Raw genomic sequence first — 1,153,433 nt, 5'->3', positions numbered from 1 at the left:
ATCCATGACTGCATACGGATGCAAATAAATGATTGGATATTGGAGGAGAATAGACACATCTGTTGTGCAGAAGAGGCCAAATAACTTATGTAAATATGCAACCACATAACTCCCTGCCTCTTAAATAAGGGTCGCACATAGTGCCTTCTTTCCAATGAGTACAGTTTGGAAAAGGGGGTGGTTAAAAGCAGTGACTTCACAGTAGAGAAACATGACAAACACTACTGCAGCCAGGTGATCAAGGTCAACACCAACAGAGATAAGTCATATTAATATTTTACACCCCTGATATATGATGAAAATGGCATTTTACTTCTGTAGTCTTCGTTCCAAAAACCCATAGCCCTAGTCTAATCACGGGGAAAACAGACAAATCCCAAATGGAGGACATTCTACAAAATATTTGATCAAGACTCCTTAAAACTGTCAAGGTCATCAAAGACAAGTAAAGTCTAAGAAACTTCCATAAGCAAGAGGACTTGCTACATAGACATGACAACTAAATGTGATGTAGTCTAGATGGGATCTTGGAACAGAAAACATACATCAGGTAAAATGATAATGATGATGATGATGATGATGATGATGATGATGATGATAATGTCATCTGAATAAAGTATGGACTATTGGTAATAATGTATCCATACTGGCCATTAAATGTACCATCCCAGAGTCAACTGTTAGTAACAGCGGAAACTAAGTGTGGGTTATATGGGAACTCTGTAGTATCTTACAATTTTTCTGTATATGTAAAACTGTTCTAAAGTAACAAGTCTAAAATTAAATAAAATTTTAAACTCTGTTTACTCCACTTCCTTTCATTATAAAAGCCACACATTCAGGCTAACTCATCTCACCTAAATTTTGTGACCCCGAACCTCAATTGGGTGCTTGGTGTTGCCTGGCAGTCTTACTATCTCATCCTGAACGAATCTGACTGCCTTTCTCTAAGTCACATTTCCTGGATCCTCACATCTGCTCCATACTGCTCCCCAGCCCAGTCCTAGCTGAGCACAATTTGCTTCATATTTGACCAAGAAAATAGAAGCAAATAGAAGAGAATTTCCACATTTTACCACGGAATCTAACCATCTGCACTTTGCCCTCCCTCCTGTTAAAATAAATGACCTGTCCACACACCTAAGACCAGCTACTCTATTTCTGCACTGGATCCCCTTCCCCCCTCCACCCCCACTAAAGGAAAATCATGACTTTCCCCCTTTGTGTAAGATCATTACCATCAGCAGTGTGGCATGCAAATGTGTTGCCACATCTTTTCCCATATTCCCCTTCAGCTTACCTCCCATTTTTTCTATTCTTTATACCAAAATGCCCTAAAGGAGTTATCTATATTCACCATCACTATTGTTTTAAAATATATTATATTCATAGAAAATGTGAGGTATGCTAGGGCCAACAGATCAGGAAATGAGTGCCATTGAAAAGTTAGTTTGTTACTCATTGTTCCTAAAGGCAGAGGAATGTCACACCATTGGCAGAGGGAGAGGGAGCCACCATGGACAAAAGCTTTACAGTGGCTTCCACAGGAAGGCACAGGCAAGGTAGGGAAAGCAGGCTTAGGATTGACTACTTTGAATCATTCCAGTGGCCTCTGGGGCACAGGGTATCCCTGGTTGTCTGGTACTTGGCCTGGGTGATCAGAGCAGGGTACAGTGGTCCAGAATGTGAAAGCTGGGGTAGGGGTTCTGGACCGGTTGGTCTGTATTTGAAAATTGTGCTCAGGAGCAGGTTGTTTAGTATCTCTAGGAACTGGTAACCCTGAGAAGGGCAGACCATCCAAGATCAGTAAGGTCCCAGATTTCAAAGTATCAGCATAAAGAAAACACACTCAACCAGGCTTGCCTTCTACTACTATTAGCTTCCTCATTCTGGTAATGATACCTTAATCCTCCTGGATGTCTTTTTACCTCATTGGCCACTCCTCACTGTTCTCTGGCAGATTCTCCTCCTCAGCCCAAGTCTGAAGGTTGAAATAACCTCACGGCTTAATGCTCTTCTCATTTTTGTCTTCACCAGCAGCTCATGAGGAATGCTGACATGGACCCCTGTGGCCTCTGAGAGTCCCCCTCAGGAACTCCATGAAAGGAGAATTGAATTTGCATGTCTCCCTCCATTGGTGTTTGTGTTTATGAAGCAAAAGTAAAGATGGGCAAAAGTGCTGGTACCTTAGCATGAGTCAAGGTAATAGCACCAAACCACCTAGTAGGTATTTTTTCCTTCATTGCCTAGCATTCACACTAGAATTTAAAAAAAAAAAAAAAAAAAAAGTTGAATATCTCCAACACAGTACTAAAAAGTTTCATTTTATGAACTCCTAAACCTTTTTTTTTTTAAAGATTTTATTTATTTATTTGTCAGAGAGAGAGAGCGAGCACAGGCAGACAGAGTGGCAGGCAGAGTCAGAGAGAGAAGCAGGCTCCCTGCCGAGCAAGGAGCCCAATGTGGGACTCGATCCCACGACGCTGGGATCATGACCTGAACTGAAGGCAGCTGCTTAACCAACTGAGCCATAAAAGGCATCCCCTTTTAAACCTTTAATACATATTATGTTACTACTCTGTGTAGTTAAATAGGATGCACGCTTAAGGCTGTACACCAACATATAACTGTCCTGGAGAAAAGCATGTGTACAGTTAAAGTTGTAAGCTGAACCAGCATCTTTCATGGAACCCCATTTTGCTGGAAAGAACAGACAATGCAGCATTATTTATAATGGGACCTGAAACAACTTAAACGTCCATCAACAAATGAAAGAGTAAAGATGTGATATATAGATATAGTTACAGGTATAGACAATTAAACCATTAAAGGGAAGTAATCCTGGGGTACCTGGGTGGTTCAGTCAGTTAAGCATCTGCCTTCAGCTCAGGTCATGATCCCAGAGTCCCAGGATCCCTGCATCGTGCTCCCTGCTCAGCAGGGAGTCTGCTTCTCCCTCTGCCTTTCACCCCACTCATGCTCTCTCTCTCTCGCTTGCTAACTCGCTCTCACTCTCTCTCGAATAAATATCTCTAAAAAAGAGAGAGAGAGAGAGAAGTAATCTTAATAAATAAATGGATGGATAGATGGAAGTAATCCTGCCTGCCATCTTAGAGAGCACTGGATGGACCCTGAGGGCATTATGCTAAATGAAATAAGTCAGACAGAGAAAGATATATACTGCATGATCTCACTTATTTGTGGAATCCAAAGGCAAAAAAAAAAAAAAAAAAAAAAAAAAAAGGCGTAGAAAATTAGACCAGATTTGTGGTTACCAGAGGCAGGAGGTAGAGGATGGAGAAAGGAGAACTGGAGGAAGGTAGTCAAAGCTACAAACTTCCAGTTACAAGATAAAAAATAAGCATGAGGGGTGTAATGTACAACATGCTGACTATAGTTACACTGTTATATGGTATGTGAGTCATTCAAATAAATCTTGGAAAATGAAAAATACTTTTTTTTTCCTTTTTTTTTTTGTATCTATATGAGATGATGGATGTTAACTGAACTATTTTGGTAATCACAGTATATGTAAGTTGAATCATTACATTGTACTCCTTACACTTACATCGTGCTGTATGCCAACTGTATCTCAATAAGATGGCAGGGGAGTACATGCTGGAAAAAGAAAAGAGTTTAAGTTATAACATATCAATATAATGCGTAATATGTTGATAAAAACCAATCAGTAGCTGTCTGTGCACTGACATGGAAATTTCTCCAAGTTATAATGTAAGTAAAAAATAACATTCAGAACAAAGTGCATCGTATGCCACCTTTGGTGTAAAAAATAGAGAAAATAATAAAAAGAAAAATTACACTAATAAGGTTCTGTATCAGTGTGGACTTAGATATATATCAACTCTGAAAAGATATTTAGACTCTAGTAACAGTGATTTCCATGGCAGACAGGAAGAAGTGGACAGACACAAGCAGGAAGGGAGGCAGACTTTTCACTGTGTATCATTTGATACCTATTGGGAAATTAAATTTTAAAAAACTCTTATATTATTGGGGGAGGCAATTATAGTAGATTCTGAGCCCAAAGAATTTGAGAACCTCTGATCTCACTTACACAAATCCCCTGTGAACCCGGAGATGGTTCCAGAACCAGAGTCTGTCATAATCTCCCATAGCAAAAGTGAAAGAATTCTATTCCCATGAGGATGAGAAAACTCTTACCCCTCAGGATGATGTTTTTTAAAAAAAACCACAGTGGACTAGGTACACATCTGCATCAATACCAACAACAAAATAGTAAATAAAATATCAACTAGGTGGTTATGAGGGACCACTATTATAACAAGCTTTGCAACCCCTAAACCCTTCAATGAACATAGACATAACATTTCAGCTCTTCCTTTTGAATCTGCATCTTCCCTTCTCCTCCTATCCTCCCAGGAAATTTTCTTTTTCTTGCCCTATCTGCTACAAAATAGTCAAGAAATCCCTGGTCCTGGGGAGCCTGGGTGACTCAGTCAGTTAAATACTGACTCTTGATTTTGGCTCAGGTCATGATCTCAAGGTCCTGGGATCTAATCCTGTTGGGCTCTGTGCTAAGTGGGGAGTCTGCATGGGCTTCTCTCTCTCCCTCTCTCTCTCTGCCCCTGCCCCCTCTGCACACACTCACTCACTCTCTCTCTCTCTCTCTCTCTCTCTCTCAAATAAATAAATCTTTAAAAAAAAAAAAAAGAGTGAAAGAAACTGTGAGTCCAACTGTGTCCAAACTGCAAACCGCCATCTGGCCTTCTGACTGGTGGGGCCTCCCTGACCTCCTTACCCAAGTCAAATCGGCCTCCCAGGCATTCCCAGGGCATAGCTTGCACTTTATTCTTGGACCTCTGTGTGTCCCATCTGCTGGTGGGCTTAGTGGATGGGAAGCCTGCCTCTGTGATCAAGGTCCACATCTCTCCTTCAGCCCCACTCTTTTCCAGCTGGACCTAAAACAACAAAGTTCTAAAATGATCCTAAATCTCTATGAGTGCCTCATGGGCCCAGTAGCCCTGAGCAAGGGCTAGTGGGGGGTGGGGTGATGTCCTCTAATTCAAAGCTTGGGGTTACTAGAATGCCCTCCCAGTTGGGTCCCTTCCTCCAGGCTTGCTTGTGTCCATTTTCCACTAACTACCAAAAGAAACTTGATAAAAACACAAATATCATCATATCCTGGAGGATATGATGTGTAGAGCAGAGGTGGCCCTTGGGAGGGTCTGCTGCTGCACAGCCTTCAGGTGATGACTCTGAGTGAATTTCTGAGCAGTTTAAAAATTGGGGAGTGAGCCTTCTTAAACCTCTTATAATTGTTATTAAATCATAAATTCCCTATAATGAATAGAATGAAAAGACCATGGCAGCACTTTTCAAGTCAGCCCGTGGAGTAGCACTAACACCCAGGCATTCTTTAGATGTCTGACAGAATAGGTGTTTGTCTATGGACAACTATATGCCTAGGGACAACTGTATACCTACTCCACCCACTTCCAGGGATCAAGCCAAACCAACAATTCTAAATGATGAATAACCCCAATTCCTTTTCTATTAACTGCTGGAATTTGGCAGGGGCCCCAGAAATATCTTGAGATGTTCACTCAAAATTGTAAACCACAGAGGACACATGAAGGCAGCTCCCATTCTGCCTTCCCTAGTCCTGCCTATACGTTAATATCTACTTATCAAGTCCAGTTCTGAGAACTAATGGATATGGACAATAGATTAATTCTGTTGTTAGTGCAAGGGTCTACACACATTTTTCATTTTCCTGATTTCTTCCCCATCACTACAGTACAGAGTGAAGAAGATGGGTAAAAGTTTCTAAATTTTACATGTCTTATCATTAATGGTGCACCCTTTAATAAGATTCCATGAGTCTTGGACTGAATATGCTTTCCTAGACCCTTTCAAAAGTTGTTTGAAATTCAATTCAAATGACTGTTGAGCAACATTGAGAAAACATGCATTCTATTCACAAGGGAGAAAACAATGCTCCCTGCTTAAGAATTTCACTTACAGTCTCTAGCTACTCCTCAGAAACAGAAGATTTTCTAAAATTGAAGCTCTTGGATTTGGACTTCTACTCAGCCCCTAACATCCATAGGCATTTGTTTTCAGAACAGGAAGAGTCTGGGTCGCCAGATATTTGGTACCTGCCTGCTGGCCGTACTATTGAACTACCACTATGAAAAAGTTGAGAATTGTTCCAATTGGTGCCAGCACTGTTCAAATGCCTCCCTAGCTGGATGAGCAATTGTGGTATTATCTCCTCACCGATCCGATCCCTGTTATCCCTTTGGGAAATTCCAATCTAATCACATAATCCAGCAGTTAAGCCCCTGAGACCCAACATTCCCAATCTTTATAATGAGAGGTGCTGAGATGCTTCTTATAAAATGAATGTTCTCTTAAGAACACCCTCTATAACCACTGAGTTTCAAACTTCCTGTTTTCCTAGTCACCTCCAGCAAGAGCCCTAGCAGCCACCATGAATGGATACCAGCCTAAGCAACCCAGCTAAGCCTACTATGTCAACTCCATGAGAAAACTTGGCTCTTGCACATTTGGGCCATTCTCCCACCTGTTCCTTGTGGGCCCGACCTTACAGGTTGAAGTGGAGCCCCATGAAAATTCTGTGTAATCAACTCTTGTTGGGGCAAGGGCACCATGGAGGAGTCTCCCCCACTCTATTTCCCAAAGGCCCATAGATCTGCTGTCACATACGGTGGGGGAATTCACTACTAATGCAAATGCTGTTTTCCATAACTAGAGATAGATACAGGGTAGACACAGAGACAGAGGAACACCAATTTTCTATAGGGACTGTTAGAATTTGGAGTATCCTAACCAAGATTTCATATTCCAGAGTTAGAGAACTAACATGTCAAAATTAGGATAAAAAAAAAAAATATATATATATATAGATAGATATATATATATATATATATATATATATATATCTATCTATATATATATATCAAAAGGTCTAAGAGTTCTAAGAAATCATTGGTGAAATGGTCTCCAAGACATTGCCTATTTGTAGATTCTAGGGACCCCATGTTGCTTTGAATGAATGAACAGAATTCAGATAACACGGAAACCAAGTAGTGCTGAAGAATCCTTCCACTTCCAGAGGACTTGGTCGAATGATGTGACAACCAGGGTGAAAAATATGCATCTTCTGAGGAGGAAATCTGCTATGCAAGATGTCCAGGGGACACTGTGAGGGAGTGCTCATAGCCTTCTTCAGGACTCAAGACTTTTCCCAGGTTTTGGAGTGCTCCCAAGAGAGCCCTCCATTGTCACCCTTCTTTCAGAATGGCCTCAGTGGAAGAGCACCACCTTGGCTACAGTCAGACACCCCCCCAGGGGCAGTCTGCATTCAATAACTGATCAGAGTTGGTGTACAAATGCCCCACCCCCTGCTCTCATTTGGGACACTTCTGAATGGCCATCCCAGTTCTGGAGCAACCACGCAATCTCAGAGCCCATACTATATATCTGCACAACCCTGCTTCCATTGGTCCCCAGACCACTCTGTAATGAACACTGTGCATAACAATCTCCATGTCACACTGGTTTTTTTTCCCTCAGGGAAGCCAATCTGCTACAGTTGAGTCAGTAGCAGTCAAGTGGTCAGGGGCACTGACCCACCCCTATTTGTTGATAGTTAGGGCTCTTGGCATGAGATAGAGACAGGTAGGTTCTTGTACAAAGTAGCAGAGCAAGTGTTACAACTTGAGCTGTGATGAAGTGGGATGGGATGGTGCTGTGTACCTGCTAGTCATCCTGTCAAAATATAGGGTGAACAGTAGCTGTAAAAATAGCAGGATCATGAAGGTGCACATGCACCCGAAATGTTTATAGCAGCAATGTCCACAATAGCCAAACTATGGAAAAAACCTAGTGTACATTCCTTTAATGAAGTGTCCATCAACAGATGAGTGGATAAAGAAGATGTGGTGTATATATATACAATGGAATACTATGCAGCCATCAAAAGAAATGAAATCTTGCCATTTGCGACGACGTGGATGGAACTAGAGGGTATTATGCTTAGTGAAATAAGTCAATCAGAGAAAGACAACTATCATATGATCTCCCTGATATGAGGAAGTGGAGATGCAATGTTAGGGGTTTGGGAGGTAGAAAAAAAATAAAACAAGATGGGATTGGGAGGGAGACAAACCATAAGAGACTTTTAATCTCACAAAACAAACTGAGGGTTGCTGGGGGAAGGGGGGTTGGGAGAAGGTGGTGAGGTTATGGACATTGAGGGGTGTGAGTGCTGTGAAGTGTGTAAACCTGGCGATTCACAGACCTGTACCCCTGGGGATAAAAATATATTATATGTTTATAAAAAATTAAAAATTAAAAAAAATTTTAATGAAAAAATAATAATAAATAAAAATCTCAAAAAAAAAATAGCAGGATCAGGCCGCAATTGCTACATGCAGTGGGCTCTGTGACAAAAGCTGAAGAAATTATGTGAGTGATCAATCAGCATATGAATTAACTGTGGAGGGCAGAGGGCTTCCTTGGTGGCATAAATCGAATACAGTTATTTGAAAAAAAATGTTTTTTTTCCATGCTATGGCTTGCTTTTTAATTTTCTTAGTGGTATCATTTGAATTGATTCATAATTTCCTCATCCCACCTAAAAAAATCTTTGCCTAGCCTAAAATTACGATTTTTTTTCCTATTGTTTTCTGTTATACTGACTTACAATCTTCTCTTTACTATTTCTTGCTTTTTCTAGTTTAAAATGGAAGTAATTCAGTAATTTTAGACTTTCCTTTTTTCTAATGTAAACATTTTAAAACAGTAACATTGCCTCTAAACACTGCCTTAGCTGCATATCAAAAAAGGGGATATGCTGAGTTTTCATTTTCATTCAATTAAAATTAGTTTATAATTTCTGTGGGATTTCTTTTGGGGCCCATAGATATTTAGAAGTATATTGTTTAATTTCCATATATTTAGGGATTTTCCAAATCCTTCTTTTATTGATTTTTAATTTAACTTCACTGTGATATGAGAATGTATTCTATTTGTTATTAATCCTTTCAGATTTACTGAGACACATTTCATGACTTGGTGAATATTTTTCCATGCATACTTGAAAATCATGTGTATTTTGGCAGTTTGGGGTCAACTCAGTTGAGAATTGTGATGGTTAATTTTATGTGTTAACTTGGCTGGACCACCATGCCCAGATGTCTCCATAACGTGGGCAGACCTTATCCAATCAAAGTTCTAATAGAACAAAGAATGACCTCCTTTGGATTCTTCCAAAGGAAGCAGGAAGGATTCTTCCAACACATTCCCTTTGGATTAGAACTGCAAATCTTACCTGAGTCTTCAATCAGCCAACCTACTCTGTAGATTCTGGACTTGCCAAAGCCTCTATAATTGCATGACAGAGTTCCTTAAAATAAATCTCTAGATAGATAGATAGATGATAGATAGACAGACATCTTATCCATTCTGATTCTCTGGAGAACTGTTGTTCAGTTCTTTGGTATTCCTGATAATTTTTTTAATCTACTTGTTTTATTAATCATTGAGAAAAGAGTGTTGATCTCTTTAACTACATTTATGGATAGTCTACTCTTTTCAGTTGTTTTTTTCACTTTGAAGCTCTATCATACTCATTTAGGATTATTGTGTTCTCTTGATTCCTTTACTTTAATGAAATGCACTTAATGATTCCTTGTGTGACTTGATTCCTTTACTTTAATGAAGTGTACATTCCTTTCATGAAGTGTACTGTGCAATTCCTGTTAATAATTCTTTAATCTAAAGTCTAATTTTTCCTATTATTAATATAGCCATTCTGGTATTCTTTTTGTTAGTCCTTACATAGTATTTCATTTTCCATCTTTTTACTCTTATATTATATGTATCTTGATAGTTAAAATAGGTTTCTTATAGATAACACATAGTTTGTTCTTACTACTTTATCCAGTCTGACAATCTGTGCCTTTTAATTGGAACAATTGCTTTTAATGAAAGCACTGATAGAATTAAGTTTAATTTTGTCATTTTACATTTGCTATTTCATAACTATAATTTGTTCCATTTTTCCTGCCTTATTTTGGGTTGATTAAGTTTTAAGACATGTTAAAAATCTCCTCTAATGGCTTATTAGCTATGTTTCTTTGTCTTACTGTTTCAGTGGTTTCTCTAAGGTTTCAATATACATCCGCATTATGGTCTATCTTCATGTAATATATCACTTCAGTTATAATGTAAACCTTACAACAACAGGTTTCCATTCCCCTTCCTCCCTTTGTGCTACTGTTGTCATGCCTTCTAGTTCTACACATGCTTTAAACCCAACAACGTATTATTTCTATTATTTTAAGTACTCGATTGCACTAAAGACACTTTTTTAAATAAGAAGAATATTTAGCTACACATTTACAATTTCTGATAGCCTTTATTCCTTCATATATGTTGATGTTTCCATCTACTATCATCTTCCTGTTGCTTAATGTACTTCCTCTAGCACTTGTGATAATGCAGGTCTACAGAGAACAAATTCCTCTGTTTTTGTTTGCCCAAAGAAGTCTACTACATATTCATTTTTGAGTGATAGTTTTGGTAAAGATTAATAGGTGGAAGCCTAGTTGTTTTTTCTTTTTTTTTCCTTTCAAAGTTAAAGGCTGTTCCATTATCTTCTAGATTGGATAGCTTCTGATAAGAAGTCCATGGAAGCAGGAGAACATAGTAACAGACCTTATCGTGACCCCAGCTGAAACCTTGATTGCAATGGTCTGGGAGCCTCAAAACTAGAGAGCCCAGCTTAACTGCACTTAGATTCCTGACCACACAAAAACTGTGAAATAATATGTGTGAGGTACAAACCCCACTAAGTCCTGCGGCAATGTGTTATAAACAAAAGATATCTAATTCAGAAGGTATCCTAAAAACTTTCACAAATGAAAAATTAGTTACATGCAAAGCACCCAGAAAAAAAGCACTGGACAGCTCATCAGCTGCTTTCAAAACTGGGAAAATCTATTTAAAAAAAAAGATTTTATTTACTTATTTCATGAAGAGAGATACAGTGAAAGAAGGAACACAAGCAGGGGGAGTGGGAGAGAGAGAAGCAGACTCTCTGGCTGAGCAGGGAACCTGATACGGGGCTCGATCCCAGGAGCCTAGAATCATGACCTGAGCCAAAGGCAGATGCTTAATGACTGAACCACCCAGCTGCCCTGAAAATCTATTTCAGTATACAATTTGGGCCAGCCAAATCATTAATCACAGGTCAGGATAAAATATATTATCAGAAATGTAGGGACTGAAGAAAATGGATCTCATGCCTACCCTTTCTCAGGAAGTGAGATGTATTTCACCAAAACAAGAAAATAAACCAGACAAGAGGAACATGGGGAATGCAAGAAAAAGTGTGTCTAAACCAAGAGAGAGGCAAAAAATTCTCTTTGCCAAGAGTAGAAATAAAGGGCCAACCCAGAATGGGTAGCTAGTAATAGACTAGAACAACCACCCACTTGGAAATAGGAAAGCGGCAGAAGTGTGTGCAAGAATAGGTAAATACCCAGATACACAGTTTGCAAAGTTGGAAGGGGTTGTGTTTGGGTAACAGGTAAGAAAGACTAGTGAGCATGGCTCAAATCTCACCAACCTGTAGGGAAATTCTATCTCAATCAGCAGGGGGAATTCCTCACATCCACCATTTCCCCAAAGGTAGCTTATTTACTGCATCATGTAATTTGATGTGTCCATAGCATCTTGCTTCATGCAGAATTAGTTCTAAGAATTCAAACACTGTTACTACATCTTCATCTCTGTTTGGCCACATATTTGCTCTGCTTTATTCTGCATTCACTTCTCTCTCAGGTAGAAACTTATGGTAAAGGTACTAGTTCTTCATTGGTCTAGAAAATTCCTGGAACTGTGACTCATTGAACCGGTCATTTGGCCAAGAGAAAGAGGATATGATATGATTAGCTAGGCCCAAAGTTCCTAGTAAGTGTAAAGCCCCCTTTCACCACTGGAACTCATGGAGAAGCGAGAGTCCAAAATGACTTAGTTGTGCAAACATTTCAAGTGGACCAGACAGGCCTGGTGATACTGTGTTAGTTTTTTCCTTTTCAAGAGTACATATGGATGCCAAGATTCTCAATAAGACCCTAGCTAATAGGATCCAACAGTATTAAAAAGATTACCCACCATCACCAGGTAGGATTTATCCCTGGGATGCAAGGGTGGTTCAACCTTCAGAAATCAATCAATGTGAAAGAACAAATCAATAAGAGAAGAAAGAAGAACCAAATGGTCCTCTCAATTGATGCAGAAAAAGCTTTTGACCAAATACAGCATCTAATCCTGATTAAAACTCTTTAAAATATAGTGAAAGAGGGAACATTCTTCAACTTCATAAAGTCTATCTATGAAAAACCCACAGCAAATATCATTCTCAATGAGGAAAAGCTGACAGGCTTCTCTTTGAGATCAGGAACATGACAAGGATGCCCACTCTTGCCGGTTGTTCAACATAGTACTAGAAGTCCTAGCAACAGCAATCAGAAAACAAAAAGAAATAAAAGGTATTCAAATTGGCAAACAAGAAGTCAAACTCTCTCTCTTCACAGATGACATGACACTTTATATGGAAAACCCAAAAGTCTCCACCCCCTAAACTACTAGAACTCATACAGCAATTCAGTAATATGGTAGGATACAAAATCAATGTACAGAAATCAGTTGCTTTCTTATACACTAACAATGAAAATATAGAAAAGGAAATTAGAGAATTGACTCCATTTACTAAAGCACCAAGAACCATAATATACCTAGGAATGAACCTAACCAAAGAAGTAAAGGATCTGTACTGAGGAACTATAGAACACTCATGAAAGAAACTGAAGACATAAAAAGATGGAAAAGCATAGCATGCTCAGGGATTGGAAGAATAAACATTGTTAAAATGTCTATACCACCTAGATCCATCTATACTTTTAATGCCATCCCAATCAAAATTCCATCGGCATTTTTCAAAGTACTGGAACAAACAATCTTAAAATTTGTATGGAAACAGAAAAGACCCCCAAATTGCTAAGGAAACTTTGAAAAAGAAAAACAAAACTGGGGGCATCATGTTGCCTGATTTCAAGCTTTACTACAAAGCTGTGATCACCAAGACAGCATGGTACTGGCACAAAAACAGACACATAGCCCAGTGGAACAGAGTAGAGAGCCCAGATATGGGCCCTCAACTCTACGGTCAAATAATCTTCGACAAAGCAGGAAAAAAATGTGGAAAACAGCTTTTGGCTGTGCAGTGGAAAAAAGACAGTCTCTTCAATAAATGGTGCTAGGAAAATTGGACAGTTATGTATAGAAGAATGAAATGGTCAACATTTTCTCACACCATACACAAAGATAAACTCGAAATGGATAAAAGACTCAATGTGAGGCAGGAATCTATCAAAATCCTAGTAAACAGTAACCTCTTTGACACTGGTCACAGCATCTTCTTTCAAGACCGTCTCCAAAGGCAAAGGAAACAAAAGCAAAAATGAACTTTTGGGACTTCATCATAATTAATAGCTTCCGCACAGCAAAGGAAACAGTCAACAAAACAAAGAGGCAACCCATGGAATGGGGGAAGATATTTGCAAATGACACTACAGACAAAGGGCTGATACCCAAGATCTATAAAGAACTCCTCAAACTCAACATCCAAAAAAACAGATAATCATGTCAAAAAATGTGCAGAAGACATGAACAGACACTTCTCCAGTGAAGACATACAAATGGCTAACAGACACATGAAAAAATGTTTATCATCATTAGCCATCAGGGAGATTCAAATCAAAACCACACTGAGATACCACCTTACATCAGTCAGAATGGCCCAAATTAACAGGACAGCAAACAAATGTTGGAGAGGATGCAAGAAAGGGGAACCCTTTTATACTGTTGGGAATGCAAGTTGGTGCAGCCACTTTGGAAAACAGTGTTTTCCAGTTTTTCAAGATTCCTTAAAAAATTAAAAATAGAGCTACCCTATGATCCTGCAATTGTACTATTGGGTATTTACCCCAAAGATAAAGATACAGTGAAAAGAAGGGCCATATCTACCCCAATGTTCATAGTAGCAATGGCCATAATTGCCAAACTGTGGAAAGATGGAAAGAGCCTCGATGCCCTTCAACAGATAAATGGAAAAAGAAGATATGGTCTATATGCAATGGAATATTAGCCATCAGAAAGGATGAATACCCAACTTTTGTATCAACATGGATGGGACTAGAGGAGATATGCTGAGTGAAATAAGTCAAGCAGAGAGAGTCAATTATCATATGGTTTCACTTACTTGTGGGGCATAAGGAATAACATGGAGGGCATTAGGAGAAGGAAAGGAAAAGTGAATTGGGAGAAATTGGAGGGGGAGATGAAGCATGAAAGACTGTGGATTCTGAGAAACAAACTGAGAGTTTTGGAATGGATGAGGGTTGAGGGATAGGTGAGCCTGGTGGTGGGTATTAAGGAGGGCACGTATTGCATGGAGCACTGGGTGTGGTGCATAAACAATGAATTTGGAACACTGAAAAAATAAAATGAAATGAAAAAAAAAGAGAAAGAAAAATATGAAAACACACACACAGAAAAAAAAAAGAGTAGCATAAGAATTGATTTATTATGGTCCTAAAAAAAGGAAACCATCCTTGAAAAGTTTGAATGTGTGGAGAGCACATTGAAAGGGACTGTTATGAGGCCATGCAAAGCAGGAGTCTTTGGAACCCTCTACCACCACCCAAACTATAAACCTGAAATAGCATGAGGGTTCTTGAAGATGAAAAATCATCACAGCTGAATGCAGGAATTAGAGGCACTCTGGTAGTTCACACCTCCACATCCCCCTTAATACCTTGGTTTTTGCCAGAGATCCAGCCCCTGGTGAGTAGAAAATGTATTTGTCATCTTTTGGCTACAAAATATCCAGTCCTTCTCTACACACTTTGGCTTCCTTTTCTTCTCCCCCAGTGTTTCATGGTCTTGTTGAAAAAGTATATCCAGGCATCTGCTTGCTTCCCACAAATGAAGCCAAAGGGTTATGTCCTCTCTTTCCCTATGCTGGTACAACCAGGAGGACAGAGAAGTGAACCAGATTGACCTTTGTCCTATTCCATCATAAGGCTAAAGAAATGGCTGGGGGACATTCAGTCCAGTGGTTGTGTCCCGGTCATACTTTTCTATCCAGCCTGTTACAGTGGTTTGTGCTACCCATTTCTGAACAAATGTCTTGGTTCTTATTCACTTCTGAGGTTCTTCAAACCCCCACTGAGTCTGTGAGCCTATAAAATATCTCCAATAAATTTCTTTGTTTAGGGTTGCTTTAGTTGGTTTCTACCATTGGGTGGGGGGGTACCTAAGAACCCTAACATAATGGTTAACTATGGTTTACAGTAAACTTAATGAGGCTGCTCCTGCTGTGTCAATGCTATCCCTAATTTTGTTTCTATCTTGAAATATCATCTTAAAGCCCCCTAATTTTTATAAGCTTTTATGAATCAAGCTAGTGTATTCTTCCACCTCCTTATAATACCTACAAGCAATAATTTGATTTATACACTCCACAGTTTGTGCCATAATGCAATGCTATGGGATTTAAACTTTCGGCCTAAACTAGATTCAAGAATTTATAATCACCCATTACATTGATAATACATTGATTAGGGTGGGGGGAAGATGCAAACATGGAAGACAACCCGTAGGTTAATAATGCAAAACACAAACCGAACAGTAAAGAAGTGTAAGTTGAGAGCACTGGAAACACAAAGCCATTCAAAATGAAAATTTATAGTTATCTCATATCTTCTAATATGTTTCCCTGACCCTGCTTTCTGACTGTAATTGTTGTTGTTCGAAGTTGGAACCATGATTCTGCTTCACCTGGACTAAAGCTCTTACTAATGTGCTAACTCAACACTATTCCTTTCAGTGGAAAAATGACACAAGCTACAGGCTTCCATGGGGTCATCTGGGACAAATTATTGTGTAGCCAATCCCCTTCCTTGGGTTCAGCTGCATGCAGGGACCTATACAGACTCAAATTATTAATAACATCTGGTTACATAATTAAACATTGTCTGTAGGAGAGCTGGGTCATTAGGGATTACACTCAATTGTGGAAGAGACTAAGCTGTTAAACTGTTCTTTTTTGGTAATTAGTAAATTAAACATTTTTCAAATGTGTCAATAATAATTGGGATCTATGCACCCCAAATCAACCTCCAGTTGACAGACCTATAGATATAGTTAAAAATTATACAGTAGTAATTTAATAAGTACAAAGCCTAAATCAAATGTTTCTGTGAATAAGGGGATATATATTTCACAAGTGCCCATTGGTCTCCTAGTTCATACTCCATGGGATCAAAGATTCTACTCATCCCTCCCAGAAGCACGTGCAGCTCCCATATGACATAGGGATCCTTTCCCACATGCCTCACTGTTTCACAGGAGACCCTTGTGTGTGTATGCGTGCACACACACACACAAATTCTGAGATGTTCTCAAGTTGCCTAGGTAAATGGGTTGCTGATGTTGCTAAATGTGTTCCATAAAAAAAAAAAAATGATTAAAAGAGCAAATAAAACTTAAAGATTCAAAGACAACCAGGAGGTTAAATCATTGATATGTGTATGCTTTTCTATTTCTTCCTTCTGTGTACAGGTTAGTTTTAAATGACAGAGTCAATTTAAAGTTTGAGGGACGCCTGGGTGGCTCAGTGGGTTAAAGCCTCTGCCTTCAGCTCAAGTCATGATCCCAGGGTCCTGGGATTAAGCCCTGCATCGGGCTCTCTGCTCAGCAGGGAGCCTGTTTCTCCCTTTCTCTCTGCCTGCTGCTCTGTCTACTTGTGATCTCTGTCTGTCAGATAAATAAATAAAATCTTTTTTTTAATTTATTTGTGAGAGAGAGAGAGAGAGAGAGAGAGAGAGCGAGCGCACACAGGCAGATAGAGTGGCAGGCAGAGGCAGAGGGAGAAGCAGGTTCCCTGCCTAGCAAGGAGCCCGATGTGGGACTCCATCCCCCGACGTTGGGATCATGACCTGAGCCGAAGGCAGCTGCTTAACCAACTGAGCCACACAGACGTCCCAATAAATAAAATCTTTAAAAAAATATTTTCAAGTTTGAGACCATGATTTTTATCTCTGTAAGAATTTATCATGGTCTGCAGAATCTGTTGCAACAGGGAACCTCAGCTCAGCAAAGGAAGCTGCAGAATCATTCACTCGATGTTTATAAGCCCCTTGTTTTCCCTTCTTCACTTGCTCTTTGTTATCCTGGGTTGCCATGTTTGGACTCCAGTACTCAACTCGGTTTCAGCAACCTCTAGTTTCAGGCAGGAATCTAACATTAAATCTTTTTGCCAAGCCTCTGTTTCTCAAACACACACACACACACACACACTCTCTCTCTCTCTCTCTCTTTCTCACTCACTCGCTCTCTCTCCTTGTATCTTTCCTGTAACAGCAAATACAAGGGTTTAATGTCCTGCTTTCTTCCCTAGGCTAGAATGACAAAGCATGGCTACCACCATGTCTAAATGTCAGGAAGGCATGTCTAGCTTTCCTCAGTTAGTACTAGACCATTACAGTACATAGTCTGTAAACTGCAATAGGTGTAGTAGAGATGACCCTAAATTTCAATTTCTCCTTTATGGATCCTGGGACTATGATATCTTGAAACATCTGAAGGAAAACCAGGGTAATCACCATGCCGACCAGATTGATTCATAATGTGTATGGGAGAGGAAATGAGGATCTGACACAAGTTGCCAAGAAAGAAGCTAAAACATCTTTAAAGATGTTGAGAGAAAAACTGAGGAGAACCCCACCAGAAGGTTCTCTTTCCATTGCCTGCCCAAGTATGAGCCACTGAGACTATACCCCAGCCTCCCAGCTCAACGACAGCTAAAAACCTTCTAATAATGAGTTCCTCCTCCTCCACAATCATCCAAAATCTGTGTGGAGTTCCAGCAAGTATCCTGATGTTCCGTTTCCAAAGATGTGAGCCAGGGATGCCAGGAACTTCACTATAAAATGCTTTTTAATTTCATGCAAGATTAAGCCTTAAAGTATTAGCACTGAAATCCTCAGCTGGCAAGGAGACACACTCTAGAAATAATTAGAATATTTTTTGTCCATTAAAGGTAGAACATATGAGTACTTGAGAAGAGATGAAAATGACATAAATCTCTCCTTAGATTAAGTTCAGACTGCCAGAGGCCAGGTGAGAAATGAATTGTTTGTATTTCAAATTTAAAAAGCCTCAGTCTAACTAGAGGCATTAAGAAGATACACTATATAGACATAGGTTGTTTTTTTTTTTTTTTAAGATTTTCTTTTTTGTTTATTTGACAGACATAGATCACAAGTAAGCAGAGAGGCAGACAGAGAGAGGGAAGCAGGGTCCCCGCTGAGCAGAGAGTCCGATGTGGGGCTCGATCCCAGGACACTGGGATCATGACCTGAATCTAAGGCAGAGGCTTTAATCCACTGAGCCATCCAGGTGCCCCTAGACATAGGTTTAAGTCTTAAATTTTATAAGTCAAGTAAGGCAATTTTTTAATCAATAAAAGGATAACTACTTATAGTTTTATACAACCTATCTATCCAGACACACACATAAAACAATTCTCTTTATACCAATTTAAAAAAATGCCTCACTTCCAAAAAGCACTTGGGGTGCTGTAACTGTCAATTGGTCTGCTTGAAAACTTCTAAGGGTTCTGTTGCTTTGATTATATATACAACTTTGTGTTTACTTCTTTGGTTGAACATGTATAAGTATATATGTATTTGTATAAAGCTAAAATAAGAATGGGTTTTAAGCAAATACAGCTATTTTTTAAAGCATAGCCTTAACCTCAAAAAGAAATATAACTTATCCAAAGGCTTCTTAAAAACTGGAATTCTACACTGTAATTAAAAATTAGGATAATAATAACTATTATGTTCAATGTGACATCAGAATTTTGACCCAAATAGAGAGGCTTTCAGACAAAATCTTTAAAACTTGTGTTTTATCCTTGGTGGCCATGAAAATGTGTCTCTCAGATCCTTGAATGCAGAAGGTATGACTGGCCAGTGGCCCCAGAGTAAGCTGTGCTTTTTCCAGAATCCACTATGATGTCTGTACTAAATGAAGTCATGTTTCCCTGCACTGCTCCCAGCCAGTAACTCTGTGCAGCAGAGACACAAAAGCCAGTCCATTCCCAGGAGACACGGGATTCCTCTAATGGACAACTTTGACTTGAGGACTCATCTATCACAATGAACCTTCTTTGGACTACACTACAGGGACTACACTGTGGGCTAAAAACTCTCCCACTCCACCTTCCTTTTCTCCCTTCTCTCCCTCACATCATGGGCTGACAGCTATCCAGCTGCCCCCAGCTCCTTCCTCATTTCTCCTCAGAGATGTTCCCCCTAAGAAGTCTGTTGCACAGCTAATCCTGTCTTGTTATCTGTTCCTCAGAATAGATTTCTCAATAATTTCTTGATTATTTCTAATTTTTCTAAATATTCTAATTAGAAATATTATTTCTTATTATTCTAATCTAAAATTATTTCCAATTATTCTAATCTAAAAATTCTAAGAAAGAATTTCTTAGTTCTTTCTAATTTCTTAATAATATAGAATTCTAAGAAACTATGTACCCATTAAAATCTTCCTGAAGGAAAGACTTTTTTTTAAAGATTTTATTTATTTATTTGACAGAGATCACAAGTAGGCACAAAGGCAGGCAGAGTGAGAGAGGGGGAAGCAGGCTCCCTGCTGAGCAGAGAGCCCGATGTGGGGCTTGATCCCAGGATCCTGGGATCATGACCTGAGCCAAAGGCAGAGGCTTAACCCACTGAGCCACCCAGGCACCCCATGAAGGAAAGGTTTTAAAAGAAGATTAAAATCTTCCTGGACCAAAGATTTTGTTACTGGCTTGTGATAAAACTAAATTAGGAAATCATTTGTATTCTATACAATGTAAGTTCGTGTATAATGTGATACTGAGTTGAAAAATGGTAGAAAATTGTTACCTTTTGAAAAATTGGTAGAACAATGTTACCTTTCCTATAAGGAAGCTAAGAAAGAATAATGAATTGTAAAGGTTTTAATATCATCTCATATTTACTAAATTAAATATTAATGGGATATATGAAAACATGTTGGTTCTAATATTGCCACAAAGTGAACAGAAGACAGAAGTAAGCTGCCCAACCAGAACTTGGATGCATATAATATTACATTTGGTAATATTTAGCCAGTAACTAAATGGAACTCTCATACAGAATTTGGGAAATTCATTTGCTTGATTCACCCTTTACTCCTCAGGGTTCGAAATCACAGGAGAAGAAAACATCTTGGCCAAAAACTACCACCTTCAAAGAAAATTGCTGATAAACTTCCAGAACTGAAAGCAAATTAAATCATACTAATCACATATTATTCATATATATATATGCTATATATATGATATATATTATATATGATACATGCAATTACAAAGGCTCAGAATGAATTACTATGAATGACTCTACCAGAAAATAATTGGGCTGCACATCCTTAGTGGCATTAAGTATAAGGGTAAAAATAACTGCAAAAGAAATCTTAAACTTTATTTAATATTTTTGTAAGACAACATTAGTAAATATATTAATTTTGTTTAGAATCAAGATTTTAAATATAAGGGAAAGGGTAAGGAAATTACCAAAATGTTTTACTTTTTAAAGGACTTTTTATTTATTTATTTGAGAGAGAGAAAGAGAGAAAGAGTACACGAGCAAGGGGAGAGGGAGAAGCAGACTCCTAGCTGAGCAGAAAACCTGCCATGGGACTTGATTACTAGGACTCTAGGACCCCATAACCTGAGCCAAAGGCAGATTCTTAACCAACTGAACCACCTACCGTGCCCCTAATATCTAAATGTTTTAATTAGGAACTATAATGTTAGAGCTGAATTAGAAATATCAATAACTGCAAAAAAAATTTAAACTTTATTTAATAGTTTGGTCAGGTATTAGTAATTGTATTAATTTTGTTTGGAATCAAGATTTTAAGTATAAGAGAAAGGGGAAGGATATTATAAAATCAAATGTTTTAATTAGGAACTCTAATGTTAGAACTGAATTAGAAACATCAATACGAACCCAGGCTTCAAAAAAAAAATGTTTCCCAATTCTGTCAGCTAAAATGAGCTGGGAAGAAAGGCCCAAGAGAATGAAGCCAATGTGTAAACTTCACTATTATGATTTCTATTCCCATCTTTTAGGATACCCTGGAGAAATGGCTGAATCCATGTCTGGGGTAGGGTAGGGTATAAGCCTGGGGCAATTTGTTGTACTAATAGACAAGAAATAATGCAGATCAATGGGATCGTGTCAAAAGAACACAAGTGTTGTAATTCCCAGAGGTGCCTCAATTTGAACAATTAAAGACAATGACTGTTGCAGTTGGTTAAATCACACTGAATCCCTGAAAAGTCATGAATCCATAATGATATACAGGAGAAAAATTAGCATAAAGCTGAATAAAGGTGGTGAAAGGAATAGCCTGTATTACTTTTGAATCCTTTATTCAAAGTTGATGTTATTTTGATTTGTTTACTTTAGCAATGAAAAATATAGAATTTAATAAATATTAAATACATTAAATTAAATATTAAATACATTAAAAGGTGTTTTCTGGCTTAAGGGAGGATGCCAATTGAATGATCCCATAAGTTGTGACTGTAAGTTGGACAAAGACATTCAAGTTCACCAAATCTCAATCAGGTACCATTTCAAATATCCGTAAGTGTTTTATGGTCTTAAGAATATGGAAAAATTGCAAGTTACCATTAAACTCAGTGATCTTCCAAACCAGTTTGAAAGGCATTTGCAAGGGTCTTAAAATCCTATTAAGTTAAAAGGTAGAGAAGTTAGAAGTTAAGCATTAGAGAAGTAAAATATATTTATGTATCTTAAGAGTCAAAATACAAAATCCAAGTACTCGGCCCAGATAAAAGCCACCAACATCTGTGAATGGACAGAAGCAGGTAGTGTGTGCAGATTTCCACCCAAGGACATGGTCCATGCAATCCATAGCATTACTGTCTGACAAGCAGGAACCTGTGCGTATTTCAGATTTTATACACTTGTAACACATAAGAGAATTTGGCCTATTAGAGTGCTGGCTTGTATCTCCAGTTTAAAATGTATAATTCATTAACTTGTTTATATAGGTGATTTTAAATTAAGATATGACCATGTACAATATTCAAACTACTATTAGAAAAAAAAAAAACTTGAGGGGGTACCTGGGTGCTCAGATGGTTAAGCATCTGCCTTCGACTCAGGTCATGATCTCAGGGTCCTGATCTCAGAGTCCCGTGATCAAGCCCCTCATCCGGCTCCCTGCTCAGCAGGGAGTCTGCTTCTCCCTCTGCCCCTCATACTGCTCATGCTCTCTCTCTCAGATAAATAAATAGAAAATATATTTTTTTTAAACTTAACATTCATCCCATTCATTGTTTAGTTTACTAAATTTATAAGTATTTAATAGTCAGGATAGATTAGGGAGAAATTAGTGACAGCTTAGCATATACTTAATAAAGCCCATGAACTTTTATTACTGATCCAAATTATGAGAAGCTATATCAGTTAAATAACCCCTAATATGTTCCTTTATTTTCATTTGTATTCTTATACTGTTTTAAGAAAGCAATTTTACAAACAAAAAATACATAAGGTGATAAATACTACTACTGACCCAAGTTTGTATATGAATGAAAATATACATAAATATAAAATTAACTAACTCTCTCCACATAAAAGTTTGACCAAGACGCAGTATGGTACTAACCAAGCAATGAATGATGCCCAGTGCAAATGAAGGTCCTTTAAATATTGACAGTAAAAATCTGGAGGTCACACCAAATTTTCAGAGGAACGATGTACAGACACTCATATTTCAGCAAAAATAAGATAACGGCCAAATATTTTAGAGAAGTGGCAATTGTTTTGACTTGCCTTCATCATCAGAACTAAATACCTCATCTTATTCTATGGGATGTGCTGTTTGACTGATATTGAATAGAATTAAATATAAGCAACTTCTCCCTAGTGCTCTACACTCTTACAAATTTCGGATTGATTTAATTTTCCATAAAATAAATCCATAATACTTAAAAAAATTGCTTGTGCTGATATTAATTGAAGTTCTACCTCAAATCAATTTTTGACAGATTCCTTGTCATATGAAGAAGTAATTTTTTTTAAAGGGTATCACCCCCAAATGCAGGGGAATGCAGCATATATATATATATATATATATATATATATATATATATATATATATGCTGGATATTATTCATTAATAAAACTGTTATTTCTCTGAATTTTGTGATGACTCATATTGTTAGCTTTCCAAAATGTGTAATTTGTTGCGACTGCTCATCTAAGAAATATTCACTTCCATATCTAATTTTTAAATCTTTTTCTTAAAAGGGGTCCCTCTATTTCTGTAAGTTGTAAGCCCCACAAAACCTGGGTCTGCCCCTGACCATATTATTTTAGAAAACCCAAGGTAGCTCTCTATGCTTCTGTAAAGACACGGAAACAAGTCCATGATACACTGCTAAGCATATAATTCAAATTTCGGAATAATATCAATAGTATAATCCCATTTAAATAAAAAAAAAAAAAGTTTTTCAGGTCTGACTCTATAATCTTTATTTTTAGCAAAGCACGTCTTCGCTTACTAGTTTTATACTTCTAAAAAAAGCAAAAGTGTATATTCGACCCTAATTCATGCTTGCAAACCCCAACACAGTTCAACCACTCCAAAACGCCTATTCCTTCCCATTTTTGCGTTCTGAAATTGGATTGTAACCTGAGATCGCTGGGAAGCCGCGGTCACTCGGCGCGCATGCGCAGATATGGCCGTGGCCGATCCGACGTGGCCGTCATCAGTGGGGCTGTGTGCGTAGTCGGTGCGACCTTGAGTTTAACGGCCTTTTAAAAATGCCTTCCAGGAGATTACGTGATGATTCTGAATTGAAATGAAAATGAAATTCGGTGTAGGCAGAGGGGCAGGGAAACACAGCCGCGGGGCGCGCACTCGACCCCGGGCAGCGAGCCGCCTCGGGCGTGACGGCCTGGTCCACGTGCGTCTGGGCACCCCAGGAAGCGCGGTGGCCGCCGCCGCCGCGCTGCGGTGCCTGAGGGGCTGCGCGCGGACTTCAGGGCCGGGGAGGCCTCGGGACCGTACGTCGGGGAGGGGAGGCGCTGACGTCGTCGTCCCCGCTGCCTGCCCGCGAGCGGCGCGGGGAGAGCGCCCCCCCGAGCCCGGGGCCTGGGAGAGGAGGCGCGGCGGGACGCCGGCGCTGCCCGGGAGCCGGAGCGCCCGGCCCGGCCACCGGCGCTGACGCCCTTGAGGAAGGGAAACGTTGCGCGAGCCGCGGGAATCTCTCTCGCAGTCGGGGCCCCTCAGTCTCTCCGACTGAAGTCGAATTCAGGGTGGCTTCAGTTCCGCTGTCGGTTGTCACAGCTGGTGATAAGTACGCGGTGGTTTGCCTGATACCGAAGCAGCTCTTAACAGAAATGCTGCCGATCTGAGCGAAAACGTAAAGCCTTTACTCTAAAAATCTGAAAGCTCCTCCGTGGGTGCACCCGGTGTCTTTCTCTCCTTTGTTTCGTTTGCACTCCTAAGGTAGATAGTGTCTACCGTGTTGTCAACAAATGATGTTCTTTGCCTTTATCTGGGATGGCAGGATTATTGCATTTGATCAAATTCATGTGAACGCTCTGCATTTTTAGTATAGAACAGTAAGGCAATATGCTCTCATATCTTCAACCTCAAATAAAATTTAAGTTGGAAAAACAGTCAAACTTTAGATTGGTTTAGCTTATAATGAGTTACTTCAGCCCTGGCAGGGTGCATTTTAAACCAATACTAACCAATCTGTTTCTTACTGGCATGAACCCATGTACACTTTTTTAAAACTGAGTTTCATAAATAGTAATTCACAATTAGGTATTACTTATCAGGACCTGATCTAAGTATCTGGAATTCTGTCAGTCCTGACAGAAGTCCTGAGGTAGTCAGATTTCCCTCAACTTGCAGATGAGGAAACTGAGGGACAGTAAGAAACCCAGGCCTTCTGGCCCCAGCAGAAGTTTTAAAATGGGTATTCACTGAAATACTCTCTTGAATGGATTGGAGATGATGGATATAATGAACTTGGGGGCTTGTGAATGTAAAGTACCGCATTTTCATTGATACCTTATATTCTATGTAAGGAATAAAATCAGCCTTTGGAAAATTAATGATCTATGCTCTTATCTTGTTTTTTTTTTTTTTAAGATTTTATTTATTTATTTGACAGAGCGAGATCACAAGTAGGCAGAGAGGCAGGCAGAGAGAGAGAGAGAGGAGGAAGCAGGCTCCCTGCCAAGCAGAGAGCCGGATGTGGGACTCAATCCCAGGACCGTGAGATCATGACCTGAGCCGAAGACAGAGGCTTAACCCACTGAGCCACCGAGGCGTCCCTCTATGCTCTTATTTTAAAAATAAAGATGATATAATAACAAATCACATCACTTTGCCAAGAAGGTTATGGCACTCTATTATTTGACTAATACTCATTCACAGCATTCCTAATACCATAAAACAGTTTCAGAAACCTAAATTATACTGCCATGTGATTACTAAATAAATTTTGCAGTATAGACTTACTGTAAAATATAATCTTATTTTACTCTCTTCACTGCTATCCTTTTATATTTTGAGTTTGATTCAACTGCCTTCTAAAATGTTTCATAGTGTGCATTTTTTAGACTTTAGTTATTCATTTGTATAGGGCTCCCCTTCTATTCCAAAATTTTAAAAGCTGAATAATTATTATTCTAATTTCTTAAGTGAAAAAACTGATGCTCAAACAGGTTAAATATTATACACAATATCACATACTAAGGCAGATGGGTAGTATAGACTAGAAATCCTATCCTAGGGCTCAAAAGACACCTAATGGTTTATGTAAATGGCTTGTGTTTATTCACATACCTTCTCAGAACCAATATATCTCAGAAGCGTAGACCTATCATCATAAAAATGTGGTTAAACATCACTGATGTACTCTAAGTACAATTCAGAACAGAACTTTACCATTCGATTTTTTTTTAAGACATAGATCCTAATACTTTCTATGTTTTTTAATCAACAGGTTAATATTATTGGTCTTTCCCCCAAAGATATGGAATGAAAATGAGTGGGAGATTGGGGAGTTTGTTGTTATAAAAACCAGAAAGGGGAAACTTACAGCTGGATAGCAAGACCCTGATTTAATTTGAACATCTGGTTTTCCACATTTTATATAGGCAGTGGTGATTCTTTGCCATTTTTATTCAGATTTTTCCTCTCCTAGGATGCTCTCATCTTTGTTATTTTCAGTAACTCTGATTGTAGCTCTGAATCTGTTTTTTTTTCTCCCCCAACTCCGTTTCAAAACTTCTGTAATTCATTTGCTGTGCAATCTAGACTCTCTTGCGAGTGAGCTTACTGGGTGGGCCAAACTGCCATGGACCAGGATTGTTAGGAAGTCAATAGGTTGCTAAGAAGTCTTGCTAATTTGCTATATAAGCTGAATGGAGCATCAGAGAATTTTCCTTTCCCCTGATGAACTTAGGAGGTGTATGTTTTGACCTGTATCAGTGATTGTATTTGGATCAATTACTTTTAAGATTACAATTTTTTTTATCCATATATGAATATTGCACCTAATTATCCCCGTAATCAGTTAAACAAATGTCAGCTGTTCGCATTTCAACTCTTTCTGCCAATAACTGCTGGAAGTGATTTAATGCAGCTGGAGAATAACACTGACAATCATTATAGCCTGCAAAGTGTGAAATCATTTCATTGCACTACTGCAGTCTCTTTAGCGTGAGGACTGATCATGTTCAGGGTATGACACTTTGGTGGGGGGGAGCCAGTTTTATTATAATTAAGGAAATAATGGAAAAGGGGGGGGGTGAGTCTATGGGCAGCTCAGTGTTGTTTATCTGGCGAACTCGTCTCCGAGGAGGGTTTGTTTTTATAAGTCACTTTAAGTGTTGAAGGGAAATATTTTCATCTAAACAGGAGGGTTGTACTTCATTCAGATTATTTCCCCTCATCTGATAAAACCCCCTGAGTAACAGCACAGATGTGGCTTATTTGGAGGACAATGAAGGAAGAGGAGAAAAACGCTGGGTGGAGCAAAGGAGTAGTCAGCGACTTCCCTTTTTTGCGGGCCCTTTTCTTTTCTTTTCTTTTCTTTTTTCACTTACCTGAGGCACTCTGGGGTCAGGCGCGATGCCCTCCCCTCTTCCCTGGCGCAGTTACCTCCCCAGCGAGTTTTCTCCCTCGGTGGACTCCAGGCCCTGCAGTAGCCCTTCGGTGCTCCCAGGTAAGGCAGGGAAGCTCTTCCTGGGCACTCCCCCCAGGGCCCCAAGGCTACCACGCCGGCTGGCCTGGTGCTCCATCGACTGGGAACAGGTGTGCCTCCTGCAGAGGCTGGGAGCTGGCGGGTTTGGCTCCGTGTACAAGGCAACCTACCACGGTGTTCTGGTGGCCATAAAGCAAGTGAAAAAGTGCACCAAGAACCGACTGGCATCCCAGCGCAGTTTCTGGGCTGAGCTCAACGTCGCAGGGCTTCACCATGATAACATCGTGCGGGTGGTGGCTGCCAGCACACGCACACCTGCGGGCTTTAACAGCCTGGGCACCATAATCATGGAGTTTGGTGGCAGTGTCACCTTACACCAAGCCATATATGGGGCAGCCAGCTGCCCCGACGAGGACAATGTGCAGCCCCACTGCTGTGCCGGAGAGCAATTAAATCTGGAAAAGTGTCTCAGGTATTCCCTAGATGTTATGAATGGCCTGCTCTTCCTTCACTCGCAAAATGTTGTACACTTGGACCTGAAGCCGGCTAACATTCTGATCAGTGAGCAGGATGTCTGCAAAATTGGTGACTTTGGTTGCTCAGAGAAGCTGGAAGATCTGCTGTGCTTCCGGACTCCTCCTTACCCCCTAGGGGGCACCTACACCCACCGAGCCCCAGAGCTCCTGAAAGGAGAGACCGTAACGCCTAAAGCTGACATCTATTCCTTTGCCATCACTCTCTGGCAAATGGTGACCAAGGAAGCCCCTTACTCAGGGGAGAGGCACTACGTGCTCTACGCCGTGGTGGCCTATAATCTCCGGCCATCTCTGTCAGCAGCTGTCTTCACTGACTCCATCTCTGGGAAGAGACTTGAGAAGATCATCCAATGCTGCTGGAGGGCCAGTGCTTTGCAGCGGCCAAGTGCAGAACTCCTCCTGGTTGAACTTAACTCTTTAAGGGCTGAATTTTACTGACTATTAATCTGTATCGACATAAGCTTTGTTTTTATTTCTCTTCGTTCTTAAATTAGTGACTGTGTAGAAAAAAAAACATATTTGCAGGACGGATTTTTAGAAAATAAAGTTATTAAAAACGCCTTTTGGTCTAAATGCTTTTTCTAAGACAAATAGCACAGCTACAAATCTAGTAGACCGCTTAATATTGTTAGTAACTCAACTTATGCCCTCACAGAGTTAATAGGCTTTGCTTTCGCTCCAAGTGTGCTTACTTCAACAGTTCTCTAGTATTGCACTTGTTCTGATTTGTTATTGATGAAGCCAGCTTGTCCAAGACAGAACTGAATTGTAAAATGCCAAGATGTTCTATAAACTCAAATAATAAACTCCAAACCCACCACCTAAATGTAAACTATTAACAGTTTACTTACTCCCAAACCAAACAAGTAAAAATTTTTTTCTGCCCCTCCACCCAAAATTTGTTTGTAATGACCCTCAGACGTAAAATTTACCAACTGAGGTACATTTATTTTTAAAGGAATAGTATCTTAAATGATTCCTTGTGATATTTTGACTTGTACAAGCCATGAATAGAAAAATTGTATGCTTCTAAACTGGGTCTCTTTTTCTTATTATTTGGACTCAGAAGTAGATGACAAAGCAAAGATTTATGATATGTGAGGGAAAAAATGACAACCCTGAGGAACAGTAAAATTTAACATTTGGATGGAGATCAGACAAGTAAAACCAGACTGCCCATTCTAGAAAGCAAGACAATGGCTGCCAGTACATAAGATTTAAAAGAATGAGGTGACTGGATTTTGCCATTAGGACCACTGTGACTTCCATTTAGCAACAGTAGTTTCTGTGAGTGGTGGAAGGCAAAGCGATTGCAATGGACCAGATAGTTACAGCGAGGACTTGCTCTTGAGGAAAAAGGGGGGAGCAGAAACTTTTAAAAGGAATAAGATACACATGTTCTTGGATTGGGAGTTTGGTTTAGTTGTCTTGGGATGAAGGAAATGAGTTTATTTGTGAGTAAAGCAAGAAGAGACAAAGATAACTGATAAAATTTAAAATCTTGGGATGAAGGAAATGAGTTTATTTGTGAGTAAAGCAAGAAGAGACAAAGATAACTGATAAAATTTAAAAAGTTATAAAAGAAATGAAAAGTAATACCCAGGAAAAGAGGCTATAGCTTCACAAGGAAAGAGCATCTCTCCCTAGATGTGAGCCTTGGAAGATGGGACAACTGCCATGGAAGATAAGTTTTACATAAAAAGAGACACTGGGGAGGTTCACATCTGTGGACTTCTATTTTTTCTGTTAAGAGTGATTGAGAGTAGGAGGTCTACATGGAAGGTTTGGAGCTGTTCTTGAGGGAAGCAAAAGGGAGCTGTCCATGGCTACATAAAATACAGTGATGCTAGCTCTGTCCGTGCAGCTTAGAGAACAAACCACCCATACACCAATGACTAATTTCCTCCTCTGTTCACTGTAACAACAGGAGTTCGTGTTGGAAAGTTTAAGATACAATGGCTCACAGACAAAATTACAACAAATCCGTTTGTTCCACCAAGTGTGCTGAAATGAGATTCTAATTCTGCTCCCTCATAAACAGACTGTCAGTGAGCTACATGGGGATCCTCTACGAAAAGCTTTAAGGTCCAGAATTCACTTCCAGAATGAACATGACCACAACTTAGATTCAAATATTTTCCCTTCTCCTGAATACCACAGTGGGAGGTGCTTTGTAAACTCCATAATCGGTGACATGAGAAGACAGAGAAAGTGTACAGACTCTGACATGCATGCAGTGATGCCAGATGACTGGACAGAGCCTGTAGGAAAAGAGTGCACAGAGCAGTGAGGGATAGCTCAGGGGAGGACCTGTCAGTGGCAGATCTCAGAAAGTCTTGGCAAACATAGATGTCCTGATGAACAGATAGATACTGAAGTGCCGAAGGTGAGGAGAAAACTCTTTGAGGACCGGGCTGAGGTCAAACTGAGCAGAGCTTACAGGAGTTGATACAGAAAGAAGAAACAGAGAGTGTTGAGGAGCGTCTAGCCAGGACAGAGCTCAGAAAGTGGAGGCAAATAGCCCCTTCTGGGAGCTTCTGGTTGGCTCAGTCCTTAAGCGTCTGCCTTCAGCTCCGATCATGAGCACAGGTCCTGGGATGCAGCTCTACATCGGGCTCCCTGCTCACTGAGGAGCCTGCTTCTCCCTCTCCTCTCCACTGGTGCTCTCTCTTGCTATCTCTGTCACTCTGTCTCAAAGAAACAAAATTTAAAAGAAAGGAAGGAAGGAAGGAAGGAAGGAAGGAAGAAAAAAGAGCTCCTTCTACACAGGAGACAGTCTGGGGGTGGGGCCAGGCAATGTGAGACAGGCACAGAAGCCTCCTAAGAGAGAGAAAAAGGTGTGGTTGCCTGAAGAAACCCACAGAAATGCCATACTTGAAGGAAACAAATATGGTCTTTGGGGACACAGAGAAAGGAAGTCTTTGAGCTGTGGGAGGACTGCTCTGATGGGAGGTAGAGTAAGCACGTGAGCTGCTTCACCTGCAACAGTTAACAGTCAAAGGGAATTATTTAAAGTAGACAAATCAAGTCAGAGGTAAAGGCATATTTAATAGTACAAAGATAAGTATTAAAGATATACTATGGCCTTAAATTGGGGCAGAGGAGGAGAGAGGAAAAGGGATAATAAGCTGTCAATATTATTATTATTCATAGAAGTAAACTCATAGATATCTTCTAGGATTAAGGAAATTATATACAGTTAAATAATTGTACTAAGATTCAAAGACACCCTTCCTCAAAATCAGAACTACTGAAACAAAATAAAAAGGCTAAAGAACCAAGTACAGAATGCAAGACAATAACACACACTATAGAAACAAAATAACTTAAAATGTGAGAGTTAAGATCAAACTCATCTGTCATTATCAATAAATATGAGTGACTTCATTCACCTATTAAAGAAAATCTTTGTCCTGTCAGATACAGTTCTCTTTTTAAAGTACGGACAAAAATAAGCAACTAAATGCAAGCCAAAAAAGGACCTCTCTCTTTATGCCTACCTGCGATCTCTCTCTGTCATCTTAAAAAAAAAAAAAAAAAAGGAGCCACAGTTTTACAAGAGAAGATAGAATTGAAGCCAAAGAAGGATACTGAACAATGTCAAAGAATATAATTCACACTAAAGAAACAAAAATTACAAATAACTGTGAACCAAATATTTGTTTTCACAGACCAGAAATAACAAGCAGTGTAAGAACAAATTGAAACATTATCCATGGAAGACTAACAGATTAGATGGGCACAAAATAAGGAATGATGTAGAAGACATTGAGAATTAATAGAATACATTTGGTTGTAACACTGACATTTGAGACTGTAAAAAATAAAGATAGCTCTTTAGTGGAAAACTAATCTATACCATTTAGTACAAATTCCAAAACCTAAAAATAGTAAAGTCAAATAAAATTGATTTTTTTTTTGAGAGAGTGAGAGAGAGAGAGAGAGAGCATGAGAGGGAAGAGGAGAGGGTTAGAGGGAGAAGCAGACCCCCGTTGAGCAGGGAACCCAATGCAGGACTCGATCCCAGGACTCTGGGATTATTACCTGAGATGAAGGCAGTCGTTTAACCAACTGAGCCACCCACCCAGGCGCCCTTAAAATTGAAATTTTAACAAAATTTAAAAGGCTCCTTGTTCTAGAAATTTCAATACTCTTAAGTAACTGTGTATCTGAAAGAAATGCTAGTCAAAATTGCAGGAACTCCAGAGAGCAACAATAATGAAAACACATATATTAGAACCAAAGGAAAACAATAAAGTCAAAAAAAATTTGTAGTCTCAAGTAGATAAATTATAAGAATATACAGAAGAATATACAATATTTTAGAAAACGACAATTTACCAAATCTGACACCAGTGAAGATAGAAAATCTAAACAGGTCAATTTCTACAGAATAGAGAAGGTTGTCCAATCATTCCCCTCCCCACCCCATAAGGCATAAGACCCAAAGTCCACTGACTTCTAGAAAACCTTAAGAACCAGGTAATCTTGATACAACTTAAATTAGAAGAAAAACTTCCAAATTCTTTTTGAGAATAATACACTGAAGCCTGATAAAGATTGCGTTAAAAAGAAACTACAGACCAACCTCATTTATAACTATCAGTGTAAATGTTCTAAATAAAACATTAGCAAACAGAATCCAACAGCTAAATTTATTTTTATTTATTTATTTGGGAGGAGGGGGCAGAGGGAAAAGGAGAGAAAAAAATTTTAATCAGGCTTCATGCCCAGGGCAGAGCCTCATGTGGGGCTCAATCTCACAATCCTGAGATCATGACCTGAGCTGAAATCCAGAGGCAGATGCTTAACCAACTGAGCCACCCAGGCACCCCAACAACAGCTAATTTTATTTTATTTTATTTTATTTTTAAAGATTTTATTTATTTATTTGACAGAGAGAAATCACAAGTAGTCGGAGAGGCAGGCAGAGAGAGAGAGAGGGAAGCAGGCTCCCTGCTGAGCAGAGAGCCCGATGCGGGACTCGATCCCAGGACCCTGAGATCATGACCTGAGCCGAAGGCAGCGGCTTAACCCACTGAGCCACCCAGGTGCCCGACAACAGCTAATTTTAAAAACAATACACATACACATGATAAATATATATGATAAATAAACTAGATTTATTCCAAGATGCAAGGATGGCTCAATATTTAAAAATCTATTAATTCATTATATTCATTGGTCAAAAGAAAAAAAATAAGAATACTGAGAAGACATTTGACAAAATTAGACATTCATTCCCAATTTTTAAAAAGAGACTAAAAAAAAGAGGACTCCTTAATATTTTTAAAAACACTCTATATACCAATGCTAATTTCTTAGTGTTTATAAATGTATCATGGTTATATAACATGTTAACATGAAGGGAGGCTGGGTGAAAGGCATATAAGAATTGTCTGTACTATCTTTGAAACTTCTGTATTTCTAAGCTTATTTTAAAAGAAAAAGTTAAAAATCATAAAACACACACACACACACACACACACACACACACACACACTTCAGCCCAACATTAGTTGGGGGCATTCCCACTAAAGTCAAGAATAGGGGCGCCTGGGTGGCTCAGTTGGTTAAGCAGGTCATGATTCTGGGGTCCTGAGCTGAAGCCTCGGATTGGGCTCCCTGCTCAGTGGGAAGCCGGCTTCTCTGTCTCCCACTACTCCACTTGTGTTCCCTCTCTCTCGCTGCCTCTCTCATTATGTATACCATTACCCTACTATTTAACACTCTATTTGTCAATGAAATTAGAAAAATGCAGGAAATTTAGGGTTTAATAATTGTAAAGACAGAAGGAAAACTAACTCTGTTTACAGATTCTATTTTCAAATCGCTTCTCGGACTTTTGGCTAAGATCAAGTGCAGATTCTATTTTCAGGATGTGTAACTGAAAATAAAAAGAATTAACAGAAAAACTTATGAGCAATGAAAATACTGTGTATAGTAACACTATATAAAATTACCATGAAGTATGTCAATTGTATTTCAATAATAAAAAAATTAACATAAGTCAAGAGACTTTGAATACATAAACAGTTAAAAAAAATACCAGAATTTATAGAAGAGGATACCTTTTTCAATAGCAATGAAAAAGAGAAAATATCCTTTCTGACACATCCATGGCCTGCTTGGTTGGTGATACTAGGGCCAGAAGATGGGCTATTTGGCCAGTATGGGAGGAATATTAGTTGTATACCTGGGGGGCTGAAGAAGTAAACATATTGAAGATAATGGGAATCATGCTTCACAACTGTTGGAGAACGGGGCTATAGGAACAGAAAGGAGGAAGTCTGTAATAAATTGTATTCTTCTGGATTTAAATAAGAGGTATCAGTGTGAATTCACTTGTTAATATACATAGATGGCTAGAGAGATACAGATAGATACAGAAATAGACAAATGAGTATATGTGTTATATGCACATACATGTATTTCCTAGCTCTGTCCTTTGAGAGGATCTAAAATAATTTTTTGAAGCAGACTTTAGCACCAGATCTTATTTTGTGAATTCTGAGTTTTAGTTCCTAACTTCTTAATTATTCACAATAGAAGGAATCTAGGGCTTCTTAGAAAAATGACTGATTCTAGAGCAGGAAAACACAAAATGGACCTAGAACATCTTACGCCCCAAATAAGAAAGTGCTCCAGGAATGAGAGGTACATGTCAAAAGGACACAGGACAGGTCTGCACTGGCCAAACCTAAGGCTATGTGAGCATTAAAAAAAAACAATAGCAAGAAAAGCAGGAACAAATAATCATAGTGAATGAAATAGGATTTCATACTAACATGAATAATTAACTAAATAAGGGAGAAAGTAAAGTCCTACCTTTCAGCAGAATTGCTGATTAGTATAAAATACCTATTAATTATTATCCTTAGAGTGGAGAAGACCTGCTGACACTATTTTACAAGTGATATAGATAGATATAAGCTACTTTAATCAAGTTAATATCACCAGCAATGGGATAAATTGACATTATGTGCCTCCTGATATGGTGCACAGAAAAAAGCATAGCACCATTTCTGTGATATTCCCGAGAAAGATATGTAACCTGATTCAAATCAATGGAACAACATACAAACCCAAATTGGCCAGTGTAGTTCAAAACTATCAAGGAGAGACTGAGAAGGACATGACAATCCAATAGAACACATAATCTTGAATAGGATTATGGTCCCATAAAGGACATTATTAGGACAATTGGCGAAATTTGAATGGAGTCTCTGGATTAGACGATCGTGTCATAATCAATTTCTTGATTTCCATGGTTATATTGCAGTTATGTTAGAGTGTGTCCTTGTTTTTAGGAAATACTTGCCGAGATACTAAAAGGGTAATGAGGTGTCCATGTCTGTAACTTACTCTCAATTGGTTCAGAATAAAAAACAATTGTTTCAGAATAAAGAGAATGATAAGGTAAATGTGATCAAATTTAACAATTGGGGGAATGTTGGTTGAAGAGAATTTGGGAGACTTTTGTGTCATTCTTGCAATTTTTCTGTAAGTTAGAATTATTTCAAAATAAAACAATTAAAATAAAGGGGAAAATGTAGGTGTAAGTTTAATAAAAATGTGCAAAATCTTTATGGGGAAGACTTTAAAACACTTAACATAAGAGGCATCCAACAAAATGAAGACTTACTACGAAGGTGGCTATTCTTCCTAAATTAGCTTATAATATTAAAATGATTCCAAATTTCAATATATGTGTGTGTTTATCTCCAACTGAAAATCAGACAAGCTGACTGTAAAATTTATATAAAAAATAAAAAAAACAAAAAGAGCCAGAAAAATTCAAAAATAGATAAGCAATAAGGAAGAACTAACCCCTCTAAACATTAATATCTAGTATAAAATCTAAGTAATAAAAATATTGTGGTATGATGTGTGAATACACAGATCATTCAAACAGAAAGAATGTCCAAACACCTATGGGAATTTGGTACACGATAAAGATGGTTTTTTAAATCTGTGGAGAAAAGATGGACTTTTCAATGAAATTATGTTGGGACACCTATGTGGCCAACTGAAACCAAAATTAGACTAGATCTCACAACAAACAGATACATTTTCAATGAGTCAAAGATTTAGAGTGAAAAATGAATTAAGGAGAACTATGGGGTGGTGGGGGTGGGATGAGTAAATTCCTTTATAACATTAGAATGAGAAAGTCTTTCCAAAGTCATGAAAGGAATAGATGGTATTCTTAACTACAAAAAGAAGGAACATATCTACATGGGAAAAAATCAACAATATCGATAAGGTCAAAAGAGAAATAACAAACTGGGGGAAAAATATTTGTACTTCAAATCACGGCAAAGAGCTAATCTCCCTAACATAAAAGAAGTGATTAGAATTTGATAAGAAAAAAAAAAAGATGAACAATCAGTTCACAGAAATAGAAACATGAATAGTCCTTAAACATATGAGAATTCCTAATTAAAGCTACTCTGAGATACCATTTTCTGTTACAGAAATTGAAAATAGATCACTATAATGTAAAAAATTGGCAAATATCGTTGGTGAGGCATAGGGAACTAGGTCCTCTTAGCTATTGCTAATGGAAGTACAAATTGCAATAAACTATGGAAAGTAATTTGGTTACATGTATTAAAATTACCAAATCATTTCCCCATGATCCACTAATCTTACTCCTGGAAATGTATCCTGTTGATATACTCATAGATATATGAACAAGCTTATTCATTATAGGATTTTTATAATAGCAAAAGATTAGAAGCAAGTCAAGCCCTTTTCAATAAGAACTGGTTAGATTATGATACATCCATATACTAAAACACTCTGCTTGGGAACAAAAAGAATAAACCTTTTACTGTTACGGAGAAATCTGCATAATGTATTTTTAAATTCAAAGCCAGGTGTAAGACACTAACAAAGGCAATATGACATGCTATGCTTCCTTTTGTGAAAGAAAGAAGGAAAATAAGAATACATATTCATATTTCTTTGTAATTAGAACTCTAGAAGGAAAAACAAAATAAAAGTTATTCTCTGTGGTAGGAAAAGAGATGGAGCAAGAATGGTAATGAGAGCTTTTGCTGCATATCCATTCTATTAATTTAATATTTGAACCATATGAACACGTTGCCTATTCAAAAATAGTGCCACTTAGTAGTAACAATGTTTAAAAATAAAGTCAAACGTCAATCTGTACAAGTTGCCTTAAACCACCTTGAATCCTCTCACCTAACTGCTCCCTTCATCCAGCTTCCCTTGAGCCAATGAAACCATGGTAAACATGCTTTTAAGTGTGCCAGGAAATTCATTTCTTTCTGACCTTTCTCAGATTCAAAGCAGAGAGCAGCTTCCAGGGCCACGGCCTCTGAAGGAAAAAGACTAAAGCTCACCCAGGTGAAGTTACATCCTCTGATAAACATTCCCAACACACTCTGCATCTCCACAGCATCCACCACTCTTATAATTATTATCTTTATGGCTCAGAAGAATCATCAACATCAGAGCTAAACTCTATTGAGAGCATTATGTATCAGGAACTGTAAAGTGCTTTACATAGATATCAAATTAAATCCTCACAACTACTCTTAACATATTTACTATTATTATTTCCTATATTTACTGCTATTTTCTTTTAAATATTGAGGAGACAGACACAGAGAGATTAAGAACTTACCTAGGGTCATACAGCTAAAGGACAGGGCCAGAACCCATATCCTTAACCATTTCAATCTAGCACCTGGGATGGCGATAGGGGCAGGAAATACCCTACTCTTCGTGTCATTATCTCAAATGTTTCAACAATTTGTTTTATCTAATTCACAGAAATCAACCAAGAAAATTACTATTTAAGGCATTACTTTGTACAAATAGTAGAACAGTGCAATTGAGGACAATTTTTAAAAGAAACAGAAAAGACATCTAGAAGTATATGGTGCTCAAGGTTGAAAAAAAGAGAAAAAAATGGTTATAGTCTGTACTTATTCCTTTCCTTCACATAAATCTGCTCATAAAAATCATTCTTACCCATGTATTCACATATTCAGCAAGGCTATATTTCATCATCCAAAATATCCTGGCAGGCACTGCATGAGAAAACCCAGGCACAAAGACAGACCCAGGATTTGATATTATGTTCCAGCTGAAGAGGTCATGTAATACTATATTTAAATTAAGATTTTTGTGGATACTGACTTCATTATTGGTATATTAAACACATTTCCAAAATTTAAAACTGCCTGACCATCCTGGAAATTTTGGAACTTCCAATGAATGATAAAGGGCAAAACATACTCATTTATCTCTCTCTTCTCCTTCCTAGAGCAACGAATTGACAGCCAATGAATTTTTTAAAGAATGAGTTCATAAGGGCAAAGAGAATGAGAGAACAAATTACAGAAACAAAATCTTGGAAGCTGGAAAGTTCAGTATGCCCCAGAAAGCTTAATCCTGAGCCATTATTAGAGGAAACTGAGATACTACCTGAGTTGTAGCATAGAATGCCCAAAGGTCTTTGCACTGGTTGTTTAAGTTCACAGAATCTGGCAACTGAGCTAATACTCCGTAGGCAAAGAAATATGAATAGTCCAGGAAATATGATTAATCCAACAGTGGAGGTTCCCCAGTAAAACAGCCAGAATAACCTATGGTCAGGCTTTCATTCTTAATGGTCCATCCACATGTACAGAGTTACCAGACAGCTTTTTGGTGCCCTACTATTAAATAGGAGAAGATAGTTCAGCATTTTTTTTTTGAAGCTCAGCTTATTTTTAAAGAGAGTCTTTAATATAAAAGAGTAAGATCAAAAAACCTTAACCATCCTCATAACATATATATAAAAGTAGCTATCAGCAACATTTAAAAAAATAGGGTTTTATTTAAAAAAAAAAACCTGGAAAATAGTAAAGAGCTCTTGGAAGTTAAAACTATGTTAACATAAATGAAAAATTCACTAGAAAAACTGATACACAAAGATAAGCAAATCTTTCAGAAAATACAGAAAAACAGATTAAAAATAGAAAAACAAGACAAGGGAGGGTCAGCCTGGAAAGTCTAATATCCAAACAATAGACATCCCAAGAAGAGAAAATATGGAAAAGAGGAGAAGATTACCAACACACAATTTAGGAAACAAAAGTTTCCAGACTGAAAAGATGCAGGATTGACTGCCAATACAAGTGAAAACAAACTACACAAAGGCATATTACCATAGAATTTGAGAACAGTAAGAGCAATTAGAAAGTTCTAAAAGTCCCCCCCCCACACACACACACACAAATCACATACAAAAGATAAGGATCCTAAAAGATAACAGAGGCTGCCACCTCCAAACTTCTGACGGAAAACCATTTCCAACTTGGAAATCTATACCCAGCCAAAATATCGAGTGACTGTGCATCTGACTGAAATCCTTTCCAGGCAAGCAAGACCTCAAAAATTTATGCCTGTGTACCCTTTCTCAGGAAACTACTCAAGGAGGTATTCCACCAAAGCACAAGTATAAACCAAAAAAGAAAATATGGGATCCAAGAAATAGTTACAGCCCAATAGACAAAGGGAATCTCCAAAGATGGTGGTGACTGAAAATCACAAGCTGTTTTGGGATGCAGTGATGCAGATTAGAGCAGATCCAAAGACTCAAGAAGATGAAACTAATGAATATCTGAAAGAACAGTTCCATAGTTTGAGGAGAGTTTGGGGTTAACTGATGAGTATGGAGAAAACAAAGCAAATGAAATAAAAAATTTATTAACCAACACAGGTAGTTGGGCAATACAAGAAAAGCAAATACGGCATAACAAAAGGTTCGATTCAAAATAGCCTTATGTAGCTATAATAATGCAACATTCTATGTTGATCTAACAGAAGTTAAAACGATAAAGGAAGGGCTGGTGGAGGGGAATTGGGGAAAACACTAAATCCTGATCTTCTGAAGACACAAGTCAATAGGTATTTCCTTAAACTAAGGGGAAAAAAAAATCAAGAATTGTCCACATAAGTACACTACTTCCAGGCACAGACATAGATACCAAAACCAACACCAAAAGGGAGTCGAAAATGGTTGCAAGACTCCAAGAGTTGGTGTGGCATCCTAGAAGCCTTTTTAAATTTTTTTCGCAATAATTCTAGTGCAACTAACTGTTTGACTCTTTAACTGATGTTCATGTATAACTGATGAAAAGTAAAACTAAATTTGAGAAAGAAAAAGAAAATAATTCTGTGAGTGTGTCTCAGGAAAAGGTGGATGATAGGGAAATATTTTACCATGCTTTTCCTATAAACTGAATTTTAAGAAACAAAAAGTAAGCTAAATATTCTCCTTGATTACTTTGATACATGTGAATCAACTTAACTATGTGAAATCCATACTTTCCTTATAATAGCATGATGAAATAGTACAGGCTCTCTCAAAAGGGAAAAAGCCTAAAAGAAGGAACAAGCCACCCATTCAGCTAAGGAAAGCAGAAGCAGCAGACTAAAGTAAAGCAAGACAGCTTCCTGAACACTGCTGAATAGGGCATCAAATTACAAAGAGGGAAAACCTAAAGGTCTATGGAATAATAGAGTACAGCCAGAAGAAATTTAAAGGGAAAGGAGAGAAAAACTTGACAGTATAATGGCAGCCAATGCCAGAAGCAAGTCCCCTTACAGTGGAGTCAAGTTACAGAATTTCCCTGGCTTCAGAACTGGAAGTAGATTTCCCCCCTTTCAGGAATAGTGAATCATATTAGAACACACTGTACAGTCAGTCTGACCAAACATTTGTTAAACATTGAGTAATCTTTACTGAAGTCCTTAAGAAATTGTGATGCTGCCACAATCTGAAGAATAAACCACTGGGGGGAAAAAAGACAAGAAAATAACCTGTTTTCTCTCCTATTTCTCAAATGAATCTCATGACAGGATCACGCTAGTCTACTATAAGTAGATCAGATAACTCATTGTCTACTGAATTTATTGTTCCGTAATTATTTCAGAAATTCCTGCTACTAATTTGAGTGAGAATTACCCATCACAAGGACAATTATGTTTCTGTGATAGAGTCGACTGACTGAATTCAGGCTTGAGTATGTAATTCGTGTTCAGGATCTGTCTTCTGGATTTCTTGCTGTCTGTATTTTGGCCATTCTGGCACTCCTTAGCACCCTGACTAGGGTGTAAGAGAGAAAATGATAGAAATACATTCTATGTTTTGTTTTGTTTTGTTTTGTTTTTCCTAACAGGTCTGTTATCCAGCATTGGCTTTAATTAGATTTGAGGACTACTTGTAGATTTCATTTATTTGTATCCTCACCACCTCCTTATTTTACAGATTCCTCCTTAGCAACAAAAATTCAATTTTAAAGAGTTGGTTGCTTTGGGTTTGGGGCGGGGGGGGGGGGGGTGTTTTTGTTTTTGTTTTAACTCTTTAATGGGATTCCAGAGTCAGATCTGTAGTTGGAACTCACAACTGCAGGCATCGGTGAAGGCAAGGGAAGGGCCAGACTGGGATTTTGTTGGTACAAAGCCTCAGAGTCTTCATGGAAGAGATCTCTAAGAAGTTAGGGTCAACAGCGGATCCCCACCCACAATCCCTCCACCTCACCCTATCAAAAAGATAAAATGACCACCAGGAAATAATAGTATCTCCTTAGCTGAGGAGGAGTTTGTTCAAATGGAAAAAAAATCTATTCTGAAAACAGTATCAGGGCAAGTAGGTTAGGCTACCTTAGGGATTGAGAAGATCTTTGAAGGTGTCTTCCAGGAAAAATTACCAGTGGGGAGGGTGGACGGTTCTATGAACAATTGAAATCAGAACAATTAAAATAAAAATAGGCGCTAGGGGGCGCTGCTGGCTAACAGCTGGGGTAACCTTTTCCCTGCTTCTGCGAAGGTAGACGAAGGTAGACGTTTGCAAGAGAGAACAGAGGCAGCAGCCCCTGGGGAGCTGTCATGACACCAGCCAAGGAGACAAGCAGTTGGCGTCTCTGAGCAGAGGGAAGGAGGAGGGAACCCATCTTTTCTGACTGTAGCGTGGCTGCTGCAGCCGGAGGAAACAGAGGCTGTGTTTAGTGAGTCTTTCTCTCGCAAAGTGGAGGAAACCATAGAGTGAGGAAGTCATGCTTTCTGTTTTCAAGGAGCTTTTAGCATGCCACCAATAGCTTTACTAAAAGTATATATATCCATATATATATATAAATATAGATATTTTAAAGATTTTATTTATTTATTTGAGAGAGAGACACCGAGAGAGAACATGAGAGAGCAGAAGGTCAGAGGGAGAAGCTGACACCCCGTGGAGCTGGGTGCCCGATGCAGGACTCGATCCCCGGACTTGATGAGCCCAAGGCAGTCGCTTAACCAACTGAGCCACCCAGGCGCCCCTAAAAGTATGTATTCTTTTAAATAAATACTTTACATACCACACACCAAAATCACTTCCAGATGGATTGGAGAGCATCTGTAAGACTGGAGGTAGACAGAACTTAATTGTTAATACATATTCGAAGGAGGAAACAATCTCTAAACTTTTCTACAAGGAAGTGTAAAAACTACAGAGATTGCCACATTTAAATACATAAAAATGACAACTTCTGGATAGTAAAATAAAATAAATAAAATGCAAACAATGAGCTGAGAAAAATATGTGATCAAAATGTGACTGACAATGGTTAATACTCTTTCTGTAACAAACACATAAAAATAAAAATGAAATATCACCATGTTCTAATAGAGAAATGTACAAATCTTGAAAAGTCGATTTTACATTTAGGAGACAAATACGAAATACAGGAAAATATCAATCTCACAAGTCCTTAAAGAAATGCAAAGGGGAAATAGGGTGTATTAAAAATAGACAATGCATGATATTTTTAATGCTAATGAAGTTGCAATAAAACAGAATCTTCTATATGTTGCTGGTGACAGTAGAGATAACTGAAATTTTTTGGCAAGCCCTTGCCATTCACTGACTCACTAATAATGCTTCTGGAACTCCATCATAGCAAATGCTACAAAATAAGTATTTTAATTAATAAAATGTTCACTAAGAGCCATTTATTTTGAGCAAAATTTGAAACAAGGTAAATGTCCAAAATGGTTAAATAAATTACAATACAGTAGTTGATTTTAAAATGTTACGGTGATTATAGCAACATAAAAATGGCTATACTACAGTGTTAAGTGAATGGCGTGGGATACAAAATTATCAGTTTTTTTAATCACTTTTCAAATAAGTCATTTTCAAAACATGTAGAAAAAGAATGAAGTTTTTGTTTGGGGCTGGTTGTCTGGGGACCTGTGGCTGTCTCTTTTTTTATTTTTTAAAAGCTTTTCTTATTTTCCAATTTCAAAATTCTTTATAATGAAATACTTATTTAAAAATAAATGGCCACCAGGGCACCTGGGTGGCTCAGTGGTCATGATCTCAGGGTCCTGGGATCGAGGCCCGCATCGGGCTCTCTGCTCAGCAGGGAGCCTGCTTCCCTCTCTCTCTCTACCTGCCTCTCTGCCTACTTGTGATCTCTCTCTATCAAATAAATAAATAAAAATCTTTTTAAAATAAATAAATAAATAAATAAATGGCCACCAAAATCACTTGCATGTGTATAAACAATGAACAATATGGAAAGGAAATTAAGAAAACAATTCCAATTTACAATGGTATCAAAAAGAAAATAGGAATAAATCTAACTAAGGAGGTGAAAGGTTTGTACACTGAAAATGACAAAATAGTGCTGAAAGGAATTAAGGAATAAATAAATGGAAAGACATCTTATGTTCATTAATTGGAAGACTTTAATATTTTTAAGACTGTCCATACTACCCAAAGCAATCTACAAATTCAACACAATCCCTATCAAAATCCCAATGACAATTTTCAGAAAGAGAAAAATTGATTCTAACATTCATATAGAATTTCAAGGGACCCCAAATAACCCAAACAATTTTGATTAAAGCAGAACAAAGTTGAGGGCTTCACAACTTTCTGATTCAAAATGTTTTACAAAGCCACAATAATCCACATCATGCTAATGGCAGAGATCGACAAATAGACCAATAGAATAAAATAGCCCAGAAATTAACCCTCACATATATGGTCAGATGATCTTTGACAAGAGTGCCAAGACCACTTAATGAGACAAGAACAATCTCTTCAACAAATGGTTCTGAGCAAACTGGATATGCAAAAGAATGAAATAAGACTCTTACCTTACTCTTATGCAAATATTAACTCAAAATGGATTAAGGACCTAAACATAAGACCTAGAACTATAAAACAAGGAGGAGAAAAGCTTCATGACATTGGACTTGGCAATGATTTCTTGGATATGACACCAGAGGCACAGGCAACAAGAGTAAAAATGGACAAATGAGACAACATCAAACTTAAAAGGACTTGTTAATAAGTACAGAATTTCAAATTTTCAAGATGAAAAAGTTCTGGAAATCCTTTCCTAACAACATGAATACACGTAACACTACTGAACTGTACACTTAATGCTTTAAATGGTAAATTTTATGTTTTTATCACAAAAAATTAAGACGTCAAAAAATATAATAAAATGAATAAATGGTTTATGTACCCACATGCTTTCATTTAAAGTAAAAGTTTTTCAAAGAGCAGTCCCCACTTCAAACTTAATACTGTCTTGAAATATCTTATCAAGGTCATGCATACCACTGCTTCCACTTTGAGAAATCAATGGTCCATTTTCTATCTTTTTTTTTTAATATTTTATTTATTTATTTGACAGAGAGAGAGAGAGATCACAAGTAGGCAGAGAGGCAGGCAGAGAGAGAGGGGAAGCAGGCTCCCTGCTGAGCAGAGAGCCCCATGCGGGGCTTGATCCCAGGACCTTGAGATCATGACCTGAGCCGAAGGCAGAGGCTCAACCTACTGAGCCACCCAGGCGCCCCTCTATTTGTTTTTTAAAACCAGCCTTGCTAAGATATAATTCACATATACAATTCACCTATTCAAAGTACATAATTAAATGGTTTTGAGTATATTCACAAACATCATCATAAATGACACGAGAATATTTTCAACATCCCCATAACCATTAGCAGTCACTCCACTTTTCTTCCCCTCTCAAAACTCAGATGAACACTAATCTACTTTCTATCTCTACAATCTTGCTTAGTCTTAACATTTCATGTAAGTGGAATCATATACAATGTGGTCTTTTTGACTGGGTTCTTTGAATTGGCCTCATGTTTTCAAGGTAAATTCCTTTGTAATATGTAACAGTACTTAATTTCATTTTATTGCCAAATAACATTATATATATTATACATATACTACTTTACATTATATTAAAATAACATTATAGACACACACAGGATTTTATGTATCTGTTCATCAGTTGTTTCCACTTACTGGCTCTTATGAATAATCCTGCTATGGACATTCACATGCAAGTTTTTGCATGGATATGTTTTCATTTATTTAGGGTATAGATCTAGGAGTGTAATTGCTAAGTCAGATAGTAAATAACCTTTTGAGGAACTGTCCTCCAAAGTAGCTGAGCCATTTCACATTCCCACCAGCAGTGTAAGAGGGCTCCCAATTTCTCCACATCTTCATTAATACTTGTTATCAATTGTCTTCTTAATTTTTTTTTAAGATTTTATTTATTTATTTGTTAAAGAGAGAGAGAGGAGCGAGAGAGAGCACAGGCAGACAGAATGGCAGGCAGAGGCAGAGGGAGAAGCAGGCTCCCCGCCGAGCAAGGAGCCCGATGTGGGACTCGATCCCAGGACGCTGGGATCATGACCTGAGCCGAAGGCAGCCACTTAACCAACTGAGCCACCCAGGTGTCCCATGTCTTCTTAATTCTTACGTCATTTCATTGATGGCTAATTATTTTGAGCATCTTTTTATATTTTTATTGGCCATTTGTATATCTTTAAGAAGTTTCAATTCATATTTCAATTGGGTTATTTGTCTTCTATTATTGAATTATAAGATTTCTTTATACATTCTATATATACCTCCCTTATTAGATTTATGATTTGCAAATATTTTCTCACATTACATTAGGCTATCTTTTCACTTTTTCATAGTGTTCTCTGACATGCAAGAGTGTTTAATTTTGATGAAGTGTAATTTATCTTTTTTTCTCTTGTGGAATGTGCTTTTGCTGTCCTATCTCTGAAACCATTGTCAAATCCAGGGTCACAAACATTTATGTTTTCTTCTAAGAGTTTTAAAGTTTAATCTCTTACATTTTGGTCTTAGATACATTTTGAATTAATTTTTGCACATGGTATGTGTAGGGATCCAATTTCATTCTTTCGCGTATGAGTACGCAGCTGTACCCACACCATTTGTGAAAAGGCTATTCCTTCTCCCCATTGAATTGAAAGTCCTCTTTTCCTCCTTCCCCAGCCCTTATTAATCATATTCTAATATCTATTTCAAAAATCAATTTTCTAAAAAGTGAGAGCTTTTTCCTAGATTCTCAATTCCATTCCACTGGGTTATATGTCAGTCTTTATGCCAGTACTACACTGTCTTGATTACTATAACTTTGAAGCAAGTTTTTAAATCAAGAAGTGCGAGTCCCCCAACTTTGTTTTGCTTTTTCAAGATTGTTTTCAAATTTTCATGTGAGTGTCAGGATCAGCCTGACAATTTCTGCAAAGAAGCCAACTGGGATTTTAAAAGGAATTACATTGATTTTATATACTGATTTGAGCAGTATTGATGTCCTGATAATATTAACTATTCCAACTCATGAACACTGGAGGTATTTACATTTACTTAGGCCTTCCTTAATTTCCTTCAACAATGTTTTATACTTTTCAGATTATAAGTTTTTTACTTCTTTTGTTAAATTTATTCCGGAGTATTTTATCCTTTCTCATACTATTAGAAATGGAATCTTTTTTAAATTTCATTTTTGGATTATTTATTGCTTCAGTTTAGAAATACAGTTGATTTTCTTCTATTAATCTTGTATCCTGCAATCCTGTTTGTCTTTCATCATTAGGTAGGATGTTGGTTGTGGGTTTTCCATAGAGGTCCTTTATTATGTTGAGTAAGTTACATTCTAGTCCTAGTTTGTTGAGTGTTTTTATCATTAAGGTATGCTGAACTTTGGGCACCTGGGGTGGCTCAAGTCCATAAGCCTCTGCATTTGGCTCAGGTTATGATCCCAGGGTCCTGGGATGGAGTCCCAGCATGCACTCCCTGCTCAGCAGGAAGCTTGCTTCTCCCTCTCCTGCTTCCACTCCTTCTGTTCCCTCTCTCGCTGTGTCTCTGTCAAATAAATAAATAAAATCTTTAAAAAAAAAAAAAAGGTATGTTGAACATTGTCATATTTTTCTTCCATTTCTGTTGAAATGATCATGTGGGTTTTGTCCTTTATTCTAGTGATATAACGTAATAAATACATTGATTGATTTTTGGATTCTCTCTCCATTCCTATTTGATCTCCAAGCAATATTAACACAGCTTGAGCACTGCTTTATGAAATACTCTAATTTCTCTTGACTTCATTATTCTATTTTTCTCCTACTTCACAGATTCCTTTGCTTCCGTCCTATTCTAAATGCTGAGTGTCCAGGGCTTTGTCCCGAGCCCTCTTCTCTTCTGTTTGCATCCTCCTTGCATGATTTTTCCAGAACCATGATCCTCTCCAAGCTTATGGCCCCTAGGTTATGTTTCCAGCCTTGATCTCTTTTTTGAGTTCAGAGCAAGATCCTATTGCCTCCTTCATGTCTTCCTTTTCTATTAACGATGCAAACTTAACTTGATTAAAACAAAGTGATTATTTTCCACTGCTTTCCAAGTCTCCTTTAGCTCAGTTAAGGTTTCCAAAGTGCACCTATTTGCTAGCCAAGAACTAGGAGCTGTCTTAATTCTTTTTCTCCTCCATCTTCCAAACGCAATCTAGTCATGTCTACTTCAAAATATGTCTCAAATTCAATGACTTCTCATCATATATTGCTAAGGCCCAGTCCAAACCACTAATATCTCTTCTCTGGACAATTATATGGGCTTCCTAATATCTTGCATTCCTATCGTCAATTCTCTATGCAGCAGCCTTGTTTAGGTTTTAAAAACCTAAATCATATCATACCACATCCTTACTTGAAAATTTACATTGCCTTCCCATTCCTTCACATAGCCTAAGAGATCCAACATGATCTGGGCCTTGACTACATCTCAGACTTCACTTTTCACCCTTCTCCCACATTTACCATGCCTAGACACAGCATCTTTCATTCTGTCGTGTGATATACTAAGTCTCTTCCTGCCTCAAGGAAAGGCTAGTTCTTTGTCATCATTCAGAATTCAGCTTAAATGTTTTCTACCTTGAATACTCTATCCTTTTTTTAAGACTTTATTTATTTATTTTAGAGAGAGAATGAGAGACAGCATGAGAGGGTAGAAGGTTAGAGGGAGAAGCAGCCTCCCAATGGAGCTGGGAGCCTGAAGCAGGATTTAATCCTGGGACTCTGGGAACATGACCCTCTGAGCTGAATGCAGTCGCTTAACCAACTGAGCCACCCAGGCACCCTTGAATGTTCTATCTTAAGGAGAAACAGTCACAACTTACTCCCCAGTCACTTCCTACTCTATACCATTTAACTTTTATTTTCTTTAGGAAAAATAATTATTCTATGAAACCATCCTTTTTATTTGCTTACCTTTCAAAAAATAATCCATCCTCCTTCACTATGTAATCTAATGAATGTAGGCTCCAGGAGAGAAAATGCGGCCCCAATAATATCTGCCCTCAAACAGTATCTGACACACAGTAGGTGATCAATTAATATTTGTTGAAGAAATGAATAGGATATGTGAAAGATACAAAAATCATAAAGACAGAGCACCTTTCCCAAAATAACTAGCAGTTTAGACAAAGAAATGTGTATTTGCTCATTAAAAGTAGTTCTGAATTCTATTATGTTCAAAACCAGGCATTTTGCTAGGAGTTGGGAACACAAAGCTGTCCCACTATCTTTATCTTAGTTTGGTCCTCATCATTACTTGCTTTAACTTCTAAAATAATCTCAAAATGTTTTTTAAAGACCATTTTCAAACATATACAAAAGTAGAGGGACCAGTATAATCAATCTTCAGACTTAATAATTACCACAGCTTTGCTGAACATGCTTCACTTAGTTATTTTTTCCTACATTTTCTTTGCTGAAGTATCTTTTATTTTTTTTAAAGATTTTATTTATTTATTTGACAGATAGAGATCACAAGTAGGCAGAGAGGAAGGCAGAGAGAGAGAGGGAGAAGCAGGCTCCCCACTGAGCAGAGAAGCCCGATGTGGGGCTCGATCCCAGGACCCTGGGATCATGACCTGAGCCGAAGGCAGAGGCTTTAACCCACTGAGCCACAGAGGTGCCCCTTTGCTGAAGTATCTTAAAGCAAACACAAAAGTTATGTCATTCCATGCCTACATCCTTCAGTTGCATCTCTAAATATATAAAATGTTTCTTACATATCCATATTGCCATTATCACCTTTAATTAATAACTCCTCACTAATATCTAATAATCTGTCAATAATCAAGTTTTCCTAATTGCCTCAAAAATACGTCTTATGATTGTTTTATTTGAATCAGGAATTAAATAAGGTGTACACATTGCATTTAGGTATTCTTTAATGTAGAGAGCCCACCTTCCTTGTTTGTGTATTTTCAGAAACAGGTCAGTTTTTCAATAGAATGTCTCACATACCAGATTTGCCTTGTGGTTTCCTTGTGGTGTCTCTGTCTGCTGTCCTTCATATTGTTTGTAAGTGGAATTTAGTTTGAGAGCCTTGCCTAAATTCAGGTTCAAATTCTTGAGGAGGAATACTTCCTATTTGGTGCTGTGCACCTTACCCCAGGAGAAGCACATTACTTTTTCCACCTTTAGAGATTCTAAAATGAGTAAGCGGGTTCAGTAAACCTCTCCAGTGTGAAGTTCCCCTCAACATTTCTCTCCTGTATTAATTCTATCCATTATATGCTACCTGATTCAACTATTAAATTTGGAATTTTAAAATGATGCTATCCTAATTTTATCATTTCTACCCTACTTATTACTTGAAAGTTCTGTTTGAAAATAGAACTATTTGGTGGAAATACAGTATGTATAAGAAAGTCAAAATAAATGCTTAATTTTTGTTCCTAATTTCCAATTTTCACAAGGCATTAGCACCTTCGTTACTTACTAGGCATTCAATGAGTTCTTAGAGTTATTTTTCTCTTTTCTGCCCATATGGTCTTGTTCTTTCTCTTTCTCTTTCTCTGTATCTCTCTCTCTCTCTCACATACACACACACACTTTCTTGTTCTCTCTCTTTTGGTATCACTGTACATCTATTTTTCTTTATATATTTCATGTCTATCAACTCTAGTCATTATTATTCTGATGCTCAAATGGCCACATGACTGACTTAATGGAAGCCTCTCCATATTGGCCCTTGTTCTTTTAACATAATCCATTAATCTTCCTTGCTTTGTGACACAAGTTGTCCCAAGTTCATCTTATAAATTCCTGCCATGTCCAGAATCAGGCATTCCTGCAATGAGCCAGGGATTATTGTAGTGGGGAATGGTATTTAAACATCACAGCACAGGCATTAGTTGTGTTCATGGTTATTGGATTGTCATTGCCAGGAAATGAGTATTCTTGAAATTAAGAAAAAATTAGTAAACATATGCAGTTTACTGTATGTTAATTACATGTTAACAAAGCTGTTAAAATGAAAAAAAATAATGCACATCAATAGGCTTTATTTCCACTATCTAAATCTCAACATTGGTAAGATAGAGATAAAAGTACTTAGCACATGGCACACTGCTATATACCATTCACAGTTCAGCAAATGAGTGTTAACAAATTATTTTCCATACAAGATGTCTACAACACAGATCAAGAAATACTAAGTTTATTTAAGTGCAACAACTAAGTGCATCTGGAAAAATAATAAATTCACCTAATATCTTAGATCAGTAAAATCTCAGAACGATCAAAGAAATAAACAATGAAACCTCAGAACCATCATTAAAAAGGCATGGGGATTTTTAAAAAGGAAGTTGTGAGAGATAAATATGACCCCAAATCCAAAGGAATAAAAGTGTAATTAATTTGACAACAAAAAATAAAATGTCTACATGGTAAAAACCATTATTAGCAAAATTAGAAGACAATTGACAAGCTGAAACATAGTATCTGCAATTCTGATCACAGATGAAGAGCTAATTTGCATAAGAGAGCTCAGACCAAATATCTGAATAAAAATCAATAACCTAATAGAAAATGTGAGTACAGGAAATGAACAGACTATTCACAGAAAATAAAATACTCTAAATGGCTCTAAAATATATGAATTAGGCTTAATTCACTCAAAGCAAAAAAAAAAAAAAAAAAAAGAAAACCAAAAAACAAAATCCCCCACAATTTTAGATGAATGCTAAAAAAGCAAGTAACACCAAAAAATCTTACTAAATCTCAAACCTTTCCTTTTAATATTCTGTGTGATCAAATTGGAAGTTGACAGAAAGTGGTTTTCATACCCACTGAGGCATGATGTCTGTTTTGAGGAAAAGCTTGTGAGATTGAATCTCAGCCAGCCTCTTTCTTCAACAAACATCTTTTACTGGGGAAAAAAAAAAAAAAAAAACCTTGAAAAACAAACTGTGGTTATGCAGACATGTGTATTTGTTAGACATCTCCTGAGAGATGAACAAAGTGAGCCTGTCACTTGAAGAAGAACCATAAACAGCCAATTGCCAATGATAAAATTTGAGCTTTTGAGCAAAAATTAGGATTTTGGAAGATTTGTGTCTGACACCATGGAGTTCAAACCTTCCTAATACTTAAAGGACTTTTCTGACAAACTGATTAGTGATGATAAATATAATTTTTAAAATATTATATAGTAGAATATGTCAACATTAGAAGGTCTGCATAAGTCCGTGAACCAATATTTCCCAAATGATGAATGCATGATGTTATAAAATGTTATAGAAGATCCATTCAAAGTACAAGAAAGACAAATAGATTTTATTATAAGAGTGTACAAAAAGGCCACTGATATGGTTTCAGAGTCTCATTTTACCTAATCTTAAGAAACTCCTACTTAGCCAGCGTACGTGTATCAAAGAAGAATATCCACACATATCTAACAGGTTATTAAAATCCTCTCCCTTTTCAAACTTCTTATCTGTTCTCACACAGAATGTCTACACATACTTCAATGACAACAACATATTGTGACAGATTGAGTCCAGAAGCAGATATGAAAATTGAGCTTTCTTCTATTAAGTCAAACATTAAAGAGATTTGTGACATATAAAAGTAATAAAAATGGCTATTTTTAACAAAATATGTTAACAATGAATAAGTTTGCTATTATTTTTAAATATTAACAAATGTTTTCAAACTTCTCATTTTTAGCCTCTAATATAGCAAATACCAATAGACACAGGGTCACACAAACAAAAGCTCTTTGGGTTCTTCAAATACTTTTAGGCATGTAAAGAGTCACTAAGAATGAAAAGTTTGAGAATCACTGTTCTAAAGAATTATAAATTGCTAAAATTGATCCCAGAACATAGATATTAAGGCAAATTAATTACTATTGAAGAAATTATAGTTTATAGTTACTTCTCAATAAAACATACATTCTACTAAGTCTAAGACACACATAACCACTCTACTGTATAAACTTTTCACAGCATGAAGGAAAGATTCCAAATTTGTTTCTTTGATGCCACCCCATTAATATACACACAGAGACACAAACATACACACATACATCTTTAAAACAATCTAATTGTGGGGCACCTGGGTGGCTCAGTTGGTTAAGCATCTGCCTGTGGCTCAGGTCATGATCCCAGGGTCCTAGGCTTGAGCCCCATGTCAGGCTCTCTGCTCAGCAGGGAGTCTGCTTCCTCTCTCTCTGTCCCTCCCTCTCTGCTTGTCCTCTCTCATATAAATAAAATCTTTTAAAAATATGTTTTTAAAAAGTCATTTGTAATATATTTGTCAAGAGATTTTTTCCAGAAATACAAAAAGGCTCAATATTAAGAAGTTTATTCACCATATTAATAGATTTAAAAAGTCATATGAACACCTACTTAGTTACTATTGCAAAAGCATTTGATAAAATTCTAAACTCATTCCAAAATGAATTCAGAAAATTACTAAAAGAAACCATAGGATAATTTAGAAAAATAATTTCAGAACATGGAGGGTCCTTCTTAGCAATCAGTTAACTTCTTGATGAGCCCATCCAGTGGGATATAAACATGGAAAAGTTTTTTCTTCTAATTACTGGTTTCAACTACATTGTGTCATTCATCTTTTCCCACCCCTTAATTAAAATCTAGAAAAGAGTCAATGACTTTCCAGTAACTTCAAGTTATTAAAACTCAGTCTAACTCAGTTTGAAACCCTAAATTGATCCAATTCAATGCTTTGTCCTCACTGTCATCAGGTAGACTTGTGCTTGAATAAAGAAACTACAACATTTATAATCCAAACTGGAGCACTCTTGAGTGAAAGTTAGCACTAGTAATAATAACATCTTGGTTATGTACTGAGGCTATCATGGCTAAATCAGACTAACGGCCACCTGAGATCAAAGTACTTGAAATGGGGAGAGGGGAGTCTCCTCTGCTATTTCAAGCCTCCTCCCCTGTAGATTCTATAGCTTCTTCAGTGTTGGGGAGCAGAAAGGAGAGACAAAGGAGGCAGAAGCCATCTTGAATGTCTGGTAATATGTTGGTGGTGAAGAGATATTCTTGGATTTGTTTTATTTTTTATCTGTTTATTCTTTCAAAGTGGGAAGATCACCTAGTCCAGCACCCTCTTTTTACAATTAGAAAACTAATGCCCATGTAGATGGGATGACTTCTGAGAGGTGGCCAACCTAGCAGTGGACTTGAGCATGTCCTCACAACCCCCATCAGTGTCCTTTTGCTGCACTACAATTGCCTCTCCTACATGTGCCCATCAGAGCCAGGAACAGGTTGCAAGGCCTTGGGAGGTACTCACCTCAGGTGTAATATTTAAGGAGTACCAGTGCTGAGGTATCGTCTGAAAACTCGACCAAGTAGACATCTGCTTCCAAAGTCACATGGTTGTTTGTAGAATTTCAGTTCTTTGGGGGCTGTTGGACTGAAAGCCTCAATTCATGCTGGGTGTTGACCACAGGTTACCCTCATTTCCTTGGTCCTCTCCCTATAGCAGCTCCCAATATGGAAGCTTGCTTTATCAAAACTACCAAGGGGGAGGGGCACCTGGGTGGCTCAGTTCGTTGGTTAAGCCACTGCCTTCAGCTCAGGTCATGATCCCAGAGTCCTGGAATCAAGTCCCATATTGGGCTTCCCTTGCTCTGCAAGGAGCCTGCTTCTCCCTCTCCCTCTGCCTGGCCACTCCCCCTGCTTGTGCTCTTTCCCTCTCTCTCTCTCTCTCTCTCTCTCTGTCAAATAAATGAATAAAATCTTAAAAAAAAAAAAACTAGCAAGGGAGAGAGTCTGCTATAGAATCTTATTTAATCTATTCATGGAAGTGAATTGCAGCACATTTGCCAAATTCTAGCATTTACAGCAAGTTGCACATCTCCACATTCAAGAGAAGACCCCACGGGAGCATGAATAACAGGTAGTGGAGATCACTGTGGGCCATATTTGAGGCTGTCCACCACACAAGCAATGCAGCAGAATTAGTGTGTGGTGAAAGCCATAGCTTCCATTAAGGGAGGCAAATGGTATTTTCTAAAAAGTGATACCAATTCTATATAACATGAAAAGCACTACCTTAGAGAAAAAAATGATTGATAGGTAAATCTATCCCTGACTCCTCTACCTGATATCAGGATCACAAATGTGTGACTATGGGAGTCCTCTGCTAAAACTAGGAAATGGCACTATGTGACAGAAGTAGACTACTTTGTCAGATTGCATTTCAAGAAATGTTAGAATCTCTAGGCTTGCAGGCCTGGGAACAGGAGAAGGAAAGGGGGAAAAGAAGTACTATGAGGTCTAGTGGATAAGACATTCAGTCTCTACCCCTATAGAGAATTCTGTGAGCTCCGCAGTTAAACATGATTGAAAATTACCAACTCAAGGCAAGTTCTATAGGAATCATCCTCAGTGAAAAGATCTGTGTCCCCAGTTCTGTTCCATTGCTCACTTCAGTTTAACGATTTTTTTTTTTTAAGATTTTATTTATTTATTTGACAGAGAGAGATGACAAGCAGGCAGAGAGGCAGGCACAGAGAGAGGAGGAAGCAGGCTCCCTGCTGAGCAGAGAGCCCAATGCGGGGCTCGATCCCAGGACCCTGAGATCATGACCTGAGCTGAAGGCAGCGGCTTAACCCACTGAGCCACCCAGGCGCCCCCAGTTTAACGATTTTAATGAGCAAATAGAGTTAACTGGCCTTGAGTATCTACAGAGCTTCAAACCAAAAAAAGGAAAGAGTTAAAAAATAAGGATTCCATTTTACAATGGACACATATTAGTAGCTCAATAAAATTTCTAACCTCAACTAAAGTAAAATAGAGAGTACCCTGCTATGCTATGTTATTTCACAGAATAGGATTTTATATATCACGGGTAAGTACAGCTCCTAATGATAATTCTACGACCAAATATATAGTGAGAGACACCATAGGAGAGAGAGTAAGAGTGCAAACTCTGGAGTTAGACTGCAGAGCTTCAAACACCAGCTTTTCCTATGACATTGGGCAGGCCACCTAACCTCAGTCTTCCCATGCATAATGTCATATACCCGGTGCTGTTCTAAGTCCTCGTATGTAATCCTTGTAAACCACCAGGAACTGCCTCCTCATTTCACTTTCCTACCAGTACAACATGAGTAACCATGACAGTAAGTTTTAAACTTCCTGGCTTTTAATCCTTAAATTTTAGACTTTATTCTTAAATTTGAACTCAGTTATGTAGATCAAAAATTCTGCTAATAAAACTGTGTCTAAACAGACACTTAACACATTCATTTGAAAATTTTCTTTACTGTTTTACCAATAGTGTATACCATGAATTAGGTAGTTTTTAACTTCTGTAATTTCCTTTTGTTAGTACGATGACACTGTCATTGCAACAAGAGACCAGTAGATGGCTGTCCACAGACAGGAACAAACACCTATAGTAAGAGTCTTTACAAGATCATTTTGGGAAAGACCTACAAAAATCAGTAAAGGAAGGCTATGGATAGATATGTTAAAAACATAAAGTTTGTAATGGTCTTAAGAATTTTTTTAAATTTTAAAATGAAACGGATATGTAATTCCACCTTTTCACAGTAAAATCTTCATTAAACTGCTAGAGGAAATACCTATTTGGGTATAACGTTCCCAAAGACCAACTTGGTTAATACCAAAGTACTTATAATCTTATAATATGCATAATTGATCTAAGGCATTAAGGATGGCAACCTGTATTTTCTTCTTTTGGATAAATTGTCAATTTTTACTTTTTCTCCAATATCTTACATTATGTTAGAACACTACCTTTTTAATGAAAACGTGGGGCCTACAGGAGCAGTTAACTTTTAAGGGAAAAATAAAAAACAAAATGTCTCAACTAAACACAAATTTGAAAAATAGGCTTTCATTACATTTTTCTGTTATCTCAACCAGCTGTTTCCCGAGTTCTAGTCACATCTACAATTCTTCCCTTACATGCTGGGCCACAATTATCCTTTTTCTATACTGAAATTTTTTTCTAAGGTCAAGGAAGTTAATTTGTTCACCGTTTTCTCAAGTACTTGAAGGGGAAGGGAAACCTAAGAATAAATGTACCAGATTTGTTCCTTTAAAAAAAAAAAAAAATCACAAACACAGTTCTCAAGCATTCCTACTGGTAGCCATAGCAGTAAGTTAAAGCCCTGAGTTATGAAGTCTCATTTAGGTTACAGCTAGTAAACTAAGAACACAGATTTTCAGATTTTGTTGCTGCAAATTCTCCCAATAATGGTTTTTACAGCCAGATGACACTTTAGAATAACTGAACTAGAAATACACAAACTTTAATATTTAAATTAATTGGTAAATGGCAGGGGGGAAAATATATATATATATATATATATACTTATGAGCCAAAGAAAGCCAGCTATTAGCTATGCCCAATTATCACCAAACAAATAAATTTGTGCTATTATTTGATAAAAGCTTTAAGTATGATTTCCCTCCAAGGAACAGAAGGGAAAGGCTCAGGAAGGAGCCCTAATGGGAGGGGTCAGAGGTCTGTCCTTCACCAGTTCTGTGTGTCTGAGCAAATTAACTCTTCTGCATTCGGCAGTTCACATGTAAAATAATGAGGTTATTTTTTCTTCCTTCTGCCCTGTACCAAAACCAGTCCTACCTATTTCCTTCCACTAAACCACTCTGTCATCCTTAAGTATATGTGTCCTCCTTACGCTCTCTCCCGGCTACCCAAGACAGTTGACCGCTCTTGGTTTTTCCACTGTACTTTGTCCCATACACTCAGTATAACGGAAATCTTGAAAGGTCTTATCCGATATTACCTTATCCGAACAGAGAGGCGACAGCATGTTTTAGAATTCGGGAGACGGCCTAGGTCTCCAGGGTAGGCCTCCGGATGCACAGGATAATCCCGGCAGCCAGGCATTTTTGCCCTCAATTTCCTCCCACGGAAAGAACCCAAGTTCAGTGCTTTCTAGAAACGGATTAGATGGATCTGCCGCTCTGGGAAGCCAGAAGGCGAAATATCCCGAAAATGTGTTTCAGGCTATGAAAAAGGTGTGAAACAACACGACCAGGTGGTCAGTCATTTTCCCCAATATCTACGTGAGCTAAACTCAGAGTAAGTTACCCACCTGCTCATAGAAAGAGTGCTTCGGTTTGTATAGGAAGCAACATTTGCAGTGTTAAAAACTACACGAGTCTTTGCAGAGGCCAGGGGTAGGTGCACCAGGAAGAGGAGTTTCTCGGGTTTTAGGTCAGAGTCTCCCTGTCATCTCTTCCAGGTGGCCAGAGGACCTTGGTAACTGCAGGGGCGGGGACGCCGCCTCCGGGGCTCTAAGTCCTCCCAGCCGAAAGGGGGCACCCACAGCCACGCCTTTCCCGCCAACTCCACGAGTGCTCCAGCCCCGACTCGCGCGGCCGCCTCTGGAGCCCTCAGGACAATTCCTCTTCCGGGGCAGCGCGGAGGCGCGTGCGGGACCCGGATGCAGACGGGAGAGCAGCTATATAAGCGCCACGCAGGCCTCAGGGCTTTCTCTTTGAGGAAGACGCGGTCGCAGGTTCGGCGGTGCTTTGGACGCCCCGCTTCTGCTCCTGACTCACCGCTGTTCGCTCTCACCGAGGAACAAGTCGGTCAGGAAGCCGCGCCGCAGCCATGGTGAGGCGGGGACCGGCACCGCGTGGTTGGGGACGCGGAGGGACACGGTCCCTTCTGGGGACTGATTCCGGGATGGGAGGAAGCGGTGGGAATACGAGCCTCACTTACTCTGTGGAGGAGGTTGTGAGATGGTAAGGAGCCTGGGAAGTCCCTTAAAAGTCGTTTCCAGGCTTTTAAAGGAATCTGTTTCCGTTTGTGTCATGATAGGCTTTTAAAGACACCGGGAAGACACCCGTGGAACCGGAGGTGGCGATTCACCGAATTAGAATTACTCTCACCAGCCGCAACGTAAAATCTTTGGAAAAGGGTCAGTATGGTATTTTCAGGGTGAGACCTTTGGGCAAAAAATAGAATGAATTTGTTTTTGTTGCTGTACAGGATTGATTCAGGAGTCAAGTGACAAGTTTCTTAACTTAGAAAAGGCAAAGAAGGGTCTGTCCTTAACTGTTAACTGTGTTTTTTAAATCCTTGTTGGCGATGAGGAGACAACTACTGTGTTGAACGATGATGACAGTTTTATACGCTATTCTGAGCCAGCATCAGCTAAAATTACTAACGCCTTGACTGTTTTGAAAGAACTGAAAAGATGCTTTTATTTCTCTGTAGTATGTGCTGATTTGATCAGGGGCGCAAAGGAAAAGAATCTGAAAGTGAAAGGACCAGTTCGGATGCCTACCAAGGTGAAGTAAATCAGGGGAGAGGGGGGAACACGACTAAAGAAAAATTGTTGGTGAAATTTGGTTCATGTCCAGTGCCCAGTTTTCACAGGTAACTGTTGAAGACTTCGCTGCTCGTTTTCTTGGGTGGGGTAAGGTGCTTTTATAAGGGCACTGTCTTGGCTGAGGAAAACTAATTTGCGGCCATAAATTGATGGTGATTTCGGTAAAAAGGAATGATGCTCTGGGAAGTACTTACAAATGAAATAAGGAAGCAGTGGTTTTGTAGGTGTCCTAGGGATAAGCATAAAACCATAAATGCTTGGTTTCCTTTGTCTTTTGTTGCAGACTCTGAGAATCACTACAAGAAAAACTCCTTGTGGTGAAGGCTCTAAGACTTGGGATCGGTTTCAAATGAGGATCCACAAGCGGCTCATTGATTTGCACAGTCCTTCTGAGATTGTTAAGCAGATTACATCCATCAGTATTGAGCCAGGAGTTGAGGTTGAAGTCACCATTGCAGATGCTTAAATCAACCTTTTTAATAAATTGATAATCTGTTAAGGCTTGTTGACTTTTTTCTTAAATACCCACGTATTTTAGGAGTACAGAGTTGTACTACAAAATCCTTGTCCACGTTTTGAGTACTCAAAATTAGGTTAATATTCTAGGGATGGGTGGTCTATCCTGTTTTCATTGTATCTCTTAAGAGGCCACTAAAGCAGTCGGTGCTTGACATCACCTGAAAACTAAGTTGTATTAACTAAATACATGGAGACCTTAGCATTGATGAATGTATGCAATGTGGTGGTTCATAACTGGCTGCATATTAGAGCTTTTCCAAGACATTTGGGTTTTAATTCCAAAAATTCTGATTTTAAGTAGATACAGGGTGCTTTTGTGGGCAGGTAACTAACATGGGAAATACTAAGTTCTGCCAACTAATACACCCTTTCTCTTAACATTACACTAGAGTAAACTCAGCAAATTGTTAAATATTTTGGAAATATTGGCCTTTATATTAAGCAGTTTTGCAGAGAAGTGGTTTAATTTTAGATTAACAGATCAAAAAAAGACCCAGTATTTAGGTTATATTCATAGAACTGTATATACAGGCCTTGGAGTTTCTTTTAATGTGGAGCTATACATTAACATACATTTAATAGATGTATGTTAAGAGAAAAGCGTGTCATTAGTAGAGCAAATTTATTTAGGCGGACCCCTATGACACCGTAATGGATAACATTGTTTAGCTATTAGACTCTATGCCTTTTTTTTATTTTTAAAAATTTAGAGAGCAAGACTGCTTGGGGGGCAGGGTAGTGGGAGAATCCCAAGCAGACCCCACTGAATGTGGAGTCTTACAGGGCTTAATATCACAACCCCAAGATCTTGACCTGAGGAAAATCAAGAGTCAGATGTTCAATTGCCTGAGTCACCTAGGCAGTCCACTGTTTATACTTTATTTTCTTAAATGCTGTTCTTGTGCAAATCTGGAAACTGGCTGTGAGGTTTGGCTTGCCTGATGACTGGAGCATTATTAGTAGCACAGATGAAATTTACATGGGCTCATGGAATGAACATCCTCTTGATGTCCCATAGAAGTATTGAAATGTTTGCTTTTTAGGTTGTATAATCCTCTGGATATCCTCAATAGGCCTAATTCTCTACTAGAGAAAATTTTATAGAAATACTTAACAAGAAAATTTCTGCAAATTACAAAGTTGACCAGAAAAAGTCATTGTGACTAGAATTACAGTCATGAAACATGCCTTTTTCCTGGGTTTGGACTTAGATCTTCACTTCTCTGAACTATGTTGTCCACTATCCTCAGTTACCATGTGTATTTAAACTTCGGCTGAGATTGCTCTGTACATCCACTAGTGTACTAGACAGCCTGCACCTCACGCAGCTCAAACCTGACATGTTTAAGATGAAAATCCTCTTCCCTCCTGCAAACTTGTGTTCTTTCTCAATCCATGGTCCACCACACAGCCATGGGGGTCACTCAAACATTGATTCCACTTCTGTCTCTTCCAGTATCCAAGTCCTCTTGATATTCTACTTGTTTTAGACTTCAAAAAATAATTCAGACATTAGGGATTTGAGTGGGACTGAATCTGGAAAGAACTATGCCAAGTTGATAAGCTCAAAATCCCAGGTATTTTTTTTACTAATTAATTATAATTTAACGAACCAATTAGCTTTGGAAACTAAAAAGATTTTACTTTAACTGCTGAATAAACACTGCCATAGGCATAGTACTTGAGAAATTCCACAATATGAGTCTAGTTAAGGTAAGCATATAGATAAGCTGTATGAGGTAAGCAGTGATCCATTCTTAGAAGCTAGTGTTGGTTTACACATGAAAGAATTATTAATCAGAAGCCAGGTAATGAGCTACTAGCCTGTTTTCCAGTTTTCTAGGCTGAAGAGAGCTGTTCAGGTAGTGTTAAAATCGTTTTAAAACAAGTACCTGGTATGTGGCCCCCACATAGAAGTACTTACAAGCTTGTTTTGATGATCCAAATGTACTCCAACACAGAAATCTGGAATACACTCAGTACCCAGAGAATTGGTTGAGAAAATGCCAGTCCTGTGAAAAGGCCACTTAGGACTAAAGAATAGGGAAAGGGGTGCCTCAGTAGATCAGAAGATGTTGAACGGTTCTGTGGCCTTAATAACACTTGTGAATTTTAGCTGATATGTGCCAAAGTAATATATCAGCAATTGTAATTTTCCCCTTCAGATTGTTGGGAGTTGTATTTAAACTATAGGTAATACTTAGAGCTTGTAATAAACCCGAAATATAACACTTAAAATATTAAAACTACTATTATCTTTGATTCTTCAAACATTTAAAAACTACTTGGAAACAAAAGCCCTCCAGGATCTTGGGATACATAGAAACCAACTAAAGGTAGGTTAAATAGTGCTAATGGTGCCAACGATTCAGAGTTAGAGGCCAGCTTGTATGGATTAGCGATGTAAAGAAATACTAAAGTGGGAGGTCTCCAGTCCTCTCCATGGCTGTGCCATTTGCTGATCCCATTTCCTTACCTGACCGGGATACCAAAGTGCAAATGTGCAAGCGCTAGATACAGAGTGAACAGGCAAGAGAAGTAAAAATTCATGGCCATGCTGTCAGATCAGCTCAAAAGGTTATTTGGGTATGTGAGCTTGATACAATACTTCTTTGGGCCTCAGTTCTCCTGTGTAAAATACTTAAAAGTATCTGAGTATATATGTGTGTCCTTTGTCTGTCTCTGGGACATACTCCTACCAAACCAAGACTGGCTTGCTAAGGGCGTAGGTTTCTCACACCAGGACCTCAATTCCCACAGGGTGGGGCACACTGCTGGCCAGTGGTATTGGGTCAAATGACATTTGCAGAAGTATACATGAATCCTTGGGGTTATGGCCTTTACGTGTCCTTCACCCAAAAAGTGACCATGTAGGTCTAACTATGGCTGGAGAAACTGGCAAAGCCAAAGTTTTATCTTTTGAAAGTAAGGTGAATTATTTCCTTCATCCTAGGAATAGTATATTTCACTTTTATAGCAAGTTAAACTCAGAGAAGTGAATCCTTCCATATATTTTGTTTGGTAAACTTTTTCTTTACATAGAACCCAACCTAAGAAATAGTTAACATTGTATTATTTGAAACTTCATATACATAAAAGTAATTATAGTCTTCCTTTAGCTATATAAAATTTGTATCTTTTTAAATATAATTGAGAATATTCAACATTCTGTAAATTATTTTTATCATTAATTATGTATCTGGGAGATATTTTTATATTTGCACATACTTCATTTCTTTCAGGGAATTTTACATTATATGGATGCGCCTGAATTTAAATAACCAGAATTTATTTAGTAATTAGTTAATTTCAAGAATGAATCATTTATTTAAGAACAATTACTATATGCAGCTCTTATTCTAGGGTAGATAGAAGAGAGTTCAGTCATAGAATACCAATTTTCAATTTTAAGATACTAAAATTGCTGCCTTACTTATTTCTTCCCATTTATATTCCTACCAGTAATGAAAGTGCAATAACATCTATCTGATAATAAATATTTTATCCCTACCCTCTATTTGTTTATTTTCTCTTTCTGGTGCTCCTATCGGTTGGATGACCTGGAGGCCCTGTATGTCTCTTAGCTTTCTTTCACATGCTCTTTTAGTCTTTTTTCATTATCAAATGTGGGATATTTCCTTGAATTTCTCATCTAGCACTTTTATTGTTAGTTTTTCATTTTGATACCCTTTTCTATTTCCAGAAAATTTCAAACATACATAGTTGTAGAAGGCATGGTATAATGAACCCACTCAACTTTAAGTTGATGTCAAACTGATGCCAGTTGACCCAATTTTCACCCTTTCCCCCAAGCAACCTTCAGATTATTTTGAAGTTAATCCCAGACATCATAATATTTCATATACAAATTTTTCAGTGTCTAAATTGAAAAGATAGGACTCTTTTTTTTTCAGTTTAGTAGTGTTAAATATGTTCACATTGCTGTGCAACAGATCTCCAGAAATTTTCCATCTTGTTTAATAAAATCTATATCCATTGAACAACTCCTCATTCTCCCCTCCCCCCAGCCCTTGGCAACCACCATTCTAGTTTGTTCCTAAACTTTGACAACTTTAGGTACCTCATATAAGTGGAGTCATAGAGTATTTCTTTTTGTGACTGACTGGCTTATTTCATTCAACATGTCCTTACGCTTCATCCTCGTCCCATATAAGATTTCTTTCTTCTTGAAGTCTGAATAATATTTCATGTATATGCCACATTTATTCATTCTTTATTCATTTATCCCTCCATGAACATTTGAGTGGCTTCTACCTCTTGACTATTGTGAACAATACTGCAGTGAACCACAGGAGTACTACTATCTTTCAAGACCCAACTTTCAAATTCTTTTAGGTAAACACTAAGAAGTAGGATTGCTGGATCATATGGTATAACTGTATTTTTAATTTTTTGACTTTTCCATAGTGGCAGCACCATTTTACATTCCCACAAGGATTCCAATGTTTCCACCTCCTCAATACATTTACTGGTTTTTTTTGTTTGTTTTTGTTTTTTATTTTTTTAGACATCCTAATGGATGTGAGGCAGTATTACATTGTGTTTTGATTTGCATTTCTCTAATGATTAGTGAAGTTGAGCATCTTTTCTTAGATTTGTTAGCCATTTCTGTGTCTTTTTTTGGAGAAACACCTGTACAAGTTCTTTGCCCGTGTTTTCGTCAGGTTATTTTGTTCTTGTTGGGCAGTAGGAGTTCTTTCTATATTCTGAATATTTAACTCATTATTAGATATGTAATTTGCAAATATTTTCTCCCATTCTGTAGGTTGCTTTTTCACTGTTGATTGTTTCCTTTGATGCGCAGGCTTTTTTAAGTTTGATATAGTCCCATTTGTCTATTTTTGCTTTTGTTTCCTATGCTTTTGGTGTCATATCCAAGAAATCATTGCCAGATCCTATGCCATGAAGATTTTCATTGGTGTTTTCTTCTGGGATTTTTGTTTTTTAGGCATTAATTTAAGTCTGATCAATTTTGAGTTAGTTTTTTAAAAAGATATAAGGAAATTTTTGTATATGTCTTCATTCTTTTGCATTTGATATCCAGTTTTCCCACCACCGTTTGTTAAGGAGGCTCTCCTTTCCCCCACTGAAGAGTCTTGGCACCCTGATTGAAAACCATTTGACCCAATATGTGAGGGTCAAAGCATCTTTGCATTCCAGGAAAAAATCCCACTTTGTCATAGTGTATATTATAATTCTTTTCATGTCCTGATGAACTTGGTTGGCTAGTATTTTGCTGAGGATTTTTGCATCAATATTTATCAAGGATATTGGTCTATAGTTTTCTTTTTTTATTGAGGTATAATTGACCTTTAACTTGTTAAATGTGTTTCAGGTGTACCAGGTAATGATTCAATTTTGTATAGAGTCTGTAGTTTTCTTACGGTGTTTTTGGCTTTGGTATTGGGATGATTCTGTCCTCACAGAAGGAGTCTGGAAGTGTTCACTTCTCCAGTTTTTTAGAGGAATTTAAGAAGGATTGGTGTTAATTCTTTAAATGTTTGGTAGCATTCCCCAGTGAAGCCGTCTGATTCTGGGGTTTTGTTTGTTGGCAGATTTTTTTATTACAGATTCAATCTCCTTACTAGTCTGTTCAAATTTTTTATTTCTTCATGATTCAGTCTTAGCAGGTTGTATATTTCTAGGAATTGATCCATTTCTTACAGTTTATTCAATTTGTTGGCATATAAGTGTTAGTAGTATTCTCTTATAATCCTTTTCATTTCTGTGGGATTAGTTGTAATGTCCCATATTTCAATTCTAATTTTAGTTATTGAAGTAGTCTTTTTTTTTTTTCAAGTGATCTAGCTCAGGGTTTTTCAATTTTGTTGATCATTTCAACCATCCAACTCTTAGTTTTGTGGGTTTTTTTTTTTTCTGTTCTCTATTTTGTTTATACTCTGATCTTTAGTATTATTTTCCTCATGCTAACTTTGAGTTTCTTCTTCTTTCTCTAGTTGATATAAAATTAGGATACTAATATGAGACTTTCTTATTTCTTAATGTAAGCATTTACACCTATAATATTCCCTGTGGTACTGCATTCACTTCATCTCATAACTTTTGGCTTACCGTTTTTCCATTCTCCTTTGTCTCACAATAGTTTGTAATTTCCCCTGTGAATTCCTCGACCAAAGAATTTGGCCAAATTGGTTTTTCTGAATTCCAGAAAGTTGTTGAACTCACAAGTCTGTTTCCATTTTCTATTTTGTTATTTATTTATTCCTTGGTTTTCCTCTATGATAATTTTAGTGAGGTCTCTAGGCAGAGTTGAAGCAACTCTCTTTGCTCAGTCTGCAATCCTGGCTGAAAGTTAACTGATTCTTAAACTTTCTTGAGCATCTATTTTATATAGATAACCCATCTAGGATAGTTCTCGTTAAGAAGAAAGAATAGCATTGTGCCGAAGGGTAGGGGATCCTGAACCAGATCATCTGGGTTCCAAATTTGGCTGTGCTCTTTTCTAACTGAGATTTTGAGTATGTTACTTACACTCTTGTATCTTAATTTTCTCATCAAATGAGAATAAAAATAATAAATGCCTCAGAGAGTTATTGGAAGGTGAAATGAGTTAATATTTTTAATGTGCTTAGGTCAGTGCTTGGCATAACTATTTCAATATTTGGAAATTAATAAATTTGAATTTCAGAAAATGAAATGTATCTGAAAATGTGGCCCCTTGAATTTGTCTCACTCATATCTGCTGCAGAGTACCCTGAATACCATTGCATTAAAAAAAATTTTTTTCTGCTTAGGAATCTACTAAAATTCAGTGGTGACCACTTTCACAGTTAAGTAGATAGTTAATACAAAGCAAATATATAAGTTTAAATGACTGTGTGTATGCCTGACAAGATACACAGGCATCATAGTCACAAGTGAAATAAATTTGTAGAAAGTCCAACTCTTGCCTCAGAGGCAAGAGGAACAACTTGGCAAAAGAAACACTCAAGGAAACAGATTCCAAACATTTATTTCCTTTTATTTTTACTAATTATTGCATTCTCACAGCAAAGCTTGAGGAGAGTAAGAACTCTACCTAGTTAAAGCCCAACCAAAAGATCATAATAAATAGTGAAAAATATAGTTCTACAAAATTGCAGTATTTTTTAGAAAGAACTTTTGGACATTGTTTTCCTATAAGCATTTTGACAGGTGTTTTTAATCATATAATATTCATTATTTGTTCACTTAAAATTTAGCACATTGTACATTATCAAGTCTCAAGTGTTTTCATTTCTTCAAGAGTCAACACCGTGAGCTTAAGTGTTTTCCAAAGGCAAATCCCATTAAACTTTGCTTTAAAATGAGGGAAGACCCACAAGAGCAGAAAGTATTTTTGTCTCTTAAAACTGAGAAAGAAATAAACCAGCACACTAAAACCAGTAAGCCTGATTTATCACTATTCAGTCAATAGCTGCCATAATGCCAGAAAATGAGGTGGACATATGATTCCTCTTTTTGTTTTTCTTTTGAAATAATCTCAAACTTACATAAAAGCTACAAGAACAGTACAAAGACCATTTTGTCAACCATTTGGGTAAAAGTCAACAGGACACTCCATCACCCCCAAACACTTCAATGTGTTATTTCCCACACAAAAATGCATTCTCCAACACAATCATAATACACCCATCAAAATTAGGATACATTAGTTCCATCTAATCCTCATATCTCATTCAAATTTTGTCAGTTGTCCTAGTTTTACAAGGATCCAGAAGAGAATCAGGCACCCCCTTGAGTTAACAGGTCTTGTTAGTCTCATTTAGACCACGACAGTTCCTTGGTGTTCCCTTGACCTTCATGACCTTGATGTTTCTGAAAGTTACAGGTGCTGAAATTTGGATACCTTACTTACCCAACTCAGGATGCAGCACCACATGCAGAGCTGACTCTACTGAGGACCTCCCACTTGGGCTGGATGCCCTAAGTTGTGCCACTGTTGCCACTGCCACCACAGTGACATTACCTCATCCTGCTTAGACTTCAACACCCTTGCACTGGGCCCCCCACCCATGCAGGCACCCCTCTCACTCTACTGAGGCACTAGTACCCTGCACTTGGATGTTCCACCACAGATACCCACCTCACCCTGTTCAGGCACTGATACCCTGCAATGGGAGCGTTGCAGCTCCCAACCCCCTGCGTGGGTGGTCTCACACAAAGGCTGAATTGCTCAGGGAGAGAGGGATAATGGGGAAAAAAAGACGACAGCTTTAGACAGTGTTAAGAAACGTTTTAGTATCTGTCTAAACATGAATTGTAGCAGACAAAACTCTGAACCAGTTGATGAGCTAAAGTCATTTTACTAAGCAGAAATCACAAATTTTAAACAAAAATCTTTTAGTTTATATCAAGAATCCCAAAGGATTATTTTGGTATATTAACATGGATGGCTACATTTGACTACAATTATTGTAAAAACATGCAAAGAGAATTCACTCAGCCTTAAACATTTTACGTGTATACACAAAAACTGATATTCAATCTACTTTGCTCAAACTAAAAAATGAAATCAATAAAAATTACTACATAAAACATTTAAATTAGTATGATATAAAATTTGGTTTCTTGTTTTATAATGACATGTTAGTGTTCTCTAGAGAAACAGAACCAATAACATATATATGTGAAATTTATTGAAATATATGAAATTTACTGTAAGGAATTGGCTCATATTATTATGAATGCCGAGAAGTCCCAAGATCTGCTGTGTGAGTCAGCAAGCACAGACCCAGGAGAGCCAATGGTTTAGTTCTAGTCTCAGTCCAAAGGCCTGAGAACCAGGAGATTCTATGGTATTAGTTCCAGTCTGTAGGCCAACAGGTTCGAAAATAGGCCAGGAAGAGGCTCAAGTCTGAAGGCAGGAAGAAGACAATGTCCCTGCTCAAAAGCAGTCAGGAGGGAGGACATCCTTCTTACTCCCAGGAAGGACAGCATTTTTGTTCTATTTGGGTATTCCACTGTTTGGATGAGGCCCACATATATTGGGGTGAGGGGCAATCTGTTTTACTCAGTGTACTGATTTAAATGTTAATCTCATTCAAAAACAGCCTTGTAGGAGCTCCTGGGTGGCTCAGTGGGTTAAAGCCTCTGCCTTTGGCTCAGGTCATGATCTCAGGGTCCTGGGATCAAGCCCTGCATTGGGCTCTCTGCTCAGCGGGGACCCTGCTTCCCCATCTCTCTCTGCCTGCCTCTCTGTCTACTTGTGATCTCTCTGTCAAATAAATAAATAAGTAAATAAATAATAAATAAAATCTTAAAAAAAAAAAAAAAAAGCCTTGTAGAAGCACCCAGAATAATATTAAGCCAAATATCTGGGCCCCTCATGGTCTAGTCAAGTTGACATATGAAATTAGCCATCGCAGGGACACCTGGTTGTTTCATTCTGACTCTTGATTTCAGTTCAGTCCCAGTCTCAGGGTTGTGAGATCAAAATTAACCATTAGAAATGGCAACCTGAATGTTCCTACTGGAAGCCCTCTTTCCTACAGGAAACTGCTAGTCCATGCTAGTCCAAATGTCCAATTACCTTATCACTTCTTTTTTTCTCTTGCACCTATAACATAAAATTTAACATCTTAACTGCTTTTAAGTGTGCAGCTCAGTATGTCAAATATATGCACATTGTGGTGAAGCAGAGCTCCAGAACTGTCATTTTGCAAAACTGAAATTCTACACTCCTTAAACAACTCCCCTTTCCCCTGCCCCTAACCTCTTGATCACCATGCTACTTTCTGTTTCTCAGAGTATAACAATGTCACATACCTCACAGTAGTGGAATCATAATACTATTTGTCATTTTGTGACTGGCTTATGTCACTTAACAGAATGTCCTCAAGGTCCACCCATGTTGTAGTATTTGACAGGATTTTCTTTCTTGTTAAGACTGGGTAATATTCCACTGCATACATACCACATTTTCTTTATCTGTTTATCTATTAATGGACATTTAGGTTGTTTCCACCTCTTGGCTATGAACATGCATGTTGAAAACCCTACTTTCAATTCTTTGGGGTCAATTTCCAGAAGTGGGATTGCTAGATTGTGTGGTCTATCATCACTTCCTACCCAGGCTATTGCAAGAGCCTCCCTACTTTCCCTTTGCCCCAGGCTCATTGTATTTTTTTTTCCATAAGTGCTAAAACTATCTTTCAAATATTTAAATCAGGTCATGTCATTTTTTTCTGTTTAAATTTCTCCAACAGAGACACCTAGTTTCTGCTTAGAATGTACAGAACTAGAAGAAGTGCCACTCCCAATCTTACAACAATAACAAAGAAAAAACCTCAAGTTCATGGCTTTTATTGAACTCATCAAGCTGCTGAGGTCTTAACGCAACCAGTTATCTAAGGAGAGACAGGCATTTTCTGGGAGAGACTAGATGCAAGCATTTGCTTATCTGGGGGAAGACACAGCTGCTAAGAAGAGTCAAATATTTTTTCATCTTTTGTTATTTATCAGTTTCAGAAAAATCTCCTTTAGGGAATATTACATTCTGAAAAATAATTTTACAGATAATTAAAATGTAATGCTTGAGTTATTTTTTAAGGTTTTATTTATTTATTTGACAGAGAGAGACAGCCAGAAAGGGAACACAAGGAAGGGAAGTGGAAGAGGAAGAAGCAGGCTTTTTTCCTTCCCGATGGAGGGCTGGATCCCAGGACCCTGGGATCATGACCTGAGCCGAAGGCAGATGCTTAACGACTGAGCCACCCAGGCGCCCCTAATGCTTGAATTTCTAAAGCTTTTCTTTTATCCATTTGCAATGAAACCTTTCTAAAATCTGCTCTACTTTATCCCGCTTTAATAAATAGAGTATACATACCATTATCGGTCTTTTTTTAGGCTAGAGGATCACTCTGAAACCCAGGTGTTACCCTGTGCTAGAAGACCATCATGTTCTCAAGGACCATCACATCAGGAGAGGCTCTTGAGTTCATTTAAAGAGATGCTCTTCTAACTGATCTGTTCCTTCGGAAAAGTCCTTCAAGGCCGTCCTTTCCAGTGGCATAATGCCTACTGGAAAACCTTCTCTTTGGAAAGAGCAAGGCAAATGTCCAATTACCTTAGCTCTCAGATGAAAGCTACCAGTAGACCCAGTAGGAATGGAGTGGACTGGAATCTATCTAGGTCCCTGGTCAATCTTATACCCATATGATTGAACTCATCTGCCCTTTCAAGACTTTGAGAACATATCTGAGGAGTGACATGCCCACTAAACTCTAGAGAGTGTGCAAGCCTATCCAGATCTAGTTATAATGCTTTACTAGAATTCACACTTGAGTGATAATGCTCCCCACACAGTGTCCTTCACCTTCCTTTTTTTCACTGGTATATCATGGGCATCATTTTAGGCATTTTATTTTTGTGTTTATGGAACTACGCTAATCTTTTTAATGATTATGTGGGATTCTGCTGTGTAGCTATACCACAATTTACTTATCTGGCATCCCTTTGATAGATACTTAGATTTTTTTATTCTAGTTTTGTTGCTGTTGTTGTTGTTGTGAATAATGCAGCACTGTATATCTTTGTACTTTTGACTTTGCATAATGTGCCACAGTGCCTTTTTGCTCATTCCCCTCTTACACAGGACATTCTTATCATCTTTGGGCATTTTCCAGAATGAAAGGTGAAAACTGTATCTTGTACGTTTGCTTTTTATTTATTCCCTTAAAGATTTCCATATATTTATGGAGAATTTTTATTTGTTTTTCTATGAAATATACATTTCCATTTGCCTCAGTAAATATATATTTACAGTCTTAAGTGTTATAAAAGTGAGAAGCCCAGAGTGCTAAGGGCTACAGCCCCTACCCGCCAGTGGATATGTAATTTGATCCTACTCTAGAACAAATTACTCATGTCTCTATTTTCATTCCTCAATTTTTTTTTTTTTAAGATTTATTTGAGAGAGAGTGCATAGGCAAATAAGTGGGGCAGGGAAAGGGGAGAGGTAGAGAGAATCTCAAGTGCAGAACCTGAAGACAGGGCCCCATCTTACATTCCCAAGATCATGACCTGAGCTGAAATCAAGAGTTGGATGCTCAACCATCTGAGCCACTCAGGTGCCCCCCTTTTCAATTATTTTTTGCATATTTTTTGCAATTCTAACTAAGGGTAGCTAGAAATCTGATAGAAAAGTCATTGCCAAAAAAGTAATGAGGCACTGATGCACTGAGTAAATGTGTATTAATATCCAAGGTGACATTTCTGGATATACTGGGAAAAGAGGAAATTAGGAGGAAATTAGGAGATAAAAATTTCTATAACATGACATCAACTTAAGTATGAGCCTACTTAAGGAAATATTCATAGTGATTGCCTATTTCTGTTTTCTTTTTTTAAGGCAAACAATGCTTTCTTGTACACTTTCATCATTATCTATAGAAAAATAATTTTATGTCCTACACTGAAAACTTATAAAACTTTGAAAAGGTTGTGATTTTTAAATGTGAACTTCGAAGTTTTATTCTTAAAGTAATCTTTCTGCAAGTTTTTGGCAGTTGTACTATTTCTTTTAATATTTTACTTGATTCTTTGAGAGTATATTAAGAATGTGGTTCCATATGCAGAAGACAGTCAAGCTCTGTGATGAAGGCAATGCTCAGTAGATCATGTTTTTCTGCGAATTTCAATATTGTTTTGATAAAATCATGGTTTCGATTCAAGGAGTATTTGTTTTATTATCTGCACAGCTCTAAGCTAGATGTTTCACCTAACTCACTTGGGAGTTTGCCAAGGACCCACTACCAATGTGAAATATAAGTAGGAATATATTACATTGAGGGCCTGGAGGTGGGGCCAAGGAGCTGCCAAGGAAGAGGAATTAAACAGGTAAGAGTGTTCTAGGCAGAAGGACCAGCTCATAGGTGAGAAAGAGCCTGGCATATGAAAGGGTCTGAGAGAAGTTGAGAGTAGATGAAATATCTAGCCACGGATTCATGTGAGAAGAGAGATAGGGCTGGAGAGGTAAGACAGGTCAGGTCATGCAGGGGCTTTATTCTATGGAATAAAGGACTATGGACTATCTTCAGAGAAAGAAGAGAGCATAAGAGGGTTCTGGTCAGGGAAGTAAGATGATGAGATACCATATAAAAATGGATTGGAGGCGAGGAAGAAGCCCAAAGACTGGAAGACCATTTCAAGAGCCCAGATAAGACACGATTGCAACTTTAACTAAAATAGTGGAAATTGGAATGGAGAGAGTTCTATCACTGTGAGAAGTTTTCAGAAGGTAGAATCTACCACATTTGTAAATAGGGTGAATAGGAGGAAGAAGGTAAGTGAAGAGCAATGTGGAGTCTCCAGCATCAGACAGCTGATAGAGCATTTACAAAGAATACTAGAGAAGACTTGGAGGGCTGAACTGACAGGCTTGAGGCGGCCATGTGACATCCATGTGCAGACACTGGGTAGACAGCTAGATAAAGTGGATTGGAAGATTAACAGAGAAATCTAGAGTGGAGATCAGACATGGGAGCATCAGCGCAAAGATAACTGCAGTCATAGAAACAGATTAGATAGCCCAGGGCATGTGTCAAGTGAGATAAGGTGGGCTGGATGGAACCCTGGAGATGGCAAATCCTGATCAAGAAAACCAAGGGACTGTGGAATAAGGGAAGCCAAGGAAACACTGTAAGAATGAGGGAGATACCAACTGGGTCAAATAAGATACAAGTCAAATAAGATGAGCCCATTCAATTTAGCAGAAACTTACACAACAATAGCTTCAAAAAGCTAGTGGAAATGGGAGGGAGGTTGGGGGTGGAGGATGAGAAGTGGGAGGAGGGTGAGACAATAGGTGGCAGAGCACAAAATAATAGTTCTGGAAAGTCTGAATGTAATGGAGATAAAGGTCTAGAGGCCAGCAGCATGTGGTTGAGCAGGCTTTGTGTTCTTCAGGTGAAATTAGGTGTGTTTAAAGACCAATGGGAAGAGAGACAAGAGTTGAACACATGAGAGAAAGGGGTGGCAAGTGAAGGAGAAAGCGGTAAAGGATGAAATCATCATGGGAGAGGGCAGTGGTGGGGTTCGTGAGAAGGTGGGAGGGATGGAATCCAGAGACAGAGGGATTAGCTTGAGAAGAGGAGGGGCACCTTACCCTTTTCTATTGTAAGTAGAAGGAAAGAGGTAAGGACAAGGCCTATTGGCTGCTAAGGGCATTTGTTCAGTACCTGAAGTTCAGTAATTGCTCGTATGTCAATTCCTAGTGTCTCTGGGAATAACAGAAAGAGTCATGAGCACATAAGAAGGAAACTGTGGAATCTAAGACTTGAAGAGAGTGAGGAAAGTATGAGAAAGCTTTAAGGAGACCAGAAGAGAGAGAGAGCCTATCAGAAAAGAAGAATTTGGACTTGGTAAGGCTGATTTTGTAATGGCACCAATTCAAGCCATTTTATTACTTTTTCTGTAGTTGCATTCTCAAGATTTAGAAATAGGGAAAGCAAATGGTTGTGTTGATCCAGGATTAGGGTTTTCCAGAACACAACAATGGTGGGAGATATGACAAGAGACTGGAGAATATTATCAAGAATATTACCAATAGTAAAAACACCCCCAAAAATTCCATTAAAAAATAAGCCAAGAACTTAAATAAACATTTTTCCAAAGAATACATATAAATGATCAGCAGATATATGAAAAGATACTCAACATCCTTAATCATCTGGGAAATGTAAGTTAAAACCACAGTAAGATTTTATCTCATATCTGTTAGGATAGCTAATGATCAAAAATATCAAAGACACCAGTGTTGGTGAGAGTGTGGAGAATTGATACTTTCATGCACTATTGGTGGGAATGCAAACAGGGAAAGCCACTATGAAAAACAGTATGGAAGCATCTCAAAAAATTAAAAATAGGATTACCATATGATCCATCAATCCCACTTCTTGATATTTATCTAAAGGAATTGAAATCAAGATCTCAAAGAGATATTGGTACTTATATGTTCATTGCAGCACTGCTTGTAGTAGCCAAGATGAAGAAACATCCTAAATGTTTTTGATGATGAGTGAATGGATTTTTTAAAATGTAGTATATGTACACACAATGGAATATTATTCAGCCTTAAAAAAGGAAGGAAATCCTGGGATATGTGACAACATAGATGAATCTTGAGGACGCTGTGCTGAGTGAAGTAAGCCAGTCACAGGATAAATACTGTATGATTTCACTTATCCTACACAGCCAAACTTGTTAACAGACACATGAAAAAGTGTTCAAGTTCATTAATCATCAGGGAAATGTAAATCAAAACTACAATGAGCTATCACCTCACACCTGTCAGAATGGCAAAAATCAAAAACACAAGGAACAAACAAATGTTTACAAGGATGTGGAGAAAAAGGAACCCTTGTGCAGTGTTGGTGGGAAAAGGAACTGGGGCAATCACTGTGAAAAACAGTATGGAGTTTCCTCAAAAGGTCAAAAAATGGAGCCACCTTATGATCCAGCACTCATGCTACTGGGTATTTACCTAAAAAATCTACAGGAATACTAATTCAAAGGGATACCTGCACCCCTTTGTTTAAAGCAGCATTATTTATAATAGGCAAGATATGGAAGCAGCCCATTAACAAATGGATAAAGAAGATGCAGTATATAAATAATGGAATATTATTTAGCCATAAAAAGCATAAAATCTTGGCATTTACAAGGATATGGATGGAGTTAGAGAATATAATGCTAAGTAAAATAAGTCAGAGAAAGACAACATATGATTTAACTATGTGGAATTTAAGAAACAAAACAAATCAGCAAGGGAAAATAGAGAGAAAGACAAACCAAGCAACAGAATCCTAACTGTTGGAGAACAAACTGATGGTTACCAGAGGGGAGGAGGTGGGGGGATGGGGTGAATATGTGATGGGGATTAAAGAGGGTGCTTGTGATGAGCACTGGTGATGTCTGGAAGTGGTGAATCACTATATTGTACACGTGAAACTAATATAACACCATCTTTTTTGTTTGTTTGTTCTTTAAAGATTTTATTTATTTATTTGACAGAGAGACCACAAGTAGGCAGAGGCAGGCAGAGGCAGGCAGAGAGAGGAAGGGAAGCAGGCTCCCTGCCGAGCAGAGAGCCCGATGTGGGGCTCGATCCCAGGACCCTGAGATCATGACCTGAGCTGAAGGCAGAGGCTTTAACCCACTGAGCCACCCAGGCGCCCCCACCATATGTTAACTATATTGGAATTAAAATAAAAACTTTAAAAAATTTTAAAAAGGGAAATGCAAATCAAAACCACATAAACTATCACCTAACACCTGTTAGAATGGCTGTTATCAAAAAGACAAGAAATAACAAGTGTTGGCAAGGTTGTTAAAGCAAAGGAATCCTCAAACACTGTTGATGGGAATGTAAGTTGGTGTAGCTATTATTCAAAAAATTAAAAATAGAACTACCATATTATCCAGCAGTTCCACTTCTGGGTATTTATCCAAAGAGTGCAAAAACATTGAGATGGAAATATGTGCACACCCCCACGTTCACTGCAGCATTATCTACAATAGTCAAGACATGGGAACAGCGTAAATTTCCACTGATGGATGAAAGGATAAAGAAAATTATATATATATATATACATATATATATATATATATATGTATATATATATATGTACACACACAATATGTACATTATATATATAAAATAAAATAAAATAAAAGCCATATATATATTCCACAATTGAATATTATTCATCCATTAAAAAGAATGAAATCTTGGCATTTGGGATAAAATGGACAGAACTTGAGGGCATTATGCTAAGTGAAATAAGTCAGAGACAGAGAAAGATAAATACCATATGATCTTATTTATATGTGAACATAAGAAACAAAGACGCAATCAAAATCAAAAACCAAATCCACAGATACTGAGAATAGGTTGGTGGTTGCCAGAGGCAGGGGTAGGGGGTGGGCAAAATGGATGAAGTGGTCAAAAGGTACAAACTTCCAGCTATAAAATAAACAAGTCCTGTGGATGCCATGAGCAGCATGTGACTATAGTTAACAAAACTCTATTGTATATTTGAAAGTTGCTAAGAGAGTAGAACTTTCAAGTTCACTTCACAAGAAAAAAAATTCTTAACTATGTATGATGATGGATGTTAATAAGACTGGCTGTGATCAGTTTGAGATATTTACATATATTGAATAATTATGTCATACACCTGAAACTAATATAATGTTATAGGTTAATTATATGTCAGTAAAAAAAGAAAATACTTCTGGAATAAAATCGACAAATTCAATTAAACCTTACACTTCATCTGTAGAAGGACTTCTAAAATTTTGCCTTCATAAGTCACATGGTTTGTTTTTACATATGGAAAGTCACATATCAAGTTACAAACATCCCATGTGAGGAAATAATTAGTGAAAAATTCTGTTAGAAGAATAAATGGATTTTCATATTTATAGAGGTGACAAAAGAAATAACATCTGAATAATACAGTGGTTTAAAATGGAGAAGCTAAAAAATAATAAAAATAAAGTAAATAAAATAAAAAATAAATACAAATAAAATAGAGCAGCTAGGAACACCTGGGTGGCTCAGTCAGTTAAGCAGGGTCCCTGCTCAGTGAGGAGCCTCCTTCTCCCTTGCCCTCTCCTTTTGCAGTCCCCCCTGCTTGTGCTCTCTTAAACAAACAAACAAACAAACAGATAAATAAAATTTAAAAATGGAAACACTATTCACTCCGCTGAGCAAGAAAGGTGCTCTCTGACCCTTCTTCCTCCCCTGAAACCCTAACCTGCTCTTCTTTCCAAACACTGGTCCCTCACCACCACCCACCTGATCTGTCTCAATAGCCACACATACAAACATACATGCTTCTCCTCTGTGGCAAGTGAGGTCTCAGCTAGGATTCAACTAGGATAGAGGGGGCGGTCTCTCCAGTAGATTATTTTCATCCACTGCTAAGATGTACCACTAAGGGGGAAAGGAGAACCCCATCCAAAGCCAGGAGCTGGTGCCAGAGAAAAATTATTTTTAAGTACAGCACGTAATTTGTTGCTAAGTTTCTCAACTACCCAGCTTCCTCAAACACCTGGATTGCAGTGAAAAGGGAGATTGCTATTAAAAGCTGAAGAGAAATCTCAGTAGGACATTGAGAACAAAGGGAAGCCTTGTTTCCTAAATCAGATAACCACTGGGAGTGAGGAGTGCTCCCCACTTGAGGATACAGCTGCCTTAGTGGCAAGCGAGTCCTGCCCATGTTGGCGCCTCTGACTGGCAGCAGCAGCCTTGGCTGTTGCTCAGCACCTGTGCCAAGTTCTGCAGCATCTGCGTACTCACCTGGCGGCCCCAGAGGCGGGAAGAATTTGAAAGCACTGCAGGTTGTAGAACAGTTGATGAGGAGGACAAAAACATATCTATTATTTTGTTATTGTTGTTTTCATCCTATTTTTTTTTCCTGGGCTGGTATATTCTAGGGAACTATGGATTATAAGAACTTCACATGCCATCCCTTCTATTTCTTTCTCCATGTCACTGCTCAAGACTTCTTGAGCTGTCATTTGGACTATTGCAGTAGCGTCCCAACTGGTCTGCCTGCCTCCCCCATTTCTAACCCACCAAATGCACCTTCACCAGATTGTCTTCCTGACAAATCAGTGTCGCCATGTCACTACATGATCAGATTAAGTACAAACAGCTCCCTGTCTCCCTGGTAATTTGGTTGCAGCCCACCTCTCCACCTTGAGCTCTGAATAAACAGCCTCTTTGCCAGTATCCTACCCCTAAGTCTCTGCCTCTTCCTCATCTGGGTGCATTATGATCCTGCCACTTCTTCAAGGTTTGTCTCAAAGAGCACCTTCTCCGTGGAGCTCTTCCCGACTCCCAGCATTGCTGTGTTCTCACCCGCTTGCGTCCCCACAGCACATTGTTCACACCTCTCCTCTGTCAGTGAGGATTTATAGAGCATCCCCTCTGTGCCAGGCAAGATTACATAGGGATGACCTCGAGGAGGTTGTGTCTAGAAAAGGAGACAGACACTGCAACAGACGTTATATATAATGATCTTGTAACTGATGCATCAGAACTGAAACACACTTTTTTTCTTTTTTAAAGATTTTATTTATTTGTTTGTCAGAGAGAGAGAGAGAGAGAGAGAGAGAGAGCAGCTTGGCAAGGATCCTGAGGCAGGACTCGATCGCAGGACCGCGGGATCACAACCTGAGCTGAAGGCAGATGCCCAACTGACTGAGCCACCCAGGCACCCCTGAAACAAACTTTTTTTTTTTTTTTTGAAACAAACTTTTATCAACACCTGGTAATACTTTCAGATAAATGGTAAATTTAGTCTGGTACTGAGTAATCTGTGTATCTCCCACACCTCCCATCACCAATTGATTGCACTTTGCCTAAGAAGGTGTCTTACTCTGTCTAGATCCAAAGAAGTAATTCATACACTCCTGGCATACAGACACGTTTTTTTCCCCATCCAAATGAATTTCAGTTTGAAAGAAGAAGCAGAAAGTCTTGTTCATCTCCAGTCCACATCCTTCTGTCATCCTCAGTGGATCAGGCCTGGGATACCTACATTCACCTTACTCTCCCAGCAGGAGAAACAATAGAATTTGACCATTTACGGGGGTACTGAGTAGCCTCAACCCCCAACTACATCCCTGTCTAAATTTGAAAAGCCATTATCAAAATCTTCCCTGGAAACTATTTTCCCCAGTCTCCAATATCTTCAAGGTCCTTGAAATAGGAACAAGACGCAAAACATAAAACATGGCAAACAAGAAACAAAACTAAATAATTACATCAGAGACAAAACATAACCTATTTCAATTCTAGTGCTGGCATTGAGTAAAATAAGAGGATTATAAAAAAGAATTAAAATAGTCAAGGTCATGGGAGCAAAGAATTTTGGTAGCTAGGGATGGGAGGATGGGGAAATAGAGAATTGCTAATCAATGGGTATAAAGGTTCAGTTACACAAGGTAAGTAAATTCTAGATATCTGTTGTACAACATTGTGTCTATCAGTAAAAACACTGTGTTGTGCACTTTAAAATCTGTTAAGAAGGTTGATCTCATGTTAAGTGCTTTCACTATAATTTAAAGAAATTACCAAGTGCTACATTATGAAATTCATGAATGAAAGGGAAAGTGTGAAACAAAGGCAGATTCTGATAATTACATTCTGGCAGAATGAAAGAAAGTCAAAGTATGGCTGATAATCTCACAGCAGCATTCAAATTATACACACATGTACACATACACACAGTGTACAGTTGAAAAGGGTACTGGACTCAATGTCAGAAGATGTGGATTCCAATTCCTGTTTGTCCCTCTTTCTTGATCTTGAGCAAGTAAACTGACCTCTGGGACTCAGATACCCTTCTGTATAAAGGTTTAGACTAAAATGAGCTTAGAAGTCCCCTTCAGCTTTGAAATTCTAGAATTCTGGGATTATATTGAAAAGAAATCATTTTCCCATGATTCTACATGGATGTGATGCTAATTTCCAGCTATGGCTATAAACCATAACTAGTAGAAATGATGTTACACTTCACAATCACTAGAGAACTTTCTGTTTAACTTTTTTTTTTAAGATTTTATTTATTTATTTGACAGAGAGATCACAAGTAGGCAGAGAGGCAGGCAGGCAGTGGGGAGCAGGCTCCCCACCAAGCAGAGAGCCAGACTTGGGGACTCGATCCCAGGACCCTGAGATCATGACCTGAGCCCAAGGTAGAGGCTTAACCCACTGAGCCACCCAGGAGCCCCTTTCTGTTGTTGTAATTCAGACTAGGGATCTGAGAATATTGGCATGACAAGTTTAGAGAAGTATGAGGATTTTTACTTTAAAGTGGCTACAGCAAAAACTCTAGTAACATTCCATAACACAAAGTTTTTTGTTCGAAAGGAGTGTTACAAAATAATAACTGCTAACTCATTTTTCATTTTTAAATAAATGCATGCAGCACTGCAAATCCAAGGAGATATGCAAAACTATAAACGTAATAAGGAGTCAGTGTGAAGAGAAAAAGGGATTATTATAAACTGATCTCCTGCCCTCTATGTCTTTTATGTTATGACTGTGGCTGTAGGTAAGGTTACCCATATATCATAGTTTGTCTGGGACAGTCCTGGTTTATGTTTTTGTTCTTATGTAATTCAGGGTATTTCTCGCTTTTACTCTCGAAAAAGTCCCAGTTTGGATGCTAAGTTGTAAGGTCACCGTATTGTTAGTAGATTCATTTCTGCTTTGCTTAATTCCTGAAACCACTTCAAAGATATTCTTCATCTGGTTCTCAAATGTTTCTTCAGATGGGCCTTATGAAAACTGATTGCAGCCAGAAGAGTTGGTTTTCCCCTTTCTTTTTCATTTCCTCACTGCAGCATTATGAAGAGCCACATTTGTCACAGTGATTTAAATTGCTGATGTTAGAATGATTTCTCTCTGACATATAAAGAGCTCAGAAGTCATTGCTCCTTGTCTTATGATAAGAAAAAGCTGGGCAAACTAAAAATCAAAGAATTTTCTTGTACCCCTCAGAGAACTGAGGTCACAGGGCAAACCACCTCCTCTAAATCTGGAAAGTCAATAACAGCCAGAAAGATACCTGGAGCAGGAGCTGCCAGATGCCAAGCTGGTCAGAATATTAAATAATAATTTTGGCAAATTTACTGGAGGCTGAGAATAGACTAGCAAGGCAGTGAAAAAACTCCTGGGTCTACAGTCATGGAGTGGGGCCCACACACTCACAGGCCTCTCCTCCAAGGACCCCAGCAGGTTCTCACAAACAGGATTCTAAAAAGCTCCCCAAGTGAATTATTAGGAGTAGAGAAAGAGTTGCCACAACGAAACCCTCTCAGATTCTTCTCCTTGACAAAAGACTGACCTCCAACGGAAGGACTGACAAGAATTCTGAAACCTTATCCTCACTGAAGAAGGAAACAAGCCACTCCCACCTACTGCAGCTTTCCCGTCTCACCTAAGGAAAAACAGGCACAAAAACCCATAGTCAACAGGGCAGAGGATTTCATGGAAAGTACCTAGAGATGCTGAAGTCAAGAGAAGAACAGGGGGCAAAGAAGGGGGAGAGCTCTGCTTGGGAGAAGGGAAAGAAACACTTCTGAGTTGCTCCTGAGATGAGACAACTAAAACATGGAGACTTAATTACAAAATTAGAGAATGCCCTTTCCCCCACAGCCTTTTATGATGTTATCAGCAATAGTAACTGTAGTCATAATGGATAGGAGCTTCAGGACAAAGCAGGTCAAAAGAAACCCCCAAAAGCAAGAAGGGAGAAAAAGACAAACCCACTACCAGAATGTGAAGCCTCTAGTGTTTATAGTTGAAACAAACACCAAACCTAGTCCAAATCCTAGCCAGAGTAAGATAGATTTTTACCAAAATAGCCTTTACCTCAGTTCTTATTACCAGATAATACAAATTTCAAAAAAAAAATTTTGAAGGTGTGCCAAAAGACAAGAAAAACAGGTATAGAGACAAAGCAAGTATCAGAATCAGACTCATATAGGACCAATTTTCATAAAGGTAAATAAAAATAATTATGATGAATATGTGAAATGCTCAATAGAAAAAGTAGATAACATGTATGAATGGATGGGTAATGTAAACAGAGAGATGGAAACTCTAACGAAAAATCAAAAGGAGGTGCCAGAAGTCAAAAGCACAGAAACATAAATAAAGAATGTCTTTGATGGGCTCATAGGTGGACTAGATACAGCTGAGGGAAGAATCAGTGACCTTGCAGGTAGGTCAATGAATAGTTCTTGAGCCGAAATTCAAAGGAGAAAAAAAAAAGGATGAAAAAATCGGGCAGAACATCCAAGAACCATGGGAAAATTATAAAAGGTATAAGTAACATGCATAATTGGAATATCAGAGATAAAATTAAAGAGTGGAGTAGAAGAGATATTTGAGGGAATGTCTGACAATTTTCCAAAATTATTGACAGACACCAAACCACAAATCCAATAATTTCAGGAGACACCATGTCAGTTAAATACCAAGAAATCTACAGGAAGACATTACCATATTCAAAATGCAGAAAACAAAAAACAAAGAGAAAACTGGAAGACATCATAGTAAGGATAAACGTTTTGTCTCTGGAAGAATAAAGATAAGAATGACAGCCGAGGGACACTCTATTTTGCATTTGGATCTGACATATGCGCCGCACACAGAACTGTTAAGGGTAAGTGAAGATAAAGATGTTTTGTGGACTTGCTCAGAGACTAATGGGCTCTGGAGGACTAATGGTGAGAAAGAACAACGGCTGGAGAAAGGTGGGCACCCAACGAATGGATGGCCTGCTGGGCTGGATGGGAACAAACTTACTTTCATGTGAAAATAGCTGGTAAAAGCAATCCCCACCTCACCACTTCCACAAACAATGATACAGATATAGAAACAGGATGGGGATCAGCACCATCATTTCTGTACTGTTTTATTGTCCTGAAATGCTATTTGACATCAGGCAGGAATCTGAGCCAGGTTAAGAGGATGTCAAAGAAGAAATATTCTCTTCTGGTGGAAGCTACATATAGAGGAAAGTTTTATGACTTAGAACCCAGGAGTTCCGAATCCTTTATAGAAGATCTGTATTTCGGTGTGCCTGGGTGGCTCAGTCATTAGGCATCTGCCTTTAGCTCAGGTCATGGTCCCAGGGTGCTGGGATCAAGCCCCGAATCAGGCTCCCTGCTCAGCAGGAAGTCTGCTTCTCCCTCTCCCACTCTCCCTGCTTGTATTCCCTTTCTTACTCTCTCTCTCTCTCTCTCTGTCAAATAAAATATAAAATCTTCAAAAAACTATAGAAGGTCTGTATCCTCTGGACCGGTCCACAAATAACCATGCCATTTGTGATCCATTCCAGTGAGAATAAGAAACTAAACATTTTATATAATGGGTTGTCAAAAAGAAGATTATGTATGTTATGTACAAGGACACCAGCTGTTGCAATTAATTATTATTCCCATGAAAAATGAGTATTAACCAGTGTCTTGACTCCTTACTCCTTTTCCCTTGCATGTGAAGACCCTCAGCCTTCTCCGATCTCTCTTTTCTTGACTTGTTTGGCTTTCTCTGCCTCTCTCTTTGAGTGACAATGACTAGCTCGGCTACTCTTCGACACTGTTTCTATTTTTTTTTTTTCCTACAATTACCCTGAAAAAAGCTCAACTTTCCTTAAATTGGATCTAAAAATTCTATCATTCATCAGTGGATCCTACTGAATTAATTTGGCCAACACATAGAGGAGCATCAGCACATACTTGCCCTGATAATCTGTAAACTTTACATATGTATAAACACTTAGCATTTTTCATTCTCTTCTTACTCTTTTGTTACTTTTCTTTAAAAGATCCCTTTTCTTTTCATTCCCATGTCAGCTTCTCCCTTTTCAAAAAAGACTGGAAAAAAGTTTATAATTTGTTCTTTCTTTTTCATGAGAACATGGATCTAAAGCACTTAACATGGTAGCTGACACTGAATAGATAGACAAGAAACAAAGATTCAAACAAACACCCTCTTGCTTTCTGGCTTTCTTTATTGATGCCTTTTTGGAAGAAGGTGCATCTCTAGGAGTCTGGATGATCTGATTTTTATCAAGGGAAACTTCTCTCTCCCTTTTTTTTAGGCCTTCATGTAGTTCTTTACCTCCAGCCCCCAGGTTGAACCCATCTCAGCCCAGGGATGTTTTGTTCTTTTCTGAGGACCCAACCAGTGGTGCTGAGTATAGGGCCTGCGCTGGCTGAGTCTGAAGAAATACTCTTGTTCAGATGACATCACTCTTCTCCTCTCCCCCAGCATCCCTTCACAGACTTAGCCCTAAGGAAGAATTTTCCTTCCATTCTTTTGGTCCAGGACAAGTCTTTGAAAAAGTGTATTATTTGAAGAAAATTCAAGCTGACATGGGATTTTGGGGAAAACAAACAAATAAACCCAATTTATGTGGTGGGATTTTATTCTCTCCCCTACCACACACACACCACAATCTCAACCTTATCATGGCTTTCAGTGTTTCTTCCCACCAGTGGGAGATACTTGTGTCAGGACTCTCCCTCCTCATGCTTGGTTGGAAAGGGAGATCTTTAAAAGGCATGATGAAGAAATGTCCAAGTTATGCTATGATAGTCCTACAAAGTCTTCTAGTTGCTTCCTTCTGACAAATATGCAAGACCCCCGTCTACTTTCTGGTACACAGTAAGGGTCCATTACTGACCTAGCAAGAAGGTCAGCTGTCAACCTGACCAGAAGGCCTTTGCAGCCACATAGGTGGAGTTGCCAGAAACCCAGGGACTACTGAGGGCAAAAGGGAACCAGGGAGGGACAGGTTAGCCCACAAGGTAATTCATCTTCTGAAAGCAAAGCAAAAAGTCTTTATGCCACATGATTCCATTTATATGAGATGGTAGAAAGGGTGAACCTATGGTCACAGAAGGTACATTGACAGTTGACTGGTACAGCGGTAGGCGCTGAGGTGCAAAGGAACATGAGGGAACTTTCTGAGATGATAGACATGTTCTACATATTGGTTGTGGTTGTAGTTAGATGACATGTCAAAGCTCATTGAAGTGTACCTTTGAAATTACACTGCAATAAGAAGCTAATAAAAAAAATATTGTAAGATACCCTCATTTAAAATGGGTGAGAAGGCCAAAGGTACAAGCTAAACCAGTCCCCTCCATTCCATTCTTCCCCGTATCTCCCAGGGGACCTCCTCCATTGGAGATCCATGGTCTGTATGTCCTGATTATTGTCTTGTAGAGAAGGGGCCCCACCAAGTGGTATAGATTACCTTACTTATTTTCTCTTTCTCATTCTCCTTGAGGCTCCAAGGGTACTGTGGTGGATGATGGCAGTACATGGTGATAATGAAATAAATCTGGAGTCATGTTCAAATCTCTTCCCCTCCTAACTGAACCTTCTTGAGAAGCCAGGGTAATCATGCCTAAATCCCCAGCTTCTATTTCTTCATGTCCATCTCAACTGAGGTGCTATAGCATTCCTTCTTTGCCATTATGCTGGGACTGAAGAATATGGCGTTTCCTCTGATACTGCCTGATCCTTTGTAGAAAGTGGTACCATTAGACCAGCCCTCAGGACCCTCTTCAGCCTCTAATGCCCAGCTCTTTTCTTTAAGAATGTCTTTTCAGTTTTTCAGGAAGTTCCAGAACTCATAGCATAATATATCTCTATATGGTTTTATTAATCCCAGGGACTCAGGATTAGGCTGAAATTTATAAGAGAAAATTTAAATCATTGCACAATTTAATTGCAACTTTGAAGAGATTCCTGAGGGACATTTATTTTAACTTTTACTTGAAAATTTAATGAAATAACCCCTTGGTCATTAATCTGCCTGGGTAGTTTGTGGGGAATGTGTTCACACCTGCAGTGACATATACTCCAGACTTCACTCAATTATAAATCTCTGTGACCTTTCACTGAAAGTCATTAAAGTACTTTAAATCCAATCAAGCCCAAGGGATATCTTTGTAATTACAGTTATGTATACAATTTTGTGAAGTAGGTGAACAATTCTGAAGTCGATATCCAACAAACATTAAAATGGAGAAGAGGTGCATTAAAACTGAAATCCTATTTCCTTCAACCAACAAGGAAATGCATTTATTGCCTATAGCTTTTATTTCTTTTTAAACAAATTTATAACCATTATGAAAAGACATTTCTCTAAGAAAATCCTACCAAATCCAGCATCTTTTTTGATATTGCGGGTGGGCATGGTTATTCACCGAAACCTCACTCCCTCAGAAGAAACTGAAGGGAGAGCAGAATCCCATTGGGGCTTCTGTTTGTTGAGTCAGGTTCTGGACGTAGAGGACCAGGTGCCACTATGGCTAGACTTTGTGACTTCTTATCTCATAACGTGTGTCTCTCTGAAAAACTCTTAAAGTGGAAGGGGCTTATATTCATCTTTGAAGAGAGCAAGAAAGCGAGAACTGAAGAGAATCCTGTTTTGGAGACAAAAATCCCAATAGATAGGGCCAGCAGTGGCCACCATTGAGAGGAAAGCATCCTTGGGACCCTCAGCAAAGAAGAAAGGAGTGTATGGGAGCTGGCTTGCCTCTAAGGTAACAGAAGTAGAAAGTGACCCCCACGCCATGGCCTGAGGGCTCCTGGTTGTCCCATGGGGGAGTGGGGGAAGTCTTATGTCACTTGGTGGTAGCCCCACACAATACTTGGAATATGCCTATCGAATGCCCAGCATTTCTTTCCTTTTTTTTTTTTTTTTTAAGATTTTATTTATTTGGCAGAGACAGAGAGAGATCACAGGTAGGCAGAGAGGAAAGGGGTAGGAAGTAGGCTCCCTGCTGAGCAGAGAGCCCGATGCGGGGCTTGATCCCAGGACCCTGAGATCGTGACCTGAGCTGAAGGCAGAGGCTTAACCCACTGAGCCACTCAGGTGCCCCAAATGCGAGCATTTCTAACTTGCAAGTTTTCTTAATGTTATTTTTGAGATATGAAAAATAAAATCATTATTGAGTGCTCATTCTGTGTCAGACACTGTGGTAAACATCTTCATGCATATCGACTCATTGATTCCTAAATATAGCCTCGTGAAGCAGATGGCGTTACCCTCAGTTTACAGACGGTGTTTGACTAATGAAGTCCAGTAGGAACAACTGTCATTTTGCCTTCCATTGACAGCAGGGGGAGAGTCCACAGAGCCTGCAGGTCACTGCAGCTGAGCCCCCTTCCTCCAGGGGCTTGTTCCCATGACTCATCCTGATGGGACAGCTCTCCTGGCTCTTTGTGGGTGCTCCTCTGCTGTCTAGGGGATAATTCTGTCTTCCTCAGCCAAGGACATATTAATGTTCATGAGAACATATCAGCACGGAAGAAAGCTATTGCTTCCCAGCACCACTAGATTCCACCCCCTCCTCATAAGGTTCTGGCTAGTGATTTATTTTGTTTTCTATTTTTGTTGGAGTTAGTGGTGGCATATCACTTCTCCTCACGGTGCTTTGTCTCTGGTAAAACTGCCTCTCCTTCACATGCCTTGGAGGCTAGTTGCCTGTTCTCCTCTCCAAGTACCAATACATTGTGCTAAGAGATCTGAAGATAAAGCTCTAAATCTGTGAAAACTATCACAGTACAGAACATTTATGATACAGACTTGTAAAGAAACGCACCATGTCCCAAGTTTTTTAGACTGATAACAATAATTCCATTCTTTGTCATGTCCTAGATTTTGAGAGGAAAAAAAGTAACATTTGCAGAATCACAAAACCTTCCTGCCGTAAAATAAAAATCTGCCTGTCTTTGGTCATCATAAAATGCAGGCTTTTCTTCTTCCAGAGCACAGAGGGTCATGTAAGTGATCTCTTGAAACACAGGCTAGTTTCTGTCTATGCTGAACATTTGCTCTAGTCGGTCCTTGCTCTGCTTCAGCTCATGAAGGAAAGCAACATGATAATTATCCTAGTAAGCTCATGTTGTGAAAGGGAAAATATTTCCAGAGTATCTGACATAATTGTGCCCAGTATATGTTGGCAGGAGGAAGACCCTAGCCAGTTGTCCTGAGGACGTCTCCAACCTTGTGCCTGACCGTTCTGTTGTAGGTCATCTACTTCTTGTGCACATCTTTTACAGAAGTTTCCTTATTGTTTAGAGCCTCTGTTTAGAGCCTTGAGGACAAAGGCTTATGAACTGCTGCTTCTTATTCCTGAACATTCCTAGCACAGATGAGAGTCACTGTTGGATGACTGTTGACTCTGTCCCAGTCAACAGAGTCAGTTTCTGGAACTGGAACAGTTTCTCTTCCAGTGTCATCATTTCCTTAGATGATTTCTGTTTGTTTTTATCACCAGAAAAAGTACTTGTTTTTTTCTTGCTGTACCAGGGCAAACCAATTCTGTTTTATCTCCTAAGCGTCACTATTGTTAAGAGGCGACCTGGGAACAACAAAGCATGGCTGAGCCGGGACTGCTGGACGATGGAAAGACACCTGGCTTACTCCTCTTTGCAGCCATGATTCCAGGTTAGAGCTGCACAGGTCAGGTGTGGTGGTGCATGTGGGGAGGGAGTTACCTGCTCCAGGGAAGAAGGGGTAACCATTTCTGGTTACCACAATGTTTATTGTCAGAGTCAATTTTTTCCAAATTCTTGTGCTGTGGTTTATTACCACATAGTTCTCTTGAGGCTAACCCTTGTAGGAGAAAATACTCTACACCTCTCTGTTTTATGTCTTACATTTCAGACATTTTCTATTTTCTAGCTGTTACTGCTTTGTTTTATAGCTGGGCAGTTTGGTATTTCCAGAGCAAAGACATCAACCAATAAAATGGGGTAAATCCTCTGTAGGCACATCGTAACTCAGATATCATCATTGAAGTTGGGTAATAATTTGCTTGTTTTCAGGAAAACTTTGAAGGCCCAAACCCAAGAGAAGTTCTTATACGAAAAAGCAAACCAAAGCACTAGAAAAAAATTCTCACCTAGCTAAGTTGTTATCAGTGCTTTATGCTCTCTACTAACTATGAAGTTTGAAAAACAAAACCCAGAAGCAATCTTACCTGAGAGGTGACTTCTTCTTACAAGGACACAACTCTTAATTCAAGGGATGTTGGAGATAATTGCTTTTTGGGCCTATCTTAATTTTATTTCCATGGCTAGAAGAGAATAAGAAGCATCATTCAAATTAATAACTTGAGTGGGATTTTGCCCCCCACCTATCATATATGCCAAGCACAGAGGAAATTAGGGGTGGAAAGTAAATTTTTGCCATTTATATAATAGACAAACTACCTCTTAGGTTATTTGCAATTGGAAGGTGCCAGTTATTTCAGCTGTGTTCCTTTCTTTTTGTGACACACTTTGAAAAATCATTCAGGCTCAAAAACAATATATACTAACTAATCATTTGAGTCTTTTCACTTGAGACATTTAAGACCTTAATTGATCCCATTTTTCCTTTTTTATTGCTTATTCTTGATTAAGACATAACCTTATGAAAAACAGTCTCATTAAAACAGGCTATATTTTAGGACTTATTAAGTAAGGGGACTTGATGTAAGGGTTGGATTAAAGTTAACACAATAGGAATTTGTCACAGCTTTGCAGTTTTTAGAACTAACAGCTGGAAAGGAGATCTGTTGTTTTATAAGGCATAAGTCATTTTATAACTTTGAAACAGTGACTACATTATTAGACACTTTCATTAGTTTGTACTTCTGATAAAATCTCTTTCATACACATTATTTTTGGACTGTCTGGAAATAGCTTGTACACATTTTATAAACCAAAAGATTCAAGGCTGAAGTTGTAAATGTAACCTGGTTATTCCAGTTGGATTACTCAGGTCATTTGAGCTTATGAGCACTCTCTGCGGGTGTGTGTGGGGTAGAAATATATTTCCAGTTCATTGTTCCTTTCAGCTTTGAAATAGGACTTAAGGTTAATATATAGCCTCCCACAGAGAAAGAACCAGAACCACGATTGGTTCATTTATATAACTAAACACTAGATGGCGCTGTCCTCCGAAGGAATTAACTGGAATAGTAATTTTTTTTTTAAGTCTACACTATTAGGGGTTGGTTTGTTACTTTGTTTTCCAGAAGTCAGATAAAAATATTCCCTTTCCTTTTTGTTCTTAATGAAGCTTTAACTTTATGAATAAGTATCTACACTTGAAAAAAAACATGGACTTCTTGAGCAATGGAACTCTAAGTAAGGTCTCAGGTATAGGTAAATGACAGCATGGTAACTCTTACAGCTTCACGGGACCAACACCACACTCAAGGAACTTACTTATCTTTCTGTTGCTGTTATTAATAAACTTAAAAAAAAATTAAAAATTTTATTTACTTGAGAGAGAGCATGAGCGGGGTGAGGGGCCGAGGGAAAAGCAGAATCTCCTCTGAGTGGGGAACCAGACGTGGAGCTCTATCCCAGGACCCTTGAATCATGACCTGAGACCAAGGCAGATGCATAACTGACTGAACCACCCAGACAACCCACAAACTTCATTTGTAGAACAGTTTTAGATTTACAGAAAAATTTCGTAGTTAGTACAACAATGGGTTCCCATATTCCTTGCATCCAGTTTCCCCTACTATGGTACATTAGTTACAACTAATGAATTGATATTGACATATTATTATTATTAAGCTGAGTCCGCACTTTATTCAGATTTCCTTCGTTTTTACGTAACGTCCTTTTTCTGCTCCAGGATACCATGTTAGATTTAGACCTCATGTCTCCGTAGGCTCCTTGGCTGTGACAGTTTCTCCAGCTGTCTTCATTTTTGATGACCATGAAATTGTTCCTGGTTGGGTATCTTATAAGATGCCCCTGCATTGGAATGTGCCCGGTGTTTCCTAAAGATTAGTTTGGGGTGATATGTGGGGGAGGAAAACCACAGATGTTAAGTGCCATTTTATCCTATCAAGGATACATACTATCAAAGAGACTAATCACTGTTGCTAATGTTGACTTTATCACCTGGCTGAGGCAGACTTGGTCAGGTTTCTTCACTCTCAAATTACCTTTTCCCTCTTCTTCTATACTGTCCTCCTTGGAAGGAAGTTGTTTTGTACAGTGGCCACTTAAAGAGTGAGGTGCGATGCCTCACCTCTTTGAAGGTGAAATATTTACATAAATTATTTGGAATTCTTCTGCATGGAAAAATTTTCTCTTCTCCACTTACTTATTGAATTATTTAACCCAGTGTAGACTCATGAAGTTTTATTTTACCATCTGGTTTATAATCCAATATTTCTTGATTTATTTGGTTACTCAAATTATTCCAGCTTCGATCCCTGGGAGCTCTTTCAGTTGGCTCCTGTGTCCCTTTAACATGTCCCCATTCCTGTGGGTTTTGTTTTGTTTTGTTTTGTTTTTAAGCAATCTGTTTGCTTTTCAATAGATTTTGTTTGGTCTACAAATAGTATTTAGCTCCATTATTCTTTGAGCATTTCTCTCTCCATTATTAAAATGATAGATGATAATGAAAATTGAGAGGTAAAAGAAAAATCAAAGCACAGTTCAATCTTTATTACTTGAGTGTGTTCTCCTGAAGAGCCTTCTTTTCCTTCTTTCTTACTTTACATACCTTTCACCATTTCTTTTATTAAAAATAGGTCTAATCATTCTTTGTAAATAATTCATCCTTAGGTTATTTCTAGTTGACAATACATTACGAACATTTTCCTGTCTTATTAATATATATCACTTAAAGTGTTCTACATAGATCAATTAACCATTCCTTTTAATTGATTAAAATTGGCTCATAAATATCCTCAGTGTATTGCATAATTCTGGATACATAGCAGGTCTTTAATACATGGGGACTGAATAGAGAGTTTAGATACTTTTAGAGAGTTTCGATACTTTTGAACTATAAATAGTGCTGAAAGGAGTGTGTTTGAGTCTACGACTTACTTAAGTACTTTTACATATTTAAGATTTCTAGAAGTGGAGCTTAGTCCAATCATAGCATCAATATTTTTGAAGCTCTTAATTCATGACTAGATTTTGCAAATTGGGCAAATTGCATGAGGCTAATCATTGAAAGAAAGGGAAAAATATTGTCAAGACTATCCCAATAAACAAGGGGTCACTGGTTGAGAATCTCAACATAATGGGCTGACTAATGAAACAGAAGACTTATCATGTCTAGGATATCTAATTCAGAGTCCGAGAACTGCCCTTTTCTACACATATTCTCATTGCTATGCTGAAACTCAGGGAAGTTGTGTAATCAGTTTTTTTTTTTTTTTTCAACTTTCAACAGAAGGCAGTAGGAGAGGAATCCATATCCTGGAAAGCACTGGCCACGTAACCCTCTCAGCACCCTCGTAAGTGGGCAGACCACTGAGAATTTGTATTTGTCCTTAAGGTCTCTGCTTATACACTACGGTGCTACCCACAGTGTTCATTAAGAAGTTAACACAGTAGCCTGAAAACCCCAGAAAATACCAGAAGCCAGACTCTTACATTTGATCCATTAAAAGAATGAAACGAGATTTCCTTCTGTTCTTTTTAAAAAAGTTTTACAATTATTATTTTTATTCCCACAGGACAGAGTTGAGTCCTTGTTTTGCATCACTGGGTGCAATAACACGGGAGTTTCTTTGTGGGGTTGCAAGTTCAGTTTTGTTTTGTTTTGTTTTTTTAAGATCTTTTTTATTTATTTGAGAGAGAGAGACAGAGAGACTAGGGAAGAGCAGAGGGAGTGGGACAAGCTGACTCTCCACTGAGAGCAGAGCCCAATGTAGGGCTTAATCCCAGAAGCCTGAGATCATGACCTGAGCTGAAAACCAGAGAAGACACTTCACTGACTGAGTCACCCGGATGCCCCTGCACACTCAGATTTTAAACCTCATGCCTATTGTTGAATGTTGGTTTGGGGATATGTGTCTGGTGCGGATTTCACTATTTTCAAATTCTGCTCTGTGAGGAGCCTGAGGTGCTCTCACATCTTCCTTTGCCGCGAGTTCAGTCTTCTGGACAGAGAACGTTACTTTCTAATCCACAGCACGCCTCCCAGAGGCTTGCGTATGGGGGGATTCTCTCCTTAAAGGGACTCTTTGTTACATTATTCATAAAGACGGAAAGTCTTTCTTTCTTTCTTTTTTTTAAGATTTTATTTATCCATTTGACAGAGATCACAAGTAGGCAGAGAGGCAGGCAGAGAGAGAGGAGGAAGCAGGCTCCCCGCTGAGCAGAGAGCCCGATGTAGGGCTCGTACCGAGGACCCTGGGATCATGACCTGAGCCGAAGGCAGAGGCTTTAACCCACTGAGCCACCCAGACAACCCAAGTCTTTCTTTTTTATCTGACTCTTTGGAGTTGAAAGTTTTAAGCTGATTCATAAGTTTTTCATTCTCTTTTCTTCATCCCCTCCCACAGCCTGAGCAGCTCTCTGCAATATGGTTTGGCTATTTTTAAAGCTGTTGACAGATGGGAAGCTGCTGTTGAGAGAGATAAGTGATAACAGAATCACTCTGGGGTGTGTGTGTGTGTGTGTGTGTGTGCGCGCGCGTGCGCATGTGTGTGCAATGGGGGTGAGGTGTGTGTCTAGGTGTTCTTTAATATGAACTACACTCTAGCTAGTCCAGCACCTAGCATGGCCCGTGATCGATAATATTAGTGGTTGGAATACATGGGTGAACAGCTGGTATCTTATCGTTACACATTTCCCATAGTTGAGATCAACTCCTATTTCTTATCCGCAAGTTCTGGTTTCTTTAGGGATAAACGTCATTTAAAATGACATTGACAACAAAATACCACAACAGTTGAAGATTCTGGCAAGTAATAATAGGAAAGCATTCTGTCTCTGAAATAATTTTATGTTTAAAAAAATCAAAGCTTGGCACACGTACATGTCCCTTGGAATAAAGATGCCGAGGAAGATGATCGCCCCTGATGATGATTACCGCCTGTGCGCGTATGCATGTGCCGGCCCCGGACTGCGGCTGCGATCTCACCGCCCAACACGTTGTCCCATCCTAAAACTCAGATTACTCCGGCCTGCTGCTGCTCCAGAGCTCTCCATCCAGTGCGATTCCCCCTCTGGTGCAGCCTTCAGAAGCTTGGGATGGGGGGGTTGAGAGGAGGGAGTCGGTCCCAGGGACAGGTTCAACAAGGCCATTGCTCTGTGTGCCCGGTGGGGCGCTCCTCTGCAGCCCTGACAAGTCATTGAAGCACAGCGGCTTTTCACTGCTGATGCTCCAATTCTCGCCTCTCCTTTTACTCTCTGGCTCCCACTGTCCTTTTCAGCACCACCCAGCTGCCATTTGGAAACCACACCCTGCACCTCATGTCTCAGTCAACTCAGCTTCCAGCACGAAGTCTGTTTCTGCACAAGGCAGCTTTCCCCACCTCCCAGCCCGGGTCATCTGCTGCAGACGGGGAGGCACTTCCAAATAGTTTTCTTCCCTGATTACTTAACCACCCTGTGCACCGCACTGGGCACAGGAGGCTTGAGCAAACTAAGGCTGGGGAGGTTCAAAGGGTCTTAGGGTGGGGCAAGCCAAGGCATGGGCCAGGGAGTGGGGCCCCTGTCTAGAGCCCTGAGGCTGCACGAAGGGGCCGGAAGCAGCATGTGGGCTTTGATGCTTTCTATAAGGGAACAGGGACATCATAACTGCTCTCCGCCCTTGATGCAGCTTGATGTCATCTGGTTACCTCTTTACTTCATATTCTCCACAAACAGACTGAGTGTTGCTGTTGAATTGTGTCCCCTTCAAAGTACATTGACTATAAACTCCAGTAACTCAAAACCGGAGTGTTACTGGAGAGAAGGTCTTTACCGAAGAAATTAAGGTATGATGAGCTCATGAGGTGGGCCCTATTCCAATATAACTAGTATCTTTATAAGAAAAGGAGATTAGGTCACAGACGCATGCAGAGGGAAGACTGCTTAAGGACACAGGCAGAAGGCGGGCATCTGCAAGCCAAGGAGAGGGGCCTCAGAAGGAACCAGGCCTACCAACACCTTGATCTTGGATGTTTAGCCTCCAGAATGGTGAGCCATAAATTTCTGTTGCTCAAGCCCCCAGTTGGTGGTGTTTTGTGATGGCAGCTCTCGCAGACTCATGCATACAGCTTTAACAACAGTCCTCGGTTGCTTTGCATTCTTTAGACCAGAAGCATCCCTTGGGCTGGAGCAGGAGCTCTGTCCTGGAGGTGGAGCAGAGCACAGCAGCCAGGCTCCGAGGGGCAGGTGGCTCAGAACACTGCGGGGCCTTCTCCCGGGTGAGCCAGGATGCATGGCGGCTCTGTAGGGCGGGACATCCTCTCGGCCCTCTCCTTTGCACTCACCTCAGCTCTTCTGAACCCTGCTTACTGTCTTCACCGCTCACTTGCATCAGCCAGGACACTGCACTGCTGCCTCTTCAGCTGGATTAACCAAGCCATGAGCTGGGCCCCCACCACATGCCCAGCCACTTCGCCCTCTGTCTCCGTCCCTGTTAGCTCATGGGGAACATCCTTTCATCCCCTTCTCTCTAACTCTTTGCAATCCTTTCTCCCCCACCACTTTCCAGATGCAGCTGGAGTTTAAAAGGGCTCTTCTGGGCACTCGGGATGGGGTACCAGTGGGGCACGAGTCTTGCACTCAGGGAGCTTCTGCTCTTGTTGAGACAAAAGACCTACCTGCTCTGCCCTGTTTTTTTTTTTTTTAATCTTCCTCCATTTTTTTAAAAAGATATATTTATTTATTTGAGAGAGAGAACGAGAGCGTGAGAATGTGTGAGTTGGGGGAGGCGCAGAGGGGAAGAATCTCAAGCAGATTCTGCACTGAATGTGGAGCCCGACAGGGGGCTCGATCTCACATCCCTGAGCAGAAACCCAGAGTCGACGCTCAACCGACTGTGCCCCCCACCCCAACTATCTATTCAATGGCAATTGTCTCTTCATCTGTTGGCCTCACTACACTAGAGTACACTAAGTAAAAAACCTACAGTTTGAAACACACTGCTGCTGGGTTTCTGGACTCTGGATGACATACCAGGTTAGCTCTCCTACCTCCTGCCTGCAGACACGTCTTCGTCTGGTTTGCTGGCCTAGCTCTCCTCTCCCTGACTGCAGATTCTCCCTATTTGTGTTTTCCACAGTTTTCCCTTTTATCAGCTACTCTTACAACTTCACAAGACTGATACATTAATTTTCTAGGGTTGTGATAACAAGGTGCCACAGACTGGGTTTCGACAAGAGAAATGTATCACCTCCCAGTGCTGGAGGTCAGAATTCTGAGATTAAGGAGTTGGCAGGTGGGTTCCTTCAGACAGTGTGAGGGGAGGAGCTGTTCCAGGCCTCTCTCCTGGGCTTCTGGATGGTCTTCTCCCCCAGGCTGCTGACATAATCCTCCCTCTATGTGTGATCTATTTCTTCCCGGGATGTTCTTTTTACAAGGATGGCTATTCTATTGATTTAGGGACCTACCAATAAAGCCCTCTTGGCTTGACTAACTACGTCTGTAACAACCCTATTTTTGAATCAGGTCGGGTTCTGAGGTACTGGAAGTTAGGACTTTGACATACCAGTTTGGAAGGACACAATTCGACCCGTAACGGTTACCACCTCCAAAATCCAACTCCCTACTTGAGTTGATCAAGGTTATAATTTGAATACTGAAATCAGATCTCACAGGTGAGGGAGGTTGTTAAAAAACAAGAGACACATGAACAGATCTCTGCACCCCATTCCACATCAGAAACCCAGTCTCGGGGTGACAGGCAAGGCCCTCAGAGGGTCTGCATCTTCATTGTCTTCCAAAGCACACCAGTCACAGCCAGCGAGCTTTATTCCGCACCACTGGGACAGCCATCCCAGCCTCCTCGTTGGTTTCCCATCCACCCGACCCCCACCGGATTTCATGCTCTGCTTTTCTGACATTGCATTTTATTTAACATCTTTTTAAAAAAAATTATTATTTATTTGAGAGAGAGAGCAGAGCAAGCAAGAGAGAACAGGAGTGCGGGGGAGGCGTAGAGGGAGAGGGACAAGCAGACTCCCTGCCGAGCAGGGAGCCTGATGAAGATGTGGGACTTGATCCCAGGACTCAGGGATCATGACCTGAGCTAAAGGCAGACGCTTAACCGACTGAGCCACCCAGGCGCCCCTTTGTTTAACGTCTTGATCACCAACCATCTTTATCTCATATTGTATTTTCACAAACATATCAGCCTGACTCGCTGCCTCATTCATAAAGAAATATTATATCATTTATTCCCCATAACAACCCTACACAATAAACAGAGCTGGGCACAATAAACAGAAGCCAGGCAATGTGGTTCTGCAGTCTCTGGGCCACCGGCTCCGTGCTGCTCTGCCTCCCGTGAGGCTCCCCCAAATGTGTAGGGCAGCCACAAGCATGCTCAAATAAAAGCCATACCCCTCACTTGGGATTCCGTATGTTCTCCACATTGTGGCCTCATCCTGATTCATCAGGTTACCCAGCAGCTGAGAACCTGCATTTCCAGTGGGACTCAAAGAGTGGTCCAGACCCAGGTAGAACAGCTGCTGTTCTTGGGTCCTTCCCCGGACCTACGTAGACCCCAGAATCAGAAACCCAGGGCGGAGGGCAGTGATCTGTTATGGGGAACCTTCCAGGCGACTCTGACACAATCTCAAGTTTGAGTATCAGCTCCCTACTGTTACCAGTCTGGGCGGCTCTGTCCTTCGCTGCTTCCCACGCTGCTCTAGCCTTGCTGCACCCTCTTTCTGAAACTTCTCGCTGCAGACTCCTTTCCACCTGCTAGCACCCTGCAGCACTCCCCACAAAGCCCCTCTCGGAGGCTTCTTTTCTTTACCTCCATGCCTTTTCCTGTAACCAGCTTTGCCATCTCTCCTCAGAATGATCCTCTTCCTATTCTGAACCTATTTTTCCCCCTTATGATGGTTTTCTTGCACTCCTTGTATCATCCCTGTACTTGCCCCCTTAAAGCAGCCAATCTGAGACTAACAGTCTGTGTCCCTTGCACGTCTACTACCTTCTCTGTCCTCAGGGAAGTGTTCCGTAAAGCGCTATATTGAATGACTACTATTAACCCACAGAACACCTTATTTAAAGTGAAGTATGTTGACAAAAAAGAGATGAGGAGTGATGAGCCCCTTTCAGAATGTCTTACAAAGTAGGATTCAAAATATAATTCTTGGACAGAGCAAATGTTTTAAAATGATTCCATTTTTCTCTCCTATTAAAACATCTGTGCTGTGGCTTCCCCTCCCCCGACTGCCCAAAGACTTCCACACTTGACATGCTCCCAGTTCTTCCACGCATACCCCTTCGCCCACATCAAAGTGACTTTTCCAGAGCAGTGAGGATCTGAGAATTTGCCATCAGGCGTTCAGAATATGTAATGCTTCCACATGGTCTCAGTTGTGTGTGATGAAGAAAGAACATCTTTCTTCTTTTGTTGTTGTTGGAGCCCTTTTTGAGCTCCTAACAGAACTCACTCCTGCACTCCTTAACTAGTTTAGCCACCACACCACCTTTGGTAACTCTTGTGGTCAACTAAAACCACTAGGTATTTTTCCTCACTGGAACTGCTAAGTGTCAGACCTCCCTGAGGTGAATTGGAGCAGAGATTATTTTCATGACTGTGTTGTTTCAAAGAGACTCAAAACTATGCTGCATCTTGGAACATGGCTGCATGAAATGGGCTCTGAGGACCCACAGTCCCAAAGTCCTCCATCCAAATGGGACACACCACTGATACTCAAAGGTCCTGTGGTCTTATACATTCTTTAAGATCTCGGAGTACAGGACTATCCCCTACCTATAATTCCAAAGTCCAAACTCTGAAAACCAAATTGGTTCTTTTTGTTTTTGTTGTTTGATTTTCTTAAGAAATCATTTGATGGCAGAACTTGACCTGAAGCTATTTACAGGCTATATTCTTCCCACCTAGTGTGAGTTTAGGCATTTTTCTGCAGAAATGTTTTATTTGACTAAAGGTTTTTTCTCCAATGTTCATTGAAGGTTTACTGCCAAATATTCAATCTGTTTATTGCAGTAAACTTTTTAAAAAAGATTTTATTTAATTGAGAGAGAGAGCATGAGAGAGAGAGATATCTTGAGCGGGGGGGGGGGGGGGCGTAGAGGGAGAAGCAGACACCCCACTGAGCAGGGAGCCTAATGTGGTACTCAACCCCAGGACTCCTGGTTCATGATCTGTGCTGAAGGCAGATGCTCCCTGCTGAGCAGAGAGCCTGATGAGGGACTCGACCCCAGGATCCTGAGATCATGACCTGAGCGGAAGGCAGACGCTTAACCCACTGAGCCACCTGGCACCTCTACAGGTTGTTTTATAAAGTGCGGAAGTGCAAAAGAGCACTGAGCAAATGGTGGGTGTATAGTTGGCTTTATGTATTTATAACCACCAGTTCCATCAGGAAAAATGGCAAGGCTCTTCCCTTAACCTAGTAACTTCAGGTAGTCAAAATGTAGTTAATAGAGAACTGGAACCTCCATTCAACCAGGCAGAAGTAGAAAACAAAGACACGGAGAGGAGAGGTGGGTGTGGTGATCACCTCTGAGTGTCTTTGGACATGCAGGGACTCATGGAGGGTTGCCGTTATGATGGTGAAGGTTGCCTGAGCTCAATGAGGGGAGGAGCATCTGCTTTACTTCCATCCAGAGTACCAGATGCTGGTGTTTCAGGGCTGACTGCTTTTCCAGAGGCTACTTCTCCAATGAGGCAGTTCCAGCAAAGGGAAAGATAAAAGGAGAGCCATCATCACAGGCAACATTGGAAAAGAGTTTATAGTTAGACTTCAGTGCCTTTAATCTGTCCCACTGTGTAAGTAAATAAATAGGGTCCCTTCTTCTATTGACCTCTTTTACGTCTTGGGGACAGGAATTGAGGTTTCTGCAGTATAGTATCTTCCATAGGAGAAGGCCTGGGCTTTCCCGGCGTGATTCTGACAGAACCCAGGGAGGTCTGCATAGAGGGGCTGTGGAGTGTCCCTCCTACTGAGGACACCTTGTCAAGCTTATGAGTTTTACCTCAGATTTAGTGAGCTTCATGGTTGTAAGAAAGGAAAAAGGCAACTTTTCTCCTTTTCCTTCCTCCTGGATTCTTCCACCTTCCAGTGGCAACCAAACCATCTGAGGAAAGAGAGGACTGGCCTTCCCTTGAGCAGTTAACTTTGCAATGTTGGACCAAAGTGAGGGAGTGACTCTCAAGCCTGGGCACACAGTATATCCATGGGAAAGCTTTTCGAGTAGTGACACAAACACCTCACAGCAGAACCACAAAGGCAGGGTCTGAGAGGGTAGAGGAGCAGCCATTCTACCTTTCAACTCCCCCATAACAATCAGGGATGTGACGATATCAAGCATTCTGTACTCCACCGGAGACCCTATTGTGACACAAACACCTACCCAGCCTCTCATTCTGCCCACCAGTCATGAGGATGCTGGAATCCTCCTGATGAGGAAAGAGACTGAGCTTGCTGTCCCTTGGGTATGACGTGGCTGGAGCACATCCTGGGAGTGACGAGGCCCAAGGTGACGGAGGAAAGGCTCATAGACTTGAGAGGAAAAGCTGAATTAAAATGGCAAAAGAAAGCAGAATTCAGAGAAGAAAAACAAGGTGAAGATAAACTTACTAATTTTCTAGAGATTTCTTTTTGCCTTAGGGACTCTTTACACTCTCTCTCCACATAACATGCTGGGTCATATGCGTGATTCTGAAATGAAATGTGGGCAGGTGAGTGTGTGCAGAAGACTGACCATTGTGAATCAAGTTAGCAGCTGTGCAGACATCATATGGTGATAATATTCCATCTTCGTGAGGTGGCATTTGTGAATCAAGAACTTCAGAATATTTTAAGGAAGGGCATTTTAAAAAATGCACAGGAAAATAGGTGAAAATTTAGGGAATAGTAGAATATTTTATCCCTTCCTCTAGGTACCCACAGCTAGGCAACACACATAAAATGAAATCCTAATGACGCCTGCTAAGCCTATTTGAAAACAAATCCTATTTGGCTCTATTAAGGGATATTCAGACTATCAACTCCTGGTTTTCACTTCTTTTCTTTTTTTTTTTTTTTGATCAAAGGATGGAGGTAGAACTTATACAAGTTCTTTAAACAGTGTAACTATATGGAATCCCCTTCCATTTCCCCCCAAATGATACTCATTTTTATGATGATAATAACTGAAAATGTTAAACACAAGGAAAAAGCTCAAGATGTTATTGGGCCAGGTGTATTAAAATAAAATCAAAAAAATAGAAATATTAGGCATATACACAAGAGCGTAAGTGAAACATGAGGTGACATAGCATTTTCTATTCAAAACTTACAGTAGAAAACTTTAGTAAACAGAACCTCTCGTATCCTGTGTTACGGGGGGCTCTTTCCAGCCTCATTAGTCACTTATTCTGCTTTCATATCTTTGTATAAATAATCTCTCACATGCCTTACACAATTTAGAAAAGATTGCTGAATCACAAAAATAGACCCAAAGATCGCATTTTTACTTTTCTCAAGTACAACTAAAATTAACATTTCATCATTAAAATAACGTTCAAATCATTGGAAGCAATAAAGAAAATTCTTACATTTTTAAGGACCCAAGAGGCCCTGCAGAGATTAGAATCTTATTACTCTCCCAAAGTAAACTGTCAAGAAAGTGTCTATATAAGAAATTGTGGAATTGAAAAGGTGGACTGTTAAAGATATTCCTTCTTAGGGTAGAGCCATTCCCGAGGCCCTGGTCCCTGTCCTGAGAGATCTGGGCCAGCCCTGGCGGTCGACAGGGTCCACGCTGGGACACACAGCAGCTCTGCATGCTCACAAGGGACATTTCTACAGGGACAGACCAGAAAGAGCATTGTGGCTGTTCTGCTTCATGTGTGGGGGGTCCTGAGCAGTCTCCACGAAGGAAAATGTTTAACAGTCTCAGATTTCAGGGGAAGGGGATCTCACCGAAATCTCGGAGAGACCATTTTAAGGTTCGGACTTCACCTGCAAAATGTAACAGATTGGATTAGTAATTTTTTTTTAACAGATAAGCCAAAGCATAGAGAAAATGCAAAGAAGGGTCATGATTTGCATCTGGTTATTTTACTTTTATAAATGAGTTTAAGTCTGTTACTATTTGAGATTCACTACAATGGCCTCTGAACCTTGGAGTCACATATGGAGCTGTAAACAAGAGGCCAGAGTGGGTGCATTTTGGACAGAACAAGTGTTTTCTTCTCAGAAGGCTGTCTGCAGATGTTGGTTGAGAAAACCAAGATTGCCAGCTGGGACGGGTCCAAGTGGCAATCAGTGGGCATCAGCCAATGAGAACGAGAATACTTTTCTTCCATGTGGAGAGTGTCCTTCCTGAGTAACCTAGCCTCACTTTCAGGAAGCAGGGACGGTGGATGGTCCTAGTGCGTGAGATCCTAGCGCAAACAGGGATTGTCCTGTTTTCTTTTTGTAAGAGGCAGCTGTCCCAGTGAACGGCCTTGAGTCTTCCTGTGCTTTAAGGCTGCTGCTGATACTGCCCTTCCGTGGCGGTGTAGAAATCATCCAGGACGCTCTGCAAGTAATCGAATGTTGGCCTCTCTTCTGCCTTTTCCTTCCAGCACATTTTCATGATGTCATAGAGCTCGTCTGGGCAGTTCTCCATGCGGGGCATCCTGTAGCCCTGGGACAGGGCGGTCATCACATCGGCATTAGTTCTCCCTAAAGCAAAAGAAATGTACCATTGAGAAATCTGACCCAGGGTCAGAGTGCTGCAGTGGGCTTTCTGATCCTCACATCCCGAATTCATTTTTTTTTTTTTTTTAATTTTACTTATTTGAGAGAGAGTGAGAGTGAGCACAGAAGGAGAAGCAGACTCCCTGATGAGGGACTCAATCCCAGGACCCTGAGATCAGGGCCAAAGCTGACAGCAGACGCTTAACCAACTGAGCCACCCAGACACCCCATCTGGCATCCATTCTTGAAGCAAGCTTTAGAGGTGGTTATGGGCTGAATTGTGCCCCGCCCCCCATAAATTCATATGTTGGGAGTCCTTGGAACCGTGAACTCCTCAGTCCTCAGCCTTGGAGCATGACTGCCTGTAGAGATAGGGTTTTTAAAGAGGTAATCAAGTTAAAATGAGGCCTTGAGGGTGAACCTTAACCCAATCTGACGGATGCCCACAGAAGAAGAGATTAGGACACAGAGACCTGGGATGTGTAGGCATTGTGTGGGCACCAAGGAAATGCCCGTGTGAAGACACAGACAGAAGGTGGCCATCTATAGGCCAACAAGGAGCCTCAGGAAAAGCCAAACTTGCCAACACCTTGTTGCAGATGTCTGGCCTCCAAAACTGAGAAAATTAATTTGAACTTTTCAGTCTGTGGTATTTTGTTATGACAGCCCTCACAAATGGATAGGGAGGCTAAGGAGACATCTGTGAGCAACTAAATAATGTAAATTTTAGTATGAAGGGGATCAAGACAGTATTGTTTGTCTGAGTGAGAAGAGGCCAAATGGGAAGTAGAAGACAGAGCAAGTTTGTAATGGCAGAGGCATAATGGACTTGACTGACTCTTAAATGAACTACTCAAACCCAATCCTAATCCTCAGTCTCAATTCCTTTTGTAGTATTGTTTCCAGCTTCTACCTGCAATACATATACCAAAAAATCATCTTCATATATGTTATCTCATACCAATATATATATATTTTTAAATCAGCTTCTCCCTGTAAGTTTACTAGAAGAAGTCAAAATCTTTAAATCAGCTAGTCCAATGGATTATGTCCCAATCATTAAATTGTCCCCTACAAAGTCTTCAATACAGGCCAGAGTCAGAGCTCACACTGATTTTGGATATGCATGTTCTCAGCACCCAGTGAGGGAAGTGGGGTGTTCATTATTCTTACTGAGCTCTACAAGAGGACTGGTAATGAAGGGCAGCTTTTAATATGGTCAAATGATTCAGGGTAGTTTAGAAGCTGAAATGTCCACCTTTGATATCAAGAACAGGTTTAAGGGAAAAAAAGATCATTTTCCTCCATGATTAAAATGGGACAGAGGAGGGACGCCTGGGTGGCTCAGTTGGTTAAGCAGCTGCCTTCGGCTCAGGTCATGATCCCAGCGTCCTGGGATCGAGTCCCACATCGGGCTCCTTGCTCGGCAGGGAGCCTGCTTCTCCCTCTGCCTCTGCCTTCCACTCTGTCTGCCTGTGCTCGCTCTCGCTCGCTCTCTCTCTGACAAATAAATAAATAAAATCTTAAAAAAAAAAAAATGGGACAGAGGAATATGCTCATTTAGTGGTTCAGCAGGACCTATCCACATCTACATGTTTTGTGTGTTTTGTGGATACCTCGTTCTGTAGGGAAAAAGGTATTACATGCAGCGTATTTTCAGGCAGAATATGTCTGATGCCTGGCACATGGAGAATTCCATTTATCACAATCAATTTCCATTCCACAGCCATAGATTTTTACCACTGGTGGTCACTGGGAAGATTCTAAAAGAGAGCTATTTTACTAGATTTGAAACAGAGCCTTCTTTTGAATTTATCCTCTAATCTGTGTTTCTCAAATTGTGGGTCACTACCCATTTGAGATCAACAAATTGATTTTTTAGGCAGCTACAAGTATTCTTAAAAATAAATCAAAACAAAATGAAATAGCAAAGACCAGAATGCACCGTACATAGTGAGAGTTAGTGAGATTTTGTGAAACTTTTATTCTATTTGTGGAGTGGGTTTCTGTTTATTTCTTAACCATGGGGCATGATCAGTGACCTTTGAACTCCTCTGCCCTTAACTAAGCTCTCTTTTTCTAAGAACAGTGACTGAAGGCCCTGCCTAGATTAAAACCTTGAAAGAAGACCTGATCACTTCTGTCTTGGAAGAGTCCTTCTTTTTTGAAATGGAAAGTTCCAAGCACACTTGATAAATGCGGAGATCTCTTGAAAGTTGTTTACATGGTGAATTAATTTTGCTGAAGTCTTCCGAACCACAATCTTTAGATATTTGTGTAACTGGAATGTTCTAATGAAAAGACTTCAATTTATTCTCATTGCTTGAAGCCAAGAGACTGATTTGCAGCCCTTTCTTCATTTGGGGTTCCAGTCTCCAGAAAGTATGTGGTTTTAGCATATTTCTGGCTCTTGCCATGAACCCTGCTCACTTGGATAAATGTCAAGTGAAATCCCTCTATATGCTTTTACATGGGCACTGGGTGAAGCTCTAGGATCCTGGGAGAAGAACTAACATTCAAGATGACAGAAAACGGCAGCCTGATGGCCACCTTCTGGAATATCTCTTTCACTTTCTGCCTGGAGAACCCCCAGCTGAGATGATTTTTCTAGCCCCACCCTGACCTTGTCCCACTGCAGATTTCTCCTTCCTCATTCTCATATGTTTTCCCAACTCTGCAGGACTCTCCACGGTGCAGATAAAGGCCTGGTGTGCTCCAACCTGTCTGGGGGAATCTGACTTGGTAAGAGGACTAATAAGAAAGAAATCTGAATGCCTGAGTAAATAAGGCTATTAAGTGACAAGTCTTATGGAAGAAAGAAAGAGAAGGGGAGGGGGACCTCAACCAAACCCTAAGATTAAACCTGATGCTTGGTCATTGCTCTGTTCCTAGATTAAAGAAAGCAAACACCGACTGGCCGGTAATCGGAAAAGCAAGCAGTTTCATATTCCAGCCCCCATTCTCTCCACAAGCATTTCCTGAGCGCTTACCCTGGGACACAGGCTAACACTAAGCTCTGACAGATACAAAGACGATTAAGACTGAGCGTTGTCCACAAATGGCTCACAGCCCAATGGGGGAGATACCCCAGAAGAGGGAGGTGGGTGGGGGGCAGGAAGTGGTATCTGGAGTGGATAGGAATTAGCAGAGACTAGAAGTTGGTGATGGAGGAGGAGAAAAGTGCAGTATGGCAGAGAAGAGAAAAGAAATAGAGAGTGAGCAACTCTCCTCTGGATGGGAATCCAGCAGCTCCAGAAACAAAGTCTTTAGAGACAAGGGGCCTTTTTGTGTGTGAGAGCAAGAAGTAGGGGCTGCCATGAGACATAGTCTCCCACCCGGTAGTACTTCCAAAAAGGCGAGTTTTTCAATGTTGTTTTGAGCACTGCCTGTGATCAAAGTAAGCATTTACAGAAGACTGAGTTCTCTGATTCCAATTTACATGTGTTACTAAGATGGTGGACATGTCTGGGAAGAAACAGCCAGAGAAGACATGAAGCTTCAGAAAATTTTGTCACTTTCAAGCCTCCTTTTTCTCTGTAAGAGCAAAGCAAAACAACCCCCCAACCACAAAGATCCCCTCTATTCTCCTCAGAAAATTCATATATGGACATTATCATAGCTTGCTTTTAAGCTAGTGAGGTAAGGATCTTTGGCCTCCCCTCCTTTCCCCCCTTTAATTCATCCTAAAACAACGAGAACAAAAAACAAAAACTTAAACTCCATCTTTGGTGTCATGCAGAGGTAGAAGCCAGTTGAGCCAAGAAGAGGAACATGAAACTGAAGTGCCATCAAGAGAGGAACCCCATCAACAGGCAGGATGCTTCACCCCACCCTGGGAAGGGTCCCCATGGAGCCACACCATGGAGTGAAGGGAGAGGTTGGTGGCTGCAGACAGACTGTACCCAGAACCCACCTGGCAGGTGCCCCAGGTTAATGCTGGGGAACCTGCAGGAGAAGAACCCCCCCGCCCCCCTGCTCAGGAATGCCAGTGGAGGTGGAGTCAAGTGGGGGATGGAAAAAAGTCAAGTGTGGGATGGAGAAAGGCAGAACATGGAAAAAATGAGACCCTTCTAACACACACCACAACCTGAATGAACCTTGAGGACACCACCTTCAGGGACAGAAGTCAGACACAAAAGGACAAATACTGTATGATTCCACTCAGAAGAACTGCCTAGAGTTGTCAAATTCACAGACACAAAAAATAAAATAGAAGTTACCAGGGGCTGGAGGGTAAAGGAATGGGGAGTAATTGATTTATGGCTATAGTTTAAGGTTGTGATTATGAGAAAGTTGGGGAAACTAGGGGTGAGGATGGTTGTGTGCCAATGTGAGTATGTTTACTGCTACTGAACGATACACCTGAGTGATGGTACATTTTACTCTGTGTATATTTTACAATAAAAAAAATACAATGACAACAACTAAAGACACTGACGCCCCCTCCCTAGTGCACCTCCAGAATGCTGACAGCCAGGCTCGTCCCCCACAGGCAGGACCTGGAAACGCTGACCCAGGAGGGTGCTAACAAGGATGCCAGGGACCACCACAGACCCTCATTCCCATAAAACATCAAAGGAAGGGTGAGGAGATAAGCCTTCGAGCAGTGCTGAGGGCAGAGTGAGAGAAACAGAAGAGCAGACAGGAGACTCAGAGCGGCTTCCACCTTCCAGCATGGAACTCAGAGAACAGAAAATGGAGAAGAGGATATTTTCAAACTTCCCAGAATTCATGGCTACAGGTTTCCAAATAGAAGGGACAAAACAAGTACCCAGCCTAACATAACAACAACCAGTGAAAGTTCAGTCATAAGGAGAGATGCTGAGTTCTTCCACAGAAGAAACAGGATCCGAGACACAGCACAGGATTCAGAAGCCATCTGCTTTGGCCCAGCTGCACAAGAAGCCAGATCCAGGGCAGGAATTTGTTTAAAATTCTAGGCGAAAGGTTGGTGTACTAGTATTCACAACATAAGCAAAACTGATAATGATACCTACTTAGCAATTTAATTCTATCTAGGTCGTGAGTCTCTCAAGAAAAAGTCCTATTTGGGCGAAGTCCCTAGTATGAATTAGAAGTAGAATACTAACTTTGATGCCTCAAATTTTCATGAGGACCAACTCCGAAGTCAAGTACAGCAGCAACCATGATGAACTGTCTTTACTCATTCTGTGCTCACTTATCAATGAGAAAAAGAGAAGCCTTAAGAATAGGATTCCTCATAGTTTTGAGCCTGGGTGGGGGGGAAACTAAAGATTTTAAAACTCAACAGAAAATTACTGAAATGGACTAACAGTAGTTGAAAACAAAGGGTTTGGGGCATTTGCCAAAATAATGATTGATAGGTACAGGCCTCTTTCTTAAAAATGTGTTAAGAAAAAGACTTCTCCTGAATTACATTTGGTGTGCACAGAAGCTCAGGATATTAGATGTACCTGTCTGACTAATCTCTTTCAACACAGAGGACTGCAAATGGGAAATGACACTCCTACCCTCTACTGTCCCATATTTAGTATTTGACTACTAGGATTTTGACAGGTAACTTTCACTGACAAAATTGTGTATTTTACTCTCTTATTCCCAGAAGTTTGCTCTCCATTGGAGATAGCAGTTTTGGCAACCAGCCAACATGTGTATTTGGTATACCTCTAATTGTGCCTCCATGGATATTTCTAGAATATTTTTGTTCAATTCGCCATAAATAATAATGGTTCCAATGATAATAATGGTTCCAGTGGGGGCAAGGGGAGGAGAGGTGACTGGAGATGAGGAATAAAAGGCACACCACTTCCACCATACATTTCTTTGTATCTCTTGAATTAGAACCATGGTATCATACTCTTAATGATACGTAAAATGGGAAAATTTTTTACTTAAGAGATAATAGTATAATGTTTTGAATTCTGAGCAACAAATGTTAAAACAAATAACTAAAATTCCTGAAAGTAAATGCCTTTGAGGAGCATGAAGCCAGGGAGGCAATTTTTCATCAAAAGTCATTTCGTGGGACGCCTGGGTGGCTCAGTTGGTTAAGCGGCTGCCTTCGGCTCAGGTCATGATCCCAGCATCCTGGGATTGAGTCCCACATCGGGCTCCTTGCTCGGCGGGGAGCCTGCTTCTCCCTCTGTCTCTGCCTGCCATTCTGTCTGCCTGTGCTCGCTCTCTCTCCCTCTCTCTCTCTGACAAATAAATAAAATCTTTTAAAAAAAAAAAAGTCATTTCATACTACCTGATTTTTTTGAAGCATGTATATTACTTAAAGATGAACTGAAATATTTAATAAAGACATAATTTTTTAAAAATTAGAAAAAAATTAAAACTGGAAACTTCAGAAGCTTATCAAAAAGAAAATTAATAAAACCTATCATTTTATTGCCCAAGGATAGTAACATCTTGGCATATTTCATCTTTTAGTCTTTTATTTCCTTTAAAAAAGGAATGTTCACTTTATATTTGCTTTCCTTATTTCCTCTTTGTTTTGTCCCCTCCTCTCTCTTATTTCCATTATTTTGCAAAGCTAGGCATATGGTTTCTAAACCACTTAAAAAAAAAAAAAACAAACTTAACAAATCCAGCACTCTTCTGGGTAAAGAAAATATGCCCAGATAACTCAATCATCAGTGGGGTCTCTCCCACTTGTGGCTTTCTAACTGATGGACATAGCCTGTGCTGGCATCATTCACCAATTTCTGTGGTACCTGTGAATCGAATCCTTTGATATTTATGTAAGTAGGATTGTTCAGTTCTGTTTGCATCTCCTAATGCTAGAGGCTTTTCTCATGACTAGAATACATCACCAATCTAGAGCTCCCGATGGTATCTTAAAGGACAAGCTACCAGGGTAGCTAGTAGATTGTATTACTTACGTTATTTTAGTCACCATACAATACATCATTAGTTTTTTTTTTTTAAGATTTTATTTATTTATTTGACAGAGAGAGAGATCACAAGTAGGCAGAGAGGCAGGCAGACAGAGAGAGGGGGAAGCAGGTTTCCCGCTGAGCAGAGAGCCCGATGTGGGGCTCAAGCCCAGGACTCTGAGATCATGACCTGAGCCGAAGGCAGAGGCTTAACCCACTGGTCCACCCAGGTATCCCCATCATTAGTTTTTGATGTAGTGTACCATGATTCATTGTTTACTTATAAGGCCCAGTGCTCCACGCAATACGTGCCCTTCTTAATACCCATCACTAGGCTCACTCACCCCCCTGCCCCCCAAAACCCTCAGTTTGTTTCTCAGAGTCCACAGTCTCTCATGCTTCACCTCCCCCTCCGATTTCCCTCCCTTCACTTTTCCCTTCCTTCTCCTAATTGTCCTCCATGTTATTCCTTATGTTCCACAAGGAAGTGAAACCATATGATAACTGACTTTCTCTGCTTGACTTATTTCACTCAGCATAATCTCCTCCAGTCCCATCCATGTTGATGCAAAAGTTGGGTATTCATCCTTTCTGATGCCTGAATAATCTTCCATTGTATATATGGACCACATCTTCTTTACCCATTTTATTTTATTTTTTACCATTTTTCTATTGCTTTTTTCTTTTTTTAAACATTTTTTTTTACCCTAACATTTTAAAATCCTGGACATTGAGCACAGTGGATGAGAATAAGGTTTTTGGGAGGCATAAGGGCCTGGGGTTCAGAAGCAGCTCTGCCAGGAGCTAGTGGTTTTCAGTTCTGGGCAAGAGTCTCCTTCTCTGAGCCTCATGGGTATCATTTGTGTGTCATTCTGGAGCACATCAGAAATATCACAGATCATTTGATGAAGTTAAATGCTTATCTGATCCAATATTGGATTATATATGTAATCTGAACAGATAATCATTATAGACAGATATAGGTCATAGACACAGATGCATAATATCAGGCATCAGGACTGATCAAGAAATATTTTCCCTACTTTATAGATAGAGATTATAGATATAGATATATAATGTCAGATTCATCAGGACTGATCAAGAAAGTATTTCTTTTTCCTGGTTTTCCCTATTTTCCAGTAATGTTTCCATTCATTCAGCATCCCGAGCAGAGTGGCAGTCAGATTATGAAGTGTTGGCACGAGGGATTTCAAGGCACAGTTGACCAGCTGTGTAGGTGCCACCCAAAGGCTCTCCCCTCCCCGCTGGCCCCTGGTTCCCGACTTCCCTATGGCTCCTTCCCAAACAGCACTGAGGGTGATCAGGGGCATGAAGGACACACTGAGGCTCTTTCCACAAGGCTTTGTCATCCATAGCATGGTATCTATCTAGATGTTAAATAGCTTAACCACGTCATTCATTCATCCAGCAAATTCTCATCGAGACCCAAGCCACGGGGCCTCGGGATCCCATACAGTGCCTGTTTCCTCTACGGGATGCTCAGCCCCCCAAACTGCCCTGTGGCTCTCTCCTCAAACCTGCTGCTGCCAGGATCACAGCAGAAAACCAGCAACCCCCCTCCTCCTCCTCGCTAATCTTTAACCCACTCGATAGGTCGCTGTGCCATCTCACAGCCTGTCGCCTGACTGTTGCCAGTCTCCTCCCACTCTTTAGAATATCAGCTCTCAAAGGCAGCACCTGGGACTGCTGCATCGGGACCCCTTGCAGGTGCCCGGCAACCTCAGATACTTTTTGAAAGAGAGAATGAGTTGGCCATTAAAGATTTAATTTTAAATTCATCATGTCCATCAATTTAGTAAAAAGCTTAACATTAACTAGAAGACTTTGGGAGAAATCCTCCTTGCAAACTGAGGCACAGATCCCAGTGAAAGGGAGGGCTGGTGCAATCTGGCTCCAAGGGCTTTCTGTTTTCACAATCTAGAGACACTGAATGGACGTCCTCACATTTGTTAAGTAACAGACGGGAAAGACCTTTCACTGATTAACAGAGATTGTTATTTCCCAAAGAGGCAGAGGCTCCAAAGTACTTTGTATAAAACTCAGTTTCACAACTAATCCAAAAGCACTGGGAATCCTCATTTCTGTGTCTGTTTCCTCCCTCATCAGGTGCCCTGCTTTGGAGAAGCACCCGTGTCTCACCTTGAAATCCCGCCTCGTATATGCAACACCTATGACGGTGCCAGCCACCATCTGGGCACTAAGAGGTGGCATTCGTTAGGGGAGGAAAAGGAAGATGCACTCAATCAAATAAGAAGGCAGAGAAATGTCTAAGCATTTTTAGAACACTTTCCACTCAAGACGGTCTTTTGGAACAAAGGGCTTATTACTCTTAGCTTTTGGATATGGGTTTATGTCTTTAAGCCTCCTGCCACTTTCCTTTTTTTCTCCTGCAGACCTCTTGAATGGAAATAGGTAAGAAAACAGTACCTGGGTAGGGAATTTTCCCATAGGTGACGATTTCATACAGGAGAATTCCGAAGGACCACACATCAGACTTAATCGTGAAACATCCAAAGTTGATGGCTTCTGGAGCTGTCCACTTAATGGGGAATTTGGCACCTAAGGGAGAAGACATGTCTTACTTGGGCCTCTGAGCCGAACCAAAAAAGGCATGGGCATGTGGGTTTCATACTTTCTTTTGGGGAAAATTTTAACTATTTCTTTTGAATAGGTAGTGCACACACATAGCACAGAACAGAGATGGCACAAAAATGCCATACTGAAAATAGTTGCCTCCCTCCCCTACTTCCCTTTTGGGCATTCCCCCTATGAGAAGCAAAGTTTCTTGTGTATCTTCCCAGAGACATCATAATGAGCCCACTTTAAACAAAAGAATATGGCACAGAATGTAAAGGCATTTGTTCTTAGCTTGTGTATTTGTCCCTCAACAGCAGCTCCTAAAGCATGTATCTTCAGTGTTCAAATGTTCTCCAATGAGCCCATACTATGTTTATATGGAATATAAATTATCTCTTGATGCGCACATTCTTTCGGACATCTCTGTAAGCCCATACCAATAGGAAATTTAGATACTACTTCACAGGTTAAGGTATCTCCTGCTTTCACTTGCTGAGCCCAAACAGCACTACTTTTAGGAACTGGGTAGCATCATGATCTGCACACACACAGAGAGAGAGAGAGTAACGACACCAAGATTCACACGGGAAGCTGGGCCTAAGGGACAAACCTGGCTCAGGGGTAACTTGCAGGGACACCTCAAGGAAGGGACTCAGGCACAGAATGCCATCCCTGTATGCTGGAAAGGTTAGGCTTCCACCAACCATTATTAAAGATTTTAAACACGCTTGCCTTTATTAGGTCTTTGCTTTAGAATTTCTTGTGGTGTTAGACCCAAACTGGAAATCTGAACAAGATCAATAAGGACAGCAGACAGCCTCATGGACCTGCTAGGTACGGCACGTAGGGTACTCACTGTTGCACGATCTGGGGATTGACCCTGCATGCTGGGCGGCAGCAAGGGGGCAGGGTGGGGGGATGGGACAGGGTGGCTCCAGGGTGGCCCTAGCTAGCGGGGCGGGTGGTGGTGGTGGTGTCACACAACTTGATGTGAACCTGGCAGGCCACTTACTACTGTCTCTGGGGGTTCTCGGCACCTTCATCTATAAAACGTGGAGACAGAACTTCCCTAAGGTTGGTGCCAGAGTTAGGTGGGTTTACCTGCATGCGTGGCATGCCTCAGGCTTCCTGCTCAGCAGAGAGCCTGCTTCTCCCTCTTCCTCTGTCTGCGCTCACTCTGCCTACTTGTGTTCTCTCTCTCTCTCTGTCAAGTAAATAAATAAAATCTTCAGAAAAAAAAGAATAGTTAAGTTATTTTTGTGAGGCACCAGGCTTCTCTAATTCAACAGAGCCAGTGGACTATGTTCCAGCTGGTGAACTTTGAGGTTACATCTCCTGGGTTTGGTTCTTGGCTCTCCCTCTTACCATCGGACCTTAGAAGCCGCTGAATCTCTCTGTGGCCTCACTTATAAGGTGGGAATGATAATAATAATAGCAACAACAATAGGGCTTATTACATAGGGTTATTGTAAACATAAATGAGATAACATATGAAAACCACTTAGAGGGGCGCCTGGGTGGCTCAGTCAGTTAAGCATCTGACTCCTGATTTTGGCTCAAGGCATGATCTCAGGGTCCTGGGATCGAGCCCCACGTTGGGTTCCACAATTAGTGGGCAGCGTGCTTGAGATTCTCTCTCTCCTTCTCCCTCTCGCTCGGCCCTTCCCTGCTTTGTGCTCTCTCCCTCTGTCTAAAATAAATAAATAAATCTTTAAAATTAAAAAGAGAGAAAGAAAAGCACTTAGAATAGTGACGGCCATACTGCAACTACTCACTACATTTTCGCTATTATTTTTCACTCCCCCTCCTCAAACTGTTTTCCTTCACCTGCCTTTTTGCTGAGAATAAGTTGTCACCCACCTAAGAGAATGCAATCTGGAGGCAGGAGGAGAACTGCCTGAAACATCATGGGCACAAGAGATGCTAAACAAATCAAAATGATGTTCTCAAGCTGCCATCTTATTTCTTTATATTTTAGTCACTTATTTGTCAGAGAGCAAGAGAGAGGTCACAGGCAGGGGGAGCAGCAGGGGGAGAAGCAGACTCCCTGCTGAGTCCAACGTGGGACTCAATCTCAGGACTCTGGGACCATGACCTGAGCCGAAGGCAGACGCCCAACCTACTGAGCCACCCAGGCGCCCTCTCCGTGTGTTTTAATATGTGTGGAATACGGAACATGGTTAAATCAAGGAGTGCATTACATTTACTTCTCTGTATGTGATAATTTCCGAGTTTTAATTTGCAATGAAAAGGCCAGAATGCAGGATACAGAATTATTGTTGCAAATGTCTTCTCTACAGTTAGGAACAGTGTACTTCATTGTTTGGGTAAAAAGCTTGAACATACAATATAAACAAAGAATTCTGAACTTGCCAAGCCTCTTTTTGCTTTCCCTTGCTTAAGTGAAATACAAATGACAACATCTGTAAACTTTACAAACAGTATGTGGAGTTAATCGGGAGAGTAATTTCTAAGAACAGATATGAGAACAAACCCACAAACAGCAACTATGGTCCATTGTGAACATTTTGCCAAATGAGTTCTTTTTAAGGATGACTACTGTAATTGCTTCGTAAAAAACAAAACCTAACAGACAAAAACAGAACTAAGTAACCAAACATGGAAAGACGGTAAAGACGGTGAGGACGCCGTACCTTCCCTTGCTGTGTACTCATTATCTTCGATCACTCGGGCAAGGCCAAAATCTGCAATTTTGCACATGAGCGACTCAGAGACCAGAACGTTAGCCGCTCGGAGGTCTCGGTGAATGTAGTTCTTCCTCTCGATGTATGCCATTCCCTCTGCAATCTGAAACCAGAAAGAGGCTCTCATGTTCAGTTTAGGGTCGGCTATCACAGAGGACCATCAAGGAAAACCAAAATATGTACGAGTTCCTGAAACCCTTCATGGATTGTTCATCCCAAGTTTTAAGCACAGTAGGTACATGACAATTAATATTTTGAGTCCTTTTTAAAATAGCTGCCCCCACCCCAAATCTCCAATATAGGGGTCACATCTCCATGTGATTTTTAACACAGCTGCATGCCTTGACATTTTCTAACTGAGGGGGTCTTTTTAAGACCCTGCTATATTCTTGCATGGAGATACACAGGTATCATGATCCCAGGGTTTCAAATGAGAAAACAGAGCTGGAGAAGGCGACATGCAAATATGATTAAGTGACTGGGGTATCAAGAACAGGATGTCCTTGGTCAGCAGCATCCATGCGGGCCGGTGAATCAACAGCAGCCCGCAGAACCGGTTCTCTGAGCCCTCCCTGCTCCACGTTCCAGAAGGAACAGATTCACCCTGACCACAGAGCAGGACAGCAGGAAAGCATCCAAGATTTAAACAGAACCATAAAGTAGGGGAGGTGAAACTCCTCCTTCATTGCATGCTAGACAATTGGGTTTTTAAGGAAATCAAAAAGCGATGTTTAGGGAGCATAAAGATAAAGATCTGTAAGGAAGGCAGGCAAGAATGATGTCCCCGGCTCTGGTGAGCAGTGACAAGGCAGCTCTAATTAGGATTCTGTCACAGAGGAATGAGTGTATTCATCTGGATTCTACCTCGAATTCCGGCAGTCTCAGCTCGGAGGACCTGATTTCCCCCACTGGTGCCCTCCGTTCACACCCCCTTTCAGTGAGGCCCTGCTGCTTTGCTTCCTAGGGAGCTCGGCTTCCTGGCTGTGCTTCTCCTGGACCCTCACCTCCTTGGCCGATCCCTTCATTTACCTTCCGCCCACAAGGCCTTCCCTGAACTCCTCTTGGCTTATTTCTCTTCGCTCTCTGCCCACCCTCAATGGTGGATTCGTAGGAAAACCATCCGCCCCTACTGATCAGAGCCCTGTCTGTATTTTCCTGCTGTTCCGCGAGCTTACCGCTGTCGTGCCTGCCTCCGGGGCAGAGACCGCCCCTTGGACCTTGTCAGTCTTCACGTGCACCTATCGGAACCCTCAACCTTGTCACCAGACTGCTTCTCAGAAAGTTCTTCAGGAAATGCGCTGGGTTTTCAGCGCTACCAGAGTACTACGTTGCCAGCACACTGGTTGCAGGAATTGGGCAGATGAGATTTTCACGGCCGCAAAAGTCTGGCGTGTAATAAATAATCAGCCCAACAGGAGGGCAGTCTCTCAGTGTCCCTTCAGCCCGGCAGCTTGCATCTGACCGACCCCAAGGAACACCGTTTTGAACCGAGAAAATCGTACATCAGGAAGAACAGAGGTCAGATCTTTGTTTCTACAGAATGACAATTTAATAACGTACAGCGTTTCCAAGCAAAAGTAGCACACGCGGCCCTAGAACAGTGCTGGTCAAGTGCAGAAGACCCAAGCTGTGTGACCCCGACCAGTGACGCTGGAGTCAGGTCCCTGCCCTCACCCTGGGCCACGGCATCCCTCGGCAAGAATACTTTAATCCTCTGTGCGAGTCCGACCAGGTCACTCTCTGCTTAAAGCTAGCTTCAGGATAAGTCTGAACTTTTTTTTTTTTTTTTAAACAATTTTACTTAATTATTTGTAGAGAGAGAGAGTGAGCACAAGCAGGGGAAGCTGGAGAGGGAGAAGCAGAGCAGGGAGCCCCACCTGGGGCTTGGTCCCAGGACCCTGGGATCACAACCTGAGTTAGAGAGAAGGGAGTTGGGGGAAGTTGGAAGGGGAGGTGAACCATGAGAGACTATGGACTCTGAAAAACAATCTGAGGGGTTTGAATTCACGGGTGGGTGGGAGGTCGGGGTACCAGGTGGTGGGTATTATAGAGGGCAAGGATTGCATGGAGCACTGGGAGTGGTGAAAAAATAATGAATACTGTTATGCTGAAAAAAAAAAAAAAAAGGCAGACGCTTAATTGAGCTACCAGGGGCCCAGCGTCGGAACTCCTTACCACTGCTCTGCAGCCCCGTGTGACCCGGCCCCTGCTCAGCCCTCCCGCCTTCTCCCCGGGGACCAGCTCCTGTCCTGTATTCTGTAACCTGGTTCCACAGCTGCCTCTGCTTGGAACATTCAGTCTTGGCCCTTGGGCTAGGCCAACTCATTCTGTAGGCCTCAGTGGAGATGTCACTTCCTCCAGGGAGCCTTCCTGGACACCCACTCCTCCTGTTTACCTGCAGGAATGTAAATCCCTCAGAGCAGGTGTAATGCGTGCACATTCCTGTCCTTGGGCCCTTAGGTCACATATATAGCTATGGGAACATAGCTATATATAGACAGGGGCAGAAACCCCAAAGAGCCAAAGCTGGCTGCCATCTCAGGCGGGGCCTGCACCTGCATTTGGCTGTAGCCGTGAGGAACCTGTGCTGGGCCCTTCTCTAGGGATGCAGAATGACCCACACAGACGCGTGCTGGTGGCATGGACGGAGCCTCCAGGACACAGCACCAACTATCCACGTCTCACTTATTCTTGCTGGTGGACTTTGATGACCTACCTATTATATCTTTCATTCTCCTCAGAACTCTGAAGAGACTGAAAGGAAATTTCTTTCCCAGAGTCACACCACAGGTTAGTGCAGTGGTTTGAAGTCAGCTGAATTTCCCTTCTGTGCATTTAGCAGTTAAGTCTCAATCCTATGCTAGTATTTCTTTTTTTTTTAAAGATTTTATTTATTTATTTGACAGACAGAGATCATAAGTAGGCAGAGAGGCAGGCAGAGAGAGAGGAAGGGAAGCAGGCTCCCTGCTAAGCAGAGAGCCCGATGCGGGGCTCGATCTCAGGACCCTGAGATCATGACCTGAGCTGAAGGCAGAGGCCTTAACCCTCTGAACCACCCAGGCGCCCCCCTATGCTAGTATTTCTTAACTTTGGCTCACCTAGGCCTCACTCTCACTCAATTAAACCTGAACTATGGGAGTGGGGCCTCCCCAGGTGATTTCAACAGACAACCCAGGTGCAGAACGGCTCTAGACCCTTGTGATACGAAGTATGGCCTTCAGGCCAGGAGCAGCCTTAACATCCAGTGGGAGCTTGGCAGAAGTGTGGCATTTTGGACTTGGACCCAGATGTGTTCATTCAGAATCCGAATTTTAACAAGATTCCTAGGTGATGTGCCTGCACATTAAAGTTTCAGAAGTACCACACTAGATCATACGCTTTTAAACTTAAGCTATTTTATGATTCAAAGTTCTACATGGTGGGGGCGCCTGGGTGGTTCAGTTGGTTAAGTATCTGCCTTTGGCTCAGGTCATGATCCCTGGGTTCTGGCATCAAGCCCTGCATCAGACTCCGTGCTCAGTGGGGAGCCTGCTTCTCCCTCTCCCCTGCTCGTGTTCTTTTTCGCTCTCTCTTTTAAGATCTAAAAGAAAAAAAATTCTACTTACACTGGAAGGAGCTCTTGGTCTCAACACGTTACCTACAACCTCATAATGCCTGCGAAAGGAAGCTCACACAACTCAGCTTAAGCCACAGAATGAGCAGGGTGAGCACAGATGGCAGTAAGGAGCCTGGGCTAGAAGCAAGCCGGCTAAGGTTCGGGGCCTGATGACAGGTGCTGGGAATGCCCTGGCTGAAGACCTAGTCCATCAACAGCTCAACATGTGTGTGCTGAGCCTCTGTGTTTCCTATCACCCAGGGAGAGGTGATAGGAAACTACTACCAATCTACGCCTTAGGGACAGGGGACCGTGGCCTTACTCTCTCTGTATCTTGCTTCTGGGGCTGGGCCATTACCTCGAGAACTTGGGAATGATTTGATCTTTATGTTTTGAATCATATGAAGAGATTGTCTTCATCCTGGACCACAGTGGCCTCACCCGGCCAGGCCTGGTGAGGTACAAACTCGAGAAGACCTCAACTCTTGTAAACTCCCTGCTCAGGCTACCAAAGGAATGAAACAAGTCTCTCATGATCATGTGCTCATTCCTAACTCTGTAGGAGAGAGTCTGCATGTGATGCTACTGGAAAGTTGAAATAAAAAGTGCCCCCCCACCATTTACCCAAGACGAGAACACTCGTATAAGAAGACAAAGTTAGTGATGTTTTCCGATTCTGGGTTTAAAGCTGATTTACGTTTAGGTGTGCTTTGCATTTCTCAGGTCCTTCAGCTCACAGACATGGCGAATATACATTTCCTAGTTCCTCTTTTTGCCCCTTCAGTGGAATATACGATGAGGACATTTCTCCCTTGTGTGTGTGTGTGTGTGTGTGTGTGTGTGTGTGTGTGTGTGTGTGTGTTGTGTTGTGTTCTGCCATCCTGGGAGGGCCGAGAGGAATTATTAAGATAGTGTCCCTGAGCCAGTAACCCCACATGGACTCTGGTGAACTTTTAGGCATCCACTACCTGGTGCAAGTTCTAGGCACAGGGGCCATATTAAAAACGCTACTCCCCAAGATAAAGGACAGTCTCCTTGTCAGGGGCTCCAGGAGCAGACTTCCAGGCCCATGCACTGCAAGTTTTTCAGAGGCTGTTTGGATGCTGTGTTAGAAGAAAAGGAATTGCTCATCTGGTCCCAGCAGATGTACTCTCCACGGCCCACAACAAGGTTGAGGGTGCCATGTCCTCTGGGGGTGGTGACCCAGCTGTCTTTGCTGGTGGGGTAGCTGGATCAGGGGTGGATTTCAGACCCTCCTCAGCCTCTCAGAGGGCCCCTACTGGCACACTCCACACGGTAGCGCTGCTAGCATGTGTCTATTTCCTGATATATTCGTATCTACAGATGCTATTTTACACACACGCAAATACGTAGATGCATACGGCCAGCTTTCAGAATGCCAACATTCTGTAAAGCACTGAGGCCTCTGCGTCCTCTGCTTATCACGTTCGACGACACAAACATGCATACACCCATCACACCTGTGTGCACGCTGACGATGCCCATAGTGGGGACGGAACACAAAATCTAGAGTTCTATTTACTTTGCAAATACATTTCTTTCCCCAGAGTACAAGGTCAGAAATCAGACCAAAGTTTTCAGACGCATGTGAGCTGAACTAACAAATATGAATTCCTTCTCCCGCATGAACATTCAGATGGAAGGTCTGCGTTCCTCTTCCTAAAATGAGGAGTAAACATGGCGGGCAGCTCAGCAGACCCACTTCACACATCCCTGCCTGGGCTGCCCTGAGGAAGGCAACAGGGCTCCCGCTCTCTGAGTGACGCATACCTTCCCTTGTCAAATACGTTGACTGAGAAGTGAGTTGCCAGTGGTCAATTGGGGACCTCAGTACAGTTCTGCTTGGGGCAGGAAATACCTAAGGACTCCAGCTTCTGGATAAATGCCCAATGGGCTTATTTTATGGGGAATACAACCCTAGAGGGGAAAAAAAAATCTCAGTTATGTTTTTGCATACCAAAGTGGAGCTCAAATAATTCTCCTCGCAAGTGACCTTCCTTGCTAGCAGTGACCACAGAGGTCACTCATCTCTTCCTGCTTTTCTCAGAGGACCAATCCGAAGTGTGTCAACCCAGCATCTCACACAGTGCACACGATCCCGTTTCCAGCAGGCTCTCTCCCATTCAGATGCTCGGGCTCCGAGCTTTCAGTGGCCTGTCCCAAGCCTGTGCTCTGTGGATGGGTTGCTTGGCACCCACACTGGGTTGCTTTCCCCAGAGAATCTGAGCGATGACTTGGACAAATAACAAAATGTTTGTGTGGACTGCCTTGCTCTGGAAGTCTTGCTCTGGTGTTCTTATGATTCATCCTAATTACTATCACTTTTCTGAGAAATTGGCAAATAACAAGCTATCTTGCTTAGTGAGTTATTTATTATTTTAATGAGAAGAAGCCCACATTTGAGTCAGACGATGGAGGGAATAAAGGAATGAAAGGAACCTAATTGAGGGACTCAATGTGATCTCTCAAGCAAAGCTAAATTCTGCCCCAGGAAATTCCAGCCTAAATGAGAATCTGGAACTGAAAATACAACCTGTCTTAGAATTGGCTGGTTGGAAAACATTTGTCATCTCGACAAGCAATGAGAGAAATTAAACAAGAAAAGCGCCAAAAGGCAGGAAAGAGTAAAAATCTGGTTTAATTGCTTTACCTGTTCTAGTAGGCATCAATAACTTTATTCTTTAGATATGTATTACCTTCCTACACTTTGGAAAAATAGAATTCAAATACTTAATCCCTTTCAAAAGTCCTAGGAAGTGTGTGAAATAATGATAATGATAATATTAGTAAGCTGGAATGGAACCAATGAAAAGAAATTGGGTAAAACCTACAGTCTATGTGAAGGACCCTTTGTATCAGGGAGCCCCCTGGGGTCAGTCTGACCTAAAGACCATTTAATGACCACAGTAAAATAGACTGTAAAGACAATAGGGAACTTTCGAGAAAAAAAAAAAAAGCCTAAGGAAGAACACATCTCCTCTGTACTACAAATACGACAGCATTTGTTTTGTAGCCCTTGATAATTTTTGTAGAAACACTTTTCTATTTATATTCATTGAACTTTCCGTACTGGAGGCCTATGCTCTTCAATCTGTAATTTGGTAGAGGAAGGGATGGGACAGAGAGCCCATTCCTTGCTGTGTTTGGGGTGAAAATTCCTTAGAAATGTTTTAGCTTTATTTGGTTATTATGTTTTTCTTTACTCTTCTCTTTCAAGTGAAACTGCTAAGAAGCAGTGAAGTATATCCCTTTGATGGGGGTGGTGACAGTGATGATTATAGCTAGCACCCTAACTCTGCCCAGGCACATGGCCAGGCATTTATAATCCCTAAAACAAGCCTAGAAGGCAGGCAATATTCACAGATAAGGAAGCTGAGTCTTGGAAAGGCAATTTTTTTTTCCTGGATAAACTTGGATTTGAATCCAAGTTTGGCTGGTCTCACCATGTGTGTTCTTAACCATTCATCCAAACTGGCTTCTTTCTTTACAAAGAGGTACAAACAGTGGAATGCTCACGGGAAGGTACAAGGAGGGAAAAGAGAAATTAAGAAACAGGATAATTTATAGAGTGGCCAAGTTCAAGTTTGCAGTCTGTCAGACTACCTTCAAAGCTCAAAGATGAGGGCAGTTTCCTATATGCAAACTTAGGGCTGGTGAGGTCCCTGTGACTGGTCAACATTTAATTCATGCAACAGTATGCAAGGATGTATCAGGGGGACACCGACAGTATCAATGAATATCATATTCAAATCAGTAAGTTTCCATGAAGGAAACTTCTTTTGCTTCTTTTTTTTTTTTTTTTTAAAGATTTTATTTATTCATTTGACACAGAGAGATCACCAGTAGGCAGAGAGGCAGGCAGAGAGAGAGAGAGGAGGAAGCAGGCTCCCCGCGGAGCAGAGAACCCAATGCGGGACTCGATCCCAGGACCCTGAGATCATGACCTGAGCCAAAGGCAGCGGCTTAACCCACTGAGCTACCCAGGCGCCCACTTCTTTTGCTTCTTTAGCAAAAAAGGAAAACACGTTTTTCAACTAATACCCATAGATGTTCTCTTATGGAAACTTGTTGGAGTACTTCACACCCATGAGGATGGCTATTACAAAGACAAACAAACAAGCAAAAAACAAACAAAAAAGCAGAAAATAAGTGTTGGTGAGTATGTGGAAAAACTGGAGCCCTTGTGTAGTGCTGGTGGGAATGTAAAATGGTACAGCCATACGGAAAACAGAATGAGTATTCTTAAAAAAATTACCATACAAACATGGAATTACCCTGTGATCCATCAATTCCACTTCTGGGTATATCCCCCCCCACCACCAAAATTAAAAGCAGGTGTTTGTATAATATGTAACAGATATTTGTTCACCTCTGTTCATAGTAACATTTTTCACAAAAGCCAAAAGGTGGAAACCACCTAAGTGTCCACTGATGAAAGAATGGATAACCAAAATGTGATCTATTATTATTTAGCTTTAAAAAGGAATGGAACTTTGACACATGCATGGATGAAAATTAAGGACATTATATTAAAGGAAATAAGCCAGTCACAAAATGGCAAATACTGTACGATCCACTCATTGTACATACTTCGAGCAATTGAATTCATAGAGACAGAAGAGAATGGTTGTCAAAGGGCAGTGGGAGGGAGAATGGGAAGGTGTTTAGTGGGTATAGAGTTTTATTTTTGCCAGATGAAGAGAGTTCTGGAGATGGACGATGGTAATGATTGCACAACAACATGAATGTACTTATTGCCATTGAACTGGGCCCCTAAAAATGATGAAAATGGTGAATTTTATGTTCTGTATATTTTAGCCCCCCTCTGCTCTCAAACACACACACATAAAACTGTCCTGGAAGCCTCCCACCTTAGGAAAGCAGGATGAGCACCCAGCAAAGGCTCTCTGCCTTTGGCAGCTCATGGTGGCACACCAGATGGGAGCACGCACGTACACCGGGTGGGACCAGACCAAAGTGCCAAGCAGCCGCAGCTCCTCCCATGTCACTTCTTCCCCCTTGGCAGTTCCTCAGTCCAGCCTCAGCTAAACCTGACTACGATGAGAATGCGTAACTAGGGACTGACAGGAAGCAGAGGGTTACCGATGATGCCACAGGAGAGTGGGACAGATGTGATGAGGGTTCTGAAACTTTAGACTGACTCAGGTTGGGTTTATATAAAACAGGGGTGAGTTTCTTCTTGAAGCCTCAAGCTTTCCACTCTGTAAAATGGTGCTAATAATAGTAGCAACCTGGTAAAGCTCAGATGAGAATGACAAGGAGTATGGAAAAATGCTCGATGAGAGATTATTACTCTCATGACTACTCCTGCTGCTAATCTTAATCTCAGAAAGACCCAAATCCAGATTTGGCTCATAATGGTGAACTGACAAACAGCAGAGTTGATCTTGATTTTGGAGAGCCACGGGGCCAGTGGCGGGAAGCTGCCAACGCGGTACGCCAGGGCAGCCCTGAGCACGCCAGCTGGCAGTCCTCCGCCGGCCAGCTCTCTCTGGCTGAGAGGCTGCCACCAACCTTGGCAGAAGCTGACTTCCGGACTCTGCGTGACCAGCCAGCTCCCTTCTACCAAATGCCTGAGAAGGTAAAGGGATGATCTGCCAAAGATCACAACCTGCCCTGGCCGTTGTGAAAGAGACTCACCACCTCTGTACAATGGATAAATGGCACTCGGGGATTGGAAATAGCCTTTGCTTATTGTCCCCTCTGCTGCATTAATTTTGCTGTTACTACGACAATCTAAGTGAACTATTCCTTGATCTGTGGCTAATAAGCCACGCTACTGCTCATCACCTTGAAAAGAGAAGGAACCACATAGTTCACGACTTCTCCCACTGAGGGAGGAAAAGAAAGAGAGAAAAAAAATTGCTCTGCTCTCATTTCTGAGCTTGAATGTGGATAGCCTCTGAGGTAGAATGTGAACCAACCCAGATATTTGCCCCCAAAAAACTCAGACTGAGAAACAATTCACTCCACTCACATGCCAGATTTTGCCCATTGAAAACAAGTTGGGAATATTAAGAGACTTACAAACATTCATGTTCTGATCTGGTTATCTGGCTACCGGGGGCAGGGGAAGGACAGGGGAAATAAAATAAGTAAGGGTTTGTCCACAGAAATGGTTTGTATTGTTATTTGTACTAGTGAGCACTGGAGACTCTTCTTATGTTATCTGTAAAGGACTGTTAAGGAAATTGCAATAAAATCGCAGGAGTAGAGTAGTGTACTATAAAGATACAGACGTATTAGTGAAGGATTTTTCATAACATGAAAAATTATAATATTCAGTCCAATACATATAAAACAGCACATACAGAACAAATCAAATGTGTAATTAGAAATACTTAAAATGGATGGTGATGAGCTAACTGAAAAAATGAGCAAAAGTTTAAAGAAAGAGTTTCCAGAAAAATGAACTGCAAAGAATAAATATAGAAAAAGCTGTCTGACCTCATCTATGTTAAATAAACACAAGTTGTAATAAAGACTGCTAAATCTGACTTATCAGACTGGATCAGAGAATGCTAACAAAACTCAGTTTGGGCAAGGGGATGAAGCTAAAGATACCCTCATGTTTTTGGAAAGACGTTCAGAGATAACTATTAAAGCTGAAAATATATACACACTTTTGGCAGATCTACAACCTACAACTTATCATCCAAGCACACTTGCACAAGTATACAAACATGCAGAGAAGGCTCTTCCCCATATACATTTTCCTACAGTAAAAACAAAAACAAGAAAGCCCCAGAAAATAACACAAATGTCCATCAATAAGGCAATAGTTAAATAAATCATAGGACACTTAGAGAGGAACAGAAATAAATGGCTTTAAAAGAATGAGAGGGATCGTTCTACAGTGATATAAAAAAAAAAAATAGTTCAGATATGTTACAGAACTGCAGCATGGTACCTATGGTGGATTTCCATGGGGGCTGAGGAGGAAAGGCCATAATCTATGCTGGTACCTGGAAAGATGCATTTGAGTTGTTAAAACTAGGACCAAGGAATTGGCGTATAAGGTTTTTAGTTTCTAAGCTATAGTATAATTCGACTTTTCTTTTCTTTTTTTTTTAAAGATTTTATTTATTTATCAGAGAGAGAGAGGGAGAGAGAGCGAGCACAGGCAGACAGAATGGCAGGCAGAGGCAGAGGGAGAAGCAGGCTCCCCGCCGAGCAAGGAGCCCGATGTGGGACTCGATCCCAGGACGCTGGGATCATGACCTGAGCCGAAGGCAGCTGCTTAACCAACTAAGCCACCCAGGCGTCCCTCGACTTTTCTTTTTTAACCCACTACTGATATGATATTTAAGAAGTCATTGAACAAATAAAACAAAACTGAAATATAGCATAAGAACACACAAAAATGCTTACAAGAGAATAATAAGATCTGAACACTTTTTTCTTTTTTTTTCAATAATTCTATCATAAGTATGAATTGGCTTTAAAAAAAAAAGATTTTATTTATTTATTTGAGAGAGGGGGAAAGTGAGAGAGATCACAGGGAGAGAGGGGAGAAGTGACTAACCACTGAGCAGAGAGCTCGATTTGGAGCTTAATCCCAGGACCCTGAGATCATGACCTGAGCAGAAGGCAGACAGATGCTTAACCCGCTGAGCCACCCAAGCACCCCTGCACTGACTTCTAAAAGGAAAAAAAAAACCCTATGTAAAAAGAAAAAAAAAATGAGATCTGATATAGATTACATTTTCTCAGAATATCCCAGAGCATAAATACTTGTTTTGTGCTATTGGAACCTTGAAAGACCTCCAGGGTTATTCACTAAGTACATATTCATTTATATGATCATGTCATACATACAGATGCCACAAGTTGACAGAGAGCAGCTAGGGGTGTAACTGAGTGTCTAGTCACTTGTAGCTTCACAGGACACTCTTAGTATGTTAAAAGACAGAAGATCACTGTCGTTCTGAGGCAGGGTCTTCCATTAGACAATCTTGAGGACCATCTTCCATTTATTTGCACCCTGTCCAGCTGCCCTCTGGGAGCCTCATCCTGTTCCAGGTGCTGTGGGCAACTGAACATAGTTCCTAATCTCGTGGAGTTGACTTCCCAGTGGCACCCACAGACATACGCTATGCCCGACAGCCAAGAAAAAATATAGTCACAGGTGCCTTATTTCAACTCCAACAAAATACTTAAGAGAACTTGTGTTTCACTGGGTGGAAAGACCTCCCAGGCAAAGCCTGAGTTCTAGCTCTGAAATTAATCCCTGACTTATTTTTCCTGTGACCCATTTAAAGAAGTCCACCATGAGATCTGATAAATTCCAATATACCTGAGACAGATTTGCCATAATCTTTGTATTTCAACCCTCTTGAAATAAGTTTCCAAAATAACCTGCATTTATGAACGGAGCCCGTGAAGGCTGCCTCTCGTGTCGTCTTCCCTTTCCTGAGGGTATGGGAGCAGGAGGGGAAACCGGAATGGCTGAATCTGGGGGAAAAGCACCGTCAAGTGTTTTGTTTACCAGGTAGAATTCCTCTGTGCCTAATGACTGGAGGAAAGAGTCACCTGTCTTCATGATCTCAAAGTAGGGAGAGAAATTCAATCCTCCCTACTGGCTACAGGAAAAGCAGCAGTACATTTTACCCTTGAACAGCACAGGTTCTAATTGCATGGGATCATATGTGAATTTCTGTGGATAAATACAGGAAAGCACTACAAATGTATCCTGAGTATGATTTTCTTCTTTTTAAAAAATATTTATTTATTTATTTATTTATTTATTTATTTATTTATTTATTTAGGAGAGTGAGCACACAGAGGGAGAGGGAGTGGGGAAACAGGCCTCCCCCTTGAGCAGGGAGCCAGATGTGGGACTCTATCCTAGGACCCTGGGATCATGACTTGAGTTGAAGGGAGATGCTTAACTGACTGAGTCACCCAGCTGCCCCCTCCTTATGATTTTCTTAATAACATTTTTTTTTCTCTTTAGCTTACTTTATCATAATACAGTATGTAATATGTATAACATAACAATATATGTGTTAATCAACTTCATGTTATCAGTAAGGCTTTGATCTATTAGTTACATCTAGTGAGAGTCACAAGTTATACACAGATTTTCAGGGACCTGGGGGGTCGTCAGTGGCCATAATGTCTGTGTTGTCCAAGGGTCAACTTTTCAAGATGTATGACCTCAAAAAGCGATCACTCACTCAGTTCAGCAAATTTTCAAGGGCAACGCTTTCTAGACATATCCAAGCCCCCAAGACATCTACAGCTTGTCCTGGGCCCTGCTTCTTAATTACTGATCTCAAAGAGAAGGATCCAGAAACCTACAGACTTTAAACAAGAGCCCAAGGGAGTCTTCCAATAAGGCAAGTCCAAGGAAGGCCTGTCACACAGACTTCCACACAAATAAAAGAATAAAACATTTATTAAATGATGGAACTTCTGAAACACAGTCTATGGCAAGACTACCACTGCAGGCAGATAGCCACTGTGGGGTCTTCGGCCCATTTTCCAGTGAGGCAAAGAGCAACTGGAGGCTGAGAAGAGGAGGATGTTGATCTGACTTAGGTTTTGAGGGCAGTGCTCTGGCTGCTGCATCACACGTGGGCTCTGGAGGAAGCAAGAGCTGAAGCACAAGACCAATCAGGCAGCGCCTCAGTAATTTGTTTTGAGAGAGAGCGTGGGACTTGGGTCCGAGTGACAGCGGTGAAGGAGTTAGGAATATGAATCTGTGGTAAAGGTAGAATCACCCAATTTGCAGAAGGACTGGATGTGCAACATAGGAGAAGAGGGTCAACAATGACTTCAGGGCGCCTGGGTGGCTCAGTGGGTTAAGCCGCTGCCTTCGGCTCAGGTCATGATCCCAGGGTCCTGGGATCGATTCCCGCATCGGGCTCTCTGCTCAGCAGGGAGTCTGCTTCCCTCTCTCTCTGCCTGCCTCTCCATCTACTTGTGATTTCTCTCTGTCAAATAAATAAATAAAAATCTTAAAAAAAAAAAAAAAAAAACAACAACAACAATGACTTCAAGTCTGGGCCCTAGAAGGATGAAGTTACCTCCACCAGAAGGGAAGAAAGCTCTGGATGGGCAGGTTCTGGAGGGGGAAAGACAGGTGCTCAGCTCAGGCTGTGCTGAATTGGACATGCCTGATACACATCCATGTGGAGGTGCTGAGTAAGCACTCAGCTTGGGGAGCAGATCGAGCTAGAGAAGAGCACTTCAGAGAGCTCAGAGTATAGCCAACTGTGTTGGATCAGATAGAGTCCCCCCTCAAATTCATGACCACCTGGGCCCTTGGAACATGATTTACTTGGCAACAGAGTCTTTGTGGATTCAATTAGTTAAGGATCTCACCATGGAGTCTCACCCTGGGTTTAGAGTAGGTCCTAAATCCAATGACTGGTGTCCAAGACTTGTGTCTACAAGGTAATGGCAGAGGGGGATTTGAGACACGGATGCAGAGGACCAGGCCTGTGAGGAAAGAGACAGACTGAAGCACTGTTGCAACAAGCCAGGGAGCACAAGGAACCAGGAGGTGGACAGGCAACGAAGGGTTCTCCCCTAGAACCTTCAGAGTGAGTGGAGTCGGACCGACATCTTTATTTACAACTTCTGGTGCTCAGAACTGTGAGAGAATAAATTTCTGATGTTTTAGGCTACCCGGTAGGGGGGACTTAGTTTTGGAGGCTCCAGGAAAGTAACACAACACTTTCAGTGAGATCACTTGGAAGGTCAATGTGGAGACAAAGAAGGTCCTAGGGCTGAGCTCTGGGACCCTCCCATGTTTAAATGTTGGGAGATGAAGAAGAAATGGCCAGGGGGAATGGCATCCCAGAAGCCAAATGAAGAGAGCATGTCTGGGAGGAGGGAAGGACCAGCTGCACCAACCACTGCCAATGGGCCACCAGAGAAGAGGCAGAGGAATGCCCTTGAACTCAGTCTGGTGGGATCACCTACGACTTGCTAGGACCTGTTTGGCTGAACGGTGCTGAGTTCAAGAGTAGAGTGAGGAAAAGAATTGGGGGGAAATGAGGACGACCTTCCAGGGCTTTTGATCCTACAAAACGGGAGGAGAAAAACAGAAGTGGAGCTAGCTGAGGAAAGAGACGGAGGAGAGGGAGAACTTCTTTCAATTCCCTGAGAATGGCACCGAAATGAGGTGGAAATGCTAATGCAGAATTTCTAGAACAATGTCTTGAAATGGCAAGAAGGGATAGGACCTGGTGCCTGCTGCAGGGTGCTGTCACACCAGGAAAGAGGAGTTGGGGGCGGCTTTCTGCTGCTGGTGAAAAAGACAGCAAGGAAATCCACCGAGGGAGGGAAGGGGTTGGAGGTAAGGCTTGGGGGTGGAGGAGAAGGAGAAGGTGAGAAACAGTTGTCTAGAAGCCCGAGGAGGCACCTCCATCACTGGCCTTGAATTACACATGTGAAAAGCCAGCATGTCACATCAGCGCTGGTGACAGCTGTGACTTATGGGGCCAAAACAGGTAAAGAGTTGGACTTACAGCACGTATGACAAAGGGAGAGGCCTAAGTGGGTCTACAGAAGTCAGCTCAGGACAGAAGAGAAACACGAGGGTAATGGAGATGTGGGAAGAGCTGGAGGCTCTGACTGGTCAGGAGTGTTGGGAAGCAAATGCTGGAGGTGGAGTCCCGGGGTGGGGGGCAGGGCGGGGAGTGAGACAGACGGGAGCTGATGGACCAGCTGGGACTTGAGGGGTGCAGCTTTTGGTCGTCGGCATGGAGTGGGCTGCATGGGACAGTGGAGGAGAGAGGACAGAGTCCTGGAGGAGAAAAGTCAAGAGACAGAGAGGCCTGAGTCTGAAGGCCTAGGTTCCTACAAACAATGGCAGGGTCTCCAGGGGCTAGAGCAAGAAAGTGCTGAAGCATGGCAGTGACAAGTGTCCAGGGGTCTGAGAACAGCTACAATGAAGAGGGAGGGTGGACCTCAGAGCTGGCAGTGGGTGGGGTTGGTGAGGGCAGGGAGATAGAAGATCTAGATCTTCCACAGGGAGAAGGTATGAAAATGATTTTTTTTTTTAATTTATTTGACAGAGAGAAATCACAAGTAGTCGGAGAGGCAGGCAGAGAGAGAAAGAGGGAAGCAGGCTCCCCGCTGAGCAGAGAGCCCGATGCGGGACTCGATCCCAGGACCCCGAGATATGACCCGAGCCGAAGGCAGCGGCTCAACCCACTGCGACACCCAGGCGCCCCTAAAAATGATTTTCATTAGCAAATGTGCAAGCAGTCGGTTCTGTAACATAAAGCCTCGCCTAGACAATTATGTTCTGGATACGGGAGGGAGATGTGGATAGAATGCTTAACAGGAGTTGGAAACCCTGATGGAAGAAGATTCAGCCAGCTCCACTGCCACTGAATTCCAGCACACTCGCCTCTGCCAGCTGCTGCAGGCACAGACACCGGGCTCTCCCCAGCCCCAGGGAAAGGCACCAAAGGATCCAAAGGCACCTTGGGAGGAAAGCCTTACTCGGTGCTCCCTCTCCCCAAGTTAAATGCATCTGCCTGTGCCTACTGGCTTCAGTGTTAAATGTTTTCTGATACTTTCTCATTCCTCCTGGCATTCTTCTCTATGCCATGGACAAGGAGAAACAAAGCAGCTCTTTGTCTTTGCATCAAGGCCCAGATATTTGTATTCTACTTCCTTTTTCTTTTCTCACTTCTATTTAGGCCAACAAGGTAACTCTTGGGCAGGAAAGTAAACATACTTGGAGGAAGAGGAAGAATAAAATGTATCAGGAAAATATTTTACGTTGAAATACACCTGCACCGTGACCCAGAGCTTATAAAGCAGAGAATAAAGAGTTTATTGTCTTCAACTGATTAGAGGCGGTCCCTACTTGGGTCGATATAGTCATTCAACATGTATTACTGAGCACCTACTACTTAGTTGCACCAAGTGCTGCGGATACAAAAGGTAAACATGAACTTATCAAAACATTCAAATTGCTGTTAAGTGTTTGAAAAAAAGGAACAAGAGGCCAAGATGGAGAAGAATGGAGTGAGCAGGGGCTTGGGATGGAATTGTTTTAGGAGAGATGGCTGGGGAAGGTGTCCTTGAACAGGAGTTGGGGGAGGCATGGAGCAGAAGGGGTAGTTTCTGGGAGGGGGCCTAGGAGAGGCAATAAGATAGGACAGAGCATGGTGGGTGCCCGGTGGGAGTAAGGCAAGATGCTAGGGAGCTGGGCTCATAGGCCATCAGGGCATTTTACAAATGGGATGGGAATCCATGGAAGGTGCAAAGCAGGGATGCAGAATCATCGTACTGGTGAGACCCCTCAAACGGTCTACTGCATAGGGACAGAGAAGAAACGGGCGGGGGGAGAGGGCAATGGGGAGTCAGTGCTCAATGGGTGGGACTTCCAGTTCGTGAAGATGGAGACGTTCTGGGGACGGATACTGGGAGCAGGTTCCTAACAGTGTGGAAGCATTTCATGCCACTGAACTGTACACTTAAAAATGGTTAAAGTGGTAAAATCTTATGTTATGTGTATTTGACCGCAAAACAAAATGCACACATATGTTTATCTAATGGGCCTTGCCTCCTCTGTGCGGCTTGGGAGGAAGAAGCCAGAAAGACCTTGAGAAGAGGTTGCCAGGTAAAATACAAAGGGAGCACTGCTCCTGAAACATTGTTCCTTGTTTACCGGAAAGTCACATGCCCCCAGGAGCCCTGTATTTCTACTCCCTCAGTCCAGCAACACAGTTAACAGGCAACCACCATTGCTCAGAAGAGACTTGATGGTGAGTGTGGGGGAGGGAGATACATTTCAGAAGAAGGAATGAGAGGGTTTGTTTACCAGCTGTCTATCAGGGCAGGCGGTGGAAAGAAGAAAGGCTCAGTTGCCCCCAGAGTGAGGGAGGTGTGGCGGGAAGAAGCCTGGCTGGGAGGCCCCTGCAGGCCCGCACCCTGGGGACTGCAACCTCCCGGCTGCCTGAGGGCAGGAGTTCTGGGGGCTGCAGGAGGGGGACAGCAAGGGGTTTCCTAGAAAGGGGTGTCCTCCTGAGGCGAGGGTGAGACCACACAGCGGCACCTGCGGCTCAGCTGCCTTCCAGAGGCCCCTTGCTTGCTGCGGCATCCCGGCCCCTCTGTTCCTGGGGCAGAAACTCAGTCCTGCTTCTGAGCTGCACTGGGGGATCAGAAGTGCAGTTTTCTGGGTGGGAGACAGTGAATCGGGCCTCTGGTTTTGCTGGCCAGAGGCTGTGAAGCTACCACAATGAAACCGGGGAAATGCATTCCAGCTGCCAAACTGACCGCAGAATAAACTCTAAAGACACCAGACCATTCTTAAGTTGGGGAGGGGGGATGACTTTTGATGACACAATTTAAAACAATTTTTATATTTTACGAAACCCCATGAGCAATGTTAACAGTCTTAAGGTCCACATTCCAAGGATAGGGGAAGAAAGTTTTTTTTGTTTTTGTTTTTGTTTTGTTTTGTTTTTTTGGTACAGTACCCTACAAAAGCATTTTTTTAATAAAAAGATCAATCATTTAAAAATCTCTCTTTAAGTAATTTTATTTCCACTTTTTTACCTTCATAGAAAAAAAACATCAGTAGGAACTTACATTTGAAAATAAGGACTATCCAACTGCATTGGATGACAGAAATTGGCTGTTTGTAGAGTGTGGCTGGGGAAGGGCGGGGGAGGACGGAGAGAGAAGGGAGGGAGAGTGACGAGCCAATCACGCTGTGAGAGGAAGCTGCAGAGACAAAGAAAAGGATGCAGAGAACTGGGAGCTGTGGAGGAGAGGCAGGAATAGAGAGGGATGATGAGGCCAGGCGCCTGGCTTCCACCTAAACTGCTATACTCACAGGGTGCAACCAAGTTCCAAGTTCTCCAAGGACTTCCTCTTTGCAAAATCCAATGGACGTTCCCTCCCTCCCCCCTTACAGGGCTGTCTCCCAGGACGATGGTCCTGCTGTCCCCGGCTGGACTCTGCTGTCTCCCAGGGGCTCTGCTCCCTTCACCCATTCTCCCTGAAGTCATCAAATCCCCACTGAAAGGATGGTCTCCAGCTCCGTTCCACCCTCCAGCTCCCGGCTACAGCAAGCGCCATGAGGACATGTGTGTAGTGGGTGTGGAGGCACAAATACATCTTTCTAGAGTCAGTCAGAAAATACTTAACTGTGCCTCCTATGTAACTCAAGAGAGGACAGTATTTCCAGTCTCTCTCAGCTCTGTGCCCCCTCTCCCATTCTTACCGCACACCCCATTTGCATCCCCTCACGCCCCCTTTCTGTCCTTGTGCATCAAATTCCCTCAAAGACGCCTCCCTGCATCCAACCACTTCCAGGCTAGCAGGGCCAACCCTGGCATTTAGGGTCACCTCCTCCAGGAAGCCTACCTCTTCCTGTGACCTTGTCCCAGAATGGGTTCCATTCTGCTGCACGTGCTCTGAAAGCAGCCTGCGGCGCCCATCCCAGAAAGCCCTGACCTATTCTTTGTGCAGTGATCTGCCAGGCTGCTCTCTCTAGATGCTCATGGGTGAAAAAGGGGGAGGTGTCCCAAGAGGGTGAGGGGAACATGCGGAAAGCAAGCCAAGGGCTTCCGACAAAGATCAACTGGAATTCACACTCTGCGGCTCCTTTCAAAGTGCTCCCATCTCCATTTTTAAATTGTGAGCAGCTGGCAATAAACTCTGCCCTCTTCTAAACTACTTCAATTTAATTCTGGCCTTTCAGGCTTCTGCAATGAGTCCCTAAAGAGGAAATTATTCTGTGACTTATAGTAGCACTGCCCAGAAATTGCCACTCCTGGACAAAATATTTGAGCTAAGAGGAAGATCTGGCATGCAGACTAGAAGGACCATTTACATTAGCTTAACGCTTGTCACTGCTGCTAGAAAGTCTTCCAATCAAAATTGAAACAAGAGGGGCACCTGGGTGGCTCAGTGGGTTAAAGCCTCTGCCTTCGGTTCAGGTCATGATCCCAGGGTCCTGGGATCGAGCCCCACATCGGGCTCTCTGCTCAGCAGGGAGCCTGCTTCCTCCTCTCTCTGTGCCTGCCTCTCTGCCTGCTTGTGATATCTGTCAAATAAATAAATAAAATCTTAAAAAAAAAATTGAAACGAGTAACGCTGTCTGCCTTCTTTGCTATTTTGAACAACCAGTCATATAGTTCCTCCATGTAAACCCACCAAACATCCCCACCCCCACCTAGCAAAGTGGGGAAAAAAGAGAGTTCTCGTTTTATACTATTTTTAAATGGCAGTTTCCCATTCTTTCAACTTTTTCAGAAGGAAACTGCATACGGTCCAGTTTTGCAATTCTCACAGGACCTCTGGTTTCATTTGCCCACTTTGCAAGTTTTCTTTTTTTTTTTCCCCCAAAGATTCTTATTTATTTGATACACAGAGAGAGAGAGAGAGAGAGAGAGAGCGTGCGCACAAACGGGAGCAGCAGGCAGAGGGAGAACAGACTTCCCGCTGAGCAGGGAATCTGATTCAGGGCTCATCCCAGGACTGGGATCATGACCTGAGACGAAGGCAGACACTTAAGTGACTAAGCCACCCCGGTGTCCCTTTGCAAGTTTTCATAGTCAAAGTTCAAGTCTCAGACATAAAACTCACAATGAAAAACAGATACAGAGCATTTGCAGGCCCCAGAGTACTACATCCCTGTGATACATTCATCGTCCTTTAGGTACAGCCATGTCAAAATCTTACATCAGTGTCATCTGAACACACCCCAAAAATCATTCATTTCACTTTGGGTGATGATTCACACAGATAGTCTCCGTAGATTTTCTTCGTCGTGGAATTTTAGAGTTGGAGCATCAGGCTGTGGGAGACCCAACCTGTGCCTCTCATTTTAGAGATGAGGGCCGGGCCTATGAAATGACTGCCCCCAGGCAGCAGCAAGTTCCCTCAATGCGGTGTCACGCAGGAGAATCCCAGGATAACAAAGGGAGACCAAATATGGAGTGGAAAGGACATCTGCACGCCCGATGCCAGGCAAACCAAGTCTGTGACCTGAGGCTTTCTCTTGCCCCTGGATCTGATTCATTATCTCTACATAATTTTTCCTCCAGTTTAATTAAAGTAAATGGGATGACACTATCAATGAGGAGTTGATTAATAAAGGTTTGGGAAATAAAGTAGTTGCTTCCTTATATTTCATGGGGGGGAGAGGGGGTGAAGGGTAGCCATGCGCTGCAGAATGAGAACCTATCTTTTAGGTTCTTTATGAAGAGGGAAGATGAGCAGACACATTACCTGATGGTATTGGCAAATGCTCTACAAACTTCTGCGGCAAATTCCCTCCAGATGCTCATTTACCACTAACAGACGGGTGGGTCCCAAACCAGAGTTAATGCAAGGGATTCCAGTCTAGTCTTGTTTTCTCAGTCAGCAGACATTATAATGAGCAGGTACTTAAGAAGCTCTGGTGGCGAGTGGCCTTCCTTCTCAAAAAGGTTGAGATTTACACAGACAGAGATTTCCAACCTTCCTCAGTTTACCAAATTCCAACTTAAAATGTGTGTTAAATGTAATGTAGGAGAAAATATAGTTGAGCATAATTACTATGTGAAAGAAAGATCTATGTTTGGCAATAGAGATTTTTGGGGGGTGGGGAAGGAGCTAGATATCCTTAATTCTGGCAAGCAAAACCCATCAAGGGGTAAAAATGCGCTATCAGCACGGTGTCAGGTACAAAACGATCCTAGAAGCAACTCCAACCTTGGAATACAAGTGTGAAACAGTGCAGAGGAAAGAACAAGTTATCTGAAGTCAGAAGACCCAGGACTGAGTACAGCAATTCCAGCCACTAGCTCGGTAAGCTTAGACAAACCCAAGGTCACCTCCTCATTTGTAAAATGCAGTAAATAAAGACGTGAATGCTTTCAAAGTAGTCGGGTTCAAATTAGATAAGGGACTGAGAAGTGCTTTATCAACTGGAAGGAGCTAAAGAAAGGGTACTTGTTATCACGATTGTAATAAACGCGGACTTTTCTGTTTCTCCTGCAGTTTTACTCACACACAATTGTCCATTGCATTTCTGGTAACTCTTGGCCTTCAGTGATGTTGCCCCCGAAGAGCAAGAAAACGTTTTGGTTCACTTGGCAGGAATTACAAGATGATTTCTTTGACCATCCATCTTGCAACTGTGAATTTCCCCCTTCTGTCCCCTCAGTTGTACAAATCTATGATTCCACTTCCACTTCCCTTGAAGGGAATTCCCGCAGATTTCAACCCCTGGCCTTTACAAGTTCATTTTTCTTCTCCTGCAGGAGGCAAAGGCTAGCAGGGAATGAGGCGGTCTCTCTGCTCTCAAAGTATCAGATTTCCTCCACAAAGGGGTGATTTTCCGATTTTAGCACAAAGAGCACAATATCGCTTCATCTCACACCAGAGGGAAAGGACTGGTAAAACTACTTTAGTTGGGATTTCTTCATCTCCACTAAATGCCCAGGAAGGTAGTGAGCTGAGAGACAGGGTGCACAGAGTGAATTACACTTGGGCTCAGAAGAGCTTTTTAGGACTCATCCTGAGACAGGAAGTGATGAAATCAGCTCTCACATGAACTGAGAGGCTGTCATGTGCACTCACCCACTTCCTGTCTCGACTGGTGTAAGAGGAGGTTGGTGAGGGGAAAGCAGAGCTTGGGGAAGTAGGTTGTGGGGAGAGGGAAGAAGAAGCTGATGAGAGGCTGTGGGAAAAGTCCCAGCGCTGTCCCTTACCCCAGTTCCCTCAGCCTTCTGGGGCTGAGATAAGTAAGCTGGTTTCTTTCTACTCTCCACCCCTTATTGTGCAAAGCAGCTAAGTTGAATTATATCCTCTTGTGCTACTGAAAATACTAACAGAAGAAAATACAAACTACAGCCTGCTTGTTTTTTAGTTTAGAGTTCAAGTGTGAACGTTTATGAATCTTCTGCTTTACCCTAAGTCCACTCCGAAGAGTCAAGCGGAGGAAGGTATAGAAAGGACGGATGATTCCAGTAGGCGGGATCCAGGTTTCCTCTGTCTCCCTGGGCCAACGTTATTAATAATTATTATTCTCATCTCATCCATTAGGGAGAAGTGATAGAGTTAACGGAGAGATAATTTCAGAGGAATGTTGGTAGTACTATCCCAAAGGGAACAGACAGGATCACAGTGGAAATGCGTACCGAGTATAGTCAACAGGAAGCCGATGTGTAAGGTACATGATTTCAGGCCTGTAGGCCTTACTCATTCTTGCCAAGGTTCAGGCCCTCTTCTCGTGGTATCAATATCATAACAAGAAAAGCCACAAGCAGATGGTAAGCAAAATGAAGCAGATGGTAAGCAAAGGTGGGGCAACATGGGGTCTCAGGAAGTCCACCTTGAGGGAAGGATTAGGGAAGAGTCAGGGTGAGTTTTGCACCATGAACAAAGATGGACTCAAAAGGAAATTCTATTTGGTTGCAAAAAAAATTTTTGAATTTTGTGAAGAACCACGTGCTTAGTGACATCCTGGGTGATGCTGACTGGCTGACCATCCCACTGTCACTTCACCCCCCCATGCACTTTGGATGTCCCACCAGTTCTACCCAGTGGCCACTGCTGGGAAAGAGACCCTGGCAGGGAAACAAGAGCTTATCCAGCAGGAGCTGGATTTGGAACACTGGTTTGGTGGCAGCATTGATTATCCCAGGCCCCTCCCATTACTGCCAGAGATGTGTGCTCAGCCCCACCACAACTGACAGAGGAGTCAACTGAAGCCACCTGGAACCTACGATTTGAAAGTCATGGTCAATGCCAGGCTCTGGGATAATCTTCCTGGCAAACTACAAAGTTTTAGAAAGAAACTTTTTTCCCCAACTCACTTGTAAGTTAGACAAAGTTACCTTTTTTAGCACAGTAGTAAAGTAGAAAGTTAAAGAATAGATACAGAGGCCCCAAATTGGACCTTAAAAACTTGGACTATGTCAAGATAAGGCTTTATGAGGTAAGCCACCCAAAATCAAATAAAAAATACCCATGTGACAAATTAAAGTCCTTCTCCAGGTATGGTACACACCCTGATGGGCATAACTTCCATATAACCGTACACCCTATACAACCCTATAGAATTGAGGGCACACACAGATCCGACCCTCCGCCGCACTTGAGCTAGGACCACTCAGGCCTCCAGGCCACATGGCCCACTTTTCCATATTCCTATCAACTCCTTCCCTTTCTGAGAAGTGGATACAACCAACCTTCACTACATTCCTCAAGTGTCTCATCCATGCGGGATACCTAACTTGCCGCCCCAATCGAGGGCCTTCTTGATCAATGTCAAGTGTGACAATTTCTGCTTTCTCCATTTCTGACCCCCTATCTACATAGGCTCTAGAGCTGCATCCATCCAAGTAATCATCCTCTTACCATAGAACAGTGGTTTTCAAACTATGGTCTTGGAAACTTTGGAGTCTATAGATCTTCTCAGGGGCCAGTGTAGAGAGTCTGAGTAAAGTCAGGGCTGTTGGACTCTTTCCCTTCCCCCAGTTCTACCATAGCAATCTTGCTTCCTTCCACATTAGAGGTTGGGATTCCAGACCACCTTTGAATTTCTTACTCAGATAAGGAACCTCTGAAAGCTTGCCAGATTTGAGTAGATGAGCTGGGGGCCGAGCTGGGGGACTTCATCACACACCTTTACCAGAATGATAAAGGTGGGGACTGTCATCCCCAAGATTCCCTCAGCTTCCACCAAGAGGCTCTGAAGCGCTCGTGTGCATGCTACTCTGTGATCAGATTAGACCCCCAACAACATCTCCTAAAAACAGGAATTACCATTCCAATATTTGATGTGTGAATAAACGGACTTCCTAAGTGGTTATGGCTATTGAGTCAGAGCCACGAGCCACGACACACGCCAGTTTTCGGACATTGATCCCCAACTCAGCCCACGATACGCTACTGTAGAACATGGGTTCTGATCCTCTCTTTCTTGAAGTACTTTACCGCGTACTAATTCTTTCCTTTGAGCTCATCTTCCCAAGAAGGCCTTATCAATTTCCCAAATTAAAGAGGGTCTGAGGGAAGAAATAGAGTAAGAAATGAAGATCATAAAGGCAACCCTTTCCAAAAGGAACTTCTGGAAATCTCTTGGGCCACTTCAGGCTTTATGGCACATGGCCTTCCCAACATGAACTGCCCATGGCCAGTATCGAGAAACAAAACAAGCAAATTACTGAAAATGACTATCAGATACAATTAGACTATTAATATTCAGTAGCTGGCATCATTCAAACGTACATTTCCTTGACACACCAGGTAAATTGCTGGGTTTCTGGGTAACTTCCCTCTGCCCTTAAATGCGCTCCAGGAAATGTATGGTTCCAAATGAAACAAACTTGCAACTTCTAGGCTAGGACTAGAAATATTATAAATGAATATTTCTTAGAACCCAAAAGATGTATCCAGCAAGAAGAATAAGGAAAAGAATATAGTTCCTCTGTTTTCAAGAATACTAAGGACTTAAAAGCACCTGTACCTTAGGTTAGTAACTTACTACTGCGTGCTCATCACTTAGAATGTGCTGTGCTCAGACCGCTTGGGACTGCGTCTCCAGAAAGCAGCAACAAGTGACCCCTTCCCTCGCACTGTCTCTCTAGCTGGTGCAGGTGTGAACATAAGAGGCTGCCTTGTTTTAGGAAAGGTGACACCCAAGCCAGAGCCAGACACACGCACACACATGTGCCTTCAGTGTGAAACACCCATCATTCTCTCCAAGGAAGTGCACTTGGCAAGGCCTTTTTCTGGGAACCACTACTAGGAAACAGCCAGCACAAATGCCTTCTCCCTGGAACATCGTGACTCGGAAGCGGGGAGTCTCCGCAAACTTACATGCACCCTGGATTTTTAATACTTCACCTGGGCAGAGAAGTCAATTAGCTTGGGAAGCAGCACCTTGCCCCCTTCGTCACTCTTCAGGAAATCCAGCAAACTGCCTGTTGGTAGGGGAGGGACCAGTGAGTGTAGTTCAAACACACAAGACCAAAAGCCGAACAAAAGTCAAAAGGATCATGACTATTAGTGAGGGAGCGCACACAATGATTGCCTTTGCGATTCTGTATGGCCATAGTGCCTTTTCCAGAAGTTGGTCAAATCCAGGCCCCTCTAACCTGTTACCTTCAACCTGATGTGAAATGTAGCATGTGGGCCAGGTAAGAAAGGGTGACGGGGGTGGGGGGACAGTGTTTCTCTAGCTCTGTATTTCAGGGCACTTTGCACCTGCCACCACAATCCACCTAGAGCCGCTGTCTGATCTTCAGAGCTGCCCAGAGACAGAAACCAGCAGGTCCTCCCAAGGGGCCTGCCTGGAGCAGCACTGGGTGAGGCTCTCTCCTATCCGTGTCCAGCCTAAGCACAGAAGCCAGCGCCTGTGACAGGGGCTCAATGAGTAGCTGGTGAACATACTGTACTTTGTACCTAAAAGAAAGTGTGTCGATAAACCCTCCTACTTCCTACGGCTTCATCGCTAAAACAAGCCCTGCTTTTTCTCCTAGAACTTAAAGTGTCAACCTTGGACAAGCTGCTTACGCCTTTGTGCCTGTAAAGAGGGCATGTCCTACCAGCTATTGTCAGAGGTCTTGTGGGGACAGATCTAAAAAGCACGTGCCATGGTGCCTGGCGAGTGGTTAAGTACTCAGTAAATGTTCTGCTACTTCATCCTCAACACAGAACAGTGGCACTTAGCTCTGAGACTGCTAAGAAGATTATGGGAGATCACTCAAGGAACACATCAAGAACACTCTGGTATACAGTAAGTACTCAGTAGAGGCTAAGTGATGTTATGAGGAGAAATTCATATTTACATTTATGATTCAAATACTTCCAGCCGCTTAATTCAACAAGTACTTACTGAACCACAAAGTTCAGTTTCTAGGTTATGGTAACCTAAGCCACAGGGGTAGTTTTTTTGTTTGTTTTTAAACATCTTCCTTTTTTTTGGAAGGACTCTCAGTGACTGATACTCTGAAATATTTACATATATTAAATAAGAAAATGTTATATTCATCTTTCTAATCTACTCAGTGGAGACATCACAGTATGATCTCCATGATGCAGGATTCTTAATTTGGTACTATTGTTTTTTTTTTTCCCCCCCCTTTCTTCCTTCATTCCTTCTAAAGAATTTTAAAGAACCATTTGGTAGTTTGGTAGTATGTCTACCTGATCTAGAGGAAGAAGGGTAGTAACTCACACCCTGTTATCTGAAGGTAATATCAGCCAGAGAAAACATGGTTGCTGGACACCTCTTGGTTAGTGATTCTGATTACAGAGGAATATAACCTCCAACAGTTTCAAAAATGTTCCCATTTTAAAGTGACACCCTGAACACATAGATAATATTAGAGAGGAAAATGAATGCATTTTAGGATCCTGAGAACTCCCACTTTAAAGACATAACAAAAATATTCTTATTTGAGATACATATTTTTTTGACAAATATTTATTAGGGGGCTTCTACATTTTGCGTGCGATTCTTATGGCTAATATGACTAAGAAGACAAACGCAGAGAATATAGAAAGATCATGTATTATTTCTATAATATAGATAACACTCAACAATATTTCTGGTGAGGTGGTTTATGAAAATGCTTTGTTTCCCCATGGGTTCTGATTTTTCACTAGTGGGCATGCTGTTTTGGAATTAAAATTATTGGAATATTCTGTGAACATTTAAACTTTTTACTTTGGGACACCGGAGTGGCTAGGTCCGTTAAGCATCTGCTTTTGGCTCCGGTCAGGATCCCAGGGTCCTGGGATTGAGGCCCACATGGGGCTCTCTGCTTAGTGGGGAGTCTGCTTCTTCCTCTACTCCTCCCCTCACCCCCTGTTTGTGATCTCTCTCTCTCTCTCAAATAAATAAAGAAAAAAATAAAAGAAAAAATTTAAAGAAAAAATAAAGAAAAATAAACGTTTTACTTTTGGAGCCTGAAGCCTTTCAAAAGCCCTGGGTTAGGGGGATGCACTCACCCTTGGCCATATACTCGGTGATGATGTAGATAGGCTCTTCTCTGGTAACCACGGCATAGAGCCTCACGAGCTTGTCATGCTGAAGGGTTTTCATGAGGTTGGCTTCCTCCAGGAATGCTTGCACAGACATAGTGCCTGGTTTCAGGGTTTTCACAGCCACTTTGGTACTATTGTTATAGTAACCTAGCAAGACAGCAGAAGAGAGAGCATGTTTGATCCAACTGAAAACCAAAAAGTTCATGCAGGGTTAAAAGAGAAAAAAAACTGACACAAAACTCTAGACAGTGTTAACATGAGGGGAGGCCAAGTCAAGGGTGTATGAGAATTCTCTGTACCATCTTTACAAAAAATCCAAAATTATTGCAAAATCAACAAGGTTTCATAAAGTATTATTTTGGAAAAATAAAACCCCACAAGCTTCTGTATGCAACCCATCATGGGGACAAAGATTTTCCTCTAATGAATAAAATGTTCTTTATCCAAGAACAACAACAACAAAAAAATGCATAGCACAGCTGTCTTACACACACACACACACTGACAGGTCTGGAAGAAAACACTAAAATATGCCAAGTGCCAGCCATCTCCAATGGCACAATTAGAGTGACTTCATTTGTGTTCATGATACTTTTAACTACCAAATTTTCTACATTGAATATGTATTATTTTTGTAATCAGGGAAAAAAAGGTTTGCATTTTAAGAAATTATATATACTAACTTTGAAGTATAATATACTAGAGTTAAATAAGCGCTTCCTCAAGCTTCCCAAGAGAACTGGACTTGGGTGACTCTCCATGAAGAAAGGCTTCTGTATCAAAATGTCTGGGACCTACCACTTGCCACCCCCTCCCATGCCCAGGAGCAGAGAGTCCTGCAGTAAAGAAACCTGTTAGGCCTGGCTAACCTCAGCACTTTCCACACCTTCTTGATCACAGGACACACTGTCATGTACCTTTTCACACCCTGCGAAATGCACTTTGGGAAATACTAACTCCTTCATATAGTTTCCCCAAGGTCCCTTTTTCTGGAACCTGCCCCCAGTGGTGTGCTTAATTCTGAACCTCATTTTCTCCTCGGACCCCTCTTCTCAGTGGTTTGACAAAGCAGAAATAGAGATAATCACATTCCCCTTTCCTTTCCTCTCTTTCTGTACTTGTCTTAGAAGTGCAAGAAAAAGGTGAGGGGGAGTGGCAGCAGATTCCCTGCGGGTTGTTCTACCCCTATTACAGTTTTTGTTTTGTTTAACTTGCGCTATGAAATGGTGATGTCTAGGGTCTAGTGTCTGGTCTCTTCGTTAGATCATATAACTATCTGAGTCTGTACAGAACACACAATGACTGGAAGCATGCTCAATAAAACATCAACAGTGATGAGGATCTCTGGGTGGCAGAAATTGGAGTGACTTTTACTTTCTTTTGTTCTGTCCCATTTTGATTCATTTTGTGAATGAGTATGTATCTTTCTTTACAAAGGGAATTTTTTTTAAAGGAAATTATGTCTCTATTTCCACACTTCCGAATGTGTCAGAAAAAGTATTAGTTTACAGCTAACAGTTGACCATACTTACTAACTTTTCTTCTGATCATTGATACTTATTACTCTGTTAAAACTTTTCCCTTGATATTTTACTTTGATTTGTATTTAACAGTCGCTTATAGTGTTGTACAGGAAAATGAAAAAATGTAATATGCGAAGTAAAGTAAGTATTAGAATTATGGATAGGCCAGTAATAGAAAGCTGACAAAATAGAAAACTGTACTAGGTTATTTTCAAAAGCCACAACCTATAAAAAATAATGGAATCATGAATCTATTAAATTGATTTTCCATTTAAATGCATAATTACACACAATATGATCTTTCTTACAGATCTTAAGTGTAAATTTAGAGTAAATGCCACCAATAAAAGTCCTTTAACATTGCATTTGAACCAAGAAAAGTCATTATCTCAAAACTACAGTAAGATTCACCTCACACTTGTCAGAATGGCTAAAATAAAAAAGAAAAAACATCAAGCGTTGGCCAGGATGTGGGGAAAAGGGAACCCTATTGCACAGTTGGTGGGAATGCAAACTGGTGTAGCCACTGTGGAAAATGGTATGGGGGTTCCTCAAAAAAAAAATAAATAAATATGAAACTACCCCATGATCCAGGAATCGCACTATTGGGTATCTACCCCTAAAACATAAAAACACTAATTCAAAGGGAAACATGCACCCCTATGTCCATAGTAGCATTATTTAAACAGCCAAACAATGGAAGCAGGCCAAGTGTTCATTGATAGATAAAAGATATGAGATATCTTATTTATACACACACACACACACACACACACACACACACACGCACAATGGGATACTATACAGTCATAAAAAAGAATGCAATCTTGCCATCTGCAACAACATGGATGGAGCTAGAGGGTATAATGCTAACTGAAATAAGTCAGAGAGAGAAAATAGCATATGATTTCACTCATATGTGGAATTAAGGAAACAAAACAAACAAGCAAAGAAAAAAAAAAAGAGAGAGAGACAAACCAAGAAATAGACTCTTAACTGTTGAGAACAAACTGGGGGTTACCAGAGGGGGGAGGGATGGTGGGAAGGGTGAAATAGGTGATGGGGATTAAGAGCACACTCATCATAAAAAAATTAAAAATTAAAAAAATTAAAATAAAAAATATTCATTATAAATTTGTGTAAAGGTTTATACACAGGTATTCAGTTACAGGAATAAATCTAATAAATAAATTTAGGAAGTAAGAGGATACAAAGTTAATAAACAGAAATCTGTTGTATCTCTATATACTATTAGTAAAGTAGCAGGAGGAGTAGTTAAGGAAACAATCCCACTTATAATTGTACCAAAAAGAATAAAATATCTAAGAATAAATTTAACCAAGGAGGTAAAAGACCTATACTCTGAATACTATAAAACACGGATGAAAGAAATTAAAGATGACATAAACCAACAGAAAGATACACTGTGCTCATGTGCAATTAGAAGAATTAATATTGTTAAAATGAACTTACTATGCAAAGCAATCTACAGATTCAATGTAATCTCAATCAAAATGCCAATAGCATTTTTTTTTAAAGATTTTATTTATTTATTTGACAGAGATCACAAGTAGGCAGAGAGGCAGGCAGAAAGAGAGGGAAGCAGGCTCCCTGCCGAGCAGAGAGCCCGATGTGGGACTCGATCCCAGAACCCTGAGATCATGACCTGAGCCGAAGGCAGCGGCTTGAGCCACTGAGCCACCCAGGCGCCCGCCAATAGCATTTTTTATAGAAGTGGAACAAATAACCTGAAAATTTGTATGGAACCACAAAAGATCCTGAATAGCCAAAGCAATCCTGAGAAAAAACAAAGCTGGAGGCATCACAATCCCAGGTTTCAAGGTATAGCATGAAGTTATAGTAATCAAAACAGTATGGTACTGGCACAAAAACAGACATACACATCAACAGAACAGAATAGAGAGCCCGGAAATAAACTCATACTTGTATGGTCAATTAATCTATGACAAAGAAGGCAAGAATTTATACAATGGAGAAAAGGTAGTTTTTATAATAAATGGAGTTAAGAGAATTGGACAGCTACAGACAAAACAATGAAACTGGAATACTTTCTTATACCATACACAAAAATAAACTCAAAATGGATTAAAGACTTAGATATAAGACCTAAAACTATAAAACTCCTAAAAGAAAATATAGCCAGTCAACACTTGGACATCAGCCTTCACAACATATTTATAAAAATGTCTCCTCAGGAAAGGAAAACAAAAGCAAAACTAATCTACTGGGACTACATCAAAATAAACAGCTTTTACATAGCAAAGGAAACCATCAACAAAATGAAAAGACAACTACTCAATGGGAGAAGATATTTGCAAGTGATATATCCAATAAGGGGTTAATATTCAACTATATAAGAAACTTCTATAGCTCAACACCAGAAAAACCAAATAATCTGATTAAAAATGGGTAGGGGACCTGAACAGACATTTTTTCAAAGACTTACAGACATATGAAAAGATGCTCAACATCACTAATTAACAGGAAAATGCAAATCAAAACTACAGTTAGATCTCACTTCACATTCTGACACCTGTCAGAATGGTTAGTATCAAAAAGACAAGAAACAGTAAGTGTTGGTGAGGATGCGGAGAAAAAGGAACCCTCACGCGCTGTTGGTAGGGATGGAAATTTCTGCAGCCACTGTGGAAAACAGCATGGAGGTTTCTCAAAAAATTAAAAATAGAAATACCGTATGATCCAGCAACTCCACTTTTGGGTATTTACCCAGAGAAAATGAAACGAATTGTAAAAGACAAATGCATGCCTATGTTTCTTACAGAATTATTTACAATAGCCAAGATATGGAAGCAACCTAAGTGTCCATCAGTAGATGAATAGATTAGGAAGTGGTAGACACACGTACACACACACACGTACACACACACAGGAATTTACTCGGCCATAAAAAAGATGAGATCTTGCCATCAGCGACAGCATAAATGGACCTAGAGAGCATTATGCTAAGTGAAATATGTCAGACAAAGAAAGACAAATACTATATGATTTCTCTTAGATGTGGAATCTAAAAAAACAAAACAAATGAACAAACAAACAACAACAAAAAATAGGCTCAACAGAGAACAAACTGATGGTTGCCAGAGGGGAAGGGGGTGTGAGGAAGGAATAAGTGTAGAGAATAAAGAGGTACAACGTCCAGTTATAAAATATGTAAGTCACAGAGATGAAAAGGAGAGAACAGGGAATATTGTCAATAATATTGTAATTACATTACGTGGTGACAGATGGTGACTGCACTTACCAGGGTGAGCAGTGAGTAATACACAGAATGGTCAAATCACTATTTTGTGCATCTAAAAGCAATATAACATTGTGTGCCAACTATCCTCCAATAACAAATACAAGAAATAAATTACATAAAATGCAAAAAAAAAAAGTTTATACATGGATCCTCAGTTACATGATTGTACCAGTGGCAAAACAGCAAGAAAATACATTCTTGACACATGTAAATGACAAAGGACTAGTGTCCAGAATATATAAAGAATTTCTATAAATCAATAAGAAAAATTGGAAAATAGGCAAAGACTTGCACAGACATTTTAAAAAGAAGTCCACTGGGTGATGGACCTTAAGTAGGGCAAGTGATGTAATGGACACTGGGTGTTATGTAAGACTGATGAATCATGAACTCTACCTCTGCAACTAACAATACACTATGTGTTAATTAATTGAATTTAAATTAAAAAAAAAAAAAGAAGTCCCAATGGCTAAGAAACATGTAAAAAGAACTCAATCTTATTAGTAATCAGAGACATACAAACAAAGCCATAGGAAGACACACCACCACCCAGTTATCAACCACTGACCATGTGAGTGCTGGTGAGCACACGACCCTAGCGGGGAAACTGGGACAGCTCCCCAAGGCTGCCTTCATCTGTGCTCTTTTCTGAACATCAGTGAAGTTCAGCTGGTAAGCTTCTATCTTTACCAACATTCCCAGGGGCCCATGACGGATGTTGACAGAGCTGCCTTCTTTCAAGTGCAATTACCTTGAGTAACCACACACACACACACACCCCAAAGGCTGTGCTGACCTGCGGCCCACCTCCTTCTAGATACAATTCTGTTGACCAGGAAATGGCACACTGAGATCTCTTGAACATTTTGCTGGGACAAGCACTTTGGAAACAGAGTTGGCAGTATTTAGGAGAGCGGAAGATTCATACTCCCATGATCCAGCAAAAGAATTCCTGGCCACCCTAGAGAAAACCATGTACCCTTGCACCAGTACGAAAATGTTCCTGGCAGAATTGTTCATAGAGGCTTAAAACTGGGAACACGTTCAGTTCCATCAATAAACAGTGAAATCAATGGATAAGCCACCGTACCATGTACGTACAGATATAACACGGCCCTATAGAGCAATGAAGGTAAATGAACTCTAGCGACACCCCCAAAACATGGATGAATCTCATAAGGATAATGCTGAACACAAGAGGCATGACTAATACAAGAGTCCATTTGGTAGGATTCATTCACATAAAGTTTAAAAACAGGCAAAACTAAACTACATTGTTTGAGGATGCACACTCCCACATACAAAAGTAGCAGAAATGTAAAGAAAAGGAAATTGCCACAAAAGTCAGAATGGCAGCTGCCTTTGGGGGACGGCAAGGTTGGGGTTGGGAAGGGGTAAGTGGGGTCTTTTGGGTGCTGGCAAGTTTCCAGCATGTTATCTCAGTCAGTATCTACCGCACCAGTTTTCCTTTTGTGATTATTTGTGATATTGAGTATTTGTGTTGTATATACTTTCCAGTCTGCTTGTTATATTACACAGCAATAAAAGTGAAAGAAACAAAACTGTTATCTCTCTCTGTCTCTCTCTGTCATCAAACAATGGAATTCACCGAGACTTTTGCATCATATAAAATTATGGGTAAAGGATGAAGGAAAAAATGCGTTCCAAGGGTAGGGGAAAAGTTACCAGGAAACAGCACTGCTGCTAAAGATATTAAAAGTGCTGATAAGGAGTTTGAGATGAACAGTGACTAAAACAGCTGTGTCGAGCGGAGCTCAAGAATGGCAACAACTCCCCTTTACTGGTGTCTTGGGGCTGTGGGATTTAAACAACAGGGCAGGTTTCCAACTCACACTAAAGGTATGATTTTTATTTGGAGCTACGGATTGAGTCGTACTTTACAAAGATATTCTCCAGTAGGGTGTAGGTTCAATTAACCTAGTCATGGAGATTTGGGTTGGCATTACGGATTGCAATTTTTTTTTAAAATCATTTGAAAGTAAAGAATATCTTGAAGAGTGCCACTTTGGCACAGTTGAAGAAAGTTGGGGCGACAATTTGAGAAAACTCTCAAATTTTCAGGGGTGACTAATTTGCTAAAGAGCACCTAAGTACCACAAAATGGAAGCTGGTTTTTAAAAAAGATGCACAGGGTTGATTTTGCAAGTTGGCTGGTGATTAATTTCAATGTAGTTGTTCAAATGACAATATATTAAGCAAAATTCAATTGAAAACAAGTTCCCTTTTTTCTATAAAGTCTCTTCATAGACCAAGTGGTAACAGGAAACATCATCCTTGGCTTCACTGACCAGTCAGTTCCCTTGGAATCCAATAATCCACGGGGGGGAAAACGTGTCACCAAGCCAGATGTCAAGAGGATCACACGAACGAGAGGAAACAGCTTGAGGGAGAAACTCCTTTCTTTTATCCCCACCCCTCCTCCCCCAGAACAGGTCACTTCCTAGTATTTTTCACTGCATTTCAGACCAAAAAGATCTGGACCATAAATGTGACTGGTGGTCTATGAACCTCAAGCTTCACAAAAACATTAATTTACTTGGTTAACAGGAATATCATTTTTAATTTGTTCTTCTTTTTCTATCATTGAGAAAAACTGTCCTGCCCATCTCTTGAGAAAAAAAACAGAGAAATAAAAAGAGAAATAAAAACAAAATTCAGGCAGTTCTAAATGGCAGACTTTGCTATTACACCAGCCCTCACACAGCTGGACTGAGACACACGGACACGCCTAGAAGAGGGGGCATCTTTGACCTCTGATGCATAATATAATGTCACCAATCATTATTCTTTTGGTTTTATTCCCGCTATTCTTCTGCTAAATGCACAACATATTGACGTTATTTCAAGAGCTAAGGAAGAGCTCCCTGACAGCCAAATTCCCAAAACTGTATCTACAAAAGAGCCCAGATCAAAATTTCAATGTTGTTCTTTTCTTTCTTTTCCTTTCTTCCTTCTTTCCTCCCTTCCTGCTCCACCCTGTTACTACCTCCTCTTCCTTCCTTTCTTTAATACAAGACTAGAAAGAGAAAAGCACAATTAAAAAATAATCATCAATGTCAGTGTCCTGGCTATGATATCATACTGCAGTTTTGCAAGATGTTAGTACTGGGGAAACTGGATAAAGATTACAAGGGATCTCTCTGTAACATATATATATATATATATAAAACATATATATGAAAGCTTTGTTGAAATATAATCCATATACCGTACCATGGGCCCATTTAAATTATATAATTCATTGGTTCCCATATATTCAGAGTTGTGAGCCCAAGAGCACAATTATTGAAACATCTGCATCACCCCCAAAAGAAACCCCATATCCACTGACAGTCATACCCCCATCCTTCCAGTCTCTCACTTGAGGCAACCACTCATTTCCCTTGTCTTTACAGATTTGCCTATTCACAACATTTCACATATATGGAATCACACAATATGTGGTCCTTTCTGTCTGTCTGGCCTCTGTCATTCAACATAGTGTTTTCAAGGGTTAGCCACATTATAGCATGTGTCAGTACTTTATTTCTTTTTATTGCTGAATAATATTCCATGGTATGGATACATCACATTTTGTCTATCCATTCAACTGATGGACATGTGGGTTGTTTACATTCTTTTTTTTTTTTTAAGATTTTATTTGCTTGACAGAGATCACGGTAGGCAGAGAGGCAGGCAGGGGGCTGGGGTGGGGAACAGGAACCCTGCTGAGCAGGGAACCCCCCCAATGTAGGGCTCGATCCCAGGGAGCAGGACCTAAGCCAAAGACAGAGGCTTAACCCACTGAGCCACCCAGACACCCCTTTTTACACTCCTTAATGATTATGAATAATAATATTCTCACAAATATTCATGTAAAAGTGTTTGAGTGGACCTGTTTTAATTTCTGTATCATTTCTTACAATTGCATATAAATCTATAATATCTCAAAATAAAAAGTTTAATTAAAAAAAACCAAGAAACAGGGGTGCCTGTGTTGCTCAGTCAGTTAAATGTCTGACTCTTGGTTTCAGCTCAGGTTAACATCTCTTTCGTTGTGTGATTGAGCCCTACATTGGGCTCCACACTCAGCAGGGAGTCTGCTTGAAGATTCTCTCCCACTACCCCTCCCCACACTTGTGCACACATACATGCATGTGTGAGCTCGCTCTCTCTCTCTCAAATAAATAAATAAATCTTTAAAAAAAAACCAAGAAACTTTGTTGAGTGAGGAAATCCTGGGTAATCTTTCCTATTTCAGTCTTTGCACTATGTTACCATACTTTCTTTATTAAAAAAATTCAGTATTTAATAATAACAATAGTTCTCTGAATGCTATCAACTAAGCGCTTACCTGAATCACCTCATTTGATCCTCACACGATACCTACAAAAGCTAGGTTGTATTATAAGCTTTTAGATGAGCTTCTGCTACCTCTGTTTTGTAAAACATTATTAGCAAATCAAACAACCCGATTGAAACCTGAGCAAAGGACTTGAAAAGATATTTCACCAAAGAAGATATATAAATGGCCAGTAAACACGTGAAAAGATAAACACATAAGCTCAACATAACTAATCACTGGGGAAATGCAAATCAAAACCACAGTAAGATACAACTAAGTTATTGGTAGGTTGGCTACCTTAGAAAAGCAAAAGAGAGAGAGAGAAGTAAAGGGTAAGTGCTGGTGAAGGTGTGGAGAGATCAGAATCCTTGTGCTGTTGGTAGGAATGTAAAGTGTAGCCACCATGGAAAACAGTATGGCAGTTCCTCAGAAAAATTAAATACAGAATTTCCCTGTGATCCAGCGATCCCACTCCTGGGTATATACCCCAAAGAATTGGGAGCAGGGTCTCAAAGAGACATTTGTGCATGCATAGCAGCATTATTCACAATAGCCAAAAAGGTGGAATCAACCCCGTGTCTAGCAGTGGATGAACGGATCAACAAAACATGGTATATACATACAATGGAATGTAAGTCAGCTTTAGAATGGGAAGAAATTCTGTCACAGGCTACAACATGATGAACGTGGAGCCGTGCTGAGTGAAAGAAGCCAGTCACACGAAATACATGCTTTATGATTCTGCTTATTTGAGGTACTGAGGCTGGTCATATTTACAAAAACAGAAAGTAGAATGGTGGTTGACAGGGTCTGTGAAGAGCATTAAGGGGAACTGTTGTTTAAAGAGTAAAGAAGCTCAATTTTGCAAGACAAAAAGAGCTTTGGAAATTGGCTGTCTAATGGGAATGTCCGTAACAGTACTGAAATTGTACACTTAAAAATGACTGAGATGGAAATTTTTATATTATATGCATTTTACCCACCCACCCACACAATTATTAGTAATCTATTCAAATGATGAATTTTTACCAGATATTTACCTCTTTCAAACAGTTTAAATCCAAATAACACTCTGGAGAGAACAATTACGTATTTTCCAATGCCACATTTCTCCTCTCCTCTAAAGCTCAGTTTCTCCCTCCACCTGGGCACATGCTAAATAATGTTCTCTAAAATCGGAGTGAAGACTTAGCAGGTGGCCAGTGGAAGTGCAGGAACAGGAAAAGGTGAGGAACGGGCAGGAGGATCTTGTGTATCTGGAATTGGACATCGAGGTTTTTCCTAATCTCAGAAGGACCAATGAGCTTGATCTGCAGGTGATGCTTGGGCCACTCAGGACAGAAATGTACTGTGAGCCGGGGACTCGGGCTTGTGCCCTCCCTCACCCCCGTGCTATGGTAGCTCACCCCCTCGTCAGTTTCTCTGGCTGAGCTGGGCTGGCAAATGGCCCCTGTGACCACCACCATGGCCAAGGTGGCAAAGAAATTACCAAAGGGATTTCTTGAGCCAGTAGTGCTCAAGAAAATTTTAAGAAGGGGCACCTGGGTGGCTCACTGTGTTAAGCATCTGTCTTCGGCTCAGATCATGATCCCAGGGTCCCGGGACTGAGTCCCGAGTCTGAGGTGGGGGTGAAAGTGGTGGGGGGGGTGGTCCTTGCTCAGCAGTGAGTCTGCTTCTCCCTCTGCCCGCCACTCCCTCTGCTTGTGCACTCTCTCTCTCTCTCTCTCTCTCTGAGAAATAAGTAAAGAATAAGATCTTTAATATTTAAAAAAGAAGAAAATTTTAAGAAAACACAAAAGGACTAGCATAGTCTCTTCCCCTCAAAGCAATAACTTCCCAGACTAGCGGTTCTTCTCCTTATCTCGCCAGTGCAAAAAGCATGTCGTTTGACGCCTTTATCCTAGCTTCACAGCTGAACATGAGGAGGCTGGAACAAAACTCCAAACCATCATTTCATATGCAGGGTTACTGTTTTATAGCAGATGAATACACCCCCTTAAGCTGCCTCTACTTTTCTCTTCATGACAGGTATGCAATTCCTTTGCTGGCAAATATTCAAAGGAAGGTCTAACTGGGTTATTCATAGTTTGAACTCATGACTGAAATTGGGGAAAATCCACTGAAATAGAGCTTCCAGTGACTATGGTCAAATATAATAAAATAAAGAAAATAAAACTAGAGTGCACAGAACCATATTGTATAAGAAACACAACAGCTATATAAATCTCATTCTCTTTTCAGCAACTGAGAAGGTGGCTGCTTACCCATTTTACTGATGAGGAAAGTGAGGAGGTCAAATTAATTTGTGTAAATAGCTTATTAGCAAGCAAGAGAGTCCAGGTCTCTGGGAAGCCAAAGCAACTGGCTTCTTCACTGCCTTGAATGACTTTGGGCAAGACACTTGTCTGAATCTAGAGTCCTTGCTCTAGATTACAAATGATTACAGTAATTCCTATCGCACAGTGTTACTGTGGTGACTATGAGGGATAATCGATGCGTATGGACCTAGAAGGGGGCCGGTGAACACTGTACAGCTTCCTCTTCTCCTCCTGTCCTTCTCCCTCGTCCCCGCTTCATCGCCTCCTCCCACTCAAAGACATGGTAAATACAGGGAGGAAGAGCACTCCGATGGCCGGAGGGAGAAAGCAGGTATCTGGTTCCCTCAGTGAGCCAGTGGGCGAGAGAAGACATGTTTGGGGGGAGAATGAAGAAACACAGGGGCAGCTTCTCCTTAGAGAAGTGATAGCTTCTCAGAAGAAAGAGAACTCAACATGAGCAGATAATGCTGAAACCATGTGATGACAGTTCTTTTGGAGCAGAGGATATTTGTATGATCTTAAACGATTTCCCCACAGACTATTAATTAATCATGAAAAGGAACTAAAAAGTAATATATGCAATGGAGAAATCTGGCAGACCTCCTTAAAACCACACAGACCATGAGCAATAATGGGACCAACTAATATTTCGTGCCTCCTGGTAGATGCCCTGAGGACAGAGCATCGCTAACTATTCAGATACTATTCATACACAAAGGCATCGCCTGAGCCAAACCACGGAGAAATCCAAACAAGGAACATTCTACAGAGCAACTGACCCATGTTCTGTAAAATGTCAGTATCATAAAGGATGAAGAGGGACTGAGGGACTGTTCCAGATTAGAGGATAGTGAAGACATGTCAACTTGATGCAAACACATGATCCTAGGAGCTCAAGGGAATTACTGGGACAACGAAAGAAATTCTAGACTCTGTACTGGTAATAGTATGTATCCATGTTAGATTGCTAAACGTGGACAATGCATCATCTAAGATAATGGTCCTGCTCTTAGGAGACACATATTTCAGTATTTAGGGGTGAAAAGTCATCACATCTGCAACTCACTCTCAAGTGGTTCAACAACAACAAGAAAAATAAAATACGTGTGTGTATGTGTGTGTATGTAGAAGAGAGAAAAAAAAATAAAGCAAACTACTAACTGGTGGATTCAGGTGAAGGGTCTGCACTGTTTATTATACAATTCCAACCCCTCCCCTGTGGATTTGCAAGAAAAAAAAAACATATTAAGAAATAAATACAAATACCTCAGAGGAATAAAGAAGGTGGCTTTTTTTTTTTAATGAGCAGGTAACAGCTTGATGATCCCTCATTTAATGATAGAATTACTGTCTGACTCAGCAATTTCACTTCTACAAGAACATACACACCCAAGAGAAATAAAATCATTTGTCTACACAACTTGTACATGAATATTTGCAGCAGCACTATTCACAATAGACAAAAGGTAGAAACAACCCAAATATCCAATGGCAGATAAATAAATAAAGTGTGGTGTAGCCATACGGTAGGACATTATTCGGCCATAAAAAAAGGATGAAATTCTGACATATGCTACAACATGGATGAGCCGCGAGGATATTCTGTTAAGTGACATAAGCCAGTCACAAGGGCAAATGAACTATGATTCCACTTCCATGAGGGACCTACACTAGTCAAGTTCATTGAGACAGAAAGTAGAATGGTGGCTGCCAGGGTCTGGGGAGACCGGGGAAGGGAAAATGGGAAATAACTGCTTCACGGGTACAGTGCTTCCTTATGGGGAGATGAACCTATTCTGGAACTAGATGGAGGTGGTGGTTACACAACAATGTGAATGTAGTAAATGTCACTGAATCGTTTACTTTAAAATTACTGATTTTAGGGCGCCTGGGTGGCTCAGTGGCTTAAGCCGCTGCCTTCGGCTCAGGTCATGATCTCAGGGTCCTGGGATCGAGTCCCGCATCGGGCTCTCTGCTCAGCAGGGAGCCTGCTTCCCTCTCTCTCTCTCTGCCTGCCTCTCCGACTACTTGTGATTTCTCTCTGTCAAATAAATAAATAAAATCTTTAAAAAAAAAATTACTGATTTTATGTGACACAAATGTTACCTCAATAAAAAGCAAAAGGGCAGGCAGGTAAAGGCGAGGTTTGATTCTATGACCTGGGCCACAGAGTGCGAATGAGAAGTGGCCGCGTCCGGAGAGCACACTCACACCGACGAATCTGCTGACTGGGATGGCGTGCCTGACGGGGGCTACTGACTGGTTCTGGAATATGCCAAGCAAAAATGAAGACTGTCCAATTGTGTAATAATCATTTACCTGGATTCCTTAACAAGTTCACAAACAGTGCGGCGAGAGCTCATTCTCCTCTGGTTCAGTATCTGCCGTATTTAAAAGATGCTTCAGCTAAAGCAACAGCAACAGGACAAAGGAGGCAATACGGCAATCCCAGAGGCAATCATGTTAGAGGAGAAACCTCTCCCTCGACAGACCCCTGGATGCAGGTGCCTACATGGTCACAGCAGGCTGAGTCTCTAGCTTCTGCTCGGCTGGGACTGCACGGGGTTAAAAGCTGCTACCCCTTCATCTCTCTGGAAATCACAGCTGCTTTTCACTCAGAGCTGGCATGGAAAAGGTGATCTAGTAAGATGTGTGCAACCCCACAGGTTATCCTTCACAAGAGCAACGGCGTTTTTCAGTTAGAACCTCGAGGAGAGCGTGACTTTTTTAAAAAGGGTTTTAAAAATTCTGTCACAAAAGAAAAAGAAAATTCACATTCACTACAAAAACTTTATAAAAGGCACGGGGGGATAAATCCCTGGAGAAGTCACTGCTCTAATTCCGTCATTACCTCTCATCAGCCCGAGAAGGCAGGACTTAACGTAAGGAATGATTCATTAACGGCAGCACCTGGAGCATCTTTAGAAGCTTTCTTGGTGAGAAAGTGCAATAAATTGATGCTTCCACTTAGGCCCACTAGTAAGGACAATCCTCACCCCGAATATAATTTTCCCTGAGATGGAAACCAATTTCTTGCCCTTAAAATATGTGTACCAAGAATCTGGTGATGAGAGAATCATGAACAAGTAGACAGAACATCAGGATAAAAACCCACTGTCCTCTTCCTTATAAACGTTCATTCTAGAAGAGCTACTATGGCGGGGGGTAGGCAGGGAGGAGAAGTGAAGCAGGAGACAGAGAGAAAGAGACATGAACATCCAGTTATAAAACAATTAAGTTCCCAGGATGAAAAGTACAGCACGGAAGACAGAGTCAATAACACTGTAATGTCATATGGTGACAGGTGGCTACTACACTTCTCGGGGTGAGCAAAGCACAACATACAGAATTGTCAAATCACTGTTATACATCTGAAAAGAACATAACATTGTGTGTCAACTGTAATTCACTAAAAATTTTAAAAAGTTGTTTTTTAGAAAGTTTTTTAAAAGAGGAGCGTTACAAGGAACAGAGTCCGATCAAACCATTCTGTAGCCCTTGGTGCCACGTGGGCAGAGCAAAACAAAAGAAGTGATGCTTCTGACATGGTTTAATGTTTGGCTGAGAACATGGATGGACATTGGCTTGAGCCCTCATTTCCCTGGTTGCCTCCTCCAGAGCCCCACACTCACCCATCCAGACTTCCCCGAACTGCCCAGCACCGAGCCTTTTCACCAACTTGATGGAATCCCGTGGGATCTCCCAGGCATCTTTGTCCCATGGCTTTTGTGGTTTGGGGCTAATGCATGCCTTTTCCAATCTTCTGCATAAGCCATCCGACTGCTCTAATGTGAAAGAGGGGAAATAAAAGTTACAAAATGTCCTACTTTGTAATTTACCAGTATCTATGAAGAAATTTTGGCTACTAGTGGGATCATTTCCAGCTCAATGTAGTCTGTGAACCTAAAATTCTATGGGGGTATCTTTTGTATAATCGTGATTTTGGAAATTCTTACCTGAAAGACAATTCTGAACATACTTGATTTTATCCATCAGTACTGTTTGCAAACCTACAATGTGTATCCCTTGAGAGTAGGTGGCAGAAGTAAACAGTACCAGCAGCTACCCACCACAACCGACTTCAATCACACAGGGAATGAACCTAAAGGCCACCCATGGGTTTGGCTTCATAGGGCAAACTGAGAAGCGCTGGAGACAGAGGACCATGGACTCGTCACCTCTAAATATTTTCCTGTCATTGTTATTTCTGTTTTCTTTTACCCAGACTATGGATTACTTTTACACACATATACACACACACATATATATATAAAGACACAGATCTGCAAATCTGCATTCTGATTCCAAATATTTAAAGATGTGTTGTAAAAATATGCACTACATGAAAAGAATATTCATTTTTCTCTTCTCAGTTTTGGAACATTAACTGTCAAACAGCACGGATTGGGTGGGAAGAACTGGGATAATTATTCACTAAGATCCATTCTGACTTCACATGCATATGTAATTATAGATTAATTTAGAATCAATTACAGAATATAATCCTCCAACTTCATCCAAAAGAAATGTAAGGTAGAAGAATTTTAATATAAAAAAGTGTTTGAACCCTGCATTTCATAATAAATCTGTTTTGTCTTGTCCGACCTTTAGTTTTTACTTACTTTGGTAATGTTTAATCATGTCACTGATACAAGGGAAAGTGATTCGTGGAGAAATGTAATACCCTCCATTGTCCAGACTTCTAATTTTGTAGTGCTTAATAACATCACCATGCACAGGGTCATAATCTCTGACAGAAAGAGAGTAGCTTCCTGTGGGGGAAAGCACAAGGAAAGATTATGCTTATATTTTACAAGTAAGATCTGCCTTATAAACACCATGGTACACAATTTGCAATAAAATATGCAAAATGTAAAATAAGTATGTATGTAGTGCATAATTTAAGTCCTATAAGAAGTCTACTTGACAAATGAAGCTACCATTTTGTTGCTATGAAGCTAACCAAGACACCGTTTTCCTTCTTTGTGCTAGTTTTTTTTTTTTTTTTATTATTTCACTGAATTGAAAAGTCATTTTGATTTTCTTTCTCTTAAAATTTCAAGATTTACTCTCAATCATAATGTAAGAAGCTCCGCAACAAACTTAAAGCATGGTGAGAAATGGCCATAATTATGTCTGCTATGGTACTTTTCATAGCAACACTATTGAGTTTATTTGTTATCAAGCCATTAAAGCTTTCACTACCAGAATATAATGTATCTTTTTCTTAAAAAAAGATATATTATGCTAGTTTCTAAGAATGAATTTCTAAATAGTCATTTAGAAGGGGACTTAAACCACTTCTTACCTTTTAAGGTTTCGCTTTCTCTGATCAGAAAAGCTCCAGGACCGTTTCCTGGTGCCAGCAGCTGCCTTTCTGCATCCTTCCTGGTTATGTCCTTGAAAAACCACCTGAGAAGACATTGTTATATTTCATGGATGTTATGCTCCAGGGAAGGAAAAAGGTACAAATGCATAAGAAAGCCCAGGCAGCAAGCAAAACCATCCAAGATGGCAACGGGTAAGGACTCACTCTTCTGTTTCCAGGGTGTTGACTTTGGCGACATAGTTGCTGGGGATGAACCCTTCTCTCTTTGTTGAAAGGGATTTAGCTTTCCACCATTCTCCGTGCCTGGAAGAGAAACAGACATCAAAAAGCGTTTGTATCCAGGGGCACCTGGCTGGCTCTGTTGGTAAAGCATGGGACTCTTGTCTTTGGGCTTGTGGGTAGATTACTTTTTTTTTTTTTAAGTTTTTAAAGAAATAAGTGTGTGTATCCGATGAGTCAAGAACTGCAATAGCAATTGTCTGAAGGTGTCTGTTTTGGGGGGTGAGGGAATATGGGAAGATCCCTGGAACCCCAGAATCCAGCAGAAAAATTCACTCCTTTTGCTGAAATAAAACTATGTTTAGAGACTAAGGCAAAGGGAAACAGCTTCACAACTGAGTCCCTGTGCTCAGCGCTGCACACACAAGAGTTGGTAAAAATGGTTCCTATCTTGCAGAAGCCACATGTTTGTAATTTCCCTCAGGATCTCTAAGAAATGCTGTGGGATCCTTATAGACACGGGGTGCAAGGGAACAACGAAGCATAGCTCTCATATTATAAACTCCTTTGTTGAAACATCTAATATCAATAGAGAGATGCTGTGAAGAAAAGAAATGGAAAACCAAAAATAATCCCAAGCAGGTAGGCTCATTCCCACGTTCTTGCCCTCAACATGGAGCCGAGGAGGAGGCTGGGGCTGAGGCAGGAGGCAGGAATGGAAGGTCCCCATGAGCCTCAACTATGATGTTCAAATTCCCACACACAGTCGGGCTTCTCGTTTGCAAGACGTGAAGGACAGCCACACGGACACAGAGCTGCTGCCTACTGTACGTCTATGCTGTGTTCACATACATGCACACACACCACATTGTCACATCAACCTCATGACACGGCCGCTGCTGCTCCCATTTCCTAAGTGAAAAAATGAAAGCACAGAGCAGATGTGGCTTATCAAGGTCACACAGCTATCAAGAGGCAGGGCCAGGATTAGGCCGGAGTTCACACTCACCAGTAAGCATCAACTCCTCTTAACCACTTAGTACCTTGTACTTACTAAGGAGTCTCCCTCCTCCAACCCTGGCGGGTGGGGCCAGGGTGACAACGAATGCAAGATTAGGGGGAAATCCTTGGGAAATCCTTGTTCTCAGTTCCAAGTCCCTGTGGTCTGAGCCACAGGTCTGTGAGTCAGTAAGGCAGGGGGAAGGGTGGACCAAGGACATGACGACATCTAAGTGTCTTGCAGAAGGACTACAACTGCTGAGTAGGGGCTTTTCCAAAATGACGGCTGCTTCAGCACAGTGCCCTTACAAATCAAACTAAGTCAGACCCATATACCCAGTCTGAATTTGAGCAATATAACTAGATAAACATGGCATTAAAATAACATGCAAATTCCCACAGACACAAACTTCTTAAGCTGGCACAGATGGATAAGGAAAGAAACCAGTGTCTTTATTCAAAGGGAAAACTGAAGAATGTAAGAGAAGATTCCTGTGGCCCCAATCCTTGCACTCCCAAAGTGCTGCTAGCAGCAAGGAGGCTTCGAGGCTGCTTGTTGCTGCTATGCTGCTGGGAGCAGAAGGAAGGGGCCAGGACTCAGGAGCCTGAGTAAAGGGCCAGCAGGCACAGGGTGTGTGGTCATACTTACTCCTCCAGGACCTTCATCTTCTCTCCCTTCTTGAAAGACAAGTCGTCTGGATGGATGCCATCATAGGGGTACAAGGCTATCACGATGTCTCCTTGCTCCTCCGGATCTAAGGAAGGACAAAAGGGAAGACCTTCAAGAATCCATCAATGGAAACGTTTTAACAAGTCTTTACCCGGTACAAAAGATGCATGATGACGTGTGTTTCCTGCCTAGTGGGGCTCACAGCCCACATGGTCTACAGTAAACAACGTATTAACCACACTGGATACAGTTTGTGTTATCCCCAGGCATATAGACCTACAACTATAACTAATTCCCGCCCTGTATTTCAGAAATGATATAGCCATGTTCAGAGCAGCATTATTTTCAAGAGCTGAAAGGAAAAGTCCAAATGTTCAGTGACAAATGAGGATAAGCAAAATACGGTGTGTCCACACAACAGGACTAATTCAACAGGATGAACCCTGAAGACATTATGAGGAGTGAAATACACCAGACACGAAAAGACAAACACTTTATGATGCCACTTTTCGAGGTACCTGAAGTGGCCAAACGCATTGAGACGGAAAGTGGAATGGTGGCTGGCAGGGGCTGCGGGGGGTAGGGGGACGGGGAGTCCGTGTTAAACTCGGACAGAGTTTCAGCTCAGGGAGATGAAGAAGTTGGAGATGGGTGGGGATGCTGGCTGTCCAGTAACGGGAATGTACTTAACTACTCAACTGGACACGTAAAAATAGTTACAATGATAAATTTTATATCCCATGTATTTTTTGGCAATGAAAGTATAAATAAAAACACCCAGGCTGACTCCCTTACAGCATCTGTAACAGTAAAGAAAGGAAAACGACCATGTTGCTATGGAAACATACCTTTAGTCTGAAACCTCTGTCCTGGTAAAAGCTGAGATTCTGGAACCTACGAGAGAATATTGGTCAGGAAAAGGATTTTGACGATTAGCTTTTCTTCCTCACAGTCATGTTGTGTGTTATGTCATTTTTCTCACAGTAGCAAATGAGGTTTAGAACGGCTAATTGAGGAAGCCGGAAAGAAGAGAAGAACAGAGCAAACATTTTGCGGAGCTGCGCCCCATCCCACACAGCTCAGCGGAATGGCTCCCCCTTCTAAAAAGCAGTCATTTGTCGGGGGTAGCAGGAAGTGAGCAGGTGAAGGCTGGAGTCTCAGCATGGAAACCCAGAGCGAAAGATGGAAATGGCTTGAGCTGGCTTGGTAGGACTTTGGCCAGAACTGCTGATCTCTGGGTTTCCCAGACTTGTTCAGAAAATGAGTCAGGGCTCTGTCACTAGACACTGAGAATAGGTCCTAACGGATCCAGGCTTCCTAAGGCTGACCCTGCTCCTGTCACGGGACAGATGGCATCCCGTTACTTCAGCTTTGAGGTGGATTAGCAGGAAGGGTCTGTGGGACAAAAGGCCACCTCAATGACCTTTCAAATCAAATTCCTTTTTCTCTCAGTGACCATGGGGAGGATGATAAGACCTCGTGGGCCCTTTTTCAGGAAAGTACTGTCCAAGGCCTATATCCACAAATCATGCAACTTTTGCCTTTGATTCAGTGGCCCAAAGGAATGGACCAAACCAGTTTGCACTGAAATTTAAATTTTTTTTTTAATTTAAATTTCGGGTGAAAGCCCATAAAATCTCCAATTATGAGGCTGGGCCAGTGGGGGAAGGAACATTATTCTGTGTCCTGCTATCTGAAAATCGGGGGTCCGTGTTATCCTTAAATACTTACTTTAAGAAGTCCTACACTGATTTTTTAATCATGGGGATTTGCATAATTAGGATTGCATGATCAATTATAAATGATTTAGAGGAAATAATCAGAAGATGAGAAACTAATTAAATCACTTTGAAAGCAGCAAGCTGATTGTCAAATATCAAAGAGTCCTTAATTTACAAATGTTTTAATAGACTTTCTAGAAGACCAACACACATATAGGCCAACTCATCTGCCATTTAACTCTTTCCTTAAAATGTCTTTTCCTCGGAGCTTTGCTGAATTTCATCAATCCCACCTCACCAGCTCATCACAGTTCCGCTGTCGCGGAGCCAGGGCGTCCAATTTTGGCACATCTGGCCACACCTGGGACTGTTATCTATGGCCATGGGATAAGGCAACCCTCCGGGCGCAGGAAACAAGGGCAGCCAGAGAAGGCACAGACTAACAGACAGAATCCAGGAGGGACTGCCATATTGCAAACCTGTTTACTACTTCACCTTCCAACCCCATGTTTAACCTCCCTTATTCTGAGGAGGAGGAAAAATGGCACGTTTATGTGATTTGCCTTTGTTTTTCTGAGTCAAGGCATCTTCGTTGATCATTTCAAAAAGAGAACTTGTGTTCTAAGCAAGTAAAATACCTAGGACGTGATATCAGGAAAAGCCAGATTCTTTCCATGAGAGCTCTTCAAGTCTATAATGAGGAAACTATCTATGACTCCAATTCTTTCAATTGTTTTCTTTTCTATTAAGCATTTTTATGTAATAGAGTCCTATACTTACACTGGTTTATATAATGTTATTAAAGACTATATTTATATGTATATCACTAAATTATTAAAGCAATCGTCTTATACCTTTTGGTTTTTTCTATATAACATTAATTTATCTATCTAGAAACATCATATACATTAATTAACAGCAATAATATATTCACTTTTCATCTCCACTGTTTGAGAATGCCAACAGTAACTTCTCAATTTCAGCAATGGCATGAGACTTTGACATACATGTGAGTATACGTGTGTGTGTGTGTGTATACATATATATATGTATATATGTTGATGGGAAGGATAAAAGATCGGAAGTAAATTACATTTAATGTAGCAACTATCCAAAGCTCTGGTCCTCTTCTCCATGAAATTAGATAGAGTATTAGGTCTTCCTTGGCCAAGCAGTGCTCAATTGAATTGAATAGCACATCACTCATACGAAATTTCTGGTACAGATATTTGTCCAAGGTTAGGGGGCAGAATTAGCTGTGTACTTTTTTAATCATTTAATTCTCTATAATAAGTCATGACAACTTCAGAATGTACTGTTTGGAGTTAACTGAAGAATGACAAAATATGGGATAAAATATGATACACTACAAGGGGCGTATCAGCATTTATTTTAGCTTCTGACTCAAATCCAAAATTTCCTTTGCCTCCAGACCACTGCGCTAATCTCACTACCTATCCTAAGTCACAGAAGTTCAAATAGACAGATCAATTTATCTTCATATATATATATATATATATATATATATATATATATATATATAAAAAAACTGGGTCTTTGCACCAGTGATATGAAAGATTATTTTCTTTACACATGAGAAGGTGATCAAAGGCCATTAATTGTACAAGTGGTCTGGTAAAATCTCTAAAATGCTTACAAACTCTTTAAAAGATTAAATTATAAAGCAAATCAAAAATTATTTGAGGCCCAAGTAATGGATGTAATTTTTTTGCATGCACATGTTACAGATTTGGTGTTTAAATTAAGCAGCCATGCGTTGATCTTGCTGTGGGAATTCTCCCCTGAGACTATCTACTTACTGGCCTTTGCTGTTTATTGGACGTTGGATCTCTCACATAAATAGTTCGGTCAGTATTACGTACTGGTTGAGTCTTCAAATCTATTCCATCGTCATTCAGATTGTCTTTCCTTTTTGATTTTATACATCCCATATTTCCTGTGGGAATATAAAGGCAATGACATTGTTTTACCATTTTAGAAATGGCTTCAAGGGACCAAAATATCTCCATTCATGAAGAATAAAAATAATACATTTTTATTTTTTATTATAGATAGCTTAACAAACTCAAATGTGAATACAGTTCACATACCCATTTGCTTATACATTCATTCATTTATTCATTCAACAACTATTAATGGAGCACCAATTTTAGGTCAGAAGACATCATTCATGCCCTAAAGATGCTCCTATTCTCGTGACAGAAATTCGAGAATTAAAATTATAGTAGAAACAATGACAGAGGATGCACAGGACCTAGAAAAGAGTACCTAACTCAGGCAAGTGGAAAAAGAGGTAGTGAGGAGGAAACATCCCCAAGAAAATCTCTATAAGTCACAATGGGAGGGATGTCAGTCACAGTCCTGTGGCAGAGGCAGTAAAGGGATTCCAGGAAGAAGGAACTTCATATGCAAAATACTGATCCAGAGATAACAAGGCCATTCAGGGAACTAGTTCCTCACTGGCCTCTGGGGAACTGGTTCATCTCACTCCTTTGGGGAACAGGTTCGAACTGATCCCTTCAGGGAACTAGGTCTATGATGAGAAACCCTGGAGGCCAGGAGCAGGTCGGGAAGGCCAGGAGCTGGGATGGACACAGAAACACACCTTGGGTGCCAGGCTGGGGAGCTGTTTTTCTTACTTCTTCATTTCACGAGGACACAATGGACAGGATCAAGTGAGGGGGCTGAGGCGTCAAAGGCAAGCATGATTAAGAGCTAGATGGTGCAGAACCTGCCTCCAAATGAATGTGGCTTGGGGCCTCGGGAAATGGTAGTGGCCCTCCACCAAGACTGGAAATAAACGAGGAGATGCCGATGTGGGAGAGGCGATGCCTAGAGGAACATCAGCGGATCAGCTCCCGTGGGCTTCCCAGTAAGGTATGTGACTGTGGAAACCAGGAGAGATGGTGGAGCTGGAGGCACAAATGAAGGCATCAGCACACTGTGACTGTGCCTACTAACCCAGAGGAAGAACGTGACAGCCGGGGCTGGCGCCTGACCAGGGCAGAACAACATTAACCGTGCTTCCGAACGTTAAACTCCTTTATTTGTTTCTCTGGTTAATACTAGGATGTATAGAGCACTGCACCAGGCACTCTGGGGACTAAAGAGATGAATTTAAAAACTAAAATCAGGTTATGAATCTTGCCTTACATTATAGTCTCATGGTTAAATCTGTACATTAAAAACAAAAAAAAATCTGTTTGAGCTCCGTTAGAACATCTCGCAAGGCAGTGGTTCTAAAAGCTGAAGGAACACCAGGATCACCAAACTCAACAGAACAGATTCCCTGGATGCATTCCAGTTAATTCCTTGGGGCCCAATCATGTCCCCTCCCCCGGGAGGGGCGTAATCTGTGGAATTCCGAAGCACTGCCACTGGGGGACCACTGCTTAGAACTTTAGAGGAGGGAGAGATGACTCGGAGTTTGGGGAGGCGGTAGTGGGAGTCAGGAAATAACTCCCGGAGGAGGAATTGTTCTAGGAAACCTCAAGATCTCCAAACTGTCAAACGGTCAAACTGTCAACCACAGGCCACAGCCGGATTCTGCACCTTGTCCTGCGGGATTCCAGTGGGCCTGCACCCTTCAACTTGTTTATCATCACATCACGGAGATACACCGCCTCTAAAGGACAGTCACACCTCTTTCCGAAACTAGTAAGCTGCAGTTCCCAAAATAAAGGGGAAGCAAGTGCTTCTTTGATTCAAAACAGCCTTTTTTTTTTTTTTTTAAAATAAACTAAAGTTTCTGCAATGGAGAAGGGCTTTAAGTTGATCTGTAAATAATAAGCGAGATGGGTTATAGAGCTGATCTGTAACTAAACAGACAAGCTCTTTTTCACTAGTCTCAACCCCCACCCACTTCCCAAAAAGCTGTTTCACTGATCATTCAATAAGATGGTGCTGTTCAAGAAGGGAAAATGGAACTGGCTGCTGAGCACACAGCTGGCTCCAAGAGGAAGCCCTGGAGGGTCCACCTGACCGCCACTGCCCTTTGCTCTTCCCCTCACACTGATGCACCCCCACTCTGAGGACTCACTCTCTTGTCGCCTGGCCAGCTGCCCACTGCAGAGCACACTCCGGATCTCTCCTTGTCTCCATCTCTCTGTCTCTCTCTCTGTCTCTGTCTCTTCCTGTCTCTCTCTCTCTCTCTTTCCCTCTCAGTGTCTCTGTCTCTGCATCTCTGTCCCTCACTCCCACCCTCATCTGGATACAATGTGATTTGCCCAGACTAGTCTTCACTAAGGATCCTACTGAAAAGATCACCCCTCTGCCCATGCCGCAGGCTTTTCACTCTTCTTTTTTAAATTGTGACCGACATCCCATAACATTTTGGCTAATTCCCGGTCAGTCCCTACCAGAATTGAGGCAGATGGGGAGACCCCCAGCCTGTTTCTTCCGGGCAGTATTCCCAGCAACTGCAGAGCACCTGCGGAGAGCAGGTGCTCAGGGGACATGCGGGGCGGGAATGAAGGGATGGACCCGCTCTGGCCGCTGCCCTCAGCCTTCCCACATGCTTATCCTGAGATCCCCTTGCAAAACGCGGACAAGAAAAAGGAAAGGCGGTGAAACCCACCTCAGTTGTTTTAAAAGGACAGAAACCTCTAGAACTAACTTCTAGTTTATAGGAAACACAGAGGTCAGAGGAACAAAATCATCAGCCAAGTCCATAGTCTGTAACTAGCCTGGATACTCTGAAAAGGGGGTTGGGGGGCTAGGACAGAACTATTCAAAATTAAGAGATTAAAGAAACACAATGGGCGAACATTGAATGAATCCTGGATGGGGGGGGGGCAGATTGGGATAATTGGGGACATCTGAATATATTTGAGCATGGTGTTAGGGAATTGCTAGGTTTCATAGGTGATATGATGATAGCACTGTGGTTGTGCAGAAGAATGTCCGTATTTTAGGAGATGCCTACAGTTGTGTGCAGGGATGGAGTCTCATGGTGTCTGCAAGTTACAACACTTTGGCCAAAGATGAAAAAGACAAGGGAGTGGGGAGACAAAAGTGGCATAACATTAAAAAAATCAGTGAATCCAAAAAAAAAAAAAAAAAAATCAGTGAATCTAGGTGAGGATGTTCTTTCATCTCCCCCCACCCCGCCACCGGGGCTTTGTTATTTTCAAAATTAAATGTTGGAGTTGGGGGAAAATAAAGAAATATTATACTACTTTTTTTTCATAAAATTGTTCAAAATGTTAGAAACCCCTGCTGTGTGTGTGTGTGTGTGTGTGTGTGTGTGTGCACATGCGCAGGTACACAGGGTCATAGGGGATGAGGTAGGAAAAGTACTCTGAGGGCTATTATTTCTAGATCATGCCAAGGAGTTCAGACTTGATTTCAGTAGGAAGCCATGGAGAGTTTGTTACCCAGGGAAATGATACAATGAGATCCCTCCTTCCCAGAGAGAACTCTGTAAGAGCCAGAGGGGAGAAGAGAGCTGGATGGGGACATCTACGACCCAGACCTCTGAGAGAATGAGACAAAGAGACAGTGGTGACTGTCCAAGGGCAGGGTCCCTGGGAAGAAGACAAAGGATAGAAATAGAAAGCAGGTAGATGTGTGAGGGGTGGAGAGAGTCCATGGATTATCATTTCTTTATGCTTATTTCATATTTCCCCTTCCCCACCACCATGGATCTCTGAGAACGAATGCATGGGCCATAGATGGAAATAATTACAACACTGCTCCACGTGGAGAACTCCACACGGAGAATCCGTCCTTGGTCACTCAGGCTGAGCCACCCTCTGCTGACTGCCCACCCAGCAGTGAGCTCTGGGTTGGGACCCTACAGTTGTTCACAATACAGCAAGAAAGCTCACAGAGCTCCTTGCTGTGACACAGGGATGAACTCAGACCAGGTTTACCAATGCCTTCTACTCTGGGAAGGTACCAGAAAGAAAATGCACCCCCAACAAAAAAACAAGAAAGTGGTTATACCTTTGCAAATGATAGAGCTACAATGTACAATGACTCGCCACTTAGTATTTTTTAATTAGACATTAATCATTTTCTAAGCACTTCATTTATGGCCTGAAGAAACCCTCTGACTCAGGTATTACTAACCCCACTCTACAGAGGAGTACACGGAGGCCTACAGAGGTCATATGACCAGTTCCCATAGCACTGGGGAATGCTGGCACCAGGACTCACACACAGCTTTAGCTCAAAGTCCATGCTCCACCCTCCATTTTGCCATAGGATGGCTATTTTGAAACTTGTGCTTTATCTGTGTACTAACACTGCTCAATGAAGGGGTTATTTTTGTGGCTTGCTTCTTTCTCAGAAGGACTTGAAATGCTTTCACCAAAAAAGGACAATAATGAGTTTTTCAAAAATGAAAACAGAAAAAACTGAACCCAGGAAAAGAAGGGAATGGAGATGGGGTAACATGGCGGGCACCAGATTTGCTAGAATAGGTTTCCTGTCAGGAACAGCTAGAGTGCAGGGTGGGTGACGGTGCTTTCAGGAAGGGAAGAGGAAGCGGACCCGAGCTTGTCAGAGGAGGGCGAGGCCCCGGCACAAATGCTTAAGGTTTCTTTTATGACGGGCTTTATTTAAATCAAGTCCTTCAGATGTAAATATCTTCAAGTCCTATGGCAATATCTTCAATTTTTTTTAGCAGTAAATGAAGGCACATTTCTTATGTGGAGATCTTCATTTAATAATGATAATAACAGGGGGGTTGACATGCAAATACAGTCCTGGGATATTCATTTCATGAGCTCCACTATACCGTCTGGAGAGACACAAACAGCTGGGCAACCATTCGCTCACAAAGGGACTTCCACCCACACATCCAGGAAATGGGAGGCGGGTAACTTTTCTTTCCCAAAAATGTCTGTTGGTCACTGGAACAAATATCCACTGGGAGGCTTATCCTCACAGAAGGGACTTAGAATACCAAAATCCTTAATTTAAAAAAAAAAAAAAGATTTTGGAGAAAAGACTAAGTATGAGTCTTCATTCATCACCCGCGCTGCCTGTGGTCAGGTCCAATAATGCCTTACAGTTACCCACGTGCTCAAAAAAGAAGAACAGTCCACTCCGAATTCTACTTCCGGGGATCGGTTTGTTCTTTTTTTTACCCCTCCAGCTTTATGGAGCTAAAACTGACACATGACTTTGTGTAAGTTTAAGGTACATGACATAGTGATTTCATAAACTGTGTATTGTGAAGTGCTGGCCACAGTCAAGTTAGCTAACATATTCATCACTTGATGCGATTGTCAGGTTTAGTTTATTTTTTTTACGGTAAGGAGTTTAAAAAAGGTTTTGTTCTTGAGATACACTTGAATAGGGCACAAGGATGTTCACATGAATGTTACTTGTATTACACAGAGAGACAATCTAGACATCCATAAATAGGGGAGAGTTCATTAGATGGGTCAAACTGACTTATTCTATTCTGAGACCAGGGTGAATTAAAAAGAGATTTATATAATTTGGGCATTCTTGACCATTAATCATTATGGATTGGAAAAATGCACATATACATAGTTACACACACATATCCACATGAAAGCAATCCACATATCCACAGAAAAAGAAAGGATTCCCACCACCCTGGTGGTTAGGTTCTAAAGTCCAGTTAAAGCCACAAGATCCTATACAGAAGTTCTCTCTTAAAAACTGCTAAGGAAGACACTCCAATTTATAACGTATTTTGGAGTAAGGACTATAGACCTCAAATTCTGGGTCCATCAATCATTAACTGTATGATCTTTGGCAAACTGCCAAACCTCTCCCTCTCTCAATATCCTTCTGAACAATGGAGATGACTTTGGCTCGCTGCATTGTTATGATGATTAAATGAATTAAATTAGCTGATATTTGCAAAGTGCTTAAAAGGATGCTTTAAACAGCACACAGTAAGAGCTATATACATGTTTGTTAAACACATAAATAAACGAGGTCTAAGTACTAGTTTTCCCTGCAACATTGCAAGAGAAACACTCCCGTTGTTGAGAAGCACACATATAACCCCCTCCCACCCCAAAGAGGGAACAGTAGGAGCACATCTTCCATCCCGCCCTCAGGGGGGCACCCAGGCCACTTGGACCCTCTAAAGGGAGGTTTTCTTCCACCTCCCCCCCAACCCCCACCCTTCCTCCTCACTTCTGGGCGGGCACTTGCTACTCTGTTGTATACTTTGGTATTGCAGAATGACCTGAATGTAAATGTATGCATTACTCTGTAACTGAAATGGGGGGTGGGAAGCTGTGCAGTGAGAAAGGTTCCTGAGTATTAGGAACCTTTAGTTCCTAATACTAAATGTATGTAATTAGTATTACATACATTTTGGGTAATACTTTGTTTGTCATAGATTTCCTAAGCTTGAAAAGTATTACATCCCACCGTATGCCACCTCCCCCTATGAAAGCTGAATCCGTGTGTTGACACACGATCATTCCACACACATGACATACAATGATTCCACACAATCATAGATCTTAAAATTTAAAAACAAAGTTACTAGAATTTAACCTCTCAGAACCTCTATTTCTAGCCTTTACAAAATGCTACAAAGAAACTGTGTTGGTATCATATTTGGTTCTTCTTATGACTTGTAAATTTTCTCTCTTTATTTCAGCAGCCACCAAAAAGAAACTAGAAACTTTTGGGGGGTATTGAATTTCACCACCACTTCCCAAACTGAGGGCTTCAATTTGCATTGAGTTTTCCGGCAATAAGCCAATTACTCATCCAAAGACTCACTGGGAGCTCTGAAATCTTTCTCTTGTTAGCGACTTTTTGCCTGACCTTGCAATATCAAGTGGTCATTCTGGAGTTACTGGAAATATCTGTGCTGGTAGGGAAAAAAGAGAAGAACATGTAATTACTTACTTTGTCCCTGGCATTGCCCAGATGAGGAAAGCAAGCCCTGATGTGAACCTGTGCCAGGCTATCAAAGGTTTTAGGTAAAAGTGAAACTTGATCCATCGGCGGCTGCTTCTTCTTCTTCTTCCTCCTCCTCCTCCTCCTCTTCTTCTTCTTCTTTTTAAGATTTTATTTATTTATTTGTCAGAGAGCGCACAAGCAGGAGGAGCAGCAGGCAGAGGGAAAAGCAGACTCCCTGCTGAGCGAGGAGCCCTATGCATGCTCCATCCCAGGACCCTGGGAAGGCGGAGGCTTAACCAACTGAGCCATCCAAGCATTCCCAAAGCTGCATTTCTTTACCTACCCAAAGCTTTGCAACCTCTCCATGGAGTGAGTTTTATCTTGGAATTAGGGAGCTTAGAAAAACAGGAGCAAGGGAAAGGAAGTCCCAAGGACGTAGAGATGGGTGGTAACAATCCCAAACAAAGGTGATCTTGAGCTTCCAAAGTAGGCTGAGTTTGGTTCAAGGGTCCTTCAGAGGAATGTATCCCTAAAACAAAGTCCACACCTCACGCTTGCATTCCAAGACCAGCTAGTTAACTTAAGAGCCTCACTTTGCCTGCCCAAGTAGAAGTCTTATCGACACCCATTGATTGTTTTCTTCCTTTCTTTACTTTCAAGAAGGAGACCGCAGAGAAGCAAAGTCTAGTACGGAAGAGTTGCAATGTTTCTTCAAATAACCTATCAGAGAGGAAAGGGGTCTGAGAAGCCTCAGAAGCAGCCTCAAGACAGCAGAGAAGGAGAAAACTCCAGAACTAAACTCCACAATCAATTCCATTGGTTCCTGCCTTAAATGACTTTCTTTTCTTTTGCCCAATTTCCTAAAAAAAAATTTTTTTTAAAAGATAAAACTGAAAAGGGTATAGCCAGGCTCTCTACTTAGACAACTAAGATTCCTCTCCTATGTATGTCATGGTAATCATTTTCAAACGTTCTCAGTCTTCTTCTTCTGTGAAATCTCCCAGAAAGCCATTGTTGACATGGTTAGTAAGCTGATAACCCAGGTCCACCTGAGTCCAGACCCTGGCTTTGACCAGCCTCCAACATGATGTCCCTAAGGTTTAAATACCATATGTAACAGGAACAGTATCTTTGGGCAATTAAGTCAATGTCATTTTGGTATCTGGTAATCCTAGCTCCGGGTGTTCCTCTGGGTTCCATATTAAGAGCAAATCCTTGACAACTCAGATCCGGGGGCTCCTCTATGATGCGATATCCTCTCTAGTCTGAGAGGAAGGTTGGGTGCCCCTAGAAGGGAGGGAGGTGTGCTTTACAAGTACTTCTTGAGTTAGAAAATGTGACCAAGAGGAGCCCGAAGGAGCATTAGAAACAGCATGAATGGGACAGAATGTGTGTCCAAGGGTGCCACCCCCAACAACGCTGAATAGGAAGTGCCAGTTGGGAAAGTGAGGGTGGCCTGAAGAACATTTATTTACTAGTTTTAGGTCCACACACCTAGACCCAGCCTGCAGGAGGCTATAGAGAAATCTCAAAGAGCCGCTGCCTCCCACCTCAACTGGAGAGAAGCACGCAGAGCGGCTGTCTCCAGGCTCCCCTCACTCAGCCTGTTCGAGGTATACGGGGCCTCTGGAACTTTTCAAGTGTCCCGATGTGATCCGTTGGCTTTGGGGGCACTGTTAGGGTGACACTCCCCACAATCAGCAGTGCCCAGTCATATGTCAGCAGACATACAAAGAATATGGAGAGAATCTGTGGCTTTTTCTCTGCAAACAGCACAACGGAAACCTTTTATCTACTTAGGTCCCATCTCAGACGGGAGCAGAAGACACGTGAAGGAAGAAGCTCCTAGGTTAAAGAAGCAGTGGCATGATGGAAAAAAGATTAAACGGGAAAAAATTCAAACCCTGTTGGCAAACTTAAGGCTGTTTCCCCACCTGCCACTATTCAGAGGGATGAAGAGAGATAGTTAAAGAATGTGAAAGCTTGTTTCACCTTTGTTTTTACACAGCTGAACTGCAGTGTGTACATTCTGCAAGCACGCTCCACACGAGATGCGGAGGATTGTGGGATTAGAGAGTGGTGATGGTGTAACAACCGTGTGAGTATACTAAAACCCACTGAACTGTACACTTTGAAAGCATGAATTTATTAATTTTTAATAAAAAATTAATTCAAAAATACGATCCCCCCCCCCCCCCCGAGAGATGTAGTGCAGTAGGCTGGCTTCCTCCTCATTATATTTTGTTTTTTGTGATCTGATCTGATCAGATGAATCTGATACATTTTAATTTACCTTGTGTTTGCCAATGTCTTCACCTGGTTTGAAAGCATCTTTTTTTTTTCTCTATTATACGCTGTAGGACATATGCATAGCAGCAGGAAGACCTAGGTACTATGCACTTAGCTGTACCAGGAATGTGTAGCATAACTCATGCTAAGCCGATACTGAGATACTCTGAAATAATGATGCATAAAAAGAGCAAACTGACTGCATTTATCAGCACCCTAATAGGCCAGTACAGTTTTAGTCATGGATTTTATTACAGTGAGTCCGAAAAAGACATTTAAGAGGTAGGTGAGGGTTCAAATACCTGACAGTTTGGAATCTAGAGCACAGAAGTTGAAGGGTAATTTGACTCCTGCTTGGAAGAAGGCCATGGATAATGACAGATGCAGCAAATTAGGAACTGGGAAGCAGGGCTTCTAGGTCCAGCATGACAGTCCTATAATTATGGACAAAACCACTTTCTTTTCTCAGCTCTAATTTCCTCACCATAAAATGAAATGGTTGAGCTTGACATGAGAGAGTAAATGACACTACCTTTAATTTGACAATACGTATTAAAGTCCTTTAACATGTATGCACGTTTTAACATTTCACTTCTAGCACCACATTGTTTCTACAGAAATAACTGGTAAGTTACACAAAGCTCTGTAGCAAAGGGTATTTTTTGTGGGACTGCTTAAGTTTACAACTGTATATTAGTTGAAGTGGTTTAACAGCTTAAGGATATAACAATTCTTATCAAATGTAATTGTTTTAAAAGCTTTTGAAAGTTTCTATGAAGCCTTTTTTAAAAAATTTATTTATTTATTTGACAGAGAGAGAGAGATCACAAGTAGCAGAGAGGCAGGCAGAGGGAGGGGGGAATCAGGCTCCCCGCTGAGCAGAGAGCCAGATGCGGCTTGATCCCAGAACCGTGAGACCATGACCTGAGCCCAAGGCAGAGGCTTAACCCACTGAGCCACCCAGGTGTTCCATCTCTGATGCCTTTTAAGAATTTTTTTTTTTTTTTTTTTTTTTAAGGAGGAGAGGGGCAGAGGAAGAAGGAAAGAGAATGTTCAGCAGGCTTCATGCCCAGCACAGACCCTGACTCGGGGCTTAATCTCACAACCCTGAGATCATGACCTGAGCTGAAATCAAAAGTTGGATGCTTAACCGACTGAGCCACCCAGGCACCTCAAAATGTTCTATTTTTAAAAACAAGACTGTTGAATCTTCTTAGGACTATATTAACATTAGTTGATAGTAATAAGTAGCTTAATTATTAAAAATAACTCTAAGATAAATGGATAAACTAGATCATTTACTGGCTACTTGATTATAAGGAATTATTATCACTTTTATGTTTAATATATTGGTATTAAATTTATATTTAAAAAGAGCTTTTTCTTTTAGAGATTAAAATGAAAATATTTATAGACATAATTTTTCAAATTTTAACAAGTAGCTTAAGTGTCTTCTGAGATATGGTTGTTTCTTTAGATTCCTAGTTCATTCCTTACTTTACTCATCCTTACATTTTTAGGATTTTAAACTAATTTCTAAAAATTCATTAACCCTGGTGACATGTTTTTGTTACATCTGAGGTGCAAATCTCCTGCTTCTGTCCAGAAATTCCTCTATACATCCTCACTTTTCCTTCCTTATCTCAAGACAGTGTTATCCTTCTGTGTCAGACGGTTTTGCAAACAGTTTCTGGGTCAACACATCCTAATTTCTTTTTAGAAACGACAGCATTAGCATGTCATATGTGGTGGGAATGTTTTGGTCACTTGTAATTTCTTTTGAATGCTTCTAAATTTAAATTTAAGCTTAAATTAAAATTTTATTCTTTTAAGTACAGAAACAACAAGGTTGATATGCCATTTGAAAACTAGCAAGAGAAACATTAAAAAGTGAATATGCTTTTTTAAAAAATGGACATAATATTCGATAAGTTAAAAAAAACAAGTCTTCTGGTAAATTGGAAAATCTGATTAAATATATCAGACTGGCCTTTAGGCAACTGACTTTTGGAAAACTGACCTAGAAGATGATACATTTACACAAAAGAATACTATGTAGTTATTAAAATAATGTGTGTGTATATATAGGAGAGAGAGAAAGACAAAAAGATATTCACAGTACGGTGCACTTGGGTGGTGGGTGGTGCAGTTGGTGAAGAGCCTGACTCTGCTCAGGTCATTCTAGCCTTGCCTCGGATTCTGAGCTCAGCTTGGAGTCTGCTTAACACTCTCTCTCTCCCTGGGGCAGCTGGGTGGCTCAGTGGGTTAAAGCCTCTGCCTTTAGCTCAGGTCATGATCCCAGGGTCCTGGGATTAAGTCCCGCACTGGGATTGCTTGCCAGGGTACCTGCTGCCCCTCTCTCTCTGTCTGCCTCTCTGCCTATTTGTGATCTCTGTCTGTCAAATAAATAAAAATCTTAAAAAAAAAAACTCTTTCTGCCTCTCCCTTTCCTCTGTGCGCGCACTCTCTCTCTCTCTCTCTCAAATAAATGAATCTTTAAAAAAAAGATATTCACATATATACAGCATGACAGCATTTTTGTTGGGGGAAATTGAGCAGAAAAAAGTCTAGGAAGAAATACCCTAAAATATCACAATGTTCCCAATGATAGGACTGCAAGCATTTTTGGTTTCGCCTTTCTAAGTTTTAAATTTTACACACACACACACACACACACACACACACACAAATATGATTTTCCGAATATATATACATATATAAGAGTTTGAAGGACCTTAGGTCATGTATTCAGTTACCCTTATTCAAAAATTTTTAAAGCTGTTTCTGTTTTATATAAATTATATATATATAATTTTTATTATATATGCATTTTTATTATACATGTGTATTTTTATATTTTTATTATACATCTATAATATGTAATATATGTACATATATGAACTTGTACAAAAATGGAAAACATTTTTTAGAAATTTAAAACAAAATACACATAGGTCAATGGAACAGAGCAGAGAGCCCAGAAATAAACCCATGCTTATATGGTCAATTTATCTATGATAAAGAAGGCAAGAAAATACAATGAAGAAAATACAGTCTTTTCAACAAATGCTGTTGGGAAAACTGGACAACTATGTGCAGAAGAATAAAATTGGACCCCTTTCTTACACCATGCACAAAAATAAACCCAAAATGAATTATAGACCTAAATGTAAGACTTGAAACCTTACAAAACTTCCCTGAGAAAACTTAGGCAATAAACTCTTGGACATCAGAATTAGCATTATTTTTCTGTCTTTCCAAGGAAGTGAAACAAAAGCAAAAATAAACAATTGGGACTACACAAAGCTAAAAAGTTTTGGTACAGTGAAAGAAATCATCAACAAAATGAAAAGGCAACCTACTGAATGGGAGAAGTATTTGTAAATGATATATCCAGTGAGGGTTTAATACCCAAAATATATAAAGAATTCCTACAACTCAACACCAAAAAAATAAACAATTTGATTTAAAAATGGGCAGGGGACTAGACATTTTTCCAAAGAAGACATCCAGATGGCTAAAAACAGACACATGAAAAGATGCTCAACATCACTCATGATATCAGGGGAATAGAAATCAGAACCCGAACGAGATATCACCTTATGCCATTCAGAATGGCTAAAATAAAAAATGCAAGAAATAACAAGTGTTGGTGAAGATGTTGAGAAAAAGGAATGCTTGTGTACTATTGGTGGAATGTAAATTTGTGGAGCCACTGTGGAAAACAGTATGGAAATTCCTCAAATAATTTAAAATAGAAAAACCATATGATCCAACAATTCCTCTTCTGGATATTTACCCAAAGAAAATGAAAACACTAATTCAAAAAGATACATGCACCCCTCTGTTTTTACTGCTTCATTATTTACAACAGCCAAGATATGAAAGCAACTGAAATGTCCATCAGTGGATAAATGGATAAGGAAGTGGTGTGTATACACACACACACACACACACACACACAGGAATATTACCCAGCCATAAAAAAGAATGAGACCTTGCTATTCGCAACAGCATAGATGGACCTAGAAGGTATTATGTTAAGTGAAGTAAGTCAGACAGAAAGACGAATACCATATGATTTCACTTACATCTGGATTCTAAAATATAAAACAAATGAACAAACAGATACAGACTCATAAATTCAGAAAACTGGTGGTTAGCAGAGGAGGGGGGTTAGGGGATAGGCAAAATAAGTGAAGAAGGTTAAAAGGTACAAAATTCCAATTTGTACCAATGTGTCCAATTTGCATAAGCCACAGGGATGAAAAGTACAGCATAGGAAATAAACAACTGAACAAACAAGAGAATCTGAACCCATGGCCTAAGATCTTTCAAACTCTGAAAATCTGTGGGAATAAAGAATTTGGAGTCACTGTCTGGAGTGACTGGAGTCACAGTCTTTGCTAAGAATTCAAACAGAAATAAACTGTCAATCATGAAGATTTTTACTAGACATAAAGAAAACTGCTCAACGTCCAGGAGATGCACTTAAGTGGGCCCTGAAGAGACAGCAAGGGCTCTCTCAGGTGTCTCAAGAGGTGACAGCCACTCAGGCCCCCATGTGAATAGAAGAAGCGATTCTCTTCGACTTCTAGCAAAGTTGGGAGGTCTCGGAGAAGGGAGCTGGAGGCCATGCAAAGGTCTTGTGGCTGGAATGAGGTGAGGTGCAGAAAAGGAAGCTGGTTTGGCTGTAGGGAAGCAAGCAAGGGGCTGAGTGGTCAGAAATGCCTGGGTCCTGATCCTCTTATGACCAGTGCGTGGCTGATGGCAAATACACCAGAGACTGGAGACATTCCCCTGGATCAATGTGCAGTAAGAAGCCTCACTCGCAGGGCTCATCCCGATTTGCATAACTCTTAGTTGCGCAATTTCACACAAAGGAAGGCAACGGGGGATTGCTGAAACAATGGGGTTTTTGGTTTTGTTTCTCTTAACAATAAAAGGGAACACACTGAAAACAAGATGAGCTAATGGAAACTTATGTATCATAGAAACTTATGTATCAAACGTGTCATTTAAAGGACCAGAAGAGGAAATGAGAAGCAGAGTCTGAATTATGTATGTACAACCAACTAAGAAGCAGTATAAACATCGACTTTGTATCTAGCATCAGATTTCTGTGATCAAGAATTCTGCCACATATATTCAAAATTATATAAAATTACGTATTTATATTCCAGTTTCAGAGTTAAGGCAGCTTTATGTAGGCTACTATGCAGGCTATGTAGGCATTATGTAGGCATAATGCAGGCTACTGTGAAATCAGAAAAAAAGTGAAACTAAGCCCAAGACATCTGAAGGCAGCTGAATGCTACAGCACACCATTAAAAGTAAAAAAGTAAAAATGAGCCATTAAGTTTTGGTACACTGTAACTCCACAAAAATGTAGGTTTTCTAGAGGTTAATGCAAAGAAAACATGCCACGGATATAAATAAATTAGGTACTCTTCAATAGAATTTCTCAACCTCGGTACTACTGACATTTTGAGCCCAGAAAATTACTTGTCATGGGGTCTGTCCTGTACACTGTAGGGCAGTTCTCACATCCTTGGCCTCTACCCAAGAAGCTAGTAACACCCTTCTCCCCCGCCTCCTCACAACCGGCGAGAACCAAAAATGTCTCCAGACATTGCCAAATGTCCCCCAATGAAAGCTGCATGGACAGGAAATCAGATGTTTTAATTACTGGCAATGACCTTAAGTATATTTTCTGTTACAGATTGAGGTAGAACAAAATGCTTTGTTAGTCAACAGTGCAAGACAGGTTTAACAACCCATTATAAAACTTCAAGGGCATCCCCAGAAATCTTGTGCAGTTCACGTCTGTCACCTGGCCTATACACACAAAGACATACACACACCGATGTGGAGTTTGTTGGAAGTGACCCAGAAACTTTTTACAAGAAAATCACTGGCCTGATTCTGTACTTCAATGGAAACTAGTCTCATGAGATAAAGCTAGAACAATAAGAATGACCTATTCTACCTACCCCCTCTTATTAAAATGTATTTTATTTTCACTGAAGTTAACACAAAGCTTCCTTTAAAAGTTTACTGTGAACAGAATAGAGAGTCCAGATCTAGACCTACAGATAAATGGTCAACTGATCTTTAACAGAGGGGCACATACAATTCAATGGAGAAATGAATCTTTTCAGAAAATGGTGTTGAACAACTGGACATCTGCATGAAAAAGAAATTAACCTACACCCAGATCTTAAATCTTTTACAAAAATTAGCTCAACATGAATAACAGAACTAAATGTAAAATGCGAAAGCATCAGACTCCTTAGACGATAACACAGGAGAAAATCTAGATGACCTTGGATTTGGTGATGACTTTTAGATACAACACCCAAAGCACAATCCATGAAAAAAATGGTAAGTTGGATTTCTTTAAATTTAAAACTTCTGCTCTGTAAAAGACACTGGAGAAAATAAAAAAGCAAACTACAGACTGGGAGGAAATCTTCGCAAAATGCAAACAAAGAACTGGTAGCCAAAAGTTACAAAAACTCTTAAAACTCAATAATAAGAAAACAAAAAATCCAACTTAAAAACGTGCAAATGATCTGAATAGACACGAGTGAAGCAGACATAGTCAATAAGCATCTGAAAAGATGCTAAACACCACACATCATGAAGGAATTGCAAATTAAAACAATAATGATATGTACCAACACACACCTATTCAAATGGCAAAAATCCAAAACACTGACAACAACAAATGCTGTTGAAGATCTGAAGTAAAAGGAACTCTCACTCACAGCTGGGGGAATGTAAAATGGCATGACCATTTACAAAACTAAAAATTTTCTCTTAACATATGATTCAGTAATTGTACTTCTTTGCATTTACCCAAATGAATTGAAAACTTAAGTTCACACAAGAAATTGCACATGGATGTTTATAGCAACTTTATTCACAACTGCCAAGCAGGTGTGATGCAACTAGGAAGTTGCATCATTGTGGGAATGGATAAAGAAACGATGGTATGTCCATGCAGAAAATATTACTCATAAATTAAAAGAAATGGACCATCAAACTACAAAGAGACATGGAGAAACGGTAAATGCATAATGATACATGAAAGAAGCCAATCTGAAAAGGCTACGTATTGCAAGATTGCAGCTATATGACATTCTGAAAAAGGCAAAACAGCGCTGTTTGCTGGAAACAGGAAGATCAGTGCTCACCCAGAGTTAAGAGGGAGGAAGGAATAACTAGGTGGAGCACAGGGGATTTTTAAGGCAGTGAACTATGCCATACAGTGCTGTAATGATGGATACATGTCATTAGGTATTGGTCAAAACCCACAGAATGCACAACACAAAGAACGAACCTAATGAAAACTAGACTTTCATTAATAACAATGTATCAATATTGGCTCCTTATTTGTAATAAACGTACACACAAATGCAAGATGGTCATAATTTGGGGAAGCTGGGGAGTGGTGAGTGATACATGGGAAAGTCTCTGTACTTTCCATTCCATAAACCACTCTGTAAGCCTAAAACTGCCTGGAAAAAAGTAATCTATTAATTTGTTAAGTATATTGAAACAGAATAGGTACCATTTTGAGTCAGTATTTCAGAAAACAGATCCTCAATTTTGAAAAGATGATTGCCTTAAAATATGGAAGTCTAGTTGAGAAAATGTGCACATGTCCATATACTATGCTCCTTCCTAACACCCCAAATTTTTCAATTACCAAGGGCAGGCTGTTACCCGCTTAATAAGTATGGTATAAAATGCAATAGAATTTCATTAAATCTTCTCAGCTGAATTCCTAAACTCCTACATTAACTTGGGAAAATAACTGGTAAAAGATGGGAGCTCTGATAATGTTTAATAAAAAGCCGCGAATCCTAACAACATGCCTATGGCCAGTGATGGTAAATGAAAGGTGAAACTGAGTTAGGCTTACAAAAATGGCAAGGCAAAGTACATATGATAATGTATGTACATATGATATGAGTTTACCCATATACATTTGCACAGTGAACAGGATTTTATCAGCAATTAGTAATCCTGAAGAATCACTGTCAACTGATAGTTCAGTTAAGTCAAAAAAGTAAAAATGGGCCAGGTAGCAGGTACATAAACCATGTGGTCCATTTAAGGGACTATTACAGAGCCACTGAAATTGAGGACAAGAAAATGGTTGGATCTATCCAGGAAAACTGGATCGGGGACATTAGGAAGGTGGGGTAGAAGTCTGCTGTTTTTTGTTAAAGCTTTTTAGCTGTTTTGGTTTTCAAATTATGTGCAAGTATTACCTTGATAGTGATTTCAGAATTTTTTTAGGATAGCTAAAGAATTACGTACCTAAACTAAAAAAAAAAAAAAAATTGTTTATAATGTAACTTTTTTAAAAAGCAAGACTGGTGTTATATACATTACGATTTCATATGTAGAAAAAAGTTTGAAAGAATATTAAAATCAAATTAAAATTAGAACTAAAAACACTTTAACGCTTCTATGGTTGGTCAGTTTTTAATCTTCTCTTTCTGCATTGACACAATGTCTACAAAAAGCTAGTGTTGGGCTGCCTGAGTGGCGCAGTCAGTTAAGCATCAACTTTTGATTTCTGCTGAGGTCATGATCTCAGGGTTGTGGAATCGAGCCCCTCATAGGGCTCCGCGCTCAATGGGGAGCCTGCTTACTATTTTCTCTCTCCCTCTGCCCCTCTTCCACCCCCACTCATGTGTGCTCTCTCTCTAAAATAAATTAATAAATATCTTAATTTAAAAAAAAAAGCTACAGTGGGGACACCTGGGTGGCTCAGTAGGTTAAGCATCTACCCTCGGCCGCAGGTCATGATCCCAGGGTCCTGGGATGGAGTTCCGCATCTGGCTCCTTGCTCAGCAGGGAGTCTGCTTCTCCCTCTGTCTGCCACTCCCCTGGCTCTCTCTGACAAATAAAAAAAATCTTTAAAAAAAAAAAACACTCAGAGTTCTACTTTTATAAAAATAAAGCTGTAAAATTAAAAATCAAACATGGTGAGCCATTCATTTGTACTAGTTACCTCCACCCAGAGTGACCTCTGGGGCTTTCTCATTACCTGGGAGACAAGCAACACCCATAGGATGTTCTGTCCTGCTGCAATGCCTTGATGTCAGCCTGCCTCAGTTTCCTCAGATAGGAATGGACTGGTAATGGTATTCATCCCCATGGCATTGTGGTGGACTCTCAATGTTTTCAAGAGAGCTAAAGGTACTGGAAGCCCATCTTCCCTATGGCCTGGCACCCATGTGAACCTGTGGTCAATAAAGTATGATGGTTCAAAGCCAGGCTTTTATGAATCATGGTTAAAATAATTGATTCAAAGCCATGATTCTAAGCCAGAAAACCAGAGGTTACAAGGTCATGATTTTATTTACAAAAGATGTGAGGATGAAGAACTGGAAACAATTCCTTGGACTAAACTTGAAGACAAAGCAATGACTTATCAAGTGTGATGTAAGATACCAGGAATGGACTTGAGAGAGTGACTTTAAGCTCACGCCGGAGTCTGCAAGTGAAAAAGAGGAGATGAGGCCATGGCTGAGTCTAAAGTTACTTTCTTGGGCACTTGGGTGACTCAGTTGGTTAAGCGACTGCCTTCGGCTCAGGTCATGATCCTGGAGTCCCAGGATGGAGTCCCACATCGGGCTCCCTGCTCGGCAGGGAGTCTGCTTCTCCCACTGACCTCGCCTCTCATGCTCTCTCTCTCTCATTCTGTCTCTCTCTCTCTCTCTCTCAAATAAATAAATAAAATCTTAAAAACAATGAAGTTACTTTTTAAATTAAAATGGGTATGGTCAAGAAGTGTCATAAGGGTGGGGAAAAGATAAAGAGATGCTAGAGAACAGGTCTGTACCACAGTTTCCAAACTGTGTGCCAAAGCACCCAGGGTGCATTAGCAAACTCAAGGGGTGCCTGGGGATACTTTAAATTTTCAAGGGAAACATAATGACATCTGTTGGACACCAGGAGAGCTAACAGCTCAAGGTAGTTCACTTTCAACACTAGATTGTACTGTATTCCTTTCAACAATTTTGTATCTGTGTGAAACAGGGTTTTCAGTGGTTACTGTGATAAAAAGGAAGTATCACACGGAACAGAAATATGAAGATAAACATGGAACAGAAAGTAAGGGTGGTGGCGTCCAAATATATTTCCAAAACTTGAGAGACTGCACGACATAGGTATATACATCTTAAATGAGCACACACTTGTGTTCATTTAAGAATAACATAAAATAGTATTTTTTGCTTTCAGTGTGTGTACTGTTTTTTCAAATGGTACTAAGTTGTTACAACAAATATGTATTAAGTTCTTTAGACCCAACAACCCAACAAATGGAACTCTGGGGTGTTTCTTCTGCTCTAGGATGGCCATGTAAAAATTACCGTCAGTCAGGGTCAGTAATCTTTAAAATGTGAGCAGCGGCAGATGGCAGGTTAAGACAGACTAGGTGGGTGTCGTCGGGCTGAGCAGCGAGGCAGAAAGACAGCTGAGGGTGGGGAGGCTGGCCAGGTGCACCGGGGAGGAGAGGCAAGGTCTCCTGGCACTGGAACCCACCACCTTAACTTCATCTTGCCTACCCCGTTATAAGGAGAAGCCACTAACTCTTAGTTCGAATACACCAGAGGATGCCCCAATTAATCTCAAAATTTTCAAATCGTGGAGACAGCATGACAGATACTCTGTTGAATTTCCATTTTCCTTAATGAAATCTCCTTTTTCTGTGCATCCTACTCACCCAGGCTCAGAACCTCTGTCATCTTTGTGACCTCCATGTCACACTTTATGCAGCAGAAACAACTCCCCACCAAGCCCTGTCCCTTCTGCAATATACATTGTGCTTGGTTTCAAAGCTCAGGGAAAGGCGTGGATCAGAAAAACTGTGTATTGCGGTGGTTTTTCCTACATGAGTTTTCTTTCTCTACGAAAACCTACGTGATGTTAATTACTAACATCATAGCATTTTAGGGAAAACTCGTCTTGATCATTGCAGTCGCCTCCGGACTAGTCCCTACAGCATCAGTCCTTCCCCTGCTCCCTGCTCATCTTTGCAAATGACGTCATCCTTGAGTCCCTCTCTAGTCAGCGTTCCTCAGACCACCTTCTAACAGTTCACCATTTCAATGAGTTAGTACATATCTGCAGTTTTACAATGGCGATGTCCTATCAGTCATCCCCACCCTGCCCACTTCCCCATTTCCGTTTCTCTGCAGCATCATTACAAGAATTCAGATTACAAGATCTATTTTATCATCTGTCTGTCTCTCCTCTCGGGAGAGCAGGGATTTTTATTAATTCTGGACACTGGCATATTGCCAGAACAGAGAACAGGGCTGGGCACTTGGAAGTGTTCTATAAATGTTCATTTGTTGAATAGAGCACCCCACAGAACAAACACTCAACAAATGTTACATGTGGGTTTACAGTTACTGATGGTACACCATCACCTCTAATACTGCCATCAGCCCCACTGCCAACGCCATAAGATAAAATCTCAAATATTTAATTTGCCACACAGCCCCCCACAGCCTGGCAATGGTCCACCTTGCCAGCACTTGTGTTACTCCCAACGGAACGCTCCTGATGGACACAGGTATGTATTGGCCCCTGATGGACACAGGTATATATTGGCATGGCAGCCTGAGCCTGCCTTGATTGGCATCTTGGCTCTTACCCATACGCGCAAATCCTGTGTACCCTCCAGACCCTAACTCACAGCCCATCTTGCCTGATCCCCTCAGAACACATCCTTCTCTTCCTCTGACTGCTTCTCTCTATAATCAGTTTGGAACTTAGGCGCAAGCCCCAAGACATCTCTTATAGTACTATTTGATATTGTTACCTAACTCTTCAATTGCATGTCTGAGACTGTGTATAGAGCTCTCCTTGCTAGACTAGAAACTCCTCGAGGGCAGAAACTCCATATTCTGTCTTTCTGTAGACACCTTGCTTCCACCACCCAAACTCACACAGAACCACTACCCAGTTACTGAGTCATCAATAAAACACCATTTTCTGAATGAAAGCTGAACTTAGAAATCCCAATCAGAAGCAGTTCTCTAAGTAAGACTAATTACCGGTACTTTTTTAGTTTTTAACAGGTGATCAGTAAATGTTAGTCCCCAAAACCGTTCCAGTTTCAGACCTATCTAGACCGTGAAAACAACCAAAAAGCTCTCATTAACTGGGAGTCTGTGACCATTCAAAGAATTTGGACTGTAAATCTCTCCATTAAAAAAAGAATTTTTCTGAAGTGAGGTAGCAAAGGGCTTTGGGATGAGGAAACCTGGATCCAATCTGTTTCCTCTATTTATTAATAGCCATATAAACATCAGCAAATTACTCAATTTTTTTTTTAAAGATTTTACTTATTTATTTGACAGACAGATCACAAGTAGGCAGAGAGGCAGGCAGAGAGAGAGGGGGAAGCAGGCTCCTTGCTGAGCAGAGAGCCCGATGCGGGGCTTGATCCCAGGACCCTGGGATCATGACCTGGGCTGAAGGCAGAGGCTTTAACCCACTGAGCCTCCCAGGAGCCCCAAGTTACTCAATTTTTAAACTTTACTCATCTATAAAATGTAAATAATATTCCTCCTTCAAGGGTTGCTGTGAGGATTAAACGAAATAGCATCTGTTGAATGCTCCTCCCAAAACAAGTAAACAATGTGTTACTTCCCGTTTTCCCTCCCTGTCCCCTAAAACAAGGAGGGCCAGATTATAGTGACATTATCATACTTAAGCAAAGAATACGTCCTGCAACCTTTGGCACAAACAAAATTGTTAAATAAAAATTGCTAAGGAGTCTTCCTGAGTGTGGATTCCACTCACAACTAAAGCCACTCCAATTTCCACAGTACCCCAGATAACTTCTAATGAACCCCCTCATCTCCACCTCAATTCTTACCCTCCGTGTGCTTTACTGAAATCTAAGTGGCCCCGACTGCAGACCTTTCCCCAGCTCACACGGGGCTCCCCCCAATTAACCTGTTAAACCGCTTTACTGGACTGAACAGCACACACTGACATATTTGGCAGGAAAATGAGTTCTGTGTTTGCAGATATTTCTTTTTCACTTGGCCTTGGCTCTTCTTGGATTTTGTCACCAAGCAAGTAAGAAATGAAGAATCCGATTTTTCAGCTTCAAGATGTGTTAGACGAAAGGGCAGAAGAGGCAGGGGAGCCAGGAGGAGGCACTCAGCAGTCACTCAGCAGCACGCAGAGCTAGAAGGGCGCCTCTCACCAGTTTCTTTGCCTTGAGAACCACGTTCCAAACCTACCTCTGGGCCAAAGTGTATTCAGTTACTTATCCAAGCTGGCGCGCTCTCTCTCTCACTCACTCCCGGTTGCCTCTTGGATGCCTCCCCAACCAGCATCATGCTGAGCAGGAAAGGGACTCATGACAGGCAGATTAGGGTTTTCAAGCAGCCCCAGGAGGAGGAAGTTACTTGTTCCCACGGGCCTGGGTTTTTCTTTTTGTGGGTGTGTTTTCTCTTTCTGAAACCAGGAAGCTGAATTTGCCTAATGGTTAAACCCAAAAGGATTACAGATTCTTTCTTCAAGAACCCTCAGAAGCCTGTTGTCCATCCCTGAGTGTTAAAAGCAGTCCATTTCCAAATCACCCAGGCAGAGGCGAGGCTGGCTGTCTAGGCTCTCCAGTGAAGTCTCTTCTATTCTGTTATTTTTATGACAAGCACTGTATCAACAGACCATTCATATTCATGTTTCCCATTCTCCTCACCAAACACTACACAACATCTCAATTTCCTAAAAAAGATAAAATTCAAAATTTTATTTTAACCACCCCCCGACCCCCACGACTTATTTCTCTTCTCTGAACTAAACTTCTTTTAGGTTCAGGCTCGCCCTCACTCACATTCTTCCCATTTCCGTTAATGAGCCTTGAACGCCCAGCATGTTCTGCTTTTCTTGCAATAATTGAGATCCTCTTTCTCGCCCAGCATTTTTACTAAAGATGTGTTTTCTCTTGACAACGTATCCCAACAATCAACCGTCGTCCTGTCAGAGATGGGTCATGGTTGGCTGTTTGAACCTCCAGACGGGTGGAGGATCCTCACCACCGCCCCTGTGTCGTCCCACAGGGGAACGCAGGACAGAGGCCCTCAGGATCTCGGCACTCTCAGCGTAATGGTCACCTTTGTCCAAGAACTGTGGGTACAGGCTGAGCTTGGATCCCAAGCTACTGGTCGATCTTAGGACGTTCTTCAACCCCTCGGTCTCCATTCAGTCATTTGGAAAATGAGAATATTGCCACTGTAGTAAGGCCACTGTGAAGGACCACCTAGCAGGCACTCGGGAGGAGAGGGCTCTTGTCAATTTCATTCCTTTGTGGTTATATACAAGTAACTCCCTCACTATTCCTTAATGATCCTTAATTCTTTTAAGCATATTTTCAGCAGCAGTGGTTAGGGCAACAAAGACAGGTTAGAGCACTCTGTCTTTGGTCTAGAAATGCATTAAGGCCACGATTCTTATTAACCTTGTCTGCGCCTTAGAACACAATGTAGGGGCTTTAAAAAATAAGTGCCCAGATCAGGTATGTCAGAATCTTTGGGGATTAGGCCTGGGCATCAGTATCTGAAAATCTCCAAAGGCAGACATGTAAATGGAAGACTGGTAGGTGATGGTACATACAGTGAAGAAAAGACAGGGTCACAGGAGAGGGAGAGTTGGGAGGGTTGGTCAGCAAGGCCCGTGTGAGCAGACCACGCTCAAGGTGAGGCCAGCCTTGTGAAGTCTTACATCTGGATCAGAGGCAGAGGAGTGGCCAGGGAGCAGGGCTGAGGCAGCAGCAGCAGGAGATCCATGAGCTGGACTGTCCAGAGGCCACCCAGGTTCCTTCCCACTGCAGCTCTGTTTGCTCAGCGTTTCCTTCGGTTCGGGGCAATTCTGGACAATGTCTCTCAGCTTCCTTCCAATAATTCCCCATTTCTGCTTAAGCCAGCCAAAGGAGGTCTCCATGGAAACCCAACAAACTTCTACCAAGACAAAGGTTATTCAGTTTAAGTCACTCTTTTTTATGTAACCATCTCTGACAAACATGGAACTTCAAGATATTTGGGAGGAATCTCCTTAAAGTCTCGATCACTGAGCATCTCAAATATATTCCTTTTTTTTTTTTTTTTAAAGATTTTTATTTATTTATTTATTTGACAGAGAGAGAGAGATCACAAGTAGGCTGAGAGGCAGACAGAGAGAGAGGGAAGCAGGCTCCTGCTGAGCAGAGAGCCCGATGCAGAGCTCGATCCCAGGACCCTGAGATCATGACCTGAGCCGAAGGCAGTGGCTTAATCCACTGAGCCACCCAGGCGCCCCTCAAATATATTCCTTAACTGTTTCTGGACCTACACCATCTCCTCATTGGTAAAACACATGGGTCAAACAAAATAGCCATCTCTTCCAGCTCGAGTTTTACCCATCCATGAATCTGGTATCTTTTTTATTTGTTGAACATATTAGAAGAGAGACACTGGAGGCATAAATATTGTAAGACATGGCCATCTCCTAGGAGTCAAGTACATCTTCATATTAATGGAAGGTAATTACCCAGTGCGTGCATATTTAGGAAAGTCTTTGCCTTTCCTTCTGTCTTTAGTTCACATCATCAGCCCATTAACACCAGCTTCTCCTTTCTCACTCCCGCAACTTCACATGTTTGACAAAATGTTATTATTAGTGTCTCCGGCATATCAAACATTTAAAAGGGCAGTTTCAAAATAACAACTCTCCCTGACCTTAACCATCACCCCAAGTTAAATTTTTATTTTTTAATTTTCTCTGATAATTTGTAAGTCTTCTCTCTGATATAACTCACACACATGCCTGCACACACACCGCCTGAGGCCGCATTTAATCATTCTGCACAGTCTCCAGAAGGGTCACTATACCCACATTCCTAGGATAGAGCCAGAGAGAGGTCAGTCCGTGCTCTTCTCTCAGGGGTGGGGCATTGGGAAATTCAGCACATGATGAGGGATTTATATCTTCCTTCACATCTGGTGCTCAGGAATCATCATCAAAGACAGGATACCCATCCAGAACAATTGTTCCAGGGTAAGAGTCTACATCATTGCCCTGTGATGTAAATACAGGTCTCCACTGCTCTGTGATCTACATTTTGCCTACATCCTTCCACACTGGTCTTATGTTTGGAAATCAGGTCTTATGTTTGGAAATCTTATGTTTGGAAATCAAATTTACCCAAAGTAATCTGACGAAGTCTAGAAGAAATAGATTTAGCCTTAGAAGCACTATTTTTAAATGAAATAGGACTGTTTAATAGTATACATTGGAAACATAGCCTCATCAGCTGCAATTTATTGAAATTAAAAGCACATTAATGTTCAACACACCCAATATTTCTCTCCAACATTTTCCCTTTCTGCCCTCAAAAACCAAAATAAAATATTTATTTAAAACCAGTACTTTTTTAACCAATGATCGACTCAATAAAATCTTCTCTCAAGATTTAGCTAACAAATGGGACTATCACAGAAATAATTTACATAAAATAGAATTACCAAATTGATTTGCTCAAAGTGTTGTGTTTTCCTGAACCTAAAATACTGTCGACTTTTATATCATTATATTATGTACTGTTAAAGAAAACAAAATAGGGGGCACCTGAGTCGCTCAATTTGGTAAGCATCTGACTCTTGATTTCGGCTCAGGTCATGATGTCAGGGTTGTAGGATCGAGCCCCGTGTGAGGCTCCACACTTCCTGTAGACTCTGCTTGAGATTCTCTCTCTCCCTCGCCCTCTGCCCCTCCCCCTGCTTGTGTGGTCTCTCTCTCTCTCTCTCTCTCTCTCTCTCAAAATAAATAAAATCTTAAAAAAAAACAAAACAAAACAGAATGGCTGCCCTTCAAATTATTAAGATGTCTTTAATTTCAGAGGTATTAAAATGTAAAAATATGCTTGCCTTAAAGCTTGTGAGATATAGTAAGTACGTGCTTACTGAATATCCACTTATTTTAGAAATCATAATCCACATTCTGCTTTACCCTTACCTTTTTCTGGTAGTGCTGCTTCACATTCTTTTTAAATACAGAGAATTTAATTATTATTAAAGAAATTTTAATAAATTTAAGCGAGAAGGTCTCTTTTTCCCATTTAAGGGTGAAATGAGTAGTATTTCAAAAGCCTGCTGCCTGGTTCATGCAGGGTAATGGTATTATCATCATCTCTAATCCATGAGGAACTTGTTTTCCCATGTAAACATTGCTGCTGACCACACCTGAGAAAAGTTAACATCTACGTAATGCTTGCTAGGTACCTGGTACTGCATCAAGCACTTTACGTGGATTGTTTGACTCAATCCTTAGAACAATCCTGTGGATACTATTATTCATCCCATTTAACAGATGAGAAAGTTGCGGCTCAGAGAGGTAAAGAGACTTTTTCAAGGTGACCGAAACAGTAAGCAATGGAGCCAGAGTTGAGACGTGAGCTGTTAGGTAAGCACCATCTGCTCTCCAGGGTGTACTGCAAAAAAACTCCAAGAGTCCTCACTTCAGACTACAGAAGTGAGGGCCACTGGGTGCCACCATCCGCCCCAGGATGGCTGCACACTGTGAATGTGGTGTGCCTTGGCCTCTGGGTGCTGCCAGGTAAAGGGTGTTTTAGGGGCTGGAGGGAGCTGTTGGAGCAGAGACCCAGGGCCCCAGGCCTGTGACTGGCAGAAGTCTGCAGGAGAAAGAAGGAGAAATTAGAGAAAACACCCGTGAAGTTGAGGGCAGAAATGGGAAGACACCATCCCCCATTTGAGAAATGTTACCAGGCGCCACTTGGTGCTTTATAGAGGAAAACAGTATCAAAATTCTTGAGCTAAAGAAGATCTCTGAAAGGTCAGTCGAGACCAGCAAGCTCAGGACCTCCTGGGAATGGGCAAAAAATGCAAATACTCTGGCCCAACTGGGACCTTTGGAATCAGAGTCTCTGGGTGGAGCCGCGATCTGGTTTGGGAAGCCCGGGTGGCTCAGTCATTAATCTGCCTTCGGCTCGGCTCAGGATCACAGGGCCCAGAGATCGAGCCCCTCATTGAGCCCCATATCAGGCTCCCTGCTCAGTGGGGAGCATGCTTCTCCCTCTCCCACTCCCCTTGCTTGTGCTCCCTCTCTTGCTCTCTGTCAAATAAATAAATGCAATCTAAAAAAAAAAAAAAGGCCTGAGGACATCTGGAATCACAGAGAGAACGTTCACAGAAGATCCAGCAAAGAGCATAAGAGTTATAGCACCCAATTCTAGAATGCCGGAGACTACACAGCCCCAACACAGCGTGACAGAAATTAAATAAAACAGAGACAGAAGGACAGCTAATAGATAGTGCTTTAAGACAAGGTATGGCCTCAGCCATCAACCTGCGGTTAGCCTAAGTATCATAAAGTATAATTTTTTCATCTAATTAACAAACCCATTAGTACTCTCCCACTCTAATTGGACTTTATTAAATTATCCTAATTCAAAGCAGGTGAAATCTCAGGCATACAAGCAGATGGCGGAGAGCCCATGTTAAGTTTAACTGGCCCAGATCCCACTGGAAACAAATCCATTAGCATTGTTCACCTTTTCTGCATTTGTTTGAAACTTGGCTTCGCTGTTACAAACAAAATGAACAGGGATGGGGGAGTTCACAGAACAGCAACTTCCTGGATCCTTCTTGTTTTACCAAGTAGGTCAGTCTACCGGATTTCGTTCTGAACAGTGTATCCTTGTGTCTGGAACGGGAGACTGAGGCTGACGGAAAGGAGGTACAAGGAACACAACTGCCATGATGATTCCACTGCCTGGATAGCCACCCAAAGTCCTGGCAACCTCAGGGAAAGGTCCCAGAGCTCAGGCTACTGCTGGGAGTGCATGCAGATGGCTGGAAGGGCCGCGGTCTCCCCAGGGCCGGCTGGGGACAGGGGATGGGGCCTGATCCACCCATGCAGTCAGTCCCTCCCTTAACTCCAAGGGAACGGAGCGCATCTTCCATCAGGGAATCAGAACGTTCCCGCCTTTGCCTTTTCACTCTCATCTTAAGAAAACACTTGTACCCAAAAGTTTGGGGTCATCTCAGCATACTTCACGTTAAATACATAAAACGCTCGTGGAGGCAGCAGGGTTGCCTGTGAGCACACACAGGGTTCCCCCAATCCCGTTAGAATGAGTGCCCGAATCCTGCTGGCTTACTTCAGGACCCCCTCTGACCTCACAGAACTGTACTAGAAACTCTCCGACGTGGCTTTCCTTCCTCCTGCGTTCCCGTTCCTGTTCTCCCCAGTGTCCCCTACACACACGCACACGCACACACTCCGTCACCACCACCTTCCATTCCCCACACTACACGCTCCTGGGCTGCCCCAAGCATCTTTCCAAAAACAACTACAATTCTTTCCCTCCCTCTGCCTGCTCGTTCCGCAGAGCCTGGCAAGAAGCTCCTTCCACAGTGACCTACTTTCCTGGTTTTACAGGCCACTCTTCCCCTTCCCATCGATCCTACACACCAGCCACCTCCAGGACCCTGCAGCCTTTCAACCCTTGTCCACCTCCTCTTCCTCCTCCATGCCTGGGCACCTGCCCCCCCCTGCAATACCCTCCTCTACAAGCAGCCTCCTTCTTGCTACCATGCACCCGTCTCAAGCACACGTCCTGCGGGAAACACTGACCTCAACCTTTAGGCCGAAGGGCACCTCCGTCCTTCCCTCTCCCCAGCCGTCTCGGGCCCAGCCCTCACTTCACTGTTCAGTCCACCGGAGTGTCCTCAGTGCCCAAGATGCTGTCAAGTCCATGAGAAGACACGGATAAACTTGGCTGAACCCTGTAACTAATGAAATCATTTGAGTCCAATTATTTCTCCTCCAGCCTCTCCAAAGGCTTCCCCACTCATACCTCTACCCTAGCTGGGATCCAACTGTGACACCGTAATCCCCTCATGCAAGCCAGTGCATTCCAGACCTGCCTGTTCACAGGAATGACCGTCACGTTGGTGAGAAAGATTCTTGGGCCCTGCACTCGACAGACCATGGGAGTAGCATCCGTATGGGAGCTGAGGGCATAGGTAGCAAACAATACAGGTAATTCTTACAGTGATTTGACTTAGGTGATACTGAGTCCCCTACAAAATGTGAGATTCTTTGGAAATAGAATGACATAGTAAACTTCATTAACTCTTTGTACTTTAATGTAAATTTTTGGTAAAATTCCTACCTAAATGATTTAAATAGAAGGGGTAGAGGGGAAAAAAAGAGAGACAGAGAGAGAAAAGAATGGGTAGGGAAAACAGAAAAAGTCATGGAATACATCGAATTTTGGTTTATAACATTCTCTGGGGGTGTCTGGGTGGCTCAGTCGGTTAAGTCTCTGCTTTCAGCTCAGGTGATGATCCTGGGGTCCTGGCATGGGACTAGGCTTTGGACTCCCTGCTCAGCAGGGAGTCTGCTTGAGGCTCCCACTCTGCTCAAATAAATAAAGAAAAAATCTTAAAAAACAAACAAACAAACAAAAAAAACATTCTCTGGATCCGAAGCCATCTTACATCCAAATCCTCTCTAATCAAAATGCTTATATGCTAAAGTGCTATTATACTATAAAAAAAAAAGTCAAGGGATGCCTGGGTGGCTCAGTGGATTAGGCCTCTGCCTTCGGCTCAGGTCATGGTCCCAGGTCCTGGGATCGAGCCCCGCAAAGAAAAAAATAATAATTGTAATAATAAAGTCAAGGTGAATGAACTTTTTACAATGGCCACCTTAAAGGAAATTATAATATTTATAGTCCATTTTTTCAAAAGATATTTTTTATCAGGAAATTCATTTTTGCAGCTGTGCTTATTAACTCTTGCTTTTTACTCCAAATGAAAGAATTTCTTATTTGAGCTACAGTTTCAGAAAGCACTTAAGTGCAACCATGGTCGGGTCTAGTTGTAATGCTGGATTTTGTAAATGTTGTAACTCAGACACTTTGAGCCTGGTTTATCTTCTCTTTCACCGCCCACATAACCTCTTTGTTGCAAAAATCATTTTCCTTCATTAAGCCTATCAAGGTATCCATAAAGGTACATGACAAAAGAGGCACACAGAAATCTGTTACACAATGAAACAGAAATATACTTTAGGCTCCTATGAAGTGCACTGACTTTTCCCATTTTGGGGTTCATTTAGAAAGTGGCTTGTGCCCGTCATGCTATTCTCTGAATAGAAATAGATGGGGAAAGGGAAGAGAAAATGCTGGAGGAGATGAGGACGGACGGGGAACAAATCACAATGACATTCAGCTCACTCAGAATCAGGCTTCCGTGTCTCCACTTCCTGTTTGCTATACCCTTAAATAAGACATGTCCTCATCACACACACACAAGACCACTCCCACCATCTCCATCTCAGTGAAGGGCACCCTCAGCTCTTGAGGATGAAAACCAAGTCACCCTGATTCTTCTTTTTCTCAGTCCCCAAACCCAACTCAGCGGCAAGGTTTTGTCATCGACAAGCATAAACTGTCCCCAGTCTGACCCTCCTCAGCTCCAAGGGCACGGGTGCCCCAACCACCAGATAAAACACAAGACACCCAGTGACATCGGAATTTCACAGATACGGTAATTCATTTTTGCGCGGGACACACTTACACTAAAAAATGATTCATCGTTTACCTGATAAGTAAATTGAATCTGGCATCCTGTATTTTTCTTTGCTCAATCACCCAGCCTTGTCTGCCCCTGTATTCCCAACATAGCCAAATTTTTACAGTTTAAAACCCTCCCACAGCTTTCTTCAGAATTTAGAATAAAAACTAAGTTCTTTACCAAAGTCTTGAAGGCCTGTGATCAGAGAAGGTGGGAGTACTTGGAGAGGGCCCTCTGCTTGCCTCTCCAAAGTCTCCCACCCCCTGGCTTCAGCCATAGGAGATGTCCTTCTTCCCTGCAGACACTCAAGTTCATCCCCACCTCAGGACCTTTGCACTTGCCATCCCCTTTCTCTAAAATCCTCTTCCTCTCCTTGTCTTCCACATCATGCAGATCACAACCCAAAAGAGATCCTCCCCCCCACCAACCTAGCTAAACTAGTGCCCTTCTCAACATGCTCTCTGTCACATTACCCAGTCTTACTTTCCTCAGAGCCCCTTCATCCAGCTTGAAAGCATTTATTAGCATACTGTCTTTCCATCCTATTGGCAATGTATATATCATTAGAGCAGAACCCTATGTCTTTTGTTCACTGTCTCCAGATCACCTAGAACTGAACCTGGCATTTAACAATCTCTCTTTATGTATTTGCTGATGAATAAATAAATGAGTTGAATAAACGAGATGAAATAAATGAGGTGAATAAATAAATGAAACAAATTTCCTTAAATTCCAAATGGTCTTCACTTTCACATGTTCAACGTCTATGGTAAAATGGTGGCATCCCTGAATGACCTTTCCTGCACCAAATGCAGACTTTCTCCTAACAGCCAGCAAATACGCCTTTCCAACGATTGCACGGTGGTGCTGCCCACCGGTCCAAGTTCAGAGTCATCAGGAGCAGTGTCTTACTCAGTACACGATGATAGTGGAGGGTTTCATTATATTTTAAATCTGTAATTCAAAAAATTTAGGATTAAGCCAAAAGACCCAAGTGTTGATATGAATGCTATAAAAAGCAGAGATGCCATAAGCCTAATTCAAAGGTAACAAGATGAAAATCACAAGATAGGTTGAAAACAAGGACCCTTTGAGCCCTAAGCAAATCACTTTTTTAAAATCTAAGCTGATAGCCTTATTGTGAAGAAAATGCATAAAATTGGAGATCCAGGATAAAATGCTTAATCTATATTGAAAATTATATCCAAACAGGAATGCACAATTAGAAATGGTACAAATTGTTCAGCTGCCTGGAGATGGAAGCCCTTATCACGTTTAACCCTATTTTTGGCTTTTAGTCTCAGAAGAGGGAGAAGGGGCTGCCAGTAGACCATCTGTGGCACAGCCCAAGAGAACCATGGCCGTGGCCTTAAACAGCAGCGTATGGTTACCCTCCACGAGTTTATGCTCCTCCTTATTCCTGGGAAATCATGGAGTTTCTAAAGAAGAAAAACCTTAGGTTTTAGTTTCAACTCTTCTGAGCTGTTAGGAGGATAAAATATTTTCAGTGGTCGCTCAGGCTCTTTTGTGTTGTTTAGATAGATGATTTGGAGGCAGGACAGGAAACCACAGGGCCCAGGAGAAAGGGAAGTTCCTAAGTCATGGTGTTGGGTGTGGGAGTCCAGAAGCAGAGTCCGGCAAGAAGGAAGAAAAGAGATAAAACACGCATGTTAAACAGAATCAAGCAGTTCCAGGAAGTCCTACTAAATATTCCCCATTTCAAAATTCTAAGTTCTCACAGTTTCTTTAACCATTTTACAGAGGGAGTTGTGAAAAATACAGACTCATATTTTCTTTAAGACGAGCGTGGAGAGGGCACCTGTGTGGCTCAGTCGGTTAAGCATCTGCCTTTGGCTCGGGTCAGGATCTCAGGCGCTGGGATCAAAGCCCTGAGTTGGGCTCCCTGCTCAGCGGGGAACCCGTTTCTCCCTCTGCCTGCCACTCCACCTGCTTGTGCTCTCTCTCTCTCTCTCTCTCTGCCTGTCAAATAAGTAAATAAAATCTTAAAAAGAAGAAGAAGAGCATGGAAGTGTACCAAGCCAAAATCTGACATTGGGACCATTTGGCGTTCAGCACACTTTCACGAAAACCTCACTTACATGGATGCTGGGGAAAAGAGGATGAGCAAGACACTCTCCACCCTCGGGAATTCAGGGACCAGCAGGAGAAACAGGCAAATCAATGCTAATGCTGGTAAAATATGACAGATACCACAGCAGACATACGCTCAACATGCTTCGGGGCTACAGACAAAAGTAGCGTCAGGGTTGGCTTCACCCATGCACCAGGTTAATACCTCAGTTAGAGCTTAACTGGACCTAACCACATGACGTTATCTTCAGTTTGCTTTTCTTATTGAAGCAAAATGTATTCATATCATGTTCTGGAGGTGAACGGTGGTGACGGCTGCCCAAGAGTATGAATGTACTTAATGCCACAGCACACTTAAAAATGGATACGATGCTAAATGTTGCATTATGTATATTCTACCACAATTGTAAAAAATCAAGAAAAATAAATTCTGATGATCCACCCAAACAAGTATGTATATCTAATGAAATGCACAGTTCTTCAGTGCTATCTGAGATGGATATCGGTGTATGTCCACATCCACCTACCCAGCTTCCAAAACAAGATACAAAACATTCCTGTCGCCTCAGACAGTCCCCTCTGTCCTTTCCCAAGTCACACTCTCCCTGGGAGCACTTCTCTTGAACTTCACGCAAATGCAATCATCCAGGATGTGCATTTCTTTTCCTTAACATGTTTGTGAGCCTCCCCCAGTTCTCGCATGTGTCGGTATCTCTTTTTTTTTGGTCTCGTCGTACTCCATGTTATGAGTCTGCGATCCAAATGTACTGAACCACTCTTCTGATGATGGGTATTCAAGACATTTCTAGGGTTTTGGGTTCTTTTAGACATATTATGAAAAAGGGTGCTACATACATCTTTGCACATGTCATTTTGCAGATGTATGTTTTCATTCCTCCTGCATAAATACCTAGGCGTGGAGATGCTGGATTGTGAGGCAGATGGATGTTGAATTTTATATGAAGCTGCCAAAGGGTGTCTGGCAGGAGCTGTCCCATTTTTTACTCTTGTGTCCCTACATCCTTGCTAGCATTTTGGGATGATCTTTTTTTTTTTTTTTAATGGACACTGATGGCTCACTGAACCACCATGAATGCTGCAGAAAGAGGAAAGTAACCCCTCTTGGACAGGGTTACTGGTTTCCCAGAGGGCTGTTCCTTCTCTCTCAGGCAGGAGCTTTCTTACCACAGCTCAGCTGGAGATTAAATAGGATTTATTTCATTCCTTACTTTTTCAACAAAGCGCTTTCATATACTCTTTCAGAATGAATCCTGAGGGGTGCCTGGGTGGCTCAGTTGGTAGGGTGTCTGCCTTCAGCTCAGGTCATGATCCCGGGGTCCTGGGACTGAGTCCCACATCAGGCCTCCTGCTCATCACAGAGTCTGTTTCTCTCTCTACCCCTCCCCCCACCATGCTCACTCTCTCTCTCTCTCTCTCTCTCTCTCTCAAATAAATAAATAAAATCTTAAAACAAAAACAGAAACGAATCTTGATCATGAATTCTAACATCTGACAAAAGGGTAGCTCTGAGATGGTGTAAGGTGCCCTGGGTTCACAGGGCAGACCTTGTCATCCCATGCCTCTGACTAAACAGGTTCCCTATTTCTGAGCCCAACAGTCAACCTGTTGCATGTTGAAAGAGAAGAAAAAAAAAATCCTACTGAATGATGATTTCTGATGGAACTATGCTATTGTAGTTTCCTACACATACTCCCTTCTCACTCATGGGTCACTTTGACAGAAGTCAAGACCAGTGAACAACCTTCAGGACTGCTGGAGCCATGTCCTGAAGGAAAAGGGAGTGAGCCCCTTGCATATGGGAGACACTCCATGCCTGAATGTGAGGTCCCTGAGTGACGGAAGCTCTGTGGACCCCATACACCTTAAAACACAGCCAAGCCAAAGCTGTTTTGGTGAATGAGACTGTCCCAGCAGGTGGTATGTCCCTGTACCATTCCAGATGCTTCTAAGTGTGTGGGGGAGATAGTGGAACAAGCACTCTGAACCCCGGAAACTGTCCACCCTCCTAATTCGTGCCCACTGCAGTTACTTTCTGCGAAGGGGGAACTCCTAGCTAGGCAGCTTCCCTGGGCATGTCTCCACACTGCAGGACATAAGTCATTCGTCTGGAAAATGACCAGGTATTAACAGTTCCACCCTAATTCATTGATCTGAATGTTTTCTTACAATAGCCCAAAAAATCCATGATGGCCAGATCTAGTGAAATGGTTGTCAACCTTGATACGTAAGCAGAATCTTGAGGAGAACTCTCAAAAGGACAGAACCTGGATTTCCCACTATTCCCATCTAATTGGAGGTCCAGCTTGGCATGGGAAGGTTTAAATGCCTTCCCACTGATTCCCATGAGCAGCCAGGATTGAGAACTAACTACAAAACCCCCACACTACAACCTCACCTGCTTTTTTTTTTTTTTAAATCTTATTTATTTGACAGAGAGAGAGAGATCACAGGTAGGCAGAGAGAGAGGGGGAAGCAGGCTCCCTACTGAGCAGAGAGCCCCAGGCAGGGCTCGATCCCAGGACCCTGAGATCATGACTTGAGCCGAAGGCAGAGGCTTAACCCACTGAGCCACCCAGGCACCCCCTCACCTGCTTTTGAAAAGAAAGGCACTATCCAATTTTGTTAGGAAACTTTAGCAAATCCTGAACTCCATGCCAGGACTGAAATCACAGCAATGGGAATGCCATGGATGATTGAATTTCAGTTGCCCTGCCGGTTAACTACAACAATAACGATCCCAAATGGCATTACAATTCCCTGCCCTTATTCAGGAACGGGGATTAGGATTTATCTACTGCCAGTCTGACCCCATACCTGAACGCAAAACAGAAAACAGTGCTCAGGAAAGAAAGTAAAGCTCTAATTTATCTACAGAGTCCATAATTATGATATATTTGCTAGTATGCTGGAGAGTTGTCTTCTAATCATATTTTTGCTGCTGTGAACTTTATCTCTGTTCTTATAAACCTGACAGCCAACAGTAAGTTTACACTATAGCCATTAAAAAAAAATTACAAAGGATTAGCTTTGGGGTACATTTTAGGAAAAACAGAATTCTTTTTTTTTTTTTTTTTTTAATTTATTTGACAGACAGAGATCAGAAGTAGGCAGAGAGAGAGAGAGGAGGAAGCAGGCTCTCCGCGGAGCAGACAGCCCGATGCGGGGCTCGATCCCAGGACCCTGAGATCATGACCTGAGCCGAAGGCAGAGGCTTTAACCCATTGAGCCACCCAGGCGCCCCGAAAATCAGAATTCTTATACTTATCTCAGATTTATCTATTATAAAACTATTGCTATCATTTTCCTTTATGTCAAGAGTCATTCAACCTCGTTGTTCATAATCAGTCAGAGAACAAATGCTTTTATGACTGATAAAACAAAGCCACTTCATGTTTGAGACCTCAAAATCTGCATAAAGGATAAAACACTCTACATTCTACATTAGCAAACAGTGGGCTAACCATAAATAGGTAGAAATCACTTTTAAACGGGAGGGTCTCAATAAACTCCAATGTCCTTACATTAAAACTATCAACACAGAAATAAAAAGAAGCTTCCACAGAAATAATTTCTCCCCTGACCTTAAAAATAAAATGTAGAACAGTAGAAAATTTCCAACCTGTTCATTTCCTGAAGCACTGGCTGTCAAAACCAGAAGGAATCCAGTACATCACTGTTCTCTTATTAAAGTATACTTCATCTTTTTCAACTTTGTCCCACAAGTCTTGCGCGCAGAAGCCTTACCATTTTCACTCTTCGTCACGAGGTCACTTAGTTCTTTCGACAGCTTGAAAGAAATATCTCAAAGTAGGGCTCTACTCTTCTCTTTGCTCCAATGTGAAGACACCTTCCCATTCATATCAATACAAGACACTTTTTAAATGACGATATGTAATCAGTGACTCATCTGGCTTTTCTAACCCCAGATTCCCCGCTGTCCTGGAATGAATCCGTCATTGCCCTGGGGAAGTATATTAACCCAAATCACAGTCCTCAGCCTGTTTTGGCTTTGGCTGTTCTCATCTGTTGTCTTGGTTGAGTCAGGAACCCAGATAAGGACTCAGCACCAGCTATTAGGCTGGGAGCTCCCTCCTTGCTGCCTCCAACTAAGGTTCAGGATGGCGCAGTGGTTTTATGGCCCAAAGGTTCCCGAAGGTTCTCGAAGGTCCAGCAGGGATTCTGAACCATCAGTCGACGAAATTTATTTAAATGTACGCCCTGTGTTTCTTCTGTATTGGCATGAAAAATGTTGGCACAAGACCTTCACCCCACAGAAAACAAGCATAGCACAGCGCCTTTACTCAACATCAAGCCTGAAGCTGCTATATTTAGAGACTGTTAGTCCAGGGAAATCACCAGAAGTGTTTCCGGTTAGCCACAGGGTGTACCAAGAAAGAATCCTGCACGAGTTCAAGAATGAGCACAAGCGCTGGCCTTGAGAGTTAAGAGCTCTGCTTCTGTTAAAGTCAATGTCAAAGCACTTCTACTTAGACCGACTTCCTCAAGACAAATCTGGGGTTTACTCAAAGAACCAGCTGACACCCCAGCAGTGAAAGAAAGCAAAAAGAGTCTAATATGTTTTCCTTTTTTAAAGGAAAAGGAAGTCTTATCGATTTTTTAAAAATTCCTTTCAGAGAGCCACCATTCAGAAATGGAAAAAGTTAGGTAGGGGACAGTCCACCATGATGTGCCCAAGTGATGAGCAAATGTACTGGCCCTATAGTTCCCACAGCCTCCCAGGGAATAAAGCAGCTTGACTCAGGCATCGAGACCCATGGCATAAATGCCACAAAGAAAAGCGAAGGGGAACGAGCTGGAGATGGCCGTACAACTCCCCTGTCTGAAGTTCTCTATTACCCCACCCATTGCCACTCGTCGTCTATTAACCACAGTCTTAACCTTCCTAACCGTGAGGATTTGCAGCAGCATTTCAAGGTATAGAGTTAGCAAGTAAGTGTGTGATACTGAAGAGTTACTGCTTAATGGCAAGAAAAATGCAAGCTACGGAAGTAATTAGCAAAAGAAAAATGTGAGCTAAGTACTGAAGAAAAGCCTTAATCCAATCATGGTTCAACAAATTATTTGCTTTGCTTTGGTGGAAGAGGGAAATTATACCTTCCCAGCAAGGGGTGGCAACTCTAATAGATCTGACTGAGTCGCCAGCTGAAGTTAATGTGGATAAATTCCACCGGCTTAATCTTGATGGAGGTTTTTTTTTTCTTAATTTTTTATTGTATTTGACAGAGATCACAAGTAGGCAGAGAGGCAGGCAGAGAGAAGGGAAAGCAGGCCCCCTGCTGAGAAGAGAGCCCGATGGATGCAGCGGCTTGATCCCAGGACCCTGAGACCATGACCTGAGCTGAAGGCAGAGGCTTAACCCACTGAGCCACCCAGGCGCCCCTTGATGGAGCTTTAAACTTCTAATGTGATGTTCATATAAAGTTTCAGTGCAATTCCAACACAATTTTTGCTCTTCGTCATTTCAAGCGGTGGCCATAGTAAAAGCCACACCAGACTGGCAGAACTGGGGGCGGGGGCTCTCTCTTGCTCTGGCTGGTTTCTAGTATCCAGGCTTCTGTCTTCTGCAAGATCAAATAGTTAGACATTAGATTCAGCCGCAGCGCTGAGCTTGACAGCCAGACTTTCTGGGTTCAAGTTCCAGCTACAGCCAGCAGAGCCATGTGATGCTGTGGTTAATTAATCTTTATTTGTCTGCAAAAACGGGAAGATAACTATACCGATTTCAAAAGGTTTGTTGTGAGGATTAAAAGAAGAAGAACTTAGCAAGTGTTAATGACGCACTGTGTGTGCTCAAAAAATGTCTGCTGTGTCATTTTTATTATTAATCTCTCAGAAGCAACCATGTTCCTCTATTTTCATTTAAGTAAATGTATAAAGTCCACTTGATAAGCTAAAGTGAACATTACCTTCTACATGTTATAGTCACGATTTTAAAAAAAAATGATAACCTTTCAGGCGTGGCGGGGTGGCTCAGTGAAGCATCTGCCTTCGGCTCAAACAAGGATCCCAGGGCTGTCAGCTCCCTGCTAAGCAGGGAGTCTGCTTCTCCCTCTTTCTCTCTGAACTAAATAAATAAAATCTTTAAAAAATAAATAAATGAAAATAAACTTTCAAAGTTAAATACAGGTATCTCATTTTATTACACTTTGCTTTTTCCAACAACATTTACTGATTCCATGCCCCTATGTCACACTTTGGTAATTCTCACAATATTTTAAACTTTTTCATTATGATTATACCTGTTAGGGCAATCTGTGAGCAGTGATTATAACTCACTGAAAGCTCAGATGATGGTTAGCATTTTTTAACAATAAGTATTCTTTCACTAAGGTATGTACATTCTTTTTAGACATATGCTATTGCATACCTAAAAGACCACAGTATAGTGTGAACAGAACTTTTTTATGCACTGGGAAACCAAAAAATTCATTTGACTCTCTTGATTGCAATTTGCGCCTTGCTGCGGTGGTTGGGAACTGAACTTGGAGTAGCTCTGAGGTATGCCTGCGAAACATACCAACTTGGGAGTCAAGCTGGATCAGGTTCTATTTACTTAGGAGCTTAGCTAAAGGAGCTAACAAAGATAATTTGTTATCTCTGAGCCTTGGTTTCCTTATCAATAACAAGAATATCAATAACACACCCTGTAAGGAATCAGTCACCTAAAAGAGGACACATTGTCAATAAAATTGCTATTTCCATTATATTTTCTGTGAAAGGCAAATACTGTTTGATACAAAAGTAAAACAAGTCATAACTGTGCTGGCATAATTATAAAACTCTTGGAATTAAGAACCCTTCTGCACCAAAACTAATCATTTCCAGCTCCTTTTCCTCCCTGATTCTGAAAGGTCAGTCTTTTGTCTAAAAAAAATGATTGCAAATTGGATCCTGTGTCTCATCATTAGCTCTTGTTCAGTAAGATGGTCTGGATTTGAAGACCTAAAGACCAGAAAGTTCCTTTTGCTCCCTAAAGACACTAAGCAATGCATGGAAAACTTTAAGTCATCCTGGTATGGGTTTCTCCTTTGTCCATCGTTCATCCAAACATTCTTTCCCTTTTGGCAACACACTGTGCTTCTAAGCCTCAACAAACATTTCAAAACGCAGTGTTGGCTCAAGTCCAAGCATGCATCTAAGTTCAGACTGCCACGGCCTTTGCAAAATCTTTTCAGTAATTTACATAGAGTTGCAAGGAATAAGCTCCCTGAAGACTCTGATGGCCAAAAATGATTACTTTATCAAAAGAAAAGCAATATTAAATATTGTTACAACTCTATTATGTTTTGAGTATATCCACATAAATGATCACAGCTAAACTTCCAAAGACCATCTATAATTAATCGTCACAGAACAGATGGCCACATGGAGATGACCAGAAGTCAAGTGCCTTGCCCAAGATTATACCTCCCACAGTGAGAATTTATACCTGCAAATGTAGAGCCAGGTCATGTGACCAGGTCCTCTGTCCACTGTCCCTACACGACATTACCTCTCACTAAGAAGCATTGGCTCAAATGATCATATTTCACTTGATGCTTCTGAGAGTCTGTGAGAAGCAACTGTCACGGCCATTCTCCAGGTGGGGAAGCTGGGGCTTCCAGATACCATCTCCCCACAAAGTAAACCTGGTAGTTAAAAGCATCATCATCACCCTCGGGCAGCAGGGACGGCTGGACAGCAGAAATGCGGCAGGGCAAAATGCCCAGTTTACCCTCAGAATTTAAAGCTCAGCTTTCCAGGATTCCCTCCCAAATGATTTATGTTCCAGTGTTAATAACACTGCCCTTTACAATCTTAGAGTCTTCTCTTGGAGAGGAACTTTATTTATTTTAGGTTGAAGATCTAAAAGGGAAAAAACTACTTTGAGTATCTTTCTTGATAAAAGACAGAATAAAGGTTCTCACCCAGCTAACAATATTGAGCTTTACAGAAACTGCATTATGAATTACACAGAAATTCTGCAATGTTAAATTAATAAAACTGTAAACAGTTCAGTCTGGGAAACATCAAAAGCCATGCACAAAATATCATTAAAAACAGTTGCCTGGAATCTATATGAAAAGAAAGTGGATGAGTGGTGGCTGCCCAGGGCAAGGGAAGTTCAAGGAGATTAGGGGAAATGGCAGTGACTGTTCATGGGTACAGTATTTCTCTAAGGTGTTATCAAAATATTCTTCAATTGACTGTGGTAATGGTAACTCACTTCTGTGAATGAATTAAAACTCCCTGAATTGCATACCTTAAATGGGTAAATTATATGGTACGTGAATTATATCTCAATAAGGCCATACTGTAAAAAAGGTCACAGACATTAGGATTCTATTTCTATTACATTCTGAAAAAGGCAAAACAGTGACAGAGAGCAGATCAACAGTTGTCAGACGCCGGGGGCTGATAGAACATTCTGCAACCTTATTAAGATGGTGGTTGAATGAATCTATATACATTTATTTAAAATCAGAACTGTACAGCAAAATTTTAAAAGTCAACTTAAAAAAACACACAAAAAAAAACCTTAGTTGTTTCTTTTTTTTAAGATTTTATTTATTTATTTGACAGAGAGAGGTCACAAATAGATGGAGAGGCAGGCAGAGAGAGAGAGAGAGAGGGAAGCTAGCTCCCTGCTGAGCAGAGAGCCCGATGCGGGACTCCATCCCAGGACCCTGAGATCACGACCTGAGCTGAAGGCAGTGGCCTAACCCACTGAGCCACCCAGGCACCCAAAACTTAATTGTCTCTTAAAAGCAAATCTACTTTCATTTAAATTTGTTACTCTTAAAAAAATGTTTATTGATCTTAAAAGTTACTCTGATGGCTTAGAGTGCTGTATCTCTCTACCAAAGGGATTTTTTAAATATTTTGGAGCACATATTAAATAGTACACTTTTTATTACATGGGGAGAAAGCCAAAGTAGTAAGGTGGGGTGGGGGGTTTACCAGCCCTTCTACTGTTAGAACTGGAGGGTCCCATGCAGTCAAGACCCTCCTGAATGCCACAGGTGAACTCAGAGGTCTGCTTAGCATCTGAGAAGATTGTTCCTGATCTCAAAGTGTTTCTAATTCAGCAAGATGTCAAACATCATGTAATCTATTATTAGAAGGAGAAAAAGTATCTTTTAAGATACAATAGAGAAGACCATTTTCCTTAGCCTAAAATCTGGATTTTTATTTATATGGCATGATAGAAGTCACATGAATCAAGGCCAATGTACTAACCCTTGTCCCTCATCTCCTTGTCGGGAAGGTCAAGGTTGCTCCAAGGTCAATGAGAAGGTTTGCATGGAGGGAGAGCCTGCATGGAACCCCCTCTCCGGCCAGGGCACAGGGGTCCCTGGAACTACTCACACCAGTGATTTCACTGGGGTCCTGCAACCAGGGCATTTAAATCGAGATGAGGGAGCCTAAGGATGAATCCCAACCAAATTTGGCAAGGTTTTTATTCCCTCTGTTTCTTTACCCATAAAACTAGCTCTCTCTTTTTTTTTTTTTTAACTGCTTTACTTCCCATGCTTAAGGACAGCCTAATAATAAAGGAAATGTTTTCCCTTTGCCTTTTGCCTGAAAAGAAGGAAAAATGAAAGAAAGAGAGAAAGAAAGAGAGAGAGAGAGAGAAAGAAAGAAAGAAGGAAGGAAAGAAAAGGCCAGGGGTAGTAAAGTTGAGCCCCAAACAACAGCCACAAGTGTGTGGTGAGTTAGATTTAGCCCAGGCCTATCAGGTCTATTACCCCATTTCATCTCTGCAACAATGGGCTGGAGTAGGAGACAAAAGTATCATTACTGACTTGGGAGTGGAAAAGGGCTTCAGCTCCGGCCTTGAGCCAAGAGCAGGACATCCGTGGATTAGAACCCAAGTCCTGATTCCTGAATCTATGAAACCATGACATCACCCTGTTCCTCAGACACTCCAAAGTTCATGCCACGGCCACCCCATTCCTCGCAAGTGACCATGCTTCCACTGGTGCACACCCCTAGTTCTTCAGTTGGGTAAGTAAGGAATACCACGAAGTTGCTTCTCCACTTTTTTTGTCCTCAAGTGAAGAACACACGTCTCACCCGAAAATGGTCCTGCTGTGGTCAGACTCCTGCGCCTAGCTCTGCCCTTCCTCCGTTTCCAGGCTCAGTCTGTCTTCAACTCTTCTGTAGTGCCCGCAGCTGCCAGGAGATGTTCGTGGTGAGAGCACTGAGGGGCCATGCTCAGACGCTGTGGCCAAAGGCTGTGGGCTGCAGGCAGTCAATCCTTGGGCTCCTCCTGCCCTCCCAGCATGTGGTTCCCCCAGACCTTGACCCAGACCACAGCCTGTGACCTTCTCACAGGAAGACCTCACTTCAGTACTGCACGTGTTCTTCCTTTTTCACATGAGCTAGAAACTTGTACTCCTTAGTCTAGTTTTTAAAATATTTGTACTTCTTGAGTCTATATGGCACGATTCTGCCACTTAGAGCAAAACGGATGTGACCATGGGTCATATGCTTACATATCATGACTGCTGAATGTCCAAGAACTGTTTTCTGAATGATGAATAAACGAAGCATTCCTTCATGGGTTAATATATTCCACAGGTCAAATCTTGGCTCTCTCTCCCCTCCAACAAAAATAAATGTCAAAACTACGTGAGCCAGAACAGTCAGTAATAAGGGTACTGTGCACCTTCATGTCAGAAAAAGAAGTCCTATTTTCCTTAGGAATAGCATCACGGAATTCCCAAAACTACTAGTTCTTTCCAATGTCTGTGCACAGGTGGGTTTTGTGGCACACAGCACGATGTTTGATTACATGAAAGCCACTGGAAACTACGTTTATCACATCCACATTTACATCTTTGTATTTATAAATTCTCTTAGCTGGGCAGGGACGGGCAGAAAAGCAAGCTGTACGTGGCTAGGGCTGCCTCATTTTACTAACTAATGGTTGAATAAAAAGGTCTTTAAATGAGGCTCTGATCAAACTCCCCTGTGAGAATTTTTGCAGCTGAATAGCCAGGGTCTGAAACAGGACAAGGACTTGCTCTCTGACTGAACTGCAGTCATTCCACACACGGGGGAGAGAGGCCAGTGCCTGCCAAACCCACAGCTTGAAAATCTGTTTATCTGCCAAACCAAATGGCTTTGTACCGCTTTTCAGTTGCTTACACCTTATTGTTAAAAAGCCGACACTGGAAACTAAATTAAAACTAGGAGCGGGACGAGAGATGCCTTTGAGGGAAACAAGTATGCTTTGGGGGTGCCACAGGGAGACGCTGGGATGGGCACCGATCTGCTTTTTGAGCTGGGGTGTGGGGTTGGTTACACAAGGGTTGGCTTTAAGCTGCTTTGCTACATGTACGTTAATCTCCAATTAAAAGAAAAAGACCACTCCTGCCTGGGGAAAGCTTTTTAAAAAGCTCCCCTTTGAACCTAGGAGAAAAAATTCCATCAGTAATAGTCCTCCCTATCAGTATCGGTGAGTACGTGGCCAGAAAAAAAACAGCATGATCAAATCAGAAAGCACCTTTTAAAGCCATCTAGTCCAGCCTGTTCTAAAAGGTCCTGCAGGGGACCCAATGAGGGTCCTGGGTGGCTCAGTCGGGTAACGGTCTACCTTCAGTTCAGGCCATGATCCCAGAGTTTCAGGATCAAGCCCTGTGTTGGGCTCCCCGCTCTGCAGAGAGTCTGCTTCTCCCTCAGACCCTTTCTTTCCCCTCTTCTGCTCTCTCTCTCTCAAATAAGTAAATAAAAGATATTTTAAAAAAAAATTTTTTTTAATTGTGATAAAATACACACATTGACATCTTAACAGTTCTTAAGTGTTCAATTCAGCAGCATTAAGCTCATTCCTCTTGTGTTACTATCACCACCATCCACTTCCAGAACTCTTTTCATCTTGCAAAACTAAAACTCTAAAGCTGTTAAACATATACTCCTGTGTCCTCCTCCCCCAGCCCCTGATAACCACCATTCTACTTTCTGTCTCTATGAATCTGACTTCTCCAGGAGGACCTCAGGTGAGCGAAATCATACAATACAGTTGGTCCCTGACCTATGATTTTTATTTTTTACTCTACAATGGTGCAAAAATAATATGCATTCAGTAGAAACTGCACCTGGAATCGTGAACTGGGATCATTTCACAGGCTAGCAACAAGCAGTATGTTATTCAATACATTACATGAGATATTCAACACCTTATTATGAAAGAGACTTTCATTAGATGATATCGGCCAATGTTAAGTGTTCTGAGTACATTTCAGGCAGGTGAGGCTCAGCTCTGAAGTTCAGCAGGTTAGTGCATATGAAATGCATGGGTTTATTTGGATGTAACTCCAACTTAAGTCAGAGAAATCTGTCTTTGTCCTTTTGTGACTGGCTCTTACCCTCTCTTACCCTCCTATTCTATTCTCGCAAGGTTCATCCACCATTTAGCACATGTCAGAATGTTCTTTTTAAGGCTGAATAATATTCCAGTGTATGTACATCCCACATTTTGTTTGTCCACGCATCTGCTGATGGACACTTGGGTTGCTTCCACCCCTCAGCTCTTGAGAATAATGCTGCTATGAACACAGGTGTACAAATAATCCTTTGAGACACTGCTTTCAATTTTGGGGATGTATATACCAAAATAGAATTGCTGGAACATATGGTAATTCTACGTTTAATTTTTTGAGGAACTGCCGCCATGTTTTCCACAGTGGCTGCACCAACCCACATTCCCACTAGCAGTGCTCAAGAGTTCCAGTTTTTCCACATCCTCACCGACACTTGCTATCTTCTGGTTTCTGTTTTTGTTGTTCTGATAGCAGCTATGTAATTTCTTTTGATACTAACGATTTCACAGCAACCACTGACTCTGTGCTTCACGTGTAACTAGTTCTGAATCCATTGCATCTTGGAATCCTCACAATCGGCGGTGGGGGTGTGTGTGTGTGTGTGTGCCTGGGGCTAGCAAGGCCAGCAGCTTGTCAGCAGTCCCACAGCTAGGAAGGGACAGAACTGGAATTTGAGCCCAAAGGTGATAATTCCACATCCTGTGTTCTATCCACCTCATATGCTGCCTTCTTTCTTCCCAAAGGTATTGGTTTCTGGGCACTGATTAAGATGCCCAGGGACCTCCTGAGCAAGGTTCCTGTCCTGCCTTATGGCATATTAATTTGTCAGCCTTGTGATCGGTGAACCAGCCAGAGAGAAAAGAGTACAATAAACTCTTAAGGATAGGAATCTCACACATCCAATGTTTGTTTTCCCCAGAGCACCCACTAAAATGTTCAACACACAATACTCAATAAATAGACATTTGAAAAATAAATTGTAGTTACGGAAACCCAGTAATTACTAGTAATCCCACGCCAGTCTGTGTGACTAGAGAAAAAAAGAATACAGAGTGAACAACCACATACTGTGCACATTACAAATTAGTAATCAAGATAACTTATAGTATTTTTCTTCCAATTTCTTGACTCTCGAGTGAGGTTTATTTTGTTTCTTTATTCCCCATTTATCTCTCACTTCTCTTCTCTTCCCCCCTTCCACTCCTTGTCTATTTATATCTTGGGACCATCTATGGAACATTACTTTGCTTTATTGATTTTGTCCATACCAAAGTACACCCATTTATGAAACAACCAGAGTAGGAGCCTCTGACCAGTTAGGGCCACCCTATCAATGGGGATGGAGAAAACTTCTGCTGAGCCTTCCACAGAGAAGATGGATCCTGAAACAATCTGGGTTCTGTTAGCAAGAGAGGTAGTGATGGCGCTCTGGTGGACAGGCAATCGATAATGTCCTTCCATATCCCAAAGTGACAGCCACAGCTTCAAATGTATCAAAACAGTGCTAGAAGGCAGAACTAGAAGCAGAAGGCAGAAATTATGGAGATGAAAAATTATAGCATGATAGAGAGAGCTTTCTAATACCTACAGCTGTCCACAAATGAAATGGGCCACTTTGAGCACCTTATCCTGGTCCTGGTGCTTCTCATTATGTGGCTTCCACCACCTGCATTAGGGATAAACCTGGGAAAAAACTAACATTTGAGACCTTAGGTTCAAGGGAAAGTGACTACCTGCTAAGGGTTATCTTAAGACACACCACCAGAATCTCCTCCTTCTACAAGATTCTATGATTCAACTATCAAATACCAAGGCAGAGAGGTGGCGTCAAGAGCCCAAGGGTTGACACGTGACACTGGATGGGTCATGTCATTTGTTTAATTGTATAGTCCTATCTTTGCTGAAGACTTATAACCATAGCAACAAAGTAACATTTGAGGGTCATTCACTAAAGTGTTCAGAAATTTTTTTTCTACTAGACTTTAGAAAGATTATCCACATGTAAACAAATTTAAGGAAAATTACAATTCTAATTTAGTGGTTATATTAATTCATTTGGTAATATATTCATAATAATTCATTTAAAACTTTAAAAAATAACTGAACTCCATAAAGTAAAAGATACACAGGCAGGAGATTTAATTTGTTAGAGTTTCTTTTTTATATACATTTTAATCTATTAAGTTTGGAACAATTCAAAAAGCCAATGTGGCCCATTATCCAGAGAGACAACAACCAGGCTTTTGTTTAGAAAGACAAAAACCAACTCTTAACAGTGCTCATTTGATTATACTGATGACCATGAACTCCGTATTAAAATTTCATTTGAAGCCAGGGACTGTGTCTATAATACTATATGTCTGTCACTCTCTCATGAAGCCTCTCATTATTTAAGGATGCAGTCCCTTTTATTCTGTACCTACTGTGTACCAGAAACAGCATTAGGAGATTAGAACTCTGCCAATCACCACCACAGACTTGGGTATTATAAATGGTGAGCTTAAGTAACTTACCTAAAGTCATAAGCAGGGAAACCAAGACAGGCACTCAGATCTGTTTAACTTGGAAGCCCATTTTCTTTTTACCATTTTATATTATTTCCCATCAAATTAATCATCCCTCAAAGGCACTGAATACAACAGATGATCAGTCTGACATATCTGATTATGCAAGGTAGTTAGTTGCTGGCATCTTTGCCATTTGATCAGATACTGCCATTCCTAGTTAGGGTAATTCTTCTGATAAACTAATTTATATATCATAAACATGATCCCAATACCAAGCTGCTGCTTTACAACATATTCTCCTTTTAAATATCACAGAAACTTAGACCTTAAATTAACTGCTTACTTCTTCAACAGTGCTACCATTACCAAGAGTATGTTGGGTAAGATGACCATTTAGGACAGGGACCAAATACCTACGTGTTTGTGACTAATAGCTTACGCCTTCCAATGTCATGTAAAACAACAATAAATGTTACTTTTCAACCCCAAATTAATCTCTGTGGAAGCGCCTGTTAGCTCCTGGGCAAATCATCCACCTAATTCAGAGCAGTCAACAAGTGCTTATTATCTCTTCATCATTTGGCAGCACCATATGCAGCCAAGAGTCTAGGCAGTAAGTTGATTGTGATGGAAACAAAACTGGCTTCTCACCAAAAGGCTCCAATAAGTCTCCCTTTTACACAATAAAATCCAACATTTCGTATTCTGGCCAATGATTTTCCACGCCAACTGCCACCTTACTAGAACAAGTTCTTGGGCCTTGGAATGACTCCTGCACAAGTTACTCAAGAAATAAATTCCATACTAAATACAACTAAACATAAGAAGTGGACATTCCCTTAAGAAAATGTTGTATCTGGGGCACCTGGGTGGCTCAGTGGGTTAGGCGTCTGCCATCACCTCAGGTGGTGATGTAGAGATGGAACCCCACCTCTCCCTCTCCCTCTGCCCCATTATGTGCACACACTTTCTTTGTTTCAAATAAATAAATAAATGAAATCTTTTTAAAAAGTAAGAAAGAAAAAGAAAATATTACATCTATTTACAACATTCATAATGCATAAATTCCTCCAGGGGCAGGTCTGCTTACAATTATATGCACACAAGAGCCATAACGGCCACTTTTGCCCCAGTGTTTTCTGATTGCTCTTCCCTTTCCCTTGCACTCACACTGGCTTCGTGTCATCACTCGTTATACTGCTATTTTCAAATCATGTAAGTGATTCTCTTTCAAAAAAAATAAAGATGTGGGCACCTGGGTAGTTCACTCAGTTAAGTGGCTGCCTTCAGCTCAGGTCATGGTCCCAGGATGCTGGGGTCTTGGGGCCAAGCCTTGCATCAGGCTCCCTTTTCCCTCTTTCTGTTCCTGCTCCCACTCATGCTCTCGCTCTCTCTCTATCTGAAATACATACATACATACATAAAATATTTTTAAAAATAAATAAAAATTTTAGAAAAATTTAAAAAATTTAAAAATAAAAAGATGTACAAAGGCAAAAAAAAAAACCCAGCATTCACCGATAACGCAGAAATAATCCCTATTAAAACTTTAGTATAATTACTGATATACATAGCTTACAGATTAGTGTCCCACCAATGCATATTTTATTTCAAAAATAGTATCATAGTTACCTTACCTACACATATGTGTTAAACCTTTTATTTTTTTTTAATTTGTCAATTTATTTATTTTTATTTTTTAAATTTTAATTCTAGTAGAGCTAACATACAATGTTATATTAGTTTCTGGTGTACAATATAGTGATTCAACTTTTTAAAAACACTTTTCATTTTAGTAATGTAATTTAATACTATGTTTAAAGATATATTCAAGGTGTTCCATTGTTATGGATGTATCTGAATTTGTATTTGCTTAATAAGTCTCCTAACGGACTGGAGCTTGTGGAATTCTGGGCTCCTCCATGGGTTTATTTATTTATTTTTCAAAGATTTTATTTATTTATTAGAGACAGGCAGAGAGAGAGGGGAAGCAGGCTCCCTGCTGCACAGAGGGCCCACAGGATGCAGGGCTCCATCCCAGAACCCCGAGATCATGACCAGAGAGGAAGGCAGAGGCTTAACCCACTGAGACACCCAGGTGCCCCTCCCCCATTGGTTTTAAACTCTAATAGACTCTTCCATGCTGCTGGTCTCAAAGGGACTGCTCTGGGTAATACTACCCAATGAGCTAGAAGGAGGCATTCTTTACCAAATTGTGTTTCTTTCTTTGTCTTTTCTTCTTTGCATTCGGGCACAAGATAAAACCTATTTTTTGATGTGGGGTGTGGTCAAAGAAGCATGAAAGTCACTGTTCTAGCCCCAAAAACTAGAGGATAGACCTTAAATAATTTTAAAAATAGATCTGAACCATTATAACTAGATTAAGAAACTATTTTATTGCCTGAATATTAAAAGATTTCAAAACACCCACTAAGATTTTCACAAAGGTTTCCACCATGATGAATATCAAAAGGTACATCTTTCTGATGTTGAAAATCAAGCATGGCCACCATGGGTTTCACCTCAGAAGGCTCTCCAGCGATGACTACATTCATTCTTTTCCTTCCTCCCCCTCTCTCAGGGGCAAGCTGAAAATGAACAGAGTAGAAGATGGTAGAAAAAACGCTGAGGAAAAAGCTGCGTTCTATGGTATGGAAGGTGGGGCTGCAGGCAAATGACTGGGTCTGGGGCCTTTGAAGCAGGAGGAAGTATCACTTCCTTGCCGGCCCCCTCCCTCGGGCCTCCTGTCAGGCTGCTGGCTACAGTTCTGCTCTCCGTGACACAGCTTCCCCTTGGAAAGCAGAAGTGGTCCTCCCTCTCCAGAGGGTCTCTCTCAGATGAGCTTCTCTGTTCCCCTCACCCCCGTGGGGGTTAACATTTACAGGAAGAGCAGAGGCACCCTGAAGGCCCAAAAGCCAAGAAGAGGTCATTGCATCAATTGGATGCAGATCACCTCACCAGTGCTGAAAAGTGGGCCCAAGGAAGTCGTGACAGCTCCCCACCAGATGTTGTACCAACAGATAGAGGAAGGAGGGCTGGAGCGACATGTAGGCAAAGACCTTTCAATCAGCATGGCTAGGGATCAAGAATGAGTTCAGATGTTCACGGAAGGGTGGGAGTGTGGGCAGACACTGCATTATTTGACTTGCCTGAGGTGTGAACTGTCAAAAGGAGAGAAGACAGATTTAAAAGACCCTCTGAGCTGCAGGAATAGCTCAGACCTCTGCCCAGTGTTCTATAAGCCAATGGGGGTAGAGCCTAGAACATTAAGAAACACCCTCTCAGGTGGATTCTGTAAAGGTATCCTCCTTATTCATATAATTTTACTGGACATCATTTATATAAGTCAGCATCACAAGAAATGAACAGTTACAACAACACAAACAAACTAATAATCTCTTCCCAAAAATGCTCAGCTCCTCTTGTGTCAATTCGTGGTTTGGGGACCTTGAAAGGAGACAGGCAGAGAGCTGAGGAGAGGGGCCAGAGAAGGGAGACTGGGAATATGTGACGGTTAACAAAGACAGTCAAATAATAAAACTCTGAAAGAATTCTATATAAATGAAAATGCCATCCCCATGGCAAACAGAACTTTCAAGAAATAGTTTTGTGACAGATAAGGAACGTTGATAGTACTAAGAGAAAGTGAAGCACAGAACAAGGCTGAGGGAAAAGTCCAAGAATAAAGAACAAAGGCTATATTCTCTGGCCCTGCAACTTGTCAGCATGGACGTACCTTTTTAACACATCATCCCAAGTCATTATTCGAACTTGCTCTTCTAAATTACAAGACAGCCCTTCCAGCTGACTTAAGCCAAAGATATCCAAAAGAAGGTCCAAGTCTTAAAATGGGGCTGTTCCAAAAGTTCTAATTCCTCAACTGGCAGATTCCCATACATTGTCTACACTTGGGCTTCTCCCCTAAATGGGAACTTACTCAAAATAAATTTCAGAAATGATGATAGAGTCAACTCAACATTTCACAATTTAAGTATCAGGAAACTGGACAGCTGTAAGAAATCTTTCAATAGTTCTGACTGGAAAAAAAAAAAAAAAAGGAACTTCCTCTTGTATGTCCTTCTCTTCATCACCAGTCTTTAGAGATGGTACGCAGTGTGTGTCCATTGTAAAAGTGTGGGCTTTGAGGGGCGCCTGGCCCATAGCAGGTGCTCAGTAAAGGAATGCATACTTTAATGAGCATCTTATGGATCCTGTCTCCCCTACTTTATATTTTCACTGCAAATGATGCTCTCACTGTTCTAACCACCACACAAGGAGGCCTGCATGGTTCAGGGAAGGAACTTCTAGTCGCGGCTGCAGATAACCCTTTGGTAAAGTGTTACCTGGGTGTTTCTTTTTGAACCAATAAGCCCTGATAGCCAAGACAGTCACTAGAGCTGTTTGGGCAACAGCCCATATAGCTGTCACCTTGGCTACTCCCTCCCCAAGCAGGAAGCAGTGCTGAAAGGCACAGAAACTCACCTCCTGAGGATGCCTTTAATGCCCAGCTTGACGGTACAATTACCAAGTCATAGAAGAAAATTACCTTGTGGTTCCCTGTTTAAAAATGTTTATTAAGTGATAATTTCTTTTATGTAATTGAATACCTATTACAGAAGCAAAGGCAGAAAAGTGGGGAACACTCTAAAGTTAGAGCCAGAAAACATACCTACTCTGCCCAGTGGTGCCACTTAACCAGGTCTGTAACCTTGGACATGACACCAAACCTCTTTTTTTTTGTACCTGTCCCTGCCTACCCTGGGATCCATGGGAGGTTCAAATGAAATCAGAGCTCAGTAAGCTTTTGAGACTGGAATCAGCAATTCTCAGGAATCGCTTCCAATAAGCAAAAGGTGTGAGCACAGTCACTGCCGGGTAGAGCCCAAGAGTGATCTGAGGCCACCTCTGTCATCAATGAGTCATTGGTCAGTGTCCCAACTAATGACTGTAGTGACCTTTCAATGTTAATACTATCCATCCCTGAGGACATGGAGGTCACTGGGATCAGCAGTGTGAGTGAGATGTAACAACTTTTCATACTGTAGACATGTACACATTGTATTCTTATTTATACCGATTTACATTTGTATGGGTTTATGGGCAATATCCTTTAAGGTTGTTAAATTATATCTCTGTGTATTCATTTGAACCAACTGACATCTCAGACGTTTTGGTGATTTATTTTTTAATACAAATAGAATGGAACTAAGGGGGTTTTGAGAGTCATAGCTTCACAAAACTGTGGACCACTTTTCTAAAAAAAAAAAAAAAAAATCAACAATAACACCCTGGTGTTTGGCGGTGAGGAGATATTGCAAAGTCTTCATAATCTTGGCAACATCTACGACTCTAAAATAAAGTAGGTCTTTTTGATTAGATGAACTACTTTTACAAGTTACACCTCACCACTCCAAGTCAAACCCTTGGCCCCAGGAAAACAGCAGAATAAATTGTCCTGTGTAGAGATTCCCACTTAGAACACTGACACTGGGTTAACTAGACAGTCAAAAATCCCTGTTTTAGAAACCAGGAGAGAGACCAGAGGGCTTCAAATGCCTAAGGAACCAGCCTTGTTCCTTGGCCTTGCGCAGAGCCAAACTCAGAGCCAACCTTCATTCCCTCTTCCAAGTAAGCCTGACTGCATGATAGGCATTGGGGTTAGCTAGCGTTTTGGACAAGACAGAGCTGTTTTCAGAGAGCTTTCACTGCAGTGGTGAAAACAGACTAGACACACACGGACAAATCAGAATATAACTCTGGTTACTGCTGTGAAGGAAATGTTGGCTGCATAAATGACCCAAGTCATTAACCCAACTTACTCTGTATCACAGCTCTAGTCAATGATGGGAGAGACCCAAATTTAGGTTTTCCAGCTCCCGTTCTCTCTTTCCTTACATGGGCTGACCTCTACCCTTCACTCAGGAAGAGGGTTTTACCCTACTCTGCATCCAAAGAGGCCTGGTCACCAAAAGTCCCTTGGGATCAAATTAAATTTCTTCAAGCCTCAAGACACTTATCTCCTCACCTCAAAAGGGAAATCCAGGACTAACTAAATCCCACCGTTTCCCAGCAAAGTTCGCTTCCTCAGGAAGGACTTCTGGGGACTTAGGAAATTCCTATACTCCTTCAGTGCCTGTTCTCCTTAGCTTTCACCTATACAGGGACAAATAGGTCTGCCCTCCTAAACGCTACAGGCAGCATGCCCAGCCAACAAATCAGAAAAAAAGCCAAACATCCTTAAGAGCTAGTGCTCAGGGTGAGTGAGATTCCCAGACGTAGCTTCGCAGACAGCAAATCTCTGGTGTATTTATTAAGCAGCTTTACTAGGAAGGTCAGATGGCTGAATCAGACACAAAGTTCCAGCTTTAAAATCAACAAACTGCAAAGAACCAGAGAACCCTGCTTTAATGGATAGAATTATTTGCAATGTATTAATAACAGCGCCATTTATGGAAAGCCTGTGTATGCGCTTGGGGCTTTACATGCAGTAAATAGCTCCGAAGGTAAACATGTTCTCCCAGAGATGAAAAAACCCACAAAGGTAATTTCAATAATAGGCCCAAGTTGACGTACAGCTAGGAAACTGCAAGGCCCAGACTCAACTGGAGTTTCTGGCAAAGAAGCTGGGTGGGTTTGGGATAATTCAAACACACACACATACAAACACTCAAGGAAATACAACCAGACGACCACGTCAGCTATTAGCAGGAACGTTACAAACGCACGGCTTGGAGAAGATGCAGCACTGGGCTGAGATAACGCCGGAAAGCGGGAACTGACGCTTACACCCTTCCCCCAGGGCGAAGGAAAGGCAACCCCTGAATTCTTAAAATAACTCTCGCTTCCTCTCGGCGGGCAAAGGCACGGGACTGCCGGTCTGCAGGCCGGGAGGCGCCGGGCTCAGCGGGAGGGTGCGCACCAGCCTTTGCCGCAGCCCCTCGACGTCACGCTCCCGCCCGGGGCTCCCGAGGAGTGGAACTGCCCGCGGGCCTGGCAGACAGCCCAAGCCGAGTCCCATCCCTCACCTCGGGGAGCCCGGGGCCCAGCGGGGAGACCGGATTGTGCAACCCGAGGAGTCCCTGCCAGGATCCCCGCCGCGCGCCCGCTCTGCGCGGAGATGGGCTTCCCCGAGGCGCACCGATAGTGGCCAGAACTGGGACCGCAACCCCTCTGGTCGGCGCCCACACCTCCCACCGCCCCCGTGTGCGCCGCTGCGGGAAGGACACCTGCGGAGCTGCCCGCCCCCGCGTCCCCGGCTCTCCAGGGCCCGGCCACCCACAGGCTGGAGGCACCTGGGTGCCCTCACCGCCCGGGTCCGCGCCCGTGCCGCCAGGAGGCGGCGCGCGCCGGCGGCCACCCCAACCCCCGGCCCAGGGCCGCCCGGGCACACGGGACTCCGGCCAGTGGCACCGCCGCCGCTCCCGCCCGCCCCGCCCCGGCGCCGGAGCCCACCCCAGGGCTCGCCCTTGGGACTCACCAGCTCCGGGTGAAAGTTGCGGGGCGGCGGCGGCGGCGCTCCACGGTGACTCGAGTTCAGAGCCGGGGGCGCGACGGGGCGGCCCCGCGGGGCCCGTGCAGGGCAGGCTGCGGGCTCGGGGCCCTGGGTGGCGCGGCCGCCGCGCCTGCCGCGGGCTGGAGGCTGCAGCGCGTCGGGCCCGGCGGCGCCACGGCAGGGGATCGAGCGGCGGACTGGCCGGAGCGGCGGGAGAGGAACTGGCTGTCGCAGGGCTCGGCCGAGAGGTCCCAGCTACTTCCTGGTGCTCGGATTTGCATACTGCGCCGGGAGGGCGGGGAAGTGACCGTTTGGCCCCTGCCCAAGGTTTGGGTCTTTGGTGTGGCCGTCGCGCGAGCTTTGATGGCAGAGAAACTTAGCCTCTCATCGTGGTGCTCGAGAATGTGGAGCCGCTGGGGCCCAGCATCCTCCTGTTTCCTCCTGTTACGGGGACAGAAGGATCTTCCAAGGAGATCTCTGGAGCCTGGACGTGGTAGCCTGGCGAGAAAACCTCTCGCGTCTCCTTTGCTTCTTTAACATCCTACTCCGTATTGTCAGGAAGCGAGGTGGCCCTGGCAGCAGAGGGGGCGCGCTCTGATCCTCCACATCTGGAGTTCTCAAATAAGAGGGATGAGTTGTGCCGAGTGGGTGTTCAGGGTCTCACTGAGTTCTTAGTAATCAGTAAAGAATAAGCTGCTTAAGGTTGTGCCCGGGGATGTTTCGTGTGTAGAGTTGGGGCGGAGGGTGACTATGGAGTTGAATGGCCTGTCAAATTACTCAAGTCCTCAAAACTTCGATGTCCTTCCAGGACAATGCAGATGAGGGTGCCTACCTTGGAGGGCCACTGGGAGGATGAAATGCCTTGTGTAAAGGGTTCTCACTGTGCCTAGAACACAGTGATGGTAGCTGTTACCCGTTCATTCCTGCGCTCTCTCCCTCCCGGCATGAAGCACAGTGCTGGGCACACAGCAAGCGCATAATCAATGTTTGTGGAAAGAATGATTGCATCGTCAAGCCCATGTTCTACTCGGTAAATGCCACATAGAAATTCAAAATTATAATATTAGTCCCAGTCACAGCGGATGACCAATTGTTCTAAGCGAGAGTCACTCGTATCCCAACATTACACTGCAGTGTAGAATTTACAGGGAAATAAACAGTGCCCTGTAGGAGATTTCCTCTTTGTATTAATAACAGCAAACACATAGGGCCTATCAGGTGCCAGACATTTCGCTAAGCCCTTTAGATTGATTACCTTTCATTAATATGTTCTTTCTTTAAATTATTATTCTTTTAAATTAAAGTATAGGGGCGCCTGGGTGGCCAAGTCGGTTAAGTGTCTGCCTTCAGCTGGGGTCTTGATCCCAGGGTCCTGGGATTGAGCCCCTCCTAAGGCTTCCTGCTCAGCGGGGAATCTGCTTCTTCCTCTCCCCTCTGCCCCTCCCCCCTGCTTGTGCACCACGCACCCGCAGGCATGCTCTCTCTGTCTCAAATTATTGAATAAATAATCCTAAAAATTTTTTTAAATTAAAAATCAAACTGTAGTTGACACACAATGTTACATTTATGGTAATTCAACAAGTCTATACGTTAATGCTATGCTCACCACTAGTGTAGTTACAATCTGCTATCATATAGCACTATTGCAATATCATTGACTATATTCCCTATGCTGTACTTTTCACTCCCATGACTTATTCATTCCATAACTGAAAGCCTGTTAGTTCCCACTCCCCTTCACCTCTTTTGCCCAACACCACCCCCATCTCCTCTGGCAGCCATCAGTTTGTCCTCTGTATTTAGGGGTCTGTTTCTGCTTTGTTTGTTCATTTGTTTTATCTTTTAGATTCCACATATAAGTGAAATCATATGGTATTTGTCTTTCTCAGTCTGACTTATTTCACTTAGCACAATGCCCTATAGATCCATCCATGTTGTCACAAATGACAAGATCTTATCCTATTTTTATGGCTGAATGATGTTCTATTGTGTGTGTGCACACACAAACTATTTTTAATTTTTTGAGGACCCTCCATACTGTTTTCCACAGTGGGTGCATCAGTTTACATTCCCACCAACAGTGTATGAAGGTTCCTTTTTCTCCACATCCTCCCCAACATCTGTTATTTCTTGCTTTTTTGATTTTAGCCATTCTTACAGGTGTGAGGTGCTCTCATTGGGGTTTTAATTTTATTTCCCCGAAGATTAGTGATGTTGAGCATCTTTTCATGTGTCTGCTGGCCATCTGGATGTCTTCTTTGGAAAAATACCTGTTCAGGTTTCCTGTACATTTTTTTTTAATTTTACTTTTTCAGTGTTCCAAGATTCATTGTTTATGTACGACACCTAGTGCTCCAGTGCCCTCCTTAATACCCACCACCAGGCTCACCCCTACCCATTTTTTAATCGGATCATTTGGGGTGTTTTTTTGTTTTGTTTTGGGGTTTTTGGTGTTGAGTTGTATAAGTTTTTTATAGATTTTGAATCAGGTATATCATCTGCAAATATCCTTTTCTCTTCAAGAGGTTGCCTTTTCATCATGATGATGGCTTCCTTTGCTGTGCAGAGGCTTTTTATTTTGATGAAGTCCCAATAGTTTATTTTTGCTTTTGTTTCCCTTGCTTCAGGAGACATATCTAGAAAAACAGCTCTAGCTGATGTCCAAGAGTTTACTGCCTATGTTTTCTCCTAGGAGTTTTATGGGTTCAGGTCTTACATTTAGGTCTTTAATCCATTTTGAGTTCATTTTTGTGTATGATGTAAGAAAGTGGACTAGTTTCATTCTTTTGCACGTAGCTGTTTCTTTTTCCCAGCACAATTTATTGAAGAGACTGTCTTTTCCCACAATGAATATTCTTACCCTCTTTACTGTAGATTAATTGACCATGTAAGTGTGGGTTATTAACAACATTCTTAGGAGGCTGGTTCCCCCCGAGGCTAGGGCCATGGTCACGTAGCCACCATAACAGAATCCTCTACAGCAGTAGTTGATTACTGGTAACAGATAGCGAAGGTTTGCAAAGTATTGCCTCAGGCAACAAGAGGAGGTAGGATGGTTTATACCTGTGATGTTCACTAGTATGTAGCTGCTTAGTTTGCTGCAAAAGAGGAGGGAGTGGGTTATGTGTTGGAAAGTATTGAATGTGTGAATGAAATCTGTTACGGATCCTATGGAGTAACGCACTACCTGAGACCCCGTTTCTTGGATCTTTCTTCAGGATGACCTCTCAAATATATCGGCCCTAAATTAAAATAGCTACTATTACCAATGAGTCCTTGAGATCCTGACAAAAGACATGTGATTGGGACACAAAATGTTTGGTGCTGGTTCATCCATCTGGAGTGTCCTGTCAGTGGTTTTGGGAAAATATCTGACAGAACAAGGAACAAAGCATCATCAGGCAGAGCGGGGCTTACACTCAGCATTATCACTTCTAACTCCTTACATCAAGGTTCCTGTTCCTAGGTTCCTGTCATTATTCTTATTTGGGGTGGGGGAAGAAATCAATATCTATTCCCACTTCTTAGGCTGCATTCATATATCCTGAAAATTTCCCCACCTACTCTCCATATGTGTCTCTCTTAAGTCCCATGAAAGTTCTAGGGGCTCCTGGGTGGTTCAGATGGTCAGGCGTCTGCCTTCAGCTCAGGTCATGATCTCAGGATCCTGGGATCGAGTCCTACATCGGGTTCCCTGCTCAGCGGGAGTCTGCTCCTTCTCCCTCTGGTATTCTCCCTGCTTGTGCTCTCTTGCTCTCTCTGTCAAATAAATAAAATATAAAATTTTTTAAAAGTCCCATGAAAATTCCATGTCTTAGAAAAGCTTTATTTAAAGACCTCATTGGTATCTTTCTTTTCTAGACATCTAGAGCACCTGTAGTGTGCAACATTCTCTGTAAACTAGACATAGGTCCTTTCCAACATGTTTTGCCTTTGTTTCACATGGTAACTTTCTCTCCTCAACTGCTAGTAAATAGCAAACCACTCTTTGGAAGTCGTTGCTTCTTGTCTTTATCTTTCTCCCACCACACTTCTCAAAAGTTCTATTCGCTCAGACAGTAAAGCATGCGACTGTTGTTCTCGGAATTGTGAGTTCAAGCCTCACATTGGGTGTAAAGATTACTTAAAAATAAAATCTTGAAACAGAAAAGTTCTGATTGGGTGCTTTAAAATACTTCATTAGTATTGGTTGGTTCAGTGACTGATGGACTGAGTTGTCTCAAGGGTATTCTCAGATGGGAATTGAACACACAAATGATCAGAGGAAGGTTATAAATCAACAAAGATCGCTCTTGGCAGGGAAAGCAGACTTTTGAAGAAAGTGAGGGATATGAATGAGCAGGACAAGAGGAAGAAGTAGTGGAAATGGCACCAAGTATGGATAGGCAATCCTCGTTCTCTTGAATTCCATATCTGCAAATTCACCTACTCATGAAAACTTAAGCATAACCCCAAAATCAATACTCACAGTGCTCTCACAGCCAGGCATGGACATGAGCACAGCAGTGAGAATCTTCATCTCCTCATGCACACGTACCCCGCAGAGGTCAAAGAAGGCGATGCTCTGCCTTTTTGTTTAAGCTCTTGTACCATAAACCCATATCCTCTGAGGATTTGTTTAGTGCCAGGTTTTTTGCATTTTTGTGCTTTGTGTTGATTTCACTGTTTAAAATGTCTCCTGAGGGTAGTGCCGAAATGCTGTCTAGTGCTCTGAGCACAAGAAAGCTGGGATGTACCTTATGGATGAAAGGCATGTGTTAGATAAGCTTTATTCAGGCGTGAGTTATGGTGCTGTTGGCCATGAGTTCAATGTCAGTGCGTCAACAGTATACATTAAATAAAGTGTCTTTAAACAGAACCACACAAAACGAGATCACTTATCCATAAATTGATGAACATGCGATGGCCAGAGGCTCTCAGCAACTGAACCTGTCTTCCTCCTAGGAACAGTGGTTCAATATTAGCTAATTCACTGTGTGTGGCAACTTTACAGACTGTGATGACCACAAATAATGAGAATCGATTGTGCATAAGACCATCCAAAATCCTCTGAGAGGAAAATGAAATGTCTGACTTCAAGGAAATGTTCCTCCAACACAATCTTCATCTTTCTGTGCCGGATCGTGGTACTTTAGGGCTGATGAGGAAAGACAATCTCAGCCCATACCCTCATGCCATCCTACCCATCCTGCCATCTGACCTGCCGCTCGTCCCACTGCCATGGCGTGGACTGTCCCAATGCCCCTTTTGCTTTTCTGGGAGCTGCCCTCCAGGAGCTCAGACTCCTCCCAACAACTCAGGGAGTCTTACCGATTTTCTCCACAAGCCCCCTGCCTGGTTGGCTTTGCAGGGAGGAACAGAGTGGAGGCTAAGACTCTTCATCTGACTCTCGCAAAGACGGCCACAGACTTGAGGCCCACGTTGCAATCATACAGAGCAGTGGTCCCTCACCCTGGTGGCACATGAGAATCACCTACCCAGGCCCTACTCAGATAATGGAATCAAAGTCCCGGGACGGAGTGAGAGGGACTCCGTCATCAGAGCTCCCCAGCTTGTGCTGATGAGCAGCAAAGATGAGGAACCACTGGGAAGGAGCCCAGTCAACACCCTCGGAGAATACGGGCTACTTGTATATGCCCCAAAAATGGTTTCTACCTACCAGCAGCGTTCCTAATAAAATACATCAGAAGGCCTTTCATCTAATGTGGACGAAGGCACTAATTAGTCTAAGGGACTAATGAATCAAAAAAACTGTTTAAAGGGAGGGAAATTAAAAAAAAAAAAGTGATGTAAATGTGCCTTAGATATTTGACTTGAACTTCAACCTAAAATTGCATTCACATTCCTTCCCTCACTGCCCATCTCTCAGGTGATGCCAGGAGATTGCCCCTGAGTATGAATCCCCAGCTTGGCCTTCTGTGTCATCTTTCTTCCCTAAACCACACCCATGAACCCTCCTCTCTGATTTACAGTTACAGCTTTGTGGAAGCAGAGGAAGGGTTCCCAAAGCCATCTCTCCCACAGTCTCTGACCAGAGCCTCTTCACCCTCACCTAAATAATTCCTAAATCAGCAGAATTATTATTTTTACCATTTTACCTGTAACTCTTTCCAAATATTCAGCTTAGCTCACATAGAAACAACTCTTTCACTCATTTTTCTAAGTTTCAATTTAATTAAACTGTCTATTTATCATATCAGGCATCCACCGACCTAAAAACAGCTGGACAGGTTGCAGGCCGGAGAGGGTTCACTTTGCTGGAGGGATCCTGCAGGTGTTTACAGAGGCAAGCTTGAGTGCTGACTCATCCAGAGTTCGCTGGGAAGAGGGTGATTTCCAGGCATTTCTGTCACAACTACCAGTGAAGAACCTGACAGGTTGGGCTGTTTTATGTTAACGCTTACCTACCACTCCTCACAACAACTGGGCTTTCTTTTCTGTGTTTGATAGATAAGAAGAGAGCCTCAAAAAAGGAAGATGACCCACCCAACTTCACCTTGAAGTGGTACACACTGGATTTAAACTCCATTCTCTCCACCTGACATCATAGCTCAAGCTCCAACACTTGGCTTACAATGCCTTCTGGAAAGTCCCAGCTTCTCAGCCTGGAATACCACAGAAGCAATGCAACGTGCCTGAGCCGAATCCTTATCAATCCTTGGACTTTCTAAAGGAATAACCAAACTACCTGAACGAGCAGTTATTTTAAAAACTGAGTTAAATAATAATGGCAAGCATACCAATAACCTAATTGAGGTTAGAATCTTGTCAAATTTATAATAAAATTATCTGTCACTTGATGAAACACAAGATTGTGATACATGACAATTAGACCACAATAGTAAACTATGTGTACAAAAAAGTCTTGTGTGGTCAGATTGGGGGTCTGGGGGTTTACTGGGGAATGTCCAGAAGGTAAGAGGGAGAATTGCCTGTGACTTCATTTCTGTTTTCTCTTGGAGGAAGGAGACTCCAGTGCCATATCCCCTCCTTCCAGACCTTTGATCTTTAGGAAGGGCGCCTAGCCCCTCAAACCAAGCTGGTCTCCCAATCTGGGATATGCCCTGTCCCCAGTTCTAATTCTAGAGAGCCCAAACTTCCTTTCTAGGTGCTCTTATGGTATCTAGGTACTCGTGTATTTAGCTTTTCATAACCTCAGACTTAAAGAAAAGTTCCAAAATGAGCACAAAGAATCACAATCTGTCCTTCAGTCAGATTCTCCAAATGATTTGTGCTCTTTATCAATCGGTAAGTTTTTCTGAACTGTTGTTTGAGAGTAAGTTACAGACCTGATGCCCTTTTACTCCTAAATCCTTTGGTGGGTATTTCCTAAAAACATTATCTTATCATGAAACTAACATTGATATGACACTATTAATTAATCTGCAGCCATTCATATCTCAGCAATTGTCCCACAAATACACTTCATAGCAAAAGAACATTCCAGATCACGCTTTGTTTTGGACTTATGTGGTATTTCCTCATAATTAGGTTCAGGCTATGCATATCTGGCAGAAGCATCCCTCAAAGGAAGGGCTGCTCATTCTTGCCAGTGCAGCTATCAGGAGTCACAGAGGGCTCATTTCTGTCCCTGCCAGTGAGGTGAAGTTTGGTCACTTAATTAAGGTGGTATCTGCCTAGTTTTTCTACTCTAAAGTCACTATTTTTCCCTTTATAATGAGTCAGTATCGTGTAGGGAAATATCTTGATAATTGTATAAGTTTCCCGTTTTTCATCAAACTTTACCCACTAGCTTAGCATCACACATTGATGATTCTTGCCTGAGTCAATAACTGCTGTGATGGCTGCCAAATGATGGAACTTACGACTTTCGAACAGAAAGAACTTTCTGGAATTGGATTGTGTCTGTCAAAGGAGTTAGAGAGCTTTGAAAAATAAGTAGCAAGTATCAAACAAAAAAGCATAAAAACCACTTAATTTTCAGAGCAGCCTCATGAGGCAGTTTGTTTATTTATTTATTTATTGTAATCTCTACACTTGGTGTGGGGCTTGAACTCACAACCCTGAGATCAAGAGTCACATGCTCTACCAACTGAGCCAACCAAGGTACCCCATGATGTAGCTGAATCAGAAAGTTCTTAGGATGTTTTGAGCATTAAGCCTGACAGTTTGGATGAAGGTGGTGGTGGGAGGACTGATGGTGAGGGGTCACATGGTGCCCGGGACATCATGCAGGAAGAGGTGGGCTTTGAGGGAAGAAGAGTCTAGAAGCAGGGCTGGAGCCTGGGGAGGTGCTGGGTAGGAAAGAGCTGCAGAAAGAGACTCCCTCTCCCCCACCTCCTGACCCAGGGCAAGTGTGGCCTGTCGCTTTGGAAGTCCAGGGGAGCAACATAGAGATACCAAGCTTGAAAGCTTGGTTGTATAACTTAATTTCCTCTGGAAGATCCAGCTCTCCTAATCACCTTTAATGTTAGAGCAACAAACAAGCCATTAACAAAGGGGGCAGAGGTTGGGGTGCTGGTCTCAAAGGGCGAGCAGAGGCCAGCAAGCCCCCTGTCAGAAACTGGGCAGCATCCGGCTCAAGTGGGTTGAGCCGTGGGTGCAGACAAGGTGTAGCAGTCAGTGTTCAGCTGCGGTGCTTTGAGGCCCTCCCAACTGTTTCTACACCATCTTCTTTTAAGTTCTTCTCCTCATCCAGAAAGCACAGGCTACCTGAGTTGGGTTGGGTACCACCATGACGTACGTGTGTCTGAAAGAGGGCTTGCCTAGTAGGCTGGATTCCAGCCTCAGAGCTGTGGGTGTAGGCTTTGGTCCAGGTTTAGGACCTGAATTTTCCTCCTTCCTGGATACACGGCTCTGCCCATTCCATCCTTTCTCCCTTTGTCTCTTCTCTATGTCTCAGAGGTTCACTTCTGTTCTTGTAGTGGGCTCCACCATGCTCCGCATCTGAAAACCGGCCACCCTCATAGCAACAACTTCACCCAGGGCCTCCCCGCTGCCCCAAAACCTCCATTTGTAACAGAATTGCTTGTATACATCAAAATGGGTGAGTAAAACAGTAAGCTTTTAAAAAAATCAATCCTGTGTTACCAGAAAAAAAAAAAAAAAAAGAAGCGACGTTAGCACAAATGCTTCTTAATAAAAAGGGAATTAATAAAGAAAAAGAAAAATAATAAAAACCCTTTCAGGTTTCAAAAGATTTTCATAAAATATTGTTTATGTGTAAATTACCGCAAAGCAGAATTTCTCGAACTGTTCATCAAATATTAATAGGTGTTACATGTAGAAAGTTGTCATGATTAAATTATTTGGGGGATCTTGAGATGAACCCAGCCTCACAGGCTCCAAGTAGCACAGTGATGTCACTGTGGGTCTTTAGGAAGGGGCCCAAGAGTGCCTGTGTCCCAACTCATGGGCGTAGGGGATGCGTGTGCCGAGAAATGCACTTGGGACCAGCTGTCAGAGAGAATACAGCTGCTCCTGATCATCAAGAGCCCTCACTGTCGCCTGGTGCGAGCAGCGCACTGTGTCTGAGGCAGGACCCTGGGACTATGCTGCTGTCTTGCCCACAATCATAGACATGACAGTGAACTAGTTTAAATCGTGAGCATGAATGACATGCCTGTGGATGTTTGCACTCCTTTCTCAGTATGAAAACAAACCCAGCCTTCTTCCCAGAACTCTATGTCACTCTGTGTTGACAGAATTGTCCCTCAGAAACTTTGATGATGTGCTGGTCCCCTGGGGTCTAGCTATTGCTATCACCTGTCATTCATCCTCCTACCATTTCAGTACCCCCTCCCCATATTTCTGTTCACCAAGTACTCGTCACAGACCAGAAAGAAGACATATGCTGAATACAATTCCTCCCAAAGGGCTGTCGTGTGAAGACATAGGCAAATGAAGATGAAGATGTTTGTGTCAAGTTGAACACGATTTCATATTCTGGTGACATTCTTTATCTGCATTGACCAATGTTAATGTCGTTTTTATGGAAATTATGGTCACTGGTGACCGCCTTGGATGTTGTCTCTCTGTCTGTGCTGCCTTTGAATGAATTTAGTTCCAAAGGCTACTTCTGTTCTTCGCCCTGAGTCCTCCCAGCTGAGTCCTCCCAGTTCTCTGGAGAGAGGCTGCCTGGTAACATGATTTGGTTATCATGAGAAGGGATGATATTCCACTGCTGTGAGAAGGGAAGTATTTCAGAGGACTAAGATTCTAACTATGTGGAAAGAGGTGTTGGTGTGCTTTATTTTTTATTTGTTTGGGGTTTTTTTAGAAATGATTTTATTAATTTATTTGACAGAGAGAGAGAGAGCAAGAGCATGAGTGGGGTGGGGGCAGAGGGAGAGGCAGAAGCAGGCTCCCCACTGAGCAGGGAGATCAACGTGGAGCTTGATTCCAAGACCCTGAGATCATGGCCTAAGCTGAAGACAGACACTTAACCAACTGAGCCACCCAGGCACCCCTTTTGGTGTGCTTTAATTTAAACCCCATTGACTTGTCTTCACAGAACAGCACAGACCAACAAGCTAGTGATAGCTGAAGTGTTATGGGGGACCTCCATGGCCTCACTGTGGTCATTATTCAACTGCACCTGCACCTTATTCAAATGTCCACAAAATGCAGAGGATTCCTGCAGGTCCCTCAGGAAAATCTCAACCATCCTCTAAAGGTAGAGTTCATTCCAGGGTGGGTTTATGATTTTCTCTGACACTGGGTGTGACTTTTTGTTGATCTAAATAGTTTATGTGTGTCTGTTCCTCTCAAGTCCTGTTTATTTTTATTTGCTATTGTTAAGCTCTGAGAATACCATTATCCTAAAAATATACTGTCCTATGAAATATAATATTTGGTTCTTACTTAAGAATTCTTCAGATCTGATTGTAGATAAGATTCAAAGTCATAAGAGAAAAAAATCACATTAATTCAGGACTTAAGAGTATATGTATTTGTCTTACTACCCAATGGGAGAGTTTTGATTAAAAGATATAATTTTGAGCCTGAATTGCTCATTTACATGACCCAAGGATATCAAAAGAAGTCCTTTGTGATTACTGGGTAGACTATACTTAATTTGATTTGGTTTGCACATCTATAAAGTGAGTCATATCTAGCTCATCTAGGTCCTGTGAAGGCTGGCAAATGACTCGATTTTCCTAGTCTCTGCATAAAGCGATGGTACGAGGGGAAGAGGTGGGAAGGAGGTACAGAAGCCCAGCTAAGACTTGAAGTGCACGAGATACTGAGGACATTTTTATGTGGCTTTGTTCACACGGACATACAGCTTTATGTCCTCCTTTTCACGTGTTGCCTTTTCCCTCCATCTTTACCTGGCCAATTTGTAACCATCTTTCAAGGACCAGTCCAAATGCCACCTCCTCAAAAATTCCCTAAAGCTTCTTTAGATTCATTGCATCTCTTCAGACCTTAGAATCCTATGGGAAGTCACCTCTAGCTCTGTTGACACTTGTCACTTTATGCCTTTCTTCTAATATTGTTATTTATCTACATGGAGCTCCTACACCAGAGCTCCTTCCTACAGAAGGCGAGCTCCTGATGGAGGGTCCAGGTCTGTTTCTTGTTTTTTGATTTTGTGTGCTGTTATCCTTAGCACTGAGCACAGCGCATGGAAGTAGCAGGTCTTGAGAGCGAGTTTGCCAAATGAAGAGTTAATATGGCAGGAGAGGCTACTGCTGCTCTGTTGGAACCCAGAGAAGCAGTATTTTACTTTGGCTCATTGGTAACAGCTGCTAGTAGTTGTTGTTCTGGGTTGAATCATGTCCTCCAAAAGATGTTGAAGTCCTTATCTCCAGTGCCCATGGGTGTGACATTATTTGGAAACAGGATCTTTGTAGATAATCAAGTTAAGAGAGGTCCCTAGGGTGGGCCCCAATTCAATATGACTGTCCTTATAAGAAAAAAAAAAAAAAGGAAAATGTGAATAGATAGCCATGCCTACACACAGGGAGAATGCTGCATAAAGATGAAGCCAAGGATTGCCAGATGTTGCCAGGAAGCCAGCAGAAGCTAGGAAGGAGGCACCGTGCAGGCTCTTCCTCACAGCCTCAGAAGGAATCAAGCCTGTCTACACCTTGATCTTGGACTTCTGGCCTCCAGAACTGTGAGCCAGCATATTTCTACTGTTTAAGCCACTAGTCTGTAGGCCTTTGTTACAGCAGCCCTAGCAAAGTATCTAGTTCTTCGGTCCCTACTCTGCTTCAGGAGCTGGGCAAGTCACTCAGAGATATCACATATGTAGTTTTCACAGCAATCTTTGAGACCCATCTTGTTTCCTCTGTCTTCCACATGATGAAAACGATGCCACAGAGGAGTTACAAGCCATTTTCACGTGGATCATTCACTCACACCTTGTGGATAACAGAAGCACAATTTGGCTCTAGGTTTAATTAGCCAAGTCTATGGCCTTTCCACCGCACCCTACTACTTCTTCCTTTTGCCTTCTTTCCTTGATTCTTCTGTAGATTTAATGTCAAGGTTTGACCATCTGGTAGCAATGGGGATCTACACAGCACTCGCTGCACTTAGCTAAGGCACACATATTTAGGACCTCTGTGTTCACAGTGTGGGAACTGCAGACATATTCAGGCTCAGCCCTAATATTTGTGGGACCATTTGTGAGAGGTCCAAATAATACATGTCTAATATATATATATAATCTCTATAAATTCAGTGCTGGATAAAATATGATCTATCCTCTTACCTTGAAAAGTAAACCTTTGTATTAGATACTTCAGAGAATCAGAATCAATATCATATAGTATGAGAGCAGAAGAGAGAAATTTATTTTAGGGAAATCAGCTCGTGCAGTTATGGAAGATAGAAGTCCCAAATCTCCAGTTGCAGCTCAAGTTCAAAGGCAATGTAGGAGCAGAATTCCTCCTTTCTCAGGGGACCACAGTCTTTGCCATTAAGGACTTCAACTGCTTGGAAAAGGCCCACCCATGGCAGAAAGGGTAATCTACTTTACTCAAAATCCACTAATTGAAATTGTCACCACATCTTAAAAATGCCCTCACAGCAACATTTACACTGGTGTGTGACCAGATATCTGGGTACATGGCCTAGCCAAGATGACACATGAGAACCTTCAAAAGGACTTATGACATTAGAATTCTCAGACCCCTAGAAGGAGTGCATCAGAATGTGGCAGTACCAGGGCTGGCTGAAGCCCCTTCCTGTGCACTGCCACCCACCCTGCTCCTCTCCCCTCTGGTCCTCACTCTGGGCAGTCTTCATGTAGCAGTGTGGTCTTTCTAACCCACATATCCACATGGATCTGCATCTCCGCAGACAATGGTCTCGGCCACCTCTCCACATAGGGCAGTGTGTGCTGCCATGCTCTGTTCCCTGGGGGTGGAGATCTGAGCAGGGACTCTGTGGTTTGTGGTACTTGGAACATGGGTTGGGAGGAGGCACAAGCTCCAGGAAGGCATGAACTCACAGACTCCTCTTTGGAGGGACAAGGTGTGCTGGGGCAGGGCCTCTACCACGTAGAGGCAGGCCAGGCTCTTCTTGCCTGACTCCAAGAAATAGGCAGAGCCATGCATTCAAGGTTTCTTCTACTGGGTGTGAGGACCTGTGATTCAGAGAGCTTCCATGATATGCCTTAGGGATTCAACTCATCCAGTGCACGGCAGGCACTGCTACCTGCATATCCTAATTCCCAACTAGTATAACCTCCATTATTCCACTTAGCATTCCACTCTAGACACTGGGCTTAGTTTCATCCCAAATGGATTGCTTGAAAGATCCCTATAAGCTGCCCTCAGGTATGTGTTATGAAACCATCTTATAGCTAAATGTTTATCAAGGGAAAGTCTTTCTTTTTAAAGATTTTATTTATTTATTTGAGAGAGAGAGCACAAGCCGGCAGAGGGGCAGAGGGTGAGGAAGAAACAGACTCTCCACCGAGCAGGGAACCTGATGTGGGACTTGATCCCGGAATCCTGAGATCATGACCTGAGTGAAAGGAAGACACTCAACTGACTGAGCCACCTAGGCACCCCAAGACACTTTCTAATATTCCTATGATCACTACTCTTGAATAAATATTGGGTTTGAGGGGCACCTGGGTGGCTCAGTGGGTTAAGCCTCTGCCTTCAGCTCTGGTCATGATCTCAGGGTCCTGGGATGGAGCCCGCGTTGGGCTCTCTGCTCAGCAGGGAGCCCACTTCCCCCTCTCTCTCTGCCTGCCTCTCTGCCTACTTGTTGATCTCTCTCTCTGTCAAATAAATAAATAAAATCTTAAAAAAAATTTGGGTTTGACCATACGAAACTGCCATTTTTACATATCCAAACATGGTTGAATATTGGCAATTTTACATGGTTCAACATGTTACAAAAGTATTAATATCTTTATTAATCCTTAATATCTTATTATCTTTAATATATTTATGACAAATATAGATTAGTGTTTCAGTAAACACCACAGAGATAAAACAAAAAACAAAAACAAAATCTTGATATGATCAAAGACTGGAATTACCACCTAAATTCTCTGGGAGCTTAGTGAATGCAAAAATGACTTTGAACCAATAGCAACGAGGTCAGGCAGACAGAAACACAACTTCTTCCTTAAATTATCCTCTCCTTATTCTGGTCTTTGTGGTTTTTGGAAGGTGGACAGATGGATTTTGGTTAAGTGCTTGGAATGCTTGAATTGGAAAGAAACGAGTAAGCTAACGGTTATGATAATATTGGGGTAAAAGAAACATAACAATAATATTTTACAAATTATTTTGGAACACATTGTTTCATTCAACTTAAAAACAGAGAGAGGCTAACCATAAGAGACTCTTAACTATATGGAACAAACTGAGGTTTGTTGTCGGGGGGTAGGTGGAGGGTTGGGCTAACTGGGTGATGGGCATTAAGGAGGGCATTTGATGTGGTGAGCACTGGGCGTTAAATGCAACTGATGAATCACTAAATTTTACCTCTGAAACTAATAATACACTATGTTAACTAACTTGAAATTTTAAAAAAGTCTTTCAAGTACAGAAGGTAGATGTGATTTCTACATCTGCTTTTCAACAACAGGGAATGTGAGTAACAATTATTGAGTTCAAGGCACATTGCATGTATTATATCATTTAGCCCTCAAAATCACTCTGGCTACTCTGACCCTTACTCTACAAATGAAGGAAGTGTGACACAGAAAGATTAAAGAGTCTTGCTCCAAGTCATGTAACTCATGAATGGGAGACTGGGACTCAACTCGTGTCTTCTGAACAGAACAGGGGGCATTCCATTGCTTTCCATGATCCACTCGTCTTTAATGACAACCTACCTTACCTGTTTCCAGCTTCAAATGCAGATGGACATGAACATCCCAAGTCGTGTTCAACAGGTATATCCAGGAGGTTCCTGAGCTTCTTTCAGTTGAGGATGGTGTCTTCCAAACCTTTCTGTCCCCGTGTCTGGTGCAATGCCAGACATGTGAAGCTGCTCAATGAATAGTTCTTAGATATGAGTTTTCCAGTATATTAAAAATTAATTTTATAAACAAAATAATGTTATGTTTTTGTGTATCAATAAAGCCCAAGTTCTCTGGGATTTAAGCTGGTGATAAAAATAACCTGTCTTTGAGTGCCTGGGTGACTTAGTCGGTTAAGTGCCTGTCTTTGGCTCACATCATGATCTGGGGTCTTGGGATAGAGTCCTGCATCAGGCTCCTTGCTCAGTGGGGAGTCTGCTTCTCCTTCTCCCTCTGCCCCCAACCCCCCTACTCCTGCACACTTTCTCTCATAAATAAGCTTAAAATTCTTTAAAAAATATAACCTTTTTTTGAAAGAAAGGACATTGCATAAGACTTGTAAGATTTCTGTTTCAGCTCTGGCTTCACCATTCATTAGCTATGAAACCTTGGTTTCCTCACTTAAACTAAGAGACTGGTCTGTATGGCATCTGGAGGAACTTCCAGGTTTCAGAGTCTATGCCTCTGATAGCAAGACGTGGTCAGAGGACTTCTCTTGCCTGTTCAGAGCATTTTCCCTGAGAAAATAATTCCGGGAGACCAACCTGCAGCAATTATGTGAGCAGCATAAAACCCCATTTTTGCCTAGGCCAATCAGAAGCAGCTTTTGGCTTCAATAAGGAAAATCATTTGAGGGGCATCTGCATGCAAAGGAGGTGGTAAGAAGATTACTCATATTAGGGAGATTAAATCTTCACTAACTATTATGAATTCGTATAAACTAGTGCACCTAGATGCTTCTGTTAAATGGAAACAAAGAAAACCTTATGGGATGACTGGAAAACTAAGGCTACATCTTCTCAAGTTCTTTTACATGTGAATGTTTTTGTGACCTGAACTTGAAAGTTTAGAATACTGCTCCAGTACACGGTTGATTAGGGCATATTCCCAAGAGAACAAAAATGACCCCAAGAGATCAGGCTTAATGTTTACTTATTCCTCTGTCAGTCTGCCTGGCTTTCAGCCCTGAGAAAAGGGGGCTGCAAAGAAACAGGCTCAGGAAATGATTGAGAACCAATCAAGCTAGAGCCATCAAATATGTTAGGCTAACAGACAGGTGGAGAGGTGGAATTCAAATTTTAGGACAATTTATTAAATGAGGTTGAAGAGACTGTAAGTGTATATCTGTGTACATATGTGTGTTCGGCCTGTATTATGACATATGTGCGGTATAAGATTGGAAACAGGAATAAGAAATACCCCACAAACCCCCATTCCCCACCCTGACCCCCAGGAAGAGGGTCCATTGGAAGTGGCCAGAAGGTATAGCAGGTCTTAAGTCTAAGACCTCATTGGCACAACTCTGTTGGAAGTGAGAAATTCAAGGATGTGATGAGATTTCTGAAAACTGGATTCTGTTTCCAGACGTTTTTTACTTACTTTTTTTCTTTTTAAGATTTTTATTTATTTGACAGAGAGAGGAGAGAAAGAGAGCACACGTGCATGCACAGAGGGAGAAGCAGGCTCCCCGCTGAGCAAGAAGCCTGATGAGGGACTTGATCCCAGGACCCTGGAATCATGACCTGAGCCAAAGGCAGATGCTTAACTGACTGAGCAACCCAGGCGCCCCGGTTTCCAGCTTTAGGATCAGTGTATACATCTTGAGCCCTTCGCATTGCACTAACCGGGGAATAGCAACCCAATTCCCATAAGTGAGGCTGAGTCCGTTAAATGAGCTAGCTATAGGATCAGTGATGGCGTGGATGTGCAAGCCATAGCTACCGTTCCATCTCACTAGGGTGATTGTTCTGCATTTGCCACACGCATCCTCTTAGGCAGCTCTGAGATGCCACCTATTTTTCACAAAGGCTTCCTTTGTGTAAAACTGTGATTTATCTCAGGGAATACCACCATTCTTACAGTCTGAAATCACCTATATACACTGACGACACTATTTATTTTCTCTCCTCAGTAGAAATCTGTCAAGCTTTTTGCTATTGTCCCCTTGAATGTTATAGTAAATAGAGAGCCAGGAGGGATCAGGAAAGGGAATCCGGTAGCTGCCTACCAACGGCCAGCCGTACGCAGGGGACTTCACGTGCTCATTTTTGTTTCATCTCAATGTAAGAAAGCTGGGAGTCAGGAAAGAGAAAATCCTTGCCCAGTATCAAACTTGTAAATTGGTGGTTCCTGGCCAGAACACAGGTGTTCTGACTCCAGAACTTGCTGGTCATTTGACCTGCCGTGATTGCTTTGCTTTCATTCTGTGATAAGCAGGACACATGCTGGATGTTGTTTTATTTACTTCTCAAAGCAATGATTTGCTGTTGGTATTGTTAATCCCTAGGTAGCTGATTGGGAAAGTAAGGCTCAGAGAAGCTAAGTAACTTGCCCACTATCCCACAGCCAGTCAGAAAGAATAATTATCATGTAGTACTTAAGTATAAATATGTTAATATTTGTAGTTAAATGTTGCATGAAGCTCAACTAATTGCACGTTTATCTTTTAGGTTAGATTGATGATTATCACTTTTTGATATGAAATAAAATACTTCAGATATTTGAGGACATTTGCAAAAACCAATTATAATTCAATTTGTTAATGTTTACTAAGGGTCATTCTTGCTAAAGAAACCCCAAAGTTTATTCTTTAAAGAAAACCTAAATAACAAACTTATTAATTTCTTAATTGTTCATCTTGTTTATACATATTAGCTGGATTTTGTTCTATTCTGGTGAAGCCTACACCATTTTCATTGGTGGCCCATGGTCTACTGTCTACTTGATCTGAGGAGTCTGTCAGCATTCTGTTGGGAAGAAATGTAAAATCATTTCAAAGTAGATGTGAGAACTCTGTAGAAAAAAGCACGTTACCAAACAAAATTATATCCCCTTTAGCCTTTTAGAGAAGTCTCTTATTTTTGAGTAAAAGTAAAAAAAAAAAAAAAAGTAGCCAATACCAAGCACATGGGAAGGTAAGAGTAGAAGTAAGGGTAGAAAAAGTACAAATGAATAAATGTCACCAGAAAGAGGATTTGTGCTCTAAAATAAATATCTACTTTGCAGAGATGTTATCAAACACAAAGTCCTTCCAGAGTATCTTTACAATTCTTTCTTTTTGTACATGATTGCAACTATCATTAGCACATATTTTAGTATTCGGTAAAATTTGGGTTGCCTTTGTGTTTCATGCAGAGCCAGAAAGAAAAATAAGGAAAGAAGAGAAAAGAAAAAAAGAAAAACTTAGAAGCATTGGAAAAACTGCATGGTGCCTCCAGGATGTCCTGTTAACATTTATCTGGTTAGACAGACCCATGACTCACTATAAAACTTGACACATCGGAAATGGTTTTATTGTGCAGAGTTCTTTTCTCCTCATAAATATTAATACATAGATTTGAGGATAACAAAGTATATTTGTCCTAATATAAAAGTACCTACTCTAATTCTTTTACAAATGAAAGAAATTGAACCCCACACATACAGTTGATGAGAACCCAGAATGTATAAAGAGCATGAAGTCAAGCCTGCTGTCTGAACTCTCGAAAGCTCTCATAGTTCTACCTCTGTGAACTCTGTGAACTACCACTCTGTGATAGTAAGTGGTCTGAGAAAGATATCTCTCGATGGAATCTCTGTGTTTCATCATTGCTTTGCAAAGCTAGGATAGCACTTGCTCTACTAAAGAATTTCTTAATCCTGGAGCCATACAAAAGTGACATATTGCAAAAACTCATCAGTAACTGAATAAGAAGAAAAACAGCCTCACATCATAAGGAATGGCAACACTTTCTCATTGGGATGAAGAAGAAAAAATTCCATATACTATTCGGCCATCGAAAAGAACGAAATCTTGTCATATCAACGATATGGATAGACTTAGAGAGAATTATGCTAAGGGAAACAACTCAGTCAGAGAAAGACAAAATACCACGTGATTTCACTTACATGTGAAATTTAAGAAACAAAATGGATGAACATTCCTGGAGGGGGACAAAGAGAGTGAGAGGGAAATAAATAACAGGAGACTTTTAACTGTAGAGAATAAACTGGGGGTATGCTGGACGGGAGGTGGGCAGGGAGATGGGCTAGTTGGGCCATGGGCATTAAGAAGGGTGCTTGTGATGATGAACACTGGATGTTATACGTAAATGATGAAACACTGACCTTTACTCCTGAAACCAAAATTGAACTATATGTCAACTAACTAGAGTTCAAATTAAAAAAATAAAATAAAATAAAATTAAGAAATTTTACATATTTTCTTTATTAATTTATTGGAGAGAAAGAAAGAGAATGGAAGGAAGAACAGAGGAAGAGAGACAAGCAGACTCCACGTTAAGCCTGGAGCCTGATGTGGGGCTCGATCTCACGATCCTGAGATCATGACCTGAGCAGAAATCAAGAGTGAGATGCTTAACCACCTGAGCCACCCAGGTATCCCAAAATAAAATTTTAAATTAAAAAATTCAGTTCCATAATCTTTTTAAAAAGAAAAACAAAATGAAGACACACAAAGGTGCTTCTTCTTCCTCTTTTTTAAAAAATGCAGTTATTTACACCATCTTACTTACGTGGCCTAAAATGTCTCCACCGCACATAAACTTCTTGACTACATTCCCTGAAGTGATCTTTCTCCTCTTAGTATATATTAATTGCCAAATAACGTTATGAAAATAATTTAACAAAGAGAAAATTTCCCTTAGTCCCATCATTGGAAATGTAAAATGATAACATGTAACCCTAGTTTCTTCCACTTTCATCTGTTTTCAGATAGTGGCCGAGCGCATGCATGTGTGTCAGGTGTGTATGTGCTTGCATGTACATGTGTGTCTATAGAGTATGTATTTAGGTGTATGTGTATGGGAATGCTATTTGTATGTGTATAAGGGTGTGTGTATGCAGGGGAAAGTGTGTGTACAGAGGAATGCATGTACATAGATGAGTGTGCAAGGTGTGAGTATGTGCAAAGACATTTGTGTGTATAGGTTGCCTGTTGTGCTCAGGGGTGTGTGGGTAAGGACGTGTATGTAAGAGTGTGTTGTAAGGATGTCTGTGTCTGTTTATGTAGGAGTACATACACATACACACACATACACAGATGTGTGTGTATGGTATGTTATATTGCATATGTATGTTTGCATGCAGGCATATACGTGTGTGTGTGTGTGTGTGTGTGTGTGTGTGTGTGTGGAGTGTCATATCTGGGGAAGAAATATTGAAATGTGGGTCCACCATGGGGAGGCATTGAGGGAAGTCTGGAAAATAAAGAAGATAGGATGGCTGAGGTCTGATTACGCTGTCTTGAATACCAAGGCAAGGAGTTGTGACTTCATTTAGTGGACAGTAGAGAGTCACTGACCAATGCTAGGAAGACAGGGAGGGGATGACATAAAGCAGCTTTGGGAATTACTGCAGTCCTGATGCTTCTTGTGGGTTAAGGGGCTGGAATTTGATGGCAGGGTTGGGAAGCTAGGGTGAAGGAAGGTGTGGACCCTGCTCATCGTATCTGAGTGCTCACAACATGGAGGGCAGGGGCAGGGGCTCTGTTATGTCTCAGCCAGAACTCAAGTTTGGGAACCTTTGAACTCACTAAACTTCAGTATCCTTTGTATCTTGGCTCATGGGAAATTCTCAATAGATGATCGCAAAAGAGAAGGAGAAGAGGTAGAAGAGGAAGAAGAAATTTCGGGAAATGCAAGGAATGCTTTATTTTGGTACCGAAAGGGGAACAGTTCTGTTTTCGACCTTTCAAACTCTTTCTGCTGTGTCTAATTCAGAGTCCATGGATGAATGGCTCCAGATCACAGGGCGGAAAACTTACAACATAGCTCAGATAGGAGTTACTGGAGAAGGGTAGGAGAACAGCGGGGAGTTACAGTGCACATTCACGCAGGAAGGTGCACATTGGCCATCCTGGGGGAGTGTGTCCCCCAAAATACTTCTTACAGCTGTGGCAGGGTAGATGTGACTCACAAGGGAATTAGTAGGAACTGGAAATGCATCTCCAGGGGGAAGAGCTGGATCTGAAGACTAGATGTCTGTTTAGTGTGTGAAATAGGATAAAAGAAAAGGGTGAAGGTTTGTTAATCTACCAAATCAATATAAAGATACAGGAGGGCTTATCTAAAGAAAATGAGTTGCAGTTCCCCTAATTTTTTACTGTCGTTCTTCCGCACTGATTACTTAATCCTTCATCCTATAGATCTACTGATAGAAATAATTAAACTTGCCCTGTATTTCTCTTTTTCTACTGCTTTTTTTCTAGATCCTTCTCTTGGGCTAAGAAGTACTGTTGCAGAGGATTTTGCACACATGATCTCTTTTACATTCCCACATTTGTTCGACATTGTTTTTGTCGAGCGTTTTCCATGTGTGAGGAGCCTTACAGATAGTGGCAATGATCCCATTTTACAGCAGAGGATACTGACTCTTAACATGATCATGAGTCTTGCCCCAAATGGTCCAGCTGGAAGGTGGGGGAGCCCAGCTCTGCTGCCTGAGCCCTAACACTGTACACTCATCCTCCCAGAGCTTGTTCAATGGAGCCTGACACTGAGAAGCTTTGTGAAAATCCCTTGTGAAAAACATCCATTACTGTTGGCCAGAGGAAGATCAGGTAACATACCAGTGATAGCCAGCATAAAATGCCTGTGGGTGTGGGGCCACTCTAGACAATCCCTCACTACCTTTATTTCCCACCCTCTGCGCCAAATGCTGCCTGATTAGAAAACTGAAACCCAAGTGGGAGGGAATATCCTCCGGTCTTTTTCAAACATTGTGCCACATGCAGGAAAAAAGATTGGGAAAGAAAAGGAACAAACAATGTGGTTAACCAGAAAATCAAGTTTTAAATTCATTGTAAGATGAAATTACTTTTTTCCCTAAAAATCACATTCTGGTTGACTTTGAGGTTGCTGGCGCATTTCAGATTAATGAATACTAATTTGTGAAAAAAGTAAGATGGAAATAAGTAGAGAAGAAATCTGTTTCTGCTCTAATCCAGTTTAGATGTTAAGAAAAAAGTAGATTTTTTAAAAAGATTTTATTTATTTATTTATTTATTTGACACAGAGAGAGAGAGAGAGAGAGACCACAAGTAGGCAGAACAGCAGAGGGAGAGAGAGAAACAGGCTCTCTGCTGAGCAGGGAATCTGTTGTGGGGCTCAATCACAGGATGCTGGGATCATGACCTGAATCAAAGGCAGCCGCTCAACTGAGCCACCCAGGCATCCCCCCAGAAGTGGATCTTTTGGCTAAATGTAGAACCAATGCTACTGTAAAACAAAGAATGGGATTTTTGAGAAATAAGAAGATCTCAATGTTGTTTTTGCTTAGCTTGAGAGTCAACCTTTAAAAAAAAGACTTTTTAACAAATTAGCAAAGTCTAAAAGGACTTTTTTTTCAGGGCATTACAAGTAAAATCAAAATTAAAAATTGAATATAACTGCGTGACAGATGTTATGAAGAATAGAGCCCCCACAGGCCTATGGGAAGAGCCTATAAGGAAAGGTCATTAACTGAGGGCAGATGTGGTCCATTGCAATTCAGACAGTCTTTCCACTAAAGAGGGGGACCTTTGATGTTTTTTATTATTTTTTAAAATCTTCGTTACTGTTTGTTTTGTTTAAGCTTGACTTCTCTAGATTTAGAACATACAGACTTTTGCCAAGTTGCACGCTGGTTTTTCCGGCAAATTAACTTTTATAGGGTAAATTGTATCCCTTCCCCTTCAAATTCATATGTTGAAGCCCAAACCGTTAGTACCTCAGAATGTGACTGTATTTGGGGATTGGGTCCTTAAAGAGGTATTTAAGTTAAAATAAAGTTATGGGGGTGGGCCTTCATCTGATTTATAAGAGGATTAGGACACAGACACGCACAGAGGGAAGACCATGTGAGGACACAGGAGAAGGCGGCCATCTTCGAGGTCTTGAGAGAAACCAACCCTGCCAACACCTTGATCTCAGACTTTAGCCTCCACAACTGTGAGAACATAAAATGCTGTTGTATAAACCATCCAGTCTGTGGTATTTTGTTATGGTAGCCCAAACAGATTAGTATACCAACCAACAAATATACAAACGAAAACCAGGAAAGAACCAAATTTTCAGGATCCCACACCTGTTGGCAGTATCCACCCTATCACATCCTTCGCCAAAGATAGAACCTCAGGTTAGAGAGATATGGAGAGAGAAACAATTTATAAACATAGTGTGTGTGTGTGTGTGTGTGTCTGTCTGTGTCTGTGTGTATGTGCACATAATGTACACGTGCATATAGACACCTCACAATGCTTCCTATTCTGCTCACCAAGAAGGCCTAGGAGCAGCAACACCCCCATAAAAATTAACACATCCAGTGCCAAGATTTTGACTTCTAAATACCATTATCCTCTAAAAAGATATAGGACTCCTCAGAGAGAAAGTCACCTCCTGGACTGGGGCAAGGGAAGTACAAGACAGGGCTGGAACATCATGTTGAGAGAGCAAGCCAGGAAGTACTGGAAACAATTATGGGGGCATGGCAAATGGATATTGAGGCCACTTTTTAAAAGCACACACTTGCTACATTTGGGTCAATCTGTATATAAAATGAATAATGAGAGTAACAAGTTATAATGGACTCGATGTATAAATTATAACTTATTGAATAAAATAGAAAGCAAGAGTTTGTGCAGATATGTAAATGGGAAGTTTGATGAGGAACAGGATATTTACATAGTTTCAGTGTTTTTTTTCTCCACAAAATACTGATTAATTATAAAGGGAAGAAGAGTAACTGTTTCATGGAAAAGCCTGGCAGACACCAGTTTCATCGAGTGACCAAAGTCATCGGGCAAGCTGAGGCTGTCGTGACCCTGCCGGGACACGCTGTGGACATGGCATTACTTCTGTGATATTTCACCAGAGATGCAGACTCTGAGTCTAGTCATGAGGACAAACAGCTGATAGGTCCAAATAAAATAACTGGCCTGTAATCTTCTAAAAGGTCAAAGTCATGAAAGCCAAGGAAACAATGAGGAACTGTTCTGGTCTAAATGATACTAAAGAGGCCTGATAACTAAATGTGATGTCTGATTCTGGTCTGGATCCTTTGGCTCTAAAGGACATGACTGGGATAACTGGCAAAACACCTCAAAAGGAGTCTGAAGATTAGATGGTAGTAATGTTATCGATGTTAAATTCAAAATTTTAAGTGTGGTTTGGGGGGCACCTGGGTGGCTCAATCAGTTAAGCATCTGCCTTTGGCTCAGGTCATGATCCCAGGGTCCTGGGATTGAGCTGGACATCAGGTTCCCCGGTCAGCGGGGAGTTCGCTTCTCCCTCTCCCTCTGCCACCCACCCCCCACTCATGCTCTCTTCCCCTCTCTCTCTCACTTGCTCTCTCTCTAATAAATAAATAAAATCTTTTTAAATAAAAAAGTAGTTTTGTAATTATATAGGAATTATACACAAAGTACTCACAGATGATTGTGGTTTAATAGGTTTTATTTTTATTATTTAAGTATGGTAACAGTAACAATCAGGAAATTACGGCCATTGAAAAGATAGTTTGTTACCATTTCCAGAAGGCCAGGCCACCACACCACATAGGCCCACATGAGAAGGACCCCCAGGGTGTATGGAGGCAGAGGGAGCAAAGGGGAAATGTCAGCAAAAGGTTTTAATGTGGTTTCCATGCGCAAAACAGGTAAGGCAGGGCAAGCAGTTGTGGGATTAGCTATTCTGAATTATTTTAGTGGGCTCCAGGGCATAGGAGAAGTCCTTGCTTGTCTAGTACCTGCCTTGGGGAGAACAGGGTAGGTGTTTAGTGGCCCAGAGTGCAGGAGTTGTGGGTGTGGAGTCTGGCTTGGTTGGTTTGCATTGAAAAGCATGCTGTAAGGCAAGTTGTTATCTTGAGGAAGGAGGCTACCCTGATAGGGTCAGTCCCTCCAAGATAAGCAAGACCCCAAGCTGTCAAAACATCAGAATACACAGGGCACCTGTGTGGCTCAGTGGGTTAAGCCTTTGCCTTCAGCTCAGGGCATGGTCTCAGGGTCCTAGGATCAAACCCTGTATTGGGCTCTCTGCTCAGCGGGGAGCCTGCTTCCCCCTCTTTCTCTGCCTGCCTCTCTGCCTACTTGTGATCTCTCTCTCTCTCTCTCTCTCTAAGAAATAAATAAAATCTTAAAAAAAACCACATCAGAATACAGAAGATAAGAGACATGGTTATTACAGATGGGACAACAGATCAGCAACTTAGTGTAAACCAATGGAAGAAAAATGTCTTCCTATGGTACCTGAAACATTTCTGTAAAGTTCCGATTATTTTGAAACTTAAAAAAGAGAGAGAGAGAAAGAAAATGATATGCCGATGTGTCCACCTCCTCTACTGTGAAGGGCAAAAGAAATGTTTTATTGACTTTGCATTCCCAAGGTGCCCAGAACAGTCTAGCAGTTAGCCAGTGTTCAACAAAAGAGTAGATGCATTAATGAATGAAACAAAAAGGTCTTGACACTTCCCTTTGTGTGTTCCCTCCTCTGATGCCTCACATTAAATAATCTGTCCTCTTCATTTAGGTGGAGGACAGTTTGAAGTTAAAAATTGTGCTTGCCTCCAAAATCAAAGTCTGCCACTTTCCTAAGATTCTCAAGCAAGGACAAGAACGCAAATGTAAAATCATCGCACCTTAACTTTGTTACTCCCTCCTTATTCTTTGCTCGGCATTTACTTAAACCCTTAAAAGTACAAATTCAGAATTACTCTTACAGGTGCTAACAACAGGGTTCCATTATTTTCTGTACAAGACAAGTGGTTGTATTTTCTCAAAGGGGAGTTAGGTCTTGGCAAACAGAAAATTTTAAATTAGAACTTTCTGGAAAATCTGTTCATTGTATTTACATGAGATGGAGACAATTTTCTGGCATAATTTATAGAACAGTCACTGTGGAAAAAGGGACATGAGGGACAGAGATGCTGTGACATGCCAACTTTGAGGCTGCGAGAAGGCAGAAGGGAAGGTGATTGGTGGAGGGTTAACCATCTTCCCTTTGCACTGACCTCCCCTCTGCTGGTCCTGAGGACGGCCATGGACTCAGAGAGAAGGGGGAGAAGGAGGAAAAGACACTCCAAGATGCTGAGAAAGGGAAGCAAAGAAAGTCCTGTGGTCATCAAGCTACCTGATTGGAACCCCACCCCCTGGTCTATGACTGTTTAAAGACGATGATGGGCGGGGACCTGGAAGTCAGAGGCCACCAGAGCTAATAGGGTACCATAGCGCCTCCTCTGGAGATACCAGGGATGAAAGAAACCAATGAGCAGTTTCCTTTTCTGTGAAGTAAGGAATATGAACAGGTGATTTTTCTCACTGTAGGTACATTTGTGGGAGATAAAAACCATAATGAGATACGCAGGGAGTTAGAGTTTGGGGTGGGTGGTTCTTTGAAGGAGACACCAAAGCTGGATTATTCAATAGGCAGACTATATGGGTGCAGGGGCACCAGCAAAGGGGGGGCAGTGTCAAGAAGGAAGAAAGATGGGGAGGAAAGGAAGGAGAGAGGGAGGAAGGGGAAGGGAACGTTTACTCCAAATTTGACAATAGAGAAATTTAGAATGAAGCCATTTGTTTCAGCATACACGTATTTTTCTATTGTATGGCTTACTTATCTCTCACTGTTTTGCATGACATGTGAAGTGTGAGCTGAACTTTTTGGTGCCGAGGGACGTGGAGACAGGAGGAGGTGAATGCTAGAGCCCTTCGAGGCTTGGCCAGGGATGGGGGAGTTCAGACGTCCCACTGGTGTGACCTGGGGAAGCACGGCTTACGTTTACAAAAATAACTCTGGCCTTTCAAGCATTTAGAATGAAAACTTTCCACTTAGGTTTGAAAAGATCTGAACTTGGCTTTCCTCAAGCCTTTGGAAAATTGAAGTTACTTGCCATGCGTTGTCATTCTTGTCCAGTTCATCTTGAACCATCACTCCCAGGCCTGCCTGCTCACATACTCTTAATATGAGACTATTCTTTGAAACACTTGCTTGGGAAAAGATACAGTCCTCTGGTCCTGAAAACAGACATCAAGGCAACATGTCCCAGACTCCCAGACACAGGGACCACGGAGGCTTGACAGAGGCCCAGCAGACCTCTGCCACTGTGGAGGCCCCTGAGATTCATCCCTCAGATGTGCGAGAATCCTTGGAGCCCTGAGCCCTTCTCTTGCCATCAGCTTCGGGTGTCCAGGGACCTCTAGGGTGTCCCGTGGCCGTGCTGGTATTCTGACTCATTTTCTGTGCTCTCCATGTCTGGCCAACTGAAGCTTCTCCCAGAACCTCCACAAAAGGGTTTGCTCTATGCTCTACTCCTGAAATAACACTCTTAGCCACTGGGAAGAAAGATGGCCAGTTATCAGGAGCCCTCCGTGTGTGGGTGTTGCCATCCATTTCCTCCAACGTCTGCAATCAGGGACGGCCCCGGACTGCGCTGCACTATCAGTGGTTGGTGTAAATCTAGTATCCTCCAGCTTTCTCTGATAACTCGCTCATGTTCATAAATCTACAGCTGTCTTTATGCCAGGCCTATACATTTGAACGAGAAGTTCAGACACTTCATCTGTTGGTCAGATTTTTTAGCATAATAACACCGACCAACCGTGGTGTTCTCACGGGTCTTCTCACGGTCCAGCTGCTTGGTATCATGTGGCTGCATCCTAAGATCTTGTTGTTTCCGTCTGTCTTTCATCATTTACCAGATACTGCAACCCTTACGAGGTAGGGAGAGTCTTATCCCATGGGGAAGAGGATTGCTCTTTATAAGCATCAAAATGAGGCGAAGTCTGTTTTCCTCTTTTATAGGCACCAAAGGAATATGAAACAGATAGAAATCTAGATAAGATTTGCGCCAAGAGACTGGTTGGTGGAGTCCGTGTTTCTTTTCCTCAGCTCTGGGATGCTGGGCAAGCCACAGCCTCCATTGATCAAAGGAAAGGTTAGGCCATGAGATCTGTGATTCTTCTGGGTAGAAATGGTCAGATGCGGGGCGCCTGGGTGGCTCAGTGGGTTAAAGCCTCTGCTTTTGGCTCAGGTCATGGTCCCAGGGTCCTTGGATCGAGCCCCGCATCGGCTCTCTGCTCAGCAGGGAGCCTACTCCTCTGCCTACCTCTCTGCCTGCTTGTGATCTCTGTCTATCAAATAAATAAATAAAATCTTAAAAAAAAAATAAAAAGAAATGGTCAGATGCAAAGACCGACTCAGGGAAGTGTGCCTCTTACCTGTTTAGCAAAAAATACTCATTCTGGATATTTCATTATCTTTGGAAAAGACCTGAGATGGATGTGAAGTTACGATGGAGGGAGATATTATTATTCTCATGATAAGGCCTGAAACTATTATTGCACAGGGAAGTTGGCAAGTCCATTCCTCCTCGCTGTAGGAGAGGGTCCTATCTGACTATGATGTACTGTTTGGTTGGCTGTGGATGAGGTGGGTGACTGACTCAGACTGAAGAACAAATTGAATGGGAGGGATATGGGAGGTGAGAGACTCCGAGAACTTCTGTCCCAGACTGGTGCAAGGAGGTAAGCGGGTCCCCTGGAGAAGGCTCCCGCAAGGCAGGAGATAAGGCCGTTATTTGAGAAGCCACGTCGAATGGAAATGTAGTCACACACCTCACCGTGAATGTTCTAGTAGCCACCGTAAGGAAGGCACAAAGAAGCAGGTGGAATTAGTTTTAACCATATATTTTGGTTATCTTCAAATATCCAAAATACTATCATTAAACATGTAATTAATATAAAATTTTTTTATATATTTTGGATTCTTTTTTGGTACTGTTTTGAAATCATGTGGGTGTCTTCCAATCAGAGTTCTGATCACCCACATTTTCTCATTGTCCTCAGCCACGTGCATACCGGACAGGGAAGCACTGCAGACTTGCACAAAGCTGAGTTAGTGACCCTGGGAATCTGCGCTTGTCCCCTGAAAGCCGAGACTATATCCTTGCCACTTTCAGCAGTCTGGGTGTCGGTGGGTATTTTTGTTTCTTTGTTTTTGGTAGTTATTCCTACTTTGGTCGTCCTTCCCTTTGTTTTCAAAATGCCAGACTGCTGTGTTACACTAAGTAGAATTCTGAAAATTCACCTGTTTGAGACCCCAATGGGAATATTTAAGATAAGGTAAAGAGAAGGAAAGAGAAGTGGATGAGGAGGGAGTCACAGAGAGAGATACCCTGCCTTTCCTGGTCACTCGGAGCTCTTCCCAAATTTTCTGCGGCTGTGGCCAGGACAGCAGCAGAACTGGTGCTTTGCTAGGGGTCCGTTTACTGGGGTCTGGAAATAGATGAAGATGGCAGGAAGAGAGCACAAAATAAATGGTCGCAGATGGAAGATACAGATACAGAAGCATCAGGCTGTGGGTTGTGACTCGAAGCCACATGCTGGAACTGCCCTGCCCGTGGCACAAATAATACAGTGTGTGTTGTTAGCCGTTGGGAAATGAGAAGAACAGCTCCATCCTTACAACAGAAGATCCCTTCCTGTCCTGGGCCAGCGCAGGCAGGAGCAGCCCCGGGTGCCTTGGATCCGCCATTCAGCATGAGAGCATCTGGTGGGGTGTGGGGGGTGGTCGGAGATTAAAACCGGAAGGATTATCATTGTCAGTAATAAAGGGAATAATTACAGGACTCAGCTGGTTTGGGGCAAGACTTTTGACTTGTCTCTGGTAATCAAAAATAGTATCATAGGCAATTGAGTGGATAGAATACAAACAATGACAAAATACAATCCCGTTGAGAAAGAAAATCCTTTTCATCCAAACTTCACTGCAGCCAGGTAGTTTTTTAAAAAAGTCCTAAGCCCCATAAGCACTGCTTATGGGGAGCAGGCCTTGGGATTAGAATGCTTCTTAGCAAACCAGCTCATTAGGGCTGGGGCTCCTCCTGGAGAAGTTCCGCTCCCGCCTAGAGTCCTCCCGCGGCTGGTGCACGGACGCTTGCGGGCAGGCGGCCTCAGTGTGCAGCATGGCCTTTCAGAGAAGCCAGTGTGTGTGTGCCTGTGTGTGCGTGCTTGTGTGTGCGTGTGTGTGTGTGTGTGCGCACGCGAAGATTCCAGTGAAGTCCTGCCCCTGGCGCGGAGAAGGTCCCCTGGTTGTGCCAAGTACTCCCTCACCGGAGTTCACATTCTTGGGGAACAACAGAGCCTTGTGGGGCGGGTCACAATGGGGAGCTTGTAGGGAAGACAGGGATACCGTTGACACCTCATTGGGGTTTCCCTTTGAAATCCCTCTAGGATCGGAGTCTGAAAGTGAAACTGCAAGATGGTGGGATAGGGGTGGGGTGTAAGGGGTAGGCTTAGGTGGGCGCAGGAGGGTGCTACAGGGGAGGCTTTCGGAAAGCCAAGCTTATCTTCACTGGCCTCCACCCTCTCCCGGGAAGCCCGTGTGAGCGGCAGTTGGAGCCACTGTCTTCCCTGTACTATCTCTCCACCCCTGCCCTGGATGCCTCTCCACTCCGCCTGAGGCTGTGAGATTAACACTAGGAACTGGGCCATTACCTCTGCCTTAAAGTGCATTTTTGCATATTTCAGATATGTGTGCAGAGAAAGGCAGATCGTAGAGACAGATGCTGAGTGGGAAGGGCCTATGGTAGCTGCTGCTGTGTTTTTTTTTTTTTTTTTTTTTTTTTTTAACAACCTCCCTTTCCTTCCCAGCCATACTTCACACAGAAATCTTGCTCAGACTTCATTCATTCAGCAGCCTTTCGTGAGACCGACCTTATTGGAGGGACTAGGCCTGTGCGAGGCTTTGGGGACACAAAGACACCCGCTACCCTACCTGGAGAGGAGCCAGCTCTTCTCAGAATAAACTCTCCACGAGTGACAGGACTTAAGGTGCCTGTGCGTTATGGTAGACATGCGGTCCTCACACTTCCCTATTACAGGTGCAATGTCATAGCTGTGCAACATATTTTTGGTGGGTGACTAGGTTAGGAAAATAAAGGTAGAGCCCTAATTATGGAACAGAGTGGAAGCGTTCAGCTGCAAGTTCCATAGTGTTGGACTTGTATTTTTAAGAAACTTGCAAGGCCCTTCATATTAGATCCTAGAGACAGAAGGCTGCAATTGGAAAGGTAATTTATTGATAAACTACATGCTTTCATCCAAATTCGGAACAAACCCAAGAAGTCAAGGCTGGGGAGGGGGAGGGCATGACTGTGACAATCTTGAAGAGCACGGGAGCCTTCCTGGAGTTCCCCGTCTGTTCCTCATGGCTTGCATTTTTACATCTCCAGGAGTGGGGAGGGCATGTGGCATTGGGTTTTCTCAGCACCTTGGGTGGCTCTGAGGTCTCCCTCACTCCACAACCTGGGGCAGAGATCTAAGTTTCATTCATTTTCCCAAATAGTTCACTAATATTTGGAGGAGCACCGGTCTCCTCCACCAGCGTGTCAGTCCTTCCCTGCCCCATGCATTTAGCAGCTTCTAGCCATCTGTTTACAGTTTGTGGTGGGAGGAAAGCTTGCGGCCAAGCAGAAAGGGTGCACAGACTCGCAGGAGCCGGGGGCCTCGGTGCCTTCCCACCAGCCCAGAGGTAGAGCATCATTAAGTCAGATAAGGCCTCCTGCCTGGAGGGCCTTATCAGGTTTACAGAGAAAGGGCCAGCTGTTAGCCAGCGGGTCAGCCAGGAGGAAGCCCAGTGAATGGAGAAGTGAGAAGTTTCAGCGCTGTAACGAAGGGCACAGCTCCTCTGACCGTGGCGGAAAACCACAAATGGAAAAAGAAAAACTGCCCTGAGAAAACTTTGAGAACTTGCACGAAGTGCGCACCAGCAGTGCCTGGGCTGCATTTCCTTACCCGAATCTGACCAGGCAACCACACACTTTTCTTTTGGACTGCAGAGACCCCTCTGCCTGGCTAGTCCCAGCTTCTGAATCATCCGACAATGGGCTCCCATGAGAAGAACCGGACTTGTGGGTCCTCCTCAGTTCGGTTCCCAGGAGGGCTTCGGGGCGTTTGGACCTGTGGCTTAGCTGAGGCCCTGACTGGGACCCTCCAGCTCAGTGCTGGAGCCCTGTCCTTCCAGGCCCCCAGGCCCCCAGCCCCCTGATTTTTTGTGACCTGCCAAGTTCTGTGCCAGCTCTGAGCTCAGTTTCCTCGTCTGCGGAGCGTAGCTGCTGCTGGTGCTTCTGTCCCAGGCTGTTGTGAAGAGTACAGGCAGATTAGGTCCAAGAAAATCATTTTGGAAAGCCTTAAAGCAGGATTTCAATCTTTGGGTTAACTATTACACTAAACGAATCACTACATAGAAATGTCAGTGTCTACCCCAAACTAACTTTCCCCACTCTTTTCTCACTTCTTCTTTTTCATAGAATCGTTACACATTTTGTTATTAGATGAAGTCAGTAAACATCTATTGAGTTCTGCAAGGACACTGGGCTATATAGGTTTGGGTTGAAGTGCCCCCTCAAGAACCTCACCGTCTAGTTGGGAAAAAACACAAACACACTAGAAGTTTTATTTTTATTTTTTTAAAAGATTTTATTTATTTATTTGACAGATCACAAGTGGGCAGAGAGGCAGGGGGAGACAGAGAGAGGGGGAGGCAGGCTCCCCGCTGAGCAGAGAGCCCGATGCGGGGCTTGATCCCAGGACCCTGGGATCATGACTTGAGCTGAAGGCAGAGGCTTTAACCCACTGAGCCACCCAGGTGCCCCCACACTAGATGTTTTAAATGGTACTCATGACCAATTACGTAAAAACAGGTAAAATGTAAAAAAAAATTAAAATTATGTTTTAAAAAACTCCCTAATGCATGATGAATTAGTCTATTAGTTTGCTAGAGCTGTCATAACCAAAATACTGGGGGGCTTTGAGACTAGAGAAATTAATTTTCTCTTGGTGCCGGAGGTTAGAAGTCCAAGGTTTAAGTGTTGGCAGTTTCTTCTGAGGCCTCTCTCCTTGGCTTGTAGATGGCTTTCTTCTCCTTGTGTCTTCACCTGCTCTGTCATCTGTGTGTGTGTCTATGCCCTAATCTTTTCATGTAAGGACACTAGTCTTCTGAAATTAGAGTCCACCCTAATGATCTCATGGCTACTTAATTACCACTTTAAAGACCCTATCTCCAAATACAGTCACAGTTGGAGGTACTGGGGACTAGTATTTCAAAATAACGATTGTGGGGACATAGTTTAGTTTATAGTAGTAGCTAAGTAAATGGTGTAAATGAGAGAACCATTTGCTACCAGGGGAGTCTCAATGAGCCGCAAATGGACTTCCGACAGCAAGCACGGACAGACCCAAATGCACAAACCCTTCTTTGGTTCTCTTGGTCACAGGCTGCCTGCAAATTAGTGCTATTGAAATAAATTGCTGTCTTCTAGTTCAATATGTTCGATAAAATTTGTAATGTATTTTTATCTCTACAAAATATTGCATCAAATATTCAAATCCAAGGAGGAAGTTCAAATAATCATTTGAATACATGACTTTGTTTGTGGAAAACAGTAAATAAGTTTACTGCAATATAATTAATTTTGTCTCTCCCCCCCTTATTCTTTTTCTTTTAAAGATTTATTTATTTATTTGAGAGAGAGAGAGAGTGAGCACAGAGGGGAGGCGCAGAGGGAGAGAGGGAGAGTTTCAAGCAGACTCCCCGGCGAGTGCGGAGCCTGAAATGGGGCTTGATCTCACGACTCTGAGATCATGACCTGAGCTGAAAGCAAGAGTCGGATGTTGGCTTAACTGGCTGGGCCACCCAGGGACCCTCTCCCTTATTCCTTGGAATGAGGATGGTCCGCAGGCTGTGGAGACTTTTCTGGAAGCAGGCCATGGTTACAAAGGAGGCAGGCAGTAAAACCAATGTGGGGCAGGAGAGATCTGGGGAAACTCGGTGAGGGAGTGGGAGCCTCCTTATAGAGGAGGTAGCCCTGACCTGGGGACCGGAGGGGACCCATATATCAGTAGATTCCGTTCCACTAGCTTGTCACAAGGTGGCACAGAACTTCTCTACCAAGTTTTACAGACTACTCCTACAATAATTCTACATGGTTCTAAATTGTGTTTTTCTAGGTGTATGTACCATGGTCTATTTAAAAATTCAGTTTTTTAGATTTTTTTTGATATCTAAACTGTTTTCAACTGTTCACTCAAGAAGATCACTGCAGTAAACATCTACACAATGAGTTTGATTTGCATTTAAATTCTTACTCTCATGTAGCTGGACTTTTTTGTTAGTACAAGCAAAGTTTTCTGTTCTGTGGACCTATGATAGCTTGCTTCTGGTACTGAGTCATCAAGGGTATACTCAGTTACTGAGCCTATGTGGCTCTTACACTCTTTCTCTCCTGATACACACACACACACACACACACACACACAGAGACACTTCACTGACTACTTTCTTCTGCAGGGGGACACAAGGAGAAGGAAGGAACAGCAAAATCAAGGCTAAAGTCTCCATCCCAGAGCCTGGAGCACTGCTGTAAGCCCCAGGAGACTTGTAAAGGAAAGGCTTTGAAAGTCTAGATTAGATTTAATAATCAACTGCAGTCTACAGTAAGGCCTGCCTTGCCACCAGAGTAAAATAGAGAATTAAGGGAATTATTTTAGCAGCTGCTAAAATCTTGAATAACTTAGCCAAAGCCCCTAATTTCAAAAGCATCCATTTCAGCTTAATGTCTATCCTAGAACAATTGTTTTGTTTTGTTTTGTGTTTTGTTTTGTTTTCGCATAAGTATTTCAGAGACAACCATGGGATAGCGAATGCATGCTTGGCACTTGGTTGAGAAAATAAAGATTAAATACGATACTTTTTGACAGGGTTTCCCCCTTTGTTTGAGCCAGTTCCTAAATATTTCTAGATTAAAGTCTGAAATTAATTTCTAACTTCTAGCACTACTGGAAAATCAGAATTTGTCATATTCAAAGGCAAGTATTTCTTGTTTTACTCATTCATTCTGTTTTTGTTCAACTAAAATGTAATGGGAACTTCCCGACTAATAGAGCTCTGCCCCTGTAGCGTGAAAAGTTCTCATAAACAGTGTGTAAATGAATGGCTTGTGTTCCAATAAAACTTTATTTATAGACACTGCAGTTTGAATTTCATTTCATTTTCATTTGTCATGAAATAAAATACTCCTCTCCTTTAAGAACCCATTTATAAATGTAAAAACTATTCTTCTCTGACAAGCCTTACAAAAAAAGGTGCTGGGCCAGATTTAGCTGATGGAGCATAGTTTGCTGACCCCTGACCTAGAAGAACTGAGAAATTTCGAATATTCACCACTGTCCTTTGGTTAGTTATAGGAAATTGAGGGACGGTTGCTGTAAGATAAGTGAGATGAGGTGTATGAGCCAGGGAGTGAAGTTTTCTTGCTTTCAGAATTTCTAGAGACTGTTTAGAGCCCTAGGAAGTCCACAATTGTCGTGTCCCTCCCAGGCTGCGCTGGTTACTTATTGCATGGTAGCTCTCAACAAGGGCCACAACATGTTTTGAATGAAAAAACACCTGCTTACAATGCTAACCAGACTCAAAAGCAGAAAGCATAGCAAATGAAATTTTTCCATCCAAGCAGGCTTTTCCGGTAGTGAAACTAAAAACGCAGCAGCAGATACTGTTGAATCTGTTTTCACATTTGTACTTGAGGGCACAACATGGTGACCCCACCTGGGAACTCTGCTGCTCTGAGTGGCTGCGCAGTAGAAACTGTCAGACTTCCCAAACAGGGAAACTAGCTCAAGAATGTATCATGTGGTGGGCCCACAATTGACTTGAACCTTGAATCTTTTTTAAAATGGGATTTTAAGTCACGTTACTTTAGGAAGTAACAGAAATAATAACCTGTACTTTCTAAGCACCTTCACAACACACAGCATCATTTCATCAATATCCCCCTAACAGTTCTGATGTTTTGAGACAATACTGTTTCTGGAGCAGTTATGTGCTGAGCCCTACACCACCTATAGAACCTCTCAAGCCAAGGGCCTTCAGTAAGACCCTGGGCTGTAAATACGTGTACGAATGACTCTATGACCTTAGCCATTCTGTGACACCATCTCTTCATTTCTTCTCCCAATTATTTTACTAACCTGCAATTGTTAGTTCCACTTTAATATGTGAAGAGTCAGAGATGCTGAATCCCTTGTCCAAACTGGATCACATTACCGTCTTATGACCTCAAGTCCAATATCATCACTTCTTTATGATTAAAACAATGTGATCAGGAAGGTGAGGGTTTTAGGTTCAAAAATGGGAAGCCCTAATGACCTTAATGTTCATGTCTCTAACTTTACTCATTTGCAAAAAGAAGAAAATTGAGATTTACAAAATTCTTAAGAAGGTAGTTTTCATGTAACAAAAATAAAAGTTTCTCATCAACATCCTGACAACCATTTTTTGTATATTGAGATATAACTGATATATAATATTGTATTAGGTGGACAAAATGATGATCTGATAGATATATATATTGTGAAATGATCACCAAAATGAGTTCCATTGCCACACATGGATACAACTCTTTTCTTGTGACGAAATTTAAGTCTACTCTCTTAGCAACTTTTTTTTTTTTAGCATTTTGTTCTTTTCTTAAATTGAGATTTAATCGATATAGCCCATGATATTTATTTCAGGTACCCAACATAATGATTTGATATTTGTATACATTGTGCAGTGATCACAATGAGTCTCGTTATCATGTCACCATTGTTACAAAATTTTTTTTCCAGATTTATTCTCATAGTAATTTTCAAATATACAATATGGTATTGTTATCCGTAGTCAATATGCTGTACATTACTATATCTCTGGGACTTCTTTATCTTACAGCTGAAGTTTGTACCTTTTGACCACCTTCTTTATTTTGCTCACCCCCTATCTCCGGCACAATCTGTTTTTTGCATCTATGAGTTTGGTTTATTTTTAGATTGCACATATAAGCGACAAGCATATAGTTTTATCTTTTTCTGTATAATTTCACTTAGCATAATGCCCTCAAAGTTCATCCATATAAATGGCTGAATAATATGGCATTATCTATAGCTAGCTATCTATCTATCTATCTATCTATCTATATCTAGCTATATCATCTAGCTGTCTCACGCTTTTTTTTTTTTGTCCATTTATCTATTGATGTATCCTTAGGTTGTTTCCTTATCCTGGCTATTGTGAATAAAACTGCAATGAACCCTAGAGTACAGGTTTTTTTGATATGTTGATCTTGTTTCCTACAGATAGATACCCAGAAGTAGAAAGGCTGGATCATATGTTAGTTCTACTCTAAAATTTCTGAGGCATCTCCATATTGTTTTCTAGAGTGGTTGCTACAATTTACATTCTTACCAATGGTCCACAACTGTGCCCTTTACTCCAAATCCTCACAGATACTTGCTAATTCTTGACTTTTTGATAGCTATTCTAACAGGTATGAAGTGATATCTCATTGTGGTTTTGATTTTCATTTCCCAGATGATTAATGATGTTGAGCACAATTTCATGTACATGTTGGCCATTGGGATGTTTTCTTTGGAAAATATCTATTCAGATTCTTTGCTCATTTTTTTATTGGATTTTTTTTCTTTGAGTTTTATGAGTTCTTTATATATTTGGATATCAAGCACTTACCAGAAATACAATTTGCAAATATTTTCTCCCATTCAGTGGGTTGCCTTTTCATTTTGTTGGTTTCCTTTGCTGTAGAGAAGCTTTTTGTTTTGTTGTAGTCTCTCCTGTATATTTTTGCTTTTGACCTCAGGTCCAAAAAATCATTGCCAAGACCTGTAAACAAGCTTACCCTTATGTTTGTGTCTGCCTTAATGTTTTCAGGTCTTATGTTTAAGTCTTTAATCTGTTTTGAGTTGATTTTTGTGTATGATGTAAGAAAGTGATCTTTTTTTTTTTTTTTTTTTGCATGTGGCTATCAAGTTTTACCAGTCAAGCTTTCCCACTGATTGAGGAGACTGTCTTTAGGATGCCTGGGTGTCTCAGTTGGTAAGGAATCAGCCTTCGGCTCATGATCTCGGGGTTCTAGGATTGAACCCTGTGCTGGGCTCCCTGCTCAGTGGAGAGCCTGTTTCTCTCTCTCCCTCTTTGCTTGTGTGTTTGCACTCTCTCACTCTTTCTCTGTCAAATAAATAAATAATCTTAAAAAAAAAAAACTTAAAAAAAAGAAGAGACTATCCTTTCCCTGGTGTATATTCTTGGCTCCTTTGTTGTAAATAAGTTGACCACATGGGTGGACTTCTTTCTGGGTTCTTATGCTGTTCTGTTGATCTATGTATCTGTTTTTATGCCAATACCATACTGTTTTGACTACTATAACTTTATAGTATAGTTTGAAATCACAAAGTATGATGCCTCCAGCTCTGTTCTTCCTTCTCAAGATCACTTTGGCTATTCAGGGTCATTTGTAGTTCCACCAAATTTTAAGATTGTTCTATTTCTGTGAAAAATGCCATTGAAATTTTGATAGGGCTTGCATTCAATCTGTACATTGCTTTGAATAGTATGGACATTTTAATGGTATTAATTCTTCTGGTCCACAAGTATTTCCACTTATTTGTGTCTTCTTCATTTTCCTTCATCAGGCTCTTGTAGTTATCAGTGTACAGGTGTTTTACCTCCTTGCCTAATTTATTCCTAGGTATTTTATTCTTTTGATTCTTTTATTCTTTTTGATGCAAGTATAAATAAAATTGTTTTCTTGGTATTTCTTGGTATCTTCTGATATTTCCTTATTGGTATATAGAAATGCAACTGATTCTTGCATGTTGATTTTGTATCTTGCCACTTTACTGAATTTATTAGTTCTAACAGTTTTTTATAGGGCTTTGGGGGTTTTCTACATATGATATCATAATATCTACAAATAGAAACAGTTTCATTTCTTCCTTCCTGATTTGGATGTCTTTTATTTCTTCTCGTCAAATGCTCTGCCTGGATTTTCAGTAGTATGTTGAAGAGAAGTGGCAAGAGTGGACATCCTTGTCATGTTCTTGATCTTAGAGGAAAAGTTTTCATCACTTTATTGTTGAATATGATGTTACCTGTGGGCTTGTCGTATATGGCCCAATTTTGTTGAGGTACGCTCTTTGTATACCTGGTTTGTTGAGAGTCTTTATCATGACAACCATCTTTGATTCCTAAATACATATTTGATTTTTCCTTAAGAACAATGACTAATACTAGCTAGTGCTTACCGCATGCCAGACATACACAGTACTTTACAAAGTCATGTCCATTAACTCATTTAATCTTCATGACAATTCTATGAGACAGGTGTCATTATTATCCGTTTTTCAGGTGGAGAAACCAAGGCACAGAGAAGGAAGGTCCATTTCTAGACACATCTCTGTATTCTTTTTTATCTCTTTTTTTTTAATTTTGTTTATTTATTTGACAGGCAGAGATCCCAAGTAGGCAGAGAGGCAGGCAGAGAGAGAGAGAGGAAGAAGCAGGCTCCCTGCTAAGCAGAGAGCCTGATGCGGGGCTCAATCCCAGGACCCTGGGATCATGACCTGAGCCGAAGGCAGAGGCTTTAACTCACTGAGCCACCCAGGCGCCCCGACACATCTCTGTATTCTTATAGGCCTGGGGCATAGAGAGATCCCCAGATTGTTAAGTTTCATTTGAGCAGAAGAGTGTAATAATTCTGGAGACAGAATACCTGGGTTTGAATTTCAGCTACCTTGTTTACTAGTTCTCTGAACGTGGGAGAAGTTACTTAGTCTTCCAGTACTTCAGTTGCTTGATCTACAAAATGGGCAAAATAGTACCTATATCTTACAATTCTTATATGTGTTAATGAGTTAGTATACACAGAGTTTTTACAAAGCTGTAATTGTCAAGACAGTATGGTACTGGCACAAAATCAGACACAGAAGTCAATGGAACAGAACAGAAAACCCAGAAATGGATCCTCAGTTTTATTTTCAACTAATCTTTGATAAAGCGGAAAAGAATATCTAATGGAAAAAAGACAGTCTCTTCAATAAATGGTGTTGGGAAAATTGGACAGCCTCATGCAGAAGAATTAAACTGGACCATTTTTATTACACCATACACTAAAATAAACTAAAAATAGATGGAAGACCTAAATATGAGACAGAAATCCATCAAAATCTTGAAGGAGAACACAGACAACAACTTCTTGCTAGACCCATTTTCAAAAGCAAGGGAAACAAAAGCAAAAATGAACTATTGGGACTTCATCAAGATTAAAAGCTTTTGCATAGCAAAGGACACAGTTGACAAAACCAAAAGACAACCTACTGAATGGGAGAAGATATTTGCAAATGTCTTATCAGATAAAGGGCCAGTATCCAGAATTTATAAAGAACTTATCAATCTCAATGCAGTAATAATAATAATAATAATAATAATAATCATCCAGTCAAGAAATGGGCAGAGGACAAGAACAGACATTTATATGTCTCTGGAGAAGACATAAAAAGACACAGACACATGAAAAAATGCTCAACATCAGTCGGTATCAGGGAAATATAAATCAAAACCACTGTGTGATACCCCCTCACATCAGTCAGAATGGCTGAAATTAACAAGTTAAGAGATGACAGGTGTTGGGGAGGATGCAGAGAAAGGGGAACCCTCTTACATTGCTGGTGGGAATACAAGGTAGTACAGTTACTCTGGAAAACAATATAGAGGTTCCTCATGAAGTTAAAAATAGAGCTATCCTGGAAAGAGCTCTGTTGTCTGTCGACAGATGGATGAAGAAGATATGGTGTATATATACACAACAAAATATTATTTAGCAATCAAAAAATGAAAATTTACCATTTGCAACGATATGGATGGAACTAGAGGGTATTATGTATGCTAAGCAAAGTAAGTCAATCAGAGAAAGACAATTATGTGATTTCACTCATATGTGGAATTTAAGAAACAAAATACAGGATCAAGAGGAAGGGAGGGAAAAATAAAATAAGACAAAATTAGAAAGAGAAAGAAACCATAAGAGATTCTTTACTATAGGAAATAAACTGAGAGTTGCTGGAAGGGAGGTGGGTGGGGGATGGGGTAACTGGGTGATGGGCATTAAAGAGAGCACTTGGTATAAGGAGCACTGGGTGTTATACGCAGCTGATGAACCACTAAACTTTACCTCCGAAACTAATAATACACTTTATGTTAATTGAATTTAAATAACAATAGTAATATGGGGCACCTGGGTCTCAGTAGGTTTAGCATCTGTCTTTGGCTCAGGTCATGATCCCAGGGTCCACCTTCCTGCTCAGCGGGGAGCCTGCTTCTCCCTCTCCATCTGCCTGGAGCTCCCCCTGCTTCTGCTCTTTCTGTCAAATAAAGAAAGAAAATCTTAAAAATATATATATATAAACACAGAGCTTTTGGAGCATGTGAGTACTGCATTATTTCCTTTACCACGGTAAAGGAAATACTGCATTATTGTGAGTACTGCATTATTTCCTTTACCACAGTAGGGGTTGGCTCTGTGGAGCTGTTTCCCAGCTCCCACAAGATGACTTGTGTTGATGTCATTTTGAGTCTGCTCTCTGGAATGATTGAGGGCTGGGCTGGCAACTAGCTTAATGAGGAAGTGAGATAGATTAAAGCCACATTAAAAATGATAGCTATATAATTATGCAACTAATACTACATATTGATGTAAACATAATTATGTAATAAACACCACATACTGATGTATGATATGTATACACACAAACACACTTTTTCATTTTTTAATGTGGTAAAGTATAATAAAATTTACCATTTAAAATATGCAGTTCAGTGGCATTAAGTACATTCACATTGTTGTATAATCAACACAATTGTCCATCTCCAGATTTTTTTCCTCATCTCCATCATCCAGTATTTATACGTACTATAAAGATAAATATATTACAGTATGTAATATAAATATACAGTATTTATAAACAGTAACTCTCCATTCCTCCCTTCTCCTAGCCCCCAGTAACCATCATTCTACTTCCTGTCTCTATGAATCTGACTGCTCTAAGTGCCTCACATAAGTGGAATCATTCAATATTTTATATTTAGATACATAGATTGAGTACCAAGAACTGTGTACATGAGTTAGAGATTATCCATATGCTATACACCCATTTTTTTCCTTTCCTCTTTTTCTTCCTCTTCTACATTGTAAAAATAAACCATCTTTCTTTTTTTGTGTGTGAAAAAAAGATCCCTCACATCTGTGGAGGAGACACATAGACTTTGGGGCAGGGAAACTGTGGCAGAGGAGAAACATGAGCCTCACAGAAGAGGAGGAAAAGGAAATCATTGACATGAAAGTTATCCCTCTAAAAAGAATAGTAACTCTCTAGAGTCTTACCTTTTTGCTGATTGAAGTGACGTAGACTGTGAGTCCACTTCTAATCCAGTTGTTGTGACAGGGCAGATGTGACCATACTGATTTGCTTTGGCTACTCTCAGCCCACCCTTAGAACAAAGGCTGGGGCCATTTACCTAAATCCCATGACAGGGAAATTGCAGATCCTTTCAGAATGACTGGGAGATTGGTAACCATTAATAAAATTCTTTATGATAGTTCATGGGTTATGAACATGAGACAGTGTGTATTATACTTCATAGGCCAATTTAGGGGATAAGAGCTTAAAATGCCCCAAGTCCAACTGGCCCTGTTTTGATTCAAGTGCTGACTTGAGATCCTTGCCCTTGGCTATGATGTGACTCTGCTAATTGAATGTTTGATCTGGTTTTAAAAGATCCATGTTGTGGCTCTAGTTCTTAATAACAAATCTGTTCTTAGAACCATTCCATAGCCCCCAAGCTTTAGAGACATCATAAATCACCAACACCAAAAGACACACAGTGTGTGGACCTCCACTGGTATTCTTGGCCTGGGTCCTGCAAATGGTAGGTGGGACAAGCCATGAATTCACTGAAACTCTCTTGACTTCTGCTCATGTGTAAGACAGGGATATTCACAGCTGTCATACATCATCCTAGAATGTCAGGCAGACCAACTGAGGCAGTAGCTATCTGGAGGTACATGATGAACTGTGAAAGCACTACACACAGATATGAATTGCTACAACATACAGTTGCTGCTATATATAAGTTATAGATTGCTTTACAGGTTTTGTTTTTTCCAAGTGCCCAAATATTTAGTTTTGATTACAGATTTTTAAAAAAATGATTTATGGTTCACTTTTTCTGCTGGAGTTTGTTGCTTTCCTCTAAGGTGAGTGAGAGAGAAGTAATTTTTAAAACTTGTCACATTGAAGGCTTCCAAATTAAAAAGCTAAAAAATTATTTTAAAAAGAAATTAAAATTAAAAAGTTAATGTAAGTTTAAAGTCATTTAAAAAGCATCAAATAGTAAAATTTGATCTTTAAAAGTCTCCTTTCATGTACAGACAGTAAATAAATCTGACAGAGCTAGACTAGAAAGTAAACTCAAAATTGACATTTAGTATCGATCACATGGTGATGTGAAAATCTAATTTTTTATTATCATTTTCAACAATAGAATAGAAAAAGTGAGTTTATCGTTCAGATAAACTTGGATGGATATGAGTTTTCCAGATATGGTAAAAATGTTTATGTAAAGACTTCCGTGAGCAAATGTATTTGTGGCATATGTAGTGTTCTGTAATGCTGGCTGGGTGTCGCCTTCCTCATAGGCAGAAAGGAGAAGTCAATGGATTTGAGAGCATGAGAGATAGAGGAAGTGTTCATAAGAGCTCAGGGCAGAAGTCAGAGATTCAAGAATTGTATGTGTTGTTCTGGATTTTGAAACTAACTGATCACGTGATTGTGGGTTAGTCTCAATTTCTATAAATGGAAAGATTAGATGATGCTATAAATCCTTACCATATATTGGATGGAGTAATTTGTAAGAGGAGTTTTTTTTGCCATCTTCCCACAAAAGTAAAAGGACAATGACAACCTAACTATTTTAGCTGAGAACACAAAATTCTGTGATTAATATAGGGTTTTTTATGTTTTCGTAGAGGTTTTCTGCTCCATGCCTCAACTCAGTCTGTCCTCAGACAGTGCCAGGGGTCTGCAGGTGAGTAGGGCAGAGAGTCACAGGAGCCCGGGGAAGGGACTTGTCCACAGAAGTGGCAAGAGGGGACTGAAAGGCAAGGGGATGACAAGGTAGGCCTCTGAGCTCAGAGAGCTAGGTTGACTTGGTGTTAGTCAGAAGACTATTGTGTGTCGAGGGGATGTCTTAGCCGAGGGAATGGCCTGTGCAAAAGCTGGAACTGAACAGTAGCCTCAGGGCTGGATGGTAGACTGAGTGGAGAATAAATGGTATGGCTGGGAGATGAGCAAGAGTGGGCTGGCCGTGCTGGCCTTTAGATCACAGGAAGGCATTTGGGCTTTATTCGGAGGGCACCCTGAGGGAGGGTTCAGGAGTGACACAGGGTTTTCTTTTGGATAGAATAGTCACTAAAGACTTTTAAGTTTAAGTTAATAAGATTTGGAATTTGGAAAGCCTTGCTCTGGTTGCAGAGTTAGAAGACAGATGGATGGGAACAGCCCTGGAGCCAGAAATAAGTGTTATGGGGCCATTGTAGAAGTTGATGCTAAAGATGAGGATGGCCTAAACTAGGATATTTTCCACGAGAATCAGTAGAGGAAAGGTGATTCACTGGTTATTTAGAAATTTGGAATTCTTGCTTATAAGCCATTAACAAGAAGTCAAAAGGCATTTGGTCAACCACGTGGCCACAGCAGCCTTCATTGCTTGTTTACTGTGTTAATATCTATTGCCTTGTAACTAATTTTCCCAAACTCAGCAGGTTTAAACAACATACATATTTACCTCACAGTTTCTGTGGGCCAAGAAGCTGAGTGCAGCTGGCTGTCTCTGATTCAGGGTGTCTCCTGAGATCACAGTTAAGCCACAGGCTATGGCTGTGGTCTCACTGGAAGGCTCTGCTGGGGAAGGATGTGCTTCCAAGCTCACTCACGTACTTGTTGGCAGGCCTCAGTGGCTTGCCACAACCGCCTCTCAACATGGCTGCTGGTTTCTCTCAGGGTGAGCAAATCAAGAGTGAAAAACAGTGCCCAAATGGAAGCATGCTTTTTTTCAACCTAATCTTAGAAACAGATTTTTTCACTTCTGCCAAATTCTATTTATCCCCTCACACTAAAGGGGAGGGTATTTACACAAGGGTGTGAATGCCAGGCAGGGATCACTAAGAGGCCATCACAGAGGCTGCTTACTAGTTAGCAATTATACTTTACATTAAAGACATCACTTTAGGGGTGCCTGGGTGGTTTTGTCAGTTAAGTATGTGCCTTTGGCTCAGGTCATGACCCCAGGGTCCTTGCTCAGTAGGAAGCCTGTTTCTCCCTCTCCCTTTGCCCCTCCTACCTTCTTGTTCTTTCTCTCTCTACCTCTCTCTCTCTCTGTCAAATACACAAATAAATCTTAAAAAGAGTTAAGACATCATTTTGGGTTGTCCAATAGTAAAAATTTTAGAAGGTACTACTTTAAAATGATGCAAAACTCCAAAGGGAAGTAATTATGAAGATGCAAGTCAGTTTTAAATGTCTCATTATTGGTCTTACTAAGAAGCACTGATGATTATCTGATGACAGTGCAAAGATCTACCTCTCATACCCTTTACAGCCTTTTATCCATGTTTTCTATGTCTTTTTCTGCTACACTGCTTGCCTGATTTATTATCATATGTTATAGTATAAAATCTCAGAACAGATGGTGTCTCAACTGTTATAGCTGTCTGGTAAAAATGCAACTAGAAACCACTTTTCTCTAGAGAGAATCCTGATACCAAATGGTGAGACGGTCGGTAGAACCTGGTGAACAATTTAAAAAAAATTAAAAACTTTTTTTGCGCAATTCCCTTCTGGGGAAGTCCTTTAAACTGTGCTTTTCATTTTATGCAAGAGAAGGGCATGGGACTCTTCTGAGGAATGCTATCTTCTCTAGCCCAGGTGTTAACTTTGTGGATGTAAATCAATACATACAGTGGGGTACAGAGAATCCATGGTGTGGGGCGCAGGGAGAAGAACAAATGGCCCAAATGGGCTTCAGTCCCAAAGAGTAGAACTTGAAATACCCTTTACAGCCCACTCTCAGTTCTCTAGGGCTTGTCTTGAGGTTGAACCAGAACAGAGCAAGACAATATAGTTGTGCTGGCTCCTGCGAGGCTGAGCAGACAGGACTCATGGGATCCACTCTGATCAATGGAGAGAGGGTAGCAAGACCTAAGAAGGGGGCCTCAACGTGCATTATTTTTTTGTTAGAAAGTATGCTGTAGAGAGTCTCTTGAGCTGTAAATGGATTTATGTGCTTTCATAGTCCTAATAGGCACAGTGTCAATAACCCTTCCTCTTTACGAAATATTTGGGTTGTTCTCAATTTTTTCCTTTATGCAATGGACATCTTCACGTATATGTCTGTCCCCCACACCTCAAGTATTTATTTCCATAGGGCAGATCCTCAGGAGTCTGGTAAGTGACAGAGGGAGTATGTTCAGCCTAGAGTGAGGGCTGAGGATGAAGAGGCCAGGATGGAGCAAGACCATGTCTTGACGTGAAATGGAAAGGAAGAACTGTGAGGCCAAGCAGAACCCAGGGATAAGCGGTTGGATCCGAGGAACACAAGACGAGAGACTGTGTATTTGAACTAGAGGTACCTGTGGGAACTTAAATTCTCAAGCTGTAGCCACCAGGTTGGGTAGGCAGTGGCGCTAATGGACTCTGAGTCATCTCAGATCCCATTCCATTGCTTTTGCAAAAAGCGCTAATGATGAACAGCTACTGAATGAGTGAATTATTTATCATAACAAACTAGCATGGGATGCTACTACTTTTAAATAGCTTACCGATGAGATAAAATCTGGTATCTAAAGGTTTTTTTTTTTTTTTAATTTTATGTATTTATTTGACAGAGAGAGATGACAAGCAGGCAGAGAGGCAGGCAGAGAGAGAGGAAGGGAAGCAGGCTCCCTGCTGAGCAGAGAGCCTGATGTGGGGCTTGATCCCAGGACCCTGGGAACATGACCTGAGCCGAAGGCAGAGGCTTTAACCCACTGAGCCACCCAGGCACCCCTCTACAGGTTGTTTTAACTGGGATTGTGAGTTCCCAACATCTAGCAGTGCCTAGCATACTTATTTGTTTAACAGATGATTATTAGGGAGAAGTACATTTCTTGTGTTTGCATACAATTTGCATTTCCTCGTGTACATTCATGTGTAGTTGCTTTTTTTCTATTTATTTAGTAGAAAGGTAATTTAAAGAAAATGGATTTGGATAAAGGGAGCATATGTCTTAAAACTTGAGTAAAATGCTTCTGTCTCTGGCCATGGTGCAAGCTGAGAAGGGATTCCCCAAAATGGCAAATTCCCCAGAGGTCTCGTGGAGCCCAAGCTCTTCATCAGCTCCTGGAGAGAGGCTGTCAGGCCTAAAAGAATTAAAGCAAATTCATCCAAGATCCATAGCTAGTCTAGGCTCAGAGGCAAGTGACTGTAACAGTTACAACAAAAACCTTCAGCATATAGGTTCATTATGTTTAATCTCAGCTATATTTTTGCTAATTATTTAAAGGATTAAAATCATGATTACACTTCATCTGGGACAATTAAACTATCATAACCTTAATGTAGGACTTCCTAAGCTCTTATTTGAAATACTGTAGAAGAATCTCCATATTCCTAGTTGGAAGGAGGAAGACCTGGGCACTATTTCATCCTATGTAATAACATGCAAAATTGGTTATTTCTCTTTCCAGCTTCAATTTCTATGTCTCCCTGTCAGCTGAGGATGAAATCTGAATTCCTAAGCATTTGAGATTTAATTACTAGATACCAAGGCCTCAAAATGAAAGTGTTCTTTTTTATTCTCTAGAAATCTAGATCCACACTATCTGAATGGAAGCCATTGGCAACTGGCCCCACAGAGGTACTGAACACAAGGTGTAGCTGGTACTAGTGAGATGTACTGTAAATTTAAAATACGTACTGGATACTGGAAACTTAGTGAGAAAGAAAAATATCTCCTTAATAAGGGTTTATGTCATTTACATGTTGAAATGATAATATTTTCAATATAAATATATTATTAAATTAATTTCACCTGTGTATGTCTACCTTTAAATGTAGTCACTAGAAAATTTAAAATGACGTTTGTGGCTCATATACTTCTATTGGACAGTGCTGATCTGGATGGTCCCCATTAATCCTCTTCACTATCTCCACAGGGCATCTTACTTAATTACAGAATGCCTTCTCCATTCGAAGCTGGAGAACAAACCCACTTTTCTCTTGCAGAAAGGAAAGTTTTGTCTCCAGGAACTGAGTGTCTCTTAGGGAAAGTAAGGAATTGCCCAGGGGGTCGGATTTGCCTCTGCCTTGGTCCTCTTAGCCACACGCACATCATTGATGTGGGTGAGCTTCCTCCCTTGCCTCTGGCTGCCTCAGGCTAGTTCCTTAGTCGAAGACCTCTATCTGGAAGGGAGTTCCTCATCCAGGAGTCTGTCCCCCCACAGGGATCAGGGTTAGAATTCAGGCCCTCTGTGAGGCTGTGTGGCAAATATAGAAATAAGCTCCTAGCAGTACCTGAACTCTGCCACCAAGACATCAGACATGTTTTAACGTAAGATTTTAGTTGTTGCAGCTTTCTTGAAATAACCATTTACAGGTCTCACTACTTGGAAACTGCAGCAGCTGGTAGACCCTCCCTCAGATTTTATTTGATGTGTTAAGAAAAAGCTACACTGTGTTCAGGATGTAGCAGGTACTCCTTAGCACAGCATAAAGCAGCATGCTTACTCTTCAGCAACTCCGGCATGGGCTTGACATTTACTGATGCCTAAATAGACTCTGCTTCTGCCTTTGTGCCTTCTAAATGCTGTTTCCATCCTTGGAGTCTTGTCCTGATTTGTTTACCTGTGATAACTTACCAAGCTGTTCAAAGGGCAGCCTTTTCTTGGTACAAAGGGCACCATGTTGCAATTCTCACCGCCTTGAGGGGACAGTGTGGGTCGTTATCATTCGCCATCTGTCCCCCTGTTCCTAAGCGTGGTATATAGCGTTGCTTTCGGTAGTAAATGGATGAACATTTTCTTAAATCTTAGTATACAAATATTAAAAGGGAGAGTGATTTTTCATTTATGGCGGTATCTGAAATTGTTTTTCATATAAAGTTTTAAAAAAATTAGCTGAGGTGAAAAAAACTAACCCTACACATTGACACAGACATGGCGATGTTACAATGGTAGCAGACAACTACCTGAAGTCTTTGCAGCCCTGGCTGGGCTCAAGTCTTGCTTCTGTCTGGTTAAGCTGTCATCTGGGTGGATGAGGGCTTCGGAGCATTTCTTGTTTTATCTTAGACCATCTGCTATTGTCTCCAGGATTTGCCCAGATCTACTCCCGAGTAGTAGCTTGAGATAAGACATTAACATCTGGAAAATGAGTGAACTATATACATACAAGCGGAAATTTTTTAAAAAAGATTTTATTTAGGGGATGCCTGGGTGGCTCAGTGGGTTAAGCCGCTGCCTTCGGCTCAGGTCATGATCCTGGGGTCTTGGGATCGAGTCCCACATTGGACTCTCTGCTCAGCAGGGAGCCTGCTTCTTCCTCTCTCTCTGCCTGCCTCTCTGCCTGCTTGTGTGTACTCTCGCTCTCTGACAAATAAGTAAAATCTTTAAAAAAAAAAAGATTTTATTTAATTGACAGACAGAGAGAGAGCGCACAAGCGGGGTGAGGAGAGAGGGGATATGCAAGCAGAGACAGAAGCAGGCTCCCCGCTGATCAAGGAGTCTGATGTGAGGCTTGATTCCAAGACCCTGGAATCACGAGTTGAGCTGAAGGCAGAGAGTTAACCAACTGAGCCACCCAGGCAGCCCACACACAAAAATTTTTTATGCCAGTTTTTAAATCTTTTTATGACAAAAATTATAAAAAAAGTGAAATAATCAAGTAGATATCATAAGATAATGTACTAACTGTGTATCAATAAACCAAAATCTAAGTGAATGGATATTTTCTAGGAAATTATTAAACAAAAACTTATGAAAGAATGAAGCTGAAGAGTATTTTAAAAAACTCTACATTAAAAATATCTTTCTTGAAAAAGTATCAGGCCCAGTTTTCCTGGAGTTCTAGCCAAGGGTTCAATGAGCCAATAATGCTAGTATTATTTAGGATTCAGAAAAAAATGGAAGCATTTCCAAAGTATTCTGCCAGAATAGTCTAACTCTGATACCAAAACCAGGTAGAGCACACAAAACCCAAACATAAATAGAGTAAACCTGCCAAGTGAAATCCAATAGTGGACTAAAATAATACATTGTAATAAAGTAGGATTTAATGATAAATTCCCATATGGTTGAATAATTTCAAATTTAAAAAAAATTTTTTTTACTTATTTAACAGACAGAGACCACAAGTAGGCAGAGAGGCAGGCAGAGAGAGAGAGAGAGAGGAAGGGAAGCAGGCTCCCTGCTAAGCAGAGAGCCTGATGCAGGGCTCGATCCCAGAACCCTGGGATCACGACCTGAGCCAAAGGCAGAGGCTTTAATCCACTGAGCCACCTAGGCGCCCTGAATAATTTGAAATTTTAAAAGTAATTTAGTACCTTTATTAAATAAGGACAAAAAAACCTCTAGGATAAAGTACATCTCTAATTTTAACGGCAAGCTCTAATATTTAATAGAAATGCTTCTATCTTATCATTGCAAAATAAAAAGCAAGGAATAAGTGCCATTAGCATAACATTCCTGGCAGCTCTAACCAATATAATAGGAAAAGAATAAGAATTAAAAGTCACACATACTGGGAAAGAGAAAAACTTACATGGATGTCATGACTGCCCATTTAGAAAAACTAAGTGAATCAGTTAATAATAGGACTATTAAAAAGAGTTCAGTGAGGTGACTGGATGTAAGAAAGTAAAAGAATTCTTACATGCAAACAATAGCCCCCTAGGGAAAGTAACAACAAAAAGATTCGCATTCAATGTTTATAGCAGCAATGTCCACAATAGCCAAACTATGGAAAGAACCTAGATGTCCATCAACAGATGAATGGATCAAGAAGATGTGGTATATATACACAATGGAATACTATGCAGCCATCAAAAGAAATGAAATCTTGCAACAACATGGATGGAACTAGAGCGTATCATGCTTAGCGAAATAAGTCAAGCAGAGAAAGACAACTATCATATGATCTCCCTGATATGAGGAAGTGGTGATGCAACATGGGGGCTTAAGTGGGTAGGAGAAGAATAAATGAAACAAGATGGGATTGGGAGGGAGACAAACCATAAGTGACTCTTAATCCTACAAAACAAACTGAGGGTTGCTGGGGGGAGGGGGGTTGGGAGAAGGGGGGGTGGGGTTATGGACATTGGGGAGGGTATGTGCTTCGGTGAGTGCTGTGAAGTGTATAAACCTGGCGATTCACAGACCTGTACCCCTGGGGATAAAAATACATGTTTATAAAAAACAAAAAATTAAAAAAAAAAAAGATTCGCATTCAAAATCAAACAGTAAGGGGTGCCTGGGTAGCTCAGTGGGTTAAAGCCTCTGCCTTAGGCTCAGGTCATGATCCCAGAGTCCTGGGATCGAGCCCCACTTCGGCCTCTCAGCTTAGCAGAGAGCCTGCTTCCTCCCCCCTCTCTGCCTGCCTCTCTGCCTACTTGTGATCTCTGTCAAATAAATAAAATCTTAAAAAAGAAAAATCAAATAGGAAGTGTGAAATACCAAGCAGTAGACTTGACAAAAATATGCAAGATTTATACAACTAAAATGAAGGCTTTACAGAAAGACACAGAGTATCAGAAAGGGACATACATTTTAAGTCTTCGGATAGAAAGATTCAATACTGTGATGACTTCATTCTTCCTCAAGTGAAAATCCTAAAGATTTAAAATATAGAACTAACCAATTCAAGCTCAACTGAAAAAGTAAAAAATGCTCAGGAAGAGCCAAGAAATATCTGAGACTAATGATGGGGTATTTGCAACTATTAACATGTACAATGAAAACTACAGTATTCAAAACATACGGCACAGAAATAGACAAATGATTGATGGAAAAAAAGAATTTCAGACACAGAATTATACACACACATACACACACATAGAGGTTAGATTTCAAATTAATGGAGAAAATTTAGTTCATTTACTAGAAAATGGTAAAAAAAATTAGATGTCTAAAAACACATGAACTTGAGTAATAAATATATATTCAAAACTGTTCACCCCCCACTAGTCACCAGGACATGCCAATTAAGATAACCTTATTGTTTGCAGAAGTGAAAACTCGCCATGTCTTGGAGTCTGAGGAAAAGTAGCCCCTTTCAATGCACGGTTGGTGAGAATATAGTTTTCTAGGGTAACTTGACAACTTGACCAAATATAAAAATAAGCATAACTTTAACCTTAAAATTCCACTTCTAGGATCCTATCCTACTTAGAAATATACCCGGCAGTACCCTTTGCAGTTGCAAAAAACTTGGAATCAATTTCAATGTTCATAGTAGCATAATGGTTAAAGAAACTCTCAGATCTGAACTACCTGATGATTGAAAATGATAAGTGCAAATGTTTATGTGTTTATGTGGAAAAATTTCTAAGGCATATTAAATGACAAAGGCAGGTGTCAAAATAATATAACCATCCCACCACACTGTGTGTGTGCAAGCATTTATTAGATAGGAAAATGTCTTGAAGCACACATATCGAGGTGCTGATGATGGTTACCTTTGGGAAGTGGAGTGGAAATGTGGGAGGGAGGGTGGAGAGGAAGTGCTCCAGACAGAAGGTGAAGGTGGGGGTGTCACTATCAGAGTTTTTAACTTTGTGTTGAAATTGACAATACTCATGTTTTACAAAAATGTCTTTTAAGAATTTTTGCAATTTAACAAAAGAAAAAAGAGAGCTGGATTAGAGTAAGAGCTGCTAGCTTCCTCATTTTTCTTACTGAAGCAGCTCCAGCAGCTTCACTTTTTATTCCTTTTACATATTTGGATTTTGGTAAGATTTTATTTGAACAAGCAGCTGCACAATCAAGTTCTTGGGGCACTAATAATCTGTGAACAAGTCTATAAATGTTTTATCTGTGCGTGATTAGTGGAGAGAAATGTTTTACTCTTGGTTAGGCTTCCTTTTCTACTCATATAAAGTTATATATGTTCAGAAAGATAAACTAGTTTTAATATAACAATATATAAATAAGAAAAGGTATTGTGGAAAAAAGGTAATCATGAAAGGTTAATGGACACAAACTAAGAAACAAGTGGTGATTTTGGAAGTCTGCTTTTACTCCTCCACCTCCTACCTCAGTGGCTGTCAGTCATGTTCTAGTTCCAAAGGCCACGTGTTTATGACCCATGCTGCCATTACTTTAAAAATGATGATAAATTTATGATACATACACTAATGTTCCATGATGACAAAGTATAAAGACAAAGGACACTGACAGATTTTGATGATGCAAATCAATAAAAATATTAACCCTTCATGACTGGCTCTATTACTTCCAATGGGCAGGACACTTGGGCATACGTTGTAAAGTTTCAAGAGACAGAAGTTAGCATTGCTTCTCCATTCTCCAACGAAGTTGGTTAAGTTATTCTTTCTAGTACTTACTGAGATTTCCCCCAATTTATTTCAATTCCCCCAGCTTCATCCCAGGCCAAACTATGTTTTAATATTTAACATGCTCGCATATAAAATATAAAGCTCCCAGATCCCTGATAGCCAGAGTCCGATGTCCCTGTCTTTTTACCTACTTGTAAAATTAACTGAACGCACTTTTTCAGATGAATAATTAGGCAACACACATTCTTCCTTTCATTGCCATTTTAATAGAAAAAGAATATAAATCCCATGTTACAAAATATATTTCATATTGTTTTTGTAATGGAAATTAAAAAAAAACCACTAACTATAAAATAACAGGATGCTAAAAAGCAAATTCCAGATGGAGCAAATACAAAAACAGTAAAATTCTAGAAAAAAGCTTAGACAAATGTATTTGTATTCTGGGAATGGAAAAGATCTTTCAAAAAACCATAAACCCAGAAGAGACAGAGAAAAAGACTGATTGGTAAGTCTGACTATATAAAAAATTATGTATGGCAAAATAAAATAAAAGTCATAAAACAAGCAAAAGCCAATAACAAACTGGAAAAACATATTTGCAACACCTACTGAAGACAAAGGGCTCTTTAATTTATGAAGATTCATGCATATTAATAAAAAGATAATAATCCAAAAGAAAAATAAATGATAGGAACAGTCAGTTTAAAAGGAGAAAACTATTATAAGACCAAAATATATGGAAAAAAAGCTCAAATCTCATTCATAATTAAGGAATACATACAAACAATAAGATACCACTTTTCTGACATATGAGATAACAAAATTAAAATGCCTGATGATGCCCACAATAGTTGAGAGTTGTAAAAAACTGAAAACAGCCCAAGTGTCCTTCAGCAGGGGACTGGTTAAATTAACTATAGTGTATTCCATCTTCCATGAGAAGGTATGAGGTAGATCTCTATGTATATAAGGACATGGAAAGGTCTTCAAGATATATATTCGTAAGAGTATCATATTTTTAAAAAAGTACATAGTTTTAAAAAAAGACCAAGTAAAAAAAAAAAAAGGAAGGAGTATTGAATAGCGTATCAACAAGAAGGGGAAAAATATATTAAAGTATACTGCAATTCCTTTTCTGTCTTCCAAAGGAATTATAAAATACTGCTGGCTATAGTTATCTTTAGATAAATGAATAAAGGGTAGGACCAGGGGGTGGGAGAGTTTTATTTTTTATTTTGTACCTTTCTGTACTGTTTCTATTTCTACACTTAAGGGTTTAACATTATTTTAGCAGGGATCAAACGGGCAGATAGGCTATGGCTCGTTCATTGTTTTCTTATATCTCTATGTTAGAAAAAAGAGAGTTCTGTTTTTTACACATACTTACAAAGACGTTAAACCAAAACACATGCAATTCTGAAAAAAACAAAAACAAAAACAAAAACCCCAGACACATACACATACATATATACACACTGTCTGACAGTAAGCACAGGGAAAACCCACCTTTTCCATGTCAGATACTTACTATCCTAATGTATAATGTACAGAGTTAAAATTATCCAAAGATGTCAAAGTACTTCATTAATATTCCTTAATCTACTGTAAGTTTCCATTTCATATGGTGATATAAGATCACGGGTACAAAATATTAGTGAATATAGAAAGAAATCCCAAGGGTCTCGTCTGAGTAATGTTCGGACCCCACATGAACTTTCTGTCCTTGTACCCCTCAGTTACGACTCAGAGGCTGATCTTCGAATCAGGTCTCCAAAATAAGCAGTGATTGTCTTCAACTTATTGTTAAGAAAGTTTTGTTCTATTTCCACTTGCCCTCCAGGCCCGGCTAAGGATGCCACCTAAAAAAAGGAATGGAAGAAAGTCACACATAACATAACCACAATCACAAAATAAGTATTTTATTCATGTGCTTTATCAAATAACAAGACCCTGGCCTTTCATTTAAGTTTCTCAAGTAATGAGGCATCTCAAATGTTCACTGCTACTTTCCAGGCAAGCATTAATCCAGTATTTGGTGGCAGAAATAACTTGTTTCAAGCACTTTTGATAATACGGGCAAGGCCATCGTGCTGTTATTGTGCAGGACCTATCTCCCCAATGCCAGAAGCTAAAGAACTCAGAGGAAGAGAAAATGAATATAGTCTTCCCAAATATCAGTTTTATTTATTAAGATAGAAACTTAAAGAATAACTCTCTTCCCTGAAAACTTTTGTCCTCTTCACCTTATCATCTTACTCATTCAATATTATTATTTACTGAGTACCTGCTCCAGTAAGGTACATCAAAGAGCAAGACAGACATGATCCCTTGATCTTGTACTTTTTCCTTCTCTAATTGGTGTCTTGTATTGCTGTCCCAACCAGAACCACTTTCTCCATCGGCTGCTCTTGTGTATTTTTTAGTTCCCCTACTTTTCGAGGTCTACTAGAATAGAGTGACCAAACTTTTCTTTTTCTTTTTTTTTTTAAAGATTTGTTTATTTGTTTTGGAGAGAGGGAGAGAGGAGGGGAGGGGCAGAGGGCTTAGCAGAGAGCCCAACGCAGGGTCCCATCACTTGACCCTGAGATCATGACCTGAGCAGAATCAGAAGCTTAACCAACTGCACCACCCACACACCCCAACCAACCTTTTTATTAGGAAGCTAAAAGCATCACCTCCTTTCCACCTTCACAGAGTTAACATCAAAAGGATGCTTCAAGGATGCTTTGCTTCCTGGGTGGGTTAGTTGGTTAACCATCTATCTGCTTTCAGCTCAGGTCATGATCACAAGGTCCTGGGATCCAGCCCCACATCAGGCAGGCTCCTTGTTTAAGGAGCCTTAAACAAGGCTCTGCCTTCTGCTCCCCCTGCTTGTGTGCTCTCTCTGTCAAACAAATAAATAAATAAAACCTTAAAAAAAAAAAAAAAAAAAAAGAGACGCTTCAAACTAGCAATGCTTTACCCTAAGTTCTTATGCAGAAAAAGTTTTGTTTTTGTCCAACAGTTTTCATGCAGTCTCAGGCCTATTAACTAAGAAATAATGTTCCCTTCTAAACCCATGATTATATAACCAGAGATGAGCTTCATCATGGTAGCAGTGAGAATGATTATGGAGAAGGGCATTGCATCAGGAAAGCCCCATTGAGTCTGATAACCAAAGGCACACAGTGATGGAAAAGGGATACCCAAAATGTCAGAGGTAGGTTTCAACAAAAGGAGACATGTAGTTTCTTTTTTCTTTTTGAGAGAGAGAGTGAGCTAGCAGGAGCTCAGGGGAGGGGGAGAAGGAAAAAAAGAATCTTAAACAGGCTCCATAGGGCTTGATCTCATGACCCTGAGATCATGACTTGAGATGAAATCAAGAGTAGGATGCTTTTCCAACTGAACCACCCAGGAGTCCAAGACACAGTTTCTGTAATTCATTTTGTGATCATAATTGGCAAAACGTGTATTTTGCAAAGAGAGGTGCTGTTGGTGTAATTTTAGAGGTCGAGTGATCTAATCTCAGTGGTATTACACATGCTACACCAGCATCTGGCTGAAGGGAAGATTTACTGTGCATCACCAATGAGTAGGTATTTTAAAGCATTTCAACTTCCTCTTAGAAGAAAGTCACAGATACAGAAATAGGGAAGAAACCACAGGTCATTCTAAAAGAAGCTGTCCCACTAAACTAGTAGCAATGTCAATATCAACCCCTCTCTGTAAAAGGGACACAAAGAGATGGCTGTGTTTTTAGCAACAGGAATAGCTGACAACTGGAGTCAAACACAGTATCTGTCATAATGATAAAAAGGACACGTGTATCTACTATTCACTATTAAGGAATAAACTGAAGTAAAACTTTACATATTAAAAGTATCCAACTAGTCTCTGATTTTTTTTTTTTTTTCTTTTTTAAGTAGGCTCCACACCCAGTGTGGGGCTTGAACTCATGACCCTGAGACCAAGAGTCACACGCTCCACTGCCTGAGCCAGCCAGGTGCCCCTGCCAGTCTGGTTTTTCATAAGGAAGGGTAAAATGAAAAACTTTGTCTTTAACCAAAAGAAGGCATTCTAAGTGGTACATCTAAAATATAATTACTTCACAGTAATTTTTCTAGGAATTAGATATAACTCAGGTGTAGTATTTCTCCTGTTTCTTTAAATAGTGATTTACTTAGAGGAAGTGACACTGGCAGCAAAAGCTGAAATTTTCTCTGGGGGAGCAGTATTGGTTGGGGAGGAGAAAGGAGGAGAGGGGCGGAGAGAAGAGCACAGGTGAGGAGAACCAGAGCAGAGCTGAACCATAGCACACATATGCTAGAACAGATCTAGCACACAACTAAAAGCAAAGTCAGGGGCAAATTTCAATACCAGTTCGACCGTCAATATAGAAATTGGTTCCTGAAAAATAGGAATACTACCTATCTCCCTAAGAGATAGGTATTTTTCAGCCATAAATAGAATTACATTAAAACGAATATCTGAGGTGGGGTACTTTCTTTTTCTTTTCTCCCCACTTTTTAGAGGGCTACCTGGACTTGGGTGCTTTGGACAGAGAAAGGAGTGGAGATGCCCTCAACATGAGGGGGTTTTCCCAGGTCTGCTGCAAAAGTTAATAAATTATTTATTATTTTATTCAACAACTATTTACTGAACACTTAGAGGTTTTTGTCCCAGGCAGTGGAGTGCAACAAAAACAAAATAATCTCTGCCTTCCTGAAGGCTGGGAGAGTCAGGTGACAGACAAAACAAGTGTGCACCATTCATGATATTGGAGGAAAAGGTGACTGTATGTCGAAATACAATGAGAAAAATTGTTTCTATTCAGTGTTTAGAGAGAAAATTAAGAAAAAAAACCTTAACATGTCACTTTCACATTTTCTAATTAAAAACAATTTCTAAAAACAATTTCTAACTCTAAAGGTTACCATTCTGGAGTTGAAAAGACTACAAAAATTATGTAGTTCAAATCAGTAATGTTTTGCTTCAATCAAATTTAATGCCATTAACTTCCAGCTGTATTTTTCACTAGCAGGTTTAACTGGCAAAATATTATTTGATTCCTTCCCCTTTCTTAAAGTTTAATAAATTGAGAGAGAGGAGGAGGAAAAGAGGGGGTGAAACGGAGGGGAGGGAGAGAAAAACATAGGTAGGTAAATAGAAAGGTTAACAACGGCTCTAGATTATATGCCATGTTTTTGGCATATCACCCAAGTATACTAACTAGATTTACCAAAAGAAGTCCCAATTATTTTGGATTGGAATTAGAACTAAGGCTGGAACTCCCATCAACTAGATTTTATAATAGTTGTTCCTTGGGGATTGGGAAAGGAGAAATGGGTAAACATTAAAGGTGATAATTTTAGTAAAAATGAAAGATTTAAGACTGAAGATTAAGAGCCAACTAAACATTTAAAAGTGCATTTTCTTCTTTCTTTTAAAAAGTAAACTCTACGCCCAATGTGAGGCTTGAACTCACGACCGACCCCAAGAGTCGCATGTTCTACTGACTAAGGAAGCCAGGAACCCCTGCATTTTTTTTTTTTTTTTTTAAAGCAAACTGATTTGAAGTGAAAGTGTATGAGAGCTGAACAAATGAGAGACAGTAATCACCAAACTGGATCCTAATGGAAAAACATAATCAATATCAAGGACAGGAACAGTTTAAGAAAGATACAGACAAATTAGAGCACTGAAAAACAGTCTTATTACTACAGTGGAGAAGTTTATATTTCCTTCACCCCTTTGGGTAAATTTTTTTTAGTAAATGACGTAGATAAATAGAAGGATACCACACAGACTGCTACAGACAAGTCCTGTGCTAACAGCTGGGGATTTCCTGATTCTCTAATCTGTTGTGCTTCATGTAACTAGTTAAATTTAAGAAGTCTTCATGTTTCCAGATTCTAGCTCTGAGAACAGGTAAGAAGTAAAGCTTAGTGAACTGATTTTTGGTAGCCTTCTCCTAAGAGACTAATGCAGGTAATTTTTTAATGCCCAGGATAATTATTGGCATATCCCCAATGCCCTCCTGTTGACTATGGTGGCTTTTAAAAATCGTATTTGTTTTAATCAACAAGTAAACATTTGAAAAAAGAAAGAAACAGGAAATAATATGTGAGAGCCTGAGGTAGCATGCAAGTTATCTGAAAAACAATCAGTAAAAAATTAAGATTCATTCACTTTAGCATAAAAATCTCATTTGTTTACCATGTGCAGATAAACAGAACTAATTTTATAGAAATGTCTATAAAGAACAGTTAATTTCCCATCCAGGGAGATTTATACTCTGGACAGTATTTATATTTAGGGTAGCTAAACTGAGTGTGGGCCCAATACAGATATAGCTGTTGTCATGACGTCTGTCTGGGGGAAGTCATGGCAGGGTGCAGCATGTCTACCATACAAATGCCAGGGTTACATGATATAGGCCCACCTCCCAGTCCACTTTTCAACACTGTTCTTAAGGATGCTGCTCAGTGGGGCCCTGCTCTCTATACTGGTTTAAACAAATCATAAAGGAAAGAAAAGCATAAATGCTATCACTTTCCTGAGGCCAGGCATTTTAACAGGGAAGAATAAGGAGGTGCTATACCACACCAACCAGCAGCCACTCCTCCCCGCATTCCAATGTCTGCCTAGGAGACAGGGCTCCTTCTGGTTGGAGCTTCCGCCCACAGGGATTTCATACAAACATTCCACTCTGCTCAGAGACCTATCCATACTGTGTATGTTTACTTTTTAAAACAGAAGTTTTCCATATCTGGAATGCCTGGGGGATCCAAAGCTGGTCATGACTGCAATTGTATGACTGTCAAAGGAAACAAATGAGGAAAAAAAAAGAAACAAAACAAAACAAAACAAAAATAAACAAAAACAACCCACAGCAAGGAACAGGCATCCAATAGATAAATACATTTACCCTGGGCCCTATGAACTGAAGCTAATCAGTTCCAAAGTTTCACTTGTGATTTCCTTCCAAAGAGCCTAGCACAAAAATACTTTGTGAATTAGTTCTTGAGCTGGGTAGTGAGAGTTGAGGTAGCAAGGTAATATGTGTGCCACAGTAACCCCCATATGGAAAAAAGGGAATAAAAGACTGAGATAATAGGAGAACTAGAAAAATATTTTACTAGATACGGAAAATAACTGGCCTCTTCTCCCATATGGAGGGACTACACAAAAACCTTTATCTGGGTTGGGCCCATACTTAGTTTAGTTACAATAAATATAAACACAGTCCAGAGTAAAATCTCCCTGGATGAGAAATGAACTGTTCTCTACAGACATTTCTATGGGAAAAATCCAGCCTGAGTTTCAAACTTGGGGAGCTCATAAACCAGCCCATTTGTAAGTTCTGGTCGCTGTGACATTCTAAACATTCCTTAACAAAAAAAGCTGACTTCTCTCATTCTTGCAGTATTGCATTTTCTCTCATTTAAAAAAATCCTACATATGGATAGATTTTCTTCATTTTTAAAAAAAAGCTGACCTCCTTCTGTAATTTGACCCAAATTTAATACCAAACAATATACTTGAAATCTCATTTCTTTTTTGACTTTTATCATTCTTCAGTGTCATTACTCCCTCTACAGGTAGAAAATGTAAAGTCACCAACTGTGATTCTAACAGGTTGTTGAAGGAAACCAAAACTACAAGTTTTATTAAAAGAAAAAAGTTAACTTTCTCCTTGGGCTGGTGTTAATTCAACTAGAAAAAAATGTACTCATTGTAACTTTTATAACAAGTAGTAAATTTCCTATTGTCATTCAGGTATCCAAGTAAGCCCATCTAATTTTTAATATAAGGATCATATAACCTCTTTGAAACTTTGAGATTTGCAATTTACATGGGCAAATAAAAATTATGGAATCAACAGGCTCAACCCTTATCTGGCAGTCTACAATAAAGATCAGAGTCACATGAGTAGCAGGTATGGTTTAATATCAAATTTGATATAAAAATGCAGGGAGTAAGAGGACAGTACTTTTTCCTGTAACTGGTACAACATATAGTATTTGGGAGGTCTAATGTTTAGACACAGTGGCTCATAAACAAATGACAGGTAACAAGATCTAATTTCATCTCCTTCTAACCCCGAATAAGAGCTCAGACTCGCTCATTTTATTTACCCTTCTCTTAACCCAGAGAATCCCAAATCTAGCAGCACATTACAATCATTTAGGGACTTTTAAAAAATTCATGCATGGGCCTCATCCAGAAAATAAATCAGAGAGAATCTTTCCTAGTGGACCAGGGTACTGGTAGTTTTAAAGAGCTACTCAGCTAAAATGATAAAACTCTCAGAAGAAAACAGGGAGGAATTTCATGACATTGGATTTGGCAACAATTTTTTGAATACGACACCAAAAGTACCAGGAATATCCAGAAAAACAGCTAAGTTGAACTCCATCAAAATTAAAAACTTTGTGCAGCAAAGAATACTGTCAAGATAGTAAAAAGGCAAACTCATGGAATGCAGAAAAATATGGGCAAAGCACATACGGATAAGGGATTAATAGCCAGAATATACGTATGTGAATAGATGGTCAACATCATTAGTCATGAGGGAAATACAAATCAAAACTACAATGAGATACCATTTCATACCCATTAGGTATTATTACAAACAACAAACAGAAAAAAACAAATGTTATCGAGAATGTGGAGAAACTGCAACTCTTAAAGAACTGCTGATAGATGGGGCGCCTGGGTGGCTCAGTGGGTTAAGTCCCTGCCTTCGGCTCAGGTCATGATCCCAGGGTTCTGGGATCGAATCCTGAATCAGGCTCTCTGCTCGTTGGGGCGCCTGCTTCCCCCCAACCCCCTCTCTGTCTACTTCCGATCTCTGTCAAATAAGTAAAATCTTTTAAAAAAAGAAAAAAGAACCGTTGGGAGAAATGTAAAATGGTTTAGCCGCCATGGAGAACTGTATGGTGGATCCTCAAGAAACTAAGCAGAATTACTCTGATTCAGCAGTTTCGCTTCTGGCTATATACCCGAAAGAACTGAAAGCAGGAATAGATACTATGCACCCATAGCAGCATTATTCACATCAGCCAGAGGTGAAAATAACCCAAAATGTAGCATATACATACAATGCAGTATTATTCAAATAGTTTTAAAAAGGAAGGAAATTCTGACACATGTTGAAACACAGATGAACTTTTAGGATATTATGCTCAGGGAAAAGAGCTAGGTACAAAAGGGCAAATACTGTGTGATTCTACTTATTCGAGGTTCCTAGAATCATCAAATTCATAGAGACAGTAGAATGGCGGTTTCCAGGTAATGGGGAGTCAGTGTTTAAAAGTAGAGTTTCAGTTGGGAAGATGAAGTTTTGAGATGGATGGTGGGGATGGCTGCACAACAATGTGAATGTATATAATGCCACTAAACTGTACGTTTACAAAAAGTTTATGGTTTAAGTTTTGTTATGTGTATCTTACCACAATTAAAAAAAAGCCATTCAGGCAATTCCAATTAGCAGCCAGAGCTGAGAGCCAGTACTCCAAAGACCAAGGAAATAAGCCAAGACTGGGAGAGGGGAACAACCTGACATAAGAATATGTCCTTTCAAGCGAGTATATGTTTCTGATAAGAGAAAGAGAAAAATATATGATCTGGAAAGTGTGTTTATAAATTAAATTTCATCATTACACAAATATAAAACCTTCTATTCTATCCTCTAGAGAAAAATGTCATCTTTCCATACTGGCCCTCTTCAAAGTGTTAGCAGCATTTACGTTCTTCTCACAAAAACTTTGTGATAGCATCTTCAAAGTCACATACATAGGACTTTACTGAGAGTTTATAGGCTAGAGGTACTGGTGATAAGTGAAATACCCACATACTCATTTATGCCTCACAATCATCACCAGACAGCTAGTTAAGTGGCAGGGCTAAGACTAAACTAGGTCTGTTTGACTCTTAATCTCTCTTTCTCTGTCTGGTTTTGAGCCCATTAACTGAACATTATCCACATATGCTCACTTCCATGTCACTGGTGCTCTTGCCACTTTCTTTTTTTTTTTTAAGATTTTATTTATTTATTTGACAGATAGAGATCACAAGTAGGCAGAGAGGCAGCCAGAGAGAGAGAGGAGGAAGCAGGCTCCCCGCTGAGCAGAGAGCCCGATGCGGGACTCGATCCCAGGACCCTGAGATCATGACCTGAGCCGAAGGCAGCGGCTTAACCCACTGAGCCACCCAGGTGCCCTGCCACTTTCTCCTCAACTCCTACAATCAAAGCTTTTTTGAAGTCCAGTTTATATCCTAGATCATCAGAACCTTTCTTGAAGTCATCTAACAAGATAGCCAGAGCATTTAATTTCCACCTTTTTAATGAGAAGGTTGCATTATTTATGTCCCCATGACCAAAGCCCTAAGATGCTGAACTAGCATGAATACTGGCTACTGCAAGCCCTAAAGAATCTTCTGGAGACCCAAGACTGTCTGAATATGTGTATAGGATGGAGGGGAGTACCTCTGGCTTATGGCAGGAGGGAAGTGCTTGTGCTTTTGAGAAGCTATGATGGGAAGAAAGAAAACAAGAACTTAGACATTCTGCTCTCAGGGCACCTGAGTGTCTCAGCTGGTCAAGCAGCTAACTCTTGATTTCAGCTCAGGGTCGTGAGATTGAGCCCCACATTGGGCTCTGCACTCAGAGAGGAGGCTGCTTGAGATTCTTTCTCTCTCTCTCTCTCTCCCTCTGCACCCCCCTTGTGCTTTTTTTCCTCTCTAAAATAAATTAAAAAAAAAAAAAAAAAGAAAGAAATTCTGCTCTTGCTGCTCCCTCACAATCACCCTGCATTTGGTATATCACTTAGAGAAACTGGGAACTCTGGTCTATGTTCAGGAGTCAAGTCAGGACAGTCTGAAAAGAAATCTTGCTCTGAAGAGCTGAGAACAGGTGGGAACTAATCCGATTGTCTCACTCTTCCTTTTCCGTACCAGTGAGGTGAGAAATGACAGTAAAAGATTGAAGAATACAATCTTTAAATCAATTTCTGTCCAGATCCTCCTCAAAGGGGAGGAGCTGTGTCCTGAGATGGTGTTTGGTGATAACTGCAGTCTTGTGGTGCCTGAGTTGGCAATCCCATAGCCTATCCACTTTCATCCCTTGAGGTTATCACTGGGGCTAACACAAACCTCAGCAGTGGTTGTCAACCCAGGCTACACATTAAAATGATCTGGCACTTAGACAGATACAGTTTTTCCAAAGGTCCCCAGGGACCCTAAAGCACAGCCTGTCTCCTGCATTACTTGAGAACAGCCAATACATAGTAAGACAAGATATTGAGGACCACAAGTATTTCATGGAAGAAAAACAAAATGGACTCTAAATTATATGAAATACAGAAAGGGTAGACCAGATTAGGAATTTAAACTTCTTAAAATAACAGTAAGAGATATTATTATTAGAGTATAAAAGAAGAAAACAAAAAACAGTGCAGAAATATTAAGTATAAAGAATGTAATAGTTGAACTAAAAAACAATAGGTGAGATAGATAAAAGAACACATATGCCTAAGGAATGAGCTAATTGGAAGACCAGATCTCTCAGAAGAAAAAGGAAGAGAAAAAACACCAGGAAATATAAATTTGAAAGACTAATGTCCACATAAGTGATGCTCCAGAAAAAGGAACAAAGGTAGTAAAAAATTTCGTTGAATAAATAATGGGAGATAATTTCTTCAGAATAAGATGAAAGAGGTCAGAAGGACAGGGTCGGCTCTCAGTATCAAATAGGAGAGAAAGGAAAACCTCAGAGCTAGTAACACTACAGTAAAATTTAAAATATAAAAAGACCAACATTTTCAACAGAATGCTTATCATACATATGATAATATGTGTCATCATAGATATGATAGCAGTAACTGTTTACAGAAAGCAAATCAACAAAAACATGAAGTAAAGACATCATCAAATGTTTATGAGGCTGTTAGGTCAAGTCCAATTCTGTAAGAGAAAAAATTCCATTATTAAGTAAGTGTTTACAGGAAGAATGGAACAGGGACATTAAGCTCTTCAACTACTAGCCAAGTGTCCCATATTCCAAGACTACAGTTAAACTTGCTTCTGGCCAAATTAAGGTTTCATCTGTCTGTATATTTCTATTTAGGCTCCTCTTTTGAGGAATACCTAAAACCTCTACTCTCAAGGTAGGTCTCAATAAAGACATATCTTGGCTACTTTGGGTATGTGCATTTGAAACACAACACATTCAGTTATCCTTTCAGAACACATAATTAAAAGCCCAGAGGGTTTATATATATATATATATATATCTCCTCCTGCAGCTGTGGAGATGAAGTGGATGAAACGCGCATGGATTTAACTGCCAAACACCTCCAGTTTTCTAATAATAGTAAAAAACCCAGAGACTTCTCATAAATATGTTCTCAAAGGAAGGTCCTTGTTATCTTTTTCCTGCCCATTTTTTTGTAAGTTATGCCAGAGGCTCATAGAAATTGCTTAGTAGTGGCTTACCTGGTCAATATCAGCATTTCTTGGAAGAAAATAAACAATATTATTAGTTATCTTCTGGGAAAGCCTGAAGATTTCGAAGGTGAATAATAGTTAAGGAATGGTAACAAAAACAGCAGTTAATTTCTAATCACAGATATGTTATACCATAACTCAAATGTATTTTGGTATGTAACTATGAGACACACATTTATATTCTCTAATGGAACCTAAGAGAATTAAGTAGCAGATTTGTAATTCAGATGGGTCAGAGATTAGAAGTTAAGCCCATTCATTCGATTACCCATGTGGAAGGCAGCCAAGAGTCAGAAATACACTTTCTCTTTCTGCCGTTTCCTAATTATTATGAAAATATAATAGGAAAGCACAATACAACCTCTTTCCAGTAAAGAATAAAGACAAGTAAATCTGGTCATTGTGGCTTACATTCTAAATTTTAAATAGCATTTTAGAAACATGCTTCCTGTTCGGGGGATTCCTCTGGGTAGGAGAGATAAAGAAAAGGACAAATAAATGTTATTCTTTATGAAAGAAGGGTTTCCTTCAGTATCTTGGAAGACTGACAGGGAACATCTGAAGATGCAAAGAGAATAGGCACAAGCCAATATAAGTTGAAGAAAAGTTAAGAGATGGTCACCCAGAGTCTATGGACAGGTCTTGAGGAAACTCCCAATTTCCAAGGCAATAATTTCAAGCAATTAGTATTTCCCAGTTGTTTTATAATGAAAAAACTGGATAGTGCCCGAAGGAAATATGTCTTCACACCTGCCATTCCTCTTGGAAGTAAACCACCACTTAATTTTTACATACTGGCTTTTTATGCAAAATAAACTGGAATCTATCAAGTGCCATTAATATTTCCCCACTTCACTCATGTCTCTTTCTGAAACACACATACACACACTCACTCATATGCACACCTTTCTCTCCACAACCACTGTCTGAGTAAACGCTCAGCCTTCCAAAGGATATCCATCAGGAGACATCATGGTCCTGATGTCAAAGGTCTCTGCAGTAGCGTAATCTGGTCCTCCCCAAGGAGGGCTAAGAAACACAACATCAGCCTTTAAATGTGAAGCCAGCAAGAGGAAATCTCCACAGATGAACTCTATTTTGTCTGCTATTCCATAAACTTCTGCATTATTGCGAGCAAGATCAATCTTCACAGGATCAATATCAATGGCAATCACTAAAAGCGGGAAAAGAAGAGTCAAATGACACTGATCTATAGAACAGTTCATCTTCTGAGCAGTCTGATTTTCTCTCAGTGTAAGAACTTTTTTTAAAGACTAAGAGAATATGGCACATGTATCAGAGATAAAGAACTTAATTAAAAATTTTAATCTAAGTTAGAAAGATTCACTTGAGTAGCACTAAGAAAATTTGACCGAAGGACTTGGCTTTCATAGTTGTCACTCAGCCAGGTTTTCCAAAGCAAGTAGTGACAGCTGCCACACCGTATCTTCTGAGAGGTAAACACGTGCTTAGCTCTGTGCTCTGAACAGCCTGAGTGGCAAACACTTGGAAAGATCACTGACTACATGTCAAGCCTCTAACACTAGGATTTCAGAAACAACCAATTTCCTAAAATGAAACAAAGCTTCCAAAGAAGAACAAATTTGACAACTTTTACAGAAAAGCAAATTAAAACACATTTTGACAAACCCATAGAGCTAGTTTATGAAGAAGAAACGTAAAAGCGTCTGCTGATAATGTTTAATGAGACATCTTAGGAGGAGGGAACCGACAACACTGTTTTCATTGGATGGGCTTTCATTTAATTTATTGCAATTTCATAATTAGCAATGCAAACACAAGTTATTTTTAGCTCACTCCTATCTGGCAGTCAATAACTCAAGTGCACCTGTATGTGCACCAGTATGCTGGTGGCAATATTTCATATTTGGAAAGGCTAAGTGGAACCCTGATGCATACAACATGGTTGTCATGGAAACATAGTTTTCTAGAAAATGCCGGTTTCAAAATTTGTTAACACTTTTGAGAAGTAATGCACTAAATAAATCACTTGAACAATGAATACAAGCTTCAATTACATGCTGAAATCATGCATTTACAATGCTATATTTTCTGTTCTAAATAAACTACCATTCCTAAGAGAAAAGACGAAAATATTCTTTTCAGCTGTTAAATCTGCTCCATTTGTAGTACAGAGACAGATGGGAAGATATGCTGACAACACCAAAAACTCAATGGGAAAAATGATTTTCAACATCAAATATATTCAGTCAATCCTCATGTTTTCATCTACATTTGTCCTAGAGGCTGCTTTGGTTTTAGGCCTAACAGAATGGAAGCACTCATTCTATCATGTAAAGGAAATGCTGGCAAATGTTGAATGACATCACACAGAACTGCACTGTCCATGAAATGGTAGTCACTAGCCATATGTGGTTATTACCTTTAAACTGATTAAAATGACAAAGAATTTAGATCCTCAGTCACACTGCCACATTCTTTTAAGATTTATTTATTTATTTGAGAGAGAGAGAGAATACACGCATGCATTCGGAAGCTGGGGGAGGGGCAGTGGGGAGAAGGAGAGAAAATTATCAAGGAGATTCTCCACTGAGTGCTGAGCCTGACACAGGGCTCCATCCCAGGACCCTGAGATCATAGCCTGAGCTGAAATCACGAGTCAGCTGCTTAACCCACTGAGCTACCCAGACACCCCCACACTGTCACATTTCAAATGACCAACAGCCACATGTGGCTAGTGGCCTATGATACTAGACAGTGCAAATACACAACATTTCCATTATCACAGAAAATTCTATTGGATAGCAGTAATACTGAAGTATAGAGAAAGGGAAAAAATCTTTAACATCAAAATGCAAAACTTTGTGGATTCTCTAACCATTTAGTTGAGTACATGCCTAGACAACCATTGGGTCTGGGAAATTGTAGCAGAAGTAGCCTTCCTTTAGCTTGGGACCCACATCAGATATTTTTCTTTACCAAATGTGTACTAAGCTACAGAAAGCTTTGGCAAGAGACCTATATTCATAGAAATACAAATCTACAATACGGATAGTTTCCATAATATTTTGAAAAAATTTCCATATCCATTTGCCGCTCTACCAGAAGGCAGATATTTTAATTGTCATGCTGTGATACAATGTCAAAATGAAGACAAATTTGAAAATTTTTGAGGAAAAATTATTTTTATGCAATAAACACTGATCTAACAGAGCTGGCAAGTGCAGAGGAGAACTTTAAGAGTAAATAATGAATTCAAGGAACACAAGAAAATAACTCCTATTCCAGTAAATGTGAAGCCAACTTTCATTCAGGCTATTAGAAGACCATGTAGGGTGAGAACTGTCATGCCCTGGAGCATGATTTAATAAGGGTCACAGTTCAGCAGCATGGGTCTGGGTCTTCAAGGTTAAGTTTTCCTTCACCAGTTTTTAGCTTCAATATTATACTTCCAGACTCATACTTTCCTAGTTAACATTAAAAACTTGAAATAAATTTAAGAGACTTAACTGTTAATTCACTGAAACAGATGCTGCATGTATAATACAAAGATGCTGGGGGGAAGAGCATCTTCAGAGAACAATTGGTATCTTTAAAATGTCACATTATACTACACTTTAAAAATAATTTAGAAAGAACAGGGATATCAGAAAAAAAACAGAGTAAAAATCCTGCCTTCATGACTCAGCTATGTCCATTTGGGCAGACCTTCCAATTTTACAAAGTTTTTTTTTTTTTTTTTTGCTTTGGGAAATAGCAGACATATAACCTACTTGACATAGTTCCTGGCACATATGTAGTGACACAAGGTTTCTTTTTCATGATTCCGAAGTCAAACGACCACGAGAATGACCTAATACTTTAAAAATTTTCAATTTTACAATGCACAAACTGAAAGGTATTACAGAGGTTATCTTAATTGTTAAACGATGTCCAAAGTCATAAAGGTGGCAAAACTGGAACTCCCTAACCACTCATCTTCTAAAGAATGGTTTCCCATTTTAATATTTTTAGTTTTTTATAATACTATAATCTTGGCTTCACCAAACTGTGTCTGTGTAATCCTGAGCAAGTTATTTCATCTCTTTATTTCCCAGTTTATCTGTGAAACGCAGATAGTAAAAGATACACTTTACAAGACCGCTGACTAATAAATACATATTAAGCACTTATACCAATATGAGATACAAACTGTATGCTTACTATATGCTAACTATTATTATTTTAAATATTTGGCATTAAATTACTAATTATATAATAAATCTTAGCAAAGACAGGCTAAAGCAAAATGAAACATTTACTGAATAAATTAAAAAGAAATTACTGATCTTCCTTTGATGGCTAATTACCTCTTTTTCCTGTTAACGCAAACTGAATAGTATTTCCTCCAACTCCACAAAATGCATCTACTACAATGTCACACTTGAAGGACTGGCTGACCCGGCCAGCAATGTGTTCAGCAATCTTCTCAGGAGTAACTGAAAACCAGCCCTCTGTGAAGCGAAGAGTATTTCTGTTAAGATGTTTAGTTTCAAGAAGCCAACCCAAGCATAAACATAGCAAACACACACACACACACACACACACACACACACACACTATATATATAACATATATATTATATGTACTTGAGCAAAACTTAGTTTCTCTTTTCCAGAAATTATAAATTACTTAGTTTTAAAGTTCTGCCAAGCTTGTTATACAAAGGACCAGTACCATTCCCATTCCCAATTTCCACCAAAGCAATTGCCTCAATTCTTGCCTGATTCTTTTGTAATATACTTCTAATAATTGAATGCAATTTTTAGTTTTTGTTTGAAGTATTAACTACTGACTATTATGGAAAATGGAAAGTTAGCTATCCAACTGGCTCACTTTCCAAACTCCACTGAGTTTCCTGATTACTTCATTTCTAATGGGGAAGCAAACTGACCTCCTTTCCCAATAGAATTAACATTTTTTTCGGAAAGCTATTTCTCTGAACAAAAATGATACACCAGTTTTTCTGTTCCCTTTCCTTACCAAAACTTTAAATGGCTCCTCATTGCTGGAAGAATAAACATATAAACTCCCTTTACAGAATTAAAAAGCTTTTATCCAGTCTTATTTCTCCAAACACCTATGCACTTTCTTCAATACACAACATTTTGTAAATTACTATAAAAAGCTGACAGAACCCAAAATTCTAACCCCAGATCAAGCCTCCTAATTTTGAGTTATTAAGACCAGTGTTTAAGTAGCCCCAATATGAAACTAAGCATCACTTTGTAGAACTGCATTAAGGAAGGTGTTCAAGATATAGCAGGAACACTCTTTCTAGTTCCAGTGTTAATTCATTAAGTGGCGTCTTTCTGAACTAGGTATTTTGTCATCAGATGTTCTGCTTAATAATCGATTGATTCCTTTTATTATTTATCCAAAAATTTAGATTAAGTATAGATTAAACCTGAATGTGAAGTTTTAAAAACACATGTATATCCAAATTGAGAGAGACTATAGAAAATAAATGGGTCACCTTTCTTTGGAAAAATGTCAAAGTCATAAAAAACAAAAAGGCCGAGGAACTATTCCAGATGAAAGGAAACTAAAGAAACATGAAAACTAAATGCAATACATGATCCTATACTGGAAGGAAAAAAAAAATGCCATAAAAGACATGACCAGGATAACAGATTACATAAGAGTCTGGACTACAGATGATAATAACTGTAGTTATGTTAAATTTGCAATTTTATCATTGTTACATAAAGTATCCTTATTCTCAGAAAATACACACACACACACACACACACACACACACACACACACACAGTGTTAAGGGGTTGGAGCAACTGGATCAGAAACACACACAGAATGGTAAAGCAAATGTGGCAAATGTTAAAAATAGCCAAATCTGGGTAAAGGGCATTATAAACAATTTTTTACTATTCCTGCCACTTTTTTGTAAGTCTGAAATTATTTCAAAATAGTGTTAAACATTATATACATATTTTACCTCTGTCCAATTTAATCCCATCATCAAAACGGGAGAAGAGCCTGTATCTCTGTGCCCAGTATTTTGCCAGCTCAGGAACAGCAGCTATCTCAGGAGGCAGACCAATTACCTTTTTGTTCTTGTTTTTCTTTTTCTTCTTCTTCTTTTTACTTTCCACTAAAATAAAATAATGTAAATACAGATATTCACTATGAAAAAAGGAAATCATAGATGAATTTATCTAAGAAGTAAGTGTAGCCACATTCAGTAATTACAATGTGGGAATGCACCGCAGACTATACAGGCAACGGCGGGAGGGCATACTACAAACAGCACTGACTTTAGATTACAGCCCTATTTTGCTATTTATGAGCTCCCTGAGCTTGGAACAGTAACCCAGGCTCTGTAAGATCCAATTTTTTAATTCCTTGAAAGGAATGAATGAATAATATTTCACCTACTTACTTCACAGGATTGTTAGGACATATGTAGAGATACTATATAGGTATAAAAGTTATGATTTCTGTTAGAGAAGACACTGCTTTAATTGGTCAATTATAGAAATCCAAACATTTCTCTTCCCTTCTTTAAAACAAAATCTCCGGGGCGCCTGGGTGGCTCAGTGGGTTAAAGCCTCTGCCTTCGGCTCAGGTCACGTTCCCAGGGTCCTGGGATCAAGCCCCACATCAGGCTCTCTGCTCAGCAGGGAGCCTGTTTCCTCCTCTCTCTCTCTGCCTGCCTCTCTGCCTACTTGTGATCTCTACCTGTTGAATAAATAAATAAAATCTTTAAAAAACAAAAAACAAAAAACAAAATCTCCCAAGGACTGATTAAGCCCCTAACTTCCAACTTGGTCAATCCTCTGAATCCAGACATGACCTGAAGGGTCGTGTGGCCTCTGGGAAATTAAAACAGGTCACTGTTTTAATGTTAATAGAGAGGGATCTCATTCATTCCGAGACTGACTTTTGCTTAGATAAACAATTTTTATTAATTTGGTTATTTGGTTTAAGTTCCAAGGTTAGAAACAGCAACTTAGAAAGAGTGCTATCAGAGCTAAGTATAATGACAAGAATTGATGTTGACAAATAAAAATGACTACATTTAAATGATCCTTAAGGATAGGACTATGTCTTAATATGGTCATCTGAGCATTGTAACAGACAAGGTGTTATCAACAGCAAAGTGTAGTAAGAGTGTTTTAGGAGAGGGGACACTAACATTTTGAGTGAATAATTACTTACTGTGCAAGACCATCCTGTACATGACGTAACATTAAGCAACCCAAAATACTAAATGTTGGTATCCCCAGGTATCTCAGGTATGCCCTTGAGGTGGTGGTATCACCCCAGGTGAGAACTACCAGCAATATGAGGCAAGGTAATTAGGGAAGTAGGGGAGGGCCGGAAAATGGGATTGAGGAGTCAGACAACCTGGTACTGAGTCCTTCTATGCTGCCAACTGGTTCTGTGATCTCAGGCAAATTTCTTAGTTTCTCTGAGCTTAACTTTCTGTATTTTTAGAATGAGGATAATCCTGCCTACTTCACTGGGTTATTTTATAGATTAAATAAAAATGAGGCACATAAAGGCATTTTGGAAATCTACAAGTACCACATAAACATCAGTTGTACACAACAATACAAAAATTTAAACTACTTTAAGTATACATTTTAGAAAGGCAAAGAAGTATGTGATACAAAGAATACAGCTCTATACACACACACACACACACACACACACACACAAAATTAAGATTCAAATGAGGTATTTTCCAAAATTCTAAATTAAGAAAGAGACCATCACAATATAATTGTTTCATTAGGGCAAGTCTGAAATCATTCATCAATAAAAATGAATACATGTCAAATGAAAATTTCTACCTCATAAAAGCCTCAATATTCCACTGAATACAATTATAAATTATAAAAGAACATTTACTGTAGAATACATTCAAATAGTACAAAAGGACATAAACTGAAAAATGTGACTCCATTCTGCATTCATTATAGACAACTACTATAAATACCTTATGTCAGTGTACCACCCAAACAACAAACTACCACTACCAACAACCATTACCACAAAAGCACCCCCTGCCCCCAAAGAATCATCAAAAGGAAAACAAGGGCAATACCAAATTTTAAGCCAGTCACTTTTAGCCTAGGGAAGAGGGTAGTGGCAGAGACCAATCTTAATGGCACAGACAGAGGGACTCAGTTTTCCCACGTGCTTGGCCTTTTCTTTTCTCATGCTTGCTCAGCCAAGAATGTAGTGTTTTGGCGCCTAATCTTTGCCACTGGCATTTATACTTGCTGTGTGCCTTCTCTCCAATTAAAAATAAATAGTACTGAATCCTTAGGTACAGATGATTTAGAAGTGAAAACTAGGGAAGCATATTACCGAAATTCATCAGCAAGCTGAAGGCATTCTTAATCTTACCTTCAGTTTCTACCTGAAGAGAATCTTGGGTAATCTGAGTAACACCATCTTCCTTATCCAAAATAGCTACTACTGTGTTGTCTCCCTCCTTTTTTTCTGTTACAAGTTCACCAGCTGAAGACATGGCATGACACTTTTCAGGCTCTGGATTACTTGTCTCCAGTAGGTCATCACCTTTTTCAACAGGCATTTCTTGTTCCTCTGAGTCACTGCTCGTGCAGGTGTCTTGCACATTGTCATGAGAAATTGATTCCTGTGATGCTTCCTCATCCATTGGCTCATTAATCCATTTTAGGAATTTTTCTACCTGAAATTTTAAGTCATTACAAGCATGAATGAATTCCAAATTACACAGAATATTCCCATCTGTTTTACCATTTGGACTTCACTGAAGCTGTTGTAATTATCTCTAATACGTATACTGTATCATACAAGCTAATTATATATAAGTAATTCTGAGCTAACTATACTTTTGTATCTGGACATACCATGACCTTATTAAAGATTTCTTTAAAAGGAAGAAAATATCAGATTAAACACATGACAATGACCTTCCTGTAATCAATTAACACTAAGACAAAGCTGAACTGTTCTAGTAGCTTTGCATAAAAGGCTTCTAATAATATAACCATACTATGTGGTATTACCATTACAAATGTACCTACTTATTGTTGAGTCATTATTATTAGCTTTTCAAATTATACAGACCTTTCTTCAATGGCTCAGGTTACGTTAAACTGTACTCAGCACCAAAGATAAACTAAAAAGATCTAGTGTCCATCTATCTGTAAGGAAAAGAGGAGTGCTATCTTAGAAAGCAAGCTGTCCTTTAATGGAGCAGTAAAGCCAGTAAAATGATTCCTAAAAACTGAGTTTCTTAGAAATGTTAACAAGGTGTTAACAGATGATATGTATATCCTTGCACACTTCTGTAACAAGAACATTCTTTGTAACAGATCCTGGTGACCTTCCTATGAGTTAGCATAGAAATTGGACGATGAGCATAAATAACAACCCAGAGTCTTTAAAGGGACTGTGTCTATAGAGCAGTCAGATATCTAAGGACACAACAGTCATATTTCTTTTCTTCATGGCAATACTTAGCAGTTATGTTTTTGCTCTTTGTCTATAGCTGGATGTACGGGGACTATCACATCCAACATGTAAAAAATTCTGTAAGACTGACTGCTGATACTAGGAAATGTGTTCCAGATATAACCAGGGCCACTAAAATATTAAAATATCACCAGCAACCAATCTGAAATATAACAAAAATAAAGCTAGCTATAAATCTGTAGCATGTTTTGGAAGAATGCTTAAGTTGGGAAGGATAATGTATCCTAAGGGTAAAACAAAGTCATCACAGGGTCTGAGATTTTGTTTTGTTGCCTGAAGGAGCTGCTGGAGAGGTAACCGACGCAAAGGTTTTGCTCACTAGAAGGTGTTTTATTTTTTCCCCTCTATAATGGATAAGCATCACTCATCAAGCCAAGCAAAAATAATTCTAATTACATTTGTTTTTCAGATGCTTGGACAGCAGGTATAGCAGAGTGAAAGAGAGGGGATGTGAATATTCCAGTTAGCAATGTAAATCACTGAATTAGCATCAAACTATTAGGATGAACTGATTAGTGCAACGTTTGACTAATCACCTCTAGATGAGCTCAAAATTAAAGCTTACAATAAATGCAGGACCAGATACTAATTGCCAGGATCCTACTTAGCCTGAGGCAGGTAAGAAATTCTCACTGTTACTATATATATGAAGCAATTTTATCTATTTATCTTTCCAGTGATACTAGCTTTCAAAATATCACTTTTTCATATTACTCTCAACTTATTCTATTTCAAATTTGGTTCACATGGTATATGCCTTTGGGAAGGAAGGGGAAGAGAATTTCAGGTACCTTTATATCTGATAGAAACAAGATTTCCACCTGAAAAAAATTTTAAACAGTCAAGCTCACAAAATGAAATTTTATCTGTAAATAGAGAATAAAATTTATATGTACCTTAGTCAAGGTTTTGCTTTTTTTGAATGCTTTTTCTGACTCTTCAGTAAAGAAAATGTGTTTGTTTTTCATATTTATTTGTCTTCTCATGTCCAGGAACTTTGACTTATACTTCACATTCTTCTGTAGGTATCTGACCCGCCGATGACTGAAGTTTGAAATTCCACCATATCTGTGATCAAACCAAAGGAAGCTGACTCAAACCTTAAGTTCTGAGTTTGTTTTCTTATATGAAAAGAGAATAAAACTGACGATTTTCACTATTTTTCTACTACCACCATTTAATTTTTATTTTATTTTCTACTAGCCACCATCTTATTTTTCTAAATTATAAAGATTATGAAATAAAGTTCGAATATAGAGGAATTTAGGGTCTTGGTTATATGTTAACTTCCAAGTTAATGTGAAACACCAGTTGGGGAGATCAACATACCTTACATATAACAGAAAGCAGATATTACATAGTAAAATATAAAAAGGAAATATTAGAAAAATATAACCCCACTGCATATTAGGAAAATATAATCTTTTCTCATGGTGAGAGGATACCAAAGCACTTTAATACATATTTGGGTACATCGGAACTATTTTATCTTTTAAATTTTTATTTGAATTCTAGTTAGTTAACATACAGTGCAATATTGGTTTCAGGAGCAGAATTCAGTGATTCATCACTTACATACAAACCCCAATGCTTATCCCAGGTTCCCTTTTAAATTCCTGTCACCCATCTAGTCCACTCCCCACCCACCTTTCTCCATCAACCCTCAGTTTGTTCTCCGTCATTATGAGTCTCTTATGGTTTCTTTTTTTCCCTCCACCTTCCCATATGTTCATGTTTTGTTTCTTAAATTCCGTAAGTCAAGTCATATGGTATTTGTTTTTCTGAATTGACTTATTTTGCTTAGCATAACATACTCTTAGCTCCATTCATGTCATTCCAATTGGCAAGATTTCGTTCTTGTGGATGGCTGAGTAATATCCCATTATATTTATGTACCACATCTTCTCTACCCATTCATCATTTGATGGACATTTGTGCTCTCTCCATAATTGTTGATATGAATTATTGTTATTGTTGATATGAATTATTTTCATTTATTTTGAAGATTTTATTTATTTGTGTGAGAGAGAGAGCAAGCACAAACAGGGGGAGCAGCAGGCAGAGGGAGGAGACGCTGAGCAAGGAGCCAGATGTACGGCTCAATCCCAGGACCCTGAGATCATTACCTGAGCCTAAGGTAGATGCTTAACTACCTAGGTATTCCTATACGAGCCACCTAGGCATCTCTCTACAAATTATTTTAAAAGTGGTCACTGATTTTTTAACTTAAATTGATCTGAGCTTACCAAAGAAGCAAACCCCTATTATCAAAATATTTAGAGAATACCAGTTGATCTAATCATCTGAATTTTTTAGTCCTAAATCATACAGAACTAGTACAAAGACTTCTTTGACTGTATCAAGCCTCGTTTAAGTACATCTTTCACAGTGCCACAGACTCTTAGAAATTTAAAGTGTAATATACAATTAGCATTTATGAACTAAAGAGTTTAGTGTTAAATGTCAGGTGTTATCATCTAGTCGTGCTGTAAACTTCTTTATAAAGTCTATTTTATGCTTTTTTTTTTTTAAAGATTTATTTATTTTATAGACACAGCATGTGCACACAATGAGGAGGGGCAGAGGGAGAGGGAGAAACTTTAGTGGGCCCTCCTCCACGACCCTGAGATCACAACTTGAGCAGAAAGTTCAATCAACTTTGCCACCCAGGTGCCCCAATTTTATCCTTTAAAGTAGAACTAGGAATACTAAATAGAAGAAAAGTTAAATTCCAGGTAACAGAATAAATCTCCACAAATGTATACCAGCAAGAGCCACCCAAGTAATTTCTCAATAAAATTATATGTGGGTAGAAATAAATTCTGCCAGAATCTTTTTTTTTTTTTAAGATTTTATTTATTTATTTGACAGAGAGAGTTCACAGTAGACAGATAGGCAGGCAGAGAGAGAGAGGGAAGCAGGCTCCCTGCTGAGCAGAGATCCCGATGCGGGACTCGATCCCAGGATCCTGAGATCATGACCTGAGCCGAAGGCAGTGGCTTAACCCACTGAGCCACCCAGGCGCCCTAATTCTGCCAGAATCTTAAACATGGCAATATCAGGAAAATATTTTATGTTACTAATCTTTATGATCTTTAGCTTTAAATGCTATGAACTACAACTGCCTTCAAGTACCATAAGGAAAGATAACAGATAGTTTAAATATATTCATAGTATTATAATTATGAGCATATATTTCTGAGCTAATTTGGATTCATTTTATAAGTCAATTTTGAGATCTATGTCCTCTTCTTTCTGACTTCATAATATGTAGATATCAGTTAAAATTTCACAACTAAGAAAACAAATCTCACCCCTTGAAACATCAAAGACCTTAATCTTGGTTTAAATCACTGGTGCAAGCTGACATAAATGTCTTTAGTGTGCCTTAACTACTCAGTTCAGTCTTCAAGGTATATACAACAGACCCCTCAGTTTTCTTATATCTAATGCAGTTTTCTTTCATTTTCTTCGGGTTCAGATTTCTTATAAATCTTAGATTTAGATGCTTGGGCATTTAATCCCAGAGAAAACTTATACTTTCTGTATACAAATGTTCATAGCAGCTTTATTTGTAATAGCAAAATACCACACATAATCCAAATATCCTTGCACAGATGAATGATTAAAACTGATATATCCATACAGTGAATACTATTCAGCAGTAAGTAGGAATGAACTATTGGTAAACACATAACTTGTGGGGAACCTCAAGGGCATATGCCTAGATCTTAGGAACAACCTAGAAGGACATACAGGGTGGTCAGTTAAACATACAAGTACTAGATAAATGTGCACATACTGATAAGTCAGGATGTTCATGGTACATTGTTGAGGAGAAAAAAGCAAGCTGCAGAACATGTATACTATGATTCTATTTTTGTGTTGTATAAAAAATGAGTAGCCTGTTATATGTATATAAGCATAAAAACACACAATTAAATTAGGAAGGATATATGCCAAATACTGCCTACCTCTGAGGAATGATTTGAAAGATTTTTACTCTCTTACTTCTGTTTTGAGTTTTAATGTTTTCATTATAAAAAAGAAAAAAGGCTACTGCAGACTTGAACTCGTCATGACATGCTTGCAAGACATCTCAGATGTACACAAAGGCAGACATGTGAAATGCAAGGTAAAAAAGGGAACCATGCTTAGAAGTCTCAAAAGCGTGGCCTAAATCCTTAATGTGATCATGACCAAATTACACCTCTGTGGGCTGCAGCTGCTTTACCCACGAAACTCTAATATTAGGTTGCTTTGAAGTACAACTGAGTTAATAACACAAGTGAATATATCAAACATGTAGTAATCTATGAGAAGTTAGTGTTTTAATGTAATATCTCAAATTCTATCAAATCTATAACCATCATAAGCTATCTGAATATCAGAGAACTTGAAGATAGCTGAAGTGTTACAACTTTAAGAAGACACAGTGTTTATGTAATATTTATGTATAATTACTTTTGTCCTGAGCCATGCTTGAATCCTAGAAGGGAACCACTGTCATCAAAGTCTGAATCTGGGTTTTCATCAACGTCCAGTTCGTGGCTAAACAAATAAACAAAAGGTAAACAGCAATAAGCCATTACATCCAGAGCCCACCAGTTCAGGCAAATATCAAAAGATATCATAATCAACCTACACACACACCTTCCTATTGCACAACCAACCACCAGCTCACAAATCCATGAAGACAGGAAAGAGCAGTTTAATCAGATTTTCCAAATATGCTAAACTACACAGCAGTGTTTGGAACACAGCAATAAGTACTCAAATCCTAATTATCTTTATACTTGAACATGGCACTAATACCTATCTCTCCATCTGCCTCTGGAAAGACACCTGTAAAAGCTGCAGCTTTAATCTCCTAGAGTGCTATTTTTAGTTTTCCTTAAAAATGAATATGGAAACATTTGGTAAGTATCAATGCAACCAAAAAATTTACTCTCTCTCTCTGTATATATATTAAGAATAAGGTAGTGATACAAATAATAAGTAACGCATGATCATCAATTTATTGGGGATGCCTTCTAGTGATCCCTACTACCTAATGACAGTACCAAGTAAGAGAAAATGGTGAGAAATAATTCTTACAAATTAAGTTAGTCATTGAACATTTATGGTGAACCTACTAGGTTCCAGAAAATAAGTATGCCACACATAGTCTCTGCCTCCAGGAACTAAAGGAGGAATTATGGAGCATTGTATAGCGTGTAGAAAAAACACAATGGAAGCATGCTTTTATGTATATACTAAGCTACTTAGCCTCCAAAGCTTGCCTATTGTTTTTTCAGAAGATGGAATACTTCATATCCTGCCAAAGAATTAAAATGTTATTAGCTAACACCTAAGTTTTGCAATATCTTCTCTTTCCTTGTATTTTACGGAATTAGCATTTGACCATATTCTACTTATATTATTTGCTACTTGTTTAATTTTACATATCAATAGTATACTAGCACAGCTTCCTGAAGAGTTGGTCTGGGTGTTAGAGCTGCCATTGTTTTGCTATGTAACTCTGGGAAAGGCATTTATCCTCATTTTGTTTTAATATTCCCACCTACAGATTAAGAACATTAGATTACATATTTCTGAGATCTATTTTAGCAATAAAATTGCTAAAAATACTCAGACATTTGGGGAAAAAAACAGAACTTCCTTGAGAGAAACCTTATCAACTTATATACGAATTAAAAGCTGTCATCCATGGATAGCTACTGTCAGATTTATTACAGGCTAGTTTTTTGTCTTCCCAACGAGCTCATAAAAAAACCATTAGTTCCACTTTAGAAGCAAGAAACCGTGGCAGAGTCAGACTTGGGATCTGCCAAGTGTTCCAGGGTGTAGCGTCTTGCTAGTATGTCTCATCTTATTTCCTCACAGGACTGACAGCACTACAATATAACAAGCCCTTTGTAGGCACTCCCTCAAGGACACAAGTGCTTATGCTACCACACTGTGGAGAGAGAGGTAATATGCAACTTGCCTTCTCTTGAGTTTGCTTGGCTTATGTTCAGGTGGATCTTCTTCACTCTCATCTCCATCAATATTGTTGGGATGTGGTCTTTCTTTGATTGTGTTTGCTTCTGAAGAGTCCTGTGAATCTAAAGAGGCAGACATATTGCAGTGGATTTTCCCTTTAATGTGACAACTCATCTGCCTTTTGCAAACGCTATCGAAATATTTTTGCTACCTTCCTGCAATGAACTGTACATGCATATCAGGCACAGTGTCAGACCACAACTACCTATTTTGTATATCTACACCCAGAATCTGAGCATAAAAAAACTATAGCTATGTGTAATTATTAAAGTTTAAAAGTTTCCATGGTTTAACTACTTAAAGAAACAGACTAAAACTTTTTCCTCATAGCTGTCCATATCTACAGAAAGTAATCCACAGTTACCTTTGTGATAGCTAAGCAGTTATCACATTTGATAGAACTTTAATTAATTAATATTAAAGGGAGAGAGAGAATCTCAAGCACACTCTGCTAAGCATAAAGCCTGACTTGGGACTTAATCTCATGACCATGAGATCATGATCTGAACAGAAATCAAGAGTCAAATGCTTAACTGAGTGAGCCACTAAGGTTCCCCATATTTTGATGGAATTTTAACTTAAATCACTCTGAAGACAGCATAATACATTGATTAAAAATGATTTCTCGGGGGTGCCTGGGTGGCTCAGTGGGTTGAGGCCTCTGCCTTCGGATCAGGTGGTGGTCCCAGGGTCCTGGGATCGAGCCCTGCACTGGTATCTCTGCTCGGCAGGGAGCTTGCTTCCTTCTCTCTGCCTGCCTCTCTCCCTGCCTCTCTGCCTACTTGTGATCTCTGTCAAATAAATAAATAAAATCTTTAAAATAAAATGACTTCTGTTTATTAAGAAGCAAACACAGTTAATTATCTCTAATATAACTTAAATTAAAAGTAACAGCAAGGTAAGCACCACCATTTAGAAAAAATATTTTTAACTTGTGGTAGCTCCACCTGAGGGACATGTCTTTCTTCAGATTGGCACAAAGTGAGTGGGTGGGACTGGAAATGGAGATCTGCAGTGTAGACAAAGAGAGTCTTTGATTGTAGGCAATTTGTAGGCACAGATTATTTTAAGAGAACACCCAACCACAAACAACAGAAAACACATTTATATAGAAATGCAATATATACTTTGTATGTGTTTTTTAAAGATTTTACTTATTTCTTTGGAAGCAAGAGAGAGCATGAGTGGGGAAAGAGCAGCAGAAGAGGGAGGAGACTCCCTGCTGAGCAGGGAGCCCAATGTGGGGCTTGATCCCACCACCCTGGGATCATGACCGGAGCTGAAGACAGACACTTAACCAACTGAGCCACTTAGGCGCCCCTATACCTTGTGTTTTGATCTCAAGGCAAGATCTAAAATAAAGTAAGACCTAGAATTCTCAGATTTATCCTGATGGGACTCACCCTGGGACTAAGTAAAGAAATGGATAATCTATATATATAGTTAGGAAAAAGGCAACGGAAGGCACGGACTATATAAGGTTTAGTATATTTGACAAAGAGAAAAATAGCAAGATAAGTGAGGATGATCAAAGGAATAACAAGAAGGAATAAGAGAGGGGAAAATTCATTGGCCAGTATACATATTTCAAATTTTATGGTCAAAATTAGCACAGAAAGAAATCAGGAAAGTATAGAAGAGTATCAAAAGACCAATATAAAATAATCACATTATTTAAAAAAATAGGAAAATAACAAGGAATGAAAGTAAGTAACTTCCATTGGAAGAGCACAGAGAAAAAAGAGATTAAGGGGTAGGTAGAGCCACTTCAGTAACTCTCTAAAGGAAACTCTCAGGTAGATGAAGATCAGCAATCTGAGGAGCAAAGCAAATCCAATTGTTAAATAAAAGGCCAAAAACTTTTGCTTCATATAGGGATGAGACTGAGAAGAAAGTCTTATAAACCAGACTTTTCTAGCACTAAACATCAAGGATGCCAAGAAGGCATCTTAATGACCTTCTGGAAGTTCAGAAGTCATAAAAATTTTCTCTCTCATTTTCCTGGTGCCATCAGTTAGAATTCTCCTTCTGAGCAAGAACATTCTTACCAACCTCTGACTTTTCTTAATATACCTCTCAATGGCTTTCCTTAGTCCTTTCTTTAGACCAGATTTTTTGTTTCATTTCAAATCACTTAGGTGGGAGTCAATAAAATTCCTTATCCTGGATATTTTATGAGAATCCTAAAGTCAACCCTTCCAATTATAAATTAATATCATGCCCTGTTGAGATTCCCTACAGAGCAAGACTTCAATTGCTTGGAAATAAATTCCAGTATGACTTACAATCAGATTTGCCTGATGTCCACTTTGTGCTCTGAACTATTCTCAAATAGGCCTCCTATAAATTCATTTGCTCCATAGAAACCTGGAAGTTCCCCATCCACTCTATTAAAAAATTTCTCAAGGGAGTTCCAAGTTTTAATTCACTGGCCACCAAGGTCCAAGTGGAAGGAATGGTAGTTTTGAGAACTCCAAACAAATATTCTTTTTATTTACGTGAAAGGTAATAAACTTATAATACATAAATTAAATTATGTGACATTATAAAATGTAGTTGACATTGTATAACCCTAACATAAAGGATAGGTGTTAATTATTTTGCTCAATAGGTTAATTTTCCTAACTGTTACTTAGTAGGATAAATCTTGGCCAATCTTACCCTGAGCTGGTTGGTTTGTGCTTCTGTTCCCAGACAAGCTGCTATCCTTGGTTCCTCCATTACATGGTTTACTCTGGCCAGAAGCAGGACATTCTCTGCTGCTGTTGACTTCACTTAGCCACTGATGCCCATCACAACTTACTGAAGAATCTAACTGGCTTTGTTCCACTTCCTCTGAATTCAAATTTATATTACTAATTCCATCAAGAATGTCAATATGCTCTTTATCACTTGAACTAGAGCTTTCACTATTAATTGTAATAGATGGAGACGGAAAAGACATTAAGTCTGCTTTCATGCAATTTTCTTCTTTCTCATTGTCAACTTCTATTTTAGACCCACAGGTATCTGTTTCACAGGTTTGTGAGATATCAAAAGTCCAACCCTGAGCTTCCCAATACTGAAACTGTTCCAAATAATACCAATAAAGTTGACTATAGTGTTGTTCCCATTCCTCCTTTGTATCAGGAATGTTCCAAGGTTCAGAACATAGTGTCTGATCTGAATGTTTTTCTTGCCAGCTTTGCCATAATATTCCTCCACCATATTCGTTCCAATATTTTTCCCATTTTTCTGTGATTTCCAGCTTTGGAGTTAATGTATTTTCAACAGGAAGATTTTCAGTTTCAGTATTTTTTTTGGTTTGACGTTTACTTGTTTTGGTGCTCTCATACTGTTCAACTGAAGATGGATCATCTGAAGCCAAAATGTCATCTTCACATTCTTGTCTCCAAGATTCTCTTATAATTTCATCTAAGTACTTCTTTTGATGTTTTTTCTTTTTCCTTTTTATTTTAACTTTATTTCTAGTATTCATAGAAACCTACATAAGATAAATAACTTGAATATAAAATGCAGCTCACAAATAAACTATAAAATAAAGAGAATCCAGGTCTATTTTAAACACTAAATTATTTACTGTCAAATCCACATCCTGGGTTTTTAGTTATACAAACAAGTTAATCTTACTATTTATGTTTCCAGGAGGAGGAAAAAAGGACATATATCAAAACTTGCAGTTTTAATTAATTTATAAATATGTATGTTTAAAAACAGGTAGAATGCTCTAACTTATGAATATGTTAGATTTGGGATAAAAAAATTCTTTGTGATATCTTACAGAGAAAACTAAGAAAGAGAAACATAAGTAACTTACCTCAAAATTCTTATGTGCAGATATCCCACCAAACTGAAGTGGTAGTCCCATACTTCTCATGAGTTCAGCCTCAGAATCAAGTTCACTTTCATCAAGGCCTAAGCCTTTACTGTCATGTGACTCTGCAGTGCCACCTTCCTCCCCTTCTTCCTCTTCTGTAGCTTGGTCTCCTACAGACAGCATCTGTTAGCTTCATTTTATAGAAAATGCAGATGCACATTTTTTCATCATTTTATTTTTTAAAAATTTATTTATTTGAGAGAAAGAGAACATGAACACACATCACAAGCCCATGGACAAGCCCACACAAGCAGGGGGAGGGGCAGAGGAAGAGGACAGACAGGCAGACTCCCCTCTGAGTAGGGAGCCCAATATCGGGGTTGATCCCAGGACCCTGAGATCATGACTCTAGCCAAAATCAAGAGCTGGACACTCAACTAACAGTCACCCAGGGGCCCCTCATCCTCATTTTAAAGAGAAACCTGAGACCAAGAGTTATGCAAAGGTTACGATTTTTTAGGGGTAACACAGACAAGTAAGAAATAGCCAATTAAGAATCAGGAGACAACTTCTAATATGGCTCTGCCCACCACCAGCTGCCTAATCAACTTACACTTGCTGAGCATGTCCTCTGTGCTGTGTACTGTGCAAAGTACTGAGGATATAAGAGGGAATGTGGCAGAATAACCACAGGGAAAACACATTTTCACATTCCTTATTACTCAATAAGTAATATTATTATTGGATATATCATAATCAATAAGGATATATCATACTCAATAAGGAATATCATTATCAATGAGCAATATTCCTCAATTAGATCAGTGAATTTAAAATGATGATTTGTGGAGTTTGCTTTAGGATCTAGTAAGAAGAGTGGCAAAAGGTATGTCTTTAGGTGCCTCATGGTTTTTTCAATCACAACTGGGATTTATATTCTGTGACTCCGTGGGAGTCATGATTTAATGAAAGCTATAAACGTCTGAAATCCCCTAAACTGGAAGTTCCTTTCAAATGCCCTGATTCTCCCAGAAAACCTGTTTTATTATAACGAAACAAGTTTAGCTTTATACTAGCATGGTTATATAAAAGTTTACCACACCATTAATTGGACAAATGCCATTCAAAAGCTCCATTAACCATTTAAAATGTGAAAGAAGTATCACTTTATACACTGACATACTCAATTAGGGCTGAGCTGCACTCCAGCTAAATGATCATAGACAATAAGAGTGAATCTTACAAACCAAAAATGGGGACTGTAAATAAGAGGAATCTTCTGTGTATAAATTCTACTAAAACAAAGAGGGAAAAAAGATACCTACCTAAAGAAGATTCCACTCACCATTCTATTCAATGAACTTATGAAAGATCAGGAGACAGCAAATAGGAAAAACAAATGTGCTAAGTTTTATGATCCTTTCATGGTATGCATATTTTATGTTCACTAGGAGCCTGGTGTCTAAAGAAACCTTATTTGTACATTACATTGAAATGTAAACCAAACACTTCATTCAGTGATCAACTAAAGAAACAGTGATTTGTTCCACCACTGTGAGAGTTAAAGGATTTTTAAGGGTAACATGATGCACTTAATTTGTGCTGAATTTAGCCTAGAACTCACGCTAGTTTTCTACCTAGAGAAACAAAAAAGACCTGTGTGGAAAGAACAAATGAGGTCACTGAGGGAAGTCTGAGAGAGACCAAGATAGTTTTCAGGTTAACTAGGTAAGACTCAAAATACATAATAAATTCTATTTGTTATTTGTGAAAGTTAACCCAGATTGTGGCCTCTTTACTTCAAGCCGAAGACTAAGGATGTTCACTTTGCATTTATCCTGAATAATTTATCTATAAAGTTGTTAAAGTATTAAACAAGAAGGTCATTAAACTGAGGTGGCTTGAAGGCCTTAGTTGTCTCTGTAAGGAAACCAAAGACATAAGCCACAATCAAAGCACTCAAATCTAAGAAAAGAACACTGAAGAACAACTAATCACAAACAGCTAACTAGGCTTCCCCAAATGAGGTCATTCCTTAAGATAGAGCCAATCAATAATTTCCTTGCTTTGCTTCTATATCCTCTCTACTAAAAAACTCTCCCCTAACTCCTGTCCTATAGTGGTGCTCCTATCTACGGAGCTGGCAACTGCCTGAGTTGCATAGATGTAAGTTCAAATAAACTCCTGAAAATTTTAATGTGCCTCTGTTTATCTTCCCGCACAATAAAATTTTGCTGAAAAAAACATATGTTCTCTACTTTTCAAAGCTTCAAATTTCATCTTGCTCTTATCTAATGGCAACAACTACATAGAGCAAAAGAGGCTACCTCAAGTCCACACAGGAGCTAGCTACAGAAAAAAAAAAGATGTGCTTTGACAGGGATTCTAGAACCACGTTATAATAAAAAATAAGGAAAGTAACCTATGATTACTGGTTGTCATTTATAATATTTAATGCCAACAAATTAATGTAGTATAACAAATTATATTTAAAATAAATACACTATTAGTTACTTTGCACAAGAAAAGGGCCATAATGTTTTACACTGTATTACCTGCATTGTCGCCACTGCCTTTGACATAGTAGCCTTTTAATCCCAGATTGCACAATTTTCGATCTCTACAAAGCAAATTAAATAGTCAATATTGAAATAAATTATAAACTTGAGAAAAAAACAAGTTTGAGGCAGCACAGATTAATTAACAAGGTTAAGGAACAGAAAAGCAATCTGCTAATATATTTTCCTCATCTGTAACATACAGGTAATAATACATAACCTGTGAAGTTATTATAAGAATAGTATATTGTAAAATATTTAATAGATAGCACATGGGAAGCATCTTTAATTGTTAATTACTGATTATTAAAATTAAATGGTAGTTCTGGTTTGGAGGAAGAATCAATCTTACAATACATGAACAATGAAGTGTTCTTTAAATTTGCTCGAAGAAATGAGCATAAAAGTGGAAAGATCTATCTTACTCATATATATAAATCCACATGCAGATCCTACTCCATTTGCAAATAGGCCAAGTTATCATGCCTAGTAGACAAGATATTAATGGTCTGAGCAAAGGCTGTTGTGGGGATTAACCCCCAAAGTTCTTATTTAAATATTTAATCAAACTGAAACATAAATCAAAACAATTCACCCTCAATTGTAAAATTTTATCTACCTACCTACCTACCTATCTAGGTAAGCCCCAAGCTCAACCTGGCCCTTGAACTCATGACCCCGAGATGGAAAGTACATGTTCCACCAACTGAGCCAGACAGCCATCCTAGTCTCAACAATTTTTAAAAAACAGTGAATGATTAAACTTTTCTTTACATATCTACTTCTAAATTTTTTCTCTATCTGCTAAGACTGGAAACTACCTAACCCAAATGAGTTTAACGAACAATTAAAAATTAAAATTTCGATATTATCTTCCTACCATTAAATTCAGCTGTAAAAAACACCACCAGAAGTGCCATAATAAGGCAATCTTCAAGTATTAGCGAATACTATTTTTCTAATGGGGCAACAATAAAGTCAACAAAATAAAATTCCTGTATATTTGATATATTTTATTGTCCTCCTGTTTATTTTTTGGTACTTTATAAAACATAAAGTAGGTGATCACTCATAGCAGGACAGCAAACAGGCCAGAGGCTAAAGTGCAAAAGTGCTTTGGCAGCATGCCCACTAGTCCCCAAGAACACTGGACAATGGAGAAGTGGTTAGGGTGGTGGGGGAGATCAGCAGCTGTACAGAGGACATCAATGGTGTCCCCACCAGTACCCACAGATATGGGGCACTAGGTGTCAGGTGGAGGAGGAGACTAATATGGTGGCAAGATTGGTTACATTGAGCAAGTAAGTATATTTAGGATAATGACAGCCAAGATTTTCTATACACATACAGGTATTTATGTATGCATGTAAAGCACAGATATATCCTGACTAACTGTGTCTGCTGAGAGAGCATAGAGGCAATGAAAACCCAGGAGCAAAGAACACAATGACCACGCAAGTCTTGGTTTCTGAACACTACTCTGCTAGAAGGAGCCAAGGTACCTTGGAGAAGCGGAAGCTCCAGGTTGAAGCACAGACTAGAAAGATAAGCCTGGGTCACCTTCTGTGCTAGAGGGTTAGGAGGAGGTCAGAGAAGGCCAGGGACACATCAAAATGATATACAAGCCACCTCGAGGGGCCCATAACAGCTAAAACTATGTGAACATCAAAATAAATGAGAGTAATAAAATAGAATGTACTAAAAAAATGAATAATCCAGAATTCATGTTAATGTAAATAAAGGAGTAAACAAATACATGAGGAGAGAAGGCATTCTCCCTGCAGAATGCCAACTAATAAAAGCAGAATGATAGAGAACTGCTCTTTGGAAACCTTCAGCTGATTCAGGCACAGGAACAGGGTACTAATACTGGAGTACTTTCCTTCCAAATACTAATACATACAAATGGAACCAGTTTGACTTTACAGCAGAGATAGTTATGAGACTGCAACATAATTAGGTAATGGAGGTCAATGTCATCAGGGGTGGAATGGGTCCACAGCAAGTGACTGAAATGATGCAGAGCCAAACACAGGATTATTTCTGTGGCATTCCTGCCAAGACGGCATGGCCCAGCTCTGTTTGTGCTGAAATGTCAGATAGACCCAGGTTAAGGAAGACCAGCACACAAGATAAGGTCTGCATTTTTTAAAATTTTGAGGCCATGATAGGGAGGGAAAAGGTGAAGAATTTTTCCAAAAGAGGAGACTGACAAGTCATAAAAGGAACTATGTGGAACTCTGGATCAGAAAGAAAAGAGACACTGCTGGGAAAGTTGGGGAAATATGAACCCACTACAGTGGTTATGAAAGAGAACACACTTGTTTTAGGGAAATACACAATGGAGTATTTAGGAGTAATGGGGAATCATATGTGCAGCTTGCTCTCAAGTCGTTCAGAAAAAGACTAAAAACTGTGTGCAGGGGAGGAGGGGGGCACACGCGTGTGTCTGTGTGTATTCAGAGGGAGAGATAGAGCAAATGCAGTTAACTGTTAATACTAGGTGAGTCTAGGAGGGGAATATCAGAGTTCTTTGACCTATTTTTGTTTTTTTGTTTAAGTTTGAACCCATTCTTTACTCCTGTACTGACCTATTTTTGCAAGTTGGAAATTATTTTAAAATGATTTAAGAAAATTAAGAAAAGCCTGTTATTTATAGTATAAACAATTTTATAACAAGAATTTACTACTCCATCATTTCCCTATGTTCAATTCTAGGCTTTGTAATTTAAGGCTTTGTCTTTGTGTAAGACACAATTTTACATAACTGTAATCATAGTGTAGATATTTTATATTCAGATATGTTAATACAAAGTATTTTTTCATTTTACTACTGAGCCGTTATAAAGATTATTTTTTTTTAAAGATTTTATTTATTTGAGGGAGAGAGAGTGTGAGTGAGAGAGCAGAAGAAAAAGGAGCAGTGGAGGCAGAGGCAGAAGCAGGCTCCCCTCTGAGCAGAGAGCCTGATGCAGTGCTTGGTCCCAGGACCCTGGGATCATGACCTGAGCTGAAAGCAGTTGTTTAATGGGACTGAGCCACCCAGGTGGCTCTATAAAGATTATTTTTAATTTTTTTTAAATTTTTTATTTTTTATAAACATATATTTTTATCCCCAGGGGTACAGGTCTGTGAATCACCAGGTTTACACACTTCACAGCACTCACCAAAGCACATACCCTCCCCAATGTCCATAATCCCACCCCCTTCTCCCAAACCCCCTCCCCCCTATAAAGATTATTTTTAAGAGCTCCATTATATCATACATATATAACTAATGGAAACCTGAATGCATAAATGAAACAAAATTATTATTCTAGAGCTCATAAGACAGTATGTTAATATAATGTCCTCAGATGATAAACATTAGTTAACGATGTTAGGTTCTATTTCCTGCCTTTGAGGAGAGGTGTACAATAACCTTACTCAGTATGAGAATCAATTCAATACTAAAAAGGTATTAGGCACCTATGCTAATGCTCATTTTCTGTTTTCTGCTACATGGACTATTTTCTCAGTTTAATAACTTATTCTAGAATCAATGTGTTGTTTTAAGACTGAAACAAACAAAGAAGACTGTGAAACAAACCTTTTCCCTATCTGGAAAGCAGGGTTAAACTAATAAGCCTCTGAAATTCCAGCATGTCTCCAAAGTCCCAAAGATTCCTCCACTTGATGTTAGCCAAAAGGCCTAGAAGTGATCCCAAAGACTTCTCAAGTGGCTACTGGAGATAATTTCAAAATGTTCTTTTCATTCTAAAGGGTTATAATTTATCTGAGTATTAAATGATCTAAAGGAAAAAGCCATTCTTTTCTCTCCTTATTTTGAACTCAATTTTACTTGAACTAAGTAAATAGAGGTTCTAAGTTTTAAGAATATGTATGAAATTACCTGAACTATAGAGGAGGAATGTTTTAATTCAAATGAGACTAAATTCAAACTAATTGATATATACACCAATTACATTGTGTTTAAAATAAAGTTACTTTAATTGAAATCTAGAAGCATAGTTTTGTAGGGGTACGGCATGACAATTTTTCTCAACCCTTTACATTTATAACTTACATTGTCTTTCTGTTCTTTCTGGAAAGGAGTACAACCCCAAGACTCAAATCCAGCTTTAGGCTAAGAACTAAGTATGCAGTCTTGGCTTTCTTTTGTTTTTTACTCAGAGTTCTGATTGTTGCTCCTTCCCGCTCAAATATACCCCAGTTTATCTCTGCTCTTTAGACTTCTTTTCAAATACTACTTCCTTCAACAATCTCTTGTGATCTGTGGAGAAAGGTTAGGTTTCTGCTATCATATATATCTGTACTTTTCTCTTACAGTACTTACAAGAGTAATTTGCTAAATATATATGTAACAGTTGTCCTAATATTCATCTCCTTTGCTAGAAAGTAAACTCAAAGGGTGTGGGACAGGCAGTTCTTGTACCCCGGTGCCCATCAGCGTAGCTAATACAAGGAAGCACAAAAAGCATTTATTGAATGAATACATGCATGCATGTGTACAAAGACAATACTTTTAAAATTAAAGTGATTTCCTTTTGGATTAATTTTCCAATTACTCCACAAACACACAATGGCAAACAGTGAGAACTGCTTCAAACTTAAACTTTACTCCAATAAACTATATTAAAACTCTAGCACATAAAATTTGCTTCCTCAAGTTGAATCTAACAATCAGCCTGTGAGATAACCGGGGCAGATATACCTGTTTTAGGGATGAAGAAAAGATTCAAGTGGCTAAACTCACACACCTAATATAAAGAAAGCCTCACCCAGAGTACAATTCTTCAGTCAGTTTTTTCCTACCCGCCGGCTCTCTTCCATGCAGGGCACTGTTTACCCCAAACATATATTTTCCAAAAATGCATTTCAAAACTCCAAAGAGCTAAATCTTTTTTTCTCGGGTAATTAGAAACTCTATTTCAGCGCATTTGCGCTTAAGCTTTTAATAAAGCTTAAGGTTTAAAAAATGTTAACCCCCAAGAGTTACTCAGCCTTCAACTTGTGACGTCACAGCCACTAAGGAGATTTCATTTTACATTTCCCTTCTCCCGATTTTTAAATGTCCGCTCATTAAAACGAAATAAATCAGCTACCATTTTTTTTTTTTCCACAAAAGCCTACAAAGTAGATTTTACTCTTTGACTTAATGGCAACCGGCGACCTCTCCGTGAAGCCCAAGATTTTTTTTTTTTTTTTTCCTGAAACATCACCCTGCCCAAGGGTCTTATACTCCGGCCGTGGATCCCAATTCCATGTAGTTTGCAAGGCCTACATTTCTGGGAAATAACCATGCTAGAGATGAAGAGGAACACCATTTTTTACTTACTCTACAAATGCCCTGGAGCAGAGGCAAAGGATTTTATGATCCTCTTCCAGGTCTTCAATGAAGAGAAACATTTCGGCCACGCGGCTCCACTTCTCGCAGCACATTTTACCACCTCAGCGCAGGACGTTCTGCGGGAAGCGGCACGGGACAGGCCTTTCCGGCCTCTGCTCGGTTCCCGGAGACCGAAGGGAGGTCTCGCCGGCGCGCCCAGGGATACGTCAGGGAACAGGAACGGGCCCGGGGCCCCTCGAACCTGGAGGGGGCAAAGGAGCCGCCACCGGAAGTGGCTCCGGGCGCTCACGGGAAGGGGCGGGGCGATGGGGGTGTCACACTCAACGCCGTCCGTGCTGCAGCGGCAGTTTGTCTTTTTCTTACCAGGTTGCTCCGGGGAGAGACCCGCCGCTGAAATTTCTCCTTTTCCCTCGGTCGCCGAGCCACCGAAGAGCTCCCGCCGCTGTTCGAGGGTGAGGGCGAGCCGCTTCTGCCCCTCCCGCCCGAGGTGTGTCTGTCCTCATCTTGGCTTCCTAGTGCTCCTCCCCTCCGGGCGCATAGCTCCGCGTCAGTCGCGCGGGGCTCGGAGCGGCCAAGGCCGCACGTCTAGTCTCGGTGGGACGGCCCGGGAGTCCCCGGTGGGGGCGGGCGGGCTGGGCTTCCCGCGGCACTCGGTGTCAGCTCGGGCACCGGAGTGGCGGGGGCGCGTGATCCTGCCTGGGTCACAACGAGCCTATTCTCTCCGCCGCGCATCCCCCCCTCGCGCTCAAAAACCTCGTTTTGTCTCAACTTGGGCGGCGGGGCGAGGTGTCCGAACCTGGGCAGAGGCCTCTGGGCTTGCCCCGTGACCTCTGTTTCCAGGATCCGAATCGAGCGTCCTGGGCTCGGGGGGCCGCAGGAATGAAGTGGTTAAGAAGGCTTCCCGCAGGTCGGGCGCGGAATCCGGGTCTGATGCTCCCTTGCTACCTGTGTGCCCCGGCAAGCGACTTAACCCTTCTGAGCCTCCTTGTGATCATCCGTAGAATCGGAGTGATGAAGAGTCCCTGCTTCCTAGGGCTGCTGGAAGGACTGAATGAAACTGAGCCTGTCAGACCTCTCATTGCTATTAACAGTTTCCGTGGGTACCTGGTTTGCGCGCGGCGGACGCCGCGGCGGTCCCCGGGGTTTGCCGCGGGTGGAACAGGTCTCTCTGTCGGTCCTCAGGCGGCGGACGCGGAAGAAAAATGCGTGTGCGCTTAAGGATGCCGAAAACCGGAACGCCACTGCTAGATCTGAAAAGGGCAGTTGGTGTTCGGTGTGTGGTAGTCGTTGAGACTGTCCAGGCAGCTTCCTCCAAGAAGCAAGTTCCCGCGCGAAGGTGGTGGGAGCGTTTCCGGACTTGGTTGTGCTGTTAATGCCAAAATGGCATTCTTTAGCGTGTGTAACGACTGAGGTAAAATCCGAGTGTTTAAGGCTTACTATTTAAGGTTTAGTATTTTGGTCGCGTTTTCCATGGGATGGAAATAGAAAATTAATTTTCCAAATGAAATGTTTACTTCCACACGAAGTGCTTATTTCCACATCCTTGCTGCTGTCTTACTTTGGGATCCGGGCTATGCTCATTTTAGTGTCTCAAGAAAGTAGGAGTGCTGCACAGTTACGGACACGCCGGTGTAGACAGGCCGCATTTGGGGCACGAGGAGAGGTTAAGAAAAAAAGCTGGAATAGTATTGATCACAGTGGAGGATTTTAGCTAGAAGTTGAAGGACGTCCTGGGTTTAAAAAAAAACCAAACAAACCCAGAAACAAAACACAAAACCTTGAAAGGTCGTTCATAATAGAAACTAGAGTTTGAAGCTTGAATCTGAAGGGCATTGTTTTAAAGATAAAATGATTAGGTTTCCCAGATATATTTATTTAATTTATATTAGAGAAACTTCTTTTAGTTTGAAGTGGAATGCTTACTCACTAGGGCTGAATCCTAAACCCCTGTTAAACAACTATTTTCAATGCAGGAGAGAAAAGGGAAATTAATTTTATTTCAGTGACTATTTAATTTAATCGGCATTTTCAGTGTATCTTCAATGTGGCTTATATACTAAAAGTAAGAAATGGATCTGTTGGCATCCATGGTGCTAAAAGTCCTGATAATGGGTGTTTAAAAATTGTTTAATTTTTGTAAAGCTTTCTAGAAAACAAAAAATCCTCTGTTCTGATGTATTATTTTTCAAAATACTCTTACTTTGAAAATGTATAAGGTCATTTACAGTAAATGTTCCTCACCAGCAATATCAGCATGGTGATATTTTCTTTATATGTGATGCACCCGGCTATGTTTAATTGTAGATTTTTTTTTTTAATAGGAAATGACCTGGAATTTTGGTAATTAAGATACTGTATCTCCCCCAGAACATCTTTTACAATTATAGTTTTTAATTGGATTAGAATAGATTGGTAAGGAGTCAAATATAGTCTGTGCCAAATTGGAGGGAGAGGAGGGCTAGGCGGAAGTAGAGGGAACAGAGATTGCAATTTTAACATTTTCAGCCTTTCTGTGAGAGAGACAGAGACCGAGAGAGAGAGGGGAAGAGAGAGATTAAAGAAAGTGTAATGAAAACCAGAGTAGGAAGTAGGAGAACCGGGTTTTAATTTTGGCCCTTGTTTCTTCACTGAATTAATTTAGTAACTTTGGGCAAGTCAGCTTGGCTTTCTCTTTTTAACTGGTTTCTGCAAAATTAAAAGGTTGTGTTCATTGAGTTCTAAAGCCCTGCTCTCACACCATCAAAAGTAAGTATTTTATCAACTTAAAAGCTTATTATTCAGATTCTTCTGGTAGTTCTTTAGTGACAAACTTTAGGGCACTGTCTTGGTCCACACTTTTGTCAGAGATTTGAATGAACACAGTTAAGGTCTATCTTTATTTAGCTCGTATTTGTTAGGTGCTTACTATGTGCCAGGCATATTGTTCTAAGTGCTTTACATATGTTTTCTCATATGATTTTGTTTACTAGTGTATCCCCAAGTGTTTAGAATAGTGTCAAGCACAAGTAATTTGCTTAGTAAACATATGTTGAGTAAATGAATTAATAACCCAATGTTTTAAGTCTTATATGAGCCATGCCATGCCCTTTCTTATACACTGTATTCTGTCCCTTCTGGCCTAGTCAAGGACTGCTGCCAACAATTACTCCTCTCCTGCCTCATCTATTTCTTACTCTCCCACTAAGGCATTAGCATTGGTATTAAAGACCATGTTTTCTTTCATCTCAAAACAATAACAAACTTGGCCCACATTCCTCTCCAGGTGCTCACCCATTTCTCTCTTCCTTTTTGCATCAGCATTCCTATGAAGAGTTGTCCATATTTGCTGTTTCCAATTCATTTCCTCTCACTTTTTCATGAATTTACTCCACCCGACTTTCATCCCCACTGTACAAAATAGTTCTTAATTATCTGGACTTGTCAGTGTCTCTGTGTTGTAAAACCCAATGGTCCATGATAATTTCTTAGACCTCTCTGCATCATTTGAAACCACTGAATAACTCCTTTCTTCTTGGGAACACTTTGTTACTTTGACATGCAGGGTGCCACTCCTGGAAGGGGAATGCTGGTTCCTCATTGTTGTCCCAACTTCTAAAATGTTGAGTGCCCCAGTGTTCAGTTCTGGGGGCTCTTTTTAATTCTATATTTCCTCCCTAGAAGGATCTTTTTTAGTTTCATGGTTTTCATACAATATTTATATTCCCAATTCCCAGATATATTTCTCCAAATTTGATCTTCCTGCTAATCTCTATGACCAGCTGCCTATTTAAGGTCTTCACTTGGATGTCTGCTAGAATCTTTACATGTTTAAAACTGAATTTCTGATCTCTCTTCCAATCCCAGACCTGTTCTTCCTGTAACTCCATCTTTTCACAAGCAAGCTAATATGATGACGATGCTAGCAATGCTTACTTAGGGCTTACACAGTGGAAGGTACTCTTCTAACGTTTTTTTAAAAACATATATTCTTGGGGCACCTGGGTGGCTCAGTGATTGAGGCCTCTGGCTTTGGCTCCGGTCATGGTCTTGGAGTCCTGTGATCGGGCCCCATGTGGGGCTCCCAGCACGGCGGGGATCCTACTCTCCCCACCCTCCGCCTGCCTCTGCCTACTTGTAATCTTTGTCTGTCAAATAAATAAATAAAATCTAAAATGTGTGTGTGTGTATTCTTCACAACAGTTTTACTAGACAGGTACTGCTATTATCCCCACTTTACAGATGGAGAGACTGAGGCAGACTTAATAAGTAACTTGCCTAGGTCATACAATAAGTAACAGAGTCTCCTAGCGTACAGACCCATATTGCCAAAACACTGTAGTCATCCCAGACTTCTCTCTCTCTCTCACTTATATTGTACATCCATTCATCAGCAACTCCTTTGGCTTTATCTTCACAGTATATCCAGAAATTATCATCTCTTACAGACTTTCACTCTGTCACGTTGCCCAAGCCACTTTCATCACTCATTTCAATTGTTGCCTGAACTTCCTATTTGTTTCCTACGCAGTGTATTCTCAATACGGCAGTCATTTAAAACCCAGGTTAGGCAGTCTCACTCTTCTGGTGCCTTCTTCATCTCACTTAAAGTTAAACTAAGCCTACAGAGTTCTACGGTGCTACTCCTCTCTCCATTTCTGACTGCTCTCCCTATCACTCTTCTTCAGCCTTCTTCCTTGTTGCTCCTCAGACCACACCAGTAGACATCCTTTGTATTTACTTTTATTTTAGCCAGGACTTCTCTTCCAAATACCCACATAGTTTGCTTCCTCATTTCCTCAGGTCTCTGCTCAAATGTACTTTTCAAAGAGTCCTTCCCAGGCAACTGTATATAACACAGCAACCCTCCCTCCTACCCTCTTGAGTGATGTAGACCTCTATTTTTCTCTTATCCTGCTGTATATTTCTCCATAGCACTTATCATCATCTAATGTAGTATATGTACCACCATATCCTAATTTTATAGATCTTAGCAAGTTGAGTTACAAGTGGGTTACTCAATATCATACAACTAGAGTCTGTCATGGGGAGTGACCTGAGTGCTGAAAGGTTATGAAACTGGGGTCTGAGGAGTGATTGAAAGAATTAAGGATTCTGACCAGAAAATGGGATTTCACAGCTCATCATAGCTTTGTTGAAACTTGAGAGTTTGTGTAATGGAAAAGGTTCTATGGTGTAGAAGTGGGTGCAGTAGGGAAAAGTTACAGTGAGATAAGTATGTGCAAGATCTGGATGATTTTGAAGATGGAATCGACACCTTTTGAGTTTTCTGTTCCGGAAAGTTTAAATCGAATTCGAGGATGACTGACTATTTTGGAGGAGGTTCTTGTGTGCAGCACCGGGCCACTCACTGTTCAGTGACTACTTAGGAAGATGTCCCTCTTTGCTGTACTGTGCTTGTTTGATAAGTCAGAGTGTAATTGAGGATAAGAAGTACAGTTCTATTACCAGTTTGAGTGGGGGGTAGTACTAAAGGTTTTAAGATCATAAGATATGGGGGGGTGCCTGGGTGGCTCAGTGGGTTAAGCCTTTGTGGCTCAGGTCATGATCTCAGGGTCCTGGGATCAAGCCCCACGTCAGGCTCTCTGCTTAGCAGGGGGCCTGCTTCCCCGTCTCTTTCTGCCTGCCTCTCTGCCTACTTGTGATCTCTCTCTCTCTCTGTCAAATAAATAAATAAATAAAATCTTTAAGAAAAATAAAATCACAAGATGTTATGATCCTGTTAAAGTCAGAAATAAGACTAGATTATTAGGGCCATTGTATTAAGCAGTAAGGGACAGATCATCAAAATGGTTTTTAGGCCTAGGAAAAGCTCCTTTTAACATATTTGAGAGACTGTCATGTATTTTAATTTATTAACAATATTTAAAATCTCTTTTTCTCTTGAGGTATAATTTAGCGTAACATTGACCACTTAAAAATGTACAACTTCACGGTTTTTAGGGTATTCCCAAGGTTGTACAACCATCATTACAATCTAATTCTGGGCCCTTTTCATTATTCCCAAAGACACCTTTGTTAACATTAGTGGCCACTTCTCATTGCCCCTTCCCCCCAGCCCCTGGCAACCACTTACCCTCTTGTCTCTATTGATTAGCCTATTCTGGTTATTTCATATGAATGGACTCATATAGAATGTGGCCTTTAGTATCTGATTTTTTTAATCTAGTATGTTTTCAAGGTTCATGCCTATTGTAGCATGAACCATTATCTCTTTTTACGGCTGAATAATATTCTACTGTAGGGGTGAGCACATTTTATTGATCTATCCATCAGTTGATGGGCATTTCACTTTTTTGGCCCTTAGGAGTAATTTTGCTATCAACATTCATACATGAATTTCTGTGTGAATGCATGCTTTCAGTTTTCCGGGGTACATACCTAAGAATAGAATTGTTGGGTCATTAGGTAACTCTTTGTTTAGATTTTTGAGGAACTGCGAAACAGATTTCCACCATGGTTGTACATTTTACATTCCCACTAGCAATGTATGAAGGTTCTAATTTCTCCATATCGCTTACTTTCCATTTTTGTGATTCCAGCCATCCCAGTGGGGGAAGCTCTCATTTTAAAAGTAGTAAGTTTCACTAAGTTTATGTTGCCTTCTAAATGTTCAAACCCTGATACATTATAAGGGTTCAAGTCTTTAGATGGATTGATGAGAATATGATGTAATTAAAGCCCACATCGTTGTACGGTGACAGATGGTAGCCATATTGTGAGCTCAGCATAACGTATAGAATTGTCAGATCACTATGTTCATTGCCTGAAACGAAAATGGCATTGTGTGTCAACTATACTTCAGGGGGAAAAAAAAAAAGCCTAGATTGTGGGCTTAATGTGTGTTGTGTTTACCTTCTGTTACCATAGCAGGTGTACAGTTTCTCACAAGTAAATGCTTTTGGTTACAAGGAAATTAAATAAGACTAAATCTTCCATCCCTGGAGGACTAAGTCAAAGTGTATGCCCTGTTAATAAGTCAGTCAGCAAGACAATCTTGGGATAAAGACAACATATAACTGCTCTTGTATATCTGTCTCTCCCTCTCCCTCCATCCCTTTATTTATTTACTCATTTCCTGCCTCATCTATAAAGGGTTTGAGATGATTTTCTTAAAGATTATGTAGCATGGAGGAATGATAAAATATCTCCAAGAATATAATCAGAACCAGGGAAGATAGGAATGAAAGAAAGAAATCTTGTGTAGGACATGATCCTAAGAGCTAATGTAATTATACCATTGAATATCATATTTGACTTCGGCTTATTATCTGGGAAAGTTACTAAGAAGAGACCTGGTCAGTTACACATTTTACCTTCATACTTTTTTTCCAAAGAAGCAAAGGTTTTTATAGCTCTGAAAATTTTTTTCTTTTTTCTCTTTTTTTAATAGCTCTGAATTTTAATTGAAGTCTCAAGTGGTTTTTATATAATGGACATAAATGGTGTGTAAAGCTGTCCTCATTAAATCTTTGGTTGCATGAGTATAATTTTTAACTGTGATACACTAGTGTGGGTTTATAATATATGTCACACATTTGTGAATGTGTCTTGATATTTATTTTATGGGAACTCTAGATATTAATGATTATCTTTTTTTAATCATATGTTTCTTCCATTTGTATGCTGTTTTCCAGAACACATACACTGAAACTTGGGACAAGAAATTTACTTAATTTCTGGTAAGTTAAGTGACTGGTTTAGAGATAAGTGACATGAAATAATTGTATGGCTATAGTTTCAGTCATTGAACACTTAAGAGAAATTTTAGTGACTATAAGATAGAAATGACAGTGATAAATTTTTTATTATTGCATAATGGTAAAAGAATAGAGTTTTTTTTTTTGTTTGTTTGTTTGTTTGTTTTTTTGGTAAACCTGCTTCTAAAAAACAGTAGCCAAAAATGTATGTCATCATTTCCTAAACAATTGGGTTACTTTTATTGAGTGAAATATTGATGCCTTCTTTTGTGAAGAACAGTTACCTCAACATAACTTGGTTTAAGATAGAAACATTCAGTATGATCCACTTAAGATGTAAGTCAGATTATTAAGATCAGTCTGAAATTTCATTCTTCATCAGGTTTATTTTTCTTTCTCAATTAAAGCTTGTGAGTTATTTCAAAAGCTAAACCTGACATGCTTCATGAGCATGCAAATGAAACCTTATTATTTTCGCATTGAAGTCTGCAACAAAGTTAACCATAGCAATCTACTCATTTTTGGTATTAAGAAATGACTCTATGTAGTATTTATGTAGACTAAACCATTTACCTTTTCAACTGTGAAAGGAATAACATTGGGTTATTTTTCCCTTCTAGTGGCCAAATTAAAGACCTACCATGACAATGAAGAAAGAGACTGAATTTGTCATTTTCACCTAAAGAAAAATGATAAACAAAAATCAAACCTGTGGCACAGGACAGGATTCTATGCCCTATATGACTTGTCTGATTCACATACTTGAAGAATGGTTTGGTGTGGAACAGTTGGAGGACTATTTGAATTTTGCAAACTATCTCTTGTGGGTTTTTACACCACTAATACTTTTAATACTTCCTTACTTTACTATCTTTCTTCTCTATCTTACTATTATTTTCTTACACATTTATAAGAGGAAGAATGTATTAAAAGAAGCCTACTCTCATAATTTATGGGATGGTGCAAGGAAGACGGTGGCAACTCTCTGGGATGGACATGCGGCGGTTTGGCACGGTAAGCAGGATTACTTCGCTGTCTCTGTGTGGCTGTTCATCTGTGTGGCACTGGAGCTATATCATCATCTCATTTTATTGATCAATAGTAAAAAATGTAAGGGATATTTACTATTTCATTTTATCTCTTTGCATACATTGTGTATCTACATGTCTTTCTTAAAATTAGTGTTCCCAAACACATTAGTTCCCATTCAACAAAGAACCATACAACAATGTAGGCTCTTACTGTAACCTAAAATATTAAAGTTTATATGTAAGATAACTAAAAGACCAAGAAACTAGTTGAAACTGTATAGAAACCTATTTTAAAATACTCAAAATTTATGTGTAAGACATCTAAAAGAGTAAGAAACTAATTAAAACTGTATAGAAACCTACAGAAACCTGCTTTAATTATTTAGTATTTAATTCCATTTTGTTCAAAATAAGTGAATTTCCTAGTGTAGATATTTAAAAAATGAATATTAACTAATAATATTAAATGTAATTTGTATACCATGATTTACCCATTTTCTGTTTGATTAATTTCAGAGGTCACATGTCTCTTGAATAAATGAGATAGCAACAAGTTTCTCTCTAGGATATTCATTCTTTTCTTTATCATTTGAGAAATTGTATTGTTCTATATTTAATGATTGGTTCTGTGGCTACCGTGAAAATTGCCCTCTTGGGGCCTATTATCTCTACCAATTTTTATCTTATTTGTTAGCCATTTTTGCACTAGGACTTATAAAAAAAATACAGAGAATTCAGTAGGTGTGTAACAGAGATGTACTTTCTATTTCATTTTGGGCATCAAAGTGGTTTCCCAGAAAGACACAGAAGCATAGATTTTGAAATAGATACCAGAGGATATATACCACAGCAATACAAGGCTGCTATTAGCAAAGATCACCAGTGACCTGCTTATTAGGCCACTGTGTCATCATTTTAATACTACATGCAGTCTTAGAAGTCTTTTTTTAGTACTTCTTACGCCACCATTGTTGAATGTTTGACATACAGTCTTTTAAAACTTAGGATAGATTCCATGTATTATCTCCATTTACAGTTTTCCTGTGAGGAAGTTGAGGAACAGAGAGATTGTTATTTGCCCAAGACACACCAGAAAGCTAGGAAGGAAAGTCAGGATACAATCTCAGATATCAAGCTCTAGAGCCTGTGCTGTTATGATCTGTGCTGTGTGGTCAGTTTATTCAGGGAATTCAGGGTCAAAGTAGTGGTATTCAGCAAGTTTGCAAACAGGAGCCCTTTGCCTTTGAGGTACTGAATTTTGAACATTACTCATTAATACTAACGCTCTTGCTAGTCATTACAACTCATTCCCTTTTATGGTTGTTTTACGTGAGACAAGATGGTCCTTCAGCATATCACCCGTGTCCATCTGCAGAGATTGCATCTTTGTAGGCTGCTCTATTATCCCAAACAGATAATCCCCTATATTTCAGGATTATGTATATCATAAGCAATTTTGAGTTTATTTATATTTCAGGAAACATGATTTAATTTAGGTAACTTCAAGCACTAAGCTTATTTTGAAATAGAATATATAGTTTTGAGGTGTTTTTATCTTTCTGAGATATTTTTAAATATGCATTTATGGCTCAGAAGAACTAAAATATATAGTTCTTAGCCTGTTTTAAATTTTTTTATGGTAACTTGATATTATATTTTATTGGGATAAATGATACTCTCTTATAAGTGATTTTTCCTTATTCAGCCATTAAAAAATGAAATCCTGCCATTTACAACAACATAGATGTACCTTGAAGGCATTGTGCTAAGTGAGATAAGACAGAGAAAAATCCTATATCATTTCACTTATATGTGGCATCTAGAAAAAGAAAAAACCCACCATCATTGAAAAAAGAGGTCAGACTTAATGGTTATTAGAGGCAGAGGATGGGGAAGAGGAATTGGAGGAGGATGGTTAAAGGTATTAACTTCCAGTTACTAGATAAGTTGGTTCTAGGGATGTAATGTACAACATGACTATAGCTAACACTTCTATACAATATACAGTCAAGTTTTAAAGAGTAAATTCTAAGAGTTCTTAATACAAGGAGTAAAATATTTTTTTCTTTACTCTTTCATCGATATGAGATGATGAATGATAGCTAAACCTACTGTGGTAATCATTTCACAATATATGTAATTCAAACCATCATTCTGTATGCTTTCAGCTTATACAGTGATACATACCAATTGTTTCTCAATAAAACTGGAAAAGATGGTTTTATTTGCCCTGTTGTTTAGGGACATATATAAAAAAGGCATTTGTATGCATATTTGGATTTTGTATTGGTATCAAATCAGTTTTAATTCATGCTTCTTTAAGGAATCTTCAAAGGAATTTTTTAACTAATAAAAATGTTGATTGTAAAAAAATGTGGTAAAAAAAAATAAGGCAAATGACGATCACCTTAAATTTACTATTGCAGTTGTGTTTTGTTAAAATTCTGATGTGTTTATAATTTTTTCTGTGTTGCCAACTAGTATTTTTCATGTCACTAAGCCTTAGTGACTTCTAATGACTATATAGAACTCTGTAAATCTTAAAATGAATTTAGTCAGTTATCTGTTGAACCATCATTTATTTATAATTTTTTCACTATAAGTATGTTTGTATGAGACTTTATCCAGCATTTTGTCTTTTGAAGTTTTATTTTATGTTATACTGTACATAATTTAAGTGCCCTGTCACTTTTCAAAAAATTTCTGATTCTTATTTGCTGCATAACATAATGCCTATAGTAAATAAAGAAATATTAATTTGATGTTTCTTAAATACCTACATTTCTAGGCAGTTTGCTTGGTGGTAGGTCAATGAAATGCCTACCCTCAAGTTAGCTTTTAAAGTGTTAAAATTTTTGACTTATTTTTCAAAAAACATTATTCCTAGAAAATATGAACATTTTTAAAAGGTGGACTCGTAACATTTAATATTTCCCTTGAAAATTAAGTCCTCTGTAAGATAGCTAGATGTTTTTGAGAAAAGTAAAAGCTATGTATTTTCGCACAACTGTAAAGGTAATGAGGACTGTAACTTTCACCTTAGGGACGTAAGGAATATTTCATTTTGGGGGCTTTTAGTTTTTTTTTTTTTTTTTAAAGATTTTATTTATTTATTTGAGAGAGAGCATGAGCAGGGGGGAGGGGCAGAAAGGGAGAAGAAGACTCCCCACTGAGCAGGGAGCCTGACGTAGGGATTGATCCCAGAACACTGAGATCATGACCTGAACCTAACTGATTGAGCCATCCAGGTGCCCCTTAGTTGTTTATTTTATCTTATTTTATTTTGTGTTTGTTTTACAAGGGAAATTTACTTTATTATCTGAAAATAGGTATGTTTACCTAATGCCATCATAACTGTTTAAATTCATTGGCAGTACAAAATTATTGAAAAATATAGTTTGAATAAGTAGGCTGATCATATGGTTTATTATGTTATATGAGTTAGAGTTTTTTTAAAAATGGGCCATAATAGCATAAACTCAAAAAAATTTTTTAAAGATTTTATTTATTTAATAGAGAGTGTGCCAGAGAGCATGCATGGGGTGGGGGTTGGGGAAAATGGAGCTCAGTGGGGAGCCGTACATCAGGCTCCCCACTGAGCAGGGAGCCTGATGTGGGGCTTGATCCCAGAACCCTGGGGTCTTGCATGACCTCAGCTGAAGGTAGACGCTTAACCGACTGAGCCATCCAGGCATCCCTAAATTCAACTTTCTTTTACTTTATGTTTTATTATTATTTCATAAAGAAATGGATACAATTTATTCACTAAAAGGGCCCTATAAATTAAATGGTATGTAGCAAAGCCTATGGGAAAATTAAATTGAGGTATTAAGAGACATTCCCTCTCTACTTCAGTTGGAAAAGCGTTTCCTTTAACCTCTTCTCTTATTGAGTGTGGGATTCCCTGAGCTTAAAACCAGGTTCTCCCCAACTACTGGCTGGTGGCCTTGACAAGTTACCTCACTTCTTTTTCCTTAATGGTATAATACCATTAAGTAAACTATAGGTCTTACTTAAATGTTACCAGTTTTCTCATCAGTTTCCTTGTACCAGAGTTCCATGCTGCATTTAGTTGCCATGTCTCCTCCAATTTGTGATGGTTATTTAGTTAGGTGTTTTGTTTTGTTTTGCTTTGTTGTATGCATCTTTCATGACTTTCACAGTTTTGAAGAGGACTGCTCAATTATTTTGTAGACTCTCAATTTAGATCTGATATTTTCTGTAATGAGACTGAAGTTATGTGTATTTACACATACTTGACAAGAATACCACAAAAATGATGATGTGTCCATCTCAGTGCATTGTATCAGATGTTCATAATGTTGCTTTGTCTTATTACTGGTGTAATGACTTTGATTTTGTGGCTAAGGAGTTGTTTCCAGGTTTCTCTACCATGAAGTTGCTATTTTTTACTTTGTAATTGAAAAATATCTTGGGGGAGCCACTTAAAACTATGTAAGTAATCTTTCTCAGCCAAGATACTTAATGATTTTAAACCTCATTTTCCTCTTTTAGAAAATGGGTTGTTGTAAGGAGTCAGTGAAATTTCATGTAAAGTAGTATTTAGCATAATTTCTATTACATACTTAATGTTTGATAAATGTTAGCTATCTTAATTGTAGAGCATCTTTTTAAAAAAGATTTATTTATTTATTTTAGAGAGTGAGAGTACATGCAAGTATGGGGAGGGGCAGTGGGAGAGAGAAAGGGAAAGAATCTCAAGCAAACTTCCCGCTGGGGCTCCAACTCATGACCCTGAGATCATGAGCTGAGCTGAAATCAAGATTTGAAAACTTAATTGGCTGAGCCACCCAGGACCCCAAAGAACATCTTCCTCCTAATAATTTGGAAGGCACCAAAGTATATTGTCTATATCTTGATCATAATTAAGTTCAACTTATCATACCTACTATATTCAGAGTCCCTACTGTTTTCAAGATATTTTTAGACCATCAGATTTTTTATAGTTATTCCTAGTAAGAAATGCATTTTGCTGCCCAGTACACACAAACACACACACACACACACACACACACACACTGTCATGCAAAGTATATGTACTTTCTATGAAGATCTCTTTTATTTTCTATTGTACTTCCTTTTTAAAAAGAAAAATGCTCATAACTCACTAAAGTGATTTCATAACTCACTAATAGGTTGCAACCAGCATTTGCAAATCAAGATGTAGCTTAGCTTGGACATATCTGTAGTACAGGTTATAGTATAGGGTGAGAAGCACAGACTTTGGAGTTAGACAAATGTGGGTTCCCACCTTGGCTCCACCACTGTGTGACCTATGCCCAGGGTCCACACTAGTCAAAATATGCTTCCCCTTCCCTGGACAGCGGTTGGATGAACAGTGATAATTAATTGCCATTGTGATTACTTTCTCCAAGCTTGTATTGTTCATAAGCTGCCCTAAGGATTAGTATACTATAGGCAGGAGATGATAGGACTGCACTTTAAAACTAACATTGGGAAGAAGGAGTGATAGATTTAAGAGGTTTTGGTGACCAGGTACATATGGAGTCTTGAGGGAGGAAGAGCTAAAGGGCTCTAAAGTTATTACCTTTTTTTTTTTTTCCCCCCCAAAGATTTGCTTGGGATTGATTTGGGAGAAGAGAGGTAGAGAGCAATGGATAGGAGCAGAGGCAGAGAAACCCAAGCAGATTCCATGCTGAATATGGAGCCCAGCCCTGGGCTTCATCCTATGACCCTGAAATCATGATCCAAGCCGAAATCAAGAGTCAGACGCTCAACCAACTGGGCCACCCAGGCGCCCCTATAGTTTCTACTTCTGTTAGGGAGACACTGGACAGGGTGCATTCCATTTAAAGACAGTCACGTGACTAGAAGCACAAAGATGAGGAAGTATTTTTAGGGAGACACCTTTTGTGCAAATAATTCATGAAAGAATTTGACTAATAATAATTGATGGGCAGTTGGGCTCTAAAAGCCTCGAAAATGTTGGACTGGAGTATAATTTACTGGTGCTTTCTGAGCAGTGAGTAGTAAGGTATATCACATCTTTGCTTTAAGAGCAACACAGTTTAATGTTTGTATTTCATGTTTATTTACCACAGTGGTAAACCATAGTTTCTGTCAATAATTGAAATAACGATGTTACTAGTCTCAACCAATGATTTGATGTTATATAAGTACAATTATTTAATTTTTTAAAAATATTCTGGAAGGCAAGAAGAAACCTCAGGAATATTCTTTGTAATATTCTGTGTAGTACTCCTCAAAGGAGTATTTTTTATTTCTCAAAAAAATTACCAGGTGAGACAATTGATTCTTTTGGTAACTTGAGACCTCAGTGATTGTTCTGTAGAGCTAAAAGTAAATCCACTTACTTGAATTTGAACTAGGTAATTGGAAAGAAATGTTAAAAAGTATACATAATCTCAAAATCTCACTAAATTCAATTTTTAAAAACATTCTTTAAGTTCATTTGAGGTATTACCAATACTTTATTTTTTCCATACTAGAATCATAGTTGCCACACTTACCTTCATCTATTCGGTGAAGACATTATAAACTACTTCAGAAATGAATTTCCTGGGGTGCCTGGGTGGCTCAGAGGGTTAAAGCCTCTGCCTTCAGCTCGGGTCATGATCCCAGGGTCCTGGGATTGAGCCCCGCATCAGGCTCTCTGCTTAGCAGGGAGCCTGCTTCCACCTCTCTCTCTGCCTGCCTCTGTGCCTACTTGTGATCTCTGTCTGTCAAATAAATAAATAAAATCTTAAAAAAAAAATTTCCTGATCTAAAATTTACACTACAGTCTTTGATACTCAAATTTGTTTCTTAGCAGTCAAATGGAAATAGATTTAAGGAAAGAAACATCATTGCAGATTCTCATATTCTGGACTTCCTTTTATCTCTTACACGAGTGGTGGGCTTCTTAGGACGGCTGTTCCGGGTGCGGCAGTCTGACTTCAGGAGCTTCCTTTCCTTTTCTGCTCTAGTCACTTGAAATTTCCTTTCTTCTTAGCTTCCTTTTACTTTGACCCTAATTCTGCCCTTGGCCTCTGAATGCGTGTCTTTCCCCCCATGTCTTGGTTTTTTTTTTTTTTTTTTTTGAGAAAGATTTCTACATTTTTATTTAACTGAATGGAGTATAAACCAAGGTTGGTGTTTCTTTTATGACATGGAAAAACAGTAATAGCAAAAACAATTTCTGTATTACTTTTTTTAAAACTTTTTATTTATTTATTTGTTTTAGAGAGAGAGAGAGAGTGCGCACAAGCAGGCAGAGTGGTAGGCAGAGGCAGACAGAAGCAGGCTCCCTGTTGAGCAAGGATCGCGATGTGGGATTTGATCTTAGGACCCTGGGATCATGACCTGAGCCGAAGGCAGCGACGGCAGCGGCTTAACAAAATGAGCTACCCAGGCGTCCCGATTTCTGTATTACTTTATAATTTTCTTCCTTTTTAAAAATTGAGATATAATTAACATCATATTTCAGGTGTACAACATAGTGGTTTTATATTTGTATAAATGTGAAATGATCACCACAGTTAAGTAGTTAAAATATATCCTCATATGATGTTTTTTTCTATTTTAATTGGTTCTTTGGTGTAAATACATTGTCATACACAGTGGCAAAATTCATTTTGTGATGACAACTTTTAAGATTTATTCTCTGAGCAGCTTTCAAATGTACAATTCATCGTAGTCATCATGTTGTACATTATATCACCACAACTTACTTACAATAAAACTAAAGTTTATATCTTTTTTTTTTTAAGATTTTGTTTACTTTTTGACAGAGATCCCAAGTAGGCAGAGAGGCAGGCAGAGAGAGAGGACTGCCCGCTGAGCAGAGAGCCCGTGTGTGGCTAGATCTGAGGAGCCTGGGATCATGACCTGAGCCGAAGGCCGAGGCTTTAACCCACTGAGCTACCCAGGCACCCCAAAGTTTATATCTTTTGATCCCATTTTGCCCACCCCCATCTGCTGCCTCTGGAGACCTCCAGTCTGTTCTCTATATCTGTGAGCTCTTTTTTTTTTTAAAGTCCACATATAAGTGAGATCATATGGTGTTTATCTTTTACTTTCTGACTTCTTTACTTAGCATAATGCCCTCAAGGTCCATCCAGGTCACAGATAGTATAAGAAACTGTTCTTTTTTGTTTTGTTTTAATAGGTGAATAGTATTCCATTGTGTCTATATATGCTCTATTTTCTTATCCATTCATCCATTCATAGATACTTAGGTTGTTTTTATATCTTGGCTCTTGGAAATAATGGTTTAAAGTGAACATGGGGATGCAGATCTCTTTTTGAATTAGTGTTTTTGTTTACTTTGGATAAATATTCAGAAGTGGAATTGCTGGATGGTGTGATAGTTCTATTTTTAACTTTCTGAGGATCCTGCATACTGTTTTCCATAGTTGTTGCACTAATTTACATTTGCACCAACTGTGCAGGATTCCCTTTTCGCCATATCCTTGCCAACACTTATTTCTTGACTTTTTGATAACTATTGTAACAGATATGAGGTGATAGATCATTGTGGTTTTGATTTGCATTTCCCTGATGGTTAGTGATGTTGAGCATCTTTCACATACTGGTTGGCTGTCTGTATATCTTTGCAAAAATGTCTATTTAGATTCTCTGTCCATTTTTTTAGATGTTTTTGAGTTGTAGGAGTTTTTTTTTTTTTTTTTTTTGCTGTTTTGAGCTGTGGAAGTTCTTTGTGTTTTGCATATTAACTTTATCAGATGTATCATTTGCAAATCTCTCCCTTTCAGTAGGTTGCCTTTTCATTTCATTGATGGTTTCCTTTGCTGTGCAGAACCTTTTAGTTTGATACAGTCCCATTTGTGTATTTTTGTTTTTGTTGCCTTTGATTTTGGAATCAGATTTAAAAAGTCATTGCCAACTCTGATGTCAGCAAGTTTACTGCCTATGTCTTCTAGGAGTTCTGTGGTTTCAGGTCTTAACATTCAAATCTTGAATCCGTTTTGAGTTAATTTTTGTGTATGAGGAAGATAGTAGTCTAGTTTCATTCTTTTGAATGTGACCATTTCCCCATTGTGACCCCAATGTGACCATTGAAGAGACTATTCTTTCCCCATTGCATATTCTTGCCTCTTTTGTCAAAAATTAATTGACCATGTGTGTGTGGATTTATTTCTAGGCTCTCTATTCTGTTCTGTTGGTCTGTGTGTCTGTTTTTATTTCAATACCATACTGTTTTGATAACTATAGGTTTGCAATACAGTTTGAGATCAGGGAAATGTTGCCTGTAGCTTTGCTCTTCCTCATGATTGCTTTGACTCTTTGGGATCTTTCATGGTTTCATTCAAATGTTTAGGTTTGCTTGTTCCATTTCTGTGAAAAATGCCATTGAAATTTTGATAAGGATTATATTGAATCTGTAGATTGCTTTAGCTGTTATGGACATTTTAACAATATTAGTTCTTCCAATCCATGAGCATGGAATATCATTCCATTTATTTGTATCTAGTTCAGTTTCTTTCATTAATATCTTATTATTTTCAGTATAGGTGTTTTACCTCCTTGGTTAAATTTATTCTAGATATTTTATTCTTTTGCATGTAATCTTAAATGAGATTGTTTTCTTAATCTCTCTTTTCGATAGTTTGTTATTAGTGTACAGAAACACAACAGATTTCTGTACATTTATTTTGTGTCCTGCAGCTTTACTGAATTTGTTTATTCTAACAGTTTTTTGATGGAGTCTCTAGGATTTTCTCTATAGAATATCATGTCATCTGTAAATACTGACAGTTTTATTCCTTCCTCTCCAATTTGGATGCCTTTTATTTCTTTTTCTTGCCCAACTGCTCTGGCTAGGACTTTAAGTATTAGGTTGAATAAAAGTGGTGAGAGTGTGCATCCTTGTCTTATTTCTGATCATAGAGGAAAACTTTAGATTTTTCCACCATTTAGTATGATGTTAGCTATGGGCTTCTCATATATGGCCTTTATTATGTTAACATATATTGTCTCTATACTCACTTTGTTGAGAGTTTTTATCATAAATGGATATTGAACTCTATCATATGCTTTTTCTGCATCTATTGAGATGATCATATAATTTTTACTTTTCATTTTGTTTATGTGGTGTATTGCATTAATTGATTTGCAAATGTTGAACCATTTTTACATTCTTATAAGTTCCATTTGATCATGGTATATGATTATTTAATGCATTGCTGAGTTTGGTTTGCTAATACTTTGTTGAGGATTTTTACATCTATGTTCATCAGGGATATTAGCTTGTAATTTTCTTTTCTTGTAATGTCCTTGTCTGGTTTTGGTATCAGGGTAATGTAAAATGAGTTTGGAAGAGTTCTCTCCTCTTCTGTTGTTTGGAAGAGTTTGAGAATTGGTATTAATTCCTCTTCGAATGTTTGGTAGAATTCACTGGTGAAGCCATCTAGTCCTGGAGTTTTGTTTGTTGGGAGGTTTTTGATTACTAATTCAATCTCCTTACTAGTAGTTGGTCTGTTCAGATTTTCTGTTTCTTCATGATTCAGTCTTAGAGGTTTGAATTTATCCATTTCTTGTAGGTTGTCCAGTTTCTTGGCATATATTTTTCATGGTAGTTTCTTATTCTTTGTGCTTCTGTGGTATCAGTTGTAAGGTCCCCTCTTTGAGTTAATTTTTCAAGTACTCTCTTCTTCTTGTGAATCTAGCTAAAGGTTTGTCAGTTTCCTTATCTTTGAAAAGAGTCATCTCTGCTTTTTTTTTTTTTTTTTTTAAAGATTTTATTTATTATTTGAAAGGGAGATAGAGAGTGAGAGAGAGTAAGCATGATCAGGGGAAGAAGGGGCAGAAGGAAAAGCATACTCCCCGCTGAACAGGAATCCCAATGTGGGGCTCAATCCTGGAACTCTGGAACATGACTTGAATCAAAGGCAAAAGCTTAGTCAACTGTACCACCACTTAATCAACTGAAACCACTTGGTTTCATTGATATTTTGTGTTGACGTTTTAGCCTTTATTTCACTCATTTCCCCTCTAATCTTTGTTATTTCCTTCCTTCTACTAACTTTGTTCTTTTTATAGTTTCTCGAGGTGTAGTTAGGTTGTTTATTTGAAATTTTTCTTGGGATAGGCATTTATCACTGTGAACTTCCCTTTTAAAACTTTTGCTGTGTTCCACAAGTTTATTTCAGTATATTTCCATTTCCAGTATATTTCCATTTTCATTTGTCTCAAGGTACTTTGATTTCTTCACTAACTCATTGGTAGTTCAGTTTGCTTTTTTCTTTTTGCTGGGACCTGCTGAGGCTGAGGTCTGTATGGCACCTGGCAGCAGTAAGATGGGAAGGAAAAATAGATCTTATGACTAGAACCATGATCACATTTCATCTCCTCCTCAGAGTATATAAGTTCAAACTCTAGTGATAAAATATGCAGGGTGTTTTCCTCTGAAGCATTGGTGGAGTTTACGTAAATCTTTGATATTCCCCACAAACACCAATAGCACAGGATTGCCATAAAAAATGTGTTGGTATAGCAATGTAAAGGGCAGTAGGCAGGTTAATCTCATTAGCTGGCAGAAGAGGAAAAAAAAAGTATGGACAGGAAGCCAACGTAAACTGGTTCTTATTAGAAGGAAGCCTCCATAGATCATCCCCACCCCCATCTCCACCAGTCTTTCATCCTGTCATTTGCTTCCCTTGGTGAAACTTTTGTTCCCCTTACAGTGACTTGGAACAGGGTTAACAATGTGGCAGGAAGGAGAGGTAAGAGGTGGCACTAGTCTTTAAGTTCACTTCTAGTATAGGAGAGATGTTTTCTTGACCTCTAATTCAAATTTGTCATCACAGTTTTTTCCCTGCATGTGGTAGTTAGATTTTATAAAATCATTTTTGTTTTTGATGAATAAAATGGGGGTAATTTCTAAAGTATAATTTATATGTTTGGGAGTGAAACAAAAGTTTGCAACATTAGTATATAACACTTTTATATAACACTTTAAATGATGTTTTATTTGTATATAACACTTTAAATGATATTTTGTATATAACAGTGCCAGAGGGTTTTTCTCCATCTTCCTCCTCTCTCCTTAACCCAGTATGCCTGTACCACAGACGGGGGCCTTTCTTTGCCTTTGCTTGTAATTCCATGTGAGGCTTGTGGTGGGATGGGGATGACAGGGGCAACTCTTCAATTTTCTTGGTTTAGCCAGAATTGTGCACAGGCCCTGTATGCCTGAGGCTCAGGTGTGAGGCTTTCTCAATGTCCCTTTGCTGCTTCCCCATGGAAGGCAAACTCTGCCTTGTGTAGCTGGGAGTCTGGGGTTGGCACACAGTTTCTTGCTCTTCCTCTGAGTAGTAGCAGATCTCTGATGTCATTTCAGAACCTGGACCTACTCTCTATCTCCCAGAGGCAGATGCTTTGACTTCTACCCTTCTACCCAGAAGTGGACTTTTGCCTGAGAGTGGGATAGTAGGGTGAGGCAAGGGTGAGAGGAGGGGGGAATGAGTTCTGTCCTTTCCAGCATCAGTTGCTTTTTACAGATGCTGTTTTCTTAGAAGGTATGGAAGAGTTTCCTGCACCTCTCCCAGTGTCAGGTTTTGCTTTTCCAAGAGAAGCTTCTGAGAAGCAAGTAGGATTTTGTTCTCTATACCATTTGCAAAGGGCTCTTTTGGGTCTCTTCCCTGCCATGCCCCTGCTTTTTCTTGTAAGCACCCACTGAGTCCCATGGAGGAATGTTGGTGAGTGTGGACTCTTGTTTGTATCTGGGATTCCCAGGGATTCTACACTCAATGGTCACCTCACTTGGTCTTTGAATTTGTTAACATTTCAGTTATTTTCTTTTTGCCAATTTTTAGGGTACCTATGTCTTCCTCCCATCCTCGGTTTGTTTCTCATTAGAGGGGCTTATCACCCATTGGAGCTGTCGGTTCATCTGTTTGAGAGCACGACCTCAGCTTTCTGACATACTGCTTTTTCTTACTTTTAGGGTATGAGCGAGGTTCTCATATGGTTTGAGTTTATTCTAATTTTCTCCTTTTCTGTTTTTGTAGCTACCTTCTCCAGTAGTGAGGAACCAGGCTCACATTCTTATTGTGTAGACTCATTTGACCGACCCCCCATATGAAACCAACCTCTTATCACTGCCACTTGCAGATACCATCTTACCCCATACTAGGCCACTGAAGTGTCTGGATGCTATCTTCTAATCCTGTGCTTAATCCCACCGTTGGATCCCCTCCCTTTCCCATTTAGGCCCCAGCACCCTGTTCTAGACTCTCCTGAGGGGGTGCACTCAAAACTCTGCTTGGGTTTTGACTCCCCACTCTGGGCCACCTCATGTGGATGCCCTCCTCACCCTGATTGGGCTCCAGCATGTACTCCAGGTCATCCCACCCCAGACTTCACTCTGGCACATCTAATGGCTGTAGGACTGATTCGTGCAAGAAGGGAAGGAGAAAGAGGAAGGCTTATGCACTTTAAGTTCATTTGTAGTACAGTATAAGAAAAGACTTGTAGTATAGTATAATACTTACATACAGTATAAGTACTTGTAGTACAGTATAAGAAAAAAGTATAGTACACTATAAGAAAAGACTGAGTTTCTGGGTTAATAAACATCCTTTAGTGTAAATAAACTAATAAATATATTTTAAGCATTGTATTTTGTCTTTCCAACAGGTTATGAAGTTCATGGGATGGAAAAAATACCAGAAGAAGGACCAGCACTTATCATTTTTTATCATGGAGCTATTCCTATAGATTTTTACTACTTCATGGCTAAAATTTTTATCCACAAAGGCAGAACTTGCCGTGTAGTAGCTGATCACTTTGTCTTTAAAATCCCAGGTAAACTTTGACTGTAGATAGTGATATAAGAATGTTTAATTAACATGATCAAATTATATTAAATTTTGTATCTTTGAGCTCTCTAGTACCATTTGGAAAAGCTTTTTGCCTTTTTAGGGTAACACACTTAGCTCTAATATCTAATAATGCTCTTTAGGTAATGTATCTAAATATAAAAACATTATGGTCAAAAATGTTATCTAATTCTTTTCTTTATTAATAGGTATTTAGTCATTATTTTTCTAAGTTAAATGTTAAGCTTCCAATTTTAAAAAAATAAATTGTAACTTTTGCCATGTAATTAATTTATATTTTGGTATAGAGGGTAGTTGATTTTTCATATGATGAATTTCTCAATGAGATACTGATTTTTGGAGTTTAACTTCAGAGTAATTAAAGTTTGATTACTGTCTGTATTATAGCAAATCAAAATTATTTAAAAAAATCAACCAGGATATATTTTGTCATCATATAATAATATTGCTTCAGAAATCCTATCCTAAAGAATCTGTATGTCTTTATCATACTTGACTTGCCTGCTAGACTTATAACTCTTAAAATTAAGGACTATATTCTTCTTAATCTGTTCATAAATGCTTTATACCTTTTAAAAAAGATTAGTTAACCAAGTGGTTTCAGACAGTTTTTAAAAAGCCATTCTAAAACTCATTGGTAATAAATCTTACTTTCTTTTGTCACTGAATCACCAGAAATAAGCCAACAAAGCTGATAGCATGTCCTTTAAAATAATAAAAGCCAAAGCCACCCACCCATCAACCAGAGAGACAAATACCAAACAGTGAATTAAATAACAATCTCTTCAGTGCCTTTCATAGACATGGTTAATGTTTTGGGTATCTTTGTGTCTGATTAAACTAAATTGGCTAAAAAAGCTTTCTCTTTAGAAAGCAGTATGATCACTTTATAATAAATTTGCAAACTAGAGAAAAGGAAAACATCATTATAATCTTACTACACTAACATAACCAGTTACATTTTTTTTATTATACATCATTTTTAATTTGTATATTTTTACATGTTATGTAAACTCTTTTTTGTTTTTTTAAAAAATATATAATATTAGCATTAACATTTTACCTTGCTTTGTAAAGAATAGTTTTAATGTATGACTAAAATGTTTATTGACTAGTTTTCTCTTACAGGTTGCTTCCATTTTTTTCTTTTTTTTTACATAATACAATGTGAATATTTTTATTTAGCACTTGGTTTTTAAAGAGATTTCTCCTTTATGATCTTGTAATTTATGAAACCTATTATGAAAATGTATCCAGTTAAGTCAGTGAGCTTTTAATATAATATGTGGTGAATATTATTTGAATCTTAATAATTTTTATAACCTTGCTTCAGATCCTTAAACCTGTGAGAAGTTTGGTTAGTCTGTACAATTTCACTACTCATATTTCCCATTCTCAAAAGTAATGTATTATACTAACATCAGTCCTCAGAAGTTCCAGTTTAATATTTGGTTAAAATAGTTAATTACTGATAGGATTATTTCTTTCATCCATAAATAGTTGTGCTTTGAAAAACTGTATAATATTAAGACTTGGAATTAGCTGTAACTGAATTAAATACTCACTTCATTAAAAACTCTTAATGATTTTGCTGTTATTATTGATTTAACAAATTAATTATGGGATTAACATCATCTGACTTTTAATTTCAATAGATGTGTTATGGCTTGCCAATTTGGGTAGGGCTAAGTATAGTCAGATTTACATTCTCTTGAGTGATTCTTTTTCTTATAGGGTTGAAGGAAGATTAGATTTGTGATTGCTGATGGGATATCATTTCTGATTGCTGTAATAAATACTATAGACAGTGTTTGGCTCTGAGATGCAGTGGAAGGAGCTTTGGACTAGACATACCTGGACTGGAATCTCTGCCCTGCCATTTGCTAGGTGTGTGACTTTGAGCAAGATACTTACCCTCTGAACCAACTTCTTTGCCTGTAAAATGGGGATCAGAATCCCTGTTTTCCAAGGATTTTGTGAGTTTTAATTCAGAGTTTGAATATGCACTGTAACCTGAGTAGTAGGTGATCACTGAGGAAATTATCAGTAGGAGATGATCAATAAGGCTTAGCTATTACTTTACCAGCAACATTAATCTTATCCAAACCTTAAGAGTTCTTGTTGACTTAAAAAAAAGTAAAAATAGGAGTTTACTGATTGAAGTATAGATAATTTATGTAGGTTGTAAAGATTTTTGTCTTGAAGAATTGGACAAGAAGTACTTAAGATATATCTTCATGCTAATGTTTTTTACAGGGTTTAGTTTATTACTTGATGTATTTTGTGCTCTACATGGACCAAGAGAAAAATGTGTTGAAATTCTGAGGAGTGGTCACTTGTTAGCTATTTCACCAGGTGGAGTTCGAGAAGCCCTAATTAGTGATGAAACCTACAACATCATTTGGGGTAATCGTAAAGGCTTCGCTCAGGTTGCAATTGATGCAAAAGTGGTGAGTTATATACAACTAATTATTAAAGTAAAGCTAGGTTGAATTTAAAATCAATGCTTATGTAGTGGGCCAGAATATATAAGAATTTAGATACTTTAATTGCACTACTTAAAGATCAGTGTACATAACTCTTGTAAGGTTAATGATAGAGAAATTTTCCTTGTGCTTGGGATGCCATCTTAAAAAAATTAATCTGAAAATTTGGAAAATATCCATCCAAGTTTTATTTTACATTTCAAAATCTAGCTGCTTTTAATTAGATCTGTTAAATTTTTTGTATTCCTTCAGTTACATCTTTTTCAAAAGTATTTTCAGTTTTAAGCCTTTGGTATGACTGAGTTGGCATATTTCAGTGATGGTTATTGGTTGGTTTCATTGCAGTTCTTTTATGTGACCAATCTGTATAATAATGGGACTTGAATGCATAACTCCTGTCATTTTTTTTTCAGCAAATGTGATCAGCTATCTGATAGTATGAATAAAGATAAGAAATAGTTATTAGTGTAATTTAGATCTTTTAAAAAGATTTTATAAAAAAATTAGTCAGTAAGATTAAGTGTTCCTCAGGGATCCACGGTGACTGTTCTTCTTGGTAGACTGGAGAATACAAATGCTATTTTGTCCTTTTCTTTGCATTGGAAAGTAATTCTCAACTTTTTGGTCTCCATATTATAATTTATCCTATGAAGCATTTATTTATTACTTATGGAATGTTTCTTCTTTGTTTTCTGTTTTCATTTTAGATTGTCTGTTGGAAAAAGAAATGGTAGTACCTTTGACAGGATGGTGTTCTTTTTCCAGGCCAATTAGTTAGAGACTGTTGCCAATACTTTCATGTTTCAGTTTTTTGTGTACCCTTTGCTGCTATATAGAGACCGTTATGCACCCTTAGCTTACCTGTTCATCTTACAAATATAGGATTAAAAAGGAAGAGTTTATGGATGACTCATTCTAACCCAAGACCAGTATTTGGGAAAAAATGGAAATTTTCTTTTTGGAAAAAAAAATGGAATTTTCCTTTTTTTTTTTTTTTTTTTACAACTGCAGAGTTAAAATAAAATGTGTTGAATTTTTTTCTCTTCTGTACACATGTACATGTAACTACTAAAAGTAATTGCTGTAGTGCTTTAGTAACATGATCCCAGAGTAAGAGTTAATGTACTTGTCCAAGTGTTTAATTATAGACAACGTAAAAATTTAAACATTATTGTCCTACAGTAAATTATAAGCTCCCTAAGGACAAGATCATCTTTTTATATTTTGAGTCCTTAGTATAGTGACTAGCACTTAGTAGGCTATTTGAATTAAATTGAATTGATTTTTTTAACACAATATTAAACACTACTAGAAAGGGACATTTGGAATTTAACTTACATTAATAGTATTAGTGATACAGACAATTAACTCATAGCACATTTTATTTCTTAGAGTCTTAAGCACTGATTATAAAAATTTTAGAATATATGAGAAAGTACCAAAGGATATATGTACTATTGTACAAAAATTAAGGGTAATGAAAGTAATTGTCTGTTAGAACTGTGATAAAAGCTAAAACCCTAATCAAAGATAGTTTAATTTTCAGGTTTATATTTGAAAGGATTATTTCTCCTAAAGTTTTAAGGTGAAAATCACAGAAGTAGGTTTGGGATTACATAAATTGATCGTGAGATTCTAATTTCTCATCCTTAACTTCACAGATTTAAGGAACATTGCTTGAAAGAAGGCTGGAAAGAAAGAAATTATAGAGAGAAAGGAACTATTTTTTTCAATCTTTGATAGAGTTTCTAGATAATTAAGATAATCTAGATAGTTTAAAGTTTTTGTATGAAACTTGAGAACATTTTATAAACAACTTTTGTAAGTTTAAAGTCAGAAATCTTTACCATTGTTGATTTACAGGCAGCATTGTACATTTGATAACTATTGTACCACCCCAACCTTTTGTAGTGCTTTTAAAAGGCTTTATGTTGGTCCTCCTGTGCATTAAGTAGGTGACATATATAATTATTCCGATGTTACAGATGAGGAAACTCAGGCACAGAGAGATGAAGGGATGGAGGGATCGGGTCATACAGCAAGGCAGAAGCAGAGCAGAGCACACAGTTCAGGACCGCAGGCAACCGCGGCTGTTGCCATCCCTGACTGCATTTCACAGTGAGTCTGCTGACCTGAGGTTAGAGGCACCTTCCAGATCCATGAGGGAGCATTTTTAACCATATAGAGATAGTCGTAAATGGTACAAGTGTCCGATCTGGAAAACCCCTTCATGGTCCTCACAAAATTATCATAAACACAAAATTATCATAAAGTAAAAATTTAAGACTGTTGGAGGAATAACTACATTTAAATTGCAACATGGTAACAAATTAAAGTGAAAAAATCTAGATTTTCAATGCAAGTTCACACAATATTGGTAAAAAAAATGTTTAAGGTTTTCTGAAAGTTACAGGCTTTTTAATATAATTTAAGTAACTCTTACTTTATGAAATTCCTGAGAATTTTTAGGTAACTTCATATCTAAATAAGTTGGAAAAATATTAGCCCATTTACTCAGTTTGGAAAAACAAGTGATGTAAAATAAAATAACATTTGTCTTAATAAAATTGTTTATATGTATTATATCAATCTAAAAAATAACTTTTGAGATAGTATAATTCTTATTATTCCCACTTTATATATGAAGAACCTGAAGAATAAACGTGGTAAATAACTTGTCCAGTGGTGCTCACTTATTTTTAGGGGCAAAGTTTAGACTCTGAGACCATTTTAAACTAATGCCCCAAGAATAGTTTTAACAAAATACACATTCTCTTTCTCTTTCACACATGTATACTCACGTATATAAGGAGACACATGTATGCATGCAAACAATTTAATTCCAGGTTACTTATGCCAATACCTTGTATGTATGCATTAGGTATATAAGAAAAGGAACGAATAATTGTACTACAGTATCAAGTTGTTATAAAGTAATGCTTATAACTTTAAGGCTGTTAGCTTGAATGCAAATATAGAAACTATATGGCCTGACTAGAGCCTGGAATACTGAATCTGCTAGGGTAAGCATTTTCCTTCTTAATAGGTTCTAGATATATCGAGCTTCTGGAGAGTAAGCTATTTAAAGGGTGGTATGTACCCTGAAGAGTTTTCATAAAGTGCATGCTTCAGTATGAATCTAGGGATTCATGCTAGTCAGTAGACACAAATCCAGCAGTATTGGTCAGAGAAGACAAAGGATGTCTATATAAGCCATAAGATTTCTGATTCTTCTTGGGCATTTTATATTCTCAACTCTAAAGACATTTTATAACTCTTTAAAAAAAGTTAGAATGTCAGCAGTCACTATTTCACAAAACTAGTGTTGGTTTCCTAGATCATAATCTGAATTTTGTACAAAAGAGTCAGTATACTTTGTTTTACGTTTTAGCTTTGTGAATTAACACCATGAGACTTTTCAATTCTTCCATCAGAGTGCCTTTCTTTACCTGACTTCTTTTTTCCAAACTGTTTTAAGATTGCTGCCTATTTCCAACATTTTGTATTCAGAGAATACAAACTACTTCATTATGTGCGATGTCTCTCTGTCCTGTATCTTCATTCTTTCGTTAATTAATTCATCCATCACACTTTGTTTTAGCACAGTCTGTTCCAGGCACTATTTCAGGTGCTGGGGATATAGCTGTAAACAAAACAGTGTGTCCTTCTGGTGAGGGAAGAAATACACTAAATAAATGACCAGTAGTTCTATGTGAGTTAATAAGTTTAATGGAGAAAGCTATACCTGAGTCCCTTTCCTTTAGTCCACCATATTTAATGTTTTCCACAACTGAATAAGAATGGCTTTTTAAATGTCAGCTTATTTAAATATCTCAAACCATGCTCACCAGGACAGGTAACTAACTCTGTATTAGGCAAATACTGATGGTAGAATGTAAGTAAAGTGATTCTCAGTTTTTTAAATTCTAAAATGCCATTTAATTCAGTGTATTTTGTGAGCATTTTAAAGTGTTCTTTTTCAATTTTTTATCTACTTCAGTTTCACTATCATTCTATCTCCCTATATGATCCTTTGCAACTTCATTGTTTTAAGACATTTGATTAAGGTCTCCATTTAAAAAATCGTACTTAATCACAGATGTTTATAGAATAATAAAAACCATGAACTTATGAGCAGAAATCCTTTAATATTACTGATAAAAAGAATTGTTTATATATATTAATTGTCCTTTATTTTTTGCAGTGAGTCTTATACTTTTCATTGGTATTCAACATTTTTAGATTTAATAATCTCATGAAAAAATAGTGTTTTGGTGGTTGCATGACAGCATCTTTCCAAAACCTGTCATTTGAATTTATATAAATTTTCCAAGAGGGAATATCTGCCTTGTAACTTTTTTTCCAGTGAGCATACTATTCAGTGGACCACTAAAATCAAATTAATTTATCACATTAATTTTATTTAATGAAATTAATGATTACTGTAATCTTTATTTTGAATTTCAAGAGTTTATGTGGAAAGGATAGGAAAGTTTGTAAGTGAAATATTATGTATTGCCACTAGAGGGTAGTGTTTCCAATTTTTGTTTTTACAAATGATCTAGTTAAATTTAGTATAATAAATCACACTAGTGATAAAAGTATACCTTTATTTTAAAAATACCTCATTTTCATAATCTTGAACAAGCCCTCAAAAGTTTGCATTATTGACTCAATGGAGATATTGAATGGATCAATATATTTACTTTTTAAATTCAAATTCTCTCTTCAGCCCATTATTCCTATGTTTACACAAAATATTCGAGAAGGATTTAGATCACTTGGAGGAACAAGTAAGTTCTGATTCATACGGTTTTTCTAATTATAATGTAATATTTAGAATATAATCTTCGAAACTTGGGCTTTTGAACCGCATAAGAAATTCTTTTGAATTATTTAGATAATGGATATATTATTAGATGTTTTATTATTTACAGTCTAAATGATAACTGATTCTAAGTAGTGGGCAGTTCTTAGATGTTATATTTTTGTTAAGAGTCTTATATACATACTGAAGCTTATTTGTTTTGTGGGCTTCTTAAAATTACAGAATTACCTAATTTCCTTGGTTTAGTCATGCTGTTGAGGTTTTGAACAAATGTACCCATTACCCAGACTATCTTCCTAACTCACCGCTGAAGAAGTTACAGCTTTAAAAATGGATGACAATATGATATTGAATTAAGATTAATGACCTAAGGGATGTATCATCTGCTTTGGTTCATTTCTGTTACTTCTTGTTTTTTGCTTTTTATAATATTTTGAACCATGATACATTTATATTGTAAAGTTCTTTTTGTCTAACTTTAATTTGTGGGTAACAAAATAAGCTTTGAGTATAGTTACTGGAATGATAACAATTAGAAGTGCTTTTTCTTTGCAGTATCTCTGTTGTTTTCTTTTTATTTTGAAATTTTCAGTTTGTTTTTATACCCTGTGGTTGGTTATAAAAGTATATCCCCATAACTATATTATTCCTATCCACATACAGATCTCCTCTTAAAAAACTTTAAACTTTTATTGTTTCTTTTATGTGTAATGTTGGTATGTTGTTGATATTCTATTACGTTTTTTAGGTGTTAACATTCCCCCCCCCTTTTTTTTCCCCAAATTTAAGCTGGAAAGGCGGATTGATGTGATGTTTAGCTGTTGCTGTAGAATTGTTCTTCTAATTTTCTCACAGGTTATTTCTTCAGAATTTAAGTTGCGTAACAGAATTATTCCCAATTTAGTTTCTTTAGTTATAAAGTAGTTTAAAAATTACTTGTGACTGCTTTTTGACTTTCTTTTTTACATAATCCCGCAGTTTATTTTACATTATTTCCACTTTTGATTTTGCTAGATTTCATACTTGGTCATTAGCATTAGTAATTCTTTGCTACTTTTTGCATTTTTCTTAATTTACAATAATTTTTTTTTACCTATTTATTGTGCATTTTAGTTCCATGTTTATGTGAATTTAACTTATGCCTTTTCTTTTTTTTTATTCATAGAAGCCTATATTTGTGGGTCTCTAGACTTTTTAGCTTCTAGCATTTGGTTGCAATCTTTACCCTCAGTTTTGTAATAATAGTAATTGGTTTGCCTTTTAAAATTCTCATATTTTTAAAAGTTCATTTTTTAAAAAATAAACCTTATTTTGGGAGGCATTTTTAGGTTCACAGAAAAATTGAGTGGAAGTACAAAGAGTACCCATAAAGCTTCTCACCACCTTCTGGTTTCTCCTATTATTAACATCTTACATTAATGTGCTATATTTGTTAGAATTGATGAAAAGCTCGTCTTTAAAATATATACATATTGTATTAATTACTGGGAGGTGATACTGTTGGCTACCTTCTTCTAAGTCCCACATTATTAATTATTAATTTGAAAATTTACAGTTGCTCAGAATATTTAACCAATTAAAATAATTTTGCTTACTTTAAAACAGGGCTATTTAGGTGGCTTTATGAAAAATTCCGCTATCCATTTGCTCCAATGTATGGCGGTTTTCCAGTGAAATTACGTACCTATTTAGGTGATCCTATTCCCTATGATCCAAAGATAACAGCAGAAGAATTAGCTGAGAAGGTAAATTATTCTTTTTTTTCTTAATCTTTGAACAGATTTTTACTTTCAATTATTGTATTAAAAATGAATTCATTCATTCTACAGATATGTTTCGATCAGTGGTGCTTTTTTCCCCAAGGGACATTTGGCAGTGTCTCAGGACGTTAAGTTATTGTCATGATAGGCAGGTCCTGGGAGGTGGTGGGGCTATGGGCTTGTAGTGAGTAGAGGACAGGGATGCTACTTCTTACCATGCACAGGACGGCTCCCCACAGCAAAGAACCACTCATTTTAAAATGTCACAAGTGCTAAGAGGTTGGGGCTCTTGGTACTGGTAATTAAAAAGTTTCATAAGTGATGTACAGAAGAAAGAATTGACCTCCTTGAAAGGAAAGTGTTGTTCTTGTTTGATAGAAATATCCTGGCAGGGGGCGCCTGGGTGGCTCAGTTGGTTGGACGACTGCCTTCGGCTCAGGTCATGATCCTGGAGTCCCAGGATCAAGTCCCACATCGGGCTCCCAGCTCCATGGGGAGTCTGCTTCTCCCTCTGACCTTCTCCTCGCTCATGTTCTTTCTCACTGTCTCTCTCTCAAATAAATAAAAAAATCTTAAAAAAAAAAAAAAAAAAAAAAAAAAGATATCCTGGCAGGAAAGTAGAGTAGTTTTTAAGAGTGTGGGTTATGAAGTCAGATTGTTCTTAGCTCCACCACGTGTGTGCTGTGTGACCTCAGGGAGTCCACAGCTTACTCTGTTAGTCTGCAGAACATGGAAGAGAATATTTGTTTATTTTTTTTTTTTTTAGAAAATAAAAAAGAGAGAGAGCGAGCGTGTGCAATAAACGGTGGGAGGGGCTGTGGGAGGGGCAGAGGGAGAGAGAAAATCCTAAGCAGGCTCCATGCCCAACATGGATGGAGCCTGACACAGGACTCAGTCTCATGACCCTGAATCATAACCACTCACAGTTGTCTCTGAGGATTACATGAGATTATACATGTTCATTGTTTGGAAGAGGGAGGGCTATATAGTAAGTGCTCTGGGAATGCTGGGTGTTAACATTATTAATAAAAGTGAATACCATTACTCTAGGAACTTGCAGTCCAGCAGGGGAACGGAATAACTAAATCAGTGTTTATATGATGATGCACTAACCACAGTGGTGTGCTTGCAGAAGGTTTCTTACTCCGGGTGTTACTAACATGTTGTTGTGGAGGCCTGTCCTGTGTGCCATACGGGGCTTACCACCCTCTGTGGCCTCTCCTCACTAGATGCCAGTAGCACTCCCATCCTCACCCCTCACTCATTGTGATAATGAAGAAATGCCTCTAGGTCTTTTCATGTAACACCCAATGGGGCAAGATCCAGCCTGAGAACTGCTATCTTTGGGTATTATGGAAGCACAAAGGAAGGATACCCAAATTAGATCAGGGGTACCTCCTTGGGAGAGGTGATGGCTGAATTCAGTTTGGAAATACAAGGAATTAGCTGGACAGAGAGTAATGAGGTGGAGGAAACTAAATGTATAAATGGATGGCAATATGACAGCGTAAAATCTTTGGGGAATTGCGGGTAGTTTTGTATAGCCAGAAGGGAAAATATTATGGGAGATGAAGCTAGAAACACAGGACAGGTCTGGACAATCATGGCCTACAGTTGATTTTGTTACCTAAAAGCTGGGTCAGGGGCGGGGTGTCGTGGTCTTGAAAATAGGTGAACACTGTGATAAGACTGCATTTGCAAAGGTCACTGGAAGCAATATGGAGGCTAATTTGAGTGACACAGTAGAAACTCAAAGGGGGAAAAAGACCACTTTGTGAAGGAAAAAATAGGAAAAGCTTTCTGGAGTGAGGGCGTTTGTGGTGGGTCTTGAAAGAGGGATGTGATTTGGACATGTGGACTTGGGGTTGGAGGAAGAGTATGAATAAAGAAATAGTGATAGGAAAGTTGACCATATACCAGTAGTCTGAGGGGGTTAGAACAGCAAGGTTGGGAAAGACTGCCTGATAAATTCTCCAGGAATTTTGCAAAACACATTAACATGTTGAAAGTTCTAAGAATCCCGCAACAAAGAGGTCTCTTTAACTTTGTTTCAAAGCACATTTTCCTGTTCTCACCTGACCAAAACCCTCTCCTTGTTTTTCGTTGAATAGCATTTAATAACAACTGTGGAAAAATAAACTTGGGGAACCACTAGCTTAGTGAGTAGGGTTTAGTTGAGATGAAACCGGAAAAGTAAGTAGGGGCTATATTTTTAGGCCCTTAACTCTCACACTAGGGAATTTGTCTACCAGTACATTTCAATTAGGATAGGCCTCTGTTTGGGAGTGGCTCGTATCAGTTTCATTCAGAGTTATTTGGCAGAAGCAAGCAGATGTATAATCTGTTCCTCTACAATGGTTTGTGAAGATGACTCTAGTAATTGTGATCACTTAGATACATATAAATATAAGTGCGCTATTTAGGAGCAGAGGTTAGGCTATGAATTCTTGTGTCTCCAGTTCCCAGCAGAGCATTGGTATTTAATTAGATCACAATAAATGTTTGATGAATGAATGAATTACATAATGATCTTTTTATGTACTTGAAAGGGAGAGCAAGGTGCAAATTTGAGAGATTTTACAGAAAGAAAATACCAGACTTGAAACCTAATTCTATAGCTACCTGCAGGATATGTATGTATAGATTTATATGCATAGTTTTTTTTTTTTTTAAAGATTTTATTTATTTATTTATTTGAGAGAGAGCACATGTGAGAGAGAAGGAGAAGCGCACTGCCCACTGAACAGAGAGCCTGGCACAGGGCACAGGGCTCAGGGCTCGATCCATACCAGGACCCTGAGATCATGACCTGAGCCGAAGGCAGATGCTTAACCAACTGAGCCACCCAGGCGCCCCTTCATAAGTAAAATTAAAATTAAAAAATATTGCTCTGGAGTTTGGGAAAGAGGTCAGAATTGATGAAGATTTAGAAGTTATCTGCATGAGATAGTTACTGACGTCATGAATTTTACAAAGCAGCTAGAGAGAGAAAGAAGACAACTAAGGACAGATGGGAGGACAAGTAACATGTAAGGGGTGTGCCAAGGAAAACACCCAAAGCTGACAGCAAGGGAGGTGGCAGAGAGGTAGGGAACAAGTAAATTAGTGTGAGTAAAGTCAGCAGGTGAGGATGTTTAAAAAACATAAGTGATCAGTAATATTAATTCCAGCAAAGACAAGGAAAAAAAGATCAAGGAAAAAAAGACCACTCAGCTTGTAGTTACAACTTCAGAAAGTATAAAATTAGATAAAAGCCATAAATGTCAAATTACTGAATCACCTGGAAAATGGGATGAATGTGTTGATTATAACTTTATACCAGCCTTTTGTATGTATACTGTGATTTTTTTAAGTTTAAAAATTGTGGTTAAAAATATAAAATTTATTACTTAACCATTTTTAAGTATATGTTTTATTAGTGCTAAATATATTTATTCATTGTTGTGAATCCAATCTTTAGAACCTTCTTTTCATCTTGCTACATTGAATCTGTGTCCACTGAACACCAACTAACCATTCCTTCTCTCTCTCTCTTTTTTTAATATATATCCATCAAATATCAATATATCAAATATATTTATGATATACATATATCAGAAATCAAATATCAAATATATTTTTCATATATATCCACCAATTTACTCTGATTTCTTTATGGGCGACACAAGATTCTCTTTCTCCCCAAGCTTTATCGAGATATAATTGACATATAACACTAAAAGTTTAATGTGCAAGGTGAAGATTTGATATTGTAAATATCAAATTGTGTATTGTGAAATGATCATCACAATAAGATTAGACGACACTTCCACCACCCGTAATTACTATTTTGCATATGTGGTGGGAATATTTATGACCTTTTCTGTTAGCAACTTTCTAATATATAATATAGTATTATTAACTGTAAATCAGCCGTGCTGCACATTAGAATTTACTCATCTGAGACCTGTAAGTTTGTGTCCTTTATCAAAATCTCCCTATTCCTCCACACCCTGGCAGCCCCCATTCTACTCTGTGTTTCCACAAATTCTTTTTTTTTTTGGATTTCGCATGTGAGCAGAATCATACCAGCTTACCACTTTTTCCCTGCAGCCCCTGGAAACCCCCATTCTACTTTTCTAGTACTAGGAGTTAGACTGCTATAGAAAAGTGGAATCATAGTGATTCCACTATGATAGTGATTCTTAGCATGCCTTTCAGGTCCATTTGTATTATAGCACGTGGCAGGATTTCTTTCTTTTTTTTAAAGCTGGTAATATTCCATTGTATGTATATGCCACATTTTGTTTATCCATTCATTCATTGTTGGACATTTGAGTTGCTTCCATTTTCTTGGCTGTGGTGAATAATGCTATAGGGAAAATTGATGCACAAATATGTTTTGAAGATCGTGTTTTGAATTCTTTTGGATATATATCCAGACGTGTGATTGCTGGATCGTATGTGGAAAGAAAAAATTCCAGCTTTTCCCTCCTCTAGGGAAAAGCCCAGTTCTTCCGTACTGTGTCTTTCTTTTACTTGTGAATCTTATTTACTTTTACATACCATGTGACTTCTGACACTTCTGATCACCAAATATATGGAGGTTTTTCCTCCCACCAAGCAATTCTCTGACACCAGCTGGATGTCCGATAATATAACTCAATTCGGACACAATCTACCTAGAGATAGTGTAGATCCCACAGGTTAAGAGCTCAGTCCCACAAGGCTATTCCCACCCCATTCTAGATGCTAATCGCATGTAGTAGGTCCTCAGGTAACTCACAACTTCTGCTGAGTTGGCTACAAATTGGAGGTTCCCATGACCCCTCCCCAGGTTCAATTAATTTGCTAGCGTGGCTCACAGCACTCACGGGTACACTTACTTTTTTCAGTTTATTAAATGATACAATAGAGGATACAGATGAATAGAGGATATAGATGAACAGTCAGATTAAGAGATAACGGAGGAATGAAGAATGAGCGGGCCCCAGGTGCAGAGCCCCCATGACCTTAGGGTGTACCACCCTCCTGGTGTGGGTGTATTCACCCACCTGGAAGCTCCCTGAACTCCCTGAAGTCTGTACTATTGGAATTTTATGGGGGATGATGGAATTGAGCTAAAGATTCCAAGCTTCTAATCATAGTTTGGTCTTTCTGGTGACCAGCCCTTACCCAGAAGCCATCCACGAGTCCAGTAGAGCGAAAGAAATTTTTATCACTGAGAAAATTATAAGGGTTTTAGGAGCACTGCATCAGGAACTGGAGTCAGAAACCAAATATTAGAACAATAGAACAAAATATGTTTCTAGTGCCCTTATCACTGATGAAATTATAAAAGTTTCAGGGTCTCTGTACCAGGATCCAGGGGCAGAGACCAATAAGTATTTTCTGTTATCTCACACTATGATAATTCTGTTTTTAATTTTTCAAGGAGCGTCTTCCATACAGTTTGTAGTTGGCCATGCCATTTTATATCCGTACCAGCAGTGCACAAGTGTTCCAATTTCTCTGCATCTTTGCCAACACTTGTTATTTTCTGTTTTGTTGATGATAGTCATCTTACTAATGGGTGTGAAGTAGTAGTATCTCATTGTAGTTTTGATTTGCATTTCTCTAATGATTACTGATGTTGAGCATCATTTCATACGCTTTTGGCCGTTTGTTTATCTTCCTTGGAGAAATGTGTGTTCAAGGTGTTGGCTCACGTTTTTAATCATATTATTTGGAAAATATAATCATTACAATATAATCATAGTATTTGTATACAAATACAAATAATTACATTTGGGTTGAATTGAATTGTAGAAGGTCTTTATTCTGGATATTAATTCCTTATTAGATATATGATCTACAAATTTTTTTTTCTCCTTCTGTAGGTTCCTTTTCACCCTGCTGCTTGTTTCTTTTGATGTATAGAACTTTTTGACTTTGATGTATTCCTCTTTGTCTATTTTTGCTTTGTTGCCTGTGCTTTTGGTGTCGTAGTCAAGAAATTATTGCCAAATCCAGTGTCATGAAGCTTTTCGCCTACATTTTTTTCTAGGAGTGTTTATAGTTTTAGGTCTTAGGTTTAGCTCTTTAATCCGATTTGAGATAATTTTTTGTGTGTAATGTAAGATAAGGTTCAGCTTCATTCTTTTTTAATGTGGATATCTCGTTTTCCCACCATCATTTGTTGAAGAGACTGCCTTTACCTCATTGTATGGTCTTGGCACCCTTGTCAAAGATCATTTGGTATACATGCAAATGTTTATTTCTGGGTTGTCTTTTCTATTCCATTGGTCTATATGTTTGTCTTTATGATAGTATCACTGTTTTGATTTCTGCAGCTTTGTTGTATGTTCTGATGTTGGGAGGTATGAGGCTTGCAGCTTTTTTCTTCTTTTGTCTATTTAGAGTCCTTTGAAATTGCAAATGAATTTTAGGTTTTTTTTTTTTTTTCCTAGTTCTGAAAAAAATGCTGTAGGGTTTTTAGTAGGGATTGTTTTGAATCTGTAGATCACCTTGGATAGAATGGACAGCTTAACAATATTAAATCTTCTAATCCATGAACACAGATGTCTATTTATTTGTGTCTTTAGTTTCTTTCAGCAGTGTTTTATCATTTTCAGTGTGAAAGTCTTTTTCCTCCTTGGTTACAGTTTTTCCTAAGTTATTTTATTTTTTTGAATGCTATTGTAAATAGGATTGTTTCTTGGTTTTTGTTTTGTTTTCAAACTGTTCATTGTTAGTGTACCCAAACACAACTGAGTTTTGTGTGTAGATTTTATATTCAACTTAACTGAATTTGTTTATTAGTTCTAACTGTTCTTTTATGGAATCTTTAGGGTTTTCTATGTATAAAATCACGTCATCTGTGAACAGAGGGAATTTCACTTTTTCCTTCTATGTATAAGTCTGATTTGATCCTGTAAGGTAGAGCTTATTGTTGCTATTTTATATATGAGAAAACTGGATGATTTTAGTCAGTTTTGCTAGGGTTTGCTGCCATAACAACCAAACAATCTCAGAGGCTTAGGACAGTAAAGCTTACTTGTTCATGTTATATTTCCCCTGAGGTCCATGTCTTCTTTCTCCTGGGTTCATGACTAATTCATGGGGGATGTTGCCATGGTAAAAAGAAAATGTCAGGAATGGAACCTTTTAAAGCTTCTATTTGGAAGTGGCTCACTTACTCCCATGGACATTTTACTGGTGAAAGCGGTCACACAGCCACACTGGATTTTATTGGGACAGGATCTGTAGTCTTCCCATAGGATGGCCCAGAAGAGAGGCGCTGGTAGGCAGAGGGAATGAATCACTGTAATCTACCATACTCGGACTCAGCAAGACCAGACCCTTAGACAAGGATATGCAGTCTACGGCCATACCACCCTGAACGCGCCCGATCTCGTCTGATCTCAGAAGCTAAGCAGGGTCGGGCCTGGTTAGTACTTGGATGGGAGACAAGGATATGCAGGGGCACCTGGGTGTCTCAGTGGGTTAAAGCCTCTGCCTTCGGCTCAGGTCATGATCTCAGGGTCCTCGGATCGAGCCCCACATCGGGCTCTCTGCTCAGCAGGGAGCCTGCTTACTCCTCTCTCTCTGTCTGCCTCTCTGCCTGCTTGTGATCTCTGTCAAATAAATAAAATCTTTAAAAAAAAAAAAAAGGATATGCAGCTGAAACAGCTATAATATTATATTAGATGGGACTATTCCAATCAGGCAGCTGATAGGTAAGTTTCACAAAGGGAACAGTGAAGAAACATCGTGTGCCTTGTCAACAAACTTCATTCTTAGAAAACTTACCTCTACGTATGCTGCTGGTCCATTAAATATACTCATAGTTTATTGCCTTCCTGCATCCTGAAAAAAAACTCTGTGAACGCTGGTTTTTAGGGTCAGGACATGCTCTCTGCATAGCATGATTCTTTTCTCATCCCGAGATGATGCCTTACTGATAGGGCTCCGGGAGCCTCAACACCAGGGACCTTACCCCATGATGTTGCTTCTGCTCACACACACTTTACTATTAATATAACACATTTCTTTGCTGCCCCCGAATAGTGCATTTGCCTGGAGGATATAACCAAATTCTGATTTGTTCTTTTAAATTTTTTCCTCACTATTAGGATTTAAGTGGGCCAGAGCTACTTAGGAATACTTTTTACAAATACCATATTTTTTATGGGCAAAATAGAAGATAATAGAGAGAGAAGGAAGGGGAAAATCCTGATGTGGAAATTTAAGGATCTGGGCTATAATCCTCGCACTACCACTAGGCAGCAGTGTCACTTTGGATAAATATGTTATTTCTAGGTCCCAGTTTGCTTATTTGTAGAGCAGAGAAATTGAACTAGATGATCTCAAACATTTCTTCCAGGTTTCTTAAATGAACCCTGTTCCCTTATTTTCCTTAGTTAAGGAAAATATATTACTGATAGTTAAATTCTAGTGCCTTGATTTTTCATATGAGGGTTTTTCACATGAGAGGAAAATTTACTCACATTCAGGTCACTGCTGGAATTAGATATTTTATATATTAAAATATATAAACATAGTACAATCTTACTTATTTAAACTAAGTAAGAAAGAAGGCTTTTCTGAATCCTTGAAATACCTCAGTTACCCTTTCCGGTTACTTTATGTACTTTATTATCAGTAGCTAAAGTAACAAGTAGTCTACCAAAGCATAGTAGACTTATATTCCCCCACATAGTGGGAGAATTTATTTAAGGACATAGTGCCGTATTCATATTTTTTACTGTAAATTGTCATTATTGAACTGAAGTATACTTGAAATAAAGAATACTTGGAATTTTCCTTTTGTGAATATATTGTCATGATTTTCCAATCTTCATTGTCAATAATATAAGCATACCTGTAAGATAATGATCCCCAGATTATCACAAATTCAAAATTATTAGCATCCAAATTAATGTAGAAATGAAATCTCATTTAAAAAATGGGTGATAGATTGTTTAGGCATTTGATTGTGGAAACCATTTTGTAAGCACTGTCTAAATCTAAAGTAAAATACAGTGTGCCAGTGCTGAACAGGGCACTTGGGACATATCCTGAAAGTTCTCTCAGTCTTAATCTATCATTTCATCTCTGCATTTACTGTGTCTGTTTCTGTCTGTCTCTTTAACTTTCTCTACAGTCTCATCCACACACCCACACACATATATATAAATACAGGTCTGTTCATACATACATGCATATGTCATATTCCTGTATTGTTAAGGTGGGAAGGAAATGGAGAGAAGTGGGTAGATGTTAGTGGTCTTTGGGAAGTGAAATGAATGGATTTTGCCAATGGATTAACCATTGTTTTTTTTTTTTTTTTTTTTTTTTTTAATAGAAGAAGAAGTCTTATAGTTCTCTGCCTTTCTGCAGTTTTTTTTTTTTAAGATTTTATTTATTTATTTGACAGAGATAGATCACAAGTAGGCAGAGAGGCAGGCAGAGAGAGAGAGGGAAGCAGGCTTCCAGCTGAGCAGAGAGCCCGTTGCGGGGCTCGATCCCAGGACCCTGAGATCATGACCTGAGTCGAAGGCAGCGGCTTAACCCACTGAGCCACCCAGGTGCCCCGGATTAACCATTGTTGAGTGAGAAGCAGAAGTTGTTAAGGATGACTCCTAGGTTTTGGGTTACTAGGCTAGGTTTATGGTAGTGTCATTTGCTGAAATAAGGAAGGAACTAAGAAGAGGACATGGTATGAGTGAAAGAATGCTGGGTTAGTCTTAGGCATATTGAATTTGAGGTGCCTTTAAAACATTCAAGGGAAGTCATATTGCATATTCCTATATGAAGCCGAGCAGGCCAGAAATACAGATTTAGGAGTCATCAGTAAATGAAAGGTAATTAAAGTTGTCTGAACCTTTGAAGAATAAGTAAGTGCCTGATTTGGGGATTATAAATCTGCAAAGAAGATTGAAAAGGAGCAGCCTGAAAGCTAGGAGAAAATCTGCTTTTCCTCCAGTGTGAGAATTTCAGAAGCAAGATCAATGGTGATGGAGAGGTCAAGTAAGATTAAAAGAATGTTACTAGGTTTGGTGACAGAGGGATGTCACTGGTGATTTTGCAAGAGTTGTATTTTCTTAATGCATTGCCCTAATATTTCTTCACCCAGGACCCTTCCTTGACAACTCAATTCATATTAAATTAAGTCTATCTTTTCACTTGGTGTTTAATGCCTTTGATGATTTAATTGAATTCTAATTTTAGAGCCTTGTACATCAGCTTCTAAACACCTACCTGAAACTCCAACCAAATTTGCTAACTCACCATTCCTTAGGCCGTTGTTTTCCTGTGGTCTTTTTCCTCCTGCTTTTGCCTTCGCTGTCCGTGAAATCTTACTGGTCCTTGGAGACCCAGACCAAACGGTGTCTCATTCATGTATCCTTCCCTGCCCACCAAATGGGCTCTCAAGTCTGAACTTCCAGATGCTTTCTTTACACATCTCAGATTATAGATACATCTTACAAATGATATTACATATTTTATTATTTTGTACTTGATCCATTTATTAAGTTAAGAGCTTGAGATTAGAGCCTCATTTCACTGATGTTATAGCTTCCAAAGCATCTGTTTTCTAAATAAGTGAATAAAATTTAAAGAATACACTTCACATTGTGCCATGAACCTGAAGACATGGTTGTAATTTCATTTAATACTTAGAATAAGTGTATGAAGTAGTTCTCCTTTCAGAGATGCAAAAACTTGTGGTTTAGAGAGGCTTATTTTTAAAATACATCTTTAGGCTAGGGTTTATTATATTTTAAAAGAGGTGCAACTCAGACTCTTAACAATAGAGAAGTAATGGATCATTACTGGAGGGGAGGTGGGTGGGGGAATGGGTGAGATAGTTGATGGGGATTAAGGAAGGAACTTGTGATGAGCATGAGCACCAGGTGATGTATGGAAGTGGTGAATACCTAAATTGTACACCTGAAGTTAATATTACACTGTATGTTAACTAACTGGAATTTAAGTAAAAACTTAGAGAAAAGATGAAGGTCCAAGATTTATAAAAAGAAGGCTGTTGAAAGGCTGGCATCTGAAAGGAAGTGTGTATGTGTGAATATATGTGCATTATGTGCATGCACAAAAATTTTTTTAGATAGCCACAAACTGATCTAAAATAAAAGTTATTGAAATTTGTCATGAATTTAAGGGGAAACAAATAGTTTTAGGAGATTTCTTGTTATATCTTACTTGACCCATTGCTGTGATCTAACTTAAATTTCTGTTAAACTGTTGACCTAATGAACTAAAAAGTGTAAAAGTCACTAAAAAGTGACTAAAAACTCAGTCATAGTTTTCCTCACTGTCTCCTGTTACACTGCCTGCTGTAGTTGTTTGGGTGTGTAGTGATGAAAGAAAAATGCGCACAAGTTTATTCTTGAATGGAAAGGAGTAAAACTTCCCCTAGAAAATTTCCTACTACTTTTTTCCTTCTGATTATTCTCCTTCAGTTCCTTGTAGTGTTTACTGTATACAAAGCATTGCTGTGCTCATTGCTGGAGAAATACAAAGCTATGTCTTAAGGAACTTACAGTCTGGTGTAGAAAATAGCCACATAACGTTAACTGGGCTTCCAGCATAATACAGTCAGTGCCGTCCGTGTGCCGAGAAAGAAGTCACTAATTTTGAGAGATGGCTGCTAAATTAAGGAGGACTTTTTTGAAAATAGTGTATTAGGCTCTTTACAACATAAATGATCTATTTTGGGAACTAAAAGAATAATGGCTTTTCTTTTGTTTTCTTAATAGACAAAGAATGCTCTTCAAGCTTTGATTGATAAGCACCAAAGAATACCAGGAAACATTATGAGCGCTTTGTTAGAACGTTTTCATAAAAAACAGAAGAACGACTAGAAAATGATTTAATACATTTATATTTATATGTTTGTGTCTGTGGTACTGTCCTCTAAATTTTGTAGGTTCTATAATTAGTATTTTTTTAAAATGTTAATAAGCATCCTAGACTGAACTCGTTTGTTTAAAATTGTATTGTTGATTTTGTTTTTGCAATCAGTTGTGTCAAATTTAAATTCATTACATGCCTAATAATTCAGAAAATGATGTTTCTTTTTATAAATTCCTGATAATGTATGATAAACGTATAGATTTTAAAAGTTAAGTTTATTAATAACAGCAATTTAGGTTAAACAAACATTCCTAAGATAATGCATCTAATTTCTGTATCTGTTGCACTGAACTGATTTTACAAGATGGCATAATTCAGTACAGACACTGAAGTTAGAAGAAAAAATACTCTTTTATCTGCCCCTCATTCCTTTCATGACCTTGGGCGAATCATGTAATGTTTTTGTGCCTCAACAATTCACTTTTTAAAAACATGCTAATAATTTGTTGAGGATTATTATTTTAAATTATTTTTTAAAATTTTAAATTCTTTGTATTTGCTGTGACTGATAACTGTAGAACTGAAATTATAATTGAATTAAACAATACCAAGAATTTTTAGACATTTATGTATATATTTGGTCCACATGATGTTTAAATTATTTCTTTAGGTATGATGTCAAGTTGCCAAGCACAATGGGAAAGATACACTGTTTTTCAAATTGAATAAAAGGGAAATTAGGAAAAGTAGAATTTCTAATAATTATTATTATTTTTAGTATTTTATTTTTTAACGAGAATCTGTAGACGTACCATATAGGGTATGCCATTGTCAGCTATGTAACATGACATTTAATAGTATAAGGTTAAAAATCACTGTTGTGCTCTGCATTTTGTATGTTAGAAGTTGATTCTAGGCTGATAAAAGCAGAACTGAGAAAGCTCTGCCTTTGCTGAATACCATGGCTTATTCAGTTTGACTTTGCAACCAGTCAAATGGTTTATTGTTTCAATAAAAATATACTTGAATGATAAATTTATGTGAACACAAAACTTTCTGAAAAATTAATGGCTTTTGATTTGTTGTCTCCTTGAAATCTGAATTTTTAAAGTATTTAAATGGAAGAGTACCAGAAATCAAATGCAGTATCTTCCTCTTCCTTTTTTAGATATTAACTTACTTGGATTTTTGTATTGATTTTTATATAACAAGTATATATGTATGATATCTGTAATGTATATAGAATTAAGCAACATAAAATAAAAGTAAAGCTTTTGCAATTCATTTTCTTGTGAAATTGCATATGTGACTTTTTTTACTTCAAACTAACTTTGTTTTACTCTTTATTCATTTTTCACCTGTAATCATATTCATCTATCTCAGCCACAAAGAGTAAACCTTACTTTCTAATGTAATTAATATATTTTAATTTCAATTTCAATGAAAAGAGTCAATGATTATTTGAAGCTTTTTTCGCCCTCTAGCAGTAAGCTGTGTTTGTTTGAAATCAATAAATATTTCCAGAATGAATGAATAAATGATTATAAAACAAATGAGAATAATGTTTGGGGCAACTATTGGTTTTTAAAAATGGAAGAAAGAATGATATTCATTGTTCATATAGCAGAAGCTATTATTTTTTACAGTATTTAAGTTTTACTGCTTTAATTAAAACCTTGCTTTGTTCTCTGATAGAGTAACTGGAAGCCATCCTGTCTCACTCAGTGCAAGATCTTTATCTTTGCTTTTCGAATTTAAGTGTCGTTTAGAAGAATGAGGGAATCTCCACACTGTTCTCCAAAGAGTGAAGATGTGGTCCATATACACTATGGAGTATTATGCCTCCATCAGAAAGGATGAATACCCAACTTTTGTAGCAACATGGACGGGACTGGAAGAGATGATGCTGAGTGAAATAAGTCAAGCAGAGAGAGTCAATTATCATATGGTTTCAGTTATTTGTGGAACATAACAAATAACATGGAGGACATGGGGAGTTAGGAGAAGGGAGTTGGGGTAAATTGGAAGGGGAGGTGAATCATGAGAGACTGTGGACTCTGAAAAACAATCTGAGGGGTTTGAAGTGGTGGGAGGTTGGGGTACCAGGTGGTGGGTATAATAGAAGGCACAGATTGCATGGAGCACTGGGTGTGGTGAAAAAATAATGATACTGTTATGCTGAAAATAAATAAATGAAAAAAATAAAAAAAGAAGAATGAGGGAATACGATCAAATAGAGAAAAAAAGTAAAAGGGGATATTCTTAACCCTTTTTGAGGGAGTGTTCTGATGGAAGTCTGATGGAAGCTAGGGACTTTCCAGAAGCATGAGCATGGCATACCTCTCTGGGAAATCTTTCATATCCTTTAAAAAAAAAACTTTAACTTTGAAACAACATCAGATTTACAGAAAAGTTGCAATAGCAGTACACAGTACTCCCATGTACTCTTCACCCAGACTGACTAATTGTTATGTCACATTTGTTTACCCACCCCTCCTCCACTTTCTCTCTCTCTACAAATTTATAAATAATTTTTTCTTTTAAATTTTTTTCTTCTGAATCAACTGATAGCAATGATAGTAAATTGCAGATGCCAGGCCCTTTACCTTTACCCTTGATTATAAGGCCATCCATTCATAGCACCACAGAGCAATGATCAAAATCAGGACATTTATCATTGATACCTAGTATCTGATCTTAAGGCCAGATTTCAATTTTACCTGTTGTCTCAATATCCTTTATATCAGTTTCTCTTCTTGATTCATGGTTCACAGCAGAATCACATACTGCATTTAGTTTACATATCTTTTTAGTAACCTTTAATCTGGAATGATTGCCTAGCCCTTCTTTGTCTTTAATGATACTGACATTTTTAGAGAAGACAGTTTGTTTTGTAGATACCCTTCCCTCTGTTTTTGCATGATTTGATCCAGGTTATGCATTATTCCAGAAATACCACATAAATGGTGTTGTGCTCTTTCAAGTGTTTCACGTCAGGAGGCACATCATGTTGGTTTGTGTCATTAACAATGGTAGTAACTTTGATCACCTGGTTAAAATGGCACCCACTAGGTTTTTTCCCTGTAAATTTTTCCTTTGTATTGAGCTTATGGAGAGATACTTAGAGACTATGTAAATGTTTCTCATCACACTTTCACCCTCTAGTTTACCTTCCTTAAGTTGGCTATTTCCTGAAATAATTACTACTTTGAGGTTTTCAAAAGTGTGATTTTCTAACTATTATTCTACATTTATTCGTTGGCATTCCACTATAATAAAGAATTTTCCAATTTATGCTCTTCCCACACACTTGATGTTATCGTTGTGGACACTGAGATTCATATTTTGTTCAAAGGAGTATTCTTATACTTTTAAGTAATTTAAATATGAGACCCTCAAGTTTATAGCATTTACGAAACTTTGAAATAATAGATACTTACAAGGGTAAGTGGGATGTTTTTGTATTTGTATATGATTACTATTTTAAAAATATATTTTTGTTACTTTTTTATTATAAAATGTGTATAAAGAATTTATCATTTTAGCCCTTTTTAAGGCATACAATTCATTGGCATTAAATACATTTACAGTATTGTAGAACCATCACTACTACTCATTTCCGGAACTATTTCATTATCCCAAACGGCAATTCTATGTCCTTTAAATAATAACTCTACATTCCCTGCTTTCCCCAGCCCTTGATAACCTCTTTTCCACTTTCTTTTTCTATGAATTTGCCCAATCTCTGTATTTTATATAAGTGGAATCATAATATTTATTCTTTTGTGTCTGGTTTATTTCACTTAGCAAAATTATTTGGTATCTTCTCTTACACTAGATAACATAGTTGCATTGCCAATTCTCCAATCTCTGACATCAACTGGGTTTCCTACAATTCCATTCAATTCTGACCCTAACTATTGGAATGAGTTAACACAGACTCTACAAGGTAAGGCCTAGTCCCATAAGGCTGTCCCCACTTCATGTACCAGTTGCAAATAGAGCCTCCAAGCCCTATCTGCTCTGCCTGCCCTATGACGAATTTGGAAGTTTCCATGACCTTCTCCCATCCTGCCCTGCTCAGGTTGGATAATTAGTAGAACAACTCACAGAACTCAGGAAAATACCATAGTTACAGTTTTATTATAAAGGATACAACTCAGGAACAGCCAAATGGAAGAGGGAGTAGTAGGTGTGTCAAAGCTTCCATGTTCTCTCTGGGTGTACCACCTTCCCAGCATATGATGTGTTCACCAACCCAGAAGTTTCCCCCAAACCTCATCTTGGCATCATTGGTTGTCCTCTCTCCTCCTTGGAAACTGGGGATGGAGCTCAAAGTTCTAACTCTCTAATTGCATAGTTTTCCTGATAACTAGCCTCATCCTAAAGCTATCTAGCCTTTCCCCATCATACCCAACTAGGAGTCATTAGCATAAAACAGGTATTCCTATCACTCAGGAATTTACCAGGATTTTAGGAGCTCAGTGCCAGAAGCTAGGACCAAAGACAAAATACATATATATTTTATTAGACCACTACAATATTTTCAAGGATCATTTGTGTAGCATATATCAGAATTTCATATCTTCTTATGGCTTCAAAATATTCCATTGTATATATATAGCACATTTTGTTTATCCAAAGTGGTGTTTCTACCCTTTGGCTATTGTAAATAATGTTGCTGTGGAGACTGGTATAGAAGTATCTGTTTGAGTTCCTGCTTTCAATTCTTTTTGATGTATACCTAGGAGAGGAATTGCTGGATCATCATAACACCATGTCTAACTTTTTGAGGAACCACCAAACTAATCTCCATAGACTACCATTTTACATTCCTGATAGCAATGTACCAGGATTCCGTTTTCTCCATATCCTCACCAACACTTGTTATTTTCAATTTTTTTGATGGTAACTATCCTAATGGGTATGAAGTGGTATCTTACTGTGGCTTTGATTTGCATCTCCCTAATGACATGATTTAATATCTTTTCATGTGCTTGTTGGCCATTTGCATATCATCTTTGGAGAAATGTCCTGTTGAAGTCCTATTTTTGTTTTTAGAGTTCTTTATATATTCTGGATAGTAATCCCTTATCGGTTATATAATTTGCAAATATTTGATCCCTATTCTGTGGGTTGTGTTTTTACTCTTTTGATAGCGTCCTTTGTTGAACAAAAGTTTTTAATTCTGTTAAGACCTAGGGGTGCCTGGGTGGTTCAGTCATTTGGGCCTCCAGCTCTTGATTTTGGCTCAGGTCATGGTCCTTGGGGTCATGGGATCAGGCCCCATGTTGGGCTCCCCTCTCAGCAGGGACTCTGTTGGGATTCTCCTTCTCCTCCCCCTGCCCCTCCCCCACTCTCTAGAATGACTAATAAATCTTTAAAATTTATTTTGTTGAGATCTAATTTATCTACTTTTTCTTTTGCCGTATTTACTTTTGGTGTCATATCCAAGAAATCATTGCCAAATCCAATATGAAGCTTTCCCCCTATTTTTTCTTCTGAGAGTTTTATGATTTTAGTTCTTAAGTTTAGATCTTTGATCCATTTTAAGTTAATTTTTGTGTTTGGTATAAAATTTATACATTTGCATGTGGCTGTCCAGTTTTCTAGAACCATTTGTTGAAAAGACTGTCCTTTCCATGTGTGGTCTTGGCACCCTTCTCATAAATCAAATGATCCTAAATGCAAGTCTTTATTTCTGGACTGTATTCTGTTCCATTGACCTATATGTCTGTCCATATGCCATTACCACTGTTTTGGTTACTGTAACTTTGTAGTAAGTTTTGAAATCTAGAAGTATGAGCCCTTTTTGTTCTTTTTAAAGATTGTTTTGTTTCGGTTATTTGGAGTCCCTTGAGATTCCATATGAATTTTAGGATGGGTATTCCTGTTTATGAAAAAAAAAAAACTATTGGGTTTTTGTATTTGATTTTTGTATTTGATTTTGTATTTGATTTATATTTAATCCATACATTGTTTTGGGTGGTGGTGTCATCTTCATATTAAGTATTTAAAGAACAGGATACTTTCCATTTATTTGTATCATCTTAGATTTCTTTCAGCAATGTTTTATAGTTTTGAGTGTTCAAGTCTTAACATTTTATTCTCTTTTATTCTATTAAATAATTGCTTTCTTAATTTACTTTTCAGTTGTTCACTGTTTATGTATAGAAATAGAAGTGCTTTCTGTGTGTTAATTTTGTTTCATCAACTTTACTGATTTCATCTATTTAACAGGTTTTTTTGGTGGAATCTTTTTTTAAGATTTCATTTTTTGTGAGAGAGAGAGCATGCACAAGCAGGGGGAGTGGCAAGCAGAGGGAGAAGCAGGCTTCCTGCTGAGCAGGGAGCCCAATGCAGGACTCTATCCCATGATTTGCGATAGTGACCTGAGCCAAAGGCAGACGCTTGACCAATTGAGCCACCCAGGCATCCCCTTTTTTGGTTAATCTTAACGGTAACCTGTATGTAAATTCATGTCATCTGCAAATAGATTACATCCACCTTTTCAATTTGGGTATCTTTTATTTGTTTTTCTTATCTAATTACTCTAGAACCTCTGACAGTATGCTGAATACATGTGGTGAAAGTGCTTTTTTGTCTTTATATGATTATGTTTCATGTTCAAAGGTGAAAGAATAGATGTGACTCATATCTCTTCCATGTTGCTTGTTGATTTCTAAACACACAACCCTGAGATCAAGACCTGAGCTGAGATCAAGAGTAGGACGCTTTATTTACTGGGCCACCCAGGCGCCTCCATTCTCAGAATTTTTGAGTCATTTCCTATTATATACTATGGCATGTTGGTTTTAAGTGTTTTCTGTGGGACCTCTTTTTCTTTCTGGTAGATTCACTTAAAAAAAATTGTGTATTTATTTGACAGACAGAGATCACAAGTAGGCAGAGAGGAGGGCAGAGAGAGATCTAGAGAGAGGAGGAAGCAGCCTCCCTGCTGAGCAGAGATCCCAGGACTCTGGAATCATGATCTGAGCCGAAGGCAGAGGGGTTAAAGCTTTAACCCACTGAGTCACCCAGGTGCCCCTGATAGATTCATTTTATCCCAAGTCTCCTGCAATTTTTACTTGTTTAGCTCTTTACTCTTTGAGTTGGATATTTGATGAATTCCTCTTCCTCCTCCCTCCCACCCTTCCTTTCTTCCTTCCCCTCTTTCTTTCCCTCCGTCTCTCTCTCTTTTTCTCCCTTCTTCCCTCCCTTCCTTCCATCCATCCTTCCTTCCTCTCTTTCTCTTTCTTTCTTTTACGAGAACTTAAAAGATCTACCCTCTTCGGAACTTTCAGATAGGCGGTACAGTACTGTTAGTTCTAGTCAACATGCTGTATGTTACATGCTGCACATTATTTATTGTATAATCGTAAGTTTGTACCCTTTGACTCCCTTTACCCGTTTTGTCTACCCCTAACCCCTGCTTCTGGAAACCACCAGTTTGTTCTCTATATGAACTGGGTTCTGTTTGTTCTTTATTTTATAAATTACACATAAAAGTGAAATCTTAGGGTATTTCTCTTTCTCTGACTAATTTCACTTCGCATTATGCCTTCAGGGTCCTTCCATGTTGTCACAAATGGCAAGATTTTATTCTTTTTGATGACTGAATAATATTATACGAACACACACACACACACACCATGTCTTCTTTATCCATTCATCTGTCAGTGGACAGTTACGTTGTTTACATATTTTGGTTGTTATAAGTAATGCTGCAATGCACATCAGGGTACAGATATCTTTTTGAGCTAGTGTTTTTGTCTTATTCAGATAGATATCCAGATTTGGAGTTGTGGATCGTATGGTAGTTCAATTTTTAATTTTTGAAGGAATGCCCGTAGTGTTTTCAATAGGGCTGCATCAATTCACAGCCCCACCAATGGTGCACAACAGTTCCTTTTTCTCCACATCCTTGCCAGGATTTGTTATCTCTTATTATTATTTTTTTTTTTATAATAGCCATTCTGTCAGGTGTGAGGTGATATTTCATTGTGGTTTTTGTTGAGCATCTTTTTATATCTATGTGTGTGTCGTCTTTGAAAAAAATAACTATTAAAATCTTCTGCTCCGGGAGCGCTTGGGTGGCTCAGAGGGTTAAGCCACTGCCTTCGACTCAGGTCATGATCTCAGGATCCTGGGATCGAGCCCCGCATCAGGCTCTCTGCTCAGCAGGGAGCCTGCTTCCCCCTCTCTCTCTGCCTGCCTCTCTGCCTGCTTGTGATCTCTCTCTGTCAAATAAATAAATAAAATCTTAAAAAAAAAATCTCCGTTTTCAATCAGACTATTTTTTAATTTTTTGCTATTGAATTCTTATATGTTTTGGATATTAACCCCTTATCAGATATGTGATTTGCAGATATTTTCTCCCACTCAGTAGGTTGTCTTTTTATTTTGTTGATGGTTCCTTTGGTGTGCAGAGCTGTCTAATTTGACGAGCTCCGCATGTTTATTTTTGGTTGCGTTGTCCTTGCTTTTGAGTCAGATCTGAAAAATTATCACTAAGCTTACTGTTTTCTTCCAGGAGTTTAGTGGTTTCAGATCTTAAATTCAAGTCTTTTAATAATTTTGAGATAATTTTTGTGCATGGCATAAAACAGTGGTCCAGTTTCATTCTTTTGCATGTGTCTGTCTAGTGTTCCCATTGATGCTTATTCAAGAGACTGAGGGAGTTGTTTGTTTTTCTGTGGAAATCAAAGAAAGGGACCAAGATTTATGTCTAGGTGGGTTAGGAGGAGTGCCAAGTGAGCTCACTGGGGTCTTCTACACAATTCTTGAGCTGGACAAATCCAGCAGAAGCTAGGATCTAGAAATCATGATATTCAAATAAACTTCATGCTCCTGTGAACTTACAGATTTTGGTCTTTCTTGGTTTTCTCAGCAACTCTGCAAGGTAAGTATTTAATCAATATCCCTATTTTATTTTAGTTTTGTGATTTTTAAATTTTTTAAATTTTTTATTAAAATTCAATGTATTATTAGCCCCAGGGGTACAGGTCTGTGTCAATATCCTTATTTCAAAGATGAGGAAACAGGTTTAGAGTTTATACAACTTGCGGAAGTTCACACGGAAGGAATATGGCAGAATTGGGATTTGAACTTGCCGAGTTTCCACTCTTATGGGGACTATTGCTATGCTTCCACCTCCTCCGTGATCTTTACTATTCCTCTTTACATGCAATATCTGGAGTTGATACCATGTCCCAGTATGACCAGAATTGAGTATGATAAAGCTATTCCTTCTTTTATCTTGGCCACTCTTATCAGTGAGCTCAAGATTAACCATCTGATACATTTACATTAATCCTCTGATCCATTTAGCTCATGTGAAATTTATTATTAGTACAAAAGCCACAGCTCTTTTTCACAAGAACTATTTTAAAGCCACAGATCACAAAAGGAGGGTGGGAGGAGAATTCATTTCTCTGAAACAGATGTTGTTGATTCTCTACCCAAGACCCATTCTTTCCCTCCTTTCTTCTTCCAAAGAGATCCCTAACTTTATTTAGGTACCCACCCCTTCTCCAGGAACTTTGTGAATCTCAGGGTATGCTGACCCCTCTTGCAGTTCCAGGGATGGCCCAGTTTGTCTAAGGATGATCTCATGTCCTTGATCTGTTCATAATTTTGACAGGGAGATGTAAGTAGAAGTGAGCCAGGGACTTTGGGAAAATTCTCTCTCGTTTTTCTGGGTGAGCTCCTGGAAATGACCCTTTCTTTCTTTGTCTGAATTAATTTTTGGATCCAGTGAGCCCTGAATCTGCTGTGAGGTTATTGCTTCCAGTCTGGGAAGAAGCCAACCTCACTGGAGGCCCAGTAGAAAGATTTGCAAGAAAATAGAGATGGAGCCATTAGAAGAAGTCAACCCTCAAAGCCATTCTACCTCTGGACTTCCAGTTACATGAACCAATTGTTTTCTGTTGGGCTTAAATCTGTTAAAATTAAAATTATTATTACTTGAATTTATATATCCCGACTGATGTGTGGATCAAATGATGTAACATGGGATTTGTTATATACTAGTTTCTTTTCTCTCTAACATGGTGTGATGGTCACATGTAAGAGCTTTGTATTTGTTTCAAGGTTCTTGGTGTCCTGGGTCTACCTTCTCCCAGTTAACTGACCTTGAGTAGAATTACTTACCCTCCCAAACCAAGTTCACCTCTATGAAGAGGAAGGGTAATAAAAGCTCCTGTCTTGCAGGTTTGCTGAGAGGATTAATGGAAATCATCCCCGTAAGGGGTTTAGTACTTTATGGCATCTAGTTGCATAGTATTGAAAGCATAGAGGGTAAGGCCGGGCTCGTGATAGGTACTTGGTACTCAGTAAATGTCTACTATTGTTATTTACTTTCCTGGTGTGTATGTGTGTGTATGTGCAATTTAACTGTGGGACCTTTATTAAATATTTCTTATGTATTTAATAAATACATACTTCTTATGTATCTAATCCCTCTTAAATCTTATATTCTCTCTTTCACTGTATCATTCCAAGTTGTAATGATCTCTCTGACTCTATCATCAACATACTGATATGTCTTTCTTTCTTTTATATGCTATGCCTTTTAATTCTGCCCCTAAGTGTTCTATAAATATGGATGAAACCAGGAGCTCAAAGAAGTGAAATAACTTTTAACTTGCTAGCAAATTGCTGATCTGTTAGCAAAAGTCCTTGACTTTTCCACAACTACCACCCCTGCCTCCAGTCTCAGCCCTGCTCATGACCCAGGAGGGCTGTAGGTGATCCTCCTTGGTGTTATGGAGATCTGACATCAGGCCAGGTGTAGCGGGTACCATCCTCCTTCGGACAGAGGTGCTTATCCCCCAGCTGCTGAAGATAGCTGAGCGTCTCTCCTGTCATTGCCTTCTGCTGAAAGGGCTGCAGCCACTCCCCAGGCACTAACTCACCTCTGTGACTAGTCCACTGCAGGAAGAAGACAGCCCTGCTCCGTGTCTCAATTCAAGATGTCTTTAAGGGCCACCCCAGCTCCAGCCCTCCCCATGGAGTTGGCAGCACTCTTGCAATATCACTGTAGTTCACCTTCTTCTCCTGCTCTTAATGGACCTCATGGTCCAGAGACAATAGCCCTTCGCATGCTAATATCCATCTCAGAAACCAACTGCCCTGTTTGGCCAGCTTTGTGCATGTGCTCTATTTCTAGCTCTGACCAGGATACTCAGACCCTAGTTCTGATCATGGAGTTCTCAATTCTGAATTTATTGTCATTTCTCTTCAACTGTGAATCTTCTTTCCACCCACCTACTGGAGCCATGAATATTGCCTGCTCCTAGGCTCCTGGATTTAATATATGGCTTCTTTTCTGAGTAATAACAAGATATCTGCTTGATCAATAGAGCTAGAATTGTCTTAAGCAGCGTGTCTATGAGTTAAAACAATTCACCTGGCTTTCAAATTCTACATTTTCTTTCTTTATGGGTTTGGTTATCTCAGAATCCACCTCTGCCTCCTCTTGAAAACTAAGACATTTATTCAAGCTCCCCCCTGAAAATTTTGGTCTCTATACCGCTGTCCAAAATTCCTTGGATACCAATAATTACAAATTCTAATTCATCTGGACCTGGAGATGTGAAAAATCAAAAACAATGAATAATCACCATGTTTTGACCAACATATTTTAAGCATCAAGTCTTTTGAAGAAAGATTATTTATACTTTTCTAGTTTTAAGATATTTTCTAACGAAGAAGGCCAAATCTAAATTGAAAGTGAGTGCTTTTGCTGTGCTATTAAATGTTTAGCTTTGTTATTAAATATTTTTGTTATTTACTATTTTGATAGGAAATAGTTCAGTACTCACATCATAGTTACCTGCCATGTGCTAAATCACATACAGATATGACTTAGTTCTACCAGTCCTTGAAGGTAGAAATTATGATCTCTATTACAAAATAAATGAAATGGCCACATTTTGGGCATCTGGGTGGCTCAGTTGGGTGTCTGCTTCTCTCTCCCTCCGCCCCTCCCTCTGCTTGTTCTCTCTCCCTCTCTGTGTCAGATAAAGAAAGAAAGAGAAAGAAAGAAATAAAGAATAAATAAATAAAATCTTAGAGAAAAAAAAAAAGAAATGGTCACTTTTCTATGAAGCTGGGAGCCCAGTGTTATTGGGCCTGGTAGGGTAAGGCAGAATTTGCTCTCTTTGCCCGTTTTGGTGCCACAACAAAAGTCTCCTACAATAGGGCTGGCACTTAACTGGTGGCTTTCCAGGTTCTGCAGCTGGCAGCTGGCAGATCACGTGACTTCTTGCCCTTCATAATCATAGGAACTGATTTCTAATAATAAACATCCTTATGTATGTCTATATCTCTTATTGGTTCTGTTTCTCTGGAGAACCCTGGTATATTGTTCTCATTTGCTGCTTCAGCCTCGGATGCTGATCTAGAGTTTCATGTCATGCTATTTTGGAACTTGTTCTCGGACATTTATTATTTCTTCCATCTTTCATAGTGACCTATTAAAACTTGAGATCAATTTGCATAACTACAAGGGTTTTGATGTGTACCTTCCATTTCTTCACCCTTTGGTCATCCGTTTTGGGCTTCTCCTTCCTCTTGAGTCATCTTCCTTTTGTAGAATCTCCAGATACAGAAATATGGCTATTTTTATCTGAACTCAGAAGTGTCTGTGTTCAGAATTCCTTTGCTAGCTTTTAAGATATCATGGATTTTTACCTTTTCAATTATTTTGAAAACTACACTTTCAACTATTGTTCACAATTGAGATGGAATAATAATTTTTCATATTTTTCTCTCTACTGAATGTGGGATGTAATTAACTGCAAGGCAAGTCAAGATTTACAAACTATATATATTTTTTTCTTGGTCCAGGGAGATCCTCAGCAGCAGTTTTCATATTTCCCTAACTCTTAGCCATTTTGGAAGAGAGTTGTGTTTGTTGTTGTTGTTGTTTTCCTCCTTTACTCGAATCTTCCTGCTTTCTAAAATCTCCTCTTTCATTTTCTATTACTTTAGAGCTCTTGGGTTTTCTTTTTTTTAAATACTGCAAAGTGTACTTTTTTGTCTAAAAAAACAAAAGAGCCCTAAGTGCACAGGAGAAGTGAAAAATAAACCAGGAACAAATTTTGATACCACATTTCCTTCAAGTTGTCAAAATGATGTTTGTATTCTACTTCATATTAGTTTTCTCCAGGTCTTTAATCCTAAGGGCAAGTACTATTTCTTTTAAGAAACTTATCCCCTATTAGCATATCTCATACAAACTTTATCCTTCAAAAAAGTATTTTTGGTTTGTGGCATTAAATTAAAATGAAATGTATCCTTTTCCTCGGTGATCTTTCTTAGGCAAAACAAGATCCATCTTGATGAGTGTTTGAGTGACTTTCCTGATTACCATGTCCCCTGGTGCCCAGTTCTAGAATGATGATTGATCAGAGTATTTTTACTTTTTAAATTTTAAGATTGATCTACAGTTCACCCTTTCTGATGTGTAGTTCTGTGGGCTTTGAAGACATCACTGTGTACTCACAATCACAGCCAAGATACCAGAACTGTTGTGTCATCCAACCCCAAAATTTCGCCATGTGCCACTTTTGTAGTTAACCCTTCTCTAACTCCATCCCATGATAACTATGATTCTGCTTTCCATCCCTAAAGATTTGCCTTTTCCAGAATGTGAACTCAGCGGAATCAGACACTTGATAGCATTTGGGGTTTGGCCTCTTTCACTTACCATAATACCTTTGGAATTCATCCATGTCATTACATGTATTGCTGGTTGTTTTCCTTTTCCTGCTGAGCATTATTCCATGATATGGACAGAGTGTAGTTTGTTTAATCATTCCCCAGCAGAGGGATATTGTGTTTTCTTTCGGTTTCTGGCTATTGCAAATAAAGCTGCTATAAATATTTTTGTACAAGTCTTAGGTGAACATAGGTTCTCATTTCACTTAGATAAATACCTTGGAGTGAAATTGCTGTGTGTATTTGTTTCATAGGATTTCTGTAACAAATTACCACAAACTTGGTGGTTTAAAACAATGGAAATTGATTCTCTCACAGTTCTAAAGGCCGGAAGTCCAAAATCAAGGTGTCAGCAAGGCCACGCATGGGAAGAATCAGTTCCTTGCCTCTTTTAGTTTTTCGTGGTTGCCAGCTTCCTTGGCTTGTGTCCATGTGGCTCCAGTCTTCATCTCTGTCTTCTTTGCATGATCATATTCCAGACTGTTGGCCTTTAACTCCAGGTGACAAAGGAAAACATTAAGTCTGAGTGTACACATCTCCCCTCTTATAGGCTTATTGATGGAATTGAGAATGTATGGGGAAGCCAGGTGTCACTCCAGGCATATTTATTTTTATGAGAGTTTCTTGAGTCATGCTACTTTCTTCCAGGTTCTCTCTCTCAATCTCGACTCTGTCAGGGTTCTTGGTTGCAAATAACAGAAACTAATTCTGGTTAACATAAGCAGAAGAACCCTTTTTTAAGGATATTGGATGGCTTGCGTGATCAATGGAAATTCTACATTTTTGGGCTTCAAAGATGCACAATCACCAGTGGAACAAACTTGAGACACTTTCGCTCTTGAGCTCCTGTTCTGTGTCTCAGGGTTCTTGTCTCTACCACTCGTTAAGGAATAATCTCTGCCTCATCAATTTTACATTTTCTCTCAAGTGTCAAAGCTCTAGGCAGAAGCATCTAATTGGCTAAGTCAGGATATGCAACCATGGCTTAGCTGTGGGCGCATTGAAGAGAAACTATAACTGCCCCTTCACATTAGCTGTCCTACTGGAAGCATCCTATTTCCACAAATTTGGTTTTCTCCAAAGTAGGAAATGTGTTTAGCTTCTAGATGGCCAAAAGAAAACAAAAATTACAAATGTTTGCTACAAATACGACGGTTCCTGGGGTATGTGGGTGGCTCAGTGCATTAAGCATCCAACTCTTGGTTTTAGCTCATGATTTCATGGGTCATGGGATTGAGCACCATGTCAGACTCCATGCTGGGTGTGGAGCCTGCTTGGGATTCTCTCTCTGCCCCACCCCCACCCACCATCCCCACTTGTGCACTCTTTCTGTCTCTCTCTAAAAAACAAAACAAAACAAAACAAAAAAACAAACAAAAAAACCCTATAGAATTCCTTTAGTAATTTTTTCTTTTTTCTTTTTTTTTTTTTGTTGAAGATTTTATTTATTTATTTGAGAAAGAGAATTTGTGAACAGGCATGAGCAGATGGGAGAGGCAGAGTGAGAAGCAGACTCCCTGCTGAGCAGAGAGCCCGATGCAGGGCTTGATCCCAGGACCCTGAGATCATGACCTGAGCTGAAGGCAGATGCTTAATGGACTGAGTCACCCAGGTGACCCAGTAATTTTTTTTCCTAATGTTCAGTAGGGATGACTGTATTTCTTCTAGTCCCACAGGGGATGAATTTTTCTTACTTTTAACCTCTGTTACTGCTTTGTTTTGGAATGAAGGAGGAAACATAAAGCTTGACCTCACAGCATGTTCTTGACCAGAACTTCTCACACTGCCCAAATATGTTAGCTAATGACTATCAGTTGGTGAACAGTTGTTCCCTTGTTTACTGTATCAAAAATGTCATAACCAAAATTACTTCATAATTTTTAAAGACAAACCAAAAAAGCTGGTCAAAAGTAAAGGAATTTTGGAAGCATACCCAGTTGGCTTGTGACTATATAATGGATTTGAAACCTTGCCTTCCTTCTCAGACCCTCTTAACTTCCTCCTCTTTCTCGCTTCCTTGGTTGGCCCACTGCCTGGACCACATTGGCTTTCCACTTTTGGACTTTGTTAACACTTTACACAGAAGACTCTGATATTTGCCTTTCTGAGTAGCTACCAATTGGTATGATACTACCAATGGATAATGCAACCTGGGCATGTGAGGGAATTAGCTCCCCTTGAATTGCATACCAGCGAGGGGGAACCAGGTGATGAGTGGAAGTTAGGCTTGTGTATTCCCTTCCTTTCTCTCTACTGTAGACTACTCTGAAATGCAGTCCCTCTTAACAACCCTTCTGGATGATGATATGTGGTGAATAAACACACTGCAGAGCAACCTGCTGTTTTTTATTGTCCCTGAATGAAAAACAGCTTTAGCAGTCATGCTAACACATCCCGTTATGCTGTGTCACAGTTTTGCCTGCCTCTCTTTTTACTTTACTGTCACTGCCCTCAGCTTGCATTTCCTAAATAAAGTATTAGCATCTTAATCCTTGCCTCTGGCTCTGCTTTCTAGAGGATCTGTGCTAACAGCAAGACATGGATTCTAAGAAAACAACTCTCAGTGGACTTACTCTGTCCACAACTACTGAATGTGGTGGGTGGAAGGCTCATTTCCATATCCATCCCATTCTGAAAATCTGGGGAAGAGGTAGGGAGTTTGTCTCTTATTCCTAACAGAGATTCCTAACAGAGATTTTATGAAGTTGAGGAATGTTCCCTCTGTCCATATACTTTGAAGTGTTTTAATCAGGAATGGATTCTGTATCTTGTCAAATGCTTTTTCTCCATCAGTTGAGAGGACCATGTGGTTCTTCTTTCTTCTCTTATTGATTTGTTCTGACACATTCATTGATTTGTAAATGTTGAACCACCCTTGCCTCCCAGGGATTAAACCCCACCTCGTCATAGTGGATAATCTTTTTAATTACTGTTGGATCCTATTAGCTAGGATCTTCATCAAGAACAAAATCTTCTGCCCGGCAAAGGAAACGGTCAGCAAAACAAAGAGGCAACCCATGGGATGGAAGAAGATATTTGCAAATGATATTACAGACAAAGGTCTGATATCCAAGATCTAGAAAGAATGCAAACTCAACACTCAAAAAACAGATAATCACGTCAAAAAATGTGCAGAAGGCATGAATAGACACTTCTCCAAAGACGACATACGAATGGCTAACAGACACATGAAAAAATGTTCATCATCACTAGCCATCAGGGAGATTCAAATCAAAAACCACATTGAGGTACCACCTTACACCAGTTAGAATGGCCAAAATTAACAAGACAGTAAACAGTAGTGTTGGAGAGGACATGGAGAAAGGGGAACCCTCTTACACTGTTGGTAGGAATGCAAGTTGGTGCAGCCACTTTGGAAAACAGTGTGAAGATTCCTTAAGAAATTAAAAATAGAGCTTCCCTATGACCCTGCAATTGCACTATGGGTATTCATCCCAAAGATAAAGATGTGGTGAAAAGAAGGGCCATCTGTACTTCAGTGTTCATAGCAGCAATGTCCACAGTTGCCAAACTATAGAAAGAGCTAAGATGCCCTTCAACTGATGAATGGATAAAGAAGATATGGTCCATATATACAATGGAGTATTATGTCTCCATCAGAAAGGATGAATACCCAGCTTTTGTACCAACATGGGTGGGACTAGAGGAGATTATGCTGAGTGAAATAAGTCAAGCAGAGAGAGTCAATTACCATATGGTTTCACTTATTTGTGGAGCATAAGGAATAACATGGAGGACATTGGAAGGAGAGAACTGAGCTGGGGGAAACTAGAGGGGGAGAGGGACCATGAGAGACTGTGGACTCTGAGAAACAAACTGAGGGTTTTGGAGGAGAGGGGATTCGGGGGTTGGGTGAACCTGGTGGTGGATATTAAGGAGGGCACATATTGCATGGAGCACTGGGTGTGGTGCATAAACAAGGAATCTTGGGACACTGAAAAAATAAAATAAAGTAAAAAAATAAAATAAAATAAAATAAAATAAAATAAAATAAAATAATAATATAAACGACTTATGAACTGGCTGAATAGGGGTAGGCAGTCTAGTGAGGGCACCGGCAGTAGGAAGTCCAAGACAACTTGTTCTTTCCCAGTCCTCATCACACTGCCACTGGGAAACTGAAACACATTAGTAGACTCTACTACCTAAGTCTAGGGGATTTTCTGGGCTTGTTGGTGGGCTGTTTTAATCTGATTAACCCTCCATGTGCCCATCATCCGATCAGGTTTTTGTCATCTGCCTATCACATGGGAAAGGGTGGAGAGCTCCTTCCATGTTGGTGTAAAATCCTTTTAAGGGTGGTTTCCTCTAAGGTGGGGGGGCCCCTTGTCCCTGCCTGCTTTGCCTCTTCTTCTTTTTCTTTTTTTTTTTTTTTTTTGGTTTTTATTTTGTTTTATAATTTTTTGGGGAAGTGGTAATTATTCATTTACTTTTTAGTTCAATTAATTGGCATAAAATGTACTATTAGCTTCAGAGGTTTCATCAGTCCTATATAACACCCAGTGCTCGTTATATCATGTGTCCTCTCTAATGTCCATCGTCCAATTACCCCAACCCCCTACCATCCACCCCCGCCCCCAGCAGCCCTTAGTTTGTTTCCTATGATTGAAAATCTCTTATGATTTGTCTCCCTCTCTGACTTCTTCTTGTTTTATTTCTTCCTCTCTTCCTCTATGATCCTCTGTTTGGTGTCTTAAATTCCTCATATCAGTGAAATCATGTGATAATTGTCTTTCTCTGATTGACTTATTTAGCTTAGTATAACATGTAGTTTCCTCCACATCGTTGCAAATGGCAAGATTTCATTTTTTGATGGCTGATAATATTCCTTGTGTATATATATCTCATCTTTTCCCGTTCATCTGTCGATGGATATCTGGGCTCTTTCCACAATTTAGCTATTGTGCACATTACTGCTGTAAATATTGGTGTACAGGTACCCCTTCATATCATCACTATGTTTGTATCTTTGGGGTAATTACCCAGTAGTGCAATTACTAGGTTGTAGGGTACCTCTATTTTCAACTTTTGGAGGTACTGCTAGACAACTACAACTAACCACAAGGGAGGCTGATGGCGTAGTGCCCAGCTATGAACTGAGATTCCTATTCCTGGAGAAGAAGAAAGGACACCAGAAAACAAAAAGCACACTTGCTACAGCTACCTTGATGAAATCACGAGGTGGGAAAGCATCTTGACTGTGGACTTGCAGCCTTGGTCCACTTCTTCTGGCAGAACTTTGGACTCAAGGAAGAGGGGGCTGCAATTTGGATACCATGAGGAAAAGAATCCTCGGAAATGAGAGATTTTCCTTGCTCTGGGGAAGAATGTAAACTGAGGCACACAATCTTGTGCAACTCTGACCTGGTTTCAACCAAACAAGGAGGGAAATCATGTCTGGTTCTCAATTCAGGACCCGAAGTTTGGAGGTAGTCAACATTAGCTATTAAGAGGCCAGTGAGAGGTATGGGGTGAGTGATGAGGCTGCCCTCAGGGGAGCCAGGGAAAGCAGGGCCTGGAAAGGAGGGACTGCCCTGGGAGCTGGGGCACTTGGCAGGAGGCCAGGCCAAGTTAGGAATTGGGAAATACACACATAACAATAGACAATTTAGAGTCCAGCCCCACCTTTCCAGGTTGGTTTTTAATGTCATAGTGGAGGTATAAAGGCAAAATAGAAATCCCTAGGGAAACTTCTTAAAAATTTTTGGTTGGGACAACTTTTCCTGTTTAAATCCTCTTTAATAGATTTCTAAAATATGATAGTAAATCATGTTCTTTGTAATGAGTGACTTTGTCCAAAGGTATATAAAGAAAATAAAACGAACCCCTCATGCCTCCCCGCCATGAGCCTCTGAGGTGTGTATTGTCAGCGTCCTGGTGTGTTGCCAGTCTCCTCACACCTTTCCGTCCTTCCTCATGCATGCAAGACATATTCAAATGGATACACACTAGATGGAAATACTATACTCTGCGGTGTATGTGGGGTGTGTGTGTGTGTGTGTGTGTGTGTGCTGTTTTTGCAAACATAAGATCTAATTATAAATATTGTCTTGAAACCTTCTTTAAGAGAAGAAAACATAACTTGAACATACCTCCAAATGAATAGATATAAACCTAACTCATCCTTTCTAATAGACGCTTAATATTTTACAACAAACACACCCTTTACTTCGTTAAACCATCTTTTTCCTGGTGGATATTCAGGAGCTCATTTGATAATCATCTATGTTAGAAAATCTCATTTCTGTGGAAGACTTGCATATAAACTCCAAGTACTAAGTTAGTGTGGCTGAACCTGGGAAACATCAACATTTTTCACTTCTCTTTCCTTGCGGGTCATAACGGGATCCAATATTCCATGGAGGGCCTGAGAAGATAAATTCCCGTCAAGTCTTCAAAGGGTAAGTATATGATACAACAGTGTATGACTATTTACAAATTTTGAACTGTAAGAACTTCAACAAAATGCTGAAGAGGACAAATGGATTGCTGGAGTAAGCGGCCATCTTCCCAGGGAATCCAGCTTTATGTTAATTAAGTTGACAATTGTGTGTTTGGGGTCTGCATGGAACTCTTTGTATCAGTCAAGAGGAGAAAAATCATCTAGAAGTGATACCTCCAGGATAGAGATTAAGAAGTTGCATTAATAATTGCTAGTGCTATAATCTGTAACTAACTAACGAGACATGACAACTGCTGTCACGGCACCAGGCTCTTCGTCCAGGCTCCCCCACAGCTTGGCCTGCGTCAGGCTTCCCTAATGAGACCCATCCATAAACGTCTCCCTTCAGTTCAGTCTTCCCTCACTGCATTACCAGCAGCTAGCCCTTCCCTTGTCATGCCAGGCCCCCTTCCAAAGCCTGGGGAATCTTCTCTCATAACCTGACAAGGCTCGGAAGGCTTAATTTTAAACATTGTAAATAAGAGAGGATCCCTATTTAATAGTAACAGCCAACAGCTGCTGAACACTCATCACTAGCCAGGTGCTGTTCAAAGCACTTTAGGTGTCTTCTAAAAATCTTTTAACAACCTTGTAAAGTAGGCGAATGGGGGACAGGGTCAGTGTAACATGAAAGCATCATGGTTCATATGTGGTTCCCCCCCTCTTTGCTAATATTCTAAGTTGATCAAAGGCAAGCTTTTGTATGAGTTAACAAAAGAGTTAACAAAAGAGCCTGAGCAATGTACAAAAAACTTAAAAGGGCCTAAATTCTGCAGTAGTGCTTTCTTCAGAGCATGTGGCTGTTCTTATGGATTCAAGAAGCACCATTCTTTTCACAAAGTTAAGAGATCTGGGGGCAGGGGGCAGCAAGTGCGGAGGAAGAAGCTGTGAGTGTTTTGTAGGAAGTGGGTTTTTCCCCCATTGTTGCTGAAGACTGCTTCCCATATCTGTATTATTTTAATTTTGATGTAACGGGTATCTATTAGAAGCAAGTGCCTGCAAGGACTTAACCTCTTGCAAGTGCAAACCTTGGCTCTGGGCTGCAAAGCCTGATTCTTGGCTGGACTATTGTTCCAGTTGCTGCTACTCGGAACTGGGTCCCAACCTGCCAACCAGTTGTCAAGGTGTTTATAAAGCAAAATGTACCCACTTATCATAAGATCTGTGCCTTTCAAATAGCTGAAAACCTAGGATCTTCTTAAAACTGGTCAAAACCCATCCTCACAAAGAAGGACTCTAAGCAAGAAGTAGAATTTGTCGTCATTAAAAATCACTTTCTTCAAAAAATAGTCCAGAAACCCAAGTCATATCTCTATTATATGAAAAATGGAAGAAAACTAAATGTATTTGTATTCAATTGGTAACTTAAAAAGTTGAAACATTCTATTAAAACTGAAGGAAAATATTTATGAAAACAGAAGAATATAGGCAAGCCACATTAAGGTGCATTTAAATAAACTCCTGCCTTGCTGAAAAGGTTCACAAGCAGTCTTACTACTCTCCCTTTCTCCCTCCTCTCATCTCTCTATTGTAGCCACACAGGGCTTTTTCTTTTATAGCTTCTCTGCAGCTTGCCCATCCCCACCCCATCCCACCCCCCACTTTCCCTCTGCTCTGCTTAGCTGCATACTGCCCCCACCTCCTCTTGTTTTCCTTGACAAAGTCTTGTTCAGCTAAAATGTCAGGCCCACTTTGGTCTTCTCTGTCCTCCCACAGTGTTGGCTGCCATAGATTTCCTTTCTATTTCATTTGTCACATTTGTAGTTTCTTAACGTACGTTATCTGCCAGAAGCATTATAGCATTGTGGTTAAGACATGGGCTGTGGAGACAACAAAACTGGGTTTGAATGTTGCCTCTTCCACTTCTTAGCTATAGTAGCTTGGGCAACTCACATGACCTCTTTGAGAAGAACAAACAAACAGAAAACAAAATAAAACAAAACAAAAAAAACCCAAGATGTAAATCCCTTGGCACAGTGCTGGCATATAAAACATAGCACTGGACACATGTTATGTATTATTAGTCAACAGTGGTTTGTATCATTGACTGTTGGGTTCCTTCCAGACTGTTGTGTCCTTGGTTCCTTCTGTGTTATACATAGTTACTGAATACATGAGGAAAGTCTATGAAAAGATTAAAATATTTTCTTGTGATAAAATTGTTTGGCTTCATATAAAAAATGGCTTAATTGATTTATAAAAATGCACCAATGTATTTAAATCCCAAGCAACAAGTCCTATTAGCTAGGTAATTAGAATCTGCTCAAAAATGCTTTTCTCTATTGACAAATGGAAAGAATTTGATTCCCCTAAAGATCAGCCTTCAGGACAACACTAAACCTAGAATGTAGACCTAACAAAGAAACCCCCCTGTAAAATATATTGTATTGAGTTTTCTGCAAATTGAATCTAGGAATTGTTCATTTTTATTGATTGGCACTGCCAGCCTGAGATGTTACAATAAGGTATCTTTCAAGTGTTCGGTGATACAATTAAATAGATTTTGTGAAATCTCTATGTAGCAACTTTGGGAAATAAACAGTTGTATTTCATGTGTGTTTAAGACTGAAAAAGACTAATTGGACTTACATTTAGGCAACCATGGTATTGATTAAGTTTCTTGAGACTCGGGGTGATAAAGCACTATACTGGGCTAGACAGGGATGTTGTGAATCCCAGAGAATGTTTTTGTTTTTGTTTTTTTAAAGCACTAAAAAGATAACTGCATGAAAGACATAGTCCATCCATTTTCTCCTGGAAAAACTTTATTTTTCCTCATCCACCCAAGTCCCATTATTTGAGCATGTATTCTCTATTTCCCCTTCCTACTCACTAACATTAAAGATGTTGTTAGTTTTTACAAAAAAAAGGGGATTACAGGATTCTTCATGCGTACCTGCCTGCTACTACTTCAAAACCCTTAGCTGCCGATTTTAACCAAACAGAAAGAGTCTCTTTTCAGGTCTATATCTTCTGCTTACAACATCTTCATGTGTCTTTGTTACTGTTGTCTACTGACCTCCAGATGTAATTTACAATTTCCTCCCCCAAAACCTCCCTCGTTGGAGATCCTTGGTCCCCTACCTGATGGATGAATCATCGAACATTCAAAGTTGAAGCTGGCCTTGGCCCTGGAGGGTCCACCATTCACCCTGAAATAGCCATTCATGTTTCTTCCTTGCTGTAACTGTGCCTCAGAACAATGTATTACTTAAAATATAACCCATGAGAAATTATACTAGTTATCAAGCATGTTTAGATATAGCCTTAAGAAAAACATACTGGCAATAGGCCTCTGGGGGAGAGAATTATAAATGTCCTTGAAGCTGAGCAGCTGGGGATACCTAGCCTGCTCAGGGTGGGACGCCACCTGCTTCATTTTTCCATTATCTCCCCTTCCCTGGAGAGCACCTGTGGCTAATTAGATGATCCCTTTGAATGTGATTGCTCAACTATAAACTTTATACTGCTTGACCAAATATATTTTGCCTTCATTCTTTTTTTTTTTTTTTTTTTAAAGATTTTATTTATTTGACAGGCAGAGATCACAAGTAGGCAGAGAAGCAGGCAGAGAGAGAGAGAGGGAAGCAGGCTCCCTGCTGAGCAGAGAGCCCGATGCGGGGCTCGATCCCAGGACCCTGAGATCACGACCTGAGCCGAAGGCAGCGGCTTAACCCACTGAGCCACCCAGGCGCCCCTTTGCCTTCATTCTTATCTACAAGGCATATGATTAATGTGTAGCCTTCTTTGGCTCCTTTGTTGATTACTGTCTATATCTCATAAATATAGGACTGAGGAGTTGTTTGGGCTGGCAGTCTTTTCTACCATTGTCCCCTGCTCCCTTTCTCTTGAGCTGACTTGTTTGTGCTTCATTCTTCTTTTGTGCGCCGCCAGGAAGCAGAGCTTGCCAAAGAGCTCCACTGCGGTTTGGGTGGCCACCTTTCCCCATGTGACATCCACAGCTTTCCCGAATAGCCCAGGAATCCCTTTCCCCTTTAGCAGAGATTTGTTCTGGGGTTCATATGTGACCTATATTGGGCCAAAGACCCAGGAGGGTAACTTGTATTGGGGTCTTCTAGGAAGCCTTTTCCCCGTTGATTAAAAGTGAGAAATATCAAAAGAGATAGCTCCTTGTCTCCATTGCCCATTGCTATGTCTGGAACATAACATGGGAGCCACAGCCCTCTTGCAACTACAGGGGAGCTGAACAGGCTAAGGATAGCAGAATGAAAACCGTCAAGAGACAAAAACAAATCTAAAATGCTAGATTAGCTAAGGCTGGGGCAGTTCCACTTCTTGGTGAAAGAAGTCTTCCTTGTTGTAAGCCAGGTGATTTGGGAATTTCTTTTTTCATTGTGGTATCTTTTGCCCTGGTACTTCCTCATCATTAGATTTAGGCTACACATTTTTGGCAGGAGCACTGCTGAAAGGAAGTGCTGTTGTGTTTCCTGGTGCAGCTGTCAGGAGGCCCAGAGGGTCCATTACTCCTAATACTGGTGAAGTGAACTTGATCATTTGGTTAAGGTCCTGTCTGCCTGGTTTCTCCACTCTAAAAGTCACGGTTTTCCTTCTATAATTAAGAGAAGGAAGGTACCTTGATACTGTAAGTTTCCTGTTCTCCTTCATACTTTCACCCACTAGTATCATCAATGGATACATTGATGCCTAAACCATTTATTTCTGTGATGCTTGCCAAATAGGTATCCTCAGATTCTTTTAAAGTTTTTAAACGAAAATTGTGGTAAAACATACATAAAACATACCATTTGAAACTTTCTTGAGGGTATAATTCAGATTGTTGGGCAACCATCACCACTACCCATTTCTATAACTTCTTAGACATCCCAAACTGAAACGCTGTACCCACTAAACAAAACTTACATTCCCCTCCTCCTCCAGCCCCTTGTAACCACTGCTCCACCTTCTGTCTCTATGAGTTTGACTACATAGTACTGCATGTAAGTGAAGTCATACAATATTCTTTTGTATCTGGTGTATTTCATTTCACATAATGTCTTTAAATTTTATTCATGTTGCATTTTATCCATTATCCATTAGAACTTCATTCCTTTTACAGACTGTATAACATCCCACTGTATGTATATAAACTGAATTTTGTTTATCCATTCATCAGGCTATGGACATTTGGGTTGTTTCCTTCTTTTGGCTATTATGAGAAGCTGCTATGAAAAGCTGCTATGAACACTGATGTACAATTACCTGTTCAAGTTCCTGCTTTCACTACTTTTGGGTATATACCTAGAAGTGTAATTGGTGGATTATATATATGATATATATGTTTAATTTTTTGAGGAGCTACCATATTTTTTTCTTGGTGCCTGTACTATTTTACTTTCTTCCCAGCAATATCCAAAGGTTCCAATTTCTCTATATCCTTGCCAATAATTATTTACATTAAAAAAATTTATTATTTTTTAATAAACATATATTTTTATCCCCAGGGGTACAGGTCTGTGAATCGCCAGGTTTACACACTTCACAGCACTCACCATAGCACATACCCTCCCCAACGTCCATAACCCCACCCCCCTTCTCCCAACCACCCCCCCCAGCAACCCTCAGTTTGTTTTGTGAGATTAAGAGTCACTTATGGTTTGTCTCCCTCCCAATCCCATCTTGTTTCATTTATTCTTCTCCTACCCCCTTAACCCCCCATGTTGCATCTCCACTTCCTCATATCAGGGAGATCATATGATAGTTGTCTTTCTTCGCTTGACTTATTTCGCTAAGCCTGATACCCTCTAGTTCCATCCACATCGTCACAAATGGCAAGATTTCATTTCTTTTGATGGCTGCATAGTATTCCATTGTGTATATATGTCACATCTTCTTGATCCATTCGTCTGTTGATGGACATCTAGGTTCTTTCCATAGTTCGGCTATTGTAGACATTGCTGCTATAAACATTCAGGTGCACATGCCCCTTTGGATCACTACGTTTGTATCTTTAGGGTAAATACCCAGTAGTGCTATTGCTGGGTCATAGGGCAGTTCTATTTTCAACATTTTGAGGAACCTCCATGTTGTTTTCCAGAGTGGTTGCACCAGCTTGCATTCCCACCAACAGTGTAGGAGGGTTTCCCTTTCTCTGCATCCTCACCAGCATCTGTCATTTCCTGACTTGTTAATCTTAGCCATTCTGACTGGTGTGAGGTGATATCTCACTGTGGTTTTGATTTGTATTTCCCTGATGCCGAGTAATATGGAGCACTTTTTCATGTGTCTGTTGGCCATCTGGATGTCTTCTTTGCAGAAATGTCTGTTCATGTCTTCTGCCCATTTCTTGATTGGATTATTTGTTCTTTGGGTGTTGAGTTTGCTAAGTTCTTTATAGATTTTGGACACTAGCCCTTTATCTGATATGTCGTTTGCAAATATCTTCTCCCATTCTGTCAGTTGTCTTTTGGTTTTGTTAACTGTTTCCTTTGCTGTGCAAAAGCTTTTGATCTTGATGAAATCCCAATAGTTCATTTTTTTCCTTGCTTCCCTTGCCTTCGGTGATGTACCTAGGAAGATGTTGCTGTGGCTGAGGTCGAAGAGGTTGCTGCCTGTGTTCTCCTCAAGGATTTTGATGGATTCCTTTCTCACATTGAGGTCCTTCATCCATTTTGAGTCTATTTTCATGTGTGGTGTAAGGAAATGGTACAATATCATTTTTCTGCATGTGGCTGTCCAATTTTCCCAACACCATTTATTGAAGAGGCTGTCTTTTTTCCATTGGACATTCTTACCTGTTTTGTCGAAGATTAGTTGACCATAGAGTTGAGGGTCTATTTCTGGGCTCTCTATTCTGTTCCATTGATCTGTGTGTTTTACAGGTATGGTAAATGAGGTTGACAGAGGATAGATGACTTTCTCAAGATCACACATTAGAGTAGTAGGGTTGGAATTTGAACCCAAGACTGTAAGGGACTCACCAGTTAGACATCTAACCACAAGGACTCCCTTGCAATCTGTCCAGATGTGTTGTCATGACTTTCTAAAAGCAAAGAGGAGACCAGGAAAAAGTTCAACATGGTGCACAATGGCTAACTGATGTAACTATTTTGAGGGTTTACATTTGGTGTTTGCATCCGTTGGTTTATGAGTTATGACAAGCAAGCAGCTCTGGAGCTGTAACTTATTCCATCAGCGTCATCTTGCAGGGCTGGAGTGCAGTGGGGGCAAAACGTTTGTGGCAGTGAGCAGGGATGAGGGGGAGGACCACACGTGGACAATAAGTCTAAACACAGCCTTCTTGCTCCTCATTCTGTCAAGGAAAGGAGGACTTGTATGCCACTGGAGACTGACTTTTAGATTAAGCTCTGTTCCAGCCTGCCATGGAAAACTTTCATGGCCTTTCAGTGCAGTGCTTTCTTTTTGAGGGACGGAGTGATACTAGAAGACATCAGGAAAGTTCTCCAAGAGAACAACTATTGTATTCTTTGTACAAAAACCACTCTGATTGTGCCACCTGGGAGCCATTATTTCATAATTTTTCTTTGAATTATTTTTCCTTGAAAGGACTTGGAGAGCATTAAGAGATTCTGAAAGAAGACTTTCCTAAGAATTGTATTTCTAACTTATTCCTCATCTATTTGAAAGAATTTTTTTAAAGATTGTCCCATTCGATCACAGGAATGTTGTTTTCTATCTTACTCCTCAGATTTCTGAAGTTGAGGGAAGAAAGTCTGAACAAGGAAAACCCAGTGTCCCCTGAGTAGCAGCAGGAAGGAAGTCATCTTTTTCATGCCAGAGGACAGTACTGAGGCGAGTAGTGACTCTTTCCTTGTCACACTGCTGCTCTGGGGACAACTTGCTCTAGTAGCCCTAAATGATGCACTTGAATAGTAAATACAATACAATAAAATAAAACAAAATAAAATAGTAAAAATCTTCCATCCTGTGCCACTCTCTGTCAGTGTTGTTTAACCTCCATAGAAGTAACTCCTTAAAATCTACATACTTTTCGATACTAGATTTCTTGGCAGAATATTTCTTTTGTTTGTTTGTTTGTTTTTAAAGATTTTATTTATTTGACAGACAGAGATCACAAGTAGACAGAGAGGCAGGCAGAGAGAGAGGAGGAAGCAGGCTCCCTGCTGAGCAGAGAGCCTGATGAGGGGCCCGATCACAGGGCCCTGGGATCATGACCTGAGCTGAAGGCAGAGGCTTTAACCCACTGAACCACCCAGGCGCCCCAGCAGCAGAAATATTTCTGATGGCCATCTGCTTTTAAGGTCTGACTAGAACCATGCTAAACTTTTTACTCTACGTATCTTGTAAAATGTGCTTTTTGTTTGTTTAGTATGTATGTATGTATGTACGTATGTACGTATTTATTTCCAGAAGCTTTTCTATTACTTTTGCTGGAATCACCTGGGATGTACTTGTAAAAAATTCAGATTCCTGGGCCCCACCCAAACCTACTAAATTAGAATGTCTGAGTTGAAGCCAAGGAATCTGCATTTCTAACTTGTTCCCCATGTTTGAGAACCTTGGTTCTAAATCACATAGATACTAATTCCAGAACAAAAAATCCTCAGTCTGGCCTAGACCATTATTTCTCAACCCAGGTTGTATATTAGAATCCCCTGGAGTGTTTAAAATATAACATGTGTGGGCCTTACTCACCAATAACAGAATCTTGTTAGAGGTGTAGTAGTGCAGATAGGATTTTTTTTTTTTTTTTAGCTTTTAAGAGTTTCCTATTTATAGCCGCAATTACAATTTCTGATCTAAACCTAGAGGTTTAAGACTTGCCGTGAGGATATTTCTCCATAAATTCGCTGAAATGGCATAATATACAAAAACTGGAGTGACTGCTCAGCTCACGGTGAATTCCTCTCCAGGAGCCTTGATTCACAGTGGAGGAATCCAGCGGCCAGACGCCGTTGATCCAGCTGAGATGTCAACCTAAGCTGAGCTCATCGGTATCTTTGTCTTGGAAGTATTTTATGTTCTTAAGTTTTTTTCATTTTTATTTTTTCTTTACTAGAGAGTTTCTCAAAATAAACACCACTTCATATATTTTTTTCTTGTAACGAAAATAATGCATTAATAGAAATAAATCTAGGCAATATAAACAGTGTAAAGCAAAAATGAAAATCACCTCTGTCTAGAGAGAAAACCTACTAACATTTGGATGAGTGCCCTTCCACATTTTTTCTATGCATATATTAAAAAATGTGATCATACACATATGATTTTGTAATCTTTTTTTTTATCAAATGTAACAATATCATGGGCATTTTTCTTTATAACAAATATGGATCTTCATGATTATTTTAAAATCCATATAGCAGCATTTCACTGCATGGCTTTACCATAAGGTATTTAATGAATTCTCTGCTGAGAATTGAGAATTTCTTCATTATAAATAATGCCATGATGAGCGTATTTGTACATTAAACTTTATATGCCTTTCCAGTTATTTCCTTAGGATAAATTTACAGAAGTAATATTGTTGGATAAAGGGTATGCATATTAAAAAACTGGTTACATATTACCAAATTACCCCCTAGAGCTGCTGATCTTCCACTGCTGCCATCGGAGCCTGAGAGTGCCCTTTTCCACACATTACCAATCTTAAAATTTTGCTGAACTGTTAGGTAAAAATTATACATTTTATCATTTAATTACTTTGATTACTTGATAGCGAAAGCCCTGATCAAATTTTCAGAGAGGAAACTTCCCTTGACCATGGAAGCCACTAGGGCTCAGTCCCATATTGGAGAAATAACAAGTGACAGAGTCCGACAAAGCTTAAGATGACATCCCGCTTATTATTATTTTTTAGGTGTCTGTTTTTGAGGTCTCTACAGTGAAATTATTGGCTGTTTTGATTTTCAGTTTCCCTTTCGGTCCCAAATACCTAAATTAGCCTGCAAAGAATCTGGAACAATCTTGAAGCACTTCCTCACTGCCTCCCATTCCCCTCATCTCAGTTTGAAATAGTGTCTGGCTCTTCAGTTTCCTATGTCACTGTGTCACTTAACTTTGGTCCTCACACTTCCAGCTTCAAATATTTTTTTTCTCAAAAACGTACTTTTTTTAAAAAAAGATTTTATTTGTTTATTTGAGATAGTGAGAGCAAGCGAGAGAGAGCATGAGTAGGGGTTGGGGGTGGGGATAGAGGGAGAGGGAGAAGCAGACCCCTTGCTGATCAGGGAGCCCTACCTGGGGCTTGATCCCAGGACCCTAGGATCAGGGCCTGAGCCGAAGACAGTTGCTTAACCAACCAAACCACTCAGGAGCTCCTCAGAAATGTTCCCTTGCTTATCCAGCAGTGGTTTTATTCCTTTATCCCACCTCATTCCACTGTTTTTTGTTGGTTTGTTCATTTTGTTTTAATTGAGGTAATATTCACATACCACAAATTTTACCTTTAGCTATTTTAAAGTTTACAATTAGGTGGCTTTCAGTACATTCATGGTGGTGTTCACCCATCCCATCTAGTCAGTTCCAAGACCCACTCATCACTCCAAGAGGGATACCCGTATTTCATCACTCCCCATTCTCATATGTGTGGTTCTTTGGCCACCCTGGCCAATGAGCTTAGGTATACACAGTCAAAAGAAACGATCGAACATCAAACACATTTCTTGTGGGGCATACATCACAGCCAGGAAGACAAAAATCACCTCTTATAATGGATATCATTAAAAAAAAAAAAAAGACAACAGAATAGAAGTGCTGATGGAGATGTGGAAAAATCAGAATGCTTGGGCACTCCTGGTAGGAATGTAAAGTGGTGCGGCTGCTCTGGGAAACAGTGGGGGTAGTTCCTTAAAAAACTAAACACGGGGGGGCGCCTGGGTGGCTCAGTGGGTTAAAGCCTCTGCCTTTGGCCCAGGTCATGATCCCAGGACCCTGGGATCGAGCCCCACATCGGGCTCTCTGCTCAGTGCAGAGCCTGCTTCTCTCTCTCTCTCTCTCTCTCTGCCTGCCTCTCTGCTACTTGTGTTCTCTGTCAAATATATAAATAAAATCTTTAAAAAAAAAAAAAAAACCTAAACACGGAATTACCATATGATCCAGCAACTCCATGTGTGGTATAAGCTTCAAAGAATTGGAGGTAGGGACTTGAACAGATACTTGTACGCCCATGTTCATCATTCATAATTGCCAAAAGGTAGAAGCAACCCAAGGGACCATCCATGCACAGACAAACAAAATGTGATACACACCTAAAATGTATCTTATTCAGCCCTAAAAAAATCAATGAAATTTGGACACACGATGCAACATGAATGCACCTTGAAGACATGCTGAGTAAAATAAGTCAGTCACAGACAAATACCATGTAATTTGACTTATAGGAAGTGCCTAGAGTGAGTAGTCAAATTCAGAGACAGAAAAAATGGTGGCTGTCAGGGGCTGGTGGGGAGGAGAGTGTAGGGAGTTATTGTTTAATGGGTAGAGGGTTTCAATTTGGGAAAATGAGAAATTCTGGAGAAGGGTGGTGGTGGTTATACAACAGTGTGAATGTTCTTACTAATGCTGAACTGTACACATAAAATGGTGAAAATGACAAAAGTTATATATAATTTACTACAATTAAAAAAATTACTGGGGTCATCTTCAAAGGACACAGGAGGCATCAACAGAAGGCAATTTGATCATCAGAAAGAATAATGAGGGGCACCTGGGTGGCTCAGGTGGTTAAGTGTCCGACTCTTGATTTCGGCTCAGATCATGATCTCAGAGTTGTGAGATCAAGTCCTGTGTTGGGCTCCATACTCAGCGTGGCATGGCGTCTCCTTGAGATTTCCTCTCTCCTTTTCCCTATGTCTCTTCCCTCCTTGTGTGCACATGCTCACACTCTCTGTCTAGATAAATAATTTTTTAAAAAAGAATAATGGTTACAGGAAATGAATATATATATATATGTCATCTAAAAATCTGTGCCTTTCTGATACTAAAAAAATTTTTTTTAGCCCCTTTTGGATACTGCTAGGGCACCAATTAACTCATTACTCTGAAAACTGGTAAATAAATAAAGGTAAAAAAAATTCTGAAAAAAAAAAAAAGATATGTGTGGAGAGAAATAACATTTACAGCCAGCTTGAAGGATCTTTCTTTTTGGCCCTCTTGTGTTGGTATCTATGTTCACTGAAAACTGGTTATTACCTTGTGTGCGGGCCTCTTGCACCTTGAAAGATGAGTTTGGGTATGGACATTCAAAAGAAAAATGATCAAATATCAAACGTGTTTCTTGTGGGGCATGTATCTGTCAGGAATGCAAAACTGCCCTTTTTTCCACTATCTCTACCTCTAGTTGTGGAGGCAATATTAAATTATTCTCCATCAGAACTGGATTAAATCTGATCTGTTGAAAATAGCAGTTAGGACACTGAAGTTAGAAATCTCTTAAGTTGGAATTTGAGTAGTGTGCAATATAGTATTATGAAGACATGCATAAAATATCTTTTTCTTTCTAGGTTTTGTCTGCATTTGCTATAGAACTTTATAAAAAATGTTAAATAGGGGGCGTCTAGGTGCCCAGTTGGTTAAACAACTGACTCTTGATTTCTGCTAAGGTCATGATCTCAGAGCATCAGGCTCCTCACTGGGCATGGAGCTTGCTTAAGATTCTCTCTTTCTCTCTACTCCTCCCCTCTACTTGCATGTATGCACACACGTATGCACCCTCTCTCTTTCTCTTTCTTTCTTTAAAAAAAATTGTTAACCAGATTCTTCTCCATGGACCAAGATATGTCAAGCAGTAGATAACATTAGCAGCTATTCATATTTTACTTAATGTCCATTTTACTAGTATTATAACTTATTTAAACATTTCTTCAAAGATTAAAAATAAATGATTGATGTTCCTCTAAGTATTTACATGCTACCTAAGATGACTATGTCAAAATTTACACATTTAACAAATTAAATTACCCAAATGCTTAAGCACTGATTGTAAACTTACTTAATCAAACTCTTCTCAACATTAAATAAAATCATGAATCTCCTCTATCAAATGCTTCAGGTAACCAGCAGGAAAGAGTGCACAGAAACATAGTGACCATTACTAAATGAATTGCACTTACTAGTACAAGTTACAATATGCTAATGCCATGGATTGATTGATTGATGACCAATTGATTTTTTATATCTTTTTCTGGTGCTGCCTTTCTAGAGCTGCAGAGAGTTTTATCAGTGCTGAGAGGAAAATGGACACCTTCCCAGACTTGCTGAGGTTGCAGGATCTGGTTGTCAAGCATCTGATTCCTGGTCAAGATCCAGCATCCGTTGTGCTGTTTAAGACTTTTAAACATGAGCCATTATAAAAAGACTGAGTCTTTTTTTATATTTCACTTTCTCCTGAACATCTGTGAGAATTTTAAACCCATGTCTTTCAGGAGGCTTTTAGTTTTTCAAGTTTCGTGTATTTCTAGGAAATGATACATTCTTTAACTTTCACATGGTCTGAATTACCAAGCTTATCTTGCCATTAAGGCTGGATTTCTTAGTATTGCTAGAAATTGATGGGTTGTATGCATTATATTTAATAAGGTCATTCAGAGTTTTTGTCTACAGGTGAATGAGGGATCATTTCATCTTTGGGACATTTGGCTAATTGATCATCTGGGAACAGTTACATAAAACTACTGGTATTGATGACCTGATGGATCTCACAGTTCTCTGAGATTCTATTCACTTATTAAAATATCTTTTCTCCTCTTTGTTTTTTATATTGGATCATTTCTATTTTTATCTTTTAAAAAAATCTGATGTCCTCAATTTGCTCTTAATTTCAGTCAGTGAATTTTTAATTTTGAGTATTATTCTTTTCAGTCATAGAATTTCCATTTGGTTCTTTTTTTATGGTGTCTTTCTCTGCTGAGATTTTTCTCTCTTTGCATTAATTGGGAGCATATTTTCTTTTATGTCTAGAGGCATAGTCATAGTAGCTGCTTAAAAATCTTTGTCTATTAATTCCAGCCTCTAGATCACCTCAGAGTTAGTATCTACTGTTTGTCTTCTAAAGATAGGTTATGATTCTCAAAGGGGAAAAACTGAGAACTTTTCCCTTAAAGTCAGGCACACAACAGGGATGCCCACTCTTACCACTCATGTTCAACATAGTAATAGAAGTCCTAGCCTCAGCAATCAGACAACAAAAAGAAATAAAAGACATTTAAATTGGCAAAAAAGAAGTCAAACTCTCTCTTCTTGCAGATGACACGATACTTCATAAGGTAAACCCAAAGATTCCACCTCCAAATTACTAGAACTCATACAGCAATTCAGCAACGTGGCAGGATACAAAATAAATGCACAGGAATCAGTTACATTCATGACTGAAGAAATAGAAATTAAGGAATCAATCCCATTTACAATTGCACCAAAACCCATAAGATGCCTCGTAATAAACCTAAGGTAAAGGATCTGTACTTCAGAAGCCACAGAACATTTATGAGAGAAATTGAGGAAGACACAATGAGATGGAAAAACATTCCATGCTCATGGATTGGAAGAATAAACATTGTTAAAATGTTTGTTGCCCAGAGCAATCTACACATTCAATGCAATCCCTATCAAAATACCACCAATATTTTTCACAAAAGTTGGAACAAATAATCCTAAAGTTTGTTTGGAACCAGAAAAGACCCCGAATCACCAGTGTAATGTTGAAAAAGAAAAACAAAGCTGGGGGCATCACAATATCTGACTTCAAGCTCTATTACAAAGCTGTGATCATCAAGACAGCATGGTACTGGCACAAAAACAGATACATAGATCAATGCATCAGAATAGAGAACCCAGAAATAGTCTCTCAACTCTATGGTCACCTAATCTTCAACAAAGAAGGAAAGAATGTCCAATAGGAAAAAGACAGTCTCTTCAATAAATGGTGCTGGGAAAATCTGACAACCAAGTTCAGAAGAATGAAACTGGGCCATTCTCTTATACCACATACAAAGGTAAACTCAAAATGGATGAAAGATCTAAATGTGAGACAGGAATACATTAAAATCCTAGAGGAGAACATAGGCAGCAACCTCTTCGACATCTGATGAAACAAACTTCTTGCAAGCTTCTAAAAGCAAAGGAAACAAAAGCAAAAATGAACTTTTGGGACTTCATCAAGATCAAAAGCTTATGTACAGCAAAGGAAACAGTCAACAAAACAAAGAGGCAACCCACGGAATGGGAGAAAATATTTGCAAATGACATATCAGATAAAGGGCTGGTATCCAAGATCTATAAAGAACTTCTCAAACTCAACACCCAAAAGACAAATAATCCAATCAAGAAGTGGGCAGAAGACATGAACAGACTCTTATCCAAAAAAGACATACAAAAGGCTAATAAGCACATGAAAAAATGCTCCATATCACTTGCCATCAGGGAAATATAAATCAAAACCACAATGAGATACCACCTCACATCAGTCAGAATGGCTAAAATTAACAGTCAGGAAATGACAGATATTGGAGAGGATGTGGAGAAAGGGGAACCCTCTTACACTGTTGGTGGGAATGCAAGCTGGTATAGTCACTCTGGAAAACAGTATAAAGGTTCCTCAGGACTTTAAATATAGAGCTACTCTATCACCCAGCAATTGCACTACCAAGTATTTACCCCAAAGATACAGATGCAGTGAAATCAAGGGCCATACCCCAATGTTCATAGCAGCAATATCCACAGCAGCCAAACTGTGGAAGGATCTGAGATGTTCTTCAGTGGGTGAATGGATAATGAAGATGTGGTTCATATATACACAATGGAATATTACTCAGCCACCAGAAAGGATGAATATCTACCATTTACATTTACATGGATGGAACTGGAGGGCATTATGTTAAGTGAAAAAAGTCAATTAGAGAAACACAATTATCATATATTTGAACTCATATGTGGAACATAAGGAATAGGGAAAGAACAGTAGGGGTGGGGAGGAAACTGAATGGGAAGAAATCAGAGAGGGAGACCAATCTATATGTGACTCTTGACTCCAGGAAACAAACTGAAGGTTGCAGAAAGGGAGCTGGGAGGTAACTCAGCTGGGGATGAGGTAGCTGGGTGATGGGCATTAAAGAGAGTATGTGGGGGTGCCTGGGTGGCTCAGTGGGTTAAGCCGCTGCCTTCGGCTCAGGTCATGATCTCAGGGTCCTGGGATCGAGTCCCACATCGGGCTCTCTGCTCGGCGGGGAGCCTGCTTCCTCCTCTCTCTCTCTCTCTGCCTGCCTCTCTGCTTACTTGTGATCTCTCTCTATCAAATAAATAAATAAAATCTTTAAAAAAAAATAAAGAGAGTATGTGATGTGATCAGCTCTGGGAGATAGACACGACTAAGGAATCATTGAACATTATATCAAAAACTAATGATGTACTATACATTGGTTAATTGAACTTAAATACAAAAATAAAGATAGATCATGTTTCCCTGTTTCTTTGTATGTCACATAATTTTGACATGTGTCCTGGATATTGTGAGTGATCTGCTATATAAATCTGGACTCTGCTATCACACAAAAAATTGATGTTTTATTTGGGCAGGGTGATAACTTGCTGAACTCAAACTGCAAACTCTGTTTTCCCTGTTTCATTCTGGCATGGAGCTGAACTGTGCATGTGATTCAGCGGTTGGTGAGGGGTCTGGACTGTGTTTATACACAGAGCTTGGCTCTCTGGCCCTCTCGTTTCTGAGATTATTTTCCTTCCTTCCTTCCTTCCTTCCTTCCTTCCTTCCTTCCTTCCTTCCTTCCACTCTTCTTTCTTTCTTTTTAAAAGATTTTATTCATTTATTTATCTGTTTATCTGATGGAAGTTAGCACAAGCAAGCAGAGCAGCAGGTGGAGAGAGAGAGAAGCAGGCTCCCTCTTGAGCAGAAAGCCCGATGTGGGGCCCTATCACAAGACCCTGAGATCATGACCTGAGCTGAAGGCAGATACCCAACTGACTGAGGCACCCAGGCGCCCCCTTCTCCTTATTTTCTAACTCCTAGTTCTGTGTAATCTCAGTTCTCTTATTCTTCAAGCCAGTAAGACTTCAAAAAAAAAAAAAAAAAAAAACAGGTTTAGCCACATGGTATAGACTGGGACCTCCCCTCACGTTAAACAACAACAACAACAACACCCTCCAAAATGGACAAGAACTCATCCATGTCTTCTCTTCTTCCTTATGTCCATCTTCTTCTAATATCTTCCTGCTTTTGTTTGTTCTTTAGTATCTTTAGGTGGTTGTTTTAATATTTCATCCAGAGTTTATAATTGCTGTTTGTGGGAAGATTGGTCCAACAAGAACTACCCAGCCATTGCCAGAACATCTTTTTAAGGTCAAGGGTTCAGCCTAGATTTCCTATATGTTGCTCTCCTTACTCTTTTTTTTTTTTTTTAACACAGTATGAAGTCTTGTCGTCCATTGAATGTTTCACTGAATCACAGAAATGATTACAAGAGAAATATTTCCTTTAAACAGGGAGTACTGAAAAGGTTGGCTAACTCCTGTATAAAAGCAATCCTATATTATTTTGCAGGAGTTTATGATGGATCCATGCAGATTCTGATTCCACCTGATAGCAACTGCAAGGTTGGAGTAAGACTTTTAACATCTCAAGGCTTGTTTTTCTTTTTATCAAAGAAAGATTGTGATTCACTGTTCTCTCTCTATCTGCAAAGCTGATATTATAATCAAGGGATATGCTACACTTAAAAGTATTTTAGAATGAAAGCAATTATAGTGATTGCTTAGGGCGGAGAATGAGGACATTATAGCTTTAGCTCAAACCCCTTACCTTCCATTCTTCTTATGTTGCAATTAGCAGAGTGGCATAGAGTGGTTCTATTAGGGAGATCTGGTGGTCAGCCACTTAGGCCAGGCCTCCCCAGATGGCAGGATTGTACGATGGTGTGCCAGAGTCTGACCCTCAACCTCACATGCATTTAAGTTTAGTCTTCCTGGTGTTCCAGAACCGATCAGAATGATTCATTTGACCAAACTCACAGAAGCCTAGCATGCACACCAAAAAGCTAACTTGCTAATCTGGCAGAGACTAGAACACTTGTGTCCGATGTGGGGTGCGCTCTGCTTCACGGTGTGGGTGTTTTTCTAAAGTAAATGAATAAACCACCAGGTTGTTTCTTGTTACAGACGAGGCAAAGAGACGTCAGTAAAAACTACCGTAACAACAAAAACATCTGCCAGTGCTGAGGGCTTTAGATTCTTTTTTGTTATTTTTACAACCTTGCAAATAAGATTTTATAATTTCCATTTTTCAGTTTTGAAGACACTAAAACTGAGAGAATTTAAATGTTTGTAAGGTCAAATTCACTTTTCCAGCTGGGGTGAGATCAGATGAACCATCTTGGCCCTAGAAGGAAAAAACATAGCTCTAGTGATAAGGCTATTTTTTCCCACAGATTCAATGTCTGGATATTTGATGGTCCTAGATAAAGACCTACAAATTCTCATTCTCAAATTCTCATTACCAAAGCTCCATGCTCACTGTCCCTCTTTTATATCCTGTTGCTTTCCTGATTATGATCAGTACAATTAATCTGTTCTACTCATATCCTATTCCAACCTTCTGGATATTATGCCAAACCTTGCTTGGTTGGATCAATGCATGTACCCAAGACTCTTGGGTAAAAAGGGCACATACATTCCCTGGGCTGAGACCATGAGCTCTGCCTATGAAGGTAAGAATGATGTTCCCCTCAAGCTGTTATTCTTCACATCTTATTCAACATAAGGTGCAGGAGAAACTGGTTTTCTATTACTTAAAATTGTGTCCTTTATTCTCATTTAAAGATTTTATTGATTTATTTGAGAGAAAGTTGTGTGTATGTGTGTGTGTGTGTGTGCGTGCGTGAGAGAGAGAGAGAGAGAGAGAGAGAGATATCACTAGTGGGGGGAGGGTATAGGGAGAAGCAGAGGGAAAAGCCTGAAGAGGGACTCCCTCAGGACTCCGGGATCATGACTTTAGATCAGACGTTAGATCAGATGCTTAACCGACTGAGCCATCCAGGAGCCCCAAATTGTGTCTTTTTTATGTTCAGAGTAAGATAATGAATTTCTGATATAAGCTGACAGTTCAGCTTATTTGGAGTTCTCTTTCATTCCACTGTGCTGCTTGCATTCAGAGCTGGACAGCCCAACTGACCCAAGTCACTGGAAGTGGAAGTAAGTTCCACTCAAATAATGATACTGACGGTGCTGGTAACATTTTCTGAGCTCAAGATGCCTGTCACTGCTCTATAAGTCTTTTTGTAGTCTCAGAAATCAGGTAGAGACTGTTATCTTCATTTTAATGGATAAGGAAGTGAGGCGCTGAGAGAGTAGGAGATTGGCCTCAGGTCGCCTCGTAAATGGCTGGCACTGGACTCAAATACACTGAACTGCCTATTGGTTAAACTTATGAACCGTTATGGGCTAAATTGAGTCTCCTCAAAATTCGTGTGTTGCTCTCTAACCCCCAGGACCTCAGAAAGTGACTGTATTTGGAGATAGGGCCTTTAAAGGGGTGACTGAGTTAAGATGAGGCCATTCAAGTGGGTCCTAACCCAACGTGCCTGGGGTCCTGGTATGAGGAACACCAAGGCTGAGCCCACACAGAGAGATGGCGTGAGGACACACAGGAAGGAGTTCGTCCACAAGCCCGAGAGGGATGCCTCGAGAGACGCCAGCTCTGCCAGCACCCTAATCTTGGACCTGAAGCCTCTAGAATGCGGGAAAGTACATTCTGTTGTTTAAACCACTGCATCTACCATGTTTTGTTATGGCAAGAACTGCCAAGCTAACACATTCATCTTGCTCAAAGCAATTTTAAAGTTCTTTCCTCCGTATTTCCTTTATCGTTTATTGTCCCTCCCTCCTGCCTGCCTTCCTCGCGCTCTTCTCCTTTCTCTCCTCCTCCTCCTGTTCCTCTTCCTCCTCCTCCTTCTTCTCCTATCCCTGTCTCTCCTTTTTGGACTTTTTGAATGAGAAGTCTTCTCAATCATCATGTGAAAGGATTTAAATTTATATAGAAAAAGAAATCACTGGTCCTTGTTGGAAGTACCATGACTGATGACGGCATTTGTGAGGTCTTTGCTGACTTTTGGCCTCTCCCAGTTGGTCGGCCTCAGGGCCTCCCCACAACGTTGGTGCCCTGATTGTTGAGCATATATGCACATGGCAGTGAGCCTCAGTGAGGATGGACCAGGGCTCTCAGCTCTACTCCAGGGGGGAAAAGTGGGGCAAGTTTCTATTCTGCCATCTAGGGATCCTGAGATCACTCAGACTACAGTTCTGAGTTAGTCTAGTGATGTTGTTGTGCTCTCTAGCAATGAGCTCAGGGAAACTTAATGTGACTGATTTAAAACGTCCCAGGGAGCTATCTTCTTCTCATTCAAATCCTCAGTGCCCAGCTGTCTTAATATAGGCTTTTGTATTTAGGTAGGGTGAGGTCAACAGATCGGATGGTTGCCATTGGAAAGACAGTTTGTGGCTCACAAGTCCCAAGACAGGGAAGCACACTGTTCTGTGCAGGACTACCTGGAGAAGCACCAGTGATGGGTCAGGAAGCGAGGAGTGGGGGGGCACCTGTAGGCAAGAGACTTTATTGTGGCTTCTATGAGGAGGAAAGGGGCAGACAGGGCAAGTGGGTTTAGGATTGGCTAATTTGAATCCTTTCAGTGGGCTCTGGGGCACAGGGGCTGCCCCTGGTTCTTGGGCCTGGGAGATTGGAGAACAGGGAGAATGCTCAGAGTCTGAGAGCCCCAAAAAGGAGGCAGGTGAAGTATGGGTTCTGAATTGGCTGGTTTGCATTTGAAAAGTACACTGGAAGGCAAGGAATCACTAGGAACTGGGTAGACTTGGGATGGACAGTCCCTCCAGGGTCAGCAAAGGCCCAAAGCCTCAGAAACAGAAAATAAAGGACCCAGCTGATACACCACTACAAAGTTACGCTCACTGACTAATGACATTGTGGGCATCTCCTGTACTGAAACACTGGGCCACAGTGCTGAGCACACATGGCAAGAGCCATGCATGCTCTTGTCAAGTGGGGTTGGCAGAGCACCTCAAGCCCTTGCGATTCTTTTCCTACAGATCTCAAAATCTCTACAATCTTCACAAGAGTTTTTTGGGGATCAGTGAGTAAAAGAGAAGTGATATTATTTCCTTGTGGCTTCCAGGCCCACAGTGTACCTGTGCAGGCGACACTCTGTGGCCTTGCCCCACCCACCCCAACGCAGGCAGGCCATGTGGGTCTTTGCTCCATCTGAGGCCAGGGGACCGTGTGTGTGCCAGGCACATTGCTAGGTGCTTTAATATACCTGCTTTCATGGGGCCCTCACTTCAGCTTCTGAGGTGTTTTTTCTATTTGTTCCAGCTCCTCAGATGTGGAAATATGGACACCACGAGAAGAATAACTTGCCAGAGGTCATACAACTAGTGGATTGGGTGGAATTTGAATCCAGCTTGTGTGAGGGCAAAGCTCTATGTTGGTCTTCTGTGCAAAGATGTAATGTCATTTCTGGGTGTAACAGCTACCTGGGCTCTGGCAAGGCAAAGACACTAACTTACTAAATGGCTTTACACCTTTTCTTCTCCACCCTGCCCCTCTGGGAAACCACTGGACAGCTTTTCAGTATCTTTTACAATTGGGGGTATCCTGCTGCCCATTTGACTTATGGGCTTGGGGTAGTGGAGAGTAAAGGGAAATCTTATGAAGGCTTTCCAATTCTTCACTCCAGATCTCTGTTTATGAACTTAGGAAGGAAAAGAAAGTTTGACATCATATTCCCTAGATCCTCAACACCACCAGGATTTTAGGTGGGAGGTGACAGAATCAGGCAGCGAACACCAAGCAGACTACCTGGGAAGGGAGCCTAAGGGTGTCAACTTGCATATGGTCCAGACCTACCCTTCAGTCTGATGCTGATCAGCAAATCAGGGGGGTGGGTCTAAAGTAAGTGAGGATGATCACAGAGTCTATGCTGGCTGTTGTTTTCAGATTTTTTAGGGAAGTTACTCGAAAGAGATGGGAAAGAGAGAATTATCTCTCCCCTCCCCCCTTTATTGCCTGTGGGTGTGTGTTTGCAGAGATGTGGGCATTGTTGAGAGGGTCAGTGAGAAGAGAAATTCGAGAGTCTCTTCAGGGGTCCCAAACAGCTCTAGTCCTTTCAGACTCCATCAGGCTTATTCTTTTCTTTTCTTTTCTTTTTTCTTTTCTTTTCTTTTCTTTTCTTCTCTTTTCTTTTCTTTTCTTTCCTTTTCTTTTTTTTTAAAGATTTTATTTATTTATTTGAGAGAGAGGTTGCGAGAATGGTAGGAGGAAGGCAGGGAGAAGCAGAATTCCACACAGCATGGACCCTGACATGGGACCCGATCCCAGGACCCTGGGATCATGACCCGAGCTAGAGGCAGACACTCGACTCTCTAAGCCATCCAGGTGAACCCATCAGGCTTATTCTTAAGGCAAAATAGTCCCAGTGGTAACCCTGTGGCAGCAGTTTCGGTGCTCCGAGAGCACAGACCAATATTCAGAGTGTCCACCCTTCTGGAAATCCAGAAAGCTGATGCCAGGGCTATGGCTTGAAAGTGCAATATTCTGACTTGTCAGGAAAGATTTTGATAAGAAAATCTAGGGAACTGAAAGTCAAATTCTCTTCCCCAGAGGCCTAGACAATCTGTGCCAGGGAGGAGGCTTTCTGCAGGGGGCTCCTGCCCTGCCTTGGCCTCGCTGGCTGTTCTTCATGTGAAGGGTTCCTCCATGAGAGCAGCTTGCCCCTGCACACACCCTGTCCCTTCCCTGCTTCCTGGTGAATTCTCAGCCTCAGAAGGTCTAGAAATCTGCATTTAGAAATCTGTCTTAGAAATCTGCATTTTCAACATGCAGAGAAGGCTCAGATTGATGGCTAAGTGAATGCCAGAGGTAGGATGTAGTTAGATCAGAGCAGGGCACTGTCCTTACAGATGGCTGGGGACATTATATTAACTGTGTTGTATGCCTTTTTTTCTGTTTTCTTGGTGTTTTGGTGCCTGTCTCTCAGTGACAGCACAGAGAGACTGCCCCTCCCAGGACTAGCTAATTCCTAGAGCTAGCAAACAAACTACTTGATAAGCAAACCAACCAATCCCGAATCTATACAGTTATCCACTTCCTTTTATGAAACCCCTCTGGTACTGGACACTATCCTCCTGCCCTAAATCACCTGAAGGCCGGGTGATTTAGGGACCACTCCATCTGTAGCCCAGAACCTGCTGAAATTATTCAAACTGTGCACTCCTAACCCTGCTGAACAGCTTACCTTGCTTTATTCAATCCTTGAAGCAAAACCCATAATAAACGCATTTGCCCACATTTTCCCCCAACACCTGTGCCACCTGACTGACCCTGGTTGCTCCCTTCTCTTAGGAACTGTGTGTGTAACAAATAAATGTTTTATCTTCTGACCTGTTGGTCTGAAAAATAATTAAACCTACGTTTTAAAACTGAGGGTACCTGGCTTGCTCAGCCAGTAGAGCTGTGAGTTCAAGCCCCACCTTGGGTGTAGAAATTACTTAAAACAAATGTGGGAGAGCTCATTTCCCCTTAAATAGAGTCATAACTTGTCCCCCAAAACTATTTGTTAATGATAATCATATTAAGAAGATTCTATAATTCACCCTGATTTGGTCAATATTTTTATTATTGAAGGGGTAAAAAGTGTAAAAAGCATATCAAAGTTTTGGATGAAAAAGATTGGAATAGCTGGATGTTCAATGGCAATATCAAGTTTTAAAAATATCTTGACACTTTATTAATATTGAGGTATGTGCCCTCTATCCCTACACTTTGAAGAGTTTTGATCAGGAAGGGATGCTGTACTTTGTCAAATGCTTTTTCAGCATCTATTGAGAGTATCATATGGTTCTTGTTCTTTCTTTTATTGATGTGTTGTATCACATTGATTGATTTGCGGATGTTGAACCAACCTTGCAGCCCCGGAATAAATCCCACTTGGTCGTGGTGAATAATCCTTTTAATGTACTGTTGAATCCTATTGGCTAGTATTTTGGTGAGAATTTTTGCATCTGTGTTCATCAAGGATATTGGTCTATAGCTCTCTTTTTTGATGGGATCCTTGTCTGGTTTTGGGATCAAGGTGATGCTGGCCTCATAAAATGAGTTTGGAAGTTTTCCTTCCATTTCTATTTTTTGGAACAGTTTCAGGAGAATGGGAATTAGTTCTTCTTTAAATGTTTGGTAGAATTCCCCCGGGAAGCCGTCTGGCCCTGGGCTTTTGTTTGTTTGGGAGATTTTTGATGACTGTTTCAATCTCCTTACTGGTTATGGGTCTGTTCAGGCTTTCTATTTCTTCCTGGTTCAGTTGTGGTAGTTTATATGTTTATAGGAATGCATCCATTTCTTCCAGATTATCAAATTTGTTGGCGTAGAGTTGATCATAGTATGTTCTTATAATAGTTTGTATTTCTTTGGTGTTAGTTGTGATCTCTCCTCTTTCATTCATGATTTTATTTATTTGGGTCCTTTCTCTCTTATTTTTGATAAGTCTGGCCAGGGGTTTATCAATTTTATTAATTCTTTCAAAGAACCAGCTCCTAGTTTCGTTGATTTGTTCTATTGTTTTTTTGGTTTCTATTTCATTGATTTCTGCTCTAATCTTGATGATTTCTCTTCTCCTGCTGGGTTTAGAGTTTCTTTCTTGTTCTTTCTCCAGCTCCTTTAGGTGTAGGGTTAGGTTGTGTACCTGAGACCTTTCTTGTTTCTTGAGAACGGCTTGTACCACTATATATTTTCCTCTCAGGACTGCCTTTGTTATGTCCCACAGATTTTGAACCGTTGTGTTTTCATTATCATTTGTTTCCATGATTTTTTTTCAATTCTTCTTTAATTTCCTGGTTGACCCACTCATTCTTTAGAAGGATCCTGTTTAGTCTCCATGTACTTGGGTTCTTCCCAAATTTCTTCTTGTGGTTGAGTTCTAGCTTCAGAGCATTGTGGTCTGAAAATATGCAGGGAATGATCCCAATCTTTTGATACCTGCTGAGACCTGATTTAGAACCGAGGATGTGATCTATTCTGGAGAATGTTCCATGTGCACTAGAGAAGAATGTGTATTCCGTTGCTTTGGGATGAAATGTTCTGAATATATCTGTGATGTTCATCTGGTCCAGTGTGTCATTTAAGGCCTTTATTTCCTTGTTTATCTTTTGCTTGGATGATCTGTCCATTTCAGTGAGGGGAGTGTTAAAGTCCCCTACTATTATTGTATTATTGTCGATGTGTCTCTTTGATTTCGTTATTAATTAGTTTATATAGTTGGGTGATCCCACGTTGCGGGCATAGATATTTAAAATTGTTAGATCTTCTTGTTGGACAGACCCTTTGAGTATGATATAGTGTCCTATGAAAAACCCACCGCAAATATCATTCTCAATGGAGAAAAACTGAAAGCTTTTCCCTTAAGGTCAGGAACACAGCAGGAATGTCCATTATCACCACTGCTATTCAACATAGTACTAGAAGTCCTAGCCTCAGCAATCAGACAACAAAAGGAAATTAAAGGCATCCAAATCAGCAAAGAAGAAGTCAAACTATCACTCTTTGCAGATGATATGATACTATATGTGGAAAACACAAAAGACTCCACTCCAAAACTGCTAAAACTTGTACAGGAATTTAATAAAGTGTCAGGATATAAAACCAATGCACAGAAATCAGTTGCATTTCTCTATACCAACAACAAGACAGAAGGAAGAGAAATTAAGGAGTCCCATTTACAATTGCACCCAAGACCATAAGATACCTAGGAATAAACCTAACCAAAGAGGCAAAGAATCTATACTCAGAAAACTATAAAGTACTCATGAAAGACATTGAGGAAGACACAGAGAAATGGAAAAATGTTCCATGCTCCCGGATTGGAAGAACAAATATTGTGAAAATGTCTATGCAACCTAAAGCAATCTACACATTTAATGCAATTCCTATCAAAGTACCATCCATCTTTTTCAAAGAAAGGGAACAAATAATCCTAAAATTTATATGGAACCAGAAAAGACCTTGAATAGCCAAAGGAATATTGAAAAAGATAGCCAAAGTTGGTGGCATCACAATTCCGGACTTCAAGCTCTATTACAAAGCTGTCATCATCAAGACAGCATGGTACTGGCACAAAAACAGACACATAGATCAATGGAACAGAATAGAAAGCCCAGAAATAGACCCTCAACTCTATGGTCAACTAATCTTTGACAAAGCAGGAAAGAATGTCCAATGGAAAAAAGATAGCCTCTTCAATAAATGGTGTTGGGAAAATTGGACGCCACATTCAGAAAAATGAAATTGGGCCATTTCCTTACACCACACACAGAAATAGACTCAAAATGGATGAAGGACCACAATGTGAGAAAGGAATCCATCAAAATCCTTGAACACAGGCAGCAACCTCTTCGACCTCCGCCACAGCAACATCTTTCTAGGAACATCGCCGAAGGCAAGGGAAGCAAGGGCAAAATGAACTATTGGGATTTTATCAAGATCAAAAGCTTTTGCACAGCAAAGGAAACAGTTAACAAAACCAAAAAACAACTGACAGAATGGGAGAAGATATTTGCAAATGACATATCAGATAAAGGACTAGTGTCCAAAATCTATAAAGAACTTAGCAAACTCAACACCCAAAGAACAAATAATCCAATCAAGAAATGGGCAGAAGACATGAACAGACATTTCTGCAAAGAAGACATCCAGATGGCCAACAGACACATGAAAAAGTGCTCCATATCACTCGGCATCAGGGAAATACAAATCAAAACCACTATGAGATATCACCTCACACCAGTCAGAATGGCTAAAATGAACAAGTCAGGAAATGACAGATGCTGGCGAGGATGCGGAGAAAGGGGAACCCTCCTACACTGTTGGTGGGAATGCAAGCTGGTGCAACCACTCTGGGAAACAACATGGAGGTTCCTCAAAATGTTGAAAATAGAACTGCCCTATGACCCAGCAATTGCACTACTGGGTATTTACCCTAAAGATACAAATGTAGTGATCCGAAGGGGCACGTGCACCCGAATGTTTATAGCAGCAATGTCTACAATAGCCAAACTATGGAAAGAACCTAGATGTCCATCAACAGATGAATGGATCAAGAAGATGTGGTATATATACACAATGGAATACTATGCAGCCATCAAAAGAAATGAAATCTTGCCGTTTGCAACAACGTGGATGGAACTAGAGCGTATCATGTTTAGCGAAATAAGTCAAGCGGAGAAAGACAACTATCATATGATCTCCCTGATATGAGGAAGTGGTGATGCAACATGGGAGGTTAAGGGGGTAGGAGAAGAATAAATGAAACAAGATGGGATTGGAAGGGAGACAAACCATAAGTGACTCTTAATCTCACAAAACAATTTGAGGGTTGCTGGGGGAAGGGGGGTTGGGAGAAGGGGGGTGCGGTTATGGACATTGGGGAGGGTATGTGCTATGGCGAGTGCTGTGAAGTGTGTAAACCTGGAGATTCATAGACCTGTTCCCCGGGGGATAAAAATATATTATATGTATAAAAAAAAAATCTTGACACTTTAAATTTGTCACTAATGTAAATAAGGTAAAGTTGAATAGAATAAAAGTGACAAACTCTATGAAGAAATCAGTTGCTTACTGATAGCTTAAATATGGTTCATATGAAAAAGACTCAGAGTTCATAGGATGTAACATGGTGACTATAAAAAACACAATACAAATATGGGTTCAGGACAGCCAATGTTAGTGTCCAAGTCCAAGGATCTGATAGAGCTATATCATACACTATGTATCACATGAAGTTTATATCCAGTATGATCATTACTTTTTTTTTTTCATAGGGTGACAATTTATTTTATTTTATTTTTTTTTAATTTTTTATTTTTTATAAACATATATTTTTATCCCCAGGGGTACAGGTCTGTGAATCACCAGGTTTACACACTTCACAGCACTCACCAAAGCACATACCCTCCCCAATGTCCATTATCCCACCCCCTTCTCCCAAACCCCCTCCCCCCAGCAACCCTCAGTTTGTTTTGTGAGATTAAGAGTCACTTATGGTTTGTCTCCCTCCCAATTCCATCTTGTTTCATTGATTCTTCTCCTACCCACTTAAGCCCCCATATTGCATCACCACTTCCTCATATCAGGGAGATCATATGATAGTTGTCTTTCTCTGCTTGACTTATTTCGCTAAGCATGATACGCTCTAGTTCCATCCATGTTGTCGCAAATGGCAAGATTTCATTTCTTTTGATGGCTGCATAGTATTCCATTGTGTATATATACCACATCTTCTTGATCCATTCATCTGTTGATGGACATCTAGGTTCTTTCCATAGTTTGGCTATTGTGGACATTGCTGCTATAAACATTCGGGTCACGTGCCCCTTTGGATCACTACGTTTGTATCTTTAGGGTAAATACCCAGTAGTGCAATTGCTGGGTCATAGGGCAGTTCTATTTTCAACATTTTGAGGAACCTCCATGCTGTTTTCCAAAGTGGCTGCACCAGCTTGCATTCCCACCAACAGTGTAGGAGGGTTCCCCTTTCTCCGCATCCTCGCCAGCATCTGTCATTTCCTGACTTGTTAATTTTAGCCATTCTGACTGGCTTGAGGTGATATCTCATAGTGGTTTTGATTTGTATTTCCCTGATGCCGAGTGATATGGAGCACTTTTTCATGTGTCTGTTGGCCATCTGGATGTCTTCTTTGCAGAAATGTCTGTTCATGTCTTCTGCCCATTTCTTGATTGGATTATTTGTTCTTTGGGTGTTGAGTTTGCTAAGTTCTTTATAGATTCTGGACGCTAGTCCTTTATCTGATATGTCATTTACAAATATCTTCTCCCATTCTGTCAGTTGTCTTTTGATTTTGTTAACTGTTTCCTTTGCTGTGCAAAAGCTTTTGATCTTGATAAAATCCCAATAGTTCATCTTTGCCCTTGCTTCCCTTGCCTTTGGCGTTGTTCCTAGGAAGATGTTGCTGCGGCTGAGGTCGAAGAGGTTGCTGCCTGTGTTCTCCTCAAGGATTTTGATGGATTCCTTTCGCACATTGAGGTCCTTCATCCATTTTGAGTCTATTTCCGTGTGTGGTGTAAGGAAATGGTCCAATTTCATTTTTCTGCATGTGGCTGTCCAATTTTCCCAGCACCATTTATTGAAGAGGCTGTCTTTTTTCCATTGGACAGTCTTTCCTGCTTTGTCGAAGATTAGTTGACTGTAGAGTTGAGGGTCTATTTCTGGGCTCTCTATTCTGTTCCATTGATCTATGTGTCTGTTTTTGTGCCAATACCATGCTGTCTTGATGATGACAGCTTTGTAATAGAGCTTGAAATCCGGAATTGTGATTCCACCAACTTTGGTTTTCTTTTTCAATATCCCTTTGGCTATTCGAGGTCTTTTCTGGTTCCATATAAATTTTAGAATTATTTGTTCCATTTCTTTGAAAAAGATGGATGGTACTTTGATAGGAATTGCATTAAATGTGTAGATTGCTTTAGGTAGCATAGACATTTTCACAATATTTATTCTTCCAATCCAGGAGCATGGAACATTTTTCCATTTCTCTGTGTCTTCCTCAATTTCTTTCATGAGTACTTTATAGTTTTCTGAGTATAGATTCTGTGCCTCTTTGGTTAGGTTTATTCCTAGTTATCTTATGGTTTTGGGTGCACTTGTAAATGGGATTGACTCCTTAATGTCTCTTTCTTCTGTCTTGTTGTTGTTGTAGAGAAATGCAACTGATTTCTGTGCATTGATTTTATATCCTGACACTTTACTGAATTCCTGTATAAGTTCTAGCAGTTTTGGAGTGGAGTCTTTTGGGTTTTCCACATATAGTATCATATCGTCTGCGAAGAGTGATAATTTGACTTCTTCTTTGCTGATTTGGATGCCTTTAATTTCCTTTTGTTGTCTGATTGCTGAGGCTAGGACCTCTAGTACTATGTTGAATAGCAGTGGTGATAATGGACATCCCTGCCGTGTTCCTGACCTTAGCAGAAAAGCTTTCAGTTTTTCTCCATTGAGAATGATATTTGCGGTGGGTTTTTCATAGATGGCTTTGGTGATATTGAGGTATGTGCCCTCTATCCCTACACTTTGAAGAGTTTTGATCAGGAAGGGATGCTGTACTTTGTCAAATGCTTTTTCAGCATCTATTGAGAGTATCATATGGTTCTTGTTCTTTCTTTTATTGATGTGTTGTATCACATTGACTGATTTGCGGATGTTGAACCAACCTTGCAGCCCTGGAATATATCCCACTTGGTCGTGTTGAATAATCCTTTTAATGTACTGTTGAATCCTATTGGCTAGTATTTTGTTGAGTATTTTCGCATCTGTGTTCATCAAGGATATTGGTCTATAGCTCTCTTTTTTGATGGGATCCTTGTCTGGTTTTAGGATCAAGGTGATGCTGGCCTCATAAAATGAGTTTGGAAGTTTTCCTTCCATTTCTATTTTTTGGAACAGTTTCAGGAGAATGGGAATTAGTTCTTCTTTAAATGTTTGGTAGAATTCCCCCGGGAAGCCGTCTGGCCCTGGGCTTTTGTTTGTTTGGAGATTTTTAATGACTGTTTCAATCTCCTTACTGGTTATGGGTCTGTTCAGGCTTTCTATTTCTTCCTGGTTCAGTTGTGGTAGTTTATATGTTTCTAGGAATTCATCCATTTCTTCCAGATTGTCAAATTTGTTGGCGTAGAGTTGCTCATAGTATGTTCTTATAATAGTTTGTATTTCTTTGGTGTTAGTTGTGATCTCTCCTCTTTCATTCATGATTTTATTTATTTGGGTCCTTTCTCTTTTCTTTTTGATAAGTCGGGTCAGAGGTTTATCAATTTTATTAATTCTTTCAAAGAACCAGCTCCTAGTTTTGTTGATTTGTTCTATTGTTTTTTGTTTTCTATTTCATTGATTTCTGCTCTGATCTTTATGTGATCATTACTTTTTGAAAGAATGTCTCATTAATTGGAATGTGTCCATAAAATGATGACCACAGTGATAATGGGGTAGAAGCCATCCACTGAAATAAACCCCTCTAAAATGTCAAGGGTCATATACATAAAATGGTTGAAGTTACTCTGTGTAGAGACATGGCATAGAGCTAAGACCCATAGAGATTAATGTAGAAGTGGATTTTACCTCTGTATGAGGAAGAGCTTTCTATTAAATAATATTGTTCAAAAGTGGAATATGAATTCTTTTGAATCACAGGAACTATTCAGAGTAATCACTAGCTGGAGGTGTTGTCAATGAAATTTCTTCATTAAGTGGACAGTTAGACTCACTGACTTGAAAGATACTTTCTCATTTAAAATTAAAAACAAAATTTGCATTTTTTTGGTCTTGAGTTTTCTCATATGTAAGGTAGTATATGTCTCACAGCATTTTATTTGCATATCATTATTCTTTCTATTCTATATCATTATTCTTTCTTTCTATTATATTTCTTAATAATATATATTTCTATATATTACATTATTCTATATCATTATTCTTTCTTTCTATTATATTTCTATAAGTGACTAGGTTATTTTTCTTGAATCACATTGATAAGCTTTCTTTGAGAAAAAAAGCATAAATCTGTGTGAGTGCACAGGATAAATCTGATTTCCACCCTGAAGCTAATGTTAAAGACAAAATGGTTAACTTCTTCTACTTATTCCCATCCTCAGATAAATAGCTTGGCCTGAATGGTCTATATTGTCCCATCAGCTAGTTCTCTGTTTTGTAAATGTGACCAATGACATTAGGGGTTGTGCAGGAGGTAGATGAGACTCTCCAATTTTATTGCTAACTTTTGCTGTTTGAAGATCTTGAAAGAGCCTCAATTTCTTTGATAAGTTTTTCTTCCTCTTTTCAACAAATTGTGGACAAATTAAACTGGCTTTATCAATTCTGTGGCTGGAAAAAACTGTAATTTTTTCCCTCCAAATTTTTGGCTTGACATGGACTCTATTAGTTCGAAAATAAAAAAACAAGAGACAGACACAACAAAGCCCTAAACTGACAAAGTTATGAGTTATCATATGAAATAGAGTTTGAAAAGGGTCATCTCTGATTTTTAAAAATCTATCACTTCTCTCAAACCAAATATAATATATTCCATCTGAGAGACTCTAAGTTTAGGCATCTGAAATATACTGATGGCAAAAAGGTGGACAAAGTAAACTGTTTATAAATTTTGTGGGTGAGGTTGGAGAAGCATAAAATTTTTTTTATTGACACTCTGGAGTCTTCCTTGTCCTAGTTTTATAGCCCAAGGAACAAAGTGCCCTGAACTTTGCACGTATCTCCTTCATTTGGTCTGATAATGCATCCTCATTAATATAATTAATTAGACCCTAAAGTTAATTAAAGCACCTGATGAATACTTCCTGTCACCTGAGCTCCTTATGGTCTATTATAATTAATGGCTATTTTGTTTGTTCATAATAATTCTGTTGGAGTGTCCTCCCTGGTAGAACTCAGGGTAATTTCTCTAGGTTGTATTTAAACCTTTAATAAGACATCTTTTTTCCTGGATAAATCTCACATGGAAGAATGGAAGAATAGCCAAAGAAAGCAGATTAAAGAAGTACTGTTATGGCTGGACCCCAACTTTCTGGCTTTTCTCTTTCCTATGATTCTACTTAGGAACACACTGGTCTTGTCCATATTTAATTAAGAAAATTCTTTACTCCTCTAAACTTCTGACCCATTCAGCACATTCCATCTGAATTTTTCCTTAACAAATTTCTAGTTTCTTTTTTCAGGTAACAAATGGGCTTTGAGAACTTATTCCATTTCTGATTGTTTTTGAAGAGAAATAGGTAAAGGAACGGATTTGTAATCTTTGCCTTTGAGTTTGGACAGGACTTGTCAGTATTAAGTCCCACAAACTGACGATATATTTCAGTTACTTGAAAATTAATAGTATTGTGAAATTCAAAACTAGCAAGAAGGAGACTCTACTGAGGAGTTAGAACAGTAGTAGCAGTAGTAGAGCAATATGCTTTCCCTTCCTTTTAGACCCCTTTTGAAAAATGTACATTCATGATTTGAACCACTTTTAGATGCATTAAGATCATACCCATAAAGTCCTATTTGCCTAAGATATGGGTTTATGGTCACGTAGAAATAGTCTCAAAAGTGGTTCTGTTCTCTAAATACTGTCAGAAAGAAAGGTTTAAAACCAACTATCAATACTTACAGGAAGTGCCTTTCAAAATTTAATTGTCCTGTTGTCAACAATTATGTGTATTGGATAACTCACTTAGATACCCAGGAGTACATTTTTTCAACTAATTTTGCCCTAAGGCTTTTTCAAAACACTGCTTCAAATTTATTGTTTCTTGGGTGCATCGTTGAGAAATTTCTCATAGCAAAGTAGAGAAACTTACATTTTTCTAGGCCAAAATGACATTAGTAATGTCCTCCAGTGTGGGAATTTGGGGACCTAGCCTTGAAGCAGACATAGAACTCTGTTTTAGAGAAATGTTGACCTTAACTTGGGAATGTTCCTCCTTGTCTGACATAAGTCTGATTATGTTCTTCATTTTTATATGATTCAAATCTTTTAAAAATACAGAGCTCTTCTTAAAGCTTACAGCAAGAGTATGTACTCTGGGCTCTTGTTAGCAAATATAGCCTTGAACATAACCCACTTCCCTCTCCAGCTCCATTTTAGGCAGAAAGAGGGATTCTCAAGGATATACAGTTCATCCATCCTTCTTAGATTTGTATTTCACAAAGGGTGAAGCAGAATCACGGAGGAGTGTCTTAAAACTGGCAAGGCCCTGGTCCTGAAATCCCAGTCTCTGGAATAGGACAAGAAGCCTGCTATAAACCAGTTGCATTACACTCTGCATTGAGACCCCACAAGCTCCACAGCTAAATCTACCTGGGACTAAGCCATATCACAGAACCATTTTTACCAATTTGTGTTCTGGCGTGAAACCCTCAGAAACCTTGAAATAAGCAGTCATGTGGAGAAAGCATCCGGTTTTCGGAGGAGCCATGGCTCTGCCCTCCACCATCAGCGCAATGGGCCCCTGCCTGGAGTGGGAGTACTGGGAGATCTTAACTGCCCTCTTTGGCTGGGATTCCTTTCCTTTTTTATTCTCCATTGGTCTCAGAAATCCCCAGTATTTCTTTTATTTTAATCATGAAATAAAAATGCAAAATTAGGGGCACCTGGGTAGCTCAGTCGATTAGGTGTCTGCCTTTGGCTCAGGTCATGATCCCAGGGTCCTAAGATTGAGCCCTGAATTGGGATCCCCACTCAGTAGGGAGTCTGCTTCTCCTTCTCTGTCTTCCTGCAGCTCTCCCGGCTTGTGCTCTCTCTCTCTCTCTGTCAAATAAATAAATAAAATCTTTTAAAAAATGCCATCTTACCATAGTTATTGTAAGAATATTCTTCAGGATGCTGTCCACTGTGTCACTCAGTGCCTCGTATCTCATTCAGTGTCACCTGGAATAATTTCCTTTAGGTCTTGTTGCTACCATAAACTATAATCTCTTAGGTAAATAATATTTGTTTTATCTTATGGACAATATGAATTTTGCAATCACTGATGTTTTTGGCTTTTGCTTTGGTAACTGGGCAATTCAGCATTAAACACGTGGGCTGTTTTAATCATGAACTAACTGTATGTAAGGATTGAGACAGGGCGTTAAGCTACTATTGACCTTCTGATGGGTGAGAAGATGGATTGTCTGCTTCTAGACCACAGTTGACCATAGGTAACTGATAAGGGGGAACTTGTGTAATGTGTAAAACATTAAACTTTTAAAGAAATGATTAATTAATTAATTAATTAATAAGTGCATGCAAGTACATGCATGAAGGGAGGAGGGGCAGAGGGAAAAGGAGAGGTAAAGATTATCTAGTAGACTCCCTGCTGATCGAGGAGCTCAGTGCTGGGCTTGATCCTAGAACCCGAGATCATGACTTGAGCCAAGATCAAGAATCAGATGCTTAACTGACTGAGCCACCCAGGTGCCTCTTCAATTTTTGTTGTTATTGTATCCTGCACATAAAAGGCATTTAATATGAATCTGCTAAATGAATAAGAGGTGAATTCTAGAAGGCATCTAAGGAAAATCTGGACATATGCTATTTTAACAGAGGATATAAGAATAAAACCAATAGAATAGTAGTAATAGCCAATAGCATTTGCAAGTTATGTGCTATAGACATGATCTTACTTAATCATCACAAGAAATAAACAAAATGGGTATAACTAATACATATAAGGACAGTGAGCCATAGATAGGGTGATGACCTCTCCACCCAGTGGCTACCCAGGTCACCAGAGGGTAAGCAGCAGAGCAAGGGATTTTGAGCATGTCTTCTGGCCAAGCTTTTGTTTATTGACTACAGGACTTTGGTTGCACCCAGTGGATGCAGACTTTGGTTGGCTTCTGCCCACTTTGTTCCAGGTTCATTTGTCCTAAGTAACTGAGATCTTAGAAGAGGTTGCCCTGTTCTCAGAGATCAAGACATGATTCAGATAAACTCTTGCTTCACCTCCTAGACAAAATCCAACATCTTCCTCCAAATCTTTGTAGCCTTCTGGAGGCTTTTATTCCCCAATTTTGCCTTAAAGTACCTATTTTGATGGAGCTTTCAAAATTCTCCCTGTCTCTCCCCTTTAGCTATTCTCTTGTCTCTGCTCTGTGCAGATGTAAGGTAGAATTTGGTTTCTTTGGCTGGTTTCCACAAGCCCCCTATGTGACACACTTGTGTGTAGCAGAAGATTTAGAGAGACAAACAAATTTTATAGACAGACTTCCAAAGCATTTAATATTTGTCATTGGACAATCTTCTCCTTTAATGTTCCTTGGCTACCTTACCATAAGAGATTGCTTATCGGCCAATTTCTCCAACATGTGCCAGGCTTGGGGCTCTGCACATTTCTCTTCTCCCCATCCAGTGGCTACCCAGCCTAGACAGTTGGAGTTGGAGGTATGCATGTGTGGAAGGTGCTCCATGGTGTGTGAGTGTGGAGAGTTCTAAGGTGGTCCACTTCAAGATCATCAACTCTCAGACCAGTTGATCTGCCTGAAAACGCCCCCATGGTCCAGATGTTTCTCTGCTTCTTTTTTCCCACCTTCCCTTTCATAATGACCCCCTCCTTTCCTGCTTTACAGAGGAATAACATACCTCTCCCCAGTCCCAGATTTTATTATAGTACATTGCTTTGGAGTGTTAAAACCTTTACAGAAAGGAATTGTTTGAAATATTGATGTGGGGCACCTGGGTGGCTCAGTGGGTTAACGCTTCTGCCTTCTGCTCAGGTCATGATTCCAGGGTCCTGGGATCGAGCCCCACATCAGGATCTCTGCTCAGCAGGGAGCCTGTTTCCTCCTCTCTCTCTGCCTGCCTCTCTGCCTACTTGTGATCTCTGTCTGTCAAATAAATAAATAAAATCTTTAAAAAAAAATGAAATATTGAGGTGTGTCTAAGAAAGTGATAGATTTTAGTGAGTGGGTAGCTATTCCTTTTTAGGTAGGATGGTTCCCAGTCTCGGCTTACAATAAAATTGGAGAACTTGATTGGGTTGTTAGTTGATAAATTATTAAAAAATACATTTTGAGGATATATTACTATGTTAATTTGGAGAAGTATAACTCAGGGAGAATCCTGCACTTGAGTGATGTTGCCATACTAAAATGCCTTCATTTCCATTTACGTACATAGGTGAGTAAGGCGTTTGCACCATTTTCATCTATAATAAAGACAAGTCAGTGTAGAATTAATGCTGTGTCCTGGGTCATTTTGGCAATGAGTGTAGTCATCTAAGGATAAAGGAATTTAGAAAAGGAATGGTGCCAAATCTGTTAGGATAAACATTTCCAATTTTCTTTTCGTTTTCATGTAATATGTAGGCATACCCTGTTTTATTCTATTTTGCTTTATTACTCTTTGCAGATATTGTACCCTTTTTTTTTTTTCAAATTTAAGTTTTGTGGTAAGCTTGAATTAAGCAAGTCTACAGTCACCATTTCTCCAAATTTGCTCACTTTATATCTCTATGCAACATTCTGGTCATTTCTGCAATTTTTAAAGCTTTTCCTTATTATTAGATTTTTGATGGTGATTTGTGTTTATGACTATGACTCACTGAAAGCTCAGATGATGGTTCGCTTTTTTATTTAGCAATAAAGTATTTTTAAATTGAGGTACGCGCATTTCTTTTAAAGACATAATGCTATTGCACACTTGATAGACTACAGTTTGCTGTAAACACAACTTTTATATGTATGGGGGCACCACAAAATTCACTAGATTCACTTTATTGTGATATGTGTTCTATTACGGTCTTTTAGCCAAACCTGTGATGTTTCCAAGGTAGGTCTGTATTTGATCATTTTCCTCAATGATGTACTACTACTAATAACGTAATGATAAATCAACACACAAATTCTTAAAATTCATAGGAAATAAGCAACCAAATTCAAAAATTAACTTTCATTTATTTATGGTAATCCATAATAAGGCTTTCAAGCATGAAATTTGAATAAAATGCTACTGCGGAAGAGGAATGGAAATCTAAGATGAAAGATAAAACATAAGCAATAACAAAGGATAAGATAAACAGAAGTGTAAAAAGAAACAAGTAAATTTTGTTATTTTCTTCCCATTACTCAGTAGATTATCTTGCACAGGCTCTAGTGCAAATGGGCCCAAATCACTTTGGAGGGTCCTGTTATCATTCAGTGGGCAGGGCACTTCTCCTGTATACATGAGGACAGGAAGCAGGATGAGGATGATTTATGATTATCCCTCTACACTAGTCATTGCTATGGGTTGGGTGTTCCGAGTACACTGACCTTAGAGTTATTACTTACTTTTTTTTTCCCAATATAGTTACTCTTCACTGAAAAACAAAAATGCTTTCCGAATACTAACCAATAAGACCAATCTTATCTCTTCTTCCCAGATGGTGCAATAAAGACCTAAAAATATCAAGGAAGTTTTCTGAAATATTACAAGTAAGTGGAAGAAAGAGGAATTAGGGACCTCGTGTCCTCATTCTAGGATTAGTAGACTGCAATTTGTGGCTGCAGGTGTGAGGTGAAGGACGTAGCTTGAAGATTATAGCATGATGGTGGCTTATTGTGACTTGTTAAACTAGACTGCTGAATAGCAAGCTCTTTCTTTTGACATTTTCTCGAATTGCCTTTTGAAACAGTCCTGGTGAAGTTTGTCCCTACCAGGTATCCTGTACCCTTCACCCAGTATCCCCAGGCCTGTGAAATATGTCAACAATAGAAGGGAATTTTCATGGATTATGTTGGCTCCTTCCTTCACTTCCTGGAACTCATGTGAGGTGAGCATATCAGAACCTCAGAAGAAGCCACAGGCGAGCTGCAGGAGCAGGAGAGGTGAGGAGAGTGATGGCAGCCCCCTCATCAGGGATGGGCACTGTTGTGGGGACATGTTTTGCTGACACAGATAATGCCCTGGACCTTATATAGGTCCTTTGTGATACCCCCAGGGCAGGAGCACCTGTAAATTTGGGGGTCAGCAGCTGTCATATCCAAGAGGAAGAGTTAACATCACATCCACTGCAGTCCCTTTGAGAAAGGAGGGAGTCCTTGAATTTGAGAGGGCTGGAGTGGAGAATGAAGGGCTGGGGAACAGAGGCCATCTCTGGGTTTCCCCTTGAAATGTTAATTCATATACCATAAAATTCACTCTTTCAAATTTTACAGTTCAGTGGTTTTTAGCATATTCTGAGTTGTGGGACCATCACCAGTCTAATTCCAGAATAGTTTCATCACCTCCAAAAGAAACCTCATGTCCATTAGCAGTCATTACCCATTCTTCCCTATAGCCCCTGGCAACCATTTTGGTCTCTGAGTATTTGTCTCCTTTGTCTATTATGGACACTTCAAATAAATGACTTGTATTTGAATTTGAGTTTTTGTGACTGGCATTTTTCACTCAGCCTAACATTCCCATTTTTCACTCAGCCTAAAGCTTCCATGTTGTGGTATGAATGGATACTTTATTCTTTTTAATGGCTGACTAATATTCCACTGTATGTCTATACTACAATTTGTTCATCTGTTCATGGGTTGATGGACATTTGGGTTGTTTCCATGTTTTGGCTACCACAAATAATGCTGCTATGAACACTGGCAGAAAAGTTGATATATTTTTTTAAAGTACATGTAATTGAGAGCTCATTTTAGTTGAACAATGCTGGCAGGCTACTCAAGATTCATTGATGTCAGACCTTACATGTATCTGGCTAGTCCAAAAGCCATGGTCGATTGGGAGTAAGATATAACAGAATTTCTGTTTGTCTGATTAAGCATCAAGGATGTGTAAATGTTTATTTGCCTGTCTCATCTACATATTTTCAAATCATACTTACAAATTTCATTGAAAATTGTTGCTGCTTGATTATATTTTTATTGTCATGGCCATGTCACATTTGTATGTCAGAAATGTCTCCTAATATAAAAGTTTTCTTTCGTTTGATTTTAGCCTACTCACTAGCCCAGTGGTTCCCAAACTGAGTACTGAATTGCCTTTGGAAACTGCAAGAAAATTACAGGGGTGGTGCAAGAATATTTGAAATTTTGATTCAAGTTACTCCAAACTAGATACTAATAGTGAAGGACAGGCTACAGTTTCAACATTAGGGAACATTAGATAATGGCAACATTAGATAGGGACATAGTCACTAAAGAAATATCTTTGTGAAGCTAGGATTTTGGCAGGAAGTCTGATAAAACACCAAGTTCTGCATGAAAATCAATGTGGAACAAGAAGCAGGTTGGCTGTGTCCAATCTGATTCAAAGATCTGAGAGGCTATAGAGTAACCATCTGATACACACGTTCCCCAAATAAGTAATTGCTATTTAAGAATGAAACAAAAATGTTTTTTCCTTTTTTTTTTTAAAGATTTTATTTATTTATTTATTTATTTTAAAGATTATTTATTTATTTATTTGAAAGATCACAAGTAGGCAGAGAGGCAGGCAGAGAGAGAGAGAGGAGGAAGCAGGCTCCCCGCTCAGCAGAGAGCCTGATGTGGGGCTCGATCCCAGAACCCCGGGATCATGCCCTGAGCCGAAAGCAGAGGCTTTAACCCACTGAGCCACCCAGACGCCCCGAAGATTTTATTTATTTTTGAGAAAGAGTGAGTGAGAGAGAGAGAGAGGAGGAGCGGTGGGGGGGGGGGCAGAGGGAGAAGCAGACTCCCCGCTGAGCAGAGCACTCTACACTGAGCTTTATCCTGCGACCCTGGGATCATGACCTGAGCTGAATGCAGATGCTTAACCAAGTGAACCACCCAGGCTCCACTATGCTTTTTTTTTCTTTGTTGTAACTTAAATGTTATTTGAACCCGAGTACTTAATAAATAAAACTCTTAGATATTTCTTTTGGTCTCAAGGTGCCATGAAAAAATGACTGAAATCTGTAGGTTGCAAGAAACCCAGATGTTTGGGACCCTTTGTTCCAGTCTCTTTCCCTTAGTTTCTCAGGTTTGCTTTGCTGAACTCTTAGTATTTCTAAAGCATATCTTGTTCCTTCATGGCGCCATGTCCTTGCGTGTGTCTCTTTGACTTAGAATTCATCCTTTATATCTATTCTTCTCTCTGCAAAACTTTTTTTAACCCTTCGAGACTCTTCTCAAATATCCTCTCCTTGGGGAAGCCTTCCTGTACCTTTCCAGTAGTGGTCATGTACCAAATTTTCAACGTTCCCAGAACGTCCAGTTTATTCTTTCACTTTATGTCCTGCTCCCACCGTTGTGCTGAAATTTTTCTGCATTACTGGTCTTCTTTTCTTATTCTGAGTCCCACAACCACAGAAACCACATCTTCGCAGTCTTATATCCCCAGCACAGCCCTGAGTGCACTGTGATTGGCTGGTTCACTGCATGAGTAGACTGAATGATACCACAAGATATCTATCAAGCTACTTACCCTCTCTTCTTCAGAATTCATATTTTTTCACTGGAAGCAATTTACTATGGTAATATTGGAGAGTACTGTAAATAATCATGATTGCAGTGCCAATAAAGCCTTATAATCAGTCAGAGAGACTGTGTGAATACAAATTGTGACCGTTTCAAAGGCAATTTCCTGACCACCACCTCCAAGCCCATGGCGGACACAAACGTTGTGCCAATCTACGAGCTCCAATTTAAATGATAGAGTTCACTGCAAGTTCAGCCTGAATTGGGCTTAAATGAAATGAAATTGATAGCAGATGAAAGCTCAACAGGTTCCAGAATAATTATATACTTGTTATGATGTTCTCACTAATTGGAGCACTAGCTCAGTGAACCTCAGCTTCTGGGACTGCTACTGGGGTAACTGGCAGACACATCTGTTTGGTACGAATCTGCATATTTGCTCATTTGCCAAAAATGTAAAGTAGAGCCCTGAATTAGTTTCAGTTCACTTCATCACTTCCAAGCTGAAGAATCAGCTGAATATATTATAGTCCCTCCTGCTCCCCCCGGCATGCCAAATTACATCCACAAGTGAACATTCACAAAAGGCAACTTTAAAACAAGCTGTCTGGAATGGCGATGCACAGAGGCACATACACCCTTTGGATGAACATATATTAGTCTCATTTATCTAACCAGGGGCCCCGTGCTCATACCAAAGAGGAGGCTGATAAAAAGACGCTCTGTAGAAGCTCTTATTTTCACGACAAGGGTGAAATTGTATTTTCTGAAAGGAAGGTCCCTTTAACTCCTATTTCGTTCCCTTTGGCAATGTGTGCATCCCCAGATAAGTATTTGCCTTGTGGTTTCAAAAGTTGTGCTTCTAACAGAATTAAAGTTTAACCTTCATTAATCCCAGTGGTGTTTTCTCTAAAATAACTTGTTGCCGTTACTTTAACGCCGTGTTCATTTTATTTTATCATGGTTCTCAAATTATAGTAATCCTCCCAGCCCTTAGAGTCAGTATAAAGCAATTTCATATTTATATTGTACTTGGCAGACTCAAGTTATCTTCAAATGTTCTAAAAAAATAAAAGTATCAAGCCACAGAGAAGGAACCACATTGTGGAGATGAAATGCATGAAAAAGAAATGGGCTCTCTTCCTTTTTAAATCATTGGTTGAAACAATGTCTCACATTGCTCCTCTTAGTTAATATTTATGGAAGCTTTATTTGAGAGCATAAGGAACAGTGAGTGACTGAGTTACCTTTGAGATAGAAATTCACTTACAGGCTCCATCCTGAGCCTGCAATGCCAGGTCCAACACATCGCTTGCCATAGAGGGTGAAGCTTCTCTTTCCCAGGCTCCTCCCTGTGTCCTTGAACAGGCGCCATGTATGGAGAATCAGCTGGAGCCCTCTTTGTGCGAGACACTTTCTGCATGGTTAGCAGTGAAGAAGACAGACAATCTAATAGGAGACCCGAGCGAAAGTAACTTAATCGATAATTATAAAGATCATTATTCAGTGATGATAGGATTGCAACAGTGTGATGGGAAAAGAACAATTTCTGACTATAGGGGTAGCGCTAGTAGCCAGGGAAGGATTTCCTGAGCAGATATGAGATGAAGCCAAGGATTAGAAAGAGTAAACCTTGAAGGGACCTGGGGGAAGAGCCCACAGGCAGAAGGAATGATAGGAGCAGGGACCCTAAGGACTGAAAAATGCAAATGTCCCTCCCCTCCATCCTGCCTTTTGCCAGTGCCCTATCCTGTGTTTCCCTTTCATCTTCCGTAAGGTAAACTGACCAGAGATTCCATCTGGTAGACTCCCTGGCTGGGACAGAAGTGTCTGACTTTTCAAAGAGCTAGCCATACCTAGTACTAGAAGGCACGGGTCTTAAAAAATTACATATTTGGATCCACAAAAACTGAAACTATGAAGATTTTCTAGAAGACAGTTTCATGGGAACAGGGTTTGTGTTTTAATAGTAAACTGTACAATTCACAGACTTCTAAGACACACCCTGTTCTAACATTCTGTGAGGTCTACTCAAATAACTGCAAGTTCTGTACAAAGATGAAGAGTTGTTATTTTGCCTGTTTCATCTCTGAAATGTTGCTACCCTCTTGAATTCTTTCAAGGTGTGGGGGGTCTGTATTAAAAGCAGAGGTAGGACTAATGGCTGTGATCTTAGCTTGTGGCCTGCCAGGGACCCTGTGGTCATGGGGACTCACAGCCATCTCACATGGCTGCACTGGCAGCCATCACATCCTTATTCCTCCCTCCTCCAAGAGGATATTTCCATTAAGAAACGGTAAAATGAGTACCCGTGGGACAGTGCAGATGGACACCTGTTGCCACCTGCCTGGAGTAAGAAATGGAAGGACGCAACGATAGGGTCACTTTGCCTGGGGGCGTGGCCCTGGGTAAGGCTAGTGCGGCTCTTTCAGTTGCCTGAAGAATTCCCTTTGTGGTTCAAGACCCAGTCCCGGAGACTTTCTATAAAATTGTACTTGCTCGCACCTTATTCCCAGCCCCAAGGATGCTGTTAATCTCTATGCATACACACATCTTGGTCCTCGCCCATTTTAGTGAACTGAGGTGAATCCAACTGTAAACCTAGATCCCTATTTGGACTGTGAGCTCATCTGTATTTTACTCATATGGTTATCTTGGAGTGCCCGCTCCCAAGATGTTTGCTGGAAATGAATAAAATACATGCATGATATAGAGTAAATAGACCTCCTCCAAAGCTAATCGGAATGGCAGCAGAGCCCAGCACACCATCATAACTGGAGGAGGAGAGAAGGACCTTCCTCAACAGAATCCCTGTCCACCTGAAGTAAGGCCCATTACCACTTAGGACTGCTAATCTTTCATTCATCTCTACATTTTCTTTTTCTCCGCTTTAGAAAATAATAGGCAGATGGTGGAGAAACAGAGATGTTTTGATGAAAGCATAACACTATTTAATGGGTTAGCCCGCACACTCTTTTTGTTGCTGTAAAGTCTGTCCGAAATGTGTGTTTTGGCTTCTCTGTCTTAGTAGCTTTGTAAGAGCAATCTTCTGAGCAAAATGGCATCTTTCCTTGAAGGTTGAAACCATTGTAACGCTTTGCAGTCATCATAACATCAAGACCCCTGCCCTGGTTTCTTCTGGAAAATGCACAGGAAATATAACCAAGTCTTCACTAACCCCAGGGCATGACTGGTACAGTAATTTTTTGAATAAATCTTAAAATAATCTGGTTTCCTTATGACCATGCTTTCCCCCTCGAAGTCATAAGCTATAAAAAATTTGGATGGGTTTATGTTTCTGCTTAATCAAGTTTTACTGTCTGCCTTAAACTTCGTGCCAAGTGACATCCAGTAATCATTCTTTGTTTGGAGCATCCCAGCAGCTGAGAGGTCAAATTCATCACCAAGTGACAGTTTCACTCACATTCCAGAAGAGAAACAATTCATAAACCTCTCATCTTTATTTATTTTTCTTTTACCCCCCCATCAGGAAATCCTCTAGCCTGATGCTATTAGTAGATAGGGCATGACCTTCCACACTACTGTAATATTTCTTTAGTTGGTGTGCTTGGTGAGAGGACTCCGGAAAAATGGATATGGAGAGAGCAGGATATATAATTCCTCCCTTCCTAGAATATGTCACAGTGATAAGTGGCTGATGAATGCTGATGAGCTTTGACTATTTCCTCAATCAAGCCCTGCATTCTGGGGTGTCTATGTCTGTGTGAATGTGTGTGTGTGAGTGTGTGTTGCAGCTGCCATCTCTATTACTAAACCATCAGGATGATCACAAACAACCAAAGAAAAAATTGAAATGACACCAGATACATTATTTCATCCATCTATAGCATTAACAATGTGGTTTAGCAAAACATTCCTGGAACACATTTTGCCTTAATGTATCAGTGACAATAGCTGCAAAGAATTTCTGAAATCAAAGTCACAGATGTGGGTATGTTTTTATGAATTTGATTATAACAAAACAACTCTGACTAAAGGGTATTTAGTAGAAATAGGCTCCATTTGATCATCATTCTTTCTGCTATCATCCAAATCTGAAGACAAACGGACCTGGATCCAACACTTACTGACTGGTTACTTTGGTTATGTTAACCCTCCTAAAACCTTAGAAAACCTGCTTTAAGTTAGAACAATCAAGTTGGAGAGAAAATGTGTGACAGGAGGAGAAACTGGACTTGGAGTTTGACCACCAAGCCTCACTTAATGACAGAATAACATGGGACAAACTGCCAAACTTTTCTGAATCCTATTTCCTCATTTAATGGATATGGATAACAATATAGTGCTTACAGGATTGCTATGAGGAATTAGATGAAGATATTTCAAGTAAGATGGTTGGAACACAGTAGGTACTCCGAGGCTGTAAAGTATGTTCACACTTTCTTCATAAGCCTGAAAAAACTGTTCTTCATACAAGGCTCAGATTAAATGACTCAAATCCAATGGCTCAGCTCAATAACTAAGTATTAGTAGCAAAAACTGTTGTGAAAGTACTGTGTCAATGCTAGTTATTAGTGATGACAAAATTTAATAATGACGAGACTGACTTTCCCACTATCAAATCTCTAAAATTGTAAATCTCCCACCCTAAATCACTAAGACAAAGGAAGGAAGTCTTTTCAGGCATTGGACAATAGGCAGCACTGCCTGTGTCCAATGTCTGACAACTTGTTTCATGTATTTTGTTTGGTTTTCAGTTTTTCCATGTAGGATAATAAATCTAGTGCCCATTACCCAGTTATGGCTAGAAGTGGAGGCCTGACAGAGGTCTGTAATGAATTAAAGGTGCAATTACTAAGAAAATAAGAAGCATGGCTAAAAAGCTAGTGTAAGAAGTAAAATGGAATATTAAAAGATTATTTGACCCAAATGAAGGCAGGAAAAGAGGGAAAGAAAAAACAAAATCATATGAACTAACAAATAAACAAATAAAAAGCAATAGATTAAAACCCAGCTACATCAATAATAACATTAAATGTAAATAGAGCAAAATTTCCACTTAATGAGACTGGACAAAAGTCAAAACTATGGTGGATATGGAGCTGTTCTACTACAACTTCTTCAAGGAAGGACTTGCCCAGTCTGTCAGAAGTGAGCCTTCCTATTTGTCACTTATGCAGAAAACTGCTTCACTCAGAACATGCCCTTCCCAAAAAGGTCCATATCCAATTATTGATTAAGGCAGATGTATATTGACCTTTTCAGCCCAATGTGGGAGCTCTAAGAAGCCATATGTGCACCAGAGCTCCCTGCTGGGTGAGCTGAGGTTCTGCAAGACTGCAGTGTGGTTTGACTTTTGCTCTTCCAGATCCTGCTCACTCCCCTTCCTTTCCACCTTTGTTGATTCCAATAAATACTCTGCACAGAAAACTCCAGCTTAGCATCAGTTTTTGGAGAGTCCAACCTATGACAAACACGCAATTATAGGCTGTCCATAGGGATTTAAATGTAAAGACAGATTAATTAAAAGAATAAGAAAAAATATACTGTGCAAACACTTGAGAAAACTGATGTGGCTATCAGACAAGCAAGAACTCAAGAAGAGTGTTACCAAATTAAAAGAGAACTATTTTAGATGATTAAAGGGTAAATTCAAAATCACAAAAATCCTAAATATGTAGGTACTTAATAATAAAGTTTCAAAATATATGAAGAAAATTGACATAAATAAAAGAAGATAAAGATATGTCTGTAGCTGTAACTGGAGAGTTTATTTATTTTTTTAAAAGATTTTACTTATTTATTTGACAGAGAGAGACAGAGACAGCGAGAGAAGGAACAGAAGCAGGGGACGGAAGATGGAGAAGCAGGTTTCCCACTGCTGTGCAGACAGCTCCTTGTGCGGCTCAATTCCAGGACCCTGGGATCATGACCTGAGCTGAAGGCAGATGCTTAATGACTAAGCCACCAGGTACCCCATAACTGGAGAGTTTAACACCACTTCTCGGAAAAAAAAAAAAAATCAGTGTGAAATCAATAGTTTTGAAAGCGGTATCAAATGACCCAATTTTCATTTACAGAATACTATATGCAATAATGACAAAATGTACATTTTTTCAAGTGAACTTAATATATTCAGCAAGATATCATATGCAGAGTATAAAATGTCTTAAAATACTGAAATATTGTAGAGTACATTTTCTAACTACAACAAAATTAAATTAAAAGCCAATAACAAAGAGATACCTAGAAAATCACCCAAATTTGAAATTTGTTTGGAAATTAAACAACATATTTTAAAATAATTTATGGGTAAAGAAGTCACAGTGGAAATTAGAAAAAAATTTTCAGTTAAATGATAATGAAAACACATATAGCAAAATTCACGTGATGCATTTAAAGCAGCAATTGGAGTGAAATTTGTAGCTTTGAAGGCCTGTATGAGAAAGAGGAAAGATGTAAAATCAAATGTTTCCAGAAATCAAAACAAAGCAGGAACAAAGAAAAGTGACAAGCCAAAATCAGTTATTTGAAAACATTAATAAACTTAAACTCTAATAGAGACATATAGAAAAGAGAGAAGCAACACAAATTGACAATTTTAAAAATGAAAGAGGGGAAATCGAACCAGGAGACAAGATGGCGGGCAAGTAGGAGGAGGCGCCGTTTCAACCTGTACCCTAAAGTGAGCTGATTACCTACCAAAGAACTCCGATCACCCATGAAATCAGCCTGAGATCAGAATTGTACACGTCTGGATCTCTACAGGGGCAGAAGATGCCAGTGGGCAGGTAAAGCGGAGTGGGAAAGTCGGACTGATATCGGAAGATAAACAAAAGGGGGAGGGAGCCACCAGAGGGGACTGGTTGGAAAGTAATACCCCAATACGAGCGAGAGTGCCCTGCGTCTGGGGACCAGCATTAACTTGGAGACTTGTTGAAAGCACTCCAAAAGAGCAAAGGATCACGCGGAGGAGGGGGGGATTGTGGGAATCGGGGCGGCTAGGGACAGGGGCTTAAGTATCCAGACCCAGGACAGCCTCCCCTGGCACTGAGCCGAGACAGTGTGGCGGAGAAACCAGGTCTTGGTCCCTGAGCCGCCAGCGCACCCGAGATTGCATGGGGTCTGGTTCCTGTGAGGGGCTGGGAGCCTCACCAGCCGGCAGAAGGCCGAGTTGTGCTACAGAGCCTGAGACGTGCTCGCCTTTCACCCTCCCCTGAGAAAGGTGCAGGAAGACCCAGCCTGGCGCTCTCGGACCCCCGCGTGATACCAGAGCCTGAGGCGCGCGCGCGACCCACAGCCTCCCCTGAGAGAGGTGCACACAAGCCCAGTGCTCTTAGACCCAGAAAGACCAGGCACTCCCAGCTTGGGCCAGCGGGAAAATCTCAGCGTGCGATTGCTGCTTGGAACCTCTCTAGCGGTCTGGAGCTGCCCAGACAGCCGCCGCTGCTGTGGTTTTGGGTACGAGCAGAAGATCCTGCGTCCCTAGGGACCGCGACTCGGAACCTGCTCTGCCAGCGGCCAAGGGGGAATTTATATGGGTTCTGCAGCACCCACAGGGTACGAGGCTGAGGCTTCTCTCTGAGAGGGAGGTCAGGGTGCAGTTTGCTTTCCTCTAAACCCACAAAAACCATCAAAAGCAGTCAAGGCAAGAGGGGAAAAAAAAAAAAAGTGAACAAACATAAAAACCTCCAGAGAATAAAAGCCTGAAAAAAACTGGTTTCCTCAGAGCCCACCCCCTTGAGGGTGGCGGGAGGACTTAACTCAGGGAACATCATTGACTGAAAACCCACGTGGCAGGCCCTTCCCCCAGAAAACAACCAGGAAAGAAAAAGAAAAAAAAAAAAAAAGAGAATACAAGAGAACAACCACCACTACTTCATAGGACAACTTTTATTTTTAACTTGTTCCCACTATTCTGGTTCATTTTTTAAAATATAGATAATTTTTTAACCTATTTGCCATCACAGTGAGATGTCCAGTACATCAAATTCCATAATACCTTCTAACCTAAACTTTTTGATACATACACCTGTGTTTTTCTTTTGCATTTCTATTTCTAAATTTTTTTTTCTAAATTTTAGTTTAGTTTAGTCTAGTTTATTCCTTTTTTATTTTTATTTTCCAATATTCATATAGAGTTAAACTTCAGGGTAATCCCCTTTCAATCAATGCTACCCCTATAAGTAAACCAATTTTTATTCCTTCTTTATCTTAGGAAAGTTGAGTCCTTTAACAAAGATACCAAGATACATCCAGAAAGAATCAAAACAACCTCCCTCGTCCACACTGAGAATTTATAACCACTCTCCCATCTTTTTCTTCTGCCAGTGTTTCAGTGTTTGTCCTGATAGTATATAAATCTTATACTTGGGGTTCTTTTTGATGAGGTTCTTCCTTTATTTGTGTGTGTGTGTATATATATATATATATATATATTTCTCTTGTCATATACTTTTATCAGTCTTTTTGTTTGTCATATACTTTTATCAGTCTTTTTGTTTGTCTGTTTTTGTTTGTATACTTCATCAGTCTTACCTGGGGGCCCATTTGGGCTGAACATTCTCTTTTATCTTCCCTTTTTTCCCTGTCTCTCTCTCTCTCGCTTTTTTTTTTTTTCTTCTTTTTCTTTTCTTTTTTCTCTCGTTTGGGTGGGGAACCCTGATTGCTCAGAAGCGTTGCAGGGTGCACCTTGACTGCACCACGGTCGATACATCCAGCTACATCCGTTCAGTCATCTCTCACCAAAATGACTAGGAGGAGGAATGCCCAACAGAAGAAAAATACAGAGGATGGGCCTTCTGCAACAGAGCTAACAGCTATCAACATAGACAATATGTCAGAAAGAGAATTCAGGCTAACAATTATCCAGGCAATAGCTAGGTTGGAGAAAGCCATGGATGACCAAATGGAATTGACTAGGGCAGAACTGAAAGTGACCAGGGATGATATTCACAATGTTAGGGCAAAACTGGAAGCCACCAGAGATGATGTTCACAATACTCTCAATGATTTCCAATCTAATCTAAATTCTCTAAAAGCTAGGGTAACTGAGACAGAAGATAGAATTAGTGATCTGGAGGGCAAACAGATAGAGAGAAAGGATCAGGAGGAAGCCTGGAACAAACAGCTTAGAAGCCACGAAAACAGAATCAGGGAAATATATGATGCCATGAAATGTTCCAACGTCAGAATTATTGGAATCCCTGAAGGGGAGGAGAAAGAAAGAAGTCTAGATGGTATACTGGAACAAGTTCTTGATGAAAATTTTTCCAATCTCACGAATGGAACCAGCGTTCATATACTAGAGGCTGAACAATCTCCACCCAAGATTATAGATTCCAAAAAAAATCAAGGCACCTTGTAGTCAAATTGAGGAATCATAATTGTAGATACAATCTCTTAAAAGCCGCTAGGACGAAGAGGCTCCTTACTTACAGAGGAAAGCCCATCAGAATAACATCAGACCTGTCCACAGAGACCTGGCAAGCCAGAAAGGGCTGCCAAGATATACTCAGGGCACTAAATGAGAAGAACATGCAGCCAAGAATACTTTATCCAGCAAGACTGACATTCAAAATGGATGGAGAGATAAAGAGTTTCCAAGACCGGCAAGGCTTAAAAGACTATGCAACCACCAAGTTGACACTGCAGGAAATATTAAGGGGGGGTTCTATAAAAGAGGAAAAATCCCAAGAATAGCATTGAACAGAAATATAGGGACAATCAACATAGGTTGCAGATTGGATAAAACGACAGGACCCATCCATATGTTGTCTACAAGAGACCCATTTTGAACCTAAAGATACACCCAGACTGAAAGTGGAAGGATGGAGAAGCATCTTTCATGCCAATGGGCCTCAAAAGAAGGCCGGAGTAGCAATTCTAATATCAGATAAATTAGATTTTAAACTAAAGACTGTGGTCAGAGATACAGAAGGACACTACATAATTCTTAAAGGGACTATCCACCAAGATGGTCTAACAATTTCTATGCCCCCAATATGGGAGCAGCCAATTACATAAGAAAACTGTTAATCAAGATGAAGAGCCATATTGATATGAATACATTAATAGTAGGAGATCTTAACATGCCTCTCTCAGAAATAGACAGATCATCGAAGCAGAAAATCAGTAAAGAAACAAGAGCACTGAATGACACATCGGACCAGATGGACCTCATAGATATATACAGAACATTCCACCCTAAAACAACAGAATACTCATTCTTCTCAAGTGCACATGGAACCTTCCCAAGAATAGACCACATACTGGGTCACAAATCAGGACTCAACCAATACCAAAAGACTGAGATTATTCCCTGCATATTCTCAGATCACAATGCTTTGAAATTGGAACTCAATCACAAGGAAAAGTTCGGAAGGAACTCAAACACCTGGAAGTTAAAGGTCACCGTGCTTAATAATGCTTGGATCAACCAGGAGCTCAAAGAAGAACTTAAACAATTCATGGAAACCAATGAGAATGAAGACACTTCGGTCCAAAACCTATGGGATACAGCAAAGGCGGTCCTAAGGGGGAAATACATAGCCATCCAAGCCTCCTTCAAAAAAATTGAAAAATCCAGAATACACTAGCTGTCTCTACACCTTAAAGAACTGGAGAATCAATAACAAATTAAACCAACTCCACACATAAGAAGGGAAATAATCAAGATTAGAGCAGAGATCAATGAGGTAGAAACCAGAGATACAGTAGAATGTATCAATGAAACTAGAAGTTGGTTTTTAGAAAGAATCAATAAGGTCGATAAACCATTGGCCACACTAATCCAAAAGAAAAGAGAGAAAGCCCAAATTCATAAAATTATGAATGAAAAGGGAGAAATCACAACTAACACCAAGGAAGTAGAATCATCAGAAGTTATTATCAACAGTTATATGCCAATAAGCTAAGCAACCTAGATGAAATGGATGCATTCCTGGAAAACCATAAACTCCCAAAATTGAACCAGGAAGAAATTGACAACCTGAATAGACCAATATCTAGTAACAAGATTGAAGCAGTGATCAAAAACCTCCCAAAAAACAAGAGCCCAGGACCTGATGGATTCCCTGGGGAATTCTACCAAACTTTCAAAGAAGAAATAACACCTATTCTCCTGAAGCTGTTTCAAAAATTTGAAGCAGAAAGAAAACTTCCAGACTCTTTCTATGAAGCCAACATTACCCTGATCCCCAAACCAGGCAAAGACCCTACCAAAAAGGAGAATTTCAGACCAATATCACTGATGAATATGGATGCTAAGTTTCTCAACAAGATCCTAGCAAACAGGATCCAACAGCACATTCAAAAGATTATCCTCCATGACCAGGTGGGATTCATCCCTGGGCTACAAGGATGGTTCAACATTCGCAAATCAATCAATGTGATAGAACAAATTAATAAGAGAAAAGAGAAGAACCACATGGTCCTCTCAATTGACACAGAAAAAGCATTTGACAAAATCCAGCATCCATTCCTGATTAAAAAGCTTCAAAGTATATGGATAGAGGGAACATTCCTGAACTTCATAAAATCTATCTATGAAAGACCCACAGCAAATATCATCCTCAAAGGGAAAAAGCTTGCAGCCTTCCCGTTGAGATCAGGAACACAACAAGGATGCCCACTCTCACCACTCTTGTTCAACATAGTATTAGAAGTCCTAGCAACAGCAATCAGACAACAAAGAGAAATAAAAGGTATCCAAATTGGCAATGAAGTCAAACTCTCTCTCTTCGCATATGACATGATTCTTTATATGGAAAACCCAAAAGACTCCACCTCCAAACTACTAGAACTCATACAGCAATTCAGCAATGTGGCAGGATACAAAGTCAATGTACAGAAATCATTGGCTTTCTTATACACTAACAATGAAAATACAGAAAGCAAAATTAGAGAATAGATTCCATTTACTATAGCACCAAGAACCATAAGATACCTGGGAATAAACCTAAACAAAGAGGTAAAGGAACTGTACTCGAGGAACTACAGAACACTCATGAAAGAAATTGAAAAAGACACAAAAAGATGGAAGACCATTCCATGCTCTTGGATCGGAAGAATAAACATTGTTAAAATGTCTATACTGCCTAGAGCAGTCTATACTTTTAATGCCATCCCGATCAAAATTCCACCGGTATTTTTCAAAGAGCTGGAGCAAATAATCCAAAAATTTGTATGGAATCAGAAGAGACCCCAAATTGCTAAGGAAATATTGAAAAACAAAAATAAAACTTGGGGCATCACGTTACCTGATTTCAAGCTTTACTACAAAACTGTGATCACCAAGACAGCATGGTACTGGCATAAAAACAGACATATAGACCAGTGGAATAGAGTAGAGAGCCCAGATATGAACCTTCAAATCTATGGGCAAATAATCTTCAACAAAACAAGAAAAAATAAATAGTGGAAAAAAGACAGTCTCTTCAATAAATGGTGCTGGGAAAACTGGACAGCTATATGTAGAAGAATGAAACTCAACCATTCTCTTACACTGTACACAAAGATAAACTCAAAATGGATAAAAGACCTCAACGTGAGACTGGAATCCATCAGAATCCTAGAGGAGAACATAGGCAGTAACCTTTTCGATATCAGCCACAGCAACTTCTTTCAAGATTTGTCTCCAAAGGCAAAGGAAACAAAAGCAAAGATCAACTTTTGGGACTTCATCAAGATCAAAAGCTTCTGCACAGCAAAAGAAAAAATGAAGAAAACAAAGAGGTAACCAATGGAATGGGAGAAGATATTTGCAAATGACAGTACAGACAAAAGGTTGATGTCCAGGATCTATAAAGAACTCTTCAAACTCAACACACACAAAACAGACAATCATATCAAAAAATGGGCAGAAGATATGAACAGACACTTCTCCAATGAAGACATACAAATGGCTATCAGACACATGAAAAAATGTTCATCATCACTAGCCATTAGGGAGATTCAAATTAAAACCACATTGAGATACCACCTTACACCACTTAGAATGGCCAAAATTAGCAAGACAGGAAACAACATATGTTGGAGAGGATGTGGAGAAAAGGGAACCCTCTTACACTGTTAGTGAGAATGCAAGTTGGTGCAGCCACTTCGGAGAGCAGTGTGGAGATTCCTCAAGAAATTAAAAATAGAACTTCCCATGACCTTGCCATTGCACTCCTGGGTATTTACCCCAAAGATATAGATGTAGTGAAAAGAAGGGCCATCTGTACCCCAGTGTTCATAGCATCAATGGCCACAGTCGCCAAACTTTGAAATGATCCAAGATGCCCTTCAACGGATGAATGGATAAGGAAGATGTGGTCCATATACACTATGGAGTATTATGCCTCCATCAGAAAGGATGAATACCCAACTTTTGTAGCAACATGGACGGGACTGGTAGAGATTATGCTAAGTGAAATAAGTCAAGCAGAGAGGGTCAATTATCATATGGTTCACTTATTTGTGGAGCATAACAAATAGCATGGAGGACATGGGGAGATAGAGAGGAGAAGGGAGTTGGGGGAAATTTGAAGGGGAGGTGAACCTTGAGAGACTATGGACTCTGAAAAACAATCTGAGGGTTTTGAAGGGGTCGGGGGTGGGAGGTTGGGGGAACTAGGTGGTGGGTACTAGAGAGGGCACGGATTGCATGGAGCACTGGATGTGGTGCAAAAACAATGAATACTGTTACGCTGAAAAGAAATAAAAAAAAGAGGGGAAATCATTACAGATCCCATAGATATTTGGATTAAATTATAAGGACATATTAAGAAAAATTTTATGCTAGTAGATTTAATACTTGTAATGAACCAGTATTTTGAAAAACACAAACTACCAAAGCTCACTCAAGAAGAAATAGAAACTTTAGTTCTGTAATTATTAAATAAGTTAAATTCATAACCACAAACCTTCCCAGAAAGAAAATTTCAGGTCCTGTGCCTTAGCTGATGAAACCTATCAGTTACTAAAGAAGAAAAACAAGATAATACCAGTATTACAAAGCTCTTTCAGAAAATAGAGGAAGAAGCACATCCTAATTCATTTCATGAGATCATCATAAGCCTGATATCAAAACCTGACAAACATACTAGAGCAAAGAAAATTACAGATTGATATTCTCCATGAACTTGGGTGCAAAAATCCTTGACAAACTTTCAACAAGTCTCTTCTAACAATATATAAAAATGACAACACATCACGAAGTGAGGTTTATACCAGGAATAGAAAGGTGATTCAAAATAAAAAATATCAATCACCTTAATTCATCATATTAATAGGATGAAAGAGAAGCACTCTATGATCAGATGTAGAAAAAGTACTCCGAACATAAAAGTATCATAAAAGTATCAGCACACATTTATGATAAAAATTCTCAGCCATGTGAGACCAGAACAGATATTTCTCAGCTTGATATGGCTAACATCTTAGTGGTAATATATTGAACATTTTCCCTTCAAGACAGGGAGCAAAGCAAGGATACTCTCATCATTTCCATTCAACACTATTTTCTAGCAAATGAAATAAGGGAAAACAAAAAAAGCACATAGATTGGAAAGCAAAAAGTAAAACTATTTTTATTTACAGATGACATGATTTCATATACGGAATATCATAAGGAATCTATCAAAATAAAATCCTCTCAAAATTAACAGGTGAATTTAATAAGGTCAAAGGATATATACAAAATTATCAATCTGCAAATCAGTATACAAAAAGTTAGTTATGTTTCTATGTACTAGCACCAAATAATTGGAAAATGAAATAACAAACTGCTTTCATAAAAGCACTGAAAATCAGTAAATACTTAGGAATAAATGAGCAAAAGATGTATTTCCACTTGGGAAATTATCTTCAGGCTATCCCAAAGGTAACAGAACAAAATGGCTCATAGGCTAGTTAAAATATTTTTTTTTAAAGATTTTTTATTTATTCATTTGACACAGAGAGATCACAAGTAGGCAGAGAGGCAGGCAGAGAGGCAGGCAGAGAGAGAGAGAGGAGGAAGCAGGCTCCCCGCGGAACAGAGAACCCGATGCGGGACTCGATCCCAGGACCCTGAGATCATGACCCTAGCCGAAGGCAGTGGCTTAACCCACTGAGCCACCCAGGCGCCCCAAGCTAGTTAAAATATTAAATTAAAGCTCCAATCACATAATCTGGGAGTTCTGGTTTCCAGTTCTGCATGTAAGGAGCTAGGAAGGTGTCCCTGTGTCCTAATGACAAGTGAAAGCTTAACAGATTGAAAACTTAGCAATCTGAAAAAGACTACAAACTGTATGATTCCAGGTATATGATATTCTGACAAAGCCAAAACTATGGAGACACTAAAAAAATCAATCAATCAATCAGTGGTTGTGAGGAGTTGGTGCAGGAGAAGGCTGTGGGAGAAGGAGTAGGTGGAACACAGAGGGTTTCTAGTGTAGGGAAAATACTGTATGAAACCATAATGATGGATACATGTCATTATACATTTGTCCAAACCCATGAAAAATGTACAACACCCGAAGAGAAACACAGTGTTACTGGACTTCAGGTGATTATGATGTGTCAGTGTAGATTCATCCATTTTAACAAATGTACCACCTTGTAGGGGAGACTATGCAGGTGTAGGGGTAGGGAGGCATGTAGGAAATCTTCGTATCTCTCCCTCAGTTTTTAAAACTGCTCTAAGAAATTGTCTCAATTAAAAAAAGAAAAAATCCCACAAATCACATGGTTTACAAAATCAATTAACAATACGGTGCAAGAAAAAAAAAATAAGGGTATTTTAGCACACTTTGGAGAGTGTGCAGGCAGGTGGAAGGGCCCCATCCTGGGCCATGTTATGGTCACTTGTCCTATCCCTCTGCCTCATCGGCCTTCCCCACTGAGGGTGTGGGTATAAGGATATAAGGACAGGAAATGACGTTTGAGCCAGAGGACTCAGACAAAAGGTATCCTGGGCCAGTGATGCACCTAGGTCAATGGCAGAGAGGTAGGCACAGTAAAACCTGGCCATAGGTGTAGCTTGCTGTTAGCTTGTCAAACAGCCATAGGTTTGTTTCTCTTGAGGCCAGCATGGATGTCACTGACGGGTGGCGAATTAAGGCCTTTTGAATATTGAGTACTCATAAATATTTAGTGCATCCCGAATATGTTGAGCTTCTTATATATTTACTACTATATATGCCTCATACATGTTTAATAAATGATGAATATTTAGCACCTCCAGTGTATTTAGTGTATTATGAATATTTAGTATTCAGGTGCTGCATGAACATTAGGTATTTTTTGCTCTGTGCATCCTTTTTACCTATCTTTAGCACGTACATGCTTTACCTAACACGTTTTATGAATCTTAACATTTTGTGAAGTGTCTGTTCTAACAAAGATTTTGCTTACTAAGTTAACTATACTTAAAACATCTTTAAAGTTTTTGCCAGTATTTGACAAATTACAAGCACTTTCATCTTTTATAATGTATTGAACATTTTCAAAATTTAATGGACACTGCATGTGTAAGACCACTAGGCTGAAGTTATAAAATATTGTTGGGAGTAATTTAAACAGGTCTATATAAATGGGGATATATACTATGTTCGTATTTTGAAAATGTCAATATTGATAAGTTATCACATCTCCCCAAATTGATTCATAGATTCAACATTGCCAATTACAGAAATTCCAACAGAATTTCTTTGGAGGGGCATGGTGGGTAGAAATCCATAGTCTGATTCTAAAATCGATACAGAAATGCAAACTAATTTTGAAAAGGGAAAGCCACCTGGTTTCAAATCTTACTTCAAGTGAAACAAAACAAAACAAAAGTTACTTCAAGACTGAGGTATTGGGTACATGTGTAGAATAGAGTCTGGAAATAGATTCACACATACATGGTCAACTGATTTTCAACATGGTACCTAAGTAATTCAATGTGGAAAAATATAATATTTCTATAATTGGAACTGGTTTAACTGGATTAAAAAAATTGCATTGCAACCCACACCTTACACTATATATAAAATTTAATTTGACATGTATTCACCATAAAGTAGAGGCTAACAAGGAGAAAATTGCAATTGCATTTCACATTCTTAGAAATTCTTGCTTTCTTAATTCACTCTCTTCTATTTTTCCTCTGTAAGATTACATTTTTCTGATTTTGACCCTATTTCTCAGATTGTTCCTTTTTGCTTTCCATGGGGTTCCTCATTGCTTCAAGAAATACAGTTTGTCCTCAGGGCGCCCTCACAGGCTCTTCTCTTTCTCTCTCTCTTTCGCCTCCAGTTGGAAGTATCTTCTGTATATCTATGTGTCCCACCCATATCTGTGTCCTCAGCTTTATACTGGATGTCCAACATGCCATACTTAGTTATGCCACAGGCTACTCATCTCAAAACACACTAAGTGTTTTATATGCCTTTGCTTCAAACCAAACTTGCCAGACCTCTTGTTTGTCCTTATCTTGAAAAACCAGGGATCACCCTCAACAAATTGACTTCTCTTTAGATGGTCTCCCAGAGGGTTTGCTGGCTTCCAGCAGAGCTCCATGAAAGCTAGCTATGGCCCAGTTCTTGTAGCATTTGGTCCTGGGAGGGTGTCCAGGTGGTGAATGGGGAGGGAAGCCCTGGTCTACCGTGTTATGCAGTTACAGCTATGTGGACTTTACTGTCCGCTTATTTCAGGAAGACCTTGAAGATTCACAACAAAATAACTGAATGAAAAAGAATCTGGTATAATAAGAAAAATAATTTAGTTTCCAAACTGATAAATACCTCATTTTGAGCTCTTGGAGATGAGAATAAATATAAAGGCAGGGGAGATGGCCCAAATAGTGGAATTGTTTAATTCAATTTCCCTCTCATTGTTCATCGACATGGTTCATGGATTTCCAAACTAATCTCAGAAAAAAAGTAAGTTGTCTTTTTGGGGAAATATCTCACCCTGGGCCTTTTGTCATGTCAAGGCAGCAAAGCAAAACATCTGTCTAAACATAAAAGCAGTTAGAAAGACCACAACTATAGAAATAAAACTACTAGTGTTTATAATGATGGTATAAAGGAACCGTAGAAACCCATCTGGTCGAGAAGGGAAATGAAGAACAACTCAGGACACACATGGGATGCTTATAAAACTGAGAAGAAGGGAGCCCAAGACAGTTATGAAAATTATCAGGCACAGAGCTCAAAGAGATGAAAAATGAATATTGCAAAAACTGTCTCAATAAGGAGTTTTCAAATCACTGAATACAATACAGATAAAAGATAGCATGTCTTCACCAAATTGGTTTTTAAGGGCTCATTTCAGATTAAAAAGGAATGCTAGAGCAATGAAATGGTTACTTTGCATTTGTTTTAGAAAGGGGACAGAGAGAATTAAGATTTACTTCAGATCAAAAAGTCAGTGTTCTCCAGGAGCTATGGAAACAGAACTAAACAGGGCTTAGAGATAACAAAGCGATTGATGCTAAGAGAAATGCATTGTTTTGTTTCCATTTTCTTCTGACTGTGGGTTTTAGAGCAAAGCATTAGTGAGTTCATTAGAGACAGGGCTAAGTATGGAAGTAAATATGGAATGATGGATTTTCATCCTGGCCTTGTTACTGAAGAGGTCCTTGATCTTGGCTAAATCATTTCAACCCCCTGTGTCTCCTTGTTTTAAATCCACACACTGAGATTTGTTTTGTTTCTTTAGTAAGCATTTATGAAGCCCCCATTGTGTGCTAAAGCCTTATGGCCTTGGATATCCTTACAGCTATGTCTTCAGCAAGAGACTCTTCAGGCTGGTACGAGAGACTGTTTTTCCTTCACACACTTTAAAGATGGCGTCACCTGAGACCCAGAAAAGTTAAACAAGCTGGTTAAGATCTGCAAGCTAGGGAGAGAGCCGCTGGAAGACCCTGGCCTCCTGCTGCCAGAACCCCTCGCCCTGCTGCAGGCTGTATAGTGGAGGCTCCACTGATTCCACTTCCTGAGACATGGGAAGTTCCAGGTAACGTGAAGTTAAGGTGGATGGAGCGAAAGCTCCTATACTTCAGGTGGTAGAAAAATAATAACACTAAAGAGTTATTTTCGGTTTTAAAATGTGTCACAAAACCTCACTGCCTTCCATTGTGGTAAAATATAGACCTGTCAGAGGAGATTGGATACTTTAATAGAACTAGTTAATATTTGCTGAACACGCCTCCTGAGTGCAGAAGGGTATCAGTTCTGCGTTGCATGCAAAGCACTGTCTTGTGAGGTCGGTACCAGGCCTGTGAGAAAACAGAGACCCAGAGAGTGAAGGAACCTGTCTTAGTCATGGGACTGCCCCTTGAGGATGTCTGTGTTGTCTACTGTGTAAACCGCCGGGGCTCGGAAAGATGTGGAGGACCAGAATGGGGTGTCTGTAATTCCAGAACACAGCTCCAGTAGGGAGAAGGAGTTTAACCATGGATTGACGGGTCGAGGATGGAAGTGGGAAGAAAACGGAGCCTGGGAGGTGGGGATGGATGCTGAAGAGGCCGTGGAAAGGGACGACCCGGAGGACCCTGGGGTGAGGGGTGGCAAGCCAGGATTTGAACCTACTCTGTCCCATCCTGGGCTTATAGTTCTTATATCCCATTCCTTCTTCTGGAGGGACACACATCAGTCCCCTCACAGTCCAGGAAAGACTATATCACCCACCTGCGGTAAGAGTGGTGGAGTAAAGAAGAAAGGGCAGGTAAAGCCTGGAAAGAGATTAGAATCAGCATAAGGTATTTAATAGAGAGATTCTCAGTATGTCTTCTTGAAGCTTTGAATGTTTGCATGTGAAGGACCCTGGAGATCAATGTGTTTGGGGAGTCTTGGCAGCCCCCAAGTTGTTCCCGCGCCTACCAACCTTCCCAGCAAGAACCCCTGAAGTTCCAGGCTGCCCACGGCTGCCCTATCCGTCTCCTGGGTTACAGAGGTAAGCACCAGTGATAAATGGTATTGAAGGAATATCATGGTGTCCCTGGGGAGGTTTGCTTTCTAGTAACTCGGTGTTACCCTGGAAAAGCGATATGCCTTTCCAGAGCCTTCCTGTAACCAGCCCCCACGTCCGCCCCCAGTAGGAGGAAGAGGTTGAGGTGGAGGACCAGGAACCATTTTTTCAGCTTAGCAAAGTAAGAATGTTAACTCTGCGGTCTCTGCCTTGACTGTCTTCTGTGTGATCTGGAACTTTTAGCTTCACCCCTCTGAGCCTCAGTTCTGTCATCAGTAAAATGGGAATAATGATTTCTACCTCACAGTGTTATTGTGAGGATTAAACGAATCTTGCCAGTCCGGTGTTTTCTATCTCAACAGTCACTTAAATTGCTCAAGTCAGAGGCTGGGGACTCATCCTTAACTCTTTCCTCTTTGGCACAAATCCCATTCCTCATCCTGTCCCTACCTGTCTCAGTGAGAATCCCTTCTCTCTAACCTCAGGACTACTCCTGCTTCTCCCCCCTACTCATTGACTACTTTGCAGCCAGAGCGGTCTTTCAAAAATACAATTTTGAATATGCATTTTTATAATATTTTAGTGAGTGCTCACTTCTCTTGAAATGGAGCTGGAGACTGCAGGACATCATACCCTCTGAGGCCTCATGTCTCCTAGTCCCACCCTGATCTCTCTGCTCTGGTCGGACTAAGGATCTCTGACTTCTTGTACCTCCTATGACCCCTCTGCTGAGGTCATCTGATTGACTTTCTTGTCTTCCTCCTCTTTTGGCACCTCCCCTTGCATGGAGCATCTCCTCTTGGAAGAGTTCACTTAGCCCCAGATATGGTCCCTCTGGACACATGTCACATGTATCAGAGCTGCCTGTTTAGTGGTCCACATACCCCACTGAGCAGTGAGCACTGTAAAGTCAGGGGTGGTGTCAGGGACAAAGATCTCCAGCACCTGTGGTGCCCATAGGCTAGAATGGTACTTTGTAAATATTTGGCTTAACATAAATATGAAATGCCACGGGATGGTGCAGAGAGTAGGTGCTAAATAAATGGTAGTGGTAATTCTTTATTACCCCAACTCTAATATCCTGTGATCAGAGAAACCTAATTGCATAGCTGACATCTGGTTGGGATTGATCTTACTTCTATGAGACTCCAGATTTGCACAATTTAAGAATGAAATATAGACCACCAGGGCAAAGAATTCCCACTTACAAGTGGAGACATGCCAATGGTGTGCTGATGATTGGATGCGGAGGTCTGTCCTGACAGTAACCCCCTGTGGCTTACACTGTGCCCCTGGGCACCTGTTGGGCGATGTGATGCTCTCTCTGGTGTGCCTGCTCCTTCATGTGCCCTGTGTTTTTCTTCTCTAATTGTCAACCCATGATTTGTGCCCAAGAACCTTTCTTGATTTCCAAGCTAGGCATGATTTTCTCCATGCCCAGAGCACCTCTCCTTGCAATGCATTTTTATATTGGCAAGCTACAGCAAAGACAATTGGTGGGCACTGAACTCCTGCTAGTCTCTCCATGCAGTCATGAACATTCTGTGTCACGTATGGTTTGCATGTAATCCCAACAGCAACTTTTGAAGAGGATACCTTGTTTTCTGCCCTTTACAGATGGGAAAACTGAGGCTTGGACACTTGCTCAGACATCGAAGAGCCCTGGGTCTGTATTGAGCTAAGTTCCATGAGTTTCAACTCTTCCATAAGACAAGGTTGTTTATCGTCTTCCTTCCGAGTAATAGGCATAGTTTTATTTTATTTTTTTTCTGTTATGTGTTTTTTTTTTAACATAGACAATTGAAAATTATTTAATGCAGTTGAATCCCTTTTACTCCTCTAATTAATTTTTTAAAGACCTTCTCTCCCTTTTAAATGGCTCCTGGATGTTAAGTCTTTATTAGAAGAAGTCTTTTCCCCTTTGGGATAATGAAACAGTTTCCTAGGGTTTCCTCTGGCTCTCTTATAACTGTTTCATTTTTTTTAAGGGTTGAAATCTTTCAGACATCTGGAATTTATTTTGGTATAAAGAGGGAATTAGAGCTCTAACTTATTTTTTCCCCAATAGCTACTTTTGATGCAGATGTCCATCTTGTCCCCACTAATATGCAAAGCCACCCTCGTTCCTAACTAAAGGATTATCTGTAAATGGATTTATTTCTGGATTCTCTCTTCCCTTCCAGTCTCCTATCTATCCATGCAACATTACTACACTGTTAATATTTATAGCTTTGTAACATATGTAACTCTTTGGAGGGCTAGATGGCCCTATTCTTGTTTTTAGAAGAATTTTCCTCACAATTTTTGCCTGTTTCTTCTGTAGTTCTTCCTTTTTTGGGGTCATTTTAAAGAGGTTTTATTTATTTATTTGAGAGAGAGATGAAGAGAGAGACACACTCACAGAGGAAGAGGCAGAGGGAGAAGGAGAAGCAGACTCCCCACTGAGCAGGGACCCCAATGCTGGGCTCCATCCTAGGACCCCAGGAACGTGACCTGAGCTGAAGGCAGATGCTTAAGTGACTGAGCCACCCAAGCGCCCCTCTGTAGTTCCTCCTTAGAACTTAACTCTACATAAATGATGCATGCATGTACACATTAAGCACACTGATGGCTTTGCTTTGGGTTTCTGGATACCCATGTGCTGCCTTTAAGCTGTAATCTGCTTGCAGGTAGAAGAGATGCTGTGTCTGCTCTTTCTGGTGTGGAATTCAGGGCAGTTAACCAAGGAACGGGGACTGGAAGAAGAGACCAATCCACAATTGCTGGAGAATCAAGAATATGAGAGTTGGAAGGGCTTCTAGAGATTAACTTCTCACTTGATAGTTGAGAAAGTGGAAATATGTGGCATTAGTGTAAGATTTTACAATTCATTGGTGGAAAAATCAGGAGGATAGCCCCCATCTACTGTCTATTAGTTGAATCTTCTTTCTACTGCTCTGTGCATCACCCTCTCTCAAATCATTAGCACAGGGTTTTTGTTTTTTAAATAAAAGTGGGGGAAGACTTCTGTTCTTTCTAGTCTCTCCCCTTTAAATTGCCTACAAAAGGTACATATTAAAGAAAATGTGCCAGGTCTGAAAACTGCTGGATTTCTTTTCATTGAAAGCCTAGTTAGCAAGTGTTGAAGCATGAAATGAAAATGGAATTCTAGAATTCTTTTCCTTAACCTGAATTAGTAACATACACTTTATAGAACTATATACATCTCTACCTCTGCTTTTTATTTTTTTCCCATTGATAAAATATCCTAAACCATCTGGAGAGAGCTGGAGCTTAGTTTCATTTCTGTTCAGCAGAAATTAGGCTTTGGGCTGTGAGGGAGAAGAACTAAATGTCTCTGGAGTAATCATTTCCCTAGCCAATGATGCTAGGTCTAGAGACAACTTTATGTTTTTCTCTACAGTGATGGAGCAGAAGTTTGCAAATGGACCCCTCTGAGAGCTTGGTTGGAGAGAAAGGTCTCCCAAATGCATACTCACTTTGCAAGAAAAAAAAAAAAGGAATGATATTTTCAGAAGGCCAAGAGCAGAAATTGAAACTGGTGAAAAATAACTGAGTGTGCAGCTCAGTTTATCTTCCAGGGTTAAATGTGAATAAAAAAAATTAATCTCTGCATTTCATGCTTATTACTTGGGTGATATATCTCTGTGTTAATTATTTTCTATTTATGTGAAGGGAGGTTTAAAATGTGCTAAAATGTAAACCAAATGCAAACAGCTTTTCTTCATTTGAGCCAATTTTTTTTATGCCCCATTTTCCAATAATATATCTTATTTTGGGAAGAAGTCGAGATATGTGGCCAGAGTTAAGTATATTGGATATTAACTGTCTGTGAGTTGCATGTGGCTATTTATAAAATGTTCTATTTTTGCCGTCTGTTTCCACATTCTCTTGTCTCATTCTATGTCCTTCTTTTCCTAAAATGGTAGCTATGGCTCTTAAATTAATTTTCAAGTCCTTTTTTTCTTTCTTTTGGCTAAGGTTTCTTTTTGATATTTGATATCATTCAGGGATTTTAAAATACAATGTTATTCACTCTGCCCAACCCTTAATTTTATACCTTTGTTTTCATCCTTCCTTCCTGGAATGTCATGGAACCTCTCCTCTTTGTTTACCTCAGACCAGGTTGAGCTGGGGCCTATGGGGCGGTGCCGGAGGCCTCTTCCTGAGCTGGTGAGCCATGGGGACAGTCGTTCTTTTAGCTTCTCTTCCCAGGCCAGGCCTAACTGCTTCTTAAACAATCCATTTTTATTTTTATTTATTTATTTTTGATTCTTTAAAAATTTTTTAAATCTATTTATTTGAGACAGAGACAGAGAGAGCACAAGTTAGGATGGGGGTGGCAGAGGGAGAGGGAAAGGGAGAAGTAGACTTCCTGTAGAGGGCAGAGAGCCCAACCCAGGGTTCCATCCCAGGACCCTGGGATCATGACCTGAGCTGAAGGCAGACACTTAACTACTGAGCCACACAGGCATCCCCTAAATCCATCCTTAAATCACTGATTTCAGAAGAGTATTTTCTTAGAAATCACAAAATAGAGTCTATCCATTTTATGGATATGGAAACTGAGACTTAGACATGATACATGTTTACAGAAGGGTACCTGAGTACTGATAGAGTAGAATAATTTAATCTGTAGATTTTTACTCCGTGTTCATGACAGATTTAGAACATATAAGTGGAAAGTAAGATAACAAATCCTACAAACTAATAATAGTGAAACTCATGAACCTGTATTTATCCTCACAATAACCTTATATATTAGTTTGCTAGCGTTACTATAACAAAATAATGGGGACCAGGTGACCTACACAACAGAGGTTTATTTTCTCATAGTCCTAAAGGTCGGGTTCAAGATCAAGGTGTTGGCAGGGCTGGTTTCTTCTGAGGATTCTCTCCTTGACTTGTAGATTTTGGCCTTCATACTGTGTCTTCACACGGTTTTTCCTCTGTGCACTCATCTCCCATGTTCCTTAGTGTATCCAAATTTCCTCTTCTTATATGAGAACACCAGTTAGATTGGATTAGGGTCCACCTTAATAGGCTCATTTTAAATTAGTCACTTTTTAAAGACCTTACCTCTAAGTACAGTCCTATTTTGAGGCATTGGGGATGAGGACTTCAACATATGAATTTTTGGGATCACAATTCAGCCCATAACACCCTGTTAGGTCAGGATTATCAATATTCCCATTAAATGATGATGAAAGAATGACACAGAGATGTTAAGTAACTTGCCCAAGGTTGCACAGCAGATATATGGTGGAGCCAGGTTTTGACACAGACAATCTGGCATCTGAAAATCTGCTGAGAATGTAGTTCAGTGCTCAGTCCTTCTTAGAAAATGTTCCAAAAATATATTGTTATAATCTTAAGAATCTTCCCCTGAGCACTTTGTGCAACATAAAGATATTTTTCTACAAAGGATATTTTTTGTTCATTTGCCATGACTTATTCCAGTGCATTTAGTTCCTCACTGTATATAAGAAGGTCAGGGTCTTTGTCATCCAAGGAGTGTATAAACACAGCTGTGTTACCTGAGACTGCATGAGGAGGCATAGAAATGTACAGGAAACCTTCAAAGCAGATAAGAAATTTTCGTCAAACACCTAATCTTAGATCATCCATAACTAATTACATTTGAGATGAAGGGTGTATGAATAAGTAATTTTAATTCCAAAATTATCACTAAGGATACTTGACTATACCTTCATTTTGTAGAAGTTTCCTATAGCCAATTATCATAAGAAATAGAAGTGGTCCTATAATAGTCCTATAATCTGGAGAATATCTCCCAAGGAAATTCAATAACACAACCAAAGGAGACTTGAATATCTATTAAAGAATGATTTTCTCTATGGGAAAGCTGTAGACTCACCCTCATTCCTGGTCATCCTGTCAAAACCCTTCTTAATTGTAACTTTGACACATTAGTGACAAAAATAGCTGTCCTCACTTCTTCAGATCTTCCACAGGAAAAATGACCTGCCCGGGCCCTGCTATTATAAAATTTTCATGGTTGCTGTCGGCTGGATGAGCTCCTACAACATAATGTGAAAGCTTTGAAGAAGGAGTCAAAGCCTTTTACCTTCACTTAACACTTATCGTTGAAACAAGATGAAAAATGCACACAAATTTATGCAACAACAGGAAATTTTATAAAATAAAAGTAAGGTCTTTATCAGCCATTAATTTCCAAAGCTCTTAGGGAATTAATAAGAAAATACATTTGCAAATGCATTCAAGTTTTAAACCCTCTACTTCTCGACTTAGATGGTTAAGTGCAATATTGCAAAAGAAAATGTAAGCCTGTGCTACGGGAAAGCTGTCAATGGCAGACAAATTGATGTTTTATTTCCTCATTAATAATGGAATTTCTAAAATAAAGCAGGGTATAAGTATGTGTAACATATGTCTCCATTTTAATGATTGAAGTCTAGAAAAATTAGTTGTCTCTCCTTCATTGTTTTCATTGGTTGGCTTCCAGCTCTCTGAATGAGATCTAGCCTCCCCACAGACCCTATACAGGACCATAGGGATTGTCGCATCAGATTTCTAATTTGTTTATAAAAATTTTATGACTCAGGAATTTAGACTCAGAGTGTCTAAATCACACAACTGCTAGATGCTGGTAGAAACCCTACAATTGGAGAATCTGACCTCCCTTGTCAGCCCTCTGTCCACATCTGTCTTTATGGGAAGATAGTAATGGAAAGTGGCACAGAAACACTTCCCCCGGCACAGAGAACTTTATTGTCTTTTAATCTTAGAGAAATTATGATCCTTGTCCTAAGGACAGTTTTATCTAAGGTAATGATATCATCTCAGGTACTTCCATTAAGCCCAAAAATATTTTCCCCTTGTTCCTAAAATCACATTCATGAAGATATTTACAATTCTAAAACCAGGTGCGGCTTTTATATCTTGCACAATAATTAAGTATGGGAAGCAATCTGAAAAATCCCAAAGCGTGCAGGTTTTACTGCAGCTGCAAACTTGTAAATAGAGTGAGTGAATACTTAAACACAATTGCAGCTGATTAGTGAGAAATGCCAGCACACTTCTTTCTAAAAAGGATTTGAAGAGCAAACAAATACCTGCCCATGTAGAAACTTCCACAGAAAATAAGAGACATTTATGACATTATTAAGATGGTGCCTTTGATGATAAAATAATGAAAGGTAGATTGGATCTCTGCATAAGACCAAGATAGGTTTACAAAAATGCGCAAGCTCCTGGCATAAAACCCTGAAGTATGCTAGTCATCTGACCTTGATGTATGGCCTTGAGATCAGGCTACAATTCCACTTAGGGTTGTAGAGACCAGAACTAGCCCTTGGAATCTGCCCCCTGAAGCCTGTGCAGAATGAGATGTTTGACAAGAATGGCTAAACCTTTCCTGATTGCCCAGGTCTGTTTAAATATTGTTAATCGTCCATGGGCTACTTGTGGAAATGGAGCCATGTGCAATTAGATTATATGGAATTTGAAGGAAGAAGAGATTCTGCATGGGAGTACTGGGGAAGTAGCTACCCAGTTGGAGTTTGAAGGATTGTCCTTAAGGATGAATCTGGAGTGTTCAGTCAGGCAGAGCAGGGATGTCAGGGAAAAAATGGGGGGGGGGCCTTCCAGGGGGCAAACTACCTGGGAAAGACATGTATGTGTTACAGTGCAGGGGCTGGTCAGCGATGGCAGGGGGTGGGGGCAGAAGAGCACAGGTAGCAGAGAATAAGGCTGATTGGAGCTAGCATGTAGCAGCCTTCCCTTGCACTCTCATGGTGCACCCAATGGGGAGGAGGCCACCAGGGGAGTTCCCACTGGGTTCTGTGATATCACTGTCTTCTGGTTCAGCAGGTGTCCTTTCTATTATGTAGGTCTGGAGGCCATGAATCAAATTACCAAGGATACTCAGACCCTGTGGCAACACACATTTCAAATTAAAGCCACACCCAAAACAGAAAGTGAGTTACCAATGGGCTTTCCGTTTGAGGGACACAGTGGTCAGTCTTCTGCAGAATGTACCTCCTTTCTAGTTATATGTGAGTCTAGGAGGTGAAATCATTGTCTTCTAGACTTTAGGTTCCTGCCCATTTGGATCAGGATCTCTGCATTGAGTGATTGCAGAGAACACTGTGACAGGCCCTTTGTAGCTCACAGAGAATATCTATATCGACATATATATACACATGGAAATATATAGCTATATGTATGTCTTTATTTCTATTTATCTTATTACTTCTCTTTCTTTGGAGAACTCAGACTGATATACTTCAATACCTCGGAAGGTGACACTTTTTGGAAATAAGGTGATTAAAGATATAATTGGTTAAGATGAGATGGACCCTAGTCCAACATGACCAGTGTCCTGATAAGAAGGGGAAATTTGGAGACAGACATGCACACAAGAGGAGAAAGCCAGTTGAAGATGAAGACAGAGAAGAAAGTAATGCTTCTCACAACATGGACTGCCAGAGGTTGCCAGCAAAGACCACTCGGGAAGACACAGAGAACAAAATCTCTCCCTCACAGCCCTTGGAAGGGTGTAGCCCTACTGACACTTAGATCTGGGGCTTCTAGCCTCCAGAACTGTGAGACAATACAGTTCTCCTGTTTAAAGCACTTGTTGTGGTTCTTTATTATGGCAGCCCTAGCAGATTGATAGGGGTCTACCAAGTGAAAAGAAGACCTGGCCTGGAGGAAATACCCTCAATGGCACAAGGGGTGCCTTGAAAGGTTGTTGGTGGAAAGAGGCAGTAACTTCTATATGTTGTTATTTTCCCCCCCCATAATCAATTACAGGACCCCTGCCTTCTCTTTGTGGAATTTCTGCTGTTACATTTTATCCATTTTATATGTCAAAGTTCTCTATGTTATGGAGAGGTTGGCTAATTTCAATCAAAGTCTGAACTGTGATGTATTTTTGGTTATTTAATTTTCTGTTGCTGTTGAGAATCTGAAAATTTCCTCATGTTGTCTAAACTAGAGCAGTAGGTCTAAACTAATTAGAGTAAAGGTTAAACTAGTTAATTCTTTATCAAAACTGTTATTGCAGGGACACCTGGATGGCTCAGTTGTTAAGGGTCTGCCTTCGGCTCAGATCATGACCCAAGGGTCCTAGGATGGAACCCTGCATTGGGCTCTCTGCTCAGTGGGAAGCCTCCTTCTTCCTCTCCTGCTTGCCTGCTTGTGTTCCCTCTCACGATGTCTCTCTCTGTCAAATGCATAATTAACAGAAGTGGAGAGGTGACAAAGTAGTGGGGAACTACTAAGTCAAATCTAAGAGTAAGTTGACCCTTTAACAAGGAGGACAACCCTCCAATTCTTCCCCTCACTCCCAAGCTTTAGTGGAACTGAATCATAGCACATGATCTAATCAGAACCAAGGCGAAATATTGTATTTGGAAGGGTTTGTATACTATTCCTTGGATTATCTTGGAACCATGAGCCATGAGGTATGACCATTATTTAGCATATGTAAGGGGAGGACATCCTAGAATGGTGCAAATAGTAATAAGGTGGATCTAAGATACACACAGAGAAACCAGGTTCTGGAGGTTTGTTTGTTTGTTTGTTTGTTTGTTTTTTAAGATTTTACTTATTTATTTGACAGAGAAATTCAGAGAGCACAAGCAGGGAGAGCAGCAGACAGAGAGGGAGAAGCAGGCTCCCCACTGAGCAGGGTTCTATCCCAGGACCCTGGGTTCATGAGCTGAAACAAAGGTAGGTGCTTAACTGACTGAGCCATCCAGGCATCCCTGAAGATCTTTTTAAATCTTGGATGACACTGTGTCTGGAGTGTGTTCAGTTACAAAAGGGAATATATCCCCTCCTTTGCTAAGTCGGTTTTGGTTCCGTTTTATCTCCCATATAATAGAAAAATCTTGAAATGGGAGGCATCTTTGTGATGGAGATAGAAGTCACGATTTGGATGGGGTAATTTTTAAGCTGAATGACCAAGGACAGAGATCTGAGAAATATCTGCCTTTAGGCTCTAGGAAGAAAATGGGAAGCTAAACATGAGGAACAGCCTCTTAGACATCAAAGATATGAATCTGGAGCTTCTCCACAACCAAGGCAGAAGAGGAAGACATCAGCAGTGTCAATTCATGACTCAAGGACCATGAGACAAGTGTGTCTGAAGACGGGGTGGGGGTGGGGTCATTGATAACATTTGGGAACACCTTCTCAAGGTAGTCATGTGAGTGACAATCTGACTTCCAAAACTCAGAAACACATTGGAGGAAAAAAGGAAAACGAAACAACTTTCTTTCTTTATGTTGGAGAAAAGAGGATTGGTGAGGGGACAAGAGTGCCACTTTGGGCAGGGCAGCCAGAAGGGAGGGGGTTGAGGTTAAAAGGAACTTTTTAAAAAAGAGAACACACGTAAAAAGTCTTGTATAGATAGACAACAGATGAGAGATACAAAACAGAGTAATTTAGTGGAGAAGCTTCTGGAAGTGGCTACAGGAAATGAGACCAAAAAGGAAGGATAGGAAAAGGAAGGACAAGAAACAAAAGGAAGAATAAAAGAGAGCTCCTTCTTATCTGGAGGCAGGGATAGAGGTGGGATGGAGCCAGGAGCAGTGAGTGGTCCACTTGTGCTCATTACATGGAGGGAAGACCTGGTGGAAATGAACGCGACAGAAATATTAACCAGAGGGACATACATGCACTGTCAGTTCTCAGCCACTGGGAAATAAAATATTTTTCAAGGAGATAGAGGAGGGATGAACGGTTACTTAGAGCTCCACTGTTTTGGACAATGGTACAAAGGGCTCTTGTGGAGCTCTGGGCAGCCGAAAGGGGCTGGTTTGCCTTATCTCAGGTGTCTCCTCACTTGCCTAAGTGCCTGAGGAAGCAACCCTGGTACTTGTTTTCCCAAGGGGAGTATTTTTGTAGGCAAGAACTTCTTGAAATTCTGTTAGTGCGCTCTTTGGGAGATACTAAATACCCACTTCCTTATAATGGCCTCCACTGGCTGCAGGTCCTTTCCATTTTCACTGGAACTTTTTTGATAATTCCTCCTTCAGATCCAACTAGGTCCTTTCTTCTGATGGGACAGTATCAGAGGGAAGCGCTGTCTTGATAGGTGAATGCATGCCAACACTAGCAGACCAATTTGGGTTTCGGGCAGAGGCTGCTGTGCCCCTGTGTTTCAAAGTTCAGTTCCACAAGAAACATAAGAACTCCTCATAATGCAAGATGCACAATCAAGGAAGAGCTCCTTTTTGCTGAGACAAGTGACACCATCCGTGTGCCACCTTCTGTGACACACGCTGTTTTTAGAAACACATTAGGGTGTGAGCTCTGGGGAATGTTTCTATCTACATCTAAGGCGATGCTAATGTTTGTAACTGAGCATCTAGCTGTGCAGTACGTTTTTATTTATATTCCTGGTTTTCAAAGGGTGCTGGGAGGAGCTTCTTTGGAAGCTCCAGTAGGGAAAGAGTGAGGAAGGAGCTGGGGAAGGGGCACTGCTGTTTCATAGGGAAGTTTTGGCATCTGAATAGCATTTTATTTAAACAAAGCTTCTAAGGGGGCGGGGGAAGAAAGCCACTATTTTAAATCAACCAAAGCCTGTTACCAAGTACATTATTAGCAATTAAGCAAGCAGACTTTTTTTTTTAAGGGCAGCTATTATCCTGGTCTTTAAATAAGAACCATATTGGATGATAACTTAAGAATGTCAATGCCATTAAAAGCAAACTGCTTTTTTTGCAGTTTAAAACCTTAGTGAACCCTCCAAAGCTTTATCTTTTCTAGCTGTTAAGATTGTACTCATCTTTTAAAGATATTTCTTACCTAGAAGGCCTTGCCCAAACACAGCACTTTGAATGGCACATCTCAGATCCCCAAGCTATCATTAATTCTCTCCTCTCCAGTCTTTCAGCAGCCTTTGTAAGTGTCTATATTACTCTACGAGTCACAGCACACACCTTGCCTAAGGTTTGCTTGTGGTTGTCTTTTCTGGAAGATTCTGAGCCTCTGGAGGGTTCTCATTCATCTTCATATTCCCCATTGCGCCTGTCTAGGCGTGGAGACTTGTAGCGAAGAAACCCTTAATAAATGTTTGCTTTCCTGAATTCTCAGCAGTCATAATTTTTTTTCAATAAGATAAGGTAGCTGAGCAAATATTCATCATAATGGAAATGAAATTGCTGCCCATAATAATGAAAAGTATTTAGAGGAATGTTCTCACCTATTTGGAGATGTCATGGATGACAAAAATCACTGTGGTAAAGAACAGGACGGAATCCTATTTAGGCCTAACCTCTCTCGACTATTCTGTTTCTGGAAAGTGCAAAAGTATCTAGTATGACAGGTACCAGGGTACCTCAGGTAGAGTTGACCTCTTCAAAGGACTCAAGGGCTTTGAAATATCTTCATCATCTTGAGTTATTGTTGACCAGGTGCTTATTTTTCTGTCTGTGTAACTCAGATGATCTTTGAGGTCCTTTCTAATTCTAGGTTTTATGGATATCTGCATTCTATGTCTCCCACATCTTTCTTCACCTTTTAAAAAAGATTTTAATTTTAAGTAATCTCTACACCCAGTGTGGGGCTTGAACTCACAATCTTGAGATCAAGAGTCAAATGTTCTACTGACTAAGCCAGACACACTCATTTTGATTTAGGAAGAAAGTCTTTGAAATTGTTTGAATAGCTGAGCTTGGAGATGAAAGTACAATATATTTGTATAAAATTTTCATTATGTAAATATGTGTCAGACAGATCATTTGTCAATGATGAGAAATCCTTGAGCTGGCTTTATTTTCCTATGCTTGTGGAGCTTTGGTAACATGTAAGAATCATTAACTTGTTTCAGTTGTGTCTATATTAGATTGGGTAGCAAAAGACTCTTGGGAACACTGGTGTACTGAATAATAGCCACCTAAGGATGGCCACATTCTAATGCCTGATACCTATGAATATTTCACCTAATATGGCAACAAGGACTTTGCAGATGTGATTACATTAAGGATTTCAAGATAGGGAGATCATCTGGGATTATCCATATGGACCCAGTGTAATCACAAGGTTCTTTATAAGAGGAAGGCAGGACACCAGAGTAGGTAATAGGAGATATGACGATGGGAACAAAGATTGGGCTCATGCAGTAAGGCCGTGATCTGTGGAGGGTGGACAGCCACTAGAAGCCAGAAGAAACAAAGCATAGATTCAGCTCTGGAGCCTCTAGAATGAACCAGCACTGACCACACCTTGCCTTTAGCCTTGTGAGACTCATTCCAGGCTTTTGATCTCCAGAACTGTTAAGAAATGAAATTTGGGGCGCCTGGGTGGCTCAGTGGGTTAAGCCGCTGCCTTCGGCTCAGGTCATGATCTCAGGGTCCTGGGATCAAGGCCCGCATCGGGCTCTCTGCTCAGCAGGGAGCCTGCTTCCCTCTCTCTCTCTCTGCCTGCCTCTCCATCTACTTGTGATTTCTCTCTGTCAAATAAATAAATAAAATCTTTAAAAAAAAAAAAAAAAAAGAAATGAAATTTGTATTGTTTGAAGGCACCAGGTTTGAGGTAACTTGTTATGGTAGCTCTAGGAATTATTCATTTGAAAGTTTGTTATGGGGTTGTACCATATATGTATATATATGTCTGTGTGTATCTAAGCATGTGTGTATACATTCCCTGTTACTTTTCCCTGAAGTAAGTTCACAGACCAAAACCTAAGAAAATGGAAATGTATGAATATCATAAGTTTAGTTTTTCTTCAAAGACCAGAAAAGCACTGGAAGTGAGACATACTGGCAAGTGTAAAATATATATATATATATATATATATATATATATATATATATATCCTTGTCTGTATCCCTTCCTTCCATTAGGCTTCCTGTATCTTTGATGGGAATGTTCCAGTTGTTGTTGGAAAACAGGTGCTAATTAGAAGCCTTACTCCTGAAATAATACAGAACTCTTGGTAGAATTGTTGATGTCATCACAGGATGAAAAAAAAGTGGGGGCACTTTGACATTTTCACAAAGGAGTGTGTTTTATTCAGACTATTTTGGTTACAAAAGACACAGATTGTAGATTCAATCAACTTAGATTGTAGAGTTAGACATTTTTGGTAAGTGGAAGTGGATTGTTAAGTATGGCAATATAAATTTTTTTCACAATGCTGGGATGAAGGAAATTAATATTTTTTAGTTTTTCTGAGTCATAAAAATTTGGCTTGATCCTCACTTGCCTGAGTTGGTAGGAAATTTACAACTAGTCATGATTGAACTCTTCTTTCTTTCCCAGAGTTCTAAGAATCTGGGAAAGAGTCCCAAGAATACAAATTCCAGTGTGCACAACTGTCTCTGCTTGCATCACACTGGTGTCTCATTGCCCAAAGTAGTCATACGGCTGTGTGCCCAGAGTCCAGTGAATAGAAGGTATTACACAAGTCCATAAACACTGATTGGTGGTGTTTGTTGGAGGGTGTCACACTCTAAACATTCAGCACAGACTGACCCAGTTCATTCACTTAGACTAGGTCACTTCAGGTTAAGTTTCTCTGTCATGCATTTTTTTTTTTTTTTTTTTTTGGCCCTTGGGGCCTATTGTCTTTATGTTCTATTAGACTGTGAATGCCTGAGGTAGAAACCATACGGGTCTGGTTCAATGCCATATCACTACCAAAAGGCACAGTGCCTGGAGCATCACAGGAAGAGGTCCTCTTGACCCAGTAGAATGTGACCATGTAGACTATTAGGTGACACAAACATGTCCCACTAGATTGCCCTATAAGCAAGTTTTCCTTAGACCTAGCAGTCTCTGGAATGGACACTTCTAATACAGAGAGCTTAGGAAGAAGTTTGGGGCAATAAGTCTTCAGCATTAATTGAGGGAGCTCAGATAAGGTTATAGGAGAATCAAGTCCTAGGGCAGACCAAGTCCCATAGCACTTTACCAATCCCCCCTATCAATAACCATCACATCCATAAAACAATTCTTGGATGCTCATTTGGTTCCCCAATGGGTTCCCAACTAAAAAGAAAGATTTCCCTCTTTATCAAGTATTACGTCCCTCCTCCCACATACAAATCAGTGTCATATGGATTAGTTGATACAATTAATTCTCCAAACTTGACCAATGACTTGTGGTTGGGAAGAAGCAAGGTAGAGCAGATTGAGGCTATGTAAGACAACCCAGGATGTGAACTTGGGTTCTGCTGCTTCTTAACTGCCTGGTCTTGGCCAACTTGCTAAACTTCTCTGGGTCTCAGTTTTACCAGTTGCAAATGGTTATAATAATAGCTTCCCTTTAGAGTTTTAATGAAGATGAAATTAATGACATAAATAGAACTACCTTCCTCCCCCATCCCTTTGCCTTCCCTTCATTTTCAGTTTGTCACACATTGACAGGTATTAAGGATTCTTGGAATGACAGATACAGGCATTGAGAAGACATATTGTGGTATTAAAGTGGGGACTGAGCATGAAGCATTTTAGTATACTTGATTAAGTCAGCTTTTTAAAAAAAGATTTTATTTATTTATTTAACACAGAGAGAGAGAGAGAGAGAGATATCACAAGTAGGTAGAGAGGCAGGCAGAGAGAGAGAGGGAGGCAGGCTCCCCACTGAGCAGAGATCCCGATGTGGGGCTCGATCCCAGGACCCTGAGATCATGACCCGAGCCGAAGGCAGAGGCTTTAACCCACTGAGCCACCCAGGCACCCCTGATTAAAACAGTTTTAATCTTAGGGAAGAAAAAAAATTAAAATAGTTAATTTTATAATCATTGTGAAGGCCGCAAGCCAAGAACAGGGTTCCCTATTTATTAAGTTAAAAAACATGAAATATGAAATAAGAATAACTTAAAAGCTTCTATGTACTGACCTGGGGTGATTAAGTACTCGTCTACATAAGTATTCTGTGGCTTTCTTGTAAGTGGTTGTAAAATATAGATAAAATTGGAAAGAGACACAAGTCCCACTCATACGAAGGAAAAGGAGTGTTATTTTGGTATGGAAAACAACACAATGATAATTTTTAGATTTTTATTTCAGTTTTTATTGAAGAATAAAATGGGAAGATTTTATGCTCAATCATCTTTTGAAGCTGATGGTTTTAGATAATGCATAAGATGTTCAAGATCCAAATGGCAAAGTAGACATGCATTAGAATGATGGCTGAAATTCTCTGGATGATTTTGGAAAAATCCTTTTTTTAAGTGCTTTGTCCAGGTGCCTCAAAGTCTGTATCATCAGACTTTGCACTTCTACTTGCACTTATTCCACTATATTGCTGCTCATATAGCTTTAAGAACTATTGTTTAGTTTAAATAGTTTCTTCCTCACATTTAGACTTGCATTTCCATGAACTTCTTTTGATATCATTTTCTTCAAGTTGGAGGAGTTTCTAATGAAACCATCACTAAACTATATGGGAATTATGTTATAAAATCACTGGAACTCAAAATGAAAAAAGAATATCCAATCAAAAATATTTTAGAAGCATTTTTGGAAGAAAGGATTTATAATGTTCCCAGAGCCTCTGTCTTTGCTTCTTATGCATGTCATTAGTCTTCTATTAGATAACTTTGCCATTCTAGATAATTCTTAGTATTTTCTAATATAATGTACTTATCTTCATGAACTACATATAGGTTGATCAATTTTTAAACTCTTTCTTTAAAAATTATTTATTTCCCCTGCACTGTGATTTATGCCTGAACATTTTATTTACTGTCCTGTTCCAGCAAATTGTTATGGTGGTAATGGACAGAATGAGCTGTGTCCTACCCCACCCCACCCTCCATGATGGTTTAGGAGGAGGGGCCTTTGGAAGGTAATTAGGTTTAGATGTGATCCTGAGGGTGGAGCTTCATGATGGAATTTATGTCCTTATAGGAGAAGGAAGAGGGCTCTCTTTCTCTTTCATGCGAAGGGACAAGAAAATCAACTGTTGCAAACCAGCAGAGGCCTCTCATTAGAAACGTAGGAAGTCAGCACTTTCATCTTGAACTTCCCAGTCTCTGAAACAGAGCAATAAATGTCTGTTGTTTAAGTCACCCAGTCTGGTATTCTGTCATAGCCGCCAGAGCTGAATAAGACATGGATTTTCTCTCCTTTTAAAGAAAGCTGGATTTGCTCAGCTGCTTGTTAACCATCCTAAGGGGAATGTAGCTGAGAAACAAGGGAAAATGTTAGTTAGTTCATGAAGTTGTCTAGCCAGGTGGGAAGAGGAACACAAGGTTAATACACACCAATGAAAGTTTGCTAAAGATAACGAGTGGATGATGTGAATATTCCCTGATAAAAATCTGAAGAATGATCCAGAAGTAATGTATCAAAAAAACACAATATTTTCTTCTCCAAATTAATGAGCCTTCTTATTGTTTTGGTGTCACCGTCATGGCCATTTTAGTATCTTTCTATGATTGATGGTTTCATCATCATTTTGCAAGTAAATTTTAAAAAAGTTGTTATATTTGATACACTAATGAACTTCTAAATGAGAACATCTGTTGTTTTCCTGTTATTCACAAATTCTGTTAATCTTAAAAATAGAGCTATCGAATTTGTTGGAGATGGTTTATTAATTTTATGAACTAGTGGTATTATTTTCTTATTACTTTGATATCCATCGGTAGGCTCCAGAGAATTAAATCAAAAGACTAGAAAGCTCTTCCCTCCTCCCCGCTTGCTCTCTCTCTTCCATTATTATTACTGTGTGGTCAGTAAGGTCCAGGGTCAGCAATACTAAACTCCCTTATAAATCTGAAAGAGATATATATTGATTTCAACTGTCTGGAAATACATCTTAAGAATGGAGATAAGCAATGAAAGGACAATTATTAAATAGTCAATAATGCCATTCCCTTGGATAGCAAACTGGGAAAAATCCCCCTTGGCTTATTGCAGAATTTACCACTTAACATTATGTGTTTGTGTTGATAAACGACTTCAGCCCTGTATTTTCCTTTTTGATTCACGCAGTTTTCCTGGAAGGAATGAACTACAGGGGAGGCAGGTTTTCCAGTTGAAAATTCCTTACAGTTGAAATTTTACGAGAATCTATAGTTCGTGCAAAAGTGATATAAACCATAAATAGTGTGTACCCTTAGGATTTGCTGGTGAAATAAAAATAGGAAAATCACCTTCAGAGATAATTTGTTGCTGATGAGACCAGGAAGAAAGCCTTTTAAATCATATGAAAAAATTCTCCAGGAGATAATATGAATATAATTTAATAAACTTGGTCTAATTAATGATGACATTTATTATTGTTGAGACAGGAGTGTGATATTTTGCATGGAGATTGGAAAAGAAATAAGGAGGAGGAGGAATTTTTCAATATTTCTTGAGTATAGTACAGTTCCAGGTGACTCAGGAAGAAATATTTTTCCTTAGAGCAGAGAATCAAAATTTGTCATGAAACTATATATCTTACCAGTTCCATTGCCATTGTAAATGCATAATTTTGGCTTTTTGGTTTCCAAATATGGATCGTGGTATATTAATCAGAATCCTCTTGTGAGCAAATGGCAGAAATCAACTCAGACTAAGGCAGAAAGAGTTCGTATGGGCTCCTTCTGCAGGCTTCATGCATTTGTGACCACGGACTGGTGCAGGTCCCACACTCAGGAGAGCCGTGCCCTTGGCGTGTAATGCTCTGTGGTTGCCACTGATATTCTTAATAATTTTACCTTTGAATTCGTGTTTGTAAATGAAACCTGATGGGGTAATGGAGCCTGGGCCAGATGCGTGGAGTTTTGGCTCACGGGTACCTCTACCTCCCCAGGATGAGACCTCCACTGCTTCCTTCTCTGGTCCCTGGTGCTCAGGTCTGGGATTGCCAAATTTAGCGTAAATAAACCAAAACCAAAATCAAAACAGGATGCCAGTTATTTCTGAATTTCGGAAAACAATGAATCATTTTAAAATGTAGGTATGTCTCAAATATTGCCCAAGACATAATGCAGGATGATCTGATATCCAAATTTCACTGGGTGTGCAGTATTTCATCTGACACCTCACTCCTGCCAAGTCACCCCCCAGGGCCTCAGCCACAGGCAGGCAGAGATGGGGAAGGGGGAGGGGTGGGGCAGGCGCTGTCCGTCCGCTCCCGGCTGGCGGCGCTGTGCGTTCCTGGTGGTGAGCTCGTCGCTCACCTCTCCTTGTGATACCCGGTGCGTCCTGGCGCGGAAGTTGCCCTTTGAAGAGTCCCCAGCTTACGGCGAGACGGGGAGATCTGAGTTCGTTTACTGTGAGATTGGGGTGTGACCCTGGACCTGAGTTCAGGCTCAATAGCCTTGACGGTCAGGGCTGGCTCGCCCGGATCTCCGCACCCCTCCCCCGACCCCCTGAAGAGGAGAGTGCGACATTAACCACCAAATAAAAAACAGCGTGACGGATCCAGAATGAGACTGCGGAAGAAAGGCAATTGCGCTATATTTTAGTACCTTTAATGACACGTTTTTCCTGCTTTTGAACAAGAGGCCCCGTAATTTTATTTTGCATCATAGCGGGTCCTGGGCTCTTTTCACCGAGAGGAGCTGTGGTATTTCTGAAATTTACCGCAGGTGGAGACAACATTGACAAATTTTCTCCAGCTCACTTTCCTGCTTCTTTATGAATTTACAGTTTCTTCTTAGAGCACAGCTGCCAGGACCTTCTGACTCTTAGAGCACTGCTGCCAGGACCTTACAGCTAGGACCAAAGGAGAAAGTTCCAGTTTGAATAACGTTGAGAGACAGTCTGATTACTCCAGCTTTGGTCCTCTGTGTCCCCTTGGACCATTCAAGTGAAGTGGCAATTGCACAGCCCTGAGTCCTGCCTGAGGTCACCTCTCTGTTAGCAGGAGAGCACTGGAAGAAGGGGTAGAACCAACCTAGTTATTTTAAGAAGTCACTGTGAGGGGTGCCTGGGTGGCTCAATGGGTTAAGGCCTCTGCCTTCAGCTCAGGTCATAATCTCAGGGTCCTGGGATCAAGCCCTGCATTGGACTCTCTGCTCAGCAGGGAGCCTGCTTCCTCCTCTCTCTCTGCCTGCCTCTCTGCCTACTTGTGATCTTTGTCTGTCAAATAAGTAAAATCTTAAAAAAAAAAAAAAGTCACTGTGAGATTATTTTTCTACTCTAATTTGATTTTCCTACATTTAGTTAAAATGACTCTCTTTCCTAGGGCTCTTTTACTGCTGAATTAATTCATACAATTAATTTTTTGAAAGTACAAAGTTTGCAGCAGGGTGCCCACCTGCTATGACCTAACTAAGTGCAAATGTCCTTTACAACCCAGCCAGAGGAAACTTCTGCAACTCTAACTGTCTCTTAAAAACTGTATACCTTGGGGCACCTGGGTGGCTCAGTGGGTTAAAGCCTCTACTTGCGGCTCAGGTCATGATCCCAGGGTCCTGGGATCAAGCCCCACATCACATTTGGCTCTCTGCTCGGCGGGAAGCCTGCTTCCTCTTCTCTCTCTGCCTGACTCTCTGCCTAATTGTGATCTCTGTCTGTCAAATAAATAAACAAAATCTTAAAACAAAACAAAACAAACAAAAACAAACCCTGTAAACCTTACATTTAGAGTTCCTCTAAAATTACGTTTGGGAGGACCCTCAGATGTACAGATTCCTATTCACCCTCCCATCTATGCTTTCATTTGTCCATTCATCAAATACGTAGTTTAAGCCAAAAACAAGTCTTGGGGTTGAAGCTTACTTGGAGAAGAAAATTCTGTAAACTGATAAATTTTATGAAAACGATTTAAAATGTCTCCTAAGACCACAGCAGAGGCACCAAAGACAGGTGGAGTGCTTATACTTTTCCCCTTGCTTCCTTCCTGTCTTCCTTCCTTCTTAGGATTGAAAGAAATGGGCTTTGGATCTGAAGTTAGAGCTCAGTCCAGCTGTTATTAAATTATTGACATTTTCTAGGAGGCGTGTGGAGGAAGAGGAGAAGCTTTGAGGGACCGAGTAGTGTAATTGTGCAGTTGCCATGGTGACTTGTGGCCAGGAAGATTTTTCTGTGTTGGTTCCATTGCACCAGATGTAGGTACAGCCAAAAGAGCATAAATCAGTTTCCTAGAAAATTATTTTAAAGGCATGTCCCTACTGCAAAGGAAGTCAAAGGCAGTTTTACTTTTCTGTGTCTAAGAGGGCACATTTCTTGCTTTTTCTTATGCACACATATAATGGCTCATTATTTTTGCCAGTCCTTTGCACACACACACAAAACAGGTAATACTTTGAGGTGTGAGAAATGTCGAATGGATTTTGGCTGACAGTTACTAAGGTCAGTCTCTTGATGCTTTTTCATTGTAAAGAAAAAAATACTTTTGACCTCAATTTAACTTGAAACTTCCCTGTGACAGTTACTGGATCAATTTATAAAGAATAAAGCATTAATGACAAGGTTCATCTCAGGGCAAGGTGCTACAAATAGTATTTTCCTTTTTTTGAGTGCTAATGTAAATGGTATTGTTTTTCATTTAAAATTTCCCTTGTTCATTGCTAGCATGTACAAAAATGATTTATTTTTATTTATTAACCTTGTATCCTGACTCCTTGCTATAATTACTCATTAGTTCCAGGAGACTTTTTTGATCATTCTTTTGGATTTTCTACATTGATGATCATGTCATCTGTGAGCAGAGTTTTATTCTTCTTTCCTGTTATGGACTGAAGATTTGTGTCCCCCCAGTTTCATATGTTGAAATCATAACCATTACCTCTCTCCCCACCAGACAGTGGTATTAGGATGTGAAACTTTGGAAGGTAATTAAGTCATGTAGGTAGAGTCCTCATGAATGAGATCACTGTCCTTAGATAAGAGACTCCAAAGAGCTTTCTAGCTCTCTTTCAGCCATATGAGACTACAAAAAGACAGCAGTCTGCAAGTGGGAAGAGGGTTCTCACCAGAACCTGATCCTCTGGGACCCTGAGTTTGGACTTCCAGCCTCCAGAATGATGAGAAATAAATTTCTGTATTTTGATAAGCCAGAATACCCAGTCTCTGGTATTCTGTTTAGCAGCCCAAACTAAGACACTTCTCAATCAGAATACTTTTTCTTTCCTTTTCTTGTCTTATTGCATTAGCTAGGATTTCCAATGTGATACTGAAAAGGAGTGGCGAGAGAGGACATCTCTATGTTGTTTGTGACAGTGAATATTTGAAGTATCATTTCAGAGGTCATCATTTAGCTTAATTAAAAAAAAAACTATTATGTATTCCATATTGACAAGGATGAAAAGATAATGCCCAGGTTTGGTGAGAATGTCTGGCTAAAGGTATTCTGCTACTCTCCTCATGAGATTACAAGCTGATAACATTTTCAGAAGACTTCTGATTTGGACTGTCTTCCCACATTTAAAATTTAACCATTAAATTTCTAGGCAATGCTCACACAAGTGCAAATATTTAAGAATAAATATTGTGATATTGTCTTTAGAAGCAAAGAATTTGAAACAACCCATCATCCGTCATAATAATGGATCAAGTAAATTATGATATATTCACACAGTGGAATATACTATTCAGCTTTTAAAAAGAATAATAGATTTCAACTATGTATTGACATTGGGAAGATGTTAGTAAAATATGTTATTGGGTTAAAATGCAATTTGCATTTTATATATACTATATATAGTATGATTCTATTTGTATAAATAAAGGATGTTTGTAAGTATGCTTATATAAGCACAGACAACATTTAGTACAACTTCTAAGAAATTGTTACAATTAGTTACCTCTGATTGGGAATGAGTAGATAACTGGAAAAGAAAGAAGACTATTTCTACTCATTTCGTATTTTCTATATGTCAATGGAAATTATGTAAAATATTTTGAGTGGGTAAAAAAAATTGTAATTTAAAAATTGTAATACATTTATGAAAACATTTGAGGCCTGTGCCTTGTAAATTACTAACAAAATATTCTTTCTCTACTGATTTGCCTCTGGCCATTTAAAATAGCAAAATATTCTTTTTTATGTATTTTGAAATCTTATATTCCTCATCAGAGCTTAGAAAGGATTTTTTTTTGGGGGGGTGATTCAGTAATATATATTAAAACATCACGGAGGCCTCCAGATATTCATTGGTATTCTTGTTTGTTTTGTTTTTAAAGTCTGCCAGGTATATTTAATCTGTTTTCCCTTTCTTTTCCTTGAGGGGGTTGACAAGTTGAAGGGCTTTTTTTTTTTTTTTTTTTTTTTTTTTTAGTGGGGGGAGGCTTAAATATGCTTACATTTAGGAGAGAAAGAGTAAGAAAGAGACAAAGATTAAAGATTAGGGTAGAATCCCAAGAATGGGTGGATGAATAAAGGCAGAGATTTTTTGGAGTGAAGAAAAGCAGAGAGAACTTTGGTAGATGATTATTCATCTGCTACTTGGGGTTCTGGCAGCTGTGGGAGCATATGAGGTATGTCTGGGCAGACTTATGCCTGTAAGTATCTTACAATGGGCTGTCTGGGAAAAAGTGTCCTGACTGTACTGTTAGGCCCATTTCTGAGGCATTAATGTCCCCATCAGGGACAATTTCAGGATACTAATGGTTTAACAATGGGTTTATCACATTCCTAGAGATTTATTAAACAGAATTCATGAGCTGGCAGACGGATGGAAGACATGAGCAGACATTTCTCCAAAAAAGATATACAAATGGCTAACAGATATGAAAAAGTGCTCAACAGCCCTTGACATCAGGGAAATACAAATCAAAATCACAATGAAGTACCACCTCACACCAGTCTGAATGGGTAAAATTAACAACTCAGGAAACAACAACTGTTGGTGAGGATGCAAAGAAAGGGGAGCTCTCTTATGCTATCGGAGGGAATGCAAACTTGTGCAGCCACTCTGAAAGATGATATGTAAGTTCCTCAAAAAGTTAAAAATAGAACTACCCTACAGCCCAGCAATGCACTACCACATATCTATCCAAAGGATACAAAGAGTGATTCGAAGGCACATATGCATCAAATGTTTATAGCAACAATGTCCACAATAGCTAAAATATGGACAGAGCCCAGATGTTCATTGATTGATGAATGGATAAAGAAGATGTAATATGTATAAGCAATGGAATATTACTTAGCCATCAAAAAAATGAAATCTTGGCATCTGCAATGACATGGATGGAACTAGAGGGTATTATGCTAAGCAAAATAAGATAGAGAAAGACAAATAACTTTCTCTCATATGTGGAATTAAAGAAACAAAGCATACGAACAAAGGGGAAGGGAAGGAAAAATAAAATAAGATGAAAATAGAGAGGGAGGCAAACCATAAGAGACTTTTAAATATAAGAAACAAATTGAGGGTTGCTAGAGGGGAGGGGGGAGGGTGATAGGGCAACTGGGTGATAGGCATTAGGGAGGGCACTTGAAGTAATGACCACTGGGTGTTATATTTAACTGATGAATCACTAAATTCTACCCCGAAATTAGTAATAATAATAGTAGTAATAATAATAATAAGTATATATATATGAACTTTGGAGGGGCCCAACTCAGCCTATAAATACATATCAATGAAGCAGAGTTGGCAGTGGGGGCTTAGGATGAGGCTGGAAGGGAGAGAGACAAGGTTGAACCAGACATTGATTATTTTATGTTGTCCTCCTTGCCCTGCCCACCCCCTACCTTCAGCTTGCCTAGACTACGCCTCATCCTACCAGGTGGTATGGTGCCTGGAGAAACTCAGGCATAAAAGGTACAGAATTCCAGATTGAGTTTATGCATCAGCAAGGCAGGTTTGGCCATGCTCAAAATGAGGAAATTTGGTAAGACAGGTAGAAAGCTGACAGGTGCTTTATTTTGATAGCGGTCATGTGAAGGTTTCTTTCTAAACTCTTCTCTGCACATTTTCTCATTGGAAATCAGCTGCACACATGAAGGTCACAGCAAACCACAGAATCCCACTGGGTTTCCAGGCCCCCGTGTCTGCTCTCCCATCTCAGTAGTACTTCTTCAAGTGTTGCTTTGCATGGAGAATGACAAGAATCAACATTCATCCTCTGTAAGCCCACTTGAATATATTTTCCAAAATATCATTGAATATCTGATTCTGTTTGAAATTATCATGAGAGTAAATTTATAAATAAAGGAGTTGCTATTTGCCAAATGTGGCTGCATTAAATTGACTTGATACTGAAGTACATATGTTATGGGGGAATTAAAAAAAAACATTTTATGTGAATCTCATTTGAAATATTTTGGGATAGCTACTTTGAAGTGTAATGCCTTTACCTGTTACGACATTTCCAGGACATTATTTTACCTGTCTTTAAAAAATTTTTTTAAATCAGTTACTGCTTTAGCAAAGACTTCCTTACTTTCTAATTGCCCTAAATTTCTTTTCTTATTGAAGACATGTTTAACAATTGAATTCATTATTTTAGAAATTAATAAGACTTTCGTTTTTTAGCAACTGCCCATCATGGCAGAGCTCCCACGGAAGTATTAATCCAAAGAAGTCTGTAAAAATGTTATGTATCTAATTAGATTCAGTGAATAGAGAATGAAATTTCAGACTTGAGAAGGGAGGGCTGTTACAAATTGCTGGAACTGAACTGTATAACTCCCAAAATTCATATGTTGAAGCCCTGACTCCCAATGTGATAGTATTTGGAGGTGGAGCTTTTGGGAGGTAAGTGGGGCTAGATGAGGTAATGAGGGTGGTGTCCTCAAAATGGGATTAGTACCCTGAAAGAAGAGAACAGAGCTTGCTTTCTCTCTTTCTCTAGGGCTCCTGAAGGGTCATGTGAGCACACAGAGAGAAGACAGTAGTCTGTGAGTTGGGAAGTGGCTCCTCAGCAGGAATGGAATCTGTCAGCACCCTGATCTTGGATTTCCCAACTCCCAGAACTATAAGAAATAAATGGCTAGTGTTCAAACCCATTCAGTCGACTTTGTTAGAGCATCCTGAGCTGATGAGGACACAAATATTCTTACATGATGATCATATCTGATAGCATTCTGCAGTTCCAAGCTTTCTGAACTTCAGGGTGAGGAAAGCGTCCAGTCCATGTAAACACTCTGTTCCTTATTAGCTCAAATGTAAATGCTGATCAGTCTGTTTGCTCTGTCATGATCCCATTAGCATCCCCCAAACAGGAACAAAGTAAAAAACATGAATCAGCAATGTGGCATTGAGATTTCTTTGTGTTCTATGCGTCTAGCCTTCTGTGAGTCACTGGGCATGCAATGGTCAATAAGACAAAGTGGTCCCTGATGTTGTTGTGCTTATATGCTTCTTGGGGAGATAATGAGAAAATAGACAATATGAACACAATTGTTCTGAAGGCAGAGGAGCTGGATGTAGTGGGAGATTCAAGAGCTCCTAGAAGGAGTATACAGAAAAGTTGAGATTAAATGTGGTCAGGAGCAGGAAAAGTTAAAGGGGCAGGAAGAGTTCCAGGCAAAGAACTATTTGAGAAACTGAAATAATTTCTTTTTGACTAGAACAAAGTGAGGAGAAGGTGTCATGAAAGATGAACCTGAAAAAATTACTCCCTTAGAGATGATGCTGATCTTTCTAAGCCACAGGAGTTTTATGTTATTTTAAGGGCACTGATGAACAACTGAAATTTAATGGCAAAGACTTGATCATATTGGCATTTTAGCAAGGTCCTTCTGGTTTCTATGTGAAATGGATTGGACTGGAAGAAGAAAAGAAGCTAATGATTCCCAGTACCTGGAAAAGTTGTTACAATCAGGATGGATGATAGAACTGGGCAGAATTTAGAGATATTTAGGAGGTAAACTCACTTTGGTAATTGGATGCTGGATGAGGTGAGGAAGAAGGAGAATTTAAGGAAGACATATGGATTTCTGACAATTACACATAGATCAAATAAAGGAAAACAATAACCCACTGGACTTTTTAAAAGGTCTATGGGGACCTTGTGAGAACCAGACTGAAATGGCCTGAGGAGTTAGGGGGAAGTGAAGAAATGGGGTTAAGCTGTGGGGGGCATTTTTCATCAGAGCACTGTTCACTAAAACCCATCATTGCCTACTTGCCACATAGTATATAGCTGGGAAAGAATGATGTGGGGGAATACCAAAATATCATGTTTCTATGATACAGGGCAGATGGATTTCTAGAATTGGGATTCTGTGAATTGATGATATTTCTTATGATATTCTTCTAGGTTCTGGTGAAGTTGGGACGGGGATTTTTTGACAGGTCTTTACTCCTGTCATTCCAACACTACTATGTTGATTAGAGTGGTCCAACTTAGTGATTGTTTACATTGAATCCAGAGACCCCAAATCACTGTTTATAACTCTCAGTGTAATTGAAAATAAAAAGATAGATCCTGGTTGAACATCTGGTCAACCAATTCTTTTGGTCTGATCGTAGGAAGGGTTGGGAAGAGGTATGATTTCTTCTGGCTTCCCAAAGAAGTAACACTGTTTGCTCAGAGAAATTTCAAAAGCCCTTACTCAATGAAGAGTCATTCGTTACAGTCTCAGTTCTTCTAAGACTGGAATGGGTATCTCAGAGGGAAGCTGTCCTAGGTAAATTTCTAGGGAAGGAGTCAAGTTCTGTCTTCCGACATGCCCCCCTACCTTTTTTTTACCCCAACCCCTTTCTCTGCCTACACAGTCCAGAGCTTGGCAGACAATTCCATTCCTTCCTCCAACTCACCAGTCCTGATGAGGTTTCTTTATGGTGCATGTTTTCCTCCTCTGGCCTGTCAGGCATGTCCTCCATTCAAGTCACTTGTCTTCTAGTCACTAATTCAGTGTGATCCCAGTCCGCACCACCAACTGTGGTATTAAGCTCTGCTCTCAGTTTGATGGTACTGGCATGTGTCTTTCTGACTCAATTTTGATTCTGTTCCCCTGGGGTTGTCAAGAACACACCCTGCCCTTGCCCATGCTTTGCATCTCTATGGTCAATTTGTATACTGCTATGTGGACTGTGGGGTTTCTGGAGACTTTTGTGACTGACATGATTTGGGTTTGATCATATAAGAAGATGGAAAGTTGTCTAAACCAATTAACTAGAGTTTAAATAAAAACTTGATATGTTAAAAAAAAAAACCCAAAAAACAAAAATAAGATTTATGGTCATTTAAGTTTAAAAAAAAGAGTGATCTAAACAACATCTTAGTTTTCTTAATTTACCTTTTTATTTGCTAGTTTTTTATTTACCTATTTATTCACTCATTTCATAATCATAGATTGGTGAGGGTCAGACATATCAGTTAGATGTGTTTTTGAAAGTTCTCTGCAGTGTATTTTAAAAATGCTCACATGAGGGCTTGGAAGAGGGTTAGTTAGCCTGGGGAACTTAAACAAAAGTCAAATTAGTAGTTCAAGTGAGAAGTAAGAAAGAATCAGTTTATTTGTTTATTTGTAAAGATTTTATTTATTTATTTTTGTGAGAGAAAGAGAACAAGCACCAGCAGCAGGGGGCGTAGGGGGAGAAGAAGAAGCAGTCTCCCTGCTGAGCAGGGATTCCCAATGTAGGGCTTGACCCCAGGACCCCAGGATCATGACCTGAGCAGAAGGCAGACACTTCACCAACTGAGCCACCCAGGTGGCCAACAGTCATTTTAATAGTTTAAGGTGAGAAATGATAAAGATGTGAAGTAAAGCAGCTGGAATAGATTTGAGACATTTCAGTGCTATACTCAGCAGGACTGGGTGACAGAATATTGGGAAAGAGGATACAAATAGTCGAAGACAAGAGGTCTTTAGCTTGATGTACCATTTACAATGGTGCTAACCGAATAGGATCTAAATGACAACGACTTAAGTTCTTTACATGTTGCATTTCAGTTGCTTATGGAAAGATTGAGGAGTAAAGTCTGGCCAGCAATCAAAGTGATCTGTATACAGTCAGGAAAGATAGTTCAAGGCTAAGGATTAACACTAAAATTTATTTCATTTTTTGTTTTTTGTTTTTTACATATTTACTTTTGTTTATACTTTCAAATTTGAAAATCAACCAATCTGAGACAGTTTGCAAAGATACTGACACACCATAAAAAAAAAAAAATTAAAATGAGAAATTTTCAGAGTGGATTTGTCAATAGACAACTGAAATGTAAGTTTTGAAAAAACCTAGAGTCTGAAGTACATACCACACACACACACACACACACACCCCTTTACATATTGCTAGAGGTAGGCTTCGCTGAATTTCCTATGACCCATTGCATAGTGGGAAACATTTGATTCACCATATAACTAAGACAGAAGTGCTCTTTGGTGTTATAACTATCCTTGGACTGAGGTCTGAAAGACAATTCTTCTGCGTTCTCTAGAGAGAACAGTATTCTTAATGATATCCACAGAACAATTTTAATAAGTGAACATATGTTTTTTTTTTTAAACCATGTAAAATAGTCCAGTGGCATAACACAAAAAGACAGTTTGTTCAAAGTGATTGCTTATGGAGAAGATGATGAAATCCAGGTTTACAAGCTGTCTGGTTTCAACAATAACAACAAAAAATAAAATCAAGATCTAGAAAGATCACAAAAGGTTGCCATAGACCATATCTGGTTAGTAGACATTGTTTTTGACATGTAAAATTTAGAAAATGGAATTATATGAATTATTTAAAAGATCATCAAGGATTTTCAAATTAAAATCTATATGATATGATATTATATGATATGATATATTTCTTGCTTCTCTTGAACCATTAGAAGACCTTGTACCATGGAGTCTGCTTCCTGTATGGCAGCCACTGGGTAGCTCTGTCTTTAGATGAGGAATGTGTTTTTTATTCAGCCATAGACCTCATTCATTTATGTTATTTACCTGCCCCCACAGATATGAAATTTGCAACTTTTGCTACAGAGAAAGATGTAGACTGCATGCCATATAGGCAATCCTTAATGTGTATTATTCATTGCAACTTTAGATAATTATTGTGTGACAGAGACTATAAGGTTATATACTATAATAAAAATTTGGAACACTGGTAGTATATATATCAACATTTTTTTTAAAGCAGAGCTATACATTAACAGCCAATTGCACTTAATTGTTTTGGATTCCCACTGACGTAGGAAGAATTATTGATGGAAGTCCCAAATGTCTAGGTCTGATGATGTAGCCTTAAATACATTGAAGTTGGTGTTCTACCCAAAGAACCATAATTTTGTTTAATGTAATTTCTTAATGAACCCTCCAATTAAGCAAATTGTATCTTAGATAATTGAATATATTGCTTGCTAGATATATTTACGTATTGCTTAAATTTAGAGAAATATTTACAACATTTATGATCTGGATGTAGAAATCTCAATCTACTCAGTCAAACACTGATTAGCTAGACATTAGGTTTTCTGTAAAGGCTTGACCTAATTCATGCCAGTAAGATAATTTTATCAGCACATAGAATTTTTCTTTCCTATATTAGAGTTGAGTTGGAAGAAAGGGAATGTACTCAGTTCACCCAAAATGAGTATCAAGTCCTTAAGATGCGAATTAACGAGAAAATATAGGGGCAGAACACATTCTTGTTTCACCCACTGGAAAGACTCACCAAATAATACTTGGTAGTCTTGCTGTTCACTGTATTTTTGCCTAAATCTCAACAGAGATGGAAGATAATTGAGTTTATACAGGGTATGAAACCAACAGGTAAGCCAAGGTCAATAATACTAACAATCTTATGCGATTCCTGACACGTTTTTCCTGAAGGCAATAGAGAATGGGACAGAAATCAGTAGTCAAATAACTAAACCCCAAATTTCTGATTTGTGTGGAAATTTATTCGGGTAATTCATTCTTGGATCATTTCAAAAAGAAAATGGGAACATATTTGGGATGGCATGTCTAATGAGTAAATGGTTCTAAAATCTGAGGGAATAGATGCTCTTTTATTTATTTTTTAAATAGGAACTTACATGTCTGAGCCTACTGAGTTGAGATATTGTTAGTACTCTTCTATGTACAAGAGTCATGAGAGCCTTAGAAGTGACCCAGGAGCTAACCTTAAGACAAGAAGAGGGCTGAGGAAGGAGCTTCGAGAATCACCACATTTTAGAGAAGTCCCACCAAGAGAGGAAGGGGAGAACACTGAAAGGTTGAAAGAGACTCAGTGGGGGAATCACACCCTTACTTGCAGCCAGAAAAATCAAGTGGTAGATAGAACAAAGAGGTCATTGAACTTGGGAATAAGCAACCTATTTAGATTTTTGAGACTTAATTCAGTAGCAGTAACATCTTACCTATTACTAAGTTACAGCCACTGAACTGGTTGATTTCTTTTCAGACTTGACTACCACCACCCCTTAAATGAAGAAAATTAGGTTGCAAGAATTTAATGAATTTATTTGTCTCTGGTAAGGTTCATTTATTCATTCCATCAAAACCCAAACCATGATGTGATCTCTACTCTGAAGGAATTGACATTTTTAAAAATTTATTTATTTTTGTTTTTGAATGAATAAAGAAAAGGGAGAAGATAAGAAGAGGAGGAAAAGAGAGAGAAAGGGAAGGAGGGACAAAAATTAAGGTTTTAGTTTTGTCTTGGGCAATTTTGACATGATGGTAGACAGAATGAAAACAGTCCCAGAGAAGATGTGAAATACGGGGTAGAGGAGTTGGAGTGATATCCTATAAACGAAATAAAAAGTCATGGATTCGTAAAACACAGGGTGAAGTTTAAGTCCTGGGAAAAGACATAGGGGTATCTTTTTGAGACAGTGGCAAGGATAGTTGTGAATACAGATAGATTCTGATTTTCAGGAGGAGGGCCAGAGTTTATGTCTTTTACTTGTCTGTGAGTTAGAAAGGCAGAGAGGGTTTCTGTTATGTGAAGGGTAGTTGCTACTTTATTTTGACACTACTGAATAACCACAAGTGGTTTCTTTGCAAGTCTCCTCCAACAATCCTGGCTTCCGACACGCATGTTCCTTCTCAAGGTGACCATTTCTCATCTCCTGTCTTTTTTATTTTATTTTATTTTTAAAAAACAATTTCTTTATTTATTTGACACACACAGAGAAAGAGAGAGAGAGAGAGAAGACAAGCAGGGGGAGCGGAGAGGGAGAAGCAGATTTCCTGCGGATGCCTGATGCCAGGACTCCATCCCAGGACCCTGGGATCGCTACCTGAGCCAAAGGCAGACACTTGAAGACTGGGCCACCTACGTACTCTCTCCTTTTTAAAGAACTTACTCTGATTGTCTGAAAAATGCAGACTTTTCCTAAAGTCTTTCCATTCCTAATCACTTTTTGTAAACCAGCTCTCAGCACAAATAGTTCTGACAAACTTCCAGTTGCTGTCCTACATGGTTACATCTTTCTTTTAAAATTCTGTCAAATAAATTCAATTCACACCTAGCGTAGCTGTGAATTTCATAGTCACTGATCACGTGGCGTGTCAGACAAGACTATTCTCAGGTAGCTGCATATTTATTTAGAGCCTATTCTCTCCTTTCGATATTCTTTGCTCATTATACCATTATTTGCTTGGTATTCACTGCATTTTTATTTATGGTTTACCAAGACACTTGTTTCTTTGTTCTTTACTTTCAAAATGAGGTGTTAATAATTGATATTGTTATTGAATACAAGAAAGATATTTTACAAGTATTTTTTATTTGTAGTTGTTATAGCATATTTCATTATAAGGATACACCATAACCTTTTCCCAATTTTCCCTGTTATAAAGATCTTTGTATGTCTATTTTAGGATATCTGTCCAGTCTAGTAGGTTCAGTATTTTTTTTTCCAGTTGATTTTTGGAAAACTGTGTTCTTTGTTTAAGGGAAGTAATGGAAATATATATCTCCTTAGCCTATTCCCTTATTGCTTATAATCTTGTTCTCTCTTTCTTTAATGAAACTTGGAAATATTTGCCATCTCAGGTGACATTAATATACTATTTTGTAGTTGTACTTTTTCCAGAGTCCTATATTTAACCTGTATGATCTGATTTGAGAGTAAGAGGTGTCCCTAGTAGTGAGCTGGTTATTCTAAGACCACTTATTGAAGGGGCCATCATTTTTCTACTGAATTAAAATTATCATTAGCATGTACTAAATTTACTTATATAATATGTACAGATTCTTTTTCTGAACTTTAAAATATATTCTTTTGCTGGTTGTACATTGTTATTGTAACTTATAACAGGTTGGGAGGGCAAAGTTCCATCACTACTCTTACTGAAAAAAAATACTTGGTTATTTTAGTGCTTTTACTCTCCCATATAAGGTTTATGATCATTTTGTGAAGTTTTATAAAATGTATTTTATAAAGTATAAAATATATTGTTTAGTGGTTCTGTTTTATGTTCAGTTATGTTTCTAGCTTAATCAGAGGCAAACTTCATTTTTCACCAAATTTAATTTTTACATTTAGGAATAGAACATGTTTTTCTTTTTAGAAAATTTCCCCTTAAATGTAAATCTTATTTGTTTTCTTTTTTTTTTTTTTAACCACTTTATTTATTTTTTTTTTTTAAGATTTTATTTATTTCTTTGGCAGAGACAGATCACAAGTAGGCAGAGAGGCAGGCAGAGAGAGGAGGAAGCAGGCTCCCTGCCAAGCAGAGAGCCAGATGTGGGGCTCAATCCCAGGACCCTGAGATCATGACCTGAGCCGGAGGCAGAGGCTTTAACCCACTGAGCCACCCAGGTGCCCCTGTTTTCAGATTATAATAACAATACCCACTCATTGTAGAGAACATAGAAAAACACAAATAGCCATTTCTTTTCCTCCTTGTTTTTTTTTTTTTTTTAAGATTTTATTTATTTATTTGAGAGAGAGAATGAGAGAGAGAGAGAGAGAGAGAGAGAGAACATGAGAAGAGGGAGGGTCAGAGGGAGAAGCAGACTCCCTGCCAGGCAGGGAGCCCAATGCAGGACTTGATCCTGGAACTCCAGGATCATGACCCGAACTGAAGGCAGTTGCTCAATCAACTGAGCCACCCAGGCACCCTCCTCCTTGTTTTTGAAACTCAGGTAGGGAGTTGAGCTAATCATACTAATGACTGAGCTAACTGTACATTGCTGGTTCATGGACTACTCCTCTAAAAGTCAGATAAAGCTAACTGCTGAAACAAACAACCCCAAATGTCAGAAGCTCAATCCAGTAGAAGTTTACATATTGCTTGTTTCCATTTTGGTTCAGGTAGGGAACTCTGCTCCATCTGCTCATTCAGGGATCCAGGCTCCTTCCTTAGTGTGACACCCTCCCCGTCCTATCCTCTTGCAAGCCGTGTTAGATGCTCCTGGCATAGTCTGTGCAGAGCTTTACTTTTACTACCAAATAATGTATAATTAATGTATCTGGACTTATTTCCCTATCAGACTGTATCCTTTAAGAAGGTTATGCATTTTATTCATTTTTATAACCCCAATACCATGCATGTCAATGGCTGTGATTTTCAAAAATACTTGTAAAATCACAGTGTAAAAAATATAAATTCTTACAGAAAAGACTAGAAAGAAGTGCATCAAAATGGATTTGTATTTTTACATTTAGCACATGTTACTCTTATAGTAATAAAGACAACTAATAAATTACTCTGAAAAGAAACAAGTGAATTCTTGAAATTTTTTTCATTGTTCCTTCTAATAGTTTTATCTGCTTCTCTTTGGTATTGATAGTAGTTTCTACACATATAGTTAGAGTTCATGCTCTATTTCTGTTTTGTAAAGGAAGGCTTTTATTTCTTTTTAAAAGATTTATTTATTTATTAGAGAGGGAGAGTAAGCAGGGGAGGAGCAGAGGGAAAGGGAGAACAAGAGAATCCCAGGCAGACTCCCCAATGAGTGCAGAGACCCACATGGGGCTCAGTCTCATGGCCCTGAGATCCTGATTTGAACTGCAACCAAGAGTCAGATGCTCACCTGATTAAATCACCCAGGTTTCCCTAGAGGAAGGCTTTTATAAACCAGTAGAACTCTTACTGAACTGTATAGAAAGTAGAAAATTTCCTTAAAACAAAAACATTACACTATTTTAAGAAAAACAATTATATAAAGCATAAACTCTACTTTTGTAGAAAAATCAGGAATTTAGACACATCATCTTTTTTTAACAGTACTTTTGTTAACTGACAGTTTTTCCTTTTATTAATGTTTAGAAAAGTTATTTAGATTTTTAACCCTCTGTGATCTGAAACAGCTCTTTGCTTTTTTAGTGGTTCTAGAGAAACATTCTTTAGCAATTTTCAGAAATAAGTAAGTGAAACATATCTTAGAAATTGATATAATTTCATTTTAAATTTATTTCAGATTTAACAGAATTCAGCTTTGTTTATTTTCAGGTTTAAATCATTTTATCTTGAGACTATACCTGAGAATATGGTCTTCTTCCCCATCTTTCTGCCTTAGACCCACAATGACTGCTCTCTTCCTAGACTTAGAAAGAATCAAGAACTCAGACATCTGTTAAAATGACCACAGTGTACTTTATTTAATGATTTTGGTACCTTGTGTTGCAATAAAATAAAAAAAAAATCTACAAAATCCAAATATATAAAATTTCAAGTTTTTTTTTAAAGTTTTACAAGAAAAAATCATGTAACCAAGGAAATTTGTTCATTATGAAGCACTACTTTCCACTTCATTTCATCACAAATTGCAACTTACTTAACAGACCAAAATAACTATGGTAGTATAGTACATCAAATACTCCACACACTGTGCTTTCAACTAGAGCACATGGGACCATGGCCTGAGACGGCGGCCTCCAGCCAATAAAGACACTCTTACAATCCGAACGCTAAAGGAATGTTTGGATACATGGAGTTTGAATATATATATTTACAGGAAAGAAAAAAATTAATAACTAGTTTAATTCTTCATTTCAAATAAAATTCCAAATACATTTGTACAATGTTTACAAAGTAAAAGCACAAGAAATGCCAAGGTTATCATTCGGGTCCAGGCACTGTGCTCGTACTGGGGGAAATGTCTACACCGTTCCCTAAACACACACGTTCGGTCTCTCAGACCTTCTGGAATGGTCATGGGAGAGAGAAGCACAGGAATGGCAATTTTGCACAATCAGAATGTCATGCAGAGTTGAAAACAGGGAACTGAGAAATGATTGGTCCATTCTCTTGTTTGATGTTCATCTGCCACCTGTTACATTTTCTTTTCAGAGATAGATTTAGAACAAACAAAAAAAATTGAACAGGGAGAGGAGCACAAAATTTTTAAGGCAAATTAAGCAAATATAGAGCAGCTTCTCTTCGTGTTACGTGGAAACGAGATTTTACCCCAATCGAACTTAGAAACAAACAAAATTAAGAACAACCTCCTGAGGTTGGGTTTCTTATATCATATACAAATTTTTGAAAATTGCTTTGCACCGAGTATCCTTTTGAAATTTTAAATGAAAAACTTATTGGTTACAAAGTGCATGATTTCATATTTCTAAATAAAAGAACGGTAGCTGAGGTAGTTAGATGTGAAAATTAGTTACTTAAAATAACTGCAGAATGAAGAACAAATGTCAGTAGCAAAAATCCTTGCCATTTGGAAGCAGTTTTATATTGTGCAATGGTTTAATGCTGAGCAAAATGCTCTTTTTTTTTTTTAAACTAGATGTTATTAATGAAATCAGAATATTAAGTAGTATTTGTTTCCAATTTGCTAGGTAAGGTGTCACTACAGACAAAGTCTGTATTCCTGGTAGTTTTGTTTGTGACTCATGTTTTCACCATTTCTGCATTGAAGCTATAACATAAAATGGCATTACTTATCATTACTAGAAACTTCTGATCTAAACTGTAAAAAGAATTCAATAAAAACCAAGGAAAGAACCAACAGGAAAGATGATGTTGCTCATGCTTTACAATGTTTGTTTGTTTGTTTGTCTTAGCCCTAAATTCCATGTACTATTTGGTTTCAAAGGTGTGGTAACCTCTGGCTCATTGGTTGCCCTCCTTGCTCTGAGAATGGGAAAAACCCAATTTGCATGTCTTACATCATCTTGCTCTCCCGGCTACTGAGCTGTCTGGTAACTGAGAAGAAAAGCAGAGACAGTTTAATAGAGGCAAAGTTCTTACCCAAGTCCCCTCTCCTCCTGCCACCTTCACTAAAGAGAAGCTTCAGGTGAGACCTTCAATAAATAATTTGCTGAAAACATTTTTTAGCTATCTCATACCATCTAGGTATGAAAGGAGCTTGGTGATAATAATATACCAGGGATAAGAGTGGGTATAAATAAGTTGGCAGGCATTACTTTGGAGCAAAAGAGAATTTTCTATGTGTTTTCTGCCACATGTTATGAGATAGAATTAATTAGAAGTAATAAAATTTGACAACTGCATTTATGAAGCATCACATACATGATAATTACATATTGGTTGGTCCATGACCGTATAGTCACATGTATCTTTGCTAAAAATTTGTTTCCTTATTAAGTCTACTATTTTGAAGGAAGACTGGCCAGTTTCATGTGGGCTTTCCAGACTTAAGGGTCAATATAGGGGGCTCAAATTTCCCTTTTCCCAGTAATTAGATGTATAGTTTCTGTCTAATAGCATGTTGTCTCCACCTGTTTTTTCATCTCTTTGGTGAATAATTTCATTTCTATCATTTCAAAGAGCTGTTCAGTTCTACTACTTTTAGACTCTGTTTTGTGCCGTTGTTGTAAAACCTCCCAATTATGAGTTATCCCCACTGCACCTGGCCAACCCCCCTCAGAGGCTGCCACACCTCTTCTTATTTGCATACCCCTGAATCTAGTGCAGTTAACTTCAGTTTTCTTGCACAAAAATAATAGAAAGACATGTATATTTCCCTTTGAAAACAAGGATATTCTGCTGCACTTTTGGTTTGAAAAATATTGATGCTTGGGACTGGGAAAAAAGATCAGAGAAATTCAAATAATCTTGACTCACTATTCTCATATTTTGAGTCTGAAAAATGGTATTTATCTTAAGTCTGATGTGGCAACATAAACATTTTTTTAATGGATCAGATAATTGCCTAGGTTAAATTCATGCTTCAGAAAATTTAATTCCATGCATTAGAAATGTTTCACCAATCTGAAATTTTAAGCTATATACCAGAAACTAGATTTTAGAATCCAGAAGAGATTATGTTGAATGTGTACGTTATGTTATCTCCAGGCACAACATGATTTTAAACCCACTTAACAAGATAAACTTTCTGAAACCTTAGTTCATATTTTTAAAAGCATGCATTTTTTTTGGCAAAAGAATATAATTATTAACTAAGGGCACAATGACAATATTTATGTACATCACTTTCTCCCGCGAAGTCACATCTTTCAAACACTACCTGAATGGTTAGTATAGTTCCACGGTTGTATTCCTGCTTTACAATATTGCCTCCATGACTCAAAAATGACAAATATTTATAACTCCAAATTATGTTATTTAGCACTAGTTCTTACCAGGACTAAATATTTAAGTAAGAAAAAGCATTTACTTTTGGGAGAAGTTGTATAGGATTTTCCCTATGGTTGTTTCCCCACCATCTCCTTTGTTCTATAGTTGTACACTCAGATCTATGCATGTGTAAGTATACTTGTAAATCACTATATAGAAGCCCTTGTGTAAACACTTCTCTGAAAATTTTAAAATTTATTTATAATCTGAAAATAAACCAACTCAGAAGTTCCAGGAAGAAATAAGGCTTCACATTCTTTTATTGGGTTGCAAAGGGAGAGATGTACCATCTTAGGGATGAAAAAGAATGTCACCGTAAACAACAAAATCTAATCCCAATAATATCTATTAAAAATGTTTCCTCCTGGTAGCGGATTCCAGAACACCCCTTGGCAATCATTAGTCCTGAACTCAGGTATTGTGCAGGCATTCTGGAAAATGCAAGTTGGGATCAGGCATGCGAATCAGGGATTAGGCATCAGAAGGAGCCCAGTCCTCTGGATATATTTAATAAATATTTAGCAAAATGCAGTTTGGCTAAGAGGAAAATTGCCATTCTATATGAAGCTTCTCAATGTTTGTATGAAAGGAGTTCATTTTTCTCATTAAAAAGCTGATAATTAAAAAAAAAAAAGTTCTCTATAGACCTTTGAAGAAAAGGTTTCACTTCTGTGAAGTGACCATGAATAATCATACTCTCTGCCTTGGTGACTTATTGCTGTCGTGTTGCTAGACTGTCTCCACCCCCCCACCCCACAGCCTTTTCAGGGCTGCACACAGGCCTCCTTTGTGCTGATGCTAGTTGTCAAGTGTCAAAGCACTTTATCAACTTAGTTCATCTTCACAACACCACTATGAGGTAGGTAGATAAAGATTCTCTCTCTTTTACATATGGAACAAAAGAGGCTGAAGAGGAGTTTCTGAGGCTGAAGTGACCAACCAGGAATGAAGACTCCAGTGACTCAGCTTCCAGGCCCCTGTGTTTCCACTGGTGGACCTGGGCCCCTCCATGTTCTTGTCTCCAGAAAGGAACAGACTTCATAGTGTAAAAGGATACTGCTTCAAAGAATATATTTCAGTATATTTTAAAAAGTCATTATATTCAACACAGGGATTTTTAGCTTTCTACTAAACCATTAATTCTATTCAATTACTACATAATAAAAGATAACTGAAACAAAGTGCTTGATGTTTTTGTAGTTGCCAACTGATTGTTCCCTCTTTATTGCCAGCTGACTGAAACATTGAACTAAATATCCTGTCGGTAACATGAAGGTACAAAGATTTCTAAGAGGATTGAGTGAAGTAAAAATCTCAAGGAAAAAGGAAAGCAGAGCCAAATCAGGTTGGTATGTACATCTGTGACAGGAACTAGCAGCTCTCTTGGCCTGGAAGGCTTTCACAGGTGTGGGACTAGCAAACCGTCCAAAGGAGCATCCAAAGAGCACCCAAAGGAGCATTGATGAAACACAGTTAGCACAGAGCAGTGACACCTAGCGGCTGGAAGCCCTTGCTACACAAGGTGGAGCACCCATTTTGATTTCAGGGAAACTTCTTCAACTAATGGGAGGAGGGAGCCAACAAGGATGAGGACAACTTACCCCATGAAGTCATTCTAAGTTGGCACTGAAATGGAGAGTTTGACACAATCAAAACACTACCTAAGAATGTACAAAACAAATATTTAGATTTTCTCCGGAAATCCTCTCATGACCTTTGCATAGCTGCATACCTTCTGTGTGCCTGCTTACAGTTAATGCCTCAGAGTGAGTTCTGCAGCATAAGCTCACAGAAAATAAAATCAGTCTGAAGAACTTGCCTGCGTTTCTCTCCGGCTTCAGAACAGTAAATGGGGTAAGCACACGATTTGAAGAAATACACTCACCAATCCAGAGCCCAATCAGATGAAACAAGGAAGAAATGTCCACAGATAATCACAAATACAAGAGTCGTGTGACTATCGCAACCTCCTTCTTTCCGGAAAGTGAACTTCCCTTTGATGACATTTTCTCTTTTCCATGATTACAAAGGAAACACTAAGGTTCCAATATGTATAACCAGTGAGTCCTTGACAATCAAAAGGACATCAACAAACCAAACAACAACAACAACAACAGCAATAAAACCAAAAAACGCTTTTACTTCTATCAACACCAAAACATGCACCATAAAATAACTGCATTGAGTCATTCACATTATTTTTCTGCTTGAAAGATATAATCCTTAAAATGAAAACTTCCTATTTGAAGAATAAAAAGTTAACAAACTTGTATTTCTCTTGAACAGTTCTGTCAAGTAGACTTTGGGAACAATGAAGATTATGTGAAGAACAGGAGGCAATTATAGAATGAGAAAGGATGGAAAGGAACGGAATAAAAAGTTTCCTTGGCAGGAAGAAGCAGAGTGGCAGGCCTCCAAAACAGTCTTTCTGAAGGAGGTCTGTGCCATAATCACATCTAAATACCCCTGGGACAACCTCCCAAACCTTTTCCATTCACGTGTCTGCCAAAAGTAAATAAAAATCAAATAGCATTTGCTCTGCATTATTTATTCCTCTTTGCACAACAAAGAGATTTTGAGCAGCAGAATATCACCAGCAATAGATTACTGCACGAGAAAGTTAAATCTCATTACCTACAACACCTGAGCATTTTCTGTCTATCTAGACAACACCAGACAACCAGATGAAAAATTCTATCATTCAAACACATGGATTTTCCTAAGTATTCAAATGTTTGATGTCACAAAGACCAAATTTACTGCTTGAGTGACTTACTTCTTCACTTTTCATTGGATATTTGCTTTCATGTGTACAGTCTTTATTTTTTAACAATGCCATAGTGTCTACTTCAGTTTAGTGAAGATGGTTTAGCGATCATTTGGAAAATTCAGATGTTGAAAGCCCTAAGTAAAAAGAAACTTACTCATGAGAAAAAAGAAAAAAATCAGAGCTTTAGGGCTATCAGCACTCTAGTGGTTTCGAGGATGGTGAAAAATTACTCAACTGTCCACTTTTTTTTTTCACTTCCATTATTCTAAAGATCATTCTCAAAAAATTATTTTTTTCCAAATTGGGGATAGATACACAGACCTAGGACATGTAAACCTGGTTTAGTGAATTTGAACACAGAGGCCATCATGATGTCATGATATATTTACAATGGGATGATGAGTAAGGCCATAGTAACCCTGAATCTGGTTGCTGTTGAAAAGGAGGGCTAATTCAGTGGTTCATGTTCTACAAGCAAGAATACTTACGATACCTTTAAATATCTCATCTTGTAGTCCATCAGAAGTTCTTGGCATGCAGAGCTAGCTAGCAGCATAGGGGCCAATGACCAAGGACAGCTGTTTCCTTAAAGACAGAGTTAGTCTCAGACATGAAGGCCCTGATATCTTCTCTGTCTTCTGCCTTGGCCCTTCATATATGGATGTATCTATCCTCATAGTTAGGGAATGGCAGGGGCTACTTTGAACCTCTGCTCTATAAAAAGGCAGATATTCCTGATGAGCAACTGGTAGACATCCTCTTCAATCACCTTCTGTCCCAACACAGCTTATAGCCTCTCACTCATGAGCCGTGCTTAAGAGGATTGTTTATTGCCCCTGCGTCCCCACAGTCAACCAGCTCATTGTATGTTACAGAGTGTCTTTGTGCCCATTTTGGCTTTGGAGTTCAGGAAATTAAATTTTTCTTCAACTTATTAGTTTTCATTGCCTTGCAATTGAAAATAAATTACATGGTAGTAGGCCAGTTTTTGCCATTAAATTTCAGTGCTGGTGCCAAGAGTTAGTTCTGAAAAATGACTTTGACAGAATAGAGTATGCAGCACAATCCTGACACTTCTAACTGGGACTACCATTCAGTAGCTCTCAAATCACTAAGATGGTCACTTAGCAAGGAGAAACATCTTTGAAACCCAAGAAAAAGGATCCCTGCTTCTTTTCTAAAATTTTTCTGCTAGGTTGCTCTTTGGATAACCCTTATGACTTTCACTCATTGATCTAGGGTTCACTCCTGAAATTGTTCTACTAGAAGGTTAGACAGAAACTTTATAAAAACATAAGGAAGCCTGATACTTGCAAACTCTGAGACAATGATGTGAAAGTATATTCATTCTTATCTTGCAACTCAAATCTTTCTTGGAAAACAGAGAAGCAAGTGGGAAAGAACCATGATTTTTTCAAATTATGAGACTATTAGTTTACTTTGAAACGAACATTTAGGCAATAAGAATCTCTACTTGATCTCAGAGTTTGTAACTGATGTTTGGTCAGGACTCAGAAACAACAGGAGGGCCAATACCGTAAACTTAGGTACCTCAGTTTGAAACCGGCAATGTCACCACCCAATTGTCGAAGGTTAATTGCAGGAAGGCGGGAATCAAATTACTTAACAGTTACATCCGTGCAGATTTTACCTCTGAAATGGAATTACAGATTCAATTTTCATAAATTTGTTATTACAATGCTGACAACAGTACTCTCAAGAAACCAAGTGAGGGCAGCCACGGTACTCAGATCAATCATTAAAGAGATAACAATGACTTTTTTTTTTTTTTTTTCATTTCCAAACAAGTAGATTTGTATTCATTTAAGGATTCTCCATGACCCAGTACCTATTCTCTGAGCTATGCAAGCCCCAGGAATCCATTGACACTTTTTTTCTTTCAAAGCAGCGCTTACTGTCAAAAACAAATGAAGTAGATGAATATTCATTGCATGAATGATGAGGAAGCAGGTAGCACGAATTCATTAGTGCTCTACTTCACAGAGGTCTTTCTCTTCAGGCCTGGGTACAGCTCAGCACAGAACGAGGGCTCCTTCCCACTAACTGATTAATTTTCCCTCGCAGTAGCTTGGCTACAATATTACAAGTCAAGAATTTGCAAGATTAAAGGGTCTGTTGCATTAATTAACGCAAATCACCTTCAGTAAAGCTTGACAAGTTCCAAGATGTTTCTGTAAAAAAAGAAGGGAATCGATACCATCAGCAATATACATCTTTGTGACAGTCGAGGCTCACATTTCTGAGTGACTGGCTTGTCCCCGTTCCCTTTCCTCATGGCACTAGAGAGATTTATTCCTCTTCCCAGGGCACCAAGCCTCTGATTCAGACCAAGGCAAAGGCTACACTCCAGGATTTCAGAATATATTTCAGCGATCCATTTCCTTTTCTATGTACAATACATTAGAAAGGTTAATAAGGAAAGTTGAATATTTGAGTTCTTTGAAAGAGGGATATAAAACGACAATGCTTTGACTAGCTGACAAATCTCCTTTGGTTACAGGATGGTGTGCTCTTGCTCCCAGTTTCAATAGAATAAGAACTCACAGTGGGGCCCACAGAAAGACCAGGTCAAAGGTTAATTGCTAACTTAACGTAACAGAACCCGACTCACTCATTTTCCAGAATCACAATGGACTGAAATGCTGATGTCAATTAAGACAACGTTTGCCTGGTTTGTAATCAAAATAGGAATTTCACACAATGATAGAAACCTGAACTATATTTTCAATCCACTCTGGGGTGATGTAGAACTTACTGATAAATGGATTAATTTGGAATAATAAGAGTGTTGAGTTGATACAACCCCATATCAGAATGCCACTAGAACAGTTAACTTAAATTAGCTCAAACACAACATCTCCATTTGTTAATATTTGTAGCACTTAAATGAAATAAGAATTTGATTAGTTCCATTTTAATGCAAATCAAGCGGAGAGAGGAGAGGGCCACTAGCTTCATCTGATAGATGGAAGTATAATAAAAACATGAAACTTTACATTTTTTGAAATTCTAATAACAGAGTTAGGTGACAGGTTTTAATAAGAACATAAGAAAACATTTTGTGTTGGTACTAGGCTGGTAATATTTACTTATCAAATTGATTAATTAGTTTTGACGTTGATCTGTTTTATTATCATGATCTTTGCTCTGCAAACATCATATCAACAACTGTACTCTTCTTGGCTAGTGCAATGGCTAAAATAGCAGTAATCACAGTAATGAACTACTTATAGTGGCTTGAACTTAGAAGCCATGCCTCACACTTCCCACCGTTATTACACCAACTGTTATATTGAGGCTTAACAGGACTCACCAAGGAATTCTTTGAATTATTATGCCTTATACAAATTTATCTTTTTTTTTTTCTCTTTCCTTTTACTTCTTAGAGAACCTTTGGGTTTATGCATTCCCTGATCAGAATTATTTCACTTGGAGCAAATTAGTTATGCAAGTTAATAGTTACCTTGAAGCAATATACTTCCTGCATCTGTGGGGAGCCAGCCACCTGGCCATATTGCAGGGAGAGACATGGTTGCATATGTCAGGATGGTTAATGAGGTGAGTCTGGCTGTCCTGACTTCTGAATGTAATAGGCACAGTGTTGCTCTCCTGGGCATGGGAAGCATGGCTTTAGACCAACCTCTCAGGTTGCAGTAATGGAGGCTTAGTTCTGAAAATGTGTTATTCCTAAATAAATACTATGCTGGAAATATAGCATAGGGGCTAATGAAGGGTATTTCTCTGGAAGATCAGAGAAGTAGCCTATTAGAAAAGTCTTCAGACTCTTCCTCATTTCATGCCTCTTGTTAAAAGGGGTTCTCAGGAATATCTCCAAAGATTATTCAGTTATGATTGCTTCGAGTCAAGTGCTATGTGCCAAAAAAGTATTTCAATTTCTTTTTGTTGCTTTGGGACCTTGATTTAAAAATGTCTAGTATTGAAGAGACATAAAAATAAATCATAAAATTACTTTTCTTTATAGACAGTCAACCATTGTCATCTTATCTTTATATGTATATCATGATCTTATGTTTGTCATTGTGTGTGGCCATTTTTTATTATGAAGCTTCCATAATATAATATTAGAAAAGCTATGTTACTTTTTTGCTCTAGTATGAAATTAAATGTAGATATTAAAAATAGAAGCTGTGTAATAGAGCAAAAGGAGTTGAAGTCTGAAGACTCCTATTCTGCTACTAATAATCAAGGTACAAGTGAGAGACTCTTTCTGCACTTGGCTGTGTTTTGCCTGGCAGTGTTTGTCCTGTGGGTGATGCTTATGGAACAGATGAGTGAAGGAATCCTGATTACAAAAACTACCTGATCTCTTTGAATCTTGGTAGTCTTATCCATAAAAGAATGTGTTGAAGTAACACTTAGATCTCTTTTAGATGCTACTGTCTATAAAAATTAGTGACATCGGGCGCCTGGGTGGCTCAGTGGGTTAAGCCGCTGCCTTCGGCTCAGGTCATGATCTCAGGGTCCTGGGATCGAGTCCCGCATCGGGTTCTCTGCTCCGCGGGGAGCCTGCTTCCTCCTCTCTCTCTCTCTGCCTGCCTCTCTGCCTACTTGTGATCTCTCTGTGTCAAATGAATAAATAAAATCTTTAAAAAAAAAATTAGTGACGTCTAATTCAACTTATCTTCATCAAGATCTGCTTAAATCTTATCAAAGTAGGAAGAGAGAAGATTTTGTATTTTTCATACATTAAAGTCAGACTGATCACTGTATATTTTTCTAATATAAACACCAAGGTTGAGAAAATTTGGGGTTTATTACTGGCTATTTGTTTAGAAACAATTCATTCAACATCACACACAACTTTCTATACAATGTCATCAAATGGGTTTTGATTGTCATCCTGTAGAACTCAGACATATTACATCAAAAGTGAGCTGGGAAAGGACACATCAGTCATTTTATAATCAATTCGACAAATATTTGGTAAATGTTTGCTTTATTCTTTACACCTAACCTTTCAATCTTAGCTAAGATTCCTCAATTTATATGATGGGTCAAGCTAATGGTATAATAATCCTTTTAAATATTAAATTTTATGAACTGCAAGACATAAAATTTAGAGAAAAATCGTGGCAATGGGATAGAATAATGTCACTTCAAATGTTTGTTCATCTATCTTTCCTCCCTCCTCCCTGCCTTCCTTCCTCTATCTCTTTCTCTGTCTCTCTCTCCGTCCCAGCGTCTAAGTAAGTATTGGAATTTGGTTATTTTTCCATGTGTCTGACTGGATGCCAGTATAGCACATGAATAGAATACAAGAGAAGAACCATCTGGTTAATTTATATTTATCTCTTACTTGAGTGTAGATTAGGGCCATGGAGGAGGTCAGTTGTCCAGAATGGAAGGATAGCACATATCTACCTACTGTGAATTAGGGAGTGGCAGTAAAATTCAATTACAAGTGATAGCAATTTCCATTTCTCATCACTGATTTTTATTTTTAACTTTTCATCTCAGAAGACATATTTGACTTTAAATGCAATTTGCTCTGGAAAATTTCATCATCAGACCATGATTTTATTTCTCCTGAAAACTTGCCAAATCAGAAATTGATGTTGGTGGGAAAATATTCCTGGGTTTTCTAGAAAAATTTGCAGTTGTTAAAAGTTGTTATAAGTTGTGTTTAATTCTCAGCTCCACTATTTCCTCGTTGTGGAACCTCTGGCGATTTGTTTAGCATCTCTGAGATTAGGTTTTGTCATCTGTATGTGGTACTTAACTCGTAGATGGTTGTGAGGACTCAAAGAGATCATATAGGTTAAGTTCTATAGCCCAGCACTGAGCATATGGTAAGTTCCTAGTCATGGTAAATTACCATCAATATGGGAAACTGAACTACAAGAAAATCTAAGGGTAAAAAAATAACCAAAGAAAAAATTTGAGTTTGTCAGTATTTTTGACATATTTGTCAGTATACTATTTGCAAGTAAAATATTTTAGCAAAACAATGAGGCATTTCAAGGACATGAAACCATTCCTTTACTGAGCAGAACATAGACCACAAAAGTTGACTGGAGTTTTTTTACGTTTTGGGTTTAGATCACTGCATGCCATGTAACAAGAGTCTGATTTCTTTTCTTATGGGATCTAGAAAAAGAGCTTCAAATGGATGATCAAACAACATGATACCTTAAACACTCAAGGGAGCATTTCCGAACCCCTCATTTCTGTGGGCAAATGGCTGCTTGCCATTTCTTCCACTTGGCTTTCTGCTGTGAGCACAGAGGCTGTGTTCGAGCTAGCCTAATTGCTACAATTAACAAAATTAAATGGCTCATTGTGTTTTTATACAATTCCACCCACATTTTTGAGGAGTTTTCCTGTTGAATGAGTAATCCTACTGTTGAGACTATTGATCGCAGGCCCAAATGGAATCTTTCTGTATGCCCATTTCTAGGATAGCAACTGGACCAGACATAGATCCAGAAAGAAAGTTCTGTGGTGGACAGTGCAGCCTGCTTGAGTGATCAGGGGAGATTCAACCCAACCTCTGAGATCACTTCACAGCCTGAGACAGGCCAGGGCCAGAGACTTGGAAATGGAGGTATGGTGCAGGGGGTGAGTAGGCGGTAAAAGGAAATGGTCCTTCCTCAGCCATGTTGAAATGCCTTAGCTTCAGATGGGGAAGAAGGGTGTTATGAGTCACAAGCTGGCTAGAAGTAATAATTTTGATTGTTTTAGAAGTGACACTGGACTGTTGAAGATAAATGAACATGAGTTGATCTGCATCCATCACTGAGTTTATAGGAACAACTACCTCAGATCAGCTGTGTTTTAACCATGGACTTCAAGCATCCTCTGAGCTCTATTTCTGAAAGACAGTCTGAGCTATTTTTAAAAAGGCTTTAAGGAATTCTCCTTAGAAACATAAAAATGCAGACATCTCATCCAAACTTTATATAGAAACAGTAATGGCTAATGGCAAAGATGTATGCAAGTGCAGGGGAGCATATATTTAGTCTAGAAAATGGTTCATTAAAAAAAATGGATCCTTGTCTAAACAGTGTGGGAGAACCTATTCCACTCAATGGCATTTGGTACATTGAAAGGCGAACATGTAGCCTTACACAATCCTGCTAAGAACACAAGAGTTTTTCTTGGCTCGCTTCAACCAGTTGGAAGAAACCGAAATGATTCAAGACTATCCTATTCAACTGTTTAAAAGATGAAAATTTTAGGAGTGATTCAGGTTATTTAAGCTCAAAGTGTTAAGTTGCATCTAGGTATTTCCCATCTTATAAGTATGTGGATGTCTTATAGACATTGACTGTAAGCTTGGGCTGAAAAGGAGGAGAAAAAAGCTTTTCCACTTAAATTCTTGTGTCGGTAACATACCAGTTAATATGCATGGAAGGGCAGTATATACTTCATCTTTTTCATCTCTGTTCCTTTAGTTGTGTGTGTGTGTATATATATGTAAAATATACATGTGTATTATATATACATACATAACATATATGCATGTCACAATATTTTAAAAAACAGTCATTGAGATTTCAATGATTCCCATTCAATTTTAAGTGGTCAGTGTTATCACCTCATTTATTCATTGGGTAAACTAGATTGTGCATTTAGGAATTAAGCATACATACATCATTATACATTTATCTTCGGGTTATCTTTGTATTTTATTGTGCTATTTTATTGTGTATTTTATTGTGCTAATACTTGAATTGTGTGTTCTTGCCAAGTCAGTAAGAAATCTATTTCATTTGCTGGGTTTGTGGCATTATCATAAGTGGATAGTAACTGAGTGTCTGCAAAGTCAGTGTTATCTAATGAGACAGCACATAGTTAAGTAGGACAATGTTAATGGCCAAGAGAATTTAAAGTACAGTCATTATGGGGGAACCAAACTTTGATTTACAAAGAAAAAAATTTTTTTCCTCCACACAAATACTTAAAAATCTCAGTATGGTTAAATATATATGTTCTTTAAGCTTAAATATGGTTTCATTTCAAAATGCTAATTTGAAAGTGAAAAAAAATGTTTAACATTTTCTGTCAGAAAATTTTATGGTCCTGTGCAAAAAGTGAGTGCTAACAGCAGAACCCTCTCCTCCCCCTCAGAGAATCCAAGTAGACTCAGGCATGGGAGGTTGGGTCCCACAGAGGAAGAATCCAGCATTTCCAATCTATATGTTAACCATAGCATGTTCTTTTTGGATTTTCCGGTTACTGTCTGTGAAGGGTTTCATAGCAGATTGAAAATGAAATCTCAGGAAGAACTAAAACACAAAGACAAAAATCAAACTTTGTTCCTTTGTACATTGACAATATCTTTTTAAATCCTAATACTTTAAACTCTCTGTTATCTGTGTACCTAGAAACTAATAACGGTTCTCATCACCACACCATCTGAGGACAATAAAGTGATTTTCTGAATCATGGAAAGAAGATTAGGTCACGATTTTCCTCAGAAGTAAATGTTTTTTTTGGTTCTTATAATCTTGAGAAAGTTCGGAATTTATGGTGGAAATGTCATTTCCTTAGCAAGAATTTTTGACTAACTGAAACACCAGTCTTCAAGTATGTTGGATAACAGAGTATTCACAGTATTTGGGAAATCACTGAGAAATGCAAACGTCTTAGACCCTCCTAACTGTATTCTTACCTCCAAGACAAAGCGCAGAACATTATTGTTTATCCATACAGCACTCATTTCCATTCTTCACATGTTAAATGAGGGATCAAATTGAGAAATAACTCAGGACTTACATGATTGAGGCATGGTGGGGCCTGCTGAGTTTGTGTTGATCGATCACTCTATCTGTAATCTGGTATTTACTCATGGAATCAAAGGTATAGTTCAACTGAGCCATTCAATTTCCAAAGATCATCAATTAAAAGTTTTCTTGGAAATAAGGAAGCTAATAACTCATGGTCCTGCACAAAAGTGAAGAATTTTTGCCAATATAATAATTTTTTTCCTTCTACAATGGGGGTGCAATGTTTTCACCAATTGCTGACAAGAAGAGCGTCTTCCTGGGCCTCTACTGGCGACTAGGTAATCTTTTCACATCCGAACAAGAGGTTATTATTTTTTAGTGGAAATCTTGCTTGGAGGATCAAATCATGGAGCACTAGGAAAATATGTCTACTGATAAAAAAAAACAAAAAACAAAAAACAGCTATTTTTAAAATATTGCTCTAGGGCTTTGTACCAAAGGAAGTCATAGGTTGAGCCCTCTGCCATTTCCTGTGGATGTGACGGGGACAGCAGTCTCTATGACGTACCCACTACAGCAGGTGGCTATTGAACATGACTAATTTAAGTGGATTGTACAGTCCAAATAACCGAATAATTAAGCTAAACGGACTTTTTCTCTTCTCTCCCTCTCTCTCATCATTTTTTTTTTTTTTTTTTTTTTTTTAGTGACTTGACTAATAGTTAATATATAAGTTGGGTTAATATAAAACCAGGGAAGGAAGTTTAAGACATCTTCCACTGTGGTCAGATTTGTGAGAATGGATGGATGAAAGTAATCATTTATAGCTTTCACATCCTGGGAAACATTGGCCAGTCTTGACAAGCCCTTTCTAGTTAAGCTGATTCTCTTGTCACCTGATATTCTGATAGCACCCCTGGCCAGGTTCCTGGGGGCACCAACATTGCAAAATTGGGTGATCTTGTAAGACACAAGCGTTCTTAATGTGCTGAGGCAGGCTGACGAAATTTGTGGATCAGTTTCTGACATCCCAAGTAATTATGATGCTTAAAGTATTTTAAACAATTCCAGGTCTATAAAAAAAGTGATGATGCCTATATGTATACCCTATATTTTTATTACAAAAATATTGAAATAATCCATGAGTTATTCCACTCTGCACCAACTATAAAAAAATACTATCAAAGTTTGACCGGCACTTTTAATGCAACAAAAAGCACCATGACCGAGGACACTGGGAACAGAAAGCAGGGAACGTTTACTTGCTGTACGGAGGTATTTAAAACCCAGAAGTTTGTTGTAAGAGTGCGACTGTACAAATGGTTCAAATACAAATCTTAGCTGGATCTAGTGATAAGCCCTCAATCAATTTGGAAGGTTTTCTCATAGCATATTCACTGCATTGTCTGCTTATACTTACTAAAAAGTGTCCCAAAGCCTCTAAAAGACACATCACTTTGACCTTGGATTGGGGGGGTTAGTCTGTACACAATGGGGAATGTGATGGTATGCTCTCACGTCCACGTTTGGGGGGCTCATGCCGCTCGTTCTCCGGTGTTTGGGACTTCCACGTCAGTCCTGTGGTTGGATGCTGTTTGGCACTAGGAGGGTGTGGCATGGCATGCTCCGTAGCCGTCACACAGAGCCACGCTTTTCTGTGTCTCGAAACACCCAGTTCAGCATGTTTCTCTCCTGCCGCTCTGCACCTCCCTGCCCCGGTGAACTGCGGCAGGCTGGGAAGTCAGATGCTCGTTTTTGCCTTGTTTCCCTGCTTCCTCTTCATGTACTTATTAAATTTTTGCAACTGAATACTGAACCATGATTTTCATTTAATTTACATCATGAAATCACTGAGCTCCTTGGTCTTGTCGAAAACCATAGATGTGCTGCATAGGATTTCTGTCAGAAAGGATGTTCTCGACTGAAATTTAAAATAAAAAACAAATCCTGAAATGTGTTGAAAATGAACCATTCCATTGATTTGAATACATATGTAAACGACAGTTGAGTTTGCTGTCCGTGGTGGGATTTGAACGCATGGTAGTGGTTTCCAAATGAGAATGGTCTATGAAATTCTTTTCTAAGTAGTACTATTTTTTGTTTTGTTTTGTTTTTTTCTGGAGTCTTGAAGGATATATTCTCTCTCTCTTTGTTTTTATATTCAGAATCAGAGCTTTGCATCTAGAAAAGAAATCATCTAAGCTATTTTGACAGAGGACTGGTGCCGTGTGTGTTAGCATGTGTGTGTATGTGTGTGTGTGTATGTGTGTATGTGATTGAGTATATTTTTATGCAAAGATCAGTTAACTCCATCAAAACACCCTATTGATTGGAGGCAATGTTTTCCGTGCTCATAGTACCCTCTGGTGGACACGCTAAAAGTGGGCAGGAGGGGCTGGTAGCAACAAGGAGTCCTACTGAGCAGGCACGGTTCGGTTCGGTTCTTTCCCTTCAGCTGCTCTTTTGAAAGGAGGCCAGCAGCAGGCGGTCAGCTGACGGAGGGTCCGACGAAGCACATTACAGCCCGTTGCCCTATTCTAGGACAGTTTCATTATTGCCACGGCCCTGCTGTTACCCCTTCACTGGAGGTTGTGGCTCCTCCGAGGCCTTCTATTTTATAAAGTGGTTTCATACTCCAACCGCTCCTGAATAAGGGCATCATCTTTGTACTGCAGCCTTGGAGGAGACGGGGAACATTCAAAGGCTAGAATGGCCTTTCGAAGGCTTCGGTCCAAAACGTGTCTCTCCCACGCCGGGTACCTATTCCTGAACAGGTCAATTTTAATGACAGATTCTTCAATCCGGGGTGGGCGAGAGGATGGTGTGGAGGGGGCAGTGGGCCTCACCTGAAAGACAGGTACGCACCCATCCCGCTCTGCGAATTTCTGGTCGCGGTCGCTGGCGACGCTGCGGTTGTTGGAGATGGACCGGAGTGTGCTCGTGGCCACTTCTGGAGGCAGAGTGAAGGCAGCGACTGGGTCCTCACAAGCACAACTTGGTGACTGCCCGAATCGGGGTCCATTGGGGTGAAAGAAGGCATAGTACATCAGCATAAAAACGACGCCAGTTAAAAAGCTGCTGAATACCACACACAGCGCTGGGATGGCAAATGCATCTGCAATCTGGGGAGCCTTGTAGAGGTACCAGAGGGCACTCAAGGCTGTATTTTCCAATAGGATCACAAAATAGTAAATGAAGAGCCTGCAGCGTGTCCTGCCTTCCTTGACGTTGAACCAGCTGAAGATGTAGATGATCCCCACCACCATATCGAACACAATCTCTTCCCATTTGGTGATGCAGAATTCTGTCTCACAGTGGACGATCCAGAAGGTCATGATGCACCAGTGGAGGACGATGAAGATCCCAAAGTACAGCTGGAAAACCGAGGCAAAGAGGGCGAAGGTGATGACTCTGGCGGCAATGGTAAAGAAGTGCCAGCAGAACTGGATGACAACCGCCATGTAGCTGATAGGCTTCTTGTCATCTCGAGAGTCCCGGAGGGCCTTCTGGTAGGAGGCCAAGGCCCAAGCCAAAGACACAAGGGAGGCTGCTGCTGTGAAACCTACAAAGGCAAAAAGGAAGACATTCTGTCAAAAGTGAGATGCAGTACTGTCCCCTGAAAATAAGGCACGTGGTACTGGGGGCTTGGGACAGGCTAGCTGTGACCTCAGCAAAGCTCTTTATTTCTCGGAGTTCTAGCTCAGATGGGGTTCCTAGTGTCTGTCCTCTGTGGGCCCAACCATATGGAGAAGTCATAACATTAAGTGGGAATGCTGCTCATAACACACATGGGGGTGTGGGATCAGGAAAGCAGGTGGGGGCTGAACTTTCCGTGTATATGGTGGAAATAGATAAACTTAGCAGGTGGTTTTGTGGAATTTGAAAACGACCATGGACTGGAGGTTGACACACTGGGTTGCTCTGTCAACTCTGTATGACGTTGGACAGTCGTTTAAACTGGTGTCCTCTTTTAGAAAGGGGATGTTGTGCAAGGTTCCTGACAGCTTTGAGATTCTATGGATGAAAGAGATAAATAATCACCGGAAACATGAGGGGCTAGCTGGTTTACCTTTCTGCTTCTAAACAAGAATAAATGCACTTCATTCACAAGAGAAAGTTTACTCTTCTTACAAATAAGAACAGGAGGCCATAAAACCTCCTTGGCGATGTTTCTTGTCTTACCTGGGATGTAGTTTGTCCTGCTATAATCTGAACATAATTCTTCCTACAGCTTTTGTCTGTTCCTTACTGCTCTTCCCTTAGAAGAAGGTCTGTCTGCACCATCACTCACCACTTACTCTTTTGTAGGGGGAAGATTGTACTTCTAGAGAAGTGTGTTTACAAATTTTGGGAAAGTAACTTTTATTAATTCCCTCCACTTTTCCTCCCTCTGTGGTGTCTGAAGCATCACTTGGTTGGTCCAGACATGGACTTGGTTTACCTGAAAACACACTGGCCTCCTTTGGGAGAGAGCTCGTATGGAGAATTCACTTTGCCACAGAAACATTAATCAATCTGCATACTACGCAATATGCTGTGACAAGACTTATCAAGACTAAGAATAGGTTTTGTGTTTTAAGGTCCAGCTGGTTTTCCTCCACAGATACTAATCATAACCAGGCCACATTCTAGTCTTTGGAAGAGAAGGGAAAAAGTAGAGGAAGGATTGCCAAGAACTTGTGGCGGAACTGGTACTTTGCTTTTATATTTTGATAGAGAAAATCTGTTGTCTATGATCCTTGAAAAATGAATTGGAAAAAAAAATTACTCTTGTGGGAACGAGGCACACTAATTGATGGAAAAAACAGTCAACCTCAACAATCATTTCTTACACATTCTCCTTGAGTGAGGTGAACTCCAAAAGACAATATTGACAAGAAAATATTTTCCAATGGCCACTTCTCATTTCCACCCCCAATCAAGCTAGCAGAATGCACACATCTTACTCTGGATCTTTCTGGCCAACACAAAAGTCTTCCAGTATCATAATTCTCTAGTGGTTATGGCAATATTTTAAGTCAGAGATCAGGACACAAAGGAATTTTTGATAATATTTTCGTGTGCTTAAAATATTTCTCTCTTTTGTTGTTGTTATTTTTAATGGTAATATAATTTCTATGGGGTGGAAAACACTGACATCAGTTGTAAAGCAAATTTGGAAGTGAAAAGAGAAGGTAGGAAGAAAAATTAGGAGAAAAAAGGCGAGACAATGGAAAATAAAGGTCATGGAATAATGACTTTGAGAACCATAGCCTTATTTTCAGTTTAGAACATAAGAACAAAAGGTGGTGCTATTTTAATCCCAACACCTTTGAGTGGCATAGGAGCTGCTCATGACCTCGTTCTTTATCTGTACCATCTTTTTCCGTAGCATTTGCTCTTTGGATTGTTCTGAAGAATACCCTGTCCTCCTTGTGTGTGTGTGTGTGTGTGTGTGTGTGTGTGTGTGTGTGTGTGGCACCCCAGCGTGGAGACGACACGGGAAAACCCCTTCCTTTTCAAACCCCATGCTCTGGGGACGTGCTCACGCACAGCGCCATCTTCAGGAAGATGGCTGCATTGCTGGTCAGGTGGATAAAGCATGAGAAGTGGTCATACTCCAGATGGTACCAGTTTTCACAGGCAGACCTTATTAAAGACTGGTTTTCAAATCAGTGACAAATAGTAAAAACAAACAAACAAACAAACAAACAAAAAAACCTTACATACACAGCATCATAAGATCATCTGTTGTCTCACTTAAAAGAATTGGAAAATTGGCTTAGTCCAGATTCCTCTGTAATCTTCACCCCTTTTATTGCATGTCCTAAAAAAGTAACTCAGCCTGCTCCAGAACACTCTAGGAACTTGGTAAGACAATATCCTTGCAGTAGAAAAGGAGAAATTTTCTATTAGCTTTGCTTTCTTTGTATCTTAAAATTTACAAAGTCAATTTTTTCCTATAGCCAAGGCAAAGTTCATGTCCATTGATGACCATCTCCTTTGTGAATTCTCTGCTTTAGCAACAATTAGAATTTCCCTGATTGATTTTACTTTCCCCCTTCTGTTTAGCAATTAATTTTTATAAGACAAACATATGCCTGACCAGAAAATATGGACAATCTTAGAGTTATTCTTTATTACAAATTCACATTACCACAAAATGCTTAATTTTTTGGTTGCCTACACAACTTATATCAGCTCAGTTGCTTCAAGAAAGAGTCCCTCAGTAAGGCACTGCATTATTGTTAAAGTAGAATTCTCTGGAACTTCTGGGGCTAGCACATAGAACTCTAAGTACCACTTTAGCTAACAATGTATATTTTAACTTTTTATTTGAAAATAATTTCAAACTTAACATAAGAACTGGAAGAATTTTAAGAAGTACATTGAACACCTATGTACTCTTTGTCCAGATTATCACTTGGCCTCCTTTGCTTTATCACTGCCCACCCCCGCCTTTTTCTCTCTCAACCATTTGAGAGTAAATTGCATACATCATGACAACTATGGCCTGAATGTTTCTGTCCCCTTCCATTTATATGTTGAAATCCTAACCCTTAAGGAAGATGGTATTAATAGAAGGGGCCTTCTTAAATTATGAATGGGATTACTGCTTTATAAAAGAGGCCCCTTAGAGCTCCTGATGCCCCTTCTGCCACCTAAGATTACAATGAGAAGTCTTTAACCCAGGAGAGAGCTCTCACCAGACCCTGCCAGTACCCTGATCTTAGACTTCCAGCTTCCAGAACTGTGAGCAATATATTTATGCTATTTATAAACTACACAGCCTATAATATTTGTTATAGCAGCTCAAAAGGGCTAAGACGATGGCCCTTTACCTTAAAATATATCAGTGTCTATTTATTATGAAGAGGTATTCTTTTAGATAGCTACAGTAAATTTATCAACTGTAGTCAATTTAACATTGATATAATACTTTTTTCTTATCTTCTGTATCCACTATCAATATTCCAGTTTCATCAATTGACTTTAACAGTGTCCATTATAGTATTTTTTCCTGTGGTAGAGAATTGAGTCTGGAATCAGATATTGCATTTAGTTGTCTTATCAGCTTAGTTTTCTTTAATCAGTAATATTTCCACCAACTTTTTTTCTCTGCCTTTTTGACATTGGCATTTTTGGGGTGAGTACTGTACCAAAAAAAAAAAAAAAGAAGAGTGTTCTTTGTTTTGGATTTGCTTGTTTCCTCATGGTTAGATATTCAGGTTACATATCCCAAGCTGGAATATTACACAAGTGACACTGAACAATTCCCCCCACACACCCTTAAGATATCAAAATAATAAGGATTCTTTCAGCAGTTCCAAGAAGTATAGGATGTGTCCCTCAGTATTTTGCTTCAAAATAATGAATAGCATATCAGTTACAAAACTTCATTCTAAAATCAAACTCTCAAAACAGCTATGGAGGACTCAGTGAGATTCTATTATTTATTAAAATGTTAAAATAGATAAGACCTCAAAGCTTATCTAGTGCAACGATCTCATTTTATAGAAAAGAAACCAAGTCTCCCTTAGAAGGGTTACATGATTTTCCCTCTTTTCTTCCCAAAGCTTGTTTCTGATGAAAATTTTCTTTCTACTTCAAAGCTAACCCTCTGCTTCCTGGGGAAAAGACCCAGTCAGTTATTCTCCTGTGTCTGTATACCAGCTTTTCCTCCGCAGGAGCTACCTCCCTGGGGATTACAAACTCCTTTTACCCCAACAATTGTCCTTCGCTTGACTGAATCTCTTATCCTTTATTTCAGACTTGTAGTTTTCCCGTTTTTCCTTCTATTTGTTTCTTGTTTCTCCTTTATCTGCTCATCCTTGAGCTACTGGCATTGGTGGGGATGTTGCTCCCGGGCCTCATCCCCTCGAGGCCTCTCCCTGGGAGATTCCCTGCTCTCCTGCATCTCCACCCAAATATTTCATCCACCTCAGCACTCAGGGAAACCATCCCTGCACCAGACTTCTCCGACCCCAGAGCTGTGCGTCTGATTATCTCCCTGAGAACCCACAGGCCTACAGTCTGAGTGCTTCGTGTACCCTTGATCGGATGCCTCAAAAAACTCTGGCTGTAGATGACAGTGCTTGCTTTCTTGTGGAAAGAAGACAATTCTTCTTCCTCTATGCCCCTATTGTTAGTGTAATACCCTTCTCAGAATGCGAGAGAACATGAATTTTTGGGTAGGCTGCCACAGTTCTAAGAAGATGATTCGGTAGGCAGCTTGACAGACGGACAAATAACCGGATTGTAAATCCATCCAAATCCAAGTGTTCACAATATGTGCCATTTGGTTGCGTTGCATATGAAGGGGTCCAGAATAAACCACTGCGGCGTAAAAATTATTTTGAGCCGAAGGCATTTGAGTTCCTGGAATCTCTTATCTGCCTAAAATCAGAGCATCTTAAAAGAACTCGACTGTCATAAATGCTCTCCTCCCCAGGAGCAACTTGAATCTTCTTGGAGAGGAGAAGTTGGCACCACACCCAAATAGACTATCACGAAACTATTATATCTCCCATCTACTTTCTTAAGTGCTTTACCACTCCAAAAGTCTTTTGTTTTTCCATAAATGCCCTTTCTCCCCTGCTTTTAAGAAGTCATTTGTTCTCCCAGAAGTGTCCTCTACCCCACTACATCCCCTATTAAGATAAACTCCAAAATCTAATGACCTCCTTGGGGTCACATTTCCCTGAAAACTCCTGCGTGTATATACATAATTACATACATAATTTACATATTTATACACATGATTACACACGTGATTATATATGTAATTAAATCTGTATTTTGTCTTGCTAATCTGTTTGTCGATTTAATTTGCAGGCCCTCAGACACAGAACCAAGAGGATAGAGGAGAAGTTGTTCCTTCCAATAAACCCCTGCCACTGAATTGAGTCCAGCTGACCCCAGGTGTTTTGTTTTTGTTTTCTCATGGCAGCCCAAAAAATTGATCTGACTTTGAATAAGATAATTCAATGACCATAAAGTCAGGGTGACAGTTTATTCTATCATTTTGAGCTGAATATCTATATATTTGGATACGGTTTGGTAAGGGATGTAATACCTTTGGAAATATGATCTAAGAGTTTTCTTTAAAAACCTCTAAATGGCGTGGGGACTACTTCTGGCTTCCAAGAACTGTTATAGACATTGCTTAGTAATTCAGAGACTAGTTCCTCAGAGGAAGACTGAGGTATTTTTCCATTTCGAATAAAGATTTTTTTTCAGAATGAGGATTTTGAGTCTAATACTAGCTAGTCAGCTAATTAGCATTTCAAAGGAAACTGATGGAAATCAATATCGTGTGGTCTAAGTGAACAACAAAGTTTTTGCTTTTTTCCCTCTTTTCTCCTTACTTCTTATATATGTCTTTTCCCTACTGGTGTTTCCATGTCTCTTTTATGTCCTCTTCCTCCTTCTCTTTCTTCTCCTGTCAGTCAGTCTGTCCTTCTCCCCTGCTTTGCTTCTGCTTTGTTCTTCTTCACTTTTTTCCCCCCATTTCTTGGGGGAACATGACATGGGGTAGAATTATTTTTTAAACAGTAGTTGTATTAATGAACTAAGGTTTGATGTTGCCCAAATGTAACCTTCCAACTGTTCCTAAAACTCAAATAAATTCAGAATGAGAAAGGAAGTTACTCTATTTCAATGTCCATGGTCTGTTCTACCTGCTTGTCTCCAGCCCTTACTCTGAATCCCATGGCTTTGATCCAAATCCAGATTTGCCTTCAAGGAGTTCCCATTGAAAGGTTTCATCACTGTTAACTTTTTTTTTTTTTTAAATAATAAGTGACTCGTTTTCTTATAATTTTGCTCTAAGTTGGATCTAAATGTAGTCTTTTTTTTTTTTTTAAAGATTTTATGTATTTATGTGTCAGAGAGAAAGAGAGCACAAGCAGGGGGAGCGGCAGGCAGACGGAGAAGCGGGTTCCCTGCTGAGAAGCCCTATATGGGACTGGATCCCAGGATCCTAGGTCATGACCTAAGCAGAAGGCAGAGGCTTAACTGACTGAGCCACCCAGGTGTCCCCTGAGTGCGATCTTAATGACAGCTGTAAAAATTTTTTCACATTTTGTTTAGGACAAAATAACAGCTCAGAGTATGGTTGATGGGGGATATGGAAGGAGGTGTGGGTAAAACCTCACCATCTCGATTTAAACATTTCCTTTCTGAAGGGATAGAAAGAAAGGGGGCTGATATGGGATATAAGAACTTTGAAAATATTATCATGCAAGAAACTGTTTTGATTTGGGGACCTCTAGACTAGGAGAGGCTAATTCTGCCTCCTGAGTGTAAATTCATTCTCTCTACAAACCATGTTTTGTTTTTTTTTTTAAAAGATTTTATTTATTTGACAGACGAAGATCACAAGTAGGCAGAGAAGCAGGCAGAGAGAGAGGAAGGGAAGAAGGCTGAGCAGAGAGCCCAACGCGGGGCTTGATCCCAGGACCCTGGGATCATGACCTGAGCCAAAGGCAGAGGCTTTAACCCACTGAGCCACCCAGGCGCCCCCAAACCATGTTTTCATGTAAGGTATGCCATACTCTTCTTTCAGGGCACATATGCTGGTCTAAAATTATGTTTGATTTTGTGCTTTAATCTATATCATGTTAATGTTAATTATTTAACTTAAATTTAATTTAATTATGGTGTTGCTTGCTAGAGTGGACATTCAGGTAAGGATGAGTACTCTGCTTCATTTACCTTCCTGTCCTCTAGTGCCTGGTATGGTGTCTGGAATCATGTTAAGAATTGGCACTTCGAGGGGCGCCTGGGTGGCTCAGTGGGTTAAACCTCTACCTTCTGCTCAGGTCATGATCCCAGGGTCCTGGGATCGAGCCCCACTTCAGGCTTTCTGCTCACTGGGGAGCCTGCTTTTCCCTTTCTCTCTCTGCCTGCCTCTCTGCCTTCTCATGATCTCTCTCTGTGAAATAAATAAATAAAATCTTAAAAAAAAAAGGAATTGGCAAGTGGCACTTTGAGAGAGAGAAAGCAAGGCAGAAGGAAAGGTAGAAAGGAAGGGAGAGAGCAAGAGAGAGGAAGAAATAGGGAGAGAGAGTGTTCCAGATATAAAGCTGGAACCACAGAGAGGATGAGCTATTCAAAAAATGTGCACAATTCTTCATTGCTCTCCTCTGCCTTTTTGCAATTTCAATCTGAGCTGCAAATGCCAAAACACTGAGAAATAAAGTCTGTACTCCTGTCATGTTGTTTGTGGTCTGGGTGTAAACAATTCTTGGAAATCCCCAGAGAATGCTTCATAGGATTTATAGCCCAATTCTCCAGATGTAGGAGGTTCGGGGAATTGAAGCAAGTACTCTAACTCTTTGATTCTTCAACAAACAGAATGAGCCTGTCTCTTTTCTCCTCCTGAGGGAGGGCCATTGCAACCCTTCCCCTGCAAAAGGCCAGCCCAAGGTTCGGGTCTCAGGGAAACACCCGACCACTGACATATGCTTATAACCAAATTGCCACTGGTAAGAAGGGGCTCTTTTATTTTTAACTTAAAACATTCATTATTATGCAAAATTTCAAGTATCTACAAAAACAGAGGGAATAATACAATAGAGGTACCGTTTCTGGAGAATCAGTAACCATCACCAGGGAAGATGAATTTGGCCAGCAGGGGACGCTTCTGGACGTCCCCTTGAATCCGCTCCTTCTTGAATGTGAATCTTCCTGCGTCCTCCCTTTCCTGAACGTCCCTTTCCCTGTATTGACTAAGATAGAAGGCCAGAAGGCAGAAGGACTGAGCTAGAAACTAACTGGCTGATCCCTGATGTTTTACCAGCACATTTTGGAAAGCGTCGCCCAGTAGCTCTCAAGACCACCCGACCTCCCTGTCTCATCCTGTCCCCTCTCCATGCTTCAGATAAACTGCCTTGTCTCCATTCTTCACATGCTAAAAAAGACTGCATTTTCAGGTGCCTGGGTGGCTCAGTCAGTTAAGCGTCTGCCTTCAGCTCAGGTCATGATCCCAGGGTCCTGGGATCGAGCTTTGCTTCAGGCTCCTTGCTTAGCGGGGAGCCTGTTTCTCCCTCTATTCCCCACTTGGGCTGCCCCTTGCTATCTCTGTCTCTCTTTTGCAAATAAATAAAATCTAAATAATAATAATAATTTTTAAAAGATTGCATTTTCTTCCTAGAGACAGGAAATGCTGGGCGCCCTCTTGAAAGCTACTTCTTCCTGCATCACTCCTTAAGAAAATCTTTCCTACCCTCCAACTCAAATCCTGTTACTTGTCACCCAAATCCTGTCATCTTCCATTTGTTCTTCGTGCTGCACCCCAGCATACCTGCCGTCATTACATCTTCATGTAGTCAATGATGGACATGTCTACCCAAAAGGGCTGGATCTGTGTCCGATGGCTGACCATTGTCCCTGACATCTGTCTCTCTTTCGTGTATCAGTTTCTGAAATTAGTGCATTTGTCATCCAGTAGGCGCTCTCATATTATGTATTTGCCCATTCTCTTGATTTCACACATCTCGATTTCCCTTCCTTTCATCCCATTTTTTCATCTTGTCAATTTCAACATTTTTGATGGAAATTTAAGGTAGTTCCTCACCAGTAATTTGGCAACGGATGACTTACAAACACCACCCTTCTCAGCTAAGCAGGTGAGATGATCATTTAACAATTCATACCATGTACTATTTTACCATCACTCACACAACTTTTTCTCCTAGAAGTTCAGTCCCTAACCAAACAAAGGAGACATTGAATTTTAGATGGCCATATAATATTGATTTCCTGAAGTCAAAAACCATTATGGTTTCCTTAGCACATGTGAGGCTCATAATCATTAACAAATAAAGGAAGAGCAAGCATTTTTTGGGCCCTTGCTTTGTGCACTGGGGTGTGCTGGGTATCTACGTCCTTTGTTGCATCTGAAGTTCACGATAACACTTTGAGGCAAGTGCTGTTTTGCACTCAGGGAAACAGAGATGCAAAGTGTTAAGTAACTTGCCCAAGGAGGGCAGGCAGTGGGACTCACAGATTCTAAACTCTGTCCACTATGAAGACGGGTATGGCTATCTGCAACAAGGATGTGAGGTATGAACAAGTGAAGTGAGCTCTCAACTCTCTCACGGATGACAGCATGGAGAAATGGACACGACCCTGGAACAGTGCCACCTCTTCAGGCAGCGGGCTCCCACAGGGTTCCTACCATATCTGCTCCATCAGGCTCACAATGACCGTATTTGTTCCCAGGCTAAAGGATCCCATTTTGGATTTTTTTTACAAAAAGGATCAGAAACATGAGCACTAGGAGGAAAATAACGCTTTTCTTTCCTTTCCATTTTCTGGACTAAAACAGCGCTCCTGGTTTCCCTGCATTTTCACCTGAGGAAAATCGTTTCCCAATTTCAGTTGATTATATGATCTAAGAGTAGGAGGTCACAAAGTGAAGATCCACAACCAGAGTGGTTTCCTATTTCTTTAGCATGCTTATAATTTGTCTTAGTTATAGATATAAAAGCAGTAAATCCACTTGGCTGGACTCATGTTGAATTCACCTGGTCGGAAGAATGTGATAATTGAAAAAAGTGGAAAGCCCTCTGTGCTCTGATCTTTGCTGAGTACGGTGAAGGTAAGTCAGTAATACAAACTCCACTGGGTCTTGGATGTTCCAAGTCTTACATTGAAACCATTTATCTCTGTCTTAAACCTTGTAATAGTTCCGATTAAAAATATTTAAATGCTTAATATGTTTAGTTTTGGTAGGGATATGCATACTTCTCGTAATCCATTCTGAGGATTTCAACTTCTTTGCAAGGCAAATTGTGAAGCTGCTAAGGTGTTGATAAGGGAAACACTGAACTGAAATTTAAAAAAGTGTTTTAATATGAAAGTAGTTGAAGAAAGTTGTTAAGAGAAACAAAGTGCCTTAACAAATGTGGGAAGTTATTTCTTTCTGATCGGAAAAAAATCCGATGATTTCACATAGCTCCATCCACTTGATAATTTAAAATTCTATTATTTTTAAATTTTTACTAATATTTCCCCAAAAGACAAACATTTTATGTGGGGTACTTTGAAAACATCTCATGCTTTATCTAGGAAAAAAAGTTCTGTAAATAAGAGAAGGCAAGAAGTCACCATTCTCTGTACAATATTGCAAGTTGCATGGTTAAAGTTATACTGAAAATAAAATAATGATAGAAATTACTACTCAAAAGACATAAAATAAGTAACCTGATAAAATTCAACAGGATTGCATTTTTCTTTAGGTTTATTTTCTATCCCTTTAAAAATGTTTTAATCACCACACTATTTTTTTTTCTTTAAATTTTTCTCCTTTGGAGGGTAGGAGGTGAAATGGGGCAAAATGAAGAGAAATAGAGAGGGAAACAGGGGTAGAGACAGACGTCTCCTATCCATCAAAGAGGGACCTGGTTGGACAACAGCAAAACTAAAATAATAATTTAAAAAATCCCAGCATGTATCAATCATTGCTATGTGACTTTGTCACAGTCATTATCTTATTTATTTCTCTCAGTATCACTTCTTTGATGTATGTGATTTTGCCCATTTTACAGATGGGGAAACTGAGAGGGTTGAAATGATCTTATCGGGCAGATGGCAAACTTTTCCAGTGAAAAGCTAGACTGTCAATATGCTGGGCTTTGTGGGCCACAAGGGTCTCTGTCACAATCATTCAGCTTTGTCAGTGTAGCAAAAAAGCAGCCATAGACAATTCTTAAACGTATGAAAAACTAGGCAGTGGGCTGACTTTGGCCCATGGGCCTTCATCTCTGGGTACTCCACTAACCCATGGGCACATTTTTAAAAAGTAGCAGAGTTAAGATTTACACCCACATTTTTCAGACTTTAAAGTCCTTTTCCTTAAACTCATTTGAAATATTTTGGGCCAATCATGAGACCCAGTAACGTTGGGAACGCTTTTTTAGGTGGTTACAGGGTGAGCTACCAACCAAATGAACAGAGAGAATTGTAGGAAACCTCTTGGTCTCAGTGTATTGAATACACAGGGTGAAGCTGGGTCATGAACAAGATTTTGCACCTGGAGTGATGTGATGAGAAGCACAAATACCACACCTCAAATGTTTCCTCTGTCCTTTCAAGGAAAGCAGGTAGCATTTGCAAATGAAAGGGCACATGGCCCGAGGGCAGTTTGGGCTGGTCTGGAAAGGCCAGCTCCAGCATGTGGCCTGGACAGTCAGTCACACCAGCAGAAGCATCTAAAACAGGATCTTTTAGTTGTTTCTCTTCCCTTATGTTCCCAAAGTGCCTTTGTGGTCTGCCACGTGTGCGAAGTTGATGGCTCACATCACCTGCGAGTGTCCCTGGTATTTACAGTTACCAGCCTACTTAGGGGGGTCTGGGATTCAGGGCCTCTGTGGGAGAAGGCCGATCTGAATTCCTGGGGTTTATAACCAAGTGTTAACTCTAATGGGGACTACTGTCTAGTCCCCCACATATATAGTTATTCTTGCTCAGAGGACTTGGAAGGGACCCAGAAGATGGGTGCCAGACACGGAGGACACCAATGCAGTCCCTAGAGGAAATGCAAATCAGTGTGGGAGACAGACACAGAGTCACAAGCCCATGATTATGACTTGGTGAGCAGAGTGTGGAGAAGATAGAAGAAACCGTCTTTGCCTAGAGGTTCTGTCCTGCAGGGGAAGCAGCCCAGGTAGGGGCAGGCAAATGCTAAAGCTTCCAGGTGTGGTGAGGGACTTTGTGGGGAGTCTGTAGGAGGACCGTGGACACAGTGTACCAGACATAAGGATTTGTACCCGGACTGCAAAAAAAAAAAAAAAAAAAAAATTTTGTACCCTGGAGGCAAAGGCACCTATATGGCAGGGTGTGTACTATCCCTGAGGGGCAAGGTGAACTAGACTGGGGGGAAAGCTCAGGCAGGTGTGGGAGGCTTTGCCACACATCTGAGGAAGGCAGCAGTGTGGATGGGGGCTGCTATAACAGCCAGCCGTGGGACTCTGGGCAAGTCACTTGATTTTACTTATTCTTCAGAGGCTTGAGCAAGGATCAATGAAATAGTGTCTATCCCAGCATTTTGTGAGCAGAAAAAGTGCTATATAAAAAAATAAGCCATTCTGAATCCTAGCTTCTCTCCAAATTTTGCTCCCTTCTGCTCATCTCCTGTCTCATTGTGCCCAGGAGCTCTTCTATACCTGAATTCAGAGGAAGTTTTACCAGAGGAGGTTGGCTTTAACAGAATAACAGGACAGAGAAAGAACAGGATTAGAAGTAAAATCTGTAGGATAAGGAAACATTTTTTCCTCCTCTTTACAGATAATAAATAATTTTTTAACAGGATCCAATTTCTAAAAATCATTTCAAAAGAGGAAGAAAAAATAATTAGTATTATTTACCTAACTGAAATATGTACTTCATTTTATTTGGATTAAAGGGCAATAAAGCAGAGGCCACTTGGTTACAAGGAAGGAGGGGGCTCAGAAGAAATGGTTTCAGGGTTTGCAGAAAAGTAGGAGGCAGGGACGGATTTTGCTGTCATGCTCTTGGGAAAGCCCAGGTCACTGGGACACTGTTGGCGCACAGGATTTGCCTGAATTGTATACATGAAAAGAGGGTTCTCAAAAAAGGGTAGTGCACAGGCCCTCTGGAACCCTAGCAGATCTGGGTACCAGCTGGGTCCTTCCTAAGACTGGAGGGGAGGTAATGGAGACAGGGCAGAGGTCAGGGAAAGGGGCAGCCAGCTAGAGTAAGACAGGGAAGGAGAGGAGATGGTTGCCCCCAAAGCATGTTGAGGTCCTTGGGAAGTGCAACATACACTTCATTTTGTAAGGACTTACTTAGCAAGAGGCTTTCATTACAGTTAAACTGTCCCTGCTCCCCTTCCCCCAGGGGATTTACTTGGAGACAAGTCCCGGAAACCAGCCTCAGGTAACAAAGCTCAAATACAGGGGTTGGGCAGCCAGGTGGAGACCTCTGATCAGTGGGGGGATGCATACTGTCTCCCTAGTTACCAAGGAGTATGGCCCCCACCCTTTGGGAGCCTTTTGGACGCCAATCCCAACCAAGGGGATAGGCTGGGTCAAATGTCTACTAGGGTAAATTGTAACTCAACTGGTCACCTAGCATCACTGTGGAATTTCCTGTGTGTGTTACAATCTCATGGCCACCTGTGCGTGGCCAGGCCCAATCACATGGCCTTTGCCCTTAAAAGCTAGTCTGTGAAACAGAGAACGGTCACCCTCTCTTGTAAGAGGTGCGTCCCCGAACGTTCAGTTAGATTCTTGATGCTTGGCACGAGATAAAGCTTTGCTTGACCTTCGCTTTGTATCGGTCTTGCTCCTTTAATCATGGACCCATTATTGGGGCATAACATATTTATCTGCTTTTGATCACTTATTTTTCTGGTTTCATGCCTCAATTTCAGCACAAATGGATATGCTTTAAAAACACCTTGCCTTTTTAAAAATTTTATTTTTTATTTTATTTTATTTTTTTATTGGATGTAGCTTTCTCTAATTCTTTCCAACCTCTGATTGTTTCCTTGGCCTGCAGGGTGGGAGCAGAGCAGGAAGAGGCCATGTGGGAGGTGGAGCGGGTGGGGGTTAAGGGTGGGGGCTGGAGTGCCCTAGCTTCTGCCCTATTTTCCAGTGTCTTGCCCTTTGGGTTGCCTCATTTTTATTTTGTCAATAAAAAAGACAGTGGCTTGCTGCTGGGACCATTTAATAATGCAGCAATAAATTGTGCTTTCAAGCCCCGAAATACTTTTCTAGGTGATTTACAAAGAATGACTCAATACCCTGAGGGCACGGATTTGTAGCATTATCTGTTCTTATGGTTGGACTGGCTCAGAGGAAGCTCACCCTGGGAGGATCCCCAAGGGTTCACAAATGGCACAAAGCCAGGGAGCCTGGGTTCAGCCTTCTCAGCTCCCCCTCCCTTAATCCCTCCTCAGGCCCTGGGACCTGTGTCCTTTCTCCTCTTCTCTTAGGGGAAGGAGCTATCAGTTGGCACACCCCTCTGTGAGACGCTTATATCTTTGGGACAAGAAAGATGAGTGTGTCTCAGAGAAGGGCTTTGAGAGCATCTAATAAGATGAGGAAGTCTGCCCAGGAGAAGAGGGTAGCTGGCTGCTCTATTTCCAGGAGCCCCAGCAGGTTTGGGGGACACTCCTCTGCATCCCCACCTGCCCCTCCTCACTGGGCACAGCCTCCCACCTGGCCTGGTCTCCAGTTCTCCACTCCAGTGGCTTTTTTCACTTTGTGGATGAAGTGAATTGGCTACAGCGTACATCTGATCATCTTTCCTGCCGAAAATCCTTCAAGGCTTCCTTTTGCCTCACAGGATAAATGAAGAAGCAAACTCGTCCAGAACCCGCCCTTTTCAGTCCCTTCCAGATCTTCGTCATTTCCTGCCTCACACACCCAGACCCTTCCTCTCTCTTGCTTGGGTCTCTGTGTCCCCTCTTCCAGCCCCCGTCCCCCATAGGATTCATGCACCAAGGGCCCCCGTTCCTGGCTTCCTGGCTGGGAAGGCTGCCTGGTTCGCTCCCCATCACCCGAGCATTACCTTCCTACTACATCTGTTATGGCCAGGGGACCTGCCCCCCTTCCCCACAAAGCCCTCATCCCTACCCCTCATCTATAAGACAAAGAGGATGGTGCCATTCTGCCCGTGGTGTGTGGGTGCTTCTGTAGATAGGTTCAACTCCCAAATCCCAGGCCTGTGGCTAGCAGTAGGGACAGTGGCTTTGGAAAGGCTTTGTAACCTGTAAAGATTCCTGAGAAACATTGTGAACATTTTAATACATCTGTGGGTATGAAAGAGGCTTCCCTTCCCAAAAGGATAGACTGTCAGACCTATCAAGAATCCTTCTCCGCTAAGTGTCTTAGACGACAAAATGCCTGGTACTTTGAGTGTCCTCAAAAACTTGTGAGTGATAACTGGCTTCCAGCTCCTCTGTGCAGGGGTGCTGAGACCAATGGAAACATCTTTTCTAGTATAATCTTACTTTAGAAATAAGTAAACCCTTCAACAGCTCAGACAAACTAGTTTTATTTGTACCTTATGTGATGATGGCAAGGTTCCTCACAATAGTCCCTCCTGAGAATACAGGGAGTTGCCTCTAGCTGATCGGTCAGAGTCTGAGGTGCCTTGTTGGTTCCTGCATGTCTGAACCTCAGAATTTCATTTAGGAAGACACATTTACTTGAAATTACCTACATTACTGCTGGATTATGGAAACTGACTCACAGAATCAGTAAAAAGGGGGAAAAAAAAGAAGAAAAGGGAGGTAAAGAAATTTAATTCAATTTAAGAATTATTCCTGGAAGTATGAGTTCTCCTTTCAGTTTTGGCTCTGACAGGTTTAGGGCACACAACCCCAAAATGTGACACCTGGACATATTGTTTGTTTCAAGATGAAAGAATTGTTGAAATAGCAGATACAGAAGGGATTTTCTGACCTTTCCCTGAAGCTAGTCATAAAACTCTTTGGTAAGAGGTGTCCTCCCTCTACCTGGAGGAAAGGAACCTCCTTATTTCTGAAGACGGGGGGACTCGAGAGGAACCTGAATTAACAGGTCTTGCTAAGTTTCCCTCAGTTTACTAAAGATCCCTAACTCCTCCCTCCTGGCTCCCTTTCCCATTTCCCCATGACTTTCCCATAGCCATAAACCTAGAGTACAAATATGCAGTTTTATTTCTTCTTTGGGTTTCCATTTCCTCAGAGAGATTCGTGTATCATGTAAAACTTTTATTAAATACATATGCACATTTCCCCTTGTTAATCTTTCCATCTAAAAAAATTCAGAAAGGTAGAAAAAAAAAGATGTTTTCCCTCTCTTATAGCTCCTAAAAGTCAGCTTTTTAAAGCAATGTAGTAAGTGGTTACAAAGATTGATAGTAGCAGGTGAGAACCTGGGTCATGTGACATGGGGTGTCCTGAAAGCGCCCGAGTCCTGTCCCTGCAATAGGCAGGATCTTCATCAACATGGGAAGCGGGGGAAAGCAGTGCTCCTGAAGCTGTCCTAGATGATGAAAAAATGGTGACTAACATTTCTTAGTCTGTGGATGGTTTGATAGGGACCTGTGACTAAATGGAGTCAAGTGACATGAACAGACATTGGAATATTTCATCTCCACCCCCAAAAGCTTATATATTGAAGGTGGCTTTCAAAATTTTTTCTATTGCCTCCTTTCATTGAAAAAAAAATGGAGGGTTGCTTTTATGCAGAATTTCTTCAAAATCAGGTCGATACACTAATCCCCAGTTTAAACCAGTCTGCAGCTGAAAGTGGAAACCATTTAGAGACTCAGTTAAGTCAATAATGATCACCTGCTAGTCAGTAGTTGTCATGTGCTTCTTTTTAAATTCCTTCATTTTCTCTTGTTCAATTCCATAGACATTTACTGGGCTAGGAAAGTTCCCAGCTAGTGCCTGGACCACTAATCTCCCTCTCTCTTGAAACCTTTTTTTTTTTTTTTTTTTTTTTTAAATGTGTATCATGTTTTCCTGACTACTCTGTGATGTCTGAGCCATCCTCTTTGGGAAGTTATCCTACCCCCTCTCCACTGGTGGCCAGAAGCTCCTCTTCTTGTTCCCTTACTTACCACCTCATGTATACCTTTATTTTATTTTATTTTTAAAAATGTTTTTATTTATTTAATAGAGAGAGACACAGCAAGAGGGAACACAAGCAAGGGGAATGGGAGAGAAGGAAGCAGGCTCCATCCTAGGACCCTGGGATCATGACCTGAGCAGAAGGCAGATGCTTAACAACTGAGCCCCCCAGGTGCCCCCACACCTTGATTTTAATTTTCAATTATTAGCCTTTCTTTTTTTGTGGAATTTGTGGAAGTATAGATTGAATTCTATTCATAGTTATATTCCCAGAGACTCAGAAGATGCCTAGTGCACTTGATAATTACTTGATAAATTGCACTGAATTCAACTGAACTGAATTTGGAGATGTTCTAAATTGAGGTATTGCTTGGATGTTGTTGTTGGCTATAATAAAGAGATACAAATGACCTGGATCTGGGACTATTTATTAGTGTCCTGGGGCTGAGGTAGCCTGCAGGGACGGACTCTATAAAAACACAAATCATCAAGATTCCAATGTGCGTTCCTTCCCTGACCCAGACATGTTCTTAATAGGACAGAAGTAAATTAAATGCATGCCACCACTAGGTGTAGAAGTTTTTCAATTAGGATTTTGTATGCTAGCGAGCAGTAGAAGAACAGTAATTTCCCAAGACAGAGACTTTTAAATGGAAATGACCAACTCCAGATTCAAAACTCTCTCCAAATCTTCCAAAGTTGACCAGAATAAATTAGTTTAAGCTTTCTAAAACACAGATAGGGGCGATTTTAATTGTATGAAGAGAAATATAAGTCTGAGTTCTCATCAAAAACTCTGGGGTTATAGATGTCTCAGGATTTTTTGATTAGTACAATACAGGAACTGTACACTTTGGGGATACTGATATCCAAAAAGGCCTTGAAGCAAGTACTTGTAAAATAAACATATCTAAGTAAGTTATTAACAGAGAATAATGATAATAAAACAGGTATACCACAACAATAGAGAAATATTATTATTCTATCAGAGCATGGAAATTTATGTCTAAGCTTCCAAGATGCTAATTAAAAAAGAAAAAAATATGGGTTAAATTATTTTCATTGTTGCATAAAAACAAGTCATACTTGTCCTGGTAAAATACTGTGTAAGGAGTGAACAATCATAGTCTCTGTAGTTTTCATGTGTTCAATCCTGGCTGGGCTCACAGACTATTGTTTCCATTATAAACTTCCAAAAATCTAAGCCAGCTCGGATACACAGTAGGTCTGTTCTGCATGTGCTTTTCCTTTCAGGAATGACACATAGGACAGGATGGACCTAAAGTTTGCATTAAACTGTGCACGAGGGGAGGAGTCAAAATGGCGGAGAAGTAGCAGACTGAGACTACATCAGGTAGCAGGAGATCAGCTAGATAGCTTATCAAACTATTGCAAACACCTACAAATCCAATGGGAGATCGAAGAGAAGAAGAACAGCAATTCTAGAAACAGAAAATCGACCACTTTCGGAAAGGTAGGACCAGTGGAGAAGTGAATCCAAAACAATGGGAAGATAGACTGCGGGGGGAGGGGCCGACTCCCGGCAAACGGCGGAGCAACGGAGCACAAAATCAGGACTTTAAAAAGTCTGCTCCACTGAGGGACATAGCTCCAGAGGCTAAACCAGGGTGAAGCCCATGCAGGGCCAGCGTGGCCCCAGGTCCTGCGGGGTCACAAAGGATCAGGGGTGTCTGAGTGTGGCAGAGCTCGCAGGTATTAGAGCGGGGAAGCCGGCTACACAGACAGAGCCGAGGAGTGAGCTCTCAGCTCAGGGTTACCTTGAACCGATTGCAGCTGGGTGGGTGAGCTTGGAGAGTGGCCAGAGGCCAGGGAGACGGGAGTGATTGGGCTCTTTTCTCTGAGGGTCCACTGAGGAGTGGGGCCCTGAGCTGTGGGGCCCTGAGCTCTGGGCCCCTCTGGGCTGGAAACTGGGAGGCTGCCATTTTCATTCCCATCCTCTGGAACTCTACGGAAAGCGTTCAGGGGACAAAAGCTCCCGGAAGCAAACCCGAGCAGATTACTTAGTGCGGACCCTGGTAAGTGCGGTGCTATTTCGCCTTGGGCAAAGACGCTTGAGAATCATTACAACAGGCCCCTCCCCAAGAAGATCAATAAGAAATCCAGCCAAGACAAAGTTCACCTACCAAGGAGAGCAGCAGAATTCCAGTGGATGAGAAAGCAAAGCACAGAACTCATGGCTTTCTCCCTATGATTCTTTAGTCTTGCAGTTAATTTAATTCTTTTTCTTCTGCTAGTTTTTTTTAACTTTTACCCTTTTCTTTTTTTTAGCTTTTTTAAACTAGTTTATCTAATATATATATATACATATATTTTTTCTTTATTTGTTTTCTTTTTTTAATTTTTTTTTCTGAACTTCTTTGTATCCTCTTTCTCCCTCCCATGATTTGGGGTCTCTTTTGATTTGGTTAAAGTGCATTTTCCTGGGGTCATTGCCACCCTTTCAGTATTTTATTTTCTCCTTCATATACTTTTATCTGGACAAAATGACAAGGAGGAAAAACTCACCACAAAAAAAAGAACAAGAGGCAGTACTGAAGGCTAGGGACCTAATCACTACAGACATTGGTAATATGTCAGATCTAGAGTTCAGAATGACGATTCTCAAGGTTCTAGCCGGGCTGGGAAAAGGCATGGAAGATATTAGAGAAACCCTCTCTGGAGAGATAAAAGCCTTTTCTGGAGAAATAAAAGAACTAAAATCTAACCAAGTTGAAATAAAAAAAGCTATTAATGAGGTGCAATAAAAAATGGAGGCTCTTACTGCTAGGATAAATGAGGCAGAAGAAAGAATTAGTGATATAGAAGACCAAATGACAGAAAATAAAGAACCTGAATGAAAGAGGGACAAATAGCTACTGGACCATGAGGGGAGAATTCGAGAGATAAGTTACATCATAACACAAAACAACATTAGAATAATTGGGATTCCAGAAGAAGAAGAAAGAGAGAGGGGGGAGCAGAAGGTATATTTGAGAGAATTACTGGAGAGAATTTCCCTAATATGGCAAAGGGAACAAGCATCAAAATCCAGGAGGTGCAGAGAACCCCCCTCAAAATCAACTAGAATAGGTCCACACCTTGCACCTAATAGAAAAATTTACAAGTCTTGGCAACAAAGAGAAAATCCTGAAAGCAGCCCTGGAAAAGAAGTCTGTAACTTACAATGGTAAAAATATTAGATTGGCAGCTGACTTATCCACAGAGACCTGGCAGGCCAAAAAGAACTGGCATGATATATTCAGAGCACTAAACGAGAAAAACATGCAGCCAAGAATACTATATCCAGCTAGGCTATCATTGAAAATAGAAGAAGAGATTGAAAGCTTCCAGGACAAACAAAAACTGAAAGAATTTGCAAACACCAAACCAGCTCTACAGGAAATATTGAAAGGGGTCCGCTAAGCAAAGAGAGAGCCTAAAAGTAGTAGATCAGAAAGGAATAGAGACAATAAACAGTAACAGTCACCTTACAGGCAATACAATGGCACTAAATTCATATCTCTCAATAGTTACCCTGAATGTTAATGAGATAAATGCCCCAATCGAAAGACACAGGGTATCAAAATGGATAAAAAAACCAAAATCCATCAACATGCTGCCTACAAGAAACTCATTTTAGACCCGAAGACACCTCCAGATTTAAAGTGAGGGGGTGAAAAACAATTTACCATGCTAATGGACATCAGAAGAAAGCTGGGGTGGCAATCCTTATATCAGATCAATAGATTTTAAGCCAAAGACTATAATAAGAGATAAGGAAGGACACTATATCAACTCAAAGGGTCTGTCCAACAAGAAGACCTAACAATTTAAAATATCTATGTCCCTAACGTGGGAGCAGCCAACTATATAAACCAATTAATAACAAAATCAAAGAAACACGTTGACAATAATACAATAATAGTAGGGGACCTTAATACTCCCCTCACTGAAATGGACAGATCATCCAAGCAAAAGATCAACAAGGAAATAAAGGCCTTAAATGACACACTGGACCAGATGGACAACACAGATTTATTCAGAACATTTCATCACAAAGCAACAAAATACACATTCTTCTCTAGTGCACATGGAACATTCTCCAGAATAGATCACATCCTGGGTCATAAATCAGGTCTCAACCTGTACCAAAAGATTGGGATCATTCCCTGCATATTTTCAGACCACAATGCTCTGAAGCTAGAGCTCAGTCACAAGAGGAAATTTGGAAAGAACCCAAATACATGGAGACTAAACAGCATCCTTCTAAAGAATGAATGGGTCAGGGGCGCCTGGGTGGCTCAGTGGGTTAAAGCCTCTGCCTTTGGCTCGGATCATGATCTCAGGGTCCTGGGATCAAGCCCCATGTCGGGCTCTCTGCTCTGCAGGGAGCCTGCTTCCTCCTCTCTCTCTCTCTGCCTGCCTTTCTGCTTACTTGTGATCTCTGTCAAATAAATAAATAAAATCTTTTAAAAAAAAAGAATGAATGGGTCAACCAGGAAATTAAAGAAGAATTGAAAAAATTCATGGAAACAAATGATAATGAAAACACAACTGTTCAAAATCTGTGGGACACAGCAAAGGCAGTCCTGAGAGGAAAATATGCAGTGGTACAAGCCTTTCTCAAGAAACAAGAAAGGTCTCAATACACAACCTAACCCTACTCCTAAAGGAGCTGGAGAAAGAACAAGAAAGAAAGCCTAAACCCAGCAGGAGAAGAGAAATCATGAATATCAGAGCAGAAATCAATGAAATAGAAACCAAAAAAAAAAAAAAAAAAAAAAAGAACAAATCAATGAAGCTAGAAGCTGGTTCTTTGGAAGAATTAATAAGATTGACTTATCAATCGGCCAGACTTATCAAAAAGAAAGGAGAAAGGACCCAAATAAATAAAATCATGAATAAAAGAGGAGAGATCACAACTAACACCAAAGAAATACAAACAATTATAAGAACATACTATGAGCAACTCTATGCAAACAAATTTGACAATCTGAAAGAAATGGATGTGTTCCTAGAGACATATAAATCACCACAACTGAACCAGGAAGAAATAGAAAGCCTGAACAGGCCCATAACCAGTAAGGAGATTGAAACAGTCATTAAAAATCTCCAAACAAACAAAAGCCCAGGGCCAGATGGCTTCCCGGGGGAATTCTACCAAACATTTAAAGAAGAACTAATTCCTATTCTCCTGAAACTGTTCCAAAAAATAGAAATGGAAGGAAAACTTCCAAACTCATTTTATGAGGACAGCATCACCTTGATCCCCAAACTAGACAAGGATCCCATCAAAAAAGAGAATTACAGACCAATATCCTTAATTACAGATGTGAAAATTCTCACCAAAATACTAGTCAATAGGATTCAACAGTACATTAAAAGGATTATTCACCACGACCAAGTGGGATTTATTCCAGGGCTGCAAGGTTGGTTCAACATCCACAAATCAATCAGTGTGATACAATACATTAATAAAAGAAAGAACAAGAACCATACAATACTCTCAATAGATGCTGAAAAAGCATTTGACAAAGCACAGCATTCCTTCCTGATCAAAACTCTTCAAAGTGTAGAGATAGAGGGCACATACCTCAATATTATCAAAGCCATCTATGAAAAACCCACCGAAAATATCATTCTCAATGGAGAAAAACTAAAAGTTTTCCCACTAAGGTCAGGAACACGGCAGGGATGTCTATTATCACCACTGATATTCAACATAATACTAGAAGTCCTAGCCTCAGCAATCAGACAACAAAAAGAAATTAAAGGCATCCAAATCAGCAAAGAAGAAGTCAAACTATCACTCTTTGCAGATGATATGATACTATATGTAGAAAACCCAAAAGACTCCACTCCAAAACTGCTAGAACTTGTACAGGAATTTAGTAAAGTGTCAGGATATAAAATCAATGCATGGACATCAGTTGCATTTCTCTACATCAACAACAAGACAGAAGAAAGAGAAATTAAGGAGTCAATTTCATTTACAATTACACCCAAAACTATAAGGTACCTAGGAATAAACCTAGCCAAAGAGGCGAAGAATCTATACTCAGAAAACTATAAAGTACTCATGAAAGAAATTGAGGAAGACATAAAGAAATGGAAAGATGTTCCATGCTCCTGGATTGGAAGAACAAATATTGTGAAAATGTCTATGCTGTCTAAAGCAATCCACATGTTTAATGCAATCCCTATCAAAATCCTACCCATTTTTTTCAAAGAAATGGAACAAATAATCCTAAAATTTATATGGAACCAGAAGAGACCTTGAATAGCCAAAGGAATATTGACCAAGAAAGCCAAAGTTGGTGGCATCACAATTCTGGACTTTAAGCTCTACTACAAAGCTGTCATCATCAAGACAGCATGGTCCTGGCACAAAAACAGACACATAGATCAATGGAACAGAATAGAGAGTCCAGAAATAGACCCTCAACTCTATGGTCAACTAATCTTCGACAAAGCAGGAAAGAATGTCCAATGGAAAAAAGACAGCCTCTTCAATAAATGGTGTTGGGAAAATTGGATGGCCACATGCAGAAAAATGAAATTGGAACCTTTCCTTACACCACACACGAAAATAGACTCAAAATGGGTGAAGGACCTCAATGTGAGAAAGGAATCCATCAAAATCCTTGAGGAGAACACAGGCAGCAACCTCTTCGACCTCAGCCACAGCAACATCTTCCTAGGTACATCGCCAAAGGCAAGGGAAGCAAGGGCAAAATGAACCACTGGGATTTCATCAAGATCAAAAGCTTTTGCACAGCAAAGGAAACAGTTATCAAAACCAAAAGACAACTGACAGGATGGGAGAAGATATTTGCCAATGACATATCAGATAAAGGGCTAGTGTCCAAAATCTATAAAGAACTTAGCAAACTCAACACCCAAAGAACAAATAATCCAATCAAGAAATGGGCAGAAGACATGAACAGACATTTCTGCAAAGAAGACATACAGATGGCCCACAGACACATGAAAAAGTGCTCATTATCACTCGGCATCAGGGAAATACAAATCAAAACCACAATGAGATACCACCTCACACCAGTCAGAATGGCTAAAATTAACAAGTCAGGAAATGACAGATGCTGGCGAGGATGCAGAGAAAGGGAAACCCTCCTACACTGTTGGTGGGAATGCAAGCTGGTGCAACCACTCTGGAAAACAGCATGGAGGAACCAAACGTAGTGATCCAAAGAGGCACGTGCACCCGAATGTTTATAGCAGCAATGTCCACAATAGCCAAACTATGGAAAGAACCTAGATGTCCATCAACAGATGAATGGATCAAGAAGATGTGGTATATATACACAATGGAATACTATGCAGCCATCAAAAGAAATGAAATCTTGCCATTTGCAACGACATGGATGGAACTAAAGGGTATCAGGCTTAGTGAAATAAGTCAATTGGAAAAAGACAACTATCATATGATCTCCCTGATATGAGGAAGTGGAAATGCAACTTGGGGGGTGGGGGGTAGGAGAAGAATCAATGAAAGAAGATGGGATCAGGAGGGAGACACACCATAAGTGACTCTTAATTTCACAAAAAAAACTGAGGGTGCCCGGTGGAGGAGGGTTGGGAGGGGGTGGGGTTATGGACATTGGGGAGGGTATGTGCTATGGTGAGTGCTGTGAAGTGTGTAAACCTGGCGGTTCACAGACCTGTACCCCTGGGGATAAAAATACGTTATGTGTTTATAAAAAAATAAAAAATAAAAATATAAAGATGAAAAAAAAAACACAAAAAGCTGCACGAGACCAGCTTTTATTGACTGTTAGTAAGGAAAGAGGATGGCAATCAGTGGATAGATAATGGACTAGTGTGCACATAAAATGATCTCTGCTTCGCAAACATGATGAGATTTTGAACAAAATCAGTGTTCTGTGCAAGGGGAAAGATGGGGAGTTGGCTTTCCTAGGGCTTTGTCAAGGTTCTTGATAAGGCATTAAAAAAAAGAAAAGAAAAGAAAAGAAGAAAGAAAAAAGCGGAAGACTCAACGACATTGCCACTGGCAGGTGATGACTGGACAAGGCATTGGAAGACAAGCCTGTTGTGCATGCCTAGCATCCAGTTGTTCCTTCTTACAGAGGTCTTAATGGGGCACATGGGGCTGGTGTGTGATTTCTATTGTCAGCCCTTCAGCCACATCTATTTGGTCTCCAAGTGGTAAAGATCTCAAACCGACTCAGGAGGTTATTTTTTCCTGCTTTATCCAATTGCTTAAACTTTTTAAGGATGCTGTGTGGGCTGATAGAAATCATCAGTTGAGTTGCACCTGTATTTTTTGCCTTCATGGGAGTGAGGAAAGCCCAAAACCTCTATCAGAATACAGATTGTGCACTGAGAGAATTCTCTTCTGCCCTTCCATTGGGCCAGGTCTATGGAATGGTGGCTACTGGTCTGCTGAAAGCAAAAGTCAATCCACAAATCCATAATTGGGTAAGGCATATACAATATAACCATTATCACAGCCCTGGAAAAAGTTGCTTCAAACATTCAAATATACATATTTTTATATAGGAAGATTATTTAACAGGTAGTGGACATGTCCTGATTTGGAAGAGATTATTTAAAGTATTTTGGTGTCTTCCTTAACTTCTTAACATTTTAAAAAATATTACATACAAACAATAAGAAGACCAGCAAGGAAACAGAGGACTTGGAACAATATGTGCCAATTGGACCTAACATACATATACAGTGTATTCCACCCAATAATATCTGAATATCTATTTTTGCCAAAGGCACATGGACCATTTTCTGGTATAGACCATATATCAGGCCACTAAACAAGTCTCAAACAATTTATAAAGATTAAAATTATGCAAAGTATCTTTTCTGCTTATAATGGAATTAAGGTAGAAAGCAATAATAGAGGGAAACTTGGAAAATTCACAAAGACATGGAAATTAAAAAATACACTCTTAAATAACCTATGTGTCAAAGAAGAAATCACAAGGAAATTAGAAAGTATCTTCAGACAAAATGAAAACAAAAATGCAACATACCAAAAATCATGGAAGACAGTAAACCAGTGCAAAGAGGGAAATTTATAGCTACAAATTCTTACTTAAAAAAAAAAAAAAGAAAATTATAAATGGAAAAATCTGATTTTACACCTTAAGGGACTAGAAAAAGAACAAACTAAATCCACATGTAGCAAAAAATAATAAAAAATTATAGCAGAGGCCTACAAAATTGGCAGCCCTTTAGCTGATTTTATGGAAATAAAAAGGATTGTTAAGAGACTACTGTGAACAATTGTATGCCAACAAAGTGGATAACCCAGATGAAACAGACAGATTCCTAGAAACACACAACCTGCTAACACTGAATTATGAAGGAATAGAGAGTCTGAACAGACCTATATAACTAGCAAGAAGATTAGATAGTGATCAAAAACCTGACAAAAAAGAAGCCTCGTACTAGATGGTTTCATTGTTTAATTCTACCAAACATTTAAAGAAAAAATAACACCAGTCCTTGAAAGCTTCCAAAAACTTGAAGAAAACACTTTCTACTTCATTCTATGAGGGCAGCATTACTCTGCTACCAAAGCCAGACAAAAACCCGACAAGAAAACTACAGGCTGATATCCTTGATGAATATTGATGTAAAAATCTTCAACAAAATACTAACAAGCTGAATTTAGCAGCATATTAAAAGGATTATGCACCATGACCAAATGGTATTTATTGCTGGAATGCAAGGATGATTTAATATATGAAAATCAATCAATGTAATACATCACAGTAACAGAACAAAGGAAGAAAAAACCCCACATGATCATCTCAATTGATTCAGAAAAACATTTAATGAAATTCAACACACTTTCATGATAAAAAATAATTTCAACAAACTAGGAATAGAAGGAAACCATCTCACCATAATAAAGGCCACATAACAAAAAGCCCACAGCTAACATCATACTGACTGGTGAAAGACTGGAAACTTTTATTCTAAGATGAAGAACAAGACAAGGATGCCCACTCTCACAACTTCTGTTCAAGATAGGATTAGATGTTCCAGATAGAATGATTAAGCAAGGAAAAGAAACAAAAGACAACCAAGTTGGAAAGGAAGAAGTAAAAATCATCTCTGATATTTACACACACACACACACACACACACACACAGACACACACACACACACACTGTTGGAATTAGGAAACAAGTTCAGCAATGTTGTAAGGTACAAAATTAACAAGCAGAAATCAGAGACTTTTCTAATAGTGGCCAATCTGAAAACGACATTAAGGTAACAGTTCTACTTATAATAGTGTGAGAAAGAATAAATTACTTAGGAATAAACCAACCAAGAAGGCAAAAGACTTATACATTGAAAACTACAAAGTGTTGCTGAAAGAAATTAAAGAAACAAATAAATGGAAACACATCTTGTGTTCTTGGATTGAGGACTTAATATTGTTAAGGTGGCAATACTCTCTTGATCTATGGATTCATTGCAATCCTATCATGATCCCAGAGATGTTTTTGCAGAAATGGAAAAATCCATCCTAAAATTCTGAAAGGGCCCTGAAAAGCTTAAACAGTCTTCAAAAACTGTAAAGTTAGAGGACTCACACTTCCCACTCTCAAAAGTTACTACAAAGCTATAGTAATCAAAAATGTGGTACTGACATAAAGACAGACGGAGAGAAAAAAGAGCCTGGAATTAAACTTTCAAATATAAGATCAAATGATTTTTTAATTGTTTTTAAAGACTTCATTTATTTATTTGACAGACAGAGATCACAAGTAGGCAGAGAGGCAGGCAGAGAGAGAAGGGGAAGCAGCCTCCCTGCTGAGCAGAGAGCCCACGGGCTTGATCCCAGGACCCTGAGATCATGACCTGAGCCAAAGGCAGAGGCTTAACCCACTGAGCCACCCAGGCACCCCCGATCAAATGATTTTTAACAAGGATGCCTATACCATTCCATGATGAAAAGACAGTCTTTTCAACAAATAGTGCTCGGGGAAACTGGATATCCATTAGCAAAATAATGAAATTGGACCTTATCTTACATCATGTACAGAAATTATCTAAAATGAATTAAAGACCTAAATGGAAGAGATTAAAAAAAAACTCATAAAAATGTTTAAAAATGTAGAATTCTTAGAAGAAAACATAGGAGAAAATCTTTATGACATTGGATTTAGGGATGGTTTCTTAGATATGACACCAAAAATGCAAGCAAAAAAAGAAAAGGCAAGATAAAAATTAGGCTTGATCAAAATTTTAAACTTTCATACCTCAAAGGAGAACATCAACAGAGTGAAAAGGCAATCCACAGAAGAGAAAATATTTGCAAATCATATGTCTGATAAAAGATCAATACCCAGAATGTATTAAGAACATCTACAACTCAATAACAAAAAATCCCCTCAAAATCCACTTAAAAAATGGGCAAAGAACTTGAACAGACATTTCCCTAATTTCTGTAAAGATGTACAGATAGCCAATGAGCACATGAAAAGTAGCTGAACATCACTGATTAGAAAAAGAAAAGTTAAAACCACAGTGAGATACCACTTCACATCCATTAGAATAAATTTTACCAGAAAAAAAAAAAAAAACAACAACAATCCAATGAACAGAAAATAACAAATGTTAGCAGGAACATGGAGAAATAGGAGCACTTGTGCCCTGTTGTTGGAAATGTTCAATGATGCAGATGGTATGGAAAACAGTCGAACAATCCTTCAATATATTAAACATAGAATTGCCTGCCATATGGTCCAACTACACTTCTATGTGTATACTTAAAAGAACTGAAAGCAGGGTCTTGAACAGACATTTGTCTGTACACCAGTGCTCATTGTAGTATTACTGATAAGAGTCAAAATGTAGGAACAAAGCCAGTGTCCATTGATGGTTGAATGGATGAATGGATAGCAAATGTGGTGTATCTATACAATGCTATATTATTCAATTTTAAAAAAGAAGGAATTTCTGACTCATGCTACAACATGGATGAACCCTGAGGATGTTATGTTGAGAAAAAGCCAGTCACAGAAGGACAAATACTGTATGATTCCATTTTTATTAGGTACCTAGATTCATTAAAGTCTTAGAAACAGAGAGCAGAAGCGTGGTTTCCAGGGGCTAGAGGAGGGGGGGAATGGAGAGTTAGTGTTTAATGGGATGATGAAAACAGTTGGGGCTGGATGGTGGTGATGGTTGCACAGCAATGTGAATGAGCTTAGTGGCATTGGACTGCACACTTAAAAGTGGCTAAGATGGTAAAGTTTATGATTTGTCTGTTTTACCACAATAAAAACCATCGGGTGCTGCTCCTAATAGTTAAAGTAGAAGTTGCACATTAATACTGGGTATGATTTTGGCTCCAAATACATTTAGATTTCTACACTGTTTTTTAAAAATACATTTGATTTTGTTGCTTTATATTGACAGGATCATCCAACCAGCCATAAGCTCCAGAATTCCCTACTGTGTTATGTCTTGTCTGTTTCATGTAGCTCATTACCTGCTGGGGCCCCAAAGTTATATGGGTTGGAGACCTCTGGAACTCCACCTTGCATCTCTTATGTTACTATCAGCTTGCCAGCACAGATCTGTTGGGTGACTAGCTCCTCTGAGTTACTTGCTGGAACGTGTGGTAGAATGGCATGAGATTGGATTTTGGACTTTAGCTTAGACTTAGAAAGGAAATCTAGCTCTGCCCTCATCACTTCTATGGCATGGGGAACTTCAGTTTTCTTATTTGCAAAACAGCATCGACAGCATTAATTTAGTAGCATTTTGGAAAGAATGGATGAGATTGTAAACACAAAAACACATAACACGTGCCTATCAGGCATCAAAGGGTCCAGCAAATGTTGGTTTCCTTCTTCTCTTTGCCTCCTTCTTCTTTTTGCATCTTTCCTGCAAAAGGAAATGGTGTTGGTGCCATGTAATTCTCATAGATTAGTGGTAGGAGACCACATGGAGAGTGATTTTGGGATTTTGCATAAGGGTCTCCTGTAGTGAGCCCAACTACAAGATCCTAGAGACAGGGACTGGCCATCCTTGTGTTTCAGTTAGGGTACCAACATGCTGCTTAATAAATGTGTAGAGAATAATGATTGAATTTTGTCAGCTTGGGAAAAATAAACATCAAAATGGCATTCACCTCAATTTGATGACAATATCAGAAAGAATAAAAATAGGTCATTGGACCTTTGGGGATAGAATATGGCTTTCAGTACTGGGGAAGATAATGTTTTAGGCTTGCAGAAATATGAGAAAAATTTAAACTAGTTAAAAAGAGAGAGAGAGAGAATTCAAGGGTTACCAGCTTATTATTTCTTTTTTCCTTTTTTTTTCATTTTCATCTCCATTTTTCTCATTTCTTTAAGTCTTTTGGCCCAATTTACTTTTTGCAAAACTTTTGACCAATTTGCTCCTATATCTATCTGCCCTTCCTCCCTGTAGCACAGAGCATCCAGGGGACACATTTTGGGCAGTAATGGTGTTTTCTGTCACCTTTTCTCTCAAACTCTAGAGAAGAAGGAAGGACTAAATGAAAGAAGAAAATGAATGTTATCGAGTTTTTGACACCAGCTATTAGTTTTCTTCCCTTACTTTCAAGAGACACACATGTTCTATTTCATATCAAAACAAGGAAGGCATAGCTAGGGATTGATAAAATCACAAAACTGCAGGAAAGTCTCTGGACTCCATCCTGAATTCCAGCTGTAGCCCAAACAAAACAAAAACAAAATGAGAAGGGAGAACTGTGGGCTAAAGATGGAGCAGTAGTGGACATTAAGTCAACTACTGCATAAATAAATAATTAGAGACCAAATTACTGTTATTAGTGCATGATAGCTTTCCCTGTCAAGCTGATGCAATCAGTTGCTTTGAATTCCCCCAACCATCTTTGAAAGTTTCAGCTCCTGGACCTGATGGGCCCTGGGGGGCTGGCTCATACTAGGTCTCTCAGCTTACTAACAGACCACATTGCTGGCATACTTTTCAAGTTCTTAACTTGTAAATTCACAAAAAACAATATGAGAAATGACATTTTACCATTCTTTTTCCAAAGATGAAGTCCTCTGGAGCTGAGAACTCGTTTCCCAAGGTTGCAAGGACTAACCAATGTGTCACATGGTAGGTGGGAAATGATTTTCAAATGGCAGGAAGAATGACCTTGAGAGAAAGTTGCTTTAATTTAAGGAACATGTTAATAATCCATTTCTTTAATGGACCACTATACTCTAGGCATTTTAAATAATGATAATGACCCCTCGATTTCAAGTAATGTAGTAGTATTTCCAAAGTGTTTTTTCATACATTAAAGTATAGACTATGGTTTGATATTTTTCTCATTTAACATTTAACTTTGGTGCCTATAGTCACCATAAGAGTATTATCTACAAGTCGGTCAATATTCCTGGATTCTAAAGATATTTGTTACATTTTCTCATCTAAACAAGATGGCATTTTGCTTTATGTTTGATTCAAATAACTGCAGAAAAATTTGTCGATGCTATATTTATTGCCTGTCTTCATTCCAAGTTTTGCCACCTAGAAAGACACTTGAATAATCCAGCGTTTGGTCAAAGCAGGGCCTTCAAGTCACACTGTCTTGATTTGAGTCCTGGTGCTATGACATTAAAGAAGTCACTTGCCATCTCTGAGTCTCGATTCCCTCATCTACAAAATGGGAATTTGGCTATTCAGCAAATGTTCCAGAACTCCTACTTGCAAGTATCCAAAGCTAGGGATGTAGAAGTGAGCAAAACCCAAATCGTCCTTGCTATCCTAAAGTGCAATTTTTGGAGGGAGGTAGCAGTAAACAAAGACCCATGATGGTGACGGTATTCTGAGGAAAATTACATTGGGCAAGGGGGCCAGAGATTGATGGGTGGGGAGCGCTAGATCTCTGAGATGAGTGGGAAGCCCCTATAGGATGACATTTGACATAGCCCTTAGCGAAGGGGAGATGAGCCCCATACAGGTCTGGGGAGTGACTGTCGCATACGGAGTAAGCTGTCACTGCAAAGTCCTTAAATAGGGCCAGAGTGCATGTTAGGGGAAGGCAAAGGAGGCCAGGAGGGCAGAAACCAGAGCAGTAGGAAGGTGGGGTCCTGGGAAGGAGGGTGTGACAGAAGCGTTAATTTTGCCCTCCCAGCGGCCTCGGACACCCAGCACTGCAGACAGCGGAGGCCCCGGAGGCTGAAGTCTCCGTTCCTGCCAGCTGACTGGGATCAGAACCTGTGCGATGCCAGAGGGGTGGGCAGGGGGCGCCTGAAGATCAGGGTGCGGAGGGCAAGGCTGAAGCGTGGTCTTCCACAGGCGCCAACCTGGCTGGACCATCGCGTGTGGTGCAGGCGGGCCCCAGGGGCTGGGGGCTGAGTGGAAGCTCCTTGGAGAACTGGATCAGCTCTACGGGTCTTCGCTTAGCTAACACACAGCCAGAGATGAAGTTGTTAAACTAACAGACAGTGACTCAGTGCGTTAACCCCCCAAGCAGGGGGTCCTGCACTGGTGGTGCCCAGAGCAGCGGACCCTGGGGGGTGTAACAAGGGGGGACAGCGAAGAGGAACCCTGCAGATTGCTTGCGGGCCAGCGCGGGAGTTGGGGATTCTCTCTGCAGGGCAGGGGGAACCTAATGGGGCTTGTACTTTAAAAGATCTGGATGTAGTGAAAAGAAGGGGCACCTGCACCCTAATGTTCATGGCAGCAATATCCACAATACCCAAACTATGGAAAGAGCTGAGATGCCCATCAACAGATGAATGAATAAAGAAGATGTGGTACATATATACAATGGAATATTATTCAGCCCTCAGAAAGGATGAATACCCACAATTTGGATTCACATGGATGGAACTGGAGGGATTATGCTAAGCGAAGTAAGTTAAACAGAGAAAGACAATTATCATATGGTTTCACTCCTATGCAAAATATAAGCAATAGCACAGAGAACCACAGGGGAAGGGAGGGAAATCTGAAGGGGGAGAAATCAGACAGAAAAATGAACCATGAGAGATTATGGACCCCAGGAAAAGAACTGAGGGTCTCAGAAGGGAGGTGGGTAGGGGAAGGGGTAACAGGGTAATGGTTATTGAGGAGGGCACCTCTTGTGATGAGCACTGGGTATTATACGTAACTAATGAATCATTGAACACTACATCAAAAGCTAATGATGACCATGCAGTGGCTAATTGAACAACAACAACAACAAAAGATCCCTTTGGCTGTTGTGGTCACTAGACTTTGGGGGATAAAGAAGGAAGCGGGGAGACCAATTTAAGAGGGAGTCCTTGGAATAATTCAGATAGGTTGGGAAGAGAAAGCCACGAAATGTAAAGATTTCAAATTTGCAGTTTGCTAATGGATTGGACGTGTTGGGGGAGTGAAGAGAAAAATCAATGATGATGCCAAGGTTTTTGGCCTGAACAACTAGAGGAATAGAGTGTGTGTTTTCTGAGGTGGGATCTTCATCCCTACTGGGATGAAATAAAGATAATAACGGGACCTACTATGTTGGATTGTTTTGAGAGTAAAAAGTCAATAAAGCAAAAGTTTAGAATTGACCTATAATAAACATTCAGTAAACAGTATTTTCCCCCAAAGCTATAGCACATTAAAAACCACAAACAAAAAGTTAAAAAAAAAAAAAGCTCATATTTATTGCTGTGGTCTATTTAAAAACATATTAAAATAATAAAATTCCCCCTTTAGCAGTTTTGTAGGATTATCAGTGACTTTTTCATAATTATATTTTGATTAGCACATACAACTTTATAGTCAGTTTCTCTTTTGACTTTCAGTGTTCAGGTTAAGTACTAAAGTAATAGGGAAATAGCAATTTGAAAAATGGACATCTAAGAAAAACTACTCAGAATCTTGATTTTAGAACTTAAACATATTTTTCACTGATCATTGAAGATAAGAGAGACACTTTCATGAAGGAAATGCATTCATAAATTGGTCTCCTTATCTGGTGCATATAGAATGAAAGCATCTACTTAAATTTTAGCTACAGGTTTGGGGAAATTTATGGGCAAGCACTTACAGGTTTCATTTTGAGATGGAGATCACCTTGGAAGGAAGAACAGAGTGGGTGACTGGCATGAATATTTGCCTTAATTTCCCCCCATCCACAACTATTCAGATCTACTAAATAAACCTTATTATATGAAATGCTATTTTATCTTGGGATTATAATTTTGGTTGAGGTATGTATGACACATAGATATTCTAATAAAAATTACATTCAAAAACCATAAAGATTGCTTTTAGAGTCTAGCTTTCTGCTTTAGTTTGTAAGGAGGATAAATGATAGCGTTACCTATAATAGGTTGGTTTGATAATAAAACTGTGCATTGCTTGTGTAAGAAGTACTCTGCAACCTTGAAACATTATTATCAATGCCCCTAATTTTAAGGTGAATAATCTGTAGCTCAGGAGGCTGACTGTCTTAAGATCCCACCCTTTGGAAGGGACAGAATCAGAATTTGAACCAAGATCTCTGGCTGGCTCAAAGACTGATACTTTTCTAAAAACCACAATAAAATTTTCTCTTCTTTTCTTTTTCCTCTCTTTCTTTCTCTCTCCCCTTCTTTCCTTCCTCCCCCCTCCCTCCCTCCCTTCCTTCCTTCTTTTGGCTGCTTGTTTCGTTTAAAGAGATGACTTATATTATCATTCCTTGGTCCAGGAACTGGCTGAGATGCTGAATACGAGAGTGATTCTGGTGGATATGGAAAGGTTTCCAGAGTCTTAATCTGTATCCATCAAACATTAGAGCTTAAAAGATTTCTCCTTAACCCGAACAGCTCCATCCACTCAGTATTCCAAATCCTATTGCCCTCATTACTATTACTTAATGCATATCAAATGCCTACTGCTGCCCTGGGTTCCTTAAAGAACACATTATCAAAGCTTCCTACTGCTGGCCAAGCTTCCAGACAGCCAGCAGGAGAGCACTGATTGAAAAACTGAATTAATTTGTAAACAAACATTTTTGAATTCATATTCTCATGTTAATTTGACCTCAATGTTAAGCCTGTGGCAATTTTTCTTAAATATTTCTCATAGGGTGATTTTGAGGTGTGAAAACTCATGCATTTGATAAAGAACTTGCTTTACAGTGAATAGATGGATACAAAGGTTATTAACTTTCACAGTGTTTGGGGACCGTAAGTAATTAATATCATGGTGAGTGGGAAATCAATACAATCTTTGCTTTATCCTTCCCTGAATGGAAAAATGAGAACTGTGTGGGTGGGTGGCATTCTTGGATAAAGGGCAAAATCACCTTTACAGTTTGCTTTTGCAAGATCAGTCTAGACATAAGTTGGCTTTTCATTCTATTGTTTATTAATAAATATAAAAACTGCAATGATTTAGTGTGAACTTCCTATGTGCCAGACACTTTTCCAAGAGCTTAAAAACTGTAGATTCTTTAATTCTTGCAGTAACCCTATGATGAGGTTATTATTGCCATTGTTAGTTTATGGATGAGAAGGTGGAGTAGCTGGCCCAAAAAACTGTGGTAAGTATTGTCTGTTGACGAAACCCCATACTTGCTTTTTATACTCTCTTCTAAACCACTGTGGATGGAAACTTGAAAACTTCATTTTTCAGACTCCCCGCTTAGCTGGTGCCCAGGAGAGGCAGTAGGAGGTAGTCATAACTAATTAAATGTAGAAGGAAAATAGAAACTATCCCATTTCTGGCAGTGACAGTTGGCTGCAGACTAGCGCAAGTTGCCAGCAGTTCTGTAGCACCTGACCATGAGCATGAACTCCTGCAGAGGCAATAGCTAGCAAAAACCTAAGTCTTCTGAGCCCACATGCTGTGTTAGGGCAGAGGAGTGTGGGCTCAGGGGATTATTACATCCTTCTAGGATGCTGTGACTTTCTGGAGTTTCTGATCTCTGAAAACCACCAACTTTCTCATTTTTTGTTTTCAGCCCCCAGACTTGGTCTCTTAATTTCCTAATTTAAATAACTTTCTGTTTGAGACACCTATGGTGGTTTGTATGTCCCCAAATGAACCAATATCATCTCCATTTGGCCTATTTTATCTTCTCGTGTCTTCTCACAATCTCAGTGTGGAGAGGGAGTGCCTTGGCCAGTCTCAAAGAGCTGTGGCTGGCATATTCACCATTGCCTTCTACTGAGGATCTCATCTGCGCTGTCTGTAGCACCACTCTTTCAGGTTGTGCAAGGGAAGTGTTTGTAAATCTGTGAGGCCCTATGTCAACAGAATGACTTCAGACGTGAGAGCTGCGGTTTTGACAAAGCCACGTGAAATATCAACAATCCAGTTGAATATCAATATATCAGTTGTAAGTCTTGAGGCTGAAGATATGCTGAATTCCATAGAATTTAAAGACGTTTTTTTAAAGACATAAAGATATGTATATCTATATCTATATAGATCCGAATTTGAACCCAGGTCTCTGGCTGGCTCATATATCTATATATCTGTACCTATATACCTGATATATCTATATAAAGATTTATATCTTAGGAACAAAAAAAATGCAGGATCTGATTAATTGATTCACCTTCACTGGAGCTGTGGACTTCTGTGAATAGACCGAATACTCAAGTCATGTGTCTGTTATGAATCTAGGGTTGTGGGCTAAGTGACACTTTTAAGTTGTGGTTCATTCACATTGAAATTATAAATAAGACTCAGTCAGTCTCATCAGCCCGGCAAAGAAGAACAGTGTTGTGTTTAAGGTCTGTTCAACTCAATGGAATGGCCATTGTCTTCCTTAACAGGTGAGAATCTTTCAAACAGGAATAAGTATAACAATGGCTAAGTGAAGTAAAATGGTTGCATTAATATTTCAGGCATACTTACTTTGGTTTGAACTTGATAAATATTAGCTGTTGTTATTCTTGTTATGATTATTACAACTATCATTAACTGTTAATTGGTTTCAGATTCAGTGGTAACAGAGGGTTTGAATTTTATTCAAAAATCATATTAGTTCCAGGTGTATAATGCAATTATTAGGCAGTTGTGTACACTGTGATATGATCACCACGGTATGTCTAGTCACTATCTACCACCATAAAAAGTTACAAAAACAGATTATTTTTTTCTTGTGATGAGAATGTTCAAGATCTACTTTTCCAGCAACCTCCAAATATGCACTTACAATACTATTGGCTACAGTCACCATAAGGCCCACCAGACCCCATGTCTCATTCATCTCATGTTGGAAGTCTCCCCCTGACCTCCCAAACCCCTCTTTCACCAGCGACAATCATTCTGTTCTTTGTATCCACAAGTTTTATTTATTTTTGTTTTGTTTTTAAGATTACACATGTAAGTGAAAGCATGAGGTATTTATTTTTCACTTAGTGTAATATCATCTGTGTTTTACAAATAACAAGATCATTCTTTTCTATGGCTGAGTTGTATTTTTCTGTGTGTGTGTGTGTGTGTGTATTTTTTTTTTTTTCAGTGTACAGGTGTCCCACCTTTTTGGTTAAATTTATTCCTGGGTTTTATTCTTTTGCTGCAACTATAAATGGGATTGTTTTCTTCATTCCTCTTTGAGATAGTTTGTTTTTAGTATATAGAAATGCAAGAGATTTTTGTATGTTGATTTTGTACCCTATGGCTATACTGAATTTATTAGTTAAAACAGTTTTTTTGGTGAAATCTTCAGGGTTTTCTATATATAAAATCATGTCATCTGCTGATAGTGACAGTTTTATTTCTTCCTTTGCAATTTGGATTCGTTTTTATTTCTTCTTCTTGCCTAACTGTTCTGGCTAGGACTTCCAGTACTATGTTGAGTAAAAATGGCAAGAGTGGGCATGCTTGTGTTGTTCCTGATCTTAGGGGAAAAGCTTTTTACTATTGATCATGATGTTAGCTGGGGCTTGGCATTTATTATGTTGAGGTACGTTTCTTCCATACCCACTTCATTGAGTTTTAATAAAATAAAGTGATAGTAAATTTTGTCAAATGCTTTTTCTACATCTATTGGGATGATCACATGATTTTTATTTTTTATTTTTGTTAATGTTGGGTATAATGTTGATTGATTTGTGGATATTGAACAATCCTTGTATCTCTGGAATAAATCCTACTTGATTGTGGTGTATTTCTTTGTAAAGTCTTATTGAAATCATTTTGCTATATTTACTGAGAATTTTTGCATTTATGTTCATCAAAGATACTGGCTGTAGTATGTGTGTGCCTGTGTGTGTTTGTGTGCATGTGTGTGGTATTCTTGTCTGGTTTTGCTATCACGGTAAAGCTGGCCTCATAAGATGAGTTTGGAAGGGTTTTGTCTTCTTCAGTTATTTGGAAGAGTTTGAGAAAGATAGATATTAAATCTTCTTTATATGTTTGGTAGAATTCAACACTGAAGCCATCTGGTCCTGAATTTTTGTTGGGAGGTTTTTGATTACTGATTCAATCTCTTTACTAACAATCAGTCTATTCAAATTTTCTATGTCTTCATGATTCAGCCTTGGAAGATTGTATGTTTCTGGGAGCATATTCCTTTCTTCTAGGTTGTCCAATTTGTTGATGTATAATTGTTCATAGTAGCCTCTTACCATTCTTTGTATTTCTGAGGTACTAGTTGTAACTTTTCTTTCATTTCTGATTTTATTTATTTGAGCTCCCTCTCTTTTTTTCTTGGTGAGCCTAGCTAAAAGTGTGTCAGTTTTGTTTATCTTTTCAAAGAACCAGATCTTAGTTTCATTGATCTTTTGTTTTATCAGACTTACTGTTTAGTGTACTTACAATTTTTAAGAAAAATGACTTTGTAGAAAGACAGTCTTACAACTTAAGTATGTTTCCAAAATTTGACAGACTACTCAGAATTGGATTTTCCTTCTTGCCATAAATGACTAAAAACCTAGACAAAATATATTAGACAGGTGTTTCAGGTACTGGACAACAGGTAACACGGGTCTATAGCCTAGCTAGAAAAGAAAGAAATAAGGCAAGACCAACAATTGCTCTGGCTTTTTGCCTGGAGGCACTTTCTAAAACCAAGGCATGGGAAGGGGAACTCAAGTATAGTGCTGCTCTGAAAGACGTATTAGCGTTCAGGAAAGCTGACATGGCTGGAATTTGTGGAGGAAGAATACTGGAGAAAAGAGAATGATGTAGAGAAAGAGCTCCAGATATCTGCATAGGCATTCCCTCGAGTTTTTTGCTGAATACTAAGCCACATGTACATGAACCAGACAAAAATAGACCACAGGGGAATTGTAAGCTGAATTATTGCCAGAGGTTATATGGGGCTAGGAGACTGTAAATTCTGACCAGTCAGAAATAAAAGACCTGAATAAATGCTTTGAACATACAGAAAAGATACCAGAATGGACCCTTATAAAAATAACGTTCTACCAGCCCCAGAATAATGCATTCTCCAGACTTGGTCTAACAGTGCTTAAAAACAAGCCCTGAAAGTATCATTCTCATCCATAGGTAAATTAATTGCCTGCCAGGTCAAAGTTCAACATTCTTCAAAGAAAATAACAAAGTTCAGAGTCACAACAATATCCTGCATCCAATAAAAAATCCCTTGCCATGTGGGGCACCTGGGTGGTTCAGTGGGTTAAAGTATCTGTCTTCAGCTTGGGTCATGATCCCAGGGTCCTGGGATCAAGCTCCACATTGGGCTCTCGGCTCAGCGGGAAGCCTGCTTCCTCCTCTCTCTCTCTCTCTGCCTGCTTGTGATCTCTGTCAAATAAATAAATAAATAAAATCTTTGGGAAAAAAAATCACTGGTCATGTAAAGGTACAGAAGAACGTGACCCATAACAAGGATAGAAACCAGTCAATAGAAACAGAACCCAAAATGACAAAGATGTTGGAACTAACAGGTGCTAGCTTTAAAAATGCCATTATAAATTGGCTTAAGAATAAAAGAAAACATGAGCAAGCTGAAGGAAAAATGGAAGACATATAAAACACCCACATGAAACTTTGAAGATGAAATATATGACATTGGAAATAAAGAAGTACAGCAATAAGGTTAACACAATATTAGGCCTTGAGAAGATAAAAATTAGTGACCTTGAATACATAGCAATAGAAACCATCTACTGGAAGAACACACACACACACACACACACACACACACACACACACACCCCATAAACACACACCCCATAAACATTCACCAAAGCACTTCACAGTCAAATTGTTAAAAAGCTGCGATAAAGGAAGAAATTGTAAAAACTGTCAGAGACAAAAGGAATATTATATGGATAGGAACAGAGGTAGGGATGAGTGCTGGCCCTGGAAACAACACAAGCTAGAAGAAAATGGAATGCCATCTCTAAAGTGCTAAACGAAAAAAAAAAAAAAGCAATTGACAAGTTAGAATTCTCTATCTAGAGGAAATTTCTTTCCAAAATGTAGCCAAAATAATGACATTTCAAATAAATACAAGCAGAGAGAATTTGTCAGCAGTAGACTGGCACTATAAGAAATGTGAAATGAAGTTAGAGTGTAGGGAAACAATATCAGATGAAAAACTTGGATCTGCACAAAGCAGTGACAAGTGCTAGAAATGGTAAACATTTAGGTAAATACAAAATACTTCTCGTTTTAAATTTATTTAAAAATAACCAACTGTTTAGACAAAAATGATTACAATATATCTTGTGAGGTTTAGAACACAGGTGGAAATAAGTGTTTGATGACAATAGCACAAAGGCTGGGAGGGGTAAATGCAAGCACCATTGGAAGATTTCAAAATATGCATAATTAGGCAGAAAACGTATCATTCTAATCTATTTTTAGGAGAGTAAAATCAATCTTCTTCTCCTGGTTAGAAACAAATCACAAGATAAATAAATGTAGGTGAGGTGGAAAGAACCTTGTTAAGGAGACAGAATTATGGTCATCTCAATCAGTGCAGAAAAAGCATTCCGTAATGCTCATTACTCAGTCCTGTTTAAAACAAAACTCTAAGCAAACTAAGAGTCAAAGGGATTTTTTTAACCTCACAAAGTCTTAAGATAAAGTTTGCTGCAAATGGCAAAATAAAAGAAACAGTGGATCAATAATCTATTGCTTACTCAAATGAATGTGGGCAATCCCTGGCCAGCATGGCACCCCCAGGAGCATCAAACACCAAAGCTGCTTCTGCTGTGATTTCCTATCATCCTTCCACGTTAGAGTTCAAGATGGCTGTTTTACCTCAGCTATCTAGAATGTGATACTATCAACAGAAAAGACTAGGAAAAGAAAAGACAATAACATTCCCCTTCCCTTTAAGGGCATCCACCACCTCTAATTATACCTTACTGGCTAAAGCTTAAAGATTACTATACCTACTGAAGGCAAGAGATACTGAGAAATGTAGTATGCATCTTGGGCAGCTCTATGATCAGCTAAACTTCTGGTTTTATTTTTGAGCAGAACTCTCCATGGTTTCTTACTGTAAAAGTATTTCCATGGTTTTGTTTTGTTTGGCTTGGTTTGGTTTTACAGAGAGAGTGTATGGGGGGGGAAGGGCAGAGGGAGGGGGACAGAATCTTAAACAGGCACCATGCTGAGTGCAGAGTCCAGTGCGGGGCTTTATCTCACAACCCTGGGATCGTGACCTGAGCCAAAATCAAGAATTGAACTCTTAACTGACTAAACCACCCAGGTGCCCCTCTCCATGTTTTCATTATAAATATACTTAACTGATAATAAGTACTGAAACCTTCTATGTGGAAAAGTCAGTAAGAACATTTTTAGAGGGTGACACTGTTACTTTATATATATATATATGCCATATATAAGACTAAAATACAAAATTAAAATATAAAAAATAAAAATTTTTAAATTAATGTATTATTTGTTTCAGGGCTACAGGTGTGTCACTCATCAGTCTGTTACTTTATATTTTTTAAAAATGTAGTGGATTTGATATTTTTGAGCAGTTTTAAGTTAATAGAAAAATTGATTGGAAAATACAGGGAGTTTCTTTAAGCATCTCCCACTTCAAGTTTCCCTTGTTATTTGGAGTGGTATGGAAATTTGTTACAATTGATGATTCAGTATTGATACATTATTACTAATTAAAAGCACATCATTTACAATGTAATTTACAACATGGTTCACCAGCAGTGTTGTACATTCTGTGAGTTGTGACATGTGTCCATTATAGTATCAGAATGCTTGCATTGCTCTAAAAAGCCTGTGCTTTAGTTATTTATTCCTGCCCCCGCCCATGGCAGCCACTGGTCTTTTCACTTTGTCCACAATTTTGCCTTTTCCATATGTCATATGGTTGGAATTATACAGTATGCAGGATTTTCAGATTGCCTTCTTCCACTTAGTAATAAGCATTTAAGGTTCCTCCACGTTTTTTCGTTGCTTGATAGTTCATTTCTTTTTAGCACTAAATAATATTCCGTTGTCTGGATGTACCACAGTTTATCCACTCACCTACTGAAGGAAATCTTGGTTGCTTCTGAGTTTTGGCAATTATGAATAAAGCCACTATAAACATTTGTGTGCAGGTTTTTGTGTAGACGTAAGTTTTCAGTCTATTTGGGTATGTACCTGGCGGTTTGATGGTTGGCTCATTTGATAAGACTAGGTTTTACTTTGTCATCAACCTCCAAACCCTTGTTCAAAGCAGGTGGACTACTTTGCATTTCTTCAGCAATGGACGTGAATTCCACACCCCTCTCTACCCCTGCTGGCTGCATCTTTGCCAGCATTTGGTATTGTCACACTTCTGGATGTTGGCTAGTCTCATAGGTGTGCAGAGGCAACTCATTGTCTCACATGACCTTTTAAATGTTCTTTACTTACATGTGACAAACCACGTGATAGGATTATATTCCTGCATTGTGACCTCAGGTTAGTAACTTCTGTTCCACCTTCCAGAGGCAGGATTATTGAAAAAGAGTGGATAATCAAAGGAAAGGGCCCGAGATTCTGAGCTGGCAGGGTTGGGGTTAGGGAGAGTGATGTCCCTTGTCTTAGAGAAATGAGGTGTGACATAGTGGTCTGATGGTCACCTGAAATGCTTCTTCTCTTTGTTCAGGCCAGCTTGGCACAGATCTCTCCAGCCAGATGGGTTTGAGTACTATTAGAAAATAGGCCATTTCCCTCTTTCCTCTTTGCAGCTTCTTACAAGCTCTGACCTGTTTTCTCAGCTTGACTGCTGGAAGGTGAAATGGGTTCTGTTCCAGACCAGGACAGTGGTTTGTTTTCCTATCCTGGAGCTTCCTTCTGCTCAGCTTCTGGGACCACAGCAGCAGCCAGCCCCTGCCCTGTGCCCCAGGCACTGTCTGGTTATGTAGTTGGAGAAAAGGGCAGGGAATACAGCAGTCAGGTCTGTAACTAACGGGAAAAGGAATGTTTTTTACAGCTTTAACTAATAAATTATAAATTCACTGGCTGTCTTGTTTCACCCTACAAAGGCAATCTTCCATAGGTTAAATGGGTGCATAATTCTGTTGTTCCATGAAAGTTTCTCAGCTTGGTTCAGATTGTTTTACTGGCTAGAAGCATCCGTGTGCCCTGCCTGCCTGGAAGGATATATCCAGTGCTGCACAGAGTCAGGGAGAGCCTTGGGAGGGTTTTCCCAAGGTTTCCCCCTCGGCTCGGAGGACTCCAAGACTTGCCCTTTCTCTCCTGTTGAACACCCTTTCGACTCTGTCTGGCAATCCCTCTGAACCGATTTTCTTAATGCTAAGTAAACTATTTGTTTGCTTATGCTAATCCTTGTGTGGGCATTATCATTTGTGTTTAATGAACTAGACAAGTACTCATCATTTGCAAGTGTCCCTGTTCAATTTCTTACTCAAAACAGCCTTTTCACAGTTCTTTCCTCCACATCCAGTTTGGTACCGAACCTTCTCTTCACCTCCTCTCTCCTCACCGCCCCAGGATGGGGACGTCTCTCTTCATTACCTTCTTTAGGTCCTTCCCTCCATTGGTTGATTGATTCATTTATTTAACAAGTATTGGACTTCTGCTTTGTGTAAGACAGTGTGTAAGGTGCTAACAGCACACAGGACTGATGGCGACTCATGCTTGCAGGGTTGCCAGCCAGTGGGGAGGACCTCGGGGGCAAGCTGGTGATGAGGGCAAGGGTTAATTGCCTCTGTGGGAGGAAGCCTTCTTGGAAAGAAACATGACAAAGTTGATAGCCCAAAGATATAAATGGGCAGACAGGTGAGGAGGAGAGTCCTGGCTGGGAGAATGTACCAGCAGAAGGAAGGGCTTGTGGGGAAACCTGGAAACAGGAGTGTTAAGACCTGAAAGGTTCAGTGTAGACAGAACATAGATGACAGGAGAGAATCCTGAGGCCCGGGGAGTGTGGGCACAGTGACGTAGAGTGTAGTACATCATTGCTGTTTTAGCTTTACCTTGAGATTAATGGGGAGCCCTTAGAAGGCTTTGAGTAGGCCTGTGCTGTGACTGAGTTCATGTTTTGGAAAGACTTACTGTGGAGTATGGATTAAAGAGGAAGAAGAACATTTAAGGAGATGGTTCAGCAATCCAAGTGAGTGAATGAGTACAAATCAGAATAAATGCTGATTTATGGCATACAGGACGAGAAGGATGGAGAGACAGTGACAGATTCCAGAGATACTGAGAATGAACTGGTGCCCCTGGTCATTAATTTGCTGTTAGGAGAGAGAGAGGAATCAAATATATTGCTTACATGTTTGGCTTGGGAAGCTGATTAGACAATGGTGCATTCACTGAGATGGGTAATAATTGAAGTAGACAGATTTTTAAAAACAATTAATAAACTTTATTTTTTAGAGGAGTTTTAGGTTCACAGAAAAATTGAGAGAAAGGTAAGATTCCCGCTGTCCCCACAAATGTGCTACCTCCTCCCCCCATCGATGTCGCACACCAAAGCAGTACATTAGTTACAATCCATGGACCTACACGGACAATTATTACCTAAAGCCCACAGTTTACACTAGGGTTCACTCTTGGTGTTGCATACTCTCTGAGTTTGGACAAATGTGTAATGATGTGTAGCCATCACTATAGTATCAGACACAATAGTTGCATTGCCTCTGTGCTCTGCCTGTTCAGCTCTCCCTCCCCCCAACTCTGGCAACCACTGATCTTTTTACTGTCTCCATAGCTTTGACTTTTTCTGAATGTCACAGAATTGGAATCATATAATGTGTAGCCTTTTCCAACTAGCTTTTTTCACTTAATAATATGCATTTAATGTTCCTCCACGTCTTTCCCCATTTAAATAGCCAATTTCTTTTTAGCATGGAATAATAAACCATTGTCTGCTGTACCACAGTTTGTTTATCCATTCACCTACTAAAAAACATCTTGGTTGCTTCCAATGCCTTGGTAATTTTGAATAAATTTGCGGTAAACATTTGTGTGCAGGTTTTTGTGTGAACATAACTTTTCAGTTCATTTGGATAAATATCAAGGAGTATGATTGCTGGCTTGAATGGTAAGACTGTTGAGTTTTGCAAGAAATTGCCAAACTGTCTTTAGAAGTGGCCGTACCATTTTGCATTCCCATTAGCAATGAATGAGAGAATTCCTAATGCCAAAGCATTTGGTATTTTCAGTGTTCTGGATGTTGGTCTTCTTCCTTGGAGAGGTGTCTGTTAATGTTTTTTGCTTATTTTTTAATCAAGCTGTTTGTTTTCTTATTATTGAGTTTTAAAAGTTCTTGGTGTATTTTAGATAATAGTCCATTATTGGGTGCATCTTTTGTAAATATTTTCTTCCTGTCTGTGGCTTCGTTTCTCATTCTCTTGACACTGCTTTTGCAGAGCAGAAGTTTGTAATGTTAATGAAGTTCACCTTATCAATTATTTCTTTCCTAAGTCATACATTTGGTACCGAAGACATGGTTTTGAAAGAAAGTTGAGTTCAATTCAGTACTTGTGGGAGTTGAGTCCCTTTTGGATGTCCGTGTAGACAGGCCTCCCTTGGACGTCCAGCTTAGGAGACAAGGCTTGGTCTGTTCATTAGGGTTTTATTGTCTCCTTGCCTTCTTCCCCAGCATTGATATGCCTGGATGGCAGCTTAGCCACACAAAGACACAGTAGTCCCCGTCACTGTCTCCTTTGGAGGCCTCCTCTTCAAAACTAGCAATGTAGTATTCAGAGACAGGAAAAGGCTCCTGTTTCCATGGCATTCCAGGACAAGTTTTCTGCTCTCTGCCATTTGGGAAGAAAAGGCTTTCTATATGCACTGTTCTCTGGGGAGAAGTTAGGCTTTACAGTAAGAGATTTTTGGCTTTGGGTTCCCAAATAGGTTTTGGGAAATCTGATTTTCCATTCTGAGATGGTAAGTGAGAGAAATGGTTTAATTTGGATTCCCAAGGAGCTTTGCCTAGGATGATCCTGAGCCAAAACCTGCTGAACTGATCATAGATTTTAAATCACAAAGAGGGAAAATGCAGCATGTGACAGGGCAGCATAGGTGAAGAAAGACCCCCAGAATATCCACAAGGGTTTAGTGCTTTGCCTTCTGTTTAAATCTAAGGAAAGAGACCATCTCCTGGACTAGCCACAGTGAAGCACACACAACCTCATGGTGGTGAGACCTGTTTGTATCATCAGTTCTTTGACCTCTGGATGGGAATGTGCCTAAACTCAGGCTCTAGGCTCAGATCAATTAAGAGCAAATTCTTCGAGATGAAACAGAAGAAGACCCTCTGATGAACCACTCAAACAGATGCCTCTTTAGTGACACCTGGACAATGTTAGGTATTAACCCTAGAAATTTCCATCACCCCCTGGGAGAATTCTGAATCTGAATTAATATTTATCCCAAATAAGGCAGCTCTTAAAACAGCAGGACCGGAGTTACAGGGACAAAGTGGGGTAAAGATGTGTTTCCTTTTTCTGTTTCCCTCAATGCAAATCCGTGCTCTCGAGCCAGTTAAGATCTGGAGACTAAAGTTCCATTTCTGTACAACTGACGTAGAGTGTGAGAGTTTTGCATCTTCTATACAAGCCCCCGTGTCACTTCTGGAACATGAAGCTCTTTCTTTGGTTCTGAAAGTCTGTACTGTCCAATTACAGTATCTTTTCCCTAACTTTGCTGCTATGACATCCTGTTCAATACCAGCCCACCTCTTCACACCAGCTTATGTTCTTCCTCTTTACCTTGTTTCCTGACAGCATCTCTAGCCATTTGAATCTATTTTGACATCCGTGGTGGCCTTTTGTTAATGCCTTTATTTAGCCTTATGATTCCTTCACCTTCTTGGCATGAAAATCGCTACCTCCTTAAAACAACCACAAAGCAATGGCTTCTTGTTACAATACACTGCTCTGCTTGCAAAAGCTAAGAACTGGCATGGCCCTCAGCCCTTCCCTTTCTACAACCCTGATGCAGGCTTTGGTATATAAAGCTATCAATTTACACTATTCAGTAACCTGCTTCTGGTCTCATTTACTTTTCTGTCTAATGTAGATACCACGGTCAGTTATTTTAACTCTCTTTGTTAGTACTCGAGGCCTCACTAAGTATTCTGCCATGTTGAATTTTCTGTCCTTGCTGTTTTCATTTCTGCTCCTGGGCCACAGATCGTTGCCAAAGAAAATGCTGGGACTTGGCCAAACTGATTGATGACATATTCATGTTAACTTAAACGGGGCACACATTCCTGCTCATCAGTTTCCATCAGTTCATGTCTTTTCATTTCCCCAGAAGACCACAAAGATCTTCTAAACTGGAATACATCCTAAAATAATTTGGAAATCTACGTACATCCTTGTACATTTAAAAATGGACATACACATGTTTTCAGCAAAGATTTAAATAGTTAACAAGTATGCACTTTCTGGTTTATTTTAATATCAACACTTTAAAATACAAGTGTTGCATCATTCCTTTAAATTAATCCAGTGTAATAGAAACACTATGGTAATTTGACACCTGGCATTATCCATTTGAAAAACACACAAAGGTTTTTTTTTTTTTAATAGAGATTTTATATTATTCCTTTTATTTCTTGAGCTCATATTCTGTTCTGCTTCCCCCACATTTTATCTCAGTTAGTTTTATGCTCAGTGTCATCACTCTGTCAGATTTCTCCACAACAAAATGCATATAGAGTTAATTTATTTAATTAATTTATTTTTATTTACTGTGACTACAAGATTTATGTGTTAAAACATTTCTTTTGTATTCAGTTAGTGTGAAAATTATTGTAAGTATAGAGTTTCTCAAAGCATCATAAATACATAGCAGTTTGAAAAATATGTATTAAACAAACATTTTATTGGAAAGGAATGAGAATCTGATTACTTAATGAAAGGAGCTATTGAGTGTTTTTGTGTGTGGTGAACCTGAGATATTTACACCCAGACAATGTCTGGGATGGATGAGAGATTTGTCTGTTTTTGAGAAAGTGGAGGAGGGGAGAGTCGGGGGTGGGGAAAGAGAGACTGCAAGATGGTTCCACCCTCAGGGCTACCTGCAGCCTGTAACAAGGAAGAAGGGGACCCGGAAATCCATTCCACACCCTGAGCTACCTAGGTTCCTGGGATCCCACTTAGAAGACCAATGTCCTGAGCTTCCCTCTCCTCAGGCCCCAGTCCACAAGCAGTGAGTAAAGGGATCCAAGGAGACCTTGGTTTTCCATCCTCCCTTCGGCAAGTGATCTCCCTGTATCTTGCCTTTCTTCCACCCTTTTGGGATATGGATCCTTGAGTGTAAAGTTCACGTATTCCTTCCCACATATGCTGTTTTGTCATGTTTTTGATTGCATCCTCTCTCTCACAACCACCTTCAATTTTTTTCCTTCCAGATGTTTTTCCTTCTGCCAACACACTTGTCAGGTCTCTCCCATTTGCGTGTTTAAAAAAAAACACCTTTAATTAAAACAAACAAACAAACAAACAAACAAACCAAAATCTCTCAGCTTGATTTTTCTGTTTTGTCAATACATATGCTATTTCCATTCTCTTTGGAGCCACAATTCCTGAATTGCATATTCAATTTCAGTATGTCTCATTTCTCTCAATAATTTTATCTCCTACCCTCCCCTGCAATAATCACCCCGGACACACCTTTCTAGAGGTTTTTTGGGTTTTTTTCCCCACATTGTCCCATTTCCCTAAGAACATCCACTTAGATTTTCTACCTTGTGAATGCCAACTAGTCTGTTTTATTTTCCAGTTACTCAGGTGCTGTCTCCAGATGCACCCAGACTGCTTCTCTTCCCAAGAGCCTCACCACATCCCTCATGATGCCAGTACTCTCCTCCTATTGGGGATTTCAGACTTGCTCTGGAAGTCTGCCCCTTGTTCAGAAATTCAGTTAATGAATTTTTAAAAATTTCGCATGAGTCTTCATCTTTGACCCATTTTTGAAGTGTACTGTTTCCCTTCCAGGTGTTTCCATTTGGCCTCCACTGACCATGCAAGCGTGGAGGGCAGGGCGGGGGGGAGTGTTGACTTGGCTTCTAAATACTCCTCTATCAATGACACAGTTCCACTTCCCATTGCTGCTTGTAACAGAAACCCTATCTCCAGCCCAACTTAATGTACCACACCACTCTCTCCCTCAGTATTACATCGGGCCTTCCTTGATTTGTGTTTTTGCTTATATTTAGAATTCTTTGATGATCAGGTATTATTTTGTTCATTTTTTTTAGCTTCCCAAACAATGGTTGCAAAGTCATTTTAAGTTTATTTTATTGCTTAGTTTAGGAAATAATTGTAGGTTGAAATTAAGGAAATATAATAAAGAGTTGTTATTCTGGGGGAAAAAGAGACACCCTAAAAAGTTTTTATATTAGTGTCCAGAGTTTGGGTTCCTAACTATGTACCCAATTCGCTCCCAAATAATATAGAATACCATGCCTTGAGAATATGTGATGAGTTTCTACCACCATCTGAATGAACAACTCCAGTCAATTTCCACTCATATTCATTTGCTCTGAGAATTTGAGTAAATTCCTCATGTTCTTTGAGTTTCTTTTGAACAGGGCTAATAATGATTCATTTGAAAAATGCCTGGGGTAAGAAGATCTCATATCTGCAAAGGTTTTTTTAAAATACATAATTAATAACAGCATCCATGAGGTTTCATAGAATATTATTATAGCATTTAATCTGAGGGAACAAATACATATAATTGAGGCCTGTTAAATAATGAAGAATACACAATTATTTTTTCAGAAACCCAAAATGCATTCAATGAAAATTACCAGGTAGCAAATGTAACACAAATAATTCAATTTTATTGTAACGGTTTGAATTTAGATTGTACTCCTTTCTAAGGTCAAAGAATTTAATTAAATGATTTTTTACAAAACCCAACATATAATCTTCTAGTCAAATCTATTGGTTAGTAAATGAATCCTAGAACAATACTTTTCTATGTAGGTTTGTACATGTGTTTATAATTTCTAACATGACATTTTATCAGTTAAAATGCTATCAGTTTATTGCTCTTAGTGGCACTTTGACATTTGGTGGGATCATTCTAGAATTCCCCCTCCCCCGTCCTGTGTACAGCTCATAATAGTGGCCAGGAACACACTGAGTCTGTTACTGACATCCCCATGTCCACACATGGGCTGGTCTTAGGTGAGCACCTTTGCACTGCAGCCCTTGAACTCACACTGTCATGGGCGACATGTAAAAATACAGTTTGCCAGGCTCTACTCCAGAGTAGAATGTCTAACCACAGAGTTAGAATATCCAAAACTGATCCTGGAATCTGCTTTTCTTTTCTTTTCTTTTTTTTAAATCACTGCAAGACAACCCAGAGCTCATTAAAATATATGCATTACTGATGTGAAACAAGACAATCTATATTTTCAGGCATGGAATTTCTCTGCACATACCATAATTGGCTCACTTCCTACACCCCGGGACCATGAGATATAGCATGGCCAGTCTTCTTCTGAATATTGCTTCCGGGTGCAATTTTACATTACCTTTGCATCAGCTGGTGGGGATGAAGGCCACTACATTAGTCTTCCTGTATCAGTGCTCATCATCCTTACCTTTCGCTTTGTTACTGTGTGTGCTATTTTGTATCATTGAATATGTACTATATTATTTTGCATGTATTTATAGGTTCTTAAGTTATTGTTTTTTTAGTTGGATAAATCATGTGTACTTTGAGTCTCCCCGACCAGATTTCAAACTGCTGGAAGACAGAGAGAATGGTTTCTTTCTTTAATATTCTGGACCACTGCCTTGCTCAGAGCTCTGAGGCCAGCAGTTGTTCGTTAAATGCATTTTAACAGACTGGTTTTCTGCATACGCATCTTCAGTTTGAGAAGAACAAGTAGGGCCTGGAGCTCTATGATAATGTAGTGAGTGGATAGCCATGTATAGATTACCTAATGATACGTACAGATACAGCATTAGATACATGGCTCTTTTGGCACCTCTCGAGAGGGAAGGGGCCATTTTGGTATCACCTTATTAGCATCCAGGAGGGATTTGTGATTAATTAAAAATGTTAGTGATCATTAGTGCCCGAGAGTCAGGGGAGATGGTTATTCAGCATCTGCTCTAATTATAACTTAAATGCTAAAAAAATTGCCTGTATTCTAGTCATTTCAATGTATAGTTATTCCAGGAACATCTTAGAATAATAGATGACAGTTCACTTAAGCAATTAGCATTCTTAAGAACTCAAGAATGCTTTAGTTTCTTCTTCTGAAAAGAACTCTTCTTATTAAATGGGAGAGAATGTGTGTGTATGGGTATATACAAGTGTGTAGTAACTTAGCAGGGCCACCTGATTTTTAGCTCTAATGAGGAGAGAGACTCTTTTATGAATACATGCTAACTGGTGCATAGCATTTAGCCACAAGTTTGAAAATTGAAATCCAGCCTACAATGTAAGGTTTTGTATCTTTGTGGTAACTCTCCATCAATGATCAGTAAATTAGTACGTGTGCTTGTGTTGATAAGTCAGTTTTTAACTTAAAGGTTTAAATGAAGTTTTACTGAAGGGAAACATTAGAAGTCGCCATATGAATGTTTCACTGCCTTTGTTTCTAGAAATGCTCTCTATGTGTGGATGTAGGTCTGAAAGTTTCTTTCAGAACTGAGGCAAGGAGATATTTCGGTTCCTCTGAGAAACTGGCACACTTAACTCCTTTATGAAAATAGGAGCTGGATATTTGACAGTGTCTGCCTTTTTGTTTGTTTGCCAAAATCTTAGAGCTAAATTTAAAGATCAGCTATGCCAATTATGTAGAGACTTAACAACTGAGTATCTGTGTTCTTTTATCATCTTGTCTTGATGTTTTACTCTCACTCAATTTTTTTCCTGACACCCCTACCTGGAATCCTTCATGGAAAAATGAGGAATAAATACACTCATAAAGTGAAAGAGGATTGTTTCTTTGTGATTTATTTAGGGGGGAAATAGTCACAGAATCTCAGTGTTCATCTGCAAAAATAAGCATATTAATATTTTCCTTCCTACTTCCCAAGATGGCTGTGAGGACTAATTTAGGCCAGGTCAGTTGTGAGGAACAGACAAATGGTATTTTTGTACAGAAGGTCCCAGCTTTGAAGTTTAAGCTATATTTACTCTGAAGATTCAGGATCCTATGTTTTTAGAATACGTGGGGCAGGCCAAGCAAGACTAAGAAGGATGAGAAGAACGCTAGAAAAGAACTCGTCCTCGCTGAAGGGAGGATTAAGGTGAACTGAGTCATTGTCTAGGATCAATATGAACAGGTGGAAGATTTTATGTCCAGTATTCTGGCCCTTTCATGTCACATTTATGCCAGGGCCTTGGGAGAGAAAGTGTGAAAATTAGATGAGTTGTTTCACTAACATCTCTGTAAGGTATTGAGAATGTAAAGTGACTCTTTTATAACCACAGAACAGGGCAAAGCAGAAATCTACATTTGCTTCCTGCACTTTTTCACCTCCTGTTTTTATCTTGGGCCCCTTTGATCTTCTTAGCTGTCGGCTGAATCATTGACAGCTGCTCCACCGAAATGACTGAAGCCTTTAACAATGATTGCCTAGAAGTCAAGTCCATGGTCTCGTCTTACTGGTCTCCCTAGAATATGAGTGTTCATCACTTTACCTGGGCAGTTCTCTGACAAGCAGGAGGATCCTGTTACCTCTCAGACCACTGTCCTCCCCTCTGGCTTATTCCTTTGTTGCCGCCCACTCTCTGGGATCAGAGAGTTGGATGTCAGCCCTTCCAGCTACCCTCTTCACACTACACACAGTTCATACTGTATTCATCCTGTTTGACAAGTTGTATGAACAAATAACAGAACCACAATGTAGGTTAATTAGTTCCTTTTAAGACTAGAATACATTCACATCTGTCTGGCCAAATTTGCATTTGAGATGCCTCCCTGAATAGGAGGAAAAAAGAACCAGGGTGTAGAGAATTGCTTCTAAATCTAGACATACCCCTCAGCATATATAGACACCTATAGAAATATCATTTGTGTAGAGAAAAGAATTGGGAGCTACCCATGCAATCCATTCCTGGCTAATCTACCCCCCTGAATTCTGACAACTCTAAATCCGTGTCTCCATTCCAGAATTTTCTCCATTCCAGAATTTTCTCCATTTCTAGACTGACACTTCTATTAGGATCATAATACTTGAGTATTTCTCAGGAACTCAAACTCAAACTCATTACCTTGCCCTTGAATATGTTTCTCTTTCTATACTCACCAACCCACCTGGAGTTATCCTAGATTCATTCTTCCCCTGTCTACCTGACAGCTGGCCAAAGTTGCTTGTATTTCTGCACCATATTTTATAAATCTGTCCCTTTCTCTAAATCAGTGGTCTTCACACTTCAGAGATGGTGGATGACTTGATGCTGCTGGATGAGCATGTAGTAAAGGGCAAATTACACTCTGGAAATCACTGGTTTAAGCCTCTGCTATTACAGCCTTATTTTTTTTTTCTCTAATACTCTCTCACTTGTCCTAGGTAATGGCCTCTCTATGCTCCTTTCCCCATCTTTCAAGACTCCAGTGCATCCTCTGTACTAGTGCTATTCAAGAGAAGTTACTGTGATGATAGAAACATTCATTCTGTGCTGTCCACTGAAGTAGCATGAAGCTACCGAGTAATTGAAAGGTAACAACTCTAACTGAGGCACTGACTTTTTAATTATTATTATTTGATTTTCAATGTGACTAGTGGCTACTATATCAAATGGTGTAACTCTATTCCAAGACAAGAATCCATTCATATTTCTTTGTTTAAAATATTTTAATGATTTCATATGGTCCACAGACTAAAGATGGATTATAGTGTAATTCATGTTCAACTTTGAAATCAGGTGGACCTGATCAAAGCTTGGCTCTAATACTTAATATCCATATTGCTTTCAGCATGTGAATTCATCTTTGATTCTCAGTTTCTTTGTCAATGTAAGTAACTTATTACAGTGATCATAGCAAGTGATCAGTGACTAGACTCTAGTAATTATAATAATAGTAATGTATAATGATAACAATTATCGTTCCAAACCCTGTTGCAAGGCACATAGGTCCCTTCACACTTTGGAGCTTGCCTTGCTTTCCAATTTTAATTTTGATATGTCTCTTGTACCTTAACTTTCAACTAATTCATGTTTTTGTACCTTCAAGTTGTTTTGGTTCCTTGCTGGTCTACCCTGGTAAACACATTTTTTAAATTTTGAGCTCAAGGGGTTACCTTATCTATGAAATCCTTCTGCTTTCCCCTGTCATAACAAGTGGAGCTGATTACCTCCTCCTTTTAGCCGGAACAATGCACAATTTCCATCACGGAACCGATCACTTTTTATTACATTTACCTGTCCGCATACATCTCCTCCTCCTAGATTGTGTTCCTAGAAAGCAGGGCTGTTTTCCATTCATGTGTTCCCAGGACCAGCATGTGATACACTGCTGGCACTAAATACCTCTTTGTTGAGAGAATGAGGGGCCTGGTCCGATAGAAAAAAGGTTTTTGATAGTTCCTTGAACTATCGAAAACTGTTTAAATTTTGGATCAAGATTAGTTCTCCAGTAGCTACATGACTTCAATAACATGCCCCCTCCTTTGATCTTTACCAGTGTGGGAAGGGAAGTTTCGAGCGTACTCTCGAGAATTCACCTACCTCTAACACACTCAACCCTCAGTGTCTGCTTTTATTTTAAAATTCTATTGTATCTCACTGATTTGTAACATTTTTTTTGGCCCCAAGGAAAATAAATGATTGTTTTTGAATGGAAATGAATATTTAAAGTTAATACTTTTATTTTTTTCTTGTTTTAGGTAAAGTGAATATCCCAAATTTGCAGGAAGTTTAAACACTGAAAATAAGAATTCAGAATCGAACTAAAAAGGCAAGGAAATAACAAAATACAAAATGTATTCAAAAAATAGCAAATATTCTGGATGGCTAAAACATTGGGCATAAGCTGGGGTGTGAGGAAACAGAAAGGAAAGTCTGGAAAGCAAGGCTCTACAGGTTGCAGAGGGGGCTTCATTGCGAGGCTCTGTAGTTTGTTCTTAATTCATCAGACAAAAGAGAATGTTGGGAAAGTCAACGTGGCTACAGTGTTTTTGTAGTAATCATATCAAAAGTGAGAAAGAAGATAAAGAATTTTCAACATTGAGTTCTGGAATGACATTCTAGGAGCCTGACTTAAATTGTTGAAAAAAGTTGTACGAAGGTTAAGGAGACAAACATTGCTGTGGACCAATATTCTGGCCTTGGGTTCTGACTGACTGTGGAAAGAGTGAAAGATGATGAAACATGACCCTTATTTCATGCCTGCAAGGAGAGTGGAAGAAATCCCAGGAATAGGGAAACTGAGAAGTTTGAGGGGGACGGCAAGTGTTTGTTTTTGGATATATTGACTTTGAAATGATGATAGGGCATTTTATAGGAATGTGTAATAGGAATCTGAAAATTAAAAGGGGAAGAACCTGAAGGCACACTTAGGACTGGGAGTTTGAAAGGGCCAAAGAAATAATAAAAGTAGAAAACCTTGAGTCAAGTGTCAAGCAGAATCTAAATGTTTTATTTGAGCAGGACCTCAGAGATCTGCCAGTTTAACTTTTGTATTTAATAGATGAGGAAATTTAATTCCTGAGACTATAAGGAAGGCTTATGGACTTACTCATCTATAAAAGAAGGAGGGACTTGAGGTGAGTTTTTTAAAAGATAAATCATACAATGATTGTGTTTCTGCCAAACAAATATTTCATCATTATTGTTTTCATGCAGCCAGGAGAAGTGATCTTGCCTGAAAGCCATGCTCTCTTGGTTATCCAAAATGTTATATATTTTTAAAAAATAAGAATAGTTTTAGGTCTGAGATTGAAATGGAAATATTAAGTATAATACAGAATTAGTGCTTAGAGATAGGGATAAAACTCAAGACCAATATTAAATGTTTTAGAAGAAAGCTGAGCTCATATCCTTGTTTGTTTTTAAATACTCTAAGCTGTGATTTGATCGCCTAAGGACAAGAAATAAAAAAACAAAAACAACAACAATGAAAAAAAAAAACAGGGAAATCACCCCTCGTGTCCTGAACAAATAATAGACCAATGTACAGATTTCCCTGGCCAATCCTTTAGAAGGAATGATGCATTCATCGTTCTGGCTGAACAACTTAGGTTAAGAATTGGTTTACATAACAATTAGAAGACCAATGGGTGCTACATTATCAGAAACTTCATCTTCGTATATATTCACCTCGTCTAGAATCCCTGTCATCTGAGACAGAAACTGGAAATCCCACGTGACTCCTTCTTTAGAAATAAAATGCTCAGAAAAACATGGCTTAGCATTAAACAAAGAAAAGAAACTATAAAGGAGGTCTGATTTTGATAGTTAATTTTTTCCCCCATGGTGCAAGGCACTATAACCAATTTAAAATGAAAATGTTTCAAGAGAAAAATACTTGCTATATGGACCATTAATATTCTTAATATTAAAAAATGAGATTTCATATCTTCTGCCCATTTTTTTTTTATTTTTTTATTTTTTGATATGATTATCTGTTTTGTGTCTGTTGAGTTTGAGGAGTTCTTTATAGATCCTGGATATCAACCTTTTGTCTGTACTGTCATTTGCAAATATCTTCTCCCATTCTATGGGTTGCCTCTTTGTTTTCTTGGCTGTTTCCTTTGCTGTGCAGAAGCTTTTGATTTTGATGAAGTCCCAAAAATTTATTTTTGCTTTTGTTTCCTTTGCCTTTGAAGACATATCTTGAAAGAAGTTGCTGTGGCTGATATCGAAGAGATTACTGCCTATGTTCTCCTCTAGGATTCTGATGGATTCCTGTCTCACGTTGAGGTCTTTTATCCATTTTGAGTTTATCTTTGTGTACGGTGTAAGAGAATGATCGAGTTTCATTCTTCTACATATCGCTGTCCAGTTTTCCCAGCACCATTTACTGAAGAGACTGTCTTTTTTCCACTGTATATTTTTTCCCGTTTTGTGGAAGATTATTTGCCTATAGAGTTGAGGGTCCATATTTGGGCTCTCTACTCTGTTCCACTGGTCTTTGTGTCTGTTTTTATGCCAGTACCATGCTGTCTTGGTGATCACAGTTTTGTAGTAAAGCTTGAAATCAGGTAACGTGATGCCCCCAGTTTTATTTTTGTTTTCAACATTTCTTTAGCGATTTGGTGTCTCTTCTGATTCCATACAAATTTTTGGATTATTTGCTCCAGCTCTTTGAAAAATACCGGTGGAATTTTGATCGGGATGGCATTAAAAGTATAGATTGCTCTAGGCAGTATAGACATTTTAACAATGTTTATTCTTCCGATCCAAGAGCATGGAATGGTCTTCCATCTTTTTGTGTCTTCTTCAATTTCTTTCATGAGTGTTCTGTAGTTCCTCGAATACAGATCCTTTACCTCTTTGGTTAGGTTTATTCCCAGGTATCTTATGGTTCCTGGTGCTATAGTAAATGGAATCAATTCTCTAATTTCCCTTTCTGTATTTTCATTGTTAGTGTATAAGAAAGTCACTGATTTCTGTACATTGACTTTGTATCCTGCCACGTTGCTGAATTGCTGTATGAGTTCTAGTAGTTTCATTAGCCCTCAGGGAGATTCAAATTAAAACCACATTGAGATATCACCTTACACCACTTAGAATGGCCAAAATTAGCAAGACAGGAAACAACATGTGTTGGAGGGGATGTGGAGAAAGGGGAACCCTCTTCCACTGTTGGTGGCAATGCAAGTTGGTGCCGCCTCTTTGGAGAACAGTGTGGAGATTCCTCAAGAAATTAAAAATAGAACTTCCCTATGACCCTGCCATTGCACTCCTGGGTATTTACCCCAAAGATACAGATGTAGTGAAAAGAAGGGCCATCTGTACCCCAATGTTTATAGCAGCAATGGCCACAGTCTCCAAACTGTGGAAGGAACCAAGAAGCCCTTCAACAGATGAATGGATAAGGAAGATGTCCATATACACTATGGAGTATTATGCCTCCATCAGAAAGGATGAATACCCAACTTTTGTAGCAACATGGACAGGACTGGAAGAGATTATGCTGAGTGAAATAAGTCAAGCAGAGAGAGTCAATTATCATATGGTTTCACTTATTTGTGGAGCATAACAAATAGCATGGAGGATATGGGGAGTTAGAGAGGAGAAGGGAGTTGGGGGAAGTTGGAAGGTGAGGTGAACCCTGAAAGACTATGGACTCTGAAAAACAATCTGAGGGTTTTGAAGGGGTGGGGGGTGGGAGGTTGGGGTACCAGGTGGTGGGTATTATAGAGGGCATGGATTGCATGGAGCACTGGGTGTGGTGCAAAAAGAATGAATACTGTTATGCTGAAAATAAATAAAAAATAAATTAAAAAAATGAGATTACAAAGCAACAAATATCAGAAAGTTATCTATCTATATATATGCAAATATATGTACAATGGAATATTACTCAGCCATCAAAAAGAATGAAATCTTGCCATTTGCAATAATGTGGATGGAGCTAGAAAGTATTATGTTAAGCAAAATAAGTCAATCGGAGAAAGACAAATACCATATGATTTCATTCATATGTGGAATTTAAGAATCAAAACAGATGAAGATGGGGAAAAAAGAAGCACATCATAAAAGACTCTTAACTATACAGAACAAACTGAGGGCTGATGGAGGGAAGTGGTTGGGGGATGGATTAAATGAGTGATGGTATTAAGGAGGGCACTTGTGATGAGCACTGGGTGTTGTATTTAAGTGATAAATCATGAAATTCTACTCCTAAAACCAATGTTACACTGTGTGGTAACTAACTAAAATTTAAGTAAAAACTTGAGGGGTGCCTGGGTGGGCTCCATTGGTTAAGTGACTGCCTTTGGCCCAGGTCATGATCCCAGAGTCCCAAGATTGAGTCCCGCATTGGTCTCCCAGCTCCATGGAGCCTGTTTCTCCCTCTGACCTTCTTCCCTCTCATGCTCTCACTCACTTTCTCAAATAAATAAATACAATCTTTAAAAATAAATGAATAAATAAATAAATAATTGGAACAGGAAAAAAAAAGAGAGTTACCTCTAGAGGAAAGCAAATAATTGGATAGATCTTTTACAAGGAAAAATAAAAATTGCCAAAGATCATAATAATCTTTACTTTGTTTTGTTTTTTTGTTTTAGAAAGAGAGAGTATGGGCAGGATGAGGAGGGTCAGAGGAAGAGGAAGGGAGAGATAATCTTAAATAGGCTGCATGCTCAGTGCAGAGCCTAACATGGGGCTTTATCTCATGACCCAGAGATCATGACCTGAGCCAAAATGAAGAGTTGGACGTTTAACTGGCTGAGCCACCCAAGCACCCCAAATGATAATAATCTCCATATTAATGAAAAAACATAAGAGTTATTCTCTCATTGCCAATCCAGTGGTCCCAATCCAGCAATATTTGCCTGTCTTTGGCAAAGATAAAAAGATAATGATAATAACCAGTCCCAGGGAAACTAGAGTTCAATTGGTGGTGATATAAATGTTCTTCAGAAAATTTGGCAATTTGAACCATAATCTTAACAAATACACAATTTTTTATGAAGGGTAGACTTCTAAGAGCCTCTAGTTTTCCTGCTTTCTGTTCTATATATTTGTACAGTTCCCTCTCTTTGAGTGAGGATGGGACTGTGAGTATAATGGGACAGCACTCGTGTGATTAGATTACAGCATATTACCAAAGTGAAGAAATTTTGCAGATATAATGAAGGTTACTAATCACTTGACTTTGAATTAACCAAATGAGAGATTATCCTCAATGGGCCTGACCTAATCAGGTGAGTCTTTTAAAAAGAGTCTGGAAGTGAGTGACAAGAAGCATCAGAGGTGCTCTTCTGTTGCACTTGAAGAGGCAAACTATGTTGCTATAAACTTGGCTACATGGCAAAGAACTGTAGGTTGTCTCAGTGCTGATAAATAGACCTTCAACCACAAGGAACTGAATTCTGCCAATAGCATTGAGCTTGGAAAGAACCCTGAGCCTCACATTAGATTGTAGTTTTGGCTGACACTTTGAATGCAGCCTGGTGAGGCACCAAGAAAATCCAGCTAAGCACTGACCCACAGAATCTGTGAGGTAATAAATGCATTATTTGAAGCTGTGGATTTCATGGTAATTCATTCCACAGCATTAGAAAAGTAACACATACTTTGAGTAACTAAGTCTAACCTTGGGAATTTATCCTGAGGTAATAAACTAGCACTCAAGCAAAAATGTGTGTATAAGGAATGTTTATGTTAGCATTATTTATTGGTGGAAGACTTGAAATAAACTAAGAGTCCAATAATAGTGGACCAATTAAACACATTCTAGTATATCATGATTGTTGGGAGGAATATAAACCAAGGTGGTAACTGATTAAGTGAGTAGTTAGAGAGTGGGTCAAGAAATTTAATTTTCATTTTCTTTTTTTAAAAGATAGATTAATTCATTAATTAATTATTTTTGACTGCGAGAGTTACAGCAAGAGAGGGAACACAAGCAGGGGGAGTGGGAGAGGAACAAGTTTCGTACTGAACAGGGACCCCGTTGTGGGGCTCACTCCTAGGACCTTGGGATCATGACCAAAGCCAAAGGCAGATGCTTAACAACTAAGCCACCCAGGTGCCCCTTCCATTTTCATTTTCCTTGACAGATATCTATCGGTTTCACAAACAGCCTTATTAATGTATAATTTAGTACCATTAATATCCATTCATTTTAAGTGCATGATTCAATAACTTTGAGTGTAATCGTCACCATAATCCAATATAAGAAGACTCTATCACCCCCAAATATTCTCTTGTGCCTGTTGGCAACAGTCCTCACTCTCACTGCCAGCCTCAGGCAACCACTGATCAGCTCTCTGTTTCTATGGTTTTGTCTTTAGAATTTTCATGTAATTCGAACTACATAGAGTCTTTGTGTATGGCTTCTTCTGCTTACAGTATTTATGAGGTTCATTCATATCTCTTAGTAGTTATTCCTTTTGTATTGTTAAATAGTATTCTAATAAGAATATGCTTTATCTTGTCTATGTATTCATTAGTTGATAGATACTTGCTTTTTTTTTTGGTGTTTAGCTATTATAAAGGATGCTACTATGAACATTAGTGGATAAGTCTGTGTGGACATATATTTCCTTTTTGCTTGAGAAGATATCTGGGAATGGAATTGTTAGGTTATATGTTAAATATATATTCAACTTTTCAAGAAACCACCGAACTATTTTTCAAAGTGACTGTACCATTGTACATCGCCACTAGTACCATATTATGTTTCTGAGTTTCTTCACATTCATGCCAACACCTGCAACTTCTGGTCTTTTATTTTGCAGCCATTCTACTGGTTTGTGGTTTTAATTTGCATTTCCCTCACTATTAAGGATGTTGAGGATCTTTTCACATGCCCATTGGCAATTCATATACCTTTTTTGATAAAATGTCTATTCAAATCATTTGTCCACTTAAATGAAAATTGGATTGTCCCACTAAGTTTTAATTTATTTATATATTCCAGATACAAGTTCTTTAACAGATACGCAATTTTAAAATACTTTCTAGCCTATGCTTCTCTTTTCATTTTCCTAAAGTTGTTTCTGAAGAGCAAAAATTTTAAATTTTTTTATAAGAACCATGTTCCAATGTTTTCTTTTATGGATAAGGTTTTTGATGTGACACACATTGAATACATTTTTTCCTAAACCAACATCAGATAGATTTTCTCCTATGTTTTCTTCTAGAAGTTTTATAGTTTCAGCTCTTACATTTAGGTCTGTTGAATTAGTTTTTGTGTCTAATGTGAACCAAGGATCTGTGTTTATTTTTTCCCTCATAAACATCCAACTGTTTTAGCATTGTTTGCTGAAATAATTCTCCTTTTCCCCTTGGATTGTCTTGGCTTCTTTGTCAAAACCCTGTTGACCATAAGGATGAAAGTTTATTTCTAGACTCTACTTTGTTCCATTGGTGTCTGTTTGTCCTTACTCCAATTATTGTTATACTTTCTAGATTAGTATAGATTTATCATTAGTTTTATGATTAGTTTTGAAATAAGTTAATGCACATTCAACAAATTTGTATTTATTAAAAATTGCTTTGGCCCTTCTAAATCTTTCCATTTCCATATAAATTTTAGGACCAACTTGTCAATATCTCTGAAAAATGCCTGCTGGAATTTTGATAGGAATGGAGATGAAGCTATACCTAGAATCTAGGGGACAACTGCTATACTAACAATAATGTCTTCTAAGCCAATAATGTGGTATGTCTTTTTTCGTTTAGATCTTCTTTAACTTTCTCTCAGCAATGTTTCGTAGTTTCCAGTGCATATATCTTGCCCTTCCTTTTGTTAAATTTAATCATAAATATTTTATTTTTCAATTCAATTATAAATGGAATTGTTTTCTTAATACTTTGAGATTTTTGGCCACTAGTATCTAGTTGATGTTTTAAAAACATCTAGTATCTAATTGATGTTTTTAAAAAATCAACTTTATTTTTTTAGAGCAGTTTTCGGTTTACAAGAAGATCTGAGTGGAAGTTACAGAGATTTCCCATTCAATTGACTTTTTTTTTTTAAAGATTTTATTTTATTTATTTGACAGAGAGAAATCACAAGTAGTCGGAGAGGCAGGCAGAGAGAGAGAGAGGGAAGCAGGCTCCCCGCTGAGCAGAGAGCCCGATGTGGGACTTGATCCCAGGACCCTGAGATCATGACCTGAGCCGAAGGCAGTGGCTTAACCCACTGAGCCACCCAGGCACCCCTCAACTGACTTTTATACATGGATCTTGCATCCTGTGATCTTGCTAAATTCACTTACCAGTTTAAATAAATTTTTTGGTAGATTTCTAAGGACCGTCTATGTACAGATTGTGTCATCTATGAATAAATAATTTTAATTTTTCTTTCCAATCTGTGTACTTTTCTTTTTCTTTTTTTTTTTTAAATTTTTTTTTTTTTAAATTTCCAGCATAACAGTATTCATTATTTTTGCACCACACCCCGTGCTCCATGCAATCCGTGCCCTCTATAATACCCACCACCTGGTACCCCAACCTCCCACCCCCCGTTCCTTCAAAACCCTCAGATTGTTTTTCAGAGTCCATAGTCTCTCATGGTTCACCTCCCCTTCCAATTTCCCCCAACTCCCTTCTCCACTCTAAGTCCCCATGTCCTCCATGCTATTTGTTATGCTCCACAAATAAGTGAAATCATAATGATAATTGACTCTCTCTGCTTGACTTATTTCACTCAGCATAATCTCTTCCAGTCTACTTTTCTTTTTCTTTTTGCTTTTTTAAAAATTTTCATTATGTTCAGTTAGCCAACATATAGTACAACACAAGTTTTTGTTGTAGTGTTCAATGACTCATTACTTGCATACAACACTCAGTTCTTAACCCAACATGTGCTCTCCGTAATACCCATCACCCAGTCACCCCATTTTACAGCACCCCTCCCTTCTGTAACCCTCAGTTTGTTTCCCAGAGTCCAGATTCTGTCATTGTTTGTCTCCTTCTCTTATTTCTTCCCATTTGGTTTTCTCTCCCTTCCCCTGTGGTCCTATGCTCTATTCCTTATGTTCCAAATAAGTGTGAAACCTTTATTTTTTTGGTTTATTGTACAGGCAAGTACAATGTTGAATAGAAGTGGACATCGTAGAGTAGACAAACTTTGTCTTGTTCCTGTTCTTACATAAAAATATTCAATTTTTCACCATTAAGTATGAAGTCAGCTATTTTTTTTTAAATACATGCACTTATCAGATTGAGGAAATTCCTTCTATTCCTAGTTCCTTAACAGTTTTTATTGTAAATGGTTGCTGAATTTTTAAAAACTAACATCCTATTTTGGGAAAGATTAAGAATCACAGTAGTTCCAAAAAACAGTGCAGAGTTCTCACTTACCCTACATCAAATTTCCTCCAATTCCAATGTTTTACAGAACCCCTGTGCATTGTCAAAACCAGAAAATCAATGCAGGTACAAAATTATTAACCTATGTACAGAAGTTTTATTTGGATTGACTAGTGGATATTAAAGACTTTTTATGCATAAATTGAAGTGATAATGTGGTCAGTCTTTTTTCTTAAAACAATCCTCATTTAATCATTCTCCAAAATTTTGCTTATATTTTGTTAAGGAGTTTGTGTCTATGTTCATGTCACATATTCTATAACTTTCTTGTGATACTTTTGTCTGTTTTTAATATTAGAACAATACTGGCTTGATAAAAATGAATTCTGAGTGTTTCCTCTTGCCTAAAATTTTTTGAAAGAACGAACGTGAGTGTAACATTGGCATTATTTCTTTCTCAAACATCACCAGAGAATCTATTCGGACCTGTCTTTTTATTTGTGGGAAAACTTTATAATACTAACTCAATTTCTTTATTTGAGGTAGTAGGAAGAATTAGAAAATGCTCCCAAGATTTCTGCTTAATGATATACATGCCTTGCCCTTGAGTGAAGGGAAGTGTATGAATCTGATGGGATGTTATTCCTGTGGCTTGATTATGTTATAACAAGAGCAAGGATGAAGGGGGTTTTAGAGGCATAATTAAAGTCTCAAATCAGTTGGTTTATGGTTTTGAAAGGGTAAACATGAAATAATCAGGAGAAAGCCCTTAAAATAGGAAGAGGGTCCTTACTGAGGAGAGATTCTGTTGTTGCGTTAAAGAATTAGTTGCCATGTTGTGAGTTGCGAGAGGCTGTGAATGAGGACAACATGGCATGGGACTTCATGCTTCCTCTTGGTGTTAAAGGCAACTTCTAGCTGACTTCCAGCAAGAGATCAGCCATCAGTCACAGTGTAGCAAGGAAATGAATTCTGCCAACAACTTTAATGAGCTTGGATGTCATCTTTTCCTAGTCAAGCCTCCAGATGAAAACCAGCCCTACTGCCATGTTGACTACAGCTTTGAGATTCTGAGCAGGGAACCTGGCTAACTGTATCTGGACTCCTGGCCTATGGAACTCAGATAAAAAATGGATATCATTTTGAGATGCTAATTTTGTAGTAATTTATTACAAAGCAATAGAAAACTAATATATTTGATAAGGATCTGTTCAGATTTTCTATTTCTTCATGACAGAGATGGGTTAAATTGTGCCTTTTAAGGAATTTTGCCATTTCATCTCTAATTTTTTGGCATAAAGTTGTTGATAATCTTTCCTTATAATCTCTGGTATGATCTATACCTTTATTCCTGATTTTGGTAATTTCTGTCTTCTTTTTTCTTTATCAGTCTTGGCTTAAATGTTTTGTTGGTATTTCAAAGGACCATCTGGATTAATTGATTTTTTTTCCTGTTGTATTATTGCTTTATATTACATTGCTTTCTCCTCTGATCTTTATTATCCTTTCTGCTTAATTTATTTTTGATTCCATTTTATTTCTCTACCTTCTGAAAGTAGAAGCTTTAATTACTGAAGTTAGATATTTTTTTCTAATAGAAAATATGTAAAGCTGCAGATTTCCCTCTAGACAATGCTTTAGATATACCACATAAATTTTGACATGCTGTGTTTTGATTTTCATTGAAGGAATTTCCTAGATACAGATACCATTTTGGTATCTGTTTTTGTCTTGTACACTTTTTACTCCTCTGTCCCTTCTATGCTACCTTTTTTGTGTTAAATATTTTTTAGTGTATCATATTAATTCCTTTGTTAACTTTTTGAATATTTTTTGAATTACTTTCTTATGAGTTACTCTAAGGAACGAATATACATATTTAACTAATTGTGGTTTACCTCAGGTTAATGCTGACTTAATTCCAGTTAAGTATAGTAACTTTGCTAACAATATATAGCTCCATTTGTCTCCTTGTCTTTTGTGTTATTTACAGATATATATATGTATACACACACATATATTTCATTTATATATATGCACACATGTATATTTTATTCATATATTACATACTCAAAAATAAAGTTTTACAAGTATTTTAAAGTTTGTTTTGAAAGGAAATTAAGAAAAGAGCTTTTGAATTTACCTACATATCTGTCATTTCTACTGTTCTTCATTTCTCCCTATGGATATTAGTTTCTGCTTAAACATTTTATTGGGCCTGGAAGGCTCCTTTAGTACTACTTGTAGGTTAGGTCTGCTGGTAATGGATTCTCTCAGTTTCTGTTTACCTGGGAACAAGCTTATTTTGCCTTCATTTTTTGATAAATAGTTTTTCTGGATTCAGAATTCTTGGTTGATGGATTTTTATTTTTGTTATTTATTTTTGTTTGTTTCTTTAAATCACCATGTCATCTTATTGCCTTCTGGGCTAGTAAGTCAATCATCAATCATATTATTTCACTCTATATAGTCACTTTTTTCTCTTGCTGCTTTTAAGATTTTCTCTTTGGGGCGCCTGGGTGCCTCTGTTATTTAAGCCTCTGACTCTGAATTTTGGCTCAGGTCATGGTATCAGGGTAGTGAGGTTGAGCCCTGCACTATGCTCTCAGCACAGTCTGCTTGAGATCGCTTTCTTCCTATCCCTCTGCTCCTCCTCCAGCTTGTGCACGTGCAATAAGTGCACACATTCTCTCTCTCAATAAATAAATAACATACTAAAAAAAAAAAGAATCTTGGAACACTGAAAAAATAAAAAAATTATCTTTGTGTTTCAGAGGCTTGAGTATGGTGTGTCTAGATATAAATTCTGTTGTTCATTTTACTTGGAATATATGGAGCTTCCAAGATTTGTAGATTATTTTTCATCAAATTTGGGAAGATTTTAGTGAGAATATCTCCACATGTGTGTTTTTTTCCTTTCCTTCTCATGGCACTCTCATTTCATATATGTTGGGATGTTTAACATTGTCTCACATATCTCTATGGTCCTACTTTTTTTTTTTTAAGATTTTATTTATTTATTTGACAGACAGAGATCACAAGTAGGCACAGAGGCAGGCAGAGAGAGAGGAGGAAGCAGGCTCCCTGCTGAGCAGAGAGCCCGATGCGGGGCTTGATTCCAGGACCCTGGGATCATGACCTGAGCTGAAGGCAGAGGGTTAACCCACTGAGCCACCAAGGCGCCCCTATGGTCCTACTTTTTAAAAAAATATTTTGTTTTTATTAGACTGAGATAATTTCTATAGTTCTATCTTTCAATTCACTGTTTCTTTCTCCTCTCAAACCTGCTATTGAACATAACAAGTAAATTTTTCATATTGATTATTATACTAGATTCTAGAATTTCCATTTGGTTCTTTTTCATACTTTCTGTTTCTCTACTGAGAGTTCCTATTTGTTGAGTCATTGTCATACTTTTTCTTCTTTAATTCTTTGAACACAGATTTTTAAAATAATTCTTTAGAGATACTTACAATAGCTGTCTTAAAGTCTAAATCAATTGGAGCTACTTAGAGTCAGTTTCTATTGACTACATTTTTTCCCCCAGTAGCAGCCACACTTTCCTGATTGCCTAAAAATTAGAATTTTAGGTAGTATATTGTAGCAATTCTGAATTCTGATTAACTTTCCCGAGGATTTTGTTGTTGTTGTCTTTGAAGTAATGTCCATGAACTTAAACTTATAATATTTATTTCCCATGACATGCAGCTACTGAGATTGACCCTGTGTCTGCATGGCATAATGGTCAGTTATTTAAGATTTAAGTGGAGAGAAATAAACTCAAGCATATAAAGCCAGCTGATAATTGATAATGGAGCCAGGAATGCTCAATGGAGAAATGATAATCTTTAAATAAATGGTGGTGGATGATTTAATATGAACATTTAAAAGAATGAAACCAGACTCCTATCCTATACCACTCACAAAAATTAACTTGAAATAGATTAAAGACTTAAATGTATGACATGAAACCATGAAACTATGAGAAGAAAACACAAATAAGACCACTTGACATGGGTCTTGATAATGATTTTTTTGGATATGACATCTAAAGCACAAGTAACCAGATAAAAATAAGCAAGTGGGGGGTGTCTGGGTGGCTCAGTGGGTTGAGCCTCTGCCTTCAGCACAGGTCATGATCTCAGGGTTCTGGGATCGAGTCCCACATCGGGCTCTCTGCTCTGCAGAGAGCCTGCTTCCTCCTCTCTCTCTCTCTCTCTGCCTACTTGTGATCTCTCTCTGTCAAATAAATAAAATATTAAAAAAAAAAAACAAACAAGCAAACAAAAACACCTGTTTAAAAAAAATAAGCAAGTGGGACTACATTAAACAAAAATGCTTCTGCACAGCAAAAGAAACCACTAGCAAAGCGAAAATGCAATCTACAGAGTGGGAATAGATATTTGCAAACTATATATCTGATAAGAGTTTAATATTCAAAATATATAAGAAACTTGTCAACTCAATAGAAAAAAAAGTCAAATAACCCAATTAAAAAATAGGAAAGGGACCTGAATAAACATTTTTCCACAAAAATATTCAAAAGGCCAACAGATATATAAAGAGATGCTCACTAGTCAATAGCGAAATGCAAATTAAAACAATTCAAGATACCGCTTCATGTCAATTCGAATGGCCATCACCAAAAAGACAAGAAACAACAAATGCTGATGTAGATATGGGAAAAAGGAAAACTTTGTGCACTCTTGATCAGTTGTAAATTGCTATGGAAAACAGTATGCAGGATCCTCAAAAAAGTTAAAAATAGAACTGTTATATGATTTAGCAATTCCATTTCTGGGAATATATCCAAAAGAAACAAAAACACAAACTCAAAAATATATCTGCATCTTCATATTCATTGCAGCATTATTTACCATAACCAAGACATGGAAATAACCTAAGGCCCACCAATGGATGAATGGATAAAGAAATTGAGATATACATATTTTACACACACACACACACACACACACGAACATCATTTGGCCATAAAAAAGACCAAATTCTACCATTTTGGGACACCATGAATGGAACTTCAGGGCATTATCCTAAGTGAAATAAGTCAGACAGAGAAAGACAAATATTGTATGATCTCACTTACACAACTATTCTAACAAATAAACAACCCTCCTCCCATCCCCAGCTCATGGGAAAGGAGATCAGACATGTGATAGCCAGAGGTAATTGGAGGAAGAGGTCAAAAGGTACAAATTTCCTGTTACAGGATAAATGAGTAATATAGGTGTACCATACAACATGATGACTACAGCTAACACTGCTGTGTGATATATAAGAAAGTTGCTGGAGGGGCACCTGGGTGGCTCAGTGGGTTAAAGCCTCTGCCTTTGGCTCAGGTCATGATCCCAAGGTCCTGGGATTGAGCCCCGCATTGGGCTCTCTGCTCAGCAGGGAGTCTGCTTCCCTCTCTCTCTCTCTGCCTGCCTCTCTGCCTACTTGTGATCTCTGTCTGTTAAATAAATAAATAAATAAATAAAAAGTTGCTGGAGAGTAAATCCTAAAAGTTATCATAAGTATTTTTTTTCTTTTTTCCCCATTTCTTCTTTATATTGATCTTTTTGAGATGATGGATATTAGCTGAACCTATTGTGTTAATCATTTCATAATATATGTAAATCAAGCCATCATGCCATGCCCCTTAAACTTATATAGCAATATATGCCAATCATTTCATAGTAAAACTGGAAAAAAGAAAAGATTTGGGTGGAGTTTTTTTCAAACACTTTGAGCTGGTAAGACTTTCCCCTCTGATGATCAATCTTTCTGTGGGTCAGAAAGCCCATTTAGAATTTTATCATTCTCAGCTCTGTCTTAGCTTTAACTTCCTACCAGGACCTTTCAAGTCACTACGAAATATGCATTGGTTCCCAGTAGGCCAGGAATGTGTAGATCTAATCCTTACATGGATCTCTCATATTCAACATTTTCCTGTTTAATTTCTCTTTGGTTTGTCGCCTGTCCCAACTAGGATTGTAAATTCAGCCTGCAAAAGCTACAAGTTTCCTCTTTTGTTTCCAAGTGAGTTTGCCAGTTTAGTGGACAAAATTATGAGATTTTTAACCCACCTACTTCCATCTGAATCTGGCACCAAAGCTGATGGTTTCTATGTCTGACCTCAGGCTGGTAAAACTGTTGTTCTCCCTGTCTGAACAAAAGGAGGGATGAAAGCGGTCTCTGTGGAGATTTCCACTGCCTTAACCTGGAGCTCTACAAAATTTTCAAGAATCAATAAATATCAACTTGTGTGTGACTTTAGTTCATTGCAGAGTCATAAAATGTTGTTTTCATAATTTTTCAGTTTTATACTTTTTTTTTTTTTCCTGAGAGGATTTGCTGAGTTCTTAACACTACCATGTCTGGAAGTTGAAGTTATTACTGATATATTAAACAAGTCATGAAGTTGGATATTAGGGTTACTAGATGAGCCAAATGTATAGCACTGTTTCAGGTCTATAAAGTCCTTGATCACAGATCCACAGAGAATTACATATCCTCATACTGTTACTCTCTGATTTCCTGATCTGTATACATGGATGGCTCACCATAGTTTTTTTTGTAATGTTATGAGCAAGATATAGCATGCATGTTTGGTCTCAAACCTTATCCTTAATACATGAAGCAAAGTTTCAGCAAACTAGGTTGGCCACATTGCATTTCAGTTGATTAGTGTTGTGCAGGCTATGTGGAAGATCTATGTAGTAGTAAGGTAAATGGTGGGTAAGAAACCAGAAAACCAGGAATTACTATCATATTAAAGAATAGAATCCTAATACGAGAAAAACAAATAATATGTACTAGTTAGCAAACCCTACCTGAAGCTTGTTCTCTGAACCACCATCTATCCACTGATTAAAATCTTACTTATAAGCTATACATTACATTGATGAATAGATTTTGGTTTAATTAATCAAATTTCAGTAGCATGGATTTGCCTGGATTCATTCTATGCTATGATCATATGCTATGATCCCTTCAATCAGTGACTTATAAAAGAAATATTTACATTTTCAAGACTAAGTTTTATTTTGCATAAAATGGTTTTCATTTCATTGACTGTTCATTGTACAGACTACATCTTGTTCTCTGGCTGGAAGTCCAGGTGTATGGGAAGATGAACACTTTATTGAGTCACTCTTTTCCAGAGCAGTGACTATTTTATATGAATAAGATGAAGCTTAATAAATCATCTGGTAATGCTAGGCTTATGAATAGAAATGTATGAAGCATAGAAAAGAAAACTGATGTCTGCCAGGCTAAAAATACACTGAAAAAAAGACAGGAACTGCAAAATTGTGCAATCTTGGCTGTTCCTACTTTTACTGTTCTTTTTAGCAAAATTGACAGGCATCTTGCTTGCCAGGGAGCTTTGTACCCAAGGCTGACTCAATATCAGGAGTGAGAGTGCAGTTTGGTGTTCACTTGCTGACCAATATCCTACCAAGAGTATCTGACAGACAGGAGCCATTCACCATGAGGGGTTAATGTACTCTCCTTCAGAATGGATAGTTTAATAAACCACACATCAAAATGGAATTAAGGAAGTCTTCAATTTCCAAATCTTGAACTTCCAATTCTTTTGCTAAAAAGAAAACACACATGGAAATGTAAGGACCTTATTGACTGTCCCTTTAAGGTCTACAGGTTAGAATAAATCTTAAGAAAAAATCTTGCCTGAATTTTACTGCCAGCTGCAAAATGACTGCTGATGACAAGCAGTTTCTTTCCTGTGAAGGGATACCTATGAGGTTGTCTTTTAGGTAGTAGAGGACAGGTGCCATGAATGGCACTCAACAAAAATTCTCAATGAAAGAGTAATAATAATGGTAGATAAGGATACTAACATAGTGGTAAAGAAAATACTGTCAAAAAAAAAAAACCCAAAAAACAAAACTTGTCCAGTGGAGTCTTATTTTTTCCTTTCTTTCTTGGCTAACCTTCTTAGAAAACTAGTCTTCATGGGCGCCTGGGTGGCTCAGTGGGTTAAGCCTCTGCCTTCAGCTCAGGTCATGATTTCAGGGTCCTGGGATTGAGCCCCGCATCGGGCTCTCTACTCAGCAGGGAGCCTGCTTCCCTTCCTCTCTCTCTCTCTGCCTGCCTCTCTGCCTACTTGTGATCTCTCTCTCTGTCAAGTAAATAAATAAAATCTTTAAAAAAAAATTAAAAAAAAAAAAAAAGAAAACTAGTCTTCATTTGCTATTTTCACTTCCTCCCCTCTAAGCCCATAACAAGAGTACTGGGAGTAAGAGTACATTATCTGTCTTCCATGATTTCAATCTTGGAATGATGCATGGATTTGGCTTTCACTATATATCTGATTCAAGTCATATCTTTTTTCCACTCTTGCCACATAAAGTGGTTTTAATATTTTTCTTTTCTCTATGGTCTTTCAACTATTAGCACATTCCCAAGTTTAGCTTCGACTGTCTCATAACTGGCTGATCAGACAGATCCTGTCCAGAGAGATGGTCCACATAGGTCGCCATCTGTGCATTTTATTGTTAGGGACTTTATTCCCCCATTTCAACCCTTGCTATACTTTTTCAACCAGATAGGATAACATCATTTTTAAAAAACTGGGTGAAAGACTGTCTTCCCCAAAGTTAATAGAAATTAGATTATTTCCTATCGAATTTTTCACAAAAAAGGGACTGAAGATTTTGGCAATAAAAATGTAAATGGGGAATGAAGTATACTTAAAAAAAAAAGATTTTAATTATTTATCTGACACAGAGAAAGATCACAAGTAGGCAGAGGCAGGGAGCGGGGGGGAAGCAGGCTCCCCACAGAGCAGAGAGGCTGATGTGGGGCTCGGTCCCAGGACCCTGAGATCGTGACCTGAGCCAAAGGCAGAGGCTTAATCCACTGAACCACCCAGGCACCCCTGAAGTATACTTTTCTATAAGGGCCTGCTTTCTAGAAGTTCTCTGCCTCCCATTTTGTAGGTGTTGATTGATCCAAATAGGTGGTCTTTTCCCTAGATAGTTAAAGAAATGGAGAAGGAAGAGGAATCTTCTTCCAAAGGGCTTGGTTGGCAAAGGGCTTGATTGTCACTGAATAGGTATTTGTTTGATGGTGAATCACTTTTATTTTTTAAGTTACTGCTTTTTTAATTTTTGCATTCATGTTCAGTAGAGATGTTGGCCTGTAATTCTCCTTTTTAGTGGGGTCTTTGTCTGGTTTGGGGAACAAAGTAATGCTGGCCTCATAGAATGAGTTTGAACAGCTACCTTTAAAATTGCTTTTGTTATTCGTCAAAGGCTTTTGGTGTGTTGGGAGAGGGACAGACCATTTCTTCTGATTTGCTTAATTATCAGGCTAAGTGGGAAGGTGTCCTATTCAAATCTTCCTCCTTAGCCAGCATGTGATCATTCTATTTATGGTCCAAAAATCTACCCTGGAAGATGTAATTTCAGGACAGAAAGTTGAATCCATGATTTCCAGGTCTTTGTCTTTGGAGGGGAAAAAATATTTAGTAAGCCTTCTTTAGTAAAAATCTCATATTAATGGGGGCAGAGATATCCACATTGTCACTTTATATTAAATTAAATGTATGTAAAATAATCAGAGTATAGTGCCTGTATCTGTGATTTGGTTCTCTCCACTCAATATTACATCTTTAAAAATTATCCATGTCAATATAGTGATGGTTCATTCATTTTTGTGGCAATATATAGGATTTCATGATATATTTATTTAACAACATTTATTTTTCCTCTTTAAAATAAATGGACATTTGTGTTGCTTCATCATAATTATAGATGCTACTACAATATATAGATGAATTATACATATATATAATATACAGATGAATAATCTTATACTTATCTCCTGGTATGTGTGCAATAATTTCTCTAGTGTAAATGTATAGTAGTGGAATTTCTGAGTCTTTGGACTGCATGTATCTTCAGCTTTAATAGGGATGTCAAAGCTTTTGTTTTCCAAAGTGGTAGTATGATGTACATTCCCATTTGCAGTGTATGAGAGTTCCCATAACTCCACATAATCACCAGCTATTGATACTGTGAAACTTTTGAATTTTTGTTAATGTGCTGAGTATGGTTTTAATGTGTATTTCCATGAATTCTACAATGTTTGGCGATCTTTTGCAAAGTTTATTAGTAATTTGTATTTTATGTTCTGTGAAATGACCAAATGGCTCATTTTAAAAATTGATTTATAGAAGTTCTTTATATATTTGGGTTACAAATCCTTTGTCAATTATATATCTTGCAAACATTTACCACTTCTCTACTTGTCTTATTCTTTTTGTGAGGCCTTTTCATGGAAAAAAAAAATCACTCCTTTCAATGTAGTTGAATTTATGCATTATTTTCTTTACGGCTTTCATTTTCTGTATCTGTAAGAGATATTCATCCATACTTTTAGAGCATAATGATTTCATCCTATATTTCTTCTAAATTTTGCCTTTCATATTTTATTTCTTCATTCATCTGGAATTGCTCTTATTTTATGTTACAAGGCATGAGTCCACTTTAATTTTTTCTTTGTATATTTAATCCCTAAATTACATTATATCTATATATTGTATGGGGATAACATCTCAACAACATCAAATCTTTCTATATGGGTTTTTCTATATTAAGTCTTCCAGTGTTTCTGAAGTCATATTCTTAATTCTTACATACTTTTACTCTGTTTCTAGTTATAATTTTTTTTGCTACCTTGGATATATCATCTCTCTGTGAGAACTTCATTTTCTAATGATTGTTGCTAGAAGGAAATAAAATTAAATTTTGCATGTTGCTTTCATATTTATCAATTTTATTGGACTATGAATAATGAATAATTTGTTCATTTATTTTTTGTGTTTTTATTAGATGTAAATAATCATAAATCTGCAAATACAGTGTTTTTTTTTTTTTTTTCTTATCCTATGTATCTTGTTATGGAATGAAAAATAACATTCAACCACCGAACATGATCTCTGCTGTGGAAATTTATTCTTTTCATCACCACTAATTCTTGAATTTTATCAGCAGTTTTTCTGCTTCCGTTGTCCTTCATTAATCTGTTAATGTGATATATTATAATATGTATTTTCTAACTTGATATTAACTTGATATTGGTCTTTGAACCTCGAGAGTTATCTTATACATTGCTAGATTCAGTTTTCTAATACTTGTTTATGATTTCTGTGTCTATGTTCAAAAAAAAGAAACTCCTATAATTTTTCTTTCACATAACCTCTTTGCTATTTTATAGATCATCATTATACCAGTATGATAAAATGAGTTGCATAGCACTTTTTCACCTTTAAGGAGTTTGTTAAAGATATAGAATTCACCTATAAAACCAAATGAGGCTGCTGTTAACTTTGTAAAAAAATTTGACTTTACCAATTAATATCTTTAGTGGTTATAGGAACATTCAAACTTTCAAGCCTATTTATTGAGAAATAATTCACATGTCATAAAATTTTTCTTTCTAAAGTGTGCAGTTCAGTCTTGTGCAATCATCCCACTATCAAACTCCAGAAGATTCTCATCACTTCCCAAAGAAATCAATTCCTATTAGCAGTTACTCCCGATTCTCCTCTCTTCAGCCCATGACAACCACATTCTGTCTCCTTTGGACATTCCATATGAATGGAATCATATAATCTGTAACATTTTGTGTATGGTTGCTTTTATTTAGCATGGTGTTTTCCAGGTTCATCTATGTCATCAGATATGTAACAGTACTTTATTCTTTTCTAAGGCTGAAAAATATTCTGTTGTAAAAGTATTCTATAGTTGATTTTTTTATTTATAAATCCATGGACTCTTACATTCCCTCATCTTTTGTCTATTATGAAAAATGTTGCTATGAATGTTAATGTACAAGTTTTTGTGTGTTTTCAATTGTTTTGGATATATACCTAGGAATTGCTGTGTCAAGAGATGCCTCTTTTTTGAATTTTTGAAGAATAGTAAAACTGCTTTCCAAAGTGACTGCATCATTTTACATTCCCATCATCAGTATATGAGGGTTTCAATTTATCTACATCTTTTCAACACTTGTTATTGTCTGTCTTTTGGTTTTAGCTATCCTAGTGTGGAGAAAGTGGTGTGTATTCATTGTTGAATCAGTAATTTATATTTTTAGAACTTTATTCATTTCAACCAAGTTTTCAAGTTTTTAGGCATAGTAATTCAGAATATCCTTTTCTTCAGCAAATATATTAATAACCCTTTTTATTCCTTTAAAAATTTTGTGTTTCCTTCATTTTGACCAAAATTGATAGATATCTATCAATTATTTTTTTCAAAGAAATAATTTTTTCTTGATATTCCCTATTATTTCTGTTCTTACATTTATAATCTCATCTTTTTCTAATTTCCTTGGGCTTATTCTTTTTTTTTTTTTAACTTCCTAATTTGGAGGGTTAACTCATTAATTTTGAGCCTTCTTTTTCTAATACACTTTTCTAAAATTTAATATTTCTTTCTATTTTTTAAAAGATTTTATTTATTTATTTGATTGAGAGAGTGAGAGACATCACAGAGGGAAAGGGAGAAGCAGACTCACAGCTGATCAGAGAGCCCAATGTGGGGCTCCATCCCAGGATCCCTGAGAACATGACCAGAGCCAAAGGCACATGCTTAACCAACTGAGCCATACAGACACCCCTAGTATTTCTAAACATTGTTTTAGCTATATCTCACAAGTAATATACAATAATATACACTCAAATTATTTTTCAATTTCCATTGTGGTTTACACTTTCACTCATGGTTGTTTTTGTTTTTGTTTTTACAGACTGGTACCTTTATTTATTTTTTTTATTTAAAGATGTTATTTATTTATTTATGTGACAGACAGAGATCACAAGTAGGCAGAGAGGCAGGCAGAGAGAGAGAGGGGGGAAAGCAGGCTCCCCGCTGAGCGGAGATTCCCAATGCAGGGCTCGATCCCAGGACCCTGAGATCATGACCTGAGCCAAAGGCAGAGGCTTTAACCCACTGAGCCACCTAGGCGCCCCCAAACTGGTACCTTTAAGCTGATAAATACTTATTATGTTATGTTTTTTACTGATTTATACCGTTTTGTAGTCAGAGAATTGTAATCCTTATAAAACCAACTCTAAAATATATTGAAACCTGATTTATGGTCTAGAATTTGGTCAGTTTTCGTAAGTGATCCAGGCATACTCTAAAGGGTATGTATCCTTGAGTTGAGTGCAATGTTTCATATATGTCTATTATCAACTCAAGCTTAAAAATTTTGTTTTTCAAATACTCTATGTATTTCCTCATAGTTGTCTACTTCCTCTATTATTTACTGAGAGCTGTGTTGAAGTCTGCTTTGATGATGGGTTTGTCAATTTCTTTTTATATATCTGAAAATCTTTGCCTTTTATATTTTTTGTTATTATTGGATGTCCATTAATTTAAAACTATTATGTATTCCTGGTGATTTGTTTACTTTTAAGTGCAATTACCTTCTATTGCTTGTGTTTTACTTTAAAGCTTCTATCCCCCCCCCCCCCCAGTAACGGGATAATTACACCAGCTATATGTATATATATACTTATTGTGTTTTTACTCTTTAACTTTTTTGAGACCTTAAATTTTAGGAGTATTGTTTCTGTAGAAAAAGTCTGAAATTTCTTGTGTTTTAACTGGTGATTATATAGTCCACCTACCACCACCACTGTTATTTTCAATATATTTATATTTATCTCTACAATGTAATTTATGCTTTATACTTGCCCTACACTTTGACTCTTTCTGCTTTTCTTGTCATCATTCTGAATGATTAATATCTCCTCCTTCATTCTGTTTTTCTTACTAGTACTAATTTGGATGTTATATACTCTTTATATTCTTATCAGAGGTTGCCTCTTAAATTTCAACACACATAAATCTTATTTAAACCTTAAGTTTAAATCTCAATCTTTGCCTTCCTTTCAAATAATTTCCATACCACAATTTCTGATCGCCCTATCCAGATATATATGCTATTATTTTCCCATGATTTTAGTTCTGTCTCAAAATCTGAAATCCCCCAAATTAGACATTATTTCTTTTTTTTTTTTTTTTTTTTTTTTAAAAGATTTTATTTATTTATTTGTCAGAGAGAGAGAGAGAGAGCAAGAGCGAGCACAGGCAGAGTGGCAGGCAGAGTCAGAGGGAGAAGCAGGCTCCCTGCGGAGCAAGGAGCCCGATGTGGGACTCGATCCCAGGACGCTGGGATCATGACCTGAGCCGAAGGCAGCTGCTTAACCAACTGAGCCACCCAGGCGTCCCTAGACATTATTTCTTAATATTTAATACCAACACTGTTTGCTTATATTTACCTATGCAGTGACCTCTTTTTCTACTCCCTCTCATTATTCCTTGGCACATCTTACTTTTTTTTTTTTCTCGAGTTATTCTTGTTCTACCTGAAATTCTATCTATTTTATGAATTCTTGTAGTGGAGGTCTGTTGATATTAAAATTTCTCTTTTCTTTGTATAAAAACATCTTTATTTAACCCTTGTATTGAACTATATTTTCACTAGAAAAACACTTCTATGTTGACAGCTTTTTTGCTCTCTACACCTTGATGATACTATTCTAACATTGTCTGACTTCCATTTCTGTTCTTGAGAACCCAAGTGTCTTAAAACTGATTTCTTTGTAAATAATCTTTGTTCTCCTTCCTCCCACCATATAGCTCCTTATATTCCACTATTTATCTTTGTTTCTTTGGTGTCTTGGAGCTTCAGTAGGTTGTTTCTAATAGTGTCTATGTTTATTCTGCTTAAGGCTAATTATTAGGTTTGACATCAGCCACAGCAACTTCTTTCAAGATATGTCTCCAAAGGCAAAGGAAACAAAAGAGAAAATGAATTTTGGGGTCTTCATCAAGATCAAAACTTTCTGCACAGCAAAGGAAACAGTCAACAAAACTATAAGGTAACCCACGGAATGGGAGAAGATATTCACAACTGACAATATAGACAAAGGGCTGATATCCAGGGTCTATAAAGAACTCCTCAAACTCAACACACACAAAACAGATAATTATGTCAAAAAATGGGCAGAAGACAAGAACAGACACTTCTCCAATGAAGACATACAAATGGCTAACAGACACATTAAATAATGTTCATCATCACTAGCCATCAGGGAAATTTAAATCAAAACCACATTGAGATACCATCTTATACCAGTTAGAATGGCCAAAATTAGCAAGACAGGAAACAACGTGTGTTGGAGAGGATGTGGAGAAAGGGGAACCCTCTTACACTGTTGGTGGGAATGCAAGTTGGTGCAGTCACTTTGGAGAACAGTGTGGAGATTAAAAAAAAATAAATAAAAAAAGACTAATTTTTAGGCTTCTTGAATATAAAGATAGACGTATTTGATCAATTCTGGAATATTCTCAGGCATTATCTCTTCAAGTATTATCTTTAGTTTTCTTTAGTTTAGTCTTCTGAAACTACAATTAAATGTAAAGTAGCCCCTTTTTACTCCAACTTCAATACATTTTAATATTTAAAAAATATTTTCTATGTTTTTGTCTTCTTGTGCTGCATTTCTTCAGATTTCTCTTCTACTTTACCGTCAACTACTTCTTTGGATATAATCTGCTGTTTAACCCATCCACTGAAATTTTAATTTTAATTTTTCAGAGTTTCCGGCATTCTGCTTGGTCCTGCTTTACCTGATTGTCTCTTTTTTCTGCACAATGCTTTCATATTTTGAAAATATTAAAAATCCTTATTTTATATTTTGACTCTGGTAATTCCAGTATCTACTGACTTAGCAGATCTGTTCCTGAAATCTTCTGACTCTCACTCATGGTGGCTTATTTTCTTGTGTGTCTACAGAATTTTGGCTGGGAGGGATCTCATGTTCCTGGGGATTTTATATGTGGGCATTATTTGAGGCATGGATTTAAAGTGCATTTGTGTTTTCCTTCCGACAAATGCTTGCCCCCACATATCAACCTATAGCACTTGCAATTAAATTTTTAGCTTGAGGATATTCAGGTCCCTCAGGTAATGTAAATTTAAGACACATGTCCATGTCAGATTGAGCAGGTTGTTCAAAGTTCTTATAGGAGACATGTTAGTCATTTTTGCTGCTCTGCTTAGAATCTGGACTAAGCCAAACAAGCTTCCCTATGCAAGATTCCACCCTACCCCTCCCCCTCATTTCCTACTCTCTTTCTGCTCTGCTTTTCCCACATTTGGGATTCTGGCTTCAATTGGAGATTTCTGATTTGGCCTTTTCACGACTTGGACTCATTAAAATTCAGGTTCTTTGTCACTAGGGATAAGCAGATGCTCTCAGAATAAAAACTGATTTCATAGTCACTGCTTTGGTTCATACTTTCTTCTTGTTTGTAGGCTCTCTTGTTCTTATGTTCCTGTCAACTCAGCTATGCCTCAGTATTTAAAATGTATTTCATCCAACATTTTATGAGTTTTTATACCAGAGGGTTTTCTTTATCTGTATAATAGGTCCTATTGCCTGGCATGGAAGACCACTGATCCCTTCTTTAGATTGATTTGGACAGGTTCATTTCTTGGCATCTTCTTTTATAAGCTTCTCTCTCTCTCTCTTTATGTTGCTTCCTATTTCTATATTTTATTCACCTTCAGGCCAGGAAGAAGGCTGTTCTGAGTCACTGCTCACTGAACATGCAAAGCTATTTTGGTGCATTGCTTTAGGTGTTCCCCCTTGAATTAAGTTCAGACCCAAGTTAACTTTTTCATCTGGTAATGTGCCCCCAGTGTCCCAGCACTGAGTCATTCTGGATCAATCTCTTTCTCTTCAGCTGCTCCAGACGTCACACCTTCTGCTATGATTACATCCAGGACCTTTTCAGTTTTAATCCATTCATTTTTTTCCTGCCCCTTCCTAGTTGAAGGGAGGTCCCAAGGTTCTTCACATTTCTGCGTGTTTGCTCTTCATAACTCACTTAACATTTCCTTAAGACATTTCTCATTTCTGTTGAGATTTCCTTTAAAAGTTTCTCATTCTTGTGGTTCATTCACACATCAAAATTGCCAATCAGGCCTATCTATAAACCACATGCAAAACAATTTTTAGTCATTAATTTTTGATACACATACACCTATTATTTGCAAAATTTACCTGGGTATTTTCTATATTCCAGGTCTTGGTTTTATCACTACACAGCATTATCTTATTTAATCCTCCCAACTATTTCAAGAAGCAGATGTCATTTAAAACTCTCATTTTGGGGCACCTGGATGGCTTAGTGGGGTAAGCCTCTGCCTTAAGCTCAGGTCATGATCTCAGGGTCCTGGGATCTAGCTCTACATCAGGCTTTCTGCTCAGCAGGGAGCCCACTTCCACCTCTCTCTCTGCCTGCCTCTCTGCCTACTTGTGATCTTTCTCTCTCTGTCAAATAAATAAATAAAATCTTTAAAAAAATAAATAAAATAAAACTCCCATTTTATAGACGAGGAAATTGAAGTTTATACAGATTAACTAACATGCCAACATTTTATTGTTATTGAATAGTATAGATGGATTTGACAGTTGATTTGGACAGTTGGACAGTTGATTTCAGAGCCCATATGTTTGATAGTATAAAATATTTCCTTCCAATAAATTTTTTAAAAAAATGTATGTATAGTAAGTAGCCTTGTCCATATTGCACAGTAGTCAGTCAACAAGTGTTTGTTCCTCTCCTTATCTCCTTACCTCCTAGTCCTCCTTGGGGGGACTAGTGGGATTTCTTTACAAAAAGTTTCTAATGTTAACCATGTAAGTAACTGGTAACCTGATTATAATAAAGGAAGATTTGGAGTCATGTTAGAAGCCCTTGAGATTAGATCAGAATCTCTAGACCACTGTACTGTCTATATTGTTACTGAACACAGAACATGTAAAAAAAAAAATCACATGCAACCTTCTAAATATGATTTGGGCTAGAAACTTCCCTCCTCAATATAGAAAATTGGATAAGCTGCTTGCTAAAATCTTCTGATTTAGGTTGGGTATTAGAATCCTGATATCAATTTCTTTAGGCATGACTAAACTTCCTTTACAAACACCTTTTTTTTTTTAAACTATGAAAAACACACATTCTTCAATCTCTGTGTTGAATTCTAAGCAGAAATAACAAATTCCATAACCTGTGTACCACAGATTTATTTTCTTTGTTTAGAAAACTAGATATGGCAGAAATAACAATGGAAATAATTTAAAAGGCTGAGCACAGATGTATGTGGTTGACAGTCCGCTTGGAGAGCACAGACCCTGGGCTCAGCTGACCTTCCATGGTGTTGGAATCAATCAGCTCTTCAAGCTTGGACAGTCCATGATGTTAATCAAGCCCAACACCTTTACTTCACAGACACCTTTACTTTGCTAAGGGAGAAATAGGGACTCAGACAAGATTAGTAATCAGCAGGTTGGTCACCTCTGAACCTATGTCATGGAAACATGGAATCAAGCCATCTGGAATCACTGCTGGGTTCTAAAGCAGCTGTATTTGGTCCATTATAATATGTGCTACTTTAAAAGTGCCACAATTTATTGCTTAATCATATTTGAAAAAAAATTTTATTTTATAGTTATACAAAGTTACCTGTTTGGCTTTTAGGAAAAAAACATGTTTCCTTTATGTCCTACGCATTGATAGGAATATAAACAATGTTAAGGACCAGGCCATTTCTGATGACATGAACTGGACAATAAATTGTCAGTGTGGGAGTTTAGAGGTCGAAAGATCATGTGAAAAAAGTCTTTGAGTTTAAGAGAAAACTGTGGCCCAAAGAAGCCAAAATGTCTTTCTAAAGTAATGAGAAAAGACTTCTGAGGTCAAATCCGAACACACCTCAGGAATGTTTCAGGATAAACTTAAACGTCTGTGCAACACCATTCTAATTTGGTTGTGGTAAATATAGGCTTCTGATCAGCAACTTGTCAAATACATTTATTTTTAAATCCCTCTTTACTTAAAAGCACATCTGCGGACTATTCTTAGCAGAGCTGTCACATCCGTGACACACTCGTTTCTTAATTGACTGCAGCAATGAAGGACTCTCAAGGGTTAAATTTTAGTTGGCTAAATATCGTTATTAAAAATAGCAGTGCCATAAAGTAAAGCACCTATGCATTCCGGGAAAATCAGGAACCTGCTAATTTGTCTTAATAAGAAAAATACTTGTGAGTGAATACATTACATAGTTCATTTCAAAACCCAATCTGTATAACGGCTTGTACATTAAAGATCAACACAGAGATTACAGCTATGACTGTGTAGGAAAATGGTGTCCTTGATAAACATGTAGCATTTGTGAAAAATATGCTGTGCTGAAACGTGATTTGTAATAGGGCAGCTTGATTTGGGCAACTCAACATGCAGAAAATTTCACAACATTACATTTTCCCACAGAATACTAGTAGCCTTTTGAGGATCAGCTGGAAGGTTTCAGCTAAAAGCAACTTATCTCTAAGGATATATTTTAAGTGGATTAAAAAGTTAGGATGTCTGTTAGGTATAACTATAGGCAAAATGAGGAAATGAGCAAATCTGTCTGGAAGTCCCTTTCCTTGGACCACAGTCATATGCAGTGCCCTGCTCTGTGCTCCAGCCTCGGGATCCAAGAAGTGTCCAAAACTTCAAAGTGTCTTCTCCTCAGGAATGCTTTCCTTTATTGTACTCCATTTTAAGGAAGGAGACCCCTTCTGTATCTAGGGCACAAGGGGTATTAATATGTCAAAAATTCAAACTAATCCTCCTTCCTGTGTCATCAAACTGTTATATTATCCCCATAAGCAGACTGAGTGTTTTAGCCAAGATACAATGCATGCATCTTCTGAAAGCCCTGAGCAAGTGACACTCAGGCTGGGATTGGTGCATACTCTGGAAGACTGATGGGGTTGTGCTTTGACCAGCTAAGGCTTCTGATACCATTGTGTGTGTGTGAGTGGCTCTGTTTTTGAAGGCATGAATATACCTTTGACTTAGAAGTGCTTGAAAGCTTAAGGTGTATGTATAGTGAACTCTTACTGATTGTTGTAAGATTAGGAGTGTATGATTGGTTGCAGGATGAACCCCACTTAAATTCACTTAAATTGCCAGGAAAAGGAGAGCAGGAAATATGTATCCCCGCTCCCCCGCCCTCCCTCCCCCACATAATCTTGGAAGCCAGGCAAGGACAGCTCTGGGCTTAAATAAACAGGCACAGTAGAACTGTGCAAATAATTTTTGAATCAAACTGTCCTTCCACTCAACAAATGAAAAAGTAGTTAAGTAGAAACACAATGGGGTTAATCTTCACCACACTAAGTGGGTGGAAATCCCATTACCATGAACAGATTTATACACGTAAGTCCAACACATTCACATGAAACTGTTTGCAAACACTGTATGATGAATAATAATGATAAAACCAAAATCTTAGGACTATTTATCCTGTGCACGTTAATGAGCTTTTGTCTTCATATCACCAATACCAAGATGAAATCGCATTTTCAACCTAGCTTGTATACTGTGATTGGATTTTATCCAATTAACTAATATCTGAACAGTTTGAATGACATTTGCATATATATATGCAATGTCATATATAAATGTCATATTATATGCAATATATATTATATATATATTTACAGACAACAGTTTAGTATCAAGCAGAAATAGCCAAAAGGAAGGTTTTTGAATTTACATTAAGTTGTTTCATGAGATACTTTCAAAGATGCATTTAATTATTTTTCATTGGTAGGATGATTCAAATTTACAAAAGTTTAGCTAACAACGCTCCCTTTTTAGCAAATTTATGTCATGTTACAAGTTTTAGAGAACAGAAATTATACTCTAGTTTTATACTGTAGTTCACTGTTAAATTTATTTAGCATATCTATAAATTGATCATATTTCACATGAGATATATATATACACATATATATGCATTTTAAAGTAAGTAAACTATTTTTATTTTAATTTTTTAAGTAAACTACTTAAAATAAAGAGGAAAACACACAATCTTGAATTAGGTTTTTTTCTGGTAATTGCTATTTATTTAACCAACTGGACTCTTGTTTTTTATCCCTTCCTTCCACTCTTCGGTTACTAATCTTTATTGTCTACTCTACAGTAGATAATTAGCTCCCTTTTCTCCTCCTCAGTCCTTTTAATTATGTCTGTTTAACCAAAGGATTTCATTCATTCAAGGAATGATGCTCCCATTGGAGAGAGGACAATACCTCTATCTCTGGGAGGGGAGATCCGGAGGCATAGAAACTCAAACTTCTCTTCCATTTTAAATGATCATCGGTAGACCTGTAAGACCATATGTCTCACTTAAATTGTGGGTCTCAAAAATAAGAGCATTAAAAAAAGGTAAATAAAGCTTGAGTTAATGATTTGTTTTGATTGTCTGTTCCTTATTAACCATTGTTCAGTAACACTTGAAGTAAAGGGAACTCCTGGATTTCATAGGCAGATAACTGTAAAATGCCATCATTAGTGAATTCTGTACAGATTCACTATTACTGTATGCCATTAATGAAAACAAAAACTCCCTCTCTGATGTGTTAGAATTCCAAGGCAAAGCTTGTTTGTTAACTAATGTTTAAGAAACTATAAAGCAATTACATTTATAAATATTTAGCTCTGTTCCTCTGCACTACAGTTTTGTCTCAATATTTTGAATGGAAAAAATAATTCCTGGGTTGGAAACAAAAACCTGCTGCTGTAAGAATAGTACCATATATAGTTACAAAAATAAATTTGTTTTCTAAATGTAAACTTTAAAATATTTTAAATAAATGAAAAAAGCAATGCTTCGTCAAGAGGCAGTTTGTTTCCCTGAAGATTAGATGGGGTGGGCAAGCAGTCAATAGTTATTTAAATCTATTTGTTACTTTGTTGAAAAGGGGCTTTGGAGAACCCCAGAAAGACCCATATTGAAACATGAGTTTCATGATCTTCCTTTTCTTTGCACTTCTCTGATTTCAGTGGGGAGGTAAAGTCAAGGAGAAAAGGAGATTTTTTTTGTTATGGAAAAGTTGATGGAAATAAGGTCAAGGTAGGGTGTTAGATAAGAAGGCTTTTTGGAAGAAAGGGGAATAAAGGAGATGTGAATAACACAATTTCTCTGATAAATGGAATTTTCTGAGAACTTCATATTTCTCCCAATGTTCTCATAGCCACAAAACAACATAGAACATGTATATGTGTTGAACTACCCATCACTACCTATCAAAATAAAGGTTTTTTATTATTATTATGTTCTGTTAGTCACCTTATAGTACATCATTTGTTTTTGAGGTAGTGTCCAAGATCATTGTTTATGTATAACCCTCAGTGCTCCATACAATACGTGGCCTCCTTAATACCCCACCAGGCTCACCCATCCCCCCACTCCCCTCCCCTCGAAACCCTCAGTTTGTTTCTTGGAGTCCACAGTCTCTCATCATCTTCTCGTCTGATTCCCCCCCTTCACTTTTCCCTTCATTCTCCTAATATCCTCCACGCTATTCCTTAAGTTCCACAAGTAAGTGAAACCATACGATAATTGACTCTCTCTGCTTGACTTATTTCAGACAGCATAATCTCCTCCAGTCCCGTCCATGCTGATGCAAAGTTGGGTATTGATTCTTTCTGATGGCTGAGTAATATTCCATTGTATATAGGGACCACATCTTCTTTAACCATTTGTTTGTTGAAGGAGATCTCAGCTTTTTCCACAGTTTGGCTATTGTGGACATTGCTGCTATGAACATTGGGGTACATATGGCCCTTCTTTTCACTATGTCTGTGTCTTTGGGGTAAATATCACAATAGAGGTTACTGCTAACACCAATGAATCTTCCCCATGCTGCCCCTCCTTGTCTACTCCTGGGCCCCTAACAGTATATGCCTCTTTCTAACTGGAGACAAAGCCAGACTGGTTACCAGGATTATACAATACTAAAGAGTTTACCATAGCTCAGAGGTGAAAAATATTCACTTACACAGTGCTTACTCTGTTCCAGGTGCTGTTTCAAGAGCTTTACAAATATTTAATCTTCACAAAATCCCTAGGAGAAAGGTACTACAGGTGACCTCATATTACAGATATGGCACAGAGGAGTTAAAATAGTTGTCCAAAGTCACCCAGCAAATAAATGATGAAGCTAGGATCCCAACTCATGTTGTTGGGCTCCAGAGCTCATGCTCTTAAACATTGTATTTTTCAAAGATAAATAATCCTCCTCCTGCCCCTCAACCCACTACACACTCAAATCAATGTTTAGATTGTGATGAACTTCCTCCTGGATGAAATTTAGTCTTCACAACTAAAGACAGGTAGAATTTTGAAATATAGGAAGAGCCAAATGTTATAATCTGTAACATCATTGGGGTGTGTTGGATTAACCATCATAAAGATCCATTGAAGAAAGAATCAGATACCAAATGGTTCATTTAAGCAACTCCAAGAAATGCATCTTCTGAGACAATAGTGAGTTTTTCCTGAGTATTTTGTGAACTTCTCCAAGAATTCATTTAAGGAAAAATATAGAAGAAAGTATATGAAGAAGAAGAAAACTGAATGCAAAAGTGTTATACCAGGAATTGTAATGTACAATTTCCGATTACTCTGTGTGATGATAGTACTCAAAAACGTTCATAGGGTTGAGTTGCACACCCAATCTATCAAACATTAGTGATGAATGCTAACAAAGCATTCACTTTGACAGTATAGACAGGCATGCACACCTAATGCTCAAAATAATAGGAGTAATGGGAGGAATTCTAAGGTTAAAAAGGAACCTACTTTCATTGAATCTCAGCAGCCAAAGTAACTGATCTTTACTTGTAGTTACTAATATTATTGAATACTACCATTTAAGAGAATTTTGAACTTTGATCCTGAATTCCTTTGACTTAACTTGAATTTGCACTCAATCTATACATAGAGTTACACAGTCTAATGGGGTTTGGGGTATTAAAGAAATTCTGTCAATTAAAATGACTTAAAAATGTTTCTCTCTAAATAAGCAAAGTGCCTCACTTAGATGTTCCTTCTCTCTTCTTTTTTTTTTTTTTGAAGATTTTATTTATTTATTTGACAGACAGATCACAAGTAGGCAGAGAGGCAGGCAGTGGGAGAGAGAGGAGGAAGCAGGCTCTCCGTTGAGCAGAGAGCCCAACGCGGGGCTCTATCCCAGGACCCTGAGATCATGACCTGAGCTGAAGGCAGGGGCTTAACCCACTGAGCCACCCAGGTGCCCCCCTTTTCTCTTCTAATAGCATTTTGCTTTATCTCAGGGAGAAAACTAAAGCAGCCCTAATTATTTCTCCACTTAATCAAGGTCCAGTCACTCTCACTACATTTGACTTACTACTTAATAGAACACCTTCATGAACACTTATTTATTTATTTTTTAAATTAAACTTTTCATTTTGAGATGACTGTAGATTCACATGCAGCTAGAAAACAAAAACACTAATTCAAAATAATGTATTCGTCCCTGTGGTTGTTGTAGTTTTACTTCCAATAGCCAAGATCTGGAAGTATAAATTGAAGGTGGACAGATAAAGATGTGGTGAACACACACACTGGAATATTGCTCAGTCATAAAAAAGAACGAAATCTTGCCATTCATGACAACATGGGTGGACTTAGGGGGTATAATGCAAAGTGAAATTAGTGAGGCAAAGAAAGACAAATATATGATTTCACTTATATTTGGAATCTCAAAAAGAAAACAACCAACCAGAAATAGACTCACAAAGAGAAGAATCAATGAAACAAGATGGGATTGGGAGGGAGACAAACCATAAGTGACTCTTAATCTCACAAAACAAACTGAGGGTTGCTGGGGGGAGGGGGCTTGGGAGAAGAGGGGTGGGGTTATGGACATTGGGGAGGGTATGTGCTATGGTGAGTGCTGTGAAGTGCGTAAACCTGGCGATTCACAGACCTGTACCCCTGGGGATAAAAATATATGTTTATAAAAAATAAAAAAAAATAAAATAAAAAAGAAATAGACTCACAAATACAGAGAACAAACTAGTGGTTGCCAGAGGGAAGAGGGTGAGGGGACGGGTGAAATAGGAAAGGGGGATTAGGAGGTACAGATTTCCAGCTACAAAATAAGTCATAGTGATGAAAAGTATGGCATAGGAAATATAGTCAATAATGTTGTAATGAGTTTGTATGGTGACAGATGGTGACTTCATTTATCACGGTGAGCACTGTGTAATGTATGTAATTGTTGAATCACTATGTTCCACACCTGAAATTAATATATCATATGTCAACTGCACTTCAGTTAAAATTTTTAAAGAAATAATGCAGAGATTCTATATACCCTTTACTCAATTCCTCCAATGATAACACCTTATAAAACTGTAGTACAAAATCACAACCAAGATATAGACATTGATGCACTCAAGATATTGACATTGATGCAATCAAGATGCAGAACACCAGGTTCCCTCACATTGATCTTTTCCAGCTATACCCTCTTCTCTTTGTCTCTACCCTCCTTAAACCTGGGCCACTAATAATCTAGTCTTCATTTGTAAGATCTTGTTATTTCAAGGATGCTACATAAATTGAATCATATGTTTGTTTAGCCATTCACCTATTGGAAAAAAATTGTGTGGTTTCCGGTTTTTGAGTTATGGTGGATAAAGCGGTTATGAACATCTTTATGTGGACTCTAGCTCTTTCTGCGTACTGTTTTCTCTAGAGTAAATGCCTAGGGCTGCAATTGCTCAGCCATTTGAGATTTATATAATTATTATTTTAAGAAGGTGCCAACCTGTTTTCTAGGGTGACTGTACCATTTTAATTCCCACCAGCAATGTATGTGGGATCCAGTTCCTCATTATTCTTACCAGCATTTGGTGTCATCACTATTGTTTATTTTAGCCATTGTAATAGGCATGTAGTAATATCTCATTGTGGTTTTCATTTATATTTTCCCAAAAGCTAATGATGTTGGATATGTCTTTGGTAAATCGCTCTTTGTGCCTTTTACCTATATCTAAGTTGGTCTGATTTTTTTTTTACTGTTGAGTTTGTTTTCTAAATACTATTTCTTGTCAGATATGCGGTTTCCAAATATCTTCTCCCAGTCTGTAGCTTGCCTTTTTATTCCCTTAACAAGGTCTTCCACAGAGCAGAAGTTTTTAATTTTTATGAAGTCCAATTCATCAATTTTTCTTTCTATGAATTCACCTTGATGTTAGGCTAAGAATTCTCTGTCTAGCTCTAGCTCTCAAGATTTTCTTTCATCTGTACCATTTTCTAATGGATTTGTAGTTTTGCATTATACATTTAAGTCCATGATCCATTTTGAGTTAATTTTTGTATAAAGTTTGAAACTTAGGTTGAATGTTTTTTTCCCCTATGGATGCTGAGTTGCTCCAGCACCATTGGTTGAAAAAGCTGTTCTTAGTCTATTGAATTTCTTTTACATCTTTGTCAAAAATTAATTGGTCATATTTGTGTGCGTATTCTGCATTCCGTTGATCCAGGCACCTGTCCTTCCACCAATACTGCACAGTCTGAATTACTGCAGAATATTATACATCTTAAAATTTCATTGACTAATTCCTCCCACTTTGTTCTTAATTTTCAAAAATTGTTTGAGATTTTCTAGTTTTTTTTGCTTTTCCATATAAATTTTAGAATAAATTTTGTTTGTATCTAGAAACAATCTTGTTAAGACTTTAATAAGAACTGCATTAAACCCATATATCAATTTGAAAACAACTGACAGTTTTACAATGTTTTACAATGTTGAGTGTTAACATTGATGAACATAGTAAATCTCTCTATTTAGTTAGATCTTCTTCGCTTTCTTTCCTGGATGTTTGTAACTCTCAGTATAGAAGTCCTGTACATGCTTTGTCAGACTTACACTGAGGAAGGAGGACTGTTTCACTACCGCTGGGTGGAGGTAGAATTGCAGGTCTCTATTGACATGGGGAGGGGTTGAGTGGAGGGAAGTGATTATTGTCTGGTGGGGGTGGAAGTCCAGCTTCTCTACTCACCCTCTCTAACACCACTTTAATGGGGTTTTGGGCAACTTTTTACAGCCTAACTAGTGGGAACAGCTAGGCTCACTACTCAGTTATGCTGGAAGGGTAGGAGTGGGATGACAGGGGTGTGTGTGTGTGTGTGTGTGTGTGTGTGTGTGTGTGTGTGGTATTTGGCTGGACTAGAGCAGTTATTATCTAAAGTCTTTCTGTCCTGCTAGGATACCACGCACATGGTCTTCTTTTTTGGGGTCTTTCTTTCTTTCTGTGCCTATTGGCATTCTAAATTGCTAGGATTAAATTTCAAACCTGGGAAGTATGAAGCAGAAAGAAAACTCAGGGAATTCACTGCTATGTTGTTCATTGGATACTGAGTTGTCTATTGAGTCTGGCTTATTCTCTCTACCATTCAGAATATTTTTATTTTTGTTTTGTATATAATGTCTAGGATATTTAGTTGTATTTAGTAAGAATAGGGATATATATATTCCATTTCCCAGAAGTAGAACTCCTGCAAATATATTGAAGACACAGTAAATTATCTAAACCACATCTAGCTCCCATAGGCTAAAAAAAATTACACAACATTCTATTTGTCTCAATAGAATTCAGTTCCCACAGATGATAACCGACACTTAGAGAATGCCTATAGCAGTCCCACTATAAGAATCTGAGTATTTGTGTCTCAAGTACCCATCTGCAAAATCGGGAAAATGACTCCAAGATGCAAGAAACAGGATCATGCTTCTCTTTCACAATTATGAACCTGGAACACATACCGAGGAATTAATAAACATTTGTTGAAAGAATAAACAAATGGCATTTCTGGGATGTATAGCTATTGAGTAGGTAGAGACGTTTGGAGATAAGACATTTCTTCAACAGCATTTGTTTGAGAGCCTATTATTTAGCTGGGGATAGCTAGTTCTAAAATTAAATATAGACAGTTCCACAAAGCTCATTATACAGAGCGTGTATGATAAAAGGACCTTTCTATCATGGTAATTTTATGGAGAGAAAGATAATTTTTTCTCCCTTGTGTCACAAACCTGCAGGTAACCACAATTTTAACTTACAGTTAAAACCTGATTCCAAGTAATACCATAAAGACATCAACTTTGATCTAATTTTTTTTGGTATCGAACCATGGATAATTTAGAGATTTAAACCTTTTTTAAAAATTTTCAACCACTTTGGTAATAATCATCTAATATATTTTTCCTTTTAATACATCTCTTCCAGTTATTGGATGTCTGTTCTATATACACTGGAGCATTGCTTATAACTGTTTTGAGATCATTGCTGAACCTCAAATTCAATAATGCTGCTATTATCAAAATATATGTTTGTTATAGATGCAAAATGGAGTATTACAGTAATAATCTAAGAGACTGTTACTAACAATTACCATATGCTATATGTAGCACTGACCTAATTTGCTTTTACTACCTGGAAATTCTGGTAAATAATTTGCTGTGAATGGCAACTGTAGGCAGTGGTAGGAAGTCATTATTCCACAAATGTGATTACATCATCTATGAATTTACAGAAAGTCAGTCAATATTAAAAGATCAATTTATCTCTGTGATAAAGGGATATTATTCCTTTGTCTACAAATATTAATACATTTGAAAAAAAGAAAAGGTGCCCAGGTGCTTAACTTTTCAGTGCTGTTTGCATTGGTTTAAAACAATTAGGGTGGTAAAAACATCATCTGATTTTAAACTGGTCATTTGAGTTGCTTCCAGCTCAATTTAGCCTAAATACCAAACTCTGTTTTAGTGTCTGATCCACATTTAACTTTTCATTATTTGTTCATTCATTCATTCATTCATTCATTTAGTAGTTTTGAGCTAGTCTGTGCTTGGTTCTGGAGAATCGAAGAAAAATAATACGTAGTCTTTCTCTTTAAGCAAGTACACGTTTAGGAAGGGAGACATAAATGAACAAAGTAATTAAAGTATGATATATTAAGTTCCATGGTGAGTGTATGGACAGACCCTCAAGGGAGCATACATTAAGAAGGTCAGACTCAGCTTGTATGTGTATGCATGCATGTGCACATACATATGTGTGAGTGACAGGGTGGGAAAGGCTACAAGTCTCAGGAAAGGCGTCCAGAAGCAGCTACCTGAGCAGTGTTAAATACAGAATAGGAATTAGCCAGGCAAAAATGGAGGGAAGAAAAAGAATTGAATTAGCATTAGTGAAGCAAGATAAACTCTGTGATTATCCATATCTAACTTTGAAAGATCCAGTTCTTTTTGACTGAACAATAGACTTCCATTGTTATGTTCGTGAACAAATGTCTACGAAATCTCTACCTATTTGTGTTTATATCACCCCAGAGATCACTCCAGTCATTAATTTTGTATTTACTCAGGGAACTCGAAGCCATTTGGTGTTGCTGATGAACCAAAATGGAAGAAAAATGTGGTGGGGATTCAGTCTGGAGATGGGGGTGGGGTGGGGTGGAGGTGCCGAACACTAATGGTCTCTTTGCTAGAATAAGGGGAAAAAAAACCTCATTGATGGGTTTTAGGCAGTTGGAGTTACTCAGTTACATTCAATTTTTAGCTTGATCACTCTGAAGTTTCTGTGGGGTAGCTTTGGAGGAGCACTGGACATCAGAGAGACTGTTACAGAGGATCAGCTGGAAGCTGTAAAGATCAAACAAGGAAGCAGCAGAGCAAAGGGGAGAAGAGACAATGGGCCTGAGAAATATTTAAGTGATGTGGTCTCAGGTCTCAGCATTTGCATGTGATGAGATGAGGGGGAATGTAATGAGATACCCAGATTTCTGCTCTGAGCATCTAAGAGGATGCCACCAACATAAGCACCAGAGGGGAGGAGATTACAGAGGAGGATGTACTTTCAGGCGTGGACATTCTGAGCTGGAGGGGTCTACATGCAGGTGGAGCTGTTAAAGAAAATAGTATACGATCGCCCGAAGCTCAGGAGAAGGGTCAGGACTGGACATTTCCATTTGATAATCACCAGCCTTAGGGTGGTCATTACAATTAAGATAGCAAGAGAGGCTAAGAGGGCATGAACTGAAAGAAGGGAGCAATGGAGTAGACACAGATGACAGGAAGACTAATTTCCCCAAGGGTGAGAGATCAACCTGCAGGTGAGAACACAAATTCCAGAATCGGCCCTGATGGTTTTCTTGTGACTTCTTGAAATTATGGATGACCTAACTCTAGGCTGGGATCTCAGTTACCCTAGATCTAAGCTTACTGTATGCCTCCAAGAGTCAGGCAAATAACATAATCAGTAAAGCTACTTAGTTGTAAGGCAATCAATGGCTAGCTATTGAGGGCATGCATGCTGATTTAAAGATAATAAGATGTGGTGCGGATTAAGGCAAACTAGATTGTGTGCCTATTGAAAGAGGGCGACCACAACTCACCTCAGTTGTCTTTATTACAGAATACAGGTGAAATTTGCAAGATCTTCCAGTTTTTCATGGGAATCAAGAAATCCAGATTTTTATATAAAATAGTCCACTTTTTCAATCTTGAAAGCTAATCAAAATGTACAACTATGCAGCAATCAAGGGGAGAAATAAAAATGTCTGTGGTCTACAGCTTTGTGCTCTCTGCTATGCGTAACTTGAGTTGGAATGACTGAGAATAATGTTGAGGGTCAGAAACTTGTGATGTTCTATTCACAGGGACTGCACTCCATCAATAAGTACTTATGTTGTGCCCAATATGTGCCAAGTTCAAGGGAATTAGTGGTGAATAAGAGAGTCAAAACTCTTGAAAAATGAACTACATATACGATTTCTGCCCTCTGTGGTTATTCTCTTTGTGATATTGACATGTGGTCGAAACACATCTGGGTGGTTTTGGTAAAAGATCAAGGTATGTGCCTGGCTGCTGGTATTGGATGGGTTCATATTTAGCTCTGCCACTTATTTGGTTCTGCAACTATTATTAACAGACCCTGGGAAGGTTTTTGAATTCTCGGTGCTTCTGTTTTCTTTCCTGTGAAATGTGTATAATGATAATATCAACTAATAGAATTAATATGAAATTAAAGAGAGATAATATCTGAAGTGTTAAGCCCATGTTCTGCACATGTTAACGATGACAGAGGTCAGCTATAATAATGCTTATGATGTTTGGCTTGGCACCCCGCCCATGTGTCTAAAGTAAGTGATTTTATAATGTATAAGCAAGCGTTATATCCTATAAAGAATGGAAATACGAGTTCTGTTCATGAAAGTATGAGTAGCTATTTGAGAGGCAACTCTGCTTTTTCAAAAGTTGTACTTGTAAAGAAATTGATTCCTGGAATACAAGGAAATGCCCTGAAATGATCCCAAGCAGGTGCAAAATCAAATTAATGGCCGGTCAGTTTCATATGTTAATAGAAATAAGATCCCTTGTGCTGAGCTCCTGGGAGGGCACAGATGTGTATTTGGATCCTGTAGGAATTGGGGGTTACTCTCAACAATGGAGTTGACAGGGAAAAGATTTGCTCCCCTTACCACAAACTGACAGTTCTTGTCTTTCAGGTGAACCAATCCATAGCCAATGGGTCCTGACCCTCTATGGCCAGGGGGTATAGCTGACCTTATGAAACAGAACCTGTGCGTTTGATTGGTCCTGACAAGAATTATGCATTTCAAAGAGTCTGTCATAAACTATGAAGCATTTATTACTTCAGGGAATATTAATTAAACATTTCCTATGTGCCAGGTGTTCAGCCAGGCTCTGGGTTATGAGAACAAAATGGACAAATCCCCAGCCTTTGTGTAGTTGATAGTCCAATGAAGAAGTTAAGCTATTAAGCAAGACATAGGAAAGGTTTTGGTTCCTAGTACAGTTCATAAAAGGACCACTTCACTTAATTTGAGGATAAGCAATGACTTCCCAAAGGAAATGATGTGAACACTGACACTTAAAATTGAGTAACAGAGTAAGCCAGATAAGGAAAGATGATGAAAGCTCCAAGATGAGCCTTTCATTACAAAGTCAAATAAAGTGACTTTCAGCTCAGCTGGTCACCATTTTTTAATTATGTGTCAAGATTTGGTTTTAAGATAATTTTCAAGGCATGCATTGTTTACTTAAGAGATTACATTACTAAAGTACATATTGCTTTGGAGTATCGTCTTGGACTTAGTGCCATTTTAAACTGAGCATATTGCCTGTTAATTTCATAGATCTCAAAGACATTGGTAGTGACATCAGCATTACAGAGACAGACAATCATCTCCCATCCGTCCTCTGCCTCCCATTGCCACCTCTCACTTTCACATCTTGTTACCTCTTACTGAGCTAGTATAATGTCGTCTTTACTGATTTCTTACCTCAAGCTTTCTTCCCGCACTTCAACCCCTTTTACACTTGGCTGCAAAATTACATTTCCTGAGATACAACTCCAATACGGTCACTCCCATGCTTGCAATTTCTCACAGGGTCCCCACAGCCTGAGATGTCTGTAGGAAACCATTCAGCCTGACACTCAGAACCTTCTACGTGATTCCAGTCTACCTTCTTAGCTGCTCTTGTGCTAGCCTGCTCCTTGGGAGTCACCACAGATGGCTTTTTGGACTGCTTTCCTGCTTCCTCATTGTTTGCTCACAACATCCTTCAGTTCCCCATGTGCATGCCCTGCCTGGACACACTAACATGGTAACTTCATGGACCAGCTCAAATGCACTCCATTGACTGTGAAGTCCTTCCCCACTTCCTCACTCATAATTGTGATTCCTCCTTCCCCTAATCCCCAGTACCATCCCCACGTACATGGTACAATGCGTCTGTCTTTTGCATTACACTTGTAAAATTATGCCCTATCAGTGATGTATGTGTATATACTAGGGGTGAAGGCTCTGTATTCCTAAACTTTGCATCTTTTAGATCTTTTACCATGGGGTTCTTCACGTTGTAGGTGATTAATATTTATTGAAGTCTAGCAATTCTATGAGTTATGCTAATTTTATTTGAGTTGAAAAAGGCTTGATTTTATGCACTTGCATTTAGTGTGGTCTGAATTCATGGAAGCATTAATTTTTTATCTTGAATATGTACAGAACTTAGGGTTCATAAATTGTTCCATGTTTATTATTTTATTTTATGCCTTTAGGCTCATGGGACATTAATACATGTATCAATATAGCATCTTTCCTGGCACAAGTGCAGAAAGGCGAAAAGGCTTACCGAAGCTCACTAAATTAGCAAAGAACAGAGGAGGGGCTGGAACCAAGTTCTTTTTGTTCTGGGCCCTGCCACTGACCACCTGCAACTGCTTCCCTAGGGTCTCTTTCTCCCTTCTGGAGACCCAGTTAAATTTCAATAGTGTAATGGAAGGTGGTATTTTCTCACTATACACAGATGTCAGTTAAGACTGAATATGGCTCCTGCAGTAGCTGGAGACGAAAATTTGCAAGGTAGCCTATGTGGGTAGTCAAGTGCCTGGCCTAAAACCCAGGTGATTAGCTCAGATTATTCGGCTTCTATTCTTTCAGCCTAAGTTCATTAAATAACTACCATTTCTTAATTTTCAATGAGTATTGTTGCAAACAGACTTGTTGCCGGTTGACTAGACCCTGAGAGAGAGGGAGAGAGATTTGTGTGGAAATGGTCTGGCTGTTCCTTTTTGAGGGTGCTGTTTTTTGCTGTTACTGCATTAGGGCTCCCATGAGAGGTGATCAGAATCACTAAATATTTCTAGGTCTTCAATGATGCCCACTGGTTGGGTCTAGTTCCTTCCTTCCTTCCTTCCTTCCTTCCTTCACCTGTCTCCAATAAATGGGCTGTAAGTTAAGGTAAGAAGAGCCCTGAATTTAAATTTCAAAAATTTAAGTTCTAGAGCTACAGGAAGTCTTTATCTTTCCTGTAGCTCTACCATTAATTGCTTTGCAATCTTGAGCAAATTGTTTAAGTTACCAGAGGTTTGGTTACCTAACCTCAAAATGAAGTTATTGTGAGAATCAGACAAAATAATTTATGGAAAATCACCTTATAAACTTCAAAGCACATCATTAAATTGAAGAGTTATTATTATTACTAAAAGAAGGAAATAAAGCAAAACTTTGAATTAAATTGTGTTAAAGAGTTTGAATTAAAAGTTTAACCAACTTACCTGCTAGTTTTTGTTTGTTCGTTTGTTTGTTTGTTTGTTTTGTTTTGTTTTGGAGCTGGGAGAAGTATTTTATAAAGCCAAGATAACATAAAGTTTGCTAAACATTTCTGAATTATTACTTAGAGGTACTTTGTATTTTTCATCTTTATTAATCAGATTTAATAACTGAATCACAAGGAATGAGTGGTAACTTCCACATTGTAAAAAAATAATCAAATGTAAAAGAAAAATATGGTTTAACAAACAATCTGAACAATAGTAAAAAAATACTTATAAACACGCTTATGGACTTTTCTTGCTCTAGACTGGAAAGATAGCATGGCTTCCTTTTATGTACAGTCTTTTAAAATTGACAGAAGTTGGTTCCATTTATTGTTCTTTTTGCATTCTTAGAGAGAAAGATTTAATCTGAAAAGCAAAAGCAACAGCAAATGTAAAGCAAAGCCAAACCACAGCAAAACAAAACAAAGCAAAATGGGCTTTCTATATTTGTGGTAGTTCTTCACTGAAAATACCAAGGCTTTTTATTAAAATTAATGGAGTGATTCTTATTTCAGAAATCAAATAACAAGACTTTCATGGAACTTCTAAAGGACTTTGTGTTATTATGTTATTATAGGAGCTGGATTTAAGAGAAGGCAATTGGAAGAAGCTGATAAAAATGAGAGAAGACCATTTTTTTTTTTTTGAGAGAAGACTATTTCTTAAATTGTCTCCATTCTACCATCTAATTCTCTTATGTATCCTGAGTAAAAAACAACAATCAAACCAAACCAAAAACAGAAAACTTCCTTGGGGTTTTGCATGATGAAAAGAATGGTCAGCTGTTGAAAGAATGAGAAGCTGGGCAAGACTGAAGAATAAATCGATCCATTATTAATTTGTTAAGTAGTAGACACTAACTAGGTCTCAGGAGACCATTTTATTGATTCATTATCTACTTAAGCATCTACCTTTCCCTTTAGAACCCCCAGGGAGTTTTCTCAGTTCCATCATGCATCAGAAATATTTGAATACCCAGCAGTGATGGGACCAAAGCACTATAATGAAGATTGTTAGAACTGGTGGTGCATATTGAATCATGGAGTCTAGAATGGTCAGTTTTAGAAAATAAGTCCAATGGATCAGAACTCCAATGACGTGCTCTCTGAGTTTTGCAATTCAATGTCTTCTTGTTGGTTTCTGTCCTGGTTAGTTAAACTTGAACTCAATGCCAGGCACGGTTCCAGGGGCTTGAGATGTTCAGTAAACACAAGAGAAAAAACCCCTGCCTGTCCTAAGGAAGTTTATATGCTATAGGAAAAGACAGTCAATGAACACATCAAAAAGGAAAAAAATGTGTAAGGTTTGATGGTAATAAATGATACTGAGCAGAAAGGAAGATAAGGGCTGGAGAGGAGAAGTCTCAGAAGGAAATATGGCAAGAAAGCCTTTTTGAGAAGATGATATCAGTATAAAACCTTGAGAAAGTGGGGAAGCTGGCTATAGGTGTTGGGAAGTTTCATCCAGGGAGAAGGAACAGCCGGCCCTGGAGAAGCTGGGGGTGGTGAGGGTGGGAGTGGCTAGTGCCAAGGATACCCCTGGCTAAGGTTGGAGAGTGCACACTTTGGTGTGCATCAAGGAGGGTCTGAGAAGACGTAGAAGATAACAGAGGATTTTGAGGAGAGGAGTGAAGTGATTTGGGTTTCCATTCAGCCTGACCAGTTTGGGTGCTCTGTTGAAAACAGACTAACGATATGAGGGCAGAACTGTGGCGAGGTGGACCAGTTTCTTGGGTTGTTGTAAGAATCGGACCAAGGTGTCAGATCAGAATGATGGCAGCAGAGGGACAGAGATGCAGCTGAATTTTGGATCTATCTTAAAGTGAATGGCAACAGGAGTTGCCAATGGAACAGATGTGGTTGAGACAAAGACAGAGTTGAGGATAGTGGCAAGGCTTTTAGCTTAAACAACTGGAAGAATGAATTTGCCATTCACTGAGTTCTGGAAGTCTGGAAATTAACAGGTGTGAGAGAATTCTCAGGAGCTCATGTCAAATGGCCGCTGCTACTGATGGCTTTTAACTGAATTCCTCTCTGGGCACTGCCTTGCCAAGGTTATGCCTCCTCCATGAGGCAGCCCAGATCTGGTCCAATAGCTACTCACTGTGGGGATAGGGGTCTCATCCCCTTGTCTTAATGAGGGTCCCCTGAAAGGCTCCCTGGCATTGGCTCTGGCCTCTGTGGCAACTATATTACGATTCAGCTGCCCCCTCATCCTAGTCCTGGCCCCCTACTCCTCTGTGTTGTTCCCAGGGGTGTGTTCCAATAAACTTTCTGCACCCGAACGTCAGTCTGTTTTCAGGATGCACACCTTAAGACATCTTAGGTGGACACCCCAAATCAGAATTATGTCTTTCCTCTTAGTGCAGCTGATCCCACCCAGCTCGCCTCAGCCTCTGTTTTGCAAATAACCATAATGATTATTTTCTCAGCTAGATCATAATAGGTCCAGCTCTGCATTAGACTTACATCTATACTTTGCTCCTAAAAGATGTTGAATATTGAAAATATATTATGATAACTGTGATGCCCCTGGGCAGAAATTAAAAACAAGAAATTAAAAATGAAAAACATGTTTTGAAACCAAATCAAGATATGTCTGTTTTCCTCTCTGATTCATGCATGTTGACAAAATCATAATTCCCTATAGTTGTTGCTTTCTTGCTATGAGTCTGTTAGTGTGATGACCATTTGCAATTAATTGATTTTCCCTCAGGCCTCTAGCCTATGTTTGGATCTGCTTTCTATCTAAAATCTCAAAGCAAACAAACAAAAAAAAAATAGGCAACTATAAGCAGTTGTTTTTATTTATATTGTACCAGAGAACATCCGATTTGAATGTATCTTTTTGAATGGACTAATCTGAGAAATGAGCTAACCAGTTTATGAATTGTTTGACCATTTAGAAAGCCCATGAAGAAAATAAAAGAAAATAAAAGAGAAACATTTTTCGTAAACCCATGCACAATGGACTGCAAAGCATCATTTAGTTCATTCTCAAGATGCTCACTAGGGAAGCTCTTTTGATTCCTGAAAGCTATATGTAGGGGAAAAAAGGAAAGTAGAGTTTATTGAGTGCCTACTGAATGGAGGTAACTTTGTGGGGGTTTTCTTCTGTCTCATCCACTTCCACTACAGGAGTGGTTCTCAGCCTTGGCTGCTCACTCAGTCACCTGGGGAGATTGCAAACCTCTGATGCTTGGGTCCCACCCCCAGGGACTGTCAACTAGTTGGTCTAGGGTGTGGTCTGGGCATCAGGATATTTTTTTTTTAATTTTTTATTTTTTATAAACATATATTTTTATCCCCAGGGGTACAGGTCTGTGAATCACCAGGTTTACACACTTCACAGCACTCACCGAAGCACATACCCTCCCCAATGTCCATAATCCCACCCCCTTTTCCCAAACCCCCTCCCCCCAGCAACCCTCAGTTTGTTTTGTGAGATTAAGAGTCACTTATGGTTTGTCTCCCTCCCATTCCCATCTTGTTTCATTTATTCTTCTCCTACCCACTTAAGCCCCCATGTTGCATCACCACTTCCTCATATCAAGGAGATCATATGATAGTTGTCTTTCTCTGCTTGACTTATTTCGCTAAGCATGATACGCTCTAGTTCCATCCATGTTGTTGTAAATGGCAAGATTTCATTTCTTTTGATGGCTGCATAGTATTCCATTGTGTATATATACCACATCTTCTTGATCCATTCATCTGTTGATGGACATCTAGGTTCTTTCCATAGTTTGGCTATTGTGGACATTGCTGCTATAAACATTCGGGTGCACATGCCCCTTTGGATCACTACGTTTGTATCTTTAGGGTAGCATCAGGGAAATACAAATCAAAACCACAATGAGATATCACCTCACACCAGTAAGAATGGCTAAAATAAACAAGTCAGGAAATGACAGATGCTGGCGAGGATGCGGAGAAAGGGGAACCCTCGTACACTGTTGGTGGGAATGCAAGCTGGTGCAGCCACTCTGGAGAACAGCATGGAGGTTCCTCAAAATGTTGAAAATAGAACTGCCCTATGACCCAGCAATGGCATCAGGATATTTTAAACCTTTAACTGAAAATATCCCGAGGTGATTCTAGGGTGCAGACACGGTTGAGAATCCTTGCTCTAACAGGTAAAATACATTTCTGGTTAAAAACAATGGCATGGAAAGCATCTGGCTAAAAGCAATTGTGGAAGTGAGTTACCTGATACAGTCTGGCCCCTGGCCCCTGACAGTACTCCGCTCCTGTCACCCCCTTGCACATGATCCCCCAGCCATGCTGGTTTTCTGCAATAAACCAGGCCCTTTCTGCTGCCAGTTCAATCTATCCTAGATCGCTTTCAGCATATTAATGCTGACCAACTTTCTATCAACAAAATCAATCTCAGCCAAATAATTTCCAGTCAGATCCCCGAGCCTTCTGCTGTCACTATCATCCACAGACAAGACCTGGAAGCTACGGTTCATCCCTGTTAAGAAATTAGCAAAGTAAGAGGTGGGCATGTAACTCAAACCTACAACCAAAATAACTTTGCAGAGGATTCTAAAACATCTGTGTTAATCCAGAAGTTTCTTCTATAATACAATCTCAATGAAATGAATAACAAAGCAGATGTTATGTATCCTAAATTAGACTCCTCCACCAGCTTTTCTTTCCCACGCTCTCTAGCTTCATTTCATACTGGTTTTTCTGATTGACCCGGTTTTCCAGCCCTTTAATCACTTTCAGCGCATTCCTCCAGAGAGCTCCCCCACTTCTACATATTCATTTAACTTGCAGGGTTCCAGACTGGGTCTTTAATTACAAATTTAAGAATTATGGCAGGAGCGGAAACATAATAGCCTCATACAGCTTAGTGCTCTGCTTGCTCCTAAAGACAATGTTACTCTGTTTCTATTGCTTTAGCCCTGGTTCCAGTTAATCTAAGCCATCGGTTATAATGACTTTATCAGTGTGATTATTATTAATAAGAATAACTATAGGGGCACCTGGGTGGTTCAGCTGGTTAAGCGTCTGACTTTGGCTCAGGTCAGGATCTCCGTTTTGTGAGATCAAGCCCCACCCGCGTCAGGCTCACCACTGTGTGGTGGAGTCTGCTTCTCCCCCTGCCTCTGCCCCTCCCCTGCTTGTGCTTTCTCTCTCTCTCATACATTCTCTCTCAAATGAATTAATAAAATATTTAAAAAGAAGAATAACTATATAGTTACTCTGTGCTGAGTACTGTGCTAGAGGATATGATTTACTTATATCATTTTACTCTCATAACTATGATTGTAAGCCTTAGGTCCAAGGCCCCAGCTTTGAACTTGCAGGGCCACAATCAAATTAGGTCCTCTTCAATAATCTATGAGTTTTCACTGCATAATCATTCTGTCCTTAAAATAATTTTCTAATGAGGTTTTCATTATTTGGAACTTAGGTAATGCACAAGCTGTGGACCAGGAATTCTTTGGTGATAGAAGCCTTTATTCGAAAGCACCTATAATGTTTCCCAACTATGAAAGAGGATACTGGTTTCTTGTAGCAAATACTGTTGAAACGTTCATTTTTTTTCCCTTCCTCTGCCATGGATTCGTAATACGAACTTAATAAATGCTTACTAAATACAAGGTAAGGCCTAAGGGGTTGATTTTTATCCCCAGTATTACCTGATGGAAACTCAGCTATTAGGTACTTTTCTTCTAAGGTACTCATGGCATTTTACAAGTGTGGTTTTTCTAACTAATTAATAAATTCTTTTTTCCAGGCCCCTCCCACCTTGTCTAGTGCTGGCCCTCCCTCCCCTGTTCCAGTACGGTTCCCCAGCCCTCTTTGCCTCACAGAAAATTAACAGGACAATCAGAAATTTGGAAGGGTAAAGCTTTTCCTTTATTCCTGACCTGAATAATCAGGGATAAAATCATGAGTTTGAGTAGATAGTACATATTGTTGTCTGGCATTTCTTTGTTAAGTTGTCTTTAAGATTTTGGTTCTTTCTTCTGCATGATCACAGACTGTTAGCTATGCAAGATGTGCTCTGCCTGTTTTGACAGATCTAAACATTCTGAACAAGACACGAGGAGAGGAGACGTGTAAAGCTATCCTGCACACCTAGGTCTCTTGTCCTGGACGCACTTAAACACTGCCTTATTTTCTAACATGTAAGTTGTTTGAGATGGCTCAAAAAATAAACATTATGGTTCTTTAATAAGATACAGAAGGCAGAAGGAGAAACACACGTTTCTCTCCTTCCCAGCATTCTTATTAGGCTTTTGATTTAAGATGCGTTTGGAAAATTGAATGGACATCTTCAGACACAGCACAGTAAATCTTGTCCCGTACTAGCATTTGAATAGGAAAGACAGGGCGCCTGGGTGGCTCAGTCAGTCAGTGTCTGCCTTCGGCTCAGGTCATGATCCCAGGACCCTGGAAGTCCCTCAGACTGCTCAGTGGGCAGTCTGTTTCTCCTGCTCTTTCTGCCCCTCCTTCCTGCTCATTCTCTCTCAAATAAAGAAAAAATCTTTAAAATAATAAACCAATAAATGGGAAAGATAGTGTGTTTGTGGTCAGTAGCTTTTAAACTGGTCTCCAGTGATTGCCGCTTCCTGGTCTTCATCCGCTCTATCCGTGAATGTGGGCTGGAATTAGTGAATAGAGTACAGCACATCTGTGATTAGGTTACAAAGAACTGTGACTTCCCTCTTGGGTGCTCCATCTTAGACAAGTTGCCATGGAGAAAGCCAGCTGTTCCATCATGTGGCAGCTCTACAGAGAGGCCCACAGAGCAAGGAGCCAAGGCTGGCCAACAATCACCTGAGTGAGCCTGGAAGTACATACACCCATCCCCAGGGCAACACAGCTGAAACTCCAGATGAGGCTGTAAGCCACCGCTGACCACTTGACTTTCAGTTCATGAGAGAGGAACTTAACTCAGTCATACCCATGTTGCTGTGCAACAGTAACTAGGAGATAAATATTTATCGTGTTAAGACTCTAAATTTTGGGATAACATTGAACAGCAGTAGGTAACTTACATATGAAGAAACAAAAGTTTTCCCTCTACTACACTCCTATTGCATTTTCTGTCCCTTGTCCTTTGTAATAAAATACTAACGCATTCTCTCGTGGCGTTCACCACTTTCTAACCTACATCATAGATGTAGGTGATTTCTCTAGCTTGTCTATAAACTTCCAGGGAAGAGAAACTCATTGCTATTGGCTTTTTAATTCTTCTAGGTCTTAGAAATGAACGTCATGCATAGCAAACGCTGATTAATAAATATGTGAATAAATCTTGTCTTTAGTAGCCAATATGAAGCTGGGTAACTTGATGTTAGACAAGGCTATTTGACCTGCTAATAACTTCCTTGATTCTTCTTGCATCTTAACATATTAATAACTGACTTTCAAGCATCATCTCTGTTGCGATTTCTCTTTCTACTGTAGAAGATGTAATTAAACTTTGAGTAAATGATGTGACTTCATTATTTCTTTATGGTGTAGGGAATTTATAACATGGAACCATAAATCACAGCATAATCTCTATTTCTACTACAAAAAGACAGTTTATGTAAAAATGAGTCATCATTTGAGGGTACATAGAAAACGAACTTGTCTTCATCAGCAATGTGCAGGACTGTTACTATAAGTGGTAAAGCAATAATTTCACTTAAAAATTTACTCTTATATTCTCCTCCTTACAATGGTATTATTATATTTTAATATGAAACATAACTGGTACAGGAAGTAGAAGAGGGTCATTGAGACTGACTTGGAGAAGTGGAAAATATGGGTCTGAGACACATTGATGTCACTTGTGTCACTGAATATTCCACTCTGGTTATTATGCAAATTGATAGAAATCAGACAGAGTTTTGAAGGACTTTAACAGAGCAGGACATTTAAGGGATGCTCTTTTGTGGTCATCAAAAAGGAAGTAATAGGAAAAGAGAATTTAATTAAATGAAGATTGTCAGAAGTAGGTGAAGACCTGTCATTGTCACGGGATCAATATGGCAACTGACTTCTTTATCTCCATTTCTTCTCACATAAAGAGAAAACAATGAGTAAAACAATGTCATATATATATATATGTATGTATATATATATGATTATATATACATATTCCATATATAATATGCATATGTGTGTGTGTGTGTGTGTGTGTATGAATGATCTTGGACTAAATATCACTACCTAAAGGAGCTGGAAATGCCAATAAAATGGTCTAGGATAAATCTGGTTTCATCTTCTGATTTCTGCCCTTCTGCTTAAACCATCACTGTCAATGACTTTGTTATCTAACTCAAACATGAGGAGAGTTTGGCTGGTGGCTTTAATTAATTTCTCATCAAAGTCCATTGAACAGTTCCAGAAATTTCTTCTCTGTCTCCTAGGCCACCTTAAAAGACAAATGATTCCTCCTTCTGCTGTGCATCAGAAATGGCAGGAAGTCATTGGTTTAGCCAGCTTTGCCGGTTTCTTTAGGAGCTGTTTGTGCATGGTGGCAACAGAGGTGTTCTGGAGTCTTCTCACATACTTAACACAGTTGTTTCTTCCTGAACCAAGATTCTTCCATTGAAATCAGGCTGACTAGGGACAAGGAACTCAATGACTCTTTGTTTCAAATTGTTTCAAATATCTTTCTTCAAATGACGTTTTTGAGAGCTTAACATGTTTCAATTTCATCTGTGTCACATGGTCCCTTGTGACTGAAGGAAGGGGACAAGATGTACTGGGTGACCAAAGCGCATCTGGTACAAATGTTGCAAACAAACAAATGGACCAGAAATCAGAGCCCTGGGTATTAGCCTTTGTTCTGCCATTAGAACTTCATGGATTTTGCATTTTTTAAAATAAGAAAGGTCATTGTTTCCGCCTTTACTTAGTAGGAAACTAGGTACTGGGATCTCAGGGTACAGAAAGATAACTTTGGCCGTGAAAAAGACTTTGGAAATCATGTTGTCCCCCCCGACCATCTCAAATTCACTGAGAGGTGATTTCTCATTTTCATGGTTGATCAATGAATACCAGAGTTTGCTAGACAGCTGGTTCAGAACTCTGTCCACGAACCACCTGGCACCTGCTTCTGTTTCTTTTCTACTTCTCAGTGACTGGTCAAGAGATTTATGTAAAACTCCCATGAACTTCCCTGCTGCACCTTTCTGCCTGCCAGCCACAGATCTGAGGGCTTCCTACAGTCTAGAGCCCTGTGAGATTGATTGTTCAACTGCTTTAAAAATGTTTCCTGAGGAGCCTCTCTACCTGGTTTTTCGTAGACTCAATATGAATCTCCTAAGATGGGTATCTTCTGGGGAAATAGGCTTTTCAGGGAAGCTCTTTTCCTGTCCATGAGCTGATTGCATGTCTTGTCACTGTACTTCATGGTTGAGTGCAGCCTGAGAGTCATCAGGCAGTTCTGGGACTGGGGGACTTGGGCACCCACTGTGATTGACTATTACTGCACCTGGGTCATTTCATGACACTGGTGAAGGAGTGGCAGTATCCTCTATCAAATTCCATTTCACTTGGCTTGAAGAAAGACACTGACTGTCCGGAAAACGGAGGAGAATGCTGACCTATTTCAGGAGGTTGATCTCATTCCCAGAGCCAAGGGGCTTGGGTCTTCAGTTTCTGGCTTGCTCTTCCATCTAGCACAGAGGGTTAGATGGGCAAGTGGTCCACTGACCAAGAGCTAGTCGAGACATTCTAACCCCACAACACTCTGAAATTGTCTGAATCCCCAGATAGAACAATTTTTTTTTTCCTGTGGAAGAATTCCAATTCTGATAACTTACTGAGTGCTTTTCTACTGCTCTGGGTACAAAATGGAGGAATAATAACATAAAAAACTCAAAGCATACATTTATGGAACATGTATTATTCCAAGCTCTGTGCTAAGCACTTTACATATATTGTGACATTCAGTCCTCCCAAGAATCTGATGAAGTAGGATCAGTTATGATCCTCATCTTACATATCAGGAAAGTGATGTGAAAGTGCTTAGGACACTGGTCCAATAATCCAGATCTAGTGGTCATTCTCCAGGGCCTGCCTTCTTAACTACCACCCAGGATTCAAGATACTTGCAACCTCCTTGAGAATGGCACTAAAGAAAAGTCTAGGCTCATTGGGGATGCAAAGAGCTAATATTCAGTGTGAGATAAAATTAAATAATTGCTAGATAGTGGTAAAGGCAATGCAATGCTGAAGCACAAGGGAGAAAATGTTGGTTTTGACTCAGGGTGTTGCTGGCTGAGGCATGAGTAGAGGATGGATTAAGACACAAAGACCTGGAGGGGTGTGTTGTGTCTCAAGAATGGAAGTGCACTGCGTGCCTGAAATATGTGTGCTCTGTGGAGGCCTAGGGTAGAAGAACAACTAGAATACAATTTGGAACAAGGGAATGAATGGGTTTGAATCCAAAGCAATCATGTGGATTTTAATCCTGCAGACGGTAGGTCCCGACTTTAAGTTTTATAGAAGAGTACCATGAGCCATGCTGCATTTTAGGTGTTAGTAGGTGGATTCAAGTTAGAGATCAGGCAAGAAAGCCTATCAGGGTCCTGGGGAGAGGCGGGAGAGGCTAAAGTAGAGCAGGGACAGGTGGAAATGAATACAAGGAGAGAGAGAGTCACGGAACTGGAAGACTGGTAGCAGCTTACACATGCACGGGAAGAGCCCCACTTACCAACCTGGCAGAAGCTGGAGGAACGTTGGCTAAGACAGGGAGACCCAGGAAGGAGAGGTGGTGGGAGGTGTTTTGGGGCAGCCTAGATTCTTGTACATACATGAGAGTTCTACAGCTCACCTATGTGCAAATACCCAAAGTAGGTGCTCGGAGCCCAGGGAAAGATCGGGGCTGGAATTATTAGTGTAGAGATGCTTGGCAAAATCCCTACCATGGGCAGAGAAGCAAGGAAAGTAGTGGAGCAGAATCTTCCCCAGGGGGCTGCAGAATAGACCTGAAAGATGTTCCTAGAAGGAGGCTGAGTCAAGACAGGAGAGGAGAGACCTTCAAGAAAGAGAGCTCTATTTCCATTTCAAAAGGCTTCATTATTTTATTTAGAGGCAAATGATAGAGAGGAGTCAACTAGCATGGCAACCCGAAATAAGGCAATTCTCCATCATCTCCCAGCTCCAGCCAGACTGCTCAAGACAATTTATTTCAAACAGATGAAGATGCATTTCAATGTAGCTGGGAGCAGTCAATTAAAAAGAGTAAAGGCAGAAAAGCTACTGCAGCAAAAGTATTTAAGTTTTGGTTTCTTCGGCAGCTGTGCTTTCTCCACTTCTCAGCAATCAGAATTTCCTTACCCTCTGTTCTCTTTGGCAGTGGGACTGAAGGAAGTTATTTCTTTGGCTCCTTCAGGATTTTTTTTTTTTCTTTTTAAAGAGATCTTAGGATCTCTAGATTTTCATTATTTTCACTATTTATATTTTATATATCTTCCAAGTGTTTGGCTATTTTGCTCAGTTTCATTCACTTTAGCATGCTTAAAGGACTCATCCCTTGAGTCCCTGTTTGTAGCTGAGCACATCAAAGGTAAAGGTTTTCCTGAAATAAATATTGTAGGTTACACCAGCTCAAAACAACCCGAACTTTTGTTTTATGTTCCATTGACTTCTCCAGACAAATTATGTTTCAGTATCTATTCTTGTTGATTCCTGATATTACAGACCCGGAGACTTAAAACTGGAAGGACCTGGGGCACCTGGGTGCCTCAGTCATGATCCTGGATTCCTGAGATCAAGTCCAACATTGGGCTCTCTATTCAGTGGGAAGACTGCTTCTCCCTCTCTCTCTCCGCCTACTACTCTGTCTACTTGTGCTCTCTCTCTCTGTCAAATAAATAAATACAATCTTTAAAACAAAAAACAAAAAACAAAAACAACCAAAACCTAGAAGGAACTTTGGAAACCATGCTCCACTCTTTTTTACTGACTGAAGTTTACTCTGGATAAATGACTTACCCAAAGTCCTGTGGTCAGAGAATTTTTGGGCATCATCTGTAAAAACCCGCAGCTTTCATAGCTGAATCATCTTTCTGCCTCCCCTGTAGGCTCAGTTCCACACCCAGTGGGGAAACTTGACTTGGGCCAGAGAACTTTGAACAAACTCTAGTAGGCAGGTCACTCATGGCTGAGTGGTCCTCCATGAGAGGTCCTGGCTGCCAGGTCCTCCATGATGTATAGTCAAAGGCCTCTTCCTGAGAGCAGCAGGGCCAGTTTTGGTGCCTCAGTTTCCATCTGGGTCCTATGTATAGTCCCTCCTGGAAAAAAGAACCTGCTTTTCCCCCCATCTTTTACACCAGCTCTATCTTTGGGTTCTGGCAGATACCTGAGGTCCTGTCCCCTTTCTATAAACTGGGAGTTTGGACTGCTTGTTTCTCAGCAGCCAAACTTTGCCAACCCGTCAGGAGACCTCAGGGCTCTCTCAGGACCCTTGTGTCCACATCCTCTGGCAGCGCTTCTGCCTGACTCTCTGGACTTCTGCTCTGTTGTGACTGTTTGTTTCTCTCACTGGGAGGAGATGTCCTTGGGGTCCTGCCCCCATACCTCATCTTCTCCATCCTGCTGCAATCCCCTTGGCCATGTTCTGAGACATTACATAGAACTAGTACATAGCAAAGCCATGACCACTAACTTCTGAGATAGCATTTGTTTTTTTCATTAGATCATCTTTCTCTTTCATTTCCTGTGTGACTTGGGTCTGTCATTTGCCAGCAGTGTAAATTTGGGCAAACCCCTCCACTTCTTTGGACATCATTTTCATTGGATGAAAAATCAGGATGATGATGTTAATTTCCCAGAGTTCTACGAAGATTAAATGAGATTAAAAAAAAAAAAAAAAGCTTGTGGCCCTCGAAAAGCATTTTATCTGAACTGAAAGCTGTTTCTTTACCTCTCATCTTTTTTCTACTAATTACCTGCTTTCTCAATAATGTAACAGGGAGTTTACAACAGGGCTGAGGACTACATTTGTGGATATGTATGGGAGCAGGCATATTGATTGAGCTTTATCTTGGTTTGCTACTGAAGTGCTCATCCATGGCTTCACTTACTAAGCCACTAATCTGGGCAAGTAGTGGGGCTGCTCTTGAATGTTGGTACCATGTCTTGGGGTTAGCTACCCATGGACAGTGAATAAACATATTCGGAAATGGAATCCGTTAGCCCTATTTCCAAGTTCCTACCAAAGCATTTTCTTGGTCTATTTTCATCTTTCAGGAAAGAATGGGCAAAATGATGCTCTTTTGTGAAAGTGTAAAGGCAACAATAAAAGCAAAAAAATCCCATACAGAACAAAATCAAATGAGACCTCTTGACTAAAATATTTCACAAGAAGAAGAAGCCTGTGTGGTGCTCGATCTCCTTAGGAACTTCTTACGAGCTTCTTGAGCACCGACTGGTGCCTGGCACTCTGTATGTTATCCTGCTTAGTCCTGACAAGAGCCCTGGAAGAGGATATTTTAAAACTCATTTAAGCAAAAAGGGAAACTAAGTTTAATAAGGACTCTGAACCTTCCCCAGTGACACAGGAAGTGAGTAAGAGATGGAGCATTTGAGCTCAGGTGCATTTGTCCTGAAGGTCCACTGTGTGCCCATGCTCTGATGCTGCCTCTCTGATCAGCCCACCCATGGATATGAGATGAGGTCCATGACCCTAAGGCTGACAGTTGATGACAATGGGGCTATAGGTGACTCTGAAGCTCTTCTAAGTCACTAATTCTCAAGTGGGACTTGAAAATCATTTTAATGACCATTGTAACCCTATAATCAGATGCCTGGAGTTCCTTTTGCTCCTTCCACAGGGTGATGGTTTACGGGAATGAGTATCAAAAGCTCAGCTGGAATCCTGACACTTTTCTGTTTTCCCTGGAGACTCCTTCTGCCCCTCACCAGGACCTAAACACCTTTTAAAAGTCCAAGTCCTGTTCACTTGAGACTGACCACTTGTGGTCTTTTCTGACTGTTGTCCATGTAGGGTGGGTGTCAAAAGTGACCCATGCCTCTCAGGCTCCCTACAGCTTGAAGTCTCTCTACTTGTGTTTCAGACACCCCTGGACCTCCTTGGAACCCTTGATCAGTGGTGATGAGAGTGTTTCCAGGCCAGAGACGCCAAGAGAAGGATAACTGCGTTTTGTCATCTTTCTGGTTTTCTGGCTCCAGGATTTTGAACATGGGCAAGTACAAAAAAGGATGTGAATCCTTTTTGACTAAGAACTACTCTAAGATATTCGTTTATTTCTAACAAAGTCCTTATTGAATATTTTTGTCCCAATGATTCCATGTCTTCATCCCTGCCCTCTCTATTTACTGACTCTCTGAAAGAGGAAAAGGAATTAGTAATCAGAGGCTCATTCATTGATTCTCTCAATTTATTCCCTCCATAGACATTGAGTGATTTATATGAATCAGATACCATATTATACTCTATACTTCCCATTTCACACTTCCATCACTGGATAGGTATTGTGGTCCCCATTTTATAGCTGGGGCAAATTAGCTTCAGAAGCATTAAATAATTTGCCCCAAATCACAACGCTCATGAAAGACAGGGCTGGGATTAGGGATTAAATGCTTTTTGGCACACACGTTAACAGAAGTTCCATAGCAGGAGAACAGAAAGTAGGTAAGATCTAGTTCTGACATCCCTTTCTGAGTTGGAGATTTTTTATATATATATATATAGATATAGATAGATATACATACATATATATGTATATATACACACATATGTATATGTACACATTTATGTATATATGTACCCATATATATGTGTACACATGTATGTATGTACATATATTGACATCATGGGTTTTGGTCTCTTCTGCATAATGAGATGGTAGCAGCACTGTCTCAGAGAGGCTCTGCAAGGACTGAGGGATGCATGTGCAGCCTTGGGTACTGTGTCTGTACAGGTAGTCCTCAGATGTGGTAGTGACCATTTTTCTTTTCTTTTTTTTTTTTTTTTTTTAATCATTATTGTCAGTACCAAATCCAGAGGCTGGAAGAAAAGATACAATCAGGGAAGAATTTGATTGTCTGCGTTACAGTACTAGCTAAATGAGTTCTATGAGTCTTATTACTATCTAGTAAATCCCTTCCAAAAGCCATGACCCTAACCAGATGTCCTACACGCAGAGGCTGGGGAGGGAAAGAGGCAACATCTCATTGCTGAATCGAGGCACAGCTGATCAATTGCAAATTGGTTAAAACCATAAAATCCACATGCGTTTTAATGACAGTTCAGAACCACATGGCTGTGATGGCATTCACCGCTGTGCGGTCCAGATGCTGGTCAGTCCTGGATACAAATGGAAGGGCTCATTTAGAAAGACACTTGCCACAAAGCAGCAAAGGTCTCTATCCACTGTACATGCTTTCCTTCTGTGGAGGCAGAAGGACACACCACGTAAGTGGCAGCAGTGCCATTATTATTGTAAAACAACTCCATTTTCAGGAAGTCATACCGTTCTTGGACTAAGATTGTGCCTCTGAACCTACTTGCTTGTCCAGATATCTTATAATAACCATTATCCAAAATGGAAGGATTTGGGAACAGAAGAGCATGAAGACTGTGTGGGCCATCGGCACCTCCTGTGGATTCCTCACTAGCTCATCAGAGCCTGTTGAGTCCTTCTGAGAGTCAAATCCTGTACAAGTCATGAGTCATAAAGCCTTTCCCTCTTAACTTGTTGCTACATAACTGATAGAATCTTGGAAGCAAGGAGGTGATGACATGCTGGCATCTTTCAGCTCTCCTTACCATAAGAAAAGTGATAGGTTATTGGAAGTTTCAGGAAGCAAACAGCAGAGCCAGCTAGCTGTGCTTTCTTGATGATAGTTGCCATCATAATGGTAATTTCATCTTTTTCAGGGGGGGACATCCCAGTGCAGGCAGTGGCTTTACTGCCTCCTGTGATTAGATTCCCTTGTCCTTCCTCTGGCCCCTCTCTGGGCTTTCCCCGGCAGGCTGTCAGGACTAATTCACAACTACACACGTAGGATAGGACCATTACAACAGTGATAGCTTGACTTCAAAAGAAGATCGGGAGTTTCTCCCATGGTCCAGAGAGTGTCAGGAAAACCAGAATATCACTGATATTTCAGGCAAATAGCTCTTCCTTCTCACAAAGCAGAGAAACACTCTAAAAGAAACATCTAAATCACCCAGTGTATTAAGGCATCAAATTCTTGCACAAATTGTAACAGACATTTTTTTCGTTGTGGAGAGACAGATTTTGCGAAGATGTCAAATTGCATAAAGCCTCAGCACAACACGCGTCAAAGATGTAATCTGTGCTTGTCGCTTTGTAAGGCGGGAAGGCAAGAAGGCATTAATATAGCCCTTGAGTGAAGTGGATCCAAACACAGTTTATCCTCCGCCATGATGAGCAGGTGAATGCCTTGCAAGAGTTATTGCCATTCCTTCTCTCACTAGATTTCTACTTTTTTCCCTTTCATCTACAGTGCAGCCAGCAAGACAGGCAGAAACCAAGAGCCCTATATATTAAGAGCTTTGGCCAAAGTCTTACTGTTGAGAAAGGAGCTGGGCTTGGACTGAGGCAGTTCAGGCCAATGAAATGTGTAGCTTGTTGTATACTGATCGCAAAAATTAAAATAAAAACAACAAGATTAGGAAAATAAATGGACACGGTGGCATCTCTGTAGTGAACATGAAAATAAATGTACGTTTAGTTCATCTCTCTTCAGACAGGAAGCTCCTGGGGGAACGACTCTACATAAGACACAAGACAACAAGGTTTGCTGTTCATCACGGTTGCTAAGTAGGACTCTAGCTTAATTCCTCCCATCTCTAATCATGGAACAAAGTGATTGTGCTCTAAATATGTACCTCTGTCTACCTATCACCTAACTATCTATCATCATCTATCTCTATCATGTATCTATCCATCATCTATCTATATTTCTACACATCTTATTTAACCATCCTAAAGTTAATAGCTACCATTAGAAAATGTTAATATTTTGAAATAATATCAGGATACTATAAAACAGAGTTTAAAGTAATCAAGTACCCACGCACATTCATGCACACTGTCTTTCAGAAACGACTCTAGTGACTACTCTCTGCTCTTTTCTTTCTTCAAGTCTTCAGCAGGCTAGGTCAAGGGCATCAAGGGGCCCCAGAAGAGTGGGTAATATAGGCTGGTGTTGGCATCCAGGAGGAAGTGGTGCAGCCATGTGGGCATGGGCAGTCTCTAACTTCTGAGATGGGGTATTTGCCAGGCATCTGTAGTGAATACCATAAAGCTTTTCACCGGTGGGAACAAAGCCAGAGTTCCTAATGATATAATTGTTCTTATGATATGTTTTGTGGATAAGCAAGGGAGAGAGGCAGGAAAAGAAAGAAAGAAAAAATTTGGTAGGGGCGAGGCTAGGTGGAAACCCTGGTATAGAGTCTGTTGTGAGCCCTTAGAAGACAGGTAATGTTAATTGTCTCAAAATGCGACTTGACCTCCAAGGTTGGACCCTCAGTACAAGCTTGCCGGAGTCATACATGGTGGTGAGACCAGTGGGAACTCAACTTTTTAATTGTTTAACTGCTGGCCACAAAGTGACAGCTGACTTCGAAAGGGCTAATGTTTGTCTGTGACAAAATGACATTTTTCTAAAGTAAGCCTATTTATTTTTTATTTGTCCCTCGCTGGCAGTTGTTCATTGTTTGAACAAGTCATCTCTAATTTACTTATCTTATTTAAATTATAAATTGTTCTTTCATAAGCAGCCTAGCTATAAAGTCAGAAAATGTCAAAAAGTTAAGACAATTATTAAAAGCCCAAGTAATAGATAAAAGATAATTTTGGATCTTAAAGGTAAAATTTGTAAAGTTAATGGAAACTGTACTTCAAAAAAAATGCCCATAGAAATCTTGAAATGCTCAAAGCTGATATGAAATCTTGTTTTTAAAACGTGAATAAAATTTACCACTGAAAAGTTGAATATAAAGAAAAAGTATCCTATTATAAAATGATGTTCAATATATTCTGTGAGGGCACTCCATGGCCTCAGGTGCCATAACTGGCAAATCAGCACCTTAATATCTGAGAAGCCTCTTGATGTCAACATAGCGTTTTAGGATGGAAGCCAAACCCGGGCACATCCTTACGCTTTCTGATTCTGATTTGTGATGCTCCTGACATTGGGCTGAGCAGGCAGGTGTCTGTTTTCCTGACCTTGACTGTGCCACCTGAGTCTGACTGGTGGGGCTGGCCTCCCTTCTCTTCTGCTGAATTTGCCTGCTCTGTCCTCATCTCCATTCATCTGGCTCCAGCTTGTTAACCTGACTCTGGGCCCTGTCTACTTCCTTCATTTGAGGCTTTAATTTGATGATCATTATCCAGAATGCTACCTGACTCTGCATCATTCCACTGAAGGGAAAAGGCAGGTGGTGCCCGCTGTCTCACCTCATGACATATGAAGGTTCGTATTTTCACAGTGAAAAGTAAAAGTGACACTTTGTAGTAAATGCCTCTCATCATTTTGAATGCAAGGGGCAGAAATTGTTATTTGGAGGTTGGGTCTTATGGCTAGGTCAATCTGTGTATGGCCTCTCATGGTGTGGGCCCCCACTTTCTAAGAAACACAGCCTTCTTAGAGTACCATGAATACCATGTTACTCTCTTGGGTCCACAACAGCAAATGAGAAATTGTCTCATCCCTAGAGGAAGCCTTAGCTTTGAGATATTTAAGGCAAGGTTTCTAAGACCTGTATGCACAATTGTTTATGGTCTAAGTGATAGGCTTGCTTTGGTGATGGGTGTTCCAGAGTAACACAGCCAGAGGTCCTTCATAGGGTAGACCCAGCCTCCACTTCAATGCAGAAGGGCATGCTGGAGTGCAATGATTCCTAAAATGTGGTCTGGAGACCCCTCGGGGCACTGATGCCCTTCCAGGAGGTCTTTGAGGTTAAAAATTGTTTTCAAAATAATACTAAAACATTTTTCACTCTTCTCGTGAGTTATCCAGTGGAGTTTTCTAGAGGCTACGTGATGATACCACAACAGATTGAATACAGAAGAGGATGTAAGAATCTATTAGCTAGACATTTAAGAGATTTGCAAACATGTGAAACAATGTCATCCCCATTAGTTTTTTTTTGTTGTTTTGAATACTAATGTCATGTTTCATAAAATGGACTACTTTTGTTAACATGTAATGTTAATTTTATTGTTGTTTATGTTTATTTTCATTATTAATCAATAAATGCACATTTAAAATTGTTCTCAATTTTAATCTCTAAATATGTGTATTTATTATACATATACATATACACAAATATGTGTATGTGTATATATACATATAACCAACAAACAAAGACCTTTTGGGGGTCCTCAGTAATCTTAGAGAGTGTAAAGTGGTCCCTATAACAAAAAGCTACAAACTGCTGCTCTACTTGGAAATACATGGGGTTTACAGTCAAACAGACCTGGGCTTACATATGAATTTGTCCCTAAGCGTCCAGAACTTTGGCAAGTTTCCTACCTTCTTTATGCTTCTGTTTACTTCTCTTTGGAGTGAGGGAGACCCTGCAGATTTGTCGAGGAGCAGTGTGGTAGCTGCAGTAGCCAGCAGACACTCCAGGAGTGGGGAACTCTGTGTGAGGTTGCAGCCAGAGCTGTGTCCACAGCCATCCCCCAGGTCCCTTAGCTTCTGGCTGGGGAGGTGACTGACAGTGTTTGCCACTTGGTCCTCAGCCTGGAGCAAGGAGGAAACTGCTTTTGGTGAACTTTAAGGACTCGGCTTGAAGACTCATGTGGGCTCCTTCTCCTTTCTTCTTTATCTTGTCCTCTCTTGAAGATGCATGATAATTAAAATGCCTCCTGCTCACTCTGTGCTTTGGGATACCAGATGGTAGGAGATGGACCATTTCACTCTCAAAGGGAGCCACCCTCAGGACAGCCACGATAAATGCCAGCTCAGCTGGTAAAGTCTCTTTGTTGCAGGTGGAGCAAGTGGAGCACAAAGCATCTAATGGACACCTACAATAGGTGGGGAGTTGGGGCATCCATGATGCTTCCCATTGTCTCTACAGTCGGCTGTCGGCCCTCAGCTGCTTGTGCTTTCCTGGGACAGATACCAGGCACTGATCTAATCAAGTGCCTACCTGCATGGAAAGGCACAGCAGCTGTGAGCCTGCGGGTTGGGAGCTCAGTATGTGAGGCTGGGTTACTGCATCACCCACTGTGTCCCCCACTGTCTGCCTTTAAGACTGTGTTTTCAAGGGACGCCTGGGTGGCTCAGTTGGTTAAGCAGCTGCCTTCGGCTCAGGTCATGATCCCAGCGTGCTGGGATCGAGTCCCACATAGGCTCCTTGCTCGGCGGGGAGCCTGCTTCTCCCTCTGCCTCTGCCTGCCATTCTGTCTGCCTGTGCTGGCTCTCCCCGCCCCCCGATAAATAAATAAAATCTTAAAAAAAAAAAAAAAAGACTGTGTTTTCAAAGTCTTTCTCTGGGCGATTCCACATGGTACTCAGACCTTCACCAGTCATCTTGGAGAGAATGTCTCTCAAGACCCTCATGAAATAGTTTCGCACATAGGCAGGCAAGCTTGGGAACACAATATTGAATGGGAAATGCAAGGCACTTTTACTCTAGGTTTAGAAAGCAATATGCAAATATATCCAAGTTCTATGTCATTCAGGAAGCCATTGTTCATCCATCTTGCAGAATTCTGGATCTTTTGCTTCACTGGTGGAATGGAAAATTCTCCAGATTTGGATAGACCATGGATTTGGAAGCGTGGGGAAGAATCTGACTTGGTTGTGAATTCTCATTTGTGTTACTCTTGTCCCTCTGCTTCAACCCTGCTCTGATCCCCAGGACCATCCAGCAGGGCTGCTTCCTCTGGCCTTTTCCCATGACCTCAAAGAGAAAATGACCCCACAGACACTGTGTGTGCCTCATGGTCTCTGTATTATTAAGGTGACATTTCTCCAACAGTGGTTTAGTGATCACCTGCCTTCTTAGGATCTACCTCAGACTGGTTGCAACAGAATGATCATGTTGGAGAGGTATCATTACAAGACCCTATGATGGCTTTTAGATTATCCAAGTTTAAGGATAATTACATCATAATATTATATATTTTCATATTGTGACCTTGATTTAGAAGAGGTTTTAAGAGCATACTTGCATGAGCCTATGGGTGAGGTCTTATCTGGGTGTACTCACAGGAGATTCCAGAGGAGCTGATGACTGGGATTAGGGAGAAGTGAATGATTTTGGAGGTGTATCAAGTTGAAACTCAGTTATGAATAGGGCATCAGAAACTGGAATTGGGGAAAATTTGGAAATCTAGGTCTGAACTGGATTTCTTTTCCTTTTCTTTTCTCTCTCACTTTCTTTCCTTTCCTTTTTCTTTTTAAATTTCCTTTTTCTTTTTTTCTTACCATTTCTTAAAGAGAAATGACTTCAGGCCGGTCACTTCTATGGGACGGGAAGCAAGATGTCAGTGGCTGAATTTAAGGAATGGAATGGAAATTTGAGGCAGTCCGTCAAGGGATAGAGAATTTAAGTCTAGAAAAGTTCTTTGCTACTCCTGTTCGTTTCTTCAGGACCTGAAACCTGTAATTTGGAAAGCTGACCCACGGGTTGGCTATATTCTCTGAAATTTATTTCCTCTTCACTCCCTTTCAGTGTTTATAGGTATTAGAGACTTCCAACCTATCTGAACTATGCTAAGGACAAAGGTACAGATGAATTCTTCACTGTCTCTGAGTGTGAGTTTTTATGAGACTAGTGTATGCTTGGCAGGTGTGGGACAGTGGGAAAACCCAACAGGGTAGGAGCAAACTGGAGACACCAAAGCTCTTTGATGTCTCCCTTCCAGAGCCCTATGTGTGTGTTGGGCTGCTCTTGTCTTGACAGTTTTGTGCTCTATATCCTTACAGCCTCCCATGACTCCGTAGTCTTCTCCCTCTCTCTTCTGTTCTCTTGTCCACTCTGCTTACCCAGCCCTCTGCCCAGGAAGAAGTTACCATCCCTCTGATGGACCTGTAGCTGTCAGCTAGTCAAGCTTCCTCTTTCCCAGTAGACTGGCAGGCAAAAGCACCCATGTTAGACAATGGTATGAACAGTTTCCTTTTCAAGGACAACTGAGATTACATATTTAGATTCCTGTCTGTGCCCTTATTCTAAGATCTCAAGGTCTCAAGTGCATTGCTACACCTTTTAAGGGTGAAGGTGGGAATAAGAACATACATTTTAAATGACAGAAGTAACAAAAGAGATTTAATAAAATCAGGTAAAAATCAAGACTACAGGGTCTATTCTTTCACAGAGTGAACCTGTAACATCAGAGATGTCATTGGGAAGAATTTAACTCGTAAACCTATTGCTTAGCTACTCACTTGTTCCAGAAAAAGTGGCTATAAATGTTACTTGTACTTTAGACTAAATTGTATCTTTTCCCCTTTGGTTCTTTCTGCCTCCTTCCATGTCAGACATCCAGAAAATGTTAGGCCTTGTGAGTCTGAAGTGGCTTTGGCAGAGAATCTCCTCAGGACACATGTTGTGCAAAGTCCAAGTTCACTACCATAAAGTCAGGGTCCCAAGGCAGACTCCAATTCCACTCTGAATAAATCTCTTTCCTTGGGATAAACCAAGACAACAAACCAATAACTCACCAATTCTAGAAAACCTGTGTTGGTCATAGAAAAAGGAACAGGGATGATCTCACTGATATGAGGAATCTGAGAAACAAGACAGAGGATCATAAGGGAAGGGATTTAAAGATGAAACAAGACAAAACAAGGTACACAAAACATAAGAGACTCTTAATCTCAGGGAACAGACTGAGGCTTACTGGATGGGTGGGGGTGGGAGGGATGAGGTGGCTGGGTGATGGACGTTGGGGAGGGCATGGGCTACGGTGAGCGCTGTGAATTGTGTAAGACTGATGAATCACAGACCTACACCCCTGAAACAAATAATAGATTATATGCTAATTTAAAAAAATTAAAATTTAAAAAAGGAATGGCAAATACTGTGCTTTTGTGTACTATAGTATTGCCATGATGCATAATAAACTTTTGAATTTATCGAGAAACTTAACAGGTGCATGAACTTTTATTGAAAAACTGTTACTGTTTCTATTAAGCCTCAAATACACCAAAACATTATTTTTTTCAGATTTGAAGGCAACAAGAAGTTTTCAGACCCTCTCATGAAAGGGTTGCCCTGTCTGCCCTTGCAATGAATTTGCCAACACATTTTTACTTGGATTTAAAAATTTAAATATAAACGTCTTCAGGTTGCCAACAAGTCCTATTTCCTTACTCCCCTATCTTTCCCCTCATTTTTAGTTTCTTATCTCCTCTTGATGGTTATGAATATGATGCTGGGTTTTTTTTTTCCAGTGTCTTCATTTGAATGACGAAGCCCAGAGTGGTGAAGTGATTTGCCTACAGCCGTAGAGACTACTCAGACCTAAGCAAAGATTACACTCCATCCTCCACCATTTCGACTATGTTCTTTCATCATGATGCTGACTTGCTTTAATTTGTTTAATCCAAACAACAAAGAAAAATGTTTTCTGGTGCATTTTTACACAGCATGCCATTTTGGACTGATATGGAAATTTACAAAGACTTAAAACAACATCCATGGAAAGATAGTGCTGGACCCAATCTAAATAATCTCTAAAAAGGAAGCTTCCCACCACCAACCAGCTTTCATTTGCTCCCTAATATAGCCAGGTGGGGGCAAGGAGAAGGCTGTGGTGGCCAGTGAAAGTCACTGTCACCTTCCTTTCTGCAGCAGCTCTGGTGTGGGGTGGCTGGCCCAGTGTGCGGATGAGGGACGGCCAGCATCACTCCTGGGCTTAAGAAGGGTGTGTGTGTGTGTGTGTGTGTGTGTGTGTCTATGTGTACACGCATGTGTGTGGTGGGGTGGAATGTCAGGGAGGAGTCTCCAGAGATGAGAAGAAAGTACTGTTTCATTAACGGCATAGCCCTGAGAATGGCAAAGCCACAGCCGCTAACCACAGTATTGATCATGTTCTTCCCGCCCTTTCTATCAGCCACCTCTTACCTTCAGGTCACAGGTTTCCAACCCAAGCTAACCCCCCACAGACAGAGATGCTTATTTTAGCCTCATGTACTGCTCAGAGATTAGAGCTGACAGCCTTCTAAACACAGCCATGGGAAGGGGTCTGGCTTTCCTTGCACTGTTTCCTGAAAACTTTTCCACAGAGATGACCCAGTAGAGCCAAGAATTACTGTGGTGAGAGCAAGTTTCAGTGCGACCCGCGTTATTTACAGACATGTAGGGTCTGGCATAGAGTTTAAGTGAACGTCCACATAATTCACCTCTTAAAAATGTTTCCATTGGAATAAAGAGAATAGTTGAGGCACAAAGTTACTTTTGTTCTGATTTATCTAAAATATCACCTTGTTTCTCACTTTGTATGTACAGACTCAGAAATTAGGTGAACCAATCATAGAGAAATGATGGGGAAATGCCATGAAAAAAGACAGAATTTGAAAATTTACCTACATTTCCTTATCTCATACTGTTTCGGGGCTATAAATACACATATTACTCCCTACTGAAAATAAAAGGTAAAGATAGTAATTCTGATGGTGGAAAATATATTCAAAGAGATTTCTTAATAGTTTTATGCTCTACTTACAAATGACACCAGTACAACTCAGCTCGCTGTAACAGCTGAAAAATCCAAAGTAAATACACATCAATTTTTTAAAGCATAAGTTTACTTACTGAAGTACAGTTAAACTTCATTAATTTATTCCAAAAAGCCATGGCTGGAATGGGGATGTAAACACACACATGCGCTCTCAGGATACAGCCCTTGTTAAGGAAATTAACAAAACAGGTTCAGTTTTGCTTTTGGCTGCCACCCTGAAGTCAATATCCAGGAATGAGGAGTGAAGATGGACCAGAGGCAGATGCTGGCTTTATAGATGACTGTAAAGCAGGTGAAACCTTTCTCTGGGTTCATCTCCTGTGCAGTTCTTGTTCTCTCCCCCCTGGGGCTCCTTCCACCAGCTGAGGCTCTCAGACTGACCCCCAATTGCCCCGAATTTTCTGCAACATTGATTTCATCCCTTGCAAGAGACCTTCCCCCTGCCCTTTATCCCAACAAAATTTCTGCAGGGTATCTGTCTTGCCCAAGTGATAAACCAGTGAAAATGAGGTATAGATTTGCTGCTGTAGATTTTCTCCAGCCAAACAGCACATGCATTTCAAAAGAGGCCTTGAGTGCTATAAGAATTGAGTAATATAAAATTCGTCAGCACTCTATCATGGTCAGGAGGAAAATATTTTGTGAAGGCCAGCTTTCTCCACTGCCCCTTAAATCATACTCTTAAAATGCTGCATGCTTTCTACTGAGACCTAAGAGAGGAACGATGGATCTGAATATACTGTTTAAAAACTGTCCTGACAAGACACCTGGGTGGCTCAGTGGCTTAAGGCTCTGCCTTAGGATCAGGTCATGGTCTCAGGGTCCTGGGATGGAGCCCCGCATTGGGCTCTCTGCTCAGCAGGGAGGCTGCTTCCCTCCCCTCACCTCTGCTCCTGCTTCTCTGCCTACTTGTCATCTCTTTCTCTCTCTCTCTGTGTCAAATAAATAAATTAACTAATTAAAAAAAAACCACAAACCAACAAACAAACAAAAAAAACTGTCCTCATCTCCTGCTTCTTCAGCAAGAAGTGACTATCCTGGAGCACTGAGGTCCAGGCCACTTTTCTCTCCAAAACCTGCCCTGGATTCCCACTGGCTACCAAATGAATTCCAAACTATTGTTCTGTCCTTCTAGGTGTGCTCATTCTAGAAGATGGAGTCTGTCCTGCTTTCCTGACCTCTTGATTGATTGCACCCTGGCAGAAATCCTCTGATCTCATGGTATCCCGCTATGGATTTCTCATACATCATAACAATACCACTTCATACGGCAGTAAAATATTATTAGTAAATCGACCAATTATACAATTAGCTCCCCTTAATCATGCCTCCCTGGTTAATCCTACTGTCTCTTTTGCTGGAATCTCTTGGTCAGTCTTGCTGATTTTTGGATGGCAAAGTGATTATTAAGTGAAGGTGAAAAGCTAGGAAGTTTCATGATGAAGGGTGATGAAGCGGAATGTTAGGGAATTCTGAATCACCGGCAAGATAAACGTGTGTCAGCAAATGAAGACTAGGTAATTGAGGAACAGAAAATCAAAAATGATAATTAATGACACGATAGGTGTTTCTAGAGAGAATGATTTGAAGAGAACTGATTAAGAGATGTTTAAGGGAAAGCTGATAGAAACTATGTGTTTTTCTAACTCTCTTTAAGATCCCTGAAAGTCAAAGAGGAAATAAAAGGTATTAGGTCATGCTGTTATATAATTTGTTTGGAAGAATTATGCCCACACCCTCCAGCATCACGTGTAACTTTGTTCTGTGAATTGGTGCATGGTGCAAATGTAAACTATGTGTTATTAAAATACAATGAAACATTTATTTTCATGGTGTTTGGTTTTATTTTGTAAGATGAAGACTTAAAATTTTAGATCTTCATCTCTTCTAGAAAGTTTTGGTCCTTATTTATGAGCGCTATTTGAATGTGTCCTTTTCTGGTATCAGTTTTCTTCAAATAGTAAACACCTCCAACAGTTACGTGTACAGATGTCCAAAGACTTTATGAGGCAGGAAACATCTTGCTGGCATGAACCCTGTCTTCATTCTTGTATTTACAATATGCAGTCCATATTCAAGGGAGACTGAATGAAGAGGAAGCTAGTTAAAATGAGTAGTGCATGTAAAAGTTAGGTTGGTTTTCCTTGCTTGGAACTGTGCTGAGAATGGGATTCTCTTGAGCTTTAGAAAAGAAGCCTAGTCTCATAACCTTGGCTACCAAATCAAGAAAAGGACATTTTAAAAATGTCCATTTCTTACATTTGTTGTATGTTACCAGTTAAAATTCCTCATAGTCAGTGGCTCCTGGGTGGCTCAGTCGGTTGAGTGTCCAACTCTTTGTTTTGGCTCAGGTCATGATGTCAGGGTCATGAGATCTAGCCCACACTGGACTCTGGCTATAAGCAGGGAGTCTGCTAGAGATTCTCTCTCTTCCTCTCCCTCTGCCCTTCCCCAACTCATGCACATGCACGAACGTGCATGCGCACAAGCTCTTTTTCTCTCTCTCTAAAAATAAGTAAACAAATCTTAAAATAAAATAAATTCCTCATGGTCAGGATCTGTGTTGTGTTCTAAATATTTGTGTTCCTGTTAAATTCATATGTTGAAATCCTAATGCTCTATGTGATGGTATTAGCTTAAGGTAGGGTCTTTGGGAGGTACTTAGGTCATGAGGGTGCAGCCCTCATGAATGGGATTAGTGCCTAATAATAAAGGCTCTAGAAGCTCCCTAGGCTCTTCTATTATGTGAGGACACAGCCAGAAGGTGCTGGCTATGAAACAGGAAGGGGATCCTCACCAGAGAATGTGACCATGCCAGTGCCTTGATCTTGAACTTCCATCCTCTAGAACTGTGAGAGATAAATTTCTGTTGTCTATAAGCCACCCACTCTGTGGTATTTGGTCACAGCAGCCCAAGGGGACTAAGACAGCCTACTTTGTTTTAATCTTCACTGTGCCAGCAATGTATTAATCTGTATGCAGGACAGAAACTGTTCCAGGCAGTGACTAACTTGCTTGGGCAGAAAGGAATTACTCAGGTAGGCTCATGGACATGACCTGAGCTGAAGGCAGATGCCTAACTGACTGAGCTGCCCAGGTGTCCCTCAAAATGATGATTTTTCTAATTCTATCATTCTTTCCAGATTTATTAACTGAGATTCTTTTTGAGCAAAAACTTCCCTTTATTAGTTGGGGCCACTTGACTACCCTAAAATGCAATTCTTATAGGAAAGATAAGATAAACACTTAGTCCCTTATTTTTTATTGCCAACTTTTGGAGTAAGAAGTTGGTGTCCTAATTTTTTTCCTGGTGTTTAAAATGGTTTTTCTCCCCTTTGGGCTTCTCCTTTTTTATTTGTGACTATCAATTCAAACATATATATATATATGCATTTCAATTTTATTCATTATTATTTTAATTAAAATTGTTTTATCTTTTGTCAATGGAAGTCCCTTCATGTTGGCTTTGGTTTCCATTTAATATGACCTGAGATTCCTTGATAACTTTTTTGCCTTCTATCCTGGACAACAGGAAACTCCATGCTCATCTTGGATATTTCCACCCCAGACTGGAATAGGTCATCTCTCCAAGGCATTCTCTTCAGTAAGAAATGATATTTAGACTTGACAGTCAGGGCTTTGGTATGTTAACTGCACTTGAGTTTTCATTTCTCCTGTTCTTTTTTAGAAAGTCATGAGCTCATGTTGATGTCAAGTAACATGCTTTTTACTTATCTTCTTTTATTTTATACTTATAACTCTTTTCTCTTACACTTGATAGTTTTGTTTCTTGACAGCATTAATGTAATTATGTTTTCATCATTCTGCACCCTCTATAGGATTGTTTCAAAAGGACTGGTAATAATAGGACGACTACACATTTGACTGTTAATGTTTCAGATTTCTTTGCAGTTCTACTTTTCCATAGACTATGTTCCAGTAAGTGTAGCCAAAATAACATTTTAAAGACATTTGAAATAAATCTTTTCTTTGTACTTGTTATTAACTTGGTCTATGGATAGATTCATTCATATATTTATTTCTATTTTTTAGGTAGTTTTATGTTATTTTATGCTATATTATTTTCAAAGTCAAATCTCTATTACAAGGTAGATGTACAAATCACACATATGTTTAAAATTTTATAGTTTCTAACAATATATCCTGGATATTGTTCCACCTAGACATAGTTTAATTTTTCCTTTTTTATTTTTAAAGCTGAATTATGCTCCATTGTGTAGCTATATCCTAATATAGTCAACCAGTCCTTTACTGACAGACATTGGGCTGATTCTAATATTTGTTACTATAAGCAAATGTATAATGAATAAATTTCCTAAACATTGTTTCGTATTTGGGAGGTGTCTTCAGGGTAGATTCTAGGAAATGGGGTTTTTGGGTCAAGGAAAAAAAATGCAAGGACAAATTTGTTGGATGTTGTTAAGATCCACTCTATAGAATTGTTCACCTACCATCAACGCCTGAGGGCTCTTGTTTCTCCAAGCCTCCCAACAAAGAATGTTATCAAACATTTGGAATTTTGTCAATGTTCTAGGAAAGAAATGCTACCTCAGTGTGCACTCTCTTATTGTAAGGGAGTAAACCATTTTTTCATGTTCATATGCCAACAAAGAATGTGGTCAACTTCTGTATTTTGGGGGGGGGGGCGTAGAAAAAAGCACCTAATCAAACTTACCATGTAAACTGCCAATTTGAAAGCTCCAATTTATTTTTAGGTTTAAAAACTTGGTACAGGAGAAGAAAAAGATGAGAGTGAATTCCAAGTTCCTTTTCCCTATAATTATATTGGGGGTGCTCCCTCAGATAATTAAATCTCTCAGTGTACCTGACAATGCCAGAAGGAGGAAACTCATTGTCACGGTCACCAAAATGCCCTGGGGAAGGAGCCAGCAGCTCCAGATGGCTTAGGGCCAAAATTTGGCATATGCAGAACAGCAGCAGGGAGAAAACAAAACAACATTTTGCAAATCAATACATGAAGAAAGTGACTCAAACACAACCCAGGTGCTCAGCTTTGAGCTTGAGAGAAACAGGATTCTAGTCCCCATCCCCACAGTAAACTGATTCAAATATGGATTCTAATGGAAGGAGAAAATTCCAAAGACTCCATTTTACAGGTATTTACAACATCAGGGTCTCTGCGTTAGAAGAAAAAAATCATTTTCTGTGAAATGTAACATATGTTGAGGAACAAAAATGCAGCAGTTCCTTTGTAAAGAATCCTTGCCAGAAACCTCTAATGGGAGAGCAAATGATTGAGGGAAAAGACTAATTTCTTCTCGATATTAAAACTGTATTTTTTTTTAATCAAGGCTTTAGATGACTAATCATAAACTTTAGATTGAAACTGACTAATGATATCATTAACCTAACGCCTTCAGTTTTTGGTGTGACTCACAAAAACATCACTAGAAATGGAAGGCCAAGAAGCTAACCAGAGGAAGAAAGAGATTTTCTTTTTGTTTTTAAATATACCTTTGCCAGAAGCCTCCACATGCTCACAAATGAGTTGTTAAATTTATCTCTTGACCCACAGGCAACTTTACTGGAAATTGAGATTACCACAGGCCAGTTTCCATTTGTCAAAATTTGGTTCTTTCCCTTAGCGTTTCTTCCCTGGGATCAAAGGTCACTTCAGAGGCCTTGTACAACTTGCACATAACAATTAGAACATAGAAACCGGCCCTTGGCAGGGACTTTGACTGTGAGCCTTGTGTCAGACAAAGGGAAAGAGAAATACTAAATGTATGGGCTCTTGCACGCATCAGGAACCTGAGGACACATTTCCAAGTGACTGGAAATAATAACCAAGCAGAGATGAGAGTGGGTTGCCAGGGACTTAAAAATAGGCTTACAACCTCACTTTATTTCCACAGATATTTCATAAGCATTGGGACTAGAAGAGCCAGGCAAAGGAGAGGCACTCAGTAAATATTTGTTAAATGAGTGAATGGTTGTGAAACCCTGGAGTAGACTTTCCAGGAGATGAAATCTAGCTCTGACTTTATTTTTCTTACATGCGTGGCGTATCCATGTGACTTCTTTATTACCTGCCAGTTGACTTATTTCATCTTCCCTTGAAATTTCATATTAAAATGCACTACTTCCTATGCATTTTGCTATGGATTCTATGAGACAGACAGTATCCGTTAGTCACAGGGTAGTCTTCTTCTTATATTGCTCTTTATTTTAATGAATCAATTTTATAATAATCTAGGGTCTCCTAAACACATAAACTCTGGTGACTTACAGGTGACTTGGAATGGCACACTAATGCAAGAAATCATTTTCCATTGGTATGAAGATGGTAGTATTAGTTCGCCAGGGCTGCCGCAACAAAGTACCATAAACTCAGTAGCTTAAACAAAAATTATTGTTTCCTGGTTTGGGAAGTTACAAATTGGAAATTAAGATGTTTCCAAGGCCATGTTCCCTCTGAGCTACCAGGGAAGGTTCTGTTCCAGCCCCCTTTCCTGGTTTCTGGTAGTTTCTTGGCTCGTGACAGGGGAATTTCAACCTTCACGTGATGGTCTTCCTGTGTGTGTCTGGTCCAAGTTTCCTCTTTTTAAAAAGTAGATAAGTCCCATCCTAATAGATGGGGCCCATCCTACTGACCTCATCTGAACTGATTACATTTGCAACAATTCCGTTTTTCAACCAACTTCATTGTCTGAGATACAGGTGGGTGGTTAGAACTTCAACCAAATATTTTTGGGTGTCACAAATCAACTCGTAACAGAGATCTTAGAGGTGAGATCCTCAGTGGAAATTAATAGATTGCTATTAAATGCATGAGTACAGTCTTAGGCTGATGGATCTTAACATGGGATTTGTAGAACCCATTATCCTTTCTCATCATCTTGTGAGGTGGACATAGCTAAGGAACCCTGTCAATATGGAAAATTTAAGAGTCACAAACTTTTCTTTTTTCTCTTATTTCAGTAGAAGGCTTTTGAGAGTGTGCCAGTAAGAAAAAAGTTGTGTCTTGGCCTAAAGAAAATTATCTTATTTGGATCCCAGAACACATGATTAGAATTTATGAAGCAACATCCTGGTTAAGTGATACTCTTCCGATCTGACAGTAAAATGGATAAATGTTTAGATTGCAATGATTATAAAAATTTAGAAGTAAGGAGATATTGACCTCCTAGATGACAGGCTTCGGAGCTGGATAGATCCTATCTCTAGTGAAAACACCTTTTAACTGCTGAAAATTATTAAATAAGGCAAAGCAAACAAGAAAACCTCTTAAGTCTCTGAAAATTGTTTGGAGGGACTGTACCAAATAGAAAAGCACCTATTTAAGAAAATCTACTACATTTCTGTAAGAATAGCAAAGAACTATGTTATTCAAACTATGAGCTACTCACGTTCACTCCTACCTAACTCCAGCTCAGTATGGCAGAAGCTCTATTCTGGATGGTATGGCTAAGTAGAGAGGGCTCCCTCTCTTTCTTCCTTGCAGTTTAGATGTACAGTTTTGCCACAGAAGGGGTATGTTAGTGGCATTCCTCCTCACCCCAGCTTATAGTTTTGTATCACAGAAGCTCTAGTCCATGTGGTTATAGCCAAGAGCTCTAGTCCATGTGGTTATAGCCAAGGCTTATAGCCTTCCCCAAATGATTAGAGTCAAAGCTCTAATCCAGACAGAGAATGAGAATGCTAGGCTCTGGTCTCTTCCCCAGGCTCACTCATAAGCCAGAAGATCCATGCTGGCCTGGACAAGTTGAGAAGACAAGGTACCACTCCTACCCAGAGACCCAGTAATACTGCCAGGGTGTTTTTCTGAGAGAAGTGGGCTGCTGATGCCAGTCCCAGCTTTGGTATAGAGGCAACATGGTTCTTCCTTAGGGGGAGGGGCAGGCTTGAAGAATACTCCAGTGTGTCTGAATAAAAGGGACTGCTTTTATCAGGAACAAAGCATGGGGAAGTTCCTGCCAAAGGGTCATTGTCAAAAACAGTAGATATCTCGGTGGTGAGCAATTAAGAAGGGGAGCCATTGTACATATAGCAAGAGTGAAATAGTAGATCAACTAGAAGTTGAACATAGAGAACCAAGGAAATAGACAGCTGAGAAGACCCCTCTTGTTTTCGCAGTGCCCTGTCCCTAGAAACAGAGTACAACTGAATAGGATCAGATATGGGGCAATCTATGCCACAGGCTGTGGTCAAAAACAATAGAGCACTCCATTAATAATAAGTGGAGGCTAACAGCCAGTCCTGACACCAGACCAGCCAGAAGCCTAATGGGGGAGATCAGAGAAAGAGACCAAGAAAACCCTACTAAAGCCATCCTGAATTGCCAAATTAAGACCAAAATTCGAGGTCTCTGACCTCAGATGGTATTTTATACAGTATATTGTGATGGCAATAAGATATTTGCTATGAGGTATATGTTAGATCTGAATTTTTAAGAAGGGAGGTACTAGGATGTATAATACATGTTATAATGAAGTTTCTTCCTAGGAAAAAATTGAAAACCAAATGTGTTAGAAGAAAGAACCCTATTGATTTAAAATGAGGTGCATTAATTCCAATGGCTTGTACTTGTACCTTAGTACGAGTTTGTGAAATATGGGGATCCAGAGCTTTTCCTATTTATCCAGTTGTATACTTATCTCTTCTTTGCTATTATATACCTCCTTGATATATTAAAACCAAGTTGCTATAGAGACAACAGGAGTGGCGTCACCTTCACTTTCATTTCTGTCAGGCATGGATAGGACTTCAGCAACACAAGAAACTTCTTATTGAATTAGCAATTAGAAAAGAGTGAACACATTGCAAAGATGTCAGTCTGCTTGGCCATTATTTGAATGAGTGCCTTTTTGGTTCAGCTATATCCAGACCATTAAATGGGATTTTTTGAAAAAGACTTTAATCAGTGCTTTGTGAGGTGTGCTAATTGGCTTCAGGAGACAAGCAGCCACCATGAAAGATCAGGGCCAGAACTCCCTTTGCAGGGACAGTCAGGCTTCCTGCATCCTGTATGAAGGTCACATCTGGCATGGAGCTTTCTGGGACAGGCTCAGGGGAGGCCCTACAGACTCTCAAGGAGTGGTGAGGCAATATATTCCCTGATCTTTGTTGGGGGTCCCTAAGGATTTGAAAGTTACTCAATTTGTCATCAGGAATGTTTCAGCTCACGTTGGTGATTATTTGCTCCTCCTTAGTCCTATAAAAAGGATAAGCATTTTGATGTCTTGACATTTCATTAAGCATAAGTATATTCTATTTCAGACAGTAGTGGTTCTGTTTTCAGAATCTTTATAAATAGGGCTTGAACAAAATGACTAAAAAGAATTTTTGAATATGGTACATATGGAATTTCCAAGCAACTGATAGAAAAAAATAAAGGCAGCCCAGAGAAGTTGAAGGCATAAAATACATTCACTACTATTTCTTTTGGGATTCTTATTGTTGGTACAATAAAGTGTCTCTCCTCTTGGCTCCAATGGGTTAAGCACAATATGCTCATGAATGATGTTAGGTACTCTCAAAAAAGTTGAGACTAAAGATGAGTCCATTTTTAAAACAAATATATCACAAAATATACACATGAATGCTAGAATTATTTATTTATCAAAATAATTTTCTGAGAGCGCCCTTCTATCTCCTCTCTTCTATGATGCAACTTTGCTTAACATTCTCTGGAATTGGCTTATTTCATCCACTTCTTCAGCAAATGTTCATTGAGTACTCATCATGTGCTGGGTACTCTATAGAAGCTACAGAGATACAAAGACAACCAAAACACAAGTCTTGACTCCAAGAAATATAGAGCTTAGTGAAGAAGGGGGAAATAAGGTATATGCCAGTGGATGTGTGTTCTACTCATGGTCAAGGATGGCTTCACAATAAGGATGTAGCATCTGAACAAACTCTTAAAGGGAAGGACTAAAATGGAAAGATATCAGAGTTGAGTCCTTATGAAAATCAAGTGAATAGGCTGGAATACTGAAGCTTATTAGCTGGTCTTCAGGTAGACTGTGTCTCTCAAGTAGGATACAACTGGAAATGCAGAAAGACTTGGCCAGCCAGCAAGCAGAGCTTCTGACAGAATAGCCTTTAGTCAATAATGCCCATCTCTTTCTTTGCAACCACAATTTTTGTTGACCCTAGAGAATATTGCAAATTTGAAGCATCCTTATTTGTCAGACTTAATTCTGTCATTTTTTTTTACATATTCTCCAAATCACAGTCAGTCTCAAAGAAAGACAATATATTATTAGTTGTATTAAAGATACTCAAAAGAATTGTCACCAGTCATGATGGCAATTCTTAAAGAGGGGTCCTTGGTGTCCTTTTAGTTATGACAATAACTCACTAAGCTCACCCATGTAATCTGTTTTGGAGGTAACAAAAATCATTTGAAATTTATATGTTGGTGTACTTGCTAGAGAATCAGACTTATTACCTTATAAACATGCCCTGTGTGGACTGATAGATGTTTCTGGGGGCACGTTACTCTATACTATTGGCTTCCACAGGTGTTCTTGACAGCCTGTATTTATTGTCATTATGCCTAACTCTCTGTTTATTAATTTGTAGGTAAATGTCATAGAGGTGTTGTGCCATCTCACTGTTTTCAGGGATCTTCTCATTCAGACAGGATAAATTTAACTCTTTTGCTCATTCTAACCAGTGGTTCAGTTACCCAAAGAAAACAAAAAATACTGAGTCTTCACAGGGAATTGCCACTTCTCATCCTGTCTTTGGGCTATTATTTTCTCCCTTGGTAAAAATACGTCAGCAGTTCCAATGGTAAGTTACAAGGCTACTATTACTAGAACTTTATTGTTCTGCCCTTGCCGCCGTCTTCACTCTAACCATGATCTGACAAGTTGAACAAAGCCAACCATAACAACAAAAAATATGAAATACCTAACACACTTGATGTCTTACAAATTTTTCCCAATGTACACTCACTTTACCTCCAGAAAAGTGAAGTGTTTTCCTGGAATGGTTCTGTTTGTGCCTTTTCCTGCCTTCAAGGAAGACTTGACTCCAACCTGCTTCTCTGAACTTTGCCCGCAATTCTTAATCATCAACCCATCTGTCACCATTGGGCACATAAAACAATTTGCTATTCCTGAAATATGCCCTTGTGCCCCATCTTTGACATGTGCTATTTCTTCCTTTCGAAAAGCCCTCCCCTCCAGATTTACACTTGCTGCAGTCACATTCTGCAGGTCCAGGAATGATGCACTAATACCGAAGACAACTTGTAAGGGAGACTTGTGAATTAGAGCTCAGAATTCTTGCTTGAGTTCCCTCTTCACTAATTATTTACTAAAATGCAAGACAACATGAGACAATTTATGGGTAAATATGGCTGGTGGTGTAGTAGACTCGTCTATTGGCTGACTCTGCAGCCAGATAGCCTAAATTTGAATCTTGGTTCTGCCCTTTTTCCTTCCTGAGACCTTAGATGGGTTACTTTTCCTTTCAGTAACACTGGGATAAGAAAGTGCCTACTCAGTCTTCTCACACTCAGGGGTAAAATTGTGATAATGTTAGAATTTTGAAGGTTATTGGGAGAATTAAAGGAAATTAATACATTAACAATTAGAACAATGTTCTAATTATTAGAAAGATAAGAATCACTTTAGAAATCTTAACTATTTTATACTTGTCATTTAGCAAATGCCAAGTCATCAAATCACCTAAAATATAAATTAGTAGGACCAGAAAATTAAAAAAAAAACAAACCCCAAATTTCTATTCTTTCAAAGCCTAAGTTGAGAGTGTCTCAATGGTTCCCTTTGCTTTGATTAAGTGGCTTACTCTCTTTCTTCTCTCTTCAGGCTCTTTGCTGTGTGCACTGAGTCTCAATAAAGTGCCTGAGACTTCAAGTACATGAACAGACTCTCTGTAGGTGAGAGTTTGATGAGGTAGGACAAAGGCTGGGTGAGCATCTGTTTGGTTTGGAGCGTTGGCACTTTCATTTCCTCACCCCACCCATGCCCTGGTCTGTGGTGTGTGCATCCACACATCTCTTTTCCCACCACTCGGACTCTCCACTGGAATATTTTTTGCTAATTAGTGAGACTTTGTGCCTGAAATCCCTTGTGATAAAGAAAGAGATGCTAAAAAATATCCTGTAGTAATATATGAAACTTCCCTCCAGAATACAAGCTCATAAAGCTTGGTATGAGTTGGGCACTCAGCCAACCTTCTGTAACAAAACAATTTTTTAATAAATGAATTTTCCACTTTTAGGATGCTGTGTCAATGGAATCAATACCTAATTGAAACCTTCCAGAATCAAAGTTCTGACCTTCCAAATGCCCTCTCTCTCTCCTTCCTTTAATGGCTTCTCTGCAGTACTCTTGGCAACATTAAGAATCACCTGATTACCTTTATTGCTATAAACTCTAAAACAAACCACCTCAGCCATATCAGCCAAAATATATCACCCCTCAATAACTCAGTATCATATTTTATTCTGCTTCTCAAAACCTAGTAGCTGGCATTTTTATTCTTTGGAATATATTCACAACTGCTTTTAAAAAGTGGTTATCTGAAAATAAATGCTACCACTTTGTGTAATAGTGTCATGTTCAAAGTGATCTCGTTCCAGGTCAATGACTACTTCCATTCATTATGGCACATTCCCGTTGGAATAAAGTTAGATACATGGCACACTCTGAGTTCTGGTAAAATATCAAGCCTCAGCAGCAGGCAAATAATAATTGGTGTTCTTGGCCATTTAGGATGAGAAAAGTGGGCAAAGGCATCTCCAATTATAATGTTGCAAAAATGTAAAGAATAACTCTTTCCTTTAATAGTAGCCTTTAGAATTTGCATAATATTTAAATATCTTTGAGGAGTTTTATCATAAAGTCGTAATGTAACTGGAAGACAGGATACAAGTGTCTTTCTGACCCTGACTTGACTTTTTCTCTTTTCCTGCTGTTTAACCTTCTGGATCTCAGCTTCCCACTTGGAAAATGGGAATAAGAATACAGATTCTAACTGTGGAGAGAGAAAGCGACCTGATAGAGGTGGAAATGTTTTGATGAAAAGATGTCCTATAAATGTTTATCACTGGAACATCTACTTAATTTGGAAATCTATTAAATATCCATGAGGAAATCATATTTAGAAATTAAGACACTTTATTATTGATTCTGAATTGTTTTTTTACCTTGGCAACAAAAATGAAATATTTCTCAGTTAAGAAGAAAATGCAAAGGAGAACAATTTGGAATCAGCAATAAATAATAAAGTAAGAAAGCTGAGACCTGAAATATATCATATTCAGAGTAATTTTATTTTTTCCTCTTGAAAAGAAAATAATCACCTTTTTATCAATGTGTCTAATAAATTTGGTTTCTCTTATCTGGCTTCATTGTTAACTATATGTATTATATGCATTCGATGTTCGATACATCAGCATTTAATTTATTTTTAGATTATGAAATGATTTTAAAGGATAATTGCTACCTTCATATAAGAGCCACCAAAAAAGATGAGCAGAATATCCATAAAACATTTTCTGGGAGAAATAAGCATGATTTTTACTTATGTTGAATATCTTAGATTTAGAGATGGTACAGTTTGAGAGTTTCATCAGTTGTATTAATCATCTCCATCCACAGTAGTTTGTGGAGGACCTACAGAGTAAATAACTAGTTGGTACTAAGCACAGAGCAGCTGCTAATGATACCAGAGATGCATCATGAAATCAAGAGAAGGAACTCCTGATAGCACATAGGAGGTGGTTAGAGACCTGGGCTCTTCTTTTGCTGACTTGGTGGACCAAGATCAATTTCTCTGTGTGCATACCGGTTTAAATCCCACCTAATCACCCAAAAGAAATCACTGGGTAGTTCCTTGAATATATGGCCTACGTGAAAAATAGCTGGGAATGAATGAAATGAGAAAAATACAGCCTCTGAAATTTCACATAAAATATTATGTTTCTGTTACCGTGTGGATGTTTGCCTAAGTGGAAGAAGGCCCCACACTCAGTTAGATTTAATTTCCTGAGGCTATCCTTTCTCTTTCAACATTTAGAATGAATTTGTCTTTCCTTAATAATTTTATTATAGGAATGGTTTGTACTCTTTTACATGTTATCACAGAGATTGTGCAAACTTTTCTTAATCAGTCTTACACTAAACTCTTATTGAAGGGGGTTGAAATAAGAAAAGTGGCCAAATCACCTTCAGGTAGTCTCTTGATGACATCAGTCTTCTGATTTTGCTTCCCAAGATGTCACAACACATTTGGTACCTAGCACTGCCCCCTTAATTTAAGTGTGTGCTTAAATTTGATTATTCCTCAAGGATGCCTGGATATATTTGAGAGAACAGGATGCCACCCAATTCCCTTAGCCAGGCTCTCACTGTAACCAACAGAGCAGGAAGGCAACAGGCAATTCCCCTAAGGATAGAAGCTTTCTTTTTGAAGCATGACTGTATATTTAATTATGTGAGAACAGTAAGAGGAAGCATATGTGATTTTTTTTGAGTGACTATGAAGTTGCCAGGCCTTGAGCTCAGTGCTTTATGTGTATGAGACAATATTTCTTGTTCACAATGTTCATGATAAGTCCCCATTTCAGAGTGAAAAAATGGAGCCTCTAAGAGGTTGAGACATTTGCCCCAGTTCTCAGAAGTTGGTATTCAACCTTAGAACCCAGGTGATGGGTTCTTCCATAGCCTCTCATAAGGTTCTGCCTGGGAACCACCACGGGATGTTTGGGCAGCACTGTTCTCAGGATGGAGGCTAAGGGTCTGTTCAGGACCAACAGGAGTACATTCTGACTTGGTTGACACTGGAGCCTGAAACAAAACCAGAAGTGGAAGGCAGCAGCCCAGATCTATCTATTCTCATTTGACACACACATCCAAATGAATATGAGTGAATACCAGTGCCTGGAAAATTTGCTACAGTGCCCTGGGGCACATTTGTAATAATCACATCTCCTATCTGTGCTTTGAAATCAAGTAGGAATCGGCAGTCAGCACAGGACTTGGCCCACAGAAGGCACGCTATAAATATTTGCAGAAAGAATGAAGAAAGCAGATGTTTGCAGTCTTCGTTCTGCAAACACAAAGAGAACATTTCCTTGAAACCCTACTGGGGCAGTGATTAGCCCCACCCGGAAAAGCACAGGTAATTTTTGGTAATTTGGGGGAAAATCTGAAGCACCTGAGAGCATTGGATGACCATAAAATAATTAGATAGCTCTTGAGTTCAATATATTGCTCTCTTATGTTCAGAGAAGCTGACAAGGTGAGGTGACAGAGAAGTGTAGAGTGTCAGTGTCAGACAGGACTTCTGACTCCCACATTGTAAGCCTCGTGACTGACTCCATAATAACTTGCTTTGTAAAAAAACTCCAAAATTCTCCTCAAAAATTAGCAGGATTAATTATAGGGGCTCACCTGGGATAAGAGAATACTGTACTTTGCTAATTAAACTGGCGTGGATGACTGAATGGTAACTGTAGGATTTTTTTGGTTTTGTATGATGGAAATAATATTCCCCAACAAAATTAGTAGTATTGTAGTCCATGTGACAAAAACTGAGTTGGACAGTATTCAAGCCGGAAAGGAGTATAATGACCATTTAGCATGCCTTATTTCACAGATGAGAAAACTGAGCCTCAGCCATGGTGATATGCAAATCATTTAGCGACTCAGTAGTAGAGTCAAGACTCAAAAATAAATCACTGTCCACCATCCATTGACTTGCCATATTTTATTCTCTATACTTCTATAAGAAAATTTTTGTTGTGACTATATGCGATGTCTATGTGGCATTCCAAGTGAAATGAAATGCCTTTCAACTTAAGAAATTGAACATTATCAATGGCTATGAACCCCCATTTCCCCTACACCTCACTCCCACGGGCATCCACTTCCTGAATTTCAAGTTAATCATTCTCCTGTTTTTCTCCATAACAGGCTACCTCTCTTGATTTGCAATATTTCTTTTATTATGAGAGCCAAATGCACAGATGTTCCCCGAAGCACAGTGGATATTTTATAGCTCTAATATAAGATAAGAATTTTAAAGCCATAAAAATAGCCACTTAGGCTTCCAGATCAATTTTGCACTTGCACCCCATTAGTCACTGATTCACTCTCTTTGGCTCTGAGATGACGTCGCTGCTTTTGAACATTAAGAACTCCCTTTTTGGCATTTCCACATCCTTTGATAATGTAAGCGTATGAGAATAATGAGCTCCTTTGGGGGATTCTTTTATCTTTAAACTTATTGCACTATTTCATATCACTCATTTTAATGTACTATTGTTTTAAAACCCGAAAACAACAACAGCAAAAACAGAACTAGACCTCTTCTCTGTCCAGCACTAACACTGCTTATGGGGACAAACAGAAACAGTTACACTCAAACATTGTCAGTTTTAATTCCTGTTCCCAGATGAAGACAAAATCTGATTGGTACCATGGCAACATGTTGCCTCAAGCATCAAATAGGTATTACTCGTATTCAGTCTCGCTCACAAATTCTCTTTATAAGTGTTAGGAGAGGTGTGATCTTCTCCTAGAACTCACTAAATTAAAAAAGGCTGAAGAGAATCTAATTAGTGTTTCCAGAAGTGCCTTTCTAGGGTCTGATAATGTCAGATTACAGTTTCATATTTTTTGCCTCCCATATCCCTGAGGTACAGGTGCAGCACATAAATGTCCTGGCAAGCATCAGGTAAGTAGAAAATTAAGGCAACACCAGGGCATGCAGGTACAATAAACTCATGAAGTTCTAGTGATTCTCTTTTGACTTCTGAATTTTCATATTGAGTTTTTCTCTCTTCCTTCTTTCCCACCCCCTTTCCTTCCTTCCTCCCTTGAAGGAAAAACACAGAGATATATTCCTAACTAATTCCCTGAATTATTTGAAGTGCTGCCTAGCTGGTAAGGTTGACGCCTTGGTTATACATGGACTGCTGCATGTTGAATGTACTGACACATCAGAGTTAAATATTCCCCATGGAAGAGGAAACTTCTTGAGTACCTGCCATATACCAGGTATGATACACGGCATTTGCCCTTCACATTGTCTCAACAAATTCTCACAGGTGCCTGCCCTATGAGGTAGGGCATACTTTCCCCACTCCTCTGATAAAGAAATAGATGCAGAGAGGTAAAGAAATGAGCCACAACTCAAAGTTTTTGGTCATGAGTCAAGATTCACAACAGCCTTTTAAAACTGAATTTTCTCATCATTATGCTCCTTGAGTGGACAGCATGCATTCCTCTTTCATTCTCTGGGTGGTGGTTGCGGGGGACAAGTGTCATTGCCATTAGGGATTGGTACTTTCAAATATTGTGTTACAGTTTGACAAGCAGTGTGTGTCTGTAATCGCAGGTACATTTGTATTTCTCTTTCTCTGTGTGTTGTGTGTGTGTGTATGTGTGTGTATGCACATGCTTGTACACATGTATATATTTTGGAGTGGGGGAGGGAGAGAGAGAAGAAAGAGAAGGGTGAGAAATGAAGAAATGGAAAGAAATATAATCACTCGCAATGATTCACTTATTAGACTAATGCTTTTCACTGAACCTGGACTGCCTCTAACATTAAGAAGATATGGCAAGAAAGGAAGTAAAAAGCATACAAATTGGTAGAGAAAACAATAAAACTATCTTTGTTCACATAAGAAATGATTATAGAAAATCTGAAAGAATCCACAAAAAATACTTACTCTTGGAACTAAGAGATTATAGAAAGGCAGCAAGATACCAGGTTAACATGCAAAAGTCAATTGTTTTCCTACATGTTAATAATGTTAACATGTTAATGTTAATAATGTTAATAATGAATAAGTGAAATTTGAATTTAAAAACACATACCATTTATATTAACATTCTCCAAAATGAAATACTTAGGTATAAGTCTAATAAAACATGTACAAAACCTATTTGAGAAAAACTACAAAACGCTGATGGAAAAAATCAAAGAATTTTTTAAAAAATGGAGAGATATTCCTTATTCATGGGTGGGAAGACTTAATACTGTCAAGATGTCAGTTCCTCCCATCTTGATCTATAAATTCAATGTAATCCCAATCAAAATCCCAGTAATTACTTTTGTGACAATTGATAAATCTTCTAAGCTTTACATATCAAGCAAAAGACCCAGAATAGCCAAAATGATGCTGGAGGAGAAGAACAAAGTTGGAGGAATGACACTACTCAACTTCAATACTTAGTATAAAGCTACAGTACTCAGTGTATGGTATTGGTAAAGACATGACAAATAGATTAAGAGAACAGAATAGAGTCCAGAAATATACCCACATAAATAACAGTCAACTGACCTTTGACAAAGAAGCAAAGGTAATAGAGAAAAGATAGCCTTTCCAACAGAATTTCCTGGAACTACCAGACATACATATGCAAAATGATAGATGAAAATACAGACTTTATAACCTTCACACAAATTAATTCAAAATGGATTGCAGACTTAAATCAAATGTGAAACTTTAAAACTCCTGGAAGATAACACAAGAGAAAATTTTTGGTGATGACTCTTGAGATGCAAAACCAAGGGCATGATCCATGAAAGAAACAATGGATGAGTTGGACTTCATTAAAATGAAAAGCCTGCAAAAAACATTATCAAGTGATCAAAATAATTCCAAAAGACAGATCTGAAAAAGGATAATATACAAAGGACTCTTAAAACTCAACAATAAGAAAATACAGCAACCCAAGTGAAAAATGAGCCAAAGACCTTAACAAATACCTCATCCAAGAAGAAGTACAGATGCCAATAAACATGAAAAGATGCTACACATCATATGTCATCAGGAAAATGTAAATTAAAACAGCAAGAATATACTACTACATGCTATTAGTTGACAACATTGACTGCTGGTGAGGATGTGGAGCAACAGGAACTCTCATTCATTGCAAAATGGTACAACCACCTGGAAGACAGTCTAGTGGCTTCTTATAAAACTAAGCTATAATGTAGCAACTCCACTCATTAGTATTTACCTAAAGGAATTGAAAAGTATGTCCACATACAAACCTGCATAGGAATGTTTATACAGCTTTATTTGTAATTGCCAAAATTTGAAAGCAATCAAGATATCCTTCAGTAGGTGACTCGATAAAACAAACAAACAAACAAACAAACAAACAACTATGGTATATTTAGGTAATAATATATTGCCCAGTGCAAGAAGAAATAATCTATCAAACCATGAAAAGATACCAAAAAAACCGTAAATACACATTACTAAGTGAAAGAAGCCATACACACTGTATGATTCCAACTATATGGAATACACACTGGGTACACACTGTATGATTCCAACTATATGACATGGAAAAGACAAAACTATGGGGACAGGAAAAAGATCATTATTTTCCAGGGGCTAAGAGGAGGAATGGATGAATATGGGGAGCACATAACATTTTTAGGGCAGTGAAAATACTCTGTATGAGTTTGTCAAGACAGACACATGTCCTTATACATTTGTCCAAAACCAACATATATAATATCAAGAGTGAACTCTAATGTATACTATGGACTTCGAGTGATAATGATGTGACAATGTCAGTTCATTCTTTGTAACAAATGTACCATTCTTGTGGGGAACATTGATAACAGAGGAGCCTAATGTGTCTGTGGGGACTGCAGATATAAGGGGAAATCTATACCTTCCTCTCATTTTTTGCTGTGAACATAAAACTTCTCCAAAAAATAAAATCTACTTAAAAATGAAGAAAATAGGGCCACCAACTTTAGGAAACCAATACTTTCCTAGGACTGAAGAAAATATCTGAAAGTGTTCAGATTAACACTTAGCATATAAATGCTAATGAGCTTTTGGGAAAAAGATTATTTTCAATGTCTAATAGGGTGAAGACCATGCACTTGGAAACTTTAAAGACACTGCACAACATTTTCTCCGCAAATATGTATTCTTTCAAAAAATCAAGGCTAAATGTACTTTGTGCTAAAAATATAGGTCAGTGGACAGATCAAAGCCTAAGTGGCATTTGCTGGAAGATTTCTGAGGTCTCAACCCTCTGGGACAACTGTGAGTTCAAGAGACAAGAACACAACAAATGCAATCAGCATGGGCTCTGGAGGGCATGTGTAACCTAAGGCCAGGCAGGGAACTCTGGGTTGGGAGGAAGGGGAGACCAAGTCAATATTTTACTTCAAGGTGAGGTAAAATGAGTTCAAATTGGTCTACATCCACTTAAAAGAGAAATAAAATGTGAGTTATGAAACCTCATTTCATAGCAAATTTAGAAACAGGCTGAGGGTGTTCTTCCCCTTTCCCATTTGAGGCAGGAAAGAAGGAAACGAGAGGATGGCACAGGTAGATAGCCAATCACCTTCATTGCACCAGCCAGGACGTTGAGGTTCTTTATGTTGTTTATTTGATCCTAACACAACATTGCAATTTAGATCATTAAATTTTTTTTCCGGTCAGAGATGCTAATGTTCAGTGTGGCTAAGTAACACACATACGGCTATAAGGTGAGTGAAAACATAAAATACCATTCCATGATGAAATTTCTCCATGTTGGGGTCCTTTATCAAAGGGATAGAACCTGGAATCCTGGATTCTGGTCATCTTTTCCTGTTACTGGTGGTGTCACCTTTGTCGACTCACAGTAAACTCTCTTAACTACCAGAGTAGGAGAGCAACAACTGGATTCAAGGAAGATTTTATTTTGATTCTGCTTCTCAAGTCTATTTTTTAGTGGTTTCTTCAACACAGTCTTATGTTTATGTCTCTATCCTGAAACTTGTGCTCCTAGCCACTTTTTATTCATTTTATTCTTCCCTTCCTAGTCTAGAAATCCCTCCCCTTGCTACCACTATTTCTTTTCTTCTAGTTCACATTCTTCTTCTTTTTTTTTCCCCCAACATTTTACTTATTATTTATTTGAGGGAGATAGAGCTAGAGTGAGAGAGAGAGAGAGTTAGCAAGCATGGGGAGGGGGGAGGGGTAGAGGGTGAAGGAGAAGCAGACTCCTTGCACAGCAGGGATCCTGATGCGGGACTCAATCCCAGAAGCCTGGAATCATGACCTGAGCTGAAAGAAGATGCTTAACTGACTGAGCCAGCCAGGTGTCCCTAATTCACGTTCTTCTTTCCTAAGGTTTGCACTGCTACATTCTGGGATATGTCACAGGGATGTCACAGTTGTCAAATCTAACTCTATGCAGTTCAGTTCTCATCTTGACTGGTCCCTCATGGACATTTGTTTTGAAATGGCTGCCTTAACTACATATCACTGTGCTCTTCTGATCTTCTCACATCTCTTATGTCCTTCTGTTCTACTGGCTGTCCTTCCATGCTAGACTCTTAATAGGTGATAACCCCAGGATCCTGTTCTTACCCTTTTCCTCCTCCACTGATCTCTCCCCAGGTAATCTCTTCTATTTTTACTGCCTTAAACTATCAGCTTAGTTCAAGTTGAAATATGTATAAAACCTTTCTCATCCTTTCCAGGTAGAGATGGTGACTCCCTTCTTTGGGTCTCCACTGTCCTCTGGGTCTGTTTTCATCATGGTGCATTTGACAACATTTACACTTAGTTGTTTGTATGTTGCTCATCATTACTAGCCTAGAAGCTCTTTAGGGGTAAATGGTTTTAGTGATCATTATTTGCCTAGTATCCAAATCAGTGTCTGTCATGGATGGACACTCAATGAATGTTTATTGAGTAAATGAATATAATAATTAATGAAGATTCCCTTAGGTCTTAATTAAGACACTGCAACCTATTGTTGAGAGATCTGTTGCTGGACCTTAGTAACAAAGAGTGGTTTTGAGGCTCCTTGAGCTTCAGGATCTTATGTTATTCCCTTCCCGTTTCCTGGGGTTGGCAGTGTGATTATACATATGTCTCATGCTCTGATTTCCACTTCAGGGCCCAGGAGATCTCCTAAGCATTCACAATAATTTCTCTCTCTCTCTCTCTCTGACTTTTTTTTTTTTTTTTTTTTTTAAGAGAAGGAGAGAGATAGTGGAGGTTAGGGGAGGAGGGAGAAAGAGAGAGAGAGAATCTCAAGCATGTTCCATGCCCTGTGCAGAACTCCTCAGTCTCACAACCTTGAGATCCCGACCTGTGCTGAAAATCAAGATTCTGATGCTTAACTGACTAAGCCACCCAGGCGCCCCTCATTTCACTTATTCTTTAAGATCCAATACTCCATCTTTCATGACATTTCTTAGAATTCTTGAATTTGAAATTAATGACTCCTTCTATGTTCACAAAACATTTCAAAAATGCAATTTATTTCAAGGGCACCTGGGTGGCTCAGTCAGTTGAATGCCTGACTCTTGATTTCAGCTCAGGTCATGATTTTGGGTTTATGAGATTAAGCCCCACATCAGGCTTAGCATAGAATCTACTTGAGATTCTCTCCCTCTCTCTCTGGTCCTCCTCCCAATCATGCACTCTCTCTCTCAAATAAATAATAATAAAATCATTTTAAAAATGCAATTTACTTCAAATGGTTTTTGTAGTTACTTTACTTTTTTCTATGTTGATTTTTTAAAATCTGTGATATTTACAGCCTGTGCATTTATTGACTCAGTCGTTTATTCTTAAAGCTTAGATCAAAAATATTTGTGCCCTATTTACATTATAGAAGCTATGTTTTACATTTCTTATGTTTGAATTTAATTTAGTGTTTTAGCTCACAAAAATCTGGAAGTTCTGGCTTCTGCTGAAGCCTACACACTGGGAACTCCTACGTTCCAACCCCATACTGAGAACTGGAGTGCCATAGACTTGTCTAAGTGTTTCAATTGATAATCTTATGAATGGTTAAAAAGTTTTGGAGTTTTGGAGTCTTGTTCATCTACCAGGCTCTCAGACTTTTCCTACAGCTGAGTGGAAAGCTTGGAAATTTAGGATCACAATGAAAGTGCTGACCAAACCTCAGGCAGGCAGCACTCTGCGGGCCCTATCCTTCTGCAATCAGTGGCTCATTGTGAGCTTTGAGGAGTAAGTCTCCCCATAGTTTTATAGGGAGGACCGTTTACATACCAATTGAATCAGTTGCTTCTTTTTCCTCCTGCTTGCATCTGGCTCTGACAGCATGCAGGGCTCTGGATCTCTCATACATACACAGTCCTATGCACGAATGGGACATTAAAAAAAAAAAAAAAGCCTTCCTTGCACCATTCAACTGGAAAAGATCATAGTTCTTTATCCTGCTGAGTCATCAAGAAAGTATTAATTTACATGTCTAAGATATGCTTTAAGAGTCAAATTCCAATCTGCTGAATACATGCAAAATGCATTTCTAGATTGGAATGCATGCTTTGGAATAGCAGAAGTTTGTACACAAAGAACAGGTTTCATCAGGAAAACTATTCAAGCCATTGTGGGAGCTTCCCTCATCTACCCACCCTGTCAGAATTGAGTCAGGAAATCTTGATTTTCAAACTTTCTGTGGCTTCCTAGAAAAGAAGAAGAAAAAAAAACTATTTGGGGAAATGCCATAGTAAGGCACTTGTGAATTTTGTATTAAGTTGACCTTGCCTTTTCCCTGTTCAGTCAGGGACTATTTTGACTATTCATAGTAGTCATTTTTAGTGTTTAGAAATAATTACAGTATGTTGATAGTCAGTGAGAGTAAATACATGCTCTGGGTTTGGGCTAAAGGTCAGGTAAATGGGAAATAAACATGGACTTCTGTGTCCTTGAAGGTGTGAAGTGTTGAAACACTACTGAAATTTTGGGGAGGTTGAAGGTTGGGAAAACAAAGCTGTGAGAAAGGCAAAGGAGCCAGGGTTTGGGGACACTATTCACAACAGAAGCCTTTTATTTATGGATGCCTCTTTGTTCTAACAGGGTTATAGCAACCACTTGCGCATCTCTCTGGGTATCTTCTCATACATGCACAATTATTATTACCTGTTGACCCCATCCATATCCCCGTTTGGGATACTATGCCTGAACATGCATACAAACTCACTCACGTCTCACGGGGAAGGAGAGAGGGAGAGAGAGGGAAGACTGAGTGGAAAAATACCAAGATTTGTGCTTGATTATTGGAGATAATTAAGTAGAACCTAAAAATAGTCAGGCCCTTATTTCATATTATGTTCAAAATGATTCAAATTCAAAACTATTCACAGCTGTGCTGGGCGCTGATATACCATACAGAGTTGATTTCAAGCACTTGAATCAATGATAAGCAAATGAAGCAACTCTTTTCTTCTAAGTATAACTTGGGGAGGTACCATGACTCAGAGGCTATTGAATGTGAAATAAAAAGATCGATAATATCATTACCCCCATGACTCTCATCATTTTTTCTGCCAATACTTTTCAATAGGGTGGAGCAATAGGGTCGACACGTCACGTCAGTTTTGTTAAGTCTCTCCCTACAAAGTAGGGATAGTCTTTAAAACTTTTTTGATAGTCTTTAAAACTCAACTTCTTGTTGTATCAGTTAAGCAGACTGGCAGTTTACTATTTTATTGATTTATCTATTAAGAATCCCAAGTAGTGAACAATGCAAAAACTCAGGCTGAAAAGTAAGAGATAGAGGAAAATAGGCTGTATTTCTTTAAAAGCATATATGCAAGGACTTACCCTGCTACTAGTAAGGATGAGAAATGAATCTTAATCCTGTGCTATAAATAACACCAACAATCCCACTGCTTTGAGGGGACTAGTATCACCAACATTACTGAACAGACAGGTATAGACAAAACCATTAGCCTCCCCGTTGTGGTTTTGTTCACATTTTAATTTTATTTTTTTTTAATAGAGTATGAAAACAATGTTAGATATTGTTTGTGACCCAGCTCAGAGGCCATTCTTTTCATGAAAATTTCCCTGATTCTTCCAATATTCTTTGATGTCTCTTTTGAACACAGACAGTAAGCATGGCAATTCTGCTTCCTCTGTATCATTCTCCATAAGAGATCATTCTGTGTCACCAAAGGGTCTTAACATGGCCACAAACAGAACGTAGAGTATAATAGAGTTAAAATGGCTTTTTGGTCTTTCTTTTCCAGTTGGCTGGATTCTTTGAGAGCCGGGGCTGTGCCATTTGTTTTTATATCAATCACACCTAGCACAGGCTCTGTCACAGAGCAGGCATTCATTCTTCATTTTATCCAACAAATGCCCATTGATTGCCTAATATGTGCCAAGTGTGGTAGTCCATGCTGCCAGGAAGGAAAGTGTAATAGCCTTTGAGTGCGGGCATCATTGCTAACCTTACCGTTGTTCTTGGCAGCCTCTACTGTGTTTGTCAGCACCTGGAAGGAAGGACATGCTGCCTTTTATTTATTGTTGTAAATATCCAACAGGTTTTGCACCAAATGCTATTGCATAAATTCCGTATGTTCATAAAGCCAAAAGAGATCACAACTGTCCAGTGTAGAGGCCTCTGCATAATTTTTGTATGGTTTAACTCTTAACAAATTTTCTTTGGTCAGATTTTTGTCATATATTTTGAGGAACTTGCGTCTGCTTTTCTTAAAATTTTGGTTCACATCCAAAGTCTCTGATGAAGCTGTTCTTAAAATTTTGCTTCAACAATGAAATGCTCCTGCCTAGATTTAATAAAGTTTAGAAAGATGGATACAATGAAGTAACAAGGGAAGAAATTAGGACACTTCTTGGAATTAAGCCCCTCACATTCAAACAGGCACTTTTAAGAGATCTTTCCTACATATCAAGAGATTTGCCTATTTCTCAGTCCTTGTCATGATCATTGTCCTCACTGACTTCCTGTGCTTATGAATCAGAAACTTGAGACCTTGCAGAATTCTTCTTAAGAAGTGTATTTTAAAATTGCCGCTTTGACATTACATACCAAAAGCCTTCAAACTCTGCCCTTAAATCCAGCAATTTCACTTTTACATATTTATCTTTAAGAAACAAATAAGGCTTTCTGCAAAGATTTAGTTCTTAATATAATTTGGTAAGTCATAATTTTAAAAACAGGGAATTAATAGAAAAGAGAAAGATAATCCATGTTAGTAAATTATGCACTTGTTAGAATCGAAGTAGAAACTATATACACATAATTATGAACATATGTTCATGGTCTGTTGCCACAAAAAGGAGTTATAAAATAGTATCCATATTTTAATTCTATTTTAATGAAATATATACTAAAATGTGAGAGAAGTCCATAAGAATAAGTAAAAACATATAATCACTAATTATTTCTCAGTGGCAGGATTTTTATAACTTCTGTCAGGAAGACAGTCTTGATTTTCTTTGTGTGTATTTGTGCTTTTCATTCTATCTTTAATAACAGATGCAATAGAGAGTTAAAAGGTAATATTTTAAAATTTTCAAATTTGTAGAAGTCTTAAAAATACAAGTATTTTAGGGCATCTTATATTATGTCTCTCGTTCATGTAAAATAGTACTATGATTTTCCGTGGAAACTTAACCAGCACTATATACTGCGTAGTCCCATTGAGAAACCAGTGAAAAATAAAGTAGATCTTGAGCATGGTAATTACATACTAAATTCTTCAGCTAACTACTTTTTGAGTGCTTTCTATTTTTCAGTCTCATCGCTACATTGCTTGTTCTCATGCAGCTTGCCCTCCAGTAGGGATGACAGAGAACAGTAATAACAACAATTCACGTGAGTGAATTAAATTTCAATTGGCTATGATGAAAAATAACCCAGAGTAAAGACGGAGGGAGAGAGAAAGTCTATTGGTGGGGAGGATGATGTGAGTTTTAGTAGTGATGCTTAAGTGTGGTCCTGAGTGAAGAGGGTGAGTGTGAAGACCTGAGAGAGTAAGAAGGCAGGGGAACAGCAAATGCCAACAGGGCATGTATAAGAATTAGTGGGTCAGTGCTTCTGGACTGAGTGAGTAGAGGAGGAGTAGAGAGGTGTGGAGGTACCAAACCAGGGCCCCTTGTCTTACACTCATTACAAAAATGTTGAGCTTGTTTTAATCGCAATAAAGAATCATCAGAGTTTTAAAGAGGGAAGTAACGTGATAAACAGATACAAAGGTCACTATGACTGCTGCATGGCAAATAGACCATGTGGAAGCAAAGATGAAGCAGGGACAGCAGTTCATTAGAAAAGTCTAGCATGGAGCACTGGGTGTGGTGAAAAAATAATGAATACTGTTTTTCTGAAAATAAATAAATTGAAAAAATTAAAAAAAAAGAAAAAAAGAAAAGTCTAGCTAGGTTGTAGCTTGGATGAGGGTGCAGTGGAGCTGGTGCATGGTGATAAGCTTTGAGGTGTATTTTGAGGGTGGAGCAGATAGAACTTGTTGATGGATGGGTAAAAGGTGTGAAGAAGAAGAGAAGAATCAATGATATTTTTTAGCTTGATCATTATTAGAAAATGCAAATGAAAAACACATTGAGATCCTGCTCATGGCTAGAATTAAGAAGACTAAGGAGGCTTAATTTTGGAGAAGATTTGGAGTAATCAACAAAAACACATTACTCTAGGAATGACTATGAATTGGTATGACCACTTTGGAAAATACTTTGGCATCATCTACTAAAGTTCAGTATGCCTGTACTCTATGACTCAGTGGTTTCACTCTTAGGTCTTAACCTAAGAGAAATATGTTTGTATGGGTAAAGGCATATAAAAACCATCCACAGTATCATAATTCATAATACCTCCAGATGGAGAACAAACCAGGCATCCATCAACAACAGTAGATCAGATAAGTAAACGGAGATTTATTGTTACAATGGATTATTTTAGAATGATGAAAATGAGTTACAGCTACACACATAATACTGAATGAAAAAAACCCAGAAACGCACAGAAGAACACCCATGCACAATAATGTATGATTCTATTTGTAGAAAGATAAAAAAACTGGAAAACCCATTTATCAGAAGAGTGATCCCACTGAGGGAGAATGGAGGAGATGCTGGTGTGGATGTGTGAAGCACAGAACTTCTGTGATTCTTCTCATGTTCTTCTCTTGGTAGTGGTTTCTTATGATGATTGTGTACTTTCCGGTATATGTTGTATACTTCAAAAATAATGTTTTAAAAATTATAAAACAAAAACAGATATAGAGAATAGGAAGTGAGGAAGAGGAGAGAAGGCAGACAAATCTTTCAAGGAGGTTGTGAAAGCAAGAAGTTATGATGGTAATAGGTGATAAGGGGCAATTTTTGTCTTTAATAAAGATGAAAGTGATTACAGGATGCTTGGTTATAGGTGCTGGTGACAATCCAGTAAAAGGAAGAGTTGATAATGCAGGAGAGGAAGAGAGGCTAATTTCACCAACTAGATGCTTGAGTAGGTGAGCAGGGATGGAATCTAGCACAGAGGAGGGGTGGACAGATAGGCTTGTGCACAGTTTATCCTTGTAAACAGAGGGACCCCAGGTAGACAGGCACAGAAATAGATATAGTTAGAATGGTAGAGCGATATAGTTAGAATAAAGCAGCTGGGTTGACTGCTTCTGTTTTCTGACTCAAATAAGAAGTGAGGCCAGCAGTTCAGAGTGCACGATGCAGAGCATTGTGAAGATGAGGATGCAGTGAGTTTGGGGGCCAGGACAGTGATTTTCAAGGAGAAATCAGGTAGGACTGCTAGACACTGCTGTGTGGCCACTTGAGCTTTAGGGGTCATACACTGAAGGAAGACATATCAATTGCCAAATTTGGCTGCTTGGATATCTTTCATATGACACAATCTCCATGATCTAAAGTCTGTGCATTTTTCCCATACAGTGGTCTCTCTGGCTTTCACAAGCTTGGTTAACATTTCTTAGCCAAAAGCAGGCATAAGTAACAAAGCAGCATGGGGAATGGGTTACCTCTTGCCTGAGAAATGGGCCTGGGCCTGTGGAGGTTTCCTCAACACCCTAACCAGCTGGTTTCCCAGTAAGTTCTGCTGAGAGGTAGCAATGTCAGCATGTTAGGAGGTAGGAGGAGAGGAAAGAAGACTTTTTTCTGGATCCCTCCTCAGATCAGCATCCTATTCTCACTGGCCTCTAAAGCTCCTGCTTCCTGTCCCCAGCTTCTTTTGGCTTGCAGCCACACAGTCTCACCATGTCCGAGGGCCTTGCTTTATCCTGGGGGTTCCCCAGGGCAGTCTCAGTAGCCCCTATGCCCTGCCCCTTTGTAACCCACACCGACCAGGCTATGCCATCCCCAGAGATCTGAGCATTTCTTCCTTCATTCCCCTAGCCCTAGGGAGTAGGGGAGAGCGTCTCCCTTTAATTAGGAATCTCTTAGTTTGATCACATCTGCTTTTTGTTCTTTCAGCATCCCAGTACCCATTGAAGTGGATCTCCTAATTTAAATCTCTTCTTTAGGAATATCTAACATGTTCTGCATTCCTGATGAGGGATGGCACTCTAATTGACATATCATCACAAAAAGAAAAAAAAAGACCTAATATTCAGAGATACAGTACTAAACCCCATGGAGTCATCCAAGGATGTTGGAAGCAGGTGCCTACAGCTGTTAGCTAGCCTTGAACAAAGGAAAACTGGTGGCTACAGAGATCCGGGTGTAGCCCACACGACCCACAGCCAATTCTAGGGACCACAAACTATTTCTGAGGACAAGGCAAGAGGTGACAAGAGAGGGGTCCTGACACTTTGATGCTGACTGGTTAGGAAATCACTGTCCTGTTCTGGTCTGATCCACTGTTCCTGAAACTGTCAGCACCAAATTCATAGAAACAGTTCCTTTTTCCACATTCTGATTTTATCAGTTCATGTGCTAGCTAATTAAACTAAGAGGTCACAAGAACAAGGCAGTTAAAATGAACAGCTTCAGAAGTCCGAAATGATTCCTGTGAAGTGTTTGACTCAACTAGAGAAGGCAATTGTGCCCATGGACTAAAAGTAACCTGTTTCGCATGGATATTCAATGGACTAAGGGCATCAGGAAGAACATTCTACAGAGAAGATGGGGTACTATTCGGAGAGGAGAGCTTTGGCTTATCAGACTTACGATGATGAGTCTCCTTCCTGGAGAGATGGTGAACCCTGACATTGAATGGAATGAGCGAAGGCAGAACTGATCAGAGATACACATGTCAGGTAGAGTGACAGGCTAGATGCCTGGGAAGGCCTTTTCCAACAGAGTCTGTGATTCAATCACAAGTACCATATAATGAACAATGGGCTCAAGCAGAGGCTCGGTGACCCCTCCATTGGGGAGGGTAAGCTAGATATGTTCTAAGGGTTCCTCTCATTTAAAGTACCCCATCTAGACAATGGAATACTCTAGAATACACCCAGATAAATTAGGTGTTTCTAAATATGTATTGTGATGTTGTTTATAATGTCACATTATAAACTTTTAATAAAAACATGAACTTTTTTTAGGACAAATTTTGCAGAGCTTCACACACCATCATGCACATAATAGACATTCGATAAATGTGTTAATTAATGAAAAAAAATAGCAACTGCAAAGTAGACAGATCTAAAGGGATGTGGGACACAGTCCCACTCACAGGCTGGCACTGTTGCCTTGAAGAATCCCAGAGGTGGAGCCATGCAGAGGCAGGTATCTGGCAGAGGCACATGCAGAGACAGGTATCTGGCAGAGGAGGAAGGCCCTGATCCTGACCTGAACCTTCTTCTCTGACCTGAACCATGTAAACCACTGGGGTGTGACTCTACCTGTTTGACCCTGAGGGTGAGTGACTGGACATCCCATGTTTTAGGTCTTGAAAGTCCTCATCAGGTCATGACAAATGAGGTGTTTTTCTCACTTTGGGGACGTCTTAGTTCCCTGAGTTTTCTGGGCACAGTACCAGATGTTTGAGGACCGCCCCTTTACTTGTGACTTTCCCAGGGGTCTCATGGGAAGCAAGACAGGAAAAGAATAATTTAAAAAACTTCTCCCAGCCTGCTTTTTTCTCTTCTTTTCATGAAGTATTCAGGATAAACTGTTGGCAAAAGGGGCAGCATGTGGGGTTTGGGATCTGAAAAATCAGAATCGAAGTAGGAGTTGGTGTTTTTCTTGCTCAACAAAGCTGTCCTGGACACATGGCCTATGGGGAAGGCATTTGTTTGTCATTCACTCTGCACATCACAGCTAAGTACATGTCAAGTGTAAAATGAGATTTTCTAGTAATGACAAGTAAATGTGGAAATTGGAAATGAAGAACTGAAGGCCGCTGAAAAAAGTGGAAACATTTGGGTTCATAGATTGACATCCAACTTATATCTCACAAAGGCCTGATTCCTTCTGGTTTACCAAGATGTTTCCTTATGAGATATCAGTGTTCCTTCATGATGGTTTCACTGGTGGGCATGCACACCTGGCTGCCAGACCCATGTGTCAGCCTGGGCTGTGGCTTACACACACACACACACACACACACACACACACAGATAAACACACACACTGGAAAGGATAAATACATGGTGTGCCATAATCCTGCACAGCATTCTCTGGGCTGCTCCATGGAGCATGGATCCAGGCTCTGAGCAATGCTATATCACTTGGGATGGCCTGTGGACTCTTATTTGTACATGCATCAATATCTTCTCCACCACCTCGGGAGGCTACACAACCAAAACCAAGTATTCAGAGAATCACACTCATAAAACTCAAAATGACTTAGAGACTCTCCAGGTGCAGCTTCTTTACTTTACATCCAAAAGGCCAGGTAGGGTGATTTCTTTCCACAGAAGGTAGGCAGTCAACTGCTTACCTTTCCCTGTACCATTTAGTTATAATCCAAGGCCCAGGATGGGCTTGAAAACAAGACAGGCAGGCCTCGGACCACATCTTAACATCTTTTTAAAAAGATATACATATTCTTTTTTGAAAGATTTTTATTTATTTATTTGACAGAGAGAGAGAGAGAGAGAGAGAGATCACAAGTAGGCAGAGAAGCAGGCAGAGGGTGGGGGAAGTAGGCCCCCTGTTGAGCAGAGAGCCCGATGTGATGTAGTGCTCCATCCCAGGATCCTGGGATCTCCACCCAAGCAGAAGGCAGAGGCTTAACCCACTGAGCCACCCAGGCGCTCCTACATCTGAGCATCTTTAACACCAAAAACATTGTCCTCAAATTAAGATGAACAGCTGCACCATTGCCCATCTTGGTTTACCAACCAGTCTCCCTCCCTCTCTCTCTCTCCATCCCTCTTTCTTTCCTTCCTTCCTGCATTTCTCTCTCCCTCTTTCTCTCTCTTTCTGTATGTCTCTTCTTCTTCTGGCAGGGATGTAGAATTGGATTGGAAAAGCATAATGAAGTGTATACTGGTAACTTCTGCACTATCTGTCACCTTAGCTAAGCATGTACAATTGGGCCCTCTTGAGTGTTTCTTAACTTCAGAGACAGATTTTCACAGGAAAACTCCAGATCCAATGAAGGGCAGCCGTTGTGTCTAAGGTAATAACATGGAGTGAAAAGACTGGATGTTCTTCTTCAAGTTTCTGCTTATTCTGATTTCTGGTCTCAGGGCAGGAGCCAAATTGTCCTTCCTGGGATAGTGCCAGCTGAGAAACTATGACACTTTACTTGCATGGTTCACCATGGAGCCTGCCAGCCTCATCCGATGAGGCACCTCTGACTTAATTATTCAATAAGTAAGGAATGCTGAGAAAGGATTTTCGTAGCTAACAGTGTTTTAAGGTGATGCCAACTTTATAAGGAAAATGCAATTTTTAAACATCTATTTTAAAATGTCACATCTCTTTGATTTTCTTATTGGTTTTTAAAAGAGTGTCCTTCAGAGAGTAATAGATGGTTGAAATTGGGAGAAAAAGGCATTATTGTTTCAATCTTAAAAACCAATAATTCTAGAGAGGCATATACAAGAATTACAGGCAGACTTAGGACCACTCTTTACCTGCTAAATAGGAATATTTTACAGATTTTAATTCAGAGCTATTTGCAAATACTTCAGAGGGTTCATGCCATTGATTATTTGCATCTATTGGAGAAAGTTTTTTTTTAATATATAAATCCCAAGAATCTTTTTTTTTAAAGATTTTATTTATTTATTTGACAGAAATCACAAGTAGGCAGAGAGGCAGGCAGAGAGAGAGGGGGAAGCAGGCTCCCCGCTGAGAAGGGAGCCTGATGTGGGGCTCGATCTCAGGACCCCGGGATCATGATCTGAGCTGAAGGCAGAGGCTTTAACCCACTGAGCCACCCAGGCGCCCCAATCCCAAGAATCTTTACCATAAATGTATATGAAAATATATGTCAGACTAACTTCTATCACTTTTATTTTTCTTCTCCTAGAAGGGAACATCTCTGTTCCTGTAATTTATTCACAACATTTAATTTATAAGCTTGTTCATTTTAAGTGGGATCACCTGTCAGTGGAAGGTTGAATTTGGAAGCTCACTCTGAAGAGAGGTTTCTCCGCAAAATGCAAACTGATTTAGTGTTTCCTGGGCTCATCTGCATTTGCTGCAGGTTTTGTGGTTGTTTTTTGTTGTCATGTATTTTCCACTGCTTGGTCTTTTGACATAACTTTCTGCCCACTTCCCTTGTTAAAAAATGGCAACACCAAGACCCACCCAGAAGACTAATTCCTCATCCTGCACTCAGTGACTTGCATTGGTCCTAGTGAACTTTGAGTCAGCCTGTCTTTTGACCACCTTGGGAGTGTTACAGAACACATTTCCCTACGGCTTTCTAATTTTGACAGCATGGCTTGCCTTGGCCAAGGACAAGGAGGAGGTCTGGCTCCCATAGGAAGCCTCATGCAAATGTGAGCCCAACAGATAAGCTGGGGACACCAGGTGTCAGTGAAGAGCCACAACTCTGTGAAATAGAAATTTTGATTCCTAGACTTAGAATGAATAATCTGAGAAAAAGTAAGGATTGATTTCTATTTCTTTTTCTATAAAACTATATAAAACTCTCCAACCGAAGTGATCTCATTTTCTTAGGCCCTCTCTCGCCTTTCTTGCTCTATGTCCACCATCTTTAGAATAAAAACTTCCTTATGATTTTCTGAATCTTTTAGAAAACCAGGAGGTACCCTGAGTAATCTTGGGTCACAAGAAGGCAGCTTGCAACTCTCCACATTTGTGCCTGGGTTTTCCTTTTGTGTAATTACTATTATTATTTTTAAGATTTTATTTATATATTTGAGACAAAGAGAAAGAGCACAAGTGGGGAGAAGGATCAGAGGGAGAGGGAGAGGCCGACTCCCCACTGAACAGAGAAGGCCTTGATCTCAAGACCCTGAGATCATGACCTGAGCTATAAGCAGACGCTTAACCAACTGAGGCACCCAAGTTTCCCTCCTCTTGCATACTTATGCTAAGAGGCGGCCAAGTTGTTCTGGAGATAAGTACCAGATTCTTTGATAGAGATTTAGTTTGATGCTGCCTCCAAATTTGTGTCCTCATTTACAGACCATTTCCTAATACATATCTCTGGCCCTGTAATGCTGGTTACTGGGCATTCACTGATGCAAAGATGGAACAGAGCTCCAAGGAGTTTGGAGATCATCTAGTTTCCTTGGTGACCTTTACATTTGAGAAGTGGGGGCCCAGAGACATTAAATGACCTGCACAAGGTCTCACAGCAAGGAAGTGAGTGACCAAAGCCAGATCCTCCCTCTGTAGCCTGTGGTCTTTCACCACTAAAGACAGACATCTGCAGCTAATTTATACATCTTGTTTTCTCCAGGCTTTACTCATCTGTTTCTGTGCTAACACACCACTTTCTCTTTCTTCCAATTTGCTTTCTAGCATTTGTGAATCACACACTATAGATCTCTTTGATCCTTTTCTCAAACTCCTTGGACCAAAGCTATTCTAGTGCAGAGCCAGGATTGGCCAGACATTCACAAAGAAACGGGCCCCTGGCTACCAGTACCCGCTCAATTTTTCTTTTCCTCGAATATGCCCCCCACCTCTCTAATTAATGTGCTCAGTCTAAACTAATGTGCTATTTGCTATAAAATGTTATAAGGACACTGTAGAGATTCCTGGACCAACTAGATCAAATCTCAAGTTAGAGCATGGCCCAGAATGGGACACCGACATGCATGCACATAGGGAAAGACACAGCCAAGGCTCTAAATGAGATCAAAACAAAATGAGCATGTTATAATATGTTAACTGATTCACAAAATCTATTTAGTTATAGGATAGACAAATTGCCAGGAAACTGCTTATTTAGAACATGGCTATCCATCCACCCATTCATTCACCTCTGCACCCACTGGTCTGTCTGATCTTCTTGCTGCTAGAAAAGATTTGAATAGCAGAGCCTAAGGAAACATCTGGGTAGATAAGCGACAGTCTAACTGATGAGGTTATCAAACAAGACAGCGAAACACAAAAATATTAATCTGAAAATATTCGTTATGTAAAACTTAGTAGTACATAAACAATGTATTATTAAATATTGACATTTTTTCTTCTATGACTTTAAAACCAATATTGTAGTAAGCTACCATTTCCTTTTAATATCTCTCTGTTTCTTAATGTCAGAAGGAAATGATAGAGATTACCCTCATATTCAAATATGTGTACGAATATTATTAGAAAGAGAGAGAACTAGGATTTTTTTTTCAAGGTTTTTGAAAGTACTCTATCACACAAGCCAGAAAAACCCGGTTGCCTCTATTTTCATTCTGACCAAACGCAAAATCATCGAAATATTTTTCCTACTCAGATAGCAGCTTGAAAGCAAAAAATAAAATAACATAAAATAAAATAAAATAAAAATTGTCTCTGCAAATTAGTTTTCACAAGTAATCGTGAAGAAGAAAATATTCATCATTCACAAATTCTCATGTCAAAGAGCGGACACAGAATAGGGACCACCATGGTCTCGGTCAATAAAGGGCATTAGCACAGTTTTTGGATTGCGACACAAACAGCCAGTCTCCCCAGAGTCAGAAACCAAATTGCAAGCCCTTACCTTGGAGGGCTTGTAAGCTATGAGTCTGTACGATAATGCAGAGCTGCAGGACCAGCTGTGGCGCACTTTCCAGAAAGGTGGCTAGCAAGTGCAGCATACTCACATCTGCATACTCATACACCATTTTCCAGTAAAACCTCCACCGGTCATTCTCCCCACTCTGTCGACTTCGAATGCCTAAGTAGATGGTGTGGAAATATCTAGAAAGAAAACATGGAGGAGAAGAAAGAAATGAGTGATCATTTATAATTCAAACACCAAGGCCGCTTTTCTTTTCTGCAAGCCACTATACACAAGCACCCAAGAAACAGTTGCTTTAGCGACTTATGCATGTAAGACCCAAAGAGAACGGCTTAGCAAGTACCCTTTTTCTCAAATGTGCGCTTTGAGAAGTCCTTGCAATCTTCAGCTTCGTTAAAGGCAATCCACTGACCTGAAATATCAAGAGTGAGGTGAAATGTGTCAGAAACTCAGGTATTGGCGCACCTGGGTGGCTCAGTGGGTTAAGCCTCTGCCTTCAGCTCAGCTCATGATCTCAGGGTCCTGGGATCGAGTCCCACGTCCGGCTCTCTGCTTGGCAGGGAGCCTGCTTCATCCTCTCTCTGCCTGCCTCTCTGCCTACTTGTGATCACTCTTTCTCTCTGTCAAATAAATAAATAAAACCTTTAAAAAAAAAAAAAGAAACTCAGGTATAGAAGGGATTTGCCACTTCAACAATCTACACACGCCCTTTCTGTTCAGTTTCTTTATGTGCTCAGTGGTACTCAGGAGATGGATTTCTCTTAGGGCGCAATGCAAGTCTAAAGTATTAGAGTGCATGTGCTTTTAAACACTCTTGATGTCTTCTAAAAACTGTTTTATTATTAAAAATTTCAAACATATACAAAAAGAGAAAAAATAGTGTATTGAGTTCACTATATGCATCAACCAAATTAATTATTGATACATGTATGCACAATACATACATTATTTTTTATTTATACCTTCACTTACTCACTGCCACCAGATAATCTTTGTTTTTAAAGATTTTATTTTATTTATTTGACAGAGAGATCACAAGTAGGCAGTGCAGCAGGCAGAGAAAGAGGTGTAAGCAGGCTCCCCGCTGAGCAGAGAGCCTGATGCAGGGTCTGAGCCCAGGACCCTGAGATCACGACCCAAGCTGAAGGCAGAGGCCTAACCCCCTGAGCCACCCAGGTGCCCCCCCACCAGATAATCTTGAAGCAAATCCTAAGCATCATGTTATTTCATCTGAAAGTATTTTATTTAAAATAATTGACAAACATAAATGCAATACCATTATAACATTACAAATAAGTATAATTTAATATTATAAAAAATACCCAGTTTTCATATTTTCCTGATTATCTTATTTTCTTTAGAGTTTATTTGAAATACTTTCCAAACAAGACCTATATGTGATGATTATTTGATATGTATCTTAAGTCTCTTTTACACACCATTATTCCTCTTTCTTTTTTTTTTTTCCATTTCCCACCTATTTCTCACTGTCTTGGTTTTGATGATTGCATACATGTGGTATGGTTACATTTGTCCTTTCTGTTTTCTTCAGTTAGTGTTGGTCAGATTCAAGTTTTTTTCTTTTCTTTAATTTATTTATTTGACAGCAAGAGACACAGAGAGAGAGGGAACAGAAGCAGAGGGAGTGGAAGAGGGAGAAACAGACTTCCCCATGAGCAGAGAGCTGATGTAGGGCTCGATCCCAGGACCTTGGAATCATGACCTGAGCCAAAGGCAGATGCTTAGCAACTGAGCCACCCAGGCTGCCCCAGATTCAAATTAGATCATTTTTAGGTGATGTTGAGTACTTTCTTGAGGAGATCCTAATATTCTCCTATATGATGTCATCATCCACTAATGATCATTTCCTAGATCCATTCATTCATTAGTGGTTGTGAAATGGTGATATTCTGAGTCTACCACCCTTTAAAAATTTTTCAAAGTTTTTGTTTAAATTTCAGTTAGCAAACCTACAGTGTAATATTAGTTTCAGGTGTACAACACAGTGATTCAACAATTCCATACAATACCCAGTGCTCATCACGACAAGGGCACTCCTTAATCCCCATCACCTATTTAGTCCCTCTCCCCACCCACCTGCCCCATGGTAACCATCAGTTTGTTTTCTATAGTTGAGAGTCTGTTTCTTGGTTTGTTCCTCTCTTTTTTTCCTTTGCTCCTTTGCTCTGTTTCTTAAATTCCACATATGAGTGAAATCATGTGGTTTCTATCTTTCCATGATTGACTTTTTTTTTCTTAATGTAATACTTTCTAGCTCCATCCACATTGTTGCAAATGGCAAGATTTCATTCTTTTTTATGGCTGAGTAATATTCGTGTGTGTGTGTGTGCAAATGATATATATATATATATATATACTTATCACATCTCCTTTATCCATTCATCAGTCGACGGACACTTTGGTTGCTTCCGTAATTTGGCTAGTGTAGATAATGGTGCTATAAATATGTACATGTATGCCTTTGAATTAGTAGTTTTGCATTCTTGGGTAAATACCTAATAGTGCAATTGCTGGATCATAGGATAGTTCTATTTTAGCTTTTTGAGGAAGCTCTATTCTGTTTTCCAGAGTGGCAGCACCAGTTTTGCATTCCCAACAATAGTGGAAGAAGTTTCCCATTCTCTGCATCCTTGCCAACACCTGTTGATTCTTGCAGATTTTAGCCATTTTCTGTGAGTTTATAGTTTAGATTTTCATTTCCCTGATGATGAGTGATGTTGAGCATTGTTTCATGTGTCTCTTGGGCATCTCTTTGTCTTCTTTGGAAAAATGTTTATTCATGCCCTCTGCCCATTTTTAATTGGATTATTTGGTTTTTGGGTGCTGACTTTTTTAAGTTCTTTATATATTTTGGATACTAACCCTTAATCAGATATATCATTTGCAAATATCTTCTCCCATTCCATAGGTTGCCCTTTAGTTTTGTTGATGGTTTCCTTCACTGTGTGAAAGCTTTTTATCTTGATGAAGTCACCATAGTTTGTTTTTGCTTTTGTTTCCCTTGCCTCAGGAGACATATCTAGAAAGAAGTTGATATGGTTGATGTCAGAGACATTACTGCCTGTGTTCTCCTCTAGGATTTTTATTGTTTCATCCCTCATACTTAGACTTTAATCCATTTTGAATTTATTTTTGTGTATGGTGTAAGAAAATGGTCCAGTTTCATTCTTTTGAATGTTGCTGTCCAGTTTTCCCAACACCATTTATTGAAGAAACTCTTTTTCCCATTGGATAGTCTTCCCTGTTTTGACCATATAGTTGTGCATTTATCTGTGGGTTTTCTTTTATTGTGTTCCATTGATCTATGTGTCTCTTTTTATGACAGTACCATACTGTTTTTATTACTAAAGCTTTGTAATATAATTTGAAGTCCAGAATTGTGTTGCCTTCAGCTTTCTGTTTCTTTTTCAAGGTTGCTTTGAAATAAAGCTACTCATATTACTTTTGTTGTTGTTGTTGTTGTTGTTGGCTGTTATGTCAATGACTCTGCAGTATGTTTGGTGGTCTGAAGCTTATTCTCTAGTAGATCCACTAAGAAAAGGTGCATTGGAACAATATTCTTAGAATTCTTGCATATTTATAACAGCATGCGGTTACCAATCTTGACTTGCATGGGGATAAGTTTTCATCTACTAAGAGGACCCTGAAGTCGCACAATTTTTTATGAAAATTGGTGCCCATTTCTAGAACTTAACCACCAGATGTAAAGGTTTTGTGATACCAAGATGAGAGGATGAAAAAAGCAGAATATCTGGGGAAATCTTTGCATTGGAGAGTCAGGTTGGATGGCTGTAAATCCATGCATATTCCATATAAAATTGAAGATCTGCAATTTATTTATTTTAGTCTATTAAATCTATTATTTCATTGCTTACTAGCATAAAGTTTTGTCATGGAAGTTTGATAAAAATCTAATATTCTTTCTCTTGTGAAGAACTTGAATTTTTGTTTAGATGTCTCAGGAATATTTGGTTCTTTTTGAAGACCTATGGTTTTCTTAGGATATATCTTGATATGGGCTGTTCTGCATCAAGTTTCCCTTTATTATGTAGTTTCAAGTTTCAATATGTTGTTTCAAGCCTTCTTTATTTATAGTATTGAGTATTGTTGTTGTTGTTGTTCCACTACTTTGGTATTCTTCTTTGAGGACTCCTATTCTTTTAAGTTGCTCCTTCTTTATCTTCTGTATTAATCAATTTCCCTGAATGCTTTTGATCTTAAATAGCTTACTGATGTAATTTTTTCCCTTCCTTTCTACTTTCTATTTATCTTCAAGCTATGGTATTTGAGGGTCATCACAGTCCTACTAGTAGAATTTTCATTTCTGAGCTTCTTTTAAAAAAATTAGAATTCTATATTGGGTTATATCATCTTTCTTGTCAAATCTTACTTTTTTCTATACATTTCTTTTAAATTTTTTCTAATTCTAATTTTTACTATTCTTTCATAACTTTTTAATTCTCCTAATTTCTTTCAACTCATTTTGAAATATTTGTTTATGGTTTTTATCTGTTTTCTATGTATTTTCTTGGTATGGTTTCATTATCTGTAAGAACATCGTCATTTTTTTTCTTTTTTTTTTTTTAAGATTTTATTTTATTTGAGAGAGAGAGAGAGAGAGCATGAGAGGAGAGAGGTCAGCAGGAGAAGCAGACTCCCTGCCAAACAGGGAGCCCTATCTGGGACTCGATCCCGGGACTCCAGGATCATGACCAGAGCTGAAGGCAGTTGTCCAACAAGCTGAGCCACCCAGGTGCCCCCATCATTATTTTTTCTATTCTCTTTTCCTTATAATAGTTTTGATTTTTTTCTCATTGCTGAGTTTAAAAATGAGTTAGTTTAGTTTTTATATAGTTTTAGGAGGTGTAAGGGGGCCAGGATGGTGTAGCTGTTGTCATAGCTCCAGAGGTCATTCCTCTTTTATTCTCATGAGTGACAAAAAAGAATATCACTTGTCAATTTTCTGACATCGGCTGCCTCTGTTCTCCTGCCCCTTTCTTTGAAGTTGGACCTTCTCCTTTATTTCTCATGGCTGTCCTTGTCCTGCTCAAGTTGGAGTCTATTCCCAGCAGATTCTCTTCAATGTAGAGCCTTGTTTTGGAAGGGTCTTCAGTCTGTGTGTAATGAGACTGCTCCAAAAGCTTCAGATGTTATTTCATTACAGTCCCTGTGGACTCACACTTGCATTGGATCATTGAGAACACATTTCTAGGTCCTTCTCCTAGAAGGCACAATGCACTTTCCAGTGATTGGCTGTTGGGAATTTGTAGTTTTTTTCTATTCTCAAGTCCTTCCCTCATAGTTGCCAACATCACAAGGCTCTTAAGAGCTGTCCCTCATTTGTTCCTTGGTAATTAGGGGATATCTCAGCACTGAGTTTTATTTGCAGGTATTGTTCATGATCCTTCAATTTTGCTCTATTTTAATGGGATCATTTTGGTAGGTTCAAAAACTATGCTGCCACTGCCACTGTATTTACAGAACAGGAGCATTTTAGAACAAAACAAAACAAAAACAGATTAATCATTCCCTTGGGTCTCAGATTGCGCTCTGTCAATTATAAGATGAAATTTTTAGAGTGCTGTTTACAGGAACTTTTATGAACAGATCACTGTGTTCTCACCACTCCACTGCTGCAGCTTGCGATCACCCCAGAGCAAACTGCTGGCACATCCTTTCTTAGACTTCCATACATTTTCATAAGCACCTTTTTTTCTTGGAATATCTTTTCTGCTTCTTTGACTGGAAACTCATTTTTGAACTGACAGTATCTGTTCAGTCACTATCAATAATCACTCCCTCTTTCCATGCTCTCCCGGTTTGTATTACTTTGCTAGAACAAAGTATGACAAACTGGTAGCCTAAATATCAGAAATGTATTGTCTCCCAGTTCTGGAGGCTAGAAATCCATGATCAAACTGTTGGAAGGTTTGGTTCCTTCTGAGGCTGTGAAGGAGACTCTGTAACATGACTTTCCCTTAGTTTCTGGTAGTTTGCTGGCACTCTGTGATATTCCTTTGATTGTGGATGCATCACCCTGCTCTCTGCTTTCATCTGTGCATGGTGTTCTCCATGTCTGTGTGTCTGAGTCCAAATTTCTTCTTTTCATAAACACACAGACATATTGATTTAGGACCCACCTTAATGACCTCATCTTAACTTGATCATCGGCAAAGACCTTATGTTTTTAAATAAGACTATATTCACAGGTACAGGGTGTTAGGAATTCAACATCTTTTAGGGGGACACAATTCAACTAGTAGCACTCTTCTATTGATATTTGATCTTGTTTACCCTATGACCTCACCTCCCCTGTTCCAAATCTGCTTGTTCTGCCCTACTGAGATCCAAACCTGTATGTCCATCTTCTTTCTTGTATGCCTACATACTTTCCAGATTTCCAACAGGCATAAAAAAACCAATAAATTTAAAATGTCTTATTATCTTTTCTTCTAAATTTGTCCCACCATATACATAGTGATCTACACAGCCATACATGAGTAATCCAAGCTAAAAGCCTAGCAAGCATGTGAGGCTCCTATCCCTCATTCCTTTACCCCTTTCATTTGATAATAGACTATGTTCTGGAACTTTATCTCCTTAATACATTTTCTCCTCTGTTTTCTAAAGTCTGATTCTCTGGATTTCTATTTCTGTTCTGTAACCTACTACAGTATGACTTTAGCCTTGACTTCTCTCTGCCTTAGCTTTCCATTTCTAAAGGGAGATGAGAACAGTACCAATTGCATAGGCTGATTTGAGAATTAAATGAAGTAAAAGTAAAGGACCTAGCACAGAGCCCAATAAATAACAGGCATTCAATAAAAGTCAGTTCTTACTATTAATCAACTTTGAATTCTCTAATGGACCCTTCCCAGTGCTTCTGGATATATAAATTGAATCTAATTTCTCCATCTTAAAAACCTTAGTGACTCCCCATTGCTTAGAAGATATACAGTAAACTCAAGCAATGAAATACAGACATTTAAGGCTTTGAATGTATCCTTTCTAACCTAACTTTTACCCTCTGAACCCTCCTGCCCCCTTCCATCTTACGTCCTGTGTCTTGCCATATTGAAGTACTTGCTGTTCTTTGGCTATGATTTCAGACCTCAATTTGTTCCTGTGGTTCTCTTGTGTGGAAAGCCTCTTTCTACCCTAACATCCTGGAATTTCTACTATTTTATGACTCAAATCCTTCACCTTCTGTTACCAACCAGGGAGAACTGGCCATATCATTGTTTGTACCCAAACTATTTTTATTTAGGTTTTGACCAGAAAAAGTTAATATTATTTTTGTATTCATTCATTTGTGAATTCATATCCCTAAATATAAACCTCTGGAGAGAAAAGAATGTCACTGTCTTTGTGCCCCTATATCAAGCTCAGTTTCTTGTGATTCATAGGCACTCACTGAATTCATGTCATTTTATTCATTCAATGAGTATGTATTGAACACATGCAATGTTTGCAATGCTGTGTTTTTCTGTAAGGGGGATGGAAGCTGCTGTAGTTTTGAGCAAAAGGGTGAGAAATCTGATTTGTATTTTAGCAAAATTGGTTATTGTATGAAATGTAGGGGGCAGGAGGGCAAGGGGGTAGATAGGGAGATTAGCTGGAAGACTATTGCAATATTCTGGATAAGAGAAGATGCTGACATTGACTAAGACTGCCAGAGCTATTGGTGGTAAAAAGGCATCAAAACTGGATAATTGTGAAGACAGCAATGACAGCCTTTGCCTTTTGAGTGAACAAATTAATTATTTTAATGTTCAACTTCCTTGCAACTATCACAGAAGTTTAAAATCCAGGACCCCCATGACATCAAAAAAGGCACTAAGCTTCCACCTGAGGAGGAGATTACGTATACTCTAAGTTCTCCAGCCACAGGCTAAAAAGCTACAAATGGATCTCCCAGGTCTGTGGTCCACGGGGACTTGAACTCTTGTGGTGCAATACTTGTTTCTGGAGCACAGGGAGCTCATAGTTAACCTGATGATAGTGGTAGGTTTGTTCCTAAGGAATACAACAAAAAAAGCATCTGGCATTACGGAGTTTGTTTACTAGAACACAAAACCAAGTCTTCCATAATGCACATACAGAGTTCAAACACCTAAAAACCAAGAATGGTAAAAAACAAAACAAAACAAAACAATTTTCAGGCCAAGTGAGCTCCACATGCAAAGGCAGAAAGATGGGGTGCGATAACCCTATTTTCTGATATGATAATAAGTGCCTTTGCATATGTAGTTTTCTACGCCTGAAAGTATTTTGCACATTCATGTTAACTTTTCTTAGAATGGCCTTCTCTCTTTTCTCTACTAAGGAAATTGTTTGTGTTTCAAAACCCTAGTGATATATCTCACGTCAGAATACCATCCTTGGGAATCAGCAACCAAGAATTCTTCCCTACACCTGATTTTGTCGTTACCTTTAATCCTGCAGGTATCTCACTGCATTGCAATTATTTGCTTGCATGTTGGCTTCTATCCCAAGCCCTCCCAGGCTGGAGTGTACCCTTTCATCATTGAAGCTATCCCATTTAGCACTACTTTTGTTCATGCAGGCTTTCAAAAGTGTGTATTGAATTGAATTGGGGAAAAGAAAATATCTAATTGTATTTCTTTATAGTTCGTTACTTCTATGAGATTGATAAATAGCCTATGTCATTTCTGGTTGGAAGAACACAATGGTTTATGATATTTAGTTAATATTAGTGCTGTCCCAAATATTATGCAATATCAGGACAGTTTTCTACTTTCTCTAAATCAGCAATGATAGACCTCAGGATTCTTTTACCCATGACTTAGTCATGAGGAAATGTTAGCTTGGATTTTTTCCTCAAATTCATGTTCTGAAAAATGGTAAGAATAAGGAGGATTTGCAATCACAGTTGGATTTCTTCCATCTCATCAATATGTTAATAATATAATACATTTTGGCCATATTATTTTTTAACTTATTTTTCATCTGCTACCAGAAGGGGAGGTTGAAATAGAACAAATCAATGAACATGAGCATAAATATGTACTATGTGTAACACTTTCCCGTTTATTCCTCATGGTGTGATAAGAAAAATTTGCCCCTGGTGAATGAGGGATGAAAACATAAATTTATATTTCAGTGTCTTTCTTTCCCCTCTGCTACCTCCTATGTGGGCTGTGTTGACTCCTGCCTTCCTGATGTAAAGCAAGCCCCCAAGAGAAGTCTTCAGCTCTTCAGCTTTTACTCAACATTTGACCACCTTTTGCTTCCACAGACCGTATGGCAAGTTGTTTGACTTCAGGGAGATCTGATTCTATAAGGATTTACTTCTCAGGACAGGAAATTCTGTCCATGTTGACAAAAAACCCCAAATAGCACTCTACTAACTGGTCATATCACTTGTTCTAGAGAAAAACCATCACTTATTTGTGGAGCATAAGGAATAACAGGGAGGGCATTGGGAGATGGAGAGAAGTGAGTTGGGGGAAATCAGAGAGGGAGAAAAACCATGAGAGACTGTGGACTCTGAGAAACAAACTGAGGGTTTTGGAGGGGAGAGGGTGGGGTGTTGGGTGAGCCTGGTGGTGAGTATTAAGGTGGGCACATACTGCATGGAGCACTGGGTGTGGTGCATAAAGAATCAATTTTGGAACACTGAAAAAAATTAAATTAAATTAAAAAAAATGCAGAAGAAAAAGGAAAACTGGTACTATTTACCATTCAGTTCTAACAAAGGGGTAAAGATGCTGAATCATTCAAAGAAACTGGACTTCATTATGCTTTTTTAATCTAGTAACTGCATAGGAGATTGTGAAGTAAATACAGAGAAACAGACCCAGAAGTTCCTTTTCTACAGAAGTGTAGAATGACATGATGAAGGGTTTGTGTTCCAATGAAAAGTAGTTGTATTCCTGAAACAGAAGCAAAACTTTCAAGTTTACTCTTCCATGGTGGTGTTTTTGTTTGTTTGTTTGTTTGTTTTTTATCTACCACCCCAAGAGCCTTGAAGTTACTTCCTATGTTAAGGACCCTTAGGCTGTAGCTGGGTTTCTAAAAAGGAAGAGGTTTTCAGAATTAGAGGTCTTCTGTAAAGAATTACAATCCCTTTGGTGAGACCTGAGGATGTGCTACATGTGAGGCCTCATTTCTGAACTGAACCCCAAGAGACAAAGAGTTCCTGACTAGGGGTGGAAGTACAAGATCACTTGGAATCACAATAGGAACAGAAGAAACTTGAGAGGTGCTGAATTCCACCTGTCTGTCTTGGAGAGATGTGATGGCAATACTGGCCTCTGTTGTTGCCAGCCCATTAAGGACCCTCACTGTGATGGCCTTTAACATTCACCCTACTGATCTGACAAATGCTTCCCCTGTGCTCTGTTCAGCTCAGAATGCTGTCAGAGATACACAGTAGGGTGCTCCAATCACTGAAAGTGGGGGACAGCTTGGCCCACAAGATACCACAGCTTAGTTTTGAATGGTTCTTGGAAGCAAGCAACTGGGTAGACATAGCAAAGAAGTTCACGGTCATTAGCTACCCTTTTAGTCTAATCCAGATCTTTCACACTGCCTTATAACCACATGTCTACTCTGACACTGAGGAAGAGGATCTTGGCTAATGCCGTGTCCCTGAAAAATGACTCTTTCTGTATCTGAAGGCAAAGGCCAAACAGTCTTGTCTCCTTGGCATCTGTGTTATTATTATCTCACTGGAAAGCATTTTCTCCCTCTGATTCTTACAGCCACTTAGCTTTTGAACCAAGTTTTGTATCTAAAGACAGAGGTAACCATCCCTCCTGACAAGTTGCTAAGAGGGGTGAATGAGAAGATGTGTCTTACACGTGTGCCTGACTCACAAGAGAAATGTTGCTACTCTTCAAGATTATTGATATTCTGGGTTCTTCTAGAATAATCATATTCTTAATCCTAATAACTGAAGGTAGTTTTTTGTCTTCAATTCTTCTCATTTTCCTTCAGAATTTTATTCTAGAGAGTGTTTCCATAACATTGAATGTAGCCTTTGCGTGGTCTTCCAGAAGGGCAGATGGAAAAGATTGCCACTCTACTGAGAAACAAGACAATTTCTAGACCTTCTGAGTATCAAAGGAATTCAGGTTGGGGTCCGGATGAGGAGTAGAAGGACTCACTCAGATTTTCTTCTTGGGTTTTGGCTTTTCTGTATTGATGAAAGAAAGATTATCTCTGAAAGGGGCTTTGGTGACCAGGGAAGTACATAGTAATGAAAAGCCTCAGTTCTTTTTAGATATTCATACACACAGCAGGGAGGACTCATAGAAAGCCATATTTATAGTTAAACATTTAGCATAATTACCAGAGTTTCATGTAAGAGGGGAAAAAAGTTTCAAAGCTTTAGTATTGAGGATGAAATATGCCTTGAGCAAGAGAGCAGTGGCTTAACTAAACAGCTCTCATTAGTGCTAATGTGAGATGTTCCCAATAAAAGCCCACTTGGAAATATCAATATGCTTCACCTCCTCCTTTGAGGTAAATATGTCCAGATGACATTTGCTGCTCTTACTGTATGACTGATATCATAAGAAGATAGGGTCATTCTTCTTATTTATTGCCTTAGGAAGTACACTAATGGAAGATATAATTTTCCTTACATCACAAAAGGTCACCAGGAGTTCTGTACCAACTTTGTCAACATAATCTCACTCTAACAAAATCTTTTCTTTTAATTCTTTTTATTTTTTTAAAGATTTTATTCATTTGTTTGACACAGAGAGAGAGAGAGATCCCAAGTGGGCGGAGCAGCAGGCAGGGAGGGGGGAAGCAGGCTCCCCGCTGAGCAGAGACCCCGATGCGGGACTCGATCCCAGAACTCTGAGAACATGACCTGAGCCGAAGGCAGAGGCTTATCTCACTGAGCCACCCAGGCACCCCAACAAAATCTTGATTTTGTCATTTCCTCAGCAATTTTGAAGCTGTGAATACAAACGTACCTACCCAAATCCCACCATGCTGTGCACACAGACACCCACACATAAACCGCCCCTCCACACACCAGGACACATATTCAAGTCCATTGATTTTTTGAGGATTTTGATTGAATTAAAATTCTTAGCTCCTTCTCATCATTATTTTCCAAGTGTCAAGAGCAACCTGGACTAATGTCACAGGATCCCACATTACCCACTTGAGACCCAAACATAGCACGACAAAAACAATAAACTTGAGAGGAACAGTCCAAACATGGACTAATCATGTCGAGCATTATATATGTGTTTAATCTGAAATTTAATGTGACTGAGATAATCTTTCAATTACTTGTGAGGAAATGTAGTGTGTATTACTGTTGTTTCAGGTAGTTCAGTCCTTGAATAATATTTAATCAAATGCTCACTACTGACATGTCAAGAGCTGAACCAGGAATCATTACTAGCTATGAGGATATAATGCATACATATTCTAACACTAAGTTCTTCCTCTATTTTCTAGCACATTAAACATATTAGCTGTTGACTGTTTTTATTTTTATTATCTGAAAAGTGCAGAGTAAAATCCGTACAGAAGAGTTTCAAAGAAACAACATTAATAAATAGTAATTCCAGCAAGTTGTGTTTTGTTGTTGCCTGGCTACAAAGGAAATTTTGCACTATGTATGTATACGCATCTATGATACATACACCCACGTGTGTCTACATTTATCTCCTCAACAGTAGGGACTGATAAGTAACAAAATAGTATGATTTGTCATCCTAAGAAGCCCTTTATTGGATATGTTGAGGAATAAGAACACAACAATCACTTTTTTAAACACCAAACATCAGGTCTCAGTTCACGCTGAATAATAGCCAAAATGACTAAAACTTGTGGCCTACATTTCCATGGTGGAAGATTTTCCTAGTGGCAATTGTTTCAAAATTAGATTCTATGTCCCATCAATCATCCAAAGGGGGGGAAAAGTGTGTGTTACAAGGGAGAGAATAAATTGGATGACCTTGCACTTGAGAAACAAGAAGGGTCACAGCTATGAGAGGATAGCCTGGGCTGCACCTCACCCTGAGAAGACCCAAGTGAGCTGTCACCCCCACTGCAGAGCCACCTCCTCACACCACTCTGCTCTTCATTATCACAGAGCCCTGGGTGTGCCTTCTCTCACCAGAAGTGTAAGAGCACACCCAAACCCATGAGCGTGTGTGGCGTGCCTCTCAGCTACATGATAAGAATATTTGCAGTAAGAAAAATGAGAGAATATACTCAGGGTCTCCCAGGAAATCCTTGAACGGGACAAGAGCATGAATACTTTCTCCTCATTTACCACACTTTGTTTCTTTCCCCCGAAGGGCAACACTGTCTCTCAGACTAACAAGGTTGTGGATTTCTACGCATGTATTTGACCCGTGAGCTGTATTTCTGTCACCTCTATCTCCTGTTCAGATAATTAGAATGAATGTGGGTCCTCCGAGAAGAATAGTACTCTACTAGCTGCATATCATGGTATATGATATTCTTACATAGTATAATCTTATGCAAAGCAAAATCGCACTTAGTGTGATTGATAAAAGGCCTTTTTAATTGTTTTTAATGTTCTGTGAAAATAAAATTTATGTGTGGGATATGGTTATTTTTGTTTTGTTTAATTTTCATGCATTCTTCTCATATACTTAATGCATAAATAGGTATTTTTCACATATTTCCTCAAATCTAGAGTAGGAAATCATAGAGTTTTTTCTTTTTTCCTCTACCAAATAATTTTCCCTGTAAAGAGCAGCATAGCCAGAGCCTCTTAGGAGACATGGTACATTCAGCTGAAACAGGCAAGAAAGCTGTTAAACTTGCAAGGAAGTTTCTTTACTCTTTCTTACACCTCCTACCAGGTGGTACCTAGTCCTCAGAGAGAACAAAAGATGCATTTCTCCCCAAATGAGTTTTTTTTCTTTAGAGTTCTAATATACTAATATAGTAATAGTAAATTATGCGTTAAATGGAGAAGAGTGGCTCAGAGAAAATGTAGCATACTATTGGCATAGTATAAGTTAAATTCAGGCCTTCCAATGATTAAGACTACTGGCAGAAATTACTAACCATATGTTTTTTAAAGATTTATTTATTTATTTTAGAGATAGTGTGTATATGTGAGCAGGGGGAAGGGCAGAGGAAGAGAGAGAATGGATCTGGAGCAGACTCCCTGCTCTGCATGGAGCTCAATGTGGGGCTCCATCCCAGGACCTGAGCTGAAATCAATAGTTGGATACTTAACAGACTGAGCCACCCAGGTATCTCAGAAATTATTAACCATGTTAAAAAAACAAAACAAAACAGGTTAACAGAATATTTGTTTTTACTCCTCAGGAAATGTGATTGTGATGGAATCTTCATCTTAAACCCTGTTGGATTGATTTTATGACAAACAAGGAAAGTTCTGTGTGTATGTGTGTGTAAAATGTTTGATTCTTTTTAAAAGATAAGATAATGCCCTGCAGCTTTTAAGTCCTTAGGTTTAGCAGACTTATGTACAATCACAGTTTTAAACGCTAACTGAGAAATCCAGAGGCCAGAGCATCTGACCTGTTACATCTACTAGACGGCCAAGTAGTGTGGAAGGAGAATGAGGAGCAAACCACAGACAGCGTATTACCATTCAGGGTGTGCAGTGATCGTAGGTGGCTCTGGAGTCCTGTCTGAGCGGTCCACAAGCAGACGTATGTGTTAGGGATTGGTTTCAACATCGCCATTGAATTCTTAGAGCTATTCAGGTCCAGATGCAATCATTTTGCATTGTCTTTAAGACACATTATATTGGGGTACCTGGTTGGCTCAGTTGGTTAAGTATCTGCCTTCAGCTCATGTCTTGATCTCAGGGTACTGGGATTGAGCCCCCATCGGGCTCCCTGCTCATCAGGGAGTCTGCTTCTCTCTCCCCCTCTGCCCCTCCCTGCCCCACTCATGTTCTCTATCTCTCTCACAAATAAATAAATAAAGTCTTTTTTAAAAACAGATATTATTTTTATTATAACTTGATTATTTATTTATTCATTCATGCAGAATCTTGGCAGAGTTCGATAGCATAAAATATAGTGCTATGGAAAGATAGGGGAACAAAAGAACTGCAGGTCTGGACGGAGTGAGTCTAAAGTATTTCATTGCTTGTGCACAGGAGACCTTCGTACGTGAGCTGACAGGCTTCACTTTCCCCTGAAGCCATGAGTTTGTGCCCCATATAGAAAGATTCCGAGAGGAGAACATAAAGTGCTTGCCTCCGCCAAGCTTACATTGGTCAGTTTAGTCTAGAGCTTATCACAGCTTCACCCTGAGCACCTAATTCCCGAGAATGAATTGCTGGAAGTCTCCACAGGCCAGAGTTGGGAGGCTGTGATATTAGTTCAGCAGGAAAAAAACACAGGAGCTTCTTGAGACTTGGAAGGTTGCCTTCTGGGGGTGGCTGACATGTAGTTCGGGGTGGTTCACGGCGATGAGTCAGGAAAGGGGGAACACCTTTCTCTAAAATGACAGACGTGATTGCTTCCTTCTCCCATTTGTTCAGCAATCTGTGTTCTCAACTGTTTTTAATGCCCCAGGGAAAATTGTCATAGCACAATTGGTTGTATGAATTTGGCAAATGGGATGTGAGAAAACAATATGCTAACCGTGGCAGGGGGTGATCCTTTATCCAAATAATCTGACAGCATGTAGAGTCCTGTTCAGGAGCGCTGCAGCTGAAGCTTCCATGACCACCTACAGTCTACTAACTAGAGAAATTGTTCTCTAGGAAATGTGCCTGCAAACAGTAAGTTCAGCGTTGCCAAAAGGAACATCCCCTTTGCCTAAAATAATGAATTCAGCAACTCATTCATTCATTCAGCAAGTATTTATTGAACACTAATTTAGAAATAGGCACTCATTTTAACTCTGGGAATATAGCTGGGAATGAAATATGTATTTATATTCTGGTGAGGGAAGACAGGTGATAAGCAAAATAAACAAATAGAAGATAAAATATATTTAAAAAATTCATGCTAAGTGCCAAGGGAAAAATAAGCCAGGAGGGAGAATAAGGAATGTTGGGATGCTTGTCAATGTAGTTATACAGCCAGGAAAATTTACTGGAGAGATGAAATCTTCGTTTGAATTCAAAGAATGGAGGGGAGGTAAGCCCGCTTCCCTTAAAATCTGAGGAAGAACATTTCAGACAGCAAGAACAGGAGGTATAAGGTATTAAGGCGGGCATATACCTTAGTCTATTCCAGGATCATCAGGTAGACAAAAATGAGAAAGCTGGGGAGTAGTAGGAGATGAGATCAGAGAGGAAATGGGACAGTCGGATCATGCAGGGCCTGCTGGGCTCTGTATAAACCAAGTGAGACAAAAAGCAGTTTGAGGGTTTGAACAGTGAGAGATGTGATCTGGCCAGCATCTCACAAGGATCTTCTGAGAGCTGTGCTGAGATCTGGATGAAGGGAAGCAAGTATGGAACCAGGGGGTTATTGCAGTAACCTTGGCCGGTGATGATGGCTCTTTGGACCTGCATAGTAGCAGTGGAGAACTCTGTGGACTCTGGGTGTTTGTTTAGAAGTTAGAGCCAATGGAATTTGCTACCAGATCAGATGTGGGTGTGAAAGAAAGAGGAAGCGATGCTGATTCCAAGATGCTTGCCCTAAGCTCCTGCAAAATGGAGTTGCCATTTACTGAGATGAGGAAATGGGGAGGAGCAGATTGCCAGAGGATGATGACGAACTTCGGACATGTTAGCTTTGAAATCCTTCTTTGATATTCAAGGGGAGATCTTGAGTAGTCCATTGGGTGTATCAGGTTTTCAAACCCAGTCTAAGGATGATTTGGAAGGCTATAAGATAAGATCATCCTCACAGTGAAGTTGTTCTAACTTAATAATTTGGTGTGCCTTCTCACTAGGCCTAGGTTTCATGCCCATCCTGAAAGAGGGTTTTACTTTAAAAGGCACTATACCTAAATACATCAGGTGACCCCAGGGATGGGGAATCCAGTTTCTCTCAGGAAAGTGGGAATGCTTAGGAAGTCACTTCTTTCCCAAAGCCTAGAGTAGGAAAAGAAGCTACCTAAGGGGGCAAAAAGGTTGTTTACCTAAGAGGCCACAGGGTTATTTCAAACTGCTAGAAGAAAGTTGAATAGTGTGAGTTTGCAATTAATGTTATGATAAGGTATATATGATGTCTAAACCTAGATGCAATTCTGGTCACATTTTTTTCAATGGATATGCTGGTGAGAATGACACAGTTATATTCAGAAAGTTGTTCCTTAAAAAGTAGCCAGAAATGGCTGGGCTTCCCCTTAATTGACTAGGAAGGAGAGAAAACAGAGAATCTAAGGCACCATCAAGGCAAGTGTGGGCTGGCATGTTGATGTCCTGCCCATGGTCAACTTGCCACCCATACTCTGGTACATGCTGAGGTTTTCCCCCATCCCATATGCAAGGTAGGTTGGAGGGGATGAGGAGTTAATGTCCTCGGTCACTGCTCTATTGATGACAAAGCAGAATGGTTGGATAAATACCCCAGCTGCTTCAGGCAATGTAATTCTGAAGTGAATTCACCACTGCATCAAAGATTCCCTGGTCGTCTTGTGTCCCAGCTTCCCACAGTGGTTACCCATTCATTCCCACACATACAGCCTTCTCTTCCCTGTCCTGCTTCCCCACTCCTATGAGTGCTTCCTGGAATTGCCTTCAAATCAACCATTTACACACAAACCCCCTTAATTACATCACATGTTCAGAACAGCACCCCCAATGATGCATGTTCTTTCTTTGGACATCAGTCCTCCAAATATATGATGGGTGCCACGTCAGTGACATACTCAGCATCCCAAGATGGCTTCTGATTTTCCTACTGTTGTTGATTCCTCTGCTAAACCCTCCACATTGACTCTTACCAGGTACAACTTCACAGGTTATCTCATTGCATGGGAGTGCAGATGTGACCCACGTAGAATTCTTTTCCCAGCCCTGCATGACCCCTTTCCTTCCTCCCTGGGTGATTACTCATATTGGCTCTCTCTACACAAAGTGCCCAACCAAATAAGTGCCATTCCTCCGTGCTTAGCTCAGGCTTTCCTAAACTGCTATTCCTACCACAGTGATTCTTATCCTGAAATATTACTGAACTCTCTCAGGACCAGAAGTATTGTTACCCAATGATCCCTAATCTATGCCTGAAAAATACATTTCTGTTTTGCATGCTATCTCTGATCTACTGGAGGTAACTGTATTGAGAAGGATTCTGAGCTGGTCTTTGGGCTTCTTGGTAGTAGCAGCAGCTGACTTTCGATAGGCAATAGCTAAAGCAACAGGTATTTGCTCAAACTCTTTCATGTGGTATTTAGTAATGACTCATTAAATTATAAGCCCTTCAAGCTGGTCATTCTGTGGTACTTATATTCTCCCTCCTTTGATCCTATCCAACTTATCAGTCTAAATGTAGATTCATTAATCTAAACTTAAGCTGAATTTTGAGTTTCAAACTCATACACACATAGAAACACATTGGGTATGTCAAGAACCAATGTCATCACCACACGCAAACATACACCCAACAGGCTCAGCTGAAAATGCATCTCCGGTGGTTGGCAGTTGAGTGTTATGTACTCATTGAACAGAAAGAATTTAAAACCAGTTTTTCTTGTCTTTGAGCACAGACCTACCTCCTCTACCACATCACATTTTATTTTATTTTCTTAAAGGTTTTTAGTTATTTATTTGAGAGACAGAGAGCATGAGCAGGGGAAGGGGCAGAGGGAGAAGCAGACTCTCCACTGAGCAGGGAGCCCAATGTGGGACTTGATCCTGGGACCCTGAGTTCATGATGAGCTGAAGTCAGACACTTAACTGACTGAGCCACCCAGCCTCCCCCATATCACATTTTATTATCAGCTAATGCCTCCTAGCCAATTTTCTTTAGAATCACAAAATAAATCAAGAGAAAATGGGCATGCACACTCATTCTTCCAGGGTATAATTTGAGCTGTTCTGGTAATTCATGAACTGAAGTTAGACATTGTGCTTTGGACTCAATTCAGGAACATTAGTGGTCAGTGAGAGTTAATTTTGTGTTTTACATCATAGATAAAAATCCAGCTGACTTTTTGCTTTACCTAGAGAATGGCTTTAGTTGAAGAAAAATAACGCTAATAAAAATTTAACACATTCTTATAGATATTGCCTGAGCTTCCATTGTGGTTTATGGAAATGTGATTCATGATGATGTATTAAATATTAAAACACATGTAAGATTTAACTGAAATTTATAGGGCAGCTTTTCTTAATTTACTGTCTATCGCATAATTTTTAGCATGCTGCATAAATAACAAAAGACTGCCTACATCCTTCTGTTGTTTTACCATAGCCCAGAATTAAAATTAAACTTGCTGACATTAAAGAAAAAGGAAGGTGCCATGCCACCCAGACTTGAATTTGCAACTTGTTTTTGAACAGCAGCTGAGGGCCAGTGCATGGAACTTGTCCAGGAGAGGTATGACAGTGTATGTGAGCAGTTTCAAAGTTTCTTTCTGCTAGTCAGCCTTCTAGAATGAATGCACATGATCAAGCAAAGGGAATTAACTTTCTGCCTAAAATACACAGGCACTGGGTAAAATGCTTTATACAAATTTTCTTAGTCTTTCCAGATGCTTTATGAAGTGCTGTTATTTACTCTCTTTGATCCATGAGGGATCCTTGCCAGAAGAGGCTTAGGTCATTTAAGAACATCGTACAGTTAGTGAGCAGTTGAGCTGATCATAGGCACTATTTTTCCAAGACCCATGCTATCAAGACATAACCAGATCAACTTCCATAGAATCCTACATTATCAAACAACCTCAGGTTTCTGGTCCAGGAAAATGTGTCAGCCACCCGTAACTAAATAGCTACTTGGTTTTCATATCATCAAATGTATTTGGGCAGAACTAACTAGTTCTTTTAATATAGAATTGAACCTGATATACTGTGTGGTTCAAAGCAAACTTTGAGTTTCTAGAAGGCAAGGCTGGGATTCCGATCATGGGTCCTGATATTAAGCAATCTGCTTGTCAACAGATATGTGAGACTGTTCAATTGATTGATTGGTTGATTGATTAAATCTGTCACAGATAAGCAAAATTTTTCTTGAGCCCGTTTTTTAACTGTATAAATCCAAAATATCCAAAAATCCAGCCATAGGGTTTCACCTGGTTGAGGTCCTCCAGACTTCAAGTGTTGAGAAGTGATTCTGCTGGACTCTGCATACCTCCTGGCCTCCAGGACAACTGTGACTTAGCCATGGCTGAGTTACTAGTGTTGCACAGGATAACCAAATAGCACCTCGTCAGAGCTGCAGTCCTTTCCCACCCTTGGGCCCACATTTGGTTAGGGAAGATAACCAAAGCAGTCATTGGATAAAACTCCCCCTCTTCTCTCAGCTGGATGTACCCAGGTACACTTGTTCGCAATGGTGGTCAACTTGACAAAGTTCTCTCGGCTTGCAGCCCCTGCTTTTTTATGTCTCCCACTCACACTCCCTGGGACCACATCCCCAAATAAACCCCATGCACTCTAGCTCTTGTCTCGGGCTCTGCTCTCTGGGAGTCCAGGCTAAGACATTTACCATAAGTGAATCCAGAGCTTTATTGTTTTCTTCAAGGACTGTGCAGGATGGAGACTAGGTAAGTGACAATTGCCCAGACTAAAGATGCAAATTTTGTAAAAAAATTTGGGGAAGCAATTAGCATTTTTAAAAGATATTTTTTTCATTTTTCTGAGCAGATCCCTTTTTAAATCCATGTGACTTTCCATTTTTACAACACCTGACAAAATTCTTGCATTTTCACTTATTGCTCAATTAAGTTTGTCATAAAGGCCATGCCAAACTAGCCTATTTCTGTAGTCAGTTTTTGTTTCCAGGCAGGTCAAGCAAGAGACAATACTGGAGACATGCTGTTCATCGTGAAAGGAAGACACTTCATATCGAATATAGCAGCATATGGCAGTAATCAAATATCACAAGTTTGATTTTCTTATAACACGCAAGGAGAATGCCCTGCCTTTCCTATTAAGAATAAGAAAACCACTTATCTTATTCTCAGAAGGACCACTGGATTCAGAGTTGAGACAAGCTAGCAAAGGGTCTTTAGAAAACATCCAAAGTACATTGATGTTGCAGATCATGAGCCACTCCCTTTGTATCTATTGATTTATGGAAACAACAATTTGTTTTACTATTACACTTTCTAACACATGCAAATTCTCTCTCCCATCCCTTCCCTTCTTCCCTCTCTTTCTTTTACTACTTCAGACTTTTTTCCATGTCAGTATTAAATAAGCTATGCCCTTTCTAGATGTTTTTACTCTTTTGCAGAAGAAACTGAAAATGAAGAGTAAGAAAACATGCCTTGGTGCATTTCTGAGCAGCCTTCATTATACATTTAAGGCCTGCAATTACTAGGTGAGAAATATGGCCTCGATTCATAAAATATTATAAAGGAGTATTAAATTATAGGCAGGCACCTCTTAAGGTAAAAGAAGAGCATGAAGAAAACAAGAAAACTTGTGAAACAAAAAAGGTGGTTTGATCAACGGGACATTCTAAATTCAAGAGTCCATCTTGGGTTCCAGAAATCACCATGTTGACATTTCTAGGAACTGTAATTTCTTTTCTGCTGAAAGGCAAACTTTGGCAGTAAGAGACACTCAGACCCTTAGTAGTGATGAGAACACATTGGCTCCCCATCTGGTATTTCCCACTGAATTCTCCAGTTTATTGATGGCAGTCCCCTTCCCTTTAGGGTAAGAGGTGGGCATGATATAACTGCATCACACAGAAATGTTTCAGAACCAAATATAAAGCATAATAATTAAAGAGTATGTGCACAAAATGTCAACATTCACCCCAACAATCACTTGCAAATTTAGGATTGTTTGTTTTATGGAGCTCAGTGACGAAATGGATATGTTCACTAGTTCTTTTGTTTAATAACAGAATGAATATTCATTATAAACCATACATATATATATTTATATTATATATATTATATATGTATATACATATATATATATATATATGTCATGAAGAGACATGAAAATTACTAGTAAACAGTTCTTGACCTCATGGTGTTTATAATTTAGTAATAGAGAACTGAACTTTACCCTGAAAATTATAAATCAGGTAGTTAAATATATATTGGAATCCCTCTTTCCCTGACACTCTGGTCCCCATTCCCTTCTTCCTATAGGCAATCATTAAGATGAGTTAATATGCATTCTTTTAATTGAAATTTAATGTTTTTTTTTAAAGATTTTATTTATTTATTTGACAGAGAGAGATCACAAGCAGGCAGAGCAGCAGGCAGAGAGAGATAGGGGAAGCAGGCTCCCTGCCAAGCAGAGAGCCCGACGTGGGCCTCGATCCCAGGGCCCTGAGATCATGACCTGAGCTGAAGGCAGAGGCTTAACCCACTGAACCACCCAGGTGCCCCTTGACATTTGGTCTTAAAACAACTTTTCATTTAGAAATAATTTTAGACTCATATAGAAACTGAAAAGATAGTATGAAGAATTCCCATGTGACCTTCCCCTAGCTTCTACAAAAGGTTACATCCTACACAACCATGGTACAGTTATGAAACTAATATTGCTATTGGCATTGGGACAATGCTATTAACTAAGCTACAGACCATGTTTTGGCTTTTACTAGTTTTTATAAGCATTCTGTTTTTCTTTTTTTTTTTGTATATAGGTATATAGTTCTGTTAAATTTTATCACGTGTAGATTCATTTAACTATCACCACAATCAGGATAATATCATCCTAAATAAACTCACTTGTGTTAGCCATTTACAGTTATACTTAACACCAACCCTAACCCTAGCATCCACTGATCTGTCCTGCATAGCTATATTTCATATAAATGGAATCATTTTTTAAGATTAGGTTTGTTTCACTCATTTCACTCATTCACTAGTGCTTTTCCAATCCATCTAAGTTGTTAGATGAATCAATGATGCATCTCTTTTTATTGCTGAGTAGTACTCTTGTTTTAGAGCTATACCATAGTCTTTCCATTTACCCTTTGAAGGACTTTTGTATTATTTCTAGGTTTTGGCAATTATGAATATAACTGCTGTAAATATTCAAATACAGGATTTAGTGTGAATGTGAATTTCTTTTCTCTAGAATAAATAACTGTAAGTGGGATTGCTGGGTCACACTGTAAATGTAAATGAACATTCTAAGACACTGGCCTTTTTTACTGTATTTTTTCTGCTGGCATGCATTTGTTTATTAAGTGGCATTGTGTTAAAAATATTTTGCTTTTCTGTTTCACCTAATACTATGTTTTTAAGATCCATAGGTATAGCTCTGTGATTATCTAATTCCCATAAATGTTATTCCTTTAATTAATGCCTACTATTGCAAGGAAGTTCTCTACCAAAGAATCATATAATAAGTCATTTTGTAAATCAAATGGTTCTTTGGAATTAATATGCCCCATAAATAATTTGTTCAATGAATTTAGGTTTCTACTTATTGGGTTTTCTTAAAATACTGTGTCTCTTTATTGTCTTTCGGTTTGCTTCATGGTTTTGCATATTAATGAAAACATTTTCCGGTACTAATAGTAATTGTCTAAGTTTGGATCCAGGTCATGCATACGGTAGAGTCCCTATGTTGTCTAAGAACTTTCCAGAGTTCACAGCAGCAGAGTTAACTGCCCATGCATGGAGCAGGTCCACAGACCCATGCTCGCTCTTAGGTCACTATCAAGCTCAAAATGACTTATCTTAGGATTTATGGATACAAAGCCTATGGCTGAAGTGCCTGGAAATGACAAGAAGTAATCTAGGAGCATTATCATCATTAACAAAGGACCCTGAATAATTAACTACAGGCCTCAAATACATGATTTTCATACAGGCTTTAGGGGTTACATATCCTTAGTCCTTCAGATACACACAATAGTTCATTTTTTGACTTAGCTTTCTTATATAAAAGGCAATAACTCTTGGAAGGACCCACAGGTTATCTGTATGTTTATACCTATATATATGCACATTCTCAAGTAATCAGATCATTAGTTCCTTTATTAAAAATACTTAAAAATTCTGGAAGGCAAAGATACCCCCAAGGTACCTGTGGGTACTTATGGGGGATTGGGATTAGAGAAAGGGACCTGAGAGATTGCTGCAGGTTTGATCAACTCAAACTTGACTGTGATCAGAATCAGCTGGAGAGACTATGGACTCTGAAAAACAATCTGAGGGGTTTGAAGTGGCGGGGGTGTGGGAGGTTGGGGTACCAGGTGGTGGGTATTATAGAGGGCACGGATTGCATGGAGCACTGGATGTGGTGAAAAATAATGAATACTATTTTTCTGAAAATAAATGAAAAAAAAAAGTCACTGACTCCTTACCTATTCAAAGTTTACATTGACTTACCTTATTTATTTTATGTTGGCTTATAAATTCTCAAGTTCTGTTAGCTATAGAAAAAACAATTGCAATGTGCTTGTAGAGAAAATAAAATCTCTTAAGATTTGTCTATTAAAAAAAAAAAAAGAATCAGCTGGAGGGCTGATTAAAATACAAAGGGCTGAGAACTTACCCCAAAGTTTCTGATACACACTAGATCAGAGGTTGGGAACTAGAATCTGCTGATGGTGCCAGTCTGGGGACCACATGTTGAGAATTTCAGCTATAGATGGAATGGGACAAGGATCTAGCCTTGAGCTTGAGTTATGTCTGGTTATATGTACACTTGTGCCCATCATCATTTAATTTATATTCTCTGACTCACAAAGAACCTCCAGAAATGTATCTGTGAGGTAATTGACCCCACAGTTAGATTCTGACACAGCCATCTCTGCTCCCCTTCATGGTCACTTCATTGTGATTACCAAACAGTTGAGGTTCAATGTTCCCTTTTCTCCTCTCAACCAGTCATCTCCCCTCAAGTAGTGCTTTCTTTGCTCACATATTAGAATTAAGTAGGAGATATTATTCTTTCCTGTTTCTTTCTTTTTTCTTCATTAAAATATAGTGAGTGGTGTCATCAAGATGGTCACCCAGGAAGCTCCAGGAACTGGCTCCCCAAAAGACACATTAAATAAACAATAAAGACTGGCTTTAATAACTATGGATCTAGACCAACCAAGTGAACTCTCAGTCAAGAAAAAGTCACTAAAATGGTAGGAAATTTCATAACATTTTTATTCACTCTTGCTCCATCCTCTCCCCAGTATCATACAGCAGGTTTTGAAGAAAGGAGTGGCCTGATCCCCAAGTCCCTTCTCCAGGAACCGGGGAAAGCAGAAGCTGAAAAATCTGCAATTTTCTAACCTGTCTAGAGGAAGCCCAAAGTCTCGGTACTGTATTGTTTACCTGGAGCACAGATGGCTAAAAGCAGTGCAGCTCAGATTTCAGGCTAGTGGAAACCATGGGAGACAGTTGTTACGGATCTAGAAAACTGCAAGGAGACTCCAGACCTACAGATGCTGCAACAAGAGATTACTGATTGAGGAATATGATAGAACAATTAAGGCCCTGAGAAGAAGCAGGGTTAATAGTTCTAGGGAAATTGAGACATTTAAAAGTAATCATGCATACTAAATCAGAAAAAAAGCACTCAGATACCACACCCTGATCCAGGGAAAATACATACTCAGAAAAGGTTTGATACCTTAAGTCTTCACACTTGTCTGATTAGTGAATGTCTCTGATGAGTGGTTCCTACATGGAGCCAGTCATTAAAGATGGGGAGAGGTGGTTGTTTTTGTTTTTCAAATGCCAAGTTTTCAACAAAAACAAGGCATACAAAGAAACAGAAGACAGTCTCTTCAATAAATGGTGCTGGGAAAATTGGACAGCTATGTGTAGAAGAATGAAACTCGACCATTCTCTTACACCGTACACAAAGATAAACTCGAAATGGATGAAAGACCTCAACATGAGGCAGGAATCCTTCAGAATCCTGGAGGAGAACATAGGCAGAAACCTCTTAGACATCGGCCATAGCAACTTCTTTCAAGTTAGATCTCCAAAGGCAAAGGAAACAAAAGTGAAAATGAGTTTTGAAAAATTTACTAGAAAGATTCAACAACAAACTCAAATAGGAAGATGAAAGAATCAGGAAACTTGAAGTCAGGTCATTTGAAACTATTAAGTCTGAGGAACAAAAAACCAAAAAGACTGAAGGAAAAATCAGAGTCTCAGGGATTTATGAAGTCATTGTCAAGTGGACCTATATATATATTATAAGCATTGAAGAAGAAAAAAGAAGGAAAAGGAACAGAGAGAATACTTGAAGAAATAATGGCAAGGGACTACCCAATTTTTAGAAAAGATATATACACAAATACAAGTTCAACAAACTCCAAATAAATAAACACAAATAAACCTATGCTGACACATAATCAAACTGTCAAAAGTCAAAGGCAAGAAAGAATCCTGAAGCAGAAAAAAAAAAAAAAATCATGACTTCTAAGATTTTCAGCAGATTTTTCAGGAGATCCCTTGCAGGCCAGAAACAGAGGAATTGTGTGTTTAAAGTACTGAAAAAACAAAACAAAACAAAACAATGACCTGTCAACTGAGAAAGCTATATCTACCCAAACTCTCCTTTAAAAATGAAGGGAAAATTACGATACCCCCAGGTAAACAAAAGTTAAGGGAGTTCATTGCCTCTAGACTTGAATGAAAGAATGTTAGGCAATAACTCAAAGCCATATGAAAAAGAAAAATTCTCTAGTAAAGGTAAATACACAGACAAATGTAAAAACAAGCATTATTGTAACTTAGTTTTTAACTCTAATTTTTATTATACAGGATTTGAAAATCAAAAGCATAAAAATAAATATAAACATTTGTTAATGGGTATGCAAAATATAAAGATGTAATTTACTATGTCAATAACATAAAGTGGGAGGTGCAGTTGTAAGGGAGCTGCTTTTGTATGCAATCAAAGTTAAGTTGGTATCAATTTAAAATAGATTGTTATAATTTTATGGCATTACGTGTAGTTCTTATGGTAAGCACAAAGAAAATATCTATAGAATATACACAAAAGAAAATAAGAAAGTAATCAAAACATGTCTACAAAAAATTAAATAAAAAGGAAGACAGGAGTTAATGCTGTTAATGAAGGACAAAAAGCTATAAGACATACAGAAAACAAAACAAAAAAAATGATAGCAATCCATCCTTCCTTATCAGCAATTATTTTTTAATATAAATGGATTAAAGTCCACTGAGAAAAAGACATAGATTGGCAGAGTGGTTAAAAAAAAATAGGATCCAACTGCATGCTATGTACAAGAGACTCACTTCACAGCTAAAGATATATACAGATTGATAGTGAAAGGACAGAAAAAGATATTTCTTGAAAATAGTAAACCAAAGAAACACTAATAACAAAGAAACTTTCAGTCAATAACTATCACAAGAGTCAAAGAAAGATACTATATAATGATAAAAGGGTCAACTCACCAAGAACATATAATAATTTTAAACATATATGACCAAACATGAGAGCTCCTAAATATATGTAGCAAACACTGACAGAAGAGAAGGGAAAAATAAACCTTCCCACAATAGTAGATGGAGACTTCAATATCCCACTTTCAATAATAGAGTATAAGACAAAAGATTAATAAGGAAACAGAGAACTTGAGCAACATTAAAACTCAATTACAATAACATGTATATACAGAATTCCACAGCCAGAATACACATTCTTTCTAAGTGCATATTCTGCAGAATAGACTATACGTTAGGCCACAAAACAAGTCTGAATGAAAATAAAAAAAATAAAGTCATGCAAAGCATATTTTCCAATTATAATGGAATAAACCTAGAAATCTACAGGAGAATGAAAACTTGGAAATTCACAGATATGTGGGAAATTAGAAAAACTTTTCATACAAATAAAATGAAACCACAACATATCAAAGTTTATATAATCCAGCAAAAGCAGTTCTAAGAAGGTAATTTGCAGTTGTAAATCCTTAGATTAAAAAAGATTTTTGAAGGGGCGGGGGGTGGGAGATTGGGGTAACCAGGTAGTGGGTATTGAGGAGGGCACGTATTACATGGAGCACTGGGTGTGGTGCAAAAACAATGAATACTGTGACACTGAAAAGAAATAAAAAAAAAAAAAGATTTCAAATCAACAATCCAAATTTACATCATAAGGAACTAGGAAAAGAAGAACAAACTAAAGCCAGAGTTAGCAGAAGGAGAGAAATAATAAAGATTTTATTGTATAGATAAATAAAGAATAGAACAACAGTAGAGAAAATCAATGAAACAAAGTTGGTTTTTAAAAGATCAACAAAATCGAGAAACCCAGAGAGACAGAATAAGGAAAAAAGAAAAGACTCAAATTAGTAAGATCGGAAATAAAAGAAAGAACATTTGATTTCACAGAAATAAAAAGGATTATAAGACTATTCTACAAACAACTGCACACCAACATTTGGAGATAAAAATGAAATGGATAAATTCTTAGAATCACAAAACCTACCAAGACCAAATCATGAGGAAATAGAAAGTCTGGACAGATCAATTAATGGTAAGGAGACTGCGTCAGTAACGAAAAACCTCCCAATGAGGCAAAACCCAAGACCAGATGACCTCACTAGTGAATTCTACAAAACATTTCAAGAAGATTTTACACTAATCCTTCTCAAACTCTTTCAAAAACATGAAGAAAAAGAAACATTTTCAAATTCATTATACAAGGACAATCACCCTCATATCAAAATCAGACAAAGACACTGTAAGAAAGAAAACCACATCAACTTCCCTGATGAATATTTATGTAAAAAATCCTAACCCAAATAATAGCAAACTGAATTCAACAGTATATTAAAAAGATTATATTCCATGATCAAGTGGAATTTAATACTGTCACGTGTGAATGGTTCAATATGTGAAAATTAATCAATGTAATACACCATATTAATAAAATGAAGGATAAAAAACTACATGATCTTCTCTGCTGATGCAAAAATATCATTTGAAAAAATTGAACTCCATTTATGATAAAAAATATTCAACCAACTAGCAATAGAAGGACATTACTTCAACATAATAAAGACTACATAAAAAAAAGGCCACAGCTAGCATCGTGCTTAATGGTGAAAGACTGCAAGTTTTTTCTAAGACCAGGAACAAAAGAAGGAGATGTTCTTGCCATCTCTATTCAAAATAGTACTGAAAGTTCTAGGCTGAGCATTAAACAAGAAAAAGATGTAAAAGCATTTAAACTAGGAAGAAACAAATAAAATTTTCTCTGTTTGCAGATGGTATGAAATCTTTAGGGTAGAACTCCTAAAGATTCCACAAAAACATATCAAAACTAATAAACAAATTCAGCATAGGTACAGGATAAAAAATTAGCATGCAACTATTGGTTGATTTTGTATAAACTAAAAATGAAAAACCTGATACAGAAATTAAGAAATAGTTCCATTTCTGATAGATCAAGACCCACAAAATGCTTAGCAATAAATCTTTCCAAAACGATAAAGGACTTGTGCACTGTGAAACTACAAAATATTGCAAAATAAGAAGACACACACAAATACAAAGACATCCCATGTTTATGGATTATTAGGCTTAGTATTGTTAAAATGTCAAAACTATTCAGAGCAATTTAAAGATTCAATTTCATCTTTATCAAAATCCCAACGATTTTAAAAATTAACATATAATGTATTATTTGCCCCAGGGGTACGGGTCTGAGAATCATCAGTCTTACACAATTCACAGCACTCACCATAACACATACCCTTCCCAATGTCATCATCCAGCCACCCCATCCCTCCCTCTCTGCCAGCAGCCCTCAGTTTGTTTCCCGAGATTAAGAGTCTCTTATGGTTTGTCTCCCTCCCTGTCCCATCTTGTTTCATTTTCCCCTCCCTTCCCCCTACGAATGCTTTTCTGAAGAAATAGAAAAATTCATCCTAAAATTTATATGGATTCTCAATGGATCCTACACAGGAAAAATGATCTTGAAAATGAAAAACAAAGTTAGAGGTCTCATGCTTCTTAATTTTAAAACTTCACAACAAAGTTATAGTAATGAAAACAGTGTAGTATTAGTATATGACAGATATATAAACCAGTGGAAAAACAAAGTTAGAGGTCTCATGCTTCTTAATTTTAAAACTTCACAACAAAGTTATAGTAATGAAAACAGTGTAGTATTAGTATATGACAGATATATAAACCAGTGGAATAGAATAGAGATCCCAGAAAAAAAACCCTTGCATATATGGTCAAATGATTTTCAACAAGAATGGCAAGTCCATTTGATGGTGAAGGACAGTATTTTCAACAAACAGTGTTGGGAAAATTGAATATCCACATACAAAAAATGAATTTAGACCATATGCAAAGTTAAGTCAAAATAGACCAAAGATTTAAATGTAAGGAGCTAAAACTAAAATACTCTTGGAAAAAAACAAAGAGGAAGCCTGCATGACATCAAGTTTAGAAATTATTTCTTAGATATGATATGACAAACACAAGCAACAGCAAAAAGAAATATTGGACTTCATCCAATTTAAAACTTGTGAAAAGACCACCCACAGGATGGGAGCAAATATTTGCAAATCATGTATCTTATAAAGAATTAACATCCAGAATCTATAAAGAACTTCTAAAACTCAGCAGTAAAAACAAACAAACAACAAGCAAACACACAAACCAACCATTTGATTTAAAAGTATGTAAGTGACTTGAATGGGTATTTCTCCAAAGAAGGTATACAGACACTCAAAACACACACACAAATGTGCTCAACATCACTAATCATTAGGGAAGTGCCATCAGAATCACAACTGGATACTACTCTACACTCATTGCTATAGCTAGTATTGAAAAACAAACAAACAAACAAACCTGAAAATAACAAGTGTTGGTGAGGACGTGGAGAAATTGAAATCTCTGTGCATTGCTGTTGGGAATGTAAAATGGTACAGCTGTTATAGAAAACAGTATAGCAATTTCTCAAGAAATTAAAAATACAATTACCATATGATCCAGTAATTCCATTTCTGAGTATATCTCCAAAAGAATTGGAAGCAGGGACTCAAACATATTTTTTCACCCATGTTCATAGCAACATTATTTACAATAGTAAACCTTGTAAGTAACCCAAGTGTCCACCAATGGATGAACAGATAAACAAAATGTAGTATATACTTACAATGGACTATTATTCAAACTTAAAAACATGGATAACTTTTAAACACATTATGCTAAGTGAAATAAACCAATTACAAAAGGACAAATACTGCATGATTCCACTTGTAGGAGGTACCTACAGTAGTCAATTTCACAGAGACAGAAGTACAATAGTGACTATTTCTCCCCCTACATTTCAGGGGATGGGAGGAAGGCAAAATGAATAATTAATAGAGATGGGGTTTTGGTTTGGGGTGATGAAAATGTTCTGGAGATAGATGGTGGTGATGGTTGCATGACAATATGAATATACTTAATTCCAAAGAACTGCACACTTAAAAATGCCTAACATAGTAAATGCTATATATGTATATTTTACCAAAATAAAAAAAGTTTATATAACATGCAAATTGTGTCCATGGACTCAAAACCTTTGCAAAATTCAGATCTTCCTGCACATTCACATATAAGCTAGTACTTTATAGTCTTTTCCCACCCTGCCATCTTGTTCGGGTCAGCAAGAGTGGTGAGTGGTTGAAGGAAGAAACACTTCATCATGAGGATGTTCGTGACCCCCAGTGAGGAAGATGATGAGCCCTACCATGGAGACTAATGGAATATACCTGGATATGGAGGAATGAGGGATATGGATGTGAAGTTTCAGGAAATTTAGGATCTCAGCAGAAAGCTTAGAAGAAGCACAACTTTACTACTGCTGAACTCAGTCACTTTGGTAGAAGAAGCAACCTTTCAAAACATTGCATTAAGAGGATTTAAGTGGCACTTAATTTATTGTGGATCGTATTACATGTGTTTACAGGACAGCATGTCTTTCATAATCATTTCCTCTGACAGAATTCAGTACTAATACAAATGATAATTGACTGCTATCATGTGACAGATATCACAGATATCATATTAAAGCCTTATTTTCTCACTTAATCATTGTTTCTGGCCTCTGTGGTAAAGACAATTACCTCATTTTTCAGGTGAGGAAACTTGATCTTAGTGAGATTATGTAACCGAAGAGAAGTCACCCAGCTGATAGTAGTGCAGTTGGGATTTATGGTTGAGGCTGTTTGACTACAGTGTTAGTACTCTCAACTGTTTACCTATGTTGCCTCATTTATTTTGTGACAGGTTCTTCAGGAAGAAAAATATTATATGCCAATTTAAAAATCACCAATAATGCCTTATCTGGCTCAAAGATGATGATGATAATAGTATACCTTCATTTATAACCATTTTCAATTCATAAAGCCTTTAACATATTCTGTCACTACATCCTAAAATTAGTTCTGGGATTTTGTTATTTTCCCCATTTTTCAGATGGATTCTGAGGCTTGGTGAGGTTAAATGAAAACCAGAAAACGGGGGCACCTGAGTGGCTCAGTGGGATAAGCCTCTGCCTTTGGCTCAGGTCATGTTCTCAGGTCCTGGGATCGAGTCCCGCATCGGGCTCTCTGCTCAGCGGGGAGCCTGCTTCCCCCCTCTCTGCCTGCCTTTCTGCCTACTTGTGATCTCTCTCTGTTAAATAAATAAATAAAAATCTTAAAAAAAAAAAAGAAGAAAACCAGAAAATGGTAGAGCTCTTATATTTATTTATTATTTATTTATTGATTGATTGATTTATTTAGAGAGGGTGCATGTGCATGAATGGTTGGAGCAGGAACAGGCAGAGGGAGAAGGAAAGAACTAAAGTGAAGGCTCTATGCCCAGCTCAGAGACTGAGGTGCGGTTTGACCTCATGACCCTGAGATCACAACATGAGCTAAAATCAAGAGTCAGACACCCATTCCTCTGAGCCACCCAGGTGCCCTGGTAGAGCTCATATTTAAATCAAACCTCTGTATTCTACATTTAGTATCTTCCATTATATCATGCTGTCTCATGTACTGGGGTGAGTACACTTTTGGTAGTTGAAAATGGGCCCAGACATGGAAATTCAAAGCAATAGTCTTAACAAAATAATAGGATTTATTTTCGTGAGTGAATTGACAAAAGCTTTATCATCTTATTGTCACCTTTTGTACCGAACTGTTGGGAAACCTTAATGCATTTTAGAGAAAAAGCAGGAGAAGAAGATCTTGTAAAAAGTCTAGGAAACACAAGCTAGTCAACAGAAATTAAATCTTTAAAATACATGATTCTTAAAATATATCATCTATGAATTCTACCATTTTGGAGCAGGGCAGAAGCATGAGAAGGTTTAGGAACCTCACCTTCCTGGTTGAAAAGAAAATCATACTATTAAATCAGGATTATTATGAAGATCCCCCACATGTTCCCTGAGGGTCTACTTTGTTCCAGGCACCTATCTGAGCAATGCAGGCAGAACTATGAACAAGAGGGTCTGGGATATTTTTCTCAGGATAACAAGGTTATTGTTGAGGAAAGGCCTTGAACTAATATACAAATAAGGTAATTCCAGGAGTAATAATTTCCATGGAGAAAAGAAAACAAAGAGAATATATGTGTGATGGGTAAAACTGATTGAATAGTTAAGGAAGGGTTCTCTTAGGAGGGGACATTGCAGCCAAAACCTGAATGGGATGGCAGTGCAGACTTCAAGAAGATTCAGGGAAGGAGGCTATAGGCAGGAGGATGATGAGTGCAAAGTCCCAAGGTAAGCATGGATTTGGCACAGTCAGAGAGTAAAAAGAAGACCATGTGGTGGGATTGTCATGAGTGAAAGATGATGGTGCTAGAGAGGGAGCTGGAACAGACGAAGCAGAACTGAGTTGCCTTAGCAGGTGGCTGGTTCTTCCTCACTGAGCAGTGTGAACATACCTCAGTGCTACCATATGAAAATGGATCACAGTAGGGCACAGGTAAAGGTTGCTGAGCTTATCAGGGAAGAGATGATGGTGGTGAGTTAAAAAAGCAGTAGATGGGCTGAGACATATTCTGGAAGCCAAGCAAATGGCACTTCCCAAAGGGTTAGATGTGAAGAGTAAGGCAATTTAGAAAATCTGAGACACTATTTAATTATTTCATTTTTACTTCATTATTGGTGACATTATCTGGGACATTGATGTTATGTTCTGGAAAACATAGCCTACCTGAAGACAAGGTCTGTCCTTCCTTACTTTCCATGTGCTATTCCGGTAACATTTTGTGCCTTTCACTTGAAGCCTATGCATGAAAAACTCAACCCATAGAAACTGGAATGTGAACTTCTCTAAGATTTGGTGGACACCATCACCATACTGTATTAGCATTTTGATTGCAAAGCTCTACCTCATTTTCTGTTGCTCAAGTTAACCATGTGAATTCGGCAATTGGTTTATTTGCCAAATAAGAAACCAATTGCCGAATTCACATGAGTCAGGTGGACTTATTTTTCTCCTTTTAAAACGTCAAAATTATTGTTGGCAACATTTGTTTTTACTTCCTGTTTTGCCAAATTCCGTGTCAAATATGGTTCTTTATGACTAAAGAATGTTAATGAAGTTTGTGGTGATCACTGAAAAGATACTAGGCTACATTTCTACTTATTAAAGGACATAGATACTACTTGATTGCAAGGTCTCACTCAACAATGGCTTCAGCAGAGTACCGCCTTGAAGCAATTTAAACCTATAATGACCTTAACTATCATGTAGTGGGGAGGCTGATTTTAACTCCAATTTGACCTCTGTGCCAGCTCCAGCAGTGCATCAATAATACTGTTTGTTAGAAATTAAAGGGGAAAACTGTTTTACATGTAATACCAGGGCAGTTTGTATGTTTTATAGGCTGATTTCCCTTCCTCTTGATCTGGGCAAAGTATAAAGAGGCTTTCAAAGCAAGGGGTGGATTTTGAGCACATATTGTATAAATAATTTATTTTTCAAATGGGGCAAAAAATCTAGGAAAATCAATAAAAGTGTCCTGGCATAAAGGCCACTTTAGGTCAAATTGTCAAGTAAGTCGGCATTGCTATCACTTCCCTGCTTCCTTCATTTAGGTGCCTAATGACCTCAGGCTTTGGCTTCTGGGCAACCTAGTTAAAACCTTTTTGTCAGAACTGATCTGACATATTTCCTATATGCCTTAGATGAACTCAGCCGAGTGAGTTTCTTCTCCTGGGGCTACTGGCATAGTAGGTCTTGCCTTTCCTATAACGACTTCAAGCGTGCCAAAGCAAGTGAGATGAGATTCCCCCTTGTTCTGAAATCGTGTGTACTCGACTGTTGTCCATATTTATTTTCTGGCCTCTGTTGGTCTCTTTGGTGCTTGAAAATTCAAACCATTTATGCTTAGAAACTCAAATATAATTTTTCAGCCTACGTTCATAACCCAAATCTACCTGTCACAGCTTCCAAACCAGTGGAAGGTAACATTGTGTGGCATATCTTAGGTCCGGAGGGACTTGGCTTATACTCTCATTAAACAAATTCCACAATTGCTGGGAAACTCTCTTCATCTGTAAGGTGAAGACAACAATACAGATTTCGCTAGGTTATTGTGAGAATTGGAGGTAATATATATTAAGCTTCCATGACAAGACCTGGAATAGTAAGCATTAAACAAAGAATGGTCATTACTAGTACCAATATCTTCATCCAGCGGTATATAGTTTCCTGCCTGGGCAATTGCAGTCTATCCCTAACAGGCATGCCTGCCTCCAGTTTCTTATCTTCTGTATTTATGCTCTTAAATACCACTTACATCAGGTCATTCTGTAACTCAGGAATATTCTGGTTTCTTTTGACTGCAGGATCAAGTTCAAATATTTGGTTTGGTGTTCAAAATCACATGCTACACAATTTGACCAGTCCACACTTCATCTTTATCTCCACTCTAAACCTTGGCATGTTTATGCTATGGATTTGAAATTTATCATATTCTACCTTGTGTAATATTTTTTTCCTTATGAACAGGACCTTATCTCCCCAACTATACATGAATTTCTTAGAGAGGAATTACCGTGTCTTATTCTTTTGTAAGAATATCCCCATAGTATCTATTTGTGTAGTCTCTCTTATACAGAAAGTTCCTAAAAAATCGTTCCTGACAGTGATAAGATGGTAGGCCAGGAAGACAGGCAATTATGTCTAACAATGATGAGGAAAGTGAACAATATTTTAGTAACCACTGCTTTTGTATTCTGTCCCCTCTTCTTGAATCCTTCTGAAAGTAATTAGGAAAGAAAAATAATATTTAAAGTTGAAATAAAGGGCAGTTTACATGAAACTTTCCCTACAAAGTCTTCAAAACTCTTTATGTTTGAACACATTTTATTTATATTCAAATGAGAAATTTTTTCATCTTAAAATTAACTGCAGGCCCCGCAGAGTAAATTTTTTACTCATGCCTACACAGTAAGTCAGTGGGAGATTTGGGATCAGAATTAGATTTGTCTACCTCACTGTCTAGATCCTCAAAATAGAGATTAATGGAAGGAAGTCCTGAGCTCAGGAAGCCCTAAAAGCAGATTCAAATATTAGTGCAGCATATATGATCAAACCTAATCCACTGAACTCAAAATAAATATATAAGAAGGTATATAGGGAACATATTTTTAAACATGTTTTTCCCTATTTTTATTTTCTGATATGTTATTTTTATTTTACTGTGATTATAGCATCACAGTACTAATATCTCCCAAATGGATTACTCTTTGTGGCTATTAGCTAGAACGTAGCTGAAAGTGTGTCTCATATTTTCCCTATAACTAGGATTATATCTAGTTGCCTCCCATCTCTAATATGCATTTCCTTAGCATTTATTTTGTGGTATATAAATCTTGTGGTACATAAGAGATGTTATACATATTTTGAGAGATACATAAAAGAAATAGAAGTATCTGTTTTGACTTCCAAGAATCATTTTTACTGAAGAAATAAGATATACATTAGTCAATGACCAGATAAGATCATGTGCTAAGAAAGGTAAAATATTTGTATAGGAGGCCAAATTCAAGGCTTCTAAAGTTTGATATTGTAAGAGAAGTCTTCATGAGACTGTGAAAGGTAAAGGAACAGGTATCTGTAGGAGACCTTGTAGAGTTTGAATCCTGGTGCTGACTCTTACTAATTATAAGCTCATAGAAAAATTATTCCTGTTCCCAATCTCAAACTTTTTCTGTATAAATCAAGCATAAAAATATCCACTTCATTGGGGCATTGCTTTCTAATATAAGGTCTAACACACACTGGGAACTCAACAAATGATAGCTTTCTTATATATTGAGTTAAGCCATGGAAAAATGTGACTATGTAGAGATGAGAGAATAGCATTAAAATTTAGTAGAATACTCAGTAAAACTTCAAGGTCAGAGGAAAGTGGCATATTTTTATAATAACAAATACTTTTCCATTTGAGCTACAGAGCCATGGGCAATAATGATTGGTAGATAGGAGCAGTGGTGTGGGGGAACTTGGAGATTTTGGATTTGTAAATAACAGAGGAGGTATTAGGTTATTCAGTAGAATCTTTAACATTTTTATATTAAGATATAACTGAAAGCTCATAGGACTAACTCCTGTTCCTTGTCTGTTTGAGATTAGTTTGCTCTTCCTAGATTCTTTTATATCCCGTGTGGAGGAAGAGTGGAGTTGCTGTAAAAATGAAAAACAGATTTGGCAGAGAAAATCCAAGGGTGCATATGGATGAGAGAAGATAAGAAAATAGCTTTGTAGCATTAGAAGGAGGAGATGGAATAGACTGATAAACTAATGAGAGAAGAAAACAGATTCAAGAGATATTTAAATACTGTCATATTTAAATCATGGTTTGGTTACACTGGAGGGTGAGGGGGAAGGGGGGTATCCAAAATGGCTCCTAGGTGTCTACACAACTGGACAGGTGTTATTGAACATTCACTGGGAGAAAGAATTCTAGATAGAAAATAAGTTAGTGTGGCACTGCAGGCCAAGTGTTGAGTTTTAGACACTGAGATTTAGAAGGCCTTGGGGCATCTGTATGTAGAGGTCAGGTAAGCAGTTTAGTACTTGTACTTGGTCTTAGCGCAGTGGTTCTCAATCAGGGGGTAATTTTGCTGCCCTCCATCCCCAGAGGACATTTGTCAGTGTCTGGAGACATTTTTGTTTTCATAACTGGGAAGAAGTGTGACTTGTGTCTAGTATAATAGTGGCCAGGAATGCTGCTAAACATCTTACAATGCACAAGATGGCAACCATACCATATCACTGCCACCTGAAAAATTATCCTCAAATGTCAATGATATTAAAGTTGTTGGTTCTTTGGAAGAAAAAAATGGAAGAAGGAAATCCCCTGATTTTGTGTATGAAATCAAAGTGTCAGGCTGTTTCCTGAGCTGTGTATGCAAGAAAAAAATGCAAAGCATATAATAAAGATTTTGAGGACTGAATTAATATTTAGACTACCTTCCAAATTCCAGAGGTATTCCTGTAGCTTTTCACAGAGACTTTGAAAGCTGACCTGAGATTAGAATTGCCAACCAAAGAAGCTGAGATATAAATTGTGGTCTGAATCAAACTGGATATATTTCCTCTCAAAAGAACAATGAAACAAACATTAACATACTACAGATGACAATAACAGGGTCAAGGACACAGTTCAATATTAAGTGACATATAAGAACAAAAAAAATGTGACATGGGTGCATGGGTGGCTCAGTTACTAAAGCAAACTACTTTTGATTTCAGCTCAGGTCATGATCTCAGGGTTGTGAGATCGAGTCCTACTTTAGGCTCTGCTCTCAGTGGGGAGTCTACCCTTCTCCTTGCTCATGCTCTCTCTCTCTCTCTAAAATAAATAGATAAGGGCGCCTGGGTGGCTCAGTGGGTTAAAGCCTCTGCCTTCTGCTCAGGTCATGATCTCAGGGTCCCGGGATCGAGCCCCGCATCAGGCTCTCTGCTCAGCAGGGAGCCTGCTCCCTCCTCTCTCTGCCTGTCGCTCTGCCTATTTGTGATCTCTGTCAAATAAATAAATAAAATCTTTAAAATAAAATAAAATAAATAGATAAGTTTTTTTTTTTAAGTGACAATTCTTAAGGATAAAGACAACCAAGAAATGTTAACTTGAAGACACCAGATACTGGAATAGTAAAAAACAAAACAAAAACATTAAAGTAGCTATTTTAACCAGGCTGCCTATAAGATAGTGGTAAATACGCTTAAGTGGCCAAGTAGAAGTTTTTGGCAATGAACTAAAACCTATAAAAATGGTTTAAATGGAAATATTAAAACTGAAAAATATGGTTTGTGAAATTTAAAAAAAAAATCATTTCCTAGATGTAATAGAGGAACAGTGGTGACAGAAGAAAGTCAGTGAACTTGAAGACAGATCAATGGAGATTATTCAATTTGAAGAACAAAGTCAAAAGAAAATTGGAAAAAATGAACAAAACATCAAGAATGTATGGAACTATGTCTAGCAGTCTAACACTATGACCTATCAATCCCATTAGGAGAAATAGAAATTTGGGTTTATAAAAATATCTATATGTGAACATTTATAGTGGTTTTACCCCAAATTGCCAATAACTGGAAACAACCCAAATGTCCTTCAACTGGTGAATGGATAAGCAAATGCTGCATCCCCACAATGGAAAACCATTCATCAATAAAAAAGGGACAAAATACTGATAAACTGAACAACTGGGCTGAATCTCAAATCTCACGTGAAATAAGACTGCTTCAAAAGCTACATACCACATGATTCCATTTATATGACATTCTAGTAAGAGTAAAATTATCAAGATAGAAAAGAGATGAATGATTGCCAAGGACAAGAGTTGGGATTGGCATTGACTTCAGAGGAGTAGAATTAGTGAATATTGGGATGATGAAATTGGTCTATATCTAGATTGCAATGGTAAGTAAAGGACTATGCATTTGTCAAAACTCATATACACCAAAGAAGTGAATTTTACCATATGTAATAATAATATTAATAAGTATTCACCACAATAATAAAGGAGCAAGATAATATGATTATCTCAACAAATGCAGAAAAATAACTTGTGATAATACAACATCCATTCATGATTTAATTTATAATAATACTTTAACAAACTAGGACAGTAAGAGACAGTTCTTTAAGTTCTGTTCTTCTTTTTAAAAATGCTTTGGCTATTCAGGGTCTTTTGTGGTTCTGTACAAATTTTAGGATTATTTGTTCTAGTTCTGTGAAAAATGCTATTGGCATTTTGATAGGGATTGCATTAAATCTGTAGACTTCTTTGGGTAGTATGGACATTTTAATGAAATTCATTCTCCCTATCTATGAGCATGGAGCATCTTTCTATTGGTTGGTGTCATCTTCAATTTCTTTCATTAGTTAGTTTTCAGAACACAGGTCTTTTGTCTGCTTGGTTAAGTTTATTCCTAGGTGTTTTATTATTTTTGGTGAAAATATAAATGAAATTATTTTCTAACTTTCTATTTCTGCTGCTTTATTATTAAGGTATAGAAATGCAGCATATTTCTGTATCTTGATTTTGTATCCTGCAACTTTAATGAATTCATTTATCAGTTCTAGTAGTTTTTTCTGGTTAGTCTTTAGGGTTTTCTATATATAATATCATGCAATATCTGCAAATAGTGAATTTACTTCTTCTTTACAAGTTTGGATGCCTTTTATTTCCTTTTCTTATCTGGTTGCTGTGGCTAGGATTCCAGTACTATGTTTAATAAAAGTGGTGACAGTGGACATCCTTGTCTTGTTCCTAATCTTAGAAGAAAATCTGTTCTGGGACTCTGGGATCATAATCTCAGCTGAAGGCAGATGGCTAACTGACTGAGCTATCCAGGCACCCTGTAAATATAATTTTAAAAAATAACATGTGCAAATTAAGACCTAAATGAGATACTACTCCACAGTCATCTGATTGGTGAAACTTTAAAAGTCTGACTATATCATGTTTGGTAAGATTATAGACCAAAAGGAGTTCCTATTATCTAATGGTAGAAGATTTTTATAAAAAAATTTTTTTTTAGGAAAATAATTTGGTAATATTGAACAAATTTATAAATGTTCATGCTTTATGGTCTGGTAATTTCAAGCAAAAGTATATTCTAGAGATCTCTGCACATTTGTAACAATCTGAGGGTTTTGGAGGGGCCAGGGGTGGGAGGTTGAGTGAGCCTGGTGGTGGGTATTATGGAGGGCACGTCTTGCATGGAGCACTGGGTATGGTACATAAACAATGAATTTTGGAACACTGAAAAGGAATTTAAAAAATAAATAAAAAATTAAAAAAAGAGAACAAATCAAGACTTAAGGAGAATAAAAATAGGGAGATTTAGAAAAAAAAGGTGACATGCATATGAATGCTCAGTCACTTTGTTTTTACTAGAAAATAACTTGAAATAAAATTTTCATCAACAGCAGAATGTAAATAAAGGATGGTGATGATATCCATGCACATATGTACATTGTAACACTGTATAGGTGAAGACAAAGAGGTTATAGCTACAAGCAAGAACACAGAACAGTCTTAGAAATATACAATTACATGAAAAAGGCAATTTAAGAAAGAATATTTATAATCAGATTCCATTTATACAAAATTCAAAGGCATGCTAAATAAAGCAATCAATTGCTTAGGGATAAAAGTATGTAGCAAAACTATAAAGAAGAGTGTAAGAACAAAACACAGAATATTTAGAATAGTGATTATTACTGAGGAGAGGGGAACAGAAAGAATGGAATTGGGGAAAGTCAAGAGGGGATTTCAGATTATGAAAAACATGCATTTTTAGGGAGCGTGGGTGGCTTAGATGGTTAAGTGACTGCCTTCAGCTCAGGCCATGATCCCGGAGTCCTGGGATCCAGTCCTGCATCAGACTCCCAGCTCCACAGGGAGTCTGCTTTTCTCTCTGACCTTCTCCCCTCTCATGCTCTCTCTCACTGTCTCTCAAATAAATAAGATCTTTAAAAAAGAAAAAAGAAAAATATGCATTTTTAGTAGGCAGTGGGCTCACAGCTGTAAGCTGGATCATTATGTTTTATACCACTCATCAATTTTATGTACATTCTTCTGACCCTTTGAACACTTAATAACAAGCAAAGTAAAAAAAAAAATCTATGGCAACTATCATATGATCTCTCTGATATGGGCAATTTGAGAGGTAGGGTGCGGTTTATAGGGGGAAGAGAGGGAAAAATGAAACAAGATGGGACTGGGGAAGGAGAAAAACCGTAAGAGATTCTTAATCTCAGGAAACAAGCTGAGGGCTGCTATGGGGGTGGGGGGTTTGGGGGAAATAGGGTGGCTGGGTGATGGACATTTGGGAGGGTATGTACTATGGTGAGTGCTTTGAGTTGTGTAACACTGTTGAGCTGTACCCCTGAAACAAATAATACATTATATGTTAATAAAATTTTAAAAAAATCTAGGTAGGGAAGAATGAGTCTACAAGGAGGTCAGAGAATAGTAAAAAGAGGAAAAATAAGAGTATAATGTCACAGACACCAAAGTCACTGTCAACAGTCTCAAATGCAGCTGAAAAGCTAAGAAAATGAGGACCGAAAACGTTTCCATTGGGTACACTGTGGAAAACAATATCAAGATTCCTCAAAAAATTAAAAATAGAAATACCATATGATCCAATAATTCCACCACTGGGTATTTAGCCAAAGAAAATGAAAACACTAATTCAAAAATATATATGCACCCCTATGTTTATTGCAGCATTATTTACAATAGCCAAAACATGGAAGCAATTGTCGTGTCCATCAATAAATGAGTGGATAAGGACAATGCGCTATGTATACACAATGGAATATTATGCAGCCATAAAAAGGAGGGATCATGCCATTTGTAACAACATGGATGGACCTACTGGTCTTATTCAGAAATAGAAAGATAAATACCATATGATTTCACTCCTATGTGGAATCAAAAATGAATAAACAAACAAAAAGCAGACTTAGACCTATAAATATAGAGAATCAGCTGATGGCTGCCAGAGGGAGAAGGGCATGGACAAAATCTGTGAAGGGGTGTGGAAGACACAAGATTCCAGTTATGTAGTGAATAAGTCATGGGAATAAAAGACACAGCATAGGAATTATAGTCAATGATATTATAATAGCATTGTACGGTGATAGATGGTAGCTACATTTGTGGTGAGCATAGCAGAGCATATAAATTTGTCAAATCACTATGTTGTACACCTGAAACTAATGTAACATTGTGTGCCTACTATGCTCAAAAATTTTTAAATATGGCATGTAATACATACCTTATGAAAATAATAAATAAAAAATAAAATCCAAATCCACCATTTCTACTTTTGTGAAATGAAGCCCAACCCATGTAATTTTTCATAGCATTTACACGAAAAGCAGAATGCTCCTCTCTCCTCCATCCTTTCCCCAAACAACCAACCCCTATTGTGTGGAACTCCTGACTCCAAATTTGCACATGGGTTCAGTTGGCTATTTTTTTGATACTATGTTGAGTGACCTAATCTACACAGAACTCATATCTTTTCCACCATTCTGGATAGTTAGTTAAGGCCTAGGTAAGAACATTAACTCCTGAAAATGATCAGGGCAACTTCTGAGCCCAAAGGATGAGATACTGAGGTTATGACAGATATTGAGCAAGTGTTTTAGCTTTTCTTTGTCGCTAAAAATATTCATTGTTTGAGCCTACTGTTAGTTCTGTTGTTTTTCACCATTAAAGTATCTTTTTTATGGCTGTTTTTCAGATCAATATATAATAACATTTTCCAGCCTGCCTAGTTCAATACAGCCCATTGCAATGAACTGGCTCCTGAGTTCTTAAGCCCATGTGTTCTGCAAGAAATGGCACAAGGAAATTAAGTGCAGAAATGAGACACGGCAAAGGGAAAAGTCAGTTTCTCCTTTCCAACAAGAAATTGGAGGAAAAATCATAATAACTGCTGTTAAGTCTCACTTCATTTTGCTGCTTCAATTAATGCTACCTCATCTTGATCACACCGCCTTGCTGAGAAGTACTAGTTATGGGTCTCACAATCATACAGGTAGGAATTTCATTTCTGCCACTGCCTAATTGGGAAAACTAGAAGAAATTATTCCATCTTTTCAAGTAATTTTATCTCTTAAAATAAAAATAATGTGCTTCCTAGGACTGTACAGATTAAGAGATGAAAATAGCTTCAGTTAATGGAGATCCTTAATACTTTGCTATATTATATTATGTGTATTTTGTAGAACTTACTGTGATATACCTTGAATTTTACAATTAACTGTGCTTATGTTAACACTCCTAGTAGACTGTAGGCTCCTTAAGAGAAGGGATCATGACTTATTCATCTTCGTAGACCAGCTGTACATATTTTAGTTTCTTGCTCATAAATTAATATAAATTGGAGAAAGATTATTTTCACATTTTTATTCTTACAACAGGATGGGCTTTAGGAGCATGGCAAATGACTTCAGTGTACTAACCTTTTGGTATCCAACAGCGCATACAAGAGTGATACATTTGATATGCAAAATAAATTTAGATACTTATATATCATGATATGTTACATTATTGGTTAAGGAACAATGCTTTTGCTTTTCTGAAGTAAAACTAAAAATCAGGAAAGAATCACAAATTGCCAAATGTACTTTACCTCTGAGCCTCAAGTAAAACTTTGAATCTAGGTTTTACTTTTCTTTTGAATGTTTCTTAGAAAAAATTTCCAGAAAAAAAATAAATGAGTTGCTTTGATCTGACTTGATTATGATATTTTCCTCAGTGTATTTCTGTCTTTTCTCTGTCACTCTGTAAAATGGGATGTCACAATGACCTTAAGAGTTCTCCATGGAAAAAAATCAGATGCAGAGAGAGCAAGCTGCCACAAAAAGAAAAAAAAAAATGAGCAAAAATCAGACAATTTACAATTTCTTGGGAGGCACTTCTCCTCTGTTTTGACAACCAGAACTAGAACATCTTTATCCTACAATTTTAATACTGAACCCAAAATCCATTACCCCCAAATGCTCTTTTTTGTTGTTGTAGATCTATATTGCCCTACTTGATAATTTGTCACATCTGATAATAAAGAAACTTAAAACAATTCTTTTCCTGCGGAGTAAGAAGCACTATCTTGTATGAAATGCTATTGTTGAGGTCAGGTATCTGACGGGAGGAGACATGTTCATTCCTAGGGAAATGTCCACTCTATGTGACCTCCCTGTGGACTGTAAGTTATTTCAAGCCAGTAACCATTCCACAGTCATCTTTGCATCCCAAGAGGCTGGTGTGATGCTCGGCACATAGTAGGTTCTGAGTACATTTTCCAGATGGTAAGCATAAATCCCAGTTCCCAATTCTGAGATTTCTCATTTCACAAAAAGACAAAACTGCATTTTTCCTGCTCTTAGGGTTTGGGTCAGGCAATGGAGAAACAGCTTTTTGTTCCTGTTTGAGGTTGGAACAGACTCCTAAAGAGAACAGAGGAGAGGCACTGAAGACAACATTGTTTTGTTTCTGCCTGTTGTATATCTTTAGGAACATACGAATTTGAAGATATATTTGATGTGTTTCAATTCACTGCTGTTATTCTTATTAATGGTCCCATTGTTGGCCAGTGGAGTTCTCTTCAACATGAGCCCTGAGTCCTTTAGATATGGTCCCAGAAAACTTTGAGAGAGTCTTTGCTCTCTGATATTAGTTGTGTGATCTTATACACTTCTTGCCCCAGCTCAGGAATTAGCCATTTCTCCAAGGAGTCCTGGCTTTTTTTTTTTTTTTTTTTTTTAGTATGGTATTTAGTGTCTGAAATTTGGAAGCCTTTGCAAGACTTTCCAGAGGACAGACCAAGGAAAGACTTTGTTTCGATAGCAGGTGTTCAATAAATACTTGTTGATAGGAATAGAAAAATTTCATTGGATTTTAATTTATCTACGAACAACCATTTATTGACGATTGAGGTATTTACAATGTTACTTCTGGCTTCACCAGATTCAGGATTATCTATTCTTTTTGTACCTATTTGTCATGATTCATATAAGCTGAAAGAAATGGGCCAGTGAGTCAGGCTAGTCAGGGCAACTTTTTAAGATGTTTATAAAACAGAAGATCACCCTGCCTGTCTTTCAGGTTGAAATCTAAATGTCAAACCTCCAGTGGCAGCAGAGACATAAACCCCAGGCAACAATTAAAAGAACTTAATACCAAGCCAACTTTATACAGGTTTCTGTCTGACCCTAAGCTTACTTCTAGTAAATGGGACTATTACTTTGTCCTTATGAATAAATTACACCCTGTTACTACATTTTCAGGAAATGGCTTCCTATCTGCTTTTTGTTTGGTTTTGTTTTTGTATTTTTCCAAATTCTTCAACTGCTTCTAGATTGTAGTCATCATCCTGGGTTCAGGGCCTTGTTCTGAAACTCAGTCTCTGGGGCAAGGACCTTGCTACTTCCTGGAAACCTCTTTGCCACCAGTCAGGTCTATACTGCAAGTGATTCCCACAATGTTTTTGTCCTGATCACTTGCTGCTCAGGTGGTCCCCAGCAGTTTCTGCCTCTCATGGTCATGGAGTGATCTCCAGATCCTGAGACTTTCATCATTGTAAGGGGCCCATAATGGATATGATCAAGGTCTGTCATGATCACTGGCTGGAAGGCTAGGGCTGACCCTAACTAACTCTGAGCTGAGTACTCCCTAATACCATTCCTTAGCCATAAAGATATCACAGCTAAGCTGGATATGGAATATGGAAATGCATATGATATGAATCCTGCTTTCTTAGAAGTGGTATGAAATTTTTTTTTCTAAGAAAAATGAAATGATGGGGAGGTGTTTTAACTTATCAGTCTTGTTCAAAGAACTCAGACTAAATTCCTAGACTCAAAAAAGACACAATACATTTGAGGTTAGAGAAATTTGAGGCAAATTGTAGGGAGGAAGTTGGGGTTTTTTATTTGTTTATCTGCAGTCCATCTTTGAGAGACATCTAGATGCAAAACAGATGAGTTTCATGCTACTTTAGATGTAAAAAATGGTTTTGGCCTCTCATTACCTATGATAGTATGCCAAGTAATTCAGATAAATATTTGAAATAGAGGACTATAGAATCTTGCAGAAATGAGCAAGCTAAAGATGATCTCATTTTTTGTAGTATATAAATTTCCAAAATAGATGTCTTCATATGCTCTGGGATATGAGATTTTTGTTATTTTAGAGGGTCATGGAAGTGCTAGCAGTGGTAAGCCATCTAGATGTGAAGAACGGAAGAGAAAATAAACTCTAATGTAATGTTTAAGCACAATTAACCATGTTTATTCTCTTCAGGTACTGCACCATTCTGCCCTGCATATTATAGGAACAATAACTATTTTAGAGTGGAAGAATCTGACAGAACAAGACCATGGACATTTTCCTAAAGACAACCTTAGGAAGTTTTACAGGCAACCTCTTCACTTTGTACACAGGAAACTCAAGACCATTAAGATAAGTGAGAGCAAGGCATCACAAAGTAGAATTCAGATCTCCAGAGCTTTATATAGATTCTCTCTCTGCCATTTTACTAAAGAGTTACACATACATACATTTGGATACATGTCTTTGGGGAATTATGTCAAGGTCTGTTGACAAAACATCCTACTTCTGGTAAATCAAATGTTTCCATTCCTAAATTCTGTGCAGAACCCACTCAGTTAATGAAATTTCAAGGATAATTTGTTTTATGGAAAATGGCCCCCAAAAGAAAGGACATCAAAACAGAAGAAAACTGTAAAGTGATGTGACCCAGGACAGAAGGTAAATGATGCTTAATGCTGAAAAATTTTAAAGGTAATAAGCAGGTGTTTTGAACAAACAAAATTCCAGAGAAGTCCAGAGTTGAGGTATGTACAGAGCACCAGCCAACATTAATTCATGTCTTCTGGCAACTATTCTCTCTTTCTTTTTTTTTTTTTTTCTTTTTCTTTAAGACTTACTTATCTGTTTTAAAGTGGGGAGGGGCAGAGGAAGACTGAGACAGAGAATCCGTCTCCTCTGAGTGTGGAGCCCTATGAGTGCCTCGATCTCACAACCCTTGATTACCTGAGCCAAAATCAAGAGTCCAACACTTAACTGACTGAGCTACACAGGCTCACACTGAAACAATCATTTTATGGGAGATACTGGTTCCAGATTCAACTGACCAAGTGCCTCTGACATGTAAGGAAAGCAAGATAAGTTGTTCACTATCACAAGCAAATCTAATCAATCTCTGGCTATTTTTAACAAAGACTACAATCAGCCCCACTCCCCTCCCTCCTTCCAGCAGCCTTATTTTTTAAGTCATAGAAAGTAAATGTTTATTAAAAGCTTCCCAGCCAGCAACTCCTTTCAATTAGTAGTCCCCTTAAGATCCGACATCCTTCTGCTATTCCCTTAAGAACCATTTTAGCTGCAATCTGCACTTAATATTGAATTTGCATCCGAGAAATTCATTAGATACAAAGAGTATGAGAATTCCTTTTATGTATCCATTCTTTTAATTCAGTCCAAGCTACTGTGCCTCTGAGTCACGTCAAGGGGTTGAGGTAGAGAATGGGTGGAGTGAAATAGGACAGAGGGGAGAACAAAGTGAAGAAAGGGGAGCTAGCTGGGACCCAGAGAGGTTAGCTGCCGAAAAAACGAAATGTAAAGCAGGACCAGAGGAAGGGGCCAAGGACAAGAGCCAGGGGAGGGATAGCTGCAACACAGGGCAGCTGAATTTTGTAGACTATCCTTCTAAACCCAAAGCGGTGTGATTTTCTTTTAAAGCCATCTCTACATGATCAATCTCAGGAGGACAGTTTCAGTTTTAAATAGATTTCTGCTACAACCAATTTTGCAAAGGGGGTTAGTTCGACAACTCACAACTTGAATTCAGACTCAAAGGTAGGTGTTGTGTCCCAGGTACTACCATGTATCAGGACTTGTGGGCTGAGGAGGGTGGCACGCAGGGGGTGAGGCTAGAGCTGGACTATGACTGTTGGCTCCTTCACAGTCTGAGATTCAGGGCTGCTGTTCCTAGGAATGAGGGCAGGAAAGATTCAGTGTTTGGGCAATGGAGGTAGGGGGGTAGGTTCCTGCCACAGATTTGCAAAAATAAGAAGAGGAAATCCATATGAACTTGATTTAGAAGTTGTGAAATATTAGCATGAGACTCAGCATTACTTTGGAGGGGGTTCACGTAAAATGATTCATCTGGGGGATTTTCTGGACTAAAAGGGCATGCTGAGGTGGTTTTGTAGAATAAACCATGCTTTTAATTTGAATGGGCTCTAGGTTCTTCCTCAGAATGGCATAGCTCAGGAGTGGGGTCACCAGCAGCAGGTATCCCTCAGAAATCAGGTTAGGTGTCCTTGCAAAGCTTTGTTTATTTTATTCTGCAACATAGCCCAGAAGATGCCCCTTGCTGACACTGGCCAATGCTGGACAGGAAACTCAGGCATTTATTGCATTCCCAAAAATTCCACTGGAGCCATTGGACTGTAAGCTCCTGACAGTTAGCACCTGGCTTACTCATCTCTGTGTCCTTGGAGCCCAGCAGAGTGCTGGATATGTAACAGCTGCTCCATGAATGAGTGCTAAAGCTAATTGCTAATGAAATTAGTACCTGTCACTTAAAATAGGTCTCCCTGTCCCTTCCACTCAGGTCTAATGTTGGCACATTGCTCCAACCTGGAATTGCTGTCACGAGAACACTTGGGAAATGCATTTTTAGTCTTAAGGATTATGTAAGGAAGACTGTGCCATAAAACCACTTCGTTCTGGATGGCAAGTGCAGGCATTTTGTTCTCTTTCTCACTTCTCCTGTCCTTGCTGGTCCATCAGGTCCTTCCATGTGGACTTCTTGGACCTTCAAGCCTTCTCTATGCTGAGCTGGCCCTGCCAAAGGACACACCTTCTCTTCTTCATCTAGTTTATCCTCGCCATTTTATGGATAGGAAAGCTGACGTCCAGAATTAGAGGTCTCTCCCAGCAGTAAGCAATGGGGAGAGAGGAGTAGCTCCAAAATTTTGGCAGGTTGTTAAGCATTGTGTTTTCTCTCTCAAATCCTTACCACGTTTTAGAGGAAGAGTAGGAACATATGGGTTAATAGAAAAGGCTAACTTTGCAACAGCATACATCTTCCCCTATAATCATGGGCAAAGTAGGGGGGGGATTGACTTAAAATTTCTTAAGAAAATGGAGGCTTGAAATTATTTCATAAATACCATTCTGGCTCATACTTACTGACATACAAAAAAATACCTTTCCTTAATTTATTGATGTGGAGAGATTTGAGCATATGTGAGTTTCTGCAATGCTCCCAGGATCTAAAATAATAATAATAATTAATAGTGGTAGTGAATTTTAAAGGCAGAATACTCAATGCTAACAAGAAAACAATATGGTCAAAAATGCACCTCCTTAAAGAAAAACATCTTCTCCTCAAGATCTTATCAGAAATACTAACCCATCCTCCACTAATCTCTTTGTAATAAACACAGTAAAGGCGAACTTGGCCATGAAAAGTGCTTGCGTCAGCACGGCAGTTTTCCAAGGGGCTGAATGTCAGAACAAATGGTGCCCACCTGCTGTACTTCAAGGTCAGTGCCCCAAAGACGTGGGCTTGGGGGCAAAAAGGGCATCCGGGAAATTTTCCATCCAAAGAGGACCTATTATGACTATCAGATCTCCTGGGGTCAGAACCTGCAGTCTGGGGTTAGTATGTAATTGAATTACCTCTGGTTCAGGGAATAACATCCCTGACCTATATTCAGGGTATCTATCTGCAAGCTTTTGGCATCCGTTTGGCTCATAATTTGACTCACATTTTAAATCTTAATTGCTGTAATAATTGGGTCTGCCAGGTTCACCAGTCGGCCAAGGTCTTGGAAGAATTTTAACCAAAGGATGGGACTCCCATCTGGTGTTGGCTGAATCCTGAAAGCACTGTGCTCCTGCTCCTGCTCCTCCTTTTCCAATTCATTTATTGAAGGACTGACCACATTTGGAGCTCACCTATAAATCACAAGTTAACATCATGATTGGTGGCCGTCACTGACAAAGATTCCTCTCATCATTGGAAAGATAGAAAATGGTGGGGATCCAGAGTTTAAACAACCAGCTCAGAATTACTCAGAACTGTGAAGAAAAATGAGCAGAATGCTGCTAATTAGTCATTCTGCATTGGTTTCTCAGAGGAATGGTAACCTCCTCAGTCAGGAGCCCCAAGGATCAGAAGATCTAGCTGGCGTTCCTTCTCTAGTCAAATCGCTGGATGCAGAAGGTGGCCACAACAGCCTTGAAGTTAGTTTGATGTTCAGCACCTTTCCCTTTCTGTGGGGAATGGCATGAAGGAATACGGAGTTCATCTCCTTGTTAACCTTTATTTCTTTGATGCCAGCTGGCTTATGGGGTATTTGACCAGACTGACTAAGTAGACACCCCCATCTAGTAGTGGCTTCCACAGCAGCACGCATTCCACAGCATCTTGGGCCACTTTTCTGCCCAAACATTATGCTGTCGCAGTGTCGCCTGCGCAGATATTTGAGCCAGAGTGCATTCAGGAAACTGCCAAGGGTACTGCCTCCAAAGCCCTAATGCCACTTTGATCTTTTTCCGAAGTAAATTTTAGCAAATTAGCGCTCCCTTCATTTCACCCATTACTCTAATAGCATCCTCAGGATGGGTTGGACACTAAGCTTGTACAAATCAATGTTACCGCTCCTTGCCAATTACTGTTTATCCTACCCTAAAATATTCCTCCTACTCATGATAGTAATGTTGTAAAAAGAACACAATGTATATAGCAATTTTATTTCGAAGAGTGAATTAGGAAATCTATCAAAGCACTAACAGACTGGGAAATGCATAATAATAACACTTTTTACTTCCATGGGTTCTATCCACGAAGGGAATTATGTATGCTTTATATAAAGCACAAGATTAAAACAGCAATTAAAATGCTATAAACCCAGAGAAAGGAAGGAGAATAATGTAACCAAACAACTGTGTCATGTGAAGCTCTTTAAGAAAAACTAATCAAATGCTCTGTCTTGTTTAAAGAATCTAAATGCAAAATCATCCTAAGGGACAAGACTGAAAGATCCCACAACAATCTGAGTCTTGTGTCTTTCTTTTTGTCTTGATCCTACCTATAAGCTGAAGATGATAGGAGGGATCTCAGGTTGCATCTGGGTTTCGATTCTAGTGATCTGAACTTTATCAGAAAGATTTAAGTTAGTTCCAAAGGAGTGAAAAAGATGTAATCTCCATTATTAAAAAAAAAAAAAAAGATACTTAGGCAATTCATGAAAAGACAATACTTCTGGACAAGATCCTGATGAGCATTAATTACACTGGTGATGTCATAGCAGGAATACTGGTATCTACTTTAAGTTCCAATCATTATCCTGTAAAATGCCTGCCGTTTAAACAATTGAAAGAATTACTGTTTGAATCCCACCAGAAGTGCTAAACTGTGAACCTAGGATAGAGAATTCTCAGGTAGTAGGTTTAATCACAATTTGTCGGTTTGAATCAACTTGTTAAATATGCAAAGCAATTATAATGCTTTTGTAATTGATCAAATAAATAAATGAATCAAACATAAGATTTTACTTAAAAGTCTCATGTAATGATGATTGAAAAAGTACAAAGGCTTCGTTGTAGATTGGAAAGTTATGAGTTATTGCTATTACCTTTAACTAACTTGATGAAATAGTTCAGTAATCTGTATCAACAGAAATATCCAAAAGTGGTCTTCCATTTTCAGTCAAAAGTCTCTAGTTTTTTTTTTCTATCAACAACAACAACAACAAAACATAGAGTGGGCACAGCAAAAACTTTATCATATCCACATCTAAAAACCACAGAACAGGTTTAGAAGTGGCTACATTTGCAACGAAAAATCACAAGAGGCTCACGGCTAAAAGCTTTTTGGAATAATTATCCTCATTTGACCATGAAATTAAATTGTGCTAGAACAGGCTGTTTCAGAGCAAATCTAAACGAAAATCTACAGATTTAATTCAGTAGATGGTAGACCACTCTGGACCACAAAATGAGGAAAATCCATGACATTATTAACATAATCAACCATGGAAGCTCTTCCTGTGTTTAGTTTTAGTTAGTTAGTTTTTTAAGCTAAATTACAGAGACATTTTTAGTCTCTCTCTCTCTCTCTCTATATATATATATATTAACCCTCTGGCATGCAAAGGATATAAGAAGAATTTTAAACCTACCTAGCTTCAATTCTTTAAAAATAATGGTATATGATTTCTTTTTCTATGACCCATGGGTATTAATGGTAAAACAGGATGCAGTTTACAGGTAATCATCTCATTGTAAATTGAGAAATTTAGATCCTTTTTTCAGCTGTGACTTGTCCCTACTCAAACTGTTTATATAACCAGAAGAACCTACAAATTAACTCACGTGTTTCTCTTTATGATCCAGCTTCTCACCTTCCAACCTCACCTTCAGCCATGCCTGTCCCCTTTTGTCTGGTTATACAGGGCTGATTTTAATTCCAGGAATGTCACATTCTCTGGAGCTGGTTGGACCACACTCACCTCTCCCTGCTTCCCTGTTTTGCTTGACTAATTCTCTTCCTTCACTTGCTCCTAAAAGTCCTCCGGAAGCTCCTCCCCACCACCTGAGTCTGAATTAAGGCCATCTACTCTGTGTTCTTCAACACCTTCTGGGTGTCTCTCCCCTTCTATTTGTGTGGCCACTTGTCACTTTCCCCCACTACATTGTAAGCGTCATACAAGGGAAAAAAGCTCTACCTTGCAGATGCTGTCAATACATTGCCCATGCCCCCTTCCATCCGTTTCACGGTTTCAGATACACCTGCCCCCAGTAGGCTTTCACTCCCCTAAAAGTGAGTATTTGTATATTTTATCCTAAGGTAGTCAGAATTTGCTTTGCTGGCTCTTGCACAGAACAAGTAGCACCTGGGAAGTTGTAGAAGTGTGACCTGCCTTAAATAATAAGCAACTGGTATGGGGTATAAATATCACAGTTCTCTGGCCCCTGGTGGAGAGCTGCTGGGGCTGATTTACATTGTCTCTAGCACTGTCTGAAGGATTGGCCCTAAGCTACCCTTTGCAGGTCTCAGTTTGAGTTTTTTCTCTTCTCTGTCTCTCTTCCCCAATGCCCCCACCCTCCATTTTTTCCTGGGTATTCCAGAATATCCCCATTCCCATGAATCCCCTGTTCAAAGTTTGCTTCTGGGGAACTCAACCCAAGAGCCTAAGGGACACCCTGTAAATGCTTGTTGAGTGAATTAATGCATCCTGATAACCACTGCAGACACGGAATCATTCCAAATCACAATTTGACCCTCTTATTTTATGGATTGAGACTCAGAGACAGTGTGATTTGTCCAAGCTTCTCTGTAAGTTAATGGTAGAGCAGGTCTTCTAACACCAATGTTTTTCCTACTAAATTATATACTTTTTATTCTGTTATTTTGTAAAGTTCCTTTGAAAAGAAAAATCGTAACTCTTAGTTTTTTCAATTTTAATCATAATAGTCACAACACTAGTAGGAGTTAATATTTACTGAGTTCTTATCCTATGTTGTATTCATTATTTCATTTGAAACTCACAATAAATAACCTCTGAACAAGGAGTCTTATTTTTCCCATTTCACAGATGAGAAAACCAAGGATTAGAAAGAATAACAAACTTGTCTAAGGTCACACAGCTGGTAATGGACATTTGGGACTTGAAACTTGTTAGTCTGACCCCAGAGCCCATTCTCATAAAAATTGTGCATGCTTTCTCACATTCAAAAAAAAGATGCAATTGCACATAGCATTACTTTAAATAGATCCAAATAAATATATTTTTAAAGTTCATGCTTAGTGCATTTCTAAGGACCTTATTTCTGAATTATAGGACTGCAAAGTTTGGAGGCAATGGTACTTGATCTTTATTTTAGAGGGGTAATGGAACCTTTTGAAAATTATAGACTCTTTTGAAAGTTGTCATACATTCACATATAATGTTGAATACAATTTCTGGTGAAGTAAGTACCCTCTGAATTCACAGAATTAAGTTAACATTCCCGGCTCTAAGATACATTAATTCTGACATATTATCATTAATAAAAAGCATCTCAATGATTAATAGCATATGTTGCTGAAGGAGCTCATGTAGAAAAGTAATTAGATAGTCTGGCCCCTACCTTCTAGATTTTAACGGGACAGTTCATAGTCATGGTTATACTAAGCAGCATAGGTAACAATTTCCGACAATTGTTTTACTGGAAGTTTTATTGGGATAATGGTAGATTCATGTACAGGGGTAAAAAATAATAGACAGAGATTCCTTGTGTACTTCATCCAATTTTTCCCAATGGTAACATTTTGCAAAAGTGTAGCATAAGGTCTCAACCAGAATATCGACGTTTACCAATCCACCAATCTTATTCATATTTTCCACTTCACTTGTACTTATTGGTGTGTATGTATTAAGTTCTATAAAGTTTAATCACCTGTACAGTTTTGCGTATACATCACTACAGTCAAGATATCTAACAAGCCCTTCACTACAAATACTGATTATGCTGCTCTTTTGTACAAACCCAATTTTCCTCCCATGAGCTCCTCCCATTCCCATTCCAAACTCTTGGCAACCACTAAATCTGTCCTCTTCGTCTAAAGTGTTTTCACATCAAAAATATTATCTAAATGGGGCGCCTGGGTGGCTCAGTGGGTTGGGCCACTGCCTTTGGCTCAGGTCATGATCTCAGGGTCTTGGGATCGAGCCCCACATCGGGCTCTCTGCTCAGCAGGGAGCCTGCTTCCTCCTCTCTCTCTCTCTCTGCCTGCCTCTCTGCCTACTTGTGATCTCTCTCTCTCTCTCTCTCTGTCAAATAAATAAATAAATAAATCTTAAAAAAAATATTATCTAAATGGAATCAAACAGTATGTAACATTTCATGGCTGGCTTTCTTCACTCAGTTTCATCCTCAGGAGAGTCATCCAAATTGTTGGTGTATCAATAGTTCATTCTTCTATTTAGTAGTATTCACAGTATACATATTAGTTTTCTATCAGTGATGTAGCACACTCTCATAAATTTCATGGCAAAACAAATATATTGTCTTATGGCTGCGTAGGTCAGAAGTCCTATATGGATTTCACTGGGTGAAAGTTACGGTGTTGGCAGTGCTGTGCTAGTTTCTGGAGATTCTAAGGGAGAATCCATTTTGTTGCCATTTTTATTTTCTTGGGACTGCCTATACTCGTTGGCTCATGATCCCTACATCCAACTTCAAAGCCAGCAAGAAGGGGTTACTATATCCCTCCAACCTCCTCTTTGTCTCTTCCACGTCTTTTTTTTTTTCTTTTCCCCCAGGATTTTATTTATTTATTTGTCAGAGAGTGAGAGAGAGAGAGAGAGAATACAGGCAGGGAGAGCAACAGGCAGAGGGAGAAGCAGGCTCCCGACTGAGTAGGGAGCTTGATGCGGGGCTCGATCCCAGGACTCTGGGATCAAGACCTGAGCTGAAGACAGATGCTTTACTGACTAAGCCACCTAGGTGTCACTTCCTCTTCCATTTCTAAGGATAGTTCAGATTAAATTGAACCCACCCAGAAGATCCAGGATAATCTTCCCATCTCAAGGTTGGCTGATTAGCAAATTTAATTCCATCAGTAGCCTTAATTCACCTTTGCCATGTAATATAATATATTCACAGGTTCTGGGAATTATGATGTGAACACAGATTGTTTATCCATTCAACTGTTGAATAGTTGGGCTGATTCCAGTGTTTGGTTATTTCAAACAAAGTTCTCATGAACATTCACATATAGGATTTTTTGCAAAACTATGTTTTCATTTCTCTAGTAAAATTGCTCAAAACTGGTATCTTTTGTCTAATTTCTAATTGGATTTTTTTTAATGTTTAGTATTGTTTAATTATAATAATTTTGTTTTTGAAAAAGGTATAGGGACTTGAGCTACTGAGGAGGGAATGCCAAAAGTAATTGGATTTTTTTAACTGATCGAGTTTGGAGTGTTCTTTGTAACTTCTAGATACTAGTCTTGACTGGTATGTAGTTTGCAAATATTTTCTCCCAGTCTGCAGCTTTTCTTTTCATCCACTAAATAGGGTCTTTTGCAGAGCAAAAGCTTTAAATTTTTGATGTAGTCCAATTTATCAATTTCTGTTTTTTGAACCATGTTTCTGTTACCAAATCTTTAAAAACTTATTGAACTCATTGTCTAGTTTTAAGTCCCAAAGATTTTGTCTTTTTTTCCCCTAATAACAGTATAGCTTTAAGTTTTACATTTAAGTCTATGAGCCACGTTGATTTAATTTATGTATGAAGTGTGAGGTTTAGGTTGAAGTTCTTTTCTTTTCTTTTTACTTTTCCTATCTTTTATTTCTTTCCTTCTTTCCTTCCTTCCTTCCCCCCCCCCCCCCACCTTATTTGCAAATGGAAGTCCACTTGCTACAGCAACTTGAAGGGAATTTGGTTTTTGCCTATAGAAGTCCTATTTTCCCAGGACCAATTGTTCCTGCTCTAAGGTTATCATTCCTCCATTGAGTTGCCTTTGTACCCTTTGTTGAAAATCATTTGAGCACATTTTTGTGAATCTAGAATCTCTTAACGACACCACGCTTTCTCATATATCATTTCTGCACTGTTTTAGGAGCTGATTTTCTTCATCTTAGTTATATTTAGTCTTCACCATGTTTTCTACTTGCAAGTTGAATAGCTACCTACAGGAAATGCTGAGTAGCAGAGTACAATATTACCTCAATCAGCATTTCCTTAAATGAAGCCAGCCTACCATCTTTTTTGGTGTTTATAAACCATGGGAAGTTTATCTGCCCACATGCACAGCTTTCTGTCAAAAATGCACACAGTTTTTATTTGTCTCTGTTTAGGAGTAAGTAAATATACCCCATTTTAAACAAAAATGTGGCATGGGAAGTCTGTCTTCTCTAAGCATCACTACCCCTTGCCTTCCTTGCACTATATTCCCCTAAATCCTGCAGCCCTTTCTTCCAGTTCTTCATAGTCAGAAAAGAAAGAACTAAACTATTTGCATTTCTTTTTTTTTTTTTTTTTTTTTTTTAAGATTTTATTTATTTATTTGTCAGAGAGAGAGCAAGTGAGAGCGAGCACAGGCAGACAGAGTGGAAGGCAGAGTCAAAGGGAGAAGCAGGCTCCCCGCAGAGCAAGGAGCCCGATGTGGGACTCGATCCCAGGACGCTGGGATCATGACCTGAGCCGAAGGCAGCCGCTCAACCAACTGAGCCACCCAGGCGTCCCAAACTATTTGCATTTCTTGATTGAATACATTGAAATTCAGCTTTGCTTAAATGTTATACCTGCCATTCTTCTATACTTCCAAGTTTTTGCTGTCTAATTCATGTAGTGTTATTTTTTTTCTATATAGACATTTCATAAGTCAATAAACAAGTTAGAATTTTTTTGTTTTCCTTCAGTGATTTGAGAGGGGTACTTAATTTGGTTGGTTGGAAAGGGAGATTGCTGGCATCTTACCAGGCTTATTTCCAACATTACTAGTATTATTCCTAATGTTTAAATATTGTTGTGTTTTTTTAAAATTTATTTTTTATTTATTTTCAGCATAACAGTATTCATTATTTTTGCACCACACCCAGTGCTCCATGCCATCCGTGCCCTCTATAATACCCACCACCTGGTACCCCAACCTCCCACCCACCCACCACTTCAAACCCCTCAGATTGTTTTTCAGAGTCCATAGTCTCTCATGGTTCACCTCCCCTTCCAATTTCCCCCAACTCCCTTCTCCTCTCTAACTCCCCATGTCCTCCATGCTATTTGTTATGCTCCACAAATAAGTGAAACCATATGATTATTGACTCTCTCTGCTTGACTTATTTCACTCAGCATAATCTCTTCCAGTCCTGTCCATGTTGCTACAAAAGTTGGATATTCATCCTTTCTGATGGAGGTATAATACTCCATAGTGTATATGGACCACATCTTCCTTACCCATTCGTCCGTTGAAGGGCATCTTGGTTCCTTCCACAGTTTGGTGACCGTGGCTATTGCTGCTATAAACATTGGGGTACAGATGGCCCTTCTTTTCACGACATCTGTATCTTTGGGGTAAATACCCAGTAGTGCAATTGCAGGGTCATAGGGAAGCTCTATTTTTAATTTCTTGAGGAATCTCCACACTGTTCTCCAAAGAGGCTGCACCAACTTGCATTCCCACCAACAGTATAAGAGGGTTCCCCTTTCTCCACATCCCCTCCAACACATGTTGTTTCCTGTCTTGCTAATTTTGGCCATTCTAACTGGTATAAGGTGATATCTCAAAGTGGTTTTAAATTGAATCTCCCTGAGGGCTAGTGATGATGAACATTTTTTCATGTGTCTGATAGCCATTTGTATATCTTCATTGGAGAAGTGTCTGTTCATATCTTCTGCCCATTTTTTGATATGATTTTCTGTTTTGTGTGTGTTGAGTTTGAGGAGTTCTTTATAGGTCCTTGATATCAACCTTTTGTCTGTACTGTCATTTATGAATATCTTCTCCCATTCCGTGGGTTGCCTCTTTGTTTTCTTGACTGTTTCCCTGTTTTTTAAATTAATAAGTAATACTATACCATATTTAAAATTTAATACTCATGGCCATTGAGAGGTATTGTTATACCCAATTTACATTAGTAAAGTCTGTAAAGTAACATACTCAGAGTACCTACATAAACCTGATTCCTGTCTCCATTCCTTTCCTCTAGATTCCTTAGAACAATGAAGTGTGCAGGAATCCTCACCTCAAGTCAGGATGCTCCTTCTAGAACAGCACTGTTCAATACCACATTCTACAATGACAGAACGTCCTGTATCTCTGTTGTCCAATATGGTAGCCATTAGCCACATGTGTCTATAGAATGACTGAAATGTGATTAATGCTAGGAAGAAGTAAATTTTAATTAATTATAATTTAAATCTGAATAGCTATATATGGTTAATGGCTACTGTATAGGACAACATATTCTAAAACTTTCCTCTCTCTCTCTCTTTCCATCTTCTTGGGGAAGCACAGTTTGGGTGCCTGTTTTGTTTTGTTTGTTGTTGTTGTTGTTTGTTTTTGTTTTTTTAATCTCCTCTCATCCCCATTATTTACTGAAGTCTTTGCCCATAGACTTACTTTCTATCCCACGATCCAAACGCCATTCAGGTGTTTTCATCACCCACAGGGACAACTTGATTGCCTGACATTACTTGATCCCCTTAGGATCAAGGACTTCCACTTCACTTCACTTTAACTACTGTCTTCCAACTATCCTTGACCCGGTCATCATTCAAAAGTATACTTAAGACACTCTTTTTTTTTTTTTTAAGAATTTATATATTTATTTGACAGAGATCACAAGTAGGCAGAGAGGCAGGCAGAGAGAGAGAAAGGGAGAAGCAGGCTCCCTGCGGAGCAGAGAACCTGATCCCAGGACCCTGGGATCATAACCTGAGCCAAAGGCAGAGGCTTTAACCCACTGAGCCACCCAGGCACCCCTACTTAAGACGCTCCTTAAACACAAACATTCCAATCTTGATTTCTACCTCCTATATAGAACTCCCTTCTTTTCACTCAGAGCTGCTGGGTCTCCTGTTTGACCTATATAGTCTTCTAGGCCCAACACTCATGTTTCAGCCTCCAACCAGCATTTCTTCTTTCACAATGCAGCTTGGAGTCTGCTGTCTATCATTTCAAATATATCATTTCAAATGCTCATTTGTCAATAATCCTCACTACCTTCCTTTCCTGTTCTCTACCACACCCAGCTGGTTTGTTTGAAATGTCTGCTCCCCATTTTCATATACCTGATCTATGATTCATTGCTGGAAAAGGCACCCTGTCAACATATTATTGTCTATGAATCCATGGTCCTTCTTCCTCAGTGGGGCCATCAGTATTGCCAGACTTTCCTGTGTGCTCCCTAGTCCCTCTCCATCCCCTTCACCAGGCAAATCTCCAGGGAGATCTCCTCAAGGGGTCAGTGACGGTGAATTGACAGCCCCCAAATCTATGTTTCCAGCACAGATCTCTCTCCTAGGGTCCTCCCCCAGACATCTCAAGTGTGCCCTATCCAAAATGGGATCCACAGGTTACCTGGGTGGTTTAGCCAGTGGAACCTCTGACTCTTGGTTTCCGCTCAGGTGGTAATATAATTGGTCATGAGATACAGCCCATCTCAGGTTCATGCTCAGCAGGGAGTCTGCTTGAGATTTCCTCTGTCCTTCCCCCCACTCACATGCTCTCTCTCTTTCTTAAATAAATAAATCTCTTGGGATCCAGCCTCTTCCTCTATCCACAGAGCTTCTGCTTCTTGTGTTTTCAGTCTTAGCAGATCATACACCTGGCATTTAGCACACACAACAGAATTTAGAAGACTGCTGACCTTCCCAAGCTTGACTTTTTATATCACATCATCAAGTACTTTGGATTTTCTACTACATTAGTCTCAACATGTTCCATCTTTTCTCCCCCCATTTTTACTACAGTCCAGATCTTGGTCATCCTAACAGAAATCTCACCCCTTCTTCTGTGCTCCCAATCAGACTGATTCACTAAATTATCTTTAAAATATTATCTTCCTAAGAAACAAAGATTATTATGTCCTCGACTGAAATTCTCTGACCATCTCTATTGCCTTCAGAATCAAGTTCACATTCTAAGCCCTTTTTCAGCACCTGACTGGATTATCTCTCTAGTCTCTCTGTTTGCTTCTTCCATTCACACTTTTAACTCCACAAATGACAAGCAGGTCATACCAGGCCTCTTTAATTTCCTCATCTATGATACATGCTCTCTTGCTCTCTTTGCATTAGGCTCCTCATGCTGCCAGGAATATCTTGACTTACAATTTTATCCTAGTGGGTATTGATTAGCACCTAGTTATTAAAATTAGCAGGGGCAGATGAACTCATTTGGAGAGCCATTCCATAAAATAAGTAACTGTGGTTTCCAAAATGTCAATGTAAAGAGAGATAAAATAGAGCTATTCTAGACTGAAAAAAACTAGAGATGTGACAATGAAATGCAACAGAGGGTCCTGGACTGGATCTCGTGTTGGAAGAGAAAAGACATAATAAGGACCGAACAACTGGAAATAGTAGAATTACAGACTCTAGACTAGATAAATGCTTTATATCAATGTTAATTTCCTGAATCTGATAACTGGACATTGGATGTAACATCTATTGTTACGTTACATTTTTACATTGTTACTGCTTTGGGAGTATTAAAGGGCAAGAACATGATATACCCAACTTATTTTCAACTACTCAGAATGAATAAATTTTATGCCCACATATTCATGATGTATATATGTATATGAAGGTTTATGTATGGTGATAGACACATATGTGTATGTACATGTATAGAGGCACACATGGAGGAGAAAGAGATAAAACAAATGTAGCAATATGTTAAACTTGGTGATTTTAGGAAAAGGGTATAGGAGGTCCATATATTATTCTTGTAACTTTTTTGTAGGTTTGAAATTATTTTACCAAAAAAAAAAAAGTTAAAAAGGAAGTTCTAGGATTTTTGATTTCCAGTTTTGTAACTGTTGTCAAGCAAATGTGAGAGCTTCTGTTCTCATCATTATTTTTGGTATATAAGAGCTAAATTTAAAAGATGTTATAGAAATTCTTACAGCATAAAGTATTTTATTTAAAAAAAAAGCTGGGCACAAACCAGAAGAATAGACTGTAAGTATATGCAATGTTTAGAAAAATTCAGAGTATATACAAAAAGAACATTATCAATGGATGATGGAATTGTTGATGGAGCTTTAAGTGATTTTCTTTTCTTCTTATTTTTTTTTAATTTAATACAGTAAATATGTGTAAATTGATTAAAAAATTAAAAATACATCTAAGGTGCTTTAACAATGAACAGAAAAAAAAAAAAAAGAAAAGAAAGCAAATAAGCTTCATTTCCCCATAACCTTGGTTTGATAAGATCTGGAAGCAAAGCACATTTAGACAGAGCCCTCTTTAAGGGCTTCTTAGGTTACTTGATTATCTGTATACCTAAGGAATCTAAGTATTCACAAAAGTATTCACAAAAGGAGAAGAAAGTATTCACAAAAAAATTTTTTTAAAAATATTTTATCTGAGAGGCAGGGCATGGGGTCGTGATGGGTAGGGAGGGAAAAAGATGAAACAAGATGGGACCTAAGAGGTGGACAAACCATAAGAGACTCTTAATCCCAGGAAACAAACTGAGGGTTGCTGGGGGGATGGGGAGGAGAGAAATAGGGTGGCTGGGTTATGGATATTGGGAAGGGTATGTGCGATGGTGAGTGCTGTGAATTGTATAAGACTGATGATTCACATACCTGTACCCCTGAAGCAAATAATACATTATATGTTAATAATAAAAAAAAGATTTTATTTATTTATTTGACAGAGAAAGACAGAGTGAAAGAGGGAACACAAGCTGGAGGAGATGGACAGGGAGAAGCAGGCTTGCCGCTGAGCATGGGGCACAATGCAGGGCTCAATCTCAAGACCCTGGGATCATGACCTAGGCCAAAGATAGTAGCTTAACTGACTGAGCCACCCAGGTGCCCCTTATATAAATTTTATAGGCTTAAAATTTGTGACAATCTTTCAAGTGGTTTTTTTTTTTCTTATTTCCATCCCTTTTCCAATAAAATGATAACCTTGCCCTTTGTTCAATAAAGACATACTCGTATCACAATAGATCATGACCAGATTTTATACCGATACTTCATGCCAAATCCCAAAACTCCAAAATTCTAGATCTTATGTGTGGATGTTGTCAATTGTAGGCTTTTTGAGGACAGGGATGCTACTTATTTCAACCTCTAGTAAGTACCCTGCACACATTAATTTTTAACAAACATTTTGTGCAGAAATCCCACTATCTTGTTATCTGAACTACCTGAACATTTCCCACTTCTCATTTGACTGCCAGTTTCAATTTAGTATTGGATTATAATTATAATTAGAGTTCAGTATTCCTCATTCATCAAATCTGATGGTTCCAGTCTGAATTCAGAGCCTCTTGTATGTTCTCCAAGCACCTGATACCTCTGTCACTGGAACCTCTTCCTGTGACTGCATTAGTCAGACTGCCTTGTGATGGCCTGTTGACTAGTCTACACCATGTCCCATGTCCAACCCAAGAGAACATAAGCTCCTTAAGACACTTTATTCATATGTCTAGAATGTTGTGTGGCACAAAATGGGTTTTCAAAGAGTATTTTGCATTGTTGATAAATATAATTTGACATATTTATTTTAAGATAAAGAAATGAAGACCCTGTGGTTTAAACATCTCGTTCAGGACCACACAGCTAAATATAGACAATAATAAGAACCTGGACTTCTTCATTACCAGCCATTGCTTTTTCTTTTATGATATAATTCTGTTCTTGCTTTTAGACATCTGCATATGTTCATAAATATGTAATATTTTGGTCCAAAACAGAAGCTGTAATGAGTGTGAAATTGTGGATTTTAGGTCAGCAGTCAGCTTGATTGCCCCAGTCTTAAGGTCCCCTCTGATCCTGCCTGGTCTTAGGCAATTTCTTTATATCTAAAACTGTTACTTCCATCTTCTGATCTCAAGAGAAACTCAACTATGACCTTTTATGTATGCATGAGTGGTTCATTATTGTTCATTAACTCTCTAAATTTTCCCTGGAATTGGATTCCAATGATGAGTTTCTGTGTGGTATCTGCATCTGTTTTCTCCATAAGAAGGAAAAAAAAAAGTAGTGGCCAATTAGGCAAATAGATAAAGGAGCAAAAAGCCTCCATTGATGAAACAACTTGCTTATATTAACAGATAATTATGATAGAAATCATTAGCTCCTGCCCAACTTTTAATGGGATGCCACAGTTTAGTTGGCCATATGAACATTCAGCCAAAGACTCCATTTTGCAGTTGCCCTAGCAACAGCAGCTGAGGGTGGCTATATGACCAACTTCTAAACAGCAGAATGAAAACGGAAGTGATATGTGTCATATCTGGTTCATTCCCTTACAGGAAAAGAATCTGCACCACCTTTCTCTCTTCCCCTTTGTGCTGGCTGGAATCCTGGTATGTTAGTGTAGAGCAGAAGTCTTCAACCTGAGGTGGAGGATGTGTGACAAGGATGTCAGAACAAGAAGATATAAGAAACTGGAATCCCTGATGATTATCCAGCCCCATACCAGCCTTAGACCACTTGTCTTCCTTTTGTATGAGAGAGAAATCAACTTCTATCTTATCTATGTCACCATTATTTTGAATTTCTCTATTACATCAAGCAAACTGATAGCCTATGAAATATAATCTTTATTTAATGCTATTCAATCAAAGTCTTAATAGATTTCTGGAGTATAAAATAATAAAAAGGGAGTAAAACATTAATGGAAACCATTTGAACATAAAGTGAATACATATGAACACTAAATATACTGATTTGTAAGCAATCAGGGGTAAGCAGATAATAAATATTTATACTCTATTGAGCATTTTAATTATCTTTTTTTTGGCAATAAGACAAAATTCTAAGAAGAAGAAGGCTGAAATCCAGTGAGTGTCAAATAAACATAAACTTGAAGTCAGCAAGTGCATATTCTTACCTGAATGATTTCATTTTACACTTGTGCAGGTTTTACCCCACATTTGCCACCTCTCCCTCACACAACTAGGTGCTCTAGCTAGCCTGAATTACTTGCATCTTGTCATCACACTTTGCTGTTTTGTCAATGCTACCAGCACATAGTAGGCACTCTATTACAATGTATCGAAAGAATGGATAAGTATTTTTTTCATTGTGGAATACCTGCCCCCATTTCGAAGAGTCTTGGTCCTATCAAACCTCAAGTAAGAGCCTCAAAACCTATCTCTTCCAAGAAATTTTCCCCAATGCCCTTAGCTGGAAAAGATCTCCTCTTTCCCTGAATTCTCATAATACCTTTTCTGTATCTCTCTCATGTCACTTATCACTCCCTTTTGTCACAGAAACTTATCTCCTTTACCCTCCTATTTAGAGTTTGAAAGCAGAGAAAGGAGAGAACTCATTCCAGAATCACTTCTCCATTGTTTTGTTTGTTTGTTTGTTTCTTTGTACGGGTACCATGGTGCTTACACTTAGCTCTGGTAGTAGTAATACACATATTAACACATAATATGAGATACATATATTTTGTAGATATATTTTTATCATGAATTATCTCTAGTGATTTTGTTCATTAGGCATAGAGAGAGAACAATGAACAGAAAGAAAATGAGAGAGATCTATTAATTTAATAATCTTCTGTTGACTTCTTAAGGAGTAAAGCAATACTGGATTAAATGAGGTTAATTATAGAAATGTGGCTGGGTAACATTTTCAAGTGGTTATATGTCAATTTCCTCACTGGTATCCTGAGGGCTTCATCTTTCCCTGATGGCATTAAGAGAGAACCAGAAAAAAAGGCTGCAAAAACACAGCTATTAGGCTACCAAAGCAGGTAGTCCAAGTGACAGAAGAATGTTAAGGAATACTAGAAAAATAAATTTTCCAAACCCTGAGTTACAGATAAACAGATTGAACAGACCTGGAAACAGAGAAAGCAACAGAGCAAACATAAACCATGCCAGGAAGTTGTAGGGGTGGTGTCAGCAGCGAACTTCCCCTCTTGATGCCATCTGTTGAAGATTACTAATCACCCAGATGTTGCCCACCAATGTTCTAGCTGGAGAGATTCTCATTTGTGTCCAGGGCTCTTCCCAATATTATCCCCCACCCCACATCATCCAACGCCTCCAGAGAAGATCACCACTCTTGAGCCAAGGTGGAGAAATTAATGTATGTTGGGGGGTAGAGTGGGAACATGGTTTTCTGAAGTGATAATGGCATGAAGGAAAAACATGCATTGACCGACACAAGAATAGTTAGTTTGATATTTAGTGCTAAGTTGGTACAGCAGGGGGTGAATTTTTCTTTTCAAGAGGTTCTTAACGAGGATGAATTTTACATTAAATTTTTGTGAAGATGGTAAAGAAGGCCTGAAAGGGAATTCCAAAATAGAAAGCAGGCTGGCACGAATGAGTAAATCATGAGGCAGAAGACCGTTCATCAGTGCTGTGAAATTGGTGACAATGGTGGATAATAGGAAGTAAAATTGAAGATGCAGTGAGGTAAGTTGATAGAAAGCTTTGAAGATTATGTGTCAGTCCAAATGTTCACATTCCCGTGACCCACTATCTTGAATTTGGAAGGTCTTAATGGGTTAATGTTTCCAGAAATCAAGCTTGGGTATTGATGGAACTTTCAAGAAGTTTATCTGATGATAATGTAATGGATAGCTTAAATTCAGATATAAACAAATCAAGAATTAATTGATATTTTCCCTGAATATTTTATCTCCCTACTATTAGTCCAGATTTGTCATATCAAACTGATTATGACAGAATGAATCAAATCAATATCCTGAGCCCAGATTTTTTATGCAACACTGTAAATGCCCATCTATACAAAGAAACAAACAAACAAAAATGTGCACGTTTAGCACATAAAGATATCTTTAGGAAAACAGCTTAAAGTATTGTATTCTCTTAAGAGATGGATAAAGCTTTTCCAGTGTCTTCTTAAGATAAAAGTAAAAATTTTGCTTTACTTAAATACTAAATTTTTGATAAGCAATACATATTGTTTGAATAACATATAAATCATTTCTCATAATTTAAGCATATATGAGGATGAACTTTATGATTTGTTTACATTTTCCTTCCCAGAATTTAGCCAGTTTGTCATGTCCAGAAAAAAGAGAAACTCTAGTAATTTTATCTTGTAAGAACTATTGAAAAAATTATTAAAAATGAACATTTACAATTTCACATTTGTTCCTTCTTCTTACATAAGAGCTTATTTTAAAACATTTGGATTTTAAAAGAAAACAGAAAAAAATGGCACTTGGTGACACTAATGAGTGTGTTTTCTAACCACAGTGGAATTGTCTAGAAGTCAACAGAAAGAGAAGAAAATCTACAAACACATAGAAACTAAGCAACACAGTGGTAAGCAATCCATGGGTTAAAGGGGACATTTCAAGGGAAATTAAAAAACTTATAGAACTCATATGGTAACTTGTATGTGGAATCTAAAAAAACAAAACAAGTAAATAAAAAGGACAGACAAAAAGCAGAATCAGATCTATAAATACAGAGAAAAAACTGATGGTTGCTAGGAGGGAGGGGGAGAGGGATAAGCAAAATGGGTGAAGGGGAGAGGAAGGTACTGGCTTCCAGTTATGAAATGAATAAGTCACAGGTTTTAAAGTTCAGCATAGGGAATATAGTCAGAGGTATTGTAATAGTGTATAGTGCATACACTACATGCAATATATAGTGACAGATAGTAGCTACATCTGTGGTGAATATAGCGTAACATGTAGACTTTTCAAATCACTATGTTATACAACTGAAACTAATGTAACCTTGCATGTCACCTATACTCAAATTTTTAAAAATAAAATAAAATACTTTTGATAGTCCCTATTTGTTATATATTACATATATATATGTACCCATAATTGATTAAAAATGGACTACAATATTTCAAAATATGTGGGGGCACAGTTAAAGCAGCACCAAGAAGGAAATTTATAGCACTAAAAAACCCGCACATGAGGAAGGAAAAAGAGTTTCATATCAATAACTTATGTCCCATCTCAAGAACCTATAAAAACAAGAGAAAAATGACCAAAGCAAGCAGAAGGAAGGAAAAAAATGAAGATTAGAGAAAAAAAAAATCAATGAAATTGAAAACAGAAACAATGGGGAAAATTGTTAAGACAAAGTTTTTTTTTTTTTTAAAGATTGATAAAGTTGGCAAAATGCTATTCAGACTGACAAAGAGAAAAAAAAGAGACACAACACAATTTACCATGATTACAAATGAAACAAGTGATTTGGTAAACAAACTGTGAGGTATATCCCTGGCATAGAATACTACTCATCAATGAAAAATAACAAACTATTGCTACACAGAGTAGCTTGGATGCATCTCCACATATCTATGCTTCATGACCAAAAACTAATCACCAAAATTCCATTTATATCACACTCTTAAAGAGAGAACAGATTTGGGGTTCCCAGGTTGAAATTAGGGGATGAGAATGGAAAGAAGTGAGTGTGGCTATACATGGACAACATGAGGGTCCTTGTCAGTGGAAACATTCTTGATTATATCAATGTTAATACCCCAGCTGCGATATTGTACTCAGATTTTGCAAGGTGTTCCACTGGGGAGAACTGGGTAAAGAGTATGAAGATCTACCTTTTTGTTTTATTTCTTTTTTTTTTTCTGTTTTATTTCTTACAACTGCATGTCGATCCACCATTTTCTCAAAATTAAAAAAAAAATGAATGAAATAAGTCAAGCAGAGAGAGTCAATTATCATATGGTTTCACTTATTTGTGGAGCATAACAAATAGCATGGAGGACATGGGGAGTTAGAGAGGAGAAGGGAGTTGGGGGAAATTGGAAGGGGAGGTGAACCATGAGAGACTGGACTCTAAAAAACAATCTGAGGGGTTTGAATTGGTGGGTGGGTGGGAGGTTGGGGTACCAGGTGGTGGGTATTATAGAGGGCACAGATTGCATGGAGCACTGGGTGTGGTGAAAAAATAACGAATACTGATATGCCGAAAATAAATAAAAAATAAATTTAAAAAAATGAATGAAAAATACAATAGGAAAAAAAGAGTTGGAGGAAACAATGAGAATTTGATTTTTAAAAAATTGCTTTGTCCTGAGTTTCAATATTCCCTGAATATAAAATTCATTATTATTTGGTGCACTAGGAAGATGAGACTGAAATTACTTTTACAAGTGAATTGTGAAGTCTAGTTTCACGCCAGAAAGTGCCTTCAGGATCTATTGTAGAAGCTAGGATTTTGAAGTTTTTAAGCCTAAGATTCTTAAGTGAATTAAATTAATTTTACATCCCTTAATTTTCTTGCCAACACCTTTAGCTATTAATATTTAACTACCACAAAACGGCAAAGCCTGAAATTAAGTCACAAGGTATTATAGCCTTCACAAATAACAGGGCTCTTTCCCTGAGTCCTTGAAAACTCAGTTGCAGTCTTTGTGTGTGACTAGATCCTGAATGTCCCCCAGTGGGGACACACCATCCCTAATACTGATAGAATTCCTCATAATCTTAGATACTTGAGAGGAAAATGGAAGGGCGAATATGTCTTGTGCAAGGAAAATTTGCTCAGGTTCTAACAGTAAGTCAGTGACTCTTCTTCCTACTAATTTGAGTTAACAATGCTCAGAGAAAGTGTTTTTGAACATTTTAGCTTAGCAAGTTTTTGCAGCCATATGCTTCAACAGGGCTTCTAATTCCCACAAAGAAAGCCCCCTTTCAATTTTACCCTCCTCCCCGCCCCTGGAATAGAATTCTGTGTAAGACCCTTAGGGAGAACAGGGGTGGGAAAGGAGGTGGGTTGGTTGCCCCTCTCCTCAAAAGAGTGAGCAACTTTGAGTCTGCAAAGAAGGCCTTCTTGTGAGCCCACGGAATTTGATTCTGTTAGTAGAACAGGGCCGGATGAGCCCACAGCACATTTCAGCATCCGTTTCCAAGATCCTCCATCCACCCCATTAGGGAAAAGACTTTCTTCTGCTTTGGGTTCCTGGACCGAAATACTAAAGCTTCTTAGAAGTTGAAGCATCTTGGATATTGAGAAATATATTTGTTGATTCCTAATTCCTATTCTCATCAGCACTACAGACTTAGTAGGTGCACCTAAAGTCTTTAATATGCAAATATACTTGGATCTAAACTGATTTTCTAAATATGGCCTTGAGCTTAACAGCCCAACACAAGACTGCCCTTTTGAAATCTCCAGTGACCAGTATCTGATTGCTTAGTATATGGAGTGTATTCAAACCTTTGGCACAGTTAATGTGCCTATTTACATTTTGATTTTTAAAAAAATATTTTATTTATTTATTTGGCAGAGAGAGCGAGCAAAACCAGGGAGAGCAGCAGGCAGAGGGAGAGGGAGAGGGAGATAGCAGGGAGCCCGATGCGGGGCTGGATCGCAGGACCCTGGGATCATGACCTGAGCTGCAGGCAGGCACTTGACTGAGCCACCCAAGCACCCGTACATTTTGATATTTTGAAAATATAAATTGGCTGAAATGTTTGGTGATTTGTTCTTGTATGTATACACACTCACACACACACACACACGTGTGTGTGTGAGTGTGTATACATATATTAACTTAAAGCACTTCCTGAGTTATTAGAGATTTTTTCAATAAACATTTGAAATACCTTGTTTTGACACTACATTTTACAAGTGTAACTTTCTCTTCTGTACTTTAATGGTCTACAGAAAACCAAAAGAAGAGAATCTCTAACCAGCCAGATCTGTCTGCCCTGTTTCACATAGGACAGACATGCAATGTACTAGAACTAATTTACCTTACTAAGAATCTACAAAACATGGAGAGAAAAACAGGGATGCTAAAAATGAAAAACAATGCAAGTCAAGAAGTATCCCAAATTTGTGCTGTATTTTTGCAAGTGAATAACCCCCTAGACTAAATAACTTTATTGACTAAACTGTAGTTTAAATGGCAAATTTTCTGGAGGGCATTAATTTGGTTCTGAGCAAAAATCTGTCAGGTCATTTCACGTATCTTTCCCTGTAATATAGATTCTTCAATATTTGAATCTAAATATTTTTGAGTCTTGCTGTTTTGAAGAAGGGGTCTCCTGCTTGATGGGAGGTGGGTAATAACCACATCTGAGGAAGTCCCCTATCATGTACCTTTACTGAAGGAATAAACTCAAAGATTCTGTGATCCATGAAAGGAGGAAAAGATCATAACATCCCAGATATCATCAACTTTCAGCTGAGGGCTTATGGCTAGAGAGGTGAGCAGATCTGTTTCCTAGATGACACTGGCTATTGGCCTCATACCCAGGGACCTGTGTAGCCCTGCAGTTGGAGGTCTCCCTTCTTCAAGGACATTCATTCCTGCCTCTGTGGGCACACCATTCAAAGCACAATCCTCACAATCCCATGTCCTTGCGAAGCCAGAATACAGGGCTTCCTAGCCAGTGTTCCCAAAGCAAAGAGGCTGTCATTTAGCACAATGCTTTTGACAGATGTCTGTTCTGTACACTTGGAGGAATATGAAAGGATAAATGCTGCCTAATGTCTACTAGTGGCTCTGAAGATGAATGCTTCCTCTGGGTGTCTTCTGTTTCTTCCCATTTTTGCAAATCCCATGTCCCCTTTTGCAGCCCTCCTCCAGTCTCTCCATCTTTTGACTTTTCCAGACAATCCCACTGTGGTGTGTTGTGACTCCTCTCTTTTTCTGTGTCATTTCCATTCTTGGAACTAAAATAATTCATTCTGCGATTTTCATCTTGAGATAGGAGGTCCTGGGAAAAATTCTCTTTAATTTGCTTTGGGGTTCTTTGACAATACCTATGACAATATTTTTCTTCTTATGAGACAAAATGTGGCTACTTTTCCCAAGCTAGGTACTACAGTCTCCCCAGAAAAAAAGATTCACGCATGTAGTGGGTGAAGAATCAATACTGCCTGTAGAATTTCTGTGAGTCTCCTCTTGTTTCTACTAGAAAATAAACACATGCTTGCTTCTCAGTGTCCTGGATGAGGTAGTATCAACTGCTTTGAATAAAGTAAGAGAGGTGGTAGCCTGACATAAAGGACAGCTGTTGGGGGAGGGGGGCGGTAAGAGGAAGATGAACAATTATCCCCATGTGCTCAAAAACCTTGGTTATAGTTTGGCAGAGCAAGTCAAGGCCATCTGCTTGCTCCCCAAGACCAAGCAAACTATGTCAGTGTGTAGATATGAACCATCTCTGATGGAGAGGTGGAAGCAATGTGTAATATGGATGTGAAAAATAAAAGGACAGAAGAACTCTTTAAGTAGGTTCCCTTCCTGTTTCATTTCAGTTAGAAGGAGTCCCCAAGTCTTGATTTAAATATACCATCTATACATTCCTTCTATTCTTCCTCTCTCATCTTTTTTTCACACACGTGTGTACACACACACACAACTCTTCTTCAACTAGAATAATTCAGTTCTTCATTCAGTCACTCAAAACTGTGTGTTACTACTTTCTTTTATGAAATCAATATTTTTCTCCCATAAGTTTTAACCTTATGGGAGAAACCTTATGGATTTTTTACTTCCCCTCTTAAACCTCAGGAGTTCATCCTCTTCCTTCTCCTACCCCCTGAAAGGATGAATGATGTCCATGTCACTGAATGACCAATTCTGTAGAATAAGTTAATCAATGTTACTTCATGAACATGTGTGTCCATTTGATGTACTACTTAATTGTGGCCACCCAACGCAGCTGGGCTCATGGGATGGGGGAGGGGGTGGTCAGTGGGAGCTGTGTTCAAAGATGGAAGAGGACCACAGCCCTACCAATCATTGTGAGGGCCTGAGCTTCTAACTCCATGGGAGATGGGTTGTCTTGACTGGATCAACTTTAAGAGGATCCATCTTGACTGCTACTTTGAAAATAGCTTGAATGCTGGGGGAGCAGGGAGGGCAAAGCAAGAAGTCACAGTGACTTAGACAAGAGTAGCATTTGAGTTAGTAGCAGAAGGTTGAATTCTGGATTTTTTACAAAGACAGCCAATAGGACTCCCAGATGGATTGGGTGTGGACTGCAAGTGGAAAAAAAAAAAAAAAGAGTTAAGGCTGATGCAGTAGTTTAAATATATCACCACACACCCTTAACAATCCTCTTCTGAGAAGGTAAAGACTAATAAGCTCTTCCTTTGGTGTGGGTTGGACTTAGTGACATGCTTCAAATGAATGGAAAGTGATAGAAGTGCTGATGTGTGACTCACAAGCCTAGAACATAAAAGGTCTTATGGTTTCCTTCTTCGTGCTCTCCCTCAGACACTCACACTAGGTGAAGCCAGCTGCTATGCCATGAGGACACTCAAGCAGCCTTATTGAAAGACCCATCTTTTGAAGAAGCTTCTTTCCACAGCCGTATGAGTTCAGCTGTCTTGAAAATGGATCCTCCAGCCCCTGTCAAGCCTTCAGGTGATACATCCCTGTATGACATTATCTCAGCAACTTCCTGAGACATTCTGAGCCATAATTGCAAAGCTCTTGAATCTCTGACTTGTGGAATTATTTTTTAAAATATGTATTTGTTGTTTAAAAAATAAACAGGTGAATCATTCAGATTCAATAAAATCACATTTACAAATATTAATAAGGCTTCAAATTACATAATTTAGTATGTTTTTTGATCTATTTCCTGACTTTTCTCACATAATAAATAAGAATAGAAACCTATAAAGAAACCCACTATCTTGGCTATCACCTCATAGTTCAAGTCTCTGTACCTCTATTATTTTTTTTTAAATGATAAATAGATCTCTAGGCATCAGTAAGAAAAAGGAGAGGAGAAGGCAAATACTTTGTATCTATGGGTTAATCATATTGTTTTTACTGTGATCTAGCCTTCACTGAGAAATTGTGGCAGGGTTGGTAGGTCAAGTGATGGCTTTATAGAACTACCATTGGCCATCTAGTTTAAAATATTACCAAAGGGTAAAATCCCCATTATGTCCTCTCTCTCTTTAGCTGTGAGACAAGCTGGCCTCATATCAGACCTGAGGGGAATGGGTGGGAGGTATAAACGGGCTTCAGAGAAAGCCCCTTGTGAAACTACAATTCTCTTCATTATTAATACAGAAAAACATGTACATTTGGATGTGCAAAAATAAATATTTTGTTAGTTATTTTATTGGAACTTATTTATAAAAAGAAGCTTCTGGAATGTTTTTTCAACTTGAGGAAAAGTTCATCGGCATTCTTCTCCACACGAATAGCCAAAGATAGGATGGTAACTTCCATTCCAACGTTCATTTACTGAATTAACTTGAATCAAAGTCACAGCTGACATTTGGATAGCACTTTACAGTTTATACAGCACTTTCATATGTATGAAGAGATTTGTCATCTACATCGCAGCCCTTGAAGGAAGTGTGGATGTATAATTTGACAGATGGGATCCTGATTCTCAGGGAAGTTTGGAATTGCTTCAGGCCATGGAGCAGTTGGTGGCAGAGCTGTTATTCAGAAGCAGGTCTTCTACTGTTAGGCCCACTTCTCCATAGCTACTTCTCCAAATCACCCATTGTCATTAAAATAAAGCACTTAGCCCCATACCTGGGATGTAATGCAACAAATGATTGCTATAGTTAAAGGAACCAAGATGATACACTCCTCTAAGAGAGAACCATGGCATAACTCTTAAACTGAAGTTAGTATGGAATACAGATCTCTCTCTAACACCATCCCAACAGAACAACCCCATGAGTACCCCATCACTTCTCAGAGTTGAGGGATGTAGCTTCTCAGAGTTGACACAGGGATGTAGCTTGTGCTGCCCATGCCTTGGGCAGAAGCTTGCAGCCACAGAAGGTTTTTTAGTGAGTTTCAAAGTTACTCAACCAACTATTTGGGAATAACACAGGTTTAGCCAAGAAAGAGCAGATTCTGACCTGCTTGTCACTATGTAGTCTGATAGTTATGCTTGATGTTTAGATATACAGTTTTGAAAGAGACTTTTCTTAAAGAAAAGCATACTGAGAAGTTCACTTGGGGATTTTTTTTGGATGGAGCATGACAAAGCCCCAAAAAATATAAAAAGAAAAGTGATTAAAAAAAAAAAAACTCCCTTATCATCATCAATCCCTCACTCCCCCTCAAATCAAGAATGAGTCATAATAAGTCTTCCTCCTGACGTGTACATTTTTCTATTTTCTTACAGGTTAGTAAAACTTGATATTGGCTGACAATTCAGTGTGAGTGGCATGTACAGTTCCTAAATTTTCTTCTGAAATAAATATTTTTCTCATCCAAGTTTTAAATTTAGAGATTTCCCACTTCCCATCCTCAACCTCAAGAATCCCTCCTCTCCCCTTTCCTCTGTTCCTTTGTGAGAAGATACATGGCATCCGCATCTCTGAGCAACTAATACTTTTGTAGAATAAAATAATCAACTTCACTGAATGGTAAGTGCACCTATTGATACACTCAGCCGCGATCAGAGGATGATTGTTGAGGGCAGACCAATATCATCACGAAACTCATCCTTTTTTTTCCCCCCAAAAGAATAATTAATATTGAAATCTCTTAAGAAAGTCATTGCCCAACTCTTAAAGAGAGAAAAACTCAAACCCCAAAATGTTCTATCATTATCCTAGAGAGAAATGAGGATTTTGTTTTTCCACTGGTATCGATTATCATTGGAAACCTGAAACACCATGAAAAACTGGTCTTTTCTCCCAGATACAGAGCAGAAGGAGATAGAACAAGCAATTCTTCATATAGCACATTTTAACACAATCCTTAGTTCAAACTCTGAATAAAATCCTCTTAGACCAATCTAGAACTGTTACTTAGGAGATTTTATTTTGATGTTTAACAGAAAGTGGATGAATTTTTTGTCTTGAAATCCATATGTAATTATAATATTTTCATATATATACAATGGTTATTATTTACTCCTGTAAATAATAGACCAATGTCATCATGAATTAATAGAATTCCAAAATTCTATTAATTGTATTAAAACCATTGATAACTCACATTATCACTCAATGGCCTCTGAGTATTTTATTTAAGACTTTATTTATTTATTTGAAAGTGGAGGGAAGGGGAAAGTGTTAAAAGGAGAAACAGACCCTTCTCTGAGCAGGGAGCCCAATGTAGAACTCGATCCCAGGACCCTGGGATCATGACCTGAGCCAAAGGCAGACGCTTAACGACTGAGCCATCCAGGTGGCCTAATTTTTACTTTTATATCTAAAATCAAATATTTTCTAAAGATCCCAAATATCTTACTAGTTCAAAGTAGCTGTAACTCCTTCAAAAATTATTATGAATGATCATGCTGAAGTAAAGAGTTAATACTTATACATATGCTCACTAAAAAAATAGAATAATCAAGCAAAGTATAAGCTTAAGCTGTCCCTTTCATTTACATGGTCTTGTTTCCAATGTCATGAGAAAACGAGGGGACAGATAGCACGCATGATTAGAGAGCTACAGGAAGAAAACTTTCTTCTCTTGTAGTAATGTGGTTATTGACAAGCTGATTATGGCAAGGAGTTCACAATCAAATGTTTGTGTTTAAGAAACAGAACACTCTGGGGCACCTGGATGACTCATTCAGTTAAGTATCTGACTCTTGATTTCTGCTCAGGTCATGATCTCAGACTCCTGAAAGCAAGCCCGATATTAGGCTCCCCACTCAGCATGGAGTCTGCTTTCTCTTTCTCTCCCTCTGCCCCAAATAATAATAAATAAATAATATCTTAAAAAGAAAAGGAAACAGGACACCCTGAGTCAACAGAAGCTTACCTCGTGGATTTGCCTATTTGCACATTTACTAAATCCCAACAATACTCTCAGTTCTATGTGTGTGGTGACACCCCTACATACACAGAAAACTGTTTTGTGCCAGATGGAAAGAGGAACATGAGTTTAACAAACATAAAAACACTCTGGGTAATTCTTAGGCTTGAAATATATCACTGGGTCAGGGACACTGGAATGCTTTTCTATACTCTCCTCACACAGACCTTATAAAATGACTTTATTTTTATTTCAAAAATGAGCAATCCTCTAATCGGTAGATTTCATGTGACTGAAGCACAAAAATACACGGCAAAACCAAAGGAAAATGACTTGATGATTATTAATGATATTGTTACCTTTAGAAATGTGATGCATCTCTCCTCCAAGACCAATTAAGAAAGTTTTTCTACTTATGCTTTCATTACTACTAGTTCATATTTGAGAGAGAATAGCAAATGTATGGCTTTATTCTGCAAAAAAATTATAAATACTTTCCATCCACATCTAGTTATTTCTCTGTAGGCCTCCAAAGGATAAGTATCTTAGGGAACAGTGTCTCAGGCAATTGGCACCATTCTAGAGGAAACAAGCATGACTTCATGATGAAGACTTGGTCCCACTGGGTGATGAGATTGAGAGGAAGAGCAGTCCCCAGCACACCACCCTGACTTGCTCTTCTAGCATTTGAAGAGGTGGCCCAACCAGAAAATAAAGGTTCTTCTCAGACAGTGACGGCTTTCAAGCCAGTGAAATATGACAGTTGGTTTGAAATAATATCCTGTCTACTAAACTATAGAATTTGTTGCCCTCATCACTTACAATATATCAAAATATAGGAGATAGGATAACAAGTTTCCCTCAACACAGCTGGCCACTTAAAAAGTGAGCAAAAGGGCACATCACAATTCAAACAAATCAGGTGATTTCTGCCAAACTGAGAGCAGAGCCACTGAAAATGTTGTCACATGAGCATCCTTTGAAAATTTACAGACATCCAATGGCAGAGATCAATGGCGGAGAATCAGTACCTTAGAACATTTTAGAAGTGGGAAAGAAGAGTGTGTGTAAGTCCTGCATTTCACACATACCTTCGTGGTTAACATTTTCACACTTCAGCGAAATACTTTCCTACATGGCTTGCCTGTGTTCTCTAGACAAAACGAGACCACAGATGAATGCCTTCAAGTTTTGTGTTATATTGCTTCCAGAGTTGATGTTATTAGGTGTATGGAAAGGATTGATGCAGTGGAATTCCTTGGGTAAGAGAAAAGAAAAAGGAATTAATCGTCTAGTCCTTTATCTTAGAGGGCATGGACACAATAGGCTCTTGGGTAATAGAGAATTATTGCCCACTAACTACTGAAAGTCCATTTCTTTTTTTCTCTCCTTCCTTCCTTCCTTTCCTCTCTCTCCCTCCTTCTCTTCTTTCCTTTCTCCCTTTCTATCTCCCTCTCTCCTTCTTTTTTCCTTTCCTCCCTTCTTGCCTTCTTCTCTTTCTTTCTGTCTCTCTGTCTTTTGCCTCTTCATGTTCTAATTTGTGGTTCCTGAGATACTCATGAAGTAGTATACCATCTCAAGAATTGCCCATAAAAGCTGAAGAACATTTGGAAATATTAAACAGGTCATCATACAGTTAAATTTGTATGTATATAGGTGTAGCTATAGAGAGAAGTGCCAGGCCAGTTCTTTCTCTCCCTAACTATATGGATTCAGCAATTATTTCCAGAGGGGATGAAAATCAAACTTTCTGAAGGTAATTTATATGTTAAATTAAAATAATTTGCAATATTCTAAAAATAATGGTGGCATACATGACCCATTATAACATTTGATTATGAACATGATTTCTGAATATAAATAAGTATTGCTTTAAAGTTTCATTGACATTCCCAGATATAATAAGTGCTTGCTTATTAGAATGAAGTTTCTATAAACTGAAATGAATGAAGAATATATATAAAAATTACAATAACTCAAGAAAAGTTGTTAATTTGATCATTTTCTTTAGAACAAGAATTGTGTGCTAATATGGCTTATAGCACCAAATTTCTTGATTGTTTTAGAAAAAAGTCAAGAAAAATGGTATTTTTGGAATAAACATGTAATATTCTGTGAGTTACATATGCTTTATTTTATTACTTAGGAAATGCTGTTGGTCCATAGCCTAGTACTTCGACTTGTGTATTAATAAATACGCTTAGTCATCAGTGATATTTTGATGACTTTCAGTCACAAATAAACAATAGGAGTAATATTTGCACATTTTAAATTTTGATATTTTGAAGGTATATTTACCAAGGTAGGAGAATGAACACAGTAGAACATATTTCATTCAACAGTTTGTAAGATTAACTTATGACTTAGAAATATTTAGACATGATACATGGGCCTCCATCTGTATTCTTGCTCCATGGCCCCTGGAAATGTTTCAGGAGGTATGTGTTGGTTAGGTTATGTATGTATACTCACAGAATAGTTATCAAATAGCATATCACTAGATATACTGTTCTATTCCATTAGTGGAACCTTAGCAAAATGGACTTATAGATGATGTAGAGGAAAGAAGTGATGATATCTGAGAGATGCATGCAATTGAACAAAACTCATTTGGAATATGACATGTCCACAGCTTATATTGACCTCCATGGGAACTGAATGAGTGTTCTCAAGGGCAGGATCTGGACATAAATCCTGGGAGGCAGTCATTCTATCAAGCCTTGCTCAATAATCCAACTTGGCTTTTAATTGGCTCTTTCAACCTTGTCAGGATCAGCAATTCACAGAGGCAGCAGATGAAGCTTAGGCCTTCATAAATAGTTAAAATCCTCCATAAATAGTTACAAAAAACAAATGTTCCATGGTAATACTGCAGTTTACATAGCTTTGCCTAAAATAGAATTTATTTTTTTCTATTGTCTGACTGGATTTATTTTGTTCTTTCCTTTTCTAGTTGAGATACTAGATGTGGATGTTTCTCTGGAACTTGCAAACATAAAATTTCCTTGTTAAAAAAAATTATTGCAAAATGTAATAACCATCAAAGATTTGTTTCTGTCTTGACATTTCACAAACAGCAATTAATGTGTCCAATATTTACTGAAGTAGTATAAAAATTTTTTATATGTAATCCCTTATTTAGAAAACAGAAAAAAATGGTTGGCTATTTCACAGCAGGACTCTCAGAAATTGTGGGGTTCTAAGGAATGAATGAATAGGAAGTAGAAATTACTTTAGATTGCATCTTTACATCCCCATCTACAAATTGATGTGAAGAATTGCATTATGGTTTATGGGTGTTCAAAATTCTAGTGGAAAAAGGTAGACGATGAGGAGTGATTATTGTTTCTATATGAAGTTATTTACTGGTTATTACTATTTTTATATTTGTTCTCTACACTATGACTACTCAAACAAAGGAATTAGAAAGGTAAAAGCAACCTTCTGGTGCATTTGTCAGACCATGGGAATAATTTTGTCCCAAATATGCTGTTTGAGAGGGAGTAAAGTTTATTGCTCAGAAGTTTAATTTCTACAGGTAAAAAGCACCAAACCAATGTCTTCAAAGAAACTAAGCATTAAGAGTATTCTGTTAAATACCATCTAAAAGATTTGGGAAAATATCGGCATTTTAACTGTTGTGTGAAGTGTAATTCAGTTACTAGGTGTGCACAGTATGGAGTTTTGGACTTTCTAGTGGAGGAAATTTTTCTTACTGATTTGTCAGAGGCCTTAAAAATCCTACCATTAGCAACACTGTTAAGGGAGGTGTGGAAGAATTAATATGTCAATGAGCCGTCTAAATGTTAGTATGAACAACCTTCAACTTTCCAATAAGATGAAGTAGAATATGGAGGAAGAGAACATCTTAGAAATGCTACACCAGGTGGGATGGTTAGATGGTCCTCCAGTGAGGACGAGGTATTTTTAGGGGATTTTGGCAAAGGGATTAGCACTTCCCAATTTTACCTAGGACCAACCCTCTACACTAGGGTCATTTAGACTAATTAATTTAAACTAGATAAACTTGGAGTGAACTCAATAAATTGATGAGCACATGAAATTTTCTAAGCTGAGCAAATGCTCAAGAAGAAATTAATGAAGAGTACAAGCAATATTCTGTTGAATTCTTTCAGAAGCTTGGAGAATTGCAGAGGCTCCTGATATATGTATATTAGAAATACCAAAAAGCATTTTTTACAAGATTTTATTTATTTATTTTAGAGGGAGAAAGAGAGGCCCTTCCCAGACATTCTCTAGCTTGGTTACACCCAAAACCAAAATGCTACTTGTGTTATTCAGCCCCAAATGAATATATTTATTATACAATATCTTAGAAGAGTCAAACATATCCATGTGACTTAAATTTTCCTTCCTAACATAATTAAAAATCAAGTTTCATTATCATATTCCTTTTTTTCAGATATTTAAACTGAATTATTCTTTACGTTTGTCACTACAAAATCTATTCACACTGTCTTCCAAAATAACAGCATATAAGATAGCCATGTGATGTTATATTTTAAAATCACATGCTTTAAAATAGAAATATGAAATGATGAATCCTTTTGCTTTCCAAATTAAAATGATTTTCTTTAAAACCGAAACATCATATTTGTCTTTCAAATACTTTGTACAGAGATTTCATAAGAAAGATTTTCTGCAAAATACATAAACTTACTAAATTTAAAATAAGATTTTAAGAATTCCAATATTCTCATATTTCCCTAGGAAACAAGATGTAATTCCAGATTAGTTTCAATACAGGAGTCCTATTTTTACCTTGAGCACACAATGAAGGAGCCTGCTTTTACTTCAAGAGGAACTTGTTATAGGCAAAAATGTGTCCCACAAATTCTTTTGTTGAAGTCCTAAACCCCCAGCACCTCCGAATGTGACTGTATTTAGAGACAGGACTTTATAGAGGTAATTAAGGTAAAATGAGTTCATTTGGATGGGCCCTACTCCAATATGCCTGGTGTCTTTATAAGAAGAGGAAATTAGGACACAGACATTCACAGAGGGAAGACCATGTAAGGACACAGGACACAAACAACCATCTGCAAGTCAAGGAAAAAGCTTAGAAAAAACCAGCAGTACAGATCCATTGATCTTAGGCCATGGCCTCTAGAACCATTACAACCTAAATTCTTGTTTAAGTCACCAGTCTGTGGTATTTTGTGATGCAGCCTTAGCAAGCTAACACAGCACTAGCCCTCTTATTTGTGATAGTCACACTGACATTTTTCTGTTTTTCACATTTCTGGATTCATGACTCCCATGATCATCCACGGCATCTGCATCTAATTTATATGAACCTGAACTTGTTCAATGCCCTCATTTCAGTCTGCAGTTCTTATGCATGAACATAGGGAAAGAAATGACTCCGGGCAAACAAGCTTTATTCCTGGATTCCTCTTCCTCAGGGGCAAGAATTCAGAATTAGAAAATGTGGCATGTAGCCTCTCCTTTGAGCTTCTCTAGATGATACTGTCTTAAAACAAATTTGCTAACAAAGACACAATTAGTGAAGGCATGTCAACACACACACACACACACACACACACAAACACACTTCTTTTCCTGTTGTTATACTGCTTTCATTCTATTCTATTCTTATTATGCTTGTGGGAAAAATTCAGCTAAGATCTATTATAGGTCTTTTCCCTTTTGAATGTGATTACATCACCTTGGTACTAGAGCCAGGGGAAGTGATTTTAGGCATTTTTGCTTAAACCAGTTCAGTTAACTGCTCCAAAGTGGGCAATGGTAATTATTTATCAGAGGAGTATGTCTTATAGTTTGGCTATCTCCAGATGTGATTAATTAATAGAGAAAAGTAAGTCATTCTACAACTAATTAAAATGTATTCTGCATGTAATTCCTGGAATTCTTTAAAGGGCAGAAGAGAGTAACCACTCACCATCATTGTAGCTAAACATAGAGGTGTCATCTGCAGGAAATTTTAAGAGAATGAGAACGTTTAAGCATAACATAGCTCTTGTTGTGATTGCTGAGCTAGCCTGACTTCGGGGGTAGTGGAGACAGAAGCTAAGGGAGAGGCAGCATGACACCGGATCATGCAGGCGCAGAAGACAGATTTGGTGAGAGATCCTGGAGGCAGAACTGAGGCTGACAGATGGACAATTAACAGAAATCTGGAATGAAGTGCTGAGACCCTGTCAACAATGTTCCAAAGCTGTAATCTAGGAAGAAGGCTTCCATCTAAAACTGAGCATTGCTATGAGCTCTGTGGCTCATAGCATAAATTCTGTGGACTGTCTTCCCTTTTGCTCCTGCTTTCATCCGGCTCTCCCATGACACGGTGGCTTTACCTGGCATCCTCTGAAAGGCACTGCTCACATGTTCTAAAATTTATTCATTATTTGCTTGCTTGTTACTCTTGAGTTACTCACTTACTGTGAATCTTTATTTTAAGAGCAAAAGGCATCCATTCTCTACTTGCCCCAGTAATGGAAGGACTTGACATATTCTTGTGTGGAGATGCCCCCTGACCTCACCACGTTCGTGCTTTGCTAATATTATAAAGAATCACATCATTTCTTTTTTTTTTTTTTAAGATTTTTATTTATTTTATCTGATAGAGAGAGAGAGAGAACAAATGGAGAAGCAGTGGCAGAGGGACAGAGGGAAGCAGACATCCCACTAAACAGGGAGCCTTGATGCAGGGCTCAATCCCAGGATCCTGGGATCATGACCTGAACCTAATGCAGACACTTAATCAAGTGAGCCACTCAAGTGCCTCAAATTACATAATTTCTTATTGCTTGCTCTGTTAGTTGCTTCTCTTAGGGTCTATCACCCCCCAAACACCTCTGTAACCAACTCTCTCTCCTATTCCCTGCCACATCTATGCTTACACACAAAACAGCAAACTCGGGTCACATCTCTGTCTTGAGAAATGACACATACACATAAACAACATACAGGTAACACATATAAATACAGAACTTCAACTCACAACCTGCAGCAACCTGCCTCAGAAGCCAACCCTTGATTGATGACAAGCGCCCCCCAGGATGCCAGCATGCTCTCAGTCTCCCAGGAGGCCAGATTGCCATCTCTAGTGACAATCCAGAAAGCTAAACAGTACCTTCTGTAACATTCAGTCTCAAATGGCCAGGACTTGATTAATATCTGTCAGCTGCCCTGATTTTTGTCCCTGTTTCCAATTTAGGACCAACCAGAGAAAGCCACAGATGCTCTCCTACCAATCACTGAATAGCTAGACCAGTTGTAGCTTTCCCATACCAGCAGCCTCCAATCAGTGCATACAACCCTGGAAAGTCTCTTTTCGGCACAATACAGCTCCCACTTCTCTCTCTAGCTTTAGGTTTTTGCCAAAATGCCCGTATCGCTGACCTTCTTGTTACAGCAAGCTCGAAATAGTCTTTGCTTCTCTCATCTGTTGGTCTTCATTTATTTCTATATTCTTCTTCTCCACCTCTCTATTTACTGTTACTCTTTTTGAGTCCTTAAAACAAAAACCAGCCATCAAAAATATGTCTATTAGCCTTGACTTCCATGATTTTATTTCCTTGGATGGGTCAAAATGTTTTTAGTAAGAGTTGCTACTGTCATACTGCTTTCCAATTCCCTCCTTCTCTTAGCTTTATATGAATTAATGATTAACTTTGAGAGATTTTGTTCTCTCAAGAATATGGGACCTAATGATTTTCTAGGTGGCAGGGTATGAGAAAGAAGACTTAGCGGTCAAAGGTACTGTGGCATTTTGAAGCCCAGTGACAGACAAGACAGTCATGGCATTAAAAAGCAAAAAATGGTTGTCTGGAGGACGGGTCCACCAAAATGTAAGCTTTCCATTCTTGAGCATGCGAAGTAGAGCTTTGAAACAAAGAGTAAATTATCTCTAAATGAAGACCAGATGAACTTGCTCCAAACAAAGTCAAACACTTTTGAAATAAATGTTGTATATATTGGCAGCTCTGGGACTTCTAGTCATTGGGTTCTTGTTTGTTTTGTTTTGTTTCATTTTTTTCTCTCTCCTCTGGCTCTAAGTTGTGAATTGAATAATTACTTTGTAGCATGAATGAAATACTGTTACATATGTTACAAGAAGAAAACAATAGCAATCCTTCACTTGCTGTGATCTATAAATAAACAGTTCATAACCTGTGCTAAGTAAGGGTTTATTCTGAATAAACCTATGAGCTGTCACTTGAAGGATGACTAGAGAGTTGCCAAGTGGTCAAAGTCTCAGCAGAGGCAGAAAGGGGAAGTGGGGATACAGAAGACATAAATGGATGTTGAGGCACAGCATGGCCAGGCACAGAGTAGGGAACTGCCTAGCAGGCAGGTTGACTTAAGAGGTAGCTTCATCTAATGCTTATCTGATGCACCAACTTCCCATAGCCTCCCAGGTATATGGCCCCATCCTTCTAGAGGAATAAGCAGAGTGCAGGGAATTCACTGCTGCAAGAAAGGGTCCATCTTCTATAGAATATGCCTAAATGTAGCTTATTTGCACTTATACTGAGTTAAAGCAAGGTGTTGGTGACATAGTGAGAATGAGAAATTCATATTTGGCCAATTGTTATAAATAAAAGTAAAGATAATGACAGCCATGCTGTGACTCTCAAATGCCACTTCTGAAAATGCTGAGCAGTTGTATTATCAGCTTACCACAGTGAACCGCTTTATGACTTATTTGTCCAGAACTTACTCACTGACATTTCTATAACAGGGGTCTCTAGGCTTCCTCATTTACCAATCTGCATAGGGTCCTTGAACTCTACTATCAGAATGAAAACATGCGAAAGTCCACTATGGATAAAGCTTTCGTGTTTCAGGATTCCTTCGGGCTTTTGTGGACTCATCCATGCTTTAGGGCAGCTAAAGATGGGATTCTTGAAGGCTAATAGTCCTCTGACTGGCTACTGCCTTTATGAGGAGGGCCAGCTTCCCTGTACCTGGCTCTGAGATGGGCTATTACCCATAATGTGCCCTTTGGATGACAGCTGTCATTCCAATCCCTCCGTCCTCATTCTTTGTCCACTAACACATGCAGTGTTCTGGGGTGACTGAATACACACCTTCCCCCACTCTGGTAATATCACATGAATACTGAAGTACATTTTTGACATGGAAGCTAAAACCAAAGGCTTTCAAAGCCACACTGATGATTCCAGATTAAACAATTTATAACCTGGGCTAAGGATCTGGTGGTTATACATCACAGTAAGTAAAATATTGCTGATGTTTTCTTCTTACAACACATGTAATGGTATCTCATTCATGCTACAAACTCACCATTCATTTCACAGCTTAGAACGGGAGGTGAGAAATACAAATCAAACCACAATGAGATATCACCTCTCACCAGTCAGAATGGCTAAAATCAACAAGTCAGGAAATGACAGATGCTGGCGAGGATGCGGAGAAAGGGGAACCCTCCTACACTGTTGTTGGGAATGCAAGGTGGTGCAGCCACTCTGGAAAACAGCATGGAGGTTCCTCAAAATGTTGAAAATAGAACTGCCCTATGACCCAGCAATTGCACTACTGGGTATTTACCCTAAAGATACAAACATAGTGATCCAAAGGGGCACGTGCACCTGAATGTTTATAGCAGCAATGTCCACAATAGCCAAACTATGGAAAGAACCTAGATGTCCATCAACAGATGAATGGATAAAGAAGATGTAGTATATATACACAATGGAATACTATGTAGCCATCAAAAGAAATGAAATCTTGCCATTTGTGACAACATGGATGGAACTAGAGCGTATCATGCTTAGCGAAATAAGTCAAGCAGAGAAAGACAGCTATCATATGATCTCCCTGATATGAGGAAGTGGTGATGCAACATGGGGGCTTAAGTGGGTAGGAGAAGAATCAATGAAACAAGATGGGATCGGGAGGGAGACAAAACATAAGTGACTCTTAATCTCACAAAACAAACTGAGGGTTGCTGGGGGGAGGGGGTTTGGGAGAAGGGGGGTGGGGTTATGGACATTGGGGAGGGTATGTGCTTCGGTGAGTGCTGTGAAGTGTGTAAACCTGGCGATTCACAGACCTGTACCCCTGGGGATAAAAATATATGTTTATAAAAAATAAAAAATTTAAAAAAAAAAAAGAACTGTACCCCTGGAGATAAAAATATATGTTTATAAAAAATTAAAAAAAAAACAAACAAACTAATGACTGGAAGTCCCAGAGCTGCCAGTATATACAACATTTATTTCAAAAGTCTATGACTTTGGAGCAAATTCACCTAGTCTTCATTCAGAGATAATTTACTCTTGTTTCACACATAATTCTATCAGTTTGGGTTAAGCAAATCTAGAGATCCTGAATTTTTTTCATTTATCTAGAAATGTATTTATGTAGAACAACTTATTCTCTGGCAGAGCTGGATGAACTCTCTGATCCTCCCTTTCTCCATTTATAAAATGGAAACAGAAACATGGCACACTTACAGGGTTGTTGTGGGGACTCAAGATTTGTGATTCAATGCCAGTAAAAACACTTCGCATAGTGCTAGGCACATAGGAAGAGCTCAACCAACTGTTGGCATTATTGTTGTTGTTGTTATTATTATTATTATTATTGAGTGTGAGTATTGCCTTCCTAATTAGATCATCTCCTTTTTTGAAGTCAAGAACCATATACTAAAATTTTTATTTTCTGTACCTCTTAGGGCAGAGCCTTATTTTTCATAAATATGTAGTAAATAGCTGTTGAATAATAATAAAAAACCCTGATTATGAATACAGTAATTTGACATACCACACATTAAAGGATCTATGAGAACACAATTAAAAGTATCAACATCACTTGCAAACCACTTTCCCCTTACGGTGTGAAATCTCATCAACATTTTATCTTGAGACTACTATGGTTATCATTATACTTATTTACTGTTATGATAGAAATACATTCTTTTTAGAGAATTACTTTATAAAGTTCTCATATGCTAGATCTCAATTCAAATGCTGAAAATATGACATACTTTTTCTTTCCCAAAATGAAAATGAATGACTCTAATTTATGCAAAATCTTCTTACTCCTCCATTCATTTTAATCTCACAAAGGTAAGAGAATAATGTACTCATGATGGCAAAATCAATAGCCTTGTGTACTGTTTCGACAATGTCTTTTCATAATTATATATCATCCATTAGTTGACGTAATGAACATCCAGTATAGGGCAGAGCCAAGCTGCACTGTTTTCTTTCTCTAGTTAATCTCTCAATCTCATTTCCATTCATGGCCTTGCTTCCTCTTCTATTTCTCAGCGGGGATTTTTTTTCTAAATTGATATCATTTAATAGAGAAACAAGGTTGTCTCAGTTTATACACAATGACAAATTATTCAATGGGTCAACAAATGTTTCATGAGAGCACTCTCTTCCTGTGGGACCTATATATTCTAGTAGAAGAGACAACGCAATGAGAAGCAAAAGGTAGAAAAGACTCTTACATGGGTCTGTCATCCCAAGTTCAGAAAGTGATGAACGGGTCACCTTTTGTAAATTATAAATAGTCATAAAAATAATGAAACTATTTTACAAAGATAGGAAAAAGTGAGAAAAAATAATAAAATCCGTAAGTCCACCAAATTATCACAACCCTTGTTAACAAGTTTGTTACAATCTGATGCTCGAAATCTCTTAGTTATGCTGAGGCTAATTCTATCATCTATCTATCTATCTACCTATCTCTCTATCATCTATCATTTTATCTATCTATCTATCTATCTATCTATCATCTCTCATCATCTGTCATAAGGAATATGCTTCTGTTTATTAAAGCACTTCACTTTGGGAGCCATTTATTTCAACAGTTAGTATACATGACCCTAAAAATAATTTAATTTTATTTTTTAAAAATTTATTTTAGGGAGAGAGAGTGTGTGAGCAGGGGGAGGGGCGGAGGCAGAGGGAGACACACAGACTCCCCGCTGAGTGGGAGCCCCACACAGGGCTCAGTCCCAGGGCCCCGAGATCATGACCTGAGCCAAAATTAAGATTCCAGCATTCAAGCAACTGAGCTCACACCCAGGTGCCCCATGATCTTCACTAATACAGGTTCTGTGTCCTAGAGACAGTAACTTAAGTTTTGCTGGGTCCCATTTCTTCAACTGTAAGGTGAGGATACTTCTACTGGGCTGTTGGGAAAAGAAAGTGGACATGATCTGCAGAGATTATTTGTAACCTGTACAGTGTCACATAAATATTATTCTAGCATTTAGTCTCCTTGTGTGCTCAAATTTCATTTTTGTGTCATAACTGATAGACACTGAGCATCTGCTATATAGTAACCCACATACTTTTAGTCTTTCGTTCAAATAATCTGTTACACTTTGAGTTTTGCCAGAGCCTCACATCTCACCCCACTGATCTTTAGCCTCTCCTCCTTGCCCTCCTGTAATCACTTCTTATCTTCCCCTCTTCATGCTCTGGTTATACTAAAACATGCACAATGCTTCCATCTCCATCCCCTTCCAAGTCCATCTTCTTGTTCTGGCAGTTATTAAATATCACCTCCTCTTTGATATATTCCCCACATGATGGGAGAGGATGTAGCAAATGCATTTTGACAATCACTGTTTGTGCAGGCAAGTCTCCTAACTCCTCTTGCTGGAGCATGACCTCACACAGAACATAAAATTCATTCCACAGGCATGTGATGTTGATGCTCTTTAGTCATGGTATCAACTTCTTAATCTGTGCCATCTACCTGGTTTGAATAAAAGAAACTCAGAGAAACAACAACAACAAAAAAACAACAACAAAAAACCAAAACCAAAACAAAACAAAAAGTCATGTCTCTTTAAGGGGATCAACTGGCCTGGGGAAGAGATAGAGGTTGGGGTTGATCTGGTGAGAGAAGAACAGATAGATAGATACATGTTTGTTCTGGTGATAACTGTGACAGAGAATCTCAGTTCCCTGATCCTTTAATAGCAATATACGGCCACACCACCCACAGTCACAAACCTTTACTTCTGACTCTGTGTTTGAGCAAATTTCTTTTCCCCTTCTCCCTATATTTGATACTGGTTGAAACTGACTCTGATTTTCAACTTTTTTTTTTGGCTTTCAACTTTTTCAAGGGTATATTGAATTTCTATATTCTTTTGAAAGAGATGAACACTCCTTCTTTCTGGGGGTCCTGTCATTAGTGTTACAGGCATCCTTTCTGCTCTATTGTTCTATTTGCGAATGAGATCTGTGACCACCCTCACTGTGGCCCTTTAAAGCAGGTCTGTCCAGGTCTACGTGACACTGTGGTGTGTAGAGAAGTAGCTTGGGAGTGCAGGCCACTGAAATGCTGGGTTTGCCCTTGTCCCTCTCTTCTGCCTTCACTCCAGATAACTCGGCCTCATAACTGCTCCCAGGGTTGCCTCATCAGACCAGACCATTAGAGTTGTAATTTTCCATTTCTTACTCAAAGCTTGAATATGGTTTTTCTACTCTTTGAAATTATTTTCCCTCTTTCCTTCTCGGGGTAACTCCCTCCATTCTTCAAACCCAGCTCTGTTCTTTGGAAGGTCTTGTTGGGATGGGCACACTTTGAGACCAGCCTTGGTGCTGTGTGGGGGCATAACTTATAGCTGCCTCCAAACAGCATAGAGGCAAAACTGGGTTTGGCCCTGAAGTAGGCACACATCTAACATATGTTTTGAAGCAATTGTAGATCTCATGTGACACAGACTTCTTAGTCCTTACTGCCTGACATGTTGGGAAATTACTCATCAGAGATAACAATCTGCCAGTGGGCTCTATGATGATGGATCTCTACATTCAGAATATTCTGTTCTCTCTCTCTCCATATGTGTGTGTGTGTGTGTGTGTGTATGTGTGTGTGTGTGTATGTCTTTTTTCCCCACAGAACTGAGAGGACCACCAGATTCTGGTCTGGAATATAATTTATCTGTCAGTAGTGAAGCCCTGCTTGCTGTAATACCTGCTGCTTGATGGACCAAAGATAGAAACTGGCTGTCAGTACAATAGAAGAACTAATGTCCTATGGTGAGCACCAACATAGTGGTCAAAAGGAATGCTTCAAAAACATAATTTAAGACAATACAGACAGCCTGTGGAATTCTGGGAAACAGCTGCAGCAGATGGAACCATCTGGTAGCTGACTAAGGGACTTCCTGTGGCAAAGGCTGAGACTCTCCCTGTGTATCACCAGGTCTCAAACTGTATCTCCAAAAGCAGATACAAACTATGAATGTTTTATATGTGGATATGTATCCATATATTCTGACTCTAGTCTGTAGAGATAGAAACAATCTTACACAGGCATGATGATGTATAATGATCACTTTCATGTGATTACTTCAATTTGTACACTAGTAATATACAAGTTTCTGCCTGGATGACAATTTGTAGACCATGAGACTATCCTCCCTTTATATGGTTTCTAGTTAGAATTATAAATATTATGGAAATCCCAACATAGTTTCATAACTAAGGTACTAATTATGGCTGAACCCTTGACTTTAACAATTTGCCTTAAATACAAGCAGCTAAGAACTTGTGTAAATAAATGTACTGATGCTTCTAATTACACCACAGAGGTTAGTCAGGGGCTGTTTACCTACATTATTGATTCATCAAATATTTATGGAAGGCCTCTACATTTTGGCACAGTTCCAGGCACTATGGGACACAACAGTAAAACAGTAGACAAAGTCCCTGCTCCCATGGAGATTGTATTATGGAAAGAAAAAAAAAAAACAATAAACAAGCATAAAGTCTGCCAGAGACAGATAAGGCAAAGCAGCCAACAGAATAGAAGTGCAAAGATCCTGGGGCCAGATCACACCTAGTATATTCTTGAAACAGAAGGAGGCCGGGTAATAGAATTGAGATAAGCAAGGGAGAGGGTGACAAAAAATAGCAAGCAAGGTCAGGAGGCAGATAACATGAAATCTAGAAGTACTGTGGCTCAGCCACAGTGCCCGTTATGGACAGCAAAAAGTAGCATGATTTTACAAAACAACTCATGTATGAAGCTTGCTCTTGCCTTCAACACACTGATAATTACTACTTTCCAAATTTCAATCAAGAGAATGACAAGTGGGGCGCCTGGGTGGCTCAGTGGGTTAAGTCGCTGCCTTCGGCTCAGGTCATGATCTCAGGGTCCTGGGATCGAGTCCCGCATCGGGCTCTCTGCTCAGCAGGGAGTCTGCTTCCTCCTCTCTCTCTCTCTGCCTGCCTCTCTGCCTACTTGTGATCTCTCTTTGTCAAATAAATAAATAAAATCTTTAAAAAAAAAAAAAAAAGAAAATGACAAGTGGCCCTAATAGGACTTTGGCGCATTTCTGCACTTGAGTGTGGCTTGGTGGTCTCACTTATTTAGGCATTTGCTACAGATGAGCGCAGAATTTTGGTCTGTCATAGAAAAGGCATAGATTCTTGCATGTGGTATCTATGTGAAGTACATAGCTGTCTATATTAAGTCACTCAACAAATTAACTAGTGACTGTGTGGAAGGTAAAAGAAAGAAATTCATGATTTGAAACAGCATTTATCACACAATTTAATGGAAGACGGTGAAGATTAGAAAGAGGATATCTGTAAACTGCTTTGCCATCTTTGTGTGTTATATAAATAGCATTACCAGTGATTATTTTAAATATGCATTATTTGCATTTGCATACAATTTCAGTTTCAAAACCTTAATGATCTATTTTTGTATCGATTTCTGTCTTTTTATCTAGAAAACATACCTGCTTACTGGATGTGGCTGATCCTAAGGATGGAAGAGATCTTCGAATCCAGGGGCGGGACTGAGGGATTGAGGGAGGGACTGAGGGAAGGAGGATTAAGAAGGGAAGGGACTGAGAAGAATGGTGTCTGTCACGAAAGGGAGGCATAAAGCATGGGGAACAGGGCACAGCCCAGTGTCACCTTGTGATTGGCAATATTTCCCGCACTGATACTATCACACCCCCCACCTGTTTTTATAGTGGGACAGTGACACTGCCCCACTGGACCTCGTACCACTGAAGGATATTTAAAGCAGGAAAGTAACATCAATCGTGTTTAGTTTTAAAGAGATGTCTCCAGGGTTAAGATGGACTGAAAACAGGAAGACTAGTGGGGAGAGAAGCCTCAGGACTAACGCAGGAAGGTCAGGCTGGTCAGAAGAGATAGCTTTGAAGTAAGGTAAAAAGGGAGATGCTACAGGGCACAGAGCCTGATTCTGCCCTGGCAGGTGTGGGAAAGAGGGAAACCTAGGAAGGCGTCTCCCACTTTTGGAGATTCTACTTTGGTGAAAAAAGAGTTCATGACCATCAGGTGCTAGCTGCTTGAGCTGTAGCTATCCAAAGTCAGTCCTTAGGGACATCCATCTATCCAATCAGGGCCCCTTTGTCCATGACAGCTTCCTGATTCCATGTCCTTGTTGGTGTGGACTCTGAAATCTAAAGGACTTGGGCTACAATGCCAACCCTACCAATGTCTTAGTTCAGGTTGCTGGATCCCATACCACAGATTGGGGGCTTAAACAATAGGCATTTCTTTCTCACCATTCTGGAGGCTGAAGAATTCAAGACCAAGGTGTTGGCAGATTTGGTTATTGGTAGTATTTTCTTCCTGGTTTGCAGATAGCCGCCTTCTTGCTGGGTGCGCTCATGGAGAGACTAAGCTCTGATCTCTCTTCCTCTTTTTTATTTAAATTTAAAGATTCTATTTATTTATTTGACAGAGAGATAGAGAGTACATGTAAGCAGAGAAGCAGGCAGAGGGAGAGAGAAAAGCAGGCTCTCTGCTGAGCAGGGAGTCTGATACAGGGTTCAATCCCACAACCCTGGAATCATGACCTGAGCCAAAGGCAGCCACTTATCCAACTGAGCCACCCAGGTGGCCCCTCTCTTCCTCTTCTTATTAGGACACTAGTCCCATTGTGGGGGCTGTACTCTCTGAACTTAATCACCTCCCAAGGGCCCCACCTCCTAATACCATCACACTTGGGGGTTAGGGCTTCAACATAATAATTTGGTGGGGGTGGAGGGGAACCACAAACTGTCTATAACTACCACTTATTAACTATTTGGTCACAGGCAAGTTACCTAATCTTTCCCATTAGTTCAATAGGAAAATAATATCTCCTTTACCTATTTGTAGCGTGGATTAATCTTGGTAACTTATATGAAGGATTTGTTCAAGAAGATGACTAATCAATGTCAGTGGCATTCTATTTACCATGCTTCATTAATAAAATAATTTATTTATCAACAACCTGCATGTTTATTAATATTCATAAAATATTTACACGTATGTTCTCCATTAAGACTATGCGGAATCAAACTCATTTTAAAATTTATCTGAGGCCGTTTTCAGAAGATACTTGGGGAATGTTGGTTTTGACCTTGCTTTTCAAATTTCCCCAACTAGTGCTCTCATGATCTCTCATTTTAATAACAACTATCTTCCAAGAGATGGATAAAGATTGATTACCATCTAAAAGGAGATACTTTAGGCACACCTGGGTGGCTCAGTCAGGACTTCAGCTTTGGTTATGATCCTGGGGTCCTGGGATCCAGCCCTGGATCTGGCTCTCTGCTCAGTGAGAGTCTACTTCTGCCCCTCCCTCTCCTGTTCCTCCTGCTTGTGCTCTTTCTTTCTGTCAAATAAATAAATTAAATCTTAAATAGATAAATAAATAAATGGAGATACTTTATACAAATATATCTTTTTTTCCCCCTAAATTAAGTCTTCTCTTCTGCAATGGAGAGAAGTTAATATTACCAGCAATGTCTCATATTCCATGAGTGAAACTTTTGCCTATTAATAACCAAAACCTATTTTTAAATTCCTTGCATTTCCCATCCCCCATGGAGAGTCAGTGTAGTATTTACAGAAGGAAATCTGCTCAGCTGCCTGTTTCCAAATCCCCTAGTTTCAAACCAATTTTATTTTCAAAGAAAGCTTGAGTCTTTATTTTGCATGTTTTGCATGAGCCTAGAGAAAGAATCTGAAAGGTTGCCAAAGGCCAACTTCCATCAATTTTGAAAAGCTTGACAGTTTTGTTTCTATTACTCCTCAGAAAATGAAGGGTTGGCTTAGGTGCAAAGGAACTCAAAACAGAAAATCTTTAAGTTAAGCCTTGTTGGATCAATACTTACACTTGTACAGGAAGACAATCTTTTTACCATCACAGAAAGAAGTAAACCTGAAAAGTGTCCCTGACATTCGAAAACACATTTTGAGTTATCTTGAGAATGTCAGACCTGGTTAGGTCTGTATGGGGTAAAACCTAGAAAGTTAGACCTTTAGAGAAAGTTCAGGTCATCTGTGCTGACCCATTTATTTCCAACAGAAGGAAACTTAATTCCAAAGTAGTACTATGAAGGTTTCCCAAAGTCACATGTCCAGTAATTATCAGCATGAGGACCCAAGTACTCTGATGCCTGGTCCACAACCCTTTCCTCTCTATCTTTCCTTCCCTTTCCTTTTTCCCCTTCAAAATAGTCTGGTTTTCCTGAAGTCTCAGCTCCCTAGGTATAATGAGAGAAATACTCAACATACTTTTCCAAACCTTTTGGAGATAAAAATTCAACATTTCTAAAGCAAAACTGACCTGTATTATTTATTGGCCAGTTTAATTGAGGTCATAATTGGTGGTGGAATAGAAATGAAACTCCATGAAGAGCTTTTAAAAGAAAACTGTAAGAGGGGAAGCGTACCAGATCAGCTGGAGAATTTTGGTTCTGTGGAATAGTCAGGCCAAAGAGTAAACAGGCGTAAGGAAAATGGTAGGAATGCTTTACCCACTTTTTGGCAAGTAGTCACTGTATACCGATGTCTGTGGCTTACACCGTAGAGGGAGAAATAGACAGCCAACAAGATAAAGAAGTAAATCTAGAGAATCCCAGATAGCAGTGAGTGCTAAGAATGACACATGAAGAGGGGAAGGGCAATAGGACATTTCATACATTTGTTGAGGGTGTGTGTGTGGGTGTCCTTTGAGATTGTTTATAGGCCTCACAGAGATGTTGTTTGAAAAAGCTCTGACAAGAATGAGGTTAAATTAAGTTTAATAAGAATTTCTCATTTCTAAATAATATAGTGTGTTAGAATTCAGAACTATTAATTAGTCTAAGCCTTCAAATTCTACACTAAAATGTGACATACAAATGACCAGATAGGTGGATCAATAGGCCTAATGATTTTTTTAAGATTTCATTTATTTATTTGAGAGAGACAGACACACACAAGGAGGGGGAGGAACAGAGGGGAGAGAGAGAAGCAGACTTCCCACTGAGCAGGGAGACTGATGTGAGACTTGATGCCAGGATGCTGGGATCATGACCTGAGCTGAAGGCAGACACTTAATCCCCTGAGCCACCTAGGGGAAGAGGGTTAGTGATTTACACCATTGAAAAGCCTTGGAAGAAATAAATTCCCACCTTCAACTCTGTACATGTTTCATTCTCAGGCACATCGAGGGGGAGTGCTCTCCTACTCAGGGACAATGTACCGCCTCACAGCCCAGGTGTGTCTGAGGAGCTCTGGGCCAGCAGGGGGGATGGTGTTAGAATCAGAAAACGTGAGAACAAACCCACCTTGCCTCTTCTCTAATAGCTTCATTACCTTGGGCAGACTTCACTAATTCACAGCTCAGGGGACCACACCAGCACTGGAAAGGCCTGGAGGCCTTAAGGTCCCTGGCAAGAGTTGCAAGCAGTGCAGAAAACACCTAGTGCATTATGACTGTCTTTCTTCTGCCTCATGGCATTTCAGTCTCATTGTGATGAAGACATTCAGTTTGCTGTCTGGCCAAGAGAAGGTGATGGTCTTCAGTTTGGGCAATTCTAAACCAATCCGTTTTTACCATGGCTTGCCCCATTCCCTGGGGACTGCACATTTACCTCAAGTGTTTGCTCAGTCACTGAGCCTTGGAGTTTGGGGTTCATAGGGGACAGCAAAGAAGTGGCATATACTCTGGAGGCCCATTCCCCATAGGAGTTCAAGTAATAGTAAAATATAAGTGATCATTAATTTAATAGTAATAACTATTGCTCAATATGGAGTGTTTACTCATTGCCAGACATTAGGCTAAGTGTTTAACCCACATCTTTCTCGTTTTGCTTACCACAGCTCTGAGAGGTACATGAGACATTGTCCTGGCTTTGGTTTTGACACAACTGACACAAATCTGTTAAGGTGACTTGCACAGGGTCATCAGCTCAGGACCCAGTGTTGGGATTTGAACCAGACTGGTCTACTCCTGTTCAGAGCCTGGGGCCTGAACCATTACAATGACCCCTCCTTAGCTTGTAGCGTTTCTGCTAGGTGCCCACTGGTGGCAGAAAGAAACCTAGTGGCCCATGGAAAGGATACCTTAGAGGAGAAAACAAAGATTGGGTATAAGGAAGAGAAATATGACCTGAGAAACATTTTAAAACTCAAAGAAACTCAAAGGCAACACAATAATGTTAATAGTTTCCTTCTTCTGAGTACTTCGTTTGAAAGTGACTCACCAATGTATCAATTCAATATTAATAAGGTGTCACCTACTTGAACACACCCTTAAGAGCTTTAAATGGAAACCCATGTGTATTTGATGTGTACATATAATGCTGATTCTGTATGTATTTGCATACAATTTTAAGTTTCCCCACTTGAAGAACAACAGAAAGGGACCGCTGTAGGATTTTTCGTCCATTCTGCGGACAAGAGGCTGGGATCATCTTCAGATTCTCTTGAACAGGAATTCTTTCTTCTCCCATGAGATCTCTGGCCTCTCTGCCTCTGCTCTCTGTTCCTTCTACTCCCCTCTTTCTTTCCTTTTTAAATCCCTATTCTTCTCTCTCTCTTTAGAAAATATCTGATTTTCAGATATTAAACTGTGGATATACATTTATTGAATGGACTCTTTTGATGCCATTCTTTATTTTAAAATTTGTGGGTTGACTTCTTCTTCTAATTCTCAAAGAAAGCCCCAGGAAATTCAAAGCGGTTATATATAGGCCCGATCCTACCTTCATTGGGTCAATGTCCTACTTATGTTATATAACCATGTCAACTGGTCATTGTTTACACCACAGGGGTATCTCAGAAGTGAAATACCCAACCTTCCTAGTACAGGTGACCCCATCTCTCTGGTTTAAATCTCTTCTCTGAGACTTAGGTTCAAATATGGCCAGCATCCAGTGGGCATCTCAGACTCCCTTCATCTCTTCTACCACTAGACACCCTTCCCCCTTTGGCATTCTTTCCTCCAGTGGCTAAAATCATCTTGCTACTAGCCATGCAAGTTAAAATCTAAAAATTTTCCTAAACATCTCTCTCAGCTAAATTCCAACATCTCACTGCTTACCAATTTCTGCCAATACTGTTTCCTAAGTATTTCCCAAATTTCTGCCCCTTTATCCCAACCTGCATGGCCCTGGTTTCCAATTTTTCAGATGACAGTTGACCCTTGAACAACTCAGGTTTGAACTGTGCTGGTCTTCTTATATGTGGATTTTTTTCCCCACAAATATAATACAGTACCTTATATGTGTTTTCTCTTCCTTATAATTTCAATAATTTCTTTTCTCTAACTTACTTTAAGAATACAGTATATAGGGACACCTGGGTGGCTCAGTTGGTTAAGCAGCTGCCTTCGGCTCAGGTCATGATCCCAGTGTATTGGGATCGAGTCCCACATCGGGCTCCTTGCTCACCAGGGAGCCTGCTTCTCCCTCTGCCTCTGCCTGCCATTCTGTCTGCCTGTGCTCGCTCTCTCTCCCTCTCTCTCTCTCTGATAAATAAATAAAATCTTTAAAAAAAAAGAATACAGTATATAATACATATAACATAAAATAAGTGTTCATTGACTGTTTATGTTATCAGTAAAGCTTCTGGTCAACAGTAGTTTATTATTTGGGGAGTCAGTAACTTGTGGGTGGCTCCCACAAGTACTGGTTGTTTGAGTACTGGTTGGTTGAGGAACCCACTCTTGGTTTTGATTCGGGTTGTGATCTCATGGGTTATGGGATTGAGCTCCACATTGGGCTCTGTGCTCATCAGGGGAGTCTGCTTGAGGATTCCCTCCTTCTTCCCCTCCCCAACTCATGCACACACTCAAGCTCTCTCTCTCTAAAATGAATAAATACATCTTTTATTTTATTTTATTTTAAAAAAAATATTCATTTATTTATTTATTTGACAGAGAGACACAGCGAGAGAGGGAGCACAAGCAGGGGAACAGCAGAGGCAGAGGGAGAAGCAGGCTTCCCACTGAGCAGAGAGCCTGATGTGGGGCTTGATTCCAGGACCCTGAGATCATGACCTGAGCCAAAGGCAGATGCTTAATGACTGATCCACCCATGTGTCCCTAAGTAAATCTTTTAAAAAAAGGTTTTGGGGAGTCAAAATTATGTTTTTTTAAAGATTTTATTTATTTATTTCACAAACAGAGAACACAAGTAGGCAAAGAGGCAGGTAGAGAGAGAGGAGGAAGCAGGCTCCCTGCCGATCAGAGAGCAGAGAGCCCCAGGACTTTGGGATCATGACCTGAGCCGAAGGCAGAGGCTTTAACCCACTGAGCCACCCAAGTGCCCCGGGGAGTCAAAATTATATGTGGATTTCAACTATATGGAGGGTCTTTGCCCCTAACCACCACGTTATTCAAGGGTCAACTATAATTGCCAACACGGTCCCTCAATGGTTGCTCAGATCCAGTCCTGGCTTCCTCAAATCCATTTCTCACACAGCCATTCATTCAAAATGCAGTCTGCAGTCTGACCATGACACTCTTTGGTTTAAAATTTGGGGGGGCACTAATTATCTATGGAATAAAGTTAATCTCATTAATAAGATCCAGAGGGGCCAAGTCTTCAACAACATAAGGCTCTATGATGTCTCCACATAATTTTGTTGAGTAATTTTATCCCGAGATGTCTTTACCCTGTTGTGTACTACCCAACACTCCCCTTCCACACTCCCCAACCTCCCTATCCCTCCTAACGCTCACCTACCTTCAAACTTCCCTGGCCTACTGACCTTTCCACTCTGACTCCTTTCACTGTGCCTAGGGACAATCCCTCCCAGAAACCATGCCCTTCCCCACCCTCTGCTCCATGCACCTGGGGTGTCCTGGGCACATCTCCATCATTGCATTTCTCTTTCTCTGTTATAATTATCTGACTCTTTCTTACCATTCACCTGTAAGCTCATTAAGGACAGGAAACATCCTTCTTATACTTTCTGTCTCTAGCACCTAGAATTTATCTGGCATATAATGAAACTCATTTTTATCTCTTTGGCTCTCATTACAGGTAATCAGACTATCACAGCTCACATAATTGATGATTTCATACACTTAAAATCAGAACTACTCCTCTGATTTGTAAGGTCAGAATTTCCTATTCATGGAGGTTTTGCTTAGTGGTTTACTTTAGTATTTAATTGTGCATTTATACATATATAGCTGTGTATATTATAATTATTATCAAACAATAAATTACTTATTACTATACATCACACTTCAAATTTAGTATTTTTCTATCATTGAGCATATACTGATTGCTTTCTTTATGATTAGACAACACTGTCACTGTGGAGAATCCAAAAATGAAGACTCAGTTTCTGCCCTCACAATGTTTACAATGAAGTATTTAATTATTAATTTGGTAATTCAGTAAACAATAAAAATTGTTGGAATATACTCTAGGAAATGTGGAGGAAATGTTGGTGGTAGTTAATGAATGATAAGTAGATCATATGAAAAATGTTACATTCACTAATTGCTCATTATGTAGCAGACACTGTTTTATTAATTTATTTATTTTTAAAATTTTTTTTTAAATTAATTTTTTATTTTTTATAAAGATATAATATATTTTTATCCCCAGGGGTACAGGTCTGTGAATCGGCAGGTTTACACACTTCACAGCACTCACCTTACCACATACCCTCCCCAATGTCCATAACCTCAACCCCCCTCCCCACAGCAACCCTCAGTTTGTTTTGTGAGATTACGAGTCACTTTTGGTTTGTCTCCCTCCCAATCACATCTTGTTTCATTTAGCAGACACAGTTTTAGATACTTCATTTATGTTCTCTTCAGTTCTTACTCTGAGAAGTAAAATAACTTATCTAAGTTAGCAAAATTTAAAACCAGGTCTTACCAGATTTCAAAACACAGATGATTCACTATCCAAAACCAGAAAAGACAACATGCCCAGATCGAATTTTTCTCTGAAGAGTTCATGAATGCAATGGTGGAGACGTGCAGGTACCTAATAGAAATGTCACATTTATGCTCAAGCAAGTTGTGCAGAATAATTAAAAACTTAATAGATGTGCTTGGTTTTGGCTTAAATTTTATAAATTGGATGTGGCAATGCTGGTTCTTTCATGGCACTCAGAAGCTCAACTTGGATGTTGTGCATGATCCTGGCTAGTAGAGAATATGTATCATGACTTCCTTTGGTAGAGGAAGTCTCTCAATATTGGGGGCTCATGGGAAGAAGTAGTAAGAGGAGCCCTTGGTAGTCAGGAAGTTTGTAACCATTGAATAAAGCAATTGAAGGTTGTGGGAAATCTCCTGGAGCCTGGGCTTTGCTTCCTGGGGCAGGGACCACAGCATGGGCCCCGATGAGGGGCAAGGAGCTAGGAGGCAGAATGAGTGGCTGACATCAGTTAGCATGGGATTCTCAGGCTCATAGGAACAGATTTGGCTCACCTCTTCTCCAGCTTCTAGAGTAATCTGAGCCCCAGTACCAGGGAAAGACTGTCTTTTCTGCTACCAATGTTTTTATCAAAGCATGAGCATTCTTTTCTATTTTGGAAAAAAAAAAATCACTTGTCCCATTAAATTATTTGGCTAGGCATTGAAAGGCGGCAATTTATAGATTTTGCTTGGTAAAAGAAAAGTACTTAAAGTTTGTACTTTGTTCTCTACTCGTTGAACTGTAATACACCCAATCCATGACAACAGTGTGTAATGGAGAGGAATATACCAAAGGTGACAGGATTACAGACACTGATTATTTGGTTGGAACAAGTCGTTCCAGTGTGTTTAAAATTTGTTCAGACCCATTCTTCCAGGCATCGTGCAAGAGAATGATAATTTTTCATATTTGAAAAGGAAGAGAATCTGTGAGAGCAGAGAGATCACACCTCATCTCCTTTCCCTCTCCCTCCTCCTCTCTTTCTTTTAACATGACACAGAAGGAAGAAAGACTCAACTGAAAAATGTAATCTATATCAATTTAACAACTTCACTGCAGGAAGCACTTTGTCTTGTTGAAGAGAAAGATAAGACCAAGTGAAAATGGTAAAAGAAAAACAAGGTGTATATGAGAACATAAGATGACCTTTGAGAGATCCTAGCCAAACACAACACCGTGTCACAGAGAGTAACCCCTCCACTCCTGGCCTTGATCTTCTCTAAATAAAAAGTGCTTGCTGCCTGCATTAAAGTTCATCATAAACCTTTCAGGGAAGACTCTTGGAATAAGATGCAGTCTAGACAATGCCTGGGAACAAATATTATAGAACCATGCCGGCCTTTCTTATCCTTAATGGTCAGTCTTGGGAAAAAAAAAAAAAAAAAAAAGACAACCCAACAGGGTGTTGAATATTATTTTCCTAGTACTTTAATTGTTGCTGTAAAAATAAACACAGTAAAAACTAACATGACCGTTACCAAAAAAGTATGCTTCCCTACCATCTATGTAATAAATGGTATAAATCCATCGTGTTAGAATAATGAGTTCATGCTCATTCTGATCTTCCCAGGCTACTGCATTAAAATCAAATAAAGGTTAATGGACTTGTTTCATGGTTTAGAGATGTAGGTCTTGATTTTTTAAACTCATTTGTGGATTTTCTTCCAAATCATCAAGCTTCTAAATCATTAATAAGAAATAGCCACTTACTATTTTCCAAAGATATATGGGTCTATAGGACCCTTTCTTTCCTAGCTCCATATCTACTGATCTCATTCAATGTTATTTAATGTCTAAAAAGAGTTAACAGGTTGAGAGTGGCAATGAAGACAATACTCTTTATAAAACCTTGCTGCAGAGCCAGTTACTACTTAAACACAATTTGAAATTCAACATCCTCTTTAATATTCAGCAGCTGAGAACTGTTTCTGACTCCATTTATCTTGACCTGAAATGAATGCGGATTATTTCCAGAAGTCTGGATAACATCAGGAAATGATAGCATTGGTGGGAGCCAGTAACAGAAATGGACCATACTTATGTCTACACCTATACTGTACCTATATCTATTCTTATTCTAATTCCTATAGCTTCTTACGGGTATATCTGGTTCTCTGTTGGATCCTTAAAACTGCCACAGTCTTCTCAATAAATATTGTGGAATCTATGAATATATCATTCTCCCAGAATTAAGAATGAATTATGATGACCACAGAAAGTGGCATATTACCAATTTATTGTCACAGTGCCCGATAACAAGGTTTGAATTGTCTTAAGGGAAAAGATCATTTATTATCATGGGTCACCTAGTATGTACTAAGTCCTATTTTCATTTCTATTTTAATTGAACAACCTAAAATTGACTTTTATTGTTGATACTACATTTTGGCCATTTCAAACAGTATGATCAGAAGTCAAAGGGTGTATTTAGATATTAGAAAGTAAAAATGATTAAGTTATACCCATTAACAATCTTTTCTAATTTAGGAGAATCCATAGTTAGTAGAACCCAGAAAGGTATACTAACTGAACTGAGATCTGGGTCAGGCTCATGCAAGGTGAGTCCAAGCATCTTCACAGGAGTTAGGGCACTCATCTAGTGCTCTTAGAGAAAAGTCTCTTATGAAGCTCTAAATTAGACATCCAAAGATACAGAATCAGGGCATCCAGAGACAGAGTGTGAAAAAGCAAATAAAAAAGGGAGAGTCAGATGACCCGGTTTTGTAGACATTTCTCGGGATCTATGGATTTCTTTACAATATATGTGAGTCATTCTGTCACGTTATTGTTGGAAGAGAGATAATTTTGGTTTTATGTGTGGAAACCAACGTGCTGCATTCTCTCTGAAAAAAAAAAAAGTGGGTTCTTTGATTCACATGTAGTTATCCTTAAGCTGTCTCTAACATTCACACTTTTATAAAAATATCCATAATAACTCTCTAGTCAAACCATCAGAAACTTAAGACACTTTCTCTAAAAGAATTATGAAATTTTAAAATGACCTTGAAAATGTATATTAACTTAAATGCTATTCATATTTTAGTGGATAAAAAGAGCATCATGCCACTTGATAATCTTAGAAAAAGAAAGTTAACTTTTCAGATAATTTCCCTGATCCAGGAGATAATAAGAATTAATAAGTAATTTTCTGTAGTTACTAAAGTGGTTTAGTTTCCCACTCACATTCTTATATATTAGATTATATCAAGTCAAATGGTGCTATTTAATGATGTGTAATTCCATGGACAAAACAAAAGTAGCCAATATGGTTATGAAATAAGTATCACAAGAGTTGACACATTAAGTTTATTTCACCTTTTTATAGGTCTCTGTGGACATTTTCTGGCACATCTTCAACTAATGTTTAATATGATGGATATGTCAGACAGTTGAAAAGAACAAAACCTATTATGAAGGAAGTCCCAAAGCTTAAAACTCAAATGGCAACTTGAAATTGTCAATCCATAAGCTGCATGAGTGGCATCAGACCCTTGGTCTAGGGATAGAGTCAGCCCACCGGGTGAATGGGACAATCATGAGAACCAGGCACTCAGAGACTCAACTGGATGGTCACATAAAGTAAGGCTGTGGCAACCATCTTGACTATGTCTAACTTGAGTGGACAAAGCCAGTCTACAGAGAGAACAGTGATTCTTTGGTGAATGCCAACAACAACAGAAGACACAAAATCCCATTAGGTTCTAGCAAAAGGGGCAAAGGGGGAAAGTTTTATCTCTAATGTCTTCCCAGTTTCAGATTTAGCTCTTTAGGGATATTGACCATGCTCACATTCTTGAATGGTATGACTTGGCCCTTTCATCAGTTTGAGTTAGTTTCATTTTATTATAACCAAATAGTTCCTGACCAGGATATGAGCTTCATGAAAGTGGAGGTATTACCTGTTTTGACAATGACTTAAGAACCACACTTAGCGGGGCTCCTGGGTGGCTCAGTGGGTTAAGCCTCTGCCTTCAGCTCAGGTCATGATCTCAGGGTCCTGGGATCGAGCCCCGCATCGGGCTCTCTGCTCAGCAGGGAGCCTGCTTCCCCTCTCTCTCTGCCTGCCTCTCTGCCTACTTGTGATCTCTCTCTCTCTGTGTCAAATAAATAAATAAATCTAAAAAAAAAAAAAAAAGAACCATACTTATCAATCAACAAAGATTGTGAATGAAATGACTACATAGAGAGAAACAAATTGCACCAAAGGAATCTGAGAAGGATAAGGAAGTGAAGATACAAGTGGAGAAAGGCTTTCAATACTGGGTAGGAATTACATAACAAGAGAGAAGTTTTTTGTGCTCCCTTCGGCAGCACATATACTAAAAAAAGAGAAGTTTTAGGCCAAAGGTGACACCAGTCAAGTGTTTCAGATTTGTATTTAACCAATCTTTAGTGTGTGCCTATGATCCAGGATTGTTACTAAGTGATTTCAGACATAATTAACAGAAAGATCACTTTGCTGTTATGTCTCAGCGCCTTAACCATACCTTAAAAATACTACCTTCTTTTGCCAATTCTAGGTTCCAGAAGGCCTGTCTTTATGTCTCCTCTGAGACATGACTGTAAAGTGGCATATGAAAAAGAATGGCTCACAAGACAGTATGGGATAACATTGCCCAAGGCCACCTATTCTGAAATCACAGCCTGCCTACCTTGGTCATTGTAACATTTTATATGTATTTTAGATTAACAGAGATAGTAATGAGTCTGGAAAAAGCAGAGAAAAAAGGAAATAAAACTTTAGCCTGTGTGAAGGAATATTAAGTTTAAAAAATGTTAATACACATACCTACTTGTATTAGAACATTTAAATTATTTACATGCAGGTGCCCCTATGAAACATGCCCAAAACCCTGAAAATAAATGAAGCAGAGAAAATATACGAGTACTTTGTGAAGTGAAAGGGCTCTATATAAACACAAGGCACTTTCATTGTTATATATTACTTTGATATACAATAAAATATTCATCACTGAATGAGAGACATGGAGGGAAAAGCTGTGTAATGCAATTTGACTTTCAAACTTGGCTGACATATCTGCTAGTCCTGAGCTATGTTGTTAGTAGCAGCAATCACACGTATGTATGAATGTCAAATGACAGAAATTAAATTACAGAACAGAGGATGAATGCTGTTTGGTGGGGATGAATCAGCTCTTTAGAAAGCATATATAGAATTGTATGCCAAGAAAAGGAAAGATTAAAAGCATTATTAGAAACTGGGCTTCAGGTGAAGGATGACAAGTGTCCCAGGAAGAGACTTCCAGGCTCTCTCCATCAGATCTTAGGTAGGGGTAAGTAAGAAGAAAGAAAACAATGTTAGTAATCTCATTCTGGTCCCTCAGAGTAGCCCAGTAGCTCTCTGGCTCATAAGAGAAAGGGTAAAGCACTGTGCTTGTAATTGGAAACTGCAGAGAGGCTAGATCTTCCATCTGGCAGAGAAAGCAAGGTGAATGGAGGCATAAAAGAGACTGAGGAGTTTCAGTACCTTTTCTTTGAGTGGTTAGTTAGTCAGGTCATGTTAAGGAATAGGGGACTTAGAGTTGGAGGATCCAGGGTTCCACTTGACTCTGTCACCTGTCGGCTGTATGAGTCCAAGAAGGACATTTAAGTTCTCAGACGTGGTTTCTTCATCAGAAAAATGATAATAATAATGCCTTTCACCCTAAGTAAGGAATCTGAAAGTCAAAAGAGCTAAGAATGTTGGAAAAATATTTTCAAAGTGGGTGTTATAAAATCCGTCATTAAATAAAAACCCTTTGAGGAGTCCCAGGGCAAGTTTGGGGTCAAGCAGTTTGGGATGTGGCAGGAAAAGGGGTCATACTCCCAAATAATTCCAGAAAAGCTTCTAGCTCACAGCCCGTCCATCTTCCCATCTACATTAACCACTTGATGAACCTCAGTCTTTATTTGCCACTTGGAGGCACATTTTCACTTTTAGCACTCTCCTCATTATTCATATTAACTCGATTTCTCCTCTTTGGCTTAAAAATATCGGTGAGGGGAAGGGAAGGAGGAAAAAGACAACAGCAATACTTAGGCAATTTTTCTTGGCCTTGGTCTCCAAATGATGTCCTTGCCTTAACCTTACACTCTTGGCTTGGACTTCATGCAATTCTCTCCAGACAGGAAGATGTCTTAACTCTCCTTCTGAAGGTCTGCACTCAGCTCACCCTAGGGAATCTCCTCCCAGAAATCCAGAGCACAGTGAGTAAAGAGGAATCCCCTTGGTGCCCTGCATGGTGAATGTGGCATTTCTCATTCTTATGTTTCAAATCAAGAAGTTTGGAGCTAAAAGATTGAGTGACTGGTTCAAAGAACCAAGCTCTGAGTCACTACGAAAGTTGAAAATGGAATCCAAATCTCTTCAATCTGGACTCAAAGTTCAACAAAGTGTTCCTGAGGCCCAGAAACTTCCCAGAATGCTCATTAGTTTCAATGGTTATTGGAGGAATTCACTTTGTATATCCCAGTTTGAAGAACAGAGGAAAATTTACACATCCAATATTAATAATATGCCTGGTGGATAGAAGAAATCCTTTCAAGGGATTAGGATGAAGAAATCTTCTGTTCTAGAAGCCACAAAGTCAAGAGATGACCAGTCCATTCGGTTTGTCTGCAAGTACAACTGACCACAAATAGATAGGACCAGGATATCCTTTCATCCCTTCCCCCATATTAGGTTCTGCCTGGGACATCTGGGGGAAACCACACCATATTTCTTTTCCCACTCCCCCTTGCCCTCTCTGCTTCCTTAATGATCTGTCTCAGATTGTGTCCACTGCTATTGAACATCAGAAGAGTCTCCTCCCCATCAACCTGGCCCTGAGTCCTCCTGCAGGCCCTCCTCTGTGTCCTCACTTCAACAGTATATACCAGATACTGTTAGGTGCATGGAATGCAACAATGAACAAAATTGGTACAATCCCCAAATAAAAATGTGAAAGGTAGAGGCTATCAAGGGGGGAAAAAAGATAGGGGTCAAAGGGTCTGGGGTGTGTGTGTGTGTGTATGTGTACGCACATACACATGCAAGCTCACATGTACTATTTTAGATAGGGTGATCAGCAAAGATGAAAGCTGAGTGGACACTAGAGAAAGCAAAGGAGTAAGCCAGCTGGAGTAAGGGCTTTCTAGGAAGACTTATGCATTCCCAGCACAGTGGTACAGACAACACACAGTGGACCACAAGGCTGGAGAACCATGAGGGAGGGCCAGAGTAATGAGAACTGTCAGAGGCTGGTTGCATGGAAGGCAGAGAGGATTGTGCAAGCCTTTAAGGACTTTGCATGTCATTTGGGAAATTCACATTTCAGATGGGAAGCCATTGTGATATGGTTTTATGGTTTGTTTCCCCCCAGTAGTTGGCTTTGAGCACAGAAAATATGATCTGGCTTTTATAGAAATACTGTGACTACAGTGTGAAGGAGATAGAAGCAGGAAGACCAGTAGAAGTGGTCCAGGTGATGTAAGATGGTGACTTGGACTAGGGTGTTCGAAGTCAAGACAGTGATAAGAGGCTGAGTGGGGTGTTGTTAAGATTGAGCTAACTGGAGTTGATGACAAGTTGGGTGTGCCATGTGAGAGCAAAAGCAGAGCCAAAGGAGGACACGGTAACTCTTCCTCTCTGGCAGGGATCTTCAGTCCCTCCCTGAAAGTGGGGCACTTCTGGGGCAATAGGTCTCTGTGAAAATTCAAGAACTCTCTTTTGGAGCTGGTAAATGTGTTGTGCCTGCTCAACTACCAAGGAGAAATGTCATACAGGCATCAAGAGCAAGAGAAACAGGGCCAGCAACAAAAGCTGAGAGGTGCAATCAGGGAGCTCAAGAACAAGCGAGACCTGGGATTAATTAGCTGGGACACATGTGAATCGTTTATTTTAAGTTGCTGTACAGGACTATAGGATTTTTTTTTTTAATATAAAGGAGTTTTTTCCTTACTCCAAAAAGAATATAATGTTGTTGTTTTTTTAATTATAAAATACCCAAAAAGGTAAGATAGGAATCAGAATATTTAATATTCAGTTTACAGTCATTGCCTTTTTTCTCCCAAATGTTCAAGATGCAAACGCATATGTAATAATTATTGTTATTATTAGTGTTTATTGAGTGTTTATCATGAGTGTGGCAGGCCCGGTGCATGCATTTGTACACACGTCTCACTTCTCACCACTGTGTGTCCAAGACAGCCTGCAATCGCCCTCCTCCTAGAGTTGTTTCTCCTAGAGTAGAGGTATGACTAGAACTCAGGATTTTTGACTCCAGAGCCTGGCTTCTGCCTATGACATTCTTAACTCTTACAGAATTGCCATTAATGTGTCCCTTTTGCACACCAGCAGCTCCCATTCATTGCTGGCAGGAATGCAAAATGGTGTAACCACTCTGGAAGACAATCTAGTGGTTTCTTACAAAGCTAAACATACTCTTACCATACAACACAGCAATCAAGCTCCTTGGTATTTACCCCGATAGATTCAAAACGTTCGTCCATACAAGAACCTGCATGCGGATATTTATAGCAGTTCTATTCATAACTGCCAAAACTTGGAAGCAACCAATGAAAAGACAAGGAGGACACGGAAATGTATATTACTAGGTGAAAACAAGTCTATCTGAAAAGGCTACGTATTGTACTATTCCAACAATATGATGTTCTGAAAGGCAAAACTAGAGACTCTATAGAGATCAGTGGTTATTTGTGGTTTGTAAAAAGGAGGGATAAATGGGCGGCACATAGGGAATATTTAGGGCAGTGATATTATTCTGTACGATACCATAATGGTGATATGTGTTATAAAGCTATAGAATGTAAGAGCACCTGGGTGACTCAGTCTGTTAAGTATCTGCCTTTGGCTCAGGTCATGACCTCAAGGTCCTGAGATTGAGCCCTGCATCAGACTCCCTGCTCAGCAAGGAATCTACTTCTCCCTCTCCCTCTAGTCCTCTCCCCCATCATGTGCTGTCTCTTTCAAATAAATAAAATCCTTTTTTTTAAAGCTAATTAACAGTAAATGTGACCTTTAATATAAGCCCTGTGATTATGTCAATGTGGGTTCACTGATTATTACAATGATAACCACATGGGCAGAGCCTTCCCAGAGAGCTGGGGGAGCCTGAAAGGCGGAGGATAGGACCAAAGAGGATTACTCTCCAGCCTCAAGACCTAATGGAATTTACCTTGCTCAGTTTTGGACTGTGGTTTGAACACTTTCCTTCTTTCCTACTTCTCCCTTCTAGAATGGGAAAGTCTATCCTCTGCCTGATCTATCATATTTTGGAAGAACCACAGCTATCTGCTTTCACAGGTTCACAGCTGGAGAGGAATTCACCTTCAGGATGAATCATACCTCAAGCCTCATCCGTATCTGACTTAGAGATATTTCGATGAGACTTTGGACTTGGGACTTTTTGTTGAAATATCTTAAGATTTTGGGCAGGAGGATGTTGTGATGGAATGAATGTATTTTGCATGTGAGAAGAGTTTTGGAGGGTTGGGGCGGAAGGCTTTGGACTGAATGTTTGCATCTCCTCAAACTTTGTATGTTGGAAGGGTTAACTTCCAGTTGTGGTTGTATTGAGAGATGGGGTCTCTAGGAGGTAAGTAAGGTTAAATGAGGTCATAAGAATGGGGCATCTGATAAGATCTGATACGATTCATATCCTTAAAGGAGAACTGTGTGTGTGTGTGTGTGCGCACAGAGGAAAGGCCATGTGAAGGAGCAAGAAGGTGGCTATCTGCAAGCCAGGAAGAAGGTCCTCACCAGCAATCAAATCATCTGCACCTTCATCTTGGACTTCCTAGCCTCCAGAACTGTGAGAAAGAAATGTCTGTTGTTTAAGCCACAGAGGGTGTGGCATTTTGTCACAGCAGCCCTGGTGGACTAATGCAGTGTCCAATATATTTCATTGAGGTCCGAAGTGTTGGAACTGTACATTTGTAATTATTTTTTAAATATATATGATGGCATTTGGATATGGGGCCTTTGGGAAGTCATTAAGGTTAGATGAGGTCATGAAGGCACAGTCCCCAAGATGGGATTAGCGTTCTAACAAGAAGAGACACCTGAGAGCTTGCTCTCTCTTTCTGAATGCACAAGGAAGAGATCATATGATCACACAGCAACATGGCTGCCACCAACGTGGCAAGAGAAGAGGTCTCAGAATGAAACCTAGCTTGCTGGGTCTCTGATCTTGGACTTTTCAGCCTTTAGAACTATGAGAAATAATGTCCGTTGTTTAAACCAGCCAGGGGGTGGCATCGTGTTATGGCAGCTGAAACGACTATGGCACTCATTATGATTTTCCTCAAGTAATGGATACCTTTATGTAGAAACCTTTTGATAACATTTTGATAACATTCATAGAATAAATTCTTAGAACTAAGACTGCATGCATGCAGTGCTCACTGTCAACCATCCTCTAGAACACTGGGATGATTTTGAAGTCTTGACGCAGTGCAAATGCATGTTCTTCCCCCTGCATGTGTACCAAGGTTTTGAGTTATTATTTTTTAAATTATTACCATTTTGAAAGTGATAATGGCATCTCATCAGTAATTCTATTTGCATTTCTTTGATTATTAATGAATGTTTAAAACATTTTTATTTTCTCAAAAATCCCATTCCTTTTTGTAATCAACTGTCTAAGTGGCTAAGAATCTAAACTGCACATCTTCCAACACTGTCTTGTTAAATATCTCATCTCATTTCCTCTCTCACAGATGATCTACCCAGTCCTGGGGTCAGCCTATCTCCTTCTAAGACTCACAAGACAATCAATGCTGACACAGTGGGGATGGAACTGGGACAAAGCTCCTGCAGGCTGGCTGCCCCACCCCCACCCCAGATCCTTTGTATTCATAAAATTATACACAGTAGAAGGACATCAGGGAGATGCTGATGTTGACTTCTACTCCCAAGTGGAGTCTCTGAAGACATGCATGCCAGTCAGGACAGGAGCAAAGCTACAGAGCCCTCTGGGGGACTGAAGAGAGATTCAGATGGGATTAAGTCGAAAGTCAAGCAGAGAGAGTCAATTATCATATGGTTTCACTTATTTGTGAAGCATAACAAATAGCATGGAGGACATGGGGACTTAGAGTGGAGAAGGGAGTTGGGGGAAATTGGAAGGGGAGGTGAACCATGAGAGACTATGGACTCTGAAAAACAATCTGAGGGTTTTGAAGGGACGGGGGGTGGGAGGTTGGGGTACCAGGTGGTGGGTATTATAGAGGGCACGGATTGCATGGAGCACGGGGTGTGGTGCAAAAATAATGAATACTGTTATGCTGGAAATAAAAAAAAAAAAAAAGAAAGTAAGAACAAAGCAAGTGTTTAATAAGTGAATAACTGAATGTGCGGAAGTTGGTTTTATCTTTTGGCACTTATATTGGGCACCAAGGAGTTTAGAATATGGAGAGGCTTTTTTGTTTTTGTTTTTTTTTTTAAAGAGAGTCTATTTTTTAAATTAGTAACGTTTTAAAAAAAGACAACAACTAAAAGTTTAGGACTTAAAGATTTGGAAATACATTTATAGCCATAATTTACTATTGTTGTCAGCATTGCCATTGTTATACACAGCTAGGAAGTTAGGATCACCTTTACAGTTTAATCTACACTCTAGTTTTCATAATTACATATTAGCTATAATAGCTATCATTTATTAAATATCTACTACATGTCAGACGTTAAGTACTTTATAAACATTATCTCCTTTGGTTAAAATCTACCTTTGGAACCCTGAACTATCAGGGTAGGTGGCGGGGGAAGGATTTTCATCAAGTTCCTTCAGCAAAATATGAGAAGTAATGGGGCCCTTGGCTGAATGACCAAAACTCCAAAATTCTGTCTTTAAGATTTTGAAAAGAAGAGAGTATAAAGTCAACCGAACCTCTGAGGGTCAGAAATCCCCCTGAGGTGGGAAACAAAATACACACCACAGACACTGGCTGTCCTGGGAGTCTCTAGGCCACTCCCTAAAGGAACTGTGTTCCTAGACTGAAAGGATTGCAGTGGAAATAAAGGCTAGCTTTTGAGGGCTTCCGAGAAAGAATTCCATTCACTCACAGTTAAAGCGTTCATGCAAGTTTGAGAGAAGAAAGCACAGCAGCAGTGCAAGGACAACTGAGGGAGCTCCAGGGCACGAAAAACAGCCACTGAGTGGGAGTTGTAGGGCTCAGGTCAGAGACACCCAGGGAAAGAGGATGGACTGGTGTGTAACTTCCACACAGGCAGGGGTGCACAGGGAATGGCAGACATGCAAATATACAAGGAAATATAAATAGGGATGAGTAGGTACTCGATATATTCTTGTTGAAAGAAAGAAGGAATGGGAGTTCTAGTGGCAAAAACATGATGAGTTAAGAGTCTAAATCCACTGGACACGCAAAACCTACTGGACATTCATTGCTTAGGCTAAGCCAAAGTCAAGCACACCACTTTGGAATAAATTCCTTTTCTTTAAGTAGATAGAAGCATAGCAGTTTAGAAGGCTTTATCCTTAAAACGGGGGGATGCTTGGTCCCTGCTGGCTAAGACTCAGTCTGATTGGCAAGAAACTGTCTGTTCTTAGAGGGCCAAGAAGTTTCCTTCTCATGGTTTGTACATGGCTTACCTATCAAATAAACCAGAGCATAACAGTGGAAATAGAAAAAAAAAAAAAAAAACTCCCTCAAATTGCCATTGCTTTCCTTACTGAGTGTAACTCAATTATTGTTTTATTATTAAGCTCTGTGAGTCTTGGGAAATGACGTGGTCATAAACAGAAGTGAGTGTGTTGTCCTGTGAAATGATGATTTATTATAAAAAGGTTTTTTTTGTTTTGTTTTGTTTTGTTCTGTTCTGTTTTTTAATTGTGGTTGCTCTTTTTAAACCATTGGCTTCCAGAGTCTTGAAGCTAGTCCCCTTGTCTGGGGTTCAGTTTCCCTGTTGGGAAAATAAGGTTTATTTTTTGCTATCATCCTTCTTATTATGGAGAGGTTCAAATAATTCCCATACCCCTAGTTTTACTCTACCAGTCCTTTTAATCATGTTCACCCTTGCTCTTTAACCCTTATTTTTCATTTCCCCCACCCTAGGTTTATCCTTTCCAGCCTTCAAACCACCCAGAGCAAATAGCCACCCCAAAATTGAGTCTTTCTTATCCGTCTGCCATGGCAGGTACATGTCATTCTTGGGATTGCTATCAATTGTCCCAAGATTGATCATCCTAAACGATAAAGCCCTTCAGCTCCAAGTCTTTAAATACTTTATGTATCAGAGAACATGTAGACTACTTTGTATTTGAATGTTACCTCTGGTGTCCATTATCTTTCTTTCCCCTTCTCATTTTGCTAAGATTTTCTTTTTTTTTTTTCTTTTTTTTTAAAGATTGTATATATTCATTTGACTGAGAGAGAGAGAGCACAAGCACAGGAGTGGCAGGCAGAGGGAGAAGCAGACTCCCCACTGAGCTTGGAGTCTGATGCAGGACTCCATCCCAGGACCCTGGGATCATGTCCTGAACTGACGGCAGATGCTTAACCAACTGAGCTACCCAGGTGCCCCAATATTTAGTTTTCTACAGCAGTTTTAGGTTCATAGCAACGTTGAGGGGAAGGCACAAAGATTTCTCATATACTGCCTGGGCCCAAACAGGTAGAGCCTCCCCTGTTATCAATATTTGTTAAAACAAATGATTATATTGACACATTACAATTACAGAATGTCCATTAGTTTACTGCATGGTTCACTTTTGGTTTTAGACATTCTGTGAGTTTGGAAGAATGTGTAACGTACATGTAGCCACCGTTATGATATCATTCAAAATAGTATCACTGCCTAAAAATCCTCCTATTCATCCTTCCCTCCACAGAATTTGATGGTGTGTGTGTTCTGGATTTTGGCCATTCTAATAGGTGTATAGTGGTATCGCATTATTGTTTTAATCTGCATTTCTCTAATGACATATGGTCTCATTATTATAATATACCAGGAGGAGTCATGGCTGGATATATAAATTTGGAAGTTTTTCAAATTATTGAAGAAATGGGAATGAATGTGTTTCTAAACGAGAACACTCAGCATGAGAAGAGTTTCAGGGCAGAATGTTAGCGGAACGTCCACATGTAGAAGCCAAAGGAGGTACCGTGGCACAGGGAAACCAGAAGGTGGAGCAGGAGAAGAGCAGGGGCAGGGCAGGAAGCAAAGCGTGGAGACAGGCTCCAGTTCTTGGGGGTTGGAAGTCTGCATAAAGATGCTGCTTGTTTTCAGAGAACCAGAGGCCTTTCTAAATTGCTCTGGGCTGTAGGCAGTATGTCTTTTGCATATAAAAAAGCATCATATGGTAGAGCATAGGGTTTATTGATATTGATCTGTGGCCTTCCTTTTCTTCTGAACACAATTTGAGCTATCACCCATGACCAAACAAGAAGACACTTCGTGTATCAAGTGACATGAATTCATGACATCTCTACCTAACACAGAGCAGTGAAGCTAACAATGTTTTTCAAGCTTTAGTATCCCGAGAATCAACTGCTATTTCATACACTGTCATAACAATAAATTATATAATTGTAAAGAAAAAAAACATTAAAAGAGGCCAAATGATTACATTTTTCATATATAGATTAATATGAGAAAAAAATAAAAGGTGCTAGTTAACCATGGACATTGGAAAGATAATCTTAAAATTTACTCACCAAATGCATCAGTAACTAGTAGAGTATAGGGAAACATATAGGTTTCGAAGTCAAACAGATTTAGGATTGGGTCTTACCTCCACCATTTACTTATTTGCTACTTGTATGACCCTAGATAAATTATTCATGTTCTCTGAATCTCATTTATTCATCCTTAAAGTGCAATCAGAATAGTTTGGTTGCCAACATAATTAGACAATATTTGAGGTTTTAATTTAAGTCGTTTTAATTTTTTCTTGTATGGGGCAGACCGCTGACTGGGCTCTGATATTAATTCTCTACTTCTCCTTTTAATAATAGAATCACATCTTTCACAGGGGTTTTAGCTAAGCTCCTGGCAGCCATCTCCTGGGCATACCTTGCCTGTCATGAAGCTAGGAGTGGCTGTATTCACTTCAGGACAAAGGGAATGAGCAGAGGTGGTGTGTTTAACTCCAGGTCATCACCTTAGCTGTGTTTACCCTGAATTCTGTTTCCTTCTCCCTGCTAGCTGGAAAATAGACTAGCTGGATCTTGGACCCAGAGATGGAAGCCTCATGTTCTGGATGGTACCACTGACTTCTTAGTGCACAGCTGTATACATTTAGCTGGGTAACCTACCTATATTTGAGTTGTTTTAGGAAAGAGAGATAGAAACTTCTATTTATTTAAGCTACTGATTTGGGGGTTGTTCTGCCTACTGATTCTCATTTTCATCTCTGCTCCCCCAAATCACGCTAGTTCATAATATCATTGATTCAGAGGAAATTTGTGACCAAGTCTTTTTTTTTTTTTTTTTTTACCCAAAGCTTAATTCTTTAGAACTTGGAAGATTTGGGGAGGAAGCAAAAATAACAAAAAAAAAGGATTCTTTGGTAGGGGAAAAAAAAAGGTGTCTTGAAAAAGCAGCAGGAAAGTGAGTTGTCAACTCCTCTTCCCACCCTCAGCCAAGACTAAAAAATATTTCTTCTGGGTTTGGGGGAAGAAAAGGAGACTTCTAGCAGCCAAGGTCATGACATTAGGGCTGGTTTCTTATAGCTTTCTGGGGAGAAAATAGGACCCCATAGTAGGAGAGAGAGATAGAAACCATACCACTGCAAGATTTGGTGTCCAGAGGATGGCCATGAGCAAAAGAGTCTGTTGGATCTGGAAGGCTACTTCAAATCATGGAAACGAAAGATTAAACAGATTCTATGTCAAACAGTTACCCAGTAGTAGAGGCCCCCATCCTCCCAGGCCCAGCACTCTGGTGGTACCTAAGAGCTAGAAATGGATACTACCATGGGGATTGAGGAGAAGGCCACACAGAGCATGACAGGTTAATTTTCTACCAGCCTAGAAGCATGACAGGGTCAGTTAAATCAGGTAGAGCCATATCAGAGAAAGGACTTATTTATCTCACATTTAATATTGATAAGATTTCAACATCCTCCACCTGGATAAAATGAATTAACAAATATAATATGCACTGTTCAGTGTTCGTTCTCTCTGAGTCTTATGCTGATCATCTACTTTACACTAATAAGCAAAGTATGAAAGTGTTTGAGATACTTTCATACAAAGTATGAAAGTGTTTGAGTGTCTCTGTTCCTTCATCTACGGAACTCAGATCAGTGAAAGACAGCAAAATGGGTACAAAGTTTCCTATAAAACACTGTGGACTCAGAGAAGAAGTTAAAAACACCTCTGCCTTGGAGAGTTGACCATTTCAAATCTGAGTGATGTTTCAACTGGACCTTGAAGAGAGAAGTGTAAGCAGAGGGGACAGGAGGAGAGGATGCATTCTCTACCCTGTTCAACAATACACAGGTGAGAGGTGGCCATGGGGTTCTGAAGACCATCACCAGAGCAGTGGCAGCACCATGATTGAAAACAATATTGGAAAGAGAGAGAGATGGGCAGAGAGATGGTTAGCTGGTGGCCTGGTCTCCACACAACACTCTACTCCATGAAAACCTAGCCTTACATGTGCTTTAAAGATCAGTAGAAATTGTCCAGGTGGGAAGTGGAGAAGGACAGATACAAAGATTAATAAGGACAAAACTCCTAGTGTTCAGAGGATGGTGAGCAGCCAGGGTATGGAGGAACTAGAGCCAGATGGGGAAGGACGGAGGGAAAGATGAGGGGCAGGTGGGAATCACTGGTCCACTCAGGGCACTGCATTGATTTTAACAAAATCAGCAGTGGTTATCCATAGCTCAAGAAAAAATTTTGTTAGTCATGAAGGCTATATTCATAAGGTGTCAACCCAAGGTCTCCTCCACGTACTGCCCACTTGATTATCTTTCCTCTGGACCAGTGGCTCAGGGGATTCCTTCCACATCTGCTTTTCAAAGGAACTCCAGTTTCATCTGAATGGCACTAGAGTCAGAAATGATTGGAGGGATTACAGGAAGTGCGCACATGGCTAATATGAACTGCTCATCATGTAGACTAGGAGACACAAGGCCAGAAATCAATGGAAATCAGGGCCAGTGGGGGACTTCATGCAGTCTTGTAGGGCCCCACTTTCACAATGTTTTCCATACAAAAGGAAGAAGGAGAAAGACAACAAAGCACCGTGTTCCCGTGTTTCCTTATAGCCTTTGTACCCCTTCACACCTTATATACACCCCAGCTGATCTTGTCCCACAGAGGCTGCCCTGGGCAATTTGACTGGTAGCATCTGTGCTTTACAATCAGCACAAACCAGGTCTGATGCCTACACCACCCAAATGGGCCTACAGTGAGTCAAGCTTTGGGGTTTGAAATACAGTCAGATGACCACAATTTTATGCCAAAGGCCTGAGCTGCCTTGCTGCAGAGCCAGACTCAGTATGAAAAGTCATAGCCAGAAGCTCAATCAGAGGCAATTTAATTAAAGTGAGTTGGTTATCTAGGCCCAGCCAGGCCTGCCAGTTTGTAACTTGGCAACCAGCAGCCATGTGTCTTTTTGATGAATTTTTTGTCCTCTGTCACACAGGATCAGGTTGTGGATTGGTTTGGCTTTCTTTCCCTTTCCTATTGCTGTGGTAGCATTTCACACCAAAATGTGCCTTCTGGTTTTCTTTTCTTTTTTCTTTTCTTTTCTTTCTTCTATTTTTTTTTTTTTTTTTTTTTAAGCAATGGACCATTTGTAAAGAAAGGAGAAGGGAGGGAGGGAGATATTTGGTGTGTGGGGAAAGGTGATGGTCTTACAAATGTACCTGCAAAGGATTCTATGACAAATAAAAATGAACTTATGTTTATTGAGTTTAGTGTGGTCTTTTTATCACAAGTCCAGTGAAGAGCTAAACATACACACTGCTTACCAGGTGCAAAGTACTGTTCTAAGCACTCTACCTCCATTACAACCACCTCTAAGGCAGACATTCTTGGCAGCCACACTTTACAGTTGAGATAACCATACTGGATTGAAGTGTGACTCCCTCCCCTGAATTCATATCTACAAGGAACCTCAGGAGGTCACCTGATTTGGAAATGGGGTCTTGGCTGATGTAAACTGAAGGTGGAGAAGAGAGGATATTGGATTAGGTAGGGCCATATTAAGATGGTGTTAGAGACTGCAGAGATGCAAGGGCAGGCCAAGGAACACAGGCCACCACCCAGAGCTAAGACAGAGGTAGGCAATGGGTTTTCCCTCAGAGCCTCCAGAAGGAACCAACCCTATCCTGCCGACTCCTTGATTTCAGACTTCTGGCCCTGTGAATCGTGAGAAAATAAATTTCTCTTGTTTTATACTGCCCAGCTTATAAAATTCATCATGGAAGCCATAGGAAACCAATACAGCCATGAAAGTCCTTGCCCTTGCTCAAGGACACCCAGTGATAAGTGCAGAGCCAGGCAGTCTGGGACCACAATCCATGTTCCTAATCACCAGGCTGCGCTGCCTCCAGAGCCAAAGGGATGTGTGGGTGTCCTGAGAGGTTCCTCAGAACCATCATACCTGGTTTCCACTGTGTGTCTGTAATGCATTGGATTATTACAGTCTTGGTGATAAGCCATTCAATATCCCTATTTGCTACAATACTCCTGTATTTGCTTCACTGGCTGCCAGATTACAATGCCTGTTAAAATAAATATGCTTCAATTACCTTAAAATCACTCAACATCACCAGTGTTCCTACTGATATAAAACTACTGGAGTGATACAAATTTTAACAAGAGTTTGAATTTGGAAGTAATAAGGTTTTGTGATATGTGTAATGCAGAGTGATTCCAGCAGAAGACATTTAGAAATGTCTGGTTGAGACTGAAAACACTTAAGTTCAGAGGCAGTCTTCAGACTTAGCCTCAAAGGTATTTAATTTGGAGTAAATGAAAAATCTACGCCTCTTCTGTTTTTATTAACCATTTTGTTCAAAATTCATGTTTGTTTTTAAGGAAAAGTATTTCCAAGATAGCTATGAGTGGAAAAGGATGGAAAACAAAAATGTTGTTCCACAAATCCGACTTTGTGTTGCCTTAAATACAATAAGAACAATATTCAAATCTATAAGTTAGGCACAAGCCTGACAGCATTTTCAGCACTCAGGAGCTATTAAAATTACACCACTGTGAAATTGAAGGCTGCATCTATATGGGTAATGAAGTCTTCTCCATTCCTGGTCCATGCAAATTACATTTGCTAATGTCATCCTTGACCACAGTTTCCTAAATCCTTTGCTGTATTAATTCAGACTCCAGGGGATTGATAATGGCATTGGCTCTGGTACACACTCCTCCTGGCTCTGATACATGTTTTCAGCATTTCCCATTTAGTATAGTTTTTCCCATCTAATGTTTGTCTTTCATCTCTAAGTCCACAAATGTAATAATCACAAACTCTGAAATACTGTCTTCTGCTCCTGAATTTTTTCATGGTTTATTCAGTGTGTTTGCAACAGGTAAAAGCTTATTGCATTTTCTTAGCCCAATATTAAAGGAGAGGGTTTCAATGGGGTTAAGCAAATAAGGGACTAAAGCAGATGTGGAAAAAACCTACAAAAATGTGCCAGATTTCCCAATTTTGCAATTTTTTTCCCTTAAAGTCCCAGCTCAGGAAGTTGCACACTTTCCCCCTCCCTACCAATAAGTTCTGTGACTGGGAAATCTGGTCTACACCACTATAGCAGGTATCATGGCTCTGGGTTATGTATTTACATGTTTTCTGCATGCCCAGACTCCTCAAAGAATCAACTTCTTTCTAGAGACGGCAGCGTGAGAGCAGGAGTGAGGCCACCCTTTTGTTTCAGCTGACTGGCCACGTGCTACCTCTCACTGGAAAGAAGCCATCCATAGCCTGGCCAGTAACTTTGGCCTAATGAAACAAAGGGTGGGCTGGATCCGATTCTCCCTGGGGAATTTGGAATGGACTAAGTGACTGAGTAGCAGGACAGAAATAACCAGGAGTGAAGGAGTCTGGATAAATTTCATTCATGGTGGAACAGGGAGGAAAACTTTATGAGTTACCACTGCTGAGGTGAATGAACATACGTCACTTCCTGCCTTTCTGGAGCTGGGTGTTATAGCTTTCCCTGTATGTCTGAATCCTTATATAACAGATTTCCCTTTCCAACTGAGTAATTTTAATTTACGATGAATTGCCTGAATCAAAACATGGAGTAAAAAGCAACCCATGAACAGAACTTTTCCCAAACCAGTCTGCCCCGTCCTCCATATCCACTTCTTCTCTTACAGATATACTGTCCCTCCTTCCTGTCCGTACTCCACTCATTGTGGGCAGCAAAGAGGGACAAACACAGCCTAAAAAATGCAGGCACAGAGAGGTCTGCTGGAGACAAAGGATCACACAGAGCTAGAATGCAGAAAGTGGGAGAGATCATGATGCACAAAGCAGAGAGCACCAGGCCTATGATAGACTATGGGTAGCTCACAGACACTCACTGGTAGATGCTGGTGACACGAATTTATGTGTCAAGTGGACTGGGCCTACAGGAACCCAAATTAAACATAATTTCTGGGTGTGCCTGTAGGGGTGTTCTGGATGAGATCAGCATTTGAATCAGTATCTTCAGTAAAGCGATTTGCCCTCCCCAGCATGGGTAGGCACCAGCTAATCCATGGAGGGCCTAAACAGAACAAAAAGATGGAGAAAGGAGAAATATGCTCCTTTTTGCTTCCTGCTTGCTTATATAAGCTGAGACATTGGTCTTCTGCCCTTGGGTTGGGATTTACACCACTGATTTCCCTGGACTCAGAGGAGGTCTTTAGACTCAGTATCACACCATACCACTAGCTTTCCTGTGTGTCCAGCTTGGAGAACAGCAGATCATGGGATTTCTCAACCCCCATAATTGCACAATCCAATTCCTCATACTAAAATTTCTTACTTGTTCTTAATGGTTCTTATTTGTTCTGCTTCTTGAGAGAACCCTGACTAATACGATCTCTTACCTCTCATTGAAAATGCCTAAAAATGAGATGGGAGACACAGAGGACAAAAGAAATGTTCTTTGGGCTACTTGGTTGGCTCAATTGGTTAAAGGACCCCCTTTGGCTCAGGTCATGGTCCTGGAATTCTAGGATTGAGCCTGCATTGGGCTCCCTGTTCAGCAGGGAGTCTGCTTCTCTCTCTGACCCTCTTCCTCCTCATGTTCTCTCTCAAATAAATAAATAAAATTTTAAAAAATAATAAAGAGATGCTCTTTTAAGATCATGGAAAGCAAGGATCCTAACATTTTGATACATCATTATTGTGGTTATTTTTTTTATTTAGTTCTTGAATAATTTTTGAAGTATGGGTTTGCATTGAACAAAATCCTATTATGTGGGAAAAGTCAAGCTTACGTATGATTTTCTATATGTTCATAAACAACAACATTTAGTCATTCATCTGATGTTTCTAAACAACCTCCATATATACCTAATGTATGGGGAACCTGACCGCAATTTTCATTTCTCTTCTGTCTTTTTAGAATTTCGGGGATAAAGTATCAAAGTGATTGTGGAATATGACTCATCTTTGCTGCTTTCCAAGCCATCTGCAAGATATTGAGAGATGTACAATTTCCAGGCTGTGAACCTATAGCATGCTCCACATTCCAAACCACTGCTGGCAGCTGGGTGCTAATGGCCTCTTCCCAGCAGTGCACCCAGCTAATGGTCTCTTCCTGACATTCGGTCAAGCATCACTAATGACCAGCACACTGCCTGCCCACACCAAAAGTGAGAATTCCACTTCAGCATTTGGAAAGAACTATCCAGGGGTCCCTCCTTTCAGCCACAAGAACCAGGGGACTTGGATGCACAGTGTAATAGGAAATGACTTTTAAGAGGTAAGATGTGATCTGTGGTCAGGAGTTTGAGATGGGGTTCAGTTTTAAACCAACAATGCCTTTGTCAGGGAGACATAAAACTGGAAAGGACAAAACATCTTTCTTTTATGAATCCATCCATCACTTTGATTCTGATGTCAATATCAAAGAAGTATTTGTGGAACTCTCCATTACACTAAATAGGTCTGAAGTGATAATTGGCCCTTGGGCTTGGAAATCCACATGTGATAATATTGCAGTTATGTATTTCAAGCTCAAAACCCTGCTCCTTATGTACATGGAAAGGTAGGGAATCTTTCAAAATAGGTCAGGTGAAGTGGAATTTATAGAGTTTATAAGTACTTGTGTTCTGCAGGTGCAGACCCTGTGTCCATATTTGTCTGCACTCGTTTTTCATTTACGTCTTCCTGGATAGCGCTGAAAGTCTATGGAATAGACTCATGAGATAGCATCCTTCTTCCAAGAGTAGGGATCACAAGCTTCATAATTCCTCTGCCTAAAAATATGGATTGGTCGGTCACCCCCCCCTCTTTTTTTGGTCATGGATACCTCAGTTTGAACTCTGCCTCAGTTAGAATGGGAGAGTAAACAAAGCCGAATCAAAAGGATTAATAACAGTGTGAGTTAAAGTAATGATTCTTTCATAGCTAAGTGAAATGGGAGGGTAGATATTTTTTTATATCAGTGATGGTTTCATTTTACTTCTTTCCCCTCACACTAAACTGATGTGTATTAAATGAGTATTTTCATTATCCTGTCCCATTTCACTCATGATATTCCCTGTTTTCCTAATTTACAGATGTCAAGCTAACCAAGTGTGAATAAGGAAGTTTTAATCTTACACTTTGATTTATCCCTCACCCTCTGATGGGAAAATCCTTGCCTATAATCCTCAACATTTTAATTTAAGTTTATGTACACAGAAAACCAGAGTTAATGAATACAGCTATTACCTTTGATTAGGTAAATCAATCAATCAATCAACAATATAGACTTTAGGACTGGAAGAAACCTCATTATCGTCAATTTCAAAGTCTCCGTTTTAAAGAGGAAGAAGCAGACCTAAGGTAATCGGGCAGCATGTCATATACCTTTCAGGTAAAATGGCTAGGGCTCAGACATGATCAGACATGATCAGGGACCATGTGACCAACAGTCCAAGGAATATAAGATGAAAGTGACCAAGGGTGTGAGCTTTTCATAAGAGCACTATTTCCTGTTTAAAAAGTTGTATTCTGAATGGATAAAGAAGATACGGTCCATATATACAATGGAGTATTATGCCTCCATCAGAAAGGACAAATATCCAACTTTTGCATCAACATGGATGGGACTGGAGGAGATGATGCTGAGTGAAATAATTCAAGCAGAGAGAGTCAAGTATCACATGGTTTCACCTACTTGTGTTGTATAAGGAATAATACAGAGGACATTGGGAGATGGAGAGGAGAAGTGAGATGGGGGAAATTGGAGGGGGAGACGAACCATGAGAGACTGTGGACTCTGAGAAACAAACTCAGGGTTTTGGAGGGGACGGGGGTGGGAGGTTGGGTGAGCCTGGTGGTAGGTATGGAGGGTATGTATTGCATAGAGCACTGGGTGTGGTGCATAAAGAATGAATTTTGGAACACTGAAAAGAAATAAAATAAAATAAAATGAAAAAGAAAAAGAAAATTTGTCTTCTATTCCAAGATGGTCATTCCCACTTTTTTTTTCCCCCGTTAAATATGGCCACTTTTACTGAGATTTGGATTACTATAAGAATATGTTAAAACAAACAAACAAACAAACAAAAAGAAAGAAAAAAGAATATGTTAAGACAGAAAGATCTCTCCATGATATCTAATATAGCATAAGCTTTACATCAATAAAATTCCACAATAAAACCACAAAGCAGGTAGCTTATTAGGCAAATGTTATCCCACAAACTACTTTGTCCCTTTTTAGGATTAAAACATCTTTTCCTAAATGTAATGATGGCTACTACAAACTGTGATTTTTAAAATGACTTTACTAAGAGAAATAAGAGATTTTCCTCCCTGAATTTTTTTCTAGGTTTGATTTTTTTTCTAAGTGCTTTATTTACTGCTCTATCATATCTAAAATTCTGGGAAACCACTGCCTTAAGCCATAATGAGTCATTGGAGATTTTTAAATCAGAGAGTAACATGAGCAGAGAAGTAATTTGGGAAAATTAATTGTTCTTCAGTGGATAGTATCAACTTTAGTGGGAAGAAAATGGAGTTAGGAATCCTGCTTAGAAGACAATTGCTACACAATGAGCACAGAGTAAGAGGAAAGAGGGAGCTGGGGGCTGAGGTTGGGGTGGGGGTGCACAGCAAAGGCCAAAACAAACAGAACCAGGAAAAGGGGAGCCAACAGACAAAGATGACTATGAGATTTCAAGCCCAGGTTCACAAAAGGATAATGATATACATAGGGACCTGGGGAAGTTAGGGGTAAAACAAAAATGAAAACAAAAACTGATTAATTTGGCAAAAGCTATATTTCATTTGAGGATATGATAGATGCATTATGGAGAATGGTCAATTAGAATTTGCCAGTGCAGGACCCAGATTCTATAGGGAGGCCAGAGGAATCCTATTGGAAGCCCACAAAAAATGTAGTAGTCACAAGAATGGAGAATAGAGGCACACAGATGACCAAGGGCTCAACAGAAGTGTAGGCAGATAATGACAGAGAAGATTGGCCAGAGGGAGAGGAAACGCAGGCAGAAAGGTATGTTTCAGTATGAGAGAAATAGTGTTCAAGCTCTTTCTACCTCCCTCCTTCCTTCTCTTCTTTTCATCCAGCCATCCAGTCATCCACCCAGTTACTGAGCACTTACTCTGCTTCTGTCCATGGATTACACTCCAAATAACTCCAAGCCTGCAGTGTAGGTATGGAGAAGGCAGAAACAACTCAAGGACTCCATCAGATTCCAAGGAAGAAGAGAGCTCAAAGCCAAGGGTACACTTCACCTCCCCCACTCCATGTCTCCCTGCTCCCTCTTTCCTTTCCTTTGCACTTTCACTCACAATCTGTGAGCTGCCCAGAAGCTTTGGTCAGACTGCTGAACTGAAATCAACAAAACATGGACAGTGAAGGCAAAGCGCCAACCCTTTCAAAGTATAGGGCCGGCTTCCATTGTTGCCTGTGTTACAGGCGGAACAGATTTAAGCAAGCACCAGAAGGATCCTTATCCAGGGCAGGTAGGCTTAGTTTGGGAACCTGGCAACTGACATCTGATAGCATGCTTCCTGTCAGGACAGAAGCTGCTGCTCTACTCCTTCAAAAAGATTGTATTCAGTTCTTTAGGAAGAAAAGTGCTTTAATGGCAAGATGCAGAAATTGCTGACTAAAGTGAAGTGATTTTTCTTTAATCAAACATGAGCCAAATGGAAGGGAGCCCCACGATCAGGATATTTAGAGACAACCTTTTCTTTTTTCTTTTTAATTTAAATTCAATTAGCCAACATATAGAATTTCGTTAGTTTCAGATGTGGTGTTCAATAATTTATCTGTGTGTTTAATACCCAGCGCTCATCACATCACATGCCCTCCTTAACGTCCATCACCCAATTACCCCATCCCCCCCATACCTCACTTCTCCAGCAACCCCCAGTTTGTTTCTTACAGTCAAGAGTCTCATGGTTTTTCTCACTCTCTGATGACTTCACATTGAGTTTTCCCTCCCTTACCCTATGATCCTCTGTGCTGTTTCTTATATTCCACATATGAGTGAAACCATATAGTAATTGTCTTACTCTGATTGACTTATTTCGCTAAGTATAACATCCTCTAGTTCCATCCACATCGATGTAAATGGTAAGTATTCATCCTTTCTGATGGTTGAGTAATAGTCTGTTGCATATATATGCCACATCTTCTTTATCTATTCATTTGTTGATGGACATCTCAGCTCTTACCACAGTTTGGCTATTGTGGACATTGTCGCTATAAACATTGGGGTGCAGGTGCCCATTTGGGTCACTACATCTGTATCTTTGGGGTAAATATCTAGTAGTGCAATAGTTAGGTGGTAGCGTAGTTCTATTTTTAACTTCTTAAGGAACCTCAAGAAGTACTGTTTTTCCAGAGTGGCTGTACCAGCTTGAATTCCCACCAACAGTGTAAGAGAGTTCCCCTTTCTCTGCATCCTCACCAACATTTTTTGTTTCCTGACTTGTTAGTTTTAGCCATTCTGACTGGTGTGAGGTGATATCTCATTGTGGTTTTGATTTGTATCTCCCTGTGATGTGGAGCATTTTTTCATGTGTCTGTTGCCCAACCTTTTCTTTTAATAAATTTCTGGATCCAGAATCACACTTTAGAGACAGAAATAGGAATTTATATACAAATATACGTACATACATACACATATATACATATTCTCTACACACACATGCATTTATTTAGACATTATAACAAATATTTAACAAAATACACAAAACGAAAAGAAGGAAAATAATTACAGGTGGATCTGGGTTGCTCAGTCAGTTGAGTGTTCTTTATTTCAGCTCAGGTCATGATCTAGGGGTCCTGGGATAGAGCCCTGCATTCAGAATGTGTGCTCAGTGGGGAGCCTGAGGATTTCTCTTCTGCTCCCCCTGCCCCTCCTCTGACTTGCTTACATGTGCCTACTTTCTCTAAAGTAAATATATAAATCTCTTTAAAAAAAGAAGATAATTACAACTATGGGAGAGTATGAGAAATATAGATTTGGTGTTACTCTACAAGAAGTAACAGTAGGGGGTCTACAATAAGAGTCAATTTCCTCATTTTGGAGATGAGCATGAAAGCCTTATTAAATTCTTTAATTTGTTACATGTTTTAAGTGATTTCTTCAATTAAATTGTAAACAATAGCATTGCACTGATTTTTTTTTCCTTTGTGGAGATTTTGACTATTAGGTTTAATTATTCCATTTATATTTCACACATGTGCCCAAGGCTTTTGAACAATGAAAGTGCTGGTAGTAAGTCAAATAAATAATACAAAATAAATAAAATACATTCTCAAACAACTTAACATTAAAATTCAACTTTTTTTTTTGAAGGTTTTTTTTTTTTAATTTATTTTTTATTTATTTTCAGCATAACAGTATTCATTGTTTTTGCACCACACCCAGTGCTCCATGCAATCTGTGCCCTCTCTAATACCCACCACCTGGTTCCCCCAACCTCCACCCCCCCCCCCCGCCACTTCAAACCCCTCAGATTGTTTTTTTCCTGTAGGTTCATCCTCTTTAGGTGAAGAATTGTTCTTCTTAAGCAGCTCTTTCTGATTAAATATTTATAGCAAATTGTAGCAAATGAGTGTGTTGTAAGATTTGCTGCGTTCAAAGCTATGTATGGTTTTGGTCTTCCATGTTTGATTCTCTGTTCCCATATGACAGAGGTGCTAAAGCCAGTAATGGCACTATGTGGTGGATACAGAACCAATGACAGTCATGCAAGGAGGACGAGTCTGGGATGCATGTTCTGACCATGCCACACAGCATGAGGACACCTGGATGGCAAAGACTGCAGGCTGGTGGGCCTTCGGCCCATGTCCTGCCCTTCCACCCTCCCTTCCTCCTGCCTATCGCTTCAGAGTTCTCGGGCTGTTTACACAGGAGTCCCATTGCAACTGTGAGTCAGGCAGCTCAGCCAGAGCCCTATCTAGGCCCATTGATTCAGGCAACTAATTTTGTTTCCTTATCTTAAGGAAGAGACATTATTCTGAGTCAAAAGTGGAGAAAGGTCAATAAGATGGCAGCATCACCATCCTGACTTTCTACCTCTCACAGGAACAGCTAACATTAATCATGACACACTGAGAGAGTCTTAGCACATGGGGGAGGAGGGGGAGGCCGAGGTACCCCTTGCATCCCCCTGGACCAAACAGACCACACTGGAAGGTAAGAGAGGCGGCTACATGTTGACTTCCTTGCCCCTCTCCCAAGCCGATGCACCACCACCCCGAATGTCTCTACAGAGTTTCTATTTCCTGCAGTGGGAGAAGAGAACCCAGCACTGTGGGTTGCTTTGTGGGAGCCACTACTTTGACCTCGCCCCATGAGGATCTCAGATGAATCTTCTCACCATCCTTGGGACTATGACTATGATGGAGAAGTGGGGAGGGGTTTGCAACAACAAGCATGCAAATTTTGGCAGACCAAATTCACACTTGCAGTGCCCAAGTAGTAATTCCAACCAGCACTTTTGCTCATCTGCAGAACCAAAAGCTACTGTGCACTCTGACCAGGCAACTCAGCAGGGTGCTCTTCTGCCTGATTTAGATCCACAGGTGAGGTTTGCCAGCCCTAGAGCCCAGTTTGCCTGTGCTCAGGCAGGGTGCTGAATCACTGCCCCACCACTGTGGAGAGTGTCTCCTACCCCCATCTGACCAGAAATACCTGGAAACTGTGAAGCCCAGTGGCATACAAGCAGAGAAATGGGTGAGCAGAACTGATCGCCCTCAGAGCACAGCCAGTATCTGGCATGGAATGTTCTAGTGTTATGAACAGGCAGGAGGATTAATTCATAGCCAAGGCTGAGGATAGCTCCCTCTCCCTCCCAACTGGAGATCCTGTTGGGGAAATTGAAAGTAGCCTGGAGCAGTCCCTCCCCTCCCCACCCAGGCAAGGAGGCTAGGACTTAGTAAGACATAGATGGCTTCTGTGCCCCATCTGTTCAGAAGGCCTGGAGAAAACATCAGAAAGCTGTGGCGTGGCAGTGTTTGGGCTGGGAAGGGCAGGAAGAGCCAATAGTTTGCAGAGCGAAACCAGTAGACCTGTTTGGCCAGGGAACCTGGGCTATGGGTTGCCTTGAGTTAAGACAACAACAACAAAAAGCTTTACCAGTTTTAGAGCTATTTCTCTCACTGTGCCCAGACAGGGAAACTAATTCATACCTCTGCTCATTGCTGAACATAGTCTCCAGCCTGTCTGACCAGGGAACTTAACCAGAACACAAAAGAAGTTGCAGAGCCCATTCAACAGCTCTATATATAGTGCCACTTGAACAGAAAGCACAGACTATAGAGCAAAACTGGTAACCTCACCTGATCAAGGAATTCAGTGAAAACTCGTGTCTGATTCCCATAAAAGTTGTACATGGCATAGATCTCATCCTGCTGCTCTACCAAAGCAGGGAAACTAGTTCATATTCCCTATATTACTGAATATAGTACCCAGTCCCAATTACCTAGTAAGCCTAGACAGAGAATCCAGGCAACCACAGAGCTCATCGTACAGCTTCACTTGAATAGGAATGAAGCCAGCCATTTTATCTGACTATTCCCAGCTAGTCGCATATCGTCCATCCCCAACCTCAGAGCTCAAACAGTTGCCTCACCTAAAAATAGACGGTAATAGCAGGCACCACCTGCCCTCGTACATTACCAGAAAACACACCCAGAAGCACAGACTAAGTTGACTGTTGAAGATCTGTCTCTGTCAAAGTAAACCAGAGTCTGGAAGAGGAGTCCCATTACTCAAATGTGTACACAAGGACTCTTGAATGCAAAACAAAAAGCTAAAAGTGTTCATTATTACCAGGCAGAGCTTACAAGACATGCTAAAGGGAGTTCTCGGAGAGGAAGTAAAAGGATGCTAATGAACATCATAAAAACATAAAAAGGTAGTGTGAAACTCATTGGTAATAGTAAATATATACCCAGAGTTGGATTTTGTAATTCTATAATAGTGGTGTATAATTCACTTACAACTCCAGTTGAAAACTTAAAAAAAGTGAGCATAGTAAAAAACAAAACAAAAAAACAAAAATAACCTATAATCAACTGTTATAATCTATATAGTATACAAAAATATGTGTACTATAACCACAATAACCTATAATATAGGAGGAGAAGAAGTAGAAATGTAGAATTTTCAAATTCTTTTGAAGTTAAGTTGTTATCACCTTAAAATAGGGTGTTTTAAGATGTTTTATGTGTGCATCATGATAGCCATAAGAGAAAAGCTTATAGTAATTAAACAAAAGACCATAATAAAGAAGCCAAAGCATAATGACACAAAAAGGCATCAAAACACACAAAAAAGACAGCAGGATTTAAAAAAAAAAAAAAGGGAACAATGGATCTACCAAACAACTAGGAAATAATTAACAAAATGACAATAAGAAGTCTTTACCTTTCAATAATTACCTTAAACATAAAAGGGTTAAATTTTCCAACCAAGATACATAGAAGAGCGAATGGATTAAAAAAAAATAAGATCCAGGGATACCTGGGTTGTTCAGTAAGTTAAACATCTGCCTTCAGCTCAGGTCATGATCCCAGGGTCCTGGGTTCAAGCCCCACATCAGGCTTGTTGCTCAGCAGGGAGCCTGAATCTCCCTCTGCCTGCTTCTCCCTCTGCTTTCTCTCTCCCTCGCTCTCTCTGACAAATAAATAATTTTTAAAAAGACCCAATGATATTCTGCCCGCTACAGCCTTGCATTTTAGCCTTATGCACACATAGACTGAGAGAGAAGGGATAGAAAAAGAGATTTCAAGCAAATTTTAACCAAAATATTACTTTCAAAAATCACTGCTTATTGACAATTTACCTGGTCACCGAGGAGCTCTGACAGACATATACGTGAGATTCATGACATTTTGCAACCTGTGGATCAAGGAGTAATTTTGACTTTCAAGTCTTATGACTTAAGAAATACATTTTGTAAGGCAACAGCTGCCATATACAGTGATTCCTCTGAAGGATATGGGCAAAGTAAATTAGAATCTTCTGAAGGATTCACCATACTAAATGAAGAACAGTCCTGATTCATGGGAAGAAGCCAAACTATCAACATTAACTGGAGTTCAGAAGAAGTTAATCCCAACACTCACTGATGACTTTGAGGGGTTTAAGATCAGTAGAGGAAGTAACTGAAGATGGTATAGAAATAGCAACAGAATTAGAGTTAGAAGTGGAGACTGAAGATGTGACTGAATTGCTATAATCTCATAATAAAATTTAATAGATGAGGAGTTGCTTGTTAAGGATTATCAAAGAAAGTCATTTCTTGTGATGGAATCCACTTCTGAGGAAGATGCTGTGATGACAGTTGAAATGACAATCAAAGATTTAGACTATTACATGAATTTATTTGACAAAGTATCAACAGGATTTCAAAGGATTGACTCCCAATTTCGAAAGAAGTTCTACTGTGACTAAAATGTTGTCAAACAGCATCACATGCTAAAGAGAACTCATTCATGAAAGGAAGAGTCAATTGATGCAACAGACTTCATTGTTGTCATATTTAAAGAAATTGCCACAGTCACCTCAAACTTCAGAAATGACCATCCTGATCAGTCAGCAGTCATGAAGGATGTAAGACCCTCCACCAGCAAAGAGATGACCACTCCCTGAAAGTTCAGATGATGGTTAACACTTTTAGCAATAAAGTATTTTTAATTAAAGTATTTACACTGTGTTTTTAGACATAATGCCATTGAACATTTAATAGACTACAGTATAATATTAACATAACTTTTACATACAATGGGAAACCAAGAAATTCATTTGACTCCCTTTATTGCAATATTCACTTTATTGTATTGGTCTGGAACCCAACCTGCAATGTCTCTGAGGTATGCTTGTATGTTAAAGGCCAACATGTATATGAAAAGAAGCCCAACATCACGAGTTATTAGGGAAATGCAAATCAAAACTATAAGGAGATATCCCTTCATAACCATTAGATTAGACATCATCACAAAGACGAGAGATAACAAATGCTGGCATGGGTGTGCAGGAAAGGGAACCCTCGTGCACCATTGGTGGGAATGTAAATTGATGCAGCCTCTGTGGAAAACAGATGGAGGATCCTCAAAAAATTAGAACTAGAACAACAACTAATCCTGCAATTCCACTTCTGGGTATTTATCTTAAGGAAATGAAAACACAATGTCAAAAAAAATTAAAAAGACATCTTGTTCATTGCAGCATTATTTACAATAGCCAATACATGGAAGCAACTTAAGTGTCCATCAGTAGACAGATGGATAAATAAGTTATGGTGTGTGCATATACGTGTATATATGTATGTATATGTGAGATTTTATATATATATATGTATACATATATATATGAAGAACATTCCATATATATATATACATATATATATATGAATATTATTCAGCCTTAAAAATGAGGAAATACTACCATTTTTGATGATATGGATGAATTTTAAAGACATCATGGTAAGTGATTTGGCAATATGGATGGACCTTGAAGGCATTATGCTATGTGAAATAAGTCAGACAGAGAAAAACACATACTGTGTGGTCTCACTTATAGGTGGAATCCAAAACAACAACAAATAATGCATAGAGAAGGAAATCAGATTTGTGGTTACCAGAGGTGGGAGGTAGGGGGTAGGAGGAAGGGGAAGAAAGTGCTCAAAAGCCACAAACCTCATATCAGGGAGATCATATGATAGTTGTCTTTCTCTGCTTGACTAATTTCACTAAGCATGATACGCTCTAGTTCCACCCATGTTGTCGCAAATGGCAAGATTTCATTTCTTTTGATGGCTGCATAGTATTCCATATGATCTCCCTGATATGAGGAAGTGGTGATGCAACATGGGGACTTAAGTGGGTAGAAGAAGAATCAATGAAACAAGATGGGATTGGGAAGGAGACAAACCATAAGTGACTCTTAATCTCACAAAACAAACTGAGGGTTGCTGAGGGGAAGGGGGTTGGGAGAAGGGGGTGGGATTATGGACATTGGGGAGGGTATGTGTTTTGGTGAGTGCTGTGAAGTGTGTAAACCTGGTGATTCACAGACCTGTACCCCTGGGGATAAAAATATATGTTTATAAAAAATAAAAAAATTAAAAAAAAAGCCACAAGCCTTCCACTTATAAAATAAATAAGTATCTGGGACATGATATAAAACATGATGACTACAGTTAATACTGTTGTGTAATATACAGAAAAGTTGTTAGGAGAGTAAATCCTAAGAGTTTACCATAAGAAGAAATCTTTTTTTGTTTTCTTTTTATTGCATCTATATTAGAAGATGGATGTCAGCTAAACAACCATTGTGGTCATCATTTCACAGTATATGTATGTAACTCACATCATCATGCTCTACACCTTGAACCTCTATGGTGACATGTGTCAATTATTTCTCAATAAAACTAGTGAGTCGGGAGGAAGTGGAGAGGTGGTGGGTTTGGACTGAGACCTGGTTGTTGCCTTGACTCTGGGACCTCAGTCCAGATGAAGACCTCCTTTTCCTTGTATGAGAAAGGAATGGTACCTCTTACTATCGAGTGTCATTGTAAGGTGAAGCATGCAAATGGGGGCAACACCATCAATACTGGACCGGCCTTGGTCCCTCCATGGTTATTTATTGAATGGAATCATGGTCTGGAAATTATGTATGTTGAATAAATGAAAATTCTTAAGTCTTTGTGCACCGTGTAGTGAGGCCCTGACAACATTAACATATAACAATAATATCAGTAACTTGCTGAAGTCTCTCAAATGGCAGAGCTGCTCATGGTCTAGAGAAGGACATAGCTAAGAAAATAGACAGTTGTGATACACATGAAAAAATGCCCTGAGAAAGTGATGTATGGGGTGGTCTAGCAGATGGTGGAGGGCTGGCTCCTGCCACACCCTGGGAGGGTGGATGGTGTTGGATTATTCAGAAAGGCCTCTTCAATAAGCTGTTCCCAAGAGTACGCAAAGATAAGTAAGAGTGAGCCAGGTTTATGGGGTCTATTTTACGAAGCAGTTAGATTGGAGGGGCAAGGTAATAAAAAATCCTCACATGTCCCCTTCCAATTGGAAGGGGAGGTGAACCATGAGAGACTATGGACTCTGAAAAACAATCTGAGGGTTTTGAAGGGACGGGGGGTGGGAGGTTGGGGTACCAGGTGGTGGGTATTAGAGAGGGCACGGATTGCATGGAGCACGGGGTGTGGTGCAAAAATAATGAATACTGTTATGCTGGAAATAAAAAAAAAAAAAACAGCTCAAAATGAAAAATTGGTGGACTTTTTACACCAAAATAAAGAGTAATTGTGGCCTTGTGGATAAAAAAAAAAAAAAAAAAAAAATCCTCACATGTCTTTCTCAAGTTCATTTTTCTCTTGAAGGGGATGAGTCACGAATAAAGGATTCTGAATTACAGGATGAAAATCACATTTGTGTTCTGGAAAGATCACTCTGTCAGCAGCAGAAGTCTTCTGCTGAGATGCAAGGAAACGGAGGGGGAGGCTGCGATCTGTTCAAAGGTGACTTTGGTAGTCCAGGTAAGAACGATGGGAGGCTGAACTAATGCAGTGACAGTGGGCACCGAAGAAAGGTAGAGGTGGCAGCTATATAGGAAGTAAGACAGGTCATCCTAGATGATTTATTGAACACTGGGCGTTCTGAGAAAAATGGAAGGAATCTAGAAGGAATCTTTTAAAAAATGAGGTAGGAAGACATATCTTTCACCCAGTGGGAGGCATCTCTCCTTCCCTACCTTCAGCACAGGTGCCATTCTTCCTGACACTTGGAGTAAAAAAGTTTTATTCTGTGAGTAGACAATCAATTCATAGATCGTGGGCTATATGAAAGCCCTTCTTTGTCATTCTTGCAATTTCACACTTAACAAAATTTCTTCTTCAGCCTAATTTCTATGCTCAATTACCATACTGGGTGTACATTTTCTCTTTTCCACAAATCAATGTGTGATTCCTGTAGATCTGAGGAAAGATTTATACTCTTGCCCTAATTTTTGAAGTTCCTTAAAGCACATTTCCTGCTTTTCCTGTCTCATTTCATGAATTGTTGAATAAATTATATTTTGCTGATCTTTGTATATAAAGATGATACTGACCCATTCCCCTCAAAGTATGTTGAGGTTATTGGCTGCATTTTGATGAACATTTTTTAAGTGTTACTATCCTAATTGTTTTAGCTTTAGTAGACCACTTTGTAGATGCAAAGTAGGTAGTCATGACAGAGGGCAGAGTTATCTGGTTCATATGGAGACATAGGTCCTAGGACTGTGGCCTTATCCACCCCTGCCAACTCTGATTACTAAATGCCTCCTGTTTTGCTTCACCTTTTACAAAGCAAAACAGACTTCCTTGCTTTAAAAAAGCAAATAGACCAAAACACTTGAGACATTAAAACAATACATCCATGTGGAGTATCCACTTTCACTTCCTGGTTGGTGCCTTTTTCTAACACTCTCTGGAGAAAAACAACAATTGTCAGCACTACACAGTGAAATGTAATTTATTCAAAACAACCAGTTACTATGCTGGAACAAGTTTGATGTGTATATATTCACGTGATGGTTTTATGCATAGTTTAGCCTTTGGCTCTGGCGGGATATGACCAAAAGGAAAACATGAATCTAGGAGGTAGCATTGTGGGTCATTGCTAAACCCACCCTCTGTCTCCATAGGAAGAGAATTGTCCCATAGACATTTCTAGGCATGGAGTTTCATTAGTCCTCTCATTTGTTCCAATTCACCATAATGGGATCAATGATAACAATGATCCCATTTAGGCTATACAAAATACAAACAAGGTTAAGAGGCAGAAAACACCACACAGTTCATTACATAATCTATGACACCGAAAGTCTAGTATTACAATTGTGCCATACAACTCATGGGCCTCTCTGTAAGTAACTGTTTGACTTGAAGAATTAATCATTATCTTTAAAAGAAAGTGTAAATTGTGAATTGAAATGCACTATACCCTACCAAAATAAAAAATAGCCAAACAAAAAGGTAAGAGTCATTCAAGCTTGTGAAATGTGGAATATGCATACCCACACAGTGGCACTTTATGTTGCATACATCCTAAATGAGACAGAGGTATTCTTTGTATAGATTAAGGAAGCACAGGAAAAGCTTAACAATTAGGGAGAGGGGTACAGTAAGTTTTAAACACGTTGTATTCGAAATATTTATAACATAGTAGTAAGTGTTATATTATCACATTTAATTCACTAGGTTGGGGGCACCTTAGGTGGTTCTGTCAGTTAAGCATCTGCCTTTGGCTCAGGTCATGATCCCAGGGTCTTGGAATTGAGCCCCACATAGGGCTCCTGTGTGGAGCCTGCTTCTCCCTCTCTCTCTGCCTCTCCCCTGCATACTTGTTTGCTCTCTCTCATACTTTCTTTCTCTAATGAATAAAATCTTTTAAAAAATTCACTAGGATGTTACCTTATATCATAATCATACTACTTAATATCATAAATGATAGTTCGGTATCAGAAATCACCTCGTTCTTATTTTTTTTTAAAGTGGCTTGATAGTCCTTTCAGGGCTTCTTAAATCATAGATGGTAAATGCCATTACTTGAAAAACAGTATTTCTGTAGAATGAGAAAATACCACAATGCTATATTTGGATAATCTAATCTAGCATTTTCCAAAATGTTTACACACAGTGATAAGCCTTTATGACTCTCTGTAGAGAAAGAGAAAAGAAAGGGTTGTTAAATAAGTTTCAGAAGTAGAACTACTTCCGACCTTGGCGACTCTCAAATGTTCTTGAGAAGTAAACATGTGTACTTGTTTGCCCCAGTACGTTCCTGGCCCATTCTCCCCACCACCCCTTATATTGAAACAAGGTTTCCATGCAGCATACTTTGGGAAGTCCTATTTTCAAAGGATTCTGTAGCCCCAATCAATTGTGAAGCATCAAGAATAATTAAAAGGAAACAACACAGTTGAGACTGAACTTAGTTATATGACAAAATCATTGAGTCAGTCCCATAGATGACACAATGGCCAAATATTTTTCCCTTTCATTTGCTATCCCAATACATTAGTTTGGAAATTCTAGAATTGACATTATGAAATTTGTATGTATTTTCATAGAGAAAGATACATACTTTCAAGACATAAATATGATTATCCACATTGTTTATTTGAACTTTACCCACAATTTTACTTCTAAGGTTTGCTACATAGGACTCAGTTAATGGGGAGGGGGGTCTTTCTATTTCACTAAGTGTAAATGAGCTTAAATAATTTTTTCTGCTAGTTCAACCTTTCCTTTTAGAGTTCTTTCTCACTTTTGATTCCCTCTTTTCCTACTGACAGATATGCACTCCTCCCAGGTGGAGTAAAGAGATACGTAGTGGAAGATCAAGGAGCTTAACTTTATCATGTCCCACACCGAGTCCCACGGTCTCTCCACACACCACAAAGTCTATTACCTTCCGATGGGAGGTCACAATACCTGTCCAAATGCCCACAACAGAAATCTAGCCTTTAACCTGAATGTCTTTCTCTACGTTATCCTTATATTAAATAAACTGATAACTCAAACAACTGTCCAAGGAGGTTTAGAGTGAAGGAAAACAACTATATTTTTCATTCTACTTCAAAGAATTAAAAAGAATTTCAGTTACTTCCCAGAAATGCCTTGGTAGAATTTTAGTTGCTTTCCAGAAAAGCAACATAGAACAAATGCCATCATTATGTTACAAATTTTGATACAATCCTATACTATATCACTTACTGAACGTGCCAAATGTCCTGACTCCCATTTTGACTATAAATTTCTAGAGGGTAGCACCGTGTCCCATTTTTACCTTATAAATTTCCAAAGTGCCTCATTTATTACTAAACACAATATGGCATCTTAAATACTTTTTCAATAAATGGATTAATAATAAAACAAATACAAAATCACAGTACAACAGAAGTTCTCCATGGGAGAGCTATTAGTTATAGGGATATTTGAAGAAGTAAAGGGTTTAAAAGACTAAGAAATATTATCTTAGGTCCTTAGCCACCAGGCTGTCCTTGTTAATTCTGGCAAGAATGTCAGTATAAAAACATGTGCACAGTGGACCTCATTGGCTTTGCCCATATAGTCTTATCTCTGGTAAGAGCTTCAGTTTTTCTTTGAGTAACTAAGTATACAGCATCACTGCATTCATTATATGTAATGTCACCTTCAAGAAAGTGCTGTGTCCTCTCCTACACAAGACAAGGACATGAGATACAAGTTCAGCCAATCAGATGCTCTTTTCTAGGAATATGAACAGTGAGTATAGATGATTTAACCTCATGATGTTGCCCTTAAAAGACAGTCTCCTATATCCACTGCCTTGATCCCTGAAGCTCCTGGGCTTCTACTCTTTCTATAGCATGAATCACCTTATAGTCTTCAAATGAAAAGAAGTTCTCTCCTTCAAAAAAAAAAATAGTAATAATTAGCTAGACTCAAGTAAGTGAAATGGACAAAGAATCAAAATGCCCCAAGAACCATACTTCCTTGTATATATGCATGTAGTGAAGATTCCATTCATTAATTCAACAATTCAGCTAAGCTGTGCTAGGGACTTAGTGTGGAGAGAATAGTGATGATAAGACCAAATTTACCCTATGTGGACTTTCATTTTAAGGAGACAGAAATCAGGACATAAACAAATGGACAGCATACATACGGATTGCTACAAATGCTATGAAGGGAAATAACAAAGTTCTATGACAAAAAGTATCATCAATGACCTATTTGGGATTCGGTGATCAGGGATGTCTCTATGAGGTGGACATAAGTGCCCTCACTAAAGAGACCATGGCAGAACATCAATAGCTCTCCATGAATAAGTTCTTAATACAGTATTTTTCAAACTGTGGGTTTTGATGTATTCATGGGTTAAAAAAAAAAAATCAATGTAGTGGGTTATGGCCATTATTTTTAAAGGGTGGAAAAGAGTAGAGTAGAACAGCATTGCTCATAGTAAAGAAGAATGTTGAATGAAGCTTTCGTTTCTATGGGGTCAAAGGAGTTTGAAAAACAGGACTTAAAGAAACATTCTGAGGGGCACATGGGTGGCTCTGACAGTTAAACTTCTGACTCTTGGTTTTGGCTCAGGTCATGATCTCAGGGTTGTGAGACAGAGCCCCACATGGGGTTCTGCAATCAGCAGGGAGTCTGCTCAAAATTCCCTTTTCCCTCTCCTTCTGCCCCTCTATGCCCTTTCAATGTCAAATAAATAACTAAATCTTAAAAGGAGAGAGAGAGAAACATTTTGATTCCACAGCCTACAACCATCAGTATGAAGACAAAAAAATTTTTTTTTTAAATATTTATTTATTTATTTGAGAGAGAGAAAGCGAGACAGAGCATGCGCGAGGAGAAGGTCAGAGAAAGAAGCAGACTCCCCGTGGAGCTGAGAGCCCGATGCGGGACTCAATCCCGGGACTCCAGGATCATGACCTGAGCCGAAGGCAGTCGTCCAACCAACTGAGCCACCCAGGCGTCCCTGAAGACAAAAATTTTAAGCAAGGATGGGCAGCTGGAACAAGGATGCCCCTAGCATCTCAGAGTTCCTAGCATAAGCAGGAACTCTTCCAGGGGTAGGAAAAAAGCAGTGTCCACAGATTCACCTTTCTGGCACAGGTTAACTCTTGGTGAGAAAAATCCATTCATTCTACATTCAACAAGAAAAGAATAAAGAAACTGCTTAGTGTCCGGTCCTCTATGCCTGGCAAGACAGAGGTGGGTTTTACCTACTCCATGAAGCTGAAGGTTACAGGTGATGGCTGCATGAGTGAGTTTATGGCCATTGGTATTACCCCAAATCTCAGCAGACAGAGAAGAGCATGTTCCTGGAGAAGAGGCTGTAAGATGGTGAACATGTCTAAAAAGGAACCAGGATACTACAGTGCTGAAGGAGAGCATCTTCTTCCCACTGCATACCAGCACCACTGGGGAAGCTGGTGAGGAAAGTTATGGGTGGCTAGAGAGAGAATTTTCAGAGCTCAGTCAGAGAATGTGAACTACAATGGAAAAAAAGGTCACTGAAAAGTAGTGTGAATACTACACATTTAAAAAAAAAAAAACAATTTCTCTAAGGAAATATAAACCTGAGGTGATGCCCACCTTGGTTTTGACCATCAGTAGCATCAGGGCAGCAAACCAGGGCTTTCAGAGTGTAGGGCAGAGAAACTACCATATACTATTTGCCAGAAGACTTAGAGGGTCTGCTAAGCGGGAGGAATGAACCCTGTGGGCTTTTGCAGAATAAAGGAGATTGTCTCATTGGGTTTCTCAGAGCCGGAGGTGGTCATTATTGTCCTTTTGTGCCTTTGTGTGGCATGGTAAATTACTACCACACTTGCATGGACCTTAGATTGACAAAATTCACCTGCAACCTGGGTTCATAAAACACATTCTCACTTACCTGCTAGTATTGTGTGGCTTTTTATCCATAGGCTGACAAGCAAGGAAAGTAAAGAAAAAAAAAAAAAAAGACTCCAACCAACAAGGCTGGGCTTCTTGTTGGTTGGCCAGCTTTGCAAATCAGGTGTTCAAAGGCCAGATCATCTAGTCTAATCTTGGCTGGCACTGATATTCAAAATATTTGAGCCAATAAGGGTATAGAAGGAACAATAGGTATGTATTGTCAGAGGTGATAACTGAAGATGGATTGTAGGTAGAGGTCGGTCCATATTGGACTATTAGTAGCAGTAGTGTCTACCATCGATATAGAGTGTGCTATATGTAAAGCACTGTATAAGGTACTTTACATTTAATCCTTATAACAGTCCTACAAATTGATAACATCATTTTAAGATTATGATTAAAGATTAAAATTGAGATTAAGTAGCTCAAGATCAACTAGTTAGTAAGTTAGTAAGCTAGAACCAGATACTAGGAGTAGCAGATACAGGTCTTGGCTCTTAGGGAAAAAGAGATCTGGAAGCAATTAGAGCCAAACTGAACTGTCCAGGGTTTAAGAGTAAAAGTGTGCAGAATCCAGTAAAATGTTCCACTGTGGAAGCCATGTGAGTCCATGGAGCTCTTTCCAGTCACACCAGGACCTTCACCACTTCCCCAAGAGTTGGTCTTGATGGATATTGGCTCAAAAGCTACAGGTTTCAGGCCATAAATCTAGCTGGTGCTGGGCAACAGGTATTGTTGAATCCTTCCAGCATACTGTAAAATTTTGTTTTCCATCTCAAGAAAATTAAACACTTACAGTGCCATTTCCCTGGCATTGCGGCATTTGTATGGGGTGTTTAATGTCCAAGAAGATTCATGTGTTTCCTTTGGCTTGTGGCATATAACTGAACACTTCAGAGTTTTTGCCTTTGTTACACTTAATCTCTGTTTTTTTCTATTCATTTGTATATAAAAGCCAACATTCCAGGTCTGTAGTTTCCAGGGCTGTCATAAATGTTTGATCTAGCAAATTAAGTACTCAGTCATCCAGAGGGAATGATCAATGTCAAATTAGATGCATATTGGGACAATTTTCTAGGACTTCCTATTTAAGCAGTCAGTGGATTTGCTGTGGGTATGTAATACATCATTTTATAAGAGGACAAGCTCCCAGTCATTTTTTTTTTGAGATTTCTTAATTTCATCAATGTCTCTTTGTTGCTTGCATGTTAACTTTAAGATTCTAGTTTCTATAATTATCAGGACACTTAAAGAGACCTATTTTAAGGATTGCTATAAGATTGCAATAAGGTCATAAATCAATTTGTTAAGCTTTTCTTTCATAATACACATATTAAGTGCCAACCATGTGCCAGCCATGGTGCACAGTGAGAAGAATAGAAAAAATATATATACTCCCAGCCTTTGGGAGCTTATGATCTTGCAGGGATCTCAGGTAAACACATGTAAAAAAAAAAAATGGGTAAGAGGAATAAAAAAGGAACTTCCAATTCTTCTCTTTCCTTAAAACTCCCATAAAAGAGAATATATACATAAAGTTTAACTCTGTTTCTATGCCCATGTCACCAAAGTAAAAGAATTAGTAAAGGTTACAAGAAAGTAAGAGTTGTTAAAATAGCTTATACACCTCTAAGATTCAGGTTTGGTCTTTTAAAAAGTATTTATTTCAATGGGAATCAATATTCAGCTGGTTGACTCTGAGAAGGGGTATGTTTGCAAGGCTGAGGTCTGGGTATTTTCTGGATTTATTAGAAATTGACTGAGAAGAGAGCATCATTCATTATGCAGAGACGTACAACCCCTTGTCAGAGTCCAGCCAAGATGACCGCAATATTTTAGCTTTCAGAGCCCCTGGGTAAGAAGATCAGTTTTGAGAAAGCTTGAACAGACCATTAAGGCCCACCTCCACCACTCCACCCCAGCCTGCTCTCCTGTGCAGCGCCCAGCTACACAGGAGCTATATAATCCAAGCCCATGGGTAAGCCTTGCCAAGAATGAACTTCTAATCTCAGCATGAATTGCAAACATCCAGAGTGAAGTGGGAAGAGCCCATTCTGAATGGGAAAAGAATAAAGACTCATGACAGGACCATGAATGAATCAGCCATCCTTTACTACTTAAGCACCCAGCAAACAACAACGCTTTTGACAGATACTTTGGATAGTACTGCCTTTTCCTGTAACTACTTAACAATAATGGGAACTGAGCACCTTATTGCTTGGGGAATGGCTTACAGAAGTCCAAGCTCTGAGAGGCATCCAGGATGCTCCTTGTCTGCAGGATTCATGCCAGAATTAAGGACTCTAAAGAAAAAAAAAAAAAAAGAAAGAAAGAAAGAAAAGAAAAAAGGACTTCTAGAATTTGCTATCAGGTGGATCTCACTGTCTCCAAGACTATTAAATATCTTTCTGAACCTGGAGGTGTTTGGAATGCCTGCTCTTGTGTCTCAGATGTGAGAACAATTTCTGCAGAACACTAACGGCTCCTCAATAAAGCAGGTAATGACTGAACAAGAAGAGAGGGATGCTTCTTTTCATGGAAATGTAACGACATCTCAAAAATCATTGAAATCGTTACCTATTGTTTGTTCAAATTTATACCTACTTCAAAGAATACGAATACCTTGCTGTAAAGGTGCCTTGTCACTAAAAACTGAAATGTTCTACACAAAGGGTTATATCATGAAGAAGAATAAGATCTACAGACCCACAAATATTGAGACCATTTTAAAATCAGTTTTCAAAAGGGATGTGAAATCCTTCTATTTCTTATAACTTGAAAGGTATTGGTTGCAATGATTTTGATACCAGACTTTACCCTTTAAATTTAATTCTGGTGGTGAATTTTGTTATTTTTAGTACTCAAAATCTATGCAGCACACATATATGTATAAGGTGGTGTGTCAGTCTATTTCGATATGTGGATAACTCCCACTTAACATTTAGGTCATCTTACTTCATACTATGTTTTATAAAAAGTTTAGTTTCTTGATTAAAGCAAATTCAAAGTCCTCCTCTTCCCAGGGAAAAATGTCCTTTGGTTCTAAAGGATAATAATTAAATATCACATGATATAATTGAATCACTTGCTACAAAAATGGCCCTTCATAAAGCACATGTGAATTCCAAAAGGAGCTCTGCCATTTTAGAACTATGTGATATCATACAGATAATCACAGTTGACCCCTGAACAAAACGGGTCCACTTCAGCATGATTTTTTTTTTATAAATACACTACAATTCTTTAAATACATTTTCTCTTCCTTATGATTTTCTTCATAACATTTTCTTACTTTACTATAAGAATACAGTATATAATACATGTAAAATCAACATATGTGTGAATCGACTATTAGTGGTAAGTCTGGTCAACGGTACCCTATTAGTAGTTGTATTTTAGGGGGAGTCAAAAATTCTATAGAGAGATTTGATTGTGTGGAGATTTGACAGCCTTAAACCCTATGTTGCTCAAAGGTCAACTGCATACTTTCTTGGCTTTAGTTTTCTCATCTCTAGAATAAGTAATGTATTATGTAGCTTACTGTTTCTTGTGAGAAGTAAAGAGGAACATTTTTTGAGTGCTGACCCACAGTCTCTATCTCCTATCGCCTTTTGAAAGAGAAAGCTTTAAAAAAACATTTATTGAAAAATATTTAGTGAAAAAGGAATGATGGGGGCGTCTGGGTGGCTCAGTCGTTGAGTGTCTGACTTCGGCTTGGGTCATGATCCCAGCGTCCTGGGGATTGAGTCCTGCATCGGGCTCCCTGCTCAGCGGGAAGCCTGTTTCTCCCTCTCCCATATTCCCTGCTTGTGTTCCTTTTCTCTCTGTGTCTCTCTCTGTCAAATAAATAAAATCTTTGAAAAAAAAAAAAAAAGAAAGAAAAAGGAATGATGAACGGCTAAAAGAGATCTGTTTGGTTTTCTTTTTGCTACGTAAAGTCTTGTGCATTTATCTCTGTTCTTCATTAATTTCCCCCCCACCACAGATACCTACTATCTTAAGGCTTGTGTTTCTGATTTAATTGTCATTGCAAAACAGTCTTATGAGACTGTATTACTTATATTTATATCTATGTATCTGTCATATCTCCATCCACCTTTCCCTCCATCCATCCATCCATCCACCCATTCTGCCTGGTTTTGCCCTGTGTAATTTGATTTCTATTTTAAAAAAGGTATCATGTTTATATAGATTTCTGCAACTGGCTTACATCTACAACTCATTTGTTAATAGTTGTAGATGATTCATTTTTATTTCTGAATAATATTCCATCATTTGAATATACCACAAAATTGTAGGCATATTTCTAAGTTCTTGACTCAGGAAAGAAAATGATGAGGCCACAGAATATTCACAAGTTCACTTTTATGAGATAATGTCAAATTCTTTTCTAAGATGGTGATACCAATTTACAATCCCATTGGCAGTATGTCGTTGGTCTTAGGACTTCAAATCTCCCACAGTGTTTGCTACTACTGTATTTCTTAATTTTCATCAACCTAGATGTTATAAAATGGCATCATTTTATACTTTTATTTTAGATTTTGCAGATTGCTAATAGAGTTTAGCATATTTTCATCTGTTTATTAACCATTAATTCACCTTTTCTGTGAAAGGACTATTCATGTCTTTTCTTCATAGTTCTTTTGAATATTTTTTTGCCAAAGATTTTTTATTTATTTGCAATTCTAATGTTTTGTTATTTCTTTGTATGGAAAATACCTTATTCTAGAGCAGGTCTTGTTTTCCCATTATCATTATGGTAATTTTATTAACAGAAATGTCTAATTTTAATGTTGTCAAGCTCATCAAACTTTTATAGCTAACACTTTTTATTGCCTTGTTTAAAATCCATCAACATTTTATGGCTAACACTTTTTATTGTCTTGTTTAAAAAAATATTTCCTTACCCTGAGTTTATAAAGATATTCCCTTACAAAAACTTCTTAAAGCTATGCCTTTCATATTAAGTCTTTAATTCTTATGGAATTATTTTTCTTATTGTATGGTATTAGGTAGGAGCAAATTTCAACTTTTCTATGTTAATATATAATTGATTTAGCACCATTTATTGAATGGTTAGTTTTTCACAGGCATTTACAATGCCATCTATAGCATAATCAAGTGACTACAAATATGTAGGTCTGGTTTCTGAGCTCTTAATTCTGTTTCCAAAGTTTCTTCTTCTGTCCCGGCACCAATACCATAAACTCAATTACTATAGCTTTATTGTAAGTCTTCATATTAGGAAGAGTATGTGCCTTCTTAATTCTTCAGAAGAGTTTTGGTTATGTTTGCCCCTCTGTCCTTCCATACATTTTAGAATCTCTTTGTCGAGTTCCTGTGAAAGTATTCTATGGATTTTGATTTGATTTCCTTTGATCTATCTATAGAGATTAACTTGTAAGGAATTGATAATGCAGGATTTTTAATCTTTCTAGTCATGAATATGGTATACATCTTCACTTAATTAGTTTCCCTTTTAAAAACTTCCAATAACTTATACCATTTTCCATGAAGGTCTTGCACATTTTTGCTAAATGTATTTTTTTCTTTAGTAGTTTATGTGTCTAGATTCTCCTGTAAATATTTATTTTTGGGAAGAGGAGGAGGAAGATAACTTCAAATGTAGATAATCATGCCATTTTCAAGGAAAGGCTTGGTTCCTACTTTTCCAATCCAAATAATTATTTAATTTATTTTACTTTATTTCATTAATCAGTACCTCAAAAGCAATCCTGAATAAAATGAACACTGGTGGACATTTTTGCTTTATTCTTCATTTTAAAGGAAATGCTACATTTGGGGGGGTAGAGGGAAAGGGAGAGTGAGACTCTTCAGCAGATCTGCATCTAATAAGATGGTAGTCTTTAACCTCTGTTTTTATTATGATGAATTACATTTGCAGATTTCTTAAGGTAAATTATTCTTTCATTCTTAAGATAATCCAATTTGATCCTGATTGGATTCAGTTTGCTAGTATGATGTATACTAATTTTACATCTGTATTCATGAATGACATTAGTCAGTAATTTTTCCTTTTCATTTTTTAGTTTTAATATCATATAATAAATTAGTGGGTGTTCCTTTTTTTAATTCTTTGGAAACAAAATCTAAAATTGAAATAATCTTTACCTTTTGCTTAATTTCAAAGAAAGCCTCATTATGCTATATGAGGATCTTCATTGGGCCAGGTTAAATTACATGCTCCATAAGTGTTTGGCAAGTTATAATCTCAACAGTAAGCCATAAAGGGCTCCCTCCAAAGTGGTGGGATATGTAGGAAGAGTTCTGAAATACCCTTATTGATGGAATACCCCTCATGAATTGAATGAACTTCAAGAGAAAAACAAATAAACAGTCTGAGTTGTTTTTATAGTGTTCTCTAAACTTGAATCAGTTTAAGAGGCATATGATAACGATGTTAGAATTTACAGTATGGGAAATACTGAAATAATCACAATTTGCTTTTTTTTTTTGTAAACAGCCTGGATAAATAATTTCTGGTATATTTTCTTTTGTGTATAGCCCTAAAACATGCATTTGATAAATCAAAATTCTCTCTGACATCCAAGAGAGATAAACTTGTTTAATAAATGATGCACTGTTTTGCTACTAGTCCCAGAGGCAAGCACGAACCTCCTTTACAGAGTGAAATGGAAAGGTAGTTCTCCTTCCTCTTACTCCTCCACCCAACTACCTACAGATAAATAGCGAATGTCAGGGACAGTGAAACCTGCCCACTGCACTCCTTGGACCTGCGAATTAGACAACAGATTACCACAGACATTACAGGATTCACAACATCAAGTTCAGTGAGACTGAGGGACTTGCATAAATGATACTATGGCATTTTACATTGAAAAACCATCACACCTCAATATATTCTGGTAATGTCTATGTGCTTGTATGAATACAATGACAGCAAAGCATTCATGAAAAATTAATTTTTTCATTCACTAATTTATTCTTTACTAGCATTTATCAAATGCTTACTGTAGTCAAGGTATTGGACTAGGTATCACATAGGAAACATATATAAAATAGTCCATGAAGTAATCATTTATTAAGTAACTTTAAGTACAAAACACAATGTTAAGCATTGTAAAATTATAAAGTTAAGGTAGCATCATGGGCTTGGATGACCTTAGAAAAAATATTGTCCTTGATATACTTAAAATATAATACCTTTATTTGCAATATGCTATAAAACCTTTGTAAAAACTATTATTTTTAGTCATTTAATTTTCTGCTTCATTTTTCTGAGCCAATCCTGTATTGAAAATAAGCATTTATTGATTGAACTCTACTTACCAACTCAGCAAATACATGGCTAATGGCAGCTTGCATAAAAAAGAGCCTGTAGCTGGGGAAAATGTTCGACATTGTCACATGAGAAGTCTTCTGGTAGCTTGATTTCATTACTGAGTGAAAGGTAAGAGTTGGAGGAATACATAAACTATAATGAGTTTGGACTACCATCAGGAAGTGACTCCACCAAAGTGTGTTTAAAATGCCTTCACTGGCAATCCCTTCATTGCCACATCATGTGAAATACACAAAGTCAGGAAAGAAGAGAGCATATCAGAGGATAGAGAGGACTGGCAGACACTTCACACGGACTAGGACCTGGATCAGGAGGAAGTTCAAGGCCAAGCAAACACACAGCAGCAGACACTGGGTGGTAGCATGGTAGGAGCCAGCATTATGCAGAATAAGATGAAAAGAGCAAATCTCAACAGGAATCACTTGATAAGGACTACCAGAAAGATGAAAAGATAAAGACCCCTTATTCCAGAGTTTTATTATTCTGGAATTTTCTTAAACATGATAAATCAGCACTCAGACCTGGGGGCCAGAATTTGGGTAAGACACTCAGAAATCAATCAGCAGAACTTGAAAAAGTTTTCATCCATTTCTATTGAGAAAGAATTAGAAATTTCCTAGCCTAAGTCTACTGGGTAGTTAGTGTTCTGTGTGTATATTTCTAGTTACCTAAAGTGTAATAAATAGTAAATTATCCTTATCCTACAGTGCACAATCATTTTCAGCAAATGACATTTTGGTGTTTTGCTAATCTTTCATAAATGACCTGCTTCAGTTATTGCAATAAGCTGTTGTAAAAACCGGGTGAGGGGCTTCTGGGTGGCTCAATCAGTTGAATGTCTGACTCTTGATTTCTGTTGGGATCTGGTCTCAGGGTCCTGAGATAAGCCCCACGCAGTGCTCCCCACTCAGAAAGAAGTCTGCTTCCCCTCCCCCAATCCTACTGCCCCTCCCTATCGTGCTCTCTTCCTCTCTCATGCTCTCAAATAAATAAATAATAAAAACTGACTGAACACCATCAAACAATTTGATCAAAAGGCTGTTGCTGAGACAGAAAAAAAAAAAAACGAAAAACAAAAAACAAACAGAAATGCAGGGCACTTTCCAGAATGTTGCATTAACGAGATTTACTTCCCTCTGAATTACATGAAGAGTGTCCACGTGAGCCTCTGGATTTTTAAGGTCCAAACAGCATGGCAGTGAGGAATGGTTGAAGGAAACTATCTTTCCTTGTTTATAACTGAAACCAAAACTTGATTAAGCATGACAGACTTCAGATACAATTCTAAACGGCATTTTCTGACCTCAGTGGAAGAGGAGGCACAAACTTTTTTTTCCAGCTTTATTGAGATGCAATGCACATATAAACACAAACACTTTTAGAGGGAGAGAACTAATGCCCAAAGTCTTCCACAGCAAATTATCCAATAAAATAGTCTGATAATTATTAAAAGAGACAGAATTATTTTAAAAATTGAAATCATAGAACAAAACGAAAACAAAATTGAAATCAATATAGTAACATACTATGGTAAAGGGTCAGCTTGGGTAGGAAGGGTTAATACTCCCTTCTCACCTTGGGACATTCCTGACAGGTACCTGTCAGAGGGGTTATATACGAAATCTTGGTCTGGGCAATGTTCATTTAGACAAAGTGCTTGACTTTAAACCTGATTAACTAAACTCCAAGCCCAAATTCAATTTGGGGAGGGACAACCAAATTTTCTTCTTCTTCAAAGTAGACATAAAAATAACAAAATGGTTAATATTTAAAGCTTTAGAATAAATAAATGTAGACACACTGTGAATGATGTTTGGATGTTTTAGGACCTTCTAATGATGTTGTGTCTGACCAATTAATAATTTAAGAACCCAATTTGAAGTCTCAAACATTTCCAGTGTTTCTTCCTCTAATTACTTACCAACCTGCCATTTTATTCATGGGAGAGAGATGAAAAATAAGTAAAAGCTCTGACAATTGTCATAGAGAAAGACTTAATTTGACCACAGTAGTTAATCTTGATCACACTTATGTGTGGCAAATTTGTCAAAGAAAACGCCAACTATAAGACTAGAGCATAAAAATGGAGAGAGTAAGGACACAAGACACTAGAATAGATGAAATCTGTATTTGTTGGCCTGGTGTCCAACACGAGTTCATTGTTCAACTTTTCCTAGCAAATCAGTGGATCTTTCCATAACCAGATGTGCAAAAACAGATGGTACCAAAGATTCTGTACTCTTGGGTCCAAAACACTTGGACTTGTGCCTAGAAAAAAATGTGGGCTTAAACAGAAAAAGACACAGGTTTTCTTATTGACCTTGCCATCTTAGCCTTACTGGGAAGGCCTACCAGGAACCAAAGCCACTCACCAGCTCCCTTTGGGGAGGGTCACCTCTGGGTGATGGGTGTGGCCCCGAGGGCCTGGCCTATTTCGTGCATCTGTGTGGTGCATCTGTGTGGTGAAGAACCACGCGCTGGCCTGCAGAGGAGAAGCAGGTACCAAGTGTATCCAACAGGTACCAAGTGGGTCATCCATAAACAGGACTTGGACTTTCTGCAATAAACCTGGCTTTCCCCAGCAGCATGTCTGCTGTGCACATCATAGTAGGCATGCAAGAGAACTTTGCAAACTCTCCAGTTGGGATTGTTATCTCTCATCCTGCCCTCCTTGCAAATCTACCTTAGCAAAGATATTTTTAACAGAATCAGATGGAGACTGCACAGGGTAGATTTTAAGAGCACAGACTCTTAAAGAAGACTGTGTGGTGTCAAGTACCAGATTGGCCACTCGTTAGCATCATACCCTAAGTAACTAGTAGACCAACTTACTGTTTGTACTCAACCTACTCATCTGCAAAATGGGGATGATGATAGCAATGCTTAAGAGGTGGTTTTGAGGATCAATTATGCTAAGACATGCAAAGCACTGAGCTCAGTGTCCGCCCCTAGGAAGCGCTAGGTAACCAGGTGGACAGAAACATACACAAACGTTGCTCTCTTTTCCTGCTGCTTTCTCTGTCCTATAAGTGTCTGAAGAACCCCTCTCCCAAACCAAAAATACTCTAAGTGAAGGGAGTGAAGCTGATAAGTAGTATTTATAATCAAGATGATGCTTCCACAGCTGTCTGATTTAGCACATTCGCTTATATGCATTCAGGTAATATAGCACTGGATCTCAGTGGAGCTGGCTGACTTCCTGAAGTTGCCCAGCCTGATATTGCAGGGCCTTGACAGTTCCAAGTTACAAGCTATAAATAAATTTTCTTCTTTTTCTTTACATCAGATCTGTGATGTACATCTGTCCACTGGAAGTTTCCTGTTACTTATTAGCAAGGGGATTGAAAAAAGACAGCTTCCATATTCACATTTATCAGCACAGGCTTGTGAGGGGATGCAGTGAGGGGTTTCCATACCATAGTAAAGGATTTGAAGGTCCTTTCACAAGAGCAAACAAACCATAGCAATATACAAATTCACTGCTACTTAGTTCTAAAATAAATCTAAAAAAAATGTAATTAGTTATATGCTACTAATGAATCATTGAACACTAAATCAAAAACAAATGATGTACTATATGTTGGCTATTGAATTTAAACTAAGAAAAAGAGAAAAGGAAATAATGTAGTTAGAAATTCTCTTTTTATTTAAAGGTATTTTCATGAGTGGGTAAGCAGTGCTTTTGAAAAAAAAATTAATATGAGGAATCTTCATCATGTCTCTATAGCTCTGTGTGTCTAAGAACAAGGTGGTCTGGTTCTGTGAGTTCCTTCAACTAAACCAACATACTTTTGGATCTCTATGGACCACTGGTTTCAAACACTGTTTAAATGGGCAGGCAAGAGGAAGTTGTGGGTCAAACATCATAGTAATACACTAGTGACATCTTTTTCTTTTCTTTCTTTTTTTTTTAAAGATTTTATTTATTTATTTGACAGAGAGAGATCACAAGTAGGCAGAGAGGCAGGCAGAGAGAGAGAGGGAAGCAGGCTCCCTGCTGAGCAGAGAGCCCGATGCGGGGCTCGATCCCAGGACCCTGAGATCATGACCTGAGCTGAAGGCAGAGGCTTAACCCACTGAGCCACCCAGACGCCCCGGGACATCTTCTTCTAAAGCAGTTTATATAAGGGAGTTGAGGAAGAAGAGCGAGGGCAGGGAAACTCAGGGCCCAGGCAAGGATGGCACTGGGATAGGGTCTAGACACTGGACTGACCTCACTGGTTTGTTCAGATCTATTCACACTGCTGATGTGAAATTGGATCCCCCCTTCTTCTTCTTCTTCCACCTAGTTTTCTCTTCCAGTGTGACTTGAACCACTTTATGAGAAGTGAAGCAGGGATTAAGGACCTATTTACTCAGCATTCTACAGGGGCAGAGCCACTGTGTGTGTGTGTGTGTGTGTGTGTGTGCGCATGTGCGCGTGTGCATGCGCGCGCACGCAGGGAGGGTGAATTCTTTTTTTTTTTTTTTCCCAGAAGAATGGAGGGAGCCATAGATGGAGAAGGAAGGATGGAGTTAATTACACCTGCTACAGCAGAACTCAAAATATAATGGGGTTGACAAAAATGTCACATAAGAGAAACCTCCATACAAACACAGTGTGATTTAATCCTGGGGAACTGAGTTCTTGGAATAATTAGGGCAGGGAAAATGACTGGGGAAAAGTCCAGGGACAGAGCATGTGAGATTTACCAGCATCCTGAAGGAGAGCAGACTCAAGTAAGGGAGGGCAGGGGGAGGGACGTCTCCATTTGTCCTGTGGTTCCTCAACAGAGGCCCAGTGAAAACAGTAGGGGCGTCAGGCACGTGACCTGACTGAGGTCCAGTGGGCAGCCACTATCCTACCCTGCCTGACTGGCCCCGAGGAGCTCTGCATGTTGCATGCTAAATTATAACTAGCATACTTAGAAACTTCAGAAAGATGCCATCCTTAGTACCTAGTCAGGGATATCGAGAATGAGGGGAGCAAAGCATCAACTTTCCCCTCCCTTGCTCAGGGCACTTTCAGAAAAGAATGACAAATTTCAGCAAGGCTTTAGAATTTAGGGAGTGTGAAATCTTTCTTCCAAGACTCTATTCTTAGTTGAGATGCCATGAGGTTCATAGGACTCAGATAGCTGGATTTCTCTTGATTAAGCAGACTTATTCCGGGGATGGATGGCATTCTGATATATGCCAGTTGCTCTGTCGAACAAGACCAGCTCCGACTCCCCTTCTACAGAAATGGTCTGCACGCGAAGCCTTGGTTTCTTTCTTATAATTTACCTCCTTTCTGCAATAATTATAAGGAATTTCCCTCACCACTTCCAATTTAAATCTTCACTCCTGACCATGCAAAGAAGTGGTCTCCAAAGTGCTTTTTTCCAGCAGAAAGAGACCTTTTCCCAAAAATCATAACTATGTCCAAAAAAATCAAATGCCTACTGGGGAGGACAATCCAGCTTCTTTTGTGACAATATATGCAGTTCGTCTGGCAGTTTCTTTCTTTTTCAGGGGCTGGGATTTTTCTTTCTCATAGTTGCAAGGTTGTCCCTACTCTCATTTCTGGCTCATAGCAGATACTCGGTAAATATCTGAACAACCCCCCCCCCAAATTCTTACTGTGGGTTGTGGCCAAGGGAAATTTCACATCTTTCATATCCTATTCACATGTGTACCCCAAGAGGACATGTCACATAATGTTCTCATCATGAGATGCTCCAGAGACAAATCACTTTTTTGAATTTTAGCATGTGATGTTTTATCAAACACAGAAACTTCATTGAGGATCTAACCCTTCCTTAAAATTACTGAATGCACTAATTTGCAATAGAAAGGAAATTAAGCAGTGTTGATTTCTCTTGGTCAAATTCATCACTAATTAATTTTTCAAAAGATGTTGGAACACACATTCTTTGCCCAGGATAACCCTGTGCTCCTCTCTTTCTTGAATTTGCTATTTCCAGTTTGCTGACATCCTAAGTGTCTTTGTTCATTGAATATATAAGTCTTGTTGAGGCTTTCAGCATGAAAATAGAGTGGAAGGAACATTTCCCGCTTCCAACTTTGAATCTAATTGTGTAACAAGTGCACGTCAAATAATAAGTATAAAACAAAATAAAACCACCTGAAGTGCGATATGCATGTTTTATGACATGAAAGTGTTGAAATGTGGTCAGCTAGGCAGGAGAGCTTTTGGTTCCTTAAAAAAACAAAACATAACCAAAAAAAGACTGGGCTAAAAATCTTTATTCAAAATAAGGAACTTGGTTGTTGTTGCTGTTGTTGTTTTACTATTTGTGTTTTAGTAAATATAAGAAAGCGAAGAATCAAGTGGATGTTCTTCACTTTTCTGGCCATGTGGGCATTAATCAGAATACTTCTGGAGAGGAGGAGTCAAGATGGCGGAGAAGTAGCAGGCTGAGACTGCTTCAGCTAGCCGGAGATCAGCTAGATAGCTTATCTAAAGATTGCAAACACCTGAAAATCCATCGGCAGATCGAAGAGAAGAAGAACAGCAATTCTGGAAACAGAAAAACAACCACTTTCTGAAAGGTAGGACCGGTGGAGAAGTGAATCCAAAGCGACGGGAAGATAGACCCCGGGGGGAGGGGCCGGCTCCCGGCAAGCGGCGGAGCAACCGCGCACAAAATCAGGACTTTTAAAAGTCTGTTCTGCTGAGGGACATCGCTCCAGAGGCTAAACCGGGGCGAAGCCCACGCGGGTTCAGCGTGGCCTCAGGTCCCGCAGGGTCACAGAAGGATCAGGGGTGTCTGAGTGTCGCAGACCTTGCGGGTATTGGAACGGGAAAGCCGGCTACAGAGACAGAGCCGACAGTAAGCTCATAGCTCGGTGTTACCTTGAACTGGTCGCAGGCTCGGAGAGCTCGGAGCACGGCCGGAGATCAGGCAGACGGGAGAAACTGGGCGCTGTTCTCTGAGGGCGCACTGAGGAGTGCGGCCCTGGGCTCTCGGCTCCTCCGGGCCGGAGACCAGGAGGTCGTCATTTGTATTCCCGTCCTCGTGAACTCTACCGAAAGCGCTCAGGGAACAAAAGCTCCTGAAAGCAAACCCGAGCGGATTACTCACCCCGGCCCCGGGTAAGGGCGGTGTAATTCCGCCTGGGGCAAAGACACTTGAGAATCACTACAACAGGCCCCTCCCCCAGAAGATCAACAAGAAATCCAGCCGAGACCAAGTTCACCTACCAAGGAGTGCGGTTTCAATACCAAGGAGAGCAGCAGAATTCCAGAGGAGGAGAAAGCCAAGCACGGAACTCATGGCTTTTTCCCTGTGATTTTTTTTTAGTCTTGCAGTTAATTTAATTTTTTTCTTTTTCTTTTTTTTTTTTTTCCTCGCCTTCGGGTAAATTTTTTTTTTTTTAACTGTTACCTTTTTCTTTTTTAACGATTTTTTACTAGTTTATCTAATATATATATTTTTTCTTTTTTACATTTTTCTTAGGTGTTTTCCTTTTTTTTTTTAAATTCTTTTCTTTTCTTTTCTCTTTTTTTTTTTTTCTTTTTTCTTTTTTTTTCTTTCTTCCTTTTTGAACCTCTTTTTATCCCCTTTCTCCCCCCTCACGATTTTGGATCTCTTCTAATTTGGTTAAAGCATTTTTTCCTGGGGTTGTTGCCCCCCTTTTAGTATTTTACTTGCCCCTTCATATACTCTTATCTGGACAAAATGACAAGACGGAAAAATTCAACACAAAAAAAAGAACAAGAGGCAGTACCGAAGGCTAGGGACCTAATCAATACAGACATTGGTAATATGTCAGATCTAGAGTTCAGAATGACAATTCTCAAGGTTCTAGCTGGGCTCGAAAAAGGCATGGAAGATATTAGAGAAACCCTCTCGAGAGATATAAAAGCCCTTTCTGGAGAAATAAAAGAACTAAAATCTAACCAAGTTGAAATTTAAAAAGCTATTAATGAAGTGTAATCAAAAATGGAGGCTCTCACTGCTAGGATAAATGAGGCAGAAGAAAGAATTAGTGATATAGAAGACCAAATGACAGAGAATAAAGAAGCTGAGCAAAAGAGGGACAAACAGCTACTGGACCACGAGGGGAGAATTCGAGAGATAAGTGACACCATAAGACGAAACAACATTAGAATAATTGGGATTCCAGAAGAAGAAGAAAGAGAGAGGGGAGCAGAAGGTATACTGGAGAGAATTATTGGGGAGAATTTCCCCAATATGGCAAAGGGAACGAGCATCAAAATTCAGGAGGTTCAGAGAACGCCCCTCAAAATCAATAGGAATAGGCCCACACCCCGTCACCTAATAGTAAAATTTACAAGTCTCAGTGACAAAGAGAAAATCCTGAAAGCAGCCCGGGAAAAGAAGTCTGTAACATACAATGGTAAAAATATTAGATTGGCAGCTGACTTATCCACAGAGACCTGGCAGGCCAGAAAGAGCTGGCATGATATTTTCAGAGCACTAAACGAGAAAAACATGCAGCCAAGAATACTATATCCAGCTAGGCTATCATTGAAAATAGAAGGAGAGATTAAAAGCTTCCAGGACAAACAAAAACTGAAAGAATTTGCAAATACCAAACCAGCTCTACAGGAAATATTGAAAGGGGTCCTCTAAGCAAAGAGAGAGCCTACAAGTGGTAGATCAGAAAGGAACAGAGACCATATACAGTAACAGTCAACTTACAGGCAATACAATGGCACTAAATTCATCTCTCTCAATAGTTACCCTGAATGTTAATGGGCTAAATGGCCCTGTCAAAAGACACAGGGTATCAGAATGGATAAAAAAACAAAACCCATCTATATGTTGCCTCCAAGAAACTCATTTTAAGCCCGAAGACACCTCCAGATTTAAAGTGAGGGGGTGGAAAAGAATTTACCATGCTAATGGACATCAGAAGAAAGCAGGAGTGGCAATCCTTATATCAGATCAATTAGATTTTAAGCCAAAGACTATAATAAGAGATGAGGAAGGACACTATATCATACTCAAAGGGTCTGTCCAACAAGAAGATTTAACAATTTTAAATATCTATGCCCCCAACGTGGGAGCAGCCAACTATATAAACCAATTAATAACACAATCAAAGAAACACATCAACAATAATACAATAATAGTAGGGGACTTTAACACTCCCCTCACTGAAATGGACAGATCATCCAAGCAAAAGATCAGCAAGGAAATAAAGGCCTTAAACGACACACTGGACCAGATGGACATCACAGATATATTCAGAATATTTCATCCCAAAGCAACAGAATACACATTCTTCTCTAGTGCACATGGAACATTCTCCAGAATAGATCACATCCTCGGTCCTAAATCAGGACTCAACCGGTATCAAAAGATTGGGATCATTCCCTGCATATTTTCAGACCACAATGCTCTAAAGCTAGAACTCAACCACAAAAGGAAGTTTGGAAAGAACCCAAATACATGGAGACTAAACAGCATCCTTCTAAAGAATGAATGGGTCAACCGGGAAATTAAAGAAGAATTGAAAAAAATCATGGAAACAAATGATAATGAAAATACAACGGTTCAAAATCTGTGGGACACAACAAAGGCAGTCCTGAGAGGAAAATATATAGCGGTACAAGCCTTTCTCAAGAAACAAGAAAGGTCTCAGGTACACAACCTAACCCTACACCTAAAGGAGCTGGAGAAAGAACAAGAAAGAAACCCTAAGCCCAGCAGGAGAAGAGAAATCATAAAGATCAGAGCAGAAATCAATGAAATAGAAACCAAAAAAACAATAGAACAAATCAACGAAACTAGGAGCTGGTTCTTTGAAAGAATTAATAAAATTGATAAACCCCTGGCCCGACTTATCAAAAAGAAAAGAGAAAGGACCCAAATAAATAAAATCATGAATGAAAGAGGAGAGATCACAACTAACACCAAAGAAATACAAACTATTATAAGAACATACTATGAGCAACTGTACGCCAATAAATTTGACAATCTGGAAGAAATGGATGCATTCCTAGAAACATATAAACTACCACAACTGAACCAGGAAGAAATAGAAAGCCTGAACAGACCCATAACCAGTAAGGAGATTGAAACAGTCATTAAAAATCTCCAAACAAACAAAAGCCCAGGGCCAGACGGCTTCCCGGGGGAATTCTACCAAACATTTAAAGAAGAACTAATTCCTATTCTCCTGAAACTGTTCCAAAAAATAGAACTGGAAGGAAAACTTCCAAACTCATTTTATGAGGCCAGCATCACCTTGATCCCAAAACCAGACAAGGATCCCACCAAAAAAGAGAGCTATAGACCGATATCCTTGATGAACACAGATGCGAAAATACTCAACAAAATACTAGCCAATAGGATTCAACAGTACATTAAAAAGATTATTCACCACGACCAAGTGGGATTTATTCCAGGGCTGCAAGGTTGGTTCAACATCCGCAAATCAGTCAATGTGATACAACACATCAATAAAAGAAAGAACAAGAACCATATGATACTCTCAGTAGATGCTGAAAAAGCATTTGACAAAGTACAGCATCCCTTCCTGATCAAAACTCTTCAAAGTGTAGGGATAGAGGGCACATACCTCAATATCATCAAAGCCATCTATGAAAAACCCACCGCAAATATCATTCTCAATGGAGAAAAACTGAAAGCTTTTCCGCTAAGGTCAGGAACACGGCAGGGATGTCCATTATCACCACTGCTATTCAACATAGTACTAGAGGTCCTAGCCTCAGCAATCAGACAACAAAAGGAAATTAAAGGCATCCAAATCGGCAAAGAAGAAGTCAAATTATCACTCTTCGCAGATGATATGATACTGTATGTGGAAAACCCAAAAGACTCCACTCCAAAACTGCTAGAACTTATACAGGAATTCAGTAAAGTGTCAGGATATAAAATCAATGCACAGAAATCAGTTGCATTTCTCTACACCAACAGCAAGACAGAAGAAAGAGATATTAAGGAGTCAATCCCATTTACAATTGCACCCCAAACCATAAGATACCTAGGAATAAACCTAACCAAAGAGACACAGAATCTATACTCAGAAAACTATAAAGTACTCATGAAAGAAATTGAGGAAGACACAAAGAAATGGAAAAATGTTCCATGCTCCTGGATTGGAAGAATAAATATTGTGAAAATGTCTATGCTACCTAAAGCAATCTACACATTTAATGCAAATCCTATCAAAGTACCATCCATCTTTTTCAAAGAAATGGAACAAATAATGCTAAAATTTATATGGAACCAGAAAAGACCTCGAGTAGCCAAAGGGATATTGAAAAAGAAAGCCAACGTTGGTGGCATCACAATTCCGGACTTCAAGCTCTATTACAAAGCTGTCGTCATCAAGACAGCATGGTACTGGCACAAAAACAGACACAAAGATCAATGGAACAGAATAGAGAGCCAGAAATAGACCCTCAACTCTATGGTCAACTAATCTTCGACAAAGCAGGAAAGAATGTCCAATGGAAAAAAGACAGCCTCTTCAATAAATGGTGCTGGGAAAATTGGACAGCCACATGCAGAAAAATGAAATTGGACCATTTCCTTACACCACACACAAAAATAGACTCAAAATGGATGAAGGACCTCAATGTGCGAAAGGAATCCATCAAAATCCTTGAGGAGAACACAGGCAGCAACCTCTTTGACCTCAACCGCAGAAACATCTTCCTAGGAACAACGCAAAAGGCAAGGGAAGCAAGGGCAAAAATGAACTATTGGGATTTCATCAAGATCAAAAGCTTTTGCACAGCAAAGGAAACAGTTAACAAAATCAAAAGACAACTGACAGAATGGGAGAAGATATTTGCAAATGACATATCAGATAAAGGACTAGTGTCCAGAATCTATAAAGAACTTAGCAAACTCAACACCCAAAGAACAAATAATCCAATCAAGAAATGGGCAGAGGACATGAACAGACATTTCTGCAAAGAAGACATCCAGATGGCCAACAGACACATGAAAAAGTGCTCCATATCACTCGGCATCAGGGAAATACAAATCAAAACCACAATGAGATATCACCTCACACCAGTCAGAATGGCTAAAATAAACAAGTCAGGAAATGACAGATGCTGGCGAGGATGCGGAGAAAGGGGAACCCTCCTACACTGTTGGTGGGAATGCAAGCTGGTGCAGCCACTCTGGAAAACAGCATGGAGGTTCCTCAAAATGTTGAAAATAGAACTGCCCTATGACCCAGCAATTGCACTATTGGGTATTTACCCTAAGGATACAAACGTAGTGATCCAAAGGGGCACATGCACCCGAATGTTTATAGCAGCAATGTCCACGATAGCCAAACTATGGAAAGAACCTAGATGTCCATCAACAGATGAATGGATCAAGAAGATGTGGTATATATACACAATGGAATACTATGCAGCCATCAAAAGAAATGAAATCTTGCCATTTGCGACAACATGGATGGAACTAGAGCCTATCATGCTTAGCGAAATAAGTCAAGCAGAGAAAGACAACTATCATATGATCTCCCTGATATGAGGAAGTGGTGATGCAACATGGGGGCTTAAGTGGGTAGGAGAAGAATAAATGAAACAAGATGGGATTGGGAGGGAGACAAACCATAAGTGACTTTTAATCTCACAAAACAAACTGAGGGTTGCTGGGGGGAGGGGGTTTGGGAGAAGGGGGTGGGATTATGGACATTGGGGAGGGTATGTGCTTCGGTGAGTGCTGTGAAGTGTGTAAACCTGGTGATTCACAGACCTGTACCCCTGGGGATAGAGTATTATGCCTCCATCAGAAAGGATGAATACCCAACTTTTGTAGCAACATGGACGGGACTGGAAGAGATTATGCTGAGTGAAATAAGTCAAGCAGAGAGAGTCAATTATCATATGGTTTCACTTATTTGTGGAGCATAACAAATAGTATGGAGGACATGGGGACTTAGAGTGGAGAAGGGAGTTGGGGGAAATTGGAAGGGGAGGTGAACCATGAGAGACTATGGACTCTGAAAAACAATCTGAGGGTTTTGAAGGGACGGGGGGTGGGAGGTTGGGGTACCAGGTGGTGGGTATTATAGAGGGCACGGATTGCATGGAGCACGGGGTGTGGTGCAAAAATAATGAATAGTGTTATGCTGGAAATAAAAAAAAAAAAAAAGCAAGCTTGAAAAAAAAAAAAAAAAAAAAAGAATACTTCTGGAAAGCCTTTTACAGAACTACCTTCACAGCTAGTTAGGGTGACTAGGAAACTGAATTGTTACACGGAACACATGTGACCCCAGGAAAAGTTGATCCCCAGTGTCTACCCAACCAGCCCTGCAGCCTATCTCCAGTGTGGCCCGATGGGAAGTTTTCTCGGAAGATATTATTTACCTTTGAAAACATTAACATGTATTACTGATCATTCTTACATTCCGTTTTGTTATCTCTGCTACTGTTAGAAACAAAGAAAGCATAGAAAATAACTTTTTATTCTCAGGGCTAAGTAGTTGTACGCTTGAAATTCTAGCTCAAAATATACTTTCCAGGAATCATCCCCTCCTTACCCACTCCAGATTCTGATCTTTCTCTACTCTCGGTACCATCTCCCATTGTGATTTGTTGCTTAAGGACTGTGAATTCACTTCTTGTACCTATCACTTCTAGAAAATCAAAAGCTCCAGAAAGAGAGGGAACTTCCTATCACTTAAAATAAGGCCACAGAGCTTACCGTGAAGAGATCTATACAGAAACGTCAAATGAGTGCTTGTTAAGACACAGAACTTCCCCAACAGCCAGAAGCTCCTTTATGAGCTGTCCTATCCAGTTTGGGCACAGATTCAGATTACACGGGCAGTTATCAGAGCCTGGGTCCCGTCACCAAAAGTTATGAGTTAATGAGTCTGGGAATGGCCTGATCAATGGGATTTTTCCGGTTCCCCAGGTGATCTATCTCCAGCCAAGACTGGAGATAGGTTTTTCAGAGGTACACGTACTCTAACTTCCCTGAGAAGAATAGCCTTGAAAAACCTACTAACCGTACAGACTACAGAGCCTATCCTAACAACTTCAATCAGTCCTCCATATGTAATCTAACCATTCTGGAGAAATTTTTATCATCTGGGCATTTGGAGAGACATAGAAAATGTCTCCTCTAACAGTCACGAGGTGCACTATTGGTAATTGATGACCATTAATTAGGGCTATGTTATTTTCATCCACCTCTACATCCCCTTTCCCCAGTGAACGCAGACATGTGGCGTGCTGAGATACAGTGTGGATGGCAGGGAGGCAGAGAAGGGAAGGACAGCATGGAATTAGTCCAAAGCCAAGTTACAGCTTTTGGAAACAGGGGCAGTGGTTGGCAGGTGTTCATGTCTGCTGTATTATTACAGACAATGAGTCACAGCTGCTGCCAACTGTGACGCGCACACTACATGCCTGTCATTCTATCAAACACCCTGGTAGCTATTCTACACCAAGCTCCTTGCCCCATATTTTGCTAAGCCCGAAATTGTTTGAACTTTGCTAAACATGGAACAAGCATTCAGTGAAGTGGGCTCATCAGTCGTCTCAAATGCCTGCAACTTCAGGATAACCTGCGAGCTGTGGCTGGATTCAAAGGCTCTCCTAAGGGTCCGGGTGGGTGAGCAGGCAGAGCTGTTCTGCAGACCGCAATGATTTGGGAAATTGCCATCTCCAGCAGCTGCTCTACTAGACCTTGTAAAAAATAATTTTTTCATCTGAATTTAGACAAAGTCTCATTTCCTTCTTTAAATCTTGATCATGATGATACATTTAGCTCTTGTCCTTTGTTTAGAAGCAGAATTAGATCTTATCCCAATGGAGGCACTCTTATACCTAGAAAGGATTACAGATAAGCCGAGATCCCTGCATGCGGCATTGACATAGCAGGAGACCCCAGACCATGGGCATTTATGGCTGGGGGGTCATTTCCATGTGAGCTGTGATAACAAAATATTGGGAAGTCATGCTTGAGAGCCTCTCTGGTAAGTAAAATGTTGAGCAGTAAATGGAAGGTGCATGAGAGGCATACAGATCGCAACACTGGTAAATCCTGGAATGGTAATTGTTGGTCTGGAAATGTTTGGGAGGCACTGGAGATTCATTCAAAGTCTGGCAAGGGGACCCTTAAAGAGGTATCTTTTCAGGGTATTGCTCCCATCGAGAAAGGATACTGGTTAGCTCTTTCCAATAAACCTCTTAGAGCAAGTCCCCACCTTCCTCAGGAGCCATCCCACTCTGGTTCTATAAATCATTTCCCTTCTCGTAAGGCCTGGAGCCAATTGGCTGTAATGACATATTGAACCTTGCGTCCCACATGCCCCTGGCTGATTATATATTCACTAGATTTTTAAAAGGCAAGTCCAAGCTATTGAGTATCCTTCAAATTTGGAACCAATTCCCTTGTTAGGATTTTGTCCTTATTAGAATCTGAATAGCTGTTGGCACCAGTTCTATTCTCTTCACACTGTCTACCTAAGTGAGCAAAATTCTCAAGCAGATACTATTCTTAAATGCAGGTAATACTGAGCAAAATGAATAGCAAAGCCTCCATTTTGTAAATAAGGAAATGATGTCTCCGTTTTAGTAGACGAAGAGTGATGTTCCTTTTTAATATTAAGAGGTCATCTGATTTAATAACACATTTCCCAAACAACATAAATAGAGGCCTCATTTGGGCAACGGGATATTGATTGGAAGCTGTCTCTTCCTATAAATGCATGGCCGATGTGGGCAGCAAGAGGCCGTACAAACTCAATGGGCAATCTCAGTACCTCTCCAGAGCCATCAGAGCACTGACTTGTGATTTGGTCGCGCAGTCATCCCTTATTTCACAGAACAATGGAAAATTCCTGAATCAGATCTAAAGCTTCATTCCTTCTATCTCCTGGTTACAAAGCTCCCTGTAGCTGTCTGCCTTGCAGGCTATCCTACAGACAGGGCGAGATGAGGCTGGGAGAAGGGGGAGGCTGCCTCCTGCCCAGCATCTGTGTGCTTCCCAGGGAACTGCAAAAAGTCTCTGGGTCTCAATTTTCCCAGACATTCTAGGAGAAAAATTCCATATTTTAAATAACTCTGGGGTTCAGAGAGGACAGGTACATATAAATGTAGCATAGTATTCTCCTTACTGTTGAGGTTAAACTAAATTTGCATTATAACAGCATGGGCTCTGTCACCATACCAGTCGTTGGCACAGAGATGTCCCATGGACATGACAATTTTTCAGATGCATTGTCTCCTCAATTCAACTGCAGCCACAAGTATTTTTGAACACGTTTTATTTGCCTGCTTTGTCCTAGGATCTCAGAGACAGCAAAGCCCAAGTACTGATTAATCTTGATTTCTTTAAGACTTTCAACTAAGAGACACAGTCAACTTTATTCACTTGATTTACTTGTAGATTCGCAGTTGTTGCGTTATCTGTTCAGGAGTCAATCCTTATTCTTAAAAAAAATCAGCAAACAACAACAGGAACAACAAAATCCTTGAAGAGATTCAGATGATCTTCTAAAAAGAAATGCTACTCAAAAAAATCCTACCTCATTAATGGTTAACATAAATTAAAAAGGATATTTCAGTCAGATTCTGCTAACTGTGACTCAGCTCAATACTGTGTTTACAAACATTTAGTTTGTCTTACTTTGTTACCTTATGTTTAACCTGTTTAGCCATTATTAAAACATTAGCAACATTGTCGTTTCTGTTGGCCCCAGAAGTCAAGAAGGCTAGACTCTGATGCAGAGCATTTCATACAGCAAGTGGCTTCTCTCCCTTATAACTCTCATTAAAAAAGGCTTTCAGTTCTTCAATAGTAAAGAATTACACTAAAACACACTACTAATAAGTCAACATATTACAAATCTGAATTCAATTTTTAAAGATTTTTTTTAATTTCTTTTTTTATTGAAGTATAATTAACATGCCATTTTATGTTGCTTTCAGGTGTAAAATATAATGATTCAATAATTAGATGTTTGGATTTTTAACTCATTTCTAAAATGCCTGAAAAAGCTATGATCACTTCTATTTCAGAAAACATTTTCCTGATACCATTTTTATATTTGCTTTGTTGGCAAAGAGAGCAAATATAAACTTTAGGATTGCCTAAAATGTCTATCCAGTTTCTGAATATTATACTGTATTTGTAATAATTTCCCTGTCTACCTTTATCCTCACCATCTCTTCTTGGACATATGAATAGGGTACAGGTTTATCCACATGGTACTAATGGAGGTGAATTGATATAAGTGAAGTTGTTAGAAGTTGAAGATCTGTAATCAGTTCGTATGTTTGGTATGTTCTTTGTTTTGTTTTGTTTTTTAAGATTTTGTTTATTTATATGAGAGAGAGAGAGCACATGAGAGGAGAGGTCTGCAGGAGAAGCAGACTCCCTGCTGACCAGGGGGCCTGATGTGGGACTCGATTCCAAGATTCCAGGATTAGGACCTGAGCCAAAGGCAGTCGCTTAACCAATGGAGCCACCCAGGCGCCCTGTTTGGTATGTCCTACAACTGGCCAGCTCCATGACTTCAAGAAAGCAACCACTGCAACCTTCAGTACCGTCATCTAAAAGATGAAGAAAATGATAGCATCTACCTCAGAAGGTTGCTAGCATATTGTAGAGACCATCAAATTAAATATTTTATTTACTTACTTGAGAGAGAAAGAGGGGGAAAGAGAGCAAGGGAGAGCATGGGGGCAGGCCGGAGGGAGAGCGAGAAGCAGCTTCCCTGCTGAGCAGGGAGTGCACCTGGGCGCTGGGTCCCAGAACTCCGTGATCCTGACTGGAGCCAAAGGCAGACATTTAACTCATGGAGCCTCCCAGGCACACCTGTAAGTTATTATTAATGGGTATTTCAGATAAAAGGAAATCATGATGAATTGATGATGATAACTGACAATTATTTTGTTTTTACCATGAAGCAGATACAGTGTTAGCAGCACTTTAGATGTATGACGTCCTGTCCCTAAGTATAATCTGAAATTATATAAAGGGAGTTTTGTAGTTTTGCAATCTATGAATAGGTGAATTGCTGATTTTAACTTCTCTTCTTTTACCTTATTATTATTTTTTTAATTCAAAGTCTAACCCAGCCCACTGTAGTTTTGGGAAATGCCTTTGACCTTCTGTCATTGTGTCATTAGCCCTACTTCTGTAATGGACCATTTTACAATGCTACATTAATATGTAAGAAGCAGTACTATGAACACATTTAATGCCTTAATCTTGTTGCCTGTATTGAGATAAGTTTGTAATAGCTTCTTATATGTGAGCTGAATACTTTCTTCATTTAAAAAGAAATTGCTATACATACTCTTTCTAACTGTTTATAGCTGGTTCAAAAGCTAGACTATCAATTTGTTAAATTTCAGGTCAGACTGTATTTTTTGTTGACATCTGTATACATAATCTCTCTCACCATACAAAAGAGAGGGTTGGGATGTGTTTTTTATATTTATCCTAATGTCATAAAATGGCTCTGGACCACCTACATTTGCATGATACACAACGGTAGACATGCCATTCACACTATAATGATTATTTATTACAACAAATTTTTGATACATATATGTTTTTATCATTTCTAAAATAGGAGTATGACTTTTCTAACAAAATCAGGATTTTACATCAATTTTCTATTTGATGACAAGAGTATTCAAAAGCGAAATTCACTTCTTAATTTACATGAAGGAACCTATATGGGTGGTACCTACATAAATACATATTTATAAAATATGTATTTCCATACAATATACATAAGCATATATACATACTTAGAAGTTATAATTTTTCTTGACCTTGACCCTCAATAATTTAATCCTCTGTATCAGTTTTAAGCTGTTATTTTATGATCTTTATTGATTTTTTGATCACCTATACTATACTCCATGAAAACATTACTTATGTTCAGGAAGTTGTGTTTTTTTGTTTTGTTTTGTTTTGGTTTGGTTTTTCTTTTTCAGAGAGAGAATGCACAGGGTGGGGAGGGGCAGAGGGAAAGGAAGAGAGAGAACCTTAAGCAGGTCCCATACCCAGCATGGAGCCTGATGCTGGGTTCAGTCTCACAACCCTGAGATCACAACCTGAGCCAAAACCAAAGAGTTGGATGCTTAACCAACTGAGCCATAAGGGCACCCCAGGAAGCTGTGTTCTCGACTTGACACCAAACTGCAAATTATCTGGGTAAAGCAAATGAGAATTAACATCATTGTCATGACTACTCATGACTCTGATAAAATCCCTAAAATACAGGAGAGCACATCTCAGTCATCAACCCAGGCTAGTATAGCTCCATCATCAACCTAGTCAACATGTATAGGTGTTTTTACCCTTCAGTTTTTGGCTGCTGTATTAGGATCAATGGCAGCCATGAGAGCGATGTTCTAATATTTCACAAAAAACATAAGGAGTATGAGGGCCTGATATTGCCAATTAGGCAAGACCTTTGATTTTTCAGAAAAACACTTTAAGTTGAGCATTTATGTATTCTGAAAGTCTCAGGATTCTTAACAACACCACAAAATTTGACAGAGCTTTAGTGAAATTTCTTACTTCTTCCTACTACTAATCAGGGATCTTAGTCATAAAACTTCATTTTTAAAAATTTAGCTAAAGCCAGTGATTTAGTGTTAGAGAGATTCCATTTAGAAGTTTCCAATATAAAGCTCATAAGGAGCTTATTTTATCTATCCATCTTTATGCTTGGTGGTGCAAATCCTGAACAAAGGTGAGAGCTGCATGGTATCTAGGGTTCCGACCGAAAGGTAGCCACGAGAGGGACATGAGCATAGAGCTCTGGGATGGGGCCAACTGTCGGGGGAGGCCAGAGCAGGGCCAGCTAGGAGCCTATAGTTCTTGGACACTGTGGTTTAAGTTTGGGACAGTATTTGGTTGAGTGGCCAGGATACCTGATCAGAAGCCCAGTGTCCGTACTTCTCATACCCAGAGTCCCAAGCACCAACGAGGGACACAGCTCTCTGTACCAGCCCCAGTGGCCTGAAAGGACCTCCCACCCCAGGATTTCTAAGTAAATAACAGGTGGGCTCTGCATTGTTTCAGGTGTTTTCCAGCCTGGGGGCTCTTGCTTCTGCAAACAAGCAGTCACTATAGGAGAGTACTCTAGCAACTTGTTCCTGGGGTGGAGTGCAATCAAGAAAGGAGCACAGGTGCATGGACCCTGGAAATATGACTAAGGAGCCCACAATGGGACTGGGTCACCTCAGAGAGCAGCTGTGGTAAAAGAACTAAGCCTCCAAAGGGATAGAGGTTAGGGCACAGGGAGTGTGAGAGGTGTGGTCACCAACCTAGCAGTACTTTTTTTTTTTTTTTCTATTCAGTGTTCCAGAATTCATTGTTTATGCACCATACCCAGTGCTCCATGCAATATGTGCCCTCCTTAATACCCACCACCAGGCTCACCCAACCCCCCACTCTCTCCCCTCCAAAATCCTCAGATTGTTTCTCAGAGCCCAGTCTCTCATGGTTTGTCTCCCCCTCCGATTTCCCCCCAACTCACTGCTCCTCTCCATCTCCCCATGTCCTCCGTGTTATTCCTAGCAGTTTTTTTAAGAAAAAGGAAGGGAGACAATGCAGGCTTGATGGGAAGACAGGAGGAAGGCAGAGGGATGGGGGTAAGCGAGAAACAAAGAAACCCTACATAGACAACATGAAAGGGGAACAAGATGTGTGAAATTAAAAAACAAAACAAAATATCCGTAAGATTAATCACCACAGAAGGGTTGGAGGTTAAAAGGAGGAAAAGGAACATAAATCAATCCAGGTATTCACCTCAAGGCAGCACAGTCTGATGGCTTGAGGTAGGGGGATGCGAATGCAGTTCTAAACAAGTTCAATATATTTCATCTTGAGATGTCAAAACAAGGACTTTGCAACAATTGTGTTAAAAAAATAATAAAAAAAGAAAAGAAACTGGAAATGAAAGCATATCCAAATCCTAAGTGTCACGTGTGTGTTTACGGAGCAGTTGTGTGAGTTCCAAGCAGACCTGGGATCCTGCAGTCCCATTCCCGCCCATTAACCCCTTCAATAAAGTACATATCACGATAGTCAAATGACTTTTTTCCCAGTGAATATAAGGTTTACGTTTAAACTATATTGTAGTCTATTAAGGGTGCCATAGCATTCTGTCCAAAAACACTAAAGTACATACCTTACTTAAAAGCTATTTTATTAAATAGAGCTACACTATGACCCTACAATTGCACTATTGGGTATGTACCCCAAAGATACAGATGTAGTAAAAACGAGGGCCATATGTACCCCAATGTTCATAGCAGCAATGGCCACAATCATCAAACTGTGGAAAGAGCCAAGATGTCCTTCAACAGACGAATGGATAGAGAAGATATGGTTCTTATATAAACTGGAATATTATGCCTCCATCAGAAAGGATGAACACCCAACTTTTGTATCAACATGGAAGGGACTGGAAGAGATTATGCTGACAGTCAGTTATCATATGGTTTCACTTACTTGTAGAGCATAAGGAATAACATGGAGGACATTAGGAGAAGGAAAGGAAAAGTGAATTGGGGAAAATCAGAGCGGGAGATGCAGCATGAGAGACTGTGGACTCTGAGAAACAAACTGAGGGTTTTGGAGGGGAGGGAGTGGGGGGTTGGGTGAGCCTGGTGGTGGGTATTAAGGAGGGCACATATTGTGTGGTGCACTGGGTGTGGTGCATAAACAATGAATCTTGGAACAGTGAAAAAATTAAATTAAATTAAAAATAACTATTTTATTGGTTAAAAAATGTTAACCAACATCTGAGCTTTCAGTGACTTGTAATCACTGGTCACAGATCATGATCACAAAAATAATAATAATGAAAAAGCTTAAACTATTGTGAGCATTACCAAAATGTGAAACAGAAGCATAAAGTAAACAAATTTCACTTCACTGTTGGAAAAATGGTACCAAAAGACTTCCTTCTTCTGTGAGGGGCGCACAAAACTTCAGTTGGTAACAACTCCAGTATCTGCGAAGTACAATAACGTGAACCAAAATAAAACAAGGTATGCCTGCATCAACAGTGATTTACTTGGACACAAATTCACTGGACCCTTTTAACAAATACATGTGAAAAGAACAGGCAGATCCACAGACAGCAGGTCATGATTTTTAGTAAAAGGCAGGTCTAAGGCAACAGAAGCTCTAAAGGTATAATGGTAGGGTTCTGGTTTCATATAAAACCAAGTGACTGAATCAGTATGTATAAATTGAATGAACATGATAAATGCTCAGAAAGCTGGCCACTGTGCTTAAGCTGGTTCCAGGATGGTCACAGGATTTGGGAGTGAGGAGCAGCAGTCCGTACTTAGAACAAAGCCTACAGGGCCTGGTGTAGCTAGAAGCAGAGTCAGGGATCTGCACAAAAGCTCAGTGTATGGAAGACTCACGGGCACTCATGAAAAGACTCAGCTTCTTCGAGACCCTACCTATTCACCCAGGCTTTAAAGGACAGGAGATTTTTACCACAGAGCTACTGACTAAGGCAAATTCCATTATAAATTTGGAAAGACCAGAGAGGTGTTGTTAATCCAAATACTACTTGTTTTAGTTCTCTAGGGCTCTGTAAGGGGCAGACGCTTAAATAAAAGCTGATTTTGATTCCAATGCCCCATCTTCTCAATTTCAGTAAAGAGTGGAAACCCTTTGCTAACAAACAAAAAGTTGAAATTACCAGTAGGTCTAGTCCTTACAAGACGAAGAGTCTGGAGAGAGAGAAAAAAACCTTAAGCCTGTATTATATTGTTTCAAAGACTGAAAAAGCCCCAATTTCAGTATCTTCAAAAATAAGTCTCAGATTTGTCAAGGCTGTACATCACTTGTATATTTTCATAATAGCTCTGAATTCTGGTGTTCAACTCTTTTTGCTGTTGGCTCGGATACAACCTATTGGAAAAATACTCAAAGACTCCTGTCCTCTGTTTTAGTATATCAGATGTTATTTTTCAAAAGTTATTATTCCTTGCCACATACACTTTCATGCTCTTATTTTTATTTAAGCATACATAGTAGCGTCTCCTAAACTTAAATGACCATAAGAATCAGCTGAGTTCTTAAAAATAGAAATCCAAACACCCATTTCCTGGACATTCAATTTGGTGGCTGTCTCAGAAAGCTAGATTTGTAAAGTGCCAGTGAGAATTTAGGAAAAGTTTTGGAAATATTGTGATAAAGAATTGTTGAATTAAACAAGAACTACTTTTTCTAGCTCATACTTTTTGCAAAGAAATAGTTCTTTTCTTTGTCATATAGCTATGGCTCCTGGCAATGAATTACTCTTTTCTTATTGTAAGTCTTTGAAATTCAATAATTACTTCCCCCTTATCATTCATTGGGCATAGGAAATTCTACTCTGTAAGAAGAATCCTTGGCAGTGCTTCTTGCTCTGAACTCAGCCATTCTAGCCTTCTGCCCCTGCTCCCAAATACTTGGAACAAGGAAAACACACAAGCAGCCACAGACGGCAAGCCTTCATAGGCAACCTTCATAAACATGGTCTTATAAAGAATGATTTCAAAAGCTTCCAAATATAGTTACAGGGTAAAGACAATCTGTTGTTTTTTTTTTTTTTTTAGAAAAAATTTTTTTAAAAAATTTTATTTATTTATTTGAGAGAGAATGAGTGAGAGAGAGCACAAGAGGAAAGGTCAGAGTTTGGAGAAGCAGACTCCCCAAGGAGCTGGGAGCCCTATGCGGGACTCAATCCTGGAAGTCTGGGATCATGACCTGAGCTGAAGGCAGTCGCTCAACCAACTGAGCCACCCAGGTGCCCCAAGACAATCTGTTTTAAGTAGATTTGGAATTTTTTAACCCATAAATACACTTCTTCAGGTTTGTCTCTCTGGACAAAGGGGTCATGATTCTTTCCACAGCTGGAAGTTTGATCTTGATTCATGAATGTCTTTCTAACAGAACAAAAGTCCTATAAGAACTCTAGCTTCAATTTATTGAAATATGACAGAAGTGACTGCAATGTGGATTTTCAGATTATATGAATATCTATTTCTGATTTTCTCTTCTTTTCCTAACATGAGACTCAAACTCAGCATAGATTACATCGAAATCAGATGGGGCAAAAAGAAAACTTTACAATGAACAGGAAACACAAGTCCTGAAAGAGCTTCTGTGATTTGGCAGATAATTCCTTAAGAAGTCTCAGTACAGGGCGCCTGGGTGGCTCAGTGGGTTAAGCCGCTGCCTTCGGCTCAGGTCATGATCTCAGGGTCCTGGGATTGAGTCCCGCATCGGACTCTCTGCTCAGCAGGGAGCCTGCTTCCTCCTCTCTCTCTCTGCCTGCCTCTCTGCCTACTTGTAATCTGTGTCAAATAAATAAATAAAATCTTTAAAAAAAAAAAAAAAAGAAGTCTCAGTACATTTGCATCTTTGAAAAAAAGTTTAAAAAAGATCATCAGCTGACAGGCAAAACTCTTTTTCAGATGATGTTAACCTCTTTTACTAGGGTACATATCTAGATACACTCATTCTGAGGGGAAAAATGCTGAAATAAAATAGGTTAGACAAGAGTCACAATTCCATTAGAATCACAATTAAACTCATCATTGTGGGAGGGGAGGACCCAGTAGAGCAGAGGGAGCAGTTCAAGATCCTAGTCCTGTGTATCTAAACTTGTACCTTGAATTATAATTGTGTGTTCAGATTTCAGCTCCCAATAAAGATGCCAGAAGAGATTTGTGTCAATGAGCATACACTTATGTTGAGGAAATAATAACTGACATTAATTCAACACTTACTTTAAGGACTTGAACTTACAACATCTCATTTAACTTCCCTACTCCATAAGTAGGTACTAATAATACCGCTATTTTATGGATGGGAAAACTGAGACTTAGCGAAGTTAACTCACATAGCCAACAAAGTTAAGTAACATAATCACTAAGCATTGTCCCTTACTTGTCATCTGTCTAGGAAGTGGCAGAATAAGGATTTAAACCCTAGCAATTTGATCCTAGACCCACAATTCTGTAGCATTTCTTCATACTCTTTTATAGATGCCAACTCACTTGGGCAATATTAGAAATTCAGTGTCTGTATTAAAAAAAAAAAAAAAACTTCAAAAAATGCTCCCCCCCCCTTTTTTTTTAAAGCTTCATTTATTTTTTGTAGATAGAGAGCATGAGGCAGGGAGGGCGGAGTGAGAAGGACAATCTTGAGCTGATTCCACTCACTGAGCGTGGAGCCAGACCTGGGAGCTGGTTCTCACCACCCTGAGATTACAAGGTCAGAGTCAATGTTTAACCAACTGTGACACCCAAGTGCCCCAAAATATTCTCCCCTTTTTAAACTTGGAGGGTTAATGAGACCAGATCTGTTGAACTACTGAACTATCTTAGGAAAATGTGCAGTCAGCGTGGGGTCTTATTCTTACTATTTGGCTGCTGCTTCTTCTTTTTTTAATTTGGCCTCTTTTAATCACTGAAGATTACATTACTTTGGACAAACTGTGGACTATTAAAAAGTCTCAAAGAGTTGTGAAGTTGCTTTTTTTCCTTTATAAGGGAAATGAGTATTTTCTTGATAAGTTCAGTTTCTACAATTATAAAGTAATATTAAGAATAAATTAACTCAGACTGATTTCATGGTTAAGGCTACAAGCTTAAGACAACAATGTGACTATGTCTCATGAGGCACTACTAAACAACCGTGAAATGTTATTTGCAAGATATGTTCTATAAATTTAATTCTAGCTATTATATATATATTTATATATATATATCTTAATACATATAGTCATATACATTTCTATGAATCCAGACCCAAGTATCTACTTCAATATCTGTATTCCTGAAACAAAATTAATAGCATTCTTTTAGTAAATTATTTTTATATTTTTAAGAAAATCCTATCAGCACTCGGAAAAAGTTGTTTCAAATTCTTTCTTCATTGGAAAAGGCAAAAAAACAAACACACACTGAAGAAAGCTCTTAATTTTCAAAGAAGACTGAGAAAATTCGATCTTTACATGAATGCCAAAGAGCAGTTCTCATACTTCATTTGGATTTTAAAAGAACAGAAAGTTTTTACCAAAAAAAAGACAAACCTCCTGAACATGTTTCATGAGAGTTCCCTGCAACTTTTGACCCATCCTAGTATTTCCAACAATTGGTAATCTGGTCTTGAGTAACTCCATTTCTCTGAGCCTACCATAGCTCTCACTCAGTATACATGCAGAACCAATACACACATGGAATATCCAGGATCAGAAAAAAAAAAAAAAATGCCCTAAACAGAAATAGATAGGAAATAACAGTTTTGAGATCTATTTGAAATACAGGTATTTTTGCTAAATAGAGCTTTGTTTTGTTTTTGTTTTTAATGCTGTTATCTCTAAAGTAAAATTCTTGTGTTCCACTGTACCAGTTAAAATAAGATCTTGATGATTTAAAAAAAACACCACCACTACCTATGTCTAGCGAGGTCACTGTAGCCCCATACTACTCACAGGGTCATGTTCTAAAAACTTTGAGAATTTCCAGATTTGATCAGATTTCTTCTGTATGTAATTTCCCCCAAGGTTCTGTTTTCCCATGTGTTTATGACTATCTTAGTCCTTCTGGCTGCTGTAACAAAATACCACAAACTGGGTAGTTTCTATACAGTAGAAATTTGCTTCTGCCAGTCCTGGAGTCCTGAAGTTTATGATCAGAGTTGGGTGAGGGCTCTCTTCCCAGTCATATGGGATGGGCCAAATGGGCTGAGGAGTTCTTTAGAGCCTTTTTAATAAGGCACTAATTGCATTTGTGAGTCTTCCACCCTATAACTTAAACATCTGCCAAGGGCCCTAACAACGAATACCATCACTTTTGGAGTCAGATTTCAACATCTGGGGTGCGGGGGACACACATGTTCAGACCATGACAACTATGTTCCCTTAGCTCGGTCACTGCGGACTGCAGCTATTTTTATCTTTTTATCCTGGACCACAGAACTTTTCTCGCTAGATGAGAGATCCCACAGGTCATGACACCAGGGTGCCATGCCAGGCGGTCTAGAATCCTGCCCAGAAATCTTGAGCAAATGATTCAAATCTGTGCTGTAGACTAGTGAAGGTAACCCACCGTCCTTCAAACTGTCAGTCACTAGGCTGAAATCGAGAACATCAAATCTACGAACACCAAGTCTTCGTGAATGAAATTGTGCTTGACAGATGCACATTCTCTCAGACCTAAACAAACATCCTCTACGGATTAGGGACTGTGTTATGTAAATGCCAGTCTTAAGAGAAAAAATAAAAAAAAAGCACAACTAAGAGGGGTTTATCTTTCATCATAATTACTTCTTTAGTAATCATAGCTCATATAATTGCTTGTTCCCTAGATACTGGCCACTTATTTGGTGACTACATAATTACTGATTATAAATATAACAGTCTATTATTTCATCACTATTATTATCTTAATCTAGAAAGCATAGTAATTTCCTTCAAGAAAAGCAGGATATATTCTGAAGCATATTTGAGGGTGAAAATATATATATATACTATGTAAAAGAATTATAGCTGGTAATCTCAGATGGATCACTTTTATTTGGATTCTGAAAGCCAAATCTTGTTTTCAAACTCGTATTGGTATTGTCATCTCTTTGGCATTATTAAGCACTTTGTCAACATAAATGGGTCCACAAGTCTGCAGAATTCAGAAAAGCAGAGTTTTTAAGTCTAAACTATTATTTTAGGGAAAACACAAATCAGCAATTTTGTTACGAGGGTCAAGTTTATGCTCATAATGATCTTTTGCATTATTTTGAGAGGTGAAACAGTCCATCATCTGTGAGGAGGGGAAACAGAGATTACTGAGTTTGCAGTTTGCTTTTAGTACACTCTTCGGGGCATCATGAGTATCTGGAACCTTAGAAAGACCCTTACTGATGTAAATATGAAGCTCTTTCCAAGAAGAAATATAACTCATTTAGCAATCACCAACCATTTTTGATGACCAGTTTTATGTTTCAGTTATCTCATCAACCTCATTGGCTTTTTTGTGCCTAAGAAGTTCACACGGGGGGTGCCTGGGTGGCTCAGTGGGTTAAAGCCTCTGCCTTTGGATCAGGTCATGATCCCAGGATCCTGGGATCCAGCTCTGCATCAGGTTCTCTGCTCAGCGGGGAGCCTGCTTCCTCCTCTCTCTGCCTGCCTCTCTGCCTACTTGTGATCTTTGACTGTCAAATAAATAAAATCTTTAAAGAAGTTCACAGGAACTTAACTATAACTTGGCTGCATTAAAGCCTGGGCGTAGGCAAAGATGTCAGGGTAGTTCACAGTTGATTCACCTTTCAGTGGAATCAAACTCTTATACTCTCTTTTGGAAAATATGTACCATCTATTAATGAGTTAATAAACTAAGATTTCAGTGACAACCATCATGCATCTACTGCTCCAGCTAGAGCTACATATTTTAACCAGGCAATTTTTACCTAACCACAGAAAGTGATAGCAAACCCTTAAGAGTGAGAGTTCTTAAATTCTAAATAATGCTTAAATATCTGCAACAGGGGCACCTGGGTGGCTCAGTGGGTTAAGCTTCTGCCTTCGGCTCAGGTCAAGATCTCGGGGTCCTAGGATATAACCCTGATCGGGCTCTCTGCTCAGCAGAGAGCCTGCTTCCCCTCTTCTCTCTCTGCCTGCATCTCTGCCTGCTTGTGATCTTTGTCAAATAAATAACAAAGTCTTTAAAAAAAAAATCTGCAACAGCTTTTCATCAAAAGTTCCCCTAGTTCCATTCTTATTACTCTAAATATTAGACTAGTGGGCTTGGCAGCAAGAAGGCTTTTCATTAGCTTCTCAAGTGTCTTAATTATTAAAAGGTCATTCAAATGTGGTGATTTTTCTGTTTGTGTGCATTAGAAAACCCATTGGATATGAAAAATAGTTGCATGAAAGGAAGTGTGTGTACAATGGATGTATAAGGGAGTTAAAGGAAGGATGAAGCAAGCAATGGACGGTGACCTTTCAATAAGAATTATTGCTTCAATGCCATAAGGTAAAAGCAGGATTTCTAAATCCAAACATACCAATACTGAAAAAAATTATTCTAGATCATTTACATAGTGATAGATGGGCTTTGGTTTGAAATGGTTTTGCAAATGAGATTGCCTCAAGCAGTAGAAACAGAATCCCCATATTTCTCTGACCCTTTTTCATCAAACCAAACTATTAAAAAATAAATTTTCTTGTGTCACTGCTTATCAACACGATGTTCCAGATCAGCTTATGAGCAAAAACTGCCTGTTCCTCATTTTTTATTTTTTTAAAATTCTAAACTCTATATCAAATAATAAGATTAGATGAATGATAATTAATGATTGGCATTCATTATTGAATATTAAGATATTGGCATTTATACCTTTTTGGAGTTAAGTAATTTTTCAATTGAATATTACTACGCTATGACTAATAACAATCTACCCTAAAGAAGGGAAAACAGAAAATATTCCTGAGAAAAATGATTTCTATTACCTAAACACAACACACATACTGATTAGAAGAGACAAGAGCTGAGGCTAACGCTACAGAAATATTGCTTTGAAGACTGTAAAAGTGAGTGATGTTTACCACAGTTTTCTTTGAGATTATCATTTCCCTTATTTAATACATTCTCACCAGTGAGCCCATCCCACAAGGCACAGAGATTTATAAGTAGTTCCTTTCCAAAAAAACACCAATGTAATTGTACAGATACACAGAACAGATACATGTAACTATAGAAAAGAGCAGCAGAAAAATACAGTTGACCCTGAAACAAAGCAGAGGTTAGGGGTGCTGACTCCCCATGCAGTTGAAAATTCATTTTTAATTTTTGACTCCCCAAACTTAACTACTAATAGTTCACCAGATGTCTTATCAATATTATACATAATTAATCCATATTTCATATATTATATGTATTACATAATACATGATTATAATAAATTAAGCTAGAGAAGAGAAAATGTATTAAGTCATAAGGAAGAGAAAAGAGATTTACTATACTATACTGTGCTTACTAAAAACCCATATATAAATGGACCCGTGTGTTTGTTCAAGGGTCAACTGTACACAATTTTCACTGTGAAAGTCAATGCTTGGAAGAGTCCAAAAAGATTTAAGTAATATTCTGCCAGCAGAGAGCTTCAGTGGACCATGATTCCTAGAAACGTAGGAAGTCAAAGGGCAAAATAGCACGAATTTCTATCTAAAAAAAATTGTGAGGTATTTAGTTTCAACTTGCAAATGTGGAGACTGTCACTCCAACCTTTCCAACCAGGAAAAGACTGAACAGCAAATGGACAACTTCTCTTAAACCTATGAGAAAACTAAGATTGGAGAGCAATCAACCATAATGAAATCTGGAGAAAGAAAGTATCTACAGGGAACAACAAAACCCACGCCTTTGCTTACCTGGGGCAGACTGTTGGACACCACAGAAGCTGGTAAGAAGATTAAGATGAAAATGTTTTTAACAAATCGCTAAAGCTAAGTGTGGGTTATCATCAGGGATCAAGTCCCTCGAGATGCAGAATAACAGGATTGTGATCTCTTACAGGATTCTTCTCTATGAACCCTGCAAACATTCAGGCAAGTTTGGTAAGAATCCTAATGAAGTTTCCTTAAAGAAGCTAAAGAGGGAAAGAAGAATAACCATCCTAAGTGTATACACACCTAACAGATATTCAAATGATGTGAGATAAAAAATTATTAACAGAACTGAAAAAGGAAATAAATCCATAACTTTAGTTGAGACTTTGCTCCTTTCTCAGTAATTGATAGAACAAGTAGGCATAAAAGAAGTAGGGATGTAGATGACCTGAGTAACACTATCTTTCAACTTGATTTAAATGACATTTAGAGAACTTTCCACCCAACAACTGCATAATGGACATTCCCCTCAAGTGTGTATTCTGGAGCATAAAACAAACAAAAAGATGTATGGAAAATCCCCAAGCATTTAAAAGCTAAACAGCACACTTGTAAAATAATCCATGGACCGAAGAGGGAATGTCAAGAAAATATTTTAAATATTTTGAATTTAATAAAAATGAGAATACATCATACAGAATTTGTGGGGCACAGCTAAAGCAGCACTTATAGGTAAATTTGTAGCATTAATGCTTACATTTATAAAAAAAAGTTTTCAAATCATTCACCTAAGCTTCAAAAAGAAATCAGAGGGGAAAAAATCAATTTAAATCCAAAGCAAGCATAAGAAAGGCAATCAAATAATTTATTTATTAAATTTTATTAGGATGGAAATCAATGAATTGAAAATAGCAAGAAAAAAATTAAACCAAAAGTAATTTCTTAGAAAAGATTAATAAAATTGACAAAACTAGTCATACTGAACAAGAAAAAAGAAAGAAAACACAAATTACCAATAATGAAAATGAAAGAGGGAATAAAGAGGAGAATGATGGGGAACTACAAACAATTCTATCCTCATAAATTTGACAATTTAGGTAAAATCAATAAATTCCTGAAAGATAAAAACTACCAAAAGTCAATCAAGAAAAAGAAATAGATTATGTCAATAATCCTGTATCTAATAAAGAAATGAGATTATAGTTTAAAATTCTGCAAAAAAGAAATCCAGCCTCATATGGCTTCACCAGTCTATAACTAATCAGTGAGTTTAAAAAGGCCACAGAATAGAAGGTCAATATTCAAAAGTAAGTCTTATTCCTAATGCTAGCAGTAAGAAATGGAAATTAAAAACAAAACAAACACCCCCCACAATCACACACGCACAAAAGCCATCAAAAACACCATTCACAACAGCAATGAGGAGTGGGCCCAAAACAAAGCAAATGTACGAGAGAAGAAAATACATGCAGGATTTACAAGTTGAAAACTACAAATGTTCATTAAGGAAATTTAAGTCTTGAATAAACAGAGAGATATATACCATATTCATGGATTGGGAAATTCAATATTGTTAAAATCTCAATTTTTCCCAAATTGGCCTATAGCTTCTGTACAATTCCCTAAAAAAATCCCAGCAAGTATTTTTTGGTAGTTCTTGACAAGTTGATTCTAAAATTAATAAGAAAGGCACAAAGGACCTAGAATAGCCAAACAGTATTTTTAAAAATGAACAAAGTTGAAAGACTCACATTACACAATTTTATAACTTATTATAAATTTATACTAATCAAAACTTTGGAATTGGGAAAACCATAGACACATAGATCTATGGAACAGAATAGAGAGCCCAGAAATAGATGTACACCAACGTAGTCAATTGACTTTTGACAAAGATGCAAAAGAAATTCAATGAAGAAATGAAAATATTTTCCATAAATGAAAAAATTAGATATCCATATGCAAAAGTCCTCAAGGCTTACCTTATACCTTATGCAAACATTAACCCAATAAAGATTATAATTGAATAGAAGATATAAAACTATAAAACTTCTAGAAGAAAATACAGGAGAAAATACACGATCTTCACTTTTGTAATTTTGGAATTTTGGAAATACACCATAAGCATGATACATAAAAGAATAAATTGATAAATTGTGTTTTAGCAAAATCTAAAGGTTTTGCTCTGTCAAACAGGATGTTAAAGAGAATGAAAGACAAGCCACAGACTAGAGGAAAATATTTGCCAATAACATATCTGATGAAGAAAAACTCCTTACCAAAGTATATAAGAAACTCTTAAACTTGAACATCATAATGGAACTCATCAAAACTTAGGTATTTACCCAAGTAAGTTGAAAACTTATGTTCATTAAAAAACCCATTAGCAGCTTTATTAATAATTTCAGCTTTAATCACAGTTGCTCCAAACTGGAAACAATTCACATGTCCTTCAGTAAGTTAATGGGTAAACTGTGGTATGTCCATTCATATGAAAAAATATTGCTTGGCAATAGAATGGAATGAACGATTAATTCATGCCCTGACAGGAATGAATCTTAAATGTATTTTTCTAAGTGAAAGAAGTTAGACCCAAGCAGCTATCTGTCATGACTCTATTTATACTACATCCTGAAAAAGTCAAGATGTTGAGATAGAAAAACAATCCCTTGTTACTGGTTGCAGGTAGAGTGACTACAAAGAGGAAGCATGAGGGAATTTGGAGATTTACAGAACATGTAAGATACAATGGCAGTAGATATATACACTCTGAATGTTTCATAGCTGTATACTGCAAAGAGTACATTTTACTCCATTTAAATAAAAAAAAAAGTCATCCAAAATGTGGGAAGAATCCAAGATGGAATGCAGTCTGTGACAAATAAGTCTAATTGTACTACATGCGTATACATAACCACGGTAAAGATGATAGAGAAGAAAGTTGTTGACCTAAGCAACTTTGGAAAACAGAGTTTTAACTAGATATTGTGAGGCAAAGGACAAAAAGAACTGCACACAGACACTGCATTCTACTTTGTACCAACTCTAAAACAACTTTGCATACACAAAGGATTGAATACATATAGAAATATATTGTATATAATGTGAGTCATGGTTTCAACTTTGCAAATAAAGTTGCAAATAAGCAACGAGGGATGCTACAGTCAACTCTGTGATGCTGGATTGGAGTTCAATCATCACTATAAACTCATGTTTATTTTAATAAGTAGGCAGGTAGGTAGATAGATGATTGATAGACAGACACGGAAATATAGGTAAGTACATATATATGCATTAATATTGATATAGGTATTTCCAAACGGTCTACTGAAAGGTACTAGAAGCAGTGACCCCAAGGAGCAACCAGCACATCTTTTATCTGGATCCTGGATTCTAAATAACATTCTCCAGTAAAAGGAATCAAGGCTCCATGGAGAAAATGCTAATTTTAGAACTGTGACAGAGAAAATACTAGATGGATCCAGAGCATCTTGCTGTGCCAAAAACTAAAAGAGTGTACACCCATACCAACCACTACCCTGCCCAAACAACAATAATGACAACAAAATATAAACAAACAAACACACAAAAAAACAAGCCATGGGTCATATGAAAATGACACAGAGGCTAAACAAGATATGTTCCTGATGGGTAAAGCTGGAATAATTTTAGCAATAAATCAATGACAGTTCTGGAATCAAAACAAAGAATAAAATAAAAATCCAAGTCTATGCAAATATAAATAAGATGGAATAAACAAGCAAATGGAGGAGAAGGGAGAAGTATTCCTTTTGGAAGAATTCCAATCAATTAATGCATAAAAAAACTAGAAAAACATAAAATGACCATATATCACTATGACAATAGTCCCTGAAAGAAAAAAGAATCTATTGATGAGCATTAAAATTAGTGACTTTAAGGAAAAACAGGACATTTGCATAGCCTCAAATTAGCTCCTTCAAAATATTAATTACTGCAGTGGTTCTAACATATGTCTGCAAATTATTTGACATTCCTTCCTCCAGGAGGCAAAGGCTAAATCCCTTTCTTTTGAGAATGGACTGGACTTAATAACTTGTTTATAAGGTATAGAGTATAAAAAGGGGAAATAATAACTTACGATGGAGAAGGTATATCTGGTAGATGCCACTTTAACCAAGAGATTAAGATTAACATCACCAGTAATAAAAAATAATGATGAAATTATGTAAATACTCATGAGATAATGTGACATAAAGGGGACATATCCTTTGGGATATTCCTTCCCCAAATCCATAACCTTGGGTCACTCATGAGAAAATATCAGACAAAGCCAAAGTGAGGTACATTCTGCAAAACAGCTGGCCAGCACCATTCAAAAGCATCAAGATCATAAAACAAAATGGATGGAAGAACTTTGAGCAATTGGAGAAGATTAAGAAAAAAAGAAAGGAATTTGTGGTATCCTAGATTGGCTCCTGGAATAGAAAAGAAAATTAGCAGAAAAACATGGAAAATATGAATCAGGGGTGCCTGAGTGGCTCAGTTTGTTAAGCATCTGCCTTCAGTTCAGGTCATCATCCCTGGGTCTGAAATCAATCTGAATCAAGTTCATAACTTACTTAATAGGAATTACATTAATTATTGATTAATTATATTAAATCATTATGTATATTATACTATTATAATATATATAATATATTATATATTATTATACTATGCTATAGTATACTATAATTATACTATATTATATACAGTATTTTATACACTATATTATATATACATTATATTATATATAGTATTATATACTGTGTATTATATATATACTATCTTATACATACACTAAATCATATACAGTATTCTATACTATGCTATATTATATTACACTAAATTATACTATATTATATATCAGTTAACATAATTGATATATATTATGATAAATACATATGTGACATATATGGTATGTATAGAATATATGTGATATATCATATGTGTATATATATCATATGATAAATAATATAATTAATATAAATATTAATTATACTCTTAATTTTACTGTTATACTATACCATGTTAATAGCAATTTACTATATTATTGCACTATACTATATATATTATATTATATTAATATCAATTTTTAAATTTGGGTAATTATACCATGGTTATACAAGATGTTAGCAGCAGTAGCAGTAGAGAATTCTAGGCAGAGGAACTCATTCTACTATCTTTGAAATTCTTAAGTTTGTCTAATATCATTTTTAACAAAAAATTAAAATATATTTGTAGGTTACTCAAGAATTCTGACCTACATTGCACAGTAGACTGAGAAATTCACAGAAGTGGAAAGTATCTTTATTTGTAAGAAAATGTAAGAAAAATAACCAGTATATACAACAGTAAATAGGGTTTTGATCCCCAGGTATCTGTGGAGGAATTGTGACCCATCAGTGGTCATGCTGCATGTGGAAGATATAGCAAACCACGTACAGCCTCAGACTTGAAGAAATAATAACACTTAGATGTTTACAATCAACAAAACTAAAATATTTCAATTCACTATAAAGTGATGGAAATCAAAAGAAAGGAGCAATTAATTTGATTTGAAGGAGATTAAAAAAAAAAGATTACTGGAGGAGAGGTCAGGACTTTTAAGCTGGTTAGATTTAAATTATCCAATGGATATGGGAGTTCTCATCTCTTCTCTGCACTCATGGTTTTAATGTACACCTCCCCTTCCCCAACAAATCAGTCTCCATGTTCTGTTTGTTCTACCACCCAACTTCCTCTCATCAACTGTCTCCTCTACGCTATCCTTAGAGTCAGGTCCTCATCATCTCTGGCTGGCATGGATACAGCAGGCTCCTAACAGGCTTACCTGCTCCCCAACCTTCATGCTGCTGCCCAGGTGACCTTTCTAGAATGAAGATGGACTATTCTTCATTCAATGCACAAACCTGTACCTAAGATCCACTACTTGTCCGTAGTGGGCCCTTAGCTTGATTAAGACATTTCAATAAAAATCCCTAATAAGTGTTCCTAGAAGGATAAAGTACAGGAGGGAAGAAAAGAAGGGAAGGAGGTGAGGGAGAAAATGAGCAAAGGGAGGAGTGCAAAATGCAGACACAGGGAAGCAGGCAAAAAGCTTGCAGAATGGTCATCATGGTGACCCACATAGCGCAGACATGCGGAGTGCCAAGAATGACACTGCTGATGAGTTTAGGGCCAGAACAAGACATATGAAGAGAAATACAATAATTTTAAGCCCACCTAATTAATGCTCACAAAGAATGATGTGGAGAGTATAGACGCTCCTTTGACAACCAGGCCCAAATACTAGAAGAACGACATCAGAAACCAGACTAATGATGATAAATAAGACTTCCATTGCCTTGGAATTGTAAATTTATTCTTTTTTTTAGACATAGTAGGTACTTCGATCTATTCGTAGAAGATCTGCCAATCAGATTCTAAGTACAAATTTACTTTAAAGTTTTTATTCCACAGTTTCATCCATCAATTTGCATCGATAACATCAAGCATCAGCATCATTCATCAATATTACTCTTGAGTGAGTTTGTTGTGGTCTGTGTCAGGTGGCTTCTCATCATATGAGAACAAAGTGAATCTCTCTTTTGTAGACAATGAAGTCTGGGGAGGGAGAAATAATTACACAAAACAGCGTATTTTTACACAGTCATTTAAAAAATATCACTTCCAGGGGTGCCTGGGTGGCTCAGTTAGTTAAGTGTCTGCCTTCAGCTCAGGTCATGATCTCAGGGTCCCCAAATCAAGCCCTGCAGTGGGCTCCCTGCTCAGTGGAGAGTCTGTTTCTCCCTAAGCCACTGCCCCTACCCCCGCTTGTGTGCTCTCTCTTTCTCTCTCTCTCCCCTTCTCTCCCTCGTGCTCTCTCATAAATAAATATATAAAATCTTTAAAAAAATTAAAACATGACTTCCACATTCTTTTGGTCACATTGACTTCTGTGAGCACAGGGAATGAATTACCTCTTGAATAAAGTAGGCAAGTCACCTTGATTACAGCTATGAACTCTGCTTATTCATTTCTTTACCAAAGACTTTGATACAACAGGTGCAAATCCATCCAATTCACACTCATTCACATATAGGTATATTTGCATGCACACCTCTCCACGAAGCAGTGCCTGTACCAATGACCACTGAGAGATTAATGATCAGCAAATGCTGAATACATCATGCCATGAATGGTCTTTATAAAGTACCTTCTGACTCATGAATCTTTTCAACTACCCAATCTTAGATGATTTAGTTCATTAGAACTAGTATTTAACTGAAATGTAAAGGTTTACAATCCATGTGTTGACATCAAGATATAGCTCATTAAGCATATAATTATAATAACACTGTTAAACATCACTGCACAAAAAGAAAGACTGTAATCAGGGTCTTCTAAGAGAACACTGGATATTCTACTTTCTCTTAGAGAAGGAAGAAACTCTTCCATAAAGCTTCTCAAAAATTTCCAATTTTCATTAAAAAGAAAATATGATCATATTTAAGTAAGTTATTAGTAATTTTTATTATATTATGATATTATTAGAAATAGCACAGAAGACAAATAAAAAAAGGTAAAGCTGAACGACTTCCTACAATATTCCATTATACCAGCCACACTTCGCTGTTTATTACAATTCTGTACTATTGCTGTGTGTCCAGGAAGCCCAAGCAAAGCCGTATTATTACCTAGGCAACGAAAATAGATTCACACATTTTCTACTGAAAAATGTAGAGAATAAATACCCTACTTCAAGCTAGCCATGCCTTTGACATTTGCAGATCTGAATGCAAAGCTGAAACTCCCTCAATCTTTTCAAAAAGTTGATTAATAAAACAGATTTTTTAATTCAATATTTTTTTGGCTCTATATAGTTTTCTAATGATCAGCAGGGCAGCACAAAAGCAGTGATTAATTGGTAAAAATCCACAGATGGAAATCAGTCTGTAAATGTGAGAGAGGATCTGTTCAGGGTCAAAAAATCCTCTCTTGCTAACACTGGAGAATCTTAGGACTGAAAGGATTTTGAGAAGTCATACGTATGAGCAGCATATACAGCAGGTGCTCACTAAATGTGTGATGAATGAGTGAATGAAGAGGCGGAGTGTCCTCATACTCCTGCCATTGGGCAGAGCAGTTGTTAAATCATCTCAGAAAAGGAGTGCCTGGGTGGCTGAGCTAAATGTCTGCCTTTGGCTCAGGTCAGGATCCCAGGACGCTGGGACTGAGCCCTGTGCAGGCTCCTTGCTCAGCAGGGAGCTTGCTTCACCCTCTGTCTGCCACTCCCCTGCTTGTGTTCTTTCACTCTCTCTCTTTCTTTCCATGACAAATAAATAAATAAAATCTTTAAAAAAATCATCTCAAAAAAATTAACCTGTTTTATTTTAGAGTTTCTAAGGTAGCTATTCCAAATATTGTTTGGCAATTGCATTTAAGGCTATAATGTCAGGATTTTTTCTACTGACAAACTCAAATATCCCATTATGTGATGCCAGTCTCTGATTCTATGATTTCTAGTTCAATCTGCTGCATTTCAGCTCCTTCCCTTGTCTAATTTTTCAGAGAAAATAAAGAAAGGGCTCTAATTATCACTCATATTTCCCCAGTGCTCAGATAAATCCACTTTACTGCACCACACTCCACTAACAAGAAGCAAATAAGTGAACATTCTGAGCTCTCTGCTACTTAGAGGAATAGGATTGGATTATTCTTTGGGGGAAACTGAGACAGTTAGGGCCATGGTAATAACCAATAGCTTAAAGCAAAAAAGAGGGTATATCAGGGTGGTTATTTTCATATTGGTACACCCAGAACTGTTAGAGATGACAGTGTGTAAATGTTTTTTTGTTTTGGTTTGTTTTTAATTTCCTAGTCCTTAGGTTATGTATGAAGAAATGGAAGTCAAGCTAGTTGGATCAGCTTATTAATGTCACACAACTGGTTAGTGTTCGGATGGGTTTAGAACATGGGTTTGCTGATAGGGCTGTAGGGCTCTATCCTCTACCTTAGCACATAAACCCTGGTAGGATATTTTATCAAGAGAACATGGCAGAGGAATAGAAGAAGCCCTCTGCTGGCTAGGGTCAGGAGAGCTGTTTTAGTAATACTACTAGTAGTTTTTTTTAGATGGAACACCCTTCGCAATATGACAGGCACTGCACCATACATAGGCTTGATGTTCAGTATTTTTTTTTAACCTTCATAACAACACAGTGAATTAGGTGCTATCACCACTTTCCGTGTTACTGATGAAACGGATGCATTGAATTCAAGCTGTTAGCCCGAGATCACACAGTATTGGCATTGCTTGTTGTTATAAGTGACCTAACTAGGTTATTGAACATCCCTCAGCTATGACATTGTCAAGACAATGAGGGATTGAATTCTAAGGCCATATAGTTTGTGAAACGAATGTAAATAACATTTTCTGCCTTGTAGCCATTTTTCTAGAAGCCTCCAATGCAGCATACCTCTGCCTCCATTGGTACGCCTATAAGCATGAGAATGTCTACAACCTCAGTAAAACCAGGGGCCACACAAAAATTGCTGATGATGTTTTTCCTTCTGAGATATCACTACTATTAAAGGTTGTTGTTGTTTTTTTTTAATTAATCCTTGATAAGACATATTTTAGAGCAACTTCATAGGGCAGTGGGTGAGCCACGGCTTGTCGTGGCAGGGCATTGGTCCTTGCCTGCCTATGTAGTTTTTGCCACAGGAGCTGTGGATATCATACTTTTTAAAAACTGGCTTCCAAAGGAGAAAGAGCAATAATGAGAGATGCAGAGCAAATCAGAACCATAGCAAAGTCCATAACTGCCATGCAATAAAACCAAGCCCTCTGGGAAAGAAGCAATGTGACATTTATAACTTCAGAACAATGACATCTCTTCAGTTGGTATCAGTAAATAGTACCGACAAGGAATGGCAAAGAAAACGCATCTTTTCCCAGCAGGAGGGAATCTGCCAGGGCTCATGGGCCACCTCCCTGTTAACCACAAAGCTAACAGGCGTCAGGGAGAATAATCTTCAAAGCCAATAGGATATTCTGGGATGGTTAGCTTTATGAGAAATGTGCCTAATAGGAAGGATATTCAAAAGTGGGCACGTAGAAGGGAGTTGAGGGAAATTGGAAGGGGAGGTGAACCATGAGAGACTACAGACTCTGAAAAACAATCTGAGGGTTTTGAAGGGGCAGGGGGGTGGGAGGTTGGGGGAACCAGGTGGTGGGTATTAGAGAGGGCACGGATCACAGGAGCACTGGGTATGGTGCAAAAACAATGAATACTGTTATGCCGAAAAGAAATAAAAAACAAACAAACAAACAAAAACAAAAGTGGGCACATGCTCAGGTTTTGCCTGCAAAATCAAATGCACTTGAGATGGCATTAGTCTGTTATTAGGTTATTAGGTTATTATTAGGGTTATTAAGTTTCCTAAATGTAAGAATCAATCAAGGAGCCGTATGTTGTCTTCTAGCTAAGAAGTGCAGACCACTGGCATTTATGAATTGAACATTTCTGCTGTGGTTATTTGAAAATCATCAGGCAATTACACCTATTAGTTTAGAATTTGGCTGAGCACAAATTTGCCTTGTACACTCTGAAATTGATGTTGGCGTATAGAAGCGAGTTAGCCAGGGCATGAGATGACTTTTCAATGCTTTCATAGCTCAACCCACTTCCATCATCCTTGGCTCCAATTCTCATGAAATCATCTCTCACCATTATTTACTTGTGAAAAGATAAATAAATAAAATGGCCATCTACTGGGAGAAAATGTCAACAAATGTGAAAAGCATACGAAGGTGTGCTGTAAACCTTATGAATAAGAAACACATGACTCTCAACAAAAACAAGGTCAAACCAAAGTCTGCCCATATTTGGGAATCTGGACATTTACAAAGGTTTACAGAGACAACCCTTGTGAACTTCTGGCGTCCACCATAAATTGAATAGATTTCTTTCAGAAATCTTTCAGAAATTTTGCAGTGCTTCTAAAACCAGAGAGAGAATAAGAATTAGCTGAGGGAGAATTTGTTTTCTACAAATATACACACATGCATTCACACACACCAGCCCCTAGCTCATGAGCAGGAGTCCCTAGACACACCATGGACTATAGGACTATACATTCAAACATGTCTTTCTCGAGCCCATGGTTGAGGGCTGGTGCATAGAGGCCACAGAGCTGGCAGAGCTGGTCCTTTTGTGTGCCCTTCTAGCCATGAAGGGACCTAATCTGTCTACATTGTCGTGTTAATCTCCAACTCAAGCTGCTATATTTATAGGAAATGTACTTCTGAGCTCCTTGAAAAATGATGTAATGTAAGTTTTCTATTGGAGAGATAAATATTAGCGGCTGTGTTCAATTTGTTCTTAGGTTCTGACAATACAGACCTGGATTTTGTCACAGGCCACCTGCATCTCTATGATTTACTTTATTAGTTAACTTAGAAAGAGGATGTGTGCTTATCTCAGGCTTTAGAAGGTAGTCTCAACTTCCCCTCTGTCGAGTACAGGGAGAAAAAATATCTCACATTTTTTCAGACACTAAGAATTTCATTCCACAGAGTGTGGAGGGACTATTAGATTACTCAACCTATTTCCCCTTGTTGGTAGAAAGGGGCTGTACCTTCCCAAACATTTAAATGCCCGTTCCCTAAGACTTGACTACGTAATTGATATTTGATTATTATTTTTTTATTTAACATTTGGCTTAAATATTTATTTTTTTAAAGTTTTCATTTATTTGAGGGAAAGAGAGGGAGGAAGAGGGAGTATGAGCAGGGAGGGCAGCAGGCAGAGGGAGAAGCAGACACCCTGTTGAGCAGGGAGCCCAACTCGATGCTCAATCCCAGGACCCCGGAATCATGACCTGAGCCAAAGGCAGGTCATGATTTGGCAGATGCCAAACCAAATGAGCCACCCAGGTTCCCCTGGCTTAAATATTTATGCACACTGGTATGTGCTTTCCTATCTACAAGTGACTCAAAGGCAGGTCATTTCTTTTATAAAAGGAACCTATAATAAAGCTTAATCACGCCTAATGTTTTATTTCTATTAGAATGGTGCTAATGCTTTTTGGTGCTTTTATTTCCAAGACAAAGGCCTAGCTATTAAGAAAGCTGAAATTCTGAATAGGATGATTTTTTCATGGACCTAGCATCCTGACATAACTCTGAACATGTAGTATAGTGTTAAAAAGACCTCTTGAGTCATTAAATGACCAACCATAAATCTTGATTATTTAGGCAGAAATTTGTATTTACAAAACTGGACATTTAAAAAACAACTCAACATTCATCATTGGTCAGGTAGCTGCAGATCTTAACCATGGTTCCAAGCCTCTGGAAGCTCAAGCTTATATTATTTTTGTATTATTCATAATCTGTCAAATTGACTCCATAGCAACAAAAATATTGGATACAAAACTGCTTTCTGACAAAGCCAATAGCTTTGAGTTACAGAACCTAAGCTTCTCATAAAAAAAATGTCTTAAAACCTCTTCAACCATCAGGTGAAATTATGGTTTTAAATCTCTTAATTATTTGCAGTAGATCACCATCTCCTGGGTTTCCTGGCAAATCTCATATAGATGATAACAATGTTCAAAATATTATGTTATCTTTGGGTATATTCTGAGCCAATGCAGCACCATCCTATTACTTGTTATTTTGAATTATACTATTTAACATGTGTATGTAGTATAAAATTCAGAAGTTTACTAATGACATTGCTTTCTTTCCTGTTACCACTAAAAGAAATCTAGCCTGTGGTCACATGTCATTGAAGGGGAACTTAAAACTTTTTTTTTTTTAAGATTTATTTATTTATTTGAGAGAGAGAAGGAGCCAAGAAGGCACCCCTGAACTTCAGACTCTTAATGAGATCCTGGAGAACAGCCTGAGATAAAAAGAAATTGTTGTGATGGTGGGTGGGAACAGTCATGCCCTACCACAGGCCACTCTGTGGGAGATGTTTCTGGCTAAATCATTACCCATCCCAAACCTCTTGAATAATAAACAATCCCTGGATTATCTTTAACTGATATATGATTATCTAAGATTAGTCACTTAGACTAGTTAGATTAATTAACTACTCCAAATAGCTGGTAAAACAGAGTTGGATCAAAGCCCTAAGTCTTGAGTCTTTCCCTATGTACTGCCCAACCCCTTATAACAAGGAACCAGTCAGTCATAGAGGAAGGGTAGTAGGAGCGAACCTAAAATCAGAAGATGATTGCTGTATTTTTTTTTTCTAAAGAAATTGTTCAACTAGATGTTCGATGAGCATTACTAACTGTTGTATACCAAGCACCATGTAAGTCCCTAAACACTCAGAGCTATAGATGTGGTCTCCATCCAACTATTCTAGTGCAATCAACATTCTTTTGTTCTCTGAAAGGAGTTCAGGGCAGGATGCAAAGAAATCAGCCTTACCCTTCTTGTAGGTGGATATAAATTCCATTTATAGTGCTGCTTTTACTGTAAATAGAAACTGACCTATAAAAGCCAGGTAACTTGACATCTTAGCCTGATGAGTTTATGCAAGAAATCCAGAAGACATTTTTTACACATTTTTCTGACATGAGAAACAAAACTTGTCATTAGATTAAACATCGATATTCTTAATCAGCGTTATTGCCTTATAAGCCACGCATGTTTCAGAAAGGCTATTTTACCAGGCCCTATAACCATGTTAGTTATATTAAAAGAAAAAAATTTACAGTATGCTTGGACTGTGCTAGGCAGTGTGTTGCAGAGATGAGGGAAACTGTAAGAATAAAAGTCAGCTCCTCTGTGGGGAGACCAGAAAAAGCCCTGGAAGAATAGAGGATACAGGCGATCCTCTCAAGATGTGAGGACAACACAATTAAAGGCACAAAGCATGAGGCACTGTCATATGTTCTGAGTCTAGACATGTTTTTATATCAATGCGGCATAAAGTACAAGACAATGGAGAAGGGGAATACTTAGAAACAAGGCTAGAGAAGTCAGGAAAGGCAAGGCCATACCAATAAACAGCAACTCTAACACACGTTACTGAGCCCAGGGGACATGCTAGGAATTGCCCTCAGGATGCCTGCATTCACCCATCTACTCCTCACTGGAGGGGCTGGGCTGGGCTGGGCTGGGCTGGGCTGGGCTGCGCTGGGCTGGGCGGGGAGGGTGGGTGCAGGGTGAGTATTGGGTAAACTCCTCACCAAGTGCCCTGGGGTGATGAAGCAGGACAACTGCTGGGGTGAGCATCTGCACCAACTCAAAGCCGATGACTAGGAGAAGTTGTGAAGTGAGCACCTATAGCGCCTGCCCAAGCAACAAAAGTTATCTGCTCCAGCTGCAAAACTGTGTAGAAGCAACATGGAAGCAACATGTTTCCCTGCTGCCATGATGAACAAGCGTCTTCCATCATCAGAGGAAAAGAAACAATCAGATTGTATGCTGAAACCAAATCAACCCAAGCAAGAAACCAAAAACCAGGGTCAACCCATCTAGCTCTTGCTCCCCAAATAAAGATTTGTTTAAAATTCATTTACTTAGAGAGAGGACAAGCAGGGAGTGGGGGACAGAGGGGAAGCAGACTCCCTGATGAGCAGGGAGCCCAATGCAGGGATCAAGTCCCAAACCCTGGGATCATGACCTGAGCCCAAGGCAGATGCTTAACCGACTGAGCCAACCAGGCACACTTCTAGATCCCCAAACAAATGAAACTTTAAACATTCCTAAAATTGCTAATACCCTAACAGAAGCCATTTTGCTCCTGGTTTTTCCATTGCTGATGTCTGGGAGGGCATCCTGAACTGTGTGGATGAAACTGACTATTCTTCTTCATGATTAGAAAACTGTGAACTTGATAAATATGATAACTGTAGGTGTTTTAAATACCTGTGCTATTTTAATTTGGCCAGCCCCCTTGTACTTCTGCACAAGTTAGCTTCTTTCCTTTTCTAAATGTTTTTGACTCCAAGTCTCTTTTTTAGTGTAAGAAAGGGAGAATATTTTTTAAAAAACTATTTATTTATTTGACAGAGAGAGAGAGAGAGATCACAAGTAGGCAGAGAGAGGGGGGAAGCAGGCTCCCTGCTAAGTAGAGAGCTTGATTCGGGGCTGGGTCCCAGGACCCTGGAATCATGACCTGAGCCGAAGTCAGAGGCTTAACCCACTGAGTCACCCAGGCACCCAAAAAGGGAGAATTTTAAAAATTATATATTTATTTATTTATTTATTTCACATAAAGAAACTGAAAGGACAGGAAGAAGATATAAAAAATTTTGTCCATTTAGAGCAGAGGAACAACACTTTGAGTGCAGCAAATGCAGGAGTAAGATTTTTTTGCACTGGTTTGACTCTTGACCCATGCAAATGTATTACCTCCTTAAAAATAGATTTTCAAAGTGTTATAAGGGTGCATATTATCATTACCTCCATTTCAGAGATAAGCAAACCACAGCAGAGTAAAAGCAAGTAACCACCCAAGGCCCTTATCCTGCAGGTGAGGGGAATCCTTCTAGCACTTTCATGAGGGCCATGTGCCTGCTACACAGGTCTCATCAGGGGGGGAAGTTTGAGCAGAGGGCGCTAGAACTGGAGACAAAGAGGTCAGCCAGGGAGCAATGGCAGCAGTTCAGATGAGGGGCTGAACTCAGGAGGTACAGAGGGAGAATGGGCAAAGTAGCTGAAGGACAGTGAAGGCAACGTAAATGGAACTGGTTATCTGATTGACAGGCGAAGGAAGGGAGAGTGTACAGCAATGCTGGGGTCTGTGGCTGGACAGCGAATAGGGTGTAGGGTCCCCAAAAAAGATAAGGGAAACAAAGCCACATGCAGATGAAGATCTTAGCCACATTAAGCAGCTGTGCAGAGGGCCATGTCAGAGCAGGGAATAAAGAACAGGGCAACCTGAGTGATGAGCAGGTGAAAGTCCACAGTGAGCCTATGAAGTAGGGTCTATGCTGTCTCATTTCATAGGTGGACCTAAGGAGGCCCTATGCTCTGGAGAGACTTTCAGAAGGTCTATGGTTAAATACTGGGTGTGAGATTCAAACCAGCTTGTCGGGTCTCACGCCCCATTTTTCTTCCTTCTTCCCTTCCTGACTTCCATCAGATGCTGTAACAGATGCCCATAGGGACACATTTTCCATCAAACGCCTCACAAACAAAATTCAGCATCATCACCTTAAAAATATTCTTTAATTATTCAGAAAAGCATTTTTATTTTCTCTGTCATAACTACTAAAAATCATCTTCATTATTTCTTGATCTGTTTCTTCATGGTACAGTGTATATATGTGTAAGAATTTTGATCCATTTTTCTGCTCTTCACTAAGGAAATATAATCGATGAGGTAAATATATTAGCTATTTTCAGTAAATATTAACTTCTAGAAGATATTAATAATCCAATACCATAAATACCACAGAAGAATTGACAGAAAATTATTAGCAATACTGCCAGGAAGCACAAAGTTCACTGCTGAAGAAGGAAGTGTGGAGAGACTTTGACCTTATGCTGTTTGACAGGGAAACAATGAGCTATGTGTCCCACCTTTCCAGTTACCACACACTTGCTCATATCCACAAAGTCAGAGGAAAACTGTAGTCCAGAAGCTTAAACTATGGAGGGAAACGCTACCACCTCAAGCTGGCTGAAATGTTTCCACAGAGCCCATCATCATGGCCTTTATGCCTTTCAGATGAAAATGAATACAACCAATAAATATAGAAAGTGATGAACACCTATGTCTCATGAGTCCCTGTATTAATTTCCCACTCCTACTGTAACACATTATCACAAACTTAGTGATTTGCAACAATACAATTTAACTTTCTCTAAGTTCTGCAGTCAGTAGCCAGAAATGGGTCTCCCTGGACTCCACTCAAGGTAGTAGCAGGGCTGTGGCCCTTCTGGAGGTTCCAGGAGACAACGTGTTTCCTTGTCTTTGCTGGCTTCCAGAGGCTACTCACATTCCTTGACTCATGCCCCATCTCTCCATCTCCAAAGCCAGCATCTCTCTCTGATCCTTCTCTAATCCCATCTCCCACTTTCCTTCTCTGCCTTCTCCTTCTACTTTAAAGGAGTCTTGTGGACCCTGGACCCATCTGGTTAATCTAGGATACTCTCCTACTTTAAAGCCAGCCACTTAGCAACCTTAACTCCATATGCGTCAGGAAATCCCCCTTGCTTTGTAGCCCAGCATATTCACAGGTTCCAGGGATTAGACTGTGGACATCTTTGGAGGGCCGTTATTCTGCCTTCTGTGGTATCTGCCATACTTGACTAGTTCACCATTCATAATCCAAAATGGTATTATGGGAATATGCTGTAAACTTTGGTTGATGTAGATGCATATGAAAAATGCAAATATGAATATAAATTTGAAGAAGGGCAACTACTGTCTGTTTCACGATCATGTAGGACCTTAAGTTACTTTCATAACTCATGACACATGTGGCATTATTCAATGGCAGATTAATAAAAATTAGACCAGGTTTAAGAGGATGTTAGCTCATTCTGATAATTCTTACGAGAATCAGTATTGGTTAGGAGGAGAGTAAGAGCTCCTTACATCCAACGACCCCTTTTTATTGGGGAGTCTCTTAGCTATGTACATATCCTATCCAAGTTTTGAAACTTAAACTTTGGAATAATAGACATTTCTATTTTGGTTCTACAATTTTAAGTTTTTACTTAATGGAAGAAACAGCTTGACATCACTTTATCTGAAATCAATAAACTTTCGTTGGATGGAATAGAGAGAAATGAATTATTTTGGCACACTATTGTTTCTGAGTACAAAGGAGGGAAGACTCCCAATCCTGCGTGTCCATTCAGCCATTATGGTTTTGTGAAAGGAACAACCCTGCTGCTGGACCATTGTCCACTGATATTATGTTGGAAATGGAACATAAAACACAGAAGACCTTGAGAAAGTAATGAGTCAGTGCCCTTCTATAACCCTGAATTGATAACTTTCATATTGGCTTTGGCATTTACTGTTCAAATTCAATCTTCACCAAGCAATGAAATCACTGATGGGCATTATTGCCATTTTACCCACCAACCCATCTTCCTCCTTGGAGTGCCCAGTTGAAGCAGGCTTGTCAGACTCCACCAGCAGCAGAAAAGCACAAAGAGCAACAGAGTTTTCTCTAGCACCAAGGTCATGGAAAATAAGATGAGTTTTATCTTTTAAACTAATAGACATTAGTTTGTTTGTTTAATTATTAATTTTTATTATTAATAAGACCTTAGTAAATGGCACCAGGTATAAGAACTTTGGACCATGCCAATATCTCAACGAACACATGTTAAAAACGTAACATGTTAAAAAATGTAATTAAAAATTTTAAAAACACATGTTAAAAACTTTCTATTCAAGGTCCCACTTGTCCAGAACAGCAAACGTAACAGCTTGCTCTTCGGTATTTAGCACGCAACATGTGTCTTAAAAGAATAAAAACAGGGTCAAAAAATATCTTTAAAGGAACATGATCTGAAAAAAATAAAAGGAGATTTATTTCTGAAATGCTCATTAAGAAGTTGCGAAGTGGCTTTCTGTGGGCCTGCAGTTTTTGAGGACTCTTCCAAGGGACCACAGTTAATCAGTTAATTGGATACCGACAGACTGGTAAGCTCCATGTTCAGTGTATACACTTCATAGTTAATTGCCATGCCCTTGTTTTTAACTTAAAGTCAAAATGTCTGGAGTTCTTCACTCATATAAAGGAAAAGAATATGATCATTGAGGGAAAGCTGAGAAGGTGATTTGGAAAAAGTCTCCAAAAGTGTAAGGATGACCTGAAAACATCTTAACATAATTTAACAGGAGAAGAAACACTGGAGAGACATATGAGTTACATGCAACAAAAAAAGAGATGAAAATTCAAATCAATAGATGAGATGGTGCAGGGGAAGAGACAACAGGCATACATTCTTCTCACAGTCTTAATGACATCATAGCAATATTGCCAGAGTGACTTTCCTGACTCATAAAGTAAAGCACAGTAAAGGAGGGAAGTATACAGAAGTAGAAAAAATGAATGTATTTACAAATCATTGTGAAGTCATAACCTACCCACCTCTCATGTAATTTGGAAGGAAACCAAACAGGATGAAGGACTTGATGTTTGTCACTCGTGTCCCACTTCCCAGTTTAAAACATCCATCTTTCCTCTACATCCTTGATGAAAAATAACACAAACAAAACACAACAAAAATGCAGTGCAATTGAAAACAACTCTTCTATGCAAAGTCCTACTTGTCCAGAAATGAAGAAAAATGAAAGCTTGGCCTATAGAAGAGTTCCAGGTTCAGGTGGCAAATGAGAAGTGATTTTTTTTTTCCTGGGCTATCATTTAAAACAACATATTTTTCTATATAGTTATACGATTCTTCTCTTCTTAAACAATGGGTATTGTTTTTAAAGAGGCCAGAGTTTCCTAACTGCATTATATTCACTGTAAAGTTATCTTCTATCCAAAAGTACCTACACGTATCATGACAAAGGCCCATTCTTTACCTTACTCCATTTACCCCCCTTGAAATTCTGCTTTACACTGTGTCTGAATATCACACTCTCCTGGTTGCCCTTACCCAGGCTATCCGTTCTCTGGCTTCTATGCTGGGTCATCCCTCACCTCCATGATCACTAAATATTGGAGTCCTCAAAGCTCAACCATTGGGTGTTTTCTCTTTTCTTTTTTTTTTTTTTTTAAAGATTTTATTTATTTATTTGACAGAGAGAAATCACAAGTAGACAGAGAGGCAGGCAGAGAGAGAGAGGGAAGCAGGCTCCCTGCTGAGCAGAGAGCCCGATGCAGGACTCGATCCCAGGACCCTGAGATCATGACCTGAGCCAAAGGCAGCAGCTTAACCCACTGAGCCACCCAGGCGCCCATGTGTTTTATCTTTTCATTCCACACTCATTCTCTTGGGGATTAAGCCCACTTGCATGACTCTGAAACACATCTACCAGCTGCCGACTCCCAAACATATATGCCCCAGTCTGGATACTGCACTAGTGGGTGTAATACTGGTATCTACAACAGATAAACCACCAAATCTTAAGGCAACAAAAGCTTATTTCTTACTGTCAATCTATAATAAGCATCCCTACTTGGCAAGTGGCTTTAGACCAAGTCTCTTCCTGTCTTGTGGTTCTTCCCTCCTGTGCCAGTAGTCCTTAAGGATGGCAAAGAGACTGGATCATCATGCTTGTGAGGTGTTCGCAGCCTGTGTTCACAGCCTGTGCCTGGAAGTGATGATTATCACCATGCTCACATTTTCAGGCCAGAATTACCCACAAAGACTAACTGCAAGGAGGCCAAGAAATACCTGGATGCCATGGAGGAAAAAGAAAGCCTAAGAAACATCTCAATCTGAGTATGTCCAAATACAGAACTCCTAATATTCCTCCTCAAAACAGACCTTCTTTTTTTTTTTCCTGAGGTCTTTCTGACCACATTAAGCAATGACTCATTTCTTTCAGTTGCTCAGGCCAAGCACAGCATATCGTCTTGGATTCTTAACTTTCTTTCACATCCCACATCCAGTCCACCAAGAAATCTCGTGATTCTTCCCTCAAAATGTATACAGAATCAGATGACTTTCCACCACTTTTGCGGCTTCGACCCACAGTCTAAGCTTCTATCCTCTCCCCCTTAAAATCATGGCAAAAGCTTTCAACTTCTACCCTTGCCTTCTTGCCATCTATTCTCAACACTTAGTCTGAATGAAACTTTTTAAAAATATGTTATTTATTCATTTGACAGAGAGAGAGGTAGTGAGAGAGGGAACACAAGCAAGGGGAGTGCGAGAAGGAGAAGCAGGCAGCCCAATGCAGGGCTCCATCCCAGGACTCTGGGATCATGACCGGAGCCAAAGGTGGACACTTAATGGCTGAGGTACCCAAGCTCCCCAAAACTTTTAAAATATTAATCTGATCATGACTCTGCTCAAAACCCTCCAATGGCTCCATGTCTTACTGAAACCAAGACCATATTTGTTCTGGTCCACCAGGTGGCACTGGATTTGGGTCCTTATCCTGTTCTTCATCCCCTCACTCACTTGAGATTCAGACATATTGACCTTCTTGCTGCCCTTGAACATGCTGTGCAAGGCCTGTCTTCGATCTCTCCAACTGCATACCCCTCAACTCTTACATAGTTCACTACCACCTTCTTAGGCAGATTTGCATCATTCCCCCACTTCATTGAGAACTTCCTGGGTCAACTTCTGCTTTACTTTCTTCTGCACAGCACTTACCATCCTTATACATATTGTATGCTTTAAGGCAGAGACTTCTGTATATTTTTTGTTTGTTTGCTTTTGCTGCTGTATCCACAATACTGAGGAGTGTTGGTCACATGACAGATGCTGAAGATGTTTTTTGTTTTTTTGTTTTTGTTTTTTTTCCCCCAATGAATAAATGAAACATTTATCCTTAAAGACTCAGGCAAGATGCCTATTCCTACACCAACCAGCCAGTCTCCTGCTCCATCCTCTGGATGACCATGCTGCAACTTCTCTACAGATCCAGGGTCCAAATGTCCCTAAGTATTACCATAGTACAATGCATCATGGCAAAAGAAAAGAAGATACTTTTTATGGCTGAACACAGAGACAGCTGGATTGGCTAATTATTTGTTGACTAAAGCATTTGTTGGGCCATAGTTTGGGCCATGGTAGCACTATGACTCCCTCCCAGCCTCAACTCACCTGCTTGATAGAGACAGCCAAAGCTACACTTTGCTACATGTACATGTTTTCCCTATTCCCCACTAATTTTGTTTAAAGTAATGCCCAAAGTCACTTCTGAATACATCACCCTTGACTCTGAGTGGGAAAGATACAAAAACAGGAAAGGTCAAAAGTATCCCAACTCATTTTATTTGTACTTAAGCAGTTTCTTTCCCCCCTTGGAACATACAAGCATTAACATCCTATTTTTCCACAAATTTATTTGACTCTCAACTGCCACATTTTATGAGCTCTCAGATGAAGAAATGAAGATTCAGTTACTTTGATTTTGAAATGCCTCTTCACTGACATTGATTATGACACCAAAATTAACTGTAGAATTTAGAATTTAGTGACTGTTTTGTAAACTATTTTTAGTTTTCTTTCCTTTTCTTTCTTTTCTTTCTTCCTTCTTTCCTTTTTTTTTCTTTCTTTCCATATTTCATGATACTTGCAACTTTAGTACTTCCAGAATTTTATATAAACTATTCAGGCAAAAATATCTTATTTGCTGGTACTGATGATTAATGTTTTATAACATAGGAAAAATTAAAAATATATAATTGTCATAAATAGTAATGGTGCATAATGTGTATGAAGGTCATTACATGGTCAAGGAAAGATCTTAAAATAGCTGGCATTTTGATTAGCCCTGATTCTTTTTTTGTCTTCCTGTACATGGGTTCATTAATACACCTCTAACATATCATTAGTCTCACATTGAGAGGTTCTTACAAATCAGCACTTTAATCTCAAATAAAGACCAGTTAAGCTACTTTGTCCCTTCAACCAAAAAGGAACCATTAGGGAAAACAAGCATGTTGAATTTTCATTGTCTCACATTCTATGGGAGCTGACCATCTTCCTTCCAAGGGCCATCCTACTTCCTCTGTGCCACTAGGCCATAATTTCACAGATTTTGCCTTTTGACAAGAAATGAACACCTTGTCTTCATGTGAATTCAAAGCACTGATCCTGAATACCAAGTCTGAAGGATGTTAGAGAGGTAGGGGTGAGTCAGGGAGTCATCTCTGGGGAACTGAAAAGCAGAACACACCATTTTCTGGTATGAAAAATGGACCTTATTTTTGACCTAAGCATTGGGGAATATACATGAGCTTGTGTTAGGATTGTGTCAGGATTTGGAATAAAACACAAAATAACTTAACAAATTGGTAATGCTGCTTATACCTAGATCAGACTCAACTCAGTCCTATTCTTTCCCTCTCTCTCTGTAGTCTTTAAATAAAACTTGTGTTAGAATATGACCCATGCTCTCCTTCCCCCTTCTTCACAGTCTGGCCATCACAAGGGCTGGTCTTGTAAGTACCTGTGTTGCCCATACATACTACCTTCAGGGCAAAAATAATTCTTATACATTTTCTGAAGACTAGTCTGGTCAGGGCATTGTGCTAGCAGCTGTGAAAAATACCTAGATAAGAAGTTTCAATTTTTATACCCAAGGTGTGTTAGTTTTTTTAGGGGTTCACCAGTAAAATACACATAGTTGCTTGTTAGAGGCTGGATCTCTGAAGATAGGGAACTTATCTCTATTCCTGAGTCATTTCCCCCACCAAGCACCAATGGATGAAAGCAGAAGAGTGTCAGGGGAAGAGAGATAGAAAAAGAGGGGTAGGACCCAATGCCTGCGGACTGCAGGAGGGTGCTGAGGGGTGGGGGCACCAGGGAAGAAATTCTGTGTGCCCTGCCAGAGACGGTCAATGCGTGATGCTCAGGGATAGCTCCTGCGGGGCTGGTCTGAGCTGTGGCCTGGAGAGGATGGAAGTCTGTATGGGGATCACAGAAAAGGGTGAAGGAGGCTCCTGAAGCAATTGTGTACATGTTTGAAGTGTGTGTGCCTATGTCCACACTCATGTTTGAATATGCATGCAGGTGTGAGTTTCTGGGCACTTAATTGGCTTTCTCACTCCATTTTAAAGAAGATTTATATACTATTTATAATTATAATGACCCTGGAACAACATAGGGATTTGGGGCACCAATCCACTCCTTGTAGTCAAAAATCTGCGTATAACTTTTGATTCCCCCAAAACTTAACTATTAATAGTCTACTATTAACCAGAAGCTTTGCAAGTAACACTTAAGAATCAATTAACACATATACTATATGTTATATATTTCTGTATTCTTACAATGAAGTAGTAAACTAGAGAAAAGAAAATGTCCTTAAGAAAATCACAAGGAAGAGAAAACACACTCATAGTACTATACTGTATCTACTGGGAAAAAACCTGTGTATAAGTGGACCCACATAGTTCAAACCCATTTAGTTCAAGGATCAACTGTATTTCTAATTATGCCAATTATTTAACATTGTTATTTGAGCTATGGAATCAAAAGACCCAGAATCCATGGGGATAAACTAAGAATAGTTAGAAGGTTATGTTGAAGTGAAATCCTAATTGGAACCACAAAGGTCACCTATAAAACCCAAGCTGCCCCTTTGGCCATTTATGTGCTCCTTTGTTTCTGTGTTTCTCTCTTGAGACTATAGGGTCTTAACTGTCTCTTCCAGGGGGTCCCTACCTAAACACGACTTATTTTAATAGAAGAAACCGAAAGTCACTCACACTTAAATTGCAAACGACAAACAATTAGTAAAAGTCTTCTCTTCCAAGAGTTAAGTTTAAGGAATTCAGCTTTAGATGTTCCACAAGCTATACATTTACTGGTTGAGGGGAGGGTGGACGTATTTTAGGGAAGGAGCATTCCCATATTGCTGAAATTACAACATAAATGCTCTTGCCTGGAGACCGGTAAGGCCGGGACTAGAAATGAATTCTAACCCTTCTGTATACTGTGAGATTAGTGGAAAATATAAAGCATTATACAGAATTATTTATTTGTAAAATATGTATTTCACACATTGGGTTACTACATTTTTTAAAATTGTGCCTGTGTTAATACATACTATTGAGTTCAGATATTCTGCAGTTTAGTTCAGAATAACCATTTTATATAGATAGATACAATATAATTTTTTTAGGAATTTTAAAAAGAACTTCTAGTGTGGAATTTGGACATTTCAAACTGAATAATTAGAATTTTAAAAAGGCACAAGTAGTCTAATTTCACATGATAATGTCCAAATTGTGCTCTTGAGACCTTACTGATGAATGTGCTTTCTGTGCATCTAGCTTGCTTTCAAGGCAGGGATTCTAGGTAGTAAGTGGAATGAATGATGATTCTGGAAAAAGACTCTGGCTTGAACCCTGATTTTAAAAGTAATGATCATAACAATAATACCATTTATTCAGTGGTTACTGTGCACCAAGCTTTGAGTAAAGTGTTTAAATACATTCTTTTATTTAATCTTTGCATTTTTATACAGAAGATATTATCTTCATTTTATAGATGAAGCTGTGATTTTAAAACTTAAGGAACACAGTTCATTTGGCTACTAAGTTATGAATGTGAATAAATGAACTCACTTATTTCAAAAGGTTCTTCTTGCTCTCAAGCCTGGTGCTCAGCCTAGAGCTGGGAGTTGTGCAGACAAAGAAAATAAGCCATGCTTTGCATCCTTAAGGCCCTTCCAGCTTTGTCAGGGATCTGGCCCTGCACTCCTGAGACCACAGTAGACTGTGATGAATGTCATGTGAGGGTGAAAGAAAATGTTCTCAAGGGCTTAGGGGAGAATGTGCACAGTCAGACTTCCAGGTAGGTTAAGGAGGGCTTCTTGGAGGAGGCAGTGCTCGAAATGACCTCCTAAGGTCCAGTAGAAATGATTTGGACAAGGATGGCCAATTGGTAAAGAGAAAATCATGTGAAAAGATCTTCCTAGAGTTTTTAAAGCACTGTCGGATCAAAGGTGTATGGTGGATAGAAGAGCGGAAGGGGAGACGGGGGAGGGGGGCAGAGACCAGATTATTGAAGAATTTATCTAGAAAATGTAAGATGCACAGCAGGATTTTAAGAAGGCTGACAGGAACAAATTGGTTTTTAAGACATTGGAAAGTTAACTTTGTTAATTTCTGTTTTGTCACCTATAAAATGGACAAAAGGATTGAGTAATGAGTAAATGAATTAATACATACAAAACAGTAGGTGACACCTATCCAGAGTGATTGCTCAGTGACAAATAGAGAAGAACCAGGTGCTTGTAAACACTGTCCAGGTGGTAACCCATCTTATTGATTTTAGCCATTCTGACTGGTGTGAGGTGATATCTCATTGTGGTTTTGATTTGTATTTCCCTGATACCGAGTGATGTGGAGCACTTTTTCATGTGTCTGTTGGCCATCTGGATGTCTTCTTTGCAGAAATGTCTGTTCATGTCCTCTGCCCATTTCTTGATTGGACTGCATCCTGAGGAATGGGAACTACTCTTCATCCACCTTTAGTCAAAGAAAGCAGGTGGAGGAAGGATTGAATATTGCTTACCTACTCTCTTCTGACTCTAAAGATGCTGGCTGTGAAGGACTCATCATTGCCCATCCCACAGCAGGTCCTCATGGGCTCCATGTCCCCTTCTGGCCCTTATGGAGAATCTGGGAGTTAGGATGTATACCATGATGTTGAGGAAGAAACCAACCAAATTCACTGTACTGAAAAACATCCTTTATATATTTGAATAAGTCTAAGTCTGTGTCTTATATTCTAAGAAATATGAAATGAAATAAATATGTCTCCAAAAGCAGAATGAGAGCAACCCATTTTATGACATCTGCTTTGTACTTGTGACTGTAAAAAAGAGATTTGCAGCTGTGGTGCCTTCACGAGACTGCCATCCTGTCTGTGACACAGAAGTACTGACTGTAACCATTTCCAAGTGCTGGCAAGATCCCATGAAAGAGAATCACCACTAAAGCAAAAGTATGGGACACAAGTCCTAGTTGAGTTATAGGAGCCATCACACTACTTGCTGGCTGCTGACATGTGTCCAAAAAGCACTCTTGTCTTTTCATTAAATCACCCATATGCTGTTGAAAAAGTGGAATATAGCATATGGTACCTTCAAACTTTTGTGTACGGGTCTTATTTACTAAGAACCATATGATATTTATTTATTCAGAAACATTTAATGAATCCCAATTATATGAGAGACATTATGATAAGTGCTAGAAATAGAAAGTTAAATATAACATGGCTTTCAAGAAGTTAAGGCTAATGAAAAAATATTTGGTTGAACCATATGAAATTGCCCTTTTTACTGGCAAATGAATTCAAATACTGGTTGATGACAATAATGAATAACACATACTTAAAGGGAATTACAGAAATGCAAAGTGAAGGACAAGAACTTGCATGAGAGAGTTAGGGAAGGCTCTGCCAGAAACTGGTTTGCAAGATGAGCATATTCTGCACACTCTTGCCTTTGAACTCACTCTAGACCTTGTCATTGCCAAGAGCTGCAGCAGTAACCACTCTGAAATCTCTGCCCCAAGCATACCACTAATGGAATATCACCTCTTCTCCTTCTAGTTCATACCTGAAGAATGTCAACTCCAACCCTACTGCAACACTTGATCCATTGATCCTACCACCTCTTCACTGTCCCTTACTCTCTCCCTTTCTTTCCCAGTTATACTGTATATCAACCAATTTAACCATTCCTTGCATTGAATAAATATTGCTGCATTGTTCTCACTTGGAAAATACCACATCCTGATGAAATCAAACTTTCCATCTAATTCAGGTCTGTACCCATGCCTTGAGTAGAAGCACAACCACCAAAGATGGCTTTATTTTACATCATGATCACAACCTTACTGCTTCTATACATTACTATAGCTTCCTTGTTCACTCATTTTCTACATTCCTAGATGGCTCTTCTACAACTTCTCTTTTTTACTCAAATTCATAGCACCTCATTCTCATCATTACTTTTAGCCAATTATTTCATTTAAAGAAGCAATCAGAGAAAAACTATATCTACCATCATATCTATTCACTGACCACATTGCCACCTGAATTCTTCAACAATGTTACATAGTCTAGTACTATACATGACGTGGCACTGTACATAGCTCAAACCAACTCCCCTGTTTGTGCCATAGATTCATCCCTTCATCATCAATTTCCCCCTCTTTTGTCAATGTCTAAAGCATTGACAAAAGTTTGAAGGTACCATATGCTATATTCCACTTTTTCAACAGCATGACAGCTGTCATTTCTGCTGTCTTAAACAAACAGAATCATATTTTGCCTTCTTTTGATGCTCAATTTTGCATCAAAATTGTTTTGAAGGTTCATCTACATTTGACATTTCCAATTAGTTCCTCCCCCTTCTCTTAGTCACAGGCTTTCATCTTTACTGAACTACTCATATCAAAGACAGCATGACTTCTTCGATCTTTGCTTAGATGAAATATCTTCATAGTATTAAAACTGCAAGCTCCCCCAAAACCTCTTCATAACTCCTCTCTTCATTAGATTTTATAACATATATTGCCTTGAACCATAAAATATATATATGCATGTGTGTATATTTGAATATAAATAAATCATTTATTTTGTTTAGTGTCTCTTGTCTTGCCCACTAGAATTTAAGCTCTATGAGGTCAGGAATCTTTGCTTTGCTCACCACCATATCTCAAGTGCTTTGAAATGCATGGCATATTTATGGATCAAAAGAGTATTTCCAAAAAAGTACTGAGGTATATATATTTTCCTCACACTTTTAGGAGGATAAGCATACTATTAAGCATACTATTAAGAACTGAAATAATGACCATAAAAATGAGGGTCCATATCTGAGCTCTCTACTCTTCCACTGGTCTATGTGTCTGTTTTTGTGCCCGTACCATGTTTTCTTGGTGATCACAGCTTTGTAGTAAAGCTTGAAATCAGGCAACATGATTCCCCCAGTTTTGTTTTTCTTTTTCAACATTTCCTTAGCAATTTGGTGTTTCTTCTGGTTCCATACAAATTTTAGGATTGTTTGCTCCAGCTCTTTGAAAAATGCCAGTGGAATTTTGATCGGAATGGCATTTAAAGTATAGATTGCTCAAGCAGGAAAGAATATACAGTGGAAAACAGACAGTCTCTTCAATAAATGGTGCTGGGAAAATTGGACAGCTATGTATAGAAGAATGGAACTCAACCATTCTCTTATACCATACACAAAGATAAACTCAAAATGGATAAAAGACCTCAATGTGAGACAGGAATCCATCAGAATCCTAGAGGAGAACATAGGCAGTAACCTCTTCGACATTGGCCACAGCAACTTCTTTCCGGATATGTCACCAAAGGCAAAGGAAGCAAAAGCCAAAATGAACTTCTAAGACTTCATCAAGATAAAAAGCTTCTGCACAGCAAAGGAAACAGTCAACAAAACAAAGAGGCAACCCACAGAATGGGAGACAGTACAGACAAAGGGCTGATATCCAAGATCTATAAAGGACTTAAACTCAACACACAAAAAACATATAATCACATCAAAAAATGGGCAGAAGACATGAACAGACACTTCTCCAAAGAAGACATACAAATGGCTAACAGATACATGAAAAAGTGTTCATCATCACTAGCCATCAGGGAGAGTCAAATCAAAACCACATTGAGATACCTCCTTACACCAGTTAGAATTGCCAAAATTAATAAGAACATAAACAAAATGTATTGGAGAGCATGTGGAGAAAGGGGAACCCTCTTACACTGTTGGTGGGAATACAAGTTGGTGCAGCCACTTTGGAAAACAGTGTGGAGATTCCTTAAGAAATTAAAAATAGAGCTTCCCTATGACCCTGCAATTGCACTATTGGGTATTTACCCCAAAGATAAAGATACAGTGAAAAGAAGGGCCATCTGTACCCCAATGTTCATAGCAGCAATGACCACAGTCGCCAAACTGTGGAAAGAACCAAGATGTCCTTTAACAGATGAATGGATAAAGAAGATATGGTCCATATATACAATGGAGTATTATGTCTCCATCAGAAAGGATGAATACTCAACTTTTGTATCAACATGGACAGGACTGGAAGAGATTATGCTGAGTGAAATAAGTCAAGCAGAGAGAGTCAATTATCATGTAGTTTCACTTATTTGTGGGCATAAGTAATAACACGGAGGACAGGGGGAGATGGAGAGGAGAAGGGAGTTGGGGGAAATTGGAGAGGGAGACAAACCAAGAGAGACTGTGGACTCTGAGAAACAAACTCAGGGTTTTGGAGGGGAGGGAGTGGGAGGTTGGGTGAGCCTGGTGGTGGGTATTATGGAGGGCATGTATTGCATGGAGCACTAGGTGTGGTGCATAAACAATGAATTCTGGAACACTGAAAAGAAATTTAAAAAAAATTTTTTTTTGGTATCATTTTTTTTTTTCAGAAAAACAGTATTCATTATTTTTGCACCACACCCAGTGCTCCATGCAATCCGTGCCCTCTATAATACCCACCACCTGGTAAAAAAAATTTTTAAAATGATTGAACTAATGGTGTAAGTTACTAAAACAGACCACATCTCATCTTGCCCTCTACAGATGACACTGCATTCCTTTATTATTATTCTTTTAATCCTAAGGGGAAAATACTCTTTCAAAGCAGGACACTTCAGTAATCAAGTTACATACTTGAACTATTTATGACTATGTAAACTCGATGTCCTATTCATAGATAAACATACTCAAGAAGTCAGAACTATGTAAGCTAAGTTCAGAAAATAAATTATAAGGGTTAGTTTAAACATATAAAGCAGCAGGTTCTAGCTATTATAGTAAACAAAGTCGAACACCAATCTTTCACACAAATGGTTATATGTTATAATAATGCCATACAATTGCCTTGTGAGTAGGCATCACGAATATTTGCTAAAGAGTTTATAAAATTGGGGAAATACTGTTTATTTTGCTAAATGAAGAATATAAGATACAAAGCTCTATGCACAGTGGGATCAGAATCATACAATAATGCAAAAAAAGAAAAGTTGGCATTAAGTGGTATGACTATGGATGATTTTTAAACTTTATTGTGACTTTTCTTTATTTTCAAATTTGTTTACAATAAGTGTACAGGAAATTGAAATAGAAAAGAGATACATTTTACGTTTTTTATACTTCCCTTTATGCCATTTAAAAGCAATTAACAATTTCCCTTCTACTCATGCATCCACCAGCTAAGCATTGTCAGCAGTCCCTTGCATAAGCACTTACAAAAAGGGTACCTGAAGGTTCATTCTGGGACTGTCAGCTCTTTCAGCTCAGATATATTTACAGAAAACTTCAGGTCTGATTCGGCCAGATTTCTTGTACCCTTTGATATATTAAGGCTTCTTCCCTCTCTCCCTACCTACTCCCTATAAAAACCTGCTGAAAGGATGATCTTGATCCCTCCATGAAAGAAAGGAAAGGAATGTCTCTTAAATAGGTTTGAAGCACTCAAAGCAGATACTCTTGGCCAGCCTTACAGATTATGTTGTCCTCTTTAGTACTCCTAGTTTACTGGTCCCAGCAGCTCATGGTCAACCCTGGATTTAGTTCACTGTAATCCAATGTGTACAAGGACAATAATGCCCAGGAGACATTTCTGAGTGATGAAACTCCAACTGTGACTCTTATATATGACCTCTGCTTGTGGGAACCCTAACACAACCCTCTCCCTTGGTAGATTGATGACTACTGTTCTTCTAACTGAGACCTTGGAATAGCACCAAGAGTGGAATCAAGCTCAAAATCTTTAGGCATCTTGCTGACCAACAGGAAAAGGAAAAAAGAGAGGACACCAACTCCAGATTGGTAAACCCAAATCCCACACCAGAGCTATCTGAAATATCTAAATCTGAGAAGAATAAAAGCAAGAAATGTTAAGAATTTCCCAATTTCTCTTTTGTCTGGATCATACTGATCTTCTGTATCATTCCAACTTCACAATGACCACATAAGTTCTACTTGTAAGCTTCCTACTATTTCTATTTTTAAACCTATTCATAAATATCTCTATAAATTATGTAGGATGTGAATCCATGTTTGCTTGACAGATTAAAAATAAAGTCAGCAAAGTTTATGACTTGCCCAAAGTCACACAGTATAGATGGTGGTTTGATCCAGAATTCTGTAGGATGACTGGGCCGTGGAAAGTTGCTTTAGAAGGTATAGGAGCAGACACCAATATCCAGAGTAGGACTGGGATAGGTGACCAATGATAGAATGTTCAATATGAACGTGGTGATAATAGCATCAATTCTGACAAGAAAGGAAACCAGAAACCAGTGGGAAAGATTTCTCAGGGTACATGTGGCAGGAAAGGTAATTCGGGATCTTAGTAAGTCAGTATAAATCTGTGTATTATCAACAGAAAGGAGCCAGTACAGCATCATACAGAATGGGATAGTCCAAAAGTAAGAATCAAGTTGTCCTTGGTGGATGAAGTAGTTAGTGACTTATTTTTACTTGTCTTTATTTCCCTGCAAAGTGGGCAGAACACACATTTTAAGTGGCATGAATCTGAAGATCTGTCAGGAAAGACCAGTGCGGGGGAAGGAGGGATATGCCTGGGTTAAGCCTCTGTCTTCGGCTGAAGGCATGATCTCAGGGTCCTGGGATAGAGCCCCACATTGGGCTCTCTGCTCAGCCTGCTTCCCCCTTTCTCCCTGTCTGCCTCTCTGCCTACTTGTGATCTCTCTGTTTGTCAAATAAATAAATAAAACCTTTAAAAAAAAAAAAAAAAGGAAAGCCCAGTGGGGAAAAGACCAAATGTAGGGGAAAAGCCTAGGAAATGGATCTTGCACCACATTCTAACATGCCAAAACTTCAGGATGAACCAGCCAAAAACCTAAAACCGTCCATTCTGAGAGCAGTAAAGAAGCCAACAGTTCACTTGGTTAACTGATAGAGGGATGATTTAATTTTCCAGTTCCTATGCTGTAGGTTTGAGTTAAGATGACAAAACAATGAATTATCTGGGGGAACAGCATGCACCTTAAAACACAATGAAAAATGATTATATATATTCACTGAGCACCAATTTAGAACATGATGTGATGTTCCCCATGTGAAAGTTTGCTTTATATCTTATGGTCTGTTACTACATTTAGAATTCTGGATATTCTCTTCAGCTCCATTGCTAGCATTCTTCTTGGAGACCAGATTACTGAGAAATATCAGAGAGACATGTCCTTAGTGTAGCCTTGAACACCATGATATGGGTCCTCCTATGGATGGACCGTGCTCCAGTGTAAGGGGGATGGAACATGATTTTGACTCTCTGAACACTTCCAGGATACCATCCTTTTCCTATCTCTCCATTTTTTTAAAGGATTTTTTTTTTCAGGTTTTTTTTTTTAAATTTTTTATAAACATATATTTTTATCCCCAGGGGTACAGGTCTGTGAATCGCCAGGTTTACACACTTCACAGCACTCACCAAAGCACATACCCTCCCCAATGTCCATAATCCCACCCCCTTTTCCCAAACCCCCTCCCCCCAGTAACCCTCAGTTTGTTTTGTGAGATTAAGAGTCACTTATGGTTTGTCTCCCTCCCAATATCATCTTGTTTCATTTATTCTTCTCCTACCCACTTAAGCCCCCATGTTGCATCACCACTTCCTCATATCAGGGAGATCATATGGTAGTTGTCTTTCTCTGCTTGACTTATTTCGCTAAGCATGATACGCTCTAGTTCCATCCATGTTGTTGCAAATGGCAAGATTTCATTTCTTTTGATGGCTGCATAGTATTCCATTGTGTATATATACCACATCTAGGGACCTAATCAATACAGACATTGGTAATATGTCAGATCTAGAGTTCAGAATGACAATTCTCAAGGTTCTAGCCGGGCTCGAAAAAGGCATGGAAGATATTAGAGAAACCCTCTCGAGAGATATAAAAGCCCTTTCTGGAGAAATAAAAGAACTAAAATCTAACCAAGTTGAAATAAAAAAAGCTATTAATGAGGTGCAATCAAAAATGGAGGCTCTCACTGCTAGGATAAATGAGGCAGAAGAAAGAATTAGTGATATAGAAGACCAAATGACAGAGAATAAAGAAGCTGAGCAAAAGGGGGACAAACAGCTACTGGACCACGAGGGGAGAATTTGAGAGATAAGTGACACCATAAGACGAAACAACATTTTTAAAGGATTTTTAAACTTTTATTGAATTTTAAAACTCTATCATTTCCAAAAAATCAAATAGTTTTAAGAGATTTGCATTTGGAAAAAAGGCATGCAGTCTCTATTCTTTTTTTAGCTTGGATGTCCAATCCCACACCCCAGAGATGAATACTTTCAACCCTTTTAGGTATTTCTTCAAACATTTATCTCCCATCTCTTTATCTTTCTATTTGTTGTCTTATGAACTTTAGACATGACTACAGAATTAACTATCCACTAAGGGAAAGAGTCAACCCTTCAATCCTACCCTACTTCTATCTCTCCTTAACCATCTCACTTTGTGATGATGTAAGCATCATCTTCTTCTGTTCAGTGAGTAATATCCTTACAAATATTTATCCAATTATTTGAATTTACATGTATTTGTCTTCTTATATATAAGCTGCTAATTTCTTCCTAAGCATTCCAGCAGATTTGCCAAAGCCTAGCAAGATATTTTCCCAAATGTACAAAAACAATAGCAAACAGCCTACCCCTTGTTTTCCCCATGGAGGGTCTCCTCACACAGTTAAGCTTCTCATGTCCAATCAAAATTGTAAACAACTCTTCTTGCTTACTCCTTACAATGTGCACCAGTGACATTTTCTGTGTTACTATAAATTTTACAAGGATCTTTATCAGTCAATATATATACTCCCAAATCTCCATTTAATTGACCTGTTTTTCTCCTCAATAAATAAGCTGCTTTTAATTAATGATAACTACTTTCTACTGAGACATTTTAAGTGAGTTTAGGTTATTTGCAGCTGTGAATAACCTAATGATGGGAATAAGTTTCTTATCTCTATTCAAGGGCAGTGTCCCTATGAATAAGCTTTTGGCCCCAGTATATCTCCAGTAGAAAGATTTTCAGAGGGTTTTGCCTCCTACAGTGAATATTGAAAGGATGCAGTGAGGTCTGAGGCCTAAAGCAAGCCACAGTAAGCTGGTTAGCCATTTACTATCCAACATTGCATATGGCTTGGAAAAATGTAGTATCTGATGTCACTGACATTTAATGCTTTTTTCTCAGGAATCTTCAATTTTTAATAGAAAAATTTCCCCAAATATTTAGAAATATCAATATTTGTTGGGTTTCAATATTGGAATACATAGGACAGATATCATACATAGAAAATATCAAAACACAAGAATGGTGTAAAGCTTTTTCATACAACTTTCTCAAAATTTCATTTGCATAGAGACTCAAAAACCATAATTGGAATGGTCAGATTTAAAATAATATTATTAAAATATTTTAAGAGTTACAATAAAAATATTTCTTGAAATAATTGCTGAATTAGTTACGGAGTCTGAAAACAGATTTACACATTCTAAAGTGTGTTGAGACCAGAACAGAACTGCTGCTAACCTTCCTTGTGTATATAGGGAGAGGGATTCAATCTTCTTTCCTGTCATTAACAGCCCTAAATGCAATCAATGGGCCATATACTTTCTAATCTATGCCTGGGGCTTTAAGAAATGTCAATTGAAACTGTGTTGGAAGATCAAGGGCAATGAGTTTTTCAATGTGTTTACCCTTCCTGGGAATATGCTCTCATCAAAAGCATATTCTAAGCCAACATGCTTTGTCAATTCCCCAATATCTTTGAATTGCCTGTATGCCTAATATCTTCGTGAAGTGACAAGCCTGGTTTTCCTTTCTCCAAGTGGATTTGCATAGACTCAAGATAGCACCGAACTTAGCAGTGGCAGAGGAAATATTTGATCCATCTACACCTAAAGGACTCAATGCCTGTTTCCATGCTCAGAAGTGTAGCAGAACTGGGTACTTCACAGTAAAGATTTGGTGTTAGAACGATCCTTTCAAAGAGGTAGAAACTGTTATTAATTTGAGTATGTTGCCCTTGTACTGCAACTCAATGGAATGTTCTCAAGATCCACCATGTGCAATAAAGTATGAAGTTATAAGTGATTCAGCCTGACCCACATCTCAGGTGTTTTATTTTTATCATTAAAGTGGATACTCATCTGTGAAGGTAGTTCTTCTCCTAGCAACAGCACTGCTAATTTCCTCCTGGTCTCTCTGGAAGGCTGAAGTGTTGGTATAGATGCTTTTTGAAGGTCCACAGGTCACAGAATAGTCTTTGAATATTTTCTCCCATTAAGGGTCCAAAGCTTTCAAAAATAACTGGCTCTTTCTCCCTTACATCTTCCCTTGGGGCAGAAACGAGAAGGTGAAAGCACGGAAAATGTCAATTTTTATATGTTTGTTCCAGGAAAATTTTTCTGTAGCACACTTGGAACAAGAATTGTCTGTAACCTGAGCAAGTACAGATAGCCCATCACATTTTAAAACTGGGAGATCCTTGAAAGACAAACTTGATGCTGTAAATTATGTGACAATTAAGGAAAACTCTAGTGTGGACTTTGAGGGTCAATCCTCAAACCAAGGAAGCACAATAAATTCAATCTAGGGTGAACCCAGACCCTCCCAAGGGTGCACCAGGAAAATTCTGGTCAAAATACATCCCCTGGAATAGGAGTTATTGTCTCTATTCTTTAGCATGTCAATCCCAAAGCCTTGAGCTAATACTTATAAAGAGCTTGTACCACATTTTGAAGCCTTCCAGTTATGCTGCATCCTCACACTTCCAAGGTGAATAAGTGAGGTGTGCAACCTGAAGTAACTTACCTAGGGTCAAACCTAGTTAAGAGATGAGCTGGAACTGGATCTGTGTCTCAGTCTACAACATTGTGTGATGTGTCCATGTCTCTGATAAATATCACTTCTCATTTGGACCTGATTCAATTGATTGAACTTACAGCAAAATAAATCAGTTGACATTCCCCTTCACTTTATCAATGATCTAGGTGTGTCCAACTCTATAAATTGACAATATTAGTAACTATTTTCATTTTCTTTTTCGATGAGTACCATCACTAGATTTAGCATATGATTTAAATTATGCAAAAGTTGGAAATATTCAATTAAGCAGGGCTCTACATTTTCTAAGTATAAAGAATTTAGGACTCTAAATGACTGGCCATTCATTTACCATTCGTTGAAAACAAAATGGAATTTTTCAAAGCCTGTGTAAATTTTTTTAATTTTTGCCTCATTAAAAGTTCTGTATAAAACCTGCCACTTTTGGGTCACCTGGGTGGTTCAGTGGGTTAAGCCTCTGCCTTCCACTCAGGTTATGGTCTCAGGGTCCTGGGATCGAGCCCCGCATCAGGCTCTCTGCTCAGAGCCTGCTTCCCCCTCTCTCTCTGTCTGCCTCTCTGCCTACTTGAATCTCTCCCTCTGTCAAATAAATAAATAAAATCTTAAAAAAAAAAAGAAAAACAAAAACAAAACCCTACCATTTTCTTGTGAAGGAAAGATAAATGGTACATAACAAACATCTTATTGGTTTTCAAATCAGACCTTAAAATCTTCTAGAGAGTCCTCCAAAAGTACATAATATCTCTTATCTACCTTTAAACAGAGGATAGAGATGAGAAAGATAACAAAACTTATCAAAGTTCCTTCCTCATTAACTTCTGGTGAATCTGAGATCTATAGCCCTCTTCCATAAATACAGCTAATGTTAAAAGTACTTTATTTTGTTAATATTCTCCTCTCTTGGGAAGTTTCTTAGTTTAGGTTAGTTCAAAGCTACTTTTTTTTTTTCCCTATTGTAAAGGTGGGAATTATTTTCACTTACACAGATTTTGTTGCGATTAGAAAACATGTAAGATAAGATGGGCAACTTGTCCTCATGTCAGGAGCCTTAAAAACCTTCATGTTTTGACACAGCAATTAGACTTCTGGGAATTTAATTGAAAAAAATACACACAGAAAATTACTCACAAGACTTTTCACTGTATTTTGACAATAGAAATAGTGGAGACATTAGGGAAATGGTTAAATAAATTACAATAAATGTACTCACTGAATATTAATAAGGCATTAAAGTCATGTTTTTGAGAGCCATCTAATGATATGAGGAAATGCTCCTAATGAAATGTTAGGAGAAAACAGGATACAAAAACCATTTACATCTTGATTCCAGTTCTACGTATGGATCAATCACTCCATCCTTACAGTTCAACAAAAATACTGATAATGAGTGGAGGACACAGAGTGATTTAAATTTTACTTTTTTATACCTTTCTAAATTTTTACAGGAAACATGTATTATTTTTATGGTCCAAAAAAACAATATCAGAATTTTTTTTAAGTGCACTCTATGGTAATTACCTATTTTTTGTCACGTAGCAAGATACTTGTAGTTAGGAAAGAGCACAGCACCTGAATTTTTAAGTGTGACTGATCTGATCAGTTTGTGGTCGCATCATGTACTAGACAACAAGGAGAGACACAAGTTTGCAGAGCAACAGGAAGCATGTCTTGCAGATGAAGTGGGTGATAGAAATTCACCTCACGTTCCTGTTGCTTTTCCCTCGGTCTCACTTCTTTCACCGTCAGATCTGATATCGGGCCAGATAAGTTTTTAAGGTCAGACATTGTCTTTTCAAAGTACTTGGGAATTTTACTTTGCAAACTGGAAATTTAGGCATAAATTCTAGATTTCATAAGACAGCGTTATTCTTGTTTGTAAACTATTAATCTACTTCCTGTGTGAGAAGGGCTGATAGGCCATCTGAGCTGGGTTTGTGTACGAATCATCTACAGCTTGAGAGAGGATAAGCAAAAAAATTAAAAAATAAAAGATCCTCTCACAGACAAAAATTACTAAGATGGTCCTATTATTAAACTTCCTTTAAATACTGAAGTTAGGAATTGCTAAATCAAACACTGGTATTTTCAACCAATTCTAACTTGGCAAAGCTTCGTTCCGTAAAGAGCTGAGATGCAGTGGGGAAAGGAATATGAGCTCTCTCACTTGCTGACACACCCTGAGACAGATACATTCGTTCATTCTCCATTAGCCATCCACATCTTCACTCTCCTGAGCAATGCCTGTTGGCACCTTCTGAACATCAGAACCGGGAGATCTTTATTTAAAAGACACCATTCTCTTCTCATGGATCCTACAGTTTATTGGAGGATAAAAACCACACAAGTAGTTGTGATATATTAATAATTACATGAGAGATAGTTAACAATGGGCTGTGCAAATCCAGAAGAAAAAGCATTTAATTGTCTAGTAACTGCTAAACTGGGATGTCCAGGTTAAGGAGGAGTTTTCTGAGCAAGGAAAGGGAAGAGGGAAAGAACACAGAGAACATGTCAAGGGCAGGGCTCGGTGGTGTGAAGACATATGGCTTGATAGAACCGTGACTGTCGGGGTGGGATATGGTCTAGAGGCAGAGGGAGCATGACTCGGCCTGAGGAATGGGGATGTTAAGGATCCTGCAAACTTGCTAAGCATGAGTGATATACTTACAAAGATTATTCCATAATTGTTGGATGCTAAAATTATGTTTTATCTACATAGTCTGGAATAGCTAAATCTAACCCTCTATTAGCAACTTTCTCCCTCCCACTTCCTTCTTCAGCAACTCATACCATATACGAAAACATACCAGCATCAGTCTGCAATAAATCTGCTGTGTTTAACTTATAAGCACAGATTTGAATGTAAACTGAACCAAAACAAGAAGAGAAAGAAATGGCATAAAATGCAGTTTCAGTTACAGTTACCCAGAGTGTTTGGGTACAGTTACAAAAAAGTGTTTGATGATGAAACTATTGCTCTCATTAATTTCAAGACTCGGTTCTGTAAATCAATGATAATTTCACTAAGGAACCCATGAAATGGTGTCCATATCGTCATAGAGCTATAAAGCACAATGATGGTAAATTTTAATCCATCCACATTTTACAGATGAACAAATTGAGGCTTTTCGCTGACTTGTCCAGGAATATACTGCTAGGGGTAGAATGGCCAACCCTGGGTCTATGTCTCTGGGTCCACAATGCAGGCTCCTCCTACTGCCCCATGGTGCACCACTGAAAGGCAGGTATTTCCAAGATAAATAACAGGTCAATACAGTTTCCCCTTGTACAAGATTATTACCAATAAATAACCAAGGTGCCCTGGAAGAGTTTCAATAAGCAAGTCTTCGCAGACCTCTCCCTAATGCTGCCAAGACAGGTGCTCATGGATTGTGCAGTAGGTCTCAAAAAACCAGGCTCACATCCAGCAGCTAGCTCTCTCCTGATCCGGGTCGGCTGGCTGCGACTCAGCCATGACCCCAGCCGAGCTGTAAATACTCCAAAGAGCAGAGCTTGGGGCATCTTCTAAAGCGCTCTTTCCAGCTGATGACCACGATGAGAACAATCATTCTGTTAGTTATCAAAAACGATCCCCAGGCTGCCAAGAAACCCCGAGGAACATTAGGTAATGTCTAAATTTAAAACTTCTCTTAATTCCAAAGTTTCCCCCACCACCTTTCCAGGCCTACTTCTTCTCTTCCTTTCTCTCATTCTCCTACTTGTGTGTGAGTCAAGTTTTTCAGATGCATCATCTCTGTACTCCTGTCTCCACCTTCTGCCTCCCTATGTCTTTTCTGACGTCACATGCTTTGGCAGCTCTCTCTGATGATATTAGAGTTTTCCCCCCTCACTAGCGCTTGGACAAAGGAAGTTCAATCAAAAAAGAGAACTAGATGACTGAGGTAAGTGAAGGGAAACATTAAGTGATTCCGTGGCAATCAGAATACTCAGATAGGTCAAGCATGTTACAAAGAAGTCTCAGGGACTCAAATGAGAAAGTCCCAGCCAGCAAAATCTGCCTGCCTGAGATCTAGGGCAAGGTATACTGCCTGCTATCCAAATAAATTAATACTATTCCTGGGCAAAAACTAAATAGGACCATGTCTTAGGAGCCCAAAAATGTTTCAAATTTATCCTAGCCAGTATATTTTGAGAGTTCTCTATTTAAGCCATGGGAACTTTTGCCTTATTTGTACATGTATCTTGATAGTAGCTTCATTTTCAAGAATGAAAGGGTTAATAGCAGGAGAGCAAATCATTAAGAAAGGAAGTCCATTCCCTACTAAGAATTCCTCTGTGATAGAGTCAAGGAAGTCTATAAACCAGCTTTGAGCCATAAATCACCAATTTTAATGTAGATGCACATAATTTTAATTTGCCCTTTAAGCTTACTGACCACTTCATTGGGCTAGGTTTGGGTTTTACCTGTGGAAGGAAATAAAGGAAAGAAAAGAAAACTCTTTAATTATTTCAATGACAAATAATAAATTACAATCTTCTAGATAATTACAGTGGATGGAATTCGACATGGGGGGGTGAGAGAGGCCAGTATATGAGTATTTTATGCCATTGTATATTTTACATTATTTGGCCTGATGATTTCACAGTGACATAAATGAGAAATCTCCACACACACCTTAGCTCTGGACATGAGACACACATCTTATTAAGGAGATGGGGATCCTCAGTTCCTGGTCAACCTAAGCTCTAGGATAATTCTTAAGAAAAGGAAGCTATATGCCTCTGTGAAATGTTCCCTTCTTAAATCCAAACCTCTTAAAATTCATATATCAAAACTCTATTTCTGATACACTTAAGCATGCAGTGTTCATGCATTAATGTTACAACATGAACCAGTGCACAAGTGAAGAAGCCCACATGCCCTCTACCCTTTTTTAACGGGTTAGAGAAGTGAAGAATGAAAGCCCAAGGCCACCAAAAGTTCCAGTCCCTGTCCCTTCCCTATAGGACCCACAGTCCTGTTCTCCAGAGTCAAAGAGAGCTATGGCTCCACAAAGGACAAAAATGTTGACTCAGAAATGTAGTGGCTCTAATTTTCTTAGTTTATTTTACTCATAAGGTTTTATTTTCCCTTTTGGGAACAATTTCATATTTATGACAGAAAATTATAAAATATACAAATTATGACCAAAGTACAAAGGCCTGAAGAACCAGTGGTTTTACTTCTTGCCCATTATTGAAAGTTTATCGACCTGCCATCGCACGTTTACTGAGATACTTCCAAAGCCTGGATGTCAATGCTCTATGAAATGGTACATTTTAAGACAAACGCACAGGGCAATTGGGAAAGGGGCAAGTGATCGGTGAGACTCCCAACTCTTCTCAACAGGAGTTTCTCAGCCACAGGCAAAGCCCCTCCATTCTGCATCTTAGCACCCAGAACATGAATAAGCCACATATTCTTCTCCTGAAGTATTGGAAATAATTCAGTTTGTCTATTTAAGAGTTTGGAGAATCTGTAAAGCATGTAAATTAGAATCTGAATCACGAGGCTCAGCATAAAATAGGATGTTCCTCATAATTAAAAGATGAAAGAGGTCATTAGATCTCTTCTCTAAAGGTCTCTAAAAATAGGAGAGAGATTCTTCCCTTTGAGTGTTCTCAGCCCACTGGTGAAGCCGGTTTAGCTAACCACTCAGGGCTTTCCCAATCTCTTACTTATGGTATTGTACTGTTTGATAAGCTGCTTTGTTTGGTTATTTTGTGACCAGTAAGTTTTTCTAAATGAAGCTTCAGTCATTTCTAAATGAAAACAGATGTTAACTGAAGCTATTAAGATATGAAATGAAGCAGATGTGAATCTACTTTCTTGCATACCTGCGTCTCATATTTCCTGGGACACATATGCTGAAAAAAAGATGTTTGACTTGAAAGATTCCTCAAACTAACTTTAATGATAAGAGTGAATATGTTTAATACTGTGACCTATCAAATTATATTGCCCTTGACTTTAATAAAATGCCCAAGTTACTTTCAAAAACAGCATTTTAAAGTATCGGGTACAGCACGTCTTATCCTATGGAATGACTATCTCTAAACCTTGACACCTGCTGCACTGAAGGAGCCTGGCATGGATGTCCCCTCACTAAAAGGGCAGCTGTGTCAGAGGAACAGCAGAAGTCTTGGCTTTTCTCCCCTGCCCAGTGTCAGCCATACCTTCTCTGCCTGAAGACTTCACCTTGAGAAGTGAAAAAAAGCAAAGAACTGCATTGAAGATAGTGTTCTTGACCCAAACAGAAGAATAAAATTAGTTTAAGCCTTTCTAAAAGACAGGAAAAGATCTATTTCTCTCCAGAACTACACTGTCCAAAATAGTAGCCACTAGTGGCTATTTATACTTAATTAAAATTAAAAAATTCCATTCCTCAGTCACACTTGCCACCTTTGTTGTACTTCAAGAGCTCTGAAGCCCTATGTCAGAAAGCACAGATGCAGAACATTTCCATCACTGCAGAAAGTTCTGCAGTGGAAAGTGCTACTCTAGAAAATTTGGTACTCTGTAAGAGAATGGCATTTATCACATTGGAAACTAATTTGCACCTCACTGTAATTATTGCAAGCTATTAATACTGTTTCAAAAGTCTCCTTTCTTAACCTCTTGGAAACCAGAGGCTCCTATTTCTCATCCCCAAATCCAAGCTGTTCTTCCTGCAGGTTGTCTCTGCTAAGCTTATGACAGCTGTTTAGGAGGGCTCCCAGTGAAAGTACTGGCTTTTCCTTAGAAATTTCAATCTTATTTTTGGAGGAGGTAAGGAACCCATATCCTAGAACACTTGTGGTCAAGTCACTTTGTTGCACCTAAAAGGCTACCAGAAAACAGTGTAGCCTTAGATCACATTTCATGCTCTGTGGTGTCTTAGGTTACAATGTCATTTCATTGTTCACCTTTGCAAAGCATCAGTTTCACTTCACAGCTTAGCCAACTAATAAAAATAAGCTCAAGATAATATCTACATTGTCAACTGAGCCTGAAACATTTTTTCCAAATCTAAGTGAGTGATAATGTCTTTGTTTCACAAAAAATTCCACTTGTAATAATGAGACTATTCAAATCTCTTCATGAGACTGCAGGAGTCAACTATCCAGCCAACATGTATTCATTTTGCATCTATTGCCCACAAAATATATGTGATGGAAAGACATAAATAGATGGCCCTGTTTCTTAAGTATTTCGCAAGGGAAATGCACTTTCATGAGTGTACATATTATTAAATTCACTTATTTCAAAATCCAGACTATTTAAATCTATTTCATGTTTTTTAAAAGCAAACAAAACATCTTGAGTTAAAGTATGTATGCATGAGGGCACCTGGGTGACTGATTCAGTTAAGGGGTTGCCTTGGACTCAGGTCATGATCTCAGAGTCCTAGGATTGAGCTCCATGTGGGGCTCTTGGTTCAGCAGGGAATGCTTCTCCCTCTGCCCCTCCTCCCTGCTTGTGCTCTCTCTCTCTCTCAAATAAATACAATCTTTAAAGAAAATAAAGTATGTATGCATAACAACTAACTGAATAGTTGCTAAAATATTATAATCATTTTAAAGGGTTGTAGACTAAATTTTATGTAATCAATCAGAAACAAAATAGGCATTAAGTACTCCCTACATGCCTCAAATTTCAAATGCTGCTGGGGGGAGGGGCACTACAAAATGAATCTAAAACAGGAAAGCAAACAACCCTGTTAGGAAAATTAAATTTTAAAAGATGTTTTATGGAAATGGTGGTAGAAATCAGGGTATCCTGAAATTGTAAGAATGGCTTGATAGACAAAGTAGGATGTCAAGTGAGCTTTAAAGAAGAGAAGGAAGTGGGATGGAGGGTGCCAGGGAGCATGAGTCAATTTAAAATTCAAAAATTGCCAAAGGGACAGCCAGAGGAATAGGTGGATGTGTTCTCTGAAGAAGGTAGGGGAGGGGCTGAAGCTGAGCACATGGGTTGGTGAAATGGAAAATAACAGCAATCGCCACGGCGGCCTCGCTACTGGCCATGACTGCATGATGGAAGTGCATTTAATGTGTTTCATAAAGGGCAGAACTCAAATGGGCAGCCAGGGACCACACTTCACATTGTTGTGGTTTTAACTTACAAGTTTTCCCCAAAACACTTGGATTAGATGTCAATATCTCAACTTAAGGAGGTTTCATGGAACAAAAGCAGGCTTTCCCAATTGTTTTTGAAAACCTGGAAGATGTAAAAACACTGGGCTACAATCCGTTGTGGCAACAATTGCCTAAAGCTGAATAGCTGCAGACAGCCATCTGTAATTGGGGATTCCCATCACTATTTTTTAGCTGGGCTCGTGCTGTTGGGTTTTCTCAGTGTAGGGTTATAAGGCAAGTGATTTTTTTCATGTAGTATTTATCAAATCAGGAAAATGAAAAACCAAGAGGTCCTTGGCTTTCAAGGGATATGGAACAAAGCTTAAGTCTCTGTGGACATAATGAACATTATCAGATGTATGATATGCAAAGGTCATCACTTGGCTTTCTACATGTGCATGCATTACGTGACCCCATAGGTGTATGGGTGTGTAACTCTTTTTGAAGCCTATTGACCTAAGAGATGCAGAATTAATGTGTTGTTTTATAAAGGCTAATCTGATCAGTAACATGATCAGAAACAGAAATGCAGTTGAAGAAACCAGACAAAAGGTTGTTGCAATCATTCAGTCCTGGAATGATGAGGGTCTGCATTAGGGGGAAAGTAAAGAAAAGTGAAATGAAAAGGATCAACTTGGTATAAAATTAGCTATTAAACATAAAATTCAGAAAAAAAAAGTCAAAATCACTCCAGCAAAAAATACTATAGGGATTTGTTTTGCACTAAGGATTAAGCTCCTGAACTACAATGTTTTTTTTCTGCCTTCACTCAAAATTCTCATATTAGTGTTATTAGCTTAGTGTTCTGACCTGCCAAACTTGTGTGTAGAATTCGATGACAATAAAAAACTCATGGGTCATATAAGGGACTTGGAGCAAGTTCTGCTCTGCTGCTCCTTGCCGATGTGACTTGGTATCATCAAATTCTAGGGAATGTGCTTTGTATCTCAAAATGCCCTAGATGACCTCTATAATCTCTTTTAGTGGAAAGTTCTTATCTCTCCTGCACTGTCTCCTTCTTTGTATAATGACTCTTACTCTTCCACAGGTGAACAAATGCAGTTTTTACATTATAAAGATATTAATTCTTTTTAATTTTTTTTTAATTTTATGTATTTATTTGAAAGAGAGAGCGAGCGTGAAAGTAGAGAAGTCAGAGGGAGAAGCAGACTCCTTACCGAGCAGGAAGTCCCTATGCTCTCCCAATGACCTGACCCAAAGACAGTTGCCCAACTGACTGAGCCACCCAGGGGCCCAAGATATTAATTCTTTTGAGAAAAATCTGAAATGCAGTTATTACATTGTAAATATAGTAGCTCTTTTGAGAAAAACTGAAATTTTATCAGAGGTTCAATATATATATATTTTTTACACTTTTAAATTATCATTAGGAGGTAAAACAACTTTCAGTGCCTACTGAAGTGGAACATACACATACACCAAGACTCAGCAATTCCACTCCCGGTCATCACCCAACATAAGTGTGCATATATGTTCACCAAAATACAGGCAAAGGAATGATCATAGGAACACTTTCTGTAATAGCCCAGATTGCATACAAATTTCAAACATCCAGCAATAACTGAATGATGTGGCAAATTTGTAATACAGAATAGTACATGGCAATGAGAATAAAGAAACTGTAACAACACACAAGGACAGGGGTGAGTGTCCCCAGTTTAATGTCAAGTGAAGGAAGTGAGACAAAAATGAATATGTATCATACTGGTCTATTTATGTGACATTAAAAAAAACAGACAGAACTAATGCAGAGTGTTAGACGGCTGAAGGACTGCTGGTCAGTGGAGGCAGAAAAGGGGCTGCTAGGCTCTGCTTCTTCGTTGGGGTGTTGGCCACATGGGTGGGCTCACTTGCTGAGCATTCACTGAGTTGTATTTCATTGTACATATGTGTGCACCCATGTTAGACTTCTTACATCCATATGACAAAAGCTTACTAAAACACAGAAGAAAATGTCAACCCCCAAGTGCCTAGCTTCAAAGTTCAGAAGATTGGTAAATTTACTTCCTAAAATTGGGAACTTTGACAGAAAAAAAAAGTTTATTGAACACTAGCACTTAATATACTTATAGGCTTCACTTATTTTTTTTTTCAAAATGCTCAATATTTAAATCTCTGGAGGTCAACTGGCCAAATCTAAGTTGTGAAAAAAAATCCTGCTATGATACACTTGAAATTATGTTTTAAAATATACTTGAATTTTAAAAAATGAATGAATAGGGTGCCTGGGTGGCTCAGTGGGTTAAGCCGCTGCCTTCGGCTCGGGTCATGGTCTCAGGGTCCTGGGATCGAGTGCCGCATCAGGCTCTCTGCTCGGCGGGGAGCCTGCTTCCTCCTCTCTCTCTGCCTGCCTCTCTGCCTACTTTTGACCTCTGTCTGTCAAATAAATAAATAAAATCTTTTTAAAAAAATGAATGAATATTTAAAAATGTGGAAATCTTTTCATTTTGAATAAGCTCTTGGCCTTCCAAGAGAACTCAAGAAGATCAACTGGACCTCTGACACCTCAGCAGCTTAAGTGAGACCCAGGACAAGAGAAAGTTGGGAGCAGGGGGAAATGGCCCTTAGTAAGGACAAGGGGGTAGGAAAGGCAAAATCATCCATAGAGGAGAGCACAGTGCACTCCACCCCTTTCATTTCCAGGGGAATAGTGACAACTTCGACTTTTGAGAAAAGTGGAGAGAAAAAGGGGAGGGCAGAGAGTCAGTTTTGATAACATAAAATTCTCTAATTAGACCAGCAGATGGATAAACAAAAAGTGTTCAAGTGAGCAACAATGAGTCACTATCCTTGGTCCCCTGTGGTGGAAGAATGGACGTAGGGAGGAGACAACAGCTTGTTAACAGCTCCCCAGAAGCCAGGAGAATCTCCAGGGGGATGCCAAGGCCAGTCCTCTGCCTGTCAAGACAGCCAGGCTCAGGTTCCAGCTTCTCATCCCTGATGGAAAGTAAAGCTGGGGAAGCATCTTTGAGGAATGCTGGGCTAAGATAGCGGTGTTGGGGCCAGCATGTCTCTCCCTGAGCCCTGCTGGCTCCCTTCCTTGGAGGCCAGCCCCTGCTGAGTATGTAACAGTAGGAGACCCCACTCTACATGCTTCCCTTATAACTGATTGACCATAATTGAGATTTAGGGATTCAAATCTATGCCAAGTTGTTTTGGGGACTGTTACTGATTGACTAGGAAGAAATGGACCAGAGGTGACCATTCCACTAAGGAAACCAGAGAACAAGGGTAAAACTGTAAGAAAGGTAGAAAGAGAGCCCTCCAGCCCACTCAGACACAGAGAACGATCAGTACCATCACCTCTCGCTGCCCAATTCCCCAGACCCACATTCCTCTGGTCTTCCCCAGCATCTCTCTCCCTCAATTATGTCAGTTTCAGTAGGTTTCTGATTTGTGAGACCCAACATTTCTTCAGATATGTGGGTTTGGGGCTCCAATGGGGATTGAGCAGAAGGAGGAGGAAGTGAAGGAGGAATCAGACATCCCCACTCTGGTGAGCAGGGACCTCAGGTGATGCCAAAGCATCAATAGGGAGGAAAGGATTCCAGGGGGAGTAACACATTAATTTGAATGCTTTCTCAAGATTTATGATTTTAGCTTTATTTTTCTCCCTGATGGAGATTCTTCTTTCAGGAATAGGCTGAAGTCCACTGGTGGGCCATTCTTTGTCTCTCCAGCCAAGGTTCCACCTCACCTATGACAAAGATGAACACAGGCTGAGGAGAGCAACGAGCACAGAGGTGCTGGGTGAGGAGATTGGGAACCTCTGCCCTCATCCATGAGATGAAGCCATTCATTGAACTGAGATCATCAGGGGTGGATATAGGTGGCCCCCCAAAACAAGAACGTCCCTTAATAAGCTAAATGAAGATGTTTCTCTGTCATATGTGTCATCATAATCCCTATATCTTTATAATGGTCTGTGAACGAAACCATGGCCCAAATGCAAATATTTTCACAGACATCCACTAAGACCACATTCCTCCATTTTCAGACTTCTCTTCCTAAGAGTTGAAATGGACTCCAGGATCTGAAACTGATTATTATTTATTAGAATCTGCAGAGGAAACTCAACTTTGAGATAATTACATTGGAGAAGTTACTCTGTCAAGACGGTACCAATTCAGAAAAACTGGGAGAATATTCATTGTAAAGAAAGACTTCACCTTGTAAAATGGTCTAAAAAAGTAAGATTTTTCTAATTTAATAAATAAACCATTTTTTTCCTTTTTAAATTTAATTTTTTTTCGGTGTTCCAAGATTAATTGTTTATGTACCATATCCAATGCTCCCTGCAATGCGTACCCTCCTTAATAGGATGTGAACTTTTTCAGTAAGATTCTCCCAATTTTTGCTAGCTTAAAAGCTAACTGTTAGCTAATTGAAATGGAAAGGAATCAATGATTTGTAAATACATTAACTTTAATTATGCATAATTTGGTAAATTAAGGCCATGGCTTAATGGTGTACATATTCAATTAAGTAAAAAGGTTTCATTATTGTTTTTTATTGATGAGGATGATAGAAATAATGACTAACCATTCCTGAGTACTGTAACTATGCTAGGCACACTTTAAATTTATTAGCTCATAAAATGCTCAAACAAATCTTTTGAAGTAGCAACTATTATTATTCCCATTTTGCAAATGAGAAATTGAATGTTTCAGTTCAGTATTTTTTCAAAGATAATTGTACTAAAAGATTATTCTCTCTTTAACATTAGATTTGTGGGTTCTAGGATCTTCATTTTGACAATACAGCACTGATGTGCAGTATACTTCTTCTGAGTAACGTGTTTTAGTAGAACTTATTTCAATTAGGGCTCAAACACATTAAACACTATTGACTTCTTTTCTTTACAAGTTCTTTCTCATCAACAGAGCAGACCCTCTTGGGACAAAAATGGGGTCAACCTGACTGTCCTCTTCTCACAGAAGATAGAACATAGTGTAAAATCATATGGCCATGTGGGGATTAGAATTTGGGATTTCAGAATCTTGTCTCAACACACAAAAAATACACATAAGAGCACCATTTACACTTTCACTCTCCACGATGCACAGATTAAGTGCAGAATTTGAAGATTTCAGACAGAAAAGTTGCCTCATTTCTTGTTCAAGGATACACACTTAATACAGGTTCTTGATCTTACTCCCTCCACTCTATTTTAAGACTTCCTTCAAGAGTTAGTTTTTCTCTTGCCTGCACATTCAATTTATCTTCTTGCATGAGTCCTTCCCAACCAGTTCCAACTCCCTCTCATCTCCAATAAAATAAACTAAGCTAGACAAACAATAGAATCAACTCCCTCAACCCTGCATCTCTACCTAGAAACTTTCCTATCATTTCCCTCAGCACAGTGCCTAAAACATTACAGACTCTCAACATTATTTGTCAAATAAATGAATGAGGTGAAGGCAAACCTCATCTCATAAGAGAAAATGCTAATTGAGTTATCTTTAATTAGATGCACAGTCTTTGTACGATGGAGTTTCACATCAATTCTCAGACACCATGTCTTAGAAATATCTAGGTAGTCTTTACCAGTTAGAACATCTAAAAAGAAGACTTCATTTTTCTCTATGATATTTTTTCTAGGAGATTCTCTGAATATTTTCCTGTGATTTAACATTAAAAACTTTTCTGTCCACTTTACCCAGAAGTTTTCTCCTTCTCATCCTCCCCTCAAGCCTATACCCCAGGTTACCCATTATTGGAGAGGAAGAATAAGATGGTACCTACATTGGCTTTGATCTTCTCCCCCACGGTGTCTTTCTAACTAGCTTACTCAGAGCTAGTAAACTTGCTTAAGTGAGCTAAATGTCAGCAAAGAAGTAATTGGTGAGACAACCCTAAAACAAAAAAAGCATCCCTTGAACTGAGGAGCCATAAACAGAAACTTGCTTTAGAACCAGCCCCCTCAACCCCCTCGTACCCATTTTAAGGCACAAGCAATGGCAGGGTTTAAAGACAATGAGCCAGCCTCCTTCTTCCTGCCTTTGCAAATGTAGAAATCTGTGTCTCCACCCCCAAAAGTCTTAGCCTAAAGATCTTGCCCCAGTATTAGACTTTCCTTAGGTATGTGAGATTATAAATTAAATATGCAGAAACAGCCATTCTTTCAGGATACCAGAACATACTAATTAACACCATTATGTCTGCCCTCTATACTAGATATTATCAAATACCCTATCCAAGTTATTCTGTCATTCAAGGTTGGCGCTTTCCTCTGCTATAATTTTCTGTCAAGTGTCTATCCCTCTAATCATTTTTAGTTTTGGATTATTAGCTATTCGGATTATTTGGGGTATTTTTATATTTTCTCTAAATCTTTAGTTACATAATGATCCCTTAAAGGCTTGAGAAATCCCTCTTTCTTTATATTCCTCTTTGATTTAACTAAATGTCTTGATCAAGGTGTTCAAAATATAATTTGATTGGTTAATAATGGACAACTGGAGTAATCCCCTAAAAGGTTAATATTAAGATTTCTAGGCAGAAGAGGCCTGGAAGGAATTTCAGAAATTCTCTTACATATCTCCTTTTTCTCCCCTCTCCTCTCTTTTCTCCCTACACATCCATTCCCCAGCCCACCCACCCCCCAACTTTCTTGTGACTTTATATAAATTCTTCCAACTTTTTTTTCTAGAAGATTCTCTGGATATCTTCCCAGAAGTTGACATGAGAGTCTAGTCTTAAATATTATAAATATAAAATGCTCATACTGTGAGTTCAGTTTCAGGACCTAAAAACTGTTGTTCTCACAAATGTTTGGCATTATCTTTTCTTCTGTGGATAAGGCCATAGGTTCCAGTTCTATCCGCGGTGGAAATGACAATTATGTTACATTGCAATTAGCTCTCCATTCCTCAAAGACAGGTGTCTTTTCAAAGGTTTCTTTTTTCTCCTTCCTTGGAAATATCTGTTGTTATGAATTCAAAACTATAATACATAGGAGGAAAATATAATATATATTATACACATATATATTTATGTAATAAATATATAATACAAACAGTATTTGAAAAACTATTTTAGGAGCTAAAATTGTTTGAAACTAAGCTAAAATGATTTAATAGTTTTCTTATTTCTTTGTACAACTACCATTTTAAAGTCCCCATCACTAATTAAAGAAATATTTGTCAAAATATATCAATTTGTTAAAATATATAAGATTTATTTACAGTAAAAGGAGAACTTGCAATTCATTTATTACCAAGGAATAAAAAATATCAAGACCTACATAGGTTTGAATTACTCCAATTACTGTTGTTAGATTATTGGCCAAAGTTTCTGATAATGCAACCAGTAAAAGCTTCTACACTATTCTTGGGAACATGCATTTTATACTAAATGTACAATTACCTTACTTACTACCACTTACTCAAAACTCTCATACGCATAACACTTTGTTGGTGTGAGAAAGAAAATTAAAACATAGGATCTTTATTTTAAATGTATACATTCACAGAAAGCCTCAAAGCATTATTTAAAGTAAGGAGATACTTGAAGGGTAATTCATTCAGCTTCAATCCATAAGGGAAATTCTATATTGCTCTCAGAAGGAAGATATATCTGCCACTCCAACACAAGTTCCTACTCACTTCAAGCATAACCCATAATATACCCCAATTATAAAATAACAGTGCATGATTATATTGTGATTTCTTTTCAGTAAAGAGAAACTCTTAAACATGTTGAAAAAATATAAAACAATAAAATAAAATAATTATATTAATCTCTTCTTTGAGAAGCCTTCCCACCTCCTAAGACAGGTGAGAATAAGTACCCTACAGGCAGGAAGGACATGAGTACCCCTGCCTAGTGGGTCTGGGATTAGGGAGGTAACCAAAGGAGAGTAGAAGATTAGATTCCCTTCTTGGACTCCACAATCCCATTTCTTTTTCTTGACTGTGAGGTTGTCAAAAGGAGTCACCAAAGAACTGAAAACTGATATCATTGGCTATAATGAGATAAATGTCAAAACTCCAGTTGTGACTTTACTCTCCTGTCCTTTGAAAACTCAACTCTCTGGCAAATGCACCTGCCCTGGGCTTCCTTTCACTAGATTGCTTACATGATGGTGGTGCAGAAAGTCATGGTATCTTTAAATTGTGCTTTTTGTTACCAAAGTTAACATTACAAGAGTTTAAAGGAAAAAAAGTGAACATTACAAGTGATTAAAGATTGAAGGTTTGGTTCAGGTGAGATTTTCAGAGGATCTGCAGATTTCATTATTACTCTTCATTATTCATGAAACATTAAACAAATATGTATGCATATACATACACATAAATTAGAGACATACACACACACAAACACACATATATGTGTGTATTTGTCATGTCTGTACTGATTCACAATGTACAACGTATATCTTACTGTGCATACCATTTAAGAAAAAAAAAATGTTGTAGATCTCTGCCACCAGGGTTTAAATACCAGTCTCTTACTTGCTAGTTTTGTGACTTCCAAATTCTCTGTGCTTCCTATTTTTCATCTGCTAATTAGGGTTTGGGTTATAAGAATTATATGAGATAAAGTACCTAAAATACTTAATATGGTGAATATGCATATGCTATTTTAGCAGGAAGTATGAGCTAATTTCAGAAAATTTGCTTCATTTTGTATAAGAGCCTGCCAAGACAGGGTTACAGATAATATTACCCTCTTACAAATGAAGAAACTACAGCTCAGAGATTACAACTTGCTAGTAAAGGGCAGTGGGAAAGCTAGAAACCCGATCTATGACATTCCATTCCACCCCAGTTGCCTCTTGGCCACCCACATAAGAGCCGCCCATGCAAATGGCACACATCTTCATGCTGGGAGGGATGAACAGGGAATGAATGAGGAAAGGAAGGGATAAATGTAGATAAAATCTGGACTGTCTGTTTCTCTGCCTTTCTTTTGTCCTTTCCTAGGCTTTACATGAAAGTAGCATAGACCTTTTCTTTTTCAATGTTGCTTTCTTTACCTTCACAAAGAACATACTGGCTATTGCCATCTCCATAAACATACACAAAAGTTTCCCAACATCGAAGAAATATTTTTAGATAAATCTAACTTATTTTGAAAAAAAGAAAGAAATGTTTCATTCTAAATTGCATCCACCAATCTAATATTCTCCTACTTTCTCTTCTAGAAATCATTTGAACTCATCTGGTAGCTCCCTTTCAGAGAAAATCTTAATACATAACACATAGCAGTATATCTGAGCATGGTGGGGACAGTATTCTTCTTTCCGTTCAGTTCTTATAGTTTTTGACATTCCTCTAATATTCAATAATTGGAGAAACTTCGAAATTGATTTCAGAGAAAAAAATTCTATCTAGGAAGAAAGTTTTCCAAAGCATCTCAAAAGTCGAATTTGTGGGCACCTGGGTGGCTCAGTGGATTAAGCGTCTGTCTTCGACTCAGGTCATAATCCCAGAGTCCTAGGATCCAGTCCTGTGTCAGGTACCCTGCTCAGCATGAACTCTGCTTCTCTCTCTGCCCCTCACTCTGCCTTCATGCTCTCTCTCTCTCTTTCTCTCATTCACTCACTGCCCTCTCTCTTAAACAAACAAACAAATAAATAAAATCTTTAAGAAAAAAAAGGTTGAATTTCTGCGTTTCAAGTCTCTGTAGCTATTGCAGACTTTCTCATGTTCTAGGCAATCCATAACTGAAAGGGCTCCCACAATATTAACTTTGTTGCATCTCCCAGAATGTCAAAATATCTCTTATAAATCTTCATCTCCATTATTTGTGATTAAATATTCAGACAAAATTAAGTGCACCGAAATTCTCCCTATCCATCTCTTCTTTTTAATTGATGACAGTTACTGAGGGGAGAAAACTATATCCATTATGTATCAAAATACCTAATTCAATACTTTGACAACTTTGACTAGTAAATACATTCTCAGTTTTCCTGTGCCCTGGAGTGTTAACTTATTATTCAGTAATCTTCAGTCTCAGCCGCTCTAAGAATGTGTCACTCTCGTGTTGATTCGCAGATACCAGATACCCCAGCAGGCAGGTCCTGCCCACAGAGCACCTTTTCACCCCATTCTGTTACACCAGCCACTGAGCTACATCTTGCGGATGACACACTTATTGCCGGCAGAACTGAATTTGTGGCATTCAATGGAAACTGCATGTGTGAGTCTTAGGCAGACTCCCATGTCCTCTGCATTGAATCATGTTTATCCGTGCTTCCGCACAAGACATATGCATGCCCGTCGTTATCTGATCTCTGCACACAAGTGCCAACCAGAGCAGATCATTAAATTACTTTCACCCCTGCACTTATCCTTCATGGTAGATTTCTTATATTTACCTCTCACCTCTTTCATCACCAACTTTTCCATAAATTTGTGTGGTTTTCCAGCAACCATTCTCATTTTTAAAAAATATTTTATTTATTTATTTGACAGAGAGAGAGAGAGAGAGAGAGAGAGCACAAGTATGTAGGCAGGGAAGGGGGGAAAGCAGGCTCCCTACTGAGCAGAGAGGCAAATGCAGGGCTCCATCCCAGGACCCTGAGATCATAACCCGAGGCACCCAGGTGCTCCAACCATTCCCATTTTTATGACTATATACTTGGAGAAAGGGAAGAAGCAAGGCAGATAAAGCCCTTTTCACTTAGGCATTGACGCATTTCTCCCTTTCCTCCCAAATGGATCCAAACCTTTTCATCTTTCAAGGACCAAGCTGGTCACTTACATCATTTCCCACACACAGGATTAACCCCACCCCAGCCAGGACCTAACTGAACTGATTATCATACACTCCCAGCCACACTCAACAATCAATGGCTCCCCATAAAGTCATACAGGGATCCGGGTGCTGCTGGGGCACTCAGTGAGGGTAACTGGATGCCTGCCTTTTTCCTAGACCTTGGCCTCTTCCCTGTTCCTCTTACTATAATTTTATTCAGATACCATTCCTGGATGCACCACTTCCACCTTGCACCTGAGTATTCACTCAAGGGCTCCTCAGGAAGCAGGTAAGCTCTCCATTCCTAGCAGCCACACCTCCTTGAAGTGAATAGTCTGCCGCCTCAATTTCTGACAAGTGGTTCTAGTGCAGTGGTTGATAATACATTCCTGGATTCAGGTACACCTGAATTTGAAGTTTTGCTGAGCCTGTTAATTATGCCATCTTGAATAAGCCCATTAAACTTCTCTTTCAACCTCTTTATAAAACGGACAAATAACAGTGCTTATATTGCAGGGGTTATGAGAACAAAAGAGGGTCCTTTGTGCAAACCAAGAGGCCTGGTGACAGTACTGGCTCAATACACAGAAGCCATTGTTATCAGTCCCTGCCATCATGTTCTGCCCACCTGTATGGATGTCCATTTGCTTGGAGAGGCCCCAGGCTCAGGTGATGTTATGGTAGTGCCATACCCCTCGGGCCCTGTGCTTGTCCTACCCAAAAAAACTGCTCAGCCAGGACGGAAAAGTGATCATTTTATCCCCAGAATGATTTTCCTGAATGCATGTACAAAGCCAAGTGTACATAGCACTTGTCCTGCATATCAGGAAGATGCTGGGAAATCTTTATAAATATGCTTTTGAAAAGTATACAAATCATGCAGTATGACTTATTCAACTCAACTAAATGCAGAGAAAGCTAAACTGAGACATTTGATGTAGCTGAAGTGGTCCAAGCTTCAAGGGAAGAGGACTCTTATCTAGAAAGACAAAAGGATATGGATCTTAAAAGGTAAGATGAAACAGAAATGGTTTCCCATTACACATGTAATTAGAAGATGTGTGCTCCACTTTGTAACAAAGTAATTACACAAATGTTTCTACTTTGTTCAAAGAAAGTAGAGAAGGCCTCTCAGAACGTGCTTGGAAGGATCTCAGAAAAATGATCTGAAGTAGAGGAAATTAAAACCTTTCAGTTTTTTTGTTGCTTATTTTTTTGAGGACCTCTCAGGCAGGACTTCTCAAGTTTAATACACACACAAATTACCTGGGGATCTTGTTAATAAACAAATTCTGATTCTAATCCATTAAATTTAAGGTGTGGTCCAAAGGTCTGCATTTCTAACTAGCAAGTGGGTACCAAACTTGGGTTCGGAGGCCCTGAGTCTCACCAGCGGCAGTGCAAAGTCAACTGCAGATCCACTCTGGCAGGGACTAACTCCAACTTCCCTTTGCCAAGGGAACACACACACGGCATAAGTTTTGTGAACTCTCTCACAGATGATTCAGGGTCTAGTCATCTGGTTATCCATACTGTGGAACTGGAGTCTAGAAACAGGGTCCAGGGCAAAGCTAGAGCAGTGTGCATAGACATGGTCAAGAGGCTCCTGAGTGACCATTAGAGAAAATGTGGGGGACCCCTGATTTATGCGGTCCACTCCCATTCCTGCCACTGAAGGTAATTCAGCCTGAGGAGGCGGCGCTGCGCTCATGTCAATGGGCTCATGGGCCTCCTTCACCCTCACGACCCTAAGTTCAGCTGAGTAGTGTCACTCAGTACAGTGTGGGAAAGATCGCAGTACATCTCCTCTGCACTACCTCCAATGCCATTGACCGCAACCATTATCTCCTATGCCACTGATCGCAACTGCCTGACTTTCCAGATGACTTCTTCAAATTCCATCCAGGTAAATGTCCCTCAAGGTCACAAGGTGTGGCAGTCCTGGACCATTTCACTTTTCCTCTCCTCTTCCGCCCTGCCCCCTCCCTGTCCTGTCCTCTCTTGACAGAGCCTTCTCAACCATATTCAAACAGGTTTCAGGCTGACTCTCCTATTTTAAATGTAACAGTAACAAGACAACAAAAAAGACAAGGAAAGAACAGAAAAGAAAAACAGAAAGGGAAAAAAGTTTCTCCATTCCAGGACCCATATTCCTGTGCAGCCCCTCTTTCCAGGCCTCAAGGCAATCTTGTTTCCACTTGTCCACCCTCTCCTCTTCCCCGCTGATTCAGTCCTGCATCCACAGAAACCCACCATGCTTCAGGAGAACTGCCCTCACTCAGTCGCCAGTGATCAATGACCTCATCGCTAAATCCAAGGAACACTTTGTAGGAAAGTAACAAGTAAAGATCCACATAATTGAGGTCAAACTAAGTAGTTAGTGAAGACTGAAATCTTTTAATGGGGTAGGGGTGTCACTTCAAAAGAAGGTACTGCTCTGAGAACACGGCAGTTTTGCCTCCTGGCCCCAGATTTACAATGGTGTTTGAGATAATACAAGATTTCTTTTACTGGAATTTGCCCAGAGGGGAGAAGTCCCTGGAGGGCATCACTCCTTTACCTTGGAAAATTCTTTTCCTGACTTAGAATATAGGCTCTTGGAATATAATGTGGGTAACCAGCCTTGTAAATGCAAAGAAAACAAAATTTCTGAGTTTTAAAGTCAGTAGATACTCATCTCTTCTCAGGATTTTGTGGGAAAAGCCTTTTTCTTTTCTTTTCTTTCTTTTTTCTTTTTCTTTTTTTGGCCGTGAAGTCACTATTTCCTTATTTTACTCTTTAAAAATCTCCTGAGTTCAGCTGGGATACTAGAGTGTTTGTAGAAGCCTCTAGGTCATTCCGTGGTGCTGCCGATGAAAGCTTCAGGACCTATCACTATGGATGAGATGATCTTAGAAACAAACGTTTCCTAAATTCCAGTTCTCAATCCCCTCTTGCACCCAAGAACCCATGTTTCAGGATCCTGAATAAAGGTACTGCTGCATGAGTAACATTTGGCACCTTTTGCACTTTGGTTACCTGTGCCCTTCATTTTTTTGGAGAGATTTTTTCCCTGTAAGATCGCTCCCAAAAGAGAGAAATTGGGAATCTCCTTGTGGCACAGGTCAAACATAAAGTGTGGACATGGAGAAACTGCTGCGCGTTCAGTTTGATTGTCAGCCAGAGAAAACCTCCAGGGCCACACCACGAGCTTTTTTCTTTTTCTTTTCTTTTCTTTCTTTTTTTTTTTTTTTCAATTTAATAAGTTTTAAATGAGCCGAAAGTATATACAGTCATCCAAGATAAGCTCAACCATGATCGTTCTTACTTGGTCACCATGAGCATGATGCTTTCTTAAAATGAAGTTACTTTATGCAGTCTGCGCATGCTTGCCTCTAAGACAGACTTGACTCCATCTTTCAGAGAAGAGTGAAGGATGGTCTTGGCTGGAGCAAAGTCACAGAGACCTCAGCAGCCTGGGTGTGTCTTCAGTTACCACTCCCTGAGGCCCTTCTGGCGTCCACAGGCCAGGGCCTGGCACCCAGGGAAGGGCCAGGGGAACACTTTTCTAGCTGCCTTGTTCTAGAATGGTTTCAAAGTAGAAAAATCCCGATGAGTTTGTCAACCAGTTTCTTGCATTCCTCTGTGTTCCCACAGCACCGCCTACAACATACTGATTGTAGGACTTCTCTTGAGGCATGGTTTAGACTGCTTTGTTAATCAGTTTATCCAACTGGATGAAATTTTCCTGCGGTTGAGAAACCATGTCATGTTCATCTCTGAATTCTCTCTCTCTCTCTTTTTTTTTAAACAGGACTCCTGTTAAGATTTTTTGAAAATAGCAAGTTATCACTTGGGTTTATACATGTTAAGGAAAAAAATAAATTGCATAAATCAAAGTATGCCTGAATTCTATAATTGTGGTTAATTTGGCGAAGCACTTGATTGATATATGTTATTTGACAAAATGAATAAGAAAATGTCTACAAAAATAACATTTTATGAGATTTCAATGGGGAGAACCAAAGTCAATGAAGCTTTAATTTACAGTGTTTTTCAGCAGCGAAGTAGCTAGAACTGAAAATCGAATGGAAACTTATCATAGAATTTCTCTTGGTTTTGACTGGTAGGTTAATTTATGTACCTATTTCTCCCTCCATCTCCCACCTCCAGCCTCGGATTAGGAAAACACCATTTTACCTTTGAAATGCATCTGTTGAAACTCTGCCAGACGGTTTAAGTGGAGAAAGATTTATTACAAGGTATTAGATCACTGCAAGAATTCCTGGGGTGATGAAGGGAACCAAGCCTGGATGTTCTGTGGCCGGGAGCAATGCAGCTGGAGAGTGCCTTACCACATCCTGAGACCTCTCTTCCAGCAGCTCCTTGTGGCTACCACCTGCTGCTCAGCATCAAGGGCTGAAGGAACAGGACACTCCTATCTATCACAGTTTCCCCAGAAGGACAATACACTTCCCAGCACACAGCCTGCACCTTGAGTTGCTCACTTCAACATTCCAAATTACCATGAATGCAACTTTTTGCCAGAACCTGGGTTTTCTAGTCTCATGAAAGAGCTGAAAAATTTGTCTTCCTCCCTCCTTTTCTCCCTCCTTCTTTCCTTCCTTCTTTTCCTTTTTTTTTTTTTTTTTTTTTTTTTTAAGCTTTCCAGTTTCCATCACATAAGACACAGTAAGAAGGGAGCTGGAAAGGGTGCTTGGTGATCCAATCTATGATATCTGCTGCCTAAACAAAGGGATAAAAAGACCCTCAACCTCAAGTTCTGCTTCATGGTTGTGCAACCTGTGCCAAATACAAAGCCCTGTACTTGCTTTCAAGAGATAAAGGGCAGATTTTATATATTGACCAAATGCATCCAGAGCTTGCAAATAAAGATGAATTTCTCTCATTGTAAGTGTTCATTTTTTTGTGTGCTAAAAACATTTCTTTTCTGTGAACCATCTACACATGTTCTTTTTCCAGTTTTAAGTGGTGAGGCTTATTTCTTCTTATTGATTGATGATTTTTATATTAGGAGAAACACCCCTCTGTCAGTAAAATGTAATAAGTGGTGCAAAGGTATTTATCCAGTGTGTCATATGGAGTTTGACAGGTTTGGCCTGTGTGTGTGTATGTGTGTGTGTGTGTGTGTGTGTGTGTGTGTGTGTGTGTAGAAGGATATTTTACATTATTGGGTATCTACCAATATACTTGTAAAGAAATGAAAACCAGCAAGTTACTATTGGTAGGCAAATAGTAGATCTTATAGTTTTCACACACAATCTGTAGCCATCTGAAAAACACCTGTTAAATTGGATTTCTTTATTGGATGACATTGAGTGTGTTTATTTCTCCCATCCACATTTTTCAAGAAAATGGCTTCATGCTAAGACTTATAATTGATGAGTGAAAAGAATCTTCATGGGATTAGCAGAGAGGCTAGGTGTTGCCATGAATGGTTGCCTAACATTGGGTAGGACCTTAGTAAGCATTTCTAATGAATTCTTGACTATGATATTTCAAGCATGGATAGATTAATTATTATTGAAGAAAATGATGGTGACCTTGTATTATGTTTAGAAACTTCAGTGTAGCTTTCCAGTTAAAATTAAGAATAATGAAAATAGGTTGGATAGCATTTATGTCTCTGAGAAGAAAACAGTAAAATCACAGTTAAATTTCTATGTTATCCAGATGTTGAAAATTCTTCTAAAGAGTTTCAACACTGCGGCATCAGGGTGGTTCAGTCATTAAGCATCTGAGCCCCGCGAAGGGCTCAGATCATGATCCCAGGATCCTGGGATTGAGCCCTGCATTGGGGTCCCTGCATGGTGGGAGCTTCTCCCTCTCCCACTCCTCCTGCTTGTGTTCCCTCTCTCACTATCTCTTTCTGTGTCAAATAAGTAAATAAAATCTTGAAAAAAAAAGTTTCTAATACTTAGTCTGATGTGATAGAAGAAATTTTCACAGAAATACACTTATCCTGGGTGGCTTAGTTGGCTAAGCATCTGCCTTGCATTCAGGTCATGATCTCAGGGTCCTGGGATCCGGACCCTCCCCACATTGGACTCAGCAGGGGGTCTGCTTCTCCCCCTCTCTCTGCCCCTCCATGTCTCTATCTTGTTCATTCTCCCTTTCAAATAAATAAATAAAGTCTTTAAAAATACATTTAGCTCTAAAAGTTTGTGAGAATGTTTTGAAAAAGACAAAAGCTAAACCAAATGAGAACAAGGAGACACCATATTGTGGAACTACTACCTGTCAATGTCATTAACACAGTGGGCTTTAAGTCAAGTAGCTTCCTTGGGGTTCAGAACCAACTATAAAGCAAGTCGGGAAGAGGGCTGCTTGGTTACACTTTTGCCCTGCTTTGGGAAGGGATACAGTAGGCTCTGCAGGAACAAGAGGCTGAGAAAAGGAAGGCGGATGTAGCTTGTGCTCACTTCACAAGAAATGCTAAGGAGGCAGGTCAGTGATGGGACAGGCAGTGACAGCAAGTTCATAACCAAGGTGTACTGGAAAAGTGACCACATTTAGAGAAAGCCTTGTGGTCAGGGTGGGGAAGTAGACCCAGCCTTGCAAGCTGGGCAGGAGTATGTCAGGAGAAGCATTTGGGAACCATCTCCAAGTTAGGGTGATATTACTGGGGAGGGAGAGGAAGAGAAGGATGGAGGACAAATAAAACACATGAATTCATCTGGTTTTCTAGAGAGTGGCAAAAACAAATAGACTCCAAAGGATTGGTATAAATAAATGGGCTTTACAGTGACAGGCAAGCAGGCAAAAATGATGTGATACTGTGATTACCCTTGCCATTTGTTTTTGTTCCATCAGAATTGTTAAGTGTAAAATGTAAGCTAGGGTCTAAGGAAATAGTGCAAGTTGTATCTCTTGCTCACTCCCATTCCACAAGACAAATTAAGAATGGGACCACCTGGGGTCCTAAACCATGGCTGTCACTAGATCTCCAGGAGATCTCCCCTATGGGACACACACTGCAGGAACCTATTATGCAAAGACAAGTTTCTGAGGCTGTTTTCTGGAAAGGGGCAGCATAATCAGCGGGACCCAAGTTTCGGTTTTTTTAAGGGCCAGACTCAACTTGAGTCAGAGATGGAGGACATCAATGGGCAGCCATTCCTCAGATGTTCTCAATGAGAACTCACAGGCAAACTTAACCATGCTCAGATGTTCTCAATGAGAACTCACAGGCAAACTTAACCATGCAGTGTCTTTACAGCCCAGAAGCTCTCAGGTCCTGGTGCCTGCACTTGGGTCAAAGTCAGTCCTGACTCTGCAGAAATCCCATCCTTCCATCCACTGGCCTGGTGGAGGCCGCGGAACCCCATTTCTGGCCTCAGGGCCCTCGGGAATGCACAGGGCGCATGGGGTGTATGCAGCCCCCCTGCGCTGCAGGCTCCCAGACTCAAAGGCCGTCAGGGTGCCAAGAGCCACTAGTGCTCAGGAGTGCTTTTACAGGGCTGAAGCTCTGTAGCTACGACCCATGGAGCAAGAAACGCCAGCAGGAAGCTCCAAGTCTGACCCAGTCACCTGAGACGTGGGGGTGAAGGGAAGCCTAGCAGACACACAGCATGCGGACTGCACCACAGAAGGAGAGGGAGGGAAGGCCAGAGCCGGCAGGGCCTCCAGCTGTCCAGCCAGAACCAGGACATCCAGTCAGGGGAGCGCACGCCGCGGGGTGCTGGCCCAGGCAGGGGGGGCAGAAGTCAAGGGGCCTCAGAGACATGGCTCCCCTGCACCCCCAGGTGGAGGCCCGCTGCACACGCACACCAGGTTAGCACCCGTCTACGTGGAGATTGGGTCACACTGTGAGGAGAGCTCTAGCTACATGGAGGGTTGGGCTTTTTGCATTCCATGACACAAGACTGCAAAAGTTAACTGCAAAAGTCACTAGGGAGGGCACCAGGCATGCTAAAAAGGGGCTATTTGGGCATTGTATACTTTTTTAATTTATGGATTAAATTCACAAGTAAAACAGAACAAACAGAGATAAGGAGTATACTTGTCTTTCATTGGAATAAAAATAAAATCCTCTAAGAATTTGCTGGTTTTCATTTTGTTCACCAAATCAACAAATATACATTAAATGACAATGTGCCAGGCACCATACTATATGCTGGGGACACTGCAAAGAACGAATCAGTCTCTGCTCTCACAAAGTGCACATTCCAGAAAGGGCCAGAACGTATAAATGAAACTAACTAGTGTGAAGATGATAAAACCAAGCATCAATCTTGTAATAACTATTTTCCAAAATAAGCAAGGGTTGGGGAAGGCCATGGAAAAGATAGGACGACAAACTGACCGGTGAGCTGGACCCGGGAGAGACCCCCCCATCCCCGCCCCTTTCCCTGTAATGTGGGTTCCACCTGCCTTTCTGGCTCTCAGAGCCTGCTCCAAAGACACAGCCTGGAAATAATGATGTAGTGTTGAGAAAGCCTTCACAGCATACTTAACGGAACCTGGTTAAGGCCTCTATACAAACTTTTAAGATCTGGCAACTGGTGCAAGGATCCACTTACCTTGCAGCAGCCCCAAGACAAACCTCTTACATTCAAGCTCGCTCTGCTCACTAAAACTGCCACCTACCTATCTGACGTGGTCTGCCTCTTTTTTCCCATCTCTCCCTGCTCCTCATGTTCCAGGGACCAATTCCTAATTTCATCTGGGAAGCTCCAGAGGGTTGCAAACCAAGAGCCAGAGAGATCACTGAAGCACAAGCCAGTATATAAATACTGGGCCCAAGTGAGTTTTACAAACACCTGATCCACAACCTGTGCCTCCCGGCCTCTGCCATTCTTCCAGTTCATCTTGCTCTCACTTCCCTGGGAGGCTCCCATGTGACTACAGGAAAAGCCTCGAAGGACTGCAGGTTTAATTATTTCTTATACAGAGAAAAAGAGAGACAGCACTTTGCTGCAAGTCACGGCATTTAGACTAGAGTTCCTGTGAAACTCACTTCTTTTTCTGTTGTTTTTGTATTCTCTCCTTATTCCTCATTTGGTAGATTTCAGGGCTTTCATGTCTAAATCAGATTAAAACTTTATTCTTCCTTTCAAGCACAGGAAAAAGTGATTTTTCAGCATTTCTCTGTTAATTGCAAAATAAACAAACAAACAAATAATAAATAAGTGCCCATGCACAAATTATCCCATTCTAATCAACAGACATTTATACTCCAGACAGAGGAGCAAACATCTCAATTCTTTTCAAAGCTTAGGGATCTCAACAGACAGACTGACTGATGCTATTTAACGAGCTTAATAAAGTTTTAGTGCCCTTTTCAGCCAGATAGTCTTCCTAGAACTGTCTTTACATACCGTGTAAGATTTTCAGTTTCACAAAATTTGCATATAATTTTAAAACTCAAAAAGGTGGAGATATGGAGACAAATTTAAGAACCCATATTGAAATGAATATTTAGGCATAATGCATAGACATTTGACACTGACATCTAGGTTGTTTTTATAGAGTACAGAGGGAAAAAGAAAATTATCTGATTATATAATTTAGGCTAACAAGGATTAACATGTTGATCTTATTTGTGCCTTCAGTTGAATAGAAGAGAACAAAATTTTCAATTCATTATCTGGTTTAAAGAATTACAAAAGTAAAAAAAAAGTAAGTAAAATTATAAAAAAGAATTACAAAAATAATTCCACTCAATCTTAGCCAATACTGTCACTACTCAAATAAAGATCCTGACAAGGACTTTTAAAAGGTAGAGAAAACAATTTACCACCATTTATTTGTGTACAATTTCCATTCAAGTCCACTGAAGGCAAAAGGCAAACTGAGCAAAGGTAAGTGAATCAGCTGCTGTGACCCAAGGGTAATTTTTTTAAGTCTTCAGCGGAGCTCCCAAATATATCAGAAGGGGTGTGTGTGTGTGTGTGTGTGTGTGTGTGTGTGTGAGACATGTGCTCTGCATTTTTTTTTCTGAAAAACAGAAAGCATTTACCTCATAGTTAGAGTTTTCAAGAAATAATTACTGAACAAGTTTTTAAATTCACAAAAACCACTAATCCTAAGGGTACATTTAAAAAACAACAACAACAACAACAAAAAAAAACCACTAGTGTTGTTCCAACAGTTTTTCTCTCATCCCTGTGAAACCAGAGTTGGTACCAAAACCCAATATCTCAATGTCCAGTCAGAATAATTTTATAATTTAAATGTTTATTATATTACCAATTTCTCATTTAAGAATTATTATGTGGTACATACTATAAAGCAGAGATCCTAATCAGGAAACCACTCCAACATTCTGGTTTATCTATAACCTGGACAAGTGCACGGTATCTTAACTCTTTCTAGAATAACATTCTGTGTCCTGGCTCACTCACTTTGTACCCTCAAATGAGAGGCATCTGGCACATGGTAGGTACTCAAAAGTTGTTAAGTGTGGGAATGTAAAATGATACAACCACTTAGAAAATGGTTTGGCAGTTTCTTATAAAATGAAACATAATCTTCCCATGACACCCAGCAATTGTGCTCCTTGGTATTTACCCAAATGAGGTGAAAGCACATCTACACAAAAACCCGCACACACAAATGTCTCTAGCAGCTTTATTCATAATTGTCAAAACTCAGAAGCAACCAAGACGTCCTTTAGTAGGTCAATAAATAATTGTGGTACATCCACACACTCCAGTATTACTCACTGCTGGAAAGAAAGAAGCCATCAAGTCACAGAAACATAGGGAAGAACCCTAAATGTATATTGTAAGTGAAAGAAGCCAGTCTGAAAAGGGAATGTACTACATGATTCCAAAGACAGGACAGGACATTCTGGAAAAGGCAGAACCATGGATAGAGTAAAAAGATCAGTGGTTACCAGGGGCTGCGTGCAGGGAGGGATGAACAGGTGGAGCACAGGGGGTTTTAGGACAGTGAAACGATTCTGTATCATACTGTAATGGCAGACAGATGCCAGTATACATTTGTCGAAACCTATAGAATTTACTAGATAAAAGGTAAACTCTAATGTAAAGTATAGACCTTAGCTAATGACAATGTATTGTATTGTATACAAATTCTCTCGAAGGTACCATATAAATATATGTCAGTGTTTAAAAAAAATGGAAGTGAGGGGAAAGACCCAAGAACTCTGTACTTTCCATTCAATTGTATTTATAAACCCAAAACTGCTTGGAAAAAAAAAAGTTTATTAACTAAAAAGTAAAAGTTAAAAACTTGCTTAGATGTGTTAAGTGAAGATATACTGAAATAAAAGAAGTCGGTTGGGTCTCAATAGTACCTTCCTTCGAGGAATCGTCACTGAGCTAAGTACCAAAGGTGGAGTGTTCACTGTACCCTAATGAACAATGAATGACCCAGTCCATTCAGGGGATGCTCCCTCACTTACAGAGGCTTTTTTTGGGTTGGAATTCCCCTACCTACAAAGAGAGCAGAAGTTCATTTCCTAAACTAAGGAAGGTAAAACCTGCTAAAAGCTAAAATAGTGTCTAGAGCCAAGGGAGCTGAGGGAAAGGAGAGGGGAATTTATAACCAAACTCCTTTTTAGGCTCAATAAGAAAGCTATGAATGAATAGCGGTGGGTCACCTTTGGCTCAGGAGGTTAACCAGCAGGCTCCTTTACTGGGAATCCCTAATTAACTTCTGTGGGGAAATTTCCCAGCTAACTGGTGTTGATTGTAAATACAAACCCTCCTTCCAGCATGCACAGATGTTAATGTGCTATTTTAAAAGTTCAGGGTACTTATTACTGAGTTGTCAAAGGCCCATTAATTATCCACTATACTGTATTTAGCTTTTCTCTGGTAAATCTTTTTTAATTGCCCAGTCTGCATTTACAGAGCATCTTTATTTAACATGCTCCCAACTCAGTTTATGTTTATGCCTTTTCCAATAGCTCATTAAATGGAGTTCTTACCAGTACTATCAGAATCTTCAGTGAGAACTGTCCAAGCCCACTTAAGTGCTTTCATTGCATTCCCTCATTACACAGTATTTTCAAGTCCCAAATATGTTTCAAGTCTACCCTCATTCATATCTTTTCCCTGCCTCTGAAGAGTACAGGATATCTCCTTCTCCAGTATTTCCAATATTTATGCTATTTTATAAAAGGTAACCATTTGGTAACCATTTGAAAATGCATCCCTGACTGTGTTCCTGAGCTTCCACTCCCCAGTAGAATTAAGTCCAAATTCCTCAGGAAAGCAAGGAGGTCCTGGTTAGTTTGGTCAGAAACTGGAAACTCATCTGTTGATAGTCTTTCCCTCACACCTCCCATTTCGACGCTTTACAGAACACACCATGAAATATCTTTGTCCCTTCTTTTCGTTCTTCTTGGAACTCTCTTAGGTCTTACTCAAAAAATGTTATTTGGGCATTCTTATTCAATTTTTATGAAGGCTTTTACACCCAACCATCTGAGCTTTATTAAATTATTTCTGCTCTTCCCAGCAGGTCCTAACCTACATAATTACATGATCATATGTAAACATAGAAAAACCCTAACCATGATAGAGATATATATGTTTCTTAGAACATATTACCTGGGACAAAAAATCGAGTAAGTCAGAATCCAATTAATGTCAGGAACATCAAAAAATATTTGGAAATTGTCAGTCTCTCTGGAAAAACTACATTTTGCAAAGATACCATTGAACTAAAAGGAAAGACAGCACTGCGTGGTTTTCACTGAATGCCACACATACACCAAAAGCTCCCCCCTGCCAAAAAAACTATTAAAAGGACCAAGCCCTTCCAAAGCAAATCATATCTACTTGCAGGGGATGGGGGACATCTTTTAAATTGGCAGAGGGGAATTATTTTTTTTTATAAATAAACATCTGGAATTGCCTTTATAAAAACTAGTTCTGTCTGATTCTGAAGATTCTGAATTGCATGAATTAGGGAATGAATTTTCTAGCACTTGCATATGCTAGACTTTTATAGAGTTTGTCCTCTGAGATAGGTCTTAGGAGTTGAATTTGAAGTCATGTCACATAGACGTAAATCTCTTTGGTCTCAGAGAAAGAGATGTGACTGACAGAGGGGCTCTGCCTTGCATGCTTGTAGCTGAATTCATAATTCATGAACATATGTGGAAGAGAATGCTGGTATATGCAAAGCATGACTGCGTGCAAAATGAGGATATAAATACAGGTTAATTACACACTATTCACATGAGGCTGGAGCCTACTCAGTATTCTTTAGTGTCATGCATTTCCCAATGGAAAGAACATGTATTTTACTAGTAGGTTATCAAATGAAAGTGACACATTATGGATAAAATTGACCCATAGTTTCTGTTTTTGAACTTTCGTGTGAAATATCAATCAATTTGGAATAGTTTACCAGAAACCTAGCCCTGGTCAATAAAGCAAGAATATTAGTCCCCACATGAGTATTCAATAAGGTGTATAAAAAAGAGTTGATAAGCTACACGTAGGTACCAGGTTTCACAGAGTAGAAAGGGAAATTATCAGAAATATTCAGAAATTATCTAATGTAACTCCCACCCACCATTTTATACTTGAGAAATTAAGAATCAAGTCTGGCCTCTCTCCTTGGAGATGTCTATTTCTTGGTAGCCAGAGCAAAATCTCAAAACTGGTCCTAACTAATTTCAATGGATGACATGGTAAAACTGAGCCCGTTGCAAGTTTCAGCAGTTGCCAGTATGAGAGGGCAGGAAATACTCCTCCCACTGGTTCTCTTGGATTAATCAAATAGTAAGCTAGTGTGGGAAAAGCACAAGATGTGGTAACTGAAGTCATGATTGTGAGTGCAGATGCTTGCTAATTAGCACCTGTGTGCACTTGGGCCAGTCTCCTACCTCCTCTGAAACCCAGGGAGTTCACCCTCAAATAAGAACAATAGTAATAACTACCTTGATAGACTGAAGAGAAGATTGAATGGTTTAATATGAGCCAATGTATTTGGCAGGCTGCAACAGCACTTAACAAAGATTTAGTCCTTATTGTCATGATCAAATACTATTTATTAAACCACCAAATAGGCACAGCATGTCACTAGGCCTTAAGCAAAGCAGAAAGCAGGGAAGACAATGGGCTTTATTCACATTAGGGGTTTTATCTCCCAAAGAGTCAGTTTTTACCAGCAGGTAATCTTATTTGTAAAATCCATTAAGTCAACCTGCTTCTGCAGTGAAATAACCCACTGCTCTTTCTCTGGTAACTTCTAGTAAATTTTTTTCTTAGTATTTTGAGACATTTCACTTAGGATTTTGTTCTTACTTCTTGAGAACTAATTTCTGCATATTACCTAAAGCAGTTCTGCCCAAGAGAAATAAAGTTCAAGCCGTGTATGTAATTTTAATTTTTTGGTGGTCACATTTATAAAGTATAAAAAGTAACAGGTGAAATTAATTTTAACAATATATTTTATTTAACCCAATATATCCAAAATGTTATCAGCTCAACATATAATCAGAACAGATAATATTAGTGAGATGTTTATCACCCCCCCCCTTTTCTTTTCCACACTAAGTCCTCAAAATCCCCAGGGTATTTGACACTTATGACGCACATCCATGGGGAGTAGCCACATTTCAAATGTTCAACAGATATGTGCAGCTCATGGCTACCATTTTGAAAAGCCAGCCATGAGGGTCTAGAGCCCGGCAGGGTGACCACATCTACTGGTAGCGCAGACCTAGAAAAATTAACTTAGTAACTCTCCATGGAAACACCTAAGAACACTGATGGAAACAATCACATTCTAGCACATAGATGGGGGAAGGAGCCCTAGCAACATAAGTGACAGCATAGCAACACCAGCTGTTGTACAAAAGGGAAATTAGAATACTATTAGTTTGAAAAGGAGCATTTCTGGGAATGTCATCCTTTTTCTACTTTGTTGAACGTGACCTCAGGAAACTGGTAACACCTTTACATGAATATACATTTGATAAGGTAACATTCTCATTACCTTCTTATTCTACAACCCAGACACTGACATATTTTGTCACCATGTTGACTATTCTACTTCTCACTTAGGATGGCAAATAATAAAGCATGAAATCTTCCCAGGATGTAGCCTGCCCTATGGGTCTTGGGGTCATTGGGAGGAGCTGAACTGTATGGAATGGGTTGGTCATCAGAAATCTTTCCATAATATTTTATAAAAACACCCTGGGAATTCCTGGCCAGGGCCTAGGCTTTCAGCCTTGGAAGCCTAGTTCCAGTTCCTTCCAGTCTTCCCTTAAGTCCTCCTTCCCCTTGCAGCTACAGAGGCTGCTCGATCTATCAGACTAAAAGCTGGGGTGAAAGATGCACAGAACCTGACTTCCCTCTCAACTATTTCAACAGCCAGTGAGAATGATGTCTTTTGCTCACCTTGAGGATAGCTGCTTTTTCAGAAGCTTATGAATAGGAAGGAACACCACCAGCAGCCCAGCTGCATGTCTCTGAGTAAAGTCAGCAATCATGACGTCTTGGCCAGAACCGCCGCCCTGCATCCCTCTCCCTTTTCTCTCTCCTCTGTCTGCGTACTCTGAATCCAGTACTTTCCTTAGTGTCTGTTTCCCTCTCTCATCATACCCTGTCCACTCCATTCCAAGTACTGAATGTCATAGGCCTGAGTACCTATAAAACACCGAGGGGCACCTGGGTGGCTCAGCCAGTTAAGCATCCAACTCTTGGTTTCCGCTCAGGTCATGATCTCATGGGTTGTAAGATCCAGGCCCCTGCTGGGCTCCGTGCTCAGTGGGGAGTCTACTGGAAGATTCTCTCCCTCTGCCCCTCACCCTATGTGTGCATGCTCTCTCTCTCTCTCTCAAATAAATACATAAATCTTAATAAATAAATTAATAAAACCATAAGAGGTGGGTGACCAATGTCCTGAACTAATTTCCTAGAGATCAGTTGTGAACAGCAAAACTGTAAAGTAATGGATTTTTAATAAAGATTTTATTAAAACTTTTCACTTTCTTTGTCAATGGAAGATTTCATATCTTTGCTTATAGCATTGCCTATAAGGAGATCCCACTGTTACCATTTCTAAGCACCAGCCCTTGCTTTCATAGTGGGAGAGATGACTTGAGTGAGAAAGCTAGTGAAAACATCTGTACCAATCTTAGTTTCCATTAATATTCAGCTGAGTAACTTTCCCTGACCGTTTCAGTTAAGAGGGATTGCTCTCCTTCTGCTTCTCGAACATCAGTGTGCATACTAATCCCCAGAGGATCTTGTTCAACCATAGGTAATGATTCACTAGGTCACGGTGAGCCTGAGATTCTGCATTTCTGAGACACTTCTGAGAGGTGAGGACGCTGCAGGCTTCAGATCCTACACTTTGAGTTGCAAGCCAATGGCTCCACTCTTAACACAACATCACAGACAGATTTGGAGGCATGAACGTGACATGCCTCCTTTCCTCGACAATAAACCTTTTGAGAACATGTTCTTTTTCATATATGCTCCTTACAATAACTTGAAGCAGATGTTTGTGGGATCCATGATTAAAAGGTCGCTTATTTTTGTCATTCTATTCTCAGCAACTGATTACAGTGACCCAGTCATGATTTAGTCAGTGGACTGTTAAATTTGCACATATCAACAGCTATTGAGTGAGAACCTACCTGTGATCCCTGCACTTTGCTCTCCACTCCTTGGAATCAGAAGCAGACCTCCAGGCTGAGGCCTTACTCTTAATAGCTGATCAGGCAGAAATTGTATAATGAGAATATAAAAAAGCAAATTTCCCTTCAGTTTTATATCATGAAGCATAGTGTTACACTTTGCTTTCATAATGCCCTTGATTTCAGATTCTCACTTACCTTTACTATTAGCAAGTTTGTTCCTGGCCCTCCCTTGGATTCCCAGGTTTCTATTATGCTATATTTGTGATGGCCACTGACTTTTGATCTGTGTACTAACACAGGACTCTCAAGTCAAACACCTCCAAACTACAGACCCCACTGGTCTTCTCAATATCAAATTGACCTAAACCTAAGAATTTTCACAACTGAAGTTTTTCCCCTTTGTTCCTAGAACCAATTAATCTAATGAAATCTTGGCCTGGCTAGTGAAGGCTCACTTTCAGCTTTGCTGTGATGAGTTTTATAGTGGGTGTCAGTACAATTTTCCCATTCATACTAATAAGAATTGAAATTTTATCCTCTGATTTTGGAAAAAAAAAATTCTACAGTTTTTTTCATTTCTCTCATGCCCCTTCTCTCATGGCCAGATTTTTCTCCCTCGAGCTAATGAGTGCAAGCCTTATTTACAATACCTTCATCTTCTATGAGCAGATCAAAGAATGGAACTCAGTGATAGTTTCCAGGGTATTTGCTCACCCTCCCTTGAGAGAAACTTCAGGTTTCCTTCCTCATTAATTTGAGTCCAACTTTTATTTATTTATTTATTTATTTAGTTAGTTAGTTAGTTATCGGGGGAGGGGAGCAGAGGGAGAGAGAGAATCTTGAGCAGTCTCCACGCACCCGGTGCAGAACCAGACATGGGGTACAATTGCATGACCCTGAGATCATGAACTGAGCTGAAACCAAAGGTGGGATGCTCAACCAAGTGAGCCACCCAGGTGCCCCATGATTTCAACCTTATCTTAAAGTAGGTAGACATTATGTCCTTAAGTGACCTTAACTACTGACTACTTTTCAAAAGTATGAACACTGATAATATTTATGCCCTTCTTAGAAAACTGTCACATTACCTGCTCCTGTGTAGATCTCAATGTTTCAAACCCAACCATTACCAAATCAACAAAATTCATATAGGACATCTGGGACTACTAATCTTAATAGCACATCCCCTGGAAATATGAAACCCTACGGGACATACTTCCTAATTTATATTAAAATAACAGATCCAAGTACTGCAAATCTCTTTGGAGAGTCTTCAGGAATTGACCTACATTTAAAAAAAGTAATTGTTAACAATTTTACTTTTGTAAAGCTGGAAATTAATTAATGAGCTGCAAATCTACCAAAACAAAGAAATCTTTACAAATCCTTTCCCCTGCTTTGCTAAAGGATCATTTCTTCATTGTTACTGTTACACTGATACAGTGACTGGGCCATAAACCAAAGATGAATGTAATGGAGGACAATTTTGCTTTGATTCCTGATACAAGGGCTACCTTTGTTTTGATTATTGACTCTCTGCTACCGAAAAGAGACCTGAAAAGTAAAGAATCCCCATATCTTTATTCATGACCATTATCTAAGCTTCAGAAAGAAGTCTAACAGCTTTAAACATGGATGAAATCTCTCAGATTGTTCAGGAAGGTGACTTTGTCCTTCTTAAATATAGTGTACTTGATGGGAAGACAAGTCAAAATCAACCCAAGTCTTCTAAGACTCGTAGTCACTGTAGATCTTATTTTTTCTATATATGCATGATTTTCTGTTTGACTAATCCTCACCCACCCCACACACTGCCCACTGCTCTGTTTATATAAAAGGATTTCCCTGACAGGAAAACAGGGCATGTGCATAAATTAAACAAAAGAAGTAGAACTGATTCAAACAGCCTACTTATGAATCATGAAGATGAAAAAATAGTTTGACACACTTCAGATCACTTTAAAATAGATGCTTAAATTTTTTTAAAAAAATTAAATATCTGAAATTCGTCATGGGGTTGAAAATTGTTCAGCTTCATGACAGATGTCTAACATCCTAGAGATTCAGACAATTCCTATCCAGCAAAGGTTAATGTGCTGCTCTCTTGTTCTAGCCGAGAGTAACAGATCCCTATTCCTTAATGAATACAGGCCTGGAGACAGTCTCTGTATAGAGCTTAAATTCAATTTCTAGCATACTAAATCAGTGACAATGTAACCCAGGACAGGCTTTTAATTTTAAAGCAAACCTAGCTCTGACAACAGCCTTCTCATTGGCATTATGGATAACTCTTTTTAAGGTCATGAAGCACTGTTCTTATTTGCTAATCATAGCACCCCAATGGTGCATACCTCACTACCTGAAATAGAAATGGTAATTTTGGCTTCCCAGGTCTACATGGTAGATATCTTAGCATAAGTGATATGGAAACATTTTCCACATCAGCTTCAAATACTTAGATATGGGTTTTTGTGAATATAGTGTTATTTGATTATAACTAAAATTCAGAAATGACACAAAATAAGTTACATTACACAAATAAGCTTAAGATTCTCTCTTCTTGTATGAAATCATATCAGTTCCTAGAGGTTAGACACTAATGTTATCAACTCTGGCAAGTCCCTCATAGACACCCTTTGACTTAGGTAACCAGAGAAATGCTATAATGATGGTCTTGGAAGAACATGTACAGACTCTGTGGTTGGTGCACGTACTCTGGGGACTGGGCAAATAGAAAGAACTGTAAGAAAAGCGAAATCAGCATTTGGGACCTGGAAAGAACCTTGAATGTTACTTTTGACCACCCATAGAAAATGAAGACTCAGAAGAAGGAAACCAAAAGTATATGTAAACTTTGTCAGAACCCAGGATCTGTGCCATGTCATCTTGCTTCCACAGCTAAGAGAGCTCTTGGGTGATGTGCCTGGGCTCTGAGCTACCAAACAGCCAAGTCATCTCTTCTAACTTCTCACATACTCCACGTCCCCAAAGGACAGCTGCCTTTGTAAAGAGGAATCGTCACTGATGGTCTAATTTTGACCCATCATTTTAGGATTGGAAGAGATCTACTATTATCATTCAGATTATTGCATCTAGAAAATTTCTGGACTGACTTATTTCCATTTTAACCCTTCTTTAGTTTCTTTTGCAATTAGTAATCTATATTAGCTCTGTATGTATACAAGGCAGGTAATTACTGTTTCATGGTGTTACGAATTATGGTATTGATGGGAGTGTTAGTAGTAACAGCAGATGCTACAAACTTTCTGTGCATAGACAAATAGAAGTACCAGAAATACAGAAATCATCCCATACATAAATATATTTTAGATTATAAATAGAGATCCAAAAGAGAGAGAGAGTGAGCGCCGGGGCCATGGGTATATCTTTTCTAGGTAACAACACCCTTTCTGATTCACTGCACCCTTGGAAACTCAAGAAGCAAACAAACAAGCAACACGTTCAGCCCTTTCTCAAAAGAAGAGAGAATAATGCCTGGGCTTCATTCCCGGGTCAGCAAATATTCACTGAGTATCTCTTCTTATTTCATGTAACTTTCACAACTACTAGAGGAACTTTACAAGGACTTGCCTGTGGTCTTGCCTCCTGACTGGCCATGCCATCAACTACCAGCAACACCAGCATATAGCTAGAAGGAAGTCACTTGGTGGTGGTCAGAATTAGGCAATGTCATTCAAGAGAATTTCTTTTTCCCTGATATCCACCAACACATTAAAACTATTGTATAAAATTACATCTGATAAGCACTTTCTCATGACTAGTAGCACACTGCATCATATATATATATGATAATGCATAAGAATATAAATCCAATTAAATCCAGGCCTAATCCCTAAATCTTGCTTCCATAGACCTAGTTAGTGCACCATTCAAATTCTAAAGCAAGACACTGGATTAGTCAGTGAGTCCATATAAAGGGGAATCATTTTGTTTATCTGTTACTCAGTGATTGGTGCTATTTAATATCACAGGTAGGCAATTTCATCTGAAATGTAAAGTACAGAACATGTTTAATAGCAAGTTGTGTACTTGGAATATTCAAACATTAAGACGTTTTTTGTAAGTGAGTGAGCAAACACCTTCAAAGCTACTGACCCAGGGATTTATGGATACTGTTCAAAAATAACAGCATCCATTTGTATAGATATTACTTTTAACTGTTCCATGAAGGAAGTCTGCAGTTCCATCAGAATATAAGAAGCATTACATTTTTTTTTCACCCTTGTGAAGTAAACAGGATATAGTTCAAGTGAATGGAAAAAATATAACTTTTGCACTAGTTATTACAAAGATACTGAAATAGGTATATCGACCACACAGATTTATGCATAAATTATTCCAACTCATATAGAATCCCCAGTAAGTGCACAGAAGACTGCCTGCTTTTGTGTGGATTTATATCTGTTAGGTAACTCAGAGATTTAAATACCAAGCTCAGCACTCAAGGAGGTTACATAGATTTGTGATGCTCCAGCAAAACACCAGGTCCATAAACCTATGAATAGATTTCAAAGTAACATAACGGCAGCATTTCAAGCAAACTCCTACTTCTTTCATCCATGAAAAGCAAAGGTTAGTCCACTATGTTTGGAGCAGCACATAGTTATGGAAACTGTCATAAAATCTCAAGGCCAGAAGATGATCTTCTAGTTCAACCTTCTGCGTGATACTTAATTTTTTTTTTTTTTCTGCAACTCTGCCTATAGTTTTGGAAACTATTCCAACAGTGGGGAACTCACTGCTTCTAAAGAATTATTGTTGATCTTTGGGTGCCTTTGACTAGTTAAAAAATGTGTCCTTACATTGATTTAAAATCTCTCCTGTAACTCCCCTGCATCTTGTCCCAGAGGCCCTACACAAAATTCCAAGGCTTCCTTCTCCTTACAGACCTTCAGTACTTACAAGACAGCATTGAACTTCTCAGCCTTCCTTTCTACCTCATGATCCTCAATCTCAACCACCTCTCATGTTGTTTTTTTTTTCTCCCACCTCAATACTGAACTCTAGCCTAGAATCGGTACATAACCCTATGGCCTGAAGAGAAAAACACTTACCAGTCTCAGTCTTAATTTCCACATTTGCAAAATGGAAGATCTACCTCAAATATCCTCAAAGAGTCTCAATTTCCACATTTGCAAAATGGAAGATCTACCTCAAATATCCTCAAAGAGGATCAAATAAGAAAGACATGGAAGTCCTCTGAAAATTGAGAAATGTTAGCAAAAGAGAAAGACAAGTTTCTAAGAACCAAGAAACCTACATTTCAATAAGCTGAAGACCATGATATTTAAGGAAAATCTCTTCAAAAAGTAGCAGAAAATGAATTGTTTTACTTTAGTGTAAATCAATGAAATATTTCAACCAATCTGTTTTTCTGAAAAATCACTCCCCACTCCTTTGTTGGACCTTTGTTGGGCCTCTTTATATACCCCAATTCTATCTAAACTTTAAAAAAAACAAATTTTAATAAATGATGACATGTCTTCTGAAATTCAACTTTGTCCCATTCCTTTGGATAAAACGGTGTTTTATCCAAATATTCACTGAGTATCTCTTCTTATAGAGATGGCTCTTAGACTCTTCCAAGGATTCCTCTATGCTTTCAGGATAAAATCTAGGGGTGCCTGGGTGGCTCAGTGGGTTAAGCCTCTCCCTTCAGCTCAATCTTAGGGTCCTGGGATCAAGCCCTGCATTGGGCTCCCTGCTCAGTGAGGGCCTACTTCCCCCTCTTTCTCTACCACTCCCCCTCCTTGTGCTCTCTAGCACTCTCGGTCTCCCTTGCTCTCACTCCATCTCAAATAAATAAATATAATATTAAAAAAAAAAGAATAAAATCTAGATTCCTTTCATTGTAGACCCAACGAATTCTCCCTCCTCACCTCTAGCTACTATGTCTCCCTCCCTCTCTATTCAAATCACACACTTAACCGGCCTTGTTCTTCTTGCCCGTCTCTACCCTGTTCCTTTACACAAAGTCATATCCAAGGCTCTGAGGTCAATGTTCCACTTTAATTCAGACAGCAGATTTTCTCACCATTCAAACCTTCACTCAAACATCCCCTGCTCCAGGGTCTCACCTGAATCACTAAGATGGTCTGGGTTTTTTATTTCTATCATAGCGTTTATTTTGTGGTATTGAAATTGTCTGTTTACTTTTTTGTCTTCCTCACCAGACAGTAGAATTCCTGAAAGGTGATGTGTATTTTATCCAGCTTGGGGTAGCTGGCAGCTAACCCAGTGCTTTGCATAGAGTAGGGACTCACTATATGTTGAATGAATAAATTAATTAATATGTAGTAGAGGGAACACAAATATACAAGAAAGTGACCACTGATCCTGCCTGACCTATATCAGAATTCAGAACTAACTCCAAATCAATAGAGTACTTTTTCAGTACTCAAAGGTATAACCTAGATGCTATTTCTCTACCCTCTTTATCACCTGCAAAGCACTTTCCACATGTGCACATACATTCCGCCATTTAATCATTAATGGCACTGCAAGGCCATGTTACTGGGCTGGGATTTAATGTAACAAGCTCAGCATGTCCACACAGTGTAACTGGCCTTAAGATCAGAGAAGCTGCGGCCTGGTTGCTATCCTGCCAGTTGACTAGGTGTTACTGGATAGATCTCCTATCCTGTTGAAAAGGCAGTTCCTCTCCCACTTTGGCATGCTTGGTGAATGTAAAGTGTCATTGTCATACATTGCTGTCATTATTATCCAAGTTGGCAGTTCAAGGTAAGCTAACTGATCCCAAAAGAACACAAACTTTAGGGTAAGGTGGGCCTGGCTCCTGACTGTATCACATAATGGAGAGTGATAAGTGACAGTTAATGAATCTCTCTAAGCCAGTTTTCTTATATAGAGAGAGATACTAACGTTTTTCTCTTGGGTTACTGTAAAACTTAGATGAGATAAAGAGTATAAAAATATTTATGAATTTTATAAGTGCTATATAAAATTGCTATTATTATTATTATTATTATTGTTTGGTCAGGTTTATGAATGACTTAGAACAATGTTTCTCGAAGTTCCCTAAGTGCCCCATCATCACAAGAGTAAAAAAGTATACCCTTAAAAAGTTATTGATAACTGCACACCAGCTTATTAAAGGTTCTGAGAAGTCCTGCTGTAGAGAGATCTGTGTAACTCCATTTAACCTGCCATTTTCCAATTTACTGGAATAAGGGACACATATTAGACCTTAGGGACTATCAAGCATGAGAAAATCAGAAATGTTCTTTCACCAAGTGTTCTCCACAGGACCCTCATGATAGTAAAATAAAATAAAATAAAATAAAAATAGTAAAATAATAAAAAAAAAATCCCCCATTCTACCATCCACTGACTCATTAACTTTTTTGCAATATGCCTCTTTGCCTTTAGAAGACAAACAAATATATACACACTACACATACACAGGAAAAATTAAGGTAGAATTTTAAGAGTGAGTCATAAATTCTGAAGGAAAAGGGCATCTAGATACAATTGATCATGAGTGTGAAGACTAAAAACTGTTCTGATGGGGCATTTGTGATTCCCACTGGTTGAACTGCCCTCTTAGTAACTTCCCACTGGCTGAACTGCCCTCTTAGTAACTTCTGAAATCATATGAAATGAACAAGAAAAAAAAGTACTTTTTCATTTGAAGGCACATTTCCTTAAAAGTCATAATTGCTCATTTCACATGGTAGCAAAAGTTGACTTCATTATTTCAAATGGCTCTTTCTCAGAATCAACTCCTGTGACTTTAAAAGCTGCCATTAATTTCCCATTGGTAAACCTTAATTAAAATGAATATGTATCATTGCTTTCAGCAGTTGCATTTGTAATAAATGTATAAATACATTCAAATCTTGCTCAAAATGTTTCAAATAGCTATTTCTGAACAAGCAAACACTTTGATGTTATTTCAAAGGATTGTACCTATGGAGGCTTTTAGAATCATGCTCTTACCTAAAATAACTAGAATTTCATGGAAATACAAGGAAAAGTTACCAACCTAGCAAAATCTATTTTATTGATCTTAGAAAGTAGCATGTTAAAACATGAATAATGACCTCAGAGCTTTGAACCATTCAGAACCTTGGTGTTTCTGCAACATTTGTGTATAATGTGTGGAAAAGAAAAGCTAGAAGAAGCAGAAAGGTGCTCTAATTTAAGGCACCTCATGGTCTAAGATAATGGTCTGATACAATAATCTGAGATGAACTGCATTTCACCAGTTTATCATCTCAAAGATGCATCTGCTACCAAGTTTCATTCCAATATTCCACACTCGGAAAAGCTGAAACAATTCAGAATGCAACTGAATTCCATGAACTTTCTGATCCCTTTCTCATGTCCTACATTAGGCTAAAGTTTGTTTGTTCATTTGTTTAAACATATTTCATAAAGAGAAAGTGAGGCTGAGTCTTAGATCATATTTCCACCAAGTTACCCCACTAGCCTCCAAATATCTTAACTAGAATCCAAGAACAGTTAGATTAGATAATTCAGACTTACATATGAAGCATATTATTCTGAAAATATAGATAAGTATCTGAAAATATTTTCAACAATACTTCCTCCTAGACAACCAAACATTAGCAGGAAAAATTTCAAAACCTCTAAGGAAAACATTGTAGAAGTACTTAACAAAGAGGAGTCATGTGTGAACACAGTTTCTCCAAGGGTTGGGTTGGTTAATGCATTTGTTGGACAGCCTGTGCTTTTCCTTCTGCATGAAACCTTACCCTTCCATCTCTCCTCCCCCTTGATCAGTTTCTCAATATGGCCAGTTGACCCAGTGGCTATGGTCTCATTGACATGTATTTAGGCCCTTCCTTTTCTGAATTATTTTTCACTTCCTGCATTTTATGTCCTGAGATAACTAAATGTCATTTTTCCACTGGGAAATACAATGTTAATTAAAATTATTTTTCAGTTTACAGAATTTGATATGATATTTTTCACAAAGTAGTAATCTGTTGGAAGCAATGGATAGTTCTTCAGTTAATATATTGAGAAGTGTTTGCATTATTGGCATAAATGTAAACATTTTAAATGTGATTGAAAATAAGTGATTTCCAAATCCTGCATAAAGTTTGCAAAACTTAATAAATAGAATGTTAATCTTCATTTTCCACATTATCAGATTAAAACTACTAATCATATACACCTAGCCACTAAACAATTCAGTAATTAACACAAACATTTGAGTTATTCATCAAACTTGAATAAGAGAATCAAGCTGTAAATCTTCATAATACTCATTCATGGAACATAACAGCTATCACATTTAACTGACATTTCAAAGTCCTTTGAGTCCAAAACATGGAGGTTTCCAACATCAATTTGTCTAACTGCATATCATACACCCCTTTCCCAGAAAGTATATGTTTGAAAAAAAAGTTTCACATCACCATCTAAGACAATGTTCTCCCTGCTTTATAAAGCAATGGTCTCAGGAAAGTTTGCAAAATAACCACATTTGCTCTTCTCAATGAAAACACTACTGTTCACCACAAATAAAAAGAAGTATTTAGTCTCATTCCACAAATTCTTTGATTCCTTTCCATATGGAATACCTCAGTAGAGTTAATAATTTCTAATGTCTTTATCACAAAGGTTACTATGAATGAAATTGAAATGGACACCAGCCTAGCAGCATATAGCCCCACACTGGTGCACTTACGAGGAAATTTTCTCATTTTACTTAGACTACACACTTATCAAGTTATTGGAAACCCCGAAAGCTCTGGAATGTTAACATTGAAATGCTTCAATACAAGGAACTTTTGTAGGTATAAAATATTGCTTCAAAAAGCCATTAAAAACATATAAAAGTTGGTGAAACATATTTCTGAGCAAACTGTTTCATTATATTCTTAAATCTAGGCAGTGACTGCTCAAATGACAGCTCTCTCTGCCCAGAAAGTTTAGCCTTGTATTCTAGTTTCTAAGTGGAAGTGATATCTGTGTGAAAAGACTTGGTAGATTAGATGACAAGTAGCAGAGCAACCAATAATGGTGCCAGGTACAATTAAAGTTTGTAAAACGCACTACTCCTTTTCCAAGGGCTCTCAGTTGTATGAGAAATCAGAATATGGGGATATGGCAAATAATCACAAAGTGCATCATAAAGGTAATTCTGGGTCCCATAAGTGTACTTACTCATATTTGGAGATAGATATAAATATAGATTATAGACAGAGATACAGGTATAGGTGTTCTCCAAGAAAAAGACAAGGCTTCTACCAACTAAGCTTTTTACGTGGAGTGCAGTACTTCTCCAACAGTGAGAATTAAAAGGTGGGTACCTCACAGCAGTAAGAATTCCCATATAACTAGAATTAGCAACATGGAACAAAAGAAGCCATCCAAATTGCAATATACACCTAGAATTTGACATAATAAAAAAGGATTTTTAGAATATGTGACAAGAATCCTCTCCTACTCACTGAAATAATGTCACTAAAAATGGGAAGGGGGTAGCATATAAACATAGAGAAGCTAGTAAAGCAGAGTTGGAACACAGAAGGGATAGGTTGATCAAAACCACTTTGCTGCCTGTCCCTTGTTTCTCACTTCCCTCCCACCCTAGGATGTGATCACAAATCTTCAAAATGCGAAACCCAGTTTAAGAAAAAGGAAAAAACAAAAAAAAAACAAAAAAAAAAACCTCAAAGAGTGTGCCTAGGGTTACTATCAGAGCAACCCTAAACAATTTCCGTGCAAAAGCAAAGCAGTGAGGATGTAGTAGCAGCAGCACATCTCCCTCTTCCCCACCCCTGATACGGTACCTCCAGATTTGCCCGAGCTGCAAGATGTGGATGAGTGACTGCAGGAGCCAGATGCAGAAGGAGCAGGACGCAGACCTGTGTTTGCCGCTGGCCCGGGTGGCCCCGCTACTGTTGCTGCCGCTGTTGGTGGCGGCGATGTTGCTCTTACTGGCGTTGGATGCTTGCCTTTGCGGCGTGGAAGGACGAGCCTCGCCTTCCGCGGCTGCAGACCCACTGCTGGCCACCGTCTTGCAATCGGCTCCAGGCTGTGTGGAGGCAGTTGCGGTCGTGGCGCTGTCCTCGGTGCTGAAATCGTGCACAAACCAGCGGAAGCTGAACACTTGCACGGAGAGCGAGCCGAGCACCACGAAGAAGAGCGTGAGCCCGAACCACCAGCGCTGGCCGCGCAAGTAGTAGTCCACGGCAAGCCAGATGTCCGTGCCCACGTCCGCGAAGTACACGGCCACCGCGGCCAGGATCCAGAGGCAGTCCCACAGCGAGTAGCGCCGCTGCTCCCTGCCCAGGCGCAGGCACAGCGCCGCCGAGCCCGCCCCGCTGCTGCCCGGGCCGCCAACGCCGCCGCCCGGGCCGCCCAAGCCCCCGGAGCCGCCGCCCGAGCCGCCGCTCCCAGCGCAGCAGCAGCAGCAGCGCGAGCAGCCGCCGCCGTCCGGGCAGCAGCCGCCCCCGGCCGCCTCCTCGTCCTCGGCTCCCGACCCCGACGGCAAGCCCGGAGCCAACCCCTGCACGGAGCCCGAGTGGTCCGAGTTCTGCAGCGGGGTGAACGCCACGTCGCTGCTCTTCTTCATTTTCAGCCTCCCGTCTGACTTAGCGGCCATGATGACTCCAAACCGGAGGAGAGCCCTCCTTTATCTGACACCTTTCCCCGCTGTCTCCTCCTCCCGCCACCTCCTCGCCTCGCCCCGGCTTCCCTCCCTGGCGGCGCGGCTCCCCCTCCTCCTGCTCCTGCGCCGGCTCGCCCGCCGCCGCCCGCCGGGCTGGGCGCTGGGCCGGGCTAGCGGCGCGCCTGGGGCCGGCAGGAGCGCCGCCTGGCTGCCTGCGCGGAGCCAAGCTGCTCGCGGCGCCCCGCGCGCGCCCCTGCCAGCCGCCCGCGCTCCTCGCTGTCCCAGCCCCGCGGCTGCCGCCCGAGCCGCCGCCGCCGCCAGCAGCAGGAGCAGCAGCGGCCGCCGCGGCGCTCCTCGGACCTGCACATTCCTCTCCTCCCCTCGCGCGCGCCCCCTCCTCCCGCTTCCTCTCCTCCACCAGCTGACTCCGAGGGAGAGGATGACCTCATCCCTTCTCTTCCAGCTGCCGCCGCTCCCACCCCTACTGGGGAGGGGCGAGGGAGGAGGAGGGCTCTGGAGGAGGGGCCGGGACCCAGACGCGCTGCTGTGGTGGGGGTGGGCGGCCAGCCGGTCCCGGGGGCCGGGAGCGGCGGCGAAGAGGTCGAAGGGGGACGGTCGAGGGCCCCAGCTCACGGGATTTCGGGGAACGCTGAGTGGATATTAATGACACAGGGGGAGGGGCAGGAGGGCGTAGAGAGGAGGGTGTCCCAGCGTCCAGCCCTCGCCGAGGTCGAAGAAGAGTGGGCACGAGCGGGTGTGGCGACAGCGAAGGCTCAGGGGGCGCAGGCCTCTTTGTATTCCGTTCTGATCTGCGGGTACCTGGAGAAGGGCTGGGTGTACAGCTAGGGCTGACGACGGTTGGGAGACGGGGTTTAACTCGGACGCCACGGCCCTGAATGCTGGCAGCGGCAGTGGGTGTGCCCGGCCTTGGAAGAGCCGGGGAGGGTGAGGGCGTGCAGGGCCCGCAAAGGCATCGAGCCGAGAGCAGAACCGCGAGCTGTGAGTGCTGCGGCGAGTGGGCGGGTCTGCGGGGAGCCCCAGCCCGCGCCCTCGGGGGAAGGAGTGAGCCGGCGTTCTTGGGTGGGCCGGAGCGCGGGGCTCGCAGAGGCGAGGAGGCGGCCCGGGCCCACGCCTCCCGGTCACTTCGCCCCGCGCGCTCTCAGCGTCCAGGAAGCAGCAGAGTCAGGGGAGCCGCGGGCCAGGAGGCTGCCCTCGACCGTCTCCTCCCTTGAGTGGGAAGCGCAGCACCCCTGGCGGCTGCCCCGAGCGCCGCTGGGCGGCTGGGCTGCTGGGCGGCTGGGCGGGGTTGGCAACAGCGGGAAACTGAGTACCCGCGGGCGGGTGGGGAGCGGCGGAGCCGCGAGTTGGCGCCACCTCCCTTACTCCAAAGCAAGAATTGCTTTCTCTTAAAGCTATAGGAGTTACGGACTTGATGTGTGGTCCCACAATTCCAGAAATGATTCGAATAAATTAAATCCGTGATCGGAGTGTTTCACCAAATTAGATATAAAGAGGATACAGGACACTTGGGGTTTTGAAAAATTCTTAAAAACCCAATACATATAGGATTCTTTTTTTTTTTTTTTTAATAACAAGAAAACTTAGTCCGATTTATCTCACTTAACTTTTGCAGTGTAAGAGACAGAGTGTAATTCTTTAATTACACTGTGACTCACATGTTTTAAGACCAGAGGGAAGTGAGGCAACACGTGTTACACTGCCATTAAGAGCACCAGTTGTGGTCTTCTAAATCTGGAAGCAAAACATAACACCCTCCCCTCCTTCCCTGTTGTAGACACAGGCTCAGTTTGAACCAGTGTGTGTGCCATTCTTAATTAGTAGCATCATGAAGTAGAAGTGCACAGGAACTTTTGCATGTAGAAATAGCCATCCCAGACATCTGGTGCCAAACCTTATCTGCTGTTTTAGCACAAACCTGAACAAAGTGGAATTCTCCCCCACCCCTAGATGTGTCCTCCTTCATTCTCACAGATCTGTGCTGGGAGGGACCAGGTGGGGGGCGGCGCTGCATTACTTGGCTTTTCCTGACTGTGTGGCAGGAGGGTTTTGGGCCACAGAGCCCATAAACATGACGTGGCATGTACAGATCCAGGATTTCTAGCAAAAGCACGGCCAAGTAATGAAAAAAGGTCAATGCAGTACCACTGAGTGAGTTAGAATGCCAGGCAAAGGGTGTATTTTTAAATCTAGTTTTAAACTTGGATCCTCTTGGAGTAAGAAAATTCTTTCTGAATAACACTCTGGTACTATTTCCCCAAGGTCCAAATCTAAGATTCCATCTCCAGGGCACTACAGCTGATCTTACTGTGTGCCAAACCATTGGGGAGAGGTATGATCTCTTAGGTGACCAGGTCCTAGGGGATGGAGTGTATTCTAGGTCAAATGTAGTGCTTTAAAAATACACCAGGTGTGAAAAGGACCTACAGAATATCTGAGGTTCTAAAGGCCTGGAGCTTACTGAAGGTTCCTTTAGACCAGGGATGTTTCTTGTTCAGTAACTATGCACCTAGCACAGCACCTGCACAGACTATTTGCTCAATAAATTATAGTTGGATGAATGCACAGATTTATAGAAAGAACATTCCACAACAGGGAGAATGCCACATTCTGTACTAACTATGTTCCCATGGAAACATAGGAATTATGAGACTTATCCTGTTAGGTTCTAAAAAAGAAATAACTAGTAATGGTTTCCTTAATAATACATTTATTCAAAACTGTCTAGACTCTTTTTAAAGTCTCTGTCTAGACCATTGCTGGAAAGTGATGGTGGAAGGTAGTGGAAGGAGTGTTCAAGGAGGAGTTCAGAGGGTAAGCATTCACATCCAGGCTCTGCTACTTACTGGCCCCAGGATCTGGGCTAATAGCTTAATATACGAGGTTAATAGGAGGATTAGATGAGATAATGCATATTTCTGGTCTTTGTATACAATATTGTTCTCAAGAGTCTCTAATCCCATAAGTCTATTATTTACATCTCAGGATGCAGATTTTAATATCACCTGCTCTACCATAATCACTGCACCTGCCAAGGAAGATGGACATAATGGTTAAGCACTGAGAGTTCAAACTCAGACAGAAGTGTTCTTGGGCATGTTAGTTTACCTCCCTGGCTCTCACGTTCATCATCTATGAAATAGGGATGACAACAGTCTCTAGTGCCCACAGTCGTTGCCAGGGATAAATTAAATGATACCGGTAAAATGATACCATGTCAAGCCCATTCAAACACTAAATACACAATATTCTGTTAATATTCTTCACGTTTCTTCCACTGTCTCATGTTTTCTGGTTTAACTCTAAAATTTTATGTTCAATTTGTTCACTCTCCCTAAATTGAAATTTCCTGAAAACATTGTCCTTGGACCGCCTGCATCAGAATCAGCTGGTTTTTGATAGAGTTTCCTGGCCTATCAGAACTGTAATCTCTCCTTTGATGATCTTGTCTTCCATTTTTTATCTCAGAGGTTCACTTCCGTTGTCCTAATCTAAACTGTGGCATTACCCAATTGCAAGCATCATCTCCACTGCAAGCATACCGTGATTAATCGCTCCTAAATGGTTAACTCACTCCCTCAAGTACCCTTGGATTCAACCCCACTTCATTTTCATGCCCTTTAATCCATCTGGCCCTCACCTTTTTCCTTACATTGATTGCTGAACTTCCATGTCAGTCACCATTAGCCCAGCCTTGAACACGTCTTCATCCGTATCATCCCTCCTACTTGACAAAACACCAAACCTGTTTAAACCCCACTCTCCCCTGACTGTGGGTCTGAGCCCCTGCAACTGGCCATGGCCAGAGGAAGGGTAGAGCCATGCTGACTGAGCTCCTTGTAGATTCATCAAGGAAAGCCTGCAGCCCACCCCAGGCCCTTCAGCATCACACCATTCCTTCTTCATCCCTTTCCTCTTCTACTCTTCTAAATGATTATTTCTTTTATTTTCCCTTCTTAAACTTTTTTTTAAAGGTTTTGTTTATTTGAAAGAGAGATATAGAGCAGGGGCTGAGAGCTGGGTGAGGGGCAGAAAGGGAAGGAGAGGCAGACTCCCCCTGAGCAGAAAGCCAGATGCCAGGCTTGACCCCAGGACCCTGAAATCATGACCCGAAGCCCAAGGCAGACACAGCCAACTGAGCCACCCAGGTACCCCTCTTCTCAAATTTTAAATACTTCTCCCTTTACTCAGCGGATGCTTCCCATTTCAGTGAGAAAAATAAAACAATCAGAAGAAAATGTGCAAAGCTCTCAGTACCTCTTGCCCCCTGGCCAACACTTGTACCCACATGCTCAGCCTCCTGCCTGTACTGGGGGACCTCCCATCCCCTTTCACTGCTCAAAAGCACAATTCACACCTAACTTCAATAACCATGGATTTTTCCCTCTGGGGGAACACCCCAATCAGTATACAAGCATGGTGTTATTTATCCATTAGTTAAAAAACAATGCAAAACAAAAAACAAACAAGTAAACACACACACATACACACACACACACACCCCAAAACTTCTTTTGATTCCAATGCCCTTTTAGCCACCTCAAAATTCCCCTACAGTCTTTCACACAGAGTTCCTCTAGAGTTGCCTGGGCTGGCTTTCTTCAATTCCTCTTCTACTCTCTTGCATGTGCTCAGATACACCCAGAACAGCCCCAGTGAAACTGCCCTTACTACGTGTGCATCATCCATCCCTACTTCACTTCTCATCTTCCTCGGGACCTTCAGCATCACTGACCTAGTTGACCATTGGCTCCCTGTTCTTCACTTGGCTTTCACTCTACCACACAGTCATTTTTTTCCATCTCAAATTCTGCTTCTCTGCTAATTCTGGGTCCTTTGCTAATTCTTTCTCATTTCCTCTATCTTTAAATAGGCTCAGTCCTCAAATCTTTCTCTGTGTACTCTTGCTCCCTTGATAATTTCATGAAATCTTCTGTTTTAAAATACCATCTATATGGTGATAACTCCATATTTTTTTCTCCAGGCTGGATATGCCCTGAACCCCAGAATACACCAAACAGCTTTTTCAACGTCTGTACACAGATGCCTAATGGACATCTCAAATTTAAATAGTCTGAAATTGCACTTCACATCCTCCCTCACCCCTCAAAATCTGTTCCTTCTTCCTCATTCCAGTTAATGGCAACTCTCTCCTTTCGTTTCTCAAACCAAAAAAAAAAAAAAAGTAGAGTCATCCTTGGCCTCTTTGTTCTCTTAGGCACTATGTCTCATCTGCCAGAAAATACATTTTGGCTCTATGTTCAAAATGTACTTTGATTTGACCATTTTTTATCATCTTCCTTGATGCCATTCTGATTTGATTCGCAATTCTCTCCACCCTGGACTTCTTGCTTCCCTGCTGGTCTTCCTGTTTGTTCCCTTGCTGCCCACAGTCAACAGAGTAGTCCGAGTGATCCTTCTGATAAGCAAACTGGATCATGCTATTCATCTGCTTAATCAGTTTTGGTGACATAATTTGTGGGGCCAGTACACAATGACCCTGGCAAGGGACAAGGAAGTCAATCTTCTTTCCCACAAGCCTCTGCTTCAGGCCACAGAGGACAAACAATCCTCAGACGGCAGCCTTTACGCTGAGACATGCTCAGTTCTTGGATCCTAGATGGGCAAGACACTCCTGGTGAAGGCTTCTGGGTCTGGCAGCCCAGGAAGAGGAAAGTTACCACCTTGCCTCACCCTGAAATGCCATGGAGCACACACCTGGCTCCAACCCTCCCCACTTCTGTGCCCAGAGAACCACTAAAGGTGGAGGACAATGGTGTTGGGACACAGAGGAGGGTGTGGAGGGGGAGATCAGGCAGGGCTAGAACACAAGGAGGTAGAGAATAAGTAGCAGAAGATCCATCCAAAGGAAGCAGGGAGGTGAAAACAGAACCACTTGTGAGCTGAGGCTCCAAGCCTTTGGTGTGTGCTTCATTGTCCCATCAGAATTCACTTGCAGACCACAGATTCAGAGTCAACATTGGCAAATGCCATGCAGTGAAGTGTGAGGCCCTTCTAAGCTTGGAGCCCTGTGTGCCTGCACTGGTCACACACTTATGATGCCAGCCCTGGGTTATCTTCATCCAACACCTTCTCACCTTTCACCATAGAAAAAGAACATTTTTCATCTTGACATGCAAAGCCCTACATAATCTGACTCCTGAGCAACCAGTTTCCTTTAGACCCTATTCATCCGTTCCCTCCCTCCTCTGCATCTACCCTGCTGTCCTTGTGATACCTCAAATACACCTAGAAAGATGCTCCCATGGTCTTTGAAGATGCTGTTTGTGCTTTCCAGGATGCTTTTCTCCAAGGATCCGAAAGGTTTATTTCATTTTCTTCAAGTCTTCCTCATTCATGAGACCCTTCGCCTCCAGCAAAGAATGATAAGGTCATCCTTATTTTGAACAGAAGTCCTCTCTTCACCTTACTTCCCTTAATCCTTACATCTAGGTGAAGAGAAAGAAGCCAGAATCTTTCGCCTCTCTAAGGCCCTTACTCACAAGTCTGCTTTTGAACCTCTCTGAACCTCTCACTCAAGGTTCTGCCTTTTTCTATGGAAGCTAGCGTAGGAGACAGGCTAACCTCCCCATTCTGCGAAAAGCCCACACACTTAGCAGTTGGTACTGAGCTTATCCTATAGGTTTCAACTTAGAAGCCACATCAGAATATGCATTAATGTTAACGTGTGCCCCAAAGATTCGTATCAGGTGAGGGTGGAAAGCAGACTTCGTTAGGGTTTACCTGGAGTATGTGTCTTTCTTTCTTCCTTTCTTTTTTTTTTTTTTAGCTTAAATAATCTAATGTTAAAAAAGGAATACATGGACTCAGGAGAGATGTAGGGAGTAAAACAGAATCAATATTAAATATTTTTATTCAATTTATTTGACCTTGAAGAGATAGAGGTGAAAAATAAAGTAGACCCAGCTATTCCCAGCTATTCCCTATGGTCAGTCAGAAAATTTAGTGGTTAAATATTGATCAAATTAAGGATTCCACTTATGTTATGGTACAAATGGAATATTTGTCAACACCAGTCTGTGGTGCTATGTTCTAGCAGCCTGAGGAGACTCAGACAGGGTGATTATCCATACTTACACTCCTCTCTTGTGTTTTTGTTTATTAATAAAAATTTTGTTTGAAAAAAAAAAGTTAACCTTATATTACTGAAGTAACTGAGTGTTATGGAGACAGCAGTCTTGATGAATAAGCCAGAGGTATATGTACTAGAACCTTTCTCTTGAGTCTATTTAAAAAACTACCAAATTGAAGGTTTTTCACTTAAGTATCAAACATAAGGAGCTTCACATCCAGTCGTTTCAAATTAGTGCAGAACAGCTATTTGCTTTTACTTATTGGCCAACAACCCCTCCTATGTACCAGGACACCCTTCACTGCACCATCCCCCAGAGGTGGGGGATCTCCTCTCTTCTTCAAACATCTGGACTACATCTGTGCCCCACCACAAAACCCATTTTCCTAACTGTTGTCCATTCTTCAGGCTTCAATTTAATGAATAGAAGAACATATGGCTTTTAAATGTCAAAAAAAAAAAAAAAAGAAAAAGAACAAAGAAAGAAAGAAAGAAAAATAGAGTGTCCTGGTGGCTCCCTTTGTTAAGCAGTTACCTTCAGACCCCAGGGTGCTGTGATCAACCCACCCCCCCATTACACTGGGATCCTCTTCAGTTGGGGAGCCTGCTTCTCCCTCTCCCTCTGCCCCCCTCGCACTCTTTCTCTCTCTCTCTCAAATAAATAAATAAATAAATCTTAAAAAAAGAGAGAAAAAGAAAAAGAGAAATAAAATGATCTCCAAGCTTGTTTTTCAAACACATTTGAAGAGATGCAGACAGTTGTCTAACCACCATTTGAAAGAAAGAGTGTCAAATGAGACCCTGGGAGTTTGAAAGACTGTTCCTTGGTATCACAATTCTTATGGGATAAGCTAAGAAGATGTATTTTTCCCTAAAATTATAGAGATTTCTGAAGCCTTCAAGATAAAAAGAGTGGCATCACTAATTTTGCATTTTGGAATAAGCAGTCTAGTAGCAGAGTGGAGAATTAAAGAGAGACCTTGTAAAGGACACTTTATGATGTATAATAGTCTACCAATCTTCCATGTACATACTCTGTGCCCAGAGTCTAACACAATGTCTGCCATACTAACAGGCACTTGATAAATATTCTGGGAGAAACGTTTCCCAGACAAATAACCTGTACCTCCTTCTGAAGACCATGAGAACAATTAGCGTGATTTTCAAAAACCTAAGTTCCAAAAGCACAGAGACATCTGGACTGCTCATAAATCAATAAAAATTGTTTTTTAAGCAAATTTTGAAAAAGTACTATGGAAATTAAAGTTTAGAAGTAAGTTGGGGAAGGAGCAGATTAGTGCTAATGGATACAAGTACCAACAATGACTGCTAGAGGAAATTGGAGGGTTGCATTGCCCCAATATTTTAATTTCCAAATACGCATAGCAGCCCAAGCTGATTAAAAGCAAATACACAAGGATGCAATTTAGGGTTTAAAGTGAAGTGTCTTAAGAGCTGAGAGCACAGGTTTAGATTTGATGTAGAAAAAAAAGAGGGAGACATGTGTTTTTTTCCATACTTCATAATAGCCTCCAACTGGCAAGGTGTTCTTTGTTTCTGAAGTACATTGGTGAGTCACTGAAGTCTTAAAATGCATTTTCCCATCAGAAAACAAACAAACAAACAAAAACAAATGGTGATTAAGTCCGCAAGCCAACCAACAAAAACCTGTTTAACTCTGACATAGTTGAAATGTATATCTGCAATAAAAAAGCAGAAAATGCATCGCATCGTTCCCATCATTTTACTCACACAAATTTTAAAATTACTATAGCCTTGAATAAGAAAGATTTTATTTTTATTAGATGCTGGTACTTGAGAGGAAAGTCAGATGAAAAAAGCAGATGACCCCCTTCAGGAGAAGGAAATGAATTCCCTCCCTTACCTTCCACCCTGCATGTGACCTGCATTTGGTGACTTGCTGCCAAACAATAGAGTATGGGAAGGGTGGGGTGTAATTTTCCAGTGGAGAAATCTGGCAAACATTCCCTTGGCTAGGTGATTTAGGTCAACATTCACAGTGATAAGTCATGTTGATAGCACATACCCCTAAAAAATGGGATGACGACACTTCTTGTCTGTGGTCTTCCCCCAAAACTACAACTCCAGTCTAAACATGAGGAAATCATCAAAGAAATCCTAATAGAGAAACATTCTTTGAAAATACTCAACCAATATACTTCAAAACCCTCAAAACCATCAAAAATACAAAAAAAAAAAGTCTGAGAAACTGTCACAGCCAAGAGGAAGCTAAGAAAATGAAGATCAAGGGTAATGTGGTATCCTGGATAGGATCCTAGAATAAAAATTAGTGGATAAATTGTTGCAATTCAAATGAAGTTCAAAGTTGGGTTAGTAATAATCTATCAGTATTGGTTTCTTAGTTGTGACCAATGTAATGCACTGATGTAAGATGTAACACTGAATGAGAGGTATATATAGGAACTCTCAGTGACATCTCTATAACATTTTTGTAAATCTAGATTAGGAAAAAAAAAACCGTGTATTTTCTTATATAAGATATAAAAAGGGAGTTTTATAAAGATATTGAAGGAGACCCTCCCACTCTCAAGAGCATGAGAAATTGACAGCAAAAATTCTTTATTCTAATTTTACTTAAAAACTTATAGTCTTTGTTTTCTATGATGCAGGAACGTCACTGGCATTTTTCTTAATATAAGACTTCAGGGATATAGAAGACAAGAAACAAAACTCATCTTAGACCAGGGGCATGAATAAGAAAAGAGTGGGACAAGATTTTGGTGAAGGCTCAGCTAAGGCATGCTAAGAGATAAGAACAAGAATTTTATAATAAAGAGATGAAATTGCAAGAATGAATAAAATAAAGCAAAGGAGATGAGCCACCACAGTGTGTGGGGCAGCCAGCCTTGGACAAGTTTGGTATTGAGGGTGGGCTAGACCCTCTGGCCCTGAAGTTCTACAGGAAATTGAGACTCCTCTTTTAAGAAATTTATGTGCAATCTGACTTCACCCTGATACTTAGTCAAAAGAATAGCAGTTTTCAAAGTACCTATACTCTATGTGAAGATTTATTAGCTACCTTGAAAGCATTGCTGGAGGTGCAGGAGAGAGTTGAACTGGTGAAGACAGAGGCACAGGTAGACACTGTTTTTGCACTCTCTACCCAGCTGGCTAGCATGGATGAGCAATCTTGGATATGCCATCCTCCTGGTGCCTTCCTAAAACAGGCAGCATGATCCATTCATGTCACAATCCCACCACCTTTCCAAAAACAGTGAACATGCCCTGATGCTTTTACTCTCCAGTTGCCTAGCCAAAGCCAGCAGGTATGCACAAGCCACAAAGGGGACACTCTTTGATTGTGTGACCCTGGTGGACAAGGGGCTGGCATTCCTGAGCTCCATGGGAATGTAACAATTAGAAAGACAGTTCTTAACAAGCCACTCCTCCCAGGACACTGCACAGAGAGTAGACTAAAACACAACTTCAATACTCCTTTGATAAAGGCATATTAATCTGAAACTTCAGCTTCAGGGACAGACTTCAGGTTTCCCACATGTCTACAGGTGAAGAAGGCCCTCCGAGGGAATATGAGCAAGGAGACAAACATCATCTTTATACAACCCTTAGACCTCACTGCAGGTCAACAAGACCTCCAAGAAAGGAGCTTATACACTCATCTACTTTTTAGAACTGCCACCAAGGGACAACTCTGGACCTCCTGGTCTGTAGGCCAGCAGAGATGATGATTACAGTTCTACAAACTGTATATACTTGTATACTTTAAAAGTTGCCACCTGAGGGTCTGGCTTCTAATCAACCTGAACTTGATGCTAAATGAGATTCCTCTTGTTGGAATACTGACAAATCTTGGCACACCCTCAACAACAGGGTCATATCAAGAAATCAAGTGGTTTAAGAATCACAAAAGTTCAAGAGGCAACCAAGAGATAGGCAAGGTTGAATGAGAAAATCGTCACCTACACAAGGTGACTTCTTCAAGACTGAGGAAGGTAGACATTTCACCTCACACATAGATACAAACCAGAGAATCCAGCAAAATAAGGAAACAGAAAACTATGTTCCAAATGAAAGAATAAGAACAATAAACAATGCCAGAAAAAGACCTTAATGATGTAGGGGCGCCGGTGTGGCTCAGTGGGTTAAGCTGCTGCCTTCGGCTCAAGTCATGATCTCAGGATCCCGGGATCAAGTCCCGCATCAGGCTCTCTGCTTGGCAGAGAGCCTGCTTCCCTCCCTCTCTCTCTCTCTCTGCCTGCCTCTCTGCCTACTTGTGGTCTCTCTCTGTCAAATAAATAAATAAAATCTAAAAAAAAAAAAAAAAAAAGATCTTAATGATGTGGAAATAAGTTATCTACCTGGTAAAGGATTCAAATTAATGGTCATAAAGATGCTCACTAAATTTGGAAGAAGAATGTGTAAATACAGTGAAAAATTCAATAAAGAGATAGAAGATATTAGAACCAAACTGAAGTCACAGAGCTGAAGAATAAATAACCAAACTGAAAATATACTATAGGGACTCAACAGCAGACTGGATCAAATGGAAGAATGTATCAATGTGCTGGAAGACAAAGCAATGCAACTCACCCAGATAGAGTAGCAAAAAGAAAACAAGAATTTAAAAAAATGAAGATAATTTAAGGGACCTATAAGACAATATCAAGTGGAATAATATTTGAATTATAGGGGTCCCACAAGGAGAAGAGAGAGAGAAAGGGGCAGAAAATTTATTTGAAGAAATTAGGGTTGAAAACTTTCCTGAGGAAGGAAATGGACATTCAAGTCCAGGAGGTCCAGAGAGTTCCATATAAGATGATCACTAAGATATCCACACCAAGACAAGACATTATAATTAAAATTTTAAAAGTCAAAGATAAAAAGAGAATCTTAAAATCAGTAAGAGAAAAACAAATTGTCACATTCAAGGGAAGCCGCATAAACCATCAGCATATTTCTCAACAGAAACTTTGTACGTCAGAAGGGAATGGCATTTCTTATGCAAGATGCTAAGAGGAAAAAAAAAACATTCCAACCAAAAATACATTATCTGGCAAAATTATCATTCAGAATTCCAGACAAGAAAAAGCTAGAAGAGTTCATCACTACCAAACTTGCCTCACAAGAAACATTAAAGACTTTTTTTAAGCTGAGTAAAAATAGCACTTATTAATAGCAAGAAAACATATGAAAGTAAAAACCTCTCTGATAAAGGGAATTATATAGTAAAGGAAATGAATTAATTATTTAATAAAGCTACTTAAAGGTTAAAAGACAAAGTAGTAAAATTAACAAAAACTACAATAATTAGTTAAGGGGTATGTAAAATTTTAAAAAATGTAAAGTATGACATCAAAAAAATAAAACATGGTAGGGGGGTTAAAATGTAAAATTTTGGAATGAGTCCAAATTTAAGTTGCCATCAACAAAATAGACTGCTATATACATAGGATGATACATGTGATCCTCGTGGTAAGCATAAAGCAAAAACTTATAATGAGCACACAAATGAAAATAAGGAAGAATCTAAACAACATTAAAGAAAGTCATCGGACCACAAGCAAAGAGAGAAAAACTAGGAACAAAGAGGAACTACGAAAACATCAAGAGGATGATTAACAAAATGGCAATAAGTACATACCCATCAGTTATCACTTTGTTAATGAATTGAAACACATATATTTGCTGAATGGATAAACAAACAAACAAACAAACAAAAACCAACAAGGCATACCTACATACTGCCTACAAGGAACTCCCTTAGTGGTAAGGACATGCAAAGATTGAAGGTAAAGATATTTCATGTAAATGGAAACAACAACAACAAAAAAACTTGAGTAGCTATACTTATATCAGACAAGACAGACTTAAAAGACTGTAAGAAAAGACAAGAAAGGGGGCATTATATAATAATAATGGAGTCAAACCAGCAAAAACATATAACATTTATACATATGTACACCTAACATAGGACCATCAAAATATGTAAAGTATAAATTAATAGACCAAAGGGAAAACAATACAACAATAATAGGTTTCCATCAAAAAAGTTTCCATCAATGGATGAATGGAAAAAAAAGAAACACCCATCCATCAACACTCCCACCAACACACAGTAAAAATCAGCCATAAAAAGGAAAGAAATCTAGCCATTTGCAACGACATGGATGGACCTTGAGAGAATTATACTAAGTAAAATAAGTCAAACAAAGACAAATACTGTATGATCTCACTTATATGTGGAGCTTAATAAACAAAACAAACAAAACCTAAACTCATAGATGCAGATATTAGTTTGGTGGTTAGCAAAGGGGATAGGGTTTGAGGGTGGAATGGGTGAAATAGATAAAAAATACAAACTTCCACTTATAAAATAAGTAAAGCAAGAGGATATAATGTATACTATGGTGAACATAGTCAAAAATATTATACTAACTTTGTATGATGACAGATGATAACTAAACTTATTGTGATGATTATGTCAAATAACTATGTTTTATATTTAAAACTAGTATGATATATGTCAATTACGTTAAAAAATTAAAAAATATTAAAAATTGCTTGATGATCTTTGAAGAGGCCATAAGGAGGCCAAAGGATTAGCTAACTATGTCCAAGTTGTTCAATATCATGTGTGGATTGTGACAAAAACTCATAGAGGAACAAAAGACCCTCAGTTTTTTTAAAATAGTACTACTTCATAACTCAAAATCAAAACAAACAAAAAATGTCACCAGAAAGCCACCTGAGTTAGATAGGACTCTCTCATTTCTTTACTAAAAATTTAACTTCGGAGAACTGGGTAGCTCAGTTGGTTGTACATCTGACTCTTGATTCCCTCTCAGGTCGTGATCTCAGGGATGTGAAATCCAGCCCTGTGTTGGGCTCCATGCTCAGCACGGAGTCTGCTGGAGATTCTCTCTCTCCCTCTACAGCTCCCCCTTCTCTTAAACAAATAGACTCTTTAAAAAATAAAATAAAATAAAATTTTACCTTATTTGGACTCCTACTTCAATTTCATGAGTTCAGATTATCCCTCTACTTTAAAATCTTTTTCCCTAAGAAAGAAAGATTTAATTTTTGCTGACATCTAGTGTGCTTTGGAATGTTAAAAAAAGGTGGCTGTATACAGATGTAGTGAAAAGAAGGGCCATCTGTACCCCAATGTTTATAGCAGCAATGGTCACCAAACTGTGGAAAGAACCAAGGTGCCCTTCAACGGACGAATGGATAAGGAAGATGTGGTCCATATACACTATGGAGTATTATGCCTCCATCAGAAAGGATGAATACCCAACTTTTGTAGCAACATGGACGGGACCAGAAGAGATTATGCTGAGTGAAATAAGTCAAGCAGAGAGAGTCAATTATCATATGGTTTCACTTATTTGTGGAGCATAACAAATAGCATGGAGGACAAGGGGAGATGGAGAGGAGAAGGGATTTGAGGGAAATTGGAAGGGGAGGTGAACCACGAGAGACTATGGACTCTGAAAAACAATCTGAGGGTTTTGAAGGGGTGGGGGGTGGGAGGTTGGGGGAACCAGGTGGTGGATAATAGAGAGGGCACAGATTGAATGGAGCACTGGGTGTGGTGCAAAAACTGAATACTGTTACGCTGAAAAGAAATAAAATTTTTTTTAAAAATAGTGGCTTTTTGAGTCAGGAACAGCCTATCTGATGAATACATAGATGTAGAAAGCCTTATTGACAGACAGATAGCTGGTCTACCAAGACAAGCCTCCAGTACTAAGACAATAGGCATTTTTGGAGAGCTGAGAAGAAATTCCTACAAGTCAAAAAACCTCCTGTTTCTAGTGTGTAATACTTAGTAGTATTTTATACTCAAACAGTTTTTTTGGAAAGAATATTTAGCTTGATGTCATTGTGCTGTACTGACACCAGGAATCAGTCTAATGTGGGCTTGATAAGAGCACAGAGGCATATTAAAATGAATTTTATGTTTGACCATCTTTAGTTTTACCATTACATAAAAGAAAAGGTCTTAAAGGCTGCAGGCAGTTCAGAGAAGTATTATTAAAAAGAAACAAAAAGAGTAAAAATATTCTACAGTAACAATGGAGCCAAAAGAAACACTTCATTGTTATTTTTATGAAATATAGATGATAAACAGTAACTGTTTAATTGTCTTATTGTCCTCATATTTTCCTTGTTGTACAGTGTTACATTTATTTATATTAAGAATATACAATATGAGTATGAAATTTAAATATCCAAGAGTTAAAATAAATTATTGTCAATAAGGACAGAAATATTGTTATATTTTCTCACACATATCATTTAATTAGTCCTACTATTAAATACTACTACTTGCCTCTGTTAATTAGTCTTATTGTTTTGTGCAAATAATAGCATGAATGTAATAGAAAGTAAATGATATAGATAAACATAATTTTATTTATTTTGTTTATTTTATTTTATTTTTTTTGAGAGAGAGAGAGTGCACACATGTGAGAAAGGAAGGGGAAGAGGGAGAGAGAGAATCCCAAGCGGGCTCCACACCCAGGGTAGAGCCCCATGTGGGGCTTGACTGCAGGACCCAGAGATCATGACCTGAGCTGAAATCAAGAGTCAGATGCTCAACTGACTGAGCCACCCATGTACCCCCAAAAACATAATTTTAAATGAACATCTATTTTTCATATTTTATATTAAAGCAATAACACACGTATACAATTCTTTTTCAGTGAGAGTACCCTTCCTTTCAACAGACAGAAAGCAACCAGGAGCTAGATGAGGCAAAAACGATCCTCCCTATAGAGACTTCTGAGGGGATATAGTGCTGCAATTTCTTTTCTTTTACTTTCTTTTTCTTTTTTCTTTTTCTCTTTTCTTTTCCTTTGCAAACATGCAAAAATATATTTGGTCAATGTTCATCACACTCTGTGGACCAGTAAGTGCAAAAGGCTAAAAGAAAATTAATCCCAGGGCATCTGGGTGGCTCAGTGGGTTAAGCGACTGACTCTTGGTTTCAGCTCAGGTCATGATCTCAGGGTCAGACTTCTGTTCTCCAGAACTATGAGGATCAATTTCTGTTATTTTAAGCTACCCACCTTGTGGTAAATTGCTAAGGTAGCCCTAGGAAAGTAGGGCTTTTCACATCTACCAAAAATATTCAGGAATGGGGTCATAATGATATAATCATATTACTATCAGCCTTTTAAAATTCGTCATGAATTTGTTATTGTTTCCCTCGTTCCAGGTGTCAGAACCTGGAATCCATCCATCCTTCCTTCCTTCCTTCCTTCCTTCCTTCCTTCCTTCCTTCCTTTTACAGAGAGAGAGAATATGAATGTGGAAGGAGGGGCAAAGGGGGAGAGAGAAAGAGGATTTTAAGCAGGGGCTCGATCTCACAACCTTGAGATCATGACCTGAACTTAAGTCAAGAGTCAGATGTCTGTTTAACCAACTTTGCCACCCAGGGGAACTGGGGTTTATTTTCTTTTAGCCTTCTGCTCTCACTGGTCCACAGAGTATGATGCACGTTTGACTAAATATGTTTCTGCATATTTGCAAAGTAAAAGAGAAGTTGGAAAAAAGAAGGAAAGAGCGCAGTAAAGATGAAGAGAAAACTCATGTTTTAATAGAAGGAGAGGTACAAATGAGTGTATATGCATGGATGTGTGTGCATGCTTGTGTTGCACATCACTGCTTAAATCAGAGGTCATAAAACAAACTGGAAATAAAGTGACTTCCTTGTTGCATAAGTTTCTATATGGAACATACAGTTTCAGAGCCAACCATATTATTAGATACAGTATCCTTATTTTATCTAGTACCAGGTTTTTTTCAGATCTGTTTTGTAGGTCCTTTAAGGTTGGAAAAATGTTTTTACATGTTTTATGGACTAGTAAGAAATCATATTTTTAATGAAAGTAATTTTGTATAAAAAAAGTAACATGTAAAATAGACTTTGATGATCAACTGAAGGGAGGGTATTGTGGTCCTTTAACACATTTGTAGACTCTGTTCATCTATTTTTATTACACCTGTCCCTCTTCCTCTCCTTTCCTTCTTTCTTTGCCTCTCTGTTTTCTTTTCTTTTTGTATCTTCAGATAATCAAGTGAAGTTATATGTGAGCTGTGTTGACCTGGCTCATGTAAGTAATATTCTATTTAGAAATTTTGTCTTCTAATTGTCCTGGGTACCAAGTAAAATTATCTTTAAACCCCAATGATGATTTCCTTCACAGAAAAGTTACTAAAATAAAAAAAACTAAGAAATAGAAAATTAATAATACTATTGTTAAAATAAATAGAGTATTTAAAAAAAAAATTTATTTTTCAGTTAATTAACATGCAGTGTAATATTAGTTTCAAGTATACAATTTAGTGATTCACCACTTCATACATCACCTGGTGCTCAGCACAAATGCCCTTCTGGATCCCCATCAGCCATCCTCCCACCCATCTCCCTTTTGGTAACCACCAGTTTGTTCTTTATAGTTAAGAGTTGGCTTCTTGGTTTGCCGAGAGTATATTTAATAAAAATACAAAACTGGAATTTTAGTAAAGAAGTAACATCAATTTTTTTTTTAAATAGTGACTTTGGAATAAACTATTAAGTCTAACTCTAATTCATGAATAAACAAAAATATAGATCAATTGAATTCAAATTCAACAAAATCGATCTCCTTAAATTCTTCCTGCTTTTTGAGTCTGTCACTGTTCTGCATGGTTCTGAAAATACAAAAGTTTAAGTTTTTGTTTTTTGTTTTTTTGTTTTGTTTTGTTCTTTAAGTAGGCTTCACACCCAATGTAGGGCCTGAATTCACAACCTTGAGATTAAGAATCACATGCTTGGGGGCACCTGGGTGGCTCAGCCTCTTAAGTGCCTGTCCTGGGCTTAGGTCATCATGCCAGAGTCCTGGGATCCAGTCCCTTGGAACCCCAGCTTCTCCCTCTCCCCTTTGTTCCTGCTCTCCCTCACTAGCTCTCTCTCTCTCTTGCTCTCTCTCTCAATTAAATAAATAAAATCTCTAAAATTAAAAAAAAAATCACATGCTCTTTTAACTGAGCCATCCAGAAGTTTCAATTTCATAACCAAGAGAAGGTCTAATGAGACTGAAGCATCTCTTCCCTGGGAGCCAGGAAGGCTCGGTTCTAAATGCTGTATAAACCAGGGTCCCCTTTCATGTGGCTGTAGCTTTTGGGGATCTTGGTTAATAGAGAGAGAAGTGGACACAAGGTCTGGATCACAGAAACATAGGAAACTTCTGTGATGTCATTTTTCTAGCCAGCATCATGGGGACAAGGTATTTTGTTTGTTTAAAAGATTTTAACCCACTAAGCCATGCAGGTGCCTCCCCTTTTCAAAGATTTTTTTTTGTTTATTTGACAGACAGAGATCACAAGCAGGCAGAGAGAGAGGAAGGGAAACAGGCTCCCATTCGAGTGGAAAGCCCAATGTGGGGCTTGATCCCAGGACCCTGGGATCATGACCTGAGCTGAAGGCAGAGGCTTGTTTAAAAGATTTTATCATTTATTTAGAGAGAGAGCATAAGAGTGGGAGGAGGGGCATAGGAGGGAGAGGGAGAGAGAGACTCTCCAGCACACTCCATACTGAATGTGGAGCCCAATGTGGGACTTGAACTCACAACCCTATGAAAATGACTGCACCAAAATCAAGAGTCAGCGGTTTAACTGACTGGACCACCCTGGTGCTCCTCATGGAAATAAGGTTTTGATGGTCTCCAACGTTAGTCAAATAAACAGTTTTGGCCATGGCTATATGTTCACTCACCACAATATTCCCTCATCTTTTTCTAGTCTAGACTTTCTTTGCCCTCCCTGCATTGGCCTCTCATTGCCACAACAACTCACATCTGAATAGAAGCAACTTGAGCATTATTAAGAGAAAACACAAGTGTAACTTTAACTGCCAACTCTACTTTGGACAACTCATCCCGTAATTTTCTTGTGAGTTCTTGTCATCAACATCTAGAGCAGAAATGTTTACAGTAGATCTGGTCTTATTCCCACTTTGGAACCAAGGGAGGTTACACTAGCTATCTTAACCTTCAATCCCCCATACTCAGAATCTGACATGCAAAGTCTGAACATGCAAAGGTAAAGGCATGATCTTCTGCAACAAAACAAGGTACAGGTTATCAGCAGTTCGTCCTATTCAGTAAAGAAAAAAATACAGAAAAATGAAATGCTAACCTATGCCTACTGCTCAAGAACAGAGAAGTAAGTAATACTCAAGCATGTGTTGGTTAGCATGGCTCCACATCGTTAAGCCCAGATCACCACCAATTCTGGCCAAAGTTCCTTTACCAGTCCCCTCTTTGCTATTTGTTCTATAGTTAACTTGAACCATGTCCGCTCATCTTGTGGGTTCTACTCCACTTATGTGACCATGAGGGAGGTACCCTCAGTGTTTTGTGTATCTCACTCTTCATATTCATGCAGCTCCTGAAAATAAATTGGAGATACTACAGCCTCTTTGTGTGATGGCTGTGAAACTGCTATGAAAATTATGGATAGTAACTTGATCTATATATCTGTCTGTCTATTGATGTATCGATCTATGATGTATCGATAAATCGATCTACTGATGTATCTACCAGGGGCCAGGTTTAGTTGTGTGTGGTAACCTGGCCCCTGATAGATGAGCATAAAAGATGGAGGATGTATGAATCATTCCTTCAAAATGCTTTAAGTCTAGTGTAGCAAACCCACATAAATACCAGTAACAGGATGAAAAATTCATTAGTGGTACATGTATGATAGAATCAGGATTTATAGTAGTGCATAATTAACTCTCTGGAATCAGGGATGGCTTTGTAGAGTTTGTTTGTAGAGTTTGTTTGATGAGTTTTCCTAAAAAATTAGTAGGAATTCTTCAGGCAAGCAGAGAGGGAAGTGCAGTCCAGGCAGAGCCAGCAGAATTTGTAAGAGAGAAGAGGCAAGAAATAGTATACTATATTTGCTTAAATATATGAAATTATATTTCACAAGAAGATAAGGATATAGGAACAAGAGAATTGTCAAAACTATAAATAAACTCAAGACAGCTAGTGAAAAATGGGTCTACTAAATCTTTGTTGTTGTAACATGTATGTTTCTGGTATTGATATGACTGAATTCTGTTCCATGGCCCTTGCTCCCCATTACCGTCAGTCCTCCTGTAGATTGGCTCCCTGGGCTTCCATCATTCAAAGAAAATGTAGAAAGCAGGTCCTGAAGTGCCAAGAGACCCCATGCTCACCTCTCATCTCCTCCTCCCAAATCACTTTGGCACCAGGAGCTCCCTTTGAAGTATGAGAGAGTACTGGGCCCTGTTCCAGAGGCTGCTGATATCCTTTTTCCTAATTAAGCTTCCAAGTTCCTTGAGAAAGAGTATAATAACAAACTGAGGTGATTAATGCATGCCTCAGAAAATATGAAGGTGTGGAAGACAGTGGAAATGGGAACTCCTTATTATTTATCTAATAAAACTGGAAGTATTGAAAAACACAATGGCTTTACATTTCAACTTAACTTCATAAATTATATGTAGATTTAAATTGTTCTTAATTATTCTGATAAAAATATATGAATAAATATAAAAATTAAAATAGGAAATACTGGACTAATTCCCTTTTCTCTTATACTTGAGCTTATATACATTTAAAAAATAAAAACTCAAACAAAAATAAATAAATAAATATATAAATAAATAAACAAAACCACCAAACTCTCTTCCAGAATTATAATAGGTATTTAATGTTTTAATGGTTCTGCTGCTTCCAAAATGCCCTAGTGCATGTTATAGATAAATTGTGGAAACATAATAAAATAAACCACTTGTCAGGAAGAATAAAGATGTGATAATCTTTTACATAAAAAAATCTCAGAAGAATTTAAATTCAATTGAATTAAATTGAATCATGACAAATTTTTTAAGGTGATGATAATCAGACTTTTGTGAGTAAAACATCCACCAAAATATATAGATATTATTTTGGACATTGGGCAAATATTAAGGAATTGCATAAATATATTCAAAATGTACAGAAGATTGATGTGAATAATTAAATTAAAGAGCATAAAAAGACTAACAAGATAATTCCTCTACTCCAATGCAGTTTTTATTTTCTAAATTTATCAACGTTAGGTCTAACTCTCTATTTCACATAGGAACAAGAACAAAAAGAATTGTAGTCTCTCATGAAATAATTCTCAAAAGGCAGATTCAGATGGGACACTTGGTTCATTTTACCATGCAGGAGACATGCAATGGATATTAAAGGTTCCCCAATAACTCAAAAGTTCCTGGACTTGATTCCTGAGCAAATGTTCCATAGTGTATTCGACACAAGTATGTTTTTGAATAGGCAAGTTCTACACGAAATGGACATGTGCCTTATTCACATGGGTTCCAGTTCTAGTTGAGCAGGATGTCATTGAGTCCAAGGGCACAGAGGTCAATTGGACTCTGTTTTTTGCAATAAAGGATTGGGTTTCCTGCTTCTGGGGAGTACTGTCTTCTCTGAATCAAGAAAATAAGGAGTTGACAGCTTTTTTCATAGGTGATAGGCATATGTCCAGGAAATACTTTGTAGAGAGGAAGAGGATCTGGCCAGAGTGGGAATGAGGCAAGTCAAGAATTGTCACTGCCATGGTTCTGGGATCAACAGTGGGAATAGAGATAAGCTCTAGACTCCTGAGTGTTGGGTTGCACTTGAACCCTGAACCGTATTGATAATCAAAATTAGCTGAAGCCCTGCAGGTACCTAATTATACCAAAGTGTTCTTGCCAAATCATCCTCAGGGATAGTTATGCTTCCAAGTGTGTCAGAAACATAGGTGTAAAGACCTGGGAGAAATGCAGAATGTGGAGAAGAGGACAATGATCTTCACTCAGGAACACTGTATTGATGACCATGCAATTAGCCACTACTTGGGATCAGGACAGATTTACTCACTCTTGGCCAATAATGAAAGGGTATGTCAACACTTAAAAAAATAGGAATTGTCTATGGTTGTGTTTTCCAAAGAGGTGAGTAAGTTCAGATGAAACCAATGAGTGAAATGGACTTGTATTTTGAAATTTTAAAAACAAAAACCCAAGTATACTACTTAGCTTGAGCTGAAAGAACACTGTAAAAATCGTTGAAGGTGACTGTACCATGGAACAAATTATTGACAAAATTTCACCATTAAGAAACCTTGAGAAGTAGTCAAATTTTATTATATTGGTAACAACTACAATATATCCAAGGTGATTAATTCAGGTGTGTATTGTTGGGAAAGACGAATTTTAAAGATATCCTACTTGTTTCCAGACTTATGCGGGATATTTTGGAATGATTTATTTACTAAAAGTACCTCAGTTAAATATGTAAACACATATGTGACTATGTACCTCCCCATCCAGACTCTCCTATATTAAATATCTATATGAAGTGCTAGAAATTTTGAAAGCAGAAATAGAAATGCCCTTTTTATTTGTTAAAATTGGATACCCCATTCTTCAGTTGGTGCCTTCTGTTCCCTTTACAGATAAATCCTTTCTAGTTACTCATTCAGTTGTTCTTCCCAGCACTCCACTCACATAAGCGACATGGGAATTACTCTCTTCTTGAAAAGCCTGAAACTATAATTCCCAAGCACAATCTCTAAAGTCAGAGAGAGAGTGCAGTTGGTACCCTCACTACTTGATCAAAATGAAAACAATACATTTAAAAGGTTTAGAGGTCAAAATACATTCCCTATGTTGTTGATCATCTGGGGATGAACACACTGATCAGACAGACAGGTGTGGTGAAGGCGAGCTCCCCTGCCTCCAGAAGTAATAAGCCACAAAAGGAAAGCATTCTTTATCAGTAGTGGGAAAGAAATAGATTAGTTAGGGCTCATGTAAGCCTGAAAATCAAATATGGTATGACAGAGAATTAATATTATACACAATTAATGGGAAAACCTGGTAATGAAACAGAGCTGATAGCTAGTCACAATGAGATGGTTTAGGATACTGAATATTGATACCAAATAACCAGACTATACTCTGGGATTCGAGTTAAAATCCATTTCAGGCCCTACTGTAACAGTACAAAAGGAAATTATATTTCTGAAGAACTAATATTATGTCATTATTTGTCTACTTGGATTCTTTAAGGAACCACTTGAATTATTACATTTTGGGACACAGAGAAACAAAGATAAACTTCTGAAAGGACTGTATGGTTTTCTGTTGGAAAATATGGAACATGGTTAGTCAATAATCACTCCTGAATCTGATTTTTAAAAGCAAAAAGGTTTTACTTCAATTCTGAAATTAGCATCATTGCAACATATAGACTTTGTACTAAGAAAATGACTACTATGAAGATAAGACAAGTCGAGACAAACATTTGGTCTACAAGGAAACATCAAGAGAGCTTGGGCAATATCAGGGTCTGGATCTGACATTTAAAAGCTCCCATGTGGGGGCACCTGGGTGGCTCAGTGGGTTAAGCCGCTGCCTTCGGCTCAGGTCATGATCTCAGGGTCCTGGGATCGAGTCCCGCATCAGGCTCTCTGCTTGGCAGGGAGCCTGCTTCCCTCTCTCTCTCTCTCTCTCTCTGCCTGCCTCTCCATCTACTTGTGATTTCTCCCTGTCAAATAAATAAATAAAATCTTAAAAAAAAAAAAAACTCCCATGTGTATGTAGAACTAAGACTTTTCAGGTTCATTTTTCTAGTTAATTTTCTCCAACCTCTATACTTTTTATTTCTGATCATAGCAAGAGGCAGATGCCAAATCTTATAAGAAAGGCTGTTCACAGGGTATTTCTAGCCTGTCTGAAAATAGGAAGTGCTAGAAATTTCATAAGGAAGTCAGTTCTTGTTAGCTTTCAGATTCAATTTTTGCAGACCAAAGTGATTTGGATAATTAAAGCCTGGGATAAAACAATAAAATCATAATTATTAGCAAAGGTGGCACTAATCAATGTGATGAGGCAGTAAAGTGTAATGAAAGACCACTGACCATGGATTAAGAAACCAGGAATTTCCTTTAAGTCTGAAATTTGCCATGAGATCTTGGACAAATCATTTAACTTCTTTTAGGCACAATTTTGCAATCTTTAAGATGAAAAGTTTAGACTAAACCAGTGGTTCATATATTTAACTGCATAGTAGCTTATTCAAAATAAATATTATGTGGACATCAAGTAGTAAAAATGGATAAAAATGGAAGCACTCTTTGAAGAGAGGACAGTTGTTACATACTATGTGTTCATTAAATTCTTGAATGACTCTCAAACTCCTTTAAGAGGCAAGTGGGAAACCCCACAGAGTATCCCAGTTAAATTATTTATGAAAATTTGGATAAGAAGTTAAGGCCTTTCTGACATAGAAATATCCAAAGGGAAATATAGAGAAACCTTGGGAAAATTACTGCTAAAATGGAGTATATGTATGATCTTTCTTAGATAACTAGAAGATTGCAGCCATTAGCATGCTTTGGTTGCCAGAAACAGAAAGCATGAGGCAAACTGATTTGAGCAAATTGAGTAATATACTGGTTAATGTAACTAAATCATAGAAGACCTAGCTTCAAAAAAGGCTTAATCCAGAAACGGATGCTGGATTTTGTCAAATGCTTTTCTGCATCGATTGAGAGGACCATGTGGTTCTTCTCTCTCCTCATATTAATTTGTTCTATCACATTGATTGATTTGCGAATGTTGAACCATCCTTGTAGCCCAGGGATGAATCCCACCTGGTCATGGTGGATAATCTTTTTTAATGTGCTGTTGGATCCTGTTTGCTAGGATCTTGTTGAGAATCTTAGTATCCATATTCATCAGTGATACTGGTCTGAAATTCTCCTTTTTGGTAGGGTCTTTGCCTGGTTTGGGGATCAGGGTAATGCTGGCTTCATAGAAAGAGTCTGGAAATTTTCTTTCTGCTTCAATTTTTTGAAACAGCTTCAGGAGAATAGGTGTTATTTCTTCTTTGAAAGTTTGGTAGAATTCCCCAGGGAATCCGTCAGGTCCTGGGCTCTTGTTTTTTGGGAGGTTTTTGATCACTGCTTCAATCTCGTTACTAGGTATCGGTCTATTCAGGTTGTCAATGTCTTCCTGGTTCAATTTTGGGAGTTTATAGTTTTCCAGGAATGTATTCATTTCATCTAGGTTGCTTATCTTATTGGCATATAACTGTTGATAATAACTTCTGATGATTGTTTCTACTTCCTTGGTGTTAGTTGTGATCTCTCCCTTTTCATTCATAATTTTATGAATTTGGGGTTCCTCTCTTTTCTTTTGGATTAGTGTGGCCAATGGTTTATCGATCTTATTGATTCTTTCAAAAAACCAGCTTCTAGTTTCATTGATACGTTCTACTATATCTCTGGTTTCTACCTCATTGATCTCAGATCTAATCTTGATTATTTCCCTTCTTATATGTGGAGTTGGTTTGATTTGTTGTTGATTCTCCAGTTCTTTAAGGTGTAGAGACAGCTGCTGTGTTCTGGATTTTTCAATTTTTTTGAGAGAGGCTTGGATGGCTATGCATTTCCCCCTTAGGACCGCTTTTGCTGTATCCCATAGGTTTTGGACCAAAGTGTCTTCATTCTCATTGGTTTCCATGAATTGTTTCAGTTCTTCTTTGATCTCCTGGTTGATTCAAGCATTCTTAAGCAAGGTGGTTTTTATCTTTCAGGTGTTTGAGTCCCTTCTGAACTTTTCTTTGTGATTGAGCTCCAGTTTTAAGGCATTGTGATCTGAGAATATGCAGGGAATCATCTCAGTCTTTTGGTATCGGTTGAATCCTGATTTTTGACCCTGTATGTGGTCTATTCTTGAGACGGTTCCATGTGCACTTGAGAAGAATGAGTATTCTGTTGTTTTAGGGTGGAATGTTCTGTATATATCTATGAGGTCCATCTGACAAAATCCAGCATTCGTTCCTGATTAAAACGCTTCAAAGTATAGGGATAGAGGGAACATTCCTGAACTTCATAAAATCTATCTATGAAAGACCCACAGCAAATAACATCCTCAATGGGAAAAAGCTTGCAGCCTTCCCGTTGAGATCAGGAACATGACAAGGATGCCCACTCTCACCACTCTTGTTCAACATAGTATTAGAAGTCCTAGCAGCAGCAATCAGACAACAAAGAGAAATAAAAGGTATCCAAATTGGCAATGAAGAAGTCAAACTCTCTCTCTTCGCAGATGACATGATTCTTTATATGGAAAACCCAAAAGACTCCACCCCCAAACTACTAGAACTCATACAGCAATTCAGCAACATGGCAGGATACAAAGTCAATGTACAGAAGTCAGTGGCTTTCTTATACACTAACAATGAAAATACAGAAAGGGAAATTGGAGAATCGATTCCATTTACTATAGCACCAAGAACCATAAGATACCTGGGAATAAACCTAACCAAAGAGGTAAAGGATCTGTATTCGAGGAACTACAGAACACTCATGAAAGAAATTGAAGAAGACACAAGAAGATGGAAGACCATTCCATGCTCTTGGATCAGAAGAATAAACATTGTTAAAATGTCTATACTGGGGTGCCTGGGTGGCTCAGTGGGTTAGGTCGCTGCCTTCAGCTCAGGTCATGATCTCAAGGTCCTGGGATCGAGTCCCGCATTGGGCTCTTTGCTCAGCAGGGGGCCTGCTTCCCTCTCTGTCTCTGTCTCTCTCTCTCTGCCTGCCTCTCCGTCTACTTGTGAGCTCTCTCTGTCAAATAAATAAAATCTTAAAAAAAAAGTCTATACTGCCTAGAGCAATCTATAGTTTTAATGCCATTCTGATCAAAATTCCACTGGTATTTTTCAAAGAGCTGGAGCAAATAATCCAAAAACATGTATGGAATCAGAAGAGACCCCGAATCGCTAAGGAAATGTTGAAAAACAAAAATAAAACAGGGGGCATCATGCTACCTGATTTTAAGCTTACTATAAAGCTGTGATCACCAAGACAGCATGGTACTGGCATAAAAACAGACACACAGACCAGTGGAACAGAGTAGAGAGCCCAGATATGGACCCTCAACTCTATGGGCAAATAATCTTCGACAAAACAGGAAAAAATATACAGTGGAAAAAAGACAGTCTCTTCAATAAATGGTGCTGGGAAAACTGGACAGCTATATGTAGAAGAATGAAACTTGACCATTCTCTTACACCGTACACAAAGATAAACTCAAAATGGATAAAAGAGCTCAACGTGAGACGCATCCATCAGAATCCTAGAGGAGAACATAGGCAGTAATCTCTTCGATATCAGCCACAGCAACTTCTTTCAAGATATGTCTCCAAAGGCAAAGGAAACAAAAGTGAAAATAAACTTCTGGGACTTCATCAAAATCAAAAGCTTCTGCAGAGCAAAGGAAACAGTCAAGAAAACAAAGAGGCAACCCACGGAATAGGAGAAGATATTTGCAAATGACAGTACAGACAATAGGTTGATATCTAGGATCTATAAAGAACTCCTCAAACTCAACACACACAAAACAGACAATCATAGCAAAAAATGGGCAGAAGATATGAACAGACACTTCTCCAGTCAAGACATACAAATGGTTATCAGACACATGAAAAAAATGTTCATCATCACTAGCCCTCAGGGAGATTCAAATTAAAACCACATTGAGATATCACCTTACACCAGTTAGAATGGCCAAAATTAGCAAGACAGGAAACAACATGTGTTGGAGGGGATGTGGAAAAGGGGAACCCTCTTCCACTGTTGGTGGGAATGCAAGTTGGTGCAGCCTCTTTGGAGAACAGTGTGGAGATTCCTCAAGAAATTAAAAATAGAACTTCCCTATGACCCTGCAATTGCACTACTGGGTATTTACCCCAAAGATACAGATGTAGTGAAAAGAAGGTATACCCCAATGTTTATAGCAGCAATGGCCACGGTCGCCAAACTATGGAAAGAACGAAGATGCCCTTCAACGGATGAATGGATAAGGAAGATGTGGTCCATATACACTATGGAGTATTATGCCTCCATCAGAAAGGACGAATACCCAACTTTTGTAGCAACATGGACAGGACTGGAAGAAATTATGTTGAGTGAAATAAGTCAAGCAGAAAGAGTCAATTATCATATGGTTTCACTTACTTGTGGAGTATAACAAATAATACAGAGGACATGCGGAGATGGAGAGGAGAAGGGATTTGAGGGAAATTGGAGGGGGATATGAACCATGAGTGACTCTGGACTCTGAAAAACATCCTGAGGGTTTTGAAGGGGCGGGGGGTGGGAGGTTGGGGTACCAGGTGGTAGGTGTTATAGAGGGCACAGATTGCATGTAGCACTGGGTGTGGTGCAAAAATAATGAATAGTGTTATGCTGAAAATAAATAAAAAATAAATTAAAAAAAAAAGATAGGCTTAATTCAGAGGTCCTGGTTGTTAAGCTTGTGCTTTCTTTTGTTGCATTTCCTTGACATTGGCTTCCTCTATGTATTTTCATGATCTGGACCAACTCCCTTCCTGGTAGTATCATAGCATCAGTTCAGATCTTAAATCTACAGCACACCATGTAGAGAAAGAAACTACCTCTTTCTGGTAGTCTCCAAAGAAGAAGAGGCAGTTTCTTTTCCAGAGGTCCCTCAGTAAGCATCTCAGTCTTATTGGCCCAAATATTAACATGTTTTTAGTCATAGAAAATCCCAGAGAGATGGAGCATAGCGATGGAGCTAAGTCAAGGCTCACCCCTTGGGGCATGAAGGCAATCCCACCCAAAGGACACAGCTGGGAATTAATAGAGAAGAAAGAAAAGTCTTCCAACAAACATCCAGTCCAGTTTAGCTATTAACATTATTAATTTATGGCATCACCATGTTTCTCCATATAGATCAAGTGAAATATTTTTTGGAGGAAAAAAATGTATCCCCACACCTGAACATTATTCTCTCATGTCATCTTATTGAAAGTCAATATGGACCATGAGCCATTGAGTGGAAGGACAGGGTCTTAATTCAAACTACTTAGGAGCTAACTTGAGTGTATCAAAAATATACACAGACTACAAATTCATAGCATAAGTCTTTATTTGTTCTTTATTGACATAACATTCTAGCAAAGTACTTAGTATTATGAATGAATGAATTACATATTAAAGAGCTTTAAACTCATAATGTTATTAATGTATTGTTTTGATATTCTTCATAAATAATTATGGGACCCTCATAATTTCATGTGAAGAAATCTGGGAGATAAAATTAGCGCTTTCTGAAAAAAAGAGAAGTACATGGAGAATAAATGTTGGGATAAAAGAGCAGGTTCACTGGCAAAGCTTCATAACAAGGAGCTCATTAACATCACACTCTGTCAATCACCTGTGTGGAGGAGAGAAAACACATGCTTGCCTCAGGAACAGCCCAGCAGAAGTCCAAGAGGCAGTTAGTAAACATACTCACTAATTCTAAGGACTAATCCCCACTTTATAGGAAACCCAATCAGCTTGCTCATGCCCTGAAGATGAACTAAATTGGGATTTTTAGTTACACTAAAAAAAAAAAAAAAAAAAAAAAAAAACACGGGTTACTAAGACTTTATCCAAACCACACATGCAAGAGATAACCCGTTGAAAACCTGCCTTTTTCTCTAAGTTTTATTAGGTGATGTGAGAAAGTCTAAGGGTGAGTTGAAATGTGAAGAACTTTATTTTCTTTTTTGCAAATATGATACGTTTGGTGTAGAATTCCACAGCAGAAATAAATATCTGGCTCCTTGAAGATATTAATTGGTCTTATTATGTAGGAGAATGGCAGGTACTGATATAGGAACTGTTGTTAAAAATCTATAGACAATGTACACACTTCTTTGAATATGTAGTTCAAAATAGTGAGAAAGTCTTGAACTGGGTGGCGGCAGAATGCCGGAGGAATATACAGAAGCATTATGCCAGAGAGAGGGGAAATGGTCCTTGGTTGGAGAACTTTAGAGTCCCTGGAGGGGCCAAAAAGTGCTCATGAGCATTGGGTACACCTTGGTGATAATAGGTGATGAGTAGGGGGCCTGGTGAAGCCCCCACAACAAACCTGCTCCTCCTCTAGAGAGGGATGTATTAAGCGGAGTTTTTGGTCTTCTGACCTAGGAGGGATTTAAAGCTTTGCTAAGGCTTGCTAAGAGACTTTGCCCTATTTTAAGTGACTAAAATCCTGCACATTTCAATATTACAGCTTTATAAGCAGCAGCACAGGTAACATCAATGCAGACCGTGAGACCCTGGTTTCTCAGCTGGCTCCTTGACTGACCAGTGAGTGAGTTCCACAATTAAATCTTTCTGAGGCTTGGTTTTTCTGTCTGTGTAGTAAAGAGATCAATACACTGGCTGCAGAGTTTTCAAGCTTTTAAATGAAATGCATGTAGAGTATCTGACGGGATATCTGGTGAAGGGCTATTTGGAAAATGCTCATTTTCTTCCCTTTCCACCTGTATTTCATTCCAACATAGATTACTTTCTGATTTTGAGCCAGTGGTGCTGGGTTGAGAGGATTGAGAAATAAAGCTGAAGATAAAAGCAAAGCAAAGAGCCCAGGTGAGAGATTTATTATTTCATTTTTGGGGGATGGATTATTTGGATATTTCAGGACAAGAGAAAATCCCTGCTTTATGTTTGCTATAAATGAGATAGTTCTTGAGCCATAGGCTTTCTTCCTGGTTCATAAACCTCTTGGATGGCAGGCAGAAGAGCCGATCAGAGAGGATTTGGGGGTAACACCGAAGCCAGGAGGACAGCTTGAAGAGGAACATTTCAGGTTTGAGCAGTGGTTCATATTCTGTACATGCAGAAAGCACTACTCAAAAAGTTAAAACTGAATAACACTACAAAGGAGGGCCCCTTCAGGGTTAGATGGAGCATAAATTCCCATGTCTGCTTCGTCTGGTGCCAGATCCCTCAGTAGGGCATTTTGATTCATGCAGCAAACAGGTACTAATCAGGAAGGCTAAAACTATCTTTATAAATTGTTATTAAGAAGGAAAAAATTCTTATTTTATTTGGATTGGCCTAGGTTATAGACTGAATGTTTGTGTTCCTTCAGGATTCATGTGTTGAACCTGAAGTCCTCAGTGTGATATTTAGAGGCAGAGTCTTAGGAGGAATTTAGGGGTGACCATGACCATGATGGTAGGGTCATGGTTCAATGCGATTAGTGTCCTTATAAGAAGAGACTCCAGAGAGCATTCATTCTCTTTTCCCCCTTCACTCCCCATTTACCTCCCTTGCCCCCTACCCCATCTCTCTCTCTTTGTCCATGCACATGTGCTGAGGAAAAGCCATGTAAGAGCAGAGCAAGAAGGCAGCAGTCTACTTGCCAAGAATTGAATCAGCTGGTCCCTTGATCTTGAACTTCCCATCTTCCAGACCCATGAAAAATAAATTTCTGCTTGTTTGTTTGTTTTGTAAAGATTTTATTTATTTGACAGAGAGAGATCACAAATAGGCAGAGGCAGGCTGAGAGAGGGGGAAGCAAGCTTCCTACTGACCAGAGAGCCTGATGCGGGGGTTCCATCCCAGGACCCTGAGATCATGACCTGAGCTGAAAGCAGAGGCTTAACCCACTGAGCCACCCAGGCAACCCTTAATTCCTGTTTTGTAAGCCATCAGTCTGTGGTGTTTTGTTATAACAACTTAGGAAAACTAATACAGCCTATCTACTTTGAGAATTATAATAATAGGAAATCTCAATTTCTAAAATGTATGCTACAAAATTTGAACTGTTCAGTTTTTTTGGAAATGTATAACAACCAGCTGTATGAGGTCCATTATATTCAAAGTCCTTAGCCTGACATGATCAGATCCCAAATGACTTTCTAGCCCCATTTCTCCCTCCGTCCCCTCTGTGTTCCAGGCAAGCTAGGGTGCTCCCTCTCCTCCTCTCCCTCTTCATGTGTCCACTTGCTTCCTCTGTTCTCCATTAGCAATGCCTTTCTCTCATATCTGGCAATGCCAAGCCTACCTCCTTGCAAATGCCCCCCCCCCTTTTATAAAGCCCTTCTTTACCACCCCAAGAATGTTGGTAAAGAATGTAAGGATATTTTACATTCTTTATATGTATATGTATGTATATTTTACATGGGTGGGTAAACCCCACCCAAAGGTAAAATATCAGTCAGGTGTCTGCCTTCAGCACAGGTCATGATCCCAGAGTCTAGGGATCAAGTCTGCTCCCCATCCCCACTCCAGGATCTATCTACTCTCTCTCTCTCTCTCAAAAATAAATAAAATCTTTAAAAAAAAGTCAGAAAAGAACAAACATTGATTTTGGGGTTTGCATTTCATTCCATCTTTTCTAGTCTAATGTTCCATGATTATAGGTTCATCTTTCTGTGAAAAAAATCTTGTCTAGCTTGATAAAGGTTAAATGATGTACATTCCTTGTGCTACACACAATATATGCCAATTAGGAGGGGCTCAACAAATAAATACTATTCCTTTCTTTGCTTTTTTCCCCTGAAGTCTTACCTTGGAAAAACATTTCAAATGCTTGCTTTCCACTTCCTTAACTCCTTCTTAGAAGAATACCAATGTATTAACTCTCATCACCCCCTGCAGGAAAAAACAAACAAACAAACAAAAAACAAAACACCCAGGAAAACAAGACAAACTAAGGAAATCTCCTGCTGGACAAATATTGTCCCTGAACTAAGAGACAGAGAGGGAAGGAGAAGTTGGAGATAAACACTTGAGTAGAGTTATCAGCAGAACAGGGGAGAGTGTCTGTGACTAGGTCATGTGTCCCCAATGTAATAAGGGAGCAGAAAGTCGGAAGCTTACTGGCAGAACAAGAAAAATGAAGCAAGCACATAGAGAGAAGCTAAGAAACCAAGAGACAGGAGAGGCAGAGAGGCTGGTCCCCAAAGCCGACTTGCAACTTGTATCTGCTCTTCACTCAATCATTGATTTATCCAATTATTCTACACATATTTACTACGAACTTTCCATGAAGGAGTCTAGATGAGAAAGGGAAGATAAACAAACATAGGAGCATATACAAGTTGAGATGTTGGTAAGTGATGTGAGCAAAGATAAAGTAGGGTAAAGCAAATAGGTACAAAGAATAGGATAAGTGTTACTGCAGAGCAGGTTTCAAGGAGGGCATCTCTGACAGGTGACACTGAGCAAAAGCCTGAATGGGGAAGCAGCAAGATGTAATATCTAGGAAGGAATATTCCCTTGTTTCAATGCTTCAAGGCAAGAGGGCACTTAGCAAACTGGCATTAGAGCCAGGAGAATGACTAGACCTGGAGTCAGAGAAAAGAGACAATTCTCTGTGGTCATGTGGGGTCTGTGTCCTCAGAATGTTTTTTTTTTTTTTCCCCCTGACCCTGGGTTCTTATAAGACCAGTCTGATCCCTTCAAAAGGAGACTTTATTGCTTTAATTGAGCAGATTTAAATAGAGTTTGGATCCTTGAAACAAAAGGTATTTCTATGGAAACATATATTTCTTTAAGCTTTTTCAGCTTTTTCAGTTTCTATTGTCCTGTGACTTTGTCTCAGTTCACAAGTGCTACTAGGCTTTGTTTGGGTTTGTTTTCCCCTCTGGATAAGGCAGGAGGGCCAGGTGGGGATGGAGTTGGCTGTTTTCTCTTCTCTGGTGAGTGAGCCTCTGATAAAACCCCAATAGTTTAGGCTCTGGTGATGGTTTCTCCTGAGGAAAGGGCTTTTCAAGAATAGAAAGTTCTGGCATATTTCAAAACAGTTCCTTTTTTTCTTCTCCTGATGGAAGCATGAGAGGTTATTTCTCTAGTCTTCACTGTGATAAACTGGTAGAGCTCCTGGAGTTAAAGCTCAAAAAAGTATAGGGGTTTCTCATGATTAGGTCTCTCCAGAATTCTTAATTCTCACTTGGAGCCCCCAACATCTGTCAGTTATGGCTTAGATTTCCTATCCTGGAATTGGTTCCTGGTGGCTTCTGTTCCTGAGCTTCCACTCCACTAAACTGAGATTCTCAGCATTGCTAGTCTGTCTCTAGAAGCACAGGATAGCAGTTTGGCCTGTAACCTCAGTTCTCTGGTAAATCTAAGAAAAGTTGTTGATTTCCAGTTTCTTTAGCTCTTTTTCTTCTGTAAATAGGACAGAAATGAAATGGACAAATTACTAGAAAGACACAAGCTACCAAAACTGACTCAAGAAGAAATAGAATATCTAAATAGACTTGCAACAAGTAAACAGATTGCATCAGTAATAAAAAAAAAAAGTTTCAAAAAAAAAAAAAAAAAGCCCAGGGCTTGATGGTTTCACAAGTGAATTCTATCAAACTTTTAAAGAAGAATTAATACGAATACTTCTCAAACCCTTCCTAAAAATAGAAAGAACAATTTTAATTCATTCTTTGTGGTCAGTATTACCCTGATAACAAAATCAGACATCCATTTTAAGTTTGTATTTGTTTTAAAACTGGGTAAGCGGAATCTCCCTCTGGGTTCGAGTGAAATAGTCCTCCTTGGAGATCATATATATCAGCCTGTGTGCCTCTTCTGAGGACAATATTGTTGGGTTCAATGAGTAAGTAAAATCTATATAACATTTCTTTGGTTCATACATTTATGTTCTGAATTTTGCATGTGTATGTAGGGAAGAGAATGGCAAAAAATCTAAAGGTAAAAATTAAATAAATAAAAATAAAGAGTCCAGAGGACAGGTTTGTGATTTCATCTCATGGATGCCTCTTTGGACGTTTTTCAAAGCTCAACTCTATGTGTTTGATGCATATGTATTTGCTGCTCTCTTCAAGAGACCTTTAAAACTCTTCCCTAAAAGAAGGTGAGAATGTCAGAGAGAATGGGAGGAAGGTGAAAATTGGGTTTAGAGTAATAATTAAAAATTAAATCCCAGTGTCTATACAGATAAAGTATTTTACAGGGTGATATTTTGAGTAATTGGATATGTAAGTTAAAATTTGGGGATTTTGAATGGGAAGGGGAATAAACTAAGTGAGCAAAATAAGTCAGCATTTACAGAAATCCCTTAGGGTATCCCCTTCCAAAGGTTAGAAATCTTAAAGATCAAAGAGAGAAGTTAATTTGATTTATTTCTAAAGTAGATATTATTATTTCTTTTTTCCTTTCTTGAACTCTTTAACTAGTAAGTGTTGCCTTTGGGCAAAGACAAGCTGTTTTCTTTTACCAAAAAGTGCAAGAAGTTTAAAAAAAATAACACTGGTTTCCTACTAGTCCTAATCAGTCAGATTTTATTTTTCTCATCCCAATCTTCGGCTTGTTCTTTCTTTCACTCGGCTTCTCCTTCTTCTTCTTAACTTTTCTTACCTCTTTTCTCGGAAACATGTCACAGCTTGCCAGCTATTATCACCTTCTGAGATGATCCCTGGCAAAAATGGTCTGAAACTTGGTAACCTAATAAGAATTCTCAAGGTGTTCTCAGGCCACTGTCCTTACCCATTATGCTGTCTGATTAGCAAGGCCATACTCAGGCACATGCTGGGCTCTCCGAAAAATAGGTCTTTACAGTGTGATATAATTAAGAGAGAACAGAACTTGGAGTCAGAAAACCCATGTTTGAATCCTATGTCTGTGACTTTACCAGTTATGTGACCTGATAAAATCACAATCCCACTGAGTTTCATCTTCCTCTACTAAAAACTGGATATTAATGACGTCTAACTCAGTGGGGGCTTTGGAGACTAAATGAGAGAATACAAAACTCTTGTATGAGACAGTTTTGTGCACCTACATAAAAAGGTGAATATCAATCATTGTAACATTAAGCTCTTCATGGGCTCTTCATTGGGATGGTGGAACCTAAATCATTACTCTTCATTTCCGGTTTGAGAAGCAGAGGAAATAACAATAATAATACTAGTAATAATAATAATTTTCTTGATACAATAGTGTCTACTGCTTTTTTAATAGCTTGCTTGCCCCACATGTTATGCCCTATATTTTACATATATTATTTCAGTAAATCCTCAGAAGAATCCAATGAGGGTTCTCACAGAAGCTGAAGCTCAGAAAAGTTAGGGTTGCAAAGCCAATGCATTGTCAATTGAACCTGTATCTTCTCTGACACTGAAGCTTGTGTTTTAATAAGTATGTAACCTGTTTGCTGACAGCCATTCTGTTTTCTACCAGATGCACCTTTGAGATCTACTTCTGTCCATTGGCAGGAAAGCTGCACTCACCCTTACACATGCAGAAAGGAGAGTGGGAGGCTTGTTTAAGGGACAAAGACTAAAGAATGTCCCTGTGCTGAGGAAGTGGTAGTGTCTCCTCAGACACAGAAGGGGGTAGTCATTAGTAATAGCACCACATTTTGTCTGTTGGATGCATGGGTCTTATCTTTAGGCTACCCCAGGTGAGAAAGCTAAAGTCAAGTGTGCCAAACTATGATAGCTGTCATTTTTGGTCTTCCTAGAACATTTTCCTATATCTTTTCTTCTGATTATGACATCCTTTTCTCTTTGCAGAATTCCTTCCCATTCCTTGAGGTTCTGATGGAGCTATCATATGGAAGCAACCCAAATGTCCATTAATAGATGAATGGCTGGAAAAGTAGTATATGCATACAATGGAATATTATTCGGCCACAAAAAGAATGAAGTTTTGCCATTTGCAAAACATGGATGGAACTAGAGTGCATTATATTAAGTAAAATAAGTCAGTCAGAGAAAGATAAATACCATATGATCTCACTCATGTGTAGAATCCAAGAAACAAAACAAATAAGCAAAAGAAAGAGACAAACCAAGAAACATACTTTTAATTATAGAGAACAAACATGGTTACTAGAGGGGAGGTCAGTGGTGTGGGGGTGTGGTTGAAATAGCTGATGGGGATTAAAAAGTACACTTGCTATAATGTATAAGATTATTGAATCACTATATTGGGCACCTGGAACTAATATAGCACTGTATGTTAACTATACTAGAATTAAAATTTTAAAAAAGTAATTAAAAATGAGTATACAAGTTATAAGATGTTTCCACTCCAAGACAAAACAAATTTGTATTGTAAAGAAGGGACTGTATTTTCTCCCCGAACTTCTGTAATTGCTACTTAAAAAAAAAAAATTCAGCCATAGCTATTGGAGAAAAATACTCAAATGAGAACATATTTTAATATGTTAACCATCCAGATATAGATAAAGAATCTCTGTGTACTTCTTCTTACCACTAGCCTGAGGGTTATAGAGAAATCCTGCTTGAGAGGTATTTATTATTCTCCCCAGCCCCACACCAAAAGCCATAGCATAAAGCTTACAGATGTTTTAGAAAGTTATTTAGTGGTGATGGTGGGGGTTATAAGGATAAGTCTCAAAACTCTGCAGATGAGTTTTGATCTCATTTAAAGTACAGTCCAAACAGCAGCTTAGTGAATCACATCAAATTAACAACATGGGGCAACACAAGACCAATTTCTACATTTTAATTTTTCCTGCTCCCATGGTGAAATGCTATTAAAGAATGCTGTTAGAACCTAATGATGTAGATCTTGATGCTCTGGCCAGGTAAGACAGCAAGTCATGGGAGATTTTACTTTTTCTGAGAAAAATAGAGATTACAGAGTAGATTCGACTTAAAGAAGAGAGCTCACACCATCACCTTCAGACTTTAGACTCATCGAATATATCAGAGATTTTGGTAAGCATATAACAATTTCAGGTTTCCATTTTGAATTCTTACTACTAACTGTATTTTCTGTTCTTAAAGGCTTCTTTGCTGACTTGGGCAGTTGCAGTGGGAATATCCATGAATTTGGTCAAAAGACAACTAGCTCCACGATATTCACCTCTTTGATCTTCACTCACTTCATTGATAAAATTACGAGTCACTTATCCAGTTTCACTAAACCAAATTTCTGCTAATACAAATACCAATTTGTATTGGTATTTCCCAAAGAATGGCACTTTGTATTCTTCTCACTTGTACAGAATCAGCTCATTCTTCATTAACATTTCAGCATAGTTCTGGCATTTAATAAACATGAGTGTTTTTTTTCTTGGCCTAAGTGATCATGACAGTCTAGTTGATTTGTGTTCATAAAATATAAGAAATATACTTTTCTACCACTATTCCAAGGAGAGATGCTGACATGTAATTCATTGATTTTACTTATGACAAAACACATGAAAAAAAACAATAGACTCAAGCATATTTAAGTACATTTATAAACGCTCAGTGAAATTTGATTGAAATGTATGGATTTTTGCATGCTAATATTTTAGTAAACACTATTATATATACAGATATTCCTTTCCAAAGTTAGACAGTCTACCCTAATATTTTAAAATCATTGGTAGAAGAGGATACCTATATAGTCTAGATATTTTCCCCATGACCTTTACACTGCTGAAGAAAGATAAGGATTTCTTCAAAATCTCAACCAGAAAGGGAAGGGTGGATAATAAAAAACTGATTAGAGCAAATCATCCATCAACTCTTCAGTTCTGGCCAAATCCTGACCAGTTAAAAACATGCTGCACAACTATGGATTTGGTAGATCTTATAGATTTTTACAAGCTGTACATAAAATTGTTTATGTGAATGAGAATTTTCCATAGCTTAATTCATTTATATTTGTTTGTATAAATTGCATTTATAGTAAATCATTTAAGTCTCATAGCAACTGGATGATGTAAATACTATTGTTATTATCATCGTCCAGATAACTTTACTGAAAGAGAAAAAAGACCTTTCAAAGTTGTAAGCTCCAAGGTACAGAGCCAGACAATGAACCCAAGTCACAAAACTCTAGCACCACACATGTGACCTTGAGGTCATGGAGCCTCTCACCTTGAGGAGGAAATCTAAGATTGACTTTGGAGGATCATAGTTTGTAAGTTGGATATGAATATTTTAGAATGATTTCCATTGAGTATTGTATAAAGGGAGATACTATAGAGTCTTTTCTTTCTTCTAGGACATCCCTCGTGGTTGGGAAGAATATGGCTACATATAGAGGAGGTCACAGCAGTAAAGATTTGAGCTGCCTGGCTAAGGGGAAATGGGCTCAAATGAACAGAGTATTCTAGTGACACAGGAGGATCCTGGTGGATAGAAGTATATAGTCTTAAATGTCAGTGAATGTAGGCCAGGGGCATAAATGTCTAGAGCCTAGAGATTATGCAAGAAATTGTGTCCCATTGGTCAGTCACAAGGACAGAGAGTAAGTTCATGGGAAATAGAGGTTACGTATTCATCTGCAAGAAGTCAGAGATTTTCTTCACCCATTAAGATCCAGAAGCAGTCATCACATTCTGCTAGAGGGGATAGGTTGGGCCAGATGTCCAATAAGTGGATCTCAGGGCACCAATCAAGGGGATGGCCAGGCTTGTGGAGAAGCTGGTGGGTAAAGTGAAGTCAAGCTTTAGGAGGTCTAAAAGCCAATGGGATCAGGGGATTTAAAGTCATGTGGCATGGAGACTTGGATTCCCCTCAAATTTCACATGCATCATTCTGGGTGGTTTAACCAGTGTCACATGGGAGCCAATACCCATTAATGAATTCCTAGATGCAAACAAAAAAACCTGAAGCTCTGGAAAGCAGCCAGTGATCTGGCTCTACTGAAACCCTGCTTGCAACTTCTCTGATACTCCAGATGTGAGGCTAATACATGACCCGCGGATTCAGTACACAGGAATCACAATAAAGTGAATTGAAAGTGGGGAACAGAAAACCTAAGAGTATATGCTGCTTTATAGTTCTGAGCCTCAGGAAAGATGGCTGGAGCACAGCTGGACATGAGGACTACTAGAGACAGTGTGACTTTCCAGTTCTTTCTTTTCTTTGTCTTCTTTTTGCAGAAAGCAGGATCAAAAATAGCAACAAGCTCAGCAAACAGCATCCACAGCTGCTAAGGAAAGCACAGCCTTAATTCAAATGCACTGTATAAAGGACAGCTGCTCACACTGGTCTTTCCAGCCTTCCTCGCCCACATATTTAGCAACAGAGTCAGTGGCAGTATCTTTGAATATAAAAGACACTGATAGATATCTGGGATTGCTCCAATTCAGTTACATTTTCCTTAAGGAAAATGTACTGGGTCCTATACCATTATGCCTGAACATAATTCTCTCTAGTTGTCCCAGATTTCTTTTTGTTTTAATGTGGACTGCCTCGTTCTTTAAAATAGAAAGAGACAGGGCTATTAAAATAGAGAGAAGTCAGAGCACTAAAAATTGAGGTCTTGGAGCGTGCCTTGGTGGTTCAGTGGTTTAAGCCATTGACTCTTGGTTTCAAGTCATGATCTTGAGGTCATGAGGTAGAGCCCCCTGTCAGGCTGAGCAGGGAGTCTTAGATTCTCTCTGCCTCCTTTCTATGCCTCTCTCCCTACTTGTGCACTCCCTCCCTATCTAAAAATAAATAAATAAATTTTTATTTAAAATATATATTTTTTAGTATGTTATGTTAGTCACCATACGGTAACACCCAGTGCTCCATGCAAGATGGGCCTTCCTTAATATCCACCACCAGGCTCACCCTTCCTTCCACCCTTCTCCCCTCTAATATCTGTAGTTTGTTTCTCAGAACCCATAATTTCTCAGGGTTTATCTCCCCCTCAATTTCCTCCCCTTCATTTTCTCATGCTTTCTCCTAATGTCCTCCATGCTATTCTTTATGTTCCACAAGTAAGTGAAACCATATGATAATTGACTTTCTCTGCCTGACTTATTTCTCATAACATAATCTCCGGTCCCATCCATGTTGATGCAAATGTTGGGTATTCATCCTTTCTGATGGCTGAGTAATAGTCCATTGTGCATATGGACCACAGCTGAGGTCTTGGGGGGGCTGGGTCAGATTTAGGACTGCACCATATAGATGGATGTCAGGATGTTTTGTGTCTTCTCTCAGAGTTCATATTCTCCTCTTTAAACATTGAGAAATGTACTTTCTAAGTTATCAACTGACACATCTTAACTTTGAAGTGGGGTCAATAGAGCAATGAGGTCCCCACCCAGTCATGATCTGACAAGTGCAGTCAGCAAACAGGCATTTGGTGCCACCAAAGTCGTACAGTCTGTAGTGTTAGGGCCTGCAGAGGGCACCACACAGTAAAGACACCGCTGTTCCCCTAGGAAGGTATGTACACTCAGACATGGGCTGAGCCAGCGCACAAAGCATTTATAACAGAAGGCAGCAAGGCAGAGTAGATGAAGTGTGCACACATGGAGACACAGGCAAATGCTCTAAGGGGATAGAAAGAGGAAGAGTTTACATCCAGGAGAGGGAATCACGAAGTGTCTTGGAGGTGGACCTTAAAGAATTAGCAGGATTTTGACAGAGTTAGATTGATGGATAGCATGGGGGAGGAGTAAACTTGAGAAACCACGAAGTCGTCTAGTTTGGATATAAAAGAAAAGCCGAAAGGAAAGTTGAGTTCTCTCTAAAAGGATTTGGATAGTACTGTGATGGCTTTGGAGCCAGAAAGTGACATAGTTGGAACTGCAGTTTGAGAAAATGTCCATGTACTTAGATATTTTCCTTGTTATTATTGTTGCTCTGGGAATACAGGAAGACCAGTGACAGGAAAGGATAAAAGAGAGTAACTGCTTTGCATTTGGTCATGTTGGTCAAACTCATCTCACTTTTCAGTCTAGAGATGTGAGATTCATTCTCATAATCTAATAGTAAAAATATGGGAATACATTTCATATTAAAATCTCTCTTCTGAAGTACTGTAAACATATCAACAAGAAAAAAGAAGCACAATCCCATAGACTGTCCTGATTATAGCAATTAATACAACCCATTCTGACCAAAGTTGGGCAAGTGGTCATTATCTTGCTTTTCATCCTCAGGCATCAGACCCTGGTGCTGTTCCAACACCACTTGTGCTCTTCCCTGGCCTCTGTCACCCCCCACCACATTCCTTATGTTCCTTCCTGGCCTCTTTCTCCAATAGTTTGTTCACTGGAGTTTTGACACTTAAAAATATATAATATATAATATATTAATATAGAATATATTATATATAAATATTAATATATTAATGTATAATATATAATATAATATATATATATATAAAAATATAAAAAATAAAAATACTTTAGCAGGGTGAGAAACCCTTCACCAGTCTTTGCGTCTGTCTTCCTTCCTAGTCTATTTTGGGAGAGATGGGCTTCAAATATGGTTGTCAGGGTAAACATTTCTTATTAGGGAAGACAATCTTGAAGGATTTGGAAACTGATTGGCAATTTTATGTGGGAGAGAAACCAAGAAAATATCGCCAGAAACTTCTCAAAGACCTGTGTGACTATCACAGCAACTGCTCAGGAATTAAGGACAGAACAGGACTTGTGCCACTGGAGCAGGTACCAAAACACACGGACAGTTAACTCTAAGGGACCAGTGTGAACCCTCACCATCACCACGATATTCTATCGTGCCAGTCAAAACTTTGTCCTTTTTACCCAGTCTGCTCTTTTCCCTGTACTCAGGTACCTACTTCGGCGGCCAATATCCTATTTCTTAAAAAAGGAAAAAAGTAGCTGACATAAATATCAAGCATTACTCAGATTTTCTTTAAAACAGAAAATGAGGGACGCCTTGGTATCTCAGTAGGTTAAGCAGCTGCCTTTGGCTCAGGTCCTGGGATCAAGCCTCCCATGGGGCTCCTGGCTCAGCGGGAAGCCTGCTTCTCCCTCTGCCTGCTGCTTCCCCTGCTTGTGCTCTCTCTCTCTGACAAATAAACAAAATTTTAAAAAGAGCATATATAAAAATAAATGAATCATAAAATGAAGAGAATGATGGTATCTCTGTGTATGATGCTAATTTCTTTATGACGACAGGCTTACCAACACTCATCATTGGTCTTTGGAAGGGTCTGAATGGTCCTGCGACCAGGGACATGCAGAGGTTCAGATGAGTTCTCTTTCCCAGTCACCGCTTCCCATGCCTTCAGCACCATTTGCATACACTTGAATTTCATACCCAGTCACAGTGTGCCCAGGTCTTTTGCCTTCTAGGTATTAAGAATGATTTCAGCACCAGAATCAGCTCCTTGTTCTTATCAGTAATGGAGAAAACAAGGTTTTTGTTTTTGCTTTGTTTTTCTTGAATTTCAGGCCTTTCAGTGTTCATAATGAACTTTCTGACAAGTAAATCAATATAAAAATAAGATTTGTTAGCACTTTAGCTGGAAAGAATCAGAAAAACAGGTTAAACTCAGGTAATAAGCTAGAAAATGTGTCTTCTGAATAACACCTTGTTTTATTTTAAAGATCTTTATTTACTGGAAAGAGAGAAAGAGAGACAGAGATAGTGAGAGAAAGTAGGAGCAGGAAGGAGAGGGAGAACTGGCTCCACCGAGCAAGGAGCCCGATGTGGGACTTGATCCCAGGAATCTGGGGTCATGACCTGAGACAAAGGCAGGCACTTAACCCACTGAGCCACCCAGGAGCCCCAGCCCCCTGTTTTTATAAGAGGACTAATCCCTCCCCTACCATGGGGGAACAGAGCTCAAACATTGTCTTCTTGACTTAGTGGAATGCATGAGTCATCTTTGCTTTATGCTGAACCATGTCCACCTAAGAGAAGGGCAGCCTTGCAGTACCTGGGTGTGAGGGGGAAATCTCTTTCTTCCACTGCAAAACCAGCTCCCTTTTACAGGAGACAGTCTCTTTCCTGCTCAAGTAGGTAGCTGTGCTCTCTTAAAACTGAGCCACTTGTGCCAGAAAAGAGCCACCTGACTGAAAGGTGCAGTGCTCAGATAGAAGTGGTAAAGGATGCGTATTCTTTTTGGGGGTGTTTTAATTAAAAAAAAAAAAAAGTCTATTGTAAGTAACAATTGTTCCAAAATGATGACTCTTAGCATAGAGCTACAAGCACCTGGTTCTTGGGGTTGAGTGGGGTGGTAAGGAGGTGGGGTTTTCCATTAGCTCATAAATCATACCACCTCAGTCTCCTAGTAAGCTCAGCCCATTAGGATCCGCAGACATTTTTTAATTTATTTGAGAGAGAGAGGGAGAGCGTGTAGAGGGAGGGGCAGAGGAAGAGGGAGAGAGAATTCCAGGACTCCACACTGAGCACAGAGCCCAAGGTGAAGCTTGATTTCATGACCCTGAGATCATGACCTCCGCAGAAATCAAGAGTTGTCTGCTTAACCTACTGAATCACCCAGGCACCACACATCCACAGATATTACTGACTCCTAGTTATCTTGTCAAGGGGATTTTCTAAGAATGGGGTGAAACAATGGACAGATATGGGAACTTTCCATTTAAGCTCTGACTCTCACTGGTTCTGTAACCTCAAGATGGTAAGTGTGTCTCCTCAGCTTCAGTTTCCTAATCCATAAAGTGAAGATAACAGTGATGACAGTGATGACAGTGCAAGTGTGTACTATTAGTTATATGTCCTCACAGGAATAGAAACTCTAATCCCTGCCCTCTCTCACCACGATCTTTTGTTAGAAGTCTTACATGGGTTAGGAGCTCTGAGGGTACAGTTAAGATGAAACATGAGAAAATCACATTTCTACTTGAAAACCTGTTTTGGGAGATTCCTGGGTGGCTCAGTCCTTAAACATCTGCCTTTAGCTCAGCTCATGATCCCAGGGTCCTGGGATCAAGCCCTGCATCGATCCCTTGCTTTGTGGGGAGCCTGCTTCTCTCTCTCCCACTCCTCCCGCTTGTGTTCCCTTTCTCGCTGTGTCTCTCTCTGTCAAATAAATAAATAAAATCTTTTTAAAAAAAGATTATTAAAAAAAAGAAAAGGAAAAAAATCTGTTTTGGTGGGTCCCAAGACTTCTGTATCTCTAATTTAAAAAATTTTTAATAATTCTCTTCTAGGATTATAAAGGGGCTTAACATGCCTCTCATTTGGAAAGAAGAGCTCTCCTTCATTATAACTCCTGCCCACTCAAGAACAAGAAGGAACAACAACAACAACAAAAAACCAGGAAAAAGTCTAAGAAACAGGCATCTTAGGTGTATTCTTACTCTACTCCAAAGTTGTAAACAGCTCTCCTCTCCTGTGCCACAGCTGTTACGTGGGGAAGGATTCTGACTGAGGTTGTGATGGATTATCAGTTTTGGCAGGGGGCATCTCATGGGGCTGCAGAACACGCAGGCCATGAATTCGCTTTCCCAGTCTACTTAAATACCACCAGGCTCACAAGGGGACGTGTCCAGATAGAAATTTGAGGCTAAAGCTATAGTTTGATAATACAGCATACACTTTTGCCTTCACTGCCCTATTATGTTAATTTTTCCCAGGAGCATTCTGTGCTGTGGCCCTGTTAGCCCATCCAGGATTTGGGATCCTGTCTTCTTCCTAAATCCCTTTTCCTGATGACAAATCTGGCATTGCTCAGCAAACCGAAGTTCAGCATGGTCCCTGGAGGCTGGGTCCCTCGGGAGCCCCAAGCTGCAAAGGCAGCTGTGCAACTAATTTACATACTTTTGTTGAGGAGAGGAAAGCTTCCGGAGGGAAGCTGGTTCACAGGTGGGTGGAGGCAGCCTTACTGTACATGCCTGAAGTTGCAGCCTGGCAGACTATAGGATCAACACACCCCATCTAGCTGCAGCAAAGAGAGGGACCCCTCTGGGGCCAGGCAGGCTTGCTACTGAAGAGGAAATCCTGAGGCCCAATCCAGTTGGACCTTTTGAATATTGGTGAATGAAACATTGTTTTCTTTTCCTTTCTCTCTCCTTTCCCAGGAAATGCAAAGCCCTGTTTCTGTTACAAATACTCACAGGAATAAAGAGTGTTCCAGACCAGACGTCTTTTTCAACTCAGGATTAAGGTATCAAGAAAGTAGAAGCTAAAGAGAGAGGTTAAAAAAGTGTTCTTTAAATATTTATTAAGGATGCTAAGGAGAATAAGAAGGCCTTGGGGAAGACCTGAGGGCTAGTGTTGCCTCAACTTAAAATTTCTAAAGTTTGTCAGAAAAACAGTGTTTCTGAAGACGGTCTCCTCAGTTGAGGCAGTCTGCACAGTTGTGGGAATATTTTTGCAGTTAACCTATTTATGGGAAATGTCCCCCAAATGCATTTTTTAAATTCACTGGTGAGAGAGTCTAGATAACTGGGATAAACAGAAAGGAAAATGCCTTTCTTTTTTTCTCTCTCCCTTTTCCCCATGCACCTCCTCCTACCAACACTGCCTCCATTCTCCTGGACAGCTAATCATGGCATAAAGCTCTAGAAGGCAGCATGGTTTGGCTTCTGGGAATAACCCTGTGCTGGGGAGACACTATTGTATAAGGCTTTGTTTTTTTTGTTTTTTTTTTTCTTTTCTTTTCTTTTCTCTTCTCTTTTCTTACCTTTTTTTTTTTTTTTTTTTTTTTTTTTAAGAAAGAGAAAGAGAGAGAGCAGGCGAGCGCACCGCAGTGGAACGCGGGGCAGAGTGAGAGGGAGAGAGAATCCCTAAGCAGGCTTCATTCTCAGCGTGGAGACCAACTCAGGGCTAGATCTCAGGACTCTGAGATCATGCCCTGAGCTGAAATCAAGGGTCAGACTGGGTACCTGACTGAGCTACCCAGACACCTTTATAGGGTTCTTCTTTATAGGGTAAGAACCCTATAAAGAACCCTTTATAGGGTTCTTCTATGCACCTAGGATGTTGGCTACTGCGGAGGTCCCATTAGGCTCTGGGATTTGGGTCTTCTGACATCTTATAGATGTAGAGTAGTGGTTGTAATCTACTGTAGTGTTCACAGAGCTCCAGAAACTGAAACACTGGAAATATAATTATGTTATTGTAGGTTTATTCTGCCTTTTAAAAAAGATTTTATTTGTTTATTAGAGAGAGAGTATGAGAGAGAGGGATCACAAACAGGGGAGAGGGGCAGAGGGAGATGTAGACTCCCCACTGATCATGGAGCCCAGTGTAGACTCAGTCCCAGGACCCTGAGATCATGACCTGAGCAGAAGGCAAACACTTAACCGACTGAGCCACCCAGGTGCCCTGACTTATTCTACCTTTGAAGGCATACAAGGAACTGGAAAATTTGAGTGGACACTGACCCAAATTTTAGCTACTGAGCCAGAGATCTCAGATTGCGGGGGTGGGGGGGCGGGAGGGGTTAGAATGGGATCCTTTGACTAGAGCTGAGCAAAAGGAAAATATGAGAGGGGGAAAAGCTTTGTACGTGGCTTGGAGCAGTCATTTCTCCAAATTAATCAGAGGGAGTCAAAGGGATTCAAATGAATTAATTCGATCTGACTAGATGATGGGAAATTTAAGCAACTTAGATCATCATTATTCTATCTTATGGACAGGGTTAAAGTCCAGTACACATTGCTCAACTCCATCTGGACTTTGTGGGTTGATCCAGCAGAGCATAACTCGTTAACAGTGATAAGAGTGGGTTCCTGGCCTACGATGTGATCTAAGGGTATTTTTTTTTCTTTTTCTTTAATTTCAGTATAATTTACTGCACAGGGAAATGCATAGATCTCAATTTTACAGTTTCATGAGTTTTGATGAATGTATGCACATGTGTAATTCACATTCTGATTGAGATACAGACCTTTGGGAGATCATAGAAATACTCTTACTGTAGAAATACTACTCTTACTACATAGAAATACTCTTACTGATCATAAAAAGTCTCATACTGGTCTCTGTCCCTGTTTCTGACATGAGGCTCCCCAAACCATTGCAAATTCCCAAGCATGTTTTGCTCCTAATGAGGCAACCCTGAGTGGGCTCCTAGAGGGCACCAGGATGTGCACTGGCCACCTGAAAACCCAAGCCATGATTAGAAGCTTGGTATTTTCACCCCCAATCCCCCAGGGAGGGAAGCAGAGTTGGGAATGGAGTAAATAATTTATCATGCCTGTGTGAAGAAGCCTCTATAAAAATCCCAACAATAGGGGTTTAGAGAGCTTCCAAGTGAATGAACACACCCACACTGGAAGGGGGATGCAACCCAACTCCACAGGGACAGAAGCTGTTATGTTCAGAATCTGCCCAGACCTCTCCTTATGTATCTCTTCTGGTTCTTCACCTCTATCCTCTATCACATCCTTTAATAAACTGGTAACATTAGGTGTTTCCCTGAGTTCTGTCAGCTGCTTTAGTGAATTAATTGAACCCAAAAAGTAGAACACTGGGACCTCTCATCTACACCCAGTTGGTCAGAAGCATAGGTATGCTCTAAGTGTGTGTGTGTGTGTGTGTGTGTGTGTGTGTGTGTGTGTGTAGAGGGAACGTTGTGGGATTGAGCACTTAACCAGTGAGATTTATACTATCTCCAGATAGAAGCTTCAGAATTGAATTAAATTTTAGGACTCCCACCTAGTGTGGCAGAGAATTGCTTCATGTGAGGGATAAACCTCCACACATTTGCCAACCAGAAGTAGAGTTTTATGTGAATGGTAAAGGAGACACACATGGAAGAATCATATAGTAAGGAAGACTGGGTTTCCCTATGTAGGAGGAAAAAGCTGTGTTTTACATTTCAACTATCAGCCTAGAAAGTCCCTTTGTGCCTCTTTCCACTAAACATGTCCCCCACAAGAGGCAAGCACGGTTCCTACTTCTATCTCCTTAAATAAGTTTTATATGTTCTTTAAAATTTACATAGATGGAATCCTGCAGGATTTATTCCTTATATGCATGCTTGATTTGCACAACATGATGTTCTTAAGGTGGCACACATGTACTTGCTGTGCATTCTTTCTATTATTAAGAAGTATTCTGTTGTATGAATATGTTGTAATGCATTTCTCCATTCTCCTCTTGATGGACATTTATGTGACTTTCGGTTTTAGGAAATTATGATGGTCATTTGTGTGACTTTCCATTTTAGGAAACTATGAAAAAACCACTATGAATATCATTAGTCCCTTCTTGAAAATAAGGGCACGTGGTTCCACTTTGTCTTAGTAAAGTTCTGTGTTTAGATGTGCAAGAATCTGGCAAATTGCTTTCCAAGATGATTGCACCATTGTATACTCACACCAGCAATACATGAGTTCTAATAACCACAGTTAGGGATTTTAGTCTTTTAATTAGTCATTCAGGTGGGAGGGAATGGTATCTCCTTGTGGTTTCAATGTGTCTTTCCCTCATGACTAATGATATTGAGCCTTTGCTCAATATGCTTTGCCTATGCTTCTTGGCCATTTAGAGATCTTCTCTAAACTGAGTCTTTTGCCATTTAAAAAAAATATAATTAATGTGTGGGGGAGGAGGGGCAGAGAGAGAGAGTTATAAGCAGACTCCATGCTGAGTTTGGAGATGGTCACTGGCTCGATCTTACGACCCTGAGATCGTGACCTGAGCTGAAATCAAGAGTTGGATGTTTAACCAACTGAGCCACGCCAGCACGCATTTGCCAATTTTTATTAAGTTTCTTTTCTTGTACTTTTTAACTTAAGTACCTTTTTTTCACTCTTACATTACTTTTTACTTTGCTTTTACTAGTTTTTAAATATAATATAGATACCAATCTTTTCTCAGATGCAATAATTGCAAATATTTTCTGCAGTCTGTCATCAGCCTTTTGATTTCTTTATGGTATCGTTTGAGGAACAAATTTCTTAATTTTGATACAGTCTAATTTATCCATTTTTTACTATTTTTTTCTTCTTCGTTCTCAGTGTTCTAGTTAATCTTTACCTACTTGAAAGTCATAAATGTATCATCCTATATTTACTAGAAGCTATATCCTTAAAAAAAGATTTATTTATTTATTTGAGGTGGGGGCAGAGGGAAAGGGAGAGAATCCTCTAGCAGATTCCCTGCTAAGCACAAACACTGACAGGAGGGGTCGGTCCCAGGACCCTGAGATCATGACCTGAGCCAGAAATCAAGAGTCCAATGCTTAACTAACTTAGCCACCCAGCTGCCCCTAGAAGCTATCTATTTTTTGATTTTGCATTTAGGTCTATGCTTCTTATTGAATACATGTATTTATTAAGGTGTGATGAAAGTGTCAACGTTCACTTTTTCCATGAAGTTAACCAGTTGTTATAATTTTTTTTAAAGATTTTATTGATTTATTTGACAGAGATCACGAGTAGACAGAAAGGCAGGCAGAGAGAGAGGAGGAAGCAGGTTCCCTGCAGAGCAGAGAACCCGATGTAGGGCTCAACCCCAGGACCCTGAGATCATGATCCCAGCCAAGGCAGAGTCCTTAACCCACTGAGCCACACAAGCGCCCGCAGTAGTTCTAATTAAAAAAAAAAAAAAATCCCTTTCTCCATTGAATTTGCTTTGATGCTTTTGTGGAAATAAATTAACTCTAAGTGAGACTATTTTCAAGATCTATTCCGTTCCACCTATTTGCCTAATATTTCACCAACCATACATCCTATGGATCATTGTAGCTTTATGACGAATCCTCAAATGAGGTAGTATAGGTCCTCTAAACTTTGTGTTTTTTTTCTTTTTTTTTTAATATTTAAAGATTTTTTTTATTTATTTGACAGAGAGAGTGAGAGAGCACAGGCAGTGGGAGCAGTAGAAAGAGAGGGAGAAGCCGTGCCTTTTCCTTTTTCAGGCTTACTTTGGTTTTTCTAATTCTTTTGCTTTTCCATATACATTGTGCAACCAGTTAATCAATTTCTGCTGAAGTGCCTACTGCTATTTTGATTGAGATTGCATTGAAGCTATAGGTCAGTTTAGGGAAGATTGACATCTTAATAATACTGAAACTTCCAGTCAACAAATATACTGTATCTTTCCACTGATCTATATTTTCTTTAATTTCTCTCATAAATGTTTTGTAGTTTTCCATGTAGAGGTTTACACATCTCTGATTTTTTTCTTGTTTTATGTCCCCTGAAGCTGTCATAAATGGTTTTATTTGAACTTCATTTGTCCAGTGTTTGCTGCTGGTACAGTGAAATAAAATGAATTTTGCATATTAATTTTATATCTCATGACCTCGATAAATTCAATTATTAAGTTTAATGAGTTTTTAATTTTTTGGAATATTTCTTTGTGTTTTCTATATACGCAATTGTATCACTAATAAATAGAATCAATTTTACTTTTCCATTCCAGTTCAGCTTTATGCCATTTATTTCTTTTTCTTATCTAATTGTACAGGCTAGGAACTCTATTACATGTTGAATACAAGTGGTAAAAGAGGAATGTTTTTGACTCGTTAGGGGATGTGATGGTTAATTTTATGTGTTAGCTTGACTAGGCCACAGAGTTCCCATTTATTCAAACATTATTTTGGGAATGTCTGTCAGGGTGTTTCTTGAGATTAACATTTGAATCGGCAGACTGAGTAAAGCATATTGCCCTCCACCTGTTGATAGGTCTCATGAAATCAGTTGAAATCCTGAGTAGAACAAAAAGTCGGAGTCTTCTGTGAGTAACAGCTCTTTCTTACTCCCTGACAGCCTTTGAACTGGGACATCCAATTTTCTTGCCTTTGGACTTGGACTGGAATTTCACTATCAGGTCTCCTGGGTCCCTAGCTTACATACTGCAGATTTTAGAATTTAACCTCTATAACTGCATAATCAATTCTTATGTAATGGTTCTATTTCTTTGGAGAGCCCTGACTAATACAGGGAAGAAAATACAGTCTTTACCATTAGGTATAATGTTAGCTGTAGGCTTTTATCATGCCCATTATCAAAATGACAGTCTCTTTTATTTATAATTTATTGAAAACTTGTAGGATGAATGGAACTTTCATTCTGTCAAATGCTTTTTCTTCTCTTTAGATGATTACATAATTTGTCTCCTTTATTATGTTAATGTGGTGAATAACATCGATGGATGTTTCACTGTTAAGCCACTCTTTCATTCCTTGTTAAACCTTATTTAAACATAATGTATTTCCTTTTTATATATTGCTATATTTAATTAGCTAATACTTATTAAAGGTTCTATATGTCTAGGTTCATTATAAATGTTGGTCTTTAATTTCTTTTTTGTAATGTTCCCTGTCAGGTTTTTTTGTTTTGTTTTGTTGTTAGGGCTGTGATAAAATCATTGAATGAGTTGGGAAGCAATAACCCCTCTGTTTTCTAAAAGATTTTGTCTAAAATTTCTGTTTTTCAAAGTAGCCATTTGGGTTCAGATTTTTCTTTATGAAAAGGTTTCTCATTAGAAATTAAGTTTATTTAATAGACAGCTAGTCACATTTTCTATTTCTTTGTATGTCAGTTTTGATAATTTTGTCTCTCAAGGGATTTGTCTATTCTATATAACCTGTAGAATTAGTGGCATAAAGGTGTTTATAATTACTTTCTTTTTAATACTTGATCAATGGCTATGTCTTCTATTTCACTCTTAATAAATAAATAACTATGAGCTCTACCAGGGTCCCTGGGTGATTCAGTTGCTTAAAAGTCTGACTCTTGATTTCAGCTCAGGTTATGCTCTCAAGGTCCTGAGATGAAGTCCCACAAATTGAGACCACAAATTGAGTTGAGCGTGGAGACTGCTTGAGATTCTCTTTCTCCCTCTCCCTTGGCCCCTTCTCACCCCAATGCATGTGAGTGTTCTCCCTCTTTCTCTAAAACAAAACGAAACAAAAATGAGAGAGAGAGAGAGAAGTTGTCTTTTATATTATATACATACATATATACATTTTCCCCTATACAGTCAAGTTTCCTTATGGTATAATTTCTTTCCATCTGAAATACTTAAAGTGCAAAGTGTGCTGATGATAAATTATCACAGCTTTCATTTATTTGAAAATGTCACTACTGTACCTTAATGTTTGAAGGATATTTTTCCTTGATAATAGAACAGAATTCTGGGTTGTTAATTACTTTTTCCTTTAACATTTTAAAGATGCTGTTCCATTATCGTCCAATTTACATTCTTTCTGATTAGAAATCTACTATAATTCTTATTGTTATCTCTATGAATGTGTCATTTCCTCTTGCTACTTTAAAGCGGGTTTTTTAAAAATTATTTTTATCAAAATTAAAAATTTTCTTTTTTTTAAATGCTTTCAGCTTGACACCTAATTGGGTTGTAATTTTTTATTGAGATATAATTGACATACAATATAATATTAGTTTCAGGTGTACAACATATTGATTCTGCATTTGTATATATTGTGAAATGATCACCACAATAAGTCCAGTTAACATCAGTCACCATACATCATGCTATCAGTGTTCCTAGCCTATACTCTAATCTAAGGTTCAACTGATTTTTTTCTCATTTCTGAAATACCTCTCTATGTAGAGTTAACCAATTCCACCTGATGATGTCAATATTTAGGTACTTGGCCTTATTTATGGAAGCTGCCATTGTTTGGGGCTGATCAATTAAGAGCTTATTTCTTTCCGTATTTCAGTATATCGGGGCTCACTTGTGTGCACTGTTTCTTGCTAGCTCTGTAGAAAACATGTTCATAGTTTAATTTGGGTTATTTTGTTGTTACTGAGGTAATAAGGGTTTCTTTCTTCTGTTTCATATCCTAATTAGAAGCACATCTTTAAGAGATGAGTTGGGGCAATGTCAAACTGGTATAATATGAATACAAACATGTCAAGACAAGTTCAGAAAACTGGCCTTTGAGGGATACAGAGATTCTCTGAAAATTTGGTGGTTATCTTTTTTGCATGTGACATTGGCGTCATTAAGATCTTCCATGCATGAAGAAGGTCAAAATCTTCTCCATCTTATTTCTGTGGAAATTGCTGAGATAGATTGCTGCCAATGAATATTGGACAGAGACACTAGAGGTGGCACTTTGGGAGAGAGAATATATTTCTTGACTTTGGAATTGCTGACACTGGATGATCTATTTCTTTCCTGGTCTTGTTTAGACTCCATATTTCCATTTTGAAATATTTTCATTTCCCACAAATAATCTTCTATGTAACCAGTGATCTAAGGTTCATCTGAGTCCTCTTCGCACTTGAGAACAGATGAATTTACCTTCCCGTGATGAAGTGAGAACAATGGTAAGATCAGGGGAAAGGGGATTAAAAGAAGAAAGACTGAAGGTTGGTCTTGGTCCAGCCTTATTGGTCCAGCATGAAAGATCATAGGGGATTTGGAACCAAAGCATAACATAGTCTTAGACTTTTTCTTTGCCTAGAGAATTTTATGAAGCCATATCCTTCAAAATATATTGTGACTATAGACAGATGACCAAGAAGAATTCCTTATCTGGGGAGTTTGGCTAAACGTTTCTCCTCTATTATGCATAACCTTTATTCCCTGAAATCGTTGTGTGAAGTACATTAGCTATAGTATAGAAGAGGGCTTTTCAAATATACAATCTTCCATGAAAAATAACCACTTACTTTATTATTATTATTATTATTATTATTATTATTTTATTTCTGTAAAGTGAGAAATTGGCTGGGCCACATCCATTGAGAGATTGCTGGCTCTCCATGTTAAAGGGAGAGAGAGCTGCCCTCATGGCACAGACCTCTAGTCATAATGAGTTTTAGCAAGGCATCCAATGTCTCTCTTGGGTTTTAGTCACAAAAAGAATGTGAAAAACAGAAATAAATCTATAGCCAGGGATGGCTTGCGGCTCCAGTTCTTTTTGCTACAAAATGGTTTGTGGTTCTTTCTTAGTCTGCACTTTCCTTGACAATCAGAGCTGGGTGTTGCTGCTTGTCACTAGGTGACCCTTGCCTGGGCTGGGGGCTGGGAGCACTGTGGACCCCAAATAGCAGAGTTGAGTGTCGAGGGCAACTGGCTTTCTATCCCATTGCATGTAAATAAAACTTCATCTCCTACCTTCTTCTTGGGCACTGAGAAGAATCTATAGGGTTTATAATCCTGAAAGTTCTGCCTTGTGTTCTATGTGCTCTATGAAAGTAATTACAAGGGTTGTTGAAAACAATCCATAGTTAGGGGTCTAGAGGAAAGTATCTTTAAAAGCCTTAATCTTTTTTAATGCCTATGTCATAGGCAGCCCACGTAGTGTGAGAATTCGTCTGTTGAACTCCATGGACACATTTGACCCTTCATATGACAGCTTGCTTTTCTCACATATGGAGGAGATTAGAAGTCTGCATATTTGCTAAAAGGCCTTCCCCCACATCCCCTACACCAGATTGTCTAGTGAGTTTTGAAGATCAAACTTACTTATTCATTTCAGAAACATAACTCCGCTCTCTTCTTTGGGTTTCCTTCAGATGGAGTGCTGTAATTCCTAATGTCATAGCAAAAGAAAGGATAGAAAGGAAAGTAGCATTGCCTTGAAAAGATTATCCTGAAAAATTAAAAAAAAAAAAAAAACCTTATATTGGTTCCTTCTCTGAATGCTGACTTTAAGCAGACACTTAGTGTTCTCAGGGCACCCCAGTGTGACTCAAGGTTCTGCTTATCCATGTTCTGAATAATTCACATTCTCAAAAAACAAACTAAGAAATATTATCCATCATTATTATGATTCCTTTTGGCTATGAGAAACTTCATTATCCCTATTTGATACAAGTAGCAATTGAGGTTGGATAACTTGCCAAAGATTCAAAGACTGCTAAGTGATAGATGTTCAAAATACAGAGCCACATCACTTAGCTACACATGCTGCCTCTTGTCCTCCCAATGAGTAACTTTCCAAGGATTAACGCACTCGTCAATAATGCAACCAGGGTTCCAACTAAGGTCTTTCTGACTCTGCAGCCCCCATTTACCTGCTTCTAGGCCAGGCAATGAAACATAGATTGCTAACTCCTTCCTCAGAAAGCAGAAGCTAGGATGTTAACATCTTTTCACATATTCATTTACAAAATATTTTCAAGTGTTCAATGCTTTCAATGCTTACAGTAACACTGAGATGCAAGAATTCTTATTTCCATTTCCATTTGAGGAAGCCATAGTCCAAGACTCAAACCATTTGCCCAAAGTCATTGTGTTCAACTCTAATCCACCTCGTTTGGCTTCAAACTCTTTATTTCTTCCAACACACAATTTTGCATAAACATTTTACCCTTGGGAAAGTTAAGTTCATTCTTCATTTTGAAATGTTTCAAAAAGAATAACTGTACCTTTTGTGAATGTGAAATTTGCACAATGACAAGGATTTTTTCAACTTTAGCTTGGTCCTTGGGACTCTCCTTTCCAAAGCAGAACTTTGATCCTTATCTGAATTACCTCATTATACCCTACATTGTGTATAAGTGGATACATACAGGTACATATGACACAGCATATGATTAATAATTAATTTCCTTTTCTCTTATATGAATTCTTTTGCTGGAACTTCTGTACACTGCTTTCCTCAGCTTTTCACAGAAAATGGACAAATAAATCCACCTAAATATGTTCTGCCCCCCAGGGGAATGCACAATAGGGAAAGTGGCTCCCATCACACTTCCCAGGATTTCTGGGGTGAGCAGGGGTAGAATCCAAGGAGAAGAATTTGGCTTTCATGCCTGGGTGATAGTTTTTCTTCCTGACTTAAAAGCTGCCCATGTCTCCTGATATCTGTGTTGGATCTATTTTCTTTCAACTCTTTTAGCTTACATTTGATTTGCTGATAAAGAAGATAATGTGATGCCATTTTGACTGAGAGAAGAAAGCAAGCAAGCAAACAGATAAACAAACCCCAAACAACAACTTGAGAACAACAACTAAAACATCCAGGATCATGATCAAGCCATTGAAAAAAAAAAATTGGGAAACATTACTAATTCAAAGACAAAATAGGAAATGCATTTCCTAGAGAGAATGAAGGATGGAATGCCTTTCTGCCTTTCTCAAGACTTGCTTGTGATTAGAGAGAAAGTCCCTATGTCTTTACTGGTTCTGAAGGTGAAATTTTTAAGGTAAACTCAATTCCCCAGATCAGGAAAATGGCTAGAGATCAGGGTCAACCGATAGTTAAACACTGCTATGTGATAAGAAGAAAAACAAAACAAAAAAAAAACCCCAAACAAACAAACAAAAAAACTCCAGAAACACAGGGGACTATCCTAAATATAACTTAGAAATTTGCTTTTAAAAGAAGACATTATCAGGCGCCTGGGTGGCTCAGTGGGTTAAAGCCTCTGCCTTCTGCTCAGGTCATGATCGATCCCAGGGTCCTGGGATCGAGCCCCGCATCAGGCTCTCTCCTCAGCACGAAGCCCACTTCCTCCTCTCTCTCTGCCTACTTTGTGATCTCTGTCTGTCAAATAAATAAATAAGTAAAACCATATGATAATTGACTCTCTCTGCTTGACTTATTTCACTCAGCATAATCTCTTCCAGTCCCGTCCATGGTGCAAAAATAATGAATACTGTTATGCTGGAAATAAAAAAAAATTAAAAAAAAAAAAGAATAAATTTATTTTATATTTAAGAAAAAATTCTTTAAATAAAAAATTTTATTTAAAAAAAAATAATAAATAAATAAATAAATAAATAAAATCTTAAAAAAAAAAACTTAAAAAAAAATAAAATAAAAGAAGACATTATCTTTTCATTTTAAAGTAACATGTCCAAATACAAATTGAAACAACTGTCACAAAGTAATAACATGAATTTCAAATTTTCACTACAACTTTCATGATTGTAATAGAATGACAATTACAAACTAAGTATGTCTTATTTCAAAGATCTAAAAATGGCTTCATGTATGTTTTTGGTATATGTATATAAATATATATGTTATAATATTTATGTTCTATAACTATAAAGATAACTGTTTCTTCCAATAAAGTATATTTTGATGCTTGAAGCTTTAGAGAACAAATCATTTAAGGGTTAATCGATTCTGAGATATAGACGCCAATTAAAAGTTTGTAGCAAACATTTAATAAGTCCATAATGCATGGATGTTTTATGTATTAATTCATAGCTATTCAGTATTTATTGAACCTCATCATTGTGTTACACACTGTTTTTGGTGCTAAGGATACAGACTAGTAGGCTGAACGAGAACTGGTTTTTTTTTTTTTTAAGTTAAAACAGCTAGTGGCAATTTAAACAGCAATTTTGCATGATTTAGCCTAATAAGTAAAACCTGCTCCTTGTCTTCATGGGGCTCAGTCTGGTAAGGAAAGCAAATTTATAAACAGACATGTATAGGTACAGGGTGAATAAGTGGAGTGGCTTTTTAATGGTAGGCTCTCTCTCTATATATACATAATATATATTTTATAGTATTATGTTATATATAGTATATGTAATATATATATATATATACACACACACACGCACACACACATATTTTTAAGTAGGAACAAAAAGGGTTAGAACGTTGGACAGGGGTGGAAGGAGAGGACCTGGGAAATGCAATGTGTGGTTGTTTAAAGGTTGCCTATGAAGCAGAGAGCATCTGTTGTAGCTGGGGGTGGGTGTGGCTCAGGGCATATTTGTTTGCTTTTCTCTTAAGAGAAGAGTGGGAAGTCTGTGCTGAGAGGGGAGAGGAGTCAGGAGGAAGGTTATGGAGCGTGACCCTAAAGATGCCGGACGGGAGGGTTTCTGGCGCTATTTATTTGAATCATGTGATTCTATGTACCCTGCACATGACTTAGTAAGTAGGAGGCATACAACAAATGTTTCTTGAACTGAAATAAAAACCGTGCTGGATTTTTCTGTCTAATTTTTGATGGCCCATTGTTCTCCAGGGAAAACGGCTGATGAGAGTCACTTCTGGAGAAAAGTCTTACAATTTCATTTCTAAATGCTTTAAGTAAATAATGTTACAAAGAAAAAAGGAAAGAAGAGGCAACAGTATTTTGAAAGACTTTGAACAGAGCCCAAAGCTTCGTAAAAGAACAGTTTGTGATAGAAGCAAGAAAGAGGGGTGCCTGGGTGGCTCAGTAGGTTAAAACCTCTGCCTTCAGGTTAGGTCATGATCCCAGGGTCCTGGGATCAAGCCCCACATCGGGGCTCTCTGCTCAGCAGGGAGCCTGCTTCCTCCTCCCTCTCTGCCTGCCTCTCTGCCTACTTGTGGTCTCTGCTGTCAAATAAATAAATAAAGTCTTAAAAAAAAAAAAAGCAAGAAAGAGAGCAGTCTCACATTCAGAACGAATGAGCTGTGCGTATGAAGGATTAATTAATGAAGACCTGGATAAGAAAAAGGTATTAAAGATGAAAAAAATATTATGAAAACAAGAGCAGATTTTTAAAGCTCAAAGCATAGTATTCTAGAAAGGCAGCAAGAAAATTATTAGTCCCCGTTGACAGAAAGAATGTTGTTATTAATTACTCGGTGGAATATAATGGCTCTCCCTTTGTCTGACAGAAAGCTAGTCCATGTAATATCTGAATGGAGAATTAGCCAACCATTGTATTAAGCTGTTCTCTGCTTGGAAGGTAAAATTTAGAAGGAAGTTCATAGTCAGGACGAGGGGTAGGGTTAAAGACTCCCACTTTCTATGGGAAAGAGAGGAGAGAGAGATAACACACTATATAGTCACGAAATAGAAGTATTTCCAAAATTCTGAAGTTAAACAATTGTGTATCTGTCTTTTTATAATCCATGATTAGTTTTCAAATATGTCAAGCCAATTTAATTCTGATGTCAAAGGTTTTTTTCTCCCCAAAGTACTCTTTAAAGGACAGATTGTCTACATTATCTCTACTGTACACAGAGGGACAAGTCCGTTCTCCTCTAAGCTGGCTGGATCTCTGAGTGCCACCATTCCAATTCTCCCTCCTCTTCAATGTGTCCCTTTCTCCACCCTCCTGTGTGTTAAGACATCTCCATGTATCTCCACTTGAAAACCATTCTGTAACTCGGTCTCTTAAAAATGATCCTTGTATTTTTATAAAGATTTTCTTTCTTTATTTTTTCGAGAGAAAGAGCATGAGAGGAGGGTGGGGGACAGAGGGAGAAGCAGACTCACCGGTGATCAGTGAGCCCAATGTTGGACTTGATCCCAGGGCATTGGGACCATGACCTGGGCTGAAGACAGATGCTTAACTGACTTTGCCACCCAGGCGCCTTGATCCTTGTTTTTGAAAATTCTATTTACTAGGGGTCAAAGTACCCCTTTTAAGCCCCAACTCCTCATTCCCCTTCAAATCTCACCTCTGTTATCTTTCCTGGAGATTGTCACTACACAGGCAGTAAGTGTGCACTGGGTACTGGGTGGTGCTAAGTGTGTGTCTGAATTAGGCTTGTTACTACTTCACAAAGGCCACCTATGCCCCCAGTGTCCCTTACCTTGTCACCAGTAGGAGAACAGGCTTAGTAAAAGTTTGAAACCCAAAACATCTATGTATCTGACCCCCCAGAGCTCAAAGACAAAAAAATGATCAAGTAACATTTGGACATTTTTATGAGTATGGACTTCAACTCAGATGAATCTAGGTTCAAATCTTAATAATAGACATTAGTGGCCAAGAGAGCATAGCAGTGACTTCACCTTTGAGTCTCAGTTCCGCCAAATGTACAAAGAAGACAGTAATCCTTATAGGTAGCAATCATGTATTAGAAATGATACAGGTAAAACTCCTAACACTATTCCGGCCTCAGAGAAGCCCTTCAATAAATAAAAAGTAATTTTAATATTATTTTTATATGCCCTATATTTTCTCAATGTTTCAAGAATGTTAAAGTTCCCAAAGACTGTCCCGGTGCAACATGGAGATGAAATGAGTTATGATGTGCAATTTATCAGAGTTAGTGTAATGTATACACCAGAGTTGCCTGCTTAAGAACACACTGAAGGCGGTCGATACTCCTAGCCCCAAAACTTCCCTGTCATAACATTCTACTTAAACAATCAATAGACAAATAGGAAGACCTTAATGATTTAGCATATTATTAGCATAATGCAGTGTCTGCTTGGAAGGCGACTTTGAACTGCAGTTGGAATTTGAAGCAAGTGTTTTTATTTAAAGGCCACTCTGCTTTTTTGGCAACTATCCATTGACAGCATGTTACTTTTGCTTTCTTTGTCAAGCACAGAAAAACAGGAAGCACAAAATCAGTTTGGACAGGGGGTGGGGGTGGGAGGGAGCTGGCAGAGAAGCACGTTGTTTCCCACAGTGGGGTTTGGTCCACATGAGGCTCTAAGAGATCACTCAGAACTCGGCCTGAGTATCCTTCTGTGCTGCTCCTGCAAGCATTTTTTGGACACACAGAGAAATTCTTCTGTACATGTGGAATTTCTGGATGTCTCCTAGGACCTATTTTGTATTTCATCTTATTTTATTTTAATTTTTCTTACATTCCTGCTGTGTGTATAAGACAGTGGAGTAAATGTGGGACAAGAAGACTGAGGTATGGACTCAGACGCAGCTCTGCAATGAATTAGCCATTTGACCTTGACAAAATAACTGAATATCCCATTTGGGCTCTGTTTTTTCATCCATTAGAACACTAAACAAGGAGGAAGAGTTTCACACTCAAATTTCAAGCAAATTTCAAGCATTGTGGGAAGGCCCTGGAGGCCACCCAGAGAAGTGAGTTGCGCTGTGGCCAGTGGGGATATCCTGTGCCCCATCCAAAGACATTCAAGTCCTGTTAAAAAATAGTCATGCTCCAAGAGAGAATACTTTCTTGCTACCAATTTGAGACCTCTGGACCAGATGATGTGGAAAGTCTTTCTTCATTCTATGGTCCAGCCTCCGTGGCACAGGAAAGTACCACCAGAGGATGTTGAAGTAGTGACTTGCCAAATAGCATTTAGCTATGCATTATATCAAAAGCTTAAAGGGTGTAAAAAATAAACTTGCTCTAGATATACTAATTCTAAAGCAAAAACTAAATGAATTCTGACTTAATTAGAATTAAATCTGGGATTAATAAATGGCTTTCAGGAATTTTTTAATATACCCAAAATACTACCTTGAAAAAAAATATATTAGATGATGGACATTAGCTTCAGAATCATTTACCATATTCTATGCAACTAGATATGTATGAACCAGACAGTACTTCCCTTAATGGCCACTCAGTAGGGACTCAATCCATCTGTCTCCATTAAAAGAAAGAGGAAGTGTTTTATATATAGAACAACTAAAAGTATCCATTGTTGCTTTTTTCTGCATTATAAAATTATGAAGAAACACAGATGCTGCTTCCCAAACTTATCACCTCAAGTGGGACTTCTTTGATCATTCTTTAGTGAAAGGGGTAAGAACCTAGAAGGAAGTAACCCAAATTATCACCCGGTGGACAAGTCTCTCAATAAAAAAATCACATATACTTTAAAGGGTTCCTTGATTCTGCCACACGGGGCATCATACAGACAGCGAGTTCCACAGAGCATCAGAGGCAAATTAGGATTTTTTTTTTTAAAGCTTCTTGTTTTTGAAGTAAATATAAGTTCATAGGAAATTGCAAAGATAGCACAGAGAGGAACTACATACCTTCACCCTGTTGCCCCCACTGGTTACCTGTTACAAAGAGCACAATCTCAAAACTAGGAAACTGACACTGGAACAAAGTGTGTAGATGGTTCTGTCATGGGGTTGCATGTGTTGATTTGTGTAACCACAGTGCAGTGAGATACACAACTATTGCATCAAGGCAAAGTTCTCCCACGGGGTTCCCTTTTGTAGTCACACGCACCTCCTTACCCCACCAACTCTAACCCCTGCCATGAAAATTTTCTCCATCTCTGGATTTTGTAATTATAAGTGTATTACACAAATGAAATCACATGGGAAATTATAAGATAAGATTTTATGCTGGATTTTTTTCACTTGGCATATCCTTGAGACTTATCTGGGTTGTTCCATGTCTTCTCATTTGTGTGCACTCCTTTGTATTGCAGAGGAATACTCCATGGTATGGGTTTGTTTAAACATTCACCCATTTTAGAACATTTTTAGCTTGTGTTAGATAAATGCCCCAAAGGGGAATTGTTGGGTCACATGTTAAGTATGTGTTTAGTGTTTTGTTTGTTTGATTTTTAAATATTTTATTTATTTATTTGATACAAAGAGAGATCACAAGTAGGCAGAGGCAGGCAGAGAAAGAGGGGGGAAGCAAGCTCCCTGCTGAGCAGAGAGCCTGATGCAGGGCTCGATCCCAGGACCCTGAGATCATGACCTGAGCTGAAGGCAGAGGCTTAACCCACTGAGTCACCCAGGTGCCCGTGTTTAGTGTTTTTAACAAACTTTCAAACTAGTTTTTGACACGGCTGCACCATTTTACATCCCCACCAGCCATGTATGCGTGATACAGTCTCTTTCATCCTCATCAGCATTTGGTATTGTCACTATATATTTTATTTTAGTTTCTTTAATGGATGTGTAGTGAGATCTCACCATAGTCTAATGGCTAGTGATGCTGAACATCTTTTATGCCCTTATTTGTTCTCCATATATCTGCTGTTTGACCATTTTTTAATCGGTTTTGTTTGTTTTCTGTTTTTTTACTGCTGTGTTTTGAGAGTTCTTTATATAGTCTAGATATGATTTCTTTAAGTAGACACGGCTTGCAAATATTTGTTTCACAATCTGTAGTTTATCTTTTCATCATCTTAAGAGGTCTTTTGCTGAACAGAAGTTTTGAACTTGATGAAGCCCAGTTTATCATTTTTTTCTTTTATAAATTATGTTTTTCATGTTTGAGAACTCTAGTGAAACAAAAGGTCCTGAAGTTGTTCTTCTACGTTTTCTTTTCTTCTGAACATATTATAGGGTTTTTTTTTTTTTAAGATTTTATATATTTATTTGAGAGAGAGAGTGAGAGAGTAGGAACAGGGGGAGGGAGAAGAGAGAGGTAGAGAGAAAAGGAGAATTAGGGCTTCCAGTGAATAAGGAGCCCGTTGTGGGGCTCGATCCTACGACCCTGAGGTCATGACCTCAGCTGAAGGCAGACGTTTAACCCACTGAAGCCCTCCAGGCGCCCCTAGGCATATTATATTTTTATATTTTGCTTTTAAATAGATGATCCGTATTTAGTTATAAGGTATTTATAAGTTATAAGGTATTATAAGGTAAGTTAAAGTCCACACATTTTTTTTTGCTTATGGATGTCAAAACTTCATTGCCATATGTCAACAAGTCTTTTATTCCTCCATTGAATCACTTTGGCACTCCTGTTAAAAATCAGTTGGGCATATGTGTGTGGGGCTATTTCTGGATTGTATGATCTGTTCCATTGTTCGAGGTATCCGCTGCTTCACCCATGCCACCCAGTCTTGATTACTCAAAGTCTTAAACCTGGTAGACTGATTGCTCGCAGTTTATTCTTTTCCAAAATTGTCTTTAGCTATTCTAGTTCTTTTGTTTTACCATACATTATTTTGGAATAATCTTTTCTATATAAAAAATGCTATGAATTCAATAGGAATGCATTAAACCTGTATATCGACTTAAAGAGAATTGATATCTTTATTAAATAGAGTTTCCCACGGGGTACAGATTGTAAGTGATATTGTATTTTTAATTTCAGGGTTCATGTGTTCATTGTTAGTGTATAGACATGGAATTGGTATTTTTGTATTGATCTTGAATCCCATGATGAGGTTCAATTCAACTACTACTTCTAAAAGTTTTTTTCTTTCTTTTGGTAGATTTCTTGTTTGTTTGTGTTTGTTTTAACATATATGATCATGCTCTCTGTGAATAGGGAAGGTTTTCCCCATTTTCTTTCTAAATTCTATGGCTTTATTTCTTTCTCTTGCCTTATTGAAGTGGCTAGCACTTCTAATATTATGTTCAAAACTGGTAATGAAACTGATCATCCTTGCTTGTTACTTGTTTCTCCCAGCTTAGGGAGAAAACATTCAATTTTTCATCATGAAATATCATGTTAGTTATAGGGGGTGTTTTGGATGTTTTTTGTCAGTGAAGAATTTCTCATCTGTTCCTAGTTTTCTGATATTTTAATCATAAATAGGTGTTGAATTTTGTCAAATGATTTCCTTCATCAATTGATAGAATTATGTGATTTTTTATGTTAATATGGAAGACTGAATTATTAATCTTTAAATATTGAACTGGTCTTATATTCTTCAACTAAATGCCATTTTGTTAAGATATAATCATCGTTCTTTCTACATATTGCTAAATTATACTTACTAATATTTTATTAGGCATGTTTGCATCTATAGTTGTAAATGATACTGGTCTTTATTCTTCTTTGTTTTGTACTGTCTTTGGTTTTGGCATCAGGATATCACTAGCTTCATAAAATGAATTGGAAAATGTCACCCTTCTATTTCGTGGAAGATTATATTGTGTAACACTGATACTAATTTTTCCTTAAATTTTTCATAATTCTTCTTTAACTCAGTTCTCTAGTAGGACTGTCTGGCCTGGAGATATCTTTTCTTTTTGGATGGTCTTTAATTACAAATACAATTTCTTTAATAGTGGCAAAACTATTCAAATTATCTAGTTCATACTGGGTGAGTTGTAAGACATGTTTTTTGAGGACTTGCTCCATCACATCTAAGTTGTCAAATTTATGTGTATAGAGTTGTATATAATATTCTCTTATTACACTTTTGATGTAGGGTCTGCAGTGATACCCTATTGCTTCATTCCTGGAGTAAGCTCTGACTCTCCACTACTCTTCCTCTGATATCGCCTCAGAGAAGAAGTGGAAAAGCACCTCATTGCTACCAGATGAGATGGAAGTTCAGGATCCTAATACACTCTAAATTAACACTCCATGCAAGGAAGGGGTCTTTTTACCATCCAGCAGAGGCAGAAGTTTTGTTTCTTTCTTTCTTTAAAAAAAAAACAAAACAAAAAAACTTTACTTATTTATTTGTCAGAGAGAGAAAGAGGGAGAGAGAGAAAAAGCAGGGGGAGTTGCAGGCAGAAGAAGAAGCAAGTAGCATGCTGAGCAAGGATCCGGATGTGGGACTTGATCCCAAGACGCTGGGATCATGACGTGAGCTGAAGGCAGATGCTTAACTGATTGAGCCACCCAAGTGTCCCAGAGGCAAAAGTTTTGACTTGCTACTCATTCTTTTCTGATATCACCCTGTCTAAGGAGCTTGAGGTATTTACATTCTGGAGAGTGTGAGTATCTAGACTTTCCATTCAGTCTTTGGTAGGAAGGGTAGGAGAATTGCATATCTTTTTTTTTTTTTTTTTCCCCCTGTGGTCTTGGCCAAAGTAAAATGGTTATTGCTTGGAAAATTTTCTGTCTTGGTATACTGTCCTTTTCCTGCCCATGTGACCAAAAAAAAATAGGATTTTTAAAATTTTATATTTTATTTTATTTTATTCTTAGTCTGTACCCATTGGCATTTCTCCACTATTCAGTCTGGGATGTATGAAGCAAAAGAAAAGGCAGAGAGTTCATTTTTACATTCATCTTCATCAAGTCTCAATGGCCACAGTCAACTTTCTTTCTACCTTTTAGTCTCCTTTTGTTTGTTATGCATATAATGCCCATACTTTTATGTTGTACTTAACGGCAGGAATATAGAAGAGTATCACAACTTCATTTATCTGAAGCAGACATTCCCTCAAATAAGAGATATTTAGCCCAAATTTTTCACATTCCTGTGCTGGTTCTTCTGGAAACTTCAGGCATATTTTCCATATATTTTGTTTCTTTCTTCTTCTTTTTCTTTTTCTTCTTTTTCTTCTTCTTCTTCTTCTTCTTCTTCTTCTTCTTCTTCTTCTTCTTCTTCTTCTTTTTTTAATGGGGGAGAGGGGCAGAGGGCAGAGGGAGAAGGAGAGAATCTTAAGCAGGCTCTACACCCAGTGCAGAGTGGAGCAGCAGGCTTGATCTTGCAACCCTGATATCATGACCTGAGCCTAAATCAAGAGTCAGATCCTTCACCAATTGAACCACCCAGGCACCCCTCCATAAGCTTTCTGACCAAATTATATAAGGAGAGATATAATAAATGTAAAATAAACATTGTCTTCATTATAAAAACTGTGATAGCCAAAAAAATTCAGGTAAAGGAAATACATTTCACTTTATTTCAATCAAGGACTTATCTGGGCAGCATAGCATCCAACAAAGTATAATTTCCAGTGTTTATATTACTTCTACCTGAAAGCAGAGAGCCAGGCATTTAGGGAAAATGAGCTATTTTTGAAAACTTCTATATTTCTTTTGGGGCTAACTTACACCAGACGGTTAACTTAAGGACCAAAAAGAAGTTAAAATAAATTAAAATGTGTATTTTGACTGGATAATGTACTCTAAACATATCTCCATTTTTGAGTAACACAGGAAAATGTAAAAAGACTTCCCTGGAAAAGGCAATTCTCACATATATAATAACAGCCAACATATGACTAGATTTAAATGACCTGACACGATACTGGTAGAGGTGACATATGCCTCACCTGATTTCTTATATTGGTATCTTAGTGACAAGGCATTTACATTTCTGTTTTCATGGATTTCTAATTGAAAAGGAGATTGAAATCCAAATTAATGTTTTGGCAAAACAGTATCTAAATGATAATGAGCATATGTATTCATTTGTGGTTAGGCAGTTGAGTATCATTTAGATTAAGATTAAACTGAGAAGTCTACAATGTGATTTTCTACTTAACTTTACCCTCCTAGACACTCTTGCATAATGAGCTGGTTCTAGAACACACACAATGTTTTGAAAAGCTTTAGATCTAGATACTCACTATTTTTCATTTTTAATTATTTATGCTTCATTTACATAATTATTGCTCTCACTGGTTTGGATGTGTCTGAATTAATCAGATACTTCTAACACCAAGCCAATTACTTAAATTATAATGAGATACAACTGTATACAACAAAATGCAACTTTTCCTCTCTTGATTTTGTGATAAAGTCAGCAAAAGTCCTTTGTGATTCGGTATTTCACAAAATACTTTGTATCCAAGTTTGTAATAGCCATTGTGTTAAAAATTACTTTCTAAACTACTGATTTATTCAAGATTTCTAATAGCATTGTTAATAAATTAATTTGCTATAAGCAGATGACAAGGATTCACATCCTTTAAAAAAAGGTAATAAAATAAAAGCTAGATAATCAAAAGTTAGATAACAATGCAAATACTAACAAACGCTAGCAGACCACATTATTGTCCTATGGCTATAATGTGCCTATCCTGTCCTATGGCTATAATGCAAAGCATCAAAATACTTTCTTTTTTTTTCTTATAATATAAATATAAGTCATAAAATCGAAGAGGCAAGCCTATTGCTATTTGCAATTGGATCACAATGGGACTTTTTGAATGGATCTAATAAATTCCCAGGCTTAAATTCCAATCGCGTTTCCTAATTAAACAAGATAAAATGCAGGAAGAGTCTGTTTTGTATGTGATGCTGGGCCTTGTGATAAGTTTTACATGCATGGATCATCCAATTAGACCTCACATGACTCTCAGTTGCTATAACTCAAAGAATCTAAGTTTTGCTGTTGTTGATGTGTCTGTATTATCTCTTTTCCCAAGTTCTTTCAATAAGTAAGCTCCAAAATTGGAAATAAAAATCAAGTTCTGCTGACTGTAGTTTTGCCTGTTATGCTGAGCCTAGTCCAAGCTCTTCTGTTTGCTATAAAATGGAAATAGTTATGATGTTCTCCAAAAGCAATGGCAACAAAAATGCTTGGCTAGACCACTTCTCTTCAAAAACTATTTTAGAAAAATATTAACAAACATAATAATTATAGGAATGATTTTTTTTTTTTTAAAGGAAGAACAAACCACTTGTGCTTTTTAGTGTAACCAGGGAATATTCTGTTCTGTTGCAGAGCAGGTCTGAGGTAGAAGCCACAATGCCTTTGTGTTCCTGGATCCCTCCCTCAGAGTCAACCTTTTCAAATGCTATCAAGGCCTTGCCCCCTTTTCACATCCGACATTCACAAAGGCACAGAGACAATTTCTTCCATCCTAAACACGTCCACCTGCTGGAGGTTATGTCCTGGTTAGCAACTATGAAATCCTCTTCTGCATGCACCCTGAGAGATGCCAGACAAAACTTTCATTCTAAGAGAAAGCGCTGACTCAGCTACAGCTGAGTCGTAAGTTCCAACCTCCTCTCTTTGTTAGATAAACCTGACAGCTTCTGTTAAAACCATTTTATACATTGGGGTGTATAAGTCTTTCTAAGAGGGGCATGCTTGAGTAAGGTTGCCCAGAGTTTCCATGATGAAAAAAACTTGCTCTAAACACGAGAACCTCTCAGCATAAATCCCCTGGAAGAGGTGCTTTCCAAACCAAGAAAACCACAATTCAGTGCATTAGTTGTTTTTCCTTTTACAGTATCCAGGCAGATGGTGGGTCACCTAAAATGAGGATGCAAACACCGTTGTTATCATATTCTGCTAATCTGTACTTTATTTTATTTTATTTTTTATGATTTTATTTAATTAGAGAGCACACAAGCGGGGGTAGGAGGAGAGGGAGAGGGAAACGCAGACTCCCCACTGAACAGGGAGCCCAAGGTGAGGATCCCAAGACTCCAGGATCATGACCTGAGCCGAAGATGGGTGTTTAACTGACTGAGCCACCAAGGTGCCCCTGCCAATCTGTATTTTAATCTAAACAGTTCACAGACTCAGATTAATCAGAATAAATTATTGTCAGGAGAAAGAAGAGAAAAATGAACAAATATGTTTTGAATGTCATTCTGTACCTGTTTTTATCTTTTAATCCTCACAACTTCCCTGTGAGGCTGATTTGATTTTCTCTCTCTGGCCAGTGAGCATAGAGAGACTCAGGTAAACAGTTTGCCCAAATTCACAAATCCGGTAATTGACACATAAAATAGAGAAATTACACAAAGCATTTCTAATTCTTAAGTGTCTAACACTACATATTTTTAATTTTTTTTTATTCGAGTAAACTTAACATACAGTGATATATTAGGCTGAAATGTATAATATAATGATTCAACAATTTATGTATTTCTCAGTGTCATCAAGATTAGTGTACTCTTAATCCCCTATTTCACTCATCCCCCGACCTGCCTTTTCTTTGACAACCACCAGTTCTCTGTGTTTAACAGTCTATTTTTTGTCCCTTTTTTATATTTAAAAAATGTATTTATTTGAGAGAGAGAGAGAAGAAAGAGAGAGAGGGAGAGTGGGGAGAGGGGCAGAGGGAGAAGCAGACTCCCAGCTGAGCATGGACCCCGATGCAGGACTCAATCCCAGGACTCTGGGACTACGACCTGAGCCGAAGGTAGAAACCTGATGGACTGAGCCACCTAGGCATAATAAAGGATTTTGCTATTGTTTTTACGTGTAGGCTTGGGAGTAGCTTGGGAGCTTGGGAGCAAGGAGAGACGATAGAGATCTCTTAGAGTAGGATAGGAGTTGCAACATGGTAGTGCAGAAATTACCACTAAGGGATGGTCTGTGATGGACCATGGCCAGTAATCTTTGGGAGCAGTGATAGCTGGTCAGGCTGGTTAGCTTCCCCCCACCTTCCCTCTTTTAAAATTTCCTTATGACACACATTTCCAGAAAACGATTTAACCAGGACAGTTCTCTTTTTCTGAGAACTAAAGAGAATGTTATACACAGGTGTTAGATCTCAGCACGATGAGTGAGAGACAAAACAACACAGAGATAGTAGTAAGTTGGCAAGAAGTGACTGAGGAGGGGATTCTAGGAGAAGGAGTTTGGAATAAGAGATAATAAATGATAACGAGGACAAGAAATTCTCAGAAATATTTGAAAAATAACTGAAATTTTTTATAGTCACGCCATATGGAAGCCATAAAGTACTTTTGTTTGGATATTAAAAGGAAGTTATCATCAAAGATTATAAAACAGGGTAATCACAAAGAGAAAGAATAGCCCGAGATTTTCAAACACTGATAGTACCTGTGTGTTAAGCCACTAGACTCAAATATGTTATTCCACTGGCAAGATAATCAAAACTGTGGAGATTAATGCACCAAACTCTCTTAGTCTGGTGCCATTAAATATTCAAATCACTTATTGATTTTCCCTTGATCTGACTCCATGCTCATCCAGCAAACTTCTGATTATATCTGACTTCCCACATAGAACTAACCAAGAGACATTGCCCTTCAGTGTTTATGACAGTTCATTTCTCACTGTGAATTAATAAATCGATGTTCTGATTTTATCCATCGACCACATGCATGCATTTATCTTAAAGACGAAACCACTCTCCATTTGTTGTTGGAATAAGTTTCCAAAGTTAAAAAGATGAAGAACTAGCCTCAGTACCATGAAAGGTCTATCAAGGAAGTGTCCTCCTTTGGTATTCTTTTCCCTAATAATCTCTTTTCCCACTTGAGCATTTTCTCTGTTAACATCTTACGTACAAGGATCTGCGTTAAAAACAACAACAACAACAACAACAAACATTTATTAGAAAAATAAGTATAAAGATGATCCCTCATTTTGAGACTTTATAGCTTTTGGGGAAGAAGAATCTTCACAAACAACCTCATTCGGTCAAAGTATTTATTGACTGAATAGTACTATATATTAATTATAAAGAAAATAAGTACTAGAATAAATAAAATAATTATTTTAAAGATTTTATTTATTTATTTGGTAGACAGAGATCACAAGGAGGCAGAGAGGCAGGCAGAGAGAGAGAGAGCTGAGGAAGCAGACTCCCTGCAGAGCAGAAAGCCTGATGCGGGGCTCAATCCCAGGACCCTGGGATCATGACCTGAGCCGAAGGCAGAGGCTTTAACCCACTAAGCCACCCAGGCACCCCAAATAAAATAATTTTTAAAATAAAGTAAAATAATTACATATAGGATTTAAAAAATTAATTCCTCTCCAGCTAGAGAAATCAGGAAGAGCTACATGGAGAAAGTGAGCATTGAATCAAGACTTGAAGGTTGTGAGAGTCTTCAATAGGAAGATTTTTAGGAAAGCAGAAAAAGCAAAAGGGAGAGCAGAACAGGGTGAGTTTGAAGTCAGAATAAAACAATATCGCTTGTTTTGAGTTGAATTGTCCCTCTTCCCTGCTCCCTCCAATTCCTATGTTCAAGTCCTAATCCCAGTAACTCAGAATGTGAACTTACTTGGAAATCGCACTGTGGCAGATATAATTACCCAAGTTAAGATGAGATCATTAGTGTAGACTTGAGTCCAGTAGGACTGGTGTTCTTATAAGAAGGGGAAATTTGGACATAATAGAGGGCGCATGCCATGGAACATGAAGATAACTTTCCTCAAAGCAAAGAAAGAAGCCTGGAACAGATCCATCCCTCACAGTCCTTAGAAGAAGCCGACCCTGCCGACACCTCGACACCTCGCTCCAGGACATCTAGCTCCACAACCTTGACACAGCTCATTTCTGTGGTGTAAGCCACCCACTGTGTAGTAATTTGTTATGGCAGCCCAAGCAGACTAACATACCATTTTTGTAATAAGAGTTCCAGACATGAAGCTCATAGAATATAAACCTGGATAGGTATTGGAAATGTTTTGCTTTGTTTTTGTTTGTTTTTTGTTTTTATTTTAAGAGGCATAAACATTAAACAGAGTACATGTTATCTTGAAAAGGTTGGAAAAAGGGACAGGAAAATAATTTTTTACTAACTCCCTACCAGTTAACAAGTATTGTTAAGTAACTTTAATTCATTTATTTCTCAAAAGAAACCCTGGGAGAAAGTGTGATTAACACAGCTACAAACTGAATACCACTCATCAGAAGTAATCAATAAATGTGCATTAAGTGAATAAACAAGTAATGGTACTTTGCCCTTGCTTGGGCCCAGCCACTATAAAGTCTTAGCATAGTGTTTTCTGCTTCGTAGGTTTCTCATAATATTTCTTAAGTAGGTTGCCAAATGTCCCGAATCTCTCCACAGTTCCTATTAAATGTGAGAAATAATAAATTTCCTCCCTGGTTTAAGGGTCAGTATCTCAAAGAGGAAGATCCATTTCTTCCTTCTGAATAGTGAGTTCATATGAAACAGAACAAATTTTAAACTGAAAAACATATTTGCACAACTATAGCTCCTTATGTGCCCTGCTTACATGTCTTAACCTCTTTTTAAAGATTTATTTTATTTGACAGATAGAGATCACAAGCAGGCAGAGAGGCAGGCAGAGAGAGAGGGAAGAGGAAGCAGGCTTCCTGCCGAGCAGAGAGCCTGATGCAGGGCTTGATCCCAGGACCCTGGGATCCTGACCCGAGCCAAAGGCAGAGGTTTAACCCACTGAGCCACCCAGGCACCCCTCTTAACCTCTTTTTAAAGAAAATCAGTGCTTTGGTTTCTAATTCTTATCTCTCACTAGGCATGGAGAGTAGAGCAACATGGCTAGTCTAAGATACTATCCCCCATAGTCCTTTGCATTTTTCTAAGACTCCTTTATTTTTCTTAAGCTTGTTTTTCTAGAGACAGTTGTAGTGTAGATATGCCCAAATCACTGTAAATCCAGCTATAATCAAATAAGAAGAGAAAGCCCTCACCCTCAGGAAAGGAAAAACATGGACTTTACACCCCTTTCTAAGAAGCTTCATGGGACTCTGTGGCCCAGTTGATGTAGCTCACCTATATAAGGCATATTTCTCAGTAATGCTGGGGAAAGGGGTGCCTGGGGGGCTCAGTCATTAAGCACCTGCCTTTGGCTCAGGTCATGATCCCGGAGTCCTAGGATTGATCAAGCCCCACACTGGGATCCCTGCTGGGCAGGAGGCCTGCTTCTCCCTCTCCCTCTGCTGCTTTCCTGCTTGTGTTCCCTCTCTCACTGTGTCTCTCTCTGTCAAATAAATAAAATCTTTAAAAAAGAAATAGTGCTGGGGAGAGAGCGTATCCAAGACAGAGTGGCAGGTAAGTAAGCACTTTCAAATAAAGAGCCAACTTGAACCCAAGTTGAACCCTAACTTCTCAAATTTTAGCCCTAGCTGTACCTGTGGAAATCTGGTAGGAAGTACCATCATATGAGAAAAAAAAAGAATTCACCTCAAGGGTCTTCCTCTTGGAAGTGACGGTGCCAGAAGCTAAGGATCCCTGAGAGGAAAGGGCAACTTGAAGTCAGGCATGCTGCCTTCTCTTCAGCTTGTCTCCAGGTGTGGTCACCACATGCTCTGAGTCCTGGGGAAAAAGGACTGCCCAACAAGAAAGGCATGAACAAGGAGCTCTACTATTGTCACCCTGGCACTGGCATAAGTAGTCGCTGTAGTGACACCAACTTTCTTCCTTTTGGATCTCAGGGGACACCCCTTCCTGGGGACTCCACCTCTGTCTAGGGGGTGCCTGAAGCTGTGAGTTCTTCTGAAGAGCATGTGGGTGGTAGATTAGACAAGTGCAAATTGGTATTAGCCTGGCCCTCACTGCTCTACCACTACACTGGACTTCTGTTCCTGCAAGATGGTGGGCTGTTCTCTCTGAAGAGCCTTTGCACCTACCCTCCCCTGGAAGTTTATTCTTCAGGTCTTCGGTGGCTGGTCTCATCATTCAAGTCTCAGCTCAAGTGTCTGTCTTTCAGAGCAGCCTTTCCTGGGTTCTCCATCTACCACCCTTGCCCCCTTGTATGAGTACTGCCTCATGTGCTGGTCCTCACATCACTTACACATATAGCATTTTAAATGAACGTCTATTATACATGTGCTGCTCTTATTTATGATTGTAGTCCATCACCCATCTCTCTCCTAGGAATTTAAGCTCTGAGAAAGCAAAGACCCTGCCAATTCTATCACTTCTTTATGTTTAGTGCTTCAAACAGTATTGGGCCAAAGATAAGCTCTCAGGAAGAACCTGTTCCCCGCATGTGTTCTTACCCTCAGGAGTGCAGGAAAAACATGAATACAAATGTATGGCAATAAACTTATTTTATTGTTATCTGGGTATAAAGTAAGCATCTAGAATAATCCTTGGACTCAAATTGAGGAGGAGTCTTAAGGACAAGGCAGCGTTGTTGGTGATCAGAGGAGCCTGGATTCAGGTGAGGGGACTAAGGTACAGAGGCTCCTCTGCAGCCATCCTTCAGCCATTTCTCAGACTCTCACAGTACAGAGTGATGGTGGTATTCAGACCTCTCCTTGTTGCAGGGGTCCAAGAGCAGTCGGGCACGTAGCCTTGGCCAGACAGGACCTTTCATCCCCCTCAAGTGGCACTAAGTAAGCACCTCCTCAGAGCACGCCTGCGCCTCCCTTGCCAACATTTCTTCGTGCAGCCGTTGCCATGGCACCGACCTGCCTGGTTGACGTCTAAATATAGTGATAAAAGATTTCATCTGCTCTCAACTACTAAAAGACAAATCTGAGGAGCAAAGAAAAATAAATGTTTCTGTGCCATTATCTTTTGAGGGGGGAGAATACATTTTAGCCTTTTTTGTTGAAATACAAGGAAGAATGATTTATACTTTTATTCATATTTAAGAGGTTATTTGTTGCATTTTTATAGTGATGTATTAAAGTTTTTTTTTAAAGATCATAAGTTTTTCTGGAAGTGGGGGGGTGATACATAAACAATAATGTTCTAGAATGACTATTTCAGTAATTCTGAAGTAGGTATGACATACATGGAAATAACTCGGGAGAAACACCTTGTGATGACTTAAAAACATTTTAGGCTAAGGGGAGAAAATACATATTAAGAGGAAAAAGAGAGAAGGGAATTTATTTATCCAAAGCTATGACCCAAAGACAAAGGCAACACTGTATAACTTCATGGCCACAGATAAACTTTCCATGTATTACAAGATACTTCAATTTAGGACAGCCAAGATGACAATCCTTTGCAATGGTTATATTTATTAAAAGGCCTTTGAATACACTCTAAGAATTTGTTCCCCTTTCCAGAATAATAAGCAACAGCTTGAACTTTGAGGGAACTCACACAATGTAAAGCATTCAGGGAAAAAAAGAAAAAGTATTAAATCATAAAAGTACCAGTTTGACTCCGGAGTCTTAAACTGTTTGTTCATGTTAAGCAGACTGATTTATTTTAAAACAAGCCACTTTGAGCAACACGGCAAATAAGTTATCTCTTTCTCTAGGGGGATTCCTTCCTCTAGACTTGGTTTGCACTGGAGCTTTGGGTGCAGAGTTGGAAGCATGCATGCTACTGGCTGTGGCAGGGGGTTCTGTCTGCTCATCCTTCATCCCTGGGCTCACCCAGAGCCTGGCACATGGGAAGGACCCCTGTAAGCCAGTGTGGTGCATTTGATGGATGCTGACAGAATCTGGAAGTTGTCCCTGAAGCTAGTATCCTGACAGTAAAATGGAGCTTGGCCAAGACTGAATGAGTGTCTTTGAACACCACTTGGAGGACTCGTTAACTCAAGCTGTGTGCCCTGGAGAGACCAATTTCAAATGCTTGGACATGAATGGTTTCAAAGGTAGAGGATGGGCTGTGAGCCATGTCCATCCTCAGGGCAGGTATGAAATAACCCTGAGAATGTGCTGTTTGCTGTCAGGGCTGCCATGTCTCAGAGCAGCACTTCTGTCTGCTGCAATACAAAGTCTGAGAGAGGGAGCCATTGGGTACCAAGCTTGCTGGTGTCTAATGGTCCATATGTTGTCTTCCAGGTGCTCTTTTAACACAACACCCATTTAAAGTGGCTGCCTCCATGGTGAGTTGAGTAAGCACAGTGTTCATGTGAGGGCCCGATGCTCTAGACTCACTGGGTTCCCCTCACATGAATGAAGTGAGTGACGAAGTGAACGACTCCCCCAAAATTCTTTCTATAACAACAAAAAAAAATTCTGAAAAATTTATTTCCACTAAGATGTTAATCACAGTATAGTTCAGCATCAAGGAATATTTATTATTGAACAAATAAATGAAGAAACAGGATAATATTTAATACAAAGACCTAAACTGATAACTCCTACTGTAGTTGTTCCTCAAAATGTGCACATAGTCATTAAACTCTTATGTAAGCCAAGATTGAGTGAAGGAATTAGTCGTATTAAATTCAGCCGGAGGAAAGTCATGTGGGACAAAATGAATGAAGCCAATGGACTTGATAAAGAGAGAAAACAAACTTTGGTGGATGTTTCAACAACCAGCACCTTCAATTCCATATTTTTTTCTGCAATTTATGATTTAGTGCATCATTGATAAAGCCAACTGTACCTTATTGATTGTCTCATGACTTTGAGATAACACAGTTTCTATTTTTGGGGAGGAAGGGACAAAGAGAGAAGAGGCAGAGGTAGGTGAATATGAGCAATGTGTTGAGCTCCTTTTCAAACTCTTCTACCAAATCTCTCCAGACCTTCAGAAGAGGAGTTAACGGGGTCCAGGGAAATGTGTACAACTTAAACTCCATCAGACCTGTGCTGTGGTCCATATTTTGAGCAAAGGTGAGGGCTCAAGAACAACATCTGCTCTAAATGCTCTGGGAGCCAAAGGGTTAATCAGGTCCAACACAATCTTTTTGCTCTGGTCAGCTCTTCCTCTTTCCTCATAGGCAATTCTCATCTCTATCTTGAACCATTTCCACACTAAAATGCCTCCCCACCAGATGGCTTTCCTTTGGTTTCATCCATTCAGGCTTAATTCCATTCAAAACCTGCTTCAAAGGGTACCTGGGTGGCTCTTGATTTTGGCTCAGATGATGATCTCAGGGTCCTGAGACACTCCACATTGGGCTTTGTGCTCAGTGGTGACTCTACTCCTCCCTTTGCTAGTGCCCTCTCTCTTAATCTAAAATAAATAATCTTAAAAAAAATTTAAAAACCTGCTTCAAAAACTACAGTTCAGATCACCCATTGTCCTTAATTGCCATAATGTTCACAATGCAGTCATAGAATGTTGTCCTTTTATATAATTCTCTGGTTTATGTTTCATGTTTTGTGTCTCCGTTGCATTCCAAGTGTCCTTGAAGTCAGGAGTCATTCTTTCCTTTATTTAACAAGCACACACCCTAAAAGTTCCTCTCCCTTACCAACTGGAGGAAAAGACACTGAGCAAAAGAACATGCAAATAGATATCTGATTATAAATTATGACAACTGAAGAGGGAAAGAACCGAATATTGTGAGCAAAACGGTTATTGATTGAAGCTTAGTGATTGAGGAAGAAATTGATAGGAGATGATGTAACACCATTAGTCAGGACAGTATGCATGGAGGGTCTCAGAAGTCACTACCAGGAATCTAAGGGTTTATTCTGAGGACAAAGGAGTCCAATGAAAGAATATAGGCAAGAGAGTGATTTGGTGTTATATTCCAGTCACATATTTCTATGAAGCAATCAACCCAACTTTAGACACACAGTAAAGTTTATTATTCAGTCCATGTGGCAGAAGGAACAGAGTAATGCTGATTGAATTGAGTCGGCGCTGACATACTTTCAGGTAGACAAGTGCTGCAGTCACCCTCTACTGTGATAAAGGGAAAAAAAGACACCAGAAAAAGCCACGACTTCATGTGTTACATTCCTTTTTTCCCTTTCCACTGGAAATCTTATCATCTTAAATAATCTGGCCAATTTACATAGATGTAAATTTAGAGTCCAATCACTATTCCTGAACAAATCTTATTTTGGAGAGAAGTTTTTTTTATCAAGGAGTGATTTTTTAACATGTTTAGATTCTTTAATGAGTTGAAGCAACTTATGTCTCTGTCAGTTGAGAAAAAAAAACCCAAACACATAAAAAGTACATTATCCTCTCCATATGCTCTTTGAAGATGCAGCTTAACTAAAATTGTGTAGTATAGATCATCAATATCTTGAAATGTATCTCTGGACCTACTGAAACATAGACATCAGCTGGGATGACTTCTTTCTTACTTCATTCAATCAACAAGTAGGTATTAAGCATCTACGTGACATGTGAGGGCCTGCTCTAAATGTTGTTGGGGCCAAATCCTGGGGATGGACAGAATCCCAAAAATGCAGAGTTCTACTATCTCTTTGTCTTATTTATCTGGCCTCTTGTGGATACCAGATTTGATTTCCGTTGTTACTGTGTTTGAATATAAAACTAAATGTTAAATTTAATATCCATTGACCTACAGCTGGTGTTTGGCTCATAAGGGGAAAGAATCTATCATTTTCTAAATGAGCTTTCAGTTCATGGGAAATCGTTTTGAATGTTGATGTTTTCCATTTTCCTTTGCACCTTGCCAGTCTTTGGGGTACAACAGACCTAATATTTGTGTTCTCGGTAGTCGTATTGCTAAGTAACTAATTTAATATTTTGACAGCACTTTATTTCAAAGGTAAAGGATAGATGTTTGTTTGCTGGCATCTTTGAGGCAAGATAAAGTCTTATAAGAAAAAAAGAACATTTTTAAGATTGTCAATATAACTTTAAAAATTAAAACCCCATTTTTTGTTACTCTCACAAATACATTTTCTTCCAATCCTAGACTAGACTGGAATGAATGACTAGAGCATTAAATGACTAGAGCATTTTTCTACCTGAAAACTCTGTGGAATTTAGGCATAAATGATAATTACACCTTTTGGATACCTTCTTCATTACACTAGCTCAAAACCATAATATTTGGTCATTCGCTGAATTCATCAATCTATTTAATGAAATTGTCTTATGTTTCATTATCAGGTAACCCCTACCTATTTTGTTTTCTATTGAATGCTTTTGCTAGGCTCCAAATAATATTAATGATCGTATAACAGTTCATTATAGCATAGGGGTTAAGAGAGTTTTCTGGAGACAGAGGGTTTGGGTTCGTGTTCGGGTTAGGGCTGAGGTTCAAACTTTGGCTTTTTATCTTCTATTTCTTCTTTACCACTTAGAGTAAGTTATTTAACTTAATTGTACCCGAGTTCCCTCATTGCAAAAAGAGGATATTAATAGTGCTTGAATTATGTCATTGTTTTACCGATTAAATGCTCAAGTCATACCAAGTGCTCAGAAGAGCACCTGGTACCAAGGAGGAACTCAATCATTTTACTCTATCAAATGAAAATCTGTTGACAATGCCAGCACAAGTCAGGATTTCTTGAAGGAAAAGAGTTATTTCAAAGTGTTCATAATGGCAGAGCAGGGAGACTGCACAGCTGGGCAGGGCCTCCTCCTCTGCTCCCAGTCTGCCCCATCCCGAGTTTCAGGGCAGGTACCCCGGGGTGTCTCAGTGGTTCCCCCACCCACTTGAGAACACAGCTCCTGACCTACACAGGAGGGCTTGCTGAAGTGAGAGGAGGATTCCAGTTCAGCAGCAGGAGATTGAAATTTAAACCCATCAAGTGACATTTAAAGCTTATGGGCTTGGACAGCTTGGGAGGCAAGGTTTTTCTGGACTCCCTCCCTCTGAAGCACAACAAGCTTTGAACTAAAACCTGTCTTCGGATTCCAGTCATGTCCTTCATCAGCAACCACTGACCAGGTTGACATGTCTGATGGAACAGGGATTTGGAAACACATCCATAGGTATTGCTGCCACCTGAGATCCTGATGTCTCTAAAGTAAGACCCCAAGGGTCAACATTCTTACACTGGCATTCATTTCAAATTACCCAAAGAGCCCAAAAAAATTCAAAGTTAAACACACACACACACACACTTACACACTGAAGAAAAGGAAGAAAGAAAGAAAGAAAGAAAGAAAGAAAGAAAGGAAAAGAGAGAAAAAGAAAGAGTCACAGCAATGTTCTTGTCAAAACTTTTCTGACTAGACACTCTCTGTCCTGACAGTGTGCTCTGGGTCCTGTAGTTGTTCTTGGAATTGACCTCCTAAGGTTTGGGCTTGACTTGCATTTATTCTCTCTCTATGGTTCTCAGGCTGGGGGCCAGGACTCCTGGAATACACTGAGAACTTTCTGAGGAGGGAAACATAAGTGTCTGTCAAGATGGGAAAAAGGGGAGAAAATTCCATTTGGGTCCCACAGAGTTTTATCTAATAAGCTGGCATGCCTTAGTCAGTCTGTTATTCACTGTGCATTCCCTAGTTCCCCTAATGTCACTTAATTCTAACCCGTTATAACATATCAGGAAAAAAAACTGTGTTCAGATGTGCAAACTATCTTTCTCAAAGGCAACATATTATCTTCAAGAGAGAAATAGCTTCTTGAATTTAGAAGTACCAGTGACCCTCAGGGCAAGGTGACTACTTAACTCAGGAAGTATCCTTCTGGGACTCAGATGCTTCTAAAGAGCCCAAGGTCATTTTCCAAATATCCTCTTAGGAATCAGGGAGGCTGACACTTACGTTTTGAAGTAGTATGGTTTCACTTAAACCACTGGAGCTTTATTTTAATTAATGGAGCAGTGGACTATTTCTTAAAGAATGTGGCAACAATTTTGAAGAATTCATTCATCTTCAGAAGTAAGGAAAATGTTAAGTTGGTGCAACTCAAGTACTGAAAATAGCTCCTGATATAGTAATTACCAGCTTTAGTTTGTGAATGAGAACACTGAGGCACCAAACTTAAATTCTTCTGTGTAAGTGTTCAGGACTGTATCTCTCTCTCTCTTTCTTTTTTTTTTTTTTAAAGATTTTCTTTATTTATTTGAGAGAGAGAAAGAGAAAAAGAGAGAGAGAGAAAGAGAGAGGAGGGGGCAGAGAGAGAGGGAGAAACGGACTCCCCACTGAGCAAGGAGCCCAAGGTGGAGCTTGATCCAAGGACTCTGGGATCCTGACCTGAGCCAAAGGTAGATGCTTAACAGACTGAGCCACCAATGTGCCCCCTGCATCTGTCTCTTACAGTGAGCATGGATGTGGCTGAAGGCCGTGACAATGACAACCCAGCTAAGTTCTGGGCAATGCTGGATGCTGTCCTGGGTGTTTTAGAGCACCCATCTTCACAAAAGCTCTAGAAGGTTGGAACAAAACTCTAGGACATTTTCATGTTTGTTTTATAAATTAAAAAAAAAAAAAGTGGGAAAGAATGGTTCAGTGGCAGAGGTGGATGGAACTGGGGCACCTCTGCATGCTGTCTGTATTCCTAACAGCTCCTGCAGCACCAAGCCAGACACAGAGTTGCAGGGACTGCTCTTGAGTAATTGAGCAGGGAGGGAAAGGAAAGAAGAGATAAATATCAGGAGGCGGCAAAGAAGTGGGAGAGTAACAGAAAGAATAATGCCTTCAGCTAAGAAAAATAAAGGTCTGTAGGGAGCTTACTAGAGCAAGTTGGAAGAGGCAAAACATGGAGACAGAGCACTGTCCTCCTAAGGCAAGATGCCTGGTCACATTTTCCACATTATAGCCACCAAGGAATGTAAGGGATATGCTGAGAAAATGATCAATAGCAGAAACACTGTCTGATTCTGTGAGGAAATAAGTTTCCTAAATTAATACCCTTATGCCTCCATGCAATTCCCCCCAACCCCAGATTCAAAGAAAGGGAATATAAGCAAAAGTCAGGAAATCTGCAAAAGTGTCATCGTCTTTTCCTCTTGCTGAGCAGCCTTTTCCCAGTGAGGGCTGAAGACCCAAGGCCTGACCCTAGAGGCTGTCCAGTAGGGATGGAAGCATGGCTTCTCTCCCTGGAGCAGAATGCGGTAGTTATCACAAAATAAACACACTCTTCATTGGCCCAGACCTAAACTGAGTCTCATGTGACCACTTGACCTGGTTTATTTCCATTTTCAGTGAGAGGGTTGAGTGATGGCAAATCCAGGACTTTCCCATCATGTTCCATTTTACCATATGATTTGATGACACAGAATTCTTTACAACTTTGAGGTTGAATTTCACTGAAGATAAAAGTACTCATATTAATTACAATGCTATAAATGGAAATTATTTATCTTGAAAAAATATCATTGTCTATGTGTCCAGTTATGTGTTTGGCCATGACACTTCCACAAGTGTCCCCGACCATGTGGGAAGGTGTTGGGGGTTTGTGCATGCATGTGTTTGTGTGGACAACTACCAGAGGTGATGCACGTGGAATTTTCCATGGGCTGGCATGATGGAGTCACTTATGGTCCAAAAAGGTAAAGAAGAATAATGGTCCTTGTGAGTAGAACAAGTGTAGTCAATAACATCTGACCTTATAGAAGTTATTTACATCTCTCAGTCTTGGTTATCCCATAGTTAAGAAAGAGCTAATGTCTACCTCATGGTGTCTGTGAGGAGGACCATAGAAGACACATACAAAGTGCTGACAAAAGCTCTAGTGCATAGTAAGTGTCCAAATGTTCACAATTATCTCGTAATTATTCACACCATCTGAGATTTCTGGCTCTACACACATACTTTAAAGGAAGTGTTAAGTTCAGCATTACTGACTGCGTTTAAGTTCTCAATAAAACTTAATTTTTCGTGAATATTTATTTCACTAAAACAACATTCTTCTGGTGGAAGCATCGAGTATATTTTTTCCTTCCTTCTGTTGTAACTCAGCTGTTTGTTCTGACCTTTTCGTTCCTTTCAGTCAATGAGAAATTTTGAAGAGTAAAATGATCCTATTAGAGAATAAATTAGAGAGTATGTCTATTCAAACTAAGGTCTCACAACATTGGGAATTTGAGAATAGCATATGGAATATTTTAAATTAAAGCCCACTTATAAAAGGATGAGACATCTGAGATCCACAAAGCTGGACAATTGCTCATGATCCCCAAACCCTGTGGACTGAATACTTATCCTGAGTTTGGTCTCCTGTAACTCCCTTAAACACATCTACATTTGTGTTCAGGTGATAAATATTTATTAAGTGGTCCATTTTGAATAATCTAAAATTAGAAGCAGATTAATATTAGAGCATTATTCAAGGTTTTTGGAGACAGATAATTAAGGCAATTTCTTCAGGATCCCTTTTCTTATTTTAATGAAAATCTACTTAGCAAACTAAAATGCTCCATGGTGCACCACATTTCACCTGGCAGCAGATATTGTGGACCGATGGGAATGACATAGCATCTGTCAGCATGACTCACAGATTATATCTAGAAATGATCCATAAGTAATACCACATACATAATTGTTATCTTCATGAGGGCAATTTTTGGTTGTCATAAGATAAAGTGCAGAATTTTAGAACTGAAAAGACACATAGATCCCATTTGTCCAACTCACTCATTTTATAGTTAGGGAAACAGAGATCTAGAAAACCTTAACACCCCACAAGTATAGACTTTGTATTTCAAGCTTAAGAAAAAGTACAGAAAACCTAGAACAGATGTTGAAGTCTATTGCACTTTACTCCTGAGATGTGGAAGGAAGAAAGGAAGGAAGGACTGAAAGTAGCAGCGGTTCACTCTTAACAAGAGCTCATTGGGTGACAGCTCCCTATTTTATATAATTTTAAATATTATCATGTAAAAGCGTGGCTTGACTTCTCAGCATTTTGTCTCAATGACACATGAGATGAAGAGAAGGGGCTAGCCGTCAGAACTGCACCTTCAGCCACTGAGTATCCATTGGCATTTGGGAAGAGCTTCTGGAAAGGGGATCCTTTCTTCCACATTAATTCTACAGGCCTAATAACATTTTTGGAAGTTCCATGACTAGAGTCACAGTATCATTTTAAGTGAGCAATCAAGAAGATGGGTTGTAAAGCAAGTTTATCTGGTTTAAAAACGTTTCTACTATAGGGCGCCTGGGTGGCTCAGTGGGTTAAGCCGCTGCCTTTGGCTCAGGTCATGATCTCAGGGTCCTGGGATTGAGCCCCACATCGGGCTCTCTGCTCGGCAGGGAGCCTGCTTCCTCCTCTCTCTCTGCCTTCCTCTCTGCCTACTTGTGATCTCTCTCTGTCAAATAAATAAATAAAATCTTAAAAAAAAAAGTTTCTACTATAAATATAAGTGTACAGAATACAGATATTTATGGAAAAAGATTTTAAAATACCAGAAATTACTTTGTTTCCAATGCATATATCAAGAATTATGGACTCTTTTATTCTATTTTTGGTTTTATACAGTCGTTGTCCGTTCTACTACTTCCCATTTATCATCCACAGGTATATATAATATTCTTCTAGTTAAGAGGACAGAAAATATATTGTCCCTTATCTCAAGGCACCTGTGTTTGCTTTTGCCAATAATTAATTGACTGGCATAGATGTTGAGTTTAATATAATCACCACCACCTGCCTGCTCATATACCTTGAAAACCAATTCACTGATGTGCCAAAGTCTAGTGATCTAATGAACCAGTTGGGTCCCTTGGTAAGTAAATTCTACCAGAACATCAATGTCTTTTTTTTTCTTTAAAGATTTTATTTATTTAAGAGAGAAAGAGAGAGAACATGAGAAGGGAGTGGGGGTCAGGGGGAGAAGCAGACTCCCCGACAAGCAGGGAGCCAGATGAGGACTCCAGGATCATGACCTGAGCTTAAGGCAATTGCTTAACCAGCTGAGCCACCCAGGTGCCCCCAGAACAGCAATGTCTTGATGATGATATTGCAACCTAATCAAAAAGAACTTAAAACCTTAATTTACACAGTTTTTTTCAAAGAATGATAACCCAGCTAAACCCACATCAGGATTTTTCAAAGTGATGTCTGAAGAAAAGGAAGCATAACTAAGCCAGCCTTTCATACAGAGATGCCATTTTACTCCCCACTGGTATCAGAGTGCCTACAATCCCCTGCAGATGAGGCTTTGTCCCACTTTTTGTTTTTGCTCATTCTGGCCTCCTCCCCAGTTGGGATAGCTTTCCCTTCCCTGAACTTTTCAAAACCATTTATGCTTTTAAAATTTAGCTCAATTATCATTTCCTTCTGATGGCTTTCCTTGTTCAACCCTGACCTCTAAACTGTATTGTTCTGTGTTTCTGTCTTCCCAGTCTCCTCTGCATACCTCTGCTGGAGCCCCTCCTCACTGTACCCTCAGTATTCTTCTCATGTCTGATTCACCCACTAGAGTTATGAATCCCAGTGTATGTTTCATAAATGAGTACATCATAAACACCTAATTATCCTTAGGTGGGTTAGCACCTGAGCTAGGTACTAGCCTAGAACTAATAAAATACTATTTATTTAGTGATATTAGTGTTCTATTTATTCACACTAAAGTTTAAGAATAATGCAGAAGAGGGGCATCTGGGCGGCTCAATGGGTTAAAGCCTCTGCCTTCGGCTCAGGTCATGATCCTGGGGTCCTGGGATCGAGCCCCACATCGGACTCTCTGCTCAGCGGGGAGCCTGCTTCCTCCTCTCTCTCTCTGCCTATCTGCCTACTTGTAATCTCTGTCTGTCAAATAAATAAATAAAATCTAAAAAAAAAAAGAAGGAATAATGCAGAAGACATTGTAACTTCATGAGGGCAAGAAAAATGACTTCATCTGTATTGCTAGAATCTAAGCATAGTGGCTAGCACTTGAAAAACACTTGTGGAATAAATGAGCATAAGGGTAAAAGAGTCAAAACAACACAGAAAAGTAACATAAACAAAAGTTGGTTCTTTGAAAGATAATCAAGATTGACAAAAATTTAGAGAGGTTAAATGAACGGCTTAAACAATAGACACTTATTTCTCACAGTTCTGAAGACTGAAGTCCAAGATCAAGGTTCCAGCCAATTTGGTTTCAGTAAGAACCTTCTTTCTGTACAGACAGCTATCTTCTTGCTTTGTCTTCAAATATTTTTCTTTGGTTCCTGCACAGGGAAAGAGAAAGAGAGAACTCTCTTCTGGTTCTCATTTTAAGGATCCTATCAGCCCAGGCCCCATCCTTATGATCATTCAAAGGTCATGGAGGTTGCCACTTCCATCATAGGCCCAGGGGGCAGGACTGGTTCATCTTCCATTTCAAAGTGTATGGCCACCCCTCCACTTTGAAGGAGAAAGTATACCCTTGCCCAATGCCCCAAATCCTCATAGAAAGTCCTGTGGGTTTGCTGCTCCAAGAGCCCAAAGGGTCATGGCTCCCTTGAAAAGCTGCTCTGCAGTCTTGGGGGCGATACTGTCACCTCTGTGAGTCTGGTGGACAGAGCATTGAACCAAAAGGAATTATTTTCAAGATTTAACATCTAATAGAATTTGCCTTGCTAACTTTTGGACTTGTTTAGGGCTGACAAAGCCCACCCCTTTCCACCTTCCAATTTCTCCCCTCTGGAAGGGAAATTTCTATAGTGTACCCAAGCACCACTGTATTTTGGAAGTACGTAACTTATTTGGTTGCATAGTTTCACAGCTGGAGAAGAATTCTGCCTCAGGATGGATCATACCCAGAGTCTTAACCATATCTGATTTAGATGATATTTAGATAAGACTTTAGAGTTGATACTGGAATAAGTTAGACTTTGGGGGTTATTGGACTGGGATAGATATATTTTGCATATGAGAAGGACATGAATTTTGGAGAGCTGGGAGGAATGTTTTGGACTGAATATTTGTGTCCCCTTAAAATTCATATTTTGAAGCATTAACAACCAGTGTGTCTATATTTGGAGATAGGGCTTTAGGAAATAATTAAGGTTAAATGAGGTCATAATGATGGGGACCTGATCCAAACAGATTCATGTCTTTGTAAGAAGAGACATCAGAAAGCTTGTTCTCTGATGCAACATAGTGAGGAAATGGACATAGTAAGGAAAACCCATGTGTACACACAGTAAGAAGGTGACCATCTATAAGCAGCAGGGAGCTCTTACCAAAAACTGAATCAGCCAGCACTTTAGTTTTGGTCTTAGACTTCCTAGCCTACAAAACTGTTAGAAAATGAATTTATACTGTTTAAGCTACCCAGTCTATGGTATTTTGTTATGGTAGCCTGAGCACAGGTATACACCTAAATAAATAAATAAATAAACTGAACATTTAAATTATAAAAATCAGGAATAAGAGAGAAATGGCTTTACAGAAACAAAAAGAATGATACGAGATTATTATGAACAACTATATACCAAAAAATTGGATAACTTTAATGAAACTGATGAATTCCTAGAAAGTCACAAACTATCAGGACTCAAGAAATAGAAAATCTAAACAGATCCATAAGTAAAGATTGAATTATCAATCAATAAATTATTTTAAACTACCCACAAAGAAAACTCCAGGCCTTACTGATATGAGTTATACCAAACATTTAAAGAATTATCATCTATACTTCACAAACTTTTTTTTAAAAAAAATTTAAGAGAAAGGATTACTTCCCACTTCATTCTATAAGGTCAGTATTACCCTGATACAAAACCCAGACAAAGATACATCAAGAAAATGAAACCACAGAATCTCCTTTATTAATTTGGTGCAAAATTATCAACAAAATGCTATCTAACTAAATCCAGCAACATATAAATAGAAATATATACCATGACCAAGTGGGATTTATCACAGGAATGCAAACTTGGCTTAATAGTTGAAAATTCATTAACATAATAAACCATTTCAATAGAAACAAAAAGGGAAAAAGCCATATGATCAACTCAGCATATGTTAAAAAAAGCATTTGACAAAATGCAAACGCTTTCTGGATTAAAACAAAACGAAATAAAAAACTCCATAAGCTATAAATAAATAAAGAGAACTTCCTCAACCTGGTAAACAACAGCTATGAAAAACAGATCAAGCAGAGTAACTGATAGTGAGACCAAAATCTTGCCCCTAAGATCAGGAACAAAATAAGGATGCCCGTTCCCAGTAGTTCTAGTCAATTTTGCATTGGGGATTTAGTCAGGGCAATTGGCAAGGAAAAAATAAACTGACATCCAGATTGGAAAGGGAAAGGTAAAAATCTCTATTTGCATAGGACACAAATGTGTATATAGAATTATAAGGAATCCAAGTTAAAGAACTATTAGAGAAACGATGTCAGGAAAATGCAGACAAGATAGTGCAAAGGGCCCGTCTCTCCACAGAAACCTCAAAACATCAGGCAAAATTACTGGGATCAAAGTTGTCAAAGGTTCACAGAAACCCACCGAATGACAACTGAGGAAAAGACAATATAGAAAAGAAAGTTTTGTGGCATTTTTATTTGCCTTTGCAATATTCTGTCGTCCCTGATTTATACGCAATGTATAAAAATGTAATTTGTGACTATAGCAACGTAATCACAAGATAGGATGGTAGATCTATTTATACGGAGTTTTTGCATGCTACTGAAGATAAATTGATATCAGTTCAAACTAGATTTATAAATTTGGATGTAGGTTGCAATTCCTGCAGTAACTACTAAGTAAGTAACTAAAAATAAAGAGGTTGGATCAGCAATCAAAAATTTCTCAATTAAAAAAAAGTCCCAGACCAAATGGCTTTACTGGTAAGTTCTATCGACCATTTAAAGACGAATTAATGCCAATCGACAGATCCTTCTTAAATTTTCTAAACAAAACAAACAAACACCCCCAAATAAAAAAGAAGAGGAGGGAATAGTTCCTAACTAATGCCATAAGACCAGTATTAACCCTGATACCAAAGTCAGAGATACCACAAGAAGTCTATAGATTGATATGCCTCTGACTACAGACTGAGATTTTTCCCAGAAATTCAGAGGTGATTCAACATAAAATATGTGTAATATACTACATAATTAACAGAATGAAGAAAAAAATGATTATTTAAACTGATGAGGAAAAAGCATTTTATCAAATGCAGTACCCTTTCACTTAAAAACATACAAACAAAAAAACAAAAAAAAAAAACCTCAGAAAACTAAGAATAGAGGAAATTTCCTCAACATAATAAAATCAATATATGAATAACTAATAGCCAAAATAATGCTCAAGGGTAAAACATTGCAAGTGTTCGCACTAAAATCAGGAATAAGACAAAGACACCTACTTTTATCACTGCTCTTCATATTTTATTAGAGGTCATGACCAGAAATTATTAAGTAAGAAAAAAGAAATAAAGCCATCCAAATTGGAAAGGAAGAAATTAAAGTATTTGCATTCACTTAGGATATGATCCTTTATGTAAAATTCCCAAGTGAATTGATGCCAAAAAAACAAAACAAACCAAACTATTCAAGCTAATAAGTGAATTCCGCAAAGTGGTAGGATATAAAATCAACACACAAAAATCAGTTGCATTTCTATATACTAATAATTAACTATCTGACAAGGAAATTAAAATAATTTCATTTACAATAGCATGAACAAGAGTAAAATATTTTGGAATAAATAGACAATGAAGTGAAAGATTTGTGCACTGAAAGCTACATAACATTTCTGAAAGAAAATTAAAAAGATCTGAATAAATGGAAAGACTTCCTGTTTTCATAGACTAGAATACTTAATATTATGAAACAGTAATACTGCCCAAAGCAATCTACATATTCAATGTAATCCCTATCAAAATTCCAATGACTTTTTTTTTCTGTAGAAATGTGAAAACTGATCCTCAGATCCTTATGGAATTATAAGGGACCTAAATAGTCAACACAGTCTTAAGAAGAACAGTTGAAAAACTCAAACTTCCTGATTTAAAAACTTACTACAAATCTTTAGTAATCAAAATAGTTAATAGTCCTAGGATAAAAATAGGCATACAGTCAAAGTAGAATTGAAAGTTCAGAAATAAACTCATATAGACATATAACCAGCTGATTCCATTTATATAAAATATCCAAAATTGGTAAATCCATAGAACTGGAAGGCTGACTGGTGGTTGCCAGGTCCTGTGGGTAGATAGGGTTAGGATGTGACTCCTCATGGCACACATGACTTTATTTAGGGTGAATGAAAATATTTTAGAACTAGACAGAAGTAGTAGTCACACAACACTGTGAATGTACTAAATGCCATTGAATTGTACACTTTAAAAAGTCTTATGTGAATTTCATCTTGATAAAAAAAATTATAACAAATAAATGTTTATCAAGTTTGCAGGATCAAAGATCAATAAAAAATCAATTGTATTTATAACCACTTACAATGAACAATCCAAAAATAAAAGTTAGAAAATAATTATATTTGTAGGAATAACAAGATCATAAAATACTTAGTAATAAATTCTAAAAAAGTCCAAAACATATAGTTTGAAGAATTCAAAATATTGTTCAAAAAATTAAAACAAATATAGTTAAATGGAAGGACAACCTTGTTCATGAATCAGAAAATCTAATATTGTTAAGACGGCAATATTCCCCAAAATTATCTAAAATTTTAACACAGTCTCTATCAAAATTTCAGTTGGCTTACAGAAATTGGCAAGCTGATCTTAAAATTCCTATAGAAATTCAAAGGACACAGAATAGCCAAATAAATCTTGAAAAACAACAAAGTTAGAGGACTCGTATTTACCAAATTCAAAACTTACTACGAAGTTACAGTACTCAAAACAATGTGAAGCTAGAATAAGGATAGACATAAAAATCAATGGAATAAAACTATGAGTCTAGAAATAAGTCCTCACATTTATAATCAATTGATAATTGATAGGGAAAGACAATGCAATGAGAAAAGTCTTTTCAACATATGGCGCTGGGTTAATGAGATATCAATACACAAAATAATGAAGTTGGACCTCTATCTTATACTGTATATAAGAATTAATTGAAATGAATAAAGGACCTAAATCTAAGAGCTAACACCATAAATGCTCTTAGAAGAAAACAAAGATATAAATCACCATGCTTTGAAATAGACAATTATTTGTTAGATATAACAACAAGAGCACAAGATATAAAAGCAAAAATTTAAAAAGTGGATATAAGAATTAAAAGCTTTTATGCTGTAAATGAAACCATTTAGACATGAAATTGTGACCCATAGAATAGGAGGAAATATCTGCAGACCATGTATCTGAGAAAGAACTTATATTCAGAATATATAAAGAAATCTTACAAGTCAATAAAAACAAACCATCCAATTAAAAAACGGGCAACAGGAGAGGAGTCAAGATGGCGGAGAAGTAGCAGGCTGAGACTACTTCAGCTAGCAGGAGATCAGCTAGATAGCTTATCTAAAGATTGCAAACACCTACAAATCCAACGGCAGATCGAAGAGAAGAATAGCAATTCTAGAAACAGAAAATCAACCACTTTCTGAAAGGTAGGACTGGCAGAGAACTGAATCCAAAGCGACAGGAAGATAGACCCCATGGGGAGGAGCCGGCTCCTGGCAAGCAGCCAAGCAATGGAACACAAAATCAGGACTTTTAAAAGTCTTGTCCACTGAAGGACATCGCTCCAGAGGCTAAACTGGGGTGAAGCCCATGCGGGGTCAGTGTGGCCTCAGGGCCCACAGGGTCACAGAAGGATTGGGGGTGTCTGAGTGTCGCAAAGCTTACAGGTATTAGAACGGGGAAGCTGGCTACAGAGACAGAGCCGAGGAGTGAGCTCACAGCTCGGGGTTACCTTGAACCGGTCGCAGGCTCGGTGAGCTCGGAGAGCGGCAGGAAGTCAGAGAGACGGGAGTAAAAGGGCGCTCTTCTCTGAGGGCGCAATGAGGAGTGGGGCCCTGAGCTCTCAGCTCCTCTGGGCTGGAGACTGGGAGGCCGCCATTTTCATTCCTGTCCTCCAGAACTCTATGGAAAGTGCTCAGAAAACAAAAGCTCCTGAAAGCAAACCTGAGCGGATTACTCAGCCCGGCCCCTGGTAAGGGAGTTGCAATTCTGCCTGGGTCAAAGACACTTGAGAATCACTGCAACAGGCCCCTCCCCAAGAAGATCAACAAGAAATCCAGCCAGGACCAAGTTCACCGACCAATGAGTGCAGTTTCAATACCAGGGAGAGCAGCGGAATTCCAGAGGAGGAGAAAGCAAAGCACGGAACTCATGGCTCTCTTCCCATGACTCTTTAGTTTTGCAGTTAATTTAATTTTTTTCTTTTTCAATTTTTTTCTCTTTTGATTTTTTTTAACTTTTACCCATTTATTTTTTAATGTTTTTTAACTAGTTTATCTAATATATATATTTTTCTTTTTTATACATTTTCTTCATTTGTTTTCTTTTTTAATTGTTTCTTTTCTTTCTTTCTTTCTTTTTCTTTCTGAACCTCTTTTTATCCCCTTTTTCCCCTTCATGATTTGGGATCGCTTCTGATTTAGTTAAAGCATATTTTCCTGGTGTTGTTGCCACCCTTTTAGTATTTTACTTGCTCCTTCATATACTCTTATCTGGACAAAATGACAAGGCAGAAAAATTCACCACAAAAAAAAGAACAAGAGGCAGTACCGAAGGCTAGGGATCTAATCAATATAGATAGACATTGGTAATATGTCAGATCTAGAGTTCAGAATGATGATTCTCAAGGTTCAAGCTGGGATTGAAAAAGGCATGGAAGATATTAGAGAAATCCTATCCAGAGAGATAAAAACACTTTCTGGAGAAATAAAAGAACTAAAATCTAACCAAGTTGAAATCAAAAAAACTATTAATGAGGTGCAATCAAAAATGGAGGCTCTCACTGCTAGGATAAATGAGGCAGAAGAAAGAATTAGCGGTATAGAAGACAAAATGACACAGAATAAAGAAGCTGATCAAAAGAGGGACAAACAGTTACTGGAACACGAGGGGAGAATTCGAGAGATAAGTGACACCATAAGACGAAACAACATTAGAATAATTGGGATTCCAGAAGAAGAAGAAAGAGGGAGGGGAGCAAAAGGTATACTGGAGAGAATTATTGGGGAGAATTTCCCCAATATGGCAAAGGGAACAAGCATCAAAATCCAGGAGGTGCAGAGAACCCCCTCAAAATCAATAAGAATAGGTCCACACCCCGTCACCTAATAGTAAAACTGGCAAGTCTTAATGACAAAGAGAAAATCCTGAAAGCAGCCTGGGGAAAAGAAGTTGGTAACATACAATGGTAAAAATATTAGATTGGCAGCAGACTTATCCACAGAGACCTGGCAGGCCAGAAAGAGCTGGCATGATATATTCAGAGCACTAAACGAGAAAAACATGCAGCCAAGAATACTATATCCAGCTAGGCTATCATTGAAAATTGAAGGAGAGATTAAAAGCTTCCAGAACAAACAAAAACTGAAAGAATTTGCAAACACCAAACAGATCGACAGGAAATATTGAAAGGGGTCCTCTAAGCAAAGAGAGAGCCTAAAAGTAGTAGATCAGAAAGGAACAGAGACAATATATAGTAACAGTCACCTTACAGGCAATACAATGGCTCTAAATTCATATCTCTCAATAGTTACCCTGAATGTTAATGGGCTAAATGCCCCCATCAAAAGACACAGGGTATCAGAATGGATAAAAAAACAAAACCCATCTATATGTTGCCTACAAGAAACTCATTTTAAACCCAAAGACACCTCCAGATTTAAAGTGAGGGGGTGGAAAAGAATTTACCATGCTAATGGACATCAGAAGAAAGCAGGGTTGGCAATCCTTATATCATATGAATTAGATTTTAAGCCAAAGACTATAATAATAGATGAGGAAGGACACTATATTATACTCAAAGGATCTGTCCAACAAGAAGATCTAACAATTTAAAATATCTATGCCCCCACTGTGGGAGCAGCCAACTATATAAACCAATTAATAACAAAAAGAAAGAAACACATCAACAATAATGCAATAATAATAGGGGACTTTAACACTCCCGTTACTGAAATGGACAGATCATCCAAGCAAAAGATCAACAAGGAAATAAAGGCCTTAAATGACACACTGGACCAGATGGACATCACAGATATATTCAGAACATTTCATCCCAAAGCAACAGAATACACATTCTTCTCTAGTGCACATGGAACATTCTCCAGAATAGATCACATCCTTGGTCCTAAATCAGGTCTCAACCAGTATCAAAAGATTGGGATCATTCCCTCCATATTTCCAGACCACAATGCTCTGAAGCTAGAACTCAATCACAAGAGGAAATTTGGAAAGAACCCAAATACGTGGAGACTAAACAGCATCCTTCTAAAGAATGAATGGGTCAACCAGAAAATTAAAGAAAAATTGAAAAAAATCATGGAAACAAATGATAATGAAAACACAACGGTTCAAAATCTGTGGGACACAACAAAGGCAGTCCTGAGAGGAAAATATATAGCGGTACAAGCCTTCCTCAAGAAACAAGAAAGGTATCAGGCACACAACCTAACCCTACACCTAAAGGAGCTGGAGAAAGAACAAGAAAGAAATTTTAAACCCAGCAGGAGAAGAGAAATCATAAAGATCAGAGCAGAAATCAATGAAATAGAAACCAAAAAAACAATAGAACAAATCAACGAAACTAGGAGCTGGTTCTTTGAAAGAATTAATAAGATTGATAAACCCCTAGCCAGACTTATCAAAAAGAAAAGAGAAAGGACCCAAATAAATAAAATCATGAATGAAAGAGGAGAGATCACAACTAACACCAAAGAAATACAGATAATTATAAGAACATACTATGATCAACTCTACGCCAACAAATTTGACAATCTTGAAGAAATGGATGCATTCCTAGAGACATAAAAACTACCACAACTGAACCAGGAAGAAATAAAAAGCCTGAACAGACCCATAACCAGTAAGGAGATTGAAACAGTCATCAAAAATCTCCCAAAAAAACAAAAGCCCAGGGCCAGACGGCTTCCTGGAAGAATTCTACCAAGAAATCTACCAAACATTTAAAGAAAAACTAATTCCTATTCTCCTGAAACTGTTCCAAAATATAGAAATGGAAGGAAAACTTCCAAACTCATTTTATGAGGCCAGCATCACCTTGATCCCAAAACCAGACAAGGATCCCATCAAAAAAGAGAACTACAGAACAATATCCTTGATGAACACAGATGCGAAAATTCTCACCAAAAAACTAGCCAATAGGATTCAACAGTACATTAAAAGGATTATTCACCACGACCAAGTGAGATTTATTCCAGGGCTGCAAGGTTGGTTTAACATTCGCAAATCAGGGCGCCTGGGTGGCTCAGTGGGTTAAGCCGCTGCCTTCGGCTCAGGTCATGATCTCAGGGTCCTGGGATCGAGTCCCACATTGGGCTCTCTGCTCAGCAGGGAGCTTGCTTCCTTCTCTCTCTCTCTCTGCCTGCCTCTCAGTGTACTTGTAATTTCTCTCTGTCAAATAAATAAATAAAATCTTTAAAAAAAAATTCGCAAATCAATCAATGTGATACAACACATTAATAAAAGAAAGAACAAGAACCATATGATACTCTCAATAGATGCTGAAAAAGCATTTGACAAAGTACAGCATCCCTTCCTGATCAAAACTCTTCAAAGTGTAGGGATAGAGGGCACATACCTCAATATCATCAAAGCCATCTACGAAAAACCCACCGCAAATATCATTCTCAATGGGGAAAAACTGAAAGCTTTTCTGCTAAGGTCAGGAACACAGCAGGGATGTCCATTATCACCACTGCTATTCAGCATACTACTAGAAGTCCTAGCCTCAGCAATCAGACAATAAAAGGAAATTAAAGGCATCCCAATCGGCAAAGAAGAAGTCAAATTATCCCTCTTCGCAGATGATATGATACTATATGTGGAAAACCCAAAAGACTCCACTCCAAAACTGCTAGAACTTGTACAAGAATTCAGTAAAGTGTCAGAATATAAAATGAACGCACAGAAATCAGTTGCATATCTCTACACCAACAACAGGACAGAAGAAAGAGAAATTAAGGAGTCAATCCCATTTACAATTGCACCCAAAACTATAAGATACCTAGGAATAAACCTAACAAAAGAGGCTAAGAATCTATACTCAGAAAACTATAAAGTACTCATGAAAGAAATTGAGGAAGGCACAAAGAAATGGAAAAATGTTCCATGCTCGTGGATTGGAAGAATAAATAATGTGAAAATGTCTGCTACCTAAAGCAATCTACACATTTAATGCAATTCCTATTAAAGTACCATCCATCTTTTTCAAAGAAATAGAACAAATAATCCTAGAATTTATATGGAACCAGAAAATACCTCAAATAGCCAAAGGAATATTGAAAAAGAAAGTCAAAGTTGGTGGCATCATAATTCCGGACTTCAAGCTCTATTACAAAGCTGTTATCATCAAGACAGCATGGTACTGGCACAAAAACAGACACATAGATCAATGGAACAGAATAGAGAGCCCAGAAATAGACCCGCAAGTCTACGGTCAACTAATCTTTGACAAAGCAGGAAAGAATGTCCAATGGAAAAAAGACAGCCTCTTCAATAAATGGTGTTGGGAAAATTGGACAGCCACATGCAGAAAAATGAAATTGGACCATTTCCTTACACCACACATGAAAATAAACTCAAAATGGATGAAGGAATTCAATGTGAGAAAGGAATCCATCAAAATCCTTGAGGAGAACACAGGCAGAACCTCTTCGACCTCAGCCACAGCAACATCTTCCTAGGAACATCACCAAAGGCAAGGGAAGCAAGGGCAAAAATGAACCTTTGGGATTTTATCAAGATCAAAAGCTTTTGCACAGCAAAGGAAACAGTTAACAAAACCAAAAGACAACTGACAGAATGGGAGAAGATATTTGCAAACAACATATCAGATAAAGGGCTAGTGTCCAAAATCTATAAAGAACTTAGCAAACTCAACACTCAAAGAACACATAATCCAATCAAGAAATGGACAGAAGACATGAACAGACATTTCTGTGAAGAAGACATCTAGATGGCCAACAGACACATGAAAAAATGCTCCTCATCACTAGGCATTAGAGAAATATAAATCAAAACCACAATGAGATATCACCTCACACCAGTCAGAATGGCTAAAATAAACAAGTCAGGAAATGACAGATGCTGGCGAGGATGCGGAGAAAGGGGAACCCTCCTACACTGTTGGTGGGAATGCAAGCTGGTGCAACCACTCTGGAAAACAGCATGGAGGTTCCTCAAAGTGTTGGAAATAGAACTACCCTATGACCCAGTAATTGCACTACTGGGTATTTACCCTAAAGATACAAACGTAGTGATCTGAAGGGGCATGTGCACCCAAATGTTTATAGCAGCAATGTCCACAATAGCCAAAGTATGGAAAGAACCTAGATGTCCATCAACAGATAAATGGATAAAGAAGAGGTGGTATATATACACAATGGAATACTATGCAGCCATCAAAAGAAATGAAATCTTGCCATTTGCGATGATGCGGATGGAACGAGAGGGTATGATGCTTAGTGAAATAAGTCAATCGAAGAAAGATAACTATCATATGATCTCCCTCATATGAGGAAGTGGAGATGCAACATGAAGGGTTAAGGGGGTAGGAGAAGAATAAATGAAACAAGATGAGAGTGGAAGGGAGACAAACCATAAGTGACTCTTAATCTCACAAAACAAACTGAGGGTTGCTGGGGGAAGGGGGGTTAGGAGGAGGGGGGTGGGATTATGGACATTGGGGAGGGTATGTGCTATGGTGAGTGCTGTGAAGTGTATAAACCTGGCGATTCACAGACCTGTACCCCTGGGGATAAAAATATATTATATGTTTATAAAAAATTAAAAAATAATTAATAAAAAATTTTAAAAAATCATAAACAAACAAAAAAAGTTGGGGATGGGCTTGTGTGTGTGTATTGTCTTCTCTCAAGGGCACACACACATTCCCTCACCTCTGTTAACTGCAAGGTTCATGTGATTTCTGGGACATCAACAGAAATTATTAAAATGACCAAGTGCTGGGGTGCCTGGGTGGCTCAGTGGGTTAAGCCTCTGCTTTCAGCTCAGGTCATGATCTCAGGGTCCCGAGATTGAGCCCCGTATCTGGCTCTCTGCTCAGCAGGGAGCCTGCTTCCCCCTCTCTCTCTGCCTGCCTCTCTGCCTACTTGTGATCTCTCTCTCTGTCAAATAAATAAATAAAATCTTTAAAAAATATATGGGCAACAGAGCTGAGTAGACCTTTCTCCAAAGAAAATATAAAAATGACCAATATGCATGTAAAAAAGATGTTCAACATCATTAGCCATGAGTGCAACTCAAAATTACAATGAGGTACCATTCCACACTCACCAGGATGGGTAAAATAAAAATTAAAAAAAAAAAAAAAAGATAAGAACAAGTATTGGTAAAGATGTGGAGAAATTGGAACGCTTGCAACTTATTAAAAATGTAACTTGACGCAATCACTGTGGAAACAGTCTGGTCAATCTCAGAAGGTGTGTTATAGTTAGTTACCCTTTGACTTGGCAGGTGTGTGCCAAGAGAAAAGTCCAAGCTATGTACACAAGAGAATTGAAAACATGTCCATACGAAAACTTTTATATGAAAGAAACCACAGAAAATATCAATGAACTGATGAATGAATAAGTAAAATGTAGTTCTATACTATCCATTCTGTGCAATGGAAATGGAGTTCTGATACAAAACTGCAACTCTTTTGAAGGAATTACAACATAGATGAAGCTTGAAAGCATCATGAGGAGTGCAAGAAGCCAGAATGAACAAAGGGTTGTTATGCAGTTATTGTGATGTGAGTGAGGTGAGTAACTTTTCTAAGGAGCTCCTGCGTTTCAGCCTTAGTTGAATATACCGGCAGGCAGACATACTAACTAGCCACTTAACATGCAGTCATATAAGCCTATGACATCAATTAAGTATGTGATTGAAAAAAATTCAAAGAACACAAAGGTTCTGTTTTGAATGGTTTGTATAATGTAAACAGACATCAAAATGGAGCTACATATTCTTATGTTGGAGACCAAAGATAAATTTTGATTTTTCTTATAATATTAAAATGCTTATTAGCCTTAGGCAAAAACAATCTGCCTCAATTTCAGGTGGCTGTCCCTTTAAGACATGTAATTGCATTCATTAAAGAGCTTTTCTTGAACAGAATCAAATTGTTGAAAAATAATATTTTCTCTAGTATCTTATACTGAAGAACTGACCATTTTCTTAACAACCAACTTTGTGAGTCTGTATCAATAAGAACTGAGCCCTCCATGCACATGTTCCAGTTCCAACTTTGAAACTTACTAGATTATAGCCCTTCCGCTTACTAGATTATAGCAGAAGGGCTAATATGAGAGGAGTGTATGCCAGTTTCCGCCGCATGTTTATACCTCTTGGCTCACAGGATCCTCAGAAATGGGCATTATTACAACTCCAGTCCCCAGATGTGGAAACTGATGCTCTGGCAGGTTAAGTGTCTTGCTCACAACTCATGAGTATGGATCTCAGATCCGGGCTCAGACCCCAAACACTGCACTCCCTGCACAGTAGCCACACAAACTGAAATTGGGACCAAATATTCCAGTTTCATTTTCAACCTCCTTTGGCACATTTCCACTGTCACCACTCGCACTCTGTGAGACTAAGCCCCTCTAGATATAGGGTGAAAACCCCTTGAGATAAAGATCTAGTATTCATATTAGGGCTGTGGTAAAATACCCACTATTTCTCTTATACAATTTTTGTCCTGAAAAAGAACAATGCAGTAGTTGCTAAATGGCTAAGATATAAATTCCCTTTATGAGTATACAAATGGTAAGCCTTGAAGCATTGGTCTGCCTCTGGCAAGAACCCTGTGGCTTTATTACTATTCTGTGCTGGTTCCTTTGCTCTTCATAACATCAGGTTCTCCCAGATGGGCATATGCTATTTTGGAGGCAATGAAATGCGGAAGCCGAAGCAATCCTGAACACATCCTCCATTCTGGAATGACACTGGAGCAATACAAACCATTGGGCTCTGGTCCCCAAACAAGCTGTGAGTCAATATTGGGCCAGGTCACAATGGGCATCCTGATATCCTTGGCTTAATAGTACTCTGTTTGTGGGCACAATGATATTAACCCTTGGTTAGAGCACTGTTGTTTCATCTTGGCTATGACTCTATTGCAAGGTGAGATACACCCTAGCTTGGGAGTCTAGAAATTCTATCACAAACCCTCTGCACAATTTCCCAGCCACATGGTCCAGACTCCATCTAGATTAACTTACTGTCGTTTTTTTAACTTTATTTTTTTAAGATTTTATTTATTTATTTTTTAGAGAGAGTGAGAGCACAGGCAGGGGAACAGCAGGCAGAGGGAGAAGGAGACTCCCCACTGAGCAGGGAGCATGATGAGGGACTTGATCCTAGGACCCAGGATCATGACCTAAGCAAAAGGCAGTCGCTTAGCCAGCTGAGCGACCAAGTGTCCCATAGCTTACTGTCTTTTTAATGTCAGAGGAACAGCAAATCTGCAAGTATAGATCCAAATGTTAAAGACAGCTAAAATTGTATTTTTATTGGGAATGACAATATTAACGATGGCATCTTGAAGAAAGGAACCTCTTGTGAGGAGAAAATCCTGGAGAAAGCAAACAAACTTTAGTGAGTCTGAGGGATGATCATGTGCTTAAATACTTACTACATAAACGTACAATATTTTATGCCTGGTATTATTAGGCTGCTATTGAATACTCTTGACATTCCATCAAATTGAAGCCTGTGTATCAAAATTCTGGCTCCTGAGTATGTTCACTGCAAAGGGCTTTCCAGACAATTAGCTAATAGCGCCTGTGGGGCAGGCACAGAACCCAGAGTGATTATCATTACGCGCTTCAGACCTGAACACGCCAGCAGGGAGACCCTCCCCTCTGTGTTTGTCATGAGAAAATCTGACATACTTAGCAGCTCGGGGGAACAGCCATGCCAAATTGACGTGCCAGCTGTGAAAACCTTCGAGGTTGAATTATTATTATTACTCTGGTAGCTCTCTCCTTTTATCATAGCTTTGAATCATCCCTGGCTTTCGCGGACGGTCCTATGCCAGCAGTTCTAGCCCTGAGTATGTGCCTCCTATTGTGAACCACCAGCCAATGAGTTCAGTCTTTAAAAATCACTTTTAAATTTACCAACTGGCCTAATGCAGACACCTTTCACAGAAGGATGAAGGTGAAATTGGCAGGTGAGCCTGAAGATTAATGTTCGCTGTTTGTTTCATTATCTTACCAGTTTCAACACTTAACAACTGATAAAGAGGTTTTCTTTCTATTCTTCCAAAGAAAAACAACAAGGTATTCTTAGATACAGGCTTGTAAACCTTCAAAGAGGATTTCCCCCCCTCCCCACCTCCTTGCTCTTTTTCTTTATTGCCAGGGCAGACGGATCAGAGTCTAATCTGCTCACCGTGGTGGTACTTGAGCAGCAATTTTGATGTGATCAGAGGATTATCTTCAGCATCCTCACACACTACGTGATTCATTTTATTTTAAGTGTGTCAACCAACGTGGCAGACATTTTTGTCAAAAAGCATTTCCGGGATCTCGGTTGTATTACCTCTTCCGGATTATATGTCTGGAACATATAGCAGCCAATTTAGAATTATGGTAATAATCTCTTACAAGCTCACAAAAAGTAAAAATGCCTTGAACTGGAGCAGCACTAAGCTTGATTTTCACAGAAAACCACCTCCTGCTCTCTTCCAGTTAGAAATAATTTTACAATTCACAGATCATCTAATAAGAATACACAAGTGGTATGTTTTCTCATCACATATAAAATCTCTAATGTTGACATTTAGCAGCTAAAATCATTTTAAAAAATAAGCTCCTAGTGTGGTAGTGTATGTCATTAGCACAATTGCAAAAAAGCAAGTCAAATATCGCTAAGAGCTTTATCACTCAAAAAGATCTGTCAGACTCCTGCCTGGATGGAACACAATGCTGGGTCCATGTACAGTTCTTGTTCTCCAAAAATATATAAGTAGGGGCAAAACACAAATACAAGAAACAAGAGAATGCAAATGACTTAAGTTTTGACACAATGGCAAAGGCAGATTTCCCATTATGGACTTGTGTGATGTACAGACCCCCCCCCCCCTTATTCACAGCCCTTGTATTTCCATCTGTGGGCATTGCTGTCTCACAACCCTGTATTCTCTGGAGAGAGGCTTTTGGGCCCAAAAACTCTGATAAAAGCAAACTACAAAGGTCATCTCAGGGCTCAAGCTTTGGCAGAAACATCACAAGTTTTCACAGTGATTTGCCAACTTTCTATTTTTTTAAAGCATAAGCACAATGGCCATGGGTACACTCATAGCCATCAATATAAACAGCATTTGCTCCAAGAAGTATAAAGATAGCCAAGCATCTGCTTTCAAGCAGCTTTAATCATTCTTCAGAAGGTACCCAAGGAGAAATTCCTGATACTTCAATGCTCTGTTTCTAGTATTGCTCCAGAATGATCTAGCATAATGTTTTCTGATCAAAATGGAATATGTGTCACATGCAATTTTATTATTTTCTAGTTTCCCCATTACAAAGGTAAAAAGACAAAGTGAAATTAATTGTAAAAATACATTTTATTTAATACTACCCTAAAATAGTATCATTCAACTTGTAGTCAATATTAGTATAATGTTTTCCGATCAAAATGGATTATGTGCCACACATACAATTTTATTATTTTCTAGTTTCCCCATTACAAAGGTAAAAAGACAAAGTGAAATTAATTGTAACAATACATTTTATTTAATACTACCTTAAAATATTATCGTTCAATTTGTAGTCAATAGATGAGTGTTAATGACAGGCACCTGGGTGGCTCAGGTCATAATCTAAGGTCCTAGGATTGAGCCCCATGTTGGTCTCCCTGCTCAGTGGGGAGTCTGCTTCTCCCTCTGCTCGTGCTCTCTCTCTCAAATGAATTAATAAAATCTTAAAAAAAAAGAATGTTAATGAGAGATCTTTACACTTTTGTTTCATATGAAGTGTTTGAAATCTGGGGTGTATTTTACAATTATAGCACAAGTTGGTCTTGACCGGTCACATTGCAAGTTATTAATCACATGTGGCTATTATGCCGTGAAGTGCAGTTCTAGACTGCAAAATATAAGTTTTGGACTTCCATTGATAAATGTGATGAATTGGATCACATGTACTTTATGCATTATTCATCTCATGTTACTATTTTTATTTTTTACTACATTTGTGTAATTGTTTGCTGCTTCCTTGTGATTTATTTCCTTGTTTTCAAGGTTATCAAGCAGTGCCTTCACAAGGGGTGACAGGGTCTAATTGAAACAGGTTCTCTTAAGTAAAGGGTGTTGACTTTCCTTCAGGACACCTAAAGATGCTGCTTGCTTGGGGATGTAATAAACACATCAAAAGATTAATTAAAATTGGGTATGAAAAGTAATATATGCAGTTCATTCACAAACCTGCGACTAATACAAATCCTGCAAAATAAATCCCTAGGTCCCTACTGCAATTTTGTGTGCCTTCCAAAAACTAAACCCTTGCCTTCTATTCAGGCTTCCTTTTCTCCACTGACACAAAACCACCCCATGATTTGGTTATACCTATTTATTTGCAGTAATCATCCACAAGCCTATAAGAGAGGTGGTTTTACCACTGTGTTATAGGTTAAGAATATCAAGTTTGAGGGGGTTCAATGAGTTGCCCAAGTTCACATATGTGCTAAGAGATAAAGCTGGGAAACAGATCTTCTGACACCTTTGCAGAACACATCCCACAGCATAGGAGGCAAGAAGACTTAGACTTGGCAGAGCCTTTGGGAAGGGTGTCCTTAGCTACTTAAATGATAGCCTGAGTACCCAGGCCAAGCTTGGGAATCGCTTATCATTAGCTTGCTGCTCTGCATGAGACAAACACTGTATTTTACTGCAAGATTTGATGTGTTTTGCAGTAGAATACTGTACACATTCACCAACTACAAAGAAGCAAGGAATTATGGCTTTGTTTCCATCTCAAACCATACTAAGTGTTTAACTTCTGTTATTTCAAAGGCTGATCAGTCTCAGAGCTTGACAAGGTAATTTGAGGGAACATTACAATTGATGCCTTTGAAACTACTGTTGTGGCTTTGGGTTTTCCTCATGTTATTTCCAAAAACCTAGTATTTCATGTGGGTGAATAAAAAGTTGTTTTCGTTTAGGAAATTGCCTGGATTAAAGGAATGATTCTGTTGGTTGGCAAATATTTTAAAGGAAAGACCATGCAGTGGCACATAGGAATCATTTCTTCACTTTTGAAATGAATATGGCTTTATGATTGTCCAAACTGCTTGCCTTCATGCTTCTTCCTGATTCTTTCCAAAGCTTGCCTTATGCAGCATGTCACCACTCATTGGGACTGACATCAGTAAATCAAGATGTAAAAAATTAAAATGTGTGCATCCTATTTTACTAGGGCTTCCTTGTTATATTTTGCTGCTGTCACCATTAAACTCAATAAATAATCAGAACACATAATCAGCCACACCTTTTAGAGCACTACCAAAGTGTAATACGTAACCAATTGGTTAATTTTAAATATTTATTTTTTTCCCAAAGATTTTATTTATTTGACACAGAGAGAGAGATCACAAGTAGATAGAGAGGCAGGCAGAGAGAGAGGGGAAAGCAGGCTCCCCACTGAGCAGAGAGCCTGATGCGGGGCTCGATCCCAGGACCCTGAGATCATGACCTGAGCTGAAGGCAGAAGCTTAACCCACTGAGCCACCCAGGTGTCCCACCAATCAGTTAATTTTAAAATTTCAAAAGTGCCTGAATAGAGACCTCAAAAGTATAAGCAACCAGCTTCAATGCTATGCAGGTCACACTCAGGCAGATATACTCTTGAGCATACAGAGTATATCAAAAGATTGAGACTCAGTCATCAGGAGTGTGAAAAAGCTGCCACCAGGAGCAAATGGTATACCTAATTTTGGACATAGTAAAAAGAAAATCTCTGAACGAGAAATGTAGAGATCTTAGTTGGCGATCAAGGGGACTAGGTAATAGGTAGCAGGGCTCCAGGCTTTGATCTAACGAACTGTGATGGAACAATCTCCAATTAGTATTCCATCAGTTAGTCAGTTTTGGATGAGTAGGACTTCCTCTACCTCCCCAACATCTTCAAAGAGGAAACAAACAAAAGGCAAGTAGTTAATTATTAGAACAATTCTTGCTTGATAAATACATGCAGATTTATAATTATTTAATATATCATCAAAAATGAGTTTGAAAGTGTATTTGGAAATCATTCTGTTTATAAAAGCAACAACAAATAGAAAATACTCAGGAATTAAAATGATGTGGAAACTCAAAACTACTGAAATATAAAAGAAGAAATATTTGACAAAATAGATGGACATACCATGTTTCTCCATTATGTAAGTCAGCATTCTAAAATTACTAGTAATCTCTAAGTTAATTTAAAATTTTAATGCAATCGCAACCAAAATCCAAACATGATTTTTCAAAGACTGGAATAGTAGTGAGCCTCTGACCCAAGCATGACCAGTCCTGGACTGAATGAGCTATTCAGATGCTTTAACTGAAGATTTGAATTAAGAGATGCAAAGAGTATGTCAGACAATGGTGCAGTCAAGTCCAGGTGGAGAAGAAAGTAACAGGGAATCAGAACTGCAGCAAAGTTCCTCTGCTGAGAGCAGTGTACTAAGGGAATAGAGCCTCACAGTTGATCCTGACTTTCTTGTTCCTTTTCCTATTTTTTGAAATCTTTTGTGAAATTGCTTATTGTTTTGATAAAAGTCCTCTTCCTTGAGCTACTTTGAGTTGTCATAGTTGACCAAAAGAATCCCTTAGCTATGTGATTATTTCTGGATAGTGGCACTGTGTTTTTACGTTCATTATGCTTTTATAATTTCTCTATTTGTTCAATATTACTTTATAATCAGGATTTAAGAAGAGGTCTCTTGGGGCATCTGGGTGGCTCACTCAGTTAAGCATTTGCCTTGGCTTAGGTCCTGATCAGGGACCTGGGATCAAGCCATGTAGGGCTCCTTGATCAGCAGGGGGTCTGCTTTCCCCCTGCCCCTGCTCCTGTTCTCGATCTCTCTCACATGTGCATGCAGAAGCACTCTCTCTCAAATAAATAAATAAAATCTTAAAAACATAATTTTATTAAATAAATCAGTAAATAAATAAATAAATAAATAAATAATGTCTCCACTGGACCTAAAGGGCACTATGCTAAGTGAAATAAGTCAGACAGAGAAAGATGAATACCATATGATTTCTCTTGTATAGAATCTTAAAAACAAGAGAAATGAATAAATACAAAAGCAGAAACAGACCTGTAAATGCAAAGAACAAACTGGCAGTTGCAGAGGGGAGGGAAGTGCAGGGATGGGCAAAATAAATGAACTGGAGTAGGGGGTACAAGCTTCCATTTATGGAATGAATAAGTCACAGGGATGAAAGCTACATCACAGGGAATATAGTTAATGGCGTTCTACTGTGTTGTATGGTGATAGATGGTAGCTGCGTGGGTGGTGAGCATAGCATAATGTATAGTTGTTGAAATACTATGTTGTACACATGAAAGTATTGCAACATTGAATGTCAACTGTACTTCAATTAAAGTAAAAAGAGGTATCCAGAATCACAGCCTGGAGGAACTGGAGACTGGGCATTCAGGCAGGGCACTGCATTATTCTGAGAGCCACCATAATCCAATAGTTGTTACTAATTTATAATTGTAAATTTGTACTAGGACACTTTCTTCTAACTCTCACAATGAAGCTTGTGTGGACTAGCAACATCTTTGTTAAGTAGTTCAGCGGAGAGGGAGTTAGCACAGGATAGCAGGTGTGGCTTAAGTGAGCAAAAGTAAGCCAGTCTTGTGAGAAATAAGGTATTAGCAGAAAACAGAAACAAGTCACTGAGGTCAGAGATGGATCATGACTTGTTAGAAGTCTACAGGAAGTTAGAACTTGAACTTGGATGATTAAAGAATGTTAGCAATATAGAAAAAAGTAGCCTAGGGGCAGAGATAAGGTAAGTGAAAATGATATTATACATGAGTAAAAAATTGCACATATGTTTACTTGCATTGATGTTTGGTGGTTTTTATCTGTCAACTTTACCTGGTACTTGAGGCAATCAGATATTAGCAGAGAATTGCCTCTCTTATTTCTACAAAGAGCTGTAGTAAGCATGAGTTTACAATGAGAAAGCCATTGTATTTTGGTCCTGTTCCCACATTTAGTGGATTGGACAAGAAGAATTACTGTGAAAAATATTATACAGAAAATCATTATATTTAGGGTATCATACTCAGTATCAGTGTGTGCTGGAGGAAAGCAGAAATAGAGTCAAAGAGCTATTAGCTCAATATCTGAAAATGATTGAATACAGGCATTCCAATTGACCAGATAACTAATTAAATAAATGTAAAGATAGCATGTTTTGACATGACCTATTTTAGCAAAAACTATACTAATCCATAATATAACTGAATATAGACAGGCACATTGGATAAATCAGAGGCACCCAGAAACCCTGTAAGAAGAACTAGTTCTAGATAACTCATTCTGTACCTCAGGAGGATTCAGAAATTTTGCTTAGAGTACGAAAGCTCCTGCTTTGAGTGTACATTATTTTTGTTTAAATAATATACTATCTGAAATAATAATGTCAGTCTTGGATATATAATTTGAGGTATCTATAAGAAAATAGTTATGCAAGCTCCTCAAGTATATTTTACCATAGTGGTTAAAAAAATAGAATTTTTAAATACATGAAAAGTATTCTACACACACACACACACACACACACACACACACAAATGTTGAATAAAAAAGAAAGCCATTTTTATTCCAGTCTTTCCCTTATATAGCTGCTTGGAAAGGACAGCTCCCCTTGACAATTGCCAAGCAGTACTATGTATTTGTTGATCTAGCAAGGAGCTTTACCTCCCTTCCTGCTTATCCATCACTAACTTCACCACGAAACCTTGCTGGTGGGGAAAGACAAAGGTGTTGTCACTCCTTCCTATTCCTGGATAACTTCCAGATGACAGATGACCTCCAGCATAACCTTGTTGAACAGGTACCTGTCTTCACCTGCCAGGTCACCTGCACACAGCATGAAGGTGTTCAACGCCTCAGGAGCAGATGACAAAAACAACACACGGATACTCAAAAGTCTTTGATGGAAAAGTGAATTACAACATGCACATGTGATGGTTTTGGGTGTCATTGCTGTTGTTAAAATTTGTAGGAAAGATCAATACAGAAACACCAAGGCATTTGACAGCAAATTTCTTCATTTCCACCTGCAGGGATCCCTTTAAGTGAGGATTTCAGCCACAGCACTATGGATGACTGCATTCATTTTGTCTCACATTTCAATACCAGTAATTTACAATTAGTGTGCTGGAGCATACTGATAATCCTTAAAACCCTCACAAGTGCCTCCAAGTTTTTAACTAATACATACAATTTGTTTTTTGAAAAATGAGGACGCATGCCCCGGGTGACCTTTATCAGGTAGAGATGGAAGCTGAGGGATCCTGGGACACAACTCAGAGTGGAGCACAACTGGTTCCATATTGTGAGATGAATAAGAAAGACCTCTGACCGTGTCCAAAATGGGGCCAAGCAAAGACTGTCAGCAGTTCTATTAACACAGAGCCACATAGGTTGGGAGGACAAAGTGAATAGTGTAACGAATGTAGAAATAATATATTTTTTTCCATTTTCTAGAATTTCTTTTTTAAAAGTGGTGTTTACTTTTGTTTGTTTGTTTGTTTTAATTATTTTTTTCAGCATAACAGTATTCATTATTTTTGCACCACACCCAGTGCTCCATGCAATCCGTGCCCTCTCTAATACCCACCACCTGCTTCCCCCAACCTCCCACCCCCGCCCCTTCAAAACCACGAGAGACTATGAACTCTGAAAAACAATCTGAGGGTGGTGTTTACTTTTTACATCCTTCAGTGTTGCCAACATAAATTCCCATATTGAAAGGTGTGTCATGAGCACAGCAAGATGAAGAACCAGTTTGTTTATTGGCTCAGGGCCCACCCTAATGATTTCATTTTAACTTAATTACCTCATTAAAGGCCCTATCTCCAAAACCAGTCATATTCTGAGGAGCCAGGGGGCTCGGACTTCAACATATGAATTTAGGGGAGACACAATTCAGCTCCTAACTGACAGCTCATTGCTACCATCTGGGTTGCAGGTTTTGGGTGACTTTCTGCTGTCTGTCTCTTCATCCCCATGTTACGGTTCAGATGGATTAATTTTAACATCCACATGGACACAAAACCTGCATTCTGATTTCACAAATCCTCAAAATATCATGGTAATAACTCCCAGGGGGCACTCCAAGAACCTCATTGCAAAACAGGTTCACATCAAAGGTGAACTTGCTATAGCCTCCTGTCCTCCCATCAGGTATCCCAGTGGGAAGACGGCCATAACTACTGGAGCCAGACATTTTAGTACGGAGGGAATTGTCTTGCTTTAAGAAAATGCTTTTAAAACTGATCAGGGAGTGTCAGACAAGTCCTCAGGTTATGGTTTGGTGGGAGAAAAGGACACTAAACTAGATTAAACCTTCAGTGATATGGGGTAAACAAAAACCAAAGAGGAAAAGTCAAGGGAGACCAGACAAACAAGGAGAATGCTGTGTTTCATAGCAGAGAGCTGGAGCCTGAATTGGTAGAGAGAGATTTTTCAAAACAGGTTTGTTCAAACACTCCATTTTAAGTGATTTTGTGTTCTGTGGTGTGAACTCCTATAAAATCTGCTTTATATGAGGCCTCTTCCATGTGGCTTCTCACATGTAGAGGCCATGGAAAATTGGTAAATCCACATCTAATTTGACAAGGAAGGAACAGGGGCAGCATACGCAAAGTGAAGGGCCCACCCATTAGACTGGTGTGGTTTCAGGAAGCCTGGAGCATGAGAGGATAAAGCCTCTGCTTTTAGCACTGAACATGCAGAGGCAATGGGAAGAATGAAGCTTTCAAGGCATAAGAATGGGGATTCCAACCAATGTCATCTGAATCTAAAGGACAATATTACACAGCTAACTTTGATCCACCTTACTATCTTTCTAGCTCTCATTGCTTTTTTCCCCTGAAAAGTGTTCTCATTTTACCAGTACCCCACTTCCTGGTCTTATTTTCTTCCCTTTCCAATCTGAAACTCCTTATCTACTACATAAAATATTTCTAACTACTTTCTTTCCTTGTTTTTTTTTACAAATGATTTTTTTTAAATTTTTTATTATGTTCAGTTAGCCAGCATATAGTACAATGGAATATTACGCAGCCATCAGAAATGATGAATACCCACCATTTGCATTGACATGGATGGAACTGGAGGGGATTATGGTAAGTGAAGCAAGTCAAGCAGAGAAAGACAATTATCATATGGTTTCACTAATTTGTGGAACATAAGGAAAGAATGGAGGGCATTAGCAGAAGGAAGTGAAAAATGAATGTGAGTGGGGTGACCAGGTAATAGGCATTAAGGAGGGCACATGTTGTGATTAGCCCTGGGTGTTATACACTGGGTGTTATAGCAACCAATGAATTATTGAACACTACAACAAAAACTTATGGTGTACTATATGCTGCCTAACTACTTTCTATCTTCCTTCTAGTTGTAATTTTCAAACACATTTAATGTTCCCCCTTAAAAAATTATTCCCCCCCTCGATTCTGCCAGTTACTAGCCCAATTCTCTGTTCCCTTTAACATCAAAATTCCTCAATGAACTTTTTTCATTTGTTTGTTTGGTAAAGATCTTATTTATTTATTTGAGAGAGAGTGACAGCCAGAGAAATCACAGAGGCAGAGGGAGATGGAGAGGGAGAAGTAGGCTCACTGATGAAGTAGGCTCCCTGCTCATCAGGAAGCCTGATGTAGGGCTTGATCCCAGGACCCTAAGATCTTGACTTAAACTGAAGGTAAACACCTACACAACTGAGCCACCCAGGCACCCCCTCAAAGAATTTTTCTTACAAGATATGACACCTGATTTCTTCCCATTTGCTTATTACTTCACTCTGACTTAGACTTTTGGTATAACCACTAGGTTATAATCTCTTCAAGATCAATGATCTCCATCTTGCCAAACTGTGTGGTCAATTCGCAGGCTCCATTTGTAGTGATTATTTGGCACAATTGATCATTTCCTCCAAGTAAAGACAATTTTTTTTCACTTGGATTTCAGGATACCATGCTATTTCCTTCTGAATTCATTGTTCACCAATTCTCTTCTTTGTTGCCACCTCTTCCTTCTTAAAGTCTAAATATTGGCATGGCTCATATCTCAAACCTCAGCCATTTCCTGTTTTTATTGAACAAATGTCCTAGGTTTCTTCAGCCAGTATTTGGTTTTAAAATTCATCTATACACTAATGTACCTCAATTTTATTCTTTTATTCCAGATTTTTCCTTGAGTATCAAAGTTGATTATCCAACTGCCTTTCCAATACACTCTACGTGGAAAATGGCAAACTCAAATTTAAAGGGGTCCAAAACAGAATTCTCAATTTCCTCCCACTCACAAACCTCCTTCCCATCTTCTCTGTGGGACTACCTGTTGAGGCCATAAAGTAGTTATCAAATTCTTTGCATCCAAGCCCACAGTCATTCTGAAAGCATAGTCTATTGACCTATCAACCTTACTTTTAAGGTTTTTCCCCCAATCCAAACAACTCTTCCCACTTTCTCTGTTTCCATATTACTCTAAGCAGACACTAGCTCACAACAAGTGTATTACAGTAGCCAATTTATGTCTCTGCTCTTGCCCCCTCTAGCCAATTCTCTAGGTGGCAGTCAGGGTGATCTTTTTCACATAAATTAGATCACACCACTCAATAGTTCTCTAAACACTTACTGAATTCCTTCTGCAGTCCAAGTCCATTTAAGATACATGTGATGCTTTCCAAAGCTCTGTACAATTTGAAACTTTACTGCTCCAAACTTACCTCTTATATCTCTCCATTTTCTTCCCCACCATCTAGATCCCAGGTGTACTTTTCTCTGTCTGGATAATTTTTCCCAGATTTTCTCTGGAACCACCTTTCATTTTATTAAGGTCATATTCAAACCAAATCCCCTCATCAAGGTCTTGTCCGACCAACCTATCCAAGATAGGCCTCTTGATAAGTCCCCATCAAACTGTTTATGTTTTTTATTGTGCTACTTGACATTATTTTATAATCTTATTTATTTTTGTCTCACCTGCTAAAAGGTAAACGTCATCCATACAACTCAACACCAAAATGTCAAATAATCCAATTAAAAATGGGTAGAAGAGAATTTTCGCATCTGTGTTCATCAAGGATATTGGTCTATAGCTCTCTGTTTTGATGGGATCCTTGTCTGGTTTTGGGATCAAGGTGATGCTGGCCTCATAAAATGAGTTTGGAAGTTTTCCTTCCATTTCTATTTTTTGGAACAGTTTCAGGAGAATAGGAATTAGTTCTTCTTTAAATGTTTGGTAGAATTCCTCCAGGAAGCCATCTGGCCCTGGGCTTTTGTTTGTTTGGAGATTTTTAATGACTGTTTCAATATCCTTACTGGTTATGGGTCTGTTCAGGCTTTCTACTTTTTCCTGGTTCAGTTGAGGTAGTTTATATGTTTCTAGGAATGCATCCATTTCTTCCAGATTGTCAAATTTATTGGCGTAGAGTTGCTCATAGTATGTTCTTATATTTGTTTGTATTTCTTTGGTGTTAGTTATGATCGCTCCTCTTTCATTCATGATTTTATTTATTTGGGTCCTTTCTCTTTTCTTTTTGATAAGTCAGGCCAGGGGTTTATCAATGTTATTAATTCTTTCAAAGAACCAGCTCCTAGTTTCGTTGATTTGCTCTATTGTCTTTTTGGTTTCTATTTCATTGATTTCTGCTCTGATCTTTATGATTTCTCTTCTCCTGCTGGGTTGAGGGTTTCTTTCTTGTTCTTTCTCCAGCTCCTTTAGGTGTAGGGTTAGGTTGTGTACCTGAGACCTTTCTTGTTTCTTGAGAAAGGCTTGTACTGCTATATACTTTCCTCTCAGGACTGCCTTTGTTGTGTCCCACAGATTTTGAACTGTTCTATTTTCATTATCATTTGTTTCCACGATTTTTTTCAATTTTTCTTTAATTTCCCGGTTGACACATTCATTCTTTAGAAGGATGCTGTTTAGTCTCCACGTATTTGGGTTCTTTCCAAACTTCCTCTTGTGGTTGAGTTCTAACAGTACATTAAAAGGATTATTCACCACGACCAAGTGGGATTTATTCCAGGGCTGCAAGGTTGGTTCAACATCTGCAAATCAGTCAATGTGATACAACACATCAATAAAAGAAAGAACAAGAACCATATGATACTCTCAATAGATGCTGAAAAAGCATTTGACAAAGTACAGCATCCCTTCCTGATCAAAACTCTTCAAAGTGTAGGGATAGAGGGCACATACCTCAATATCATCAAAGCCATCTATGAAAAACCCACCGCAAATATCATTCTCAATGGAGAAAAACTGAAAGCTTTTCCGCTAATGTCAGGAACACGGCAGGGATGTCCATTATCACCACTGCTATTCAACATAGTACTAGAGGTCCTAGCTTCAGCATTCAGACAACAAAAGGAAATTAAAGGCATCCCAATCGGCAAAGAAGAAGTCAAATTATCACTCTTCGCAGATGATATGATACTATATGTGGAAAACCCAAAAGACTCCACTCCAAAACTGCTAGAACTTATACAGGAATTCAGTAAAGTGTGAGGATATAAAATCAATGCACAGAAATCAGTTGCATTTCTCTACACAAACAACAAGACAGAAGAAAGAGAAATTAAGGAGTCCATCCCATTTACAATTGCACCCAAAACCATAAGATACCTAGGAATAAACCTAACCAAAGAGACACAGAATCTATACTCAGAAAACTATAAAGTACTCATGAAAGAAATTGAGGAAGACACAAAGAAATGGAAAAATGTTCCATGCTCCTGGATTGGAAGAATAAATATTGTGAAAATGTCTCTGCTACCTAAAGCAATCTACACATTTAATGCAATTCCTATCAAAGTACCATTCATCTTTTTCAAAGAAATGGAACAAATAATTCTAAAATTTATATGGAACCAGAAAAGACCTCGAATAGCCAAAGGGATATTGAAAAAGAAAGCCAAAGTTGGTGGCATCACAATTCCGGACTTCAAGCTCTATTACAAAGCTGTTATCATCAAGACAGCATGGTACTGGCACAAAAACAGACACATAGATCAATGGAACAGAATAGAGAGCCCAGAAATAGACCCTCAACTCTGTGGTCAACTAATGTTCAACAAAGCAAGAAAGAATGTCCAATGGAAAAAACACAGCCTCTTCAATAAATGGTGTTGGGAAAATTGGACAGCGACATTCAGAAAAATGAAATTGGACCATTTCCTTACACCACACACGAAAATAGACTCAAAATGGATGAAGGACCTCAATGTGCGAAAGGAATCCATCAAAATCCTTGAGGAGAACACAGGCAGCAACCTCTTCGACCTCAGCCGCAGCAACATCTTCCTAGGAACATCGCCAAAGGCAAGGGAAGCAAGGGCAAAAATGAACTATTGGGATTTCATAAAGATCAAAAGCTTTTGCACAGCAAAGGAAACAGTTAACAAAATCAAAAGACAACTGACAGAATGGGAGAAGATATTTGCAAACGACATATCAGATAAAGGACTAGTGTCCAAAATCTATAAAGAACTTAGCAAACTCAACACCCAAAGAACAAAAAATCCAATCAAGAAATGGGCAGAGGACATGAACAGACATTTCTGCAAAGAAGACATCCAGATGGCCAACAGACACATGAAAAAGTGCTCCATATCACTTGGCATCAGGGAAATACAAATCAAAACCACAATGAGATATCACCTCACATCAGTCAGAATGGCTAAAATAAACAAGTCAGGAAATGACAGATGCTGGCGAGGATGCGGAGAAAGGGGAACCCTCCTACACTGTTGGTGGGAATGCAAGCTGGTGCAGCCACTCTGGAAAACAGCATGGAGGTTCCTCAAAATGTTGAAAATAGAACTGCCCTATGACCTAGCAATTGCACTATTGGGTATTTACCCTAAAGATACAAACGTAGTGATCCAAAGGGGCACGTGCACCCGAATGTTTATAGCAGCAATGTCCACAATAGCCAAAGTATGGAAAGAACCTAGATGTCCATCAACAGATGAATGGATAAAGAAGAGGTGGTATATATACACAATGAATACTATGCAGCCATCAAAAGAAATGAAATCTTGCCATTTGCGACAACATGGATGGAACTAGAGCGTATCATGCTTAGCGAAATAAGTCAAGCAGAGAAAGACAACTATCATATGATCTCCCTGATATGAGGAAGTGGTGATGCAACATGGGGGCTTAAGTGGGTACGAGAAGAATCAAAGAAACAAGATGGGATTGGGAGGGAGACAAACCATAAGTGGCTCTTTTTTTTTTTTTTTTAATTTATTTTTTATTTATTTTCAGCATAACAGTATTCATTGTTTTTGCACCACACCCAGTGCTCCATGCAATCTGTGCCCTCTCTAATACCCACCACCTGGTTCCCCCAACCTCCACCCACCCCCCCGCCACTTCAAACCCCTCATATTGTTTTTCAGAGTCCATAGTCTCTCATGGTTCACCTCCCCTTCCAATTTCACCCAACTCCCTTTTTTTTTTAATTTTTTATTTTTTATAAACATATATTTTTATCCCCAGGGGTACAGGTCTGTGAATCACCAGGTTTACACACTTCACAGCACTCACCAAAGCACATACCCTCCCCAATGTCCATAATCCCACCCCCTTCTCCCAAACCCCCTCCCCCCAGCAACCCTCAGTTTCTTTTGTGAGATTAAGAGTCACTTATGGTTTGTCTCCCTCCCAATCCCATCTTGTTTCATTGATTCTTCTCCTACCCACTTAAGCCCCCATGTTGCATCACCACTTCCTCATATCAAGGAGATCATATGATAGTTGTCTTTCTCTGCTTGACTTATTTCGCTAAGCATGATACGCTCTAGTTCCATCCATGTTGTCGCAAATGGCAAGATTTCATTTCTTTTGATGGCTGCATAGTATTCATTGTGTATATATACCACCTCTTCTTTATCCATTCATCTGTTGATGGACATCTAGGTTCTTTCCATACTTTGGCTATTGTGGACATTGCTGCTATAAACATTCGGGTGCACGTGCCCCTTTGGATCACTACGTTTGTATCTTTAGGGTAAATACCCAATAGTGCAATTGCTAGGTCATAGGGCAGTTCTATTTTCAACATTTTGAGGAACCTCCATGCTGTTTTCCAGAGTGGCTGCACCAGCTTGCATTCCCACCAACAGTGTAGGAGGGTTCCCCTTTCTCCGCATCCTCGCCAGCATCTGTCATTTCCTGACTTGTTTATTTTAGCCATTCTGACTGATGTGAGGTGATATCTCATTGTGGTTTTGATTTGTATTTCCCTGATGCCGAGTGATATGGAGCACTTTTTCATGTGTCTGTTGGCCATCTGGATGTCTTCTTTGCAGAAATGTCTGTTCATGTCCTCTGCCCATTTCTTGATTGGATTTTTTGTTCTTTGGGTATTGAGTTTGCTAAGTTCTTTATAGATTTTGGACACTAGTCCTTTATCTGATATGTCGTTTGCAAATATCTTCTCCCATTCTGTCAGTTGTCTTTTGATTTTGTTAACTGTTTCCTTTGCTGTGCAAAAGCTTTTGATCTTGATGAAATCCCAATAGTTCATTTTTGCCCTTGCTTCCCTTGCCTTTGGCGTTGTTCCTAGGAAGATGTTGCTGCGGCAGAGGTCAAAGAGGTTGCTGCCTGTGTTCTCCTCAAGGATTTTGATGGATTCTTTTCGCACATTGAGGTCCTTCATTCATTTTGAGTCTATTTTTGTGTGTGGTGTAAGGAAATGGTCCAATTTCATTTTTCTGCATGTGGCTGTCCAATTTTTCCAGCACTATTTATTGAAGAGGCTGTCTTTTTTCCATTGGACATTCTTTCTTGCTTTGTCGAAGATTAGTTGACCACAGAGTTGAGGGTCTATTTCTGGGCTCTCTATTCTGTTCCATTGATCTATGTGTCTGTTTTTGTGCCAGTACCATGCTGTCTTGATGACGACAGCTTTGTAATAGAGCTTGAAGTCCGGAATTGTGATGCCACCAACTTTGGCTTTCTTTTTCAATATCCCTTTGGCGATTCGAGGTCTTTTCTGGTTCCATATAAATTTTAGAATTATTTGTTCCATTTCTTTGAAAAAGATGAATGGTACTTTGATAGGAATTGCATTAAATGTGTAGATTGCTTTAGGTAGCAGAGACATTTTCACAATATTTATTCTTCCAATCCAGGAGCATGGAACATTTTTCCATTTCTTTGTGTCTTCCTCAATTTCTTTCATGAGTACTTTATAGTTTTCTGAGTATAGATTCTGTGTCTCTTTGGTTAGGTTTATTCCTAGGTATCTTATGGTTTTGGGTGCAATTGTAAATGGGATTGACTCTTTAATTTCTATTTCTTCTGTCTTGCTGTTGGTGTAGAGAAATGCAACTGATTTCTGTGCATTGATTTTATATCCTGACACTTTACTGAATTCCTGTATAAGTTCTAGCAGTTTTGGAGTGGAGTCTTTTGGGTTTTCCACATATAGTATCATATCATCTGCGAAGAGTGATAATTTGACTTCTTCTTTGCCGATTTGGATGCCTTTAATTTCCTTTTGTTGTCTGATTGCTGAGGCTAGGACCTCTAGTACTATGTTGAATAGCAGTGGTGATAATGGACATCCCTGCCGTGTTCCTGACATTAGCGGAAAAGCTTTCAGTTTTTCTCCATTGAGAATGATATTTGCGGTGGGTTTTTCATAGATGGCTTTGATGATATTGAGGTATGTGCCCTCTATCCCTACACTTTGAAGAGTTTTGATCAGGAAGGGATGCTGTACTTTGTCAAATGCTTTTTCAGCATCTATTGAGAGTATCATATGGTTCTTGTTCTTTCTTTTATTGATGTGTTGTATCACATGGACTGATTTGCGGATGTTGAACCAACCTTGCAGCCCTGGAATAAATCCCACTTGGTCGTGGTGAATAATCTTTTTAATGTACTGTTGAATCCTATTGGCTAGTATTTTGTTGAGTATTTTCGCATCTGTGTTCATCAAGGATATTGGTCTATAGCTCTCTTTTTTGGTGGGATCTTTGTCTGGTTTTGGGATCAAGGTGATGCTGGCCTCATAAAATGAGTTTGGAAGTTTTCCTTCCATTTCTATTTTTTGGAACAGTTTCAGGAGAATAGGAATTAGTTCTTCTTTAAATGTTTGGTAGAATTCCCCCGGGAAGCCGTCTGGCCCTGGGCTATTGTTTGTTTGGAGATTTTTAATGACTGTTTCAATCTCCTTACTGGTTATGGGTCTGTTCAGGCTTTCTATTTCTTCCTGGTTCAGTTGTGGTAGTTTATATGTTTCTAGGAATGCATCCATTTCTTCCAGATTGTCAAATTTATTGGTGTAGAGTTGCTCATAGTATGTTCTTATAATAGTTTGTATTTCTTTGGTGTTAGTTGTGATCTCTCCTCTTTCATTCATGATTTTATTTATTTGGGTCCTTTCTCTTTTCTTTTTGATAAGTCAGGCCTGGGCTTTATCAATGTTATTAATTCTTTCAAAGAACCAGCTCCTAGTTTCGTTGATTTGCTCTATTGTCTTTTTGGTTTCTATTTCATTGATTTCTGCTCTGATCTTTATGATTTCTCTTCTCCTGCTGGGTTGAGGGTTTCTTTCTTGTTCTTTCTCCAGCTCCTTTAGCTGTAGGGTTGGGTTGTGTACCTGAGACCTTTCTTGTTTCTTGAGAAAGGCTTGAACCACTATATATTTTCCTCTCAGGACTGCCTTTGTTGTGTCCCACAGATTTTGAACCGTTGTATTTTCATTATCATTTGTTTCCATGATTTTTTTCAATTCTTCTTTAATTTCCCGGTTGACCCATTCATTCTTTAGAAGGATGCTGTTTAGTCTCCATGTATTTGGGTTCTTTCCAAACTTCCTTTTGTGGTTGAGTTCTAGCTTTAGAGCATTGTGGTCTGAAAATATGCAGGGAATGATCCCAATCTTTTGATACCGGTTGAGTCCTGATTTAGGACCGAGGATGTGATCTATTCTGGAGAATGTTCCATGTGCACTAGAGAAGAATGTGTATTCTGTTGCTTTGGGATGAAATGTTCTGAATATATCTGTGATGTCCATCTGATCCAGTGTGTCGTTTAAGGCCTTTATTTCCTTGCTGATCTTTTGCTTGGATGATCTGTCCATTTCAGTGAGGGGAGTGTTAAAGTCCCCTACTATTATTGTATTATTCTTGATGTGTTTCTTTGATTTTGTTATTAATTGGTTTATATAGTTGGCTGCTCCCACGTTGGGGGCATAGATATTTAAAATTGTTAAATCTTCTTGTTGGACAGACCCTTTGAGTATGATATAGTGTCCTTCCTCATCTCTTATTATAGTCTTTGGCTTAAAATCTAATTGATATGATATAAGGATTGCCACTCTTGCTTTCTTCTGATGTCCTTTAGCATGGTAAATTCTTTTCCACCCCCTCACTTTAAATCTGGAGGTGTCTTCGGGCTTAAAATGAGTTTCTTGGAGGCAACATATAGATGGGTTTTGCTTTTTTATCCATTCTGATACCCTGTGTCTTTTGACAGGGGCATTTAGCCCATTAACATTCAGGGTAACTATTGAGAGATATGAATTTAGTGCCATTGTATTGCCTGTAAGTTGACTGTTACTGTATATGGTCTCTGTTCCTTTCTGATCTACCACTTGTAGGCTCTCTCTTTGCTTAGAGGACCCCTTTCAATATTTCCTGTAGAGCTGGTTTGGTATTTGCAAATTCTTTCAGTTTTTGTTTGTCCTGGAAGCTTTTAATCTCTCCTTCTATTTTCAATGATAGCCTAGCTGGATATAGTATTCTTGGCTGCATGTTTTTCTCGTTTAGTGCTCTGAAAATATCATGCCAGCTCTTTCTGGCCTGCCACGTCTCTGTGGTTAAGTCAGCTGCCAATCTAATATTTTTACCATTGTATGTTACAGACTTCTTTTCCCGGGCTGCTTTCAGGATTTTCTCTTTGTCACTGAGACTTGTAAATTTTACTATTAGGTGACGGGGTGTGGGCCTATTCTTATTGATTTTGAGGGGCATTCTCTGAACCTCCTGAATTTTGATGCTCGTTCCCTTTGCCATATTGGGGAAATTCTCCCCAATAATTCTCTCCAGTATACCTTCTGCTCCCCTCTCTCTTTCTTCTTCTTCTGGAATCCCAATTATTCTAATGTTGTTTCGTCTTATGGTGTCACTTATCTCTCGAATTCTCCCCTCGTGGTCCAGTAGCTGTTTGTCCCTCTTTTGCTCAGCTTCTTTATTCTCTGTCATTTGGTCTTCTATATCACTAATTCTTTCTTCTGCCTCATTTATCCTAGCAGTGAGAGCCTCCATTTTTGATTGCATCTCATTAATAGCTTTTTTTATTTCAACTTGGTTAGATTTTAGTTCTTTTATTTCTCCAGAAAGGGCTTTTATATCTCTTGAGAGGGTTTCTCTAATATCTTCCATGCCTTTTTCGAGTCCGGCTAGAACCTTGAGAATTGTCATTCTGAACTCTAGATCTGACATATTACCAATGTCTGTATTGATTAGGTCCCTAGCCTTCGGTACTGCCTCTTGTTCTTTTTTTTGTGTTGAATTTTTCCGTCTTGTCATTTTGTCCAGATAAGAGTATATGAAGGGGCAAGTAAAATACTAAAAGGGTGACAACAACCCCAGGAAAATATTCTTTAACCAAATTAGAAGAGATCCAAAATCGTGAGGGGGGAAAAAGGAGATAAAAAGAGGATCAAAAAGGAAGAAAGAAAAAAAAAAGAAAAAAGAAAAAAAAAAGAAAAGAAAAGAATTTAAAAAAAAAGAAAACACATAAGAAAAATATGAAAAAGAAAAAATATATATATATTAGATAAAGTAGTTAAAAAACGTTAAAAAAGAAAAAGGTAAACGTTAAAAAAAAATTTTTTTACCAGAAGGCGAGAAAAAAAAAAACAAAAAATGAAAAAGAAAAAAATTAAATTAACTGCAAGACTAAAAAAAAATCACAGGGAAAAAGCCATGAGTTCCGTGCTTGGCTTTCTCCTCCTCTGGAAATCTGCTGCTCTCCTTGGTATTGAAACCGCACTCCTTGGTAGGTGAACTTGGTCTCGGCTGGATTTCTTGTTGATCTTCTGGGGGAGGGGCCTGTTGTAGTGATTCTCAAGTGTCTTTGCTCCAGGCAGAATTACACCGCCCTTACCCGGGGCCGGGGTGAGTAATCCGCTCGGGTTTGCTTTCAGGAGCTTTTGTTCCCTGAGCGCTTTCCGTAGAGTTCCGGAGGACGGGAATACAAATGGCGGCCTCCTGGTCTCCGGCCCGGCCCGGAGGAGCCGAGAGCCCAGGGCCCCACTCCTCAGTGCGCCCTCAGAGAACAGCGTCCAGTTACTCCCGTCTGCCTGACCTCCGGCCGCGCTCCGAGCTCACCGAGCCTGCGACCAGTTCAAGGTAACACCGAGCTGTGAGCTTACTGTCGGCTCTGTCTCTGTAGCCGGCTCTCCCGTTCCAATACCCGCAAGCTCTGCGACACTCTGACACTCCCGATCCTTCTGTGACCCTACGGGACCTGAGGCCACGCTGAACCCGCGTGGGCTTCACCCTGGTTTAGCCTCTGGAGCGATGTCCCTCAGTGGAACAGACTTTTAAGAGTCCTGATTTTGTGCGCCGTTGCTCTTGCCAGGAGCCGGCCCCTCCCCCCGGGGTCTATCTTCCCGTCGCTTTGGATTCACTTCTCCGCTGGTCCTACCTTTCAGAAAGTGGCTGTTTTTCTGTTTCCAGAATTGCTGTTCTTTTTCTCTTTGATCTGCCAATGGATTTTCAGGTGTTTGCAATCTTTAGATAAGCTATCTAGCTGATCTCCGGCTAGCTGAAGTAGTCTCAGCCTGCTACTTCTCCACCATCTTGACTCCTCCCATAAGTGACTCTTAATCTTACAAAACAAACTGAGGGTTGCTGGGGGGAGGGGGTTTGGGAGAAGGGGGGTTGGGGTTACGGACATTGGGGAGGGTATGTGCTTTGGTGAGTGCTGTGAAGTGTGTAAACCTCACAGACCTGTACCCCTGGGGATAAAAATACATGTTTATAAAAAAATAAAAAATTTAAAAAAATGGGTAGAAGACATGAACAGACATTTTTCCAAAAAAGGCATCCAGATGGGCAACAGACACATGAAAAAATACTCAACATCACTCATCATCAGGGAAATGCAAATCAAAACTACAATGAGAGATCATGTCACACCTGTCAAAATAGCTAGAATCAACAACATAAGAAACAACAGGTGTTGGCAAGGACATGGACTTGCATTACTCTTAGGAACCCAGACTTATGCAGCTGCTATGGAAAACATTATAGAGGTGCCTCAAGAATTAACAATAGAATTGGTATTTGATCCAGTAATTCCACTACTGGTTGTTTACCCAAAGGATACAAAAACACTAATTTGAAAAGATATATGCACCCCTATGTTCACTGCAACATTATTTATAATAGTTGAATTATGGAAGCAGTCTGCACATTCACACACACACCCACACAGAGTGAAATATTATTCAGCCATTAAAATAAGAATGAAATCTTGCCATGGATGATCTAGAAAGTATAATGTTAAGCAAAATAAGTCAGTCAGAGAAAGACAAATACCATATGATTTCACTCAGATATGGAATTTACAAAAACAAACAAATGAAATAAGAAAAAAAGAAGCAAACCGATAAACCAAAAGACAGACTCTTATAGAGGGGAGGGGGGTGGGGATGGTCTAGCCTTGTGATGGGTATTAAGGAGGGCACATAGTGCATGAAGCTCTGGGTGTTACATACATACAATGAATCATGTAGACATCAAAAACTAATGATATACTGTATGGTGACTAACGTAACATTAAGAGAACAAAAGAATAAACTGGTGCTTCCCAGATGGGTGGGGGGTGGGGGATGGGTGAAATAGGTGAAGAGGATTGAGAGAACATTTACCATGATGAGCACTGAGTAATGTATGGAAGTGTTGAATTACTATATTGTACACCTGAAACTAACTTAACACTGTATGTTGACTATGCTAGAATTAACATGTTTAAAATAAAGGAAGAAAGAAAGAATAGAAAATAAAGTAATAATTTTTTAAAAAATAAAATAAACTGTAAACTCCATAAGAATACTGATTTTTCATGTAAAAAAAATATTTAACAATGCATTCTTCTAGTTTTTCACATTGACTAAACCCAATTGAAGAAGACAAGAGTGTTCAGTGATGTGGTCCATGCAGGCCAAACTTAAGGGTAGAGAATACTATGGAGAGGTGGAAAGTGGATCTAGAGGTAGAAGTGGAAGGTATCCAGTAGAATCAGCCTCATGTTCTTTAGCCACCGGGGTTATCTTTCTGTCCAGTGAAAAGTTTGTATCTCTGCGCAAAGGACACTCTGGGGGCAGAACTACACTGTCATCACAGAGTGTTATCAATTTGATCCTATTTTCCCCTAAAACGTAAAACATTAGCCATCACTAATGTACTTTATATAAGTTAGAGGGATAAGGAAAAGATAGAAGAAACAGATAATATAAGCATAGCTGTTATGTCCCCGTTTCTATAGCAACGCCTGAAGCTTCTGATGGTAGTCAGTGGTTGATGGAACAGGTCAGGCGGAATCAACCCACCAGAAGGAGACCCTGCAGGGGATGTTCATATACTGCATCTCAGTGTTGGCCTTGCCTGTTTACAAATTGTGTGTTCAGCAGTCACAACAGCCAGATAAATTTTGGTGAGACAATGTACATTCCGTTGAACCTATCTTTGTCCTCCATCCCCATCACCATGCTTACTTTGCACGTAGTCCTACTGACTGGAGGGTTTATCGAAAGAGGCTATGGGCACTAATCTGCCATACAAATATTTCCATGTCCCAGGACGACTCCAAAGTTCCATCTGTGCATTCCTCCTTCACCCCACCTTTTCAACAACTATCTAGTCTTGTTTTATTTTTCAGTCCATGTCCAGATTGCCAGCCTATTAACCAGTGCTCGTGAATCAGTGTAGATTTGTATTTGAAGTCATCTCTCATGTCACACAATGTTTTCAATTTAAGGTTGTAGCCACTGAGATTTCCCTCCATAGCTGCCTTCATTGCCACCCCAGAACAGAGCAGAAGTGCCGCAGACACAAAAGTAAATCAGGCCTGTGCTTTTTCCTTTTCAGTTAGTTGGTCATCAGGACATCCTATGAGGCCTTGGAGTTAGGCTGAGAGGGGAAATGGCAAATGATTAGGAAAAAGTGTCTTGGGAGCCTGAGTTACTTACCAGCACTACTTACTTACATTGCTTGATAATGGAATGTTTGGTGTATGTCAGTTTTTGTGAATAATTTGATTGTGTAGTACCAAGTTCATACCAGCCAGCTCTTTGATACACCATAGTTGAGCATGCATTGTGTATTAGGTACAGTAGCAATCTATGAGATCCTTTTCAGAATGAGAATAATTCTCTTTCTACTATTCTCTTCAGAGCCCAGGAGGCTCAGAAGGATTCGCCTTCTGGGGCTTGCAACAGACCCTCTACAATCATGGGGTCTATTGTGACATAAGGCATGAGGCAGGGCAGTGGGACCTACTGCTGAGCCTTTAAAAATTTCTTTATTGCTTGCTTGGTTGGATTTACCCTTGGTTTTACTCAAGATTATCTTATTGGTTACCGGATAAGTAGTCAAAGCAGTATGTCCAAATATGGGACATGTTGCCTCTAAAATCCAAATCCAAACATTGTATTTCTGTATATATGGTGTACAATGCAAGATGCACCAATGTATTTGTCCCTTTAGGAGAGCTATCACAAAGACACCTGAACCTCAGAATCTTCACTTGTGTGGCCAGTCCCTGAATCATTTATTCCACAACATACGTAAAACTTACAAAGGCATCAGAGATGCCCTACTTCCTTCTTACTGGGTCCAGTTATTTTAGTTTCATCAATTTAATGGACATTTATGATATTCTGTTGGTTATCAATACAATCTAGTTTCCTGTAGAGCAATGTTGTCCAATAGAAATGTAATATGAACAGAGGCTCTCCAGGTAGCTCAGCTGGCTAAGGGTGTGGTGTGACTCTTTAAAAAAAATTTTTTTAATTAACATATAACTTCTTATTAGCCCCAGGGTACAAGTCTGTGAGTTGCCAGATTTAAGTGTATGACTCTTGATTTTGGCTCAGATCATGATCTTAGGGTTTTGAGACTGAACCCTGCCTGCATCAGGCTTTGTGCTAGAGGTGGAGCCTGCTTAAGATTCCCTCTCTCTTTTTCCCTCTGCCTCTCACCACCCCATTTGCACTCACTCTCTCTCCCCCAGAATTAAAAAAAAAAAAGAAATATAATATAAATGGAAAATGCAAGCCACATTTACTCCCTAACGTTTTCTGGTACCACAATTAAAGAGTAAAAGTAAAATTAGTTTAATAATATATTTTATCTAGCTCAATACAGCAAAATAGTATTTCAATATGTGACTAATACAAAAATATTAACAACATTTAAATTTTTTTCATATTCAGTCTTGAAAATCTGGTACATACTTTATTCTCATAGCACATGTATAATTGTACCAGCTACATTACTAGTGGTCAGTAACCACATGTGACTAGTGACTACCAGATTGATCAGTACAGCCTTATGCAATATGATGACAGAGAATAGTTGTTGATGAAGGTCTTCCTTTTATCTTTGCCACTATTTCTGATTACCTATGCTGATATCAGTGGGGAAAATACAGTGATAGTAAATAGGTATCAGGGGCTATGCTTATTTCTGCAATAAAGAAATAACATCTGGAATCACAGATGCAATTGCATCATCACCTGATAAGGTTTACAGCAATATAGAACCTTTCCTCATGATCCATCTGGTTTTGTATTGTCTGAAAAGGCAAATAAAATGGAGATATGGGATATGGCAGGAATAACTACCCCAGCACCTCTTAGTTTGGTAATGGTAGCAAAAACTCTCTTGTTTCCTTAGGAGTGTGGTATTGTCTTTGGTTTACTATCTTGTTACTATTAAACACATCTATTCCCATTATACATTTGGGGATTGGGAAAATAACCACAGGATGTGTCTGCACTTTTACTGCTCTCTCTGGGACAAACTCAAGCCAGCACTCCATCCATCATGTGTCTTCCAGAAGTTCCCACTTTGACCAGTGTACTGCAGTGGCATTTCCAGTCTCTGGGTATTAGCAAAAATTTAAACCCAGTAATAATAAACATTAGAAAATCTACGTATTTCCTTTTTCCTAGGGTAATCACTCACCCTGATAAATGGCCAAGGCCCCTCTAGAGAAAGTTTGGGAGAAGAATCACCATGTAGAGAGTCCTTTCTCAGTTGTGCCTCTGATATAAAAACTGGCTTTGGTCTGAGAACTAAATAAACAGTTATGAATCCTCACCTCTAATCAATTGGCATCCACAGAGAGGGAGATTGGAGCGGGTGATACAGACGTTGGGGTCCCTGTCCTTCCTCCTTCCAATGTCTTCTCTGTGTTTCCTATCTGTAGAGGCCAGCAGGAACCCAGAGGGCAGGAGTGCACACTGATGTAGCCTGTAATGATCAATCTCCCAGAACAGACAGCAGGGCAGAGAAGGGTGGAGAGCACACCTGCAGAGGCAAAGAGAGGCTCTCTGTCTAGAACAGACTCCAAACACACACACACACACACACACAAACACGTGCACTGATATATCTTTTTTTATTAATTATTTTTATTGACTTATAATGTATTATTTGCCCCAGGGGTACAGGTTTGTGAATCATCAGGCTTACACACTTCAAAGCACTCACCATAGCACATACCCTCCCCATGTCCATAACCCAACTACCCTCTCCACACACCTCTCCCTCCAGCAACCCTCAGTTTGTTTTGTGAGATTAAGAGTCTCTTACAGTTTTTCTCCCTCCCAATCCAATCTGTTTCATTTTTCCCTTCCCTACCCTCCAAATCCCCTACTCTGCCTCTCAAATTCCTCATATCAAGGAGATCACATGCTAATTGTCTTTCTCTGATTGACTTATTTCTATTACTGCTTTTACTACATGTACATCTTAGAGACCATTCTGTATTGATGCACAGAAAAGTTTCTTACTTTTAACTACCGTATATTATTATCTATATTATAGATACATTATAATTTATTTACTGTCCTCCTGTTCAGGTAAATATTGGTTCCAAGCTTTTGCCATTGCAAACGATGTTTCAATGAGTATCTTTATAAATATGTCATTTTACACATGTGACTGTATATGTGTGAAATAGATATCTAAGTCATTTTAATTTATAATCTAATTTAATTCTGATAAAAATTCACAAAGTAAATTTCCCATTTAATTCTCTTATTCTTTAGAACAGAGCTTCTCATTGGGTATATTGCACAGCACACTGTGTGGTGACTTATAGGTGTGCCATTAGTAATAGTGTGGAAGTGGGGGCTCATATATATTCTGTATTTAGTATAGAAACATTTTCTTTTTTTAGAAATAGTATTTTCTATGTAGCTCATGATTTGAAAAAAACTATATGTTAAATATCTATTACCTAATATGAGCAGAAATGAAATAATTACATTTACATGATATCAGTTCCCTTTTTTTCTCTTACACAACCCAAATTTCATTGATTATATGATTTGCATTTGTATTTCCTTTAAGAATTTTCTGATAGATGTGGCAAGTTGGTCCTACAACAGGTAAACATCTCCTAGATGTTTCTCTGTGTTGCAGTGACTGAAAAGCTGAAGTCTCCATTTTTCAGACATTTTTGTAGCTATATTTCCAGATGTGATTTAGATTTGATAAAGCAGAAGCACTCTCATGAGCACTGGGAAGCAGAGGTGACATGGAAATACTACTTATGCTGTTTCTGTTGGCAAGCGCAGTAATGTTGCATGGATTTCTACAGCAGCCCAGTGTCTGGTGACCAGCACCATGAGTGTAATGATGAAGGACATGGGGAATTTATTCTGCTGGTGGGAACCAGGCATAAACCTGGGTCTTCACCCAAAAACAATAGCTCTGCTCAGGGTGGTGGTGGAGGATTACCCTAGGGTGGTTTCTTAATCATGGGTGACAATGTGACTCAGGGTCAGGGTTCCTGATCTCTTCTCCAAGCCATGTAACTGCAATATATCTTTGCTTTGGATTCCATTTTATTACCAATTTGCTTCATCAAATTTTCAAATTCATAAAAACCCTCTTAGGCAAAATTTTTACTGTTCTCTTCCAACATTTTCCTAAGTGTTCTTTTTTTTAAAAAAAGATTTTATTTATTTATTTGAGAGAGAGACAGTGAGAGAGAGCATGAGAGGGGAGACGGTCAGAGGGAGAAGCATGCTGTCTGTCCATGGAGCTGGGAGCCTGATGTGGGACTTGATCCCAGGACTCTGGTATCATGACCCGAGCTGAAGGCAGTTGCTTAATCAACTGAGCCACCGAAGCACCCTCCTAAGTGTTCTTTATCTTTGGTTTGTTTCTTCTATTCCTTTTCTCTTTTTCTTTAAAAAAAAAAAAATGTTGGTGCTTTTTATTCAAAGTAGAGTTTTGAAGAAGAAAGTTTTCCCTGAGTCGATTGCAGTGGGCAGTTCCAATGAGGAAAGGGCCAGGGCTTTCAAGGCTTCAAGATGAAGTCTCTTAGGAAATCCCCCTGGTGTACAGTAAAATTCATTATGACACAGACTTGTATGAGTGGATGAGATGTCCAGGCTACAATGAATGGCAATGCCATACCTGCTGCCTATACATGAGACTCTCCTCCACCTCAGCAATATACCACTTTCTGCACATATACTGTCTGTCTCATTTCTTCTTCCATCTTCCCTGTCAAAATGACTCTCGGGAAGACCACCATTAAGTTTGTGCACCAAGTTCCCATTACTTTGAACAGCAAGGTTTTTGTTTTGTTTTGTTTTGTTTTCAGTTATTTTCTCATAGAATATTGTGCTCACTTTGAAAAACCAAGTGGAAAATTATGCTCAGAGAGTTTTGTCTGACCTCTCCAGCCTCAGGCATCTTTCCTCTCAACTTCTGCTGGCCTCCCTTTCTGTTTATGGTCATCCTTCCTTAATTATTGTGGTTTGAGTTTACAGAGGTCTCCTGTTTTAATTGAATATAGAAATTTTCTTTTTCTTTATTGTTACTAGTAACTTATGCCATTAAAAATAGGTAGCAGCATTTATGTGTCCATTTTTATATTGGGATGCTAGACTGGGAAGTCCTGGTTGTGCTATGGCTGGAGTCAGAGGACATGGTACAGACACTGAAAATCAGAGACAAGAAGTGTTAGAAAGTGATGGGGCCAAGTTCTGGGGGAGGCAGGAAATAAGTTTCCAGACAAGACTAGGGCCATGCTGTCCCACAACTTTTCCACATAAAGCCTGTCAGAAATTGTGCATCTTATTAAAAATGCACAATACAGCTCATACCTAGATAGCACCAGCCTAAAGACTGCTCCATGCTTCCTTGAAACCAAAGAGATCAGTATCTCAGCACCCTGTGACTACCTTCAGTCCTCTGATCTGTTCCAGTGAGGAGGCACTGAAAGATCCAAAGGTTAGCTTTGGTGAGTAATGTGATACAGGAACCTCCTATCTGGGACACAAGCAGAATAATAAAAATAATAAAATAGACCTTAAGATGGAGTGGAGATGTGGGATGTTTAATAATAATTATTGGATTCATTGAATCTGATTCAAAGGCTCAACAAATACTGTGAAATACCTGATCATAATACTTATGCAGCATTTACAAAATGACATGTAGAATCAATCTCTTTGCCCTGGGTTGATTCTGCCACAGACCATGGGTGAATGTGTGGGTAACATGGAAGAGACCAGATGGAAGGGAGAAACAAGTAGTTCAACCTTTTATTGCCAACCACTACGCCACTGGGGGAGTGCCAAAGACCACAGGGACAACAACAGATGTGGCACCTAATCCAACTTTTCTTCACCCAATCTGCGGTATGAAACCTGTGTAAAGTTTACCAGTCACAGAGGACCTAGAAAGGAAATCTGGAATGGGGAAAGGAACATTTTTTAGTGATGGTCTGATTCCTCTCTGCAGGACGTCAGCTTCTCCAAGTGAACCCAAAAGAGTGATCATAAATATAATAGTATAGTATAAATAACTTTGCTTTTTACACCAGAGTTATTCTTCTCTTTTTTAAAACCAATAAAAAACAACTAATTATTTTTTATCCGTCTGGATGACCCTTCACTTAAAAAAATATAACCTGCCTGAATTCTATTCACCTTTTTTCCATACAACATAATTCAAAAGAAGTCCATCATAAACCTCAGATTTTGGTTTAATAATTCCTAGTCACTAGACACCAGTAGACACAGTCAGTGAACACAATTGCTTTGAATGAATTCTTATAATATTTTCCGTTATATAATTATTATTAAAGTAATATTTTATACATTATGTTTACCTTCTTAGCTTTTTAATTTTTCTCAGCATGCAGGAATTGATTTTCATAGTTTAATTGCTGATAATATAAAATTTTCAAATCTGAATAGTCTTTAAATGGTTAACCTAAGTAAAACATTTTCAAGTAAATACTAGAACTCTCATGCACAGTAATCCAAAAAACTAGGTCAAAGATAAAAACAAGTAAATCTACAGTCTCATATTAAATTCACAGTAAGAAGTATGAAACTCTGTAATATCTGAAATTAACCAGTAAGACAAAATTAATTTCTTGTCTGTGACAAAGTCATTGTTTCAACTGAACATTATTTTGAGAGGTAGGACAGGTGGATTGTAATTTTTGAAAGAGGTAGTTAGCAAGAAACTCCAGAAAATATAGTATATCCCCTTTCTTATTTGTTATAAAAGTTATTATAGTTAAATTTATTTTTACTGTTAAGTTACAGACACTAAACTGATGTTTAACCACCAAATGTTGTCTTCATTCCTATGGCATCAGTAATACTTTACATGCTATTTTAAACAATATTAAGTGAATCTATATGCTATTTTAAACAACATTCTTCGTACATACTATAAGAAAAGGCTTTCTGTTTTTAATGATTAAATTTTGCAGTCCATAGCAGATGTAGAAAATAGCTATCTGGTCAGACAGTACAGAAGTCTCTCGTATCCTTATACTCAGAGGAACTTACATTTACAAACCAGGTGCCATGCTAAGGGCTTTACAGAACCATCACATTTTATACTTGTCCCTAATACTGTGAAAATTTATTATGATTTCCATATTTACAAATGAAAAATATTGAGACTTAAAGAAGTTCAAGAACTAGTCCAAGGTTAAAGAGCAAGGATTCAAATCCAGTTTGGTTCCACTACAGAATAATGGTTCTCATCAATTCTTATTTTAATAGTTGATGTGACAGCCCTGAAAATATGCTCACATACCCTGCAGAAAGCCGTAAATTTGCCTGATGGCCTTGCTGCTGCCCAACTGAAATCTATCTCCTCCAGAGGCAGTCTGGGGGCTCATGAGCTCTCTTATCAGCCTGGCCAAAAATTTCAAGGAACTACACTACAGTTGAAATGCTTCCTAGCCAATACCCTACTTTACTGCTCTTCTCCTAGAAGGGTAATACCTGAAGTGTGTGCTGAAAGCAATCTAATTTTTTTCCTGCTCCTTCATTAAATAAATTTCTTAAGGATAATACTGGTTCTGTGCATGCTTTCTGGCAGACACAAACTAACAGAAGATGTACTGGGAGTGGTCAGAAAATAGTAAATAAGATGCGGATTTGGGATAAGTTTGCTCACTATCTCAACAAAATTGTATACAATCTACGTCAGTGAGGTGTCCAGCATAGAATAAATGGAAAATCATGTCTATCCTGGCATCAGATTTTTCCTAATCCTTCCCTAGTAAAAGCATATGCAAGTCCAAAAGCATGGTTGTGTGGGGAGTAGCTTTGCTGGGTAAATAATGAAAGCTTATATTGTCTTGAAGAGAGCTAATGACTAAAAATTATGCTCAGTTGGATTACATTGAGGCCCAATCTCAGTGACAATCCTGGACAGGATTTTGGGGTTCCTTTCCTCCTAGAACAGTGGTATTTGAAGCTTCAATTGGTCCCTTGCAGGAATCCCACATAACACTGACATGTCTGTGAAGTTCTAAATGAACAATGCATGCTCTTGTCCATACTTTGTGCTTTGTTAAATGATCCATATCTCCTAGCAGTAAGGTACACTTGGGGGTCATTCCCTTTTCTCTTGTGATTTTCAGTAAGACATTGTACCAGGGTTAATGATCTCAGGTGAATAGATTTCTTTGATCATAGATATATGCTAAATAGAACATGAGGCTAGTGATGAGTTCTGCCCAAAGGCAAGAGGATTTACTTATTTAAAGACTTTAAATACAAATATGTATATAATGTATTTCTCTGAGAGTGTCACTCTTAAAGGATCCTTTGGAAATAGAAATCTTTCCTTTATACCTGAAACTGATCAAACTCTAAATTGAGGAAATTTTTCCTTAAGTGGGACTCTCAAAAACATTCACCTCAGTCTCTATACAAGTTGAGGCCAACTGAGAAAACAATAGCATGACTAGTGGGTACATCTGGGGTTGAATTTTTGAGAATTTTGATAAAGGAAGCTGGAATTACATAAGCAAGAATTTATTGATGAGGAAACACTTTCTTGGGACATAAGACTTAATACCCTGGCCAGGACCAAGGGAATGGAGAAAATCACTGTTAGAGTGCTTTAGAAGCCTGGTAGAGGTTTATGGCCAATGCTGAGCAAAGTGAAGATGCCTGAAGATGGTAAAGGAAGACATAAAATGTTCAGAGAGGAGATAGATCCGGTACATTGGGAGCCAGGGAGCCAGGGAGCCAGAGAGGAATAAAAAAATACAAGAAAGCTTCTTGAGCAGGTATCCCAGATGCTCATGTGATCCAGCATGGATTTATAACCCTCCCCAAACTTACACCTATGGCCATAGAGGAGTGAAGATTCCCACATGACTAAGGCAGAAGAAGAAATGGCCAACCTCAGTTTAGAGATAGGTCCATTATGCATATGAGGGACAAGCTTAAACTGATGATAACTTCACTGCTTGGAGGAGAGGAACCTTGAAAGACAGTGGAGAGGAAAAAAAAATCTGAACTGGAGACCTGCAAGGAGTTCTCCTGGCCATTCACTTTGAGGGGAAGGAGAAGTAATCCAAGGGAAATCATATCCAGATGACTGGGTAGTGGCCAATGGCCTGGCCTGTAAGGGAAAGAAAAGTGAATGGCATTCTGAGATAAGGAGGTCTGGATGGAGATGTACAGACACACATACAAGAGTGAGCACTAAGGGCAAAGATTTTTGTATCACATCTTAACACCCTGCCAAAAATATTTACTAAAAAACAGTCATTGAACCACTACGTAGTCAAGATGATACAGTAACTTGGTTACAGCCAGCCTTTGTCATTGGTACCTTGGAATTAGCATAAGTTACACAATGGACACATAAGCATGGTGGCTTTGGACCCAAAGGCATGGGCTCCTACTTACAAGGCTGAAATAGCTACTGTTGCCTCTAAATGTCCAATTGTCAGCAACAAAGACTTAAGCTAAGTCCCTCATATGAAATAATTATACTTAAGGAGAACAACCTGCCCCTTGGACAAGCCACCTATGTTAGGCACTTCCTGCTCTGGAAAGGAAACAATTTATCCTCAAACACTTAGAGGCCTATTGAGGGTATGGGTGTGGGTTGCCTGGTGCTAATCTTCAGTCAACACCACTGGTGCTTTTATAAGGCCTGATTCATAGGCAGAGAAATCCATACAACATAGCATTCATCCAGGACATCCTCTTCACAGCACAAGAGGGGGCTATGGGCCTGTGGTCATAGAACTACAGTCATATCCTATACTGCACTACCTGGAAGTAGTGAGCTTCACAGAATACTGAAACAGTCTTCTCAAAGATAGCTAAGGGCCAGCTCTAAGGCAACACTTTGAAGGGATGGGGAAATATTGTTCACAGCATGACATACACATTAAATCAGAAACTTCTATATATTTGTTTCTCAATAGAGAGAATACATATGTCTACTCACCATCTCTCCAAAAGACCCACTGTGGGTTGTTGTGCTCTCCATTTCAATAACTCTGTGCTGGTGGTTCTGGTCCTCAGAGGTCCATACTCATAAGAGGACACATCAAGTGTTCTATTGAACTGCAAGTATGGCTGATGCCGAGAAACTCTGAACTCCTTGTGCCAGGATCCAGTAGGCAAAAAAAGGGATCATCAAGTGGCAGGAGTTACCAACCCTGATCTGCAGGAGGAATAAGGTTTCTCCTACATGGGGGAGTAGGGTAGTCCACTTGGATACTCCACTTGGGTGGCCCTATGGTAGCTATCAATGAACATGGGCAACAACTTTGGCCTGAAAAGTGAATAATCCCAAGGGTTCAGCACCTTGAATACAGAAGGTTTTGGTGAAATCACCAGGTAAGCCACCAAGACTTGTCAAGATGATAGTGGAGGGTGAGAAAAAGTCAGAATGGTTAATGCAAGATGGCAAGAATGAGAACCAGTTGTAGCCCAGACCAACCATAACAATGGGGACTTGTAGTTCTTCCTACTAAACTCTGACTTCTACATTCCTCTTTAAGAAAAGAGTCCCAGAGTCCCATCCATGTTGCTACAAAAGTTGGGTATTCATCCTTTCTGATGGAGACATAATACTCCATAGCGTTTATGGACCATATCTTCCTTATCCATTCGTCCATTGAAGGGCATCTTCGTTCTTTCCACAGTTTGGTGACTGTGGCCATTGCTGCTATAAACATTGGGGTACGGATGGCCCTTCTTTTCACTACATCTGTATCTTTGGGGTAAATACCCAGTAGTGCATTTTCAGGATCATAGGGAAGCTCTATTTTTAATTTCTTGAGGAATCTCCACACTGTTCTCCAAAGTGGCTGCACCAACTTGCATTCCCACCAACATTGTAAGAGGGTTCCCCTTTTTTCCACATCCTCTCCAACACACGTTGTTTCCTGTCTTGCTAATTTTGGCCATTCTAACTAGTGTAAGGTGGTATCTCAATGTGGTTTTAATTTGAATCTCCCTGATGGCTAGTGATGATGAACAGTTTTTTCATGTGTTCAGAGAGAGTCAATTATCATATGGTTTCACTTATTTGTGGAGCATAACAAATAACACGGAGGACATGGGGAGATGGAGAGGAGAAGGGAGTTGAGGAAAATTGGAAGGGGAGCTGAACCATGAGAGACTATGGACTCTGAAAAACAACCTGAGGGTTTTGAAGGGGAGGGAGGTGAAAGGTTGGGGGATCCAGGTCGTGGGTGTTAAGGAGGGCACGAATTGCATGGAGCATGGGGTGTGGTACAAAAACTATGAATACTGTTACGCTGGAAAAAAATAAAAAAGAAAAGAGTCCCACAGAATCATGGAAAAGTCAGCACCAAAATTACATGGACAAGTTGATCTGTGTGAGGTAAAGTTTAAACTTTGTTATACTGAACAAACTCATTGACCATATCAAAATGTAGCACTCAGGACTCCTCTACAAAGGATATAGTTGTCTGATGGCCTCAGTTGCTGGATCCACTACTGAGCTCTGAAGTCACACTTCAGATGGCTACTCTAGTTGTGACTGGGGTGGTCCAGGAGCAAGACCATCCCACTCTGCTGAGGGGTCAAGTGGTAACTAGCCCGAGGGTTCCATATTGGCCTGGTCCAATCTTTCTCTGAACTCTGCTGCAGTTCAAGTCTCTTTGGACCCAACACTTCCTTCCCTACCTCCAACCTACACTGCAGTCTGGAGCTTGTCCTCACCTTCTCCTGTTCCCTCCCTTAAAAATTCTCTTGCACTGCTGATCCCATTTGGGGTCTGCTTCCTAGAGGACCCAAGCTAAAGCAATAGAATTAAAATGTTATCTGTTATAATTTTTTTCTTTCTTTATATATTGATGTTATACTGAACAACTCATTGACCATATAAAATGTACATCTTAAATGTAATTATTTATAAATTAACATGTTAGTTTAGGTGGGAACATATAAAAATACTTATTGATATGTCGATGTTACTTTGGTGTGTCAGAGCATAAAACGACAGTGGATTGCCAACAAATTTATAGAGGATACTCAAAGGATTGTCAAAATTATCTTATGTTGGTCAGGGTTTTATTTTTTAATGATATATGCAGTCAATTTAATCAATCTAGATGACTATTCATTTCAAATTCACCAAAGGAAGCAATGTCAATTTTCACCAGCAATATTTTAACCTACGATTTTCTAAAAATTAGTCTTAAATACATGTAATCTCTAGTTCAAGTGCCTTATCCCTGCTGCTAAAGTGTATACATAAGTTACTCCTGAAAAAATTATTTGTGCTCTGATAATAATTATTATCTCTAACTCCTTTTTCCTTTAAAAGTGGGAACTGTGATGCAGGTATTCCTAATTAAATAGTCCATAGTCTAAAACAAAAACAAAAACCAGTTGCATGACATTCTATTAGACCAGGAGCAAATTAATTCAATAAACTGGGAGGATAAATTTTTATAGTATTACTTTAGTGTTAGCTGCAATTTTTTTTCTTAGGTTTTCTTCCTAATATTACCGCTTATTTTTGTATCAAGTTTTACTTTTTATTTTTTATTATATATATACTTTTTATTTATTTTATTATTTTTAAGATTTTTATTTGTTTATTTGAGAGAAAGTGAGCAGGAAGGAGAGGGAGAATGAATCTGAAGCAGATTCCAGGCTGAGCTCGGAGCCTGACAAAGGTCTTGATCCTAAAAAGGGGCTTTATCCCAGCAAGGGGCTTGATCCTGACCACAAGATCACAACCTGAGCCAAAACCAAGAGCTGGAAGCAATCACAGAGCCGCTATTTTACTTTTTAAAAATATTTTATTTATTTGTTGAGAGAGAGTGAGAGAAAGAGGACCTGTGTGCAAGCTGGGGGAAGGGCAGAAGCAGAAGGAGAGGGAGAATCCCAAGCAGACTCTCTGCTGACGGCAGACTCTCTGCTGAGGGCAGATTGAGCCCAACATGGGGCTCAATCCCAGGACCCTGAGATCATGGCCTGAACCAAAATCAAGATTTAGACACTTAACTGACTGAGTGACCCAGGTGTCCCTTATATATGTTTTTTTTTTTTCTTATATATGTTTTTTAAAGGATTTCTGGTTTTACTTTTATATCAGCAGATCTGTTTGTTTTGTGAATTGTTTATTGTCTTGTGAATATAGAGTCTATGATATTTTAATCTGTTGATTTAGTTGTTCAAAGAGAAATTACTGTGTCTTCATAGGTATTTTATACACTTTTTGATTCCTCAAGATCTGAGATTTCAGTAAAGTGCACACATTTTATGGGTTGACTGCAATGTCAGTCCAAACATCAATATCTAGGAACCAACAATGAAGAAATGAAAAAAAGGAAAACTCTACCAATTTTTAAAATTTTCACTTAAAATATTACTAAGAAGATATTTTTTAAAGACTGCTTTTTAAAAGATCATTCTCCTGCACCTATTAAACTATTGTTTTAAGTATATTATTTTTTTATTTTTGTTAACTATATTACATGTTAAGTAGGCTGGGACATATGAATATTCATAATATTGTCTTCTGGAGTTTCTCCTAACCTCTCCTTTTCCAAATATATCCTCATGCTGGAATACTTGAGTTTTATTTTATAAGAATGATCATGTTCTTCATCCATTCATCTACTGAAGGGCATTTCGTCTCCTTCCACAGTTTGGCTGTTGTGGACATTGCTGCTATGAACATTGGGGTGCATATGGATCTTCTTATCACTACATCTGTATCTTTGGGTTAAATACCTAGTAGTACAATTGCTGGGTTGTAGGGTAGTGCTATTCTTAACATCTTGAGGAGACTCCATACTGTTTATATCGACATGGATAGAACTGGAGGGCATTATGCTTAGTGAAATAAATGAATCAAAGAAAGACAATGATCATATTGTTTAACTCATATGTGGAACATAAGGAATAGCATAGAAGACATTAGGAAAAGGAAGGGGAAAATGAAGTGGGGGAAATCAGAGGGGGAGACAAACCATGAGAGACTATGGACTCAGGAAACAAATAGAGGGTGTCAGAGAGGAGAGGGCTGGTGATGGGTATTAAGGAAAGCATGTATTGCATGGAGCACTGGGTGTTATATGCAAACAATGAATGATGGAACTAAAATCTAACTAAAAATCTAACGAAAAAACTAACAACAAAAACTAATGATGTACTGTATAGTAACTAACATTACATAATAAAAAAGTAAAAAATAAATAAAAAATAAAACAATGATCATATTCCTCAAATAGAAGATATCTTTATGTTATGTTCCAGATGCAGACTACACCCCTGTATGGACACTAGCCAAGTAAAGCACAGCTGTCAAAAAATAATTTAGTGGAAAAAACTTAATGTCATTATTTATGCATTATCCATGTCATTATTAAGAAGTTTTGATAATAGTACATATTACTTCCTGAATTCAGAATTAATATTGGGAAATATTTACTTCAAGCTATTATTTCAAAATATAATAATGAGCCCATTTGTTTGCTTCCTCCCAAACTCCCACAGAGATGTTAGTATCTTTACTGTGAGGTTGTACAGACTGACTTGTCCCATCAATGTTCTTTTCTGTCTTTACATACTGTCACTTTTCCAATGCTTCCCAAGACCCAAAGTCAAATATTAATATTTTAGTTCAGATTTCTGTTTAATGCGTAAAACACCTCTTCAGTGTGGCAAGTTATAGATTACTAACCTGCTTTAGAACAATATGAATAAAAAGAAGAAAATTCACCATGAAGAATTTCTACTTTATTCCAAATGAGAAGTAGGTAGTATAGATGATTAGGGAGGTAATCATTGTTACCTCCAATTAATGTGGTCTAGGAAGGGACTCCACACTTTTGATCATACTGCATTAACCTTTCTCATGCAGGACAGTAATTACCATCAGGGCTGTTTTCTAGATGACAAAGTATATTTAGATATCACATGATCCTTAGGCAGCCTCTCAGAAATATTTGAACAAGGCTCGTGTGAACTCATCATAGAATTAAATGCCATAAAGCCCTCCTTATGCAATTTCACTAATGTCCTGACTCTGAAGCTTGATGGCCAGCCATCTCTGAGTAGTATCACTGATTAACATTCTCCCAAATGGATGTACAAAAGCAGAGTCTCCATGGGCCACAGTGACTCCTTCTTTGTGTCTCAGATGGTCTCATCTGCAGTGCCACACATTATGTGGTCAAAATTTCCTTCCTTTGTACTAAATACTTCTTTTGTTTCTTTCTTCTTATCTTTTCGGACATTGAATTTTAAAAGTGATCATTAAATAAGAGCCATTTGTGATGAAAAAAAAAAAAAGATTTTTAAAATGTGTTTAGTTAAGAAATGCTATTGGTCTCAAATAGTAAACAGAAATAAAATTGAAATCCCTAATCTCCAAACTACAGATGTGACTGAGTATCCTTGAAATCAAGTGTTCTAGAGAAGCTTCTGCAAGTTTGGTTTCCTTAGCCAATGAGGTACCTGATACCAGAAAGAACTGGGCAGATACTTGGGTGGGCAAATATATTACCTCGTTTTTCCACCCCCGCCATGGTGTCGAGAAAGGCTAGCTCCTACGTTCTTGACTTTGAGCCAAAGCTACAAGAAAAAGAAGGCGAGTATGCAAATTCATTTCTAATATAATAAAAATGAAATGAAATGAAATAAAAACTGGATGACTTGTTTACTATTATTTGTAGTGGTTATAAATACTCCTTTTTTCTTAACAAACAGTAGAATATCTGTGCCTAGATTTTCTTAGGTAGTCTGGCTTTATGGGTCATACATTGTTGCTCTTAGGCAGCTTCCTTTAGTTATCAGTCCAAAAACGTAAAGTCATTTTTAAATCACAGCTAATCTGCTGAATGTCAAAATTAGAAATGCCATAGAAATGTTGTTTTATATTAGTTACATTTTGTTCACTTTCCTATATTTTTTTATCTGTCTAGAAGATATGGTTTAACTAAAATTTACCTTTCTTTTTTTTTTCTCTCTCTCAATATAACAACTTCTTTGACTAAGGTCCTTTAAGTTAATTTATATTTGTAAACTGAAGGTTTAGCTGTAAGCACAAATATGACTTTGCATTTTATTTTTTTTATTATTTTTTAAATTTTATTTATTTATTTGAGAGAGAGAGATCACAAGCAGGCAGAGAGGCAGGCAGAGAGAGAGAAGGAAACAGGCTCCTCGCTGAGCAGAGAGCCCAATGCGGGGCTCGATCCCAGGACCCTGAGATCATGACCTGAGCCGAAGGCAGAGGCTTTAACCCACTGAGCCACCCAGGCCCCCCTATGACTTTGCATTTTATAAAGGTGAACAGTAATAATGAAATTAACCATTATGCAAATGTGTCAAGCAAGTGACACATATACTTTTTCTCTCACATTTGACTTTGAAAATTCTCAAATCTATAGAAAATGGAGAGACTATTACAGAGATTCACTAATTATAACATTTTACAGCATGCGCTTTATTTTTCTTTCCAGATGGATACACAGATACACACACATATACATACATATATAAATACCTACGTACGCACATACAAATGTCATACTTTTTGGGTAACAATTTAAAAATAACTGATAAACATCTGATACTTCACCTCTAAATATCTAATTAGGTATCTCCTAGCATTTTTCTACGTAAATGCAATACTATTTTCATAGTAAGGACATTTGACATTGATACAATATTACCTAATAGGCAGTACATACTTAAATTTTCACGATTATCCCAAAATATCATTTATAAATTTTTTTTAAAATCCAGTATCCTTTCAGAGATGGCTTGGTTCCCATGTTGCTTTTGTCTCTTTTAATCTAAAATGGTCCTTTCCACCATTTTTTTTTTTTTAATCTTTGGTGGTAGTGGCATTTTTGGAGTCCAGATTACTTTTAAAGCATGTCCCACAATTTGGATTTATCTGAGTTTTTCCCCTCATGATTTTATTCAGGTTAGAATTTTTGACAAGAGTACCACAGAGGTGGTATGTGCTTTCCATCGCATTCCATGAGAATGCACAAACATCATTTGTTCTATGACTGATAACATCAAGTTTGATCACTTGGTGAAGATGGAGTCTTATCAGACTAGTCCATTGCAAAGCACTGTGGTATGATGCTTTGAAAAGGCATGAGTACCCTGTTCTACAACAATTCTCAATGAATAGATGTGCCACTTCCACAAAAAAGCTTTTAAGAAACAATGTTTACCTGTTTTGTGTTTCCACTAACTGGATGCATAGATGCAAAGCCATAAGGGATGGTCTATAAGGGATAGTGGAGCCAAGCAATTGAAGAAGTATGGGCTTCTTAGATCACCACATTGAAGAAGGTTGCCTACTGACCTACAACTCCCAAGCTGGGACAATTCATGAGAAATAAAGCTATATATTGTCAAGACTAAAATTTTTGGTTTATTTGATATAGACCAAAATATTTGTAGCTAGAATTATTATAAATAATACATTTAGTTCAAAACTTTCAATACTTATATTTACATAATTTTGAAGTGCTGGTTTTCATTTGGATTTATTTTAATACTTGGGTTTGATAGCCCATAGCTGAGAAAGACATTTTACAAAATTATGTTTAAATCCAAAGGGAGGAAGGACATCATTGTGTGTACTAAGTGGATTTTGATACTGATTTTTCGATACCATTCATCCACTTCAAAGATTTTTTTCTTTGTGATTTAACTGGTAATTATATCAATCAGTTGTTCTTGTAAACTAACAGAGGTGTTCAATTTACATTTTAACAAATAGAATGAATATCCACTGCTATTATTCATTTAAAGTTTTTTTTTTCATTTAAAGTTTTTAAAGATTAGAAAATTGTTGCCAATTTTTCTAGGTCTATATTCACAATTATTTTTATGAGTAGCACAAACACTGTTTCAACTCAACTATTAGTTGAGAATGATGGAGGAAATTATTATGATGGAGGAACTATTCCAGAAAGCAATTTTAAAAATTCTCTTTCTATGGCAAGAGTTTCCTTTGAAAAGTAATAAAGTCATATGCATTTTTTTAAAACATCATTTGACTCTAGAGCGTGATGAAATGCATTTAGTATTTTAAAAGTTGGTGCTTAGTAACATAACATTAATCAAATTATAGAAAACATCTACAAATTTGGAATGTCATTTTTTAATTTGAAAAAGTAACATCTTTTGATTTTAATCTCCCTGATGGCTAATGATGATGAGCATTTTTTCATGTGTCTGTTAGCCATTTGTATGTCTTCTTTGGAGAAGTGTCTGTTCATGTCTTCTACCATTTTTGGATGTGATTATCTGTTTTTTGAGTGTTGAGTTTGAGGAGTCCCTTATAGATCTGAGATACCACCTTACACCATTTAGAATGGCCAAAATTAACAAGACAAGAAACAACAAGTGTTGGAGAGGATGTAGAGAAAGGGGAACCCTCTTACACTGTTGGTGGAAATGCAAATTGATGGCAGCCACTTTGGAAAACAGTGTGGAGATTCCTTAAGAAATTAAGAAATTAAAACTATCTTATGACCCTGCAATTACACTACTGGGTATTTATCCCAAAGATACAGATGTAGTGAAAAGAAAAGCCATATGTACCCCCAATGTTCATAGCAGCAACGGCCACAATAGCCAAACAGTAGAAAGAGCTGAGATGCCCTTCAACAGACAAATGGATAAAGAAGATATGGTCCATATATACAATGGAGTATTATGTCTCCACCAGAAAGGATGAATACCCAACTTTTGTATCAACATGGACAGGACTGGAAGAGATTATGCTGAGTGAAATAAGTCAAGCAGAGAAAGTCAGTTATCATATGGTTTCATTTACTTGTGGAACATAAGGAATAATATGGAGGACATTAGGAGAAGGAAAGGAAAAGTGAATTGGGGGAAATTGGAGGGAGAGATGAACCATGAGAGATTGTGGACTCTGAGAAACAAACTGAGGGTTTTGGAAGGGAGGAGAGTGGGAGGATGGGTGAGCCTGGTGATGGGTATTAAGGAGGGCACATATTACATGGAGCACTGGGTGTGTGCATAAACAATGAATCTTAGAACACTGAAAAAAATTAAATTAAATTAAAAAAATAATATTTTTACTTGATTTTAAAAAATAAAAAAGTAAAATAAAACTACATTTATCCACTACTTTTTAAAAGCACCTTTTATATATTAAATAATGGTAGATTTTAACATATAAAGTATATAAATGTTCTCTATGGCTTCAAAAAAAATAACATCTTTAAGTTCAACAATTCTTTTAGCTGCTTTGCCATGAAATAATAAGTGAATCATGTATTTAAAATACTTAATGATCATTTTCCATTTTGTTACAAAATACTGTTAATATTCTATCATGGTTTCAGGGTCTTATTTTGAAGTTCAACTGTATAGATCTAGATGTTGGCCTGTGGAAGTTTTGTGCATTCCTGGTTGCAGCTTCTTTGTTATAATAACTTGTCTATGAATTATTCAGTGAAAAAATATTATGAGAGGTTCTAGTTCTGTAACCTTATCCTGGCATCCTTTTTTTATTATAGTCAAAGAAACTGTGTGATTAATGATTACACTTCTACATCTTTCCACAAAATATAATTTTTTTATTAAAAGGATCATTCATTTCTTAACATCGTCTCTGATACTTCTTCCCTTTAACAATCCACACAAAAGTGTTTTTTTCTTACAATTTATAATTGATTCATAGGCTATTAAATACCACAGCTGTGACATGGTAGAAACATCTGTACACTTACAACTAACTGTATAGTTAACATTTGTCTGAAACTAAATAATTTATTCTAATACATGCTTTTTCAATTTTAAGTAATATTTTCTCTGCTTATTCTGATAATATGAGTATTTATGTACTCACAAAAGAATACACTTTACTTTACTTCCATGGTGTTATTCACTTGTGACTTCAGCCATTTTTATTGCTATAATAGGAAGAATTAATGTTTCTCCCACAGGATGTGGCTGTTTGTCTTCTGCTGTTAGTAAAATCCTTTAAAACTTTTAAAACTTTAGCATAAACTTTGGCTAAGTGGATTGTGTATGAATTAATTTGAACTTGGTAAAATATGTAGACATTTGTTTTTCATAACCTATTTATTCAGCTTTTAAATGCCTTGCATGTTGTTCTGGCATGACTTCATACCACGTTTTGCTAGTATCTGAGGACACCATATGTATTTTAAGAGATTTAGAAATCCATATTCTAAACAGCATTCTTGATAATCTAGGTTTTTTTTTTCTTTGCATGACTTCCTGTCAAACTTCCATGTGTCCTTACCTACAGCACAGCCATGAGAAACCAGATACAGAAGGCACATCAATGTGCCTATTTCTCACTGTGCCTGACATTATTACTTTATCTTTTGTCTGTGGTTTCTCTGCAGGATTCTTTTCTAGGTACCTTTTCATTTTGAGAAAGTTCATTTAGTTAAAACACATAATAAAATTCCTAATTTTTTCTAACTTTGCATATTTTTGAAACATGGATGCAAACTTTCTTATTTTTTACACTAAAAACAAATAGATACAATCGAGATTCTAACATTTTCTTCCCGTACTGCATTGGATCATGTTACAACCCTTTGGTTGTATAGATCCTTCTTTGGAGAATGAGTGATATTGCTGGCAAATATAATAGCAGAGACTTTCAAACATCGTTTGCTATGACAACTGTGAGAATCAATTTTATATTGTGATCCTGTTCACACCCACGCCCCTGCAAAGGAATATTTTTATAGAATGATACTATATATGATGTACCCTAATATATTCATTATTTCACACCCGTACTGTGGCTTTGACCAAAAGTTTGAAAAATGCTGTGCTGTCATGTTCTGCACACCGTGCTCATGAGGAATGTAGCAGCAAAAGGCACGTGTTCTGGAGTCAGACTGGTTGGAAACCCAGCTTGGTCATTATAAAACTCATTTGGCATTTCTTCTTCTGACTTGTTTCTTCTGTAAAATGGGGATATTACAATTATTTTGCAAGGATTATGACAATAAGATAAAATAATGTGTATAAGTATCTAGTTCCATTCCTGGCACAGGGTGGGCACTCAATAAAAAAATGGTAATAATTGTTAGTGCAGTGTGTTATAATAGCAATCTTCCCGTATTTCTAATAAAAAAGGTGGGTGGGTAAAGAGAAGCCAGGAATGATAACTATGGTAAGGGTGGGGGTGGGGGAGAGTCGTAAGGATGCCGAGATGAGAGGAAAGACAGAAGACACAAATGTCAGCATGGCCTCTTCTTCTAATCTCATGCCTTTACAGGACTGCCTCTTCTAGATCAGTGAGATTCTGTTCAGATTCTACCACCACTTCTAGAGTGCCAGGCAAACCCACATATGCTCTCTCCTTAATTTCACAATAATTCTATAAAATGTGCCAGCAGAACAATTTCACCAATGAACACAGTAAGTTTCCAAGACATTAAGTTACTGCCTAGAGAAGCAGAAATAACACAGATCTACAGGTCCTGTCATTGTAACAATCCTTTGCCCTTGCCCTTGTCTTTCTGGAATGGGCATTTGCTAGCCAACCTAGAAGATGGTAAACTGTTACACATGACTCATGATTCCTCCAGACACAAGGAATCCTGTTTTGCCTGTTTTTCCAAATTCCAAAGTAGTCTAAGATAGCTATTCCACAAGAAGCCTACCCGCAGAGCAGCAGCTGGAAAGTCTGTCTCCTGAAGAGCTCAGAAAGGCTTCTGATCAAAGAAGACAAGAGAGGAGACCAGGGGACTCCTGAAGGTGAAGGGACAGTCTGGCTAGCACACAAACCCACAAACCCGGGCTTGGTGCTGCCATGCAGCTTTGCCTCCCAGGGACCTACCACCATATCTTGCCCCTTGATATTTATTTCTCTGCCATCTTGGGACTATCACGGCTCTGTGTCTTCTTCAGCTTTCAGCAGTCTTACCAAATTGCATTTGTAAGTTCTTTGCCTTGTTTCTGGTCTTCAAGCTGGATCTTTGTTGCATAGATCAGCTTCAGTTTTACATCCATGGAATTTTTAAAGCTCGTGTCTCTCCCACGAAGTTTAGTTTCTACTAAGAAAAACCATTCTCGAAAATGATGGTTTTGTAGTCCATTGTCACATCGATATCTTATATTGATCTGGTGTGTTAAGAATTCTGCAAATCTGGGTACCTGGGTGGTTCAGTGGGTTAAAGCCCCTGCCTTTGGCTCAGGTCATGATCTGAGGGTCCGGGGATTGAGCCCCGCATTGGGCTTTCTGCTCAGCAGGGAGCCTGCTTCCCCCTCTCTCTCTGCCTGCCTCTCTGCCTACTTGTGATCTCTCTCTGTTAAATAAATAAATAAAATCTTTAAAAAAAAAAAGAATTCTGCAAATCTATGTATGTCTAATTGGTATTTTGTTAAAATTAGTGAAGTTATTCTGAGATTTTTATCTCCCAGGAGATGAGAGAGAAGGCATCTTTACAATGATTTATTTGTAGTTTTTTTTATTTGGACAACTGACTAATCTATCAGTTTATCACCCACAGTGAGACTTCTTCCACCCTGTTACAGTGTTGACCACAAGTGGTCATTTGTTCTTTTTATTCTTAGGAAAACCCCATCTTTTTCTACAATGATTCAGCCTACTAAAAGTTTCCAATGTCTTGCCATCTCTCAAAAGAAAAATACACATCAAGACTTTATTAAGAGATTTCTGATAGAAAAATTAAATCCCCAAATGCATCAATACCCAATTAAAGTTTATTAAAATAAATGTCTTATGATATTTCCTTCAATTGTATTAAAAGTAGCTCTCATATATTTCATTTTAAACTTTTGTCTCTTTGAATATCTTTATGAATCTATGGTGTTTCATAGACACAGATGAAACGTGTTATAATTAGTGAGAGTAACTTAGTGTAACTCAAATATTTACATGTTGACCTCAAACAGCAGCATTAAGATAGTTCTTTGTCCTTTTAACATTACCTTAGACATTTTCTAAAGTATCTTTGCTTATTGGCAATAATAAGATATTCCTGATACCTTTGGATACTTTCTTAAAATGCTCAAATGAAATCAATTACTCTCAAAGAGACCAGGTTCCTTTATTTAAAAAATAGCCCTGGAGATAAGTCTATATTTGTGATTTTGCATGAGTATTGCAAAATACTCCCCATTGGTCAGGGGATGAGGCCAATTTATTGAGAACGCCACAATTTTTTTTTTCAAAAAAAAAAAAAATTAGGACCCAAGTTCACAAGACATGTCCAAATAAACTCTAAAATTACAAGTCATATTTTTAAAGATTCTGTTCCAATATAAAAATAGCAGTTTATGGGGTACCTGGGTCGTTCAGTCAGTTAAGCATCTAACTTTTGGTTTCAACTCAGATCATGATTGCAGAGTTCTGAGACTGACCCCACATCCTGCTCCATGCTTAAGATTCTCTCTCTCCCTCTGCTCCTCCCCCCAAAATTGCAGTTTACTCCATCATTTAGATTTTTAACCCCCAGCCTAAGGAATCATGAGTTTCATCTGTGTGAAAGTCTACAACATTGCCTAGAGAAATTCCCATCCTTTCATTGTTGGTGAGAAATATCATAGAAAAGCAAAATGCAGAGCATTATCCCAAAGCTTTGATCCATCAGTGATATGTTACATATATCCATTTAAATGTAACAAATTAATATGCAATACAGAGAGTATCTTATATGGCTTAATTCCTCTCTTCAAACATAGGCCAGGTCATAGAAACTTCCCCTATAACACTGTGCCCTCAAAATGAAACTGTAAAATGACAAAAAACCCAAACAGAATAGAAAGGCGTTATTAACAAGAATCTTTCTGTAGTGTAGAACTCAAAGCATATTTGGTTGTTGGCATTGTTTCTAAAATAGGATGATATCTGAGCAGTTTTGCTTCCTTTCAACACTGTTATGTGTAACATCACAAAGCCCAGTCTCTGGAAAGTGATTCAGAGCAGATACACTGAATTACCAACGAGGCTGCCAAGATTCTCTGGCATTTGGGACTTGGCAGAATGTTGCAAAATAAGTTTTCTTAGACAACTCTGGTTTTTGCTACATACCCAAATGTCTGAAAAGTAGTTCCAAATGTTCCTCTGACCACAGGTTTTCCTCCACATCTCTTGATTATGCCTTTTCATCTGCCTGGGTTAAAACACCACATCACACAAAGTTGGGGAGAGAACAAATACCCTATTTCCTCATACTGTTTCCGTCAAACTTTTCAAATTCTCTTTGAAAAGCTAACTTATGTTTAAATGAATGCTTTTGAAAGTAAACCTACCAGATATGGGTCATTTTTAAAAGACTTTATTTCTTGTAGAGTGGTTATAGGTTCACAAAAAATTGAGAGGATGCATAGAGATTTTCCATATCCCCTGCCTCCCTGTCTCCCCAGGTTCCCCCACCATCAACATCCTCCTCCAGATGACATATTTTTTACAATTGGTGAACCTTCATTGACAATAATTATTAACCAAATTTCATAGTTTAAATTAGGGTTAATTCCTGGTGTTGTATGTTCTATCGGTTAGACAAATACATAACGACATGTATCCAACATTATAGAGTCATAGAGAGTGAGCTTCATTGTCCTAAAAATCCCCTGTGCTCCACCTATTCATCTCTTTCTCCTCCACCCCACCCAGTGCCTGACAACCACTGGTATTTTTACTGTCTCTGTTGTTTTGCTTTTTCCAGAATGTACAATGGTCGGAATCATACAGTATGTAGGCTTTCATATTAGTGATACGAATTACAGATTAGTAATAAGACTTTCACTTAATAATATACATATGTTTCCTCCAAGTCTTTTAATGGTTTAATAATTCATTTCCTTTTAGTATTGAATAATAAATTTCATTGTCGGATGTACCATAGTTCATTCATTGATTCACCTGCTGAAGGACATCTTAGCTGCTTCCATGTTTTGGCAATCACAAATATAGCTGTTATAACATTTGTGTGCAGAGCTTTGTATGTACATGTTTTCAACTCCTTTGGTTAAGTATTAAGAGCACAATTGCTGGATCTTGTGATATGTAGGAGTGTGTTCTGTTCTGTAAGAAACCACCAAACTGTCTTCCAAAGTGGCCGTACCATTTTGCATTCCCACCAGCAATGAATGGAGTTCCTGTTGCTCCACACCCTCACCAATATTCGTTATTGTCAGAAGGGCTTTTGGCCCTTCTAATAGTTGTATAACTGGCATCTCATTGTTATTTTAATTTGCATTTCCATGATGACTTAGGATGTGGAGCATGTTTTCATATGTTTGTTTGTCATCTGTGTATCTTCTTCCATGAGGTGTCTGTTAAGGTCTATGGCACATTTTTTTTTTTAATTGGGCACATTTCACAAGGATTTCTCAGTTATACACCTTCTCCCCTTAGGTGGAACAAGATGGCTAGAACTGGCTGAAGTTGATCATTTTTCCTTTCTGTCAGGCTGGTTAAGCCTATTGGCAGGCTCTGGTTAAGTAGTTTCTCCTTTGGGTTGATTTTGTTAGGGAGAACAGAGTGCTCTGGCATATTTCAAAAACAGTTCCCCTTTTCCCTTCTTCTGGCCAGAAGCACGAAAGTTTTTCCCTCATACCTACTATAGGAACCTGGTCAAAAGCCTAGAGGTCAAACTCACAAAATTTCCCCTTCTCTCACCCCCCCCACACAACTGGGTCCTTTGGGAGTTTTTAGCTCTCAGACTTGTCCACTCTGAGCCTCCAGTAATTCCTCAAGTATGGTTTGGTTTTTCCCACCTGCTTCAGTTCCTGGAGAGATTTTGGCTCCTAAATGTTTGCTCTGAGAAGTTGCAAATCTGTTTTTGTTTCTTGCTCTCTCTAATATTTGGGAGCAGCCTTTTGCTCTGTGATCTCACTTCTCTTACAGATCTAAGAAATATTATTTGTTTTCGCTTTGTTCAACTTTTTACTGGGACAGAGTGATGACTTCTAAGCTCCCTACATGGAAGCAAAAACTGGAATTTCCTGGGTTATTTTTTAATTTTTTAATTTCCTATGCAGCAGATTCACACTCAGTCCAACACAGCTCTGGGGGCTATCACTTAGCAGGGGAGTATATGTACTGTCATATTGTGATTTATAAAAAATATATATTTGGTTATGCAAATGACCAAAATATATTTCTTATATGTATTTGGTCTTCATCCAGTTCCTCACTCACAATTGCTAAAACTCTTGGACTTTCCTTTAAGGAAGGCATTAAAGATGTCTTTTGTCATGTTAATTAAGGTGACTTCTGGACATCCTACCCACCAATGGCTTGGGCTTGTTGCCAGGAAGTTCAACCAATCATGTAGATTAGAGGTTCCCAGACCTCTGAGGGGAGGAAGGGTTACAGGTTGAATTAGCCGACAGCCAATTGCTTAGTCAATCATAGTTCTGTAATGAAGCCTCCATGAAAACCTAAAATGCCCAGGTTCTCAGAACTTCTGAGTTGGTGAACCCAATGGCAATGCCAGAAGTGTGGTACTCCTGGAGAGGGCACAAAAGCTTCATGTCTTTTCACCCTACCTCTATGTATGCCTTTCTCTGACTGTTGATTTGTATCCTTTATCATATCCTTTAACAAACTGGGGAGCCTAAGTGTTTCCCCAAATTCCGTTAGCCACTCCAGCTCATTAAAAGAACCTAAGGAGGAGGTCACTGGAACCTCCTACTGTGCCAGTGGTTGGAAACACAGGTAACAGCCTGGGGTTTGAGACTGGTCTCCAAAGCTAGGGATTGGAGGTGGTACTGCATGACCAAATCCTCAACCTGTGGAATCTGATGGTGTCTCTGAATGGATAGTGCCAAAGTTTAGCTGAATTCTCAGACACCATGCAGGGGTCTAAGAATTGCTTGGTGATGTGGAGAGAGGGACCTCCTCCCCCCATGTTGGAATTGGCCCTACTTGTTTCCTCTTCTCTCATCACAGCAGGGTGACTATTTCTAAGCCTTGAAAAAAATCATTATTTACATGTATAAATATGTTTTAAGATACGTGATGCAGAGGGAACTGTGTTGTGTCATAGTTTTTCCCCACCACATTGCATCAGATAACATTTGTTGAGCTCAAAACTCTGTGTAACTCATGACCAGATTTAAATGTGAAAATGAGTGGAAAAGACATTTGGAGTAGCAGAGTGCAGAGAAGGGTAAAATGGGTTAAAGCAAAAACAGAGAGGGGATTTGGAGGAAGCAGGGTTTGCAAGGCTCAAGAGATGAATGCATTCTGCGTACATAGAGAGGACAATAAGGATTGAAGAGATGAGAAGTAACATTCACAATGAGCATGGCATGTTGACGAGGCATCAGGAATTTGGTTGGATTAAAGCGAAGAGTAGAGTGGGGAAGAAAGTATGGGAGGGTCAGAAACCTGGGACAAATTATGGAGGGCTATGCAGGAAAAGTAAGGAAGTTAATGGCCCTCAGGTATGTTTTTTGAGTCAGTCCCTCTGCTGAGCATGCCGCTTCACAGTTCTGTCTCACCACACCCTGGGAAAGAGGCATGATGGGTGAGGAAATAGGCAGAGAGAATGAGCAGCTCACCTGGCACCATACTGCTCAGTTGTTTTCACTCTTTTTGCTCCATTCCCCCAAAAGAATTTGAAAACTGTATCATCTCACACATGGAATTTTTTTTTCATTTTCAATATAAATAAGCTTGTATTACTTAATATGTAGGAAATACTGAACAGTTTATGAGGTGACGTACACAACAAAATCAAAATCAATATTTTTTAAAACAATTTGATGAAATAAGTTTAAACTACTTTGTGTGAATATTAAACACACTAATTTGGAAAAAATGTCCTGTAAAATTTTTATTTATCCACTTTATATAATATGTCTTGAAAGCTTTCAGCAGTCCTGGACAGTTAGGTAAATTTAGGCTATAATTGGAAATGAGCTTTTCTAATGGAAACTAATTTTTTTTTCTAGCTAAATCAAAGAAATATTGAGATCTAATGAACAAGAGTAATTAAGATTTTCTGTGGAGAGGCGCCTGGGTAGCTCAGTTGTTAAGCATCTGCCTTCGGCTCAGGTCATGATCCTAGGGTTAGGACCAAGCCTCGCATCAGGCTGCCTGAGCAGCAGGAAGCCTGCTTCTCCCTTTCCCACTCCCCCTGCTTGTGTCCCTTCTCCCACTGTGTGTCTCTCTGTCAAATAAATAAGTAAAATCTTTTAAAAAAAGATTCTCAGTGAAATTACAACTTCTGGGAAATATTTCTGGGAGTGCTTGCCAATCCAGTTATAAGTGAATACATGAGAGAAAATAGAGGTCTGTCCTTCCTGCATACGAGTCTCACCAGGAACCAGTTACCCGACTGAAATACAACGTTTACTTCCTGGGAATATTATGATGCTGCTTCCTCAGGAAATACACCTTATGGAAATAATAATTAAAAGAAGTTACCCCGCCCCCCAAATCAGAACAAATGAAAACTAACTCTGCAACAAAGTCAGGCAGTTTAATTTGGTGAAACAATCAGAAATTTGGGTCAACATAACCTGCAATGGCCGGTTTCACATTTCAGTCAGTTGCTTTGCCATCTCAGGTGCATCAAAGTACAGAGCAATCTTGTTAATTGGAAGGTGTCAATGGTCTAGACAAGAGTATGTGGCTAGATGTGTTGTTGGCTTATTTTCCCACTTCACAGTCAATTTCTTCATCAGCAAGAGGCTATTGGATGACTGCAAGACTGTTATCATCACTGTCTCTTTACTTAGATTTTTGTTCCAAAAGATAAAATGTATATGAAGATGCATTAGACTCTATTGACTGCTAGTTCTAAATTAATTTAGTGTTTCAGGATATGTCAAAAGACTGCTAGTTGCCTAATGAAATTCTCATATTCCCTGATTTTCCTTATGACAGCATAATGTTCACCCAAATATTTATATTTTCTGGACTCCTTTGCAACTTGGGGATTGCCAGAGGACACAGTTCTGGCTAAAGAGTTATGATCACAAGTCACTAGGGGAGAAAGGGTGTTGCGACTAGGTAGACTCTCAGCCAGAGCAGATTAGCTGACATTGACTGCCTTTTTACCTTTTCCTAGGCACTTCTTGCTGGAAGCAGACGAAACCCCAACACCAGCATTGTTCTTTAGAGCATGAGACAATGGCTCTTACCCTAAAAATGGTGGAGCTGAGAACTGGAAAGGGATTGAATATCCAGGGACACCATGGAACCACCACATAAAACCCGAACCACCTAATTTGGGACTTACACACTTTGTGAGCAAAAAATAACTGCCTCTTTTGATTAAGTCAAAATCTATTCTGCACAACATCACTGGATACATTTCTATATTCGGGTCAATTAGGACAATTGTTAAGTTAAAAACATGGCTTTAAACCCTTTCCATTTTTTTTTAAAGATTTATTTATTTGACAGACAGATCACAGGTAGGCAGACAGAGAGAGAGGAGGAAGCAGGCTCCCCGCTGAGCAGAGAGTCCGATGTGGGGCTCGATCCCAGGACCCTGAGATCATGACCTGAGCCGAAGGCAGAGGCTTTAGCCCACTGAGCCACCCAGGTGCCCCTCCATTTTTTTAAAAGATAAGACAGTATTACAGCACAAATATATGCATCATGACAAATTAGAAAGAAGCCAGACAAAAAAAAAAAAAAAAAGAAGAAGAAGAAGAAAAGAAAAATGAAAACATGTAAGAAGCCAGATAGATTCTATGTGGGCTTTCCTAAAACCTCTGTGGAATTACCATAGATTTGAATGGTAGTCAGTGTCCATCACTGACCCTATTTGATGGAAATCCTAATAGGGAAAATGAGTCTTTACATTAGATGGTAAACAATTAAATCTTTAATTTTCAAAATATGCACGGCCAGAAAATGGAAATTTTTCTTCTTTTGATAGAAAATAATATTATCTGCCAAAATCCTGGAGGTAAATGCCAAGAACTAGCTGAGTCAAAATTTGCTGGCAAAAATAAATGTACATGTTTCAAAATTAATCACATTTTTGAAAAAAAAATGCTTGTAATGTACACTTTCTGTTTGTGATCCCCGAGAGTGTGACTATACCATTGCAGCGAAAAGCCATACAGAGTATTTGAATAAACTTAGATTCTAAAAGCTGAGGAGCATAATTATCTCAATATTTCACCTTGGATTCATAGCAATATATTTTGCTCACATGGGAGAGTGCCTCCCCAGGGTAACCAATGTAGACAAGCAGGTTTACTGTGTGTTGTTTAACTGGAGAGAAATCACACTCTCAGGAGGCAGAAACTGACCAAAATCTCTGATGTGAATGAGCAGTTCAAAAGGTGTGCTTAGAGGACTTACAATGGGAACATCTTTTACTAGCCTCTATCCACATATCCCTTTCCTCTCCCATGTTCCTGGACTTTTGCAATAATATGATGTCTCAAAGTTCTTTAAGCCTTTTAGATAAAGGAACCAATCCTTTATCTAAATACCTTCTTATATTGACATTCAATATGCAAACCAGAATTAAAGCAGAGGAATTCTGAACTGAAGATACAGAGTTAGAGAATAGGGAAGAAACACTTCATATGTCACATCTGTAAAAACTTTCAGCTAGTGTTTTATTTGTTTTTTGTGTGTGTGTGTGAAGTGATTGAAAGATAATTCTCCAGGAAAATGAGATTTTACTCACCTCCCCCCTTTATTCCTCACCTTTGAATGTGTATTAACATGCATAATGAGATAGCATGGGATGATTTAATTCAAATGACAAACTTTCTCAGTGTGGAGAAGAATCAAGACTCTATGGGGGATACAAAGTATATGTTCTTGCTCACCGTGTGTTCTGATCACTGTCAGGGTTGTCTTTTCTTTGTTATTCTGAAATATTTATATTATATTTTGATCTTAACATTCTAACTAGTAATTCAAACAATATTTCTATTCATTTTAGAATACTGCATTTCAAAAAAATAATAAATAACCTGGAAAACCAACTTGATTTGTTGTCTTTTTTTTTTTTTAAGTTAATTATTTAATTCAGTGTTAGGTTCTGATTGCAGATACATTGGAATTTTTTTCCTTTTCTTTTTTTTAAAAGATGTCATTTATTTGAGACATAGTGCATGAGTGCTGATGCACCAGCAAGTTTGGGGAGAGGGGCAGAAAGGAGAGGAGTAGTAGACTCTCTGGTGAGCAGGGAGCCCTGTGCTGGGCTCTATCTAGGACCCTGGGATCATGACCTGAGCTGATGGCAGACGCTTAACCACTGAACCACCCAGGAACCCTGGGACCTTTTTCTAAATACCAAGTAGGTTCAACAAGTATTTTGATTTATTTTATTTTTTTATCATATTCAAGAAGGATGAGACAAAGTGTGAATCCTGAAGTTATATAAAATGAAAGACTTCAACCAATGACATGTGTTGAGTTAAGGTAGTAACCGGTCTGCATATTGGATTCCAATCTTAGTAATCTAAATCACTTATAAATTGGAAAAAGAAAAAGAAAAAGAAAGCAAAGACATGGAAATAATGGTCTTTGGGGGAAGAAATAATTCATTTTTTTCATATTTCAAGATTCAAAGCACAGGCTGTCTCAAGTGTGAAATTCTGTAAAGTAAAACAAGCAGTTTGAAAATTTCAGCCATTTTCTTTATGTTTCTCCCTGCCTGATTTAATATTAAAAAATGAACCCAAGGAAGGTCCCTTATTCTCTCTTCAGTGAACACTGATATTTCTATTAAGGAAGGCCATTGAGAATTCTTATGTTTGGAAATCTTATCAAGTAACTAAGAATATAATCCAAATCTCCTAATTTATATGATCCCTGGAATGTCTATTGCTCTTTGGGACTACACACACACACTTGATTTGATAAACGGGTTCATTGTATTAAGTTCAAATAATACTACATAAAACTCTACTAGTGAACCTACTATTTTTGGTTTTCTAGAAGAGAGGGCTAAGGTTTCCTCTAAAATAGTAATAATAAGGTTTAGACACTTACAAACTAAGTTTTGTAGGAATGCAGTTCTATTTTAATACGTTGGTCTTGTTTTGTTGTTTTAAAACTTTAATTCTCCTTTGAAAATGATCACGTGTGTTACTGCTGGAGAATAATATGGCATTAATCTAAAATAATTAAGGAAGTTAAAATAGTTATTCCTTGTTAAATGTCCCTAATATATTTAACATATCACAAAACGGTGTGGTCAGCCTACAGGTAATTATGTTACATTTTAAAACACTGTGTCTTTTTTGAAACTGCTGCAGCCTGCTTGGCCATCCTGCTTCAACTCTGAAAACATGTTTAAAATTAAAGAACAAGCAAATTAGAGATGCTAAAGAAAAGACATAATATTGTAATGCACCAGTTGTTTTAAAATGAGTGGGTGGTTTTTTTTTTTTTTTTTTTTTTTTGGGCAGCTTGTAAATATTTTTATGAGCATTGAACTTGTATTGATTTCCTTAACTTCTTAAACATACATTGATGCAGTCCAAATCACCCTATCATGTTTGAGACTCTTGAGAATCTTTTATAGATTAAAAAAAAAAAAGAATCTTTTATAGGTGAAGAGATGAGAGCATGGTGAGAGCATGGGGCCTCTCAGTGCGTTGTCCGTGGGTATAGTGTTCGTTGGAGGCAAGCAAGGATGGGAACGCGGCGACCCTGAGTTTCAGTCAGGGACTCTCACCTCCACTAGTATGAGAGATACTTAGGACTTTTAAGCACTGCCACTGTCAGTGATTAACTATATTTTCAGAAGCTTTCATGCTCTGTTTAAAGTTCTACTAAGCATATCATTGCTTGTCAGTTGTCAGGACATATATAACTAAGTAAGGTGACACATGATCACTTGTGGAGGAAGACAGGCAGTGTATCTTCAAGGAGAACTGGAAGACCATCAATTATTACAGCCTCTAAATACTCAGCATTCAGCCTGCATGAGCTCATAGGGCCACACAGAATGATTTAGAATTGATTTTAAGTCTCAGCAGCTGAGAACAAGCATGCAAAATGTACAGTAGGAAACCAAAACTTGGGGAACTACTTCATCTTATCACCAGCAGGATATGTGAGAGGAGAAGAAAAGTCATGCTTTTCCTAGAGGTATTTTTCTTCAGAAGCAACAGAACTGGAAAACAGTACAAGATCAATTAGTAATCAAGCAGTTTGTAAAGGACAAGAAGAAAATGTGTGAAGATCCACTCACCTTATGGTGAGAGCTGCGAAACTAGCAACATTCTATTGCATTCCAATAAAGAGGCTGATAATTTTCCTTTTCTTTTTATCCTTGAGGCAAGTAGAATAATTATTCATCTCAATTAGATTTCCTAGTTATATTAATGCGGAGGTCAATGCACGAGGAAAAAAGTACTTGTTAACTTTAATCTGCAAAGATTTTCCAGTTTATGTTAATTTTTTGTTGTTTTTGTTTTTTATCTATCAGTATAACAGAACTGTTTTGGACTACACAAGATGATAAAATTTTAAGCACTGCTTTCTTCATTCCTAACCTATCTCCTGTTCTAGCAATCTCAGTGTTTGGTGGTTCCATCCACAACCACTTGACCTTCTCAAACCCAAAGGTCTTCACTCACCTCTGCTTCCCATCCTCAAGGACAAACCCTGAGCAGAGTTATCATGAGTCCCCCAAGCTCTGAAATCTTTAACCATAAGACTTCACTGTGTCTCTACAGGCCAAACACAGACTGCTGCTCCTGTCATCCCATGCCATCTACTCACTCACACAACTAACCTCCTTAATTTTTTTTTTTTTTTTTCCAATTAACCATTAACCAGTTGTGCTGGGCTCACTTCAACTCCTAACTGATCTAGTTCATAATGGTAGTTACTGGAGTATTTCTTTCCCATCATCCTCATTTCCCTTTCTCATTTTTCCCTCTGCTCTACCCGTTTTATTAATTACTATCAAAACTAAAACTTAATTTTCAATGTCCACATTTGACTTTCTTTTTTTGTTTACCTGTTCATGCCTCTTAGCCACTTATCTATGGGGGTTTCTGTATTTCTTAATCTGGATGCTAATATCTCACCTGCTGTATGAATTGCATTAGTTTAATCTTAACTTTTTAAAAATTTTAACTGTATGGAATGCAAGCATTCTCTCGAGACTTCTATTTTAATTCCAATATAGTATATTTTATTTTATGGAAATTTTAAATGTTAATATGATTAAATTTTTTAAATCATTGCCTCTTGGTTAAGATATCTTTCTTTGCTGTGCAATAAAAGGCATTCACTTATATTTTCTTCTAACACTTCTAAAGTTTTATTTTTTATATTTTCACATTTCACAGAATTGGAGTTTATTTTCATTAAGTAAGATCAGATTTTATTTTCTTCAATATTGCCAGTCAGTTATCTGCTCATTAAAAATGTGTCCACAATCACTTATGTGTGATGACATTTTTTCATATTCCTAGATTTATTTTGGGGTCCTTTATTTTGCCTTGTTCTATTTTACTTCACCTGGGTCTACAGCTTTATAATGCACATTGTTAAAAAGGATGATTGTTCCCAAATGTTCTCCAATATTGTCTTGGCTTTTCTTGGTCTTCTATTATTTTGCATGGATTTGAGAATTGCCCAAATTCCATGAAATCAAAGAAGGGAAGAAGGAAGGAAAGAGAGAGAGGAAAAGGGAGGAAAGCAAAGGAAGGTGGACATATCAATTTATTGGCATTTTATTAAAATGAAAATGAATTATTTAGATTAATATAATTATTAAGTTTATCTAATCGTGAATATGGTATTGCTCTCCATGTATTTAAGCACAACTTTCTGTTTTTCAGTAGCTTTCGGTTCTCCACATTTTGTTGGATTTATTCCCATAACTTGGTGATTTTTTTCTTTTGATTTAGTGATGTTCTAATTAACAGTTGCTAGAATATAGGAATATAGCTGATCTTTATATACTAATCTTAAACCAACATGATTTCTAAATCTTCTTACTTGTTCATATATAATTCTCTTGAAATTTCTAGGTAGATAATCATATTGTCTACGAGTAAAGACAATTTTACTTCTGTTCTGATATTAACTTCATATTCTTTTAATTTTTCTTTCATTATTGTTTACTTAGACTTTCTCTACCTGAATTCTTAATTTTCTAAGATTTTTTTTTCTTTGACGTTAGTACGTGGTTAATTTGATCCAGATGGTTGCAGCACCTTTTGAAACAGTTATTTAAGGTAAGAGAATGCTCTGTTTGACGTGTTCTAGTAATTCAACACCTAAACTGCCCTTCCTGTCAATCAAATGAGACACAAAGTCGTTCTAAATGCTACAGACAGAATTCTAAATTCTCTCAGCACTGGCTTTTATTCCTACAGTACAATGGCCTACTCATCTTGGGAGATAGATTCTATAGATTTCCAAAAACACCGTACAGGACATTACATTAAATATTCTCCTTGAACCTAGAGCTTCTCATCTTTCTCTCTCTAGCTACAAGATGACCTGTCAGGAGTTAGGAGCCTCCAGCAGATTGTCCTAAAATACATGTTCTTCCTTTGTCAAATAATCCCCAAAGGATATCATGAAATTCATTCCTTTTTCCTACATCTTTTCAACAGAGGAATTTAGAAATGAGTGAGACACAGGTAAGTTGTCAACTGAGGTATGATGGAAGTGATGGGTGTTTAGTCAGCACATTCTAGTCCTACAGATATATGGAGATGGCTCTTCATCTGGTCATATAATGTCTTCAACAAGTTTTTCTAATGTTAAACCATGCAAGGTTGCTGGAATAGAGCCAACTTTTTTGTAACATATTGGCACCATTCCTAAATTCAGTTGGTAAATATTTAGCTTAAGATTTTACACTCAGGTTTATATAAATGTATATGTTCACACAGAGATCTAAATGTGTATGTTGTATATACATCATATAATATGAAACTTTTATATACATATGTTTTACACAAATTATTACAGTTTATCCCATTTGTTTTCTTGCCAGAAGCCTGTCTAGTTTATTAATTCTTTTGCAGAGCTATCTTTTGATTTTATTGGTGCTATTTATCATTTCTGAGATTTTGAAAATTATTTTCTTTTTTTCATTTTTTCTTTCCCCCACCTTTCTTCAAGTTTACATTTTCCCCCTATTTTCTTGAACAATGAGGTTGCTTTTTTTAACTTTTTAAGAAAATTTACTGAAGTATAGTTGACACAGCATATTATATTAGTTTCAGGTGTACAATATAGTGATTGGATATCTCTATATGGTATGCTATGCTCATCACAAGTGTAGCTACCATGTTTCATCATACAGCATTATTACAACATATTTGACTATGTTTCCTATGTTTACCTTTTATCCCTGTGACTTACTCATTCCATAACTGAAAAGCCTGTATGAGGTCATTCATTTTTAATCTTCTTTTGTAACAAGACGACCTATTTCTTTCAAAGGAAATTTTTCTGCAGCTCAAAAGATTTGTGTTTTTTTGTTGTTTACTTCTGAAGACTTTATAATTCTATTATGGTGTGGATCCATAAATTATTTATGCATGTTTTAAATATCCATACATGAGTTTTAGAGCTACTCTCCATTTATTTCTGGTTTTGTCTTGGTTTTATTGCTCATTTAATTGCATGTTGGTAAAAATATGTTCAGTACTGTGTTGCATTCACATGATTTCCTCAGCTCTATCTTCCAGGCATGTTGTCTCAATTTCAGTGAGTACATTTTTTATTTCTTTTAATTCAGCTTGGTCTTGTTTTAAATCAACCTATTTCTAAAATACTGCCCAATTTATTCATGAGGATATTTATTCTTTCTTTTATCTTATACTCACTTCAAATATAATTACTTTGTAATGTCAGAATGTTCAATGTTTATGATATTTACTCCCTTCTATCATGACCCACTTTCTTTATGCAGTGTGTTAAGGGTTTTTATGGGCTCTCATCTTTACCTGGGCTATGTTCCCTTATGGAAATCTAACATGCCAGATTCTGGGAAATCCTGTGTATCTGGCATTGTGAACACTTTCCCCTTAAGCTGCTTAGTATTACATTTCTCCTGAAACCTGGTGGGACTCTGCTTTCGGATTAATTGCGTGGTTCATTTATATGGTCAACTAATATTTAACAAGGAATCCAAGAATACACAATGGAGAAAAGACAGTCTTTTCAATAGATAATGCTGGGATAATTGGATATTCAAATGTAACAGAATGAAACTGAACCCATATTATATACCACTCACAACAGTTGACTTGAAATGGATTAAATGGTTAAATGTAAGACATGAAACTATGCAAAAAAAAATAGGAATAAAATCATTTGGTGTAGGTCTTCATAATGATTTTTTGGATATGATACCAAGAACACAAACAACCAAATAAAAAATAAACATGTTGGGGCACCTGGGTGGCTCAGTGGGTTAAAGCCTCTGCCTTTGGCTCAGGTCATGGTCCCAGGGTCCTGGGATTGAGCCCCACATCAGGCTCTCTGCTCGAAGGGGAGCCTGCTTCCTCCTCTCTCTCTGCCTATCTCCTCTGCCTACTTGTAATCTCTGTCTGTCAAATAAATAAATAAAAATCTTTAAAAAAAAAAAATGAACATGTTGGAAAACGAAAAGACTAAAAAAACTAAAAAACTTTTTCATAGCAAAAGAAATGATCAACAAAGGAAGAAGATGACTTATGGAATTGGAAAAAAAATTGTAAGTCATATCTGGGGTTAATATCTAAAATATATAAAGAACTTCTACTACTCAATAGCAGAAAAATCAAATAACCCAATTGCAAAAATGGGGAAAGGCTCTGGATAGCTATTTCACCAAAGAAAAGATATGAAAAGCAGGTCTGTGAAAATGTGCTCAAAATCACTAGACATTAAAAAAATGAAAATTAAAACCACAGTAAGATACCACCTCAGGCTTGAAAGAATGGTGATCATCAAAAGGACAAGAGTTATAAAATGCTGGTGTGGATGTGGAGAAAAGGGAGCCCTTGAAAAGATACCTGCACCCTCATGTTCATTATTTATAATAGCCTAAATTTGGAAACAGATATCCATCAATGGATGAGCAGATAAATGATTTGTGATATCTATCTATCTATCATCTATCTCTTATATATCATCTATATCTAAAGGAATATTATTGTCATTTTTTAAATGAGGAAATTTTACCCTTTAGAACAATGTAGATGGACATTAATAATATTATCCTAAGTGAAATAAGTCAGGAAGAGAAAGATAAATACTAATGATTTCACTAACACATGAAATCTTTAAAAAAAACAAAAATAAACTCATAGAAAAAGAGATCAGGTTTGTGGTTACCAGATATGAAGGATGAAGGGATGGGAGTTGTAGGGAGGTGGTAAAAAAATGTAAACTTCCAGTAAGAAGATAAGTAAGTACTGGGAATGTAATATACAAAATGAGGACTCCAGCTAACACTGCAGTAGGATAAATAGGAAGTCATTAAGAAAGTAAATCCTAGGAGTTTTCATCACAAGGAGAACTTTTTTTCCTTCTTCGTTTGTATTGTATCTATAGGAGACGATGGGTGTTCGATGGACCGATAGAGGTAATCATTTCACTTTATATAGAAATCAAACCATCATGCTGTGCACCTTAAAATTATACAATGAGGTCTGTCAACTATGTCTCAGTAAAATTGAAAAAAAAAATTTGGTTTTTGATTTTATGTTTCTTTCCAAGGATGACTACAGATTGCCAGGACTTCACCACCACAAAATACTTAGCTAGCTTCTTAACTAAGGCTCATTTAAACAAAATAGTAAAATACCTGGATTTTATCATTTTCTTCGTCAAACCTTAGTTTACATGTTATATTTCCATTTACTAACACAAGACAGTCCTTGATCCCAGCCTGGTCAGAGGGCAGCTTTGAGATCAAAGCTCCCTTCTGGGGTGGGTCTTCTCAATTTTTAAGCCAAAAGAAAGGCCAGATGGTCTTTTCCATAGTGGCATTACATACAACCAAAATAAAGAAATGAAAATGACAGCTTAGAAGTTTAGTGAAAAACAGAGTTGCCCCTTGAAAACATGCATTTGAACTTGCACGGGTTTATTTATACTCAGGTTTTTTACAGTACAGTTCTGTAAATGTATTTTCTCTTCCTTAGGATTTCATAATAACATTTTCTTTTCCCTAGCTTACTTTATTGTAAGAACATGGTTTATAACACATACAACATATAAAATATGTGTTAATCAACAGTTGATGATATTGGTAAGGTTTCTAGTCAATAATAGGCTCTTAGTAGTTAAGTTTTGGGGAAGTTAAAGGCTATACATAGATTTTCAGTTGTGTGGGCGTCAGTGTCCCAACTCCTGCATGCTTCAAGTGTCAACTGTATTTATAAATAAAACACTGCACTTAAACCAGCAGCAGACACTGGCTGATTAGAGAGAAGGAAATATATGTTATTGGGAAGTTAATTGAAGCCACATAAAAGGAAAAGAATTTACCAGGGCTTATTCTTATAGAAAGCAAACCTTCAAGTTACCATAGGAAGAAAAAAAAAAAAGAAGAAGAAGAAGAAAGAAATGCACACATACACACAATCACTCTGTGTGTGTGTGTGTGTGTGTGTGTGTGTGTGTGTAGACAGAGAGAGAAATAATTTTTTTTGGATATTAAATATACATTTCCTCCCTATTCTGTTGAGAAGGTAACTTGATAAGACCCAAAGGAGTGTTACCTCCAATCCACTGACTACATTGTGTTCCAGTTTTCAACAAGGGAAGGAATAGAGTAAGAGCAAGTCCTTTCCAGAAGATACTCAATTACATTTCTTTAGGAGGGAATAACTTTAAAATATGTGAAGAGGGGAGAATAATCAGCTCTTTTGAATTTTGAGTAAAACAGTGGCTGTTTTCAGTGGCAGGTGGTTTCCAGAAGATGCTCAGGGTATCCCCTTTAGGAGAATAGCCTGATTATTACTCACAAAGCAGTGTTCTCTTTTTCAGCATGAGATTCTACAGGAAAACCTGTCAGATCTTAGAGGATTATGGGGGAAAGAGGTAGGGAGAGGAAGAGGAAGAATCAAAGTTCTGGACAGCAGCCTATCCTATGCCCATGCTGACTTTGAATTTCAGAATCATCTTACCTACCCCCAAGAGGCAGAAGAGTGTGGGCTCAAGGGCAGGATAGAAGCAAATGGACATTATGCCAGGCTCCAGGACAAGGGCAGAATTGTAAGACTTGGCCCAGACACACTCTGCCCAAAGCAGTCTCCTCTGTCTCAACAATTCTACCACAGAGTCAGTGATGGTTTATCTCCCTGATTGGACCCTGAAAAGTACAGTGGAGAGAATTTTCCTAGCCAATCTTGGTCTTTCAATAGCATGGGCTGGGCCATGACAGAGAAAGAATTTCTCCCTGATTTTCTTGGTCTGTAATAAAGAACTCTGAGGGCAGGGTGGATTTTATTCGAGGGAAGAGGCATCTGGGTCCCTTGGCCTCATGCCACAAAGTCAATGCATATTTATATACCACACTTAATTTATGTGGAATTTTCAACTCATACCCTGCTTGAGAGGATAGCTTGATAGTCCTGCCAAATGACATGCCAAAGAGTGTTATTCCATTTTGTAGATAAAGAAAATCAGATTTAATGATGTAAAGTGACTTCACAAAGCAACAAAGCTATGAAGCAACAACACTGGCACCCAGGCACAGTGTTTTCAACCAGCCCCTAATAGCATGTCACTTCCCAGTTGCTGCTTCCAATCTTTTTCTGTCAACAACCACCTTTCTCCATGTAGACAATCCAACTTGCCAGACAGCTTCTGTCTCACAAATACTGAACTAAACGGTGTGAATAACTCCTAAGCTGCTTCTTTTCTGATGAAGCAATGATCTAACATAACAGCTGCTCAGACCATAGGAAAATGAGCTCCCTGCGCATTAAGTGAGAGTCTGTGGTGAAGCCAATGTCAAGCCATGGGACAGTCACTCTATGCAAGAGCTTCCTGAGCCTTCAGAGGAAGGGGCCTTGCTCCCACCTGGCCTATCTCATTTCCCTTTGTCTGCCCTGCACCCCTAACTTCTGACTTCACCAGGTCACCTCCCTTGGCAATGGACTTCAAGGACTCTCTAGTACTGACAGCAAATTTTAAGTTTTTATTTTTCTTTAAAATATTTTATTTATTTGAAAGACAGATAGAAAACACAAGTAGGCAGAGCAGCAGGGAGAGAGAGAATCAGGCTCTTTGCTGAACAGGGAGCCCCATGCAGAACTGAATCCCAGAACCCTGGGATCATGACCTGAGCCAAAGGCAGACACTTAAACTACTGAACCACCCAGGCACCCCAAATTCTAAGTTTTTACGATAACTTGTCTCATGTTGGTTGAGGCCAAATTTTACTATTTTTTTTGAAGTTTAATTTAAAATAAACATTAGCACAGAAGAGAAATAACAACTCTTCATATTTTCAGGAATATAAGTGTCTAAACTTTGCTTAAGAACAAGTATAATTATACCCCAAATATAGAGCAATAGCCCAGATTGTATCTGTTTCTTTTCTGCCTATTTTATTTGGTTATAATTGGCATATAACATCTTATTAATTGAAGGTATACAACATAATGATGTGATATATGTATATATTGCATAACATTAATGAGTTAAAATTAACTCATTAAACTAAGTTAGCATCTATTACCTCACATAGTTACAGATTTTTTCCTCATGATGAGAAATTTTTAAATACATTTCATTTTTTTTAAGTAATCTCTATACCAAACATGGGGCTCAAACTTATGAACCCTAGATCAAGAGTAGCACGCTTCACTGACTGAACCAGCAAGGTCCCCTGAGATGAGAATGTTTAAGATCTATTTCTTAGCAGCTTTCAAATATACAATGCATTATTGGTGACTATGGTCACCATGCTGTGCATTACATCCCCAGGACTTGTTTATCTTTTTTTTTTTTTTTTAAAGATTTTATTTAGTTATTTGACAGAGAGACACGGAGAGGGAATACAAGCAAGTGGAGTGGGAGAGAGAGAAGTACTTCCTGCCCAGCAGGAAGCCCCATGTGGGTGGGGCTCTACCCCAGGACTCTGGGGTCAGGACCTGAGCCAAAGACAGATGCTTAAGGACCAAGCTACCCAGATGCCCCTCCCAGTACTTGTTTATCTTACAACTGGAAGTTTTTGGACCATGTTCACTCATTCCCCCCAACTCCACTCCAGAGAACTACCGATCTGTTTTCTGTTTCTATGAAACCAGTGTTTGTTTGTTTCCATGAATAAATGAGTATTTTTCTTTCTCTGTCTGACATGTTTCATTTAGCATAATGTCCCTGAAGTTCATCCATGTTGTCCCATGGATATATAACCAAATTTATTGTATTTAAGTAACAATAAACTATAGTTTAAGTAATCACACTGTTGTAAAAATAATTTTAAGAATTTTAAATGGAAGCAAGGAAAACTAAAACTTAGAAAAAGTTGATATCCCTTAAATATACAGAGTATCTAAAAAGGCCAATAGTATTATAGATAAAGGGGCTGAAAAGTGATTGTACAGTTTCAAAAATGAGAATTGATCTTTGTGAAAAGATAGAGGCTCAGACTCACTTATCATAAAAAATATAAATCAAAACTACACAAAGATATTTTTATTATAAAACTACTGTTTTTCACATTTTAATATGGTGTAAGTAAAAAGGTCCATGTCTTCTCTTTCCAGAAAGATTTAAGCCCACAGAAGACAGGAGCCATATTTTAACTCAAGAACACCTTAATTAATATCTGATTAGCCAATATCTGGGGAATGATTAGAGGTTAATGCTGTGGAAGCTACTGATGGAAATTTGTTCTTTTCAAAGTTGCCACAGACTTCAGAAACAGAAAAAGGCAATAGGTTAAGGGTGCTAGTGAAGGGGGGGGAAACACATTCTCTGCCTTGAGGTGATTCTGCTGCTCTGGAACAGTACATTCAGTCATCTTCCTGTCTGGGTATAATTTTGAGGAAAAAAGAAAGAAGAAGAACAAAGAAAACAGTGGCAATTCACTATTGAGGGAAAAAAAAAATCAGTGGCAATCCTATTGTGAGGTTTTCGGTCTTTTTCTGGCATAATCTGGCATGTTAAGAGAAAGCTATTTGAATTATATGACCATGTACCCAATTCCCAGCATTTCATCTTCTCTTTTCAGTGTATCTTAGATTGGTAAAAATCATGAAGTAATTTTTAATCAACCCAGTCAAAACAAGAATTTAAAACAAAGCCAGTTTTTTACTGGATATGTGCCCTAGTAGAAGTGGCTGGTTGGGAGAGGTGGTCTGAATGGTGGAGGGAGAGGAATTAAGAGCAAATAAGATACTGGCAATTATTTTGGTTCACAAGTAATGGCGAAAAATGTCTCCAAGATATTTATTTTTAAAGTCTTCTTGCAGTTCTTTTTATAAGCTTTTCATATTGAATGATATAATGAAAGGGCTCAATTCCAAATATTATGACATTTTATGCAGTCACTACTTAAAATACTTTTAAAATGCCAAAAAGAGCACAATGCTAATGAGAAAAAGGCAATTTTGCCTAGTCTTGACAAAGTTAGAATGAAGAAGATAATCTCTAATCAGAGGGGAGGTTAAATCTAGAATTAATATAACTAGTAAAAAGGTATAGTGTCTGGAAGGGTAAATGTCTAGAAGAGAAAAATAATGTTTTGATTTTCTATGAATTGTAAAGTGAATAAAACCCATAAAAAGCACGACAGATTTTCAGTGTAACTAGCAACTTTCATTTTGCTAGCTTTCATACAACAGTAGGTCCAAACACTGAATATGCGTTAGTTAAAACTCTTAACATAACATTAAAAAACCCCAACCCATACATTTTTAGGTCTATAGTCAACAATTTGAGGTTCTGAAACAGAAGTTATTCTCCTCACAAGTATTATACATAGCTTTAGAATAGGGTTAAATGTCTCTTCCTGAGGTCATTTAGTTTCTTCTCTTGTTTGATCGTTTCAATACCTTGTGTAACTGTGGTCTGACATGCAGACAGAGAAAAAGTGGCCAGGGGGCAGTCTCTGTAGGCTGGGTACAGGACACTTTTTATACCGTTTCTAGAGGTGTAGGCTTTGCTGAAGGGATTTATGAGCTCAAAAATCCACAACCCCCGCCCCCCTCAATGAGTGCCAAAGGGAAAGCTTTAATGTCCCATTCTTGGTTTCCTTATGAAAGAGCCTGTTCAATATGTGAGATTCTTTTGGGCAGAAAATTTTTCAAATTTTACATTGGCTTGAAAAACATTTTTTTCAGAACACTACTCAAAGGCAAGACACAATGCTAGGAGTTGATAGAAGAGAAGTAGTTTGGAGTTGAAAGGAGAAAAATGACTGGCAGTTTAGAAATGGTCTATTTCCAATGCAACCCTGCTGATGAGGGAGCTGAGATTGGTGAGAAAGCTAATGGGGTGACCTGCTGTGTCCAGGCATGGTGCCATTATGAGCAGAACTAAAACTGAATAATCTTGGTGATTATGAAACATTCCTTTCCATGGATCCTGTTTTATGCATATCTGAAGTGACTCAAACAACTCTGTAGACCAAAGCTGAGGCTGCAATTAAAAGAAGGATCCCTGTCCTCACAGAGTGCAGAACTCAGAGCATAAAGAGAATGTATATTGCAGGGCAGAATTTGATAGGTGAAAATAGAAGTGGAGGAACATACCACACATTATAGGCATCAAAGGGAGCCCCAGAGGAATGTGGAATAAGATCTGCCTGGGAAAATCTGGCAAAGCTTTCTGAAGGAACTGGCCTCTGTTCACTGATACACCATGCACCAAATGGGCTTTCCAAAGTGGGAAACTTGAGCTTAGTGCAAAAAATGTGCCATGGGGTAGGGGGAGAGACAAAAATAAGCCTATGCAAATAGCACAAACTGAGCAGAGGCACAAAGGGAATAAACAGACTTTGAGAAGTAGTGACAGAAAGATTGAAATTTGGGCAACGGGGTGATTAAAGGCACAGAGATGAGAAAATGTAAATCAGTTGGATGAATACTAAATGAGAAGTTTAGCATACTGGGCCAGAGAGTGAAAGTATGTCATGGGTGAGAAGAGAGAGCCAGGTGGTGTGTCCTAGAGATGAGGTGGGAGGAAAGTGAGAGCCTTGAAAGTCACGTGAAGAATTTTGGTTTTATTTTCTATCTCTTGGGTTGCCCACTGATCAGTGACGCATTTAGAGTGGGATCTTGCCTCAAAATGAAGGATGATAGGAAAGGGATTAAGGTCAGATGGCAGCTTGGCTAGCTGGGAGTGGGTAAAACACTAGCAGAGATTGGTGAATGGTAGAGCCAGGCAACTCCAGGTTGGCAGTCGGGGAGTGGGAGATGCAAAAGCATCTGTACTTGCTTGTGTCAGGAGGGAAGAATCCATGGTGCCTGGGGTTTTCAGCCTGTATGTTTAACAATATTATAGTAAAGAGGAGTTCTACAGGTAAAGACTGTGATTCTGATTGCATACCTAAGCCATTCCACATGGAAGATGCAGAAGTGTAATCAGACTTGAAGGTGGGAATATTCTGTGCAAATGTGAAGCTTAAGACATGGGAAGAAATGAGGTTGCCATTGAAGAACCCCTCCCAAGTCCTTCCCTTTGGCTTCTTTCTATTCCAAATGTATGTCCTTTTAACCAGTCACACTCCAAGGTCTACCAGTTCTATCTGGTCAATTATGAAACTGTTTCATCATTTTTCTTAGAGCTGTGTTGTCGAGTACTTAGTTATGTGTGGCTAATGAGCACTTGAAATGTGGTTAGTCTGAATTAAGCTGTACCATAAGTACAAAAACTTGTAGTCTGTAAGAAAAAATAAGTGTTAAATAGCTCAATACTATTTAATATGATTATTTGTTGAAACAATAATTTGGATGTATTAAGTTAAATAAAATTATTAAATTATTAATATTATTAATATTAGTAATATTTAATATTAAGTATTAAATTATTAAATATTATTAGATTAATTTATTTGTTTATCTTAAGAACTAGAAAACTTTAAAACACCTATGTGGTTCATATTATATTTATTTTGGATAATACTCTCTAGAGTATTATTTTGGCATAGTAATAAGATATAACTTAAAAGTGGGATATAAAGTATTAAGACAGTTTACAAACATCTATAACCACATCTCTCTGGGTACTGTGATTCCTTATCTTCTTCCATTTATCTATGTTACTCTGGTATATAAATTTATTAAGTTTGTGGGCTTTCTTAATGACACACCCAAGCAACTCCCTAGTAAGAGTGTCAACTGCCTGGGTCATCTTTTTCTAGTAAGTGCTTGACACAAACATTGTCAGGCAGCAGCTTGCTAGTAAACTAACTCTCAGAAACAGAACAAAATAAAACAGGAACAAAAACAAAACCCTGATTTCCATGGTATAAATGCTTGCACAAAGGCCAATTTCATGCTACAACTATTTTATCAACTTGTTTACCAAATTCCTGCATAGCTACCAATGCAATCTTATGAGACATTTCAAGCAGGTTATTAGTTGCATGTTCTTTCAAATACAAGCCATTTGCTGAGCCAAAGGATCAACTATGACTCTAGAGAAGAGCTATGCTAGAACTTTTTGCAATGATAGAAACGTTCTATATTCTGTGCTACTGAACACTTGTACTATGGCCAGTACAATAAAAACCTGAATTTTTAATTTAATTCAATATTAATTAAATTAAATGTAAGTAGCCTCCTGTGGCTACTGGCTGCTGTATTGAATAATCCAGGTCTGAAGATGAACAGGGCAGATGGAAATTTCTTTCCTTTTTTTTTTTTGCAAACATAAAGTATATTTGTATATCAAATCATCATGTTATAAACATTGAATATATACAGTTTCATTTTTAAATTATACTTCAACAAACCTGGAGAAAACAGAATAAGAAACTCATATAAGCCCAGTTTCCAGCTTGGGTAAACAGGGCTGGAGTAAGTGGTGGGGATTGAACAGAGTTGCTCCTATTGATATTTCCTTCTTGGAAAAAGAACACAGAAACTGCTCTCAATATTTTTTGTCACTATATTTTTTTTCATAAAACTCTGGAAAATATTCCCTTAATTCTAATTAATATAACTTAAATTTATGAATATAATTCCTGCAAACTCTGCATCCCCGTTATAAAAGCCACAGATTTTGAAGGTTCTTAAATAAGACCTATTAAGATTTCCATAGGAGAACTTTCCTCATCTTGGTTGCTAACATAAGTGCATTCCATGGTCACTAAAAAGTTCTTGGAGCACCAGGAGAGAACTCAGTTATTATAGAATAATCATCTTGGTTCTTCAGAAAACATTAGACTACTAGTTTGAGCCCAATGAAGAGAACCATGTGGAATTTCCTGCTTTATATTCAGGTGCAGAAAAAACACGTCTTTCCCCCTGGGTAATGAAGCTCAGAACAAAAAGAAAATCTTCAGCTTTACTAAAAGAAATATTTGACAATAGCTGGAGGCATATTATATTTGTCTTAATCACATAAGATTCTTCAATCTCATTCCCATTGTTTCAGATTCCAGATGAACTCACCACCTTGTCGATTAATCAGAAAGTCATTGACCAAACAAACAAATAAGCAAGCAGACCAACAACATATTATCAGGCTTATAAATACAGAGAACAGACTGGTGGTTACTAGAGGGATCATATAATGGGGACAAAATGGGGGAAGGGTGGACAAAATGGGGGAAGGGTGTAGGAGGTACAGGTTTCCAGTTATGGAATGGGTAAGTAATGAGGATGAAAGGCACAGCATAGGGAGCACAGTCAATGGTATTGTAATAGTGTTGTGTGGCAAGAGATGGTAACTACACTTGTGGGGAGTGCAGCATAATGTATAAACTTACCAAATCACTATGTTTTATGCCTGAGAGTAATTTAACATTGTGTGTCAATTATACATCAATTAAAAAATAAATAAATTTTAAAAAGGTATTGATCAATGAAACTTGAATTTAGATAGTTGACTGTCTAAATCAGTTCTGGTTCCTGAAGTTCATTTTACTGCACTTCAGAATCCCAAGACTTAATGCTCGGTAACTGTTTCTAAGTTTATCCTATGAAAAACAGCATAATAATTTCTTCATGGCTTCATTAATCCCCAAATGGCAAAAATAATATATTAAGAGATCAGTGGAACTTTGAATTAAATTAATAATACTAAATGTGTATACACTTAATAAAGATTTTTTTAACTTAAATTCAATTAGCCCACATATAGAACATCATTAATTTCAGAGGTAGAGTTCAGTGATTCATCAGTTGCATAAAACACCCAGGACTAATCACAGCACATCTCTTCCTCAATGCCCATCACCCAATTACCCTATCCCCCCTACACTTTTCACCTTCAGCAACCCTCTGTTTCTTTCTGACAGTTAAGAGTCTCATGGTTTGTCTCCCTCTCTGATTTCTTTCCATTCCATTTTCCCTCCCTTCCCCTATGATCTTCTGAACTATTTCTTATATTCCACATATGAGTGAAACCATTTGATAATTGCCTCTCTCTGATTGACTTCTTCCATTCAGCATAATACCCCCCAGTTCTATCCACATAGATGTAAATGGTAAGTATTCATCCTTTCTGATAGCTGAGTAATATCCACTGTATATGTATACCTCTTCTTCCTTATCCATTCATCTGTCAATTGACATCTGGGCTCTTTCCAGAGTTGGGCTATTGTGGACATTGTTTCTATAAACACTGGGGTGCAGGTGCCCCTTCTGATCACTACATCTCTATCTTTGGGGTAAATACCTAATAGTGTAATTCCTGGGTCCTAGGGTAACTCTATTTTTAACTTCTTGAGGAACTTCTATACTTTTTTTCTCAGAGTGGATCTACTAGCTTGCAATCCCACCAACAGTGTTGAGGGTTTCCCTTTCCCTGCAGCCTCACCAACATTTGTTGTTTCCTGACTTGTTAATTTTAACCATTTGACTGGTGTGAGGTAGTACTCACTGTAATTTTGATGTGTATGTCCCTGATGGCAAGTGGTGTGGAGCATTTTTTTCATGGGTCTGTTGGTGATTTGTATGTCTTCTTCAAAGAAATGTCTGTTCATGTCTTCTGCCCATTTCTTGACTGGATTTTTTTTGGGGGGGGTGAGGGGTGTTGTGTTTGGTAAGTTCTTTATATATCCTGGATATTAAGCCTTTATCTGATGTGTAATTTGTGAACATCTTCTCCCATTCCATAGGTTGCCTTTTAATTTTTTTGACTGTTTCCCTTGCTGCACAAAAGCTTTTTAATCTTGATGAAGTCTCGATCGTTCATTTCTGCTTTTGCCTCCCTTGCCTTCGGCAACATGTCTAGCCAGAAGTTGCAGCAGCTGAGTCACAGAAGTTGCTGCCTGTGTTCCCCTCTAGGATTTTGATGGATTCCTGTCTCACATTGAGGTCTTTCATCCATTCTGAATTTATTTTTCTGTATGGTGTAATAAGATGGTCCAATTTCATTTCTCTACATGTGGCTGAGCAATTTTCCCAACACCATTTGTTGAAGACAGCATCCTTTTTCTATTGGATATTCTTTCCTGCTTTGTTGAAGATTAGTTGATCATAGAGTTGAGGGTCTATTTCTGGGTTTCTGGGAACAATGTCTGTTTTTGTGCCAGTACCATACTGTCTTGATGATTACAGCTTTTTAATAGAGCCTGAAGTCTGGCATTGTGATGCTACCAGCTTTGGTTTTCTTTTTCAACATTCCTCTGGCTATTCCGAGTCTTTTCTGATTACATACAAATTTTAGGATTATTTGTTTCAGCTATGTGAAAAATGTTTCAGGTATTTTGTTAGGGATTGCATTGAAAGTGTACATTGCTCTTGGTACCATAAACATTTTAACAATAATTGTTCTTCCAATTCATAAGCATGGAACATTTAACCATTTCTTTGTTTGTTTGTTTGTTTTAAAATTTCTATCATGTGTGTTCTATAGTTTTAGAGTACAGATTCTTTACCTCTTTGGTTAGGTTTATTACTAGGTATTATTTTTTAAATGCAATTATAAATGGGATCAATTCCTTAATTCCTCTTTCTTCTGTCTCATTGTTAGTGTATAGAATTGCAAGTTACTTCTATCCATTGATTTTATATCCTGCCACATTGCTGAATTCCTGTATGAGTTCTAGCAATTTTGGGGTGGAGTTTTTTGGGCTTTCCATATAGAATATCATGTAACCTACAAAGAACGAGAATTTGACAACTTCTTTGCCAATCTGAATGCCTTTTATTTGTCTTTCTTATCTAATTGCTGAGGATAGGATGTCTGGTACTATGTTGAACAGCTGTGGTGAGACTGGATATCCCTGTTGTGTACCTGACCTTAGGAGAAAAGCTCTCAGTTTTTCCCCAGTAAGAATGGTATTTGCTATGGACTTTTCATAGATGGCTTGTATGATACTGAGGTATGCTCCCTCTATCCCTACACTGTGGAGAGTTTTAATCAAGAAAGGATGCTGTATTTTGTCAAATTCTTTTTCTATATCAATTGAGAAGATGATTAGGGTTCTTGTCTTTTCTTTTATTAATGTGATACATCCATTTTGATTAATTTGTGGATGTTGAACCACCCTTGCCACCCAGGTATAAATTCCACCTGGTCGTGGTGAATAATATTTTAATGTACTGTTGGATCCTATTGACTAGTATCTTGGTTAGTATTTTGACATCCATGTTCATTAGGGTATTTTTTATAATTCTCCTTTTTGATGGAATCTTTGTCTTGTTTTGGGATCAAATTAATGCTGGCTTTATAGAACAAGTTTGGAAGTTTTCCTTCCATTTCTATTTTTTTAACCAGTTTCAGTAGAACAGTATTATTTTTTCTTTAAATGTTTGGTAGAACTCCCCTGGAAAGTCATCTGGTCCTGGACTCTTTTTTTTTTTTTTTTTTTTTTTTTTTTGAGAGGTTTTTGATTTCTGCTTTAATTTACTTGCTGAATATTCATCTATTCATATTTTCTATCTCTTCCTCTTTCAGTTTTGGTGTTTAAAAGTTTCCGGGAATGCCTCTATTTCTTCCAGATTGCCCAATTTGTTGGTATATAGTTGCTCATAATATGTTCTTAAGACTGTTTGTATTTCCTTGGCATTCACTGTGATCCCTCCTCTTTCATTCATGATTTTATTAATTTGGGTTCTTTCTCTCTCTCTCTCTCTGTTTCTCTCTCTCTTTGGTAAGTCTGGCTAGGGTTTTATCAATCTTATTAATTCTTTCAGAGAACCAGCTTCTAGTTTTGTTGATCTGTTCTACCAATTTTTTGGTTCCTATTTCATTGATTTCTGCTCTAGTCTTTATTATTTCTCATCTTCTGCTTGATTCAGGCTCTATTTGCTGCTCTTTCTCCAGCTCTTTTAGGTGTAAGGTTAGCTTGTGTATTTGAGACTTTTCTAGTTTCTTGTATTGTTATTAATTGGTTTATATAATTGGCTGCTCCAAAGTTAGAAGCATAAATATTTACAATTTTTAGATCTTCTTGTTGGATAGACCCTTTAAGTATGATATAGTGTACCTCTTCATCTCTTATTACAGTCTTTGGTTTAAAATCTAATTTGTCTGATATAAAGATGGCTACCCCAGCTTTCTTTGGGTGTCCATTAACATGATAAATTGTTCTCTACCCCCTCACTTGCAATCTGGAGGTGTCTTTGGGTCTAAAATAAGTCTCTTGTAGACAGCATATGAATGGGTCTTGCTTTTTTTTTTATCCAATCTGGTCCCTGTGTCTTTTGATTGGAGCATTTAACCAATTTACATTCAGAACGACTATTGAAAGATATGAACTTAGTGTCATTTTATTACCTGTAAAGTCACTGTTTCTGTATATTGTCTCTTCCTTTCTGGTCTACGTTATTTTGGGGCTCTCTCTTTGCTTAAAGCATCCCCTTTAATATTTCTTGCAGGGCTGGTTTAATGATCACAAAATCTTTTATTTTCTGTTTGTCCTGAAAGTTCTTCATCTCCCTTTCCATTCTGAATGACAGCCTTGTTGGATCAAGTATTCTTGGCTGCATGTTTTTCTCCTTTAGTACTCTGCATATATCATGTCAGCCCTTTCTGGCCTGCTGGGTATCTGTGGGATATGTCTATTGCCAATCCAATGTTTCTACCCTTGCACATTAAGGACCTCTTGTGCTGAGCTGCTTTCAGGATTTTTCTCTTTCTCTGAAACATGCAAACTTCATTATCATATGCCAGGGTGTTAATCTATATTTATTGATTCTCAACTATGATTTCCTCAAATATACCTTTTGTCCCCTTCTCTCTTTGTTCTTCCTCTGGGACCACAATAATTCTAATGTTGTTTAACTCTATCAAATATCACTGATTTCTCAAAGCTTCCCTCCATGATCCATTAGTTGTTTTTCTCTCTTTCCCTGTGCTTCCTTCCTTCTCATTATCTTGTCTTCTATGTCACTGGCTCTCTCTTTTGCCTCATTTAGCCTCATTGTTAGAGTGACCATTTTAGACTGTACCTAAGTTAAGGCATTTTAAATTTTAGCCTAATTAGATTTTATTTCTCCACAAAAGGATTCTCTTGTGTCTTTTATGCTTTTTTCAAGCCCAGCTCATAACTTTATAATCATTATTCTGAATTCTAGGTCTGACATTTTACTTATATCCATATTGATTAGATCTGTGGCCGAGAGTATCACTTATGGTCCTTTCTTTTGTGGTGAATTTCTCCTAGTCACTTTGTCCAGAGGAGAACAGATGAATGAGAGAACAAACTAAAAAATGTCAACCATGACTCAAAGTAAATACACACTAGGCAAAACCAAAACGGTCAGAAAGCTAAAAAGAAAAGAAAACAACAAAAACACAGAGAAAAAAAAGAGAGAGTATAATCTTAGAGGTGGACAAAGTGGGGTGATCTTCTTGGTCTGGGTGTATTTTGATCTGTTTGTCAAAAGACACTAAATCCCAAAATTGCAAAGAAGAAAAACATATATATATATATATATACACAAAAATAAAGTTGAATACAGTGAAAGAAAGCCAAAACTGGAGAACATGTCTATAAAATATAAATAAAAATGAAAAATTAAAAGTATCAAAAACAAGAAGTGGATAAAATAAAAAACCATTTGAAAAGGAAAGAAAAGGAAAATTTTAAACTGAAAGACTAAAAACTTGTGAGAAAAGTCCTCAAATTCTATATACTATTTTCCCCTAGTGCAGGAGTTTTTCAGTTCTGTGTGATCCATAAACTTGGTATTTGCCAGAGGATCCTGCTGATCTTCTGGAGGAGGGACCTGTTGCACTGCTTCTCAGGTGTCTTTGTCTGGGGGCTGGGCTCAATGTAAGCTGCCTCAGGTTGCTCTATATGGCTCTTTTTTGTGCCATTTTAGAGGATGAAAAAAAAATGGCAATGCCCCAATCTTAGCCCCATGCTAAATGATCGGCTCCCCCATTCTTCAGTGTACTTTCATGGAAAAAGAATCAATCCCTTTTGTGTGCAACAAAGACAGACACCTGCAGTCCACACCTGCACTAATCTTCCCAGTGGAGGGAGGGGGCATCACTTTGGCCCCTGCTTTCCAGGCCTCTGCTCCTGTAGTGGTTGGCCAAACATGTGCACACGTTGCACTTCTCCTCCGTGGGAAAGATCAGGGTCCTGTAGCAGTTTTGCTGCTTCCTGGCCCCTGCTTGGAAAGCAGTTTTGGCTCATGGAGGGGTTCATAGTTTATGGCTACACCTAGCTGAGAGGAAACTCTGGGTTTCACTAATTGTGGGCAGCTTCCCTGCTCCAGTGTTTTGGAACTCTGCCCCACTCAGGCACCCCCATTCTTTCTGAGATCCTGGGGATCCTGAGACCATTCTGTCCCAGCTAGAATTCTCTCCTACTTCACTACCTGAGCACCTTTCAAGCAGAAACATCCCTCATAGAAACAGAGTTCTAAAAGTTCCAATTTTGTGTTCTGCTGCTATATCACTTCCCTTTGCTGGCCTCCAGAGTCTCCTTCCCCCTGTCCTTTATCATATTATGTATTTTCGCAGATTCACTTCTCCACAACTCCTACCTTGCAAAAAGAGGTCAATTTTCTATCTATAGAATTGTAGCAATCCCTTTATTAGGTGCCAGGTTGAATTCACAGGTGTTCAGAATGATTAGATAGATATCCAGCTGAATTCAAGGGACTAGATGAAATGAGGGTCCCCTACTTTTCTACCATATTCCCTTCTCCTACTTAATAAATATATTTTTAAAGATTTTATTTATTTATTTGAGAGTGAGAGAGGGAGTGAGAGAGAGTGTGAGAGGGGAGAAGGTCAGAGGGAGAAGCAGACTCCCCATAGAGCTGGGAGCCCAATGTGGGACTCGATCCCGGGACTTGAGGATCATGACCTGAGCCAAAGGCAGTGGCTTAGCCGACTGAGCCACCCAGGCACCCAATTCTCCTACTTAATAAATATTTTTAAAACAGGGGATATATTATAATTTTTTTTTATATTTTGAAAAAATTATTTACAAAAGCAAATCTCAGATTTAAATACTGGAGAATTCTGATTATTTCTCCTTAGGAACAGAAAGGAAGAACATATATTAATTTAAAGTTGACCTCAAAAGGCAAGCTCAGTAGTTTCAAGAATAGGTATACTTAAGCATTACATTTGTTTAAAAAAGTGCAAATTCCAGGATGCTGGGTCTAGTAATCTGTATTTCAACAAGCACCCCAAGTGATTTTTAGTCTAGTTGTTGAAAACCCTTTGAAACCTGAGAATCTTGTAAATCACCCAACTATTAGCAACAGCTATTTGTCTATCCAAAGAGTATGTATGTACATTCAATTGCTTAACTTCTAAGTCCAAGCACTTTTCCATAAAAAGTATTTAATAGACTTCATAATGCAAATAATTCTGGACAGTTATTACTTGGTAATGTAAAATAAATTTTGGTCCTCAAGTCCAGAACTCACAGGACTTTGTTTACTTGAAATAAAAGTCAATGATCTGTGAAGAGCCCTAGTTGCTGGTCAATACAAGGATAAGACAAAGTTATAAATTCAATAATTAGTTCATTCCTTCCATCACTCCTATTTCTCACTATGGGCAAAAACTCTGTTGCTAAAGAAATGAGCTTAAAAAGTGTCTCACTCTCTCCCTAGTAATTCTATGTGAATAGAACTGAAATAAGACACCTCATCATTAAAATCTAAGATGTCCAGTGACTCAGAACACTGACCACAAGGACAGATGATTTTCCAGGTGCTATAGGACTAATTTGAGTTAAAAATATAATTTAACTTAAAATAGTTATTTGGACTGAGGGTTGCAGAAAGGGAGATGGGTTGGGAAAATGGGGTAACTGGTTGATGGGCATTAAGGAGGACAGATTTGTAATGAGCACTGGGTGTTGAATGAATCATTGAACAGCACACCAAAAACTAATGATGTGCTATATGTTGGCTAATTGAATTTAAATAAAATAAAATAGTTATCTGGAGTCATGAAGACAGCTTCTGTGGGTCAAAAGAAATTTAAGGCAAAATAGTGATACAAAAATATGTGTTTGGTAGAGAAAGGAGAAGAAACTAGAAGTGACAGTTATTAACAGACACTATTTCTCAACAGCATGACAATATCTGTAAATTAATTATGATTTCTCCACGAGTCAGAAGTACTTTCAAACATTCACAGATGATATCCATTAATATCTGAAGGCTGCATTAGTTAGTCTACTGAAATTTCCTGCATGTCTTTGAAATTCAAGTGTCCAGGAAAGATCAGGTGAATGATGCCATACCTGTTCTGTGTTCAACCCACATCCAAGATGTTTGCTTCCATATGCCTGGGGAGTGTTCCTTGATTTTAAACTCAGGTGGATTCCAAATGAATCTTTTCCTTTAAAATGTTCAAGAAATAAGAGGGAAAGTAGAAAGCATGAGAGCAAGTCTTAGGATACAAGGACCAAGAACTGAACACTAGAAAGTCTAAACAAAGCTGTATTTGCAGGTTAATTTGTACCTGTATGGCAACAATTTGCCCAGATCACTACCATACTTGTATTGCTTTCATTGCTGAAAGGATTTGAAACTTGTGCATTCTTAGATATTTAAATATTTCTGGATAGTTGTATCTTGTCAAATTATTTTAATTCTTTCCTTTAAGAACTGTTTGTTAAAGGGCATGAATTATCCCTAAAAGTAACTTCCAAAAATGTTCAATAGGGAAAAAACCCTACCATTTCCCTTAGAAATCCTTTGTGCTTATGAAAAATTACTATTGATTTTATTAAGCTCTGTACAACTTGTTGCTTTAGTATCCAAGAACAGTTCTCTGAAGTGAGTATTTTAAAACCATGCAAAGAAATGTGGTGCCACTGGCCTCTAGATCAACTCGCTCCCCTACAAAACATTTGTGCAGATTTCAAGAAATTTCAAGCCTTTCCGATCAAAAACACTGTACAAGATTTTAATCCCTTCCTGATTATAATTCCCAAATTAAAGGCTGTTGGTTTAACTGAAGTTTTAACAAACTGTTAAAAAGAGTGTTGAAAGACAATGAATCTTAACAATATACTGAAAACTCTAATGTGATTCCATTTTTGAAGCACAGAGAGCTTCATTATTCTTAAGATCAAGTGAGTCCTTCCACTTTTGGTCCATTCAGTGAAATAAATGAAAATAAAGTTAGTTAATATACCCAAATAAATTAGCTATCTATTATTAACTACTAACTGACCTATAAATTCTGCTTAGCTCCATTCAAAGAACCAATTCACTGTGAATATCAACTATTTCCATTAGTAATCTGCCATTTACTATTTAGAATATAAAGATTTTGATGAGCTATAATTTAAACAGAAATTATTAAGAATTCTATAATAGATTTTTGGTTAACAGCTATTAACACTAATATTTATTGTTATATGAGAAGTTCTAGTTACAAAGGACTCTTCCAAAAATGCATAACTTACTTCAGATTTCTGGTCCAGGGTGTAAGGAGCTTGCAAGTGCCATTTCATGTAGCAATAAGCAAAAAGCTAAACAAACTAAAAAATAAACTCTTATTAGATCCATTGGAGATGAGAGTTCATATGACAAACTAATGCCCCAGAAATTAAAAAAGACAAAAAGGCAGATACGGGGAATCACAATTTACCAAAGCAGAAACTCATGAACAGAAATCCCTGGGAACCAGTGCCAGGGGAAGCAAACCTGAACTGTAATGGATAAATTGCTGAAAGCTCAGTGTAGACAAGCCTGGAAATCCTGAGTTCCAGGCATGTAAAAGCAAGCCAATGCTTTTGTGAGTTTTACCTCTAGGAGCTCTACCAGGTTTTCACAGTAAAGATCTGAAAAAAATCCTCATCCACATTACTAAAGGCCTATTTACAGGTGTAAATCATGTTTACCTTTCAACAAAAAATTACAAGGCATACTAAAAGGGGAAAAAAAAAAACAGCTTAAAGAACTTCAGAAACATCAGAACCAAAATCTGTTATGGCAGGAATATTGGAATTGTCAGACTGAAAAATTTTTAAGCCTGTGATTACAATTGTAAGGGCTTTAGTAGGAAAGTAGACAACAAGCAAGAAAAGATGCATAAGTAGAAATGGAAATTCTATGAAATAATAAAAAAGAAATATTAGAGATAAAAAAGTGTATCAAAACTAAAGATGGTCTTAGTAAACTAGACTCAGCTGAGGAAAGAATCACTAAGCTTAAAGATATATCAATAGACACTTTCAAAACCAGAAAAGGGACTGGGAGCACCTGGGTGGCTCAGTGGGTTAAACCTCTGCCTTTGGCTTGGGTCATGATCTCAGGGTCCTGGGATCGAGCCCCACATCAGGCTCTCTGCTCAGCAGGGAGCCTGCTTCCTGCCCCCCGCCCCCCGCCTGCCTCTCCACCTACTTGAGATCTTTGTCTGTCAAATAAATAAATAAAATCTTAAAAAAAAAAGGGGGGGGGACTGGAAAATATAAATAGAAAATCCAGGGGGTGCCTGGGTGGCTCAGTTGGTTGAGCAACTGACTCTTGATTTTGGCTTTGGTCATGATCTCAGGGTCCTGAGACTGAGCCCCAAGTCAGGCTTACCCTGGGCTTGGACTCTTGCTTAATATTCTCCCTCTTCTTCTGTCTCCTTCACCACTCCCACTGTGTCTCTCTCCTTCTGTAAAAAACAAAAAACAAAAACAAACCGAAAAAACAGAAAATCCAAGAACTGTGTGACAACTAAAAAGATGAAATCTACCTTTAGCGGGAATATATGAAGGGAAGAGAGAAAAGAGAAAAATAAATATTTGAGTAATAATGACTGAGATTTCTTCTAAATTAATGCTAGACACCAAACTACGGATCCAAGAAGCTAAGAGAGTTCAGAGAACACCAAGTGGGATGAATGCCAAAACAAAACAAACAAACAAATAAGAAACCAAGCAAGCTTCACCTAGGCATACCGTATTCAAACTTTGGAAAATCAAAGGTAAACAAAAAGTCTTGAAAGAAATCAGTAGAAAAACACATGTTACCTATAGAAGAGCAAAAGTAAGTTTACATCTAACTTCTCCCCAGAAATCATTCAAGCAAGAAAAGGGTGGAACAAAACAAAAAGTATTGAGAGAAAACATCCACTAATGTAGAATTACAAACCCTGAAAAATTATCCTTTAGAAGTGAAGGAGAAATACTTTCTGAGAAAATAAAAATTGAAAAAAAACTTGATGCCAGTAGACTCACCTTGCAAGAAATGTTAAAAGAAGTTTTTTAGACAGATGGAAACTATACAAAAATATAATATATTAAGAAATATTAAGGAAAATATAAATATAAATTTATAAGTAAGAAATTCAGATCTACATAAAGAAAAAAAAGATATCATAAAAGGAATAAGTAAGTGTAAATAAGAGCTTTACTTTTTCTTTTTCATAATTCATCTAACAGATTATAATTTATTCAAAATAGCAATAACAATTTCATATTTGTTTATATGTAATGATCAAGTGGGATTCATCTCATGTATTCAAGGCTGGGTTTAGTTGAAAATAAATTAATTCAACAAATCAACAGGTTAAAGAAGAAAAACTACATGATCATATCAATAGATTTTTAAAAAACAGGTAACAAATCCAACATCCATTCATGATACACATTTTGAGCAAACTAGCAATAGAAGGGAACTCTCTCAACTTGATAAAGAATATCAACAAAAAACATACAATTAACATCATACAAAGTGGTAAGAAACTTGAAACTTTCCCACTAAGATCAGGTACAAGGTAAGGATTTCACCTCTCAACACTACTTTTCAACATATCTAGAAGTTCTACCTATTGCAAATAGATAAGAAAAGGAAATACAGCATCCCTTCCTGATTAAAACTCTTCAAAATATAGGGATAGAGGGAACATTCCTCAAACTCATAAAATCTATCTATGAAAAACACTCAGCAAATATCATTCTCAATGGGGGAAAACTGACAGCCTTCCCACTAACATCAGGAAGACAACAAGGATGCCCACTTTTGGCCACAGTTGTTCAACATAGTACTAGAAGTCCTACAACAGCAATCAGAAAACAAAAAGAAATAAAATGTATTCAAATTGGCAAAGAAGAAGTCAAACTCTCTCTCTTTGCAGGTGACATGATAGTTTATATGGCACACCCCAAAGACTCCACCCCCAAACTACTAGAACTCATACAGCAATTCAGTAATGTAATTGTAATAAATGTAATAAATGTAATAAAGCAGAATACAAAATCAATGCAGAGAAATCAGTTGATGTCTTATTTACTAGCAATGAAAACATACAAGGAGAAATTAGAGAAGCGATTCCATTTATGATAGCAACAAGAACATAAGATACCTTGGAATAAGTCTAACCAAAGAGATAAAGGATATGTACTGGAAGAACTGCAGAACATTCATGAAAGAAATTGAAGATGACACAAAAAGATGGAAAAGCATTCCATGCTCATGGATTGGAAGAATAAACATTGTTAAAATGTCTAAACTGTCCAGAACAATCTATACTATCAATGCCATCCCAATCAAAATTCCACTGGCATTCTTCAAAGTGCTGGAACAAACAATCCTAAAATTTGTATGGAACCAGAAAAGACCCCAAATCACTAACAAAATGTTCAAAAAGAAAAACAAAGCTGGGGGCATCATGCTGCCTGATTTCAAGGTTTCCTACAAAGCTGTGATCACCAAGACAGCATGGTTCAGGCACAAAAACAGACACATAGACCAATGGAACAGAGTAGAGAGTCCAGATATGGACCCTCAACTCTATGGTCAAATAATCTTCAGCAAAGCAGGAAAAAATACCCAGTGGAAAAAAGACAGTCTCTTCAATAAATGGTGCTGGGGAAATTGGACAGCTATGTATAGAAGAATGAAACTAGATGATTTTCTCACACCATACACAAAGACAAACTCAGAATGGATGAAAGACATCAACATGAGGCAGGAATCTATCAAAATCCTAGAGGAGAACATAGACAATAACCTCTACAATATCAGCCACAGCAACTTCTTTCAAGGCACGTCTCCCAAAGCAAAAAAACAAAAGTGAAAATGAACTTTTGGGACTTAATCAAGACAAAAAACTTCTGCACAGCAAAGGAAACAGTCAACAAAATAAAGAGGCAACCCACAGATGTGAGAAGATATTTCCAAATGACACTTCAGGCAAAGGGCTGATATCCAAGATCTATAAAGAATTTCTCAAGCTCGACACTCAAGAAACAGATAATCATGTCAAAAAATGGGCAGAATACATGAGCAGACAGTTCTCCAAAGATGACATAGAAATGGCTAACAGACACATGAAAAAATGTTCATCATCACTAGTTATCAGGGAAATTCAAGTCAAAACCACATTGAGATACCACCTTATACCAGTAGAATGGCCAAAATTAATAAGACAGTAAACAACAAGTGTTGAAGAGGATGTGGAGAAAGGGGAACCCTCTTACACTGTTGGTGGGAATACAAGTTGGTGCAGCCACTTTGGAAAACAGTGTGGAGATTCCTTAAGAAATTAAAAATAGAGCTTCCCTATGATCCTGCAATTGCACTGCTGGGTATTTACCCCAAAGATACAGACGTAGTGAAAAGAAGGGCCATCTGTACTCCAATGTTCATAAGAGCAATATCTACAATCACCAAACTGTGGAAAGAGCCAAGATGCCCTTCAACAGATGAATGGACAAAAAAGATATGGTCCATATATACAATGGAATACTATGCCTCCATCAAAAAGGATGAAAACACAACTAAGTATCAATATCAACATGGATGGGACTGGAGGAGATTATGCTGAGTGAAATAAGTCAAGCAGAGAGAGTCAATTATCATATGGTTTCACTTACTTGTGAAACAAAAGGAATAACATGGAGGCCATTAGAAGGAAAGAAAAAGTGAATTGGGGGAAATCAGAGAGGGATATGAACCATGAGAGACTGTGGACTCTCAGAAACAAACTGATGGTTTGAAGGGTGGAGGGTGGGGGATGAGTGAGCCTGGTGGTATTAATACCTGGTGGGTATTAAGGAGGGCATGTATTGTATGGAGCACTGGGTGTGGTGCCTAAACAATGAATCTTGGAACACTGATAAAAAAGAAATTAAGATGTTAAAAAAAAGAAATGGAAATACAAGGTATATAGATTGGGCACTGAGAAATAAAACTGATTTTGTTCATAGATGACATTATTGTCATAGAAAATCTGAAAGAATCAACAAAGAAACTCTGGAACTAGTAAGTGATTCTAATAAGGCTGCAGGATATAAAGTTAACATACAAAAGTTGATCATTTTCTTATATGCCAGCAATGAAAAAGTAGAATTTGAAATTAAAAACACTTTAGCATTTATATTGGTAACCCCCAAAATGAAATTCTTAGATAAAAATCTAACAATATATATATAAGTTCTGTGTGAGGAAAACTACAAAAGAAGAACCAAATCAATGGAGGGATATTTCATGCTCATGAATAGGAAGACTCAATGTTTACAAGTTACTAGTTCTTCCTGTCTTGATCTACAGCCTTAATAATGTTCTAATCATAATCCCAGCAAGTTATTTTGTGGTTATCAACAAATTGAGGTTAAAGTCAATCTGGTGGGGTAAATGACCCAGAATAACCAACACAATATTGAAGAAGAACAGTTATGGGACTGACACTATCTGATTTGAATACTCACTGTAAAGCTACAGTGATCAAGACAGTATGGTCCTGATGAAAGAATACAGAAATATTTACATATAAAATCCAGTGCTCCATGCAATACATGCCCTCCTTAATATTACTAAATAATACTCCATTGTATATATGGACCACATCTTCTTTATCCATTTGTCTGTTGAAGGGCATCTCAGCTTTTTCCACAGTTTGGCTATTGTGGTTATTACTGCTAGGAACACTAGGATATATATGGCTCTTCTTTTCACTACATCTATATTTGGGGTAAATAATGAATCTTGGAACACTACATCAAAAGCTAATGATGACCTTGACCTCCATTAAAAAAAAAAAAACTAATGATGTACTGTATGGTGTATTGGGCACTGAGAAATAAAACTGATTTTGTTCATAGATGACATTACTGTCGTAGAAAATCTGAAAGAACCAACAAAGCAACTCTGGAACTAATAAGTGATTCTAATAAGGCTGCAGGATATAAAGTTAACATACAAAAGATCATTTTCTTATATGCCAGCAATGAAAAAGTAGAATTTGAAATTAAAAACACTTTAGCATTTATATTGGTAACCTCCAAAATGAAATTCTTAGATAAAAATCTAACAAAATGTATATATAAGTTCTGTGTGAGGAAAACTACAAAAGAAGAACCAAATCAATGGAGAGATATTTCATACATAAAAAAGGGAAGGTCAAAAAATAGAGAAATAAATTAATGGAACAGAAGAGAAAGCCCCAAAATAGACCAGTATATAGTCAACTGATTTTGGACAAAGGAGCTAAAGTAACAAAGGAAGTGTTTTCAACAAGGTGCCGGAACAAGTGAATCTACATGCAAACAAAACAAAAACAAAACAATATAGATAAACACCTTACCCCCTTCACAAAAATGAACTCAAAATAAATCATAAACCTAAATGTAAAATCCAAAACTATAAAACTCCTAGAAGATAACATAGAAGAAACTTTAGATGACCTTGGATATTGCAATGACTTCTTAGACACAATAAGAAAGGTAATATCCCTAAAGGAAATCATGGATAATTTGGACTTGTTAAAGTTTAAATTTTCTGTTCTGTGATAGACAGTGTCAAGAGAATGAGAAGAAAAGCCACAGATTGGCTGACAGATTTGCAAAAGAGATATCTGATAAAGGACCGTTACCCAAGTATACAAAGAACTCTTAAAACTCAGCAATAAGAAAGTAAACAACTTGATTAAAAATGTGCCAAAGACCTTAACAGACACTTCACAAAAGAATATATACAGATGGCAAATAAGCATATGAAAATATGCTCCACTTCATGTGTCATGAGGAAAGTACAAATTGAAAAAACAATGAGATACCACTACACACCTAATAGAATGGTGAAAATCCCAAATGCTGATTAACAGTGGATGCTGGTGAGGATGTGGAGCAACTGAATTCCTCATTCATTGCTGGAAGGCATGCAAAATGGTCCAGTCACTTTGGAAGACAGTTTGGAATTTTCTTACAAAACTAAACCTACTCTTACCATATGTTCCAGCATTTGCACTCTTGGTTTTTACCCAAATGAACTGAAAATGTATGTCTACACAAAAACCTGCACATAGATGTTTATAGCAGCTTTATTTGTAATTGCTAACACTTGGAAGTAACTGAGATGTCCTTCAGCAGATGAATGGATAATTCACTGTGGTATATCAAGACAATGGAATATTATTCAGTGCTTAAAAGAAATAAGCTATCAAGCCATGAAAAGACATGGAGGAAACTTAAATGCATATTACTAAATGAAAAGCCAATCTGAAATAGCTATATACCATATGATTCCAATTATAATACATTCTGGCAAAGGAAAAACTGCAGAGATGGTTAAAAGAGCACTGCCTGCCAGGAGTCGGGCCAAGGGGAGGAAGGGGGAAGAATGAACAGGCAGCGCACAGAGGATTTTTAGGACAGTGAAACTATTTTATATGATAATGCAATTGTAAATACAGGTTATTATATACTTGTCCTAACCTATAGAATGACCTATAGATTGACCTATATAGAATAACCTATAGAGTGACCACTAATGTAAACTATGGGCTTTGGACATTGCTATGTCATTGTAGGTTCATTAATTGTCAAAAAGTCCTACTGTGTTGCGGGTTGTTGATATTGGGGGAGATTGTGTATACAAGAAGTAGGGAGTAATGAGAACTCTCTGTTTTTCACTTGGTTTGGCTGTGAATCTAAAACCATTCTAAAACAATAAAGTTTATAAATTTTTTTTAAAATGAACCCTTGCATAAATAAACCCACTTGGGTTATTAATAATGGCCAGGTAAATATTTGTGTATATGTAACCATTGAAGACAAGATTTTTTCCCTTTTTAAAATAAATTTAATTCAAGTTAATTTACATGCAGTGTAATGGTAGTTTCAGGTGTATAATATAGTGATTCAACATTTCTATACAACACCTGACGCTCATCACAAGTGCCCTATTTAATCCCCTCTTGTAACCATCAGTTCATTCTCTCTACTTAAGAGTCTGTTTCTTGGTTCTTCCTTTCCCTCTCCCCCTCTTTTTCCTTTGTTTATTTGTTTTGTTTCTTAAATTCCACATTTGAGTGAAATCATATGGTATCTGTCTTTCTCTGGTTGACTTATTTTGCTTAGCACTATACCCTCTAGCTCTATCCAAGTTATTGGAAATGGAAAGATTTCATTCTTCTTATGGTTAGCTAATATTCCTGTGTGTGTGTGTGTGTGTGCGTGAGCGTGCATGTGCGTACCACACCTCTTTTATTCATTCATCAGCTGATGGACCTTTGGGCTGCTTCTATAATTTGACTATTGTAAATAATGTTGCTATAAACATAGAAGTGCATGTATCCCTTTGATTTAGTGTTTTTGTATTCTTTGGGAAAATACCCAGTAGAGCAAATAGCGTAAAATCTATGAGAATAAATTCTTCTCTCGTTCAATGTGTTTCTATATGGTAGAATACAGACTAAAGCAGAATAGGCCTATGGTAATGATTTGTTGAAAAAAAATAAATGAATTGACTGCTCAATTAGCATCTTCTTTCGTAATTATATTTGATGTGTATTCTCCCTTCCACAACCCTGCCCATTTCATGTAAGTCTCATGAGGGAGGCAATTGTGCCATCTTCATTCTTCATACTCACCGAAGCACTCTGCCTGATCCACTGTAGACACTCAGTAAGTTGTTGTTATGAATAAATGAATGAATGAATGAAGAATGAAAGAACTTAAAGTCTGAGTGCTAATTGCCCACACTTTTTTCCTTATACCATTAGGCCTGAATTTATCCTTCAAGAATTTAATAGGTATTCTAAGTTTAAAGAAAGTTCTCCAGTCAAACTAACTTCATAAATCTTGGTTTAAAAGAAGTTAAAATTGTATTTGGTGTCGTACCTTGGAAGTCTCTATTGTAACAGTGTATTATAAATAATCAAAAGGGAATATAACATGTCAGATAGTTCATCCTCTGGACAAGTCCTCTCTAACAGTCATCCTGTCTCACTATGAAATTAGTTTAATTTATTCATTATGTTAATCACTCAATCTTATGAGCTTTTAATCACATTGAATTTTTGGAGATGTTGTTATAAGAGCTGGAAAAAAAAAGTCATTAACCATATTCTTCAGCTTTCCATTATGACATTTTTCAGATAGTAAACCATGCAATCCTGCAGTATTGGAGTACCTACCTCCCCCAGCTACCACTGGCTGCAGAAGGACTTCTGCTGCCCCTGGGCCTCTTTAGGCAGTGGTGACCTTGGTAATGGTCCAGGATCAGCCATCAGTCTTTGACTGGAACATGAGTTTCTTATTCATAAGATACACTTGATCTTAGCCAAAAGGCCGAGAAGCGATTATTCATAAGATACAGATAAGAGTAATCACCTTGTGTGTGCTGTGATGAGTAAATTTATGCAATGATACAGTACACATTTACACTAAAAAATGTGGTTTTCTCCCTGTTCAGTTTCATTTGGGGCTATTTATATAAAGGCACAGAAGTAAGATTAGGTTTAAACAGGAACATTGAAAAAAAATATTTACCAAAAATCCTTAGCTCTACACAGTCTTCTTCTCATATTCTTAACCAATTTCATGATAATGAACATCTAACCTTCAGTTCAGAAACAGGCTCAAAACCTCCCAAGTGAGTGTCCAGCCAGTTTCAAAGTGAGAATACCCACTCAATGACAGTGTCTTCAGTCTCCATAACTGCTACCATGTCCACATATAAGCTAACTCGATGACTTTTCCCATCACCTATCATTATCACCTGCAAGGGAACAATGAACAGCCTCTCCCCAAAATAGACCCACCTTTAGAAATAAGTTACTTAAAGAGATCACAGATTTTCACTTAAAGTAAATAGGCAATTCATTCTGCTCATTTGTTTTGTTTCTTAAATTTCACATATGAGTGAAACCACATGGTATTTGTTGTTCTCTGATTTATTTCGCTTAGCATTATACCCTCTAGATCCACCCATGTTGTTGCAAATATCAAGTATATGTGTGTGTGTCACACACACACACACACACACACTACTTCTTCTTTATCCATTCATCATTCAGCAGACTGTTGGGCTGTTTCCATAATTTGGCTATTGTAAATAATGCTATAAACATATGCTGCATGAGGGCACATGGATGACTTAGTCATTAATGGTGCGCCTTCATCTCAGGTCACAGTCCCAAAGTCCTGGGATCAAGCCCTGCATTGGTCTCTCTGCTCTGCAGGAAGTCTGTTTCTCCCTCTCCCACTACCCTTGCTTGTGTTCCCTCTCTCACTGCATCTCTCTGTCAAATAAATGAATAAAATCTTTTTTAAAAATTACAGGTGCATGTATCCCTTCAAATTAGCAATTTTTGTATTCTTTGGGTAAATACCCAGTATCGCGATTGCTGGATGGCAGGCTATTTCTATTTTTAACTTTTTGAGGAATCGCCATACTGTTTTCCACAGTGGCTGCACCAGTTTGCATTCCCACCAACAGTGAACCAGTGTTCCTATTTCTCCATGTCCTCACCAACACCTGTTATTTCTTGTGTTGTTGATTTTAACCACTCTGACTGGTATAAGGTTCTATCTCACTGTGGTTTTGATTTGCATTTCTCTGATGGTAAGTTGTGATGAACATCTTTCCATGTGTCTGTTGGCCATCGTGATGTCTTCTTTGAAGAGGGGAAGGGGTGGAGAATGGATGATATAGGTGATGGGGATTAAGGAATGGCCTTGCACCAGATGATGTATGGAATTGTTGAATCACTATATTATACACATGACACTAATATAATAGCATATGTTAACTAACTGAAATAATAAAAACTTAAAAATAAACAATTAAATAAATAATTTAAAAAGGCAATTCAAATGATGCAGGCTAACCAATTAATCTTGAACATTGAGAAAGAAACTTGCCAACTCAAAAAAAAACAAAAGAAAAAATTTTATTATATCCACTAATATTTATAATGTATACACATGTACACATATAAATCTAAGCATTCACTTTAAAAGAACCAATATGGAAGATACGGTAGACTCAGTGGAGACCCAATAGAATCTTTTCTTTGATAACTGACAGCGAAACATTCTCTATATAAACATGAGACCACTGTAGCCTCCACACAATATTCAGATTGCCAGGATTCAAATCCAACCACTGTAGCAAGCACTGTTAGCATGGGTGACCTGAGTGTTATTTTCTTAACTTATAAAGTGGAGGTAATAATATACCCTCTATTGGTGTCCCTGGGTGGCTCAGCTGGTTAAGCATCTGCCTTCAGCTCAGGTCATGATCTCAGCGTCCTGGGATCAAACCTAGAGTTTGGCTCCCTATTTAGCTGGAGCTTACTTCTCCTTTTCCTTCCTGCTCAGGCTCTCTCTTGCTATCTTTCTCTCTCTCCCAAATAAATAAATGAAATCTTATAAAAAAGAATATATCCTGCATAAAAGATTAAATGAAATTAAACAAGGTTATTATAATAATGTCTGGAACATAGAACACTTAATGTTATTATTTTCCCATCAACAGCTCATAAATGATAAGAAGATAGAGGAGTTAATGGATTTAATACCCCTTGCATTTCCCTATGGCTCACAGACCCTTCATTTTCCACAAGAATATCCAACTGCAAGCAAAGAGTTCACAATGACATGAGCAGTAGGACAGCATTAGATCACCATGGGTTTGAGTCCTTCTGTCACTTAATGGTTGTGTGATTTAGGACAACTAACTTAATTATTCCAACCTAAAATTTCCTCATGTTCAGAAAGTATTATTAATATAATTTCATGGGATTTCTATGAAAATTAAAGAGCACTATGTAGATGTATCTGGCATAGGGCATAGCCCATCAAGCCCAGGAATGGCATCCTTGGCTGTTACTCTTTCAATAATTCCTCCATCCTCCAGATCTCTTCTCATCCAATCTAAATCAGGAAGCCATGCTAGGAGTAAATTCTTAAAAAAAAAAAAAAAAATCACCACTTGTCAACTATGCATAGTATTCCAGTTTGGCTTGTTCATAGTATTCCAGTTTGGCTTCGCAGCATCTCCCACGGTGCCCAGATGAAGGATATGTTAACTGAGTGATTATTCTTTTAAATGTACTTGGTATAGATTAATTAATTGATTCATGGATTAGTTTAATCTTATCATCAACATCATGTGGTAAGATTATCATCTCCATTTTACAGATGAAGAAATTATGGCTCAAAGAGTTAGATGAGATGCAGTCCATAAAGCTAATATGAATGAACTTGACCCCACCTCTGTCTCACTGAACAGCCCATCTCTCATCTGTCCATGCTGTAGCCTCCGTGACTGTTCTCACAGGGCACTGAAGTGAAGGATGTGTTTTAGGGATCCCATGGAACATAGTGCTAGGAGTCTCATATAGTGCCATCAAAACTGAATGGCTCTAGAAGGAGGTACTCTGGTCCCACATAAAACCTGAAGCAAGATGGTAGAGATTTCTAGGTTTGGTTTGTGGGTGTCTTCTTTTTATCTGCACTTACTCTTAGTGATTCCATCTAGTTTCTCTCTGGTTTTATATAATATCTATATGTTGATAATTTCCAAATTTAAATATTCAGCCTGGATTTCTTCCCTGAAATATTGTCTGGGGAATAACATTACCACTCCATATCTTCACTTGTATGCCTGAGAGAAATCTCACAATTAGCTCCAAGTGTTCTCCATCTCAGGTGTATGTCCAGTTGTATAAATGAATCTCCGCGTCATCCACTATCTTCTTTCTCTCACACCACACAAATAATCAATTAGCCAGTTTCACTGAATCTATCTTCAAAATAAACCCCAAATCCAATCATTTATCATCACTTTTCCTGCTACTATGTGCTCTGCACCACCAATATCTCTTGCCTGAATGACTACAAAAGGCTTACCTGGTTTTATTCTTGCTTTCTTGTCTCTTAAAATCTATTCTCAATGTAGTTGACAGAGTGGTCCTTTTTAAGCATGCCAGATCATGTTGCTTCTCTGCATAAAATGTGGCAATTTACTTAAACAAATTTAGAAGTCTTTCAAATGGCCTATAAATCTCTACATTATCAGGTCCCCATTACTTCTCTGATCTTCTATCCTATGTCTCCCACCCCAGATCACTGTACACTAGCCATCCTGGTCTTGATGTTCTTTGAACACTCCTGACATGTTTTTGATATGTGGCCTCTGCATCTTATTTAACTATACCACTGCTGGAAATACCCCCAAACCTCCCCTCAAATCTCACTTTTTCTGTGAAGCATGATTTGACCACCTCATTCACTATTTCAACTTTTGTCTCCTGCTGTCATCTATTTTCCCTTGCTTTAATTTCTTCTATAATTTATATCAACTTTTACTGTAAACGTAAAAATTCTAATTTATCATGTTTCTAACTTATTGTCTGTTTCTTCTCCCAAATGTAAGATAAAGATAAAGATAAATGTAAGATAAATGTAAAGATAAAAGATTGTTTTATTCACTGAGGTATTGAAAATACTTAAAATAGTAAATTTTAGGTGCCCAATAAATATGTCTGAGTGGTCAATGTATTTTATATTCCATACTTGCAAATGTATTTATGCCACATTTATGCCATATCTCAGTCTTCTTAAGCTTGCTGAGATTTTACTAGCTTTAGGAAAAGAAAATAAGATGTGTTTCCAAAATTTCATCCTAACCAAGAAGGAAGCCATGAAGACAGACTGAATGAGAAAACTGAAGGTGGAAAGAATAAATGAAAATCCTGAGGCAAGACACAAAAGAAAAAAATTGAATCTAAAGAAAAGACAGACAAGTATGAAAAACAAACTAAGAGCGTGAGTATAAAAAGAAATCTTAAATATGAGGTAAGTTCTGTCAGGAAAATAAAATGTCACTGAGTTCACTTTAAAAGTGGAATTAGGGGCGCCTGGGTGGCTCAGTGGGTTAAAGCCTCTGCCTTCGGCTCAGGTCATGATCCCAGGGTCCTGGGATCGAGCCCCACATCAGGCTCTCTGCTCAGTGGGGAACCTGCTTTCTCCTCCTCTCTCTCTCTGCCTATTTGTGATCTCTGTCAAATAAAAAATAAAAATAAAAAATAAAAGTGGAGGGGCACCTGGGTGGCTCAGTGGGTTAAGCCACTGCCTTCGGCTCAGGTCATAATCTCAGGGTCCTGGGATCAAGTATATGAAATTATTACAAGAAGAAAAAGATAAATCAATAGATACAATGGGGAATGACCAACTGTTTTAGTAATTGGTAAATCAACCAGATTTTTTAAAATCTTTTAATATTTTTATTAACATATAATGTATTATTAGCTCCAGGGATACAGGTCTGTGAAATACCAGGTTTACACACTTCACAGCACTCACCATAGCACATAACTTCCTTGTCTAGTCCTTTTAAATGGAAGATCCTTTTAAATATTTTTTAACAATCTCATCAAATTTGAGTGTTGACATTTGGGAGTAAAAGATACAACCAAGCAGGGGCGCCTGGGATCGAGCCTGGCATAGGCATCAGGCATCGGGCTCTCTGCTCAGCGGGGAGCCTGCTTCCCTCTCTCTCTCTCTGCCTGCCTCTCCGACTACTTATGATTTCTCTCTGTCAAATAAATAAATAAAATCTTTTAAAAAATAATAAAAAAAATAAAAGTGGAATTAAACAAAATCTGGTTTGGTGCTTAGTTGTTCAAATTACACTTATCATAGTGAGCACTGAGTAACATATAGAACTGTTGAATCAATATGTCACACTCTTGAAACCAGTATGATGTTGTATGTCAGTCATACTTCATTTTTTTAAAAAACCCCTTTTTGTGAAATAATCTTTTTATTTTTCAGTACTCACAATCATAAGAAAAGTGGTTCTTTGAACTATTTAATGTTGAAATATTATTAATATTATTTAAAATCTTCTTTAGACCTATTATCAAAAGAATATTTATTTACAACTTTAACATTTCTCATGCCTTTCATTTCTTTGCATAGATCTATATTCTTATAGGATATCATTTCCTTCTTTGTGAAGGAAGGAATTCCCTTAACGTTTCTTACATTGCAGATCTGTGGATAGTGAGTTATTTCACTCTTTATGTATCTGAAAGTGTTTTTACTCTAATTTCACTGTAAAAGGTATTTTCACCTAGTATAGACTACTAAATTGACAACTTTTATTTTCCTTTAAGTATTTGAGTGATGGTGTTTCACTTTTTGCTTGCATTGTTTCAAACAAGAATTCTGATGTCATTCTTATTTTTGTTCCTCTGTGTATAATGTCCCTTTCCCCCTCATACTTAATTTAAGGTGTATCTCTTTATCACTGGTTTTAAGCAAATTTATTAAAACAAATCCCATTATTCCATTTTTCCCCTAAGTTATACATTTTCTTTTTATATTATTACATGAATTTACTGAATTTTAATGCTGTAAAAGATGCTAGAGACTACCAAGTATCAGTTCTTAATTTTTAAAGATTGGAAAATCCAGACCAAAATTCTGTGTGTGTTAATGGAATTAATAAATGTGAAGAAGACATGAGAAGAAACACATATATAATGCAAAGATTAGATAGATACATAGGGAGAGAGATAGATAGATAATAGATATCAGATATATAGAGAGAGAAATAGAGATATATGGTAGGTTCAAGATGGAATATCACTGTGAACTTTTTCAACAGGCAGCTACAGATCTTAGCATGAAATTAAGATGGGGTCAGATATATGGATTTGCTTTTATTTCCCCACAGCTGCAAGTGGGATATCCAAGAGAGAATACACAAAATTAACCAAAAAGAATACCTTTAGCTGAAGAACAGAAATAAAAACTCTGAATAGTCACTTATGGTTTGTCTCCCTCCCAATCCCATCTTGTTTCATTTATTTTTCTCCTACCCCATAACCCCCCATGTTACATCTCCCATAAGTGACCCTTAATCTCACAAAACAAACTAAGGGTTTCTGGGGGGAGGGGGGTTGGGAGAAGGGGGGTGGGATTATGGACATTGGGGAGGGTATTGCTATGGTGAGTGCTGTGAAGTGTGTAAACCTGGCGATTCACAGACCTGTACACCTGGGGATAAAAATATATTATATGTTTATAAAAATAAATATATAAATAAATAATTAATTAAAAAACTCTAAAGAGGTGTGAGAATTATAGGAGAACAAGCAAAAAAATATAAAAATCATGTGAAAAGGTAGTACCAACTAAAGAAAATGTTCCATGAAAGAGTAGATGCTCTGTTGTTGCTGGAATTGTTCACAAAGGAATAAGAAGATAAAGACTGAAAAGTTCAAATAGGGCATTAAGTCCAAGATGGCAGTAGAGGAAGTTTCCGAAACCATTTCCTCCCAGACATACCTAATTTACATATTTATGTATATTACGTGTGTGTGTGTGTGTGTGTGTGTGTGTGTATATACACACCAATCACCTGTCTTTATATATATATATATATCACCTATACATCACCTCCCTCTGAAGAAGATCTGAAATCTAGATGAACAAGTCTCCTCATGAAAGAAGAGCCACATCCAGATGAGTAGGAAAGGTAGAGACATGGTCTTTCAAAAACAAACAAAGAACAACAACAAAAAAAAAACCTACCCCACCCTCCAGAGTCCAGATGTGGTACACTCCTACCACCTTGTTGGGATGGTCAGAGGTGAGTGATCACAGTGTTTGCTGAGGCAGGAAAGCAAGGGCAGTTGCAATAGCTGCCCTCACTCCTTGGCTACATGAGCAAGAGCAAAAAGGCATAGAGCTTTCCAGCTCCCTAGCTAAAGTATGTGAGCACAGGTGCTTTCAACACTACACCCACCCTCTCATGGGGGATGGTGAATACAAGCAGTCAAGGCATTCTGCTCCCAGCCTAACGCTGGCATGTGTACACATGCAAAGCACTCTCCAACTGGGTTACTGGAGCCATGGGCATGCTGAGTAAAGGCATTTACCTACCACCTTTCTAAAGCCATCAAGCATGCCACTGCCTCTACATTCTCCAACTACTTTATTAAAGCCAGCAGGTAAGTGAAATACAGAGGAAACGCCCTTGATCACCTAGCTCTGGTGGCCAAGAGAAGTGGTATTTCAGAGCTCCACAGGATTGTCACAATTGGAATGACAGTTCTTAGCAAGTCACCACACTCAGGCACAGTGCAGACAGTAGACTTAAATACAACACTAGTGTTCCTGCTAAAACAACAACAACAACAACAACAGAAGGTTATATTTACTTAGTCTGGAGCTTCAGGCTGAGGACAAGCTTTAGTTTTCTTACACATCAAGAAGTGAAGAAGGCATTCCCAAGGAATGTGAGCAGTAATGTGAGCAGTTATCCTTTCATTACCCCTTGGTCTTGATACAGCTCAGTAAGACTTCCCAGAGGAGAGAATATACACTCACTTGGACCCCCAGTTTTTGTTACTGTCTCCCAGAGGACATCTTTGGATCTTCTGTTCTGAAGATGAGCAAAGATTAAGAATATAGTCCCTGTAGATATATAAATATAAATATTATATATAAGTATAAATATTATATATAAGTATAAATACTGAATATATTTGAATACTTTAAAAGGTGCTGATTGAGCATCTGCCTTTCAATCAGCCTGAAAGGAGGTACTAAATGAGATTCCTATAGGAATCTCTGTATTACTGAGAGTAATCCTCTGTATTACTGACATTGAAGAGAAAGAAAGAAGAAAAAAAAGAAAGAAAGAAAGTTATCACAGTCAATATCCGTGATAAACATAGATGCAACAATCTTCAGCAAAATATGAGCAAACTGAATCCAGCAATACATTAAAAGGGTCATACACTATAATCAAGTGGGATTTACTCCAGGCATGGAAAGATGACTCGACAGCCACAAAACAATCAATGTGCTATACTTTAATAAAATGAAGGATAAAAATCATGTGATCATCTCAATAGATGTGGAAAAAGCCTTTGACAGATTTATTAACAAATTACTATAAAAATTTAATAAAATGGGTTAGGAGGGAATGTATTTTAACATAATAAAAGCCATATATGACAAATCCACAGTTAATATACTCAACAGTGAAAAACTGACTTTGTTTTTTCTAAGATAAGAACAAAACAAGTATGCCACTCTCTCTGCTTTTATTCAGCATAGTACTAGAAGTGCTAGCCATAACAACTAAGCAGGAAAAACAAATAAAATTATACAAATTTTAAAGATAGAAGGAAAACTGTCACTATTCGCAGATGACACAATATTGTATACAGAAAACCCTTGACTCCAATAAGAAACTGTAAGATCTAATAAATGAATTCATTAAAGTTTCAGGTTATAAAATTAATATGCAAAAATTTCTTTTGTTTCTATATGCTAATAATGAACTATCAGAAAGCCAAAAAGAATAGAAGACCTAGGAGAAAATTAAAGTAAATTTAAAAAGAATAGAACACCTAGGAGTAAATTAAAGTAAATTTAATTAAAGAAGTGAAAGACTATGGGACACCTGGGTGGTTCAGTGGGGTAAAGCCTCTGCCTTTGGCTGGGGTCATAATTCCAGGGTCCTGGGATCGAGCCCCACATTGGGCTCTCTACTCAGCAGGGAGCCTGTTTCTCCCTCTCTCTCTGTCTGCCTCTCTGCCTACTTGTGATCTCTGACTGTAAAAGAAATGAATAAAATCTTAAAAAAAAAAAAAAAAACAAGTGAGAGACCTATACACTGAAAACAAGACATTGATGAAAGAAACTGAAGTAGATAAAAGGGAAGATATTTTCTGTTTACAGATTAAATGAATTAATATTACTAAAATGTCCATACTCCTCAAAAAATATATGGATCCAATGCATTCCCCATCAAAATTCTAATGACATTTTTCACAGCAGTAGAACAAATAATTCTAAAATTCATACAGAACCACAAAAGACCCCAAACAGCCAAACCAATCTTGAGAAAGAACAAAACTGGTGGTATTGTGCTCCCTAATTTCAATACTTTCAAAAACTATAGCAATCAATATGGTGTATTATTAGAATACAAACAGGCACATTTATCACCAAAACAGAATAGAGACCTCAGAAATAAACCCATGCATCTATGGTCAATTTTTTGTCAAATGAGTCAAAAATATGTAATGAGGAAAGGACAGTCTCTTCAATAAATGATGTTGAGAAAACTTGACAGATATGTGCAAAAGAACAAAACTGTACAACTATCTTACAACATATAAAAAAATTAACCCCAAATGGATTAAATACTTGAATGTAAAACCTGAAATCATAAATTACCTGGAAGAAACATAGGCAATAATCTTCCTGACGTTGGTCTTAGCAATTTTTTTTTTGGGGAGGGTCTGAGTCAAAGACAAGGGAAACAAATGCAAAATAAAGAAATGAGATCCCATGTTCTGCACAACAAAGAAAAAAACTACAAAACAAAAAAGCAACTCCTAATAGGAGGATAGGGTTGCAAATCATATAACCAATAAGGGGTTAATATCTAAAATAGGTGAACAGTATTAAGAAGTACAAACTTCCAGGGAGGAAGCAAGATGGTGGAGCCGTAGGAGACTGAAATAGTATTAGGCCCCAGGAGTTCAGCTAGATAGTTATTAAACCATTTGAAACACCTACAAACTCAACTGGAGATAGAAGGAAAAAAGAGCAGCATTTCTATGAACAGAAAACTGACCAATTTCTGGGAGGTAGGACAAGTGAAGAAGTTAATCCAAAGCAACAGGAAGATAGACCACAGAGGGAGGGGCTGGCTCCCAGCAAGTGGTGGGGCAGTGGAGCACAAAATCAGAACTTTTAGAAGTCTGCTACAACTGAGGGATGTTGATCCAGAGGCTAAGCAGGGGTGGAGTCCTCATGGGGATAGTGTGGTCTTAGGACCCGTGGGGTCACAGAAAAACTGAGTGTGTCTGAATGTGTCCAAGCTCCCAGGTATTGGCATGGGGAAGCTGGCTACAGAGACAGAGACAGGGAGTGAGCTCTCAGCTTGGGGTGGTTACCTTAAACCATGATCCAAGGCACAGTCAGGTGATGGCTTTTTGAGCAGGGTCCCCACAAGTGGCAGATCTGGAGAAACTCCCTCCTTCCTCCTCCAGGAGGAGCAGTGCAAGAGCACATGGCAGGAATCTGCTGAGTTTGGAGAGCCAAACTGGATTGTGTGCAAGAGATATAAATACTCTGTCGTGGGCTGGGTGAGCTCAGAGTTCAGAGACCAGGGAGATGGGGGAGATTGACTGCTTTTCTCTGAGGGCGCACTAAGGAATGGGGCCCTGAGCTCTCAGCTCCTCCTGGCCAGAAATTGGGAAGTTGCCATTTTCATTCACATCCTCTAAAGCTCTATGGAAAGTGTTCAGGGAACAAAAGCTACCGAGAACAAACTTGAGCAGATTATTTAGCCTGGCCCTTGTTAGGGCAGTGCAATTCCACCTCAGGCACAGATTTGAGAATCACTGCAAGAGGCTCCTCCCCCAGAAAAATCAGAAAGAACAACCAGCCATGATCAACCAACTGAGCCACTCAGGCACCTCTAACCAGCCATGATCAAGTTCACTAATCAATGAGAACTGCAGAACTCTAGAGCTAGGGGAAAACAACACATAGAATTCATGGCTTTTTTCCCATGATCCTCTAGTCTTCCAAAAAACCTTTAATTTTATTTTTCTCTTATTCTACTTTTTAACTTTTCCTATTTTCTTTTTTAATGTTTTTTAACTATCTTATCTGATCAATAACTTTTTAAAAAAATCTTTTAAAATTTTCCTTCTTCACAGTGTTTATAAAAAATAAAAAATTAATTAAAAAAAAATTTCCTTCTTATAGTCATATTTTATCCCTTCATTGTACTTAAGGTTATTTCTTTTATACATATAGAGTTTTTTTTTCTTTAAAATTTCGGGAAACAGTTTTTTCTAATAGATCAAAATATACCCTAAATTTAGCTCTAGACTGATCACATTCTCTCCTCTATTTTTTCCCTTCTTTTTCTAACCAACTTATCTTATCATTTTTTTAGAACCTTTTTTAAATTTTCATCTTTATATTCATTTTCTATCCTGTCATCATGTTTACCCTTATTTTTGTAAATATATGTTTTTCATTCTTTAAAATTTTGGGAGGCAGTTTCTTCTAAGGGACCAGAATACACCCAAAATCAACTGGGTGGCTCTGTTCTATTCACCAATATAATATATATGTAATTTCATATTTTTTCCCTCTTTCTTCTCCCCCTAGTGCTCGGTCTCTTCTGATTTGGTTAGCGTATATTTTTCTGGGGTCTTTGCCACCCTCTTAGTATTTTACTCTCTCATGCACATATTCTTAACTGGATAAAATGACAAGGCAGAAAAACTAACCACAAAAAAAAGAACAAGAGACAATACTGATGGCTAGGGACCTAATCAATATGGACATTGGTAATATGTCAGAACTAGAGTTCAGAATGATGATTATCAAGGTGCTAGGTGGGCTTGGAAAAGACACAGAAGATATTAGAGAATCCCTTTCTGGAGAAATAAAAGAACTAAAAGATAACCAAGTTGAAATTAAAAAAGCTATTAATGAGGTGCAATAAAAAATGGAAGCTCTTGCTGCTAGGATAAATGAGGCAGAAGAGGGAATTAGTGATATAGAAGACCAAATGATGGAGAATAAAGTAGCTGAGCAAAAGAGAGAAAAACAACTCCAGGACCACTAGGGGAGAATTCAAGAGATAAGTGATACCATAAGATGAAACAATATTAGAATAATTGGGATTCCAGAAGAAAAAGAAAGAAAAAGGGGACAGAAGTTATATTGGAACAAATTATAGAAGAGAGTTTCCCTAATATGGCATAGGGAACAAGAACCAAAATCCAGGAGGACAGAAAACCCCTTCAAAATCAATAAAAATAGGTCCACACTCTGTCATCTAATAGTAGATCTTACAAGTCTTAGTGACAAAGAGAAAAACCTGAAAGCAGCTCAGGACAAGAAGTCTGTAACATACAATGGTAGAAATATTAGACTGCCAGTAGACTTATCCACAGAGACCCAGCAGGTCAGAAAGCACTGGCGTAATGTATTCAGAGCATTAAATGAGAAAAGTCTGCAGCCAAGAATTCTATATCCAGCTAGGCTGTCATTGAGAATAGAAGGAGAGATTAAAATCTTCTAGAACAAAAATAAATAAATAAATAAATAAATAAATAAATAATAAAAGAAAAGAAAAAAGAAAAAGAAAGAAAAAAGAAAAAAACAAAAACCAACCAACAAACAAAAAAATTGAAAGAATTTGCAAACACCAAACCAGCCCTACAGAAATATTGAAAGGGGTCCTCTAAGCAAAGAGAGAGCTTAAAAGTAACAGACCAGAAAGGAACAGAGACAATATACAGTAGCAGAGACATCTTACAGAGACAATATACAATAACAGAGACATCTTATAGGCAATACAATGGCACTAAATTCATATCTTCCATTATTCACCCTAAATAGGCTAAATGCTCCAATCAAAAGACACAGGTATCAGAATGGATAAAAAAACCAAGACCGATCAATGTGCTGTCTACAAGAAACTCATTTTAGACCAAAAGACACCTCCAGATTCAAAGTGAGGGGGGTAGAAAACACTTTACCATGCTAATGGACATCAAAAAAAAAAAAAAGCTGGAGTGGCAATCCTTATATCAGATCAATTAGATTTTAAGCCAAAGACTATAATAAGAGATGAGGAAGGACACAATATCAAACGTAAAGGGTCTATCCAACAAGAAGATCTAACAATTTAAATATCTATGCCCTTAGCATGGAAACAGCCAATTATATAAACCAATTAATAACAAAGTCAAAGAAACACATTGACAATAATAAAATAATAGTAGTGGATTTTACTACACCCCTCACTGAAATGGACAGATCACCCAAGCAAAAGATGAATTAGGAAATAAACGCTTTAAATGACACAGTGGACCAGATGGACATCATAGATATATTCAGAACATTCAATCCCAAAGCAACAGAATACACATTCTTCTCTAGTGCACATGGAAAATTCTCCAGAATAGGTCACTTCCTGGGTCAAAAATCAGGTCTCAACTGGTACCAAAAGACTGGGATCATTCCCTGCATATTTTCAGACCACAATGCACTGAAGCTAGAACTCAATCACAAGACAAAAGTTGAAAAGAACTCAAATACATGGAGGCTAAAGAGCATCCTACTAAAAAATGAGTGGGTCAACCAAGAAATTAAAGAAGAATTTAAAAAATTCATGGAAACAAATGAAAATGAAAACACAACTGTTCAAAATCTGTAGGACACAGCAAAGGTAGTCTTGAGAGAAAGTGTACAGTGATACAAGACTTTCTTTCTTTTTTTTTAAGATTTTATTTGCACAAGCAGGTAGAGTCAGAGAGAGAAGCAGGGTCCCTGCTGAGCAATGAGCCCAATGCGGGACTTGAACCCAGGACCCCGGAATCATGACCTGAGCCAAAGGCCGTGACTTAACGGACTGAGCCACCCAGGTATCCTGATACAAGCCTTTCTAAAGAAACAAGAAAGGTCTCAAGTGCACAACCTAACCCCTCACCTAAAGGAGCTGGAGAAAGAACAGCAAAGAAAGCCTACACCCAGAAGAAGAGAAATAGTAAAGATCAGAGCAGAAATCAATGAAATAGAAACCAAAAGAAAAGTAGAAAAAATTTTAAAAAACTAGGAACTGGGTTCTTTGAAAGAATTAATAAGATTGATAAACCCCCAGTAAGACTTATCACAAAGAAAAGAGAAAGGACCCAAATTAATAAAATCATGAATGAAAGAGGAGAGATCACAACCAACACCAAAGAAATACAAATAATTATAAGAACATATTATGAGCAACTATATGCCAGCAAAGTTGACAATCTGGAAGAAATGGATGCATTCCTAGAGACATATAAACTACCAAAACTGAACCAGGAAGAAATAGAAAACCTGAACAAACCCATAACCAGGAAGAAGATCGAAGCCGTCATCAAAAATCTCCCCCTGGGACGCCAAAGGGTGGCTCAGTTGGTCAAGCGACTGCCTTCAGCTCAGGTCATGATCCTGGAGTTCCAGGATCAAGTCCCACATTGGGCTCCCTGCTCAGCAGGGTGTCTGCTTCTCCCTCTGACCCTCCCATTTCTCATGCTCATTCTCTCTCACACACTCTCTCTCTCAAATAAATAAAATCTTTAAAAAAAAAATCTCCCCCCAAAAACCAAGAGCCCAGGGCAAGATGGCTTCTCAGGGGAATTCTACCAAACATTTAAAAAAGAATTAATACCTATTCTCCTGAAACTGTTCCAAAAAATAGAAATGGAAGGAAAACTTCCAAACTCATTTTATGAGGCCAGCATTACCCTGACCCCCAAAACAGAAAAAAAAAAAAAAATCAAAAAGGAGAATTATAGATCAAAACCCTTGATGAATACGGATGCAAAAATTCTCACCAAAATAGGATCCAACAGTACATTAAAAGGATTATTCACCACAACCAAGTGGGATTTATTCCTGGGCTGCAAGGTTGGTTCAACATCCTCAAATCAATTAATGTGATACAATACATTAATAAAAGAAAGAAGAACCATACAATACTCTCAGTAGATGCTGAAAAAGCATTTGATGAAGCACAGCATCATTTCTTGATCAAAACTCTTCACAGTGTTGAGATAAAGGGTACATGTTTCTATATCATCAAAGCCATCTATGAAAAACCCACAGAGAATATCATTCTCAATGGAGAAAGACTGAGAGCTTTTCCCCTAAGGTCAGGAACACAACAGGACTGCCCACTATCACCACTGCTATTCAACATAGTACTACAAGTCCTAGCCTCAGCAACCAGGCAATAAAAAGAAATAAAAGGCATCTGAATTGGCAAAGAAGTCAAAGTCTCACTCTTTGCAGATGATATGATACTTGATGTGGAAAACCCAAAAGACTCTACACCAAAACTGCTATAACTCATATAGAAACTCATAAAGTGTCAGGATATAAAATCAATGCACTGAAATCAGTTGCATTTTTATATACCAACAGCAAGACAAAAGAAAGAGAAATTAAGGAGTTGATTCCATTTACAATTGCACCCAAAACCATAAGATACCTAGGAATAAAGCTAACCAAAGAGGCAAGGAATCTGAACTCAGAAACCATAAAGTACTCTTGAAAGAAATTGAGATAGACACAATGAAATGGAAAAACATTACATTCTCATGGATTAGAAGAACAAATATTGCAAAAATGTCTAAGCTACCTAAAGCAATCTACACATTTAGCACAATCCCTGTGAAAATACCATCACTTTTTTTTTAAAAGAAATGGAACAAATAATCCTAAAGTTTATATGGAGCCAGAAAGACTGAATAGCCAGAGGAATGTTGAAAAAGAAAGCCAGAGTTGGTGGCATCAGAATTCCAGACTTCAAGGCTCTATTACAAAGCTGTAATCATCAAGACAGTATGGTACTGGCACAAAACCAGACATACAGATGAATGGAACAGACTAGAGAGCTCAGAAATAGACCCTCACCTCTGTGGTCAACTAATCTTGACAAAGCAGGAAAGAATGTCCAATGGAAAAAAAGACAGCCTCTTCAACAAATGGTGTTGGGAAAATTGGACAGCCACATGCAGGAAAATGAAACTGGACTATTTTCTTACACAACACACAAAAATAGACTCAAAAGGGATGAAAGACCTCAATGCGAGATAGGAATCCATCAAAATCCTTGAGGACAACACAGGCAGCAACCTCTTTGACTTCAACTGCAACAACTTCTTCCTAGAACCACTGCCAAATGCAAAGGAAGCAAGGCAAAAATGAACTATTGGGACTTCATCAAGATCAAAAGCTTTTGCACAGCAAAGGAAACAGTGAACAAAACCAAAAGACAACTGGCAGAATTGGAAAAGATATTCACAAATGACATATCAGATAAAGGGCTAGTATCTAATATCTATAAAGAACTTATCAAACTCAACACCCAAAGAACAGTTGAGACAAGATGATGGGGAAGTAGGAGGAGGCGCTGTTTCAACCTGTACCCTAAAGTGAGCTGATTACCTACCAAAGAACTCCAATCACCCATGAAATCAGCCCGAGATTAGAATTATACATGTCTGGATCTCTATGGGGGCAGAAGACGCCAGTGGGCAGGTAAAGCAGAGTGGGAACATCAGACTGATATTGGAAGATAAACTAAAGGGGAAGGAAGCCACCAGAAGTGACCCATTGGAAATTAATATCCCAATATCAGAGTGCCCTACGACTGGGGACCAACATTAACTTGGAGTCTGGTTGAAAGCACTCAAAAAGAGCAAAGGATCGTGGGGGGATATTGTGGGAATTGGGGCGGTTAGAGGCAGGAGCTTAAGTCCCCAGACCCAGGACAGCCACCCCTGGTGTTGAACCAGAGAGAGTGCAGCTCTCTCTGCTGCAGAGAGAGCTCTGGCTCTCAGGGACCAAGAAAAACCAGGTCTTTGTCCCTGAGCCATGAGCGAGCATGCCTGAGGGTGTGTGGGGTGTGGCTCCTGTGAGGAGCTAGGAGCCTTGCCAGCCGGCAGAAGTTCAGCCTTTCTGCAGTCCCTGTGTGTGTGCTGCACCAAGCTACCAGAGTCTGAGTCATGCCCCACACCCTCCCTGAGAGAGGCACGTGCAGGCGCCAGCCAGGTGCTCTCAGACCCGAGCAGGTGGCTCCCAGCTCAAGCCAGTGGGGAAATTGCAGTGTGCAATCGCTGCTTGGGACCTTTCTGGCAGTCTGGAGCTGCCCAGACAGCCGCCGCTGTCATGGTTTTGGGTACAAGCAAGAGTTCCTATGTCACCAGGAACCACAACTGGGAACCTGCTCTGCCAGCAGCCAAGGGGGAATTTATGCACTCTGGAGCACCCAGAGGGGAACAGACTGAGGCTTCTCTCTGAGAGGGAGGTCTGGGTGCAGTTTGCTTTCCTCTAAACCTCCAAAAACCATCAAAAGTTGTCAAGGCGAGAGAAAACAAATGAACAAACAAACATAAAAACCTACAGAGAACAAAAGCCTGAAAAACCGGTTTCCTCAGGGCCCACCCACTTGAGGGGGGCTGGAGGACTTAACTCAGGGAACACTGCCTGAAAACCCACGTGGCAGGGCCCTCTCCCAGAAAGCGAACCAGGGGAAAAAAAAAAAAAAAGATGACAAGAGAACAATCACCACTACTTCATAGATACAACTTTTATTTTTAATTTGTTCCCACTATTCTGGTTCATTTTTTTAAAATTTTTTATATAGATAATTTTTTAACCTATTTACCATCATAGTGAGATGTCCAGTACATCAAATTCCATAATAACCTTTTAACCTGAACTTTTTGATATATATACCCGTGTTTTTCTTTTGCTTTTCTATTTTATTAATTTTTTAAAATTTTAGTTTAGTTTATTCTTTTTTAATTTTTATTTGTTAATATTCATATAGAGTTAAACTTCAAGGTAATCCCCTTTCCCCAATCAGTGCTACCTCCATAGGTCAACCAATTTTTAATCTCCCTTTATCTTAGGAAAGTTGTTATCTTACCTTTAACAATGATATCACGAAACATCCAGGAAGAATCAAAATAACCTTCCTCGCCCACACTGAGAATTTATAACCACTCTCCCATCTTTTTCTTCCACCAGTGTTTCTGTGTATTTGTGTTTGTCCTGATAGTATATAAATCTTATACTTGGGGTTCTTTTTGACGAAGTTTTGTTTTTCTTGTTGTTTTGCATATATATATTTTTTTCTTTTTTCTTCTTGTCATATACTTTTACCAGACTTTTTGTTTGTATACTTCATAAATCTTACCTTGGGGCCCATTTGGGCTGAGCCTTCTCTTTCATCTTTCTTTTTTTTCCTGTCTCGCTCTCTCTTTCTCTCTCTCTCTTTTTTTTTTTCCTTTTTCTCTCTTTCTTTTTTCTTTCATTTGGGTGGGGACTCTTGATTGCTCAGAAGCGTTCCAGGGTACACCTTGCCTGCACCACGGTCGATACATCCAGCTACATCTGTTCAGCCATCTCTCACCAAAATGACTAGGAGAAGGAATGCCCAACAGCAGAAACATTCAGAGGATAGGCGTTCTGCAGCAGAGCTAATGGGTATCGACATAGACAATATGTCAGAAAGGGAATTCAGGCTAACAATTATCCAATTATCCAGGCAATAGCTAGGTTGGAGAAAGCCATGGATGACAAAATGGAATTGATTAGGGCAGAACTGAAAGCCACCAGGGATGATGTTCACAATGTTCTCAATGAATTCCAATCTAATCTAAATTTTCTCAAAGCTAGGGTAACTGAGACAGAAGATAGAATTAGTGATCTGGAGGACAAACAGATAGAAAGGATCAGAAGGAAGCCTGGAACAAACAGCTCAGAAGCCACGAAAACAAAATTAAGGAAACAAATGATGCCATGAAACGTTCCAACGTCAGTATTATTGGAATCCCTGAAGGGGAGGAGAAAGAAAGAAGTCTAGAAGATATAGTGGAACAAGTTCTCCATGAAAATTTTCCCAATCTTGTGAATGGAACCAGCGTTCATGTACTAGAGGCAGAACGGTCTCCCCCCAAGATTATAGATTCTCTAAAGCCCTCGAGACACCTGATAGTAAGAATGAGGAATTATAATTGTAGACAGGCCCTCGTGAAGGCAGCTAGGACAAAGAAGCTCCTTATGTACAGAGGAAAGCCCATCAGAATAACATCAGACCTCTCCACAGAAACCTGGTAAGCCAGAAAAGGCTGGCAAGATATATTCAGGGCACTAAATAAGAAGAACATGCAGCAAAAAATACTTTATCCATCAACACTGACATTCAAAATGGATGGAGAGATATAGAGTTTCCAAGACTGGAAAGGCTTAAAAGAGTATGCGACCACCAAGCCAGCACTGCAGGAAATATTAAGGGGGGTTCTATAAAAGAGGAAAAATCCTAAGAATATCATTGAACAGAAATATGGAGACAATCTACAGAAGGAAAGACGTCAAAGGTAACTCGATGTTAATAAAAACATATCTATCAATAATCACTCTCAATGTGAATGGCCTAAATGCACCCATAAACGACATAGGGTTGCAGATTGGATAAAATGAAAGGACCCATCCATATGTTGTCTACAAGAGACCCATTTTGAACCCAAGGATACACCCAGACTGAAAGTGAAGGAATGGAGAAACATCTTTCATGCCAATGGGCCTCAAAAGAAGGCTGGGGTAGTGATTCTTATATCAGATAAATTAGATTTTAAACTGAAGACTATAGTCAGAGATACAGAAGGACACTAAATAATTCTTAAAAGGACTATCCACCAAGATGTTCTAACAATTGTAAATATCTATGCCCCCAATATGGGAGCAGCCAATTACATAAGAAAACTGTTAATCAAGATAAAGAGTCATATTGATATGAATACATTAAAAGTGACACAGCTCTCTCAGTAATAGACAGATCACCCAAGCAGAAAATCAATAAAGAAACAAGAGCACTGAATGACACATTGGACCAGATGGACCTCATAGATATATACAGAACATTCCACCCTAAAAAAATGGAATACTCATTCTTCTCAAGTGCACATGAACCTTCTCAAGAATAAACCACATACTGGGTCACAAATCAGGGCTCAACTGATACCAAAAGACTGAGATTATTCCCTGCATATTCTCAGATCACAATGCTTTGAAACTGGAGCTCAATCACAAGGAAATGTTTGGAAGGAACTCAAACACCTGGAAGCTAAAGACCACCTTGCTTAAGAATTCTTGAATCAATCAGGAGATCAAAGAAGAACTGAAACAATTCATGGAAACCAATGAGAATGAAGACACTTCTGTCCAAAACCTATGGGATACAACAAAGGCAGTCCTAAAGGGGAAATACATGGCCATCCAAGCCTCCCTCAAAAAAAATTGAAAAATCCAGAATACATCAGCTGTCTCTACACCTTAAAGAACTGGAGAATCAACAACAAATCAAATCAACTCCACACACAAGAAGGGGAATAATCGAGATTAGAGCAGAGATCAATGAGGTAGAAACGAGGGATACTGTAGAACATATCAATGAAACTAGATGCTGGTTTTTTGAAAGAATTAATAAGATCAATAAACCATTGGCCACACTAATCCAAAAGAAAAGAGAGAAAGCTCAAATTAATAAAATTATGAATGAAAAGGGAGAGATCACAACTAACACCAAGGAAGTAGAAACAATCAACAGAAGTTATTAACAACAGTTATATGCCAATAAGTTAAACAACCTACATGAAATGGATGCATTCCTGGAAAACTATAAGCTCCCAAGATTGAACCAGGAAGAAATTGACAACCTGAATAGACCAATATCTAGTAACAAGATTGAAGCAGTGATCAAAAATCTCCCAAAAAACAAGAGCCCAGGATTTGACGGATTCTCTGGGGAATTCTACCAAACTTTCAAAGAAGAAATAACACCTATTCTCCTGAAGCTAGTTCAAAATACAGCAGAAGGAAAGCAGAAGGAAAACTTCCAGACTCTTTTTATGAAGCCAACATTACCTTGATTCCCAAACCAGGCAAAAACCTCACCAAAAAGGAGAATTTCAGATTAATATCACTGATGAATATGGATGCTAAGATTCTCAACAAGATCCTAGCAAACAGGATCCAATAGCACATTAAAAAGATTATCCACCATGACCAGGTGGGATTTATCCCTGGGTTACAAGGTTGGTTCAACATTTGCAAATCAATCAATGTGATAGAACAAATCAATAAGAGAAGAGAGAAAAACCACGTGGTCCTCTCAATTGATGCAGAAAAAGCATTTGACAAAATCCAGCATCCGTTCCTGATTAAAACGCTTCAAAGTATAGGGCTGGAGAGAACATTCCTGAACTTCATAAAATCTATCTATGAAAGACCCACAGCAAATATCATCTTCAATGGGAAAAAGCTCACAGCCTTCCCGTTGAGATCAGGAACACGACAAGGATGCCCACTCTCACCACTCTTGTTCAACATAGTATTAGAAGTCCTAGCAACAGCAATCAGACAACAAAGAGAAATAAAAGGTATCCAAATTGGTAATGAAGAAGTCAATCTCTCTTCGCAGATGACATGATTCTTTATATGGAAAACCCAAAAGACTCCACCCCCAAACTACTAGAACTCATACAGCAATTCAGTAACGTGGCAGAATACAAAGTCAATGTACAGAAATCAGTGGCTTTCTTATACACAAACAATGAAAATAAAGAAAGGGAAATTAGAGAATCAATCCCATTTACTATAGCACCAAGAACCAAAAGATACCTGGGAATAAACCTAACCAAAGAGGTAAAGGATCTGTACTCAAGGAACTACAGAAAACTCATGAAAGAAATTGATGAAAAAAGATGAAAGACTATTCCATGCTCTTGGATCAGAAGAATAAACATTGTTAAAATGTCTATACTGCCTAGAGCAATCTATACTTTTAATGCCATTCCGATCAAAATTCCACTGGTATTTTTCAAAGAGCTGGAGCAAAAAATCCTAAAATTTCTATGGAATCAGAGGAGACCCCAAATTGCTAAGAAAATGTTGAAAAACAAAAATAAAACTGGGGGCATCACGCTACCTGATTTCAAGCTTTACTACAAAGCTGTGATCACCAAGACAGCATGGTACTGGCATAAAAACAGAGACATAGACCAGTGGAACAGAATAAAGAGCCCAGATATGGACCTTCAACTTTATGGTCAAATATTCTTTGACAAAGCAGGAAAAAGTATACAGTGGAAAAAAGACAGTCTCTTCAGTAAATGGTGCTGGGAAAATTGGACAGCTATATGTACAAGAATGAAACTCGACCATTCTCTTACACTGTACACAAAGATAAACTCAAAATAGATAAAAGACCTCAATGTGAGATAGGAATCCATCAGAATCTTAGAGGAGAACATAGGCAGTAACCTTTTTGATACGAGCCATAGCAACTTCTTTCAAGACATGTCTCCAAAGGCAAAGGAAACAAAAGCGAAAATGAACTTTTGGAACTTCATCAAGATCATACCTTCTGCACAGCAAAGGAAACAGTCAACAAAAGAAAGAGGCAACCCATAGATGGGAGAAGATATTCCCAAATGACAGTACAGACAAAAGGCTGATATCCAGGATCTATAAAGATGTTCTCAAACTCAACACACACAAAACAGATACTCATGTCAAAAACTGGGCAGAAGATATGAACAGACACTTCTCCAATCAAGACATACAAATGGCTGTCAGACACATGAAAAAATGTTTATCATCACTAGCCATCAGGGAGATTCAAATTAAAACCACATCGAAATACCACCTTACACCAGTTAGAATGGCCAAATTAGCAAGACAGGAAACGTGTTTTGGAGAGGATGTGGAGAAAGGAGAACCCTCTTACACTGTTGGTGGGAATGCAAGTTGGTGCAGCCACTTTGGAGAACAGTGTGGAGATTCCTTAAGAAATTAAAAATAGAGCTACCCTATGATCCTGCCATTACACTACTGGGTATTTACCCCAAAGATACAGATGTAGTGAAAAGAAGGGCCATCCGTACCCCAATGTTTATAGCAGCAATGGCCATGGTCACCAAACTGTGGAAAGAACCAAGATGCCCTTCAACAGATGAATGGATAAGGAAGATGTGGTCTATATACACTATGGAGTATTATGCCTCCATCAGAAAGGATGAATACCCAACTTTTGTATCAACATGGACAGGACCGGAAGAGATTATGCTGAGTGAAATAAGTCAAGCAGAAGGAGTCAATTATCATATGGTTTCACTTATTTGTGGAGCATAACAAATAACCAGGAGGACAGAGGGAGATGGAGAGGAGAAGGGAGTTGAGGGAAATTGGAGGTGAACCATGAGAGACTATGGACTCTGAAAAACAACCTGAGGGTTTTGAAGGGGCAGGGGTTGGAGGTTGGGGGAGCCAGGTGGTCGGTATTATGGAGGGCACATATTGCAGGGAGCACTGGGTGTGCTGCAAAAACAATGAATTCTGTTACGCTGTAAAAAATTTAAAATATATATATATATGTAAAAAAAAAAAAAAAAAGCCACCCAAAGAACAAATGATCCAATTAAGAAATGGGCAGAAGACATGAAAAGACATTTCTGCAAAGAAGACATCCAGATGTCCAACAGACACATGAAAAAGTGCTCCACATCACTTGGCATTGGGGAAATACAAATCAAAACTACAATATGATACCACCTCACACCAGTCAGAATGTCTAAAATCAACAAGTCAGGAAATGACTGATGTTGGCAAGGATGTGGAGAAAGGGGAACCCTCCTATAATGTTGCTGGGAATGCAATCTGGGGCCGCCACTCTGGAAAACAGCATGGAGGTTCCTCAAAATGCTGAAAATAGAGCTACCTTACAACCCAGCCTTGAGACTACAGGATATTTACCCTAAAGATACAAATGTAGTGAAGGGGCACGTGCACCCAAATGTTTATAGCAGCAATGTCCTCAATATCCCAACTATGGAAAAAACCTAGATGTCCGTCAACCAATGAATGGATAAAGAAGATGTGGTGTATATATATACACAATAGAATACTATGCTGCCATCAAAAGAAATGAAATCTTTGGGGCACCTGGGTGGCTCAGGGGGTTAAAGCCTCTGCCTTTGGCTCAGGTCATGATCCCAGGGTCTTGGGATCGAGCCCCACATTGGGCTCTCTGCTCAGCTGGGACCATGCTTCCCCCTTGCTCTCTCTCTGCCTGCCTCTCTGCCAACTTGTGATGTCTGTCAAATTAATAAATAAAATCTTTTTTAAAAAATGAAATCTTGCCATTTGCAATGAGATGAATGGAGCTAGAAGGTATATGCTGAGTGAAATAAGTCAATCAGAAATAGACAATCATCAAAAAATCTCTCTGATATGAGGAATTAGAGAGGCAAAGTGAGGGGTTTTGGGGGTAGGGAAGGAAAAAATGAAACAAGATGGGATCAGGAGGGAGACAAACCATAAGAGACTCTCACAAAACAAACTGAAGTTTGCTGTGGTGGGGGTTGCGGGGTTAGGGATAGGGTGGCTGGGTTATGGACATTAGGAAGGTAAGTGCTATGGTGAGTGCTATGAAATGTGTAAGCCTGATAATTCACAGACCTGTACCCCTGGGGCAAATAATATATTATATGTTAATAAAAACAATTTAAAAAAAAGAAACATAAACTTATAGTTATAAAATAAATAAATCATGAGAATATGATGTGAAGCATAGGGAATATAGTTAATAATATTTTAATAACTTTGTAAGGTGACAGATGGTAACTGGACTTATTGTGGTGTCCATTCGCAATGTACACAAGTGTCAAATCACTTGACACTAATACGTAGTATGTCAATTGTACCTCAATAAAAAAATAATCAGTTACATGGAAGAAATTTAAAAAGAAGTCCAGAATGAGAATTTCACATTCTGATTCCAAAACTTGCTACAAAACTAAGTAATCATGGCAGTGTGGTCCTGGCATAAGGATGGACATATGGAATATAACTGAAATCCCAGGAATAAACTCCAGCATTTATGGTCAGAGATTTTTAACCAAAGTGTCAAGAAAATTCAGTGGGAGAGGAATAGTTTCTTCAACAAATGGTACTGGGGCAACTGCTTCACACTAGACACAAAAATTAACTGAAAAAAGGATCACAAGCCTATATGTAGACTCTAAAACATAGAACTCTTAAAACACAGGAATAAATCTTCATGATGTTGGATTAAGCTATTCCTCCTGAGGTTTGACACAAAAAACACAAGTGATAAAAGAAAAAAAATCAACAAATAAAATTTTAAAATAGATAAGAAATTCAATGCTTTAGCACTTCAAGACACTCCATCAAGAAAGTGAAAAGACAACTCACTGCTTGGGAGAAAAATATCCCCTAAGGAACATGTAGTCAAAACACATTTTATAAAAAAAACTCTTACAAGTAATAATAAAAAGACAACCTAATTTTTAAATGGAAAATATAATTTGAGTAGACAAAGAAAGAAAAGTTCTAATAGACTTGGTAACCAATGTTCATTATTGATCCTCAAAATAATTATTATTATCCTCAATTATTATTATCTTCAAAATAATAATTTTATAGAAGGATGGGAGTACAAATCTGTTTTAAGGGGATCCATACAAGATGGGAGAAGCTATTGCTCTCTTTTTTTAGTAAAACATATAAAATGCTTACTATTGTTCTATGAACTGTTTTAAGTATTTTGTAACTTTTAAACCATTTAATCTAGGTTCATAAACATAGTTATCATCCAACTTTTCAAGTAAGGAAATAGAGGCACAGCACAGTCAAGCACCTGTTCAAGATCCATAGGTAAGCTAGGATTCGAACACTGTGGTCTTGCCAGCCAGAGTCCTTACTTTTAGCCATATTCTACACCAACTTTCTATAGGGGCAAAAAAAAAAAAAAAAAGTATATGGATTAAACCCCATTTATTTTCTTGTGTCTTAAGGGGAAATCTAATTTTAAAAGAGTAAAAAACAGGGGGAGAAGAGTTACTGTCATCAAAAAAATACATTTTTTGTTAGTTTCTGTTAGTTTGAGATAAAAATGCCTAAACAGAAAATTCTCTACTGATAATTCTCTATGGAGTTCATGATTTGAGTTCCAGCCAAAACTCTTACAAAGTACATGATTTTGGACAGGTCTTCACCTATCTGAGATTGAGTTTTCTCTTCTACTAAGTTATGCTAATTCCCAATACTCAGGGTATTATCAAACCTAAAATTTTAATATGTGTAAGAATGTTTTGTAAACTTGCAATAAGTATTCAAAAGTATTTTATTCTAAAAGCTGTGTATTCAAGAAACAAAACCAGACCTATTGACATCCTTAATTAAAATGAATGCAAAGACGTACCATTTGGAAAAATGAGTATGAGGATTAAAAAACATAAACTGGAAAATAACAGGTGTCAAGTGAAATTCTCTTAAATAAACAGAACTCATTTTCTCCCTGTGTTTTGTTCATCGGGTCAATCCATATATAGGCCGTTGATAACAGGAAAAAACCATATGGGCCCTGGGATATTCTGATTTCTTAATACATCTTAACAATCAATTTTATCCATGCATATAGGAGAGTAAGAGAACTGACAATCCTTTTATTTTTCTTTTAACTTTTTTGTAATTTTTTTCTAATACAGGCAGATATCGTAATTAAGTACTTCTAATGTATTTTAGAAACAAGAGCGTGTGAAGGTTTTGTGAACACCCTTAATAATAAAGTAACCCATCACTGGATTGTACTAAATATTTGCCACTTTTATTATCAATCCAGGGCACAAAGTATTAAATATAAAATTTTAACAATGGCTTATACTTTAGAATAATACATGCTATCTCTTATGAGTATGTTATTATGGAATTTTCCTCTCAGAATTAGGTGAAAATTGAATTTTTATCCAATATTAACAGTGGAAAACTGCCACATTTTCAAAATAATTATGAAAATGTCACATAAGCAGATATTGAAAGAAGGGGAAAATAAAATGTAGAGTTCCATTGACTTACTTTCAAAGCCTAGTTGACACTATTTGTGTCTTTCCCTTATTTTTTTTACCTGATAAAATGTTGTGGTCCTTACTCTGCAGAGAATTCTTTGGCCAGTTCCCTGTTTCTGTTAGAAGAGAACCCCCAGCTACTGTCAAGTTCACCTTGTGTTTTATATGTTCCTTTTCTCTGTGAAAAGAGGTCTAGGGCTGCTGAGGTCACACAGCTGAGTCAGTCCTGTACATGTCTCCCACATGCGGCATGCAATCTAAAGCAGAGTATGGAGAAGAGTGGACACATTACCCAGGCTGTAGACACTGAAGTATATTAACAGCTTCAGCTTCTGGAATACCATGCGTATTATATAACAAATATTGTGCTAAGTAGTTAAAACTAAGCCTCATTTAATCCTCACTATTTGCTATCAGCCCTGCAAATCAGGGATTATTAAACTCATCTTCCACATGAGGAAACTGAAGCTCAATCACAAGTAGGAAAATCAATATTTATACCCTGGTTAGTCTGACCTCTCCCTTCCCCCACCCCAGCCTACCAACCAGTCAACCTGCAGCCAGTATAGTTACTGTTCGTATCAGTAGTTGGTCTTGTCTCATCAAAATGATTTGAACAAACATGATTTCTTTACTGATCTTGGGGTTGGCTAGACTTTAAAAACATGTGCTAGACTAGTGAGACAAGATAGCAAAGGTGGTCTGGAGGGTATTTTATATTTGAGGGAGCAGAACACTCTGAAGTCATGTCCCTTGCAATTGGGTGTGGTATGGAATATCTGTGACAAGAGCAATGAGCTCACCTACTAGTACTACTAGTATTAACTGCTTTTAGAAAACAGCTGCTAGTCGTTGATCTATAAGACTTAGGTTGGTTAATATTTGTAAAGATGAGTAAAACTAAATAATATCATATTGAGCTTTTAGAATTGAATTCCATGAAATTTTTTTTCATAGAATTGAGGCATTATAAAAGGTGACTCACCAAAAGACATCCACCTGCCCCATACACCAGCAATGAAAAAATAAAAGGGATAAAGTATGGGTGAAATAATTCAAGTCAAAGAGAAAATTGTGTGTCTGGTTTCCATGGAGTTAGCCACCGGGAGTCCAGCCTAAGGCCTCTGCCTTTCTGCAGGATGCTGATGGAAAATACATCCATTCGTCCTTCGCTTTGTACTTATGCCATTAACCACTATTGGTTTATGTCATGCTTAAAGCAAGTTGAGGAGAGGACAATGGTGGGTTCTCTCTGTGATGTGTGTTATTGTTGCTGCTGTTGTTGTCATTTATAGACAGATTATAGAAACTTGTTGAAGAGATGTATTTAACTATTTTATCCAATTAAGGCCCCACTTTTTAAATTCAAAGCTCTGGGGAAAGTAATTTGTTAGACAGTAAGTGGTTCATAAGATTTAAGTTTCTTACCAGTGCAACAAGCCATCTGGACACTTTGGATCTTGTATTGCAGGAAGAAACTAAAGCAAGGCTGAAAGATTATTAAAGACAGGCCAGGTCTTCAGACATCCACTGAACAGAAAACCACCCATTATGCCACCTTTGTCTCCCCTTTACAGGAATGCTCTAATACAATTGTGGATTTTGAAAAATTGCAGAACTGGTTAACAGAGAAGACATCAGAACTTCCAGGAAGATTCACAGATGAATTTTTGTAAGTGACTCAATTACTTTCATTGCCTCTGGACCATGAGGCTCCAAATGTCTCCAAACTATTACTATTCACCCTGCTTGTGACTTCATGTCATCAGGTCTCCCAAGAAGACAAAGAGTCTCCAGATTAATAGTGATTACTCCATTAATTCTAGATGTCTCCTAAAAGATCTGGCAATGTGGCCAAAGACTGGACAATTTTTATTAGTAATCTGCTCCAGGAAGGCATTCCCTGTTTAATAAATCTTTGGTGGCATAGATTTGAAGTCACATCCTGAATATATTCCAATACCCTTCTTAATCCCTGCAATTTCAAGACCAGAAATTCTAATAAAGCATTAAAGTTTCAAGGACTACTTTTAAGGTGTACTGCTCACTTTTGTGCAAAAAGTTATTAACACTTTAAAGCCTACTTTTATAATTTGGGAATATCCATATATTGAATAATTAACAGACTACTATTAATCCTATCATTATGATCAATTGAACATTTATATGTACTGCATACAGTTAATCACTGTTTTAGCCCACTATTTAAAAAAATAAAGGCTTGGTCATTTTTAGAATACAGAGTGTTTCACCTAACTCCATCTCACCCATGGTGACCTCATTGTGGTTGTAACAGAACAGTGGTCATAAGCCTATAGAAAATTTGTTCTTAGAACTTCCATCCCCTATAAAACAGTTGAATTTAGGCTACCCAGTATGCATCCCTATTGTTGGATGTTACCAAAGGGTTTGCAATCAAGAGTAGAGCTGAAAATAAAATCCATGTTAACAATTTGCTCTCTAAACCGGAACAATTACTGAAGACTTTGATTGTCAACCAGTGCTGTCACTAGCTATGCCAAGAGAGAGATGCTCCTGAATTTAAGAACTTAAAAAGGAACTAGGTCATGGTTACTATCATTGTTGTTGTTGTTGTTGTTATTATTATTATTATTATTATTATATTTAGGAGCAGTTTTACATACGTTATCTCATTTCATCCTTGCCATTTATTCAAAGAGATGGATAATATTATTCATATTTTATAGAGGAAAACATTGGTCTTGGAGAGAGGTAATGATTTATCAAGGCCACTTGGACAACAAGTTATAGAGCTGAGAACATCTCATTCTTAACCAACATCACTGTGGGTTTTACGAAGAATGATAACTCCCTTAAAAGAATGAAGTAAGGGTTTGTTCATGGCTTCCTTCTGCCTAGCTAGCCTTCTCTGGTTGTGGGGAAGGCTGGCCCGGAGCACATTGAGGGAGGATTTCTGAAAGTCACATATTATGAGAATTCTAACTACAGAATTGATCGCTGTTCTCTGATTAGAGATTACATGCTTTGTTAACAGGAATTCCAGCACTCAGAAACCTTAGAAGTGTTTTGGAAATGTAGGGAAGAATTATGAAAATAAAAAAGTAGCTTTTATAATACAGACTTCGAGTTGAAAAAGTAACTTTGCAAGCCCGTACCTGTATGTAACTGAAGTAATGTAGAGTGTGATGGTTTTCAGAGTGGATGCTCTGTATTTTCTCCCATGAATGTGATTCTTAGGTAAACATAGCTTCACTAACATGCCTTTGACAGACCCATTAGTGGGCATGTTTTTCACAGCATTAGACTCAGCTCTCAATCTACATCTCAATATCACACTGGACCTTTCTTGGTTTAGGTAGGTAATGAATTCTGCAAATCAGCACACTCACCATGGAGAATGTCTGGCAACCTAATGACCATCCCCTGGTTTCCAGTTGCTCCTCATAAAGGGAATTTTGAACAGCAATGTCTTCATGGATCTATTTTCCCTTCTTCTAAAAAGATGTGGCCAAGAACATTGCACACAAATATTGAAAATTACCTGGAAGCCATTTAAAAGAATATTTTGTTGAGTTGATTGTTTAGATTGCTGTCAAAATGATTTATTTCTTTTTAACTTGACTTCCCAAAGTCATGGTTTTCACTTACTTGGTAATTTTCACTGCATACACAACAGAGGTACCTTTGCCACCAAACTTCCCTCCTACTCACTAATTTTAAGATGTTTTTAGATAAACAGTTTTTTAATGCTTTACTATTTTAGTTAAATTCATCAGAGTTTTGGCCTCCAGCTAGTTGTTAATTGTTTCATTACTTTGCTATATATTTCTTCCTTACCACTCAGAACACATCAAACTTCTTTTCATAATTGAGCTTCCAAAAATTTTATTTAATTTCCCCCTTCTTCTAATCACTATTGTCTTAAAGATATATTCTACTATATCATGCCAGCAACTTGCTCCCCATCCAAATTAACTCTGTTCTGTTTATCATGGCATTGGTATTGTCCCCCAGTAAAAAACAGGGATATGCTGAGTCGTCCCACTTTTCTTCAGAAATGAATGCTCTAGTTCACATAAAATCTTTATTGATAAAGACAGTAAGAAAGACTAGTGACAGTGGAGCATCTATAGTCAAATCTTTCTAACTAGAATGTTTTTCACAAAGCATCAACTTCTTAATGTTGTGCCCTTCTGTTCTGATTATTGTGCAGTATTTAAAAATTGATAAAACATCACAGTTTAGAAAGCAGAACTTCATATTTTAAAAAAATCACTTTAAAATGCTAGTGTTCTGGGACTATCACTTATCTGCAAAGATGAACTGTACCTCTTCTCCTCATAGATCTGGAAGGAGGAGAAATATGGAGTTATATTTCCAGGTGGCCAGGATGGTGCCTATCTAAGAACAAATGTAGAGAAAATACAACACCATGAAGACAAAAATAAAATAAATGATCACAGTTTGCTGAACTGTCTTCCCTGAAGGATGATTCAGTAGTACAGAACTGAAGTAGATCTTTCTGACCAGAAAGCTATGAGGGTGATGAAATCTCATCATGTTCTCTGTTTCATGAAATTCTCAGGCTTCATACATTTTAGATGACAAACAGACCACGAAACAACCTTCAGCCATTTAGGAGACTTCCAGCACCCTGAGGGAGGAGCTCATCCTACTTCAATCTCTCTCTCATGTCTGAGCAGTCATGGGAGTGGGGTGTAACTGGGAAAGCATTTTTTCCATAACAGCTGGATGAGAGAAGCTTCTATCTGACACATCACTCTGGACTAAGGCCAACTCCAAGGTGGGGGAGGGGCACCTTCCCTCTCAGCTGTATCACTCACCTTTTCTGAAGAGGAAAACCTTTTCTGGCCATGCAAGAACAGACCAAATTTCTATATGCAGTGAAGGTTCTGTCATGGAAACTTGGTCTCCTGTTTCATTGAGGATGGGCGGTCAACAGTGGCAGGCACAGGCTGACAGGGGTCTCAGGATGAGGGTCCTGTCAAAGGCCATTACTTTAGACTTTTAGCCATGGGAATATTTTTCCCCATTTTCTTCCTGATTAAAATATTAACTCACTTGAAAGCTATCCATAATTTAAGGGTAAAGAAATCCCAACGAGAGAATGGTATATTGTCTGAATAAATTTACTGGTCACTTCATACCCAATCCTTCATCATATATTTATGGGATCCTACTGTGTGCCAGGCAGTTGTCTAGGCCCTGAGGATTCTGTGGTAAACAGGGCAAAACCCACTGCTTTTCTAGAGTCCCTGTTATAGTGGGAGAAAGAGGCAATAAACAAACAACCCAGTCACTGTGTGCTATCGATAAAGAATATGTGACAGGGTAATGGGCTTAAAAACTAATCGTGGGTAGGGGATGAGAGGAAGGAGCAACACGAAGTGGCCAGTGAAGACTTTGTGTGCAGGCGACCTACAGCTGGCATCTGGTGAGGAAGAGGATTGCAGCCATGGGAAGACCACAGGTGCCGTTCCAAGTGGATGACTCAAAGATCCTGATGCAGGGCCAAATAAAAACCACGGTGTTGACCATCTGCTGCTTAAAAGAGCCCGTCAAATATGCTACCACGTTAAAACACACATGCACACAGTCCTGGTAAGTTTTAATTTTAAAATCCACAAGAAAACACACAGACTGCCTGAATCCAAAGCATACCAAAACCTTCTTATAAATGGCCCCTTCCTTTCTCTTGGATTTCTACAGTTTAATATATAAAGAACATCCGTGAGTGTCTCTCAAAGAACTCACTAGTGGCTCCAGGAAGAGCACCCTGACTTGGCCAGACTGATGACAAGGAGGAGGTGATGGCTTCTTCCTCTTGAGCCATCAACAACCTGGGTTCTCTTACGTTCTCAAGCCTCTGTAGAGTCCTCTGCTGACTTAACACATACAGTCCACCCCTGCAGGGCAGGTGGGTAAATGTTGGGTATCTGTCGGCATGGAGCACTTCCAGACTTAATGATTCATTAGCCTTCTAATTTAGGAGGGCTTGCAAAGTTGAAAAAAATTTTGAAGAAGAAAAAGATCAGACCAAAACCAGGCTCCAACTTAACTTTTTTCAAATGAAAAGTATAATTAATTTTTTCAGTATTCCCTTTGGAAGATTTTTAATTTCTAATTGTAACAGTTGGTTCAAAACACAATTGTTTAAAAGCACCCATAACTGTGGTGCCAACAAAGCACTAACTAACCACCATATACTATACAGAAAAGGGTGTCATCTATAAGACTTGAAAAGCTAATGGTGATAATGTTTGCAAACATTAATCTATACCAAGGTAAAAGATTCTGGATAAAATTATCCTTACATTCAATATTTTTGGTTGCTTTTGTGAGAGATACATTTTGAGAAGTAGCAGAGACTAAGCATTAAAGAGATGAAAGGTTAAAAAAAATCTATTTTTACTCAAAGGCAGAGTAAAAGAAATAGATGTGACACAGATAAAGAAAGATACTCTGAGGAAACTGAAATATAGAGATTTCCTCCCTTTTCCCACCTGAGTATATTTTAATCTTCCAAGGTCAGGGACATACATTCCCAAAGCCCTATTGCCTCAATACCTGGAACATGGTCAGTACCTGGTAAACATTTACAAAATCGGTGCAAGGGAGGGAGTGAGGAAGACATTCCGTATGGAACATGCACTTGAAATTATATATCGAGATGATTGGGATCCAGTAACATAGTAATGCTTCCTCCAGTGGGATCCAAATAAAATGAGAAGAAGACACCGATATCAGATATGAACTTTACACTTGGTAAAAAGGCATGGGGCCTCTGGGCCACAACACAGCCCCTTCTGAGCTAATGCCAAGATAATCCATTGCTGTCTGTCTCTGACCAGAGAGAGTCACTGAGTCAAGAGAGCAGGGACTGACAGAGGAAAAGTGAGAGTTGTTCCTAGAAGACAAACTCCAGGCCAGGTCCCTGTTTTCCAGCCCAGAGGGAAAGCAGCAAAAAAAAAAAAAAAAACAAAAACAAGCCCATGTATGGGCCAGAAAAGGAGAAAAAACTGCCCACTGGAAGCCAGACCTCCTAAGAGGAAGCAGAGAATGTCATTCTCTCAGCATAGTATCCACCAAGTGGGTGAATAATCCTTACTCACCAGGGAAGGGTTATGTAAAGAATGGAAAATACACCGCTCTGGACACAGTGGGATCAGAGATACAGGTCTTCGGATTCCCATCCACTTTACCAAGGAGCGTCCCCCTGTTCTTTAATCCCAGTGGGGGCAGGAAAGGTGTAGGTGGAGGGAGGAAAGGATATTCCTAATTTTAAGCTCACAAGAAATATCGTAGATGTAGAGAGAGAAATACACCCTGTTTTGGTCAACTTTGCAAAAATGAGGAAAAGTATTTTAAATGACTCTTAACCTAATGAGAACATGGAAGTATTCAAACATACACATCCCTGAAGAAGAGATCTAGATGGAATATTAACATCTGAAAAGATGCTTATTGTTATCCATTCCCAAAGAAATGAAATTAAAACGTGTTGAGTACCACTACACACACTAGAATGACTGAAATTTAAAACTTGGCAGTACCAAGTGGTAGCAAGAAGGTGAAGTAAGTTGAATTCTCATACACAAGTAGTGAGAAGAAAAATGGTCCAGCCACACTTGAAAACAGTTTACTGATTCCTTGTTGTGTTAAATACATAGTTATCATAGGACTAAGCAAGCCTACCCCTCAACATTGACCCAAGAAAATGAGAACAGTCCACACAAAGATCTGTGTGCAGATCTTTATAGGACCTTTATTAATAATAGTCTCAAACTAAAAACAACTCAAATGTTCATCAGCTGGTAAATACATAAACAAATCATGATACATCTATACAATGGAATATGAGTCAACAGAGAAAACCAAGTAATTATGATACATACAACCACATGAATGAATCTCAAAGCATTATACTAGGTGAACTAGACACAAAAGTCTTCCTATTATGATTCCACTTATAAGACATTCCCCAAAAGGCAAAGCTATAGGGACAGAAATCAATCAGTAACTGTCAGGAGGTGAAATCAACAGGAAAGGATCGACTCTAAAGGGACACAGAGAACATTTTGCAATGATGGGAATATTCCGTATCTCAGTCATGGTGGTATTCACACTACTATATACATTGGTCAAAATTTGTCAAATTGTACACCCCACAAGAATAAATTTTGAAAAGGCACTCTTTCCAAGAAATGGTGCAAAGAAATGAATCTAGATACAGAACTGACACCCAAAACAAAAAATGAATTCAAAATAGGATTATAAAACTCCTAGAAGATAAAAGAGGAGAAAACATAGATGACCTTGGGTTTGTTCATGTCTTCTTAGATGAATACAAAAGGCATGATCTGTGAAAGAATGAATTGATAATTTGGAATGGTTAAAATGAAAAACTTCTGTGAAAGACAATGCTAAAATAAATAAATAGATGATGGTGATAGATGAATCTGACTCTAAAAAAATAGGTCTTGAGTGTCAGAGACAACATTGTTCACACCAATAAAACCATCTCAGAGACAAAATGGAATTTTTTGAGTTGCCAGAAAAGTGCAGCTTGTCTTCAGCAGATGAGACACTGTAGCTTGTCGGTCAGTGAGAGCAGAGATAGCAGATTCTCCCAAGTAAGTAGGAAGTGAGTTTGCAAAAACAAGCAAACAGACATTACCAATCTATATCACAATTCTTAGATAAAACCAGGGCACTTCTGATGAATTCAATGAAAATAATCTGTATTTTATGAGTAGTAATATGACATAGGATTAATAGATTTTGAGGTAGATTTTTTTTAAAATGCTGTGTTCCTAACATATTCTTTAATCGTAATTGTTCTCTTCTTACGATAGATTTTGCCCATTAACTCACAAATTAATTTCTTATTTATCATTTTCTCTGCAGATATTTTTCAAATCCTTTCAAAATTCTCTAGTCCTGCAAATATCCATGGTCAACAGCAATATGGTCAGAGTTTATGTGCTTTGATGATTCTGTACCTGGTTGTCACAGAAAGCAGATTCTTGTCATTTGAATCCACTTCTAATGCGAAGTATAGAAACATGCTTTGTGTAAAAGGGCAGTCTTTGAAAAGAAATTAATGTGGGAACATGAATGGAGAAGATAGTTCCCTGTTTCATTCTTGGCATTCAGTGCCATTCCAATTGAATATATTTACAAAAATTTGGAAATTCTACATAATTTGGAATATCTAAACAAAGATATAATTTGGTTGGTGGCCTGTCCTATACGTGATTTACAGCACATTTGCTTATTCTCAGAAGTCAGAGTACTCACAGAGATTCCTCCCTGGTGGCATAAGGTTCACAGATGGGCCAGAATCAATATCATTAATGGATCATTTTCACTGTGTTATTTCCAGATGAATATCGCAGGGGGAATGGTACACATTTCAAGAAACCTCGGGCAAAGCAGGTTAGAGGAAGCTCAGGGAATTAAAAAGGAATTAGAAACAATGTATTCACATTTGAAAATAGACTGTTTCTAGCTGTTTTAAGATGCTGTGTGGAGAGGTGACGTGACGGGTCAGAGACCCGAACGGGTTCAAAACACGACCAGAGTGCAGTCACTCTGGGGCCCTCAGTTTTTCACTAGACCTTATTACTGTCTCCTTATTACTTTTCTTAAGCTTATTTTAAATTAAAATTGTATACTCACTTGTATTGGTTTTTGAAACTTCAAATCAGGAGTTAACAAGCTTTTTCTGGAAGGGGCCAGAAAACATGTCTTTTAAACTTCACAGGCCATGTATGGTCTCTATCACATAGTCTTCATTTGTTTTTGTTTGTTTATTTGCTTGCTTAACTGCACTTTTTAAGAAATCTAAGAACTATTGTCCGCTTTTAGGCCACGCCAAACAGGGTGCGAGCCCTTGCTGAAATGATGCCAACCCTGCTTAAAATCATCCTGCTTTAAAGCATTAAAATATTTTAATGGAGATCTAACTTACAGCATCTCACTGAGTGAGAACAGAGGTGTTGTACTCTGGGGGAGAGAGGGTCAATGACACCCTAGTGGTTTTGGTTGCGGGTCTCTGATGGTGTGGTCAATCCAGACACAAGACTTCCCTGGCTATACAAGGCAAGCACATTTTCAGAGCCCCCAAGACAAGTGATAACATGAAGGAGGGAAAGCAGCAGGATCCAAATAAGATAGTCCCAGATGGCTCTTTCTAACCTTGTTTAACTTCATATCCTAACAGCATTTGGAATGTTTTTCCCCATGAATGAGCATACGGGTGGGGATCAAGGACTTTCTGAGTACGTAAATGTACTTCTGTACATTACTTCTGTACATTCTGTACGTAAATGTACTTTCTGAGTACGTAAATGCACGTGCTTGTACATCAGGCTGCTTCTATCTGTAATGCTGGAGAGCCTGGATCAAGAGAGGGAGACTGAGCCCACTCCCCACTGCTTCCCCGGATCCCTCCAAACAAGGGAAACAAATTCGCACAATCGTTGCCATCTGAAGGAACAGAGCAGCCAATGTGTCTTCCTTAACACAATGAACTGCTTCAAGCCTGTGGAAGAATGAACCCCTTGCTTAAGAAGACGAAAGAAAATGGGTGCCTGGGCTGCTCAGTTACTTAAGCGTCTGCCTTCGGCTCGGTCATGATCCCTGAGTGCTGGGATGGAGTCCCACATCGGGCTTTGTCCATCAGGGAGCCTGCTTCCTCCTTCTCCCTTTGCCCCTCCCCTGCTTGTGCTTTCTTTCACTCATTCTCTCTCTCAAATAAATGAATCAAATCTTAAAAAAAAAAAAAAGACAAAAGAAAAATTCATACATTTAGGTAATTCCACCTCAACGGGTGTCTGATTTATTATAATAGTGAAAAATATCCTCGATCAGAAAAAAGACTCCCCGTATCACATATATAGTCCTAATAGTTACCAGGTACTGGGTATTTACCAAGCAACAGTCACTGTTCGATACGATCAGTGTGATTATTAGATTATTATTCTCACTCTGCAGATGAGGAGACAGGGAGAAAGACAATTTGCTTGGTTGGTGTCGTGTTCTCCCCCCCCCCCCCCGCCCCCTCCCCGGTGGTAAGCGGTCAAGCTGGTATTCAAGCCCTAACCATTGCTCTTACTGCCCACAAAAGCTGCATGACTGGATAGGATTTTGAGTTATTAGAGGCGCATATTTTTATTAAGAAATGTTAACAGTGTGATTAATAACTTGGTCATGATTTAATTCATTCAAATAATTTATAGGAAGAAAGAGATACTTATTAATTACAAAGATTATTATTTTTTGACCTGTAAATCTCAAAATACCTTCCTTGTCATCTAATGGTAACTCAACAATGCTATCTTAAAAGTCAGTGATGGCTCAGTCAGGTAAGGGACTGACTACTTCAGCTCCCATCATGATCCCTGGATCTTGGAATCTAGCCCCACATCAGGCTCACAGGGGTTCTGTTTCTCTCCCTCTTCCTCTGCCCCCCCCAACTCTCTTTCTCTCAAATAAAGAAATAAGTCTTTAAAAGACTTCATAAAAAGGGTAACTTTTAAAAGAATTCATCAAGATCAATCAGATTTCTAAAGATTAATAAAATTTAAGCAACAGAAGTAGGAATATAGTTGCTTTAAACCATCGGCATCTTAAAAACACTGAAATGATTCCAATCGCAAAACAGGCTAAAATATTAAGGAAACTTGAAATCCTAAGAGAAACACAACCTTAACAAGTGCAAAGATTTTAGAGGGCATGTTAAAAAGATTATTTCCCAAAATCTATTCTTTCTCCTTGTGGCAACACTTAATGTGGTTACATTGAGAGTTTCAGGTACTTCTATATGGCTTTTCAGAAATGTCAGTTATGTTTTGTACCACCTCTGCTAACATGCACTAGTGATAAAGATCACTATTGCTTAAAAAGATAACATTTAGCATTTTATGCTAAAGATCACATCACGATAGAATGCAAGTTGAAATGGCTTACTTCCCTTAAACATTTGATTGAGTTTTTTTTTAACTCTATGTGATAATTCTTTACATCAGCTTTATAGAAAAAATGTCTCTATTTCTGCCATCACCCTGCTTTATATAATATGATTCATCTGAAGATTTATAGGGGAAAACCAAAGGCCAATATTTTAAACACTAATGATATATCCAAGGATGATGAATGTTTCACTTAAAGGGATATTAAGGCAGAAAGTCAGATTTTGAAAGACAGGTGTGATTCGAAAATATGGAGATTAAAGATGAAAGAGGGAATGTCACGTGATGGCTGGAGGAAACTTCCTAGCACAAGAAAGAAAAGAAACCACATGCTCAAAAGAAAAGAGCTCACGCTGGCCTCAGGATAAAACTGTAGAAAATCAGTTCGAGATCACTGAAGAGGAAGATGGGGGAAGATCGTCTGGAGTGGGTCTCTGTCCTACAGGAAATCACAGACCTCCAGGGAACGGAGTCCTGAAGAGCTCGGGTACTGGAAGAAAATGGCCTGTCTTGAATCTCAGATCTATGCCAGCCCATGGAGATACCAACTGGACAAGTTCTTTAATCTGTGCCTTGTTGTCCTCATCTTTACTGTAGGCAGTGGTGTACATCTCTTGAATCATAATGCACAATGAGATCCTTCAGCCAAATCTTTTAGAATAGGGCCTGGTATGTAATAACCTAAATGCTGGTAACTGACGGAGTCTGCTCCAGTCTGTCAAGTCCAAGTAACCATGTCCACACTGTTATTTGAATCTGTGATTAGTTAAACGGCTCAGGTTGACAGAGCAGGTGTCACACTGGGATGGAAAACCCTGGGGTCTTCTCGAGAGGGCTCCTCAGCCCAACACCCTTTGTGATCCCAGGTACAGGCAATGCCTGGCCCATCATATCAGAGCCTCTGTATGCGGCTTGATGTCACCTCCCATCAGAGTCCATACATCATACAACCAGGGTGTGTGACTCTAACCCCCAGCACACTCTGAGCAACTTGGGGCAGGAGCAGACTTCACTCATGTTCCCAGACCTAGCTAGCGACCACCCCCCTGGAACAAACTCAGTGAGGCCTCGTGCATGAATGAATGATTGGATGAATAAAATACAAGGAGTCCTACCAAAGGTGTGCTGGCTTGTGGGCTGGCTGGCTGGCAGAGGGCATCCTTGGCTGACGCTTTCTCTCAGGGTCCTAGTGTCTGAGGGTCAGGAGGCTGAGAGGTCACCATTGGCATCCTGCAAAGACTGATGGCATTTCTAGAATCCATGTGAACCAGGGAGACCACTGAAGAGCTGACACCCACAGACAATGTGTTTCTTTACCAATGATGACCCTTTGGAAGGTCCAGAGGCAGGCCCTGGAGTGCATTGCCCCAGGGTAAACCTGCAAGGGGAAGAGAGTCCCCACCCAGCTGGGTTGCATTTCCCTGCTGTCTGTGTGAAGCCCCATCAGAAGTATTGGGAAGGGAATTCTAATTACCATGCAGTCAAGAACAACTCTGCAAGAAGCAGGTGACTTATTGTCTGACACAGTATGAAACGTTTTCTGTCTTTTTGTGCTGCCAGGCTTGAAGGAATTTAGAGTGAGCTATTTTAGGCACCATGGTTAAATTGATGTAGCCACTCCTCTCGTTAAATTAACTGTGAGATGTTACACGTATTCAGGCTTAGGATTCTACGGTGCTGCCTGCTCACTCTTGAACTTTGTAACATCAGGAAGACTTGTTCTTCACAGTTGTTCTGGGTAAAGGAAACGTGTCAAGGTATTCAAAGCCAAAAGTAACAGCCGGGCCAATATGGCCTGCCTTCACCTGTCTCTACCTCCACGTGGAGTGAAAAAGATATGAGAGGGGCCAGTCAGAGAATCTCCTGGGCTGCAGAATCTCTAAACCTCGGAAAACACAAATGGAAATGTGCTCACACTGTCAAATGCAACATTTAAAAAAATAGATAAATGATGCACGGCCTCAGTCTCAGTAGCATGTAGCGGTGGAGTTCCTAATTCAGGGCCTGCCAAACCCCAGCCCTGTCCTTAGTACCTGCCAGATGGCATTAAGAATCACTCCAGGTGCTCCTTGTACACAAACAAGCAAAGCAACCAAAAAAGCTCCGGATCCCCCCATCCAGACAGTCTGGTGTAGGAAGTCTGTGGTGTGCCCCAGGGGGTCTGCATTTTAAACAACCTTCCGGGCTTATTCTGATGTACAGTGACGTCTGGGCATAATATCTGGATCAGAATCACACAGGGAAGAAAACTCTAACTCGGGCTATCTTGCAGACTCTTTTTAAAAAATGTATTCAGAGGCAGAAGATGTGATTCAAAAGAAATTTAAAAACCTCTCTGTGGGCAGGCTCTGACCACCTGTATTTAGATGCCACAGAGGGAAACTGAAAGAAATCTTTGTATATTAAAACAAAGTAGAAAACACCAAGTGATTAGAAACTAGAACATCTGTTTTTCAACAGGTGACTTTGGGCAAAGAATTTTATTTCTTACTATTTCCTTTCTTTTGCATTGGAAATGGAAATGAAAGTTTGGGATATAACAGCAACTAGAAAGTGTCTTAAATATCAACAAAACCTAAATCACAAACTCAAACACTAATTGAGAGATGGGATGAACAATCAGACAATAGGCGGAGTATATATATGACAGTAGAACTCAAACTCAGAACTGCTCCCAGCAGCCAGCCCCAAAGCCAATCACAACTGAGGCAGCAATGGCCACGAATGGCCAGGACTTGAACACTGACTGCCAGGTTCTTTAATTCTGTCCCTTCTTGCAACTTAGGATCAACCAGGAAAAGCCCAATATACACCTCTAACCAATGACATAGAATGTGAGCTTCTAGTAAACGCCCTATAGCTGCCCCAGGTCAGTCGCCTCCAGTCGGGAAAAACCTGAAGCTTCCTTTTCCACTGTAAAGCTCCCCACCTCAGTGTCTCTGCCAAAGGCAAGCAAGGCAGCAAGCTCTCTTGATAGATCAAGCTCTGGATAAACAGACTTTGCTTTTCTTCTTTGGATGGTCTTTGTCTATGTCTACAGCATCATCAAAGTAATGAAAAATAACAAGCCAAAACCCGCTACCTCTATTGTCTAAGGGCTTTGACTCTAAAGTTCCTTAAGGGCAGAAGTTAAAGGAAGGGGCCCAAAGGAAGGGAGGAGGAGCCAGCAATTGGAAGCCTGCCAGTGAGGAGCAGACCTCAAGAAAAGAACTCAAGGCAGAAAAAAAGAAAGGGAGGGTAAATGAATCAAAAACCAAAAAAAAAAAAAAAAGGTTTGGTGTATTTTTTAGAATACTTCAGTTGCAAAGAAAGAGGAACCCTTATGCTGGATACTTAATTGGTTGTGAGAATATATTTGAAGGGACCAGAGTGGTGGTGGTGGGAGGGACCCAGGCAAGAGGCTCTGCTCAAGCACCCACTCCACCACAAACGGTCGTGGGGGGCCATTTGCCAGCTTAGGCTGAACCGCCAACAGTTGCTGGTCTCTTTGGCAGCTGAAGACTCTAGTCCAAGCATTATCTTTGCTTGATCATGAGCCTAAGCCCAGCTGAGGGAAATTGGGGCACGAGAACTATAATCCATGGGTGTTAGGAAGAGCAAATTCCTCAAAAGTGGAATGGGTGTTCTTAGAGAAAATGGGTGTTGGGCAGCCAAAATCCATTAAGGATTGACAAAGGGCTCTAAGAATTTAACACACCATCCTTAGTCCTACTACAAAACTCAAGTAAAAAAAGGGGGGGATAAATTTTTAAGTGAGGCAACCTGCTGAAATTATAAATATCTGTAAAACATTCAAATGATTGTATCATGCTTAAAGCTGAACTCACAACAACCACCAATTCTATTGTTAAAATTAAGGCAGCCAGGAATCATCAATTCTGACAGAGAAATTAGCAGTAAAGGAAATTAGAGCGTCATAAAAATTATGACAATGGGGAGATTGGTAGTGAAATAACTTGGAAAGTTTTGTGAAAATTAAAGAAACCCTCATTTAAAATGGAACAAGGAGGCCAGCAGGGGGAGCTCTAACACCCTACCACTCCTGGTCCAAGGCAGACCCAACAGGAGAAGAGGTACTTGGTGAGCACACACTAGCTTGGGGAAGAAGGCTGGTTTCCTCCTCCCCAGGCAATACAGCCAATGAGACACTGTCCCAACTCAGCCACCGAAATATCATTGTTTCAAACTCCCAGGTTACTCCAATGGGCTTTTTGTTTACAAGAGCCCTCCTCACTGCCCTCACCTTCTTTCCTCTACAGAATAGTGTTCTTTGCTCTGTTGACTTGTATATGGTTTTGGTGTAGCTTGCTTGTCCTAAATTGAAGTTCTCTGCTTTTTCCAAATCAACCCATTTTTCTGGGAAAATAACTGGCAGTTTTATTTTTAAGGTGAATGGACACTTTATGAGCTTACCCTGAGTCTTCTTTCCTCCACAGAATATTCAGTATAATATTACTATTATGTGTGTCATTTCAAGGAGTTGGATTGCATTTTCTGGATTCTATGTTAGCCAAATACCTTGGGAAAGATATCACAAGAGTTTACCATCAACCAATTTTAAAGTTTTGGAATATTCTGAGGAAATTCTTGCATGTTTTCAGTACCTTCTGACCCACGACTTCTGGGATTGCCAGCAACTTCAAGATACATCCTTAGCCTCCTGAGTGTTTCTGAGGAACCTGTCCCTTCCTATTAACTGTGATGCTTGGCTAAGCAAGACATCTCAAATCTCTTTTCTAAGAATATCTTACTGGGCTAAAACAGAGTCACAAAAACTATTGGAGAAAAAGAAAACAAGATGAATTTCTTAAAGTATTTCAATGTTCTTATCCTTCTTATCCTTCTTATTAATCTCCATTATACCAAAATATATTTAATATATATTTAATTTAATATATATATTTAATATATATAATATTAACATATTTAATTTGTAATAAGGAAACAATGATTTTTATTGTGCCTATGTTGACCCAGCCACTTTGCTCAAAGACAAAAAGATGAAAAAGATGAGAATTCCTGCTCTCAAGGAATTCATTGTCAAGTGGGAGGAATAGACTAATATGACAGGAAGAGTTGTGAGCTATTAATTCCTGACTTCTTTCATTTGCTCCCTCTCCTCTCCTCTTTTCAAGCAGCAGTTCAGAGTAGGTAACTTTCTGCCCCAGATGTCTGATAGGGAGGAAGGCAGGAATTCCCCAAGAATCTGGCCATTATGAATGTAGGTAAAGATGCATTTCCATATTCATATTCCATATTCATTTCAATACTCAATTCCATATTCATTTTTCACTTCCATATTCATTTTTAATGATTCATTTCTTTGTTCTTTCGTAACTTTTTAAATAAGCTATAAATTCAGTGATTCAAAACATAGCATGAAAAGAGTTTCCTACCCTCATCTGCCATTCCCTCCATCCCTACCTCTGCCCTGCCACTGGGAAACCATGTAAAAATTTTTAACAAATCTCTTGCCCGTCCAGAATAGGCAAATTCACAGAGACAAAAAGTAGATGAGAGGTTACCAGGAATTGAGGGAAGAGAGGAATGGGGAGAAATTATTTAATGATGTGAAGCTGAATAAAGGAAACCTCATTTAAAATGGAGCTGGGAGGCCAGAAGCAGAAGCTCTCATACCTTATTCCTTGTCCGTTGCAGACCCCAGCAGGAAGACATGTACCTTGCATTACCAGCAGGAAGAAATCTACTTTACTACTTCAGAAGGAGAAAGCGAGAATTTCTCCCAATCCAGCGAGAAGCTCAGCCAATAAGAAAATACCACACGCTTCACTACCCTGAACTCTCACTTCCCTCCAGTGGATTTCATTCAAAGCAGCCCAGCCCAACTTCATCCTTTTCTCTATAAAGTAACCTTCTTCTCCTTTGATTTCCCAACATTTTTATGTCTTGCCATAGCTTGCATGTCCTCAATTGCAACTTTTCTACTATTCCTGAGTAAACTCATTTTGCCAACAGAACAACTGGTTGTTTCACTTTAAAGGTCAAAAAATAGGTACAGAGTTTTTATTTGCAGTGATTAAAAAAAAAAGTTCTAGAAATGCATGACGGTGATGGTTGTACCACCTTACAAATGTACTTAATGCCACTGAACTGTACATCTAAAAATGGTTAACATGGTAAATTCTATGTTACATGTATTTTATCACAAAACACATATGAACTGTGTAAAGAATGATTATAAAATCAACATTCATACAACCACCATAAAAAGGCCTATGAAAGAACACCCCCTGTTGTCTGGAAGCCCTTCCTGGATTGAGCCCCCGCCATTTTTCCTGACTTTTGGTAATCATTTCCAGATTTCTATAAAAATAACTATATATATTAGTGAATTAAGCATTAGATATGAAATGTTGCTGGTTTTTGAAATTTATATAAATAGAATTACATTTATATACTTGTGTTTCTTGTTTATTTTGCTCATTATGTTTATGAAATTCATTCATGTTATTGACTCATTCTGTTTTAGTATTGTTTTATGGCCCAACACATGCTCAGCATTTATGATCTTCTAGGTATATCTGAAGAGAGTGTGCATTTGGCATTTGTTGAATGCAGTTTTTTGTATTTGTCTGTTAGGTCTTTTGCTAACCATGTCACTTAAATCCTTTGTATCTTTTTTTCCCCTATTTATTCTCTCAGTTACCAAGATGTGCTAAAATCTCCTGATGCTATTATATATGTATATGTATATATATATACATTTACATATATTACATATATGTATATGTATATATATATACATACATATACAGGTTTCATATACATGCCCACTCCAGTGGTTATAAATTTAAAAATACAGCTTTTTTACTTCCTGAGAGGTGTGCACTCTCTGTAAGTGGATTTTTACCACTAAAATTTGCCACTGTTTGGCCCTTCAGGTTTCCGTTTTACCTGTTTTGGGCAGATTTTCACTATCTCATGTTTTCATTGAAATAGGAGATTGTGTGTTTCATTCTCTTTGTTAATTTGAGTAAGAACAGAAGGGAAGATTCTTTTCTCTGCTATCACCATATTCATATTGGTAACAAAGTCCTACCTTCCATAAAAGCCCAAATGTATAAATGAGCTTATACTGGTTGTTCTACAGAAGGAGAAGGGGAATGTTTTTGAGAAGTGACACACCAGGGAGAAGATATTTTCCTTTACCAGAGAACGATCAGGGTCCCCAAGCCAAGTGATCCCATGGGATTTGTCATCACCGGGTAAGGAGAGACCCTGAGTGGGTCTTCCAAGGAGAGGGTCAGCCAGCAGCCTAGGAAGGGAGGACCTGAGGCACTCAGGTTTCCAGACTTGCCAAAAATTAGAAGCAGAAAGAGAACATTCCTTAGCAGGGACAATGGTAGACTGGTAGAAGAAGCATTTTATTCTCTTTCCAAACAGAGAATTAGCCTATAGGATTCTGTTGCTCCTTGGGAAGGAGAACATGCCACAATTACACTCAGAGAGGGATTTTCTACCAGTCTGTGTGATGGAGACTTGGAGTCAGACATTAAGTTGATGTATAGGAAACAAAAAGTATCTTATCTGTCACACTTCTGAGTTTCTAAACTAGGACCCATGACCACTATAGAAATGATAATTACAATTAGAGAGGAAGGACAAAGTAATATGGACACAGAGGATGGGATGCCTTAACACTGACTGATGGTGAGAACGTCAACCTTGCCCTTGGAAGTTGAGTAAGAGTTTCCCAGGCAAGGAGGGAAGTACCTTTCAAGCAAACAAAACAACATAGGTGAAGGTACAGGGAATTGTGTATTTGCAAGGTTTCAATCATTTGATATGGCTGAGCTTGTAAATATTAATGATTATTTCATAACCATTTTTGCATATTTATAAACTCATTAATCAGTTTAATTGGTACTCTGCACTCTGTCACAGAGGCACAGAAAGAGCCAGGAAAACTGACATTATATTCCTGGCACTTCAGACTCATTGTGGTAAAGGATCAAGATTAATTTCTGAACTTGAGGGCCTTTACTTAGTATACTGTATTCCATTGCCTTAAAGGAATTAAAATGAATGTCCATTTAAAAAACATCAGCATGAAGGAGGACCCACTTTGCTGTGTTTCTCTGCTTCTAAAAGTAACTTAAAATGCAATTATTCAGAAGTGTTATCAGTCCTGATAACCATAAGATAAACTTAACTCTGGCAGAATTTCTGGAAAACTTCCCTCCCTTATTAAAGAACAATTAACTTAGCTCTCCAAGATATTATATTACCTAGAATGACAGAGAAGTTGCATTATCCTTTGATATAACAAATTCTTCACTGTAATATTTACCTGAGTCTGCTTGACAGGTTTATATGAAAACATATTGGAACCTCAAGGCCATCCACATCGTCATGGAAACATTACTATAATTTTCTAGCTAAAATATTAGATTTATCCCATCAGAAAATAAAATAAAATATTTATCCCATCAGATAAAAATGCTCTTCATCTCCTCTTGACTTTGCCCCCAAAATAGGAAAACATGAGAAGGTGCCAAGATTGTGCCAGACAATTGTCTAGCCAAAAACATTCTGGTTTTGGCCTTCGTGTTTGCACTTGTTTTCCATTCTTCAATATTTCCAAGGGATACACATGGCAGGTTTCTGGTTTAGGGGTTCACATTGTTCTCTCCACAGGAATAAGACACTTCTTCCCGCCAAACCTTTACTTTAAGAGTCTATTTGGTTTCTTTATACTGTGTATTCTTTTCATTTTTGCCTTTTCAGCAAACTCAGAAATAAATGCAGTTTTTCTCTACTTGTTTTTGGGGTGTATCTGTTATATAATGGGGTTAGATGGAGGTAGTCCCAGAATCTGGACCATGTCCGAGAAAATGAGGGCTATGCTAATGAAGTAAACAAGAATCAACACAAAATGGATCGTTTGCATTTACATCACCTCCCCTCTCAAGAGAAGGATTGTAAACAGGCAGCCAGAAAGAACTGGGACACATCCAACTCCAGTCTGTGTGGTGGGGACTGAGGGACAGGATTATGTTCAGTGTTGAAACATACTGTCGTAGAGAAGTTTGAAAAAATAGAGGAACAGAGTGTAATTATTTGTGAGTATTTATTCCATACAAATATGAGCTGAATCAGGTATAATTTAATATTCTAATCACTTAAAAGGTGTATTGTAATTTAAGGCAGGGATGATTCATGCATTTAATAGACACAGAGCACTTACTATGAGTCAGGCAGCATGCCAAGAACTAAATATACGGAGAAGCACAAAATGATCTCTACCTCCAATGAGCTTGCAATTTAGGAACGAGCAGTACTGATCTATGTTTAATTATGCATTATTCACTCAGTTCCCCACTCTGACAGAAGCCCCTCTGAGGGCAGGGAAAATGACCGAGCTGTTTGCCAGTTTATCCCCAGTGCCTGACTCTGTCTGTTTCTGGCGCACAAGAGATGCTTAACAACTCTGCTTAATAAATGACTGTGTTTATTCACTATCTGCTTTGTGCCAGGCACCATGTAATAAGCATTATCAACAGCGAAATGTGGTTGATCGCACTTTCCCACAGTCTGCTGAAACGTATCAACTCTTCTTACCCACACCACTTTAGGAAAAAAAAATACTGCTTTTTAACTTCAAATCACTAGAGCTCTATTCTTGATGTGTTTTCAAACTTAGATGTAAAATGTAGCATTTCTAAGGACTGGATTAGTCTTTCATCACAGATTGGTATAAGGTAAACCATGACAAAGATGGCTCCTATTTATTGAAACTGATCACTATATGCCAGGACTACTGGGCATTTATAAGATAATTTTAAGGAACATAAAGACTAACCTAAAATTTTTGTTGCATATAAATTCATCTTAAGGTGTTTTAGGGAAAAAAATGCAACAACGAAGAGGCATCTGGGTGACTCAGTCATTAAGCATCTGCCTTCAGCTCAGGTCACAATCCTAGGGTCCTGGGATCGAGTCCCACATCAGACTCCACAATCCTAGGGTCCTGGGATCGAGCCCCACATCAGACTCCACAATCCTAGGGTCCTGGGATCGAGCCCCACATCAGACTCCACAATCCTAGGGTTTTGGGATCGAGCCCCACATCAGACTCCACAATCCTAGGGTCCTGGGATCGAGTCCCACATCAGACTCCTTGCTCAGCGGGGAGCCTGCTTCTCCCTCTCCCACTGCCCCTGCCTCTTGTGTTCTCTCTCTCGCTGTCTCTCTGTCAAATAAATAAATAAATTTTTTTAAAAATGTGACATCAATGATTTCATGGATATTATGAATATAGTTTAGAATGAGGATAAGTTCCCTCTAGCCCCAAATGACCTGATTTAAAGAGCGTTTAAAGGAAAAAAAAGTGTTAAGTATATAATGGTACAGGTGACATCTGCGTAAGACGAGAACAGGAAGGTGGTGTGCGAGATCTGACTGCTTGGGACCATCCGGGAGATCCGCAGGATACCTGGAAACATGTGGAGGAAGACAGACAGG

General features: G+C 39.0%; 7 protein-coding genes, 1 long non-coding RNA gene and 3 other non-coding genes across 26 annotated transcripts; 7 read left to right on the top strand and 4 right to left on the bottom strand.

Moving 5' to 3' along the window:
- The first annotated feature begins 27,172 nt into the window (after positions 1-27,172).
- Positions 27,173-28,415, top strand: MOS (MOS proto-oncogene, serine/threonine kinase). The gene has a single exon (XM_032316961.1). It carries the CDS (start codon positions 27,361-27,363, stop codon positions 28,405-28,407), a length of 1,047 nt encoding a protein of 348 aa, XP_032172852.1. The 5' UTR covers positions 27,173-27,360; the 3' UTR covers positions 28,408-28,415.
- Positions 28,416-58,080: 29,665 nt separating this feature from the next.
- Positions 58,081-59,492, top strand: RPS20 (ribosomal protein S20). The gene is made up of 4 exons (XM_032316496.1): positions 58,081-58,272; positions 58,480-58,579; positions 58,879-58,952; positions 59,277-59,492. Exons 1-4 carry the CDS (start codon positions 58,270-58,272, stop codon positions 59,457-59,459), a joined length of 360 nt encoding a protein of 119 aa, XP_032172387.1. The 5' UTR covers positions 58,081-58,269; the 3' UTR covers positions 59,460-59,492.
- Positions 58,745-58,811, top strand: LOC116575619. The gene has a single exon (XR_004279876.1). It is a non-coding gene; the product is annotated as a small nucleolar RNA U54 (small nucleolar RNA).
- A 41,544-nt stretch (positions 59,493-101,036) lies between the features above and the next one.
- On the bottom strand, positions 101,037-220,149 carry LYN (LYN proto-oncogene, Src family tyrosine kinase). 6 transcript variants are annotated; one of them, XM_032316655.1, is made up of 13 exons: positions 220,083-220,149; positions 164,692-164,828; positions 161,999-162,044; positions 161,130-161,235; positions 159,467-159,565; positions 159,242-159,345; positions 158,556-158,705; positions 157,566-157,718; positions 142,429-142,611; positions 140,320-140,396; positions 114,813-114,966; positions 112,009-112,140; positions 101,037-102,685 (listed from the first exon to the last, which is right to left on the bottom strand). In XM_032316655.1, the coding sequence occupies exons 2-13, from the start codon at positions 164,821-164,823 to the stop codon at positions 102,483-102,485; spliced, it is 1,539 nt and encodes a 512-aa protein (XP_032172546.1). In that variant the 5' UTR covers positions 164,824-164,828; positions 220,083-220,149; the 3' UTR covers positions 101,037-102,482. The 6 variants fall into 6 exon arrangements, with proteins under 6 accessions (XP_032172546.1, XP_032172550.1, XP_032172547.1 ...); XM_032316659.1 differs by having other exon boundaries at positions 164,755-164,828; XM_032316656.1 differs by lacking the exon at positions 220,083-220,149 and adding an exon at positions 187,318-187,437.
- Positions 202,468-226,925, top strand: LOC116575509 (translation initiation factor IF-2-like). Its single transcript, XM_032316881.1, has 3 exons — positions 202,468-202,704; positions 219,750-220,590; positions 226,548-226,925. Exons 1-3 carry the CDS (start codon positions 202,468-202,470, stop codon positions 226,637-226,639), a joined length of 1,170 nt encoding a protein of 389 aa, XP_032172772.1. The 3' UTR covers positions 226,640-226,925.
- A 1,167-nt stretch (positions 226,926-228,092) lies between these two features.
- TRNAK-CUU lies at positions 228,093-228,165 on the bottom strand. The gene has a single exon. It is a non-coding gene; the product is annotated as a tRNA-Lys (tRNA).
- Positions 228,166-274,292: 46,127 nt separating this feature from the next.
- Positions 274,293-314,083, bottom strand: TGS1 (trimethylguanosine synthase 1). Of its 5 annotated transcripts, none has more exons than XM_032315692.1 (13): positions 313,783-314,083; positions 308,442-308,506; positions 305,887-306,056; positions 304,731-305,553; positions 302,014-302,131; positions 300,489-300,575; positions 296,921-297,092; positions 294,909-295,215; positions 292,489-292,644; positions 290,843-290,986; positions 287,469-287,685; positions 286,500-286,578; positions 274,293-275,881 (listed from the first exon to the last, which is right to left on the bottom strand). In XM_032315692.1, the coding sequence occupies exons 1-13, from the start codon at positions 313,884-313,886 to the stop codon at positions 275,759-275,761; spliced, it is 2,565 nt and encodes an 854-aa protein (XP_032171583.1). In that variant the 5' UTR covers positions 313,887-314,083; the 3' UTR covers positions 274,293-275,758. The 5 variants fall into 5 exon arrangements, with proteins under 5 accessions (XP_032171583.1, XP_032171587.1, XP_032171585.1 ...); XM_032315693.1 differs by lacking the exon at positions 274,293-275,881 and adding an exon at positions 284,731-285,968; XM_032315696.1 differs by lacking the exon at positions 308,442-308,506 and having other exon boundaries at positions 313,783-313,867.
- A 45-nt stretch (positions 314,084-314,128) lies between these two features.
- Positions 314,129-358,559, top strand: TMEM68 (transmembrane protein 68). 4 transcript variants are annotated; one of them, XM_032315700.1, is made up of 9 exons: positions 314,135-314,281; positions 321,185-321,236; positions 321,429-321,473; positions 322,112-322,505; positions 336,164-336,331; positions 338,623-338,816; positions 343,585-343,645; positions 345,286-345,425; positions 357,179-358,559. In XM_032315700.1, exons 4-9 carry the CDS (start codon positions 322,181-322,183, stop codon positions 357,281-357,283), a joined length of 993 nt encoding a protein of 330 aa, XP_032171591.1. In that variant the 5' UTR covers positions 314,135-314,281; positions 321,185-321,236; positions 321,429-321,473; positions 322,112-322,180; the 3' UTR covers positions 357,284-358,559. The 4 variants fall into 4 exon arrangements, with proteins under 4 accessions (XP_032171592.1, XP_032171591.1, XP_032171589.1 ...); XM_032315701.1 differs by lacking the exons at positions 321,185-321,236; positions 357,179-358,559 and adding an exon at positions 340,838-340,970 and having other exon boundaries at positions 314,129-314,281; XM_032315698.1 differs by lacking the exon at positions 321,185-321,236.
- Positions 358,560-473,577: 115,018 nt separating this feature from the next.
- On the bottom strand, positions 473,578-913,534 carry XKR4 (XK related 4). 3 transcript variants are annotated; one of them, XR_004279661.1, is made up of 4 exons: positions 912,565-913,534; positions 650,453-650,652; positions 488,078-491,590; positions 473,578-481,509 (listed from the first exon to the last, which is right to left on the bottom strand). XR_004279661.1 is itself a non-coding variant. In XM_032316495.1 (3 exons), exons 1-3 carry the CDS (start codon positions 913,377-913,379, stop codon positions 490,644-490,646), a joined length of 1,962 nt encoding a protein of 653 aa, XP_032172386.1. In that variant the 5' UTR covers positions 913,380-913,534; the 3' UTR covers positions 483,972-490,643. The 3 variants fall into 3 exon arrangements, 1 of the variants encoding a protein (XP_032172386.1); XR_004279662.1 differs by having other exon boundaries at positions 489,449-491,590; XM_032316495.1 differs by lacking the exon at positions 473,578-481,509 and having other exon boundaries at positions 483,972-491,590.
- Positions 913,535-916,087: 2,553 nt separating this feature from the next.
- Positions 916,088-951,429, top strand: LOC116575424. Of its 2 annotated transcripts, none has more exons than XR_004279764.1 (4): positions 916,088-916,217; positions 943,652-943,728; positions 943,926-944,010; positions 951,144-951,429. It is a non-coding gene; the product is annotated as an uncharacterized LOC116575424 (long non-coding RNA). The 2 variants fall into 2 exon arrangements; XR_004279765.1 differs by lacking the exon at positions 951,144-951,429 and adding an exon at positions 949,902-949,977.
- Positions 951,430-1,045,588: 94,159 nt separating this feature from the next.
- On the top strand, positions 1,045,589-1,045,668 carry LOC116575604. Its single transcript, XR_004279863.1, has one exon. It is a non-coding gene; the product is annotated as a small nucleolar RNA SNORD115 (small nucleolar RNA).
- The last annotated feature ends 107,765 nt before the right edge of the window (positions 1,045,669-1,153,433 follow it).

This window comes from Mustela erminea, chromosome 16, assembly GCF_009829155.1.
Source record: "Mustela erminea isolate mMusErm1 chromosome 16, mMusErm1.Pri, whole genome shotgun sequence".
Taxonomy (NCBI): domain Eukaryota; kingdom Metazoa; phylum Chordata; class Mammalia; order Carnivora; family Mustelidae; genus Mustela; species Mustela erminea.
This window is presented reverse-complemented; position numbering and strand designations above follow the sequence as displayed.

Coding starts and splice junctions, on each gene's coding strand:
- LOC116575509 (XM_032316881.1), top strand. CDS start 202,468: ATGAGCAAATGTACTGGCCCTATAGTTCCCACAGCCTCCCAGGGAATA. Junction 202,705..219,749: donor ATTTGCAGCAGCATTTCAAG/GTATAGAGTTAG, acceptor GCGCACCGATAG/TGGCCAGAACTGGGACCGCA. Junction 220,591..226,547: donor ATCTCTGGAGCCTGGACGTG/GTAGCCTGGCGA, acceptor TGTGTTTGATAG/ATAAGAAGAGAGCCTCAAAA.
- MOS (XM_032316961.1), top strand. CDS start 27,361: ATGCCCTCCCCTCTTCCCTGGCGCAGTTACCTCCCCAGCGAGTTTTCT.
- LYN (XM_032316655.1), bottom strand. CDS start 164,823: ATGGGATGTATAAAATCAAAAAGGAAAGACAATCTGAATGACGATGGA. Junction 161,236..161,998: donor ACAGAGGTTTCAGACTAAAG/GTATGTTTCCAT, acceptor GTCCTTCCTTAG/ATCCGGAGGAGCAAGGAGAC. Junction 159,346..159,466: donor AACACCCTGGAAACAGAAGA/GTGAGTCCTTAC, acceptor ATGTCTTCTCAG/GTGGTTTTTCAAGGACATAA.
- TMEM68 (XM_032315698.1), top strand. CDS start 322,181: ATGATAAACAAAAATCAAACCTGTGGCACAGGACAGGATTCTATGCCC. Junction 338,817..343,584: donor TTGCAATTGATGCAAAAGTG/GTGAGTTATATA, acceptor TTCTCTCTTCAG/CCCATTATTCCTATGTTTAC. Junction 345,426..357,178: donor CAGAAGAATTAGCTGAGAAG/GTAAATTATTCT, acceptor TTTTCTTAATAG/ACAAAGAATGCTCTTCAAGC.
- RPS20 (XM_032316496.1), top strand. Junction 58,580..58,878: donor CGTAAAATCTTTGGAAAAGG/GTCAGTATGGTA, acceptor ATTTCTCTGTAG/TATGTGCTGATTTGATCAGG. Junction 58,953..59,276: donor CAGTTCGGATGCCTACCAAG/GTGAAGTAAATC, acceptor CTTTTGTTGCAG/ACTCTGAGAATCACTACAAG.
- TGS1 (XM_032315692.1), bottom strand. CDS start 313,886: ATGTGCTGCGAGAAGTGGAGCCGCGTGGCCGAAATGTTTCTCTTCATT. Junction 300,576..302,013: donor CCAAGCAAACTCAAGAGAAG/GCAAGTTGCATA, acceptor TTATTTGTTTAG/CCACGAACTGGACGTTGATG. Junction 290,987..292,488: donor TGGGATTAAATTGGACAGAG/GTAAAATATGTA, acceptor TTCGCTTCACAG/AGGGCTGGTTTTCAGTTACT.
- XKR4 (XM_032316495.1), bottom strand. CDS start 913,379: ATGGCCGCTAAGTCAGACGGGAGGCTGAAAATGAAGAAGAGCAGCGAC. Junction 650,653..912,564: donor CAGCTCGGGCAAATCTGGAG/GTACCGTATCAG, acceptor TTTTCTTTCTAG/ATATTTCCACACCATCTACT. Junction 491,591..650,452: donor TAGCTTACAAGCCCTCCAAG/GTAAGGGCTTGC, acceptor TTGCCTTTGTAG/GTTTCACAGCAGCAGCCTCC.